The sequence below is a fragment of the Symphalangus syndactylus genome, chromosome 5 (assembly GCF_028878055.3).
Source record: "Symphalangus syndactylus isolate Jambi chromosome 5, NHGRI_mSymSyn1-v2.1_pri, whole genome shotgun sequence".
Classification (NCBI taxonomy): Eukaryota; Metazoa; Chordata; class Mammalia; order Primates; family Hylobatidae; genus Symphalangus; species Symphalangus syndactylus.
In genome coordinates, this window is record NC_072427.2 from 19449169 (window position 1) to 20602601 (window position 1153433).

The window sequence follows — 1153433 nt, forward strand, 5'->3', positions numbered from 1 at the left end:
GGGTGAATCTCCAAACATAGATTAAAGAAGCAGTGCACAAAGTGTATATACTGTAGAATCCTGCTTACATAAAGTGCAAAACAGGCAAATTTAATATGGTGCTAGAGGTCAGGATAGTTGACTTACTTGGGAGGGGAGCTTAGTATCTGGTAAGGTGCGGGAGGTGGGTTTCTGGAAATCCTGGGAAGAATCTGCTGCTTGATCTGGGAGATAGTTACACAAGCATACTCTTCAAAAATTAATCAAGTTATAGCCTCACAATATGTTCACCTTTCTGTGTGTATAGACTTCAGTAAAAAGCTGGATATGTGAACAAATGAGTAAATGAATAAAATCTCCATAGCGGGGCTAGGAGGCTGGGAGGGGTGTCATCAGCCCACATGATCATTACGGGGTTTGTAAAAAATGCAGAGCTGATGGGAACAGGGTAAAAAATGATAAAATACAATGAAGCTGAGAAAATTGCAAACTCACCCAAGTGAAGAAGAGTATCTCTAAAAGGTGACTTTTTCCATTAGTGTTTCGAATAATTTCAGAATGATGGGCAGTGGTGTCGTACAATTAGAACCCGGAGGCTGGAGAAAATGTACTCCTGCTGCAAAGACTGATCAATGCAGATTCTTATTTACAAATATGAAAAGGACTAAAAATTCCCAAACAAACATTTGAGGCAATCCACCCTTGTGAGAAAAAGCATCAAACCAAACACAGAAAATTCAAATCCAGGAGGAAAAATTGTTAAAATTAAAAACTAAAATCTTAATGTAGCAGAGAATAATTAATATATCAGAGACATTGGTGGCAAAATGCTGCCCCTCAGGTCAGGCGAATTTTCTACCACTGTATTTTCAAATATTTTCTTTTTTCTCCTCTGTGCCTTCCTTCTGGAAATAATCGTCAGGGCTTTTTGAACTTTTGACACATTTCTATGTCTCCTAAAAGGCTTTCACCCCAGAAGTTTCACTGGCATAAAATTGTATCTATTTATTTGATTGAGAGCTGTGGGCTCTGTAACTTGGACAAGTTGGTTAACTTCTATGTACCTTAGTGCCCTTATGTTTGTTTATTTATTTATTTTTGAGACAGGGTCTCACTCTGTCACTCACCCTGGAGTACAGTAGCACCAACCTGGCTCACTACAGCCTTGACCTCCCGGGCTCAGGTGATCCTTCCACCTCAGCCTCCTGAGAGTTGGGATTACAAGCACACACCATCATGCTCGGCTAATTTTTAAATTTTGTGTAGAGATGGAGTCTCTCTAAGTTGTCCAGGCTGGTCTCAAACTCCTGGGCTCAAGCAATCTTCCCACCTTGACCTCCCAAAATTCTGGGATTACAGGTGTGAGCCACTGTGCCCAGCCCACTACCCTTATTTTAAAAGCACAATTTACTATCTACCACATAGGATTAGAGTATGGATTAAAGGCAATAATGTAACACGGTCTCCATCATAGTGCCTGGCCAAAGAAACATAAAGCCAGCTCAGCACCAACATAGCTCTACGCTTGGTAAATACCAGGTTTAAAAAAATAGTTCATTACAGCCTCATATTTTACTGTATGGGTCAAAGATTTTACTTCACCCCACAGTATCTGTTTCTTTCAACCATTATAAGGTTGAGAAATGAAATGAAATTAAACCTTACATATACTTTATGTTCTAAAGTCAGCTTGTAAGATGACTAATTGGAATGTTTAAATTTACCCTTGGAAAGCCTTTTAATGGCTTATAAAATATAGAAGGGTATATATGATTTTTAAATACAACTTTGAAAGCAACATTTCTTTAAGCATTTTTTTCCCTCTGATCCTCATTGAATTCTTCAAGCTCTTTTATGAAAGCAAACTGATCTACCTGCCTAGAAATAAATGTATCATTTTTTCATTGTCTGGGAAATTTGTAAAACCATTAACCTATTTTCCATGACCACCAACCATTTCAGAATTGCCTCTTTCCATGGCTTGAGGGAGAGTGGTATGGTAGAGAGTCTTTTAGTTATTTTCTCTTTTCTGTGTCTCTCTCTTCTATTCATAATTGAATAGCTACCCAGTTGGCGTCTAACACTCTGGACAGTCCGTGCCCAGCTGTGCCCATCCAACCCCATCCTGGGATGTAGAGAGAGAACAGGCCAGGATATAGATAGATAGATAGATAGATAGATAGATAGATAGATAGATAGATAGATAGATTGATAGATAGATAGATATTCCCTTGTTGTTTAGGCTTTTCAAAGTTGTTCAAGTGAAATTCAGTGCTCTGATTTCTGTGGGCCACCTCAATTCCAAGGCTGAGCTATCCATAGCATTCCAATCTACTGCTTTGAATTTGAAAGACAAATTTCCTATCAAAACTCACCTCCTGGTTACTGTCTTTGCTGCGGGGAGCTTCCTTTTTCGGTGGTCTCCATGGGCCTGAAGGTGAGTTCTTCTTCAGAACCTGTGTCACAGAATGAATGTAACGTTGAATGAAGCGTCGTGACACTGAAAGAAAACGTCACTTTGGGGTTTGGCAGGATGGATGGGAAAGGATCTCCCGTAGAACTCAGGTTTGGATCAATATCTCTAATTCCTCTTACCCCTACCCTTCGAGAGGAGTCCTGGTTTCTGCCAAGGGCTCTCAGTAAAGAAGGGTCTAAAGAGCTATCCTTGCAAAGCAGGCCAGCGCTAATAAAATGACAAAAAGCATATTGAGAAGGGGATCTGACATTTGAAGTAGAGATTCATTGAAATCTGGCTTCAGGCAAAGGAAACTGTTGGATTCAGATAGATTTGCTTCTCTCCCTGCCTTTGGAGTGAGCGTTTGTTGAAGAACAACATACATAAAGAAAAGTTCACATAGCACAAATCGTAAGTGTGAAATTCACCGAACTTCAACAAACGGAGCATACTCATATAACCACCCACGTGAGAAGAACACCAACCCCGCCCCTCAGAAACCTCCCTCAGACTCCCTGCCAGTGACTACCGCACCCATAACTGCTCTCATGTTTGTGACAGCAGAAGTAACAGGTATAGTTGCTTTTGAAACTTTGTTCAGCTGCCTATTCACAATACAACCTAGGAAAACTGGGTTAACTTGTTGGTTTCCATATCAGCCATGTGGGAGATATTAATTCTTATATTATTGCCTATCACAGTGTCCACTATGTAGTTGGTATTCAATAGAAGTTTTGAATAAAGGGCTAAGAGGAAAACAACAGTTGATGTACAAAATGCCTTGGGAATAAACTGGGGTTCCAAGGAGAAAAATAAGGATCCAGCTGCTTAGGACAGTACATATTAAGTGAACTGTGTCTATCAGTCACAAATTTAATTTGTAGAAGCTTATTATACTTTCCTTTTATATTACAGTTAGAGCACAATGTTGATACTCTGAAACTATGTCAAATATATCACTTTACTTTTTATTTTAGGATAATAAAAAAATGACAAATATTGGTCATAAATGGGAAGTGTTTATTCCAGTTAGATTGAGGACCTCTGCTTAATTCAAATTTCTCTTCCACACACTCACCACATTGGAGACATTTGGGGGATGCTTATGTCTTTTTGCATAGCTCAAGTCATTCCTGCCATTTAAAACAGTCACCCATAAGGAAACTATGACTAGCTAACAATGGCTTTGAAAACCCAAGCTAGGAACTAAAGTTATCTTTTAGTATGCATCAGATAGCCATTGTGTAATATTTAGCCGTTTAGGCATTGTTGATATTGAGCAGGCTTAGCATTAGGCATGGAGGTGAAAATCATTACCAAAAAAAAAATAAATAAATCCAGACTTCCTTGCAATCCTGGTTGGCAAGAAACACTCAGACCCAGGGAAACAGCAGCCCTGAACCCATGGCCATCTGTCCATTTATGGCAGTGCACCCTGATGAGGGAGGTGACACTTAAGCTAAGTGCAGTGCCAATACCTAGCCAACAAGACTGCAATTAGGAAGGGATTCTGGTTCCTGCAAATAGCTGGTCACTGAGAAATAAATTTAGTAATATATCTAGTACTGTGTTCAGTGCAATAGATCAAAGTATGTGGCTTTCTAGAGATGGAGAGTGCAATTCTAAAGATTTCAAGTTAAATGGGAATGTATTTTTGCATTAACTAAACATTTGCTAAGTATGTTACATTGTTCCGATGTTTCCCGCCAAACCTCATGTTGAAATGTCATCCCCAATGTTGGAGCTGAGGCGTGGTGGGAGGTGTTTTTGTCATGCGGGCAGATTCCTCATGAATAGCTTGGTGTCCTCCTGGCAGTAATGAGTGAGTTCTCACTCTGAGAGCACATGAGATCTGGTTGTTTAAAAGAGTGTGGCACATGCTACATCCCCTTGTTCACTCTTGCCATGTGACACGCCTTCTCCCACTTCCCCTTCTGCCATGAGTAGAAGCTCCTTGAGGCCTCACCAGAAGCCAAGCAGATGCCAGGGCCATGCTTCCTGTACAGCCTGTAGAACTAGGAGCCAATTAAACCTCTTTTCCTTATAAACTACCCATCCTCAGGTATTCCTTTACAGCAGCACAAAAACAGACCAACAGTATCTACTATGTACCTGGTATAGAGAAGATACAGAGCAAGACAAAGCTGACAGCCTTAGTCTATCCCCAACTAATACAATTGTTTCAGGAAAAGCTTGATTCCAAGTCCTTGGAAGAAGTAAAGCTGAGATTGAGATTTTGGGTGCCCTTGGTGATTACTGAGGGAATTTCTATTGACCAGAATGTGTGAGGAAACCATACGCAGTGCTGCGGGCTAAAGGCAGGGAGAATTGACACAAGTGCTCATAGGCAGGCATCTCTGTCCCTCTCTGCCTGTGTAAAACAGACAATATTCACAGCCAGGCTCAAATCCTAGTTCCTCCTCAGAGCCCTCCGTGGTCCCTCAGTCAAGAGTCATTCTCCCTTCCTCTGAAATTATCTTATTGCCTAGATCATCCTTATGGATTTTGTCCTGCATTGCTTTGGTTTGTAATGCCATGTGGGTATCTTATCACACTGTCTCTAATGTGAACTCCTGCAGAGCAGGGGCCATTTGTTATAACGCTGTTTACTCCCCAACAGCGCAGCACCTGACATTGTTCTCTACCCATGACAGGTGTTTTGTAAGTGTTTGTGTGTTGATTAATCTGAAGCACCAATGCTTGGACTTGTCTGCTTTACATTCTGACCTAGACCTAGTCCTTTCTGAATACTTAGACTTGATTTTTCAGCCTACCAACCAGGTCTCTCTGGGTACCAAAAATCATAATTATAACCAAGATCCAGGGATCTGGCTCTCCAATACATGCTTTCTATGACGTTGAAAAATTCTTAACTTTTGTATACAGTATATATTGTATCATATATTAGAATACATAAAATCACATAAAATATATGATATTGTATGCAATTATATGCACTAGAAATAGTAATAATGTAAATATGTGCATGTGTACACATATGTGTGTACACAAATACTATATTATATATAAGAACATATTTTTATGCATACATATGTGTAAATATGTACATATGAAGTTTTGTAAATGTACAAACACACAATATTTTCTTTTGTACTTTCTGCTTTCACTTGATCTCTCATACTTTGGTTTCCTAAGCATTTTGCAAACCCCCCAAAAAATTAACTAAATATAAATCTGAAATGAACAAAAAGTACGTAAGGGGCCTGGAGAACTTCACTTTTGGGGAAATGATGGAAATGGGCAAACATGTGTAAGCAGTTCAGATGCTGAGGGAATTTTAGAGACATATGATTGACAGTTTTATGCAAGAAAAAAATAGGTTGGTGTTCTGTGCCATCACACTAAGAATGCACAGAGCTTCATTTCAACAAACAAACAAATGAACAAAAAATAAGAAGAAAAAGACTTTTGTACCATTTAGCCAGGAAAATTCACATCTAGTATTAAGGACTGATCATGGGAGAAGACAGCAAGAATCCTAGACACTCTACTTCTTTCTCTTTTTTGTCTATTATAAAAAAACTACATTGCAGCTCTCAGGATCAGGGAGCCTAGGTACTCTTTTAAAATGTAATGCTGACAGTAACAGAAGAATAAATTACATTGTCCTACCCCTCCTTCACTATTATCAGTAACAGAATCCTCTTGTATCCACAGCCAGGGTGGAGATTTCTATCCTAAGAAACATACCCTAGAATCATAGCCAGATAAAGCATTCATGCCATTCTAAAGTGAGGCCCCAGACAGCCTCTAAACCTCCCCCTTCTGAGTTTCCGTATGCAAAGGACTCTCCCTCCCTGTCCTTGCTCCTGGTGGCCTTGAACCACCTTCGGAAGTAGACCTTGTTTGATGTTCCCCAACCTCCCAGCTAACTCCCTGAGACTCTTTAAACATGTGCAGGTATTTTACCTCGCTGTACCTCAGTTTCTCCATATAAAATGGTGGTCATAATAGTATCTACCTGTTGAAGCTGTGAAATGTGTACATATTTATAAAACGTTTAGAAGAGTGCCTGGCAGATAGTAAGTGCTATAAAAGTATTTGCTGTCAGTATGGATATTCCCCGTGTGTCCAGATCCCAAACCTTTCTCTTTTTTTTTTTCGGAGATGGAGTCTTGCTTTGTTGCCCAGGCTGGAGTGCAGTGGCACAATCTTGGCTCACTGCAACCTCTACCCCCCGGGTTCAAGCAGTTCTGTCTCAGCCTCCCAGGTAGCTGGGACTACAGGCACCTGCCACCACGCATGGCTAATTTTTGTATTTTTACAAAATTAGAGACAGGGTTTCACCTTGTTGGTCAGGCTGGTCTCGAACTACTGACCTCAGGTGATGCACCTGCCTCAGCCTCCCAAAGTGCTGGGATTACAGACGTGAGCCACAGCGCCGGGACCCAAACCTTTCTTACTTGACCAAGCCCCTATCCTCTCTCATCTGGAGTTACACAAGAGCCCTCTAACCATTAGTTTGCTTCTAATTTTGCTCTCTTATACCCTATCTTCCACAAATAAGCCAGATGATCCTATTAAAAAATAAGTCATGCTCTCCAGAGTTTTATCTGCTTCAGAATAAAAGTCCAAAGTTCTGGCATGGCCCCCAAGACCCTGGAATGAAGCATCTGATATTTAGAACCTGTCTGGTCAGATATGCTGCTGTGTCTTTGACTTTATAGAACCCCACTCACACTGTTACTTGCCACCGCTTCGCCATCCTGAACAACTTGTTTCTGCCACAGGACCCTCGTGCTTGCCAATTCCACTGCCTGGAAAGTGCTTCCTGCATGCGTCCATATAGCTCATTTTCTCACTTCCTTCTGATCCCTGCCTAAATGTCATTTTGATCAGCTAGAAAATTCTTAACCATCTTCTTTAAAATAGTACCGACCAATCTCTATCTTGTTCCGTTTTTATTTAAAACATTGTCATATGTCATATGATTTATTTGCTTAGTTTTAAAAAAATAATAAAAACTTTACCACCATTCTTCCTTTAATCATTGCTATATACTTCTTAGATACTAACAGAACACCCATCACTAAGTGGTCAATTAATAAACAAATTTAATGTTGGCCTAATTTTAGAAAATATTTTAATCATTTCCCATCTTAGCAGATTAAAAGGGGGAAATCCTTATGATCTCTTCAAGAGAAGGGGAAAAAGCAGTTGAAAAAATTTAGCAATTATTTAATAATAATAATAAAACCCTTATCATACATAGACTAGAAGGAAACTCTACTAACCTAATAAAGATGATCTACCAAAAATCCATCAGACTTTACAGTAAAAGCTTAGAAGCATTGATTTAAAAATCACAAATGAGGGCTGGGTGTGGTGGCTCATGCCTGTAATCCCAGCACTTTGGGAAGCCAAGGTAAGATGGTAACTTGAGGTCCAAAGCTGGAGACCAGCCCAGGCAACCTAGTGAGACCCTATCTCTACAAGAAATAAAAAATTAGTCAGACTTGGTGGCAAACACCTGTAGTCCCAGCTACTTGAGAGGCTGAAGCAGGAGGATCACTTGAAGCAGGAGGATCAAAGCTGCAGTTAGCTTTGATCATGCCATTGCACTCCAGCCTGGGCAATAGAACAAGACTCTGACTCTTTAAAAAAAAAAAGAAGGTGGAGGCGGAGGAATCAGAGATGAATAAGTATATTGGCAATCATCATTTTCACTCAATATTTTATTCAAAGTCCTAGCCATTCAAGTAAGAAAAATAAAATGAATAAACACTTGTCATAAATGGGACAGAAAACTGTCAATTTTGGGGTGATATTAATATTCATGTAAAAGAAGCTTGGGAATCCATAATCAAATTACTAAAATTAATCATCCAAATGTATAACTTGGTTTCTAAACATAAGACCAAAATTTGAAATAAAGTTCTTATACACTAGCAATATACAGTTACAAAGTATAATTCGAACATACTATTTGCATTGCCAAAATATTAAGAACTGAATAACTTTGAGATAAATCTGACAACAGAAATACAAAGAGAAAGTGATAAATCCTTATGTAATAGCATTAAGAAAGGTAAAAGTAAATTGTTTTTTAATAGGTCTCCACGCAATTATAAAAATATACTTCTCAAATTAATCTATAAAATTTCATTGCAGTGTACCTCAAAATGATATGAATAGATATTTTAAAGAAACGAAACAAGAATCAATAGCAAGCAAGACATTTACCAATGAAACCTTGGTGTATATTTACCAACAAAACCACAAAGGGATCCACCAAATTGAGATCAACATCTACTGGCAGATAGTAATTACTGAGTTGTATGCATACCGAACAACCAGTAATCGTATTCATTTGTGTGAATGTAAATTGCTGCAACCACTTTGGAAAAGAAGTTGGCACTGTCTTGCAAAGCTGAAGGGGTATGTTGTTTTTTTGTTGTTGGCCCACCCATTTACTTTCTCTTTGTCCAGTCCCAATGTAGTCACATGCAGGGTATTTCATCCAGCAATCCCTGCCCCGAGCAATGTACAATCAGGAAACTAACATACTCACTGCGAGACATGCAGAAGAAGGTTCATCTTGAAAAAGTTTGTAATGGCAAAAAAGTGGTAAGCAAACCAAATATGCTTTGACAGGAAATTGGATGATTTTAATCTGTAATGTTCAGATAAATGAATGGTATATAGATCAGTGAAAATAAGCCATAGTGTCACATATTATTATAGATGGATTTTAAAAACATATTATTGAGTGGGAAAAACAAACTTTAATAGGATATATATAGTAGGATACCAGAAACATAAGGCCAGAAACATACAAATATTTAGAATATATTTCTTATTAAAATATATATAATGTATGGTAAAATATATGGTGGTCTAAGAATCTGAGAAAAAATTAAGAGTGATTATCATTGTCAGGAACGTATGGTACCATAGTTATCAATAAAGGAGAGGAAACGTGATTATATCATTAGATGCAGAGAAACCTTTTGATAAATTCCAACACCTATTAATGATAGAAACTATTAATAAAATAGTAAAAGAAGTGGAAGGGAAACTTTCTCAACCTGATAAAACAATTTAAAAACAGCCAAATTTCACCACTTTTGTTTAATAATGTAAGAGGACTTGGCCTGTGCAGTAAGTCAAGCAAAGAAATAAAAGGCATACAATTTGGAAATAAACTCTCTTATTTGTAGTTGATAAATCATGAATACAGAAAATTCTAAAACATCTACCTAAAAGGTTTTTAGAAGTTTTTAGAACTACTAGATACACTTATATATGCAAAACAATATACAAAAATCAATTGTGTTTTTATATACTAGCAATAACAATTGTAAATGTAATGCAATAACACTATTGACAATGATGTCAGCTGTCAGGCCTCTGAGCCCAAGCTAAGCCATCATATCCCCTGTCACCTGCACCTATACATCCAGATGGCCTGAAGTAACTGAAGAATCACAAAAGAAGGGATATTTAAATGGCCTGTTCCTGCCTGAACTGATGACATTCCACCACAAAAGAAGTGAAAATGGCCAGTCCTTGCCTTAACTGATGACATTACCTTGTGAAATTCCTTCTCCTGGCTCATCCTGGCTCAAAAAGTTCCCCCACTGAGCACCTTGTGACCCCCACTCCTGCCCGCCAGAGAACAACCCCCCGCTTTGACTGTAATTTTCCTTTATCTACCCAAATCCTATAAAACGGCCCCACCCGTATCTCCCTGGGCTGACTCTTTGTTTGGACTCAGCCTGCCTGCACCCAGGTGAAATAAATAGCCTTGTTGCTCACACAAAGCCTGCTTGGTGGTCTCTTCACATGGACGTGAGTGAAATCAACAAAACAGAAAACATTGAAATATAAATTTAACAAAATAGGTACAAAATTTGGACACTGCAAATTACCAGCATTAATAAAATAAACACAAATGAAGAGATGTACAATGTTCATCTATTGAACATTCAATATTAGTAAGGTTCTCTCAAACTGATCTATAGATTCGACACAAGCCCAGTCTAAAGCACACCAGATATACTACTCCTCTACATCTTCCTCCCCTTTTTCCTCCTCCTCCTTCTTCTTTTTGCTATTATTATTATTACTATTATTTTTGTAGAAATGGATAAGCTGATTATAAGATGTATATAATATGAAAAGGCTATACAATGACTACAAATTTGAAAAAGAAATGAGTTGAAAGACTATCTGATTTCAAAATGTATTATAAAGTAATTAAGAAAGTACGGTAGTATGGCCGGGCGCGGTGGCTCACACTTGTAATCCCAGCACTTTGGGAGGCCGAGGTGGGCGGATCACGAGGTCAGGAGATAGAGACCACAGTGAAATCCCGTCTCTACTAAAAATACAAAAACATTAGCCGGGCGTGGTGGCGGGCGCCTGTAGTCCCAGCTACTCAGAGAGGCTGAGGCAGGAGAATGGCATGAACCCGGGAGGCGGAGCTTGCAGTGAGCCGAGATCGCGCCACTGCACTCCAGCCTGGGTGACAGAGCAAGACTCCGTCTCAAAAAAAACAAAAAAAAGAAAGTACGGTAGTGTGTATATGTGTGTGTAAATATATATGTATATAGTTGTAACTAGCTAGGAGTCCAGAAATAAATACCGACATATCAATTGATTTTTATAAAATTTACCTAGACAATAGAAGAAATAAACTTTTTTTAAATTTAATTCTTTACAGATAGTGCTCTAATAATTGATATCCTGGCCGGGCACGGTGGCTCATGCCTGTAATCGTAGCACTTTGGGAGGCCGAGGTGGGTGGATCACCTGAGGCCAGGAGTTCGAGACCAGCCTGGCCAACGTGGCGAAACCCCGTCTCTACTAAAAATACAAAAATTAGCCAGGCATGGTGGCGGGCATCTATAATCCCAGCTACTTGGGAGTCTGAGACAGGAGAATGGTTTGAAACGGGGGGACAGAGGTTGCAGCGAGCCAGGATCCCGCCACTTCACTCCAGCCTAGGCAAAAGAGGGAAACTCTGTCTCAAAAAAAAAAAAAAGATTGATATCCATATAAAAAAAAAATTTGACAATTCACATTGCATACAAAAGCGAACTCAAAATGGAACATGGGACTAAATGTAAAAGCTAAAACTATAAAACTCTTAGAAATAAATATGGAAATACAGTTTAGATACAACAGCAACAATATAAACTGTAAAAGAAAATGTTGATACGTTGGACTTCGTTAAAATTAAAACAATTTTTCCTTTGAATACCATCACTGGGACAATGAGAAGGTAAGCCATAGAGTGGAAGAAAGTATTGGCACGGCACATATCTGATAAAAAAAAAAATTGGAACAAAAAATGTTTACAAATCCTAAATGAGAACACAAACAACCCAGTATAAAATGGGTAAAATCTTGAACTGACACATCACCAAAGAAGTTTTAAGGATGGCAAATAAGCATATGAAAAGCTGCTTAGCAGCATTAGTCATCAGGGGAAAGCAAATTAAAACCATAATACGATGTCACTGCATACACATTACTATGCTAAAATTAAAAAGACTGATGATGCCAAATGCTGATGATATAAAGCAATTGAAATTCTCATACATTGCTGGTAGGGGCGTAAAATGATACAACTATGAGGAAATCATTAGGAAGTTCCTGATTAAGTTAAACATAACCTACCATATGAACCAGATATTTCATTACCAGATACTTACCCAAGAGTAATGAAAATAGATGCCTACACAAAGCATTGCACATGAATGTCCACAGAGGTTTTATTCACAATAAGCAAAAACCAGATATAATCCAAATTCCCATCATTAAGAGAATGGAAAAACACGATATAGCATATCTACACAATGTAATACTATTTTGCAATAAAATTAGGATACTACTAAAACATGCAACCACATAGATGGATCTCCATGAATGAATCATTATGCTGAGTAAAAGAGTCAAAAATAAAAACAATGTTTCAATTTATAAATTGAGAAACCTAGAAAATGCAAACTAACCTATTTTGACAGAAGGCAGATCATCGGTTGTCTGTGACCAGCCAGGAGTGGAGGCAGGGATGGAAGTATTTTGTATATATTGTGGTGGTGGTTTAACAAGTGTATGTGTCTGTCAAAATTCATTGCACTGTGAACTGTAAATGGATATTTTTTTAATGACACTTAAAAAAGCAAGCCACTAACTGGGAAAAATATTGCACCTATATGTATATGAGAGAGGTCTTGTCTCCCAACTATATGAAGGATACTTTTAACTCAATCATAAAAAGAAAACAGGCTGGGCGCGGTGGCTCATGCCTGTAATCCCAGCACTTTGGGAGGCTGAGGTGGGTGGATCACAAGGTCAGGTGTTCAAGACCAGCCTGGCCAAGATGGTGAAACCCTGTCTCTACTAAAAATACAAAAATTAGCCGGATACAGTGGCAGGTGCCTGCAATCACAGCTACTTGGGTGGCTGAGGCAGGAGAATTGCTCAAACCCCAGGGGGCAGAGGTTGCAGTGAGCCGAGATCACACCACTGCACTCCATCCAGCCTGGGCAACAGAGTGAAACTCTGTCTCCAGAAAAAAAAAAAAAAAAGAAGAAAGAAAAAAATGGAAAACAATCCACTTTGAAAAAATTGACAAAATATGTCAATAGACACATTTTCAAGAAGATATATGAATGATCAATAAATACGTAAAAAGATATTCAACATCATTAGTCCTCAAGAAATATCCATTTAAATAATAGTAGCTAAAATTAAAACAAAACTTTGAACTAAGCCTACCTAATGAATATGGATTATCTGAAACATCCCCACATTTCTGGTGGGAATGTAACATGAGTACTAACACGTTGGGAATGTTTTAAAGTTAAACATAGGACTTACCATACAACCCAAAAATTTCTCCCCTGGGTACTTATCCAAGAGAAATAAAATGATATGCCCACATAAAGCATATGCCTATACTTGTATATAAATATTTTGGATCCAAATTAATAAGAAACAACTCAATTGTCCAGCAACAGAAGAGTGGGTATGCAAACTGTTGCATACAGTGGAATACTACTCAGAACTCAAAAAGAACTACCTATGTACACAACAACATGGATAAATCTCAAAGCAATATATTGCACAAAACAAGCCAGAGACATCAAGTACTTTTGTATAATGTACAATTATATTTACATAAAATTCTAGAGCACTGAAGACTAACCTATAATGACAGCTGATACTGGTTGTTTGAGGCTTGGGATTAGGAAAGGGACTACTTGCAAAAGAATGCATGGGAAACTTTCGGAGGTAACAAGCTTGTGTTGTCTATCTTGATTATGGGTATATATACTTGTCAAAAGATATCAAACCATATACTTAAAATGTATGCACTTATTGCATATAATTACATCTGAATAAAGCTGAGTTTTTAGAAATTCAAAAGAGGGGTTAACATAGTCAGGAAAGACAAAAGAACATCCAAAGACCTTTAGGGGTATTGATGATATTTCATCACCAGGTAATAAGGTAGGTGTTTGGCACAAGGATTTTTGTTTTATTATATTTCAAGCCTTATATACTCATCATATATATTCTTTGTGTGAATGAAATATTTCAAACTAAAAAATAGATTAGCCATGGTCTGGGAGATGATAGTAGCCATGCATATAAGTGACAAAGATTAATATACTGATTATAACAGAAGATCCTGCAAATCAATAAGAAAAGATAAACACCACAGTAAATATTAGGCAAGATATATTAGTAAGCAATTTGAAGAAGAGGAAATATGAAGATCAATATACATACAAAAAGAAGGTCAACTCAATAGTTATCATGGAAATAACTAACTAAAACCATAATAAGACACCAATTATCACAACAAAACAAAAACAAAAAAAGGTGTGATAATAGTAAATTCTAATGAAAAATGGAAATTTAAATTTGTAGAACCACCCTGAAAAGCAAATTCCAGTCAACTAAAAAATGGCATATTCTGATCTAGACAAACTCACAGGTTCTCAAGAATATACAGCTGATCCTTGAACAGCATGAAGATCAGGGGTGCCGCTTTTCCCATTTGGTTAAAAATCCTTGTATAACTTTTGACTCCTCAGAAACTTAACTGCTTATAACCTACTTTGACCAGAAGCCTTACTAATAGCAAAAACAGTTAACACTTATTTTGTATTATATGCTGTATTCTTACAATAAAATAAGCTAGAGAAAGGAAAATGTTATTAAGAAAATCATCAGAGAGAGAAAATATGTTTACTGTTTATTAAGTGGAAGTGAATCATCATAAAGGTCTTCATTTTCATTTTCTTCACATTGAGTAGGCTCGGGAGGGTTTGGTCTTGCTGTCTCAGGGATGACAGAGGCAGGGGAGGTGGAGGAGGTAGAAGAAAAGGCAAGACACACTCAGTTTCATCTTCATTGAAAAGAATCCATGTATAAGTAAACGAGATCAAACTCATATTGCTCACAAGTCAACTGTATATAAATATTCCTCTCAGCTATGTTTATAATAGCAAAAAAAAAAACAAAAGAAAATAAGAATATACCACAAGCTAAATGTCCATCAACATTATACAATGTAATACTATAAAAGAGTAAAATAGGTATCAACATGAGTGAATTTCAAAACATAATTATGGATGAAAATATATGTTCTCTGCTTAATGACGTTTGAAATGTGCATATTTGACAGTTTTAAAACCATTCTGCCTATTGTTTAGGATGATATAACTATATGATTAAATATAAAGAAATTCTTAGGGATAAGAAACTCTTTCTGAGGGCAGTAACTTTTTCTAGTTTGGGAGGACATTAAGAAGAATGTGATCAGCATGAGGTACCTAGGGCCTTCATCATTTTGATGATCATTTCTTAAGCAGAATATTCATAACATGAGTGTTCATGATATCCTTACTCATATTTGGTCTGTTGAAAATATTTTACATTATAATTTTTAAAATAATTATAGGAAGCAAAACAAATAAAGAAAATCAAGAATGAGAGGAATTTTCTGGTCCCAGGAGGAATCATTCTGCTGGACTAAGGTCCACTTACTCTCTGTGCCTCTTGTGACATAATCATCTCAGATGGCTTTACAAAGCTGATGGTTTAGAATGGTGATGGATCCTGTTTTCCTGTTTTGTCCCAAGGCAACTTTCATTTTTCTGGGCCTAGAAGCTGTCCTAACAGGGAGATATTTTGGTCATAGGCATTCAAAGAAAAAAAAATTTAAATCAAGCAAGGACCATCATTTCAAACTCAAAAAAAGGTGCAACTGTATTAAAAGTTTCAAAAGTATTCTGCATTTCTGTGATGAAAAACAATCAAAATCTATGTCAAAGGTTTACACTAGAACTATGTAAAGAACACTTACAAGTCAAGGAGAGAAACCAAGGAGATACACGGACAAAAATCATGAATAAAATACTCATACAGTAGTGATGAAGAGCTCAGAAACATATAAAGACATTTCTTATAATTAATGAAATTCAAATTAAACAAAAATTAGCTTTTCTGTCCATTAAACAGGCAAAGTTTGAAAAACAATGACCGTGGTGTTGCACAGACTGCAGTAAGACTGAGACTGTACGATGCAACTAATGAGAATGAAAATCGATCAATTCTTTCTGAAAGCACACTATTAAAATATACTAATAAATTTAAAATATTCATACATTCTGGTTAAATAATTAATATTGTGGAATATTCACTAAGGAGATACTAAGAGATGTGAACAAAAGTGTACTTGTAAGAATGTTTTCGCAATCCCAGCACTTTGGGAGGCCGAGGTGGGTGGATCACGTGAGGTCAGGAGTTTGAGATGAGTCTGACCAACATGGTGAAACCCTGTCCCTACTGAAAATACAGTAGTTAGCCAGGGGTGGCGGCATGCGCCTGTAGTCTCGGCTACCCATGACTCTGAGAAAGGAGAATTGCTTGAACCCAGGAGGTGGAGACAGTTGTGAGCTGAGATCACACCACTGCACTCCAGGCTGGGCAACAGAGCAAGACTGTCTCAAAAAAAAAAAAAAAAGATGTTTTTGAAGCACTATTTATAATATTTAGTAGATAGTAGATAAAGCTTCAATGATCATGAAATTAATTATATTCATATAATCATTGTGGTTTTAAAATAATATATAATTTGAGTTTTTAAAATATTAATAGCAAGAGAAATGAATGAGAACTCAATATTTAATGAAAAAACATGATGCAAGACTCTAGTATGATGTCGATATTATATTGTGTGTGACTGGTGGAATCTATGTTTTTGTCCATTTATGAGACAAGGAGGCATATTTTCTCAAAAAATCTCTCTAATATCTCTGCTGCAGCCCACAACCTAGGAGAGAAGTTTACGATTTTCTTAGAGGAGGAATGGAAGTTTTTTTTTTTTTTTTTTTTTTGAGACGGAGTCTTTCTCTGTCCCCCGGGCTGGAGTGCAGTGGCGCGATCTCGGCTCACTGCAAGCTCCGCCTCCTGGGTTCACGCCATTCTCCTGCCTCAGCCTCCCAAGTAGCTGGGACTACAGGCGCCCGCCAACACGCCCGGCTAATTTTTTGTATTTTTAGTAGAGACGGGGTTTCACCGTGTTAGCCAGGATGGTCTCGATCTCCTGACCTTGTGATCCGCCCGCCTCGACCTCCCAAAGTGCTGGGATTACAGGCTTGAGCCACCGCGCCCGGCCGGAAGTTACTTTTTAAGTATCATTGACAGAGGATTAGACTTCCCAGGGAAGATGCTTTCACAGAATTCTCTGAGCCATTTTTCACTGATGAATTTTGCAGCCCCTTTGCAGTATGAATCTGACTCTGACATTCATATACACAGCAGCCAATGCTATTTTTTGGAATGCTCCCCCAGGTGGCAAAATCTCCCATTCAAATAGAACATTAAATATAGTTTAAAATCACAACAACACACAAAAAAGCAATCAGCAGGCAGCTCTAACTTCTGGCCACCATCTATAAACAGGTGGTGAAATTCTTGTACCAACCAATTATTCAGAGAATATTGGATAAAATCAATGGCTTCAACTACACTTCTGATTTAAAACTAGGATCTGATTACTGAGTTGAGTTGCTCTAGGAGAGTGAAGAATTCAGGATTGAGGTTAAAATCAAATAAGATGACAAAGGTTTTTTCTTTTTAAGAAGCTCCTTCCTAGATTTCAATCCCAAAAATTTCTCAGGCTATATTTGGAGATAAGGGCATTAGGGGAGAGGAAGTGAAAAGAAAGTGAGAAATTGCTCTCACCTGTTAAAAAGTCTCTTGGTGGATCCCAGTAAAAATCACTTGGTAGATTTGTCTCCGTTGTTATGGGATGGGAAAGGGAAACAGTGAGATGTGTATGAGTTGGAGCCAAGAGGGGTCCTTCACTCTAATATTGTTTCAAGTTTTTCAAGAAAGTACCTCTGGCCGGGTGCGGTGGCTCACGCCTGTAATCCCAGCACTTTGGGAGGCCAAGGCGGGCAGATCACGAGGTCAGGAGATCGAGACCATCCTGGCTAACACGGTGAAACCCTGTCTCTACTAAAAATATAAAAAACAAACAAACAAAAAATTAGCCGAGCGTGGTGGCGGGCGCCTGTAGTCGCAGCTACTCTGGAGGCTGAGGCAAGAGAATGGCGTGAACCAGGGAGGCAGAGCTTGCAGTGAGCCGAGATCACGCCACTGTACTCCAGCCTGGGCAACAGAGGGAGACATCGTCTCAAAAAAAAAAAAAAAAAAAAAAAAGGAAAGTGCTTCTACATTGCTTTTAATTATTGGCTCAATTACCTGTGTGTTGTCAAATAATCTACTCTTAAATTGTATCATGTATTAGATATAGTAAGATAACTGTGATTTTAGGACATTGGGGGAAACAAATGTACTTTGTAATTATGGATAGTTATTGTATTTGAAATAAGGTACACCCGAATTTTTTTGCATTTTCAATATTGCACTGCATTTTCCAAATTGTCATAATGGATTTTTCTTAAAGAACGGCTTATTCTTCATGATTTATATTTTAATTGCTCAGATAGACACATTTTTAGCATTTTAATAATTTAAGGACAAGTGACCAAAATGTATAGAAATAGTTCAGTTTTAATGACAGGTTAGATGAAAGCATCACCGAGGATTACAAGTAGGATTTACCTCCTCACACTGTGTCATGCCAATGAATAGGATAAGGGTTTTCTGAAGCCTGTGCCTGCACCAGTTCCAGAATGCTCAGTACAGACATGTTAATATCTCCTTCAGTTTGAGTGTGAATTTGAAAAGGAAGAACTCATTAAATGATTTCTGTCAGCTTTCTGCCTCAATTCTCCACCTCTTATGGGTTCCCCCTGACTGGGTCCACTGGACTATGTAAGTTCAGATTTATTTCCAAGGAGAAAATAGGCTGATGACGAGACGTAGTAAGAGGCTCCATATCTTGCCGGTCTGAGAAGCCTTAATATTATTTGTTCTTTTAGATGAACTGCAGTGACCTAGAGCTTATCTCTAAGTTCTTCCCTCCTGCCCAGCTCACAGCCTGACCCCAGAGGTGCTAATGTGATCTGATTCTGAGGGCTTCGGTAACCACATGTTCACTCCTTCACCTGGGATCCTTTGGTGGGGCTAGGTTTCTGAACTGGTTTATATTTTGGTCCTACATCAGTAACTCTTCTGAGACATTCATTTTCTGTTAAGGAGCACTACTTGTTTTACCTTGCTGTAGGGCTGCGCGAGTACTTAAACCCCCAGCTTTGTAAGTCAGGCTCTGCAGCTCATAGACATTTCCCAGAAGCTATTTGTCTAAATCTTCGTTGCTAAATTTGGTCTGCCTCCCACTTTTAGAACTTGTGAATATTTATGGACATCACTAATATGTGTGCCCTAACTGAAACTTACAATCGCTTTGTGCTATCTGGTCAATTCCACTGACCCTATTCCCCTAACCTAGGAAGAAGATCTACTTTCATTCTCTGAACCTTAGTGTATTCTTTTTTTAGTCTTGTTGCAAGTCTGTATATGGCATTTCAGATATGAAAATTTCAACCTAAGTGTGTGTTGACTTATTTGTAAGGTAAACAGACAATAGCGGTTAGGTAATAGTCTGTGAATTTGGCTGATGGAATTACTTATAGACAGTTTTAACTGAATTAGAAAAGTTAGCATTAGTTTAAAATAATACTGCTTTTATCTAAAAAATTATTTATAAAAGACTACATGATAGTCTTAGAAACATGATAGCTTAGAAGATAATTTTGATAAAATTTAACATTTCTTATTTTAAATATCCTTAGTAATTCAGGATTAGGAATGATTCTTATGGGGCTCCAAAATCAACTTAATAAATAAGCTAAAGAGGCATTCCCCTTAAATTTGAAAATTAAGACATATTTGCTTATTCAGTAGTCAATATCGATCTAAAAGTTTTTAAGTAAGCAATAAGAAGAGAAAATAACATCAGAAATAATCATACAGAAGTAGGATGCAAATTCATAATCATTTGCAAGAAAATGAAATCTACTAGACTTAAGTAATTAATTACATACTAAATTCATAAAACCCAATAATTTTCCTATCATTATAATAACAACTCAGAAAAATGTAATGACGAAATAAATCTCATCTATAATTACAATAACAAATGTAAGGCTTAGGAATAAACCTGACAAATATTATTTTACAGTTAAGGAAAATAAACAGCTTTTTTTACAATATATAAAAAGATTTGAATAATGGCATAAATTAATCTCTAATTTTAATGTGCAGTGACTATCAATGATATTCGATGAGTTCTTTTTATCTATAAAAATAAATGTATCACAATAGCAAAAAAAAAGCTTTAATAAAGAAAGAGGAATAAGGAACTTAACATGCATTACAATGTATTATAAAATTAATAAGGTAGTTTTCTATTAGCTTAGTAGACCGTTAAAACTGCATACAAAATCCAATGCCAAAATCAAATATATATAAGAATTGCTATGTGTTATTAGTGGCATATGAAAAAAATGAATTTTTATATAAGTGATATTTGATGGAACAACTGCAAATTTATTTGGAGAAAAAAATAGAAAATGTTACCTCATAACTTATAGCAACAGAAATATGAAATCTTTATATAAGATGTAAAACACACACACACAGAGCATAAAATACCTGAAGAGAACAATAAAAGATGTAACTTTCACTATATTAAAATGTGTCACTTTACAGCAAAACAATGAGTCAAAATTAAAAGACATCAACAAATTCAGAAAATATAACATGCTGCAAATGTAGTATAAGTATCTTTGAAATATATATGAAAACATTTATGAATCACTAAGAAGACAAACATCTTGAGTGAGGACAGGAACAGATCCATACACGATATAAACAAAGTTGTTTTTGAAATGGTGAATATGCGTATATACGAATAAATATATGAGCATACCTATCTGTGTTTATGTATAAATTCCACTCTATTTGTAATAAAAAAGATACAAATTAAAAAAATAAACTACAAATTTTGTCTATGAACTTTGAAGAGTTTAAAAGGAGTATAGGAATAATATTGTTGAGCTGAGTATTACATCTCACTAGTGTAAGAGAGCTTTAGAATTACTTGCCTTTTAAAGACAATTTGGCAGTGTGAATCAAAATATTAGACTCAGTAATGCCACATTTAGAAATATATCCTAAGAAAAAGGCATGCAAAATTTAGCAAAAGTTGTTTATTCTAACATGTTTATAATAAAATATTTAAAATCATCCAAATGCCAACAATAAGCTTTAGTTAAATAAACTGGGGTACTTGAGAAAGAAACAAACAAATGCAATGCTATTTAGCAATTAGAAATGATTTTGGTAAAAAAACATCTAATGACTTGAAAAATTTTTTATGATATATTTCTAAGTTGTAATAAAAAATTTATGAACAATATATGCCCTACCATCCAAAATTACACATGGATACATATTAATATATACATACATATATACTACAGATATATAAGCATATATATTACTAGAATAAATTATAATATCTTAAATATAATTTAATACATAAGTAAAATCATAAATAAAAATATAATAAATGATTTTTCCTAAGTGATAGATCTAAAATTTTTTATCCTATTCATACTTTTATAATTTTAAAACTTTCTACAATGAATATGTGTAACCAATATAATAATTTTAAAGTATATGATTTTTTTGCTTATTTACTCAGTTATTCATTCACATACTCAGCTATCATTACTGAGCAGCTGCAGGCAGTTTATTAGGTATGAAGTTAAACTGCCTCTGCTGTCATGGGGCTTGCAGCCTAATGGGATAGCCAGGCCAAACAATCATGCAGAAATTCCATGATTTCAAACATTTTGGCTATCTAGGAAAAGAACTGACCAGGTGTTCTTGAGAATTTATAACTGCGATCATATTTAGTCTGAAGACCCAGAGGATGCTTTCCTGCAAAATTGACATTTAAGCTGAAAGACAGGTTGAATGTGGGATGGTTAAGCAAAAATAAGGAAAGAGGTTCTCAGACAGAAGGAGCGTCATTTGCAGAAGTCCATTGTGTCAGGAGGGAGCCTGGAAACACTGTGCTTTAGAAACATTGCAAATATTTGCTGATGAGGTTAGAGCATGGAGAGCAATGGGAATTTTTGGAGACGGGGTCTTTAGTTGTAAAATAAGGGAAATACTTTGTATCTGATATGGCTTGACTGTGTCCCCACCCAATTCTCATCTTGAATTGCAGCTCCCATAATTCCCACGTGTCATGGGAGGGGCCCTGCGGGAGGTAATTGAATCATGGGGATGGGTCTTTCTCGTGCTCTTCTGGTGATAATAAGTCTCATGAAGTCTGATGGTTTTACAAAGGGGAGTTCCCCTGCACATGCTCTCTTGCCTGCCACCATGGAAGATGTGACTTTGCTCCTCCTTCACCTTTTGCTATGGTTGTGACACCTCCCCAGCCATGTGGCACTGTGAGTCAATTAAACCTCAGTCCTTTATTAATTATCTAGTCTCTGGTATGTCATTATTAGCGGCTTGAGAACAGACTAATACAGTATCCTTAAGCAATGGGAAACCACTGTGGGGCTTTTTATCTTATTGATCCTCTCAAAAAAGCTCCAGAAAGTTGAGGGGAGGATTACTTGGTCCTGTCTCCAGAACCTCAAAGCTAATGAGAAATGAATACCAGGAGTCCTCCAAAACCACTTCTTTTAGAGACCTCTTAGACCCTTGCCTAAAGTCCCTAACACCAAGAAAAAAGCTCCAATAATCCCCCTGCAACATTATTCTGCTTTATATCTCCACTGAACTTCAAAATAATCACCCAGAAGTGTGGTTTCTCTGTTGTCGATTTACTACATCGTTACCTCTAGTCAGCATACAGTAAATTCCACCATATCCCCAGCTAACTTGCTCGAGATTCTGTTTTTCATCTGGCCCAGAGTGGAAATTCAAAAACTGATAGTCATAATTAGCTAGTATTGCTCATGTCCTCTCTGTTCTGATCACTGTTTTTTTACTTGCTATTATTCCTTTTGATCTTTCTTCTCATCTTTTTTTGCAGAAAAGTTAAATATATATATATACATATTAAATATATATATTTATGTACATATTAAATATATATATTTAATATATATGTATCTATTCATGCCACATTGCAAACATTTTTAAAGGATTAAGAACACTGGGGGTAAGCAGATTTTATAATTCTGCTTTTCAATGAAGAAATAGAAATGTAAAATGCATTGCTGAAGGACAAACCTGGGGAAACCTGGTCTCTTAACACAGGAGAATGCTCCTTTCACCACAGCATACCACTTTTTATTAAGCACAAAGATCCTTTCTCTTTCTGCCTGGAGAATAGAAGTTGCTAGATTACTATGGCTATGTCTGTGTAACGTACTTTGCACAGTAGTTAGCATAGCATTATGCCCTTTTAGGTGCTGAAGAGATGCTTTTGGATGATTGACAGCCAACTTGTGATTTTTTCTGATCATGCTAGGCCAACCTGACATGAGAAGTCTTGGGAGGAACTCGTTCCCTGAAGAGGAGGTAGGCTGACACTGAGTGACTTGGAAATGACAGGAAGTCAGTTGAAATTGCTACTATAGTTAAAATGTCCTTTTAAGTAATTCTACATAAAATAGATTTCTCACCATCAAGAAGCTTCAACTGTTGATGGTGTAGCAATTTTAAGTCACAAAAGTAAGTTTAGGTCTCATGAGCATAAAATCATTAGGAACATGATACTGTTCACATGTCACCATGCTCTTCATGTGGCAATTTAATGTCAGTGGAGTTTTAAACAAGGAATAATAACAACTAATATATACCAACTGCTAACGAACAGGACTACTGACCATATCTATTCATCATTTCATACCATCTTCACAACAAGCTTACAGCATCACAAATACGTACCAATACTACTGTTACACAAATGCCAAAACTGAGGCTTAAAGAGGTTTTGAGATTCACCAAAGGTCACACAACCAGAAAGTTGCAAAAATCCAATTTGTCTGATCCAAATTCTTTGTTCTTAACCACCGAGCTATACTGCTTATACCAAGATTATAATAAAAGAAGCAGATGGCTATGCCAGAAATTTGATTCTGGGTGACGTTTATTGAGACTCTGGATCTACCATTGTCAGAAAAAAAAATCAGAAAAATTACTTGTCAGATTGTGAAAAACTAAGTTTTAAGGGAATGAAAATTATCAGACTTGTAATAGATTAGCATACAATGAAAGAGAAAATAAAGCTTTTGTAAAGCAGAATGGCCACATTAGCATGATCAGTGCGTTCTCCCCCTGTAAGGAAAGGGGAGCAAACAAATATTCAAATATTTGGTGATCAAGACATCAGAAATGCAGGTGAGTTTCAGAAGTCAAACATTTAATGGTATCTGGCCAAAAGCTCAGTGCATCTATGTAGCATAAAGATAGTCTTGACAATAATGCCCATATGATAGAAGTGTGATGGATAAGATTCCTATTTTCAAATCAGAATTTATAAATTTAATAATTTCAGTAAATAAAAAATGCTTTGTTTGAAATACATATCTTTATCTGCAGTAGACCATTTATCATCCAAGCCTGGATGAAGTCTATGTCTTGGTCTGGAATGGCACCAAAAGGTGCCACTATTTCCTCAGACCTACTAGAATTTCACCTCTTAGTTATATGTTAGGCAAATAGCAAGGCCTATTTCAGGAATGCCAAATATTGTATCTGTGGAACTTCTTTCTCCTTCTCTCTTCAGATCAATAATCTATGACAGAGTTGGCAACTAGGGCTCACAGAGTAGTAATCATCTATTTGGCATGGCTTTCTGACATACTGTGTTAAGATGGATTCTGAGGTCTTATCCAGGGTAAATGGAAAACTATATTGATCACTGTATTAGTTCGTTTTTGTACTGCTACAAAGAACTGCCTGAGAGGATAATTTATAAAGGAAAGAGGTTTAATTGACTCACAGTTCAGCATGACTGGGGAAGCCTCAGGAAACTTAGAATCACGGCAGAAGATGAAGGAGAAGCAGGCCCCTTCTTCACAAGGCAGCAGGAAGGGGAAGTGCCAAGCAAAGTGGGAAGATCCCCTTATAAAACCATTAAATCTCCTGAGAACTCACTATCATGAGAACATCATGGGCGAAACTGCCTCCATGATTCAATTACCTCCACTTGGTCTCTCCCTTGACACAGGGGGATTATGGGGATTACAATTCAAGATGAGATTTTGGTGGGGACACAAAGCCTAACCATATCAATTAGTTAATTCAACTGGCCAAAGAATGAAAAGAGAGGGAGCTGCAATGTTTCCAGATACCAAATTACCTAAGTTATTTAAGTTATGCAAATAAGAGGAGAAATCATGTATTTTACTGACTTAGTAACATATTAGTTGCTAGAATAGCAGCCATTCCCATTTTTTCTTTTACCTTTCTCATAGAGCTCAGTGTTTTCTGTTTTTGATTATTTAATTAAAAAGCACATCCCCTCTCCCCATATCCACATACTTGGGTTAGTAGGAATAGTATAAATGAGGCAATATTTAGCATTAATAACAACTGGCAACCTTTATGAACAAGCCATCCCTTACTATAGTATGCTGTTTAGAGCAAGGTGCTAAGGAAACACGTAGTAGATGGCAATTAATGTCTCACCACATGTCACAAAATACAGCTCTTAATGGAAACATACTCAATAAAGGGCATAAGAAATATACTTCTCTCAGGTTTGAAGATTCCTAGCATCTCTAGGTTTCATCTACATCCAAGTATGACAGTACAGTTTTCCCAATTCATGCAAACAGGAAGAGCTAATAGGTAAAGTGAGCCATGCTCATCTTGGGTACTTGATCTTCTAATTTGGTTCAAACTGTCCTGAATTCGAGTTGTCCCTCAATATCCTTGCAGGATTTGTTCCAGAACCCCTGCAGATGCCAAAATTCATGAATGCACAAGTCTCTTATATAAAATGGTGTACTATTTGCATATCATCTACACACATTCTCCTGTACACTTTAAATTATCTCTAGATTACTTGTAATACCTAATGCAGTGGAAGTGACATGCAAATAGTGGTTAAATGTATTGATCTTGTTTGTATATTGTTATATTTTATTATGTTTTTTTCCAAACATTTTAAAACCTCAGTTGGTTGAATCTGTAGATGGAGGACCCATAGATGTGGAGGGCCAATTGTACACTATTCTGCAGTTCAGATATCTAGGGGAAAGTTTCAGCTAACTTCCATCCAATATGCATATGGAAACTGAATGTGGTAAGAACATACTGAATTTTGTAAATTGCTTTGTAATGTTTTCCCTTGCTAGGATAAAGAGAAAAATTAGCTATCACATATTGCTTTTGTATTATCAAATCAAACCTAGGTACCATGATTGTAGTTTAGAAAACTAACTCTGAAAATAAAGACAATTTGTAATAGGCCTGCATTCAAATCATGGCTCCACCACTATGACTTTGAGCACATAGCTTAACGTCGTTGAGCCTGAGTTTCTGCTTAAGTAAAATTGACTTATTAATATAGACTTCAACCAGTTGTTATGAAAATAAATGTAAATGCAATCATATCTTTAATGCATATAGTAAAGTGCCTGATATAAAATTGGCAATCCATAAATGACAATAAGCAATAATGACTTCTAAAACTCTTTAAATGGTGCTTGCTCATAGTAAGTACCATATAAGTGTTTGCTACTATTATTAATATTCCTGTATTGAAATTGGGGTTTCTTTCTTTTTCCTGCCTCCCAGTATGTTGGGATCTCATTCAGGGGTTGTTCTGAGGGCTGGAAGGAAGGGATTAACCCAATATTTCCAATGCTGCCTTGGCCTGGGCTTCACTTCCTCTGCAATTAAAAGACAGAATAAGCTACTAGAGTTATTGGGTAGACTTTTGGGTTCCCCATGCCTTTACCTTTTACTGTTGTTTTGCTTATTCTGGATACAACTCTTCCCCATAAAGCAGCTACGACCTACCACCCAACTTCCTTATAGTTATAAGGAAGCCCCATGTAGCTGGAGAAAATTCAACATGAAATCCAGAGTCCAAATAACTCTATTTTTGCTGGTGTTTAAAGATAATTTCAACTGTGTTCTTCCCACATTCCTCAGTGAGGTGACTGTAGACCAGCTCCTGATTTGGTTAATAGCATACTGTTTCCTTAAATTCCCACTGTAGGTTCAATGAGAGAGAATTTCATTCTATTTCCATTTTCTCCTTCTTCCCACTTCCACCCTGATGACATATTCAGAAATCTGTGCAAATTCAACCAACTAACAAATATCTGCAGATATATATGTACATCTATCCTTATATCCACACCCACATATACCAACACATGAATACACAAACTGAAACGCACATATGCCCACATACACATTCCCATGCAAATAGTCACATGCATGCATATGCTTGTGCAGAAACACCCACACGCAGACTGATGAATACACTTGCCTATGCCTATGCCTATGCGCATACATAAAGCTGAATATTCACATACATATGCATGTATCCTCACTGACTCTGGTCTGGAAGATGGCAGAGACTTAAGGTTTTCTACTTGCTGCACTTCGTTTTCTTGTATCCCATGATTACTAGTTTCTAAAGGAGAGCAGGTAGTATCTTGCAACAACTCAGGTTGGAGGGAAAACATGTTTGCTTTTTGAGTTAAGTTGGGCCAGTCCTGAGGTCTGAATGGTTGTGCAATGTGTTGTGGAAAGCACATAACTTGTTTGATTTCACAGGCCCACAGCTGGAGCAGAATTTGCTCTCAGGATGAGTTGTACCTTGAGTCTCACCCACACCTGATTTAGATGAGACTTTGGACTTTAAATTTTGAGTCGATACTAGAACAAGTGAATACTTTTGATGCTATTGAGATGGAATTAATATAGTTTGCATATGAGAAGGACATAAATTTTGGGAGGCCAGGGGCAGAATACTATGATTTAAATGTTTCTCCTCGAAATTTATTTGTTGAAACCTAACCCTAAAGTGATGGTATTAAAAGGTGGGGCCTTTGTGTAGTGACAAGGTCATAAGGGATCTGCCTCATGAATAGAATTAGTGCCTTTATAAAGAAGGCCTGTGGGAGCTTGCTTGCCTCTTCCACGATGTGAGAAAGCTACAACGGGTCTCCATCTGAGAGTAACAAGCCCTCACCAGACACCGAATCTCCTGGCATCCTGATCTTGTACTTTCCAGCCTCTAGAACTGTGAGCAATAAACAGTTTTGTGTATAAATTACCTAGTCTAAGCCATTTTATTATAGCAGCCTGAAGAGACTAAGGCACAGAGATATTTAATCCATTATCATGGTGTGGGATAAGGGAGGTGGCTGGAGAGTTGATTGAGTCTGCTTTCCCTCATTTTTATGCCAGGGTTAGATGAAAATCAGACTAAATTTAGTTACATGGTGTAGGCACGGGGCCTAAGGTCATTTTGCTTCCAAGAGTCTTAATTTGATAGAAAATTTTGAAAGAGCATTGTGTTATTTTCCTATGGGATAATCCCCCTGGCCACTTCTATCCATTGCAAAAGGCAATGTAAGCAATTACGTGTAAGTTTTGGAGCAATCAAAGCTTAATGTTTGAAGCAATATTTGTGCTTAGAAGTCTTTCTTTTTCCATTGAACATTTCATCTAATCATTACCTTACCTCTATGAGATAGAGACTATTATTGCAATTACACAAATCTGAGGCTCAAATATGAAACTCAGAGACTATTGGCCCCTGGAAGGTCAAAGAGATGGTCATCATTTGAGGAGGTAGTCTAGGCCTTCTTTCTGACTCCAAATCCAATGTCATTGTCACTACTCCAAATGATTTTGGGTGACCCTCTTTCTGCATGTTCAACCTCACCTTCGAAGTTGGGCAGTATTACCAAGCCCCATTCTGCAACATAAAAGAGAATCTGATATTTTGTTTGAAATGGTTCAATCCCAGACCTCTTCAAGGAGAAGTACAAACCACTGCTCAATGAAATAAAAGACGACACAAACAAATGGAAGAACATTCTATGCTCATGGGTAGGAAGAATCAATATCATGAAACTGGCCATACTGCCCAAGGTAATTTATAGATTCAATGCCATCCCCATCAAGCTACCAATGACTTTCTTCACAGAATTGGAAAAAACTACTTTAAAGTTCATATGGAATCAAAAAAGAGCCCGCATTGCCAAGTCAATTCTAAGCCAAAAGAACAAAGCTGGAGGCATCATGCTACCTGACTTCAAACTCTACTACAAGGCTACAGTAACCAGAACAGCATGGTACTGGTACCAAAACAGAGATATAGAACAATGGAACAGAACAGAGCCTTCAGAAATAATACCACACATCTACAACCATCTGATCTTTGACAAACCTGACAAAAACAAGAAATGGGGAAAGGATTCCCTATTTAATGAATGGTGCTGGGAAAACTGGCTAGCCATATGTAGAAAGCTGAAACTGGATCCCTTCCTTACACCTTATATAAAATTCATCAAGATGTATTAAAGACTTAAATGTTAGACCTAAAACCATAAAAACTCTAGAAGAAAACCTAGGCAATACCATTCAGGAAAACCTAGGCAATACCATTCATGCCCATAGGCATGGGCAAAGACTGCATGTCTAAAACACCAAAAGCAATGGCAACAAAAGCCAAAATTGACAAATGGGATCTAATTAAACTAAAGAGCTTCTGCACAGCAAAAGAAACTACCATCAGAGTGAACAGGCAACCTACAGTATGGGAGAAAATTTTTGCAATCTACTTATCTGACAAAGGGCTAATATCCAGAATCTACAATGAACTCCAACAAATTTACAAGAAAAAATCAAAGAACCCCATCAACAAGTGGGCGAAGGATATGAACAGACACTTCTCAAAAGAAGACATTTATGCAGCCTACAGACACATGAAAAAATGCTCATCATCACTGGCCATCAGAGAAATGCAAATCAAAACCACAATGACATACCATCTCACACTAGTTAGAATGGCGATCGTTAAAAAGTCAGGAAACAACAGGTACTGGAGAGGATGTGGAGAAACAGGAACACTTTTACACTGTTGGTGGGACTATAAACTAGTTCAACCATTGTGGAAGTCAGTGTGGCAATTCCTCAGGGATCTAGAACTAGAAATACCATTTGTCCCAGCCATCCCATTATTAGGTATATACCCAAAGGACTATAAATCATGCTACTATAAAGACACATGCACATGTATGTTTACTGTGGCACTATTCACAATAGCAAAGACTTGGAACCAACCTAAATGTCCAACAACGATCGACTGGATTAAGAAAATGTGGCACATATACACCATGCAATACTACGCAGCCATAAAAAAAGATGAGTTCATGTCCTTTGTAGGGACATGGATGAAGCTGGAAACCATCATTCTCAGCAAACTATCGCAAGGACAAGAAACCAAACACCGCATGTTCTCACTCATAGGTGGGAATTGAACAATGAGAACACATGGACACAGGAAGGGGAACATCACACTCCGGGGACTGTTGTGGGGTGGCAGGAGGGGGGAGGGATAGCATTTGGAGATATACCTAATGTTAAATGACGAGTTACTGGGTGCAGCACACCAACATGGCACATGTATACATATGTAACTAACCTGCACGTTGTGCACATGTACCCTAAAACTTAAAGTACAATAATAAAAAAAAGATATGGGCCAAAGAATGAGGATTTCTGTTTAAAACAAAAAAAAAAACTAACAACAAAAAACAGAAATGGTTGAATCCCGCACCTAAGTTCAGACCGGACCTTAAGCTCTGTTACAGCTATTTTCACATTTTTGTTTTGTTTTGTTTTATATTAAAAAATACTACAGAGTCCCTGATACCTTAGCCTTTATTGCTATTTTAAAATGGCATTTTCAGTAATATTTGTGAAACATGGTCCAGATGGGCAAAATTAAAGGCCTTCACTTATTGCCAGTGACCTCAAAAACAATTTACCAAAGAAAAATTGTCTATTATTTCTTTTATTATTATTATACTTTAAGTTCTGGGGTACATGTGCAGAATGTACAGTTTTGTTACATAGGTATACACATGCCATGGTAGTTTGCTGCACCAATCAATCGTCATCTACATTAGGTATTTCTCCTAATGCTATCCCTCTCCTAGGCCTTCACCCCCCGACAGGGCCCGGTGTGTGATATTCCCTCCCTGTGTCCATGTGTTCTCATTGTTCAACTCCCACTTATGAGTGACAACATGTGGTGTTTGGTTTTCTGTTCTTATGTTAGTTTGCTGAGAAGGATGTTTTTCCAGCTTCATCCATGTCCCTGCAAAGGACATGAACTCATCCTTTTTTATGGCTGCATAGTATTCCATGGTGTATATGTGCCACATTTTCTTTATCCAGTCTGTCATTGATGGAAAGAAACCATCATTAGAGTGAACAGGCAATCTACAGAATGGGAGAAAATTTTTGCAATCTATCCATCTGACAAAGGGCTAATATCCAGAATCTATAAAGAACTTAAACAAATTTACAAGGAAAAAGCAAACCCATCAAAAAGTGGGCAAAGGATATGAACAGATACTTCTCAAAAGAAGACATTTATGTGGCCAACAAACATGAAAAAAAAGCTCATCATCACTGGCCATTAGAGAAATGCAAACCAAAACCACAATGAGATACCATCTCATACCAGTTAGAATGGCAATCATTAAAAAGTCAGGAAACAGTAGATGCTGGAGAGGATGTGGAGAAATAGAAATGCTTTTACACTGTTGGTGGGAGTATAAACTAGTTCAACCATTGTGGAAGAGAGTGTGGCGATTCCTCAAGGATCTAGAACCAGAAGTATCATTTGACCCAGCAATCCCATTACTGGGTATATACCCAAAGGATTATAAGTCATTCTACTATAAAAATACATGCACATGTATGTTTATTGCAGCACTGTTCACAATAGCAAAGACTTGGAAACAACCCAAACGCCCGACAGTGATAGACTGGATAAAGAAAATGTGGCACATATACACCATGGAATACTATGCAGCCACAAAAAAGGATGAGTTCATGTCCTTTGCAGGGACATGGATGAGGCTGGAAGCCATCATTCTCAGCAAACTATCACGGGAACAGAAAACCAAACACTGCATGTTGTCACTCATAAGTGGGAGCTGAACAATGAGAACACATGGACACAGGGAGGGCAACATCCCATACCGGGGCCTGTCAGGGGTTGGGGTCTAGGGGAGGGATAGCATTAGGAGAAATACCTAATGTAGATGATGGGTTGATGGGTGCAGCAAAACACCATTGCACGTGTATACCTGTGTAACAAACCTGCATGTTCTGCACATGTATCCCAGACCTTAAAGTATTTAAAAAAAAAAAAAAGATTTCTATTTCTTTTAGAAGTAGAAGTGACTACAGGCAAGCCCACTAAGCTGTCTACATTAATAAGGTTGTAACAGTGGTTCATGTTCAGGAGGTGATTTACTATAACATGCTCACCTTAAGGATCCTACGGACCTACTATTAATAGAACAGTAGTTTCCAATCAGGGATGATTTTCTCCCAGGAGACATTTGGCCATGTCTGGACACATTTTTTGTTATCACAATGGGGGTAGCGGTGGGTAATGTGCTTCTGACATCTAGTGGGTAGCAATCAGGTATGCTTCTAAACATTTTACAATACATAGCATAACCCTCCACAACAAAGAATTATCCTACAATACATAGCATAACCCTCCGCAACAAAGAATTATCCTACAATACATAGCATGACCCTCCGCAACAAAGAATTATCCTACAATACATAGCATGACCCTCCACAACAAAGAATTATCCTGCACTAAATGCCAATAGTACTGAGGTTAAGAAACCCTGGAAGAGAGTGATTGAAGGGTCCTAGTTTTACAGTCAGGTAGAATCAGGTTGGATTCCTAATTCCAGCACTGACTAGCTGTGAACTTAATCTCTCTGGGTATAACTTTCCTCAACTGTAAAATTAGTATGATAACACCAAGTCTTCCAAATTGTTTGAAGTCACACACACACACACAGAGAGAGAGAGAGAGAGAGAGTTTCCTGGTTCAGATCTTCCATTAGTCTGATTGCTTGCAGAGCTGGCTTTCTATTCTTAAATTATGCCAATGTATTACCCTTGAATCACTTATAATTCTTTCTTCAAGATCTCTTATCTCTGGCTTTACAAGTATGAACTCTGAGCCCAGCTCTGTACTAGGTAGTGCTGGGAAAAATCAGACACTCGTCCACTAGGAAGCTACTGCCTTCAGAGGACCATTGTTCAGAAAAATCATTGAACAGTGGTTCAATGAGAAAGGCAGTAACTCAAAAAGGACTAACACAGAGACTTTGGAAGAGAGGGAGTCTCTTACTCCACCCTCTAACCTACAGACTACACTAACTCCGAGTGATGTGATGTGAGGATACACAGATAAATAATGAGACGGAGCTTTTTCCAGATCCTTGATCATATTCTGGCACCCAATATTTGTCATGTATGTTTCCTGAAACTTCTTGCTATAGCTTTGTAATATGTGTGCTTTCAACGTGGTAGATTGTTTATAATCCACCCAATATACTAGATGATGTGCCTTTTGATTGGAAAGTTTATGTCTAACTTATCTGAGGACAGCACTAATCCAAAGAAAGCATTTTTGAAATGATATAATTAACCAGTGATAAATAAATGTTAAATAGATATTTTCAAACTAGTAGAAGATTTCTAAACTTGATATTTGGCACTATTAGAAGAGTGTGAGTAAATTGAGGACTCTGTATACTACGTGTCAATGTAGCCGTGGTGCATGCATGCCATTAAATGTCTTTCTCTACTCACTAGCAAATTGTTGTGTGTTAATCAAGCGAGAGTTGTGGTTTTATGCCAGGTTGTCCATGGCTTTTGTCATTCTCCTTATTTCCTAGTATATTCTTATCCACTTATTTGGATCCAGATCTGATGCTGATATATATGAATTCAAACTGGTCACCTATTCAAGGCTTACATGATATTTGAATATCATTGTTTATGCTTTGCAATTGGTTAATTCTCACGTTTTAATCATCATGTTTTAAAAGATAAGTGCAATTAAACTTAATTATATGTTTCTAGTTTGTGTTTTCTAATTTACATGCAGAAATGTGTGAAATTCATATACTTTAGAAGTATGAGTCTTCTACGATAGACTTTCTCAAACTTTTTGTGCACAGGAATCAACTGGGGATGTGCAGATAATGCAAGATTCTCACTCAGTAGCTCTGTGGTAGGACCAGAGTTTCCACATTTCTAACAAGATCCACAGTGACGCTAACCTTCCTTTTCCAAGAACCATATTTTGAATAGCAAGGTCCTAAATAGACCTGCCTCAAAATATGTTTTATAAATGTTTGTGGCTTTTCATGGAAAGAAAATATCTTATGGTGTAAGTCTTATATTCAATGGTATGTCCTGCATAACGTGAAATTTACTTACTCTGCGTCACTGTCTCCCTAGGTGAGCATTATGAAGCAAAATTTCCAAGAAGTATTATTAATAAGAATTCTTTTAAAAAGTGTTTCGTGGTGAAACAAATATATGGCATGATAGTAAACAAAGTAAAAAGAGATTTTTTTTCTTCTAAAGACATATGATTTTAAAAAAGATGTTTCTTTAAGAATTTTTGGACTCTTAGACACGTTAATGCCTTGTGAATGGTAATAAAAAATATGTCCTTCCTGGAGAATCACTTGGAAATGCTATTCCAGAAAACACACAGATCCAGGAGTCTCTTATGTCTCCCCACCAAAAATCCTCTCTCCCACTTCTGGCCCAATCTAGATCTAGAAACTGTCCATTTTCAATTTTGCTGAGGCTTACACTTAAAACTTTTGTGTCTACATGTGTATTTATAAACCCGGGTGCAACTTGTCTTTCTTTTCAAACACTGCTAAACCTATTGGTTGGCTGTCTTCAGGATAATTGAATTTGAGAGTTGAATTTACAATTTGTAATATAAAATAGTAACATCATATGACTGCAAATAAGAACTCGCCAATACATCACCAGAGATTTGTTTAGTGTTTTGTGGGGAGAAATGATTATTTATCCTCACATCTAGGCTTTTTGGACATTACTCTATAAAGTCAGTTTCAGGCCCTTCTATTTAGTAGTCCTGGCTGTACTACTGCCTTCACTGCCCTCTTCAGGAATGCTGAATCAAGATTATCTTAGGTGATGGTAAATGCACCTGAGAGGCAATATCTTAGGCATACCTTAAGGACGGCCCTGTATGGCAGATGCACCTGAATGTGTGTTCTGAGCTAAGGAATCCAGGAGTGGCTAAACTAGAGATTCGTTCCTGTCTATGAGAAACCTCTGAGCCCCTGCCCTGACCCACAGAACATGGGAGATACAGAGGATCGAGGTCCCGAGTTTTGGGTTGAATGAATGTTGCCAAATGGAGGTGGTCAGGGAAAGGGTTCTAAGTAAAAATACTGTATAAGTTCCATGCCTTTGCAAGTGGTGGCAGTTCTCCCGTCCATCCCACCGCCACTGGACCCTCTCCCCTGCGTGTAAGCCTCATTGAAGCCCCAGGTCTCGTTTGCTGGCTCTGGGTCTCTTCTTCAGCCCCTTGAATCTGGTGCGCTCCCCACTGAAGTCGATAGAAGTTTGGCAGAGTGCTTAGTCTCCACAGTGATAGGGTTGTCATTATACTGATCAATTTTTCAGAAATCCTACAGTAGAGCTGCAGAGTGGACCCTCATTGGGTTTTTTTTTTTTTCTTTTCTAAAGCCTGGGTAGATTTATAAGTACTCCTAACAGAGGTTGCAGCAATGACTCCCTTTTCTGAGCTTTATTAAATATTAGTGACAAAAATTGTAAATATTTAAGATGTACAACATGACGATTTGATAACACATATGTATTGTGAAATGATTACCACATCAAGCTAATTAACATGTCTATTACTTCACATAGTTACCATTTGTCTGTGGGGGTGTGGGGGTAAGAACACTCGAAATCTAGTTTTTTAGCAAATTTCAAGTATACAATAGAGTATTATTAACTCTAGTCATCATGCTTTACATTAAGTCTCTAGAACTTAGTCCTCTTATAACTGAAAGTTTGGACCCCTTAACCAACCACTCCCCATCTCCCCCAACCTCCAGCAACTGGCAATAACCATTCTATTCCATGTTCCTATAAGTGTGACTATTTTAGGTTCTACGTATGAGATTATGCAATGTTTGTCTTTCTGTCTGGCTTATTTCACTTAGCAAAATGTCGTTCAGGTTCATCCATGTTTTCACACATGGTAGATTCCTTTTTCATGGCTGAGTAATGGCTAAGTGTCCATTGTTGGACACTTAGATTGTTTTCATATCTTGGCTATTTTGAATAATGCTGTGATGTACACAAGGGTGCAGATATCTCTTGGGGATGGTCATTTTCTTTTTTGGGGGGATATATAGCCAGTATTAGGATTTCTGGATGATTTTGTAGTTCTATTTTTAATTTTTTTGTCGAATCTCTATACTGTACTAATTTACATCCTTACCGAATATATAAGGGTCCCGTTTTCTTTACATCTTTGACAACACTAATGTTTTGAATTTTTGATAATGACTTTCTCTTGTGTCAAGCTCTACTTGAATCTGATCCTTACCCTATGAAAATAAAACAAGAGTGGTGGATTTGGCTCATTTCAACCAGATAATTTATATTTCTTAATAATATGGAATTACCTGTAGTTTATAGATATGAGCGTAAATTGTACAAGGAAAGAAAAGCTATAAAATAGAGTGATAAGAGCTTGAATGGGTATAAGATCTAGAAGTAGCTCCCTAATAGAATAAAAACTAAGAGCCATAAACTATCAACTCCAATCCTGTGTCTGCATCTTTTTAATGACTAAGAAAATGTTGAGTCAGACTGTGTGGAAAGCAAGATAAATAGTACCCTATATTTTTATTACATTTTCTTTTGTTTTCAAGTCAACAAAGAAAGGTTAAAGAAGCAAAAGGCCTTCAGTTGAATTATTTTAAAAATATTTTGAAATATGCACTGCACATTTCCCCTAAACCTTAAAAGAGTTGGTGGGCATCTTTAGAGATGACACAATTAAAGAAGAGCTAATCCCATTTCCCCTGAACAAGACAAATGAACAGAGCAATAAAGATCCAATGTGGCTGTGTAAACATCCAATCAATGATACACTTGTTAAGCTAAATCTGACCTGGAAATAGAGAAGTGGAGAGAAACTCAGATAAGAATAATGTGCATCATTATTTTGGCTTTGGAAGAAAAAGATAAGGCTGATGAAAGGGTATTAAAGCAAATGAGCACAGAGATGAATGTGTTGAGGAGAGAAAAAGAAGGAAAGAGTAAGGAGAGAAAAAGAGAGAGAAGCTCATTAATAAACAGGAAAGAAAAACAGAGTTGATTTACCAGTTATCTGAAATAGGGAGCTTAAATTTTAATTCATCCCTGCTGACAAATAACAAAGCAAAGAAAAAAAGAAGACTTTGAGTGTTTGTGTGTGTTGTAATGACGATCTCATAAGCAAACACTCTTCAAAGTAAGAAACAGAAAATGGAAAGTGCATATTGCAGGTCAGTCTATATTAGAAATGTGAAACCACTTCTGGTCAAACCAGAGAACACCCATTTCCATGCAGGGACATTTTTTAGAAGAAGCATGGAAATGTAAGGCATGCATTTGGGTTCTTAGGTACAGAACTGGATGTTGAACTACTCATTTTATTGTATTTGTATAAGTAGGTTTAATTTTTTTACTAAATATTAAAATACCTTTAATCAGTTGGACAAGCATAATAACTTTTTTATGAACACACTTCCTCATATAAAAATAGAGAGCCATAAGATTATTATGTTTGATGAACAAAGATTAATAAATACTAAACTATTGCTACATTAGCTTCAGAACTCTTTTTTGTTATTACAGACTTAAGTACATCTGTAATTTGAAATCTCATATCATCCTTCTCTGTCCCTCCATTTCCAGAAAGGGAGTATTTTCTCTCGGGATTCTGTGTACTTACTACATTTATAGGCAACTGTAAACAGTATATATTATTGAGTGTTTTAACATTTTAAATATATGGTACCTTACTGTAAGTATACTTTGCAATATTTGCTTCCTTCTTGTGGTATTATATTTTTGAGGCTTATTCATATTGATAATTTTAAATCTAACTAATTCATTTTAACAGACACATAGTGTCCCATTGAATTAAACATAAAGTTTATTTATCCTAATAATGGATAGTAAAATTTTCATGCTTTTGCTATTACAATCTGTGCCAAAATGAATATCTTCTGAACTATCCCTTTGAATACATTTGTGAAATTTTTCTAAGATCGATTTATAGAAAGTGCTGATAAAAAATTATATACTGCTTTAGCTTTTCAACTGGGTCTTTTCATTTAGTTTTTTAATCAATAGATTTATTTATGTGTATAGCACAGAAATCTATTTCATTACTTGTTTTCTATAAACAGCTAATTGTTGCAGAACCTTATACTAAACTTTTTCCTGTTAAATTTACTACCATTGCATATATGCCAAATTTCTCTGAATGTAGGTCTGATTCATGTTTTTTTTTCTTTGTAATTATTTTTCTTGTCTATACCTAGGCTAAAATCAAGTGGTTTTAATTAATTTAACTCTGTGGTTCTCAATGGAGAACATTTTACCCTCCAGAGGGCATTTGGCAATGTCTGGAGACATTTCGATCATCACACCTGTAGGAGCAGAGGCCAGGGACACTGCTGAATATTCCATTAATACAATGCAAGTGAGAGTCCCATTCTACCATCTTTCATTTTTTTATTTTTTATTTATTTATTTTTTTAAGAAACAAGATCTTGCTCTGTCACCCAGGCTGGAGTACAGTGGCACAATCATAGCTTACTGCAGCCTCCAATTCTTTGGCTCCAACAATTCTCCTGTCTCAGCTTCCCAAGTAGCTGGGACTACAGGTGTATGACACACATTCAGCTAATTTTTTATTTTTATTTTTTAGTGACAAGGGTCTTGCCATGTGGCTCAGGCTGGTCTCGAACTCCTGGCCACAAGTGATCCTTCTGCATTGGCCTCTAAAAGTGCAGGGATTATAGGCATGAGCCACCGTGCCCAGCCTCAAACATGTTTTTGTTCAGAATTATATTAGCTGTACTAGGTTTTTTATTATTCTATATGAATTTTAGAGTTAAGCTCTTAAATTCCAAGGAAAAAAAACCTTTCAACATTTTAATTGAATTAACATTTAACTTATAGACTAATACGACAAGAATTGACAATTCATTATATTGATTCTTCTCATTTATTAAAGGATAGATCTACATTTGTTTTGAAATTGGAAAAGGTTCTTTAATTAAATTTGATATTTTTACTCTGAAAGATCATTCAAATTTTTGTTAAATATATTACAGGATGATTACCTGATTTCTTTCTTCTGTTTTATATGTAATTGATTAAATTGTTTTTCTCATTGTTTGCTGCTGCTATATAGCAATGTGATTAATTTTTATATATTGATATTTTCCATTATATCATATATTAATCTAACACTTTTTCCCAAATTCTCACAGTATATCTAAATATTTTTTATGGATTCCCTTAGATTTTACTTTGTTGACATACCTCTAAGAAAAATAAGAAGATTTTAACTTTTTCCCAAATGTTACATATTGTATTGAAATTTTTTCTTCTGCATTAGTGGCTAGGCCCTTCACTACAATGTGATGATAAAGGAAATGGCTGAACTCAGCATTAAAGAGTAAAATTTTCTGTAGGATTTTAGTAGATATATTTACCTATATTTACCATATTCACTGAATGTCCTTTAATTTCAAGGTATTAAAATATTGAACAAAATATATAAAAATAGATTTTTCAATGTATTGAATTCAGATTTTAGACATGATTTCAGATCCCACATGCACAGAACTGAGACAATCATACTGCTTAGTTCCTAATTACTAGATTGATTGCCCTTATCATCAGACCATGTATAACACCTCTAATGTTTCATGTCATGTTTTTTCTTTTTGTGCCCGATTGCCTTTGTATTGTTCCTTCTAGACATGCACTTTATTTTCAACAGTCTGTACCATTTTAATTCATTCTATATACACACATATGTGCATGTATGTGTTCAATGTTATATGCTGCATGTGTTTAACTTATGTAAATATTATTTGTTACTCCATTCAATTTCTTAATTATTTCACTAACCTTTTTGAAATACTGCTACATTGCTCTATGAAAATGTAGCTCTTTACTTCTCATTGCTAAATAGTAATCTTTGGCATATGTGATGGTTAATTTTATGTGTCAACTTGGTTAAACAATGGTGACCAATTGTTTGGTCAAATGCTAGCCTTGATGTTGTGCAAAACTATTTTTTAATGTGTGACTAACATTCACATCGGTTGGCTTTAAGTAAAACAGATTACTCTCCGTGACATGGATGGACCGCATCTGATCTGTTGAAGAGCAGAGACAGACATTTCCCAAAGAAGGAATTCTGCCTCAAGTCTACAATAGAAATTTTGCTTGAATCTAGTTTTTACACTCAAGTATGCAAGATCAACTCTTACTTGAATCTCCAGCTTGCTGCTTTGTCCTGTGGAATTTGGACTTGCCAGCTCCCACAACTGTATGAGCCAATGTCTTAGAATTTATCTCTTTCATTTTATCTGCCTCTCTCACTCTCTTTTCATCTATCTATCTATCTATCTATCTATCTATCTATCTATCTATCTATCTATTTATCTATCATCTATCTATCTATCTATCTATCATCTATCTATATCTATCTGTATCCTCTATCTATCCATCTATCTATATCATCTATCATCTCTATCATCTATCTAATCTATCTATCTATCTATCTATCTATCTATCTATCTATCTATCTATCTATCATCTATCTACCTATCTATATCTAAATCCTACTGGTTCTGTTTCTCTAGAGAACCCTATTACAAAAATTTTAACTTTTTCCTTATATATTTTCCTAGTTAGTGGACCCATTAATAGTCCATAATTTCTTGCTACTACGAACAATGTTGCTTGGGATAATTTTGTAACTTGTTTCTTATAAACTGTATAACTCTATTTACCCAGATTTGATACAGCATGCACATGTATACTTAATTTGATTCCAAAATGCTAGACTGTTTTGTAAAACCATGGCTTCAGGTCTCACTCCCACCAGCAGGAGTTTCTCCATGGCCACAATAACATATATATTATTGAATTTTTCATTTTTACATGTTTGATATAGAGTCATATCTCCTAAAACCTTTCTTCTATGGGGGGAAAGCTTTGGAATCCTATTTAAGTATACTAAAAATCTAGTCTAGTTGATTTTAATTTTTCTTTTTCATAATCCGGTTGTTAATTTATTTTCAGAAATTAATTCATGTCATATGCATTCAATCATGTATATTTCATAGTACCTTTCCAATACTTTAAAAACTTCTGTTGATTTTATCATTATAGCTACTCTAATCCTTCTTTTCTCTTAATCATACTTGTCAGAAGTTTGTCTATCTTGTCTTTGTAAACTAAGCTGTAGGTTTTTACATTTTTTTATTTCTTTCTCTATTCTGTTCATGTTTGATTACATGTTCATCATTTGTGTCTGGTTCTTTTTTTTAAATTTACTCATTTCTATTTCTTCCATCTTGAGTTGAATTCTTGGCTCCTTTGTTTCAGAACTGATTTGTTTTCTGATAAGGGTAGCTAGGGCCGTTGATTTCCTTCAAGTACTATTTTGTTAGCAAAATTTTAACCTGTAGAGTTTTCATCATGATTCTATTATTCAATTTTAAGTATTTGCTAATTGTGCTTAGGAGTTTTAAAAAAATTTCATTACAATGAATATTTAATAACATTTATTTTAACTTTAGATATATATTAAAATTTTTATTTTTAGTAAATTTGTACTGGAGTAAACATACATATAAATTTGCACAAATCTTAAATCCAAAATGATAATGAAATTGCAGGGTTTCTAAGATATGCAATAGTGAAATGTATGACAGACATAGAACAAAGTTCTGGAGGGGAGAAATGGAAGTATATTTTTGTAGGATTCTTATACTGTGTGAGAAGTTATGTAGTACCACTTGAACTTACACTCTTACAAGTTAAAGATGTATAAGTAAAGATACATGAACTCTAAAGCAACCACTAATGTAATAACACAAGTTATCATGACTAATAAGTCAAAAAAGATATAACCATAAACTAATATTCAATTCAACTGAAATTCAGAAATTGAGAAGTAGAATGACAGATGGAACATTTTTTTTAAATTTCAATGTTTATGTTAGATATAGAGGGTTCATGGGCATGATTGGTACATGGGTGTATTGCATGATGATGAGGTTGTGGAATGGATCTCGTCACCCAGGGAGTGAGCATATGACCCAATAAGTAGTTTTTCTAGCCATGCTCTCCTCTTCTTTCCCCCCTTCTAGTAGTCCACAGTGTCTATGTTCCCATGTTTATGTCCAGGTGTGCTCAATGTTTAGCTCCCACTAAAAAGTAAGAACAGGTGGTATTTGGTCTTTTGTTCCTGTATTAATTCACCTAGGATTATGGCATCCAGTTGCATCTATGCTGCTGCAAAGGACATGATTTCAATCTTTCTATAGCTGCACAGTGTTCCATGGTGTATATGTATCATATTTTCCTCCTTCAGTCAATTGTTGATGGACACCTAGGTTGATTCCATGTCATTGCTATTGTGAATAGCACAGTGATGAACATACAAGTGTGAGTGTCCTTTTGGTAGAATAGGATAATTTATTTTCCTATGGATATATACACAGTAATGGGATTGCCAAGTCGAATGGTAGCTCTATTTTAAGCTCTTTGAGAAATCTCCCAACTGCTTTCCGTAGTGGTTGAACTAATTTCCATCCTCACCAACAGTTTTTAAGTGTTCCCTTTTCTCTGCAGCCTCACCAGATTCTGTTGTTTTTTTGACTTTTTAATAATAGCTATTCTGATTATTATTGTTTTGACTTTTTAATAGAAGGCATTCTGAATTTTATTAATAGCCAGACTGGTGTGAGATGGTAACTCATTGTGGTTTTCAATTGATTGGCATTTTCCTGATAATTAGTGATAAGGAGCATTTTTTCAAATGTTTGTTGGCTGCTTGTCCGTCCTCTTTTTTTAGCCGGAGTGATCCAGCAAGGAAATGAAATAAAAGGCATCCAAATAGGAAGAGAAGAAATCAAACTATTTCTTTTTACTGATTATATAATTCTATACCCAGAAAACCCTAAAGAATCTTCCAAAAGGCTCCTAGAACTAATAAACGACTTCAGTAAAGTTTCCAGATACAAAATCAATGTACAAAAATCAGTAGCATTTCTAAACACCAATAATGTCTAGGCTGAAAGTCAAATCAAGAACACAACCCCTGTCCAGTCACAGTGGCTCACACCTGTAATCCCAGTTCTTTGGGAGGCCGAGGTGGGTGGATTGCTTGAGCTCAGGAGTTTGAGGCCAGCCTGGCCAACATGGTGAAACCCTGTCTCTACAAAAGATACAAAAATGATCTGGGTATAGTGGCATGTACCTGTCGTCCCAGCTACTTGGGAGGCTGAGGTGGGAGGATTGCTTCAGTCCAGGAGGCAGAGGTTGCCGTGAACCAATATCACATCATTGCACTCCAGCCTGGTGTGAGATGCTGTCAAAAAAAAAAAAATCCAAATACAGCTTACCAAGAAGGTGAAAGATCTCTGTAAGAACTACAAAACACTACTAAAAGAAATCAGAGACTAAACAAATAAAAGGAAAAAATATACCTTGCTTGTGGATAGGAAGAGTCAATATAGTTAAAATGGCCATACTGCCCAAAGCAATTTATAGACTTAACACTATTCCTATCAAACTACCAATGTCATTTTTCACAGAATTGGAAAAATATCTAAAAATTATATGCAACCAAAAAAGAGCTGAAATAGCCAAAGCAATTGTAAACAAAAAGAACAAAGCTGGAGGCATCATACTACCCCACTTCAAATGATAAAACTATAGTAACCAAAACAGCATGGTATAGTACAAAAACAGGCACATAGACCAATGGAACAGAAAAGAACAATCAGAAATAAAGCTGCACACCTATAACAATCTGATCTTCAAAAAGGCCAGCAAAAACACACAATGGGGAGAGGACTCCTTATTCAATGAATTATGCTTGCACAATTGACTAACCATATGCAGAATGAAACTGGACCCTTACCTTTCACTATATACAAAAATTAACTCAAGATAGATTAAAGATTTAAATGTGAGACCTCAAATTCTAAAAATTCTAAAAGCAAATCTAGGAAATATTCTTTTTTACATGGGCCTTGGCAAAGAATTTTTGGCTGAGTCCCCAAAAGCAATTACGACAATCAAAAATAATTGACAAGTTGGACCTAATTAAATTAAATAACTTCTCAGCAGATGAAACTATCAACAGGGTAAACAGACAACCTACAGGATGGGAGAAAATATTTGCAAAAACTACGCATCTGACGAAGTTCGAATATCCAGAATCTATAAGGAACTTAAACAAATCAACAAGAAAGAAACAACCTCATTAAAAAAATGGGCAAAGGATACAAATTTTTTACAAGTAGCAAGATACCAGTTTTAATTACAGTTATATCAATAATCACATTAAGTGTCAATTATCTAAGCACTTAATTAAAAAGTAGAGATTGTTAGATTGGATAAGATATCATGACCCTACCAGATACTGCCAATAAGAAGCATGTTTTAAATATAAATAAGCAAATACATGAAAAGTAAAGTAATCAAATAATGCAATAATTTATATGCTACTAACGCTGACTGAAAGAATATAGGAGTGACAAAAAAAATTTTTTTTTTTTTTTTTGAGACAGAGTTTCGCTCTTGTCCAGGCTGGAGTGCAGCAGCGTGATCTTGGCTCACTGCAACCTCTGTCTGCTGCTTTCAAGTGATTCTCCTGCCTCAGCCTCTGGAGTAGCTGGGATTACAGGCAACTGCCACCACACACAACTAATTTTTGTATTTTTAGTAGAGACGGGGTTTCACCATGTTGACCAGGCTGGTCTCGAACTCCTGATCTTGTGATCCACCCGCCTCGGCCTCCCAAAGTGCTGGGATTACAACCGTGAGCCACCACACCCAGCCAGGAGTGACTATATTAATAGCAGACAAAGTTGATTTCATGGAAACAATGTTACCATATATACAGTCATTTCATAATGATAAAATGGTTATGAAGAAGACATAGCAGTCCTAAACATGTGTATACTTAACAACAGAGCTTCAAAATATATAAGAAGGAAAATTTGATAGACTTATAAAAAGCAATAAATAAAAATTGCCCAAATCATAAGTGTGGAGCTCAATAAATTTTTACAATTTTCAGATCAATAAATATGATATTATTGGCATTCCAAAAGTTTCCCTTTGTGTCTCATCTTAGTAACTCTTTTTCTCAAATAACCACTCTCCTGACTTCTAATCCCACAGACAAGTACCTTTGTTAAAATTAATATAAATCAGTTAATATGATCTTTTGCATCTCCTTTCTTTCACTCAACATTATGAGATTAACCACGATGTCATGTACAGTTGCACTTTGTTACTATATACAATTTTTGGATTATTTTACTAAAATGTCTTTACATATTTTTTGGATCAACATTTGAATTGTTTTCTTGTGAGTGCTATTAGGAATTGGGCAGTCGTGAGCATTCTTATACTTGACTTTTGATGAACATAAGTATTTATTTGTCTTGAGTATAATAGCAAAGAGTAGAACAGCTGAAAACTTAGGGTGTGTGGGTACACATTTAGTAGGATATGTCAACATGTTTATCAGGTGGTTGTGCCAGTTAATACTTCCACTAGCTTCTTATCCTCACCAACACTTAACATTAGGTCCAGGAGTACAGTGAGGCAGGTGAGGCAATGAAGGTAGAAAAATTTAAAAGGTGCACACCCTCATTGACTTTTGAACCTAGCATAACTTGCATGAACCTAAGAGGGTGTCTCTCTAAAAATTAGATGCCTCAGACACAAAATTTAAGAAGGCACCCAGTTTGAGGTTTTCGCAGAACTCAGCATTTGAGCAAACTTGAGAGTAAGTGCCTTCTTAAATTCTGTACCATAGACACACTTCATTTATCTCACTCTGCTCTCAGCCTTGCTTGATATAGTGTTTTTATTTTATTTTTTTATTTATCTAAGGGGAGTGTAGTGTTTTTGCATTGTTATTTTTACTTACATTTCACTGATGATTAATGATGTTGAGAACATTTTAATGTATTGATTAACCACTTCGACGTCCTCTTTTGTGAGTTGCGTTTTCAAATCTTTTGTCCAATTTTAATTGGATTAGCTGTATTTCTTCTTATTATTTGACATTCTTTTTATATATTCTTCATGAATCGTTTATTGGATTTCTGTATTGCAAGTACCTTTCACTCTGACTTTCCATTCCATCCTCCAGTGGTTTCTAATAGTAAATAAAATATCTTAATTTTAATAGAGTTTAACTTATAAATAAATATACACACATATATGTGTGTGTGTATATATATATACACACACACATATATGTGTGTATATTTTCTTTTTGGTTACTGCTTTTCTGTCCTGCTTATGAAATCTTCTTTCTTATTTTCTTTTTGTATACGTAAAATCTATGATTATGTCTCTTTTACTACTCCTGATATGAGTATTTTTTTAACTCTTGGTTGAATTCTATGAATCTAATTAGTCTTTCCCAAATGTAAATTTGATTTTATTTATGTTATTTATTTTACATTTGTTTTTTATTCCATTAGTCTATCTTTTTATTATTTTCTTGTTTTAACTTTATTTGGGTTTAACTGATTATTCTTTCCTTAGCTTCTTGAGACGGTTACATAAGTTACTGTTTTTTGAGAATTTACTTTTTAAGTTACATTTATTTAAAATTATCTTTCCTTTAGGTAATTTCTCCTCTAAACAGGCTTAACAGATATATTTTGATAGGGCATTTTTTTTGTCATTTAGTTCAAAATATTTTCTAATTTCCAGGTTGATTTATTTGACCCCTGTCTTATTTACCAGTATATCGTAGTTTCCAAACAGCTGGTAATTTACTTGTTACCGATTTATAGCTTGATTCCACTGTAATCAGAGAATGTACTCTACATGCAATCATTCCTTAGAAATTTGTTGAGCTCACTTAAAGGCCCAGTATATAATTATTAATGATAAGTGTCCTATGTCCAATGAAAAAATATGCTATTTTGCTCTCATTGGGTATAGTGAGGTTCTATATGTGTTCATATACAAGCTCATAAATTACTGTAATTGCGAGTTTGTCTATTCCTCATTTTAATTTTTTAATTTTTACTTTACATATTTCAAAACCTTTTTTACTCTTTTCTTCCAGGTTCTAGAATGGAGAAGGATCAAAGCATTATTATACACATAAAACATTAGCAGTTTTATATGATCTTTGTGGATTGACCCTTTTGTTATTATGTAACCCCTTTCTTTAGCAGTATTTTTTTTCTTAGAGTCTACTTTATTATTAATGTATTTAAGTCAACTTTCTTTTGATTATTTGACAGCCTGAAATATCTATGTTATCCTCTCTATTCTACGAGTTTTGATTTTTTTCGTCTAGTTTATTTATATCTTAACAGTGGCCTTCTTCCTGAATTGGCTCCAAAAGTTTGAAAATTCCTTGAAGGGTGGAGTAGTTACAAGACATGGGCATACCTCTCTACAGTTTCTTCTTACTGGGATCTTAGTTAGTTGATTCTAGGAAAACTCCTGCCTGTTTCTGATGTCTTCAAACAGATTGTAAATTTCATCTTGATTTTGTAAGTTTTTCCTAATGGGAACATCGGTCTGCTGCAATTTGTTCTACCAAAAAGAGAAACAAAAATCTTAATGGGTCATTAATTTTTTTATTTTTTTCGTTTAAGAAAATTATCTGCCATTATTCTCTACAGTATTTCTTTTTTTCTTCTAAATTATCTCCTGTTGGAACTTTTACATGACTTTTTCGGCAGTTTTTGTTCTCTCCATTTCTTCATTATGGGAGACAGGCTGTATGGACCACACAGTTCCTGTCACTACTATTCAGTTCTACGACTGTAGCACAAAAGCAGTTATAGATGTTACATAAATGAATGTCTGTGGTTGCATTCCAGCATACTTTATTTACAAAAAGTGGTATCCAGGGCCTACAGGCCTTAGTTTACCAATTCCCGGGCTAGGTTATGCTAGTGTATTAAACATTCTTGAAATCTCACTGGTCCAAGATATCAAATAGTTGTTTTATTTTTCTCTTCTTCATGCTACATATTAATTGTAGATATATCAATGGCACTCTGCTCATTGTAGTTTTTCAGGGATCCTAGCTAAGAGATCTTGTTGGCATTCAAACAGAAAAGAATGTTCTGGCAATTAAATATTTACTTTGGAAGAGATACTCATCACACGCATTCAATCACTCATCGGCTAGAAATACGAAGGACCATGCATAATCCTGTAAGTGTATAAAGTGAGCAGGAAGCATAATCTTATGGCAGTCAAAAAACAGACAAATCAAATGAGTGGCTCTAGTGTCCACTTAGGTGAGTTTTAACCTTTTTTAAATAGTTTTATTTCTTTTTCCTTCGATATTAATATTCTTATATTTATCTTCTAATTCACCAGTTCTTGTTCCAGATGTGTCTATGTTTTTATTTTAAATGTCCATTTACATTTTAATTCTAATGACTACTTTTTACTTTTTAAAATGCTCTATGTTCTTTTTTAAATCTGTCATTTACACATATTGTTTTGTATTTGCTTTGGTGTTTTCTAGGTGCTCATTGGTGTGTTTCATTCATCTCTTTATCACTCTGCAGCTTATTGCCTGGGTGTCTGTCTGGTGCTGCTTGGTCTAAATCCACCTCCTCCCCCCAAGTCAGGGAGCCTCAGTGTCATCGCACATGCTGACTCCTGGGGCTCTTGGTTCTATTTTTGCTTCTGTCACGCCGTAAAATGTTAAACCAGTAAAGCCACAGAATTGCAGAACTGAAAGGCCCTCTTTCATCTTTTGAGGTAGATGACAACCTTAACATCATGTTAATGGGGGGAAAATATTTGGATGATGTAGAGAAAAACTTCAGCTAAAGCAGATAATTACATGTTTCTCCTAATGTCCATTATCATCAGTATGGCAGATTCAATACTATATTTTTAATGTAAAATCTAAAGGGAAAAACAATGTCAGATAATCTGTATGAATTATTTTATATACTCATCACAACAACTTCACAAATTTGGTATTTTTAGAATGAGTAATAAAATAAGAAATATAAGGCTAACTTGCCCTATTCAGCTGCTACACGGTGAAGCTAGGATTTGAACCCTGGATCTCACTCAATGCCTATACCTTTTGACCCTTTGTGCACATTTTCTTCCTTTAGTGTTGTAAAGCAATCATATGACTTACAATTTGATAACAAAATTACAACAAAGTTTGGCATTTTCAAAATAAATTAATAAAAAAAATTCGCTGGAATTAGCTCAGCAATCCTTTCTGTTTTCACCCTGAAGGCATGATCAGGCAAACATTTCAAAGTTCCATAATTTATCTGCAAATGATTGAGTCATAGAACAACATAAAATATGAAATACCTGACATAAAATCTACCTAAAGCAATTTATGAAATACCTGAAGGAATACTAAATTTTAAAAACCAACAATATAAATTTAGGTCAGGTCAATAAGACAAGCTTGCCAGGTTTCAGGACTAGAAATTATGCTCATGTGAGTAACTGTCCCTCAATTCTGGTATCATTCAAAACAATTACTAAAATATGAAATTAAATGGCTGATCAAATCCAAGCATATACTTAGTCAACAGGAGCCGGGCAGCTTTCATTATTCATTATTCATTAAGATAAGCAAAGAATTCCCACCACCCTTCTCAAATTTAGCATTTAATTTTCAGAGAAGCAGCAGAGATGATCTTCGTGTTTCTAGCTGATTAAGTCGGTAGTCCCTGGATAGGTTTGTGTGCTTGCAGGGAGTATTGCCACATCCTTAAAAGGTTCCTTGAAGAACTTAAAGCCCAAATGAAAAGATGCCACACAGATTTCTGAGTAATGGGCAGGGGACATGCGAAGGGACGAATCAATTCTCAGCTCCCATCTCACCTCCCCGTAGGATTTCTTTTTCCTTTTTTTTTTTTTTTTTGACTGAGTTTCACTCTTGTTGCCCAGGCTGGAGTACAATGGCACGATCTTGGCTCACTGCAACCTCCCCCTCCCAGGTTCAAGCAATTCTCCTGCCTCAGCCTCCCGAATAGCTGGGATTACAGGCATGTGCCACCACGCCTGGCTAATTTTGTATTTTTAGTAGAGACGGGGTTTCTCCATGTCGGTCAGACTGGTCTAGAACTCCCAACCTCAGGTGATCCGCCCGCCTCGGCCTCCCAAAGTGTTGGGATTACAGGCTTGAGCCCCTGTGCCCAAATTCCTCATAGTGTTTCTTAGCATCCCCCATTGGACACCTCAACAGAAATAATAATAGTGAGTCTATTAATAAATGAATAAAAGGTTAACGGACTCATGTGTTCATGTATGGAAAGGATAAATTAAGTAGATTATATATACTATATAAACTAGCACCGGAATAAATTCCACTACAAAAAAAAGAACCCTAAATGTTATATCCTTAAGCTCAGTGAAGTATTCAAATAGCAGAATGGGAGTTTGAATTTTTATTAATTTCAGTGTTGTTTTAATTTTCTGGCCATCAGGCAAGATCCAGTCTGCTCAGCACATCACTTGTGCACATGACTCTTCACTAACTTTTTCAGAGGCTTCTTCCAACCAAATAGTAGCCCCTTCACACTGTCTGCAATAAAATATTGCATCATAATTAGTGACCCAGGATGAACCTAGGATGCTATCTTTGAAAGAAATTTGAACTTAGAGTTGGGAGATGTGAGTTATAATTCTCACCCCACCTTACAATATCTGTTTGACTTTGGGCAATTAAGTTAATCTTTCAGAAATTCCGATTTTGAAACTGTAAAACAAGAATTATAATACCTGTCTTCTGTTGAGTAGATGAAATCAGATAATGCACATGAAGGCACTTTAATGTGAAAGTGCTATACATTTGGGAAGAATTATTATTCTTTGACTCTGAGCTGTCCTTCAGCTGAATCTACTTGTAAAAACTTTGAGGAGGTCCAAAAGTATCTTTTTACAGTGCCGTATCCCCAGACTGCTGACTAATAACAATGAATCAAAATAGAAAACATACATACATGCACACACATATGCACACACATATCATTCTACTATTCAATGAGTCAAACAATTTTAATAAGTCGTAATAGTTTTTTACTTTTTTTTTTTTTTGAGATGAGGTCTCACTCTGTTGTCCACACTGAATTGCAGTGGCACACTCAGCACACTGCAACCTCTGCCTTCCAGGCTCAAGTGATCCTCCCACCTCCACCTCCCAAGTAGCTGGGACCACAGGTGCATGCCATCACACCCAGCTAATTTTCTTTGTATTTTTTTTTTTTTTTTTGAGACAGAGTCTTGCTCTGTCGCCCAGGCTGAAGTGCAGTGGCGCAATCTCGGCTCACTGCAAGCTCCGCCTCCCGGGTTCACGCCATTCTCCTGCCTCAGCCTCTCCAAGTAGCTGGGACTACAGGCGCCCGCCACTACGCCCGGCTAATTTTTTTTTTTGTATTTTTAGTAGAGATGGGGTTTCACCGTGGTCTCGATCTCCTGACCTTGTGATCCGCCCGCCTCGGCCTCCCAAAGTGCTAGGATTACAAGCGTGAGCCACCGTGCCCGGCCTTTCTTTGTATTTTTTGTAGAGACAGGGTTTCACCAGGTTTCCCAGGCTGGTGTCAACCCCCTCTGCTCAAGCCGTCTACCTGCCTCAGTTCCCCAAAGTGCTGGGATTTACAGATGTGAGCCACTGTGCCCAGCTGGTTTTTCACTATCTTTTCCACCACAACCCATTGAATGGAAATAAATCTGTAAACTTTTTTTCTCTATCTTTACATATCGTGAACTCTTTTCATAATATCAAATATTTTCTTTATAACTTTTTGTTTTGTTTTGTTTTTGGTGATGGGGTCTTGCTCTGTTGCCCAGACTTGGGTGTAGTGGTAAGATCATAACTCACTGCAACCTCGAACTCCTGGTTCAGGCAATCCTCCTGCCTCAGCCTCCCGAGTAGCTAGGACTGCAGTGTGCACCACCACACCCAGGCATAACATTGTTTTATCAGCTGCTTACTATGTCAACATTTTACATGATAATTATAATTCCTATTATTACTATAATTTGTTAATTTACTGTGACATTGTAAACAATGATGTGACAAATTTCATAATACTTATACACATGATGACCATACATTCCCGTTTGCTCAGGAAAGTGCCAGTTTACAGCTGTTGTCCTACTGTAAGTATTTAGAGAAAACGCTCTTCCGTGCAAAAGTCTCCTAGTTCAGTCAATAAATTGTATCGTCACTCTATCTTAAAGTTCTTACTTATTGCCCTTAAGAAAATTGAAAATGGAATTGCTGAGTAAAAGATAATAATTAATTCTACTTGTTTTCTAATGTGAAATACATATTCATTTCTGAAAATGAATTGAAGGCATTAAAAATTTGCAGATTACATGAATGAAGGCATTAAAAATATGCAGATTACGTATGTAGGTACTACATATTCTGGGACTATATTAAACACTGTTATTTTTGTCCCTTCCTCTTTCAGTTCTACTGTGTGTCCCTTATGACTTCAACATTGCTAAGGCTCTGAGCAAAGGGATGTCCAGTCCAATGTTCTGTCTCTCTATCATCAGTACTGACTTTGAATTGGTCCCCTAACTCAGCTCAGTATGTTCCCCGAATGACGCCATGCTTTCCCCGCACATGCTGATCGGCCATCCTGAAACATGCTTGCCCTCATTATTATTATTATTTAGATGGAGTTTCACTTATTGCCCAGGCTGGAGTGCAGTGGCACAATCTTGGCTCCCCACAACCTCTGCCTCCCAGGTTCAGGTGATTTTCCTGCCTCAGCCTCCCAAGTAGCTGAAGGAGCTGGGATTACAGGCATGTGCCACCATGCCTGGCTAATTTTGTATTTTTAATAGAGACAGAGTTTCTACATGTTGGTCAGTCTGGTTTCGAACTCCTGACCTCAGGTGATCCGCCAGCCTCAGCCTCCCAAAGTGCTGGGATTACGGGCATGAGCCACCACACCCCGCCCTTCATTCTTCACCTGACTCTTACTCTTCCTTTAGGTCTTATCTTAGATTTCATTTTATCTTAGGCATACTTTTTTGACACAGTATATGTTATACTGTGGCAGAGAAAGTTCATGGTCCACAAGTACTCCATGTGCTGGCTACATTCTCCAGTCTTCCTTGAAGTTAGGTTTGGGCCATTTGGCTGCTCCTGGCCAATGGGTTGGTGATGCAGGAGCTAGAAAGAAATGATTTGGGCAGACAGTGAGGGTAAGAGAGTCCTTGGTAAGGTTTCCCTTTAATAAAAAGCAGCCTGAAAAATCAAGCTGCAAGCATAGATAAGCAAGCTAAAACTTGCATAGGGAAATGCCAGCAGCTGTGCCAAGAGAAAAGGGATACCTGGAAGCCAGGTATATTCAACATGGAGGTTCTCTCTTCCTTTTTCTTCATCACCATATGTGCAGTAAAAAGGCAGGCAACATGATGCCGGCCGGGTAGAGACCCCATCTGCATAATAAAAGATTAGGGTGGGGTGGCCAGCATCTTCACACACTATGTGAATGGCACACCTGGTCCAACAAATCTCTCATGCCCCATGTAAATCAGACACCACGTCCTCAAGGTCGTCTATAAAACCCTGTGTATTTTGCCACAGAACCAGAAGACCTACTTGGGAGCTCCTCTCTCTCTGCAGGAGAGAGACATCACAGATTCCAAAATTAATAGAAATTTTGAATACTGTTTTGTGAATTTATTTTCCACATCTGGATATGTTGTAATCTCTTTCCATCTTTTCTATGTCAGGGTATAAAGTCCACACAGTTTCCCAGTAGAATTGCCATTTTTCTTCCTCCTTATCACGCTAATCTTAAAAGTGATGTGTTCCAGATAGGTAGTTTCAAGATAGAATAGGACTCTTCAATTTGTATGAGACTTAGGTTAACCGAGAAATAATCCTTAAATTATTTTAAGTACCTGAGATTTTAGAGCTTTTATACTGTAACCACATGTGTTAACTATCCTGACTTACAGGAATCTTGGTTCCAAAAGTAGGGTAATGACATTACAAAAACCTAATTTATGTGACATTGAGTAAGGAGTTGAGCAGTAAACAGTGAGGCTAAGAAGATGGTGATCCATTTTTTTACAGTGAAAACAGTGAGAACAGGTGCAATGTGCCTGCAATGCTAGAAGAAAACAACACAAAATTTAAAAGGCAGTTGTTACTGAGATATTAGCAACTACTGGTGGATTGAGAAGTTATTGCAAGAAAGACAGGAACTCAGTAATTCATTAGCCTCCTTATAAGCAGAAATGAACTAGAATGAAATAGAGAGTCCAGAAAATTGGGTCCTTGCAGGGTTGGAAAAGCCGACTTTCTAAAGCCCAAACTGTAAGAGAAGGGATTAGAAAAGGCTTTGAATGACAAATGCTCAGTAAGATAAAGTGATTCCAGGCAAAGATCAGATTGAGTCTTAAGGTATTTTAATTAAGTTGAGAGAGAGAGGTGTGAGGGAAAAAATGAAAAGTAATAAAGTGGCTCTAAAATCTATGTCTCTTCAGATGTCTAGGTGTGGTTGCTGGTGCCCGGAACTGAGTGAGAGTCCATGAATCAGAATCCGATTAACTCTTTGAGACAATGAATAACCTAAGAAGCCACAAGTTCAGAATTTAAAAATATCTTTTACTGAAACAATTCTAAAACCCTCGGAAGAAACTTCCCCACAGTAGAGTCAGGGAATCTAGAAGAAATGTCAAATGAGCCCTTCCAGGAGTAGAATCATGACTTCCTCTTGAGTCCTCCTCCACCTTAGGGGATGAAAACTTCACAGTCCTCCAAGCACAGTTGCTATGGCTGGTGACTGTTGCTGTCTCCCTCACTTTCCCTTTTTAAAATGGGAGTGTTTACTACAGTTATCCTATTCTGGTTACACCACTGTGTACTGAATGTTTTGCGTATGTGTGTGTTTGTGTGTGTAGGTTTACAGGGGAGGCAGTTAAGGAGAAAAGGAACATCTTAGTTCCCAACTCTCTGGATCAAGAGTTGACTCTTCTGTCCTAATGGAGAGAATACTGTACATTGCCTGGTTCGAGTTGGATGCCTGTGCTATCCATCCATTGCCTCTCAGTTCCAATATCACCCTTTTTACTGCCTTGTTGAAATGAATCTGCAATCTTAACTCTTTATCTTCTACCAGCTAGCACTAATTCACTACAAGGCACTGGAGAGAGATTCTGGCAGAGAAGAATTTTGCCTCCTGCTTCTGGCATGTTCCCTAGGCCTGCTCCTGCAGTGTGCATGGTTCTCCTGCATCAGGCTCTGCATTGCATGGCGGTCAGCAGCTCCCAGTGGCTGGCACCTTGCCTGGCAGCTCTTCTTTGAGCACTTTGTCGTGGAGTGCCTCGAGTAAGAAAGATGCCTCCTGGTGAACAGCTTTCCTGGAGGGCAGTTTTCCAGCAAATTCCAAGGGGCCTATTTCCAGCAAGATCTGCCAGGATGGCTTCTCTACATATATTATCTCTATATACAGTGACTTATCTGCTACCATGAGCCACAGAGTGGCCTCTCCAGCCAGGTTGGATCTCAGCTTTGGGTCAGGGAATGGCCACTGCAGAGGGCTCTTCCTTGTGTGTGATGTCTCGGCTCCATAGCTGTGACTGTTCCTCATGTTTGCTATTTCTGTGTTCTTTAGAGTTCTCTTGACTTCCAGTGACCTAATCCCTGGTTACTCCAATTCCCTATTAGAATAGTTATTTATATTACCATAACTCTGTTAAAGTACTGTGCAGTTTTTCTCCTGACCGAACCAGACATTACAATGTCCTGACTGGGTTGAGCTTTAGGTTTTCTTCCTGGGGAAGGGTGAACACATTTCAAATGTGGAGGAAAAGAGCCTCAGAATATTTAATAACCAAAAGCCAAAGAGTTTGTGCTCTTCAAATATATCCATTCATCTTGTATATGTCATAGTCTCCTTTGCAAGTAGATTCCATGTTACTTAGCACCATGTTTTTTACTTCATATCACAGCACCTACAGGACCAAAGAGTATGGTTGATCTACTGATTTCTTTTGCCAAAAGACAAAATTACAAGAATTACATTTAAAGATCTAAGGTGGCTTTATCTGAGGTCCTAGAATTGGGCAACACTTCATTTCATAAGATGGAATAAGTTCCCGTGAGCTGAGCAGAGGACATTGGTTTTATAGGCAGAGCAGGGCTGAAGACAGCAGAAACAAAGAATAGGAAGTGATTGGTCCTTTCAAACTTATATTTCCTGTAAGGTAGGAAAACCGAAACAAAACAATAGAAAACTGATTGGCTCACATCAAGTTACTTCAGGTTACTTTCTGTTTAAGAGTTAAAAGCAGAGGCAACTTCATTACCATGCCAATTGAAACTGGCCTGTTTGGGAAATTTGCCTATCTCGCCCTCCAGATTTCTCAAGTTGGATAACTCAGTTTGGGTTTGGTGATGTGGAGCCTCAGCATAAGTGACTCCATTTTGACTTTTACTTTGGTCTGTTGGGTCCTTGTGCGTGCACTTAGTTTGTAACAATTTCCTTCTATAATTTTTATTCACCACTTTTATGTTATAAGTTCCCTGAAGGTAGGGACCATGGCTTAGTGGTCAACATTATATGCCAGGTATTCAGCATATAACCAGTACTTAATGAGTATTTGTGATACAAAGAGTGAGCGCCTGATCACTCAGAGAGATTAAGTTTCTTGGATACTTACCACGTGCTGGCAGTCTTCTAAATAGTTTGATAAATCATCTCAGCTGAAACAGCAACTCTGTGAGGTCTGTATTATTATTATCTCCATTTTACAGATCAACAAATTAAGAGGTTAAGTTTTTCTAAAAGAAAGTGTGTTTCAAACAAGACATACCAAATCAAAGGGCTCCATTAGAAACAGTGAACTCAACCGGGCACAGGCTCATGTCTGTAAGCACTTTGAGAGGCCAAGGCAGGTGGAGCTCTTGAGCACAGATGTTCAAGCCCAGCCTGGGCAACATAGAGAAACCCTGTCTCTACCAAAAAAAAAAAAAAAAAAAAAAAGAACTACCAAAATTAGCCGAGTGTGTTGGCACATGCCTGTAGTCCCAGCTACTAGGGAGGCTGAGGTGGGAGGATTGCTTGAGCCTGGGAGGTCAAGGCTGTGGTGAATCAATAATGGTGCCACCCTGGGCCAGAGTAAGACGCTGTCTGGAAAAAAAAAAAGCATATATATAAAAATAAAAAAAGAAACAGCATACTCTATTCTCTCCCATGGTTTTCAAGATTCTGCCCAAATTACTGGTGCATTTGGCTGACTTTCTTCCTTATTCCAGTGTTCTGCTTATTTGCCACTCAGGTGATCAGCAAAAGCTCAGGAAAAGTGGTACTGATGGAGAGGATAAATGCTTACCCAAAGTCACATAAGTTGGCATATCTGCAGGGAAACATCACGTTAGCCTTTGAGGAGAGAGGTAAGTTCTTAGGCTGTATTAGGATTCTTTAGAGGGACAGGACTAATAGGATAGATGTATATATGAAGGGGATTTTATTAAGGGGTGTTGACCCACACGATCACGAGGTGAAGTCCCACAATAGGCCATCTGCAAGCTGAGGAGCAAGGAAGCCAGTCCGAGTCGAGTCCCAAAACCTCAAGAGGAGGGAAGTCGACAGTGCAGCCTTCAGTTTGTGGCAGAAGGCCTGAGGGCCCCTGGGAAATCATTGGTGTAAGTCCAAGAGTCCAAAAGCTGAAGAACTTAGAGTCTGATATTCAAGGGCAGGAAGCATGCAGCACAAGAGAAAGATGAGGGTCAGAAGACTCAGTGAGTCTGCTCTTTCTATCTTCTTTTGCCTGCTTTATTCTAGCTGAGCTGGCAGCTGATTAGATGGTGCCCATCCAGATTGAGAGTGGGTCTACCTCTCCCAGTCCACTGACTCAAATGTTAATCTCCCTTGGCAATACCCTCACAGACACATCTAGGAACAATACTTTGCACCTTCAATCCAATCAAGTTGACACTCAGTATTAACCATCACACAGGCTATGCAGGGATCCAAACAAGAAAATGTGTAACAATTTCAGAAGTGGCAAAAAGCAACAACGAGATGGAAAAAGATGTGAAGGATGTGATAGTGAACGTGGGTTACCCCCAAGGCTCTTTGTAGCAAGACAAGGCTGGAGCTCCTCTTTTGCATGCAACTGATTTATGCTGCAAGGTCCTGAAGGAAGACAGATGTTTTTTGTTTTGTTTTGTTTTAGTGCAGTTCTCCAGTAAAAACAAAACCCAGGCGGTGAATAAATTCAGTCTTCTCCTTTGGGAGAAGTTCACTTCTACTGGGGCCAGAATCTGCTTTTACATACCCTGAACTAGAGGGTCAGAGTATCCTCAAAAGGCTTTGTTGGTACTTCAACTCCGATATCTACCCATCCTTAGAACTATGGCTGCTGCTCCAAAACCTCATACCTTGCTTTCTCCAACGCCCTAGAGAGAGATATTGGCTTGGGTTAATCTTGATTTTGTTATGTATCCTGGACTAGGTGCTTGGAATGGCTGAGTGTCCCTCCAAGCAGATGGAACAGCCCCCATGCCATTCTTCCATATTAGTTATAAATATGTTCAGCTGCCTGAATTAGAAAATCCCGTGACAGAGGCATTAGGGAACAACACTTTGGTTTTCTCCAAAAGAGCAGGGAGGTAGGCAATTACTATGATTATTTTAGTGGCTCTACCAAATTAGGTCCAAAGTCTCTTCCATTTTTGCGGCCTTCCTCTCCTGGTCACAGCGAGGTTGCTGCCACTCAAGCCATCATATCTGTGTCCCGTGCAAGATGGGAAGACTATAAAAGGGGAAAGGGCTCTTGGAGGCCATTCTATTTTCTATAATCAGGAAAGCAAATATTTTCATAGCTCATCTCTTCACACCCACTTCCCAGCAAACCCATGGGCAGCAAGTCTTCCCACAGAAGCAAGGGAAGCTGGAAAATTAGGGACCACGTTTATCAGAAGTGTCTCTGCACAATCATGCCTTGGAATGGATATGTTGCTGCACCCCAAAAAAGTAGTGTATCTCAAAACCAGAACAATAAGAGACTAAATACTTGATGGGCAACCAACTGTATTGGCCATTTCTTCTATTTAATTTAATACATCAGACCTTACTCTGCTTCCCTTAGCTGTATGGTCTCACCTCTTGCAATTTTACTTTGAGGTGCCCACATGCTTTATGTTTATGTCCAGGCTGTAGAAGGATTGAGCCTGCTGAGGCTGTGCAACAGGGTAGTACATAGCGTGTGATATTTTACAGGTTGAAAGAAACTTTTTTTTTTAACTTTTATTTTAGTTTTGGAGGTACATGTGAAAGTTTGCCACATAGGTAAACTCATGTCACAGGGGTTTGTTGTACAGATTATTTCATCACCCAGGTATTAAGCCCAGTATCCAATAGTTATCTTTTCTGTTCTTCTCCCTCCTTCCATCCTCCATCTTCAAGTATAACTCAGTGTCTATTGTTTTCTTCTTTGTGTTCATAAGTTCTCATCATTTAGCTCCCACTTATAAGTGAGAACATGTGATATTTGGTTTTCCGTTCCTATTTTAATTTGCCGAGGATAATGGCCTCTAGCTCTATCCATGTTCCTGCAAAGGACATTATTATCACTCCTTTTCATGGCTGCATAGTATTCCATGGGGTATATGTATTACATTTATCCAGTCTACCACTGATGGGCATTTAGGTTGATTCCATGTCTTTGCTATTGTGACTAGTGCTGCAATGAACATTTGTGTGCTTGAGTCTTTACGGTAAAATGATTTCTATTCCTCTGGGTATATGCCCAGTAATGAGATTACTGGGTTTAACCGTAGTTCTGCTTTTAGCTCTTTGAGGAATCACCACACTGCTTTCCACAATGGTTGAACTAATTTACACTCCCACTAACAGCGAATAAGTGTTCCCTTTTCTCCACAACCTCACCTGCATCTGTTACTTTTAGACTTTTTCATAAAAGCATTCTTACAGGTGTGAGATGATATCTCATTGTGGTTTCCACTTGCATTTCTCTAATGATCAGTGATATTGAGCTTCTCTTCATATGCTTGTTGGCTGCATGTATGTCTTCTTTTGAAAGGTGGCTGTTCATGTCCTTTGCCCACTTTTTAATGGGGTTGTATGTTTCCTTTCATAAATTTATGTAAGTTCCTTGAGGATGCTGGATATGAGACCTTTGTCAGGTGCATAGTTGGCAAATATTTTCTCCCATTTTGTAGGTTGTCTGTTTACTGTGTTAATACTTTCTTTTTTCTGTGCAGAAGCTCTTAAGTTGAATTATATCCCACTTGTCAATTTTTGCTTTTACTGCGATTGCTTTTGGTGTCTTTGTTATGAAATCTTTGTCTGTTCCTATGTCTAGCGTGGTATTGCCTAGGTTGTCTTCCAGGATTTTTTACAGTTTTGGGTTTTATAATTAAGTCTTTAATTCATCTTGAGTTGATTTTTGTTTATGGTACAAGGAAGAGGTCCAGCTTCAATCTTCTGCATATGGCTAGCCAGTTATCCAAACACCATTTATTGACTAGGGAGGCTTTTCCCCATTACTTGTTTTTGTCAGAAAAGAAACATTTTAATAGTCCTGATAACATTCCCCTATCTTGAATGTCCTGCTAACATTCCCCTATCTACAAAGCATAGCACCTGGGGTGGTGTTGAGTCTGGATTCCTTGGACGTGTCAATATACACCAGATAATGGCCAGTTTTCCACAAGAATATAGATGACTAGCACTTCGTGTCACAATACCTGGCACAGTGAGTAATTTACTTTTGTTTTTTCTCGTTTGTTTATCTGTCGTTCTCTCTTTCTTTCTCTGTCACACACACACTCACACACACACACACTGTGTTTACACACTGCTGTTTACAATTTGACAATGCATTTGTTGTCCATTCAAAGGCACTCACTGACAAAGCTGGGCTCCCTCGAGTGTGGCTGAGATGCTGTGCACTTAGTGGCACTGCAGAACCCCAGGGCCTGGGCACCAGGGCTGCACCTGCCGAGCAGCCCGCCTGTGAGACCCATCCTCACCCGCTCTGCTGCTCAGTGGCGGCCTCTGCCTTGCCTGCTGGAGCAGGGCTCTTCAGCCGAGGACAGGACAAGTCGCTCCTTTATTCAAGTCTTTCACTGAGCTCCCAGAGCTGCAGTTGTGAATCTTTTGTTTGTATTTGTAAACTAAGTGAATTTGACATGGAAGTCACCAAAGGGGAATACATTTGGAACATTGAAATGCCATTTTACAGGCACATTTCTAATCATAGCTGCCCTTTAAAGCCCACATAAAATTGTCGCCTTGAGTTCCCCTGTTTTTCAGCCTCAGTGCGGCTCTCTTTGCAAATCCCACAGCATGACAACAACAAGATTTCATTTTTAGTCAGACTTGACACTGGCTAAACACTAACGTGGGCTCTTTATGTTTCCATAAACTCTCTTCATACAGAGCCACCAGTAGAGCATGGGAAACTGAAAAATAAGTTCCAATTAGAGACCATGTTGGCCCACTCAGGGTGATATGGCTCCCAGTGTTTGTAGAGAGGGAAAGAGCATAAAAGAAGGCGGCTGTGTGCCCCAGCTTGCCCCCGAAGGAGCTGTGCCCACTATTGTGGCATGGGGAAATGTCACTCATTAGCTGGCTTGCCTCCTAGCCTAGAATTTGTTCTTACCTTCTCTGCCTTCTCCTAAGCCATCCCTTTCTCTGAGCAAATCCAATGCCTTATAGCACCGCCAGCGTATTCAAGTGTACAATTTTAATGTCACATGTACAACCATACCTGCCTGTGGTGACTCACAGTGCCCGCATTATCCTCTTTGCCAAGTAAATGGTAAAACACTGAACGACCCTCTAATTGATCTCTGGGGTCACACAAGACCTGACAACGGGACTCACCAGGCACTAGGACATGATGGAGAAGTCTGAAAAGAGAAAATGGAGAGGAATCGGGGAGAAAACCAGCTGAGTTCATTTTCACTCCCATAATGAAAAGCAATCTGGTTCAGCCTGGAGGATTACAAAATAGGGCAAGACCAAGGTGACCCCAGCTGCAGTGTAAATTTATTCTATGCTTTTTACATTTTAACTTAAATGCTACATTTGTCCCATTTATTATGGCACAAGGTTGGAAAATGTGGTGTGATATCAAGAGGAGAATGGATCCAGAACCAGAATATCTGGAGTATGTCTTATCGTCCTACCCACAATTTCCCCAAAATCAGTGTTTAAAAAATATTTATCAATATATGTAGAGTTTATTTTGGCAGCCCATGGAAAAAGGGAACTTGCTATTTTCCTCACCGTGTATCTGGTACCCAGAAGTAACGACAATAGTAAATAACTACACTATTGATAGGCAACATTTATTGTGTGCTTACTTTGAGCCAGATACTGCTTGAAGTACTGTATTAACCAGCTCCAGGGGCTCTAATCTTAATCATGACATTCTATTGACCCCCTAACTTATAAATATAACATAGTATGCAGTTAATAAATATTTATTTTAGCCATCTCCAAGAACTTTGGGAGATAGTTTTGTTTTGCTATTTACTTTTTTTTTTTTAACCTATATAAGGTTTGAAATGGAGAAATAAGATAATAGCAAGGAGGAAGTCTGTAAGCACAGAACATACTGGCTTGTTTATTCTGCCTCTCTTTGGTTTGGATGCGGGAATGTAGTTGAAGATTCACACATTCTGGTCTATTGTTCTAAATGGATGATCCCAAAGACTTATTCTTGGCCAATAGGGAGCTGTTAGACCTTTTTCTTGCTTTAACAGCTTTCTGGACACTTAAAGAGATAAAATAAGGAATAAATCATTTGATGCCCCTACTTTGCCACTGGAAACATTTGGTTAACAGCACTCACAAGCTGCAGAACAAGTCTCCTTGGAGAGGTGAATTCACTTACTCCTCTCCCCAGCTCACAGCAGCTTTTGGCCATTTATCATAATTCTGACCTCTGAGCATAAATTTGAAGAGATAATGGAAGAAAAAACACTCTATTAAAAAGATAGTGCAGGAAGCCAGTGCTCTCTGATGATTTTATTATTTTGTTTCTATAACTGAGATTCATCATAGAATCCACAGATGGAGAACATTAGAGATGATCTTGCCCAACTTGTTCAATTTTTAGACGGAAGAATTGAAGATAGAGAAACTTAATAAGGCCACAGAGCTTGTACTGGGCAGTGTTAGAACCTCCACCAAGACCTCCTGACATCCAAACTAGAGTTTTTTTTCCCAAACTGGCAATTCCTCTGGCAAGGGAGCCTACGTTATGTGCATTGCATAAGACACTGGGGAATACAAAGAGATGGGTGTAAGAGAAGACTTAGTGGTTAGAATAGAGCTATTCTTTGAAGGAACTAGATACACAGAAAGTGGGTAGAGTGAAATAAAACACAGGCAGGCAGATAAAACGTGATCATTGAGGAGGGGATGTAATCACCTAGCAGGCTCTTCCTCCCTGCTGCACAGACAAATCCAATTCCCTGAGACGGTGGTATTGCAGTCAAGAAATGAGTTTAACTGATACAAGGCCAGACACACAGGATAAATGGAGTTGATATCAAAAGATCAATCTTAGGTTCTACAACAGAGATGAGATCTATGGGCACAATTGGGGAAGTCACAAATCTTGTGACCTCTGGCCACCTGACTCCTGAACTGTAATGAGTTATAGAAATTATGTCTACATTTGAGCAGAATTCAGACCCCTCCCATATCCCTTATTTTGTGGGCTTTCAGTTTCATCCACCAAACAAGGAGGGGATCAGTTGTAGGGAGGGACTATTATCATCCTTGCTTCAAAGTTAAACTAAAAACTAAATTCCTCTCATGGTTATCTTGGCCTCTGCCCAGGAATGAGCAAGGACAGCCAGCCTGTACGGCTAGAAGCAGGATGGTCAGCCACATTAGATTTCTCTCACTTTCATAACCTTTGCAACAGTGGTTTCAGAAAAACTGTTAAGGTCATGTTTAGAGACTAGTTTGAAGGCTAGTTACAGACTAGACTAGCATGTGAAAAGCCTCAAACACCAGAATTAAAGGCAGTCTATCTTGTTTATAATTCTGTTATTTATTCAACTGCATATTCACAAATTATGCCTCAATATTTAGAAGACTGACTTACACTTAGTCTTAAAAAATCACCATGGAGACGACAGCTGCCTAACAATTCTGTTTCCACCAGGAAGGCTCTCATAGGCAGTCAAGACCAGAACATTTTTTCAAGCACTTAAAACATTGGCTACAAGTCTTCTCATCAGAAAGAAAATCAGTCCAGATTCATGTAACTAGACTTAACGGGACAAAACTTCTTTAAAAGGTTAATTTCTGCCTTCAGCAAAACATTCATAATGGGCCATTATATGGTAAGCAGTGAAGCAGGAGAATGGGGAGTGAGCCATAGTTGATGTCATTGCAAAGAGATTTTGGAAAAAAATACAAGACTCAGGACCAACCCCTGTCCTTGCTTCACAGAGTTGACTAAATGTGACCTAACTGATTGTCTCTGAAGACTGGTGATTTGATTTATTCTCAGCAATGCTCTTTCCGAACAATTCTCTGGCTTCAACACCCATGCAAAGCTATTATACATAGCAAGAAGGGAAGGAGTTTCCACACACCCTTTGAAACGGGTCCTATACACTATCAAATCAGCTTATCCACACAGCAATCCATTTTAGAACCTGAAAGATCTGAACTGTTGGCATTAATCAAATGACTTGAGTAATGCCTGAACACCCCTTCTCCACTTTTAAATGTGTTGACAGAGCCTAAAGTTAATGGTCAGGTCTATCCTTGCAGTAATATCATGTTTAGAAATTACTTCGTTGTTTTTATGCACTTAGGGAATTTTACATTATACATTAACAGTAGTTGAGATAACAGGGCTTTTCAAGGGGAGGGTGTTGGAGGGAGTCTTGTGTTAGGTCTTGGGAAACCTGGGTTTGAGTCCTGTCTTTCCCACCTGAGTGACCTCAGGAACTAATTATTTTTTAGCCTCACTTCCTCCATGAGTAAACTGTACAAGCTAGATAAGATAAATTTAAAATTCCTTCCAGCTTTATAACTCTATGATTCCACAATTACATTCATTTTGTCCTTCAGAATACCAAACAGAACCACAAGTAGGCATTTAATAAACATTGCTAGATAGCATCACACTTGATTTTTTTTTTTACTGCTTGCATGTCTTCCCCTAAACCATTCAAGAATTTTAAAGTATTCAAATAAAGATTCTGCAAATTGTACATTTCATTTTGCTTATATATTTAGGCAACCATGATGCCTTCAGGGTTATGGTTATAAATGATGGCATTGGCTTGTTTTAAGAAGCAAATAACTCTAGGAAAATGTATCCCAATAGAATTCGGAGTATTTCTACCCAAGGTCCCCGCTCCACCTCACACCACACACATACCTTAAAATTTCAGAAGCGTGTCAAATGAAAAAGACTAGTTAGCATGGAATTGATCAATACAACAACCACCAGCAGCAGCAGCAGCAGCAGCAGCAAAACCACCACTATTCATTTTGTTGCTGTAATTTTTCAGTGAAAGAATGTAATTTTTTTTAATGTAGATTCCTATTGTTACCAAACTGAACTGGGGTCTGCTTGCCCAGCATGGTAAGGCCAAACATTCCTACCCAGGTTTTGCATCAGGAGAAAGGTGGGTTTTTATCTGCCAGGCGCCAAGCAAGGAGAATCGGGTACCTCACTCTGAAGACCTGACCTCTCTGATAGCTTACAAACAAGGGTTGTTAAACGTAGGGGTAAATTTCAGGGAAGCAGAAGTTACAGGCAGAATTGTAAATCAATACATGGAGGTTATCCTTTGGTTTGGCCTATAAAGGCGAAATATCTTGAAGCAAAGGGTAACATGTCATAAGTAGATTCAAAGATTTTCTAATTTGCAGTTGGTTAAGGAAAGGAAGCATTGTCTAAAGACTTGGGGTCAACAGAAAAGGATGCTAGCTTTGGCTTATGAGCATGACTCCTTCCAGGCCTCCGAGGAAGAAATTTGCAATAAAAGACGGCAGGCAGGCAGAGTCCAGTCCTCAGCTCCTCCTTATCTGAGGTCTACATGCCAGCAGATCTGTTTGGTGGGGGTCTGGGTTTCTGAAAAACAACTAAGGGACTTATGTTAAGATGTTATCTTTAGTTTCTGTAGGGAATCAGACATCTCGCAACTCTAACTTCCTTGACTATTGTTTTAAGCCACTATTACGTTTTTGCTTATCAAGTTGCTTATTTACTTCTATGTGCCCAGAATTCCCCTTGAAGAAACTCAAGATTTTCCTTTATATCCATGGTACAGGGGCTGGCAGGCCCCTAAGAGGGATCCCTGATCTATCTCACTATGAAAATAATGTTTGAATTATTCTGAGTATTTTCTATCATTTTTTTCATGGACCCTTAAATCCTATAATGAATAGCTAGCACATAGCAGATAAATGCATTTTCTTTCACTCATATGCTGAAAATAATTGTTTATTTTTAAGGGATCTATCTACAACCAGAGAAAATATTTATTAAATAGCAGTCAAATTGAAATGACGACCTCTAAGTAAGCATCTCAGAGGTCTGCGTTGCTTATTGTTAATTACAGAATAAACAGATCTCCCAAAGCAGTGCCCCCAACAGAATGGACCTCCTCTTATCACTGGCAACTGCTATCCCTCCCCTGTCCCTCCCTGCCTCAGGCTGACCCCTTATATTTACATAGTAGCGATAAATATATTGTCACATGCATCACTTCACCCTGTTCATAGTTGCCCTAAGTGGAAAGCAGGACAAGATTTTTATTTTCATTCTGGAGGGTTTTTCAGAGGTGGTGACTTGCCTGAAGTCACCCTATCAGCAGTTAACTGGAACAAGGATATACGTCTCCTAACTCCCATTCCAGTGATATTCGTTATATTTTGTGGCATGGGAAGGAATGAGCCATTGACGATAATATTCATCATTTATTTTTGCCCTTTTAAGTAGTATGTGGGGGAAGACAAATACCATGATTTATGGTATGTTTCCTTGGGCAAGCAAGCATGGATTGTTGGAATGCATGATAGCCAATTGACACACACCTATCTATCTGCTTACCAAAATATTAGCCAGCCAAAAGGCGTTTATAAATGAGAGTTGGAATAAAATTGGGGAAAGGCAGGTAGGCGATCTCCACGGAGAGGCATCTTCTAGTTTACCCAGTCTAAAAATCATGCCCTGTTCATCTGTGAATATGATATATAGGACTTCAGTTGGATGCCAGTGATGAATGTCAATGATCATAAAGAAAGCTATTACTGGAAGTTTTTCAGTTATAGTCAAAGCTGAAACACGCTGGCTCTCTGGAAAGCCCGGATTCCTCTGAAGATCACCAGGCTGATGGATAGTGCCATGGAGTCCTGATATTTTGAAAACTGGATGTTGAATTGTGTATCTGAAAGGAACATCTGGGCACTGCTCTTTCATAATTTTGTGACTTGTTAGACTGGGAATCTCTTCATTCCAGAGCATTAGTATTACTTGGATGCCATTCCCTAAGATGCATCTACTTGGCCATGTAGGCAAAGGTGGTGAAAATTTACAGGTAGATTCAGGCCTCTGAGTTGATATTGGAGGGGAATGTGATCAGTTGCTGGGATGTGAGGCTTAGCTATTCCATTTTGTGTATTGTCCAGGTTGAGGAAAGAGTATTAAAAAACTGTTTCCTTGATAATCATGTTGATAGTCTTTTTGTTCAGAGCCACAAAGGGCAGACCTTGAAAAACTATCTCAACCTTCAATCTTTCCCCATTTAAAAAAGCTAGACCAGGTCTCACTACTATTGCTATTTACATCGGATTCTTTCTTATTAAGAGAATGTTTCAAGACCTGACCTGAGGAGACTGAATAGTGGTAAATGAAAACCAAATAGGAAAGAACATAAATGAATGGTGGACTGAGGAAGAGGACATGGCAGACCATGGAAGAAACTGCAAATAAACAGTGCACTCCAGCCTGTCGACAGAACAAGACTCTGTCTGAGAGAGACAGGGAGTTTGAAAGAAAGAGTTTCAGTATGGAATGATTAAAAAAAGTTCTGGAGATAATAGTTGCAAAACAATGTGTATGACACTAAATTGTACATTTTAAATGGTTAAATGGTAAATTTAATGTTATGCATATTTTACCACAATAAAAAATAAAGTTAAATTATTAAAATATGAAAAAAATTATAAGTTAACACGGCTTAAATTAACATTCAGCAACCTCACATGTAAAATAAACAGGTAAAATACGAGAGACAACTTTACTACTTTCATTCATTCAAATGAAATGCTTTATTGCCAGAAACATTGTCGTTAGAAGAGGTTGGGATAGAGGAGGCAGAGGGGCACATTCAAAATGATCAAAAGGATATAATTCACACACATACAGAAAACATCCATGGTACTTGGAGAAAAAGATAGATATGAGTGATAGAGCATCGTTGTTGTTAAGACTCATACGTTCTTCCACATTTGTAGAAGCTCTGCAGCACGTGATAGTGCAGTAGAAAGAGCAAACCAGCCCTAGACTCAAATAACTGCTCCAGTCTGTATTAGCTCACCAGTTTCAGGAACGGGGCTTCACATCACTGAGCCTCAAGGAAAATCGGGTTCATTGTCAGGATTGATTTGGACTCAGACGGGACCTGAAAATCTTTCTGCAGACAGGGCCTCTCTTAGGCCAGGTCCTCCCTGGTCCCTTCCGCCAGGAGCTGTGTGTTCTCTGCCTTTGCCTCTCTCTGTGCCTCTGCCCTGGTTGGTCCATTCTGTTCCTCTGCCCTCTCTTTATTCTGCATCATAGATTCTGACAGCCCAGGGGCTCAGCATCTTTACTTGCCTTTGCATATTGTTCTTCATGCCATCAATTGCCTTGTGACTTTTCAAAACCTTTCAATGAGCTAATTAAGTCATTATCTTGATATTCTTAGTTTAAATGGCCCATACAGGGATCTGATTGGCCTAGCTTAGCCTTCTTTTTTTGTTTTATACATTTATTTCTATTTCCTTGGACATTCCTTAAAGTACTTTTTAAGTGCAAGACTCAAACATATATACACACATGCTCACAATATACATACACACATTATATATATATACACACACATACATATATATGTATATATGTACATATATATGTATACCTATATACATACGTGTACACATATATGTATACCTATATACACACGTGTACATATATATGGATACACGTGTGTATATAGGTATACATATATGTGTACACGTGTGTATATAGGTATACATATATGTGTACACGTGTGTATATATGCATACATATATGTGTACACGTGTGTATATATGTATACATATATGTGTACACGTGTGTATATATGTATACGTATATGTGTACACGTGTGTATGTATGTATACATATATGTGTGTATATATGTATACATATATGTGTGTATATATGTATACATATATGTGTGTATGTGTGTACATATATGTGTATATGTGTATACATATATGTGTATATATGTATACATATATGTGTATATATATGTGTATATATATGTATACATATATGTGTATATATATATATGTATATATATAACTATGAATTTGCTGTCCTTGAAGTAGCTGCTCACCTTTGGTCTAAATATTTAAAGGGAAGGGTGAGGTCATGTAATACACAATATTGCAACCTAGGTTTGTCCTTCCATCAGTGGTTTTGAGAGGAACAATTGCCTAGAGGTCTGTGTAGGCAAGCAGACACAATGATTGACATTTCTAGTATGCTGGCACATGGTAATTTTTTTTCAATAACTGCTGCTGGTCATGATTATCAATCTTGGATTATATTATTGCTACTTCCTCTATTCATTATAGCCTTCTGCCTAGATCTTAGCCTAAAGTAACTTTTAAAAAAATTTTTATTTATTTCAAAGATGGGGTCTTGCTCTGTCACCCAGGTTGGAGTGCAGTAGCATGATCATAGCTCACTGCAGCCTGGAACTCCTGGGCTCCAGCGATCCTCCTGCCTCAGCCTCTCAAGTAGCTAGGACTTATAGGCATGTGCCACCACACCTGGCTATTTTTTTTAAAAATTTTTTGTAAAGATGGGGTCTCCCTTTATTGCCCAGGCTGGTGTCAAACTCCTGGCTTCAAGTGGTCCTCCCACCTCAGCCTCCCAAAGTGCTGGGATTCCAGGAACAAGCCAGCACACCTGGCCTAAAATAACTTTCCTTATTATTTGTAAGTTGAGCTTCTTTGAGGCATAAGGAACAGAGAGACTCAGTTTATCCTAAATAGCTTTTTACAATTATACTAAGCAGGATTCCTAGAGTGGAGATTTTATTTTATTTTATTATTTATTTATTTATTTTTAAGATGGAGTCTCACACTGTGGCCTGAGGTGGAGTGCAATGGCATGATCTTGGCTCACTGCAATCTCTGCCTTCTGGGTTCAAGCGATTCTCCTGCCTCAGCCTCCTGAGTAGCTAGGATTACAGGCACCCCCCACCACACCTTGCTAATGTTTTGTATTTTTAGTAGAGATGGGTTTCACTATGTTGGCCAGGCTGGTCTCAAACTCCTGACCACGTGATCCACCCGCCTTGGCCTCCCAAAGTGCTGGGATTACAGGCATGAGCCACTGCACCTGGCTTGAGTGGAGATTTTATTGAGGTCAATGCAATAGTTCTAAAAGTACAACTCCTGCTCTGATGATGCATAGAAATTCTGGTGATTGCCCTGTGGCATCCAATCCTCCAGACTCTGGCTTGAATGACTTGGCAATTTTTTACCTCTATTTCTATTATTAGCACTGCTTTTGTAAAATTATTCTACATGTGTCTCAAATTCAAACTCTTCAACAAAGAAAAATGTAATTTGCTTGTAAAGTCTCCCTCCAGTCTATGGCATTCCTATTAGAGCTTTCACACCAAGTCACTTCATAGATCTAAGGAATCCCTATAAATTGACTTGTTTCTTTTGGGTTGGGGGTCAAATCCATCGTGTTCAAGGTCATGATATCATTGAACACAAATAAAATGACCTATTTGTATGGAGTCTCTTAAAAGGAGGTTGTTTACCTGGCAGGTATACTAAGCTATTCAAAAGTCATTGTGACTGGCTAGCACCTTGCCCAGCCTGAATGGTTCAAAGTCTCAATAAGTTTCTAGGACCAGAACAAATGGCATTCATTTTGTTCAGAAAAGATTTATGTAGTGAGGATAATGTAAGACAAAGTAAAGTCATGGAGATCGAAGTTGGCAATGCTCCACAATAACTTCTTTTCATCTGCAGTGGATAGAAAGGAGATGATAGACAGAGGCTTACAGACCTAAAGAGAAGAAAATGACAGGGGCAAAAGGAATAGGGGAGAAACATGAAAGGAATGTGGAGGCAAAAGGTAATGGAAGGAAAGGAGAGGAGATGAAGCAGATATTGATGTTTTCCTTCTCCTATAAGTTAGTGTTCTCCTGCTTTCCCTGGTCCAGACTCTCCTTTTTGTGCCTATAATCCCAGCACTCTGGGAGGCCGAGGCAGGTGGATCACAAGGTCAGGAGATCGAGACCATCCTAGCTAACATGGTGAAACCCCGTCTCTACTAAAAATACAAAAAATTAGCCGGGCATGGTGGTGGGTGCCTGTAGTCCCAGCTACTCGGGAGGCTGAGAGAGAAGAATGGTTTGAACCTGGGAGGCGAAGGTTGCAGTGAGCCGAGATGGCACCACTGCACTCCAGCCTGAGTGACAGAGCGACACTCTGTCTCAAAAAAATAATAATAAATAAATAAATAAAAAAGAAAAGAAAAAGAAAAAGAAAAAAGAAAAAAAGAAAGAAGAAAAACTCCCATCAATGAGAGGAAGCCTGTCAGCACCTATTTGGTGGACAGCTACTTTGCTTACATAAGAACAAGGCTTGAGACAGTAATATGAGCATCTGTGCAATGCATAGAAGCTCTCTACATTCTCTGATACAAAGGAGAGCACTGACGTAGGAACAGAAGAAAAATACTTAGGACTGGTGTTATTAATAGAAAAAGCTTCCTGATTATCACTATCATATTTTCTTGAAGGAACCTAATGCTTCTTCTATGCCCTATAATTACACACCATGTCTGTTAGGACAGCGGTTCTCAAAGAGTGTTCCTTGGACCAACAGTATCAGCATGATTTATGAACTTCTAAGAGATGTAAATTATTAGACTCTACCATATACCTCCCCAATCAATTGCCAAGAGTGGGGCTTAGCTCTCTGTTTTAACAAGCCACCCAGGTCAGGTTATTATTATTATTATTATTATTATTAGAGACACAGTCTCACTCTGTCACCCAGGCTGGAGTGCAGTGGTGCGATCTCGGCTCACTGCAACCTCCATCTCCCGGGTTCAAGCGATTCTCCTTTCTCAGCCTCCCGATTAGCTGGGACTACAGGCGCAAACCGCCATGCCCAGCTAAGTTTATTTATATTTTTTAATTTTTTAATTTAATTTAACTTTTTGTATTTTTAGTAGAGACGGGGTTTCACCGTGTTAGCCAGGATGGTCTCGATCTCCTGATTTTGTGATCCACCCTCCTCGACCTCCCAAAGTGCTAGGATTACAGGTGTGAGCCACCATGCCCAATCACTTAACTTTTATGTGGCCAAAGTTTGAGAGACACAGAGTAGCAAAATGTAATGATTCTTATCATGCACATGGAAACTATCTGCTGACAAAAAGTGATGTCCAAGTTATCAAGGGAACCTATGAACAATCTTGTTGTGGTACCTTCCCCACCACAGTTCCCTCTCTGCTTCCCACTTCTGAAAGATTATAGGTTTCAGAGCTGTCATGTCTTTCTCTCCCAAATAGAGAATAAGCTGAGAACCTGGACAAACAATATGCCTGCTGAGCACCCTCCACATTCATTATACCTTCCAGGTCATGATTAACAGAGGAATTGACATAGAGCTTTTCAATAGCTAATATTACAATTAACACGGCTGTACTTCAAAGTAATTTGCTGGCTATAAACCAAATCAATGAGGTCTGGGCATCCTTGCAATAAAATTGAGCCTTGAAGCATTCTGCTAAGATTACACACCTTTCTACCCTAAATGGGATTAAAAATTCTCTATGTCCTTGCCAATGAGACCATTCATTGTGCCATTAGGATAGCAATGTCCTTTCAGGCAGAACTGTGTGTGGCACTTACCAGCCAATCCGTCGTGATGCAAACATTTGTGTGTATGAGCATGTGTATGCATCCCTGTGTGTGTGCACATGTATATGTGCATGCATACATGTGCTTCTGTGAATATGCATGAATAGACATTTTATCTAGGCTTTCCATTTAAAGATTCCTTCATAACTTAAAACTTGTGGGCAAATGAAGTAAAATAATTGACACGTATTTATGGAGGCTGCTTTTGTATGTATATATGCTATGAATATTTTATTTTGATGTATTATCTAGAGTAATGGCTCCAGGAAGGTGTAATGATATCATGGCCTCATGGGAAAAGTAGAGGATTGTCGTCCAAATCACATGGCTTTAAATCTTGATTCTGTCACTTATTAGCTGCATGACATAGGGTGGGTTTTTAAACTTCGTTAAGCCTCAATTAGGTAGTTCATATAATGAGGAAAATAATATTTAACATGAAGTTTTATAGGGAGCATTTTGTCAGATAATATCCATAAACAAACTGAAATTGGAAGATGCTAAATGATGAATGATATAAAAAAGACATAACCTTGCTTTCAGGGAATAAATAGTGTACTTGCAGAGATATGACAGTCACATGTGAAGTATTGAACCACAACAAAAGAGATAAACAGCCAAATAGCCAAGCATGAAAGGATATGGTTAATTGCATAATAAATGCTTTAAGGGTTCATGGATGGAAGCAGAGAGAGAGTAGGAGTTAAAAAGATAGATCGGGGTAAGCTGAGATTTGAATTGGTCCTTGAAGGGAGGGAGGAACAGCAGGAAAAGGTGAGGAGGTGATAACAGGCAGGATAAACTTAGGAGATGGGGAATAGGCCACTCTGGCTGCAAAGCTGGTCCTGGGCCCTGTGTATTGAAGACAAGCCTGGCAAGGCAGGCAGAGGTGAGCTAAATTGTAGAGGCTTTTGAATGTCAAGCTAATGCATCATATGGACAACTGAAGGAGACTGTCTTTTCAATTCACTTTAATCTGCCCTAAGCCCACATAATTCCACAGATCTGTTTACCCCTTCTGCCTATTTATCATGTGTTCAAAGTTATCTGGTGTAAGAGAGAGAGACAAGGGATGAGATCGCAGATAGACACATCACCACATTAGTGATATCCAGCTTCAGCGATTGCATCCCTGCCACCACCATCCCTTGGGCCGGATACCTGGACTCCTTCTTGCTGCAGTGCCCTGGGTGAGATCATTGTGCATTTTTTGTCTCCTTATTTTTCACACGCTCTCACAGTCAGATTGAACGTCTCCTCCTGGTCATCATGGCCTTCTACCACAGCTGTGGTAATAAGCTGATTCATATTTCTCCTAGTTTCCTAAACCAGTCCTGTTATCTAAACCGTTGCTTCAGAACTTGAGCTTGCACTTATAATTCTTCTCATTGGTAACTGCTCCCTAGAAATCGCTTCATTGCCTCTTTTCCACCTGGATTGTTTCATTATGAATCTTTTTGTTATGTATAATGAATAAAAAATAGTATTATGTTTATTTCTTGATCATACTTGCTATTCTGTGTCATTTAGTGGTATAATTTATAGCATTTAAATTATAGCTATAATTATGAAATGTCAGTTTTCTGCCTTCTGTTTAGTTTTTTAAAATATTTCTGGGCCGGGTGTGGTGGCTCACCCCTGTAATTCCAACGCTTTGGGAGGCCAAGGCAGGTGGATCACCTGAGGTCAGGGGTTCAAGACCAGCCTGGCCAACAGGGTGAAACCCTGTCTCTACTAAAAATACACAAAATTAGCTGGGCATGGTGGCACATGCCTGTAATCCCACCTACTCGGGAGGCTGAGACAGGAGAATTGCTTGAACCCAGGAGGCGGAGTTTGCAGTGAGCCAAGATCGTGCCATTGCACTCCAGCCTGGGTGACAGAGCGAGACTTCGTCTCAGAAAAATAATAATAATAACATGTTTCTAGATTTTGTTTTTTGTTATGCCTTTTGCTGTATGCAACAATGTAATTTTATTGGTAAAGTTGCTCCGTTAATACTATTACTAATAATATTAAGGCACTGCAAAATACTATTTTTGAAATCAACTTTGTTTCATGTTTATTAGCCTTTTTTCTTCTAATTTATGATTATAAACTAGTTATATCTTAAAGGATATATCTTCATCCTCCTACATAAGCCAAAATAATGCAACCCAATCAATGAAAGACTGAAAAATTATGACGAAGTCCGTACAGAGTAACCACTGGTTTGTTAGGTCCCTTTTTTATATAGACCTGAGCAGCTGCACAGCACAGACTTCAACTCAAGTAGGAAGCAGAGTCCCAGGAACATGGAGGTGGGATATCTGTTTCATGAAGGCCTCACTTTATACCTTGAACATCTCAAATATCATTACTAGATCAACTGCTCCTGAAGGATATATGGGAGAGGGGACAGTCTGGGGAAATGTGTGCTCTTTATAACTAAGTAAGACTCTGAGTACAAGATGGTGAAATGAGAAGAGGTGGACATGCCACAGGTGCCTTGACATTACAGCCCTGGCCACAGTCTGATCCATGCATGCTGTGCTGCCTTCTACTGCATCCTATTCCTGTCTCACTAGACAACTCCAAACCTCATCGAGAGGGAGCAGGGACTCCTCTTAGGGGCCTCCTGCTCATTCTCCCTCCTCAAGCATGGAAATAAAAGAAAATATTGAGTTCCTTCAAGGGAAATTCCAGGCACCTAGCTAGCCTTGAGAAGCAAATGAGCAACTTGATAAGCAAAAAGGTAATAGTAGCTTAAAACAATAACCAAGGAAGTTACAGTCATGAGATGTTTGGTTCCCTATAGAAACTAAAAATTACATCTTAACATATGTCCCTGAGTTGTTTTTTCAGAAACCTGGACCCCCATCAAATGGATACATTGGCACGTAGACCTCAGACAAGAGGAGACTGAGGACTGAACTCTGACGGCCATTTCCTGTTTTAAATTTCTGCTTGAGGAGCCTGGAGGAAGTACTATCCATAGGCTGGAACTGACCATTCCTTTCTGTTGACCCCCAAATCATTAGACAAAGCTTTGTCTCCTTAACCAATCACAAATGAGAAAAATCTCTGAATCCACTTACGACCTGCTTCGAAATGTCCCAACTTTTTTGGTCAAACCAATGTATAACCACCATATATTGATTGATGACTTTGCCTATAACCTCTGCCTCCCTTCCTTTAAAGACCCTTATCTACAAGCCGCTGGGGAGGTCAGGTCTAAGTGTGAGCTTCCCAGTTCTCCTTGCTTGGCACTCTGAAAATGAATGCCCTCCTTTCTCCAATTGCAAAACCTCAAAGTGGATGTTTTGCCTTAATGCACAGGTGAGCAGTTCCCTAGTTTGTTTTGGTAATATCATGTTCACATCCCAGCTCAGGCAAAATGAAGGAAAAAAACTATGTCTGAGAGAGTACATTTTTAGATAGAGCCAAGAAATCTGGCATAAACCTGGAGCTGTACTTGTCCAGTTCAAATCACAACTCAATCCCAGGCTAGCTGTGTATACTACATCAATACTTTGGCCTCACATGTAAAATCAGAATACTGGAATGAATATACCTATATTATAGGATTGTCATGAAGATTCATGTTATTAATGTATATAAAACGCTTAAAATGTTCCTAGCATTTGGAGAGAGCATTACATAACCCTTGATAATATTACTGTTTGTGGTAAGCAAAATTATAAAAATAAACCCAATGAAATCTGCCCTATGTCTTCCCCTTCCCCACTTTTGATCATAGATAAAGGCCCTGACTATGATGAGATTTCACTCCTGAGATTATACTAGGTTTTAAGGCAAAGAATAGATGATCAGGGTGGGTCTAACCTAATCACATTAGCCTATTAAAAGAAGAGGGTTTTTCTGACTAGTAGAAGTAAAAGAGATTCAAAGCATTGGGGAGGGGTGGTGGTTAAACCCACTTTGTTGGCTTTGAGTGTCACAAGCCAAGGAATGGAGGCGGCCTGTAGGAGCTGAGAACAGCCCCTCTGACAGCTGGCTAGGAAATGGGGAGCTCAGTGCCTACTACCACAAGGAACTGAATTAAGACAACAGTTTGAGCTTGGAAGCAGATTCTTTCCCTGAGCGTCCAGATAGGAGTCCAGGCTGACTGACGCTTGGGTTTCAATTTCGAGGCCTCTTGAACAGAGAACCCACGGAGGTTCCCTGTGCTTCTGACTTACTCACCCTAAGACAGTAAATGGATGTTGTTTGACAGCACTAAATTGGTGGTAATTTGTTTTCCAGCAATGTAAAACTGAGGCACAGGTACTCATATCCCTCCCCCATGAGCCTGCCCTTTACTCCTGAGGCCCATGGGAGAGTGGGCCAGGCAGCCCCTGCCTACGCCTTCTCCCTTGTCCCATTTCAGCCCCACTGGGACTCCAGACACTCTGGGTGCTTTATAGGCTGGACATATCCTTCCACACCATCTTTCTCATATCATCTGGCACAAGCTATTACAACACCAATTATAAAACATCGTGAGAGAGCTTGCCGCAGTCACTTCTATTTATAATCTTCCTCTTACCACAAAAACTACTCTTTATAACAGGCACCAAATTAGTGTCCTTGAAGGCTCTGGTTTTTTCTTCATTCATATAAGAGTTTTTCCTTAGGTAGTAGGGTGTGTGTGTGTGTCTGTGTGTGTGTGGCAACAGGGAGTGGGCAGCTAAGCAGCTAGTCATTGATGAGCCCTAGAGATTTCAGTGTTAATTCATTCTCCCTTGCTGGGCTCTGTTTTCCCTTACCTTAATTAATGTCTTGTGTTTCTGGTCTTTTCATCTTGTAGCCACTTCAGATGAGAAAAAAGCAAGACAAAACAAAACAAAAAACAACAACAAAAAAACTATTCAGAAAAAGAGAAGCATGGCTCAGGTAAGGCTGTCTTTCGGGAATATCACTGACTTATGTCAAACTACAAGAAAACCTATTTCAACAGAGACAGGAAAAGGTAGAGGACCAAGGTCTGTTTCTCCTGTTGCTCTTTGCTGAGTGGCCTTGTTGAAGTGGCCACTCACTTATAGCATTAATTTTTAGGTTGAAGTCAAGTGAAGTTGAGGAGCAGCAACAGTTTAGGATTTAAAGAGTATAGATCCTTTCCTAATAAAGTAAACTGAGTATCACGTGAAACTAGCTGACGTTGATGTGGTGCATTATAGATCTCTGAGCCTCAGTCTGCAAAGTATCCCTAGCATTACTATGCCACAGCCTTCAAAGTAGTACTCTGAAAAAAATAGAGTCACCAGGGGAACACGTGATATTGTTCAGAACAGGCATGGGCATGACAGACAGAGACCCAGGAAGAATCATTTCCTGAACCAGAGCAGACACCTTAAGGGAAATCCCAATCCAGACCTGTTCCCAATCCAGATCTGATTTTGTTGGGGACATATTTCTCTATGACGTTTATTTAACTTGTGTTTGAAATTCATGTTGTTCATCTTTAAAAATGTTGCTCTGAGCATTTGCTAGGGGAAGCTTATAGTGCGCTTCACTTATTCCCCGTACACATCATCAACTACCACCATCAGCGCATTGTAAGATTTCTTTAAAAGGTCACACAGCATTTTTGTCTGGAAACGTGGAAAAGAAAGCTGAGCAAAATTTAGATTAATAGGTACATGGGGAAGAAAACAGGTCTTGACTAAGTCTGAAAATAAGACTCTGAAAATTACAGATCCATTTCCTTTTTTTAAAAAATTTTTTGAGACTGGGTCTCCCTCTGTGGCCCAGGCTGGAGTGCAGTGGTGTGATACAGATCCATTTCTAATTGAATTTGAAGAAGAAAGTATGAAGGCAAGTTTGCCTCAAGGGAAAAATGAAGGGAGGCGATATCCACTGCCACTGGGAACATTTCCTTTTCAGAGGTGTCACATGGGGAGAATGGGAAGAGGGTGCAAGCTCAGTTCAAACCCAAATGCAGCCTCTCCACTAACCACTCACTTTGCACAAGCTGCTAACTATCTCCCAGACTTTGTTTTTTTGTCTGTAAAATGGGTATCATAATAGTTATTTACCTCAAAGGGGTTTTGTGAATAGTAAACATTCAGCCCAAGGACTGGTTCATGTTTATGGTAAGTTGATTATTATCATTACCATCGTATTCATGAAGTGCCCAAATAAATGGAATCTATAATTTCCTAGAAAGGAATTTTGCAAATTTCCTGCTTCTGCTGAATTCTCTTTGGTGGCTTCTCCCCATTTTATCCATTCATTTTATCCAAAATGAACAATTGAACCTTTCATCTACGCAAAATATAATGAGAACTCAGCTACTTGGGAGTAATGGACTTTTACTAGAGATTTGAGGGACTAGGGATGGAGTGAAATGAGATCCCACAGGAACAGAAAACAACTTAAAATTCAATCCTAGACATCACTTTTTTATGAGTCAGGACTTCTCCGAGGCCCTCTTTGCTCCCCTGCCTTGAGCCGTGCTGGGAAGTCCTCTCCTTCTCTCTCCTTCTCTCCCAGTGCACACCCCTGGCCCCACTCCCCGAATCTTTGGTACCATCTAATGCACAGCAGAGCAGCTTTTCATCCCTCACCCCAACATTTGCGTATCCCCAAATTCAAGAAACCGCCTCACTAAAGGAAGGCTCCATCTGCTTTGAATCTCTACCCTTCACAATGACAAGGCCTGGAACAAGGTTGTAGAGGTGATCTGCATGTGTTTACTTGCCCTGTGGCTGCTGCTAGGTCACTGCTCTCTGTCTCCTCGCATGTTGCATGTCACTGTACAGTGGCCGGAACATTCAATGTGCTCGGTAATAATGAGCTCCCTTCCCCTAACCCTCTTGCACACATCCTCCCCTAAATGACCAGATTTGAAAGTCATTTTGATTGAAATCCTGAGTGTGTGCAAAGAGGCCAAGAGGAAGCTGGGCCCCAAATGCTGAGAGACAAGGTCGATGAGGGCAGCTGGCCCAGACCCAGGCAGAGGCCAGGGACAGGAGAGGGACTGTGAAAGAACTCTCTCTGAACAACCAACAAAGAGTCAGTGAGGAGTGGGCGGACCAACTGCACAGCGGGGAGGAAACGGGCCTGAGAGAGCAGCCATGCCTCTGCCCCATCTTCTGCATCTTCTCCCGGGGTGGCATCAAACTCCCCCTTCCAAGAGCACTTTAAACACCAGTACAGCACCTAGCAGGCCAAACCATGTAGATGAAAACAAATTAGATTCTTCCCTGCCCCACCCCAGCCCCAAGTTTGCTGACTCAATTCATTCCCCCTCCTTTAGGTCTTCCTGTTTATGTTGTCACTTTGTTTTATTATTTATTTTTAGCCCTGATTTCGGAAGCTTTTATTCTGCTGGGCATTGGCAGGGTATCAACGGCACTGCTCTGCTCTCTGCTCTGAAAAGATCATTGTGCAGGCCTGGCCTCGGTCCCTGCAGAGACAGAACGCTAGTGTGAGCCACCTCACGCTGCCTCTTCACCCGCCTGGCCAGCCCTGGGCCTGCTGGTGCTCTCTGCAGGCCCCGCCAGCACAGCATTCACGTTCATGAATATTAGAAATAGAAGTGAGGTTAGATTTCATGTGGTCCAGCCCTTCACCCTCCAGTGGAGAGACTGAGACCCAGAGGAAAGGGTCAGCCCAAAGCCATATATTGAAGTAACAGAGCCAGAGCCTAAACCTTAGACTCTCAACTTCCCTTATAATGTTCTATTCCATATGCTAGGGAATCACTTAAAGAACAAAACCATCATTTCCTAAATTTTACAATAGGTGAAGACCAGAGTGCCTGATCCATTTTTATTATTTACATATTTTTTCTGGACTCTGAATATACTTACATTGACACACAAACACACACACACACACACACACACACACACAAAGTCCAGGACATCAACAGGAGCTCCTCTCATCGTTCCCACACGTTCTTCTCTTTGTTATTTTTTCTTCTTTAAAAAATTAAAAAAGAAAAAATGATGTGAGCCGGTAGCAGCAAGCTGGTGCGGCTTGCCTCCTTGGACAGGCTGCAGTAGCAATGAAGCAAGGGACATGCTTCAGTTCCCAGGACAATGGTCTCTTTGACTGGGAATATACCAAACCAGAATTACAAGTGTGCAAGAATAAACAAGGCTGGAGTCAATCTAAAGTTGTTTTACACTCTGTTTTATTAAAGTCAATGCATTTCCGTTCCTATGTGCCCAGCTTAGGCTTGCTTAATTATAGACACCCGAGATGAATGCTAATGTAGAGAGGATAGTCGGTGATTGGAAAACAAGGCCCTTTTCTGACCTCTACAGGCCATTTGGAGGAAGCAAGAAACTGCTTCTGGAAAATTACCGACCAGGAGGCACCGCAAACGGGGCTGAGGGAGGTTTCTCCTGGACGCCTCCTTGAAGATCTGAGTTGGCTGGACTCATGTGTCTCCTGCTTTCCTGCAGCTCTGCTCTCCATGTGTAAGAGGTTACTGAGGAAACGGGTAGGAGGTCATTCTCAGGAGACCTTTGTAATGGAAATTAAGATCTCAACCATTCAACACATATATACGGAAGTCCCACCACATCCTGGGCACGATGCTAGGCCCTCAGGATGTAGCAGTGAACAAAATTGTCTTTGTTCTCCAAGATATTACAGTCTCAGTGCAGTGGGGTGGTGGGGGGGTGGTGAAGAGGGGACAGCAAAGTCCACAGGCAATGCCATGCAACAAAAGCTGTGACTGAGTTTCTCCAAGACGACTGTAGGAACTCAGAATCAGATCATGGGAGACTTCTCAGAGGAGACTACATTTAAACACATAATGGATAGAATTAGGCACATGGATGGCAGCAGAGGGAACAGAAGAGTAAGGTGCTTTCTGAGAATTGAAAGTAAGTTTTTATGACTTTAACAGGGGCTGGTGTCAAGAGAAGAGACCAGAAAATTACATAGTGGCTGGATCTGAAAGGGCTCAAGCACTAGGTCCTGTTTGCCTTTTATCCTTAAGACCATGGGAGGTCACTGACAAATTATAAGCAGCGAAAGTAGAAGCCGGTTTCCCTTCTCAATACCATCAGGCTGCATAGGAATGAAAGGGTTGGAAAGGAGGCACCACCAAAGGTGAGAAGAGTAATAAGAAAACTTGATGTCCAGGTGAGAACAGTGTTATCGAGTCTGATTCTTAGCTTTGGACTCCAACCAAAACTAAGACTCACACTCGACAACACTGCAGATTCATCCATTTAGTGAAGCTCTGAGTGCCTGCCTCGGCCAGACAGTGCATCTGGCACACAAAGAAATCAAACAACGCCGGTTTACTATTGGCATAATCAAGTTTAGGAATTTGGAGGTAGAGATTTTGTTGGGAGGAGATTTTGACTTTGAACCTGTTGAGTTTGAAGAGAAGCAGGAAGTTATGCAGAAAAGTCCAGCAGGAGTTACTTATATTTGAGTCAAGGATCTACAAGAAAAATACACTTTCCTAGAGATGGAGAGTTGCTCCATAACCTCTCAGAAGGCCCTTAGGGGTCTTTGAAGAAAGGTGCTTTTCCTTGGAGAGCAAGTTTAAGAGTCCGATTGCCTGAGTTAAGGTTGTGATCTGGTACTTAACTACTTGTATCATCTTAGGCTAGCCCTTAAATTCTTAATGCCCTCACTTATAAAGTGAGCATAACAACAGAGTTTAGCTCATTGGGCTGAAGTTTTAGGCTTAAACATGATGACACCTGCGACAGTCTTAGACTATTATAGATACTAAGTGTTGCTAATTACCACGTTAGCTGTAACTGTGTTATGGTTCATATTCACCTCCTCTGGGGAAGTGGAGGGAGCATGAGTTGGGAAGTCAGATTTGCCTGGGAACAGATTCCAGCTCTATCATTTACTAAACGTGTCTCTTTAAGTATGGGTGCACTTTATTTTTAAAATGGCAATCATAATGTCCATTTATCCCACAGAGCTGGTACTGAGAGTGAAATGAGTCACTATGTGATTGTCTGAGCAGAGCAGAAACATAGGCAGATTTTTCCTCCTCTAATACCTCCCAAAATAACTTCCTTTTCAGAATGAAGTCTGGGTGGGGTCTGGTTGATAGTTTTCTACCCCAGGACATTCATTCATTTAACCTCCATACCCTGGATGTTTGGATGGCAGACCTGTCGGCCTCTCTGCTTCTTCTCCCATCCCACAGCCAGTAGAGACAATGGAACTCAATGCCATGTCTTGCCCCGCCCTTCAAGACCAGGGCCACAGTCAGACACTTTAACTGAATAGCTCCAAATAATTGTGCTTAAGTGTTACTTATTTTGCCAGGAGCTGGTCATAATACTTGTTTGATACCAAGAAATCATTTTAACCCCGTAAGAGCCTAGAGACTATAAAAGATCATTGAAATCCCCCCATGTAGAATCATCTTTGTTTCCGCTTTTTTATTTATTTTTAGACAGAGTACAGGGTCTCACTCTGTCACCTAGGCAGGAGTGCAGTGGTGTGATCACGACTCACCGTAGCCTCAACCTTCCAGGCTCAGGTGATCCTCCCGCCTCAGCCTCCCTAGTAGCTGGGACTACAGCCATGCACCATCATGCCTGGCTATTTTTTTTCTTTATTTTTTGTAGATTCAGGATCTAACTATGTTGCCCAGGCTGGTCTCAAACTCCTGAGCTCAAGGGATCCTCCCAGCTTGGCCTCCCAAAGTTCTGGGATTACAGTTGTGAGCCACCACGCCTTGCCTGCTTCAGCCTTGTAAACAGTTAGTGCTCTCCTCTGTTAAGCTACTTGTCATAAGACCTAAATGTGGCTCATTCAGTAATTCTCTCATAGTCTGTGTTCTCTACCAATGATACTGAACCCACTTTACTTTGCATTGATACCAATGATACTGAACCCACAACTGGCCCAGAATATATACACACTTCAAGTCCAGTTTATGTCACGTGCTGATGAGAGTTGAGTCCCATCTTCCACCCAAAAGGCCTTCATCTCGACTTGTGTGTGACAGTAGAGCCTAAAATCATCAACTAGCTGCCCCTCACCCGTATGAACACATGTCATATGTTTAGGATCAACCTTCCCTCACTCATTGTTATGCTTAAAGCCCCGTGCCGTGTGTGTGTGTGTGTGTGTGTGTGTGTGTGTGTGTGTGTGTGTGGTGGGGAACTCAAGCTCAGTTTCAGTTTCAGCTCCATTATGTTGAATTATATACGTGTAATAGATGATTTTAAGTTATATGCAATTGTATCTTTTTATTATTAGGCACTGAAAGGTTGTAAAATAATCCATTTTTATCTCAAAATTCCCTTTTACCACTCTTTTTTTTCTTTTCTAAAGAACATTTTTATCAAGGATTGGTAGCATGAAGACAAACTGCAACACATCAAAAGAGGACATCTGTTGGGAAGACAGCAGCAGGCTCCAGACCTGATGAATTATTTTTGCCCAGAAAAGCCCTCCTGGTGAGCACCAGGCTACTATGCATGTCTTTCCAAGACTAGAGAGTTTGGGGAGCTGGGGTGAACTGTACCAGCAGGGCAAAACAAATCTGTCATTTTAATGCGAATCCAAATGCTGAGATCCACCATGCGGGTCATTCTTCTGAGGCCCTAACAAAGATGACTTATGTCAGGCATTTCCTGGGAGCCCCTTCTCTTGGCATAGGGCAGAGGCTCTCCTTGGAATATCAAATCTATTCTACAGCGCCATTTTCCAGGCTGATAAATGGAAGGGTGTAATATGACCTTCCTTGTGTTGGCAACCCTCAAGATGAGCTTGTAACTCAAGGAGCAGGTTAATTTCAAATGTTCTTGGTGGCTCTGAATCCTCTTTCTGGAAGGAAACTGAAGCCAATGTATGGAATTCTTGGATGCTGATTCTTATTGATGGGATTGCAAGGAGGGCCCAGGCAGCCAAGTTGGCATGATACCCATGGAGCTGCACAGCCAGTTCTCACCAAAGGGAGCATAGGAGGCAGAGCACCTGGGTAAATGTGGCAGCTCCTGGGAACCCTTGGAGATGCCACCCCTCCATTATCACCACTCTAAACATTTGCACAACACAGGTCAGGACAAGGACACCCTGCCCCTTTTTAAGCTCGCCTCGCACTGGGAAGTCTTCCATGGCAACCACCAGCTTGAGAGGCCAGGCTGCACTTGTGCTAGACCTCCTTTTAGTGAAAGCAGTTTCCCTTTCTATAACACAAACTCTTCTTTGAGATGGAAAATGGGGGGGATATAAGGAAAATAAGTGAGCTTTTATTGAGACATTGGATGTCCAGGTTTGAAGCTGAGGGGAAGACACATTTTTGAACACCTGCAATGTGTTAAGAAGTATGCTAGGTACAGGGACAGATGCCAAGATAATAGCAGGTTTGTGCACTTTAGAGCTCACTATTCAATGGTGAATGGGGGTGTGGGTATAAAAGGCATATATATCAAGTTAAAAATAACCATAGTATAAAAGAGATGTATAAACAGTGCAACAGGGGCATGGAAGAGAGATTATATATAACTTGGCATTGGGCGATGAGGACAAGTTTTACAGAAGAAAGGTGATATTTGAACTGGGTTTTGATATTCCCAAATGAGGGAATGGGAGATTCTTATCAGAGGCAGAGGAAAAATGTGAAAATGTTAGAGAAATCAAAAAGGACATTTAGGGAGCTGTGTGGCTTAAGAAGTGACCTTGCATGCCCCTATTGCACTGTGCATGTGCATATGTGTGTAGACACACACATGCATAAGTGCGATGAGAGAAAAAGAGGGTATGTTCTGTGGCAAATAGAAGAGAATAAAGAATGGCAGAAGCTAAGGCTGTCAAGGAGATTGGGGCCAGACTATAAAGGGATCTGTTGAGACATTTAGATTTCCTTCTGAAGGAAATGTGGAGCCACTAAGCCTCTTGCCAGAGGGAAGTGTTATGAACGGTCGGTAGTTTCCACCTTTGGGGGCTCATGGGTGGCAAGTTTTGGGCTTCTATTCTAACAATGGGACTACCCTAAAAGTGAAATCAGAGAGCTCCCAACCTTTGCCCATCAGAGAAATTTCACTAGTCTGTCCCAGGAAGCTGCAGGCCCCCACAGCCCCTCAGCCCCAGTTCCAGTCCTGCATGCAGAGCACGGAATGACAGCTGGTACAGGACGTCATGCACTTGGCCTGGCCCTAACATCGCCTCTCTGTACTCTTCCCTCCTCTGCATGTTTTGGACCACATTTGCTTCCCATTATGGCCTACAACTCCTTGGAATTCTTGGGTCATCTTAGTTTGCCTCTGAATTTGGTAGAACACGTTTTTTCCGAACAATTCACTGAAGTGGTCTGGCCAGCAAGAGGAAGCCCTGGCTTGACTGGAAGAATGGCTCTTATAACTATCGAGAGTTAACTCTCAAGTAAGTACCCTCTAACTCTGGACAGAAGACTGGTGAGATGTGACACCAAATAGCCTTCAGTCCTAGCAGGAAAGGAGAGAGGTCTGCTCCCAAGTCCCCTCTTCCCTCCAGTCAATTGCCTTCCCAACTCACTGACACCTTAGTGAATGTCCTGGGCTTAGGTGCTCAGGACATTCACCTGTGTCCCCAAAATCACTTGGTGTTAGGTACACCTCTCTTTGTTCTTCTGCTTCCTGATATACCTCTGATTTCTAGGAAACCTTTCGAACGGGCTATCATGTAGGCCACCAACATTCAACATGTCCCCAAACTGCACTTATTATCTTTGACATGAATGCAAACGTTCTGCTCTTCAAATATAGTAGTATCACACCTGGGGCACTCCTCAAACCACTGAACAGCCAGTATAGCAGTAGCACCAAACCCTCAGCCGTAAACAAGGGAACAATGGTGCTGATATAGACAGCTGATATCAGTCACAGGCATGCCTCTGCTGAAAGCTCTTTAAGTCTCCCCCATTACATTCAGAATTAAGTTCAGCCTCTTCATCAAGGAATGCCAAATGCAGCTTTATCTGACTGCTGTCTAGTTTTTCCATTTCATCTCTTGTCACTCTCCTCCTTTCCTCATATGCAAACACATCTTTTAAACCAGTCACACTGAACATTTTATTTCAAGCTCTTACTCTACCACAGGGCCTTTGCACAAAATCTTTCCACTCCTTCACATGTCTTTTCTCCCTTTGTACCTGAAAACTCCTGCATATTCTTCAAGAATCACCCAAATTATGACCTTCTTTTGGTAGACTTTTACCACAACTGCCACCCCCATTAGAGTAGGCGTTTTTGTAATATTCTTTGCATAGTTCCATAATGGCATGGGCCACACTGCATTACATTAGAATGTTTATTGTTTTTCTTTCTCTGGTTACTGAGGGCACAAAATGGGTCTTTCTTATCTGCATCCGTAGAGCTTAGTAAAGTGCATGACCCATAATTAGGGGTTAAATATACATTTGTTACATAGATGGATCAACAAGTACTTCATGTTCCTGGCTTTTTCTGAACATGCCATGTAAAAACTTATCTGTCATGGTCACATTTTTTCAGAAACATGCCTTATGACCAGAAGCTAACCCCCAAAACTAATTTGGGTTGAAATAATAATTAATGATAAGCTAGCATCATTCCCACCTCTCTCAGCAATTACATTTCAATATTATCTCCTTGAATCCTCAAAGCGAAGAAAAATCAGCACCATTATGCTAGCCTTTATTTAAGAGTGGAAAGATTAAATATGGGAGGAGTTAAGAGATATATAGTGTTTGGGTTTCACTTTTAGTATCTTTGCTAATATTCTTCAAATTTCTTGCATATGTTACAAATTGTAACATACATGTCTTAATATGAAGAATGGATGTACAGTTTCTGAACTACAGCACGGAAATTTGGAAAAGAGTTAAAAAAAATCAGAGACTATCAATAATGCTATCAACTCCCAAAATCACAACACAGATGCCTTTATTCTATGCCTTGGAGCTAATCCTGTTTTGTTCTGTGGCTTTCTGCTGGTCAAGAGGTATGTGCTATGAGTTTCATCTGAGATTATTCTAATATATCCAAAACTCCCTTGGTGGTGTTTGGAACTTCAGGAGAAGTCTTCTGGCAGATATGTAATCCCCCAATATATATTATTATCTTTTCCCTTAGTATTCAGACTTTTACTTCAAATTACAAATTTTAGCTGGGCCCACCTCAAATAAAGACTATGTTTTATAACCTTTCTTGCAGATTCCTGTGGCTATAGGCCCATTTTTTTCAGCTGATGGGATTAAGAAGAAATAGTATGTATAGCTTTTGGAAAGATAGAAAACAGGCGTTTCTTTTTGTGTTCTTCTTGCTACCGCCTGGAATGCAGATGCAGTGACTGATGCTTCAGCAGCCATTCTAGACCAAGAGTAGAAGCAACACACAAGTAGAGCCAGAAAACTGCAGAAGCCAGGTCTCTGACACCATGCAGCCATGACACTAGGACTAGTCTTCCAGTGTGTAAAATTCCACAGGAAAGAGAAATAGACTTATGCCTTATGAAAGCTACTACTATGATAAGTTGTCCATCTCTTGCAGCTAAACCTAATCCTAACTAAATGCACATGACATCTAAAACAGCCTAAATTTGACCTAGCATATTCTATCTCTCACTCTACCACTGCCTTTGTTGTCCCTTCTCATCCTTTCTTCGCAGGTCTTGTACACTTCATTATTCAAATAACTAAGCTGCTTCCTTCCGAATGCTGAAAGGCCTTGCTCCATTTTCACCTGTTTTAAGTCATTCCCGCCTCCTAGATTCTGCTCCTGTGTAATCTCCTTCCCAGCTCCCTTCCAGTAAGAGGGCATATTTCCTACCATGTGACTCCAGAGAATTCTGGATTCTGGGTTTGTTGTTGTTGTTGTTTGAGGCAGAGTCTTGCTCTCTTGCTGGGCTGGAATGCAGTGGTGCAATCTCGGCTCACTGCAAACTCCACTTCCTAAGTTCAAGCGATTCTCCTGTCTCAGCCTCCCAAGTAGCTGGGATTACAAGTGTGCGCCACCACACCTGGCTAATTTTTGTAGAGATGGGGTTTAGTAGAGATGGGGTTTCATCATGTTGTCCAGGCTGGTGAGAATTTTTCTTAACTGTCAGAATTCTTATATAGAATGTTCTATTGTGTTATGAAGAAAAATAAGCCAATGTCGTTGTGTACCAAATGCTAAGCTATATATACACTTTCATATATTATCTCATTTCATCCTACAATAACTTTATGATATAGATATGCTTATCCACATTTTATATATAAGAAAACTGAAGTTTAGGAAAATTTAATTACTTGCCTAAGTTGTCATAACAAGCAACTGCCAGATCTAGCATATGAACCATATCTGTCTGATTCGGAAATGAATAGATTTTCCAATATGTCTTGCTACTTCCTAGCATTATGTTTGGTGGTCTGAATACACAGGATCTTAAAATCTGTGAAGATCAGTGACCGTGTCTTATTTCTTAGAGTCTAGTGCAGCTTCTGGCCTGTACCACATATGTAAAATATATGTTGCTTGAGAAGATCACAGATGAAACCTGCAATTACTTGGATGCGCAGTTTTTCATGTTCAAGCCCCAGCATCTGAAGACCCTGCCAGGATCCCCGGTCTCAGTGGTTTGTTCTGGGGAGCTCAAATGCTATGGTGGGGAGAAAACAGTGGAAGATAACACTCGTATATGGAACAACTTAAATAACCACTTAGAATTCTGGCTGAGAAGCCAAGAAGAAGCCAACTCCTCTACTTCTAGCTTGCTCCAGTTCAAGCACAGGAATGGAGAAGAACTCAGAACAATCTTGAAAGGATCCATGGTAATCTTGAGGCTACCCATTGGGTCCCATTCTAAGTACAATGGCAGCTTGCATAGGCCCCAAGGGCTACCTAACTCTACATATAAAATGTTATAAAGTGGCTAGCTTCTATGCATAGGGAAACTAGAATAAAATCTGGAAATGGGGTGGCTGAGCTCACATAGGCTGACTTTTTGCACTGACGTATACATTGTGTGTGTTTGATGATGAAGCAGCAGCAGCACAACTGCTAGTCCAATCCAATGGTTGGAGACACAGAACTTGCTGTGAACCTCGGGGCTATGGGATGGCTTCTCCTCCCTGCCCTGGTGCCTCCTCTTCTTCCTCTCCCTCATCCTTATTGAAGGCACACTCCTGGATCCTCCGGTCCAGCTCAGACAAGCTCCCTTCCTGGTCTGAGCTGCTGTCTGTACTGTAATCAATCTCCTCCATACAGGCAGGTTCATCCTCCAGTTCCAAAGGGATGCTGCCACTGCTGCTGCTGCACCTGCCATTGGGTCCCGGGAAATATGGAGAAGAAAGGAAGAAGAGGAAGGTAGACAGGGAAAATGTACAAAGGGGAAGGGAGGTAAAAGGAGGAAGATGGGGAAGAGGAGAGAGAAATGAAAAGAGAAATTAGCCAAAAAAGGGAACACATTCAATTGGTTGGAACAGGAGAGTGGAAGTTTCCTGCTCTGAGTCTTAATCTCAGGTCACTGCTCCTTTAAATGTGTCATATTCACACTCCCTTGTGTCCTCAACCTTGAGGCTGGGGTGGGGAAAGTTGTATACAATTTGCAGGCTTCTTTCTTCCCTTGCCAGCAGAGTATACATTTCTTAGCCCTATTTCCAATCAGAAGATGTGCACAGCCTCATATTTAGAATTTTTCAAAACAGTTTAGGCTTTAAGTGAACAATCAGAGAAGGTCATCACTGAGTGTCTGAGAATGCCATGTCATTTTCTTCCAGGAAAGAGTGGGATTGGAACGCAGGTAGACAGAACTCAAAGCCCTCGTGTTTCCCACTCCAATAAACAGCACTATGAGTCATATCGCACGGTTCTCCTTCATCATGATGAATGGTTTATAGGAGCTGGAAAATTAATCCAGGTTGAAATTAACAAATGAGAGAGTAAGCGGGCAAACAGCATTCTGCTTCTACAGTGTCTGTGCTTTCCCACTTACGCCCTCTCTCCAGTTTATTAACAAATGGAAGATCAACAGGGGTTGACCAGCAAGAGATAGAAGAGGGCAGTAGGAATGAACATTAACAAAAACTTTACTGCATATTGTGAGCAGGGCGAGTTTCCTCCCAAGGAGCTGTATGTCTCCCTCATTTGCGTGAGGCACCTTCATTCCTGAAGACTTTCTAATCACTCCCTACTTAGGACTTAACCAATTAGGATTAGCAGCGTGCTGGGTTTCTGCTCCGTAATTTATAGAAGGCAAGCACTTCATAAATCAGGCAGAGCTGTTCATCCACCTGCCTCGCCATAAACAATGAAAATGGGTAATCAGCGGCATGGTTACATGTTAGCTCGGGAAATGAATCAAAGGCCAGTGTCTTAATTGTCTGCTGACTGATGCGAGCTGCTTCTGTGCTCTCCAGGCTGCGGTACCCTAAACTGAGGGTCTGGTGGGACATTGCCTGAATGGAGAGGAAGGGGAAGAAATATGAAACTTGTTTCTACAGCACCACAACATTAAATTGTTATCATATTTTACAGGCTGACTTGTGAGTAATAAAGTAGCTGAGTAAAAGAAGGCAAGAGCTGCCCCAGCTGCAACACAGGCTCAAGTGATCGAGAATCCTGGCAGCCTGTGCCTCACCTGCCATCATGCTAGGTATGGAGGTGTCAGTGTCATGCAATGTCAAGAGCCTGTGTTTAAATATTGGCTGTGGGACTTTGGAAAAACTGCTTAATCTCATAGAATGTCAATAATAATACCTTAATAGTTGCACTGAATACTAAAGGAGAAAACACAGGGATATTGTCTAGCAGAGTATTCTGTGAAATAAAGGTAATCACCACATTTTAATTCCATTGCTCTGCTGTCGATTCTGAAGAACATAGTGAAACATGGTGTGGAAGAAGAGCATGCATGTAGATTTGCTGCTTCATACCTGGGTTACTGCAATAACTATCGCAAAACCAGCCAAATTGGCACTCCTAATAATTTCTCTAAAACATCATTTTTATTATGCCACTTTCAAATTGTGCAATTTGCAATGATGCTCCCTTGCCTATTAGTGCAATGTGAGTATTGATGAACAGGGCTTTCCTACAGGGTCCACTGGGACACAACAAGGTCAGTCTTGCTTAAATAATGTCCTGCCTTGCATCCTGCACAGTTGGCTCTAGTCACTCATGAACTTGCAGTTCTCCCGCTCGTCAAGTTGTCAAGTCGTACTTGTTGTGATCATTTAGACATACCAGATGTAATGTTTTCCCAAGCCTTCACAATTTCCTAAAACGGTCTGCCAACCCCTCAACATACAACAAAATGCAGCTTTTTTAAAAAGCTCACTTTAATTACTACAAAATGACTATTTTGATAACTCCATCTCTTAATGAAATTTCCATTTTCTAAATATGAGTCTTTACAAATTAATTTATTTTTATCATTAACATGGTTATAGTGTTCTTGTCAATAAGGTGCATGCCTCTGTCAGATTTATGTTTATTTTATACTATAGAACACCTAGAATGTAATGAGATCATACTAAACATGCAATAAAGGGTTGCTGAATTGAACATATAACAGGGGTATATATAGAAAAACCCATATTTGAATCATCTTTTGTGGAATTACTTTATTTTTTAAAGATTTTTATATATGGATTATACCACAATTATCATGTCTGTGAATTTTAGTGATTTATAACAAATATGGTTTTGTCATTTATATATAATAAAATACATGTAATATGTTTATGTGTAATATCCATTTATTATATATAATAAATATAATAGATATCACAAATAGAATATATAACTTATATATGATATGATAATACGTTATGTAACATGTTATAAACATAAGTTTAGGAGTCTCAAAATCATTTAATTTTATCTCTCACTTATTTGTCCAAATGCAACGTACACATTCTAATAAGGAATTAAGATACATATTCAAGGACTTTCACTTCTGAAAAGATGGAGAAGTATTTTTACCTTTCCCTCTTCCTAATTTCCTTCAATACTATATATTAAAATATTATATATTAAAACAATAAGAAGACACTGAAACGCAGACAGAGTAGGGAGAGAAAAAGGCAGGGCCTCAAGACTAGCAGGTGGAGTTGACAATGATCTCCCTGGGTTTCCTTTGGGCCTCACATACTCTAGACTTGGAGCTGGAACAGCTGAGAGCTGGAAATGCCAACAGGTGCAGATGACTAAAAGCCCCAACAAGAGCTTGTTCTCTAGCCACACGATGAGGAAGGGGGCAGCTTATCAAGAAAGAAAAGTTTGTTCTACTCCAGGCAAACACCACAGAAAAACCAGCAGTCCCACTCCCATCCCCATCAACAAAAGCAGGGAGCCTAGGCTTCTACTCTCACCAGACTGTTAGAACGTGCCCCAAACCCCCATCTCCCTCATGCTGAGGAGGAGGAGCAGGGAGAGAAGGCAGGGGTGGGAGCCAAGACTTTTATCCCCACTGGTTAATAATGTGGCTTCCTCCCCTTCAATATCAGTGGAGGTTGTATGGGGAACCTGGACCTCTACAGGCAATTGTTGGTAACAAGACTGTCCCCTACCAGTGGAGCGCAGTGAGGAGAAACTGCTGCTGCTTCTGGCCAGAGTGGGATCAGCAAAGTCCTGGTGGGGAGCTGGAATTCCCACCATGGCCCAGCAGTAGCAAGGAGCTCCTCCCCACACTGGGTGCCCCTGGAGGCCTAGTGGGGAACCTAGACTTCCACCCAACACCTGACAGTATCAAGCTCCCTTTTTCTGTTGTCTGAATGGTGTCAGAGAAGATCAATTCAAACGGAAGATTTAAATGAGATCCATAGCCTCATAGAATAATACTCAAAATGCCCAAGTTTCAACAGAAAATCACTCATCATACCAAGAATCAGGATAATCAAGACATGCCAACAGCAATATGATGGAGCTGTTAGAATTATCTGACAAGGATTTTAAAGCATGTAAGTGTTCCCATGAGTAATTATGGACACACATGAAACAAATGAAAAAAATAAAATGTCTCAGGAAAGAAATAGAAAATCCCAGAAGAAAGGTAGGGAAAATAAAGAAGAATAAATGGAAACTGGAGAGGTGAGAAATCCAATAACAGAATTATAGAACTCTGTAAAAAACACAAAGTCTCAGCAAAGAGATGGAAGCTATAAAGAAAAATGAAATGAAAATTTTAGAATGAAAAAAATATCAAAAGCTAGATAAAGGAAACTCAATAGAGGGACTCAACAGCAGAAAGGAGAAGGCAGAGGAAAGAATCAGTGAATCTGAAAGTAGAAAAAATAGAAAAAACCCAGTCTGAACAAAAGCGTGAAAATAGACTTAAAAAAAAAATAAAGAGAACATGAAGACCCCGTAGGACTATAACAAAAGATCTAATCTTCATTTCACCATTGTCCCAAAAGAAGAGAGGCTGTGAAGCTATCCAAAGAAATAATGTCTGAAACTGTCCTAAACTTTGCAAAAGACATAAACCTACAGATACAAGAAACTTAGAAAACCCCCAAACAGATAAAGCCAAAGAAATCAAGGCAAAGACAGATGATAGCTAATCTTCTTCAACTAAAGACAAACTTAAAATCTTGAAAGCTGTGTGAGAAACTTTAGGGGAACAATGCTATAGGGAAAAACAATTAGAATGGCAGCAAAGTTCTCATGAGAAACCATAAAGGCCAGAAGAAAATGGCACACTATTTTTCAGGCGTTGAAAGCAAAGAACTGACAACCTAATACTCTAAAACTAGCAAAGATATCCTTCCAGAATGAAGGGAAACTTAAAACACTCTCATGGGAAGTAAACTTCTGATAATTTTTTGGCAACAGATCTACCCTAAAAGAATGGTTAAACTCTCTAAAAATAAATAAAATAATAAAAAGAAATTTTTAACACAAGCAGGCAGAAAAAGCAACAAAAGAGTAAAAATATGAGCAAATACATAGATTTTTCTTTTCCTAAGTTATTAAGATGATGTTTAACAGTTGAATTAAAATTTATAAAATTGTGTGGTGTTTTTTACTACATTATATACGTATTTAAGATGTTCAACAGCACTAGCTATGAGGGAAATGCAAATTAAGACTATGATGAGATATGACTGCCCACCTATGAAAAGAAATAGAGTTTTAAAATAGTCATTATACCAAATGCTGGAGAGGAGACAGATGAGCCAGATCTTTAATACATTCCTGGTAGGAGTGTACAGCCGTTCTGGAATATAGTTTGTTAGTTTCTTTAGAAACTCAAAGCATACTTTTCAAAATGATGCCACAGTTACACTCATGGACATTACATCCAGGTATATAAAAACTTATGTCCACACTGAAACCTGTACCTGATAGTTCACAGCAGCTTGATTTGTAATAGCCCAAACCTGGGAACATCAAAATGTCCAAAAATAGGTGAATGGTTAATGACCTGTGGGACCTGCATACCAGGAAAAACTACTCAGTCACAAGAATAAATGTATTATTATTAATATTGATATTAATAGTTTTGCTGTTTGAACATTAGACAGTTAAAACTTTAATGTAACAATTAAAAAAATTAATCCACAACAGAACAAAGATGTATAAAATGCTTAGTCATAAAAGCAATAAAAACTATGTAGGTTTACATGAAAAAAGTACCAAATTTCAGTGTGGGCGATAAAGTGACACCCAAATGCACACGAAGAAAATTATAAACTATTTTGAAGTAAATATTTTATTCAATTATTAAAAATTTTTGAAATTGTTTGAAATGTAACTAGAAGACCAAACCACCAACAAACATATGGAATTGGGTTAAAAGAAAAAAATTAAAGAAAGGGTAATGAAGAGTTACTTGCTCTATTCATGTTAGGACTCTTTATAAGCTACTCTAACAAAACATAGTAAAGCTGAAGAAACAAAAAATATAGTGCAACAGAAGAGAAAGTTGGAAATGAAGACACCATTATGTATACAAGTTATTATACTATAAGAGGGTTTTTTTCAAATAGAGCGCCTGCAACAATTTTCGCATGAAATCAAGTTATAACCCTATCTCACACCATGATAAAAATGTAATTCTAAATGGCTTGAAAATATTAAGAAAGTACATTATAAAAATATCAAAAGAAAACACAGTTAATGTTTTCTAAAACTTATGATGGAATTCTTTCTAAATTTGACACCAAAGGCAATTGAACTCTTTAAAAAAATCTTTTAGAAATGAAACAGAAATCTAAAACCTAGTCAACATATTTGAAAGCCATATAAAAAACCAGAAAAGTCTTGCAATGTGGAAAACCATCGAATGGTCATTATCTGGAGTATTTAAAGAATTCTTATAACCTGGCCAAACAAAATCCTCACCAGTGAAAAATGATCAGGGGTGTGAAGAGAAAACTTATAAATGAAGAATATGGGGATAAAAAAATAAGGAAAAAATTAAAAAGTGAGGCTTATACTAAGTAAAATAAGAATAGTTAATATAATGGGATGTCACTGTTCATGTATAAAATTGACACTAAATATGTAAGAAGATTGTTAAGTGTTGCATTAGAGAGGGTCCAGGTAAAATGATAACCTTTGCAAGTGCTGAAGGGTGGCACAGTCTTTCCAGAAAGTAATCGGCAAGAAGTATCAAAAGCTTTAAAAAAGACACAGTCTTTCACCCAGATATTCAACATCTCATCAGTAAAAAGGTTGAGCAGAGACATTTATTTTGTATGCTAGGAAGTTCATTCTAGCATTGTTTATAGAAGGAAGAATACACAAGCAAACAAAAAAAATTCTGATATAGGATAGTCAATATAAGATACTCGATTGTCTTTTCTGAACTCTCAAAAAATAAAAGTCCAAAAAAAATCAATTACACTGAAATCAGAAATTGGCCTTAACCTCAAACTACAGACTATGAAAAATATGTGCTAAATATACTTAAGTTTGGAAAATTTAAAGAAAGAACTAAGAATGGGTAAATTATTTTCCCATTTGTCAAGCAGGCTGAGGAGTCTTCTGAAAATTACTAAGCATTCTGATAAGATCAACCAAAAATCTCTCTGAGGAATCTTAGGTTCCTGGGATGAAACTAGGAAAAGTAAGCAACATACGCGTATTAGTCAGGGTTCTCTAAAGGGACAGAACTAATAGGATAGATGAATATATGAAGGGGAGTTTATCTGGAGAATTGACTCACAGGATCACAAGGTGAAGTCCCACAATAGGCCATCCACAAGCTGAGGAGCCAGAAAGCCAGTCTGAGTCCCCAAAACCTCAAAAGTAGGGAAGCCGACAGTGCAGCCTCCAGTCTGTGGCTGAAGGCCTGAAAGCCCCTGGCAAATCATTGCTGTAAGCCCAAGAGTCCAAAAGTTGAAGAACTTAGAGTCCAATGTTCAAGGACAGGAAGCATCCAGCACGGGAGAAAGATGAAGGCCAGAAGACTCAGCCAGTCTGGTCCTTCCATGTTCTTCTGCCTGCTTTATTCTAGCTGTGCTGGCAGCTGATTAGATGGTGCCCACCCAGATTGAGGGTGGGTCTGCCTCTCCCAGTCCACTGACTCAAATGTTAATTTCCTTTGGCAACAGACACACCCAGGAATAATACCTTGCATCCTTCAATCAAGGATGGATGGTTAACACTGAGTGTTAACCATCACAATATGCATCAGGCTGCAATGTATCGCCAAAGCACAGTGTGCATGGCTAGGACTGAAGGGAGGTCAGGCCAGGATCATTTTTCCGTGATATGCACAACTAATTCAGATGAATTGTCTTCATGTGAGGTAAAATGAAGAACAAATCAAGACTTGATATACCCAATAAATATATACAAGTATTATCAACGATACATTTTAAAGAATTTTAAGATTTTGAAATAAAGAATTTCAAGCTACTTTAACATTTATTTTAGGTTCAGGGGTACATGTGAAGGCTTGTTATATAGGTAAACTTGTGTCATGGGGGTCGTTGTACAAATTATTTCATCACTCAGCTATTAAGCTAGTACCCAATAGTTCTCTTTTCTGCTCCTCTCCCTCCTCCCCACCTCTACCCTCAAGTAGATTCTAGTGTCTGTTGTTTCCTTTTTGGATTTAAAAGTTCTCATCATTTAGCTCCCACTTATAAGTGATAACATGTGGTATTTGGTTTCCTGCTTTTGCTTTAGTTTGCTGAAGATAATGGCCTTCAGCTCCATCCATGTTCCCACAAAAGACATGATCTCATTCTTTTTTATGGCTGCATAGTATTCCATGGTGTATATGTACCCATGTACATTCTTTACCCAGTCTATCATCGATGGGCATTTAGATTGATTCCATGTCTTTGCTATTGTGTATCGTGCTGCAATAAACATTCGTGTGCATGTGTCTTTGTGGTAGAATGATTTATATTCCTCTGGGTATATATCCAGGAATGGAATTGCTGGGTTGAATGGTAGTTCTGCTTTTAGCTCTTTGAGGAATCACCATTGTATTTTCCTCAATGGTTGAACTAATTTACACTCCCACCAACAGTGTATGTGTTCACTTTTCTCCACCACCATGCTAGCATATGTTATTTTTTGACTTTCTAATGATACCCATTCTGACTGGTGAGAGATGGTATCTCATTGTGGTTTTGATTTGCATTTCTTCAATGATCAGTGATGTTGAGCTTTTTTTTCATATTCTTACTTGCCACATATTTGTCTTCTTTTGAAAAGCGTCTGTTCATGTCCTTTGCCCATTTTTTAATGGGGTTGTTTGTTTTCCTCTTTGTTTAAGTTCCTTACAGATGCTGGATATTAGACCATTGTCAAATATATAGTTTGCAAATATTTTCTCTCATTCTGTAGGTTTTCTGTTTACTGTGTTGATATAGTAGAAGCTGTTAAGTTTAATTAGATCCCAGTTGTCAATTTTTGATTTTGTTCCATCTAAGACCTTCATCTAGGATCTTTGACAAAGTGGACAAAAACAAGCAATGGGAAAAAGACTACCTATTCAATAAATGGTGCTGGGATAACTGGCTAGTCATATGCAGCAGATTGAAGCTGGACCCCTTCTTTACACTATATACAAAAATTAACTCAAGATAGATTAAAACCTTAAATGTAAAACCCAAAACTGTAAAAACTCTGGAAGACAACCTAGGCAATAATACCATCCTGGACATAGGAATCAGAAAAGATTTCATGACAAAGACACCAAACACAGTCAAGCTACTTTTTAGACAGCAGAGCAGAGTTGAAGAATAAAATACTAAACCTCCAAAAAATGCGTATCTATTCTGGTGCTTTAATAAAACTCTGGAGAAGTTTTTTCCTGCTATTTTGTGCATCTTCCTTCATTCATTTAATAATTTATTTATCAAATATTTATTCAGGGCCAGGTGCAGTAGCTCATGCCTGTAGTCCCAGCACTCAGTAGGTGTAGGTGGGCAGATCACTTGGGACTAGGAGTTCAAGACCAGCCTGGGCAATAAGGCAAAACCCCACATCTACAAAAAATACAAAAATTAGCTAGTCATGGTGGCATGTGCCTGTAGTTCAGCTAGCTACTCAGGAGGCTGAGGTGGGAGGATCACCTGAGCCCAGGAGGTCGAAACTGCAGTGAGCTGAGTACGTGCCACTGCACTCCAGCCTGGGTGACAGAGTGATTCCCTGCCTCAAAAAAAAAAAAAAAAAAAAAAAAAAAAATGAAAAGAGTAAATTATCATAGTTCAAGAAAAAAAAGGTGATTAAAATTTATGGAAACCGTAATCACATTTGAAGCAACAAGAATTAGGGTGGAAACCACTGGGGGGAAAATCAGTGACAAGAAAATCAGAGTTGTGAAGTTTACATAAAACATACTGGACATATTCCAAGGAATAAGAAAAACATAATAATAAATATGAAAGAAACATTGAAAGACCAACGTAGGGGAGAAAGTTACAATTCATATATATAATACATAAGAAAGAAGTTAATAGGAGAGAAGATAATAGATGTGAAAGTAAAACAATAAAGGATCAATGTAATGGTAAAACATATAGTTTAAAGATATAACAGAAAAAAATTTCAAATACAGAAAAACTTACTTGTAGCTCAAAATGGTGCATCATATACTAGAAATAAGAACAGACTGAATGATCCACAGCAACATATAATCTTAGTTATTAAATCATCCATTCAATCCTGCAACATTGAATACTGTCTCTATGTCAAAGAGAGGGTGCTTGGAGCTGAGAAACATGTAAGGCACTATAGCAGTTTCAAATTCAAAGATAAAGGAAAAAAGTATATAAGCATGTAACTAGAAAAATAAGTCTTCTAAAGTGAGAAACATAGACTGATTTTAATGTTCTCTACTGTGGGGTAAGTGTCCCCAATGACAGAAAAGAGCAAAAGAAAATTAAAGTCTGACCAAATAATTTTCTAAAAAGCCAAATTGTTTTGCAAAAGAAAGACACTGTCTAATATGCAAGACCTCGAGAAATATAAAAGCTATTTGCTTTCCTTAGGAATGTGCATGTAGGGGGTAGAGGGAGACACTACTTGAGAAAGTCTAGGAAATCCAAAGATTGATAAAGTGAAGATCTCACAAATGGGGAGTGCATGGTCAGAAAAGTGTTGATGAGCACAGAACTATGTTATAATAAATATATAACTAAGGATAATCTGGAAATGGTGTTTACAAAACAGAATATAAATGCTATCAATCTTGTCAATGGAAAGGTGATGCTATAACTAATAAAAATAAGAAGGTATGCATGAGAAAGAAAATGCATATTGGAATAATTTATCTTTTACAGAAGTCAATAGATAATACATTAATTTTAAAAAAGAAACAAAAAATAGAGATTTAAATATGGGAAAGTAATGTTAGCAACGCAACAAAGTTAGAAAACCTAACTACCAGAAGGGGGAAAAGGTTGACAAAATATAGAAATCATAGATTATACAGATGTAGAGTTCACAATTACATTGTGAATCACAAATCATGTAACTCTTGTTGGTGAAAACTTGAAGCCCCCATCAGAAACAAATACAAGATTACCATGCAGGTATTTTTTTTTTAAAACCCAGGGTATATGGAACTCTCTTGAGAGGGAGCGAAGACTACAGCCTGCAGAAGATACACTCACAATAACAAATGAGGAATCATCCACCTTGAACAAGACTCAGCAGATACAAAAAGCAGCAAAAGGAGACAGTCACGATCTTGAACTATTATGACCCATTTGGAAAAGACTATAGAATGGTTATATTTGGAATAATTAATAAATTAGAATAAGTTCTCAAAACATAATGAAAGAACAAGATATTTTTTGGGAAAAAAAGGTAGATTTAAATATTAAACAGACTTTTCTCTAAATGAAAAAATATTTTAACAAAAAGCTCAATAGAACGGTTAAATGTCACAGACACAGTTCAGCAAAGATAATAAACAAGAAGGAATTTTTAAAAGTCGTGTTTATGGTAAATTGGTAAGAGATAATATTTAAAAGGATAATAGTTGAAAGATGATCATCTTCAAGAAATACTCTAGAAACTAGAAAAAAATAGGAAATATATGAAGTTCATACTTAAATACATCATAATAAACATCAATAAAGAAGGGCAAATCTTAGAAAACTTGAGAAATAAAGACAGATTATCTTTAAATAAGTGACATTTAGATCAAAACAATAAATTTTCCATAAAGACAAATTAAATAAGGGAAACTAGGTGAAAGGAACTTTCTGTGGTATCTTTGCAGTGTTTCTATATAAAATTAGTCTATATTTAAAGCTTAATTTGCAAAAGCAAAAACAAACAAATAAATAAAAATGTTAAAGCCAGGCAGAAAAAAGAAATTAATTAATGTCTTGACAATGCTGAGGGAAAATGAACCCCAAACTGCAATTCTATACTCAAAAAATCCCTTTATTTCTTTTGCATGAGGATGAAATAAATACATCTTCCCATGGAGGAACCACTGCTAAAAAGAACTACTATAGTATATAGCTCAGTAAGAAGAAAGTGGAGCTCAAGAAATACATGCAAATACAAAGATAATTTAAAAAAAAGAAACTAAACATGTCAGATAAAGAACTGGAAAGTATATACTCTTGTAGGCTGACAGTGGTTATACTTAGATAATAAGACGACATAAGGTACAGGTTATTTTTTATATATCAATATTTTCTATATTTTTCTCAAGGCCTAAAATGAGTATTTTAATGAGAAAAAATATATAATGTTTTACATCTAAAAAAAAACATAAAAGTAAGGCTGGGAAAAGAGGGGGGAAAAGAGAAAGAAGAAAAGAGTAAAAAGAGAAAAAGAAGATAGTAGAAGGAAGAAAGGAAGCAAAAAGAAAGGGAAGGAGGGAGGGCAGGAGGGAGAGAAGGAGGGAAGATAAAAGAAAGAAGGAACAAAAGGGGATGAGAGGAAGTCAAATTGTCCCTATTTGCAGATGACATGATTGTATATCTAGAAAACCCCATTGTCTCAGCCCAAAATCTCCTTAAGCTGATTAGCAACTTCAGCAAAGTCTCAGGATACAAAATTAATGTACAAAAATCACAAGCATTCTTGTACACCAATAACAGACAAACAGAGAGCCAAATCATGAGTGAACTCCCATTCACAATTGCTTCAAGGAGAATCAAATACCTAGGAATCCAACTTACAAGGGATGTGAAGGACCTCTTCAAGGAGAACTACAAACCACTGCTCAATGAAATAAAAGAAGATACAAACAAATGGAAGAACATTCCATGCTCATGGGTTGGAAGAATCAATATCGTGAAAATGGCCATACTGCCCAAGGTAATTTATAGATTCAATGCCATCCCCATCAAGCTACCAATGACTTTCTTCACAGAATTGGAAAAAACTACTTTAAAGTTCATATGGAAACAAAAAAGAGCCCGCATCGCCAAGTCAATCCTAAGCCAAAAGAACAAAGCTGGAGGCATCACCCTACCTGACTTTAAACTATACTGCAAGGCTACAGTAACCAAAACAGCATGGTACTGGTACCACAACAGAGACATAGATCAATGGAACAGAACAGAGCCCTCAGAAATGATGCCGCATAGCTACAACTATCTGATCTTTGACAAACCTGACAAAAACAAGAAATGGGGAAAGGATTCCCTATTTAATGGGAAAACTGGCTAGCCATATGTAGAAAGCTGCAACTGGATCCCTTCCTTACACCTTATACAAAAATTAATTCAAGATGGATTAAAGACTTATATGTTAGACCTAAAACCATTAAAATCCTACAAGAAAACCTAGGCAATACCATTCAGGACATAGGCGTGGGCAAGGACTTCATGTCTAAAACACCAAAAGCAATGGCAACAAAAGCCAAAATCGACAAATGGGATCTCATTAAACTAAAGAGCTTCTGCACAGCAAAAGAAACTATCATCAGAGTGAACAGGCAACCTACACAATGGGAGAAAATTTTTGCAACCTACTCATCTGACAAAGGGCTAATATCCAGAATCTACAATGAACTCAAACAAATTTACAAGAAAAAAACAAACAACCCCATCAAAAAGTGGGCAGAGGACATGAACAGACACTTCTCAAAAGAAGACATTTATGCAGCCAAAAAACACATGAAGAAATGCTCCTCATCACTGGCCATCAGAGAAATGCAAATCAAAACCACAGTGAGATACCATCTCACACCAGTTAGAATGGCCATCACTAAAAAATCAGGAAACAACAGGTGCTGGAGAGGATGTGGAGAAATAGGAACACTTTTACACTGTTGGTGGGACTGTAAACTAGTTCAACCATTGTGGAAGTCAGTGTGGCGATTCCTCAGGGATCTCGAACTAGAAATACCATTTGACCCAGCCATCCCATTACTGGGTATATACCCAAAGGACTATAAATCATGCTGCTATAAAGACACATGCACACGTATGTTTATTGCGGCACTATTCACAATAGCAAAGAGTTGGAACCAACCCAAATGTCCAACAACGATAGACTGGATTAAGAAAATGTGGCACATATACACCATGGAATACTATGCAGCCATAAAAAATGATGAGTTCGTGTCCTTTGTAGGGACATGGATGAAACTGGAAAACATCATTCTCAGTAAACTATCACAAGGACAAAAAACCAAACACCACATGTTCTCACTCATAGGTGGGAATTGAACAATGAGAACTCATGGACACAGGAAGGGGAACATCACGCTCCGGGGACTGTTGTGGGGTGGGGGGAGGGGGGAGGGACAGCATTAGGAGATACACCTAATGCTAAATGATGAGTTAATGGGTGCAGGAAATCAACATGGCACATGGATACATATGTAACAAACCTGCACATTGTGCACATGTACCCTAAAACCCTAAAGTATAATAAAAAAATAAAAAAAATAAAAAAAATAAAAAAAAAAAAGGGGATGGATATGAAAAGATGAAACACTGTTGTTAGGTGTCCCTGGCAAGTGGTCAGAGTCACTGTGTCCTGCCACCACTTAATCCATTATCTTATTCCCTTGGAACAAAGTTGTTCAGATCTAGCAAAATGCAATAAAACTGCCTTGACACTCCTGCCAACTTTTCCATCTTGAAGGCAAAGCTTGCATTCAGCTCTTTGAAATCTTCCTTGAGAACATCGGCCTCTCCCTTCTTTCACTTGTTTGAGCACGTTGTTGGATCATTCTCTTCGACTGGATACTTGTATTTTGTTTAATATGACTGGCAGTGGTAAGAAGCAATTCTGTGTGTGTTGACCTCCCACTGGTTTCACCACTGCTACTTGCACTGCCCTTGTGCTCAGGGCAGTGTGGAATACTTAATAGATACCAAATCACTTCTGATCTCATTAACTGTTTGCTCATTCCAGATAATTCCCCGTTTTCATAAACAACCTTACCCTTAAGTTAGCCTAGTGGACTGAAGAGCAACACAGCCCGTGTCCAGGAGAACCTTCTTCTAAGGGCAGCATTCTACATGCCAGAGAGCAGACAGCAGCTTCTAAAATAAAGCTCCAACGTTACGCAGTTGCTCTCTCTGCAGCTCACAGATTCATCTCCCTCACGATGAAATAAGTATGTTAAGGCATCGTTACAGTAACTTCAGCAATAGTAGGGTGTTAGCTATTCTCTCTTTCTCCTCCCTCTTGATTTTTCAAAGCTGATGAATTCAATTCATACTCACCATTTGCAACTGAAATTAAATATAAATGAAAGGAAATAGCATTATAGCATCATGCAGAAATCAAACAGTAGTTCCATTGATAGAGTGGACCTTAATATTGAGATGTGGGAAATACATGGAGAAAACACCTGAAAATTGACTTTATTTCCTCCTTTCACTGGGAAGCTTTGATGTCCTGTAAACACACATTCAAACGTGAAGTCACTTTAGGCGGTATTGGAGGGTCATGGTATAGGGGCAAAATATAAAACAGAAACAAAACATAAAATTGGAGTCAGATAACTAATTGTGAGTTTGAATCCTTCTCCAAATACCAAGTGAGAAGCAGGAATTAGCCTTCTCTGAGCTTTGTTGTCTTCATCTGTAAAATGGGAATCTTATTGTTTTTCTTCTGGAAATGATATACATAAAAATGAATGCCATACCATAAAATCTCTTCTTCTTGAAATGATGTACTTAGAAAGAAATGCCATAGCACAGAACCTCACACATAGTCACTCGACTGAATTTTTATTCCCCTTTCCTTTCCACAGAGTTTGGAGACAAAGTACGAAAATAATTTTCTCCTGGCAAGTTCACCATCCTCATCCTCAAACATAAACCTATATAAATACAGCTTTCAGACAATCTCTAAGCAAAGCCTTTAAGAAGAATCTATCCCTTGCCATTCTCCCAAGCCAGCCTATACAGCAATTTGCAACTTTATGATGTGATAAATAGAATTTCTTTGTTTTGATTTTTCATTTGCATATTTATTGAGATATGACGATCTTAATTAGTTCTGCTTTTTTTGTTTTGTTTGTTTTCTTGGTTGGGAAAAGATAGCTTCCTATAGTGAAAAATAATTCTGCATGCTAACAGGGTGAACAAAACCCAGCCTGTGGCATTCCTTAATGTTGATGCTGATTTAAACGCAGCTTTGTGGATTCTTTTTTTCACTTGTTTTCTCTTTAAATGCTGAGGTAATGTTCAAGACTTGGGTGAGTGCCAGACCTCAAGAGGCAGCCACCTACTGAGAAGCAAGAGGCGAACACTTGAAATTCCAGACACTCAGATTCATCCAGCATACTCTTCCCAGCTACCTGTCACCCATCTCCCTCCTGTAAAAGCTGAGCTCCACCGAATGCCTCCTTCTAATGAAATGCAACTCTGGCTGCATCTCAGTTTTTGCAGGCTAGAAAAGAGCAACTCTGAATTCCCTGGGTGAGTGAGTCCCGGAGGCAGTATTTAGCAGCATTGCCCATACCGTGCTATTCTCCCTTGACCTTCTATCTATTTTCTCCAGGAGCAGAGCTGTGTGAATGCTGTGCTCCATCTAAGAGGCACGAGCAGCCTATTACACAACTCATCCACACTTACAGACACACTGAGTATGCTCACCGTGAATATCTCACCGTCATCACCCAGGACAATTAGCATGGTTCCCTAGGGTTTTGTGTTTGTCAGGTACTTCACACCATCACAAAGTCTGTCCCTGAGTTAACACATTAAAGAGGAAGGACAGAATTTATTACTCTCTAGGTTTTTTCTGTTAACTTCGGTAATGGAGCATTTTCTATGTACAGAGAAAAGCACTAGGCACTGTTGAGAAAAGAATAAGAATAAACATTACCAATCACCTACTGTGTGCCAGGTGCTTGGCCATTGTTCTCTCTTAAAATATAAACAAACAAACAAATCTCTGGGGTAGATCTTATCAATCCTACTTAACATTTGTAAAAAGAGATTTAGAAGTTTAGATAATTTTCCCAACACCTTAAAGCTACACATGGCATAGAAAATGTGTGATAATTAGATAAGACCAAGGGTTCCTGTATCCCTTGATTCAATCAACAAATATTTATAGATAAAGTCTACTCTGCCTGAGGAAGAACTGGAATGACGTATTCATTCAGCCCAAATCGAAGTCATGAACTCCGTTACACGATCTAGAGCTCTAGAAAAAAATCCAGCCATTCCCACATAAAAAGTAATGGGAATAAATATCCTATTTCTTATTGAACAAGTGTACCCTACATAGTGTGGGGAGATGCAGTCCAAACTCTTTATGAAAATGGGAATGTAGAATAAAACAGGAAGGAAGTGGGAGAGAGTGGGTTAATGAGGAAAAGAATGAAAGCAAAAGAGAGGGAAAGGAGAGACGGTGTTTGACCTGTTTAGTCAAACTTTCTGAATCAATTCATCAGCAAGTGCTTTTCTCTTAAGTTCTCATAACTTATGAAAAAATGGGTTGACCTAAGTGGTCTAAAGGAAAAGATATATAAAACCCTGGTTCACTGAGAGTATAGTCAATAGCTAAAAGTTTAGCATTTACACGAGAGGACCTCTGAGTATTGAGTGGCCCATTGATGTTTCAGACATGTAATTCAAACTATTTACCTAATTAGTTGATGAAACTCCACTGAGCCAAACCACATTCATTTGCTCAGTCCTTCTGTTTAGAAACTTATTCAGTGTTAAAATACAGCTGGGCTTTGGTGTGCATGGTTGGCTGTACTATGTAGCTAAGGGACCAAGAGAAGTTAACAAATCCATATAGGTATCAAAATCAAGGTCATAATGACCCATGTCACTTGAGTAGAGAAGGTGTTTGTGGGCAAGCCAGTTTTTCACTTTACCAATGAACGATGATGCTGTTGCTCAAGCTACTATTGTTTCAGCATTCAAAAGATACCCACTCCTATGCTTGTTTTCTACCTTTTTCCCCATTATTTCTTGTTGAATGGTGTCAGATACATTCTACTGGATATCTGTGGGTCGTTGCTAAAATGATACAGTGTAATCAGTTATGGCTAAGATATTTTACCATTTGGTACAATGCATTCCCTCAAGCAGTGGAACACATGGTGCAATGTCAGATCTAATGGGTCAAGGAAAACACTTTATAGGGAGATGAGACCATCTCATTCAACTACACTGCTGTAAAACTCATCAATGTCTTTCTAAAACTTACAAAGGAACATTTTCTCATTGTCTGAAAAGGAATCAAAGCATCCAACCCAAAAGCTTCTTAAGCTGATAAGAAACTTCAGCAAAGTCTCAGGATACAACATCAATGTGCAAAAATTGCTAGCATTCCTATACACCAACAACAGGCAAGCAGAGAGCCAAATCATGAATGAACTCCCATTCACAATTGCTACAAAAAGAATAAAATACCTAGGAATAGAGCTAACAGTGGAAGTGAAGGACTTCTTCGACAACTGCTCAAGGAAATCAGAAAGGACACAAACAAATGAAAAAACATTTCATGTTCATGGATAGGAAGAATTAATATAGTGAAAATGGCCATACTGTCCAAAGTAATTTATGGATTCAATGCTATTTCCATTAAACTACCATTGATATTCTTCACAGAATTAGGAAAAACTATTTTAAAATTCATATGAAACTAAAAAACAGAGCGAATAGCGAGGATAATCCTAAGCAAAAAGAACAAAGGTGGAGGCATTATGCTACCTGACTTCAAACTATACTACAAGGCTACAGTAACCACAACAGCATGGTACTGGTACCAAAACAGACACATAGACCAATGGAATAGAATAAAGAACTCAGAAACAAGACCACACACCTACAACCATCTGATCTTCAACAAACTTGACAAAAATAAGCAATAGGGAAAGAATTCCCTATTTAATCAATGGTTCTGGAAAAACTGGCTAGCCATATGCAGAAAATTGAAACTGGACCTCTTCCTTATGCCTTACACAAAAATTAACTCAAGATGGGCTAAAGACTTACATGTAAATCCCAAAACTATAAAAAACCCTAGAAGAAAATCTAGACAATACCATTCAGGACACAGGCACAGGCAAAAATTTTATAAGAAAAACACCAAAAACAACTGCAACAAAAGCAAAAGTTGACAAATGAAGTCTAATTAAACTAATGAGCTTCTGCATGGCAAAAGAAATGATTATCAGAGTGAAGAAACAACCTACAGAATGGGAGACAATTTTTGCCATCTATCCATCTGACAAATATCTAATACACAGAGTGTACAAGGAACTTAAACAATTTTACAAGAAAAAAACATTAAAAAGTGGGCAAAGGATATGAACAGACACTTCTCAAAAGAAGACATTCATGCAGCCAACAAACATGTGCAAAAAAAGCTCAAGATCACTGATCATTAGAGAAATACAAATCAAAACCACAGTGCAATACTATCTCAAGCCAATCAGAATAGTGACTATGAAACAGTCCAGTAACAACAGATGCTGGCAAGACTGCAGAGAAAAAGGAACATTTTTACACTGTTGGTGGGACTATAAATTAATTCAACCATTGTGGAAGACAGTGTGGGTGATTCCTCAAAGATCTAGAGGCAGAAATACCATTTGACCCAGCAATCCCATTATGGGGTATATACCCAAAGGAATATAAATCATTCTATTACAAAGATACATGCATGTGTACGTTCACTGCAGCACTATTCACAATAGCAAAGTCATGCAATCAACCTACATTCCCATCAATGATAGACTGAATAAAGAAAATGTGGTACACATACACCATGTAATACTATGCAGCCATAAAAGGAATGAGATCATGTCCTTCGCAGAGACATGGATGGAGCTGGAAGTCGTTATCCTCAGCAAACTAATACAGGAACAGAAAACAAAACACCACATGTTGTTACTTATAAGTGGGAGCTGAACAATGAGAACACATGGACACATGGAAGGGAATAACACACACTGGGGCCTGCCGGTGGGGGCCAGGTGGGGGAAGGGAGAGCATCAGGAAGAATAGCTAATGGATGTTGGGCTTAATACCTAGGTGATAGGTTGATCTGTGCAGCAAACCACCATAGCACATGTTTACCTGTGTTAAGAAACCTGCACATCCTACACATGTACTTGAGAACTTAAAATAACAGTCAATGAAAAATAAAACACAAATACCCCCCACCCACCCCCCAAAAAAGATCAGAGCATCTGGAAAGAAATATAGATTTTCCAAAACCACTTAGATTTCAGTTTAATTTTTGGTCAAACTTTCTATAGCAAGTGGTATCACCACCCTAATTTTCTATTAGAAGGACTTTTCTATCTTATATGCTTCAAAACAACAGAAATAAAATGGGTTACTTGATGTAAACTAAGCCACATAAGGATAAACTATGGCATGGGAAAGGTCAGGAATGACTTTTCAGTGAAAGGAAAACAAATTATAAACTCCATAAAAGTAAACATAGGATTTAATCCTTTGAAAAGTTAAAAGATAATATGCATTTATTTTCTGACCTAAATTTATAGATGTCTCCTTTAGTGCCAGTCTTCACTTGTTATATAACTCTTACTATTATAAGTGCTTATATATTGTTAGTCTTGTCCCAGAAATGAACGCCATCTATTGCTCCAGCCAATGAACGTAGCATGCCATTCAGAGCTTTTCTCATTTCTAAAAGTGCTCATTTTTAACTCCTCTGCAGCTTTCTCTTTCTGACATTATTTTATGTTCTGATTAACAGTTTTGACTCATAATGGTTCATGAAAGACATGCAAATAATAATGCTAGAGGTACATAGACGTGAATGGTGTGTTTTAAAGCAGTTTGAGGCCATAAGCACATTTAAGGAAATGAGGGATAAGGCGACAGATGGAAAATGTCCAGGGTCAATGTATATCCCCAATGAGATCTCTGAGAAATCCCCTCGCACTGAGCTTTAGGACCACCCCACTACCTCTCATCCTCAGAAAACTTCATTTTATACCTAGATCTTCTTTGGTTACCATTTTCTCCTCAAATTATTGACACACATACATCTTAGATATAATTCTAGCTAAGAAACCTTGCAAAGAATCGACAGTGTGAATTTCAGCATCAATATTACCTTTAAAATACAGGCATATGATTCATCTGTAGCTCTATAGTTTATGTGGATTGGTGCATTCTTTTTTTTTTCTTTTGAAGAGAGCTCCAGTCTTCTGAATATTTAGTTTCCACTGGACAGCCTAATCTCTTTCTATGAGGTAGCCCTAAGATGAGTGGTGCTGGCCAGGTCACTTCTGATACAATCAGACCCATCACCTGGCTTGTTAGAATGAATGGTGCTGAGGATGCCTCAGTCTAAGGCAACAGGACTGGTCATGGTCCATGTAGTTCTCATTTCCCTGCTGGTCCCAGGGACTGAAGTTATTGATCTCTGTGGGCCCAAATGAAAAGAATCCAGCTTCCCAAGCCTTGATCCTCCCGCAAGATGCACCTCCTTTTTCTCATCTTTGGCATGTAGAGGCAGCCGGAGTGGTGAGAGATTGTAACTCTAACCTCTTCTTCATTGTTATATTTTTCTCATTCTTCCCCAGAGGGTTTAGAGTAAATGGAAGGCAAATTAAAGCTTCCTGGGGCTTATACACATTATTATGAATCTATATCTCTGTGTAGTGACCCCCTTATCCAAGGATCCAGAGGGGGTATATGTTTGTTTTCTTTCTTTCTTTCTCTTTCTCTATTTACACTAATTCAATTGGATAATTGTGGAAGTCCTTTGACGTTATAACACTGTCTCCTGTGAGGTGCATATTCCTAATTGTATGATCTGTGGCTAAAAGAGTCTTGGTGAGGTGCATGGAACGATGTCAGGGAATTAAAAGTGAAATGGCAATTGTAAAGTTCAATGTCAGAAACTCATCTCTATAGGGACTATGTTTTAAGGACTTGTGTAGCTTTTATTCAAACGGTATTTCTATTTTCACAAACACTTCCTCCTCACTCAACTCAGAATGCCTGTACATGCTAGGAACTAAAAGCTTAAAAAGAAAGCATAGCAGAATATGGCTTGAGAGAGATGCTTAAACAATACTAGAGGTGCAGGCATAAACTGCGCAAAAGCCCTGGTGAGCTCAGTGAAGTCTGAGTTCAGGCAGGTGGATGTGAGCAGTTAGGCAGGTGAGTGTTAATGAAAGAGATGCTTATCCTTAGAATTGAGGTGTATAGTTCAAATGATAGAAAGAGTTTAAAAGTAACAGCCAAGATAGATAGATTAGATAGATAAAAGATAGGTAGGTAGATAGATACATACATAAATAGACATACACATAGATGGAATGATAGAGGATGGCAAAATGATAGACATAAATATCTTTACACATATACCTTTACATATATGTACCTTATTTCTATTTGTTTTAATAAATTATGTTTATGAATCAGAATCTTTACATAAACAGTCTAATTGGAATTTACTGAGTGTTAATATCTTAGACACATATTATGAGCAAAGCCTTCTCACTGTGGGAACTCTGTGAGCATTCCACTAACCTTGGGCATTCTCTGCCCCTTAATAGAGCTTTGATCTGTGTCATCTTCTATTTTGGAGACTTGGTATTACATACTTGGTGAGAGAAACGAGCTTCCAAAATCTTGTCTTTACTTATTTCTTCGTCTGAGTTTTCAACTACATGGTCCTACCTGATCCCTTCATTAGAATTAACTTGATCTCTCACCTCTCCTCAAATACGCTTGGGGCCTTGCTGTTCTCTGACTGGGTCCAAGCTGACTCTACCTGGAATGCCATCCTTCTTGTCATGGCTAATTGAAAACTCTACCATAGCTTAAGATAAGCCCAATGTTACTTCCTCCATAAAAATATCCATGATCATGCAGATTAGAAATAATTATCCATTTGATTTTAATGCATTTATTCACCGTATGGTCCCTTAGAGGCCAGAGACATATTATTATTAATTTATAATCCCTATGGTTCTTATCCTTTGTCTTATATATAGAAAATGCCCAAAACAAATGCTAATTAAAGAAGGGCAGAATAATTCTCTTCTTTAAACTTGAGAAATATACACTCCACTTCCAGATTAGAGATAACCAAATATCTCTGCTGCTTTCATTACACCATACACAGAAATGGAAGGGGCAGGAGTGTTTAAGATAATTCATACCTTAAACTGTTAAACTGCAAAAGTGATAGTGCTAACGTGGGCCATTTCTTCCCAAAATAACTTGCTATAACTTCAAGTTAATTGGCAATTTTATAGACGATTTTAGTACACTTGCCATAGGCAAATATACTAATATAAAATACAAATATTTGTATTCTATTTTACTGTCTGTTCTATCTTTGTGTTTTATTTTGCTTCTTACTTCATATGAAGTATGAGAACAGGATGTTTACAGTTTAGATAAAGAAAGTACAGATGGATAAAAGTCCTAAACTGGCAGGATGGGGTGGATGTTTAAGAGCCTATATGAAAAAAAAAAAAAAAAAAATCAGCAATGCTATTTAAAGACTCTATTTTGTGATCTCAGAACTGTTTCCCAAATTCTGTGTTTCTATCAGGCTCTCAGGTCTCAGATAAAAGGATTTAGTGTTGCTATTGTTACAGACTAAAAGAATTCTTTACACAGGCCTTTTCGTTGTAAGAGCAAAATCAAATCTCCTTGCCTTCTGAAAACCCAGGCTTTGAAGGAGTTTACAGAGCAATGAATTTCGATCTCAGTTGTAGGAGGAATATCAGATGGCTCTTGGGCTCAGAGCATGGAGTAAGTTATGCTACCACCTACCACTGACTCTGGAGTAAAACCATAATTTTGTGGATGTCTTATTCTATTTTAGTTAGAAGTAACACATTTACAGTTATCTATATCTTATTGCTTTTTTCACATACATTTTTTCCTGACAATGAAATTACATTACAGTCAGGTAGCATGGCCATAGATGCTAGTACTATAAGCATCATTGGGAGAAATCACTGTGTAAGTGAGATAAGAATGAAGTATTTATGTTTATTAAATATAATACGATATAGAGAGCGTGACTCTTTTTTACTTTTAAGTAGGTAATCAACATATGATATTTTAATAGTTGTGAAGTGTTCAGAATGGACTCCCATATTGTTCAAGTCAACTGCCGAAAAATCTTGTCTTTTCACAAGATGTGTGAGCGAAAGCTGTCAGTACCTTCAGAGGGAGGTTACCCCAATCCGATAAACCAATTTGAATTTATCCCACATTCAGTTCTATAGTAATTTCATTACTATATGCCACATACAATATTATAAAACAATTTAAGATAATGCATAATATGTTACAGCAACTTGGTATAAGAAAGGAGTGAATTAATATACTTAACAAAACCATGATATTGTATTATAAGGATCATAACAAAAAACAGTATATGTGTGTATGTAAAGTTATTTTACACATTATATATAATTAAACTAGGTTATGTATTATAATTTATTTCAAAAGCTTTTTAAATGTAAATAAAAATAGCATTATAAAATAGATGTTTCAGCATCATCTGGTAGCATATGTTCTATTAGGTAGTTCTTTTTTATTTACTAATTAGTGAACAACATAGCAACCATAAGAAGCAGCACAATGCATAGTAAAGCACATCTTCCATATCCGAGAGTGCACTGAGAGGCATTTTGTGAGACACTTTAAATAAATTACCTCGTTTTACTCAATGGCATTGCTTTATAGTTTGCTCGTTTGTTTTTGACATGAGTTCTGGCTCTATCACCCAGGCTGGAGTGCAGTGGTGCAATCTCAGCTCACTCCAGCCTTTGCTTCCCAGGTTCAAGTGGTTCTCCCACGTCAGCCTCCAGAGTAGCTGGGATTACAGGTGCACACCACCACATCTGACTGACTTTGGTATTTTTGGTAGAGGAAGGGTTTCACCATGTTGTCCAGGCTGGTCTCCAACTCCTGAACTGAAGTGATCTGCCTGCCTCAGCCTCCCAAAAGGCTGGGATTACAGGCGTGAGCCACTGCACCCAGCCTATAGTTTTTTAACTTTTTATTTAAAAATGCAGTAGTCTCCTTTTATCCACAGTTTCACTTTCCAGGGTTTTAGTTACATGAGGTCAACCTCGGTCCAAAAACAATGAATGGAAAATTCCAGGAATAAACAAATCGTAAGTTTTAAATAGTGCACAGGTCTGTGTAACGTGATGAGACCTTGTGTCGTCCCACTCCATCCTGGCCTGAACATGAATCCTCCCTTTGTCCAGCGAACCCATCCTGTGTACACTACCTGCCCATTAGTCACTCAGCCATCCTGGTTACCAGATCCATTGTCATTATGTTGAAGTACTTATGTTCAAGTAACTCTTGTTGGACTTAATAATGGGCCCAAAATGCAATAATAGTGATGCTGGTGATTCTGATGTACCAAGAGTAGTAGTAAGGTCAAAAGGTGAAAGTTCTCAACTTAATGAGGAAAGAAAAAATATGCTGAAGTTTCTAAGATCTATGATAAGGATGAATATTCTATCCACGGGCCTAAGAAGAAAATCAATTAGTGCATAGTATATATAGAGTTCAGTACTATCTGCAGTTTCAGGCATCCACTGGGGGGTCTTAGAACTTATCCCTTGTGGAAAGGAGGGACTACTGTATACAAATTCTGGTTCTGATTTGTTACTCAGTGTGCCTAGGCCATATAAATCCTAAACGCACTAAAATTCTTACAGTCACTAATTCGTTTAATTCATCCATTCATTCAACAAACATATATCATTAGTCTACAAATTTTCTTGTATTTATCTATTCATTAATTTAGAAAAAAAAATGGAAGAAGGAAAGAAAAGCAACCTTTCTTCCACCTACCTACCACGTGCTAGGGGTATTACTGGGCACAGGAATAGCAAAGAGCCTAGGAGTGGAGTCGGGGTGAGATGGGCTTGGAGATCAATTACAGTATTGTTTGGTGAATGTTCTAGCAGAGGAACAGGCAATGCACCCTAGGAGCTCAGCAGATGGAATCAGTAACTCTGTCAGGGGGAGGCAGGAAAGGTGTCTCTAAAGAGGAACATGTGAGATTTTCTCCAGGTTCAGAAGCGAAGAACGGACACTACAGGGAGAAGAATCACACATACAAAATCCAGCATTATGGGAGACCATAGTGTGCACAGTGAATGCTGGTGTTGGAAGTGTAAGCTGTGTGTGGATTCTGGTGGGACTTGAAGCTAGAAGATGGAGGCCTGAAGCTGAGGAGCTGGTAAACTAAGGAAAGAAAATCAGACTTAATTTTACAGGTCATTTTATGTTGTGTTTCTAAAGAAGATGCTGAAGCACACTCCATTTTATTAGCATTAGATGCAATTATTTAAATATAACTTGTTCGAAATTAGCTGTTTAATTTAAAAAACATAATTAATTGAAGCAATGTTTTAAATAATAATATTTGACATCTATTAATGAGGATATAATTAGATGTGCTATTAAAAACTTAATGCAATACCAATATTTTCTCATAAAGTAAAGTGAAGAATACTACCTACCAAGCAACTCTGCAACTCCTCTAAATTCATTTCAGAATCCACCTCTCTGGCAAGAATCACTCATATTTTAAAAATCTGTTTGAAATATCTCCACATAAACTTATGTAAGTGTAAGAAAATTCTAGTACTATTTTCATTGGAAATATGTTTTTTTTTTTTTAAAAAAAGAAAAGATTTCCATTAGATTCCTGTCCAACTTTTTTTTTAATAAAGACCTCTCTCCCCTCTCAGACTTAGGAGGATTTAGAAAAAATGCCTCCAGTGAGTTGTCATTTAGTTACAGAGTATCAGAAAGGGTCCAGACAAGATTGATCCTAACAGAGTTGGCCTTGAATTGATCCAGAAAAATAATGCCAACTCAACTCCATGGAGAACTTAGTAGGTGCAAATCACCCTATAGACCATTTTATATGCACTTTTACTTTAATTTTAAGACAAGCCCAATTGGTTAACTATTATTAATATATCTAAATTTTATATGAAAAAAGTGAAGCTTAAAAAGGTGAGTGATTTGTCTAAGGTCACTCAACTCAAAATTAGTAGTGTCAGAACCAACTCTGAGATTTTGTAGACAATTTTTTACTGGGAGAAATGGTGTAGTGACTTCAGAAAGGATAGAATTCAATTGATATTACAACGAGACATAAAACGTGTACATACAGACGTTTTACTATTTGATTTGAACACTGCATATCAGAGGTAAATATCTGATCTTTGCTGTTGGTTACCCAGCAAATGACATCGATGGGACATGAGATTCTGGATACCACTCCACTTATTTAATTCTGAGGAAGTGATCAGGAAACAAAGTACAGCAAGTTCTTCTCAAAAAACCATTGTCATGAGAGGCCAACACAGACTCGAGAACTAGGTAGCAGTGTCATGGTGACCTGTGTTAGACCGTGAATTTTTGCAGGTCTAGAGAGGTTGGATACTGGCAATTTCATAGTTTCCCATTTAATACAACTAGATCTTCTTATTGAAAGGTAACCGATATGGTTTGGATTTGTGTCCCCATCAAATCCCATGTTCAGTTATAATCCCCAATGTTGGAGGTGGGGGCTGGCAGGAGGTGATTGGATCATGGGGACAGTTTCTCATGGTTTAGCACCATCCCCTTTTGGTACTGCATAGTGAGTTCTCACGAGATCTGTTTATTTAAAAGTATGTAAGCCTAGCCCACATGGCAAAACTCCATCTCTACTAAAAATACAAAAATTAGTCGGGCGTGGTGGCACACAGCTGTAATCTCAGCTACTTGGGAGGCTGAGGCAGGAGAATTGCTTAAACCCGGGAGGCGGAGGTTGCAGTGAGCTGAAAGCATCCCACTGCACTCCAGCCTGCATGACACAGTGAGACCCTATCTTAAATAAATAAATAAATAAATAGCACTACCCCCTCTGCCATCTTCCTCCTGCCCTGGCCATGTAAAGGTATTTCTTTATACCAGTACAAGACAGACTGATGCAGTAACCTCGGCAAGGTGTACTGAATGAAATAAGGGAAATGGAAAAAGAAACCAAGCTAGAACTTTTGTGGTGACACAGGCAAGGAGGAATGACTGTTTTCATAAAAGCAGCTTCACAAGGAGAGGTTCAGTAGGTTCCTGAATCATTTCCAAACTAAAATGACAGATTACCAAGTGGACATGAGAGGCGGGAACGTGAGAATCACCAGGAGGATGCGGGAGTTTGCAGTAAAAGACACTGAGAGAATTCCATGAGGTTCAGTTTCTTCCAATGTCCAGAATTTTGAAAAAAGAAAAGTTTCATCAGATTTCTATAGACTTTATTCTATATGCCAGAATTGGGTCCATGCTAATTCAAAAAATTGCATTTCTGTCTTAAAAACAAATGCTCAAGAAACAACTGACGAAACCTAGACTGCCCATGTTGCAAAATGGAACTTAGCACATCTGGTGAGGAAGGAGGTGAGATGAGAACTGCCCGCCATGCACACTAACTGTCTCCCACCCCTCAGTGTGGGGTGCAGTTCCACCGCTCTGCAGACACTGAGCTAGCACTTACCAGGAGGCAGGCTCAGGGCTGGGTGTGCAGCTGCAGAATACACTGCTTCCCCCTCCCCCGGCCCTCCTAGGAGAGGAGGCGGTCAGTTAAATGGGAATCTACAGTAAGAACCACGGAGGTTTAACAGGGAAGTAAAGGCCAAGGCTGCAGGAGAAGAGTAAAGTGCTCTTGTCTTGTGTGTTTTGATGTCCCTATAGACACACACACGCACATGCGCACACACAGAGGCACATACACACATGTACACTCACATACATATGCACACACACCCATACCCAGCAACACATATACAAATGCAGATATGCACACATATACACACACACATCCACACACATGCATACACACAGGCACACAATTCATATGTGCATGTGCACACATGTATGCACACATAGTCACTGCCACATACACATACCACCCCTGTGCATACATAGACACACAGGACCAACCCCAAGCTCACTCCTCACTGGGAACCTTCTCACTACTGTTGAGACTCAAAGAACCTTTTTTTTTTTTCTGTCAGCCTTCCTTGGCCCTCCTGACATAAACAATTGTTCCTAAACTTCTCTATCCCCTGCTCCATGCCTGAAATGTTCACAAGTTTGCTCCCTGTTTCCCCTTTTATCCTGATGATTTTATTAACAGTTATGAATAGCATTTCACATGAATGGCAGCTCCCGGTGAAGGGTCTGCAACTCTGAGTCTATCAGTCTGTAAATGAGATAATTTCTTACTTTATCACTGACATAATTTTACAGTGTGCTTTTCAAATGCATTTAGGTCAAGGAAAGCCTTTACTGGTACCTAAAGCTGAGATTCAGCAAGCTCGGAGATTCCATTGTCTGATGATAGTGAAAAGAAAACAAGAAAAGAAAAACGTAAATGTCGGCTCTGGATTTCTTCTCTGACAGGCACTGTTACTGAGGAATGCTCTAGTGATCCATCACTTAGCAGGACTCCACTAGTCTCAGGCCAAGGTTAACACACTGCTTCTCTTCCCTTTTTAAGCATCTCCTGCATCTGCTATTTGCTTTCTGTTACCAGAACTCCCAGATTTTTGCCCAAGGAAACTGAAGTTTCTCTAGGTGGTGGAATGACAAGAAGACACGGGCCCATGGGTATTCTGGCAACATCCCCTATAGTGGCAAAGGATGATGTGACTGCTGCCCAGAGCCTTGGCACGAAGCCTGTGGCCACCTCTGACAAACACCCACAAACACGCAGCAGAGCTACATAAAGAGCTGTTTCGTGAGCATCCCTGGCAGGGATGAGCAACACTTTCTCTGCCTCCTCAGAAAACAGTTTTCTGGAACATCAAGCCAAAGGAAAGGTGTAATTTATTCTGGGGATTGCATATTACATAATTAGTTTTCGGGAGTTCCTTGGGTAATTACAATCTGTAACATTTGTAATTGATTTGGTCAGATTAAAAATGGATGCATTGGTGCATCTGTGAAACTAGCAAGAGGCCAAGGAGGAGTGGGAGGGGAAATGTCTCACCGAAGGAGACCAAGAGCAACATGGAGTCAGGCCAAGTCCCAGATGACACCATTTCTGGAGCCAAAAGCACAGCAGGCCTCTAAGATGCACACTCAGCAGGTAAGTTCTTTCCCAAAAAAAGACCATGTGGGGAAGCCCGACATCTCCTGAGCGGCTCTTTATAACCATCAGAGGAGCTGCTGCCCCAGGGGCTTGTGAAGTCAGACACTTACCTTAGCCCTACGTTGACCTGCGTCTGTCAACTAGATTGGCATAAATGAAAATCAGTCATTTTGCAAAACAGGAGGAAGGAGTCCTCTTGGAAGAGATGAGGGCCAAAGAGAGGATGAATGGGGCAAGAGTGTAGAAAGGAAGCTACCACCTGCCAGACATCCTCTTGGGTGGAACACCTCTGACTTGAGCCCTATGAAAGGACTTCTGCCTTCTGGGACCTTCACCAAAAGGCTTTCGCCCCCTCTTGGTCTGACTCATGCTCCTGCCAGGGCTCCTTTGTTCTCCTGTCACAACCAGGTGTGCTGTGAACTGGAACAGCAGCTCTCTCTTCAGGGAGGGACCAGCTGCTGAAGGTTCTTGGACTCAGAGAATCCTATCCTAGTGGCTGTTCCTCCAACACTGAGAGCTCCAAACAGAGAGGAGGAGCTGCTCCTGAAACACAGATGCTGTGGAGGTTATGGGAGGGGGAGACCAGGCATTCAGGAAAAGGAGTAAACTATCCCAGTTGAGCAGGCTGATTAGCTAACATTGAATGAGCACCGACTGCCTATAAAGCATTGCAGGGAAACTACAAACAGAAACAGAGCCTTAAGGAAGTCCAGTAGAGGACAGATCTGGGTGCAGATGATTACATTACAATGTGGTGGGCAAGTGCTTTACAAGAAAAACAAAGAGATTGAAGATATAGAAGAGAGAAACAAAAAAGGAGCAGAGAAAGAAAAGCAAAGGAGAAAGGAGGAAAATAGAAGTATCAAGGAGCACCTGCATTGGGCCATGAACAAGAGGCCTGATGGATAGGAGGGATGGCCTTGTGGAGAAAAGAGTATTTTTCTCCAGAACAGGTGTCAGCCAACTACATTCTGCAACACAAATCTGGTCCACTGCCTGTTTTCGTAAACAAAGGTTTTGTTTTGGAATGCAGCCATGCCCATTGTATTGTCTATGGCTGCCTTTGTGCTACAAGGGCAGAGTTGAATGATAGCAAGACAGAGCCTATGACTTGCAAAGATTAAAATATTTACTACTCTTTGCAGAAGAACTTTGTCAAGCCCAGTCCAGGAACAAAATCCTAATGACAAAATCATACTGCATACATAAAAGCATGTCTTCATTCTCTCTCCAGAGCCTCATGACACAAAAGCAGACACAGGATCTGCTTTTGTGGGTGGCATCACTGAGCTACTAAACTCCATGTAGAAATCAGTCCCTCTTGGAGGTATTTTCTGTTCCAGAACAGAAGCAGTTTACACTTTCCAGTGTTCTTTGTTTTTCCTCAACATCAGCACAAGGTGGATGTGGAGGCGGGGTTATCCATGATGGGGGTAACTCTGTTTTAAAACACAGACATGTGCCATTAGAAATGTCACCATTTTTAGCTTTGACCTTGGGGAGAAAGAAGAATGTGAGAATAGAGAAGCAGGTTGGTAAAGACACTTCATGAGATGGGGAGGTCATGGTATCTTGGAAAAAAATGCAATTTAAGTAATCCAAACAAGTGTCCGGAGAGAAGCTGCTAAATTACGGAGCAGTAAGTGTCCCTTGGGCTTCTTTGTCTGGGTGTATTTCTAATCACTGATGGTTACAAGATGTAGATAAATCTCATTGTCTCCCAGGGTCAGAGCGTGAGCCTGCTCACAGTGGATAGTAAAGTTCTAACTGGACTTGGAGATGCCTAGTGTGTTTCCTTCTTAAGGGGGAGGCTCATGCTTCATTACTTTCTACTTATCCCTTCCCCAGTGGTAACAGGAAGGAGAGATTCCAAGTATCCTTTGACAAGAAAGTCTGTCCTAAGAGGTCAACTCAGTTCATCCTCCCATCTCCAAGAACACAACCTAATATCCTCCAGAAGAGATGGTCACCTGCCCGATCTCTTCTGCATGAAAGAGCATGCCAGCCAAGACTAGTGACACACTGTTTAGCAATCCCTTCAGTTTGGTGCTATCCACTTAGAAAATGGGGCAGGGCTAGGTACCTGTCATCCTCTTTCCATCCAGGCTGGGGTACTGTGACTCAGGTTTTCTTAGCAAGTCCATTGGTGAGTGGCAGCCAGGATGCCTGCAGAAGAATGAGCTAGACAAGATCTCAGTGAGCACAGGAAGAGTGGGCAGGGGATTGGTTATGGGGCTTTTATGCATTTGAACAGAAAAAGGTTGGAATTTGATAATTGACCCATATACCCTATCTTATATGGATCTGAGAAGAGAGCTCCTTAAGTGCAGTGAGTGAGATGAGTGGGTAGAATTGATCTCCGAATGCTTTTTCCTAGCCCAGGAATGGGAAAATAATAATAATGATGACACAGATTGTATTGCTATTGTTAATATTGTGCCAGGCATAATGCTGCAGGATCAGCATGCATCCATTCATTCAAACCTTTCAACAACCCTAGAGATAGGTATCATTATTCCATTTTAGAAATGAGGAAACCAGGACTTAGGGAGCCCAAAGTACACGTGCTCAGCCAACTATATTCTGCAAGACAAATCTGGCCCACTGCCTGTTTTTGTAAATATATATTTTTTTGTTTTGGAACACAGCCATACCCATTGTTCATGTATTGTCTGTGGCTGCTTTTGTGCTACAAGGGCAGAGTTGAATGATAGCAAGACAGAGCCTATGGCCTACAAAGCTAAAAATACTTACTACTCTTTGCAGAACTTTGCCAAGCCCAGCTCTGGAAGAAAACCGTAATCAGGCTGGTCAGCCACAGACTAATCTCCCTCTGACCCAGAACCCATGGCAACTATTCCCAAGAGGAACTTGTTCTCGCAGGAGAGGGAGTTTCTGAGGAGTCAGTTTTCTTTTATCAGCAGCATCTAGTCTGAACATCTCGGGGAGTCCGCAGCAGCATCACCTCCAGTCCCCTGGCTCCCGATTCTGAGTGCACTCCATCGGTGCAGCTTTCCCTCCACCTAGCCTCTGGTTTCTAAGGCCCTCTCTATTCATCTGTCTAGAGTCCTGCCCTGAAGCACAGACCAGGTTACTGGGTTGTGATCTTCCCACTCAACCCCCGCCTTCTCTTGTGGTTGAGACTCTTGTTGTTCTCATCTGCTTGGAGGGGCCTCCTGGGCCGGGGTTTCAGAGTCCTTGGTATCCAAGATGGCAGCTGTGTAGAAACTGAATTTAAATGCTCCACCCTACAATATTTTGAGCATAAATGTTGGCCTGGATCAAACTTGAGGTAGCTACACTCTCTTATTCTTAGTGACAAAAGGACCCCAGCATTTATGATAAATGAAATTCTGCCACCTGCCTGACAAAGCTGTTTGGATGTGTATGAGTCAAGGGATCACTCTGTTTCCTTCTCTACCAAGTACCCGCTAGTCCATATGGATTACCTGATGCTTGAGGATTGAGCAATGGGGAGGAAGTCGGGTCTCACATTGAGGTGAGGTGATATCTCAGCCTTAGTCTGCTAGTCTAGCTTTCACTGATCTCTACCCCATTCTTAATGGTTAACTTTCATTGATCTCTACCCCATTCTCAATGGTAATAGGAGCCCCTTTGTAATCTTTATCTTTAATCCAGCCTTTGAACATGGAGGCCAGAAAGTTGGAGGAAAGCCAGGGCTTCAATATCCTATGCAAGCATTAATTTCTTTCTTATGGAAGACAATCTATATGTCAATGCTGTGCTAACATCGCATCTTTAATATTATGGCTGTAGCTTTAGGCCAGTAAGCATTAATAAAACAGACCTGCTCGAGCAGATGCAAGTCAGACACTAAAGAGAAAGTTATGAGGCTCAACGTTGATCCCAACCGCTCACTCATCTGTTCCTCTTCTACGGAATCTTCTATTAAAAAGTTTTTTTAAAAAACTCCAATTACACTGCAGCAAGGAATATGCTGTGTGTCTAAGGGAAACTGGTACATTTGTCAACCACGTTCTGGATAGTGAGATGTGATCTGGCTCTGGGCTTGTCCCAGGTAGCAGACACGTTTGTGAGACCTAGATCTTATTTACGGCGACAGTGACAGAGCATGATGAAGTGGCTGCCCTGAGCAGGGTGTGGGGGGCCTAAGATGGATTTCACCCTTTTATTGCTATTAAAAGATTCTTAGCATTTACAGGGAAGAGAAATTGTGAGACTTTTTCTCTGGGGGTCATGAACAAAGCATCTAACAAAAACAAGATATATTTTTTTTCTGTTCTGTATTTTTTAGCTCTTCTAAACCCATGGTCATGGTTATGATCTCTTTGTTTTCTGAACTGCAAAACAATTAATAGTCGGTTTGTCACTTGTCAGGTCCCTAAGGGCACACCTTAGGGAGTTCCCAGAAAAGTTATGAGGTTGGAGTTCATGCCGGGAGACCTTCTACAGTGGCATTTTTGAACTGTTGGACTGCTACCAATTAGTGTGTCCTAAAATCCTATTTTTAAAAGCAATAGGATTAAAGGAATAGAAAGTAGCATATGTCTGGATCATATGTGTTGTGCTGTTTATATATACTGGGTCACTGCATAAAAAGTACTCATAATATGGGGTTGCATTTAAAAGGATTTGAGAAATTCTGTTCTAAAGGTTAATCCCAGGTCAGTGAGGGGAACAAAGTATGTCCCTATTTCTTCTTCCTCCTGTGGCTTATTCCACATAGACGGGTTTTCCTAACTCTGGATCATCTGGTGCTCAACTAAGCAGCTGGTATTTCCCAGGTGCTGTGGCAGGGGCTCAGGTACCCACTGTGGCACTCCTTCAGTAAGAACCAGGGCCTTTGCTCAAACTAGGAGGGAGCCAGATTGAGTGAGGCTCTCAACAGTGTAGTGGGGAGAAACTAACATAATTTAGTTATGCATAGGTTACTGGCCCCAGGAGGTGTGTGTGTGTGTGTGTGTGTGTGTGTGTGTGTGTCCCACCCACAACAATCTTAGGGCAGGTCCTTTTACTACATTTTGCACATAAAGTAATTGAAGTTGAGAAGCATAGCACCATAATTTTTCTTAAAAAGTCTGTCTAGATAGTTTTTATTTTTTTCTTTTATTTAAGCAACTCTTGGGACAGTTAACCATGCCCTGTGGAACGGATTGGAAAATATTGACATAATTGTGGCTCTCCATAGAAGCATTTTTCATGATTTTATAGGAAACAATGCAGGCAGTTATATTAGGTTTTATGATTAACAAAGCACTTCCATAGTTGAATCAGACTTGACCCTCACCTCATATGTATCAGGTGGTGATGGGAAGTATTGTCCCCATTATAGAGATTTAAAAACTGAGAACAGATGGAGCAAATGACTCACAGGCTTAATAGGCAATAGAGCCAAGTTTTGAACCTAGGTCTTGCCTCCAAGTCCACTATTCTTTCTATTATAACTACTACTGTTAAGATCATAAAGACCATTGTATCTTGAGTTCCATTCTATAGTTTCTATTATGCTGAAGGCAAAAAATATTACTACCACCAAAAGAGGTAGTAATATTTATTTCTTAGTCTGTTCAGATAGCAATAACAAAATACCATGAATTGGGGTGCTTATTAAACAACAGAGATTTACTTCTCACAATTCTGGAGGCTAAAAAGTCCAAGATCAGATGTGGTGTTTGGTGAAGGCTCATTTCCTGATTCAAAAATGGCACCATCTGGCTGTGTCCTCACATGGTGGAATGGGCAAAGGATTGCTCTAGGGCCTCTGTTATATGGGCACTAATCTCATTCATGAAGGCCCCACTTCCCAAAGGTTCTACCTCTCCATACCATCAACTTGGGGCCTGGAATTTCAATATGTAAGTCTGGCATGGGGACAAAAACTTTCAGACTATATCAGGGAAGAAAACTGGACATTATCATTGTGGAGTGGAGATTTTTCAAACACCTTTGAAAGCGCTGAACAAAAGTGGATTCTTAAAATTTTTATTCACATTATTAATATCTTATGGCACTCCACGGTATCTAACCAGATTACTAACCCCTTTCTATAATACTGAGAATTTGCTCATAAATCAACTCATCTGGCTCAGCAGGGAAACAGGAAAAACCAATATGCCTTTGCTCCCACACTCTTCAAGTGAAAAGCAAAAGATAAGAGTTTTCTCTGTCATTTTAAACAGAAAAAATTAGTTGCTTCTGCAGAGATGAAAACTTTACCTTTGAAAAGAAACCACCAGTGCAAAATGCTTTTTTTCTTCAGTTCCCACCTGTGGAGACCTAGGGTTTGGCAGCAAATTGGAGCTTAAAGAGTATATTCACAAAGACAAATGCCAGATTCCTCTCTAATTAGAAATGACCTGTCTGGTAGACACTGCGACTGAAGGCTGACAATAGGTAGACAGAAGCAAGATGACCTGTATAACATTTGCATGTTTGAGAATGAGTGTCTTCACATTGGCTGTGTATACATAACTAAGTCTTCTATTGAACTTCTGAGAAGGATAAATAAAAAAAGGCTTGCTAATCATATCATTATGGATTTGTAACTGGCATAGAAAGTACTTTCTTATTTATTTATTTATAGACAGATTCTCGCTCTGTCGCCCAGGCTGGAGTGCAGTGGCTCTATCTCAGCTCACTGTAACCTCTGCCTCCTAGGTTCAAGCGATTCTTCTGCCTCAGCCTCCTGAGTAGCTGGGACTACAGGTGCACACCACCACACCCAGCTAATTCTTTGTATTTTTAGTAGAGATAGGGTTTCACCATATTGGCCAGGCTGGTCTCAAACTCCTGACCTCGTGATCTGCCTGCCTCAGCCTCCCAAAGTGCTGGGATTAGAGGCGTGGGCCACTGCACCCATGGCCTCATGTCTATGTTTTTAACTTTTTCTCTGCAATAATAGTAAGTGGGCTTGCAATACCATTCGCGGCAGAATTCAATACATTAATTTATGAAGGAGGAAAACTTGGTCTAAGATTTAGGACTTGGGGCTTCTATTTTCAAATTGTTCCATCAGCTTGTGTCTCAGTTTTCTCCACCTGAAACAATGAAATGTTGCCTATTTGACTTTATAAAATCTATTAAGGAGGAAAATGCAAGGGGACCTGATTAGAATTCACAGGCACTGCTTGTGATTTATGCAACAAGCTCTTGTGTCCCAGCCATCTGACTACTACAGCTGTCCTAACAGAGCTCTCACGTGTGCGTGGGGCTGCACAACTGCATTGGAATCTGCTCTGTGTTTGAGTTCTAGATATGCTTCTGTTGATCGATAGGAATTTGTGAAATTCATGTCAGCATAACTTAAAGCATTTTCTCATCTGAATGAGAAAGTGGAGATATGAATACCACAGGGTTTTTGTAGTATCAGATGTGAACATATGTACCAAAGTATTTTCTAAACATAACTGTATTTTAAAGCTAATGTGTCATGTGACAATCATTCAAATAAATAATTCAACCAGTCATTTTATTTTCATTTGAGGAATGATGTAGAAAGACAAAGTAGTGGTGTCCCAAAAACTCTTTTGGCACAAGTAGGTCTCCAGAGTTCTTGGAGCCAAGATGGTAGGTGCGGAAGGAAGTCAGAGCTCTGTTATTTTGAAGAGCATGAAGGTAGAGGTGACCCAACAGTCCAGGTGTATGCAATACCAGAATAAAAACCTGAAGATGAACCAAAGCATCCAACCATTGGAAGAGGCCAGGGGACCCCAAGTCTGAGGCAATGAGGCAGTTAACCATCTTAAAGCTTAGTGAACAGAGTGAAGAAGGAGTAAAGTGGGTAGAAGGAGGAGAGAGCCTGAGGATCCAGACCACGGGAGTGGCAGCCTTTTGCCAAAGAGCATGTAGGAAGGGAGAATGAGGGAAGGGGATTCTGTCTGTTTAGTCTATAGAGATCTAATGATATTAGAGATCTAATAAAACTGTGACTCATGGCAAGTCAAGGAGTTCATTTAGGCTGGTTTTGTGAAGATATCTGGGCTTCCTATCGAAACAGTTGTCAGGTTGACAGGTTGAGGTCAAGCTTGATCCTTTTGAGGTCTCTGCAGATTGATATTCCCTTTGAAATAGCAAGCCCCATATCTGAGAGATGGATGTCTCTAGGGACCATGGATACTGGAGACAATTCCGTTTCCGTTCCCATCTCCTACCCACAAATCATGAAGAAGAAAGGAAGCAAAATGACAGTGGCTTTTCCGATTTGGTTTCTTAAGCTGTCTTCCTGGCTAAGTCACTCAGGTAAGTTTGCCTAATTTCATGGAATGTTTCCAGCAGCAAGACATCATGTGGGTTGAGGGAGACAGTGAGCGAGAGATAAGAGTTATTATCCCTAAGCAGTTAGTTGCTGGGCACCAAAGGCAAGCTAGCCAATCTCTCTGTCAAGTCGACTAAGGAATCTGTACTTTAGATATTCTCTTGAGCTAAAATTTTGTTTGGAAAATTCCAATGTTGTTTCTGCAGCCAACTGGCCAAACTGAAAGATCAGATCTAATATCATCTTTGATGAAATAGTAATCTCAGTACATCTGATGTATTCCCTATAGTATAGACAGCACCAGCATGCCCGTTTATCCCGAAAGAAATCAGGGCCACGATTATACTGCATTTCTTTTCCTCATGGTTTCTCCCACTCATTTATTCATCAGATGCTTTGTTTTCTCTGCTCCTTTCTTGCTTTCCATATATCTATTTGAAATATGTCTGAAATAAATCTCAAGGCTCCCAGGAATATTTCTGCTCATGTAAGCATGTGTACGATTTTCATCCTCATGTTTTCACACAAGCAATGTTTAAATGCCAAAGGGAAAAGGCTTTTGCTATGTTTGTTTCCTTTTTTTTTTTTTTTTTTTTTTGCAGTATGCTTTACTTTTTTCTTGCCACAGTTGGATGCAGGCTATGGATTCTCCTTTAAATGTTCTTTCTGAGGCAGAAAGAAGAAATGGAAAAGCTTAAATCCTGGCTTTGCCACTTACTCACTATTTGACCTTCAAGATGTGACTTAAATTCTCAAAGCCTCAGATTTCTCCCTTGTAAACTGAGGACGAAAAATAAAGTATTTCTCTTAGTCTATATAAAGCATTAAGTATTAGTGGCTATAAATTGGTTCCCTTTTCTTTCCTTTTTCAGTTAGATGATCTTAACACAATTTAACTAGAAAGTTCATGTTGTTCAATTATAAACATGAATCTCTTCTAATCAAGGTTATCTGTGTGTTAGAATAGGGGGTCTCAAAGGCCCTGCAGTCTAAATAGAAGTGGGGTGATGCAGTCGAAGGAAGGAGGGAGACGTGACTTTGATGCAATGGTTGCAAAATGGAAACTTGTGGGCAATGGATTAGCCTATTTTGCAGCTCTGCTGGACATAAGCCCAGGTAAGCAACCAGGTACTGTCAAGTAACAAAATGATGCTTGTCTCCTCATAAGCTTCCTAGGAAAATGAGAATTCAATTTAATATGACTGCTAAGGTAAAAAGAATCTCAAGAGATGATCAAGCTTAGACTTGGGCCACTTGGGATAAGGTATGCGAAGTGCTTAGCCAAGGGCTTGGTACATGGCTCTCCTTGTCAGCGTGTGTAATAGTTGGGGTAGTAGGGATGGTTATAATAATTATTATTGTTATTTTATCATTACTATTATTAGGACGCATTTGTCTAGAATCAAGTCAAGCAAGGTTTGGTAACACTTTCTTCTTTGTCTCTAGGCTTTATCCACATATCAGATCACAGGGTCTAAATAGACATCCTATGAAATATGCCCCCATAACTCTAGACTGTGCCTCAAGTTCTCTAAGAAAGTTGAACACTAGTGTATCATTTAGTTTTACCATATCTTAGATTAAAACATCTATATGTTTATTGCTAAAAAAGGAAACCAAAGCCCTGAAAATGACCATGATTATTAATCCAAGGATGTTCAGGGGCTCTGAGGCAGAGAGGAGGAGAGACCTGCAGCTGGATTCTCTGTGGTGGGTGGGAGCAGCTGCACCATTGTGCATTCAGGGGTGGGCATCACGTGGACCACTAGGAAGACACGATGGTGGGTGGCTTTTGCATACTTCTGTCTCACCTTCATGCTAGTTTTTCCCCTGACACACCTCTCTGTCTTATCCTGTGGGAATTTTGGAGAATTGACCATTAGATAGTTTATCAGTTATGCAAGCACAGTTTCATAGAGTTTAGTCTGTTTAACTCAAATTCAGAAGCATTTATCACCCTGCCACCAAGGCAGTTGACAGCTAGTATATAAATGCCCTAAACATTCTTTCAAAATGATGCCTTTGCTTGGTCCTTGAAGCTGTTGACTTAAAGGCCTTGAATTGGGAATGTCCTAGCTGTAAGCCAAGGTGGACGTGCCACTTTCTTTCATTATCTTCTACTAAAAGCATGGGCAGTTTAATTCATACCTGTTGTTTCTATTCTATTTTTTTCCAATTTTGAGATTGCTTTTTATTTTTTCAACTTATGTTGCATGTCACAATTCCATTAATTTCTGTCACCCCACCAATATCTACTAATGGTTCACAGGCCTTACTTTTTAGCAGTTTTGTTGGACATAAGCCCAGATACAAACCAGACAGTGTGAAGTCACAGAATGAAGCTTTTCTCTCTTTAATGAACTCCCAAGGTGAGTGGAAATCAGTTTAATGTGGTTCTAGGTAGTCATATTTCGTTACAACATCCTCTTCACGAATCCTTTACATACCTACATTTTTAAAGCATTAGTGCCCACTAGATTCGAAAGTACTTAGAATTATGTGATAGTTGAATGTGTCTCTTGTGCAACACCCTGGTGGGGAAGTGGACCTTTCTTCCATGGTTTCTAGCCACTAAACCTGAAAGAATTCCCTTAGCTCTGTGCTGAAAGAAAAGTCATAAAGGATTTTCTAATTGTGATATAAACAAGACTTCTCATGTAGAAAGACCCAAGAGGTTACAGTCTTGTGTGGCTTGGTTAGCTATATGCCATACTTGTGCTATACAGTTAGTGCCAAATATAAATAGCCCTCTGGTGACCTCACAGGGTTTGAAGCTTTTCTTGTGACCCATTAAACCAAATCATCTTCACTCTATGTCTATAGCTGTTTCTTTGCTTCTTGCCTATTTTTTCATGTTTTTTTTCATGTATGTTTCATGTGTCTTCAACCCTACCTGATGACCAATGTTCAACTTCATCTGATGTTACATACTGACCTCTCACAGACCAGATTAGCCACATTGATAATTCCTTATTTTGAAAAACTGTAAAATATACACAATCTGACATCTCTTGGATCGTGCCCCCAGTATATGATCTGGATCCAGGCATTTATGAAACACCAAAATAAGGGCTCACCTCTCTGTGATGATTGCTATTTCCTTTATTCCCTATTATAAAATAATCTGGGTTCATTGGGATCTCTGTATAATGGATGGCCATGGATAAACTTAGAAATTTGCATTTAAGGAAATGAATTAGTACCTCAGATCTTTAAAGTCAATCCTATCCATTTCCTCAGCTTTAAGTTACAGCTGCTAATTGATTTCCCTCTGCTTTTATACCAACATATATCCTACTTCTTTTAAATGTCTATTTTTGCACGGTGCCATGAACAATAAAATTGAGCCTAAAATATCTAGCACTATAAGCCCCACCTAGTCCCTAAAATATCTAGCACTATAAGCCCCCTCTAGTCCGGGTGCATATTGCCATTTTATTGTTCTCCCCACCTCACAGGTTCACTCACATGACATGTTTCTATTTCAAATATAACACAATGAGTTTTCACCAAAACATCAAAGCCCATTACTGAAAACAAAATTAAACACGTCCAGCGTAATTTAACACTTAACTTTTTAAAAAAAACTGTTGTTTTCACTCCTGCCACATATAGAATCCCTCATCCTTGGGGCAAGCAGTAAGTGGAAACATATACCACAAAACGCAGAAAATTATTCTCTCCTACCTAGTAGGTGAGTTGATTTGTAAAATGTAAAGTTAGCATAATGTCAACTCTTGGCAAAAGGAAAACTGAAGTACCAGCACATCAAGTCTGGTTTTGAGGGAAGCATTATGCTGTGACCAATGTGGGTAAAGAAAAAAAATGAGGGCTCAGTAAACCTTCAATGAGTTCTATAATTGTACCTACCATTTATGATTGTGAAATACAATTCCCTTACCCCCAAGAAAAGGATAAAAACTTAAGTCCTGACAGCATGAGATGCAAGTGTGTTTATGACATGACCCCTCTCTTCCTCATTAGTCACTCCACTCCCAAACTCCACGCCACAGCCACACTGATATGATAGATGTCTCCCAAGAGTGTCTTATCATCTCAACTCATGCCCTTGCAGACATTAGTTAATCAAATGGGAGCTCTGTTCTGCACCTTGCCTAACTTTAATCCATTCTAGCAAATGCTCTACTACTGATACTGTCTTCTCTGGGAAGCTTTTCTGACTTCTACAGTCTCTGTCAGATGGGCAAATAGTGGACTAAGCATAGTTCTATTTAAAAAATGCTTGCCTGTATAATGGTCTCTTATCTGTTATTTAAAATAACTCTTTTTCTACAATGAGTTCCTTGAGATAAGAAACAGTATTCTTTTTTATTCTTTCTTTGTTGTTGTTGTTGTTGTTTTTTGAGATGGAGCTTGCTCTGTTCTCGGCTCACTGCAACCTCTGCCTCCCAGGTTCAAGCAATTCTCCTGCCTCAGCCTCCCGAGCAGCTGGGACTACAGGCATGTACCACGATGCCGAGCTAATTTTTGTGTTTTCAGTAGAGACGGGGTTTTATCATGTTGGCCAGGCTGGTCTTGAACTTCTGACCTCAAGTGATCCACCCTCCTCAGCCTCCCAAAATGCTGGGATTACAGGCTTGAGCCACCACACCTGGCCAGAGGTAGTATTCTATTTAATGTTGATTTGCCAGCATCTAGAAGAATGCCTCCATTGGGAAAGAGTAGGTGCTCAATAATTGTTTTCTGAAAGACTTATGCAAGAAGTAGATGACTGTTGTATTAACCATCATTCCCCCAACGTGGTTTTGTCTCCAGAAACAAAATCACAGTTTGCATACCTCCTTTGAGCGTGTGATCAATGCCATAGTGACATGAAGTAAATATGGCTCAGGCCATCAATGGAACTGAAGTCCAACCAACAGTTCAAGAATAGTACATGAGGAAATGGTATATGGCAATGATAATGGTCACTATTAAAAAATCCATTGTCCTTCATTTGCCAAGATGACTTTTCTAATTCCTTCAATGGAATGTTTGAGTCATAATCCAGTTATAAGAAGAAAAATGATCTTATTTTTATATTCAGAGTTATGATGAAAGGAAATTGTGGTTTGAGAATTTAGAAGGGAGCTAAAAAGAATGGCAGAGTAGATGACAGAGATGTTTCTTACAGTGCAACTCGGGGGGGAGGGAAAGATGGCTGAGGCAAGGTCATCTGGATGTTAGAATGATAATGAAAATGATAATGATAACAATTAAAAGATACCAAGCACTTGGTTATATACCAGACCTAGAACTAAACACTTTATATGCATTAACTAATTTAATCTTCTCATAAACCTGTGAAGGCTTGAAGCACAGGGAGTTAAAGCTACTCATCCCAAAGCTACAGAGAAAGGAAGAGGTAGAGCTGGGATCTGAACGCAGACAGGCTAAACATAGACTCCATTTACTTCAGATGAGGGACTGGGAAAAAATGAAGGTGCAGGTTGACACAGTGTATAGCACTCTGCTGAGTTATAACATGCTGTGACATCAGGTGTTAGTGGATGAAGCTAAGGTTGTGCTTTGGAAAGAAAATGGAATGATTCGCTCTGCAGACATGGGATTTTTCTCTCAGTTATACTGAGTTAAGAAAACTAAACATGGTTTATCTAAACTTGTCATCCACTTAAACTATTTATACTGTACATTTTCTTTAGGACTGTCATACAACTGAGAAGGCAGAAGTTGATTCTTTCTGCCTATATTCACTCCTCTGGTCCAATTATGCCAAGGGCCTGTGTTTCTGAAGTGCTCAGTTTCAGGAAAGGGTACCTCCAAAATGTTGTCACAGTTTCATTTACAGAGTTGCAGAATACAAAACGTCGGGCTTTGAGTCAAAATGGTTGCAGTTTTCACATGTGTGACTTTGGATAATTCAAATAACCTCTTTGATTTTTCTGATTCCTCTTCTGTAAAATGAGGGGTGCAAGTTAGCTCTCCCACGGGGCTGTTGATGAATATCAAATGGAATATTATATCTGCAAGCATTTCCTAAACTTCAGGGAAATGATGCAAAGTGTTATACTAGGGTTTATTGTTGTTGTGTTCATTCACTGTTCACTCAACAGCTATTTATGTAACTCCCACGATGGATCAGCACTCTTACAGGTGCCAGGGATTCTACAGTGAACAAGTAAACAAGACCCCTGCTCCAGGGAGAACAAATATTCCCATCGGGATGGTAAAGGGGAAGAAGGCAATAAGCAAGAAAACAAATGTAATAATTTTTAGTTGTGATAAATGCTCTGAAAAATCAAAATATGGAGAGAGTTTATGGTTGTTTTTGCTACATCATATTCCAACCGATATGACTGACTGCAGAATGCTTTCATAGACATCCATAGCACAGTGGTATGAAATCCGGGGTGACTTGCTGCACCGTTGATTGTGCATTGTAACTCTTGACGCCTAGCTCCTGGTAGGCTCTTTGAACAAGTGTTTGTTGAATGCTCCACTAAGTGTATACCAGTGACTTAATTTCCTGATGCCTTCCTGCTATAAAACATTCATGAAAGAGTCATGACATTTGTAGTTAAAGTGGAACTTAAAGCTTCAGTGATATCAACATCTTGATTTCGGTGGAGGTAGCTTAGTAGAGTAGTATGAAGGCAAGCTCTGGAGTAAGATGACCCAGGATTTACTCTCAGCTCTAATCTCTAATACCAATTACCATAGCCAAGTTGCTTCAACTCTGCATATCCATTTTCTTATCTATGACATGAAGGTATTAAAATTCTCTTAACTCATAAGATTACTAATAGTGTGATATGAACTAATGCAAAAAGTGCTTACAATCATGCCTCAGTAAAGCAAACTTTCAAGACATTTTTTGGTAGATGGGAAAACTCAAGGCTTCAAGGTATTTTCCCATGAGTCAATGCAAGTTAGTGGAAAAATAACTAGAAATCAGAGTGCTGTTTAATAATTATTTCCACAACTCACAGCCATAAGCTCTGGTGTCCTTCTGGGCTTGGATTATGTTTTCAAGCAGGTCAGGCTGACCTAGGGAGCAAGTATGCCTTCTTTCTTACATTCAACTCAAGAGAAAGAGCCTCTGGCAGCTATTTCAGAGGTGTTTTGGCTTCTGTTTTTTATGCAAAGCTGTGCCACCTAAGTAGTAAAAAGTGCTGTTGCACACAAGTGTGCCTTCACGGGGGACAAGCAGGTGGGACTTTGCTGTTCTGGTCATTGTTAATAATTGTATCATTTACCTTTTGTTGAAATCCTGCCATCCCCCAGGTGCTAGGCTAAGTCGTTTGTGTAGACTCTAACATCTACTTCACATAACAAACCTATGAAATGGTTCTTATAATCCCCATTTTAAGACTAAGAAAAATCAGTTATGTAACTTCTTTAGTATCACACAGTTTCTGGTCCAGCTGACTTCAGAACCCATGAGTTTTCCTTTAGAAGCTGTTGCATAGATACGATCACATTCCCGCTATTATTACTTTGTTATACCCGTGATCCATACAGAATGTTCCAACATGTAAAATATGAAATGCTTGCTACTCACAGGGAAATTCTCATCTAATAAACAATAGGAACACTTCCCAATACCTAAACAGACCAAATCCTTTGCCTCAAGCAGGAGAAGGTGACTTCCCTTACTTATCACAGCAAGGGAAAATGAGGGCTTGTTTTTTTTCCAAAGAAAACCGAGCCCAGTAACAGGCACTGGTGGTGAGCTTTCTCAGGCAGCGATTACTGCGGCTTCCTGGCCATGCTGTAGATGAGACATCCATTAGGCCTCAAGGGCTTGAAGCTAAAGCCTGAGTCACAGTTGCAGCTGCTAACACGGTGTGAATGTTGAAAGCTCTAATCAGACATCCAGTCATTGGCTTCACGGTTGCTTTTCTCTTTGATGAGGAACTATGTAATTCCTTAGGGGTGAATGTCAAATGTTCATAAATAGAGAAGCATCTGAAATATCTATGAGCAATTCTTATTTATAGGAATCATTTATCCGGAGCCTCTATATGTCTTTCCAGCTCCAGTATTTATCTACGGCATTATCTATCACCATGCGGCACCCATATATCCACATGCTCGTTCTATTTATATGCATGGAATCTATCTCTCTAATTGTTTTCAAACCTCTAACTAGTGAGTAGAGTAATTTACCTCCTGCAGCATGGTAGCACGTGCTTCCCCTGGACTGCTAATTCTACCCTCAGCAAGCCTATTGGCAAATCATTTGTCCATCCTTTCATAGTTTTTGCCCACATTCATCAGCAACTACCTGTGTTTCTAGCTACCATGTTTGATGCAATTAATGTAGGACTCTTTTCCTTACATAGTGAATTTTCCACATCCACCTTCTTACTTTCCTCTTCTGATAATTTCATAGATGTCCTCATGTATGTATATCCCCAGCACAACCAATAACGGTTACCTAAACGCTTGTGGCCAAAATGATACAAAGAACGTTAACTTTGTTTTTATATTTGTATTTGTTTTTGTTTTTGTTTGGAGATGGAGTCTCGCTCTGTCAACCAGGCTGGAGTGCAAAGGTGTGATCTCAGCTCACTGCAACCTTTGCCTCCCAGGTTCAAGTGAGTCTCCTGCCTCAGCCCCCCGAGTAGCTGGGACTACAGGCATATGTCACCATGCCTGGCTAATTTTTTGTATTATTAGTAGAGACGGGTTTTCACCATGTTGGCCAGGCTGGTCTTGAACTCCTGACCTCAGGCGATCCGCCCGCCTCGGCCTCCCAAGGCCGAGCCACCATGCCTGGCTGAAAAGAACATTAACTTTGAATTAAGGATATACACATTCAGATTAAATATCCAATCTTATAGGTGTGCACCCTTGGGCTAATGTCATAAACAATTTGAGCAGTCTTATCTGTAGGACTTATCAGTAATACTAATCTTGTAGTTTTGTTGTGTTGTAGATTTTTTAAGTTATAATTTATGTGTTCTGCCTATAAATGCTGATTCTCTGTGCAATACACTTTCCCAATGACCTATAAATAACATTCCTCAAGCAGTTACTCTGTGTAGAGACTATGGTTTGTGTTTTTCATGTCACTTAACCCCCAAATGATTCTAAGAAGTAGGTACTGTTGTTATTCCAATTTCATAAAATGAGAAAGCAATGCTATAGAGGTTAGTAGCTTGGACAAGAATACACAAGTAGGAGGAACAGGAAGCAAGATTCCAACCCTGGTTTTTCTAAATCTGAAGTGCCAGGTAGACTCTTAATTGCAGTATCCTCAGCACCTACGACAATGCTCATCTTTGCAGATTTGACCTGATGCCTATGAGCTATTGCTATGTTCAGAATTATGTTTATTTTTTGTGATATGTGATGACATATAGTTGGTTTGACTTTGTGGATAAACCTGACAATTAACCCATGAATACAAATAAATACTTTAGGGTTGGACTTTTCAAACACATCAATCTCTTCTCAGGAGTATGGGTGGCATACTGAGGACATTGATGAAGCAATGATTTAAACAATAGCTAACATTTTTGGTGTCCTCACTATATGCCAGCACATGATATTAAATATTTAATATATTGTTTTATCCTTACAATAGCTCTGTGACGTAGATAACATCATTATGCAATTGTAAAAATGGGAAAACTGAGTAACAAAGAACTTTAAGTTACCAAGGTCACACTCATAATAATGTTTAAAACCAGGCTCTGAATGTTGATATTCTAGCTCCCTATAGTTGGAATAGTTACTAAACCTTTTTGAACTGCATTGAACGTATTAATAGAATAGGGATAATAACATAACCTAACTCAAAAGATTGTGAGAATTAAATGAGAAACTGTTCTTGAGACAGTCCTTAGAACATAGCACATTGAAGAATGTGCTCAATAGAGGTTAAAGTCATTTGTAGCTGCTGGATTTCAAGCTCCCTGAAGGCAGGTATCATATCTAGTTTACTTTTGTTTTCCCCACAGCACCCAGACAGTATGTTATTGCCTATGGTTTGTGCATCATAGACACCTTTGAATGAAACTGAAGAGAAAATAGACACCTTCAATGGGGATCAGAATTCCTTAGAAAAAATTTGGGAGCAGTGACCTTCAGGAGTGCCTGGGAGCTTGGAAAAAGGTGAAATAACTTCATTAGTGCACTTCCATCCACCCAGTGAAATCAACAGACCCCTGCGACCTCCTTAAGAAGGCCCATCACTTGAAACTGCATTGATATAGGGCAAGTGTAAGACTGACACAGCTTCCCACATCCCTGCTTCCCCCTACCTGGGCTGGGGAGGCAAAAGAGCAGCCAGAAGCCAAGGGGTAGGTAAACAAGGAGCCTCTCCCTCAACTTCTTTCACCTCCTTATTGCTTCCCTCCCACAACAGGTGCAAGCAGAATATAGATTTCCCTGTGGTAGGTGGTGGCTCTGTTAACATTTTCAGAAACATAGAAACATGTGCTCATCCAGACACATGTGTATCTTCATAGGCACACACACACACACACACACACACACACACTTACTCACAGAGGAAAGGAAGGATCACTGATGGCAGGAACTACCAAAAATCAAGCTCCTTGGGCTTGGTTGTTAAACAGCAGCCCCTGCTGTGGGACCAGGCACCAAAGCATAATTTGTAGTCATGTGGTACCAACATGTCTGGATGGCAGCATAAAACATTTATAAATCAGGCTCTAATGAACAGCCTCTGTGCTTTATGACTGCAGTTAACTCTTTCTCACTTCTCAGCTGGTAGGAAAGAGGAAGAAATTGTAATAAATATAAATATATATATGAAATTATATATATAAGATATATATATATATATGTATATTCATATTCCAGGAGAAAAAGAGAAAAAGCAAATTTCTGTCACAAAAGGAATGAAGGGGAGCTGGTTCTCTTGATGTAGTTGTTATAGTCAATAATAATGATAATGGCTATGGCTAGTCTATTCAGAACTCACCATGTGCTGGGCACTGAACTCAGAGCCATGCATGCATCATCTCCCATAATCCTAAAACATGGTACAGGGGAGGCTTCATTGCCCTCCCTTGATAGATACAAAACCGAGGCTCAGAGAGGCTTGGTAACTTGCCCTAAGTTCACAGCTTTTACAGTTGGTGAATGATTAAGTTAGATTTGTAGGGCTTTGAGATATTCAGCCTCAAAATCAATCATTAAAGTATAGAAAAAAGTCATTATTGAATCAGACTAGACCTAGGCAAAACTTGGGATCAGATGCCTGAACATGTTCAACTAGTTTCGACTTCAGATTTAATCCTCTGGCTAACAATCCTCAGTGGGAAGTCTCATCATCTCACTTTGGATAGCAAACTCCGACAGTATCTTTAAGTTGTCCAAGTTCACACAGCTGATAAGCACTGGAGATGGAACTAGAAAGCAAGCATGCCTGACTCCAAAGCTGTGTATTGTCCCTAGAACACCAAGGTGTTGAGGTGTGAGTATTCTTCTTCCATAGGTGCACTCATGCCTCTGAGTGCTCCCCACCCCACATGAACACTTCTTGCATACTCTCTCCTTCATGATTTCTAAGGTGACTCATCCAGACCTGCTGTAGCTGGCCAAAAGCCTCTCATGACAAGCCCTGTGTTCTCAGCACCCTTACAGAATGGCATTTGTCCAGACAGCAGAGTGCCTTACCAAAACTAAAAGCTTTGATAGTAGCAACCTTTGAACCCAAAGGACAGCATCCCAAGTAACAGTATCCTCAGCACCTAGGACAGCACCTAGGACAGGATTTATGGGACAGTACTCTTCATGGGAGATAGATTTAAGGGGAAGAGGGTTAAAGGCCACTCTCAACTTCACACTACTTCTGTATGATGACAACATTCTTTTATTAAAAGAGGAGGTTTAACCTTAGCTTAGCTCAGTGCCCTGCCCTGTTCATGTGTGCACCCTAGCGCCTGGTGCACTAATGCTCAATTAGTGCCCATGAATATCCTTTGCACAGATGTGAATGTCTAGGTCATCACTGCCTCTGGGAAGCGCCTTGCCCAGGGTGAGGCTAGAGCCATTTCTGGCATCCAGGGTGATCAGTTGTGCTGGAAACATCCATCTATGGATTTATCACAGCTAGACTCATATATTAGTTCCTCTGAGAAACATTCTCCAATGCAATAATTAGGGTTAACTCTTTCCTATTCCATACGCCTTAGAGCATGCTTTCACTAATATAACAGCAGCACAGCAAAACAGGCTAGTGCTGAGCTTGGGCAGCAGTTGAGCCTAGTCTTGAGCATTTGTCCTACCATTTGGAAGGTATATGAGCTTAGGAAAGGTTAAATAGCCTTTTTTGAGGTTCTAATTCTTCTCTGTAAAGTGGAGGTAATAATATTTAACTTTTAGAGTTGTTTAAAGGATTAAAGATAGTAAAACTGAGAAGCAGGCCTGATAAGAAAGACACAGTGGTCTGGGGTCCACATGCAGTAGTCTTTTAGACCTATCTTGACCACCTTAATTCACATACGAGTACACACTCCATCCCCCTCCCCCACCCAAGTTTCCTGATTCTTCATGACACTTAGCACTTTCCAACATTCCGTAGATTTTACTTACATCTGTTCTTGAGCCTGTCCCTGTCACCCCAACTCCTTCCTGAGCATGTAAGCTCTTAGAGAGCAAGGGGGTTAGTTTTTTTGTTTACCATCATGTCTCAGTGCTTACAACAGTCTCCTGGACATAATAAGTTGCCCATGAATGTTTGGTGAATGAATGGATGAATGATTATTACCATGTTGTAGTTACGAGTCTCCTGCACATAATAAGTTGTCCATGAATGTTTGGTGAATGCATGGATGAATGATTATTACCATGTTGTAGTTACCAGTCTCCTGCTCCCTAACACACACACACACACACACACACACACACACACACACACACCACCTGCAAGGTGTGAACTGAGAACTGCTTGAAGTCAGAAACTGTCTCCTGTTTTTCTCTGGCCCCGGGATTTAGTCCTGTGCCCAGCATAGTCTTAAAGAAATAACGCTTTGGGCTGGTAAACTCCCAGTGATGTTCCCCAAGGCCCCATGGCATTGAGTTTTAAGCGGCTCTATTAAATCTAATTTTCCAATACTTTTCTTCACTCTAGCTTCTTCTTCTGAGCAATTATTTCTTTATTTTCATTCCAAGCTTTTGCCTTTTCTCCTTGTGATACCCTCTTACAGCACTGAACAACATGTCTCCCTCCAGGAGGTTTATGTTGACATCTGTGCTACAGATATTGTATCCCCAGCATGGCCTTACATACTATTTGTAAAAGTAGTATCAGGGGAGCTTAGCCTGTGTATAGTGGATATAAGGTGGTACGTGGGCAGAGTGAAGAAGAGGAACTAGAAAGACTATGCTGGAAAAAAAGAAAATTCTGGTAAGGGCTTATAAAAGCAAGAGCCCCAAACTACAGTGCCAAGAAAACACTTGTGAAAGAAAAGACTCAGTTGTGGGATGTGGGAAAGAGCTTGTGGAATGCAGAAGACACCAAAGAGAAATAAATGAAAGAATGGATTCCAGGCTGACTGGAGTGGAATAACTCATCATGCCAGTGAATATTTATTGAGACCTTCCAGGTTCAGGCTTCCATCCTAGGGGCCAGGGATGTCCTGGTAAATGAGACAGACACCATCCCTGCCCTCCTGCATCTTAGAGCCTAGTACGGAGCCAGGTCTGAATGAAAGAGTCATATGAGTATATAAAAACAGCAGATGACTACTATCTGTGATGATATGAGGTTCTGATCTATTCAGAATGGTCAGGGAAGGCCTCTCTAAAGAGATCACTTTTGAGATGAGATTCAAAGATAAGGAATAGTTAACCAGGTAGAGGCAGGTGGGGCGAAATGAAGAGCATTCTATGCAGAGGGAGTCATATGGGAAAAGCTTCTGTTTTGAGAGAGACCATGTAAAAACAGATGAAAGAAGGTCACACGGCTGGAGCAAGGAGGCATGGCTGTGGGCTCAAGATACGGGATGGGGGAGAATCCCATACTGAAAAGAGATGCAGTCCATGAGAAAGATCACGGCCTTTACTGGAAGGATGGGAAGCTGATGGATGGGTTTAGCCAGTGAGTGACATGACCACATTTGCAGTTTTTAAGTTCACTCTGGTTGACACGTAGCGAATAGATTGTAGAAACAGGGTGCCCAGTTGAACAGTAATAGCTGAATCCAATTAGGAGATAATGGTGGCCTGGACAGCATGCTGGCCGGGGGATGGATAAACTGGAGAAGGATTAAGCACATAAAATGTACAGAAATTGGTGACAGAAACAACGTGGCAGGTGACAGAGGTTTTCAGTCTGGGGTCTGGGTTTCTGGATTGTGCAGCTAAGTGGCTGGTGGTGCCACCAGCTGGGATGTAGGACCACTGGAAGAAGATGAGGTGGGCACGGAAGAGAGCACGTGGGACTTGGGAACAAAACTAGGCTTCACCCACTCTCTAGTCATGAAAATGTCTGCCATTAGCTTCACCACTTGGAACTCATCTGCTTCATTTGCAAAGTCAGCATAGTACAGTGATGCCTGGTCCATAGGGTTGTTGCAAGAATAAGAGGAAACAAAATATCTAAGCGTGTAATGCAGTTCTGGCTCTAAGCTTATGTTCCACAGACAACAGTGGTCATTGCATTACTCAGGCTAGGTAACTAACTTTTTTGCACACCAGTTTTCTCATCTGTGGAATGGAAATCATAACGGTGGCTACACTGTGCTTTGCTGTGAAGGACAATGCACACACAGTGCCTGCTGCAGAGTGGATGCTTAATGCACATTATTTATCAATACCAAAGTTCCAGAAATGTATCTGTTTCTGTTTGGCAGAAAAGCACAGGGAATAACTGTGTGAAGGAACCAACTAACCGTAAGCAATATAATTGCTTCACAAAGACATTTGTGTATTTCTGTCAGTCTGTCTTTGCTAGCTTAGTCTTAGATCTAGACCTCCACTTTCCAATCCATAAAATGGAGATAAGGTTTGTTTCCATTTTATCTCCTAGTAACCATGGAGAAGGTCATCAAAGAAAAGACCTCCCAGCAATTGGGGATATTTGTGCTGTTATGGGTACAATAGAGCCCTGCTTCTAAGCACACTCAGAGAAAGAGGACATTCTCCTTCAAAAAACTCACAGATAGCATCTCAGCCTCTGGGGAGGCAGGGACAGAGAAGCCAGGAGATAATGAAAGAGAAAGGGAGGAGGACAAAGACATAGCCTGGAGCTAACTGTGAAAGACAGTAGGCCTGCCTGCTGTCCACCCCTTTGCGGAAATGTCAAGTCAGGGCCCATCCACACTGATGAGAAATCAGATATAGGGACAGTGAGAGGGTACATTCCAAGGAGTAATTTATCTCTGGAGGCTGAACCTATGTAATGTCCTTACTAATCTTGAGCTCCCGGGTTATAAAGGCTGCCATTAGGGATGAGTTATATTTTCAGTAAGTCATTCTAGCTAATCAGACCCTCTCATCACGAGCTGCTAGAGAAGACAACACGATGAATCCCTCTGCAGATCTGAGAAGGGGTCCCAGATGAAAAGAGAATCCTTGGCAAAGGCCTCTACCATAAATGGATTCTGCTATCTCCCCTCCCCTTGGAATTGAGCAGAGGGAAACACTTCACAAGCACAGGAAGATGACGGGATCTGTGTTTGATAAGGTTATGATTAAATCAAGGTTTTTGCTCTAATTACACTGCATTTAAATAAATGCAGCCTAGTAACTAATTGTAATTGACGTGCAATTAAACATGTATTTATATCACCATTGCCTTTCCCTGTGCAGCTGTGTACTCCTGCTTCTCATTGTGGCTGGGGATACTGAAATCTGCCTGATAGGAGGAGAAGCACCACTTCTCTCATGTGGATGCCATGTTCCAGTGGTTCAGCAGGAGATCTAGTGTGACAGTGAGCAATAGCTGGATTGCTTAACCCAAAATCTATGAGAAAGAAGACCCACACATATCATTCAAGCTCTGGAACTCAAGGGGCACTCTTAGAAATGCCATTATATTCATAAACATATGGTGCTCTGGCTCTCCTTGGCTTTATACTAAGCTACTTGAGTTTTTTGTTTATCAGATTTGTGTATTCTTCAGTGTCTGCCCCCTCCCCCTGTGTTTCACACATAATAGCTGCCTGATAACATTGTGGGAACGAACTTTAAATATTAGTGTGGAATCTTCCACTGAATATATATAATTTATGCTATTGAATTTAAGACTTAGACTTTGACACTTTATTGGGAAAACTGGTAAAAATGATGCAGTAACAAGAGCATCACAATAAGATCACAGGTCCTTCTTCCCCATATTTCCCTGTCTCTGTGTGCCCTTAACCTTTGAGTAGAAGACAAGTTTCTCATCTCCTCTGCATGCCAGATGGGCCATTAAACTAGGACCCAGTCGGGGGTGTAGCAAATCACAACTATATAAGATATCACTGAAGTCATCAAAAAGCAGTGATGGAGATCAAGGGCAGTTGAGGGGAACAAATCGCAACTATGTAATGTTTTTCATGAGAATCATCAAAAATCAGTGATGATCTTTGAGATGCTAGGCAGAAAGTCTGAGAATTTCTATACAGGAGACAAGACCCAGATACTGCAAGATGGAGAAAGAGGAACAGGTAAGCAATTGCATGAAGATTCAAGCTCTATTTATATTTCAGTGAACATTTATCAATGGCCTTTGCTAGAATAAATTACAAGGCTGAAGAAGATACACCGTTAGGACGTTTCTAGTTTCCACTACCAAAAGTTAGAAAACTGGCTCAGGCAAAGGATGAAAAAAATGGAAATGAAATCAGGTTGTGTGCATGTAACACTGAGCTCCAAATTGACTGTTTATTTGGGACCTAGATGAACATCATAATCCTTTGGCTTGACTCTCCTGCAGCCCTGATGGAACACATCCAGTTGGGCCTCTTGTCACCCATCAGAGTGCTAATTAAGGAGCCAGAGAAATACCACAGTCCACCTCATCTGTTTGTGTTCTTCTGCTGAAAGGACACCATGCATCTCCCTGACAGCTAGTCATTACAGAAGCATATGGGCATATCAGGCTTCTGCCAGGGACAGCTAAGCCCCTAAAACCTGAGCACAGCTCTGAGCTACGCTGGCCTGTACGTGTCCACTACCACTCCAGTGATAAAAAGGGATGTACACCCGCATCAACTAAGATGGCTAGTGCAAGTTTTGACTTCACAAAGGAGTGTAAGTGAGACACTGTGAATGGGGTGACAGAGTTGGTAGAGGAGGAAAATGCAGAGGAGGGAGAAACAGCTAGATTTGTGTTATTGCAACTCTCTCAGTGCCATTTCAGACGCAAGGTACTTGGAAGGTGCAAAATGACTTTCTGCATATTAAAAAAAAATTGCTGTCCTTTCCACTTTTACCGCTCTTGGGTATTGAGCATTTCCCCATGCAACATTTTCTTTGACCTTTATCCTCTGGCAGAAATTATTATCTCTAAGTGACTAATTAAAAAAACACGGAGACCCAGAAAGGTTAAGGAATTCTTCAAGGTCACAGTACTGTGTACATGACAGGGTTGGGAGTAAAACCCAGGTTTTCAGACTTTTATTCCGATGTTCTTTAAAAGCCAGTCAAACAAATGGGCACAAGGGATCTTTTAAGAGTGACAGACATGTTTTAAAACTAGATGTACTGATAGCTGCACAACTCTGTAAATATTTTAGAAATCATTACGTGTTTTAAAAAGGTGAGTGTTATGGTGTGTAAATTGTATTTCAATACAGCTCTGAACAATAAAGGCAGCCAAGTGTAGTAAGTAGAGCCCAGGCTTTGGTGTCATTATTCTGTAGTGCAGATCCTGATTCCAGCTCTTCTGCCCTGGGCAACATTGGGTAAGTTCTTTAATTCCTTTAAACATCAATTTCTTCATCTGTAGAATTGGAATAATATTATCTACTTCCTAAGATTGCTGTGAGGATCTAGCACTAAAGCAATAATAGCTAATTTTATTTCTTTTATTTCCGATGACTAGAAATCGAGATTAAAAAATAAGGTAATTAGCTCTCTACTACTTAATTGCTAATGCTTATTTGTGGATCTCGTATGAGCATTAGACATGTGATACTATTTTGATTGTTTTGGTCAAAGGTCTAAATTGGTGCTTTTAATTGGCATTCAACTAGCAAATAACAATGATTTGGCATACCAAGGAGAAATAAATCTTCATTTTCTCCTAAACTACTTATTCTAAAACTTGACTGGTCATCTGGGGAGTTGTCAGAATTCTGATGCCTTGGCCCCACCCCAGATATTCGGATTTAATTGGTATGGGGTGTGGCCTGGGCGTTGACATTTTTGAAACTTTCCCATGTGATTCTAATTGCAGCAGAGTTGAAGAACAAAAACTCATTGGCTTTCAACTCTGACCACAAATGATTCACCTGGGAAGCTTTAAAAACAATGAAGCCTGAGCCTCGTGATCAGAGATTCTGATTTAAATGGTCCAGGGTGAAGGCTGTGCACTTTAAAAGTTCCCCAGGTGATTCTAATATGGAACCAGGCCTGAGAGCCACTGCTTCAAAACTTTGCAGTAGGCAAGATGCCTTCTAGGTAGGAGATAAGGGATCTACTCCATAGCAGCCTGCCTCATTCCTCTTCCCTGCTTCCAGGAAAGAGGTTCACAGGATGGCATGTTGAGCACTCCATTAGATGTTGACCTGGGGTAACCAGCCATAGGCCTGCTCAGTGAAACAAGCCCTGGGGCATTCAAGGAATGTAGGGAGGATAATTTTAAATGAAGATAATGTACCTTGCAAAAACGGACACTGGGAGAGCAGCTTTAGTGTTAAGTCACATAATCTATATAGTGCCTGGGGGCTTGCAGGTGGATCAGAATAGAGTTTCCAGATAGGGAGGGGGAATGTCTTAAAGTGATTTAGGAGACTCTCAGGAAATGGACTGATATGGTTTGGCCCTCTGTCCCCACCCAAATGTAATCTCCAATTGTAATCCACATGTGTCAAAGGAGGGACATGTACTCTCCGTGTGTGGAAAGAGGGAGGTGTTTGGATCATGGGGGCAGTTTCCCCCATGCTGTTCTCATAATAGTGAGTTCTCACAAGACCTGATGGTTTTATAAGTGTCTGGCATTTTCTCTGCTTGCACTTCTTTCTCTCCTGCCCCTTGTGAAGAAGGTGCCTGCTTCCCCTTCCACCATGATTGTAAGTTTCCTGAGGCCTCTCCAGCCATGCGGAACTGTGAGCCAATTAAACCTCTTTATAAATTACTCAGTCTCGGGTAGTATATTTACAGCAGTGTGAATATAGACGAATACATGGACCATCCATTCATCCATCCAACCATGTTTATGTAGTAGTTCCCCTGCAGTAGGTGCCATGACAATGGTGAGCAAAACAGATGCAGTCAGTCTTTTTACAACTAAACAATAAAAAATAAAAATAAAAACCTGCCACTGCTGCAGGCAAACCATTCACCAAAATGAGTCTGAACTTCCCACTACCTCCCTCTTTCCATAGGAAATTCAAATCTCTGTTGGCCATCCCAGCAGCTCGTGGGGAATGTCTCCTACATCCTTCATGTGTACACACTTCTCAGGGACCCCACTGCTCACCATCTTCATGCCTTCCCCATCCAGGTTCAAGTTAATGTCCTGCCTTTCTTTCCTGCTACTGCCTATGCCCAGGCCCAGATTCTTTATTTATCAAGCTAGTTACCACTCTAGAGAATCTGAGGATGGAAGAATTTGAGGGTTTCATGAGTCAGATAGAACTAATCTTTGCAGATTTTGTTGGAAAAACTTGCTCTTATAATAAGGATGTTTTCAGGAAATTCTGGGGATACAGAAAGTTGTGCCCACTGAATCACTTCAAACAGATCTCCTGTTCTCAATGCCCAGGGAAGAGCAATGATGCTGTGTCCTTGACCAGGTAATGGACCTTTCTGTCCTCACTGTTTGCCCCGATCAAAATTGTTTAAAGCCCCCTCCTACAGGGTTAGGTGGGCAGAGTGAGCCAGTTCTAGTAGACTTAGTTGTGAGATAGAATCAGCTCCTGCCCCAAATCCTAGAGATTTATAGTCTCAGGAATCAGAGAACCCATAGGTCCAGCTCTCAATTTTCTCCCAGGGCTTTATATGCAGCACTCCTTTCTTCCACTTCTTGCCCTCTTTCCCAAAATAGTAGATGAGGGTGATGCTATCAGGAAAGCACTTAGAAGGGATAAGAGTAAGTGATCCTTCCATTGCTTTGATTGGTGACATCACTCACCCTTAATCAGATGGTCTAAAGCAACTTATAAATCCAGTCCCTTCAATAATTGACCAAAAAGCCTCTCCAAATGCATTATAGAAGTGATGGCAGAAAATTATTATTGATTTCCTATACTCCAGTTTATCAATAAAATGAGCATGGCAATAATTAATAAAACATTATGCTTCACACAGTATCTAAGTAATATAAATATTACCTATTACTATCAATGTTGACCAGAAGGAAACTATCTTTTCATTTTTTTTTGTTTTGTTTTTTAGCTTTTGGAATGATTACATGATATGCAGCATAATAAGTAAATACTTCCTACATGACAAGTATTTTTTTCAGCATTTCTATTATCTCATTTAAGCCATACAACCATATATCATATAGGTATTCTTATCACTCCCATTTTATAGTTAAAGGAAATGGTCAAGTTTAATTTAGGTAACCATACCAATAATGATTCCGTGTGTTAATAAGAATGTTTGGCAGAGTCCAGAGGAAATGAGGGTGAGAGGAAGATGGGTTTTGATGCAGAAAGAATTATCTGAAACAGGAGCAAACAACAGAAAGACAGGCAATGTGGGCACAGTGGGGCACCCATGGTGTGAGGACGATTGGGTACTTGGTTCTTTGGCAAAGATCTGTTTATAAAATGGCATGTGGTCAGTGCTATAAGAAATGTGTGAAAAACAGGAAGGGGGCAGGAGCAGAGATAAGATGGGAAGTCAAATAAAGCAATGCATATTGGTAATTTCTCCAACATTTAATCCATGCCATGTACAGACACTTTTTAATAAAATAATGGATGAAGAAATGAATAAGTAATGTCCATAGCCTAAGGCAGCATGAATGGTGACATTTTGCTACTTATCAAGCCCTGAAAATGACTGTCCCTTTTGAACCCAGTTATCAGTACATCTCAGCTCCACTAAATAGGTGTGTTACACATGGGAAACAGCTGAACAGAGTTCTCTTATCATTTCCATTGAATGCTATTGGGTTGAGGGAGATTGGGCATCACACCAGCACATAGGTGACTACCTTTATGCAATGGAAACTACAAAGCAATAGCATTAAAGTTCCTAGGCCAGAATGACTGAACAGCGTAGCAATGGGAAGATTAACAATTTTTTTCTTATTTTCAAAATTGTAAAAGACCAAAAAGACCAGCTCCTTCTATGACTTCTCATTAAAATTAAAGCGTGATTTCGACAGAGGCCTTACTCACTCTGCTTCTAAAGCAAGCACAGTGTTGCTGAGGCAGGAGATCCTTGCTGTCCTGAATGCTACCCAGCACACGCTGCCTAGAATGAGGATCTGGGCACAGAAGCTAATGGGAATCGCCCCTGCAGAGCACAGATACTAAGCCTGGCATAATCTGTGCCATGCCTGTCATTCTGGAGCCTGTGAAGGAAATAGGCCAGAGCTGCTACTCTCTCTATTCTACATATAATTCCACTTTTATCCATAATAAGGTCCATCAGGATTTGGGCAATTTTATTCTCATATGATTTGCAATTCTGATATTTTCCTTGTGATTGGCATAAGATCAGCCAAAAAAAAAAAAAAAAAAAAATAGAAAGCCATCACCTTATTTTCTTAGCTCTTTGTTCTACTTAGCAAATGCCCTCAGATTCAATAGCTGCTAGTAATTCTGATTTGAATTATCCAGCCCCATGCTGATTTGTGTGCAAGTCTTCTAGTAGAAGGAATAGCTACTTACTATGCCGAATGTGATCCCAGTGTGCATAGTAGCCTGGCCACTTCAGCAGCCAGAGGAACTGCTTCTTAGGGACTCTTACCAGGGACTTGCAATTTGCTGAGGCAAAGCATAGAAAGCTGCATAAACTGAAACCATGCAACACTGAAATGTGCTGTAGATTGGAATCATTTAGAAGTTTACAGCGCTAATCTTTTCTCAGTCTCCTTCAGAACTGGTGATGGATAAGCAAGGAATGTTCAGATTAGCTTTCGATGAGAAGGCTCTCCTCACTAGACAGTGAGTAGCCCTGCATATTCAGTCAACACCGAGCTTTGGATCCAGAGGATCCTTGCTCAAACTCCAGTTTAGCCACTTAATAGCTCTGTTATTTTAGGCAGGTTGCTTTACCACAGTTGATTTCAGTTTCCTCATCAGTAGGGTTGCAAAGATAAATGGGGTGGTAATTTGTAAAGCACCTAAAATTGTATCTGGAGCATGGAAAGTACTCGAGAAATATTGGCTATTATTGATACTATCATAATCTCCTTTTCCCCTATGTATATTGCGACCATAAAAAGTTTAAATATATTTATGCCATTAATTCCAAATTTCTTCCATGGAAATTTAGTCTAATGCTTTGTCTCACTATTTTTCTACCATGGATCATCAGCCTAATCCCAAACAAAATCTATTAAAAGGCTCAACTCTTATTGTTGCCTATTGGAAAAAGGATGATATAGTCTTAGGTAACCCATTCTACAGAGATAAGTTACAACTCCTTACATGACTGAGACCATACTTGAAGTTTTATGTTTAGTTCTTGGGACCATATATTATAAAGGGGTATAAGTAACCAAAGATATGGATCAAGATGATGAAGGGACATTATACCATATGATAACAGAAATGAGCATAGAATTTCATGTCTGATTAATGAGGAAAGTATGATAGCTACATTCTCATTAATTCTTTCACTTATTTCTTCTTTCCAAAATAATTTATTGAAACAGGGATTCTAATATGGCATAGTTTTTAGCTCAGCAAATTCCCTCCTTCAAAATCAGCTACAAAACTATAAAAAAGTAAAAACTAAAATAAAAATAAAAACCATTTTCAGGCTTTGGAAATCAACCAAATGCATACACAAAGTTGAGGAGCAGTTACTTAAAACAATACTGAATTTCTGGTGGGAAAATGGGAAGTCTGGCATTCTTGCTGTGGGTAGCTCCCACTTTCTGTCCTGCACTCAATTGACATAATAGTTCTAACAGAGTGGTCCAATCTGTGAAAAACAGAAGCTTCACTGAAAAAGAGGATTGACTTGATTTACAGCAAGCAGGAAAAAAAACACCCCACACTAAGCAGCATTGTCAGTATTTATAGGTATCTCTGTCAGGAAGGAATGAATGAATGACCAGTCTCTCGGCATGCCTGAGGTGAGGACCTAGTGTGATCAAGCAATAAAGCAGCAGACCAGCCAGAAACTGAACAGGGAAACCTGGGAGGCAAGATAGCTGGAAGGGGCCTTGGTTAGCTTTCTACCAGTCCCCAGCTGACTGGAAAGCTGTGCACACATTTAAGGTAGACTGAAGAGAATCTAATTTATCCACACATCACTGTCTGACTCCAAGTCTGCATACGTGTGCAACCTCTCAAACATCACTGTTTAATTACTAAGCTATGCATAACTGTGTGGTCCTTAAAAATCCACGAATAAAATAAAAACAAAATTTTTCAAAACTTGAGTAGAAACAACAGCAGCCACCTACGAAGGGGAAACAGATGACATAGACTTAGTCAAAGCAAGTTACCAAAAAACAAAACAAAAGCAGCAAACCCAAATATCATTGGGCAGAGAAGGCATATCAGAATTCAGGGTTAGCACAATGCATTATCTACAATTTTCCAGCTTTCAATAAGAATTATGATATGAAGAAAGAAGAAAGTATGACCCTTATTCAAAAGTGAAAGAACAAGCAGTGATTAGAAACTGTCTTTGAGTGGGCCTATAGATTGAACTTAGCAGAAAAAGACTTCAAAGTAGCCATTATAAATATGTTCAAAGGACTAAATAACACTATGCTTAAATAAAGAGAAATATGATGAATTTCAACGGAGCAATAGAAATTATGAAAAGAACCACAGAAAAATTCTGGAATGGAAGAACATAATAACTAAAATAAAATGTAAAGGAACTCAATAGTAGAATTAAAATGTTAGAAGACATAATCAGAAGATTTAAAAATAGATCAATAGAAATTATTTAATCTGAAGAACAGAGAATAAAAAGTAATAACAGATAAAAAACGGAAACTTAAAGGGTGTCAATACGTACATTTTAAAAGACTCAGATAAAGGAAGAAGAAGAAAGGCCAGAAAAAGAATATGAAAAAGTAATGGATACAAACTACCCAAATTTGGCTGGGTGCGGTGGTTCACGCCTGTAATCCCAGCACTTTGGGAGGCCGAGTCGAGTGGATCACTTGAGGTCAGGAGTTCGAGACCAGCCTGGCCAACACGGTGAAACCTCGCCTCTACTAAAAATACAAAAAATTGCTGGGTGTGATGGCGCACACCTGTAGACCCAGCTACTCAGGAGGCTGAATCAGGAGAACTGCTTGAACCCGCGAGGCAGAGGTTGCAGTGAGCCGAGATTGTGCCACTGCATTCCAGCCTGGGTGACAGAGGGGGACTCCGTCTCAAAACAAACAAACAACAAAAAAAAACTACCCAAATTTGATTAAAAGTAGTAATCTGTAAGACAATGGAACTCAAATTCTAAGATAGACACATTGTAACAAAAATGTTCACAGCCAAACACAAATAGAATTTCTCCTTATGTACAGATAAAAAGAATATAAAATTAATGGCAGACTTCTTATCAGAAACAACAGAAGTCAAAACAGTGAAATGACATGCTCAGAGCAATGAAAGCAAAACAATCACACAAAAAACTGTCAACTGTCCAGGAACACTGTCCTTCAAAAATGAAAACAAGACATTGCCAGACAATCAAAGCTTGAGAGAGTGCTTTTCTAGCTGAGATGTCATACAGGAAATACTGAAAAGTCATTTAAGTTGAAGAGAAATAACACCAGATGGTAAAAATCCACATGAAGAGACAAAAAGGAAAAGAAAATCTAAGTGTATGTGTAATTGTCATCCAAAAGACTACCAGGCTGGCTAAATAGTAGAAAAGAGAGTTTTATTGGCAATATCAGTTTGCAAACTGAAGGAGACAGTCTCAGGCATGTGTCGAAGGTGCTCTTTCTTTTAAGAGGGAAGAGGGTAGGTTGGCTTCTATGCTTCACTGGGTCTGTGTCACACAATAGAGTCATACATGTTTAGCAGGTTTGGGAGAAAAGCTATACATATTTATGAGGGAGGATTGAGAGAATGCACAATGGGTAAACATTTACCAGATTTACCAAACACAATTTACCAAAATGGATTCATGAAGAAATAGAAAATACAAATATATCTATAACAAGTAAAGAAATTAAGTTAGTAAATAGGTATTCTTTTATCAAGAAAACCCTGGAGACAGACGGCTTCACTGGTGCTCTATCAAAAAAGATGAAATAATATTAATCTTTCACCAACTCTTTCAGATAATAGAGATGGAGAATACATTTCTCAATATATGAGGCCAGCGTCACTGCGCTAACAATGCCAGATCAAAAGAATAAAGTAAAATACAGATCAATATCCTTCATGAGTATAAACACAAGAACTCAACATATTATTAGCAAGCCAAATTGGGCAAAGCATTAAAAAAAGGATTATACATCATGACTAAGTGAGATTTATCCTAAGAATGCAAGGTTGGTTTAAAATTCACAACTCAATTCATACAGTAAACAATAGAGTGTACACTGTATTGTGTACAGTGCATAGTATAAAGGACAAAGAGAGCATAGTCATCTCAATCACTGCCTAAAAAAAGGATTTAACAAAATTAACCACCCTTATTCATGTATTAAAAAATTCAATATTAAGATGACAATTTTCCTCAAATTGATTTATACATTCAAAGTGATCTATATCATAATCCCAACAGATCTTTCGTAGAAGCTGACAAATAGATTTTAAAATTTACATTGAAATGAAAATTACCAAGAATAGCCAAAATTATTATGAATAAAAAAGTTGGAGGACTTTGATTTTAAAACTTACTATAAATCTACAGTAATTAAGACAGTGAGCACTGCATAAAAGTGTAGACCAAAGATTAGAATAAATTCTTACATGTATGCTTAACTAATTTTTGACAAAAGTATAATTCAATGAGAAAAAAGCTAACCAATAAATGATACTAAAGCCATTAGATATCCACATGTAAAATAAATAAACAAAAATTAACTTACACTCTTACCTCATACCATACATATAAATTGACTCGCAGATATAAACATAAGAGCAAAAACTATCAAACTCAGATGGAAATATAGGACAAAACTTTCATTACTTTGCGCAAGCAAAAATTTCTTAACTACAATACCCAAAGCATGATATATAAGATTAAAATTGTTGTTTTGGATGCCATCAAAATGAAACATGTTTGTACTTCAAAAATACCATGAAGAAAATAAAATGCAAGCCACAGACTGGGAGACAATATTTGAAAATTATGCATCTGACAAAAAATTTGTATCCAAATATATAAAGAATTCTCACAACTCATTAATAGGTAGACCAAAAATCCTAATTAAGAAATGGGCCAAATATCTGGAGAGGGATTTCACCAAAGAAATACATGAATGGCTAATAGGCATAAGAAAAGATGCTCAATACCTTTAGTTGTTAAGGAAATGCAAATGAAAACCACGATGTGATACCACTATACAACTCACTAGAATAGTTATGGTAAAGACAGACAATGACAATTGTTGACAAGGATATAGGAAAACTGGAACCCTCATTCACTGCTTATGAGATTGTAAAAGGTACAGCCACTTAAAGACGTTTGGCAGTTACTTAAAAGTGAAACGTATCGTACCATACAACCCAGCAATTTCACTCCTAGTGAAACTGAAACATGTCCACACAATGATTAATACATGAGTGTTCACGGCAGCATTATTTATAATATCCCCAAGCTGTAAACAATCCCAATTTGTATAAACTGATGCATGGATAAACGAAATATGGTATACCCATACAACAGAACACTTTTTAGCCATGAAATAGGAACCAGCTACTGATAAATGCTATAAGATAGATCAATCTCCAAAACCTTATGCCATGTGAAGGAAGACAGAAGACTACATATTATATGACACTATTTATGTAAAACTTCCAGAAAAGAAAATCTGTAAGAAAATAAAGATTAGTAGTTGTCTGGGCTGGGACTAAGAGGAGGGTGGAAGGATTAGCTCCTGGTGGACACAAGGAAAATAGGATGATGATAATACAGTATTCTAACACTGGATTCCGGTGATGATTTCATTACACACATTTGCTAAAAATCATTGAGCCTTACACTTACCATGGACGGAAATTTATAGTATGTAAACTATACCTCAATAAAGCTAAAAAAAATCTTCAGTATATGATTCTTGGGGTCAAGGTCTAGCCATCAAATTCAGTTACAAGTCTTTAATTCAAACACACATGTAATTAAGGTTGAAAGGAGAAATCATTCTAGGTTGCCTTATTTCCCTAACTGGGGGACAATGTTTGCAGTACCTCCTTCTGGATAACTTCATAAAAGGGACCAAACATACAAACAGAAAAAACAGGGTCTTGATTTGGTTAATCTACCCACATTAAATGCTCATTAAACAGCCTTACCCTGAAGGTTATGATAAAATCCAACCCCTATCTCTTTTTCTTACACCCACCCTTACCCTTCTTGCCTTAACATCCAGACCTTTCACCACTTGCAAATTATTGTAAAAAAAGTCCTGGCTTCAGTGTTGCCTGCATGAAACCTATACTATTCTTGCTGCTGGACCATCCATCACTCTCTGCAGCAGGGCCCTCAAAGCTGAGTGAAGTCTTGCTGATCCAATGTGCTCATCCTTTGAAGATCCTTGTGAGAAGCATCAGGCTGTGGTGAATGCAGATGCATGACCTTTAAGCAACTTGCTTTTTCTGTTGTTGCACGTTAAGGATGCTATCATTATTCACCCATCTGTAGTTCTGAGTGAGAGCCACTTACTCAAAGTGCTTGGTAGATGGCCCCCAAATCTACCTTGAATGTCCCAAAGTATGACATCTGACCTGTTTGAAGGAGCCCTAAAACCCCATCTTGGGTGCAATTACATAGGCTGGAGGACTTGCAAGCATTATTCCAGATTGAATTGTCTAATGAGATCATTAAGGAAGCAAAGGGGAGGGAGTGTAACCTCTCTAAAGGCAATTAGGAAGGCTACACCTCTGACTGAATTGCAGGCATCACTAATCCAGCAGGTCTAATCACCAGGCCCCATAGCAGAGCTGAATCCTCTGCTTCCAGTTAGAAAGAATGTATTCTCCCAGAGAGTGTTTGGATAATTGAAAGAATTAAGGAAAAACACATTATTCCATTTGGATTCAGTACTAATTGGAATGAGCCAAATAATCAGCCCACCAGCATTAAGCATACTCCTCACTTTCCTGCTGCAGAGAGGAGCATTTCTTTATATTAACATGAGCCCATGTCCTCTTCATCAGTGGTTAGATTGCCTGTTCCTCCAGAGAACCCTGTGGAATGTTCCCATACCATTTTTCCTGCCAGCCAGTTTCTAATTCAAAGAAAGAAAATCTCCTAATTACACTGAAAAAGAAATGGAAGACCAGCTCCATGGCTGGGCCAGACTCTGCCTGCCACAGAGCTCAGGCAGAGATGACTGCAATATCAGAGCAGGTTTCAAAGGTTTGGTTTATTAGAGCGAAATTGATCTATCTGAGGAGCTCAGAGTCCAGTATAAAGGTTTTCAGTGATTCCTATACACCACTTCAATAAAAGCTTTCCAGTTCTTAAAAGCAAAAACACTCAAGGCAGGTGAAGTTGCACTTTTTTTTTTTTTTAATATTGATGGCTGAGGACTCATGCCCTTCCTGAAGAATGAACACTTAATTCTTTCACACTGTCAGTGAGAACTAGCAAAGCAAAGCAGTTTCCTCTAGGTAAGAATTTATATTCTATTTTTTTCTTCTGCTAGATCCAGAGTTTCAGAATCTTCTACCACCCACGTACTCATCCATCCATCCACCTTTATGTGCCTTGTCTTCATTGTCTAATATGAGCCAGACTCAGTTAATTGGTTTATTCCACTTTACAGATGAAGAAATGTAGTCTGAGAATTCTTAAATAACTTGTTCAGGTCCCATATTTAATAAGTGGTAGAGCTGGTATTTAAATCTGATTTGTCTGACTCTATTTTTATTTTTTGAGACGGAGTTTCACTCTTGTTGCCCAGGCTGGAGTACAATGGTGCCATCTTGGCTCACCACAACCTCTGCCTCTCCGGTTCAAGCAATCCTCCTGCGTCAGCCTCTCAAGTAGCTGGGATTACAGGCGTGCACCACCACACCCAGCTAATTTTTGTGATTTCAGTAGAGACAGGGTTTTTTCCATGTTGGTCAGGCTGGTCTCAAACTCCTGACCTCAGGTGATTCACCCACCTTGGCCTCCAAAAGTGCTGGGATTACAGGCATGAGCCACTATGTCCGGCTGACTTTTCTGACTCTAGGGCTCAAATCCTGAGATGTGTGTTGGGAATGCCAAATTTTGGAGACAGATTGATTAAAAGTAAATTAAAAAATAAATTAAAAAACATTCATAGGTCTTTCGAGACTAACATCACAGCAAAATATTTTCTGCAATTCTTACCTGTATTTGGCATGTGTCTCTACATTTTTCCAAATAGAATTATCCACTTATTTCATCATTTTCCCTCACTGCCCCTGACCCCTTATACTCCATCTCCTCTCTCTTCTTTGCTAACAAAATCCCTCTGGAAAAGATCCAGTCAACTCAAAATGAATGATACATGCCTGGGTTGTCTCAGCAATACTTGTATTTTATCTGTTTGGCCAACTGCCATCTTTCTTCTAGTTAAAGGGGAGCTGCCAGAGAAATGCTGAGCTGCCTGTAGGGGCTGAGTGTGGAAAAATACTGTCGCTCATCCTTGCAGCTCTATTCTCTCCAAGTGTAAGCATTACTGGGCTTGTCCTAGAACCTTCTGATGGTAGGGAAGAAATTTCAAAATTATTATTGAAAAAAATCTTGTAGTCTCATTTTTCATAGATAGCTTTTTTTGGCATAGGGCTTTTGACTGTTGTTTGTGAGCTGCAGTAAAAAGATTGTGCACTTTCCATTGAGGAAGCTTTTTGTTTAAGTTCTGGAGAACTAGCATGGTTGGGACATGACCTAGGGAAAAACAAAAACTGGGGCATAGTTGATTCAAACATGTTGGAGGAAAAGAGGGAGCAAGAGATAAAAAGAAGATAAGATTAAGATAATATACCTGTCTAAGAATAGAACATGCATTTGGGATGGGTGTGGTGGCTCACATCTGTAATCCCAGCACTTTGGGAGACTGAGGTGGGCGGATCACCTGAGGTTGGGAGTTTGAGCCTGGCTAACATGGTGAAACCCCGTCTGTACTAAAAATACAAAATTAGCTTGGCATGGTGGTGCATGCCTGTAATGCCAGCTACTCAGGAGGCTGAGGCAGGAGAATCGCTTGAACCACGGAGGCGGAGGTTGCAGTGAGCCGAGATCATGCCATTGCACTCCAGTCTGGGCAACAGAGTGAGACTCTGTCTCCAAATAAAATAGAATAAAATAAAAATAAAATAAAATAAAATAAAATAAAATAAATAAAATAAAATTAAATAAATAAATAAAATAAAATAAAATAAAATAAAATAAATAGAACATGCATTTGGACAGAGCATCCTGGGTTGCATCTTTTGGAAACTTAAGCTTGGTCCAATTGCCACATAGTGTCATCTTGGAGCAACAAGAATACTTCATCTCTCAACTTACTGAAATGTTACCTCTACCATTGAAGAGGGATTTATTTGTGGCTTGCCCTCTTGATAAAATGAAAACTGCTTAACTCTAGTTAAAGTGTTAAGAGAGAGAAGAAAACAACAACCAAAATTCTGCACCCTATGCTGACAAACACAAAGATTTGATGAACCCAAGGAATTTAGAATTCACATTAATTAGATTTCAGATTTGAAGCCAGTCATGGGTATTGACAGATACTGTGCATACCTCAAATTTTGAAATATGTTTCTCTCCCAATAAAAATATGATGCTCCGTGTAACTGAGCAAAATTATTTACTGAGATACTATAAACCTTCTGCCCAATCAGATATAAGAAAGTTGTGACTTGCCCGGAAAGGTAGACATGCATAAAAAATTCACAGAAAGAAGTCTGAGTTAGGATTTGATGTGTATAAACATCTTGGTTATGGTAAGGGGAATCTCAGAGGAATAAAAGTAGAGGAGTTAAATGATATGAAGCTGGAACCCAGCTTGACTAGGTTGAATGGTTTTTGCTCTAGATCCTTGAAAGGAATTAGAAGGAATCCTCTCTTCTTTTCACCTATCTATCCTATATACCAGAATTCCTTGACAGGAGGCAATTTTGGTACTCAGGAGACGTTTGGCAATATTCAGAAGCATATTTAGTTGTCATATCTGCTAAGGGATGGTGGGTGGGGAGGCTGCAACTGACATATAAGGGGAAGAGGCCAGGGATACTGCTAAACATCCTACATAATCCCTAATAACAGAATATTATCCCACCCAAAATATCAGTAGTATCAAAGTTGAGAAACCCTGATACACATGGATAGCAAATACAGACAGCAAGAGAAATTCCAGAGGTTTGTGAATCAAACTGATAAATTTAACATGCAATGGATCCAATAAGAAATATGCAGACATCACCCTCAGAGGATAAGGGCCCCTATGGCAGAGAGCAGAAAGAGTAGGATTTGATGAAATAGTTGCTTGTCTGACGATTACTAAAGCAAGACTATTTCACTAGAATGTATGTAGAAAATCCGCAGAGTAGAGGCCAATATTGGAAGTCCTCATTCATAGTTTTTCAGAGAACAAGTTGCTCTGTCCCAGAATTTGGTTTTCTTGTCTTTTGATGTTGCAACTCCTAAATGAGAGATGAATACAGCTGGGTGTTCATTTATTGTCAACAATGTCATCTTCTAACCAGTATTTCTCCTCTCTCTGCTTAAATTCTACACTCACCAAACAACCTTTGGATTATAATATGGCTTCTCATATGTGTAGGTTCTCCTGGAAGAACAGAACATGCTGACCAAGGAGATTAAATCATTCTAGTCTCCTCTGCTGCTACATTTCTTTTTTTTTTTTTTTTTTTTTTTTTTTTTTTTTTTTTTACAGGATCTCATTCTGTTGCCCGGGGTGGAGTTCAGTGGCCATAGCTCTAGCTCACTGAACCCTTGAACTCCAGGATCCAAGCAATGCTCCCACCTCAGCCTCCCAAGTAGCTGGGAGGGACCACAGGCATGCACCACCATGTCCGACTATTTTTTTTAATTTTTTTTTTTTGTAGAGACGAGGTCTCACTATGTTGCCCTGGCTGGTCTCAAACTCCTGGGCTCAAGCAGTCTTTCTGCCTCAGCCTCCCAAACTGCTGGGATTACAGGCATGAGCTACCATGCCTGGCTGTTGTATTTCTCATCATGATATCATGAACTGACATTTTGATTTATGAGATGAAACTTTGTCAATTTGATGTGAGCCAGTGAGGCACCCCAAAATCTGAGAACCCAGCCTTAGATCATGGTGAACTTGCTAAGATAATGTCACCACAGACAGACAGTCAAACGTTATTCCTGGGCCATATATTTTCCATAGACTAGAATTTGCAGCAGCAGAAATAAGAAAGGGTTGAAAAAATGTAATCTAATGTCCAACCCTTCCACACTTTTAAAAAATTATTCTAAAAGAGGGCTATTAAAAAGAATAAGGGTATATTATACAAACACTCTATAACCTCTTATATAAGAAGCTCGGTATATAACACACTAACTTATAGGCCAGTGATTTGTCTTTTTATATAAAGAGCACTGTGTTCAGAGTAGGAAGAGAATGTAAAATCTTTCAAAGGAAAAATATAAAAATAAGATTTTTTTTTTTTTTTTTTTTTTAGGTTACAGAGAAATAAGGGCTAATTTGGTCAATCAGCCAAAAAATTCCCAAATGGCAAGGTAAAAATCCTCTTGTGGGAATGCCTTGAGGTAAAGCCAATTCAATTAGTTTCCACAGCATAACTGTCAGGACCAAAAAACTAGGTGAAATAATGAACTGATTAAAACCTGTAATTGCAATTCAATGGAGGAAACGATTCATCATGAAGATGGCAGTGTTCCCTACATTCCAGATTGCACAGAGAACGGATGCAAACAAAGGTAGGAAGAGGAGGCCCAGTGTGAAATGGAAGGGAACTAAGTGTCTCTTAGTAAGAGAATACAGGACTAGCCTGAAAGAAAGGTTGGTCTTCAGCCAGTAAACTTCTGATTTCTGAGCTAACCACTGAATGTAGGCTTCTCTCTCACGCTCTAATCCAAAACCATTTTGAGGATACACTTCTAATTTGGTCACTAGCAAATTTCCTGGATTTTACCCAAAGAAAACACCAGTCAATGCTCTCATTTTTCCCCCTGACATTTTGTAGCTCTTTTTCTCACACAGTTTCTATTTTTGAGTACATATTGCTGTATATCAAGAATCAGTAAACTTTTTCTGTAAAGGGTCAGACAGCAAATATTTTCAGCTTTGGGGGTTATACCATCTCTGCCGCAGCTCCTCAGCTCTGCCTTTTTGACACAAGAGCAGCCATAAAAATATGTAAACGAAAGGCTGTGGCTGTGTTCCCATTAAAATGTATTTATAAAAATAGGGGGTGAGCCAAATTTGGCCTGGAGGCTGTAATTTGGTAACCCTTGCTTCATATACACAACAACAACTCAGAATTTGTAAGGCAAATAAATAAATAAAATAAATGACCAGCATGCAATAGTATTCAATTGGTACTAGAACGTCCTTGGTTTCTTGGAAGGCATAGTAGTTATTTTGTACTAAATGGCATTTTTTTTTTTTGATAGTCAGGAAGTCTTTTGGAACAGCCTGTAATAAAACCAGTAATCTTGGGGATGTATATGCAGGGATCCTGAAGTTGTATAGACTGTGAAATGCGCTAAGAATATTTAGTTTCATGCATTCATTCATTCACGCACTCATCAATTTTTGCTTGGGGAAAGGAGCATGTGTGGCTGTCTTCCAAGCCCTTTTCTAGGTGCTAGAGGTGTAACTGTGAGCACTGCAAAATTAGTTCTTGCTCTTTTGAAGATTATATGTAGTATGAGGAAGCAGATAATGAACAGATAAATATATAAGCAAGATAGTTTCAGATAATGAAAATTAGCATAAAGGAAACAAAAGAGTGATGTTACAGGGACAAGACATAGGAGGAATGGCTACTACTATCTGGGAAGTTGCAGAAGGTCCCTCTGAGATGGATTCTTTCAGCTGAGCCCTAATGATTAGAAACCTCCTGTAAAAAGATAAAGGCACTAAACAAGAGAACAAACTAGTATGACTGGAACATGTGGTGAGAGTGAGGGGGATGGTACCCATATGAGGTGAGAGAGGCAGGCTAGAGCTAGGTCACTGGGATCAGGATAAAAAGTTTGAATTTTATTACTAATGCAAAGGGGAGGTATTGCATGGCTTGAAGGAGAAGATAATATAACTAGACTCCTTAAAGGAGAGCTTGTCTTGGGGGTGAGAATAGACTGTTGGAGGACCTGAGAAAAAGTAGAATCTGAAAGGTAAGTTAGGACACTGTTGCCTGATGTCGGTGTGTCTGGAGTATTTCTTTCATCCATTCCACTGTGTTAATTAATTTAGAGTTGAGATAGTGTAAATTGGTACGCTAATAGCTTTGAAAAAATTACTTCTACTGAAAGGACCAAGATCTGAGAGCTGGTTCTTTGTTATCTTAACTCTTAAGTCACTGACCTTCTCTACTTCCTTGCCTTGATTTCATCAGCTTCTATTTTCAGGGCTACCCATGTGGCCCTATGGAACAAATAAGCTATTGGACCTCAGAGCATAATCTCTAATATTTTAAAGTCAGTGAATATTCTTTTCATCCAGTACCAATTTCCAGATTTTTCTTTAAATAGGCAATCTCTGTTTAGCTGTATAAAACTAAACTTCTGCCTCTCATGTTTGTAAGGGTAGGAGAGGTTTTCTAAGACTGCAGAATATAAATAAATATAGTTTAGTCAAGGAATAAGCTAGAAGCAGCATGTTCTTGTTCAATAGCAGACTTGATGAAAGATAAGAAACTGTTTTTCCTTCACTTTGTGGGTGGGATCTGGCCCATAGACCTGTATGAATGAAAGAAGATGGACTTTTCTCGATAGGAGCCAATGGATCGTATATATATGGATCATACACATATTTCTGTGCATGATGGCAGGTCCAGCTTCTGATATCTGCTCCACACCTACCTCCTTCCCAGCTAATGCCCCGCACCCTTTGTTTCCTGCACAGGTCTCCTACTATAGTCATTTATATCCCAATCCTTGTAAACTTTCATCTCAGACCCTAACTATTCACCACTTTTACCCTAGCCATATATTTCACCTACTAACTTGTTAGGGAAATTCCCTCACCCTGTGACCAGGTCTTAATTTTTTTCCTTCTACTTCTTCCTCCCTATCTCTCTCCCTTCCGTTTTTTTGAACCTGCTTACCAGAAACACCATAGACATCTCTTACAGAATGCTTTTTCTACGGTATTTCCAAACGGCAGAATAGTGTCCTTACACTGGTCTATGCCATGCTAGAAGGCAACAGCCTTTTATTTACTCCCACTGAGTAATTATTAAGTCACCTCTCCTGATCGTTTATATTTCAGGACTCCATTATACACTGCCCCATTTAAACCATTACTGCTTAATCTACAGGATTGATTTTTACCATCCCAACTGTTTTCAGCAACTAGATCATGTCTTCTATAATACATTAATTAAGATCCAGATTGTAAGCCAGGCTGATTTAGGTATGAAAGACCTAGATATATGACCCCAGTGAGTTGCTTCTTTTTGCCTCAGTTTCTTATCTATAAAATGGGGATAAAATAGTATATGCCTGTCTTAGCCTGGACTACCCAGAAAAAAGAGCCTGAGGCCACTAGTTAACCCTTAAATGTAATACTAGCAGAGCAAGAGCCTGGAAAAGGGGAGTGACTCAGACAAGAGAGTCCATATGTAGGTACCTTACTAAACTGTTCACTGCATGGAAGCAAGTGAACAAAATTGCTAAATATCGTGGGACTGTCTTTAGAGTAGTCTTAAGAAGTACTGCTCCTCAAGACAGTCCATAGGAAAGGAAAGAAGAAGAATTTATCCTCTGGATCCCATGTTTCATAGGTTTTCCTCAAAGGAAATTAATTTCCCCACACCTCTGGCTTGTGCATGCCACGTAGGTCTCATGGCGTCTCATGCTTTAGTGTCAACAGAGAAGCTCCAGAGTCGAAGGTGAGAGTGGCCTGGCATGGGCAAGGTCTATTGGGTTGTATCCATGTGAAGTGGGTCAAAGTCGATGCAGAGTTGGCTGCCTGGTGGTAACTGGGCAAAACACGCAGCCTAGAGACACATAAGGTCAAAAGGATCAGAGAGGGTACATAAGGAGATGCCTTATACAGTGTTCCCCTAGCGGCACTCAGATCCACACATGCCCTTTTATTATTCCAGTCTCTCACAATACAGAGGTACTTCTATTTTTATGAGCAGATCCTAATTTATCCCTAAGAGGGCCTGTAAATTATTCATGGAGCTCTCTTTAGCTGGTGGCAGCTATGATTTCTGACAAGGATTAAGGCAAGAGTGTTTATGAAACAGGCTAAATTCCTTGGTGCCATAGAGCTGATTCTGAGATCATGACATTCATGATCTCCCTTCTCTACTTCCCTTTTTTGATTTCTTGTACACTGAGCTGGTCTGGGTTGCTTGCCTCATGGAGTGACCCAGAACTTTATCCCTACAGGGACTGAACTCTTAGTTGCCTTGCATCTATTATTGGGATACCATGGTTGCTGCAGACACTTGTTTTTACCTTTGTTTTGGGGTACAGAAGCACAAAGCGATGCCCCATTGAATCCTCTAGTATCCCGACATAGGGCTTCCTTCTCTCCATTGTGTAGGAGAAACTATAGTGCCTCACAGTGATCAAAGTCAAGCACCCACCTCCAGTAGAGTAGCTCTTTTCTTGTTTGCTGGCTCATAAGCCTAATATGGGCTTATGAGAGTTGTAGCTTTCAGTTCTGCAGGAAACTAAATGTGTCCCCTGGCACCAGACTTCTTTTTTGGGAAACTTAGGGTCTTTGATTAGGAAGAGGCTGAGTTTTCAAGGGTGAAAAACAAAATAGAAATTGAGTTGCCAGGAGTGAGGCTGAGATGTGTAAATTCTATGTTTGCACACTGATTTCTGGACCCATGTATCTTAAGTACTGGGGACATAGCACTATATACTCTTGTTGATTCTGGGCATGTTCTCAATCAAAGAAAATAGTGTCTCAGCTGTTCGGGATGTTGTTCTGAGATACTGCCCTATTTGAGCTTTAGCAAGCTATCCTAGCATTCTTTTGATCTGAAACGTGGTGACGGAGTACTGTATTAGTTCGTTTTCACGTTGCTGATAAAGACATACCTGAAACTGGGAAGAAAAGGATGTTTAATTGGACCTATAGTTCCACATGGCTGGGAAGGCCTCAGAATCATGACTGGAGGCAAAAGGCAAGTTTTACATGGCAGCAACAAGAGAAAAATGAGGAAGAAGCAAAAGCAGAAACCCCTGAAAAACCCATCAGATCTTCTGAGACTTACTCACCATTACAAGAATAGCACAGGAAAAACCAGCCCCCATGATTCAATTACCTCCCACTGGGTCGCTCCCACAACACATGGGAATTCTGGGAGGTACAATTCAAGTTGAGATTTGGGTGGGGACACAGCCAAACCATCTTAAGTATATTACATGATTTGTGAATCTCATGGGCATGTGCCCAAGGACATACTCTTTTTGCCATTAAATGGGTGATATGGTTTGGCTGTGTCCCACCCAAATTTCATCCTGAATTGTAGCTCCCATAATGCCCACGAGTCATGAGAGGAACCCAATGGGAAGTAATTGAATCATGGGGGCAGGTCTTTCCCATGTTGTGATTAAGTCTTATGAGATCTGATGGTTTTATAAAGAGGAGTTCCCCTGCACATGCTCTCCCTTGCCTGCTGCCATGTAGGACGTGACTTTGTTCTTCCTTTGCCTTCCACGATGATTGTGAGGCCTCCCCAACTATGTGGAAATGTGAATCCATTAAACCTCTTTCCTTTATAAATTATCCAGTCGATGGTATGTCTTTATTAGCAGCATGAGAACAGACTAATACAGTAAATTGGTACCAGGAGACTGAGGTGCTGCTATAAAGATACCTGAAAATGTGGAAGTGACTTTGGAACTGGGTAACAGGCAGGGGTTGGAACAGTCTGAAGGGCTCAGAAGAAGGCAGGAAGATGTGGGAAAGTTTGAAACTTCCTAGAGCATTGTTGAATGGCTTTGACCAAAATGCTGGTAGTGATATGACCACCAGGCTGAGGTGGTCTCAGATGGAGATGAGGAAATTTTGGAAACTGAAGCAAAAGTGTGACTCTACATTTTGGCAAAGAGACTGGTGACATTTTGCCCCTGTCCTAGAGATATGTCAAACTTTGAACTTGAGAGAGATGATTTAGGGCATCTGGCAGAAGAAATTTCTAAGCAGCAAACCATTCAAGAGGTGACTTGGGTACCGTTAATAGTATTCAGTTTTATGTATTCACAAAGCTATGATGGTTGGAATTGGAACTTATGTTAAAAGGGAAGCAAAATATAAAAGTTCAGAAAATTTGCAGCCTGATGATGGAGTAGAAGAGAAAAACCCATTTTCTGAGAAGAAATTCAAGCCAGCTGCAGAAATTTGCATAAGTAACAAAGAGCCAATGTTAATCACCAAAACAAGGGGAAAATGTCTCCAGGGCATGAGAGGTCTTTACAGCAGCCCCTCCCATCACAGACCAGGAGGCCTAGGAGGAAAACACGGGCCTGGCCCAGTGCCTTGCTGCTTTGTGCAGTCTTGGACTTAGTGCTCTGCATCCCAGCCATAGTTAAAAGGGGCAAACATAGAGCTCAGGTCATTGCTTCAGAGGGTGCAAGCCCCAAACCTTGGCAGCTTACATGTAGTGTTGGGCCTGCAGGGACACAGAAGTCAAGAATTGAGGTTTGACAACCTTTGCCTAGATTTCAGAAGATGTCTGGAAACACCTGGATATCCAGGCAGAGGTGTGCTACAGGGATGGAACCCTCATGGAGAACCTCTGCTAGGGTAGTGCAAAAGGGAGATGTAGGGTGCAAGCCCTCACACAGATTTCCCCACTGGGGCACTGCCCAGTGGAGGTGTGAGAAGCAAGCCACCGCCCTCCAGACCTCAGAATGGTAGATGAATTGACAGCTTGCACCATGTGCCTGGAAAATCTGCAGACACTCAACGCCAGTCCATGAAAGCAGCTGGGAGGGAGGCTATATTCTGCAAAGCCACAGGGTCAGAGATGCCCAAGACCATAGGAACCCACCTCTTGCATCAGCATGACCTGGATGTGAGACATGGAGTCAAAGGAGACCATTCTGGAGCTTTAAAATTTGACTGGCCTTCTGGATTTCGGAATTGCGTGCAGCCCCTTTGTTTTAGCCAATTTCTCCCATTTGGAATGGGTGTATTTACCCAATACCTGTACCCACATTGTATCTAGGAAGTAACTAACTTGCTTTTGATTTTACAGGTTCATAGGCAGAAGGGACTTGCCTTGTCTCAGATGAGACTTTGGACTATGGACTTTTGATTTAATGCTAAAATGAGTTAAGACTTTGGGGAACTGTTGAGAAGGCATCATTGGGTTTGAAATGTGAGGACATGAGATTTGGGAGGGTCCGGGGTTTAATGATATGGTTTGGCTGTGTCCCCACCCAAATCTTATCTTGAATTTTAGCTCCCATAAGCCTCATGTGTCATGGGAGGAACCCAGGGGGAGGTAATTGAATCATGGGGGCAGGCTTCTCCCATGCTGTTCCCATGATAGTGAGTAAGTCTCACGAGATCTGATGGTTTTATATAGAAGAGTTCCCCTGCACATGCTCTCTCTTGCCTGCAGCCACCTAAGACATGACTTTGCTCCTCCTTTGCCTTCTGCCATAATTGTGGGGCCTCACCAGCCATGTGGAACTGTGAGTCCATTAAACCTCTTTCCTTTATATATTACCCAGTCTTGGGTATGTCTTTATTAGCAGCATGCAAAAAGACTAATACAATGTGTGTCTTAATCTGAAGCATTGTTGTATGAGATGCCATGCAAGCATTTTATAAGTACTCTGTTGGTGGTATGGGTGGAGTCCTTGCTGACAAAAAAAGACAAAATCATAGCCTGGAGTACCTATTAAGTCCAGTAACAACAAACTAATATCCTTCCAGGATAAAAGAGGTTCAGAATAATTGGCCTGTCTGCTGTTAATGGCTGGCCTTTTAAATAAATGGAGCTACATGGAAGGGCCCAGTGTATGTTGCTGACAGGATAGACACTAGGCCCTGACAGTAGCTAGATCAGGGAGAACTTATGCTGTTGAGCTTTTGTGTAGCCTTCATCTTTACCACCATGACCACATGTTCATGGACTGATTGCACCAACACTGGGATAAACTAGTCAGAGACTAGTTCATATGCCTGGATGAGTCATTCTGTCCACCTGGTGACTGAAGCCTCCTTGGTGGTAGATGCTTTCTGGAAGGATTAAAGATAGAGATCTGAATGCTTTACTATGATTCTTTTTTTTTTTTAAATAAGGTTCAAAAACAGGCAAAACTAATACATGGTGATAGAAGTTAGATTAGAAGTTAACCTCTGAGATGTGGATTGAAAAGGGTCATAAAGATTTCTGAAGTCCTAAAAATATTCAACATCCTAACCTGGATGGTGATTACATGGGTATAATGTGTAGGTAAAAAAAATTCATCAAATTGTATTCTTTAAAACTTAATTCTGAGAGTAGAGTATATGTGTTATACCTCAAAAAAGATTTAAAAATACATTAATAAAATATTTGAGATAATTTAAATACATCTAACTCTAAAAATTGGAAACATATAAAATTATTCTATTTTAAGAATCATACCTGGTGGTAAGTTTTTATGGTATTAAATCATTCTCAAGTAGAACGAGAGCTAAGTACCCTCCTGGGGGTGTGTGAAAATGTGTAGCAGCATTCTTGGCTATTGCAAAAAAAGTAGTATACTATGGGCATTTAATCCTTAGCCCAGGGTGCTAAAGATTCTGCAATGAACTGAACAAATGCATGCAACTAGTTTTTCCAACCAAAAGTCAATAAGTCTATGTTATAAAATAGTAATGAAATTTAATAAATATTATAATTTTTTAAAAAATAAAACTATCTGTATGCTTTGGGACCATTCCTACAGGTCTGTGACTATATCTCCCCCTCAAATCTGCTTGTCTCTGATCTTCAGGTTTAATTTCTTCCAGAATCCTATGCAACAAGCTCAGCCACTCCTCAAAGCCCAGAAGTCTGTGTGTCCTTATCTCAGATTACTTTTCTTTCCATTGAAAATGACCAAATAGTTCTACTGCTGTTTTTTCAAATGGCAAGTGGTTCTCTTCCATAGAAGGCCTGATCTTGCTGCAGAAATCTGGCATGTGAACTGTGACTCTCTAATTAGGGCCTGTCAGAGAAACAACATCATCATTCTTTACCACAGCAACGTCTGACACCATCAGATTTACAGGGTCATATGGCATGAGTGGAAGGGCAGCCTGCATTGCATTCTGAGCCTGTTGCAGAGGCTTCTCTTTATTAGAGCCCATTTGACCCTTGAGGTCTTCCAAGTTGGAGCAGTATTCTCATATGTGGCATATGTTTCTTCTAAAATTCTAAGAAGCCCACTAAGTGTTGTGCCTCTTACTTAGTGGTAGAAAGTGCAAATTCTAACAACTTATCCTTAACTTGAGACAGTCCCAGCACATGGTAGAGACTGCATCCCTCCGAACTTCACCAATGCATCACCCCATGAGTCTCTGTTAAGATTATCTTCTACTCTCTGGCAACATGTAATAACCAGGACATCAATAATATTTGCCATTTCCTACTCACTAGGTCCAATCAACATCATGTCATCAATTTAAGGACAACAATATATTCAATTATATATATACACTATATACTGTATAGTATTTATTATACCATATAAATACACAGCATATATGTATATATACTTTTGAACTTTATGACCGTATGAATTATATATGACTATATATATAATTTTAAACTTTATCACAGCCTTGGTGCAGGCAGTGAGTAATTTGCACTGTGTTAATCCTTTTTGCTGATACTAATGGTATATTCCTTTCTTATGGCTATTGCAACAAATTAACACAAATTTGGTTTCTTAAAACAATACAAATGTATTCTCTCATATTTCTGAAGACAAGATGTCTGTAATTAATTTCACTGGGCTAAAGGCAAGGTGTCAGAAGGGCTGGTCCCTTCTAGTGTTTTAGAGGAAAACTCATTTCTTTGCCTCTTCTAGATCTTCTACTTTCTACTTCTAGAGCCCCCTGGTGTTACTTAGCTTGTAGCCCCTTCCTCCATCTTTAAAGTGCGTCTCTACAGTCTCTCCTCCTGTCACCACAGTGCTTTCTTCTGACTCTGACCCTTCTAATCCTATTTATAAGGACATGTATGATTACATCCGGCCCACTGGGATAATTCGGGATAATCTTCCGATCTCGAGATTCTACACTTAATCACATTTGCAAAGTCCCTTTTTTCCATGTACATTAAAATTTATAGATTTCTGGGATTATGACATGGACATATTTGGGGGTTATTATTCAGCCTGCCAGAATGATCAAGAAATCATTTGCCATAAAAAAGTCATACAACAGGCTGAGCACAGTGGCTCATGGCTGTAATCTCAGAACTTTGGGAAGCTGAGGCAGGAGGATCTCTTGAGCCCAGGAGTTTGAGACCAGCCTAGGCAACAAAGTGAGACCCCCGTCTCTACAAACAATTTTTTAAAATTAGCTGGGCAAGGTGGCATGTATTTGTAGTCATACTTATTCAGGAGGCTGAGGCAGGAGGAATTCTTGTGCCTAGGAGTTCAAGGCTGCAGTGACCATGATCACGCAACTGCACTCCAGCCCAGGTGACAAAACAAGATACTGTCTCAAAAAAAAAAAAAAAAAAAAAGGCCCTACATCAAGTGCCAGAGACTATGTTAATTGTCTGTAAAAATAACACACCTAGCAGGAAGGCACAGATAGGGCTACCATTTTTTATGTTATGGTAGCCACCATAATCCACCACAATCCACTTGACTTTTGCAGCATCTAGACATACTAATGGGAGAAAGGAAGAGGACCACTACTCCTGCATAATTGCACATCTTTGGTGGTGGTATTAGTCTCAGAGTTTCCTCAAAGAAGACAAACATTGCCTCTGATGTGTATCTTAGCTGAAAGGGAGAGGAGGTGGGGGCTTCAACTCAGCCATTCTCACCATAACAGCCATTGCTCTACACATCAAATAATCAACATGGCTGGCTATTAAGTAAATCTATGTCCATCATACATTCAGAACCCAGGAAAATAACCACAGGCTAGATATATATACCCATTGGGCCCACTATGAGATGTGCTTCAGCCAAATCCTATTTAATAGCTGGCTTTCTTATACCCCCACTTGTAGAGAAATGTGAAGGCATTTTAGGTCCCCTGGTATTAGTGTCAGCTTAGAACATCTATCTAACAGCCCTCAAATAGTCTAGTTATTTCCTGCTCCTCATACATAGTAATCCTAGCACAGGTCCCTTTGCGGGCAATCAGAGGGATCTTTACCACATCTACTTGCAATTACATTGCAGGGCCTTTCTTTATGGGGTAGACCTTTGCCTTTAATCAAAAGTCACCTTGATCTCAGACATTGCTAAAAACCTCTGCAGGTTGAGACATTCAGATTACTATGACAGTGTTCTTACCCATTATAATGATTATATCAGGTATATTCTCCTTGTCTCTGATAGTTAAGTGCTGCCACCCAGTCTCAACCATTCTGGAATCTCATCATCACCATTTGTCTTAGGGAGATTATTTCCATGTTAAGAATTCCCATGGTCAAATCTAGCCTACAGAGGACAGCCACCACTGAACTTCTCAACAATGCTGATGCTCTCTTATCCCCAGTGCATTTCTTACTGTGTTAGTGCAGAGTTCTCTCTCAGTGTAGACCCCAGAACAGTAACATTAACAGTACCTAGGAGCTTTTTAGAAATGCAAATTTTAAAACCTGAAATTTTAGGGTCTACTAAATGAGACTTTGGGAATGGGACCCAGAAATCTATATCTAACAAGCCTTTCTGGAGATTTTGATCTCCTCCTGGAAACTCTAAAGTTCAAGTGTAAGGACCACTGACTTACTGAAGGGAGTGTTTTCTGCGAATTCTAAGAAAATATTATCAGATGGTAAATTTTAGATGTTGTGTAATAAATCATTTCTAATATTTCCATTGCCCTGACTCTTCTGACTTCATTCTCAATATTCTTCAGGTGGCAGACACTGCATCCCTCACACTTTACCAAGCATCATCCTCAAATCTCTATTGAGATGATCTTCTACTCTCTGGCAACAGTTAGTTCTCCAGAACATCAATAATATTTGCCATTTCCTACATAGGCAAAGGGATCTCTATCTCCTTAATATATGGCTTTGATGTGTAGAAGATTTAAGGAACTACTCTGAAGATTTTTTTTTTAACTTTTCTTTTATACATACATACACACACACAAATAAGTACAAGCAAAACTGGAGAAATATGATAAAATCAGTGGATTACATCAGTGTGAAATATTCTGATTGTAATATATTATTTTTTTTTGCAAGAACTTACTGCTGAAGGGAACTCAGTGAAAGGTACATGAAATCTCTCTGTATTATTTCTTACAACTGCGTATGGATCTACAATTTATCTCTATCTATCTATCGATCTATCTATCTATCTATCTATCTATCCATCCATCCATCCATCATCTGTCACATTTCTACCAGGAATGAATGAGTGATCCAGTTTCTCTACATTCTCTTCAATATTTAGTGTTATCACTTAAAAATAAAAAGTAGCCATTCTGATAGGTATCTCATTATTGGTTTTTCTTTCTTTCTTTCCCTCCCTCCCTCCCTCCCTCTCTTCCTTCCTCCCTCCCTCCCTCTTTCCCTTCTCTTCCCTTCCTTTCCTTCCTTTTTTCATTTTTCTGATGGTTAATAATGCTGAACATATTTTTCATGTGCTATTTGCCATCTGTATATGTCCTTTGCTAAAATGTCTCTTTTTTGGGTATTTTGTCCATTTTCTAAGTGGACAGTTTGAACTTTTACTGTTGAGTTGTAACAGTTTTTATTTAGTATATTGTTGATAAAAGTTCTTTTCCAGATATCTGGCTTGCAACTTTTTTTTTTTTTTTTTTTTTTTTTTTTTACAGTTTCTACCTTGTTTTTTCAACTCTTGTATGAGTCTTTTACAAAAAAGAAAGTGTTTAATATTGATGAAACCCAGTTTATCAATTTCTCCTTTTGTGGATCATGTGTTTGGTATCAAGACTAAAGACTCAGCTAATTGCTGAATAAGGTGTGAGTTGTAGGTCAAGGTTCATTTTCTTTCCTATGGATGTCCAATTGCTTCCACACCATCTGTTAAAGTGACTTCCTCCCTTCAACTGCTTTTGCAACTTTGGAATATATTTGTTTAGGTTTAGTTCTGAATTCTGTTTTTTTGTTTTTTGTTTTGTTTGTTTTTGTTTTGAGACAGAGTCTCGCTCTGTCACCCAGGCTGGAGCACAGTGGCACAATCTTAGCTCATTGCAACCTCTACCTCCTGGCTTCATGCAATTCTCCTGCCTCAGCCTCCCAAGTAGCTGAGATTACAGGTGTGTGCCACCACGCCCAGCTATTTTTGTATTTTTAATAGAGATATGGTTTTTCCATGTTGGCCAGGCTGCTCTTGAACTCCTGACCTCAGGTGATCCACCAGCCTTGGCCTCCCAAAGTGCTGGGATTTTAGGTGTAAGCCACCATTCAGACCTAGTTCTGAATTCTCTTTTCGGTTCTATTGATCTATACGCGCATCTATTACCCTGCCAATATCATGCTGCCTTGATTACTATAGCTATAAATTAAGCTCAACTGTCAGGTAGAGTGATTCATCTCACTATTTTTTTGGTCAAAATTGTTTTAGCTACTCTAGGATATGTATCTTTTCATATAAATTTTAGAATAAGCTGTGTTCATAAAAAAACTTCCTGGGATTTTGATAGGAATTTTATTAAACCTATACATCAATTTGGGGATAAATATCATCTTTACTATATAGAGTTTTCCAATCCATGAACACAGTATGTCTCTCTGCTTAATTAGATTTTTAATTTCTGTCTTCAGCATTTTGTAATTGTAATCATACCATTCTTGTACATGGTTTTTTTTTTTTTTTTTTTTTTTTTTTTTTTTGAGATGGAGTCTCACTCTGTCGCCCAGGCTGGAGTGCAGTGGCACAATCTCGGCTCACTGCAAGCTCCGCCTCCCGGGTTCACGCCATTCCCCTTCCTCAGCCTCTCCGAGTAGCTGGGACTACAGGCGTCCGCCACCACACCCGGCTAATTTTTTTGTATTTTTAGTAGAGACGGGGTTTCACCGTGGTCTCGATCTCCTGACCTCGTGATCCGCCCGCCTCAGCCTCCCAAAGTGCTGGGATTACAAGCATGAGCCACCGCGCCCGGCCACATGTTTTGTTAAGGGTATATGTGGGTGTTGTATTTTCTTTGAAGCAATTATAAATGGTATTATATTTTAAATTTTAGTTTCAGTATGTTCATTTTTAGTATAGAAACATGATTGATTTTTGTGTGTTGATCTTAGATTCTACAATCTTAATAACCTCATTTATTAGTTCTCAAGTTTTTGGGGGATATTGGGTAGGATAGATTCCATGGAATGTTTTACATAGACAATCTTATGTGCAAATAGGGAGGATTTGATTTCTTCCTTTCTAATATGTGTCTTTTATTTCTTTTCTTTTTTTTCTTGTTCTTGCTAGAGCTTCCAGGCCTGTGTTGAATAGTAATGGTGAGAGTGGACATGCTTGTCTTGTTCCCAATCATCGGGGGAAAACATTTAGCCTTTGATTACTAAATACAATATTATTCATATGCTTTTTTTTGTAGATGCCTTTTATTGTTGAGGTAATTCTCCTCCATTTCTAATTTTCTGAGATGAAAGGGTATAATGAAAGGGTATCAAATTTTGTTAACTTTTTTCCACGTCAATTCTGTGAGTATGATTTTTCTTCTTTAGACTGTTGTTATGGTGCATCCAGCAGACTTTCAAAATTTGCTTTAGGGTCTTTGATGAAACATTAAACCCAGATTCTCAGGTGATTTATCCTATGTTAATAAATTCTCCCCTGTCCAGTCTTATGTTTGCTTCTCGCTATCCCAATCTCACCTATTTAGGATACATTCTCATACAGATTCTCCTGTTTCTCACTCAAACACATTAGCAAGATCCTGCAATTTATTATTGCATGTAGTCTACATTTCCTAGAGCAAGGCTGTATTTTCCTGATTGATCTGTGTTAAGACCTAACCCTGATTATTGGCCTGGAGGCAATGAAAGATACGAGAGAGACTCTTGAAGCGTATAAGCATTATTTTGCAAGGATCCTTCTTCAGGTGAAGATATTGCAAATTTCAAGGCACTGACAGACTGTTGTCCTGCAGAAATTGAGAGGGGGTTACTTCTACTGGCCTGAGGAATTCAACAGAATTTGGGGATTAAAGATTCTCAGACATATTCATCCAATGTCCATATCTTAGGTCGTATGTCCCACCCTTTGTCTCAAGGCCTTAATTTTTAAAGGTGAGTATTTAGGTTCATTAGCAGCTCTGTTACGATAGAATCTGTGCCTGATTTTCAGTACTGTATGCCTTACAGTTACAGAAGATAAGGGTACTACTAAAAGCTTTTATAAAGCGACTCCAGGTTTCATTGCATGACTTAAGCTAGCAGTTGACCTGAGCCTATCAATTTTCTATTGTCAAGGCTACTAGCCTTGTTAACAAAAGCCATCTATTGAGACTAAAGCAACTCCATCTTGGCTGCTCATCTGCTGTGTTGACTTCTGTTTAGCCCCAGTACTAGGAATGCCTCTAAGATTTCTATATCATCTACTCTTCCTTGTGTAAGAGCATGTACTTACCATAAATCCTGCCCTTAGGTCAAACCCTGATGTTATTATACTTACTGTAAATCCTGCTCTTCAGTAGTTATCCTACACATCTCTTTCCCTACGGTTTAGCTAGGTCTAAGGGGTAATGGCATGGGAATCCACTATCTTGTCTTGCCACCGCCCAAGACACAGACATGGCTTCTGTTGTAAGTCCCTGTTAGATGTTTACCTCTTTTTCTTTCCAGAAAAACTGCATATGTCTGCCTCTTTCTTTGGCTTCTCAGCTTCCTTGGACTTTTAGGGGTAGGTTCGCATAGACCTGCTAACCACAGACCACCACCCTACTCCACAATTCCTATACTTGTCATTGTGCCCATTTTCTTTCATCACCACAACCACTGCGTATCCCATGCTCCACGTTCCACCTTCACCTCATCCCAATTATGCACAGATGAAGGTCACAGAGATGGTGATGCCACTGCAGAACAGACATTATAAAACAGCCTAGTTCTGGTGCCATTGTCTTAGCCTGGGTTCTTAAAAAAGGCAAACGCTGGTGCTATACTAATTTATTTGGAAGAGAAATATCAGAGAAGCAGGAATTTGAGAAGGGGTTAATGAAACTGAGAAGAACAGGGGATAATAGAGGTATGTCATTGTGGTGGCTATCATGTGTGATCAAGAACAATCCATTGCTCTAACTTAGGAGATTCTCCACTGAGAAGTCTTACGAAGCTATTGCATCACAGGAAAATTAGTCCAGGGGCAAACAAGGAGGCAAATATACTCACTAACTTCCATTTTTCATTGGTCATAAGTTCATCCTAAATGGCAATAAATTCCTGTACTTCAGGGCTGTGCACACATGGACACTGAACAGGTACTGTGGCACTGTATCTCTCAGGGGGTGTTAGGAAACTCTGAGACAGGAGCTGAACGGTGACCAGCACAGGTACGAGGTAAGGTGAGTTGGGTTGTGCCCATGTGATATTGGTTAAATCCCATGCCTCGTTAGTTACTGCAGAGGCAACTGGGATGGAACAAATAGCCAGGGGTTCCAGAGATAAGTGAAGCTGAGCAAATCTGAAGCAGCACCTTAGAGGTGTGTGAAACACTACCTCAGAGGATTGATTTACAAAATAAGACTCATAATACCATCCGTACTACCACAGGAAAACAGCAAATGCTCAATAAATAATAAGTATCACTATTGTCATTTATGCTGATGACATTATTGACATGTTTGTACTATTCATTGACATCTATGGCCATTATATAAAAAGGCAAAAATTCATCAACATAATATAACGTTCTGTTACACAAATGAGTCATTATGAATGTTTTATTTTCAACAATTATATTTTTTATCTATTATCTTTTTTAAAACTTGGTCTTGTATTCCATTCCCTCTCTGTTATCTGGAATTACTTTGTTTTTTCACGAAGACCAAAATGTTGTTCTTCATATCAAATGAATGTATTCTTAGCCTTAGATTTCAAATTCAATGTTATTCTCCCTAAGATATTTAACATACTTTTTTATTGTTATTTTTATTTATTATTATACTTTAAGTTCTGGAATACATGTGCAGAACATGCAGGTTTGTTACATAGGTATATACGTGCCATGGTGGTTTGCTGCACTCATCAACCCGTCATCTACATTAGGTATTTCTCCTAATGCTATCCCTCACCTAACCCCCCACTCTCCTGACAGGCCTCAGTGTGTGATGTTCCCCTCCCTGTGTCCATGTGTTCTCTTTGTTCAGCTCCCTTATGAGTGAGAACATGTGGTGTTTAGTTTTCTGTTCCCGTTAGTTTGCTGAGAATGAAGATTTCAAGCTTCATCCATGTTCCTGCAAAGGACATGAACTCATTCTTTTTTATGGCTCCATAGTATTCCATGGTGTATATGTGCCACATTTTCTTTATGCAGTCTATCATTAATGGGCATTTTGGTTGGTTCCAAGTCCTTGCTATTGTGAATAGTGCTGCAATAAATATATGTGTGCATGTACCTTTAAAGTAGAATGATTTATAATCCTTTGGGTATCTACCCAGTAATAGGATTGCTAGGTCAAATGGTATTTCTGATTCTAGATCCTTGAGGAATTGTCACACTGTCTTCCACAGTGGTTGAGCGAATTTACACTCCCAGCACAGTGTAAAAGTGTTCCTATTTCTCCACATCCTCTCCAGCATCTGTTGTTTGCTGACTTTTTAATGATTGCCATTCTAACTGGCATGAGATGGTATTTCATTGTGGTTTTGATTTGCATCTCTCTAATGTCCACGTGGTGATGAGCTTTTTTTCATATGTTTCTTGGCTGCAAAAATGTCTTCCTTTGAGAAGTGTTTGTTCATATCCTTCTCCCACTTTTGGATGGGTTTTTTTTCATGTAAATTTGTTTAAGTTCCTTTTTGGTGGGATTGTTTCTCATGTAAATTTGTTTAAGTTCCTTGTATATTCTGGGTATTAGCCCTTTGTCAGATGGATAGATTGCAAAAATTTTCTCCCATTCTGTAGGTTGCCTGTTGACTCTGGTGACAGTTTCTTTTGCTGTGCAGAAGCTCTTTAGTTTAATTAGGTCCCATTTGTCAATTTTGGCTTTTGTTGCCATTGCTTTTGGTGTTTTAGTCATGAAGTCTTTGCCGATGCCTATGTCCTGAATGGTATTACCTAGGTTTTCTTCTAGAAGTTTTATGGTTTTATGTCTTATGTTTAAGTCTTAAATCCATCTTGAGCTAATTTTTGTATAAGGTGTAAGGAAGGGGTTCACTTTCAGTTTTCTGCGTATGGCTAGCCAGTTTTCCCAACACCATTTATTAAATAGGGAATTCTTTCCCCATTGCTTGTTTTTGTCAGGTTTGTGAAAGATCAGATAGTTGTAGATATGTGGCATTATTTCTGAGGCCTCTGTTCTGTTCCATTGGTCTATATATCTTTTTTGGTACCAGTACCATGCTGTTTTGGTTACTGTAGCCTTGTAGTATACTTTGAAGTCAGGTAGCATGATGCCTCCAGCTTTGTTCTTTTTGCTTAGGGTTGTCTTGGCTATATGGGCTCTTTTTGATGCCATATGAAATTTAAAGTAGTTGTTTCTAATTCTGTGAAGAAAGTCAATGGTAGCTTGATGGGGATAGCACTGAATCTATAAATTACTTTGGGCAGTATGTCCATTTTCATGATATAGATTCTTCCTCTCCATGAGCATGGAATATTTTTCCACGTGTTTTTGTCCTCTCTTATTTCCTTGAGCAGTGGTTTGTAGTTCTCCTTGAAGAGGTCCTTCACATCCCTTGTAAGTTGTATTCCTAGGTATTTTATTCTCTTTGTAGCAATTGTGAATGGCAGTTCACTCATGATTTGGCTGTCCATTTTTCTATTGTTGGTATATAGGAATGCTTGTGATTTTTGAACATTAATTTTGTATACTGAGACTTTGCTGAAGTTGCTCATCAGCTTAAGGAGGTTTTGGGCTGAGACAATGGGGTTTTCTTATTAACGTATGCAAAGCATGTGAGAAGTATCTGGAACATAGTAATCACTTAATAGAACCACTGTCCCTTTTTCTCCTTATCTTTGTGTACCTCCTTCTACTACTGCTACTACTATTAGTACTACTACCAACCTATTACTAGTACTACTGCCACTACTATTAGTATCACTACCAACCTCAGCATCATGGTGCCCTTTTCATACAAACAAATACCCTTCAGTGTTAGATATTTGTCCTCATCACTTTCTTTTTCTGCTCCCTGTGGACAAAAATGCTGGCTATACTTTGGAAGTATTTTGTCTGGAAAGACTTCCAGACAAAAATGCTGTTAGAAAAAGGCATATAATGGTAAAGGCATAAACAACAACTGTAACTATTATAACTGCTAGAAACTCACCTCACTTTATTGAGCACTAAAAGGCACTGTGGCAAGCACTTTACATGTTTCATGTCATTTAATCCTCATCATAATACCTTGGTGTAGGAATTATTATATCCATTTTGCAAAAAAGTAAACAAAGCCTTAGAAATGTTAAATAACATTATCAGTGTCTCCCAGCCTAAAAGAGGCAGAATAACAATTTGAACCCATTGGTGTCTGGTTCCAAAATTACTATGCTGACCCACGATGTTGTACTACTGGCCTGCAAATATTTATTCCAGAAATACATTTCCCCCTTTGTCAACTCCCACTATCACCATCCACTTTGGTCATTTACACCTTCTCTTTTCTGGACAAGTTTTCACCAAATCCATGTGGGTGATATCCTCCCATATTAGTTCTCTAGAGCAGCAGTTCCCAACCTTTTGGCATCAGGATCTGTTTTGTGGAAAACAATTTGACAATTTTCCAGGGACCACAGTTGGGATTCGGGGGAGTGGTTTGTGAATAAAACTGTTCCACCTCAGATCATCAGGAGTTAGGCATTAGATTCTCCTCAGGAGCATGCAACCTGGATTCCTTGCATGTGCAGTTCACAATAGGGTTTGCACTCCTATGAGAATCTAATGCTGCCGCTGATCTGACAGGAGGTGGAGCTCAGGTGGTCATGCTCACTGGCCCACTGCTCACCTCCTGCTGTGTGGCCTGGTTCCTAACAGGCCACAGACCAGTTCTGCTCTAGATCTGCCATAATATCACAAATTAGGTGGCTTAAAACAACAGATATGTGTTAAATGTGTTATCTTATAGTTCTGGAGGCCAGAAGTCAACCCATACCATCTCCCAACACTCTCTCTTGAGCGCATGTGTGTGTGAATGTGTCACATACACACACACGCACACACATACTTGCCTTATTTAATAGCTTGAGGTGGTAGCAGGGCCATGCTCCTTCTGGAAACTGTAGCATAGAGTCCTTCCTTGCCTCTTTAATGTTTACTGGCAATCCTTAGCATTGCTTGGCTTACAGATCCATCACTCTAATATCTGCCTCCACCGTCACATGACTGTCTTCTTTTTATGTGTTTGTCTCTGTCTCTTCTCTTCTAAGGACGTCAGTTATATTAGATCAAGGGCCTACTTTTACTCCAGCATGATCTCATCTTAACTAAGATCTTAAGTAACATCTTAATTACATCTGCAGACCCTGTTTTCAAATAAACACACATTCATAGAGAGTGGGAATCAGGGCTTCAACGTATCTTTTGGAGGACCACAATTCAAAGCATACCATCTCCCAACACTCTCTCTCCTGTCTCTTTGTGTGTGTGTGTCCATCTGTCTGTCTCTTTCTCTCTCTCCTCTGTGTGTGTGTGTCTGTCTGTGTGTCTGTGTGTATGTCTGTGTGTGTATCTGCCTGTCTCTTTTTCTCTCTCTCTCCTCTGTGTGTGTGTGTGTGTGTGTGTGTGTCTGTCTCTCACAGACACACACACACTCGCCTTATTTAATAGCTTGAGGCCAAAACCCACAGCATCACCGTCATCTTCTTTGGTCATATTCTAACATTGGTGTAAACAAATGTGATGAGCATTTAGAAGGCTTGGCCCATGCCTTAAGTTTGGTGAGTTTTTTTTTTTTTTTGAGTTGTAGTTTTGTTCTTGTAGCCTAGGCTAGAGTGCAATGGCATGATCTCAGGTCACTGTAACCTCTGCCTCCCGAATTCAAGCAATTCTCCTGCCTCAGCCTCCTGAGTAGCTGGGATTATAGGCACCTGACACCATGCCTGGCTAATTCTTTTGTATTTTATAGTAGAGATGGAGTTTCATCATGTTGGTCACGCTGGTCTCAAACTCCTGACCTCAAGTGATCTACCTACCTCGGCTTCCCAAAGTGTCATGCCTTGTTTTAGGCTTAAGAGATCTGAGATCTTGTCCTAACTCAGCTACTCCCTGTGTATGGGATCTTGAATTATTTCCTAACCTGCTCTGATATCTCATTTATACGACGTAAGATTAATGTAATAATGCCTTTCTTACACAGTGACTGTGAAGGTTTAATGACCTAAGGAAAAAATATTTAGATAAAAAACTGCATTTACAGTCTTGTAAGCTAGGAAGTATTTTCAAACGTAAGATGACATAATTGTCATTTACACCCACTTACCTCTTCTGGTCACTGACCTCAGAGAGGGGGCTGGTTTCCCAATTGTGCCAAGTCTTCTCTCTGCCTCCTGAGGGATTTTTGTTTTTGTGTTTTTTTTACTTTATCTTTCTATTTTAGTATCTCCAGATTTTTCCCCTCAACTGAATTGCTTTCAAATAAGCAATTTCATCCTGAAATGATTTTTAAATGACCCTACTCACCATTTTTACCTGTCACCTTCTCTTCACAGCCAAACTTCCAGATGAATGTTCTACAACTATGCTTCTATTTCCTTTTAACCTATCCTCCTGATATTTCTTTGGTGTCGATGTCACCTGTCAGCTGAACTGCCTTTTTGAAAGTCACAATGGCATTAAAGAATCTTGGCACTGAAAGGAAATAGCTGGGTGCAAATGTGTCTTTTCTTGGCCTCCAGGCCTCCTCACTATTCTGCAGTGTATCCCAGCTGGCCACCCGCCTTCTTCACTTTCTCTTTATCTTGACTTCTCTGATATGACAGAAGGCTCTCTTGGTCCTTTTACCTTTGTGAATAAGACTTCGCCATTCTATTTGCTACTACACATTTTTTCCTCTGTCCTATAGGTGGGTGTTCCCCAGTTCTCAGGCTTTTATAATGTGTCCTCTCTTTAATTCCTCTGGAAGACATCATTCTTCTTTTTATGGTTTTAACTGACACATCTTATCCATCTTCCTGCGTTATCTTCTTACTGTGTCCTTATCCCATATTTCTGGCTGAAAACACAAACTACTCACCAGGACTTGAAATATATGCTTGTTGCACTTACTACCACCTCAGACTCAACAGGTCTAAAGCATGAACGACAAACTTACTTTGTGCTTTCCCACCATTTCCTTCCCCAAAGCATCCTTTATGAAAATCTCCTTTGCTATAAATGTTTATTTTGTTTGTTTGTTTCAAAATTCTGGAATCACCTTCAAACACTTTGAAGGTGATTCATAGTCTCCATATTCTGGGAGGTAGGAGAGGAGAGGAAGGGGATAGAGTGTTATTTACAGCAGGAGTTGGGATTTTGCTTCTAAGTATATCACAAAGATTGGAGAACCCTCATCTCCTCCCAGTCCACAAACTGAATCCACCAAAACCAGAACCATACTACTTATCTTCTGGGTGCTTGTCTTTCCTCTTTGCTCCAATTAATCTTAAAATTGCAGTGTGCTGCTTCAATAACTCCTGATAATGTGCAGTTTTCATCAATGTGGTGATCCTGACCAACTTCTTAAGTTTTCATGACTTTCTAAATATGAACATTTTGCCAGAAATGATTTGTCTCTTTAATCTCTCTTACACACATTTTTTACCCCCAGTTCTTGCAGTAAGAAGGAATGTCTTAGAATGTTTTGCAGAGAAGAATACCAACACCATACTAGAAATTAGTGGTGGACCCTATAAATTTCTGTGCACTGATGTGACCCAACTCACCTAATTCTGGCAACCTATTTACATTAAATATTCCCCAACTTTAAAATTCAATGAGTAAAAGTTCAAAATATCTCCTAAATCATCTAATCCATAAAAATGTTTGGAACCTCTTCTGAGTGCAAAGTACTTAAGTCATTACTGTGGGGAGATTAAAGCATAAGCCAGTTCCTCAGTCAATTACCTCACAAATAAATGTCACTTATTTACAGGCACACAAAATATTACATTATGCTGTCCCATAATTCTTTCCTCAGATTTACATTAGTGGTCAACTTCCATATTAAAACAACAACAACAAAAACCAGTTATCTGACTACTCTACGTAAATTACACAGGGACACAAGAAACTAAAGGAGAGAAGTAAACCAACATTTATTGGTATATTTCTACTAAGAGGGCAGGAACTTTGTTAGAAACTTTAATGCATTTAATCAAGCAATTTCCACAAGAACATAGTAGGTATTTTTAACCTCTACTTTACAGAGGAGGAAAATAAGGCAAAGGCAATAAAAGTCCCAAAGAATTAACTTGCTTAAGAAATCAAAAATTGACTGTTTTCTATGGTGAGTGTTGGGCTACCTCGAGGACTAAAATAAACCTAGACCTTGCCCTGGATATTGGCCTGATATGGCAGCTCCAGAGCATTAACCATGACAAAAGAATCATTTGAACCAGATAATCCAGACTTCAGAGTCCCAACTCTTACTCTAAATAACACTTTATTCTCTTCTACTCCTCTCTACCTCCTGGAATATGGATACTATCCATATTCCAAAGAATGTGTTTCTGTGACCTGGATGCTTCTGTGGGCAAGCTTTTATGTAAATCTGCAACACATTAATAGTCGAGGTTCACTGTGACCGTGCTATGTACGTTCAGTCTCTGCCTGGCCACCGAATTCCTACCCACCCATCTAAAGAGCAGTCCTCAACCTTTTTGGCACCAGGGACTGGTTTCATGGAAGACGATTTTTCCACGGATGGTAGAGTGGAGGGAATGGCTTTGGGATGAAATTGTTCCACCTCAGATCATCAGGCATTAGTTAGATTATCATAAGGAGTGCTCAGTCTAGATCCTTCACATGCACAATTCAAAACAGGGCTCGTGCTCCTACAAGACTCCAATGCTGCCGCTGATTTGACAAGAGGCAGAGCTCAGGTGGTAATGCTCTCTCACTTGCCACTCCTCTCCTGCTCTGGGGTCTGCTTCCTAATAGGCCATGGACTAGACTGGTACCAGTCCACAGCCCACGGGTTAGGAACCCCGGTCTAAAGCATCAGGCTTCCCAGGCCATGAGCCAAGGCAGACCAGAGAAGCTGGCAGATGAGACAGGGATCTAGACTCAGTTTCACAGTCCTAAGTCTGGTATCTATTCACTTCTAGTCAGGGTTCAGGGCCAATTCCATGTGGAAAAAGAAGTAATGTTTCTCCCTAGCTCTTACAGCAGGTGCAAAGTTCATGGGATTTGCATCGATGAAGTTCATATCTCTAGTAAGTCCTGAATGCTATGTAGTTTGAATAGCCCTGAATCCTCTGCCTGTTTGTTACAAACCCTCTCTCTAGATTGTTATTCCCTGTCCTATAACTGATTCTGAGCTTGTTTCAATGTTAACAGGTCTTAGAACAATAATGCTGCCACCCACAAGAAATGAGAGCCAGGTGAGGACTCCAGAGGCTCTGTTTGTTGGCCTGAGAGAGATGAACGGCAGCAGGGCCTTAGGATAACAGCTTTCAGTGCTATCCTCTTTGGAGGACAGCAAAGAAAGGACAGAGTTTTCTGCTTTGGAAGACAGGAAAAGAATGTTCCAGAAAACATATATGACTCTTCCGACAAAAGGAAGACAGAAGAGAATGTGATAGAAACACTTTCTGTCAGAATGTCCCTTCTGGCTCAGAAATGTTATTAAGAATATTACTTGAGATTAGATGTGTATTTTTGAGATATCACTGGGAAAACAAGAATGGAGAACCATGCTGTGTACTGGGAATAGCACAGCGGAGCTCCATAGCATTGCACTCAAGGCCCTTTGGACTGGCCCCTGCTGACCTCTCCCTCCACATCCCCTGAGGCCCCCCTACCCTCAAAGGTGCGACCCATCATTACTCCCATCACCCTGAAGGTCCCGTGTGTTCGAGGCTGTTTCATGACTCCTTGTACGCACTCACTCCTCTTCCCAGAATATCTTCCTTCCTTCTTCCATCTCCCAACAGCTACCTGCTCTCCATTTCCACTGGCTTGACCCACTTTCTTCCTCTTGGACAATTCTCACTCATTCTTTAAATTCTGCCCAGAAATTTCCTCACCTGTAAAGCCTTTCTTTCCTGCTCTCCTCCAGTGAAAAAAAAAATCTCTCTTTTAATATGGACTTTGGCGTATGTACATAACTGCAAATATTATAGTCAAATTAGGTTTACTTCTTTACCTGCCATGCATACCTTCAGAATGCCTTGTAAGCAGCAATTGTGTTCATTCATGTTTTTATCTAGCATAGTGCAATATAACATGGGTGGTGATTGTGAGTCCGAATGGGTCTGCATGCTGTGCATTTCCAGCAGTGCATGGAGGAGTGGCTGTGAGGTGGAAGGCAAGGCGGGGGGATCTTTGTGCATTGCAGATCTATTGTGCTCTATGAACTTACATGTCAGAGGCTGTGGGGGCCAACTATCCACCTAAGCACGTACCAGGATCACCACTGTCCATTTAGCTAATTTCGTGTCTTGGGGTTCAATCATTAAGGGAAACACATGACATCCTGATTCAAGAGGCTTGTGGTGGAGCTCGAGCATCAAAACTGTTTTTTTGTTTTATTTTGTTTTAATTTAAGAACTCCATAGGTGATTTTAATGCCAAAGCAAAGTTGAGAATTCTATTAGTCATTTTAAGGAAGAGAGTTGTTAAATCCCTTCCGTATTCTTTGTAAATTCTTCTGAAGTAAATTGTAGTCCATTGCTTGACTGAATCATTCTAAACACCATATTGGGGTGTCAGAATTAGGGAGACAGTATAATGTTTTTTTTTGTTTGTTTGTTTGTTTTTGAGACGGAGTCTCGCTCTGCCGCCCAGGCTGGAGTGCAGTGGCGCGATCTCGGCTCACTGTAAGCTCTGCCTCCCAGGTTCACGCCATTCTCCTGCCTCAGCCTCTCCGAGTAGCTGGGACTATAGGCGCCCGCCACCACGCCCGGCTAATTTTTTGTATTTTTTTAGTAGAGACAGAGTTTCACCGTAGTCTCGATCTCCTGACCTCGTGATTCGCCTGCATCGGCCTCCCAAAGTGCTGGGATTACAAGCGTGAGCCACTGCGCCCGGCCAGTATAATGTTTTATACACTCACATACACATGACTTAGTTTGCTACAGGAAAAGAATGTATTCAGGCTTAATTCTTTTTGAAACTAAGTAAAGTGTATACAGGAAAATATGAAAAATAAAAAGTAAGTGCACAAATCGTCATACGAGGCTAGGATGGGTATCAGGAGACCTTTTGTCTTGGCTCTGTCACTAATCAGCTACTGACTCTTACACATTACAACCCAAACCATTTAATCTGACAGTATTTTAAAGTTTACAAAGTGTGTTCTCATATGTTGATTGATCTGAAAAGTGAGTGAGATAAGCATTTTTCTCTGCTTTTCAGAGTTGAAGAAATTGAGCCTTAGAATGCACCTTGAACATGGGTATAGCCAGTTAAAATGAACTAATGTACATGGTAGATATGAAGTGGGTTCTAAACCCAAAAGTTGACTTGTGTGTTTTCTATAACTCCTTCCAAATTTAATGACAGGTGTTACTGTGTCAGTTTATGAAGACTGACTCACAACACTTGTCATATCTTATATCAAACTGTAACTTTCTTTTTGTTATTGTATTTACAATGGTATTTCAAACATCTTGGAATTTGGGACTGAGCCCTCTAAAATCCTAGGAAACTAAGATTATTCCGTGATTGCTGATTGATAGAAATATCACAGTCTTAAATATTCAACTGCAATGAAATAAAACAGAGGGGAGTTGGGAGAGCTCTTTACACAGGGCCAGGCAGAGCAAAGAAAGCCTGTTGGAACATTGGGAATATATTTGTCCATCTTAGAGAATTGTTTTTACTTTTAAATAAAAGAACAAGTTATAAGGCCAGGAAAGAGAGCTGTATCTCCAAAAAGAACCACGGTCACATCCATAGACCCAGATCTTACTACTCCAGTTATCTCATATCTGAACTTTTCCAGTAGCCTTCTGACTGTTCTCCCATCTTTCATCCTCCTCCGAGTTCCATCCTTTTATTCTATCAGAGTGATCTTTCAAAAACTCAGCTCTGCTAAAACATTTCTGATGGTTCTCCACTACCAATAGGAAGAAGACTGAGTTCCTTGGCCTATTGTAAATGAATTTCTTTATTTAGCTGGTCTTGATGTTCACTCTTCGACCACTTCACTTGACTCTTACACTCTAGATACACTGACTACCTTCAGCTCCAATAAATGGGGCAAGAAGGATCCACATATTTGTACATCATCTTCTCTAATAACCTTCCTTGGTCCATCTGCTTCACAAACAATAACCAATCCCTTGCGACTTCGCTCATGTATTGCTTCCTCTGGGACTGTTGGCAAAACGAAGCACTTCCTCCTGTGTGTGTCCATAAGGCCTCCTAGTGAACAATTTCCCCTCCAGTACTGAGAGCTGCTTGAGGTGAGGCCTGAATCTTGCTCCGTTTTGTTCTCACCAGTACCACGAACTGTGTCTAGTCAATACCAGAAATGCAATCATCCTTGTTGAGCTTATGGATGTTTTAGAGACAAAAGTTGAACTTTAAGAGTAAGGATAACCCTAAGGCAAAGAAAGCACACCAGAGATGGAAAAAAAGTTTTCCTCTGCACTGACCACGCACAAGCTTCAGTACAGAGAGAACTCTGAACTCAAGAATTCTGAGAAATGGGGTTAATTAATCAAAGAAACACTGGAGACTGAGATGACTTTAGGTCATTTAGTCCTGCCAGGACTATAATATTCCCCACAGTATATTTTATAGTGTATTATCCTGTCATACTTTAAATATTCTCAGTAATGGGGCCTTTCAGAGGCGCTGATTAATAGGGTTTAGAGAAAAATGGCAAGAAGAAAACTGCACGCCAAGGAGCAGAGGAAGAGAGAGTGATGCGCAATTTCATGTCTTTGGACCTAGAAGGTGAAAGGGTCATTCTCCCTATAGACTGTGTGTTGCAGACAGGCAAGAAAATATTTGGTCATATTGTGGCTAAATGACAGATCAGAAAACCCCTACTCACTCAAAAGGAATAGCTTTGAGCCAAACCCCCAAGAAGGTTATATTCCAGGGACTGTGTTCTTGTCTTTCCCTCTCTCTCACATTGCAGCAGAACTAAGAATCTACTTAGTCCTGAGGAAAGGAAGACTGACGTGGTTTTTGGTGTTGCTGCTTGTTTTTACAAAACCTTCCCACATTTGAACTTATTTGAGGCATACTGACCAAGGCTGTCAAATCTCTCACTTCAAGTTGTAGTGAACCCAGGACTGAATTAATGTGATGATTTAATGAGATTTTTTGAAAATCTGGAACCAAATGTTTCCATTCCAAATATTTTGTGTTAGAGGTAATTATTTATCCTATTAAAAAGCTAATGATCCAACAGAGCTTTTATTGGCCAAACAACATATAAAACTCCTATCAAGGAAGCCCAAAGCCAGGTCCAGAGCTGCTTATCTCCTCAGAAATTTTTCAATCTTTCCTGGATGGCCTGAATTTCAACATTACATTGAAAACGTGTGATCTACCAAAATAATATAGATGAATGGGTTCTTAAATGTCGTTCATTTAAGTCAAATAGAGCTACATATCTCTAGAAAATGACCCAATATGATCGGAAGTTCCCCAACTTGACACATTCTTCCATTAATTCCAAGGACTGCCGACATTTCTCAACCACTACCTTCCTGAATTTAGGCAATGCCACCAGAATGTTCCAGCCAATGAAGTGGTACTAACACTAATGGCTACTCACAAGTTAGGATACAGGGCTAGTATAGCAAATCGTGTGTTTCAAAGGACACAGATATAAAGGAACGGGACAAATACCAGACACAGTTTGATAGGATAAAAAGAATCCTGGTTATGGAATAGCTCAGCATATATATATGTGAGGGGAGTGGAAATGGCCTTTTAGAGATGTTAACTTTTAAGGACAGGGTCTTTTGAAGGTAGAAGCAATCATCAAAGTAAGACTTTCCTAACCTCATATTTGTCTGGGGAAGACTTTGGTAGTAAAAGCTTTTAAGTAACCAGTTATAAAAGTAGAAAACTGAGAGGAGCTACAGAAATTATTTCACTGCACATTCAAATTAGAATGAATCACAGTGCTTCAGTGAAACAGATCTTGGATTGAATTATGAATCCATCACTGTCTAGCCAGTGACTTTAGGCAAGTTTATTATATTTTTCTAATCCTTACATTGTTGGAGACGGAATGAAACAATGTACATAGCAAGCCTCTTGTTTTTTAGATATTCATAAAAATTGTTTTGCTAAAGAATAGTATTTTATGAAAGAAACCATAGGGTTATGCCCTTTTCCATTCATCAGTATCTCACACATTATCAGGAGTGCTAATAAATAGTTATTGAGTATGTAATTTAATAAATTATTCAGAAAACAAGAGAAAATCCATCCATGATTGCCAATGATAAGGAAAGGAGAGAGACAACTAAAATTGAAGTCAAGAAGAATTGCAAGCAGTTAAAGAAACCATGATCCAGATGAGAATGGAAGGAACTAAAGAAATAATGGACAGGAGAGAAGGAAGGAAAGAAGTGAGGGAGGAAAGAAAGAAAAGGGAAGAAGAAAGGAAGGAAGGAAGGAAAAAAGGAAGGAAAGAAAAGGAAGGAGAAAAGGAAGGAGGAAAGAAAGGGAAGGAAGGAAAGAAAGGGAAGGAGGGAAGGAAGGAAAGAAAGAAGGAAGGAAGGAAGGAAGAAAGGGAAGGAAGGAAAGATAAAGAGCAGAGAAAATTTATAAAACTTAGTAAAAATCAGTTTTTCATCTTAGCAGATGTGGAAGAGGTTTATAGCCATTTTTATATCTCTCATTCAGTTTCTACGGGACATTATGAAAGATGAGGGAAAATTAATGAGATTTAGATGATACAAGAACTTATTGGCTATGTATACTCAATGTCATGCTAGTAAAATCTCGGTCAGCTCCTCAGGTGTTTCTGAAAGCTGTTTTCTGAAGTTTGTGCAAATGCTACATAGAAAACACCACCTTCTCTACAGGAAGGGCATGGGTAGCATGGAGAAGCATCACTTCTAAAATTCTCTCAACTGAGAAGCATGGAGAATACCAGGGGTCAACCACAGTTTAGAAGCTTTATTTCTCAGAATGGTCATTCTGTATAAGATTTATGAATTGAAAATTCATTAGAAGAAAAAAAATAAAGGGAGAAACAGGAGGGAAATCACATCTAATAATTGCTCCTATGGAGTAATTTTCCTTTTTAATTCAATCCTCCTCTAACTCATCAAGGTTGGTATTATGAGTCTTACTTTATAGATGATAAAATAGAAGCTCTGAAATGTTCCACAGCTTGCCCATGTTTATGCAACTACCAAGTGTGAAGCTTATATTCACACTCTGATGCCTCTAACTGGAGGGTGGAATGGGTGGAACAGAGCAGCTATAACACTTGTTTTACTTCGATTATCTCTCACGTACTGTAGGTACAATTTTTTATTGGATAACAAAAGTGCTACAAGTCTGGATTTGTTTTCCCTATTTGACAATAGGAAAATATAATTCGGAGAGGCCAAGTCATATATTCAGAGTGAGGATTCACTTCCAAGTACAAAAAGTCCCATTACCCAGAAACCACCTCATTCCTAGGAAACTGGGCCAGCTGGTCACCCTACTTTTCACGGCTCCAAGGTCAACACACTTTCCACAACACCCAGGACTTCCAAGGTACACAGACCATACCTATAGGCTGCATGGCCTCTTTACTTAAAGTAGTAATATTAAAACAGGTTCCAATTCCACTTTTGCTAAGAAACAGAACAATGACAGCAAAAAAAAAAAAAAAGTTCTTTTCTGTCTTGTCTTCCTTGCACTGCCGCTGTTGTCATCAGCAACCACAAAAGCAAATATTTTTGGTGCACCTACTATGTTCCACATCTGGTGCTCAATGCTTCCAACGCGATGTCTTTTATAGTTCTCCCCAACAGGTTTTGTATTATGAACCCACGAAAATAATATTTGTAGGGCACAGTAAAAGGACAGTTATGGTCAGAGACGACCAGCCAAGAGCCCCAATTAACCCAGACCCTGGCTGTCTATTTGCAAGGTTAAAGTGCTATTTGGCTTACTTGTAACGAATGCATGGCACATTGGCTGAGCAGCTCTGTTCTATCTTATTTAAATCTTTACCCACTGCTATGTTCAAGATCAACTAACTTGGACTTAGGGAGGTTTGTCACAGTTCCACAATTAGTATAGGTTAGAGCTAGTTTTGAGCCAGATTATTTGGAATGTTTCTCAGGAAATCTAGAAAGCAGTTACAAGTTTTGAGGAAAAAAAGGTAGATATAAAATATAAATTAGGTTCAGTTCTGCAATGCAGATGTAGTCACCAATAAAGAATAATATATATGTACCATATGATACATGATATATCCTGTATTGTATATAACACAGTATAATAGAATATAATAGATGTAAAAGAATAGTTATTAATTATAATATTTATATAGTGTACAAGAAAGCATTATATATTACATGCATTATGTATATAAGTAATATAAAATAATAATGAGAATTTATATATTACTTTATAAGTAGCAGCACTCTTATGAGTGCTTTTATACATAAATTAATTCAATTTAGCTTCATAACAACCCTCTGAGATAGTATTATTTCTCCCATTTTACAGATTAGGAAGGGAAGGCACAGACAGGTTAAGAAGCTTGCTTAAGTTCACTAACTAGTCAGTGTTAGAACCAGAATTTCGACACAGCCAGTTCCTCTGAAGTCCTTGTCTTGAACTACCCCACCATCATGGAATGTGAAACTAGTATGAGGTCCATCTCCTGAGATTTCCAGGCCCAGAACACATATTTCATATGGCATTAACTGTTTGATACTTCTTTTGGGAGTTTCAGTTCTGCTCAGCCACTTTTTAAGTAATTTCTCCCTAATTTTTCTCTCCCAGGTCATATTTCCTCTGCTTATTCAGAGTTTTGCACTCTCTCAATCTGCTTAAGATTGATCTGGCAGAGTCAGTCTGAAGTGGTGGAGATCATTCCAGTTTCCATCTTGACCCCATTGATCTGTAGTATGTCTATGTCCCATCGTCTGAATCATAGAATCCCAAATGCATGACAATGTATTGTCCCTGGAGGAAGAGCTGGCTCCAAGTTTCTGGAATATGTCTTTGTGTTCTAGAGGCCTCCCACCCTTCCTTCCTTCCAGTCCCCAATCCCCGGAAAGCCTCCAAACAGTGGGGCCAAAGTATGAATATGCTGGGCCTTGAACACTGATCAATTCTTGGCAGGAAAAAGTCTCTGGGGAAGGAGCCCCTGAAATCAGCATACACCCCATTAGTATTTTCTGGTGTCTGTGCTGTTACAGAGCTCCAACTGTAGTGTTGTAGACTGTTTTGGTTTTCCCTGCTTCTATTGGGTCTGTCACAAACTGATTAGGACTTATTTGTAGTACGAGTTGACTTTGGGGGATTGCAACTGGGTAGTAAATGGTTGGGTGTGTTGTAGTTGGTTGTAGAAAGCCTGTCAATGCCTGTCCTGTGTATTTGGGGCAAAATTAGCATTTTATTTAGGAAAAAAATACATTTTACACACCAAAAATCATGAAAATAAGCATTTCAGAGAACAGGGAGAAAATCAACGAGCATGTCTCACCAACCCCAAGGGGCTATGTTAAGTCCACATATCTTCAGAACAGCTAAAAATCATTCCAAGCAATTTGTAATCTTGTACACTCTGAGATATGTTTCTAACCCTCTTCCTATTATGCACACGTCTACAGCACAGAGTCCTACACATTTTTATTAGCTGCCTTGTTGGAAGGCTCAGCAGAGAGGGCTAGATGCTGAGTGGTTGGCAGTACTGAGGAAGTCTCATCTCACACCACGTGGCAGTGTTGGGCAGTGGGCAGAGTGGGCAGAGGAACAAGGCTATTGCAGAAAGTCTTGTGGCGTGCTGGAAGAATTCACAAAGGAGACTTTTGCACCACTTTTGCTCAGTTAAGTCACTATATGCGTGTTAATAAAAAACTTCAGCCTCTAGGGTCTATTTGTCTGATGCTCCTTACAGACATAAAATTTATTTTGAGCAATAGGAAAAAAAAAAGAAAGAAAAAACCCTCTTTTCTCCTTCTTGAAAAAATAATGGATTATTATAATTTATCATTGGCCCATGGGTGAGACAGCTCTGCTCAGCTAACCAATTATCTCCTGGGGCCAGAAAAGACCACTTGAGTCCTTTGCAATTATTTTATCCAATATGCAATAGAAACTTGGCACTGGGAGTCCTTCAGCCTTTCCCACGGGACCCTGCTCACTCCCTGATGGCTCTGTCTAAACAGCATCTCCCTTACTGGCTAATCTAAACTTTTCCTACCTTAGCTTTGAGCTCTTGGTTTATATTCCATGGTTTCTGGCCACCTATGCTTCTTTTCTTTGCGGATAGTGAGTTTGGAAAATAATTCTTCCTAAGAAACTTTGGTATTTAGACATTAAAATCCTCTGGGGCTTTCCTTCTATGCAGACATAAAAACTCACGGCCTCACACTCCACCTACCCCTTCATATAGCCTTTCCCATCCCTCGTTATACCTTCCCCCAGGAATAGTGATATAGCTATTTCTGTGCAGGAGAAAACAGTATGACCCAGGTTTTTGAGGTGTGTCTTGGGCCAGAGCCAAGAGAACTGGCATTGCTTAGTTTAGGATCACATTAAATTGCAATCAGGACACATGTGCAGCATTCACATTTGGCTTCGCTTCCTTCCATTTTGCATTTTTCCTGAGGTCAGATTTGTTGTTGTTATTATTTTTGATTTGGGTTTTTTGTTGTGTTTCTGCCTCCACCACTGGCTTGAAACAGAGAACCAGCTAAGGAGAAAATATGGTGAATTAGAAACACTTCAGAAAGTTCTGTATTAAATTCTGATTCTGTCATTAACCAGCTGTATGTTTAAGAACCCAAATTTCACAACAGTCAGTAATACTACTCACCTGAAGCCTTTTCTAACGACAACATGAGATATGTCGAAAGCTTGTCAGAGAACATGCACTTAACAGATGGAAGTCTCCTTCCCCCTTTCTCAGGTTCACGAATGTTTAAATGAATTCCAGTGAAATTTATGGTGCTTCTTCCCACTCCTTTAATATTTACTTTTAATGTTAAATACCAAAGGGCTGGAATTTCTGTCACTTCCCATGATCCCTTTGTCTTCTAGCCCGAACTTGGCTTTCTTAGGGGTTGGTTTTTTTCATGTCTGTTTTCCTGAAATCTACTCACCAAACCATTGGATAACAGACTTGTTATAAGCACTAGTCCATATTGTCTTTCCCTATGCCAAGGTTAATTAGCTACACCACTACTGATACAATGAGCCAAGTAATTCTTTACTGCGAGGGGCTGACCTGTGAACTGTAGGATCTTCAGCAGCATCTCTGATCTCTACCTACCAGATACCAGAAGCATCCTCCAACCCTGCCCCAAGTTGTGACAACCCAAAATGTTCCCAGACATTGTCAAATGTCTCTTACACACCACAGTCAGTCCTGTTTGAGGACCACTGCACTATGTCCTTCCCAGTCTCTTTCCTTCAAGACTTTTAGGATGAAGTTTGTCCTCACCAAGAAGCAACAGCAATATTGCCACATCATTTAGGAGATTCCAAATCACCATAAAATTAGGTAAAACTCAAAGGAGAGATGCAAATAAACTGACATGATTTAAATGGATCACCCATGAGATGCCAGAGTTGACTCTGAAATGAGGCAGGATAAACACTAATTGATATACATATTAGTGTTTGTATTAGTCTGTTTTCATACTGCTATAAATAAATAAGACTGGGTAATTTACAAAGGACAGAGGTTTGACTCACACTTCCACATGGCTGGGGAGGCCTCAGGGAAACTTACAATCATGGCAGAAGGTGAAAGGGAAGCAAGGACTTTCTTCACATGGCAGCAGGAGAGAGAAGAGCATGAGCAAGGGAAATGCCAGATGCTTGTAAAACCATCAGATCTCATGAGAACTCAGTCCTATCACAAGAACAGCATGGGAGAAACAACCCCCATGATCCAATCACCTCCCTCCCTCAACACATGAGGATTAGAATTCAAGATAAGATTTGAGTGGAGACACAGAACCCAACCGTGCTATACATGATGCTCCTTATGAAACAAATCTAAATTCCTCGCCATACTATGGCCCCTCATTTGGATGCTGTTTCCAACAAGGTAAATACAAAAGAACCCTCACTTCCCTAGGAAAACTATCTCTGATTTTGGAGTAATGGTTAATAGCAGTCCAAATAATGGGTCACACATAGTGATTTGCTTCTTACCTATCTTACGTCATGAAAAGCTTATGACAGTTCTATACTGAGTGTCTTATTATCTTCTTTTTGTAGATAAAGAAATTGGAGCACAGAAAGGTTAAGGGACAAGTGCAATGTAAAGTAATTAGTGGATGACTGAGGCTCAGTTAAAACGCAGGTCTGTCTGACCACAAATGCTTATAGCTCACCTTCACCTCACCTTTATGTTCAGTAGCTCCATGAATTGCATTTATAGCATAATATTGAGATTTCATGTTTGTTTATATGTCCCTCAATTACTAGACTGTGAGGTCAGAAACAATGATATGCATACTCCCAGCTTCCCCTTAGATATAGAAACTGAATCTCTTGATCTGTTTTTATGTGTTAACATATTTACTACATTATATATTAAGTATATGCTAGACTAAAAATAAAGAGGGTAGAATTATATTACCACATTGGGCTCTCCAGCATTGCAACATGGTTCTACTTTGTGATTTGAGGAACAGGTGCATGGTGGAACTTGAACATTTGTCCACTGGAAATGAATCAGGTAAGAAATATTTGAGTCCCTTGCAAGTGCCAGGCTCTGTGCTAGGAAATGGGGTTACAATGGTGAATCAGGTAGACATATTCCCTGCCATCATGAATACTACAATGCAATTACTGAAAACCGAAAAAAAATGAAAACCTCATTAGAAAGCAACTGGCTCATTTGAAAATGGGAATAATAATCTAAAGTCTAAAAAAATATAATTCAAAGTTGAGAGCTGATGAGTCAAACTTGAAAAATAAAATGCTGCCCACTGTTTCTGTATATGGAATCATTCAGAGAGACTCATAAACTTAGTCTCTCTGTATAGCCACAAAAAGAACTCGGCAAATTTAAATCCCTAACTATCATCAAAAATGTTTTCAAGATTTATTCCCAACATCTAGGGAGCTGTTTAGTCTCCAAATGATATAAAGTTTAATTCTTCCCAAGTATAATAGCATCCATAAGTTGTTGTCAGGGCTTGATCATTTCTCATCTTTAGCATAAACTGACCAGATTCTGACACCCATTCCCTTTAAGTCTCTGAGAGCTCCAGTTTCCTCTGCAGCTCTCTCCAGAGGGCACATGTAATAACCACAGCGATGAACTTTTCTATTTACTAGTACTTGCTTTTCTCCCAGAGCATTCCAACTGGTTTAATCACAACTCCATCAAATCTTCATGTAAAATGTATTGGTAGAATCTAAATCTGTACCATGATGGAGAGATCTCCATGTTAAAGTTAAAATAATCTAGATATAGTTATCTCTATGTTGAAGGTTAAACAGATCTAGATAGATAGTTATAGAGATAGACACAGATACAGATAGATATATGCCAAGAGAAGTTCTTGGGAATGTAGTATCTTCCTTTATGAGACTTCACTGAAGTAGGTGATATCCCACAAACGGAAATAAAGTGTGATGTAACGTGAATGAGGACCAGGGTCCATGGGCAGATAAAATATTAATATACTAGAAGTCTCTTATCATGAAACAACATAGTAGCAGGCACAGAAGAGAAGGGCATGAGTGAGTTTCTGAGGGGCTTTTAAGAAGGCTTTAATATAGATAGATAGATGTAATCATCAATGGTTATAAGCTAAGAAAAAAAAACATGCATATTCTCTTTTCTGCTTCTCCCCAACATTTGTCCAAGAAAGAGTTTTACTTCCTGACAGAATTCAGAAGAAAAACTTAAAAGAACTAAAGGAACCATGATGGTTGCTACTACAGGAAGAGGCAATGTTTGAAGCTATAAGATGGTGAATGTAAGGATCATTTTGAGGATGGACCATAAAAAAAGTGTTATACATGTAAGTTCGAGTTTTTTTGTCTGAAGGCAAAGATGTGCTAAGAAGAGACACATATTTCAAACTCAACGACCTTTTGTTGGAGAAATTTGCTTTAAAAAAAGTTTCCTACCACTAATCTTTAGTTGATATTTCACTCATCTCACCCCTTAAAATGTCACCTGCTCTTTAACCTAACTCAACAACTGCTGCTTCTGATAAGAAGTCATTGTCTTCAATCAGATAGCTTAGTTCTCTTTTTTGGGCCAGTCTCCATTTCTTTATTCTCCATTTCTACCTTTGTAAGTGACCTTCTTTCCTTCAGGTAGGAAATATTAAAGCAAATATTTTCAAACAGGATACACAGCATCCCAAAACTGTTCTGCAATGAACTTGCCAGGTGGTAGTTGCTTGCTAGCATATGGCTCATGCTTGAACTTGGCACCGCTTGCCAAATTCAATTTTTAAATTATGTCTTACTTTAAAAAATCTCCTAAAAACATAAGAGGCCGGTTTTCTAAGCCAAATTTGTAAACCAGTTATGCAAAGTGAGAAAGGTACTTGGAAATACATTAGGGAAAGTGTTGAAAACCAAATAGACTTATGGAAAATGGATTCCTAGGTTCCATATTTCTGGGTTCCTTCTGTCCTAGAATCTCTTAAAGGAAATTCTGGGCTTTTTTCTCACTTATCTTCTAAGATGTACTATTTGCAAGGATATGGAAAGGAGAAAAAACACAAATACAAAAACACAAATACAAAACTATCCTAATATAAATTAGTAAACTCAAAATTCTCTTTACGTGGCTTCAAACATTTTGTAGTTCTGTGGCATGCTTTTTGCAAACTACAGCTCATAAATATGTCCCAAAATAATATGTATAAATTGATGAGTTTGTTCATTGCCAGCATCTATGACAAAAACAATAATATCCTATCAAATGATCTGGTTCTAATTATTTCATGGTGATGCAGGTGTTTTTTGCTAAAGGGAAAGTGGCCATTACTTATTAGTAAACAAGCATGATATTGGCTGCTGTAAGATGAAAAATGAGAATAATGAAAAATAATGAAAAACCACTTGATGCTCTCAAAAGGACTATTTTGAGAAGCCTGGGTTCCAGAATGTATTAAGCTGCATTTTATACCTGGGTAATTATATGGATATTTTTTGGTTCTTCACTGGAACCTTAATTTTCCAATCTAAACACTGCCAGTTACATGGTAATTAATCTTTGAACTTTTTGATGACTTCAAGTATTATTAAGCAGTAACTTGCAGAACCATTTCATTACAAGGTAATGATTAGTTTTATATGCAATTCCCTAGAACTTTTCAGCTAACAATTTCAAAATGGCTTGTGGAGTCAAATGAAGATGTAAGGGGGGTTTCTTTTTTTTGTCCAAAGTCAACAAAAAAATAGAAGTGAAATTCAAATTACTTATTCAATTTCTCCAACTTCCTGGAGATGCAGGAATCCCTAGAGCAAGAATTCTAGATTTTACGTAATTCCATCACAACATCAGATGCCATTTTTTAAATAAGATGAGCTACTCTGAAAATGGATGAGAAGGAGCATTAAGAAATAAATGTGGAATAGCCATGCATTAATTATTCCCATGTAAAGAAGAGAATGTTACTTCTTAGCACTTGCTTAGTCTGGATTCATCTCTTAACACCCACTCTATTCGCCCACACCTTGCAAGGGCAATTTCTGTGTGCTCATGCATTTTTCAAGAAATCAAGGATAGATTTATTTAATGTTAGAGAAAAAAACTGCCTGAAGATGTTCTGCCCACAACGAGTGGCCCTAGAAAATTACAATTGCATTCAGATACAAACAAAAGGAACCAGAGAGAACTGTCATACTAGATAGGACTTTGAATCTAGAGTCTGATTCCTACCTAGACACTGAGTGCTAATAAAATGCCCTGGTATTGAAGAAGTAGATTCCCAAAAAGAATACTCACCTCAGGCAAATACATTTATTATTTTAATTTTCCTCAGAATGCCAAATGAAGACTGCCCAAGCAAACCAGCTTCTTCTCCAAATCTTCAAGTCAAAGTCTCCTCATTCAGGAGGTTTCACTTCCAACAATAATAATCAAAAACAGACAAGACAAACAGCCACAACAAAAACTCCACCACCAACAACTGAAGATTTTGTCTCCTGACTGTGGTTTCTTCAGGCTCTCTAAAAATATGGGACCCTGGGCTCCTCAACCTAGCAGATCTAGTTGCCGGTCCTGGATATCCAGACGTACTACACAGCACGTATGTGGTATTAACAGGACAAGTTACTAAGCTTGTCTTCCTCCCAATTTCCAAGAGGAAAGTTGAAATAAATAATATTTATCAAACATAGTTGTTAAAAAACAACTAAATAAATTATGCCAGGTAAAGTGTCTAGTTCATTGCTATTATAGAGTAGTGGCTCATTCAATGGGTTACTAACCAATCTTAGTAACAAAGGAAAGCAGAGTCTTCTCAATTCAAATTTCTAAGAATGTCCAGGGATTGAGGGTACTCGACATAAAGAGACTCTTTTAATAATCCCATGCAATTTGTTTACATAATCCTTAAGATGCAGACATTGTAGATTGATTCACCCAACCCTATCCCAACACCCTTGTACCATGTGTCCCAGCTCACTTAATGCTAGAGAGTTAAAGTCTAAATTTCCCAGACTCCTTGGCAGTCAGGGTTCCACGGGTAATCTGACTGTTACCAAGCCAACTCTGTCACTCAAGATTTTGAAGGCAAAGGTAAACGTGGTGGAATCAGTTGTTTTTGTTGTTTTGTTCTGTTTTCCTGTAGAAATTGAAACTGAATTTCAATTCTATGATCTGCAGTCTAATGGATACCAAGGGACTGCAGTGACAGCCTCAGGATTTCAATTGGAACATCTGTACCAAGTGGTCGGCCATTTCTCCTGGCTGCATTGCTTACAGCTGGGCAGGACCCAAGCTTTAGCTGCATGAACCTCCAAGACATTCTGTAACTAATTGCCCTTAATAAATTTCTTTCTGCTTAAACTAAAACCCTGACAAATACATTAGCAGAATATCCTTTGACAAAAAGGTCATATCCAAATAAAGAAGTAATTTTACCTCATATCAAACTTCTGATCTTACCCTAAGGCCTCCACCTCCACGGGCTTCCTTCCCTTTGCAGGTTACTCCAAGTCCTTCCCTCTCCATTTTGCTGATGGATCACCTCCCTACTACCCCTGCCCCATGCTTTAAATATGTTACAAAACTCTTAACTTGAAGGTCCTTGCCTCTTGAAATGTATTTGTCCTTTTTTTTCCTGGAGACACTCTGTCATTCTTCCATAGAAATATTTAAGCAGGGCCTCTTTGTCCTGACCTATCTCATTTGTGATTAGCTGGAAGGATCACTCAGTAATCTGAGATGTTTGAGCCAAATGGAGAGATCAATAGGGAGAGAGCTATCAGCAATTAGCAATTGCCTGGTGCACTTTTTATTTCTCAGAGTGAGCAGGTTGAGATGTCTGCAGGATAATAAGTTCTGGCATGAGGAAGACAAACCAGGAAAGGGAAAGAAGAGAGGGTTCTGCTCCTTTTTTAAATGACCATGGTTTTCCATTCTGTTCTTAGAGCATGAAGACACAGCCTCCTGTGGGTCACTTGTCACTGGGATGTAAAGAGGAATCTGTCATGCTGAACAGCCCAGGGACAGTGAGCTCCAGTGTGCATACCCACAAAACGTCAGTTTAACTGAGGTCTTCATGATGTGGGCATGCAGTCCTTTGAGAATTATATAGAAAATATCACGGAGTGAGTACTACTATGTGCCTGACACTGGGCAAGGTGCTGCAAATATCCCATCCAATTTAATCTTCAGAGGTCCTGCAAGGCCAGAATTCTAATGGGCACTTCACAGACGAGGAAATTCAGAGTAGTCGAGTGACTTTTCTGAGTGCACAGCCAGATAGTTGTTAAAATTTGAACTCAGTTTTGTCTAATGTTCAGAGTCCATGTTCTGTACCACTGCACCACCTCTTGGAGTCAGCACAGCTACCTTAGCCCTGGACAGTTCATTCTGGCTGATTCTGAGAAATAAACTTAGTAGTGAGGAAGCCTTAGAAAGCCCTTTTTTCCTAATTCATAAAACAGGGCTTGAAAACATTTTTATATAAAGAGCCAAACAGTATCGCTTTGTGGACTAAACAGTCTCTGATGCAAATAGTCAACTCTGCCTTGTAGAGAAAAAGCAGGTACAGACAATATGTAAATAGATGGGTGTAGCTATGTTCCAATAACGTTTTATTTACAAAAGCAAGTGGAGGACTGGATTTCATCCTGTGCCATAGTTTGCTGACTACTGCTCCAAAACCAAACAAAGCCATTTCAGTGTGCATGAGCTTCTAACTGGTATGAGCCAGAATGACTGTTGAACTCCAAAGCCATAGCTAAATTTTGGGCCATTATTAAAGATTCTTGTCATGTCCTGGGTGTGACTTACATGTGGTCAGAAGTATTTTGGACTGTGGCATCCAAGAAGCAAGCAATACAGTTTTTATCTTTTACCCTTGCACTTGCTTGATGCCAAAGAATAGATTGAGACCAACTACTTCAGGTTTCAGAGAGTTTACTTGTGTCCTTTGAGGCTTAGGGACAATCCTTTATGACAGAAATGAAAAGACAGAGTGTATTATGTTCAAAGGCCAATAACGCTTACTTTTCTGACAGAACAAATGTCTAGTCATCCAACTCATCTCTTCACTTTTCCCAGTGTGAGGTGGAACAAATGTGGTCTTTGCATGAGAAAGAATGAGAAGAGAATGCTGCTACTAACAGTTAATTTTTTATGTGACCTTGAGAAAAGCATTCATTCATCTGGGCCCAAGTTTACACATTTTAACTTGGTGATAATTGTACCAATGGGTGCCTCATAGAGTTGGTGTAAACTTTTAGTTGCTTGACACATGTAAGAAGACTGCTGCATAGTGTTCAGTGCCTCACGTACATGTGCCGGGTTCTTAACCCAGTGAAACTGAGATGCCATGTCTCCAGGAAGGCAATCTGGTGCTTTCTTATTGTGTGCCTTCTGGGCTATAAGATCAAGCAGAAAGTGGCCAGGCAGGATGGCTCATGCCTGTAATCCCAGCACTTTGGGAGGCTGGGGTGGGTGGATCACCTGAGGTCTGGAGTTTAAGACCAGCCTGGCCAACATGGTGAAACTCCGTCTCTACTAAAAAGAATACAACAAATTAGCTGGGTGTGGTGGCGGGCACCTGTATTCCCAGCTACTTGGGAGGCTGGGGCAGGAGAATTGCTTGAACCCAGGAGGTGGAGGTTGCAATGAACTGAGATCGCGCCATTGAACTCCAGCCTGGGTGACAAGAGTGAAACTCTGTCTCAAAAAAACAAACAAACAAACAAAATCAAGCAGAAAGCAAGGTGTTTACTAGTCAAACGCCTGTGCTGAGGGGCTGGATGAGGAAGGGCAGTGCCACTTAGATAGGAGAGTTGAACTCCTGAACATCACATTGGATCTAAGCCTCAAACAAGCAATTGCAGAGTCATGCTCCCCATCCCAGGTAATGGGACCCTCAGGGAATGCTCCCAATGACATTATTTCAAGGACGAGCATTTCTGAGTGTTCCACAAAATTCCAGTCCTCCTCTTCATTCCCTGAAGGCTTTATAAAAGATTGGCTGTCAGATATCACAACAGGGCTCCACCAATCGGCCTCCGTCCAGGCAATGATTTGTCTATCCCCATGTCTCCCTTTCACAATGCAGGGATCCAAGCAAGAGCAGATAGTCAATGGAAACTGACGATCTGGCAATTAAAGCTGAGGATTCCAATTGCAGCTGAAGTGCCAGGGCTGGGCCTTGTAGCCCTCAGAGCCATGGAGACTAAGTTTCAAATTTTGATAGCCACCGTTTTCAGCTGACCTTTAGCAGATGGCCCTGAGCCTGAAGCTGTTTAATTGATTATCCCCCAGGGTGCTGGGTCTATTATTTTCCCCCTTTGGCAATTTTCTTGCTTTTGACAGGTGCCGGTCCCCTCGGGTGGCCCTCTAATTAGGAACTTTCTGTGATGTGATGACACAGTCCATTGTGTCCACTTTGGGACTTTCTCAACGTAACTTATAAAAACATAAAACTAGCAGTTCCATTGCTTGTATACAGCACCGTGCTTAGGACTGAAAGAGTAATGTTACTTTCATCCAGCTACCTAAGAAATAAGCAACATACTTTTGCCATATGGATAATCATGATGTTCTGTCCAGTTTCAGAACATCATAAACATGGGTTGGGGGAAAGTACACTGATGTAGAAGGAGTAAACATGAGACCCTGCATGTTGTTTTGTTTCATTAAAGTAAAATTCACATATTATAAAATTCTCCATTTTAATCATTGTAAAGTACTGTGTACAATTCAGTAGCTCTTACTGCACTCACAATGCTTTGCAATTATCCACCACTATCTAATTCTAGAACATCATTACCCTAAGGAGAAACCGAGTACCCATTAAGTAATCATTCCCCATTGCCTCTTTCAGCTAGCCCCTGGCAATCACTAATCTGCTTTCTGTCTCTATGGATTTGCCTATTTTGGCCATCCATAAAAATAGAATTATCTTATATGTGGCCTTTTGTGATTGGCGTCTTTCACTTAGCATAATGGTTTTGAGATTCACCCATGTTGTAGCCTGTATGAGTACTTCATTCCTTCATGTGACTGAATAATATTCTGTTTTATAGACACACCACTTTTTATTTATCCATTCATCAGTTGATAGACATTTCAGTTGTTTTCACTGCTTGGCTATTGCAAATAGTACTGTTATGAATATTCCTGTATAAGTTTTGTTTGAACATATGTTTTCCATTCTTTGGGTATATTTCTAGGAGTGGAATTGCTGTGTCATGTGGTAATTTTATGTTTAACTGTTTGAGGAACTGCCAAACTTCTTTCCAAGGTGGATACACCATTTTACATTTGCACCAGCAATGTATTAAGTTTCCAGTTTCTCTGGAACCTCACCAATGCTGGTTACTTTCCATATTTTTTACTATGATCACCTTAATGTGCATTCGGTGGTATCTCATTGTTGTTTTAATTTACATTTCTCTAATGACCAGTGATGCTGAGTATCTTTTCATATACTTGTTGACCATTTGTATATCTTCTTTGGAAAAAGTCTACTCAAGACTTTTGTAATTTTTAATTGGGTTGTCTTTTTGTTGTTGAATTGTGTATTCTGGTACTAGACCATCATCAGACATATGATTTGCAAATATTTTCTTCCATTTTGTGGGTTGTCTTTTTACTTTCTTGATAGTTTCCTTTGATAAACCAAAGTTCTTAATTTTGATAAAGTCCAAGTTATCTGTTTTGTCACTGTGCTTCTGCTATCATATTTTAAACACGAATTGTGAAATCTAATGTCATGAAGATTTTTGCCTATGTTTTCTTCTAAGAGATATATAGTTTTCACTCTTAGGTCTATGATTCATTTTGTCTTAATTTTTGTAAATGGTGTGAGGTAGGGTCCAAATTCATTCTTTTGCAAGTTGTCTTGAACCATTTGTTGAAAACTATTCTTTCCCTACTGAATGATCTTGGAACTCTTGTCCAAAATCAATTGACCATAGATGTATGGGTTTATATCTGGATTATCAATTCTATTTCACTGGTTCATATGTCTAGACTTATGCCAGTCTTCCCTAAATATTCTTTTGGTCAAGTTAATCCATTCTTTGAGCATCAGAGTTCTCATATCTAAAGTATGTGTATTGGGAGGAAGGAGGCAGATGGATGAATGATAGTCTATGGTGCTTTTCTAACTCCCATAATAAATACTTTATCATGAAAATTTTTATTACCATTTTTATAAAGAATGGGAAATTCTATAGGCTCCTTTCTGTACCTTGAGGATGGCATTAAATTTAAAAATATTAACTACAGTTACTGTCTAATTTTTTTAAGTTATCAAGAGGCACAAAAGTGCAAATACCTGTGTAGTTCTAAAATATGTATAGAATGGGACAGACTTGACAATGGAAGAGACAAATATCTATATTTTTGTTGATAATATTGCTGGGAATCATGGAAATATAGCTTTGACTTCTCTAACCTTCTGTCATAATTTCTGGATATTGTTAATTGTTTTCTCTTTTCTCTTTTATTTTTAAAAAAATAGAGATGGGGTTTTGCCATGTCATCTAGGCTGGTCCTGAACTCCTGGGATCAAGCAATCCTTCCATCTCAGCCTCCCAAAGTGCTGAAATTACAGGCATGAGCCACCACGCCCGGTCAATATTGTTAAGTTTTAAAAGAATTATTTTAAAGGTGCAGGCCAGGTAGAGCTGGGTCTGGATGGATGGGTAATGATTTCAAAGTCTATTTAACCACTTTATTCTTCCCAACAAATTTCTTCATAATATGAACCCACATTATTCACATAACTCATATGAAACTCCCAATAAAAATCTTACAGGCCACTCTCAATAACTTCCACGCTGAACAGACCATGTTCATTCTTTGCTTGACATCTTCACTGTCTAGTATTTGGAATGACGCTTTCCAAATACTAGACAATGAACAGGTTATATCAGAATTACTGGAGTACTCCTTGCTAATAAACAGATTATTCTAGAATCTACCCAGAACAGAATCAAATCAGAACATGAAAGGAAGAAGGGGACCAGAGAAGAAAGGCACTGAACAAACACCCCATGGAATTCTGATGCAGAGCAAAAGTAAAGTACTCTGTTCTAATGTTTAAGGGACAGCTGTACATAGTATATGGTACTGAAAGTTAGGACAGGCCTACTTCAGAATAGGTGTGGGCACTGGAGTTAGATATAGAATCATATAATGTTAAGCTTATAAACTCAAATGTATGTTGGGGCAAGGTGTATATAAAACAGGCTGGTGCAGTGGCTCATGCCTGTCATCCCAGCACATTGGGAGGCCGAAGCGGGCAGATCACTTGAGGCCAGGAGTTCAAGACCAGCCTGGCCAACATGGCAAAATCCTGTCTCTACTAACAATAAAAAATTAGCCAGGTGTGGTGGCACACACCTTTAATCCCAGCTACTTGGGAGGCTGAAGCATGAGAATTGCTTGAACCTGGGAAGCAGGGGTTGTGGTGAGCCAAGATTATACCACTGCACTCCAGCCTGGACAATAGAGCAAGACTCTGTCTCAAAAAAAAAAAAAAGACTATATAAAACAAGGAAAGATGAGTTCAGAATTCAGCTGATACTATTGCAAAGATCAGAGGAAAAGATTCAATGACTGCTGTTTGGATTAAAGATTTAGGTACCCAAGAAATTGAGGTATCCAAGAGAGTTTCAATGACATTAGCTTGTAGAAAAGCAGTGTGAAGGTAGGCAACATTTCTGTGTCTGAGTTCCAGCTGACTTTACTTCCCTAAGGAATACTGAGCTTGAAAAAGATTGAGGCCATTGTGGCCAGCTTTCCTGCCTAAGGATACAGGTGGGCATTGACTGAGCACCTGCTATGGGTGAGGTGAATTACTTGTTTTAATTCTAAAATGATCATGCAAACTAAAGTGCATCCATAACAGGTGAAAGTGAAAACTCATGGAGTTTGAATACTTATCCAAAGTCATACAAATAATAAATGGAAGTACTGAGATTCGTATATAATACTATCCACATTTGGTATATACTACTCAGAAAGTTTAGCCTAAGCCTTATTGGGAACTTATCTCCAGACCTAAGTAGCTTACTAAAGTGACCAGGTCATCCAATCTAATGGTAACTAACTGGGAGGATTCATCCACCGTGGCAAATCATCTTAGGTTCATGTGTTTTCCAGATTAAGGATGTGATCTCAGTCTAAAGACTGGATTTTCATATCTTTCCAAATATTATCCCTCTTCCAATGCTACCTCTTACTTGTTGATCATCTGACAGTTCTGAAACTTCTGACAAAGATTGATCTTTCCCCTTCCTGTCATCTGCTACATGGATTATTTTGGTTATTTTGTCTGTAGATTTTACAACTTATTATTATTATTGTTTTAGTGTTTGGGACTGATTACAAGTTCTTTCATGCAATTGCTTCTTGGGGGTTACAGAAGCCATGCAGTGTGTTCCAGGAGCTGCTACCACATGGAACTGTTATATATTTTCTAAATGCTTGTTGAATTAAATTGAAAGTATAGTGCATCTCTATGACCGGAGGGACTTTTAGGCACACAAGATGAAGAGGGAGCAGTCCTGAGAGTGAGTTGCTAAATTCCTAGATTCCATTACATGTTTCATGCTGCTACCCTATTAGTATTCCAGTGGAAATCATTTCCCATAAAATACATTAAAAAACCATAGGAACTCTAAACTAAGAGACCAAATGGTCATCATCTATATCTCAGTATTCTAGAAAAGAAGTTCAAATTGCAAGTTTGCCACAGGGCGCTAGCTTGCAGGTCCTACAGTGATGTCTACCAAGCTCTGAGGAAGCCCAAATACCTATTAAGATACAGGTGTGTGAGATGGGGGAGAGAAAGTTTTTTAAAAAAATATACAGGTGTGTGTGTGTGTGTGTGTATGTGTGTGTGTGCGTGTGTGTGTGTTTGAAGGACAAAAATACACCCATAGCTTCCTTTCGGTTCAGCTGGTAAAATTAATATGCCACACAAGTTCCTTCCCTCAGGTTGACAATGTTACCCGAATGCCCTGATGAAATAACATCTAGAATGTCTTTCTTCTGGAGAAACACAGTACTTTCCTTACCTGAAGTTTCTTTCTGTGGGCTTTGTGATTAGAAAATGATTGCCAAGTGCAAAATGCAGCCCTATGTACCTTCTTCAGAAAGTTTTTCAGATCCTGGGATGAGAAATAAGTAATGAGAATGCATCATCACGTTACAAATAACAACAAAAACACCCTTATTTTATAATACTGCTGAACTTTAAGAAATCAGATAAGAGAAAGCAAAAGTGGTGGAAATCAAGGATGACAGTGGATATGTTACTGAGGGTGGAGTTTCCTAGTCTCCTAGTGACCATTTTCATCATCAGAAACAATTCAAATGATTGGAGTCATCTAAACTGAACTGAGAGTCATACAGATAAATTTGACAAGATTTACCAGGGCTAGCCCCAGGGAAGGATGAGATATCTTATGCTCCCTATCATCAGAAGCACTCACTTGGTCAAGTGAATATTCCCCTACTCTTTCAAAAACATAGGGGGTCTCTAAGTATCACAAAGACTGCTAAAACTTAAACGTATTTCAAACCACTCTCTGGAGTGAGTGAGGATTGAGAACCACTGAAATGGGCACTGTGGCAATCCAGGTTGGCAGGGGCTGGATTGCAGTTTTACTTAGACCCAGATCATTGGCCAGGAGGTATAATTTAAAGGCTCATTACTCACCTCCCCCTTAGCTTTCCAAGAGGGTGGAATCAAGTCCGTTTGTATTCAGCTGTTTGTCCCCCTCAATGGGATCATCTATAAACTCACATGAAATTTCCAGCAAAGAAAAATTTAAACAACCTGGCAGCAACCACCAAAACCAAAGTACAAGCTGCTGTGATGGGAATTTGGCTGAAATTTGTCTCAGATGATCCATATCTCACCCTCTTAACTCCAGTTGGTAATCCGAGTCTGCATTCTGCTACTTCCCTGGGGGAAAACATATTCCATTGTTGCATGATCTGATATTCCTTGCCTAACAGTGGAGCCTATGGAAGTGTTGGGACTCCAGATTAGGAGCACAAGTATACAGGCAATTGGGCTGAGCCCAGACATCATGAAACATTGCAGGCAGTAGCTTGTCGGATCTTATTTCTGACTCTGTAATTAGATAGAGTAATGGATTTAGATGCAAAAGCTTTGACCTTGCACGTGTTATTTCCCCCAGTTAGAAGGTTCTTTAGCTTATTCTCCATCCTTCCAGATTTTGCAGTGTGATCTACTCTGCAAAGCTTTCCTTTAACCTGAAACCCTACTGCCTGCCAGCAGATCCCATTACTTCTTTTTCTATGATTTGTGCTTATCTGTGAACGCCAAAATTATGCCTGCCTTGGAGCCTTGCACTTTGCACTTGCTTTTTCTTGGTCTGTGATATTCTCCTTCTGAATTTCATATGTCTGATTCTTTGTCATTACATACAGCTCACTCAAATGTTTGTACCTTAGAGAGGCCTTCGACCATGCTGGATGAAGCAGATCCATTCCTCAACACTTTTCATGACATTATCCTTATAAAACTGTTCAGCACAACATTTATCACTGGCTAAATTATGTTACTTATAAACATATTTAATGATCACTAATTTATGGCAGTGATTTTGCACGTTTATTTGCTAATTGCTTATGACCATCTCGCATCTTTAAAATATATGCTCCAGGAGGTCTTGCTTCTCTTGTTCACTGCTATATCCCTAGACCCCATAGTAGATGTTCTATAAGTATTTTACAAGTGAAGAAATCAATGGCTCCAATATTGTCCCGTATTTAGTGCTATTAAAATTCTTACCACATTTTCTTGCAATGACTTCATTAGAGATGAGTCCTTTAACAACCCTGAAATCTCTTGAAGGTCAAGTTCTGTGTCATCTTCATGTGTATAATACTAGCAACTTGGTGCACAGCCTGGCATATAGTATGTGTTTAGTAAGAATTTGCTAAATAAAATAACAACTGGGCTGTGCATTCTTTATTCATATTTTGTTCTGTGGCAATAGATCTGCTCAAGCTCACAAGCAAGAGATCAAAGCATCTAAGTCCTTCCAAGGGCTTGGCCTCAGTGGGTGCTGTGCAGAGCCACTGCCTCAGACTCCATCAACTTCTAGATCCTGTTCTTTTCCCTCCAGCCTTAGCAGCTGGCCAGCATCTCCCATTTCCTTATCCTTCTACTTTATAAAAAGTTGATGCACATTTCTTTGTTCCCTTACTTGACTTGACTTTCTTATGTTCAAGAAGGTGGCCTTCAAAAAGATGCACCACAGTTTGATGGAACTTATTTTCAATGCACTTAAATAGCAAGAATTAGTGTTCAAAATATATAGACTCTTTGAAATCAACATTTAAAACATTAAAAATTCAAAGAAGAAAAAATAGACATAAGAACTGATAAAACATTCTTGGAAGAAGAAACCTAAGTGACCACAACATCAGCAGTAATTGAGAAAAATGCAAATTATCCATATGACCCAGCAATCCCTCTGCTGGACATATCCCCAAAAGACATGTAATAAGAACCTCAAAAATATATCTGGGCTGTCATTTTCATTGCAGGACTATTCATATTAGGCAAAATACGGAAACAACCAAAGTGTCCACATACATATGTATACAAAGGAATATTATCCAGCATTAAAGAAGAAGATCCTGACATTTATGAATGCATCTGGAAGACAATATGCTAAGGGAAAAAAGCTAGACCCAGATAAAAATACTGCATGATTTCAATTATATGTGGAGTCTAAAGAAAAAAGTTGAATACATGGAAACAGTAGAACAGCGATTACTAGCGTAGGGGAGGGGAGGAAAATGAGAGGATATAGATTTAAGGGTACAAATTTGCAGTTACATAGAATGAATAAGTCTAGAGTATGTAGGATGAATAAGTCTGGAGATCTAATGTACAGCATGAAGACTATAGTTAATAATACTGTATTGCATACTGAAAACTTGTTAATAAATTTTAGGTGCTCTCACCACACATATACACATAAAAATGGGTAACTATGGAAGGTTATGGATATGTTAATTTGCTTGGCTGTAGTAATCATTTCAGTATATATATATATAAACATTATGTTGTACACTTAAATATATACGATCAAATTCATTTAAAAAACAATCAAAGAATACCCATTAAATATTTGATTAGTACAAAAGAATCAGTAATAAGCCTTCAAACAACATCAATTAGGCAAACACCACCAAGTGTTGACAAAATGTGGAACATTAAGAAATCTCATGCACTGTTGGTAGGGGTGTAAATTGGTATCACCAGTTGCAGACCAATTTGGCAATATCCAGAAGATGAACATACCTTTTGGCTCGACACTCTCCGTACTGGCAAAACAGTAGTACAAGGGTACAAGGAGATATGTGTGAGAATGTTAAATGTAGCACAGTGTTTAATAACACATGCATAAATTCTAGTGTGTTTCTAATCTAACACAAAATTAAAGGACTAGATCTGCATGTAGCAACATGCATATCTCAAGAACACACGCTGAAATAAGAAAGAAGGATTCATAAAGCATGACAACAATTACATGAAAGTTGAGATGCATCAACAAATGATAGAGAGATGGTCCTTAAAATGGTAAAAACTAAATTTAGAATAATGGTTATTTTAGGTTGCAAAGAGGAAGATGGATTCTGACACGGGTATAGAGAGGATAACCATTTTATTTGTGATATTTTAGAGTTTAAACTTGTTAGTTAAGTATATATGTGTCTATTATATCTTTATGTATTTTAATACATAAATACACCCTAAATATTTTATTAAAAATAATTGTACCCAATATCCTTTGCACGTATTGATGACTGCACAAGCCATATCCTGCTACACTCTCTTTCTACAACCCAGAGCCCCTGGCAGTCATGAGCTTTCAGAGCCAAGGCCTTGACACAAGTGTTAGTCCCGAAGAACCAATAATAACTTAAAAAAAAATCCAGAAAACCTTTCCAAAAAAATCCAGAAAACCAAAAAGTCTCTGAAAAGAAGCCAGATCCCTTCACAACTATTTACCCAGTGGGTGTTTGTACACAAACTACCTGATACACTCCTATATCCTGTCACCAGCACTAACCTACAACACTAAAATCACTTCCCATCTCCAGTTATAGTTTCTGCCTCTGATGTAGTCCCAGCTCTCCTGAGTTTCTGTATCTAGACACTAGCTGTTACCCTCTGTACCCCACTAGAAAGAGCTCTATGACTACTCAGTTGCCCTATAACTCAGTTCTCTTGGGGTTCAATTCCCTGAATTTATTCCTTGTGATTTTCTCCTAACTTCTGCTTCATTGCTGATATCTGTGTTTTCCAAACTGGGCTGCTCATCATAATCACTCCTGACCCTTTAAAACATGCAGATCTCAGGCCAAGCATGGTGGTTCATGCCTGTAATCCCAGCACTTTGAGAGGTGAAGGTGGTTGGATCGCCTGAGGCCAGGAGTTCGAGACCAGCCTGACCAATATGGCGAAACCCCGTCTGTACTAAAAATACAAAAACTAGTGGTGATGTGCGCCTGTAGTCTCAGCTACTTGGGAGGCTGAGGCAGGAGAATCGCTTGAACCTGGGAGGTGGAGGTTGCAGTGAGCAGAGATCACACCACTACACCGCAGCCTGGGTGAAAGAGCAACACTCCACCTCAAAAAAAAAAAAAAAAAAAAAAAAAGAACCCGTAGATCTCTGTGCCTCTTCCCAGACCTTTTGAATCAGAAAACGTCCTAAAGGATTCCGATGGTCAGCCAGATTTTCCAAACACTGACCTTTACCACGCTTCCCCTTGATTCTCTCCCTGCACCTCCTACCCAGACACCTAAGCCCCTTACTAAGCGCTACCTGGATGTGCTTCCCTATAGCTGTGCGCTGGCTCTCCTTTCTCCTATTCCTCCTTAGCTTCAGGGATGGAAAGGGCATAGAGTGCACCTTAGGAAGTGAGGTTTCCTCTGCAGTAACACCAATTCATTTGCATTCATTGCAGGAACGTGCCTGAGAAAGTACAGCCTTCCTCTTAATTTATACTGAGAATTATTACTATTATTTGTAATACTGTGCTTGAAAAGGCACTTGAGAAAATACTAACTTACAAGCTAAATTTTTTTAATAATCTTATTTTGAATAACTTCAGATTTATAGAAAAGTTGCAAAGATAGTAGTACAAAGATTATCTGTTCCAATGATGTCAAACTCCATTTGACCAATGAGCTATAAACTAGAAAGAACCAAATGCCTTGTAGGAACTCGGGCTATAGCTACTGAGCACTATTGTATTTGAGAGTATTCTATAGGGCAAGGCAATCTGACTAACCTGTCTCTATGGATAATTTATAACGCAGTAGAAGCCACAGTTACCTCTGAACTGTGGCTCAGATAGTGGTGGGAAACTGTATAAGAAAAGTATGCTTTATCAAGCAATAGGATCAGCCTGAATCAAAGCCCAGTACAGCAGTTTTTAATATATAGTCAATGAAGACACCTGGGGTACTCCCTACAAAGCAGAATCATGAACCCAAGGGCAAATAAACTAAAATCTCTAAGGACAGAACCTGGGTCTCTGCATTCGTAACGAGCTACCCGGGGATATTTATTCACAGTAAAATCTAAAAACCAGTGGGGCAGAGAATATGCTGTGGCAACCTGAAATAAATGTTAGCTATTATTTCTGGAATTTGCATAACCACATCTCCTGTTTTCATTCGACCAGTTCACAAAGCAAATTAACTTTCTGGCTATATTTTTCCTGAATTCCATCAGTAGATTGCCTCTGTGGGGAACAGGATTTTCTATGCTCCAACATTATTAATATCATTATTAATATTTAACATGGCACTAGGAGCTTATGATGTGCCAGCTCTGTCCTAAACACTATATAAGTTATCTCATTGAAAATTAACAACACTCCTTTATAGCAAGTATTATTATTATTCACATATTACAGACAGGGAACTGAGGTTAAGAGATTGTGCAAAATTGCACAGTAAGCAAACATTAGGGCAGGGATTTAATCTCACATCACTCTGACCTCAAAATCCATGTTCTTACTTCTACTCCAACACCATTCCTCCCCTAAACCAGCAGTTTAAAATTTTTTTGAGAAAAATGGGGGCCAGGCATGGTGGCTCACGCCTGTAATCCCAGCACTTTGGGAGGCCAAGGTGGGCAAATCACCTGAGGTCAGGAGTTCGAGACCAGCCTGGCCGACATGGTGAAACCCCATATCTACTAAAAGTACAGACAATTAGCCAGGTGTGGTGGCATGCACCTGTAATCTCAGATACTTGGGAGGCTGAGACAGGAGAATCTCTTGAACCCAAGAGGTGGAGGCTGCAGTGAGCTGAGACTGTGCATCTGCACTCCAGCCTGGGTGACGGAGTGAGACTCTGTCTCAAAAAAAATACAAATAAAAATAAATAAAAATAGGTTAGAGTCCCAAAGAACCTCACAGTGTGTTCCTCTAATTATCATTTTCAAACAGTGATGCAAAGAAAGCCAATGGCAGGGAGTCCTGCACCTTGGAGACAGGACCGCTCTACTATGTTGGGAAGACATTCTTGGACACAGAGACCACACATTCTTCCTGTTCTTGTGCTGTGAAGAAAAAGAAGACCATTTCTATTCCCAAAGAAAAAGGGTAAAAATAAGTGAAAAAGTTTGCTTTAAACGACAGACTTTCTGGAGATCGCCAGAGATTAGGAAATTCCATAGTAGCTGATAACATTAACTACAGAACAGGTGCATGTCTTTAGTAGAAGATGAGAAAGAAAACAGAATAGAGAACCAGAACTTATTCTTAGGACTCATGGTAGAAGAATAAACATGCATCCAAACGGATTAACAAGAAGGGAAAGGCAGTACTGGGGACATGGAAAGCAGGGGGTAACAATTAAAATAGCAATTTCATTTGGTGGAATAACTTCTTATAACAACTGGAAAGCATAAGCAATTTGGAAAGAGTAAAACAATTTCATGGATATGGATTCCTCTGGGATCCAACTGTTCTTCTCAGCCTTTTAACTAATTATACATGTTACTGGAGAGATGGAACATCACTTAAAACAAACAAACAAGGAAAAGTGGCCAAATAATTTGGTTACTGGAAGTTAAAGCTAATTTCCCTTCAATCAGACGTTGACATAGAAAGTAGTTAGCTTTGGGGCTTGTCAAATTTAACAAAAATAGCCCCACTGTCTTTAATTCTTAAAACATTTCACTGCTGACCTTCACAAGAATAAAATATTTGCTTTACCATTGCAAGGCAAAGTTTCAGCCAATCTCAACATTTATAAAAATGTTTTCTAAGTATATGTAGATTTTTCTTTCTTCCCTATTGCCACCTATCCCTACCTTGATCGATCCTGAATTTGATTGATATGCCCCAACTTTAAGTTGACTGATGTCAACTTGAAGCAAAAATTAATGCAATTGTTAGAGTATTATCCAAGATTAGTTTCACTCATATTTTTGTTTCTAACCACCAGTCTCATCATCTTTCAAGAACGCACACAAAAGTAGGAAATGATTATTTTGGATTTTGCTTCCAATTCCCCAAATAAGATTAGAGCAGATTACATAGCATTTCGAACACGTTTTGAAAATGAGAAGTAGTAAAAATCCTGTCTCTCCTTTAGAGTTTACACCTGAATTGTCTTGTCTGCTTCTGCAAGGGAATAATATATATCTTGGAATGGGAGATAATATCTACCAGGTAGCATAGAGTCAAATAATGACTCAGACATTATATATGGAAAATTGTACTCTTCATTGTTTTATAAATACTATTGTCAAATAATCCTTAAATTTAAAAAATAATAAAGATTTTAAAATGAGTCAAGGCCCTTTGAGAGTTAAGGCTCTAATTATTTAAAAGAGGTAAAAATATAATACAGAAATAACAAACAAATATAATTTTTGATTCCTAGATTGTCTCAGGGCTGATATTTGAATGAGTAGGGTTTTGAGATTGTGACTTTTGAGTCAGAATTTTTGTAGATTAAAAGACTATGAAGTCCAAGATCTATAATAACTCTGCCTCAGATCCAGAAGATCCATAAATTGTGGTTAAGAGGGAAGGACAAAGAGAAACTTCTCGATAGAAAGTAAAAGCCATGGTTCTGTTAATAGCTATAACAAGGCCAATTTAAAAAAATGCGCAAAACCCCTCATGCTTGTTCTTCCCAGTAGATGATCAGAGTGTCACCATAGTCAACTTTTAACAAGATACATGTAAATGAGGTGGAAAAAGCATGTTTCAGCTTCCAGTCTCATAAGCCTCAAGCTGAGGCTCCACTACTCTTGACTATATTGTCTTTGATAGCCTAACCATCCCTGGATATTTTAGTGACTCAATTTTCTTCTTACAATGAAACAACTCAGATATAAAAGTTCTTTAAGGATAGGTTTAATGTCACTGTTTACTCCTAGAAAGGTATGTACAGAGTGATACAGGGGGACATACAAAGAGTGGGGTAAGAAAAGATGATTTTTGTGTCTTAAAACTATCTCTAAGAGTCCTAAAAATTCTCATAATGATAATTACTGGTTTTGAGCACCTGTCATGGGTCATGCACTCAGAATACATTGCCTCATGACTGCTACTAAATTTTTATATCAACTCCCACAAAGGAGGTGTTACACTGAAATATTAAAGGAAACCTATAAACAATTAGAAACATAATGTGCGCTTTTCAAAACAGTAAAGAGGAATGTGAGAATAAATAAAATTGATTAACCCTATGGAAGGCAGGAAATATAGAGCTAAAACTAAAGGTAAAACATAATAAGTAGAAAATTCATAAAAGGTTGGAGAAAATAAATTAATACATATCAGTAACACACATGGGCTAAACATGTCAGGTAATGACAGACAGAACTTGAAAAAAAATTCATCTCTATGTTATTTCAAAGAGAAATGACAATAATACAGAATTAACAAATAAATACAAATATTTTAAAGGGTGCTATTTACAATAACATCAGAGTATGTTAAATACTTAGGAATAAATTAAATTAATAAAAATTATAAAAACTTCAAAAATGAGCAATTCAAAAAATTAAAAGAAGTTAAAGGCCAGGTGCAGTGGCTCATGCCTGTAATCCTAGCACTTTGGGAGGCTGAGGTGGGTGGATCACCTGAGGTCAGGAGTTTGAAATCAGCCGGGCAAACATGGTGAAACCACATCTCTACTAAAAATACAAAAATTAGCCAGGTGTGGTGGCACATGCCTGTAATCCCAGCTACTCGGAATTGAGACTGAGGCAGGAGAATCGCTTGAACCCGGGAGGTGGAAGTTGCAGTGAGCCAAGATATCACGCCACTGAGCTCCAGCCTGGGCGACAGAGTGAGACTCTGTGCACCAAAAAAAAAAAAAAAAGTTAAAGAAGACCCAATTAATTGAAAGATATTCTATAGCCATAGAATGAAAAACTTTTATGTTGTCAAATTCCAAATCTTCCCCCAAATTGATCTACTGACTCAATGCAATGCCAATAAAGGTGATTCCAACAAAGAACCAGAATGTACTTTTGGTGGAAGTTTACAAGTTGATTCTAAATTTTTGTATGAAAATGCAAATGGCCAAGAAAAGGCAAAGTAATATCAAAGAACAATAAAAATGAAGGATATACCCAATAAGATATTGAGAGCTGTTATAAATCTATATTAATGAACACAGCGTGATATTGAGATAAAGAGAGAAAAATAAATCAGTAGAACAGAAAAGAATCCAGAGATAGTTTCTGAAACATACGGTCATCTGATTTATGAAAAAACTGACATGGCAGTGAAGGCAAAGGTGGCCTTTTCAATAAATGGTATTGTGCCAACTGGATGCCAATGGCAAGAAAATGTGTCTTGTTCCTTACATCATACTATATACAGAAATAACTAAAAGTGGATCATAAACCCAAATGTGAAAGGTAAGACAATAAAGGTTTAAAAACACATAAGAGGATGGCTTCATGATCTTAGAGTAGGCAAAGATTTCTTAAATAGGATATGAGCAGCACTAGCCTTAAAAGAAAAATAAGTTATAGTACATTAGACTCAGAATTAAAATATACTGACAAGAGAGTGAAAAGTGTAGTGTTGTGTGTGTGTGTGTGTGTGTGTGTGTGTGTGTTGGGGGGTGTCCAACACATACTTTTCCAACTCAATCAGAAAAACACAATCAACTCAATAGAACGATGAACAAAAGTTTGAACAGGCTCTTCACAAAAGAAGAGACTCAAATGGTTAATAAAATACGAAAATAAAATACTCTATTTTATTAATCATCTGAAAAAAATGCAAATTAAACAACAATGAAATCCCACTATTCTCCATTACAATAAATCAGTGAAAAAGAAAAGGGATACAAATGGTTGGTAATGTGGATCATCAGAATTCTCCATACAGTGCTAAAAATTTCTTTGGCAGTATCGACTACAAGTTGAATATATATATATATACCATATGAGTCATTAATCCCACACTTAAATTTATACCTAAATAATTAGATGCATATTTTCATCAAAAGACAGGTACAATACTGTTCATAGCAGCCCTATTTATAATGGTCCCCCACTAGAAACTTTCCAAATGCCCACTGAGATTTCAGGGAATAAATGATACCAATGGATAAATAATATTCACACAATGGAATACTGTCTTAGTGCATGTGGGCCTCTTTAACCAAATGCTATAAACTTGATAGCTTATGAATAATACAAATTTATTTATTAGAGTTCTGGGGACTGAGAAGTTCAAGATCAAGGCACTGGCAGATTCTGTGTCTGGTGAGGCCTGTCTCCTGGTTCATAGATGGTGCCTTCTCCCTGTGTCCTCACATGGTGGGAAGGGCAAACATCCCATTCATATCACATTTTTAAGAGGAAAAACTATTCAATGATGTGTGATAATAAGAACAGTGAACGATCCCTAGGAAGGGTGATGAGTCAAAGAGCAAAAGGAGACACCAGGAGACTTCTGGGATATGCATAATATTCTCTTTCAAGTTAAGCTGTTGCGGGAAGTCAGGAACCCCAAACGGACGGACCGGCTGAAGTCATGGCAGAAGAACATAAATTGTGAAGATTTCAAGGACATTTATTAGTTCCCCAAATTAATAGTTTTATAATTTCTTACACCTGTCTTTACTGCAATCTCTGAACATAAATTGTGAAGATTTCATGGACACTTTTCACTTCCCCAATCAATACCCTTGTGATTTCCTATGCCTGTCTTTATTTTAATCTCTTAATCCTGTCATCTTCCTAAGCTGAGGAGGATGTATGTCGCCTCAGGACCCTGTGATGATTGCGTTAACTGCACAAATTGTTTGTAGAGCATGTGTGTTTGAACAATATGAAATCTGGGCACCTTGAAAAAGGAACAGGATAACAGCAATGTTCAGGGAACAAGAGAGATACCTTAAACTCTGACTGCCAGTGAGCTGGGTGGAACAGAACCATATTTCTCTTCTTTCAAAAGCAAATGGGAGAAATATTGCTGAATTCTTTTTCTCAGGAAGGAAGATCCCTGAGAAAGAGAATGGGTCCCTGAGGGTAGGCCTCTGAAATGGCCGCTTCAGGGGGCAGCCGTCTTTTACGGTCCAAGCTGTAGGGAAGAAATAAGCCCCAGTCTCCCATAGCACTCCCAGGCTTATTAGGACGAGGAAATTCCCACCTAATAAATTTTGGTCAGACCGGTTGTCTGCTCTCAAACCCTGTCTCCTGATAAGATGTTATCAATGACAATATGTGCCCGAAACTTCATTAGCAATTTTAATTTCGCTCCTGGTCCTGTGGTCCTGTGATCTCGCCCTGCCTCCATTTGCCTTGTGATATTCTATTACCTTGTGAAGCACATGATCTCTGTGACCCACACCCTATTCGTACACTCCCTCCCCTTTTGAAAATCACTAATAAAAACTTGCTGGTTTTATGGCTCAGGGGGCATCACAGAACCTGCCGACATGTGATGTCTCCCCTGGACACCCAGCTTTAAAATTTCTCTCTTTTGTACTCTGTCCCTTTATTTCTCAGACCAGCTGACACTTAGGGAATATAGAAAAGAACCTACGTGAAATATCGGGGGTGAATTTTGCCCAGTATCTGGCTGAATTTTGCAGCATACCTGGCTGAATTTCCCCCGATATTTAGCTTTTAAAAATTTCTCTTTGTCTACGTGACAGTTTCTTGATTATGACCCCTTTGTAATCAACTTACTATTATGATTTGTTCACTTATCTTTATATATGTTAGATGTGAATAAAAATTAAAAGAAAAAACAGAAGAGGTAAAATGGCTGTTGTAAAATGTAAATGGACAATTGTTTTCAAGATGAAACATATTTAAAATAAAATTTGCCATGTAAAAAACATGTTTGGCCTGAATGTAAAATTTTATTGAAGACTAAAAAGAAATGCTATAAATAAAAACAGATATATCTACATGGATGGTAATTATAATGTCATAAATATCCCAATTCTCCCTAAATAGATCTGCAAATTGAATGTGGTTATAGTTAAAATTCCAAAAAGATCTTTCATAAACTTTGACATGCAGATTCTATGCTTCCTATGGAAACTGAAAATTAAATAATGACTAAGATGATATTGTAAAGGGAAAAAAAAATAGATGGAAGAGGCCACTGTAATAAGAAGAAGGAAGGAGGAGGCACAACAGAAAGAGTATGAATTTATATGAGTAATATTTTTAATATAAATATGTAATATATAAATATATATTTCACCCATAAGTAATTATAAATATTAACTAAATGTCAATATTTTAACCTGGATGGTACAGGTGCAGGAATAGGAAATAAACCAAGGGAACATAACATGGAACAAAGAAACAACCCCCTCATGTATATGAGAGTTTGGCACATAATGGAAGTAGGTTTTTATAAAACTGGTGATGGTGCTGGGACCATTAATTGGCTGTCCATATGGAAAAAGACAAAATTAGAACGCTTCCTCTGCCTATATGCGAAAATTAATTTCAGCTAGATAAAATACTTAAATGTGAGCAGTGATCCTCTAAAATGTTTAGAAAAATGTATAGAAGAAAAAAAACCTTATCGTGTTTGGTTAGGAAACAATTTCTTAGAGCACAAAAGAAACATAATATGTAATGAAGAAAAATCACATATTTTAACACATATTAAGTAAAACTAGCAAAAAGCAATATGTACCCCCGTGCCTAAAAGTTGATTTTTTTAAAAAAACTGTTTTATTAACAAATTCCTCTTAATTCTCTCTCTCTCTCTCTCTCTCACACACACACACACACACACAAAATTCTAAGCCATTGATTCACAAAGAATAAAATATGAATCAGGAATGCTATCCATTCAAATAAGTGCAAAATAAAACAATAGCAAAAATCTTTTTTCCATAAATGAAAAAAACTCACAAAAATGAAAAGACAAGTCACAAACTGGATGAAAATATTACAATCCCTGGAACAAAGGACTAAGTTCTCAAGATACAGAATGAACTTCTACAAGTCAATAAGAAAAAAAATAACAGAAAGAGAAGCAACGAATAGAAAAAATGGACAAAGCATATTAATAAGTGACTCATAGTGGAAGAAACTCAAATAAATAAAATATGAGGGGTTAAGCTCAACCTCACTAATCAGAAAAATGAAGGTAAAAGCAACCATGAGATTATATCGCTTCCAGATTGTCAAAAGGCAACTACATGGGTATCACCAAGTTATGATGAGGAAGTAGCTCAGCAATTCTGCTTCTCAGTTGCTGACATAGAGAACTTTCATACAAGGCGAAGGACAGAAAAGTACTGTCTCTCAGTAAAGAAAATGGATCTGTAAACTGTGATCATCTATGCAATGAGTATATACAGCCATTAGAATGAATAAACTGAGTCCACTTTTATCAACCTGAAAATCTCAAGTGCAACATGTTGAGTGAACAAGAGGAGTTGGAAAATGATTGATGATCATTGAACAATCATCAGAGATCAGATTGTCAGCTACAATTTAGGTTGGATTGTTAAAGAAACTATGTGTTGTTTGTGGACCCACTTATGTCTAGCAAAGGTAGAAAAAGAAGTATATAGGATGCTATTTATCAACTTCACAGTGATTCTTTTCTCTAAGATGTTAAGGATGATGAAATGGAAATGGTGATTTAATTGTATTTTAACAGCTTAAATAAAAATTACTTAATATTGGTGATTGCTGAGTACATAGGTGTCTGTTATAATGTTTTCTAAATGTTTTTATGTGTTTGAAATGTTTATAAATAAAATTTAAACAATTTTAATACAAAATATAGTAATAGTTTGGAAAAAATCTTCTGGCATGAGTTAAAAATGTAAGTATTTCCCACTGCATGAGCTCTGGCTCAAGAAAAGGTCCAAGTATAAATTTTAAACAGACTTTTGAATCTTAACCTGTACTAAGTCTTTTTCATGTTAGCCGCCCAGAAACTAGCCATGCCAAGTGATCTTCTGCAGAGAGTATGAGATATTGACAGCTCTTTTCAAATAGCAGTGCTGCCTAAATTTCTATGTCATCTCTCACCACCACAGGATTTAACTCTAACATGCACCAATAGATTTGCAAAATTTGAGCAGGTTCGTTTTTCTTCATGGAGCGAACTAATCCTGAGCATGCTATTTCGTCAAGAGAAGTGTATGGTGACCAGATCCCAATTGCCTTTTGCATTTTTCTTCAGATATTCAGGCATAGTGTCCCAGGGTTTCTCACTCCATATCACAACTGGAATTAATCTATTACTCCCAACCCTGCTATCTGCCTTGGATTGAGCCACCATCACTTTCTGTCTGGTTTATCGCCACAGGCCTTTAAGTCACCTCCCTGTCTCTAGCCTCTTCTCTTCATGTTCCACATTGATATCCCACTGGCCCTTCAAATCATTTATTTAACATCTGTCTTACAAGTGCTGCAAGGGCAGGAATCATGCCTGTTTTGAACACCACTGTGTTCCGAAAGCAATGTCCGCCATACAACAGGGGTTTTCTGTGTATTTTTTGGGCTATGAATAAACTAATGAACATTTTCCAAAGTACAAACATGAGTTTGCTTCCTTTCCAGTTAAAACTTTTCTATGGTGACTTAAAGGGCAACATCCTCACTCCTTAGCATGGCATTTTAGACTCTTAATGCCATAGCTGTTACTTACCTCTCTTCCTCTCCACTTCATTTCTTATACTTCTATCCCAGCCCTCTAAGTCCCAAGCCACAGTGAACTATTCATTCAACAAATATGCCCTGTTTGTGTCTCCTGGCCTTGATACATATTGTAGCACTTCCCAGAACACCATACTTTGTTTTCTTCAATATAAATCTTAATTTTTCTCATACTTTACCTCCCACTCTTAACTTTCCATGAGCCCTCAATGATGGCGCTACTTCTGTCTTCCAGGAGCTCCCCGTACTTAGAGCTTCCTGCCCTGAGAGCTACCTGTTGCAGTAATTATCTCATTGCACTGAAATTACTTTATTGATTTATTCCCATAGATTTTAAGTTTTTGAAGTCAGATACTCTATTTCATTCAATATTGTGCCCCCAATATGTGAAAAATGCTAAATAAACATTTGCTCCATGAATAAATTGAATAAAACAAAAGTATGTATTAAAGACTCCATCGTCCTTTTCCTGTGTCCCAACCATCCTGCAATAACTCTTAAACATTGTTTAATATTCTTATTTGAAATCATCCATTATTGTAATCATATGCCAGATGAAAAAGCCATACAGATTTTTAAATTAGTGAGGGGAGAAAGATTTTATTTTAAGGACTGTGTTGGTCTGTCAGAAACTCCTGATTTCAGTGAGGGAAAGACAGGGGCACCATACAGCATCGGGCTCAGATTTCCGGTCGTCTCTTGCTACCGTGCACATCACTCTAATTTCTCCCACTTGTAGCCCTCTCACAGGACTGAAGTTGCAGATGGTCTTGGTTACTGTTGCTAGGCAAAGCCTTCTGGGATGGAACCACCTGCCCTAATTAATAGATAAATATTTCTGAATGTGGGTCATTGGGGCTCGCCGACACCCACATCCCTGAGAATAGATTTCTATGGCTGTGCTATCCCTCTCGGAGCCAGCCTATTCATTTTCCATGGCTTGTTAAATAGGTTCCCATCTGTCAGAGGCTTCCCTGTGGAGCTGGTATATTTCATTCTGAAACCCCATGGAGATAAGAAATCTAGGAGAGATTATTTTCCATACACACCTAGCTGCTCTGCTTTTTTCTTTTTCAGTGGATACAGAGCCAACTAGTGGTGGCTGGGCAGCATCAGGGGTCTAAAGAAACAGGCTTCTGCTTCTCTGCACATTTATTCCACTGAGTGCATGAAGGCTAATTGTATTGACATCCACTTTCTTTTTTTTTATTATTATACTTTAAGTTTTAGGGTACATGTTCAACAAAAAAACCAAACACCGCATGTTCTCACTCATCAGTGGGAATTGAACAATGAGAACACATGGACACAGGAAGGGGAACATCACACACCGGGGCCTGTTGTGGGGTGGGGGGAGGGGGGAGGGATAGCATTAGGAGATATACCTAATGTTAAATGACGAGTTAGTGGGTGCAGCACACCATCATGGCACATGGATACATATGCATTGAAATCCACTTTCTGTGGGTTGGCTCCATATATGGAATATTAGATTTCCAGAGAGAGAAACTTAAACCCTACATATCCTTCGAGGCTTGGTTCAGCTATCACACCTCTTCCACTCAGGAGCGCCTCCTCTGTACCCCATCACCGCATTACCATGTTGAATTCAAATATTCTTTTTACAAGTCTTTTTCCCCACCTGGATAATCAGTTTCTCAAAGCCAAGAACCAAATTCTGTTCACCTCTGCAACTCAGGGTCTAACACAATGTATATACTCAGTAAATGTTGTTTGAACAGAACCATGGACAAAAAGCCAAGAATCAAGAATCAAGGCCCATAAATGCGCCCTTGATTCTGAAAAATCCAGGTAAATCTAACCCCAAACCACAGTTTGTCATGCATGTATCTAGCTGCCAGTGGCTCAGTTTTGCACGTTAAGGGTTCACTGGTTTGGAAGGGTTGTTTATGATAACTCATCTCCATTTCCTCCCTCTTCAGTCACTCCTTAACCCATTCCCTCTGGCTTTTGCTGTGATCACACTACTGAAACAGCTCCAAAGGTCACCAATGGCAGGCACGTTGCTCAATTTCAAAGTATTTCTCTGTTCTCAGCTTATTGTACGTATCAGCAGCTATCAGGATTGCTGATTACAACATCTTCAAACATTTTCTTTCTGCCTTAGTTGACAAAATGAGCTCCTTGATTTCCTCCTACCTTTATGATTATCCATTCTCTGTCTTCATTTTAAGACCCATCATTTCCTATTTGGCCATTAAATATTGGAGTTCTCCCAGGCCCAGCCACAGGCCCTCTTCTCTGCTGACTCTTAACCTTTGACTCTGTGATCTCATGTGTGCTTATGAATTTAATTACCACCAAGGAACAGATGATTTACAAATGTTTCTCTCCTGTCCAGAGCTCTTCTCTGAAACCTAGACTCAATTTTCCAGCTGCCTAATTGAAATTTCTATATGAATGTGACAAAGACACCACAAATAAAATGTAAACTCATAATCTTGACTTCACCTCCAAATTTGTTATTTTTACAGGTTTCCCACACAGAAACATCTTAGAGATTATTCATACAGGTGCTGCTTGCGTAATATGCTCATTTCTATAACAGCTACTGTGGCTGGGATCAGTAGAGGGTAATGAGGACTAAATCAAATGATGGGCCAAGTCTGGGTCAGGTTCCCAAACTGGGAAGTAGAAGGTGCTCAACTCCAATTTAATTTCAAAGACTAATAGAGGAGAGGTGATTTCCCAAGGAGATGCTGAAGGAGATGCTGGGCAGACTGAAAGCCTAAGACCACTACAGGGACCTCCCAGCCTCATGTCTTACACTTCCACTCTGAGATCCAGCCACACTGTCCTTCCACTTGTTTTTCATATGTGCCCCATCAAATATGTACCTTCTGCCCCTCTCAGGCCCTTACCTCGTTTCTATCCACCTAAGAACTTCTAGATCTCCCACGGCTGCTATATGTAAACACCCATTTCCCTTAATGACTCTGTCTGCCTACCAGCAACTTCCCCATCCAGCAGCCTTAGGGGCCAATAAGCTCTCTAACTGGGAAATAAAACATGGCTTCCAGCAGCTAAGAAAGGCGGAATGGTCCTTTGCTTCATTTACCTTTTCAGTTCATTGGAGAAAAAAAATAATTAAGGAGAATGACAACTACGTTTGTGAAAGTTTTTTTTTTCTTTTTTTTTTTTAATCCATCCCTGAATGTCTGACGAGCAATGTACCACTTAGGCAAGTGCAGTTTCTATTTACCGAACATGTTAGCAGTGGACCAAAAATTTTAGGTGATGAGAGTACTGCATTGGTATATTAAACCAGGCATGGAAATATGGGGGTTGGGGGTAATGTTTCCCCCATACAAACCAGAAGAAATACAGAAGAATGCAAGTCTGTATAGGAAAGCTCTCCCTCCAAAAAGTTATCGAGAGTCATTCAAAACTAGCTCTTGTAGAGAGAAAGCACATACCATTAAGCGCATTGGAAAGAGCAAGCATTTGATCCCTGACTCACTCCACTTAATAGCTTTTGTCACTTAACTACTTTGAGCCCTTTTTCCTTATGTTTAAAATATGTAGAATAACATCTGTATTGCAAGGTTATCAAAAGGATTAGGGATAATGTAGCTAAAGTACCTAGCACTATTTATACTTAGATTAATTATAGTAGCACTTTCTACTATAAGAGATAAACCCTGAAATCTCAGTAGCTTAACATCATAACAACTTAGTCTTTGCTCTAGTCAAATCTGGTGCGTAATCTTTTATGCAGTGATTCAGGGACCAACTTCCTTCCATCTTTGACACCTCCCTCCTCAGGGCGTGAGAGTTCCTCTAGACTGTGGATGAGGAAAGAGAGCAAGGACCACACATTGGAGGCCTTTATGAGCGAGGCCTGGAAGTGGACACCTCAATACTGCCAACAGCCCAGGACTGCACTCAGTCACATGGCCACATCTAACTATGAGTGTAGCTGAGATAGGTAAACTAGCTGTGTGCCCAGGTTTGAGAAGGACTGGCCTCCCTGCCCTTAGCACAGAGTAGATGTCTGAACAAGGTAGGTTGTTATTATTCTGTGTAATCCTGGTTACTTCCTGTGTACTACTCCTCTGTGGTCTTCGGTAGCCTTGGGGAACACAAAGTTCTCTAGCAGGAAATCAATGCTCCATGCCCCAGCCCGTGAGGGAGCTTGCTCCTACGATACCCTCTACATCTACTTGGAAAACTCCTAATTGTCCTTTAAAGTTCAGCTCAAAACTCACCTCTTCAGGTACGTCTCCTCTGACCAACTCTGCCATCCTTCGGTGAGACATTCAACCCTCCATCATGCAATCGTGGTGTCTTTCTTAATTTCTGGTTCAGCTTGGTTACCCTATTGTAGGGTTTCTAAATCTTAGCACTACTGACATTTTGGACCGAATAATTCTGTTGTAGGAAACTGGCCTGTGAATTCTAGGGAGTTTAGCAGCAGCTGTAGCTTCTACACAGTAGATGCTCTTAGTAACCCTACCTTCCCAGTCATAACGATAAAAAAAACCATGTCCAGACACTGCCAAATGTCTCCTGTGGGGGGATGCAAAATCAACCCCATGGAGGGACCACTGCACTGTGATAGTTATTTATATATCTGTTCCACTAGATAGTGAGCTTCATGAGAGCAGGACCCAGTCTTATTCATCTCTATAAACTAACTATAGCACCAGATACATGTAGATTATCCGCCAATGTTTTCATTTGTTTAGTTTTGTTTAGTTTTTCATTTATAAAGGAAACAAGAAATAAAGAAGAACAAGAAAACCAATAGGGACTATTGAAAAGGAACAACCTGGGAAGAATATTTTAATCCTATTGCAGAGGTAAGGAGTCAATATACAGTATTAAAGGATTAAAGTAAGAGCCTTTAAATTGGGTTGAGGAGCCCAACAGAATCTTCTTAATGCTTGGTATATAACTGGTCCTTTGTTCTGGGACACACACTAGAACCCAGTCATCTTTAAGCCTTTCAATCTGCCTTTCTCGGAAGCTCTCCCCAGATTTGCATTTGTGACTTTAAAAGGGCGGCAATGAGATGAGGGGGAGGGAAATATACTCATCCCAAACATGTCTCTAAATGAGCTTTGCATTTCAAACTTCTGCTACTGGAAGACTATTATTTAACTTGAGCCGTATTACTCAACCTGCTAGTAACGTCCGAGGAAAGTCGCCATTAACACCAAATGCTACCAATGTCGATAGGGATGGTGAATGAACAAGCGTCCTTGGACTCAGATACCTTGGGTCTAAGCTCTCCTGCAGGTGGCTAGGCCAGGGCACCAGTCAAACTGGACAACGGAAAGGTTTCCAGAGTTCCTGGACAAGACTGCTTGCAGAAGGTAAAAGTAAATACGACTCAGAGTCCTTAGTTAATGACATGGAAACTGTGTGTTGAGAAATCATTTTCTATGAATATCTCATGTTTACACAGGGTCTCCGTCCTCTGAGCAAAGGCATTTATAGCCAAATTAAGAATATTTATATAAGGAGACATTCCAGGATAGTAAAGCACAGAGAAATCTTCCTTCCTAGAGATAGCCTGGGATAATGAAGATACAGACCTCTCCTTCCTTTTCCCAGGAAATGTTTGCTTATATTCTAGAATAAAAATGGAATATCTCTTCCCTCTCCTTTCCTGTCTCTCATTCCCTCTTTCTCTGTCTCTCTCTTTCTCTCAAAATGAGAAGCCCACCAACAACTTTAATCTTGGGTTCCTCTCCTGTAATGTATCCCATTGAATATACAGGTCCCATCAAGCCCTCACTGGATCCGAGGATTGGACACTGGCAACTGATGCAATATGCTCCTTTGGCGGCTGCTTTTGTTATGAGTAATAAACTGTCTTTGTCTCTGACCCAGGGGTCTATGTTATCTAGCAAGTAGGTTAAAAACCTCACACCCTTTACAGCATCTAACAACATTATGTTCTAAATATCTAATATCTTCAAACATTCACTCATTCTACAGATTATTTTTAAAGTGTACCTATTATATTTCAGAGATTCCTCTAAGCCCTTAAGGCACAGCAATTAATATAAGAGGCCCCTGATTTGATGGAACTTACATTGCAAAAAATTAGTAAACAATAAACGACTATACATGTTAAAAAGTTAATTTCATATGGTTTAATTTTTATAACTCCCATAAAGAAAATCTAGAAAATTCAATGTGGTAGATAGTGACTTGATGTGGGCCAAGAGCCAGTTGGTCACTAATTGTCAGGACAGGCCTCTCTACGTTGCTGAGATTCGAAGGGCCTAAAGGAAATGAGGCATGCAAGGGTCAGGGGAAGGGCATCCCAAGCATAAAGAGCAAGCACAAAGACCCTTACACTGGAGCAAATGCAAAATGTTTGAAGAATTTGAAATAAGAGACTAGTGTAGCTGGAGGACAATGAACAAGGCAGAAGGTGGTATAAGATAAGGTGGGAATGGGAATCAAAGATTGGGTGGATCATGCTCGGGGGCTGTAGCAGTAATGTTATGTTGTGTTGTTATGAGTGTGTTATGCTATGTTACGCTACGTTACATTACGTTATGTTATACTATGTTATATGCAATGGGAAGGGTATGGAGATGTTTATGTCCAGAAATTTGGAGTCAAACTAAATTGGAGAAAAATGCCAAAGGTGTAAATTTAGACTGGATAAAATTTGTGAGCGAATCAGCAGGGTCTAAGACTATTCACATCAGTTGAAATGCAATGTTCCCACATTGACTGGATTCACTGTGGAGCAGTGATTGAGGATATGGCTGGCTTGAAGCAACATGATCAGGGCAGACACCTTGCAGTGATTTCTTTCTGTATAAATGAAAGCAATCTAAGAAGTCCCTTTTATCATCTCTGTGTAGCTCTGTCTGATTCTACTCAACTCACGGTTTTCATGGTTTAATCAAGAAAATAAAATCCAAAAAGGTTGAGTTATGCAAATTTTCACATTTGAATAGAACATAAGATTGTTTGACTTCTCGATTTTGATGTCTTGTATTATCAGAGAGATGGTGGCATGCTTTACAGAATGCTACCAGTAAGAACAACAAGAAGAGGAAGTAGTTCTGGTCATCGCATCAGAAAATCTGACTTTTAAAATCTCTATTCTTACTCTGGTGAACTGTGTGATCTTAGAAAAAAGCCTCAGAAGCAAATCTCGGTTTTCTCAACTATAAGACAGGAATATTAATAAATCCATGGGAAGGTGTTGAAAGAAATAAGTCAAATGAGATAACAAATATAAAACTGAAGCTCAATAAATGCTGTATTATTTTCTTCATTTCAAAGAATAGAATTCTTTGACTGTTTGCCCTGAAATATTTGCTACCTCCTGAAACTAAATCCATGCTTTGGGTAACATGTCTCCTCAGCATTTATTATTTAAGAAATTTAATAATAAAGTTCTTAATGTTGAAGTTCTTAGAGAAAGTGAAATTCAAACAAGCAAAGAGGGAAAGAGTCTATCTTTCCCTAGCTTAGCTTTACTTATTTTAGAATAATTTATAAGGATACCAGACAAAGGCTCATTAGTCTCTGTCCCTGGTGCTATGAACACATGATCAGAATGCCTGCATTTGCTGCTAGAGTGATGACCGGAGGTTAAGTTTAGGATATCTAGTTCCATAGATTCCCAGAGTTCACCTCTGAGCAGTATTGCATTCTTTAAAAAATAGATTCAAAAATCCAAGCTTCACTTATATAGCTAATCATGTTTTTTAAAAGTTGATACTTATTTAAGCAATAGTTAAGAATTAAGCATTAGACACAACTGGATACCTCGTCAATTCTTAAACATGATTACTATTTAATACAACATAAATTTCCTACTTAAATTTTAATCTAATATTTTACTAAATTACACTCAATCCTTATGTCAGAGCTATAGTTCCTCCCTCTATTCCAGCCAGCCAGATTTTTAGAAATGGGGTCTGTAGGTTGTCTTGTTAATTCTCAGAGCAGAGGGTTGTGTGTGTGTGTGTGTGTGTGTGTCTGTGTGTAGATTATTTTGTCAAGAAGGGATTCTTTCAAAAAAATTATTTCTTGTTTCCCTGTTTCTTTCATTGTGGACAGCAGAAATTTGATTAGGCCCAAATGACCAGATTTTTGAGGGTTAGGACTGTATCTTTTTGACAATATCTCTAGTACATAACCATAATCCAGCATTTAGTTGACACTCAATAAATATATGACAAAAGAATAAATGGGCAAATGGATGAATAAGGGAATCCAGGCACTGAAATAAAAATCACTATGACTTGTTCCCTTATAATAGAAAAAAATTATATGACCATCTATCTTTTCATATAAATTTTGTATTCCTTATAATTGATGGGCCTAGGATGAAATAAAAATGTTGAATGGAATAATTTCATTATCAATGAGTTTAATGATAACATCAATTATTAACTTGTCTGGGACATAGGGTTAGACCTACAAAATCCTCCATTTATACTATAAGTAGTTTTATAAAGGGACAAGTGTCTGGTCGAAAGGAAACAAATTCTAAATAACACGTATAAAATTACAAGAAAAAATAGTGGAGTGACACTGTAAATTGCATTAAACATAAAACGGTCTTAATCTAGGAGGCGGTACACCCTGGGAGACAGAGTATGAACTCTGGAGCTGCACCACTTGGGTTTGACTCCTGGCTCTACTCATTTGCTGGCTGTGTGACCCTGGACAAATTACTAAACCTCCCTCTACTTTATCTGTAAAATGAGACGCTATTGTAACCTATCTCACTGGGTTGCCGTGAGAGCTGAGTGAATGCAGGTGAATTATTAGAACCATGCAGGGCACATAGTAAACACTCAGTAAATATTGGTTATGAATATTATTAACTATTAGAAATTACAACCAATCTGGGTGATGGAGAGCTAAACGTACTTTAAAGAAAATAGTTGCTGACTAAACTAGGTTCAGCTCTGCCTCTTTTAGACAACACCTAGAGATTTTTTTCCAGCTCAGTCTACTGAAACCACCGTATGTCATGTCAGGTCCCTACAATCCTGATTGTGTTTTATCTGTCCTACGGTTATAAATTATTTCCCAGCCATAGATATCTTTCTTTTTCAGATTCACACTCCAATAAGATACTATCTACACTGCCATGACAGAGGTGTTTTAAAAAATTTTAAAAAAAAGCAGAAGTCTAGTCATTCTTCACCTCAAGATACTTCAACGGCACACTGAGACTTTCGCCTGTACTTGGAATTTTTTTTGTCACGTCTCTCCCCCTTAAAGCTCCAGGATTCGTAAACGCTGTCCCTACTATGTGGAATGTGTTCCCAATCTGTTTCACTTAGCAATGGCTGCTCCTCTGCAAATGCTCCATTTTCCACGATGTGTCTTCTGAAACACCAGCTGCAAAGTGGGTGCCCTTTCCTGCCCTCACTGTAATACACTAAATGTCTCATAGCCGAGCCTGTCAGTTGGGATTGCAGTTGTCTGTTGACTTGCTTCCTTTCCTCACTAGACTGTGAGGGCCTTAACAAACATATCTGGGTCTAGCATAGCTCTGTGTCTCCAGTGACTGTCATGGTTGCACTTATTAGGAGCACAGTGATTATTTGTTGGAAAAAGCATATTTTTTGCAAGGGGAAGAAGGCAAAGAAACTGAACACAGGGAATTTCCACTGTCATAAAAATACAAGTCAGGTGCTTCTCTGCTTCCAGGTCTGTATTATTTTCAAATATGGAAAACCACTCATGTAATCCTTATGGATCTGCAGTGTGACATGGTGTAGAACCAGTTAAGCTTTGTTCAAGTCATAAACTATACCCAGTGGATTTTTCCAAGCTTCTTCTCTCTCTAGTTTCTCCTAGGAACACAAGCCTACCCTTCCCATTTATCCACCTGCAATGGAAACGCCTCTCTTGGGGAATCAAAGCACCCTAGAGCAACAGATTACAGAGGATCAATATTCTTTATCATTGTCTAGAAATAGGTTCATTAGTGATTAATCAAGTGATTTCTGTATAATCCACATTCACCCAGCTCAAAGGTGGCCCAAATTAACATGAAAATTCATTTTAATGTTCACCCGCAAGATGTTTAAAAATTTCATAGTCATAAAATAAATTGGACACATTGTTTCCTAATAACTTTAACATCTGAGGCAAAGTGGGCTTAAGAAATTTACATTAGAAAGGGAAGTCTTTGCAGAGTTGATAATCAAATCTATAACACTATTATTAATATTCTTGTAGATCATAAACAATGTCTTTATTATACTTTTATCCTACAAATAACTATAAAATGCAAGAGTATAGAGGATTTATAATAGGCACCCATGTGCCCATCTTATAGATATAACCTGTGTTAATATTTGACATATTTGTCACAGATCCTTTTAAAATACATAAACACACATCCATCCACCCACACAGAGCATTAGACACACTCAGTTAATTACTTTGGCCAATACCCCTATCATATTCCTATCTTGCCTCCCTGATAACCCCATCTGACAACAGCATGCTTCTACACTGTCATTGTTTTTAAACTTTCACTACTTATCATTGTACCCATATACAGCTTACACTGTATCACCCGGTACGTAGCTGCACTGCTACATGTGTTATCTTGCTTCTTTCTCCTTTATCTCCCCTGCCCTTCAATCCCTGGTGTGTTTCTGGAAGCATGTATATTGTAAGGCTCAATGGTTCCAAGCAGTGGCAGCTGGACTTTCTAATCCAACTCACTTTCTCCTCAGAGAGATAGAAAGGTAAAGCAACTTCTGTTTTTCCTTCTGTCTTTCCCCGTTAGGAAAGTTCTTTCACTTGTACCCAACCTGTCTGTCTTTGCTTTCCCTACCCAATTATCTCAGGAAAATACTTGTCCCTCACTTCATTTCATTTTTCCATCCCACAATCCTATTGTATCTCTGTATCTCCAGATATTCACAATAGAATTTCTGTCCCATCACTTGGATGCAGTCTCTTTACAATAAGCTCAACTATTCCATAAATATTCCACAAGAAGGAACACCAAAGATAGGTGGAAAATCATGCACTGTTTGAGTTAGAATCAACGAATTCCAAAGCTACAGTAAAACTCTGGTTTCACAGCTAAAGAAACCAACGGTAACTTGTCTGAAGTCATAGGATTCATCAGCAATAGTGCCAGGGCTAGGACACAGTCCTTCTGATTCCCATTTCCTATGATTGACAAGTGACAATAATCTTGGCCAATAGAGGTGAGAGTTATGTTAGGCATTCAACTCCTTCAACATAAAAGGAACATCCTAGATTTAAAGTCAAATAATGATAAGCAATCGGGAACCACAATCTCTAAAGTCCTACAGCTCTCCCAGATATTAATAAACGAATATCTGCCCCATCATCTGTCTCCCCATCATCTTTAAATGTATAGTTTTTTCACTAAAGTGAGTATAATTTTTGTAATTTTTTTTCCTAATTTGTTGAGCACAAATTATCAACATTTTCTACTGCAATTCATTGAGGATACAAAATTCTCAGCCACTTTGTGAGTTAAATAGTTCTTTAGTGATACATCCTGAGAACTCACAAATAATCTAAAACATTTTCTTTATGGGAAAATATTTGAGATATTGCCTACATGAGCCATCTTCTGAGTGTCCATGTGCATAAGTCATAAATCTCACAGTCAATATATATATATAGTATTATTTTTATAGTTTTTGTTGCTGTTGTTGTCATCCTTGTGGTCAGTGGAGACTAGGTAAAGGAGTGTGACTTGGAACAAAAATGCACTCACAGTAATGCAACTCCAAACATCATGTGATCAGCAACTGCTCTCATCTTCTACTATTCAACCTAGCTTTTCATTTACACAAAATTAAGCAACCTGAATTGTGTGTGATAGATATTGGCCTCTATTTTAGTACAGTGCTCTGGTGTTTTCCCTTCTCCGTTTCTGTCTCCACCCACCCTAGGCAAAGCAATATTTTCGCTTCTCTCCTCACTTCCACACTTCTCTTGGAGGTGGCCTCTTTACAACACACTCAACTATCCCACAAATATTCCACAAGGAGGAAAACCAAAGATAGGTAGAAACTAATGCATTCTTTGAGTTAGAATCAAAGAATTGGAAGCTACAGTAAAGCCCTCTGGTTTCACAGATAAAGAAACAAAATGTAACTTCTCTAAAGTCACAGGGTTTATCAGCACTAGCGCCAGGGCTAGGGCACAGTCCTTCCGACCCCCACTTTCTATCCCTTCTCCATGGATTGGCTCCTTTGTAGAGTGGTCAAGGGCCTACCAGTCAGGGCTTCTTCCCTCAGAACTTTATAGTAAGGAGTAATAAATTCCCGAGCCACAGAGAAAACTCCATGATTCATTTTTCACCTTCTCTTAAGCTTTCCACAACTTGTGCCTCAAAGTCTATTGGGATATTAACATCACTCTTTACTATTTCATGTTTGGATTCAACTTGTTAGGGCACTCATCTTTTTGTGGGGGCAGGGGGTGTTTTTTATTTTTTTAAGTTCTGGGGTACATGTGCAGGATGTGGAGGTTTGTTAACATAGGTAAACACGTGCCATGGTGGTTTGCTGCACCTATCAACCTGTCACCTAGGTATTAAGCCCCGCATGCATTAGCTCTTTTCCCTAATGCTCTTCTCCCACCAGCCTCCCCCAACAGGCCCCACTGTGTGATGTTCTCCTCCTTGTGTCTATGTGTTCTCATTGTTCAGCTCCCACTTACAAGTGAGAATATGCAGTGTTTGGTTTCCTGTTCCTGTGTTAGTTTGCTGAGGATAATGGCTTCCAGCTTCATCCATGTCCCTGCAAAGGACATAATCTCGTTCCTTTTTATGGCTGCATAGTATTCCATGGTGTATATGTGCCACATTAACTCAAGATGCATTAAAGACTTAAATGTTGATCTGTCTAATGCTGACAGTGGGGTGTTAAAATCTCCCATTATTATTGTGTGGGAGTTTAAGTCCCTTTGTAGGTATCACCACCGATCCCACAGAAATACAATCTATCATCAGAGAATACTACAAACACCTCTATGCAAATAAACTAGAAAATCTAGAAGAAATGGATAAATTCCTCGACAAATACACCCTCCCAAGACTAAACCAGGAAGAAGTTGAATCTCTGAATAGACCAATAACAGGTTCTGAAATTGTGGCAATAATCAATAGCTTACCAACCAAAAAGAGTCCAGGACCTGATGGATTCACAGCTGAATTCTACCAGAGGTACAAGAAGGAACTGGTACCATTCCTTCTGAAACTATTCCAATCGATAGAAAAAGAGGGAATCCTCCCTAACACATTTTACGAAGCCAGCATCATCCTGATACCAAAACCTGGCAGAGACATAACCAAAAAAGAGAATTTCAGACCAATATCCTTGATGAACATTGATGCAAAAATCCTCAATAAAATACTGGCAAACCGAATCCAGCAGCACATCAAAAAGCTTATCCACCATGATCAAGTGGGCTTCATCCCTGGGATGCAAGGCTGGTTCAACATACGCAAATCAATAAATGTAATCCAGCATATAAACAGAACCAAAGACAAAAACCACATGATTATCTCAATAGATGCAGAAAAGGCCTTTGAAAAAATTCAACAACCCTTCATGCTAAAAACTCTCAATAAATTAGGTATTGATGGGACGTATCTCAAAATAATAAGAGCTATCTACAACAAACCCACAGCCAATATCATACTGAATGGGCAAAAACTGGAAGCATTCCCTCTGAAAACTGGCACAAGACAGGGATGCCCTCTCTCACCGCTCCTATTCAACATAGTGCTGGAAGTTCTGGCCAGAGCAATCAGGCAGGAGAAGGAAATAAAGGGTATTCAATTAGGAAAAGAGGAAGTCAAATTGTCCCTGTTTGCAGATGACATGATTGTATATCTAGAAAACCCCATTGTCTCAGCCCAAAATCTCCTTAAGCTGATTAGCAACTTCAGCAAAGTCTCAGGATACAAAATTAATGTACAAAAATCACAAGCATTCTTGTACACCAATAACAGACAAACAGAGAGCCAAATCATGAGTGAACTCCTATTCACAATTGCTTCAAAGAGAATAAAATACCTAGGAATCCAACTTACAAGGGATGTGAAGGACCTCTTCAAGGAGAACTACAAACCACTGCTCAATGAAATAAAAGAGGATACAAACAAATGGAAGAACATTCCATGCTCATGGGTTGGAAGAATCAATATCGTGAAAATGGCCATACTGCCCAAGGTAATTTATAGATTCAATGCCATCCCCATCAAGCTACCAATGACTTTCTTCACAGAATTGGAAAAAACTACTTTAAAGTTCATATGGAACCAAAAAAGAGCCCGCATCGCCAAGTCAATCCTAAGCCAAAAGAACAAAGCTGGAGGCATCACGCTACCTGACTTTAAACTATACTACAAGGCTACAGTAACCAAAACAGCATGGTACTGGTACCACAACAGAGACATAGATCAATGGAACAGAACAGAGCCCTCAGAAATGATGCCACATAGCTACAACTATCTGATCTTTGACAAACCTGACAAAAACAAGAAATGGGGAAAGGATTCCCTATTTAATAAATGGTGCTGGGAAAACTGGCTAGCCATATGTAGAAAGCTGCAACTGGATCCCTTCCTTACACCTTATACAAAAATTAATTCAAGATGGATTAAAGACTTATATGTTAGACCTAAAACCATTAAAATCCTACAAGAAAACCTAGGCAATACCATTCAGGACATAGGCGTGGGCAAGGACTTCATGTCTAAAACACCAAAAGCAATGGCAACAAAAGCCAAAACCGACAAATGGGATCTCATTAAACTAAAGAGCTTCTGCACAGCAAAAGAAACTATCATCAGAGTGAACAGGAAACCTACAGAATGGGAGAGAATTTTTGCAACCTACTCATCTGACAAAGGGCTAATATCCAGAATCTACAATGAACTCAAACAAATTTACAAGAAAAAAACAAACAACCCCATCAAAAAGTGGGCAGAGGACATGAACAGACACTTCTCAAAAGAAGACATTTATGCAGCCAAAAAACACATGAAGAAATGCTCCTCATCACTGGCCATCAGAGAAATGCAAATCAAAACCACAGTGAGATACCATCTCACACCAGTTAGAATGGCCATCATTAAAAAATCAGGAAACAACAGGTGCTGGAGAGGATGTGGAGAAATAGGAACACTTTTACACTGTTGGTGGGACTGTAAACTAGTTCAACCATTGTGGAAGTCAGTGTGGCGATTCCTCAGGGATCTAGAACTAGAAATACCATTTGACCCAGCCATCCCATTACTGGGTATATACCCAAAGGACTATAAATCATGCTGCTATAAAGACACATGCACACGTATGTTTATTGCGGCACTATTCACAATAGCAAAGAGTTGGAACCAACCCAAATGTCCAACAACGATAGACTGGATTAAGAAAATGTGGCACATATACACCATGGAATACTATGCAGCCATAAAAAATGATGAGTTCGTGTCCTTTGTAGGGACATGGATGAAACTGGAAAACATCATTCTCAGTAAACTATCGCATGGACAAAAAACCAAACACCGCATGTTCTCACTCATAGGTGGGAATTGAACAATGAGAACTCATGGACACAGAAAGGGGAACATCACGCTCCGGGGACTGTTGTGGGGTGGGGGGAGGGGGGAGGGACAGCATTAGGAGATACACCTAATGCTAAATGATGAGTTAATGGGTGCAGGAAATCAACATGGCACATGGATACATATGTAACAAACCTGCACATTGTGCACATGTACCCTAAAACCCTAAAGTATAATTAAAAAATAAATAAATAAATAAATAAATAAATAAAATGGAAGAAAAAAAAGAAAAAAAAAAAAGACTCGAATGTAAAACCCAAAACTATAAAAACCCGAGAAGAAAATCTAGGCAATACTGTTCAGTACATAGGCATGGACAAAGATTTTACGATGAAATTGCCAAAACCAATTGCAACAAAAGCAAAAATTGACAAATGTGATGTCACTAAACTAAAGAGCTTCTGCACAGCAAAAAAAAAACTATAATCAGAGCAAAAACACAACCTACAGAATGGGAGAGAAATATTGCAATCTATCCATTTGACAAAGGTCTAATAACCAGAATCTACAAGGAACTTAAGCAAATTTACAATAAAAAAAAAAAAACAACCCCATTAAAAAGTGGACAAATGATATGAACAGACACTCCTCTTTTTTATATGCTAAATTTCATTGCAGTTGAGATATCAGGGAGACCAGAGTCAGATTGGCCTCTTCTGCTTCTAGCTGAATGGAAGCAAATTTACCACAGAGCTGATGAAGATTCAGCTACAGTGACCCTCCCTTTCACATGCCCTTTCTGCAGCCCTGTACCTACATTTGTATTCCTGCATTTTTCAAACAGGCTATTCAAATAACTTTCAGGACCTACAGGACTTAGATCTGCCTTGTCTCAGTTGCATGAATTTAGAAACACAATCACTAGCACTAGGTTTTTCACCAGTAAAATTAAATCCTTACTTTGGAGTGCAGTTGTGCAAATTAGCCATTTTTAGTGTATGTCAGGTTTCTTGTTACAGTCAGTGCTTGGCATACGGTAAGTTCTCAATGAACTTGTTATTATTATTCCTGACCTTCTAGTCTTGCCTGGAAAACAGTATACGAAAGCTGACAGTGTCTAAGATCCATGACCAAAATTAATTTGGGAAACAATCAGAGGCAAAAAGCTGGGGTACTTGTCTAAGGAAAAGGCTCCTAAAATCCCTTTGTGTACGTGTATTAGCATCAACAAGTATATTCTTGCAGAAGACAAGGCTAGAATACTGTTTCCCTCTATGAATTACTGAACAGATCCATCTGTCTACACATCACTATTGGATTAACCCTTTTAAGGGTGTTTACCAATGTATTTAGACCACGAACCAGTTCAGTTTTACTGAACTGTCCACTTCACTTTTTTGTAGACCTTACAGAAACTTAAGTTGTGGCTTTTCCTCTAGGGTGGGGCAGAGGGCAGTTGAGGAAGACACAACTAATTTCCCCAAGTTGGTACTCCTCCAAGAACCAGACAACGTCCTCACTTCCCTTGTCTGTCCAGAAGTTATGACAATGAAAAGAAAGAGCTGTCTTTCACACTGCCAAAGGAAAGAAATCTAGGTGGGAACCAAGTTATGTCTTTTCTCAGAGGGGAGAACAGGAGGCAACAGTTTCTTTAGCTCTTGTGGCAGCAGCTGGCTGGCCAAGTTATCGATCATTTGATTTTTACGTAGGTCCATTTACATTCACAGGAGCAGGAAGCAAGCAGCAGAGACATCTCTCTGTTGTGTGTTTCCATAATGTGCCTCCATCCTTCACTCCTTCTGTGGTTTTTCTCTGCATTTAGAAAGTCACTGAGAGATGTTAATGGTCTAGGGGAAAACTAGGGATTGGGGAATGACGAATGGGCAAGTAGTGGAATGAGGGTGTGCAGCTAATGATTTCCTACAAGTGATGATTAAACATCATTCCTCCATCTCTCAGCACCTAATTCTCCCCAAGGCTGATTTATGGAAGACACCCTAATGTACAGTTTCTGCAGTTTTATTAGCCAGGAACAATTTAGTCATGAGGTAGTCTGCCCCTGCTTCTCATTTTCTCCCAGCCCGGGAAGAAAGAAATGATAAAATGTAAAGAACAACCAGGGCCTCATTCTCTTAATACTAAAAAGACAAAATAGCATAATACGAAGACAACTAAAAAGGTAGGTAATCATCAGTGGGATAAAATTTATGATGGCAAAGTCATTACTTTATAGAAGTCATTACCTTGTCCCAGACATAGGGGAAGGTTCCTACAGTTCCTATAAATGGAAACCTGCTGCTGCTGTTTCAGTAAGTCTAAAAATAACCACACACCTCATTTTTCCAAATGTCAGAATGCCTGCCTTTACTCTGTTCTAGGAAAGGTGATAAGGTTGCCATAAGTACCAGAAATAATGTGGGAGTGTTTGCGATTTTTAAAAATGATTACAATAAATGTTTCCATTGTTGCCAAAGAAAATTAGAGTCACATGAAGATCATCGAGAAGAACGTAGAGTTATCATCATGTTTTCTTTCCTTAAAATAATCTACTTGCATGTTTCCTGTCAAAGATTTTAATGTTCTTCCATATTCTGTATCCAGATTCTCAATGAATGTCTAGATGTCATCTCAAATCATGACTTTCTAACAATGGCTACCTTACCAAATGTTACAAAGGGAAACTGGTTGTGTGATTTGGGGAGGAAAGCCAAAGCAAGTCAATTAACATTAATTCTTAAATAACTTGATAATGTGGTAATCTCTTAATTATATAAGAACATTTTTGGGGGCACTTCCTTGATGCCCAGTACTATGCTATGCACTTTGCCCAGCTTACCTTGTTTAAGCCTTTTCAACTTTATGAGGAAGTTTCCATTATTACTTCTATTATACAAGTGAGAAAATAGACTAAGAGGGCAACTAAATAATTTGCACAAGATCACATGCCTACTAAGCAGAATTTTATCTAAAAAAGTATCATGCTAGAACTCAGACTTATAACCACTGTACTACTCTAATTCCCTAAATGCTTTCTCTGTTAACATTTACTTTCTACTGGCCAATTGACTTTATAAAGCATAAATTAATCCCATATTATTTTGAATCTCTGAACTAGACATGAATCCTTCAATATTTTGTATTAAATACAGAGTTCAGAACTGATGGGCATACGAAGAGATCCATATTAAGAAGATACAATTTAAACTCCTTTGATTCAAAGAAATCTATATGAAGTATAATCATGCTCTCTACCCTCATGAGGTATAAGTTTAAATTCTTTTCTTTTCTTTTCTTCTTTTGAGACAGGGTCTCTCTCTGTCACCCAGGCTGGAGTGCCATGGTGCAATCTCCACTTACTGCAACCTCTGCCTCCCAGGCTCAAACAATCCTCCCACCTCAGCCTCCCGAGTAGCTGGGACTCCAGGCATGTACCACCATGCCCAATTAATTTTTATATTTTTTTGTAGAGACAGGGTTTTTTCATGTTGCCCAGGCTAGTCTCAAACTCCTGTGCTCAGGCAATCAGCTCACCTCGGCCTCCCAAAGTGCTGGGATTTTGGGTATGAGCCACCACACCCGGCCAGGTATCAGTTTAAATTCTAACAGAAGTGAGTCCTCGGCACCTGGATCAGAACAATTCAGATGGCAATTTAGTCACCCATAATATAATCCAGAGCATTCATTCAAACTTTCAACAGATGCTCACCGAGCACCCAAGTCCCAGTTACTTAGACCACAATGGTTTGCAAAAGCAGGCTTGGCCTCTATTATTATGAGGTTTATCATCCAGTGAATGAAATAGATATTAATCAATTAATTGCAATATAACAATTTGCATGGTATGATACATGGTACTATGGAATGCATGTAATAGCCCAAACTACTCTAGGAGCTAGAAAATACTTCCTTGAGGAAGTCACTATCAATTAAGATAATGAGTAGATTTTGAACTAGAGAGCTGTTAAGAAGTTTTCAGGCAGAAACTATGCAAAGACCTTGTAGAAGGAGGGAGCTTGGAGTGTTTAGGAGATGAAAGGAAGGCCAGTGGAGATGGAGCACAAGAAACAAATAGTCTTGTGGTATCAGATGTGGCAGGGGAAGGCACAGGAGAGGGGACACGGTGGGCTCTGAATGCTATAGTATAGTTTTCAGATTTTACCATAGGAGAATGGGGAAGCCATAGGGATCATTGACTTGGACTCAGAAAAAATATGTAAAATGAATAGAACTTCAAAGGCCCTGATAATTGTCTTGAGATCCCCCCCCCCATGCTTTAAATAAAGAGGAGGAATTGCTATTCTCTGTGTTAGAGATGGAGCCACAACAAGCTCTACAAAGTGGAATAAAGTGTATCTAGAATCACTTGTCTTACATTTTAAAATCAGAATCATTCAGAGAATCTGGGTTTTCTTGTTCTAGTATGGTTAAAGAACCAAGAGCCAGCCATGACAGGAGCACTCATACTTCAAGGCTAGAAACTACACATCCGCTTAGAGAGGCATAATGGGCCAACAAAGTGGACCGGTGTGAGGAAAGAAAGGAAATTCCTAGGAACTAAAAGAACATGGCCAAGACAACTTTCCGGAATGGAGAAAATGACAAAAAAGGATGGAGCGACAAGACCATTTGTCATTTAAACATATCCATTTTCTTTTCTGTTTTCCAAGAACACTCCAGAGCTATGTGAATCTTGGACAAGCCACTTAACCCCGCTGAGCCTTGGTTTTTCCCTCTGTAAAATCAGAGTTAATAAATCCTTCCCAATAGTGCCATTGAGAAGATCAAAAGAAATGGCAACAGAAAGTACTTTTCACTTTAGCAGTTGCTCAGTAAAAATTAGGTCACTCCTCTAGTTCACAGAGGACATTAAAGTTGATAGCTAAGAAACCGATCCATTTCCCCAAGTGTGACAAGTAGAATATAGTGCTACCCACTCATCCCACCTGTAGCAGTGCTGTGAGGTTAAAATGAGAGAATGTAGAGAAACCTTTGATACCCTCTGGCTGCTTAGATTCAGCAGGAATAGCAACATCAAGATTATACAAGAAATAGCAAGGAGGACCATGCTTTTTCTATGTATCTTCAGAAGTCAGCATCTAACGTTAATCATGAATAAACTTCTCTAGACATCCAGAGATTATATGAATTTATAAATACCCAGAAAATCGTATACTGTTATTAGTTATAAATTCTCAGCCTAATGAACAATTTTCAAAAGTCAATATATGACAGTTCTCTGGGGATCTGGGAATCTCTAGGTAAGTAATTAGTTACAAGCGGAATGAGTAGAGAGGATGGGGAGAAAAAAAAAAAAAAGACATGTTTATTGGATTCAAATTTGGTCAACACAACCAAACTACAGCCAGAGGGAGCTATTTGAACTGGCAGTATTCTTCCTTAAAAGCCTTAATTGTCTTCCAATCATCCTACTGACAAACTCTAAGCTACTTACCATTATTTATAAGACAGGCTGTGTCTATTTTTTCCCTCTCAACAACTTTTGTCTTCAATCTACAATTCAGGATTGGCCATATTGAACTTCTCTCCCATGATGCTCCAGGTTTTACCAATGCTGCACCCTCTACTTCGCACAGTTGGTCCTGGTTATAGAGGCTCCACCCCAGATCCTCCTTCTCTCACCCTCAGAACTCCTCATCTTCATTTAGGAATCAGCTACTATGGGAAATCTTCCCCAGTTCCCTTATTCTAGGTTAAATTCTTTCCACACCTGCCCAGACAACTCTGCCCTTCCCTTCTTAAAACACCCATGGCATGGAACAGCAGCATCTCTGTCCTCTTCTGTACCTCTTACTTAGTCAGGAGCTAACAGGCAGGGCCTGTGTCTATCTTATGAACTGATGAGTCCCCACTCCCCAGCACATGGTAGTTCCTTTAGAATAAGTTCATGCATGAATAAATGGACTCTAGAAAAGGGATTCGAAGATTACATAGCAAACTTCACTTGGAATCTGAAATTTTTCTGAGAAAATGGCCCTGTAGTCTTTTTCTTTGTTTGGTGGGGGTGGGGGGGGCACTACTGGAATTTTGTGGGGACATATCTTTTTCTGTGAGCTGTTTTTGCATATTTCAAGATACTTGTTTGGCCTGGCTCCTGGCATTAAATGCTAATATTACCCATTCTTCCCTCCAGTCAGTATGACAACCTATAATTGACCCTACTGTATTTCTGCATGCCCCTTGGGGAATTTGCTAACCTCAACTGAGAACCAACAGAAGAGCATCCAAGCCATCTGGGCTCTTGGCTAAACAGCATGGGGAAATTCCAGCCTCTAGCCACCTTCTTTCATTGTCACTTTAATGGATATCTTTTAGGAACCAGCTCTTGGGGAAACAAATCCAGCTGTGCACAATCTGACTGATTGCCCTGGTAGAGTCTCCTCCCCAACACTGCCTCATCCTTCCTTCTCAAGGGTGAAGCAACATGTCCTGTGCTAGAGAGAAGTCAGGTAACAATAGTGCAAGGCTGCCGCCTTGTCTAATAGGAAAGAATAGCTGGGAAGAACTAAAATGAAAGCACTCAGTGTCTACTCTCAACAACCATGCAGTCAGGCAGGAAAGCACATGAAGGAACAGAGGCACAGCACGAGAACTCAACACATTCACAAAAGTAAAGTAGAGGGGCAAGTGAGCATAGAGGTATATATAGGGTGGTCAATCAGGGAAGATTCCTTGGAAGAGGGAGACTTCGAGGTCAACCTAAAATGAATGGTACTTTATCTCTGAAAAAGAGAAAAGACTCTCAGGAAATGGCAGTGGTGTCCATTACTTCTTGAAGAAGATGGGCAACTTATTGTTCCTGGGATTTTAACTTTATCTGTGCTTTTCACCCACCACTCTAAACCTAACACAGAAAGCTTGCCTTCTCAGGACTCTCGGTGTTTCTGGTTTGTCCACTTCTCAGCTGTAATAATAACTCAGACTTCAAATGAAATATAGAATAGAATTTCCACACTTTCCATTCTATACGGTAGAGTGTTTTCATTTTAATTTTGAGCAGGGATGGGATGAACCAGCAGCCAAAAACATTAGGTCATCCACCCCTACTTTTATTTGCCTTCCTTTATTTTGCTCCCTCCTTTCCTTTTTCCTTTTGGTCTTTTCCATAGAGCAGACACAAGTATGAAAGTAGTATGAAAGTCTGTCATATTGTGGAAATATTTTCTCCATCTGGTCTATCTTTCTCAGACACATATATGGATGATGCAATTTCCCATGCCATCATTTTTCAATGAAAGGTTTCTGATAAATCTCAAGCCCCACATCATATACCCCCTCATTCTCTCCAGTTAGTAAGGCTCCAAATGTGCTACAGGGAAGAAAATGAAATCAAAAGGCTGGGAAAGGAAAGGATGGATATAAGAGAGAAGGGATAAGGGGAGAGGAATGAGGATGAGTTCCAATTGCCAGGTAAAGGACAGATTGGGTTTTCTCTTGAGCCTGGCAATGCATGCAAGCTAAAAGGTCAGTGCCTCTGAACAGGGAACACAAAAGGATAAAAGGATGGGAATAAAGAAACCATTTTATGCAGGGATATTAGTGCCATCAGCAACAATAAAGCTGCACAGCCACAGTTGAACATCGGAGTGGAAGATGTCACTGACGAGAGGCCAGGCTGATGCTTTCAGGACACGAGGAGCACTTACTCACTTGGGGGGGTGGTATACACATCAAAGCCCTGCAGGAATCTCTGTCAGGGATTAATGGGATCAGGAGCCCTTTGGACTCATGGACAGACACAACAGAGTTAACATGTGTACTCTCTTCTTGCCAAGAACCCCACCCACGCACAACTCTCAATCCTTAAAAAATCCAGAGGAAAATAAACAAAACCCAGACATCAGAACCTACATGGTGACAGAACCATTAATCAATCAGTATTGTCTGATTGTTGCTTAAATTCCTTGGTACCCTTGGGTTCCAAAAATCAAGTGACTCATGGCACCTGCCCTCAAGAATTTTATAATCTAGCTGGGCAAGCAAGACACATATGCATGAAAAGACAAACAGCAATGCTAATTAAGGCTATGCTTCCACAAACTTGGAGTAAGCATGAATCCCTTTTAAATATGAATATTCCCTTAAATTTGTTGATAATTTTAAAATAATAATGTTTAAATCTGCACAAACATAAAATATATTATAGTTAGAGCTCTTCTACTAATAAAATTTGAATTAACCATTCTAATTTAGTATGATGGATGCTATTGTTTGGTTGAAGCCAAGTCTTTGATTCAAGTTTCCTGATTTAGGTTTCTTTTCTGTGGAACCATTGTCAAAGGATAATATGATGAGTAAGATTCTCAACATGCTTAGGACACAGGAGGTGTGGAAGTACAGTGGCCCTACTCTCAAGGCACTGATGCCTAGCTCTAGAGAGCAAGTGGAACCTGACAAGACACCAGGATAGAGGGAGACCTGCATCTAAGCAAAGGAGACAGACTTGTGCTTCACAGGTTCAGTGTTCAGTGTTCTGACGTTCAGAGTTTAACCTGGACAAGTGCTTGCAGGTGAGATAAAGGGGCATCTCTGCCCTCTCTCTTGAGACCTAGACATGATTGACAGAAAGACAGCCTTGAGGCCAGGCGCAGTGGCTCACGCCTGTAATCCTAGCACTTTGGGAGGCCAAGGCAGGTGGATCACCTGAGATCAGAAGTTCAAGACCAGCCTGGCCAATACGGTGAAACCCCATCTCTACTAAAAATACAAAAATTAGCAGAGTGTGGCGGTGGGTGTCTGTAATCCTAGCAACTCAGAAGGCTAAGGCAAGAGAATTGCTTGAATCCGGGAGGCAAAAGTTGCAGTGAGTCAAGATCATGCCACTGAACTCCAGCCACCTGGGCGACAGAGTGAGACTCTGTCTCAAAAAAAAAAAAAAAAAAAAAAAAAGAAAGTAAAGAAAAAGAAAAAGAAAGAAAGCCTTGATTCCTGCCCCAGGTTACTCTTGTGTGTCCCTAAGCAAGTTTACTGAAAATGAAACTCCTTGAAGCAGACATAAAAATGTTCCTGGTGCCTCATCATTGGCCAGAGTCCTTGGCTAACATAGCAAGAATAGAGATTGAGCCAGAAAAACGATGGATCTGACACCACCCAGGGCCAGATTGAGACCACATAATATAATCAAACACATATTATCTATATAACATAGAGACACAGTCTCTACATGCATTTGTCACTGTTTTTAACAGATTTAGATAGAAGGGTAACACATTTACAGAACAAAGTGATTTTAAAAGAAAAGAGTTGTCAAGGAGGAGAAAATAGGACGTGTCTTATAAACGGTGCCTTGTTTTTAGAAGGACTGAAGAAAGGGTGGGAGGAAGGAAGGATAAATAGACAGGTTATTCTGTACCAAGGAAATTTTGTATGTGAAAATTGCAATATTCTGGTCTATTAATTTAGCAATTACTGCCCCTCATCTAATCAAGGGTTCTTGATTTTTGGTTCAGAAAATGCATTTACTAAATAAATAGCTACTCCTTTTATGAGCAACAAAAAACAAAAAGGTTTGGTCACAGAGATTTTGGTTTCCCCTCTTAACAACTTTTTCTCCCGGAATATGGCTTCAAAGGTATCTATTCTTTGGTGGTGGGGGAAGGCTGTCATCTTTATTGTCAGTCTGAAAAATATAGATAACAGTAAAGAGAGTATAGGGAGCCTTCCTGCCCAGCCTCTGGCCCCTGGCAATGGGGTAGAGCCTGGAGCAGAAACAGGGCTGAGTTACTGTGCTCCTGCATTCTCCCTAAAGCATGATCTGGGAAGGTGATGACAGACATGGAAGAATCTGCCTGCATCTCCTGTCACCACGTCACTAGAATCAAACTCATTACCTTGGGAAGAACCTAGAAATCCCTTTTGTACCAGATAAAAGATGAATGGCTTTGTCTTTAAAATCTGGATGGATTAAGACACATTTCAGAAACACATCTGTTTTGCTTCAGGACCCAGCACATCACAAACCCACAGGCTACAAATGCTGGTTCCAATGAGACTGGAAAGACGGATACACAGAAAATCAGAAAGACTGGAATAGATCAGATGGGAGGGACAGAGCTCGGAGCTGATGGAGTAACTGCTGCACAGTCTGAGGGCTTCATTTAGCCTTTTGGTCTCCATACTGGCATCACGGCACACAAACAGATAAGTAGAGGTTCTAGAATGTCCACCTATGGTACATTAACTCCTACTAAGATGGGCCATTGGGAGGGGTGTGTGATTTACAGGATGGCATAAGATAAAAGTTAATTTATTCCATATATAGAACAAATTGAATCAATTTAATAAAGTGCTCCCTGCTAAAGATCATTACAGAAAAACTTAGATTAATATGTGAGGCTGGTTTGTAAATAGAATATCAAGACTTTAATGTCAGATGAACATCTCTAAAATTCTGGGACCTGTGATTAAAACATGTTTTTTTCCCTAAAAGGGCTTTACACCATTGTCTGTGCAAACCTGTGTGTATTTAGGACGTGCTAATAAATAAATAAATAAACCTTTCCATTTCTAACTGATCTTAAGGCAGCATATTAAGAAATACGCATATCAATAAGCAGACCAAAAAATATGCAACCTCACTTTAAAAAATATTTAAATAAGATACGTAATACAGTTTTCATCTATAAGATGGTCATTGAACATTGCTCAGGAGGCTGCAAGAAATGAATCTACTCCTACACTGATCAATGTGACTTGGAGGATAATTTAGCATTATCTAACAATATATAAAATGCTCTGTTGACAGTTTCTTTCTCTGTGCAAAAGCTCCTTAGTTTAATTAGATCCCATTTGTCAGTTTTTGCTTTTGTTGACATTGCTTTTGGCATCTTAGTCATGAAATCTTTACCCATGCCTACATCCTGAATGGTATGGCCTAGGTTGTCTTCCAGAGTTTTTATTGTTTGGGGTTTTATGTTTAAGTCCTTAATCTGTCTTGAGTTAATTTTGTATATGATGTAAGAAACGGGTTTAGTTTCAACCTTCTGCATATGATTCAGAGTGGCTATTATTAAAAAGTCAAAAAATAACAGATGCTGGCAAGGTTGTGAAGAAAAAGGAACACTTACACACTGCTGGTAGGACTGTAAACTAGTTCAGCCATTGTGGAAGACAGTGTGGTGATTCCTCAAAGGCCTAAAGACATAAATACCATTCGACCCAGCAATCCCATTACTGAATATATGTCATTCTATTATAAAGATACATGCATGTTTATGTTCATTGCAGCACTATTCACAATAGCGAAGACATGGAATCAACCTAAATTCCCATTGACAATAGACTGTATTTAAAAAATGTGGTACACATACACCATGGAATACTATGCAGCCACAAAAAGAATCAGATCATGTCCTTTACAGGGACATGGATGGAACTGGAAGCCATTATCCTCAGCAAACTAATGCAGGAACAGAAAACCAAGTATCACATGTCCTTGCTTATGAGTAGGAGCTAAACGATGAGAACACATGAACACATAGGTGAACAACACACACACTGGGGCCTATCAGAGGGTGGAAGGCGGGAAGAGGCAAAGGACCAGAAAAAATAACTAAGAGGTACTAGGCTTAATACCTGGGCAACTAAATAATCTGTACAACAAACCCCCATGACACAAGCTTACCTATGCAGCAAACCTGCACTAGTACCCCTGAAGTTTAAAAAAATTAAAATATAAAAAATAAAATGCTCACACATCTTTCTTACAAGCAATCCCATTGCTTAATACATAATTTACAGTTACACTAGAAGGAAAATGCCAATGAATGATCCTGCCAGGATTGTTTTTCAAAGCAAAAACAAGCAACCACAATTGCTTGTTAAATAATTGATGATCTAGCCATAAGACAAAGATTACACAACTATTAAAAAGAAAAAGGGAGTTCTGTGTTATTGTTACACAGAAATTACCAGGTCATATTTTTCACTGAAAAATAAAATGTGAATTACCCTGATTTGATCATTACACATTGTATACAGGTATTGAAATACCAATCTGTACTCCATAAATATGTACAATTACTATGTGTCAATTTTTAAATCTTATACTTAATAATTAAAAATAAAAAAGTACAAAACAACATTGTTGAATGACTCCTTTTGGTATTAATAATAATTATATATATATATACACAAATGCACACACACAGTTATTTGACTAGAAAACTTTTCTGCAGGGAATCTTGAGTATTAAGAATTATTGCCTCTGGCAGTACAAGGGGGAGCTGGTACCATTCCTTCTGAAACTATTCCAATCAATAGAAAAAGAGGGAATCCTCCCTAACTCATTTTATGAGGCCAGCATCATCCTTATACCAAAGCCTGGCAGAGACACAACAAAAAAAGAGAATTTTAGACCAATATCCCTGATGAACATTGTTGCAAAAATCCTCAATAAAATACTGGCAAACCGAATCCAGCAGCACATCAAAAAGCTTATCCACCATGATCAAGTGGGCTTCAGCCCTGGGATGCAAAGTTGGTTCAACATACACAAATCAATAAACATAATCCAGCATATAAACAGAACCAAAGACAAAAACCACATCATTATCTCAATAGATGCAGAAAAGGCCTTTGACAAAATTCAACGGTCCTTCATGCTAAAAACTCTCAATAAATTAGGTATTGATGGGACATATCTCAAAATAATAAGAGCTATCTACGACAAACCCACAGCCAATATCATACTGAATGGGCAAAAACTGGAAGCATTCCCTCTGAAAACTGGCACAAGACAGGGATGCCCTTTCTCACCACTCCTATTCAACATAGTGTTGGAAGTTCTGCCCAGGGCAATCAGGCAGGAGAAAGAAATAAAGGGTATTCGATTAGGAAAAGAGGAAGTCAAATTGTCCCTGTTTGCAGATGACATCACTGTATATCTAGAAAACCCCATCATCTCAGCCCAAAATCTCCTTAAGCTGATAAGCAACTTCAGCAAAGTCTCAGCATACAAAATCAGTGTGCAAAACTCACGAGCATTCTTATAAACCAATAACAGAAAAACAGAGAGCCAAATCATGAGTGAACTCCCATTCACGATTGCTTCAAAGAGAATAAAATACCTAGGAATCCAACTTACAAGGGATGTGAAGGACCTCTTCAAGGAGAACTACAAATCACTGCTCAATGAAATAAAAGAGGATACAAACAAATGGAAGAACATTCCATGCTCATGGATAGGAAGAATCATTATCATGAAAATGGCCATACTACCCAAGGTAATTTATAGATTCAATGCCATCCCCATCAAGCTACCAATGACTTTCTTCACAGAATTGGAAAAAACAACTTTAAAGTTCATATGGAACCAAAAAAGAGCCCACATTGCCAAGACAATCATAAGCAAAAAGAACAGAGCTGGAGGCATCGTGCTACCTGACTTCAAACTATACTACAAGGGTACAGTAACCAAAACAGCATGGAACTGGTACCAAAACAGAGATATAGACCAATGGAACAGAACAGAGCCCTCAGGAATGATACCACACATCTACAACCATCTGATCTTTGACATACCTGACAAAAACAAGAAACGGGGAAATGATTCCCTATTTAATTAATGGTGCTGGGAAAACTGGCTAGCCATATGTAGAAAGCTGAAACTGGATCCCTTCCTTACACCTTATACAAAAATTAATTCAAGATTGAATAAAGACTTAAATGTTAGACCTAAAACCATAAAAATCCTAGAAGAAAACCTAGGCAATACCATTCAGGACATAGGCATGGGCAAGGACTTCATGTCTAAAACACCAAAAGCAATGGCAACAAAAGCCAAAATTGACAAATGGGATCTAATTAAACTAAAGAGCTTCTGCACAGCAAAAGAAACTAACATCAGAGTGAACAGGCAACCTACAGAATGGGATAAAAGTTTTGCAATTTATTCATCTGACGAAGGGCTAATATATCCAGAATCTATAAAGAACTGAAACAAATTTACAAGAAAATAACAAACAACCCCATCTAAAAGTGGGCAAAGGATATGAACAGACACTTCTCAAAAGAGGACATTTATGCAGCCTACAGACACATGAAAAAATGCTCATCATCACTGGCCATCAGAGAAATGCAAATCAAAACCACAATGAGATACCATCTCACACCAGTTAGAATGGTGATCATTAAAAAGTCAGGAAACAACAGGTGCTAGAGAGGATGTGGAGAAATAGGAACAATTTTACACTGTTGATGTGACTGTAAACTGGTTCAACCATTGTGGAAGACAGTGTGGCAATTCCTCAAGGATCTAGACTAGAAATACCATTTGACCCAGCCATCCTATTACTGGGTATATACCCAAAGGATTATAAATCATGCTGCTATAAAGACACATGCACACGTATGTTTATTGTGGCACTATTCACAATAGCAAAGACTTGGAACCAACCCAAATGTCCATCAAGGATCGACTGGATTAAGAAAATGTGGCACATATACACCATGGAATGCTATGCAGCCAGTAAAAAGGATGAGTTAATGTCCTTTGTAGGGACATGGATGAAGCTGGAAACCATCATTCTCAGCAAAGTATAGCAAGAACAAAAAACCAAACACCGCATGTTCTCACTCATAGGTAGGAATTGAACAATGAGAACACTTGGACACAGGAAGGGGAACATCACACACCGGGGCCTGTTATGGGGTTGGGGGAGGGGGGAGGAAAAGCATTAGGAGACATACCCAATGCAAATGACCAATGTTAATGGGTGCAGCACACCAACATGGCACATGTGTACATATGTAACAAAACTGCACGTTGTGCACACGTACCCTAAAACTTAAAGTATAATAAAAAAGAATTATTGCCTCCGGCAAGAAATTTTACTTCGTGTTTTTTAGATTTTCGTACTTAGACATTTTGCAATTTTGTATGTTCTATTATTTTTATTTATTTCAATTTTTATCTGTCAGTTTAATTTTCTAAGTTTGTATATTACTTTAATCTACAAAATGTCATCAGCAACCATCTAGACAATGGAGACATGGGCCATTACTATTTTCTTTCAAATATTTTTACAAACTCCTTAATAAGCATTATTTGAGGCAGGAAAATACTCTTAAACTCTCCTCTCATGGCCATGAATTCTAAGGAAAAGCAGCATGAAATCATGGCCTATATTCGGGGCCCATGCTCTTCTAAAGGCGGAAGGGCAAAAGTGATCCCTCTAGAGTCCTGGGGTGCATATGCTCGGGGAGGCTGTGAAGCTGAGACATTGGTGCTATCGTCCCTTTTCACTTGCAGTTTCCATTATGCAAATGAGCATGCCACTTAATTGATGAGTTGCTGAATATTTTTTCATGTGATCTTATCAACTCCTTAATAGTTAAACAGTATCAGAAGGTAATCTATGATTGAAAAAGTGTAGGTCACCATGTAATAGGGTCTCTTGTAATGTTTACATAGAATATTTATCAGAATATATAGTTACATTGTTTGTGTGTGCCTATGTTGTTGCATAGTTACATGTACTTCTGCCAATAGACCGAGGTCTTTAGGAGGCCAGCGTCATACTAATTTCCTCTCCATTTAATGACCAACACTAGATATAGTGGCTGCCATAAAATACACTGAAGAGAAAGAATGTGTTCACAAAACATCCAATAAGTGCTTCATTTAAGAACTATTCGTTTGGTACCTATTTTGTGCTGGACCTTCTCCTAAGCACTGGGGATATAATGTAAATCAGACAAATATGGTTACCAGCTCCTGGGACCTCACAGTCTGTGGGTGGAGGCTGATGTGCACGATCAGGGAATTGTAATATGAGGTGATGAGTCTAGTCCTGAGCTCTGTGCAAGGTATGTTCTGAACCCAAAATAAAAAAATCAAGGGTAAACTTACTGAGTGAAGTGATGTTTATCCTGAGACCTCAGGAATGACCAGGACTTGGGCCAGACATACAAAGAATATTTAGGGACTGGGAATAGCAAGGTTGAAGGCTCAGAGGCAAGAGACATATGCCACGTTCGAAGGAATAAAACCTTTTCATTAGGGATGGGTTTACAGAACAAGAAACAACCATTTCTTACAAGGTACTGCATAAGTCATGTGAAGAAGGATGTGCAGAAGGAATCTACTTCATCTTGTCACTAGGAGCGAAACATAACCAGGTGTGTTTTGAAAAATCTCTTGGGCTACAGTGTGATGAACAGACTTCAGGGAAGGGAGAAAAGAGGCAGAGGGGAGGCCCTTACTGGGATGAAGTACTGGGTGAGAGGCATAACTACAGGAAGCCCCAACAGGGACCATATGGGTCACTATCCTGCACTGCCCTGGCTTGTTAGCACATCAAAGAATGGGAGCTGTATTCTCTAACTGAAAGAGAAGCATCACAGTATCTTGGACCAGATGTGTTCTGGTGCCCATGGTATTGGGCTGTGAGCTTCTGTCCCAAATCTATTGCTGACAGCCTGTGTGAGACCAAGTGCCTGGGGTTCTCCAGGTGTCATGGGGAAGATGAGCTAAACAGATCTTACTGCATTAACAAGATGTTTTAACTGCCACCAAATAATGACTGGCTACCAGTAGGAGAGGCTTATACACCAAAGACCTGAGTTACAACTTTGGCTCAGCCTTGGACAATCGATTTTCCTCTTTAGGTCTGTTTCCTCACAGATAAAATCGGGAAGTGGGATTTAAATGAAACTTCTGAAATCTGACATGCACCACGTAGTATTTTAAAATACCAGGCCCTCAATACCATCTCCCCTTGACCAAGATTTTGGTCCAAAAAAACTGGTTCCTAGATAAGGTCCAGAAAAAGACTGAGCCTCTCGGAGTAGTTTCCAGTTCTCTGCACCTCCCTTTTAGACCATTTGCTGACAATTTTCCTGTGGCATAGATGCATGCTTAAAAGAATGGACTTTGGGGTCAGACAGCCCTCAATAGAATATGTTTCACTTAATATTTTCCACACTTGTGTAACCCAGAGCAGGTCATGTAAACTTACAGCCTCTATATTCTCATTTTTTAAATGGGAATAATAATGCCCCTTCTTCAAGGTTAATATATTCAGAAAGATTGGGGACAATGCCCATAACATGCTAAGACCTCAGTAAATAGCAATTATTGCTTTCAAAATTATCTATATGTTTATTCTTAATATGCCAGATGTCATTCCTTGAATTGAACATACTCTCTCCTTTGTTTTCACTGGTATATTTTGGTGCTACATACATAAGAAATGGAGCAGCAAATAGCAGTAGGTCTACGGAAAGACATACTCTATTACCTTGTCTTCCCCCAGTGATCCACCTGGTCCCAAACACTTCCTGGCCCCGCTTTTGGCCCTATCCCTAATAGGTACTTCTTCAGAGAGAGCAGTGGTTTCAGATGAAGACCAAGAGCAGGATAGAGCTGCTCCGCAGATCAACAGAGGTTTGCAGAATGACACCAATCTGGCACCTGGGTCTAGCACTGAATTCACACCAAAAAATTATAATGAGCTAAAGGCAAACAACCCATCTCTCAAAACTATGTATTAACTCAACTGATAGAAAATAACAGCCAGTGAGACACCCTGTGAAAGTGTGATTTTCTCCCATATTAGTCTCAGGACTCAGTGCAAGGAGGGAGGGTGGGAGAAACACGGGGAAGGGAGAGCTGATCTATTTTAACTCCTCCCCCCCGGGGGTGAATGTCTCCCTTCTTGCCTTAGTCTAATGTTGATCTATAAAGAAAGGTGCCTCTGCCCTTTGCTTTCGGAATTGATGGTCTTGGACTCCACTGTTATTGCCCTGATTCCCTGAAAGGTCCCTTGATTTATTCCCTTTATATTAGAAAACCATATCTGCTCATTATCTAGGAAGGTCACTGGGAGGGAGATATTTCTTCCAGCTTCAATAGCAGATCACTTGGCCTTTTTTCATATCTCTCTTGGCACGGCAGGAGCTCTGTGAGAATGGGGGAGGCCAGGACAAACAATAAAGGCAAATTTATTCCTGAGCAGAAAGCACAATGCAAAGACATGGCAGAATATATCAATATGCAAAGCAGGCTCGTCAGCTAGCATCCTCGGTTTCTATTTCCACTTTTCTTTCCAAAGCTAATTATTCCTGTCAATAGGAAGTCCTGCCTTAACTAAGGTGGCAGGAAACCATTAGTCTTTGGAAATGTTTGTGTTTTAAACTAGAGTTGAATCTCCCATTTCATTCATTTCTCAGCAAGAATATTGTCTCAGCTAACATTTGGAAGGGTGGATGCATACGTATCTGTATCCCTTGAAAGTAAATATATATATATATTTAAATAAGATGGCATTGTTCTAAAAAACATTTTCCCAGAAAATTATGATTTATTTTACTTCTAAGTTATTTTTTCCTAACTTACCCATATCATCTTGTCTTGTCTTTTTGTCAAAAATAAAGATTGTATGTAGATGTGTGTGTGTTGTGGGGGATGGCAGAGTGTGATTAGATACACTGGAAAGGCCATGTTAGGTAGTTAAAGCTAGAACTGGTTAGACTAGGGCAGTCAACATTTCCAGCTCATAACCATTCCGATATTGCTATAAGGTCATTCAGAAGCTCTCAGATATTTTTCAGGGACCATCTGCATCAGAATCCCCTTGTGGGCTTCTTTAGAATACAGATTTCTTGGGCCTACATTAGCCCTCCAGAATCAGCCATTTGGAAAGTGAAACCTGGGAATCTGCACTTCAAAAGCACACTCCTCTAATGGAGGTCCATTGGGTTATTCAGGTAAGAACTGTCCCCAGTGTATGTAAGTGAAGATCCCACGTGCACTATGGCCACAACCTTCATCTCACAACCCGACACCAGGGGACGCTCTCTTGCCAGAAGCTCAGCCTACTAAGAGGGAAAAACAGCCCAGGTGGTTCTGAGAAGCTGTAAGGAGAAAAGAGGATGAAGTGGATTTGAAAGATGTTCCCCAGAACCTAGGGGAGTGACAGATTTGATGATAACATTTAACCCCCTTAGGCTCCCCTACAGTTTCAATCAGAGAGATGCTCTTCCTTCCTTCCATTATAACAAATGTTGGGTCAAGAATAATTGCAACGTCAATAGCCCACTTAAGTGGATGAATTTTAAGATATGTAAATTACACCTTAATAAAACTGTTGAAATAAATAATTTAAAATAAATACTTTTTAAAGAAAAATATAACTTGGGTGTCTTGAGGAGCTATAGGTTCAAGCCTTTAATATTGCTGTGACCACGTTCCTTGGGAGTCTTCAAAATGCATCCATTCATCCAGCTTACAATTACTGAGCCCTGCTTTAATCTAGGTGCTACGAAATAAAATACAAATTTTTCGAATAAATTATATATGATAGTATTACCCCCACAGCATCCACTGAATTCATCCATATAACAGGCATTGAAGTATGTCGATTTTCAGTTTGGTTTTCTCATTATTTGCTGAACCAAGCTACCTGTAGGCTTCTGATCCTTTCCAATGCAGAATTTAATTTGGTGACTAACAGACCAAAGCGGAGAGAGCGGCAGGGACCGTTTAATCTGCATAAGGAGACTTGCATTTGCCCAGATTCTATCAGAGGAATGAATAGAGCACTGAAGGTTCTTTTCTGACACTGCTGATGGCAATATTGTCAGAGTCCTAGTCCCTCTCTGTGGCAAAATGGGCAAACCCTTGGGAGAGCCACAGCCCTGAGACTGGCCTACGGGGAGGTAACTTGGAGAGACAGAGGCAATAGGCAGAACATAGGGACAAACAGAAGATGAGGGTAGGTGCTTCTTTTTCCTTCCCTGCACCCCATAATCTGATCTCATGATACTCCAAGCCCATGGGAACAACAAGCTAAAGAAAGCCTCATTGGTAAATAAGGATAAGGTCAGATTTACAGAGAAACAACTTTTGGCTTCTGCCAAAATGTGAGTAAAGAAGAGTTTAGTCACTTCTGTCATTTATTTCTTGACAAAGGGACTCGACAAAAGCAGAGGGCATTGTCTCATCTGTAACTAATTTCAATCAATCTTCCTCTACAAAATGACTGGAAAAGCCACGCCGTCTGATTCCATTTGTAGGGGCTCATAAAAAGTACAAAAAGGAAATCCTCTAGGAAAGAAGCTGTGACACAATCAGTCCTTTGCAGTCTGGGTCACATTTCTTTATGTATGCCCAAAAAAAAGAATAGCCATGTCATCAGTGAGCATAGATGGCTCAATGCCTCACTGCTGGTTCAGAGTCACTGCCGGCCTCTCAACCCTCCTCTCCACACAAAAAGGCTTACCCTTCCCTTTCATCATCTTTAGCCTGGCATGGGTTTTAGGCCACTAATAATTTTTTTAAAAAACTCCAGTGGATAAAGAGAATTAATATGGACCTAGATCTAAAGAGGAATAGAGAAAAAATGAAATTAACATTTATAAAAACACCTACCATATACCAGACACCATCCTAGGCACACTGTATGAATCATTAAGATAACTCTTAAATGTAAGCATTGTCCTTCTGTTTTGCAGATTGAATAACTAAAACAAGGAGAGGTTAAAAAAATGTCTGCTAGCAAATATTAAAGCTAAATTAGAAACTTGAGCCAAGGATCTTTTTCATCAAGCTGTGGTGTTTCCAAATTCAATAAGGGACTAAATTCTTTTCCTGAAGGTCAATTAGAACAGTGTATAGAGTTCCTTTCTCATTGCTGTTTGATTGCCTCCTGATCTAAATTTCAAGAGCCTTAATCAACATGCAGAACTGTGATGTCTTATCATAGTTCAAGACTTGAACACTGTCCCCACCATAATGGTCAAAATCCATTATCCTATTTATTTACATTATCAGTGCTTATTTTCTTTCTAATCATTCATCATTTCCTTGAATTTCAAAGCCATGCTTCATCTGGCTGAATTCTTTTTTTTTTTTTTTTGCTTTGCCTTAAGACCACTGTTCACTCAGTCTAGGAAATTCTCTTTACAAGCTCAGTGTTTCTGCCCCTCATTTTCTGTAACCTGCTGTGACACTTTGCACCAGCAGTATTGTTTGTCTTCCTTGTTCAGGAACCTTTTCCTGCTAATATAAACAGTCCTGCCTGTAGCCCTTGGAACAAAAAGTCCTCTGTACTATGTGACCCTACCCTTGGGCATAGCTGACAAACCACAGTGGTCCCCTAACTTGGGAGGATGCAGTCAAAAGGCTGGCTAGTAGCAAATGATGTGTAGTGTTCTGCCCACATAGAGGAGTTTTACCATTCGGAGGCTGGAGCTGCCATTTGAGTATGGTCCCAGGCAAAATAAAGAATAAGCAGTCATTCTTCCATGTGTCCTCTGAGACAGAGGAGGTTGAGCAGGTATACTTGAGGATCTATAAATAGTCAACTGTGTATCCTCTGAGGGATGGAGGGGATCTCACCTCTGGATCCTGAGGCATCCCAGTTATCAATTTCTATCCACCTAAAATTTGGCTGTATTTTCTTTCCTAACTGGAATTCACAAAATTACCTTATCATTGTATTAAAACTTGATTTTTACTTGGGATGCCTCACATCAATTCCTTATCTTTGCCAGTAGAAGGATCCTGAATAGAACACCTTCTTTTTCTTGATCTGTCCAACACTCATTCATCTGTCTACCCAGCTCCCCATGAAGCCATTTCTGAATGGATGTAATTACACTGTCTACTAATCTTCTACAAGCGCTTATAAATTGTGTGCCATCATTATCACTCAACTTCACACTGACTGATTGTTTTCTATTTCAGTCTTATGTCCCCAATTAGACAGCAATCTCCTTAAAATCAGGGACAATTTTGGATCAACTTGAATCTACTCGCATGTTAGCAGAACTCCCAATTTTACTCCTTCCCTCAGATCTTCAGACTAAAAGAAGACGAGAGTGTGGGGCATAGCTGGCAACAATTTTATGTCAAGAATCTTAGAACTTTCTGGGTGGGCAAGCTGGAGCAAAAAATATGTTAACCTCTTCAGTTTACATAAACAGAGGTTCAGAGCAGTTAACGGTCACCTAGTTAATGAAATTCAGCATGAGCTCCCACGTCTGAAAGGTCTGAGGCAATCCCAGTATGGAGGAGCTAGGGAGACAATTTTCTTCTTTATACTTTATAATAAAAGAGACAAAACTGTCCAACTCTTCCCTGATAGAAGACTGAGCAGTAGTGAATGAAATGTACTTGCTGGGCTTCTATTCTTTAAATTACTAAGGCTCTAGCCAGGTCACTTTTATTCTTTAAAAAAATGTATTGCCTCTTTAAAGTGAGGTTATTTTTATAGCTTTAGAACTCCTGGAACAGTAAACAGGAGGCAAATGTATCAGGCTTTAAAGGTGAAAGGGGTTATTTAAGAGTGTTATTGAACTAGCCAGCTGCAGCATCAGAAAACCATAAACCTTTCTCTTCATAGCAGGGCTCAGTTATTCATTAGACCACCCTTCTGGAGAAGGAGGGTCTTTATAAACTTAGTGTCACAAAACCCCAGAGGTGTCCAGTCCTCTCTGCCATCCTGCTGTTTAAGGAGTGAAAACTATCTTTCCATCCTCCCTTGCTCCCAGTGCATTAGGGTTTTGAAAGTGACAGTGATAAAAGTAATAATGATAGGTGCTGCCATTTCCTGTACTTTCCAAGTGCCAAGGTAAGTCTGTTATTCTAAGGGTGGATAGATTACTTATGGGAGCTGGTACAGTAAGTTAGTTGGCAGAGGTGGGATTTGAACCCAGGTCTTTTGAAGATTGCAAATCATGGTTTTCACCTGTTACTCTGACATGTCTAATTTCTTGCTCCCCCCCCCCCCAAAAAAAAACAATGAATCTTGATGGATCCTGTGAAAATTTTTTTTTTCTTTTTTTTTTCTTTTTTTTTGAGATAGAGTTTCGCTCTTGTTGCCCAGGCTGGAGTGTAATGGCACGATCTTGGCTCACCACAACTTCCACCTCCTGGGCTCAAGTGATTCCCCTGCCTCAGCCTCCTGAGCAGCTGGGATTACAGGCATGTGCCACCAAGCTTGGCTAATTTTGTATTTTTAATAGAGACAGGGTTTCTCCATGTTTGTCAGGCTGGTCTCAAACTCCTGACCCCAGGTGATCCGCCTGCCTCGGCTTCCCAAAGTGCTGGGATTACAGGCATGAGCCACTGAGCCCAGTCTATTTGTTCATTTTTGAAACAGGGTCTTGCTCTGTCACCCAGACTGGAATGCAGTGGTGTGATCATGGCTCACTGCAGCATCAGTGATTCAAGCGATTCTCCTGCCTTAGCATCCTGAGTAGCTGGGACTACAAGCATGCACCATCATGCCCAGCTTATTTTTTTATTTTTACTTTTTTTAGAGATGAGGTCTCATTTTGTTTTCTAGACTGGTCTCAGACTTCTGGGCTCAACGATCCTCCTGCCTTGGCCTCCCAAACTGTTGAGATTACAGGGCGAGCCACCAAGCCTGGCTGGGATATTTTTTTCAGTATGTAGAAGTGGCTTCGTGGTCAAATTATCTTCCCCAACACAACTTCTATCTTTTGGAGTCTTATAATGCACTCTAGCACATTAAAGACTCTTCTTAGGCCTGCAGTAGAGATATTTATTTTTCTTGTGTAATTTAGATTTCCCAAATTCATTTGACTTCAGAGCCCCATTTCATGTCACGAGACAATATTCTGTTGCCAGAATATTGGCAATAATGCATAATGGACAATAATGCGTAATGGATGAAGAGAGTCAGAAAAACCCATGTAGTTAAAAAGGGGATCTTTGTATGTAAATCTGTATTTTGCCAGTTTACTGAATTTGTTTACCATTTCTAAGAGTTTTTGGTGGCATCTTTAGGTTTTTCTATATATGAGATGATGTATCTGCAAGAGGGACAATTTGACTTCTTTTTTTTTTTCCAATTTGGATGCCTTTTATTTTTTTCTCTTGCCTGATTGCTGTGGCTGGCATTTCCAGTACTGCGTTGAACAGGAGTGGTGAGAGTGGGCATCCTTGTCTTGCGTTGAACAGCAGTGGTGAGAGTGGGCATCTTTGTCTTGCGTTGAACAGGAGCGGTGAGAGTGGGCGTCCTTGTCTTGCGTTGAACAGGAGCGGTGAGAGTGGGCGTCCTTGTCTTGCGTTGAACAGGAGCGGTGAGAGTGGGCGTCCTTGTCTTGCGTTGAACAGGAGCGGTGAGAGTGGGCGTCCTTGTCTTGCGTTGAACAGGAGCGGTGAGAGTGGGCGTCCTTGTCTTGCGTTGAACAGGAGCGGTGAGAGTGGGCGTCCTTGTCTTGCGTTGAACAGGAGCGGTGAGAGTGGGCGTCCTTGTCTTGCGTTGAACAGGAGCGGTGAGAGTGGGCGTCCTTGTCTTGCGTTGAACAGGAGCGGTGAGAGTGGGCGTCCTTGTCTTGCGTTGAACAGGAGCGGTGAGAGTGGGTGTCCTTGTCTTGCATTGAACAGGAGTGGTGAGAGTGGGCATCCTTGTCTTGTTCTAGTTCTTAGAGGAAGTGCTTTCAAATTTTTCTCATTCAGTATGATGTTAGCTGTGTATTTGTCACATATGACCTTTATTAAGTTGAGGTATATTCCTTCTATTTCTATATTATTAAGAGTTTTTATTATGAAGGGGTGTTGAATTTTATCAAACTGATAAATGAATTTAGTAAACTTGCAGGATACAAAGTTAACATATAAAGATCCCATATTTTCATCTCAATAGACTCAAAAGGGATTTTTTTTTTCTGTGTTCTGTTGAGATGAACATATGGTTTTGGTCCTTCATTCTGTTGATGTGATATGTCACATTTATTGATCTGTGTATGTTGAACCTTCCTTGCATCCCTGGGATAGATACTAGTTGGTTATGTTGTATTAACTTTTTGATATGTTATTTGATTTGATTTGATAGCATTTTGTTGGGGATTTTTGCATCTATGTTTATCAGAAAAAGTTAATTTCATGAAGCCCATTTACATTTTAAAATACCGCATATTTACACCAAATGCTTTTGACAAATGTTTTCATTAATAATAAAGTAAATGTGATCTTGAAATTAAAAAGGGTCACATTTTCCCTTATGGAGTATTATAAAAGGAGCAGAGCAGCAGTAGGTGGGATCCTTACCATTGAAACCCCACCTAATAATGCTCAGCTGTGCTCATTCTCCTAGACGTCATTCTCCCTGAAACATACCCTATGTAGGAGGAAATGTTATAGCAGGAAGAACTTGGCTCCTGAGTCTGGCTCATACTCACAAGCTGAGATATCATAGGCACTTTGTTAGGCCTTTGAAACCTCCATTTTCTTGTCTGTGAAATGGTAATTTAAAAGAAAACAAAACAAACTTCACTTTGTAGAGATGTTGTGATAACCAGAAATAATGTGTCTTAAGACACCTGGAATAAATCACCATCGTTATGGCTCTCATTGAACAAAGGAATATCACCTTTGCCTGGAAATTGCATCAGCTGTTTCTCTCCTGAGCAAAATCCTTTCACCTGATCAGGCCCGGCTCAGATGTCACCTCCTCCATGAAATTTTCCAGGCCCTACTACTTCCCCAGCAACCTTCCAGCTCCCTTCCTCCAGTCACTGAAAACATGCCTTGTTTTCCATTCCTGCACCATTCAGCACCTCGCTTCAATAATATTCTGTATGTATTTGTCTTCTCTATCAATAATTTGAAGACAAGGTACGTGTCACAAACACAGTGTCTTCTACACATAGTATTCAGCACAGTACAGGGCATATAAATGCCAGAAAATATTGGAAGGAGGAAGAAGACAATAAGGGGAATTGTTACAAGCTAGCATCCTTGCCTCCAGAGAACTTGACTTCTAAGAAGCAAATATACATACCAGAAATGACCAGTGATCAAACATGATACATAAGGATTCCAGATGCATGATACTTTCTTGACCTAGGAGTTTAGACAGAAAAAACTAAGAGGCTGAAGGGAGCTAAAAATGTTCAAAGGGTACCCTCATAAGCATGTCTAAAAGCCAGGTATTAATGTCGCAGACTTGTTTATACTTCCAACATGCATACTTACGTCCTTACCCCCACGGAGACTATGCCCAATTTTACATGAATGTTAAAAGGGATGATGGATGAAGCAGTGTAGTTTACGGCTAGTGGAAGAATCAAATTGTTTCACAATAAGAGCAAGGGTATTTGCTGTGACATTACATGAGAATAGCCTTGAATGCCAGTGACTTCACTTATAGTCTTGGTGGCCTCAGGCAAGCTACAGAAGTTCTCTATGTCTGTTTCCCTATCTGTAAAAAATTGATCATGGAGCCCACTCACAAAGTTGTTATGTGAATTAAATGGGAGATGCTATATAGAAGTGCACTAGGAAGAGTATCTAGCATAATATAGGTGCTCAATAAATTTTTTTTTTTTTTTGAGACAGAGTTTCACTCTGTCACCCAGGCTGGAGTGCAGTGAAACGATCTCAGCTCACTGCAACCTCCAACCCCCAGGTTCAAGCCATTCTCCTGCCTCAGCCTCCTGAGTAGCTGGGCTTACAGGCGTGCACCACTACACCCAGCTAATTTTTGTATTTTTAGAAGAGACGGGTTTCACCATGTTGGCCAGGATGGTCTCGATCTCCTGACCTCATGATCTGCCCGCCTTGGCCTCTCAAAGTGCTGGCATTACAGGCGAGAGCCACCGTGCCTGGCCCAATAAACTTTATTAATAATTAATATTTATCTCCTTTGCAATGCTGAGCTCTTTGAGGTCATAGACCTTGCCACAGTAAATAGGGTATTCTCATTGTCAAGCACCACACCAAGCATGTGCTGGCACCTCCAGAAATATTTGCTGTACAATTAAAATGAATAAGCAATGAGAATCAAGAGCAAAATGAGCATGAAAGTCATATATCATTTCTACTTTATTGAAATTCTAGCAGTCATATCTGTGAGGTACGGCATCCCTGCTACTGTTTACAGAGTGCTTGCTACATGCCAGGCCATGAGTCACGCCTATTTACGTTTTAAAATATAGCACACCTGTGCCAAGCAATTTTATTCATTTTTAAAATTTACCTTCATTTGACAAAATAAGATATTTGAAAGAGACCCAGAAAGACAAGTATGCAGACAAATTATATATATATATACACACATATATATATACATATATATATATATACACACATATATATACACATATATATACACACATATATATACACATATATATACACATATATATACACATATATATACACATATATATATACATATATATACACATATATATACATATATACACATATATATACACATATATATACATATATATACACATATATATATACATATATACACATATATATATACATATATATACACATATATATACACATATATATACACATATATACACATATATATATACATATATATACACATATATATATACATATATATATGTAGCTCTTTGTAGCAGGAAATACACACACACACACACACACACACACTGTATCTCTATATCAAAAGAGACAATAGAAGGTAGTAGTAAAATGTGCAGTAGTTGGAGGAAGAGAGGAGATTTGATTTATAGATAGCTAGATAGATGTTCTAATGATCTTCAATATATGTGTGTGCATTTTCCTTTGAAATCTGCCCCCTCAGCATTAATGTGTGTGGTTTTTTTTGTTGTGTGTGTGCAATGGCTTTATTCTAATTATAAGCCAGCTGGGTGCCATGCCTCATGCCTGTAATCTCAACACTTTGGGAGGCTGAGGCGGGTGGATCACCTGAGGTCAGGAGTTCAAAACCAGCCTGACCAACATGGTGAAACCCCATTTCTACTAAATACAAAAAATTAGCTGGGCATGGTGTCGGGTGCCTGTAATCCCAGCTGCTTGGGAAGTTGAGGCAGGAGAACTGCTGGAACCCAGGAGGCGGAAGTTGTAGTGAGCCAAGATTGCGCCATTGCACTCCAGCCTGCGCGACAAGAGTGGAACTCCATCTTAAATAATAATAATTATTATTATAATTATATGCCAAGAAACAACATCTTTATTTCACACTGAGTATGATGCCTATAAACATATCAAGGTATGAGCACAAAAGAAAATAGAAAACTGGATGGAAACACATCCTGAGTCCGGGGCATGTATATGTTTGTGGGAGGGAACTATGGTTTCCCTCCTGTTCCCTTATTTTTCCCTCACAATTCTACAGCATATTCCCCATCAGCTCACTCAGGGAACAGTGGCAGAAATGTAAGGAAAGGCTTAATCTTTTGTCTTCTTTTTGGTTTGTCTAAAGAGAACCAACCTAAGAACCACAGAAAACTAAAGAGGCTGCCAGTGGGAAGGAGTCATCTGGCCTCATCATGGAAAGAGCCAGTGTTGTCTCTTCCTCATTTTTCCCGATGTCACTTCATTGCTTTGTTGCAAAAGAGAAGTATAGGAACCACCAGTGACACTGACTCCACAGCACAGGAGCTGGCCGGCTGTGGCTCTGAGCAGGCAGGAGAACCAGCATGAAGGATGTATGCCCATTTCTACATAGCTTTCCTTCAGCACTCATCTCTCACCTCTTGCAGACCTGAGGCATGGCCCACACCTCTCTTTACTCTCTTAAATCTTCTTACTCATCACCTCTCTTCATATAACAGTTCTTAGTCTCTGCATCTTTTCCAACTGAAGATCTCCTTGTCACTCCCTGCCATCAAGTTCATGAAACCTGTCATGCCATACTTCTTCCTATAATTCAATTATTATTTCATTACCACTCTAGTCATCTTTCTTATTGGAATATCCCACTCAGGGTTATATTACACAGAAATATATACTTTAGAGTCACACAAGCCTGGTTTTCAATCTTGACTGTACTTCTAGGTCACTATGTGACCTTGAGCAACTTTCGTAACATTTAAGAACGTAAGTGTCTTTGGTCAAAATAGATATAGCTGTGTATCCCAGGGTTGCTTATAGCCTGAGCATTTGAAAAGAAAACATATGCAAACTCCCTAGAACAGGGTCCAGTACAAAGAATGGCTTCAATAAAGGTCACTCCCCTTCTCATGAGGGTATCAGAGGGGATCAAATTTAACCTGTATAAGGGGTCACTAGAGATGTCATAGACCTAGGGAAGGGAGGAGGAGTTTACTTACAGAATGGTGAGAAGGACTGTGTAGTCTCATCAGCAGTAAGTGTATGAAGGCAGAGTGTTCTGGGTATATATGACCCACACAAAGGGACTTTACCCTTCCCAAAGAAGGTCCCATGAAGGATAAAGACACTTTTAACCAGGATAAAATACTACATTTGCCAATTCCTGTTTAGGAGATCCTGGGAAAAGATCTTTGAATTTTCTGAGCCTCACTTTTCTTTATAAATTGGCTAATGATAGCTCCTCATAAGATTGTTACAAGCACATATAGAATGATTAGTACCATGACTTCTACATAGTAAACAGTCAATGCATGTTAATGATATTTAAAAACAACAACAACAACAAACCACTGGGAATAATAGTAGTTAATGCTTATATTATAGTTACTAAGTGCCAGGTCCCATTCCAAGCAGTGACTAAATATTGTCATCTGGGACTGTTGATTTTATGTGTCAACTTAACTGAGCTAAGGGATGCTCAGATAGTTGGTAAAACATTATTTCTGGGTGTCTGTGTTTCTGGATGAGAATAGCATTTGAATGATTAGACTGAGTGAAAAAGATTGCTCTCATCTTCACAGTGGTTGGCCATCATACAATCTGCTGAGGGCCTGGATAGAACAAAAAGGAAGAGGAAGAGAAAACATTTTATCACACTCTCTGTTTGACCTGGGGCATTCATCTTCTGCATTCAGACATCAGCACTCCTTGTTTTTGGGTCTTAAGACTCAGTCCAGGAGCAAGTTCTACCCCCACCCCTTATCCCCAGTTCTCAGGCTTTTGGACACAGACTGCACTGTACCATTGGCTTTTTGGTTCTCCAACGTGCAGATGGCAGATCTTGAGACTTCCTGGATACCATAATTGTGTCAGTCAATTCCCACGATAAATCCCTATGTATAGGATACACATATTTATATATGATTTCTATAGGATATATATGGATATATATAGACATATTATATGTAAGATATATAGCCATCTCCTGTATGTGTGTATATACATATATATATATGTGTGTGTATATATTTCTCTGTATATATCTACAAATATATCTATCTATCTATCTATCTATCTGTAGATCTATCTATATCTATCTATCTATATATCTTATTGGTTCTGTTTCTCTGGAGAACCCTAATATATCTTCTAATGCTCAGAGATGAGGATATGAGACAGATGCTATCATTATTCCTATTTTAAGATAAAGAAACTGACAGATACATATCTGGCTTACCTAAGTCACACAGCTAATATATGGCATAGTCTAGAATCAAATCCTCAATTCCAAGCAGTCTAGTCTTAGAGTCTGTATAGTGAATACTATACTGCCTTCAAAACGAGGAAATGTGAACTCCTTGTCACATACGCATATTCAAGAACTTAATTTTCAAAAGAGTACTATCTTTCTTAATCTCCACATTTCAAATCAATCATGGTTCTTAACTACAAGGAACAAAAACCAAATCTACCTAATTCAGAAATGCATAGAAAGAATATTAGGGGGCTCACAAAATAAACAGAAAATCTAGAAAACCAGGATGAGAAAAAAAGGCATTGACAAGGGCAGCTACATAATTACAAACAGTTGTAAAATCACATCACAAGAAATTTCAATTTCCAGCTATGGTGGAGTAGATTATATGAGATCAATCTATTACTAATAAAACCTATAATGCTGGAAAACATCACATAAACAAATATACATGCATACATATGCACTATCATTTATTTGAATAAAATTATTATTTTTTCAGACCACTCAGGTATAAAAGAATAAATTAAGTTTATTTATTAGTCTCTAGAGCCCCACTGCCTGCATTCAAAATGTTGCTCCACTATTTACTGTCCGCAAATTCTTGTGCAAGGCAATTAATCTTGCTGTGCCTCAGTAGCTGCCTCTGTAAAATGGGGATAACAATAACATCTGCCTCATAAGACTGTTATGTAAACCTTCCTCTCAATCTTCATGTGATAACCAGACAAAGGAGAGCGACTGCAGACCAGTGCTCTTGAGGAATGCCACATGAGTAAATGTAGAAAGAAGAAGATGGTCCTTAGAGAATTGAGTTTTTATCTTGTTCAGAATCAACGGTCAAGCCAGTTCCCTGGGACACATTTCAAAGGCTTACTACCCCTCAAGACACCCCAATTTCTGCCTTCCAAAACTGCTGCCTTACACATAAGCAACCTTTACTTCAAGACATCTGTAAAAATGCAAGCTACTCTGTTATCTTAGGTCAGTGACTTACCCTGCAACTTGAAAGTCAGTCTGGTTGGTGGAAAAAATTCTAGGTGAAAATGGTAGCTTCTTCCTCTCTCTATCTTTGTGTCTTGTTGGCTTTCAAGTCTCATCTGCCAGCATTACAGAAGTGGGAAAGAAAACCAACAAGATTTCCTTCCTAGCCTTGCAGGATCAGATAGAACCCCCGAAGAACAAAGCTGGAGACTTTGCTGCTTGGGAAATCATCACCTGAACTGTCAGCTAAAATCCCATTGCAAAATATTTATTGTTGGTGATAATATAAAAAGCAGAAAGATCGCAGCACGATTTGGAGATCCCTGGTGACATTTTCTATTTTCAACAATGGTGGAGAATCTCTAGTCTTAGGATCTGAGAATGCTGGATGTGCATATGAGAGTAAGAAAATCAGACTGTGTCCCCCCATGAAGTTAGTCTCGAGGGACTTTTAGGTACGTGAGACTTCTTTCTAGGTCGGTCAATGTAAAAACAAAAAATCAACCGAGCCTACTATCATTTCTGAAAGGCTATGAACATAATTCAATAGTTTGGACATAATTCATGTCTTTTCTCTTTTTGACCCCATTTGTTTGTATGTAAGGCTGGGTGCAGTGGCTCACACCTATAATCCCAGCACTTTGGGAGGCCGAGGCGGGCGGATTACCTGAGGTCAGGAGTTTGAGACCAGCCTGGCCAATATGGCAAAACCACGTCTCTACTAAAAATATAAAAAAATTAGCTGGGCATGGTGGCATGTGCCTGTAATCCCAGCTACTCGGGAGACTGAGGCAAGAGAATCACTTGAACCCAGGAGGCCGAGGTTGCAGTGAGCCGAGATCATGCCACTGCACTCCAGCCTGGGCAACAGAGTGGGACTCCATCTCAAAATAAATAAATTAATTAAAATAAAATAGCTGCAAATCTGAAGTTTTTGCTTTTGCATGGAATTTGTAATTATACACTCTGAAATTTGTATTATCTTTACCACTTGTAAAGTCCATTCCCATGCATCCTTATTTAATATTTTCCAAGCTGTTTGTAGTAACTATCATTATTGCCAGATGACAAATGAAGAATTTTATGTCCAGAAACATGGGGACACATAGTCAAGGCTACCAAGAAAGCAAATGGCAGCCCATGCACTTAACTGTGGAAACACTAATAGCAAGAGACCCTACATTGTATCTGAATCAGCCTGGGATGATGAAAGAAAAAAAAAAAAGCCACGGACCTAAAATTAAATGTTCTAAAGTTGAAGAGTGATTAAAAAGTAAATATTTCATGTCCTTTGCCCATGTTTAATGGAGTTGCTAGTTTTTTGCTTGTTTGATTATTTAAGTTCCTTATAGATTCTGGATATTAGATCTTTGTTGGATGTATAGTTTGCAAATATTTTCTCCCATTCTGTCTGTTGACTCTGTTGATAGTTTCTCTTGCTATGCAGAAGCTCTTTAGTTTAATTAGGTCCCACTTGTCAATTTTTGTTTTTGTTGCAATTGCTTTTGAAGACTTAGTCATAAATTTTTTGCCAAGGCCAATGTCCAGGTTTTCTTATAAGATTTTATAATTTGAGGTCTTACATTTAAATCTTTAATTCATCTTGAGTTAACTTTTGTATATAATGGAAAATTCCAGTTTCAATCTTAGGCACTTCTCAAAAGAAGACATACATGCAGCCAACAAATATATGAAAAAATGTTCAACATTGCTAATTAGAGAAATGCAAATCAAAACCACAATGAGGTACCATCTCACACTACTCAGAATGACTATTACTTTAAAGTCAAGAAACAACAGATGTTGCTGAGGTTGTGGAGAAAAGAGAATGCTTATACACTGCTGGTGGGAATGTAAATTAGTTCAGGCATTGTGGAAAGCAGTGTGATTTCTCTAAGAACTTAAAACAGAGCTACCATTCGACCCAGCAATCCCATTACTGAGTATATACCCAAAGGAGTACAAATCATTCCATCAAAAAGACACACGCACTCATATGTTCATTGCAGCACTGTTCAAATAGCAAAGATATGGAGTCAACCTAGATGCTCAACAGTGGACTGGACAAAGAAAATGTGGTACATATGCACCAGAGAATACTATGCAGCCATAAAAAAGAACAAAGTCATGTCCACTGCAGCAATATGGATACAGCTGGAGGTCATCATCCTAAGCAAATTAATACAGGAACAGAAAACCAAATACTGCATGTTCTCCCTCATAAGCAGGAGCTAAACATTGAGTAAACATGGGCATTAAGATGGCAACAGTAGACACCAGGAACTGCCAAAGGGGGAAAGTGGGGTAGGCCGAAAAGCTACCCACTGGGTACTATGCTGACTACATGAGTGACAGGATCATTCTTACACCAAACCTCAGTGACACACAATTTACACACATAACAAACCTGCATGTGTGCCTCCTGACCCTAAAATAAAGAGCCAAAGAAACAAAGAAAAAGTGAAGATTTCAGAAAATAGTTAATCATTTGAGCTATTTTTCATTTAAACCTAACATTAATAGTGGCTTGTTTGAAAATCACTATTGTTCTTTTTATCTATTTGGAATACTCTAGAGACCTGGCAAGACAGAGAGCTCAATTCCCAAAAACTTGACAGAAATTGGTTACGGGCCTAGGAGACTCTATTGGAGGGAACTTAGATAAATGTTAACAGGTCGTAAACACTAAAAACTGTAGAGTTTTGTTGCATTTATTTATTTATCCAGGGAATATCAGTTGGGTTTCTACAAACTAAATATACTGAACTCTGTAGATATATCAGAGAAAAAAACACACAAAATCCCCGCCCATGTGAATGGCTTCACAAGTCCATTTCCTAACGCAAACTAAATCTGGATGTGCAGGTTAGATTCATCTGGAAAATGGGTAGAATGGGCCCATTTTATCTATATTTTAACACAGTGAAACCAGAGGCTACAGCAAGTAAAGAGAAGCCTGGAATTCTATCCCCTTGAGAACTCCAGGCACAAAATTTTAAAAGGTGTGGAAAAAAAAAAAAGAAAAGAGAAAGAAAAACCCTCAGTAGTCAAGACAGGTAATGTCTTAATGCGGTATTTTAGAAAACAAAACTTAATGCAAAACAATCCATGATGAGCATAATATCAGAATTCTAAATAAAGACAAGGTTTTTTCCTTTAGCCCCAGGCTTCAGTACAGCTCCACAAGGCTCTGAGTAACAAGGCAGCTGAAACGATGCTGGAGGTGAAAAGGTAGGCTCTGCTGATACCTATGGGGCCACCTGTCTGACTGAGGACTTGGAATGCCTCGTTCTACCCTAAGCCTGGGCAGTTGTGGACAGGCTCCAAAAAGAAACTTGTTGACTTTTATGAATAGAATTTCTTTAGAAGCTCAGTGCCTCATGCAAATGGAAAGGAACTCATTTTGTCAACTCTAGTTTGCCTCTATTTAAATAGTGTCACATGATGGAATGGAAAGAACCCTGCAGCAGGAAGCCAAAGGCCCCAGGCCCACCTGCACTGTGTATTCCCTGGGTAACTGTGGTGCAGTTACTTAGTTTTGCTGGGCCTCACTTACCACATCTATAAAATAGGTACATCCTTTCCAGTTCAATGATTGTCAGACCCTTTGCCAGGCTGAGGTTTCCAAGAAAGGAGAGGGAAATCTACTTGACTTTATATAATGCCTTTGGAACCAAGAACGTAGAGCATTTTGCGTAGGTTCATTGCACATGCTAGAAGTAAGGCCTAAACTATGTTTCCCTGTATTTCATTTGCATAAAGGGAGATCAAGGGACTCGCCTATTGCAAAAGCTTTGCTTATGGGTACACAGTAAGTCACTGTAGAAGCTAAGTATATATCCAGATATCTTCATCCTAAGTGCACCTGTTCTTATATTTCCCAGTAAATTCACTGGATAACCAGTCACTGAACCTTTCTAGACCTCAGTCCTTTCATTTATAAAATGAAGTCATACATAAAATGATTTGTGGGATTTTTGCAACTTAACATTCAGTGATTCTCTGAGTCTATAAATTGATTTCTCCTTAGAGTCTTTAAATTGAGAAATCAGAATAAAGCTTCTGCCTATGGAAAATATCCCATTATTATTAGATAAACTCTATTTACTTTTCCAGTTTAACTGCACACGCCTGCTTCTGATGCTCTTTCTTTACATTTGAGTTTGAAAAGATAATGAAGCTGAAAGCAATTTAGTTTTTTTGTCATTGAAAATAAAACAAGTTCTTGGGGAAGAACTATCCCTATACGTTTCTTTTATCCAGCAAAGACTATGTTCATTAATTGATAGTCCAGTGTCAGGGCCATAAAACATAGAATGGGAATCAAACTAAAATTTAAAAAAAATGATGTCTCTTTCCCAAGGCACCTTTTTCAGAACAAAATAGTCTTTGCCAGCCCATGTGTGATTGCTTCACATCTCAGCTGATACTTCTGAATTCGCACATTTAGCCAGTCTCAGGGCCAAGAGAGTCTCCCTAAGTCTGAATTTTAGTGTCACCTTTGTGGTGTGGAAGGTCCCTGAGTATGGCAGGATGTCTCACACCTTCCTGATATACATTTACATGGTGCAATCACATTCCGTCTTTGGCCATCAGGTCACAGATTTTGCACCTTTGCCTTAGTGTCATTATCACTAGAGTCCCCATCATCCCAAGTACTGCCTGACACTTTCTTTTCCATCTCCTTGATGCAACACAATCCAAAGGGAGTTTAAATGTGTTCTGCATTTCAATATCCTTTTCCTCCCACTGACTTATTAACTGTGCCAAGACACAAAAGTTCCCCATGTGTATCTGACCAATGAGAAAAACCACGTCTCTGCTGTTCATTGTAGCCTTGTCAGAAACTAACTGCAACTAAAACATGGTGCATCCAATGATAATAATGATACATAGTACTGGCTAGGTGCAGTGGCTCACACCTGTAATCCCAGCACTTTGGGAGGCCGAGGCAGGAGGATCGCTTGAGCCCATGAGTTTGAGACCAGCCTGAGCAACATAGTGAGAATAGAATAAATAAAAACAATTAGCCAGGCATGGTGGTGCCTGCCTGTAGTCCCAGCTACTCAGGAGTCTGAGGCAGGAGGATTGCTTGAGCCCAGGAGGTTGAGGCTGCAGTAAGTAGTGATTGTACCACTGCATTCCACCTTGGGTGACAAGGCAGGACCCTATTTCAAATAATAATAATAATACATAGTACCTACTAACTTTAAGAGCCGAGTATTGTGCCAAACACTATGCATATTATCTCGATCAATCCTAAGTTAACCTTCATCTATTGGTTATAATTGCTTTCTTTATGCAGATGGAGAAAGTGATCCTCACAGAGTGAGTCCACACAACTCAAGTTTCCAGAGCTGAGATTCGGATCCAGTTATGCCTGACTCTAAGGTCCACTCTCCTCCCACTATCCCATATTGGCAGCCCAACTCTCTCATGCAGCCCAAATTGGCCCTGACTTTCTTGTTGCTAAAGCACACTGCCTTTTCCAGATCTTGCATCTGTCACCGAACTATGGACCAGAAAATAAAAGATTTAGTCACAGCTCTGCCAAGTAATTGAGAAGCTTTTTTGCTAGGTAAAGCAGAATTTGATAAGCATCTCAGGGCTTTGTTTATGGCATCTAATAAGCCAATGTATATTCAAAAGTCTTAAAATTTACAAAGCACAATGTACTCTAAGCTAGCACTATTATATCCTATGACAGTATTGCTAGACGATTTCTCATATTTATCTGCTCATTGGCTTCATTGGTGAAGGTTGAACAAAATACCATCATTTTTTTGACCATACTGTATGCCAGATACAGAATTCAGTACTGGGAACACAATGATGAATAAGATATGGCTCTGTCCTTTAAGAACTCACAGTCCAGTGGATTCTTCCTCTAATCATAGCTATACTTAGAAGGGCTTTAGTGAAATCTGCATCAATCACTGGTATGTGTGTGTGCATGCCTTCATACTTAGGGTTGATTCATCCAGAATGATAACACACATATGCATATAGTGCATACCTACCAGTGGCATCAGAACACAACTCACAATGTCATCTTGCTCTTTGACTTAGTGGTAGCTCACACCACCCCATGTCCTACCTACCAGTAGAAAGAAACCCTACTTTACAAAGGGATGTTTCTGAAAGAGTTCCATGGGAAAAATTGCCACACACACGTTCACACATGCACACAGGCAGATTCACACATACAAAGGAATTTATCTCAAGCCTTTGTCTGCTGATACTACATTAGTAAAAGAGGCAGCCACAACTTTTCAGCTAAGCCTCATACCCCTAATGTGCTCTCATACCTTTCAGACTTCACTCATGCTCTGCTAAACTGACCTCCCAGGAATTAATTATTTATCTTTAAACCATCCCTTTCCCTAGAAAACCTCCCCTGTCCTATCCCAGAAATCTACACCACCCTGGAAGCATTACTTCATCATTTTCTGTGTTCCCATAACATCTAGACCATGTCTCTGTGCATTAGTTTCATTGTACATGATTTTCTTGGAAATACATGAGAAACAGAGCTCCTGTGAGCTCCTTGAATAAAACAATGTATTTTGTTCTCCTTTAGCTCGTCATATATTGGAAATTTAAAAGAAATGTAATAATAATTATTTATTCATTTATTCAACCCACATTTAATTTTTAGCTCTGCTGGCTGCCCTTCAAGAATGCTACCTCCTTTGCATCCTTCACAAATAGTGGCTGCTTTTTTTTCTCATGCTTCATATACCATTGTATTAGGCCATTTTTCCATTGCTATAAAGGAATATTTGAGGCTGGGTTATTTATAAAGAAACAAGGTTTAATTGGCTCATGGTTCTGCAGGCTGCACAGGAAGCTTGCTCTCAGTATCTGCTTCTGGTGACGACCTCAGCAAGCTAACAATCATGGCAGAAGGTGAAAGAGAAACCGACATGTCACACGCTAACAGTGGAAGCAAGAGAGAGAAGAGGGAGGTGCTACACACTTTTAAACAACCGGGTCTTACAAGAACTCACTATATTGAAGGGACAGCACCAAGCCATTCATGAGGGATCCACCCCATGACCCCAACACCTCCCACCAGGCCCTACCTCCAACATTGAAAATTACATTTCAATATGAGATTTGGAGGGAACAAGCATTCAAACTATAGCAACCTTTTATGCTAAAAATGGAGTTCCTCATTGTCACCACCAGGTCACTGTTCTTTCTCCCTTACCTCTACCCTTGCCCCCTGCTGCTGTGATTTCTGGGCCAAAAGATTATACCTTCACTATTGCTATTCATCCATGATGCAATCACCATCTACACACCTCGGGTCACTCCTGTTTCTTCCTTAAATATTTTAGCACTGAATCAATCTAATGCTTGTCATAATTATTGAGGACTTCAAGATCCACATGGGTGGCCCCTCCAACATTCTGGCCCTTCTGTTCCTTGGTTTCTTTATCGCCAGTGTTCTTGTCATTGATTTTTAGCCATTCACTGTCATGGTCATACTCAACACCTTTTGATTTAATCATCTTACTTCCCTCATAATCTCATTTTCAAGCTTTTCAAACTTTGAATCCAAAGTTTGACTCCAACAATTCCCACTCTGCCAGCACTCCCACTGCATTGGTCCTGCCATCTTTTCACTCCCCCTCATCTCTTTCACATACTCACTTCCTTTCTTTTCTTCTTTTATTTCTTATGTCCCATGCCCCATCGGTATACTCACCCCTGACATTCACTCTCAACAACTTCACATTCTATCATACTCGTCTGACAGCAACAATGGCTAAAGGTAACTGTTGCCCACTATAGTCCTGACCACAGCAATGAAAAGCTGAGGAACTGATCCCATTTCCCATCTATGGCCACATATCTCAAGTGGCCCCATGGGCAGGGAAGTAAATTCCTTCCATAAGTGGAGTGGCCCTACATGTTCTATGGTAAGAAGAAGGAATACTTGAGAACTTTAATACAATCTACAGTGGTAGCATTAAAAACAAAAATAAGTTGGTTATTCAAGATATATTTTGAGGCTAGAAATGACAGAAAGTAAACATAAATGAAGAGAAGAAATCAGTGATGACCCCCAGGATTTGAGCCTGGTAACTGGGTAGATAGTAGTGTTATTCATCCAGGTGAAAAAACTAACAAGGAATAATGTGCAAGGTTAGGAGGTGGAGAAAAAAGTCTTTATCATCATCAGTCAGGTTAAGTCTGAGTTATCCAAGTGAAGATGTCACAGAATTGATTGCCCATGTAAGTATGGGGCTCTGTGGAGAAAAGTGAAGCCTAGAGATATTAATTTGACAGTAATCTGTATATACTTGTCATTTAAACCTAAGTTGATCACTTACAGATAGAAGATAAATAAGCAAAGATCTGGGAAATCAGAGTCAAGCCCTGAAGCAGCCCAACATTTTGTGACTAGATGAGAAAGCTAGGGAAAAATCAGCTAAGGAGCTTGAAAATCCGTGGCCAAAGAGGCTGGAAAGAAGTGTCACGGAAACCAAGAGAGCACCAGCATGTGCTGGACATTGAACACACATTATCCTCATCCTCCCACCTTGCTAAACAGGCACTGGTATTTCCATCTAACAGAAATAAATCAATACCTAGAAAGACTAATTACCTCATCCAAGTTCACACAAGTGATACATTTTAGTGTTGGTAATTCAACTGAAGTTGGCTAACTTAAAAATTTCTGTGTCTTCCATCACCCTTTACCATCTTAATTGAGGATAAAAAGCAAAGAAGGAAAAAAGAAAAGGAGGGAGGGGAAGACAAGCAGAGGAAAAGGGAAGGGAGGGAGGATAGGATGACTGAAGGAATGACTCCTAGCAATCTGAGAGAAAAGCTTCAGGATGGAGTCTGGTTTTACTGGGAAGCTCACCAGGCTCCCTATGCATAGAAAGGAATGCAAAGAGGGCTTTACTCCTAATGAAGATTTCAACTTCACTATAAGGATACTGTGTCTTTTTCTTCTTCTTTTTAGATTAGTGGATGTTTTCTCTACCCCATCTTTAGCTGACATGCCTACTCAGAGCTGGTATTAATTAACTTACTCTTGTGTGTAAAGCGCTTGGAGGCGGCAGAAAACTGGGGCTATATACATTTAAAAACAGAGTTGTCTCCTATCTGACTGCTGCTGACTTTCCCAACCCCAGTTCTTGTAGGGCAGCTGGGGGAAGAAAAAGCCATCAAGTGAGTGAAGCCCAATTTCTCCCCAACAGACTTGAAGTTTGGCTCCCTCTATTCTCAAACGCTTACATATTTTTTCTCATTATATTTGCTCTTTCACTTACTAAATTTTGATGGTATGTTTCCTAGAAAGCCATTCCCATGAACTTTTTTTTTTTCTCTTTGGAGAGAAAAGGGAGACTATTGAATGGGGGGAAAGGGGTGTTGAGGGATAGATCATTTATTTCATTAGGAAGTTAGACCAGAAGCCAAAACTTTTAGCAGTATCAGATGCAAGGATTCCAATCAAATTTATTCAGAAATGTTTAGATTTAAGGGGGGAAAGTACTAATATTAATAATTAATTTGGTGGAATCACCATTGTTCTCTTGTTCCCCAAAAAGACTTACTTCATTTGTTTCTGTTCAGAAAACAGACTTAAAATACACAATTTTTTTTTTAAAAAAGTCCTTCATTTCCTGGCCTCCTCCTGGCTATATAACCCTTCTGTGATCATTCACTTCACCTCAGACTTTTCAAGCACTGTTTTCCCTTTATAACTCCAACTAGCCAAACTCTCATTGGATGCCTCCATCTCCCCTTGGTTTGGGGTACGATTTGTCCTTCTGACTGCCGCTTCATTAAGCTGCACTGTTTGCTTCTCCATCAACACAGGATTTTTTTTTCTTTTAATTATTATACTTTAAGTTTTAAGGTACATGTGCACAATGTGCAGGTTTGTTACATATGTCTACATGTGCCATGTTGGTGTGCTGCACCCATTAACTTGTCATTTACATTAGGTATATCTCCTAATGCTATCCCTCCCCGCTATACCTACCCAACGAGGCCCCGGTGTGTGATGTTCCCCACCCTTTGTCCAAGTGTTCTCCTTGTTCAGTTCCCACCTATGAATGAGAACATGCAGTGTTTGGTTTTCTGTCCTTGCAAAAGTTTGCTGAGAATGATGGTTTCCAGCTTCATCCATGTCCCTACAAAGGACATGAACTCAACACAGGATGTTTTTCTAGCTGGGCAGCGATCAGCCTTACTTCAATGGGAGGGTCTCTGGCTCTGGCTGTTTTGTTCATACACAGACAATATTAATAATATTTTTTCTGTTTCTATAATTTTTTTTTAGATGGAGTCCCTCCCCATCACCCAGGCTGGAGTCTGGAGTGCAGTGGCACAATGTTGGCTCACTGCAATCTCCACCTCCCAGGTTCAAGTGATTCTCCTGCCTCAGCCTCCTGAGTAGCTGAGATTACAGAGGGTGCATGCCATCACGCCCAGCTAATTTTTGTATTTTTAGTAGAGACAGGGTCTCACCATGTTGGTCAGGCTGGTCTCGAACTCCTAACCCTGTGATCTGTCTGCCTCGGCCTCCCAAAATGTTGAGATTACAGGCATGAGCCACCATGCCCAGCCTGAGTTGGGTTTTAAATTCTCCCAAATCTGCCATCTCAAAGGTGGCTGTGATACTATAATCCCATTTTTCTGGGAGGTATCAATGGGGCAAAGAATAAAGATCCCTGAAGTCCAGATTAATCAGAGGCAGTACAAACATCCTTCCAGGGAGCCAAGCCTTTGCTTTTCAACTTGGCTAAGGCTACTTCTGCTCCCTAGGGCAACTGGCCAATCAGTGAAATGTGAAGGTTCTGGCAAATATCTGCAAAACATTGAAAACTTCAAAAGGGGAGGCTATATAAGAATTGTCATGGAAGAACTAAATGTGCTTATCTTTACAATGACCCATAGAATCTAGCTTCTGGTCTTGTTGGAGTCCTTCCTTGTTGGATAATGGGGCACCCTATTGCTTAGCCTAGCAATCTGTTTATAGAGTATTCTCCCCTGGGTTTAGTAGGTCAATCAGAAAAGATTGCCAAGTTCCACACTGACCATATTGGCCCATTGCTTTTGCCCCTGATATATGACTTTTATTTGTAGAAATTGAGTTTATAAAATGGAAACTAATACTTTTCATTATGAAGTGCTACCCCACTCCTTCTCCTTGTTCTCAGCTCTTATCACATTTCATCTCAAATTCTCCTTGTCCTGCCCTTCGCTTCCCTTGTGGCTTCTTTCATCTTTGCCTCTTAACCATTTTGTCACCTAGGACAAATTTCCATCTTGCTTTAACTAATAGTTAATATTTGAGCACTTACCATATACCAGGCAATTGCCTGAAGCACTTCACGTGGATTAAGTCACAAAATATTTTTTGAGTTAGTTTATATTATCATCTCTGCCTTAAAGGTAAAAACAAAACAAAAATCTCTGAAGCATAGAATGGTAAAACAACTTCTCCCAAATCACATACCTAATAAATGGCCAGGCAAGGATTCCAGTAGGCCCTTAGAGTCAACTCTAGAGCCTGAGCTTTTAATCTCCCCAGCTCACTTGGATTACCAATCTACCTATGAGGTCCTTCACTTAAAATTTAACAATTTGTAGACTAAAATAAATTTGGTTTATGCGTGTATTCCAAATCTTAGCAATGATGGCTTTGGGATAGTTGACATCTAAGTTGTGGGCTCCTGAATTAAATGTCTTAACTGTCTCAGGTGTAGGTGTCCTTTCTATTCTGACATCCGGAAGCTGAGTATTGGCTGGAGATAGCCATGAGCTTTTTTCTTACTGCTTTTTCCATTTTCTTGCTCCCTTCCAAGTCTTGGTCAGTTGTTTGTTTATCTTTAATATAACATTGCTGGGATCTTCCAAGCTATAGAAATTATAAGCAGTGATTACCACTGACATATTTAGCTCAGCTACAGATCAAACTGGGAAGAAAGTCACACGAAACGGAGGTGACATGTACCCAATCTGATCCTGGGAGAGATGTTAAAATATACACCATCAACTGAAGCCCTCCATGGGACCCCACTACACTTCAGCGCCTTTCAGATTTCCCCCATGCAGCAATGCTAACTTAAAAAAAAATGGACTGGGTTGAGTATTTAGCAGTCACCTTCACTGTAACACTCTGCAGTGTATAGCATGTTCACTGAAATCCTTTTGAGAAAGACCTGGACTGGGAATGGTAAGGAGATTCCAGCAATGGAGGAGAAATCCCTAGCACACTTTAAAGTATAGATATTACTACCAATAGACTAGCAAACTAAGATGCAATAGAGAAAATAACTGATTCATATTTCTTTTTATTTTTTTTGAGACGGAGTCTTGCTCTGTCACCCAGGCCGGAGTGCAGTGGTACGACCACAGCTCACTGCAAGCTCTGCCTCCCGGGTTCACACCATTCTCCTGCCTCAGCCTCCTGAGTAGCTGGGACTACAGGCAACTGCCACCATGCCCGGATAATTTTTTGTATTTTTTAGTAGAGATGGGGTTTCACCATGTTAGCCAGGATGGTCTCGATCTCCTGACCTCATGATCCGCCCACCTCGGCCTCCCAAAGTGCTGGTATTACAGGCATGAGCCACCACACCCGGCCTGATTTATATTTCAATAATCACAAACTAACCAATTAAAACTCATTAATTATATATTTTCCCTGTGCTTTTCCTTCATCTTTCTTTCTTAAAATTCCAACAGCCATCCCTACTTAGTAACACAATCTTGCAGATAAAACCAAGCTATCTTCTTCCTCAAAAAATTTCAGAAAATAAGCTTAATACAGTTTTCATTCCAAATTATCAATTCCACGTCAACCAGTAACTATTCTATTTGCTAGGACCCAAAGAAAGGTAAAATAAGACTAAATCACCATGAAAATGGGATCAGTTCAGTTAGGAATCAAAGATCTATGAACTGTCATTTCTTGGGATTAAATACTCAGGTATAAATGCTTCTGTGAGAAGACCACAGTTTGTAGCTCTGTGAGGAGTATGAGCTGCAATACCAAAGAGCAGTCCATCAGAGCTGTTTCCTTTGTGACTTCTCCGCTGGGTGATAAGGATAATTTGCTATTATAGAAATAGTGAACAGCAACAATAACAGGTACGTAGGTCTCTGCCACTAATTCACTGTGCAGGATTTAGATTATTTTCCCCCATTCTCTGACAGACCTAGCAGGACAACTCCATTCTCAGCATTCAGCTTTGCAGGCTTAAATCAGTGAAGTTGCTGGGCCAGGTCAATTTCCTACATCTCCCCTTCCTAAAAGCAGATTACATTCCCAAGTCTGGGCCAGCAAAAATGCTGGAGGCAGGGAATACAGAGGCATGGTGGGATGAGGAGGAAGGCCATACGGAAGATCATTAAAGTACTTAACTTTATTTGAGCAACCCTAAATTTCAATAATCCAAAAATTTAAAGTGGTGAGCACACCACTTAAAACACTTGGAGTGCAGACTGATTGCATGCCTGCTGGGAGACATCAGACAAGGAAGCTCCAAATAGGAGGGCTGCTGAGCAGGGGCCCCTCCCTTGATGCTCCCTGCTTGTTTCCCCTCAGGGGACCCTTTACATCTTGGTAGACTGGGGAGGCAATGAAGCCTAGAAGCATCAGGAAGCCTTCTTCACTTTTTGGGAGCCGTGTTGACTTTCAGAGTGTTATTGGCAACAAGGTCACGACTTTACTCCACAGTAGAGGACTTTGTCATGAAAGCTGAATCACGCCTGCTCTGAAAGGTTATGCTGGCATTCGGGGTCTGCAAACTTTTTTTTTTTAAACGTTTGAATCTTAGTCATTTCTGTTTCTTGTAGACCTCACCACTTTCCTGATGTCTCATAGCACTCAGGCCCCTGATTATCTGCACACACTCATGGCTTTGATAAGGCAACTACTGCTCCAAACCCCCTAGAGTTTAAACTGCTTCAATTCCATGCTTCCAGACTAATTTCCCACTGATGGTTTACCTGTATGATCTGTTTGAGTCTTTGCTGTGCTTCCCATCCTTGTGTTCTGCCCTTCCCTCTCAGCTCAGCCCACTGACGTTCAACTACACTTGAGTTCTGATTCATGTATCACCTGAGCCCTGAACTCCTTTATCCCTGTCACCAGTAAAATGTGCCTTTGCCATCCTTTGCAACTTAATGGCACATGGGTTGTATTTCTTGGGCCCCTTATCATTGCCTCATAATTAAATCTGTGTGTATATGCACCCCTTTCCCTAACACTATATATTCTTTGGAGGAAGTGGTGGTAGCAATTATATTTATAACTCCTATGCCTCATAGCTGGTGTCCAAATGTGTTGCCTAGACAAAGTAAAAAGTTCACCTATCAACACAGGTTATTCTTCTCTCCTGTTGCCTATGCTTTCAGCCTTCGCGTGTGCATTCAAGGAAAGACACACGTAGACACCCATCATGCATGGCATAATTTCACTCTAACAGCCGCATGCTCAACTTGGTCAAATGCTCTTTAATTAGTAAGCTCTAATCCAAGTCTACGTTACAGCTCTTTCATGATTAATTTAATTTTAGTGGATTTCTTTTAGTAGATTCATGGGGAAAAAAATACACTCTCTAGCCTGTTCACTTTAGCTTTTGGGCTGAAGGAGCTCCCAAAGCACGTCCTGGTGAGTTATGTACCCTGAAGGAGCAGTGCTTTAGGTTCCTACCACTAATTTATTATGCTGACCTGAAACACTTTGAAGAGTATTGGGGCACAATCCTGTCTTCTATTAGATCACTCCCTAGTTAGCATCACCCAGTTCTTTTCCCTCTTGCTCATTCATTTATTCAAAATATACTTTAATTTCCACAACTCATCTAGTGCTCTATGGGCACTGGGGATACCAATGTAATACTTATAATTCTAACAACCATGCAGTCCAGACCAAGAGTGGGATTATGTTTAAAGCAATGCACTTCCATAGCCATAATTAATTAAAAATCAACTTAAATATGTATTTGTATATTTTAGAAAGTAAGGAGGCCTCGTTTGCAATCCACAGCAATGCTTCGTAACATACACATTTTTCTAATTCCAACGCTCTCTTCTGCTCCACCCCTAGCATTTTTTTCCCCAGTAAAAACTCTTCTATAAACATGCTGCCTGAATTTTCTATCTTTGTCCTTCCCCAAACTCTTACATAATTAATGATGTAGCTATACTTAGCCTCCCTTTCTCTTCCAGTGGAAGAAAAGGAGAAAGGGAAAGGGCAAAAATAAGATTCTATGTAGTAGGAAAGGGAGTTGTAGGGTCCAGTAATGCCTGAGTAAATAAGACAAAGACCCCAGCCCCAAGGAGCTTGCTTTCTCCTGGGGAAACAGACACACAAGCTTAATTGTCCCTTCTGTAGGATGGGTTGTAGTCACATCATTATCACACAGAAAGGGGGTGGCAATTGTTAAAATCGGATCATGCAGACCAGGAGAGGAGGGAACCATGGAATGAGGCTGGAGAGGGCAAGAGCCCCATCCTGGAGGGTGCTTAAAGCTTTTGTTCAGCAGGCTAAGCTTCAGCTCCAGCCCTTGCTGCTATCTTCACTAATCAAGTATCTAGTTCCTGGAAACAGACTCCTCATCTTTTTTGTTACTTAATGAGTCCGGAATTGGACCAGATGCCTTGTTGCGTTCCAATCAGCACCTTACAAAAGGCTCGTATCCCAGGACTAATAGAATAGCCCTTTGAACACAAGTTGACAGCATTTTAGCTCTTTCCATCACTGCTGCACAGTGAACCTAAAATGTAAATGTTCATTCTCAGAGTACAGGCGGATTTTTCTTCTCTGCTGTATTAACTAATTAAGCACCATTTAAGTTGTACTTGCCCTGGGCATTATTTCCACCTAAGTGCATCACTTAGCCACATTAAGTTTCATATTCCACTTTGAAGCCCAATTGCCTAATCTCTCAGAGTTTATTCTGTGAAATGGTTCTAGCTGGGTTTCTTAACATTCTATTTTAATGTCAGTGGTAAATTTTTTAAAAAAGTACACATCGTCTCTGTAATCCCTTTTACTAAGTACAAGCAAAGAAAGAAACACAATAAGAGAGTGACAATTTATGCTCAACAAACTTACAAAACGAGGCTGGGACATCTTTGTTTATTGTTACTTTTTTTGTTTGTTTTAATTATTTCTACCCTAAATCCATGATAAACAAGGAAATGGAAACACTGAAAATTTTAACAATATTTTCATGGTCACTTAAAATGTCTATGCTAAAAAGTGTTAGTAGCTTAGATTAGTATAAAGATCAAAGGCTATAGAGTCAGAAAGGTTGAGGTGGACGGCAGGGGTGAATTTGAGCTCAGATAGCACTCAGCTCTCTATCTTTGTAGAAGTGACTTCTCTGGGTGTCAGTTTCCTCATTTGCAAGATAGCAGAAATAAGACCCACCTTGCAAAGGCTAAGAGAGCAAGTGAAAGCACCTAAAATGTCTTGTCCATATAAGACATCTGTGATAGCTGCTCTGATGATGGTGATAATATCACAATATTGATTCTATCTTCTGAATCAAGAGTGGACAATCTTTTTTTCTCTAAAATGCCAGATGGTAAATATTTAGACTTTGTGGATCAGGAAACACATACTCTGCCACTATAGCAGCAAAGCAGCCACAGGCAATAGTACGTGAATAAGCATGACTGTCTTTCTAGGCCATTCAAAACAGGTCATAGGCTGGACTTAACCAGTAGGCCATAGTTTGCCAACTCCTATTGTTTGTCATGACCTGTTAATTCATTCAACAGATATTTATCTGGGTGCCTACACTAAGCTAGCAACCGTACTAGATTAGCAACTGTAAGGGCTAGCAATTCTTGGAAGATTCATATTATTGTAAGACCTACGTAAATTCCTGTAAAAGGAGGCAGTGACTAAGCAAGAACACAAATGGTATAAACAAGAAAAGCACCCAATAATGCTGGGACGATGCAGAGAATTAGAACAGATGTCAGTGACAAGGTGGATACATGAGGCTTCTTGCCATATCTTGAACAGAGAGGTTCAGAGTACTGCAGAAGTCATTTACCAAAAGGCTTTCATCGATCTTCTTGGAAATTTTACCTTAGGATTTTTGTAAAGATTTTCAACTTCCTCAAGTTTCTTGTTTCCAAAGAACTAAGCTGGGTTTTATGGTGCTGGTCTCTTGGACAGGTGTTTACAGAGAGGGAAACACTTGAAATATATATAAGGTACCAAGGGCTCAAGAGTACAGCAGAGCTTGGACCTCAGTATTACCCACAGTCTCTACAGCATATTGAAGTATTTGCTTCCCCAAACTCCCTAGTCCTGCGTGATTAGGGGAAATCACCTTGTGGCATAGGGTCTAGATCTAGGGAGAAAAATCATCCCATGGATACCTGCTATATGTTGAGCCCTGAACTTTAAAACCATTGGATTTGTTCTTCTCAAGAACCCTGGAAAGAAACTATTATGATTCTTATTTTATAGATCCAAAATTTGAGGTTTAAAAGACTGTGATTTGTCACAAAGTCAGTAATTGGCAGTGCTAACATTTGACCTTGAAACTGTCTGCTAATAAATCCCTCCATTCCTGGCATTTTGTGTTTTTCCAGCCATTCCAAAGAATTGCTATGTTTCTTTCTAGATCTTCAACCTTGGCACCCATTGTCTATTGCCACTTGACTATTACTTATAAACCTACCTGAAACCTATCCATATGCTTAACACTGATAAGGAATGTTGCCAGGCGACTTAGAAAAGAATTCAGTTGTATTGCATTTACTTGTTTCCTCTTCTAGCTGGTCCAATAGCAATTTAATTTTAAAGAGTAATCAAATGTGTTTGACATGATTTATTTTCACAAATCTATGCTGCCTCACACCAATTAAATTGCGCTTTTCCAAATGTAATGCTGAGCAGAGCCTTAAGTATCAGCTCAAATTATCTTTCCATTGGAAATAATAGAACTACCTTGGTTCAAAGTCATTCATTATTTTAAAAATAATGGGATATTTGCAGTTTTATAATCATTTACATCTCCTGATTCAAAAGACGACTAATAATGGGTCTAATAGGTCTTACTAAGTAAAACGATGAATTCTCTAATCAGATGCATCACCCCAAGATGCAATCCGTCGATACTTGGTGTTTTGTCTAATTATATCTTTCCCAAAGCATTGTAATGCAACTGAAGGATTGGCTGTCTCATTTTTTTCTCTTTAAGTTCAGCAAATAAGACTCTTCCTATAAGGGATGATGAGTACAATAAAAAGTGATTACATACAATCTTTCTACTTAGTACCTTTGTTCTAGCACATCCCCTCCAAATTATCTGCTCCTTGCCCCATTCAATGCTAGACTAGGATTTTGGCCATGTGTTAGAACCAGCTATGCACATTGCTCATCCTTGAAGCAGGGAAAAGTTGGGGCAGCAATAAACATAAAAAAAGAGTACAGTTAACAGGATAACAAGGCTCTCTATTTAATGATTTTCAATGACCACAAATAGCAATTAGGAGATTTAGTACATTTCATTAAGCATTCACTATGGGCCAGACTCTATTACAGAAACTTTAAATAGGGAAACCATGATTTAGAAAAGTTTAATAATTATCTGAGAGGACAAAAGGACAAAGTAGATGGAGATAAGATTTAAATTGTTCTAATGTCCACATGGTTTCCATCACACCGTGCTGTCTTCCCATATATCAAATACCTACTGTAGTCACAATTCCTTATTGGTGTTTTTGGTGAACAAAGACAAGATTGTGTTGGTTATTCTTTGGTTTTCAAGCACATAGCAGCAATATCATTATGTATTTCATAAATTGTCATTTGTTGAATGTCTTTGGAGCATTGGAATTAGCCATGAAATACAGAAAGAAAAATATATTCTGAGCCAATGCCATTCAGTTTTGCAAAGCCTAGGTCACAGTAAGTGCTCAGTACTTATGTATTGATTAGGAGATTTCTTGGCTGCTTGATTTGTTGGCTAGATAGTTGAGCATGCATTCAAAGAGTTTTTGTTCCCCTGCCTTCCCCACCTGCTTTCTGAAAAATTCCTCCTAAACATAAGACAACTGGGAAATAACATACAACCCAATAGCAAAAAAGAAATAAATTGCCCAAAAAAGTCTGGAGAGTTTTAAGCAGGAGGTCACTATAGACTGATGTAAGAAAAGTTTTATACAAGCGCCTGGATTGAGTTTATCTTCAGATGATGAGTAGAAGTTTATCTTCAGATGATGAGTAGAAGTTTTGAATTGCTGAGTAGAAGGGGTGAGAAAAGTGTTTTCCAGGAGAGGGAATACCATAGATAGGATTATAAATACAAGAATGAATGTAGTATAATCTTGACACAGTGAAGTAAATTGGAATTTGACATTTGAGCTTTGAGAAAATAGTCATACATTTTAGTTAAGTGGGCTCAGAGTTTGAACACACCTTAAAAGGCCAGTTAAGGATTTGGAGCTTGTCCTGGGAACTCTAGCAGGCACATTGAATGAGCTTGAGTAGTGGAAGTGAAGCAACAAAATGGATGATTTAGGACTTGGCAAGTGTGCAAAATTAACAAGAGTGCTGGGTAGCTATAGGGAGATGCTGTGAACGAAGTAAGTCACTAAACAAGGAGGGCCTGGCCTAGGGTGATAATGTCAGTAGCATGAAGGAAACACACTTGTAAAATAGAGCAAGGCTCAAGTTGTAGTTCCTACATCCTTAAGTTCTGAGTTCTTATAATTCAATGAATTAACCTCTTAGAACATCAGTGTCTTCATCTATAATAAAACCTCATTCACACAGAGCTTTTGCAAAGATTTTTTGAAATCTGGTGTAATATATAAATAGCTCTAATTCTGGAATATTGTAATTAACATGTCTTAGACAGCTCAGGCTGCAATAACAAATACCACAAACTGGAAAGCAAAGCTTAAACAATAGCAATTTATTTTCTCACTTTCTGACAGTTATGGAGGCCTGAAGTCCAAGATCAAGGTCTAGCAGGGTTCTGCTTCTGGTGAGGGCTATTTTCCTGACTTGCAGATGGCCACCTTCTCACTGTATCCTCATATGGCCTTTCTCCTTGTGTACACCTGCAGATAGAATGACCTCTCCTATGTCTTTTCTTACAAGGACACTAAACTTATGAGATCAGAGCCCTACCCTTATGATCTCATTTAACCTCAATTACTTCCCTTAAGACCCTATCTCCAAATATTGGGTCCTATCTAATATTGGCCAAAGATTGGGTCCTATCCAATATTGGCCAATATTGGCTTCAACTTTAACCCCTAATGTAACTATATTTGGAGAGAGGGGAGCATGATTAAGTCCAAAAGCAGTATACATGTGTTAATGCCTATGTCATTGAAAGAAATAGGATGAAAAATATTAAGAATGGGAATTGTTAAGATGTAGCTATGGACTACAGAAGGAAAATGAAAGAAGGGAACAAGTTAAATAGAAAGTCAATGTTTCGAGACTGAGTAGCTAAAAGAATTGTGGTCTGTGTTGGACCTCCCCGCTCCCTCTATTAACCCTCCATTTCTAACTATGATTTCCAAAGAGCTGTCATCCATAGTCTAATCAAGTACGGCCCTTTAAAGATTGGTTAACATATATCTATCTCCTCATCTCCATTGAAAAAGGAAGTTCAGCTTCTACTTCTAGGAAAATTCTCAGAAGATCTCATGATAACAATAGTCTTTCAGAAACAATTTTTGTCATGGAAGAATTCAACAGCCTCCTTATGCAATGTTGCTTCAATATTTTATAAAGAAAGTCCAGAAAAAAGGATTTTTATTGAACTTAGGAGGCTTTTCTTTGGTGAGGTTTCTGTAAACTCTACCCATTTGATTTTGTCTTTTTTCCAAATTATGGGAAAGGTATGAGAGGAAAGCATGCAATAGTCAATTACATTTCTACAATGAAGTATCTTTAGAACATGAGGGATGTGGTGTGTGTAAACGTGGCAGAGTATGTTTTATTTAATGCTCTCTCTATACAGAGCTGGGAAAAACAAAAACAGAGCCGAGCTATGCAGTTTCATGAAAACATATTCTTTCCTCTTTGCTTGACTGGAAAGTAATATTTACAGAGTAACCTCCAACTGATAAAATGGGAATCATTCCCATGACATAATCAAGAAAAATAACTGACTATATACCTGGATTTATTTTTATTCCAATTTTTGGATTCATTGGTGGAGTAGACCTTTGTTCCCTATTATGGTATTGTGCACAGATGTAAAGGTGATATAGTGTTATGAGAAGAGAGAGCTGAAAAGGGAAACAAATCCCTCTATATCAGGTACTTGCTGAGTGAAGTGCTCTTATAGGATCTAGCACATACCTAGCAAAACTCGAGAGATGAACAGATAAAGAGACTCACAGCTCAGGGACAGAATGTTGAGTTGTTCACATTATTTGATTCATGTTGCATCATCATCATCAACATATGCAAAGTCCCTTTCTTATTATATCTATTCATTTTTCCCTTTTGACTACGTTTTCCACTCATCCCTTTTTACTCTCCATAGGAAAATGTGTTGTGTCATAGATGGGTAACTGGTTGAGAAAAGTGAAGTAAGCTAGGTTAAGTAGATGTTTCTAATGTTCCACAACAAATTAGTGCAAGTGCCTGGATTTAAATTTGGGGCTAGTTAAAATGTATATTCCATTGAATATGCTTATTTTGCAAAATCCTCAAAGACAGAAGATAAAATATGCCCAAAATTTGGAACAAACAATGGGATGCATTTGTCTCGTAAGGAGAACAGCATGGTCTTAGGCAAGTGTGTTAACTGTGTATGTACACCACTTGTTTAAATTTAATACCTTTTTCTTATAAAACAAATTGTGAGCCTTAGGGAATTGTGATTACCAGCATGTTGCAGCAAGTTTTACAAAGCAAACTTAAATCTTTCCTGAAGAATATGTTCTCTAGGAGATGAGTGCAAGGTTGTGGGAGAAGGTTAGCAGTGATTACCATAATTAAGTGGTATAATCAAGCTCAAAAGACTGGCATTTCAAATTTTTCCCCAAATTAACAGACCAGGTCCAAGAATCTGAGTTCTGCCTCTATGATTTTTTATTAAATAGAGCTTTTCCAAGCTTTTTTTTTTTAACCACATGAACTTATTTCATAATCATATATGATTTTGTAAAAACCCCTTGGGATTTTTCAAAAAATTTTTTAAGGTTTTATTGTGACAATAAAAAATGAATTAAGGTTAAAAACAATATTTTATCTTTGATCAGTAAACTATGACACATTATAATATATAGTTAATTTAGCATAACCTTCAATAGTATTCATAATCCATACAGACAAATTTTACTTTTTCCATTTGCAATTGGCACACGTTATTTAACAATTGATTTCAGATGGAAATTAAGACATGAAATTAAACCTTACCTTTTAGATCTGATGTCTGAAATTATTGCATTTGGTACTTAAAAAACTATTTATTTTTAAAGTTTTTTTTCCAAAAGATGAAATAAGAGAGATGGTTTCAGTATTCCATTTGCAAGTACTTCTCCACATATAACACCGTGTTGCTTGTGAAGATAGTGTTTATTTCCCCAAAATGAAAATCAAACTGGATGTAATCATCACCGAATTTTCTCTTTTTAACATTGGTTTTCAAAGCACTAGAGACACCTTGATGTGCTCTGTGAGAGTTTTGATCAGATGAATGCACCTTAAAGATCCAGTGAAAATGCATGCACATCAATGCTCCTTATGCTTCCTGTTGCCAACCAATGGTATATTATGAGTATAAGTTAAACAATGTATGACTTAGAATAAGACAATTTAAAGCTGTATAATGCTTACATCCCCATAACCACTAGCAGTCTCAATTGAGGAATGAACCGAGTGGCTGGCTCATTTAACTCCAATGCTAAATGATAAACATACTTCCCAGTAATTCAGCCAATACATATGGAGGGCTTGCCATGCAAGAACACTTTATGTGGATTACCTAGGTTGATTTTCACAATAGCTTTATGAGTTTGAAATTATTTGTTATGCTTGTCCAAGTGAAGAAACACAAATTCATGGAATATATTTTAGTCCATTCTTATGTTGTTAATAAAGACATACCCAAGACTGGGTAATTTATTTAAAAAAGAGGGTTTTTGTTTTGTTTCATTTTGTTTAAGTTCTGGGATATGTGAGCTAGAACGTGCATGTTCGTTATATAGGTATACATGTGCCATAGTGGTTTGCTGCACCTATCAACCCAACATTTAGATTTTGAGTCCCGCATGCATTAGGTATTTGTCCTAGTGCTCTCCCTCCCTATGTCCATGTGTTTTCTTTGTTCAACTCCCACTTATGCGTGAGAACATGCAGTGTTTGATTTTTCTGTTCCTGTGTTAGTTTGCTGAGAATGATGGTTTCCAGCTTCATCCATGTCCCTGCAAAGGACATGAACTCATTCCTTTTTATGGCTGCATAGTATTCCATGGTGTAAATGTGCCACATTTGCTTTATCCAATCTATCATCATTGGGCATTTGAGTTGGTTCCAAGTCTTTGCTATTGTAAATAGTGCTGCAATAAACATACGTGTACATGTGTCTTTATAGTAGAATGATTTATAATCCTTTGGGTATATACCCAGTAATTAGATTGCTGGGTCAAATGGTATTTCTGGTTCTAGAACCTTAAGGAATTGCCACAATGTTTTCCACAATGGTTGAACTAATTTACACTGCCATCAACAGTGTAAAAGCATTCCTATTTCTCCACAGCCTCACCAGCATCTGTTGTTTCCTGACTTTTTAATAATCACCATTCTAACTAGCATGAGATGGTATCTTATTGTGATTTTGATTTGCATTTCTCTAATGACCGGTGATGATGAGCTTTTTTTGATATGTTTGTTGGCCACGTAAATGTCTTGAGAAGTGTCTGTTCATATCCTTTGCCCACTTTTTGGTAGGGTTATTTTTTTCTTGTAAATGTGTTTAAGTTCCTTGTAGATCCTGGATATTAGACCTTTGTCAGATGGGTAGATTGCAAAAATTTTCTCCTATTCTGTAGGGTGCCTGTCCACTCTGATGATAATTTCTTTTGCTGTGCAGAAATTTTTTAGTTTAATTAGATGCCATTTGTCAATTTTGCCGTTTGTTGCAATTGCTTTTGGTTTTAGTCACGAGTCTTTGCCCAGGCCTATGTCCTGAATGGTACTGCCTAGGTTTTCTTCTAGGGTTTTTGTGGTTTGGGGTTTTATATTTAGGTCTTTATGCATCTTGAGTTAATTTTTGTACAAGGTTCTAAGGGGTCCAGTTTCAGTTTTCTGCATATGGCTAGCCAGTTTTCCTGGCACCATTTATTAAGTAGGGACTCCTTTCCCCATTGCTTATTTTTGTCAGGTTTGCCAAAGATCAGATGGTTGTAGATGTGTGGTGTTATTTCTGAGGTCTCTGTTATGTTCTATTGGTCTATATATCTGTTGTGGTACCAGTACCATGATATTTTGGTTACTGCGGCCTTGTAGTATAGTTTGAAGTCTGGTAGCATGATGCCTCCAGTTTTGTTCTAAAAAAAGAGATTTAATTGACTCACACTTCCACATGGGTGGGGAGGCCTCACAATCATGGTGGAAGGTGTAGGGGAAGCAAGACACATCATCTTACCTGGCAGCAGGCAAGAGAGCATGTGCAGAGAAACTCCCCTTTATGAAACCATCAGATCTCATGAGATTTATTTACTATCACAAGAACAGCACAGGAGAAAACCACCCCCATGATTCAATTACCTCTCACCAGGTCCTCCCACAGGGATTATTACAATTCAAGGTGAGATTTGGGTAGGGACACAGAGACAAACCGTAACAGAATAACAGTCACTAAGAATTTACTTTATTTGCATTTCTCTGATGGCCAGTGATGATGAGCATTTTTTCATGTGCTTTTTGGCTGCATAAATGTCTTCTTTGGAGAAGTGTCTGTTCATGTCCTTCGCCCACTTTTTGATGGGGTTGTTTGTTTTTTTCTTGTAAATTTGTTTGAGTTCACTGTAGATTCTAGATATTAGCCCTTTGTCAGATGAGTAGGTTGCAAAAATTTTCTCCCATTGTGTAGGTTGCCTGTTCACTCTGATGGTAGTTCCTTTTGCTGTGCAGAAGCTCTTTAGCTTAATTAGATCTCATTTGTCAATTTTGGCTTTTGTTGCCATTGCTTTTGGTGTTTTAGACATGAAGTCCTTGCCCATGCCTATGTCCTGAATGGTATTGCCTAGGTTTTCTTCTAGGGTTTTTATGGTTTTAGGTCTAACATTTAAGTCTTTAATCCATCTTGAATTAATTTTTGTATAAGGTGTAAGGAAGGGATCCAGTTTCAGCTTTCTACATATGGCTAGCCAGTTTTCCCAGCACCATTTATTAAATAGGGAATCCTTTTCCCATTGCTTGTTTTTGTCAGGTTTGTCAAAGATCAGATAGTTATAGATATGCAGCATTATTTCTGAGGGCTCTGTTCTGTTCCATTGATCTATGTCTCTGTTTTGGTGAGATACCATCTCACACCAGTTAGAATGGCGATCATTAAAAAGTCAGTAAACAACAGGTGCTGGAGAGGATGTGGAGAAATAGGAACACTTTTACACTGTTGGTGGGACTGTAAACTAGTTCAACCATTGTTGAAGTCAGTGTGGCGATTCCTCAGGGATCTAAAACTAGAAATACCATTTGACCCAGCCACCCTATTACTGGGTATATACCCAAAGGATTATAAATCATGCTGCTATAAAGGCACATGCACACGTATGTTTATTGCGGCACTATTCACAATAGCAAAGACTTGGAACCAACCCAAATGTCCAAAAAGGATAGACTGGATTAAGAAAATGTGGCACATATACACCATAGAATACTATGCAGCCATAAAAAATGATGAGTTCATGTCCTTTGTAGGGACATGGATGAAAATGGAAACTATCATTCTCAGTAAACTATTGCAAGGACAAAAAACCAAACACCACATGTTCTCACTCATAGGTGGGAATTGAACAATGAGAACACATGCACACAGGAAGGGGAACATCACACTCCGGGGACTGTTGTGGGGTGGGGGGAGCGGGGAGGGACAGCATTAGGAGATATACCTAACGCTAAATGATGAGTTAATGGGTGCAGCACACCAACATGGCACATGGATACATATGTAACAAACCTGCACATTGTGCACATGTACCCCAAAACTTAAAGTATAATAATAATGTAAAAAATGTAAAAAAAAAGAATTTACTTTATCATACTGTTCTAGGCTTTTCCAGTATATTTTCTTATTTAATCTTTAGATCAACATTATGAAAGAAGTACTATTATTATTCCTATCTGATGGACTCATAAACTGAAACATAAACAATGTAAACAACTCACCTAAAAGCACATCATCTGCTTACAAAAAGAGCCAGAGTTAAAGTCACGCCATATGGCTCCAGAGTCCAAGCTCTTACCACCATGTTATGCTCATTAAGAGGCAGAGCCAGTATTCAAACTCAGTGTATCCAACCTGTTTTCTTGATATATATCTATTTTGTCTAGGCATTTAAAAAATAACAAGTGAAACAAAAATGCTATTCCACTTGTAATAATGTGAATTTACCAGAATACTACAACCATGCTTGGAAACATTGATTCATTATCACCACTCTACCCAGTTGATAAAAGCCTTTCAATGTTGCTCCTTAAAATTATTCTCTAGGCTTCTGAGACACTACAATAACTGGATTTTCCTCCATTATATCTGGCCACGTATTCTCAATCTTCTTTGATAATTCATCCTCATCCTCCAATCATTTAAAAGTTGAAGTGTCCCAGGGGTCAGTCCTCGAATTATATTTCTTTTCCATCTACACTTACTTCCTTGAAAGATTTTTTTAAGCACAGAGATTATAGTCCAAGTCATGGAGGTTGATGTAATTACCCCAGGAGACTGGCCAAGGGAAAAAAAAAAAGAAAAGGAAGCTAAAGAACTCCTGAAAACACCAGCAGATGAAGACAACCAAGTGAACTGTACTACCAAGTACTTAGACTGTTAAGAGGAGACACATAGGAGATGCAAGAAAACTGTGAAGGAAATGAAGGGAGAAAAGAGTTTAAAGGTGGAGAGAGAAAAGTGCTACTTGCTACAAAGAGGACAGTACAATGAGGACTAGAAAGAAGAAAGTGGATTTGGCAGCAGTGTGGTGTCCCTGTTGAAAGTAGTTCCTCTGGAGTGATGCTGCAGTGAGTTAGGGAGTGGATGGGAAAGGAGTCAAGTATAATTTTGAAAGGGTGCGAAAAGAGAAATAAGTGATGATAAAATAATGTAAACCCTTTGATTCATTTATCCATTCAGTACTTATTGAGCACCTACTATATATTTAGAATGATTGAAGGGACTGACCACATAACACAGAACAAATCAATAAGGCCATCTCTGTCCTCCTAGAGTTCCACTCTAGTGGACTTGATGAAAGTAAAATATTTTTATTAGTCTATGGGGAATGATTACAGGTATAATATTCACATTGCTCATCAGTTCTTTTTTATTATACTAATTTAATATTTGTCATGGCTTATTTACTAGATTTAAGTTTTCAGAACTGAAAAGTAAACCTCGCTTTACTCATGTTTATATTTCTTTGTAATACTCTGATATTTACATTTGTTTAATATGAGCTATGGGTTGGAGAAAGGAGTGATAGGATTTAGTGATAATTTCTTGTAGTAGATCAGCCACAAGGGAAGGGGAGGGAAGAGAAGAAAAGAGGAGAGAAGGGATGGAGTAGATCAGCCACAAGGGAAGGGGAGAGAAGGGAGAGAAAGTGAGAAGGGGAGTGGAGGGAAGGGATAGAGGAGGGGAGGGGAAGGAAGGGTAGGGGATGGGAGGAAAGTGAAAGAAAGAGAAGGAAAGAAAAAAGAGAAGGGAAGGGGAAGGAAGGGATAAAGGAGAGATGGGGAGCAGAAAGGAGGAGAGGTGGCAAAGAGAAAGGAGGGAAGGAAGGGGAGGGGAGGAGAGAGGAGTGAAAGGAAGGAGAAGGGAGTGGAGGGAAGGGAGTGGTAGGCAGAGGAAGGGAGGAGGAAGAGAAGAGGAAAGGAAGGGGAGGGAAAAAATGGAGAGGGGAGGGGAGGTAAGGGGAGGGGAGAGGAGAGGAGACATGTTTTACCATTCTATCTGGTTCTCTTCACCTGCTTTCTTTTCCTAATCTCTAGAGACAATTCAAAAGACAAAGCAAGTCTTAACCTTTGAGTATAAGCCTCTTATTGTTTCACAATTTAATCTTGATTTACACACAATTCTGATGATGTATATCTTTGTGCACACTCAGCACAATTCGGCTGGGACTTTATAAACATCCATGTGGATTCTATTACCTATTTATGAAGGATTTCCAGAATTATTAACAATTCTAGATTCAGAATTATAAACACACACAACCAGAGTCCCCATATTTTTTTCACCCTTCACCTCCCCTTCTCCAGCGAAACCTCCAACACACACCACTCTCTAAAAGCACCAAATGTGAAAATCATATCCTCACTTTTCTCCTTCTCAGTGATAATTACTCCATTTCCTTACTATAAAGAGCACACAGGCTGAAATTCTCCTAGCAGAATGTCATCATTTACTTTCCAAAGCAGGCACAAAATTAAAAGGCATTGTGGGTAATGGAATGCAAATGATCCGAGGCTGACACCTTTTTAACAAAGTTAAATTGTTAATGTGCACCTGGAATTCATCCGGGGAATGAGCACAGGACACAGCTCTGGAGCAGCCCTCAGCACTTTATTCCCTCAGCACGACTGGGGAGGATGCTCAGATTCACAGCATTTCACATGATTCCTGATCCTGCTGACTCCGACTGTCTCTTGGGGTTGTATGTGGAAACCACATGAACACCACCCCAAACACTAACATTTTCACTTGGATGAATCGATTTAACCTACACCAGAATCTCAACCTTCATGATATCAATATCTTGGTAATAAACTAGATCTCATGAAGAAACTTCTCTGAAAACAGGGAAGCACAGAAAAAGAAAAGTTAGGAGTACCTGAGGCACAGAATAAAATGCAAGGCAGCAAAAATCCTTGCCTGTATCTTTAGTGTATCATTTCTATTTTTTGGTCCCAATTTTCACCAGCTGAAAATTGCAGGTTTTGATTATATCTTGAAAAGTGTTAATGCTCTACGTTTATATCATTTCTAAAGAAAGGTACTATATTGTTGCCTAAACTACTTCTTGTCAACAGAAAGACCACTTCAAGGGAGACTGTGTGTGTGTGTTTGTGTGTGTGTGTGTGTATTACTCTGCTGAAAAAGTAAACATGAACAACACCTACATCTTGGTTTATAATACTAACTTCACAAAAGGACCAAGCATTCTTTAAAAATGGGTGATTCTAGAGATGAATTGGGGAATGTACAAGATGAACCTAGAACATACTGCTGTGCCAGAAAATAAAGACTTGCTCAGAGAATGATAGAGACATAATGAAAGGATACAAGAGCCAGCATGAGGAAATTCCCACTATCAACATTTAGGAGAATTTGAGCATCAAAAAAAAAATGATAATAATAAAGTGTAAGTCATTGAAGAAAAAAGTAATCCTTGAATCCATAGAGATATACCTAAATAAAATAAATAATGAATTGTTAAGTCACTGAAGAAAAGAGTAATCCTTGAATCCATAGAGATATACCTAAATAAAATAAATAATGAATTGTTAAGTCACTGAAGAAAAGAGTAATCCTTGAATCCATAGAGATATACCTAAATAAAATAAATAATGAATTGTTAAGTCACTGAAGAAAAGAGTAATCCTTGAATCCATAGAGATATACCTAAATAAAATAAATAATGAATTGTTAAGTCACTGAAGAAAAGAGTAATCCTTGAATCCATAGAGATATACCTAAATAAATACATAATGAAATGGGGAGAACAGGGAAGGAATAGCTCTTCCTTACAACAGAATGCCAACAAACAAATGTAGAGGAAATAATGGAATTGGAAAATAACAATTTGGCATTTATTCACCATAATAATAATTGTTTCAGACAAAAAGGAATCATCAGTGGATGTTAAAACTGGTGGGTGCATAATTTTAAAAATAGAATATTTATATAGTCTCAGGGTAGCATCTCACAAAATAGCTATTAGTTACAAAGGAAAAATAGAAAATATACAGTGGGGAAGCTTGGCAGACACTACTTTAAACAAGTGGTCAAAGTAAACATCATCTGTGATGGGACAAATCAACCACATGTGCTAAGTGTATGAAGCACTAATAAAGACAAAAACACTGTCCCTGTGGTATTCTTGCCCAAAGTGGATAAGCTAAATTTAATCAAAAGAAAATATCAGGAAGACCCAAAATGAGAGACATTCTTCAAAATAACTGACCTAAAATCTTTTAAAAAACATAAAGGTCATGAAAGGCCAAGAAAGATCAAGGAACTGTTCTAGATTAAAGAAAACTCAATAGATTTGACAACGAAATGAATCTTATTATTTTGACTGGATCCTTTAGGCAAGGTATTTGTCCCCTGTTGTTATAAAGGGCACTGCTGGAACAACTAAACATTTTCAGTAAGATTTGTACATTATTTTTACTTCATTAATTGCCATTGTTTTAATTATACCGCACTGGTAGGCAGGAATATATATTTTTAGGAAATGCACACTGAGATATGAAGGAATAAAACTGAATTATATCTGCAACTTATTTCTTAAATGATTTGGAAAAAATGACAGTGTGTGTATATATAGTCTGTGTAATAAAATATTAGCATTTGATAAATCTCAATGAAAATATACAAATATTTCTTTGAAATTTCTGTGAGGTTGAAATTATTTAAAGATAAAAGGTTAACATTAAAACAGTAAAAAAAAAAAAAAAATGAAAGGCATGTTACCTGAGACTGAGAATACTTTATCTTCCTGCTTCTTATGATTTAATACTTTGACCTCCTCATCTTTATTATTTGAAAAGAAAGTTATAGAGACTTTTAATGAAGTCTTAAAAACTGATATTTTGGTCTCATCTTACTAAGAGGAATCCACAAGAAGTCTAAATTACATATATATCAAATGAAAACATTGAATAAATCTTTATTTTTTCAGTAATGATCCTAAACTTCACAACCTACAACCTTCACAATATACCTTCAAAATCCATTTCACTAATGGCAACAGGATCTCAGAATGGCATTTCAGGTCTTGCTCCAGAACCACTGTCTCAAATTCCTACTGTCTTTTTTAGGCATCCCAGAAAAACTGCAGCACTAGATAGGCAGGTAGGATAGTGGGATTGAGCTTCCTTGCCTGAGAGTACTGATCAGTTACCTCCATAAATCCTATTGGTCTCTTTTTATAAAAAACAATGATCAGCACTATATACAAATGGAATTCCAATAAAAAAGGAGTGGATACAACAATATATGGTTTTACTTCCATGGATTATCTCCCCTAAAGAATATCATTGGAAACACTGTGTATGGGGGTGCAGGGGGGTATGCAGCATAGTATAGGGAAGGGAAAGAACATGGAAACTGAAGTCAGACAAATCCTTATTTATATTGGGGCAAAGTGTTTAACCACTCTGAACCTCAGTATCCTTTTCTATAAAAACACGGAAACTAGTTATTTTAGGGGATATTTCAAAGAACCAATAAACTAACATGTGGAATGTGCTGTTTATTCTTCCTTTTCCCCTCCAGGTCTGTTCATCATTTTTCTGCATCCCACTCTATGTCCTAGGAGACCAACCCTAAAGACTACTTTAACCAATCTCCCTTGCCTTGGGCTATTAGTTGGGTTAAGACAAATTGTGGCATAATCAGATTAGAAGTTATTAAGAGAAAGAAAGGGTAGGAAAAAATGGCAGATAGGAGGCCAGACTAAATTGCAGATCGAACTCATAAGGGCAGAGCAGCATGTGGAGACTCACATTGTGAACTTTTGCTCCAAGAACTACTGCAGGAATGTACTAGGAAAGCTAAGAAAATTCACAGACTCTTTGAAGGAAGTGGATTGTTGTTGCAGGACCCAGGAGACAGCCCAAATACTGTGCTGGTATCCATGGCTGAGAGACCTGAAGATGGTTCACATCCCAGGAATCTGTGCTAGATCCAGAAGAGAAATAACAAGTACCACAGTTAAGCTCTCAGGAAGCCACATCTCTAGGAAAAGGGGGAGAGTACTACATCAAAGGAACACCCTATGGGCCAAAAGAATATGAACAGCAGCCTTGAGTCCCAGATCTTCCCTCCAACATAGCCTACCCAAATGAAAAGGAACCAGAAAAACAATTCTGGTAATATGACAAAACAAGGATCTTTAACACTCCCCCCAAAATCATACTAGCTCACCAGCAATGGGGTCAAACCAAGAAGAAATCCCTGAATTGTCAGAAGGTTGATTATCAAGCTAATCAAGGAGGCATAAGAGAAAAGTGAACTTCAACTTAAGAAAATTTAAAAAAAAGATACAAGATGTGAGGGGAGAAATCTTCAGTGAAATAGCATAAATAAAAATAAATCACAACTTCAGGAAATAAAGAACACACTTAGAGAAATGCAAAATGCACTGGAAACTCTCAGTAATAGAATCGAACAAGCAAAAGAAAGGAATTCAGAGCTGGAAGACAAGGTTTTTGAAATAACCCAATCCAACAAAGACTTTAAAAAGATGTAAAAAACGAACAAACTATCCAAGAAGTTTGGGATTATGTTAAATGACCAAACCTAAGAATAACTGGCATTCCTGAAGAAGAGAAATTTAAAAGTTTGGAAAATGTTTTTAGGGGGACTAATTGAGGAAAACTTCCCTGGCCTTGCTAGAGAACTAGACATCCAAATACAAGAAGCTGAAAGAACACCTGGGAAATTTATCACAAAAACTTCAACACCTAGGCACATAGTCATCAGGTTATCTAAGGCAAGATGAAGGAAAGAATCTTAAGAGCTGTGAGGCAAAAGCAAAAGGTAACTTATTAAAAAAAACTATCTTATTAACTGCAAATTTCTCAGCAGAAACCCCACAAGCTAAAGATGATTGGGGCCCTATCTTCAGCCTCCTTAAACAAAACAATTATCAACCAAGAATTTTGTATCCAGTGAAACTTAGCTTCATAAATGAAGGAAATACACAATCTTTTCCAGACAAATTCTGAGAGAAATTTGCTGCTACCAAGCCAGCACTACAAGAACTGCTAAAAGGAGCTCCAAATCTCTTAACAAATCCTGGAAACACATCAAAACAGAACCTCTTTAAAGCATGAATCTCACGGGTCCTAAAAAAAAAATACAATTAAAAAAATAAACAAGGTATTCAGGCAACAAATAGCCCAATGGACAGAATAGTACCTCACATCTCAATACTAACATTGGATGTAAATGGCCTAAATGTTTCACTTAAAAGATACAGAATTGCAGAATCAGTAAGAATTCATCAACCAAGTATCTGCTTCCTTCAAGAGACTCACTTGACACATAAGGACTCACATAGACTTAAGGTAAAAAGGTGGAAAAAGACATTCCATGTAAATGGACACCAAAAGCAAGCAGGAGTAGCTATTCTTATATCAGATGAAACAAACTTTAAAGCAACAGCAGTTTAAAAAGACAAAGAGAAACATTATATAATGATAAGAGGCTTTGTCCAACAGGAAAATATCACAATACTAAATATATACGCACCTAACACTGGAGCTCCCAAATGTATAAAACAGTTACTACTAGACCTAAGAAATGAGATAGACAGCAACACAATAATAGTGGGGAAGTTCAATGCTCCACTGACAGCACTAGACAGGTCAAAACAGAAAGCCAACAAAGAAACAACAGATTTAAATTATACCCTAGAACAAATGAACCTAATAGATGTTTACAGAACATTCTAACCAATAACCACGGAATACACATTCTACTCATCAGCACATGGAAATTTCTCCAAGATAGACCATATGATAGGCCACAAAACAAGTCTCAATAAATTTAAGAAAATCTAAATTATATCAAGTACTCTCTCAGACAACAGTGGAATAAAATTGGAAATCAACTCCAAAAGGAACCTTTATAACCCTGCAAACACATGAAAATTAAATAACCTGCTCCTGAATGATCATCGGGTCAATAATGAAATCAAGATGGAAATTAAAAAGTTACTTGAAGTGAACAATAGTAGTGATACAACCCATTAAAACCTCTGGGATACAGCAAAGATGGTGCTAACAGGAAAATTCATAATCTTAAATGCGTACATCAAAAAGTCTAAGAAAGCACAAATAGGCAATCTAAGGTCATGCCTCAAGGAACTAGAGAAACAAGAACAAACCAAACCCAAACCCAGCAGAAGAAAAGAAACAACCAAGATCAGAGCAGAACTAAATGAATTGAAACAAAAAAAATACAATACAAAAATAAATGAAACAAAAAGCTGGTTCTTTGAAAAGATACATAAAATTGATAGACCGTTAGCAAGATCAACCAAGAAAAGAAGGGAGAAAATCCAAATAAACTCGATTAGAAACGAAATGGGAGATATTACAACTGACATCACAGAAATACAAAAGATCATTCAAGGCTACTATGAACACCTTTGCGCACATAAACTAGAAAACCTAGAGGAGATGGATAAATTCTTGGAGATATACAACCCTCTCAGTTTAAATCAGGAAGAATTAGAAACCCTGAACAGACCAATAACAAGCAGCAAGATTGAAATGGTAATACAAAAAATTACCACCAAAAATTTCTAGGACCACACGGATTCACAGCTGAATTCTATTGGACATTCAAAGAATAATTGGTACCAATCCTATTGACACTCTTCCACAAGATAGAGAAAGAGGAAATCCTCCCTAAATCATCATACAAAGCCAGTATCACCCTAATGCCAAAACCAGGAAAGGACATAACAAAAAAAAGAAAACTACAGACCAATATCCCTGATGAACATAGATGCAAAAATCCTTAACAAAATACTAGCTAACGGAGTCCAACAGCGTATTAAAAAGATAATCCACCACGATTGACTGGGTTTCATACCAAGGATGCAGGAATGGTTTAATATACCCAAAGCAATAAATGTGACACACCACATAAACAGAATTCAAAAACAAAAATCACATGATCATCTCAATAGATGCAGAAAAAGCATTTGACAAAATCGAGCATCCTTTATGACTAAAACCTTCAGTGAAATTGGCATACAAGGGACATACCTTAATGTAATAAAAGCCATCTATCATAAACCCACAGCCAACATAATACTGAATGGGGAAAAGTTGAACATGTTCCCTCTAAGAACTGGAAAAAGACAAGAATTACCACTCTCGCCACTTCTATTCAACCTAGAACTGGGAGTCCTAGTCAGAGCAATCAGACAAGAGAAAGAAATAAATGGCATCCAAATCAGTAAAGAAAAAGTCAAACTATCACTGTTTGCTGATGATATGATCGTATACCTACAAAACCCTAAAGACTCCACCAAAAAGCTCCTAGAACTAACATATGAGTGCAGCAAAGTTTCAGGATACAAAATTAATGTACACAAATCAGTAGCTCTGCTATACACCAACAAGGACCAAGCTGAGAATCAAATCAATAACTCAACACCCTTTACACTAGCTGCAAAAAAAAAAAAAAATTAAATACTTAGGAATAAATCTAATCAAGGAGGTGAAAGACTGCTACAAGGAAAACTACAAAACACCGCTGAAAGAAAACATAGATGACACAAACAAATGGAAACACATCCCATGCTCCTGGAGGGGTAAAATCAATATTGTGAAAATGACCACATTGCCAAAAGCAAGCTACAAATTCAATGCAATTCCCACCAAAATATTCCCATCATTCTTCACAGAACTAGAAAAAACAATCCTAAAATTCATATGGAACCAAAAAAGAGCCTGCATAGCCAAAGCAAGAATAAGCAAAAAGAACACACCTGGAAGCATCACATTACCTGACTTCAAACTATACTATAAGGCCATAGTCACCATAATAGCATGGTGCTGGCATAAAAATAGGCACATACACCAACGGAACAGAATAGAGAATCCATACGTAAGCCCAAATACTTGCAGCAAACTGATCTTCAACAAAGCAAATAAAAACATAAAGTGGGGAAAGGACACCCTAGTCAACAAATGGTGCGGGATAATTGGCAAGCCACATGTAGGGGAATGAAACTGGATTGTCATCTCTCACCTTATATAAAAATCAACTCAAGGTGGATCAAGGACTTAAATCTAAGACCTGAAACTATAAAAATTCTAGAAGATAACATTGGAAAAGCCCTTCCAGGCATTGGCTTAGACAAAGGCTTTATGACCAAGAACTCCCCAAAAAAGCAAATGCAACAAAAACAAAGATAAATAGGTGGGACTTAATTAAAAAGCTTCTGTACAGCAAAAGGAACAGAGTAAACAGAGAACACAAAGAGCGGGAGAATATCTTCACAATCTATACATCCAACAAAGGACTAATATCCAGAATCTACAAGGAACTCAAAAAAATTAGCAAGAAAAAAACAATCCCATCAAAAAGTGGGCTAAGGATATGAATAGACATTTCTCACAAGAAGATACACAAATTGCCAACAAACATATGAAAAAATGCTTAGCATCACTAATGATCAGGGAAATGCAAATCAAAACCACCATGTGATATCACTTTACTCCTGCAAGAGTGGCTGTAATAAAAAAATAATAGATGTTGGTGTGGATGCAGTGAAAAGAGAATACTTCTACATTTCTGATGGGAATGTAAACTAGTACAACGACTATGGAAAACAGTGTGGAGATTCCTTAAAGAACTAAAAGTAGAACTTCCATTTGATACAGCAATCCCACTACTGGGTATCTACCCAGAGAAAAGAAGTCATTATGCAAAAAAGATAGTTGCACATGCCTGTCTATAGCAGCACAATTCTCAATTGCAAAAATATGGAATTAGCTCAAATGTCTATCAATCAACAAGAGGATGAAGAAATTGTGATATATCTATATGGAATGGAATACTACTCAGCCATTAAAAGGAACAAATTAATGGCATTCACAGCAACCTAGATGGAACTTATTATTCTAAGTGAAGTAACTCAGGAATGGAAAACCAAACATTGTATGTTCTCGCTCATAAGTAGAAGCTCAGCTATGAAGATGCAAAGGCATAAGAATGATACAATGGTCTTTGGGGAATCAGGAGAAATGGTGTGAGGGGGATGAGGGATAGAAGACTACAAATTGGATTCAGTGTATACTGCTCAGGTGATGGGTGCACCAAAGTCTCACAAATCACCACTAGAGAACTTACTCATATAACCAATACTACCTGTTCCCTCCAAAATCTATAGAAATAAAAAAAAATTAAAAGAAGAATTTAGTAAGTTAGTAAGAAGTTAGTAAGTGAAAGAGATGTGGTATTTATTCCTCAGCCTCCCTCCTTGCGAAGCCATTGTTTGACAGTGGCTATGTGACCTAAGGCTGCAGTTCCTGGTGGATAGTGCTTCTACAGCCCCCTAGCTTTCACAGGTAAGGGCAATCCTTCGCCAGTTCCACCCTCTTCCTCACTAAGGGTGATACTAACTTCCCACTGCTGCTTTCCCCAAGATGCTTCACCTTTTCTTTATTGTTTTCCTGATCTTGCTTTGTAAAGAGTTCCTTCATTGAAGTTTCCTCAATTACCCCTTCGCCATGTGCCATCTGCTTGATGCTAGGATGTGGACTGATTTGAGAACAATTCTGGCACTCAAAGGAGGTCAGTTCTTTTGTTTTTTTTTTTTCTTTTTTGAGATGGAGTCTTGCTCTGTCGCCCAGGCTGGAGTGCAGTGGTGCGATGTCAGCTCACTGCAAGCTCCGCCTCCCAGGTTCACACCATTCCAAAGGGGGTCAGTTTTACAACCCTTACCTCATCCAGCAGTGTTGTCAAGCTTAAGAAACCTCATATTAAGAGAGGGACAAGCCCTCAAATTGCTCTTTGAAGTCAGAGGGATACTGTAATTATGATGCTTCAACTTCTGAATAATAAAATTCTTTTTAAGAACCACCTTAAAGGTTGATGATTGGACATGGGATCAGGCCCTTACAAACAGAAATCCAGTCCAGATTTTATCCACATGCAGTCCTGTGGCCCTTGTATAGAAAAGATAAGTTGGATCATAGTTAATGTACCATTTATTATGGATTAGCAATAATGTTCCTTAATATTTTTTATAATAGCCTCAGGCAGAAGGGGAAAAGAAAAGGAGCAAATTGGTTTAATATAGTAAAACTTTATCATTATTGACCTTCCAGAAGGATTTCATGCCTACGATCTTATTTGTTTTCTTAGTTTTTACATCAATAGATTTTAAAATATCTGAAACCCACCTCAATTTGCTCCTTGTTCCTGGCATTTTCCCTCTCATGCATCAAACATCTGGGAGCATTTTACAAGGCTTTCCTGTAATCTGCCAAACTACACACACATGTGCCTTTCAGGAGTCCAATTTTCCCCTCCCAGTAATTGGCCAATGCAGAGAAACAAAGTATCACTTTATTTTACATAATGGCACTATGTAAAATGATTCACTAATTCAGTACTGAAAAATAATAATCACAAGTTGGAAAATTTAAAAACACATGTGAGAAGATAGCACACAGAGAAATCTAAGCTCTCAGTGCTTACACAAGCTCGCTCTTGCCCCCTGCAGTTTGCTAAGAGACAAAGGAATATTTTATAATTAGCGTTGTGTTTTGCTTGCAAACTTCAGCCAAAACGTTCATTTGCCTTATAAGGAGCTGTCAGTACCTCCAGGACTACATCACACAACAGTATTATTTAGAAACAATTTTGCTTCCATATCACATAACAAATATCTCTTTGTTCTTCCTTTGTCTCCACTTCTTGTTAATAGAGAAAATTGTCCAGGAAAAAAAAATGCAACCTACTACTTAATATGAATTAATATCTTTTGTTCCTCTTACAATTTAATGTCCACATAAAAGAAAAATACATCAATAGCTAATACATTTCCCTGATTAATAATACAATTATGAACAATAGAATTCATAAATAAATGAATTAGACAAGCTTATCTTGTCACCTGCAGTTTCATTCTACTAATGAGATTGCTGAGAAAACTTCCCTTCAAGAGATTAACAATTCAGCACCCATGCTATTGGACAGTACCCTCTCAGCAAGCATCCACACAAAACCATCCAACCAAACAGAAATTGAGGAATGAAGCATAATTTTCTGTGGTGACTAAGATCCCAGTAATTCAGTGCCTTCAGCATCACCTTCCAACACCCTACCACACACTACTCTTCTGTGCCTTAAAACAAACAAATAAAAACCTACTCTCCTTTGTCACCCTAATGATTCGAGATAAATTTTCAAACAAATCCCAGTTCCTTGCCACTTTTCAAACCTACCTCTGCAGTGGATTACTCATATTAATAAGGAATTTAGGGAAGAATTCAGCGTTTTGCCTGTTTAAAAAGGTGAATGGACTAAATGTCATCCCAAATGAATTAAATGAAAACGAATGGATTTCTTTATTAAGACGATATGTTTTCATTTGTATTCCAGAGCTGGTACAAACTCCATATGCTGTCAATTCCAAGTATAAATTCATACTTTTAAGTTTGTTCTACAAAGCCTTTCCAAACATTGTATGGCCCTGAAGTCAGTAAGATTTCATTCTATCTTGGGGCATCTGCAATCATCAGACAGGTCTTTGTAGTATCAGAGATTAATAAATCTTTGTTCCTTGCTATAAGCAAGACAGTTTAATTTCATTACAAAGCTATTTGAAGATAGCTAACAAAAGAACATTACCTATTTCTTGTAGCATTCCTTGTATGTATCACTCTTTACTTATCATTATGCATCCAATCCACTGAACCCATTTCCATTTCTGTAGCTCAGAAATGAACCATAACATTCTAGGTCTTGTGTTGACCACAGAAAAACAGAAACCATTCCCTATCTAATTCTAGACATTATGTTTCTACCAAAGTCACTAGTTGCAGTAAGAGCTTTTGCAGGTTTAGCACACTGAGCCTTAAGCTCACTGCCAATTACAATTCCCATATACAGAACCTTGTACTCTTCCAAGGTGGCATGCTCTTGGCTGGGAACACTTTGAGCAGGATTTATCCTTATCCACTTTTATCTTTTTAGTATCATCCATCATTTCAATCTGTAAAGATTTTTTTAAATATCAATTATATTATCCTAATGTGTTATAGTATCACATTATACAGGAAGGGACAATCGTTTCTATAGTTACAGCTAAGTTTTTTTTAATACATAAAAGTTGTTTAGTAGGACAGGATTTGAGGTAATGCCGTGGGTGTAAATCCCCGTCAAGGTTAATAAATATCCATTAATCAGCATATTTTGAATATATTCCATCAATGAACAACAATTGCATGGAATTATACTGTTATTTAGCCCATAAGTCTCCATATCTCCCCATAAATACAGGATGAGAGGCTTGACAAAGATTTGTTCATTTAGTTATTGATTACCTCCTATGCATCAGGCATTATTCTAGGTGCTAGGGATTCAGCTTTAAATAAGACAGATAAAATTCCTTCTCCCATGGGTTATACATTCTAGCTGGAGGAGACAGATAATACTAAATTAGAGGCCTTACAGTAGGAGTGGCTAGAAATGCTACTTTAGGCAATGTGGTCATGAAAAGTCTTGCTGAGATGGTGAAATTTAAGCTGAGATTATGATATTTAAGCTGAGACTTGAATGTCATAGAGGAGCCAGTTATGCAACCATCTGTATAAAATGCATGCCAGGCAGAGGAACAACTAGTGACAAATTTTAAGTTAGAACTGATGCATCTCAGGCGGTTAGAGAAACAGAATATCTGGTCAACATCCAGGTAAACAAATTCTGCTTTCTTTGATCCACTGACCATTGACCATATAAAAGTAAAATGAAATCGTATTAGAACATGAGTAACTCTCAAAAGTATTATGCTGAGTGTAAAAAGCTAAATGGAAAATGAGTACATACCATATGATTCCATTGACATAAAATTCTAAAAATGCAGGCTAATATTTAGGGACAGAAAGCAAGTCAGTTGTTGTCTGGGGATACTGGAGTAGAGTGACGAATGAATTACAAAGGAACTTGATATTTGGTGGGATGATGGGAATGATTGTGATTGTATTGATAGTTTTACGCATATATATATATAGGTATATAGATATGCCAAAATCATCCAATTAGTATTTCAAATATGTGCAGTTTATTATATATCAATTTTTCCCGCCTCATTAAAGCTATAATAAAATCAGGTTTGTTTGAACATTTTACTACATAGGGAAGTATTTGGTAGTTTGAGTAATGTTTGATTCATTTTCTAAGTACTTAATAAACCTCCCTTGATAAACCATCCCATGCCCTCCTGACGTCTACATCACACTCACTTGCATATATTTGGAAGACTATACCACTTTCTCAGTTTTGGACAGTAAAACAACATTTGCTCAACTTCAGTTTGCAAACAAGCCTCCTCGAATACCTTGGAAAAGAGTTAGGTAACCTAATTTGCATATGATTTCAGAATTGCATTTTAATTCAGCCAGTTTGAAAACCCTGAATTCAGAGTTCCCTCTCTCACCTTGACCTCCGTTCCTTCTTGGCAAGTTTCTTCTAGTCTCCTCCTCCCCTTCTTTCTCCTCCCTTGTTCTCCCCCGTCTCCTCCTTCTCTTTCTCAGTCTAAATATCATTCTTTATGTTATGAAGAAAGCAGCATCCAGGGGTCAGAGAGGACCTCCCTCCTCAAGCATCAATCCCCTGCAGCACCAAGCAATGTGCCTTCCCCTTTAGCTGCATTCATACATGAAACAATGACATGCGCTTGTTGTTTCTCCTGGCATTAGTTTCATAAATTCCAACTTTTTAAGGACGTTTCATACTCCTGGCCCTGTTCTCATTTCTGCTGCTAACAAAAGTTAGGGTCTTGGGGAAGACAAAATCTCTGTGTTGCTGATGGAATTAGTAACAACTATTTTATTGGATATAGGGGAACTGTGCCTGGGACATGATTTACAAATGCTGAGAGGTGATTCTACCGACCTGGCTGCCAGTGTGTATGGGTCTCTCACACTATCAATATTTCAGTGTATATCTGAGGACACTCATCGAGGGGCTATAAATAGAAACACCTGAACATAGTGAAGAATTATACAAATTAAAATTATTGTAATCATTATGTACACTTTGAAAACTCAACAAAAATGTGCAGACTGAAGAATTCCCATCAATCTACTCCATAAAAACTTGTGGAACTAATTTAGTCTATGCTTTATTCTTATGGCACTCATACTTCTGCTTTGAAGCTATAGATTTGTCTACTCACAGGCCATGATTTTTGAAATCACTCATGACTATATTAAAATGTTACATAGTATTCAGCCATATAATCACCCTATCCTTTCACTCTGGTTCTCCAAGGTTTCAGGTTAGATTCTGTCAATCTATTTGTTGGATTTGGAAGCAGAAGAGAAGAGGCCATTGTTCTTGGGTGGGGGGCATTTGTGGCAGATGGATGGGCAGGCAGCAGACCTGAGGGTCTAATTAGCTTTCAGGCAAGCCTCAGCCAGACACCTTCTTCTTGGTTGTTGGCTACAGAAGCAGGTGAGGGCAGTTACTTCAGAAATTCTCCAGCCGACTTTGCAGACAGAGGTGCCTGACAAGAGTGTCCTAGAAGTTCTTGAGACTCACAGAAGCTTCTAGGTGTGCTCTGAAAATGGCCAGCTTTTCTACTGAAGGTAAATTGGCCATGGAGTTCTTGCCTTTGTTTCCATATATAGCCTTTTCAATGCCTTAATAAACCTCTAATTCCCTTTTTTTCGCCATTCATATTTGGAATTCATAGAGCAGCTTGTTTTCCTACAGAACCCAGACTGGTGCAAGGATAAGTTAGAAACAAGAGATGAATGATTTTACAAAACCACATCCACTGTTCAAATGAGAGTAGTGGTTAAACATTCTGGTCTTAGAGTCTAACTGCCAGAGTTCAAATCCCAGCTTCATCACTTACTAGCTGTGTGGGCTTAGGCAAGTTATTTAAACTAGCTGTGTGGGCTTAGGCAAGTTATTTAAACTCTCTGTGCCTCAGTTTCATCTCTGTCAAATGGGAATATGTATAATTATATTATGTATCTCATGACTATTTGTTGAGAGAGATGATAAAAATTCATAAAAATTCATATGAATAAAAACTTACAGGCCAGACATGGTGACTCATGCCTGTAATCCCAGCACTTTGGGAGGCCGAGGCAGGCAGATCACAAGGTCAGGAGTTCGAGACCAGCCTGGCCAACATGGTGAAACCTTGTCTCTACTAAAGATAACAAAAAATTAGCTGGGCGTGGTAGCACACGCCTGTAATCCCAGCTACTCGGGAGGCTGAGGCAGGAGAATCACTGGAACCCGGGAGGCAGAGGTTGCAGTGAGCCGATCTCATGCCATTGCACTCCAGTAACAGGGCAAGACTCCATCTCAAAAAAAAAAAAAAAAAAAAAAAAAAAAAAAAAAAAAAAACTTAGAATATGCTAAGCAGTCAATAAACATCAGTTACTATTATCAGTAGTGCCATTAACTCCTATTTTTCTGATGGGGATACCAAATTCCCTGGTGTCTATTTCTTCACACACTAACATCTGAGTGGTTAAAAACTAGCTAAGACTGGAATGCAAATCACTTCTAGGTCCTCAGCACTTCACTGATAGGAGATGGAGTCAATTCAAACTCTCCAGGCCTTCTTTAGAAAAACTAGATCAATCCTTTAAAAAGCAAACATTCAATAGCCAATATCATGTAGACCTAAAAAATCATTGCGTGTCCTTAGCTGAGAGTGGGGAGGAGAAGTTTCTTTCACTTTTTCTAGGTTGTCCACAAGTAATTAAATACATGAAGATCAAGAACAACAACAAAGACAGGCTAACTAGTTTTGCTTCATGACCTTGGACATCTAGTGGGTGAAAAGTTTAGAATGTTGAGACTTATTTTCACGTACGTTTCCCTACAGTGGAGGATGTTATGATCTTTGTACTGAAATTACAGGAAGTCAGCTCTTTGGTAAAGAACAGTGATTTATATAGATCACATTTGCTGGCCTAATTTTTCCATTTCATCCTGGAAACTGTTTTATGAATATATTTTCAGAATCATTTGCAATATGTTTCAGAAATAAAAGAGAAAAAACTTTGATTCAGTGACCAGCATTTGAATCACTGATCAGCCATATAATACTGATTTGGCTTTTATCAAACATTTAGCATCATAAACCTCCTTTTATTTATCTATAAAATAGTAATTAATCATAATAGTAATAATAATAATGACTTTCTAAACTTGCTTTAAGATAATGCCTATCAAATCTTTATCACACTTCCAGGCACATGGTATTCTATATCATTATCATCTCTTCCTTCTACTTATTTTATTACTCACTGGCAAAGCATAGGGAGCTAGTCAGCTTTTCTGATTCAAAGCCACATAATAAAATGATGAATGCCAAGTCATCATAAACATATTGACTCTAATTTAGTTTCCATTCCTATTGTACTGAAACAATATTGGCTTATGCTAAGTTATCTTCATTTTCCAATAGGCTCATCTCTCACCACAAATAGAATCAGTAAGTCTATGATGAGCTATCACATGACTGAAGATATTTTTCTGGCTTACTAGAACATACTTGAGGGCTGGATTGGACAAACCTGTCTAAAGAAACTAAAAGGACCAAGCAGAGGTAATCACTTCTTTCTCCTGAGGTGTCCATGTCCAGAAACAGAAAATAGTACCTATTGAGATTCCTGGTAAGAACATTTAAGCCCCTTGTAAAGAGTCATCTTGTATTGGATTCTACTTTGGATGCTGGATGTTGGTCTGATATCATTTTCCACACATCTTGATATCCACTTCTAAACATACCTCTTTGTTTCCATCTTTTTCTCATTACTTGTTTACAACTCCTTTCTGTTACCCATGCACTAGTAAGCTTCTGTTTCTTTATCATCTATCCAGTCAACATAAAAATAAAATTTAATTTTTATTCAGTCAAATATAAGCTGTTTGCCACTTAGCATAATTCAACTGCTTTGCCTTTTGTATCTTGAATTCAGGGTTGCAACCCTACTGCTGATGTTAGAATGTGAGGATGTCAGTGGCTGTACCTTTGAGAATAAATGTAGGATATTAGATCTGAAAGGAGATTCCCTAATATTAAAGCCAAAAAATCTGAGAGTAAACAAGTTAAGACAACTCCATAGATTCACAGAGCTTGTCATCCCAGAAATGCTTTGAACGAGAATTGAACTTTAAGCCATATATCTGTGATCTAAACTATGCTACGGGTCAGGTGTGGTGGCTCACATCTGTAATCCCAGCACTTTGGGAGGCCAAGGCAAGAGGATGCTTGAGCCCAGGAGTTTAAGACCAGCCTGGGCAACATAGTGAGATCCTGTCTCTAAAACAAAAAGAAATAGAAGGGAAAAAAGAAAAAAAAAAAAAGAGAGAACTATGCTAGGTACTAACTAAAGTGAGGACTTCATGGAAATTTACAGGACAGCAAAAGCCATGATAGACTACTTCATCTTGGGTACAGTAGAATGTAGCTAGGGTTCTTTACTTCCTTCCTTCCTGAGAGGGGGCAACTTGGCCATTGGCAAAGATAAAGAAATCAGGTAAAAATGTGGAAATGTTCACAGAAACTTTAAAAGGCACCATCTTTCTTCTAAATCAGTAATCTAAGTTCAGGATCTTTCAAACTAAAAAATGTAAACATTCTATGATGCTTTTAAGCCCCATAAGGATCTCTTAGTTCAAATGCCTTGATTTCTTCTTCTGTTCATTAGCCTCCCTCCCTCTCTCCTTCCCTCCCTTCCTTCTTTCCTTTGCCTTCACTATTGTATTTACACTTTTATTTTCCTCTAGCACATCTGGTAGATTAGCTCTCACCAGTAAAATGGCTTTGACCTAAAGGACTAGCTCTTTGGTAAGAGCCATAGGTGTCACAGGGTACTTAATAAAAAGAAATAAGAATTAGATAGAAAGAAGAGAAAGGGGTAACGATATAAAAATTAATGAAAAGTTATTGAGTTAACTTAGACCACCCATGCCAGGCTATTTGAAGCCTTCTTAAATGAAAACAACTGCTCCTGTTTGGGAAAACTTCAAAGGTTTTATTTGCCTTCCATTTTTAGAATTAACAACAAAAGACAAGGGCTGGGAAGGGCTGCAGTTGCTACAGAGAGTAGTAAGAGTGAGTTTCTTGATTGAAATCCTTTTCCAGGGGCTGGTAGCCTATTCTATTTTCAGGTATTTATAGTTTCATAGGCAAGAGACCTGCAGTTCATTTGGTTGAGCCTGAGGCAGAAGCGAATGAGATCGCCCATGTTGACTGGCAATGTGTAAATCACTTAACTACACCTAGCAAGCCACTTAGATTCCCTGGGCTCCCATGGAGTCACTTGTAAAATAGGAATTCTTTTAGGTTAACTTTCATGGTTGTTATTAGGTGTTAACATTTTGTAAGCAGCAAATGCAATATGAAGAAAATGCACTTTCACTCCTTGGCATCTGCAATCTTTTTCTCTTTTGAATTCACCATGGGTTACAATGCATTCACCTAAAATGGTATACATTAATCTTCCCTGAATAGTATTAAAACAATCAAGGGATATTTACGGTCCAAAATGAACCCAAGTCATTCGCATTTTAAAACTGACCCAGAAACACACACAGATATAGATGCACCCAACACATACTTTAAGGAACTATAAACAGAAAGAAATTAATAAAACTAAATTAAATTTAATTATACATTTAATGCCTCCCCCCCTTTCGGTTTTTTATGTTGCTGAACTCATAATCAGCATGTGTACACCATTAATTACTCCGCTTTGCTTTTCATCTATTATTCAAAAGGCTAAATAGAATAAAGGAAAAGAACTTGAGCCATGGAGTTAGGCAAAAGTAGATTCAAATGCCAGCACAGTCTCTTAAATATATTCATGACATTTGGCAAACTTCTTAGCCTCTATAAAACTTAATTTCCTTGTTTGTAAAAGGGAATGTTAATGAAAGCATCTACTACGTGGGATTATTTATAGGATTAAGAGAGATAATATTTATAAAATGCTTAGCACAGCATCTAGTTCATGGTAAGGCCCTAATAAATGTTTGCTTTATTATTATCTTATATATAAATTGACATACTTATTATTTTCATGGTAGTATAGTAGTTCAGAAAATTAATCAATAATGTTCTTTTTTTTACTAATAATTTGAGTTGTTTAAAATTATGTGGAGAAATAAGTACTATTTATATAAATATGTACATATTAAATATTCTTTTCTGTTATGTTTATTGTCTTGAGTAATATTCTGTGAGCTGAAAACATAGGATCAAATGAGAGGTTTTTATGGGCCTTTTTACAAACTGCCAAATTGCTCTCCAGAGAAAAGTAAACCAATTTACCAATAGCTGCATGATATTATTAAACCTCTTTCTTCACAGAAACATGAACACTGGGTTTTCACTATTTTAATTTATCTATTATAGAATAATCAGCATAAAATCATACCAAAAAATATTTGATTTTGCTTTTCTTTAACAGCTAGTGAAACAAGGTTTTTGTTTGTTTGTTTTTTGCTATTGTTTTCCCGGCCTAAAATTAGCACTTCTTCTGGCCAATTAGTTCACTTCCCTTGACCAGTTAGGGAGCCATTTAATGTTTTAAAGCAAGATGTGGTACTCATAATCTATAGTGATTCCCAGGCGGAGTTCCATTCCAACATTTCCCTACATGTAGCATTTATTTGACTGCAACTATAGAAAGAAGCTAAGAATATTCTCAGATATTTCATACTATGGGCTAATTTTTAAAAATCTGAATAGAATTAAAACAACAGCAGACAATTAAAGAGAGCTATTACCAGAATAGTCACGTAGCATTAACTTGGAATTGAATGGAAATAGAAAGTTAACTTGAAACCGAAGATTCTACTAAGACTCCATCCTTTGCTTTACTGTAATGGGATCTTTATGGAAACCATTGTCTCCAATCCCAAATTTCCCATTTTGGCCCGTAGACATTAGTAGGGCACTTTCCATCTTCATTCACTTCTCCGTGCCCGTTCTCCTTAACCTCTCCAACACAATCACCCCAACTTTGTACTCTCAGGTAAAAGCCAAAATACCATGAATTCTTGAAGAGAAAGCACCAACTAAATCAGGTTACTTTCTATTAAATCAAGAGGACCTCTCTACATCCAGCTAGACCATAAAAGGGCTTAAAGAACATATAAACTCTTGGTTATTGAGTAATTGTAAGTCACGATAGAGCTCTCATGATTCAAAATGAATAGACAAAAAAAATGAGGAAAAGAAGTTGGAAGAGCAGAAACAGGTAAGAAGCACAACCTAGAGGTGGGGAAACGTCCTGCAAAAGTACAAGGAGGCCGATGCCTTTCCAGAAGCTTGGCAGTGGTGCACTTCAGGGAAATGACTAGCCACAGGACACAGGAGCCTGTATAAAGGTATCTGGAAAGGTGTTTTTCAAAAAGGAATCTATGGAACGATAAATGAAAAGATAACTGATCCAAATGGAAAGTGAGCTGGCAATATTACAAACATGAATAAAAGGAAACTCATGAAAGATGAGGAATAGGTGTAATGAAATCTAAATGTAAAGTCACCAAAATTAAAATATGTTATCAGCAAAGAGTAGAGAGTTCATGCTGCAGAAAATTGAATGTGTGAGGGCAAACTTGAGACACACTTCCAGAATTTGATGAATTGGGACAAGGAGGTAAAAAAGATTAAAGAAGAAGAGATAACAGATACAGAGGTGAGAAAACAGATACCAAACACTTCAGAGGAAGATAAATGAAGACGTGGGGTAGCATCACTGATCCTTTATAATTGGAACGTGTTTCAAGAGAATAGAATGTTCATATTCAAAATCAATTAAAGGAACTAAACCACACAAACAAGAGAAAAGAAAGAAGGGAGGAAATAAATATTTTTGATGTAGTAGAAAAATAATTTTTATGTTAGGGAACAAAGAGAAACTACTACAACTATGAAGGTAGAAAAGACAGGGTGCGGCCAGGTGCAGTGGCCCATGTCTGTAATGCCAGCACTTTGGGAGGCTGAGGTGGGTGGACCACTTGAGGTCAAGAGTTCAAAACCAGCCTGGCCAACATGGTGAAAACCCGTCTCTATTAAAAATATAAAAATTAGCCGCACATGATGGTGGGCACCTGTAATCCCAGCTACTCAAGAGGCTGAGGCATGAGAATTCCCTGTACCCAGGAGGCAGAGGTTGCAGTGAGCCAAGATTGCACCACTGCACTCCAGCCTAGGTGACAGAGAGAGACCCCCATCTCAAAAAAAAAAAAAGAAAAAGAAAGAAAAAAGAAAGAAAGAAAAAAGAAAAGAAAAAGAAAAAACAGGGTGCATACAAAGAAAGAAAAATTAGGCTGGCTACCGTAAGATTACATACCAGAGTAAATTTGGCCACGTCTACATTGTTTTAATGTGTTACCCATAAAATCTCTAGGCAGGGAAAGTAGAATTCCTAAGTAAAGGGAAGAGAAAGATATTCACATATGTATTAATATGCAAAAAACTCCACTGATTTACATTTTAAAAAAGAAAAGCTGTTTTTAAGGTGTTCTCTGAAAAACGTGAGATGAATCAACATTGAGAAAAAAGAATGAGGACATGATTGCATAGAATGGGTAGAGATGAGCAATGCAAGTCATTAAACACAAAGTTGAATTTTAAAATGATCTGAACATGATTATAAGACAATTTAAATGCCATAGGTAATTCTTATTTGGGAAAATTAACATTGGAAAAATAATGCTTTTGTTTCAAATAAATAGAACACAGATGATTTTACAGGCAGTATGTACATGTTCAAGGTGCAGAGGTATCCTAGGAAATTTAAAGTGTTCTAGGTCATAGAACAATAGAGACCAAGCACAGACTTCACTCACTCATAAATATAGGCACAAATTCCTCAATTCACAGTATGTAACATCAATCTCTACATTAAAATAATATTTCAGATCACAGCCAAATACATTTTCCTTAGAAATGTAAAGATAGCCGAATATTACAAAATCTGTAAGATTTTATTAATTCAAGTAAAAACTTATTTTTCTAGATACTAAAGAAGCTTTTGATAAAATTAATCATCCAATCTGGACTTTGTTAAATTAGTAAGCTAAGAAAAAATAGTAATAATGAAGAAGATATCAAATATTAATATTAAACCAAGAGCCATTTCACTTAATTCTTAAATGCTTAGAGTCATTCTCATTTTGAAGTTAGGTTTATGGTGAGGATGCTCATAAACTCCTCAGCCTTAAACATTAGTCTCAAAACTCTAGCCAAGATCATAAGAAAAAGAAGTAAGCAAAGCCGATGGTCAAAAATTATAAATGATACTGTTTTCTATCCAGAAAAACAGAAAAATCCATGGAAATACTTTTAGGTATAACCAGAGAGTTCGTTGAAGTTACAGATAAATATATAAATAACCCAGAAGTTTCCTATATAACTAAAACAAGCACTTAGAAGCAATGTAGTGAAAAATACACTTTTTTTAGATTAACAAAACTTCTTAAAATTTTGAGATTAAAAGTTTATGATGATATATTCAGGAACTACATAAAAAGGATATGAGAAGAATCCCTACAATACTTTACTGATGAACATCAAAGCAGATCTGAATCAGTAAATAAAAATATCAGATTTTATAAAAGTAACATAGACAAGCACTCAATAGACCAAAAATATTATAATTTAATATTACTTGAGTTAAAATCCCAGTGGGTTAGGTTTTGGCAGCTAACAACTCATTATAGAGTGCATCAGTGAAAATGAAGAAGGGAATGCAGCAAAACACATCTTTAAACAAATACTAATGAGGTGGTGTTTGCAACATTATACGTTTAGATTACAAAGCTACAGTATCAAAAACTATGTGCTCTTGGCAGACAGACTAATGGAACAGAGTATAAATCCAACAAATATACCCAGGTACATGCGTGTGTGTATATACTATATAATAAACTGGCATTACTAATCAGTGATAAAAGGTGGATTATTTAAAAATACAAAATGATTCAATAGTAAAAATGGAAAAGAAATTATAATATGTAAATATACTCACTATAAAACTACCTGCCTACCTCGGTTCAATAACAGATAGATAAACAGTGGGTGTGAATTTATCTGTTATTAAACCGAGGTAGACAGGTTTATCCAAGGTAAGAGAAGCAAAGAAAAGAATTGATAAACATAATTACTTGAAAGCAAAAACATTCAATGCCAATAAACCACATAAAAAATGTTAAAGGTAAATGACAATTTGGGGAAAATATTTGCAGCATACATGACAAACAGAAGTTGAGTACCTTTAACACAGAAATTAAAATTAAATGTAAATATAACTTTTTTTATAAAAGGGATGGTTAACAGAATAATGCACAAAGACATGATTAGGAAATTTATAAAAGAGAATACTCATGTTATAGAAGGATTTTTCTCTGCATCATAAAACATCAAATTCTAAATTAAAACAGCACCCCATTTTCTCCTAAAAAGGGCAAGAGTTTCAATATAGGAACAACAAGTGTTTATAAAGCTGCAATAAAGAACTATGGCACATTGTTTTTGAGAGTACTGTATGTCTATTTATCCATAGGTAAAAAATATAACCTAGGAATAAGTTCAAATAACTTATTGTCAGCAGGATGAATATAGTTAATGAGAATATAACATATTCTTGAGAAATGATAGAAGAGTGGATATTCAATGTTCCCACCACAAAAATAACTTTGTGGGGTGATGCATAGGTTAATTACTACACTTAGCCATTCCACAATGTATATGTGCTGCAAGGCATCATATGGTACACAATAGACACATACAATTTTATCTATCAATTTAAAACAATAAATTAAGTTAAAAAAAAGAAAAATAACTTAGGATATTTCACCATAATGTTGACAGTAGTTATCAGGATGCTGAGACAGGGATAGGGGCGCTTTTGTCTGCCTTCCTAATTTCATTTTCTTATTCAAAAGAACAAAATTGTACTTTTACAAATGAAAATCAAGCACCTTTTTAATTAAACATTTTTTTCTAAGATCTATGTAGAATTTTTATTCTTTTAGTGTTGTCCCATCAAACAAACTAGTTTATGTAGATACTAAGGTGAGCCCAGGCTAAAGCAACAGGACTATAATTTCAGAGAACACGGGAGGTATTGAGCCATTGCTGAGGCACGGCTCTGAAGCTCTGAGCTTTAGCTTTCTCTTGTTATTAATGGAGGGACAAATGGAGGTGGGGGGCTCGGCTGAGAAGAGCAAGAGGCAGTGGAGGGATACAAATCGAGATGAACAGTGGCTGACTCGGCAAAACTTAAATGACTCTGCAAAAGACCTGTCACAATGGATAAACGGCTCCTCCTGAAGAAGCAGCTTAGCATTCCTGCAGTGCACACACAATTATTTCCAGGGATAAGATTGAGAGGAAGGAGAAAGGAAGAGGAAAGGAAAGATCAAAAGATGCTTTCATGAGTATGCAGACATTCCTGAAATGAGCAACTGGGAAGAAGAGGACCGCAAAAGGAAACCAACAACAAAGCATGCATGTACTTCATTTTAAGCGTCAGCCACCAGGCAAACACCCGCTATCTCTGCTCTTCCTCTGCTCCTGAAAAATGGTGAGTTGCTCTGTGGATATTGACTACACTCTAATTGTTTTTATGGTAAATGAAGCATGAAACCTATTGTCAGAAAACATGATGTCCACAGTGTGCAGCCACACTTTGTCTTCCTGGCTGATCACTCCCAAGGAGTTAATGCTGTCTGTGGGCCTAGGAGAGGATGCAGTACTACATCCTTGCATTTTTGTTTGTTTGTTTGTTTGTTTGAGACAGAGTCTCCCTCTGTCGCCCAGGCTGGAGTGCAGTGGCATGATCTTGGTTCACTGCAACCTCCGCCTCCCGGGTTCAAGACGGGGTTTCACCATGTCGGTCAGGCTGACCTTGAACTCCTGACCTCGTGATCGACCTGCCTAAGCCTCCCACAGCACTGAGATTACAGGCATGAGCCACTGCACCCAGCCATTCTTGTATTTCTTTAGGGCAGACCTTTGGAGAAGAGACCCCTCACCCACCTTATTATTCACAATTCCTTCCATGCAACAGTGCAAATCTTCTTGTAGGATGAGGGAAACCCTGTTATATCAAAGGAAGAGGCAGGAGGGGAGGAGGGTGGTAGAGGTCTCCTCTTTAAAACATGCACAGATTTGTGTTGACAAACATTGGTTACACTCTTTGTATTAGAATAAGAATCCTGATTCTAAGAAAAGTTCTAGGATTCACTCTGCTGATTATTACATCTCAGGATTTAACTTTATTCTTCAGAAACTAATCAATTGGTTCTCAAAAAGCCTGTTGATGGTTTCAAACCAGTAGATTTTATAAATTGTCTCTCTGTCATCTTTTTGTGACCATAAGCTTATTGGCTGGAACATTTTTGGGGTCAAGAAATGCTCAGGGTGATCTCACTCTCAACCATGCAGTTTTCAGGTCCTTTGGGCAAGAATCGCAATCTGTGTGGTCAACTGCATTGTAAAGAATAGGAAAATATATTACCATACAAATGTCTGGGTGAAACAGGTAGTTTCCCTCCTGCTGATCTCCACCTAACTCCATGCCTGCCAAACTTAATTCAAATCTATTCAAAGTAGACATATTAATCACATCCTGTGTTCAGGTATCTTGCCCTTAGGGAGCTGCACCAGCCTAGGAAAGGTCAGAGGTCATGAAAGGACCTCTAGCTTCAATCCCCTTGGTCAGGATGCAATTGAAAAACGCATAGTTGTGTGAAATGGTGTGGAAGGGTGGGGGCAAATAATACTATCTCCTTATAATAACCTATATAGCAGCCATTGTATTTGAAGCCTGACATCAAATTCTTTAGACTTGAATTAGAAAAGGCATTTCTTTGATAGATTTCTTTTTGTTCCAGTTTGCAGGCAACTAATCCTCACTGAATTGGATCAAACAGACAGGCACAATCAATTTGACAAGAGCAAGCAATGCCAGTTCTGCTCAATCTTCCCTCAATGAGCAGCAGAGGAGAGAGGGGGAAAAAGAGAAAGAAGGAAAGAAAATCCAGGCATGCCTACACCCAAGATAGCTTAGTACAGGAAAAGATGAAAAGACAAGTTGAAATATATATGCTGGCAGGTGGAAGCGCTTGCTGTCAGAGGGAGAGTCTGAAAACACCACAATGGTACCAAACACATGAAGCCTTCAGACACTGAGGGGTGTTGAAGGGACCAGGGGCAGGCAGAAGCGGTTGTGATGTCAAAATAAATCAGCAGCAGCAGTTCTATGGAAAGATCCCTGCACTTATTTAAGTTTCTACATCTATGATCTATAGCCCAGTGTGGTGAGCAAGTTAATTACTGCATTTAGGTCATCAAGTCTCAGAAAAACCACGGCCTTCCAAAGCAGTATTAAGGTATACTGCTAGATCTTTCTAGGTTTCACTGGCCATTCAGTAAGTCACACTGCAACAGCTGCCTAACAGGAACAGGAGGAAAATTCAAGAAAATGAGCTAGAAATAAGATGGTCCCAGGATGAATGGCTTTCTCTCTGCCTTTGGACATGAAGTGCACGACCAGATGCCTCCTCATTTACCAGGAGACACTTCCCCAACAGCTCAATTTCCCCATCCATTCTGACACTCAAAGTGTGGGCAATGACTTAGCTGCCTTTGGCTTCTTGGACTCCCCTCCATCCTCTCTTCTCTCACATGGCCATTATTTCTTCCCCTCTTGCCCACTGAATTTGTTTTGGTCAAGTCTAAAATATTTCTCAACAGGAAAGAATATCAAAAGGGCTCATTTGGATGACGGTTCTCCCTCACTTGGCTCATTAATAATCCCCATGATTCTCAAAAATCCAGCCTTTCTCTGCTATGGCTGGGAGTCCGGTTCTCTGAGCCAATGTGTTAATCATCTTCAGGTGGGGTTCCCTTCATCTTCCAAGAAGGAACAATGGTGTTTGAGAATGGGAAGGGTAAAACATTTCTTGTCTCCAGGTGCCTAGATATTGTCAATGAGATTGCCATTGTTTTTTGCTGAGTAATGGCTCAAAAATGTTATCTGTATACATAGTAACACATAACTGGCAAATATAAGTGTATGTAGATATCCCGTGTGTGTCATCAAGCCACATCTTCTTTATCATAAGTAAAATGTGTTACCTAGAAATATGTATAAATACATATAGTTTTATATTTGCATATATGTGTATGAACAGGCAGCATACTCTTTTTCATCAGTAGGAAACGAGATACTGTACCTACCTTTACTTGGCAGTTCTTCCATATTTCCTCGTGTAAAGACCCCTAGGTCCACTTGACTTTCATTACTGAGATATTCAGCAATGGAACCACCAAGGTCCAAATTTCTCTGAGCTCTTGGGAGCATCTTACCTTTGGAGATGCTGGTCCAGATCCTCCTCCTCAGCACTCAGCAGAGTTGCAGCTCGAGCCAGGAGCTGATGGCTACAGCTGGCAGATTTGAGCTCCAGGATGAGGAGGCCCAAGCAGAACATGGCTCCCATCTCCTCCAGTTCTCTGGTACCAAACTGTAGACCCTGCCAGTTAAACAAAGCATTAACCATGGCAATGTATAATGGCAGCTGAGTGGTGGTGACACTTTGAGATTAGGAAGAAGGACTCCTACACATAGGTCTTTTTCAGACCGTGAGAATTAATTGTATTTGTCAGTCACTGTCCATTGCATTCTGTTGTGTGCATTGTGGAGTGGTGGTTCTCGGTCTGTGTGATGCCGACATCCAGGGCTCCCCAGAAGTACCCCCATGACAATAATGAGCTGGTAGGGGTTATAAAGGGAAATGGGGTAGATGGAGATCCAGAAGTCTGTACCCTTCCCACACCACGGTCAAAGCAGCAATGCTTTTATCTGTATTTTTAAAAAGGTTTTTTTTTTTCACTTCTGAAACAAAAGTTCATAAAGAATCTTACTAAGAGATACCTTTTCCTTCCTCTGAATTTTTCAGCCAATGGAGAAAAGTAGGGGAAATATTTCATATATAAATACTGAACACTGAAACTTTAAAAAAAAAACAGCATTAATTTAGAACCCCCTATTCAGCTGTACTCATATATGCATGAAAGCAAAATCATGACATGTACTCTATAGTATAATTCATGAAGAAACAGATAATAACAACAATTGACCAAACTTAATTGATCACTTACTTCATGCCAGATACCCTTCTGAGCTCTTTGATTTGCATTAACTCAGTGGATCCTTACCAAAGCCCTGTGAGGTAGAGATTGTTCTTTTCTCCATTCCACAGATAAGGAGATGCAGACTTGTGAACACAAGTAACTTATCCAAGGCCTAGCATCTAGTAAGTACCAGAGGCTAATAAGTAAATTCAGTCTTGACTACTCAACGTAAAAAGCTGTATAGCGACCAGAAGAGACTCCACTGTGGTGAGCTAGAAAGTGTGTGGTCTTTGAAGTTAGATCAGAATTAAGTGTGAATCCTGGTTTCGCTAGTTTCTAACTGTGTGGTCTTGGGCTCTGAACTCTTTTTGCCTTGATTTTCTCATCTGTAAAATGGAATCATAATTCTCCCCTTCATACCTAAGCATCTGGTGATAAGGAATATTTCATAGTCACAATATTGATCAAAATTAGCTCAATTTATCTTTCTCTCTTCCTGTAAAGATGTTTAATACAACAGAATTCAGTGTGGTCCTGAGGCCTTCCTGTTTATAAAGAACATTTGACCTAAATAAAAAATAATCAATAATGAATCATTTTTTACAAATAGATTTTCACATCCAAATAATAATGATTTATTATGGAGGAGACAGGAATGGGACAATAAGAATGCAGAAGGATTGCACATAAGCACCTCAAGGAGAAACAAAATTCCAAATTGGGAAATCGAAAGCCTCACAAAAGAATTCCTGGCTAAAAGCATTAAAAAGGTAGAAAATCCTCAAGTTTATTTCAGCTGTTTGAAAATTTGATTTGCTGCATGTTTCAACACCTGTTTTCCTAAAGAAAGGAGACATTACTTCAGAGTTAAGGGAAGTCAGTTCCTCCTTAAGCAACAGCAGTCAGAAGGGAAAGACAGATGTTGAACAAGTTGTTTTCTCTTAAAGTCAATAGAAAAGATCACTTTCTAAAGAGAGAGAAATCTCAGAGTCTCTTTTCTAAAGCTCCAAGGTCTGATTCTTTCCCCACCCCTTTTTCCAGGTTACTTTTATAAAATTCTACAATGGCTGGCTTGGTTGGAAGAAAGTGAAGGTCACATCCTCCTGTTCAATCAGCCACCTCACAGGTGGCAAAGAGGAGGCGAGAAGGGGAATGAGAGTAAGACTCTGGCCCTCGGGTGTAGGAGCACTCGCATACACATTTGCAAACCCAGCCTCCAGTTGACACATAACAGGTGCTCTGTAGAGGTTAAAAGAAGGAGTCTTTCCGGAAAATAAACCTCATAGTGTATGCCACACTGGTAGGTTAGGGAGAGTTCTTTCATACCAGTCAACTTCTATACAATAACAGCTAAAATGATAGTATTTTATAATGTAAAAAATTTTGATGCCCCAGATGTTGGCCCACATATTTCAGGTCATGGTTGTCATTGTAACAAGTAGTCCAGAAGACCTTGATTAAAGGAGCTTGTACCACTTTATTGGCTGTGGAGACAGGCAAGACCCTTATATTCCATTTTGCCCTTCAATATTAATCTCTCTTTACTACTCTGTTTTTTTTTCTTTTTACTCTCACACAGTATAAAACATATTTGAGTGTTGTTTTGTTTTTGATTCATTTTGTTTTAGAGAAAGGGTCTTGCTCTGTCACCCAAGCTGGAGTACAGTGGCGCTGTCACAGCTCACTGCAGCCTTGAACCCCTGGGCTAAATATATTTGTTTATGTAGATGACCTCCTCTCACACCCCATCACTGGTGTGGAAGAGAACTTTTCAAAGGCAAAGACTGAGGACTATGCTTCTTTCTTTACATCTCTGGCATGGAGCCCATACCTGTCAAATGTCATATCCTCAGTATGTGACAAATGGATAAATAGCGACTCTAAATGAGTGGACATGGAGAGGCATGGACGGATTTTTATCTCTCAGATGCATATTGTATCTGTCAAGTAGAACTTGACTTCTCCAGGTTTGGGTAAGTGAGTGCCTTTAAATCTTGTTCTTCCATTGTCAAATGTTGTGAGCATTAAAAATGAAATAGATTTTATTTTGGCTCCAGGAGACTTATTCGTATCTCTGGATATAAACTGGGAAACAGGTAAATAAAATTTAGAAATTTTGACCTCCACTTTGGTCAGTTATCATGGGTTCACACTAGAAAGTTTATGAATAAAACTGGCTCTGGATTTGTTTAAAAGTGAGTATAAATAAAATGAAGATCCAATTCCCTTCTCACCCAGCTCAGATGTCTTAATTAGAAATTTTTTCCACAGACAGTAACACAAAGTCTGACTATAGTGACTTAAACAAGGTTTTCTTTTGCACAAAAATAAATTTGAGGGAAAGGTAGAAGGTTCATGGCATTATTTCAGCAATGTAATAAAATAAAGGTGACACTATCTGCCATTCTCCTGTTTGTTTAAATCTGATTGCAAGGTGGTTGCTATGGCTCCAGCAAGCACATCATCATCTGAGGAAAAAGAAAGAGAAAATGTGGGAAAAAGCCACCAGCCACACCCTTGCTTATATTTTATTGGCCAGGCTTTATAATAAAACCACCTCCAGCTTTACTATGTGCTGGTCACTGAATGTTTCAGCCTGTTCACCCTCTTTAAAAGAGACAAGTGAGAGAGAAGAGGGTTAGAAATGAGTGTCAGGCAAGCCAACAGTGTCTATCACACTAGTATTCTGATACAAATGCTACTAGAAAATATAGGTCCCTATGTATGCACAGTATTAGTCAGCAAAGCTAACCGCACAACCCTCTCTGTGTTTTTTAACAGCTTTTCTTGATAACTCACCACAAAATAATATCTATGTTAGATATCTGTAAGACAAACATCAGGTCCAAAAAAGATGTTTAAACAGCATAAGTACTGATAATAGGTGAGTAAAACAGAAAAAATAAGGAAATGTGGGAAAATGTTCCGTTTCATTATTTAAATAAAAATGCCTTCTACACTCTGCAAATTGAGACTATTACATATATATAATATATATGCACTATTCTTACTATATGTTTGCTTACTATATATACATATATACATATATACACATATATACATATATATACATATATATACATATATACACATATATACATATATACACATATATACATATATACACATATATACATATATACACGTATATACACATATATACATATATACACATATACACATATATACACATATATACACACACACACAGTGTGTTTGTATGTGTGTGTGTGTGTGTGTGTGTGTCGGAGTTTTGCTCTTGTCGCCCAGGCTGGAGTGCAGTGGCGCAATCTCGGCTCACTGCAACCTTGGCCTCCTGGGTTCAAGCAATTCTCCTGCCTCAGCCTCCCAAGTAGCTGTGATTACAGATGCCTGCCACCACACCCAGCTAATTTTTGTATTTTGAGTAGAGACGGGGTTTCACCATGTGAAACCAGACCAAACCACATGGCCAGGCTGGTCTCGAACTTCTGACCTCAGGTGATCCGCCCACCTCAGCCTCCCAAAGTGCTGGGATTACAGGCATGAGCCACCGCACCCGGCCTATATTTTAAACTTATAATACTTAGTGCTGATCCTCATGCTGAACTGGCACATATCAAAATACCTGGTGGAAGTGTCAGTTGATTGAGACCTTCAGGGCAGTGGCTCCATAACATTTTACATGGTAATGTCACTTCAGGGAACCCTTCCTAATAAACTGAACCAAAATAAAAGGGAAGCTATAGGCACAAAAATGTATATTATGACAGTATTATATATAATAATCCAAATTTGAGGGAAATAAAACCATGTCTAATAGGGAAGGAATGACTAAGGAAATTGTAATGGAATAAATTTGATGGACTGTAAGGAAGCTATTAAAATGATAATTATAACAACCATTTAGAATATGAAAAATGCTCATGATTTAAATAAAGTTGAATAAAGTCAAGGTACAAAGCAGGCAGTCATACAATTTATGCCAAAGGTTTGGCAATGAAAGCAGAGATGATGATCCCCAGATTCCACTCCCCTCCACACACACTTTCAGATTTTATTGCTATAGTTTGCCATGAAAACGTAAACATTTCCAGGAGAAGGGGCTCTATAATCTCATCGAGAAAATATCCACATATTTTAAAAATTTTAAAGAATACTTTAAGAAATTATTGCTACCTGGAAAAAATGTTTTAAAAGTTATATATGCCTACAAATGAATGGTGGAATTCAGGTTAGCAGTTTGTAAGATCTTCTCTTTATCTTTGATTTTCTGAAGTAGATTTAAATTTATTTTCATTTCTTTTATTTAGAATTTATTGACAGGATAAATAGTATGTTTCAATAATTCTAGAAAAATGTCATCCATGGTCTTTTTGAATATTGCCTCTCCCTTATCTCTGTCAAGGAAATCAAAGATAAGTTAATATTCAACGTATGCATGTTTTCTATTTTCCCTTTGTGCTCCACATCTCTTAACCTTACTTTCTTATTTTCTATTTCTTTGTTTCACTGTAGTAAATTCTGATTTTTTTCATATTTTTGTTCCATATTAATAATTCTTTCTTCAACTAGATTGAATCTACTTGTAAACTCATTTATCTCAAAAACATTTCTGAAAAACATATAACCATGGTTATTTTATATTATCATACCTGATTATTCCTGCATATGCGGTGTTTCTGGGCATCATTCATTAGTTTGATTTTTCTGTTGAGTGTCAACAGTGTAGGCCTGTTTGCTCAATTATTTTATAATTTTTAAAATTCTAAACTTATTTTTTTTGAACATTAAAGTCTGTTTTTGTAGACTGGTGTTAGTGCTCTTTTCTTCAGTTGAAACTTTTGTTTTTCTCCCCTAAGTACTTGAGGACACTACCAATCAGGAACTACCAGAGAGGGCATTTTTGGCTTGAGGCCTTTTGGGCTACAGGTACATTTGAATTGTGATTCCAAATCTGCTTGAAGGAGGGCTGTGTTTAGAAATTATGAATGAAGACTTCGCCCATTTTTACTGCTCTACCCAAAGCCATGGCCAAGAAAGTGAAATATGCTCACATTGTCCCTTTGCAGACTGAGGTCTTACTAATTCATTGAACACATTTGTCATCTCTGGAGGTCCTGGCTTTGTGTGATGGTCCCAAATCAATCCTCAAACCTTGCATGGGCCTTTGTCTTTGTTACAAAACCCAAGATATAAGTGAATAGGGTTTAGTATCTGCCCCAAAGTCTTACAACAACCTCTGGCAATCACTTTTTATAAAACAGAGCATAATTGAACATCCTCTGTAAACAGGCACAGAGGAAAGATGTTAAATCTATGAAGAAATATTGCAGATAAAAGGGGGCCACTCTGAAGATACCAAACAAATGTCTTTTTATGAAATAGATTTGCTGCCAGAAACAGGAAAAATCTGGGAAATTTCTTGTTTATATTTTCTGAAAGAAACGAGTATATTGCATTGGTGAAAGTACATTAAAAGGCACAAAAAGGAAACAATAAGAAATTAGAAGTGACAGCACTATTGAGATGAAAATTCAATTTCTAAATTAAAGGCCAAAATCGTGAGTTAGACTGTTCAATGTAGAAAATAAAATCTATTACAGAGAAGACAACTTCAAGAAGTATTCCAATATCCAATGAATTGGATATTTGTCCCCTCCAAATCTCATGTTGAAATGTGATCCCCAATGTTGGAGGTGGGGCCTGGTGGGAGGTGTTTGGGTCATGGAGGTGAATCCCTCATGGATGGCTTGGTGCCCTCCCCATGGGAATGAGTGAATTGTTAGTTCAGACAAGAGCTGGTTGTTTAAAGTGCCTGGCACCTGCTCCTCTCTCTCTTGCTCCTGTTTTCACCATGTGACATGCCTGCTCCCCCTTCACCTCTGCCATGAGGAAAAGCTCCCTGAGGCCTCACCAGAAGCCGAGCAGATGCTGTGGCCATGCTTGTACAGCCTGCAGAACTGTAAGCCAAATAAAACTCTTTTCTTTATAAATTACCCACTCTCAGGTATTCCTTTATAGCAATGCAAAACTGACTAATGTCACAGATTAGATAAAAATGATGAGCTAAATATATAAATAGGAATTTTAGAAGATATTAGGGAAAAGTGATATGCTCCCATTTGGAGTTTCAAACTCAGATAGTATGGTAGTCATAGCAGAAGCCAAGAAGAAGGAAAAGGAAGGAAAGGAAGATGAGGAGAAGGAAGAGAGTACTCACCTATGGTCCAAAAAATATCTGAGTTTACATATCAAACAGGATCTCCAAGTATTTGAAATATTATTAAAGAAAATAAAGAAAAAAGGATCAAGATCCCTATAAATAACTAAAATTAAACAGTCTAGTATTTATTCATACTACTAATACCTAAGACAGTGGAGCAAGATATATATAATTTTGAAGAGAAAGTATTGCACCTCAAAATGTTATGGGTAGGAGCCTCAGGAAGACAAACCAAGAGAAGGGGAAACATTGAATGCAAACCACATCATAAACAAGAAAAAGTTTCATAATTTCTTTTAAAATATTAACATAATCCTAATACCAAAAACTGATTATTGTATTACTAACATATAAACAGGGCAGCAAGCCAACCTCATAGATAGATAGATAGATACATAGATAGATACATAGATACATAGATATCTCAATTTAAAAAAAGTAATTTATGTTCAGAAATATAAAAATAATATATAAAAATATAAATGATTTAGAGAGTATTTTTCTAAGAATGGCATGATGATGGTATCATTAGGAAATCCGCTAGTATAGATGTTAACATACCTAACATATCAAGATAAAGGGCAGAGAACAGAAGAAAATAGCAGGAACTTCTAGATGGATGCATTTATGTCTGATACAAGTCATCTCATATGAGCCCACCAGGATTCTTTGTAAACCTGAGAAGATAGCCTGGCATGGTGTGTGTAAACACAGGCCTCAAGACCCATATTGCCGGGTTTACAGTCCTAGTGCTTCCACTTCTAACTGCAGGGTCCTGGGGAAGTCCTTTGACTTTTTAGTGCCTCGGTTTTCTCATCTATGTAATGGAAAAATAATTATAATAAGCATAATAATATCCAATTCATGGAGTTGCTGAGATAATTCAGTGAATTAATATATAAATTGAGATCAGTAGTTGGTCTATTGCATATTATATAAGTACTTATTATTATCAATAACAGCAGCAAACGCTCATGTAAAACCAATTGTCAAAATCGTACTTGACATTTACACAGTCCTTGTTAAAACTATCACCAAAACTATGGCCTGCTTTCACCACTGTTATTTCCTATTATTTGGCAAGACCCAGACAATTCAATAAGATAAGAAAAAATGAGTCATACATATTAGAAAGGAAGAATCACATTATCTTCATTTGAAGACTGATTATATCCTAAAACAAACCAAAGAAATCAACTGAAAGACAATATTTATTAGAGCTAAGGCAAGAACTGAGTAAATAGGTTACAAATTAAATATACAAAAATCAATTTTCTTTGTTTAAACCAGCAAAATAAATTATTAAGTATAATAAAAATTCCATTCACAATAGCAACAGAACTATAAAATATCTGAGGATGAAATTAATAATAAATATCCCAAGGGTTATGTGATAAATCCTAGGACCAAGAGACAACAAGGAACATCTAAATAAATTCTGGAAAAGCAAGGCTCAGGACCATGCAATATCGATTCTCCTCCTATTAGTCTATCAAAGCATAGGAAATCAGAATGCCACTGGGGATTTTCAGACTTGGAAAACAAATTCCCCTCTGGAAGAATACATGGCAAGAATATCCCAGAATAAAAAGTAAAAACTATTAATGAGGGTTTTCCCTTACAGATAAGAAAAAGCTCTTGTACGCGATGATGATGAATGTTTCGGTATTGATATAAAACATGGCAGGCAGATCAAAGGAAGAATACAGAAAGCACAAAAATCTTGGGATAAATAAAGGTTTGTAGCTGACAAAGGAGCCCTTCAGGCACCAGGAAAAGGACTACAATAAAGATAAAAACTCAAAAGCAGTTGGTTAATATTTGAGAGAAAAATCTTACCCCAAATATAAAAAAAAAATTTATTTTGATTAAAGAGTTAAATGATCAAAGAATTTAATGTTAAAAAGGAATAGAATATATTAATGTTTTATCATCGCCAAACCAGGAGAAGGTTTTTCAATGTATATTTTCAAAGGAAGAAATCATAAAGGAAAATATTAATGATTAGATATATAAAATTTGAATATATCTAAATAGCCCGAAATACCACAAACTAAACTAAAATGGAAACAACAAAATAAACATAATTCCAATAGAGAAAAAATGTTAATTTGCTTTGATATAAAATGCAAATTAATGTAACAATAAAATACTATGATTCTCTTCTCATCTTAGGCTTACCCTTAGCCCCAAATCATAATCATCTCCTGGAAATGGACTGGAAACAGTTACATTCTATCATTGGCAAAAGTACATACCACTGCAGTCTTTCCAAGGAAAATTTGGAAGTGTATTTCAAAAGCCTTAATAGTGTTTAAACTCTTGGAGTTAACAATACAAATTTCAGAAATTAATATTAAGGAAATAATCGTAAAATGAGCAAAAAAGACAATCCAAAATGTGCACCAGTCTATTACTCGTCAAATAAACTCGAGTGAATTCACACTGTGGAAATATTGACATCATAATGTGTTTCAAACTGGCAACATCATAGAGATATAATCATAATGTAAAGTACAATTGACTATAGTATGCTATATTCTTTATGATCCCAATTTTACTTTAAATTTTTTTAATGCTATACAGGCACAAAAATGTTAACTGGTTAGAAATACGTGATGAGGCTGCATGACTTAAATATTTTCTTTGTGCGTTTTCCTTATTTTTTTAAAATCCGCAAATTACGTAATTGCTTTTGCCACTCATTCTTTCCTTCGGCAATGCATGTAAGCCTGAAAAAAGTATATCTGAATTAAGATGTTATTTATGTAATATGTGATTTTCAATCTATAAATAAAATTAAATTTACAATTAACTTTTATAAATCATTAAATTTAAATGTGATATTTTAATTTAAATATTCAATAATAAAAGGCAAAGGAATGAGCTGGTTAGGCCTACCTCGCTTCTTAGGTTCCTATTTTTTCCTTCCCATGAACTACCTGGTATCACCTAGATTCCCCTTAACTTTTTTAGGATCGCTAGGCTTGTGTCTACTTGGCAGGGGAGGTAAACACCCAGCAAAAAGGTCTAGTGAAGAAATAGCAATGAGACATCTATTTCTTTAGTACTGTCCCTCCAAACATTCTCAGAACCTTTACAAAGAGCCAGCATGAGTTGAAAGACAGTGACTTTTGGAGTTTTAAACAGATTTGGAGAGGCTCTGAACTTGAATTAAGTGTGTATAATCCCTGCCTTGACATGCACCCAACAGAGAAGTTAAAACTGAGTCAATCGGGCCATGCAGATCTGTGAACTCTAATAGGTAGCAGAGAAGAAAGCATGAGGGCTGGTGGATGGGCTCTGTGGCTTCTCCACTTATCGACCCCAACAAATGGACTCTAATGCTTTCATGCTGAGGACTGGATCAATCACTAAGCATGTAGGTGCCTCTGCCAGCTTTCATCTGATGGGCTCCTCCGTACAAAGCCCCCTCTGTGTTGTCCTTTCAGCCCAGGTTTCCTAATCCATTTTTCCTAATCCATTACTGACAATAGTTTCCTTAGTAACTGCAAAAAAAGGCCATATATTCACTGGCACAGCAGAGCTAAAGGTGTGGGCTAGACTTCAAACATGTCCTTCATTTCTATGCTTGACCTTCCTTTGGGTCTTTTATTGGTCAAATTGTCCCTACACCATGAATGACCACAGCAGACAGCTAGACCCTCTGTGATTACATTTCCATGTTTTTCTAGAGGATGCATGGAGGGTAAATGTGAATAGGAGACTATATCATTAGATAGCCTAGAGTCTGATCAAGCCAAACTCTGTTTTTTAGATGCATAAACTGCATTTTAAAAGTTATGTAATTAAGTAGCAGTAGAGCCAGAATGACAAAAATAGTCCCCTGACTCTATTAAATTGTCCATTTCAACAGAGGCTTTACACTTCATGGATTTGTTTACCAAGAGCTTTTGCAGATCTGGAGGTCAGTCTTTCTTATAAATTATGTTCTACCTTTCCAGATTCCCTCTCTCTTTTCTCATGCCTTCACCAAAAACTCAATATGGCACCAGAGACATGCACAAGCCCAGTATTGTGCAATAACAGCCTGCCTCCCTCCCCTTGGCTGTTGTGACCACTGTTCCCTGCACTCATCTTCTCTGGCCCTTTGATCCCTAAGCTCCACACGCTGGCTTCTGAAACCTACCTGCAGCTACCTTGTGTGGTGACTAGCAGGAGTAATCTCTCTAAACCTGGGTCTCTGTGGTTTCTCTCAGACCTAATTTTGAACTTTCCTTCTAAGACCACAGAGTGAGGGAAGAAGGAGAAAGGTGCTGCTGTCCCCATGGTTACATACATCATTTTGAGAAACTCAAATGAAAAGGACAACGACCAATTAGAACAGAAGCTGGCCACAGCAATGGAGCTGAGTTCCACTTTGCTTGGCTTTAACCCTTTAGTTTCTGAATCTCAATAAGGTCCTGGTGGATCATGTAAGAAGCGTGGGGAAGAATAGGATAGCGAAGTAGTGCGTAGGGGATTCACTTGGTGGGTATGAGCAGGGGCCATTAACCCATAGGTGTGGAAGTCTTGTAATGCACTAGCAATTGGTATAGTCACGCCAGTGAAAACCAGTGGAATATCAATCCTAACCTTTACTTAGACCTCCAAGCCCCACAGCAGCTCATTCAAGTCCATCCAGTGTTCTTGGAAGATGATGGGGATAAGACACAAATCAAAACTATTTTCAAAAATGTGAAATAATATTAATATGAAGCTGTAGCTCCCTAATCTTCCATATGGTGTCTGCCAGGAGAGTGGTCCACTAGGCATATCTTCACTGGTCATGCTGAATGGCTAGTAGTTTTTGTTGCGTAAGAGGACCATAATAGTCAAGTCCAGGGCTATACGAAGTGTGGTCTGCAGATTAGCATTTGCCTGTGAAATAGTTATGAACTTTTATTTGTGATAAAATAAGAAGCCTAAGCCAGAATGTAAATCAATCATGTAACTAAGCATCTGTTTTTAGTTCGGCTGATTTTGTCAATGAATGTGGCATTGGGCTCGTGAGTACAAGCTCCCTGTATCATTGCAGCAGCCAATGAATCAACAGCTCATAGACCAGATACTTTGAGTAGCACTGCTCCAAAATACACTCCCCAACAAGATCTCTTTACTTTAAGTAGCATAAAGGGAGTATTTTGGTAGTCAGCTCTCTGGGATCTAAATCCCAACTTTCTGTCCAAGTGACCACTTTTGAGTTACATAAGCTCTTCAAGCTCAATGTCCTCTTCTTAAAAATGGGAAAATATTATCTACTGCTTAAGTGCTTCTATAAAGATTAAACGAGATATAAAGTGCACATGCCTTGCATGGAGGCACAGAGTAAATGCTCCACAAAAAAGCGATTTTTTTCAGACACTTTTTCCCTATGCAGTATGTAATATTACACACAGAGGCATAGCAGAATATGCACAGATCACGAATATGTGTGTGTGCACATTTATATGGATATATAAATGCCACTCATCTTTGCTTAGTTTTGCTTCTCTTTTTTCCAGCTGAAATCTTTATTTTTCTCCAATTTTACCTGGTCATTTGATATGGATAAAACACAGAAAGGCCAAGTATTCAGAAGTGACATTCAAGGGAAGCCAGAGCTTTTATTCCTCTACATAATTGAAGTTGTTGAATAAGGTAAGATAAAAGATTAGTATTCCCATTATACATAATTTATGTGGAAAGTGGAAGTTGAATTGAAGAAAGAAACTTTAGAGCTTAGAGCAGAGAAGAAAAATTGTCCACAAAATGATTCATTTGACTAGTCAGATAAACCGCACAGAACACGAGATGAAGTAATGTGACATTCTCAGAGCAACGAGAGTGACTTGGTATGGAGCCCTGTACTTGGATGAGACCTTAGCATGGTCACCGTGCTTAGCACCATCTCCCAGCTCCCTACCTCCAGTTTATCTGGGGACTGTTTGCTTGCTCTAGCAAAAAGGCTTTTAACTGGGTTTCACTGACCAATGAGGGTCCATGGCAATTGGTAGTTCTCCTCTTATTGCATGTAAATTTGGGCGTGGGTGTCTTTTTAAGAGGTGTCCTTGGCTTCATGAAGAATTACAGGGTTCTCATAACTATTTGCTGGAGATAATGATGTTAGCCCAGTCTAGTTCCGCTAACTGGACTGGCTTAGCATCATTATCTCCAGCAAATAGTTAGGACAGCCCGTGGTTCATTCATTCATTTAATGGCCATTGAATTAGCTTTTACTATGTACATGACTGTTTTAGGAGTTGGGAAAAAAAGCATGGTCTGAATTCTTGAGGGTGACTCATGTGCCTGCCTTCAGTCTAAAAATTGCCTTTATGGCCGGGCGCGGTGGCTCACGCTTGTAATCCCAGCACTTTGGGAGGCCGAGGCGGGCGGATCACGAGGTCAGGAGATCGAGACCACGGTGAAACCCCGTCTCTACTAAAAATACAAAAAAATTAGCCGGGCGCGGTGGCGGGCGCCTGTAGTCCCAGCTACTCGGAGAGGCTGAGGCAGGAGAATGGCATGAACCCGGGAGGCGGAGCTTGCAGTGAGCCGAGATTGCGCCACTGCACTCCAGCCTGGGCGACAGAGTGAGACTCCGTCTCAAAAAAAAAAAAAAAAAAAAAAAAAATTGCCTTTATTTCTCATCTGTAGCACAGTGTTTGGTACAGGGTGTCATTTTAGAGTCCAGGGTGGACATTTAAAGGATCATTGAAGGGAATAAGAAATGTCAATCCCCAATGATCTTATACATATTAAGGAAGGTAAAACATACACTAAAATAGGATTTGCCTTGAATGTCTGAAGGAAGAATAGCTTCTCTGCGTTAGGACTTTGGGACGTGTATACTTACAGACATCTTTTGGTTGCTTGTCCCTGCACCGTGTTGTAAAGGTGAAAGAGCTAAGCAGGTGTAGCAACATAGGCAGTCAAGTCCACACTGTTTTACGCTTTCTCAGTCCCTGAATTTACGTTACCTGCTTGGCTTCTGTAGGCATTCAAGTTCTGAGCATTTTTAGTCACTAAAACTCTCCTTCATTAATACTATTATTATTTTCCTTCAAGTTTAGCTTGACTTGAATACTTTGGAGAAGGAGAGACTCAGAACAAACAAATATAAACAGGAAGAGAGGCTAATATACATTAGAGTCTGCCGATTAATGCATGGTTAGAATTTGCTGTTATGATCTAAAAGATAATATCTGACCAAAAGCCATATAACAATTTTATATTCAGTTCAGTAAATGAGGCCTGACCAAATGCAGAGAAAATCATAATTCGGGTCTTAAAAGCAATGAGATTGCTGTATAAAACTCATACTGAGTCTATGACTAAATTAAAAAATAATGGTTAATTTAAAAATGTTTGAACTTAAAAAATCAGTTAAAAAAATGTATTGACTATATTGGATTAGTAATACAATTAACTTGAAGGGAAAAAGATTGTTTCTAAAACTTTGCTCTGTTTTTGAGCAAATGTCACCTACCAAAGTGTAAGTAGATTTGAAGAGAGGATGATAAGTGTATACGTTACCTTTTGAAACATACACATAATAAGAATGCAAAGCATTCTGATTGCTCTAAAGGGTAAATTTATTTATTTGTATGTTTGTTTATAAATGTATTTATGTATAGCTGTAGCAATAATAAAGTCTAGGACCTGAGCAGTTTGACAATGAATATGTCTCTCTGCCCAGGAAGCCCATGTCAATTGGCCCCTGTAGATCTTTTCAGATGAAAATGAAGATACTGCAGTCCCTCCTTTCTGCTCCTTGCCTGGAGTGGAAAACTGATATTTTCTGCAGGAAACCGTCTTTCTCGTGGGAGTAAGTCTAAACATCTATGGTTCTGCTTACTAGATAAAGGGAATATGCTAAATTCATATCAGTCCAAGAATTGCCAAGCCGTGGCTACAAATATGCCTGGGGCTTTGTGATTCCCCAGGGTGTGCATCTGCATAGAGAGGCCCCCGAAGTCCATGAACAGGGAAGTAATAACAATAGTAATAAACACAGGAACAGACCTGAGCACTGTCAGACTGTAATTGCCCTGGCAACAGAGCAAACAGTCCTACCATGGGCCCACACAACTTTGATGCCCAAGTGCTCAGGAGGGAACAGCTGGAAACCCCAGCAGGCAGAACACTTGTTAGCAGACTTTGTTCAGTTCAAATGATGAGAAATGTTTTATTTTTTAATGAAACCTTTTCCAATTAGTCCTGTCTTCTTCCTGCCTGCCTCCAACCTTGTTTAGCTGTCTCATTCTTACTTACATAGGAAAGATCAGGTTATGATCAGGTTCATAACCCAATCAGGTTAGATCCTGTGGTTGGCAAAAGAACTGGGATGTATTGTCAATTAAAGAGACTTGGAAATTCAAGATGCCGTGGCGGGTAGCAGAAGATAGGAGCATACTGCTGAAATTCTGCAAAAGGGCAACAGTTGCTATAGACAGAAGAGAAAACCCCAATATTGGGCACACACATGAGGTTGTATTAGGTCTACCTGCAGGTCTAGATTGTATCACCTTTACCTTCAGAGTCCTCACCCTTGGCAGAGTCTTAGCTTATGGAAGCCAAAAGTCTCCCTGCTTCAAACCATCTCATCCATCAATCTGACAATTACTGATATTCTTTTTATTAATGGCCCTTTAAATAGTGTCCATTAATAAGCAAAGTAACACCAATTCTTGCACTGTTTATTAGTGCATAACTGCCACATAGCTATTCAGTGGCGATTCAAGACCAGATGGAGTGAAACATGGAACAGGTAGGTAAATTCTGGAAAAAAGATCAAGAATCTAGAACTCTTCAGGCCTTCTATGAACCTTTTTAGGAAAGGGATGTGGAGGGGGGACAAATAGGAAATAAATGAGACAGGAAATTTTCTTAATTAAAAGATCATGGCTCACTTCTGTCTTTGCGAATATCCGCCTTTGCTCTCTGCGTAGTACAGCTAGCCAACACACGTCCTGCGTAAATGAAGGGAATTTTACTACAACCTCCACTGAATCTGCATGATGCTTGGTGGTGCATCCCAAACAGCTTTCCTCCAGAATGTTCTAACATTCTATGATTTATCTCTACCGCCAACATGGAGGATTGCTCTCCTTAGTGTTTCTGTGACCACGTTTTTTCCCTAAATCAAACCCCAAACACATGGCCTAACAAGTGCTAAATTATTAATGGGGTGATGGGCCAAATATCAGAAACACCCACTAGCCTAGGAACTCTGACTATGGCTTTCTGTATCCACATGCCCATATAAGATTTGCAATCCTGAGGGTTGCTGATACCTATGTGTCAAAGTAAGAGTCAGTCTACAAATGAGAAACACTGGCCAAAACTAAGGTCCAGGAGGCTGTAAGAGTCACAGCTGTAAAACGGGGTTCATATTTTCATTTTGCTAGATAGTTAAAAATTAAATGGGCACCTAGGATATTATTGACTCTTACTTAGTCCAGAATCAAAATAAAGCAGACCGGTAGAGGTGTCAGTGTCCATTAGTCACAGAAAATCCCTAATAGAATTCATTTCTATTCAGACTTAAGAAACATTAACATTTACTATTCATTCATTTTTGCAAAAATATATAGTAAGTTCTTTCCAAGTGTCAGACATTGTTACACTGTTCTCAGGCTAAAGACAAAATCCCTATACCCTCATAGAACTTAATCCAGAGGAGTCATTTTAATAATTGTCTTAGTCTAGAGGCATTACATTATTAATTGCTTCATTATAGTTTTGAAAGTGCTGTGACCAAAAACTACAGGATGCTATGAGAATACATTAAGGGAATCCAACCCAACCTGGATTTTTATGCCGATCATGTTCTTTCATTATACATACATAAATACATGAATATATACACACATACATACATATATATGCATATACAATATAGTATATATGCATATAAATTATATATACTTATGTGTGTGTATGTATATATTTTAACTCTTACAACAGTCCTAATGATGAGTTTGAGAGAAGTTGAGTGTCTTATCTCTGTACTCTGAATAAGCAGGAGACTTGCACCCCTAACTTAGCTTCCCTAAACCTAAATCCAGGGTACTTCCCACCAAGACACCATGGCTGCTGGCCCGTCAGAAGCCCTTGCTCTCTATTCCCTGTTCTGGTCTACCCCAGGCCAGTAGCCCATTTTGTCATCTCAGAGGTAGGAGACTTACGAGAGATGTGTCCTTCCTTATGATGTGAGATTAGGCCACCACCTTAAGTTTGGACCAAGCAAGTCCACACATAAATGATACTGTGATTATCCATACAGGACACAGCATTTCTAGAGAAAACCATTAACCAGGGGTTTGAAAATGTGACCTCCATTAGCAATAACACCAAATCTTTCTCTGGCATTTTTTATCCCACTGTGAGTCACTTTCCAACCCATGGGGCAATGGATTTCCACTCTAAACGTCACCTCCAGTCAATATGTGTACATACAAACACACACAGAGTATTTTCTGCATCTAATAGCTTTACCCACACACAGTGGTTCTGCCCTGAGGCTGGGTATAAATAAATTGACAGTCTGATTTCCCACTAATGCCATCAGAGAAAACTCTTTCCGAATACTAATCAGAAACTCTCATGAAGTGAGGAAAGCTTGTGTCAAGGAGCAGGAGGAAACGAGCTCTTATGGGGGCTGGAAAACTGATTGGCCAGGAGGCACACAGTCAGCTCGCGGCACTTGTACAGTTGGCATTGTCCCAGGTCAGCTCCCTCTTCATGAAATATTTCTGGAGGACCAGAGCAAGGCTGCTGAAGGCTTAGTGGAAGGGGCGTGGTAGACAGTGAGCACATTAGCAAAAGAAATCACACTGAGAAACGAGGAAGGTGAGGGTCTTGGAAGCAGCAACAGTTAACATGAAAGAAACCTAATAATCTTAAAAAGAAAGAAGGGCCAGAGAACCAACATGGCTGAGGCAAGATGGAGGGCTGGGGAGCAGGTAAAAGCCAGGGCAAAGAAAAATACAATTTCCTAAGGGAAGGGAGCAGAGAAACCAAATCTGTGACATGAAAACTACTCTCAGTTTATTTGCATTTCAAACCTCCAGTGGAGATGTGGAATTCCTTTTCGCAGAGTTCAGGTAAAAGAACAGACCCTTCTCACGTTAGCTACGGAGGCAAAAGAGCCACTGAGTACATTTAACCTTCTTCCATAGAAGGTAAACAATGGAAGATAAGGGAGCTCAGGGGGTGGTGAAGGAAGAAGTTCACAAGGGTTCTGGCCAGGAAAAGGGAGAGATCTTCAATAAATAAGGGAAAAAGAAGGGAGAGAAGCCAGATTATTAACATCAGTGGTCAAATTAGACTATGTCATATTTTAAGAGATACTTTACTTTTTGATGCATAAAGCACTTAGGAGTGCACTACCAAAGTCTGGCTACACAGAGGCCTGCTAGAGACTCCCTTCAATGAATAAACAAGAGTGATGTGTAATTATAACCTTGACAAGCAGCAAGTTACTTCCTTTAGAACTCTACAACACTGGGTTAGTAGTGAAGTTGTTTTCCTACATAATGCAGGCAACCCCCCTAAAGCCCCAGGATGATATCTAAGCACTTTTTAAGCATCACTAATTTTGTCAGCATGCTGTTTCTTTCTGCTAATGCTAGTTCTGCTCAAATTAAGGGAAATTTCAAATAATCCAAGTGAAATTTAATATTGTACATAGTTTCTCACCCTCTGCCACTTGTAAGATGGTTGAAAGTAGTTTACATGTATTTAATATAGAATAAAGACTTCCTATAAATCACAACTTTCATCAACAAAGGCCAGTAGAAATATGTCCAAATACATCACACAAAGACCTCCATGATTTTACCTATTACACTGGAGGTTCAGAAGAGGGCCTGGCAGCATGCTTCATGCTCTGTACATTATTTCATTACTTATTTCACTTAATTGATAGCATCTCAATGGAGATAAGCATTGCTACTCCCATTTTACACATGAGGAGACTGGTGCTCAGGGAGGCAAACTAACTTGCCCAATATTTAAATTATCTGCCAGTCTTTCTGCTAACTCACACTAACTATCTATAGTAACGTAGTGTAGCAGCAAAACTACTACGAAGCCCATAGCTAGACTTTCCTCATAATGTTTATCCCCACTTCATTCTAACTCCCTCTCCAGGTATTTCTCCTCCTAACAGCAACGTTTATTGGACATCTAATAACACACCAGGGCAATTTCTAGTTTTTTGAATTGCGTATGTTTTTGTCAACACATATGAATTTGATGGTGAGGAAATCCTTTCCTAGAGGTACGATGTACCCAGAATTATGCATAATATGCTTTACAAATATTTGGGGGAAGAAGAGGAAAGAAAAGGAAAGACAAGAGAAAAGAAAGTAATGGGAAATTATTGATTACCTACTTCCAAAAATTAGTTTGGAGATACTCAAAGTGTTTATTTATATGTTTACATATTTTCCACCAAATACTTACTAGTGAGGACATCATTGCATATATTGGTAGTTAAATAGAAGCCGGAGTTAATTGGCTAGTCCAGTTTCTATTTTCCTATTGTGTATTCAGCTGCGCTTCAGTTGTTGGGGAACAATAGGAAGGCAAGTTGTTAACATATTCACAATTCAAACAGAAATAAAAGGAAGGTCTGTTTGAATGCCCTGCACACCTGTCCCTCCTTGCTAATAATTTTCCCAGGGAAGAATGCATTTCCAGCGATTGGAATCAGCCCCAGAATGGTCCCACCAGATGCATCTGGAATGATTGTGCCAATGGATAGAGTAAGCTTTTCCCTTACCTCCCTTATAAACAGATGCATCACCTTTTCTGGCAGGCTGTGAGTGTGAGTTCTCGGCTAACAGAAACAGACCTCCAACTGCTTTTCTGCAAGGCTGCTCTGAAAAGTAGGAGCTGTTGAGATGTTACATTATAAAAGAGCAAAACCCTACTGAGTGAGATTCCAGAGGGGCAATCTCTCGGTTCCTGGGGCTATGTGAAGCTCCCATTTGATTCTGATGCTCACTGGCATATTTAGTCAGGGAAGGCTGTATGTAGTCTTTGTTTCTCCATGGCTGGCTGACTAGAAAGGGCCCATCATCAGAAAAGGCTTACCATGAAGGGGACTGGGAGGTCAATGACCACAGCCCTCCCCAAGGAAAGCATCAGTGACACCAATAGGAGAAGGTTTGAAACAAAACAGGATGCCAACACGTTACCCTGACACCTGCCATCCACCTCTTTCCATGAATGTATGTGGATTCTAAACATGAAACTTAATACAACAATGTACTCTGTAAAGCCCTGATTAGGGTCCTGGTACTAATGGACACTAACTATTAACTTCATTTTCAAGGAGGAGACATTGCATACAAGGCCATGGGTAAAGAGTGGTGCCAGCCTGGTAGCTCGCAGCTATTAATAGATCCAGCCCACAGTTATATTTTAGTTTGTTTTGGCCCATGCATTTTTTGTCTAAATGCAATTACTTAACCATATGTAAAATTGGAAGCTTCTACACTCAAAATAAGTATTATATAGCTTTGAAAAAAATGGGAAGATCTGAAAAAATATTCCTACTTGCTAACCACTTGGCAGAGCTCTAGGGGAGGAGTGGAGATTATAAACAAGGAATATGTATCCAGATGACCAAAGATGACTCCTCTCGCTTTTCCCTTTATCTTCTCCTTTTCATTCATGTACGTGATCTGCTCAGCCCATAGAGACATCCGAGTTTGTGGCTCAGAATAAAATCTTGGCATTTTGATTATCAGTGAAACCCTACAGTCATTCTACCAAAGACAGAGTTTTTCCTGTGAAGAAAGAACATTCTAACTGTGGTTTCCTCTTGCTTCTGCTTTGGGGCAAGTTTTTTATCAAACGACTCACATTCTTCTGCTCTAGTCTGCTTTCATTTATGGCATAGACTAATTGCAGCTCCTCCACAAAGTTGAGAGTTAGAAAACACAGTTAAAAAAAAAAAATATGAACTCCAGGATTGAGTGTTGTGCTGTATTTGGTCTCTGGGAGTATGAGACATTGGCTAGTTCCAGCCCAAGGTGATGGTGTTTATTTCTCTGCAGCTATTGAGCACCAAGTGGAAAGCCATCATGATGAAAGGCATATTTGAAATGAGCTCCTTCCTTTCTTATACTCGATATGCTGGCTTGTATGTCTTCCATCTGGGAGTGGAGACAGCCTGTGGTCACTAGGGGGATGGCATAGGTAGGGTGAATCAACCCATTAGGAACAATAAGGGGAAGGCCTTGGTGCTTTTATCAGCTTTGATTTGTGTTGCCTTCAGGGCTCAAGTGCAGGGTTTATAAAAAAGAACCAAGCAGTTATAGATTGTGTGCTGCTTGTCACTGTGGTTTATATCCGATGTCTGTGAAGGTTTTATTGGATTATTGGTGGCGTGTTTATTTGCCTGAGTGCAAAAAGTCCTGCTAGGCCTTGAGAATAATACAAAGAGCAGGGGCTTTGTGGTATTATAGGATTTAGGGAAAAGTCTGCATCCTGTACTTTGGGTGGCAGGGAGAGGGGAAAGGAGCAGGCACTGAAGGGCGCAGTGTATGGACTATAATTTAAGATGAGACTATTGACTAGCTGTGGAGGGAGCTTGGCAAGCCAGGGCTATTTCTTATTTGTTTATCAGGATCCCCTGGGGTATTTGTGCTGACATAACTCATTTTGGTTTGCAATTGAGGAGGTTAAGGAAGGACGGTGGAAGAAGGCTACTTGGCAATATCCCAACTGGTTGATGGGTGAACTAGTCTTTCGTGAAAATAAAATGAATATACATTCTCATGGATAAAATGCATTTGTTAGGGTCTATAACAAGGATTCTCTACATCGGCACTATTGACATTTGGGTCATAAAATTATTTGTTATGGGGACTGTTCTGTGCATTGCAAGAAATTGTGCAACATCCCTGACCTCTCCTCATTTGATGCCCAATGTATCCCTACCTAGTTAGGACAACCCAAAATGTCTCTAGATACTGTCAAATGTCTCTGGCAGGGGAAGGGAAAAGAGGGCAAAATTTCTCCCTGCTTAAAACGACTGCTTTACACACACTAAAGTGTATGTATACATACATTTTTGGGAGATTCAGTGTAGTTATTCATGAAATTTCAAAGAGAAAACTTCAAACACAATACTTTTCATTAACTTAATTCCCTTGAAATGAGTCTCAGAATAGGGTTCCAGGAACAAACGTTGGAAGATTTTTAAAGAAGGAGAATAAATGGGTAGTACACTAGTTTTAGGCAGGTCTTACCCCAACAAATGTTTAAATCTACAACCTGAGGTAGGAATCTACATAACTATGAAATACAAAGCAGCCAAACCACATCTTGGTGTGTTAATACTGATCCTTTGACAACATCTTTGTAGAATTGATAAATCAGGAAGTATAAAAACCTCCAGTAGCCAGTCTTTCTATTCTGGCCTTGAACATTAAAGCCTAGCTCTTATCGTTGGATCTTCAACAATAACAACATTAGGAGGCTGAGATCCCTGTGCCTCTCTGTGAGAATCACAGAAATGGACATTGATTCTATCGCCTTTGTCACTAAGTGGAAGTTGTGTCACAGCTGTGAAGCTCCCTATGATGCTTGAGTTGAAAGAGAACATGAGGAGAACTGGTGTACCTCCATATATTGTCTGCCAATCTTTTGACCATAAAATGACATTTAAATTGAGAGTGCACTGGGAGTAGAAGCACAGGTGTCAGATTTACTCTTTTGGCAGAGGTTTCCTTTTTATTGTATTGGGGAAAGAACAGATGAAGATGGTGAACATCACCCATTTGTTAAACAATCTTAGACAATGGAAGGCTTCTGAGCATCCAGTAGAGTCCAATTGGACTGTAGAAAAGCAAACAAAAAGTCCCCAGAGTTTTGAAGTATCCCCATCTCAATGACACTTTATGCTGGTAGAAGTAGGGCAACCACATGTGGGACCACAGCTCAAGAGACAGTGTCTCAGATGGGGCAACCAGGACTGACACCAAGCAGTGGACCAAGGAAGACAATACTTTGTCAGACATTCAGGAAGTCAACTGAACTCAGTGTTAAGAGTTAACGTACTCAGTGGCAGGTTTAGTAAGATATTAACACTCAGAGAGATCAGTAGTTGGAACTTATTAGCAATCTATGGAAGGGTCAAGAAGTTTCATGTAACTAAGAAAATGAGAAGAAAGAGGAGTGGGAAAATACGAACACTGTCATTTACTGACGAACATCAATGCTCCAGGAGCCAGGCCAGGCATTCCAATCCTGACAACAGCATTGTGGATGAGGACTGTATATGCCAAATAACTCATCTAAATCACTTAGCCAATAAGTAGCAGTGCTGGAATTATAATAAGATCTATACAATTCCAAATTCACACAGCAAGGGAAGCTACGCTGTTTCTTGTGTGTTTCTACAGTAAGAGAAGTTTTAACCAGTATCTAATCCTCTTTGAATTATCTCTTTGATAAAGAAGTGTTCTTTCCTTTCAGCATGAGCCTTAGAAGTACTAGAAAATTATAACTAGTTAGATTGCCTGAGTCAAGACCCATGGAGGCCTCTGTGCAATTTCTCAAAACGTGACCCCTGAAGGGCCCACATCAGAGTCATGGAATAACACTGGTTAAAAATGAATAATCCTGGGCCTCACCATGATAGCTACCAAATTAAGAACTCTGAGGCTGTGGTCTGATGAGATGCATTTTTATCAAGATTTTACGCTGATTAAAACTTGAGAACTACTTAATTAAGTTGTATGTTGGGGGAATATTTGAAACATAGGAAAGGGTGTCTTGAAGACACTTCAGTGAGTAATATCAGAATTTCCTTCTCAGATGAAAGCCAATTTGAGGATTTGAACCAAGAAGTGCTAAGGGATTTACTAACTACAGAATTTTCAAGAATCACTGCTCTGCCAATGAACTGTGAAGTCAATGAAATCCCCAAATCAAACCTACTTGGAATTTGTCCTTGGCAGAGAGTAGCGTGGGTAAGACTAGCTGTAGGCTACAAAAAAATTACACCTATATTCAGAATCCATAGGTCTGGGAGATGAGGGAGCTCGGGAAAGAAGCTTCTAGACAGTGTGCTGATACTGTATGCCTGCCAGTCTGTGATTCAAGGACAGTTGCTAGAAGATCACAAATATGTACTTTACAGACATCTTGCCCTATAGTTTTTAAATTCAGGGTTTTTTTTTTCTTTGTCCTTTTTAAAGTAATGCCTTTTTATTTTGCTCTTATTTTCAGAGTCTCATGTGGACTGAAGAAAAACAAGCAATAGAATGCTTGGCTTAGGAAAAAACAGGTATGTTGGACTTTCGTGTTATCAGATGGCTGAAATTCATCTGTGAGGCCCAGAAAAAACCACAATAACACTAGCTTATAAAAGAAGTTATTTTTCTTTCATAGTAATTTCGACCAGAAGTATGTCCCCATAGTGTCAGAGACATAGATTCCTTATACCTTATAAATGTATATAGCTTCCATTGTCAAGGTTATGGTCCCAGATGACTGAGGACTGATGGCTGAAACACCACTTTCACTTTCATCTGACTGGCCAAAGATGGTCACATGGCCATACTTAGTAATAAGGAAGCTGGCAAACTTAGTCCTCATTTCAGCTGGCCGTGTATCAAGCTAAAAACAGGAGAAGGGATTCTATTACTAATGAAGAATGGGAGAAGAGAGTATTTTAGAAAAACTGCTGGTCTCTTTCACAAAAGTAAATGCCCCCTGCGCCACCAAAAGAACTAGATATATATGCTGTAGCTTATTAAGAAACTAAACTATTTTTAGATGTCCATAAAAGAATGTTGAATGATACTTTTAACACTTATCCCAATTTGTTTTTGGTCCTCTGACTTAATGCTTGTCAGACATATGGCATGGGCCATTTTCATGGTTAAATTGATTGGTGAGTGAGTTATTGATAAGAATGGGTGTTATAACCGTGAACTGACATGTAGTTTTAAAGGACAATACAATTAGGTAGCTTTACAATAGTAAAAAAAAATTAATGCAATCATTAATTGTATATAACACCACACAAAAGCATTATATTGTAAGCCAAAAAAAAGCCTTTTCTTAAAAAAAAAAAAAAAAAAAAAAAGAATGTTGAATAAAAGGGCATACTTCAGAATAATTGTTTTTTATGTAAAAAAACCCCAAATCATCTGCATTAAAAAGAAGGAAATGAAATAAGGTATCAATTCTGAAAGTAACCATTCTTATGCAAAATTTGGACTGACATGATCAGCCAATCTAATCACATATTTGCATATATTCTCAGCTTCTGTTGTCTTACCACCTACATTCTTCCAAGTAACTGAATATAGGTAGCGAAAAACACATCACTCTGCTGATTGGGCTCACTTCAAATTCATGACTGAAAATTTCCAGTGGACTCAGTGCTACCAAGTCATCACAGTATGTTTCTTTTGCCCATTCATTCTCCTAGTCTCTTGTTGAACAATTACTTAACCTCTTTCTTCCCCCTAAAACCTTCAACAATTCTTCCCCATCTTCATTCTCAATGATCTTACTTCCAATTTCACTGGCAAAATTGAAGCCATCAAAGGAGATCTTCCAAAGACTCCCACAACCTCTTCTACCCCTTCCAGAATCTATTTCCATATACTCTGCCTTTCTCCTGTTACTATAAGTAAACTACCCATGACACTCTTTAAGGTCAATTCTTTCAGGTATGCATCAGATTCTATTTCCTCATCCTCACTGATGGACAGCCATCCAGCAATTCTTGCCTCTTTTCCACACCATAACCTTTGCCTCTCTGCTAAATCATTCCCATCAGCATTCAAACATGGTATCATTTCTCCACCTCTTAAAAAGGGTCTCTTCATATCACTCTTCCTTCCAACATTGGCCCCATTTCTCCATTCCCCTTTGCATTAAACTTCACATTCTTCTTTTATTATCTCACACCCATCACTCTACTGAAACTTCTCACGCCAAAGTCATCAATGGCCTTCATTTCATTAAATCCAATAGCCAGTTCTTACTCTTCATCTACTTCATTTTAATTGATACAGAGAATCAGTTATTCTTCATTACGATATTCTCTTCACTGGGCTTCTAGGACACTATACTACTAGTTCATCTCCTGGTTTTCCTTCTACCTCGTTTCTTATTGTCTTCTGTTAGTCTGTCCACTTCAATTCTTAGTAACAAAGGTCCCAGGAATAAGTCAAATTTATTTCTACAGCCCAGACCTTTCTGGTGAACTCTTGGCTCATTATCTGACTAATGACTTGACATTACTACTTGGCTATCTAACAGAAATCTTAAACAAAACATTTGCAGAACCGATTGTTTATATTGTCCCCACCTGCTCCAAACCTATTAAACTCACAGTTTTCCCCATCTCTGTTGATGGGGAACTCCATTCTTCCAATGGCTCAGGCCAAAAACCTGGGAGCACTCCATGATTCTTGATTTTTCTCCCACCCACCACCTCCAATCCATCATAAAGTCCTATTGGATCTGCCTTCAACATATATTCAGAATCTGATCCTCACCACTCTCAAGTCTAGGACCCCACATAAGTCATCACTAGCCCTCACTGAGAACTGCAACAGCCTCCTACCTCATCTTTCCCTTTCCACTCTTGCCCTCCCCTTCCTATCCTCCCCCACAACATCCCAAACAGTTTTCACAAAGTGTAGTAAGAGTGAGACCTTCAAAATGTAAGTCAGATTATGCCACTAACTTCTCATTTCTCTCAGAGAAAATTCCAAACCCCTTATCATGAACTAAAAGGCTATAGGTTCTGGTCCTTGAGCAAGTCTCTGACTATTTCCTAACACTCTACTCATTCCTTATTATGATCAGTCACACTGGCCACATTGCTGTTCCTTAGAAATGTCAGACATGCTTCTACCCTGGCTCTGACTCTTCCTCCCTCTGGAAGGTTCTTCCACCAGATACCTGCATGGCTCACCTCCTCACATATTCAAATTATCACCCAAATTTCATCTTCTCAATAACACCCTTACCCTACTTCCGGAATTTCCAAACTCTTTTCCTTCATTCTTTTGACAACATTTATCACCTTCTAGTAATCTATATGATTCATGCATTTATTGTGCATTGTATATTGGAAATTTAACATATTTTCTTTTTGCATTTTGAGACAGAGTCTTGCTCTGTCACTCAGGCTGGAGTGCAGTAGCGTGATTTCGGCTCACTGCAACTTCCGCCTCCTAGGTTCAAGCAATTCTCCTGTCTCAGCCTTCCGAGTAGCTGGGATTACAGGTATGCACCACCACACCTGGCTAATTTTTGTATTTTTAGTAGAGACGGGGTTTCACCATGTTGGCCAGGCTGGTTTCAAACTCCTGACCTCAGGTGATCTACCCGCCTTGGCCTCCCAAAGTGCTGGGATTACAGGCGTGAGGCACTGCGCCCAGCCAGATATTTTACATATTTTCTAAGCTGCATGAAAACAAGGATTTCTGTTTTGTTCATTGATGTATTCTTGGCCTTTAAAACAATAGCTAGCATATAGTAAATAATCAACATTTATTTCGATCATTGACAAATATAGGACACAGGTGATTTTATTGTCTTCATGTTTTAAACATTTCTACTTTACAAATTATCTTGGATGCATTATTTTACTACCTATGCAGTAAAAAAAATGACAGATTAAAATTAAGATTTTTAAACTATTAATTCTAGCTCAAATATGGTTGATTGTTATATAAACCAATTAATGTTATATAAATCAATTAATTTGCTAAACTTTCATTTGTATATTTTAAAAATGGGTTTTAAAATGTTAGCCTTTTATCTGAACTAGAGAAGATCACATAAGACAACAAAACAATGTGTTCAAATACATTAAGTCATACCAGAATAAGGAAATGTCATGACACTTTAAAAAACTAAGAAAAAAATTAATTCAACTCTTCCTGGATAATTAAGTGTTGATTTTTAAAATATATCTTTTAGAATGTATTTTCATATATAATTTAAGAATGAACACGTATAACCTAATTACTCACCACCTATCAAACACATGTGAAGGCAGAATCGTTCCATTTTCTCAACATTATTTAGTGATGAAAATAATGTGATCAAGGTCATAGGACTGACTAATGGCAAAATTGAGATTGTGACCCCCCTGACTTTCAGTCCAGAGCTCTTCTTATAAGAACATACAGGATTCTGTGGGAAAAAAAGTTATTTATAGTGGGGCAGAGTATACTATTGTTGAAATATACTCAATAACTTAAAGAAAGAAGTGTAACCCAAACTCAGGGCACAGAGTCTTGAGTGTGGGAAGGGAACATGAGACACATCCCTTTCCTCTCAGGTTAGGCAGGGAGTCAGGAAAAGTAAACAGAAAGATGAGAATAGAAACAAAGAAATTGAAAACAAAACCTTTTCTATGAGAAGAGGATAAATGAGACTGGAAAGTACTCTCAAGTTCGAGAAGGACTGTCTAGGGTCCAACATTCCTATTTTTAGGAAACCTGCTAATAGCCATTAAACTGAAATTAACAAAACCAGACACGGGGAAGCCTTCCACTTAGAGTTGTTACTGCCGCCATGCAAATCAGCGTGGCTCTCTGCAGAACCATCTACACGGAATTACCCATAATGCTTGACACCATGATAATTCCCTTCTGCCCTGATGCATATTCTACTGACAGCATTGGAACTCTGTCAAAGAGAAAAAGTAAATGATTCAGCAAACTGTTGATGTAAGATGGGGATATAAACACTCAGAAATTCTGCTACATGCCAAGATACACTCCCAACCTGGCTGGGAAAGACAGCAGGGATATTACACATTCAGAGGAGTTATACAAAATGTTCCCGACTCAAGCCGAAAACAATGCCTGATTGACATGTGGTCAGAAGTCAAGCTTAAACCTGAAAAGCAAGCTGAGGAATTTGAGGGTTTTGTTTTGGTTTTTGATTTTGAACTCTGTTGTCCTAATGTTCTATGGCCCAGAATTCTATCTGCTTGGAACGTTCAGCTCATTGGTGGTGCAGTAAAAATAATACGGATTTAAAAATTAGAAAACCAAGATTGTAATGCAGGCTCTGACATTTCTAACTCATTCTGTGAACTTGGACTGAGTACTTGACCTCCTTGACATTTCTAAGATTACAGAATCTGATTAGCTGATCACTGTAGTTTCTATCTACTCTAAAATTCTAGGATGTCTTAATAGCTTTTACCTTTCTCAACTGTCAGTCAACAGTGTCCTTGTGGCCTTCATAAAAGGTGCACAGGAGACGGTCAGAAGACCTAGATCACAGAGTCATCAGGGCCACACTCTAGGCAATGTGCCAAACTCCACTGAGCTTCAGTTTCTACATACAGAAAATCTACTGCTCAGTTATTAAAAATTAGGATTAAATAGCAATGTGTGCTTATCTTCCCATTTTTATTTTAAAATATTTCAGCCCCCACAGAGAAGCTGAAAGAACAATACAATGGACACCAACCTGTCCTTCCCCAATTTTTAACATTTTGCCACACTTCCCTGCTCTCTTTTTACGCACACAAGTATATATGTATGTATATTACTTTTACCAAACTATTTTAAAATAGCTTACAGATCCTAAAACATTTGACTCCTAAATGTATCATGTCATCTAAGATCAAGAATATCTTCTATATAACCACACCATTTCACAATAAAATTTTAACATTAGCAAGATATTAACATGTTGATATTCAATTTTTTTCTAATTAAATCATATGTTTGGTCATCAAAGCTTCTCCTTTATTTTTTGTTTTTGTTTTGGGGACAGTCTCGCTCTTGTCACCCAGGCTGGAGTCCAGTGGCTTGATCTCTACTCGCTGCAACATCCGCCTCCTGGGTTCAAGTGATTCTCCTGCCTCAGCCTCCCGAGTACCTGGGACTACAGGTGCATGCCACCACGCCCAGCTTTTTTTTTTTTTTTTTGTATTTTTAGTAGAGATGAGGTTTCACCATGTCGGTCAGGCTGGTCTCAAACTCCTGACCTCAGGTGATCCACCTGCCTTGGCCTCTCAAAGTGCTGGGATTACAGGCGTGAGCCACCACGCCCGGCCACTTCTCCTTTAATGTAGACAAGCCCTTCAGCTTTTTGTTTGTATGCTTTTCTGGTCTTTCATGACATTGATTTTTTTTTTTTTTTAGTTCAGGCCAATTGTTTTATAGAATGTATCACACAAAACACATGACCAAATCTAATGTTGAATGAAAGATGCCAGACATGAGGCATTACAAAAACAAACAAAACTTATCTATGCTGTTAGAATTGAGGATAGCAATTACCTGTTAGGGTTAGTGACTCAATAGAAGCATGAAGCTGAGCTATTAAGGTTGTAAGTCCTGCTTAGGTGCTGATTATGTAAGTGTGTGCTCACATATTACATATGAAATCAATTTTTTTTAATTTATTTTGTAGAGACAGGCTCTTGCCTTGTTTTCCAGGCTAATCTCAACTCCTGGCCTCAAGCAATCCTCTTGCCTCAGCCTCCCCAAGTGCTCCACAATGCCCAATCTGAAACCAATTGTTTAATCAAGCAATTATTTGTCAAAATAAAATGAAATTAAAAATTGAGATAAATATAATTGGAGTTGCTTTAATTCCCTACTTTCACAATATAATGAATAGTCAAAATGTATAGAAATAGTGATGATTAGATTAGTATAATCAGCATATAAAGTGAATAGACATACAGTATATTTAATGTTTATACCACTTAAACGTCAAACTAAGTTTAAGTCTCAGAAGAATAGTGTAAAATTTTTTGTTTCCTGAGATACAAAACTGCAATAAGTCACCAAAATTAGACATTGTATAGACTGTATTATTTATTCAAGATTAATTAAGAGTAAAAATAGCAAAAACAACTTTACAAGGTCCTAAAAGTTGAAAGCTGCTCTTCTCTAAGAGTCTGTTGAGTTAGAGTAAACGCATAATAAAATAGTAAACTATTTAGTTATGTCCACATAACAAATGTAAACATGCATACATAAAATCCTTAAATACTTTGTCGTTAAATAATTTTTATTCTTAAAAATTTAGAAATATAAAGTCAACTTCAAGAAAAAAAGGAGAAAATAATAAAATGCAGTAAAACTGATTTAACGTATTTAAAAATGTCAAATTAATTACTGAAAAATATGTAAACCAGCAGATATAGTAAGTAAATCTAAGAATCAGTTCTTTTTAAAAAATAGAAAAAAACCCCCAAATTAAACAAGTCCTATAAACCTAATTAAGAAAAAAAGAGAAGTTAGTGATAAGTTAATATTCGTAAAATTTCTTTCACAGTACTTAAGCCAAATTAAGTCCTCAATATTATGCATATTCACAAAGAAAATCAAGGCTATGGAAGCAAATATAGGAGCATATAGGAGATTAAAAATAGGAGAAGAGCAAGTAGAATGTTGGCAAACATGTTTTAAAATCAGGATAAAATAAATGTTATCTTTGGAATAGATATAAATTACAAAATAGATTTCATAAAACATATGAAACCGAAATTGATCAATAAACATGAAAAAGTATGTGACTAGATATATATTCTAGGACTATATATGTTAGAATATATATGTGTGTACTTCTCAAAATAAAATACTTCTATTTTATATGAGCTTATAAGGAGCCAGCCCATCTTTCTCTTCATGAACAATGTACTACAAATGTGATGCCTGAAATTGCTGCAGCCATTTTGCTTCCACGCAGCGAGCCAGCCTAAAAAGTTTGTCACCCCAGAAGTCAGAATTGAGATGTAAAAAGAAACCAAGTCATTGATGTCATACAATCATTGATTTAAAGCAATCTCGAAACCCCAAACTCGCTCCACCTCTTTACCATCCTGGTATATTAGTACATAACCACATTTATTTATTTTAACAGTATGAGTTAGTTTTTCTAGTATGTGTAATATTAAAATAAAATAAAATAGTTCTCCTAAAGCACAGAAAAAGATGGTAGCTACCCAGTGCTCTTGGTAAAGGTAGCACAACACTAATTATAAAACTTAAAGAAGAAAATAAAATGAAATTGCTAACATAGATGTGAAATCTTAATAAAAACTAAGCAAATAGAATCAAAAGGATGTAAGGAATAATTCACAATCACTAAATAGGATTTATACTCAGATTGTAAAAGTGGTTTAATTTCAGTAACATTAAATATTAATGTATTTCGTGATAAGTAAAAATTTTAGAAAATATTATCCCAATAATTTCAGAAGACAAAAGTTGCATGTTGCTTAAAATTCTTAGTAAATTAGAAATATGAATACTCTTTAACACAATTTTTTTAAAAGAATTCACTGTAAACTAATAGCCAATATCTTGCTATAGTGAAACACTGGAAGAAAAAAAATGATAATGTAATATCTATTAATTACCATGTCTCAATTCTTAAATACTTAATTGTAAAGCCATAAACTATTAACTCTAAACTATTAATGGTAAAAAGAAAAAGACAGGGAATGAGATGCATGACAATAAATTTAGCTACTGAGTAAAAGATATATTTCACTTTAGGAAGGCTAAAATGCACGGCAGATCTCATTATTGTTCCAAATTCTTCAACCCTTCTGATTGTAGTTTTATATAGCTTACATGCATACCTGTTTCCATATGGTTTTACAGCCACCACTAGAAATCCAAATATATTTCCCTGTTTCATTGAGGTTGAGCTTGTGTGATTTGTTTTGGCCAATAGATTATTTGTGGACATGATGCAAGCAGTCATCAAATGTGCTTGTAAGTATGACTAGTCTACTCTTAACACTTTTGTCATTACCACAAGAACAAGTTCAAGGTAGCAATCACATAATAAGAAAAGACATATGTAGCAGGCTTGAAGTCCTTTCACAGTCTGAAGTAGACCTGCCCACCCAAGCCTAGCCTAAAGCACAACTGGCCAGCACATCCATGAGCCTGAAAATGAATGCTTGTTGTTTAGGTTACTGAGTTACAGAGTAGTTTGCTACACAGCAGCGCTGCAAAAATAGTTGACTGATAAAAGCTGTGGGTTTTTTTAGGTCTTTTTTTAAAATATAGAAACGGAGTCTCACGATGTTGCCCAAGCTAGTTTCAAACGCTTGGCTTCAAGCACTCCTCCTGGCTCAGCCTCCCAAAATGCTAGGATTACAGGCATGAAATGATACAAAAATATACACAGTGTGGTTGCATTTATATAAAGTCCAAAGACAAGAAAAACTAAAACAATATATTGATTAAATATTAAATATGTACAATTCACAAATTCAGGAAGAAAATTATTCTCACAAAACTCAGGAGAGTGGTTAACTGGGGGAAATAAAGGAGAGTTGTGTGACTAGGGAGTTCGCATGGGGGCTGCCAGGTAACTACCAGCATTGTTTTTTTTGAAAAAAATTGAGTGCTAGGAACTAGAGCTTTCATTTTATCCAATATTCTTTAAACAGCGCACATATATTCTATACATTATTTGTATATTGTTTTGTGTATTTTAGACTTTCATTTGTGCATAAAATATTTTACGATAAAAATAAGTGATCACAATTAATAATTTTTGGAAAATAGTTCAATATAGTACACTAGCCTGAATCAATATTACTTCAGAAATTAATATATTTAGATGTCAAAAACATCATATACAAAATCTTAAAGGCAAACAACTGCAAAGAAGTAATTGCAATACGATAGCCTAAAGGTGAAAATAAGCTATTAAAGATCTTTTATCAATTAAAAGGAAAACATTACGACTCATTCAAAGTCAAGAGGGCAAAAGAGGTAACTAAGCCATTCACAGAAGAATAAATGTGAATGGCCAAAAGGCACATAAAAAAATCAACCTCAGTAATTAAAAAATAAAAAAACCTAAATGTGAATATTTTTGTATCAAATAATCAGAAATTTTAAATTAATATTATTCAATGCCACTGAGGGTGGGATAAGAGAGGCAATCTTCTAGACTCTTGGAAGGATGTAAACTGGCTAATTCTTTTCAGTAAAATGCCTTGCCAGATTTATAAATGTATTTTAAAAGGTCATACCATTGGCCTACTAATTAAACTCTTAATTCCTAAGGAAGTAACTAGAGCTGTAGACAATGACTTATTACCAAATCTTAATTGGAATCTTATTCATATTAGGAAAGAGACAGAATCTTAGATCTTCAAAAAGTAGAGAAATGGTTAAACTTGTTATTACATATATTTGAGTGGAATATTATTTTACCAACAAAATAATAGTTTCAAAGTATTTAATGACATAGGAAATTGCTCATGAGACTATAAACACAGCAACACATAAAATCTTTATATCCATAACTACATATACACAAATCTATGTATGCATGTATTATATATTAATACACACAAGGATGGAAAGAAATGTGGTAAAATATTAACAGTGGTTTCTTCTATTATCTCATTTCTATTTCTAAATTTTATAAAATATATCTGATTGCTCTTCCAATCCGAAAAAGTGTAACATTTAGAAACACTCATGCCATAATATGTGATATTCTCACTCTATTATATTTATAATTCTGGATTTTATAAGCATGGGAATGATGCATAAATATATCTTTGGAAGGAATTTGTCTATTTTGATGAGCTTAAATCCTGATGGTCTAGGTGAAGCATTCATCTAGGAAGAAGCTTATTTTTGCAGATGGTGCACAAAAGATGTGCTAGAGGATGATGATGATGGAGCCGATAGTAACAACAATAACTATGACGTGTATATAGAGTGTTACAATTTACATTGCACTTTCAGACACATTATCTCTTTCAATCACACCAGTCCACTGGAAAAAATGTCACAGCCCAGTACACACACCATCCGTTCAGCAAACCTCGGTCCCACATATGCCGTTGGGAAATACAAGAAAGCAGAAGATAAGGACAAGCTTTCAAGGAGTTTGTAGCCTGGTTATAGAGATAAAAACCTGCACTCAGAAAACGTAATGTGATGAGGCTGAAAATATTAATATACATGGGTTTCCCAGCTTTCCTCCTTCCTTGCCTGCTAAAGAGAACTTGCTTTTCCTGCTCAGGTCATTGCTCTCCTCCACTCCCCAAAGAGGGATCAGTAGATGCCAGACTATTTCTGTGCTGCAGCCAGACTTTGTCAGTGGACATCTGTCATCTAGAGATGGAAGAAAGGACAAGAGACCCGGGAAGCTGTATGGGGGAGGTAGGAAGAGAGCAATTTCAGAGCAACCCAGGTGTAGTTTATGAGTTAAGTAGATGGGAGGGAAAAGCTGGAATTCAGAGGAGATGTGGTACAGAAGATGCATGGCCCCCATAGTATTTTTAGAAACAGTAGTAAATAATTCGAGTCCACTGAAATCACATTTAGCTACCAGACTCTTTCTTTGACCACCACATTAATCTAATCCTGGATCAGAGTTATACCAGAGTAACACTTGGGAGTTGCTGCTATGTAGAAGTGAAGGTACTTACCAAAGAAACTCCTGCTCTTCCTTCACTGTACCACAACAGTTTTAATATTTGCAAGCAGATCTAGTACAAGGTCATTGTAGTAGGCAGACTTCCAAGATGACCCTCAGTGATCTGTATCTCCTGTATTTGTGCCTTTGTGTAACAGCCTCTTCTTGAGTGTGGGCTAGAACTAGTGACTGGCTTCTAACCAATAGAATACAGTAAAGGTGGCGAGATGTCAATTCTATGGTTAGGTAACAGAAGACTGACTTCCACCCTGCTCATACTCTATTGCCTTCTTGCTTGCCTAGATGGATGAAGTGAGCTGCAGCATCAATGAAGCAAAAGGCCCACCTGGCAAGTAAGAGCATGGCCTCCAGCCAACAGATAGTAAGAAACTGAATCCTGTCTACCAGCATGGAGAGAACTCAGAAGTGGATCGCTACCAAGTCGAACCTTGAAATAACTACGATGAGCTGACACATGGATGGTAGCCTGTGAAAGGTCCTGAAAGCAGAGGCCCAACTGAGCCACACTCAGACTCAGACCCACAGAAACTATGAGATAATATGTGTGGTGTTTTATGCCTCTAAGTTTTGCAGTGATTTGTTACTCAGCAATAGCTGACTAATACAGTCCTATGTTTACCTCTTCTTTCATTTTCCTCTTTCTCTCAGAAGTTCCTCATCTCCCCACTAGGTCCTCCTGGCCTCCTCTTAAGGCAAGCTCTCTATTTGGATTGCTTAGACACTGAAGCGGCATGTGAGGAACAAAGTGTGGGGCTGACAGGAGTCTTGGAGATAAAGGAGAATGCTGCCTCAGCTGTGGCCATCCACAAAGTCCAAAGACCCCACCAGAGCAACTGCTTGGTCCTCAACACTCACTACCCACACCTGCTTCCCCACAAGATAGTGACAATATGATGGCAGCCTGAATGCAGCACCCCTGGTCCTGAAATGGACCAGGTGATAGAGATGCAAGTGAAAATGCAGCACATCGCTTCCTTGGAGGATCATTACAAAGAGCCAGATCCCACACCATTGTCATTGAAGTATTCATAGAAAATTTCAAAAGGCCTATGAAGACATTTTAAAGGCACATCCATCTGGTCACTACACAAAACAGAATGATACCAACTGCTGTATTGCCATATTTCTTTAACTTGACTGGGCTACCAACTGCTACTATCTTGAATAGCCCCTTTAAAGTGGCCAGCATTGTAGGATTTTTTTCAAAAGGGCAGGAGCAGTTCTGGGTCTCTAGCCTGTGCCAAGTTGAAAGAGGATGAGAAGTAGTCCCAAAGTATGAAGTATAAAGGATTTCTTTTCCTGTTCTTCCTCTGAGGTCCTATCAGGAAGCAAATACACAGTGATGGAAAAAACAAGAGAGCCCTGAGGGGCAGAAGGATAGAGAAACTAGATTTTCTACCTGGTAAAACAAATTGCAAGTTAATATTTTCCAAACACTATCTCCCTCTTTGATACTATAAAGAGCACAGATCAGGCAGGAAGCATGTCCACTGCCTCAAAGAACTTACAGTCTCATGACAAAGTTCAGATTACAATATAAAAGCAAACAGTCTGGTGTGTTCCTTCCCTTTCATTCTCCCTGTTCGATCCATAATCAAGTCTTGTTGATTTTACCTGCAAAATCTGAGTGCTTCTTACCACAACCACCCCTGCCACCCTCATTGCTTTTGCTCTGGTCCAAGCCACCATATTAACCCTGGCATGACTCCAGTAGCCTTTGCTAGTACTGCTTTCTGCTTCCAATCCATACTTTATATTGTACATAATATTTTTATAGCTCCAAAGAATTCCCATAGCACAGAATCATTAACATGCCTTTAAGTTCCTTGACACTTTAGCTTCTTCTCCTCCTCTCTGAACTATCTTCTGCCACCCTCACTCACTATAACCCGGCCTCATTCACCTTCATCTGTTCTTCAAGCTCATCAAGCTATCTTCTTCCTTAGTGCCTTTCTCACTTGTGTTTCTCTATGCCTGAAACAATCCACGTTATCCTCCTTCACCCAGGTCATTCCTCCTCAGCACTCAGCTCTCCCTGACATGCCACCTTCTCACACTTTTCATGACCCTCCAGTCTTCATCAGGACCCTCTTTCATTGCCTCTTACATCTATTTTTTCATAACACATCACAATTTATAAGTTACATATTTGTGTATGTCCTGTGTTGTGTAATGTGCATCTTCCTCACTAGATTACAAACTCTATGAGGGCAGGTACCAAATATATTTTGTCCATCCTCTGTCATCAAATAAATGATTGGATGGTGCTCCCATACTTCAGAATTTTCACAGTTCTTTATGTCTACTTGTCACCCAGCATTTTTATGATAGTTACTTGTATACAAACCTGGTTGTGCCTAAAAAAAAATCTGAGCTCCTTGAAGATGAGATCTGTTCTAATAAATCTCTAAATCCACCTTAAGTCCAACAAGAGCCCTATATATAATTGGCACTAATATGTAATGAATGGGTGAAACAATTGTGCCTATGAGTCATCATAGGTGGTGTCACAGTGTTTCAGTTAAATGTATTAAAGAAGGTAATCTTCTCTTGCCTTTCTGTGTGTATATATATATGAGTGGTGGTTCCATGCAAAGCTGTAAGCCAATATGGTAAGATTAAAAATTTGACTCAATGATTCAGTAATCTAATACTCTTACAGTGAGGATGTGATGAATTTGTTTTAAAATATATTTTATAAGGGAAAAAGTTTTACTCTGCGTCTTCCTAATAGGATGTTTTTTAAATGTAGGAGATGTTCCAGAATAAAAAAACTATCTTGATGAATTAAATAATACTTTTCTCATGTCCCCTGTTCTCCTATCTTCTCTGTATGTTTTAAATCGGAATGTTTCAAAATGTCCCGAAATCATTACTCTTGTAAAATTGTCCAGATGAAATGGTGAAAATGGACTTGTTTGACCAGACATCTATAAAATGTCTCTGAAACAGAGCATCAGTGGAGATATATTTATTAAGAAACTAAAGAAGGTGAGGTTTCATGGGCCCTTGCTAACAGGCTCCTTCCGGGGCCCTACTGTTATAAAATTTGCAGAAGTGGGTATTTTAGTAGCAATGGATGAACACTGTGCTCTCTCCCCTCTCCGATACTGCCACTTTTCCAGTCCCCTCCATCATATTTCCCCTCATGTGGTATGGTAAAGCAGTGTTCCTGGACATTTTGATCATCACACTGAGGAGGAAATGATTTAGGGATCTATTTAGTCCATGGTGAGTGGTACCCACTTATGTGGTTCGCATTGAATCCAATGTGTCATTAAATCATGGCTACCATCCCACCATTAGAGCTTCTAATAACTCTATCTCCAACTGTGCTGACTCACACCCAATGTTGGGACACCAAAGTTAGGGCCAGGAATTCTATTGACATAACTCCTTTGGCAGTTGGCACTGAGAGGAGACAGGAATGAGACACTGCTTGAAATAAATTATGTTTTTTAATCTCATGTTGGAATGTGGCAACATGTTTACCTATGTGATGTGTGATATCTTTTGTCACTCTAAATACTCACTTTTGTAACTATCTTTATATTTGTAATATGTAGTCTTTTTCTTATACAGGAACTCACGAATGTTATCAGATGAAGGCCCCACAAAAGCTGTATTTACTCCTAGACCCAGCACACCTACTTTTCATCAAGTAAGAACACAAGACAACTCTCAAATACATCAGGATCCTTAAACGACCAGCCTGGCAGGAATATCACTTGTTGAGCTGAGTCTGTCACATTAGCCTTCAAACAGAGAGCCAAAACAGTGAGCTGTTCCTCTAAGTTACCTCCATAGCAACCTGAATCACAGTTCAAGGCAACAGTACTTTGCCCTTGATAATTACACAGCAACAAGAAGGAAGAGGTGTAAGAGGAGGGGCAACAGGAGGAGGAGGAGGAAGAGGAGGGGGAGGGGGAGGAGGAGGAGAAAGAAAAAAATGATTATATCCCCTGCCACCCAAAATAGGGCAAGACAAGAAATTATGGGTAAACTCTAGTCCTTTTAGTCTTAAAAGAAGAAAATATGAAGCACTCCTTTTCTCTTCTCCACAGCCTCTTAAATGAGAATATATTATTACAAATCTGATAAAAATTACTTTTCTCCTAATTCATAAAACAATTTTATCAGTTTTGTTTACGCAGAATGTCCTAATTTTTCAATATACATCTAGTGGTGTTCCCTTTAGACACCATGAGGGTACACAAAATGAAACATGCCATCTCTTGTTAAGTCAATGCTTAGAGATAATTTAAAGAAAAAAATGTCTGTTAGAGATTATGCTATTTAAAGAGAGAAAAAACAAATGGGGCAACATAATGCAAATGAAACTGAACATTTTTATTGCCAGGGTCTTTTCAGTTATATTAGCTTCATCAAGTTTGTGTGAATTTATCTAAAGTAGTGGTTTCCTGGCACATTTTTTTTATGATGGTTTTATTGAGAAATAATTTACATATTATAAAATTCACCCTCTTAGAATACACAAGTTTGTTTAGGATACTCACAGAGTTGTACAGCCCTCACCACTGTCTAATTTTAGAAAATTTTCATCACCTCAAAAAGAAACTCCACATCCATTAGCAGACACTTCCCATTTTCCATTTCCCCAGCTCCAGGCAACCAGTAATCCACTTTCTCTCTATATAGATTTTCCTGTTCTGAGCATTGCCTATAAATAGAATTGTACTTTATATGGTATTTCATGATGGGCTTCTTTCACTTAGCGCAATGTTTTCAAGCTTCATCCATGTCATGGCATGTACCAGTACTTCATTCCTTTCCATCAAATCCACTCTATGGAAATACCACATCGTGTTTATTCTTTCATTAGTTATTGGGCTTTGGGGTTGTTTCTACTTGTTGGCTGTTATAAATAGCACTGCTATAAATACCTATATACAAATTCTTGCGTGGACATATGTTTTCACTTCTCTTGCGTATACACCCAGCCATGGAAGAGTTGGGTCATATAGTAACTCTATTTTCAACAATTTAAGGAATTGCCACACTGTTTTCCAAAGTGATTTCACCATATTACATTCTCACCATCAGAGTATGAAGGCTCCAATTTCCCCACGTCCTTGCCAATACTAGCTATTTTCTGTCTTTTTATTTCAGCCATCTTAATGGGTGTGAAGTGGTATCTCCTAGTGATATTGATTTGCATTCCAAACACTTTTGATTTTGCATGCCTATTAGCATTTGAGCATTCACCTCACTTTATGTGTGGTGGATTATTTATACAGTTATATATATACATTTTATATATATATACACACACATAAAATATTGTATTTATACATATTACTGTGTATAATACAGTACAAAGATAGCATATAGTATGAAACATCCCCTAAAATATGTTTGAAATGTAAGACAGAAGTTCTAACATTTTTTTCCAAATATTTCAGAGAATGATCTTTTTTATTCCCTTGGGATTAATTCATCCTACTTAGAAAACACCTATATAAAGAACCATCAAAATTTAAAATAAAAGTTCCGCTAAGGAGCAAAGATTCTAATATTCTTTCAACAGTATTTATTTACTGCGAGTTCACTATATATGTAGCATTCTAAGTACTTCCCAGTAAACAAAGTACATAAAAGACAATCCATGATGTCAAATGTTACAGTGTATATATTATTTCATAAACAGGTCCTGTTGATAGAGATTTTTTTAAGTTAGCATCAGGTGACCATATTACATAAAAAAAATTCATGGTGCAACCAAACACAGAAAAACTAATCTGATATATCTTAATGACATAGGTAATAATTAATGTGTGTGCAAGAAACCATAAAAGCTAACATTCACCTAAGTTCTATCCATTCATTATCACACAACACAGCTTTTTTTTTTAGAGCTGGACCACTTTTTTGTAAGTATTAAATGATAGTCAGATAATCTATTTTCTCTGCAGTTGCTTTCAAGATACTTTGTCTTTATTGTTCTGAATTCTTACTGTTTGTCTAAGTGTAGATTTATTTTTATTTATCATATAAAGAATGCCTTATATCTACCTAATGTTACATTTCACAATGTTCATCAAGTCTAGAAAGTTCTCATCCGTTTTGTCTTCAAATATTGCTTTTGTGTTTTTGTAAGCTTTTTGGTTAATAATTGAACTATGCAAGTGAATCAAGTATGGTTAGTTTGAAGCAAAAATTATCCATAATGACAAGAAAGGTAAGAAACAAAAATGGCAGTAGCATTAGCAAAACTTTTTTGCAAATTAACTGCAAAAACAAACCAAAACAAAACTATGCTGGCAGAAGAAATCCCTAACACTACACATGCATCTTAAGAGCAGTGGCAATGAATACACTTGCTCAGAATCCCTTACTTACAGGCAACACCACCTAAAAATTACACAGGTTAGTTTGAGCTCACAAAGAAGGAAGCCTTTGTGAAAATGGGGGGGAAAAAAAAAACAAAAAAACATGATGAGATTTAGTTATTGTCATGGTAGTAAGGTTGGAAGTGAGAGAATCTGAGAATCTTGATGAGACATCCAGAAGCAAGGTCTGAGCAACCTGAATAGTAGAGTGGTCTACAAAACTCCCTCCCTTTCTCATGAGTGGCAACTACATAATTCAAATGGACATGATTAATATTTTTTTGTTGTTGAGACGGAATTTTGCTCTTGTTGCCCAGGCTGGAGTGCAATGGTGAGATCTTGGCTCACCGCAACCTCCGCCTCCTGGGTTCAAGTGATTCCCCTGCCTCAGCCTCCCACAGTGCTGGGATTACAGGCATGAGCCACTGCACCCGGCCAACTTTTTTTTTTTTTTTTTTTAAAGAGAAAGACAGGGTTTGCGCTGCCACCCTGGCTGGAGTGCAGTGGCATGATCATAACTCACTGCAGCCTGGAACTCCTGGGCTCAGCTGATCCTCCTCCCTCAGCCTTCCAAGTAGCTGGGACTACAAATGTGAGCCACCACACCTGATTAACCTTAAAAAAAAAATTGTAGAGATAGGATCTCCCTAGACTTGTGCAGGCTGGTCTCAAACTGCTGGTTTCAAGAGATCCTTCTGCCTCGGGCCTCTCAAAGTGCTGGGATTACAGGTAGGTGTGAGCCACAGCACCTGGCCGACCTAATTAACTTTTAAAACTAGTAGGAAGCAGGGAACCCAATGAGAACCCAGGGAAGAAACCATCAACAAAAGGGGATGGAGGCAGAGGCAACAGAAAGAGACTCGGCTCCATTCAGATAGGAACAGATTCAGGACCTGGGGTCGACTATGAGAACCCACTGGGCCCTCTAGCTACCCTAAACAGCCTTTTTCTGCATCTCCCTGGGAACTCCCATGAACCAGACCTCCCATCAGGGAGTGTCTTCATCCTTCCAGGAGGTTCCATTAGCAGGCTGACCCATACATCTCATGAGAAATGATGCAAGAGATAAATAAAAGATGCCAGCAGGCCTCAACTCAATCTACAGGTCTCAAAGAATTAGTAAGTCAGAAACATGTTTTTAGAAATAAAGGAATATGGGCTTTAGGTCTTCCCAGTAAACTTGGCTCTTGGCAAGTCACACAATCTCTCTGAATCTCAGCCCCTCTGAGTTCCTTTATCTTTGACGTATGCTATTACTGACCCCTTAAGGCTGTTGCTAAGATTAAAAATTGAAATGTTTGTTAAGCATAGCACAAAGAGTGCTCAATGAATATAACTTTTTCTCTCCAAACCCACGTCTCCCCTTACTTCCTCCTACGGAAGCTGTGACAAGAGGAAGCTGTAAGAATCTCCCAGGGACTTGAAAGCTTAAGGAGATGAATAACTCCTCCCTTCTCAGGCCCAGTCCCAAGGCTCAAGGCCACTTGCGTCAGCAGCGTGTGTCAGCAAGATAGCAGAAGCAGGAAGAGAACCGGACGGAAGGCACCTACCCTGGCGAAGACACCCCTGAAGATGGAGAAAGAGGCCTTCCAGGTACAACGTAGCAGTTATGTCAGACTAGGACACTTCCTGTTTACAGGAGGCTATAAAACCTTTGCCCCATCCTCACCTGGGCAGACGCCATTTTAGGCCTCAGCCCACCTGCACTCAGGCACTCATTAAAATAGCACGTTGCTCCACACCTCCTCGTGTTATCTGTTGGTGCGCTCTCGGGGTTTGAACAGATACAAGAATCTGGTTCATTTGCTTTTACTTACCTCTACATTTTGAAAGGAAAAATTAAGGAGCTTTTAGCAATCCTGCTAATTTACTGATTATTTATTTACTTATTTGTGACTTTGGAAAAAAATAGCTATGTTGTCCTCTAGAGCTAGCTGAGCAGAGCTCACGTTGTTCTTGTCACAGACGACAGAAGGTTAAGTTGAAGAAGCTGAAATGCACCCCTGGCTCAGGTGAGAGAAGGGAAGGGAATTAAGACAACTCAAAGAGTGGCTCATGGACCAGCAGCACCTGCATCTGTGAGAGCTTGTGGATCCAGAATGTGCTTTTTAACGCAATGTCCAGGTGATTCTTTGCATAAGATTAATGTTTTGAGAAGCACAGCACTCTTGCATCTTAGCACTTATTGCCCTTAATTGCCCTCCTCTAGGTGTGGGAGTCAGCCTATGGAGTCTGTTTTGCACTCTGGGTCTCCATTCCATTATTAATAACAGAGCCATTCAGGTGTCCCTGTTAGTACACTGACACAAGTGATCAACGCTGAGTTCCACAGAAACTATCATGGAACAGGCTAGTTCTTTTTGTCAGTGCTGGGGCCACCATCTCACCAACAGCCAAGAGGCAAGCAAGATTAGAATGTGAAGGATCTGGATTCATAATGCCTGAGGGATCCACACAAAGCACAGTCATCAACTTTGTACACAAAGGAAGTTGGACAGACATGGCCACTTTGCCTCAACCTATGACTTGCATCCTGACCACGTAGAAGAAAGATTCATATAAGGAGAACCTTTTCATCCTCTTCAAAGCACCACACTGCAGAATTAAAGATGCTGAATTTAACAAGCAAATAGCAGCAATGTCTCTGCAATTGCAATAAGCATCTGCTTTGGCTGCTGTATCCTCTATTCTTATATTTATTAATGTAATGCTAATTAGTTCTACTAATGAGAGTTATAACAGAAGGGTAATGACCAGAAGCCCCATGCAAATTGTTCCTCTTCATCTGTTTTCTTCTCTTTTTTTCCTTTTAGCAATGAATTGATTAGGGCCTGAAATAAAGGAAATGCAGTATCTGTCAACTCACTATAAATATGAACGGGAAATTCTGAGAGGAATTTTTTTCCTGTTTCTTTGGCATTTGTTTCAATGCTGCCTAGATTTATTCGGAAATGAGCCAAGAAGCCAGTACTATAAAAATGACTAAATGCAAACATAAAAAATTAAACCTTTGTACCTTGGACGAAGCTGATGGTTATCTAGCTGCAACCTCATCTCCATTTTTATTGGAAGCAAATTACACGTCTATGTATGATTCAAAGTGTGCGTTATTTTATTCTTATTCTGAATGTGTGGGGTTTGAGTGCTATGGTTAACTTTGAATAAGCAAGATGATAAAGCTTGCCTTTAGGCTTCGTATGTCCTGGTCACACAGACAAACTGACTGACCGATATGCAGATAATCATAAGACTCATGCCAGCTCTAAAATTAACTGCTATTCCACAGAGATCCATTAATTCAGACTAAATCTTTTGCCCAACAAACATGCATTTGCCATGCATCTTGGCATTTCTTAAATAAGCAAAATAAACATTTTTTTCCTTCCTGTTACTTTCTCAAGCTCCAACCAATCTTTATCTTCTTAAAAATGTTTATTGGAATGTAAAAAAGTCGAACTCATAGATACCAAGTAGAATGGTGGTTACCAGGGGCCGGAGGGTGGAGAAAATGGGAAGATGTTAGTCAAAGGGCATAAACTTACAGCTATAATATGAGTAAATTCTGGAGACCTAATGTACAGCATGGTGACCACGGTTAATAAGAAGCTATGGTATACTCGAAATTTACTGAAACCAGATCTTAAGTGTTCTCATCAGATACACAAAAAAGTTAACAATGTAAGGTGACTGACATATTAATTAGCTTGATTGTGATGACTCTTTCCCAATGTATATCAAACATCATGTTGTACACCTTTAATATATTGTATAAATTTTATTTGTCAATTGTACCTCAGTAAAGCTGAAGACATTTAAAAATAAATAAAATTTCAAAAAAAAATTGTTTTTTTGAGATGGAGTCTCACTGTCTCCCAGGCTAGAGTTCAGTGGCACAATCTCTGCTCACTGCAAGCTCCACCTCCCGGGTTCACGCCATTCTCCTGCCTCAGCCTCCCAAGTAGCTGGGACTACAGGCGCCCACCACCACGCCTGGCTAATTTTTTGTATTTTTAGTAGAGATGGGGTTTCACCATGTTAGCCAGGGTGGTCTCGATCTCCTGACCTCGTGACCCACCCGCCTTCACCTCCCAAAGTGCTGGGATTACAGGCGTGAGCCACCACGCCCGGCCAAAAATTTTTTTAAAGAAAAAAAATTAGTTCAACAAACATGTTTTAGACAAGTACTGAGATTTTATTTAATGCGCCTATCAGTGCTATGTTCTAGGTAAGACCCTCATCTTGCATATGAGAAAATAGGCGGAGAGAAATACCTCAAGGCAAAGAGCCAGTAAGGAGTTGGGATTCAAACTAGGTCTTCTAACTGAATATACAGGGATATTTTCGCTTGCCTAGGGGTTCTCAAAGCATGATCACTGAACCTGTGGCCTCCGCACCATCCAAGAACTTGTTTGAATGGAACTGTAGGGGCTTCACTTCAGACCTGTTATTACAAATCGAAAACTCTAAGGGTGGGGCCCAGCAATCTACATAACAAGCCTACAGGTGATTTTGATGCATGCTCAAGGTCTGGAAGGACTGCACTAGCCCAGAACTGCCTTCTCCCCAGAACTATTTGGAAAGACAGAGGACACCTGCCAAGACTCAGAAGGCGCTCCCTCTTTAACACCTTTGTTTCCATGCCTGCAGCTCTCCTAAACAGCCCGGTGTCTGTGTTTTCCTTTCTCCATTCAGCAAACATTCATTGAGCGCCTTTGATGGGCAGGATGCTGTGTTGGAGGCTACGAATACACAGGCACAGACAGAATTTCTCTATGTTCAGAGAAAATGGCAAAGATGTGAAAACAGCACTCATCACAGCACTTCCAAAGGCTTTCTCTCAATCCTCCTCAATCCCTGAGGTCCCTGCCACTACTGACCCTGCTGTTTTCTTCAAGGAACTCTCTCTTCCTTCCTAACTGTATACCCTGGTTGTTGGTTTCTCTTTTTCATTAGCTTTACTTTCTTTCTTTCACTGCATTACATAAATCCTTCCCAATGTTCCATTTGTATACTTCTTTTCTCTTTATCTATTTCCTCTTATAAACTTTTTGGAATTTGCCACTCATTATGATATTTCTGCTTATCCTAACAGCACCTTCATTTTCCCACTGAGGCTTAAAAACTCCATCATCTCTTTGCCCTGTCTCCAATACTCCAGAACCTGTGTTTAATCAGAGGCCAAGTCTTCATATTTGTACCTTGGCATCTCTAACACCTCCTCGTTCTCACCTCTGCCACCAGATTATTTGAAGGACTCTTTTACTAACCTCTCCTCTGGCATCCCATCCCATCTCTAGCATCCATGCCCAGACAATAGACTTCTTTATAAAAATTATCTCAGGCAGGGTGCAGTGGCTCACGCCTGTAATCCCAGCACTTTGGGAGGCTGAGGAGGGCAGATCACTTGAGGTCAGGAGTTTAAGACCAGCCTGGACGACATGGTGAAACCCCATCTCTATTAAAAATACAAAATTAGGCCAGGCACAGTGGCTCATGCCTGTAATCCCAGCACTTTGGGAGCCTGAGGAGGGCGAATCACCTGAGGTCAAGAGTCTGAGACTAGCCTGATGAACATGGAGAAACCCTGTCACTACTAAAAATACAAAATTAGCCAGGGGTGGTGGCGCATGCCTGTAATCCCAGCTACCCGGGAGGCTGAGGCAGGAGAATCGCTTGAACCTGGGAGGCAGAGGTTGCAGTGAGCCAACATCAGGCCACTGCACTCCAGCCTGGGGGACAGAGTAAGACTTTGTCTCAAAAAAAAAAAACCACAAAAGTTTATTACTCTTGTATTGGTTCTCCATTGTCCGCCAATCTCAAAATTGTCTTTTAGGAAGGCTCTCTACAATATGATTTCAGATGAACTTTTCCAATCCTATGTCCCCTACACACTCATTTCAACAGAATAGTCTTCACTGTTCTCCAAATGTAACCCTTTCTTTTCTTAAAAAAACAAGTTTTAAGTTCAGGGGTATGCGTGCAGGTTTGTTACATAGATAAACTTGCATCATGAAGGTTTGTTATACAGATTATTTGTCACCCAGGTATTAAGCCTAGTACCCATTAGTTATTTTTCTTGATCCTCTCCCTCCTCCCACCCTGCGGCCTCCAAAAAGCCCCAGTGTGTGCTGTTCCCCTCATGTGTTCTCACTATTTAGCTCCCACTTACTTAAAGTGAGAACATGCTGTGTTTGGTTTTCTATTACTGCATTAGTTTGCTATGGATAATGACCTCCAGCTCCATCCAAGTTCCTGCAAAGGACATGGTCTCATTCTTTTTTATAGCTGCATGGTATTCCATGGTGTATATATACCCCATTTTCTTTACCCAGTCTATCGTTGATGGGCATTTAGATGGATTCCATGTCTTTGCTCTTGTGAATAGTGCTACAATGAACATACATATGCATGCGTCTATATAATAGAATGATTTATATTCCTTTGGGTATACACTCAGTAATGGGATTGCTGGGTGGAATGGTATTTCTGTCTTTAGGATTTTGAGGAATTGCTACACTGTCTTCCACAATCAAATGCAACCCTTTTTTTCCTGACTTCTGTTCATGCACTTCTTTCTTCCAGCTAGCTCATCCTTTGTGTTATTACCTGTTGATACTCTACTATTCTTTATGACTCAATTGAAACTTTCTCCTTGGTGCCTTCCAAGTTCCACCAATGGGATACGGTTTCTTCACTGGATTCTTGATTGAATCCTGCAGTACTTTGCTTGTCTCTTTCCTGGCTTTTTCTTGATTTTAACTGCGTTTGGGTATGGGTATGGTCATGGCTGGATTCTCAGCTGCCTCTAGGGTTGCATGTCTTTTGCTGCCCTAAACAATAATTTTTTCAGGGGAGAAACTTAATAAATATTGGTTGAGTATTATTAAAATGTGTTTCTCTTCTGTTTATCCTTTACCTGCCATTCTTGACCCATTTTGCTACTATCATTTGATTCACAAATATCCCTTAGCTTCTATCCCAAAGATCCAGAATTTACTTTTCATGAGCCTTATTCAAATATATTCTCTGTGTCTTTCATCTCATCATGTCTAAAACTCAGTTCCCAGGAGTCACAAAAGGTTTGTGTGTAGTTTGTAAATGAACACCCCAATTATAGTGGGATTAATCTGGACAGATCTGGATTAAAATGTCTCCTCTGTATTCCCTTTTGATTACCTTCTTTTAGTCTTACAGGCCCTCGGTTTCTGTGTTTGTTAAAAAAAAAAAAAAGAAAAAAAGGCTATTTCTTCTACCTTGGAGGCTGTCAGAGCCAAAAAAAAGAGAAAGTAATTGAAATGTCTAACCAAATAAGACATGGCCAGTCCTTCATTGATGTTTAGAAGTTGAAAGGATCCACCTTCATTTTACAGATGGAGAAACTGAGACCCATCTCTGTGGATTCAGCGGCTGAAGGTCCCCAACTTGAAGGAAGCACAGCCAACACTGAAATCATTGTCTCTTGACCCCTTGCCTGGTCCTCCTCCAAATAAATGATGCAGACCCTTCCAGGAACAAACCTGGTCCAATGACTGGAGGTCTATGAGGGAGCCGGTGCTGCGTGGGTGTGGGGCTGTCACCAGTCCCTCATCTCACTCACGGGCACTGCCAAAATGTCGATCCCCTCTGTTAGACCGAGAGCCACACAGAGCCTGGTGAGCAGCTCTGAAGGCATTCTTTCAGGCCCTGGCAGCCGTGACATTCTGGATGAGTTTTGCGCAGCTGGGCTGACTCAGGGCTGACTCACTTGGCGATGTGGGCAGGAGAGGGAACGACAAGCGGCTGGCGTCTGACCTTTCAGACATTGTCTCCCTCCTGAGTTTGTAGAGGAGTCCCTGGGGCAGTTGTGACACCCTGTGGCCAGGTCGGCTCATCACAGCAGAGTGTCCCTTAAAACAAAGCGTGCACTGGGCATTTGCTGGGGAAGAAAGGGTGTTCTCCTGAGTTTGTGGATTATTCCTCCTTTTGGCTGCAGCTCAGGCTCACTACTCCTCCACTGTCTAGCACCACTTCCAGCCTTAATTAAATTTATTTGCAGCCTTTTGGGCCTTAACTAAGAATACCTTCCAAGAAAGTAGATATGAAGAACTGAAAAAGTGAAGGCCACAGGAAATGACTCAGAATCGATATTGAACACTTCCGGAGGACAGGGGATATGCCTTCCATTCCGCAGAGCCCTTACTCAAACCATGGCACTGTATACTGTAGGTGCTCAATAAATGTTACTGCATGTTGAATGTGTTCCATGCCCAATAGCTTGACCAAAAGGCTACTAAGTGTCACATGCTGTTGTATTACATTTGATCCATCAATATCAGCTAGACTCATATTTTAACATTCAATTCACTTGCTCTTGATTGTGACTTCCCAATAATGAGAACTAGAATATTACCTTTCTATGCCGGCCTAGAGAAGTTTAGAAGAATTTGACAGGCATGCTCTGACATAGGACAATTCATTATAGGACAATTAGATGATGCTATTCACATATCTGTGTGCTTCTTTGACTTTCCATGCTTTTGTTCAGCTTTTCTTTACTCAGTATCCCTTCCTCCCATTCCTCTCAATCTCTATTCTTTCTCTTACGGAAAGGCCCCTAGTTTTATTTTTTATGCTTGCTTTTATTCTTTGAGAAAATAGTTTTTAATGAAAGTATTTAGCATAGTAGTATCAGACTAGAATGAGATTGCATCTAATTGTGCCTCTTGTAGGTGAAATGTACAACAAAGCCCACCAGAATTTAGTTTCAGGTGAATAGACAGTAAAATCCACAGAAGTGTATGTACTCACTTAATAGGATTTGGAATTATTATAAAATTATTTAGAAAATCACTATCATGTCATTTGTGTTGCAGGAACAGGATTTGGAATTATTACAAAATTATTTAGAAAAGCACTATCATGCCATTTGTGCTAGAGGAACTGAGAGGGTGAAATGCATCTCTTGTCATATACTGTTTCCTAGAAGTATCTCAGAGTATTACTGTCTGCTTCTATCAGATAACAAAAATAAAATAAAGAGAGCAAGAACAAGCATCCAGAGCTGGTGACATTCCTATGGTTGGAGGACAATTTGGATATTGAACAAAGAGAATGGCATTAGAGAGAGCCTAGAGTTGGAAAACGAGGCAAAACTTCTGCATATCCTAGACAGCTGTACCTGTGTCTGTAGAACCAGCCACAGTGGTCTCAATTCACACTGCAGACTGCCCTTCTGAATCACAGCTAGCAGTAGCTGTTGCCCTCAAACACTGTGCTCTGCCAGCCACGCTGGATCCCATCCAGCATTTATGATGGCCCCATCCCAACCCTGGCCAACCAGGCCCTACATGATTGGGCTCCTGCCTCCTCCAAACCCTCCCCCATACCCCACTGCCTTACACACCCTGACTGTCCTGCTTTGCACTTGGCGATTCCTTCTGTCTAGAACAGGGGTCCCCAACTAATACCGCTGCATGGCCTGTTAGGCAGGAGGTGAGTGGAGGGTGAGAGAGTGAAACTTCCTCGGTATTTACAGGCACCTCCCATCACTTGCATTACTGCTGGAGCTCTACCTCCCGTCAGATCAGCGGTGGCATTAGATTCTCAAAGGCATGCGAACCCTACTGTGAACTGTGCACTCGAGGGATCTAGGCGGCACTGCACACTCCTTCTGAGAATCTAATGCTTGATGATCTGTCACTGTCTCTCATCATCTCCAGATGGGACTGTCTAGTTGCAGGAAAATCAGGGCTGCCACTGATTCTACATTATGGTGAGTTGTATAATTGTTTCATAATATATTACAATGTAATAGTAATAAATATAAAGTACATGGTAAATAGTGCTCTTGAATCATCCTGAAAGTATGCCCCACCCCTAGTCTGTGGAAAAATTGTCCTCCATGAAGCCAGTCCCTGGTGCCAAAATGGTTGAGGATTGCTGGTCTAGAATATGTGTCCCCCAGTCCCTTGCATGGGATGACCCCTCACTTTATCTAGAACTTGCCTTAAATGTTACCTTTCCAAAGGTCATCATTTCTCCTGCCATTCAAAGTGCTCCATCTTTTCATCCTGTTTCATTTGTCTCTGTTTTATTTACTATTACTTGAAATTATATTTCATAGTTTTGTGTTATTGTCGATTTTATAACTTTCCATGATGACTGGTCACTTGTCTCTTTTGGTCAGTGTTTAGTACTTACTAGTTGCTCAGTAAATATTTATAGACTGAAAAAAATAGGCCTGTCTAGTTTTTGTGGACCCCCCCCTTTTTTTTTTTTTTTTTGAGATGGAGTCTCAGTCTTGTCACCCAGGTTGGAGTGCAATAGTGCCATCTCGGCTCACTGCAACCTCCGCCTTCCAGGTTGAAGAGATTCTCCGGACTCAGCCTCCTGAGTAGCTGGGATTACAGTGCCTAGAATCACGCTCAGCTAATTTTTTTGTATTTTTAGTAGAGACGAGGTTTCACCATGTTGGCCAGGCTGATCTCGAGCTCCTGACCTCAGGTGATCAGCCCACCTCGGCCTCCCAAAGTGCGAGTATTACAGGCATGAGCCACCACACCTGGCTGACCCCTTTCTTATCAAAGTTTTCAACTTTGTCTTGCAGATGAATTATTCAGAGGGAAGCTGGTTTCTAAATTGCATATAGTGATGTAACACTAGATCTTTAAAAATGTCCTAGTCTGTAAAACAAGATTGTATTTGTTTTCTAAAAAGTCCTACCAAAGGAGTAATAGAAATTTTGGAAAAGGGAATTAATATTCATTGATCACGTACTATATGCCTGCCATGATGCTAGAGGCTTTCCAAACATTTTATGATTTATTTCTCTCAACAACCATTCTGGACACTGAGTGTGAGAGAGAATAAATAACTTGACAAAGGCTGTATTGAGTTGAATAGTATCCTTCCAAATGATATCTCCAAGTCCTAAATCCCAGTTCCTGTAAATGTGAGCTGATTTGGAAATAAGGTCTTTTCAGATGTAATTAAGGATCTCAAGATATATTGGATTTTGGTGAGTCCAAGATCCAATGACTATTATCCTTTCAAGAAGAGGAGAGACACAGAGACATACTGAGAAGACGGCCCTGTGAAGATGGAGGCAGAGATTGAAGTGATGCAGCTACAAGGCGAGGAATGCCACAGATTGCTGGCAACTACCCGAAGCTAGGCAAGAAATGTGGAATGGGACTCCTGCCCTCCAGATCTGCGAGACAATAAATTTCTTTCAAGCCATCCTGTTTATAATAATTTGTTACAGTATCTTTATTTTACTAACACAAAATCTTGGGCTGGTAATGGCAGAGCAAGGATTTGAACCTGGATCTGTTGAATCCAAAGCCTGTACTAATTTCACTATCCCAGTTCACTTCCCTGAATTCTATAGCAGAGGAGTCATCCTTGATCGACATATTATAACAATTTAGAAAGACGTAAAAGCACAGCCCTATAACCAAATGAAATCTGCAAGCACAGTTGTTACCTTTGGCCATAGTATCACTTATATTCGTGGCCAAAATGCAAAGAAAACCTCACACAAAAGAAACTCTCAGCTGACTCCAAATAGAAAGGGTTGCAAATTCCAGGAAAGCGAGAAGAGAGATGCAGAGGAACTTAGCAGCAATAGCTATGACAGTAGAAAATAATAGAGAGATTTAACTGGAGGGAAAGAGCAGCCCCTCCCTTTGAAGAGAAATATTCAAAGCACACAGCAGACTTGAAAAGGAACCATGAAGAGAGACATGCAGGCGGCAAGTCGGATTTAGACCAGTCATGCAATGCTATAGCCAAAAAAAAAAAAAAAAAAAAGAAAAAGGAGCTAATATCATTTCGAAGTTCACTTTCAGAGATGGAAAAATCACATAGCTGGCAGGTTGCAAACTCCCTTTTTACGAGGCTCTAATGAGAAGATAGATTATTTCCGAGTCACTTCAAACCAGAAAGTAGAAATGCACCAGGGCAAGGTAGGAAATTGATGAAAGGGTTAAACAAAATAATGCATGCAGAGGATAGATTGATTTCTGGGGACAGATTAAAAGCACTAAATATGTATCCTTGATGAGGTGATAATTAAGGTCACTGGGGAAGCCAAAGGAGCTGTCTGGGAGATGAGAGGCCAGTATGCAGGCAAGTGTGGAATAGCATACAAAATCTCACACAGGCAAGCAGGTAAGTGGGAACGATAGGGTGCAATCGACAAAGGATCATTCACAAAGTCTCAGCGCAACCTCCTGACAGGGTGAAGTTTATTGCATCTTTGTGTAACTCAAATTTCAAATGACCTTTCGCTTTTCCACGAGTGAAGTCATTTCCTTTGAGGAAAGGTGCTATATAAATGTAAACATGTAAGTCTGAGCTGGACAGAGTGCTAGAAAATAAATACATCCCGGAATCCTCCTGCCCTGATCCTCCAGAGACAGACTGGATGTGACCTCATGGATCTTTCTTTTCATCTTCTACTTATGGGAATTGTACCTGACACCACCAATTTTGTGGACCCTTTCCGTCTGGGGAAACTCACAAATAAGTGATATTACTGGAGACCACAATGTTTTAATAAAAACACTCTGAGATCCGTCTTCACCCAGCATGTCTGGAAGAATAGTTATGTGGCTAACACTGGTGAGTCTGGAAAGCCCTTCAGCAGGAAAGACTGGGTCCTGATAGCAGAAATGTGACTTAGCTCTGTTACACGAATATCCAGGAGTAGACTCTTGTAGAAATCAAGTTTGCCCGCTCTCTTTTGCGGGTGCATGTACATCTCAGCTCCTTTGAAGCTTAGTCATATATTATTTAAGGTTCAATTCAAATGTTCCTTCTTCTGAGAGGCCTTCCCTAATTCCCAGGTCTGCAGTGAGCTCTCTCTGCCCTGGGTATTGTAGATCTGTTTCACTGCTTGCCACAGTCTGAGTTGTAGCTTACTGATCTCATTCCTTTACTGGCCCCTGTGGCCCAGGCCCTGGGAATCAGAGGTCAAAATGATGAGCGCCATATTCTGCTTCTGTTCACCCCCACAGCACAGCCCACCTCATAGGACTGCGCTGACCAGCAGCGTCTAATTACCTATTAACAGGAAAGACACTAAGGGTGATTTTCTCCCAGCTGTGAATTAACTAAAAAGGTCACCCAAAAATGTGATTTTTCTCCCCAAGGAAAAGTGACATCAAAAGCTAATGAAATCTGAACTTTATCATTTCCCACTGAACTTTTCATTTTGTTTTAGGACATTAAAAGAGAGAAAGGAGCATGGAGAAAGGGAAGAAGTGGAAGTCAGGGGTAGATCTTAAAAGCCTCTTCCACATTAGTAAGTGATCTTTGACCTTAGGCTACACACCAAGTATAGATGTGTCACTGATAAATTAAAGGCATTGTAGGAGGTTCAGTGTCATGTCTATTAAAAAAGATATATTGAGTACTTATTATATGCTTGACGTTATAATTGATAGTAAGTATCTCTTGGGCCTAGTATGGTGCCTCATTCATAGTAGGCACTTGATGTATATATATATAGATTAGCTTTTAAATGAATGAGTGAATAAAGACGTTTGAACCTCAGCGCTCTGGCCACAGACCCCTGGGGGTCCTCATTACAGAAGGGCCTACAAAATTTTCTGAACTGAAAGTCATTTTTAAAAATCTTTTAGAACCTAAATGATCTCTAATGATAGTTACTGCCTACATTTTTTTCTGTGTTCTGAGAGGAGGGGCAACTACAAAGTAGGAGCAGAACCTGTCGCCCAAGAGAAGGAGTTAGTGCCAGAGGGTCCAGCAAAATAGGGACGTGCCTGAGACAGCAGGATCCACGGAGGGTCTGTAATGAGGAGGGCAAAATGGGCATCTTAGAAAAACTCCACGTCTTTACCAGAGATTTCAGTACATCAATCTATGATCTACTTTCCCATTTTCTGGTGCAGTAAGGATGGGAGTCTAGTATCAAATAAATCTGCATGTCTTACCACACTCTCTGGTTTAGCAGTTCTCAAATTTGAGATGCCTAAGAATTATTAGCACTATACATACGACATAAATATTCATTTACATGGCACTAACAAAATTCCAAGCATTTGGAAAAGCTAATTAAATGCAGATTCCCCAGGCCCCATCCCTAAGGATTCTCACTCAGTAGGTCTGGAGCTGGAGCCCAGAGATTTATATTTTTAATAAAAGCCCCAAATGAGTCTGACGAGGGTGGCCCTGGGACAAAACCTGGAGAAAGATATTTTAGCTCCGTTTGCTTTATCACCTTAATAGACCTGCCGGTGTCATCATGAATGTAATAAGCCCCATCTAAAGTGGGGAGAGGTCTTTAAATCATCTTAGCCTCATCCTAATGGCTTGCAAATAAGAAGCCATGGCACCAAGAAGTTAGTAATTCTTAACCAAAATTGCAGTTGTTTAAAGGCAAGACTAGGCAGACATGGCTTTTGCCTCCTGTTTCTTTATTTAAATTATCTTCTCTGATATCAAACTTAGTAGCATCCTGCACAGTTTGGAATTAAAGAGTATTTCTGTTCCTTGGTCATAATTAGCCCCCTCTAATGAATATTCCATCAAGACTTCAGTTTCCAAGATATGCATGAGAAATTTTAAATCTTAGGCAGAAGTATAATATAGTGGGAAGCCCTGCTTAGTTTCTACCTTACAGAAATATTATGATTAAATAAAATATTTTACCCATAGGAAGTCCTCAATTAATATTATTCCACTAATATTGTATAATCATTGATCCAATAGCAATAATATGTTTTGTTTTTGAAATGGCAAAGCAACACTTTCCTATCAAACTTCTGTTGTGAAGTACTTGCATTTTAAGAAAAAGTCTCTTTCTCTGTCCCTCTGGCTGGCTGTGCGTGTGTGTGTGTATAAAGTTGAATCATACAGAATTGCCATTATTAACCATTTCTGATCTATGAAACAGCAATCTTATACTGTCTACCTAGTATATTATATACTTATGTCACAGCCCAAGAAATGAAAAAGTTCTTTAATTTAAATATAAAAAAATAAAAAATATACCTATGATCACAGTTTTGACAATACCATATTCTTACCAATTGAACTAAAATTTGACAATAGCACTTGTAGCTCCAACTGTCAGAACTTATCATAAATTACAGAATATTTACATACATACAATTGATTAGTAGACAGGGGGAATTTCATTCTCAATTCTGTACTAGAGAGTTTTATATTTTTAATGGAAATCATTCTGACTTTAGTCAGAGGCATCATTTCTTTTACTGAATGGAAGAAAGCCAGTTTGGGCAGTTCTTTCCAATCTCATGTGTCTAGTCCTTAAAGCAGAAGAAAACAGTGACTCTGAAAGGTCACAGGAATATTATTGTTGGCTATCGACTCTGAAATCCAAACAGCTGTCAGATTGCAGAAAACATCAATTCTGTCGAATGACACTAGTCCAAATTCCCGTCAAAGGGTCAATAAATTGTGTAAAAGCAGGACCCCTTATAGAATGAAATTAGAAATCACAAATCAAAGGGGAAGTCAGGCCAAAGGTAGTTTGCTAAGGCTAAGAAGGGACTTGACGAATAGATTTTTACATGTGAGCAGAGAGTGAAGGTTAAAGGAGGCAAGATAACATTTAAACTGGAAAGGTGATCATAATGTTTGTAATGGGAAAGGATTACAACACAAATTCTGTCCTACCAGCAAGCAATCGCTCCTGATGACAGAAGAAGCAGAAGAGATACATGAAGTAGCAAAAGTCCCTTTTCACAGTACTTACTGTGAGCTAAAGACATAGGACTAGCCCTTTCTGTTTCTTTTCTTTTTTTTGACTCAATTTTATTGAAGCATAATTTACAAAAGGAGGAGGAAATTGAGAGGTAGAGATGGACAAGCGATGCGTATGTCTGAAATGTGAAAAAGTGACAGGTGAATGGTAACAATTCATTAATCAACCAAATATTTTGTCTAGGTATATTTTGCCAAGTATAACAATATTTCCAAATCTATGACTCTATAGAAACATCAAGTGACTCAACATTATGTAGGCACAGGAAGGATAAAGCTGTGACAGGGTCAACAGCAAGTTAAATCAATAACAAAATCAGACAAGAGGTGTCTAGTTCTATATTTACCCATTGATCAGGCATTTTGAAGACAGTGTCCTCTACTTGCTCATTCTTTTCTCCTTTCCCATTTTATCCCTCTGCCCTCTGCAATTTGTACAGTCAAACCTCTATAGTAACATCACACAATGACCACCAATCTAATCCAATGACAAGTTTTCCATCTTCATATTTTTTTTTTTTTTGAGGCGGAGGCATCTCGCTCTGTCATCTAGGCTGGAGTGCAATGGCGCTATCTCAGCTCACGGCTACCTCTGCCTCCTGGGTTCAAGTGATTCTCCTGCCTCAGCCTCCTGAGTAGCTGAGATTACAGATGTCTGCCATGACGCCCGGCTAATTTCTGTATTTTTAGTAGAGATGGAGTTTCAACATGTTGGCCAGGCTGGTCTCAAACTCCTGACTCCAGGTGATCCACTTGCCTCAGCCTCCCAAAGTGCTGGGATTACAGGTGTGAGCCAATGTGCCTGGCCCATCTTCGTTTTATTGTATTGTGACAATTGCTATCCTAATCAGCCTAATCTTCCTGCCCCAACCTCCTGAAACTCTTCTCTTCTTTGGTTTACCTTCCACTTCCATGGGAGTATTTTTTTTCTTTCCTGTTGACATCTTTTCTTACATTGATGCCCCCTATCAATGTATGTATAGCCCCAACACTGTCATCCCTATTAATTAATTTTTCATTTTACTACAGTCTTTCCCTGAGTTTCCATCTGCTTCCAGTACTTTCATATATGTTGTTGACTTTTAAATCTACAATATAAAACCCACATTTCTAACTCTGTGGCTTTGAGTAGTTTTGAATCTTCTTAACATGTCAGTCAATGTCTCTGCACCCACTCCAGCTGTCCAGAGGTGAACCGGAGCCCCAGTGCTCTGTCACATTCAGATCAGATTGCTTCAAAGTCCACAGAAGGTTTATTGTCTTCTCCACTGTGCCATCTCCACCTGGATGGCATGTGGCCTTCCCAGGTTCAGCATAGCACAAGGAGTATTTTTCATTTCCTCTACATCTGTTCCTGCAATTTGTGTTGCCTATTTTAGTTAAAGCCACAGTGACCACCAAATCATCTCATAATCATCTTACCTTCTTCCTCCTTACCCCACATCCCACTGGACACCACCTGCATCAAATCTACTCCTGAAGAGCTCAGATGTGTTCCCATATCTCATTCCTCCATTCTAGTCTTTACCACAGTCCCTCATCACATCTTTGCCTAGACTGGTTTTTAGTCAATAGCCTGTTTTTAGTCTCCCTGGCCCTCTACTTCCAGTGCTAGAATTAATCTCCCACATTGCTGACAGAGGCATCTAGAAGGCAAATCTGCTAGAATTATTCTCATTTTTAGATTTCTTCAGTGACTCTCCATCACCCTCAACATGCTGCTTAATGTATCACTCAAGACATTTGACATTCTAGTCCTAACCTCTTCTAAAAGCCCATCCTCTTGGTATCCTAATGACTTTATCCAAATTGCCCTGCCATGAACTCTCACCGCTCTAGTTTTCTTAGCTCATCTTAGAACAACTTTGCTCATTCTCTATAAACTACTTTCACTGCCTGGTCAACTCCACACCCGGTTTGGTTGTTACCTTCAGAAAGAAGCCTCCAATAGGCCATAAAGTTACTGTTAATTATCTCTCCTCTTTGCCTACAAAACACTTTCTTCTTACTATCAGTAGATTATATGACAATCTGTTTTTTCCACTTCATTCCTTCATTAAGTAAATGAAAAAATATCTCTTGAGCACTTACTTGGAGTTGACACTGTTCTAGGTAACGGGGACCAACTGTGTGATGGAAGCGGCTCAGGCCAGCTCACAAGAGTCAATTGTGCACATTTTTCCTAATGTCACATTCAGTGATGTCATAACAATAGCTTGAAACTGGCCATGATAGGAATATTTACACCAGAGGGATTGGCAAACACTACAAATCAAAGCTTATTTCAAACCTGTTTTGTCAGTACTCCATCAGGGTACCACCATACCTAAATCTTCTTACTAATGAAACACATAATTCTAGGAAAGAAAAGCAGACCACACAAATGCTAAATAAGAAAATAATTTATAAAAGTGCTTGAAGGTGCTAAATACTAAGAAAACAATAGAACAAGGTGGAGTATTCCAGGGTATTGGGTATTCATGTGAACAGCAATATTATCAAGAATTAAGAAAAGAGCAGGGCTGGAAGAAAGTGACAATGAGGATGAGCTAAATTCATCCAGAAATTAAGGCAAGAGCCCCAGGGTCAGTAAATGATTTCAACCATTAGGAGCAGAGTATAACAGTTTGATACATAGAGATCGATGCATATATTATTCATTTTGTTTTATTCCCAGTGCCTGGCAGAGCGTAATAGATGCTTAAAGTTAAAAAAGATAGAATCTTCTCTTAACCAGAGCCAGGTAACTAGTTCTGGGTTGCACATTCTTCTGTTCTTAAGGTTTATTTTTATTAAAACCAACAACTCAGAGGGATAAGTTTCTTCCCTTACCATACAAAGTTTGCAGCAGCACATTACCCCACCTCCCTTAGGAGATGGAAGGGAATCCACCTATCCATTAATTATTTGAACTACTTTGAATAACATCCCTACAGTTTGGTCTTTTCACTCAGGACTTCTCAAACATTAACATGCATATGAATCACTCAAGAATCTTACTATGCTACATATTCTAATTCAGTAGGTCTAGGACGGGGTCTGAAAGTCTGCATTTCTAACAAGCTCCCTGGTGATGGAGATGATGCTGTTCTGAGGATCCTACTTGGAGTAGCAGAGCTTGGGCTTTAACCAACATTTGTTTTCATCCCTCAATAGAAAATGCCCTTTTTCTGGAAAATGTCATGCCTTCTTTAGGTAGCTGGCAAGTACTCGTGACTTACTTTCTGTGATCTGAAATCTGGCTCAGGTAATTTTCTACTTTACAATTCCTAGTTCTAGCTCTTATAAACACACAGAATAATCCTAATCTCTCTTTCACATGGCAGCCTTTAAGTACTTAACAGCAATGCCCACAGCTCCTCCTGCCACTCATCTGGCTAAGCAGCTTTGAACATGCCAGACATTGTCTTTTCACCCACTAACTGTCCATGCACCAACCAGTGTCCTACTGCCCCATTAGATCCAGCTAAAGTCACCTACAAGTTCATGGGACCTCGACTGCCTTCACCACGCTGCAGTTCTCTGACGGTTTTGGATCTCACGTTCCAAAACCAACAAACCTCTCACTCCGATTCCTGCTTTAATTTGTTTTCTTCTTTAAGGTGCCTGTAAACCAAGTATCTGAGACAAGTCTTAATCAATTTAGAGCTTTATTTTGCCAAGGTTAAGAACCATGGCCTGTAACACAGCCTCAGGAGGTCCTGAGAACATGTGCCCAAAGTGATTGTGTTACATCTTGGCTTTATACATTTTAGGGAGACAGAAGTTACAAAGACGTGAATCATTATATGCAAGGAATACATTGGTTTGGCCCGGAAAGGCAAGACATCTTGAAGCAGGGAAGCTTCCAGATCATAGGTGGATTCAAAGATTTCCTGATTGTCAATTGGTTGAAAGAACTGAAGTCAGCTTGAGTTAAGTTAAGTTAAGGGGAGGAGGGATATTGCAGAAGCCAAGGTTCTTGTCATGTAGATAAAGCCTTCAGGCCAGCCGGCTTCAGAGAGAATAGATGGTAAAATTCTCTTATTGAACCTTAAAAGGTGTCAGACTCTCTGGAAAAGACCTAGTAAGAAAGGAGGTTCTCTACCGAGTGCAAATTTTCCCCACAAGAGACAGCTTTGCAGGGCCATTTCAAAATACGTTAAAGAAATATATTTGGGTGTAAAATACTTTGATTTCCTTCAGGGCCTGCTGTCCTGTGATGCTGTACCAGAGTCAGGTTGGAATTCAGTATCTTCTTGCTATAAAGAGTCTGTTTTGTCAGTCTTAAGATCTCTGTTTTAATGCCAGTCACTGTTGTCTAAACTCTAAAGCGGGGAGGGTGTGATGAAGCATGTCAGACCCCCATCCTTCCCCTCCCCTGACCCCATCATGGCCTGAACTAGTTCTTCAGGTTTCTTTGGAATCCCCTTGGGCAAGGCAGGGCCCATTCAGCCTAAGTTTATTCAGGAGCTTGAATTTTATTTTTTGTTAATATGCCTTTAGCTCAAAATTATTCTTAGGTGAAGTGGCTAGCATATTTTGGGGTGGCATATCCTGCTACCCTTCAGGGGCTTCTATTTGCATATTCAAAGACTCATGGAGGTGATGCATCCTGCTGCTGGTCAAAGGCAGATCTCTTAGGGTCTCACCCTTCCTCTTCCCCCCATAATCTCCCAAAAAGTGAAGAGCACGATGGAGGGTTTATCTCCAGCTGATGGTGATGGTTCTCTCTTTCCCTCACAATTATTAGGTAGAGAAGCTAGAGTCTGATTTGGGTTGGAAATTTGGGGTTTATTTGTTAAATTCCTTTGAACTGGGCTCAAAACAAAAGGCAATACTCCAGGTGTGTTCTGACCGCTACTGAGGAGAACTCACAGCCTGCCCCCATTTTCAATACCAGCCACTTGTGAATGCAGGGTAAGATCAAATTAACTTTCTTGGCAGTCTTGTGGTTCTGTTGACTCACCTGAGTTTACGGTAAACTTCCGCCTCTGAGATTTTTTTCATGTAGCTGCTGCTTTCACAGTATCTTACAAATGGGCTTGTTCTCCTAATAAGAACTACTTCTCTGGCCTCTGTTGCCTGACGAATATCATGTTTTAAAAAATCCCACAGAAATGTACATTGTCTTTCTGATTAGATTACCAAGGGGGAAAAATACCTTGACAGAAAAGGCTGCAATAAATCAGCAAAGATTTCCACATCCTGCTGTAAATTGCAACAGGATGCAATTCACCTTGCAGGATCTGACATTAACTCTTTCTTCCCGGGATTGGTGAATATTCCTCCCTCTAAGTCTTTCTCCTGATTTGGTGTTGAGTTCAAATTCTAGGCCCCAGAAAAACTGAATGACTCTGCAGACAAAAACATTAAAGGCATGTTTCACATCATCTGTATTGAAAAATTCTCACAATTGAATTTGATTTCCTCCTGGTTTGGTGTTATGGATCACCAGTGGTTGGGGTGTCTGCTAATTTAAGATGGCTGCACATCGCAAATATGCAAATATATTGGTGACACTCTTTAGACAATAAAAAGTTGCTGAATTTAAACTGTCACAGAAGTTCCTCTAAAACATTGATTTTTATTTTGTTGCTCTTTCTTTGTTCATCCACACATGCTGAACATACCTATATCATATAGTTTATCATAAGCTAATAATTTAATGCAGTGCCCATTATCAAATTGCAAGCTACCAAGAGCAGATACAAGATACAAGTCCCGTTCAATTTTGCAGTCTAGGTTAGTCACAACTTCAATCTTGACCACACATCAGGATCACCTGGAGGTCTTGTTAAGACACAGATTCCCAGATCCCACTCCTGAGTTTCCGATTCAGCAGGTCTGAAGTGGATCTGATAATTTTCACTTTTAACATTTCCCGAGTGACAATGAAGCTGCAAGTTCAGGGCGCAGACTTTGAGAACCACTGATCTAGAGCACAGGACAGTGTGAATATCATGACCTCTACAAATACTTCATGAAGGACAAAAGGCAAGAACGTGGTGGGAAACACAGACAGAAAAAAAGAAAAATATGTGATTAGGCAAGCAAAACATGTGATTAGGGAAGCAAAATTAAGTACTGATTTTGGACCTACCTTGGAATGTCTCAACAAAGTGTGAAGCAGCGTTTTTGCATTCAAAGTCTAAATCAGAAACATTCCTTTTATCCTTCCCCATAGATTTGCTGGAAATGATTTGGATTTGGTTGTTTCCCATTTTAAACTCTAAACTGTATTATCTGGTTAGTCTAGGGAACTCATTTGTTTATGTTTCTCCCTGGGGCAGAACAGTGAGCAGCCCCAGGCTGACTTTTTTAGCTATCGCCCAAAGTACATTCCACATTCACATCCAAGAAAGTGTCTCTTCACAACTAAGGGCCCCAGGGAAGCATTTCAAATCCATCATTACATGCTAAAAATTCTAATTTTACTTAAAGTATTTGATGTTACTTGATCTTAAACTTTTGTTTAATATTATGTGGACCAAAGAACCACTGGGTTGACTAAGTTTTTCTCTTTCTCAGTCTGCTGTGTTGGAGGTTTGGCATTAACATAACAGCACAGTGGTAGTGAAATTCAATTATCCACATATATCACAACCACAGTGCTATCGTGTCAAAAGACATGAAATGACTATCTTCCATTGAATTTATTATGCTATAGAAAGAAGAGATCACCTTTTTAAACCAGTAGTCTAATTAAATCCCTAATAGAAAACAATGTTTTTGCCCCTAAGAAATATTAAAAGTTTGATGTTCCATTGCTGGAGATGGGAGAGGGGACATGGAGTCTTTTTGGATGCATAGCTCTGCTACTTATTTGATCTGTGAACTTGCACAAGTGATGTGTTCACAGAAGCATGGCCTCATCCATAAAATGGGTACAATTAAAGTTAAGATAAAAACTTAGACAGGGTTTGTTAAACAGAACACAAAACCCCAGCATATGGTTGGCATTTAATAAGTAGTCGAGGGAAATCTGGATGAATTGTTATGAGCACCTGGGTTGTTTTGCTTTGCTTTGTTTTTCCTACAATAATATGTCTTTTACAAATCTTTCTCCCCCTTATCTTTTTGAGAGAGCATGTATTGTTCACCTGGCTATTGTAACAATTCTCACACGATCTCTGTTTCCTATGCCAAGTTATTTGTTAGAATAAATGGATTTTTTAACAGGAAGCTTTTCATGAGAATGAGGTGTTTGAGGGAGACAATGTAATGTGTCCTATGATTGAGTTCTGTAACCTGGGTTGACTAAAACGGTATTAAACCCAACAATAGGTCAACACAAATTAACTCCTAGAACTACACATACCCTACCCCACAGGTGTCAATACTCCCTACCACAGCTACTGATATAGAAAGCAGTAAATGAAGTGTGCATCAGCCCGGGCACCAGACTTCTCTGCCCTCAGCTGTGATTCTCAGCTTTGGTATCTGAAACATCATTTGATGGCTGGTGACCTTTGTGTCTCAGCAACCTAGCAATTTCTGCTTCCTAAGATTTCTGGTCTGAATTCCTCCTCCTTTCTGATTTTCTTGTGTGTGTTCTCTTTCCATCTCTTCCTACTTTGCAGAGCCTGAGATCTAGTACTCCTCAAGAGGAAGGCTGGTTTCATCACTCTTTACCCATATACAGGCAGTAACACCTTGAAGGACGTATCTCTCTATCTGGGTTTGTGTGGGTTGGATCAGACAGCAGGTAGAAAGGGAGTGTAATATGACATTCACAAGAGCCAACCCGCACAGTTTAGCTAAACATGTTTGGAAGCAAAAAAGTCACGTACTTTAAAATTATGCAAAGTGTGCTTCCTGTGTCATATTCCACATAGCCACCTTGTGTTTGCCAAGATACAGTTTCTTGTCAGCAAGTCACTAGCAATGCAAACCCAACTGGAGCAAAAATCACCAACTTGGAAGCCCTGTGATAGGCCAGATCTCATTCATAGATATGTTTCATGATGCTCACAGGGTTCAAACTCATTGCCAACATTTGAAAATTAGGAGATTTTACATTAAAATCAGATTTCCAGCTTCCCTTGAAAAATCAGAAGATCTGACTTAAGCCCACATTTCAGTATGCAGCAACTGACTGACACTGAATAGCAGCTGTTCTTTTCAATGGGCAAATCTCTCCAGTATGCTGCCGTCATCCTGCCTGGATACCTGCCAGGTCTCTGCTGGTGAATCCTGCAGTTCAGCATCATGTCGTATATAGTGGTCTCTCAGGGAAGGCAGTTCAAGGCCTGCTTTGCTTTGCCTCTACCACTTTATGCCTCTCAGGACCCAAGCATTTTACTTTTCAGTGAGAAGATTGCAAGGCTATTCAGTTTGAGCCACATTTCTCTGCATAGTGTCTTATCAACGGGGAAAAAAGAAGGTTGTGTTTAGGCAAATATTCTTGCTTGCTCTTGCATTCCCCTACTTTAAAAATCTAAGATTGGAAAGTGAATTTGGGGAAAGGGACAAAGAGCAGTCCCTCTTCTCTGCTTTGGTTCTAGCTCGAGCCTATGTCTAACCAAGGCAAAGAAAGCCTTGCCCTAACATAGTACAGATTATTGTAGTTTGTGACCAAAACCTTGTAGTGATATTTCTGGTGTTTCTCTCCAGAAACACCTGAACTGCAGGATAAGAAAGGGATAAAGCTGTTCTGGATCTCAAATAATATATCCATATACTAGCAGGATTATAAAATACTGGTTTTAAACATACTGCATTAAAAACAAATGATGTCACTGTTGTGTCATTACTTGGTGTGAAAGCACTTGTAAATACTAATGAAAATGCAGGTGCAGAAAGAAGATGATAAGACTTGGTTACAAAGTGACCCTCCAGCTTAGCAATACATGTTTCTTTTATGGTTTATAGATATCATCTCAAATAAAATAATAATTCATGAACCTTTGATAATGTATCCATACACTGCCTAGACTTTCCTTACCCCAGGTTGAGAAACACAAAATTTGCATAACGACAATTGTTCTTCTATAGCATATTCCCCTTGAGATATCAGAAATCAAAAAAGCAAAGCACATCTTAAAACTCAACAATAAGAAAATAACCCAATTTTTAAAAGGGCAAATGACCTGAACAGGCACCTCACTAAAAAAGATATATATATGTCAAAAAGGCTTACAAAAAGATGTTCAACATAGTAAGTCATTAGGGAATTACAACTCAGACAACAGTGAGATACCACTACACACCCAGTAAAATGGCCAAAATATAAAACACCAAATGCTGGTAAGGATGTGGTAGAGAGAGAACTCTCACTCATTGCTGCTGGGAATGCAAAATGCCACAGCCACTTTGAAAGACAGTTTGGTGATTTCTTACAAAATTGAACATACTCTTACCATACGATACAGTAATCGCATTCCTTGCCATTTGCCCAAAGGAGTTGAAATTGTATGTCCACACAAAAACCTGCTCACAAATGTTTAAAGCATTCATTCAAGAGGAAGTTCATTCAAGAGAATGAACCAAGTACATCAAAGATTTGGAAAGTAAAAAGGGCTTGAAATAGAAACCCCAACTGGCTTCCAATCCCCGGATGCACCTGATTCATGATAGCTAAAGCTTGGAAGCAATCAAAGTGTCCTTCAATAAGTGAATGGATACATAAACTGTGGTACCTCCAGATAATGGAATATGTAGTGTGAAAAACAAGTCAGCTATCAAGCCATAAAAAGAAATGGAGGAACCTTAAATATATATTGCTAAGTGAAAGAAGGCAATCTGAAAAGGCTTCATACTGTATCATTCCAACTATATGACATTCTGGAAATGGCAAAACTATAGAGACAGTTTTTAAAAATCAGTAATTTCCGCCAAGAGTTTGGGAAAGGGAAAGAAGGAAGGATGAGTAGGGGAAGCACAGGGGAACTTTAAGGCAGTAAAACGACTCTATATGACACTACAGCATAGGATACATGTAATTATACATTTGTCAAAACCATTGGAATGAACAACACAAAGAATGATCCTAACATAAACTATGGACTTTGGTTAGTAATACAGATATTGGCTTATCCATTGTTACAAATGTACCACACTTTTGCAAAATGTTAATAATAGGGGAAGCCTGGAGGAGAGAAAGGGTATATATGAGAACTCTCTACTTTCTGTTCAATTTTTCTATAAATCTAAACCTGCTCCACAAAAAGCCTGTTAATTATCTTTAATCAAAGCATGCTAATTTCACAGAGTTCAAGAGAGGAGGAGTTGGGGCTGGTTCTGTGTCTTGTCTCTAAACACCATTTTACTCTCACTTTATTCTTAAGATTTCAGAACAAAACCAGATTAAATTCTATTTAATGGTGAGTTGTTCAACAATTATCAGGTGTCCAATAATGTCAGATACCAATAAACAGCATCTTTATATCCCTTCCCTAGAGTGTAACTTAGATGAATATAATTTTGGCCATCTCTCTGTCTTTAATGAATATTTTACTCAAACTAATTTCACACAGAAAACTCTGTACTGTTGAGTGCCCTTGCCAAATTTACCAGGGAGCTCTGTTTCTAAGGAGATCATAGAAGGAATGTTTTCACTCCCCCAAATATGCCATTTTGCTTAAACAGAACCACAGTAGCCAAATCTCAGACCTTAGTCTGTAGAATAGAAGATGATTAATTCAGTAACTAGAACACTTTGTCACTCAGACTCCTTTCTTCTTTACTCTTTTTTTTTTGAGATGGAGTCTTGCTCTGTCACCCAGGCTGGAGTGCAGTGGCACCATCTGGGCTCACTGCAACCTCTGCCTTCTGGGTTTAAGCGATCCTCCTGCCTCAGCCTCCTGAGTAGCTGGGATTACAGGTGCCTGCCACCATGCCTGGCTAATTTTTGTATTTTTTGTAGAGACAGGGTTTTACAATGTTGACCAGGCTGGTCTTGAACTCCTGACCTCAGGCTATCCACCTGCCTTGGCCTCCCAAAGTGCTGGGATTACAGATGTGAGCCACCATGCCTGGCCTTCTTTACTCTTTCAGCCAATGCTGCCACCTCTAGCCCAGCCCAAACCACACAACATACATACATGCACACACATACACACACACACACACTCACACACAGCCTGAGTCCAGGTCAGTAAAATATCAACTTTTTGCGATGTTCTGAAAAAGCAAAACCTGGCTTCAACTGGAGATTGGACTAACAAAATCAATGTCAACATCTTAAACTGTAAGGGCAATTTCTGTATTCCATGTGATATTAAGAATGAACCAGGTACATCAAAGATTTAGAAAGTAAAAAGAGCTTGAAACACACAGCCCAACTGGCTTCCAATCCCCGGTTGCACCATCATCCTCCATACCAATTTCCCTCAATGTAGAAGTTAACGCTTACTGCCTGCATTGTATCAAAGGACAGTTTTTAGCAGCTGCACAGATTTGTGCAATAAATCCACAAAGAACTAAATTGAAAAGAAAGACATCAGAAATCAAAAAGCAAAGCATGCTGATTTCACAGAAAACTTAAAGATGTAAGATTCTCTTTTTTTATTAAAAAAGTCACCAACAGGACAGAAAACCTACCATGTCTCGTTTGTAATGAAAAGGATATTCCTTTAAGAACAGGCTTGTTGCTAAAAGCTGAAGGAATGTTAGCTGTATTTCTTTCAAACAGTGTTGTTTACTATCTTCAACTTCCAAATTTGTTCTTTTTAAAAAAATTATTCTTCGTGTTACCAGTTTTGACTACCACATATGAAAGAAAGGTGAGCTGGGCGCAGTGGCTCACGCCTGTAATCGCAGCACTTTGGGAGGCCGAGGCAGGCAGATCACCTGAGGTCGGGAGTTCGAGACCAGCCTGACCAACATGGAGAACCCCCATCTCTACTTAAAATACGAAATTAGCCGGGCGTGGTGGTGCATGCCTGTAATCCCAGCTACTCAGGAGGCTGAGGCAGGAGAATTGTTTGAACCCAGGAGGCGGAGGTTGCAGTGAGCCAACATCACATGATTGCACTCTAACCTGGGCAACAAGAGCAAAACTCCATCTCAAAAAAAAAAAAAAAAAAAAAAAAAAAGAAAAGAAAAGAAAAAAAAGAAACAAAAAGAAAGGTGAAAATAGCAATCATTGCAATTCATAAAATAATTTATATAGAATTTTAATTATTGGGCTCATTCACCTGCCTATCCAACTACTAAAAAGTAGAAAAGAAAATTTTGTTACCTGTTAATTGAGGTTGGTATATGTCAACCCAACTGTACAGGTATTATTAAAATGTAAGGCACATAGAAAATATAGCACAGGAAAAGAAGAGGCAGATAAATGTGTGGTGATCCACAAGCTAGTTCAGCCACTGTGTAATTGAGAGTTAACTGAGGAGTAAACATTGCCTGGCCTCGGGACCAGAAAACATGGATTGAAATTTTAGCTCTGTTCGTGATTAGATGGGTAACTTTGGCCAAGTCCCATAACCTCGATGAAAATTTAGCTTTCTTTGAACCTATTAAATGAAAATATTACCTTTCTTCACAGGGTTGTCATGATAAATAATTATAATAAAACAAATAAAAGTGTGTAGATCTGACATATGATAGGTAATTGATAACTGCTGTTTAATGAGAATGTTAATTATCTTCTAATTGCCTACAATTTCATATTACAACTTTGTAATTTTCATTTCTTTGCTTGTTTGTTGAGTTTTTGTTGCTCCCCTAACAAAAACATCTACTTTAATATCTTCTGAGGTGGCCCCGATGAGTTTGTTAGAGATGGATGTAATTTTAACACAATCTGTATAGGTGGATGGTCGATATGATGAGCTAATGGTGTAAGGAAATACTTGCCTGAAATTTCACATTGTGTGAATCTTAAAGCAGAAATATTTGGGGATGGCTCAATAGTTCCATCTCTAGTGGCAGAATCTGAAACACCCTTTTGAAATCTCTGAGGGACAATCTGTCCTCGTTCTTCTTGGAAAAGAAAGTGGAAATTTTCTACTCAGGGGCTATAGTAGAAAAGCAAAAACAGCAACAACAACAACAACAACAAAACCAAATCTGCAAATGTCCACAGGGCCCTCTGGGTTCCTTCCGCTAAAGAATAAGCTTTCACGTTATTTTGGCACTTTCAGTAGAAGTAATTAAACTTTGGCAACTTTCAAATTTCACTGTTTCTCTTCTCTTCCAGATGGAGGGGGTGGGAAGAGAGGGAAGGGGTCAGGTTCCCCTTCTGAGAGATTCGATTCAATACCTCTCTCTGAAAACAAAGATTTCTTTTCTGGTAGGTAGTGTGCCAGCTTTATCCCGTTCTCAGGCAGAATGCCCATCTAGGAAACAAATGGATGGATATTAGATAATAGGGGGCTAAGGGGGACAGGAAGTATGTGTCATTGCACTAACCTTTAGCCAAGTGCCCAAATGCTTGAGATGGTGGGGGGCGGGGTGGGGAACAACAATATTAAGAGAAATCTTAATTGGATTTTATAACCTTATTCTTAAGTCAATTTCCAACTATTTCCTAAACAACCACATAATTAACACATAAAAGTGAGATGTTAAAACATGCATCAGATACTGGGTCCTTTGGAGGGGAAGGTTTGTGCTGTAACAAAGGAAATCTGAATTTGGAAAGATATAGTCCAGAAAGTCTACAAAGTAATGTGGAGAAATGGATGATGGTGGGGGATGGCTGAATGTTGAGGGGTAAGAAATCTTAGTTCTGAGAATAAAAGGAAACCACCTCCCTCTGGCTGAGAGATGCCAGAAATTGCCCACATTCAGAATGCATGTGGACCTATACTGCCTTTATCTTATCATTGCTTTCTTCTGAACTGTAATTGAACAATTTGGCATGGGGCTTCATCTACAATTGAAGTCAGGTCTACACCCAACAACATGTCAGCAGCCGGGGTGAGAGGCCTGATTTAAGAGGTGTCACTATTATGAATGAGACCTCCACTGGTCCACTGCTGGAGGAACAGAGATCCTAGCATTCCACTTAGAAGGAAGGCTTTTGATATCGACTTCAAGAGATCAAAGCCATCGCTGAAGTCTCTCTTCCCTCTAGGCCTTTTTTTTTTCTGCTAATGCTTTTAACTTCAGAATTCTCATTTTCATATTCCAAAGATGTTTCCCTAGTTAAGTCCTGATCTTTAAATAATTTCTCATCTTGTTTATAAAATAGAAACAACTCATTCCATTAAATCATGATTATGATTTCACAATCCTATTGTTAACTAGATCATTCATGTATTCCCCACTATCTGGGTATTTCTCAACCCATTACAAATCTTTTCATATGCAAGGACTATACTAAATTTGACTGGAATTTGCCCAGAAATAGCCCTAACTAACTGATCGCATACCTGCGTTTCATCTCAAATCAAGGATATATATTTTGTGACTCTAGTTCCCTCTCTTTGAAATGAGGATGAATTTCTTTTTAACAATTTCAATTTCATTGTTACTTGGTGAGCATACAACATCACAGCATCAACAGCTACCATTTATTGAGTACTTAATCTCTCAATGTACTAGAAGTTGTGCTGAGCACTTCACATAATAATCAAGTTTAATCCTCAGAATAATTCCATGAAGCAGGAAATTTTTACACCAACCCCACTCCCACCATACAACATGTGATGAATTAAGAACCTAAAACTCAGACTGATTGTTAGTGAGGATTAGATTTTCTCTGGCAAAGGGATTACTAATGCCTGCCAATGTTGTGAAACTTTAAAGAAAGAAAAATGGAGAGCAAAGAAGAGAGGGAAGGAGAAAGGAAAGAGGAAAAAGAGAAGAAAGAGAAGGGAGAGAAGAAGGAAGGGAGGGAGAGAACAATTAAGATACAGTAACTACTGATGGTTTACATTTAATGGAGATAATTCATAAATTTTGCTTGTCCAGGTAATCTAGTGGAAAGAGTATATGGTTAAGCCAAGAGCCCTGGGATCTGGCCTCAAACCATTTATTAAGCAGCTGTGTGACTTTAGGCACATATTTATCCTGTCTGTCTCCATTTCTTTTATCTATTGGATGGAGTAATGATGATAATTTGCCTAAACCACCTCAAAATAAAATAACGTGGTGAATGTAGAAGGGACTGGAGAAATTAAAACTGCTATTAAGTGGAATGTGTCATTACTGAGGATTCTGCCTGAAACACCAGTTAAAAACATCTCCTTTTCTTTCCCTTTGTCCTCCATAGCTCACCACTTGTCCCTTCTTCTTAAGTCTTAACCGGCTGGGCAGAAGCTTGTCTGTCTTTTCAGAAACAGAAAGAACCTTACTCATTCTTTTTTAAAAAGCATTTGTTTATTTGTTTATTCATTTGTTAATTCATTGAATTAATTAACCCACTTGCACCCAACAGAAGCTTGATTAAAGCTTAGCTTTAAAGCCACATTTTTGTGAAATTCACTACCTATTTTCAAGACCTCAATTCTAATTCAGAATATTTCCAACAAATGCAAAATAATTGTATTATCAGCATAAGCAACACATACTTGGAAAGGTAAATATATTAAAAACAAAAGCAAATAATGTATTGCCCAGTCACTTTCAAAATTCCAGGCTGAGGATTTGATAACCCTTAACTGAGTGCTAGCTAAGTCTATAGAAGAATCTGCTCATTATTAATTAAATCTATGTAACTTTCTTTTGACAAAATGACTATCAGAGAGCAGACTTTTTCCCTATTATTCCCACCATTTCCTTGATGACAAACAACCCTGTCAACTCTTCTCTCCGTAAGGGTCTGGCTGGAAGTTAATGCAAATAAGATGAAATGGAATGGTTGCAGTTACCACCAATCCTAGGGTATGTTAATACCCAGGAGAGTTTTGCAAAAGGAGAATTCTGAAGAAATTACAAATGGAGTCCAGCAGGCTCTGGACCCTTGGAAAATGTCAGAGCTTACAGGGAATACTGTTACAGGCTTCCTCCTCTGCCTTGATTAAATTAGTATCAGCTCTCCCAGGTGTACTACAGGAGTGTTCAGAATGTTTAAGATTTAAAATGCTTCGGAACTGTGCCACTGAAAGAAAAAGTCAGCCCAATTTTCTTTCTTTTATATTCTCTGATTTTGATACTGCTTAGCCATAAAAGTAGATACAGGAATTGTTTTGGAGGTGTGGGTAAGGGTAGGAAAAGCAGGGGTCCGCACCCAGATTCTTTCTGATTCAGCTTCCTTTCCTAGGAACCAGTTTCCAGGCTACAGGGACCTCTCCTAATCAATCTACCTAAGGTGCCTTCTGTAGGAAAACAAAAAGCAGATTGTTTGGGTGACAGAGTAAATCCATCTCATACTGCCAGGGGATGACTATTCCCAGAACACAGTCTAGGAGGTATACACAGAGGTGGCTTGACAGGTAGGTTGTCACATGGCAGTTATCAGAAAACCAAATCCCGTATAGTCCTTTTGCAAGACTTTAAGATATTTTGGGCACTTGATGAAGTGGTATTTTGGTACCATGAACATGTACCACGTGTCTGATAATATTTGTGTTTCTGGAAGACTCCATGTGTGCACAAGGTTTACTGCACAGTGGAGAAATTCAAGTCTAATATTTGAAAGAAATAACCATGTCAGTGTAATCCCTTTCCAGACTAAGCTTTCATAGCTCCAGCAGTGATGGGCAACATACTTTCAAAAGTCCTCACAAATGTGTTAACTTCCTCTGAACCTATTTCAGTTAGTTGACATCCTTCTCCAAGGATGTTGCCCAGAACTGGGCACGTTCTATACATGCTCAGATCAGTAATAACTAGAAAGAAGCAATTACTTTTTACTATTCAAATATTAATTCAAAGTTAAATCTAAGATGGCAAATCAAGTGTACCACCATTTTGGGACTAAATGTAGTGCCAATTTAAGTAGCCTGTATATAATTCAGGGGGTATTTAATAAGTTTTGTTTTCAATATGGGGGTATTTATTATTAGAAGCACATTCTTCTATACATCAAGCACCTACTGAACCCTAATTATGATATGTAAAAAAGGTGTAGGATATTGTCACCCAATTTGTTATTAACCAATTGGATCTCAAGCAAAAAAAAAAATAGTTGTTTACCACAACTATTCAGAATGAGCATAGAATTGGGGATGATGATTATCCAAATGGGAATCTATCTGGGGAATAAGAATTTGGATATTGGGTAAGAATGAAAATTACTGGCAAGGATAGGAATTGACAGCTTACTAGGCCATTGTGGAACACGATAATATCACGACTTATAGGCACTTACCCAAAGAAACACCAATTTGCCACGCCATTATATATGCATTCACTTATCAATCCATTCATCCACTTCCCATTGCATTTCCCAAAGGATTTGAGGTACTTGAAAGAATGCATAACATAAGTAAATTCGAAACATAAAAATAAAGCCAGAGACAATGTCATTTAAAATAAGAGATTGAGAACAGGAAGAAAAAGCATAAATATAGAGACAATTTGAGCCTACATGGTTAAAATGTTCAATGACGAATTTGTCCCTGGGCTTTATGGCAGCTAAAAAAAAAAAAATGGAAACATCTTCAGTTACATGATTCACACAGTCTTTAAAGAGAAAATACAACAAATTATTAGGGGAAAAACATATGACTATAGAATATTCTCATGGCAGGTAAAACAACATAATACTAGTAAGTGTCCCTTTGTAACCTTTGTAACTCTGGCTTAAAAACAGTAAAATTTTAAAAAGCTAGGTAAAGCTAGGTAAAATAAAGTCAGCTCAGTGTGAAACTAATCACTATTCTCCTGACAGGATTATCAACATCTCACAAGAATCATTCTGAGACATAGACTCTTAGCATTGAAAGAGACATTAAAGTTAATAATATATTTCAACCTCACCCTCAAAGCTGGAATATTATACACTCTCCCATTACACTTGAGAAATGGCTAATCACTCTGGAAAACATGCCCAGTGCTTTCTCAGGGCAGTCTGCACCATTTTCAGATTTCTTGTTAATATCAAATTCATCCTTACATTGACAATTCAACAGTTGGCCCTAATTTTACTGCCTACAGAACAACAAAATCTAAGTTGAATTTCTAAATTTAAATATCATTAACATATCTACAGTAAGTCGTCTCAGTGTAATATCCTTAGTATGGGGCAGCCATGTTTTAAATTGACCCATTGCTTGTGAAGACAGTCACAGCAGTGTTCCCAACAGTGGAAAGCATACATACAGAAGTAAAAGCTCTAAAAGAGTGATCCCTAACTCTAGCAGAAGTCATTAAGGATACTACCTCTGCCCTAGATGGAATACAAAATGGTGTCACTTGTTGACAAGAATAGTGATGGACAATTGCATTGCTCTACATCCCTTTTGGGCTAGTCATGGTGGCTTCTATGTCATTGCTAGTATTGATTTTGCACTTGGATCAAACAGGTAAAGTAGAACTGGCCATATTTTGCATTAAGGAAAAAGCTACTTAGATCACTAAGGTCAATCTCCATAGCCTTTGGAATTTGTTGTCTTGGCAATTGGCGTTCTTGTGTCGAAAGCATCTTACATGAACTATTAATTGTCATTTTAGTCATAGTGTCAAGACTATGGTCCATTGCACTCTACTCAGAGTTTTAAATGCTTCTTCACAGCTGCTCCCTTATTATATGATTACCATGATGATACAACTAAAAAGTCAGTATTTTACAATACAGTTGACTATGGTGACAATCCTCTAGCAGTGAATATCTGAAGCCATGGCCTTCTCTGAAGGGTTAAACACCCCTCATAAGCAAGAAAATGACAAAACCAAGGACCAAAGAGACCAAATTTACAGACAACGGCCAGACAAAATATGATGATAGAACTCTGACCGACACAGGAAGTCCAGAAAGCTATACCACAACCTCCAAAGCAGTCAGCTCAGGATGATCAGGACTGTATCAACAATGGCAAACTTTCTTATCTTTGTTCCCTCTCTTTTATCAGTTTCGGAACAGACTAGAGAAAGCCAAAATCCTCCCCAAACTAATCACATAAGTTGCCCCACTTCTATCTATCCAGTTTCCCCTTGCCAACAATCTCCAATTAGATCACCTGAAGTTTTCCCCTTTTTTTCACTTATAAAGCTTTCCAAATACCTAACTGCTTCTGCATCTCTGCCAAACACAACTGATAGTAGCTGACTCCCTTGATAAAGCAAGCTCTGAGTAAGTAGCCTCTGTCTGTTCTCATTTGAATATTCTTCATTTATTTCCACAAGACATGAATGCTGCAAGTCCATCTTAACTATCCTCTTGAGTTCTATTACGTACTGTATTTAGGAGCTGTATGCTTAGGAGTTTAACTGCTTCATGGCAAGAGAGGTCTTATATTTCCCATGGTACACTGGTAAACTGGGGTTAGGGGTGATGAAGGGAAAGGGCAGGAAAAGCCTTGATTTGCAGAATTTTCCAATTTCTCTGGTATAAATACCCATACCGTGGCCGATTTCAAGCTACCACTATTTTAAAAGCCAGCTCATAAAATTTCTGAATATTGAACCATCAGTTCCTATAAGCTGGCATGAGAAGCTCTAGTACATCACTGTATACTTATTTTTTCCAAAGCTTTTAACACTATTCCTGACAGAGTAAATAAAGAGTAAATGCTCAAAAACAGATAGATAGAAAATAGTAGGTAAATAGATGGATAGCTGGCTATCTAGCTAGATAAGAGAGATGGATGGATGGATGGATGTACGGATGGATGGATGGATGGATGGATGGATGGATGGATGGATGGATATAGGTAGATTAGATAGACAGATCAATAGATCAATCTATCATGGATACATGGACAAAGAAACAAATGGACTGATGGATGGATGAATGTATAAATCCATCTTGCTGTGGAAAATGAGAACAACCTGTCTAATTTATTCCATGTGAATTTATTAAATATCTGTCACATGTTGGCCCATATTTTAGGTACACAATACTAGTGAGCCAAACAGATAAATATCCCTGCTCTTGAAGATTAAATTTTAATAGGAGTACAGACAATAAATAATAAATATAATACATAAATTTTATGATATTAGAAGTTGGTGAGTAATATGGGAAAAAGAAGAAGGAAAGCAAGGTAAATAGATTCAGAAACTCTGAAGGTGAAGATGAGAATATTTATGGTTTTTGACAGAACAGTCAAGGTAGGATTTAGAAACTCTGAAGGTGAAGGTAAGATATTTATGGTTTTTGACAGAACAGTCAAGGTAGGCTACATTAGGAGGATAGATGAAAGTTGAGTGATGACTTGAATATAGTTGTTAGCCAAGTATATCTCTGGGGAAAAAAAAGAAAGAGAGAGAAGTCCACCAGTTGTTTTCCAGGAATTGCAGAAAACCACAGTGTCTGGAGCAGTGAATGAGGAGATGTACTGGAAGAAGATCATGTAGGTGTGGGGGCCAAGGGCCCTCTGAAGGACTGCTAAAAATCAGTTCTCAGAAAGAAGATTAATAGGAGAAAAGGCACACAAAGTTATTTAATCTGCATATACATAGGAGCCTTCTGAATGGAGATCCAACCGCCAGTGAGGAACAGAAGTTTATATATCATCTTAAGGTTACAGAAAGAATGGGGACTTGGATCCTAGCAAAAGAGGATATGGGAGGGGGTGGAGAAGAGGACTTTTGTTGAAGGGCAATAAATGGTTACCAGGGAGGGCTCAAGGGATCCTCCCACCTCGGCCTCCTGAGTAGCTGGGACTACATGCACATGCCAACATGTCCAGCTAATTTTTTCTTTTGTGTGTATGTGTGTAGAGATGGAGTCTCCCTGTGTTGTCCAGGCTGGTCTCAAACTCCTAGGCTCAAGCAATTCTCCTGCATCAGCTTCCCAAAGTGCTGGGTTTACGAGTGTAAGCCACCACACCCAACCCCCTAAGATTGGTCTTTTGAGATGTTTTTCAGACTTTGGCTTTCTGGCGACTAACTAACTCCACAGGGATGCATGATTCATAGCTAACTGGCCCTGTGGCTCCCACCCAGAGACTGACTCAGTGCACTAGGATCATTTTCCAGACTCTATGAATTCATCCCTAACCAATCAGCAGTGCCCATTCCCTTGCACCCTGCCCATCAAATTATCCATAAAAACCTTAGCCTCTGAGTTATTGGGGAGGCTGATTTGAGTAAAAAACTTGTATCTATCACTTGGCTGGCCCTGCATTAATTAAACTTTTTCTACTGCAATACTACTATCTCAGTAAATTGGTTTTATCTGTGCAATGGGAAAGAAGAACATGTCTGGTGATTATAGTCCAAGAAAGAGGTGATGGTCCCTCAGACTCAGAAAGGAATGAGAGAGACAGGAGAGGGTGAGAGGAGATAATAGTTGATAATATAATGACATGGTGAAAAGTGGTAAGATTCTTGATTTATTAGAAATGTAAAGACAAGGGAATTTGAATTTTGATCAATATAAGAGCAAGAAATTCATAGTTGAAGCCAAGGATTCTGAACTGAATAACCAGAAAGACAGAATTGACAGCAACTGAACTTTCAAAAGGTTAAGGAGTAGGTTTTGGAGAATTTATAAGCTGGTGAGAGGAGCAAGTTTTGAAGCATTCGGTGTGGAATATGATGAGTTAAAGATGTCTGTTAGACATTTAGGTCTGGGGTTAGAAAAAGAGATCCGAGCTGGAGATATAAATTTGGAATTAACAAGATAGAGGTGACACTTTAAGTTATGAGACTGGTTGAAATTACCAAGGGATTGAAGTTATAGAGAGAGGAGAAGATGACCAAGAACAGAGCTTCATGGCATTTCAACATTAAAAGTTCAGGGACAAGAAATGGAACCAGCAAATGACATCAAACAATAGCAGCCAGAGAGGTCAGGGAAACTCAAGAAAAGGTGGTGTCCTGAAAGCCAAGTGAGGAAAGAAGAAAGTGACCAACTTAGTCAAATGCTGCTGATGGATCAAGTGAAACAAGGACGAAAGAGGCACCATCTGATTTAGCAAAGTGGAGGCAATTAGTGAGGTTGGCAACAGTAATGTTGCCTCAATAGAGTGGGTTTAAAGAAAACGAGAGTGAGTATGCAAGTAGTGAAATCAGATAAATAAATAGTCATGTGTGTATAAAATGAAATACTCTGTAGTATTCAGGTGTATTTGCTGATGTAAAACCACGTTCCAATGTATGATTGAGATTTTAAAAAATAGATTTTACTTTGTACTATTCTGGTAGTGAAGGAATATCATGTAACATACTAACATGCTCTCAAATTACAAATTTTAACATTGAAATAAATTTGGAAAACAGAACAAAACAAAGATATTTAAAGGCACTGAAGAGTGACCAATAGCCTTATATCATTATAAAAGGCTTTCCCACAAAGAAAACTCCAGGTTAGACAGCTTCACTGATGAATTCTATTAAATATTTGAGAGATGAATAATAGCAATATTCTTCAGTTTACTTAATAAAAATAGAAGAAAAGAACATTTTTTATTACATTTTCTGAAACTAACGTTACTTTGTGAGCACAGCCTGACAAAGATGTTACCAAAAAAGAAAATTACAAATATACCTCAAAATCAAAGATGCACTAATCTTTAACAAAATATTTGCAAAATGACTCTAGCAACATATGAAAAGATAATAAATCATGAACAAATATGTTTTATCCCAGGGATGCAAGCTTGGTTTAAAAATCAATCAGGGCTAGGCGCAGTGGCTCACTCCTGTAATCCTCCAACTTTGGGAGGCCTAGGTGGGAGGATCACTTGAGGCCAGCCTGGGTAACATAGTAAGACTTCATCTCTATTAAAATAAAAAAAAAAATAGCCAGACATGTGTGATGGAGTGCACCTATATCCTGTCTACTCAGGAGGCCGAGGCAAGAAAATTACTTGAGCCCAGGAGTTCTAGGCTGCAGTGAGCTATGAATGCACTATTGCACTCCAACCTGAGTGACAGAGCAAAACTCTGTTTCAAAATTAAAAAAAAAAAATCAGTGTCACACAAGATAAAGAATCTCAAAAACATCAAGAAGAAGCAGAAACAGGAACACATATTGTATGATTCCATTTATATGAAATTCTAGAAATGAAAAATATAATCTGCAGTAACAAAAGAAGATTAGTGGTTGCCTAGAGCTACAGATGAAGGATTAACTACAAAGTAGTATGAGGGAACTTTTTGGAATATTGGAAATATTTTGTATTTTGATTATGGTTGGTGATTTCAGTGGTATATACTTTGACAAAACTTATCAAACAGTACATGTAAGGTGGGTGAATTTTATTGTATATAAATTATATGCCAGCGAAGTTGATATAACAATTAGTCCATGCAATTTATCTATTAACCGAATCATGCAGAAAAATAATGATTCTCATGTCAGGTTTCTCAATTCCCAGCTGTTGAAAAAGACATTTAAAAATATGACAAAGAGAAAACTTAGAACATACTCTTTAGTGTTGAACTGGAGGTATCCATATGCTCTCATGGTTAAATAAATGCTGTCTATGTCTCCTGTCTCCTAGGTCTGTCTGATGAGACACATCAGTAGCAATGAGCACACCAAATCCACAGATCTTGGTTTCTAAGTTCTTCTCTCAAAAAAAATAAATAAATAAAAATCTAAGTTTCCTTGGGACAAGAGCTGATTCCACAAGTTGGACAGAGAAAGTACAAGGTTAGTAAGAAACATTTTGTGGTGCCAAGAACTAAAAAAGTGCTCACAGAATAAGGACATGTCAAAAGGAAAAAGCAGCAGCAAGAAGGGCCTCCCTGTGACCACACTGGGGCAACTTGAACAATAAAATAAATAATGACACTGGTAGACTATAACCCATTGATGAATCCATGAATCCATACTGCAGAGAGAGAGAGCAAGAGAGAGGATAGAGATAGAGAGAAAGGGAGAGGTTTTCCCTTGTCATAGAATGATAACTAGTAAATATGAAGTAATGAGGAAGTTAGAAAATCCCAAGGGGATGTTAAACCAGTGGTTTTGTTAGAGCAGGTAGCTAGGCAGATATGAGCGGGGCAGGAGATGGTCCCCTACCCCAGGAATGTCAAGCAACCATTGGGTGTTGGTCTGGCATTTGTTATACTGTCTCTCTAAAATAATAATTAGTTACAGCTGGCACCAGGGAAAGGCAGTCTCCCAAGATAGAAAACACCTGAAGCTGGTGATCAGCAGTATTCTGGTAAGATCTCAGAAGTTGGGTGAGTGGGCTCAAGCATGGGTACTAAGAGGCAAAATGGCAAAGTTTAACTATTATGTGACCTTCCTCTAGGAACACTCAACTGGTGAGGGAAAAACGCTTCTAATGAACATGCACACAACTTCAGTAAACACACTGCACCCACGGCCCCTCCCAAGTGCTGGCAGGCCACTGTGCATGCGCACAGTGCACCCCAAGGGAAAAATCAAGGGAAGAGAAACGGAAACTCTGGAACCATGCCAATGCATAAAACAAGTTAAGGGCCAAACAGCACACTTGGATCTCTCAAGTCTCCTGCTTGGCTTTCTTCATTTCATTCCTGCTCTAAAACTTTTTAAATAAACTTTCACTCCTGCTCTAAAACTTGCCTTGGTCTCTCCCTGTGCCTTATGCCCCTTGGCTGAATTCATTTTTTTCTGAGGAGGCAAGAATTGAGTTTGCTGCAGACCCACTGGATTCACTGCTGCTAACAGTTTGATAAGAAATAGGACATTTCCGTGGCCCCAGAGTATTTCCCCGGAGGAAAATGACTCATTACAATGGAAGAAAACAGTAACTTTATAGTTGAGAAACCTGGCAGACAACACTTTAACCAAGTGATCAAATTTAACATCACCAATATTGGGAGGCCAACACTATGTACCTCCTGATATGATGCATTGAGATGGGTCCATATTACTTCTGTGGTATTGTCATATTGTAAAATATATATTTGGTCCTTGACCTCATTTCCTGGTATATAGCTTCTAAAATCCTTAGAATCTCCCAGTGATGTTTTTGTATGTTAATTGTTGACTGGTGGCTGGCAGCCCCTAGGTAGCTTCAGGATGGCAGCTAGTCACCCAAAAGACCAAGATACAATTAGGAGGTTGGGATCTTCAACTCCACTCCTAACTTTTAGGGAGAGGAGAGGGGCTAAAGGTTAAACTAATCAACAGTGACTAATGGTTTAACCAATTGTGCCAGTGTAATGAAGCCTCCATAAAAACCCAAGAGGATAGGATTTGGGGAGCTTCTAGATAGCTGAACATCTGGAGGTTCCTGGAAGGTGGCCCACCTAGAGAGGGGAATGGAAGCTCTGTGACACTTCCTCCATACTTCACCCTATGCATCTCTTCATCTGTATTCTTTGTAATATCTTTTGTAATAAACTGGTAAACACAAGTGAGTGTTTCCATGAGTTCTGTGAGCCAATCTAGCAAATTAACTGAATTTAAAGAGGTAATCGTGGGAACCCCAACTTCAAGCCAGTGGGTCAGAAGTTCTGGAAGGCTGAACTTGTGACTGGTGTCTGGAAGTGCCGAGGGCAGTCTTGGGGACTGAGCCCTTGATCTGTGGGATCTGGCACTATCTGTAGGTAGATAGCATCAGAACTGAAATGAATTAGAGGACATCCAGCTGGTGTCCAGTGGTTGGTGTGTGTGGAAAAACCATTACTCATTTAATCACAGAAGTATTGCATTGATTGTTGTGTTGGGAAAGAGAATAGGAAAAAGCTCTGAGTTTGTATTTTTTCTCCTCAGAGGTACACTTACCAAAGATGCATAAAATGAATCTAACAATGAGAAAACAATCACACAAATACAAATTGAGGGACATCTTTAAGTGTCAAGGTTAAGAGAGATAAATGATGAGTAACTATTCTAGATTAAGTAAACTAGAGAGCGAACTAAACTTAAAGTGGAATCTCAGACTGGATTCAGGACAAGGAAAACATGGCTATAATGTACACTATTGGAACAATTGAGAAAAGTTGAACACGAACTCTGGATTAGATAATCATACTGTATCAATGTATATTTTCTCATTTGATCATTTTATTGTAGTATGTGAGGAAAATAAAAGTGTTTTACACCAGAATACATTTCTTTGACATATTTTGAGATGGCTGTCAGAGAGCCCGCAAATAAAAGTAGCTCTGCAAAGCTGTCTTTCCTGGGGGAAATTTATATCATCTGTAGGGAACCTGCATTTATACTGCCAGGCCTTCTCCCTTGTCTGGATCCAAGAAAGATTAACTGAGAGTCTGACACCTTTAAAGGTCTCAAGGAAACATTTACCATCTATTCTCTCTGAGGGTTGCTACCTGTGAGCTTTCATCTACGTAACAAGACCCCCTTTGCAAGCTGTGTTAGTCTGTTCTCACACTGCTAATAAAGACACACCAGAGACTGGGTAATTTATAAAGAAAAGAAGTTTCATTGACTCACAGTTTAGCATGGCTGAGGAGGCCTCAGGAAACTTACAATCATGGCAGAAGCAGAAGCAAACAGGTCCTTCTTCACATGGTGGCAGGACAGAGAAGAACAAGAGTGAAGTGGGGAAAAGCCCCCATATAAAACCATCAGATCTTGTGAGAACTCACTATCATGAAAACAGCATGAGGGTAACCACCCCCATGACTTAATTACCTCCCACAGGGTGTCTTCCATGACACATGGAGATTATGGGAACTACAATTCAAGATGAGATTGGGTGGGGACACAGAAAAACCATATCACAAACCAAATCTCCTCTTCTCTCCCTCTCATAATGTGTTTTACCAGTATAACCTATTTTTGGCCATTGTCCGAGCTCCCATTCTGTGTGTAGCCTCAAGATGGTACATAAGCTTTTGCAGCCCACTTGGGAGGGCAATCACTCTGTGGTTCTCCCTGTGCACACAGTAATAAACTGGATTCCTTTTATCTTATTAATCTGCCTTTTGTGAGTTAATTGTTCAACAAACCCTCTGAGGACAAAAGGGAAGTTTTCCCTTTTCCCCTACATATGTAAGGAAAATATTTTACTGTAGCTATATAAGATAATGTCCTTGTTTTTAGGAAATGCATACAGAAATATACACTAAAAGGGCATGATGTCTCCAAATTACTCTCAAATGATTACAAAAAATATGTGTGGACAGATAGAGAAATGATAGATTAGATAAAGAAGTAGACTAATAGATAGGATGGGAGGGAGCGAGGAAAGGAGGAGGGAGGAAGGGAAGGAGGAAAATTACAAAACAAATGGGGCAAAATGCAAACTGTTTGGCAAATCCAAGTGAAGAAAGCAAAGATCAACTGGTGATCATCAAGCAAGCCATCCAGAGGCAAAACTTTTTATCTGAGGAATTTGAAGTAATTGGACTTCCCTACTATCTAAAACAGGCATCTGGTTCCAGGCTTCTCTACCCAAAGTTTATAAGTAATTAGAATTTCTATACATCTCCAGAATGCATGCATATCGAATCTTATTGTGCAACCCTTGCTGACATTAAGGCACAAAACATCTACAAATTTAACCATTTATCATGAGCTATGTGACTAACATGATCCAAATTACCCGTAAGGTCCCACTTTAAGTTCCATAAATACCCCTAAGCAAAAATTCATCATGGGGTGGTCAGCCCTCTCTTGCTGAGATGCCCCACTGCACTCTTCTGCAGTATACTTTCTATCTATAATAATAAAAATTTCCTTTTCAAACCTACACTGTCATCAGTAAATTCTTACCAACCTGTGAGTTGATCACTTTCTGATGCCGGGGCTCTGACATCTCATCCGGCACTAAGTAATGAGTACTTCATTCTGTTCTAAAATGATACCCAAAAACAGATTTCAAATCAACCATCATAAGTTATTCATATTTAAAAAAAATTTTTGTCCTTCTGTGTCCATGCACACAGTGTATATATACATATATATATATGAAGATTCTGAAAAGATATACATAAAAATAAAAACTGTGAAAGATACATGAACGGGAAATGTTTAATATTCTTTAGATCTTTTATGATCAGCATATTCTCAGTCTTCTCAATAAACATTGATAACACATATTTGCCATCAAAGAAATAATAAAGGCTTAACAGAATTCAAAAGACACTTGCTTCAATTTCCTCTGAGGAAGAGTCACTATCAATAAATATAGGTTTCTGTTCAGTTCTTGCTGCCTCCTCATAGGGTCAGGTTTAATTCTTCCCCAAGAGGGAGACTAAAAACAAAGCTTAGTCATGCTGCAAACAGAAGATTTCAGAGTCAAACTCTGCTTCAAAGGTGAGCCTGCTGTGCTCCATCACAGAGGCCCTGACACACACTCCAGGGGTTAGATTTGATCAGGTTGTGGTTGCCGTGGTGTCTGACTTCAGGCAAATGAGTTCTATGTGCATATGAGCTTCAGCCTTATTAAAAATGTTGAAAAGCCAAATCCCACAGATCCCAGAACTCCCTGCAGCAACTTCTCCCTTGCAGGACACAGCAGGCAGGCCAGTCCTCAATGGTTACTGCTGCCAATTTTCTTCTGGTAGGGGCAGGAGTGGGGAGGCATATCTCATTGTTTAGGACAGTAGAATTACTACTGGCTGAATCCTCTCAGTCAGGGATAACTGGAGGAGATCAACTGTGTAAGAGGGCCTTTGATAAGACCTTTAGGTGATCAAGGCTCCCTAAACATAACTTCTTTATTCACATTCACATTTATTCACACTCTGCAGAGTAGCCAACCCAGGATCATTCTGATTTCAAATATCATAATATTGTATTAATGAAGGCATAATGCAGAATTTTAAAATTCTCTTCATGAACTTTATTCTTAAACCCACAGGTAATTTTCTAACTGTGCAATTAAACATAAGCATTACTTAAACCTTTACATAAGTTTATATTTAGAATAATGAAGAATAGTGCCAGCATATATGTTAGTTATTAGTAATCCTTTCCATGTAAATGCATACATATACAAAGCAGTTACTTTTTCAGAGACAGATTGGGGTCTAAAAGACAACTCTGGGTTCATAGTGAGTCGTTGGAGCCTGGGGAAGAACTAGAAGCTTCCTACTGTGATATGATACTCGCTTTGTGATTTTGATCCTAATGATCCCCACCCCTGGATGTAACACAGCCCAGCAGCTGTTGTGTGATTACTACGTAGGTTCTTATGGCAGCATCTTCCCTGTCTTGGTCACTTTCTGCGGTTATCTGTGGGTACTCTGACTTTAATCAAAACTTATTTTTTCTGTCTTCTGAGTTTCTCTAAATTGCTGTACTTTTAAAGAAAATATATACTAAAAGGTACACACCCTCACTGCTCTAAACTGAATGACAACTGAACATTTCCTACAGTAAACCCAGTGCCACTTGGCCTTTATGCCTTTGCTTATACTGTTCCTACTTCCATGAATGCCCTCCTCCCACTTGCTGCCTATAGAATTAGACCCACTTTCCCAAACCGTAGCCAACACAAGCCCCTCCATGAAGCCTTTTTAACACCCCCCCCAAGCAACCAAATATAATCTCGTCTTTCTCCAGACGCTGCAACCATGCTGCCACAGGTGAGCTCCGATTCCATCTGCCTTGCTGCACAATTGCTTAGTACAGCATATCCTTGTAGCACTCTGAGAGGAGGCCAAGGAGCATAGAGGCCAGAGGAAAAAGAGACAGCAACCCAACTTAGTTTGAATCCCTGATTCTTCACTTCATTTCTGATTTTAGATAAATCATTCATCCTCTCCGTGCCTCAGTTTCCTCATCTGTAGAAGGAAGATAAAAACAATACCCGCTCATAAGCTCACAGCGGGAGTAAGCTAAGACCATGCCTGCAGTGTGCTCAGTGAAGCAGAATAATTTAGCAGTAAGGAGAGAAGCCTCAGTTGCATATCTGATGGGTTCTAGTCCTAACTCTTTAAACATACTGAGGAATGAACTCTGACCTTTTTACTTCCTCAGATTCCTTTCTAAGGAGTCTGGGGAGTCATGCCTTACAAACCCCTAGAGCTCATGAAACAGGTCTTTTTTGACCCAGTATATTGTGGCTTACTTTTCAACCAGACTCTAGCATGGCATCACATGACAAATAACAGACCCCCCCTTAACTTAAGCATTCCTTTCTATTGACCCCAAGTTTTTAAACGAAGCTTAACTCTTTCAACAAAGTGCCAAATAAATAATCCCTAAACCTCCCTATGACTTATAAGCTCCCACTTCGAGATGGCCTGCCTTTTCAGACCAAACTACTGTATACCTCCCATGAATTTATTTATGATTTTACCTGCAATTCTTTTCTTCCTGAAATGTATTAAACCAAACTGTAACCCGACTGCTTTAGGTGCACTTTCTCAGGACCTCTTGAGACTGTTTCCCTGGGCTGCTGTCACTTTCATTGACTCAGAATAAAACACTTTATATATTTCCACAGAATTTGGTTTTTCTGCCATCATTACTCTCTGTGTGACCTTGGACATGTTACTCGACTATTCTCTGCCCTAATTTTCTCATCCTAAAAGGTATATGATAAAAATAACAACTACCTTATAGGTTTACCTTGATAGTAAATATAACACATGCAAACATAAGAACACAGAGTAAGTTCTAATAAATATTATGATTTATTATAAGAGCCCCTCCAAGCTAGGTAAACTAATGGCAAACACTTAAATAACATTACTTGTTATCATTCAGTTATGAGTGTTTATCAGGTGTCCCTAGTACCTTGTCTAGATAACTTAGAATTACAGGCTAGGAGAGAAAGAGATAGAGACAGAATGAGAGAGTAAGCAAGGGAGAGGGTGATTATTCCTTCCTCTTCTCCTTTCTGACTCAGTTTTATAAAGCATTATCTCTCAGATGAGAATGTTCTTGCCTGTGAAGCTGAATCTGAATTCATGGTTCTATTCGGCGCAGAGGCATGCTGACAGGCAGCATGCCTGTGTGTCTAAACAGGCACTGAATATCACCAAAGCCCTTGTCATAGTGAAGGCAGTGGAATGTGGAGCATGGCTAGCTATTCTTAATCATTTTCTTCCTGCTTCATCCTCACAGTCTGTCTAGAACTCTGAGCTCCTTGTCTCACCATTGTTCTGAATTTGCTAATTATTCCTTTCAATCTACTTTGAACGCAATTCCTGGATTTCACACCTAGTCTCCAGCCTGTGCAACTTAAATAAACAAGTGATGACAGAGAAAGCCTTCCAACAGAAAACAGTTCCTAGACTCCTTGAACCTTTTTTCTCTAACCCTTTGTTTATTTTATGTTTAAAAGGAGTGGTGTCCAAATAGCTCAGTCAGGTAAGATGGCTCATGCCTTTAATCCCAGTGCTTTGGGAGGCTGAGGCAGGAGGATTGCTTGAGAACAGGAGTTCAAGACCAGCCTGGGAAACAGTGAGACATATCTCTATTAAAAAAATAAAAGTACAAAATAGCTGGGCATCGTGGCACACACCTGTATTTCCAGTTACTCAGGAGTTCAAGCTTATAGTAAGCTATTATCACACCACTGCACTCCAGCCTGGGCAGAGACAGTGAGACCCTGTCTCTAAATAAATAAATACATAAAAATAAAACAATAAAAGGAGTTCTGTATGTATTTGCACACTTGAAATCTACTGATTTTACCTTCACTTCTTTTTTACTCTTATCTTTGGCCAGCATTCTATGTTCTGACTCCATCACACTCCAGGCTTCTTCCAATCTCCAAATTCTGGGGCATTTGCACAAATAAAACTTCCAATTCTGAGGAACTACTAGCCAGAGCAATTAGGCAAGAGAAAGAAATAAAAGGCATCCAGAAAGGAAAAGAAGAAGTCATATTATATCTCTTCATAGACAGCATGATTCTGTATCTAGAAAACCCTAAATACTGCACGAAAACTTCTGGAACTGATAAACAATTTCAGTAAAGTTTTAAGATATGAAGTCAATGTATAAAAATCAGTAGCATTTCTATACAACAGTAACATTCAAGCTGAGGGCCAAATCAAGAACACAATCCCATTTACAATAGTCACACAAATAAAATAACTAGGAATAGATCAAGGAAGTCAAAGGTCTCTACAAGGAGAACTACAAAACGCTGCTGAAAGAAATCACAGATGACATAAACAAATGGGAAAACATTCCATACTCATGGATTGGAAGAATCAATATCGTTAAAATGACCACACTGCCCAAAGAAATCAACATATTCTATGCTATTTCTATCAAACTACCAATATCATTTTTCACAGAGATAGAAAAAAACCTATTCTAAAATTCATATGGAACCAAGAAAGAACTCAAATAGCCAAGCAATCCTAAGCAAGAAGAACAAAGCCAGAGGAATCACATTAGCAGACTTCGAACTATACTATAAAGTTATAGTAACCAAAACAGCATCATACTGGTACAAACAGATAAATACCAATGGAATAGAATAGAAAACTGAGAATAAAGTCACACACCTACATCCATCTGATCTTCAACAAAGTCAACAAAAACAAGCAATGGGGAAAGTACTCCCTTTTCAATAAATGGTGCTGGGGCTACCTGGCTCGCCACAAACAGAAAAATGAAACTAGATCCCTACCTTTCCTCATATACAAAGATTAACCCAAGATAGATTAAAAGATTTAAATGTAACATCTGAAACTATAAGAATACTAGAATATAATCTAGGAAACACCATTCTGGACATTGACCTTGGGAAAGAATTTATGACCAAGTCCTCAAAAGCAATTGCAACAAAAACAAAAACTGACAAATGGGACCTAATTAAACTGAAGAGCTTCTGCACAGCAAAAGAAACTATCAAAAGAGTCAACAGACAACCTAGGGAATGGGAAAAAGTATTTGCAAACTATGCATCCAACAAAGGTCTAATATCCAGAATTTATAAGGAACTTAATCTAACAAGCAACAAACAACCCCATTAAAAATGGGTAAAAGACATTAACAGACGCTTCTCAAAAGTAGACATACAAGTGGCCAAGAAACATGAAAAAATGTTCCACATCACTAATCATCAGAGAAATGCAAATCAAAACCATAATGAAATACCTTCTTACACCAGTCAGAATAACTATAATATTAAATGTCAAAAACAACAGATGCTGATGAGGCTGTGGAGAAATGGGAATGCTTATACGCTGTTGGTGGGAACATAAATTAGTTCAGCCACTATGGAAAGCAGTTTGGAGATTTCTCAAAGAACTTAAAACAGAACTACTGTGTGACTCAGCAATTCCATTACTGGGTATACATCCAAAAGAAAATAAATCATTCTAAAATGATCAGCCTAAAAGACACATGCACTCGCACTTTCACTCTAGCACGATTCACAATAGAAAAGATATGGAATCAACTTAAGTGCCCATCAGCAGTGGACTGGATAAAGGAAATGTACATATATACACCATTGAATACCACACAGCCATAAAATATGAAATCATGTCCTTTGTAGCAACACGGATGCAACTGGAGGCCATAATCTTAAGCAAATTAACACAGGAACAGAAACATTACATGTTCTCACTTATAAGTGGGAACTAAACATTGGGTACACATAGATATAAATACGACAATAATAGACACTGGAGATAGGGGTAGGGAGGGGGCAAGGGTTGAAAAACTTAATATGAAGTACTATGCTAAGTAGGTATATACCTGCTAATTTTAGGTACCAGTACCTTGGTGGCAAAAACAATTGTACCCCAAACTTCAGCATCACTCAATATACTCAAGTAACAATCCTGCACATGTGCGCCCTGAATCTAACATAAAAGTTGAAATTATTTTTTTAAAATTCTTATTCTCATCTCCAAAAATACTTATTTTCCTCCTAGAAAAAATAATAGCTAATCATATTTACATTCCCCAACTAATAACACCACGGTGTTTTTTCAAAATTTTTCAAAATATTGTAACTTTTAAACTTCAGGAACTACAAAGGCTGGGGCTTTAAAGATACTATAGGCCAGTAAATCTATTTCCCTGACCCAGGCATGTTCAAATACCATTAATGTTGTAGGGTAACTTAGATAACTAAGTCATTCTTTTGATATTTCAGCTAAGGAAACCAAGACTCAAAGAGCGAACCTGAGAAACTAAACCTTTGTAACTAAGCAATGGTTCTCAATAATGGGTGATTTTGATCTACAAGGGGACAACTGGCAATGTCTAGATATATTTTTTGTTTGTCATAACTACAGAGGTGTTACCTGCATCTAGTGGGTAAAGGCCAGGGATGCAGCTAAATATCCTACAATGTCAGCCTCTACTACCAGGAATTATCCAGCCCAAAATGTCAAAAGTGCTGAGGTTGAGAAACTTTCCAAGCCAGAGAGATCACCCTTGCTTCAGTAATACTTTTAGGATCTCATGCCTGTCATATATCCATAATTATTACATAAGATCCTCGTAATCAAAAGTAAACTCATCTCTCATGTCCTTGATGAAGACAGGGGTTTGGCTGGTTTCATTTCACCACCTTCCTTGGTAATTTATTTTGTATTTCCCGACCGAGACTACAAATGGTCTCATTTTTGTACCTATGTTAAGCCAGCGAGGAAGTAGCTATATCAGAGAGATTTGGGGGAGAGGAAGATTTGATTTCTAGGTAACATTTGGGGGTTGCTCATGACAGCTGTACTCAACCCATTCATGGGTGACTGAAGAGTGCCCGAGGAGTGTTATGACACGCAAATTGATTTGTTATGGAAACTGGCAGTGGATGCCAGTGGTAAATGAGATTTCAAATGAATGATAAAATGATGATCCAATTTGGAAGTCAACATACTGGTTTTTGCAATGGCCTCTTTTAGGATACCACTTCATAAGCACTAAACAAAATAAACAACCCATCCTTTGAATTCCTTTCTATGATAATTTATCTGAATGAGAAAACTTATAAGAAATGTTGCCACCAGATCTTGTCATTAGCCAATGGGGGAGGAGGGGAAAGTAAGAAGGGAGCTATTAAAATCAAGAGATGACAAATCTTGAGAAAAATATTTAAAAGTGGTCATTTTATTCCTATTTTACCTTCCTTTCTTTTGCCTCTCCATTAGGCTTAAATGTCCTATATGTTGTTGAATTAAAAAGCCCAAGTAGAAATACAACTTCTCACATAGACATGAGCAAGGAGACAAGACGACCCAGGCTTTAATTTGTTGAATAATATTTTATAATATCAAGTTCCATAATTTTTTTCCAATACTTTGACTTAGTAATTCCCTTTTTGGAACTCTCATCTACTAATTCAAAGTATTGGAGTGAGTGAAGGAAAGTTTACATATGAAGATCTTATTTCTAGGGCTGCACAATACAGCAAAAATTTGGATGCAACCAAAATGTCTAACAGTTGTAAGTAAGTTTTACTGTAGTTAATGTAATGTTGAAACAAAATAAAAATATTAGAAGCATGAAGTCTTCAAAGCAATGTGGAAAATTCTTATTACATTAATTAAAAATAAGTGGTTCTAAAATTATAGCTAGATAGGAGGACTAAGTTCTAGTGTTCCATAGCACTATAGGGTGAATATAGTTAACAAAAATTTCTTGTATATGTTTAAAAGCAGTAAGAGAGGATTATGAATGTTCTCAACAAAAAAATGATAAATGTTTGGGGTGATGAATGCCCTAATTACCCTAACTTGATCATTATACACTGTATACATGTATCCAAATATCACTCTGTACTCAGTTAAGTATGTACAATTATTATGTCAACTAAAAACAAAAGAAAAAAATTAATGATCCATAAATGTATGTACAGACTGAATACCAGTCTATAAAAATGTGCATGTAACAAAGTCTAGAAAAAAATACCAGAATAACAAAAACAATGATAAAAATAAATTCATACATTTATGGTCCATATTGCTTTTCTTATTTTTCCCTGGGCTTTTCTATAACATAGTTAGAAATATATATATATATGCATATGTAGTTAAGTTGACTCAGACTCCCTTTTTTCAGCCAAAAGTATACTTTCAATACTAAAAGTACAAATTTGCATTTATAGCAAGTTAGTAGTAACAAGGAAAACTATACTCAGAATTTTGGAGTGCACAGAAGAATAAGCATTATAATTTAAATTAGGCTGCAACAAGGATAAGGTCAGCTGTGTTGAAGCAGTAATGAGTGTATGTTAGAAAGTCCCTCCTACGGTTAACTCAGCAATTTCACATTCTCTTCCATTAATGGTCTGATTATATACTCAAGAATTTCACAGAAGAAATTGGCCATGGACTGTATCTATCAAGCCAAACACAGCTTCTTTTCTTCCTTAACATCAAAAGAAATTGATAGTTCCCTTGCCTATGCTTCATTTTCTGATGCATATAGTCATCCAAACATCCCACAAGACAAGTTTCCTTCTTACATTCCCAGTATCAAATCCAGTTCAGAAACCTGGGAGTCATCATAGACTTTTCCCACTTCTTCCTCCCTCACCACTTCAACCAGCCAATTATACAGTCCAGTCAATTGCACCTCCTGAATATCTCTTGATGTGTCTATCTTGTTTTCTGCCCTTCCTCCAACCATGGGCTTTACAAAAGCCTTCTGACTGGTCTCCCTGCCCCAAGTCTCATTCAACATTTACATGTTAAAAGGCAGCTGTGATCCCACTACTCCTCTTTTTAAATCTTATCAATGGATTCTTACTGTCTCTGAAATAAACTCCATTCCCTTAGGATGGCTCATAAGGCTCTTTTTTTCTGACCATTGCTTACTTCTACAATTCTCCAGTAAGTGCCCAAAAATCAAGTTATATTTTTGCATGGAACACATTTTTCTCAGTGCATTGAGACTTCCGTGGAGAAAGTAGAAATATCAGCTTCCTAATTTTAGTCACTATGATAATTTTAACATAATCTAATATCATATTCACATTTTTAACAGTCATAATTCACATTTAATTCATATTACATTAAAAGTAAGTAAAATCTCTAAATATTTCTTATAAATCTTACAGTTGAGCGATGCCTTTTTGTTTTAACCAAATTCAAGACTTCCCAATTAGCCAATTTAAGTTCCTCTTTTGAGATTTTGCCCAGGATTCCATTTTGCTAAGATCTTTTTAGACACAAAATTTGCAACGTAATGCAATAACTGCTTGCCCCAGCTTTTTGACATCTGAAAATTTCATCAACATAAGACAAAGCAGTATAATTGAAGAGCACCACTGACTAGTTGTCAAGCATTTAGAATGCCACTGAAATATTCTTCATCTAGGTTTTCACATCTAGGCTTTTACAAGTCTTTTGTTATACCCTAGACTGGGTATAACAATATGCAAGCAAGATGAAAGGATGATGATGATGGTGAAGATGAGGATTAGCTAGTATTTTGTGTCAGGCACTGTTAAATTAAATTGCCTGTATTAGTCTGTTTTCATGCTGCTGATAAAGACATACCCGAGACTGGGCAATTTCAAAAGAAAGAGGTTTATTGGACTTACAGTTCCACATGGCTAGGAGGCTTCACAATCATGGTGAAAGGCAAGGAGCAGCAAGTCACATCTTACATGGATGGCAACAGGCAAAAAGAGAGAGCTTGTGTAGGGAAACTCCCCCTTATAATAACCATCAGATCTCATGAGACTTACTATCACAAAAATAGCACAGGAAAACCTTCCCCCACAATTAAATTACCTCCCACTGGGTCCCTTCCACAACATGTGGGAATTCAAGATGAGAAATATGTGGGGATACAGCCAAACAGCCAAACCATATCATCCCACCCTTGGCCCCTCCCAAATCTCATGTCTTCACATTTCAAAACCAATCATGCCTTCCTAACAGTCCCCCAAAGTCTTAACTCATTTCTGCATTAACTCAAAAGTCTACAGCCCAAAGTCTCTGAGACAAGGCAAGTCCCTCCTGGCTATGAGCCAGTAAAATCAAAAGCAAGTTAGTTATCTCCTAGATATAATGGGGATACAGGCATTGGGTAAATAGAGCCATTCTAAATGGGAGAAATTAGCCAAAATGAAGGGGCTACATTCCCCATGCAAGTCTGAAATCCACCAGAGCAGTCAAATCTTAAAGTTCCAAAATGATCTCCTTTGACTGCATGTCTCACATCCACATCATGCTGATGCAAGAGGTGGGTTTCCATGGTCTTGGGTAGCTCTGCCCTTGTGGCTCTGCAGGGTACAGCCTCCCTCCTGGCTGTTTTCACAGGCTGGTGTTGAGTGTCTGTGGCTTTTCCAGGCATACGGTGCAAGCTGTCAGTGGATCTACCATTCTGAGGTCTGGAGGATGGTTGCCCTCTTCTCACAGCTTTACTAGGCAGTGCCCCAGTAGGCACTCTGTGTGGGGGTTCCAACTCAACATTTGCCTTCCACACTGCCCTAGCAGAAGCTTTCCATGAGAGCCCTGCGCCTGCAGCAAACTTCTACCTGGGCATCCAGGCATTTCCATACATCTTCTGAAATCTAGGTGGAGGTTCCCAAACCCCAATTCTTGACTTCTGTGCACTAAGAGGCTCAACACCACGTGGAAGCTGCCAAGGCTTGGGGCTTGCACCCTCTGAAGCCATGGCCTGAGCTCTATGTTGGCCCCTTTCAGCCACAGCTGGAGTGATTGGGATGCACGGCACCACATCCATAGCTACACACAGCATGGGGACCCTGGGCCCACCTGGCCCATTAAACCACTTTTTCCCCCAGACCTCCAGGCCTGTGATGGGAGAGGCTACCATGACAACCTCTGACATGCCCTGGAGACATTTTCCCCAGTGTCTTGGGGATTAACACTTGGTTCCTTGTTACTTATGCAAATTTCTGCAGCTGTCTTGAATTTCACCTCAAAAAATAAGATTTTCTTTTCTATCACATTGTCAGGCTGAAAATTTTCCAAATTCTTATGCTGTTTCCCTTTTAAAACTGAATGCCTTTAACAGCACCCAAGTCACATCTTGAATGCTTTGCTGCTTGAAAATTTCTTCCACCAGATACCCTAAATTATCTCTCTCAAGTTCAAAGTTCCACAAATCACTAGGGCAGGGGAAAAATGCCACCAGTCTCTTTGCTAAAACATAACAAGAGTCACTTTTGCTCCAGTTCACAACAAGGTCCTCATCTCCATATGAGACTACCTTAACCTGGACTTCATTGTCCATATCACTATGAGCATTTGGGCAAACCCATTCAACAAGTCTCTAGGAAGTTCCATAGTTTCCCACATTTTCCTGTCTTCTTTTGAACCCTCCAAAGTGTTCCAACCCGTGCCTGTTACCCAGTTCCAAAGTTTCTTCCACATTTTTGGGTATCTTTTCAGCAGAACCCCACTCCTGGTACCAATTTACTGTACAATTTCATGCTACTGATTAAGACACATCCAAGACTGGGCAATTTACAAAAGAAAGAGGTTTATTGGACTTACAGTTTCCACATGGCTGGGGAGGCTTCACAATCATGGTGGAAAGCTAGGAGCAGCAAGTCATGTCTTACATGGATGGCAGCAGGCAAAAAGAGAGAGAGCTTGTACAATGAAACTCCTCATTACAATAACCATCAGATCTCATAAGACTTACTCACTATCATGAGAACAGCACAGACAAACCTGCCCCTATGATTCAATTACCTTCTATCAGGTCCCTCCCACAACACTTGGGAATTCAAGGTGAGATTTGGGTGAGGACACAGCCAAACTATATCACTGCCTCCTTAGATATTTCCAGTTCAGCCTAAAGACCTCTTTGTACTTAGTGAACTGGAACCTAACTGAATATGTAAAGAGACTATAACTTACTCTTGTGTCAGTCACTTTGGCTGGTTTCAGCCAATCAAAGGCAGCCAACTGTTCAAACCATGTTCAAATAAGGCAAACACCAAGCTGTAACCAATCCAGCTGTTTCTGTACCTCACTTCCATTTTCTGTACATCTCCTTTTTCTGTCCATAATTATTTTTTCAATGACAGTGCCTGTGCTGGAGTCTCTCTGAATCCATTCTGGTTTGGAGGCTGCCCAATTCCCAAATTGTTTTTCTCTCAATTAAATTTTACTAAATTTAATTTGTCTGATGTTTTTCTTTTAACAACACTGTAAGTGCTTTATATACATGTACACTGCAGGAGGTACAATCATTAGCCTCCTTTTCTTTCTGATGACTACACTAAAAATTTAAAAAGCATAAATAATTTACCCAAAGTACAGTCAATAAATGATGGAGTTAGCATGTAGAAATGCTAAAGTCCGTGTAAATATAAATTATCTTCTTCCTTCTGAGTCATCCATTGTTCAGACAATTGTTTATTTCACTAATTTTCTACTTATGGGAGTTAAGCTTGTTTGCACATGTTTATCACTAACGAGAAATGACGGCCGGGCGCGGTGGCTCACGCCTGTAATCCCAGCACTTTGGGAGGCCGAGGCGGGCAGATCACGAGGTCAGGAGATTGAGACCATCTGGGCTACCACGGTGAAACCCCATCTCTACTAAAAATACAAAAAATTAGCTGGGCACGGTGGCGGGCGCCTGTAGTCCTAGCTACTCGGGAGGCTGAGGCAGGAGAATGGCATGAACCCAGGAGGCGGAGCTTGCAGTGAGCTGAGATAGCACCACTGCAGTCCGGCCTGGGCGAAACAGTGAGACTCCGTCTCAAAAAAAAAAAAAAAAGAAATGACATTCTGGTATATGTATCTTTGTCTAGTTCTGGAATTAAATTTCTGGAAGATTTCAGAGTCAAAGGTCATGAAGGCCCATCATGGGGACTCAAGACGTAATCCAAGCAATTTGAGAGGCCAAGGTGGGAGGATTGCTTGAGCTGAGGAGTTTGAGATCAGCCTGGGCAACATAGCAAGACCCTGTCTCTACAGAAATTTTTTTTTCAATAAATAAGCCAGATGTGGTGGTGTGTACCTGTAGGTCCAGTAGCTTAGAAGGCTGAGACAGGAGGATCACTTGAGCCCAAAAAGTCAAGACTGCAGTGAGCCATGATTCCACTACTATACTCCAGCCTGGGTGACAGAGTGAGATCTTGTCTCTAAAAATAAATTTTTTTTTTTAAAGTTCATGAATTTTAAAATGGCTACTTTGTGCTTTAGCTTTTATTTTCAAATGTTTATTTATTTATTTACTTATTTTTTTGAGACAGGGTCTTTCTCTGTTACCCACACTGTACTGCAGTGGCACAAACATGGCTCACTGCAGCTTCAACTTCCCAAGCTCAAGTGATCCTCCTGCCTCAGCCTCCCTTGGAGCCAAAACCTCGGGTGGGTCCAGCCACACCTAGCTAATTTTTTGATTTTTTGGTAGAGACAAGGTCTCACTATGTTGCCCATGCTGGTCTTGAATTCCTGGGCTCAAGCAAACCTCCTGCCTCAGCATCCCAAAGTGTTGAAATTACAGACGTGCACCACCACATCCAGCCCATGTGCAATAACTGTTTTCTTTTTCTTTTGAGACAGAGTCTCCCTCTGTCACCCAGGCAAGAGTGCAGTTGCGCGATCTCAGCTCACTGCCACCTCCACCTCCCAGGTTCAAGTGATTCTCCTGCCTCAGCCTCCCAAGTAGCTGGGACTACAGGCACCTGCCACTATGCCCAGCTAATTTTTGTATTTTTAGTGGAGACGGGGTTTTACCATATTGGCTAGGCTGGTCTCAAACTCCTGAACCTGTGATCCGCCTGCCTCAGCCTCCCAAAGTGCTAGGATTAGAGGTGTGAGCCACCATGCCCAGCCATGCAATAACTTTTATAATTAAAAACATTAGGGCCAGGTGCAGTGTCTCACATCTATAATCCCAGCACTTTGGGAGGCCAAGGAGGGTAGGTCACTTGAGGTCAGGAGTTCGAGACCAGCCTGGCCAACATGGTGAAACGCCATCTCTACTAAAAATACAAAAATTAGCTGGGAGTGGTGGTGCTCGCCTGTAGTCCCAGGTACTCAGGAGGCTGAGGCAGGAGAATCGCTTGAACCCAGGAGGTGGAAGTTGCAGTGAGCCGAGATCACGCCATTGCACTCCAGCCTGGGTGACAAGAGCAAAACCCCATCTCAAAAAAAAAAAAATTAAAAATTTTAAGAATTGTATAGAACATAAGTTATGTGTCTCCTTAGATTCCTTCAGATATGTCGTCTCCTGGATCCCCAGTTGTGAACTTTGCCTTAGGTGCCACCAGTTCTTGTTGGGCCCTTGTTGCACCCCTTGGGGTTGACCAGTCAAATTCCTAAAAGGACCTTCTTCTTTGCTGCTACTAGAGAGCCAAGCCAACAATCCTTCCACCTCAAGTTTCTGGCTTCTCCCACCATTTCTGGACTTGGATGAGTGGCTGCAGAAGGGACTAGATGGTGCAACCTGAACATGTCAGTTTAACCTTCTGGGTACACACTTGGACTAACAGGAAACAGGAAGGTAGGGTGGTGCACAGCATGCAGATAAATGCTCTTGCCTTCCTTTTCAACTATGTACAGCCTATCCAGCAATAGCCCACATAGCTGAGTGGACCTCTTTGACTGCTTTGCCCATTGCAGCAATGCAACAGTCTGCATTCCTTTCCATTACTCTATCTCTCACTTCCCTGGTTTTGTTTGTTTGTTTGTTTGGTCTCTGGTAGTTTTCTGGCTCATCTGAGAAAATAAAGTTTATGAAAATGTTTTGTAAATTATACATCATTTTGAAAAGGGAAAGTATTTTTATCATTGTGATTTTTGTTGTTTTCAGGAATACTTGAGGGTAGATAGCCAGAATTTCATTTGGAACAAAATAATTAAGATGGCCCCTATTTAAATTTTACTACTCTTTATCAGTCTGAGGAGTTTGAAACATTTTTTATCTTTCCGATTCTGTCTGCCTTCAGGGAGGTGTAGTTAATTATAAGCTTCATAGAAATACCAGCAGTACATTTCAGCATGCTCCTAAAGAGGGCATGTTGGAATAAGGAGGAGGATCATGTGCTTTTGCATACACCAGTGGACTCAGATCCAGCAGGATGCACACCCTAGCATGCAGTTCTATGGTGAGATTAGAATACAAAAGGAGAAAGAAGTAGGATGAAAGACAACTAGGATGAAAGAAAAATCAAGGACTTCCTGACCCTGCCCTACTTTCAAAGAATTATCTTCTATTTTACCAGATGTTACCTTTTCCAGTTTCATACACACACACATACACAACCAATATTTCCGGAAGCCTAAATCATCATCTCCTTCTTCTGTTCTGTTATGGCACCCACTTCTTTCCATACTCTGCTGTCATTGCTTACTTAATTATCTGCCTTTGTGGCTGGACTATAAACTGTAGAAGTCATGGAAGTTGTCAATTCTACTCCCTGTCATATTCTTAGCACTTAACATATTGCAGGATTTAAAAAGAAAAACGTTTCTTGAATGGTTAATGAAAGAAAGAATGAATGAAGAATGAAGATAAAATGACTATTACCTGCCCTTGGTTATGTGCTTTTAGTTGTATATACATAAACCCAGTCACAAACTTCAGCTTAAAACAAAGTAGATATTTAGTAAATATATGTTGACTAATTGATGAAACAAACATTTATATAAAAACATCTAATTATTGGCTTCTAACAACAGGATTTAAAGTATTCTAAAATGTTCTCATTTACATTTAGGGAACACAGGCATATAAACAGAATTATTGCTTACTGTTAGAAATAGAGATGATTTAAGGCTGCTCTATTAGATTGAAGAAATGGTGAAGAATGTTGAAGACTTGAACCATCATCTGCCTCTTATAGTGAGACAGAAATAATACACGGTAGTCACAGGAGAATAGAAAATAACAGGCAGCAGTGCCACATTGACGGCAGCTGCAGGCCGTCCAGAGCAGCCACTGCCATCATGCTGGCTGAAGCAGGGAGGCGCAGGCTGTGGCGGCTGGAGAAGCTGCGGGAGCAGCAGTGGCGATGGTCGGACTCCTGTGCCCTGCACCCCCGAGGCAGCCGACTGCACCGCCCCCAACATTGAGTGACTGGGCAGGACCCACTCCTAGGCGCAGAGCCTCCGCAGCTCCGGCCCCTGGCCCCATGTTGCTGCTCTCACCAACCACCACTGCGGGAAGGGTGCAGGCAGGAGGTGGACAGTCTCTAGAGCCTGCCCCTGGGAGCCTCCTGGAGCCCGCCACCCCGGCAACTGCCACAATGGGGCCGGACTGAGCTGCCAACCGTCAGGAGAGCAGCACGGTATGGCACGGAGGAACTTGCAGAGAGGGACCCAGCGAGGACCTGGAGCCCCCACCCCAGACTGCAAGGAGGTGTGGCCTGGGCTGCACACTCCATGGAGCCGGCGGGAATCAGGAACAAGTGGGAGCCTTGCCCCTTCTGAGTTGGCAGAGCGGGAGCTCCACGGGTGCAGCTGCAGCCTCCCTGCCATGGCTCAGGACCCGGGCATCTCTGTGCTCTTGGGGGCCCAGGGAGAAGTGCGGGCTTGGAAGTGCCTGCTACCACTGCCTGGCATCTCCCCGCTGTCAACACCTACTCCAATCTCAGAGTAAAGTCAGGGCTGAGCCTGGGCACTGTCGCAGCCTGGCCAGATACGCACACACTCGGGGTGGCGCTGACATGCCAGACGCCTGCAGGCTTGGCCCCCTCAGGACTTTGTGCACCATCAAGCATGGGAGGGAGGCTAAGGGGGTGCTGAGGACAGGTGGTGCTGGCCTTCGGGCTTCCCTCAGCATGAACAGCCTGGGTGTCGTGAACAGCAGCAGGAGGCAGACAGTCTCCTGGGCGAAGGAGGCAGGTCCCTAATGAAGCCCCACCTTCAAGACAGGGAGGGCCTGAAGCCTGGGGGCTGGGACACAAGACCCCCAGACCAGAGTTTCCCTGGGCCCACCCATGGCTGCTCATGGATCAATCAGCACCCACTTCCTCCCCTCTGAAGCCAATAAACACCCCGTCACTTGACTTGAGCAGAAGACAGAGAGGATAGGAAACAATGGGGAGATGATGGGATGACCAGCTGCAGAGAAGAATTACCTTCTCTGCTGAGAGCTAGACACTCATCAGGATGACCTGCCTAGCAGAGAGGAGCTACCCTCTCTGCTGTGAGCTGAAGAAACGAAGGGACAACCAGCTGCAGAGAACAGGTACCCTCTCTACTAAGAGCTGCACACTTCTTGGGACACCCTGGCTATGGAGAGGAGCTGCCCACTGTGGGCCCTCTGAGCTGTTCCATTGCTCAATAAAGCTCCTCTTCATCTTGCTCACCCTCCACTTGTCTGTGAACCTCATTCTTCCTGGATGCAGAACAAGAACTCGGGACCCGCTGAATGGTGAGGCTGAAAGATCTATAACACAAACAGGGTTGAAACATGTCCCTTGCTTATGTCAGGGGTGAAGAGCAGAAGAGAAGAGCTGTGGCCCTTCAGGGATCTCAGACCTGGGAGCTCCCCGGGCCACGGCTGTGACTCCATCTTTGGGGCCCCCTGCAGTTCCTGGCATCTCCAAACTTCAGGGTGCCACCATATTCCCCAGTGCCAGCCAAGGAAGCTGCTTGTAGTGTACCTGGTCCAGCCGCAGCTTCGCCAAGAGCCAGTGTCCATGCCAGCACCTGGAGCTGCCCACCCTGTAGCATCAGCCAGCATGTCTGACTGTGCAACGGCCAGACCACAAGCTGCTCACAGGCCAGACCACATGCTGCTCACACACCCCTCACTGCTCCGTGCCTGACTCTCCCTTGGCAGGCATGGGATCCAAGCCAGTAGCATCAGCCAAGTCCAGCCTGCCAGGTCAAGTGAGCGGAACAAGCCCAGAGGGCCCAAGCAAAACTCGGGCAAAGACGCCTCCAGCCACAGAGGTTTCCAGCCAGAAAAGCAACACCCCAAAGATCCCATAAAAACATGACTAGCAAAAGGAAACTTGAAATAGCTACACAAGCTGGGGCTGAAAAAGACCCTGAAAAACAGTTTGTGGACCAAGCTCGCTAAGACCGACTAGATCCAACATGGTGCTGGATTTGACCTAGGTTTCTCCTAGAATGTCATTATACGCTCATTAACATATCAACATTCATGGGCACCATGACAGTTCAGGGAACACCCACATTTGGTGTAAAAATGGGTGGCATCATAGTTCTGAGAAATCCCCACTTTTTCCAGGAATCTTTATGAATATTCTACCCCTTGATTAAAGAAACCCATAAAGGTAGCAGCTGCAAATGCCTTTGCACATGACTCTCTCTTGAGTGTGCCTGTACTCCCCTTTCTTCAGTGTGTACTTTTCACTTTGCAATAAATCTCTGTACTTTCCCTATTTTCTGATTCATCTTTGAACTCCTTCTCACGATGGTGTCAAGAGCCTGGACAACAGCCAGGTTCAAGGTCCTACCAGTGTTTGGGGACCTCCCCCAGCCCACTGGTATCAATAGTCAAAGAGGATATTATGGTTTGGGGTCCACCCCATTTTATACAGAGAGAATACCCCATGACAACTCTTCATATCCTGGACTCTGCCCTTCTCAGAACATTTGTACGGAAATGCTCCTCCAAGCATCCCAGGTTGAGTCAATCCTTTTCCCCTACACTACAAGATAAATAAAACTCTGGATTAAGTCAATACTCTCTTTGATTTTGTTTGTCTGTTCCTTAAGAGTATCTGGCTTATTGCATTTACAACAGTCACATGGGAGAGTAAGATTAACAGAGATAAACCATCTTTTCTTCTTCTTGGTCATTTGAAGCCAAATTATTTTTAAAAGATCATAGGTCCTTTGAGGCTCATAGGATTATTCCAAGTGCCAGATTTCCTCCTTACTTTTCATAGAAGGAACAATTTTTTACAATGGGCATCTAAATTTCATGGTTCCCAGGGCTTTTCTAATCCCAGGAAAGATCCCTGCTGGCAACCTTATTAGCATCTCTGTCTCTTGATTTTTATTTAATTCTTTTTAATATTCTATCATGATGCTGACAGACATTATAGAACTGAGGGCAACAGAATGAGGACAATATTTTACTACATAATTAAGACTGCAGTGAGTTAATAAACTGCTCATAATGTGCTTTGAGATCATATCCGAAGAAGTTTTTTTAAAAACAAAACAAAAAAGACAACAGCAAGGCATCACTTGAATTGCAATTAATAAGGAAGGACAGAGTGTCAACATAAATGGCCCAAATAGTATTTCTACTAAAATGATAGATTAGCATCTGGATTTTGTTTTTTTTCCTTGTTTTCTTTTTCTTTGAGACAAGTCTTGCTCTGTTGCCTGGGAGTGCAGTGACATGATCTCAGTTCACTGTAATCTCAGCCTCCCAAGTAGCTGGAACTACAAGCACATGCCACCATGGTCAGCTGATTTTTAATTTTTTTTGTAGAGATGGATCTGCCTATATTGCCCAGGCTGGTCTCAAACTTCTGGACTCAAGCTATCCTCCTACCTCAGCCTCCCAGATTGTTGGGATAACAGGCATGAGCCATTGCGCCCAGCAGCATTTGGATTTCATATTTGTATTTACAAAGAAATAAAATAGCATTCCAATGGCAAAACAGGCATTTGGAAAATTGTCCTCTTTTCCAAGACTTTCAGAAAGGAAAGGTATTAGAGAATATGGGAGTGGAAAAAAAAAAACGGTTTATGTAACACTAAAATGTTGGCATAGATCAGCAAAGTATCTCATACCAGGAATTATTTATTTTCAACTTTTAAATCATATTTATGATATTACAGCATCTCATTGTCATTAAAAAATTTTCTGGGAACAAAGTCCTTGTCTTAACAGAAAAGTTAGAGCTCCCCAACTTCCTATGCTTGACCCTTCACACTTTCCAATCTATCTTACCTCTTTGACCAAGGGTGTTCAAAATCCATGTTTCTCAAATTTATGGGAAACATGGATCACCTGGAGATCTGGTTAAAATGCAGATTCAGTAGGTATGGCCTGGGAGTCTGCATTTCTAACAAATCCCAGATGCTGCTGATGCTCTGCTCCAGGGCCTATACCACCACTTGGGAGACAGAGCATCCTAAGAAGATTAGCATCCCATGCAGTCACAGAAGATTTAGACTGCTTAATCCAATACACATTTAATGAGATGCTTGATTGTTCTTGTGCTAATTGATAAGTAGGCAGAAATAGTCAGGGCTTTACAGCCTCCATTTGATTTTCACAAAGTCAAGCCAAGTACTTCTAGAGCTGATTTAAGAGCAAAAACCAGGAGACTGTGAAGGGCCCTCTAGAGATCCTGGAATCAGTAAGTTAAGGCATGATCTCTTAATCTTTTGGGGGGCGTTGCTCATCCTTTTAAGAATACCATTAGAAATACAGGTATTCTCCCCAGAAAACTTACACATAGCAAACAAATAATTTTGTATATATCTGTTCTTAAACTCTTGAAAGTCCACATAAGAAGACTGTTCAAAGATACCGATTTAAAATACCCTGACCTGGGAGTGTCCCAGGAGCTAGAGAAAACAAAGAAACAAAGACATCTTTAAACTCTCAATGGGATATTAGACAGTTTCTTGTAGTAGAATTAAGCTAATTACCTAAAAGCATGGAGGAAGAAAGAAAAAGTAAAAGTGGGAGCAGGAGGAGAATTTGAGACTTCATGACAAAAGCCATGGGAAATTTTCTATCCCAAAGAAGATCAGAAGCAAGAGAAGAAAAACAAAAACTTGTCTCAAAACGATCTTACCTTTTACATCTGGTCTGACTATCCTGCCTCAGTCTCTCAGTAACTGGTCTCTGGACAGCTGGGCTCTGAATGTCCAGGGACACTTGAAAAAATGTAGATTCCTGGACCATGCCCCAGATCAAGAAATCTCTGGACACAGAGTTCAGACATTCTTGCAATTTAAACATTTGCAATTTATAAACTCCCCAAGTGATTCTCATGCACATTAAAGTTTGAAGTGGTCCTCAATTTCTCTTCAGATTACATTAATGAAAGAAAGACACCTCCTCCCCCTATTCAAAGATAAAAAAAATCAAAATTATATTCCTCTATAGGTTACCTGTAAAAATGATTCTGAGAATAGTGATCTAAAATATTTTTGAGTTGTGCTCATAATTAGAATAGACTTTGAAATTCAGCAATCTTGGAGAAATTTAAATCTGTTTCCTGCCCTGCCTCAACTCCTCATGCCTTTCTTTCTCTTCTCCTAGAAGAAGGCTCACGAACTGCCCTCTTCCCCTTCCCTTCTCTGGGACTTCACATACAAATGAACTGTAACATACATTATGCAGCACAGGAACTTTGATAGATAGAATAAATGAGTGGATAATAAAGGAAACGTCTAAATGATACATATAGACATGACTTTGATGTAGCTAGGCCTATAAATACAGGTATATGGATGTTAGTGTCTATGAAAAGCCAAAATCTATGGTTCTCAACCCTGGCTGCATATTACACTTCATAAAAGCTCAGAGTCTTAATCTTAGACCCCAAAGTTTCTAATAAGGAAGGTTGGAATAAGATGATTATGGTTAAGAGTTGGAGCCTAAGTGTCTTTATCTAAAATAGAAAAAGAAAACCACCATTAATGATCCTAATAATCAATAAAAATACAAACAGTAACATGTATTGAGTTTTTACTATGAAAATGGTGATAAATGTTTTATAGGCAGTAGCTCATTCAGTCTTTACAGCATCTCCATGAAGTAGGAACTATGAGGAGCACCATGTTTACCACTAAAGCTCATAAAGTCAGGAACTGCCTCAAGGTCACAACTGTGAAATGTAGAGCTCTCTGTGGAACTCTACATCTGATACAGGAGCCCATACTAAACAATAAACTCTGCTTTCTTGTATACATCTATGATTAAAAACCATTGATATGGATACATGTTTGTGTATATATGTGTGATATATACATATACTTGTGTGTTGGAGAGAAAGAATCTCTCTGTGTGTGTGTGTGTGTGTGTGTATCCTGGTACAGAGGCAATTCTGCAACTCAGGACACTCTTAGGGAGGAGAAGCTTCCCATCTGGGTGGTGCAAGTCCAAAGAACTGTGTGAGAGCAATGGTTCTCCGATGAGACGAGGAGAGAAGTCAAGAGGAAGTGAAATGAGAAAAGGAAGCAACCTAGGAGGTTCCCTGATATAAACAAAGTGGCTCTTTCACTGAAGATCTACTCTGCTCCTTATTCGCCCTGCTGATGGAGAGCTGCCACTTTATATATTACATTCCTCTCAGCCCTCTTTGTATACCCTGGAAAGGTGAAATAAAGTCCGGCCAGAATAAAATGAAAAGGAGAGGGGGAAATAGTGGATAGAACAACCAAAGTCACTTGACAACTATCTAATTGGTGCTAAAAGCAGAGCGCTCTCTCCCTAGAAAAACGTGCATACTCAAGAAAAATTGGGGTTGCAAGATGGCTGAATAGGAACAGCTCCAGTCTACAGCTCCCAGCGTGAGTGACGCAGAAGATGGGATTTCTGTGTTTCCAACTGAGGTACCAGGTTCATCTCACTGGGGCTTGTCAGACAGTGGGTGCAGGACAGTGGGTGCAACCCACCAAGCGTGAGCCAAAGCAGGGCAAGGCATTGCCTCACCCAGGAAGCACAAGGGCTTAGAGAATTCCCTTTCATAGCCAAGGGAAGCTGTGACAGATGGCACCTGGAAAATCGGATCACTCCCACTGTAAGACTGCACTTTTCCAACATCTTAGCAAATGGCACATTAGGAGATTATATCCTGCGCCTGGCTCGGAGGTTCCCAAGCCCATGGAGCCTCGCTCATTGCTAGCACAGCAGTCTGAGATTGAACTGCAAGGTGGCAGTGAGGCTGAGGGAGGGGTAACCACCATTGCTGAGGCTTGAGTGGGTAAACAAAGCTGCCAGGAAGCTCGAACTGGGTGGAGTCCACCACAGCTCAAGGAGGCCTGCCTGCCTCTGTAGACTCCACCTCTGAGGGCAGAGCATAGCCAAACAAAAGGCAGAAGAAACCTCTGCAGAATTAAATGTCCCTGTCTGACATCATTGAAGAGAGCAGTGGTTCTCCTAGCATGGAGTTTGAGATCAGAGAATGGACAGACTGCCTCCTCAAGTGGGTCCCTGAACCCTGAGTAGCCTAACTGGGAGGCACTCCCCAGTAGGGGCAGACTGACACCTCACATGGCCGGGTACCCCTCTGAGATGAAGCTTCCAGAGGAATGATCAGGCAGCAGCATTTGCTGTTCAGCAATATTTGCTGCTCTGCAGCCTCCACTGCTGATAGTGGACCTCCAGCAAACTCCAACAGACCTGCAGCTGAGGGTCCTGACTGTTAGAAGGAAAACTAACAAACAGAAAGGACATCCACACCAAAACCCCATCTGTACGTCACCATCATCAAAAACCAAAGGTAGATAAAACCACAAAGATTGGGAAAAAACAGAGCAGAAAAGCTGAAAATTCTAAAAATCAGAGTGCCTCTCCCCCTCCAAAGGAACACAGCTCCTCGCCAGCAATGGAACAAAGCTGGAAGGAGAATGACTTTGACGAGTTGAGAGAAGAAGGCTTCAGACGATTAAACTTCTCCGAGATAAAGGAGGAAATTTGAACCCATTGCAAAGAAGCTAAAAACCTTGAAAAAAGATTAAACAAATGGCTAACTAGAATAACCAGTGTAGAGAAGTCCTTAAATGACCTGGTGGAGCTGAAAACCATGGCACCAGAACTATGTGACAAATGCACAAGCTTCAGCAGCCAATTGGATCAACTGGAAGAAAGGGTGTCAGTGACTGAAGATCAAATGAATGAAATGAAGCAAGAAGAGAAGTTTAGAGAAAAAAGAGTAAAAAGAAACAAAGCCTCCAAGAAATATGGGACTATGTGAAAAGAGCAAATCTACATCTGATTGGTGTACCTGAAAGTGATGGGGTGAATGGAACCAAGTTGGAAAATATTCTGCAAGATGTTATCCAGGAGAATTTCCCCAACTTAGAAAGGCAGGTCAACATCCAAATTCAGGAAATACAGAGAATGCCACAAAGATACTCCTTGAGAAGAGCAAATCCAAGACACATAATTGTCAGATTCACCAAAGTTGAAATGAAGGAAAAAATGTTAAGGGCAGCCAGAGAGAAAGGTCGGGTTACCCACAAAGGGAAGCCTATCAGACTAACAGCAGATCTCTCAGCAGAAACTCTATAAGGTAGAAGAGAGTGGGGGCCAATATTCAACATTCTTAAAGAAAAGAATTTTCAATCTAGAATTTCATATCCAGCCAAACTAAGCTTCATAAGTGAAGGAGAAATAAAATACTTTACAGACAAGCAAATGCTGAGAGATTTTGGCACCACCAGGCCTGCCCTAAAAGAGCTCCTGCAGGAAGCACTAAACATGGAAAGGAACAACCAGTACCAGCCACTGCAAAAACATGCCAAATTGTAAAGACCATTGAGGCTAGGAAGAAACTGCATCAACTAATGAGCAAAATAACCAGCTAGCATTATAATGACAGGATCAAATGCACACCTAACAATATTTACCTTAAATGTAAATGGGCTAAATTCTCCAATTAAAAGACACAGACTGGCAAACTGTATAAAGAGTCAAGACCCATCAGTGTGCTGTATTCAGGAGACCCATCTCATGTGCAGAGACACACATAGGCTCAAAATAAAGGGATGGAGGATGATCTACCAAGCAAATGGAAAACAAAAAAGGCAGGGGTTGCAACTCTAGTCTCTGATAAAACAGACTTTAAACCAACAAAGATCAAAAGAGACAAAGAAGCCCATTACATAATGGTAAAGGGATCAATTCAACAAGAAGAGCTAACTATCCTAAATATATATGCACCCAATACAGGAGCACCCAGATTCATAAAGCAAGTCCTTAGAGACCTACAAAGAGACTTAGACTCCCACACAATAATTATGGGAGACTTTAACACCCAACTGTCAACATTAGACAGATCAATGAGACAGAAAGTTAACAAGGATATCCAGGAATTGAACTTAGCTCTGCACCAAGTGGATGTAACAGACATCTACAGAACTCTCCACCCCAAATCAACAGAATGTACATTCTTCTCAGCAAAACACTGCACTTATTCCAAAATTGATCACATAGTTGGAAGTAAAGCACTCCTCAGCAAAAGTAAAAAACAGAAATTATAACAAACTTGTCTCTCAGACCACGGTGCCATCCAACTAGAACTCAGGATTAAGAAACTCACTCAAAACCACTCAACTACATGGAAACTGAACAACCTGCTCCTGAATGACTACTGGGTACATAATGAAATGAAGGCAGAAATAAAGATGTTCTTTGAAACCAATGAGAACAAAGACACAACATACCAGAATCTCTGGGTCACATTTAAAGCAATGTGTAGAGGGAAATTTATAGCAGTAAATGCCCACCAGAGAAAGCAGGAAAGATCTAAAATTGACACACTAACATCACAATTGAAAGAACTAGAGAAGCAAGAGCAAACACATTCAAAAGCTAGCAGAAGGCAAGAAATAACTAAGATCAGAGCAGAACTGAAGGAGATAGAGACACAAAAACCCCTTTAAAAAATCATTGAATCCAGGAGCTGGTTTTTTGAAAAGATCAACAAAATTGATAGACTGCTAGCAAGACTAATAAAGAAGAAAAGAGAGAAGAATCAAATAGATGCAATAAAAAATGATAAAGGGGATATCACCACTGATCCCACAGAAATACAAACTACCATCAGAGAATAATATAAACACCTCTATGCAAATAAACTAGAAAATCTAGAAGAGATGGAAACATTCCTGGACACATTCACCCTCCCAAGACTAAACCAGGAAGAAGTTGAATCCCTGAAAAGACCAATAACAGGCTCTGAAATTGAGGCAATAATTAATAACCTACCAACCAAAAAAAGTTCAGGACCAGATGGATTCACAGCCGAATTCTTCCAGAGGTACAAGGAGGAGCTGGTATCATTCCTTCTGAAATTATTCTAATCAATAGAAAAAGAGGGAATCCTCCCTAACTCATTTTATGAGGCCAGCATCATCCTGATACCAAAGCCTGGCAGAGATACAACAAAAAAAGAGAATTTTAGACCACTATTCCTGATGAACGTTGATGCAAAAATCCTCAATGAAATACTGGCAAACCTAATCCAGCAGCACATCAAAAAGTTTATCCACCATGATCAAGTGGGCTTCATCCCTGGGATGCAAGGCTGGTTCAACATACACAAATCAATAAATGTAATCCAGCATATAAACAGAACCAAAGACAAAAACCTTATGATTATCTCAATAGATGCAAAAAAGGCCTTTGGCAAAATTCAACAGCCCTTCGTGCTAAAAACTCTCAATAAATTAGGTATTGATGGGACATATCTCAAAATAATAAGAGCTATTCATGACAAACCCACAGCCAATATCATACGGAATGGGCAAAAACTGGAAGTATTCCCTCTGAAAACTGGCACAAGACAGGGATGCCTCCTATTCAACATAGTGTTGGAAGTCCTGGCCAGGGCAATCAGACAGGAGAAAGAAATAAAGGGTATTCAGTTAGGACAAAAGGAAGTCAAATTGTTCTTATTTGCAGATGACATGATTGTATATTTAGAAAACCCCATCGTTTCAGCCCAAAATCTCCTTAAGCTGATAAGCAACTTCAGCAAATCTCAGGATACAAAATCAATGTGCAAAAATCACAAGCATTCTTATACACCAATAACAGAAAAACAGAGAGCCAAATTATGAGTGAACTACCATTCACAATTGCTTCAAAGAGAATAAAATACTTAGGAATCCAACTTACAAGGGATGTGAAAGACCTCTTCCAGGAGAACTACAAACCACTGCTCAACGAAATAAAATAGGACACAAACAAATGGAAGAACGTTCCATGCTCATGTATAGGAAGAATCAATATCATGAAAATGGCCATACTGCCAAAGGTAATTTATAGATTTAATGCCATCCCCATCAAGCTACCAATGACTTTCTTCACAAAATTGGAAAAAAACTACTTTAAAGTTCATATGGAACCAAAAAAGAGCCCACATGGCCAAGACAATCCTAAGCCAAAAGAACAAAGCTGGAGTCATCACTCAACCTGACTTCAAACTATACTACAAGGCTACAGTAACCAAAACAGCATGGTACTGGTACCAACACAGAGATATAGACCAATGGAACAGAACAGAGCCCTGAGAAAGAATACCACACATCTACAACCATCTGATCTTTGACAAACCTGACAAAAAAAGAAATGGGGAAAGGAATCCCTATTTAATAAACGGTGCTGGGAAAACTGGCTAGCCATATGTAGAAAGCTGAAACTGGATCCCTTCCTTATACCTTAAACAAAAATTAATTCAAGATGGACTGAAGACTTAAATATTAGACCTAAAACCATAAAAACCCTAGAAGAAAACCTAGGCAATACAATTCAGAGCATAGGCATGGGCAAGGACTTCATGTCTAAAACACCAAAAGCAATGGCAACAAAAGCCAAAATTGACAAATGGGATCTAATTAAACTAAAGATCTTCTGCACAGCAAGAGAAACTACCATCAGAGTGAACAGGCAACCTACAGAACGGGAGAAAATTTTTGCAATCTACTCATCTGACAAAGGGCTAATATCCAGAATCTACAATGAACTCAAACAAATTTACAAGAAAAAAACAACCCCATCAAAAAGTGGGTGAAGGATATGAACAGACACTTCTCAAAAGAAGACATTTATGCCACCAACAGACACATGAAAAAATGCTCATCATCACTGGCCATCAGAGAAATGCAAATCAAAATCACAATGAGATACCATCTCACACCAGTTAGAATGGCGATCATTAAAAAGTCAGGAAACAACAGGTGCTGGAGAGGATGTGGAGAAATAGGAACACTTTTACACTGTTGGTGATACTGTAAACTGGTTTAACCATTGTGGAAGATAGTATGGCGATTCCTCAAGGATCTAGAACTAGAAATATCATTTGACCCAGCCATCCCATTACTGGGTATATACCCAAAGGATTACAAATCATGCTGCTATAAAGACAAATGCACACATATGTTTATTGTGGCACTATTCACAATAGCAAAGACTTGGAATCAACCCAAATGTCCAACAATGATAGACTGGATTAAGAAAATGTGGCACACATACACCATGGAATACTATGCAGCCATAAAAAAGGACGAGTTCACATCCTTTGTAGGGACATGGATGAAGCTGGAAAGCATCATTCTCAGCCAACTATCACAGGGACAAACCAAACACTGCATGTTCTCACTTACAGGTGGGAATTGAAAAATGAGAACACTTGGACACAGGAAGGGGAACATCACACACTGGGGCCTGTTGCGGGTTGGGGCGAGGGGGTGGGATAGCATTAGGAGATATGCCTAATGTAAATGACGAGTTAATGGGTGCAGCACACCAACATGGCACATGTATACATATGTAACAAACCCATACGTTGTGCACATGTACCCTAGAACTTAAAGTATATATAAAAAAATGAAGTACAAGAAAAAAAAGAAAAATTGCATAAGATTTTTAAGGGCTTCACATTACACTGGTCACCATGGTCTGGGTGATCCATAAGTCTCTTGGATACCCAGCAAAGAACTTGGTCAACATAATGTAGCAGGAACCACACCTATCTTTTAGTTCCAATTCTGTCTTCCTATTATAAATAAGAAAACTGTGACCCAGAGAGATTATGTGGCTCATCTGTTGCTGCAGATCTGCTTAATTACAGCCAAGTGCAGAAGGTGGGTCTCCTGCTTCCAAAGCCCAGGGCCCTTTTACCAACCACATTCTACTAGACAGAAAGCATGAAGTAAAAGCAAAGATCCCAGCAACATATCTGTCTGTCTTCAAATCCTGGCTCGAAAACTTCTAGCTGTGGGACCTTGAGCAAGTTACTTAACCTCTCTGAGTGGCCTCATTTGTAAAATAGGAATAATGAGAATAATAATAAAACTGATTTTGCAGAGCTTTGTTGTACAATAGCAGACATGAAGTAATTTAAGAGATGTAAAGGGCTTAGCACACAAGTATGATAGACATGTTTGTTATTATCGCTACCTTAACATTGTGTATTATAACGCCGGAGCAGCCTTAATCAGCACTCATACATGCCATGAGTCTCAAATTTGTCTTCCAAGATGTTCCAAGAAAATCTGAAACTTTTCATTTTCCTCATCATGAGGTAGAGAGAAAATAAGAACTGTTATAACATATTTAGGGCTTCACTGCATGGCAATATGGAGACAGAAATAAAAACCTTCCCTAATTCTTGGAGAGAATTTTATATTTTCTTTTGTGACCCAGTTTATTAGGTTGAATGGTATCTTGCCCAATGCCCAAATTTATCTCCTTATCAGAATGTCAGAATATGAGCTTATTTGGAAATAGGGTCACTACAGATATAATTAATTAAGTTAAGATGAGGTCATCCTGGAGTAAGGTGGGCTCTTATTCCAATATATCTGGTGTCCTTATAAGAAGAAGAGGGGAGACACAGAGATAGAGGTTAACAAGTAGAGAAGGCCATGTGATGATAAAGGAAGAAATTGTAGTGATGCATTGACAAGCCAAAAAACACCAAGGCTATCTGGCAATACAAGAAGCTCAAAGAAAGGCATGAAACAGTTTTCTTTAGAGAGAACATCACACTGCCAACACCTTGATTTCAGGCTTTTATCTTCCAGATCTGTGAGATAACAGATTTATGTTGTTTTAAGCCATCCAAGTTGTGGTATTCTGTTACGGCAGCCACAGAAAATAAATACACCCAGCCTACAGTCTGGGCTACTGCAAGAAACCTTGCTCTGATCTGCAGTCTCTAGTTTTGTAGTAGAGGGCTTTGTTCCCCAAACAGCTAAAGCAAGTGGAGTGAATGAAGGGCCACTGGGAGCCTTGAACACGGAGTTCCGATTATTGAATTTCCTATATGAAACTCATCCCCACTAAACTATCTCCAACAATTTAAGTGCTTAGTTCCAGCATGCATGTTTTATCATCTAAGCCTTTTTGAAATACTTTTATAAGTTGTTTACAGCAGGAAACAGCCTCTGAGATGCTGAGATTTGCATATAGAAGGACTTTTGGGGAGCGCTTGCTGTTAACAATACCTCTGAGTTACTAGGGAAACAAAGTTGGGCAGAGGGGGAGGTTGAACCACAAGGGAATTGCAACAGAGGTGCCAGCTGATCCTACAGGGTGATCTAGAGCTGGAATGGCCCTTTGGAGTCATCCCAACTGAAGCAAAGAGATAAGGCTTTTGTTTCCCCACAGATCAGCTATTGGATGGGCTGCAGGTAGGGAGGAGCCATAGCTTTTGGGCAAGATGGGGTCCTTTAGTTACAAGCAATTCCTGGTTATAGACATAGCTGTGAACAACCAGGGGAAATGAGTGCCTGGGTCCTAAGGAGAGATCTCGAGGGTGGACTGCAGCATCTACTACATGTATGGATGGAAGTCTTTCTGCCTAATTATCATCTGTTATTAGAATGTGTCCATAAGAGATTCCATACCTGAACTAGAATTGCCTTACTGTTGGAAATAATCCATTGGGTGCTCTCAAATCATATCTAGTGGCAGGTCTGAGGTCTCAGCCCTGCATTGTTATGTCTTTCATTCTCTCACCCACACGTGTTCCATCTCCACCCATTGCAACAACTCTTAAAATCTCCATTTTAGAATGGCATCTGATCACATTTGGACCAAATAATTTCTTCTCTTTTTCTACTTACTCAAGGACAGTGAGGATAATCATTTGTGGGCCTGGAAATTGCCATTCATTTACTTGTTCACTTACTCACTTGTCAGCCATCATACATTTTTAATACCTACTTTATACTATGCTAAACATTGAGTATAAAAAAAAGAAAGAAGAGACTGTAAAAGGCCTTACTCACCACGATGATGAGCTAGATTTTATCGAGACACAAAGAAGACACTTAGAAGGATTATGGGCATTACTGTGACTTGAATAGATTTGTGTTATTAAAAGAGCCTTTGTGGGTGGTAGAAAGGATGCACTGCAGGAAGGTCCCACAATACCAGGATGCAGCTTGCAGGCAGAGAATTTAAACACAAGTTGAGTCACTCTTCAAACCTCAGCTGAGTTACCATCTTCTGTCCTTCTCTAAGATCCACCTTGCTGTCCAAGTCAGCAGCGTTGCAAGGAGCAAGTCAACAGCCTGCTTGGGTAGAGGGTCTCACATCTTCCTCCTAAGCTACCAGCAACCCCTGGGGCCCAGCCACATGCCTTTGTGTATGCAAACACACCACGTGTATGACCTCAGGTCACAAACACTCAGTGTGAAACCCACAGCTGTCCACATAGACTGGATGCCTCTAAAAAAATGAGCCTCCTAAGAACGCATCATTTCATTTTGGCTTTTTCCTCAACAGCCTCAATAGCTTTGGGTCTGTCCCTAATAGGTAAAGTAAATCTCTCATTGGGTGGGATTTCCACATGAAATACAAGTTATAGATCTCAGTGTATGGCCTAGCAACAGAGACTGTATCCCAAAGAAACAAGAGCAGGATAATTTTTTTTTCTAATTAGCCAACTATAGACTGGAAAATAGAAGAGAAAATATCATATTAATAATCATTATTTTAAGGTAATAGCTTATGTTCTTTAATGCAGTTCCAATATAAATGTCACTGTAAAGAATGATATTTCATTTCAATACTTACAAATCAGGTACTTAGTGTGCTGGGGGAGAAATGATTGGAACTACTTTAAAGCTGCATTAACCAGAGAAACTGCAAAAATATTTATATTCTTATGAAGGAAGGAAAGAATGCCCCTCACGGGTGTATTTAAGTATCCTCCATCTTTTGGATAAATGGTAATACTAAACAAAAAAATGGAAAGATGACTTTAGAATAATAACCTCAAGACTCAACTGGGACTCAGCTTCCCAATGTACAAAAAGCATCTGCAATATGTTCAGGATGGAAATTTCTATACTGCTTTATAGCTCATAGACTGCATTATGTACCTTATGCAAAAATCACCAAAATACCCAACTCCAGGCTGGCTTCCTTCCCATGGGGTGGGCCTTCCCATATGTAAAATTACTCACCATCCCCTGTGAGTATCACTGCCTGTGATTCTGCTCAGTTACTCAACAATGTTTGTAAGGACAGGAAAACAAAGAGAAGGAGAAAACTAATACATTTGGAGAGGTGTTTCATATAGAGAATGGGATTGTTAAACCAAAACCAGGTCTGGCACTCTTAGGGCTTTCTCTAGCCAGTTCTCCCTCCATTCTTCCTTCTAGTGACCCCATGCAAAAGCCATTTGGAAAATTTCACAGGATAAATGCTGTGCCAATACCTGAAGGCCATCCACTGGGCGAGCTCTTTCATTCTTTGTCCTCTCCAACAGCCTCTATGTACACTGCACGGTAGAGAGTTGGTGAGGGCCTGAACCTATGAGTCATTTCATTTTCAAACAGCTCCAGAGAACTTTGAGTTTCCAGTTGATTTATTGTGAATGGCATTGATACTTATGTGACTAGAAGCTGTTTGTTCGAACTGGTGCTTGGAGAAACAAACTCAATGAAAGTCACCAAGCCAATACATCTCTGAAGAGTTACATGGAGTTGTCCTTTAAACAAATGACAGGCCCCTTCCCATCAAGACACATATACAGAGAGAGACACAAACCTATGTCCATAAGGCCTTAAAGTCACAATATTTAAAGCTTTTTTTTTCCCAATCTTATATGTTTTGAATGATAAGGGAGTGAACAGATTCCTGATTATATAACCTCCATGTATATTCACATATATGTTTTCTTTTAGTCCTTACAAAATCTTGTACAGCAGGATAAAAGGAGTCCTTATTAAAATCTGCATTTGATATATGAAAAAAATAGGTTCCTAGAAGTAAGTAGCTCTCAACACTGCTGGTAAGTGAAAGAGTGAGATCTCTTGATGCCCAATCTCATGCTCATCCAATGATTTCAGCTCTTCTTATTCTTCATTTACATTAATGTGGGTGAATAGGATTAATTCAGTCTAAGAATTTATTAATTCAGTAACAAAACAATTATTTGAAGCAAGTCTTTAGACTAAGTGGCTATTTGACAGAATTAATAGTCAAAATGGGTGGTATGGTAGCCCTGAGTTAAAAAAAAATCTTCAACTATGTGAGAAGTTAGATAATGTGCATTGCCTGTCACACCCTGTACTCTCTTTGGTAACTAACAGATTTCTACAAGCTCAGGATTGCATAGATGCCAAGTGCTTCCTAGCTGTTCCAGGAGACTATCAAAGCCAACACAATGAGCTTAATGCTGGTGAGATCCAGGTATTCTTAGGGTTGAATGGAAGTCACCAAGGAGCAGTCTGTCAGCTTGCCTGAGAAATTTACAAGAGTCTATTACCCTGGCACTGTCAAAATGTCCTTTATTTATGCTTCTCTATGGGGGAGTGGGAAAAGCAGCCAGAACAGCCTGCTGTAGCAGCTATCCAGCTGCTCATGCAGCTAATATAGCTGTAGAAAGAATGTGATTTATACAAGAGCACTTTCTCTCAACACTAGCATATGAGTCCAAAACCCACTCATTCTGGGAGACCCACGCCATGCACACATTTTCGTGTGCTCTGGAGACAGCAGGATAACAAAGAGAACTACGGATTTAGATTGATGTGGAAGATGGAAACGCAATAGATATATGTACCAACAATATCTACACACTGACCTACGCCCTTTATGATGTACATAGAACTAGTCCACTTGTTGCAGAAGGCAAGAATTTTATGCATATAACAGAGCCAGGCAAGCAGAGGTTCTGTAAAAGTTGGGGATGGGTGTCAAAGAGAGGCTCACAGCTGCTTGCTGGTGAGGGCAGCTGATTGAGGAACCATATTGGAAAGCATGCACGCATTGCTTCCAGGATCAACATAGATGATCCTGCAGGTGAAAGCAATTGTTGAACCAGTTTTTCAAGGCAAGGGAGCACCAAACTCTACTTGGAGCGTTCTTCTCCTTTTAGGTGAGAAAGCAGGTACGAGCTGTCTATAATTTCTATGTATTGTTGCTGGACAGAAAGTATGGGTGTCCTGCAGCCTCACATACCTGATAAGGGCCCTGGTTGCAGCCACAGTAGCTGCTTTCCATGGTGTAGCTTCTGGACACCCCCATCTCTCTCCACACCACCACCCGGGCCGTAGAAGCTCGAGATTTCTCCACGAGGAAGCTGCAGCTGCTCATTGTGAATGCTGGTGCTAGCTTATCAAGGATTTTGGGAAGAGTCTACAATAAAAACAAAAATCAAACTATGATTAGTTGTGGGTGACTAGGGATAGTCATCATAAAAATAGCTTCTCAACATTGTTAAGCATCTATATATAAAATACTCGTTACTTTAAATCATTTATTAACCCTAAGAAATGGCTATCACTTTTTAAAAATCATTTTGCAGATGAGGAAACAGGCTTAGAAAAGTTAGAAATAGGCCGGGAGCAGTGGCTCATGCCTGTAATCTCAGCACTCTGGGAGGCTGAGGCAGGTGGATCACCTGAGGGCAGGAGTTCAAAACCAGCCTGGCCATCATGGTGAAACCCCGTCTTACTAAAAATACAAAAATTAGCTGGATGTGGTGGCGGGCACCTGTAATCCCAGCTTACTCAGGAGGCTGAGGTAGGAGAATCCCTTGAACCCAGATGATGGAGGTTGCAGTATGCCGAGATTGCGCCACTGCACTCCAGCCTGGGAGACAGAGTGAGACTGCATCTCAAAAAAAAAAAAAAAAAAAAAAATTTAGAAATAAATAGCTGAAGTCCAGAAAACCATAAAGTTGCTAGAAAGGAATCCAAATGCCAACCTGGCCAACTCCATAATCTTTCAATTCCTGCATTGCTGTGGACCAAGGCTGCACATATACATTTGGCCTCGTCCATGAAAGAGTTGAGACTACCGAAAGCCTCAGATTTCACAGGGACTTGAAATTTACAGACTACATCCAGCCTCACTGTTACTTAGCAGGGTCAGACTAGGGACTGTTCACTTATTTGACAAGGCCAAAGGGGCCAGTGATGATTCTAGAGAAGAAGCACATGTAGTTCACTTCTTTCCTAAGAGTATATAATTGCCAAAATGAACTTTTTCATCTCATCTTCTAAGCCAAAAATCTGAGGCTTGATCAATATGAAACTCCTGAAAATCCATCCTCTCTGGGTTCATATATTCCACCTTTTCTTGGGGTAAAAATATTTTATTTACGACTACTTAATCTCCATTTAGAAGGCATCTCTAGACACTTGACACCCTGATTGACAGAAAGGGATCTTCCAGCCACTGGACCTCCTCCCCAGAGGACATGGCTCAGAGTTGATAGTATACACAGTTCTGAGTCAGCAGAAATACTGCAATTAGTCCCAGAACTTTTATGACATTAACAAGAAGGATTCTCTCATTTTAGCGCTGGCAGAATATGCATAAACTAACACATAATATAAAATTACATACATTAGACAATAGTGAAGCCTTAGGCTTTTAGACAAATTACAGGAAGAAAGTAGAGAAGCGTAACAAGTTAATGGGAATATAAATGAAAGTTGTTTTTAAAGAGATGAAGTTTTGTTAATTTCTAGAACATTGAGCAAATCTCTTACTCTCTCTGGTGCTTACTGTCCTCATGTTAAATGTAACTGTTAGTTATAATTATTAATTATCTTATAAATTATATATTATATAAATATATTAGCATAATTATTAATATAATTCACTATGATCTCTAAATTCCTACATAGCCTCGGGAAATAGAATGCTAATATTGTCTTCACTTGAGTGTCTACAATTGCCTCCTAATTGATTTCATCTTATCCACTCTTGTCCCCCCCTTCCTATAATCCCTCAATCTATTTGTTCCTTCAAAGTGCTCATTACAATTACAACTGAATTATTGTGTATGTATTAGTTGTTTGTTTTCTATCTCCTCAGAAGCCTAGAATTTCCAGGAGGGCAGGTCTGTGTCTTATTCACAGGAAAATCCCTACACATCGAGCGGTATGTTGCTCATAGAGGGTACTACATAATTATTTGCTAAAATAAATAGAATCTGCTAATCCAGACCCCTGGGGGGGCTGGTCAAATAGACATAAATATATTGTTTCTATATCCTGCAACTAAAGTGATCAATAATACTTGCAAATAGTTTTAATTTAACATTGGCGTACCATGTTGCAAAAGTTTACTCTTACATTGTTTAAGTGACTTTTCCTTTTTTACTTAAGTGAAACCATTTTTTTCTTCCTTAGGTTGTATCTCTCTCTTTTTAAAAAAAAATAAAAAGGCTTTATTTAAAGCAGTTTTAGGTCCACAGCGAAATTGAGAAGGAAGATGCAGAGATTTTCCATATGCCCCCCACTCCTGTACATGCGTGGACTCCCCCAACATTGACATCCCTCACCAGAGTGGTAGGTTTGTTGTAACTGCTGAACCTACATAGAAACATCATCACTCAAAGTCTGTAGTTTACATGAGGATTCTCTTCACTTTTGGTGTTGTACATCTTACAGGTTTGAAAAAATGTATAATGATGTGTACTCAATATTACAGTATTATCCAAAGTAGTTTTACTGCCCTAAGAATCCCCTGTGTTCCACTTATTTATCCTTCCTGCCTTCCAAACTCCTGGCAACCCTGATCTTTTTAGTCTCCATAGTTTTGCTTTCTCCAGAATGTCATACAGCTGGAAATACAGTATGTAGCCTTTTCAGGTTGTTTTCTTTAACTTAGTAATATCCGTTTAAGGTTCTTCCATGTCTCTTCATGGCTTGATAGCTCATTCCTTTTCAGTACTGAATAATACTTTATTGTCTGTTTATAATAAATATTGGGCTTTAGCTGTCTTTTCTTGTGATGTCCTCATTTTGGCTTTGGTATCAGGATAACACAGACCTCATAAAATGAGTTGGCAAGTGTTTCTCCTCTATTTTCTGAAAGCATGTTTTTATAATTAGCACTATTTTGTTCTTAAGAGATTGATAGAATGTATCAACAAAGCCATTTGGGCCTAGACTTCCATTTGTGGGGAGTTTTAATTACTAATTCTTCTTTCCACTTAAAATAAACCTCATCAGATTGTCCATGTGTCCTTGAGTCAGTTTCGGTAGTCTGTGTTCTCCTAAGAACGTATTCACTTGTTGGCATATAGTTGTTAATGATATTCTTTTTTACTTCGTGAGATCTGTAGTGATGTCCCTTCTTTCAATCCCAATTTTGGTAACTTGTATCTTCTTTCTTTTCTTTGTCTAGCTAAATGATGATCATTTTGTTGACCATTTTAAGAAATCAAATTATGAATTATTGAATAAAAAGCATGTTCTTTATGGATTCTCTATTGTTCATATTATTTTTATTTCATTGATCTTACTTTGGCTTTTATTTTGTTCTCTCTTATACTTTGGGATTTATTTGCACTTCTTTTTCTTGTTTCTGAATGTGGATGCTTAGATTATTGATTTTAGATCTTTCTGCATTTCTAAATATTCTAAATTACAAAGTTCCTTCTATGTACTATTTTTACAGCATACTATAAATTTTCGCATATTGAGTTTTTATTTTTATTCACTTAAAAATATTTTCTAATTACCCATTGATTTTCTCTTTGATCCATAAGTTAATTTGATACAAATTGTTTAATTTCCAAATAATCAGAGATATCCCAGGTTTCTTATGAAAGTTTTTAATTTATAATTTAATTCTGTTGTGTAGGTGAATATTCTGTGCATGGTTTCCGTCCCTTAAGATATATTGATATTTATTTAATAACCTATTATAGGATCTATGCTGGAGAAATTTTGATGTGCACTCAAAAAGAATATACATTCTTTTGTTTTGAAAAGAACTGTTATATGTAAGTTAGGTCAGGTGTTCTCTATACGAATTTTCTTTTTGGTTGTTCTATCCTTTGCTGAGAGAAGATTACTAAAATATTCAACTATTATTATTAAATTTTAAATGCCTTCTTTCAACTTTTTCTTCTTGTATTTCAGAGTATATATATTCACATACATTTATAATTGTTACACCTTGCTGATTAACTATTTGTTTCAGTATTGTGAATTGCACCCTTAGCCCTAGTAATATTTCTTCTTTTAATGTGTATTTTGACTTATGTCAATATAACCATCTTTATTATGGTTACCATTTGCATGGTGTATCTTTTTCCATCTTTTAACTTTTAACCTGTTTGCATTATTGAATCAAAAGCGTGTCATTTATAGACAATATATACTTGAACCTATTTTTTAAATCTGGTCTTACAATCTCTGCCTTTGGAATGAGGGTTTGTTCATTCATATTTAATGTCATCATTGATATTTTTGGATTTACATTTGCCATTTTGTTGTTTGATTCTATATGTCTCATATGTTTTGTTCCTCCTATGTGATCTTCTTCTCTCATTATATCTTCAAATATTTTTTCAGACATCTATTTTCCTCTCTTTTTGGTCCTCCCATTACATGTTGGTTGATATGCTTTATGCTATCCTATAGGTCTCTACAGCTCTTTACTTTTCTTTAATCTTGTTTTCTCTGTTATTTGAATTGAATAATTTGGGGTTAATCATCAAATTACTGATTCATTCTCTACTATCTTGCCATCTCAAATCTGCTGACAATCCCATCTAGTGAATTTTTCATGTTGGTTATGATAGTTTTCAACACTGTCTCCCTCCTTCCTTCTTTCCTTCTTTCCTTCCTTCCTTCCTTCCTTCCTTCCTTCCTTCCTTCCTTCCTCCCTCCCCTCCCTTCCCCTCCCCTTCTCTCCCCTCGTCTTCCCTTCCTTCCTTCCTTTCTTCCTTCCTTCCTTCCTTATTTCTGTTCTTAATTCTCCATCAAGATTCCATATGTATTGAGTAATGGTCATCATATTTTGCCATTAACTTTTGAACATAATTTTCTTTAATTATTTGAACATATTTTAACAGTTGCTTGGAAATAATTATGAATCCAACATGTTGGCCCACTCTATTTCTTCTGACTGCTTTGTTTCCTGAGCATGGATTTCACATACTTGATTCTTCACAAAATTCTAATTTTTGGTTGAAAACTGGACATCATAGATTATACATTTTTTGGCATCTCTGGATTCTATTTTTTAAATGTCTTTAAATTTTTAACTACTTTCCTGGATTAATCTGCAGAATATTTCTTTCTTTTTTCTTCTGCAATGTGTGCCACTGATGTCTCTACACAGTTTCTACATTCTTATTTAAATTATTTAGCTTGACATCTGTGGCTGCTTAGCATAGTGGTTATACAATAATTTGGGCAAATGTAGTGCTCAAATATCTTGAGTGCATAAGTCTTCCACTCTCTGTTGATTGATTTGTATGTGATTTGGGAAGACATTCAAAATTGTGGCAGTTCTTAAGTCTCTTTGGACTTTATTTCTCACTGGGCCCTCTTGGGTCCCTCTAGAGACATATATTTTTCCATAATCCATGTGATGTAGTTTAGATACATGTCCCCACCAAAACTCATGATGAAATGTAACTCCCAGTGTTAGAGGTGGGGCCTGGTAGGAGGTGACTGGATTACAGGAGTGGATTTCCCATGAATGGTTTTGCATCATCTTCTTGGTGCTGTCATGCAATAATGAGTGAATTCTCATGAGATCTAGTAGTCTAAAAGTGTGTGGCACCTCCCCCTGACTCTTTTCCTGGCTCTGTTCTCACATGTGAAGTGCCTGCTCCCCTTTCACCTTCTACCATGATTGGAAGCTTCCTGAGGCCTCCCTAGAAGCAGATGCCAACATTATCCTTCCCAAACAGCCTGCAGAACCATGGGCCAATTAAACCTCTTTTCTTTATAATTTATCCTGTCTCAGCAATGCAAGAATGGCTTAATACACCATGTATTTATAGAGAGCCTATCTTAGCTTTTCTATGGCTCTCTCATTTCTAAGGTCTTCCTTGTAAATTTCTGGCTCTGTGTGTGTGTGTGTGTGTGTGGCTATCCTTCTGTTGGTAAAACTGCATTCTTGATGACCAAATAGAGTGGTGTCAGGAGCAGCCCCACTCAAGAAGGTTACAGACCCCTGCTGTTCTTACATGAAGTTCTAGCAATTTTCAAGAATAAATGCTTCTCAATTTATCATCTGTATTTGGTCAATTTACAGAGTCCTAAAAGGGCTAAAGGTAAGAATAAAGAATATGAACACAGCATGTCTGATGTCATTCCCTGCAGCGGCTTACCCTGTAGTTGACATCCTCTAGGATAGTAGATGTGCCTACAGTACATGCTGCTTGCCACAAGGTTTCCTTGATGCTACAGCCATAAAGGAACACATTCTTCTTTTGGGAGTGGCCATGGAAGTCACAGAAAACCTACAATAGCCCAACAAAGGAGAAAATAAAACCAGGTCAGGTCAATGGTTTCTTAAATTCACTTACATCATATCTACTCATGTTCCATTGCTCAAAGAAAGTTTAAAATGTCAACTTTCTCAGATGCTGTTGAGTTAGCAGAACAGCCATGTGGGGATCATTGGTGTCTTTGGCAAGAGTGGCATTGATTGTATTGATGAGTTATCAGGGGAGAATGTAGACTTTAAGGGTCTTAGGAGTGAATAGAATACGAAGAAACACAAGTCATGTATAGCTCTTTTGATAAATTTACTTGTGACTGGGTAGGAGGCATGGGCAAAGCTGGAAAAGAAAATAGGAACAAGGGCATTTTAAGATATCTATGAGCATTTTAAACAATTTGATGAGAACACATGGACACATAGAGGAGAAAAACACACATGCTGGGGCATTTCAGAGGGTGGAGAGTGGGAGGAGGGAGAGGATAAGGAAAAATAACTAATGGGTACTAGGCTTAATACCGGGGTGAGGAAATAGTCTGTACAACACAGCTCCATGACACGAGTTTACCTGTGCAACAAATCTGTAATTGTACCCCTGAACTTGAAGGTTAAAAAAAAATTAAAAGTCAATAGGAAAGATCCATCTAAAGGGAACTGGTGAAATATACAAAAACAGAAGCTAATCAATCACTATAATTTTTCTCTAGGTTCTGATGTGGAAAAGAATGACCATCAGAACACAGTGGCTTATCAAACAAAGGATTACTTTTCATTCATACTAGAGATCAGCTATGACTCTGTTCTGTATGTTTTCTTCATTCTAGGATCCAGGCTAAAGAAGCCCTAATTTGAAACATGCTACTCTTGTGGTAGAGGGGAAAAATGGTCAAAGGTAGAATCAGGTAATGGCCATTAAAGCTTCTACTGAAGCATGGCAAACATCATATCAGCTCATAGTCCACTGGTCAAAGAAAGTCACATAACCAATTTTATCAGTGGTGTGGGGAAGTACACTCCTCCTACAGGGAGGTTCTGCAAATCATATGACAAAGGCAGTGATGCAAAATCTTATTATAAGGAGAGATGCTAATAATGGAGAAAAATAATGAAATCTAAAAAAGACCACAACTTTTTTTCTATTCTTGTATGCATGACCCTTTGCAGTAGACTATGTTTCATCTTCATCAATAGGTGGAGTACATTTCTTCACCTCTTGAATATGCGCTTAGCCATTGATATGGTTTGGCTGTGTTCCCACCCAAATCTCACCTTGAATTGTAATAATCTCCACATGCCAAGGGCAATTAAATCATGGGGTTAGGTCTTTCCCATGCTGTTCTCATGATAGTGAATAAGTGTCATGAGACCTGATGGTTTTATAAAGGGGAATTCCTCTGTATTTGTTCTCTTGCCTGCTGCCATGTAAGATGTGACTTTGCCCCTCATTTGCCCTCCACCATGATTGTGAGGCCTCCCCAGCCATGTGCAACTGTGAGCCAATTAAACCTCTTTATAAATTACCTAGTCTCACTTATGTCTTTATTAGCAGCATAAGAACAGAGTAATACAGCTATGTAGCATCTTTTGGTCGATAAGAATGAGCAAATATGATGCAAGCTGAGGCATAGTAAGGGGTTTGCTGTCTTGCTGTTCCCAGGAACCTTGCAACAGCCGTCATGTGAGTAAACATAGGCTGGGCTGCTGGATGATGAGACTCTCTGCAAAGTCATCCCGATTGACCTAGCTGATATCAAGCCAACCACCAGGTATGTGAATGAATCTAACTTAGACCATCCAGTCCTAGCCAACCTGGCTCAGAGCAGAGGAATCATAATGCATAGCTTTTGTTTAAGCCACTAAGTTTTGCTGTGGTTTATTATACAACAAAAGCTAAGTGTTAGAATAATCTCTCCTCCTAGTCTAAATATTTGTTTCCCTCCCTTCCACATACAAAATACACTCACCTATTCTCCAAGGAAGATACACCTAAAGAGCCCATTCCATCACAGTATCAGTCTCAGCCCAAAATTCCATTATAATTCCTATATCCTGTGTATGCCTTCTCCTTATCGATGAACAAAAAGGCAAGCCATCTGTTTTCTGTTCATCTACCTAAATGGTTGAATGAGGAAATAATATCCCCAGTAGCACTCATGTTTCAAAGGGGATGAAGAAGATGGGTATAGCAGTTGCTGGTTCATAACAATTCTGTAATGCTGTCATCCAGGCATTGTGAGATGCCTGTATCCTTTGGGTAGGGCCAGTTGGTTGATTAGACCCTGGTTCTGCTCCCTGGCAGTAGTTGTCCAGTATTATTTTTTCTACAGATATTTACTCTTTCCTTGTGAGGTACTTAATTTTCCCTGTATCTTTCTTGGCTGTGCATGAAAAGGGCATTGGACAATATGGCCCACTATAAGGCAAAGCCTCTAACTTCTCCAATTCCTGATGTAGAAGTTTGGGGTCCAAAGATCATTTTGGTCTCAAAAAGTCACAGTCTCTTTGAATCAAAACATTAAAAGAATGGAAATGAAACACAAGACAGTAAAATATTTTTCTTTTTTTTCTTGACTTTAATTTCTCTAAAACACAACTGACAGTCTAAAGAAAAATAGTAGCAATATAGTGCATGTTTATAGCATATGTAAAAGTAAATGTATCACAATCATATTATAAAATGTGAGAAAAATAAATGGTAATATACTGTCATAAGGTCCTTGTAGTAGAGATGAAGCAGTATGTTATCTCAAGGTAGACTCTAATTAATTAAAGATAGATATTGTAAACAATAGGGCAAACACTAAATTACTTTTAAGGGGTATGAATAATAATTCAAATGTGGAGATAAATTGGGATCATAAAAATACTCAATGAATAAAAGAGAAAGCAGAAAAGATAGGAAGCTCTAAGAACACATGAAAAAATAGAAAACAGCAAAATGGTAGATTTCAACTCAAACATATCAATAATCTTACTTATTGTAAATGGTCAAAACACACTAATTAAAAGGTAAAGAGTATCAGATTGGATAAATAAGAAAGATCAAATATATTCTGCCTACACAAAGTTCATTTTAAATATAAAGACACAGATAGGTTGAAAGTAAAAGGATGTAAAATACACTATGCAAATACAAAACAAAAGAATGCTAGAGTAGCTATATTAATTATCAGATAAAGTAGACATCAGAACGAGAAGAATTATCTGGCCTAAAGAGAGATAAGACAGTCGATGTGTCCCTCCTGTCTTTGGTGGTTAAGTGCTACCACTTGGCCTCTGTACTCTAGGATTGCATAATCTCCATGAAATCAAAGACCCCATCTCACCAGGCGCAGTGGCTCACTCCTGTAAATACCAGCACTTTGGGAGGCCGAGCCAGGTAGATCACCTGAGGTCAGGAGTTCGAGACCAGCCAGGCCAACATGGTGAAACCCTGTCTCTACTAAAAATACAAAAAATTGGCCAGGCATGGTGGCATGCGCCTGTAATCCCAGCTACTCAGGAGGCTGAGGCAGGAGAATCGCTTGAACCTGGGAGATGGAGGTTGCAGTGAGCCGAGATCGTGCCATTGCACTCCAGCCTGGGCAAAAAGAACAAAACTCTGTCTCAAAAAAAGAAAAGAATCTCAATGATGGTATCCCCTACAAACCTGGCCTTCAAAGGAGAACAACTACAGAGTTTGTCAAGAATGAAGACACCAATGTATTTCTCATTGCTTCATGCAGGGAGTGTCTTCTGAGCCCTCTCGTAAACAGGATAAACTCAGTATACATTTCTATCTCCTAGAGACTTTGCATACTCTCCCCTACATTATGCCAGCAAAGCTCTGGAATCTTGACCTTACTAAATGTAGACTATTGTTGAGCACAACATTCATTCAACCACCCAATTAAGCTGTTAGATCCACTTCCAGCTGTGCAAGCTAACACATTAAATTTAGAATCTGTAGATTGTATACTCATGTCAATGAAGTCAGCCAAATCTGGTGAATTTCTGCTCTTATTAGAATACTCCTACACATGTTGCCCAGGTTTCTAATGATATATATTATCAAATCTTGTAATTCTTTTGTGTGCAAGCTATTTCTTTTTGGGTAACAGCATGTACTTATCTTCTACGATCATGCTGATATTTGATTCTAGTTAGGAGATCAGGAGGCAACATGAGGTAGTTGTTGTGGGTCTTGAAAAAAATGGGCTCCCTCTCTAGAGGCATCTGTTCCAGGTGATGTTATTATAGAATTTTCCAGCAGGGGAAAGCTAGTCTCCTCAATTACTATTGCTACTGATATGTGAGGCTTGAATGATTTGCATGATGTCCTATTCTAGACTTTAGAGCAGTGGGTCTCTCTGTCTCTCTCTCTCTCTCTTTTTTTTTTCTTTTTTTTTTTTGTGAGACATAGTCTCACTCTTTCACCCAGGCTGAGAGTGCAGTGGTGCAATCATGGCTCACTGCAACCTTCTAGATCCTGGGCTCAAGTTGTCCTCCTGCTTCAGCCTCCCAAGTAGCTAGGACTACAGGCAAGCGACACCATACCTGGCTAATTTTTAAAATATTTTTGTAGAGACAGGATATCCCTCTGTTGCCCAGGATGGGTCTCAAATATTAGTAAGCATCAGAATAACCTGGAGATCTTGTTAAAGCAGACTGCTGAGCCACACCCTGGCAATTCTGTGATTCAAGTAGGTCTGGGTTGAGCCCAAGAATTTGCATTTCTAGCAAGTTTCCGGGTGACGCTCATGCCCCAGTCCCAGGACCTTACTTTCAAAGCCTTTAGTCTAAAGGAACAAATAAAGTAATTGTTTGAGGTTTAGTCCTCTACTATCACTAATTTTCCACCAACTTTTACCTCTTACATCTCAGTTTCTCTCTGTGAATAAACACCATTTTTATGAAAAGTGTGCAAACAAATTAAAACTGTGTCTTAGCAACAGATTTCTCAATAAAGCCACAAGCTATGCCTCCCTGGTGATAGGCACTCCTTAAACGCTAAATTCAATTGGAGAAAATAGCTTTTCTTCCTTCCCTGATCCTTATAGACTCTGAAGAAGGAAGTAAACGACAAATTATAGAGCTATTCACCTGCAGGAATAAACATGGTTAAGCCTTGTGAGTTCTAGTAGCCACGGAAGATTCGGAGTGAAGGAGAAAGATATCATTGTTGCTCAAATGATATCCCTAAAAATAAATGCTGTTAATTTAAGAAACATGTGTTTCTCCAAATTGCAGGGCGCAATTACAAGGCAATTATCAAGTTATTTAAGTTGAGGAAGCTTTTTCTTTTCTACTGTAAGATTTAATACTTATATTTCTTTTCAGCAAAATTCTTTAACAGGTAAGCAGAAACTGTTCCCAATACAATATTTACAGGTTAATCAATAGCCCTATTTTAAGACAGAGTCTCACTCAGACTGGAGTGCAATGGCCCAATCTCAGCTTACTGCAACCTCCGCATCCCAGATTCAAGTGATTCTCATGGCTCAGCCTTCCAAGTAGCCGGGACTACAGGTGCCTGCCGCCACACTCAGCTAACTTTTTGTATTTTTAGTAGAGACGGCATTTTGCCATGTTGCTCAGGCTGGTCTCAAACTCCTGAGCTCAGGTAATCTGCCTGCCTTGTCCTCCCAAAGTGCTAGGATTACAGGCATTAGCCACCGCTCCCTGCCTCAATAGCCCTATCTTGTTATTAATCAATTGATTCAAAAAATATTTACTGGGTACCTGCTATGTAATAGGAGAAGTTAAAATTTTAATATAACACAGCACTGCTTTCCGTAACAATAATAATAGCAACTATAATTAATTTATTGAAGACTCTAATAGCATGCTAAAAATTTAATCTAGATTATCCCATGATGAAGTAGGTGATATTATTATGCCCATTTTGTGGCCCAGAACACTGAATTCCAGATAAAATAAGTAACTTGCCCAAGTTTGTATTGTTATTATGTGAATAAATATTGGAGCCCTAGTTTGCCCTAACCCAGAGGCAATGTTTTAAAACACTTTTCATTTCTATATTACCCCGTCCAGGAGCTGATTTGTTGATATTATACCACAAGCCAATAGGTCATTGTATTACCATGAGAGAAGAGCTGAAGTAGAGATAAGCAGTGTTCTCTGGGAACCCAATAAGAACAGTTGCACACTTCCAGGGGGCAGCATTCACATTGCACTCCAACGGAGCAGCACCTTGGAAGTGTGCTATGTGGTGCTTCTGGGATTCTCAAGGGAGGTTATTCATAAGATGAACCTTACTGAGTGAGAGCTATCCAAGCAAATGATGAAAGAGCGAGAAGGATCTGTGGATGTGAGGTATTATAATTTGGAATAAGAGGGTAGAGTGAAAGGAGAATAAATTAGGTATCTATAGAAGTGGTCAGTGGGCAGATCGTTAATGCACTTGTACCTCATTCTAGGATGCTGAGACATTTTCTTGAAGGTGGTGAAGGAGCCTTTAAACTATTTAAGCAAGAAGGAGCAAGATGATCAGATCATTGGAACAGAAGAACAGAAGTGTTAAGACGGGAGGGACTGAGACTAGGCAAGTGAGATGAGAAGGGCCTAGCTTAAGGCACCAGACATAAGTATATAAAGAAAATAAGTTGTGTGAGAGTAAAGAAGTAAAATCTGCAGGAGTTGGAGACAATGGATTTAGAGGCTAAGAAAGGAGGAGGTCAGGAATAACTCCTCGATTTCCAGATTAAGTAAATAGGCAATGATTGTGCCTTTCTGCAAACGCAAGGAACATAGGAAGAAATGCAGAATTGAAGACCGTGTGTAGTTTCATCTAGTTTCCTTTGAGCTGGAGTGTTTAGTTTTGAACTTTTGGCCTTTGACTAAACCAATTCCCCTCTCTGTGTCTCAGTTTCTTCATCAGGAAAGTATATGGTATGGATAGGATTGTGCATCTTCCTAGGACCTTTTCCAATGCATTCTTGTCTGAGCTAAACTGCAAGGTTAATTTAGTTCATGCAAACATGAGTTCCATGATTTCTTGCTCAGCAAAGAAGCTGATGAGGACCAGATTGCCATGCTCCTCACTTGCCTTCCTCATCTCCTTCCTCCTTGGTCCTATTCTGGTTCCTCTGCAAGTTAATAGGTCCCCCTTGTTCAAGAGGTTATCCTGTCCCTCTCAAACACTTCTCCCTTAGCCGTTCCCCTTTTCCCCAGGGCTCACCTATTCCTGATTGTGTTTACCGCTCTGCTTTGCCAATGTAAACTGCTGTGTTTTCCATTCTGACATCTGGGTCTCATTCCTGCTTCCCAGTATCAAGACATTTGCATTATTTATACCGTTGCCACAGGAAAATGAAGGCAAGGCTGAAGCCTAGAGGAGATATATTCAAGAATATGATGGAAACCCCAAACAGCAATGTGTACAATTAAACTAACCGAGGCTCACTAAAGCCCTGGAGGTTCCAGCTTTTGCACATATTGTGCAGATGGCATTCAGCCCAAGTTCCTAAATGGAGTTAACATCTCTATGAGGGAAATGATCTTGGTGACATGTTCAGCTACCTTCCAAGAGGCCAATTTGCAAGACCACATTTCCTAGACTTTTTATTGATAGCCATACTCTCTCCTTAGTAAGTGCTTCATCTGAGTCATCAGCAACATCCAGTCCTAGCTGAGGTTAACCACAGTAGGCACATGCAGAATTTATTCCTAAAACCACCTGAAAGGGGATTTTATGCTCTGTTTTCTTTCCCAAAGTGAGAGACTCAGACTTTCACTTAAATTGGGTCATCATGGGCCAAAGTTTCAACACGGCCTTAGAAAAGCAGCCTTTACTTACAGATCAGTCTTGGCCCCCTCCAATGGCCACTTTGGGGAGAAAAATTTCACATTAAACTCAACAGAATGTATCAATGACCAACTGCTCATGAGACTGCCCACAGTGGGACCCTTTATGCTGGAGGAGGTTTTTGGCCATCTCACTCAGTATCATGTATTATAATGTTCTTCTTTCCAAAATATTTCAATTACAATGAAAGAGCTCCCGTAAATCAACCCAAAAACATATAATCTAATATGTGGCTTTGTTTTGTATCTAATGCCCTTCTAGTAAGTAATGATTTTAACGTCTATTATTTATTTCAATGCCAGATATGTGTCGGTCACCATGCTGAGATTTTACACTCCTCTATAATCAGTATAAGAAGTCCTAAAGGAGGATGTTATCCAAATATAGAGATGAGGTTCAATTTCTCCTAAAGTTAAAGGAGGTTAAGCAACTTGCCTATGGCTACCCATTAGAAAGTGATGTGTGATCTCTCAAACTCTAATCAGCATGGTTCTAAAAGTTTTCCAAACACGATATTTTAAAACATTTGATGGACGAGTGATGAAGAACAACATAACAAAACTCTCAATTAGCGTATTTGAAAGCGAGTGGTCTTGTGTTTTTCCACTCTCCATCTCTGGCCAGCCCTCCCTCCATGAGTGGTAAGCCTAAGGCCCTGAGAAGGCACTTATGCAGTGAGTTCCTGGCAGATTCCTCAGGAGTTAAATCTGTTCCCTTTCTCCAGTTTCAGACATTGAAGGGAGAGAAGCAGTAGCCTGGATGTCACCTTTCTACACAATCCCTGCAACCTATCAGCCTGAGAGGCCTTTGCCATCTGTCTCGCTCAGTTGCAGGTACTGAAGTTCTCGAGGTAGAAGCATTAATCTATTTGGTGTACCAAGCCCAATCAGAGCAGATGGTTATTGGGACCTCTGTCTTCCCCATAATGTGGGATTCAGATTAGTCTTTTTGACCTATAAAAGGGCTTCTACGTTGTCTGGCTAAACCCTTGGGGTAGGCTGGGGACTGAATACTGACCTATCACCATGCCTACTCAGTCCCTGTAAAGAGGTTTGCCTTGGTTTTTGCCTCTGTTTCTGAGTTGCTTTCCTAACTGAGAACTGTTGATTGCCTTAGCCCCCAAGGATGGACTGTGCTTTGCTCTGGGCAACCCTCACTGTCTGGGATGAGAACTTTAAGCCCTATGCCCAGTGCCCTTGGCCATGATCATTGCTACCTTGCTGTGTTTACCAGATTCGTTTTCCTCAGACATGCACAAGTCTCTTCCGTGTCTTCATTGGAAGCATCTGTTTTCACTTCTGGCCTTCATGGAGAGCAGCCTTATGGCAAAATTAGTCCCTCTGGCCCTGTTTCCATGTATTTCTTGCTTTCCCCTGTTTCCATTAGCTCTGGGCAGAGGGACCTTCACAAAGGCTGAAGAGGAACGTGATCCAAGCGGTTACCCTCCTATTTTCCCTTCCCCTCCATCTCCTCATTTCATTCCATTCCACAACAAATAAAACACAAGAAATTTGTTTAGACTTCTTTGAAAATTCTTACTTATCCGCCCTCTAAGAATATCCCAGATTTTTGGCCAGGCACAATGGCTCACGCCTGTAATCCCAGCACTTTGGGAGGCCGAGGCGGGAGGATCATGAGGTCAAGAGATAGAGACCATCCTAGCCAACATGGTGAAACCCCATTTCTACTAAAAATACAAAAATTATCCGAGTGCGGTGGCATGCGCCTGTAGTCCCAGCTACTCAGGAAGCTGAAGCAGGAGAATTGCTTGAACCCGGGAGGCAGAAGTTGCAGTGAACTGAGATCGCACCGCTGCACTCCAGCCTGGTGACAGATCGAGACTCCATCTCAAAAAAACAAACACACAAAAAAGAATATCCCAGATTTTCAGCTCTTGCGTTACACAGAAATTACATTGAAGACACTGTTGAGTGCAAGAAAAAAAATGCCCTTTGCTTTTCACTAAAATTTATCAAGAAACTGAAGCAATTCAATTAAATGTAGTTTTTTTGTGTCAGTAAAAATATACACAAAACTTGGTTTCTGGTATGTTTAACCTTCATTCTGATAGCATGGGAACAATTCGAAATAAAAGAATATGGAAGCAAACTGGAATATTTTTAATTCAGGACCTTTATGGGTATTCTGTCCTTCCTGACTACGGAACAGGAGTGTTTGTTCTTCTCCTACCATATCTTCAAATATAAAAAAAGGGAAATTCTAGACGTGGTATCTTAACATGAGTTATGAAAATAAGCAAGAATAACACTTATTTTTCTGCTACTGCTAAGGAATAAAGTGGAAATAAAACAATTCATGTGCATAAAATATCTTGAGGCCCTTGGCGACAAGGGTTATAGAAAGGAATATGCCATCCTTTTTTTCATCTCCTTTTGTGCTTCTTTTAAAAGAAGCTGATTAACCCAAAACATATGCCAGAGGGACAAAATAAAACCAGAAAAATCATTTAAGTAGCTAAAAATTCTATTCCATTGGGCCCCAGAGAAAGACAAAACTACAATATGCCCACCCTGTCCTCTGGCAGAAGGCAGCTCAGTTTGTGTGAGTTATAAACAGAAATCGATGCGCTCTTCAAAGAGGACTAAAATCCCTTTACCAAAGTGCACTCACATAGTGAGAGCCAAGAGGATAGGAATCGATCCCATGCCTATTTCCAAAGCCCCAATTACTTGAACAGCACAGGGGCCAGGCCAGCTGCAACATGGCAGCTCAGAAGAGGCTGTCCACCTGGCTCCCCAGGAGCTTGTTGTAGTAGCCTAAGAGCTTTCTTCCACTCCCAAGGATGTCCCCGACTGTCCTCATCTGCCCCCTTGGCCATGAGCCTCTTCACTTTTTGAGGGAGCTCCACAAAGGGGAACTGGCTCAATGCCTTCTGCTAGCTGGTTGTAGAGCTTGTCCACTTATTTGGGCTTCTCTGCTTATAGGCCGCCTCTCTGGCTGGATCTTTCTGACTTCTAAACAGACCTTCTTCTACAACCTTTCTGCTCTTTCCTGGGGAAACTGTTTTCCTTGACTCACATGCCTGTATGCTAGTCAGCTTCATTTAGGGGAGCCCCCATTTGTCTCCTCATTGCATTTTAAATCTCTGTGACTTTGCTTTAATTTTAATTTTCTGTATTTAGATAAATGTGTACCTAGAGTGAAAAACACAGATCCTGAATATATAGTTCAATGAGGTTTTGTGTAACCGACTCTGATCATGACATTGAACATCTCCGCTAACCTATAAAGTTCCCTCCTGGCCCCTATTATTCAATGCTCTTCCTCAGAGGCAAACACTGTTCAATTTATGTCCTCATAAATTACTTTTACTGATCTTATACTTTACATAAACAGACGCATAGAGTATAGAGTATGTAGTCTTTAGTGTCTAGCGTCTTTCACTCAATATAATGTTTATGAGATTCACCCATGTTATTGACTATATCATAGTTCATTTTTTTGGTTTGGTTTTGGTTTTGGTTACTGAATAATATTCCAGTGTATAAATATATCAAACTTTACTGTGTCTGGGCTTCTGTATCTAACATCTGGACTCTCTAACAAACAAAAAAGACAGAAAACCTGGGTTAAAGAAAATGGCAATGGAGTCACGAGAAGGTCTGTGTGATATCAAATGAATCTCTGTGACCCATCAAATGAGAAGCTTCTTTTCCTTTGCCCTGTGTAGTAACCCCAAGCATAGAAAACTCCCGGACTTTCAGTTTCACAAGACAGAAGACCCAAGAGATCATAGGCCTACAGAGTCTTTGAGGAAAGAATATTTCTCAGCCTTACTAGAATAAAATCCAAGGGAAACTCTTCTTCATGCAAGTCCAGCTCAAATGGTACTTCTAATCTCTGGCTTTTCCATAACCCTGAGAGAAAACGCCTCAACCCTTCATCTATGCTCCTATCAAAGCTCACATGGGCCTTTGTTACAGTGCTTACTATTTTCTACCACTCCGCTTTCCTTGTAGACCTGACTCTACTTTCTACCAAAATAAAATGTGGGTTCCTCAAAGAAAAGGACAATCTTAGATAAAAAATTTTCTTTGTATCCCTGACACAAATGGATGGATGGATGGATGAATGGATGACGGATGGCTAGGTGAGTGGATGGACAGATATATGGATGAGTGGAGGAATTACACAATATGTGAATATTGCCATATTCACTATAAACCGAATGACTTGTCTGGTATTTAGCAATGCTCAACACTCTCACAGTACTGCTTTTTCTCACAGCACCACATTCTTTTTGGTCCTAGGAGTTCATATTAATCCACTCACCAATAGGCAAATGACTGAATAGTATCTAGAACAGGTGGAACTTCCTAGCCACCATAAAGTGGCTTCCCAGTGCTTCAGAAAACATTTTCATAAGAGCCAGAAGTTGGGCAGAGTCACAGTTAATCTCATCGCAGTGGAAATCTTCCCAGTACAGGACAGGCCTGAGTGCTGAGTGAGTGGCAGCGCTTCTGCTGCCAGCAGGAGACTCATTAAATATAGCCTCCTAGGTAACTAAAAGGTGATGTTGAGCCCATTAGAGAGCTTTGTAACACTGTGAACAGCATTTAGTGCTCAGCTGTTTCTCACCCACCTCTCAGATGGTCCCAGCAGGAAACATGTCTGTGGCTGTCATGTTTATAGCTAATTAATGTTTATTTATATTTTTAAACAAGGCTTTCACCTGTCATGCTTTAAAATAAATGTTCTGCTCTTCAATTAGAGGTTGTCAGAGCAGAGAGGAATTCTGTTTTGCTGTGGATTGAATGTGTGCGTGTTTAAATGTGTATTATATAGGGAGTTCTTCCTTTTAAGTCCCACTCTCTGTCTCTCCTCTTAGAAGCTAAAGCTTTCTACTCAGAGAAACATACTTTTTTTCAAATTTTGACCTGCTGTGCAGGCCATGTGCTTGCTTCCAGAGGGTAGACTGCAGAGATTATGGCGCCTTCTAAGATTGGAGGAGGGAGAAGGTCAGAATGAAAAGATTGTACATTTTCAGCAGTGTAGAACCGGTATTCTTGTTTTTAACTTTGTAATTTCAATAGCTTTAGTAGTTTTTGGTTACATGGATGAATTCTATAGTGGTAAAGTCCCCTTTAAGTGTACCTATCACCTGAATAGTGTACATTGTACCCAATAGGTAATTTTTCATTTCACCCCACTCCCACCAACCCCCTTCTGTTTCTCCAGTGTCCATTATACCAGTCTGTATGCCTTTGCATACCCGTAGCTTATCCCACTTAATGAGAACATGTGATATTTCATTCCTGGGTTACTTCACGTAGGATAATGGCCGCTGGTTCCATTCAAGTTGCTGCAAAAAGTATTAATTCATTCTTTTTTATGTTTGAGTAGTATTCCATGGTATATGTATATGTGCGTCTGTGTATAAATATATATATAAATATATATACTGTGTATTTATATATATACTATATACATATACTGTGTGTATATGTATATATATACATATATATATATATATACACAGACACACACATATGTGTGTGCATATTTATATATGCCACATTTTCTTTATCCACTCATCAGTTGATGGGGACTTAGGTTGATTCTATATCTTTGTGCAATTATGAATTATGCTGTAATAAACACATATGTGCAGGTATCTTTTTAATATAATAACTTTTTTATTCCTTTGGGTAGATACCCAGTAGTAGGATTGCTGGATCAAACAGTAGATCTCCTTTTAGTTCTTTGAGAAATCACCATACTGTTTTTCATAGAGGTTGTACTAATTTACATTCCCATTGGCAGTGTATAAGCATTCCCTTTTCACTGCATCCATGCCTACATCTGTTGTTTTTTGATCTTTTAAAAATGGCCATTCTTACTGGGGTAAGGTGGTATCTCACTGCAGTTTTAATTTACATATCCCTGATAATTAGTGATGTTGAGCATTTTCTCACGGTTCTTGGTCACTTATGTAACTTCTTTTGAGAAATATCTGTTCACGTTATTTGACCACATTTTAATAACATTATTTCTTTTTTGTCTTGCTGATTTGTTTGAGATCCTTGTAGATTTTGGATATTAGTCTTTTATCAGATGTATAGTTTGTAAATATTTTCTCCCATTCTGTAGGTTGTCTGTTTACTCTGTTATTTCTTTTGTCATGCAAAAGGTACTTAGTTTAATTAGGTCCCATTTATTTATTTTTGTTTCTGTTGTATTTGCTTTTGGAGTCTTCACCATAAATTATTTGCCTATGCCTATATCCAGAAGAGTTTTTCTTAGGTTTTCTTTGAGAATTTTTACAGACTCAGATCTTAGATTTAAGTCTTTAATTCATCTTGAATTAATTTTTGTATATGGTGAGAGATAGGGATCCAACTTCATTCTTATACATGCGGCTATCCAATTTTCCCAGCATCATTTACTGAATATATATTTTTTCTACTTGGTCAAAGATTAGTTAATTGTAGGTGGTGGGCTTTATCTCTGGGTTCTCTATTCTGTTCCATTGGTCCATGTGCCTACTTTTATACCAGTGCCATACTGATTTGGTAACTATAGACTGGTAGTATAACTTGAAATCCAGTAATGTGATGCCTTCAGATTATTCTTTTTGCTAAGGTTTCAGCTATTTTTTGGTTCCATATAAATTTTAGGATTGTTTTTTCTAATTCTGTGAAAAATGATGTTAGTATTTTGATAGGAATTGCATTAAATCTGTAGATCGCTTTGGGCAATACGGTGATTTTCAAAATACTGATTCTTCCTATCTATGAGCATGGGATATTTTTCCATTTGTCTGTGTCATCTCTGATTTCTTTCATCAGTGTTTTGTGGTTCTTGCTATAGTGATTTTTTACCTTCTTTGTTAAATATATTCCTGGGTATTTTTTTTGTAGCTATTGTTAATAAAACCGAGTTCTTGATTTTATTCTCAGCTGGTTGTTATTGGCATACAGCAGTGCTATTGATTTGTGTACATTGATTTTGTAACCCGAGACTTTACTGAATTCAGTTATCAAATGTAAGAGTCTATTGAGGGAGTCTTTTGGGTTTCCTAGGTATATGATCATATCATTAACAAACAGAAATAATTTGATTTCCTATTTTCCAATTTGGATGCCCTTTATTTCTTTCTCTTGCCTGATTGCTCTGGCTAGGACTTCCAGAATGAGGATTCTTAAGAGAAAAGAATTCACTTTGCTCTCTAAGCAAAAAAAGATTGACTCAGCAAGCCTAGAGGGTTCAAATTCTGCACACTCTGAAATAAGATCTGTCCCTTGAATGACTCCTAGGAAATAAACTTCACACTCTTGGAATATTCTGCTGGATAACAGATCTTTCTTTACCTTGGGACTTGGGCCATGCCAGATGGTTGATGCTAACAATGTGACTTATGGTGGGGCTCCAGGACCATAAGATATCAATTTGACCTCTGGAGAGATGGGAGACTGAGTAACTAAGATCAGCCATGTAGAATATTTGATGGCTGCATAACTGACCCCCCAGTAAAAACCCTGGACACCAGAGCTAAGTGAGGTTTCCTGATTGGCAACCCATATTGTTGCTGGAGAGTCAAGCACTGTCCATATATCTCTACTGGGCAAGGATACCTGGAAATTTGTACCTTGTCTCTCCTGTACTCTGCCATGAATGCCTTTTACCTTTTCTGATTTTAATCTGTGTCCTCTGAAGGTAATACACTGTAATTATGAATATAACTGCCATTCTGAGTCCTGTGAGTCCTTCTAGGGAAACACTGAGCCTGCGGATAGTCATGGGGCTCCCCAACACATGCTTTCAACAGCAAGTAATGAAGAGAGGCTATGTTGCAGGGTAGAAAAACATATCAGAACTGAATTCCCACTCTGCCATACACCTCTGGGTGATCTCATTGAAATCAGTTTACTTGTTCATCTCTTTTGAGATTTAAATAAGATTCTACATTATATATTCATCCATTTTAAAAATAAATATTCATTGAATGTGCCACCTTTTTGTCACATAGTAGATGTTCAAAAAGTGGCTAAAGGTAGAGATGATTAATTGATTTGGCCAGTATGTGAGCTTCTTCACTCCATTTTAAGTTTGTTAGGTTCGGTAGGGACTCTAAATTTGGACGTATGTCCCTCTACATGTTTGTAGACAGGTATGTTCACAGTTTGTAGTTAATAAATGAGCATTTTCATATGGTTACTTGGCTGCCATTTTCTCTTTATTATCTTGAGCCAAGCCCTCTGGTTTCAAACAGTCTTTTTTTAATCAATTGTATAGCACTAGAGGCTTGGGAAAACAGCCTAGATATAAAAATCCCTAGGACAGCGCCAGAATAAAATTTGGAATATAGTAAGTGCTAGTTGAACATAAACACCTAGAGGATATTGTTCCAAACACTATTTAATAGGCATATACATTTTTTTTCTTATGCAACAACTGAAATACCAGAAAAATGAAGACTCAGGATATGGAATGAAATATAATTTTTTTGCCCAGTTTTTACCAATGACTACTACACTGGGGGTTTGCCTTTGTTGTGGGGTCAATTGTGTCCCCCCAAAAGATGTATTAGAGTTCTAATCCCTGGTACTTGTGAATGTGACCTTATTTGGAAACAGGGTCTTTGCAGGTATAATACAACTATGATGAGGCCACACTTAATTAGAATAAGCCCTAATACAATGACTGATGTCCTTATTAGAAGAGGGCAACTTGGACACAGAGGGAAGATGGCCTTGTGAAGACAGAGGCAAAGATTAGATTATGCTGCCACAAGCCCAGGAATGCTAAAGATTGCTAGCAACCACCAGAAGCTGGAACAAAGAAGGATTCTTCCTCAGAGCCATCAGAGTGAGCAGCGTGATCCTGCCAACACCCTGATTCCAGACTCACGCCTCCAGAAATGTGAGATAAGTTTCTCTTGCATTACACAAAGCTACCCAGTTGTGGCAGTTTGGTACGGCAGCCCAGGAAGTCAATGCACCATGCATCCTCCATTCTATCTTGTCATACATAGGTTTTTGGTCATTGTCTATTCTCGCCTTGGCAGAATATAATCTGCTTCCTGGAAGGTAGAAGGAAGCAGCCAGGAAGGTGGAGGCAGAAGGAAGTGACTCACCACGGGACTTCGGCCAATGCTGCTCAGGTGGTAGAGGAGGCCTTTGGCATGGTAAATGGTTGGCTGCAGATGAGCACTGGGAGAAAGCCATTGTCTGTTCAAATCTTCCCCGCTCAGCGAGCATCTGTGGCTACAGGAACAAACAATAAGCAAATAAATACACATTCAGAAGAAAATAACTTGAGAAAATAAAGCTTCACAAGATAAACAATTAGACTAATGAATTCAAAACTTTCCTCTGATTTCTGCCCAATTGGCATCAATTTCAGATGTCCAGAAAGCTGTAGATCTGTCCTTTAAGCTCCAAAGTATCATAATTATTCATATCCCCCAAACGAACTAGAAACCATATTTGACTTGCTATTGGATTATCAGAGTTTTAAGACAAAGTTGGAAAATGTAGTTCCCCATTATATACAGCCATGGGGAATACATTTAATAAATTTCTCTAGGCTATGCGTTCTTCAGTTCTACAGATAATTAAGTTGCATTCAATCTATCACACTTGGTGTGTTACATATGATATTTCCAGCTGGTTCAATAACTCTGCAAGGTAGACATTAGAACACCCCAATGAAGAGACTGAGGCTTATAAATGATTGAATGGCTGGAGATCTAGGTCATAAGAAGGAGCTAGGCTTTCCCCCCAGATTTATTTGCTTCTAACCCTTATTCTCTGTCTTCTATTGCACTGCTTGACATTTACCAAGAGAATCAGAGTGCCTTTTTCAAATATATCATCATGGCATATTAAAGCAATAATGAGCTCAAAATCATACATTCCCTCATTTGGGGAATGATGATGTTCATATTCAAAAGTACCAAGTTGCTTTACAAAAGTGACCCGGCTGGTAGTGAAAGGATTGACTGCCACTCACAGTGAGGAAAATGAGATGCTGAGTTGTCAGGCAGAGTGATCCTAAAAACCCACAACCACCAGAGATTACCAAGGGCAGGCCCTGCACAGGACACATTCCCAGTAGTCCTGCTAAGGTATTATTTACTCAGTAGAGTCAATGAGCTAAGTGCCACAGATTGGGAGGATCAGCACAGCATCTCCAACACCTCTAGCACCCCCAACTCCTCCCAAGCCCTCCACCACTGTCCATCCACACCCAAGCTCAGTGGAATTGCTAACAGTTCCCACTTGACTTATGGTCTCCAGAAGTGTGAGATGAGTTTCTGTTGTTTTAAGCCACCCAGTTGGTGGTAGTGTGCTGCAACAGCCCTAAGAAACCAGTACACAATACATCACCCATTCTATCTTGTCACACATAGGTCTTTGCTAGGGCTCCTCCATCTTCATGCACCCCTACCTCTTCACCGTTTAGGGGATCAATCTGCAGGGGAACTTTCCCTGATTTTCCAGGCTGTTGCATCCATCTCCTATTTGCTGCAATAACATCCTGAGGCCCCCTTGATCATAGTCCTTATAAAACCATTTTGGATGGATTTATATTCTTATTTCTCTTGACTTCCCAATTAGACTAGGAGCTTCCCGGGGGCAGGGACAGTGATAGTCTCTTGGTCACCATCAAAACTCTAATATAGTAACTCTATCAGAGTTGACATTGGATAAATAATTTGGAAAGAATAAATTTACCAGCATTCATATGCAAAATCAGATATGATTTCTGTTTTGTTTTGTTTCAAACACACTGTTTTCAATAAACATTGGAGGTAAAAAGAAGGTTCAGTCTTCAGTCTTCTCCTTTTACCACTTATTCATTTCCATGTTCCTGAAATTATCTTTAAATATTAGCTTTCTGCTGCCTGTCAGACCCTCTTACAACTTACTGGAAACTAAAAATCTTTAGATTAATCACTTATCCTGATTTCTCCATTAAAATATTTTGACTTGATAAATAGTAGGTCTTGTGCATGTTCCTCTCTGGCTTTTTTGTTCTTCGCCTGCTTTTTTTTCTCCCTTTCTCTTTTTAATAGCAATGACATCTAGAAATAGGGTTTATCAGTTCTGCCTGGTGACCAAGGATGAAGGTAAAATATGAAGCAGATTTTCAATGCCGATAGCAACAGAAAGGAACAGGCAGCCCAGACTTGCTCCCAAGCACATTTGCTGTGTTTAAATGAATTTCTTTTCTCAAATCAAGGTACTTGCAGGCACAACATCCCAGAGCCCCAGGATTCTCTTCGACTGCTCTGTGATTTCTCCTTGCCTTGACCCGGATTCTCATCAACACTGGGGATTTGTTTTTTCCTTTGTAACACTGACTGTGATGAAATTAGTTGAGGCCCTTTAAAAGCATTTCTGCTTGTATAAATGAAAATGTAAGCACACATGTGTCCAGCAGCCAGCAATTCTGTATGAACTCTCTCTACATCTTCTTTCCCTATGCTCCATGGAAACCAAGTTCAGGGACAACATCTACATGGAGAAGGCTCACGTATTACCACTTTGCAGAAATACTATTTTAGACCACAATTTCCAAGAATTAAAAAAATGAAGTTTTGTGCTGAAGCCAGAAGCCCAAATTTGAATAAGAAGACCTAGTTCCAACTCCAACCTGCTACCAGATATAGGATTTGAGACCTCTTTGAGAGTCAACCTTCTCATGTGTGAAATAAATAAGTCAAACCTCCCCCTAGGTTTATTTTGAGGATCAAATGAAATAGCTATTTTAGATATCCCTATAGAGAAATATCATATAGTTCTACCTCTACCTATGTCTGTGTCCATGACTATATCCACATCTGTATCCACGTCTACCTCTTCATCTACATCTAAAATGCTCTAGGATACATAGCACAACTTTGACTACATTCATTGGTTCCTTACCTCATCCTAATCTTTTTCTTCTTATAAAGAATAATCGGATAGCTATATGCAGGGTGAATGGAAGGGAGAAGTGTCTTGACTAAGAACTCTAGGCAAAACGCTGTGATCAGTTTTAAGTAACAGTTTACTTGGACACACCTAAGGGTAGGGGCAGTAGGCTGAACAGAAAAGAATTTATCTAAGAAAAAAATGCAAAGAAATAATCACTAGAAATTCCTGATTGAAATTTGGGCTGTTAAACAGCCCACAAAGGAGGACCACATCTAAGAATATCTAAATATAGAGATTTGGAGAGAAATTGGGCCAATATGAGACATACAGAAGTTAAGAAAGCTCTTATTTTGGGGAAAATTTGGTTTGTTTGTTGTCTGTTTTGGAGGTAGAGGCAATGAATCATTCCATTTGTGTAGATAGGTTGTGTGGATTTGGGAAGCCCATGTGATTGTCTTCAGGACTCTATGGTGGTTATGATTTGGAGAGTATCTCTGTGTGTGACTAGGGCTTTGGCAGTCCCTGTATCTATGCAAATGCAGGTTATTATAATATGTACAACACCTAACTTGAGTGCTTTTCCTTTTAAAGCGAATCCATTTGCTTCCAATCTCTGAATCCATTTGGCATTTTGTGTTAATAATATCAGAGATTCATACACTCAGAACTGTTGCTGCTCTTTCCAGGGATTTAAGCATTTGAAGATGAAATGCACCCCATCTTACTATGTACTGTAGCATTGCTGAAATGACATCTGCTCCTTCTATGGGGGGAGAATTAGCAGATGGACAGCTATGACTGGCTGGCAATAAATTCAGTGCCTATAATTTCTGAAAAGGGGTCCTCTCTCAAATAGTTTGAAGTTCTGCTTTCTTTATAAGAATCATAAAATGGTGATTATTGCTACAGTTGGCCCTGTATCCACTAATACGGGGGGCCAACTGTACTAAGCCATTTTATAGAAGAGACTTGAGCATCCACGAATTTCGATATCCATGGTGGTGGGTGTGGGGAAGGTGTCCTGGAACCAATAATCGGCCAATATTAAAGGATGATGTTATTTTTCCCTTCACTGAAAACTGCAAAGTTACAGGGGAAAATTATCTACTTCATTTTGTTTTTCACAAATAAAGACATTTGATCTGACTTGTCCTCCTCATTTTAAAAAGCTTTAGTTTAGATAGCTAGTTTAAGATAAAGTTTATATGCACTAAATATGCCAGATCTAGGATGCTCAGATTTCCAGTTTGTCTAGGAATGTTGCATTTTTAGCTTTGAAATGCTTGCATCCCAGGAACTCTCTCAACAAATGCACACCAGAGATGTGATAACCTTGCCTAGATCCTTAATTTTAGAAGGTGGTACAGAGCTGGAATACTTGGCCAGAACTAGGCTGAATTATTTTGCACTGATTGAATGTTTTTAGTTGGGACTTTCACACTCCACTGAGGGTCAGGCATCCTTATTGCCTATGTTTACCTTGATTGTTCCCCACACGCATTATCTTTCTGTTCTTTTCAAGCATTTGCAGCCAATGTCTGGAAAATCCCTAATCCTTAAAACTGAGGTTTTTGTGGGGCATATCTTTTTCCTTAAAAAAAAGAGAAGAAAGCTTCTGATGTCCAGAAAATATGGTCATTTTATGACCAAACAAAAGCATCTCAACTGAAATTATCGAAGAGTCAGTCAGCAGCGCTAGTCCTAACTAAAGGGTCACTGAATAGAAGCCACCAGCTGCATGATATTCTAATTAAAGGGGAACCTTAAAGGCTGGACAGTCTAAAGGACAATGATGTCACGAAAAATAATTCTTTTAACATTAATTGTGGATCTCGTTTATCTGCTAAGAACAGGGATCATCCAGAGGCTGGGAAACAAGTAATATAACCACGGGCTATAACAACTAGATCCTGAACTACCAGGACTCCTAAAGCCAAGAAAGGACCGCAAGCAGAGACAGAGGAAAAGTGAGTTACTTTCTAAAAAGGAATCTATAGAGCTGCCGTCCGAATACAAGAGGATTCAAGAATCTCCCATCCATCCATGACTGAAAAACAGAGAGATAGAGCCCATCAGACTGAATGAATGATGCCAGGCTAGATAATATTAGTGCCTGCAGCACAGCAAGCTCTGGAGCCTAAAGAGAGGCAGCATGTTTGAGATTTAGGCAGCAGCTTCACCACTCACTGCATATCCTAAGTGCAGAAGGCAGCAAGGGTGCAGGAGGAGAATATGAAGGCAAAGAGATTCATGAAAGCTTCAAGAACACGATGAACAGCATGGGGGACTATCGGCCAGACACTGCACCCAGAGCTTTCCAAATAAACATGGTTTGGATGGAGAAAAGGAAAAAAGAGGAAAAAACCAAAAGACAACTTATTTCAAAGCTACAGTTGTTCTAAAGCTCAAAATAACCAGGGTTGTCAGGGATATATTATGTTTAGGATATTTTTTGTCATGCAAAATGCTCAGGAGAGTCAATAATCCAGAGAGCAAGGGAAGATAAGAGATCTAACACAGGTGCTCCTACACACCTCCAGGAACCTAGGAATGGGTTACCACAGGCATAATCACCCCAAAGCCCAGAAATGGGAAAGCCAAAATCTCTAAAGATAGGCCGGAAGAACTGACCTGGGTTCAAATGTCATCTTTGTGAAAGAAATTACCCATAGTTAACATTTGAACTTTGGTAGGTCTAAATATAAAATAGTTGTTCTTTATGCCCTTGTTCCTCCAAGGGTAGTCACAAAGGAGGAGCAACAATATTACCTGGTAGCCTGTTAGATATACAGTTATATCTAGTCCCAACCCTGAGTCTCCATTTTAACAAGATCCTAATGGACTATGTATGCACATTAAAGTGAAAGAAGCAGTGCTTTCTACTAGACTTTAAGGAAAGAAGAAAATTAACATTCACAAAGGAATTATTACTTTATAAAGGGATTTATTGCCACCATGCTTCCAGGAACTAGAACACATATTTAGGATTTTTAGCATCTCATCTGGAGCACAGCCAGCTCCAAAAGCTTGGAGACACTCCCACTTACATACTTGCCCAACCCATTTTTCCCACTGTTGTGTTAGTCTCTTACATGTTTTAATTTGAACACCAGTAGAGAAGATTAAAATGTGGTTTTTATTTGTAAGTTATTTTCACAAGTCTGATTTCATAATATCATTCAGTTATTCAATGGGGCAATTCAAAAGATCACACGACCAGGACAACCTCAGCTGAAATCAGCTCAGACCAGATTAAGTGATGAGCCAGATTAGCTACAAATATAGAGAGAGCCCTAAAGCATCACTTGCATTAATCAAGAACACGTGATCAGTTAAATCACTTTTTTTTTTTTTTTTTTTTTTGAGACGGAGTTTCACTCTTGTCACCCAGGCTAGAGCACCATCCCGGCTCACTGCAACCTCCGCCTCCTGGGTTCAGCCAATTCTCCTGCCTCGGCCTCCAGAGTAGCTGGGATTACAGGCATGTGCTGCCACGTCCGGCTACTTTTTTGTATTTTTAGTAGAGACGGGGTTTCGCCATGTTGACCAGGCTGTTCTCGAACTCCTGACCTCAGGTGATCTGCCCACCTTGGCCTCCCAAAGTGCTGGGCTTATAGGCATCAGCCACCTCACCCAGCCAGTTAATTCACATTTCTACATAACACTTGTTCCCACATACAACTGACTCAATAAATTAAATATTACTCCCTGTGAAACAGTCAGCCCTCTACGCTGGAAGTTTCTAAAGTTATGTCATCAGACTGAAAGAAAAAATACATCTCGGGACCCCAAGATCACTAAGCCAAAGGGAAAAGTCAAGCTGGGAACTGCACAACCTTCTCCCCATTTTATTACCAAATAAGATAGCTACAAAGATAGAAAAGCTACATGCCTGCCTCACAATTTGCCCACAAGGAGATTCCTTGTGGACAAAGAAGACAGAACTCAAAGCCATCCCTCTGTTCACCTGAGACAAATGCAGATCTAATGGCTTTCTCTGCCCTGTTGTTTCACTAAGCCAGACTCAGGCATCAGTGATTACTCCTCTAGCTTCCTCTCACATGGAACTTGTGTATTCAGTAAAAGGCTAATCAGAGTCTCAAAAGAATGCAACTGTTTGTCTCTTATCTACCTATGAGCTGGAAGCTCCCTCCTCCGCTTTGAGTTGTCCCACCTTTCTGAACCCAATCAGTGTACATCTTACACATATTAATGGATATCTCATGTCTCCCTAAAATGTATAAAACCAAGCTATGCCCCAGCCACCTTGGGCACATGTCATCAGAACTGCTGAGGCTGTGTCACGGGCACATCCTTAACACTGGCAAAATAAACTTTTTAAATTGATTGAGATCTGTCTCAGATACTTTTGTGTTCACAAGACCAACAACTGTTTGTGAAGAATTTGCCAAAGAAATCTTAGGCTGTGCTACTAATTCTGAGGCCAGCCAGCCAACAACCACTTGAAGTCATCCATTACAACCAGCTGACATTTTGAACTACTTAACATTATTTAGTAGATATAACTAAGGGTCATTTATTTAAAATCCGAAATTTTAAATTCTTTTTAATTCTCACAAAAAAAATTGTTAGAATAGGAAATAATAAAAGACAATGTTTAAAAATCAAGAACTAATTATTATTTTTATAATAATTAAAGCAAATAGAAACCTTTGAAAAATTCCACACCCACTCTTGATAAAGACAATCAAGAAAATAAGAATTGATAGATACTGTGCGTGTATGTGTGTATATACACACATACAGGCACACACGCACACATTCCTAAAGCCAGGAATTCTAAAAGTCTTAAAGGAAGAATTTTATTTAATGGAGAAACTCCAGAGGAATTTCCACTAAGAGCAGGCACAAGGTAATGAGGATCACTCTCTCCACAACTCTTCAATGTATAATTAGAAGTATTACCCAATGAACCTAGACAAGAAGCATCATTCAGAAGCATGCAAATCAGTAAAGAAGATGTGAAACCACGTGTGTTTGCAGATAACATTGCAGCATACCTAGAAAACCAACTATTAACTCAAACAGTAAAGGAATTCAGTAAAGTAGCAGGATACAATATTAGCATACAAAAGTAAATTTCCATAAATGAGAGTAGTTGAACAATTTGGTGCAGTCACAAAATGAAGTATTATGCAACTATGTAAAAAAAAGAGGAAAATCTCAATGAGCTGATATGAAGTGGTAATTTTTAGGATATGGAGTTAAATGATAAAGTTGAATGAAATATAACTTTTAAAAATAAAAATATACAGTTAAGGGATAAAATAGCATAGCTAAGAATGAAGGAGATGAACAATAAACATGCATTTATTCCTTTGTGCAAAAAAATACAAGAAAGATAAATCAGAAACTAATAAGATTGATTGCCTAATGAAGGCTGGTGGACATGGGGTATAACGAACAGAGAATGGGTAACTGGGAATGGGGTAAGAAGACTGAGGGGCAAGTGACATTTCCCTGAGCATAACTTTTGTCTAATTTCAACTTTTAGAACCAAATTAACATTTCACATATTCATATCAATAAATAAATAAATATAATCAAACACAAGAGCCATGGAGAAAACCCAAATGGGTTACAAACATTTATAAATAAATTCTGTCACAAGTGACTAACACTAAAGGAAGTCAGAAGAAAAGAACTGAACTGAGTAACTTTAGAAAATAAAATTTTGGCTATAAATGGTAAAGCTAAGGACAAAAAGAACAATACACAAATTTGTTTTTCATAGCAGTACGCAATTCTGAGCTGGCAATTCTAAAACTACTTAATGTGTATTCTAGGATTGAATAAATAAGTAAATAAACTATGAATAACAACAATCAGGTTTCTCACTGTTACAGAAAGGAATTACAAATAAGGAATTAACTCTGTGATGTTGGATTGAAATCAGAGGTATCAGCATGAAATCATGATTTTAAATTTACAGATAAAGAAATAGATGTGTGTGTGTGTGCGTGTGCGTGTGTGTGTATTCATACATCTATTTCCTAGCTCTGTCTACTAGAAGAACCGAGAAATGCTAACAAGCAAGAAACATCTAGTTCCCAGATATCAGTTTCTAAATACCATTACTGAATCAAAGAAACCAGGGCTGCTTGAAGAAATGCCTGGTTTCAGAGGTGGGGCAGAAGAAAAGAATATCAGTCTAGAACAGAATATATAATGGTGCCAAAAATAAGGAAGTATTTTTAAATAATGGGGACATGTTGAAATGACATGGAGATCAATTCTAAGGGAACCACAATGGCGAAATACAGTAAGATTTGACCACAAACAACAGTACTATGTTATAACCCATAGAATAAATTAAATAGTCATAAATTCATAGTGATTTAAATAAATAAGTAGGGAAGAAGGAATAGCTCTTAATTTTAGTAGAATTCCAATTAGTACATAGAGAAGTAGATTTATAAATTTAGAGAAAAACTTATCATTTGACAAACATCACAGTAATAATTGACACAAGCAACAATCAGCAATGTAGCTAAAGTTAGTGGGTAAAAGTATAATGAGCAACAGAAGATTCACACCAGAGTATCTCCCCACAAGACACTTACTAATCCCAAAGGGAATAATAGTAACTTTATGATGGAGAAGTCTGGAAGATACCACTTTATTCAAATAATCAAAGTTAACATCACCATTTGCGAGGCATATCAACATCACATGCCCCTGATATGATACAACTGAGAAGGGTACAACATCACCTGTGTGACAACCTTGCCAGAAATACAAAGCCAATATTTAATAATGAGGAAACATCAGACAAACCCAATTCAAGGGATATTCTATAAATAACTCACCAGTACACTTCAAAAAAGTCAAGATAAACAGAAAAAAAACCTGAGGAACTATTTTAGATTAGAGGAGATTGAGAAGACACAACTACTAAATGCAATATATGATCCTGGAAAAACAACATTACTGGAATGATTGGTGAAATCTGAATAATGTATGTAGAGTAATTAATACTAGTATATTAATGTTAGTTTCCTGGTTTTGATCATTATCTTACAGATATGTAAAATGTTAGTATTTAGGTAAGCTGGGTGAAAGATATACAGGAATATTTTTATACTATTATTATAACTTTGACAGATACAAATTGTTTCAAAATAAATACTTATAAGAGTTTTAAAAGTTGTAACTTGAAAAAAGGAAAAATCTATAATTTATAAAAAAATAAGAATTAGAAAAACTCAAAAACTAGGTGATAATAAATGGCTAAAAAAAAGAAAATATCATTTTGTAAATAAAACCTAGTGTAGAAAGAACACAAACATAAATAAATAAGACAAATGATGCCTTTAAAGAAAAATGTAAAATTAAAAACTTTGTTTTAATTCTGTAGAAGGGTAGAAAAAGATAACAAGGATTCAAGGCAAAGTGACAAATATTGAAGATAGGCAAAGAACGTCTAACATATGAATAATAGTAGTTTCTGAAAAAGAAAAAGCCAGGGATCAAAAGAAATACTAAGACTTCAACCAATAACAAGAGATAATCTAGTGATATTAATGGATTTTAAAGAAAAAGAAACTCATTGGAAATCTAGGTAATAACAGGATATGACTTACCAAGGAAAAAATTAGATTACCCCTTTTTGAGGACAATGATTCAAAAGAAAATTGAACAGGGTATTCAAAGAATTAAATAAAAATATTTAAAGAAAGAAAATGCGAGACAATGATTTGATATTCAGAAAAAACTGATTTTTCAAATATAGAGGTATAGACAAATTATTAGCAATATTCAAGAACCCAGGAAATATCATTCCCCATAAGCCTTGTCCTTAGACATACATTAGAAAAAACCCAGATAAAATGAGCAGAAAGACATGGACATTTTCAAAGTAATTTGAGGACACCTTCGCCACAGACTTGATTTCACCTTACTGTAATGGTTTCTTGCACCAGACATTCAGCATTTTAAAAACAAGAGAGTGTTTTGTGTACCTCTGTGTCCCCAGAGCCAGAAAGAGTAACTGGAACACAGACATTATTTCATAAACACATATTCACATGAATTAAAATGGCATTTAATTGTATATTTTAATGTCCTATACTGTACTCAAAACCTTTTCGTTAAACCTAAAAAGCAAAATAAATGCTTTCTGACACCACAAAAGCAAGAACACATTCTCTACATACATTTATATCTTGGTTGTCATGTCTGCGATGTAAAATGAAATGGATAATTATGTATTTCATTTAATATTGAAAGCTCCTATCACATGGGAAAAATAAATGAGCCCTACTTCATCTTTTGTTTTAGACCAGGTGAGTATCAAAAACTATTCCTCCTCCCCATCACCATTATCTCAATCATCATCATCACCACCATTATAGTTCACATTCATTGAGCACTTATTTTGTACCATGCCTTTTATTAACTGCTTATATGTATTCTCCTCATTGATCTTCACAACAATCTTAGAGGCATTTATAATTATGATTTCCATTTTGCAGATGAGAAAGTTGAGATTTACAGATGTTAAGTAACCTGCCTAAGGTCACACAGCTAGAGTAGCCTCTGAATAAAGAGTAAACTGTATAACAGAGAAGACAGTTACTTATAAGATGCACAAATATCTTAACCATCTAATTAGCATGATTTATCCAGTGTTTGCAATGGATGAAAGGGGATGGGGAAGAAGCCCACGGAAATGAAAGGTGTCTGCTTCCCATACCTGTATGAACCAATGTGTCTCAGCTTCTATCTGATTTGCCTGTTGAACTCTGGAGTCCAATTTTGTTTGAAGAAAGGATTTCACTGCTTAATATTTTTAAAACGGATGGGATGTGAGGCCAATGCTGTGACCTGACCATAAGCCTTAGAAATCTTTTGACATCTTTGTGGTTTTCTTCTATGTAAAATTAATATTCCTCTTCCCATTTGACAAGTTTGTATCAGGTACAAAATTATATTCAAAAGACAAAAATGTCATATAAAAAACATTTTATTCACTAATTCACCACACATTTGTTGTTCAACTAGAACACCTACTATGTGTCAGATACTATTCTTATTCTGAGGATTACAGCAGTGAGTAAGTCCTTCCAGGAATTTACATTCTGGGGATTATTATCAAGTGCCAGCTCCAACCTGATATCATGTCTCTCTCGTTCTGATAATTTCTCAGCACCAACCCATCACAGTGGTCAGAAGGTGATAGACAATGAATTCACCTTTATCTGAGGAATAAATGAAAGTCAACTCCCCATTCTACTGCTGTCAGAATATTTTTTCTCTGGACAGTCAATCTCTAAATTAAAACTGCAGCTTTATTTTTTTACTGTGAATTCAACAGATTTAATAATGAAATATTGATTGTTCTTGATCATCTCCATCTCAGCTGGGGCTTCCCCTAGGCTGCTGCAGTCTGCTTTGGATTAAAAGTCACTGTATGTTCCTTGTTGGAGAGAAAGCTTTAATAGAAAAATATCATGTAATGTTCAAAATCAACATTAAGAAAAATAGACATTGTTTTGTATAAAGTTGCAATAGAACTTCTAGTCTCCTATCCCTACTGCAAAAAAGTTGATAAATTTAGAGCTGAGTTTTCTCAAAGAAGCTCAGAAATTAGAGTCCTGTAATGAACCATAAGATCCCATATTTATTTTCCTAGGTGGAAAGAATGCATCGGGTTTACTTGTTCCTTTTTTCTATGCCTAAGAGCCTTCTTCATATTCAAGTAAGTTTTCTTTACAGACCAGAAAGGAATCCCCCTGATGAGTTGATCAAGCCAAAATGTGTCTCTAGAGAGTAACAACTCTTCTCTTTCCTGCTAACTAGTAGATGTAGAAAAGAAGGTGATTCTTATGCTTTCTTTAGAGGATGTCAATGTGTTTAACTCTGGATGTATAATAAAATCCTGATTAGTCTCTTAGGACAAGGAACACAGGTACAGAAAAATAATTTCTGCTGATTGGGTCTTTAAGTAGCTAGGAAACATTTATCCCATTCCCTGAAAGCAATGCTGACTGCCAATACCATCCTAGGTAAAAGAATGGCAAGAGTCATCTTGGAATTCTGGAGTTCCTTTTCCTTGATTTCCTGGTAGGAGAAAATGAATAGCACTCAGTGCCGAAGAAGAAATCAGAAAAAAAAAAACAAAAAAAAACAAAAAAAAAAAAAACTGAGCTTTAGCCTTGGTTTTGACACTTGCTACAATGTAATCCTAAGCAAGCTCCGTAGTTTTGGTTGGCTCAGAGATGTTGCTTTGTTTGTTTTGTTGTTGTTGTTTTTAAAGCAGAAAATTAGAACACACGATCTCTATCCAAGGTGACTTTCTCCTATGAAAATGCTAATTCTAGGTAAAGGCATGCAAAAGAAAAGACAAAGTGTCAGTGACATACATAAGGGAAGAGAAAGAGAGGGGAGGTAGGTTATAAGGTTTTATCTTTTGAAACCCAAACTCATAAGGAGAAAAATTGTCTAAGATTTATTATCTCCTGTATAAATTGTAGCAATTGCCTCCTCACTGTTTTTCTCATCTCCTATCTATCATAATGTTTCTCCTCCAATTTGACATAATTCCAAATGTATATTCAAATTCTTTCACTGGCTCCTGTTACCTAAAAAAGAATGTGTAAACTACTTTGGCTGACATTCAAGATTTTCTACAAACTGGTCTCATCGCACCAGTCCAACTTAATCTTCTATTACTGCCCAACACAAACCCAGTGGTCCAAGCAAACCATATTTCCTTATTGTTCCCAGGCCACTATGTGCTCTCCCAACTCTCAGATCCTCTCACATGCTGATGGAGCTATGTCTGCAGACTCAATCTTTTTCTTCTCCATCTCTTTCTTATTCTACCTGTCTTTCAGGAAACTTATCAAGCCTTGCCCCTTTCATGAGACTTCCTTTGAGTACAATCTATAGCAATTTCTCCAACTTCTAAAATTCCTTCAGAAAACAAAAATGGTGAAAAGTGTATGTGTATGTCACTGGATTCTGGCTGTGTGCATTCAAGTCTGGATCTCTCACTTGCTGTATAAATCTGACCAAGTTATTTAACTTTGTTAAATTTTAGACTCTTCAATATCAGATGACGAACACACCTGTCATTTTATTTCTACCTAAGGGTGATACCAGTATTTAACTCACAGGATTTTTGATTGATTGTTTCTTAGGCTTAAGTGTCATAACACACTTAAGGCACTTAGCAAAATGCTTTGTACGTAATCAGTGATGAACAAATGTTTACATTTTTTAAAAGCAGTTCTTTTTAGCATTCACATTTGCATCACCATCAATACTGTCCTGAGATTTCACTTAACTACAGATTTGGACTATAAATCATTTGAGGATAGTACTGCATCTTGTATGTTTATTGAATCTGCTTCAATACTCATCATCATATTCTACATTTAATGGATCTCAGTTACTACTTGTAATATATAATCTTAGAGACTAATTGGATCATCAATATAGGGCTTTTCTGAGACTTTCAGTAAATCATAAGAATAAAATAAAAATAAGAGGAGAAAAAGCTATATTTATCATTTAATCCTCAAAAAAATCCTGTTTGATATTTGAAGAAACTGCAATTCACAAGGTTTATGTAACTGTTCATAGTCATGCATTTCAAGAACGAATTTGATCCCAGGTCTTTAGCCAATGGAAAATAGGTTTCCTGGAAAAAGTCTGGAAATTTCTTTACCTAAAGCACAATCTTTTTCTAATCCTTCTTTTTTCTCATTATTTTTCCCCTCTCTCTCTTAACACACTTTGTACTATTTTGTTGCAGAAAAGCTTTTGTGTTGGTTTGAATTCTATCCAGATCTTCCACAACTTGTTGGTATTGTTGAGCTGAATCACACACACAAGTGGTTCCAGGAAATTAAAAGGCAAATCACAGGCCGGACACAGTGGCTCATGCCTGTAATCCCAGCACTTTGGGAGGCCAAGGCGGGCGGATCACGAGGTCAAGAGATTGAGATCATCCTGGCCAACATAGTGAAACCCCGTCTCTACTAAAAATACAAAAAAAATTAGCTGGGCATGGTGGCGCGTGCCACTGCACTCCCCCCTAGCAACTGAATGAGACTCCGTCTCAAAAAAAAAAAAGGCAAATCACGTTTAGGCTTCCTAAACAAAGAAGGAAGGAGCACCAACACCAACTACCTTCTCTCTATTGTCATTAAATGGCTCCCCTAATCACCGGTTGCTCAAGTCAAATACCTTATAGTCATCTTTGAGGCATCCTTATCACATACCCCTAATCCTGTTTAACAGCAAATCTTACAGACCCTGCCTTCAAAATATTTAATATATACAGAAACCAAGTATAACTCACCGCTTTCAACACTACCACCCTGCCTAAGCCACTATCTTCTTTTACCTGGACCACGTCAACGGTTTCTTAACTGCTTTCATTCTACCTGGCAGTCTCTTTCCCCAAATATCCATGGTTTACTCTCTCAAGCTTCTGTTCAATTGTCATCTCATCATAGAGGATCTTCTTCCTACCTTTCACCTGCTCATTACCCTCTATTTTCCAACCTATATTATTTTCTTCACTACACTTAACACTATCCATCATTGTATTACATATCTACCCTAGTTTAGTTCATGTTCTCTCTTCCCCACTAGAGTCTAGGCTCAATGATAACACGAGCCTTACCTATTTTGTTCAACTACTGTATCCTCAGCCCCAGAAAACAATTCGTGACACATAGAAATCACTTTATCGATAAAGAATGAATAAATGAATTCTCCAGTCTCTAGTTTCTGGGAAACATATTTTTATGGTCTAAGTATATTTTCCTTTTAGAATAGTTGCAGTTTCAGTATGGATATGGTATTAATGGATCTACCATGAAATGATTAGATCTTCATCTTTCTTACTGATAAGTAAGCTTGATTCTTTGCAGTGGTCTAGCTCTTTCAAATACATTGCATTTACATTTTAAAGTTATTTTACTTTAATTTATTTCCACTAAGATCCAAGGATAAAATCAGAGGGCTTTATCATTAGTTGCTTGGCTGCATCTTTTTATTTAGGGAGTCATTTTTGCAATATGAGAAATCAAAACATCTTTATAGTTAGGTCTCATAGATCAGAAAAATGTTATCTTCAGTTCACTGGGTATTTTAAACTAAAATATACACTTCAAGCTAAACATAGTCAATATGACTTTATATATAATTATAAAAGAAAATAATTCTCAAAATAATATTCCTTAAGAAAAATTATCCTAGATGAGATGATACCCGCCTTCCTTCTTTGTTGCTCTCCCTTAAAGGTGAGAAAATCTCAAATAAATCTTGAGGAAATAAAATGTACACATTTATTTATTCAATGTCAATCCTTTTAGTACAAGACTCTAGATGCTACCTCTCCCCTCCCTCTGAGGCTCCAGATTGGGTAACCACAATTATCAGGAAGGGGTTGTTTTCTCCTTTCACTCTGTCATCGGTTCTGAATTTATATTTTACTGGGCTCTGTCAGGTATAGTGCAGCAGATGGCAAGTGGAATCCAATTAGTGATATCTAGCAAATTGTGTCAAGACTCTTCAATTAAGGTTGTTTTGTTGAAAAGCTATTGGATGAGTGTTGGCTCTGTTCACAGGCAAAAGGAATCAGCAACACTGGTCCTTATTTGACATGACTCAAATCTTCCTGAATGCAAACAGACTTTTTCCCATGGGCATTTGTTGAAAAAAATTAGAGGCAATTGCTAAACATCATGGGTCTCCAAGACAGTAGAAAACAGTTGGGCAACCAATGGGCAAACCACCGAACTTAAAACTAAAAGGTGGGGGGAAAATGTCCACAGGGAGATTTTGAAAGCTCTAAAATATTTCTAGAGACCTGCATGTGTAGGATTGTGTGTACACTCAGGGCTATGTGCATGCTCAGGAAAGACCTAAAAAGGCCCTGAGCTCTCAATCGTGACAAACCTTGGGGCTCTGAACAAGCAGGAAGTGAAAATTAAAGAAGAGATGTAAACTGTCTGACTGAGTGTTGAAGGCATGCCCAGACATCAACAGTAGGTTCCCTAGCAAATGCTATGAGACTTATTAATTACAGACAATTTAAAAAACTCTGTCTAATCATTAGAAGACCACTAAGCTAGCCAAGCAAAGACTTTAATGGCTGCACATGACAAGAACATAGACTTTACAGATTACTTCAAGAAGTCACTAAACAAACAACAACAAATCCTGGGTTTGGGGAAGAATCTGATTTCCAGAATTGCAACATTACATATTTAAAATTTCTACTTTTCAGCAAAAACTTTATGAGATATTAAAAAAAAACAAGAAAGTATAGGCCATACACAGAAAATAGAACAGCTAATAGAAACTATCCTTGTGGAAGCCCAGATATTGAACTTACTGTCTAAGATTTAAATAAGCTATTATGCATATGTTTAAAGAACTAAAAAGAGAGAGAAAAACAGGTCTGAAGAACTAAAAGAAAATGTGAGAATGATGTCTCAGCAAATAGAAACTATCATTAAAAAACAAAAATTATACAAAATAATCAAATATAATTTCTGGAATTCAAAAGTACAACACCTGAAATTTAAAAATCACTACAGATCCTCAACAGAAGTTTTGCGCAGACAGAAAAAGTATTCAGTGACTGGAAGGGGGTCAATGGGATTATCCACTTTCAAGAATAGAGAGAAGAAAGGATATAAAAAATTAACAGAGTCTAAGACACCACTGGGACACCATCAAGCATACCAACATACATCTAATAGGAGTTCCAAAATAAAAGGGGAAGCAATAGAGAGACAAATAGACAGAACGAACAAATAGTTAAAAAAAAATAATGGCTGAAAACTTCCTAAACTTAGTGAAAAACATTAATCTAATCTACACATCCAAAAATCTCATCAAACTCCAAGAAAGATAAACTCAGGGTCCACACCTAGACATGTAATAACCAAAATATCAAAAGACAAAGAGAATTTTGAAAGCAACAAGAGAGAATTGACTAATGCTATACAAGAGACCTACAATGAAATTAATAACTAATTTTTTTTTCAGAAACTGTGGAGACCAGAGTCAGTAAGATGATATACTCAAAATGCTAACACAAAAAGACTGAACATCAAGAATTCTATACTTAGCAAAACTATTTTTTAATGGATAAATTAATTTATTTCCTAATGAAGAAAATAAGAGAATTTATTGCTATGAAATCTGCCACACAAGACACACTAAAGGGAAGGCTTCAGGCTTAAATGAAAAGACACTAGACAGTAACAAGAATCCACATTTAAAAAAATCACTGGTAAAGTTATACATATGTAAATATAAAAGGCATTGTAAGTGTATTTTTAATTATAACATTTCTTCCCTGATTTAAAAAACAATGGCATAACCTGTAATTATAAACTGTGCTGATGTGCCTACAATATATGAAAACATATTTTATGTGATAATAGCATAAAGGGGAAGGAAATGAAGCTATATAATAGCATATTTTGTATACTATTGCAATTAAGTTTGTTTTAATCTGACTAGATTGTTATATATCAATATTATAAATCCCCAAGGCAGTTATAAAAGAATTCAAAAAATACTATAAAACTAATGAAAACAAATTTAAATAGTACCTTGAATATTTATTAACTCAAAAGAAATGAGAGGAATGGAAAAACAACAACAAAAAACACATAGAAATATGGAAAACAGATAGCAAAATGACATACATAAAACCTTTTTTAAAGTCAGTAATTATATTAAATGTAAATGGATTAAACAATTCAATCTAAAGACTGAGATTAGAATGGATTTTTTTAAAGTGTTCCAACTACAAGCTGGCTATAAGACATATACTGTGAATTCAAAGACACAGTGGGTTAAAAGAAGGAAAAGAAAACACCATGCAAACAGTAACCAAAAGAAAGACAGAGTGGCTATAGGACTATCAGACATAATGTACTTTAACTCACAGTTCCAAGAGACAAAGGACATTAAATAATGATGAAGGGTTAATTCATCAAGAAGCTACAACAATTGTAAATATATGCACAACTAATAAAGCACCATAATACATGAAGGAATAACTAAATGAAGTAAATAGACAGTTCACCAAAAATTGTTGGAGATTTCAGTTCCCCACCTTCAGTAATGGATAGAACAACTAGACACAGAACCAAAAAGGAAACATAAGATTTGCATAATAATATGAAACAAGTACATTAACAGACATCTATAGAACACTTGGTCCAACAAAAACAGAAAGCACACTTTTCTCAAGTGCACACATTCTTTAGAGTAGATCACATGGTTGGCCATAAAACAAATTTTAATAAATTTAAATGATTTAAATCATACAAATATATTATTTGACCAAAACCAAATTAAATTAGATATCAATAGCAGAAGGAAGTTTGGGAAATTTATAAACACATGGAAATTAAACAATGCACTCCTAAATAATGAATGAGTCAAAGAAGAAATTACAATAGAAATTAGAAAATACTTTGAAATTAATAGAAATGAAAACACAGCATACCAAACCTTATAGGATAAAGCAAAAGCAGAAAAAAATACATATTTGTAAATGCCTATATTAAAAAGAGATTAATTATTTTTAAAAAATAACAATCACAAATCAATAACCTGGACTTTTATATTAAGAAACAGAAAAGAAGAGGAAAACCAGAAGCAAGTAGAAGAAAAGAAACAATAAAGATTACAAGAGAATACATAAAATACAGAATAGAAACATAATAGAAAAGTCAATGAACTAAAAGTTGGTTCTTTGAAAACTGATAAACCTTTTTGTCAAACTGACAAGGAAAAAAAGGAAGAAAAGATGTAAATTATTAAAAGGAGAAATGAGAGAGGGACCATTACTATTGACCTTACAGAGGCTGCAAAGAAATACTATGAATAATCACATGCCAACAAATAAGAAAACCTAGATGAAATGGACAAAAAGTTAGAAAGACACAATTTACCACACCTGACTGAAGAAGAAATAGAAAATCTTAAATTCAAATAGACCTATAATAAATAAAAGATTGAATTATTAATCAACAAAGCTCTCACAAATCAAAGCTGAAGACCAAGTATATGACTTCACTGGTGAATTCTGCATGGCCTCACTGGTGAATTCTACCAAACATTTAAGGAAGAATTAAAACCAATCTTTCACAAAACTTTCCAAAACACACATAAAAAGGAAACAATTTCCAACTCATTCTACGAGTCCAATATTAGCCTGATAGCAAAACCAAAGATATCATGGGAAAAAAAGCTACAGAGCAGTGTCCCTGATAAATATAAGCCCAAAATGCTCAAGAAAATACTAGCAAATCAAATCTAACAACTTATAAAAATGATTATATATGTTGTTCACAAACGAGTGGGATTCATCTCAGGATTGGAAGGTTTGTTCAATGTATGTAAATCCATCAATGTAATACACCATGTTAACAGAATAAAAGACAAACACAATCATCTCAAGAGCTACTGAAAAAACATTTTTTAAAATCCAGCATATGTTCATAATAAAAACATGTTAAAAAAAAAAAAAACTAAGAAGGGAACTTCTTCAACCTAATAAACCCACAGCTGTTATTTTACTTAATGATAAAAGACTGAAAATTTTCCTGCCAAGATTTGGAATGAGCCGAGGTTGTCTGCTTTTACCACATCTATTCAACATTGTATTGTGGATCCTAGCCAGAGAAATTACACAAGAAAATGAAATTAAAAACATCCGGATAGGAAAGGAAAACGTAATACTATCTTTATTGGCAAATGATACAATCTTGTATATAGAAAATCTTAATTAATCTACAAAAAATTAGAGGTAATAAACTAGTTCAGCAAGGTTCCAGAATTTAGATTAATGCACGAATATCAATTTATTGACATACATCAGCAATGAACAATCTAAAAATAAAATTTAAAAGCCAAGTTTACTCACAATAGCATTAAAAAGAATAAAATACTTACGAATAAATTTAACCAAAGCAGTGTAAGGCTTTTACACCACAAAAGACAAAACATTATTGAAAGAAATTAAAGAGCACTTCAACAAATAGAAGATATCCTGTATTCATGAACTTGAAGCCTTGATATTATTAAAATGGCACTACTTCCCAGATTGATCTACAGCTTCAACACAATCTCTATCATAAGTCCATCTGGGGTTTTTTTTATTTTTAAAATTTGACAAGCTAAGCTTAAAATTCACATGGAAATGAAAAGAACAAGGAATACACAAAGCAGTATTGAAAGAGAACAAATCTGGAGGATTCACACTTCCGAATTTCAAAATCAAAGTTACGATTATCAGAGCAGTATGATACTGTAATAAAGATAGACATAGATCAATGGAAACAGAAGTGAGAGTCCAGAAATAAACCCATATATTATTGATCAAATCATTTTCTACAAGGATGCCAAGACAATTTAATGAGGAAAAAATAGCCTTTTCAACAAGTGGTGCTAGGAGAACAGAATATCCACACATAAACAGTACATTTGGACCTTCACCTCAAGTAACACATGAAAATTAACCCCAAAACAATTATAGATCTAAATGTAAGAGCTAAAATTATAGAACTCCTAGAAGAAACATGACAATAAATCTTTGTGACCCTGGGTTAGGGTATGGTTTCTTAGATATAACATCAAAAGCAAAATCAATTAAAAACATAGATAAACTGAATTTCATCAAATGTAAAAACTATTGGGTATCACAGGACACTATCAAGAAAGTGAAAAAGACACCCCACAGAATGGGAGAAAATATTTTCTTATATTCAATAATACAAACAACCCAATCAAAGGCTAGGTAAAATATTTGAATAGACATTTCTCCAAAGAGAACAAATCACCAATAAGCTCATTACAAGATGTTCAACATCACTAGTCATTAGGTAAATGAAAATCAAAATTACAAAAAGATACCATTTCCTACCCACTCCGATGGCTAAAACATAGAAAATGACAGGTGTTGGAGGGAATGCGGATCAATTGAAACTCATATATATTGCTGGTGAAATATAAAGTGGTTCAGACACTTTGAAGCAGGTTTGCAGTTTCTTAAAGTGTCAAACATAAAGTCCCCATATGACCCAGCACCATATGATCCGACAGTTCTACTCCTGGATATATATCCAAGAGAACTAAAAATATATGTCCACATAAAATCTTGCACATGGATGTTTATAACAGCATTACTCCTATCAGTCAGAAAGAGGAAACAAACCAAATGTCCATCAACTGATGATGAATAACAAATGTGGTATCCCCATACAATGGAATATTATTGAGCCATAGAAAGAAACAAATTAGTGATGCATTCAACAACATGGATGAAACCTTGAAAACCTTGTGCTGAGTGAAAGAAGGCAGACATAAAAGGCCATACATTATATCATACCATTTATATGAAACATCCAGAATAGAAAAATCCATAGACATGGGAAGCATATTAGTGATTGCTGGGGACTGAGAGGAGAGGAAAACAGAGACGGATGGCTAACAGCTTTCTTTTGGGGAGATGAAAATGTACTGGAATGAGATAGTGGTTGTACTACTTTGCGAATATGTTAAAAACCACTTTACCCACTTGAAATAACTGAATAGCATGGTATATGAATTATATCCTGATTTTTTAAATGTAATTGCAAACATTATGAAAAATACATTTCATATTCCAAATAGCCCATTCATTAGCCCTTTAATTACCAAAGTTTTACTCTTTCAGCATATGGCTACCTATTTCCATATTAGAACTTGGGATAACCTATTTTTAACTTTCCAGTTTCTTGTGTGAATCTGCAACTTTCATTTTTAGAAGTCAACCACAATTTATTAGCAAGTTCTCTAAAACCTAATGATTATCAAGAAGCCATGAGACAAACATAAAGACTCCCTCCACAAACCTATGCATCATAAAAGGAATTTCCAGAGCTGACTCCAACAGCCAGCCTCATAAAGCTCTCAAGTCCCACCTCTGTGATGGACAGGTATCTGTCTATTCTTTAGAAGAAGGAAATAGCACCATTTTCTTCAGTTGTCCATTTTGTCTGGCAAATCAGCATGACCACAAACCCAGGAATTCTTCAGCTTTCACACAACATAAAAATAGCTCAGATTGGCAACTTACAAGCTCTTTCAGTAACCAAGGGAGTCACACCTGTAAAGCTGCTAGGTATTCACAGGTGACTTCCCTGATGCTATGATGTGCTGTTAGTTAATTTGATCTCTCTGAAGAAGGAGGAACAACAATTCCCTGCTCCCTCTATTTATAGAACAATAGAATGTTTCTGCTGCTCACTTGAAACTGTGTCTACTGACTGCTAACCAGGTCACTACTTTCACTTACCTTGTTGGCAGTTTAAGATGGCATAATGATTTATTTACAATTTACAACTTTAGTTTCCTTTAATGCATTTAAAATGCATGCCTCCTACTAGCTGAATCCATGCTTAAAACCTCATTCTATGGGACCAGTCCAGAATTGAACTGTAATACCAATTAGTAGAGGATGCATTACCTGTTTGATATTCTGCAATAAATAACTTCAATTCAACGTACAATCCTCCTTTCAGACTGAATCAGCACACTTTAAAGCTCCTACGAGGCAATCTCTTTGTGGTAATCCTTTCCACAGATTTGATTCTTGCTTTGGAAACTCTTCCTCAACTTCTAAAATATTTCTTTGTCTAAGCCCAGCTTTCCTGGTTCCATTACACTTTGTTCAAAATTGCATAGCCACAGACCCCAACCCTTCTCAAACCCATATTATTCTTTTCTCCTGGAATCCCAGCCTAGTCAGAATCCCCAGGCCTCCTGCTTCTTGAGGAGAGATTAGACAATTCTCAGAATTAACAATAGCACATCTTTCTATGCCAGGCAAAAATTATCATTATTCCCTTTGCTGATAACTGTCGGTTGTCAAGTATCTTTGTGGTTATAATTGTGTCTAACTATAATATTTTTACTAAATAAGAACTTTGTTTCTCTGCATAAGGAGAGGTCCCTCTACTCCCTCCATTTAAAATATTAGAGGATAAGCTCAGAGCCATAGTCCATTTCTGGTCAGAATGTGGAATTGGGTAAAGAAGTGTACCTGTGTCACTCTTTATGGGCAGGCGGTCTAGCACACAGGCCATTTCTGTAGATAGATATATGTTGCACCAAGTCCCCTTTTCTATTTCTCTTCAAAAAGCAGGTGTGTGCTAACTGCCTCATGGTCGTACTCCTTAGGAGAAGAGTAATACGGAAAGGAAAACTCAGGCCTGTACTTTGGAAATTGGCAAGTGATCCATACTTTTTAAAATCCCTTTAAGAAGCCCTTCTCCTAGTTTCCTGCCTTCACTGCTCATAGTTTTACATAAAACATTAAATATGGGAATTTCCTTTTGTTTTCCTAAATTGATGATGATTATTCTCACCAGTGTCTTGTAAATAGGACTTGCAATTCTCCAAAATTGCAGGGATGTATGAAGATTTTTAAAAATTATGAGTATAGAAATATCTTAAACAATAAAACAATTACACACATACCAAGTAATATTGTCATTCCATTATTACTGGGTTTCCATCTACTCATAATATCATTTTCTAAACCCAGTAATCAATCAAATCATGTGACAAATCTGGGAGAAAAATATGGTAATATAGTGAACATCTGGTTCAAATTTCTTGCCAATGGGTGAGAAACACTCTTGTCATAGATGAAAATTTTTGTGTTAATTCTGATTCTAAATCACTCAGTTTTATTGAAGAAGCATGTATGGTGCAACCTCTGTACCAGGCACTCAAATGTGTATTTAGTACCTGTCATGGTACTAAGATATAATCCCAAGAAGTCTACTGTCTAGTTATTGAGGCCTGCCAACCAAAACCATAAATATGTGAAGGAGATAAAACCGAGATACGGGCCGGGTGCGGTGGCTCACGCTTGTAATTCCAGCACTTTGGGAGGCCGAGGCGGGTGGATCACAAGGTCAGGAGATCGAGACCATGGTGAAACCCCGTCTCTACTAAAAATACAAAAAATTAGCCGGACGTGGTGGCAGGCGCCTGTAGTCCCAGCTACTCGGGAGGCTGAGGCAGGAGAATGGCGTGAACCCGGGAGGCGGAGCTTGCAGTGAGCCAAGATCGCACCACTGCACTCCAGCCTGGGTGATAGAGCGAGACTCCGTCTCAAAAAAAAAAAAAAAAAAAAAACCGAGATACGGAAGCAATTAATTCTGAATTGGGGGTCAATTATAAAGAGGAAAGCAGACAGCCATTTATAATTATAAGTTAATGTGTTATGTCTCCCTGGGATATTTCTAATTATGAAATAAAATACCCTATCTTCTGTTAATAGAATTTCCAATGTCTATAAAATCTTAATGGAAAAAAATTTTGTTTAAACACAGAAGATTGAATATAGGCACCCATTCATTATACCTCCAAGAATCTCCCCTCCAAAATTACTGTAAAGAATTTTAGAAATATTTATAAATCTTCAGACACAAAGAAAATAGCAAAGGAGGATGATAACAGACAAGAAATATCTAAATATTGAGAGATTGAAAGCAGATGGTCTAGCGGTATGTGATTTAGCAGTTCAGAGATCCCTCAAACTTACGTGCCAAAAGGAAGCAAGCCAATTTACATGAGAAAAAGGTCAGGAATTGGGTGCACCAGGTAGCTCTGAATCTGAGACTTACAGAAAATTTCCAAACACAGAAGGATTGGCTGAAAGTCTGCATTAGGAACAATCAGATCCTGAGTCCCATACTCCAGGTTATATGACTAAGCAATATCCCCTCCTGCTCCAGTTCAGAAAATGGGAGATTTATTCTCAAATGATTGGGCCCCAGGTCCCTAACCTAGGGGCATGAAACACAGCTGAGGGAAGGGTGAGGTCCCATAATAAAAACAGGAGGACACATTTCAGTGAAAATAAACAGAAATGTTTTGAAAATTATCAAACAGAAAAGCTACATTCCCTTCAAACCAATGGCAATTATATTGTTAGTAGATTTAAGAGTAGTAACAATAAATAATTGAAAGCAACAGAGAAACATTTCAAAGAGCTGAGGGAAGACAATTTTTAAATTACAATTTTGTAAATGGATAAAGTATCAATCCAACGAAAATGAAATAAAGACATTTTCAGACATGAGGTTTAGAATTTACTTCTTGTAAATTAGTAGTAAAGAACTACTAAAGGATGTACTTTAGAAAGAAGCAAAAAAGGCACAGAGAAGGGAAGCGAGATGCAAAATTTATATAACTACTGAATATAAAATAGCTGACTTTCTTTGCTTCGAATAAGTCGTATTAAAATTTAAAACAATATGGAAGATGAGAAAGAGTGCTTGATGGCTAGATAAATTAGCTTTGCTAATGTCCTCATCTCAGTTGGGAAGGTATGGAGATACTGCACAACTTTAGATAATGTAAGAAACAAAATTTAAAGATTTGTTTTAGATTGTGGTAGTCATTTCACAGTGTATATGTATATCACAACATCATGTTGTACACCGTAAGTATATTCAATTTTTATTTGTCACTTATACTTCATTAAAACTAGAAGGGAAAAGATGCATTTTTAAAATGCATTAATGCTCTATACTGCTGAAATACTGGAAATGTTTTATTTCTTGTATGACAGTTACATGAATGTTAATTTTGTGATCATTCATTTTCTGTCATGTACAATTTTATGTATGTATATTGTATTTTGTTATTTTTTAATTAAAGCAAAATCACCAAAATAATAAAATATAATTAGTAGCTTCCAAACTTGCAAAAGGGAAAAAAAATAAATTGTTAAAAAATTTGTAATCCAAGGAAGGTATCAAAAATGAATTTTAAAAGGAAGTTAAAAAATGATGTTAAATAGCACAAAATGAGATGGAAAAAATTAATCCAAATAAAGGAATGCTCACAATAAATATAAAATTAAATTAATCTATTAAAATACACTACTATATATTGGATTTTTAAAAAAGCTATATGATCTCTGCTGGATGCATACTTAAAACAGATTATCAGGAAAACATTGTGTATTAATCAATTTTCACACTGCTATAAAGAATACCTGAGACTGGGTGATTTGCAAACAAAAGAGATTTAATTGACTCACAGTTCCACATGGCTGAGGAGACCTCAGGAAACTTACAGTCATGGCAGAAGGCAAAAGGGAAGCAGGTACCTTCTTCACAAGGTGGCAGGAGAGAGACAGTAAGTGTGAAGGAGAAACTGTCAAACATTTATAAAATCATCAGACATTGTGAAAACTCACTCACTGTCATGAGACCAGCATGGGGAAACTGTCCCCATGGTCCAAGCACCTCCCACCAGGTCCGTCCCTCAACATGCCGGGAATATGATTACAATTTGTGATAAGATCCGGGTAGGGACACAGAGCCAAACCATATCAGGTTGAAAATAAAAAAAAAAAAAGACTCAGTAGGCATATTTTCACCTGGTGTAGCAATACTAGTATTGGGGGGAAAATAGAATTGAGGGCAAAAACATTGAACAGGATAAAATAGTTCCAAGGAGATATAATATTGGGATATTTTTATAAACATCTTTCAGAGATATAGATCAAATAGCAAAAAAAAGAAAAAGCAGGATAAAAAATCTACATAATACATCAAAAAAGCTTGATCTTAAAGAATTATATCCCAGAGAAGATGCATACTTTTATACCATATATTGAATATTTATAAAAAATGTTCTCATGCTATGTCAAAAAGAAGACTCACTACATGTCAAAAAATTACTGTAGAGGTCAGGTTGTTTAATCATAATGGAATTGAATTAGAAATCAAGCATCACCTTAAAAGTTATAAGAACAGCATTCCAACAATAATAACCTCTACCATGACCTTCTGGCATCAAAAAACAGAATCTGTCAATTTATGGGTTAAAGAAATGATAGAAGTTATAAAATGTAGAAATATAAGAAAATAATGCTTATCAAATTTCTTTTATAAGGTTTTTTTAATCAAATTTCTTTTATAAGGTTTTTTTTTAAAAAAAGGTATTTTTTTTAAAAAAAAACCTCTCACAAAAACAGATAGATTAAGGTGGAAAAAAATGACATTAGAGTTTCATTTTGTTTTGAATTTTAGAAATTTTCTTGGAATGGGGTGTGGTTGTGTGTTTGCTTTTAATTAAAGAAGAATTTAATAAAAATTTTCTATACAAACATTGTAAATTAGCCATATACAAGCATTAAAAGTTGACCAAAGACATCAAAGAAAAAAATACAAAAGCAGAAACAGAGAAAGAGGGAGAAAGAAAGAGAGAGAGAGAGAGCCGGGGGAGGTACAACTGATGCCAGGTTCAGGATAGTTGCAATTTTGGAGAAGCAATGATGAAAATTGGATTGCGAATGGATTCAAAGGGGGCTTAAATCTTTATCTACAATATGTTAGTTATTTAAAAATAAAACCCTGAAGCAAATATGTAAAAATGTTAAACTTTGTTAAATATTAGCATTAAGTATGTGTTCCTTACGTATCCTTTGCACATTACTTTATGTGTGAATTATTTAATAAAACAAAACAAATGCATGAGTAATAATGGCTCCTGATATGCCTGTATAAAATGATAACTATCTAGACTAATTTTTTAAAGGTCAATGTTCTAGAATAAAGGATGACATTTTCTTTTCAAGCAAGGATAGTTCTAAATAAAAGTACTAACTGAAAAATGCTGAGTCAGAGTTTATGATTAAACAAAAGTAAATAAATTGCTCATGTTTCTAAGTCATGAGGCTGATCGGTAGGTGATAATAAGTTAGGTCTGAAGAGACTGTCAAGATTAGGTTGACTGAGCAGAAAGTTGAGTTCCTCAACCCAGACTGGAGACATCAACCCTCTAAGCACACCATTGTCCTGCAGAACATACAAAACCAGCATGGGAAGAGCCAGTGAGGGGAAAGAATAATGATACTCAATAGTCAACTTTCTTATGTTGAGGTGTGACCATAAGAATGAACAGAACCACCTACAAAATTCTACTCTTTATAAGAAAAATCTTCTAGGAGGAAGGAGATTAGCTGTAACCATAAGGGTAATTTTAATGTGCCACAGACATGTCAAATGAAACTACTCAAATAAAACAGGTCACCTTCTGTTACAAACATGACCCCACATCAACCATGCCTCATATTAACCACATAATAAAGTAGATAAATTAGAATCACTTTATAGGCAGTACCTCAATGATCTCTGGAAGAAAATACTCTTGATAAACACTTAGAGTAGAAGATGACTCATCTCCCACCTCTTACCCCACGCTCCAACGTCACAAGGACTGAGATGTCAGTGAGTGTCAAGGGTTCAGAAATGAAGGAAGAACCAGTCTGCCTGCAAAAGGGAGAGGTTTGGGAAAGAGATTTGTGGCTCCAGAAAAGGAGTAAAGAAGATGAGGAAAGAAAGGAGAATGGGAGGATAGAGTGAAGAGAGGAGCCATGCACTGATATGAAGCTAAATAGTCTAAATAGTCCAGGCAGTCAGGAGAGGGGGAAGTGGGCAAGGGGATGTTTGAGGACTGTAAAGGAAGTAATTTTTCAAGCTTTCTTTCGTGGTACCCAAGATGACCATAAGCTCTTCACTGGAGTCTATGATGTTTAGAAATGTGTCTGTGTGTGTTTTGCAGGGACATGTGAAGGGAAGTTTTACATATGGATAAATATTGTGCAAAAACCCACAGCATTACAGAAGAAAGTGTGTGGACTCAAATCATGAGAACTGAAGCTTCATGAAATCTTGAAAGTATTGGGGAAGACTCAGACCTCCAAAAGTGAGGAATGTGAGCTCAAGACCCAATTATTCTGGCTCTCAATGGGCCAAGAGACACCACCTGACAAAGGGTTGTCCTCCTCTGTAAATGATGCCATTGTCATTGGGCATGCTTGAGGCATCCACAATTTCTCTCCCCTTCATCTTTCACATTTTACCAGTTTACCTTCTCCCATGTGTCTTCTAAATGTCTCTCCATTCTCTTCCTTCAACCCCTTTTCCTCTGAAATACTCCTCCACTTGTAGCCTCCATCTGATGGAAGTTTCAGTCTACCATCTACCCAGCCCCCAAACAAGAAAGTGAGTGGCATTTATATCCATCTCTTTCTAAAACTCCGATCACCATGTTGTCTCTCTTCACCTCCTGAATGCTTTTTTGTGTGTGTTTTTTGTTTGTTTGTTTGTTTTGAGGTGGAGTCTCACTCTATCACCAGGCTGGAGTGCAGTGGCATGATCTCAGCTCACTGCAACCTCCGCCTCCTGGGTTTAAGTGATTCTCCTGCCTCAGCCTCCTGAGTAGCTGGGACTACAGGTGTGCACCATGATGCCCAGCTAATTTTTATATTTTTAGTAGAGATGAGGTTTCACCATGTTGGCCTTTGGCCAGGATGGTCTCAACCTCTTGACCTCGTGATCTGCCCACCTCAGCCTCCCAAAGTGCTGGGATTACAGGCTTGAGCCACCATGCCCGGCCTATATCTATCTCTTTCTAACACCCCTGATCACCATGTTGTCTCTCTTCACCTACTGAATGTTAGTCCTACTGCATCTCCACTTTTACCATACTAGTTCAAGCTTCTACCTCCTCTGACCTTGAAATTGCCTTTCCCTGATCTTCTTCATCCCCTCTACACTACCCTCAAAATAATCTTTCTTAAGTACTTATTTTATCTTAACACACACTAGTTTAAAACTCATCAATGGTTTCCTGTTTCTTTTATCATAAGGCCCGGTCTTAGCATATCCTACAGTTTCACCTTCTTTTTTTTCTTTTTTTCTTTTTATTTCTTCTTTTTTTTTTTTTTTTTTTTTTTTTGAGACAGACTCTCGCTCTTTCACCCAGGCTGGAGTGCAGTGGTGCGATCTCAGCTCACTGCAACCTCCGCCTCCCAGGTTCAAGTGATTCTCCTGCCTCAGCTTCCTGTGTAGCTGGGATTACAGGTGCATATCACCATACCCAGCTAATTTTTGTATTTTTAGTAGGGATGAGGGTTCACCATGTTGGCCATGCTGGTCTCAAACTCCTGACCTCAAGTAATCCACCCATCTCGGCCTCCCTTTGCTACTCCTATGAGCCATACTGATCCATTTGCAGTTCTCTGTTCATAGTCCTTCAAATTTTGTACATGTGACTCTGTGGGTTGCCCCCTCCTACCTCATAGACAAGTCACAGTCACCTTACAGATGTTGCCACCTCTGAGAAGTTTCCCTAAATACAGGTCAGCGCTTTTCTCCTATATGCTTGCATCACTCCATGTTCATCTTCATCATAGCTTCACTCACAATGAGTTATAATTCCATTTATACAAATTTCCCTAACTACCATAGGAGCACTTTGAGGGTAGGGATTATGTTATCTTTAAGTCTCCATCTCTCATCCAAAAATGAAGGTAAAATCTACTTCCAAGGGCTATTGTGAGAACCAAGATAAATCATGAATGTGTAGTATTAGGCCAGTGCCTGGAATAAAATTTTTTATAAATATAATTTCCCTTCTATTTTCTGTACTCCCATTCTTCCACTATGCTCCACACCTCCCACCCCCCACACACAGCGGAACTTAGCCTAGGGCTTAAAACTGAGCATATCGTCACTAAATATATTTTGAAGAATGACTAAAAATATTATTAACTTTTTCCTAGTGCTTTAGAGTTTGTGCAATGCTTTTACTCATAATAGCTTGTTTAATCATCAATATAAACATATCCCCTCTTCTTCACCCACCCTATCCAACCAACCTCTCTACCCCTAATGATTTCTTTACTGATTCTAAAAACCACACCCTTTCTTTCTGTCTCTTCTGTCACAGATCTAGTCTGTCTCTTTCCTGGAAGCTATAAGAATTATCTCTTAACTTTAAAACTCTCTTCTGTTGGACTAGTGCCTTATACAATAGCCAAAGTGATCAAAAGTGCACTGTTATTGCTGTACAACATCCCTGCCTGAAAGCCTCACAGAATTCCCAGAGCTCTCTGGATAGAGTCAGGAAGGACCTCTTAGCAAGGCCTACAAGGCCTCTCATGACCTCGTCCTCACATGCACCTCCAGCCACATAGGCTGCCACCGTATCCTTTTCTCTTTATGACCAAATACTGCCAAACCTTTTGGGACTTTCCACATATACCATACTGTTTCACACACCCTTGCTTCCTGTCATGCTATGATCACCATCTGGATAACCCTTCTTTTCTACCCTGGCTTAATGACACTAATTTCCCTGGACCCTTAGACTGAGAAAAATACCCTTTTCCGTATCCCTGTGAAACTCATATAGAATGCCACATGCTCCATACCAAATTATATAGAACTCGTTCTTATATGTATCTGACTTCTCAATTCACCCTAGCCACTTAAGGAGAAATAAATATATTTGGGTATAACCACAGTGCTAGACAAAGAGCCTAGAAAGAGTAAATGCTCAATAAAATTCTGTCAGTGGAAATGGAATAGAATTGAATTTAGTGAGGCTGGTGATACAATCATCATCTAGATTTCCTAGAGGAAGAGACTGAAGCTCAGAGAAGCTGCAGAACAAATTGGCAAGAGACTTGGAATCTGTTCAGTGGTGGAGATATGGCTGGAATCCACGTTCTCTTATTTCTAAGTCTATGCTGTTTTAATACAGCAGGTGCCACTGAGAAACAATATTTCAATATTCTCTTTATTTGCATGATTTCGCTTTAATCATGAAGTCAGTTAACCAGTTTGCAATCAGTTTCCTTATCTATTGCTCAGTGATAAAAACAGCAAGGCTAAATGGCAGCTGCCAAGATAAAGAGGCAGACTGCAAATCCTCATGTTGGACTTGTTCTAGAACATTGGTGTTGTCATGCAGATAAATTAAAAGTAACTGCCTGTAAAAAAAAATCATCTCAACTTATCAAAGTAAATAAGCATCCAAAAGCAAAAATTTCCCTACAACTAACCAGATATCTCAAGACCTCCTGCCCGTGTGAATGACAAAATCTTCAGAGGCTGCAAAAACGAGAGGAACCTTTTGTTGTAACTGAGCAGAGGTTTACAAATGGATTCATCAGAGGAAATTGCTAAAATGCCTACAGGTACAAGAGGTTCCATATGTTCCATCTACTTATGGATCCAGCAGGGAAAAATTAAGCTCTCAGAGTGAAGGCAGCCTGCACACACTCCAGGGATGATGAAAGAGAGAGAGGAGGGACCCATACCTAATTATGTTACTTTCAGCAGAGCTGCATCTGGAGTAATTTCTCAAGTGTAAAGATAACAGAAAGTATGAGATAAGGAAGAAGGCTAAGATGGCTCAGCAGGACGTCATAGCTGCTTTGTAGGACAATGGGCCCTCCGAAGCACTTTATGTTGAGCTATTTGAGATAACACAAGGCAACCTGAGTGTGAAACCCTGGGTACTCCAGTATGCCTTTACCCATGCATCCACTGAAGAGGATAATTTTATGTTTTATATACTGCTCCACTTTTCCTGCCTGCTGTTTCTTTTTAAGCATATAACTTAGGTCACTGATCAGAAAATACCACCCAGCTATCAAGAGGAGTTTCAAAGGCAGGCAGACTTTCTCTAGCTTTCTTGGTATCCTTAAAAGTGAGATGTGCCCCCTGCTGAACGAATGCCTCTTAATCATCTAGACCAGAGGTCAGCAAACTTTTTCGGTCAAGGGCAAAATAGCAAATGTCTTGGGCTTTACAGGCCTGACCATCTCTCACAACTAGTTAGTTCCACTATTGTCGAGATAAAGCAGCATCATGAATAAGTACGGCTGTGTTATGACAAAACTTTATTTACCAAAATAGGGGATAGGCCAGATTTGGTTCGTGGGCCACAGTTTACTGACCCCTGATGCAGACCCAAAGGCCAGATAGAATATAATGTATCTCATCATTGATGCCATTACTCCTTCTAGTTTTATTCTCAGAATTAAATTAGTTGCTTATTTGTATGTTTTCTGGCTCATTGACAAAAGTGCAGGAAAAAAATGACAACTTACCAATAGTCACATCAAGTCAGATGATATACGTGGAAATACTTGGGAAAATTTTACAAATATAGGGCACTATCATTAGCACAAGCAGATCCAAACAGATTTGACAGGAGTTCATTCATTCACACTGTGCATTGCCTGGGCATATTTTTATGCCAGGCACTGTGCAAGACCCTGCAAATATAAAAGCAAATGGAAGGCCCCTTATCATAAGGAGATTTTGGTCTAGTCCCAAAGGCAAAGAAGCCAGGGCAGTGCAGTGCCAGGGCTTATCACTGTAGCCAAATAATGGTTTAGACTCTTGCAGATGTACTTTCCTTTCTTGGCCTCTTTTATTAATATCTTCTCCCCCAGCTCCTGAAGCCCTTCTGCTATGAAGACTAGTTAGTCCAAGAAGCTAAAGATCAGTATATCAGGATAAGGGAACAAAGAAATCATTGCTGAGCTCTTTAAATCCACAGTAAAATGATAGTCTTGAAAGCCAGATTTCAAGCAGAAGAAAACTAACTTTGATTATTATTTTTTTCCTATTAAGAGCAACGCTTGGCGGATTAATTGTAAAAACAGAAGAATGAATATTTGACTACAGGGAAATTCCTTCTGCAAAAGAAGAGGAAAGCCCTTCAATGCTTGTGAGAGAAGTTCAAGGAAGATGAACATTTCCCCATCATTGGAAAGGGCCCGGTAGAGAGGGGTGATGAGTTGTAGGAGTTGTTTGAAGCAAAGAGGACAGGTGGACGGGTATGTATATATGTAGGGAGGAATGGAAAAGAGGGACATAGAAGAGGGGAGGAGGGGAGTGAGGGGATGTGTCAGAAGGCTGAAGGGAGGAAACAAGAGGCTCTGCTCCCAATCATGTGTATGGTGATGCAGGTGGTGCTGGATTGGAGGGCTGCCTTTGTGACCCCATAGATTTTATCTTAGGACCGCATCTGAGTCTTATGTCCTGGTATTACCTTACCATCATGTTGCCCTCAAACTCTAACTGATCTATCTCCCTGGCTTAATCCATGGCTAGATTTACAAGACTGGAGCTGGGTCAGCTCCTAATGAGAAGCAAACATAGTTTGGGAGCTGGAACTGGGCTTCACATTTTGGCAGCAATCTCGGGGGTGAGAAGGAAGGGAAAAGCTTTTCAATTGGGATGGACTGCATAGTTGCTGGATTACAACACAGAATATATATCTTTGGGTGACTTCCCAGCTGCAGAACCCTGGCTGCAATTAGAGACCTACACGTCTAGCCATTTTATCATTTTTATACATTTAGGAGCTCAAGCGTTTGCTCTAGCAGGCTACAGCTGGGTTGCCATCAACACCCAGCTGTTGTTTAGCTGAAACACCAAGACTAAAACTGTGGGCCAATATGACTGGAAACCAAATTGGGGGCTGAGTAGAAAAGTTCAAGATGAGTTAATGACGTTTAGTGCTGTTATTGTTTGCTTCAACCAGGTAAACCGCACTCATTGAAAAGAAAGCAAAGGAGGGGAACTTGAAACTCATCCAGACATGTTAGAGCATCCCTGATATAAAACAAGCATGCCCTGCAGACCAGTGTTCTCTCAGCGATGTTCCATTATGCAGGCTTCTGGTTTTCCAGGCTTTCCCAAAGTCACCAACTCAGAGACTTAATTCCAAATAAATATGTTTGGCTGCTTAGAGAAAATATGAATTCAATATTCAATATTCAGTGCAGTGTTGTTGGACAACTGAAAGAAAAATAATATTAATCATGCAGTTGATTCCTTAATAGATGGGATTTAGGGACTAACTAAATGCCTTAAGCTTGCTGTCTGGCACTGGTCTCAGCCTCCTTACCAACTGAGCTTTCATTTTCCTTTAGATTGAAGCTACTTTCCTTTAAAAAAAAAAAAAAAAAGTCAGGGGGCCTTTTCAAATTTTTAGCTCATTTCATTACCAGAGGTATCTGGATTTCTAAGAAGCATCTTTAAGAGACCCGTATTATGCATTGATCCAGCCTAGTACAAACGTGTTCCTGATGAGCCCATAATACCCCATCACTTATTAATTACTATTTTCACCATTGTTCTGCACATTGGCAGGGAGTCCACAATACTTTTAGGACCACAGGATTAGGGCCTCATTTCATCTTCCATGGGCTGGGGTGCAGCTGCCCTTGGAGGATGAACCTCCTTTTCCAAGCAAAGAGTTACAATATCAAGAGAGAAGTTTTCATGTGGACTGAGCTTGTATCTGGATGAACGCTGCACCCTGTGGCCATCTCCTTGTGAGCTGACCTTGCCATCCCTTTATTCCTGATTATAAAATGCTCTCCGGTGCCAGGTCTGGAAGGTCAGGAAAGACTGAAACAAAAAAGAGCTGGCAAGCCCAAGGGCTAGCAGGATGGTTAGAACCTGAGAATATGGGGCAACTACAGATCCTGGCCAGTTTTATAGCAAGGAGCATGCAGCACCATTGGACACCTATGGGCTGAAATGAAAAGAGGATAAGCATCCAGCGGGTTACAGAAAGAGGAGAAGCTGGAAAGCTACACATGCAGGGCTGGCATTCAAGACTCAAGCTGGGAACTCGGCCACTCATCAGGAATCCGTGTACAGAGGTCCAAGTCAAATAAAAGTGCATAGGCAAGAGTAGGGCAAATGCATGTAGATGGGCACAGCTGAGACCCAAGTGTCCATAAGCAGGGAGACACAAAAAGAGAGAGGGAGCATTTGAGCTCCAAAAGACACATGGAGATTCACTGTATTGGTCAATATCTCACTTATAGGAATGAGGTTGAGAAAATAAAATTATAATAAAAAGTCTGTACTATAAAAAGGTAATTTCATCACAATTCGCAAGTTCTTTGCTCATGACAACTACTGCATGTATCTCTTTAATTCGTGCAGCTGTTGCTTGCCTGCTCTGGGAAATGGACTGTGCCCAGGTGCCTGGGTTCTAAAGCCGAATCAGACAGATCTCAACGTCCAGCCAGTGAGGCAAACATACACATGACCATGGTAAAATGTGACAGCAAATGTAGTGATGTGATTCACAAAGCAAAAGCATGGAATCACTACTTTTGCCAAAGTAGGGATTGGCACAGTGGGATGAGTTAGGAAAGATTTTAGAAGAGGAGGGACTTATATCCTGAACCTAGAAGAATATGGAAATAGAAGGGACAAATGCGGGAAAGGTAAACTGGACAAAAGGAGCGTAAGCCAAGGAATCGAGAGCTAAATATTCACAGCATGGATCAGGAGTCATGAAGCCTTATGATGTTTGTCATGTGCCAAACATTGTGCTAAGAACCCAGCATACTTGATCGTTATTTTACGAATAGCACAAAACTGTCAGCCAGCCATTATATAATTATCTCCAAATTAAAGATAAGGAGACTAAGCTGTGCAGAGGTTAAGTATCGTGACTAAGGTTCGCATAGTTGGGAAACAGAAGAACCTAAGTGTCAACCCAGATACAGGTGATGCCAATGCTCAGCCTCTTAGCTGCTCTGCAACTCTGCCTTTCTGAGTGTCTAATATTTTGGGTTTAAAAAGAGGAGGAGAAGAAAAGGAGATATGTGGTCAAGGTTTGCGAAGAGTTTTGGGTGTGATTTCAAAGTTTAAACCTTTAGACCAGGATTGTCAAGGGTATTTCTACAGGCCACCTGGATCAGAATAAGAATAAATTTTGAATGAATACATCTGCAACACAGAAAAAAATTAAACATATCTCAGTATGTTTTAGGAGTTTGCAAACTATGGTCCACAGCCACATCTAACCCATCATCTGCTTTTGTATAGCCCATGAGCTGAGAATAATTTTTACATTTTTACATGGGTGAGCGGAAATCAGAAGAAGTATATTGTGTTATATGAAAATTATGTAACATTTAAAATTCAGTGTACATAAATACAGTTTTATCACAACATAGCCATACCCATTTGTTTAGTTATTGTCTGTGGCTGCTTCTGTACTATAACAGCAGAGTTAAAGTTTCATCAGAGACTGTGTACCTGCAAAACTTAAAATATTTACTATAAGTCCTTGACAGAAAGGATTTGTTTGATCCTGTACATGTATTAAAAATAAGTATAGTTGTTCATATATAAGCAGTGAAAAATCATGGGTGGAACTATGCTGGTATTGGCTCTTAATGTCTTTTCTTTATTCAAATATGGCTTTGAGCAGCACCCTTCAAACTTTGCACAAAGATCACTGAAGATTCTGGTAAAATGCAGATTTGAATTTCACAGGTTTGGCACGAGGCCTGAGATTGTGCATTTCTAACAAACTCCGGGTAATACCAGTGATACTGGCCCATAGACCACACTTTAAGTAGCGACGGCTTAGCAGATCTTCTATTCCCGCCTGTTCTGGCGTCATTTAGACTGTTCAGGGATTGAGATGCTGCTTTGGCTGTATGTGCTCTGCTCTTCTCTCTGCAAGGAGTTCTCAAAGATGACGGAGGTTCAAAGATAGTTTTCCAAAATCTTTACAAAGCATTAGCAAGTGGGAACTCGTAAACACAGTGAAGTATTCTAAGTAAAGTGGGGCATGTAGAAAAGGTAAAACAGAGTGGAACAATCCGGGAAACTATTTCAAGTGTTTTTCAGTCACCTCCAGTGATTCTGATCTGGCCTGATGTAAAGTTTTGAAAAAGTTCTCATAGCAGTTCTCTAGAATTCATCTCAGTTGAATAACACAGTGGCAGATTTGGAAGGAAACAGACCCCAATGGAGGAAAGAGATGCATTGGAATTTCTTGGTAAGATATGGAATAAATTGATAATAGGCTGTCTTTTAAATGCATCTCATACTCAGGCAATAGTATTTCAGTGTGCCAAGGGTGAGAGAGTACTCAAGCTCAGGCAAACTAAATGCATCGAAACGTGGAAGAAGCCAACCTGTTTCTATTTTAACACATGCTTCCTTAAAAAATACCTTTGGGCTCAAGAGAGTCTTAGTCATAGAATCAAAAACCACTCAGATTCATAAATGATCCATTGCATTTTCAGTTTGGGAAAATATTAAGGCTTATCTGTTTTTTCTTTACATTCATCTGATTAAAAAGTGGCCCAGGACATTATGAACACATGTTACAATAACTCCTTTCTGCTGGTGCACAGATTAAAGTGATTCGTTGCCCTCCTCTGTGCAGTTCTTTCCACCTCACACTCCCTCCAAAGTGTACAAAACCTACCTTGCTTCTTTCATCTCCTCTCTCAGCTTCCCCTCACGGTTTCTCCCAAAGTCTGTGCATTCTTGAAATTACAGGTTCTCAATTACACACACTTGTTACTTGCTTGAGGGGAGAGAAAGTATACTTCCTCTTTCAGCAGCTGCTCAATCCAGATGTTGCACTGGCAGGCTGTGATTGGCTGGCAGATGAAAGAGAATGGCTCTTCATGGATAGATAAGAGGAGAGATGTAAGCAAACCTATTTCAGCACTGAATCAGCAGGTCTTCATTAACCTGATTGGAAATGTCCTTCAAACTTGAACTGGAAAACAGCGAGGATATTGTCACAAGATCATTCAGCTGAATACTGACTGCTCCCTCCCTGGCTAAAATAGCAAGAAGCTTCGTTTGGGGAGATCATAACAGTATTCAAGATGAGCTGGGATTCATTTAAGCTGCATCTGCATTGGCAAGCAATAATTGTAGGGATGCAGAAGTTTGTTTATTTTAACAGCTAAATGTTTGTGTCTCAAAAACCAATGAAACTTTTCTGTAATCACTTTGGAAATGTGCTTGAACCATTTCACCTACCCAAATCTTTCCATTGTGTTTCTCAGGCAATGACAATAGACAGTGATTGGGGCAGAGTTAAGTAATCATCAACTTTTCCCCCTGCCTCCTTGGAGCAAGGCTGAAACTGAATGAAAACTAAAAATAAAATTTTAAGCCCCCTAGTGGACTGAAGGGACACCCTCTTGGTCAAGAGGAACTGCAGAGAAACCTCAGAAGATGAGTTCCTGGCCATGATAGGATGGGAGGTCAGACAAGCCTCATTATACCTCCTCCCTCGCTAACTGCCATTAGGCATTTTTTCCTAGGGGTTAAATAAACCAGCCCTTTGGAAAGACTGGCTCCACCATCGATATCAACCAAACCCCTGACACCAACCACCTTAAACTGCCCCTCTCTTTTGCAGTTTCAGCCCAACTACCAACTAGCATTCCTTGCTGATAAGAAACCGTCAACGAGGCCGGGCGCGGTGGCTCAAGCCTGTAATCCCAGCACTTTGGGAGGCCGAGGCAGGCGGATCACGAGGTCAGGAGATCAAGACCATCCTGGCTAACACGGTGAAACCCCGTCTCTACTAAAAATACAAAAAATTAGCCGGGCGTGGTGGCGGGCGCCTGTAGTCCCAGCTACTCGGGAGGCTGAGGCAGGAGAATGGCGTGAACCGGAGAGGTGGAGCTTGCAGTGAGCCGAGATCGCGCCACTGCACTCCAGCCTGGGGGACAGAGAAAGACTCCGTCTCAAAAAAAAAAAAAAAAAAAAAAAAAAAAAAAAAAAAAAAAGAAACCGTCAACGATGAAGTGGTTCTGGCCAGTCTACAGAGGATGTACAGTGAGGGTTTTCATGTTCTCTGCTTCACATTTTTATGTCAGAGGACTGAAAACTGCACCCTCAGATCACACCAATGCCACCATATTTTGAACATGGGCCCCATGGAGAGGCATGCAGTTCAACTGAGCATGTACATGTTTCTCCTTTTATGCATATTCATGACTCCTCCTCTAGCTTATAAATATGTATATTCAGCCACCCCTCTCAGCATAATTTTTTATTCCCTTTTCTTCTCTCTTGAAGTGTCTGTTTCTGGCTTCTGGCTGGAGGCTATGTTTCCTAGCCTGTCAGAATGGCCCCCCTGCAGACTGTAACTCTTTAGGAGAAATACAGCTCTCCTTTCCAAATTTATGAACCTTGTCATCCTTCATTTGACATGATGAGACATACTTTGCTTGGCTGATGAAGCTTTTGTTGGAATGATTAAGATCATGTAAAGCAAAATGATTGAAAAAAAAATCTGATCTATGTTGACTGTGTATAGACCCAGTTTGGACATTCTGGGTGGCAAGAACATGACTACAAGACACAAAGCAGGTGGAATATGCCAAGGTTACATGTAAAACTACATTTCATTTGTTTCTTCTTCTCATGTTATGCAGGTGAGATGAATTCAAGTAGACGGTCTTCACACTGCTTCTTAATATAAAACATGAAGGGTCCAGCCAGGGTTTCAGTGCAGCTTGTTTTAATTATAGGTATCGAAATTCACCAGATGAAATAGGAGGAGAAAAAAGCATCTCATTCAGAATAGATTATGGGAAATCATTATTTTTTTAATCCAATGTAGAGTTAATCCTTCTAAAACATTAGACATTTATGGCACACTGGACTGGCACCTGCGGCTACACTCCTGGGGATAAAGCATGGCAGAAGCCATCCATCTCCATGCTTTGGGCAGGAGTCGATAATAACAATAATTAAGAACCATTTGTGCTCTCTAGCTCCCTTCAGCTGGGATCTCAGAACATTTTACTAACCCAAATTCATTAAGCCTCAAACTACACCTGGGCATTCAGGAAGTACTTGAAGGCTAGCCTTGTTATTAATTTATATTCATATTGCATCTTTCCTCCAAGGAGCTCAAAAGGATTATAAATATATTACCAAAGTAGGTTAACTCATCACAGTTATGAGTCAGGAACACATTGCTTCTGTCTCCTTTGCACAGGAGTTCCTAAGCTGTGAACGATGAGTAAGGCTGGGAACAACGCAGCAGACTACTGGACTTGTCTCTGGCAGCACCTATACATTACTTTTTCTATTCAATGTTTAACCTCTCTAGAAGCAAACATGGCTTTCGCTCTGTCATTCCACTTCTCAGCTATATTAAATGAGTCATTCAAGTAAAACACAACCCCTTCTACTTCAGTCAAATCTTGAGTCAGAAAATATCTATCAGAGATGCTATATGGGGATTTCAGAAGGGTGAACAACAAACCAGGTGACTGCAAAAGTTCTGTCTAGTTCTAAGATGATGGTTTGGCAGAATCTGAAGAAAATAAAGTGCAAAACAGGTAACTCTGAGTTACCATTCCATTATAGGAATTAATACTGAATAAATAATCAATGGTATAAGAAAAGATTGACAACAGTGCAACAGTTCATGGGACTGTTGTTCTTAAGATTGGAAAACTGGAAGCAAGTAAAATTCCAAAAACAGGATAGTCGTGCCATAAACATAAGCACCACAATTTGGAAAATTATTAATATGCATTCATTGCATATGCCAACCCAAGCTCAACATGCCTTAGGATTCAGAGACAGAAGCTATAAAAATAATAAAAGAACCCAGAAAGTCCTGTTCCCAGAAGGTCACATATTCAATACAGGGCAGTAGTAAGAGCATGGGATCTGGAAGCAACTGATTTAAATTTTATTCCCAGCCCTTTGTGTGATCCAGAACAAGGCACATGACCTTACTAGACTTTGACTTCCTTTTTCATAAACTATAGTTTAAAATATCTACCTAAATTGTCCAATGAAAGGTTAGGAAAGCATCTAGCACATAGTAGGTACTCAAAATCCTTATTGTCACGAAACTCTCAGGAAATCCTCTAAACATGGCAAAGCACTGAGACAGAAAAATGACTTTTTTTTTTTTTTTTTTTTTTGCTCTCACCGTCTTTCAACTGTTATGTTCAAGTTTCATTTCATGGGAAAGATTTTACTCCTTCTTCTTCCTCCTCTTTTGTTCTGCTACCTCCCTCTTAACTGATAAATCCTACCCATTGAAAACAGTCACCAGCCTTAAATGGCAGGAGAAAAAAAATGTCTACAATATCCAAGTAGTACTTTTGCTATTGGAATAAGCTTCCAAGTTCTTAGCATGATGATCAAAACACATTTTTTTGTTGATGCAGTTGTTTTTTTCTTGTAAATTTGTTTGAGTTCATTGTAGATTCTGGATAATAGCCCTTTGTCAGATGAGTAGATTGCAAAAATTTTCTCCCATTCTGTAGGTTGCCTGTACACTCTGATGGTAGTTTCTTTTGCTGTGCAGAAGATCTTTAGTTTAATTAGATCCCATTTGTCAATTTTGGCTTCTGTTGCCATTGCTTTTGGTGTTTTAGACATGAAGTCCTTGCTCATGCCTATGTCCTGAATGGTATTGCCTAGGTTTTCTTCTAGGGTTTTTATGGTTTGAGGTCTAATATTTAAGTCTTTAATCCATCTTGAATTAATTTTCGTATAAGGTGTAAGGAAGGGATCCAGTTTCAGCTTTCTACATATGGCTAGCCAGTTTTCCCAGAACCATTTATTAAATAGGGAATCCTTTCCCCATTTCTTGTTTTTGTCAGGTCTGTCAAAGATCAGATGGTTGCAGATATGTGGCATTATCTCTGAGGGCTCTGTTCTGTTCCATTGGTCTATATCTCTGTTTTGGTACCAGTACCATGCTGTTTTGGTTACTGTAGCCTTGTAGTAGAGTTTGAAGTCAGGTAGCATGATGCCTCCAGCTTTGTTCTTTTGGCTCAGGATTGTCTTGGCAATGCGGGCTCTTTTTTGGTTCCATATGAACTTTAAAGTAGTTTTTTCCAATTTTGTGAAGAAAGTCATTGGTAGCTTGATGGGGATGGCATTGAATCTATAAATTACCTTGGGCAGTATGGCCATTTTCACGATATTGATTCTTCCTATCCGTGAGCATGGAATGTTCTTCCATTTGTTTGTGTCATCTTTTATTTCACTGAGCAGTGATTTGTAGTTCTCCTTGAAGAGGAGATAAATAATCCAACTCACAAGCCTTGCAAGTTGGATTCCTAGGTATTGTATTCTCTTTGATGCAATTGTGAATGGGAGTTCACTCATGATTTGGCTCTCTGTTTTTGTTATTAGTGTATAAGAATGCTTGTGATTTTTGCACATTGATTTTGTATCCTGAGACTTTGCTGAAGTTGCTTATCAGCTTAAGGAGATTTTGGGCTGAGATGATGGGGTTTTCTAAATATACAATCATGTCATCTGCAAACAGGGACAATTTGACTTCCTCTTTTCCTAATCGAATACCCTTTATTTATTTCTCCTGCCTGATTGTCCTGGCCAGAACTCCCAACACTAAGTTGAATAGGAGTGGTGAGAGAGGGCATCCCTGTCTTGTGCCAGTTTTCAAAGGGAATGCTTCCAGTTTTTGCCCATTCAGTATGATATTGGCTGTGGGTTTGTCATAAATAGCTCTTATTATTTTGAGATACATCCCTTCAATACCTAATTTATTGAGAGTTTTTAGCACGAAGGGCTGTTGAATTTTGTCAAAGGCCTTTTTTCATCTATTGAGATAATCATGTGGTTTTTGTCTTTGGTTCTGTTTATATGCTGGATTATGTTTCTTGATTTGCATATGTTGAGTCAGCCTTGCATCCCAGGGATGAAGCCCACTTGATCATGGAGGATAAGCTTTTTGATGTGCTGCTGGATTCGGTTTGCCAGTATTTTATTGAGGATTTTTGCATCGATGTTCATCAGGGATATTGATCTAAAATTCTCTTTTTTTGTTGTGTCTCTGCCAGGCTTTGGTATCAGGATGATGCTGGCCTCATAAAATGAGTTAGGGAGGATTCCCTCTTTTTTCTATTGATTGGAATAGTTTCAGAGGGAATGTTACCAGCTCCTCCTTGTACCTCTGGTAGAATTCGGCTGTGAATCCATCTGGTCCTGGACTCCTTTTGGTTGGTAAGTTATTAATTATTGCCTCAATTTCAGAGCCTGTTATTGGTCTATTCAGAGATTCAACTTCTTCCTGGTTTAGTCTCGGGAGGGTGTATATGCCCAGGAATGTATCCATTTCTTCTGGATTTTCTAGTTTATTTGCATAGAGGTGTTTGTAGTATTCTCTGATGGTATTTGTATTTTTGTGGGATTGGTGGTGATATCCCCTTTATCATTTTTTATTATGTCTATTTGATTCTTCTCTCTTTTCTTCTTTATTAGTCTTGCTAGCAGTCTATCAGTTTTGTTGACCTTTTCAACAAACCAGCTCCTGGATTCATTGATTTTTTGAAGGGTTTTTTGTGTCTCTATCTCCTTCAGTTCTGTTCTGATCTTAGCTATTTCTTGCCTTCTGCTAGCTTTTGAATGTGTTTGCTCTTGCTTCTCTGGTTCTTTTAATTGTGATGTTAGGGTGTCAATTTTAGATCTTTCCTGCTTTCTCTTGTGGGCATTTAGTGCTATAAATTTCCCTCTACACACTGCTTTAAATGTGTCCCAGAGATTCTGGTATGTTGTGTCTTTTTTCTCACTGGTTTCAAAGAACATCTTTATTTCTGCCTTCACTTCGTAATGTACCCAGTAGTCATTCAGGAGCAGGTTGTTCAGTTTCCATGTAGTTTTGTTGTTTTGAGTGAGTTTCTTAATCCTGAGTTCTAGTTTGATTGCACTGTGGTCTAAGAGACAGTTTGTTATAATTTCGGTTCTTTTACTTTTTCTGAGGAGTGCTTTATTTCCAACTATGTGGTCAATTTTGGAATAAGTGCAATGTGGTGCTGAGAAGAATGTGTATTCTGTTGATTTGGGGTGGATAGTTCTGTGGATGTCTATTAGGTCTGCTTGGTGCAGAGCTGAGTTCAATTCCTGGATATCCTTGCTAACTTTCTGTCTCGTTGATCTGTCTCATGTTGACAGTGGGGTGTTAAAGTCTCCCATTATTATTGTGTGGGAGTCTAAGTCTCTTTGTAGGTCTCTAAGGACTTGCTTTATGAATCTGGGTGCTCCTGTATTGGGTGCATATATATTTAGGATAGTTAGCTGTTCTTGTTGAATTGATCCCTTTACCATTATGTAATGGCCTTCTTTGTCTCTTTTGATCTTTGTTGGTTTAAAGTCTGTTTTATCAGAGGCTAGGGTTGCAATCCCTGCTTTTTTTGGTTTTCCATTTGCTTGGTAGATCTTTCTCTGCCCTTTTATTTTGAGCCTATGTGTGTCTCTGCACATGAGATGGGTCTCCTGAATACAGCACACTGATGAGTTTTGACTCTTTATCTAATTTGCCAGTCTGTGTCTTTTAATTGGAGCATTTAGCCCATTTACATTTAAGGTTAATATTGTTAGGTATGAATATGATCCTGTCATTATGATGTTAGCTGGTTATTTTGCTCATTAGTTGATGCAGTTTATTCCTAGCATTGATGATCTTTACAATTTGGCATGTTTTTGCAGTGGCTGCTTCTGGTTGTTCCTTTCCATGTTTAGGGCTTCCTTCAGAGCTCTTTTAGGGCAGGTCTGGTGGTGACAAAATCTCTCAGCATTTGCTTGTCTGTAAAGTATTTTATTTCTCCTTCACTTATGAAGCTTAGTTTGGCTGGATATGAAATTCTGGTTTGAAAATTCTTTTCTTTATGAATGTTGAATATTGGCCCCCACTCTCTTCTGGCTTGTAGAGTTTCTGCTGAGAGATCAGCTGTTAGTATGACGGGCTTCCCTTTGTGGGCAACCAGACCTTTCTCTCTGGCTGCCCTTAACATTTTTTCCTTCATTTCAACTTTGGTGAATCTGACAATTATGTGTCTTGGAGTTGCTCTTCTCAAGGAGTATCTTTGTGGCATTCTCTGTATTTCCTGAATTTGAATGTTGGACTACCTTGCTAGGTTGGGGAAGTTCTCCTGGATATTATCCTGCAGAGTGTTTTCCAACTTGGTTCCATTCTCCCTGTCACTTTCAGGTAAACCAATCAGATGTAGATTTGGTCTTTTCACAGAGTCCCGTATTTCTTGGAGGTTTTGTTCATTTCTTTTTACTCTTTTTTCTCTAAACTTCTCTTCTCGCTTCATTTCATCATTTGATCTTCAATCACTGATACCCTTTATTCCAGTTTATCGAATTGGCTACTGAAGCTTGTGCATTTGTCGTATAGTTCTCGTGCCATGGTTTTGAGCTCCATCAGGTCATTTAAGGACTTCTCTACACTGGTTATTCTAGTTAGCCATTCTTCTAATCTTTTTTCAAGGCTTTTAGCTTCTTTTCAGTGGGTTCGAACTTCCTCCTTTAGCTTGGAGAAGTTTGATCGTCTGAAGCCTTCTTCTCTCGTCAAAGTCATTCTCTGTCCATTTTTGTTCCGTTGCTGGCAATGAGCCGTGTTCCTTTGGAGGTGGAGAGGTGCTCTGATTTTTAGAATTTTCAGCTTTTCTGCTCTGTTTTTTCCCCACCTTTGTGGTTTTATCTACCTTTGGTCTTTGATGATGGTGACGTACAGATGGGGTTTTGGTGTGATGTCCTTTCTGTTTGTTAGTTTTCCTTCTAACATTCAGGACCCTCAGCTGCAGGTCTATTGGAGTTTGCTGGAGGTCCACTCCAGACGCTGTTTGCCTGGGTATTAGCAGCGGAGGCTGCAGAACAGCAAATATTGCAGAACAGCAAATGTTGCTGCCTGACTGTTCCTCTGAAAGCTTCGTCTCAGAGGGGTACCTGGATGTGTGAGGTGTCAGCTTGCCCCTACTGGGTGGTGCCTCCCAGTTTGGTTACTCAGGGATCAGGGACCCACTTGAGGAGGCAGTCTGTCTATTCTCAGATCTCAACCTCCGTCCTGAGAGAACCACTACTCTCTTCAAAGCTGTCAGACAGCGACATTTAAGTCTGCAGAGGTTTCTGCTGCCTTTTGTTTGGCTATGCCCTGCCCCCAGAGGTGGAGTCTACTGAGGAAGGCAGGCCTCCTTGAGCTGCAGTGGGCTTCACCCAGTTCGAGCTTCCTGGCAGCTTTGTTTACCCACTCAAGCCTCAGCAATGGCAGGTGCCCCTCCCCCAGCCTCGCTGCCACTGTGCAGTTTGATCACAGACTGCTGTGCTAGCAATAAGAGAAGCTTCATGGGGGTGGGACCCTTTGAGCCAGGCATGGGATATAATTTCCTGGTGTGCCATTTGCTAAGACCATTGGAAAAGTGCAGTATTAGTGTGGGAGTGACCCAATTTTCCAGGTGCCGTCTGTCACAGCTTCCCTTGGCTAGGAAAGGGAATTCCTTGACCCCTTGTGCTTCCCAGATGAGGCGATGCCTTGCCTTGCTTCGGCTCACACTCGGTGGGCTGCATCCACTGTCCTGCACCCACTGTCCAACAAGCCCCAGTGAGATGAACCCGGTACCTCAGCTAGAAATGCAGAAATCACCCATCTTCTGCGTCACTCACGCTAGGAGCTGCAGACTAGAGCCATTCCTATTTGGCCATCTTGGAACTGCCCAATCTAGTTACTCATTTTTTTGTGTGTGGCAAGAGCAGCCAATATCTACTCATTAAACATAAATACCAAACAGTGCAATTTTATTACTTGAGTCCATCAACACATATTCATTCTTATGAAATGCAGACTAGTCATCTAGGTGGGGGTTTTCCAGCCCACTACATGTAGAAGTTCAAGTCCGGACAATTTTCCAAAGGAAAATTTGGCACAATTTATCAAAAGCAAGAAAAATGTCCAGAGGCTCAATCCAGCCACTCCATTATAGGAATTAATACCGAGTTAATAATCAATGATATAGGCAAACGTTGGCAACAGTGCAACACTAGAAGGAACTAAAATTCCAAAAATAGCATAGTCATGCCATAAACCTAAGCACCACAATTTGGAAAAATTATTAAGATCAAATAAATTGTTTTCCATTCCTATGATAAAATGCCTTCTATGTAGGCATTGAAATACCATCTCAGAATAGTTTTGATATGAAGAAAATACATACATTAACACAAATTATGTACTACATGACCTTTTTTAAAAAAAGCAGATAGAAAAAAATATACATACTACATACACATAGAAAATGATGAAACTTTGTACACTGAAATATTAACGGTTATTAACTCACAGAAATAAAACTCTAGGCAATTTGATTTTCTTCCTTGTGATTTTCTTTTTTACTTTAATTTGTATTTATTGGAAATCAAACCTAACAGATAAAAAAAAAATGATCAATAGAGAAAAATTTCCCTAATGACCAAGAATTTTTCACCTGCATTATCTCCTTGAATACTTAGAATGGCCTTGGGAGGGAGCCTCACTATTCCTATCACATTCAGTCTTTCCCTGGAAAGCCTTCTAGACTGGATCAGGGTCCCATTCTGGGTTCCTAGAACAAAATCCAGTACCCAAATCTATTTTGTGCATAGGAGAAATTGGGATGAAACTTAAGTGCTACAAAATTAGAGAACAGTATTCTTTATAAAGGACTTATAAAGCCATTATAATGATATTTTAAAGTAACATTTCATTTAATCTAATGTTAAAGTACTATATACTATTGTAGTTATAAGAATATTTATAAAATGGATTGAAAGAAATCCATTAAAATATTAACTGTGATTTAACTTTGATTCTGGGCTAATGGGTTATTTAATTGTTTTGTTTTTTGTTTTTTGAGATGGAATCTTGCTCTGTCGTCCAGGCTAGAGTGCAGTGGTGCAATCTCAGCTCACTGCAACCTTTGCATTTTGGGCTCAAGCAATTCTCCTGCCTCAGCCTCCAAAGTAGCTGGGATTACAGGCCTGTGCCATCAAACCTGGCTAATTTTTGTACTTTTAGTAGAGATGGGGCTTCGCCATGTTGGCCAGGCTGGTCTTGAACTCCTGACGTCAGGTGATCTACCCATCTCAGCCTCCCAAAGTGCTGGGATTACAGGCGTAAGCCATGGCGCCCAACCTATTCTATTATCTTTGTCTATATTTTTAAAATATTCTCCAATTAGCATGTTCTCCAGTTGGAATATTTATAGTCAGATTAAAGAATATTTAACAAACATACTATAATACTGGATCCTCCCCTAGAGAGTTTGGAAGGAGGCTGATATTGCTGACACCTTGATTTCAGAATTATGGCCTCCAGAACTGTGAGAGAATACATTTCTGTTATCACCAAGTTTGTGGTAATTTGTTCCAGCAGCCCTAGGAAACTAGCCCAGATAACTAGAGGATTCATATCAGAAAGGCAAAGTGAGAAAGTTCATGGGCTTTGGTGATTACAAGACCTGGTTAAGGTTCAGGCATTTTTATTCCTTTGCTTCTATAGCCTTAGGCTAAGATATTCTCTCTGACATCTGATTGGCCAGTGAATTGATAATTCATTAATTAGTTCCTCAACAAGCTTATAATTACATGCTGCTCCCAGCTCCTGGTGACTCCAGGCTTTCCTTGGCTCATGGCTGCATCACACCAGTCAGTGGTTCTGTCTTCACATGACCTTCTTGTGTGTCCTCTCTTGTGTGTCTTATAAGCACACTTGTCATTGGATTTATGGTTTACTAAGATAAACTAGGGTAATCTCATTTTGAGATCTTTAACTTAGTTACATTTGAGAACATTGTCTTTCAAAACAAGATCATATTCGTAGGTTCCTATGGTCAAGACATGCCAATATCTTTTTGGAGGTCACCATTCGACCTAATACATCACCCTTAAAATGACCTTCAGTTTTAAAAATGGAATTTCCTCTATTTTTCACTCTAGTGCACATTTTACTTTGAATATAGAAGCACTGGAATGCCCTAAAGAGGGAAAACTTACAAAGAGAAGCCAACACCACTGTAATCCTCTGTCCTCACCAAATATTAGAAATGTGATTTAAATATCAATTACATACAAAAAAATTGAAGAGGAGTGAATGCTTGCAAATTCATTTTACAAGGCCAGTGTTGATCTGATACCAAAGCCAGATGAGGACGCTATTAAAAACAAAACAAACAAAAAAAAAAAACTATAGGCCAATATCCTTGATGAACATATATAAAAATTCTCACAAAATACAAACAAAGTGAATTTAACAGCACATTGAAAGAATCAAACACTGAGATCAAGTGGAATTTGTCCCTGAGATACAAAGATGGTTCATCATATACAAATCAGTAAATGTTATACACCATCTTAATAGAATGAAGGATGAAAATCATATGACTATCTCGATAGATGCAGAAAAAGCATTTGACAAAATTCAACATCCTTTCATGATAGAACCAGTCAACCAATTAGATGTAGAATAAAACTATCTTAATGTTAAAAAGGCCATATATAATATTTAAAAGGCCATTTATGTCAATCCCACAACTAACATTATATTCAGTGGTAAAAAAGTGAAAGATTTTCCTCTTAGATCAGGAAGAAGGAAAGGATGCCCTCTCTCACTACTCCTATTCAGTATAGTACTCTAACAAGAGCAATTTGGCAAGAAAAGGAAACAAAAGGCATAAACATTAAAAAGGAATAAGTAAAATTATCTCTGCTTGCAGGTGACATAATTTTAGATATAGAAAATCCTAAAGACTCCACCAAAACACTGTTAGAACTAATAAACAAATTCAGTAATGTTGCAAGATACATAATTAGCATACAAAAATCAGTAAAATTTCTATATACTAACAAAGAACTATCCCCCAAAAATCAAGAAAACAATCCTATTTACAATAGCATTAAAAAAACACTTAGAAATACATTTAACTGAGCTGAAAGTTGTGTACACTGAAACTATAAAACATTGATGAAAGAAATTTATGACGACACAAATAAATGAGAAGACATCTCATGTTTAAAGATTGAAAAAGTTAATATTACTAAAATGTCCATGCTACAAGTGATCTACAACTTCAATGCCATCCCTATCAAAATTACAATGGTATTTTTCATAGAAGTAGAAAAAGCAATCATAAAATACATATGGAACAACAAAAGACACTGACTGGTCAAAACAATCTTGAGCATAAAGAACAAAGCATACCAAGAAGTTGTAGAAATTAAAACAGCATGGTACCAGCATAAAAATAGACGTATAGACCAATGAAACACAATAGAGATCTTAGAAATTAATCCATGCAATTACAATCAACTGATCAACAACAGTGCCAAGGACAGACAATGGGGGAAGGACAGCCTCTTCAGTAACTGATTTTGAAAAAACTAGATAGTCACATGCAAAAGAATAAAATTGGACCTGTATCTCACATTATATACAAAGTCAATTTGAAATAAATTAAACACTTAAAATCCAGATCCAAAATTGTAAAACTATTAGAAGGAAACATAGGCAAAAACTTGTTAACATTAGTCTGGACCATGATGCTTGGTTACGATCTCTAAAGCACAGGCAATAAAAGCACAAATGGACAAATGGAATTGTGTCATACTAAAATGCTTCTGCACAGCAGAGGAAACGTCTGACAGAATGAAAGAACAGCCTACAGAATGGGGGAATATATTTATATACCGTACATCTGTAAGGGGCTAACATCCAAAATATATAAGGAATTCAAACCAATAGCAAGAAAAAAGTAACTTGATTTTTTAAATGGAAAAAGGACCTAAATAGACATTTCTCAAAAGAAGACATACAAATGGCCAACAGACATGTAAAAAAAAGTTCAACTTCACTAATAATCTGGGAAACACAAGTTAAAACGACAATGAGATATCACCTCATACCGGTGAGAATAGTTTTGAAAAAAAAAGACAAAATATAACAAGTACTGCGGAGTGTGTAGGGAAAAATACCCTTTGTATACTGTTGGTGGCAAGTTAATTGGTACCGACATCCTGGAAAACAATATGGAGGTTCAAAAAATACTACAATGAACTACCTATGATCCAGCAATCCCCCTTCTGGGTATATATCCAACAGAAATGACATCAGTATGTCCAAGAGATCTCTGCCCTCCCATATGCAGTATAGCACTATTCACAATAGCCAGGATATGGAATCAATCTAAGTGTCCATGGAGAGATGAATGGATAAAGAAAATGTGACCCATACATACATACAATGAAATAGTACTCATCCTTAGAAAACAGGGAAAGCCTCCAATTCAGGATGAACCTAGAGGATATTATGCTAACTGAAATAAGCTATGCATAGAAATATAAATACTACATGGTCTCACATGTATGTGGAATCTAAAAAACTTCTAATTCATAGAAGCAGTGAGTCAAATGTTGATTACTGAGGGAACAGGAAAAGGAAATGGACAAAAAACCATTGGTCAAATGGTACAAAGTTTCAGTTAGACAGTCTGAGAAAGTTCTGGAGAACTTGTACTTCAAGGCACCTATAGTTAATAATAATGTATTTTATACTTGAAAATTGCTATCAGAGATCTTGAATATTCTCATCACAAAAAACAAACTGTGTGAGGTGTTGGATACGTTTACTAGCTTGACTGATAAGCATTTCATAATGAATATATATATCCAAACATCACGTTGTGCACCATAAATATATACAATTTGTATTTGTAAATTATACCTTGATAAAGACAAAAAGTCAATCATAGGCCACTCTGCCTACCCCACTTCATTTAGGTTCCAAGAGGGGAGATAAAAACGTCTATTCCCCTTCAGCTTCAAGATGAATAGTTCCTCTCTCCTAATTTCTTTACATCCCTTCTCATGTTTATCCTACAAAACACTCTTTTAATACCATAATTGCTGAAATATTAGCCAAATAATTTACAAACTCTACTCATTATTCCTTGGTGATGAAGACAAATGCTATGAACATGAACAACACAATTTTAATAAGCACAGGAGCCTTATTAGTCAGTGTTTAGTCCAATTTAAATCTGAAAAAAATGGAAGCTCCACCAAGGGCTGATAATGAGATCATTTAAGACACATCAAACAATTATCTCCTCAGAAGAAGAGGAATGGCAATGTCTGTCCATAACAGGTGTTTCCAAGCTCCTCTGTGGGGAAGGTGACCTGCCCCTGGAATTAGCCTGAATCAAAATGAGAGAGCCAAGTGCCCAGAATGCAGATTCCAGCAGTGGGGTCTGGGAAACTACACCCCAGGCTTAACAAGGCTCATTCTCTAGGGAGGCTCAGTAATTTAAGCTTCAGCATGCCAAAATTTTGTGCAATGGACAGGGTTTCTAGATTTCCATTCTGAAAGACAGACCTTGCAAAGTTTGTCTAAAGATCCAATTTAGGACCAGTTAGAAAAAAGTAGCTAAGGACATGAATGCCTTGTCTAATGCTTTCTTCTTGCGGAGAGGAGGAGAAACAGACATGCAATTTTTGTTCAAGGCCTTAGTGTGAATTATCCAAGTATCTGCAGGTTGGAAGTTCCCTATCTGTTCCCCTACTCTCATTGTATACTTGCATGTCTGGGAGTAGGGACACAATGATTGAAGTCATATTCCTGCCCCGAGGAGTTTACAGTCTAATAGGCAGAAACATGCAAGTAAAAGAAAATAAAGGAACATCTGTAAAGGTGAAATAAACAAGCAGAAATGATGCAGCAGGATTCCTAGAAAGATGACCAAATAGAAACAGCTCTGGTCTGCAGCTCCCAGCCAGACCAACACAGAGGTGAGTGATTTCTGCATTTCCAACTGAGGTACCTGGTTCATCTCACTGGGACTGGTTAGACAGTGGGTGCAACCCATGGAGGGTGAGCAGAAGCAGGTTGGGGCATTGCCTCACCCAGGAAGTGCAAGGGGAGGGGGAACTCCCTACCTAGCCAAGGGAAGCCCTGAAATACTGTGTGATGCGGGGCAGTGCATTCTGGCCAAGAAACCATACATTTTCCATGGTCTTCACAACCCTCAGACCAGGAGATTCCCTCAGATGCCTATTTCACAAGTGCCCTGGGTTTCAAGAACAAAATGGCAAGGCCATTTGGGCAGACACAGAGCTAGCTGCAGGAGTTTTTTATTCATACCTCAGTGGGGCCTGGAATGCCAGTGAGACAGAATTCACTCCCCTGGAAAGGGGGCTGAAGCCAGGGAGCCAAATAGTCTTGCTCAGGAGAACTCACCCCAATAGAGCCCAGCAAGCTAAGATCATTGGCTTGAAATTCTTGCTGCCAGCACAGCAGTCTGAAGTCGACTTTGGACAATCGAGCTTGATGGGGGTAGGAGTGTCCACCATTACTGAGGCTTGAGTAGGCAGTTTTCCCCTCACAGTGTAAATAAAGCCATCAGGAAGTTTGGACACAGCTCCCCAAAGCTTCTGTAGCCAGACTGCATCTCTAGATTCCTCCTCTCTAGGCAGGGCATCTCTGAAAGAAAGGCAGCAGCCCCAGTCAAGGGCTTAAAGATAAAACTCCCACCTCCCTGGGAAAGACCCCCTGGGGGAAAGGGTGGCTCTGGGAGCAGCTTCAGCAGAATTAAATGTTCCTGCCCGCGGGTTCTGAAGAGAGCAGCAGATCTCCCAGCACAGTCCTCCAGCTCTGCTAAGGGACAGACTGCCTCCTCAAGTGGATCCCTGATCCCCATGCCTCCTGATGGGGAGACACCTCATACAGCAAAGCTCTGGCTGGCATCTGGTGGGTGCCCTTCTGGGATGAAGCTTCCAGAGGAAGGAGCAGGCAGCAATTTTTGCTGTTCTGCAGCTGCTACTGGTGATACCCAGGCATAAAGGATCTGGAGTGGACCTGAAGCAAACCTGGCAGACCTGCAGAAGACCTGCAGAAGAAGGGCCTGATGGTTAGAATAAAAACAAACAAACAGAAAGCAATAGAATCAACATCAACAAAAAGAACGACCACACAAAAACTCCATCTGAAGGTCACCAACAGCAAACACCAAAGGTAGATAAACCCATGAAGATGAGGAAAAATCAGCACAAAATGGCTGAAAATTCCAAAAATTGGAAAGCCTCTTCTCCTCCAATGGATCACAACTCCTTGCCAGCAAGGGAACAAAACTGGATGGAGAATGAGTTTGACAATTGACAGAAGTAGGCTTCAGAAGGTCAGGTAATAACAAACTCCTCCAAGCTAAAGGAGCATGTTCTAATTCAATGCAAGGAAGCTAAGAACCTTGATAAAAGGTTAGAGGAATTGCTAACTAGAATAACCAGTTTGGAGAAGAACATAAATGGCCTGATGGAGCTGAAAAACACAGCAAGAGAACTTCATGAAGCATACACAAGTATCAATAGCCAAATTGATGAAGCAGAAGGAAGAATATCAGAGATTGAAGATCAACTTAATGAAATAAAGCATGAAAACAAGATTAGAGAAGAAAGAATGAAAAGGAACAAACAAAGCCTCTAAGAAATATGGGACTATGTGAAAAGACCAAATATCGGGGGAACTAGCCTCCAATATTTCAACATAGGTTCTTTTCTATTTTCCCTAAGTGTCAGCCGGTGTGAGAAATAAAGAGAAAGAGCACAAAAGAAAGAAATTTTACAGCTGGGTCTCCAGGGGTGACATCACATGTCGGCAGGTTCTGTGATGCCCCTGAGCTGCAAAACCAGCAAGTTTTTATTAGCAATTTTCAAAAGGGGAAGGATGTACGAGTAGGGAGTGTGTCACAGGGATCACATGCTTCAAAGGCAATAAAATATCACAAGGGCAGAGAGGCAGAGCGAAATCACAAGGCCAGGGTGAAAGTAGAATTACTGATAAAGGTCCACGTCCCACTGGGCACACATTGTCATTGATAAACATCTTAACAGGAAACAAACAGGGTTCCAGAGCAGACAACCAGTCTGACTAGAATTTTGCCAGGCTGGAATTTCCCAATCCTAACAAGCCTGGGGGTGCTGCAGGAGACCAGGGCGTATTTCATCCCTTATCTACAATTGCATAAGACAGACACTCCCAGAACAGCCAGTTTAGAGACCTCCCACTGGGAATGCGTTCGTTTTCCCAGGGTTATTCCTTGCTGAGAAAAGAATCCAGCGATATTTCTCCTATTCGCTTTCTGAAAGAAAAGAAATATGACTGCTCTTCCCAGCCCCACAGGCAGTCAGACTTCATGGTTATCTCCTTTGTTCCCTGAAAATTGCTGTTATTCTGTTCTTTTCAAGGTGCCCAGACTTCATATTGTTCAAACACACATGCTTTACAAACAATTTTTGCAGATAATGCAATCATCACCAATATTGTGAAAATGGCCATACTGCCCAAAGTAATTTACAGATTCAATGCTATTCCCATCAAGCTACCATTGACCTTCTTCACAGAATCAGAAAAAACTACTTTAAATTTCATATGGAACCAAAAAAGAGCCTGTATAGACAAGACAATCCTAAGCAAAAAGGACAAAGCTGGAGGCATCACGCTACCTGACTTCAAACTATACTACAAAGCTACAGTAACCAAAACAGCATGGCACTGGTACGAAAACAGATCTATAGACAAATGGAACAGAACAGGGGACTCAGAAATAATGTCACACTTCTACAACCATCTGATCTTTAACAAACCCAACAAAAACAAGCAATGGGGAAAGGATTCCCTATTTAATAAATGGTGTTGGGAAAACTGGCTAGCTATACGCAGAAAACCGAAACTGGACCCCTTCCTTACAACTTATACAAAAATTAACTCAAGACGGATTAAAGATTTAAACATAAGACCTAAAACCATAAAAACTCTAGAAGAAAACATAGGCAATATCATTCAGGACATAGGCACGGGCAAGGACTTCATGTCTAAAACACCAAAAGCAATGGCAACAAAAGCCAAAATTGACAAATGAAATCTGATTAAACTAAAGAGCTTCTGCACAGCAAAAGAAACTATCATTAGAGCAAACAGGCAACCTACAGAATGGGAGAAAATTTTTGCAATCTATCCGTCTGACAATCCAGAATCTACAAGGAACTTAAACAAATTTACAAGAAAAAAACAACAAACAACCAGATCAAATGTGGGCAAAGGATATGAACAGACACTTCTCAAAAGAAGACATTTATACAGCCAACAAACATATGAAAAAATGCTCATCATCACTGGTCATCAGAGAAGTGCAAATCAAAACCACAATGAGATACCATTTCATGCTGGTTAGAATGGTGATCATCAAAAAGTCAGGAAACAACAGATGCTGGGGAGGATGTGGAGAAATAGGAACACTTTTACACTGTTGGTGAGAGTATAAATTAGTTGAACCACTGTGGAAGACAGTGTGGCAATTCCTCAAGGATCTAGAACTAGAAATACCATTTGACCCAGCAATCCTATTACTGGGTACCCAAAGGATTATAAATCATTCTACTATAAATACACATGCACATGTATGTTTATTGCAGCACTACTCACAATAGCTGAGAATTGGAACCAACCCAAAAGCCCAACAATGTTAGACTGGATAAAGAAAATGTGGCGCATATACACCGTGGAATATTATGCAGCCATAAAAAAGCATGAGTTCATGTCCTTTGCAGGGACATGGATGAAGATGGAAACCATCATTCTCAGCAAACTAACACAGGAACAGAAAACCAAACACTGCATGTTCTCACTCATAAGTGGGAGTTGAACAATGGGAACATATGGGCACAGGGAGGGGAACATCACACTCCAGGGCCTGTTGGGAGGTGGGGGCAAGGGGAGGGATAGCATTAAGAGAAATACCTAATGTAGATGACGGGGTGATGGGTGCAGCAAACCACCATGGCACGTGTATACCTATGTAACAAACCTGCACATTCTGCACGTATATCCCAGAAGTTGTTTTTTTTTTTTTAAAGGAAGAAAGAAATGACACAGCAGAGGAAAAAGGTCTTGAAGTCTCCCAGCAGGAGTCAGTGAACAACTTATATAAAGGAGAGAGCTTGGGCTGAAACTGGAAGGCTTGTCTGTGTAGATGACAGATTCTAATAAGGATGTCGTCATTTATTGATCATCATGCCCCAGATATGGCCCTCCATACAATACATGGTTATCCCAATTCATCCCCATCACATCCCAATAACAGAGGCTCAGAAAGGTCATATGCTTTCTGGAAATGGTAGAATTTGAACCTAGATCTCTGACTCCTAAGTGTATATTTTCAACTCCTATAGGATTCTGCCTTTTGAAATTGATGCGGCCAGGCACAGTTGCTGTTTTGTATTGCCCAACAAATAAAGCTACCCATAGTTTGTAAGTAATTGTCAAAGGAAAAGGAATATCACAGAGCTAAGACTTTGTATGGGCTGCATGAGGCAGGGAGGGGTTGTATGGTAAGATTTGAAGCAACGGATGTTGCAAGCAGTTTGGTCACCACGATGCGATTGCCACCATGAGCATGTGGAAAATAAGCAAACACCGTGGGCGAAATAACCATCAGTGTAGCCATAGGAATTTCAGCAATAAAGAGACATGAAAATTCTTGCAAAGGGAAGGAGAAATAAAAAAATAGGGCACCATAGAGTAAAAGATGGAATTGAAAAGAAATGTTGATCAATGCATGCACATTTGATGGTTTGTGTTTTATATGTTATAGATATTTTCCAGGTTTTATATACATGCAAATATAAATGTTTGTGGAATGTAAATAATAGTTTGAAAATTACATGGCACTTATATATATTTTTTAAATTGTGTTTTCAGCATTTATGTATTGCTGTGATGCTCCTGTGAAATCTTAAAGGAAAAAATCTGTGAGGATTAATAAGATCTTAAAACATATCTGCATGGTATGTGTGCTCTAGGAAGATAAGCGCTATATAAATACGATATTATAAGATGTTCTTCTCAGACGGGGTCCAGGGAAGAGTGGTGGCTAGGCATAAATGGGGCTCACTGAAGATTTTTCTCTCCTTGAAAAGAGAGTTTGTGTGAGCAATATGCTACTTTGGTTGATTCCTTCAAAGATAGCTCAGATGGATTCTATTCCTAAAGCAAACATTTTTTATAAACCCAGTTCCACTCTCCTAAAAACTAGTAGAGTGGTTGCAGGACTTTCTAGAGTGTTGGTACCCCCACATCCTACCACCGATGCGGCATGGTAGAGGCAGCTGGGGCCTTTAAAGTCGCTGATCCCAGGCTGTAGCCCAGAACAATTACATCAGAATCATCCGGGATGGTTTGTAAAGCTCCCTGAGGAGCTGAGCCAAGGTTGACATCCACTGACCAAAATGCATTTGCTTAGCTCACATCCAAAACAAAGAAGAAAATAAGATCATATCGTTCTTTGAACTTCTGAGCTGGAAATCATTTGTTTGAGTACCGAACTGCCAGTTTGCTCACATGGGTCAAATTCGACAGAAACAAAATGCAAGGTTAATAGCAGAAAATGGCAAGTGGTTGTGACCCAAGAGGCAGAGTGGTATACAGACAAGAACTGGAGCAGCTGCTAGGAGCCCAGGAAAGGATGCGTGAGGTCAAGTGTCAATGGCACAGAACTAGCACTAAAGGAACTAGGAAATCAGAGACAAGCATTTAAGGAAAAGCAGCAAGGTAGGCCAATTAATTCTGCCAGCCTTCATCTTCTTTGCCTTGGCAGAGTATCTCAGACTTCTCTGATGGTAAGGATTTCCTGCGGTGTATGTTAAATTTGCAAATTCCCAACTTCATCTCAGGCCCTCTGAATCCCTGTCTCCAGGAGAGGTACCTAGGAACTTGGGAAGCTGTATGTTTAACAAGAACCATTGTTTTTGTTGTTGTTATTATTGTTTGTTTTGTTTTGTTTTGTTTTAAGACACAGGGGATTGTTCTGTGTTTTAAGACTGGAGTGCGGTGGCTCAATCATTGCTCCCTACAACCTCAAACTCCTGGGCTCAAGGAATCCTCCTGCCTCAGCCTCCCAAGTAGCTAAGACTATAGGTACCTACCACCATGCCTAGCTATTTTTTTTTTCTTATTTTTTGTACAGACAGGGTCTTTCTATGTTGCCCAGCTTGATCTGGAACTCCTGGGCTCATGCAATCCTCCCATCGCAGCCTCCCAAAGTGCTGGGATGATAGGTGTGAGATGCCTATCATCCAATAGCCTCCTTTTACTTTTTTAATGGTGCAGTTTGTCCCTTGACATCTAAGAAGCTGCAAGTGACACCTAAGACCAGGAGACCAAACTGAACCGAGTATCAAGTAAACACTCTTCTATTGCTGAATCTGACCAGCCTGGCCCTGACAAAAAAAAAAAAAAAGAAAAAAGAAAAGAAATGGCCCAATTTACAAGCTATTCTCTCTATTGCAGAAGCTGGAAGATTTTGCCATCAATTATGCTCAAGCCTTGATCCTAAATTTTTCCTCACTTTTAAATTCTCTGGAGTTTCCATCATATAGCAAATCACTGGTCACTGTAGCTATGTGAGCTGGTTTCATTATAAGCATTGCTTCATAACAGTAGCTCTACCTGTTGGGCAATAAAAAATGGCAACTGTGCCTGCCTGCATCAATTTCAAAAGGCAGAATCCAGTAGTTGAGAATATACCCTTAGGAGTCAGAGATCTAGGTTCAAATTCTACCATTTCCAGAAAGCGTATGACCTTTCTGAGCCTCTGTTGTTGAAATGTAGTAGGGATTAATTGAGATAACCATGTATTGTGTGGATGGCCATGTCTGGGGCATGATAAGTGATCAATAAAATCATGTAACAGAACCAAGACTTAAACTGGGAAAAAATTAATAAGATCTTAAGTTTTTTATTCCCAAATCTTTCTTTTCACCCAAACTATTTATGAGAATAAAAATTATGAAATTTATGGCCAATGTTGGATATAAGCATATTGAATAAAGATTTAATCACCACATGTTTTTAGGCAAGCTGAAACTAGAGAAAGCAGTACTGTTATTCCAGTCTCAATCTTGGGGACAAATGAACATTTGTCACTCGTTGCAGCTTCAGTTTCCCTCAAGCATTTGAGTGCATGTTCCTGGTCTACATGAAATGAGGCCAGAGGAAAACTGGTAGTATAAAAGTGCAATTCCTATTGATCTTACCACATTGGCAGCAAGTTCTGTAAATGTGATATTGCACTGAAAGCAATAACACTGCAGCTGTTCTCCTTGAGGTGGGCACTATTCAAGGGAAGCTGTTATACTCACACAATTACTGCACATACACATGCTCTATGTCAACACATGTGAATATAGCCAGAGAGAAGCAGAACCTTCTAGTATCTTGGATCAAACTATAATTTGTAAGCAAGCATACAAAGGAACAGTAGTTCATTTGAGGATATGTATGAGATTTTACCAAGCTTTTAAGGCAAAATGTGAGCACAGTGATACATTAGTAATTAACGAGACATGTAGCATATAATTAATTCATAAAGGCTTTGAGCAGTGCACAGTGGGACCTTGATATGTCTATTTGCCTCACAAATCAGCTGCAATTTCCGTTCTATTTTCTTAGCTGCATTTTCTTCATAGCACTTAACTACACAGGATAGCCTTGCAATAAACCTAAAAATTATCTCCTGCAACCTAGAGTAACCCCTCTGCAACAGGTACTTAGTGATGGTGTGCCTTTGGTGAGCTCTATAACCTTCTCTGCCTTAATGTTCTCATCTCTTAAATGGGACAGTAAACGTATTGCTCACATACAACTATTGAGATAAATATGTTAGAAAACTGACGTGGCCAGACTATTTAGAAAGCAGAGTTCAGCTTCCTCAGTGACAAATGGTGTTAGTGTAAGCTTTGTTCTCAATTCACTAAAAAAGATAGCTCTGATAGAAACAGTGTAACAGACTGACAACAGTGGAATGAATGGTATACATGTTTCTATATATTAGATCCAATTGTAACAGAATCAGTTTACATTAAATCTGTCATTTGGTAAAGAGAGAAAGAAAATTGATGCAAAATGGATAGCTTAATTCTTGGTACACGAATGTAAATTATTATAATACATCATCATATAGATTATATATGGTATATCCATTACAAGATTATATTTCACATAATAAAATTAATTATAGCTATTTTTATTTTGTAGTCTACTTTTTAAAATTTTGATTTTTATTTGAAATAAGTCTCTTCCACATATTGGAAAAAACAGGCCTGATTTTTGTACATTTCTTCAGATTGTTACTTATTCATACTATTTGACCTCATTTAAGCTAGCCTTCTGAGCCTTGTTATCAGGTTTTTTTTTTTTTTTTTTTTTTTTTTATTATACTTTAGGGTTTTAGGGTACATGTGCACAATGTGCAGGTTTGTTACATATGTATCCACGTGCCATGTTGATTTCCTGCACCCATTAACCCGTCATTTAGCATTAGGTGTATCTCCTAATGCTGTCCCTCCCCCCTCCCCCCACCCCACAACAGTCCCCGGAGCGTGATGTTCCCCTTCCTGTGTCCATGAGTTCTCATTGTTCAATTCCCACCTATGAGTGAGAACATGCGGTGTTTGGTTTTTTGTCCTTGCGATAGGTTTTTTAACTTATTTTTTTCAAGTGGCAATATATAGGGACAGTCTATTTGGCTTCCAAAAAGGAAAGTAGGACAATCGTTTCCCCCGATTCAACCTACATTGTCTTCACTTTTATTCCGTCAGCCTTCCCTTTATACCAGACTACTCCTATGATTGAAAGCACTGAAAGTTGAAAGAGACCAAGGGCCCTACATGGAAGAATCGGGGGCACTCACTAATCCCAGGCCAAGAGAGGTCTTAGAGGAATTATGAGAAGCAACGGCTGGAGTATGTGTGTCTAGCATTGCCCTTTCTTTTGCTGGTAGATTATTAACCTTTATCTTTAACTTTGTCAAAGTGGATAATTCATCTAATCCCTTGGCATCCTTTCAACCAACAAAACTATATCATCCTGTATAATGTGACTACTGGGAAGACATATCTCCTGGACTTCTTCTCCAGAGCACTTCTAATCTGGTTTGATTTTAAGATTATTTGGTCTTAAATCTTTCTACAAGATATGAAGCTTAAAGCATAGTGGGGACACTTTTCCTGAGACATAGATGCTCTAATCCTACTTTTGTGACTCTAAAATCCTCCTGAATAGATTAAGACAAAACTTTATTACAATCACTCTTAATGTCAAGTATTCTCCGGATGTCCTGCCCTCTTCAGAAAGCAGAGAATATTTCAGGTATTAGAATTGGCTCCCAGCGGGGTCTTGGGTGCAGAGGCTGCAACGAATCTATTGAGTGAAACTCCTCTTTACTAGAGGGAAAAAACCTTTGTGTGTCAACTATAGCCTGATTGCAAACCAAAAGCCTTTTGTACATGCCACAAAAAAATTGAAGTTTGTTGCACAGCTAACAGGCCAAATGCTTATGCTGGGCTTTAGTCTTTAAAAAAGGAGTTGCCTTCATAATGGAAAGCATGCAAAAATAAATTTTAAAAACATAGAGATAGATAGATAGAAAGATATTTGCTTCTGTCCCTTTGAACAGCTTTTTTTTAAGAATGCACATTTGAAGTGCATTCTTAAATTTTGAAATTTTTTTCGAATGTGGTAATATTAGCTAGGCTGCATGATGAAAGGGATTTTGTCCATTTAGTTTACTAACAAGGCAAATAACAGTGTGTTCTTTCTCTACATATACAATTTTTGAAATGAATCCACAAGGAATACTTAATAAATGTATCTGTCTTCAGAATGTAATTAATCCTTTTTGAAGATATTCAAATGTTGGTCATTCCACCTAGTTAACACAATAGCAAAGGTTATAAAGTCTGAATAAGAAATCATTGTAGATATGCTCTATTTTATAAAACCAATCTGGTAAAACTGACATTTCATTAAAAAAATCACAATTCCTTTCTTAAAATGAAGCATCAAAACTGTCATGAAATACATTAAATTGTATTTGCTCTAGAGGCATGTTTAAGCACAGTTTCCTTGCTGAAATATCCTAATCAATGTGCAGCTTTTATCAGACCTCTTCTGAACTTATTCTCCAGCCTACAGACATCTATGATCATGTAGGCTGGGATCCAGCCTACAGACATGCATGTCAACCGGAAGAGTAAACCTCTCTGGCCCTTTGAAGGCTTCTCCTCTGAATACCACAATGGCTAGAGGTTTTTCTTCTCAACTGCTCTCAAAGGCATCATGATCTACTGTGCCCAAGTTGCCTGGTCATTGGGAAGAATGCTAATGACTTTCTGGCCATAAGCCCTTTAACTATTGAATTGAAGAGTCAAAATTCAGAAATCCCATGCTAGATTTTTCCAACATATTTTCAAGAGAAGGAAAAGAGAAAAACAGCATGGATGGAATAGGTAAGATAGCTTTCTGGAGTAATAAGTCCTTTGTGTCTTTTTTCAGTTTAAGAGAACATTATTCAGATAAATATGATGTGACTTATTAATGTGAAATTTACCCAACTCAGATTGGCAGCAATAAAAGACAAGCTATGCCATTGTTTTGATTGTTGTTCTTGTTTTAATCTAGAGGAACAGTTTCTATTCTGAATTTTAAAATTGGTTGAAATTTAAACTGACATACAGAAAACTATACGTAACTTGCAGTCTGTTCATCTATACAGAACATCAAAGTGAATGACAATGAAGTGAGGATATCACTGAATGAACATTATTTGTCAGACGTGTTGCAAGGAAATATGCTAAAAACTAGTGTTGTGGGGATGGATGGATGGATGGATGGATGGATGGATGGATGGATGGGTAGGTAGGTAGATGGATGGATGAGAAAGTATAGGGTAATGTCTATGAGAGATTTGAATAAAAACTATTTGGATTCAAATCCTGGCTCTGCCACTTACTACCTCTATAACTCAGGGAAAAAAAATGTATGAACTCACCTATAAAATGGAGATGTTGAAGACCAAGATAAGACAATGATGATGATGATATGTACCTCAGAGAGTTTTAAATGAGAATTAAGTGATTTTATCAACTACACAGCACTTAAAACAGTGTGTGGTACATTTTAAGCACAAATGTTAGCTTTTATTATGTTAGGAAAAAAGAAAGCCAAATTTTATGCTAAGCCATATTGCTTATATCTTGTTTTTCTACAAAGCTTTGGAGTTTACAAAGATTGTTCAGATATTTAAATTATTTGATTGCCAATACAGGCATATGATTTAGATATAATCATAACAATTTTACATTAAAAAAACAACCCAACTAATTGGGAAGCAGGATATCTTGCATTAAATCAAATTTTAATTTAATGGAAAGCCTGATGCTAGAGACCTGGGCTCGAAAAATGGCTTTGAAAACTCTTAGCTCAGAGATTTTGGAAAAGTCACTTAACTTCTCTGACCCTGGCTTACTTATCTATAAAATGGTGATAAAATGGTGATACATTCATTGTAACATTGTTATAAGTTTTGTTCTGTTATTCAATAAATATTTATGGTGTGCCTCCTATGCACCAGGCAGTGTGCTAAGAACCAGACATACTGGCACAGCACTACAAATGCCAGGTATTTCAACAAATCAATAAATATGCACTGTTTTCATTGCTTTTATCATCAGTAGCTATTCTCCCAGGGAGAGACCAGCAAAATCAGGTCTTGAATCAGAGCTTGCTCTTTGTAATAATTTAATGAAATTTCCTAAAATTCTCCTGATGGGTAAATGGTCAGTAGTGTCTTAGGGAGGCAACAGTCTGCCTGTAGACAGATGGCTTGACCACTGAAGATTTCAGTGGGAATTGACTTGAAACATGAATTAGTTTTGCTTTTTTGTTTTTATCTTAAATTAACATTATTGAGGTTTAATTTACATACAACAAAATGCACCCATCTAAAGGGTAGTTCGATGCATGTTCACAAGCGGGTACATCTCTGTAATCACTCCCACAATCAAGATATAAAACTTTTTTATCACCTCAAAAAGTTTCCTCATGCCCCTTTGCAGTCAATAGCCCCATCCCTGTTTTGAGACAACCATCAATTTAGATTAGTTTTGTCTACTAAAGAATTCCATAAAATAGAATCATTTAGTGTGTAGTCTTTTCATGTTTGGTTTATTTGGCTAATCATGTCATTGAGGTTCATCCATGTAGCATGTACCAATATTTCATTCCTTTTTATTGCTGAATAGCATTTCATTGCATGGATTTGCCACAATTTGCTTATTCATCCATCTGTTGATAAATATTTGGTTAGTTCTCAGTTTGGGGTGATAATGAGTACAACTGCTATGAGTAATCACGTGGGCATGTTTTTATTGCTCTTGGGGAGACAGTAGAATTCACTGAATCATATGATCAGTGTATTTGTAAACTTAATTTCAAAAATGTTCTCCAAAGTGGCTGTATATGAGTTCACCCCAACTGGCCATGTAAGAGAGTTCCAATCATTCTACATTTTTGGCAACAATTAGCTTCACTTTTAATGATGAAATAGGCAAAAACAGTAGAAGGAACTCCATGTGGACAGGCATAGGACTCTCAGAAGCCACCACAGTGTGCACCTCTAAGGGGACTTTTCTAAGGTTAGTCCAAAGATTCAGAAATAACAGTCTTCCACACGTGGTGAAGACAGTGAGAAAAAGACACACAGATGGGTGAGGGCAAAGTCTTCCATACCTAGTGAAGAGAATAAGAAAAAGTCACACAGATGGGTGAAGGCAATTGAGGAAAACAAGAAAGAGCAAAAAAATAGCAGACTATCCTAAAAAAGGCAAGTTACATCTGTCAATGGCCAAGGTGGAGAAGAACGGAAAGAGAAGCTCCATAAAATTTACAGAATTATTTTAATTGTCTATTCACAAATCTATCATATCTATTACAAAATAGGATATTTTAAAAATACTACACACAAAAAAAATCTATTTTTTTTCCAATGGGTAAGGCTGGGGTTTTGTTGGTGCTTTTATTACAAAGCTTCACTCGAACATCCACGGCTTGGCAGTAGCTGCCAAAGCTTCTTCATTAGCTCACCTCTAAGAATATAAACACCGAAATCAGTTATTTTAGGGTCAGGCACTGGAAAAGATGCTAATAAAATAAATTGGCCAGCTTTCTACGGATGAGAAAACTCTAAAACCTGACGGCTTTTTGCTGGTAACTGCAGCAGTAAATTCAAGCAATCCTGGATAAATGTCAGGCTGCTTTCAGGAAGAAAATGCCTCCATCAAGCTACCAAAATATTATGAAAAGGGGTATGGAATTGCTGTAGGGAGAAGTGTTCGGGCTCTCTTCTCTCTTTTCCCAATATCCTTCACAAAGCAATGCGAGACATGATGTATTTTGTATTATTAATACCATTGTGCCTGTATTGGATTTGAAGTTTCCGGAACATGCATCTATATTTAATTTAGGTATCTGTCTGTTTCTGTAGAGAAGGGAATATGAATGGCTGGTGGGAATAGCTATCTATATTCAGTAGTGTCCAACATAATTATTTTACATGCTTTGTGTTCCCTTACATCCTTTTATTTCTTTAGCATGTATTCATTCACTTAACAAACAGTAACCGAGTGCCTACTGTGTACTAGGCATATTCTAGAGCTGAGGATAGAGTCGCAGACAAGACAAAGTCCCTACCCTCATGGAACTACCATAGAGAAAAGGGTGAAACACAATAAACACACCACTGAACATATATCATGTAACATAAGGCTAAGGGCAGTGGAAATGATTAAGAAGGGTAAGGCATATAGGATGTGCTATGTAGAAAACACTTTATAATATCAGATAATCAGGGACCTAATTAGGTTATTATTGAGCAGAGCAGACCAGGTACATACCAGGGGAAAGAGCAATTCCAGCAGCAGGAACACTCAGGGCAAAGAGAATGAATCTGGAACACACTTGTCACTTTCTGGAACACTGCGGTGTCTCAGAAAGAGCAAGGAGGCCAGTGGGCAGAAATAGCAAGGGTGGGTCAGGGACAGTGTGAGGAGATGAGGGCAGAAGGGCAGCAGGATCACATCTTAGAGAATATTTTGTTTCATTCAGTAAGAACATTGGTGTTTACCATGATTGAGGTGGAGCCACTGAAGTACTACTGTGTTGAGAGCTTCCTTGTGCCCCATCTTTCTCTGTGCACTAGCATGTGACAGGGTGTAAATAGGATAGGTAAAGTTTGCACCATTCCTGAGCTTCTACATTAGCTAAGGATGTGCGAAGGACAGGTGATAAAGATTTGGAAGGCTCAGTTTTTCCATGAAGGAGTTCCTGGTGTAGTTGAGACAGGGAGAGTAAATGGAAATTACATTACAGTGTCGTAAGGGAATATTCAGTGCATCATGAGGTTACAAATGAGAGGCACCTCCCACTCACTAGGAGAAATCAGGAACAATTTTTCTGAGACAAGTGTCCAGGTGAGAGTGGTCAGCACTGGAGAGAGATTGTGGAATGATACTCAAGAAAGGGAATACCATGTACTAAGGAACAAACGTGGCCACTTGGCCTGCCCGGAGACCTGTGAGTTTTTCAACATGATGGACACACAGAGCATGCCTATAATGGGGAACAGGGAAGAATTCCAGGAATGTTAGGAGATGAGTCTAGAGATTATGCTCAGTTTATTCCTAAGATTTCTAATGAGTCTATATAATGTGTCTAGGCAAAGCTACTGTGGCTGGCATAAGGCTCCTCCACCAATCCACTGAGGCTGTTTTTAGGATATAACAGCCAATTCATTGAACAGCTAGTTCAAGTAGAAATTTCTGAATAATAAAATCATCAATGTTAGTAAAAGACAAGATCTTTTTATGGACTTGAATGCCAGGCAGAGGAGTTCCAACTTTATCCAGTGAGGATTAGAAACGATTGAGGGTTTTAAAATATGGTAAACACAATTTTTGGGAAGTTTAATTTTACAGACATGTGCAAATCATATTAGAATTGGGAGAAAACAAGAAGGAGATAGGAAAGCACATTAGAACAGTGGCCAAGGCCTGGAGAAAAAGGGACACATGGGAAAGACATTGAGAAGGTGGTCTCTTGTAGGTAATGGAAAATGGAAAAGGGGACATGAACTGCTCTTGCCTTCCACTACTCATTTCTCCTTTTGGTAGGTAGCAGCAACCGGGTTTTCCTTTGGAGGAATTACCTCTATCCCATGGTATGCCAAATTAATACAGCTTTTAATCAGAATTTCCAAGCCTTATTTGGCCAAAGTTTGGCCACATGACCACAAGTGAAAGAAGGAACTAATTAAATATTCAGAAGACTAAGAAAGGCTGTTTTCTGAGAGATTCTGGTAAAGAAGAATTATAACACAATTTCAATTAAACAAGTACTTCTTTTAAACAACTATTATGGGTATACAAGAATGTCAAGAACAAGGTCTCTATCCTCAAACTTCCTAGGTTTTAGATGTCTCTAAGGTCCTTCTTTCCCTCTGCCTTCATTTACACTCTTTCTCTTCTTAGCTTGCATGACCAGCAATGATAGAACAAATAGCAAAGGCAATGGGAGGCCCAAAAAGTACTGAGAAAGTCACACATGCTGAAATTTAGTGGGTGGGAAAGAAAGTGTCTAACCAGTTCAGGTATGGCAAAAACATAATCTCAAGGCATACAAAAATGTTCCGTAACGAGCCTGTGTATTTAGAAAGTCAATAACTAATTCTTTTGAGTATGTCTGTACATATGTATACATTTCTAAATTAACATTCTCAAAGAAAGAATGGATATCCGTTAAAACATATCCTAGGCTGGCCGCAGTGGCTCACGCCTGTAATCCCAGCACTTTGGGAGGCCAAGGTGGGCAGATCATGAGATCAGGAGATCGAGACCACAGTGAAACCCCGTCTCTACTACAAATACAAAAAATTAGCTGGGCTTGGTTGTGGGCACCTGTAGTCCCAGCTACTCGGGAGGCTGACGCAGGAGAATGGCGTGAACCCAGGAGGCAGAGCTTGCAGTGAGCCGAGATCACGCCACTGCACTCCAGCCTGGGTGACAGAGCGAGACTCCGTCTCAAAAAAAAAAAAACAAAAACATATCCTAGAAGATATTATTAGCTGATGACAAACCCCAAGAAAAAAATATCAACTTAACCCTATAAATATCTGGAATATTATAAGGACAGTGCAGTAAGAATATCTATTGATTAATCAGTAACTAATGAAGATAAATAAAATATTATTAAAAATGGCTCTATTTAAAGCATATTCCATGCATAGGTACTGAGCTAGAGAATTTTTATGCAGTATCTTCTTTAACTCTAACCACAAACATGTGATATGGATGTTGTCTGCATTTTATAGATGAGGCTCAAAGAAGTGAATCAGCCTCTTCAAAGTCACAGTCAGTACATAACTAAGCTAGAATTTGAGTCCAAATGTCTGTAACCCCAATTCTATTATTTTGACCCTATTCTTAAATAGTAGTAGTCAAAAAAGTTAGGTTTGGGTAAGTAAGTAGTCATTCTCCAGCCTGAATAAACAGAATGAATACTGTTCAAAATTTCTGTAGGTTGAATCTAGGAGACAGGAAGCATGTGGCCCCAAACACTTTATTCTAGAACAGTCAACCAACAAATCCAGTTCAACTTTTCAAAGACTTCTCTCCTTAAAGGTATGATTTTATCACTGACGGCACATCTGACTCAGCCAGGGAGCCTTACAAAAATACGTATGTCCCAACTTCATACCTAAAAATTCTAATGCACCAGGTCCAGGGTAGGGATTTGACAAGGAAAAAATGTGGAGTAAAAAAATAAACCTCTCCTGGGAGAATCTAATGGATAGTCAGGGATAAGCATTACTGCCTTAGATAGCTAACAGTCAAATCCATCATTAAATGGACCCCATGCATCACGGGAGGTGGCTGAACTGAAAGGCTTTATGCCACAATCGATTTATCTAGATAAATAGAGATATTTTTTTTTATATTTATCTAGATAAATAGAGATCATCAGGCCAATGTTCATGGAGTCAGAGGTCACTAGGCATTGATGGCAGGGGTACTTATAAGCTGCTGGAGTAAGTTGACATGCAGGACTATGGGTAGGTGAACAGATGGCACACAGAAGGGAACCTTGAAATGCCACAATTTACTGTTAACATTTTTTTTTAAATAGGCCAGTGAAAGAGAAAGGGGGTTTATTTGCAGCTTATTTCTCTGCACACAGAGCCATGGATGTCACTGACCATCATAGCAAGCCGAAGTATGGCTCTCCTGGGTGGAAGGATTGGACATGCCATTCCTCAGTCACTCCACTCACAGGCACGCATGCAACAACCCAGAGTCTGCCTCACTGAACACCACGAGGCTGCCCTAGCTGGACACGTAACAGAGTTCTGCTGCCTAGTCCCAGCTAAGGCTTCCTGCCTTCTCCACACTCTTAATAGACATCTTATGCTGAGCACTGTACCAGACAGTGGTCTGGATGCTTTATGTGCTATTCATTACTTAATCCTTGCCATGAGCCTGTGTGGTAGGTAAAATGCTCCACATTTTTACAGAAGAAACTAGGTCACTTGGCCAAGAATCCACACAGCTAGTTAAGTGCAGACCAGGGTTTCAATCCCAGGTCTTGCCATCTCCATAGCATAGACGTTCAACCACTGTACCACTGTTGAATATGCTTTTCAAGGGCAGAACCCCATTCTACCAATTGAAGATCTCACAACCCACTTCAAAGACAGCCAGTATGAGTTGCCTTGGATTTTTCTGTAATTACATCTGTCCTCTGATCCTTTTTTCTTTGCTTGGGAGAAAAAAAAATGCCTTTGATCTTTCTAAGGTATATTCACATAGTGCTTAAGCATAGTGTCTGGCACTTAGTAAACAGGCACATTTATCACTGTTGTGGCTGTTGTTTTGTTGTTATTACCATTGCCTCCTTGACCAGCCTATCTCTATTTATTTTCTGAGTTCCATTTCTTCCTTTTGCTTTAGAAATGTACTCATATTTTGGCATTGATCCTCATATTTTCTCTATATATACTCTTTATGGGGCTTTGTATCTGTTCTTCCAGCTTTAACTTTTTTTGTTACCCCCAAAAAACTGCACCTGTAGCCTCGACTTCCCTTCAGTACACCACATCCTTATTTCTCACATACCCGCCAGAAATGTCTGCATGCAAATATCTTGCCAGCCAATGAAATTCAAAATATTTGAAACTGAAAGAATTATATTCCATCTGAAATCAGCTTCCCCTTTTTTTTTCTTTTGAGTTAAATTTTAATGGCACACTAAGTCCCATAGTAACTCAGGTTAAACATTTCATAATTACATCTAATTCCCTCCTCTCCCTTTATCCTCCATAACCAATCAATTACTAAATATTCTTGTGTCTACCTGGCCTCAGGCCTCTCCCTGACAATCTGATTGCCCCCACATTCAATCAGAGACTGAAGAGATGTTAGCCTAGATACTTGAGGGACCTTCCTTTCTTCTAATTCACCTTCCTCTAAGACAATCTAGACACAACTGTCATATCAATATTCCCAGATAGGCCAGGTGCATCTCTCCACTGTTAAAAATCCAAAGTGTTGTTCCTTAACTGACAATGGGTGGGGAGTTGGATCATTAAGCAATTTTTAGATCAGTAATTCATGTAGCCTCCTCTTTGTACTAGTCACCTACACATGGCTCTTCCCTCAATGATATCAGCATGCTTAACTCATGAGTGGGGGTGCCTGTCTGACCTGAGATAATCGATGTCTTATCTTCTCTTTGGTCACAGGAGTTACCCAAGAGTAGCTCAAAAAAGGAGACAGGAAATGGTGTTCGTAACAAATCCAAATACTACCTCCTCTACATCTCTGGCCCATGATGAGCTTTGGTTCTTACTCCTCTAACTTCCTTTCGTTTACTGATTGCATTTATTCTGTTTTGATACTTCTTATTTTTTGTTTTTGAGACAGGGTCTTGCTCTGTCGTCCAGGCTGGGGTGCAGTGGCGTGATCTCAGCTCACTGCAACCTCTGCCTCCCAGGCTCAGGTGATCCTCCCACCACACCCTCCTGAACAGCGGGGACCACAGGCCCATGCCACCACCCCCGGCTAGTTTTTGTATTTTTTGTAGAGTCAAGGTCTTGTTATGTTGCCCATGTCAATCTCGAACTCCTGAGCTCAAGCGATCCTCCCACCTCAGCTTCTCAAAGTGCTGGGATTATAGGCATGAGCCATTGCACCCAGCCCTGTTTTGATACTCTTGTGTTGCCTTATATTATTAGTTCTTTTAAAAGGCATACTGTCCTCTCTTTTTATTCAGAAAATCTCAAAGAACTGGCCTTCTCAACCCCAGATATTCCATGCTGGCCTTAAATAGTGCTTGGCCCTACCAGATACTCAGTAAGTATTATTAGAATCTAGTGTGTGGTTGATGCTCATTTTGGATTCCCTACCTATTTGGGATGAGACTTAGAGCAAGGTTTCCTCAGCGTGGCTATTTGTATCAGGTGGCACTTTTTTGGTTTTGAGTGATTTAAAACACACCTCATCTTGACTTAAACACTTCGACTGATGTTGCTGAAACTCCTAGACATAGACTTCAAGTCAGACAAACCTGATCAAGAAGCTCAATTGATACATCAAGGATCCAGTTTCTCTCCATCTCTCCTCTCTGCTTTCCACGGTGTCAGCTTCATTCTCAGGCTACACATGGCAGTACCCAACAGCTTCAGGCTTTCCCTGGCTGTAGCAAACAAAATGTCCACTACAATTCCGGGGCTCACACATCTTTATCCACTGTCTTCAGAGGAAAAGAGTCATTTGTAGTAGCTCTAGGTTTGGGGATTTACTCTCTACCATTGGCCTAAATGGTACAAATGTGGATCTATCTTTTAAAAATAACCACATGGTGGAGAAGAGGCAGAAATTAAATACACAGAAGGAAATTTGGGTACTGGTGGCAGGAAAAGGGTAAAATTAATTTTTAGGCTGAAACCAGTAACTTCACTACATTGATCATCAGAATCACCAGATATACATAAAAATTCAGATTTATGGGCCCTATATCAAAACTTCTGAATCAGAATCTTGTTCTAAAGTATACAATCTGCATTTTATAAAACCCACCCAGGTAATCCAGACTGTGGGATCAAAGCATCTTGCTTCTGTCTCTTCCTTTATTTGCTTCTGTAACACAGAACAACAATCCAGATATACATTTAAAGGATATAAAATAATGCTTAGAAAGAAATATGAGTACCAAGGAAACTAACTCTGTAAATATAACACTGTAATTATTTTCAAAATTGCACTTCTGCCTGTAACCTCATCTAAAATAAAAGCATATGAGCCGCAGGGATGTCTGCTTCTGATCTTTCAGACTCACTAACACAGATTTATTCTCTTAGATGGCATGACGAGCAGTTGCATCTTTGAGGGGAGTTGAAATCTATCCTCCTGGGTACCCTGGCCCCATCCTGAAAGAGTCACAGATATAAGATCACAAAGAGAGATTTGATATAAATGGAAGTTTCTTCTGATGAAATAAAATAATCAGAAACTTTGCAGGCATTTGCATAAATGTGACAGGAATGTTAGAAGGATGAAGTGCTAAGAAATCCAAGTTCCCTTCTGGCACAAAACCTGCTCTCAAACACTAGCTGCAGAGCATTCACTCGAGCAATTCGGATACGGCTTGCAATGCCAATGAAGCTGCAGAATGCTCCGTTGAGCTTGTCTGGCCCAGGAGAGATCCTATGCAACACCAGAGCAGTGTGTCTGGAGAGGGAAAGGAACAGAATAACTGTGCAGCCAGCTCCCAGTCCTCACCTGCTGGCATGAAGGTTTAATACGCTCAACTGATTAAACTTAGACAAACAAACAAAAAACATGAAAACACAAAGGGAAGAGAGATGTGAGGGACAGGAGAGTGGCAGGTTGCTGGAGGGACTCACTTTAGCTCACCCTCCTGAATCATGTCTGCTCTCTTATGGTGAGCAGGTCATTTTCCTATCTTCTTCCAGCTGTGTATAGTCTTGCTTCCTTTTCATTTACCCACCTCTCAGCCACTCTCTACCAGTCTCTCTCCCTTCTTCATTCTTCCTCCCTCTCTCTCTCTCCTTCTCAAGTGTTCTGAGGAAGCCAACATGATGGATAACAGATGTTCTTTGATATATTGTGTCATTTATCACACAACAGCCCCAATCCTGCTAACAGGGCCTTTCCCATATGTCACTGTCGACTTTTACACGGCCCCAATGCATCAAAAAAGAAATGATTTAATACAATGTGCTGTAATTCCTGAGTCACAGCTCAGTGGAGGGGTTTGGGACACTGAGCTCCCTTTCCTTTCAACTTCATTTATTTGTTTCAACTGGCTCTTCTGCCTCATAAATGGATGAATGAACTCATCTGAGGTCAGGTGGAGGGAAAAATCATCCACAGAATTGTGCTTCAGGTTGAAAGAAAAACGGAAGGTAGGTCTAGAGTGGAAGGTAGGAAATGCAGGCTGCACTCTGTTACCACACTAGCTAGCAGGAACTTGCTTATTTTCTACGGAGCAGAGCATCTGCCATGCTTAACAGCAAGGAGTGCTCAATGGTCAAATTCTATAAATTCAGACTGACATGGGAATGCCCCGCTGTGTCCCCACAGGGAAGAGAGTTGACCACATCAACTGCAAGGGAAGTTCCCCTGACCAAGCCTTCACTGAGGGCTGCTCTTGCTTTGGCTGAAGCAAAAGGGTTTTGAGGTATTTCCTGTTATAATCCATTCATCCCAGAAGCATCGCTATAGCAACAAGTCACATCTTTGTAAGCACAAAAGGCTATCGCACATTCACACACTATGGATTTCTTTCTCTCCAGATCCTCATGGCTGACTTGCTACTCCTGTCAGCTTGCCAGTGGGCTGCTCTCCCCCAGGGTGATGGGCTTCAAGTCAAGCTGAGTGCCAATGTGATTGTTCTTGACCCCTGCCTGAGGCCTTTGATGCAAGCCACATCCATTCCCATGTGAAGCAGATAGGAAGATGCACACAGTAATAATACAGATTTTTTTCACACCCCAACTCAGACAGGCAAAGACAACGTGGTTTCCACCTTTTTAGATACATAAGCACCCACCCCACCGGATAATGAAAATCTTAAATTTGCAATCTAATGTATCTCAATTTATTTTTTTGCTTAAATTGTCTTTGGAGTTAAAACAACTTTGTGGGAAACTAAATTAAGTGAACTCAGAATTTAACTTTCAGTTAAATTTTCTCCCCTCCTTCCTTTTTCCCAAGATTGGATGTGGTTGTCATGGGACTGTGAAGGCATGGGGAGCAAGTGGCCCCTTGTCTTGTGCCGGTCTTTTGACTGCAGAGGGCTGGGCTGGCCTTTAGGTGTGAGGTGCTAGCCATGGTGCTGACTCCAGGCATGCTCTCCCTTTCTGCTGCTGGATGTTTCTGCTGGTTTTCTTGCTGTTATTCATAGCTCTGCTTTTGCTGCATGGACAATGCTCCCAAGAATCCTAAGAGCCACCTTGGTTCTTAGTACCTGGAATTCCCACTCAGGCCTTAGGCAGGATGGTCTGCCCCCAGATAGCTTTTGGCCCTAGGCTCACACTACCCCTGTAGTGAACCCTTCGGGCAAGCTCCCCAGCTAGATTTCCAGGAACTCTCCACTTCTGAGAGTCATGTGAAAACTTTCAGGTCCTTTCACATCATGCAATAGCTGAGTGAATCTGGGTAGGGCTAACCCCAGCTCTCCTTCTCCCTGAACACTGGAGTAAGAATTCCTATCCAAGTGACTTATTGGGGCGGGATATTCTTTGAAGAAAAGTGGAATGAGGAAACCCAGCAAGAGGGGAGAAAAAAGCCAGTGAGATTGTGTTCTCCAACAGATATGTCAAAAAGAAATGCTCAACAATGCTAATCATCAGGGAAATGCAAATCAAAACAGTGAGATATCATCTTACCCCAGTTAGAATGGCTATTATCAAAAAGACAAAAGATATCAAGTGCTGGCAAGGTTGTGGAGAAAGGGGAATGCTGGTACACTGTTGGTGGGAATGTGAATTAGTACCACCTTTATGGAAAACAGTACAAATATTCCTCCATAAACTAAAAACAAATCTATCATATGATCCAGCAATCCTACTACAAAGTATTTACCCAAAGGAAAGAAAATCAGCACATCAAAGTGATAGCTGCACCCTTATGTTTATCGCAGCACTAGTCACAATAGCTAAGACATAGAGTCAACCCAAGTGTCTATCAATGAATGGATGGATAAAGAAAATGTGGCCTATATATGTGCAACGGAATACTATTCAGTCATAAAAGGAGTGAAATCTTCTCATTCATGGCAACATAGGTGGGTTTGGAGGACAATATGTTAAGTAAAATAAGCCAGGCATAAAAAAAGAAATACTATGTTTTCTTTCATATATGGAAGCTAAAAATGTTGATCTCATAGAAAGAGAGTGTAGAATAGCAGTTACTAGAGGCTGGGAAGGGTAAGGGCGAAGGGGGAATGGTGACAGGTTTGTTAATAAACACAAAATACAATTAAATAGGAGGAACAAATTCCGGTGTTCTGTAGCAATGTAGGGTGACTATAATTAACAATAATTTATTGTATGTTTTTCAATAGCTTGAATTTTGAATGTTTCCAACACAAAGAAATGATAAATATTTGAAGTGATAGATATGCTAATACCCTGATTTCATCATTATACATTGTATACATGTATCAAAATATCACATACCCCATAAGTATGTGAAATTATTGTGCATCAATTAAAAATAACAAAAGTGAAAAAGATAAAAAGAATGTTGTCTCAATAGGAGATTCCCATCCATCTGATCACACAGGGAAACTGAGAGCACAAACTGTACCCCCAGCAGCCATGAGTCCCATCTGGAGATCCCTGGTGCCCTGCGGCAGCTGGTCATTGGCCAAGGCCCATAGGGGCTGAGTGGAGAGAGAGCCACTAGGTTTCTCTGGCTCAGTGGCTTCTGTCTAGCTGAGGGTAACAACAGAAGAGAACAACAGTTTCTCCTTGTCAGACAATACAGCATCCGGGGAGAGATGCACAGGCTGGTACAGGAGATCCAGACAGAATAGCAGTAACACCCACGACTCTGCCTCCATCACTTTTACTTCCCTGCAGCCACCTTGCCTTGTGGGCAGGAGCAGGCAGTGGGAGGAGAAACCCTCCTACACAGCAATCGCATCTCTCTGCTTTTTCTTCCAGAGTTCTAGAGACAGTCACGTCTGTCTCCTCTGCTTCCTCTTCACCTTTCTCTAACACATTTTCCCCAAAACACTTCAGCCCCGAGAGTGGAGGCCAGGATGCCTATGACGAAGCCCTTGCTTTTCTTGCTGTTGTTCTTTTGCTTCCCACAATCCACCAGAGCTATAAGAGGTGGCTTTTTACTTCTCTCTCCAGCACTGATTCTCCCACTATTATATCTAGTTCTTTCCCAAAGTTAATTCATTCCAGCCATTTCCTTCAGCCACAATGGTGGATTGAATGAAGCAAAAGAAAGTGGCTTACCAACAATGACAGATCTAAAAGGATCTTTTATTAGGATTGTTACTGTTATTAATGGCAAGATTAAAAATATACTTTGAGTCAGGCTCTGGGGTTGACATTCCCAATGAAATTTTGAAAACCTTTGTGAAGTAAATATGATTATACTCACTTACAAATGAGGAAGAGGCATCTAGGCCAGAAAAGAAAATGGCGAGCTTGACACAGGTAACAGGGAATGAAACCAGAAACTGAAACCAGCTGTCTGATTCAGAGGCTCAGGCTCATTCCATTACACTGTAGCCCTGAGAATGTTAAGAGATGGGGGAAATATTTCCTTCACTCTCAGCCTGCTCCTCAGATTCAAAGCCAGGGATTTTTGTTTACTTTTTCTGACCTGACCATATGCCTTTAAACTTGGCTGAATACCACACATCACATAGCTGGTACCCAGTGACAAGGCACAGCCTCCTGGCTCCTTGCAAACAGTTGTCTCGAACCATGCTTTGCTTCTACCTCGGCTCTTGGCTCCCTTCTCAGTTCCTGAGGGTATTGGGCTTGTAAACTTCCAAATTTCATCAGTTTTGTTACCATTTACCCCCCACCCTTGTGGATTTGGCAACTTTCCCTTTGATACGCAGAGGTCTTTCAAGCATGACCTTAACTTTCCTTAAGTTCTTCTGATCCTTCCCTGTTCAAGAACTGATCTCAGCCCAGCACCTGAGAGGTCGACCGGACACCAGGCTGCTGGGCTAGCATCCCTGCTGGACTTGTCTCTTCCCTGTGATCAATGCAGACAGAAGATTCTGGCTTAACTCCCGCTGCCAACTCCATTGTTATTACATTCATCTCTGGTAATGGACCCTTTGGTTGGACAACAGCTATGGTTAGATTCTGGAGAAGGGAAGCTACCCAACCTCTTCCAATAACAGGGATACAGTGCTCCCTGACCAAGTGCACACACTATTATTTAGTCATTTAGTCCTTTTAGGGATAATGGTAAGGCCTTGGCATGGGCCTGCTGTCACAGATACCTGGACATTCTCCTAGAAGCATATCTATGTCATTGGCACCCCTACTCTCACACCATCTTCGAAGGTTCTCAAAGTCATTTATTTAAAGAATGAGTCATTAAAAGCAGTCCACTATGTGTGTTCTTCACTGCTTAAAAGGTGGTAAATTTTGTTTGAGCAGGAATTGGAGAGAGGTGTTGAAGAATTTTTTTATTTTCCATAGCATGAGATGTTGAAGATTTTGGTTCCAAAGGAAAAACATTAGGTCAATATTTTTTTAAAAAAGTAAGATTCGGACTTCACTAGTTTAAAAGGTTCTTCAATGACCAGTGATAATTATATCTACGCATCCAAATTTGCTATAAGAACAACCATCACTCAGGGCTATGTAGTACAGTCACATGGCACAATAACCACACCGAGCACCCTTTATAATACAGCTCTTGCCAGCAAGCCTTCGCCTACCAGATTTGAGAAAATCATCTTTCTTGAGACCTTATAGTAGAATGGATGGTTTCTGTCCCTGTTCTTCAACTGTATTTCTAACTCTAAAGGTTAAGTCTTTACTCCATCTGTCCTGACCCTTGCTCTAATGTATGACTCTGACCCCAATGTCCACTCCTGGAACTATGTTTGATCTTTATGTTTCTTGAGCTTGTTTCCTGTGCCTGATTCTGATTCTGATGCTTGTGCTACTCAACTCTTGTATCTCATGTCCCAATAAAAGGAACCTTACTTCAACTATGCTCCCTTGGTTCAACTGTCACTTATGAAAATGTTCTGGAGCTTGATGGCAGCTCCCTGGCTTCCATTCCTATTGTGTTTGTGCTGCAGTATTACAGCAGGAGACCATGTCAAAGGCACAGTAGGTACATACTCTATCTTGGGTTAAAGCATCAATGATATCATTCACAAATATGTGTCTTGGGGCTAACTACTGGACTCATTTCCTTGTCTAGTAAGAAAATTGACCTCATAGGATGGTTATGAGGAATAAATGAGATTGTGTCTATGAAATGGTAGGCATAGTGCCTGGAATAAACTGGTTAACTCCCATTAACTGTTATTATTATTATTCTCCATCCCATGGTGGGGATAGGACAATCACACATGTCAATTTAGCCCTTGATAACAGATTCTTGATCATAATCTCAACTTCTCCTTTCTTGATGATCTAAAAAGGCTTTCAAAGATATCAACTTCTGAGTATAGCCAAATAATATATAAACCAACCATAAGTGATTATGTATTCTTAAGCATTTCTCTGGTTGGGCAGGTTCCTTTATTATTTTTTAAATTATTCTACCCATCCCTCATGAAAATAACATGAAGTTTCCTGACCCAAAACATCTTAAATCCCAATGGATGATTTTCAAAGTATCATTTGCTCTTTTTCTTTCATTATTATTCAGCCTACAAACAGTGTTTCCATTTCATAAAAACATAATATGGCAGCACAAGAATCAAACACAAATTATGGTGGAAAATTAGTCAATAAACTTTTATTATATTAGTTCTTAATGCTGTTATTAATATTGCAGGACTTAAAATTAATTTCTATCCAGGGAAAAAAAATATGGCTAAAACTTCAGATATAAGGCTGGCTAGGGCACTGATGAAGGCCACTTCAGGAACCCTCTGGCCGTTCTCACTGGGGCTGTGTGCTCTGACATAACGATTATCCCTAGGTAAACTGGGAATGCTTCTGTTTACGCAGCCTATCTGCTGTGGGCTGTTTGAGCGACTGAGGCCTGAGGGACAGCAGCTCTTGGAGAGAGGAGGAATTTACTCATTTCATAACACCTCAAGTAAATGTATTTAATGGAGAACCACAAGAAAATACCACAACGGGATCAAATTGTTGCTGCCTGGTCATGGGTTGAAAAGTGTTGGATTTCTGTGCTTTGCTCAGTATTGCCTTGTCTTACTCCTGCTGTTGACCCTATTAGTGATCTTTGCCGACACCTACTAAACTGAAATGTATTTATTCATTTATGCATTCCTTTATTCATTCTTTCGACTGATAATACATTAAATACCAAGCCTTGGAGAATAAAAAAATGAACATTGTTTCTACTGTCTTCAAATTTATAGTCTACCTGGAAAAAATTAAAATGTACCATACAGGGCCATTAATACTGAGCCATAAGAATGCAGCTCCCTATAGGGAGTTCAGCTGAACAAGATGTCATCTCTAAGTGTGGGATATCAAGAAAAGTCATGTGGGGGGAAATGTAATTATACTGGCTGGAGTTTTCAAATTTGTGACCCTCGAGTGATTTTTAAATTAGTTTCAACATTTAAATATTGGCAGATAACACACACTTAATTTTTTGAATTTCTTACTACCCTTAAATATTGGGGACACTAGCAACAGAAGTTTTACATTCACACATAGAAACAAGCAGGAGATGAGATGCTGCTACCCTGTATACACTGCCCCATTACGACATCCTCACTGGGACTCTTCCACCCATCAGCATTCCCCACCTGGTTGAGTTTGCCACCCGCAAACAAAATTTTCAATAGCAGATAGGGCTTGGTAGGCAGGAGACAGTGGAGGAGGGAGAGGTGCCAGATAAAATACAGACTGTCAGGCCATGCACAGTGGCTCATGCCTGTAATCCCAGCACTTGAGGAGGCCGAGGTGGGTGGATCACTTGAGGTCAGGAGTTCAAGACCAGCCTGGCCAACATGGTGAAACACCGATTCTACTAAAAATATAAAAATTAGCTGGGCATGGTGGCAGGTGCCTGTAATCCCAGCTATCTGGGAGGCAGAAGCAGGAGAATTGCTTGGATCCAGGAGACAGAGGTTGCAGTAAGCTGAGATGGCACCACTGTACTCCAGCCTGTGTGACACAGTGAGACTCCATCTCAAAAAAAAAAAAAAAAAAAAGAGACAGACTATCAGTTATATACAAATTTAGATAAGTAGATAAATTTTTAGGATAAGCATATCCCATTAAATATTGCATGGGACATACTTGTACTAAAAACTATTGGTTGTTTATTTCAAATTCAAATTTAACTAGATGTCATGTATTTTTACTCGTTAAATCTGGTAACCCTGGATGGTGATAGAGGAATTGGGGGATAAGGAGGTCATTTCTGATAAAGTGAATGTTATTTTAAGAAGTAGAGATAAAATGTATTCCTGAGAAAGAGAGTATTCCAATCTGCTCTGAGCATGTGATTGTGGAGTATTAGGAGATAATGAGATAATAAAATAAGATAATGAGATAATAAAAATAAGAACTTAGGTATATTGAGCATTTCATGTCAGATCTCTCTTACCTAGTTTAGCCTGCCTTTTTCTCAAAATCCACCTATAACATTCACCATCTTATAAAAAAACTGAGGCTTGGCCGGGTGCAGTGGCTCACATCTGTAGTCCCAGCACTTTGGGAGGCCAAGATGGGTGGATCACGAGGTCAGGAGTTGGAGACCAACCTGGCCAACATGGTGAAATCCCATCTCTACTAAAAAAAATACAAAAATTAGTCGGGCATGGTGGCATGCCTCTGTAATCCCAGCTACTCTGGAGGCTGAGGCAGGAGAATCGCTTGAACCTGGGAGGCAAAGGTTGCAGTAAGCCGAGATTGCACCATTGTACTCCAGCCTGGGCAATAGAGTGAGACTCCGTCTCAAAAAGAGAGAAAGAAAAAAAGGGACAAAAAAGAAAACTGAGGCTTAGCTGGATCATGTACTCTGACCTGTGACATTTGGTTGGCAATTGAGAGAGGCGGGGTTTGACCTCCCGATGGCATGAGCTCATCCACTCTACACAGCCACTCATGATAGAAACAGAAGGGTGGGAGGAGATAGATGAAGAGACTGGGAGCTCATAAGGGTAGGGTTTGCACTTTTTAAATCCTAACCTCCACCCTGAAGTGCTCCCTCCGTGTTAGATGAAATTGTTGATGCTGTTGTAAGAGGCTTAGCACTTTAGTCACCAACCAGGATGAGGATTAGCTGAGCTTGTGACAGACTAGGTGGCGGAAACCAGCTGAGTTGGGGAAATTGCATGCATATTGGGAAAAAAAAATGAATTGAAGGTTCGGGATAAGGTAGTTCCTTGAGAGCGCCAGACTGTGAAGAAGGGACTACATCTTCCTCTGACTTTTAAAATTATGGTGCTTAATAAATGTCTCATAATGGTAACATAATGGAGCTCTGAAGCAGGAGCAGTGCCTCCTCAATCTTATTTAAGCCCTTTCTCTTTTCTCTATTGGAAAGAAGTAGCTGATCATTGGGCTAGTGCTTCACAAAAAGCCAAAATTATTTCTACAAATACCAGGACTCGGGGAGGGAAGTTTTGGTCACAATACCACGATATTTAGAATTCTATCGAATATTTGACAACAATATTTATTCTCAGTCTTTCTTATTTAGCTTCTCTAGTATATACCTTCATACACACCCTCAGTATCCTCAAATTGAGCTAACTTATAAAATTATAAAAACCACCCTCTCTGGCAATAGCAACTATGGGAGAAGCTGTTTTAAAAATAGTTTCAATGGAAAATCCCCAAGAAATTTGGAGTCATTTGACGCAAAAAAAAAAAAAAAAAAAAAAAAGTCCTGCTCAAATCCGTCTGCACAATGATGCTTTTTCAAGATTTGGCAAGGCCAGTTTGTTTTATTTTGGTGAGTTACAGAGTCTTGAAATATACTAAAAGGCCCAACTTTGGTGATTACTTACTCTTCATTGCCCCATAGTTATTTTCCAGAACCATAAGCAGTTCCTTAGGCACTCTCTAAAAAAAGTATTTATACATCCTTAGTCTTTCCTCAGCTAATCCATTAAACTAATTAACTTTTGGTGCCTATTCCTTATTAACAGCTGCTGCTCTGCCTATTTGCAAAATAATAAATTTGAAACCACGGTTGTCAACTAATATTATTACTAATGTAAGTCTTCCCATTAACTTAGTGTAATTGTTATGGCAGCAAAGGTCATGTCTCTGGTCTTTGTCACTCTATACACAATGCTTAGCACAGTGCTTGTCACCTAGTGGGAACACATTAACTATGTATTAAATGGATGGCATGAGCTAGAGTTTCCCGGCCCTGAAACTCTTCTTGCACATTAAGCTAATCCTGGATAAGACCATCATTCTGAACAAGAACCTTGCTCCCACACACCCAACAGACACACTTATCCCATCTTTATGTCTATTTTTTTCTTTAGCTTAATTTGATCATTCTCCACATTTACCTCTTTCATTATTTATTTTGAATCTCTTCTTTGGTGTTTCATTTGTTGCAGCCCCGCCCTTTCTCTCCCACCTGACTCTAGCAAGGCACAGTTCTGGGTAGGAGATGAGACTTTCTCTAAGCTTAGCCCTCACTAAGATGCTACTAGATCTCCCTACACACCTTCTCCACCACCACATAGAGGGGTAAGACAGTAATTTTCTATATGCATACAAGGCTTAGAATTGAGGATTTCACTAAGAAATGGGCCAAAAAAAAAAAAAAAAGAGAGGAAAGGGATTGAAGGGAAAGTTTAGAAGCTCCATTGCAATCACCCTGAAGTACCATCTTAGGGAAAGAAAACTGAATTTAAATATTCCTTGGACTAATGAACCACTGTGAGAAGAAATTTTAGTTAATATAGGATTAGTTAATGATGGTTGTTAATAATTATTATTGTGTTGCTATATATTGGTAATATATTGGTTATTAACTATAATTACAATAGCTGAAGATGTATTGAGCACTTATTATATGCTAGGAACAGTGTTAGGCACTGTACCTTATTATCTCATTGAATTAATGGATTCTATTATCTTCACAACTTTACTGGGAAGGAATCTGAGCCTCAGAGAGGTAAATAAATGTACCCGAGGTTTCTAGCTAGCTTGGGAGTTTAAGAATTCTGGCTCCAGAGCCTATTTGCTTCACCTATATACTACACTAGGTTAATGACCAATCTGAAAATTAACTTCAGATGCTCCAAATTCTAAAGAAGCCCATTGAGTTTTAATAAAATGACACAGAACCTTAAATCTCTAATTTGGCTTGAACTTCTGATTCACATGGAGATTATTCTTTTAAAATTAGCCTAAATGGAGCACTTTTCATAGCTTAAAACATAGGATTCTTCAAAAATGTAAATTTACCAAAAGTCTGATTGAAGTGAAAATATTGACTCTCATCTGGCGATATCACACTGGTTCTCACCTAGTAACAATAATCCTCACAATACTTAGCGGAAAATCTTCATAATTCACAGCTTATCTTCTCCCTGCCTGATCTCAGTCACCCCCAACTGCCTTCAGCATAACCTCAACTCAGAGCTAAAACAGTGAAAACACCAAGAACATAAATGGAAAAAGGGACAGAAAATTTAATATGCACATATTTTAATGTGGGACTCATATGTGCTTATTAGAGATTTACTTGGTAGGTTAATGACAAATATGTATTTTCTTCCCTTTCTAGTCCTTTCCTCCTAGAAATTATGAAAAGAACCATCTGAGTTGTCCAATCAGTATTTCTCACTGTCCTACATATTTCAGTTCGATGGATTTACAATAGCTCAAGGATCTTTCAGCGTATATATTCAATAGAAAAACTTACTATTGGACACACACCCTAATTTGTAAGCTTTAGTAATTGCTGTGGCTCTGTGAGCAAAACAACTTCAGAACAATAGGACACATAAGCCCTGAATGTTCTGTGTTCATTTCTTCCACATTAATTACAGCTGGACTATAAACCTCTTCTGAGAGGAAGCCATGTCCATTTAATCAAGCTTTGCATACTACCCTGTATGAGTCCAGAGACACACCTGATATTAGTTGGTGCAATGCTACAGATATAGTTCCCTTATCAACTCTGACATCCTCTGGTGTCAGATATTTTGGCAGCAGGTAGAAAAGTAGAGGGGACCGACTAATGGATTCTATTTAAGGACGTTTGATGAAAATGTTGACTGGCCCATGACCGATTTTATTCTTAGCGCTTAAATGTTAGTCAATTTGAATGTTAATTAGCCATAATGACAAGGAATGTCTCTTTTTATGATCCTTTTAACATGTATCCAGAGGCTAATAAGTAATGGGTGCATCCCATAAATATAATAAGTAAATAAATTAGCATCAGTTAATTTAAATGTAAGCAAACTGCACTATCTGCTCTCTCTGCATTTCAGTTATTTTCCTCTCAGCATCTCTTCTCGCCTCATCAATTTCACGATCTAAACAATATACTCTACAGCTGAAGAGCAAGGTCAGACATTATTGAATTCAGTGTAAAGCAAGTGGACCTTTTTCACTTTTTAGACACATGTTGTCAGATAACTGGGTGGTTAGAATAAAGGTCAAAGGAAATGAGACTCGTAAAACTCTGTTGGTGTGGACAACTGCTTTCACCATGGTGATTAATCCAGATGGTTAGCACAGTCATCAGAAAGGTTAATTTGGTCAGATAACTACCTAGACTCAATTTTTTGAAAGCTGAAATGACTAGGTGAGTGAATGATCGAATATTTCAGCCACAATAAAAGGATCAGTTGGGTTTGCAGATGCCTGTAGTTTCCTCCACTGGCTGGATCAACTAGAATTTCTGGATCAATTACAGGTGCTCCACTCTGGATGGTAGAATATAGTCAGGAACATTTTATAAACTGGGTCCCAATAGCTTTTGTTTCTGTAAATCACTGTCTCTTAGAGGAAAAGGCCACAGGGACACATTCCAGTTAGAAAGGAAAGGAAGGCCGGGCACGGTGGCTCACGCTTGTAATCCCAGCACTTTGGGAGGCCAAGGTGGGCAGATCACGAGGTCAGGAGATCGAGACCACGGAGAAACCCCGTCTCTACTAAAAATACAAAAAATTAGCCAGGCGTGGTGGCAGGCGCCTGTAGTCCCAGCTACTCAGAGAGGCTGAGGCAGGAGAATGGCCTGAACCCGGGAGGCCGAGCTTGCAGTGAGCTGAGATCGTGCCACTGCACTCCAGCCTGGGTGACAAAGCGAGACTCCGTCTCAAAAAAACAAAAAATAAAGAAAGGAAAGGAAGAGAGTTATTTGAGAAAGATGCTGTTATTTCATCCCTGCCCCTGCTTACTCATTCACTCACTCACTCAGTATTAGTTTCTGGATTGCATTAGTGGATACATTAACAAATTTAGCACATCTAACAGAGAAAGGCTGAAGCTTGGAGAGTGAGTGGGAGTAGACACTGGAAGCTTAAATTGAGGGGCACCTTCCCTGGAGGTACCAATTGCCACACAGTGCATGCCAAAGTTCTCATGGGAACATCCCTACTGGGCTTTAAAAGTAGAGACCCTGACAAACTTCTCTCTTCAAGAAATGTGAATGGCGGTCAAAGTTGCTGCTCCATCAGTCAAGGGGCAGGATTTGGGAGCAACTGGTTTTCTTAGACAGATATATTTCATTGAATGTTTCATTCAGTCTTCCTTGCACTAGAAATGCCAATGTAATTTCCAGAGAACAGCCTGAACAGAGGCCTTCACCTTCCTCCTTCTAGAAGGGGCTAAACAAGCTCATTTAGAATGATGCAATCGTCCTGGTTCTGTTTAAATTTCCTCTACCCATCCATTAACTATGTGGCCAATGGCAAAAAAAAAAAAAAAAAAAAAAAAAAAAGAAGAAGGAGGACGAGAAGGAGAAGGAGGAGGAGAAGAAGAAGAAGAAGAGGAGGAAAGGAGCTTCATCTTCTTCCAGGAATTTATTCAGAATCTTCATCTTTTCAAGGCTAGTAAGTGGCTTCTTCTCAGTCCTCCCAGGCTACTGACCTTTGGCTTTAGCTCCTGCATCCACCCTGCTCCGACCTATCAGACTTGCCCTGGCTTGAGCACAGCTGAGTCATCCTTGGGCACTTTGTTCTTAGCATCTTGAATGTGCACGCTTGCCCTGATGTGATCACTAGGACTGGACCTCAGCACGGCCCCTAGCAGCCCTGCAGCCAGGCCCTGCCAGAACCCTGAGGGAGACATGGGGACAGGGGCCACTCCAGTCAGTGCAACCTGCCCCTGTGCTGACACACTGGCTTACAGCCACCTGCCAGGGGCTGCTCCTCATTGTTCTCAAAGCAAAAAAAACCTCTTTCAATTTTTCACACCACTGGACCCAAGAAAAAAATTAAACCCAAAGCAGAATAGCCTCAGGCTTTAGATCTCCCTACCTCCTTCAGGCTTTTATCTAAGCTCCTTTATCTCTGCTATCCTTGGTGGTGACCTGATATTATTTAAGTGAAAAAGGTTGGTCAGCAGGAGTAAAGTATAAAATGAGAGGGAAAAAGAGTAACTCTACAATACAGAAACCCAGCAAACATTACCTCAGCAAGGTGAACATCAATAGTGGTAAGTCATATTGATACAGCTCTCTTAATAGAATACAATAAAAATGGCACTTTACACCTATGGCCTTCTTCCCAAAAATACACACTAACACGGGCTAATCATGATAAAAACATTAGCTCAATCCTAATTAAGGGTCATTCTGCAAAATATCTGACCAGAGCTCCTCAAAACTATCGAAGTCATCAAAAACAAAGTCCAAGAAACTGCCGTGGTCCAGAGGAACCTAGGGAGATGAGAGGACCAAATGTAATATGATGTCATGGATGGGATTCTGGGAACAAAAATATACCCTAGGTAAAAAATTAAAGACATCTGAATAAAGTATGGACTTTACTTAATAGAAATGTATTAACATTGGCTTACATTAATTGCAGTTTGACATGTCTGTAGTTTGTCAGGAGGTCCGATCCCAGGGCAAGCTGGACTCAAGCCCTTATGCCAGGTCCTTAGCAAACAGAATCCTGAGCCACAAAGTTAAAACCTGATCTAGGGAACTGGGGGGCTGAGAATCACAAGGGCCCCGCCTTAGCAGAAGGATGGGAGGGTAAGAGGTGAGTCCCTGGATTCTAGGGCTGGCTGGTGAGAGAGGGGATTCAGAGCTATCGTATTGCCAGTACACAGCCCAATAGCCCGGGGGTGTTCGGAACTGCTGGAGGGAGGGGAAGCCTTTGAGATGATTTAAAACTGACTTTCCCATGTCACAGCAACTGGGAGTCTCAACCAAGTGGAGTCAAGGAAGGAAGTAGGGTCAGAGAAGTCAAAGAGGGGATAACATCATTAGCACTATAATAGGGTCCAAATAAAATGACCACAACTCAGTCCAAAAGCTGATACAGTGTATTAAGTAAGCATTAACATTTCAAAATGCGTGTGGAATGCTTTGGCTTACCAGACATTGCATAATAACTCAGGATTAGTAACGAAGTAAAATAAAAGCTTATAAACCAAGACTAATTAGTGTGAAAGTCAGTCTGTTACAGAAATATTTTATACATAGTTCTTTCACTTTGTTCTACAGAGACAGAAGCAGACACTGTGGATGGCATTAGCGCAAAGGTCGAGATACTCCAAATTGCCCTATTGCAAATTACTCGGAAATGTATATGGTAACAGACACTTTTATGGACACCATATTATGTGCCCTGGGCTTAGCACTGTGTGTTTAGCCATCCACGTGTATAGGTTAAAGGTAACCCTATTAAATACTTCATAATGAAGGGAACATTATATTCGTTTTACTTGTAAGAAAGTAGGGCTATTCAATTTTATGTAACTTGTCCCAAGACCACTTGAGTACTGAAACTGACACTGAAAGAAACAGAGAATCCCCAGATGCCAAGTCAGGCACTAATCTCTCCTGGTCATGGTTTCAGGCCAAGTTCTGGAAAGTGAGGTTCATCGTGGGATCTTATGAAGGGTTAGCAAATTAGTAAGGTCACTGCTAACAAGCAAATAGGTCCACTAAAATACTGGGACTTTGGGGCAAGGTAGACCAGGTTCTAATCCCAATTCTGCCACTTGGTAGCTGTGAGAACTTGAGTAAGTTACTTACCATCTCTGAGTCTCACTTTCCTTATCTGTATAAGGCATTTTAGTATTACCCTTTCCATAGGATTGTCACAAGAATTAAAAGAGATTTTATAGTATAAAATGCTAGAAACTATTTACTGTTACATAGTAAACAACAATTTAAGAATTCATTTAAAAAATGTATATGTATCACAAAGTTACACTGTAATACAACCCACATTCTCAAAAGTGAGTGCTGTGAAATCTTTGTTCTCTCAAAGCCCCACTAAAACCCCAGTTATCACCTGTGGACTGTTCAGAGCAAAGTTAATTCTCAGCGTGACTTTGATTCCACAACAAATTACTGATGCATCTATTAAAACATCTATCCTATGTGCAGTGTGGTTAGTTCTTCTGGATCTGTCTTTCAAGCTTGATGTGTGCTTTTGAGGATAAGGTTATATCACTGTTTCCCTAAGATCTAGCACAGTGTCTAGCACTTCGCAAAAGTTACACACACACACACACACACATACACACACACAGATTTTTTTTTTCTTTTTTTTTTCTTTTTTTTTGAGATGGCACTCTTTCACCCAGGCTGGAGTGCAGTGGCGCGATCTGGGCTCACTGCAAGCTCCGCCTCCTGGGTTCATGCCATTCTACTGCCTCAGCCTCCTGAGTAGCTGGTACTACAGGTGCCTGTCACCGCGCCCAGCTAATTTTTTGTATTTTTAGTAGAGACGGGGTTTCACTGTGTAAGCCAGGATGGTCTCCATCTCCTGACCTCGTGATCTGCCCACCTCAGCCTCCCAAAGTGCCGGGATTACAGGCGTGAGCCACCACGCCCGGCTGAGATACATCTTTAATCACTGAATTCTGCCTCAGGGCGCTTAGTGAATCCTATTAAGAAAATGTTAAATATCACAACTAAAACATATGCACTGAAATTACGATTTGCCTTTTCTAAGTATACTCTCCAACATATGATAACATTGATATGATGCTTTGATTCACAATGTCTTCGAAATTCAAAGATTAGCTACATCAATGTAGACACTCTAAAATGTTGGAATTGAAATAGGCTCTATTCCATTGTGCTGTCCCCCAGAAAAGCAGCTCCAACCTTCATCATTGAAGGCTAAAGAGCTGACTGAACTCCAGGCCAGTGTGGGCAAGGGTAAAGAACATTTATCAAAGTCAATGCATTGTTGTTATTTGTTTCAACTATGAATTTCTCTTGGGTTCCTTTTAATGTCTCTGGCTATCTTAGAATTATAAGTGGCAATGCTCAAAGGCAATGATAGGAAAAATGCCTGATTTCACATACAACATGTCCCGCAAGGAATTCATTTGCCTGAAATAAAATGAAAAATGTAGACATGGTTCAAGGTTGTATTCACCTACATGGTGAGAACAGAGCATGAAATTATAGGGGCATGAGTATTCAGGAGAGTGGACCTTTCATGTTGATTCCTCAGAGATGAATTGAAGTTATGGTCCCAGGAGGCATTTGTGCAACACTCGCCTGTTGCCCTACCTGTCAAATTTACATTGTGAGTCTGCTGGGTCCAGCTATAATTTTAAGTTTGATAGCATGGCTGACAGTCTATTATGCTCAATGCATTTTTTAAAACTTTTACTTTCAAAGAAAATCACAGCTTTCTTATTGTTTTCTATTCATCATACGTCCGTGTTGCTAAGGTGGAGTCTTGGAATTTTCTCGGTCTCAGTGTGGTGGAATAGGCCCACTCCACGGAGCTTTGCCATAAGACTGGCCCTGGAGAAAGGCAGAGGCCAAGATCCCACATTTGGCATGTTTTAAACCAGTTCTGAGAGATACCATTGCATATCTGTTTTCTTGCCATCCGGAGTATGATAGGAATCTCCCAACAGAGAGAGCACTCTACTTTCTATTCTACACCTAAGGTCCTCATGACCTGGTGATCCAAGGAATGGGTGCCCTTTGAAATGTCTTTGTGAGGAGGCAGAGCGAAGGGAAAGGATATTGTCTATGTGTTTCTGGGATCTTCCGTGAAACCAGCAGCCATATTTTCCCACCTGTGTCTATCCTATTTCTCAATATTCACTTGTTAGTAGCACTAGTCCCAAAGACACCACCTCGTCAGGGACACACCATGGAATCAGGAACTTCTGGGACATAAACCTTTCCATTATTTTTTCTTTCTTTCTGTAATAGATGAGAACATGAGTCTCCAAAAGGGCAAAGTTATTTACTCACAAAGCAAGAAAGGGTTTCACGTATTCCTTTGCTTTTGGAAAGACTCATTCCTGATTTATTCCAGGAAGGTAGAAATCCAAGGTACAATTAATGACCTTCAGATATTCTGCAAACTCTATTATTAATCCATCCTTATGATTGACAGCCCCAGTGGTCAATATATGAGTCCTTAATTCTAGTCACAGCCTTCCCTATTACAGAGTTCCTCTTGCTTGGTTTTCTCAGAGGAGAGGTAGAACTCAAATCAACTCATAAACTAACAAACACATATGAAAAACACAATGCATATATTTTACTAGATTTGTCCAATAGACAATAAGGACTCTGAGAAATAGATTATTTCTGATTACGGAAGTTAAAGAAGTCCATGTATTTAGAAAAAAGACGGGGGGAAATAGGACTATCAATAAGAAGATGTGTATCTGCCTTCCCTGGAGTATTCCTCTTTAATATATTTCCCCTACTTTGGGATAGTTAATTGTGCTGTCATAGGAATGGTTCCTCGAACCCAGGTACTGCAGGTGGCACCCTAAAGCAACAGGAACTCCCTCTTGTCCTACTCTGTTTAGCAGTCTTTCTACCCAAAACTGCGCTGCATGATTCCAAATACCCAGGGTTTCATTTGGATTTATGTAAAATTCCACCTTCATGTTGGCTTGGTTTTTCAGATCCCTCCTTTTAGTGAGTTTATTTAGGACCCTTTTTAAATAGTAATTAAATTGAAAAGCATGCTGGTCTAAGAGACAAGCCATCCATGGGCTACACCCATTATACCCTCTTTGAATCCCAGTTACATCATCTACAGAATGGAGGGTCAGAGATACCTGAATAAGTATTTAAGATCTATGCCATTTTGTATGTTACTTCTCTCTACAAGGTCAAGAATAATAAAGAAAAAGGGAGAGGGTATTTGTCCGTAAGCTTTGCCAACTTCTATCATGTTCACAGTGTTTGGATCCCAAGGAAAGACTGGGAACATGAGCTTTAATTCCTGGAGAAGACACAGCTGGAAAGAATAGGCCTAAACAAACACAAAAACCACTAGTGTTAAAGTCAAATAAGTAGTGACTCTATTAACTACATTAAGGGATGCCACACAATATATCATCTACAGTTTTTGAGAATAAACTGGTATACTATTAAAAATTACACTGGAAAACCAAATATAAACTGGGGCTGTCCCATGAAAACTACTATAAATGGTCAAAACTTTATGAATGGTCACCTTGCTAAATGCCAATAGGTGTCCTTTTTTTTTTTTTTTTTTTGGTAACCATGCACTAAAATCGAAGAATGTATTTTATCATGAACTGTGGGTCTCAATGCTTCAAACAGACTAAAAAAAAATAAAATGGCATAAAAGACACTGAATGGCAACATAAAGCCGGAAATGTCATTTAGGACTCTGGAGCTGTCCTAGTTTTGAACTCATAGAAATATTGCGTAATTAATGACACACAGTATGTACTAAAACATCTTATGAAAGACCCTAATATTCACCCTTATGCAATTTCTGTTTTTTGGCTGTGAATATTACAAAAAGGTCTAGCACATTTGTCATCACCCTTATAAAATGAAACTTTTATAATTTCATTTCACAAACTGTTCCTCTTTTTCCCTCCTGCCTATAAAAAATATTTTTATGCAGTGTCTACCCCAGTAATTCAGTCAAAAATAAAGTTATTTGGTGACAAAGAAAACATGAAGTCAATTTTTTTTCTTTAGGTGATCTCCATTTGACTCAAATTAAATAAAACAAGGCCAGGCGCAGTGGCTCAATGCCTGTAATCTCAGCACTTTGGGAGGCTGAGGCAGGCGAATCACCTGAGGTCAGGAGTTCAAGACCAGCCTGGCCAACATGGCAAAACCCCGACTCTACTAAAAGTACAAAAATTAGCTGGGCATGATGGTGTGCACTCCTAATCCCAGCTACTTGGGAGGCTGAGGCAGGAGAAACACTTGAACAGGGAGGCGGAGGTTGCAGTGAACCAAGACGGTGCCACTGCACTCCAGCCTGGGTGACAGAGTGAGACTCCATCTCTTAATAAATAAATAAAATGCAAAATACACAACATAGTGGACAAAATAAATAGTTAAGCAGCCCCACTTGGGCAGCTTTAGGATATGATTCACAAAGGATTTCAACTAATATGTGCATTTATATTATAATGTATTCTTACAGCAGAACAGCCTTAAGGCTGCATTTAGGCAGGGCATAACTCATGTCCACTGCTCACTTTGGCCACCATGTTTGAGGCTTCAGTTGTTGGCCAGTTCCATCTAGCTCAAGTTGATAATTCCTGAAAGAACCTTTGTTCTTAGTTAGGACCAAAGGTATTTAGACAGCCTTGTCCTTGTGTGAATGAACCCACACTATGGAACCGTATACAATTTCTCTTGGTGCTCACTTAAGCAAATAGCTGATAGACACAAAATGTATGTAAAATCATTTGACAGACCTCAGAAAAGAGATTTTCTTTGTCCTGGATCTGCCAGAATACCTTTCTTTGGTGACAAAGGTTCTAGATTTTCCTTTAATCCTTTTGTACATCATACAAATTTGTCTTAGACCCACCCATGGCTAAGCTGATATTCCTTTGTATGAGGGCTTTTATATTAACTTCAAAGAATTTGCAGTCTTTCAGAGTACAAATCTTCAATGTTCAAGTTCTAAATATAGAGTTTTAGCTAGCTTTATTTCTATATTGGTTCCTGTTTTCTACTACATGTGTTCTGCTACGTATGTTCTACTATATAGTAGAGAAGTAACAATACTTTAGCTGATGCTTTGAAAAAAATGTTTGCTACCTCTCCCATGGGGTTGGCATTTTATTCCTGTTTCTCTTGGTGAATTACCTCTGTGTGTTATTTTTATGTCTCTATCTCCCTCACACACAAACATGTCTTTGTCCATCCATACCCACAACCTCTCTCCACAATCATCTGACAGTGTGACAGTCAAAAAGATTATACAGATGAGTAGCATAGAGTTGGCCTACTTTTAGAATTATCTAGTATATTAAAAATACAGACACCTAGACCCCACCTCTCCCTCTTGAATCAGATATCAGAAACTGTAGCATGTTGGCGCTGGACACCACTTTTAGAAAGCTCCTTGGGGTATTCTGATGATCAACCACGTTTGGAAATCACTGATTATAAATTACCAGAAGTTTAACTGAAAAATAAAACACATTTTATTGAAAATGCCTTCTGCACTATACAGGAATCATTGACTTTAACTTGCTTCTCAATTTCTATTAATAGTCTGGAATTTTGCTGTTTTTTTTATTATACTTTAACTTCTGGGATACGTGTGCAGAATATTCAGGTTTGTTACATAGGTATACACGTGCCATGGTGGTTTGCTGTACTCATCAACTCATCATCTACATTAGGTATTTCTCCTAATGCTATCGCTCCCCTAGCCCTCCACTCCCAAAACAGGCCCTGGTGTGTGATGCTCCCCTGCCTGTGTCCATGTGTTTTCATTGCTCAACTCCCACTTATGAGTGAGAACATGTGGTGTTTGGTTTTTTTGTTTCTGTGTTCGTTTGCTGAGAAAGATGGTTTCCAGCTTCATCCATGTCCTGCAAAGGACATGAACTCATGCTTTTTTATGGCTGCATAGTGTTCCATGGTGTATATCTGCCACATTTTCTTTATCCAGCCTATCACTGATGGGCATTTGGGTTGGTTCCAAGTGTTTGCTATTGTGAATAGTGCTGCAGTAAACATATGTGTGCACGTGTCTTTATAATAGAATGATTTATAATCATTTGGGTATATACCCAGTAATGGGATTGCTGGATCAAATGGTATTTCTGGTTCTAGATACTTGAGGAATCGCCATACTGTCTTCCACAATGGTTGAACTAATTTACACTCCCACCAACAGTGTAAAAGTGTGCCTATTTCTCCACATCCTCTCCAGCACCTGTTTCCTGACTTTTTAAAGATCACCAGTCTAACTGGCATGAGATAGTATCTCACTGTGGTTTTGATTTGCATTTCTCTGATGGCCAGTGATGATGAGCTTTTTTTCATATGTTTGTTGGCCGCATAAATGTCTTCCTTTGAAAAGTGTCTGTTCATATACTTTGCCCACTTTTTGATGGGGTTGTTTGTTTTTTTCTTGTAAATTTGTTTGAGTTCTTTATAGATTCTGGATATTAGCCCTTTGTCAGATGAGTAGGTTGCAAAAATTTTCTGCCATTCTGTAGGTTGCCTGCTCACTCTGATGGTAGTTTCTTTTGCTGTGCAGAACCTCTATAGTTTAATTAGATCCCATGTGTCTATTTTGGTTTTTGTTGCCATTGCTTTTGGTGTTTTAGTCATGAAGTCCTTGCCCATGCCTATGTCCTGAATGGTATTGCCTAGGTTTTCTTCTGGGGTTTTTATGGTTTTAGGTGTAACATTTAAGTCTTTAATCCATCTTGAATTAATTTTTGTATAAGATATAAGGAAGGGATCCAGTTTCAGCTTTCTACATACGGCTAGCCAGTTTTCCCAGCACCATTTATTAAATAGGGAATCCTTTCCCCATTTCTTGTTTTTGTCAGGTTTGTCAAAGATCAGATAGTTGTGGATATGCGGCATTATTTCTGAGGGCTCTGTTCTGTTCCATTGGTCTATATCCCTGTTTTGGTACCAGTAACATGCTGTTTTGGTTACTGCAGCCTCCAGCTTTGTTCTTTTTGCTTATGATTGTCTTGGCTATATGGGCTTGTTTTTTGTTCCATATGAAATTTAAAGTCGATTTTCTACTTCTGTGAAGAAAATCAATGGTCGCTTGATGGGGTTAGCATTCAATCTATAAATTACTTTGGGCAGTATGGCCATTTTCACTATATTGGTTCTTTCTATCCATGAGCATGGATTGTTTTTCCATTTGTTTATGTCCTCTCTTATTTCCATGAGCAGTGGTTTGTAGCTCTCCTTGAAGAGATCCTTCACATCCCTTGTAAGTTGTATTGCTAGGTATTTTATTCTCTTTGTAGCAATTGGGAATGGGAGTTCACTTACGATTTGGCTCTCTGTCTGTTATTGCTGTATAGGAATGTTGGTGATTTTTGCACATTGATTTTGTATACTGAGACTTTGCTGAAGTTGCTTATCAGCTTAAGGAGATTTGGGGTTGCGACGATGGGTTTTCTATATAGACAATCATGTCATCTGCAAACAGAGACAATTTGACTTCCTCTCTTCCTATCTGAATACCCTTTATTTCTTTCTCTTGCCTGATTACCCGGGCCAGAACTTCAAATGCTATGTTGAATAGGAGTGGTAAGAGAGGACATCCTTGTCTAGTGCTGGTTTTCAAAGGGAATGCTTCCAGCTTTTGCCCATTCAGTATGATAGGGATACGTTCTATCAATACCTAGTTTATTGAGGGTTTTTCACATGAAAGGTTGTTGAATTTTATCGAAGGCCTTTTCTGCATCTACTGAGATAATCATGTGTTTTTTGTCATTGGTTCTGTTTCTGTGATGGATTATTTTTATTGATTTGCATATGTTGCATCCCATGGATGAAGCTGACTTTATTGTGGTGGATAAGCTTTTTGATGTGCTGCTGGATTCAGTTTGCCAGTGTTTTATTGAGGATTTTCACATTGATGTTCATCAGGGATATTGGTCTGAACTTTTCTTTTTTGTTGTGTCTCTGCCAGGTTTTGGTATTAGGATGATGCTGGCCTCATAAAATGAGTTAGGGAGGAGTCCCTCTTTTTCTATTGTTTGAAATAGTTTCAGAAGAGATGATACCAGCTCCTCTTTGTATCTCTGGTAGAATTCGGCTATGAATCTGTCCAGTCCTGGACTTTTTTTGGTTGGTAAGCTACTAAGTACTGCCTCAATTTCAGAACTAGTTATTGGTCTATTCAACTTCTTCCTGGTTTAATCTTGGGAGGGTGTATGTGTCCAGAAATGTATCCATTTCTTCTAGATTTTCTAGTTTATTTGCATAGAGGTATTTATGGTATTCTCTGATGGTAGTTTGTATTTCTGTGGGATTAGTGGTGATCTCCCCTTTATCATTTTTTATTATGTCTATTTGATTCTTCTCTCTTTTATTTTTTATTAGTCTGGCTAGTGGTCTATTTTGTTAATCTTTTCAAAAAATCAGTTCCTGGATTCAGTGATTTTTTTGAAGGTTTTTCATGTCTCTATCTGCTTCCGTTCTGCTCTAAGTATTTTCTCGTTTTCTGCTAGCTTTTGAATTTGTTTGCTCTTGCTTCTCCAGTTCTTTAATTATGATGTTAGCTTGTCGATTGTAGATCTTTCCTGCTTTCTCCTGTGGGCATTTAGTGCTATATATTTCCCTCTAAACACTGCTTTAGCTGTGTCTCAGAGATTGTGGTATGTTGTGTCTTTGTTCTCATTGGTTTCAGAGAATTTCTTTATTTCTGCCTTACTTTTTTTATTTACCCAGTAGTCATTCAGGAGCAGGTTGTTCAGTTTCCATGTAGTCGTGCAGTTTTCAGTGAGTTTCTTAATCCTGAGATCTAATTTGATTGCACTTTGGTCTGAGAGACTGCTTGTTATGATGTCCATTCTTTTGCATTTGCTGCAGAGTGTTTTACTTCTAATTATGTGGTCAATTTTAGATTAAGTGCTATGTGGTGCTGAGAAGAATGTATATTCTGTTGATTTGAGGTGGAGAGTTCTGTAGATGTCTATTAGGTCCACTTGGTCTAGAGCTTAGTTCAAGTCCTGAATATCCTTGTTAATTTTCTGTCTCGTTGATCTAATATTGACAGTGGGGTGTTAAAGCCTCCCACTATTACTGTGTGGGAGTCTAAGTCTCTTTGTAGGTCTCTAAGAACATGATTTATGAATCTGGGTGTTCCTGTATTGGGTGCACATATATTTAAGACAGTTAGCTCTTCTTGTTGCATTGATCCCTTTCCCATTATGCAATGCCCTTTGTCTTTTTAAATATTTAAATATTGTTTAAAGTCTGTTTTATCAGAAATGAGGATTGCAACCTCTGCTTTTTTTTCCTTTCTATTTGCTTGCTAAATCTTCCTCCATCCCTGTATTTTGAGCCTATGTGTGTCTTTGCATGTGAGATGGGTCTCCTGAATACAGAACACCGACTGGTCTTGACTCTTTATCCAATTTGCCAGTCTATGTCTTTTAATTGGGGCATTTAGCCCATTTACATTTAAGGTTAATATTGTTATATGTGAATTTGATCCTGTCATTATGATGCTAGCTGGTTATTTTGCCCATTAGTTGATGCAGTTTCTTCATAGTGTCGATGTTCTTTACCAATTGGTATGTTTTTGCAGTGGCTGGTACTGGTTTTTCCTTTCCATACTTAGTACTTCCTTCAGAAGCTCTTGTACGGTGGGCCTGGTGATGACAAAATCTCTCAGCATTTGCTTGTTTGTAAAGGATTTTATTCTCCTTCACTTATGAAGCTTAGTTTGGCTGGATATGAAATTCTGAGGTTTTTTTCTTTAAGAATGTTGAATATTGGCCCCACTCTCTTCTGGCTTGTAGGGTTTCCATAGAGAGATCTGCTGTTATTCTGATGGCTTCCCTTTATGGGTAACCCGACCCTTCTCTCTGGCTGCCCTTAACATTTTTTCCTTCATTTCAGCCTTGGTGAATCTAACGATTATGTGTCTTAAAGTTGTTCTTTGTATTGTTCACTGTATTTCCTGAATTGGAATGTTGGCCTGTTTTGCTAGGTTGGGGAAGTTTTCTCGGATAATATCCTGAAGAATGTTTTCCAGCTTGGTTCCATTCTCCCCATCACTTTCAGGTACATCAATCAAACGTAGGTTTGGTCTTTTCACATAGTCCCATATTTCTTAGAGGCTTTGCTCACTCCTTTTCATTCTTTTTTCTCTAATCACATCTTCACACTTTATTTCATTAAGTTGATCTTCAATCTCTGATGTCCTTTCTTTCACTTGATCGATTTGGCTATTGATACTTGTGTATGCTTCATGAAGTTCTCCTGCTGTGTTTTTCAGCTCCATCAGATCATTTATGTTCTCTAAAGTTATTCTAGTTAGCAATTCCTCTAACTTTTTTCAAGGTTCTTAGCTTCCTTGCATTGGGTTAGAATATGCTCCTTTAGCTTGGAGGAGTTTGTTATTACCCACCTTCTGAAGCCTCCTTCTGTCAATTCGTCAAACCCATTCTCCATCCAGTTTTGTTCCCTTGCTGGTGAGGAGTTGTGAGGTTTTGGAGAAGAGGCATTCTGGTTTTTGGAATTTTCAGCATTTTTGCACATTTTTTCCTCATCTTTGTGGGTTTATCTACCTTGGTCTTTGATGATGGTGACCTTCGGATGGGGTTTCTGTGTGGACGTCCTTTTTGTTGATTTTGATGCTATTCCTTTCTGATTGTTAGTGTTCCTTCTAACAGTCAGGCCCCTCTGCTGCAGTTCTGCTTGAGTTTGCTGGAGGTACACTCCAGATGCTGTTTGCCTAGGTATCACCAGCAGAGGCGGCAGAACAGCAAAGATTGCTGCCTATTCCTTCCTCTGGAAGCTTCATCCTAGAAGGGCACTCACCAGATGCCAGCCGAAGCTCTCCTGTGTGAGGTGTCTGTCGACCCCTGCTAGGAGACGTCTCCCTGTCAGGAGGCACACAAGTCAGGGGCCCACTTGAAGAGGCAGTCTGTTCCTCAGTAGAACTCTAGTTCTGTACTGGGAGATCCACTGCTCTCTTCAGAGCCAGCAGGCAGGAATGTTTTAAGTCTGCTGAGGCTGTGCCCACAGCCGCCCCTTTCCCCAGGTGCTCTGTCTCAGGGAGATGGGAGTTTTATTTATAAGCCCCTGACTGGAGCTGCTGCCTTTCTTTCAGAGATACTCTACCCAGAGAGGAGGAATCTAGAGAGGCAGTCTGGCTGCAGCAGCTTTGCTGAGCTATAGTGGGCTCTGCCCAGTCCGAACTTCTGGGCGGCTTTGTTTACACTGTGAGGAGAAAACTGCCTACTCAAGTCTCAGTAATGGCGGACACCCCTCCCCAAAGGAAGCTAGAGCATCCCGGGTCGACTTCAGACCGCTGTGCTGGCAGCGAGAATTTCAAGCCAGTGAATCTTAGCTTGCTAGGCTCCATGGGAGTGGGATCCACTGAGTTAGACCACTTGGCTCCCTAGCGTCAGCCTCTTTTCCAGGGGAGTGAATGGTTCTGTCTTGCTGGCACTCCCGCACCACTTTGGTATGAAAAAAAACCTCCTGCAGCTAGCTCAGTGTCTGCCCAAACAGCCACCCAGTTTTGTGCTTGAAACCCAGGGCCTTGGTGGTGTAGGCACCCGAGGGATTCTCCTGGTCTGCCGGTTGCGAAGACTGTAGGAAAAGCATAGTATCTGGGCCATAATGCATCATTCTTCATGGCACAGTCCCTCACGGCTTCCCTTGGCTACGACGGAGTTTCCTGACCTCTTGAACTTCCCAGGTGAGGCAATGGCCCACCCTGCTTCTGCTCACCCTCCATGGGCTGCACCCACTTTCTAATCAGTCCCAGTGAGATAAAGATGAGCCAGGTACCTCAGTTTGAAATGCAGAAATCACTTGCCTTCTGCGTTGATCTCGGTAGGAGCTATAGACCGGAGCTGTTCCTATTCAGCCATCTTGCCAGCCACCCCCCAAATTTTGCTGTTTAACCCCTGAAAGCTTACCACATGTGGACAAAAGTGCCTAAGACATGCAGGACGTATCTTAGTCACATATCTTTGATAGCATATCACACTATCAAAAAATGTCCAGTCTTTGCCATCTATGATCTACTTATATCCAAGAGGGAACTTGGTTAGTACTACAGAGCATTAAGTCAATGGAAGTAAAACAATGTAGTGTCATAAAGCATTTTCTAGATTAAAATACCTGAAGTTACAATGATTTGGGCCCATATGTAACATGTCAGTTCAGTGAACCAAGGTCAAAGGAATTGCAGTTTCACACCCCCAGACTAAATCATCCTGACAAGCATGATGAATGATCTATTCTGGGGACAGGGAAGACTAAGTGCTGCAAGTTCTTAATTATGAGAGGTGCCTGTGGGAAGTCTGAATCATCCTAAGTCAGGAGCTGGGGTCTCCTCTTCACTCTTCAAAGGCAGTGGCCGAGCCAACCCTTAGCTTGAGACAATGTCAGTAATCTATGGGAAATTATCAAGACTAAGGATGAGCAAATATCTCTCCGTTTTTTAAAAAAAAGAAAATGGCAGATGAAACCAGTGAGCTTGATGCCGATCTTCAGGAAAATTCTGGAGCATATCAACAGGGAAATATGGGGTCTCTTAGAAAAGGAAGTAGAACTCATAAAAACCAGCACCTGTAACCAAGAACAATTCTGTGAATTGTTCCAGCTGTGCCAGCCCAACTTTGTTTCACACTTTGACAGGTTATTAGATAAGGAGACAGAGTTTAACAGGCCTTCAGTGAGGAATTTGCAAAAGTCTCTCAAGATATCCTTGCAAGTTATATAAAGAAAGATAGATTCAATGGCAGCACTAAAATAGATTAGAAAGTGGTTGAATGATCATAACTAAATGGACCTGTGCCTTTGATCATATGTCTTCTAGTACACTGTCCTTGGTTCTCTCAAGTTCAACAAATGTATCAATGACATGATAAAAAGATAAAACAAATTCTTGTCAGCTCTGAAGTTTCCATGTAAATTAGCAGAAAGCCAAATGAAATGGATAGCAGATTCAAGATCCAAAGTGGTCTCATAAGAATGGAATCTAATTGGATGAAACTGGGATAAGTGTGATTCAAAACTTGTTCCATCTAGATCAACTATAGAGTGATACAGCAAGAAACTTTCAGGTTAATGGCAATTAATATAAAAAATAACTTAGAGGCTTTATTTGACAATAAGCTGAAAATGAGTTAGCAATAGGATTAGGCCATCAAAAGAGCTTAAGTCTTTATGCTTCAGGCTTCATGAATAGCAATTGGGTTTTCAGAATAGTAATGGTGGTCATCTGGGAATTCCATCATAATAAAAACTTAGATATTCCTGGGCTCTGAACATGCCAGTCTCTCATGTAGGCCAGAATGCTCTGACACCTCCCTGCTTCTACTGCACACACACTCTTTGCTGCTGGCTAACCCTTCCTTCAGCTCTCAATGTAGATGCTACAAGAAGTTGTCCCAGACCTCAGGACCAAATTAGGCCCCCTTTCTCTGGGCATCTGTATGGCTAACAGCCATCAGATGATGTCTAACACTGTATGATACTATTTTGAATTGTCTGTTTCCACCTCTCTACTGTAAACAACTTGCTCTGTTCAATGTTACATCCACAGGTTTACCAGTGTTTCTTACTTAGGATATGTTCAATGAACATTTATTGCATTAATGAGTGAGGTAATTCAGATAACAATCAGAATGATGGGAGGATCCAAAATACATCCCAAGTGATTGAAGAAACTACAGATTCTTACTCTGGAGAAAGGAAAACATATGGAGGTGATATGAGGGCAGTCTTCAGTTGTGTGAAAGTCCAAAGAAGAGTAATTCAACTTACTCTATGTGGCATGAAGGGTAGAAGCTTTGAGAGGAAATATATTAACATGGTTTAAGAAACGACTTTCTAAGAGGACTATCAAAAAATGAAATAAGTTCACATGAGAGGAAATAAGTTCACACACTATAGACGTGCTAGAGCACAGGCTATTTGTCCACGTGTCATGAATGCTATAAAGGAATTTTAAGTGCAAGTTGAAAAACTGAACTAGATGTTAAGTTCTCTAAGATTCCATGGTTGTATGATCAAGTCACAGAAATACATTCACGTAGAGCTCACACTGTCTTCCTCTGTGGAATAATAGGGATAAGATCTTTGTCCAAGAGAAATTCATATCACTGGAATGGAAGAGTCCATTGTCTTTTGACTTGATCTTATCTATGCCAGGAAACTGGGTAAACTTTTTACATAGCATTGAATTGCTAAGCCTATTTCTTTTTCCATACAATGAAAAACTAGGTTGAACAAAATGATTCTGAATGCTATTATGGATATATAATCTATTTTGTGTTATTCAATGCCTTTAAGTAACCTAGCCAAGGAGAACAATTGTTTTTCAGATGATATCCATTACATTACATGCATTATGGCTGAGTCTCTCAGTGGCCAAATCCACTGAATTAGAACACTCAATAATGCAGTGTCAAGATGGCTAGATTAATAGCTAGATATTGAATTACATTTTTTTTTTATAAAAAAGTGTTCCCCACATGAGATCAGATGGACTTCAATGGCCCTGATTACTGCTGAAAGGAGTCTTGCTGGCTGAGTTTCCACAGTTACTATCACAAATGACAGGCACTAATGTGCTGCAGTCTCCTTCTAGAGAGAAGCCCAGTCTGATCAGGACTCAGAAACACTCGAATTTTTTGCCCTGACATTGGAAAGCACGACCCAAGCTTTGGACATTTTCATTTAACACTGTATTTATGAAAATAAAAGAAAAATTGATCTCAGCTATGCTAGCATCAAATCTCTTGACATTAGATTGGAATAGGCCATCTTTTCCATAAATACAGTTCCCTTTAGGTCATGTCAAAATCACAATCAACTTCTTAGAAACGAGTCAATATTTAGTCACCTCTACTCAAATTACATCTTGGCCTGGACTGAATTTTGTTTGTTTGTTTGTTTGTTTGTTTATCAAATCCATGAACTGTCTGAGGGGGTACCTTCTGAAAGAGTGGGCCATTCTTATAACAGTGATATCTACATTATTAGGGAAAGAACACAGCAGAAAATGCAGTAATAACCTCTTTGTCCAAGGCTAAGAAAAAGCTATGAAAAAAATTCATGTGAAAATACTATGACATATAGGCACTTGTTTTTAATACACTAGCAATGAAAGATATATTCTCTTTGTTTTTTCAGTTTTCATTGTCTTAATTATAAATGTGAATAATCATAACATTTATAAGAGCACAACTTAGTGTACAAAATGGATGACAGATTAAAGATCCAAAGTGGTCTCAGAAGAATGGAATCTAATTGGATGAAATTGGGATAAGCATGGGTTCAAGACTTGATCCATTTAGATCAACTACACAGTGATATACCAGGAAACATTCAGGTTAATGACAATTAATATTAAAAAAACTTAGATGCTTTGACAATTAACTAAAAATGAATTAGCAATATGATTAAGCCATCGAAAGAGCTTAATAAGGCTTCATGCTAAATACACTGTTTAGTGTATATTAGCTAATATACACTGTTTAGTGTATATTAGCTAATATACACTGTTTAGTGTATATTAGCTAAATACACTAGTTTATTTAATAGTGATTTCATAGATGTTAAAGTATAATAACTGTTCTTATAAGTGTTGTTTACTTTAACATGTATAAGAACACTATTAAGTATCAGGCATATTATATAGTAACTCACTTAACTCACAACGGCCTTATTAAAAAGGTCATTACTTGCTATTATCCCCGTTTTACAGATGAGGAAACTGAACCACAGCAGATACTGTGGTATATCCCTCAGAGTACCGTTAGGACCAAGGAACTCATTCCTCAGCTGCTACTGGCTGCTGAAGCTCACAACTGAGTACTTCCCCTAGGAATTGCCCTCAGCCAAAGGGATCTTCTTTCCCTGGAGTTGTATACCCTCCCTATAGGAAGCTCATATTCAAGAACGGATCATTGGTGGGGAGTACAAAGGAAAGGCTCAGTCCACTTGCCTTAATTCCAGACATTGAAAGGCCATTGGGTAAAGAGGCATCCCAGTGTTAGAGGTACCCACTGATCATCTGAGGCCTTCATAATAGCAAATGCATCACAATTCAACTGTACTCTATGCCCAATCCAGCTTCCCTTATGCTCTCATAGGTGTTATTCCCAAGAACTCAACACAACTAATTTCCTACAGCAAGTCTCCATCTTGGAGACTGTGTCATAAATAACCCAACCTATGACAAGTTTCTTTTCCAAGGTCACACAGCTAGTAAGTGGCAAACTCAAGCAATACAGCTCCATTCTAAGTGTTCTTAGCCACGATGCTAATGTGCTTCTTTCTAAGTAGGCTTAATTTTATGTCTGCATCTCAGTTAAAAGCCTGGGGAAACATTGCCCGAGTTGAGTGATCGTTAACGTTCCTCTAGATAGTTTAGGTGTACTTCAACAAATGTGACCCTGTTCAAATAAGTTCAGGAAATGGCAAACATTTTTTCCCATCTTGGAGAGTCTCCATGCATGTTAATATTTTAATGGCACTGAACATTTCTACAATTAAAAGAAAATTTGTTTACCCCAAATTTTTTGAACTTTTTAAGCCATAGCACCCTCTTATGTGAAACATCTATTAGCACCAATCTGCTAGCGTCCTGCAGAAGCCATTAGGAAAATGCTGGTCTGGAGATACTACTACTCTTCTTCCAAGGGTCTTCTGCCTCCCCTTTTAAAGCACCCTTGGACATCCAACTACCTCTGGGAAGCTATATTAGACAGGCTAAAATATTTGTAATGTTTTGACCATCTCTGTGCAGAGCTCTTTGCATTCTCTCTTTTTTTATATAAATTTAAGGGGTACAAGTGCAATTTGGTTACATGAATATATTGCATAATTATGAAGTCTGGGTTTCTAGTGTACCCACCACCTGAATAATGTACAGTGCACCCATTAAGTAATTTCTCATCACCCACCTCCTCCTCACCTCCCTATCCTTTTGAGTCTCCAATGTCTTTCATTCCATACTCTATGTTCATGTGTATACATTATTTAGCTCCCACTTATAAGTGAGAACATACAGTATTTGTCTTTCCATTTCTGAGTTTTTTTCACTTAAGATAATGGCCTCCAGTTCCATTAATGTTGCAGCAAATAACATGATTTCATTCTTTTATATGGCTGAATAGTATTCCATTGTGTACTTATACCACATTTTATTTATTCAATCATCCATTGATGGACACTTAGGTTGATTCCACATCGTTGCTACTGTGAATTGTAAATGGGAAAATTAAACCAGAAAGCTTCTGCACAGCAAAAGAAATAATCAAGAGTTGGACAGACAACATGCAGAATGGGAAAAAAATATTTGCAAACTATCCATCCGAAAAGGGACTAATATCCAGAATTTACAAGGAACTCAAACAACTCAACAAAAAATAAATAAATAACCCCATTAAAAAGTGGGCAAAGGCTATGAATAGACATTTTTCAAAAGAAGATATACAAATGTCCCACAAGCACCTAAAAAACACCCAACACCACTAATTATCAGAAAAATGTAAATTAAAACCACAATGAGATAATATCTTATACCTTTCAGAATGGCTACTATTAAAAAGATTTAAAAATAACAGATGTTGGTGAGGAGACAGAGAAAAGGGGCTGCTTATAGATTCTTGATAAGAATGTAAATTATTATCCCTATGGAAAACAGCATGTAGATTTCACAAAGAACTAAAAATAGAACTACCATTCAATCCTGCATTATCTGTCTTAATGAAGAACTTATCTTTGCTTTACATTCCCAAATGTCATAATATTATGCATAATAGTTTACATAAATGTCTGCCTAGATTGCAAATATGTTATCCTTGCATGTAATGGAGATTCAGTGGGGAAAGTTTTAGGCCTGGACTTCAAATTCAACTCTAACATTGTAGAGATTTAAGAACCTGCTGTTACCTTAATGAGCATCTTTTATTTTTCTCTTCTATAAAGAAAGGGTGGGGCTGGTTTGTTGAAATGTAAGATGCCTTTCACCTCTAACATTACATAATTCTATAACTTCTGATTCTGTATATAATGTAGTGGTAAAGTGGGCAGGATCTAGAATCAAAATTAAAAAAGAAAGAAACTGAATTGAATATTCTTTTTATCCAAATACTATCTGTGTTCTGAATGCCCTAGGACACTTATTTTGCTCTTAAAATATTATTTTTTCATTAGTAAAGTCAAGATATTATTAATATTTACCACAGAGGGTTGTGTGAGAATTAAAAGATAATATATGTAAAGTACTTGACATTGTCAAGCATGTGTTAAATGCTCATTCAATATTTGCCATTTTCTTGTAATGTTATTGGTGGTGGTGGTGATAGTAGAAATGGTGGGGATGGCAGTGGTTTAGGGAAGAAGTGTTGTGGTAACTGTGTCTAAATTTTGTATTTGCCCTATATTTCAAATGTGTAGATGACTAAGACCACTTGTTTAGAGCAACTTAGAAGGGCACATGGTCACATGAATTAATAAATGCACTTGAAGTTTAGGGATGGTGTTGAAGAAAGATGCTAAGATGCATGGGAAAGCCACTATGCTGTACTTCACCCTTCCACACTCAAGAGCAACTTGGAGAAGGTCAAGGAAACCAAACACTGACAATTATAGTTAAAACACTGTGTATCGGGACTAAACACTGAACATACAAGATTTAGGTTCAAAAAGAAAGAGAAGCAACTCAAATACCAAAAGGACTTGGAAAGATGACTATCAGAAATAGGATAATAGTCATGATTAATGAAGAAAAATAAACATTCCACACTTCCTCTGTGGCCATAGAAAAACAAATGGACATAAATTGCTTTTGGATAAAATTAGATTGGCTATAAAGAAAAATAGTTTAACTCTAAGATTGGTCAGCACCAGTGTATTCTACAAAAGGGTGTACTGTGTCCTCAACTTGGAGATCCACGGATGATGGAGTGAATGCATGTCTGTGTAGACTAGTTAAGAGAATGTTATCTACAGAGGGAAAAATGCCAAGTAATTATTTGCAATTCCCAAGCTTTGATGATGATGCAACTTAACATGCTAAATGCTGCTGTTTTCCAACATTGGGCTGCTGACAAAGAGATTTTTCAAGGGATTCCTTGGGCCAAATTTCTCCTTTAAAGACCTAAGGGATACGTCAGCTAGGAGGGGGTGCTTTCAAAGACCAATAACAACCAATCTCTAATTAGACACAATCTCCTAAGCGGGGTATGAACAGAGTAGCAGAGACTGGCACTAGTAAATTAAAATTTTAAAATCCTGCTGTAATCACTACTCTGCTATGTCCCCTTCTTTAAGCTCCATTCTCAGTTATTTTTTATTTATTGTAATTACTTTAGTAATAAGATATGTTTCCTTGTTATTATATATATATTACTCTGCAGAGTAACAACAAAAAAATAATGGCCAAAAAGAGTTATGTTTCTTATTTATCTCCTTGGCTGTTAGTTATTGGACCAGGGGGAAGGGTGGGGAGCAGAAAGAAGCTGTAAATAGAGAAGAAAGCATTTTCTGTGGAGTGAAGATATATGGGGGCATATTTGCAAGAAGGAAGCTGGGCAATGAAGGAGTAAGGCTAATAATTCAAAAGGACTAGGTGGCTCAGAGAGATGAATAGCCAAGGAAAGGCAACCTGGAAATCAGGGCAGGGAGGTGGATCTGCATTATCAAAGTGTATGTGCTGCCTTTGACTTTCCTGCTTATAAACTCCAGACTGCCAGGCAGAATGATCCAGAACAGAGAGCAGAGGGCTCTCAGGCAATTTTCCAAAGCCAGCCTTCAAGGTGCAATTCCTCCTAGTTCCTGATACAGTCCACTTTTCTAGGAAACTGGGCTTCTGTGATCTTGAGGCTTGGGTACCCACCCCAGGGAGGCAGTCCCCAGGCTGGGGAAGACAGACTCCATGGACCACAGATGCTGCTCATTACAGACATCCTGAAAAGCTCTTGGAGACACCTTGATGGAGGCCGATGATAGGCTGGCTTCTGCAGGCAAGAAACCAAGGTTTTTATCCATTCCAAGGTGCCAGTTAAATCTATTTGATGAGTAAGCATAAGGAAAAAAGGCATTAGCTGAACTACCCAGTTCCAAGGTTTCTCTGTTGCTGAATTTTTTGTACAATCTATTCATTTCTATACTTGCCCCACAATTTTAAAATCAAAAGAATAACCAAAACTTTAACAAGATCTCTCTCTATATATAAAATATATAATATATAATATATATAACATACATATAAAATATATTATATTATATATAATATATATTTATAATATATATTATGTATATATTATATTTATATATACCTTTGACCTTGTCTCTTCCTCTGCAAAATTTAGAATTTCTATCCTATTGCCATGGCTTATCCTGGATCTCTTGGCAAAACCAAAAAATGAAAAGCAGGAAAAAGATTATTAAGACTGCTTGGCCCTACCGTTGAGAAGAACATAGATGCCCTACCACTGAAATTTAGGCATCAGAACACAATAAAAGGAACCATTACCTTTGTTCAGTACTTACTAGTTTTGAAGTACTATGGTACTTGATTGTGATATTAATCAAGTGAGGTGCAGTGGCTAGAGCTTACTACTCCCTTAAAAAGCGGAGCAAACAGGAGTAGAGAAGTTAAGTAAATTGTCCGAAGCCACACAGCTATAAAGAAGCTAATTTTGACCTAAAGTGGGTCTTCTTCTGACTGTCTTGTTGGAATTTTTTTATACTACATCATCACCACAATCATCACTGATGAAAACAAAGCAAAAGCCAGGGAGAATGAAGGAAAAGTAAAAATTGTTTCTCCTTGAGAAAAGCGATGAGATTGCATTATAGTTCTGATAACATGGGGACAGGCTTTTCCTCTTCCTCTGCAAAATCAGAGCACCCCTGAGAGTAAATACCAAAAGAAAAAGCTTCCTCAGTTTTGGTGGGGGTTGTCCAGGCTATGCTTCCTATTTTCCCATTATAGACTTTCATGTATTTTAGGAAGCCAGGTATAACATTCATCCCTAAATACATGATAGATGTGATAGAAATTGAGAAATAACATATCTATATTATACCCAAGGGTTTGCTTTATAAAGACTTCTAAGTTTATGTTGAAATAAAGTGTTAGAAGTGGGGATGCTAAGAAGAGAGATGTCTAAAGGGGAAATTTAGAATAAAAGAATAGATGCTCATCTACCTCCCTCTATCCCTGCATCCCTGTCCGGATTTCTTCCTCCTATAGGAGGACCAGAGGAGGGGAGGAAGCGAAGGAGAAACACTGGAATGCAGACAGACATCAGAAGCTGCCCAGCCAATGAAAGAGCAAAGCATTGAACAAAACAAGTGCATTTCCCATGGAGCCTCAGCCCCAACTTGATCAATGATTCTGTAACACGGAATCATTTTTAATTTAATGCTTCTGGGAAGTGAGGGGGGGGAACCCATCAACTACAGGCACAGTTGGCAAGAGCTGGGTATTAGAATTTGGCAGCATTTATTATCGCTGTTTATGATGGCATAAATTAGGTTTATGCTGATATAATTAATAACTCTAAATTTGGGAATAATAAATAGTAATATTTATTCAAAACTGCAATGTCTGAGGAAGGCAAATGGAGTCCTCAAGCACCTGACGCCTTCTGTGTATGCAGGCGGTGGTGGGAATGGGGTATAAGTGAGGAAGCCCTTGGGAACACACTCCCAGAATCCAGCCCCAGCACTATGCATCATTTAACACTATGCAAATGACTTAGCAGCAGGACCTTAAGAGTTCCCAGAGCAAATAATTTCCATTTTGATCTCTACGAACAAGTTCATCAGCAAGATTGAGTGTGTTGCCCTCTAGAACCAGGGCCCTCAGTGCTCTCTGAGTCCATATTATGTCTGTGGTTTATGACAGAGGTTTGGACGGTTGCACCAAGTGCCATGTTCTTCATGGGTCTCTCCGCCTCATTCCACTTGTCTGAAGACACATTATGGATGCCCTGCAAATTCCCTACAGACCATGATTTGGGAATTACTGACAGGCATTTGCCAGGCAGGAATTTAAGGCAGAAAACAGTTACTTCTGCATATTTTTTAAAATTTAAATATGTGTCTGTCTTTCATTTTATAAAGTTGTAAACAAATGCTGTGAGATTAAACTATTCCTACAATGTTCCTTTTTTGTTTTTTTGTCTAGGAGAATATCTTCGCATTCAAAATGGCTGAGATCTCCACCCCTACTTTTTTCCCAGTGAGGGCAGGAGAAAGTGAGGAAAAATTATAGTTCCTCAGACCCCTTCTGAATCAGAATAACAATTTTCCCCATTTTTAAATATAAGGAAAGTAATGCAAAGGAAGATTAAGAACCCTTTTGCCCATCTCCCCTTAGAGCATCTTGACACAGAGATGGATAAACAGGGTAGAACCAGAACCCAGATTGACATTTTCATCCAAACACTCAACCTCTGCTTCATGTCTCAAAATTCTTAAATTTTTCTAAAAACAAAATGAAGCAAAAATTTCCATCCACCAACAATTCTGCTCTGTTTCAAACAGTACAAAATAGCAAAGCAATCTAAATTAAAATGTGATGAATGAAACTCAGGAATTAAACATGATTGCAAGTTTAAGCTCCTTTGTCAGCTCCCAGGAAGAGCAGTTGAGTTCCATGTGGAAGGAACAGATGACTGGTAGAGGTTAAGCTTTAACAGCTAAGAGATTATGATTTTCGGATAGCAAACATTTCACAGAGAGACGTTACAGCAGGAGCTTCGAATTGCCCTGGCCTGTGCCTGAAAGGAGAAGTTTGGAGCTGAAACCTTGGAATGAGAATTCAGAAAGGAGTCAGGGGAATATTACTCCCCTACCTTGTCATTGGCATCATTTCTACAGAAAATATCAATAGAATTATTCATTTCCCAGAGGCCACAGAACATACAGAACTTTCTCCTGCAGGTTCTTCAGCTTGTGATCATGTAAGCTTTCAGAGAGGGGATGCAGTGCCTTGATGAGTTAGAGAGAGAGAGAGATTGAGAAACAGAGAAACAGACAGGGAAAGAAAGAAAAAGAAACGCCTGCTAGGAGCTGACCATGTGACAGCCAGTTGCCCTCTGCCTTTGCTAGTCTGCGCTGCTTCTTCCTGTCGCTCCTTCTCCCTCCTGCAGAGGAGTCCTGGTCCTCTGCCCTAGCTTTGTGGGTGAGCACTGCAAAACTCACACCCATAGGCATACAGGGAATGTGCATTTCAGACGCCAAACGTGGACCAGCGAATCATGGGAAAGGGAATCATTCCCCACATGATCCAAGAGTCCCACGATCATAAATCCAGCTTGGAAGGATCCACAGACCCCATGCTTATTAAACCTTAGCCTGTTGGAGAATGCCCAGACATAAAACAAGGCTCCCCAGTATGTCTTCAGTAATTCTTTCAAGACAGTAAATGATGACTAAAAGGAGAAAAACGGAATTAAAAATGCCAGGTGATTGTTATGCCTACAAGTTCAACAAAAATCATACCTTCAATGAGTAGTACACAAACTTTACCTTCCTATCTGACCTATAGTAAAACATTTTAGAGCCCTTCTTTTCTGGAATGACCTTGCCTGGAGGGCCACATTTTAAGAGACTTCAGAAGGATTAGGTATACTCAGAACTAGACTTACAAAACATATTGGACACTTACCACTTCCCAAGTTCTATGCTGGAAATATTCAAGAGGAAAGACACCAGGATGATTGTCTAGAAGCTTTGACACAGTGGGGCTGTATAACCCTAATGAAAAGAACAAGAGCTTTGCAACCAGATGAACCTGAGTTTAATTTCTGACTCTGAAAACTTATTAGACACGGGACTGACTTTGAGTATGTCACTCAATCTCCTTTTGCCTCAGTTTTATTTTTTGGTCTGCAAAATGAAATTAAACTATTTACTTTTTCAGGTAGTTGCAATAATTAGAAGTTATAAATATAAAAACTAAAAATAAAAATCATATGTTTATCCAATCAGATTGACAAGAAAGGAAAAAGTTGATAATGTGTAGTGTTAACAAGGATATGAGGACCAGTCACTTTTATCCATTAGTACAAGGAATATAATATGTGAATTTTCTAAGAAGGGTAATCTGGCAACAGTATGTATCAAATATAAAATATGTATGACATCTGACTCAATTGACTACTTTAAAAATTTATCTTAAGAAAATAACCGGAAAAAAATCGCTAAGAATAAACAAAATATTCATCTTTCTACAGTTTATAATGAATTGTTTACATTAATTATGGCCCCATCAATACTGAAAGATGGTTATTTTTAAAACTGATCATTTAATTTGTATTTTTGCCATGGGAAGATGTGGTTAGTTTATAAATTATACTACAAAATATATTATCTTATGAAAGAACAGAAATAAAGATATAGCTGATATACCTAAAGCTGTCAATTTATAGACAAATGGCTAAAATATCTCCTTCAACTTGCTAATAATGTTTTTCTCTGGGCAGCTTGATTCAGGAAGAGCCTCTACATTACAAAATTCCAGAGGCACTATGTAATTATAATAGATTATAATCTAAATGATGCCCTTTGGAATCATACAATGCAATAGTCCTGAATTTAGGTGGCTTTAAATTTATTCCTTAAGCTTTTTCTATACATATTGAATTGTTTATAATAATGATGTGTCATTTTTTCCCACTGGAAACAATAAAATCATTTTGTTTTTTGAAAACAATGAAGTCACATAGACAGGGTGCTAAGAACCATACTACGGCATGTTGAGCACTCGGTAAATAGATACTTTGCACTTATTTTCACCTGTTGTTAAAACTCTGCAGACTACAGTGCTCAGATGCCCTTGACAGTTGACAGTAGGTTCTGCCAATGAGAAGCCCTAGAGAAAGATAGGAAGGCAAGTTGAGGAAGAAAAACACACTCTTTCTGTTTCCCAGTTCCAGTTAACAAGACCAGAGCAGCTGCCATCAAATGTGTGAATCCCTACTCCTTCAGCTCCCATAGAACCAACATTGCTGCACTCCATCAAAGGCATCAGCAGCAGGAAGAACCAAATGGTTCCTCTGCTATTTGGATACAGGCCACTCTAGACTCCTTCACCCTCTAGGCTGTGCCTGCTGTGCACTGAAGCCCTAGCCAGATCAGTCTCCCTTCACAGAGTTCCAAACACCAGCCTCATGGAGCCCCTCAACCTGCTAGGTTCTGGTAACTACTCCTCTTGCATTTGCTTCCTCCATTATTACAGGTGGTAGCTGCCTCTGCAGTTCTTAATCTATTTTTTTTTTTTTTTTTTTTAGCATCTCCTTTTGAACTTAGACTTCTACCACTTGCATGAACCTTGTATTAGATTTGTACTAATTCCTTATATTAAGTCTTATTTTTGAAACACCTATTATCTTGGCTGTATCATGTATCATTTTTATAATCAGAAAACAAATCTATTTTATTTTCTTAAATGTTCTCATTTTACTGAGTACAACTCATAAAATGTATTAGCCATTGTACTATTTCCACTGTTCCCTTAGGAATTTCCTTACGTACGAGTGCCGCTTTTCCCCTTAACCAATCTTAGGCATAGGCACTTTCTTTTTTATTGTTTTTTTTTGTTTTTTTTTTGTTTTTTTGAGATGGAGTCTCACTCTGTTGCCCAGGCTGGTGTGATCTCGGCTCACTTGCAAGCTCTGCCTCCCAGGTGCACGCCATTCTCCTGTCTCAGCCTCCCAAGTAGCTGGGACTACAGGTGCCCACCACCACGCTTGGATAATTTTTTTGGTATTTTTTTAGTAGAGACGGGGTTTCACCGTGTTAGCCAGAATAGTCTCAATCTCCTGACCTCGTGATCTGCCTGCCGCGGCCTCCCAAAGTGCTAGGATTACAGGCGTGAGCCACCGCACCCGGCCAGGCATAGGCACTTTCTTTAAAGCCTAGTAGCATAGCTGAAACAAGACTAGAAGACTGATTAACACTTAAATAGTCAATTATATAGCAAAAGATAACTACTCAAAAAAATTAAAATGGATTATTAGTATAGCTGTTCTCATTCTCAAGAGGCCACTTGTCTCCTCTGGCCTCCTCCATATGGCAGATGCCATCTTTCCTCTATGACCTACAGGGACCCCCTGGTTAGACCTGAGTATTCCCAATTTAAAGCTCAGGAGCATTGCCTCTTTCCCTTAAGGGCCCATTTTTCAGGTACCTTTTCCTGTTCCAGAATTTTCCCTGTTCCTGGAAAAGGGTGATTAACAGTGGGAATAACTAACACACTTACTGACTACACACTTCTTCCTGTCCACAAAGAAGCCTTCATGGGTACCAGCAGCATGGATTACAGTAAACATGGCAAGTATGCTCACTGCCGTGATCTACAGGCCCAGCATCACATCTCCCGGGTTATCTGCATAATCCCATGTAGAAAAGGCAGCAGCCCAAGAAACAAATGAGACTGAAACTTTCCCCAGTCAATTGTTTGGGATCTCAGAGAGTATCTTCCATTCTTACTTGTTCAAATAAAAAATGACATACTTACTAATCAGTCCTCTGTTTATTTAAATTCAACAGATCTGTGAAATCCAAAAGTCTGAGAGCCACTGCTGCATGTCATTATATCAAAGGACTTTAAATACATTCAAAAGTAGAGCTGAGTTCAAAATGGGAAGGAAAAGGCATGGCCCAGCCCAGAGGTGACAGTCTAAGCTCCTGGTGATCCTGGCAAGTTGAGTGAAAGTGGGCCATGGAACAGAAGCCCCATGACAATAAATATTCACAGTCAGCTGAGGTGTTTGCAGCCAAAAGCTGGCAGTGACAGGGAAGGACACAGCATTCTCTAGTAGAGAAAGCTGGAAAGTCAAGGTACAGTGTCCAGGATCAAGCCCAGCTAGGAAGTGAGGATGAACCAATTCATTCATCCTGGGCAAGAATGGCAGAAATCTGGGCAAGGCTGCGCCATGGCTTCTCCCAGGCACCTGGATATGAAGGTCTGAGTCAGCAAGATGAATTTCAGAACCAAGCAGCTGATGGGGCTGAGACTCTATTTATATCTCTACCCAAGGTTGGGAAGACCTGATAGACCAAAATGAACAAGGGATTTGAAGTTAGCTCTCCCACAAGCTAGTCACATAACCTTGGGCATGGATGTGTGTGTGTGTGTGTGTGTGTGTGTGTGTGTGTGTGTGTGTTTTCAATATCTAGACAGTTTCTTATGCCTGTTCCATGTTGATTTGAACTAGTTATGTAATTGTGGATAACTCATTTACCTCTTTGGTCTCAGTTTCCTTATCATTTGAATGACTGGGACTGAATAATATACAAGAATCTGCCCTGCAAGAACATGTTAAGGTTCTTACATTCTAATTCCCTTAAATATCTACAGCAAAGTAATGTAGGATAGACTTGAGTTCCTGGCTCTGTAACACCAGCTGTTTAAACTGTACTCAAAACTGAATGCCTGTGTGCTCAACTTTTCTTGTCTAGAAATTGCATAGAAGACCTACATTTGTTGGGCTATAGTGATGATTAAATAAGACAATATATGTAAAGGAACTAGCTTCTTTCTTGGCCCATAAAAGGTGCTGAATAATTTTTTAGATGGATTCTGTGAGTGCTCTTATTGTAAAGTCTTCACAACCCACAGTGGAGTAAACACTACTGGCACTAACTTTAAATGGTCCCAGATTGTTAAAATGGTCAAGATTTTTTATCTGATTTTTATAGTTTGATTTGTTTCCTCTAGTGCATTCAGCTATTACGTTTTAATACCTTGGTGTATTTACTTATAGTGGAGTCTTTGCTCTTTATTACTGTTTGCTTCTGTTCCACAATGGCCTTGAAAGAAGATAATCAAGTTTTTAGAGTTGTATATACTCTAAGAATCAATATGCCCTGGTTCTCCTGTAAATAAGACGTTAGGCTGTGTGTTGACATTATAAAAATTATTTTGTCACTACCACCCAACAACCAAGATAAAAAGATTGGGAATCATGCTTGACTTATCCTCTCCCTCACTCCGTGCTCATTTATACATCATGTCTACCTTTAATGCAGTTCAGGAATCACCTGTCTTCTCCCCACTTCCCACTCTAATCCAGCTACCAATTATCACTTCTGCTCTAAGAAAATCTGTTGACTGCCCATTCTATTTTTACCCCACCTTGGGAAGATATTTAAGTGTCAAGGAACCGCTGGATCAGTCCTCCTGATTTACTTAGAACTCAGCCCAATTCAACAAAAACTGCCAGGCCAGAAAGATGACAAAATGTTTGTTTGTTTGTTTGTTTGTTTTTGAACTTAACATAAACTTCCATCTTTGTATTTTCTTTTCCTGTTCAGATATGTGTTGCTAAGAGATCCTTGGCTTGGCAAGACTCCCTATATTTTGCTGGGAAATCATGCCTTTATTTCACTGGCCACTCTTATCAAAAGCTATCAGGCACTCTCAGAAGCTCCATCACCATCACCACAAAAGGAAACTGGTCTACTTTTACTCATTATTGCAAGCTCCATAAGGCTCATTTTTATTTGTGAGAGAGAAGTAAAGCCTTGTAGGCTAAGTGCCAAGTTCAGGTTTTGGTTCCCTGATCTTTATGCAAGGATTGCCTCTGCTGATCAGACAACACGCAGGACATTTCTTTCACCTTTAAGAAGCCTATTAAGAATGCCCACATTAATCACTTCTATTCAACATAGTACTGGAAGTCCTAGCCACAGCAATCAGACAAGAAATAAAGGGCATCCAAATCAGTAAATACAAAGTCAAACTGTCACTGTTTGCCAGTGATATGATTGTATACCTAGAAAACCCTAAAGACCCATCAGAAGAGCTCCTACATCTAATCAATGAATTCAGTAAAGTTTCAGGATACAAAATCAATGTACACACACTGCTATATGCCAACAGTAACCAAGCTGAGAATCAAATCAAGAACTCAGTCACTTTTGCAACAGCTGTAAAAATAAATAAATAAATAAATAACCTAGAAATACACTTAACCAAGGAGGTAAAATATCTCTACTAGGAAAACAAAACACTGCTGGAAAAAAATCATAAGTGACACAAACAAATGGAAACACATCCCGTGCTCATGGATAGGTAGAGTCAATATTGTGAAAATAACCATGCTGCCAAAAGCAGTCTACAGATTCAATGTAATTCCCATTAAAATACCATCATCATTCTTCAAAGAACTAGAAAAAACAATAATCCTAAAACTCATATGAAACCAAAAAAAGAGCCCACATAACCAAAGCAGTACTAAGCAAAAAGAACATATCTGGAGGCATCACATTACCCGACTTCAATTATACCACAAGGCTATAGTTACCAAAACAGCATGGTGCTAGCATAAAAATAGGCATGTAGACCAATGGAACAAAATAGAAAACCCAGAAATAAAGCCAATACTTAACAGCCAAGTGATCTTCGACAAAGCATACAAAAGCATAAAGTGGGAAAGGGACATGCTATTCAATAAATGGTGCTATGATAATTGGCAAGCCACATGTAGAAGAATGAAACTAGATCCTCATCTCTCACCTTATACAAAAATAAATGCAAGATGGATCAAAGACTTAAATCTAAGACCTGAAACCATAAAAATTCCAGAAGATAACATTGTAAAAACTCTTCTAGGCATTGGCTTACGCAAAGTATTCAGGACTAAGAATCCAAAAGCAAATGCAACAACAACAACAACAAGAACAACAACAACAAATAAATGAGACCTAATTAAACTAAAAAGCTCCTGCACAGCAAAAGAAATAACCAGCCGAGTAAACAGACAACACACAGAGTGGGAGAAAAATCTTTGCAAACTATGCATCCAACAAAGGACTAATATCCAAAATCTACAAGGAACTCAAACAAATTAGCAATAAAAAAAATCCCATCAAAAAGTAGGAAAAGGACATGAATAGACAGTTCTCAAAAGATATACAAGTAGCCAACAAACATATGAAAAAAAAAATGCTTGACATCACTAATTATAAGGGAAAAGAAAATTAAAACCACAATGAGATACCACCTTTCTCCTGCAACAATTGCCATAATTAAAAAATCAAAATGTAATAGATGTTAGCGTAGATGTGGTGCAAAGAGACCACTTTTACACTGCTGGTAGGAATGTAAACTCGTACAATCACTATGAAAGACAGTATGGAGATTCCTTAAAGAACTAAAAGTAGAACTACCATTCAATCCAGTAATCCCACTACTGGGGATCTACCCAAAGGAAAAGTCATTATACGAAAAAGTCACTTGAACACACATGTTTACAGCAGCACGATTCGCAATTGCAGAGATACGGAACCAATCTAAGTGCCATCAACCAATGAGTGGATAAAGAAAATGTGAGATATATATACATATATATCAGCATGGAATAAAATGGAATGAAATAATGGCCTTTGCAGCAACTTGGATGGAGTTGGAGACTATTATTCTAAGTGAAGTAACTCAGGAATGGAAAATAAAATATCATATCTTATCATTTGTAAGTGGGAGCTAAGCTATGAGGACACAAAGACATGAGAATGATATACTGGACTTTGGGGACTTGCGGGGGAAGAGTTGGGGAGTGAGGGATTAAATACTTCATATTGGGTACAATGTACACTGCTCACGGGATGGGTGCACCAAAATCCCAGAAATTACCACTAAAATAACTTATCCACATAACCAAAAAAAAAACCTGTTCCCCCAAAGCTGTTTTAAATACATTAAAAAGGACAAAAGACCACAATGTCACAAAAAGGAGCCTATTAATAAGAATATACCCAGAGAAAATCAGTGAAGATGAGAACATCAGAAAAAAATACCATATACACAAGATTTAGGTGAACTGCATCAAGGTTGGAGAGAAATTCACATGGGAAAGTTCAAGCATGGATGAGGGGGATTAGATTTTATCCATGGGATATCCTGAGGGAGGAATGATTAAAATAGGTGAAGCTCACAGGACAAAGATCAAAACACAGTAAAACACAAATCCACCTGATTATACACAACAGAGTGGGCATGCCCTGAAATAAAACGTCCATCACAGAACTAGTTCAAGCAGAAATTAGATAAACCATGTGTTAGGTATGTTCTAAGGAAGGCTCAGTCACTGAGACTTTTAAGCTCTTTTATGATGAGGCATTATTCATTAAGGCAGTATCAAGTTTTTTTAATGATGTGCTATTACCTGTGGATTTTTCCTTCAGTAGCATAACACTATGATTTCCAAGTCCCTTTCAGCCAAAATTGTTTGGGTAATCCAAGTGATCTACAAAGTGCCTTGAGCTCCATGATGAAAGATGCTATACAAATGAAAAGGTAATTTTAGTCATAATAAATAATGGTAATGATGATAAATGCCAGTGTCACTAAGGAGAAGCTGCCCCCTGCCATTTGGGAACCCAAAGCAACCAGCTATAAGCTGGAAATAATGTGTGTCCAGGCCAGGAGGATACTCAGTGACTGAGATCACATTAACCTTTAAACCAGAGATCTGGATAAAGCCCCTGGTTTGGAGGTGTAAGCATTTAAAATTGAAGAAACTACAATACTTAATCCCTGAGCTTGAATATTGCCTTGGGTTTCTGAGACCTTTTCCAGAATGGTCAACAGGGAGCATGTTGTCTTCCTCTTTCAACAGAAGAGAAAACTGACTAGGGCAGGAGAAAAGCCAGAATTCCTAACGAATCTTATGACTCTAGATCCAGGGCTCTTTCCATTCTCTACTGGACCTCAGACAATTCCAGCGAAGAAGAGATTTCAGAAAAGAGCCAATTTGGATGAGAAAATGTCAAAATGGGATCATGTCCCTCAAGATGCCTTGCATAACTGTTTTCCATCCATTTAGGCTGAAAAAGTTTGCTAGTAAAATCCTTGGCTGCTCAAGCAGGGATGAGACATTCACCGATGTCCCAGAGCTGTTCTCTGCCGTTAAAGGAACACATAGCAAGAGCCGGCTGAGTTCTGTTTGACCAGGAGCGAACACTGCTTTTGGGCCTTTCCAGCTTGAGAGCTCAGAAGGCTAATTTCTTTCCAAGGTCTGATCGAGTTTCTTAGTGAAGGACTTGGCCTCCCAGTTTTCCCATGTGTTTAAAGGCCAATCAGTCACCACAGAGAAAGAGAAGAAACCCTGCTCTCTGCCCAACATTCTCTGCCCTCAAATAATCTCCATAAAAAAGTAAACAGTTCAACCATTGTGGAAGTCAGTGTGGCGATTCCTCAGGGACCTAGAACTAGAAATACCATTTGACCTAGCCATCCCATTACTGGGTATATACCCAAAGGACTATAAATCATGCTGCTATAAAGACACATGCACATGTATGTTTATTGCGGCACTATTCACAATAGCAAAGACTTGGAACCAACCCAAATGTCCATCAATGATAGACTGCATTAAGAAAATGTGGCATATATACACCATGGAATACTATGCAGCCATAAAAAATGATGAGTTCATGTCCTTTGTAGGGACATGGATGAAACTGGAAAACATCATTCTCAGTAAACTATCGCAAGGACAAAAAACCAAACACCGCATGTTCTCACTCATAGGTGGGAATTGAACAATGAGAACTCATGGACACAGGAAGGGGAACATCACACTCCGGGGACTGTTGTGGGGTGCGGGGAGGGGGGAGGGACAGCATTAGGAGATATACCTAATGCTAAATGACGAGTTAATGGGTGCAGCAAACCAACATGGCACATGGATACATATGTAACAAACCTGCACATTGTGCACATGTACCCTAAAACCTAAAGTATAATAATAAAATAAAATAAAATGTAAATAAAATGAAGTCTGGCAACTGCTAAGCTGGGAGGAGCTCACCTTTGAGGAACACATGGGTACATGGGTGTCTTTCCTTTCTCTCTCTCTGTGTGTGTGTGTGTGTGTGTGTGTGTGCGTGTGTACTGAAATTTTATTTTTATGGTCTGTAGCTTTTATTTGCTTTCCTTTAACCTGGTTTAACACATTTCATCATTTGGAATTTATGCTTTTCATCTTTTTGTAATTTATCATCTTCATACTTTTAACCTTTGCAACTTATCTATCTTTGGTGCTTATCTTTTGAAGCTAGTCTATTCTTGGCTGTTTAACACTTAAATTTTTTCTTAAAAAATGAATTATTTCATCTTTCTTTCATCATTCTTACTTATTTTAAGTCATTTTCATTTTATCTCTTTGAAGTTTTTGTTTTTGTATTTCTTTATAATTCTCATTTTGTCTCTTACATTTAACAATTTTAATATTGCTCTATTTTATAGTTTTCTAAACTTCTTTTTTGCTTCTTTGATACTAATTTTTATTAAAAATACGTTTTCCATTTGTAGATTTTGAATTTTTTTCCTTCAATATTTTCAGTTTATCTTGTATTCTCTTTTTCTCATAGGATATAATTTCCATTCCTATTCATCTATTACCGTGGCAAGGGGCAGCTTTATCCTTTGCCCACAAAGTTTGAAAGACGTCTTTGTGGATGTTAATCCTGTCACCCTCATGCACCACCTGTGTGACTTTGGGTGCCTCATCTGATGTCTGGGCCTCAGCTCACAAACTCTGAGAATGTGGTCCATTTCAACGGAGCTCACCAGGCACAGGAGCCATCTTTCCCATCATACATTTCAAAGAGTTCTGTAAGGGCTAGGTAAAGAGAAGAACGACCTCAACCTTCTGTTTTTCAGCTGACATTTTATTTAGCTAGAGGGACACCATTCTTATAGCTGTATCCTATAATAGCTAATTGAGAATAAAGATTTCCCTGTAGTAAACATTAATAAGTAAATAAAAGCATTGGTCTTACTCTGAAGAAATCACAGTTTGAGCCCTGACTGTCATTAACCCACCATGTGATTTGGACAAGTCATTTGATCACCCTGGACACCAGTTTTCTCCTTTTTAAAAGAAAAATGTTAAACTAGATTTTTCCTCAGCTATTAATTGCCTATGATTCTATAGCTTCCTATTTTTTAATTAATTTATTTTGTAGAGATGGGGTCTCACTGTGTTGCTCAGACTGGTCTTGAACTACTGGTCTCAAGCAATCCTCCTGCCTAGGCCTCAATTCTATACCTTTCTATTCAAAGAAACCATGAGACTGACATCAGTGTGTATGGAAAGTATGTTGTTATTTGTACCAGAAAACAGAAAACCAAGAGTTTATTCTTGACAGAGTACCGAGGCCTCTCCAACCACGCCCACTTGGTGAAGTGACAGTGTTACTATGGTAGCATAACTGCAGGTTTGGCTGAGCCAGGTGCCTGACATACTTGCCGTTGATGACACCATCTGGGTTGAGCATGGGTATGATCTTGAAGATGAAGTTTTCCCTCAAGAGCCTAGCCACAGGGTCACTGCTGACCAGGAACTCCAAGGTACCCTTCATCACCCAACTGGCATTGCTCTCTCCTGGATGAACTCGAGCGGTGATCACCTGATATGGACGATGTCCTGCAGAAAAAAGGACATAAGAAAATTAAACCCGAATTTGCTTTCCATTTGCATCAAGATGGTCTCCAGGGGACCAGATTTTCACATGATTGGCATGAGGTTTTAAATAGATTGATTGCTTCTAACACATATCTGATCTACATTTACCCATTTTCCACCTGCCTCTGTGGTCTGCAAGACTCAAGAAAGTATGAAGGTACAGCTCAAGGCTGTCATCAAAAATGTAACTACTTGGTGGTATGAAAAGAACCCAAGAAGCAGATTTTATCAAGATCACAAAAGAAATAACTAATTCTCCAGAGTTCAACAGCATGATGCTGGATGTCACAGATCTGAGATTGATTATCTTCATCTCTCACCACCTCTGGGATCTCAGGCAAATAAATTAATTTCTTTGACACTATCTCCTATCTATAAAATGGGGACAATAATACTGACCTTATGTGGTTGTTATAAAAAACAAAAAGAAGTAAATATAAAGCACTCACTATATTGCCTGCCATTCAGTATGTGTTAGCTCTCTCCCTCCTCATTTGTAAAGTCTGTGGGTGGGATGGTCCCTCTCATTCCTTAGCAGAAATAGAAGGCAAGTAACAGAAGCAGTGTCTTTGGAACTCCATGACTGTAAGACACTGAACCCAATCCTTCAGAGTGATTTGACAGAAGAGCTAAATACCTGGAAGCTCAATCTTGGAGTCACAATGCTTGCTTCACTTTGCAAAGGGAGTCAGGAAAACACTCTGTGCCCAGTTACAGGCAGCGTATTGACATGAACAGTCTTTATGGAGAATGCACTGATGAGGGAAAGATAGGAATGTCTTCCCTCCTTTGTTTATAGAAGATAGCTGTGGTATCATAGCGCTGAAATGCATTCTAAAGCCATGTCTGGGCTCAGGTGGAAAATGTGTTTTGACTCATTTACTGATGTCTGTATATATATATATGTATACACATATACATATGTGTGTGTGTGTATATATATGTATACACATATACATATGTGTGTGTATATATATGTATACACATATACATATGTGTGTGTATATATATGTATACACACACACATATGTATATATATATGATTTTATATATATATATACACACACACACACATAGATACAATGGAATACTATTCATCCATAAAAAAATGGAATTCTATCATTTTCAGCAACATGGATGAGTCTGGAGGACATTGTGTTAAGTGAAATAAGACACACATGGAAAGACAAACATGATATGATCATACTCATATAGAATCTAAAAAGCAGTAGCCTTTTTGAAGATACAAACTGTGTCTCAAATTGTGCACAAAGAAAGAAAAAATTGAGTATCTCTTGATAACAGAGCTAAAGAATAGGCAATAGAAGATATAAAGAAAACAATTTTAAATTACTGAATTATGTTATCATCATCAACTAAGACCAAAAAAAAAAAAAAAAAAAAAGACTCAGGACTATCTGTCTCTTCTATATTTCTGCTGACAGCCATTAATCCACTGAGGTCTAGATTTAAGTCACTTCAGCTCCTTGTAGGTCACCTAAACACTGGACGTAACACTCAGCTATATTTTCCCTTAAGCAGGTGTCTTGAGCATATTCCAAGAACTGCAGGAGCACTGGGTAGAAAAAGTTGAATAAATTATAGTCCTTGTTCTCTAAGAGGCCATAGCATTTGTCAGTAGTGACAAATACGAAAGAAAATAATTACAAGTGAGCTAATGGAGGTGTATACAAAACACCAAAATAGGTATGACTGAGAGAGGTAAGGCCATTTCCAGAGATGTGATGGTATTCACACTGGATCTTGCAGAATAAATATTATTTACCAGATGGAGACGGTGACGAGGGTCTTCTGAACAAAGAAAGGGACATATGTCAAAACCAGTGGTGCAAAAGTCGATGAATTAAAAAATAAAGACAAGTTACATGTGGCTCAAGCAAAGGGCTAGTGATGGTGGAACATAAATTTTAAAAAGTAGGCTAATATTAAACTGGTAAGATCCTTTCTTACATATTTTGTTTAGGGATTTGGACTTCAATCTGTAGATCAGACATTCTCAACCATAGAGTCAGTGTCTCACTGATATCCTGTGATAAGTAACAGAGTATATTGCAGAGTCATCAGTTACCAATAAAAGTGCAAGTGTTTGCTTGTGATATTACATACATGGCACAAACTGCCGGTCACCTGCCCAGTAGGCTTTCTCCCTTTCTTTCTTATTACCAGAGCCCTGATTTTAGAAGGGGAAGGAATTTGCCCATATTAAAATACTAGCTTCATGGATCCTTTTGTAGGTAGGAGTAGCCATGTGACACAGTTGGGTCCACTGAGATTTAAATGTTACTAGAGTGTGAGTCCTTCTGGAAAGCTAATTAAAGGGGACAGTTTCATCTGGTAAATGCCTACTTGGTTTTTGTGTCTTGTCCTTTGCCCTTCTTGTTCCTCCAGTTTTGCACATAGATGTGATACCTTCAGATGAGAAAGCCAACTTGAGAATCAAAGTCACATGCTAAAGATGGTGACTATAAAAGTAGAGCGAGCCAGGGTTCTTGGCAAATTCCTTAAGCAGCTATACCACATTTTCACCAGCTTCTTCGTTACTTCTGGATGTTTGAGAACAGTAAACCACTATTTGGTTAGGCCACTGTACTCATGTTTTTGCTACATCCTGTTAAACTCAATGTAAGATCAGGTTTAAAGTCATCCCTATAATAATATTACCTTGAATGACATGCATTCATGTGTGCTTTCTAGATTGTGGTGAAAAGAGTGAAATAGTTGTAGGGAGAACGATATTTGACATGTGTGTTTTAGAAAAGAACAATTGAGAACCAATATCTTAAGAAAAAGGGAGATGATGAATTTTCATCAGAAGAAATATATGCCAAAGGCTGTGCTTTATAAAACGAATTCTGAAATTATTGTAGATGACACATTTACCCAATCAGGCACAGTACAGCGTAGTGAATTAGAGAACAACTTTAGCAGCCATATTTCCAGGTTTCAAATTCCAGCCTCACCATTTTTAACATAAGATGAGTTACGTAAGTTTCTGAAAAAAACTGGGCAATGGATTTGTCTTACTTTTTCCAGGCTTCCATAGCAGAATATCATAGACTGGGTGGCTTATAAACAACTGAAATTTCTTTTTTACAGTTCTGGAGGCCAAGAAATCTATGATTAAGGTGCCAGCAAATTCTGTGTCTGGTGAGGCCCCGCCTTCTGTTTCTTAGATGACTTTCTTTTTACTGTGTCTTCACATGTGGAAGGGACAACTGAGTTCCCGCAAGCCTCTTTTCTTTAAGTACTAATCCCATTTATGAGGGCACTACCCTCAAGATCTAATCAACTTCCAAAGGCTCCAGCTTCTAACACCATCACTTTGGGAATTAGGATTTCAACATAGAATTTTGGGAGGACATACATATTCAGTCCATAGCAGATTAGGTGTTCTGCACATAGGACTAATGACTCACTAACTGAAATTTTCTAAAAAAAAAAATGTTGGAAAGAAGGAGATGTACAATTAGCTAGCTGGGCACAACTGAAATTAACTGGAGGTCAACTTTCCTACTATATCATTTGCTCACAGTTGGTTTCGCTTTTTCCAAAGCAAGCTGTTTTGGCACACCAATAAAAAGCTTGTTTCGAAATAAAGAGCCTTGATGAATTTGTACCCAATCAGTATCCTATTTTCAGTTCTATAATTCCATATCACTCTCTTTGTGATTTTTGAACTATGTTCATTTGCAGCATATTGGTCAACAATAGTAAGTGCTTTCAGCTCAGCAAGAAGAAATAAAAAATGGCTTAAGCTCTTGTAAATTTTTGACACTAACAAAACACTTCCATTGTCTGGGCCAGTTGGCTTCCATTGCCTGATATACCCAGTACAACGCAGTACATTAATCAATAAGCCAAATGCAAGCTCTAATAGCGAGCCATCAACAATGTGTTTCTTTCCATTGGAGAGTCAAGTTGATAATCTACTGTATTGTAATACACCACAAGACCTTGCAGGCTGCTCTAGTATCCTGAAGAAGCAAATGCACACAACGATGGATTCTCATGAAGACATAAGCAGTATTTTAGCCAGTTCTAGTGGGCTTTCCTCTCTTCCCCTCTGTGATTTAAGACAATTTTGCAGTCATGTTGGTAAGTTAAACTTAAAAGACCATTCAGTTGTAGCAGCAAATGGTACTCCAGAGAACGTATAATGGACAACAGCTGTAAATAGTATGCACCACACATACCATGTGGTTTTTTCTTGCAATTGACGATCTCAGTCTTAGTAACTCATGTCTGCTTAGGGTCAGGCAAAAAGTGCCAGATATTTGCATTTGTTTTTTTCTGCAATTAATAAAATATGTTTCAGAGACCACCATAGTCTATGGGGGAGTCATGGTTTGGACAGATTTTAATTCTTAAAGCTACATATTGAATTTATAGTGGTAGTGACATCTGTAAAAAGAGATTAGGAACAAGTAGGGGATTGAATAATGCCTAAGAGATAGCAGGCCTTTAGGCCAATGAAAAGTTGAGTAAAAACTGAAGACATGTGTGATGATAAACATGTGTACCCAACTATATAAACATCCATTCATTTATTCCCTCTTTCTTTCAACAATATATATTAAGCTCCTACTGGCACTCTTCAGGGTTCTGTAGATTACAAGATAAATAATGGATTTTTGCCCTCAGGAAACTAATAACAGTCTGGTAGGAAAGAAAGGCACACAGATAATTGCAATCCAATGTGATCAGGGACATTCATCAGGATATTTTCAAACACAGTGGAGTAATCATTGTGACATCATTTATACTAACTCAAACAACTGGAAATGACTTAAACGCACATTCATAGGAAACTAGTTCAGGAAATAATATGCAAAACAGAATGCTATGCAGCCATTAAAAATGACACATAAGTCTTTTTCTGTCAACACCAAAAGGTACTTGTGACATAACGGTGAGTGAAAAGAAACAGACGATTGAGTGCATCACAGAAGGATCCCATTTGTATGCGGCTGTAAAATTTATACAAAGGTATCTATACATACAGACAGCTGCAAGTAGAGGTAATCTACGTGATTTTTAGGTCATGTTTATCCCTATCTGGAATGTTTACTTTTTTAGAGAATAATAATCATATGTCAATTTCACAAAGGCAAAGTATTTTCAAATACTAAGGCACCACAGGAGAGGAAGAGTAAAAAAAATGAATTTTCACAGAAAAGGTAACATTTGATCTGGTCTGTCCAGTTTAATTGTTTGCCAAGTAAAGAAAAGAAAAAAGAAAGGTAGTAGAAATGGCCTAAGTAGATGTATTTGCAAACGTCTGAGGTCATAAAGTACATAATGCCCAAGGAAAAATGAAGTGGTTTAACGTGACTAAAGCACAGGCCGTTTGGAAGGCAAGAGAAGAAATGAAGGTACAAAAACTAACTTTGTGCCTGCTTCTGCAGCCCTTTCTGGGGCATTCTAAGGGTTTCGGAACAATCTTGTATGCTACGGAAGCACCACAAAAAAAAAAAAAACCATTATACAAAGGTATGATCAGATGGGGCTTCTTGGCACTGAAGAATTAGATAGTGGGATTAAGGTGTAGAAGAAATGGCCAGGAGAGCAGGTTTGATTTCAAGGTGGAATCATGCAGCTAACATGAAGTCCAGCAATCCTAGAAGAGAGTGTATAACGACCTGATAGAAACAAAACAGAATGAGGAAGGAAGGAGACAGAAAACAGGAGTGGAAAAGGAAGTGGAAAGATTCTGAGAAAAAATAAAATGAAATGAGAAAAATTTGTATATAAGACACATGCTACTATGTTTTCCAAAAAAGGTACATACTATGAACATTTTATGCACTGTGCACTTTTCATTTACCAATATATCTTGAAGATATTTCCACATCAATATTAAAAGATGTTTCTATCTTTTTCATTAGTTTTATTGTGATATAATTTACACAAAATAAATTTTACCAATTTTAGTGTTACAAGTCAATAAATTTTGACACATGTATACAGTGCTGTAAAACCAAATGATCATGATATAAAGTTACTATTATCATCTCCAATATTCCCCTCATTTCACTTTGCAGGCAATCCTTTCACCCCACCCCTAGCCTCTGGCAAACACTGATTTGCTTTTTTTTGTTTTTTTTTTTAATCACCATAGTGCTTTCTTTTCTGGAATTTCATAATTAAATCATACCGTGTGGGTAGCGGTGGCTCACGCCTGTAATACCAGCACTGTGGGAGGCCAAGGCAGGCAGATCACCCGAGGTCAGGATTTTGAGACTAGCCCGGCCAACATGGCAAAATCCCATCCCTACTAAAAACAAAAAACTTTGCTGGGTATGGTGGTAGGCGCCTGTAATCCCAGCTCCTCAGGAGGCTGAGGCAGGAGAATCACTTGAACTCAATAGGCGGAGGTTGCAGTGAGCCCAGGTCGCACCACTGCACTCCAGGCTGGGTGACAAGAGCAAAACTCCGTCTCAAAAAAAAAAAAAAATCATACAGTATATAACTTTTCTGCCTGGCTTCTTTAACTTAGCATAATACTTTTGAGAGTTATCTATGTTGTTGGATGCTTCAGTAATTTCTTTTAATCACTGAGTTGTATTCCACCGTACCACATAGCAATGAATATGCCACAATTTGTTTATTCTCTCACCTCTTGATGGACATTTGAGTTCTTTCCAGTTTAGGGCCATTATGAATAAAGCTGTTAGGATCAAAGAATGTTGTTGGGTACAATGTCCCATATACACCAATTAGGTCATGTTTGTTAGTCATATTGCTCATATTGTCTATATTCTTACCAATATTATATCTGCTTGTTCCATGAATTATTGACAGAGGTATGTTAAAATCTCCAAAGATGATTGTGATTTGTCTATTCCATATTATGTTGTCAATTCTTTATTTTTAGGCTATGTTATTAACTGCATACAGATTTAGAATTATTATATTTCCCTGCTTAACTGAACTTTTTATCATTATAAGATATCTCTCCAGTTCTCCTAAGGCATTGCCTTAATGTCTCCTTTGTGTGTATAAATATAGCTTTGCTGGCTTTCTTTTGGTTAGTATTTAAAATATATATTTTTTTCATCACTTTCAGTGTTTCCATAGTTTTACAAGTATTTGTCTTTTGAGGCACCATATGCTTGTATATTGTATTTTATTTAGTCTAGCACTGTTTTATTTTAACTAAAGCATTTAGTAAATTTCAATTTGATATAATTAATGATTTATAGTGGCATAATGCTATCAATTTAATATTTGCCCTCCATTTGTCCTAACGTACGATCAGTTCTTTTTCCCATCTGACCTTCATTTGGATTGATTGTGTTTTTCCCATAGTTTCTTTTTTCTCCTCTATTAGCTTAAGTTATATATCCTTCTATTCTTTTTCAGCAGTTACCTTAGAGATTACAAGGTACTTCTTTGATTTATTATAGTGTAATATAATCTACTATATTTTAGTTTCCACTACATATCCTAAAATCCATAAGACATTTACATTTATTGTGTAATAAAGTCAATATTGATTTAAACCACATATTTACCCTTTTAATTACTCCTCACTCCTTGCTATATCTACAAACTTTCATCAGGTTTCATTTTTCTCCTGCCTGAAACTCACCTTTTAGTGTTTCTTCTAATATGAATCTGCTGACAGTGAATATACGCACTTCTTATTTGTCTGAAAGTGAACTCATTTTATCCTCAGTTTTGAAGAATACTTTTGCTGGGCATAAAAAGGGTGCTTGCTCATAACCTCTCCATTTTCCACATCTCTCCATGTTTCTTCCACCAAGATTGTGCAAGAACTTGACAGCTTTTAACAGTCTTTAGGTACCTGGAAGCTTGTCTCCTCATTTTCAGAAATAGAAATATGTGTTTTTGTTTTCTGTTGTATGTGTTCTTTTCACATGTTTTCCAAGATAAGGAAAAAAACTTTTATAGAAATTTCCAAATTATTGAACTTTCTTATACTCCTTATTTTTTAATGTTTTCTGTTGATTCTCTTAAAGTTTCCAGGAAGATAATCCTAACCCCTGCAAATAATAAAGTATTTTCTTCTCTTCAAAAGCTGTATCAGTTATTACTGATACATTTCTAATTTCTCAGAATTTTCTCAATACTGCAAAATATAAAGAATCCTTTAAATTCATGTCATGTTATTACAACTGGTAGATATATGACATAATAACAAATAATTCTGACTAGCTCTGTTCAAATGTGTGGAATTGTATGTAAACACATTCATGGCATTTTTATAGCACCTTGCAGCAAAGAAGGCGTTTTCACCTGTATTATTCCTTTGGTATTGAGAGTAAATCTGTGAAGCAGGCAAGGCAGGAATTATCACTATCTTGCTTATAAGGCAAGAAAAGAGAGAAAGTAAGGGAAAAACTTAGGTCTTCTGAATCAAAATCCAATATTCTTTTCATTTCATTGTGTATTATTTTGCCTGTATATATTTAAGAGGAAGGCCAAAATGAATCTTATTGAGACAAAATATGATATAGTGAGGCAACAAGTACCATGTAAATTATAAATTGGAAGACTTTGGTTTGAGATCTGGTTTTGCCTCTTACTGATTGAATGGATTTGGGAAAATTAAAATCTTCTGAAATCTCTGTTCTCTGCCCATAAAGCAAAGCTCTCTTAAGTCTTTGCTGCATTAAATTTAATGATTATCAATGGCAATGTGAAACAGGGTAGATGAAAATCAAACTTTTTAGCCAATGGTTTCAATCTGCTTTAATTCTATTGGTTCCTTCACTATTCTTTTAATAGAGCTGCTAACAGGAAGCAAAATTACATGGAGCTCCTTCATCTCTCTTTTCCTGTTTGCCAATATTCAGATGTAAGCGCTGATAAGCAGAAAAGTGGTCCAAAGTTGGGTGGCAGCAGAAGAAAATAGAAAGTGCAGGTAATCACGGCTAATAATCAGCTTCGGAACAACCAAGTGTGAGCCGGCTTTCTCTTGCTGGGACACAATTCCTTCCCAGATGAGCACGGTTTGTCTGCACCCAAACCTTCTTTTACAAACTGTTAAGCTGTGATCTTTCCGACCCATATACCACTGGAATAAGAAACTGACCAGATTATCATTTCCAAACCATTTGCCTTCACCAGAAATTGTTCTTCTTCAGCCCTCCCCACCTTCCAGTGACAGGAAGTGGCCCCAGACCCTGTCCCTCCCAGAACTTTGCACTCTGCCTTTTTCCCAAAACCTGACATGTGACCTCCATTACCTCCAGATGACAAGGAGCCCAAGAAGCTCTGACATCTTTCAGTGATGGATTTGCTTAGTTTTCACCAAAAAGGTGTGGGGATTCATGCATTGGCAGAGCAGGGAACAGAGATTCTGATGGTCCTACTCACCACACTGGGGATTCTTGGGGACAGCAGGGAGGAAGGCATGGAGGCCAAGGCTGACCACAGGCCCTTTGTAGCTGATAAGCTTTGGAAACTGATTGAAGGATAATGATCATTCTATTGGCAGCCTACAAATCTTTTTCTTAAATCTTTTCAGCCTCTTCACAAATTGTAAGTAATACACACATTTTCCTACTAATATTCAGGATCTTCAAGCCCCACCCTCTCTCTTTCCTTCTCTCTCAAACATATATCCCCCTTTCTTCTTCACTGCATTACTACAACCTCTTCCTTAACATCTGGCCCAGCCACACAGCAGCATATGAGGTGTAAAAACAAAAACCTAAATCTGATGATATCATCTTCCAGGTAACACACTGTCGTAGAATCCACAGTCCTTAGTCTCCTCATTGAAAGTGTACCCCACTCCAGCTGGCCCAGCCAATTGGTCTCATTTCCTGTCACTCCTGAACCAAATACCCATCCTCTGATTTTTACTGTTCCCAAAACACACTGTGCCCTTTCCTGTTCATCCTCACTTCTTCTACCTAGCAAATTCTCATTGTCCTTCCACCTGAAGCTTTTCTTGACGCCCCAGGCAGAAAGAGTAACTCCCTTCTCCTGGGTCCTATGGCACATCATCTATGCAACTGTGTACAACTCACCATGTGACCTTATAATCCATTTTCATATTTGGTCTCTTCCATCACCCTGTCTGCTTCCCATATCTTATTTCTCTGTTGTCCACACAGGAATTATTCAGAAAATATTTGCTGAGTAGATAGGTGCAATTAACTGTAATTAGCTCCTGTCATTAACTCCTCCGTGCCCAGTCATGTCACAATATAAACAACATAATCACTCATCTTTTATTCATTAATTAATTCATTCAAAGAATATTTATTGAGGTCTTGTGATGCAACAGGCACTATAATAGGGACTGTGGTGAAAGAGTTAAAGTCCCAGGCAAATAAGGGCTGGGAAGTGGAGAAGGGGGACAATAACATGATGTAAGTACTATGAAGGTCCCGGGCCTGAGGTCCTGGGCATTAGTGGGTATTTACTTAAAGCAGAGGGAGGCAACGGGGATTGAAAGAGGAGGAGTGGAATCATCATTTTAGAAAAGAAGGCTCTTTGAGGAGTTGACAGATAAGCAGAGACTTCTCTGGATTGAGGAAACTTGGCCAGTTAAAGAAATGAAATGAACTTAAGTGGGGATGGCAAAGAGTATGTGAGGAAAAGGGTACCACGTGCCAAATACCACGATCTCATTTGTAATTTTGCTCCATTCCATATAATTTTCCGTATCACAGTCAAAGCCCGCCCCTCTCCCAGAAAACTCACAAATAATCCCCCCTTCGTCTAGCACAAAATCAAAAAATAACCTTGAAAATGGGCAACCAGCAGGCCTGGGGCTGCTCTGCCTACAGAGTAGCCATTCTTTATCCCTTTACTCTCTTAATGAACTTGCTTTCACTTTACAAAGAAGAAGAAGGAGGAGGAGGCGGAGGAGGAGGGAGGAGGGAGGAGGGAGGGAGGAGGGGAGAGGGTGGAGGAAGGAGGATGAGGGAAGAAGAGGGAGGAGGGAGGATGAGGGGAGAGGAGGGAGGATGGGGGGAGGAGGGGGAGGAGGGGGAGGAGGGGGGAGGGGGGGAGGAGGGGGAGGGGGAGAGGGGAGGAGCAGGGGGAGGGGGAGAGGGAAGGGGGGGGAAGAGGAGGAGGAGGTGGAGAATAAAACAAACAAGGTAATTTTTAAAAGTCAGATAGGAAAACCAGTTAGGATCCTAACATGTGAAAATAAAACAGTTCTGTGCTTCAAATACCCAAAGGATGCACACATCACTGTAAATTATTTGGACTGGATAGTGGTCGCCTATCAGAACTCTTCACTTTATGTGACCATTGAGAGTCTTCATTCATGAAGTGGCAGACAGAACTATGTGCCCATTCATGTATTCAACATTTATTGGGTATCATCTTCTGTGTGTCAAAGACGATACCAAACCCTGAGGATGTCAAGAAGCGTTAGACAAAGTTTCTGTCCTCAAAGAACTCCCACTTTCCCCATGGGAAACCAATAGGTATTTATGGGAAGTAAAATAATTTAAGCCTGTCAGAAATTTTCCTCTACTAGAAAAGTGTTTCTCAAACTTCAAAGTGTGTGTGAATCCTCTGGAGATCTTGCTGAAATGCAGATTCTGCTCCAATGAGTCTGAGGTGATGCCTGAGACTCTGCATTTCTACCAAGCCCCCAGATGGTGCCAAAATTAAGGAAACAGACTTTTGAGGAGCAAAGCTCTTCCCGTTCAACAGAGATATAATACAAGCCGCACGAGTAATTTTATTTTTTCTAGTAGCCACATTTTTAAAAAGCAATGTAAGGTGAAATTAATTTTAATAATATATTTTAATCCAATAGATAGTAAAAATGACTATTTCAATATGTTATCATATGAAAAAATGATGAATGAGACATAGATATTGAGTGAGACTTTTTGGTGCTAAGTTATCAGACTTTTGGGGGTATACTTTATACTTGCAGCACAGAGCAATTTGGACTAATCACTTTTAATTACTCAATAGCCTCAGGAGGCTCGTGGCTGCTGGATTGAACGATGCAGCCCTAGACCCTCTGCCAACTTGCTAATGAAAGCCCCTCACCACGCTGAATAGTAAAAGTTTATTATACCCCAATGGAACAGAGCTGAGACATTGAGAAAATGAATAACAGAATAAGGTTTTTTCCCCTCAAAACATTCTGTTTTGTTGCCTTCTTTTTCACAAAACTATCCAATTTCAAAATATTACAAACTCGTATTTCTTTGCAAAGGGTAATCTCGCCTTCTTATTTTGTACCCTCTGTCTCTAAACTATAAGAAAGTGAGCTCACATAATGGGAATAAATGAAAAGAAAATCAGCAAATCTATTCCTGGGCAATTTTCAGATAACCAAGAGGAAGTGGTGTAATCGAGGCTGAGATAACAATTTTAGACTCTGAATAAAGATGAGCCAATCCATCTGCATTCCCTCATCTGCATCAAACTGTACAGATTTTTCTGGAAATTTTGTTATAATATACTGGGAATAAAAAATAATACATCTGTGCTATAATGATACATAATATATACAGTATAATAATAAAGTATTTGGGTTGGGTTTCAGAAATTTACTACACACAGAAACGGCAGTCACTTGGGAGAAGTGTGTAATCGCATCAGGAAAATTGCAGACAGATGCTGTGCACCCGCCCCCATCAATCTATCAGCTGATTTCACTTAGGGATGTTTGCAACTGTGCCGCAGACCTGCCGGCTGGCTCACTTATATCCCACGCTACTAGCTCCTTTGCTCCCCAGATCTCCCTGGTAGAATTAACACTGCCAGGAGGAAAGCATTAACTGCTTCCCTCAAGCTTCAGGAGTTCTCATGAAAGCTCCTGACACCTCAAGGCCACCAAGGGTGGAGCCAGATCACTTCTGTTTGGCTGTTCACGGCCAAGTCTCAAGCAATCCCCTTCCAGAGCTCCTGCCCTGAGCACTACCTCAACGGAGCCCACGCGGTACAGCAATCTAGACACATAACCAAAATGAGATGGGAAGGGGACCGTGACATGCTCCACGAAGACTCATTCAACACATCCCACCCTGTTATACTTTATTACATTTCACCAGGTGTAGACATATTATAAAGCACTGAGAGATAACAATCTTGAAGAAAGAGAAAGCTATTGATTTAATTCAGAAAACTTTGAAATACATTCTAGTGAATAATTTTCCTCTCAGGTCAGATACGTTTCTTGCTCTGCTCTTTCCCACATTATTTGCCTGAAAAAAAGTATTAGAACAGGAGAAAGATCCAAAATCCTTGAGGAAGCAGGCTCTGGGCACCGGGACAGAGTTTCCTCTAGAAGCAAAAAGTATCTGCCCCTGCAGCATTGCAGCGGGCTGAAGTGGGTCAGTTATGTTGCAGGATGCCATTACACATCAGCAAAGAAGGGCAGGGAAAAGGTGGGAGGAGTGAGAGGAAGCAATGTGAACTCAAGTGCAATGAAATGTTTTGTTATTTTTATTTTTATTTTTTTGAGATGGAGTCTCACTCTGTTGCCCAGGCTGGCATACCGTGGTGCAATCCCAGCACACTGCAACCTCCACTTCCCTGGATCAAGAGATTCTCCTGCCTCAGCCTCCTGAGTAGCTGGGATTACAGGCGCCGCCTCCATGCCCGGCTAATTTTTGCATTTTTAGTAGAGGCAGGGTTTCACCATGTTGGTCAGGCTGGTCTTGAACTCCCGACCTTCAGTAATCCACCCGTCTCAGCCTCCCAAAGTGCTGGGATTCCAGGTGTGAGCCACTGTGCCCGGCCCAATGAAATATTTCAGATAAGCAATTAGGATTTTTTTTTTTTTTTTTTTTTTTTTACATACTGAATCTTGGGCTTCCCCCAAACCCTTTCCAGCTCCAGCTATTTAAGACAGCTGACATCTTGACAGCAGAAAAACCACCACATGAGAACAGCACAATGAAGAAACGACAGTCCTGAGCCATAAGGACCAATAAGGTAGAAGGTGAAAATGTAAGAGTCTGAAGCTGAAAAACAGATGTCACCAGCTGACACCAGAGCAGAGCCGTTCAAAACAGAAACCGTGTCAGGAAATTTCTATAGCTGGGTTGCTTGCTTTGAGAGGTGGATTGTTTTACTCTCACGAAGCTTAGCATAGTTCAGGTCGTTTGTGGAGTTCTGGAGGTGTTCAAGGAATGGGGGAAAGTCAGCAATAGGGAAGCGGCCTTGCTGCTTTGTTACTCCATAAACAGAATTAAGAACTGTTATGGGCTTATATAAATTTAAATAGAGCTATTATATTTTAAAATTAAGGCTGAGCTGCTGGTTTATGGTAAGAAATGGAAGGAGGGAGGAAGGAAAGAAATCAGAGAAAAATAAAAAGAAAGGGAATGATAATAATAATTATTACTATTATTGTTATTGTTACTGCTGCCACTGTTCACTCAAAATGACTACAGCGGTGGCCTGCCAGTTCTCCACTTACATAACCTGACAAGGGTATTTCAGATTTCCAGTTGCTTGGCAACCTGCCTTTTATGTTTAAGCCGTTTAAATGTATTCACCTTTTGAATTAGGTATGTTCACAGATGACTGGGCAACAAGAAACAGCCCCTGGCAGGCCAAGAGCTCCTAGGATGTGTGGAATCAACAGAGTGTGTGGGGAGCAGGTCTGGTCAGAGAGGCTGACGGAGAGTATTAGTGACACATTTAGGCCTGAAAATGGGAAATTGAGATCTGCATACAAAGTCTTTTGCTGCTTGCAAACAGTCTCAAAGACTTATTTCTGGCCCCTTCGTTTCAAAGTTTACTTCTGCCACCCTAAAACCTTCCTGTGGGTCTGTGTGGCATATCAGCAGTGGCCTGAGACAATGGCTTAAAGATGTGTCCCCCTGCACAGGGGCATGTCCCCCCACTCCCCTGCCCCCCATCTCCTGGGACTGATGTGGAGAAGGTACCCTGCATCGCCACCCTTCTAGTCAACTCTTCTGGAAATGTGGCGGGGCGGGGGGGTGTGGAGGTCCCACAAGACATCTACATCACAGAGGTACCTGGCACCCACAGCGTTACTAAGTCCCGTCATTTCCACCTCCTAAATACCTTTTTGGATGATTTCCATCCTCTCCATTCCTATTTCTTCCAAATATTCAGTGGCTCCCCATTGGCCTCAAGATAAAATCAAGACTTCTTATTGAGGCACAAGGCCCTTCATGATCTGCCTTCCCAATGGGGAGATGTTCACCCCACGCCACAGACCCCCACCTGCACCCCCATGGTACAGTTTGGTTCAATATGCTCTGTTCTGCTCCTGATCTTTGCACAGGCCTCTCCTTCTGCAGGAAAGCCCTCTCATGCCCTCTCTTCTTGACCAGCTCCCTTGGACTTCCGGTTACCTCGTGTTTCACCCATTCTGGGATTTCCTTCTTTCCTCCTTTAGAGCCTGAATTAAGTACTCCCGTGCCTGTGCTCCTATGCTGTCTGTGATTTCTACCATGGCATGGGTCATTTCAGTCTATCCTGCCTTATACTTCTAGATTTCTCTATCTGTCTTGAGCCAGAACAGGCCTCAAGGCAGGGAAGACACACAGGGTCCTTTACCCCTAAGTTTCCAGTCTGCCTGGAGCCAACATACTTTGTAAGATTCAGAAAAATATTTGAGACCTGAAAAAAATATATATTGGCTCCAAAATATGAAAAGAAACTATTAAATTGAAATAAATATTTAATTGTCCAAAAAATAGAATATTATGTCAACTTCATTAATTGTGAAATTTAGTATTCATAAGAATGTCATTGACTTTGAAAGCAATTTGTAGGTAAGAGTTCCACACTTCACAAGAATTCCCAATTACAGACAATCATGGCAAAAGAGTCACTCATAAATTAAATACCATCCATAGCCAAATAGTTGTAAAAGCAAACATGAAATTATTTCAAATTCAGTGACAAAAAGGATATTTAATGTGGGTTGTGATTGCATTTTATTATGTTTAATGTGCTATATGATGGGCCCTCCAATTCTTAAAGTACCTCAGGCCTAAAAAAGATTTTAAAAGGGCCCTGAGTATATGTGTTTAATTCAATTTTGTTTCCTCAGTAATTAGAAACCAGCACAGTGACTGGTACACACACACACACACACATATGCACACACACACATTTTATAAATAATGTAGATTAGAACAACAAAGAGTAGTGAGTAGGATATTACCCTGTCTGGGAATAAGGCAGGAATTAAAGGCAAGAATTTAAAAAGTTCTACTGTGTAGCCATTAAGAGACATGGCTCCAGAGAGGATTCATATGAGAATGAGTAGCTTTCAAAGGACACAGTTTGAAAGTCAGAGCCAAATAAAACAGATTTTTAAGCGATGCATGTGCATAAATGGCCTTGTAAATGAACAGGAAGTTCATGGAAATACTTCTTTTTTCTTTCAGGGTTTAGAGACAGAGAGAAAGACAAACACCAAAGAAACAGGGAGAATGACACAGACCCGTGGATAGGCCATAGGGAGGGAGTGAGGGAGGGGAAAGGGAGGGAGGAAGAAGGAAGGAAGCAAGGATGGGAGGGAGGAAGAAGGAAGGAAGCAAGGAAGGGAGGGAGGAAGAAGGAAGGAAGCAAGGATGGGAGGGAGGAAGAAGGAAGGAAGCAAGGATGGGAGGGAGGGAGGAGAAAAGAAAGGAAAGAAGAAAAGAAGGAAGGGAACAAGGAAGGGAGGGAGGGAGGAAAAAAGGAAGGAAAGGGCCGGGCCCAGGTGGCTCATGCCTGTAGTCCCAGCTACTCAGGAGGCTGAGGCAGGAGAATCACTTGAACTCGGGAGGCAGAGGTTGCAGTGAGCAGAGATCACACCACTGCCCTCCAGCCTGGGCAACAGTGAGACTCTGTCTCAAAAAGGAAAAAAAAAAAAAAAAGGAAGGGAGGAAGGGAGGAAGGGAGGGAGGGAGGGAGGGGAGGGAAGGAAACAGGGAGGAAGGGAACTCCAGGCCCAAAGTATCTGTCTGTGTGACCAAAGTTGTCTATCATGTGAGAATTTTTTGGTCATCAGTTTTTCCTGAGCAGTATATAGATTTAAAAGTCCCCAGGAAGTCATTTAATACAAGTCTAATGACATCCCTCTAGTGCCTTGGTTTAAAACAATCCCCTAGACCATGCCAAAGGATTGTGCCAGAGATAGGCCTTTCAGGTTGCATGTAAATGGATATTTTACAAATCAAGTCATCATTTAAATTTACTTTGAGAGCTCTCAATTTTGAAGCACCCTGCTATGAATCTTTTTGAAAAGTTAAGAGTTCTCACAGTTGTTTTTTAAGTGAGACACAGCTACATGGTTAAGATTGGACTGCTCTGCTGCAAAGCCCTTGAAGCCAGCTCTGAAACTCTGTAGGGAAGGGCAAATAAGCTGTGCTGAGATCACTGTGTCCTGTGTCAGTGAGCAGGCTGGACTTGGGTTAGAATCTCGACTCTGCCCACTCTCTATGGCTAGTCACTGAAGTACCCTGAGCTTCACAGCTTTACTTACAAAACTGGGGAAAATAATGGTCCCTATCTCATGAGATTGTTGTCAAAATTAAATATGATAATGCATGTAAAGCATTTTGCAAAGTATATGGCACACATTAATTGCCCAATCAATGCAATTCGTTAAGTTGTATAATTACTGGCATTATTATTTAAAAAATTATATTATTATTATTCAAACTGTACTCAATCAAATGAATGAGTGAATACATTATTGGTGTGGCCATATCTAGTTTGAATGAGAACCACTCAAATTTGACTTTAAAAAGTTTTCTGTAAAACATAAAAATTTAGAAAGATGGAAATAATGAAGAGTGGATATTATCGTATTAATTTATGTAATATATTATCACATTCTGTTCCATGTGGGTAAGGCAGTATCCTTCACGGTTAAGAACGGGGTTTTCAGGTAGTCAGAGGGACTGAGATCTAAACTAAAGTGACCAGCCAGGCACGGTGGTGGCTCATGCTGGTAATCCCAGCACTTTGGGAGGCTGAGGCGGGTGGATCATCGGAGGTGAGGAGTTCAAGACCAGCCTGACCAACATGATGAAACCCTACCTTTACTAAAAATACAAAAATTAGCTGGGCGTGGTTGTGGGTGCCTGTAGTCCCAGCTACTCGGGAGGCTGAGGCAGAATTGCTTGACCCAGGGAGATGGAGTTTGCCGTGAGCCAAGATCACTCCATTGCACTCCAGCCTGGGTGACAAGAGTGAAACTCCATCTCAAAAAAAAAAAAATCTAAAGCGATTAACTATCCTTCTCTGTTAAGAACTGTCCAAGTTTTAGCACTGAAAGCAAGTGTCCAGGTGAACTCCTCCATCCTGGGAAAACTGGAACAGTTGGTTGCCCTGAACCCTCGCCTTGCCACTGAATTTGTGGCTTGACTTTGCATATGTTACTTACACGCGGCCTCAATTTGTTCAGCTGTGAAATGGGTATTATAATAATAATAATAATGCCATCTCACTGCATTGTAAAAATTAAAGGAGACAGAATAAAGAGCTTAGCCTGAACCAAATACATAGGAAATGCTCAGTATCACCTTTGTGTAAGCCCCTGCGAAATCGGCATAGCTCTCAGAATGGCCCAGTTGGAAGCTGAAGCTACTCAGCACTTATGTGAAAAACAGCACCGGATTACCAGGGCTGTCTGAGTGATTGTATTTCCTCTGTTCTGCTGAGGCAAAGGGGTCTCTAGAAGACTGGCCCCTGGAGACAGACCCCCAAAAGAAAGTGGCAAGAGAGGAAGGCTGATGGGAAGGAAAAAAATTTCCACTGACACAGAAATATCTTCTGTGGTAATCAGCATTGACGGGAAAGGGAAATAAAGGGAATTTATGTGACAGTTTAATAGGGTTTTGTAAAATATGATATTATTTTGAAGTTTGCCTGAGTGGGGCAGACAGCACATTAAGGTACCTCCAGCTCTAAAAAGATGACAATACTGCATTTTAAACTCTGAAATTTGCCCCACTCTTTCTTTGCTGTATTATGCAGAGTGTTATATATTTGCATTATACATACATATGTACACACTGTGGTGCGACTGTTTTAGATGCTAAGTTGGTCCGTAGGCGAAATGAAGCATGAAGCCCAGGTTTGTAATGCCTGGATGTTACACCAGGACTTAAATTCCCATCCAGGTATTACAATGTATTTTTTTCCTACCATTGTTATTTGTTTTAATGGTCTCTATTCTACCATGGGAAAGAGGAGAGGACCACAGCAGGATATGTATCTTATGAGCATGAGTTTTTTTCTTCAGACAATCATACAAATAATACCTGCTCACATTCTCTCTAGAGGATAAAAACAGAGAAATCCAAGATGACCTCCAAATCACCAGGTCCTTGAATCCCCGGTGTAGGAATGGGCTAGGAATATCTGGCTTCTGGACCTAGTGAGCATGGCAGCCACCAACTGGATGAGAGTGGCCCTAACCTACTCCACACAGTAACTTAAAGCTGGCTTAGATTAATGTGCTAGGAACCACTTACTCTGAGATGTCACTTATATAAAATAAGCTTGTAAATTATAATATAAAATAATGTAATGAGAGAAGCCTTTGGGACCTGATAAGACATAATGAAAATGGAGACTTGGAAAAACAGGACTTGTTAGCACTGACCAGGAAAAATTGTGCTCTCATTTTAGGAGTCTGATACTGTTATTTTAGAGCAAAAATGCTGCTAGAGTAGGCAAGGCCAGTCTTCAGGCCATGAGAACTACCATATCTTCAACAGCCAGCTCCCTCTGCTCTGTTTCTGTGCTGAATAAGCTGCCTTCTGCGATGTATTTCAGTGTCCTGAGTGGCTCACCTCAACAGGACTGAGACGCCATGTGAGTGACCTCTTCAGGTTCTTAGTAAAGGTGTGCACATATGTGAGTATATATTTAATTATAAATTAATAGATTTGTGATTTTTAAAATCCATCCCTTGGAACATTGGTCCATATAATCCAATGCACCCAGATGAATGGATGAAATCAAGTATCTGTGACTGCAAAGCGAAGGCTAGGACTGGGTCCGTGGTGGTTCCGCACCATTAGGCCCAGCCAGAGAAACCTCACCAGCATAATCCTGACTTATAAAGACGTGGCCCACTCTATCTGGCTTTCCCATATAGACAGGATCATAAATTAATATGGTCAAGCTCAGTAGAGTCCCTATAATCTGTTTTGCCCTGTGCCACCATTCGCAAGGTGATTTTAGAAAAGGGGAATTTAAGAGTTAATAACTATGCAGTGAAGCATCAACTTTACCCAAAGATAAGTCTGGCCTTTGCCTTTGGCTACTTAGAGGAGACCCCCTGTGCCCCTAAAATGTCCTACCTGATTGGAGTATATTTGCTTGGGTGCATTGGCACCAGGACTGTCTAACAATGTGACTTAAGATGAGAGCTTGATCCGTGCCCTAGCCCTAGCAGTTCCAAGCTCTAGAGGAACTGGAGACTAAAGGTATTAGCCCAGCCTCTGCAAGGAGAAAGACTACAGGTCAGCCACATAGGCACTATGCAATCAAGCCCCAATGCAAACTCTAGACAAGGATTGGATGAGCTTCCCTGGTTGTCAATACTTTACACCTGTTATCACACATCATGGCAGTGAGGAAGTAATGCCAACCAGGATTCCACAGGAAGAAAAGGAGCAGAAACTCTGCATTTCAACTCCTCCTGGACTCTGCCCTATGCATCTCTTTCTTTGCCTAGCTCTAATTTGAATTCTTTCCCTGTAATAAATTATCACTGAGTGTAATAACTTTCAGTGAGATGTGCACTGATCCAGCAAATCATGGAAACTGAGGGCGATTCTGGGAAGTTTCCAAACTTACAGTTGGTACAGAGTGAGGGCAGTTTTGCAGGAACTGTTCAGACTTTGAAGTCTGGGTAAAAATATATCCCTAACACTGACCTTCTTCTCATCTAGCTGACAATTGTCTCTGATTCTGACATCAGTGACATCTTTCTGACATCTTTCTCCTTTGTCCCATTGAGTCTCTAACTTGGCAGGAAGGCTTAAAACACATACCATATTCTCAACTAAAACCTTGGCACCTCTCTAGCATAATTCTGCTCTCCATATGCTCACATAGCCATAAACTATATTAGATAAATGCCTACTCAGATCCAACTTGATTTAAGACCCACCAACTCGTCCGTAGCAGTTTGGCTGCCTGGCTCACCAGACTCTGAGAATGTGAATGCATCAAATAGGACTCCACCCTTCATTTCCCAACATGAGCCCTGCCTAGCCACTGGCAGTGGCCCAAAAGGATGCATTTCTTTATGGTATACTTTCACTTCCTCTTCACCCATGGCTCCCACACCTAGGTCTTCTACCCTTTGCCAAAACTCAGTAAACTGTAAAGTAACTGAACACAGAAGAAGCAGCAGTGCAAAGTACAAATTTTTAGGGCCAGCTAAGGGCTACACAAGAGACTGTGTTTCTTCCCTGTATGTACTTGCTCATGTGGTTAGCACAGCCGAGTACCTTTTTTGCATCAGGTACCATGAAAGACACTAGGGATGGATTAGTGAAAAGGCCAACATGACATGAGAACAGGAGAATTCAAGGAGTTTAATATGATGCTACAAATCAAGATCATGAGTTCTGTACCTGACATGGTTTGGCTCTGTGTCCCCTCCCAAATCTCATCTTGAACTGTAATCCCCATGATCCCCATGTGTTGAGGGAGGGACCTGGTGGGGGGGTGACTGGATTATGGGGGCAGTTTCCCCCATGCTGTTCTTATGATAGTGAGTGAGTTCTCACAAGATCTGGTGTTTTTATAAATGTTTGGAAATTCCTCCTTCTTGCTTCTCTTTCCTGCCAACTTGTGAAGAAGGTGACTTCTTTCCCTTCTGCCATGATTGTAAGTGTCCTGAGGCCTTGCCAGCCAAGTGGAAATGTGAGTCAATTAAACCTCTTTTATTTATGAATTACCTAGTCTTAGGCAGTGTAAGAATGGACCATTATAGCACCTTTCAAGGCTAACCCATGCCCAAATATCATCTTACCACGGGTCAGATAGGCTGCCTTGGGTCTGACCAAAAGGCAAGGGAAGAGTTGAACCCAAGTGGCCGAGTAGAGAAGGAGTGTGACAGATTCCACAAAGGAAAACCAAGAATCTGTAGCTTTAGGACCAGACAACAAATTAAGACACATTTACTATGTGTCCATCATTGACTAAACACTGTGGTTGTTTTGACCCAAATTATCCTTAAGAAAGCTCATGATGAATGTGCTACTGTAAGCACCATTTCACAGATCAGAATACTGAGGCTGGGAATAGTTAAGTGACTGGCTCAAGATAATATGGAAAAAAAAGTCCTAAAGGCTGGATTCCAAAGCAGGCAGTCTGGTTCCTGTGTGCCACATTCTTAACTAAGCCCTGCTACATTTCCAAAGAAATAGTTTCATGAGAGATACCCATGGAGCAAATCAGGAGCTAAAAGCAGAGTCAAGAACTCTGAGGTTCTCCTTTTGGCCAGATAGATGCATGAGGCAAGTGTTTGACTGATGATCCTCAATTTACGGGTTTTAGATGGACAACCTAGCTCACTCCATTCCACAGACTGTGCTCTAACTCCAATCATTGTTGTCATGGCCAGAGGGACTGGGATGGGAAAGCAGATAAATCAAAATGATCCAACACCACCAGTGTATACACAAGACAAGTCCCATGCACCGAAGAAGGTGCTGCCTGGTTCTCATCATCTCCTTCATATGGTCTTCCTATTACTTTTATGATATTTAGATAAATGCAAGCATTAAAGTCAAACATGCAGACCTGTAAGGCATTCATTAAGATGTATCCATGAAACATAAAATAACACTTATCTTCATAGGCTTTGTAATAAATCCACAGACGTTTCTTCGCGAAGATACAAATCTTATTTGGCTCAAAATATCAATGGATAACAGTAAGTATTTACATGCTTAATTGGAGAGACCTACAGATTAGAATTTAGAAAAGCTGAGTTATATTTCTGGCTTTGTTTCTAACAATTGCTGGGACCTTCACCAAGTCAAGTAAGCACTCTAGACTTGAGTTTCTGTCTAAATAAGCAACCAAGTCAGACTTAGGTAAGAAACCCACAGGAATTCCTCACCTGCTAAACTCTGTGTGATGGTCAACTTTCATTCATACAGCTCATGCCACAGGACCTTGTCTAGGGCAGGGGGTAGTGAATTATCAGTTAGTAACAGCTACTATACAGCAAGCCCTGTATTTAGCATTTTACACACGTAATTTTACTTAATCTTCATCATAACAAACCAAAGGGGTTTTATAGGTTCCACTTTAAGTAAAATATAAATGGCTACAGATGTTCATTATGCTCATGGAGAAACTCCTTGTAAATAGCACAAGAACTTGAACCCAGACCTAATGTGAGACTTAACCCCTGGTCTTTCCTGCATGCTGTGCTTTGCCTACAGCTTTTCCTCTGTTATCTTTGTCTTTGTCCAAGGGCTCTTGACCTTGTTATCCCCACAATCTCCACCTGAATCTTCAATTTTCTTTGCCTGGCTCTCTGATCTGGATTCTCTGGTGCCTGACCTCCCTGGACTCCCGGCCACTGGCCTGCCTAGTGTAACTTCTCCTCAGATCTGCTAAAAGACTTAGAGTTCATCTCTGACATATAGAACTTTCTAAAACCCTCATCCAATACAGCCAAGCTCCCAGTCCTGGCCTTTAGAGCAAGCCTTCTACGATTCCCATGCCCTCCACCATGCGGAGCCATTCCTATTCCGTCCCTGCTCATGACCCAGCACGTCAAGGTGATTTCTCTGCCCATGAGAGCAGAGCTTCTAAGTGTTGAGAGGGTGCCGAGACCTCTTCCGGGGGAAAGTAAGTAATCACATTATAAGAGGCACACACTCTAGAAGAAAACTGCACATAAAAAGTCAGACTAGAGAATTTCAAGCAAAATATCACCAACCTTTTCCTAAGGACATGTTGATTAAACCACAAGGAGTTAATTAGGTGAGGGTCAATGAGGTATATTTGTAAAGGTAATGACCCATTAGGCTGCATGCTATTTGAAGGGGATGTGGGACTAGTTTCAAAACTTCCTATTGCTTTGACCATTTAATTACATGCCAGAAACTATAAACATAAAGAAAGAAGGAAGAAAAAAAGAAAAGAAGAAAAGGAGGGGTTACAGGGTTAGATCAGTTCTTCCCAGCACTTTAAAATGCACTCTTCTGGAATTCAAATTTCATCCTTAGCACCCAGTAACAGCTGGATTCCCTGGTCTGTAGGGGCAGCAAGGGCGGAAGGGACCCCTTCCTCACTATAGCCACCTTGATACCTTCTGCTCAGAGCCCTATAGGCCCTACCCCTTGTCTTCTTAATTTTTCCAGAGAAGCTTTTGTAGCATCTAGAATCTAGCCAACCAGGCTGGCATGAGACAGAGAGCAACCTCCCTGATGGAAACAGTTTCTCAGGTATTGGTCCCAGGTGACGTTGTAGAGGTAGCCAGGAAAATTACAACCATAAGAGAAAAAAACCAAAAGTCTGTGTTCCAAATCAGAATGAACTATATAAGCATATACTTGCATTTATGCAAACATGTGCATATGTATGAATGGAGAGAAATAGAGAATGTATGAGAGAGAAAAAGTGGCAGGTAAAAAGACAGAAAGGAAGACAGATGAGACTCTCAAATAAAAGACATCAAGGGAGGAAATGACGGGTAGAATGAATGGGAGGAGGGAAGGAGGGAAAGACGGGAAAACAATCTACATTTGACCTTAACTTATGTTACATTTGAGGCCAAGACTAAGCCAGCCAAATGGGTGCTACTCTTGGCTGAACTGGGACATTCTCATTCCAAACCCTGGGAAAGCACAACATGGAGTCTGCACAGAACTCATACTCACATCATGCCCAGGCATGCTGATGAAGGCAAGGGTCTGTCCTATCCACCATCTCTGCCTGGCCCCAGGCCACATTATACCAGGATGAAAAGCCCAGCAGCTATGAGTCCATTAGCATTGCACTTTTGGGGAAATGCTGGGAGGGTGGGGAGGCAGAGGAGCATAAGAAATGTCTGAGGGATGCCAGGTACGCCCACCCCAGATGGAAGTGGCCACTGCCGGGAGTGCAGGCAGACGCTGCTCTGACAGCGGCTCTGCACACCTCACCTCCCTCCTACAAGCAGCCTCTCTCTACTACGTTACCACAGCCAACCAAAGTTGTGCCAAAACACATTAGGAAGGGTGGAAAGAGGCAGCATTGTTGCCTTAGCCTCTCCCCTCACCACACCACCCCCTTTGTGCATCTCTCACCCGCATAAAAATATTTCCTATGAAGGGAAAGATAGCACACTTCTGCACACGGTGTTGGAAACTGGGACACACACATAAATGGTCTTGACCCCAAAACCTCACATTCTCAGCCAGGGTGAGGTATGGGAGTCCACACACAAATAATAATGATGTGTAATAGTAATGAAAATGATTGTGATGTGTAGTAGTAAAAACTTATGTATATGTGTGTATGTATTTATATCTTATATATGCAATATGATAAATATTATATATGTATAACTATATATAATAAAAATATATGATATATATGAAGTACATGCAGAGGACAGGCTGTGAGCCAAGACTTGAGGGGTGGAAGAAAAGGCATTCCAGGCAGAGCTCTTCATGCACAAAATTATGCAGGCAGCTCACTCCAATCTCATGTCCAACTCCGCCATTTCCTTAAAACTGACTTTGCTTTGCTATTGTGAATAGTGCCGCAATAAACATACATGTGCATGTGTCTTTATAGCAGCATGATTTATAGTCCTTTGGGTATATACCCAGTAATGGGATGGCTGGGTCAAATGGTATTTCTAGTTCTAGATCCCTGAGGAATCGCCACACTGACTTCCACAATGGTTGAACTAGTTTACAGTCCCACCAACCGTGTAAAAGTGTTCCTATTTCTCCACATCCTCTCCAGCACCTGTTGTTCAACAATGCTAGACTGAATTAAGAAAATGTGGCACATATACACCATGGAATACCATACAGCCATAAAAAATGATGAGTTCATGTCCTTTGTAGGGACATGGATGAAACTGGAAACCATCATTCTCAGTAAACTATCGCAAGGACAAAAAACCAAACACCGCATGTTCTCACTCATAGGTGGGAATTGAACAATGAGAACTCATGGACACAGGAAGGGAACATCACACTCCGGGGACTGTTGTGGGGTGGGGGGAGGGGGGAGGGACAGCATTAGGAGATATACCTAATGCTAAATGATCAGTTAATGGGTACAGCAAACCAGCATGGCACATGGATACATATGTAACAAACCTGCACATTATGCACATGTACCCTAAAACCTAAAGTATAATAAAAAAAAAACAAACTGACTTTGCTCCAGGCCCCAATGACCGCCATAGTTTTTATTCCTGTGAACTCCTTTCAAATCTCTTTGTTCTTTGCCTACCAGCTGCACGAAGCACAACTTAATTTTTAAAAAAACACTCTTTTCTCCAGATTTGCAGGTCCTTACACCCCTCATTTTCCTCTTACCTCTTCAGCTAGCCCCTTCTCCAAATCTGTACTGGACTGTGCTGCCATTCCTCTCTTCTTGAACCTGGGCTTTCTTTGCTCACACCAGTCAATGCCTAAGTGATCTTACCCATTTCCAGGCTTTATATATCATCTGAATGCTGACGATTCTCAAAGTCAGGTCTACAGCCTTGAGCACTGCTCTGAACCCCAGACCCATAGACCCAAGGGCCTTCACATGCTTCACATGCAGAGGCACAATGTGTAGGTGCCTTCTGTGATCACTGTGGCACTCAAGTCTGTGAACACTTACTGCACAACTACTATGCACAAGTCTCTTACATGGAACAGGGCATATACAGATTCCTTCCCTCAAATAGTTTACTGCTAGTGGAAAGAGGAGAAAGGATTAAACAAGGTCATGGATAATGCTACAGTAAGAAAGATGGAGATGTGCCATGACAGCAGATAAGCAGAGGCAAAGTAGTATAGATCAGCTCAGGTTAGATATCACAGGCTGTGCTCTGGGCAGGTATCACATGTCCTGGCATTAAAAAATAGAAACAGGCCAGGCACGGTGGCTCACGCCTATAATCCCAGAACTTTGGGAGGCCGAGGTGGGTGGATCACCTGAGGTCAGGAGTTCAAGACCAGCCTGGCCACATGGTGAAACCCCGTCTCTACAAACATTAGCCAGTCATGATGGCGGGTGCCTGTAATCCTGGCTACTCAGGAGGCTGAGGCAGAAGAATCACTTGAACCTGGGAGGTGGAGGTTGCAGTGAGCTGAGATCACGCCATTGCACTCCAGCCTGGGTGACAGAGTGAGATTCTGTCTAAAGAAAAAAAAAAAAAATGAATAGGGACAGTGGGAATGAGGCTTACTAGGTAGCTACAGATGTGAATCCTCACTCCGAGACCCAGAGTGGCTAATACTGGTTTAATGGGCAGAAAATTTTTTCTAATTACCAATTTAGCTGCACCTCATATGTTTTTATATGTAATGTTTTCATTGTCCTTCAATTCAAGACATTTTTAAATTCTAGGGTGATTTCTTAATGAAAAATTAAGTTTCTAAATATTTTTTATGATAGAGATGGAAGTAAATTGCTCTCTGCTCATAAAATCGGTGACTGATTTTTTAAATTGCTGATAACTTTTCTTCTGTGACCCAGAATATGGTTAGATTTTGTAAATCCATTTGTTGGGTGTGAAATTCTATATATGCCAATGAGAAATATTTGTTTAAATCATCCATTTTAAAGGTTTGGTCCTACCTCCTTGTAATTCTGTTTTTGCTCTGTTGGTAGGGGCTTGATAGACTACATGATTGTATTTTTTATTATGTAGTAGCCCTGGTTATCCCTATCATTAGATTTCCCATAATTTTTTTCTCATTTAATATTAATATTACTGCACAAGCTTGTTTGGTGTTTATATCTGCAAACCTTCCCTGAGGGTCATCTTAAGTATGTCTCTTGTTAGCAGAGATGGAGATCGATTTCATTTTTCTCAAACTGTTAATTTTAGCCAAAAATAATTTACTTTAACCCAATTATTTTTGTTGGTATTACTGGTTACATACACACACTCATTTTAACCAAATGATTTTGTCTTTATCAGTCTATTTTTGTTCCTTTTTCCCCTTACTTTCCAGTTATGCTTAAGTTGATGGAGTTTAATATATTCTACTCTTTGATTTATCTATTAGTGTCAAATTATAGATTTTATGTCTTGACTTTAGTGGTTTTCTTTAGCCTATAACCATTCTGAACAAAATTTATGTATTTACAATGCATCTGCACCCCCCAAAATATGACAAAAATTTTAACATATTTTAAGTACCCATTAAACTCAGTCTTCCATATTGGCATTGCTGTCTTGAGTTTGCTTTATCAAATTAAACAACAAATTAGTTTTTGTAGCCAGTCCTTTCTGCAATTTCTCATAAAATGTATCAATTTCTATATTCATCATCATTCCTCATATAACATGCCTGTCATCTCTTGTTTATTATTCTTCTTGCTGAAGTGCATCCACTAATTGTTCCCTTATTGAGGGTCTTGTTGGTAGACTTTCTTAATCTTCAATGACTGAAAACTTCCACTTTTAACTTCATTCTTTTAAAAGACATTGTGCCTTGTTGCTCATCCCTTTCTTTCAGTCTAACTGTTGTCTCTTTGAAAGTCATCTGTTTTTTTCCCTTGTGCAGATTCTCAAATTTTCTTTTTATCCTCTTGTTCTGCTGATTCAATGTGATGTTTCTAAGTGTGGGTTAGTCTTTATTTCTTTTGTTTGATATTCAGAATACACTTTTGAACGACAAATCTTTCCTCTATTTTACAAAAATTTCAGCTATTACATCTTATAATACTGTTTCTCCACCATTCCCTTCATTCTTTTCTGGAAGTTCTATCAGATAAATGTGTGAGCCTCTCAGTATATCCTCATGTCTACTAACTGTGCTTACAGAAATACGTTATCCCATTCCTCCTGTGCTGCCTCTGAGCAGATTTCTTTCACTTCATTAATTCCTTCTTCAGCTGTGTCTAGGATTAAATGTATCCCATTTACTTTTTTGAATAAACTATGCTTTTTTCATTTACAAGATTTCAAACTAGTTAATTCTCACACTTCTTAATTGACATTATTTCTTCATTTATCACTTTGAGCATCCTAAATGTAGTAACTTTAAAATCTTCATGTAAAATTTTTATATATTTGATATCACATAGAGTGAATTTGTGGTTTTCTTACTGGCTTTGTTGGCTGTCTTTCTCATCACATATTTTGGAAGTTTTATTTGTTATAGGGTCATGTTGAAAGTGGGTTTTCCTTGGTTGTTGTTTATGTTTATCTCTCTCTCTCTCTCTCCCTCTGTGAATATCATACCTATCTAGTGGTGCTGTTTTTGCCTTCCCTCACCTTCAGACCCCCAGTCCAGAAATATTAGGGAGCTCTTTACCCATGGTGATATTAGGACTATGGCATCTTGGTGCTATTCCTGGATGCATCTTTATCCTCCTGAATTTGTAGGTCCATTGATTCTGAAAAAACAAATCCCCAAGTCCTGAGTCAGCACTTATTTATTTTTTTCAGTGTACTTTTCTTTGTGGGAGGGGAACCAAACCCAGCTCCAGACTCCGACATCAAATAGCGAGACTGACTCTAGAACCCTAACCCATGTTTATTAGTTTCAGCAGAAATAGCCTAGGAGTAAAATGCTAGCTACTACGTCTCCTTCTAGTCTTAGAGCCCAGCAAGTCACTGACTTAAGTCTTCCTCAACGCTTCAAATTTCTGGTCTATTTGTGGTCCATGATAACTTATTTCTGGACTTATGTTCTTTTCATGTGTTTAAATTATTATATTTTATCTACCAATGTCATATGTTTGGACAACAAGGAAAGTATCCTAAAAGCCTCTTTTTCTGAGATCACACTTGTAAATATGGAGGAGGCAGCTGAGTTTCACATACTATGGATTACATATCTTAGTTTTTCCTGCCTTCTTCCCTACCATCCATCTATTTTCTTCCGGTAAAAGAAGCTTTTTTTTTTTAGTTAACAATTGCTTCCCTACTTTCAGCCCGCATGGTTCAGGCAAGTATGATCCCTAGGTTTTGGGCACAGGAAACTTCCATATTATATCATCATTCCTTCCACCACCACCACCACCCTGCCTCCAGCAGACCGACTGGTAAAAACCGGCACCAAAATCAGTCTCCTAAGAGGTAGCTCTAGGACTTGTATTTGACCTAATAGGAAAGATGCTTCACGCAATTCCCTTCATATTAGAATTGCTAATTAGTAACATATAAACTTGTATCTCTAGGAGTAAACTAGGCTCTCTATTAGAATTCCCTGAAAAAATACATTCCACACAGAGGGAAGCACGGCAAAAGACTAAATTCTGAGGGCATTGTTTAGTTTTTGGATAACACCGTGCTTAAAGATTCCATTCTCCCAAACTTTTGATTTACATGAGCCCATAGATTTTTCTACTTTGCTGAAACCATTTTAAATTGGGTTTTGTCACTTGGTTCTAAACAGTTCTTAACTAATGGTCAGGCTTCCATGAAATTAAATGCAATTAAAAGACACATATTCACACATACAGACACATTATTTCAGATTTGGTGAAAAGTTTTAGCTGACCTAAGTCGGCCTGCCCCCAGAAGATAGACTGAATATGAGACATTCCTAAGCATGGTCCACAAGCCTGGTGTCGCAGAGTATAGGGTCAAGGCTAACACCTTATTGCTGGAACAAAAGCAATCACTTAGCCGAGCCTCATCTTATTTTACACATGGACAAGAAAGACAGTAAAGGAACTTTTTCACCCCCAAGATCATATAGGTTGTTTCGACAGAGCTGAGACTGCACCTCTGAGGCAGAAGTAATTCTAGGATTTGGGAGTCTGGACACCTCCTGAATGCTTCTGGCATAACTTGTTTGGGGAATGTAAAGAAATATGACTGGCAACAGCCTTCCAAAGAGTAGTTCAGAGACTGAACACATAAGAATGGGCAAGATGTCTGGGAGAGATGGGCAATGCCAGGGTAGATGCACACCTAACTGAACAATTTAATGTGGAGGCAGCAGAGTAGGTGATTAAGAGTATCGATCCTGGCTGCATTTGAATCCTGGCTTTACCACTTGCTGGTAACTTGAGTCATTGACAATTAACCTCTATTTGCCTCAGTTTCCTCAACCATAAAATGGGGATTAAAAATAGGATCAGCATCATATAGGATATGATGATCATTAAATGAATTAATATGTGAAGATCTCTGAAATGTTGCCTGACTCGAAGTAAGCCCTTTATGGGTCTTCGTTAAATAAGTACTATTTTGTTCCTCTCTAGCCTTAACCAAATTCTAGTGTGTTAACTTAAAAGGTCAGTTTTCAGCCATTGTCTCAGACTCCTTAAGTCTTCCCTGATTTAAGAAATGGAGCTAAATGAAGAATGTAGGGGAGGATTGTGTCACAGCCTTTTCTAGATAAATTTCTTGGCAACAACAAGAGATGAAACCAGAAAGCAACATATTTAATCAAGAACCTGAGCAACGTTATGAAAATATTTGCTGCCAGGCTTGGGGACACAAAGGGCTAAAGGAATATCAGGTGTCTTTCTTCACTATGTGCACAGAATCCACTCTGCTTTGATTCAAGTTTCTCAGGGGGAAAAAAAGATTTTTTTCCAACAAATTATGAAAAGGCACTACAATCAGAGTCTTCCATTATCACAGGGATAAAATATCAATTTTTGTCAGGATAAAACGAAGCACAGATTGGCCTTGATAGGGAAAATTAAATTCCTAGCCTCCACTTGATTTGATATTTATCACTCCCTTACCCCAGAAATGTTCTGTCACAAAACATTTTAAAAAATGTATTCATCACACACCAAACAAGCTTAAAGGCTTTTAGAAAGCAGAACTGAAAAATAATGGGTGTGATTGAGAAAAAAATCAAAGGTTTGAGTGAGAAAAAGGGATAAAAAAATCAGAAATATGAATAATTTCAGGCAGCTCTGTAAAGAGATAAATGGGTATAGAGAGAGAATGTAAGAATAGGTTTCACATAAGAGGCAAAAATTCAATTACCCACTCTCTGAGACAGGGCTAGCAAATGGTAAATTTCAATTTATTTTTCCAAACAGTTGTTGAGACAGTTGCACCCCTCCATCTTGGGTAACAAAGACATGGAGATCTACAGCAAGCAGTCAAGTGCCCATCACATCCTCATTGTCAGTTTCTCCCAACCAGAATGTTAGGATCAGAAGAATTCAGATAACTCAAAATTAGTTCTTCCAGATGAACTTCTCTGTAGAAAAATTTCAGACTACTACACATTGACTTGAATAGCTTAGATGAATTTCTTCTGACTAATGTAGGAGATCAAAACTAGGCTATTAATTCTAATTAACCCAATTTAAAAATTTTTTCCTTCTGTCTGGACATTGCTGTGACACTTTTTCAGTTACTACTGCTTGTCTCTTGTGGAAATAGACTTTTCTTTCCCTCAGTTAGCAGGGCAGTTCTTGAGATGTAAATAAATCAATTAGATAGATAGATAGATAGATAGATAGATAGATAGATAGATAGGTGTGTATGTGTGTGACATATAAATCAATGCGGCTCCTGCAGGCTGTCTAAACACTAATGCAAGAAGTAATAATCACGAAAGCATGAAAGGTGCATTGTAAGGAATTAGGACAAGTTCTGATATTTAGTTAATGTGCTACCAGCCAATTTAATTCAAATGAAGACCCTACCATGTTGTAGGTAAGGTGCTTTTCTAAGTAACTTAAAGAATATAAAAAGGGATTGAAACACAGTTTCTGTCTCTATGGAGATAACAAATATTAAAACTGAGATGCTAAGGGCACGCATTGTTATAAGAAATAAATACAGTTGTATATAAATGTACAAAGTAAATAATGTAGGATTTCAAATATGGGGCAGGGGTCAGTAAAGTGTCTGTAGGAAAGAAAATATTTTCTAACACAACATATGTAGAAAAACATTCCAATCAGTGGGAGGTGGGGCAGCAGTCAATGGCGGATGCATTAAAATTCCAGATTAAAGCTTTATGTGGTACAAGTACATGATAAGCCAATAAAACACCAAAATGGTAGCAGGATCTGCAATCACCTCACATAGGCTCAAATGCTTACTAACTCTCTGACTATAGCACATAATTAATGTAATTATCAAATTATAATAACAGTATCTACTTCATTGGGTCATTAAAATCACTTAGCACAATGCCTGGCCCACAGTGAGTTCGCATTCATGTTCACTATTATTAATGGCTGTTATTCGTGGTGGTTAAAGTATGTAGAGAGCTGGGTCCTACATTGTGGAGGATCCTGAATTTCACACTATATTTAATTTTTTCAGTGAGGGAAGCTAAGTGACGGTGTCTGAAGAAAAGAATGATTATTCCAGAGTATGGAAGTTATGATGGAAAAGAACAGAGACTTTGTGTATAGAGATTATGGGTGAGAAAGGGTCAGATGAGAGATAATAGGCATCACACTAAAATAGAGATGGGGGAATAGAAAAGCAGGATGCTCACCTGAAAGAAATCATAGGTAGAATATAAAAGCTGGGCACTGATTATGGAGTGAGAGAAAGAATCAACTCTGATTACTAAATTTTGAGCCTGAATAGTGTGGATAATGGTGATATAAGGAAGAGCAAGTCAAGAGGGAGCAGGAAGAGCTGAGTGGAGCAGGGGGAGGGTTATCAATTGGATTTTCACCATGCTGGCTCTGAGGTATTTAGGGGAACCAAGGAGAGCTCTTGAGCAAGCATTTGGAAATATGAATCAGGGATTTGGGAGATAAGTCAGGCCTAAATTGATGAATTTGAGAGCCATTTGCATACAGGTTTACAGCTAAAACAGAGTAATCATAAACATTCCTGAAATACAGAGAAAGAAGAAAAATAAGTGAAAATTGTTCCCTGGGGAAACTACTGTTAGAAATGTGAGAGGGAATAGAAAGGAAATCAGTATGATCCTGCCATGGAGGTCAAGGGAAGAGAGGGCTTCCAGAAGGTGAGGAAATGTATCATCCATACAAAAGGGTCATGAATAATTCAAGTGGGGACAAAGACTGAGAAAATGCTGCTTGATTTGACAAGGAAGAGATTCTAGAGAGGCTTATTATCATGAGAATTTTTTTAAACCAGAAAGTTACAAAGAATATGAGAACAAACCTCTAAGTACCCACCACTCAGTAAAATGATGATGAAAGAGTGGTATGTCTAAATGACACCAGTAAGATAGCAGAACAGGAGGTGCCCAGTTTGCATCTGCCCACACAAAAATTGATCTGGCAATCTTCTATAGACAAAAGTGCCTTTGTAGGAGCTTTAGGATCCAGATAGGAGATTGAAAAGCCCTGGCAACGCTCATAACCAAGGAGATCCCCTTTGAGAAAGCAGGCCCCTGCCCCAGTGGCAGTCTTACCAAGCCTGGCCACAGTTGCAGACCAAAGAAGCCCCATTCCCCTATAGACTCAGCTCCAGCCCCACTTGGCCACCATCCTGCAACCAGCCTGATGTGCCAAGAAACTCCGGAGAAGCCACACCTGTCCATGCCCCAGGTATTAAGCCCTTGGTTCAAACTGCAAATCCTGAGGCAGTCCTGTGACTCATTTCTAGCTCCAAGCTTCATCCTGCCAGTCGAGGAGCAGTCCTGCCCACCCAGGGAACTGGGTGAGGGCAGGAAACACATCCACCTCAACTCTTGGTAGCAATCCAGCTGACTTTGGTCCCTTCTGCAGATCCTGAAGTAGCTCTGTGACTCAGCTCTAGCCCTGCCCTACCATAGTCCAGAGTCAGCCCTGCCTGCCTGGGAACCCAGTGACTCACATCCATGCTTCTTGTGGCAGGCCCTCCCACCTCAATCTCAGCTATGGAACCTTAAGCAGCACTGAGATTCTGTTTCAGTCCTGCTCTGCTGCAGTCCAGGGCCAGTGCTATCTGTCCAGGCATCCAGGAGACATGCCTATCCCTGTCCCCTATAGCAGGCCCTCTGAACTTAGCCGAATTAAACCTACAACTAGGTTTAAAAACTATATATCCTAAGTGAGTCCTTTGAGTTGAAACAAAAGAACATTAATTAGTAACATGAAAATACATGCAAGTATAAAACTCACTTGTAAAAGGTAAGTATATAGTCAAATTCAGAATACTCTAAAATTGCAATGGTGGAATGTAAACCAGTTTAACTCTATTATCAAAGTTAAAAGACAAAAATATTAAAAATAACTAGATACAATAATTTGTTAACAGATAAAAATATTAAAAGATGTAAACTGGAACTTCAATAACATAAAATGTGTGAGAGAGTAAAAGTATAGTTTTTGTGTGACTGAAGTTATTAGCAGCTAAAAATAGTGTTATAACTGTAAGATAATTTACATACATTTCATGGCAGCCTCTAGTTGATACACAAAAGAGAAAAAGAAAGGAATCAAAGCATACTGCCCCAAAAAATCATCAAATACAAAGGAAGACAGAAGCAAAGAAGAAAGAAAGAAACTACAAAACAGTTGGAAAATAATAAAATGGCAAGACTAAGTCCTTACCTATCAAAAAATGTAAATGGATTAAATTCTCCAATCAAAAGGCATAGAATGGCTGAATGGATTTTTTTTTTAAGATGCAACAATATGCTGCCTATAAGAAACTCACTTTAGCTTTAAAGACATACACAGGCTAAAAGTTAAGGCATACAAAAAGATATTCCATATGAAAGTAACCAAAACGGATCAGGGATAGATATATCAAACAAAGTAGACTAATACAAAAAATATTGTTACAAAACACAAATAAAGTTATTATATACGAAAAGATCCATTCAATAGAAAGATAAAACAATTAAAATTACATATGCCCCAACATCAAGTAACCTAAATATATAAAGCAAACATTGACAGATCTAAAGAAGAAAATAGACATCAACACAATAATAGTAGGAGACTTCAATGCTACACTCTCTATGAAGGATAAATCATCTAAACAGAATATCAGTAAGGAAAAAGCAGAACTGAACAGCTCTACAGACCAAATGAACCTAACAGAAATATACAGAACATTCCGCCCAACAGCAGAATAGAAGACTTTCTTCTCAATTGCACATAGAACATTTTCCAGGATAGATCACAAGTTAGGTTGCTAAACAATTCTTAACAAATTCAAGAAGATTGTAATTATTCCAAGTATCTTTTCTGAACACAGTGGAATAAAACTAGAAATCAGTAACGTAAGAAAACGAGAAAATATATGGAAATTAAACAACATACTCTAACAACCTTTGGGCCAAAAAAATAAAAAAAAAAATGTTTAAAATATTTTGAAATGAACAAAAACAAAAATGCTACATAACAAAATTTAATGAGATGCAGGAAAAGCAATACCAACATAGAATTTCGTAGCTATAAATGTCTACATTATAAAAGATGAAAGATCTCAAATAAATTTTATACCTTTAAGAAATTAGTAAAAAAAAAAATCAAAATTAGCAGACAAAAGAAAATAAATATTAGAGAAGAAATAAATCAAATAGAAAATAGAAAAACAATTACAAAACCAAACTGAAAGTTTATTTTTTGAAAAAATATGCAAAATCCATAGGCCTTTACATAGATTAAGAGAAAGGCGACATTACAGTAGATGTCTCAGAAATAAAAAGGATTACAAGGGACTATTATGGGCAATTGTATACCAACAAAATTGATAAATTCCTAGAAACATACAACTTACCAAAACTAAATTAATAAGAAACAGAAATCCTGAACATACCAATAACAAATAAGGAGATTGAATCAGTAATCAAAAACCTCACCAAAAAGGAAAGAACTGGAGCAGAAGCCTTCAGAGTTGAATTCTACCAAACATTCAAAGAAGAATTAAAACCAGTCTTTCTTAAACTCTTCCAAAAAAGATAAAAAGAGAGCACATATCCAAACTCATTTTATGAGGCTAGCATCACTCTGATACCAAAGAGACAAAAAGGAAAGAAAACTATAAGCAAATATCCCTGATGAACATAGATTTTTAAATCCTCAAGACTAGCAAACTGAATTAAAAGGCATATTAAAGGGATCATGCACCATGACCAAGTGGGATTTATCCCTGGGATGCAAGGATGGCTCAACATACACAACTCTCAATCAATGTGATACACCACATTAAAAAAAAAAAAAAAAAGGAAAAAACCCTACATTATTATATCAGTAGATGCCAAAAAGCATTTGACAAAGTTCAATATCCATTCATGATTGAAACTCTCAACAAAATAGACACACAAGGGGCTTACTTCAACACACTAAAGCCATATATTAAATGCCCACAGATCACATGATATTCAATAGGGAAAGCCAAAAGTGTTCCCTCAAAGATCTGGTACAAGGCAAGGATGTCCACTCTTACCACCTCTATTCAGCATAGTACTGGAAGTCCTATCCGGAGCAAATTAGACAAGAAAAATAAATAAATAAATCACATCCAACTCAGAAAGGAAGAAGTAAAATTATGTCTGTTTGCAGATGATATATATGTAGAAAACCCTAAACATTCAGCAAAAAACCTTTTAGTACCAATCAATAAATTCAGTAAAGTTGCATAAAAATATTAGTCACACTTCTCTACACAAACAACAAAGTATCTGAAAAGAAAATTAAGAAAGAACCCTACTCATAATAGCAACAAACAGAATAAAATGTTTAGCAATAAATTTAACCAAAGACTTAAAAGACTTGTATACTTATTTTATAATTACATATAATTACAAAATATTGATGAAGGAAATTAAGGAAGACAGAGATTAATAGAAAGACATTTCTTGTTCAAGGATTATAAGAATTAATACTGTTAAAATGTTCATACTATCCCAGTGATATGATTCAATACAATCCTTGTCAAAACCCCAATGACATTTTTTACAAAAATAGGAAAAAAATAGTCCTAAAACTGATATGGAACACAAAAGACTTTGAATAGACAAATCAATCTTAAACAAACAAACAAATGAAAAGTTGGAGGCACTACACTTCTAGGTTTCAAAATATATTACAAAGCCACAGTAACAAAAACCACGATAGTGGAATTCAAAAAAAAAAAAAAAAACCCATACTGATAAATAGAATACAACAAAGAGCCCAGAAATAAAACTGAGGAAGTACAGTCAACTGAATTTCAAAAAATGTGCTGAGGACACTAAATGAAGAAAGAACAGTCTCTTCAGAAAATGGTATTGGAAAAACTGGATACCCACATGCTGAAGAATAAAATTAGACACTTAATCTAAACCACACATAAAAATCAACTCAAAACCATTTAAAGACTTAGACATAAGGCATGATTCTAGAAAATACTAGAAGAAACTAAGAGGAAAAGCTTGTTAATACTGGCCTGGGTGATGACTTTTGGATATGACTCTTAAAGCACAGTCAACAAAAGCGAAAATAGACAAGTAGGATTACACCAAACTAAAAATTTTCTAAATAGCAAAGAAAACAATCAATGGAGTAAGCAACCTACAAAATGGAAAAAAAAAAATACTTGCAAATAATACATCTGATAAATGGTTAATATTCAAAATATGGAAAAAAAAATACTTGCAAATCATACATCTGATAAATAGTTAATATTCAAAATATATAAGGAACTCAAACAACTCAAAAGGAAAATTAAAACACAACCTAATTTAAAAATAGGCTAAGGACCTGAATAAACATTTCTCAAGAAAAACCATACAAACAGCCAACAGGTGTAGGAAAAGATGCTCAGCATCAATAATCATCAGAAAAATGCAAATTAAAACCACAATGAGATATAACATCATACCTATTAGAATGGCTATTATTTAAAAAAAGATAAATATTAGCAAGGATGTGGAGAAAAGGGACCCCTTGCAAACTGCTAGTGGATATGCAAATTGGTAAAGCCATTATGGAAAACAGTACAGAGGTTACTCAAAAAATTAAAAATAAAACTACTATATAATTCAGCAATCCCACTTCTAGGTATATACTCACAGGAAAGGAAATCAGGATCTCAAAGAGATATCTGTACCCCCATGTTTATTGCAAGATAATTCACAACCGCCAAGATATTGAAACAACCTGAGTGTTCATCTACGGATAAATGGAAAAAGAAAATGTGTACATATATAAAAGAGAATATTATTCAGCCTTAAAATGAGGGAAATCTGCCATTCATGACAATATGGACAAATCTGAAGGATATTATGTTAAGTAAAATAAGCCAGAGTCAGAATGACAAATACTGCATGATCTTACTTTTACGTGGACTGTAAAAATTTCTAACTCATAAAAACCAAAAGTAACATGGTGGTTTTCATGGGGTAGAGTTTGGGGTAAATGGGGAGATATTGATTAAAGGATACAAAGGTTCAATTAAGAGAGATGAACAAATTCTGAATACCTATTGTACAGCATGCTGACCATAGTTAATAATACTGAGTTATTAATATATACTTGAAATTTGCTAAAAGAGTTTATCTTAATTGTTCTCACCACAAAAAAATTATAACTATGTGAGGTGATAGATATATTAATTAGCTTAATTGTGGAAGTCATTTCACATGTATCTGCACATCAAAACATCATGTTGTATACCTCTTAAATATATAGAATTTTTATTTGTCAAGTATACCGCAATAAACGCGAGCGGAAAAAAGAGTCATATGTTAAGAGGTCTAAGGCCTGTGCATGAATTGGGGAAGCAGAAATGCCAACTTTTTAATTTTAAAATTGTTAACAAATTATTGCTTCATGGAAAGATTTAGATTGGAAATATAAGGAGTCACAGAGTTAAGGGAACATCGTTTTAGTAAAGAAGCATGCTATGTTAAAGCAAAGAAAGTGCCCTGGAGAAGATATTAGAAAGATAAAGGAGGAAAGTTGATAACTTTATGAGTAAATCAGACAGGAAATGAAAAAGAGAGGACTGAATCCAGGAAGGTAAGTTAGACTTTGCTAACCACAAGGCCCTTTTTTACCCTACATAGAAACAAAAGCTTAGATGGAGAGTAGAAATCAAAGGCAAATAGGAAAGAATAAAATAAAGAAGTTCAGGTGGAGTCATTTTAATTTTTATAGAAACAGTGAATTTTAACATTTGGGTTATCAAGCACAAGCCCAGTCCAATGTTGTGCCAATTCTATAATTCTCTGTACAGCATCCTGGCAAATGATCATTCAGTTTTGACTTAATTACCTCAGAAGACATAGAATTCATTATCACACAAATTAGCTAATTTCATTTTAGACTCTTCTAACTGGAAGAAAATTCTTTCTTCTCCTAGGTTGAAATCTGTTTTCCTGTTGCTACTACTCTTTAATCCTGCATCAGCCCTCTGGGACCACAGAGATTTAAGTAAATCCCTCTTTTATGTACATGACTCCCTGTTATGTGAAGATAACAATCATGTTCCAACCGAGTTACTTAGTCCCTGTTAAAATATTCTGAGTCCTCAAATGTTCTTTCATTCACAAATAAGCTCTAGGCTGGTAGTGCCAATGTTTGCCCAACAAAAACAACAAAACAGGAAACAAGGTTATTCTCAGGCAATATGGGAATAGAATTGTTTTAGAACTTGAGAAAAATGGAGAGTATTTGTATCAATTGGTATGTATGTTGCTAACTGAGTAATGTTGGACAATTCTGGTACCCTTGTGGGACTCAGCTGACTCAAATGTAAAATGAGAATCTGCATCGCCTTGTTTCTCCAGCATGCTCCACAGAAGAGCTACAGAGCAAATTGCCAGGGATATCACCAAAAGGAATACCTCCTCATTTGCCCATGGTAAAGACAGCCTTAACTCTTGCTCTAACTCAAAAAACTTGTCTCAGGAACTGTAGCCCTGCTTCTCACTTCCTTCCAGTAAAATTCTCAGGGTAAAAAGACTCAGAAGATCATCAAACACATGGGACACAGCATAGGATCTGTGCTGAGTCCATCTGATCCACTCCAAGACATCTGCTTAGATTCTAGCCTAAGACCAGCAAGCTAGCCTCTCATTTCCTCTCAGCTTCGGAAAAAAACAAGGCCACCCTTATTATTTCTCAGCATATAAACTCAAGGTCTGGACATTAGTTGATCTTCCAAGAAGGTATTTAACTCCCTTAGCTATTTTTTTTCATTTTCCCTATTCTCTGACACATGCGCGTGCGTGCAGGCGCACACACACACACACACGTCTATCTTTCTAGATATAAATCCAAATAGATTTTTCTAAGTTACTCTACTAAGATTTTCTCTGGGTTAACTCTAAACCATTCTATTTTTAACCTCTTTGATTTTATTCCGATCAGTCTCTATTTCTCACTTCCATTTCCATTACTCCTTCCCAGCCTCAACAAATGGCCTCTCCCTCTGCTATGTGCTTCCTGTCAATCCAGCTCTTGCTTACCATAAATTAGCATTTTCCAGTATCCACACTCAGATTTCAAACGCAGAAGATAGCTCTGTTGACTACATAAAGAGTGCACACATACTGCCCAACTGCCTAGGGGGACTGTCCATCCCAGTCGGATGCTGAAAAGAAGTCAGGCAAGTAGAGTGGTGGCTCCTGTGAGTGCATCATTAAATTCTTATAATCAGGATGTTTGCAAAGAGTGAAGCAGGAGCTGTTTTCTCTGGGTAAACTCATGAGTGAGCTTTCAAAACATGGGGAAGCACAAATAAGAGAAACCTCCAAGAGATGTCACTGTGAGAAAAGGACAGGCCCAGTGTTGATAGAAACCAAAGCCTCATGCCTCCCTTCACCTGCTGTTCCCCAGTCCATAGAAAGTGGGCATCTCAGTGTTTCAGCAGGACCAATTCTGTTGTATTCTTAACACATTATAAAATTGCTTTGAAAATGGCAACTATATATCTGCATGTATATACACTATAGACACATAAACACAGATACATACATATATATTGGCTGAAAGATTTGTCAAGTTTGGCAAAAGCTTAGGTGAAGGCTGAAGATGGGTTTGAATTTCTGACAAAATTTAGGAGCCAGCAGCCCTCAAAAGCGGATAGTATGATAATTTCACACATGGAATCTCTTTTTTAATTTATCATGGAAGAAGTTTAAAATGATCAAAATGCATCATGCTTCCAGACCAATCTTTGGTGGTGTGTGCCAGAAGCAATTGACCATAAAGCTATGTATACCTGACCCATGAACCATTTATTTACTCTAATATGTTATATAGTGTATGATAGTTTTCCTGATTTATCTGTGTATGTTCCCACACTAAAGAAGAACATATATACCTTTATGTAAACATAAATATGTGAATATGTTAGTTTTCTATTGCTGCCATAACAAATTATGACAAATCTAAAGACTTAAAACAATACCCGTGTATCTCACAGGTCTGTAGAATAGACGTCAAACATAGGTTTTACCAAGCAAAAAGTCACCTGGCCTGGGCTCTTATTTGGAGGCTAGGTGGAGAATCTTCTTTGAGCTTATTCAGATTTCTTTTTGCTGTAGGGCTGAAGTCCCCATTCTCTTGCTGGCTGTCAACTAGGAGTCTCTCTCAGCTTCCTGCCTCCATCTTCAAAGTCCGCAACAGCACATCAAGTTTGTTTCATGCTTTCAGCTTTCTGGCTTCCACATCTCTTCTGCCTCCTTTCTACCACATCTGATTCCAGCCACAAAATGGTCTCTGTTTTTAATGGCTTGTAGTATTACATTGGGCTTGCTTTAATAATCCACAATAATCTCCCTATTTTAAGATTTGTAACCTTAATTATACCTACAAAGTTCCTTTGCTATGTAAAGTAACCCATTCACAGAATCAAGGGATTAGGGCAAGGACATCTTTGAGAGACCATGATCTGACCTCCACAATGGATATATCATATGAACTCCTTGATATACTAAACTTCAACTGTCATTTCAAAACTATTGGCTGATTATGCAGATGTATGCACATCATGCTAATATGTGTCTCCTCTGTTTTCATATTTCACATGTTTGTAAATCCGCTTAACCTTATTTAATTGTTGGTTATCATTCCTATTGATGTCTTCTACCTCAGCTCCATTCAATCCCTGGTCCTTTCCTGACAATGGCAAAGATTACAGGTTTGTGTTACAATCTAACTAACATGAGTAGGCCAAGCCAATTGGTCTGTCTCTTATCCAAGGTGTTAAAGACTTGTGTTTGATTTTTATCTACTCTCAATAATCCTACCATGGACCATCTAATGCCTTAGCAGCTGACTGCACTTACCCTCCACTTATATTTACCTAAATAATCAAATGAATTTCTGCTCACCTATGCCTACCTGAACTATACCTTGGAGCAATTTTACCTTAACAGCCTATGCAGATGCCCCCTCAGGGACCAGCTTCTGGGAGAACGTATCTGTTGTTCCATGCACAAGGTGTGGGAATACCCCTGCTCAAGTATACGGAAGTCATGACAGCCATGCCATTTAGCAGCTGCATCTATGCAGAAGTGCAGATAACTTGCCTCATTAGTGTCCTTCACAGAGCTACACTCTCTGAAATTATTGTTCTGTAATATATCAGCACACCGTGTCTTGAGCTATGCATGAAAGAAAAAAAGCACCTGCTTTTTCAAGGATATATCAAGTTTATTATAACCACACCACTGCTCTAGTTTCTTATCGTCCAACATAACTAAATGATTGGGTTCTCATACGACTCTCATCTCTCGGGTGTTTTTTGAGACGTCTGCTCCCTTGTTTCTAATTTTACTCCCATTCATCCCTAAAAGTCTGGACTCCATTTTGGGGCATTCTCTCTATCAAATCTGTCTGTCCGAAATTGAATTCCAGTAACTCATCCAGATGATAGGTCTTGTGGTTTCCAAGATAAACCTCTTTCATACCTGCATTTCTCTGCTCTCATTATTTCCCTTATTCTTCAAGTGATTTTATCATAAAATTACACACACTGCAAAACAATTAGAAAATTTTTCTAAATGGGAAGAAATTGGAATGGCATGTATTTCACTCTCCTGGAAAGGAAGGACCTTCCACTTTGGAATCATGATGGGTTTCATCAATGTTCTCCACAGTCCTCTCTTTTCCTTTCATTAGGAAATGAAACTTGACCTAGAGCTGACCTCAGTGGCAGCCCATTAGATACATCCTCGCTATTAAGAACATTGCTTTGTATTGATGGTCCTTGTTTATAGGCATGCAACCAAATTGAAGCTGCAAGACTATCTTGATCCTGGCCAATTTAATTTCACAAATAGAGTTTTGTGAAACTCTGTCTTACTCTTTTCCTGGCAACAGCCTGAATATTTTATGATAGCCCAATGCCAATCCAGCTGACTTCCGTCACTCAGCTTTTCTGCAAAGCATGGTATAAAAGCTACAATGGATATATGAATTGTTGGACCAAGGAAAACTAATTGGAAATCACATCTAAACTTTTTGGTCAGCCATCTTTGCATCCTCCTTAGTTTCATATATACTGCAACAGATGCTTTATAAAAATAACAACATACTCCACAAGAAAAGAGATTTTTAATACCATTTTATATCATTGAAACAAAAACTTTTTTATTTTTTCTGACATCTAGAACACAATCAAAAGCATGATCCTCTTAAAACTATTAAGCTACTTTCCAACTTAAGAGGTTGTCATAACCTGAGGTCTCTAGAAAATAGAGACACAGGCAAGAAATAAAGTGCTAATCCTTTCTTTGAGAGGCCAAAACCATGGGCCTAAAAAGTAAAGAAAAAGTGGCCAGGCATGGTGGCTCAAGCCTGTAATCCCAGCACTTTGGGAGGCTGAGGCAGGTGAATCACTTGAGGTCAGGACTTCGAGACCAGCCTGGCCAACATAGTGAAACCCCATCTGTACTAAAAATACAAAAATTAGTCAGGTGTAGTGGTGCACACTTGTAATCCCAGCCACTCGGGAGGCTGAAGCAGGAGAATTGCTTGAACCCGGGAGGCAGAGGTTGCAGTGAGTCGAGATGGCGCCAATGCAATGCACTCCAGCCTGGGCAACAGAGAAAGACTCCATTCCAAAAAAAAAAGTAAAAGAAAAGTAACAGGAGACAAGGAAAGATACAAAACCATGAAAGTATTACCACGTTGATTCACAACATTCTATGAGTAGATAGAACAGATCACTCAGCACATGAGTTATCTACTGACATGTTGCAAAGATCAACCGTGCTTCCAAGAGGTCAATAAAAGGAAGAAATGGGGAATAATTTCTAACTGTGTCTTTCCTGTCTTCTGTTTCTAGCTGGTCAGAGTTCATCTCCCAGGGTATCAAGCCTTTCTCTATATCATAGTTGCTTTAGTGACTCAAGATGCCACAATCCAAACCTTCATTGTGAGGTTCCGTTCAAGTCCAGAAATGGCTGTTAAGAACCAGGAACTCCAGTCTTGCTACTGGTCAGCCTAGCAACTCAGAAACAGCATTAGAGCAGGAGTCTGGCCTTTCCAGAACAAGTGACTGGTCAGCCCCCAGTGTCCGTAATATTGTTCAGGCATTGGGCAGCACTTCTCACAGGAAGGAGGTAGAATATCTGAGGAGTACTATAAATAATGTGCCTGCTACACTAGATGTCACTTTTAACGTAAGTTAAAAGCTCAAAGAACACCCTTGGTCTATGTTTTGTCAAAACTAGGTAAACTGGAAAGGAAGGATATGTGAAAATATTTCTAATGTCATATTTATACAGAAATAAATGGCCTCAGCTTGTAGAGAAGGCAGAAGGTGAACAGAAGGACAGAGAAGAATCCCGAAGTTACTTGTCTCTGGTAGAAATAGATGTAGAAATATATTTTATATTTGATCTTCTGGATGTAAACATTAAAAAATCCAGAAACGTGAAACCTATGAAGTGAGTCATTAGTGGCTGAATTATTATTAATTTGATTAAAGGGTAGTAGGAAGCTAACCTTTCTTCCTCTAATGATCAATATCTTCTCTTGTAGCACCTTGACAAAAGAAAAATACTTTAAAACATTTTCAGTGATGATTACCATAAGTTCATTCCCCATCAGCCTTTTAAAAAGTGTACAAGTGTTACCCTGAATATCCACACATGATCAGATTTACAGATGCCACATTACCTAAGTAATGAAAGCTGGGTCTTCCAAAGGCAAGACTTGTAGCATCATGTGTGCAAAGGAGTGGCCTTCAACCTTCAATGAAATTTGTTAATTTCGAGAGTTAACAAATGAGTTGACATACCAACACACAATGGTAGAGGAACACCATGCTTTCTCTTCTTGTGAGCTTCTGACATAAATTCTTTGGACAGCAGGTACTATCATTTGAATATCTGTCCCCTCCAAACCCATATTTACATTTAATTGCTCTGGTAACAGTATTAAGAGGGGGGACATTCAAGAGTTGATAAGGCCATAAGGACTTTGCCCTCATTAATGGATTAATGCTGTTATCATAGGAGTGGGTTTGTTATAAAAGGACAAATTCAGCCCCCTTTTGCCTCTCTCTTACCTACTCTTTGTCCTTCCACCATGGGATAATGCAAGAAGAAGACCCTTCTAAGATACTGGTTTCTCTATTTTGGACTTCCCAGCCTCCAGAACCATAAGCCAATAAATTTCTGTTTATTATAAATTACCTTGCCTAGCAGCACAAAACAGACTAAGACAGCAGGTCTGGCATAACTATGCACAAAGTGCTTAGCTCAGACCAGCGAAATTTAAGACAGGCTTTTCCTCACCCTGATTCTGGTCTCTGATACAAAAAGTATTCTCTTAGGTATCACTTAAATGCACTTATTTTTTAATTTATTTTTTCTTTGAATTGTTCATTGAAAACTCTCCAATGGATTAACGTATTTTCCATTAGGGCATAGGCCACCAGGGCATAAATAGTTTCACAGAGAAGCTGCCAGAGTATAAATTCCTAACAGGAGCATAACAAGAGGCTTTGGGATATTCTTCTGGATTACCATGTAATATCCTGATATGTTTTCCAGACCTTTAGCCTTGTCATTCTCCAGCTCTGATAGCCAAACTTCTGAAACTAGCTAACTCAACAGAGTGCCTTGTAGGACTCCTGAGACCATAGCCCATCATCTTCTCTCTAGCCCGTGTCCATAGATACCACTATTAATGAATTACAGGCAAATCCTGGAGACCAAGCACATGTATAACTTACTACTACTACTAGAGAAAAACAGCCCATGTATATGGCACAGCAAAGGCGGGTCAGAAATATTGTCTTACACAGAGATGACACCCTACCAGCACATGCTCACTTCATATTATCTTCATATATCTTCCGTTCCAATACAACATGGGCTCATCACCTTTCTTTGATTTGTCAAACAACCACTCAAGACTTCACATCAGCTTGAAAAGCAGCATGTTCAGTTGATATATTTTGGGCTTTAATATTAAATCAGAGTCTGTCAATACTGACTGCAGCTCTTTGTGAGATTCTTTTTGTGAGTTTCACCTCCCTCATATTTCCAAATTGAGAATAGCAATTGCCACCTCATACGGTTGTCCTAAAAATTAAAGAGAAAATGTGAAAACATCCCTGGCACACAGGAGGTGCACAATATTAAGCATTACTCCCTCATCCATGATCTGTATTTCCCAGGCAAAACTCATAGCCCCCTCATACACACATTTATGTCTCCTGGTATGTGACACTTTTATGAACCAGGAGAAGATGCTTGTTCCAGATTTTGCATGGTCAAAAATTAAAAGTTTTGCTTAGTACTTTTGTCAAGCTCTTTATGTTATAAACTGCTTGATCCTCACAACAACTCTATAAACTAAGTTCACTATTTGCATTTCATTGAAAAGAAAACTGAAGTTCAGAGAGAACATGTGAGTTGCCCAAAGATATATAAATTGAACCCTTCTCTTTCCTTGCAGACCTCTTTCCAATAGGCCATGCTACTTCTATGTCTTTTTCACATCAGAACTTCCTTGCTGAGTTGACAGGATTTACACAGACATCTCAAACTTAAGGAACATCAATTGCAACTTGGAAAAGTACAAACTCAAGACCTCAGAATATGCTATACTGACAGAAGTGAAAACAGGTTCACTGCAAATGGCTTGTGTGCTAACAGTCTTTGTTCATTTATTTAGCAAGCATTTATTGAGTTCCTACTATGTACATATCAACATTAAAGGAATCAAAGAGGCAAACACATGCCTTTCAAGAGTTAACAAATTAGTTGACATACCAACACACAAAGGCCCAAAAACTTAAATAACATACAGGAATCAGGTGAGAAGTTGCAAACACAGAAAGGCAAAGCATATGTAATAAAGTATTAAGGAGACCCATAGACTTAAGATCTATAGCAGGGTTTTTAATCTCATCATTCTTAATGTTATGGATCACATAATTCCTTGTTATAGGTGGTTGTCTTGTGCATTTTAGACTGTCTAGCAGCATTCCTAGTGTATTAGTTTCCTAGGAATTTGTTTCCACATGAATCAAGTGGCTGAAAACAATGGTTTTATATTCTCAGAGTTGTAGAGGCTAGAAATCCAAAATCAAGATGTTACCAGGCCATATTTCCTCCAAAGTCTCTAGAGAAGAATACTTTCTCATTTCTTTTAGTCTTTGGTGGTTCTTGGCAACCTTTGGCATGCTTTGGCTTGTAACAGCACAATCCCAATCTCTATATCTGTCTTCACATTGCCATCTTTTCTCTACGTTTGTGTCTCCATGCCCAAAGTTTCCTTGTCTTAAAAGGACAACAGTCTTTGGATTGGGGCCCACCCTGATCCAGTATAACCTCATCTTACCTTGATTACATCTACAGAGACCTCTTCCTCAACATAGTCACATTCATAGTTTTCTGAATGGACATGAATTTGGGTGGGAGGGGCACTATTCAACTCAAGATACCTGGCCTTAACCCACTGCAGCATCCTCCTCTCTGCTCTTTTTTTTTCTTTTAAGACAGTTGCCCAGGCTTTTTAGCCTCTTTTAAGACAGTTGCACCAGTTCTGTCACCCAGGCTGAAGTGCAGTGGCTCAGTCTCAGCTCTCTGCAACTTCTGCCTCCCGGGTTCGAGTGATAATCCTGCCTCAGCCTCCTGAGTAGCTGGGATTACAGGCGTGCACCATCATACCCGGCTAATTGTTGCATTTTTAGTAGAGACGGGGTTTTACCATGTTGGTTAGGCTGGTCTCAAACTCCTGACCTCATGATCCGCCCGCCTCAGCCTCCCAAAGTGCTGGAATTACAGGCGTGAGCCACTGCGCCCGGCCCTCCTCCCTATTCTTACCACCAGTGGTGATCATCAAAAGTGTCTCCAGACATTGCCAAATGTCTCCTGGAGGAAAAATCACCAGTAATTGCGAAGCAGTGCCCTGTAGAGCTCAGAAGAGGGAGATATTTTTGTGAGCTGCATATTCAGTAAGGTGAAAACACAGTAGGTAGGGGTCAAGGCGGGGCTGGTTTCTTTGACTTTTCACAATTGCTTCTCCCTTTCATTTTTCTTTCCCGCTTGTTGCTATTTATTTCTTCTGTTTTTTATTTTCTCCTTTTATTTTCTTATTCTCGCTGCCTCTTCTTTTCTCAGTTTTTCTTTCTCTCCCACTTCTCGGCAAGTCTCTTCCTTTCCCCTTCCTTAAGAAGATGCTGTGGACTAGTGACAGGAGGAAAGCCAGCATGGAAAACATCAGATTCCAGCTGGGAGGTGAAAGAGAGGTAGTGGTGAATTGGAAAGTCATGGGGACACAACAGGCTCACTCCTTCCCTGTCACCTTGTGAAGAATGGCTCTTACCCAGCCTTTTCTCATTCAATAGCTTATTAAAGCAATGAGAAAAAAAGAAGAAATGCAAAAGGAATTATGAAGTCTTGAGGAAAATTACATTTTTTAAGGTTAAGTAGCATGACAATGGCAGCTGATAGAGCAAATTAAATTCTAACTGCACCATTGATTTGATAGTTATCATTTTGCTAAGTGTTGCTAAGAAAATGCCTTCTTGGGGATATGAAGCTCAAATTCAGAATGAACTCTTGTCAGTTGTGGCATTTGATTCAATTAGGTGAAATTCATTAATATAAAAAGGAAGAGGGTCAGATGGAAAATTGAAATCTGTAAAACATATTCAGAGCATTTTATAGAAAATATACATGCAACACCTTCAGGAAGGCATGTATTTACTTAACTCAAAACAAAAAAGAAAGGAAAATATTTCACCTTTGTATCAGTGAGCAATTATAGCTGTGGCTAGAAAAAGTTCATTTCTTGTGATATTTGAAATGCTTGCAAAAAATAGGCTTTGTCTCTGTGAACCCAAAAACAAAGCTTGCCAATGACTCGCCCATTGCAGGAAAACATGCTCAGTCTATTAGGACGTAACCCTGCTGTTACAGGTAGCAAGATAAATCTAGCAATGAATATAATTACTTTGGGCCAATCCTGCACATCACAAATTTTGAACACCAAAGACAACTGCCAACTGGGACTTTCCAGTAACCATCTAGTTATCCTTTAAAAAGTTAGTAAGATGGGTGTTGTAAAATCCTCTCCATGAAATATTTATCATCCATTTAGTAGATCACTTCTCCTAAGGCATTCATACAGGGCTAGCTAAAAGAGTTACAAAATCTTACTTTGCCTAGATGAAAGCAAGTCTGCCTCATTAGTAATCAATTACCAGCCAGGTCAGCCCTAAGAAGTCATTAATATATACCTTTTACTGTCAAATCCAGTAATTGGGCACCACATATTCAATAAGCCGTCAGATGCTATTATTAATAAAGCCCTCAAAGCTCAACCAGGATCCATACTGTGTAAACGAAGCATCAGATGGGGTAATTTTTCATTGCCTTCCAAGTTGGCCTACAATAGATCAACACAAAACAGCCAGTGCTTGGACCCAAAGGCAGAGTCTTGCTGTATGGCATATTATGAGCATGGATTCTCAAAGCTTCCAACAGAGGTATACAAGCACAAGCTTCTTCTTGTGGATGTTAAGCTATGACTAATTATAAAAGGTCCATTTTTCACAAGTTCCTGATTCCTCCTCTTCAATGTGTAAGATTTCCAGGTCAGCAGTGCTGCTATTCACTTGACCATAAAGAATGAGCTTTCACTTGACCATAAAGAATGAGCTTGGCCGGGCGCAGTGGCTCACGTCTGTAATTCCAGCACTTTGGGAGGCCGAGGTGTTAGGATCATAAGGTCAGGAGATCGAGACCATCCTGGCTAACACAGTGAAACCCCATCTCTACTAAAAAATGCAAAAAAATTAGCCGGGCGTGGTGGCACGCAGTAGTCCCAGCTACTCGGGAGGCTGAGGCAGGAGAACGCCATGAACCCAGGAGGCACAGCTTGCACAGTGAGCTGAGATCGCACCACTGCACTCCAGCCTGGGCAACAGAGCAAGACTCCATCTCAAAAAAAAAAAGAATGAGCTTATATCCTATATCAAGTAAGTACTTTTTAAAAGGAAGAGCTATGGGCTGGGAGCAGTGGCTCGTGCCTTATAATCCCAGCACTTTGGGAGGCCGAGACGGGCGGATCACAAGGTCAGGAGTTCAAGATCAGCCTGGCCAATGTGGTGAAACCCCGTCTCCATTAAAAATACAAAAATTAGCTGGGTATGGTGGCACGCGCCTGTAATCCCAGCTATTTGGGAGGCTGAGGCAGGAGAATCATTTGAATCCAGGAGGCGGAGTTTGCAGTGAGCCGAGATCATGCCATTGCACTCCAGCCTGGGCAACAAGAGTGAAACTCCATCTCAGAAAAAAAAAAAAAGGAGGAGCTATGTATGTCTAGTGAAAAGAAAAGACAGAATTGATGAAAGAAATTATAGCAGCCAAAAATCAGCAAGAAGAAGGCCAAGGAGTAAGGATGATAAATAACCCTCTCTCTTCAAACTATTAAAGTGCCAATGACCCTGATCCAGAGAATCTTCAGGATTTTTCCTAATGCAAGATTTTATGTATTCATGCATTCACTCATTAAGTCAGATGATCTATCCATCTATTAATTCTGTCACTTAACAAATATTCATTGACCAATCAATCGTCAAGCCCTAAATGGGGAAAAAAATTACTGGAAAAGTGGCCCAGCATCTTTATCTTTTAGAAAAAGTTAGAGATTTCAGAAGCTGCTCTCCCTCTACCTGCCTCTCCCCTGCAACTCCTGGTCATCCTTCAAGTATCAGTGTAAATGTCACTTCCACAGAAAAGCCTCCCTTGACTGCTTCCTCACAGTTAGAGGTGCTTCTTTGAACATTTACTATTAGTTATTACTTTCAAACTTTCTTTAATGTCTATGTTAATATGAAACTAAATTTCTGTTGTGTTCAGACAGTATTCTTTGTGCCTAGAGCAGTGCCTGGAACATAGTAGGTGCATAATTAATGTTGCTCGCTGATGGAACATTGGTGCCACAAACTGTGGGAGGTTAAACACCAGGGGGATGGCTTAGCAGCAGCAGAGTCTCCTGAAAAAGGGCACAGAGTCAAGGCCTTTGAATAATAGTTATAACTTTACTTTCCATAAAAAAAAGTCTTCTGTAAATGTTCTCTCTCTCTCCTAAATATATGTTTCCTGCAGGTAAAATGAGATGGTTAATATAAAGCTCAAGCAGACCAGTAGAGGCTGTGTAAAGAACTTTTGACATGATTTGTTTATTGTCTTCCTTGTTCCCTGCTGCTCCCCAGAGTCTAAAACAGTGCCTGAAAAAGAAGAGGTGCTCAATTAATATGCTTTAAACAAATGAATAGATTGATTGAATAATTAATTGCAGGAAAATTATGCTCCTCTGTTCACTGGTGACATTATATGACTCTGAAAAGGAAAGGAGTCAAGTACAAACAAAGGGCTCTGAACAGGGCATGGCAAATCAAGTTCCCTTCCATGCTTTTCCATTAATTATTATCATTTCTGACAACACTGGGTTCTGGGGCTCCAGGAAGAGCCTACACTTTAAGTAATGAGAACATTAATAGTTAACATTGTGAAATTGCTTATCAGGCTGAGCAAGGTGCCTTATTTGCATTATCTGATTTTATAATCAAAATCACATATGGAGGTGTTATTACTATCACTACTTTTAAAATGGGTACCCAGAGCTGCTCAGAAAATTTGAAAGATATGTTGCAGGTCATACAGCTAACGAGCAGAAGACCTGTGATCCAACCCAGGACCATCAGCCTCAGAGCCCTCACTCTTAACTCCTGGATTATGCTGCCTCCTCCTAAAGCTGTGGTGTTGTGAACTCAAGGCTATCCTGCATGGCTGCACAGCCAGTACACTGCACAACTCTAGGGGGCTCCATTCACATAGATGTTGATGGGAATGGTGTCCTCTGGATCTTGGCAATGCATAGCACTGCTCGGACTTGAGGGGATAAGACCTCATGACACCAAGCTATTGGCTTCATCCTTGGCAGAACTTCAATACTCACCTCCCAAAGGAAGCTTTGGAAAAGAATGCTGCCACCATTCATTGTCTCATCACACTATTCCAGTGATCACTCAGTGTGACAATAACAGTGGTTCTAAGGCCCATGGTACGATTCTGCTTTTTTGTCCAAATCACCCTGGCACAAGAGCCATGCCCCTCCAGCCCATGCTATGCCCATCAATACACATTTACAATAGATTTCATTCAACTCAAATGGCCCTCCAGTTAATTTACACAGTGCCAAACTGACCTTTCCAAATGTGTCCCACAGCACAGGCAGAGTGAGGGAAATTTACTGCCAGGAACCAAAAATACGCTACCTTGTGAAATATAGGTTTTTTCATGGCTTGATTTGAACTTCATATCAGAAACTGTGGAGTGGTTCAATGATTATTCACCATTTGAGGAAGGGGAAAGGCAGTTCAGAGGCCTTCAGGGGCCATATTTCATAGCCCTATCAGACGTTCATACAGGTGACTAAAAGCCCTGTGAGCAGCAGCAAAAGCAGGGCCTGCTGGTCACATTCTAGAGAAAGAGATGAATTTCTCTAAAAGGGAAGAAACTTAAGAACCCACAGGCACTGGAAAAGTTGGTACAAATTTCCCCAGTGAATTCATTTAAGAAGAAAAATTTCCCAAGCCTTCCCCTCCTCTCCCAATCTTTTGTTCTTCCATGAAAATCTGTCACAGCCCCTTTAATCCATGTTTTCTGAGCACAAACATGATTTCAATGCTATTTGGATTGAATCCACTCTACCATGAGGCATCTTCCCTGTGAGGAGATGCAGAAGCAAGAATAATTTCCAACCCTACTGGGGCATCATTTCAAGCATTGGCAGGAAACAGCACATGAAACTGGAGAAATCAGCAAGGGATAGTACAGGATCCTGGGGCTAGCTGGAACATCCCTAGCCTCAAGGCACAAGGGGAGGGAGCCATTACAAGTGCTTAGAAATGATGATGGGATGGAGGGGACCCCACCAAAAGCTGGAATCTTAACAGGAGGGATTCATAGCCAAGGACGAAGCTGGGAGAATAAAAACCATGCTGTCACTCTTCCTCCCTTTATCTAATCTTTTGTATTATCTTCCATTGGCCAAACCCAATCAAAGCCATTCCAGCAAAGATGTAGGTCATAAAGATTAGCCTCTCAATTCATAAAGTCACTCTCCAAGGCTAGAGAATAGATATGGGATACTGGGGAGGTGGGTAACACGAAAATGTCCAGCACATCAAGAAAAATGTAAAAACCCACCTTTATCCTTGACCCCCAAGCCTATCTCTAAGTTAGTGAAGATCATTCATCTGTATATGCCAATCTGAATGGTGTGCAGCAATACAACTACATTTAAGTTATACAACCCATTGCCAGTTTGATGTGAGCTTTCTCCTTTGAATTTACAAAGTGCTGCTCTCATAGGAAAATCTAAAAATGTTCTAATTACTTTGAACATATTCTTCCTTCTCTACTATACTATAAACTCCTTTAAGGCAGAAAAACGTATTTTCTTAATAACCAACATAACTCTAGTACCTACTTATATCAGGTATTCTATATGTTTGTTATTTCATTTAATCATCATAACAAACATACAGAGGAGGAAATCAGAGCTCTGAGAAGCTTCGTTTCACAGCGACAGTTAGTATGGGGCAGATCAGAGATCTAAAGGCAGGTCTTTCTGACCCTGAAGTCCAAGGTATTCATCATCCTGTCCGTGTGTTTCTTTTCATTTTTGAGATCTGTGCAATGCTTAGTAAGGTACCTAATAAACAGCAGGCATCCACATGAGAGTTTGTTGGATGGATGAATGGGTGAATAATATAATTTAACAAAAAAATACAGTACTCAATCTCTATTACTATCCTCTAAGCCAGATTCTCTTTACCTCCTTCATTAATTCATTTCACCATCAGTTATTAGGCCAGCATTTTCTTCACCATCCCAAAAGATAGGAAAGAAGTAGGAAATATAGCCTTGGGTCTCACACAGTGTACAAGATTTCTGAGAAAAGCTAGTCCAACATACACAAGTCAAGGAACATAATTGAGTTCCTAACCAAATTATATAGGGAAGACCAGAATTTGGCTATTTCCCAAATGTTCATCCTGTGAAAAGCTTAGACAGTGCTCATGAACACACTAAGTACTGGGCAGGCAGAGAAGTAGCAGTAAAAAAAAAGGATGTTAGATAACAAGGAGAGAAACATACAGAGCTGAAAACAAAATTGAGAAAGGGTTCATTTTCAGAAAGTAGCCTTGATTAGCATGAGAAAACCCTGGGGGAGGAGAACACTAGCCCACTGCTTTTCACAAACCAGTATTTCAGAAAGTAATTACTTATTTTAACATCTGGGTTCACGAAATATTCATATAACCTGAATAATATCTTATTCACTCTGGAAGGACTAGCCTTTTTTGATAAATTTTACAGTAAATTCTAAAATGAAGGCTGTCTTAAAAAAAAAGTTACTATTAATGTTCCTTCCTCCTTAAAGCAATGACTCAAGTGGCCTACTCGCAAGTAACGAGGAAGGACAAAGGACATTTCTGACCAAAACCTCATCAAGGTTCGGGGCCCTCCTGAGTTTGGGGAACTCGATTGGTCTCTAGCTCATAGTTACATTTCTAATCTAACAGGATTGCCTAGATCTTTGTAGTGCCCGAGAATGATACACATGAGGAAAGGGCATGAAATGATAAGTTCTGCAATCTGGCAAGAATGAAGACATGAGAAATCTTTAAAAGGCACCTGAGGACTGCCATTTCTGGGAATATGTAGTAGATGTACCCTTCCTCCCACTAAGTACAGCTAAAATCTCTGGTCATTACATAGAAAACATATAAAAAGTATCTGAAAAGTGAAGAGAAGAAGGTGGACCAGCTCAGAAACTCAGGGCCCAAGAATGAGCTCAGGGTTGGTTGGTTGTTGTTCTTGTTTTGCCTCCTACATCCTAAACTTGGAGCTGAACAAGTCAGCAACCCAGAAATGCCAATTGTCACAAACAAAAAGGCCCCCATAAAAGCCTGCTCTGTCTAGTCAGGAAAAGGGCAGCCTAGCAAGTCAGAAAATTTTTACATAATAACATTCCAGCCAAACACTACACAAAAAACCCCGGGAGACTAGACTTCCACTCTGGACAGGTCCTAGTGAGGTACCCTAAGTGGGCCACTTCCCAGCACAGAGGTGTGTCAGAAAAGGCCAGGTAGGGAACCTGCAGTGTCATGGGGAGACCTGGACTTTGCATGTGAGAAGCCTGGACTCCCACTTCCTACCCCAGCAGTAATGAGGAGCCTAGCCCTGCTCCCCACTGGGGTGGTGTTAGAGGAGCCCTAGTGAGAGTAGAGACTTTCACCACCTACCAGTAATACTGAGGTGTCAGAAGACACCAGGTGAGGAGTAGTGGTCTGCACCTTGCCCTCCCAGCCAGAGTGGTACCAGTGCAGGCTTAGTGTGGAGCCAGAATCCTCACCCTCAACCAGAAGCAAGGTAGAGGCCACCTCCTTTGGGGATCATCAGAGGGTTAGTGGAAAACCTGGATATGCAATTCTGGCTGTAACCATGGCATCCCCACTCTTCCTCTGCCAGAGAGGTATAGAGGAAGCCACTTTGTTTCCTAGGACTACCATAACAAATTACCACCAATTAGTTGGCTTACATCAACATTAAGTTATTCAGTCACACTTCTGGAGGCCAGAAATCTGAATCAAGGTGCTTTCAGGGCCACACTCATTCTGAAGTTTCTACAGGAAATTTTTCCTCACCTCTTCCAGCTTCTGGAGCCTCCAGATGTTCTTTGGCTTGTGACAGCATAGCCCTAATCTTGGGCTCCTGCATTCACATGTCCTTCCCTGTGTCCTTTTGTAACCTCTCCTCCATGCTCAAGGACACAAGTCATGGATTTAAGGTCCACACTAAACCTAGGATGACTTCATCTCAAGACCCTTAATTAATTTAATCTGCAAAGACCCCATTTTCAAATAAGATCATATTCTGAGGTTCTGAATAGACATGAACGCGGGGAGGGGAGGGCAGTGGAGGCAATATTCAACCCACTACACTAGCTAAAACAGAAGGTTTAAATAAGATCCAAAGTCTCATAATATCATAGCTCAAAATGTCCAGGTTTCCATCAAAAAATCACTCATCATACAAAAATAAAAATAAAAAACAGGAAAATTGTCCTGAAAGAGAACAATCAATAGAAGCTAACACTGAGAAGACAGAGATGTCAGAATTAGCTGACAAAGATTTCAAGCAGTTATCATAAAAATGCTTCAGGAGAAATGAAAATTAAAAAGGTCCTCAGCAAACAAGTAGACTCTATAAGGAAGGATGAAATAAAAACTTTAGAACTGAAAAATACAATTACTGTAATAAAAAATAATTAACGAATAGGCTAAACAGCAGAATGGAGGGAAAGAAGAATCTGTTAACTTGATGATAGAGCAATAAAAATTACCTAATCTGAACAACAGAAAAAAATTCACTGAAATAAAAGAAGAAATCTCAATGACCTGTGAGACAAAATAGAAGATAGAACATTCATATAATTGGAGTCTCCAAATTAGAGGAGAAAGATGGTAAAGCCAAAAAGGGAACTAAAAGAAATAATGGTTTAAAAGTTGCCAAATTTAGCAATAAACAACCTACAGATTCAAGAAGCTGGGCAAACACCAAATAGGATAAGCTCAAAGAAACCTAGAGCAGGATATATTATAATTAAATTTTGAAAAATAAAGAAAAAAGTTCCAGAAGACAGCAAGAAATGGGTAACATCTTACCTATCGGGGAAAAAACTGAATGGTAGTGTATCTCTCATCAAAAACTAGAGGCCAAATGAAGTGGCACAATATTCTTCAAGTGCTGAAAGAAAAGGACTTTCAACCCAGAATTCCATATCTAGTGAAAATTTCCTCCAAGGATGAAGGATCATAAAGCAATGTATTATCTACCATATTAACAAACTAAAGAAAAATCACACAATCATATTAATGCATAAAAAGCACTGACAAAATTCAACAATCACTTATGATAAAAATTCTCAGAAAAATAGGGACACTTGATAATAGTCATCCACAACAAACCTACAGTTAACATGACATATGATGGTGAAAGATTGAGTGCTGTCCTCCTAGCATTGAGAGCAGAGCAAGGAGATCCACTCTCACCACTCTTTTTCAATGGTCCAGGAAGCTCTAGCTTTACCTGGATGACTGAGAACAGTCTCTACACCGGTTTTCCTGGCTCCAGTTTGGGCAGCCCATTCAAACCATTTATCCTGGGAGTCATCCTTGATAATGGCTTCCAGCTTCATCCATGTCCCTGCAAAGGATATGATCTCATTCCTTTTTAATAGCTGCATAGTATTCCATGGTGCATATGTACCACATTTTCTTTATCCAGTCTATCATTGATGGGCATTTGGGTTGATTCCATGTCTTTGCTATTGTGAACAGTGCTGCAATGAACATACACATTCTACGTGCATCTTTCTTCCTCATTGCTTCCTTCCTTCTTTTCCTCCCTACTTTTTTTTTTCTTTTCTAGAACTAATATAAAAAACCTACTGGTAGTACAAGACAGTGCACTGAATTCTTGCAAAACATGAGTGACTAGGTTTGTCTGTTTTCTGCATAAATCTGTGTAGGTAAACAAAATATCACATGAGAATCAAATAGCAACTCAGTTTACAAAAAGTATACTAGTGTAATTCTGTGAAAATTATTAGATGAACATAGGAAAGAAAGAGAGAGGCATTGGGAACACAAATGCTCTCAGGATTTCTAAATTGTTTTGTGTGTCCACCTAATGCTTCACCCTAGAGAGTGATGCTAATTCTTGTCCCCATTCCCTGATAGCCAGAGTCCTTAGGAGTGCTTTCTAACACTCTAGAAATACCGAGTCTGGTGGCCCCTTCACTCACTTAGACAATCTTCCTGGGCTAGAAGACTATCAACACATGAAGAGGTAGATGGCAAGGTAATTTTTACTTAGGTTGGGTATGCAAAGATCATGTGTCAACATAGGACCTTGCCTCTAGCACCTTTCATTTGTCTCTTTCTTAAGGCAGTAGCCAGTCTGGAACTCACTATCAGAGCTATGAAAAGCCCCCATTAAGTCTCCTCTCTAAGGGATTTAGTGGGATAGGTTTGTGTCCATAAGCAAAAGCCCTGCAAATGGGCAGTGTCTTGCTTGCTGTTCCCATCTTGGTATAAATTATGGATCAGAGCTGGAAAGGGTCCAGCCATTCCAGCAACTCTGCACTGATGAAACACCCCTCATCCCTCCTCATGCTGAAGCCAACCCTCTAGATAATAAAAAGCAATCAAATGCCAACTCTCATGCAACAGTTGTTATCCCAGACAAGTGCCTTGTTCCAGTCTGCCCAAGAAGTAGGGAAGATTATTCACTTAGCTCCAAATGCAATTTATTTTCTGAACTTGTTTGATTCTCTCATGCTTTATGCTTCATAATAAGTTTATATTCTGCTCTACTTGAATCAGCGAAACCTCAGGGGCGTATCTTGCAAGTTACAGAGAGTGATGATTAGCAACTCAAAACTGAAGCATGTTCAAGACTTCCAGAAACAGAACCCAACCCCGTGGAGTAAAATGTATGTCACAGCCTGGAGCAGATGTAGCAAGAATTTGTGGTTTGAGACATCAGATGGGCACCTCTGCTCTGTGCAAACCACTTCCTTGCTGGCCTCAAAGCCTCAGTTAGTCCTAAATGCCTAGGGCACTCTATCACAGGTGGAAGCTGAATTTTGTCTGCTTCTTCGAATTCTGGATTTCTCCACCCTTTCTTTCTGCCAGACAGGAAGCTAACTTCATGCTTTCTCTCATCTTTGTGTCTAACACCTTCACAATACAGCACATTGAGCTCTTTCAGTGGAAAATAAAAATCACTGTGCAAGAGGGGCTGATTGCTGATGATTGAAGCTTATCGAAACAAAACCAGAACACATGCATGTTCTTATTCAGAGAAGGTAGGGAACTTAGCCAAATTCTCACAGGTAGTAAGTGACAAACCAGGAGTAGAGTGTCCTGAATTTAAGTGCTGTGATCTCCCCTATTTAACGCTCTTGAAACTTCTTTCATTTCTTACAGTTTCCTTTTTTTCAACATTTTCCTCTCATAGTTTTCTCCAACTTTCTTATAACAACACCTTATTTTACTCTTGAGTTTTAGAAAACAATAATCAAGGACTATGTCATTTTATGTATTTTATCTTTGGTTTCTTCCAAGAATTTCCCTCAATATTTGGTGTTCTGCAACTTCACTTTTGTGTATTCAAGTGCAGTTAATCCTATTCTCAACTAAAGGATTCATTCCTTTTGTACTTCTGGAAAATTATTAGCCAATATATTTAAGATAGTGCCCTCTTCTTCCTACTCTCTATGCTCTTTCTGAAGCTTCTTCGAACTTCTCAATCTAGGCCGGGCATGGTGACTCATGCCTGTAATCCCAGCACTTTGGGAGGCTGAGGTAGGCGGATCACGAGGTCAAGAGATCGAGACCATCCTGGCCAACACGGTGAAACCCCGTCTCTACTAAAAATCCAAAAAATTAGCTGGGCGTGGTGGCTCATGCCTGTAGTCCCAGCTACTTGGGAGGCTGAGGCAGGAGAATTGCTTGAAACTGGAAGGCAGAGGTTGCAGTGAGCCAAGATCACACCACTGCTCACTGCTCTCCAGCCTGGGCAACAAGAGCAAAACTCCGTCTCAAAAAAAAAAAAAAAAAAAGAATTTCTCAATATACCTTCCATGTCTCTCAGTCGTTCTTCTGTGGTATCCATTTCTTTCCCTAGGTCATAAATTATAGGTTATGACCCCAAATATGTCCTTCATTTTCTTAAGTTCTTCAACTGTGTCTAAACTGCTGCCTAATTTGTCTACCACGGTTTTAATTTAAATGGATATATCTTTCATTTCTAAGAAATGCCTTTATTTTTCTTAAGTATGCCTGTTGATTTTCATAGTTTCTTATTCTGTCTTCATAATTTTTATTCCTTCTTTCATCGTCTTGGTCAATGGCATTATTTCTGGGCTTTCTGTTGTGTTCCATTGGTCTATGTGTCTGTTTTTGTACTGTACCATGCTATTTTGGTTACTGTAGCCTTATAGTATAGTTAGAAGTTGGGTAATGTGATACCTCCAGCTTTGTTCTTCTGCTTATGATTGCTTTGGCTATTCGGGCTCTTTTTTGGTTCCATATGAATTTTAGAATAGTTTTTTTTTTCTAGTTATGTGAAAAGTGACATTATTAGTTTGATAGGAATATCATAGAAACTATAGATTGCTTTAGGCAGTATGGCCATTTTGAAATTGATTCTTCCAATCCATGACCATGGAATATTCATCCATTTGTTTCTGTCATCTATGATTTCTTTTAGCAGTGCTTTGCATTTCTCTTGTAGGGATCTTTCACCTCCTTGGTTAGATGTATTCCTAGGTAGTTTTTTGTGGCTAATGTAAATTGGATTGTGTTCTTGATTGGGTTCTCAGTTTGAATATTATTGATGTATAGAAATGCTACTGATTTTTGTACATTGATTTTTGTATCCCGAAACTTTACTGAGGTCCTTTATCAGTTCTAGGAGCCTTGTGGTGGAGTCTTTAGGGTTCTCTAGGTATAGAATCAAAAGTGAAGAGAGATAGTTTGACTTCTTTTTTTCCTATTTAAATGTCTTCTATTTCTTTTTCTTGCCTGAATGCTCTGGCTGGGACTTCTAGTAGTATGTTGAATAGGAGTGGTGAGAGAGGGCATCCTGATCTTGTTCCAGTTCTCAGAAAGAATGCTTCAAGTTTTTGCATGTTTATTTTGATGTTGCTTGTGAGTTTGTCATAGATGGCTCTTACTATTTTGAGATATGTTCCTTCAATGACTAATTTCTTTAGAGTTTTCATTATAGAAGGATGTTATATTTTACTGAAAGCTTTTTCTGCATCTGTTGAGATGATCATATGGTTTTTGTTTTAAATTCTGTTTATAAAGTGAATCACATTTATTGATTTGCATATGTTGAACCAAACTTCCTTCTCAGGAATGAAGGCTACTTGATCATGGAGAATTAACTTTTGGATGTGCTTCTGGATTCAGCTTGCTAGCATTTTGTTGAGAATTTTTGTGTCTATGTTTATCAGAGGTATTGACCTGTAGTTTCCTTTTTTCATTGTGTCTTTGCCAGGTTTTGGCATCAAGGTGATGCTGGTTTCATAGAATAAGTTAGGAAGGAGTCCCTCTTCTTTGATTTTTTTGGAATAGTTTCAACAGAATTGAGACCAGCTCTTCTTTGTATGTCTAGTAGAATTCTGCTGTGAATCCACCTGGTTCAGGGATTTTTTTTGGTTGATAAGTTTTTCATTACTGATTAATTTTTGGAACTTGTTATTAGTCTTTTCAGGGTTTCAATTTCTTCCTTATACCATCTTGGGAGATAGTGTGTTTCCAGGAATTTATCCATTTTTTTCTAGATTTTCTACTTTGTGTGCACAAAGATGTTTATAATCATCTCAGGATCTTTTGTATTTCTGAGGGATTACTTGTGATGTCACCTTTGTTAATTCCGAGTGTGCTTATTTGGATCTTACCTCTTTTTCTTTCTTAACCTAGCTAGCAGCCTATCAATCTTGTTTATCCTTTCAAAAAACCAACTTTGGGTTTCATCAATTCTTTGTACAGATTTCAGGGTCTCAATTTTGTTCAGCTCTTTTCTGATTTATTTATTTATTTTCTTCAGCTAGCTTTGGGATTAGATTGCTTTTGTTTTTCTAGTTCCTGTAGGTGTGATATTAGATCATTAATAGGGGATTTTTCTAACTTTTTGAGGTAGGTATTTAGCACTATAAACTTTCTTCTTAATCCTGCTTTTGCTGTACACCAAAGATTTTGGTATGTGGTATCTCTGTTCATTTATTTCAAAGAACATCTTGATTTCTGCCTTAATTTCATTGTTTACTCAAAACTCATTCAAGAGCAATTTGTTTTATTTCCATGTAATTGTGTGGTTTTTGAGAGATCAGAGGATTTTTATTCCACTGTGGTCTGAGAGTATGATGGGTATAATTTCTATTGTTTTTAATTTATTGAGACTTGCTTTATGGCTGAGCATGTGGTCGATCTTGGAGTATACTCTGTGTGCAGATGAGAATAATGTATATTCTGCAGTTGATGGGTGGAGTATTCTGTAGACATCTATGAGGTCCAATTGGTAATGTGTCAAATTTGAGCCCAGAATTTTTTTTTTTTTTTTTTTTGAGATGGAGTCTCACTCTGTTGCCTAGGCTGGAGTGCAGTGGCACGATCTCGGCTCACTGCAAGCTCTGCCTCCTGGGTTCATGCCATTCTCCTGCCTCAGTCTCCTGAGTAGCTGGGACTACAGGCGCCCGTTGCCACACCTGGCTAATTTTTTGTATTTTTAGTAGAGACGGGGTTTCACCGTGTTAGCCAGGATGGTCTCAATCTCCTGACCTCGTGATCTGCCCGCCTCAGCCTCCCAAAGTGCTGGGATTACAGGCGTGAGCCACTGCACCTGGCCCAGAATTTCTTTGTCAGTTTTCTGCATCAATGATCTAACACTGTCAGTGGGGTGTCAAAGTTCCCTCATTATTATTGTGTAGACATCTAAGTCTTTTCATAGGTTCAGAAGTACTTATTTTATAAATCTAGATGTTCCAATGTTGAGTATTTAAGATAAGTCTTCTTGCTGAATTGAACCCTTTATCATCACATAATGCCCTTTTTTGTCCTTCTTTACTATTGTTAAAGGGTTTTATTTAATACAAGAATAGCAATCCCTGCTTTTTTTTTCCCATTTGCATGACAGATTTTTCTCCAATCCTTTACTTTGAGGCTATGGATGTCATTATGTGTGAGATGAGTCTCTTGAAAACAGCAGATGGGTGGGTGTTGGTTTTTTATCCAACTTGCCACACTATGCCTTTTAAGTGAGGCACTTAGACCATTAATGGTTACTATTCATATGTGAGGCTTTCATCCTATTGTGAAGTTGTTAGCCTGTTGCTTTGTAGTTTCTATTGTGTGATTGCTCTATAGGGTCTTTGGGATATGTGCTTAAGTGTGTTTCTGTATAGCAGGTATAGTTATGTTGTTCCATGTTTAGAACTCACTTAAGGAGCTCTTGTAAGTCTGGTCTGGTGACAACAAATTCCCATAGCACTTGCTATTCTGAAAAACATTTTATTTTTCCTTTGCTTATGAAATTTAGTTTGGCCAGATATAAAATTCTAGGTTGGCTTTTCTTTAACAATGTTGTAAATAGGCCCCCAATCTCTGCTGGCTTGTAAAGTTTCTGCTGTGAAGTCTGCTGTTAGCTTGATAGGGTTCCCTATGTATGCAACCTGACCTTTTTCCCTAGCTGCCTTTAAGGTTTTTTCTTTAGTGTTGACCTTGGACAGTCTAGTGATTATATGCCTTAGTGATTTTCATCAATGTAGCATCTTGCAGGTCTTCTCTGGATTTCTTGTATCTAGATGCTTACCTCTCTAGTAAGATTAGGGAAATTTTCTTGAATTATTCCCTCAAGTATGTTTTCCAGGTTGTTGCTTTTTTCTTCTTCTCTCTCAGGAATGCCAATAATTCATAGATTTGGTCACTTTACATAATTCCATATTTCTCAGACTTTGTTCTTTTTTTTTTTTTTTTTTTTGAGATGGAGTCTCACTCTGTCACCCAGGCTGGAGTGCAATGGCATGATCTTGGCTCACTGTAACCGCTGCCTCCTGGGTTCAAGTGATTCTCCTGCCTCAGCCTCCTGAGTATCTGGGATTACAGGTGCACACCACCATGACTGGCTAATTTTTGTATTTTTAGTAGAGACGGGGTTTCACTATGTTGGTCAGCCTGGTCTCAAACTCCTGACGTCATGATCCACCTGCCTTGGCCTCCCAACGTGCCAGGATTACAGGCGTGAGCTACCGCATCTTGCCTGTTCATTTTTTAAAATTCTTTTTTCTTCATTTTTATCTGGCTAGGTTAGTTTGAAAGGCTAATCTTCAAGCTCTGAAATTCTTCTGATTGGTCCAGTTATTATAAAGCTTTCAATTGTATTTCAAAATATTCAAGTTTTTTTTTTCCAATTCCAGAAACTCTGATTGATTTCTTTTAAAGATATTTATCTCGTCCTTCATTTCCTGAATTGCTTTAGAAGTTTCTTTGTCTTGATTTTCATCCTTGCCTTGGATCTCATTGAGTTTCTTTGCAATCCATATTTTGAATTCTTTATCTGTCATTCCTGAGTTTCCATTTTGGTTAGAGACCATTGCTGGAGAGCTAGCGAGATCCTTTGGTGGTGTCACTACATTCAGATTTTTCATGGTGTCAGAATTATTGCACTGGTTCCTTCTCATCTGGGGATGCTGGCACTTCTAATTTGTGTAATTATTTTCATATAAGTAGAATTTTTTTCTTTATCTTTCCTTATAGTTTTTTCTTTCCCTTTCCCCTCTTTCCTATGGAATGTGACTGTAGAAAATGCTAGGCGGAGTTTTTGGGTTTGCCAAAAATAGCCCTATTTATTTGCCAAAAATAGCCCTATTATGCACATCTGTCGGCAGGTTTTATATTGCGCCATGTAGTTTCACCTAGAAGCCAGTAGACGTCCCTTATGGGTTACAGCCAGCTGTGGCCAATGCAGCTGGGTATATACTTGATCCTTGTTTACTGGCAAAAGCTCTCTGTTGCCTTAGGAAATGGGCTGACTTGTGGAGTACACAGTGGTCTGAACTCCCTGCTCAGCTCCCAGGGAGGCAGTAGCCACAGTGGGCAGGGCCAGGCTGAGCCAGCTCACCTAAAGGTCTCTTGATGGTAGGCACAAGCATCAGTGCTGAGGGAGAATCCAATGAGCAGCCGCCAAGCACCCAGACGTGTGCCTAAGTCTGAATCTGGAAAACCTCCTAGGCTCCAAGTCCTCTGCACAGTGATGTAGGGGGAAGCCTAAATTCCTAATCCAAGAGAGTGGATGCTCTGGATGCCTGGAGATCTGCCTGGGCATGGAGTAAAGAAGGCTCCTCTCCGCTTGGATCCCTGTACAGGAAAAGTGGGCAGCTCAGGCTGCTAAACCAGGCAAACAGGTGCTCTGAATGCCTAGAGATCTGCCTGGGCATGAAGCATAGAGGGCCCGCATTTACCCAAATCTCTTCACAGAAAGGCTTTGGCAGCTACGGCTGCCAATCTGTGTAATAAGGTGCTTTGAGTGCCTGAAGATCTGTCTTGGCTTGGAATGTAGAGGACCCCACTGCACCATGATCTATGTCCAGGAATAGTGAGGCGGCTCAGGCTGCTTGACCAGGGAGCAGGCACTCCAAATACCTGGAGATCTGCCTGGGCACGAAGTGGAGAGGGCCTTGCTACACTAAGATCTCTGCACAGGAAGGGTGAGGTGACTCAGGTGAGTGGGTGCTCCAAATACCTGGAGATTTGTCTACATATGGAACAGAGAGGGCACCATTGCACCACAATCTATGCACAGGAAGGGTGAGACAGCTCAGGCTTCTGATCCTGGTGAGGAAGTGCTCCAAATACTTGGAGATCTACCTGGACACGGGGCAGAGAGGGCCCCACTGCACTATCATCTCTGTCCATGAGGGTGGGGTGGCTCAGGCTGCGGGTCCAGGCAAGTGGGTGCCCTGAATGCCTGTATTTCTACCTGGGAGTGAAGTGGAGAGGGATCTGCTGGACCATGAGCTCAGGGGAACAGGCTGGGGTAGGCACCCAGCAATGATACATGCAGACTGGTTCCAGTCTGCCAAGATGGCCCTGGCTGCAAGTCTCATCACCTAGGAGAAACCACAGCCGTAGCAGCTCTGCTTCCGCCCCAGGCCTGCAATGGGGAAGAGCACAATTCTAGCACCTACTGCTGAAGCACTTTCTACAGTTCTGGCTGTGGATGTCCCTAACCCCTCCAGAGCAGGTGCTCTAATCTCTGGCCCAAGACTAAAATGTTTGCACAGCTATGCAAATCACCAAAGAATGACTGACTTTGAGCCCAAATTTAAAACGGTGTCCTGTTCTTGGTCCTGAATCTGGGAAAATGCCTGCAGCGTTTCCCAGTGTCTTTCCCTCATAGTGTCTTCAAGCCTCATTCCAAGTTAGCTCTAGGGCTTCGGAGAAACAAAATGCTCTCTTTCGGCCTCAGTTGCTTGGATCCCTAGTGGAAAGGTGAGTTACAGAGGGAGGCTGTCTGCCGCTCTCATGTACTGGGGCTTCACTCAAATTTTATGAGATAGACACTGTCACAGGGGCTGTTTACCCACATTCTCCTCCTCGGGATTTGGGGTGCCCTTCATGATTCTGGTGGATTCCTGTTTTCCTTCTTGAATTAAGGCTCACAGAGTTTATCTTTGTGCACTATCATGCTATTTCCAAGTGGCTGAGGCATGCTATAAGCCTCTAATCTGCCATCTTGGAAAAAAAATTAAAAACCGTTTTCTTTATAAATTGTAATTTTTTTAAGTTTTATTTGAAATAAAAAGTTGCAAAAATAGTTCAAGGGATGTCTTTGAAATTTCATCTAAAATCTTTCAAATACTTTTTACCATACTTTCTGTATCATTCTCTCTCCATTTCTCTCGCTTGTTCGCTTTGTCTCAATTTATTTATAATTGTTAAGTTAGGTTATTTTGATCCTGTAGTTTTTGCTCTTGTTGTGGGAGAAGAATCACAATAAGCATTAACTTGATCTCCCATGTTTAGGAGCTGGAAGTTTTATAGTTGGGGGAAGCAGGTAGGAAACGAGAAAAACAAATATCCATAGGATCAGGAACTAAGCTCTCTAAGTATTTGTTGACTCATCTTGTTTTCAGAATAACAGAAAATTATGTATTATGAGCTTCATTTTTAAGAAAGAGGAAAACAGAGGCTTAAAAACAAAGCTTGCTCATATAGGTATGGGGTCCACATAACTATGAAGCCAGGATCCTAAACCATATTCTTCTTCTTTCCTTTAAAACACACTGCCTGGAGCAACTCAGGAGGACATATCCCAACACACCCCATCTGGCAACTGCTGAGCCTCCTCATATCATTAGAGTGGGATGTAAATATGGGATGTAAATAAATTAGAATAGCTGTGCTTTTTCCATCAGCAAGTAATTAGGCAAGTCACACCTGCCTAAGGTTCATTTGTAAATACATTCTGATTCCTTTCTGAGTTTTATACCTGTCTCTTTGGGCAATTAACAAACTCAGCTGAATTTCCTATGACTCACCTCAAAATGCCATATGCTCACAACGGTTCGTGTATAGAAAAAGCAGCTGAGACCTCAAGGAAAACATAAGCAAACACTACATATACAAACACTTCTGCTGGGCACGTATGCCTAAGATTTAATGTCTCTTAGGTGGCTTTCATCGCTTCTTAAAATAAATAAGCTAAACTAAACTAATTTCTGGAGACATTTACATTCAGACCAAAATTTCTACATCCAAAGAATACATTTTATTATAGAGAATGAGTCAGAGATGTTGTAACCTTCAGCATCCTAAGTAAAGGACAACATATCTAGCTAACATGTGTCAAGAACAAAATCATTACCTAGTGTTTGGAATGCCACCAATTTATCAGATAAGAACTTAGCTGGGGCTCTAACTCCATAAAACACAGAATATATGACCCTAAGCCTCCTTTATTCCCCAATTTTACCAATCCCTTGTCATACCCACCCTCCACATTAGGTCAGTCTGCACACTGACTATCGCTGCTCCATCAGACCTATTGACCACTGCTGGGGAAAAGTACCCATCCACATAGGTTGAAGCCACAGAAATCCATAGTCTTCCTTACCACTGATGCTTTTACCTCTGTCACTCTTTGCTCTATCGCTGGTCAGTTTTTTCTTCCATTCCCTTTAATGACTGTTCCTCCTTTATTATTTCCCTCAAATCCTTCTCCTACTCTATTTCCCATCAGCAGATGACCTCATAATGCTCTGTGCAAAAGAAAAAAAAAAAAAGAAAAAAACTCAAGGATATGGGGGATAACATCATTCTACCTCCTGCTCATGGTTAGAAGTTCATGACTAATCTATTCTGACCCCCTTCTAGCTTCTTTTAGATACTTCATCAGTGGTTACCAGTCTTGGCTACACTTCTGATCTTTTCTATCTCAAGACTGGCTTCTGCTCCAGACAGACATTTAAGAAGCTTGCTCAAATGCTGTTGTCTGTAAACAAAACAAACAAGTAAAAAAATTAACAAAAACAAGCAACATATACCTCCCTCAATCCTGAATACTCTAATTATTGCCCAAATGGTCTCTTTCCCTTAGCAACCAAGTATCTTTAAAAAAAAAATAAGGAAAGAAAAGCTATACACATTTTCTTCTTTCCCAACAGCCAAACTCCTCTAGCCAAAGGAATGAATCACCTCTTCTTCTGCATCCTCACCTTGGTTGGCCTTGTTATAATATTTGATAATTTTATTTACATTGTAGAATAAACTGAAAATCATTCTCTATACCCTTCTCCTATGTATACTTATATTTAGAAGTATATAATAAGTAAAAAAAGAATTTAATGAAACTGTTTCTCCCCCACCCCAGATGGCTAAGAGAGAGACACTCATGGCTAGTGTAGACTGATAAGTCTGCATTTCTTGTTTCACAAGGAGGCAGGAAAATATCTTCTAGACTGAAAGGGTATACATTATGTCTATGAGACTGAACTGTGCTGTCCTAAACAAAATGAAAAAAAAAAAAAAGTTCACCTTAATAAAGTGTGCTGGCTTCCTAATAGTGAAAAAATCAACTACTTGTTGATGGAGAGAATGAATGAGAATTGGAGCATCGATCTGCCTTCACATGTGGGACCAGAGCTGCACTCTTCTCATTTGAACCTTTGAAAAATTTCTTTAGTGTCTGTTAAAGACTTACATGATCATATCTGGAAGATACAGGAGGGGGTAAGGGAGCAGAACTTCCTGCTCATGTAGGAAGGGTTGGAATTTTCTGAAGAAGAGAGCAGCTACTGGATATGAGGGATTGAGTGTAGGAGGTCTGAGAGAAAATTGAAAAAATTAAGAAGTGATCATGTGCCCCCTTCCTACTACCCCCCACGTGCACAGACTGTACCACTCTGAGATCTATGTGACCTTTTGGAAAAATAGCAACCTATATTTCCAGTATAGTCCAATGCCTTGTCTGGTGAAAACAAACCAGGAGTTACTAAGAACCGGAAAAAGGGAGATTAACTGTTCGATGCTCACCTTACTAGGGGGATGGAAGACGGCTGTGCCAGCAGATATTGATTGGGCTGTGGAGCTGGCCCACTCGGTGATATAACAATGCCAGGCTGGCAGCAGAGGCGAAGACTTCCTGTGTGTGAAACCTGACTCCCTATCGTGTATGTTAGCAAGTTACAGAAAAGGAGAGGCCGTGCCAAACCTGCATTCATCTCTAATTCAAGTCCTGATTGCTCCATAAGCTCCACATAGAACTGCATTCCCCAACTCCAGGCTGTTCTTTTCTCTCATGCTCTTAAAATCTCAAAAGTTACCCATTTAAGAAACTTTCCTTCCCACTACAACTAGTTCCTCCTGCTTAATTTAGAGATTTGGAATATGACACCATCATCTACTCATCACCCATGGATGTTATCTGCCATTCTTCCTCTATTCTTGCCCAAATATTTTTCATACATTTCTTCCTAGAATTCCCAATTATACTCACTATTTTTTGTCCACACTATTACAAAAATCACTTCGTGTTTTCCTTGCCTCTCTCTCTAGACTTCTAGGTCTCCATCCTATCCTGCCTACTGATGGAAGAGTCACATTTCTAAAACCCAAAACCCTTTAAACATTCTCCACTGACTATAGGATGAAACAAAACCCCTCCTTGGCCTGGTCTATAATGCACTCCAAGATCTGTCCCCTGTCTACCTCTCCAATGTCACTTACTTCGACTGTCTCCCTTGCCCAGTCACCCTCGCCTCCTTTCCAATCCTGAAACACACCAAACTCATTCCTGCTACATGGCCTCTTCACATGCTAGTGAGCTAGGGAGAAGTTGGCTCACTTCCTCTAACCCTCTTCCCCGAACTCCAACCCACTTCACCCACCTTCTCAAATGGCAAATTCTTGTGGTTGGGGTATTGGTTTAAATGTCTTTTCAAAGAGACCATCCTGTTCTAAATGATTTACCACTACAACTCTACCTTATTCTTTATTACTACAACCCACTTTTTTTTGTTATGGCTACTATCACATTATGTGAATACTCACTTAATTGTTAACTGGACAGTTTATCAACTGTCTCCCATTAGTGTGAAAGCTCCAAAAAGTCAAAAAATCAGAAACTCTATAAATATTTTAGTCCCTGGTACCTAGTAGATACCAATACAAATTGGTTGAATGAATGCCATATAAACTAATGAATGAATGCAGGCTATGAGATGTTCACAACTGCCTCACATCAGTGGACCTTTACTCACTATGGTTCCTAAGCCTAGAGAAGGCCCTTTGTCTACTCCACCATACTGGGAAACACCTACCCATGCAGCTTCCACCCCTTAGTGCTGGCACCATTTGCTCTTTTAAGTCTTATCTGACTTCCTCCCTTCACTCCCAGGTATAGTTTTAAGCTCCCTTCTTTATACTTCATCTCTAATTTGCTTCTATCGTAGTGCTTACAACACTTACACATTCTATTTGTTTGTATATTTCCTCCTAAGAAAATCATTAATTCTTTAAGGATGAGGACTATCTTAGTCATCACTGTACCTCTAGTATCTAGCCCAGTGCCTGACACTAAATTAAAGTTATTTCTAAATTAGCAAATGAATGGCTGAATGAGACATGCTTATGACTCTATTTTTTCTTATAGCACATGAAGCATTTCACTGTAGAAATTATTGACAATCTTCTCTGTGCACAGCTCTGTCCATTAACTGGGGTTCTGGGATATACAGCAGTGCAACATACAGCTTAATACTTAGTAAATTACATCCTCTCCAAAAAGCAAGACATGCCAGACTGCACAGAGTAAAGGAAAGACACCATGAAGAGAGGTCAGTAGTAGTAAGTCCATTAAGTTTGCAAAATACTGCGCAAAACTGAGCACCAATAGTCAATGACCTTAGTAGGGTAAAAGGATAGTTTCAGAAGTCACACTGACAGTGTTGAGTATAGAGATGGTCAAGCAACGTAGAGTCGAGGAATTATTCTTTTTAGATTGTCTATACCTGAATTTGAGGAGCATCACATTTAAACCCTAAGACCATTTAAACCACATTTAGCACCAAAGGGCAAGCAGGATTTTGCACTGGCAGTTATTTAACTTTCAATGCCCTTGTCTCCAGTCAAATTGCCCTTAACATAATCTGTCAATGAAATAATTATTTCTCCCGATAGTGGATGGACCATTTATATTTAGTTATTTAACATGACAATGCACAATATTGAGGCTTACACAGTCACCTTAGAATGAAGTTAGTTGATTTTTTTTAAAGTATGACTCTCCCTGACATGTTTTGCCTCAGTTGGTAATGTTATTTGATTATTTACATAATTATGGAAAAGCCAAGCACTTTATTTATTATATATTATTTTCCTGATCCCCACAGCCACCCTAAGAATAAGACATGAAAAATATTCATTAAATAGACTCTTCCACTTCTAGCAACATGGTGGATGAGATGCCCTCATTCAACCTTCCCACAGAACCAACTGAAATGTTTGATAAAATACAAAAAAAAGAAAATCACTATGCTAGCCTAAGAAAGAAAATGTGCTACGCTCCAAAGTAAAGTAAAACCAAAAATTTGGGGAATAAGTGACTACTGAAGTCATCTTTGAACCTGAGAGTTCCTGCCAACCCCTAAAGAATTTGAGTTTTGGTTTGACAACTCTACAGGTCCCAGGAAACAGGAGAAACAGCCCAAAGCTTGGCCACAGTGTAAAATTTAATAGACCACTGCAAAAAGCTGGTACTCAAAAAAGCCGCACACATAATACAAAAGTGAACCAGAAACAAAACACTTTTGCAAAGGGAGTGGCAAGAAAAATTACTGGACTTGACTCTACCGCTGCTCTGGGAAAGTATCCATGTATATCCCCAAGCTGGTTTTCAGTACAAATGCACGCCACTAATGTGGTCTGATAGTCATGAAGTAAATAATTTAACTTCAACTGGACTTGTGTTGAGCATGCTGCTGGGTGACTAGCAGAAGAAATTCTCCCAGGAATATAACTATCCTGTTATAAAGTGTTCCCCCAAATGCAGTCCCAAATAAATAGTCACCTTACAATCAATATTCATAAAGCATACCAGTAATGCGATATTACAAATAAAAACTAGCTGAGGCAACTGACATTAAAAATAGACCTCCAAACACATACTGTAATTGGAAATAGATTTACCAGGTATGTACTGGTCCCCTCAGAATTTAAAGCATAAATATTAATATTAAAGTTCCCTTTAAGGCATTTGAGGTAAAGAAAATCACTATATAATGATCAATGTTTCAATTAATTAGAAAAATACAGTATAATAACTCTAAATTTATATGTACCTAACATCATAGTCTCAAAATAGGTAAAGAAAAACTGTTAACTAAACAAGAAAAAATTATCAAATCTATTGTTGTAGTGGGAGATTTAAGACAATTCTCTCAAACTGACAGATTAAGCAGTCAAAAAAAAGAAGTCAATAAAGATATAGGAGATTCAAGCAGCACAGATTAACATGTTTCACCTAAATCAGCCATACAGAACAATGCACCCAATAGTTGGAAAGTACACATTCCTTTCATGTACACAAGATATGTACAAAAATTAGCCATACACTAAGCCATAAAGATAGCCTTAACAATTGTCAAAGGATTGGTAACAGGCAGATGACATTCTCTGTTTACAATAAAATTAATTTACAGTCAACATTAAATAGATAACCTGAAAAACTTCACATACTTTAAAATTTTAAAGAAAGTATTGAAAAATTCATGGGTTAAAAAATGAACAATAATGCATATTAGAAAAAAAAATTAGTTCTGACAGAAAATGAAAATATCACATAGTAAAGCCAGTGGTATAGAGGTAAAGTGGCATTTAAAGGGAAATAAATTCTCTGAAAAAAAATTTTTTCTTTTTTTGAGACAGAGTCTTGCTTCATCGCCCAGGCTGGAGTGCAGTGGTGCGCTTTCAGCTCACTGCAGCCTTCACCTCCTAAGTTCAAGTAATTCTCCTGACTCAGCTTCCCAAGTATCTGGGATTACAGGCACCCGCCACCATGCTCAACTAATTTTTGTGTGTGTGTATTTTTAATATAGACAGGGTTTCGCCATGTTGGTCAGCCTGGTCTCGAACCCCTGACCTCTGGTGATCCACCTGCTTCAGCCTCCCAAAGTGCTGGGATTACAGGCATGAGCCACTGCACCCAGCCTCTCTGAAACTTTTATATCAGGAAAGAATAAGGTATGAATAAACATTAAGAATGAAAATAAAGACGTAATTACAGAAGCTGAAGAACTTGAACAGCATATAGTCGAGGTTAAAACTTAGATTAAATAGAAACATTACAGAAAAAATAAGGACAACTTGTCAAACTTGTTTCAAAAATAAATAAGAAAACCGGAAAATGTTATTTAATCAATAATGAATTTGAATTAACAGGTTAAAAAGTTCTCACAAGAAAGCACCAGAACTATAGAGGCAAATTCTCCCAAGCATACAAGGAAGAGCTCATTCAAATGTTATTAATGTTACACAAACTCTTCAGATAATTTAAAAATAAAAGAATACTATATCACTTCATTTTAAGGGATAAGCACAACCTTGATACTAAAAGCAGGCAAAGACAGCAAAAGAAAGAAAATTACAAGCCTCTCACAACTGTGAATATATGCAAATCCTAAACAAAGTAAAAGCAAATTTAATCAAGCAATGTATAAAAAAGATAACATATGATGACAAATGGATTTATTCCAGAACTGCATGCACAGTTTAATATTATAAAATCAATTAATGTGATTATCTCAATAGCAGATTAAAGGAGAAAAACTATCTGATAATTTTAATAGATGTGGGAAGAAGCATCTAATAAAATTCAACATCCATTCATGTTAAAAATCTTCCAGCAAATGAGGAATAGAAAGGCACATCCTTAACTTCATAAATGAATACACACACACACACACACACACAGACACACACACCTTCAATAAATGTCATACTTAATGGTAAGATGTTAAGAGCATTTCTTTGAATATCAGAGACAATACAAAAATACTCACTATCACCACTTATAATAAGCATTGTTCTGAACCATAAAAAAGAGAAAATAAAGAATAGAACAGAAGCACAGGGAAAAAAAACCTGTCCATTTCAAATGATATATCAGCATAAAAAAATTCTAAAGTTTTGCAAAAATTCTTTAAATTTTAAAAGTATTCCATTTTAAAATACAAAATAAAGAAAAATCCATCACATTTTTCTATACCAGTAGCAATCATTTTTAAAAGAAACTATTAAAGAATATATTATCTGTAATAGCCCAGAAGTATATAAATTATCCAAGAATAAAAATATGATGTGGAAGCAAGCTCTTTATACAAAAAATAAATAAATAAAACTTTGTGAAACCAATGGTAGAATCTTACCTAAATGGGGAAATATAACATGTTCTCAAAACCTTGGAGAGAAGCATTAGATATCATAGGAATGTCATTTTTTCCCTGATAGGCACATCATTTCAATAAAATCTCAATGAAAAATCTCAATAGACATTTTGTATTTTTGTTTTAAAAGTAGACAAGCTAATACCAAAATTTATTTAGAAGTGCAAGAGGCCAAGAATAGTTAAAATACAACCGAAGAGGCTGGGTGCAGTGGCTCATGCCTGTAATCCCAACACTTTGGGAGGCCAAGGCAGGCAGATCACCTGAGGTCAGGAGTTTGAGACAAGCCTGTCCAATGTGGTGAAACCCTGTCTCTACTAAAAACACAAAAATTAGCCAGGCATGGTAGTGGGTGCCTGTAATCCCAGCTACTCAGGAGGCTGAGGCAGGAGCATCGCTTGAACCCGGGAGGCGAAGGTTGCAGTGAACCAAGATCCTACCATTGCACTCAGCCTGGGTGACAGAGTGAGACCCCGTCTCAAAAAAAAAAAAAAAAAAAGAAAACAACTACCAAAGAGGCAAAACGCAGTACAAGACTACAAGACTTCCCCACAAGGTATCAGAATTTATTTAAAGTGACAGACATCAAGCTAGTAAGATATGAGTGCAGACATGGGCAAATAAAACACGAATCAGAGCTAAGATAACAGAAACAGACTCATGTCTATAAAAACATGATTTATGTCAGAACTGGTATTACACGTCAGTGGCCAGAAGGATTCCATACATAATGTGAGAGAAAGACAAACCAATAGCAAAATGTGGGGGTAAGGAGGAGGGGATGATCAGAAACATCACAAAAGAGGAAATACAAAGGGCTAAAGAAACATTTGAGAAAATGTTCAACTTTATTTATTATCAAAGAAATGCCAGCTAAAACTACAGTGAGATACCATCACATACTCCATAGATTGGCAAAAATTCGAAAGTTAGCCAGGATGTAGAGCAACTCTCATTCACAACCGGCAGGAAGCTGACTTTGTATAATGACTTCAGAAACCAGTGCAGTATTCCCTAGTAAAGTTAAACATCTGCCTACTGCTAGATGCTATGATTCCCTTCTAAGTATATACTCGGTTAAGAAAGACTTTTAATTACATCATAGCAGCATCCCTTGTAACAGCAAATATTCAGGAATAACTCAGATGTTATCAAAAGTAGATTGGATAAGTAAATATCAGTCTGTTCATACAATGGAATATTATATAGCAATGAAGAAAAACTATGGTGATAAAGTTAAATCGTTTGTTTCTTTGTTGTTTGTTTTAACGTCCTTGCTGGTAGCAAGACTGTAAGGGGAAAACTGATAATTTAATCAACATATATAAAATTCACCCAGACTCACAAGAAAAATAAACTACGGCCAACTCAGCTACAATGCACATCACAGACCATACAATAATACCACTTCATTCAGATCTATATATCCTAAAAGAAAACCATAAACAGACCTCTACATGGATTCATGCATTCTAAAGATAAACCCATTGACAATTCCAGCAACTCCCTGGATTACAAATCCTGACTAGTCCCTGCCAAAAAAAAAAAATTCTATGACCAACTCTACCCTTCAAACCTTATAAATACCCTCCCATAACTCTCCTTTGAAAGGCTCAGTGATTCTCCATTCTCTATCGCTGCAGCCAGTTAATAACTCTTACATTGTGTGACTACACATCTGGCCTTAGCGGTCTTTGGACCCAGGCTTTATTAATAGCTACACACATCTGTGCGGATGAATGGAAAAAAAAGAAAACATTGAGTAAAAGATGTATGTCAAAGGATAGTACTACATTATAGCTCAAATAATTTAAAACATCAGAGGCAAAATTAAGCTGTATATTTTTTAATGAAACATTTATATGATTAAATCAAAAAACAGACAAAAAAGGAAATAATAAAATATTCTGAAGAGAAGAGAAGGCTAATGAGACCTGGGAGAGACACACTAGTGGCAATGCTCTACTTTATTAGTTAACATGGATAGTGGGCAAATAGGTATTTATTTTATTATGTTTATGTTCTACATAAATTGTTTTGTATATGTAATATGACTAATGATTTTAAAAAATTACATCCCCAAAAGAGAAAGCTGGGGCTGACTTTGGGTAAATGGTTTGCCCAAGCTATACAGCTAATTAGGACACAAAATTTTTGATGACAGACATTCATGCACTGCTGTATTCCCAATGCCCAGAATATTTCATGAAGCAGATTCACAATCGAGTTTGTTGAATAAATGAAGAAGCTTGGACTCAGTACCCATCTATTCTTTTTGCTCATGACACTATAATACATGGTCCAGAAGTCTCAGGAGTGCATTTGGTGTCCACACAACCATGAAGGACCTTTCCATTTAAATGTGAAACTTATATAGTCTTCCACTTCAAGAATTTCACAGGCCACATCTGACCCATCCCTATTTTATAAATAAATCTTTATGGGAACACAACTATACCCATTTGTCTATTTATTGTCTATGTCTGCTTTTGTGTGACAAAGTCAGAGCTGAGTAGTTGAAAAAGAGATCATCTGGCACATAAAGGCTAAAATATTTACTATCTGGCCCTTTAAAGAAAAAGTTTGTCAATCCCTGCTCTATTTCATCATTAATATCAACTCAATCCTCCTCCCAAAGCTAGTCTGTGACTTGCTTCACAGCCCTGGCAAATTCTTTTGCCTCTCAAAGCTTTATTTCCTCATTGTGCATGTTGTTCATGACCCCAAGGGAGTGGTGCAGATTCATCACTCATTCTGCCTGAAAGGAAACAAACATTGCTCGCAAGTGTTGCTAATTTTCACTCCTAATCTCTCCAGTGCTGTTTGGAATGGATTCTTCCTTTCTCTCATTGCTTCTTTATTTATCTCTCCCTTGCTCTTTATTACCAAGGAAATCTCTGTGTGGATAGGATATTGTTTTCCTTTTCTTTACAAAAGCCCATCTGCTCTCTTGCCACCTAATTCCCACTGTTTGTCAAGTCATCCCCCTCTGTTTGTGACATCATGATTGGTTGCTATGGAAACAGATGAGCTAGAAACTAGGTTGATTCAAAGTGTTTTGTGGACACTTCCTTTAAGAACAGTATTGATAGACTGCCTTTATGCAAATCCCTTTGGAAGAAAGGATGGAGAGGAAGAAGCCGGAAACAGATGAGAGGCAGGAAATACCAAATTGCATGTTTATAAATGCTGTGAAGGATTATGGCAAGAGAGGACGATGCTACACTGGCGGCCATGGAAACTGAAGTCTTCTGTTTGTTCACAGGACAGCTCACAGCCCTGAAAGTCCCAGTTCAAGCTTCCACAATCAGCCTACACAAGAGCACTGCTTCTCACAGGACTGCCTCAGCCTGGCAGGATTCAGTCTCCTGCTCTGAGCGAAAAAGAGGAAGTCAAGGATCAAGACCCAGTGCTCAGCTGAGATCAGAAAGGAGGACACGCAGTGACTTGGCCAAATGGAGATTCACACAGTAGAGCTCAGACGAGTGCCATCAGCACAGCTGAGGAAGACAAGAGTTAGGGTACAATGGAAAATGTGGTCTTGTCATCTTCAGACCCTCTGACCCGTTTTCCCCTTACCATGAATTTGCTCCTCCACCTCACAGGTAAAATCTAGTCAGACAGGAAGGGCATTATTTTGGTGGCCTGCAGAAAGTCAAGGGACCCACTGGTTGCTGAATCCTCTGAAGTGGGGTCACCTCCACTGTGACTGACCTCTGGGTTTCTCAGAGGAGGAGACAGATGTTCAAATTACCTAGTGGCAGAGCAGGCATGAGAACCAGGGCCGTCAGGCTTCCAAACCCACTCCGTTCACTCCTGAGTTTGATGGCTTGTTCCTGTCCACCCACGGCATGAGTGGGTGTGGTTCTTTAGCATAAGCCATGTAGGAGAGAAAGAGGAGGAATACAACAAAAAATGAATCAAGCACAGCTCAAAGTTCTAAGGAATCATTTGGGGCCTCTGGAAGAGCCTTTCACTCCAAGATGAGTTGGGATTTATTTCAACTCGGAAACAGTTTCAGTCATTAAGACAGGACACTTCTCCCCTGTAACTTCGTCTAAACCTTTTACGCTACTGTAATGGGACCCTGTTAGGCATCCTTCATGGGTCTATCTTTAGTAGACAAGCTAGGAATAAAGAAATAGGTAAGGGATAGAAGGAAATTCATTTGCCAAAGCAAAAATTAGATACATTTGGATTCATTTCAATAAAACGAATGAGATAGTGCTTTAGTCTTTGCTGAAAGCTGTCTTTAACTTGGTGTGCTAAATATAGATAAGGTTTTTTTCCTGAGAGCTTTAGGCTGAAGCAGGATGTTTTGTAATGCTTGCTATTTCCTCCCCTCTGGTATTTTCTGAAACTACAAATGGGAAAGGCTATATCCTTCTCTTTGACCAGTGCCACTTTGGAGGTAAATGCTAGCTATAGTATTCCCATGTGAAATAAAAGGAAGGTAGAGTACTAATATTTTATTGAGCATCTACTGTGTGCCTAGCACTGTGTTTTATATACACTTTTTTTTTTTTTTTTTGAGAAAAAGTCTCACTCTGTCACCCAGGCTGGAGTGCGGTGGTGTGATCTCAGCTCACTGCAACCTCTGCCTCTCGGGTTCAAGCAATTCTTCTGCCTCAGCCTCCCAAGTAGCTGGGACTACAGGTGCGCACCACCACAATCGGCTAGTTTTTTTTTGTATTATTAGTAGAAACGGGGTTTCACCATGTTGGTCAGGCTGGTCTCCAACTCCTAACCTCGTGATTCGCCTGCCTTGGCCTCCAAAATGCTGGGATTACCAGTGTGAGACACCGTGCCCGGCCACACCAATTTTTTAAGCTTTACCATAGTTATATGTGAAAATACTACAGGTATTTCATTTTACAGATGATGAAACTGAGGCTTAAAGAGGTCGCCCAACAGTCAATACCTTTAGAAGTCTACCTAGCTACTGTGAGAGAAAGCCCAAATGTGAGTGCAGATCAGAGTGACTCCAAAAACCTACACCTGAGCTATAACTCTTGACATTACATTTCAGTAGCTTGCCTATCCATTTGAGTTTCACCATTCAAAAGGCTTTCAGGTTACCCTGGGTGTTAAAATGGCATTGTATAAAATGGGCAATTACATTTCAGCTTGCAGTAAACAAGGAGGATGGAGTGAAAGATTATGGGTGCGAGTATTTAACAAGCACCCTCTCTTTACGCTGTGTTAGGAAAATACACCTTACCTCATTAATCCTCACCACAACCTTATGAAGGTGGGAATATTATCCCCATTTACAGATAAGGAAACTGAAGCTTAGACAGTTTAAGCCACTTTCCAAAATTCAGAAAATCCAGATTTCCAATCCAAGTCTGATGACAAGCCCATGTTTTACAACTCTATCAAAATGCCTTATTTCCTGGAAAACATGCCCTTGAAAACATGGCTTTTCATGGAACTCACAACGAGAAAAGATGAAACCTGAAGATTAGATCTCACTTCCTACATGGCTGATGTCTGAGTGAGGTGCCTCAGGATCAAAGGGACTTCCTACTGGGGAAGCAGTGTCTCAGGAAAGCCAGTCACTGTTACAAGTGGGAGCTCCAATTCATTCCTGAGTGAAGGGTTCCTCTTGGGCTAAGAACCAGAGGTGGTGATAATGATGCCTCCCAGGGTGTCTTCAATAAAATTAAGCCCAGGTCCTACAGAAATGTCTGTGCAAAGAGACTAACCATAGAGGAAGTGGCCATGCAATTTCTCCAATTCGTTCTTGCTCCTTAAATTTCATCCTTCTTTTGGATATCAAGTAAGAATTCACTGTGCTGCCATAACCAGGCTGGTCGTGGGGACACCATGCCTTTTTTTAATGTGGATTCATTCCCAGCTCCTGTCTTGACTCCCCCGGCATAGACCAGGCTGGCACTCTAAAGCAAGATCTTACTAGCCAGAAAAAATAACTAAACAGAACTAGGCAAATGAAGTAGCACGCAACAGGCTATCCTGGTTTAGGTGTGGTAACTCCTCTCGTTTGGCCAAAGGCCTCTCTCAGAGAGGGAGGCCATTTCCATGAATAGCTCCTACCCATCCCACCTATATCCAGGAGAGGTCAGATCCTTCCGCTAGAATCCCCAAATACCCTTGGGCATATCCAAACCTCAAAGATACACTATAAGCACCAGGAGGGACAGCAGGAATGATACCTATTTAATATATATTCAGATAGCCTCAATAAGCAGAATCCACTGGCAGTAAGGATCTAGGCGTTTATGATTCTGATATCACCCATCTCATTTAGTAGGGCTCATCATCTAACTTGTGTGTGGGTGCCTTCCAACCCTGTCTCTAATTCTTTGAGCCTCAGCTCTAAAAATGCTAAATGCCTGCTCCCACTTAATGAACAATACAGGGTTGAAAAAGCCTAGCTCTTCTGACCAGCTCTGAACTAAAGATAATCCTGCTTCATTAAAAACCCCATCAGCTTTATCTCTAAAGTTATTCCAATAAAGTGCTTGAGCATTTCATAATTAACATGTGGCAGCAGTTGCTATGAACAAAGCAGGACAATTATAATAACTTGAAGTCAATAATTCATAAATGATAATGTATTATTAATCAATTATTGGGGTCTGAACAACAGTTAATGAGATTAAGCTGATTGCCAGGCTGAAATGTTGGATACATATTGATTTAATCAGAGTGCTTAATTAAACTATGTAAGTTGCCCAGCAAATCATTACATCACCACAGCTTTCTTCAAAAGAAGACAGTTTCTATTTCGCTTTTCTTTTCCTTGTGAATTAGAAATTGTTATTGATTGAAAAGAAATTAAGATAAGGATTCTTGCTTTTCATAACAACTTAAGAAACTGCCATACCATCTGGCTACATTCCTTTTTAATCATAAGGAATAAATGCTGTTTGCATAAGTGTGCTTAGACTGCAATTTGGTATGTAGGAATTCTTTTTTTTCTAAAGAGTTCGGAATCTGAATAAACAAGACTACATTAGATACCTAAACAAAGAAGATAGTCACTTACAACCCTCCATTTTAAAGATCAAGAAAATCGACCTCAAAGAAATAAGTCCTGCAAAATATTGAGATAATCCATGATTCAAATTCAGGTGCCCCCCACTTCTTTCCATGACTAAAGTGTTCCCAAAACCTCAAATTAAGCTTCCATCTGCTGAAAACCAGAGAAGCATACCCATTTTACTCTATGGGTTTCCAATAGCACCTTCCAGAAGCTGAAAGCTGCTTCCCCAGCAGCTTAAAGTTTTTAGAATCACTCATTATTTACAACGACGCATAAATCCTTTTCTTTTGATAGGCAGGTCCTCCTTTCACTTGTCATGTTGCTAATGATGGGAGTTATTTTTGTTGAACATTGAACAAAATGTTTTTTGCTCAGTGTTTCAGCCCGATGATCCTGCCTGAGGGGAGACAGTGACAGCTCTGTTGAAGCATCCTGGGGTAAGAGAGCCTTGCTGGTCTTTCTAATTAGGGCTTTACCCTGTCAGTTTCATAAGTAGCCACTTCCTAACGGGATGTGCATCACTACATGTTGAGAATGCCCTTGCCCTATAAAATTCTGGGATGTCAAAATCCACAGCTGCCACCTGGACTCGTTGCTCAATGAGCCACAGAAAATCAGCTGCAAGGAAGATACACATAGGACACTGGGGTAACACCAATTCCCTCTGAGCTGCAGCATGCAAGCTCTTAATGCGATCATCTGTTACGGGGAAAGGCAACAATGCGCACAGTTGCTTAAGGGGAGAACTTGATCACTTGATCATTACCAAGGTGGCTCATGGACATACATTTTAATTATCACATTTGGGGCAGTTAATTTGCCCAATGACTCAGCTCATAACCTGTGTTCTCAAATCTCTCTTGTGAGGGGAATCAGTGAAGTGAGATCCCAGCTACCGCCTTGAGAGGCTCCAATTGACAATCGCCTGTCTGGCCAAACAACTTCCTTTCTACAACTTTGCTTGGGGGAATGGCAGTAGGAAAACACCACCAACAAATTGGAAATTGCCACATCATTCACATCGGTTTTCCTCTACTAAATCCAATCCCTACTTTCAGGAAGAAAGAAGTGGTAGTACAATACAATCTCAGCATTCTGCAATCTGGCTTGAATGTGACTGTAAGTTTTGTTTTGGGGTGAGGGGATATCCCTGTGGCCATAATCACTCATCGCTTACTCTGACAGAGAAATGAAGACTCCCACTAGGTCATGAACATTCATTGTGGAAAAATAGCTAGGATTCATATCTGGGTTCTACTACATCACTCTATCCTGATTTTTGAGAGCATGGGAACATCGATCAGCTATGCTGAGAATTATTCACTGTCCCAATTACTGTAATTACACCCGCCCTGTAAGTTACAATTTAGAAGTTCCATCTTGGGACTGAGAGAATTTCCACCAGCTGCAAGAGAACAAGCTCCTTCTGCAGCTGAAGGTACCTCAAGCAAGCCTCACAGATCAGAACAGCTGGGTGTGGTGTATTGAATAACTTGTCTTTTCGAGCTTTCTGGTGTTGATGTTGGATACAGGTGACTAAAAACACACATGAGGTGCCTCTGGGTAAATTAGTCATCTTACAAGCAAAAAAATAAAAATCACACTCTTCTGTTGATATTCATGATGTCAAAAAAAAAAAAAATAGGCAGGAAGCCCCAGAGAAAACCCGGGTTTTGGCTGGAATCTTAATTCAGAAACTCTGAAATATTTCTTCACTAAAATTCTTACTATCTGCTAAGGAAAAAAAAATATTCCAAGAACCATAAAAGAAAGCGTATTCTTTTCAGCAGGAATAATGTCAATTCTAAACATAGAATAGCAGATATGCTATTTCAAATTACAAACAGACCTTCAAATTCATATTATCCATTATAGCAAACAAAAAATAGACTTTCATTTTTCTTTCTAATGGAAAAAAGTAGCATGTAAAGTGGAAAGATCAAGGGGGTAAGAACTTCCATTTTTTGCAGAATAATAGACTAACTATTCTGAACAACCTGCCAAAGGAAACAACAAAAATGTTGAATTTTTTTTCAAAAGTCATTTTTGATGCATTGCTGAATTGGTCTGAAAGAATAAATCTGTAAGTGCCAAGAACAAAGTGAAACCAAAAAAAAAAAAACTTGGAAAATAAGCAAGCATCGAAGCATGTTTCTCCCCCTGAAGGTTTCAACTGAGCCTTGGAGACCTTGAGCTTCTGTTTTGAGGGCTGCAAGGGACACAGGGAACAAAGAGTGAAGCATGGGGCCCACCCATGGCAGGGCATCCAATAGGAAATCCCTGCATAAAGCTAAGTGTCCAAAGGTCTTTACTCCTAATTCACAGAAGGGGAGAGCAGGAACAGCTTTTTATGTCAAATTTTCCCTAGGAATTTATAATGATAAGCAAATCCTCACATACGTTTGAATTTATGATCCATATGTGATCCCAAAAATCCATAGTGGAGAATATGGTCATCCCAGTTTGCTAGCACTCTCAGTTGACTAACAGAGGCAAATACAAATGTTTTTGCCAGGCCAGCTTCTATGGCCCCAGGCTCTAGGCTGGTCCCCACGGCTCCATGCCTCAGTGGACCCACAGTCCAACCCTGCCTCAGTAGAGGTTCTCGTTCAGCCCCTGAGAACACAGGCTCCAAGCCATTCCCCTGAGATCCAGTGAACAGGTCCACCCCAGGGGCCCCCTGCACCAAGCTGACCCTTGGAGACCTAAGATTCAGGGTCACCCCCAGCAGATCCTAGCTTCAGGCTCCCCTCAGTGAATCCAGGCACAGACCCACTCACCTGCTGACCCTGGAACTAGCCACCTGCCCAAGGACTCCAACAGGAAGCCTGCCTGTGGATCATGCCAAACGCCCACCAAGAATCTTTGCATCAATGAAATTAAGAGTTGCTTTTTCAAAAAGATAAACAAAATTGACAAACCTTTAGCTAAACTAAGTAAGAGAAAAAGAGAGGAGGTTTAAATAAAATTATAAACAAGAGGCATTACAACTGATACCACAGAAATACAAAGGATCATAAGCGACCACTATGAACAATTCTGTGGCAACATATTAGACAACCCAAAGAAATGAATAAATTCCTAGAAACATAAACCTACCAAGACTGAATCATGAAGAAACAGAAAATATTAACAGAAGACCAATAACAAGTAAGGAGATTGAATCTGTAATCAAAAAATTCCCAACAAAGAAAAGCTGAGGATCTGATGGCTTCGCTGGTAAATTCTACCAAATATTTAAAGAATTAACTCCAGTCCTTCTCTAACTCTCCCAAAAAATTGAAGACAAGGGAACATTTACAAGCGAATTTTTCAAGGCCAGCTTTACTCTAAGACCGAAGCTAGACAGGGATATTATAAGAAAATAAAATTATAGGCCAATGTATTTGATAAACATAGATACAAAAATTCCCAATGGAATACTAGCAAACAAAATTTGAGAGCACATTAAAACATCATACACCATGATCAAGTGGGATTTATCCCTAGGCTTCAAGGATGTTCAACATATACAAATGTGTTATAAAACATGAACAATAAATGTTATTATTGTGATACACAACATTAACAAAATGAAAGATAAAAATCATATGGTCATTATAACAGATGCATAAAGTGCCATAAAATTCAAGATCCTTTCATGATAAAAACAACTCTCAATAAATTAGTTATAGAAGAAACTTACTGCAACATGATAAAGGCCAAATATGACAAGCCCACAGCTAAATACATACTCAAAGACAAAAAGCTGAAAGCTTTTCCTCTAAGATCAGGAGCAGGACAAGGATGCCTACTCTCACCACTTCTGTTCAATATAGTACTAGTGGTCCTAGCCAGATCAATTAGGAAGAAAAAGAAATAAAAGGCATCCTAATTGGAAAGGAAGAAGTAAAAATTTTTCTGTTTGTAGATGACGTGATCTTATATATAGAAAACTCTAAAGACTTTCACACAAAAACTGTTACAACTAATAAATTTGGTAAAGTTGCAGAATGCAAATTTAACATACAAAAATCAGCAGTGTTTCTATATACTGACAACAAACTATTTGAAAGGAAATTTTAAAAATCTCATTTACAATAACATAAAAATAGTACTTAGGAATAAATTTAACCAAGGAGGTGAAAGAGCTCTACACTAAAAACTATAAAACATTGAAAAATAAATTGAAGAAGACACAAATAAATAGAAAGATATCCCATGTTCATGGGTTAAAATAATATTGTTAAAATTGCCATACTATCCAAAGCAATCTACAGACCCAATTCAATCGCTATCAAAATTCCAATGATACTTTTCACAGAAATAGATAAAACAATTCTAAAATTCATATGAAACCACCAAACATCCCAAATAGCCAAAGCAATCTTGAGAAAAATAGAGAACAAAGCTGGAGACATCACAATACCTGATTTTAAAATATACTACAAAGCTTTAGTAACCAACTCCACATGGTACTATCATAAAAACGGACTTACAGACCAATGGAACAGAATAAGGAGCCAGAAATAAATCCATGCATATGTGGTCAATTGATCTTTGACACAGGTGTCAAGAGTACACAATGGGGAAAGGACAGTCTCTTATATATGTTGTTGAGAAAACTAAATACACAGATGCAGAAGAATGAAATCAATCCCTTATCTTACACCATATATAAAAATCAACTCAAAGTGAATTTAAAACATAAATGTAAGACCTAAAACCATAAAATACCTAGAAGAAATATTATAGACTGGGTGGCTTAAACAACAGAAATTTATTTTATCGGTTTTGGAGGCTGGAAGTCTGATAGCAGAGTGCCGGCAAGGTCGGGTTCTGAAGAGGGCTCTCTTCCCGGCTTGTAGAAGGCCACACCTTCTCTCAGTGTCCTTACATGGCAGAGAGAAACGGAGTAATCTCTCTTGTGTCTCCTCTTATAAGAACAGGAAGATCATCAGGGCCCCACCCATATGATCTTGTTTAACCTTAATTACTTCCTTACTTCAAATACAATCACATTGAGGGTTAGGGTTTCAACTCATGAATTCTAGCAGAGAAACTGACCTAAATTCATACACAGGAATTCATTACAGAGCAATGAAAAATGAGTAATTCAGATGCCAACTCAAACATGTTAACATAGTTTAATCTTTAAAATATGTTTAATAAGATAAGCAATTATAAATAGAATTATATAATGTTTATGTTTATGTAGAGTCCCAAACAGGCAAACTCAACAGTAGATTGTCGGAGATATATAAATATGTGATTTAAAAGTATAAAGAATAGCAAAAGACCATTTAGCACAGAATTCAGGATGGTAGTTACTCTGAGGTAGTAAGAGTGGAAGCCATTGTGCAAATTGTTATGGGGACTAAAATATAGGTAAATGTCATATTTCTTAAATTGGATTGTGTATACACAGATGTCCATTTTATTATTGTTCTTTAATCTAGGTCTATATGTCATATAAATTATTTTATAAGATACTAAAAACAAAACTGTTTGTCTGATGAGAGAAGACCTGATTTTTTTTTTAAGACAGGGTCTCACTATACTATCCAGACTAGACTCAAACTCCTAGGCCCAAGTGATTCTCCCACCTCAGCCTCTCAAGTGGTTGGGACTACAGGCACACACCACCCTATGCTGCTGAGAGAAGACTTAAATTCTGATTTCTTACTCCATATTTAATAGCTATGCAACCAGGCCCATCACTTTTATTCCCTAGGTCTTACTTCCATCATCTGTAAAATGGGAAACTTTTTCCTAACATATTATGCTCACAAGTGTAAAAAATAGACTACTATATTAGATTCCATGAAAATTAAGCAAAAAAACCTAACAAATTTAAAAAGAGGTGACAGGGAGAAAATGTTCCCATATTTAGCAAAATGATCAATAATCAATAAATCTTTGCTAAATGAATGAATCCATGTTTAACAAAGAGGAATATTCCTAATATTCAAAGAGTTCCTCATAAATCATTTATAGAACAAATCATCCAACATAATAGACAAACCAGACAAATGATTTTAAAAATAAACAATTTAAAAGGAAGAAATGAAAATCACAAACATTTTAAAATATGGACCACCTGAGTCACGCCCCCAAAAATACAAATTAGAATAACACTAAAATGGTGAGTTCTTTTTGGAGGGGGGCAAGAGAGTTAAGATTTTTTAAAACTCCCCTCTGACAAAGAATTAATAGCCAGAAGATATAAAGAGCTTAAAGAACTCTATAGGAAAAAATCAAATAATCCGATCAAAAAATGGGCAAAAGATTTAAATAGACATTTCTCAAAAGAAGACATACAAATGGCAAACAGATACATGAAAAGGTGCTCAACATCAGTGATCATCAGAGAAATGCAAATCAAAACCACAATGAGATATCATCTTACCCCAGTTAAAATGGCTTTTATCCAAAAGACAGGCAATAACAAATGCTGGTGAGGGTATGGAGAAAAGGGAACCCTTGTACACTGTTGTGGGAATGTAAATTAGTACAACCACTATGGAAAACAGTTTGAAGTTTCCTCAAAAAACTAAAAATTGAGCTACCATATGATCCAGCAAGCCCACTGCTGGATATATACTCAAAAGAAGGGAAATCAATATATCAAAGAGATATTTGCACTCCTGTGTTCATTGCAGCGCTGTTCTTACAATAGCTAAGATCTGGAAGCAATCTAAGTGTCCCTCAACACATGAATGGATAAAGAAAACGTGGTTCCATATACACAATGGAGTATTATTCAGCCATAAAAAAGAATGAGATTCAGTCATTTGCAACAACATGAATAGAACTGGAGATCATTATGTTACATGAAATAAGCCAGACACAGAAAGACAAATATTGCATGTTCTCACTTAATTGTGGGATCTAAAAATCAAATCAATTGAACTCATGGAGATAAAGAGCAGAAGGATGGTTACCAGAGGCTTGGAAGGTAGTAGAGGGTCACAGGGGGAGGTGGAGATGGTTAATGGGTACAAGAAAATAGAATGACTAAGACCTACTATTTGATAGCCCAATGGGGTAACTATAGTCAATAATAACTTAATTGTATATTTTTAAATAACTTACAGAATGTAACTAGATTATTTGTAACTCAAAGGATAAATGTTTGAGGGGATGGATGTCCCATTGTCCATGATATGCTTATTTCACATTGTATGCCTGTATCAAAACATTTCATGTGCACCGTAAATATATACACCTATTATGTACCCACCAAAAATTTTAAAAATAAAAAAAATTAAATTAAAAAAATTTAAAAACTAGTAAGTATAAAAATGCAGAAGACAGATAAAATTGCTGACTGAGCCATGGAGGAAAATAATCTCTTGTACTTTGTGGGAGTGTAAAGTAGTAGCACAGAATCTGGTGAGGCTGTCGAGTCTCAGATTAATGGGAAAGAGATTTGGTCTTCCAAAGGAAGTCATAGACTTCAATTGCCAAGAAGACCAATTTAAGTACATTTTACCTAAATTTCAAGGCTCTGTACATATGTATTCATGCGTCAGTATATGAGTGTTCATGTGTGTGTGCATGCATCTGTATATTAAAGGATAAATTTAAAACTACTAACAGTAATTGTCTAAGGAGTAGTAATAGGAGGAATGTGGAGTTATTTTCATATTTCTAACTCTAATTTATGCATTTGTTAGACAAGGATGACATGTTGGCACTTTTTAGTTTAATTTTTTAATTTTAGACATGAAATATAAAAATAGTTGGAGGCAGAAAATAATATGACAGACACCCATGTTTAAAGTCGTTAACATTTTTATATATTTTCTTTAGAATTATTTTTCTTTAAGAAATACAAACTCCCCAATAGATGAGATTTAGGTTTCCTTTTGCTTTCCCTTTCTGCTTTAATTTCGCTTTCCCTTTCTCCTTCCTCAGATGGAATCACTATCTTGAATCTGGCAGTAGCTTTCGTTCAGCATGGTTTTATACTTTTTCTACACATGTAAATATCCATGAACAATAAATTGTATTGTTTTGTTTTATGAAAACCACATATTTTATTGAGAATTTTAATAGCAAACTCATGGTCATGCCTGGCTAGCACAGTCTTGTATCCTGAGTTTGGGGAACTGACAAGGTTGCTAATTACCCAGCCCTCAGGACATGTGTTAATAAGTATGGAAGACAAATCGGTTTTGTTTTTCTGCCTTAGGTGCAAGGATCCTGAAAGAGAAACATTGGTTGTGTTTTTATGCCTTGGGTATAAGAATCCTGAAAGAGAAAGGCATCTGAACCTTGGAGGCATGGGGTTCATCTCATCCTCACCCAGTCTGTGATGATGGAGCTGTTTTCACCAGAAACGTGAGGAGACTCATACCACTTGGGGTAGTGTGGATGTGTGGCACAGTTTTGGAGAGGGCTATTCCCCTACCTTTACATGGAATCCAGTAACTCTCTGAAAACATAGAAATGACAAAAGTCCTTTTCCAGACTGCAAGGACAACAAACAACTACCAAGAGAAGTCCAAGCATCAGGGAAAGAATGAAGTGGTGTGGAGACCGTAGCCAATAGCTGCTTTATGAGCACATTTGTGGCTACCCTTGGGGACCCAAGAAATAGCCGGGTAAGAGATGACTTTTCAAGAGAGGTTAAAGGTCCTACATGGTGGCTAGGAGCAAGAACAGGTTCAGGGATTTCACTTACTTGTTGAATAAACATGTCTTGTGCACCTGCTTCGTGCAGAGACTGTGTTAGTTCAAAGACATACAATGGAAAAAAATGCAACATATACTCTGTGCTTTCATGGAGCTCAGTCATAGAGGCAATGAAGAAAAAAAAAATAGCAAGGTCATGTGATAAAGAGATTCGGAGTAGGGGAACAACATTAGATATCATGATCCAGGAAGACTTCCTTGACATAAGCATGAATACTATATGACAAGGAGAAATCCACCATGCATAGCTATGGAGAAAAAGTGTTGGACACAGAGGAAACAGCAAATATAGAGACCCAGTGGAGGTGGTTAGGTTGCTGTGTTCAATAAGGAGAAAGAAGGTTAGTAGGGTTGAAGCATTTTAGATACGGGTGGGAAAGGAATGCAGAGTATTGTAGAGGCAGTAATATTTAGATTTTACTAAAATTATAAGGGTTATTAGTGTTTAAATGACCATTAGAGAAGCCTAGAACATATTATTTGTAAACAATTAATCTGACATATGGGTGATTGTATCTTGAAGGTAAAGAATTTTCCCTCATTATTGCACAGCTGAAAGAGGCAGTCAGTACAAGAGTTACGACTGTGGGGTTTAGAATTCAGATTTGGTTTAAATCCAAGCTCTACCTACTTATTATATGTATTTCTCAGGTCTCAATTTCATCATCTAAACATGGAGATAATAAATCCAATTCTTTCTTTTTTCTTACCTCACAGGGCTGTTGTGAGGTATTAGTCATATGTAAATGTTTTAAAAATAGTTAATGACCTTAAAATATGCAAATCATATCACATGAACAAATTTGTAGAATAGAACGTTCTAGGACTGATTCTGATGAAATACATTACATGTTTCTGCTGTAATAACTGTATAGAATTAACTCTGATATCCTTGCTAATTGAGAAAATTAGGTAGTATAAAATTTATTTCTCTCTAAAATAGAGTATATTTTATAGCATATTGGCTTTATAATTATATTTAGCCTGAGTTCTTATATAATTTTTAGGCCTCTGAAAATGTATATTTCCAAAACCAAACTTCTTATCCCCCGACAACAGTCTTACCCTTTTCCACATATTCTTTGTTGGCATTCAACTATCCACCCACCAACCAAAGTGGAAATATTAATATTTCAACTCCCTACCCTTCATCCCTACTCTCAGCCAGTCACCAAGGACGTCTCACTTCTGAGACACATTTCTTAAATTTAGGCCCCTCCCTCCCATTTCACTAGACCTATCTTCCTTTGAAACCTCATCACTCACATAGTTGACCAAAAACTGCTAGTATTTCTTGAACACTCACTATGTGGGAGACACCCTTCTAAGCCCTTTACAATCTTCGAATTGCTCCATGAAAAAGTACTACTATCCACAACTTATATATGGGGAAACGATGACACAAAGTGTTTAATCATCTTTTCCGAGGTCATAAAGCTAACAAATGGCAGAGCCAATATTTGAACCCCAGTAAGTCTAAGTCTAAGACATAAACGCTTCAGAGTTCCTCTGTGCTGGACTCCATGACGCCACTATCCTCCTTTTCCTCTACATTACTGCCACAAAACTTTCCAAAACAAATCTGATCTTGTCATTTCTCTGCTTTTAATAACATCCTATTAGCTCATAATTGCCTTCAATAAAAACTTTTTAACGTGAAAAAGAAGGCCACCTATCATTTAGCCCAACTTACTTTTCCCATTTTATCTGCTGTCCCCATACTCAGTCCACAATTCTGTAGTCCTGTACCCTGAGATTTTCTATTTTCTTATTTCTTTTCTTTTTTTTTTTTTTGAGACAGGGTCCCACTCTGTCACCCAGGCTGGAGTGCAGTGATGAAATCTCAGCTCGCTGTAACCTCCACCTCCTGGGTTCAAGCAATTCTCCTACCTCAGCCACCTGAGTAGCTGGGAGTACAGGTGCGTGCCACCACACTCAGTTCATTTTTTTGTATTTTTAGTACAGACGGGGTTTCACCATGTTGGCTAGGCTGGTCTTGAACTCCTGACTTCAAATGATCCGCCCACCTCGGCCTCCCAAAGTGCTGAGATTACAGGCGTGAGCCACCACACCTGGCCGCCCTGAGATTTTCAAAGCACCATATCCAGGTCTCCTTGCTTCTGCATATGCTATGTTTCTACTTGAAAACACACTGTCCCCATTTCTCTGCATATAGAAGTCTGACTTCAAAATGTAAATCAAGGGCATTGGCACTGAATGTCAATTTTTATCATCCATAAAATAGGTGTAATAATTATTGTCTTTCTTAATTCATAAGGTAATTATAAGGACCAAATGATATTATGTAAAACTGTATAAGAATAAAATATTTACATGATAGAGTGTTAGCCAAGCTATTCAACTACCTTTAAGGTTTTACAATCTTTCACACCCACTTCAACCAGCCTTAGAAGGAGGAAGGATTCCTGCCTTCTTATTATTAAAGTGACAGGCCAAAGTGGAAAGCAGAAAGGCGATATTCAACCATTCTCGATGTCACACAGTTTGAGGGTTTGTATCTGAAGAGGGTAGGATTATGGTGAGTCACTATTGATATGCAGGCAGATCAACAACAGTGAGAAAAATGAGGAAAAACAAATTTAAGATGGTTTTGATGTGTTTTATATATTTTACTTTTCATGTGTTCTCAAGAGTCAAACTGTTCTTCAAATAGTTTTTGGATTGCCAACTGAGCTTTCTTTGAAAGCGATGCTGTGTCAGTACAAGACCACCAGGCACGTGGAGTTTATACAGGTGACCATGGTGGGTAAAAGTCCCCCTTTGATTTTACCATGAAGATACATCCTGTCTTCTCTGTGCTTCTGCTGAACTTAGTTTCACCCCTGTTAAAACTTTCTGTATTATAATGACCTGTTTAACATCATGCTCACACATACACACACACACACACACACACACACACACACCCTGTAGATTATGAGTACCTCAGTGACAAAGACTAAATAATACCTATCTATGTATTCCTAATATCTTCAGCCCTGGTTGCCTGAAAAGATGGAAATCCCAAGGCAACAAAAGGGCACAGTTCAGTTTCTCTGACTGCTTTTATTAAAGATTTCCATGGAGGGAAGTCATTATGCTCTTGTAGTTAATTTTTTTTAGCTGTACTATTTGTCAAAAGCATCACTTTCCAGAAAAAAAAAAAAAAAAAAAAAAAAAGATTGCCAAGAGACAAGAGGCTGAGGTCTAGAACTACCTCTGCCACCAGCTAGATAGGTTACCTAGACAGTTCAGCTCATGTCCCTATGTCCCTCAGCCCAATCTCTCACCAGCAATTGAGAAATCAGGACTCAATAGTCTTTATGGATTGTTAACCTCTAAAATTCAGTAATCCCATAGTGATACTTGTCCTCACATGCCTCTGGGAGGTACAAAAACAGAAATGTCCAGAGTGAGAGTTTTGCAGTTCATCTGAGTTTCTGTTTTCCTGGGACCAACCACTGTTGTCACTTCCAGCTCTCCCCAACAGAAAGCTCTGTTCTTCACACCTGATCAGGAGGCTTAGAAACAGACAAAGGCCAGAGAGAGTGGAAAATGATTTGCAAAGAAGCCAAAAGGGGAATTCTGTAACTGTGTATTTTTCCACTCCTTTCTAATTTAAAACCACTTACAAGTGACAACTCCCAACCCAAGGCAGGTGCCGCAGTAGCTCATTACACCCTCGGGACCCCATGTAAATCTTTTTTCTGAGAACAGCTATTGTCTTCCAAAGAAAAGCTTTTAGCATAATGGCAGGCTGAATAGAACATTGCTTTTGTAAGAATATTTTTAAGAAAAAGAAAAAGAAAGGTATTCTTTAACAACTGCAAATGCAGCCTCTTGCTTTCCCCCACCTCAGGCCCCCTGGAAAGAACAGTGTGTGAGCCGTAGGAGACTGTGGCAGGGGAGTGAGATTATCTCACCTCCAGAGACATAGAATGGTTATGCTCTGCTCTTTTAGGTTATAATAAATGCAGGGTGGCGGTGTCTCAGATTGCAAAAATAGCATATCCACCCCCTCCCAGTCACCTTTGTTGTTTCTTGACTTCTCAGTCTGTGACTATTCATTTAGAGAATGAGAGTTTCTACTAGGAGAATGACATTTTCCCTCAGAAAATTCCCACAAATTCATTTCTTCTCTCAGATCACTCGTGATGACAGTCAAGACAATGTTGTCATAGGGTCTGAATGTAGAGATGTCCAATTTGGCAATAAAGTTTCTAAGAAAAATGAAGCATCTTTCAGAGATATAGCTCTCCAAACTAAAATGGGACTCAACTTTCTCTAGGCTAAAATGGTCATTTAGAATGCGAGGTTGTGAGAGAAATGTGGAGAGAATGGAGAAGTTAACAAAATGATAGCAGCCTTCACTAAGCAGTGTGGTCTGGTTGTGTGCATTTCTGGGTAATAGCCCAGTAAGACCAAAGCCTAAAGAGGGGTATCTGGGAATATGTTTGATGGACGCCATCTGCAAAACGGAGGTAAGACAACAAGTATAGGAAGGCCAAGAGCTCATCAGTAAGAGGAATTTCCACACAAAGACAACTCCATCTATGTGAGAAGAAACAGAAAACAGGCATGGTTTTTTGGAAATGGCTGAGTCTGGGCAAAGTTAGAGCCATTCTTCTTTCCAGGATTAGATTAAATAATGACCCCCCAAGACTCTTTATTCTGAATTGCTTTTTAGTCCTGCTTAAATTCAGCATCTTCTCTCAGTTCAAATTTAAGAAAGGAGATAACACACCACCCACCCACACATCCCATTCCATAAGAGTATACAAACTAAAGATAGAAAACTTCTCAAATCTACCTGGAAGTTGCATATTCAAAGGGTATGCTAATCAAAGTACCTATTCACATACAATGTGTTAAAGGATTTAAGTAGGCTAAGTGTAATTATGCCAGACCACCATTAACCAATAGAGACTAGGCTCAGACGGCACTGAAAAGAATTTACTGGACTGATGGTGCCTACCAAGCCTATTCCCAAACAGCTTATGGGATATCTTCTGCTCCAACCTGTTGGAGGCCCTGTTTCATTTTCTTGGACTCTGTGTGTTCCTCCTCACTCCCGTTCTGCTGTGCAAAACCCAAATGTCCTGCCTGGGTTCCTTTGACATCCCAAATCCTACTAGTTAGGAAGGGCCTGGACTTTCTAACTGCCCAATGCCTATTCATCACTAAGAGTCCCTGATGCTAGACTGAGCTGTTCATCCTTTTGTAAAGGTTCCCTGCTATCGTCAATTTCTCCTTAAGCCCCCCTCTTCCATAATGACTTCAGTGACAATCTCCCAGAGAACTTCCCTGTTCACTGTCCCACTGAAAAGGGCAGAGAGTGATTTTGTTCTTGAAGACCTGCCAGCAGTTTGGCTTTAAGGGCTCAAATATCAAGGTGTAAAGTAGTAAGTCTTCTTTATTGGGAGCATTTCAAAAAGGGACTGTCCTCAGTTCTCCAAATAGTGATAAAGTACACAGCTGGCAAATCTGGTGACAACTCAACTGAAAATAAGTTATCAAGAAAGTAAGGCTAAATGTTTCCAGGAAAATAACTTCTTAAAAAGAAAATGCTTTTGAAAAATAAATCAAACAAAATAAACACTTTTGGAAGACTCTCTGGAGCTCAGACCCTGGGAGGAACTAAAAGTAATCATTAAGTTGTCCTCAATAATCTTCAGGTCCAGGACTTTAGACCAGATCAGCCTTGAGAGGGGAGTTCCCCCAGGATTCCATAGCCATGGTCTTATTTCCTGGAATTCTAAAGTAAGACTAAAGTAATAATCCCACACAGTGGAGAGAAAACCTTTCTTTCCACTCATGCCTCCTTATGAGGGGTGAGTGACAGCTACCAAACCAGAAACTAGCTAAACTGCAGCTAAATGCAATCCCACACTGAAGCTACCCTAGTCCCTGAGAGGCAGGAAGCAGGTAAAACAATTTAATCTCACCTGAAGGGAGGCCTGGAGGTAGGAGAATATTGAGCTGCAGGCTCATTTGCTGTTTTCTCCTTCTAAATCAATACATCACATTTTGTAGTTCAAAGGAAATTAAGTAGTTCCATTTCTGATTTACAGGCATGGTTAGTTGCACTTTGAAGGGTAGGTAGTGTTTATACTGGGCTAGGGATTTTTTTTCTTTTAGAAACACAGCAATGACATGTGTTTATATATTCATACATATATAAGAACATATTCATATATATATAGTTACCATATATATATATATATATATATATATATACACACACACACATACTCTGTACACTTTTTTATTATGTAGCCCTGCTGAAACTGTGCCCCAGCACGTGGCTTAGGTCATGCAATCTCAGCTCTGTGCTGGGATCTAATGGGTCTGAAGAAAGTCCTTCAGGCAGAAAGAATTTTCTTTCTCCCTTCCTGCCACAGTATCTGAAGCATCCACCATGAAAATGCTTCCATTGGGTTAGGAAAGGGAAATAAAATTCGTTGTGAGCAAGGAGAGAGTAATACACTTATTTGTGGTCAATTTAGCATAAATGCTTTAACAACTCAGCTAGTGTCTAATAATTTGAGGACAAAATGAGGAAGAGAGGAAGTTATGGCTCCAAGAATGAAGCCAAAATGTTGATACTGAACATGTGTTATAACGAAAGAGTCAGCACATTTGTTGTGTGCGTGGACTCTGGAATCAGAATAACAACGTTGAAAATCTGTCACTTCTACTGATCATAATATTTAACCTTTCTGAGCTCCACTTACCCCATCTGTAAAATAAGCGGTCCTGAAATTAATCCCCGTGATGAAAGATACCAATCAGCTACATAATCCATACAAATAGTATCTTCAGTGAGTGGGAAAAATAGGTTAAAACTTAAAGCTCTTCATGCATAATTTGGAAACAGAGAAGAGTAGTATCAGAAAGGCACCGGCCTTTGCCGCTTTCTACCTTTATGACCTTAAATCACATCCAGGACCAGCTATGCAATTTGCAGGGCACAGAGAAAAATGGAAAGGCAGGTCCCCTTGTTTAAAACTTTATAAAAAATTTTATAAAGATAGTGGCAGAAAAGCATTAAGCAGAGTGCATGGCCCTTCTAAGCAGGAGACCTCTGCAAATGTATAGGTGACACACCTATGAAGGTGGCCCTTTCATCTAGGTCAAAGCCTGGTTTTCTCAGGATCTAGCTCAATGATTGTCATTTGCAAGTGACAAAAAGAAAATGCATAGCATTTATCTGATACCTCTTGAGATGAACATCGGATATGTTAGCACGTGTTTAAAAGAAAAATAACTGTTATGATCATAAGAGTGTACACTTACTATAACCCATCTTACAGAGCAAGCAGAAACCAGCCTCTTTTGATTCATACAAGGGTGTACTAAGAGATATTTTTTCTCTTTCTCTCTCTTTTTTTAACAGAACTGTTTGTTGGAGTGCCAGATTATTTAAGGGCCTTTACATGTTTCAAGTCCGCTTCTTAAAGTAAGAACACTCTCCATATTTATAACAGCAACAAAAACACCAATGTCAGCACAAAATGCAAAAACGGAGGCACTTCTATGTCATAATGATACATCAGAGTTCTGCTCACCTCTTTTTTAGAAAAAGCAGCTCAGACTTACACACATCCACTTTCTTAAGTAAATAATTGTTCAATGAAAGTTACCCTGGGAGGATTGCTGTCTCCAGCTCCCAAGCACTGCTCATCTGCTGAGCGGGGGTACTCTGTGGCTGTTACGGAAATTGCTCTTAAATGCATGAAACACAGGAGAGAATTTTTGGAAAATCCCTTATTATTCATTAAAGCATTTCAGGACCTCATTAATCCAGATGGGTTAATCGGTTGTTGATTTGCCAGGCTGTTAAGCATCCAATGTCAGATGCTGATGGGGTGTGAGAAAATATAATTCTGATCTACCAAAGAGTCACCTGAATGAGGCTAGCACTTCCTCAGAGAAGGCTGTATCTTCACCAGGGAAGGCTGTGTCTTCACCAGGGAAGGCTGTACCTTCATTAGGGAAGGCTGTATCTTCACCAGGGAAGGCTGTATCTTCCTCAGGGAAGGCTGTATCTTCACCAGGGAAGGCTGTACCTTCATTAGGGAAGGCTGTATCTTCCTCAGGGAAGGCTGTATCTTCACCAGGGAAGGCTGTGTCTTCATTAGGGAAGGCTGTATCTTCTGGGGATAAATTAAGCTGGATGCCCAGTCTCTTCTTTAATCTCCAAAACTTCTCTGTATCACAAAACATTCCTCTTTGGGGCTTTGGTTTTTTTGTTTGTTTGTTTGTTTTTTGCCTACCTAAGGTCTGAAACGATGTCAGAAGCCATTTTCAAAAGCTAGTTGGTAACAGGTCAGTCACACATATGCACTTAGGCACAGAAGCCCAACATTTAAAGACGTGTGTGTGTGTGTGTCTGTGTACATGTCTGTATATGAGTATGCGTATATGTTTGTGTCTACGTGTATCTATGTGTTTGTGTATGTGTCTGTATGTGTATATTTGTGTGTGTCTGCGTGTGTGTGCATGAGTTTGGCTTTGACTTTGTTTCAAAGTTCTTAGCCAGAGCCTGTCTACATCTTCAGCCCTTCAGATACAAATGTTATTAAGGTTATCAAGTGGATTCTTTAGCCAGGGCTTAAAAACTCAACTTCCTTTCTTACCAAACCTTGACTGACTGAGAGTCACATAACAGCAGTGAGCACAGTGAGAAAAGTCCCTGGATTAGAAGTTGGAGAATATGATTATGTCCTGGTTCTGTTTTAAGAGAGGAAGTGACCATCATTAGCAAACTGTCATCTCATCTCCCTGACAGTGTGAATTCATTTCATTTTCTCTCCCTTTAACAACAGAGCAACATTAATGTTTAACCTTTGTGTCACACCAAGAAAACCTGGGGGTGTATTTCTACAAAGACAGACAGTCTCCAACCCTTTATGGAGCTTTTGATCTAAAAGAGACAGAATGCTTCCAAGACCATAAAGGACACCCTTAGTCAAATCTTCCACGAAGAGGATCCCATTTTACTCACGAAACTGCTCTAGATGCTCATCACTGTTGGACTCAGGCATGGCCGTGATGGTCACCAAGGGACACGGATTCCCTCCCAGCGTCTGGCAGAGAACATCTTGCTGGAAGTAGACCTCTTTGAGGTTGACACTCTTTTCCAGGATGTCAAGATGAGTCTGGAGCAGAAATAAAGCAGGCATGTATATTATCAACATTTTTTATAACAACAATAATAGAAAACAACAACGGCTTACATATAGAAGTATTGTTGTTAATCTAATCTGTCCTTTATGTATTGGGCCTTGAGTGATTAAAAGGGGGCTATTTCTACTGTCTAGGAGAAACTCAGACTGAGCAGGAGGCATCATTCCTGCATGTTTTGGCATAACAGAAGATCTGTTTTCAATTTGCACTGAAAGCAAGAGGGAGGAGGGCAGGGGCATAAAGCCCTCTTCCTATCGCTGTGGCATAGGAGGAAATGATAGAAAATGGAGACTCGGAAGGGTCAGGGGATGGGGTGGGGGAGGATCATGAGAAATGTGTTAATGGGTACAATGTACGTCATTTGGGTGACGGATACCCTAAAAGTGCTGGCTTGACCTTTACTCAATCTATGCATGTAGCAAAACTTCACATGTACCCATAAATTTGTACAAATAAAGCAAACAATGTAAAAAGAAAAGAAACAAATCTAAGCATGCTTTCCTTAAAATTAAGAAAAAAAATGTGGTTATCATGAAAATAGAACACGCCCAGAACACTGGGGAAAATGAGACAGAAAACTTCAACAGCACATAGTATCACAGGGCCAAGTAATAGGGAGAATTGTGAGCACATTGAAAAAATAAAGACGTGGTTAATCCAAGTGGACTGCTAAACTAAAAGAACAACTAACTAATAGCAACAAATTTTTCCTACCATACCTCCCCATTTCAATACTCATTTAAAAAAAAATGGAATAGCCATTGAAATTAGGACACCTAGTTAACAATCTTTTTTTTTTTTTTTTTTTTTTTTGAGACAGAGTCTTACTTTCAGGCTGGAGTGCAGTGGCGCGATCTTGGATCATTGCAACCTCCACCTCCCAGGTTCAAGCGATTCTCCTGCCTCAGCCTCCTGAGTAGCTGGGATTACAGGCACCCACCACCACACCCAGTTAAGTTTTGTATTTTTAGTAGAGAGGGGGGTTTTGCCATATTGGCCAGGCTGGTCTCGAACTCCTGACCTCAGGTGATCCGCACCGCTTGGCCTCCCAAAGTGCTGGGATTACAGACATGAGCCACCACATCCGGCCCCTGGTTAACAATCTTTAAGAATTCTGAAGAAATTGTCCCTAATCAAAACAGGGGTACTAGTCATAGAGAGGCTAAGAGATTTTCCCCCACCCGCTCTGCATCCCCTGACAGTGGAGACTTCAGTAATCAGAGAGGGAAACACTGTCCCCTCTGCAGCACAAGAACACCACTGCCCAAAAATTTTCCTCCCAGAGTTTCTTGACAAATAACAAGCCTGCTAGGTAAATGAAACAAAAAATGTATGAATTTTTTTATAAAATGAATATGTAAAAATATTCACAAATATATAAAATATATGGAAACAGAAGTAGTGTCTTCAAAAGGTAGAGGAAGTATTTACATGTGGAAATAACTTACTACAAATATGGTAAGAAGAACAGTGGCCCCCAAAGATGTTCATGTTCTCACCTTGAGAATCTTTGGTAGGATACCTTACATGGTGAAAGGGACTTTGCAGACATGTTTAAGATTAAGGTCTACTTGAAATGGGGAGGTTGTCCTGCACTATTCAGTTGGGGTCAATCTAATCACAACGTGATTAAAAGCAGAGACCCTTTCCTGGCTGCAGAGAACAATTGCTGGCCCCATAAGACCTCAGTCTTCCCTTGCTGGCTTTGAAGATGGAGAAAGGCATCATCAGCCAAGGAATGCAGGTGGCCTCTAGAAGCTGGAAAGGGAAAGGAAACACATTCTCCCCACAGAGCCTCCAGAAGAAATGCAACCCCAAAACCCTGGTCTTTGCCAGTGAGATTTGTGTCAAACTTCTAACCTAAAAAGCTGTATAATTTTTTTTTAAAAAGTACCTGTTCCTGTTGAAGCCACTACATTTTTTATAATTTGTTACTGCAGCAATAGACAACTAACATACAAGGGAACAAGAATGTCCTAAAGTAAGTACAAATCCCGACATCTGAATAGGAATAGACTAAAACCTATTTGTACTCTACTGAAATAGTTTAATTGCAAGGAAAAAGAAAAAGTGCCAAGAAAAGAAAAGATTACCAGATAATTCTATGGCCTTTCTCTAGCCTCAGGAGCACCTGAAAATTTGACCTTGAGTCATATTCTCCTTAAAACTGAGAACCAAAATCATTTACCCACACGTAGCTTACTGTCTATATTAACATGACTATTATTCCCCAACCTTCATCAGCATAACTTTACTGCTCTGGGAAGACAGAAATTACAAGTAAATATATTGTTCATTTCAGGAATATCCCATCAACTCTTCAACAGAAAGCATCAACCCATCTTTGAGCCAAGATTCTTCGAATCCCTCTTCTTACCCCTTTTCAAAATCCTTGCCTTACGGTGTCCACCAATCTTAAACCATTACTTCATGATCCTTACTCAACCCTAATCAATGCCCCCACATTAAAATATCTGCCTTTAAGCCAGGTTTTAAGGTCTCAAAAAATATCCCCATTTTGCCCTCTGCCCTTTGAGACACTAGTAAGATTCTGTCCCATTCTTTCTCCTTTGTCAAGTACATTAGTTTCCTACTACTGCTGGAATCACCACAAATTTTGTAGGTTAAGACAACACAAATTTATTATCTTATAGTTCTGAAGGTCACTAGTCTAAAATGGGTCCCACTGGGCAAAATTCAAGGTGTCAGTAGGGCTGCATTCCTTTTGGAAGCTCTATACAAGATCTCTTCCCTTGCCTTTTCTAGCTTCTAGAGGTCACCTGCATTTCTTCACTCATGGTACCTCCCTCTACCTTCAAAGCCAAAAATTGCATCACTCTGACCTCTGCCTCCATTAAGTCCCATCTTTTTCTCTGTCTCTGATTCTCTTATCTCATTCTTTTACTTATAAGGACTCTTGTGACTACCCTGCACCCAATCTGATAATCAAGGATAATCTCCCCATCTCAAAGTCTCTAATCACATCTTCAAAGTCCCCTTACCATGTAAAGTAACATCTTCACAGGATTGGGATATGGACATTTTGGAGGTCCATTACTCTGCCTACCATGCCAACATGAGCAATAAACCCAACTGTGTCTTAGAAACAGGTTTATCTTGTGATGTTCCAGAGAGCCAGGATTTGACACAATACCAAGTAAAGGAATTATAAGAAGCATGTTTATACCAGATTCAAGATAAATGAGAATCCAGCAGAGGCCCATGTATCTAACCAAATCTTGTACGTAATTGTTGTGATTGTCCATCAAATAACGAGTATCAGGTATTGATGAGATGCACCTGCATTGGAGATTGGGAGGGAGCCACATACCCCTGAGAATACAAGATGACTAACTACACATACACTGGCACACACACACAACCTAGACAACTAGCTAAGCATGAAATCTGAAGGAAGCCCAAGGCTGATAGTATTCCTAGGCTGAGAAGGTTATGCCCCACTCAACCTAGTCTCTCATGACCACATAATTCCATAGTGAGGAGTTGCTAGGACAACGTAAGCTGTGCCTGGGAGTCCAAAGACGCTCACTAAGCCCTTTCTATGTGTGCTGTTTTGTTGCCCTTTCTGTATTCTTTCTTATGCATAAGTAAATTTAGTTCTGGATAAAGCCTAACCTGTGTGTTTGGTTGCCAATCTTAACTCACTGCTCATTGTTGCATAGAATGACACTTGTACCCTACACTGAAGATTATTTTTAAACATGTATGTGTCTCTGTGTGGTGCCTCTCTCTCCTCTCTCTCTCTCTCTCTCACTCTGTGTGTGTGTGTGTGTGTGTGTGTGTGCATAAATAAACCCATTGTACATATATGTATACAAAAAAATCATTCTTGGCTCATATTTCTTCTGCAACACTACATGCTAGAGGAAATGAGTACTGCTTAGAGCTTGAAAGTAGAAGGGATTATAATCTAATAAACCTACATCCAACCAAGTTTTTGCTTATGAGCAAATGTAGCATACATGCTCAGACATACAAGAGCTCAGACAACATATCACCTTATCTTTATTGAGAATAAGGACTTGGCCCAGGTGCAGTGGTTCACACCTGTAATTCCAGCACTCTGGGAGGCCGAAGCAGGTAGATTGCTTGAGCTAAGGAGTTCAAGACCAGCCTGGGCAACACGGCAAGACCCCATCTCTACTAAAAATACATAAAAATTGCCGGGCATGGTGGTGCACACCTGTGGTCCCAGCTACATGGGAGGCTGAGGTGGGAGGATCACTTGAGCCTGGGAGGTCAAGGCTGCAGTGAGCCTAGATCAAGTCACTGCACTCCATCCTGGGTAACAGAGCGATACCCTGTCTTAAAAAAAGAAAGAAAAGAAGGACTTGAAGACACACTTCAGCTGCCCCCAAATCAAACAGAAAAGCAATATAAAAAGACTATAATAAAATCTCGTTAAACAAGCTTACATCTAAATGACTATCTAAAAATATGGTTACTAGGCCGGGCGCGGTGGCTCAAGCTTGTAATCCCAGCACTTTGGGAGGCCGAGGCGGGCGGATCACGAGGTCAGGAGATCGAGACCACGGTGAAACCCTGTCTCTACTAAAAATACAAAAAAAAAAATAAGCCGGGCGTGGTGGCGGGCGCCTGTAGTCCCAGCTACTCGGAGAGGCTGAGGCAGGAGAATGGCGTGAACCCGGGAGGCGGAGCTTGCAGTGAGCCGAGACTGCGCCATTGCACTCCAGCCTGGGCGACAGAGCAAGACTCCGTCTCAAAAAAAAAAAAAAATAATAAAAATAAAAAATAAAAATATGGTTACTATATTAACATTAAAAAATAATTCTTTAGGGAGACAATACACATTATCAAATTTTGATGTCATCACCTACCTCTAAAATAAACTTAAAAAGAGATGTACAAGGGAGGAAAAAGGTGGAACAAAATGTTAACGTTTTCAACTTACATCAATATTGTAATATTATTTAATTCTTGAAAATTGAAAGGCAGTACTTAGTATTGTGCCAAATGCAAACTCTCTAGAATATCACTAGAACAATGGGTCTCTAAAACAGAGTTGACTTTATCGCTTATGTTGGTGTGATAGGCAGAATAATGGCCCTCCAAAGATGCCCATATTCTAATCCCTGCAACCTGTGAAGATGTTATTTTACATAGTAAAGGAACTTTGAAGATGTGATTAGGAAATTTGAGATGAGGAGACTATCCCGGATCATCAAGTTGGGTGCAGGGTAATGACAAAGGTCCTTATAAGTGAAAAAAGGAGATAAGAAGTCAGAACCAAAGAAGGAGATGGGATATAATGGAAAAAGAGGTAAGAGCCATGCAATTTTTGGCTTTGAACGTGGAGGGAGGTACCATGAGCCAAGGAATGCAGGAAATGTGGGTTTACATTCTGGTTGCGTGGATTCTGAAAAAACTGATGTAAATTTTTTATTTAACCTCTTTGTGACTCAGTTTTCTCATCTTTAAAAGGCACATAAAAATATCATTACCTATCTCATGCAGTGGTTGTTATAATTTAGTTGTATAATGTATGTGAAGAGCATCTGTTATGTAGGAAACAATAAATGTTAGCTGTTATTGTTAATGGAGAAGTATGAGTTCAAATATATTATTTTTAAGTAGTAAAAAGAAAGCAGTAGTAAAGTTATAAACCCTGAGGGTGAAAAAATGAAAGAAATGATGGTCCACATTGCATAAGAAAAAAAGAAAAAGAGACAACAGCAGTGAGGCATGGAAAATAGCATGAAACCAAAATGGCAAGTAACAGTAAAAACTGTTTAAGTATAAACAGGCTAGTCAGCCTTAATAATGACAAAAATTTGGATTACTTTTTAAAATCCCACAGCATGTTGTATATAAGAGGTACTTTTAAAGAGAAAGGAAAAAAAATGTGTATGAGAAATGCTCTTAAATTATCTCTTTATTTTGTTTGCCTCTGTTCAAACATTTTAAAGGAGAAATATTGAAACTAAAAGCATAAGCAAACATAAATTAAGGCAGGCATGGCAATAGTAATATACAATGAAGCCATATTCAAGATCAAGTGCATTAAATGGGATTTTAAAATCTTATTTTGATAAAGGGCACAATTCACAATGAACATATAAAACTCATAAATCTTAAGAATCAAATAATATGGGATTCAAATATGTAACACAAAAAACAGCAGAAAGAGAAAAAAATTGTTCTCAGGGTGGCAGATTTTAAGATAGCACCTCAGTCTTGAATAAATCAACGGCATAAAAATAATAATATAAAGTATTTGAACAATATTGTTTTTGTAGACATATGTCAAACTTTGTCTTTCCAGAGAATATTTTTTAATTTTTTCTCAAATATTCATAGAACTGTAGCAATAATTAATCATACATAGAGCTATTAAAAACTCATTAGATTCTTCCCCCTAAAAAGCAGAAATTATACAAATCACATTTTCCGACAATTAAATGAAATTAGACTTAAATGAAAATGGTTTTCGAAACAGCAAAAATAAAATAACCACTAGAGAATAGAAAATATCCTCTTAAAAGAAGCTTACTGGAAAAAAATTCATACGTTACAAAAATCAATATTAAATTATTAACTAAAGCCCTGATATAACAAGTAGACATCTGGGTATCCCACGAGAGATGGCACAGAAGAAGAATGGAAATGTCTCCATCAGAATATCAGTCACGTTTCTAAGTCATCCTGGAAAAGGAAAATTCCAGCTCCTTAGTTAAGAAGGTATGGATAGTGCTGGATTCAGATTATAGTCTCTGTGATCATAAATTATTTTCAAGATTTTTATAAACATTTGAGTGAAAGCTGCTCTCGGTATTCTTTATTATCAAAATCTAGACTAAAGGTAGCCTGCCTCACAATTACTATCAAGATTCCGAGGCTCTAAAGCCAGAAAGGGAAACTTGGTTGCAGCATTTCCCAAAATATATCCCATAGTGTGTTAAGTGCTGTGGTGTGAACAAGGAGGTGGAGAAGGCAGGAAATTCATAGCCAAAGTGCTTAGAAAATGTTGAGTTAAAGAAAATGAAAATATTTCTGTGGATGCAGGATTTCTCAGATTCTTTAATATTTCAATATGCATTGTGAACTGTTAGAAGAAAAACTAGCACAAGTGCTTCATAAATTTAGATGACCATTAAACTTTTCTTCTCTAAACATCTCAAGACACTGCCAAGTGCTATAGAAGATGTTTTGGGAAACACCGTCTTGCTGAATTATTTCTATGAGCTCTCTCTCTCTCTCTCTCTCTCTTATTAAATCTGTTTGTTTCACATTTTATTATGGCCACATGGGTCCTTGCCAATGGTGAAGCTTTCTCAACAAAAGCCCAAACATAAACTCAGACACCTATAGTCAGTTGATTTTTGACAGAGGTGCCAAAAACACGCAATGGGGAAAGGACAGTTTCTTCAATAAATGGTGTTGGGAAAACTGAATATCCACATGTGGAAAAATGAGAATTGATCCCTTATATAAGAATCAACTCAAAATGGATTAAAGGCCTAAACATAAAACCTGAAACTGTAAAACTATGAGATGAAAACATCAGGAAAAACCTTCATGACATTAGTCTGGGAAGTGATTTCTCAAATATGACCCCAAGAGCACAGACAAACAAAACAAAAGTAGACAATAGGATTCCACCAAACTAAAAGGCTTCTGCATAGCAAAGGAAACAATTCACAGAGCAAAGAGACAACCCACAAATTGGGAGAAAATATTTGCAAATCATACAACAGATAAGGGGCTAATATCTAAAATATACAAGGAACACAAACTACACAGTAACAAGAAAACAAACAACCCTATAAAAATGGACAAATGGCCTGAATAAGCATTTCTGAACAGAAGACATACAAATGGCCAACAGATACATAAAAAAATATGCTCAACATCTCTAATCATCAGAGACATGCAAAATAAAACCACAATGAGATACCACTTCACACTTATTAGATTGGTTATTATCAAAAAGATGAATGATAGCAAGTGCTGGTGAGGATCTGGAACCCTGAACACCATTGGTGGGAATGTAAATTAGCGCAGCTATTTTGGAAAACAGTATGAAGTTTCTTCAAAAAATTAAAAATAGAATTACCATACAATCCAGCCATCTCACTTCTGGGTATATATCCAAAGGAACTGAAATCAGTACATCAAACAGATATCTGTCTACACCCCTATGTTCAGTGCAGCATTATTCACAAGAGCCAAGATATGGAAACAACCACAGTACCCATTGATGGAGTTATACACACACACACACACACACACACACACATACATATATACATACATACACAGTGGATTACTATTCAGCCTTAAAAAGCAGGAAATTCTGTCATTTGCAACAACATGGATGAGCCTGAAGGACATATGCCAAGTGAAATGCTGGGCACAGAGAGACAAATACCACATGATCTCACTTATACATGGAACATAAAAAAATCAAACTCATAGAAACAGAGAGTAGAGTGGTGGTGACCAGGGCCTGGAGGAGTGGGAACAAGGGGGAGGAATGGAGAGATGTTGGAGAAAGGGTACAAAATTTCAATTAGACAAGAGGAATAAGGTCTGGTCATCTATTGCATAGTATAGTAATCATAGCTTAGAATAATATACAGAATTATTTCAAAATCTCTAAAAGAGTAATTTTGAGTGTTCTCACCACAAAGAAATGATAAATACGCGAGCTAATAGATATGTTTATTAGTCTGGTTTGATCAATCTGCAACATTTTCATGTATCAACACATCACACTGTACCCTATAAATATAAGCAAGTATTATTTGTCAATTAAAAATGAAATGAAACTTCTATAAATAAATTAAAAATAAATAATAAACACAATCTGTAAAAAAAGAAAAAGAAAAAAGAGAAAAGGGGGAACAAATAAATGAACAACAAAAAGCAGTAATCATCATTCTGTGATATTACAATTAAGCCATAGCTTTTTGGTGCCTGATATCAAACTTTAAAAAAATAATAAAATCTAGATTTTATAAATCAGATATGGGGAAGCAGGTTAGGCAGAAGGTTGGTCTATAGAAGACACCAAGCACTATTAGCTACGAGAGACAAAAAGTCAAAAAGGTATCATAGAGCACATGAGCACTGTCCTTCAACATAGCGTTGGCTGGATAGGCTCCCAAGCAGCAAATGTTGGAGAAGGCAAAGCCTGAAAGTTTTCTTCTCTCATGAGTTATCTTTTAATTTGTTATTATTATGACATTTTCCACAATAATATTACAAATCAACAAATGCCTAATATTCTCTTAGCTTAAGCTCACTGTATCAGTCCATTCTCATGCTGCTAATAAAGACATACCAGAGACTGGGTCATGTGTAAAGGAAAGAGGTTTAATTGACTCACAGTTCCACATGGCTGGAGAGGCCTCACAATCATGGCAGAAGGTGAAAGAAGAGCAAAGGCACATCTTACATGGTGGCAGGCAAGAGGGTGTGTGCAAGGGAACTCCTCTTTATAAAATGATCAGATCTCATGAGACTTATTCATTATCATGACAACAGCATGGGAAAGACCTGCCCCTGTGACTCAATTAATTCCTACGACATGTGAGAATTATGGGAGCTACAATTCAAGATGAGATTTGGGTGGGGACACAGCCAAACCATATTACTCATTTTCTGTAAACTGCAATTTTTCATGGATCCATCTCCCTGCACCCCTCAATGAAATCTCCCTCCTGTCAGACCTGCCATCAGGTCCAGCAAGTATCTAACACTTCTACTTTTAGGGGATTATTTTGACTTCCCTTTTAGTCATATAAAAGATTGCTAGAAGTAAACCAAGTATAAATTTCTGTTGGATTTCCTTTTGCAAAAATGTTTTTGTCCTGTTCTCCTAAAAATGATCTCCCATCTCTGGTCCAGAAAAGTTATGCCTAATCGGATATTGTGGGGATCATTGATGAGAAAAGTAGGACCTCTGAATGCATGTGCCAACTGACTGTAATTACAGCCCTGTGGAAGCCACAGGGGTGGGTTTCTTTATAAAAATGTGAATGAGTTTAAGGCAATTGTAGAAACCCCCAGAGAGATTGACTTCTTAAAAGAAAATCCTGTCTGTGAACAATATCAAGCTGATAACCTTAGCCCGCAGCCTCATCCTGTGTCACTCCACAGGAGTCCTCAGTCTCCCTTTCCTTTATCAACTACTCCCTTCAAACTTCGATAAAAGGCTTCCTTGACCTCAGCAGGGTAACCTGCTGAGGGCTACTGATAAAGTGAGAAGCACTATGCACTCAAAAACCATTCGTTTTCTATTGTTATCCCCTAAACTGCTGCACTCTCTGTTCCCCTAATTTAGAAGAAAGCCCACTCCTAGGAGATGGCCTATTTTATTTGTCTACTGCCTAGATCTCAGTTGTCACCTAAATACACTCATCAGAGAATCAAAGACTTCTTATCACAAGAGAAGAACAAATAACACCCTTAAGCTAAATAAAAGCTACAAGAATATGCTGCAGGCATGTTCTGATGAGCTTTCTCAAACTGTCCCAGTCTGCCAATATTATGCTCCCCAAGTTAAAGGGACTTAACTTTAAAAATGTGAGAAATGATTAGTCTCTAGATAAAGAAAGGATGGTTTAATATTCCTTGTCTATTAAAAATAAGCAAAGCTATATTATGATGATTTGGAAAAAAGAGTAAGAAAAAAATAATCATAATCAATTACCCCAAGAAAAAAATCAGTAGCCTCTATAATTTTTGAGGAGGGGTCTTCCATTTGTTTTTGTTTTTTTTTAATTTTAATTTTAGTATGAATTGTGGAATGGGTATCTTCCAATCAGTCCAACGGAGAAAATAATCACACATCGTCATAAAAAACAATAAATGCTTTAATGGTTACCATCTAGTATTGCTTACCAGATGTAGACACTTTGCTAAAACTTTCCAATTGGCAATTATTTAATCTTTGAAATAGCCTATGTAGTCACTGCTTTTTTGTTTCCAATTTTACAGATGAGAAAACTGAGGCTAAGAGAAGTTAAATAGGTTGCCTGTGGCTACACAGCAAGGAAACACAACACCTAGACTAAAATCTAGGCCTGTCTGACCTCAAAGCTTTCTTTCTTTGTGCCCAAGACCCTGGAATTCAGATGTCCTTGTTGTCAAAGACTGTACCATTCATGCACATATTGGCTCCTTCAGAATGGCTTTCCATGTTCACCTCTTCAACATCAAGAACCTTTATTGGGGTCTGTCATTTGTTTGGCCAATACAAGGATGGATCTCTGTCTACCGATTACCTGACAGTGCTGATTTATGACCTGCTCATTGCATCTTTGATCTGCCACATGTAAGTCAACATTTCCCACTTGACACTTCTTAAACTCTTCATTTATTCTGAGTCTTTTATAAGATACTGTGCATGTGGCATTCTAATTCCTTTTCTTTTCTTTTCTTTCTTTCTTCTCTCTCTCTCCCTCCTCCCCCCACCTCCCCACCCCCATCTCTGGAGATAACAGTATTCACATCTTTCACAGTGGGTGTATGTGTCTGGTAAAAATTCTGCTCTATCCTTTAAGATCCTTAAGCTCTCCCAATACATGGACTCTACTAATGACCACTTTTTTTGTCTCTTTCCATTTCATACAATTATAAGTGCTCAGTGAGATCCCAATTTTTTACCTCCTAAAATATTCATCAGAAACTCTCTTGGGGCCCCATTTTCAACCAATACTACTGGCTACCTAGGGGCTATTTATAACATAATTCTAATATTTTAACGATTACTGCTAACACTTTAACAATCATTACAATTACTGATAACTTGATATGGCTGATTAAAATAGAGCTTTTTTTGTTTGCTTCAGAATTACAATAGTGTATTTCTTTTTTTTAGCTGTATTTTAATGCTATAAAACGAACAATTATCCAACAGACTTGCTGGCAAGCATCCAGAAGATATCCATTTGAAAGAACCAATACTAATTTTCTTATTATAAGAGAATAAAAAAATTTTGAAAGTTTCAAAATTGTAGTCACGTTGAAAAACATCCAACATACGAGTCCTTTGCTATAAAAATGTCTGTAATTACTAAATGTAATCCATATTATAAGAGACTTGCAAATTATGATTTCCACATGGAAACATATTTTCTACCCCTCACCATAACCCCCAAGTAACATACAGTTAATTCTCCCCTTGGGGTATCATTCACATTTAATTTATCACTGATCTGTTGGAAGAAAAACTGTTTCTCCTCAGGACATGTCCAAAAATAAAAACGACTGGTTAGCATTACAGAACGTACTCATTTTGTCCATGATGGGAGGAAGTTTTTTTTTTTTTAAGAGAAGTCACAGAGTCAATTACTGTCTTAAACCTAGAGAGGGCAAAGACCATGAGTTATTGGAAATGTAAAACCTAAAATTGAGAATACACATTTGTCACTTTCAAGTAACAAATTGTCTTTCTAACCCTGTTTTGCTCATTTAGAAGAAATAAGTTATCCCTCTTTCTCATTAACTCTCCACAAACTTCCCTGGAGGAAGACATGCACAGTCAGTAGGCTCACAAGTAACAATAAAAAGTCATAAGTAGTTATAGCTTATTGTAATTAATAGTAACAGTAATAGTTATTAATATTGTTAACAGTAACAGGCCAATCAGCATCAATTAACAAGGCCTCTCTTTCCCTCTCAGTGAAACTAAGTGGCTGGTGGAGAGAGGGGGGTCCTCTTTTTTGTGTGTTTTGTTTCCCTTTAAGATGAAATCATCTCCTCATTGACCCCCCACCCAGTGGTTCTTAGAGTTATTTATCAATTGCAAATTTTAGACCCTGTATTCTGATCTGAAACTGTGTCCAGAAGGTAAGCAGGCCCAGAGGCACAAGGTAAACAACTAGGTACCATCAAGTCAAGGCCAGGTTGAAAGGGGTACACAATTTGAATCAGCTTGTAGGCACCTAGCAAGAATCCATCGGAGCATCTTAGGGTAAGAATTAGACCATGTTTGGAAAGAGACATTATCCCTCAGCTGAACCACCTCCACGGCACTCAGCATTAAAGACATAAACTGTGGGTTGGTGATTTGAATTCAAACATTAGAGATGTCTGTATCATCATACAATGATGACTACATATACTCATAAAACGACTGCATGTTTTAGCAGCTTATGAATGTAATGGCAAGCAATGACACTGATCTGACCCGGGGCAGAAATTCTGAATTTCTTCTACACTTTTCTACAAGGGAGTAGAAAGACCACAGGAATACACCTCAAAGACTGATGTTCTGTTCCTGCATGGCTGCTAGCTAAATGTGGGACTTCTGGTCTCAGTTCTTGCATCTATAAACATTAAGGGTGAATTAGACAACTTCACCAACCCCTTTGCATTCTAATGTTTTATACGAATGACCACCAGGAAACTTATCAGAGTCCAAGATATTCTAACAAGTGAAAAGAACAGTGTCCTAGATCCATGATCCCTTACTCAATGGGAAAGGCAAACACATAACATATTTTAAAAGGAATCTCCTTCCCTAGCAGATTTTTTTTTTCTTTTCTGGTTTTTGCTTTTGGTTTTGTTTTTTAGATAGGGTCTCACTTGGTTGCCCACGATGGAATGCAGTTGTGTGATCCTGGCTCACTGCAGCCTCAACCTCCTGAGCCCAGGTGATCCTCCATCTCAGCCTCCCAAGTAGCTGGGTCTACAGGTGCATGCCACCAGGCCTGGCTAATTTTTGTATTTTTTGTAGAGATGGGGTTTCACCATGCTGTCCAGACTGGTCTCAAACTCTGGACTCAAGCAATCCTCTCAACTTGGCCTCCCAAAGTGCTGGGATTACAGGAGTGAGCCACTGTGCCCAGCCCACAGTAGACTTTTCGTGTGCAGTGTTTCACAGGCAAGACCGTAAAAATAGCTGCTGAAGGGAGATCATGAATCTTGCCTGTTCTGTGTCCCTAAAGGCAACAAAACATGTTTTATAACAAATGTGGCTTGTTACAGCCTAGCTTGCAATGCACATTACTTGGATTAACTTCTTGAGCTCTCTGAGTATGATACACAAATAATACTAGTTGTGTATCTTTTGCAGTCTGGAAAACAGTAAAAATCTCTCTTTAGGCAAGACAACATATGGAGAAGAGGACAGATGCACTTTCATGAAGCGGTGAGCCAAGTGGTTCAAGATATGCCTTCTCTATGTGAAAAATTCCCATTTATACCTGCACATTCCTTTTGAAGGAAAAGATGTTCTTGGTTATTATCTTTTCCAACTCCTTATCACAGCCTTAAAATGAAAATGCTCATCCTTCAGGCTAAGTGATATATATACCCATATACACACATATGATTATAAATATGCTAATAACATTTTACATTAACACAGAGGATGAAAGTGCTTTATAGAAGATACTGGAGCTCGTTTATCCTCAGGATATCCACAAAATGGTAGCAGTAAGGGATAGTTTGCTAGCTTTTTCAAATGACAGAAAACTGCATGGTTTAAGCAGTCTATTTTCTCACAATCGTCTTGTGAACTTTTTGCAGGGCCTTGTGGAACACAGGAATGCTAACTGTGAGTCTGCACTGACTTCTTCTACGCTCCCTCATAAAAAGATTGTGGTTCTCTGTTGCAATGATCTAGTGTTTTATTCTTACACTTTTCTCTTCCACCCTGGATCCTTCTAGCCACCTCCAGCTCATGGTCATCAGAACCACTGGAGATGTTGGCGTGGCTGCTTGCACACAGACTCAGAAGTTTCCCAAGCTCTACCTTCCTGCTTTCTCCATTCCTCTGAATGACTGAATTTTCTTCAGATTTGCATCTCAGCTTACTTGTACAGTCTCGCTCCCATACAACTCCAACCTACTTCATACTTAACTTGACTTTTTAAAGACAGAGTCTCTTAAGAAATGTCCCCATGTCCTGCCCCAACTTGCAGACCACTTGGGCCTTTGGAATGTCACTGATCAAGGCTCAGCCTTGTGCTCTGTCCAGGGAAGGAGATGGGACAATTAGAAAGCACCAAGTCAGTGACAACAAAACCTGGCTCCTTTAGGAAAGCTGTAGTTCCCCTACATCCCCCTCTGCCCCCCAGCAGGATGTCAGGGTCTCCAAAATGTTCTCAGGAAAACCTCAAAGAGCCCCTTCAGTCCTGCTGGAGTGAGGCTGTAAAGAAGAAGTTACCATGAGGGCTGTGTAGGTGTAGGGATAGTGGTAGGCCAGGTAGCAGACATCCTCATTGTGTGGGAAGGTGACAGCAAAGGTGAGGGTATAGTAGCACTTCCCAGATGCTCCGCCTGCAGCAGCTGTACTCTGGCGATAATGATTTCTAAAGAGAGAGGAGGAGAAGAGAAGAGAATAAGGGAGAGGTGGGAGGCGGGTGCAGGGTCACTTAGGGTCCTAGATGCTATAAATCTTGTGTGTTATGGACTGTCCTGGCACAATGGCCTTCACTTGAAACATTTCTGTGGGTGAAACTGAGAAAAGGGAAATGTACAAGTGAACTTACTGCCACTTCTTGAGTCAGTTCAGCAACATGTAGCCTGGCCCATTTGCCTCCCAATTGTGCCATATATGCTACCGACCTTTCCTTGCTGTCTGAAAATGAGGGCTATATAGTCACTGAGCTAGAACATCGAGGAAAATGTGAACAGTTCTGTTTTTCTTGGGTTTCCATTGGAGACATAAACTTTATCACCCAAATTTGGGTTCTCCCAATCCCTATCTCTCCCCAGACCACATAGGATTCAACTCCTTCCTTTCTCCTCCACCTGCCAAGTAGATTTATTAGCAGTCACATGATATATTCAGTTCCAATTCAATATTTAACATATGTCATCTTATGTTATTATTGCAGCAACCCATCGTGTGGATGATGAAACAAAAGCTTACAAAAGTTAATTTGCCAAAGGGCTCAAAGCTAAACGGTAGATACAAGACTGAGACCCAGATCTCTCTGGCTGCAAAGGCTTTGTTCTTTCCACTGTACAATACTTTCTTCCCAAAGGAATATATTTGTCACCTCAAATGTGGTTCAGCTTCGTAAGGCTTGAGAGTGCACATTTTCCTTTGTCAAAGATGAAGAACCAATTTTGATACTTCAGAGAACAGTATCAAAGAAAATTGCACCCAGAAGTCCATTCTGAGCAATATTTTCCCCACATGCCGCCAATTGATGCTGAGACAGCTGTGCAGGCTTTCCTGAGAAATGTTATCATCAACGCTGCATTATAATGCAAAATACACCCGAACACCAAGATGTAATTCCACCTTTGAACATTTACAACGTTGGCTTACTAGTCCATTGTGCTTTTGGTTTTATTGGGGGAAAGGGAAGGGGAAGGGAAGAAATAGTGGGTAATTATTCTTGTGTGTTCTTGAAAAATATAACAAACATGGGTTATTCTTTTCTACCTTTTTGCTACCTTCATGCCACTCCCTACCTAAGCAAAAAGTAAGCATGGAAGGAAGAGATAGAAAATCTGTTATTTTATTTCTCATGGTTTTGTGGCTTTTCAATATTTATACACCTAGGAACGGGACTAAGGGAAGCTGGTAGCCCACTGACTATGGCCTGATACCTTTATCTTCCCTCAGCTTCTTCCAACATGGCAACCTGGAGCCTTGGTCATGCTAGGGAAAGGAGGGTACCTGTAACAACGTAAGCCCCAAGTGGCTGTCACACCCAGGTTTTTGGCATTGTAGTAATAGAATCCATTTCCTTTGTGCCTACAGAAATAGAAATTTCAAAACAGTGTCTTCCCACATGGTGTGATATGGATCGCAATGCCTAATTGGGTCTACTTTGCCAGATTGCCCCAAAGTTCTGAAGCTTCTCCAAAAGCTATGACTCTGGTTATTAGAAAGTATGTAAAGAAGCAGATGGTAGCTCAGAAAGCATGCAAGTTACATATGCTGTACCTCTTATTTGCTTTCTGATTTCCCTTGTAAAGGCTCCGGGCAAACATACACTCAGTTTACACCTTGCTGAACAACAAATGCTAGTCAATTACTCCTCTTTACAGGAAACAGCAGTTGAAATAAAATGATCCAGAGACAACCAATCAAAGCTCAGAAGAGTGCTTCACTTGTAAGCATATACGTGTGAGTGCACACACAGATGTGCATGTATTCATGAATGTAAAGGCAGCTGGAAACACGCACCTTGTGCCTCACTGTCCCCAGTTCTTCGCCTACAAACGGTGGAGACAGAGCCTGTATCTTGACTCAAAAATAATAGGTGTCCCTAAGGGCCAGTAGGGTTGGTCTTATTTGGCATGGGCCTTGCTTCATTTTAAGTTCCCCACGGCACTATTGGTACACTACAGTCACATCACAAGCACATTTAGCCTGTGCAAACTCAACCTCACCACATTCAACCACAGAAGACAGCAAGAAAGAGAGAGAAAAAATAAAATCCATGTATTTTTCTCTATGTTCTTTCCCTCATTCAGACCAAATCTGGACTCCAAGGAAAAAACAGCTGCAGTGAAATGGAAAGAGAAATAAAATGGGCTAATCCTTAGCTCTTGAGCTTCCATGGGCTCAAGATTTAAGGGAAGTGTAAGGAATTCAAATGGTAGTTCTGACTATGTCAAATCTGCCTTCTCACACCACCAACATGCACACACACACACGCATAAACACACACACACTCACACACACACACTCTCTCTCTCTCTCTCACCTAACACACTACCTCCCATAGCTTGCTGATGTTACATTCTCCTGAGCAAGACTAAAGGCTCCCCACCAACAAGCCAGCCTTCTCCAGGATGGTTGCACACTGCTGGAATTTCAAAAAAAAAAAAAAATCTTATTATTAACACCTAATTTAGAATGACTTTCAGCTAAAGGAAATTCAGTTACAACCCTCATCTGGGGTCTAAACTCTGGCTGAACCTAAAGCAAATGTCAGGCATCCCCACTGGACTATCCTGGCAGCCATCTTGTAGCAGGAGTTGTCCGGGAGATGACTCTACTTCCAGCACACCTTCCTCTGCAGAGGCCTTTAAACTTTTCCAGGATCTTCTTCAAAGCCAAATGTTTGATAAATCTCTAAAGTGAATCACGTGGCTTGCTACAGTTCATTTTATCCATGATAAACTGAGATCCCATCAACAAGTTCTTTTCGTTTCCCAGTTATGATGTGGACATATCGAGCGATGTTTGCAAGAAGCAATGTTTCTCCTTCCTATGTTAAATTGTTCCCATGTTCTTGCTTTGTATGGAAAGCCCTTTCCATCTTCCTTATTTAGCTAAGTCTTCTTCACCTTTCAAGATTTAACTCAATTGTTTCCTCTTTCAGGAAGCCTGCCCTGATAGTCCCCTTATCATTCCTATTCTCATGGCCAATACTTTATGGCAAGGACCATGCTTATTCATCTGTTTATCTTTATGCTTCCCACATTGCCTGGACATAGCAGCTGTTCAGTTAAAGTTTGAATAATACGTGGACCCAAGACTCCAGGAGTAATAATTAGGTTGTTCAATGTATTATCTCCAATCCTAATGACATCCTTTCAAGGTGAGTATTATTACACACATTCTACAGATGGGAATTAAGGCTCACAGAGGTTAAGTGTCTATGGCAATTCCACACAACAAGTATAGTAAACAGGATTTAACCCCAGTTGTAGGCTTAGCTTAGAAACTAAAATTTTTTTATTATATCACCTGCTTCTTAGGAATGGGTAAAAAAGGACAAGATGTCTTATGCCCAAGGTAGCAAGTAAGAATCTGAAGTTTTGATCTTCATAAATCAGAGGTGCCTATGAACTTACAGTCTAAAATAATAGAAAAAAATGTAAAATAATCAAGATGAGGGGTAATAAAATGATCCATATACTATGACTTTTTTTTTTTTTGAGACGGAGTCTCGCTCTGTCGCCCAGGCTGGAGTGCAGTGGCGCAGTCTCGGCTCACTGCAAGCTCCGCCTCCCAGGTTCACGCCATTCTCCTGCCTCAGCCTCTCTGAGTAGCTGGGACTACAGGCGCCCGCCACCACGCCCGGCTAATTTTTTGTATTTTTAGTAGAGACGGGGTTTCACTGTGGTCTCCATCTCCTGACCTCGTGATCCGCCCACCTCGGCCTCCCAAAGTGCTGGGATTACAAGCGTGAGCCACCGCGCCCGGCCCATATACTATGACTTTTACATCATTGGTATTTGATGCCACTAAGTTGTTTTTACTAATTATTAAAAATAATTGCTAGCATTCATTGAACACCTACTATGCACTAGACACTGTTCTAACCTTTACACGTGTTTTATCTCACGTCGTTTTATCTTCAGAACACTTCTATTAGGTAGATACCATTATTATCCCATTTTAAGATGAAGAATCTGAGGTTCAAAGAAGTTGGTATAATTTGCCCAAGGTCACGCCATTAATTAGTGGTGGAAGTTTGAGTCAAGAACTTCCTCTCCTCAATCTGTTCGTCTAGATGGAGAAGCAGCGTGGCGAAAATCAGGAGTGATCTTGAAGATTAGCTGGATCCTGTTGGTCATCTGGGGTCAAAGATGACCGGGGCTGGCTACATCCAGCACCTTCACAGCTAAAAGACTTTTTGTTTGCTTTTCCATTCCCTGAACCATTTATCTTTGGAAGGATCTGCACTTTTATAGTCATAAAGACTTCAATGAAGCAAGGAGCAAGTACACAAAGGCATAGTTATGAACTCAGGTTATTTCCATTTGTACTTAAAAATATGCCGGAAAGTCATTGTTTCTTTTCAGCAGGGTGCATAAAATAAGCAAATGCCATGATGGAGAATGGATTAGATAATCTTTTTTTTTTTTTTTTTTTTTTTTTTTTTGAGACGGAGTCTCGCTTTTTCACCCAGGCTGGAGTGCAGTGGCTCAATCTCGGCTCACTGCAAGCTCCGCCTCCTGGGTTCACGCCATTCTCCTGCCTCAGCCTCTCCGAGTAGCTGGGACTACAGGCGCCCGCCACCACGCCCGGCTAATTTTTTGTATTTTTAGTAGAGACGGGGTTTCACCGTGGTCTCGATCTCCTGACCTCGTGATCCGCCCGCCTCGGCCTCCCAAAGTGCTGGGATTACAAGCGTGAGCCACCGCGCCCGGCCGAGAATGGATTAGATAATCTTATAATGGCAATGGCTCTGTTTAACAAGGGTGCATCATTTCACTTAACAGGGTCTAATAAGGCAGAGCAGCGAAGTTGCCGGGCTTCCCTGTGTCTGCAGCATTTCTAATATTCTATATAACACCAAATCTCTCTCTTGAGATCCCGCGGAAGGATGCATGATGGCAGAGCTCTTGTATGACATTCATCTTCATGAGTGAGCTGTTCCATCTCCTCTCACGAGCGGAGATAAATGTCAGAAGAGATCAGCCATTGTGTATTACATGGCCACTCTAAGCGCACAGCTTTCCTCCCTCTGCCCTTCAGCACCAAAATTACTTTAGACCAGAGCTGGGAGAGAATTCAAAAAGGTGTGTGGCTGTGCACATCAGAGGAAGAAGCAGACCACAGGGAACTAAATAAAAAAGAAACTAAAAGGGCCCTTGCTTACTTTTACGAGAGGCAGGGAAAAATGAATCTGCCCATTTCTGTTCCTCCCTCTTGAGGGGCATTTTTTATTTTCCAGCCTAGTGGTCATCAAGGTGGGGAAGAGCAGGGGGTGGAATAGAAGGGGTGGGAGGTGCTCCAGGGGAGGGGCAGAGTGATCAACTGACCACAGGCAGAAAATATTAGAATTTCTCCTTAAAATGATTGTTATCTAGATAGTAAGAAAGAAATTGTCTACTATTTAATATGGGGATTGGCATGGCTGTCTCAATGTCAACCTAACGTGATGGGTAATTATAAAACAAACTAGATGATGGTGCAGCAATCTTATCCACTCATCACTGTTGTATTCCAGGGCTGGAGTACGAAAAACACATTATATTCTGCATCTACAGTTTTTATATGTTAGTTGAGCATCGATTGTTTCATGGGAGAGGTCTCCAAAAGGAGAAGTGGGAACTGCTAACTCCCTTCCTTTTTCTTTTGCTTTTAGCTTCCGGCAAGGTATTTAAGTTTACAGAAGCTTACTTTGATTTACAGATTGTATTACCTAAATTAAACTAAGCCTCACAAACTAGACAATTACTTTTTAAAGGAAAATCTTCTTAGAAGCCATTTATTGATGATAAAATTAAATTGCAATCAAAATGACCAGAAAATGGCAGAATGGACATAGCCTACCCCTTACCCTTAATATTAGGTCTTTCTCGGTAATCCTCATTTTTGTTAAAATAATCTAATCAGATCTAGAAAGTTAATCAAAATTTCTCAAAATTACCAAAAAGACTATTTATAACTACATCTAGTGGTAAACTCCACGGCAAAATTCCAGTGTGCCCTAAGCTATAAATAGCATAAAGATGTAACAATTAGGTAGATATAAACTATTATTTATTTCATCTTTTTCTCCTAATTTAAAACTCTTCATTTTTTGCATGCTTTATTATGTGCATAATATATTAGTATAGTAAGGCATATATACTTTTTTAAATGTATAAACTAATCTGATAAGAACACATACAAATATATCTTATTGATCAGTGGCGCATTGTCAAAATAGTTTGGAGACTTTCCATTTGATGATGATTGGCCCTACAGAGTCGTCAGCCCACGTCCTTATCATTGACATCATTGCTGTCAACTTCAACTTCTGAAAGAAAATGCAAATACAAATCCCATTTCTTCTGAGTTCCTTTTTCTTTTCACCCTTCTATAAACATACTCAGGCACCATCGCTCACAGTTGTCCCCACAGTGAGCACCCTGGCATCCTCTTAAAACATGGCACCAAATCTGGGACTTTAACAGCATAATAGAAATAGAGCGGTGTTTCTAAAGATATATTGGAGACAAGGAAATAGGGAAGTAAAGTTCTCCCAAATTAATATACCAGAGATAATAAAGGCAGGAGAGAAGCAAAAAACTCTTCTAAAGCAAATCAACTCAAAGATCAGGATGGGTAAATAAGGAGAGAGATACTGTATAATCTAAGGCATCATTTTACAATTGAGAGAGGTGTTCTAATTTGTGGGTGAATAGAGATTACACATATCTGCCCTGTTGTTACATCACATTATTGGGAATATGTTAACACAACCTGGTGAATAATTATAAAACAAACTACGTTACAATGTAGCAATCTTATCCATTTATCTCTGTTTTATTCATGGCTGGAATATGAAAAATGAATTGCATTATATATTCATGGTTTTCTTCTTATCCCTCTGTTGCTCTTTAATCACATGCTAATTGTCTTGCTAATAGGTTCTCCTTAGGTCAAGGCTGTGCTTTTGAAAGTGTGGCTTCTTCCTTCTTGTAGGAAATACATGGTCCCCTTAGCCTTCTTACTCCCCAATTCCAAGAGGAGCATCCTCCAACAGGAATTTATACATCCCATTAGGAAATAATGCAAAATGTTATGTTTGTCCAATCTGTTACTAACTTTCAGGTCCAAGCCAGCTCTAAGCTTGGTCTTTCACATTTGCTGAGAATAACTATTTTCAGAGAAAACTAAAAGTCATTCTTGACACACGAAGGTCCAAAAGTAGGTTTTCATTTTTTTTTTTTCTGCAGTTACAGACTATCACCTTGAGATATTTTTAATCTAAATCTCTCTGAACCGTAAGAAGGGCCCTGAGAGTCTTAAGATAGGTGAGCCAGAGAGTAGTTGCCATTTAGGTGAATGGAAAACCAACAAAGTCATAATATTGTGCAATTTTTCTAAAGGATATAAAAAAATCCTCTTTAGATTCATATCCTAATAGATCAGGGATTGAATACCTCCAACTCTTTTATTACAGACTGCTAGTCAGCCTGGCTCCGTGTCTTGTAGACTGTCATTATCTCCATGGTGATTTTTGCCTTTGTATCTGATACAGCAACAAGATTCTTGACCTTTCCCATCTATCAATACTCCTATCCTCAAAGTCTCAAAAGCCAAGAGGCATAAGGGTATATACTCTGTTTCTTTTCCATAGTGACAACTATCCCAAACTCTAGAATGTCTGATCATACTTTTTTAGAGGCCTCTAGTAATTTCAGAAAGAGATGAAACTTACTTTATTTAAGAAAGTAAGTACTAGTCTCTCAGTTTTTATAAGAAACTAGTACTGAACTAATAATTAATTATATATATTCTACCGCACATAGCAATCCCTATCCTTATTTTCTTATAAATTTGAATTTTATTTTTCACCTGAAGAAAATGTACACACAAGCAATCTAGATATCTGGAATGCATTTCTTTCATCAAAATATATGGACAGTTTAAAGTTCATTATAACTTTGCAGGATAAACTGATGAAACTGACCACTGATCAAGGATTGAAGACGAATTTTGAAACTCCTCCCTCTTTTATTTTTTTTCCACAAAATTACCTTGCTATGGGGAGGAGTTACTTATGTGTAATTGTCATGTATTCACCCTCCTGTACTTTGGAAAACTAAACCACGGGGTGGATAGAAACAGGATAGAACATCTCAGACATTTCACTGTCTGGGTTCAGTGGAAACAAGTAAAGAACTAAGGCTTGACACACTAATCACAGGTAGAATCTCTATGACTTCTAATATCTGACAATATCTAAGATCTAATATCTAAGATCTAAGATCTAATATCTAAGATCTAATTCTAATATCTAAGATCTAAAAGTTTTAATGTGTTGAAATGAAGATAAACTCTTTCAGCAAATCAAAAGGTATTTCTTGAGGTCTACTGTGGGTGCCAGTGAATATGTTTATACCTCTGAAGGGCAGGACACTGGCCATTAGGACAGAGTAACAAACAGTTTAGCAGACAAGCACAGATTGCTGATGTTTATAAGATCAATATGGAAAAGTGGGAAATTGAGAGAAAATTACAGGACAGAGAAAAGGAAGCTAACAGCGCTCTAACTTACTTGTAATAACATATTTCATCGCCTGTCCGTATCCAGGTGGGTTTGCCAAGAAGAGCCTCCTTCACAGAATACAGGGTGGGCTGCATCCCTACACAAAATCAGAAAGGAATTAATCCATGAGGGAAAGAGAGTTGTTCTGGGCCAAATAATGACCCCCAAAGATACATAGGTCTTAATCCCTGGAAACTGTGACTGTTAACTGTATATGGCCAAAGAGATTTGCAGATATGATTAAGTTAAGGATCTTGAGATGGGGTGATTATCCTGGTGAGCCCTAAATGCAATCACAAATATCCTTGTGAAAGGGAGGTAGAGGGAAGTTTGACTATTGAAGAGATGCAACGTGGCCAGGCATGGTGGCTCATGCCTGTAATACCAGCACTTTGGGAGGCTGAGGCCAGTGGATCACAAGGTCAGGAGATCAAGACCATTCTGGCTAACACGGTGAAACCCCATCTCTACTAAAACCACAAAAAGTTAGCGGGGTGTAGTGGCACATGCCTGTAGTCCCAGCTACTTGGGAGGCTGAGGCAGGAGAATTGCTTGAACCTGGGAGGCGGAGGTTGCAGTGAGCGGAGATCACACCACTGCACTCCAGCCTAGGTGACAGAGCGAGACTCTCTCACAAAAAAAAAAAAAAAAAAAAAAAGGAGAGATGCAATGTGACTGAAGTAGAGAGAGATTTGAAGATGCAACACTACTAGCTTTGAGGATGCAAGAAGGGGCCATCAGCCAAGGAATGCAAGGAATGTTACTCTAGAAGCTGGGAAAGGAAAGGAAATGGAGTTTCCCCTGGAATCTCCAGAGGAAACACGGTTCTCCCAACACCTTGACTTCAGCCCAGAGAAACTGATTTTGGACTTCTGAACCCCAGAACTGTAAGAGAACAGATTTGTCTTGTTTTAAACCACCAAGTTTGTGACAATTTGTTACAATAGCCATACAAAGTGAATATAAATGTCAAGGTTCCTATTTTCTCTTCTCATACCCACAAGAATCTGTTTAGTCACTACAAAATAGAGGCAGTATCCTGCACTTGGACCTCGACACTGGGGAATACTTATTCCTCATTCAAAGCCACCCAGTCAATTAGTATATGATGCAGCAATTGTATGTAGAACTTCCATTGCTCGAAACATTCAAAATAAATACAGGCTGCTCATCAGCCTTTCTCTCTTGAATATCTCCTCCAAAATGGCCACGGGTATTCAGGAGAATTTAAACTTCTTCAAGAACTTTCTAAGAATGTAAATCAGTGTTGTCCAATTGGATTTTGTTGTCCTCTATCTTGCAGGAAAAAAAGCAGGTCAAAGCATTTGCTCCTATGGGACTTAGGAAATGGAGAGAAGGAATAAATGAGAACGCTCACCAACCTCAAAAAATTCAAGGTAGAGCGAGGGAATCCAGAAGCAGTGGATGTCATGTGTGGCAGAGTGAGGATGCCCAGCCTCCTCTCTAAAGTAGCAGTGTGCCACTGAGGGCCACTGCCTGCCTTGCCACACCTGGCAACCCAAAACTCTGCCCAACTTCAAACCCTCTGAACCCAAGCAAGGCTCTTTGAATCCAAACAGTCAAGAAATGTCATTCCTGGCATGTTCCAGAAAGCCCCTGCTCCCCAAGAGTTCATACCATAATTAAACTGGCTGTTGGGCTTCTCGCAGTTGATGACGTTGAAGTGGTAAGGGATGGCTGCCTGCATACCGCTCACTTTGAAATAGAACCACTGCTGGTGCTGGGTGCTGTTCACATCTGCGTTGACCAGCAAGTCATACTCGAACCTGCAGATCAGAAGCAAGACTGGAGGGTTATCTGGAAAGTCTTTCAGGTAAACTTCAGACACTGAGAATCTACATGTTTCAGTTTCTGGGTTATAGATCTAAGACCCAGGACCTCAGCCGGCTGGTAAGTTATACTTATCATCCTGATACCACAATATTGGGTACAGATTTTGGAAATTTGTGGAGGTGAGGGTCTTCCTAGTATTACAAGAGTCAATTACACCATAGTGCACATTTAAAAATTTTGTTAAATTATTATGGATACATAATAGTTGTATTTATTTATGAGGTACATGTGATATTTTGATACAATAATACAATGTGTAATGATCAAATCAGGGTAATTGAAATATCTATCACCTAAGCATTTAACACTTTTTTGGGTTAAGAACATTCCAATTCTAGTCTTTTTAATATTTTGAAATATTAGCATACCTTTTTATTAAACTATAATGAAGTTTTTATCTAGCTAGAAAAAATGCAAGTGTGCTATATACCGGAGAAAATTCAGTCACATCTGGTTTGGATATGCCATTGCTATTTGATGATCAACATTACTTTTGAGCCTCAATTTCCACATATGGAAAATGGAAGTGTCTAAACTTGCAGCTGTTTATAAAAATCAAATAACCTAGTAAAATAAATCCCCCAGTAAAACAACAAACTTGAATTAGGCTAGCAATGCAGAGGTTGTTTCATTTTCATTGTGAAACAATCATTTTCATCGTTTCATTTTCATTGAAACCACTTGCGTGACTACTACCCAGATATAGGACATTTCCAGCACCCCAGGAGGCCCTCAGGGATCCTCTCCGCATCACTATATCTCCAAAGGTTATTACTTTTCTGATCTCTACCAACAGAACTAGCAATGCAGTTTTGACTTAAACATTATCAGGATATTTTATTTTAAAAAATATTGTTCCATCCTCTTGGTATTCTCTTTGCATTGCTCTTATGAAAAGGAAAATGTTTTGGCCCCAATCCATTCATACACTCCCACGCTGGACCCCTGTTAAATGGTATTATGTGAGATTTATGAAAGGCTAGAGCTTGGTATAAGACAGATGAGAGCAGAGTAGAGCTATCTGATGGAGTCCAGTCCTCACACTGTCGCTGTGGGCATCACACTCTAACCACTGGGCTCACCATACAACACATGACGCATAACCCATGGAGTGGCACTCACAAGAACGATTCTGGAAAGGCCATGATCTCAAATTGTCTGCTATTCCCACAGTGCTCTCTCCTAAAAGCAATCATAAAAATGCCTTACCCATAAGCAGGTTTGTTTACTGTCATTTGACTCTATTACCCTGACCATAACCGATGAATTTAGGATTTTACACTCTGGTCCAAGGGAAATGTATAGAGAAAAAGACCTAAGCCGGGCCAGCAGCTTAACCACATCCTGATTTGATAACTGTTCCACCAGGAGACTCATAATCAGGTCTCCTCTCCTGGATCCTTTGAACATGATATCTGGAGAGAAGAAATAGTAAAAGCAGGAGCCATAGGAAGAAGTGGAAACTAAGCCAACAACACAAAGAAGGCTGAGAAAGAGTCTTGACATGACTGTCTTTCCCGTCTTCAGCCTGATTAAACTTGTCTCTGTTTCATATGTTGGGCTTCCTTTAAATATTTTATGTACAAAAAAAAAAATCACCCTTCACCTCCCCCAAAGAGGAAAAACTTCAAAAATGAATCATCAGATGGATATAAAGGAGGTCTCAGCTATACTGAATTCTGAGCTCCAACAATGGCGAATATGCATCCCTGAGTAAGAACGGATGTTGACTAAGTGCTGACCATGTGCCAGGTACTACTCTAAGAGCGTTAAGTGTATTACTTAGCTCTCATGAAATCCCTAAGAAGTAGGTGCGATTATTGTTCTCATTTTGTGAATGAGGGAATAAAGGCATGAAGTGAGTTAGGAAACTTGCTCAGTCTCCTGGTTGGAAGGTGATGATGTTACCCTGGCACTCTGATTCTGATGTCTGTCTATGCCCCCACACCATTATCTGTTCTGGACTGTTTCTTCAGAAGTTCACCTATAGAAGATGAATCATGTATCTTGCCTTTTGGTATATGGGAAATATATCCACATTGCTATGATAGAAAGAATTTTAACATAGTGAGAACCGCAGTCTCTTCTGACACTGAAAAAGAAGTAAAATTCATTTGTGTTTTATTTCCTTTCTTTTAGTTTGTACAGCCCTAGACTTTCCTTGGCTAGGATATCCTTTTCTACTGAGAGCTCATCTGTAGGTTCTGCTAGAGAGGCATGGTACTGCATCTTCCCTTGAATGCAGGATGGTTCACCTTTCTCTGGGAAGCTCATGATTTTTGCCACCTAAGTACACAGGAATGAGAGCAACAGGCATGGAGAAGTGCAGGAATAGCAAGCCCATGCACCCTTCCAGGTCAACAGAATCAGCCTTGGCATCAAAGTATAAACATCCCAGTCAAAGTGTCTCACACCCAAATATGGACCCATTATTTGAAACACAAGACACATTAATAACAGTTCACCTCTACTGAATGGCTCACTTAGCTATGATATCAGTGAGTTCCCTAGTGGTGTACTGGTAAATGTTTAACAAATGACTCTCTGAGAGGAAAAACCTTCACTTGTACTGTTTGCCAATTTTTATGGTATAAATATTCTCACCATGACTGATTTCAAGCCACCAATGCAAGGTCACTGAACAGAACATGGGGAAGAGACAGTCACAGCTTGCTCTTATGAACTGACAGGAGATACCCACTGTGGTTGTCTTTACTTACTCACGCACTTGGATGGCTTTGCGAAGATTTCCTGACTCAAATTTGGAGAAGAACCGTAAACAACTGGAAGTATTGTCTTGCAAAGGCCTACAATGAAATAAGGAACATGTGAACATATGTGTTATCACTACTCTTTGAAAACAGTGTGATGATTCTTTTTTTTCCATTATTATTATTTTTTTGCGACAGAATCTCACTCTGTCACCCATGCTGGAGTGCAGTGGCGGGATGTCAGCTCACTGCAACCTCCGCCTCCCAGGTTCAAGCGCTTCTCCTGCCTCAGCCTCCCGAGTAGCGGGACTACAGGCACCCGTCACCATGCCCAGTTAATTTTTTGTATTTTTAGTAGAGACAGGTTAGCCAGGATGGTCTCCATCTCCTGAACTCATGATCCACCTGCCTTGGGCTCCCAAAGTGCTGGGATTACAGGCGTGAGCCACCGCGCCTGGCCAATGATTCTTAAAGATAAGCTTTCTCTTATAGATCTTTAACCTGAATTTTCATCATGCTGTTTTAGGAGGAGGAGTGGATTATTAACAGGAAACATGTCTATTCTCATGCCATTAACAGAATTCTCCATGCCCCACCTTCCTCAGATGCACGAGACTACCTACCAAGGCTCATCTAAACTGAAGACAACTTTATTTATAACATCACTTGGCTGGATGAGCCTCCGAATATCCTCAAATATCCTGATCCTGGAAAAGAAAATTGAAAACATTGTAAGGGTCAGCCTTCTCTCCCTAGCTCATTCATCCTGTGATCACCTGGGAAGAACTTTGGGGGTCATCAGAGAAATATGAAAGCACAGAGAAGTTGAATAACACCTCAACCTTGAGCTCAGAGACTACAAATATCCCTGTCCTCCTTCTTTCTCTATCAAAAAATAAAACTGCATAAGAAGTAGGAATGTAGGAAGTAGTGATGTTAGAGTTCAGTTAGAAAATTCTTGGCTTGAAGAATTTTATCAAAAGCACTTGCGTTGGGGGACTTTGGAACTTTTCTAGCTGTGGGAATAAGAGGGTAGTTTGCACTGAGAAAGTTTTGAGGAAGACATTAGGACTATTAGCTGCCAGCATCTTCAAGGTTTGGGAGGCTCCAATAAGCCTGTGTACCCTTGTGTAATTTATATTCCTTGGGCTCTGTCTGCTCCAGTAGGCCAAAGTCAATCTTCTAAGAAACACCAAAATCTGGGATATTTAACTAAGAGAGAGAAAGAAAGCTTAGGAGGTCTTTCAGATTACCTTCCTGAATTTCCAAACCAGTTCATAGGAGAGGTGTGAGAGAAGGGTGAAGAAAAGGTGGACATGAGGCCTGGACTCAGAGGGAAGATGCCCTATACAGGGATAAGATGGTGCTAGAACAGCCCTTGTGATCTGTTTCTCAAAAAATGAGCATGACAGATAAAGTGCAGGGGGTAGGGTTGGATATGTCAGCCAGGACTCCAACTGGGAGCAGTTTGGGGGATTTACCATCAAGAGAATAATTTACCGATGACGTGGATAATAAGAAAGCTTTCTGGTCTGCCCGCTTTGCCCCATTGGCTTGGTGTGTGCATACAGTTTTTTTTTCAAGGAGAATAATGTTTTCTTTGCCTTTAGCAGTTTTCATTTTAATCTCAATATGCTGAGCCATGGGTAAAGCTCCCTTTCCTGCCTTCTGGGAATAATCTATCATCCAGCGTTTCTTCCCTGGAGAATGTCTTTTCCATCCCCACTCCCCCGCCCCACCCAACCCCCCCCCCTCGCCCCCGTGAGGCAGCAAAACTATCCTCCGAACTAAGCCAGGGTCTATAATAGCTGGGGCTGTGGAATGGAGGCACACCTCCTCCTTTCTATTAGCAAGAGATCCCCTGTCAATTTGTAGGAAGCAAGAAAAGAGATCCCAAATAATCAGCTCTTGATTTTTCTGAAAACCTACTTTTAAGGAAGGAGCCCAGTATTTGGAGAAACTGGATGATCTTTCTTTGTGATAGTGGTTTGCAATGGAGATAGGATAAGTTGTCGTACTAGAATTACCCAAGGAATTTTTCATCAGAAAATGCATGCCTACCACTACCCCACACTTGATTCTGAAAAGTCCTTGCAGGAAGGAAAGTTTGTGTGTTTGGCCAGTTTGCCAACAGGCTTCGACATGTTCCTGATTAATGCTCACTTTCCTATAGATAGTAGAATTATCTGTACAAACCATTTTACTTATAAAATTATCAATGAACATAAAAAAATGAGCTCCCAAGTCAGTAGCGCCATCACCTTTGGACTCCACATTTGCGTTCCAACATAGGCTGGGTGGTGGGAGGGGGACAGTGTCCCCAGACATCAGGAAATGCCATCATCTTGAAGTCCACCACAGAGCTGGTTCTTCTGGCTTTGGCCATATAAAGATAGGGATCGTGGAAAGGGACACGCTTCAGATGTGTCTGCAGAAGCTTATCTATTCCTTTGACAGCTTCTCCAGTCCTAGTGGAATTAGAAAAGGAGGCACTCATCCTTGGGCAGAAAATTGCATCTACGTCCCAGGCATCTGCTTTCAGGGAAGCCTGAATGTCAGGGATTTCACTTTCGGAAGAATCTCTCCTGAGACTATTGGATTGCACATTTTGGTACGGGTTCACTCCACGATTTTTTTTGGAGCCTAGATGCACAGTGGACCTTCCCGTCTTCACCATGCACAGAAGGGAAGTCTGGACAGCATCTTCTCTTTCTTGCCCACAGGAACTTTGGTCCTTGTTGTAGCAATGCTGCTTTGAGGAGGCAGCAGCCGGAATGTGGTGGTGATTGGCATACTGAGTCTTTTCAGAGTTCAAATCATCTCCAAGTTTGGACTGCAGTTCCTTCAGGTTCAAAATGGAATACAATATGTTAGTGTGTCCTTCCAGGTAGGGAATACAATTTGATCCCTGTCCTTACTCTCTGGGCACAGAGCTAAGCATAAATCCTGTGAATTTGGAAGCTTTTTCCAAGGTCAACTAAAGACTAACCTTCAAGAGTCAAATAAATGACAGAATCACAGAAACTCACGTTTGGAAGGGGCTTTTGGTGGGTCTAGTCCAATGCTAAACAGTATTTGAATGCCTTCAAGACCCCCACTAAATTACAATCTGGTTGGAAAACCATATTTATGGGGGCCTCACTGCACCCCAAGGCAGTGCCTTTCACTTGAGAATAATTCTGTTTATTTGAAAAACATTTTTATACTAAACTGAAATTTCCTTCCCTGAAACTATTATCACTGATCACCTTCTGCTTTCTGAAGTCAAATAGAATATATTAACTCCCTCTGTACACGTGACTTAGTTTATACCCTTAGATGTAGCCAAATTCATGATTACTAAGAGCCATAAGAAAATAATGGAGATCAAAAAGCAGGTCTAAAATATTGATGGCAGCAACAGTGGCAGCAGCAACTCAGCACAGAATTAGCATCACCAGGTCTAACGTTCCCAATTTGTTTCCACTAACAAAGGAAGGCTGAAGTCAGTATATCCACCTTCAAAAAGCCGTCTAGGACAATGATCCCACTTTGGCATAAGAACAATTAAATCATCATGAATTTTTATTTGCTTTTTCAGTGCATGGGGGCAGGGCACCCTGCCCACCAGACAATAGGTAGTGATGTGTACCTTCATGCTACAGTCATGCATTACCTAACAATGGTGAATGTTCTGAGAAACGCATCATCAGGTGATTTCATTGTTGTATGAACATCATAGGGTGTGCTTACACAAACTTAGATGGTTTAGCCTACTGTGTACGTAGGCTATATGGTGTAGCCTATTGCTCCTAGGCTACAAACCTGTACAGCATGTTAATGTGCTGAACACTGTACGCAACAGTAACACAATGGCATTTGTGTGTCTAAACATAAAAAGGTACAGTGAAAATACAGTATTATAATCTTATGGGACCATCGTGAAATATGCTGCCTGTCATCAATGGAAATGTCATTATGCAGCACATGACTGTGTATCCATCCTAAGTGTAAGGTGTCAGATTGAAGAACCCTTGCATACATCCTAACTTTTTTCCATTTTTGCCACCTTTTCCCATTTTTGCTTAGCGTTCTGCTTTTCTCTGAGGAAGAGCCCAGAAGCATATGGCTAATGATGAGCAATGCTTTCCATCTGGACACCCTGGTTTGGCCTCCCAGGATCTGCAAAGAACCCATCATGCATCGTCAAAGATCAGAACCACGGCATATGTTCTACCTGAAAGCTATAGGAGAGCTCAAGACACATCGCCTCATATTGCATCAGTTCCTCTTCAGGTCGGTCAAGACCAGGTTTGGAACTCAGCTTGTTCACATCTGTTTCCAAGTCATCATCCTACAATGGAATAGTCATAGAAGAGATTACAACCAGGAAATCCACCCTGAGAAGCATCAAGACATGACATGTATGTGCTTCTTCAGAATCTTAGGACATGGGTTTCTTGCCTCCAAATTATAGCACTAGACCATCCAGTGAAGAACTTGTTATGCTGGATTGTATTTTTAAAATAAAAAGAAAGAAGATAAACAACTTGTCTCAGCATTTATGTCAGTATCAGCCTTCATCAGAAATAAAAATTTGTATAAAATGAGATAAACTACGTAATCGATAAAGCACATCATAAAAGAAATTCTTTATCTCATCGCCACTATCGTCAGCATCATTGTAATTATTGTCCCTCTTTATCTATCTTTGACATTTAGGTTTGTCAGTCTTTTCACAAACATTTAATCAGCACAGACTGTGAGCAGGTACTCTTCTAGGTACTGAAGTTTCGGTCACAATGGAACAGACAAACATCCATGCTTCCATGGTATTTGCCTTTTAGCAAGAGAAGAAAAACAGTAAAGAAGAAAGTAAACAAATGAATAAGTTAATTTCCAACAGTTATAACTCCCCTTGAAATGATAAAAGAGAATGATGTGACTAAGATTGGGGAATGGGAGGCTGTTTGGATTAGGAGATCTCAGGAGGACTCATAAGGAGGTAATGTTTTAACTGAGACCTAAATGGCAAAAAAAAAAAAAAGCCAGCTATGCACAGGCCTAGCAGTGAATTATTAACAGAAGGAAAAGCTTCAATTTGCTTACAGAAAGAAGGTGGCTGATGCATACAGAATAAGAGGAAGATTGCAGGAGATGAGATTTGAGAAGTAGGCAGGAGAGAAATTATATCGATCCTTACGAGACCTGGGGAGGAGCTGGTATTCTCCTACTACATCTTTATCCCTTTGTACATTTAAAAATTTACCAAGGCACCACAAGTCTTTTATTTATTGGATTGAATAATCCCAGGCACTTTATTTTTTATTCTTGATAGATCATCATTTCGAAACCTTTTAATGATGATGGTGACTCTCCTCTGAGTACTTGTGTGTTTTCCAAGGGTTGTAGGGTCTTACAGAGAAAAGACACCAGGAATGAACCAGCCCAGTCTCTTCATCTTTTCATATCCTAGATTAAGTTTCCTTAATGAAATAGAGAAAAAAAATACCATATGTTTTACAAGTACATTTCATTAGTTAAGGAAAAACCTGGCAGTCCTGAAAGGTTAAATCCAATAAACATGGAAAACAAATGTTTGTATTCCTGATCCAAGGAGGAAAAAAAATGCAATGTTCCATCTATGTTTCACAATTTTTCTCCAAACTTCAAATTAAAAGAAAAGTAATTCCCATGAGTTTCATTTAATGATATTGTCAGGTACAGTATACACACCACGACCAACTCCATGGCCCCCACTCTTGTGCTTTGCAGCTTCATCCATCAATTCCTGCTTATCTCCACCCCCTCCACTGCAACCTCAGCCACGGCCCAGGGTGGCACTAATGGAAATACATTCTGGAAGACCACTGGGAAGAATGTCCCCACCAGTGAGTAAGGCTGTGCTCCAACTGGTGCCTCTGAAGGGAGGAGAGTCATTCAACCTATGAGCTGCAACCTAATTCATTCCACATGTGACTAGGTGACCAACTTAGCCTTAGAGCAGGGGTTAATAAACTATGGCCCACTGGTTGTTTTTGTCAGTAAAGTTTTATTGGAACAGAGCCACACCCATTCATTTGATCATGGTTGTTTTCTCAGTGCAACAGCAAAGTTTAATAGTTGTGACAGAGACCATTTCTGCCTTCAAAGTTCTGGAGCTTAGTCTCTGAGAACCAGGCACTCAGTCAGGTTGCCACCTCCTTTTGTATTTCTTAGAAATGGCATTTATTCTTATCTGGAGGTGGCCTGCTTCTGTGTCCTCACAGCAGCCCAAGCAGTCCTTTACCAGCTAGGATTCTGGTACCCACCTAATCCAGGTAATGCTTTCTGGCTCTTGTTCCATAGGTTGGAGCTTTTGGACGTTGTCTTTTGGCTGCCTCAGACTTGAGTTCACCACTCCATTGAAGGTCGTGATTTGAACACTTAATAAGGACAAATCCAAGTCCACTAGACTGTGACTCTTTGAAGATAAAAACTATGTCTTATCTGTTTGTGTTTCATATTAACATCCCCAAGATTTAGCATATTGCATATGGATCATACCCAATAAAGCACCTGAAAGAAATAAATTAAAAAGAAAGGAAAGGAAGGAAGAAGGAAGGGAGAGCTTGAATTCACTCTGTTTATCACCCTCTTCTTCAGAGTTTGTCAGAATCTAATGCTTGTTTATGCGAAGACAGCCCACATCTAATACGTTGACCTTGATTTTCAATCAAATCATGGCACCCTACTTTCCACTCTCATAACCCTTTACAGATAAAAGGTCCTCTTAATCATTCTTTCTGAGAGGCTGGTCCCAATTATTACCTAAGATAGTCAAATGGGAAGGTCACAGGTTAAAGGCCTGGATCAGTGCTGTGGCCAGAAATAAAATATGCCTGACTTCTTTTCCATGCCTCTGGCAGCAAATGCTGCTGGTTTCCCTAGGGAAAATCCAGTTTTCTGCAGCAGTTTCCTTGCTCTTGTTGTGCCTCCAAATCAAGCCCTGACTCTCATGCTCCTCTCCTTCTCTACAACTCATCCTCACACTGACTTCTCATCTTCTTGCCTTGGCTTGAAGCCTTTTGATGAATAGTTTTTAAGCTCTTACCAATTTGTCTTGTGCTTCTTTGCCAGTTGAGTTTATTTATTTGTTTAGGGTTCTCTCTACCCCAACCCTCCATCCTCTGCAGAGTGTGGGCCAAGGGAAGTATCTGAACGCCCTCCCTCCCATGCTGTGGGAAGTCAGGCACTATCGTGAACCCAGTCCCTCCCCATCAGATACATGAAGCGAGTGACACTCTGCATCAGACATTCAGTTATCAAAGAGCAAGCAAAAAGGGAGGAGAAAGTGGCATTGATGAATGACTGCAGCAGCACAGTATTATTCAAATAATTCAGCATGTACTCTACAGGCCTGCACCATCAAGCCACAGCAAAGATCCAATTTGCTACTGATGGCTTCAGAAATGATTCTGTTTATCAACAAAACCCAGAGAACACCAGACTGTCAATAGCAGTCTAAACCTACAGATGTAGCTTAAGAGGTAGTCCCCGTATGTCTGCTACTACCATCAACAAGGTGAGTGATTATCATGATAGAGAATTCAAAAGCCTCTTTCTTTCTAGACAGATAGGAAAGAAGGAGAGAAAGGAAAGGAGGGAAGATTTTTGATTTTTTAAATTTAAGTTTCATCCCCAGTAAATGTCATAAAAGGCAGGATTGACCTTAATTTACTGACTCTTATTTTACAGACAACAAAATTAAGAAGCTATAACTTAAAGGAATTTGTCAAAGTCCGTGTCCACCAACAGAAATGGAGATAGAATTATAATTCACAGACGAATTCTTATCCTAGAGCAGTGGTCCTCAACTAGGGGTGATTTTGGCAAGTCTTAGAGATATTTTTGGTTCATCCCTGGGGGGTAACGAGGTAGGTACTACTGATATCCAGTGGGTAGAGGTCAGGGATGCTGCTAAACATCCTACAATGCACAAGGCAGCTTCCCACAACTAGGAAGTATCCAGTCTAAATGCCAACAGTGCCAAGGTCTAGAAATCTTGTTGTAGAAAAACAGTCAGCGAACTATGTCCCACTGCTTATTTTTGTAAATAAAGATTGCTTGGAGGCTGGGCGCAGTGGCTCATGCCTGTAATCCCAGCACTTTGGGAGGCCGAGGCAGGCAGATCACAAGGTCAAGAGTTAGAGACCAGCCTGGCCAATATGGTGAAACCCTGTCTCTACTAAAAATACAAAAATTAGCTGGGTGTGGTGGTAGGCATCTGTAGTCCCAGCTACTCGGGAGGCTGAAGTTGGTGAATTGCTTGGACCCGGGAGGTGGAGGTTGCAGTGAGCCAAGATCGCACCACTGCACTCTAGCCTGGCGACAGAGTGAGACTCCGTCTCAAAAAAAAAAAAAAAAAAAAAAAAAATTTCTTGGAACACAGCCATGCCCATTTGTTTGCAAATTGTCTAAGGCTGTTTTTTGCTACAACAGCAAAGTTGAGCAGTTGTGACAAAGACTGTATGGTCTACAAAGCCTAAAATAATTACTATTGGAACTTTTATAGGAAGTTCGCCAACCTCTGTTCTATAGGATAGGCCTTTTTGGGAGGGGGACCAAAGAGCAACACTTCTCTGCTGGCCAGGTTGTGCACTGTGCAACTTAAGGGAAAACAATTCACAGAGTCTGATGTCAATGGAATTGTACAATGCGGCATCCCTGTACAGAAAGGATAAGAAGAGTGACTTACGAAGGCAGGTGAGATCTACTAGAAAGCTTCCTGGAAAATCTTTCCAGGGTCTTAAAACGTCTTATCAAATATACCAACTCTAAGTGTTAAGTGTGTACCTAAAGCTCATCTGAACAAAGTATTGGCGTCTTCATAATGTATAGGATAGCCTCCGACTTTATAATGAGACATTGTACCAGACCTACCAAGATGAAAATGACAACTTGGAAATCAATAACAGTAGCTGTCATTTACTGAGCATCACGACCACTGAGTGGCAGTACTAAAGTCAGTTCTTAAAATTTACACTGGGCTTGGGCAAACATAAGAAGTAATATTTTTCTGTGCTTGATGTGACTGTGGACATGACTAGAAGCATGGGCTGGTGTACCTACTTCCACTTTCCCGTCTTCAGTATCAGAGTCTTTGTCCACTTCATCATCGCCATCATCTTCAAAATCCTCTGGATGGGGAAAAAGAGGTGAAATAAGTGAGGTTTCCCCTTTGCCTGGGATTTAGGATTTAGACGTTCACCATACAGTGGTTCTTTCTTCCTCCTCTCTCAAATAAGGGGCCCAATATTAATTGCACAATATCCCACCACACATGAATGCTTATTGGTCGGTATAAACAGTGTGCACGTAGGCATGTCAGGGCACTAAGTCATAAAGTTTAAACAGTTATCCCACATTGAATGCAAAATAAGTGCAGAAAAAGTGACATATGCATACCACTCTGGATTCTCCCATGAAAGTTAGATGTATTTATGAAACTAGCATAGCCAAGGTTTAGAGATCACACACAAACGAAATGCGTTATAACCTAAATATCACCTTGATTGAGCCCCTAATTCTTTGATTGAGGAAGTTATTTAAAACAAAAGTCCAGAGAAAGCATCTTGTACCATTGTGGCAAAATTATGCCTATAGAAAATCTGTTTGTACTAGGATCTTTTGACAGGAAGATCTTCCTAGAGATTAAATAATAATACTTTCAAATATTCCAATATGACTAGCCTGGAGTTGTAAATAACAAGAGTTTTATTTCAATTTCACCCTTAGGGCAAATTAATTCCACAATCAGTCAGTATGCTGCAGAGATTCGATCATGGGATTCTAAATAGGCTTTTTTTTTAATTAGCTGAGATGACTGTACAGGCATTTGATAGCTACCAGGCAAAGCAGAGACAGTTAATAATGAAGAACAAAATAAGTGAGCTTGGTTTTTTCTCACCCTGTTTATGAAAATCAAAACTGCTTTTTCATATACGTCTCTAATTAGCTTAATAGACAATTATGGTTGACCTATAAAACGACGAATTCTATTTTCACCCATGTTCCTGGGAAACATGGTCAAAATGCAAAAACTCATCTTAAAGGTCATAGTTACCCACTTATTTTACCTTCAGGTAGATCATGTGGAGGTTCAGTGATGATGTGCCCAGGGACCGGGAAGGCATAGGCACTGCTGGCTGTGACCAAGGGAAGTGGACTCTTAGGGTAGCACTGCCTCAGGATCCGAAGCACCACAGAGATAACGGGCTCCATGCTCTTGTCATCCAGGCAGTTCTGAGCAAAGGGAAGATTCTATCAGACGCCGACATCTGGGCACAGTCCCCTAGCTGTAACACAGCTAATAACACTCTCCTAGCTGTAACACAACACAGTCTCCTAGCTGTGTTTCAGCTAATGAATTAAAAACATGGACAGACTGTAAACAGCCTTAATGTAGAATGTCAAATTTGAACATTCCAACATAGAATTTTGTCTAATGTAGAATCTGCACTTTCCTGTCTCTTGCTCATTTCATACATCATTGCAATGAATTCAGTCTGAATATAGACTTAAAATTCTTTCACGGGATGCTGCACCTAAGGCAAGACATTGCCCAGAATAGCTGGGGGAAGAGGAGGCTGGCGTCTTCTCTCGGCCACCCATGTGTCACTGTGAATTATTGCCTATGTTAGGGAATGAGCAACTGAATTGATGGAAGTTTTGCTTTTCTCTTTCAGCTGTCTTCTGTGGAGAAAAATATTTTTAAAAAAAGATAAAATATGAAATCAGAAGGACAGACTAAGTGAATCCCAAGTACTTAAATTAAATTACATGCCTCTTCTCAAAGCCCACAGTGTTGATCCCTCTTGGTACCTTCCCAAATCAGAGAAAAATTGGGTTTGCAGATGTAACATTTTGATACTGATGGAACATGACAAGACCCTTCTTTTCAGACACTGTGAAAAATGTAAGAACAAGTTCACTAAATTGAGAGACAGAGAGTTGAGTGTAGTTCAGTAACTCTTTGGCAAAAACACAACCATTTTCTTCAGTATCTTTGTAAATGTTTTGTCTACTGACTTGGTACAGGAAGATGACTTGTGGGGTCCCCCAGTTTGCTATTCCTAAACGGTGCAGCAAGCTCTGAGGCCAATAAGTCACAGAAGTGGAGACGGTGGATGCTAGGTACCCACCACAAGGCAGTGTGAATGTCTGTGGTGCTGCTGAACTATGGCATCTCCAGACTCAACATTACAGGTACTTCCATGTGAAAGAACACGGAGGAAAAAAATTAATAATAATTTATCCATGAATTTAAGCTACCCAAATGACTCCACAACATAAGTAAGCCAGCTTTTTTTTTAGGCAGAGTCTCACTCTGTTGCCCAGGCTGGAGTGCAGTGGCACGATCTCAGCTCACAGCAACCTCCACCTCCCAGGTTCAAGCAATTATCCTGCCTCAGCCTCCTGAGAAGCTGGGATTACAGATGCCTGCTACCACGCCAGCTAATGTTTGTATTTTTAATAGAGACGGGGTTTCACCATGTTGGTTAGGCTTGTCTCAAACTCCTGACCTCAGGTGATCCACCCTCCTCAGTCTCCCAAAGTACTGGGATTACAGGCATGAGCCACCATGCCCAGCCTTAAGTAAGCCAGCTTTCAAAATGAAATGTCTTAATGCAACCAAGAATGCTCCCTCTCCTTCAGTGTGTGCCAGTCATACCCATCAGGTGTCCTGAGTCAACAGCCTCGGAATATACAGCAGGAAATACTCTTGGTGGAAAATGAATTAGTTTTGGCTAATTCATTATGGAGGCTAATAAACAGTTGAAGATATTTCACCCTTTGGTCTGGTCAAATGGTCTCAAGTGTTTCATGAAAAGTATCAGTAATGGGGAAAAAAAATAAAACAGAGTCTGAAGGAGGAAGCAAGAAGGTGAAAGAGAGGGCTTATCAGATATAATGTTCTAAGCTCCAACCTTGGTAGAGATAGAGTCAGCCCAAGCCAGGGAATTCAGTCAAAAAAGCCAACATTTTGGAACCCAGGTATGTTTGTGATGGTCTTTGATGATAAAAGATAATTGTGTCTTTTTCTTTGGTGGAATGGAACAAGTGAAAGGATGAAGCCAAGTTCAAATGTTCTGAAAAATTGGGCCATACCATGAACTGAATTTGAAGGCCGGAGGGAGTATTAAAATCTATAAAACCCAAGGCTTGAGGAATCATGCTATATTTGCTGTCTGCTGCACTGTAGGGGAAATACTTATGAATGCAAAGATCATTGGTTTCAAGGTAACAGAAATTCTTGAATTCATTTGTCAACATTTCCCTCATGCTAATGGATAGGTGCTGTGCAGGGCCAAGACTAAGGTGAGGAAAGGGAGGTTCCCAGGAAGCACTTGCTCTCAGGCTCCTAGAAGTGCAGGGTTGGTACTTGTGCTATGCATCAAAAAAAGACAAGACTCCAGGAAATAGGATCCTTATGGACCAATGTCTCAGAAATGGAGGCAAAGGTGAGATTTTAGGCTCCCTTTTCCCATCACTCTCAATAACACATCTGCTACTTGGAAGGGATGATGAAATATGAGAATGCATTCAATTAATACATTCAATGCTTCCATCACAGTTAACATCTTTGAATTAGCTTTGGCATAATAAATACCCTACTTGCATGATACATAGGCAAGGTAAAGTAAGAGCAAACTGCTCAGGTCCTGGAGCCAGACTACGTGAGTTTAAATCCTGGACTAAAGATTACTAATTTCATAACCCTGGCAAATAATACACTTCTCTGTGCCACAGTGTCTTCATCTGCAAAGTGGAGACAATAACACAACCTCTCTCCTAATGTTGTGCGTGAATTAAATGCATTAAAGTAGGCAAAGTGCCTAATAGCAAGAATTTAGTATTAGCCAATGGGAAGAGAGAAGGCATCCTTAGTTTCATAAAGTCTCCTAGGAGTCTGCAAGAGGATACTAGGAGTCACTGCTACTCAGAGCAGAGTCCTATTAATAATTCCCATGATGACAAAGCCAGGCATTTTAGTGGAAAAGGACATTGACTAAGAGTATGAAGTCCTGGGTTTAAATTCCAGCTCTGGGTGCAGCACACCAACATGGCACATGTATACATACGTAACTAACCTGCACGTTGTACACATGTACCCTAAAACTTAAAGCATAATAAAAAAAAATTCCAGCTCTGCTTCTATGTAGCCAAAGCCACTAACATCTCCTGCCTAAACTCCTATCAACACTCTAATTCCTCCCCTTACTCTCCTTCCTTCCCCTTGTGCCCTCTGATAATCTCTTTTCCAAATGGCAGCCAGAATGGTCCTTTAAAAGCATAAATCAGTTTAATGGGTATAGAGTTTCAATTTCTCCAGATGAAAATGGTTCTGGAGATGGATGGGTAGTAGTGACAGTTATACAACAATGTACTTAACCCTACCAAACTGTACACTTAAAAATAGTTACGATGGTGAATTTGGTTGCATGTATTTTACTACAATTAATTTAAAATTTTTCAAAAATAAAAAAATGAAAAGCATAAACTGTATCAGGTCAGTCTCCTGCTTCAAACTTGATAGAAATAAAATTCTAATTTATTTTTATGCCCTAGGAAGTTCCATGTGATCTGGGCCTCCCTATCTCTTTAATTCACATCTTCTCCTCCTTCGTGCCTCCTTACAAGTTGATGGAGGCCAGGCACGGTGCCTCACGCCTGTAATCCCAGCACTTTGGGAGGCCGAGGCAGGTGGATCACAACATCAGGAGTTCGAGACTAGCCTGGCCAACGCGGTGAAATCCTGTCTCTACTAAAAATACAAAAATTAGCCAGGCATTGTGGTGTGTGGCTGTAATTCCAGCTACTTGGGAGGCTGAGGCAGGAGAATCGCTTGAACCCAGGAGGTGGAGGCTGCAGTGAGCCAAGATCACACTACTGCACTCCAGCCTGGGCGACAGAGCGAGACTCCATCTCAAAACAAAACAAACAAAAAAAAGTTGATGGAAGTAAAATTCAAAGTCCCCATCATAGTTCAAGGAACTCTAAATGCCCTGGCACTGCCCATGACTCCAACTCAATCTCATGCCTTCCCCCTTACTCACAATGCTCTGCCATATCTGTATTTCTCAAGCTCACCCACCTCCCACTCTACTCCCCCACCTGAGGGTCTTTGCACGTACTTTCTTTTTCTCTCCCTGGAACCCTCATCTCCAGACCCTCATGGCACTGGTTCTTTCTTATCATTCAGATCTCAGGTGACACAGCAGCTCTTCCACCCCTGCCTGGCATAACCCCTCTCTCCCTTCTCTTTGCAGTGATTCTTTGAACATAGATGAGAAATTCTAAGCCCAAGGGCAGATGTGGTGTAGCTTCAATATAAAAATATCTTAAATGGAAATGGCTTGATATCTTCTGGATTCTCACTGAGATCTTTCCTTCCGCCTGACCCTCCAAAACATCCTGCTTGTCCCACTCACTCTCCATGGCTTCTCTGTGTGTGCTTCGTGGCCAACTCCTGTGCTTCTCTGAACAGTTCACAAACCAAGTGTTTCTCTTAGACTATTCAAAATGTTCTCCTAGCCTCATTCAAATGTGGGTGCCTTCATGGAGGCTTCTCTGGTCAACGAGACCAAGTAGGGCCTCCTCTGCATGGTTACACAAAGTCTGCTATTACCCCCACCTGCTGCCTGCACTGCATTATCCATAGCCTATTTTCCCATATAGGATACTAAGTTTCCTGAAGATGATGAGTCCTCTATCACCTTCATCTTTGAAGAAGATAGAACCCAGCCCCAACATCTTTCACAAAGAAGGAGCTCAGAAAACATTTACTGAATAAATAGTAAATGATCTCAGACCAATCTGACCTTTAGGGTGTCTAGCTCCTGATTCCAACCTGGTAATATTCTCTTTAGGATTCAGTCCCTCCTTCCATAGGTCCACAAGGCTGAGGTCATTGGTCTTGGTGGCCAGAGAGGAGCCTGATGAATCAATGCTTAGCCTACTGTGCTTTCTGAGCAAATGGTGGCAACTGTGACTTTTAAAAGGCCATACCACTTATTCCAGTGGTTCTCAAAGTGAGGTACCCAAATCAGTAGCATCAGTATCACCTGAGAACTTGTTACAATGCAGAATCTTGCATCTCACCTCAGAACAACTGAATTAGAAACTCTGGGGTAGGATCTAGCAATCTGTGTTTTAACAATTCCTCTAGGTAAATTTGATGCATGCTCAAGTTTGAAAACCACCAATTTTAGCAATCTTTCAGGCCCCTTAAGCTGTTGTAGCTCCAAACAGTGGTTCTTTTCTCTGATTATCTTATAGAGGTTTGTTCCTTCTATAGTTACCTATTTCTCCAAATTGATAATTGTCCCCAACTGTTTCAGGTATCCTTGTAGGAGTTCTTTTTTTTTAATCTTGCATTCAAATTGTCATCCTTTTTCCTCTTTCCTCATGCAAAGCTCCAATAAGATTCCATTATACTACATTACACAGCACCCTTGCTGCACTATGGGTGATCTCAGCCTTTGAACTTTCAGAGAATGTTTGCAGAATCTGTGCAGAAATGTGAGACTCAGGAAACAAAGAGGTAGGGTCACCAAGAGAGAAACAATGCAAGCAGTGGCCTCAGCAGAAAGGCAAAGAAGAATATTATGATGGCAAAGATGTGGGAAGGACTTTAAAAAAGTTCTTTTACAGTCAGTCTCATTCTCAGTAGGTTTGTAAGCACATCATAAACATCAATAAAATTGATATAGGGCATTGCTTTTCCAAGTGTGATCCTGAATCACTAGTATCAGCATCATTTAGGAAGTTGTCAGGAAAGCACATTCTCAGGCCCCACCACAGCTCTGCTGAGTCAGAAACTCTGAGAGTGGTGTCCAACAGGCTCTGCTTTAGGGACCCCTCCAGGTGACTCTGATGCATGCTCAACTGGGGGAGCTGCTGGTACAGTGAGCAAAAGCGTGGGCTCTCAAGTGAGACTACCAGATTCCAATCCTGGCTCCAACACTTATGAGCTTTGCGAACATGGGAAAATTACTTAACAGTTACGTGTCTCAGTTTCTTCATCTGTAAAAAGGAAGATAATAATACAGCCTACCTCAAAAGCTTTTGAAATTATCAATATTGGAGAGTCTGTATAAATTGCTAAGACAGCCAAGGGATATATTAATAGTAAGAGTTCAAAGTAACTGTCTTCTCCTTATCCTACTTCTTCTCTTCCTCCTCCTCCTCCTCTTCCCTCTGCTGCTGCTGCTTCGTTAACACTGTCATCACTATCACTGGCAGTAGCAATAGCAGCAGCAGCAGCAACAGCAGCATAATTTGCAAATGGCAACTGAAATAACATCACCAAATCCAAGGCCCCTGAGTTGGCCATCCAGTGACTCCCATGCCTTCTCTAGCAGAAGGGAGAGGAGGGGTGATGGGCAGCTCTAACTCCAGCACACCTGCAAGGGCATCTGTGCTCACAGCACTCACCTCAGGTCTGGGAGGCTACTCAACACTGGTTATGACTGCCAGGGGGGAAGAGTAACAAGCCATTTGGTTTCTAAGCCAGGACAGCCTATCTTTCACCTGCAATGATCATTTTCCAAAAAACAGGAGAATGTCAAACATCTGACTTTGCACATAAACTTGATAACATTTTCTCTAGAAGAGCACACTTTTTTTTTTTTTTTTTTTTTGAGACAGAGTCTTACTCTGTCACGCAGACTGGAGTGCAATGGTGTGATCTCAGCTCACTGCAACCTCCACTTCCTGGGTTCAAGCAATTCTCCTGTCTCAGCCTCCTGAGTAGCTGGGATTACGGGCACGTGCCACCACACTCGGCTAATTTTTTGTATTTTTAGTAGAGATGGGGTTTTGCCATGTTGGCCAGGCTAGTCTTGAACTCCTGACCTCAGGTGATCCGCCTGCCTCGGCCACCCAAAGTGCTGGGATTACAGGCATGAGCCACCACGCCCAGCCAAGAGCACACTATTTAAAAGACTAAAAGCAAGGGCGAGTGGTGGTGGTGAGGAATTCAACCTCTTGAGGTTGACATCAATACATTCTATACACTCTTCCAGGCGACAGGTGTGTCATGGCCTATTTACTCAGCACTGTCCCATAGGCCCCTCCTGAGCTGCTTTTCCATATCATACTTGGAGAGATTATAATATGAGCTAGAGAAACCTCACTATAAAGTGCACACTCTGTGTGCACTCACAGTCTGCTTCCATTCCAACAGTAATTCAAGGCTGGAAGCTTCTTGCTAATTGAGCAACTGAAGTCTTCATTGACCTGATAAGGAATTGTTTTGAAGAACCTGTGCACAGGTTCATAGCCCCTCATGCTGGGCTTCATTTGGTGTTTTCTCCACCACCTTTCTATCGTAGACATGTCCCTCTGTGACTACTATCTTCTTCCTTTATTGCTCTTGTTTCTCTTGCTTGTTTTGTTTATTGTTTAGTTGGTTTTTTAGCACAGAACAGAGAAATAGCCAAAAACATGGAGGACAGAGGAACGTGGTAAAGCACTGGACCAGAGTGGGGGGTCTGTTAAACATCGGCAATGCAGGAGGGCATTGCCCAAGGACTGGGAGGGATTAGAGACTTGGGTGACCACAAGCTTACAAAACATGGGGGAGCTTGGAAAAATTCAAAGCCCTGCTTCATCCCGAGAAATAGAAGGTAAAATATAGCTATTTCATGACTGAGAAGCTTTGAAAGCTGTAATGCTGGAAAGAAACCCAGAGGTGATAGCAGATAGGAAATTAGATATTGGTTTGCAGCACTGTATTTTGTTATTGTTTAGCGGGGGAAAAGACCATTTTTTAATGAGAAATGTCTACAGATACCATGGTTGGAAAACAACACTCTCGTTGGTGGCTTCATTACCTCAGATGTACTCAGATAGAGAAAAACTGGAGGGTGTCCAGAGAGGAGCAAGAAGGCTGATAAAGGGAGTCCAGAGGCAGCCTAATCCAGAGATAATAGGAACATAACGTGTGCGCAACATGGCTGCCTTGGCCTCAGGAGAAGGTGGGTGAGCAGATGATGGATACTGGAACACTTATATCACCAACAGAGAGGGCATATGTAGCCTCAAACTATAGTATTTAAATTAGCCCCCATCCGGTGAAAATAAGGAATTTATTTAGGTTGAAATCCGGGAATCCCTAGAATGCATATTCCAGTGGGGTACTGATAAGTAGAAACCCTTGAAGACACCATCCCCTTTCCCTGGGATGCTCTTCCCCTGCAACTTGGCCTGACCAGCATGACCAGCTTCTCCAACAACTCAGGTCTCAGCTCAGGTGTCATCTGCTCAGAGATGACTTGACCTCTCTCTCTAAAAGAACACCTGCTCCCTCTACCTATGGCGGCCCTTGTAGACCTATGCCCTTACTTCATTGATTTCACAGTGCAAAATGAAATTATCTTCCTCATTGGATTCTTTGCTTACTTAGTGTCTGACTCCTCTGCTAGGAGGTTTTCCCTATAGGATCAAGGGCCTCGTTTGTCATATCCACCACTAGATCCCACTGCTAATTATTGCAATAATGGCCCATCCTGAAAACGCAGTTCAGTCATGGCAAGCACTCTTCTAAGCACGTGCCATTTCTACAGTAACTTATTTAGTCCACACAACAGCCTAGGTTTTGTTATTTCTGTTTTTGAAGAACCTCAAGGCCCAGAGAAGTTGAGTGACTTCTTCAAAGTTTCACAGCTATAGGCCCTAGAGCTAGGATTTGAATCCAGTACTCTAGTTTCAGAGTTAACACTTAACACTATGCCATCCACTGCACCTCTGGTAGTGTGTATTCAACAAATATATGTTAAGTATATATGAATGAATCAATGGAATGAAGATTTTGTTGTTGCTGTTGTTGTTTTGAGACAGGGTCTCACTCTGTCACCTAGGCTGGAGTTCAGTGGCACGATCTCGGCTCACTGCAACCTCTGCCTCCTGAGTTCAAGCAATTCTCCCGCCTCAGCCTCCCGAGTAGCTGGGAATATAGGCGTGCGACACCACACTCAGCTAATTTTTGTATTTTTAGTAAACATGGGGTTTCACCATGTTGGTCAGGTTGATTTCAAACTCCTGACTTCTGGTGATCACATGCCTCGGCCTCCCAAAGTGCTGAGATTACAGGAGTGAGCCACTGGGCCTGGCCTGGAATGAAGACTTAACTCCAGAACATCTGCCCTTAGCAGGCAACAAGAAATAGACTGAGGTGTTCCCAGCTCTGTCTGGAATGATTCCTAAATGACAGCCTTCAGGAATCATCCAGATGGCCTCCAGCTGCAGAGTGAATCCCCATGCTGCCTGCCTGTGTGGTGCTGAAGAGGGTCTCCATGCCCTGTGCTGCCAGGAAGGCCTCCCTGCCGGACCGGAGGGCAGCAATGTGCCTGAGGCAGAGCAGCAAGCCCCGCCGGATCTGCACGTAGGTGTTGGCTGTGTCATGGCTGTGCCAGTCCTGGTGCAGCCCAAGCAGGCTGGTGACGTAGCCTCGGTTCACTGCCCTGCGGCCGTTCGACTCTGAAAACGAAGGGAAAGGCAGAGTCAGTCACAGGCTGTCCACGGCCACACCTCTTTGAGAATGTTCAGTGTATTTCCCACAAGATACTTACTAATCATCAAGGGAATAATAACGTTTTAGTATGAAAACTGGCAGATGTCACCTTAAACAAAGTAATCAAAGTTAACATCCCCAGTAATGGGACAGTCATCACGTGCCCCCCTGATACAATACACTGAGAAAGATCAGCATCGCTTCTATAGTGTTCCTGCCAAGAACACATAATCCGAATTGGATCATGAAGAAAATCAGCAAAGCCGAAATGAAGGACATGCTACAAAATACCTGAGCTACACTCCTTGAAAATGTCAAGGTCGGGAAAGGCAAAACAAAACAGAACAAAACATGAGGCTAAAGGGAACTAAAAAGACATGACAAGTCAGCATAGTAAGTAATTATAGTTTAAATCTTGGGCCAGAAAACAATTTTTTCTTTTGCTATAAAAGGCATTATTGGGCAACTGGCCAAATTTGAATAAGATCTGTAGATTAACTAATAGTTGTGTATCAATGTTTATTTTCAGATTTTGATAAACTGGGGTTATGTAAGAGAATACTTTTGTTTTTAGGAAATTCATAATTAGAGTGTAGGAAAGTCTGTACCTTATTCTCAGAAAAAAAAAAAAAAACACAATAATAATAGTGTGGGAGGAGAGACAGACACACAGAGAGATTTCCACCAGATTTCCATTCCTCCTTTCTGAATCTCAGTGGACCCAGGAGGTTATCATTTGGGTTGAGCTAACTATCAGGTTAGGTGGGGAAGGAGAGGATGCTGAATGAGATATAGTATCCGAAAGGCTGCCATGTCTAAGAGATATGTTGGGTGTCCTTTCTAAAGAGAATGGAAGCTAATTTACGGAAAATCAAGACTCATAAATTTGTTTCATATAGTTGTAGCCTCCACATCCATTTTTAGGCATGACTTAAGTTGCTTGAAACCCAGTCGTACCCTGTTGCCTCTGACCTAGAGAAAACTTGCCCTTCCCACGTGGTTTTTTGCCATGTGGCCTGCTTGTTCCTCATCCCACTGACCCAAAACCCAACATTTCCCACACCTGCTGACCACAGTAAAACCGAATGGACAACGCGAGAGTCATGTGAACAGGACCTGCTCTTCATGTGTGTTTTCTTTAAACTTCCCAGTCCACAACCCCTGCAGGAAAGCCTGACAGATAACGCCATGAACCTTAAGAAAGGCCCAGTCCCACAACAAGACCTCTCTCTCCCCAGACACTGTTTGAGCTCCCTGCCACCTCTAGGCTCCCCAGCAACTCCCCTTATTCTCCTGGCTCTGTAACAACAGAAACACTTCTGTTATTTCACAGGTTTTGCTGTGCTGGCTCCTCCACACACCCCAACTAACTGTACCCACTATCAGTGGCTTACAGCCACTCTTGAAAGAGACCCCAAGACCAAGTTAGAAATCACAGGCCGGGCATGGTAGCTCACACCTGTAATGCCAGCACTGTGGGGGCCTGAGGCAGGAGGACAGCTTGAGGCCAGAAATTTGGAGACAAGCTTGAGTAACATAGTAAAACCCCATCTCTACAAAAAATAAAAATAAGCCAAACGTGGCGGCTTGCACCTGTGGCCCCAGTTACTAGGGAGACTGAGGCAGGAGAATCACTTGAACCCAGGAGTTCGAGGCTGCAGTGAGCTATGGTCCTGAGCAATAGAGTGAGATCCTAGCTAAAAAAAAAAAAAAAAAAAAGTAAAGAAAAGAAAAAAAAAAAGAAAGAAATTACAACACACTAGGCTGAATTCAGGAAAGGAATTCTTCATAGTCAAGGCTGTTCAACAAGAGGATAGACTCTGCGTGGTAGTGAGCAACAGGGTTCTGAGAATGTTCAGGGAAAGTTCGGAAGCCCACCTAGCAGGGATTTTGTATGGGGCTTTCTCATATCTGATAGGGACCTTTTCAACTCCTTGACTTCTCTGTGTTAGTTCAATATTCCTATTTGGGAAATCCCGTAAAACCCTATTTTACAGACTTAAAATAGAGGGAGAAGAACAGTCCAAGATACCTCTCTCAACAGTTAATATGCGCTACTTTTCAGGTTAAGCTCCTTGGGCTACAGGGTTGGTGGACAAACATGTACCGGTTCAGATCTGCCCAGTAGATGCCTGGCCCTCTCGGCTCCTAGGGACTAGGTGCATTGCAGGGCTCTAACCGGCTGACTCTCAGTCAGAATGCCCAAATTTTGTAGCTCTGTTCTCTCACTACCGCATCTCTCCATCATCTAAACCACTCACACTGGCGTATGAGACAGTATGTGCTTCTGGCTGAGTGTGTGTGAGGGAGAGCCCATGAGGTATAATCAGATAAGCAAAATTTCATCTCAAAGTCAGATTTCTCCCTAAGACCATGTAAGTGCATATCAATGCAAAGAATAACATGGAAATGTAATGCTTTATTCCAGAGGGGTTTTTTTCATAATATTAATAAAACTCTTTTTTTCTGCTTGTCAAATTCTAAATTGTCAGGCTTGACTGAGCCTCCACTGAAATTTCTGGCCCATTTGTGCAGTTGTTTTTTTTTTCTTTTTTCTCTTTACAACATGACCCTAAACTGAGAGTGACGAGCTTTATTCACCTGGTGATATGTTTGTGGAGGGTTTGAATTGCCTTCATTACCTCCTTTAATGAATCATTCTTTTGTATCAAAAATATTTCACTCCCTGGCAGATCTTGGCCATACAGCATGAGAGTTATTTATTGCCTGAAGGAATTTGCAGCCCGTTCAATATCTGATGTTTAAAAGAAAATTGATAATTAAGTAGGAGGTATTAAAGGACCGTATCGCCTGCTAAAAAGATGCCAGAACAACAGTTCACAGGGGCCCCGTGGGCAGCATAAGCTTAAGGACTTTTGTCTTTTTTCTGTTTTAAGCGTATTAGATTGATAATGGGTTATCCCAGTGACCTTCATCCATGTCTTTTTTTGTGGGGGGAGAAAGATAATGAAAAAAAATCTTTAATTTTCTGAGAGAAAAATCCCCTATCAAATCCCAATGATTTTATTCACAATTTCCTGTTAATCCCCAACAAACTGTCATGTTTACTAACATTTAAAATAGCTAAACCTCCTTCCCCCGCGACCCTACACCTGTCAATCTTTCTCTGAGAATGGCTTGGGAAGTTGTGCAAAAGTCAATACGTATCTAAAATGTGACAAGAGGAGATTCATCAAACTGAGAAAGAGCAAATGTGGAGAAGAGCAAAGAAGGAAATGAGGGTCACTGGGATCAGCAACGTAGAGGAGTTCTGGAAGATCTGAGAGGAAGGCGCTGCTTCGCAGGGCCAGGGCAAACAGAGCAGAGATGAGGTGCATTTTTGACTACTGCTCTGGGTGGGCTTACGGTTGAGAGGTGTGAGAGGGCTTCAGGTCCCCCTCTTTGGAAGAGACCAGCTCTGCTATACTCTGTTTACATAAACAGCGTTTTCGTAAGATTTTCCTTGAAAAACAACTTTTCTGTTGCTTAATTTTTTTTAAGTTTCTAAATAGATTAGTGTCTTTTATTTATTTAATTATTTATTTATCTACTTATCTATTTATTTTAAGACAGAGTCTCACTCTGTTGCCCAAGCTGGAGTGCAGTGGCGTGACCTCGGCTCACTGTAATCTCTGCCTCCCAACTTCAAGCGATTCTCCTGCCTCAGCCTCCCACATAACTGGGATTCCAGGTGCGCGCCACCACGCCCGGCTAATTTTGCTAATTTTTTTGTATTTTTAGTAGAGACGGGGTTTCACCATGTTGGCCAGGCTGGGCACAAACTCCTGACCTCAAGTGATCCACTCACCTCGGCCTCCCAAAGTGCTGGAATTACAGGCGTGAGCCGCCATGCCTGGCCTACATTAGTATCTTTTAAACTGGTTGGAGGATGGGGATGGAATGGACAGAGAGTTCTGAGGGTCTTTAATTTCAACACCTCACCCACTCCTCTACCCCACCCTAAAAGCATTGACCCTGCTTCCTGGCACCCCCTAGCTCCATCAGGCCCTTGCTGCCAGCCTCATGCTGAAGGTATTTTTTTGGCCAGTTTTCCTTTGGCAAATCCATGAACAACAGGAGATTTGTCTTTGTCCTCACCTCCCATTCACCCTCCTATATTCTACTATTTCTACTTATCTCTCCAGGTTCTATCCTCCAAGGGCCTGACTTGTAGCTAATTCTCAGTCTGAAACAGGACCTAGTGATATCCTTATTTTAACCCCAAGTATTTCTTAACTGAGGTTCACATGTGCCTCTTTAGTGCAGATCCCATTGATGCAGATTTTTACACCTAAAAACTGGAAGGGAATATGCCAAGGTAACAAGAATACTTAATGAGTTGGGGATCAACGGATGATTCTATTTGCTTATTTAGACTTTTCTGTAGTTTTATTCCTTACGCGTTCTACAACAAACTTTGACAATCAGGAGGAAAAAAAAATGTAGCCTTTTGGTGTTACAAACTGGTAACCTACAGACTATTAGCCACACAGTGTTGTCAAGGTGAGTGAGAAGGGCAAGCAATCCACAGGTTGACATAGTAATCAACTCATTTTTTTGTCTAACCCCAGCTCCTTCAGAAGTGAATTACCTGCCTAGCTCCTGAAGGCACTGGAGATCCCGACCATCTTTATAAAGATGTTTGTGGTCTAAACACGAAAGCCTAGAAACCTTCAAGACTCAAAAAATTGAATTTCTCCTGGGCAATGTGGGGCCACACGACAGGCTGGTGGGGAGAAGTGGTTGGCGTCCTGGATAATTATACCGGCAAGCAGCCCACTGCTCCTCTTACTTGGCAAAACTAAAGGAAGTTGTTATCACTGCTCCTTATTTCCCATATTTGGGAACTGCATCATCCTTTTTGGGAGCAGTGATGACCTTAAGCAGAAAAATGTGGGAGCCTGCAGCAAAGTGATGTATTGGATGCTTTAACAGCCACAGCTCCAGAAATGAGACATACAGATGAGTGTAGACTTCTAAACTCATGTACCCCTCACTGCCTTGCATGTCCTGATCTGTGGGCAGACCCTTCAACTTTCTGTCACTGTCTTTCTGAAATCCTTGCATATAGCCAGAAGCTCCACCACTTTCTAGCTGTGCGACTTTGAGCATGTTACTTTACAGCTCTATCACTCAGTCTTTATCTGAAATAAAACCAATAGTAATCATCTCTCCTTTGTGAGACTGTTGAGAGAATTAAATGAGATAATACATATAAAGTAGATGGCTCGACGCCTGGTACGTAATAGGTACAATATCTGTTGCCTGTGGTAACTATCATCATCATGATCAGCATCATCTATTTTTTTTTATTCCAATGGCTCTCTATTGTTACGGACAAATGTATTAGTCTGTTCTCATGCTGCTAATAAAGACATACTTGAGACTGGGTAATTTATAAAGGAAAGAGATTTAATTGATTCACAGTTCCACTGTGAATTGTGAGGCTGGGGAGGCCTCACAATCATGGCAGAAGAGCAAGGGACATTTTACATGGTGGCAGGCAAGAGAGAGCTTGTGCAGGGGAATTCCCCTTTATAAAACCATCAGATCTCATGAGACTTATTAACTATCATGAGAACAGCATGGGAAAGACCCACTCTCATGATTCAACTACCTCCCACTGGGTCCCTCCCATGACATGTGAGAACCATAAGAGCTACAATTCAAGATGAGATTTCGGTGGAGACACGGCCAAACCATATCAACAACAAGAACAGAAGCTTCAGGGGCTCCTAGTTACTCATTTTACTTTCGGCTCTAGTGTTTACTAGCTGTGTAACCTTGGTTAAGTTACTCAATGTTACAGTTTGAACATGGCCCCTCCAAAGTTCAGGTGTTGTCAATGTGATAATATTAAGAGGTGGGGCCTTGAAGACATGATTAGGCCAGGAAGGCTCTTCCCTTGTGAATGAGATTAGGGACCTTTCAAAAGAGGCTTCACACAGTGTCCTGCTAGCTTGCCCTTTCACCTTCTGCTATGTGAGGATTCAGCAAGAAGGCCCTCACCAGATGCCACACCCTTGTTCTTGGACTTCCCAGCCTCCAGAACTGTGAGAAAAAAAATTTCTGTTCTTTATCAGTTACCTAGTCTCAGGGATTTTGTTATAGAAACACAAAATGGACTAAGAAGGACACTTAGACATTCTGAACTGAATTTCCATCATCTGTAAATATTAAAGCAATATAAAAAAGATAAAAATAATTAAAACATTCTTACAAGACCATTGTAAGAATTGAAAACATAACTCAGCACCTGACATAAAGTATGTGCTCAATAAATGATCATTCCTTTCCCTACAAAGATGGCATACAAATTTCACATACCCTTCACCGATGAGCATAGCCAAAGGAAAAATTCCAAAATAAGTACAATTTATAACCATTTTCTTCAATCCCCATGGAATGTAGTTGACTTCTCACCCCAAAATGGCCACCAGTCCTACATTGCTGCCTCTTCTGAAACACTCCCATACATACAATGAAACACTCCTCTTTACGCATGCTGAAGTTCACACCCCATTTTATCCTAGGTGCCATTAAAGGCCATGTCCGTGATATAAACCTGAAAATTTCCCTCTCTGGCAAAATGTACACGTATTGAGTCTCATTACTCTAAAGCCTTTTTAAGAAGATTAGTTAATCCTCTAAGATCCATATGACTGATAGCAGTTACATGTTTAATATGCCACCTTTACATTTGATAAGACATATATGAGTAAGAATAAATACAAGGACTTGAAGCCCTCTATCATTCCTGAGAACAGAAATTACCTCCAGCTATACAGCGTACTGTGACATATTCTACCCCAAACAATTCTTGCCCAGAAAGATTAAATAGCACTACTGTTTCAGAGCATTCCCGAAAATCCATTCATCTGAACTAGTGACAATTCAACTAGTCTTTTTCAGGATAGAAACCCCCTTCTCAGAACAGAAGACCACGCAATTGGGGGGATTGAACTCTTACTTACTCTCCAAAGTTTCCTTCCAAATCCCTTCCTCCCAACCTTGAGCAATTATATTGCAAAACTTGCCTGATCCCAAACAGGACTCCACATTGAAACCCTTCCTTCAAACCACTGTTCTCAAACCCTGCAATTTTCCACCTGAGAATTCTCATTTCTGAGACATTAGTAAGAATAAAGGTAGTGGTGTCCCTAACTACAGTATACAACACCCTTGACTTTGCAACAGATTATCTTAGGGGTCTTTTCAGGGAGTCTATTTAGAAGATGTTTCTGGATAAAGTAGTCTCTACTAAGTATTCTAAATCACATTACATGAAAAGTAAGCTGTCTACTTTGCCATCAGAACACATCACAACGTGAATATTTATTTACTAAATATTTCCTATGTGCTCTGCACTAGGCTAATCATCTTATATGGATCATCTCATTTGTCTTATGAAAATGTTTAAAGATAAGTATTACTTTCCCTCTTTTACAAATGAAGACAGAGGCTAAGAGAAGTTAAACAACTTATTTAAGTCTGCAGAGCTTATAAGTGGCATACCTAGGATTCACATGAAATCCCCTCATCTGACCCCAAAGGTTAACATCCCATGGCAGCCTCAAAGCCCCCTTTTAGTTTTATTTTCATTTTTAATTGATAAACAATGATCGTATATATCTATGGAGGTCGATGTGAGGTTTCCGTGCCTATATACCTTGGGGAATGAACAAATTGGGCTAATAAACATATTCATCATCTGACAAGGCTGTCAGCATAGTTCACATTCTTTGCACCTATGTAAAGACCTTTAGTTCTTACCACTAATCCAGCTTCTTGAGGAAGATTTCTGAAAGGCTAATGGAGATATAGCCTGCAGTGCTTGAAGAGAGTGGGTTTTAGCCAATCCCCCTCCTCCAACTTCTCTGTTCCCTCTCAGGGCCCTAAATTGTGGTAAGAGTTGGTTTTTCATAGGAAACTTGAAAAGGTTTAAAGGCCCAAATAAATGGCCTATGGTTCTTTGAGTCCCTGGAGAAGATGTTTTCGGGACTTCTTTACATCCAGCCAATGACACAGTGAGGCCAGCCCAGCAGTGTCAGGCCCAGGTGTGAGTGCGGCACCATTGAAGAGAGGTGGAATCAGCTGCCCCCTCCTCCTGCCCTGCAGCTGCAGGAGTGGCTGGTGCAAAGGAGAACAGCCAAAAGCATAAGGATATGTACAAAAGCATAAGGAAACCTAATGCCATCCATAATGGAAATTATACTTCATTATCATTTGCTCAAATAAGAATGATGGTTTTGAATTAGCTTACAGGTACTTTTTTCTCTTTGTAAAATAGATACATTTCAATAAACTTGGCTATAAAGTAAATTTTGGTTTCAAGCAAATCTTGTTTTCTCAATTGACTGCCTTTATAAAATTAAAGATGCTTTTCCTAAGCTCCAGAAATCGGGACAGGTAAGAGACTACACTTCAGACCATTGTTTTAAATCTAGATTAATCTACCTTTTTATAAATCCTCAACTCCTTCTAATAACTTGCCACAGAACTAGTCCTAAACCACAGGAATTTCTCTACTTTCACTAAAGCCTCAGAATCCACACCTTTCTCTTCCTCACACATCTCTGCTCTTCCCCCACCCTCAGCACATACAATGTCTAATGAAGGACCTTAGGTTGCAATGCTGCACCTATTAAGAGAAAGGGGCATGCCTGTAATCCCAGCACTTTGGGAGGCCAAGGCAGAAGCATTGCTTGAGCCAGGAGTTCAAGACCAGCCTGGACAATAGAATGAGACCCCCCATCTCTACAAAAAAAAATAAAAATAAAAAATAAATTTAAAAAATAAACATAGAAGGTGCCACAAGACTCGAAACTCTTCTGAGTCAATATTCTACATTCCATATGAGGAGTCTATCTCACATACTTTATCAATCCTCAGGCATATGTTTATCCACATTTTAGCATTTCTGAAATTAAGGTGCTTCTTACCAAGGGTGATGTTTTCATTGTAACTGACAGCATTTTCTCACTCAGTGGCACATAAAAAATAGCATACACCTCACAGCTGATGATAGACTTAGATTTGAGAAAATATGGTTGATTTCTCAATATTGCTAGTTTGAAAATTCTCTAACATGGTAGACTCTTGGGAGATTTGCTTCGTAGATGCAAATAAACATACTGGCCTTTGTCCGGAAAGCCAGATTCTCCCTATGGCTAGGCAGAGAGTAAATTATAAACTAAAACCATGTTCACACACCCAAAACCCAAGGTACCACCCTTAATCCATTCAGCAAACATTTATTTAGCAACTACGATACACCAGTTTTTCCAGGCACTATTATTGACAACAGAGATGCAGCAGAAAATGAAATAGACAAATCCTCACCTCTTATGGGGTTTGCAGTCCCATAGGAGTGGCAGGGGGAGGCAGATACCAAATAAGCACACACGAAGAAAACTAAACAAGGCGTTTTCACATAGAGACAAGTGGTACAGAGAAAACAAAACAGTGGCGCTAGAGTGATGGGGTAGGGTGTCTGCTTTAGGTTGGATGATCAGGGAAGACCCTTGAGGAGGGGGCACTGGAGCTGAGACATGAGTGACAAGAAGGAACCAGGATGCAGAGATCTGGGGATAGGAAATTCTTCAAACCTCAAGGGCACACAGGAAGTGGATAAAGCAAAAACTTGGTAAGTACAAATAATGAAAAGTCCAGGAGCTAAAGCCAGGTGAAGAAAGCAAGGGGACAGTAGTAGCAGATGACGGGAAAGGTGAGCAGGGATCAGGATGTGTGACCCCCACCATTTTAAGACTCATCCCAACAGGTTATGCAAAAGTGGAGGAATCTGTCAGGCTGAGAATTTCTCACTCGCCTTTCTGTTGTTTTTGCATCTCTGCAAGAAGGCCCTTCAGAATAATTGTCTTAGAAATAGGCCTAGAAATTTGTATAAGAGTTTTCCTATCCATCCAAAGTTTTATTTTGAGTCTAGACTGTGGGTGGGGAAGGAAGTACTTGCTAAACCCCAAGACAAGCCATTATCCCTTCCAGGTCTAGAAAATCTTCCACCTGGTTTGACTTTGCTGTGTCCACTGTCAGCTCATCAGAGGATGACAATTAAAGAAGAAAGCCAGGATTTACACCAAGAAGAAAAAAATCAGAGACCTTCCCTCACCTTCCTTTCTCCCCAACTTGATATTTAAGGCACCTGTCTGTCCACCAGTGATGCTGCCTGCTTCTGGCCAGAGTACAGACAATCAACATAGACAGCAGGAAAGCAATTCCACCCTGCGTTGCAAGCATCGCTCATGAATCGGTTCACACTGCATTGTGCCTCTAGGCGGAGTGTATGAGGAAGAGGCAAATAGCAAATGCTTCTGCACCCCTGAGTCTGCCACCCTTCAGCCTTATGTTAGCCAATAGTGTGTCACTGTTGTTATAGGAGTTATTAAGAAATTATTTTAGGCAGATAGAGAGGAAAGGGGGTCCTTGGGAAGTTTTTGTTTCTTTTAAAGCAGCTCCAGAACGTTTCTTGTCTAGCAGGAAAGCCCCGGCTTTTAAACCTGGGCTGGCTAGCTTGGATATGCAAATGCGGGCCATTAGAAACTGAGTCCACCGTTAGAAACTGGGTCCACCCACGTCTTCTTGCCCTTGCCCCAACATGTGCCTGGCAACATGGCGCCCCCCTACATATCCCCATGTGTGTGGAACATCATGGCACCCTGTATTTGCATATTAAAAGGCTAGGGTGGGAGGGTCAGTTTTTTCCCGGGCTATGTGAATGACACGCCTGGTCAAACCAATCCCCTGAGCCCTATGCAAATCAGATACCCCCTCCTCCAGCCTCCTCATATAACTGGCTGATTTCTGCTGCACTCTGGTTTCCTCTCTCAGCTTTGGAGACCCCTCCCTCTGTCGCTATGTGGGGAGGCTTCTTCCTTCGTTCTTTACTATTAAACTCTCCACTCCTTAAAACTACTCCATGTGTGTTCGTGTCCTTTTATCCAATTCGGCCCGAGACTAAGGATCCTGGTGTTCCTCCAGTCCTCAGAGCCGTATCACTATGCAATCACAGAACCTTGAGCCGTGTGCACTCTCCTTTTAACTCAACTCCTATCACTCTTGATATGTCCATCCTCTCCTATCACCTGGGCTGCACCGGCAATCAATAGCCTCATATGTGACCCCAATGCTTCCATTCTCTCTCCCTCTGTGCAGTGCATTTTATTGAAGCAGAACTTGGATGCTTCATCCCCTACTGGAAAAAAAAAAGTAGTAGTTCCAGGCACATCTGGAAGGCTGGGGGTGCCAAGAGATGTCTAGTGCTCTATGTGCCACATGGTCTGTGGGCAGTGGTTGCCATACTGTGTGCCCCTGGGACTGGTGGAAAGGGCTAAGAAAAAGACTGAGCAGGGTCTCTAACTTCCATTGTCCCCAGAGCAGCTACACTGTTATCTGTTTATATATAGTGGCTCTGCAAAGGATTTCATTCGAAAATAAAAATAAACATTCATTTCTTTCAAAGAAAAAGTTTATAACCCTGCAGTAGTGAAAGGAAGGAGTAGAGGTTAGTCCCAATATGCCAAGTGCATATTACACAGTCTTGGGCAAATCAGCCAATCACTTTCAGCCTCAGTGTCCTCTCTATAGAACACTATTTTTCTCAACCTCACACTACTGACATCTTGGGCTGATATTACTCATTGTGTGGGGCCATCCTGTGCATTTGTAGGATGTTCAGCAGCAACCTGGCCTTTACTTAGTTGATGCCAGCAGCACACCCTCTCCCACCACAGATGTGACAATCAAAAATGTCTCCAGACCTTGCTAATTGCTCCCTCTGGGGGCCAAGTCACTCATGTTGAGAACTACTGTTATAGAATAATTAAATATTTACCCGTCTGACAGGACCATGGTGAAGATTAAATGCGATCGTATATATGAAAAGGTGCTTTGTAAACTGCTATTATTAGAAGGTGCTAGGAAACACCTGAGGTACAACTTGACATAAATAAATAATTGTACAGCCAATCCTGAAAGTGATGAGGAAGCCATGATGTACTTTTTGAGTCATGAAATGTTCATATGTTTGTCTATCTCCTTAAATCTTTGTGATAATTTATCTTTGTCAATCCATAGCCAGTCATCAATTATGCCAGGATGATACAAGTTCTGAAATTTAAGACATTTAGAACTCATCAACCTTGGATATTAACCTTTGATTCCCTGGACTAAAACAAAATAAGTGCATGCGGATTGACTGAGCACGGTTCAATCTGCATGCATTCACTTATTCACTGATTCCTTTGTTCATTTAGATAACTTACTCTGAGTGTCCGCTGTATAAAACACATTAGAGTCAATAGCTTAAGAAATAAGAAAGAATGAATAAGGAATAAGAATAAGAAGAATAGCTTAAGAAATAAGAATAAAACAGAGTCCCCAGATCCGAGGCTCACATAGTCTAAAGTAGGGGGTCAGCAAATTGCCCACAGCCCGTTTTCATAAAGTTTTTCACTTCTTTATATGTTGTCTGTTGCTGTTTTTGTCCTATAAGGGAAGAGTTAAGTAGTTGTGACAGAACCGTGTGATCCATAAACCCTAAAATATTTACTATCATCTGGTACTTTTACAGAAAAAGCTTCTTGAAAAAAAGACTCTAAAGACAACCAGATATCATTCAACCCTCGGGGAAGATCTTGGGAGACAAATTTACACTTCATCAGGCTTTATGCCCTTATATCATCACTTCCTGAAACCTCCAGGACTTTTGAAATGGTGATGACAACAAAACAAGAGTTCATCTTTATTGAGATGTACTAAGATCCAGCACTGTACTCCCACTCTTTTAAACATCACCTTGTTTAAATTTTACCAATTTTCTTTGGAGCATACTGTTTTCCCTGCTTTGCACATGCGAGAAGTATAGCACAGAGTCATTAAGAAACATGCCACACAGGAGAATGGCGTGAACCCGGGAGGCGGAGCTTGCAGTGAGCCGAGATCACGCCACTGCACTCCAGCCTGGGCGACAGAGCAAGACTCCATCTCAAAAAAAAAAAAAAGAAACATGCCACGGTGGCCACAGTTCAACTCTACACAGTCTCTCCAGAGCCTGCACCGTGACCACCGAGCAAGTGCTATTCTCCACTGTGACTTACTCTTTTTTTTTTTTTTTGAGACGGAGTCTCGCTCTGTCACCCAGGCTGGAGTACAGTGGCACGATCTTGGCTCACTGCAACCTCCGCCTCCAGTGTTCAAGCAATTCTTCTGCCTCAGCCTCCCAAGTAGCTGGGACTACAGGTGCATGCCATCACACCCAGCTAATTTTTGTATTTTTAGTAGAGACGGGATTTCACCATATTGGTCAGGCTGGTCTTGAACTCTTGACCTTGTGATCTGCCCACCTCGGCCTCCCAAAGTGCTGGGATTACAGGCATGAGCCACCGCGCTCAGCCTTGTGACTTACTCTTTTGGAGTAAGAGCTCTGAGCTTACAGAGAACATACACCATTCTGCACACATGTCCCTGAGCCACCATGAGCACTTTTATACTATGGTCAAAGAAACAACATGGCCGAAACTTACAGGCAGATATATAGGCCAGAGGAATAGCCCTTGAGATAGAACTAAGTCTTGACAGGATCTCCTGATAAAAGACAGCATCCTGCATGAGTGTAAGAACTAGGATTAGTGGCAATCGCAACCCAACAATATCTTATGTGACCAAGAGTTTTGTATCAAACAAGAAAAGCTCAACACCACCATCCACAGCTGTGTTGGACACAGAATGGGTGCCTGGGAACACCCTGGCCACCTTGGGAAGATGGAATTATACTGCCCATCCTGCCTGCCAGTAAAATCCCAACTGGAAGCTGACCCTCCTCACTGAGTCAGGTTCAGTTCAGTTGTTTAATTAGGTCTGTTAGTCCCAAGAGACTCAGAATTTACTTGACTAGGGGTGGGGGATGAGAACAATATTTTGGATCTTCCTCCAGGTCAAACTTCACTAGTTCTTCCTTATTACCACGTCATAGTAAAATTTAACACATTTTCAAACCTCCCAAGGAAAGTGTCAGCCCATTTCTTAAGTTGTAATCTCAAACAACAGACTGGGCTCTGAAAGAGTCCCTTGAGTATATTTATTTCAGAGATTTCTAAACTTGATTTCTTCTGGCCCCTCAGGAACTTCTTTGGGTGTTTCTCAATGCCTATCAAGAGTCAAGGAAAGGGAGGGGCAAGGGACGGGTCATGCTGTCATTAATTGGGGTCCCCCCTTACCCCCCATTGTTTGCTTTATGCGTGCAATTTCCCTCATAAGATTTTATGTTCACACACAAAAAAAAGGTTTTGCTACTAAAGAATTCCTAATCTCCTCACCTGGGCTAGCCCTCCCATGTTTGAAAAATCAAACTGAAGTCAAGTGTAATGGCAAAGAACTAGTTTAAAGTCACAGAGCCAATCAATGGCTGCACTGAACCCAGAGTCCAATTTCCTGACTCCATGTGGAAGGCGGGAATAATCTTTGAAATATGAAGCTTTTCTCCTTTGGAAATGGTCACAACTGAGTTCAAATTTTAGCTCTTCATTTACCGTGTGTGGGATCTTGGGCAAGTCACTAAGCTCTCCTAATTACACCTTCCTTGCGTAAAATGGGGATCATAATATTACAGGCTCTAGCGAGAATGAGATGCCGTGTGTAAAGTGCCTAGCAAGTGCTGTGCTCCATAATTATTGACAGTCATTATTCACTGCAGGTACTCTAATAAACAGTCATTCTCTCCCTACTCCCTACCCTCCTTCCCACTTCGCTGAGGGCTGGCAGTAAAAGGTTCACAAAATATACTATGACACGGGATGAGGGCTACATGCAGGGCGGGGAGGCAGAAGGGCACTGTCCTTACGTGGTGTTTTCCTGACCAGGCAAGGAAGGTAACAGCTGATCAAAGAGCGAGAGGGGAAATGGGGAGACGTAACTACAAGATGTTCTAGGATTCACCAGAGGCAGCTCTGAAAAAGCAGCTCCGGGTGCTCCTGCCCTCCGTAAGTCCCGCTCCATCATGCTAACATCACTGAAAATGCAACAAATTCCATCGGCTGTTCTCACCCCGGGCTCTGCTCACCCTGCCTCCTCCCAACTCCCTTAAATAATGGCTTAGCAAATGCCTCTGAGACCATCTTCAGCTAATTTCCTTCAAGACATGCAAGCTGCTAACGCTGGGAAGCACAGATAGTGTGGAATAGCAAATATGGCCAAAATTAGATTAAAATAACCTCCTGATAAACAAATTACTCACCGAAAATAAATATTGGACTAGCGCAGCCAAGATAACTAAAAGAACAGCACCACCACATGGCCGGAAGAGGAACGACATGCTCTACTGTCTGCGGCTCAGCCCAAGGCCCGCCCAACCTACTGAGTCTGACCGCCCCAAGGGGACAGGGACGGGGACGACGAGGACAGGTAGTATCCCTTTAGCTTAAACTTCTTAAGCTCTTCTATGGACTTATGCAAAAGACATAACATTTTGGCAGAGAGGACTGAATTTGGAGCCAAGGGAAAAAAGCCATGTGCCAAGTTGAACATAGCATGGCATAAGAGGAGCCTGTAATTCTTCCTGCTTCCTTCCTCTCTCTCACCCAACCATTCATCAGCCGGCCTGAGGCTCAGCCTCAGGGCAGCAGAGACCCTGGCCCTTTACACAGCCATGGTGGTGTGCTGGGTACCTCTTGCTGGGTCCCACTCAGATGCCTACAAGGCATGGACCATGTTCTTTTCTAACCTGAATGACAGATACCCCCTCCCACAATAATCCGTCTAATACTTAGACAGTATTTATTTAGCTTTTTTTCAGCTTCCAGTCATATCTTCTTTAGGCTAAATAAACCTAGCCTCATTAATTTCCTCGGTTGAGCACAGGGCTCAGGTCCCAGGGGTCTGGAGACTGGCAGGTAAGCCCTGCAGCCCACTAACGACGTGAGTTACTTCCGCTTTCCAAACATCAGTTCCTACACCTGTAAAATGGGGATTATAATACCTCCTTGATAGGCTAACTGTGTACAGAGTGCCTGACATACTAAGAACTCTCGATAAATGGTAGATATTTGGGTTGTCATTTCAAACCAACAGCATGATGGATATAGCTTGCTATGCTGCATTCCTACACACTCAATCACAGCCGTCCATCCCAGTGTGACAAATGCAAAAATCTATCAATATTATTTGAAGCAAATTTTTGGCTCATCACAGAAATATACTTCATGCTTCTCCAGAAGTTATGGTGGAAGAAGAGACATCAGCTCTATAATCACACCACAATTTGATTCCTTCTGGGGACGGGAATTAGGCTGGACTCTTCACCAAGGCATAGTGAAAGCAAATGTGTGAGGCTTAAGGCAGGAACCTGGAATTCTTCCTTAGTCAACATTAATGTATTAGCAGCTCCTCTGGGTGAAGCCCAGTATGAGGTATGGGGGATCCAGTAGAATCCCAGTTCCTTTGGAGCTATACCCAGTAGGAAAAATATGCATACACACATAATATGCAAAAAAATACATGATTCATCAATTACAGTACGGTTAGTTCTCTGAAATATAAACATAAGGTTCTATGAACAGTGCTATTTGTGCCGAGACCCAAAGAAGAGCTAGATATGAAACATTCAAAGTCTCAGAGATCAAGGTGGAGCATGTCCTCTCTCTGGTCCTCAGTTTCCTCCTGTGAAAATAAGGGGGATGGGGGAGGTAAGATCAATAGTTTTCTGGGTTCACCGGAGCCCTGTTTTTTTGTGAATGTGTCTCAGAGCCCGCCTTGGGGGGGAATTGATGGGAGCCAGGCAGACCTGACTCTGAGCTCTCTACTCAAAAACTGCACGTGTCAATTACCTCAATTCAACCATCACAATGTCTACATATTTCAAAGCATCATGTTGTGCACCACAAATATATACATTTTAATTTTTCAATTAAAAATGAATAATAGGAATGAATTTTTAAAAACAAATATTTGAATACCCCTGGATGAGACAGCCTTGAAGTTGTTTTCCAGTTCTCATAGTCTGACTCCATGGCCCTCATCTGGAAACTAAAGGAAGAAATACACTCTGTGGGCAGAACCTTGGGGGCATCATTCTCGTCAAGGCAGAGAAGAGCCCAGAGCCAGGAGGGCAGACCACAGGCGGTGTGGAAACACAGAATTTACATGCAAGTTCAGTGACAGCTGCATTGATCCACTGGTACTTGTGCATGGTCATGAGATCAAAGGATTAACAATGCCAACCATCCTAAAACATACATTGCCATTCCAAGGACTCCTTGGAACTCTTAGAATTCTTATAAAGACCTGATCTGGGTGCATATCAAAGATGGCCCCTTCTTCGACATTTTGTAGTAGAGCAGCCATTTGACCATCAATCACATTCTCCCGTCTCTGCATTGCTGATTGCCAGGTCACAGCAGACGACTCCTGAGACCATGAGGCTGTCTGTTCCTGATCCGGCTCTCCGTACTTAGAATGCCCTCCCTTCCTAGCCTCCTGGAGCAACAGGCTGACGGGCTGTCCCTGTGAGCCAGCCAGACAGAGCATTAACTAGGAAGATCTGTGAGAAGTCTCAACTTCCTGCCAAACTTCCCATTAGCTCTTTTACATCTCTCCCTCCCTCTTTTCTTCTCTGTCTCTCTTCCTTGGCTAACTTGCTTTTCTGTTCCCATGCCCCAACTTCTGCAAACTTCCAGACTCCTTTAAATACTAATTCTTAAATTGGAGAGTGGTCTGACAGAGACTTATCATTCCCTTATTAAGTTTTAGGGCCTGAACCAGAAGGTGTTTTCTTGTTGCAAGAATATGACCTTTAAATCTGGACAGCAAGACTAATACTAAGACATTATTTGAAGATTCATTTCTGGAGCCAGTACAAATCAGGCATAATCCCATTGCCGCACGCTTACTCAAGTGCTGCTTCCAGGGTCACAATTTTTCAAAAATGCATTTATGCCTAATGCTCATGGAAGGTAATTGAGGAAGCAAAAAGAAAGAGGGAAAGGTGGACAGGGAAATGAGAAATGGTGAAAAGGATGAGGGAAAAAGAGGAAAAGACAGAGATGAAGGTAGAAGTAGAGGAGATGAGATAAAGGCAGAGTGAAGGCAGATGATAAGAAAGGGTGATATGGTTTGGCTGTGTCCCCGCCCAAATCTCATCTTGAATTGAAGGGACCTGGTCGGAGGTAATTGAATAATGGGGGCAGTTACCCTCATGCTGTTCTCATAATAGTGAGTGAGTTCTCATGAGATGTGATGGTTTCATAAGGGTTTTTTTGCCCTTTTGCTCGGCACTTCTCCTTGCTATTGCCATGTGAAGAAGGACATGTTTGCTTCCCCTTCTGCCATGATTGCAAGTTTCCTGAGGCCTCCTTGGCCCTGCAAAACTGAGTCAATTAAACCTCTTTCCTTTGTAAATTACCCAGCCTCAGGTATTTCTTCATAGCAGCATGAGAACAGACTAATACAGAGGGAAAAACAAAGGACATGTTGTTTTATTATATTAAAAAATTGCCTGCAGTAATAAGTAGCATTATTTCCTGACTAAAGCTTTACTACATTTCAGGAATAAAAAGCTAAATGTGTTTGGATAGGATAAAGCATAAAAAGGCAAAGCTTTCAATACAGGACAACTTAGAGTGGGATGTGTGCATATGTGAGTGGAGAAGATGGGAACTGATACAAGGAAAGGCACGGGATTTGGATTAGACCATTCCAGCCGACATAGACACAGAAAGGAACCTTGAGTCAGCAATGATTTTTAATTTGTAGGATCCCAAATTGCTGAGATAATTGGAGAAGAGAACTAGGATTTCCAGGTTTATTTTGCCTGCTATTGCCCAGAAAGAGAAAGAGATGGGAAATGTGTTTGCTTCATTTCTCTTTTCCCAACACCCACATATTCTACACTGGCTTTTCATGCAGTGGCTACTTGATAAAAGAGAAAGCTGAATAATGAGATCTTCCAGATGCAACACAGGTGATCTTTCCCTTGCTTTCTGTGGTTACTGTGGGTAGACTCCAAGTCTCCCTGATCCCTCAGTTCTGCTTTTCCTGGGGATGGCCTCCACCTGTCACTACTTGATAGGGCCTCAGTGGCCTCAGATTTCCAACCCACCCTAGTGTTTACTGTCACAGGACCACTGACTGCCCGCTCTCCCCGCAAAGTAGTGGGCCTTTACTCCTGGCTTTACTTAGGTCAGATAATTATTTCCCTTTTGTGATGCAATTACAGAGAACAACTACAATGGCCAACTTTTATACTCACGGACAAGCAAAGATGGAGGTCAGAATAATCACCAGCTAAAAGGAGTGTGCCTTTAGGAGCTAAAGGTTTACATAAACGTTCCCAGATATCAGTGCCAGATGGTGAAGTCTTGAATTTGAGACAGAAACTGACTTCCTGAATTTAAGTTCAGCTGAGGCGAACTCACTCTGGGATCCAAGTCGAAAGATATTCCACATCAGGTCTCAACTGTGCATGACATACAGGCAATGTAAAACAAATAGAAAATTCCACAACACTTGTATGCCCTGCAGCAACCCCTGACTCATCAGAATGGTGGTACCATCTATAATCAGACCCTTCATGCCATCAATACTTTTGATAGGCTTGTAAAACAAAGATGGCAGCTGCCTAGCATGCTGTTATTACTTCTCCCCAAATCCATGACAGACTTTGCTATTTAAATGTAGTCCTCTTTCTTGCTGAGCTTAAACATGATCTCAGAATTCTCCTACCCACACACTGGACTTTCTACTCATTATGAAATCTATTTGCCCTCCTCATTCTCAGACCCTCAAGATCCTGTAGAATCTGTTTCCCTCCAAAGTACTTTGTAAATGCTTACAATGACATTCTGCCTTCAGTGTGCTTACCTCTTATGAACCCATATGAATGATGCTGATACTGAGGAATTTCACATCAACTGTGCAAGAAGCGCATTTCTCGGAAATATCAATGAAGGTATTTGGGAAGGGGTCTTTTGAAACTTTGAATGAGCTTCAGCTCATGTGTGTACCCAAATACACATCAGTGATTCTCAACAAGAGGGAATTTTACTGCCCACCCCCCCATGGGGGATATTTGGCAGAGTCTGAAGATAATTTTTTTGTTACAACTGAGGCATGATACTGGCATCTGGTGGGTAGAGGCCAGGGATGTTGCTGTATACCCTGCAATGCACAGAACAGACTCTAACAGCAAAGAATTATCCTGTCCAAAATGCCAATGGTACATTGAGAAACCATGGTACACATTAAAGCTGAGTATTTAGTGTTAGAAAGAATGTTAGAGAACCTCTCATCCAACTCCCTTGTGGGAGTAACACAAGAGATGTATAGACAGCTCAGCAGAATTAGCAAATAGGCTATACATCCTGCTAACGGGACACTAAAACCCGTTTTATATGTGGAGGACAGCAAGCTATTGCAGTTCTCCACCAATCTATTAGAACAGGTAAATAGAGATGAGAATGATGAATGTTTAGATCATTGGTTCTATGCATGGATGTTAGATTCAGGTAGTAGGGGGCAGTACTGCCATTTTTACACATGGGAAAAAATCACAAATCATGTTTTCATTTAAAAATTTGGTATCCCAGTACTGAAAATTATTTAAAAAAGAAAACCAAACAAAAAATTTAGTCAACAAATACTTATTTCAGGCTCTTCATTGTGCCGAGGCAAGTAATACAACAACCAATACAGATGACGCTCTCCCTCAAAAGCTTGCAGTCTGCTGGAAGAGACAGACAATAGCAATTTTGTCACAATGTAATCAAGTCTGAGTTGGGAGAGCCTGTAAGAGCACTGGGGAGGGGCATCCGAGTTGTGGCAGTCAGGGAAAGGATTTTCAGAGGAGGCAATATGTGAGCTAAGCTCTAAAGGGAAAGAAGAAGTTAGAAATTCTAAAAGCTGAGCCCCAGCACTGCACACTCAGCCTACTAGGCACGGCCGTGTATTGAAACCCTAGCTACATGGTCTGAGCCTGAATCAAGCTGTGTTTGCACTGGCTATTGGTTTTTCCTGGGCTGAGGCATTATGTTCCTGATCAACACAGTTAACAACTGACATAAGACTACTTTCACAGTTTTACACATCTAGGTAGGTACAACTTATATCAGGATGCTCAACCCTAAGCTCAAGAGCTAAGGAAAGTGTATGTGCGGGAAAGTAAGCCAGCCTTACTCAGCTCTCTGGGCTCCCTTCCCATGAAACATCAAGTCCTCCATGCCAAGGCTGGGCTGGGGGGATTTGAGAGATAGCTTCTTTCCCAAGGCATGACATTCACAGGCTGGCCTACCAGGTTGCTCTCAGCATCTTTTCCTCCTGCAATTCAACACCCCCTCACCTTGCTGCATCAAACACCGGGCATTTGGGAGCAACCGAGGGAGCAGATAAATAATGAGAACCGAGATGCCAAACCTGAAGGAAGTTCAGTCTGAAGAATGAATGGTCCTCTCCCCAGAACCCACAGGTAACACTTTTCCATCCCTTCCTATCTCCAGGGCTTCACAGCCCCTACCTCTTCGCTCCCCCATCCTGCTCTTACCACCTCCACTCTACCTGCAGGTCTTTAAGCTGTGGATAGACTTGCGTCTCATATCAAATTCAAATAAACTAAATGAATTCAAGCTTCAATTTTTCTAAGCCTATAAAGGGAAACAGTATGTGATTTGGCTCTTTCTCTGTGCTTACAGTTGACAGAGATGTATGGATGGGGGAGAGAGAGTGTTTTTATTTTTATTTATTTATTTAAAAGTTTTATTAAAGTTCACCTATTACCCACAGGCCTCAGGCTCCCTATAGAGAAACAAATATCACAATTGAAGCAGCTGGTTTCCAAGGTACCAAATTAAAATAGATGAAGAGGTAAGGAGGAAAAAATGAGTAAAAACATTAAGCTAAGACTTCTTCCCTCCCAAGTGCATTGTGCCTGCTATTATATTGCACACATGAAACTGACTCCCAACGTAATTAGGCCAGGGCTACCAGGCAAAAAAATCCTCAAATTATTCAGAACCCCAGAGCTATTCTTTTGCAATCACTCAAGTAACTGAGAAAAGAGTCAACTTTTAAATATAAATTTGTTATCAGCATCAACATTGTCCAAGCAATTCCCAACACTCCACCTGCCCAAGAATATAGACTCATGAGCTGAGCTGAGAACCAAACACAGGAATACTGCTCTCCAGCCAGCCAAAATCTTTTCTTGCACTGGAACCTGGAGTTTATTTCAACAATCTTTAGGGACTGCTGGCTCCGTTAGACAGAGGTGGAGGGTCCACCAGCTCCACAGTAGACAATATACCCCCTTTAGGGTCCATTGTCTTGGTGGCATTATGTATGGATAATGTTTATTTTCTCTCTGTGGTCATGTACCTGGAACAGCCATAATATTCTCTATCTTACCCCAAAGACCCAGCACATGACTTTATCGCTTTCAAGGTCAGAAATTAGCCATAGGTGCTTGAGAAATAGTAGTTCATGGAAAATAAAAAGAGCGAGCCATGGGGACCAGAGAGTATCTTTCATTAAACCCAGAGGGGAAAGAAATAGCCACCCTTCAAAAGAGGTGCTTACTGGATTTCAGCAATGCTGCCAAAACTTCAGTGGCTGCCCTGGGGAAAGAGAAAGAAAAGTAACAGTCAACGTTCAATGGTCTTTTTGTCAGCACATGGATCCCACAGCCAGCATGCCCATTGCCACCCCATAACAGACCCATGATTAACCAGGTAGCAGGCAATCTATTGATTGCCCCGCTGACCATTAAAGAGGCATAAATGCAGAAATCACGCTGAGCGAAGTGTCCATCTTGTAGATGGGTCTCTGAGGTCCCCTCTGCTGCTGAAAATCTCTTTCTCTCCCCTGCTTGCCTCCCACCTTCCACCAACTTCCTTGCACAGAGTGGCTCATTTTTCTATTATTCATACCAGGCAGAGCTCTTGTCAGTCTCTTGATTTGTTTCTGGAAACATGCGGAGACTCTGGAGGATGGTCTGGGAAGGAGTGGGCTTGGGGGCTTAGTGAATGTAGCAGCACAGTGCAAACTTCTTGAAACACTCATACCCCTGGGGATGTAGTGGAAAATGCATTCACACATTGGAAAGAGAGGCTGTTTCCTTAGGGTGGAAAATAGTTATGTCGGGATTTTTCTTCCAAATTCATCGCTTTCTTCCATGGAGGAATGTCACAGTCTTTGCAACAAAGGGACGCATATGAGAATGAAAAATACTTTTTGACCCACATCTTAGTGATTTTTCAATCTGTTTCCTGCTTCTGAGAAGGTCACACAAAAATCTACCTACAGGGCAGAGGAAAACTTCACTGGCATTGAGGGCAGTGTGGTATCATTATAGGGAGGAGAGCTGTGTTTGCTTTTTAAAAAAATAGAAGATTCTGTGTGGCCCTAGTAACTTAACCTTAAGGCCTGCTAAGCAGTGATCTGTTTCCACCACCTCTCTCAGGATTGGAGGAACAGGCCAAAGAGGCTAGATCACACTTCCAAGACTATACAGACATGTCAGTAGAGCTGGGTTCCCAATCCCAGGAATCTTGCTGCACACCTCTGCTTCCTCCCCATCTGTTGTTCTCCAGAATCTCTCACTGGCCCTACCCTGGCTTCTGCCTGGTCAATGAAAGTTCACTTTGCAATATATTAGCTAATACTGAACAACAGAGCCAGCAGTAAAAAGGAAGATAAATGAAAGAATAAATATAAAGTAAAATACAATAGAAAAGCAGTACATGTGAAAGCGTTGCTCCCCATAACCTACGAGGCACTTCTGCAAGAGCAAAAGCCTGAAATTCACAGGCCCCTGTGCAAACCCGCAACTGGGATGACACCCCAGCTCAGGCAGACCAAAATGACCATAGGGCAGTTATAAAGAGGGTGAGGCTAGCTTTCATGGATGGACTACTTCATTTATCCTTCAAACGGTTTTCCTCTTATCAACTTTCAGCTTCTTCAATCCCACTGTTGTTGAATCCCACAGAGTTTTGGCAATGGTGGATTGAAGACGGAACACATGGAAAGTGTTTCTGAAAATTCAAGTTGTGTGAAAAATCCAGGCGCCATAGTATATGGGGCCTGGCTTGGGCTGGGGCAAAAAGAAAATCAGTGTTTTGGGAAAAGCAGGACAGCCTAATTAATTTCATCAAAATGAATGAGCAGAGAAGAAGGAAACCATAGAAACAGGAAAAGAATAAGGATGTTCCAAGCAAGGCACCTAACCCAATCCTAGCTCAGAGGCCAGGTCTCTAAGGACCACATTTCTAATTTCCATTGCATTTTTGTTTTAGGAAGTTCACAAATGAGGTAATGATCCATTAGATAATAGTTTTATGAGACAGACTAGTGGTGGGGAGGGACAGGTGGCAGACAGACCAGTTAGGAGAATAAGCAACAATAAGGTCTCAAACCCAAAAAGTAGCATGAAGGAAGAAGGGATGGGTTAAAGCCATATTTGAATCTTGCTACTCAAAGTGTGGGTCTCTGACCAGCAGCCTCACATTTTCTGAAAGCCAACTAGAAATGCAGAATCTCAAACCACATTCCTGACCTGCTGAATCAGAATCTTTATTCTAACAGATAATTTATATGCACATGAAAGTTTTAGGATAATTGGTTCAGGGGACAGTATCAATATGGCTTAGTTACTCTTTCGATGTTGAGAGAGCAATTCAAGGTGACTCCCAGATCACAACTCTCTAGAAAATACCTAATAATATGCTAACCTAAATAAATATTAATCCGAACAGTGACATTATATAGCAGGAAATGCATGATAAGTGTCACATTCATCAAAAAAATTGAAGCTTATTCCTGAGAAACTAGAAAATATTTATTTCTTCCTAGGGCATAAGTGGGAGATCAATGTTTAGTGCAGCAAAGGGCACATTTAGGGCAATGATGGAGATAAGGTTTGAGGCCAAAGTCCAATATTCTAAAGAGTTCACATTCAACTCTATAGGTAATGAGAAGCCATTTGGTTTTTCAAATCGAGATGATGTGGTGTCAAAATGGAAAAGTGAGAGAGAAGTTGCGAGCAAAAAATTAACAACAGGCCGGGCGCGGTGGCTCACGCTTGTAATCCCAGCACTTTGGGAGGCCGAGGCGGGCGGATCACGAGGTCAGGAGATCGAGACCACGGTGAAACCCCGTCTCTACCAAAAATACAAAAAATTAGCCGGGCGTGGTGGCGGGCGCCTGTAGTCCCAGCTACTCGGAGAGGCTGAGGCAGGAGAATGGTGTGAACCCGGGAGGCGGAGCTTGCAGTGAGCCAAGATTGCGCCACTGCACTCCAGCCTGGGTGACAGAGCGAGACTCCGTCTCAAAAAAAAAAAAAAAAAAAAAAAAAAAAAAAAAATTAACAACAGCCGACGAAAGGTGAGCTGTGGAGGATGAAGGAAAGTGAAGAGTCAGTGATGGCCTGGAATAGTTAGGCTAGGTAGTTAGGGGAATAAGAGAGCCATTAATAGACTAAGGAGAGAAGTTGCAGTGTTTAGACAAAACAATGATTTTGATTTTGATGCTGAGTTCAAGATGAAGGGTACAACAGAAGACTACATGAAACTGTTTGGAATGCTGCTGGAAGCATCATACAGAATTCAGGAATGCAAACACAGTTAGGAATATACATTTATGAATCACTACAGCAGCAATGATCGTCATAGCCAGGCAAGCAGGTGATATCTGAGAGGAAATTCAATCAAGAGCAGAACAGAGGGCTGCGCCAGGAAAACATTAACACTAGAGGGTAAGAAATCCCTAAAGGGTCAGAAGATAGGCCAGGCGCGGTGGCTCACGCCTGTAATGCCAGCACTTTGGGAGGCCGAGGAGGGCGGATCACGAGGTCAGGAGATCAAGACCATCCTGGCTAACATGGTGAAACCCCGTCTCTACTAAAAATACAAAAAAATTAGCCGGGCGGGGTGGCGGTTGCCTGTAGTCCCAGCTACTCAGGGGGCTGAGGCAGAAGAATGGTGTGAACCCCGGGGGTCGGAGCCTGAAGTGAGCCGAGATCGCGCCACTGCACTCCAGCCTGGGCAACAGCGAGACTCTGTCTCAAAAAAAAAAATAAAAAATAAAAAATAAAATAAAATAAAAAGGAGTCAGAAGATGTGCATTTGAGAAAATAGGAGACCTGCAGATGATTAGTTTGGAAACTGAACGTCACTAGACTGTCTAGGCACACTGTTTTTCAAACTGCAAATTTTGACCCAATAGTGCATTGTAAAATTTTATAGGTATCAACTATAGTTTTTAATGAAATAGAAATCAAAATGAAATTCAATATATCAGAGTCATTTCATGTAGCAAAGGTTAGCAGTGATCTGAGAAATTTTCATTTCAATGCACGAACATACACTTGTGTAGCTACTGGGAATGTGATGTAAGTGCTTTCCTTAAAAAAAAAAAGTTTGTAAAGATGTTGTTTGGGATGTAGTGTCCATATAAGATCTGTATAAGAATAAACATCTGAAATCAACTAATGAGCAAACTGAAAGCACTTGATCTCCCATACGCAGTGCCCAAGATCCAGACATGGAGTCGCTCACGTGCATGTCACCAAGAGGCTCTTTATTTTTGGTTTATTCAGTGGTTACATGTCTGCAGTGCTGGTCCACTCTGAACATTGCTGCTCTGCCACTTGTCTGCTCCCACAGCAAAGCGTGAAGAAAGAAGTGAAACCTATCAGAGCTGAGGCAACTACTCTGTCAACCAACTGCTAAGCCTACAAAAAGCAAAAGTTTAAGCTGCTAAAACTTAAACAACTAAGAAGGCATTCAGTTACTTCCACTCCAAGAGCCAAGCCCATTGTATTGAGTGCATGAACTGGGCCCACAGTTAGTGCCTTTGGAGTGCAAGACTGCCTTCTGCTGGATGTGTGCCTCTGACACCCATGGTTCTGGTAGCTGCACTGATTTTATAGAATAGGACTTCCTTTTTTTTTTATGGAGTTTTGCTCTTGTCCCCCTGGCTGGAGTGCAATTGTACAATCTCAGCTCACTGCAACCTCTGCCTCTTGGGTTCTAGTGATTCTCCTGATTCAGCCTCCCAAGTAGCTGGGATTACAGGCATGCACCACCACGCCTGGCTAATTTTTGTATTTTTAGTAGAGACGGGGTTTCACCATTGTTGGCCCGGCTGGTCTCGAACTCCTGACCTCAAGTGAGCTGCCTGTCTTGGCCTCCCAAAGTGCTAGGATTACAGGCATGAGCCACGAGCCACGAGCCACGGTGCACGGCCTGAAGAGGACTTCTCGGGAGGGCACTGTTCTCTTAGAGTTTAAACTCATACCATCATCCCCCATTGTTTGAGCTTCCCTATGGGATGCCCAGGGGAGATAGAAAATAGAAGTACCAAAATGTCCTCCAATTGGGTGTCCCTGTGTTTATATCAATGAAAGAATCATTTCAGAAATTTTTCAGAACTTCTTGCTCCAAGAGAGTTATAACAGCCAAAGGCGAAGTGGAACGGCCCCTATCCTATCTATTTTCACTCTGTAGGATAACTCAGTTAAGATTCTAGAGGTCGCAGTTCACTTCCACTCTCCTCTTCAGAAAAAGCTAAGCTTAAACTATTGGGAAATTTGTAAATATCCTCTTGTTAAGATTTTAGCAAAACACCACAGAATTGCAATAGTTCAATTTACGTCTTCAAGTTGAAGTAAATTTTAAGACCCATTACAGAAGAGTCTTGAATATTTATCATCCCTATTTAGGGAGCCCCTATAAATGCCAAGCAGCAAGCTAAATGTCCCATATACATCATTATACATCACATTTGATCTTCATGGGAATGCTAGAGGGTGAAATTATTAGTCTTGTTTTACAAACAGCAATAATGAAGTTCACAAAGGGTAAATAATCTTCCCAAGCTTCAGCAGCTAGCAAGAGGCAGTATTCACTGGGCTTGATGGCTCATGCCTGTAGTCCCAGCACTTTGGGAGGCTGAGGAAGGGGGGATCACAAGGCGAAGAGTTCAACACCAGCCTGGCCAAGATGATGAAATCCCATCTCTAGTAAAAACTACAAAAAATCAGCTGGGCATGGTGGCAGGCACCTGTAATCCCAGCTACTTGGGAGGCTGAGGCAGGAGAATTGCTTGAACCTAGGCGGTAGAGGTTGCAGTGAACCGAGATTGTGCCACTGCACTCCAGCCTGGGCAACAGAGTGAGACTCCATCTAAAAAAAAAAAAAAAAAAAAAAGAGGCAGCATTAGCTACAAGTCTACCTCTGGGCGAATTTAAATCTAGTGCTCCTAAAGTCTTCTCTCTACTTTTAACATAATTCTAGAAAGAATCTAAAATATCTCTCTGTGCAATATTTTTATCTTTCAAATAAGGATTGTGGAGATCAAGAGGTTAGATGACTGGTGCAAGGTCAGAGGATTCATACATCACAGAGCCAATGAAGCAAACAACTTGTCCAGCTTGAGTCCACTGTTTGATTCAAGATTCTACAAAGCACAGTTTGGTACAGCTTAAGTGGGTTTGGATGTTCAATGGTGGTCATGGAGACAAAGAAAAAGAACTCAAGGAGAAGCAAGCCACAGGCATCTTTGAGTGGCAGGACTGAGTTGCTAAATTAGGAGGTAGAGGGCTTGGGTTTGAAGCTTGGAGCAGCCACTTTTCTGCTTCTGGGTTCTGGGTTTATTTGATCTCTCTGAATCTCACAGGCTTTCTCATTTATAAAGTGGGTATAAGATCTAACTGATGGGATGGTATGAAGAGCGAGATAAAGTAAAATTTAAATTAAATTAAGTTAAAAAGCTTACTACAGTCCCTGAAATATAATATTTTCAGGTTGGTCCAAACGTAATTTTTGCCATTAAAAGTAATGGCAAAAACCACCATTACGTTTGTACCAACCTAATAACTTGAATGTCATTGTTGGATCATGGAAGGTGGAATGGGTACCAAGTGAGGAAGTGGGTTTATCTCTGTATATGTGTTTGCAGGCAGTGAGCCTGCAGGGTCATCATTCACCAGTCAGGAGAGGTCACTGGAGAAAAAATATGCTCCTATCCCTGGGTATATGGAGGAAACACAGGACCAAACTATCTCTTGGAAATCAAATATTCTGTGGCACAGATGGCCTAGATATAGCAGTGCCACCAATATTAGTTGTCGATTGCAGTGTAATGTTACCACAATTGTAGCAGCTTGAAACAATATTCATGTATTATCTCACAGTTTATGTGGGGCAGGAATCCGCTTAGGTGGATCCTCTGCTTAGGGTCTGACAAGGCTGCAATCAAGGCATCAGCCAGGGCTGAGTCTTCATCTTGAGGCTCAACTGAGGAAGGATGTTTCCCAGCTCAAACACGTTCTTGGCAAAATACCTTTCCTTGCAGTGCCAGGGCTAAGGACACTGCCGGCTTCCTGTATCAACAGACAGTAAGACCACACTGCATTTCTACAGGCTAGCTGCAGTTTCTACAAGCCACCAACTGTTCGTTGCAATGGGGGTTTCCCCAACATTACTGCTTACTTCATCAATGAGGAAAGTTTCTATAGAGAGTATGTATGCAATGGCCTCTTATAACACAATTATGTAACATAATCACAGGGGTGACCAGGGATGACATGTCCTTACCTTGCCATATTCTGTGCGTTAGAAACAAGTTTCAGCTCTTTCCCATCCTCAAAGGCAGGAAATAACATAAAGGTATAAATAGCAGGAGGTGAGGATCATGGTGGGGGGCCACCTGAGAGTCTGTCCCCCACCCAAAGCTTCTTGCAGTGTTTAGCATCCAGATACCAGGAACCTAACATTCATTTCACTAAGACATGACTCTCCCCAGGCTTCCCCTTTTCAGAGAGTGGAAATACTATCTTCCCAGAAGCTGAACATGCACCCTTAACACTACCTGCCCTTTCCACCTACATCTCCATCATTTCCTCAAACACCACTTTGTAACTTCTAGAGTGCTCTTATGTTGTCCATTCCTTTAGATCTCTGCTGTCGTCACCCTAGCCTAAGCATGTGAGGGTCTGGTACTTTAATGAGAAATGTAATTTCTAGAGCTATTGGTCCTTGGTTGGAATATATATTTTAACTTCCTAGGTTATTCCTTAGGTATATTAGAAAATATAATTAAGCAAAAAGAAATGAAATAAATTAAAATCACCCAAATATCTCTCACCCAACTACTGCTATAGCCCCAAAACTAATCCATCCATATCCACTCTATATCTCCTTCAAGCTCTTCTCCAGTCTGCAGCTAGAGTGGTCTTCTCAATCAGAGGCTCTAATTTGAGCACCCTCACATTGCTACCCCACATCCACTCTTGCTCTGGATAAAAATCCAAATCTGAAACATGGACCAGGAGGCCCTACTGAATCTGGCAGATGCCACCCTCTCCAGCTTTGTCCCACACCACTTTCTCTTGCTCTTTATACCTCTGCCCCACTGTCCTTTTTCCAAGACCTAGAGCATGTTCCCATGACTTGTCCTTTGACCTTGCTAATGCTGCAGCCTAAAATGCTCTGGGCCTTTCTCCCCTTCTTTACCTGTATCTCATACTTCATCGTTTACATCCTAACTTAGGTGTCATTTCCTGTAGAAAGACTCCCTTGACCCCTAGTCCTCTGTTAGGTACATTCATCCTTTTTTCCTCTTTTCTCATTGCACAATTTAGTTTGCAGTTATTCACTCAGTTGTGTGATTGTTTTATTAATGTCTGTCCCCTATTCCACTCTACAAGCTCCAGAAAATAGAAAACATGTTTTGTTTTGTACTATTCTACCCCTACCACTTAGTCTTATTTGAACACAGATCACCATCAAATGTTTGCTAAACCTTTTTCAAAAGCTAGGCACTGGTCTAAGACCCTTAGTTATATTATTCTTTCATTCAACAAATATTTACTGAGCACCTGCTATGTGTCAGGACAAATTGATAAACCAAAGACTCTTACACCCAAAGAGCTTACATTTGATGGAATTAAAGTGAAAGGAATAGCCAATAGACACAAGTATTTTTGAAAAGTACACTAAATTAATATTCTTAGATATGATAAATGCCATGGGGATAAAAAGAAAAAGCAATAACAAGGTAAAGAGATCAGCTGTACAGGAATGGGTTACAAGATTTAAAAGGTTGGCTGGAGTAGACTTCTTTGATAAAGCAACATATAAACAAAAATATGGAGAGGAAGTGGTTGTCATGCAATTATCAGGAGAAGCAACTGCTGAGCTGAGGGGACAGCCAGTGCAGACACTGTAAGGTGATAATAGCCCTGACCTGTTCAAGGAACAGTGAGATGGACAGGGCTGCTAGAGTTGAGATGACAGGAGTGGAGCACGACTGAGATGAGGTAGGTACTATAAGGTCTTTGGCTTCACTGTAAGTGGAGGATTCTCTACTGGATTTTGAGCAATGATTTGGCGTGTTTTAAGAAGACTTCTCTGACAACTCTTTTTTTTTTAAAGCACTAGGAAGACAAGAGTAGAATCCAGAGACCAGTAGAAAGCCATGTGGAGCAAACTAAACACAGCAACAAGTAAAAAGGATTACACACAGGAGTAAATGGGATTTAGTCCAGGAATGCAGGGTTGGTTTGACATCTGAAATTCAGTCAATGTAGTAACCCACCATAATAATAGAATAAATAATTTGAAAATATCTGATCATCTCAAAACATACAGGAAAAGTATTTGATAAAATCCATCACATTTTTCTTACAAAATTATTCAATAAGATGGAATCAAAGGAAACTTCCTCAACCTGATAAAGTGGCCTACAGAAAATCCACAGTTAATATGATACTTAATGAAGAAAGATTGAATACTTTTCCCCTAAGATCAGAAATAAGATAAAGACACATATTCTGCTACCTCTGCTTAACATTATACTAGAGATTGTAGCCAGGGCACTTAGGCATAAATGAATAAATAAATAAATGGCATGTAGGTTGGAAAATAAGAAATAAAACTATGTCTATTTGCAGATGGCATGATCTTGGGCACAGAAAAATCTTAAAGTCACTAAAAACTATTAAAACTAATAAACAAGTTTTGCAAGGTGGCCATGATAACACATCAACATACAAACATCAATTGTATCTCTATACATTAGCAATGAAAATTCAGAAATGATTTTGTTTAAATCCCACTAATCTTAGCAGCAAAAGGAGTACAATTCCTGGTAATCAATTTAACAAAAGACATCCTTTTATACTGAGAACTAGAGAACACTTGAAAAAATATTGTTAAAGATTGAAATAAATAGAAATCACACAAGTATCGTTTTTCACCTAACTATTGCAATAGCCCCCGAAATGATGCATCCATATCCACTCTAGGACCCCTTCAAACTGTTCTTCGTGGTACAATTGAAGTGATCTCAAGAAGCACGTGGATGTTTTAGATTTAGAACTGATGGGATCTCTTGACAGATTGCTGTGAGATTGCTGAGAAAATACTAGCTCAGTTACTTCTTATAACAATCATCATTTTACAGATGAAGAGACTAAGAAAGGTAACTTAACCTGCCTGAAGTAGCCATGTTAGAAAGCAGCAGATCTGGAATTTCACTGGGCATCTGTCTCACTCCAATATCAGGTACTTAACACCTGCTGTCCAACACCACATTGAGCACTGGCACTAGCAAGTTTTTCTGGGGAGATTTCAGAAAGAAGGAAGAAGGTGGCCCTATAATTTAATCCTAGAGCCTTACTAGAGTTGGCAGTGGGACAAGGGGTTGTTGCAGCGGAAACAGAAAGTGAAAAACCAAAGGAGTTAGCCAAACAACAGGTGGATAAAGCAAGAGAAACTTTAAAAGGGACTGAACATGTTGCTTAGAATACCATCTGCTACAGCGCCGGCCTCCTGCCTGGATTGAGAGGGACTAGCAGAATGGATAAAATCACACACACACACACACACACAGACAGACACACACACACACACACACACAGAGCCAGGTGACCAAGAAAAGTGGTAACACATGGATCTTGCTAATGACCATTTTCAAGGGAGAGAGGAGAAAACAGAAACAGAAACGGAGATGGCTTCTGCATGCTGAAAGGAAAGAAAAAGCATAAACATATGGTGCAGAAATGGAACCAGATCCTGTGCCCAGGATGGAAATTGTCCATTTTTCTTTGGAAACAAAGCATCTCCTCCCCTACAACTCTATCCAGATGCTGTCAAAGACAGACGCAGGAATCCTCATCAATCATGGGAAATTTTTATAAGAGAAAATGAAACCCAGATCTCAGACTGGTTTGGTTATGAATACTCAGCAGGGAGTGTGACAGAGGACGGCTACTGCCTGAGATGGAACCAGAAGCAGGGCACCGCAATCGAGGCTGGGAGGGTCCCATTCTGCCTAGCTTGTCATAAGCAGAGACTCTGCAAAGGAGAAATGGTTTTGAAGTACTTCCAAATTCACGAGCAACAACATCAGGACAAGGGCTCAGACAAAAGCTTTTGAGAATCCCCAGCACTGGGAAGGAAAAAGCTAATGTCTGAGGGGAAAGGAGCAGACTGGGATTGCAATAAGTTCTCACAAACAAGAGAGTCTCTTTCTACATAGAGGTGTGACTCTCAAGTTAGCACTTATGGCAAACATTACCCTTAAAATAATTTAACTTCCTTAAACAGTTCAAAAGTACATTACACATGGATGTACAACTCTAATCCTATACCGTAATATGTATATATAGAGGTATAATGAGTAAATAATATAATTAAGCATATATATGCAAAATAGAATTCTACAGAATGTTTGCTATTTGACTATAATAGAATATTTACTATACCACACATTTAGTTGAATTCTTATAAGTCAAATGTACCTATGATATAATCCACTCTTGATATATCTGGCAGCACAAAAGAAAAGATGTGATATCCTATCTCAATGCACAGCACAGAGCAGGCACCCAGCAGACAGTATCTGATTCAATAGATGAAAATGTATCTGATTTTGCTCCAGTTAAAGAGCACATTGAAGACAAACCTGACTGTTATGTGTCCTGTTTGATTGAGATGTAACATGAACATATGCAGTACCAAGGCTTAGCACGTTCCAGCATGAATGCAACCAGCATTTCAAAATGTTGTCATTCATACAAAGACAAATATTGTGCAATTCATTCCACTTACATGAGCTACCCACAAAACGCTGAGGAATAGAGACAGAAAGTAGATCAGTGGTTACCAGGGGCTGAGGAGAAGGGGAGTGGGAAGTTATTGCTTAATGATTACAGACAGAATTTGGGGGGTAACAACAAAGTTTTGACAATGTATAGTGGAGATAGTTCTACAATATTGCGAGTATAATTATTGACTGAATTGTACACTTTAAAAGGGTTTAAATGGCAAATTTTAGGTTATGTATCTTTTATAATAAAAAAGTAACAAAAAGAGTTGTTCTTGTATTTGATGACTAACTAGTCAGCCCTCTTTTTAAAAAGTTGCTTGGGTCTTTGGGAAAGGGGTAGCATGTGGCAAAGACCTACAAAGTGCTCCCTCACTTGGCAGGACACAGAATAGCAACAGAAAAGTTCACCAGCGATCACTGAGACCCGTGATTCTCAAACTTGAGCATGCATTGTGCATCAGACTCCTTGGAAGGGCTTGTTAAAACACAGAGTTTTAAGCTCCAGCCCCGAAGTTCCTGACACAGGAGGTCTAGGGTGGGACCTGAGAAACTGCGCTTCCAACAACCTCCCAGGTGTTGCTAATGCTACGGTCTAGGAATCTCACTTGTGAAACACTGACTGAGGCAGTGGGTGCTCAGTAGATCTGGCCAAGGGACTTTCTCGGTAAGAAGTGAAGGGAGTACTGCTAAACCATTTTTATTTCAGGTCAAATACTCAAGATCCTCCATGATGCCTCCCAGTAGTTCCATGATTTGTGGAACTCCAAGAAAAGATTTCATAAACATTCTTCTTTCCTAAATAAAACTAAGGACTATCACCTAAAAAAAGAGATCTTTGAGTTTTGAGGAACTGTTTCCTAACTAAGATCTGCAGTTCTAGACAGGAAGGGCAGTTATTCATTTTTGTACATATCACAAAGCCTTGCAATGATTCGGTGATCACTCCTTGATTGACAGGATTTATGATTCCCAGCATCCTTGGAGTGTTTAGAAATTAAGATCGTCATTAAAACCCAGATGATATGGGAAGACTTCAGTAAAACTGTCAGCCAGGTACAGTGGCCCAGGCCTGTAATCCTAGCACTTTGGGAGGCCAAGGCAGGCGGATCACCTGAGGTCAAGAGTTCGAAACCAGCCTGGCCAACATGGTGAAACCCCGTCTCTACTAAAAATACAAAAATTAGCCAGGCATGGTGGTGTACACCTATAATCCCAGCTACTTGGGAGGCTGAGGCAGAAGAAGCGCTTGAACCTGGGAGGCTGAGGTTGCAGTGTGCCAAGATCATGCCATTGCACTCTGGCCTGGGCAACAGAGTGAGACTCTGTCCCAAAAAAATAAAAAATAAAAATAACTGTCAATCCCACTTCTTTAAAGGATGCGATTTAGTACCAATAAAGTTCAACATTGGCCATAATCTCTCAGAGAACTCCAGGCACGCTGAACTATCTGAAATTCTCATCAACACACATGTTCTTGCATTTCTCCCCAGGGTTGAAAGCAAATTTCTCTCATCCTTTAGAAAGGCTTTTCCCCTTTGACCCTTTCCCAGCTAGCAAACTTTTCCTCCCTTATCTACTCACCTTATATCATCCAGCTCAATTCCAGCTCCCCCACTTCCTGAGTTCCAGACTCCATAAAGTTCTTCCTTCTCTGAGTTCTCATCACACTTTCTAATTTTCTTTATTACAACATTGTTTACGGTAACATGGAAATTGTGTATTTATGTATCTGACTTCACGTTAGTCTAGAAGGTCTTTGAGGACAACAAATATAATCTTTAAAATCTGAGCACTTATCATAGCACCTGCTATACAGTAATTTATAAATACATGTTTGGTGAGTAAATAAACTAATCATTGAAAAGAATGCAACAGTTGTCTGCTAAACTTAAATATACCTCAATGTTAACTCCACACTACTTCTAGAAACCACATAGAATGTGTACTGCAAAGGCAAGCCTTTTTTTAAAGAGAAAATAAAAAAGAGTTCCAGGAGACAACTCTTAAAACTCAACAGGATTCTGTTCTAAGATGGCAGAATAGGAACAGTTCCCGCCTGCAGTTCCCAGAGTGAACAACACAGAAAATGGTGATTTCTGCATTTCCAGCTGAGGTGCCTGGTTCATCAAATTGGGACTGGTGGGACAGTGGGTGTAGCCCATGGAGGGCGAGCTGAAGCAGGGCGAGGCATCTCCTCACCCAGGAAGTGCAAGGGGTCAGGGGATTTCCCTTTCCTAGCAAAGGGAAGCCGTGACACACCGTACCTGGAAAATTGGGACACTCCCACCAAAATACTGTGCTTTTCCAATGGTCTTAGCAAATGGCACACCAGGAGATTATATCCCATGCCTGGCTCGGCAGGTCCCATACCCACGGAGCCTTGCTCACTGCTAGCACAGCAGTCTGAGATGACCTGCGAGGTAGGAGCCTTGCAGGAGGAGGGGCATCTGCCATTGCCAAGACTTGAGTGGGTAAACAAAGAGGCTGGGGAAGCTTGAACTGGGCAGAGCTCACCTCAGCTCTGCAAGGCCTGCTGCCTCTGTAGACCCCAGCTCTGGGGGCAGGGCGTAGCTGAACAAAAGGCAGCAGAAACTTCTGCAGATTTAAACGAACCTGTCTGACAGCTCTGAAGAGAGCAGTGGTTCTCCCAGCACAGTGTCTGAGCTCTAAGAATGGACAGACTGCCTCCTCAAGTGAATCCCTGACCCCTGTGTAGCCTAACTGGGAGACATCTCCTAGTAGGGGCCAACTGATACCTCATATAGGTGGGTGCCCCTATGGGACAAAGCTTCCAGAGGAAGGAACAGGCAGCAATATTTGCTGTAATGCAATATTTGCTGTTCTGCAATCTCTGCTGGTGATACCCAGAAAAACAGGGTCTGGAGTGGACCTCCAGCAAACTCCAACAGACCTAAAGCTTAGGGACCTGACTCTTAGAAGGAAAACTAACAAACAGAAAGGAATAGCATCAACATCAACAAAAAGGACATCCACACCAAAACCCCATCTGTAGGTCACCAGCATCAAAGACCAGAGGTAGATAAAACCACAAAGAAGGGGAGAAACCAGAGCAGAAAAGCTGAAAATTCTAAAAACCAGAGCACCTTTTCTCCTTCAAAGGATTGCAGCTCCTCACCAACAACAGAACAAACCTGGATGGAGAATGACTTTGACGAGCTGACAAAAGTAGGCTTCAGAAGGTCAGTAATAACAAACTTCTCTGAGCTAAAGGAGGATGTTTGAACCCATCATAAGGAAGCTAAAAACCTTGAAAAAAGATTAGATGAATGGCTAACTAAAATAAACAGTGTAGAGAAAACCTTAAATGATCTGATGGAGCTGAAAACCATGGCATGAGAACTACGTGACACATGCGCAAGCTTCAATAGCTGATTAGATCAAGTGGAAGAAAGGGTATCAGTGATTAAAGATCAAATTAATGAACTAAAGCAAGAGGAGAAGTTTAGAGAAAAAAGAGTAAGAAGAAACGAACAAAGCCTCCAAGAAATACGGGACTATGTGAAAAGACCAAATATACGTTTGATTGGTGTACCTGAAAGTAACTGGTAGAATGAAACCGAGTTGGAAAACACTCTTCAGGATATTATCCAGGAGAATTTCCCCAATCTAGCAAGGCAGGCCAACATTCAAATTCAGGAAATACAGAGAACACCACAAAGATACTCCTCGAGAAGAGCAACCCCAAGACACATAATTGTCAAGTTTGCCAAGGTTAAAATGAAGGAAAAAATGTTAAGGGCAGCCAGAGAGAAAGGTCAGATTACCCACAAAGGGAAGCCCATCAGACTAACAGCAGATCTCTTGGCAGAAACTCTACAAGCCAGAAGAGAGTTGGGGCCAATATTCAACATTCTTAAAGAAAAGAATTTTCAACCCAGAATTTCATATCCAGCCAAACTAAGCTTCATAAGTGAAGGAGAAATCAAATCCTTTACAGACAAGCAAATGCTGAGAGATTTTGTCACCACCAGGCCTGCCTTACAAGAGCTCCTGAAGGAAACACTAAACATGGAAAGGAACAACCGGTACCAGCCCCTGCAAAAACATGCCAAATTGTAAAGACCATTGATGTTAGGAAGAAATTGCATCAACTAACGGGCAAAATAACCAGCTAACATCATACTGACAGGATCAAATTCACACATAACAATATTAAAATTAAATGTAAATGTGCTAAATGCCCCAATTAAAAGACACAGACTGGAAAATTGGATAAAGAGTCAAGACCTATCAATGTGCTATATTCAGGAAACCCATCTCACATGCAGAGACACACATAGGCTCAAAATAAAGGGATGGAGGAAGATCTACCAAGTAAATGGAAAGCAAAAAAAACACAGGGGTTACAATCTCAGTTTCTGATAAATCAGACTTTAAACCAACAAAGATCAAAAGAGACAAAGAAGGCCATTGCATAATGGTAAAGGGATCAATACAAGAAGAGCTAACTATCCTAAATATATATACACCCAATACAGGAGCACCCAGATTCATAAAGCAAGTCCTTAGAGACCTACAAAGAGACTTAGACTCCCACACAATAATAATGGGAGACTTTAACATTCCACTGTCAATATTAGACAGATCAACCAGACAGAAGGCTAACAAGGATATCCAGGACTTTAACTCAGCTCTGCACCAAGTGGACCTAATAGACATCTACAGAACTCTCTACCCCAAGTCAACAAAATATACATTTTTCTCAGCACCACATCACACTTACTCAAAAATTGACCACATAATTGGAAGTAAAGCACTCCTCAGCAAATGTAAAAGAACAGAAATCACAACAGACTGTCTCTCAGACCACAGTGCAATCATATTAAAATTCAGGATTAAGAAACTCACTAAAAACTGCACAACTACATGGAAACTGAACAACCTGCTCCTGAATGACAACTGGGTACGTAATGAAATGAAGGCAGAAATAAAGATGTTCTTGGAAACCAATGAGAACAAAGACACAACATACCAGAATGTCTGGGACACATTTAAAGCAGTCTGTAGAGGGAAATTTATAGCACTAAATGCCCACAAGAGAAAGCAGGAAAGATCTAAAATCGACACCCTAACATCACAATTAAAAGAACTAGAGAAGAGCAAACAAATTCAAAAGCTAGCATAAGGCAAGTAATAACTAAGATCAGAGCAGAACTGAAAGAGATAGAGACACAGAAAAACGCTTCAAAAAAATCAATGAATCCAGGAGCTGTTTTTTTGAAAAGATCACAAAATTGATAAGACTGCTAGCAAGACTAATGAAGAAAAGAGAGAAGAATCAAATAGACACAATAAAAAACGATAAAGGGAATATCACCACTGATCCCACAGAAATACAAACTACCATCACAGAATACTATAAACACCTCTACACAAATAAACTAGAAAATCTAGAAGAAATGGATAAATTCCTGGACATATACACCCTCCCAAGACTAAACCAGGAAGAAGTTGAATCTCTGAATAGACCAATAACAGGCTGTGAAATTGAGGCAATAATTAACAGCCTACCAATCAAAAAAGTCCAGGACCAGATGGATTCACAGCCAAATTCTACCAGAGGTACAAAGAGGAGCTGGTACCATTCATTCTGAAACTATTCCAATCAATAGAAAAAGCGGGAATCCTTCCTAACTCATGTTATGAGGTCAGCATCATCCTGATACCAAAGCCTGGCAGAGACACAACAAAAAAAGAGAATTTTAGACCAATATCCCTGATGAACATCGATGCAAAAATCCTCAATAAAATACTGGCAAACCGAATCCAGCAGCACATCGAAAAGCTTATCCACCATGATCAAGTGGGCTTCATTCCTGGGATGCAAGGCTGGCTCAACATACAAAAATCAATAAATGTAATCCAGCACATAAACAGAGCCAATGACAAAAAGCACATGATTATCTCAATACATGCAGAAAAGGCCTTTGACAAAATTCAACAGCCCTTCATGCTAAAAACTCTCAATAAACTAGGTATTGATGGAATGTATCTCAAAATAATCAGAGCCGTTTATGACAGACCCTCAGCCAATATCACACTAAATGGGCAAAAACTGGAAGCATTCCCTTTGAAAAGTGGCACGAGACAGGATGCCCTCTCTCACCACTCCTATTCAACATAGTGTTGGAAGTTCTGGCCAGGGCAATCAGGCAAGAGAAAGAAATAAAGGGTATTCAATTAGGAAAAGAGGAAGTCAAATTGTCCCTGTTTGCAGATGACATGATTGTATTCTTAGAAAACCCCACCGTCTCAGCCCAAAATCTCTTTAAGCTGATAAGCAACTTCAGCAAAGTCTCAGGAAACAAAATCAATGTGCAAAAATCACAAGCATTCCTATACACCAATTACAGACAGAGAGCCAAATCATGAGTGAACTCCCATTCACAATGGCTACAAAGAGAATAAAATACTTAGGAATCCAACTTACAAGGGATGTGAAGGACCTCTTCAAGGAGAACTACACACCACTTCTCAATGAGATAAAAGAGGACACAAACAAATGGAAGAACATTCCAGGCTCAAGGATAAGAAGAATCAATAGCGTGAAAATGGCCATACTGCGCAAGGTGATTTATAGATTCAATGCCATCCCCACCAAGCTATCAATGACTTTCTTCACAGAATTGAAAAAAACTACTTTAAAGTTCATATGGAACCAAAAAAGAGCCTGCATTGCCAAGACAATCCTAAGCAAAAGGAACAAAGCTGGAGGCATCATGATACCTGACTTCAAACTATACTACGAGGCTAACATAACCAAAACAGCATGGTACTTGTACCAAAACAGAGAGATAGACCAATGGAACAGAACAGAGCCCTCAGAAATAACACCACACATCTACAACAATCTGATCTTTGACAAACCTAACAAAAACAAGAAATGGGGAAAGGATTCCCTATTTAATAAATAGTGCTGGGAAAACTGGCTAGCCATATGTAGAAAGCTGAAACTGGATCCCTTCCTTATATCTTATACAAAAATTAATTCAAGATGGATTAAAGACTTAAATGTTAGACCCAAAACCATAAAAACCCTAGAAGAAAACCTAGGCAATACCAATCAGGACATAGGCATGGTCAAGGCCTTCATGACTAAAACACAAAAAGCAATAGCAACAAAAGCCAAAATAGACACATGGGATCTAATGAAGCTATAGAGCTTCTGCACAACAAAAGAAACTACCATCAGAGTGAACAGGCAACCTACAGAATGGGAGAAAATTTTTGCAATCTACCCATCTGACAAAGGGCTAATATCCACAATCTACAAAGAACTTAAACAAATTTACAAGAAAAAATCAAACAATCCCATCAAAAACTGGGAGAGGATATGAACAGACATTTCTCAAAAGAAGACATTTATGCAGCCAAAAGACACATGAAAAAATGCTCATCATCACTGGCCATCAGAGAAATGCAAATCAAAACCACAATGAGATATCATCTCACACCAGTTAGAATGGTGATCATTAAAAAGTCAGGAAACAACAGATGCTGGGGAGGATGTGGAGAAATAGGAACACTTTTACACTGTTGGTGGCACTGTAAACTAGTTCAACCACTGTGGAAGACAGTATGGCAATTTCTCAAGGATCTAGAACTAGAAGTACCATTTGACCCAGCCATCCCATCACTGGGTATATACCCAAAGGATTATAAATCATGCTGCTATAAAGACACATGCACATGTATGTTTACTGCAACATTATTCACAATACGAAAAACTTTGAACCAACCCAAATGTCCAACAATGATAGACTGGATTAAGAAAATGTAGTAAATATACACTATGGAATACTATGCAGCCATAAAAAAGGATGAGTTCATGTCCTTTACAGGGACATGGATGAAGCTGGAAACCATCATTCTAAGCAAACTCTCTCAAGGACAGAAAACTAAACACTGCATGTTCTCACTCGTAGGTGGGAATCGAACAATGAGAACACTTGGACACAGGGCAGGGAACATCACACAGGGGCCTGTCGTGGGGTAGCGGGCAGGGGGAGGCATAGCATTAGGAGAAATACCTAATGTAAATGACGAGTTAATATGTGCAGCAAACCAACACGGCACATGTATACCTATGTAACAAAGCCACACATTGTGCCCATGTACACTAAAACTTAAAGTATAATCAAAATTAAATTAAATTAAATTAAAAACTCAACAGCAAGAAAACAAGCAGGCTTATTTTTAAAATGAGCTAAAAACCCTAACAGACACCTTATCAAGAAGACATACAGATGTCAAAGCATATGGAAAGATGCTTCACACCATACGTCATCAGGGAAATGCAAATCAAAACCACAATGAAATACCAATACATACCTATTACAATGACTACAATCCAGATCACTGACAATACCGACGAATGGCGAGGATGGAGCAACAGGAATTCTCATTCATTGCTGATGCAAATGCAAAACGGTAACAACCACTTTGGAAGACAGTTTGACAGTTTCTTACAAAGCTAAACAAACTTTTATTATACAATCCAGCAATTGTGCTCCTTCATATTTACCTAAATGAGTTAAAAACTCATCTCCACATGAAAATCTGCACATGGATGTTTACAGTGGCTTTATTCATAATTGCCAGAACTTAGAAGCAACTAAGATTTCCTTCAGTAGGTAAATGAATAAACTTTGCTACATCCAGACAATGGAATGTTATTCACAACTAAAAGGAAATGAGCTATCAAGCCATGAAAAGACACAGAGAACCCTTAAATGCATATTGCTAAGTGAATGCAGCCAATCTGAAAAAGCTACGTATGTGTGATTCCAACTAGATGACATTTTGGAAAAGGCAAATCTATGAAAAAATCAGTGGTTGCCTGGGGTTAAAGGAAGAAAAGGATGACATTACCCTCAACATAATAAAAGGTTCTGCCCTGTTTGACAGTGGACTGTTGAAGCACAGACGATTTTTAGAGCAGTGAAATTACTCTGTATGATACTATAATGGTAGATTCATATCACTATAAATTTCTCCAAACCCAGAGAATGTACAACACTAAAAGTCAGCTCTGATGTAAACTATGGACTTTGGGTGATAATGAAGTGCCAATGTAGATTCAGAAACTGTAGTCTGGGCAAGGTGGCTCATACCTGTAGTCCCAGCACTTTGGGAGGCCAAGGCAAGTGGATCACCTGAGGTCAGGAGTTCAAGACCAGGCTGGCCAACATGGCGAAACACCATCTCTAATAAAAATACAACAATTAGCTGGGCATGGTGGTGCACGCCTGTAGTCCCAGCTACTCGGGAGGCTGAGGCAGGAGAATTGCTTGAACCCAGGAAGCAGAGGTTGCATTGAGCCAAGATTGCACCACTGCACTCCAGCCTGAGTGATAGAGTGAGACTCCATCTCAAAAAAACAAAACTAAGTGAACCAATGAACGAACAAATGAAAGAGCAAGCAAGCAAGCAAAGAGGAGAGGAGGCAAGGAAGGAAGGAAGGAAGGAAGGAAGGAAGGAAAGAAGGAAGGGAGGGACCAATGGACCACTCTGATGGGAGACACAGATAATGGGTAGGGGGCTCTGCATGTGCAGGGTAAGGGGTATATGGGAAATCTCAGGATCCTCTGCTCAATGTTGCTGCGATCTTAAAATTGCTCTAAAAATAATACTGAGAAAAAATTAAAGAATACCAGGAGTGAGTTGGAATGGTGTGAGGAAGGGCAGGGGGCAATGAAGGTACTGAGTTGGCAGGAGAATATGGTGCTAGGTAGTTTTCTTGACTCCACTGAGTATTGGGACACAGAAAGCATAGAATGAGGATTCCCCTAAGTGGCTCAACAAGCTTAGAGCTCTTCCTAGTGAGGCTTCCAGCGCCACAGGTATAGTCCACTTGCTTTTTTCAGCCTCTCTATAAAGATCTTGGCTATTGTCCCAGCCTCCTCATCCACCATAAGTCTCATCCTTCACTCTTTATCTAGCAGTGTCATGTAAAGTCTAATATCTTGCCAAGAGTGCAACATAAAGAAATTTTTCTTTTATTTTCAGATTTGTTGCTTTTTCCTTTTGAATTATTGAATCATCACATCTATTGGATCCTAATCAAGTCTTTGCATAAATAAATAAAGAATGAATGAACGAATGAATGAATGAATGAACGAATAACATGAGAGACAGGGACTTCTTATTCAAAGTAAAATAATAACACAAATTCATTTCTTTCCTCCCAATACCCCATTAATTTCAGAATGGAAATACGAAGATGAGTAACTCCGTAACAACGGAGGTAATGGCAAGGGGAAGTCATCGGTCAAACAAATAACCTCAACAAATTTTTGGAAGAAAAGACACAAAAGAAGTCTACTGACAGATTAAACAGAGTAAAAGTAGCCACAGTCCAAAAATAGCTGTGGTCAGGTAGCAAAGATGCTGAAGTCCAAGTAGGAGTCAATCTGTCAGTGAGAAACTCAAAAAGTCTGTGAGTCAAAATTCTATCCAACTATCCACTCCTCTTCTGAAACACCACAGTTTCTTATACTTGAGAAATACACAGATACTGCGTATTTATAAAGACAAACAATATTGAGGTTGCCAGTTTCAGAAACAATGACCTTAGAAACTAGCCTTATAAAAATATTTTCAGCTATAAGTTATCAATGAAAAGTTTTCCATATATTTTTGGTAGGGTAGCACATCTGTGACTATATTTAAAACATAAGCATAACATAACATTTTTAAACTGCTATCAAGCTCTCAGGATCTTGAAAATGTGTTGATCTTAGATTTTCAAAAACGAATCTGTACCATGAAGCATTTCCTGATCCTCTATCCAGATGTGAGCTCCCAACTTTTGGATTCCCCTCAGCATCTCAGTGACTTTTATGGTGACTAGCATCATCATCATCATCATCATCATTATCACTATCATTATTTTTTTTATTTTCAGAGACAGGTCTCTTTCTGTCACCCAGGCTGGAGTGCAGTGGTGTGATCACAGCTCACTGCAGCATTGAACTCCTGGACTCAAGCAATCCTCCAGCCTCAGCCTCTCAAGTAGCTGGAACTACAGGCATGAGCCACTGTGCCTGTCCTTACGGTGATTATTAAATAGTAATTTGTGCAATTGCCTCAGCCTCCTTATGCAATCTTAAACCCCTCCAGAGCAGGGATGTACCCTGATAACTCTAGAAGCACTTAGCACCAGGGCTTTGCCTGTGATAAGCCACTACGATTATCTGAATCAAAAATTTCCACAAGTTTCATATGGGTGAGGTGGAGGGCAATTTTTCCAGTATGATGGCCTAGCTCTTTTTGGATTCTCAGAAATATTCTAGGAAATAAAAGTATTGAAACTTTGGTATTTTAAGGATTGTAAAACATTACCCCCAACAAAATGAAAGCTTCTGCCCTGTTTGACAGAGCATTGTTAGTCAGTGGAATCCACTGAGTATTTGCAATGTGGCAGGTGCGATGTCAAGGACCTTATTCACTCATTTCAATTGTTTTTACAACAAATATGAGGCTGTCTCATTTTACTATGAAGAAACTGAGGCTTAAGAAGATTAACTTTTTCAGTGCAGGTCTTCTGATCTCTATAGCACAAGGATATTCTTACAAATAATTAAGAGAGAAAAAAATAGACAAAAGGAAGAAGTGAGAAAATAGGGTCATATGACAGAGCGCCTTCCTCCTGTGCCTAACACAGGGTTTACCTGTTTTTGTTTTGTTTTTTCGGACAGAGTCTCACTCTGTCGCCCAGGCTGAAGTGTAGTGGCACAGTCTTGGCCCACTGCAACCCCCAGCTCCCAGGTTCAAGCGATTCTCCTGCCTCAGCCCCCAGGGTAGCTGGGATTACAGGCGCACACCACCACGCCTTGCTAATTTTTGTATTTTTAGTAGAGATGGGGTTTCACCATGTTGGCCAGGCTGGTGTCAAACTTCTAACCTCAAGTGCTCCACCCGCTTGGTCTCCCAAAGTGATGGGATTACAGGATTACAGGCGTGCACTCCCGTGCCTGGCCACACAGGGTTTACTGGTTGTTGAACTTTCCTAATGGGTTAAATGGATGAACTCAAATTGGCCTTCTTTGTCTGCCAGCACCGCCCCCTACATGTGCCCAAACCTATCTGTCCTTGTGTGAGTTGCCTATAAAGACCCTTTAAAGAGAAGGAACTTCTAACCCATTTAAATCCATGCGGCCTACATGACAGATTTAAAGATTAAATCCATAAGTGACATGACAGATTCAAAGATTAAATCCATAACTGACATGACAGATTCAAAGTTACTGAAGCTCCACATAAATGATTTTTGTCAATGAAAAGGATGCCCTAGATTCCCAAGGGGTCTTGAGAATTGGGCACATTAGTGTCTAATGCTGCACCACTCCATTGCCCTCCCCTCTCCTCCCTCCAGCTACCAGGTCTTGCACCATGGTGAGGTAGAGGTAAATGCTAGCTGCCATCACCTAATCTCTCAACTAAGCTTTCTCAGTGAAAACAACGTCATAGACTGTATGTTGAGAGGGAAAGGATCTGTCAACCCATTGAGTCACAGTGTTTTGTGATAACATCATCTCTGTGGGCTGAAAGGTATTTTCTATTCAAGATAGCTCCTACTCCGCCTTCAAATATCTCAGACATGGCTTCAGGACACTGTGCTTGTTAGTTATATCTAGATTAAAAGACAAGAATGATAGTCAAATGATATCTGTAATCAACATCCTACCCAAGGATGCCTTCCTAAATATGAAACTGCCAAGAAACTTCTTTTTCTACTTAAGGGTACAGAGATGGAGAAGATTTGAAAAATGTTCTAATATCCTACATAGAACTTCCCATTATCTTTCCTGGGTCTTGATTGATCTACAGATAAGTACACAGTCGTTTTAAGATACTGATAGCCTGGACTATTCCTATTCATTATTCAAATTATATTAACCAAGTAGAGTATAATGGTAATAATAGACATGACTATTTATTATATGTAATTATGCATATTTATGCATGTTATATCATTGAATGTATAATTTAATAAACATGATTATTAGTATAATTGTAATTATACTATTACTATATGCCTTGTACTTTTACTATATGAAAACATTTGGATAGGAGTTTGAATAAGACGACAATTTCATTTTCCAATTTAAAGAATTCATGATCCCTGGCCAGGCACAGTGGCTCACACCTGTAATCCTAACACTTTGGGAGACCAAGACGAGTGGATCACCTGAGATCAGGAGTTGGAGACCAGCCTGGCCAACCTGGTGAAACCTCATCTCTACTAAAATACAACAATTAGCCGGGCGTGGTGGCAGGTGCCTATAATCCCAATTACTCGGGTGGCTGAGGCAGGAGAATTGCTTGAACCTGGGAGGCAGAGGTTGCAGTGAGCCAAGATTGCGCCATTGCACTCCAGCCTGGGTGACAAGAGCGAGACTCCATCTCAAAAAAAAAAAAAAAAAAAAGAAAAAGAATTCATGATTGCTTAAAACAACACCATGATGGGAGCAAAAAAAACAAAGAGGGGAGGGGGCTGGGGTCTGTTACTCTAGAGTAGGATATAATGCAACTGAAAAGTGCTGTAGAATAAACACCTTTAAACAATAAAGCATGGGAAACATCTCAGCTTCCAGTATCTGAAATCTGGGATAATTTGTAAGTCACCATTGTATAGAAAAGTGCCATAGATGGCATAAATGAGGTGCTAAAGATTAAGAGGACTTGGGAAAGATCTTTTTTCTTATAATTTGTTGAAATCAGGAAAGGAAGCTCATTAAGAAAATTTTAAGTCTCTGATCCATCAATTTAATGACACTGGTTCTTTTTCTTTTTTTATGTATATGTGCTGTCACCTAAAATAAATCCAAGCCTAAATGAGGCTTTAAACATGAAGAAACGAAAAATTAAATTGTTATAATTTTAAAAAATTAAATTGACAAATCTTCCAAAATACAGCATCTGGACCTTCAAACAACTGAGTCAACAAACTGAGATATGTGTATAACAATTAACAGCGTTTGTATGGAAATTGGATTTACAGAATAATCTTTCTGTTGGAAATCAATTCAATCCCCAACAGTAAACACAAGAATATCTTGGCTCTTGCAGACAGGACAGTTGTGCAAACTCACAGGCATGTTAGAATCACCCATGTTTATCTTCACAACCCCATTAATAGGATTGGATGGCTTTAGGGATTAAATGGCTTTACTAAGGAGGGTTTTTGTCACTTTCAGAGTATCTGTTGATAAATAAAATTGGATTCAAGTAATATAAATTATGAGAAATAATTTTCCTTATAAACACTAGGAAAATTTTAAAAACTTTTAGGGAGGCCAGAATCTTTTATGTTGCCAAAATCCTGCCTGTTGATTCATTAGTCAGATTTACTCAATTCAAGCCACGTAGCTAGAAGGAGAGTTCATCCAAGATGAAATAAGTCAGCTGCTGAGTAATGTCACAATTTCCGTCACAGTTCAGTGTCACAAATGAAAGAACAAAGTACTTGGTCCCCTAAAGAATGGGAAGTTAGCACTTCGGGTGCACGAGGACCAGATGAGGACCATCCAGCACATGGGTATTAATTAGGGCCCTATGTTATCATGGCTTTTGAGAACTATTAGCCAATTACATTCTGCCATGGCCAAATGGCCAAATGTCTTGGGAGCCTCTTCTTTTAAGGCAACAAACAGACACAGACAACCTGAAGTTCTAGAATAGCAGGTCCAAAATTATATATTTTGGAGATATATATATAACAAATATGAGATGTTTCATGTTCAGATAAGTGTGGAAACCACTTCACGCAACATTCTCCCATACTGAAGTGGTTGAAGGAATTATAATACATCTACACAATCTATCTATATAACCTTTATAAAGAATGAGATAGGGCTATGTATTTTGTTAAATGGTAATACACAACTTGTATAACAGTAAGTAAAATATCAATGTTAACAAAATAAAAAGTAAACAAAGCATGTGTGTATGATTAATGTATGTATACATACACAAACATATGTGTGCATTTGGTAAGTATTAAAGTGACTAGAAAACTACACCACAAATTATTTTTAGCAGCAATCTTCAAGGCTAGAATTGTCATAGAGAGAGGAATCTCATTTTTTGCTAGAAACTTCTGTTTTACTTTAATTTTTATTACATTGATATAGGTATTAGTCTTCTACAGCAATAATAATAAAATATCAAGACTAGGTGGCTTAAACAATAGATATTTATTGTGCACACACACACAGAAAGAGAGAGAGGGAGAGAGAAAATATTCCTCTTCTCATGAGGCCATCAGTCCTGTAGGATTAAGACCTCACCCTTATGATCTAATTTAATCCTAATTACCTCCTAAAGACTCTGTCTCCAAATACAATCACATTGGGGATTAGGGCATCAACATATGAATTTTAGGGGGACTCAGTTAAGTCTGTAGCATTCTGCCTCTGACCCCTCAAAATTAATATCTTTCTCTGGTGCAAAGTACATCCACTCCATCCCAAGAGCTTCAAAAGTCTCACCTCATTTTAGCATCAGCACTAAAATCTCAAGTCCAAATTCTCATCTAATTATTGCCTAACTCAAGTATGGTTGAATACAATTGTATTCAGAATACAATCTATTCTGAGGCAAATTTCCTTGTAGCTGTGAGCTCATGAGACCAGAAAACTTATGTGCATTGAAAATACAATATTAGGATAGGTATAAGACAGACATTCCCATTCCAAAAGTGAGAAATCAGACCAAAGAAAGAGATGACAAGTCCCAAGCACGTCCCAAACCTAGCAAGGCAAATTCTGTTAGATTTTAAGGCTGGAGCATAATCCTTTCTAGTTCAATGCTCTGTCATCCCCATGACTCTGTCAGATAGGGATCCTGCCCCAACACTCCAGGAAGAGGTGGCTTGGCCTCTTGAAACCAAGGAAGTGACCTCACCCAACCTTGCACCCTGGGCCTGTATACTCTGGGCTGTGATATGAGTGATAGGCCTGATCGTCTCTGAATCACCTTTGGAGGCTTTCCTCTTTTTTTTGAAGAATAGCTCATGTTTTCAGTGAAATAGCTCTGTTGTTCTGTCCTGAAGTGTCCAAGAATCTGATAGCCTTTCTTCACTTAGTTCCTTTTGCTCTATTCCCTTCAGTCCAAGCTGTTTTCTGCCCATATAATCTCATTATCTCTTTATCAAGTAATAGTCCAGCCATACTCTTGGTGTTCTCTTTAGAACATGCTTCCTCACTTTTTGCAACATGGATAGGCTGAGAATTTACTAAATTTTCAAGCTCTGGTTCCTTTTTGCTTAACAATTCCTGTGTCAATTTCTTTCTTCTCTAGAATTTTCTCTAAGCATTCAGAAAGAACATCGCCACATCTTCAACATTTTGCTTAGAAATCGGCTCAGGTAATTATCCAATTTTAGTGCCTGCCAGTTCTACTTTCCACAAAACACTAGAACACCCAAGTTCTTTGCCACTTCATAACAACGATGGCTTTTCCTCCAGTTTCCAATAACTTGTTCCTCATTTCTATCTAATTCCTCGCCAGAATGGCTTTCGATGTCCTTACTTCTACCAACATTCTGTCCATCGCGCTGCACTTATATTCTGTAAGCAGGTGGAGGCTTTCTCTGCGGCTCTCCTCTTTTCTTTTTCAGTTCTCACCAGAATTGCCTTTAATGTCCATATTTCTTTTTTTTTTTTTTTTTTTTTTTTTTTTGAGACGGAGTCGCGCTCTTTCACCCAGGCTGGAGTGCAGTGGCGCGATCTCGGCTCACTGCAGGCTTCGCTCCCGGGGGTTCACGCCATTCTCCTGCCTCAGCCTCCCGCGTAGCTGGGACTACAGGCACCCGCCACCTCGCCCGGCTAATTTTTTGTATTTTTAGTAGAGACGGGGTTTCACCGTGGTCTCGATCTCGTGACCTTGTGATCCGCCCTCCTCGGCCTCCCAAAGTGCTGGGATTACAGGCGTGAGCCACCGTGCCCGGACTTAATGTCCATATTTCAACCAACAGTCCCTTCACAGCAACCTAGGCATTTTCTGACATGCACCTCAAAACTCTTCCAGCCTCCACCTATTACCCAGTTCCAAAGCTGCTTCTACATTTTTAGGTTACAGCAGCACCCCACTTCTCAGTACCAAAATCTGTATTTGTCACCTCAGGCTGCCATAATAAAATGTCAGAGACTGGGTGGGTTAAGCAACAGAAATATGTTTTTTCACAGTTCTAGAGGCTAGAAGGTCTGGCAGGGTTGGTTTCTGGTGAATTCTCTTTTCCTGGCTTGCATTTAGCTGCCTTCTCAGCATGTCCTCATATGGCCTTTTGTGTGTGTGTGTACGCGCGCATGCGCATATTCGCATATGCAGGGAGAGGAGGAAAGAGAGAAAGGAGAATCTCTTTCTCTTCTTATAAGACTACCAGTCCTATAGGATTAAGGTTTCATCCTTATGACCTCACTTAACTTTAATTACCCCTAAAGACCCTACCTTAAAATACAGTAACATTGGGGATTAGGGCTTCAACATATGTGCTTGGTGGGACACAATTCAGTCCATAGCAGTGTATTTCTTTAGAAAACATTGTTAGTGATCTGCTTGACACTTTATCCCACATAACTCCCTCCAATTTTGTGCAGGTATTACCCACCCCATGTGTATCCAGGTGCTTAAAGGAGAGCTCACCCCTTCTCCTTGCTGTTGATTGATGTAGGGAATAAGGCTAATACCCAATTCTGTCCAAAGATACATGAGAAACAGTATGTTTGGGGATTCTGAGACAAGTCTCTTCACACCTAAGGGCTCTAGGAACAAATGGCCACTCCTGTTCTTAAGGATATTGCTATTGTAGATTTGAGGACACTCCTTCTACCACTGGGTATGCAATCAACACTGAGTATGGCAGAGGCAAAGATGGAAAAAACTAAGCCTGTGATGCCATCACTGAGCCACTGAATCAACCAACCCTGACATCCATCCTACATCTGAACTCAGTTGCATGAAATGAGATCTCTTTCTGCTTACATCATTTAAGTCAGAATGCGTGCTACATGTGGCCAAAGTCATCATAAATGATACAATTTATTTGAAATATTTAAACTAGATCTCTGAAAAGAACTTTTAAAAATCACTTTCTTAAAAATGTACAACATATATTAGTATGCTAAAAATCTAATATATCCTACGGTTTTTAAAAAATGTCTTATGGCATTTGAACTGAAGCTCCCCAAATTTATTTGATCACAAAATCTTTTTATTTTCTCCTCAGTAAGTCTTATGATCCTCAACAAAAGAGAATAGTTGTTGAAAGACACCCCCACGGCAGAGCTTGGATAGACTTAGAAATATGGGCAAATGACAAAGCTTGAGTTGAACAAAAAAATAAATAAAACAGCAAAAATTCCGCAGGGGAGGAAATGTTTGAGGGACTTTTAAAATCTTGCATAGCCAGTATCTACATTTTTGCTATCCTGCCCTGTGGTTTAGTTGCCATTTAAACCACGTTTCGCCAAAAGTCCTCAATAAAAAATACTATACGGGCATTTATTGGTGAACACTGAGAGTGACAGGCTGCTGGATTTCCCACCAGATTTGGAGTCAAATTTCACTTTAATCTGAAGACATGGGAATCCCAGCAAGCCAGATGATTTGCAGACTTTTAAGAAGCTGTAATATATATCCAATCTTTTTTATTTTCTAGGCATTATTTTGATAGAAAAATTATGTTTGGGAGCTTTTTATTCCCTGAATCTGATTAACAAAATAATGTTAACTGTGTGTTAAATGCAATAAAAACTACCAAACCCTATGAAAAATAAACACTACAACATGACCTCCCCTTCAGAACAGTTACAGCAAAGGACACACATGTATGTGTGTGTCTAATTTAGTCCAGGATGACTATATGCAAATTCAACCAGTCAGAACACCCCCAACATGCCCTTCACCAAGGTACCCTTCAACTAGGAGTTATCATCACCATGATTTTACAAGGATTTGTGGGATGTTATTATTAACATCTGTCTTTCCTATTGATCTATAAAACTCGGGACAGAGACCATACCTTTTTCTACTCGTCGGTTTTTCCCCAGCACCCACAAAATACCCAGCCTATAGTAAGCTCTCAATAAATGCATGATGAAAAAGTGAATATATGAGTGAATAAGGCATTTAAAAACCCTCATAGATCAATTGAAGAAGTAAATCACTCATGCTTAGTGACTATAATAAAAGAATGAATTTATACCCATCATAAAATAGTGTCTACAAGTGGAAGAGAACTTGTCAGACAGTATATTTTTATCAGGCTCTACAGTAAGACCTAAATGACAAATTGTAGAAATATATCTCTTTCCTTACATATGTCTTTTGCCTAAGACCTTGCTAGCTTGTTCATGTCTAGTTTGATGAGGTTGAGACTATGATTAAATCACCATAGTGTAAATTTTCAGACTCTGGCACTCCTGTTGGAACAGAGGGCTACCTGTTCTGTGCCTGAGTACTGGCCCATCTTCCCTCTCATACTAACTACCCAACACGGGGTCAGGAATTTGTCCCATGATATATCTTGTCTGTTGGCTATCACCAAGGTTATCGTAGGAAAATTAGTTACACAACTGGTGAGTGCTTCAGGAAGTTAGGTCTCCCAGTACACAGACACACAAACACAGAGAGCATCAATTTCCAGAATGCTCTACTTCTAAAACCATCATCATGGAAATCCTAAAGTACATTAAACGGAACAGCATTCTGGATTGGATAATGAAAGTAATGCTATGATCTAGCAAGGATAGTGGAAAGCAAAAGAACAGACATGGGAGAAAAGATCCCCAGACTTCTTCCACATAGACACTGTACTCTAGTAGCAGGCTCTCTTTCTTTGCAAATGCTTAAGCATAGACCCAGACAGCTTGATAAATGAGTAGGATCACGCAAAACACTGAGGAAGATGATTAAGGGAGTGGAATAATTGATATATGAGGAGAGAGGTTTTTGAAAAATCTAATTATAGAGCAGCCCAGCCAAACGATGAGTTCGCTGAGAAAGTGCAGATGCACTCCGAAGAAAACCCCAGAGCAGAATGAGAACAAAATGAGTCGTTCCAACAGGATGTGAGTACCAGTGAAAGGAAGAAATTAAAAAATGGCAAAGTCAAGAGCAAGTATCAGGACAGAATTCCTCACAGGAGAATGTATGACTCTACAAAGATTCTGCCTCATGCCTGGCAGTCTCATTTTCAGAGAGAGGACTCAGAAACTGACCCTGGTTATACTCTGCTATGCCTCTCCCTTGGCCTGATGGGCTGGCCAGAGAAGCTCTGTCATTTCCAATCAGTGTGATTGTTTAATGCAAACAGCCTTGTGTTTATGACAAGAGGATGGTTAGAATAAACATAGAAAATATTCCAAAATTCAAAGGTTTTGAACAGCCTCCAAAATTTGACTAAAGGAGTGACTTTCTCCAGGGGACACCTTGAGAGAGTGCTTCAGACACCATTCTCTACACACTGGCCTTCTCCACTGAATTAAGAAACATGATCCCTTGTTCCAACGTCCAACCACTTCTCCTCAAGGCTTTCCAGAGCCCTGAATGAGAGACTCACAGATGCAGTCCCCCACTCTGTGCCTGTGTACAAGTCTCAAGCACCCCAAGCTTGACATTAAGCCAAAGCTACAAAGAGTGGAGAGGTGGTTTCATCTCAAGTGGGCTGCGGGGTCAAAATCAGAAAAAGACACAAGTGGGCCAGAGTGACACCTTCAGTTTGCCACCTTCTAATTTAGAAAAATGGATAAATGGGCTCTATTGCATCATTCCAGTCTCCAAAGAAGTGAAAAATTCTTCACCGAAAAGACCACGTGCTCCCATTTCTATAATCATATTCTTTGGTCTCCATCTTTGTGCCTGTACTCTATCAAGTCCATTGGCATTTCATCTGGTCCTTTCGTTTCTTGGAAAACATAATGCTTTGGGGAAGCTGGGCAAAAATAAGGGGCAAGTTCACCCTCCTCTCAGTGACATCTCCAAACAGAACCAAGGAAAGTGTTCCCATCTGGGGTGAAGGGGGTTCCCAAAGATTCGTTTGACGCTCATCACAGTATCTGGTATGATCATATTTACTAATAAATTAAGGTGCTATCATTTCTGCATTTATATTTATTTTTCTAAAAAATACTTTTTTTTAATATTTAAAAATATTTTTGACTGAAAAATGGAAATAAATTAAGTACAAAATTAAAATCTCTTTTTTGTGCTTATGTGTGCTTTCAATAGAAATGAACAGAATGGATGCATAATGGACAGATCACTAAATAAGATTATATGTGTGTATATTTCCATATAGTCGTCATCATACCATACAAAGTTTTATAACCTGTATATGCATTTTTCACCTGTATTTTCAGCATTGTGTTATGAATTGCAAATTTTTTCCTGACATCTGATTTGTAATAACTGAATAGTATTTGATTATTCATATATACCACTACTTACTTCATGAACAGGCACTATGGTTCAATTTTTAAGTTACTTCTAATCTTTTAGTATTAGAAACCATGTTGTCACAAATATCCATATATATAAATGTTTATTTTTAAATAAAAGTTTTAATAGTGAAATTTCTGGGTCAAAGGAGTTAAACACCTTTATAGCTTTCAACATGCATAGACAGCTTAAGTGTATGAACAGATCTGTTTAGTCACAGCCCCAAGTCAGGTTATCATTTTTTTTAGAATGGCCCACGTGATAGACAAAATTTATATGTGCACATATACATATGTATGTACATTGCATTATTGGTTTCATGTTTTAAACTATATGTTTATAAACTTTATATTTTACTATTTATATATTATTGAAAACAATATATGTAATATATTTATATAAATATATAATAAAATGTTCCATTATATGTAAAATTATATATACAGTATTAAAATGATCAATATTTTAATATAAAATTATAAAAGCATTTTATTATACATTATAAATGTACATATATTTATATATATATATGTGTGCGCATGTGCATGTGTGTGTGTGTATTGGGGGTGCGGGAGTGGGAGAGACAGGATCTTCGTCTGCCACCCAGGACAGAGTGCGGTGGCACAATCATAACTCCCTGCAGCCTAGAACTCTTGGGCTCAAGCGACCCTCCCGCTTCAGCCTCCTAAGTAGCTGGTATTACAGGCACATGCCGTTACACCTAGCTAATTTTTTATTTTTACAGACAGGGTCTATGTTGCCCAGGCTTGATCTCATACTCCTGGCCTCAAGCAGTCTTCCTGCCTTGGCCTCCTAAAGCTCTGGGATTACTGCACCCAGCCCATGTGTTCATACGTTATTATAAATAAAATAAATTACTTCCTCAATATTAGGTAATAATGGAGGAAGATTTCCCAACATATATAAAATTTAAAAATAACAGAAAAATTTACAGCAGAGGCAAGTGAAGGATGCCTGACCCGGGATTTCTAAGGCCACTCTGGTAGAGTTTTCTGTCATTCACAACTGTTGGCCTTCTCTCTCTATTCAGAAAGACCAGTTGTTCTTGATAACAGCATCATCCCTGGCTTCTTATAAATTATTGTCATCCTAGTTGCATTAATCTCTTTGACCCTTTCTTCTACATTCAGGGTTATCATCACAAGCCTTTGCGCTCTCTCTCTCACAAATTAACTCTTTTGCTGTATCTATTCTGCTTCTATTCTGTTAATTTCATTTAAAAGCAGAATTTGTGTTCTCAATTTCTCTTTTTTTTGAGACGAAGTTTTGCTCTTGTCACCCAGGCTGGAATGCAATGGTGCAATCTTGGCTCACTGCAATCTCGGCTCACTGCAATCTCCACCTCCCAGATTCAAGTGATTCTCCTGACTCAGCCTCCCAAGTAGCTGGGGTTACAGGCACCTGCCACCACACCCGGCTAATTTTTTTTTGTATTTTTAGTAGGGAGGGGAGTTTCACCATGTTGCCAGGCTGGTCTCAAACTCCTCACCTCAGGTGATTCACCCACCTCAGCCTCCCAAAGTGCTGGGATTACAGACGTGTTCCACCACACCGGGCCTGTGTTCTTGATTTCTGTCTTCTTCAGGCATCTTTCTTATCAGCTCATTCTGTTGTTTTGGCATCCTACCCTTTGGATCTGGAGTCACTGAATTCGTGATATCCTGAAATTCTTCTACACTGCAAAGCAGTTGTAGGAAATTTGCATTTGTTTCTTGGGTAATGTTTTCCCCAGCTTAAATTATTCATGTCTTTTGTATGCCTTCTTGCTTATATCTTTTAGAGGGGTTTTGCCCCTACATTGTTACTTTCTATGTTAGCTATGTGTTTTATTCATTCTACGTAATGTGTTTTATTCATTCTACGTAATGTGTTTTATTCATTCTACGTAAATGTGGTTAAATTATCTGTTAGTCCGTGTCCATGTTCTTTGATACCTTATTAGCTTCTGTTCAGATGTTCGGTTGGAGGTATGGGTATTGTAAGTTATGTCTGTCTTTACACAGCCTGAGTAAGTTATATCTGCTTTTATGCAACCTATAGGAAGAGGAGGAGGGAACCCAGGTGGGCCTGGAGCTGGTTATGATGCATTTACCTAGGTAGAATTACCAACATTTTAGAAAGTCAATCCAAGACACAGCTGTACCAAACAAACAAAAATAATAATTTTTAAAAAATTATAAACATGTTATTACTTTAACATAAAATGTGCAGAATAGATGTTTACTTGAAATCATATATTATTACTTACTATTTACTTTCTATTATATAAATGCTAATATTTAAACAACAAAATAAGACTAAAAGTGGTAGTTAGTAGTAATTAATAGTAGGTGTAAACAAATATATGTGAGAAAAATATAATGATAATTTTATAAATTTTTTCTATTCTTTAACAGAGCAGTTTATTTAAATCATTTTAAATTCTCTTGGATATTAAAGAGATGCTATATATTCATCATGCTATATTAATATGTATTTTTAAGGTGCATAATACTTTTAAAAAAGAGAACATAAATAGAACTAATTAAAAATGTATTATTACCACTGTGCAATGAAAAACAAGTTTCTTTTAGTCCTATGAGACATAGGAAAATTATAATCTTTCTATTTACTTCTCTAATGATACTTCTTTAAAATGCCTGCACCCTTTAGGACATCCTTCTTTTATGTAGGCAAAACTATATAGCAAGTGTAACATTACTTTGTCTTGCAGCTCTGCTCTCATTGAGCCTATGTTACATGGGTGCCTGGTGTCAGTCCAGCATGGTAATGTCAAGGTGATATATATCCTCTCTACAAAAGCATTTGCACTTGGACATCTTAGTCTATTTGTGTGTTGCTATAAAGGAAGACGTGAGACTGGGTAATTTACACAGAAAAGAGGTTGATTTTGCTCATGGTTCTGCAGAAGCATGGCACCAGCATCTGCTTCTGGTGAGGGCTTCCAGGAGCTTCCTCTCATGGCAGAGGTGAAGGGGAGCCAGAATGTACAGAGATCACCGTGCTGAGAGAAGCAGCAAGAGAAAGAGAGAGAGAGAGAGGAGGGAAGTACCAGGCTCTTTTTAACAACCAGCTCTCACAGGAACTGACGGAATGAGAACCGACACATTACCATGAGCAGAGCACCAAGATGTTCATGAGGGATCTACCCCAATAATCTAAATGCCTCCTACCAGGCCCCACCTCCAACACTGGGGAATCCAATTTCAACATGAGATTTCGAGGGGTCAAATATCAAACTATAACAATGGAATACTTAATATTTTATTTACTGCCAACAGCAGGCTTTTAGATATGTAGGATTAGTTTTCATCCCCAAATCTCCACCCACTTTGTATCTACAGGCTTGTTACCATAGACCAGCTTGCTGCGTCTCCATCAGGTCTTTTGCATCTTTAAACGTGTGCATAAGTTCTCCAGATCGAAAACGGCCATGGTTTTAAAACACGAAGTTAAACCTACCCCAGGGAAAATGGTTTTAAAGCACAGAAGTCATCTAAACTTGTGAAATTAACACTGTACTCTAAATAAATTACAAATTTAGTAAGGAAATTGAGAAAGTTCTGTTTAATTTGGTTGCCCTTTTCATTGACATTTTCTAAATTCTGAAGCTGTCTTATTTCCAAAAATTGAGGCTTTTTTCCATATAATTCTCACAGCTTAAAACTATTCATGTACAGTTAATTCATCCTTTTCTAGGATGCTTAATGTCTCTTCAAAGATCAAACAGCTTCAGAGAAACAGCATATAAATCTCTGTTTTACAATACTCCTTTTTCCCCCATTCTCATCCTGAATGTATTTCCAAATTACAAGAGATTTCTTCTTGTCTCACACTTTGAAAATAGTTTACTGCAGGCCAAAGTTTAAAGATCTTTTCTATGGCCAGCAACAGTATATCTAGATGTACCATCTTGTAGGCACATGTCTAAGAAGCTATCACTTCCCATTTTTATCAAGTCAAACACGTTAATTGCTTCCGCATGTTCTGACGAAACTTCAAAGTGACCAGGAACTTTTATAATGAAAGCCTCGATCCACAAGTAAGCAAATCACACCCCTTTTCAGCAGTGTTGTGTTCAAGATGTGCAAGACATTTAGCAGGTAATATCTGTTTATTTCCTTTAGTAAAAAGTTTATAGCCTGAATAGAATTTGTTAAAATCTATATTAGTTATGTCTGCCAAGTCTGCAGATAGATGAGCAAAGTCTAATATGAATTTGGACAAGATTATCAACAGCCTTTTGTTTTATGTTTTCTATAGCTCCATTAAAATCTTTAGAGAAATAAAGATGATTTCAAACTCATTTTTTCACATCTAAGAGCTGGGGGAAACTTTTTATTCCTAACACATTACTCAATACTAAAGAAAGCATGATCATTAATAAGAACTGACAGGGTCAGCTCTATAGTGTGAGGAGCCAACAGATCAGTTACCAAAATTTCCCCTTTTTGTCAACCACGGAGTATTTTAATTACAACCTCTGAATCAGGAAATGTAACTTCCTCAGTTTCACAGAAGATTCACATAAACAACATGATAACTGTGTACACATTTATGCCATGTGCCCAAGCTAATTCAGTAGCCGCTATTTTCAAGCATTGGTATCATCTGAGAAATGAACAAACTTTAAGTTATCTTACAAGTACTTGTATATTTTCCTAATCTGGGCCTTTCTGTACTATATCTATTAGAAATGCCTTGAAGAAATGCATGTGGATGATGCTTTACTTAATTTCCAACCCTGAATGCCTGAGTGCAGGGAAATAAAGGAATGTAAAAGGAAGTAGCGTTTTGAGCAAGCCTTAAGGAAGATGGTGACTTCAAATGTCAATACAGATAGCTATATTTGCCAACCAAAGGACAGGATTTGCTACATCTTGGGATAGTGCATTGGTTGAGCAGTGAAAGTCATAGTCACATGTGACCCATATATCATCTGGACAGTTTAGAGGAGGCCTCTTGAGGGACGAAGGGTAGTATTCATTATTAAAACTTGTTAAATTCAATCCATTGTTCTGGGCCCTGATGTGCATCACACCACTTAAATCTCACCACAGCTCCATAGGACAAGCACTATTATACCTGTTTTTAAGGTATAAAAATTGAGGCTCAGCAGCATTAAGAAAGTTGCTTAGGGTCAATGAAAGAGAGGGAGCCCACTCTTGAACCCAAATCCATGGCTTCTGATCTAATGTTATTTTCAATAATTTGAGGGGCTTTCAACATGTCTTCTTTCAAGTCCTGGAATCCCAGAGAAGGTGATGAGGCCAAGAAGTTTCAAGTCAGAACTCTGAAGTTTTAACTATAGCTTCCAACAAGGCGGCTCTTATCTGTGTTGTATTTTGGAATTTCATATTAGAATTCATTTGAAAAAGGAAGCAGGGATCTTCCGCTTTAAAAAACCTTGTAAAGAAATCAGCCTGTAATAATGTAAAGCAGTGTCTTTCCTTCTCCTGTATCCTTTTTTAATTGCTGATACTATGTACAACCTTGTTAACTAATTTGTGGATGGGGGTGTGTGTTGGTTTTCATTCCAGTGTGAGAGTTTGCAGCGTAGTTTGGATGTTTTTGCTTAAACACAAAAATGAAGAAGCAGTTACAAATGCCTTAACTTTGTTTGCTATAACATTAGTATAAATAATAGACTAATGTCCTCAAATTATTAATGGAAATAAGCATAGCCTGGGGCTGGATGACTTGAAAAACCAGTGTGCATTGTATACTGAAAAGAGTGTGGAATTTAGAGTCACATTCTGCCTTGAACTTCATTTCTGATATGACCTTATGCGTGTTACCAAATTTCTCTCAGGCTCTGTTTCCTCATTTGTAAAACAGCAGCATAAAAGCCAACTTCACAGTGATGTGAAAATTAAATAAGAGAATGTACATAAAAAGATTTGACATATTTGGGGTTGCTAACTGATGCTCCATTTTTATTGGTATTGATGGATCAAATTCTTGAAAGTAATGATACCCTCTGTGAGATTTACCAACAAGAGGCCTTTATGGCAGCCAGAGGGCTCCATGTCAGCCTGGCCCTTGAGAATAAAACAGCACGCCCACAGCAAGCATTTTGACAGGCCCACAGCAGGTTTACCCTCACGTTTAACACTACACTTGAAATGGTGGCTTGAAAGGCCTGGAGCATCCATACATAGCACAAAAGAACAATCTTTACACTGACATTGACTTCTCCACTGTTCACTTTTACTGATCATGACATGAGACCCAGAGACTTGTGTTGGAATGCATAACATTTTCTTTTTTGTTTTTTCTTCAACTTAAGTTCTGGGGTACATGTGCAAGATGTGCATGTTTGTTACACAGGTAAACATGTGGCATGGTGGTTTGCTGCACAGATCAACCCATCACCTAGGTATTCAGCCCAGCATACATTGGCTATATGTCCTGATACCCTCCCTCCCCATGCCCCACCCCCTGCAAGTCCCAGTGCATGCTGTTCCCCCCAATGTGTCCATGTGTTCTCATCATTCAGCTCTGGCTTATAAGTAAGAACAGAACGCATGATATTTTCAAACCCATTTTGGGGGACAGCAAATACACCTTCTGCCAAAGATTTGAATGAATTCAATTGTTCAAGTTTTGGACACCCATAAACCAGTTCTAGTGATGAAATCCCACCCTATAGGAACTACTTAAAAGGTAATTTTCAAAAACAAAAGCTGACCTTGAAAGAGAAAAAAAAAATTTATTTTAGAATTCTCTTTTTAAGAAACTGGAAATGATTTTTTTTTAATTATACTTTAAGTTCTAGGGTACATGTGCACAATGTGCAGGTTAGTTACATATGCATACATGTGCCATGTTGGTGCGCTGCACCTATTAACTCGTCATTTACATTAGGTATATCTCCTAATGCTATCCCTCCCCCCTCCCCCCACCCCACAACAGGCCCCAGTGTGTGATGTTCCCCATCCTGTGTCCAAGTGTTCTCATTGTTCAATTCCCACCTATGAGTGAGAACACGCAGTGTTTGGTTTTTTGTCCTTGTGATAGTTTGCTGAGAATGATGGTTTCCAGCTTCGTCCATGTCCCTACAAAGGACATGAGTTCATCATTTTTTATGGCTGCATAGTATTCCATGGTATATATGTGCCACATTTTCTTAATCCAGTCTATCATTGATGGACATTTGGGTTGATTCCAAGTCTTTGCTATTGTGAATAGTGCTGCAGTAAACATACGTGTGCATGTGTCTTTATAGCAGCATGATTTATAATCCTTTGGGTATATATCCAGTAATGGGATGGCTGGGTCAAATGGTATTTCTAGTTCTAGATCCCTGAGGAATCGCCACACTGACTTCCACAATGGTTGAACTAGTTTACAGTCCCACCAACAGTGTAAAACTGTTCCTATTTCTCTAGCACCTGTTGTTTCCTGACTTTTTAATGATCACCATTCTAACTGGTGTGAGATGGTATCTCATTGTAGTTTTAATTTGCATTTCTCTGATGGCCAGTGATGATGAGCATTTTTTCATGTGTCTGTTGGCTGCATAAATGTCTTCTTTTGAGAAGTATCTGTTCATATCCTTTGCCCACTTGTTGATGGGGTTGTTTTTTTCTTGTAAATTTGTTTGAGTTCATTGTAGATTCTGGATATTAGCCCTTTGTCAGATGAGTAGGTTGCAAAAATTTTCTCCCATTCTGTAGGTTGCCTGTTCACTCTGATGGTAGTTTCTTTTGCTGTGCAGAAGCTCTTTAGTTTAATTAGATCCCATTTGTCAATTTTGACTGTAGCCTTGTAGTATAGTTTGAAGTCAGGTAGCTTGATGCCTCCAGTTTTGTTCTTTTGGCTTAGGATTGACTTGGCGATGTGGGCTCTTTTTTGGTTCCACATGAACTTTAGTTTTTTCCAATTCTGTGAAGAAAGTCATTGGTAGCTTGATGGGGATGGCATTGAATCTATAAATTCCCTTGGGCAGTATGGCCATTTTCAAGGTTAGAGAAAAAAGAGTAAAAAGAAATGAACAAAGCCTCCAAGAAATATGGGACTATGTGAAGGGACCAAATCCACGTTTGATTGGTGTTCCTGAAAGTGACGGGGAGAATGGAACCAAGTTGGAAAACACTCTGCAGGATACTATCCAGGAGAACTTCCCCAACCTAGCAAGGCAGGCCAACATTCAAATTCAGGAAATGATTTTAAGACTCCCTTTTTAAGCTGTTTGTCCTCTTGAGACAAAAAAAAAAAGAAAGAATAGATCATGCATAAAAAGAAAATCAAAAGCCTCTTAACAATTGCCCTCCAAAATACACTCTTATATTTCTGCTTTAACAAACAGAATTACTATTGACCTTATGACTAATTATTCAATGAACTCATTTCAGCCTTCACTGCAACCCTGATGAGAAAAAGACTACTACTAGGATGCTACTTGGAATGAACATTTGTCCCCACTACAAACAAAATTTAAGAAGTCAATATTTGGGTTCTCCCAACAATGGAAAGAAAAATCAGCAAATTAAATTTTTTAAAAGCAATTTTCTTTGCATTTCTTGGAAATCACATCTCTATCAATAAGACATTATAACACTTTATCTCTTTCTGTCTTAAGGAATGTGTATACCAGCTTGTGGCTGTGGCAAACTGGAGCTGTAATACCCACGGCTACCAAGAGATGGCAGGGGGGCACACGTGCGCTCAGGATTAGTGGGTGGCTGCCATCTGGAACTGACTCATGTTTCTCTGCCTCATTGACTCTTGATCTTGTTTCAGAATGATCATTTTCCACCTTCCCTCTTACCCTTTTATATTTGAGTTCTGTGGTTTAATTATTTAATTCCATAATGGCATCATCTAAGTGAGGGACTTTGGTATTAGCTCTGAAAAGCATTTTGGGGGGATTCATTTGGCCTGAAACGCCATATAAAATGTGATTTTATTATGTGTGATGAGGATTACTATGATTAGGGTGGACCATTTTCAAAAACAAATTAGTTTATCCTCAAGGAAACAGAGGCCTGAGGCTGGCTCTTTCCTCTTTAGAGCCCTTGGGCTCCAGTAAAACCGTCCACTGCACATGTTTTATTTATTTATTCTAGTCATTTAATCATTTCTGTTTTTAAATTTGAGGAAAAAAGTCATCATGCTACAGCATGGTGTGGTGAAAATAGATATGCATAGGACATCAGGAGACCTGGAGAGCTTTTCTACCCACTATTTACTTGAGTAAATTATAGGAAATCATCTATTTTAGACTCATTGTTCTTGTTTATAAAGTGAGGGTATTAAATTGAGTACCTTTTACTTTTTCATTTGCATAAAGCGTTTAAAGATTCTATGGAACTAAGAAACTTACTGCTATGTCATAGAGTGAAAGATTGTTTTATTTACCCTTTAGAAAGTCTCAGGAGATATACCTAATGCTAAATGACGAGCTAATGGGTGCAGCAAAACAACATGGCACATGGATACATACGTAACAAACCTGCACATTGTGCACATGTACCCTAAAACCTAAAGTATAATAATAAAAATAAAAGAAAAAAAAGAAAGTCTCATAGAAATATTCAAACTGCAAAAATTTTAGCAGTCCTGAGAAACAGGAATGGAATATGCCAAAGTAAAATATTTAGAAGACTCTCTGATAGCCAGAGATGGGACAGAGGCACGAGTAAACACTGGAGAAATCCCCTATCCCAGAGAAACAAGAACTCAAGGTCAAAACCACATAAGAATCTTTTAGACAAGCATGAGTTTGATTACCTTCCTCCTTAGTAAACCCGCATATAAGAACTCCTCAAGGTTTGCTCTTAATCACACACACACATGAGAATTAGCCATAATGGGGAGCATCATATCAGTGATACTGAAATAAAATAACAACATCTGTTGCTATGGATATAGACCTGTTTCACTACACTCCTTCTCCAAGGAAACTGTAAACTGCAAACGCCACACGTAAACTGCTAAAATTGTACTAGGGTTTCCTTTTGCTTCTTTTATTCTGACCTTATAGATCCTCCTATAAAATATTTGAGTGGAGACCTATATCAAACTCCAGCATAATCCAATGTGACTTATTAATTAAAAATAATACTGAGAGAACAGCTCTGCTTCTGCAATGCTGAAATAGCAAAGAAAACTATTCTTTAGTTCAAAAAAAGGAGGTAATCAATTTCCTGAAAATTCAAGGGGTAACTTCTTGTGAAAGAGAGTAAATGCAATTTAGAAAAAGGAAATTAATTTGGAAGTACGTGATGTGCATTCTCGAGAATATTCTAGGGGCCATTTGGGTCTATAACACTCGACCAAAGCTGTCATGAGACCATTAATCTAAGAATATAAAGAACTGAATGTATACATATAGAAAATACAGTTAGATACTTTGTGGGAGACAGTGAACAGCAGATAGAATGTAGCAGAAAACTGAATTATTCAGGTTGTAAACAAACACAAGGAATTTCCCTAGCATGCAAAAAACCTAAGATGACAAAGGGAAAAGAAGAGAAGGGAAAGGGAAGAAGAGAGGAAGGGAGGAAGAGGAGCAGAGAGAAAAAAAGGAAACAAGGGGGAAAGTGGACAAGATATAGAGACAAGATCTTGAATTGGTTTATGCCTTTCTCTCCCATTACCACCCATCTCAAATGTTACCTTATATTAATATCCAACCAATTATTTGTCCCACCGAAACCAGTCCACTTCTTGCTTTATGCATTTTCTAATGGTTTTATTCTCTGCTCAAAAAACCCTTCTCTATTTTATTCCCTTCCTTTCCATCCCCAGCACTGATGAATTAAATCTAGTTCATCTGTCAAAACTCCCCTCGATTCCTTTTTGAACTAATGAATGCATGATCTAATTATTGATGTTGTTAGTTATAATGCATTTGCCTGTAGCCACACAACCAAAAAGAATATATTTTAGACTAGACAGTACTGAAATTATTTTCATTTAATTTTAATTTTTATAATTACAAAAGTCATTTCTAATGTTACACAAAAAATAAAGTTAATTATTTACCCCCCACCATTCAAAATAACTAGTTATTGGTATCCTTCTTTAAAGATTTTACTGTGCATATTCTTTAATACAAAGAGAACTTTTTTAGTTTTTTGACTGATGCATTGACTTATTATTGGCAGGCAATAAGTTATACACATTTAAAGTGTACAACTTGATGAGATTTCATGTACGTACCTTTGAAACATAACCACAATCTAGATAATGAATATCAATATCCTCCTCAAATTTTCCTCATTCTTCTTTATAATCCCTCCCTCCTACTCCATATTTACCTCCAACCCCCATCTCCAGACAGCCGTTCATCTTCCTTTTCTCACCACAGTTAATTTACATTTTCTGGAATTTAATACAAATGGTATAATACAGTATATACTTTTTTATCTGGCATTTTTCACTCAGCATAATTATTTTGAGATTTATTCATGTTGCAGCATATATCAATAATTTTCTCTTTGTATTGTTGAACAATATTCTATTGTATGAACACATTACAGTTTATTCACCAGTTGATACATGTAAGGATTGTTTCCAGTTTTCGGCTATTACAAACAAAGAATGAAGTAATGAAGATTTGTAAATGAGTCTTTGTAAGAATATATGCTTTCATTTCTGTTGTGTAAATAAATACCTAGAAGAGGAGTGGGTGAATGATATGATAGGTGTGTGTTTAATATTTAAGAAACTGCCAGACTGTTTTCCAAAGTGGTTGCACCATTTCTTCATTCCCACCAGCAAAGTGTGAGTGTTCGTGTTCTTCTTTGCCAATTCTTGTGATGGTCAGTCTTTTAAATTCTAACCATTCTAAAAGTGTATAGTAGTATCATATTACAGTTTTAGTATGCATTTCCCTAATTAATTCTGATGTTGAGCATATTTTATGTGCATATTTGCTATCTGTATATCTTCCCTAGTGACATATCTGTTCAAATCTTTTGTCCATTTTTAATTGTTCTTTTTTATTATTTAATTTTAACTGTTCTTTGTATATACAGAATAAAACTTTTTTACAAGGTACCTGATTGGCAAATATTGTCTCCCAGTGTGTAGCCTGTGTCTTCATTCTCTTAATAGTGCCTTTTGAGCTACAGAAGTTTTTTATATTGATAAAGTTCAGTTTATCAATTGTTTATAAATTGTGTTTTCACTGCTGTTACATAAATAATTTTTGCCTAGCTGAAGACCACAAACGTTTTCCTTTGCGTTTTCTTCCAGAAATGTTATAGCTGTAGGTTGCACATTTAAGTCTATTATCCATTTTATATTCATCTTTGTTTATGTTGTAAAGTATAAGCTGAAATCTATCATTTGCATATGGATATCCAGATTTTCCAGCACCATTTATTGAACATACTATTATTCCTCTATGAAATTTGCCTGTGCCAAAAATTAATTGTTCATGCGTGTGGGTTTATTTTTGAAGTGTCTATACTGTTCCATTAATCTATCTTGACACCGATACCCCACTATCTTCCATACTGTAGCTTTATGATAAGTCTTAAAGTATTCTTTGTCCTCCAATTTTGTTCTTTTTTTTCAAATTTGCTTTGGCTATTCTAGGTCCTTTGTCTTTCTTTATGAATTTTATAATCAATATATCAGTTTCTACAACATACAGAAAGCCTTCACAATTTTCACTGGGAATGCAATGAATCTATAGATCAATTTAAGGAAAATTGACATTTTGCCAATATCAAGTCTTCTGAACCATTACCTCTAGTTATCTGTTTATGTCTTCTTTCATTTGTTTCAACATTGTTTTGTAGCTTGCAGTGTACAGGTCTTTTACATCTTTTGGCAGATTTATCCCTAAGTTTTTACATTTATATTGCTATTGTAAACTATATTATTAAAAATTTTCAGTGACGTATTTCCAATAATTTGTTGCACTATGTAGAAATATAATTTTTTGTATGTTGATCTTGCATCCTGGAACCTTGGTAAACTCACTTATTAGTTCTTGTAATTTTTTGTGTATAGATTCTGTTGGAATTTCTACAAAGATAATCATCTGCAAATAGTTTTACATCTTCTTTATCCAGATGGATGTCTTTTAGTTCTTTTCCTTGCCTTATTTCACTGACTAGAATCGCCAATATAATGTTAAATAGATTTAATGAGAGTAGACATTCTAGTTTTTTTTCTGATCTTACTGGGGAAGCATTCAGTCTTTTAACCATGAAGTATGATATCACTTAACAGTTTTCATAGATGTGATTTATTGAGAAAGTTCCCTTCTATTTCTAATGTATTGAGTTTTTTATTGGGAAATGGTAGATCTTGTCAAATGTTTTTTCTGGGTCCATGGAGATAATCATATATTGTTGGGTTTTTTTAGTTTTTTTATATAATAAATTATATATAATGATTTCTACATGTGTTAAACCAGTCTTGCATTCTTGCAACAAATATCACTTGATCTTGATCTTGTATATATTGTCGATACCAATTTACTAAAATTGGGTTAAGAATATTTGCATCTCTGTTCTTAAGAGATATTGGTTGGAAGTTTTCCTTCTTTGTAAAGTCTTTGCCTGCTTTTGGTATCAAGGTAATGCTGGCTTCATTGAATAAGTTGGAAAATACTGTCTCTTCTTAAATTTTCTCCAAGAGTTTGTACAGAATTGTTATTATTTATTTTTAAGTGTTTGGTAGAATTCACCAGGGAACCCATCTAAACTAGACTTTTCTTTGTGGGGATAATTTAACCATACATTCAATTCAATTACCAAATATAGGGCTATATAGGTTATCTTTTTCTTCTTGGGTGAGCTTTGATAGTTATGTCTCTCAAGAAATTTTTCCATTTCATCTAAGTTGTCCAATTTATTGGCACAAAGTTGTTGGTAGTATTTCCTTATTATCCTTTGCATATCTACAGAAATTGTAGGAATTTTGCCTCTCATTTCTGATACTGGTCATTTGTGTCTTCTCTTTTTTTCTTATCAGTCTGGATTGGAATTTTTTTTTTTTTTTTTTTTTTTTTTTTTTTTTTTTTTTTTTTTTTTGGCAGAGTCTCGCTCTGTCACCAGGCTGGAGTGCAGTGGTGTGACCTTGGCTCACTGCAACCTCCAACTCCCTGGTTCAAGCGATTCTTCTGCCTCAGCCTCCCGAGTAGCTGGGATTACAGGGAGGTGCCACCACGCCCAACTAATTTTCTTGTATTTTTAGTAGAGACAGGGTTACATCATGTTGGCCAGGATGGTCTTGATCTGCTGACCTCGTGATCTGCCCACCTTGGCCTCCCAAAGTGCTGGGATTACAGGTATAAGCCACCACGCCCAGCCTGGAATGGAGTTTTATCAATTGTATTGATCTCAAAGAACCAACTTTTGATTGAATTGTTTATTGTTTTTCTATTTGTAATTTTATTTATTTCTATTCTGATTTTTCTTATTTCCTTCATTTTACTTACTTTATATTTCAATCTTCTTTTTCCCTTTTCTTATGGTGGAAGCTGAGGTTGTTGATGAAATATCCCATCTTTCTTCTTTTCTGATATGTGCCTATTGGTCTATAAATTTCCCCCAAGAATGTGGCATCCCAGAGATTTTAATATGCTGTACTAATTTCATTCAGTTCAAGATACTTTCTAGTTTCACTTTTGATTTCTTCTTTGACCTATAGTTCCTTTAGAAGTACATTATTTAATTTTCATATTTTGGGGACTCTTACAGAAAACTTTCTGTTGTTGATAATTTAATTCCCTTGTGGTCAGAGAACATACTTAATACCATTTGAATTCTTAAAAATTCATTGTGACTGGCTTTATGGTTCATAATATTATCTATCTTTGTAAAAATTCTATTGCAATTGAAAAGAATGTATAGTCTGCTGTAGGTGGGTAAAGTATCCTATGAATATCAATTAAGCCACATTGATTGATAGTGTTATTTAAATCATCTATATTCTTACTGATTTTCTCTCTACTCATTCTGTCAATTATTCAGAAAGGGTTATTAAAATCTCCAACTAAAGTCATGGATCTATTTTTCCTTGCAGTTCTATCAGTTTTTACATCAATTATTTTGAAGCTCTGTTACTAGGTAAACATTTAGGGCTTCCATTTGCTCCTAATAAACTGACCCTTTACTATTATGGAATTACTTTTTTATACCTGGCAATATTCTATGCTCTGAAATCTACTTTATTTGATATTAGAAAAAGCTTCCTAGCTTTCTTTTGATTATCATTAGCTTGGTGTATCTTTTTCATCTTTTACTTTTAACCCACTCGAGTCTTTATATTTAAAGTGTGTTTATACACAGCTCTGAGTGGAGAGACTTCAAGATGGCTACCTGGAGGCACCCAGGGAATCTCTGAGGCATGGAAGGAGAGGGAAGCTAAGCATCTGGCCTGGCCAGAATTAAGAACAGCTCTGTGTCAGAAGAAACTCCCCAGTGCAGGGAAAAGGTGAGCAAAGGATCCCCACGACTCCACATTTCCACAGACTCCTGCAATCCTAGCCACAGGAGAGCCCCTCAGCCCTCATGGGCCCTGAGACTAGTATATGAAGCTGCCTAGTGTTCATACCATGACATTGTTCCAGAGATGTAGTTTAGGCTGGATCCCACACACTCCCCAGACACAAGCAGCTGCAACACACAGCCATTTTAAGAGCCCAGGCCCCACCAGATGACATTCTGCCCTGGGGCCCAACAACCCCTAAATTTCCACATCCATGGAGCCCCACTGATATTTCCTCATGTCCACCAAGTAGGCAGGCTGGGCCCAGCATTGCAGCCAGGTCCCCAGCACTCTAGCCCACGTGGTATTCTACATCCCAGTGGATGGCAGTGCAGTGCACCAGGGAAGCTTTCTCCAGGACAAAGGGAGCTGAAGCATGCACTCCCCAGAACCTAAGAGCCACCTGACTGGGGCTGCTGCCACTGACAGCAACCTTGCATCCCCAGACACAGACACTCTGCACATGCGTGTGCTTTCAGCAGGCTTGGAGTCTGGTCTGTCTGGGAGCCCTCCTGGGGCCTAAAGACAAGCCTGTCCTCACCACTGCCACCACCATGACCACACCATCTAGGGACGTACACATCAATATTGCTTGCCAGTTTGGGTGCTTATGTGCACCATCAGCAGGCTTCAGGACAGGTCTGCCCCACCTGGCATCACTCCCCATGCTAGCACAATCAGGGAACTTGGAGATTAACCTGCTCTACCCACCATTGACCTTACTGGAGAGATAGACTCCAATTCAATAATAGTTGGGGACTTCAACACCCCACTTTCAGCATTGGACAGATAATCTAGACAGAAAATCAGCAAAAAAAATTGGATTTAAATGGCACTTTAGAACACGTAGACCTAACATTTATAGAACATTTCACCAAACAGCCACAGAATACACATTCCTCTCATCAGCACATGGAACATTCCCCAGGACAGACCATATGTTAGGCCACAAAATTAATCTCAGTAAATTTTAAGCATCAAAATCCTATCAAGTATCTTTTCAGATCACAGTGGAATAAAACTAGAACTCAATAATAAAAGGAAATTTGGAAATAAGTGAAATTAAACAACGTGCTCTTGAATGGCCATTGGGTCAAGGAAGCAATTGAGAAGGAAATTTTAAAATTCTTGAAATAAATGAAAGTAAAAATGCAACATACCAAAATCTGTGGAATACAGTAAAAGCAGGGCTAAGAGGGAAGTTTATAGCAAAAAAATGCCTATGTCAAAAAAGTAGAAAATTTCAAATAAACAATTTAGTGATGCACCTCAAGGAACTAGAAAAGCAAGAACAAACCAAACCCAAAAATAGTAGAAAGAAAGGAATAATAAAGATCAGAGCAGAACTAAATGAAATAGAGACTAAAAAAATACAAAGGATCAATGAAATGAAGTTTTTAAAAAATAAATAAAATCAATAAACTGCTAACTGACTAACAAAAAAGAGAGAAGACCCAAATAAATAAAATCAGAAATGATACAGGAGGTATTACTCCAGGTACCACAGAAATACAAAGAATCATTAGATACTATTATGAACAACTATATGCTAGCAAATTAGAAAACCTAGAGGAAAATGATGAATCCCTGGATACATACAATCTACCAAGATTGAACCAGGAAGAAATAGGAAATCTGAACAGAATAATAATGAGTATGAGATTGAATGAGTAATAAAAAGTCCCCTAACAACAACAACAACAAAAACTCAGGACCAGATGTCTTTACTGATGAATTCTACCAAACTTATAAGGAAGTGCTAATACCAATTTTTCTCGAATTATTCCAAAAAATTAAAGACCAGCATTACCCTGACACTGAAACCAAACAAGGATACAACAAAAAAAGAAACCTATAGATCAATATCCCTAATGAACATAGATGCAAAAGTCCTCAACAAAATAGAGCAAACAAAATACTAGCAAACCAACAACACATCAAAAAGATAATATACCATGATCAAGGGGGATTTATCCCAGGAGTGCAAGGATGGTTCAACATATACAAATCAATAACTGTGACACATCATATAAACAGAATGGAAGATAAAAACCATACAGTCTTCTCAAAAGATGTAGAAAAGCATTTCATAAAATTGAACAATTCCTTCATGATAAAAAACTCAACAAATTAGGCATAGTAGAAACATAATAAAACATAAGAAACATAATAAAAGCCACATGTGACAAACCCAGCTAGTATCATAATAAATGGAGAAAAGCTGAGAGAATTTCTTCTGAGAAGTGGAACAAGACAACGTTGCCCACTATCACTATTCATACTCAACATAGTACTGAAAGTTCTAGCCGGAACAATCCCTAGCAAGAGAAAGAAATAAAAGTCACTTAAATTGCAAAACAGTCAAATTGTCTCTCTTTTTATATAACGTGATCTTATATTTAGAAAATCCAAGACTACACCAAAAACTGCTAGCAAGACTAATAAAGAAGAAAAGAGAGAAGAATCAAATAGACACAATAAGAAATGACAAAGGGGATATCACTACCGATCCCACAGAAATACAAACTACCATCAGAGAATACTATAAACACCTCTATGCAAATAAACTAGAAAATCTAGAAGAAATGGATAAATTCCTTGACACATACACTCTCCCAAGACTAAACCAGGAAGAAGTTGAATCTCTGAATAGACCAATAACAGGCTCTGAAATTGAGGCAATAATTAATAGCTTACCAACCAAAAAAAGTCCAGGACCAGATGGATTCACAGAAGAATTCTACCAGAGGTACAAGGAGGAGCTGGTACCATTCATTCTAAAACTATTCCAATCGATAGAAAAAGAGGGAATCCTCCCTAACTCATTTTATGAGGCCAGCATCATCCTGATACCAAAGCCCAGCAGAGACACAACAAAAAAAGAGAATTTTAGACCAACATCCTTGATGAACATTGATGCAAAAATCCTCAATAAAATACTGGCAAACCAAATCCAGCAACACATCAAAAATCATATCCACAATGATCAAGTGGGCTTCATCCCTGGGATGCAAGGCTGGTTCAACATACAAAAATCAATAAATGTAATCCAGCACATAAACAGAACTGAAGACAAAAACCACATGATTATCTCAAATAGATGCAGAAAAGGCCTTCAACAAAATTCAACAATGCTTCATGCTAAAAAAAACTCTCAATAAATTAGGTATTAATGGGATGTATCTCAAAATAATAAGAGCTATCTATGACAAACCCACAGCCGATATCATACTGAATGGGCAAAAACTGGAAGCATTCCCTTTGAAAACTGGCACAAGACAGGGATGCCCTCTCTCACCACTCCTATTCAACATAGTGTTGGAAGTTCTGGCCAGGACAATCAGGCAGGAGAAGGGAATAAAGGGTATTCAGTTAGGAAAAGAGGAAGTCAAATTGTCCCTGTTTGCGAATGGCATGATTGTATATCTAGAAAACCCCATTGTCTCAGCCCAAAATCTCCTTAAGCTGATAAGCAACTTTAGCAAAGTCTCAGGATACAAAATCAATGTGCAAACATCACAAGCATTCTTATACACCAATAACAGACAAACAGAGAGCCAAATCATGAGTGAACTCTCATTCACAATTGCTTCAAAGAGAATAAAATACCTAGGAATCCAACTTATAAGGGATGTGAAGGGTCTCTTCAAGGAGAACTACAAAACACTGCTCAATGAAATAAAAGAGGATACAAACAAATGGAAGAACATTCCATGCTCATGGGTTGGAAGAATCAATATCGTGAAAATGGCCATACTGCCTAAGGTAATTTACAGATTCAATGCCATCCCCATCAAGCTACCAATGACTTTCTTCACAGAATTGGAAAAAACTACTTTAAAGTTCATAGGGAACCAAAAAAGCCCCCATTGCCAAGTCAATCCTAAGTCAAAAGAACAAAGCTGGAGGCATCACGCTACCTGACTTCAAACTAAACTACAAGGCTACAGTAACCAAAACAGCACGGTACTGGTACCAAAACAGAGATATAGACCAATGGAACAGAACAGAGCCCTCAGAAATAATGCCATGCATCTACAACTATCTGATCTTTGACAAACCTGACAAGAAGAAGAAATGGAGAAAGGATTCCCTATTTAATAAATGGTGCTAGGAAAACTGGCTAGCCATATGTAGAAAGCTGAAACTGGATCCCTTCCTTACACCTTATACAAAAATTAATTCAAGATGGATTAAAGACTTAAATGTTAGACCTAAAACCATAAAAACCCCAGAAGAAAACCTAGGCAATACCATTCAGGACATAGGCATGGGAAGGACTTCATGTCTAAAACACCATAAGCAATGGCAACAAAAGCCAAAATTGACAAATGGGATCTAATTAAACTAAAGAGCTTCTGCACAGCAAAAGAAACCACCATCAGAGTGTACAGGCAACCTATGGAATGGGAGAAAATTTTTGCAACCTACTCATCTGACAAAGGGATAACATCCAGAATCTACAATGAACTCAAACAAATTTACAAGAAAAAAACAACCCCATGGGCAAAGGATATGAACAGACACTTCTCAAAAGAAGACATTTATGCAGCCAAAACACACATGAAAAAGTACTCATCATCACTGGCCATCAGAGAAATGCAAATCAAAACCACAATGAGACACCATCTCACACCAGTTAGAATGGCGATCATTAAAAAGTCTGGAAACAACAGGTGCTGGAGAGGATGTGGAGACATAGGAACACTTTTACACTGTTGGTGGGACTGTAAACTAGTTCAACCATTATGGAATTCGGTGTGGCGATTCCTCAGGGATCTACAACTAGAAATACCATTTAACCCAGCCATCCCTTTACTGGGTATATACCCAAAGAATTATACATCATGCTGCTATAAAGACACATGCACACCTATGTTTATTGCGGCACTATTCACAATAGCAAAGACTTGGAACCAACCCAAATGTCCATCAGTGATAGACTGGATTAAGAAAATGTGGCACATATACACCATGGAATACTATACAGCCATAAAAAATGATGAACTCATGTCCTTTGTAGGGACATGGATGAAGCTGGAAACCATTATTCTCAGCAAACTATCACAAGGACAAAAAAACAAACACCGCATGTTCTCACTCATAGGTGGGAATTGAACAATGAGAACACATGGACACAGGAAGGGAAACATCACACACCAGGGCCTGTCATGGTGTGGGGGGAGGGGGGAGGGATAGCATTAGGAGATATACCTAATGCTAAATGACGAGTTAATGGGTGCAGCATACCAACATGGCACATGTATACATATGTAACAAACCTGCACCTTGTGCACATGTATCCTAAAACTTAAAGTATAATAATGAAAAAAAATTCTTAGAACTGATCATTGAATTCAGTAAAGTCGCAGTATAAAAAATCAACAAATATCAGTAGTATTTCTGTCACTAATAAGAAACTAGCTGAAAAATAAATCAAGAAAGCAATCCCATTTACAATAGCTACAAAAAAATAACAAAATGCCTAGAAATAAATTTAACCAAGAGGTGAAAGACCTCTAGAAGGAAAACTACAAAACACTGATAAAGAAATTGAAAAGGACACAAACCAATGGAAAGATACCCATGCTCATGGATTGGAAGAATTGATATTGTTAAAATTAATCTTGAGACTATACTACTCCAAAGCAATCTACAGATTCAATGCAACCCTCATCAAAATACCAATGACATCCTTCACAGAAATAGAGAAAAACCTCCAAAATTCATATGAAACCACAAAACACCCAAAATAGCCAAAGCAATCCTAAGCAAAATGAACAACCCTGGAGGCATTACACTACCTGCCTTCAAAATATAATACAAAGCTATAGCAACAAAATCAGCATGGTACTATCATAGAAACAGACATACAGACCAGCAGAGCAGAACAGAAAGCCCAGAAAGATATTCACCTATTTATAGTCAATTGATTTCTGAAAAAAGCACCAATAACGTGCTTTGGAGAAAGGACACCCTCTTCAGCAAATGATGATGGGAAAACTGGATATCCATATGCAGAAGAATGAAACTGGACCCCTATCTCTCACCACATACAAAAATCAACACAGAATGGATTAAAGACTTAAATGTAAAACCCAAAACTATGAAACTACTAGAAGAAAACACTGGAGAAATTCTTCAGAACGTTGGTCTAGTTAAAGATTTGATGGCTAAGATCCCAAAGGCACAGGCAACAAAAACATAAACAGACAAATGGGACTACATTAAACTATAAAGCTTCTGCACTGAAAAGGAAACAATCAGCAGAATGAAGAGACAACCTGCTGAATGAAAAAAAAATATTTGCAAACTCTCTGGCAGGGGACTAATAACCAGAATATACAAGGAACCCAATTCAATAGTAAGAAAACAAATAATTCCATTAAAAAGTAGACAAAGATTTCTGATGAAGCCTATGTTGGTAGAGACATCTGAGAGTATTGATGAATGCCAACAGCTTAAATGGGGAAAATAATAATAATAAAGTGGTCAAAGGATCTAAATAGACATTTCTCAAAAGAAGACATACAGGTGGCCAACAGATATATGAAAAAATGCTCACTATCACGAATCATCAAGAAAACACAAATCAAAACCACAATGAGATATAATCTTTAATTAGAACGGCTGTTATCAAAAAGACAAAAAATAACAGATGCTGGCAAGGATGTGGAGAAAAAGGAACTTGTATACCCTGTCAGAATGTAAATTTATACAGCCATTATAGAAAACAGTATGGAAGTTTCAAAAAAAAAAAACTAAAAATAGAACTATCACGCAATCGAGAAATCACACTATTGAATATTTAACCAAAAGAAAGGAAATCAGTATATTAAAGAGATACCTGCTTCCCATGTTTATTGCAGCACTATTCGCAATAGCCAAGATATGGAATCAACCTAAGTGTTTATCAACAGATAAATGGATTTTTTAAATGTGGTCTATATCCACAATGGAATACTAGTCCACCATTAAACAAGAATGAAATCCTGTCATTTCCAGCAACATGGATGGATCTGAAGGTCATTATGTTAAGTGAAATAAGCGAGGCACAGAAAGACAACTACCACTCACATTTTTCTCAGTCATATGTCTGAGCTAAAAAGTTGATCTCATGGGGGTGAAAGTTGAACGATAGTTACCAGAGGCTGGGAGTGGGGAAGGGAGAAGAGAAATCGGTTAATGTGGGTACAAACATAGTTAGATAGAAGGAATAGGTTCCAGTGTTCAATAGCATAGTGAAGTGATGATAGTTAACAAGGATATATATTTCAAAATAACTAGAAGATTTGAAATATTCCCAACACAAAGAAATGATAAATGTCCAAGGTGATGGATATCCTAAACACTCTGATTTTATTATTACACATTGTATGAATGTATCAAAGTATCACATGTGCTCCATAAACATGTATAATTATTATATATCAATAAGAAATTTTAAATGGGCTTCTTATATGTAGCACAATTTTAAATTTTTTATTTCAATAGGTTTTTGGGGAACAGGTGAAGATTATATGAATAAGTTCTTTAATGGTGATTTCTGAGATTTTGGTGCACCCATCACCTGAGCACTGTACACTGTACCCAATGTGTAGTCTTTTATCCCTCACACTCCTCCCACCCTTTCCCCAAGTCTCCAAAGTGCATTTTATCATTCTTATGCTTTGCATCTTCATAGCTTAGCTCCCACTTATAAGTGAGAATATAAGATGTTTGGTTTACTATTCTTGAGTTCCTTCACTTAGAATAATAGTCTCCAATTTCATCCAGGTTGTCGTGAATGCCACTACTTCATTTCTTTTTATGGCTGAGTAGTATCCCATGGTATATTTATACCACAATTTCTTTATACACTTGTTGATTGGTGGGCATTTGAGCTGGTTCTACATTTTTGCAATTGCGAATGGTGATTCTTATACGCAGCATAATTGAGTCACTGGTTTATCAATATGATTATATATTTGCCCTTACATAGAGTATGCAACATTGACATCTTATTGGTACGGTTAGGTTTAAGGCTACATTCTTGTTAATTTTTTGTCTATTTGTCACACCTGTTCCTTAACTATCTTTGCCTCTTTTCCTGACTTCTTTTGGAAGAATTGAATGTTTTTATAACAATTTACCTTCTTGTCAACTTATTAGCTGTAACTCTTAACTGTTTTAGTGGATGCTTTAGTATACATTTTCAAATTATCATAGTCTACCTTTAATTGTTAATATACCATTTAATACATAAGACACTTATAATAGAATAGTTTTCTCTCTTCCTGATCTTTGTGCTTTTGTTGTCATATATTTTAAGTTTACAAAAAATATAAACTCCGGACTACATTGTGATTACCTTTATTTAAATACTTAGCTATTTTTAAAGAGACTAAAATAATAATCTAAAATCAAATATATTTACTCATTTCTAGTACTCCTTGGTCTTTTGAATAGATACATCTTTCCACCCGTATCATTTTCCTTCTGCCTGAAGTTTTCTTTTAATATTTCTTGGCGTGAGAGTCTGCTGTTGATGATGTCTTTTAGTTTTCATATGTCTGAAAAGTCTTTATTTCATCAGCAGTTTTAAAAGCTATTTTCATTGAGTACAGAATTCCATACTTTAAAGATGCTGCACCATTGTTTTTTCACTTGCATTGTTTCCAACAAGAAATCTGTTAGATTCTTATTTTTGTTTGTGTATACATAATGCATCTTTTTTCCTTTCCTGGGTGCTTTGAATATTTTTTTTTTTTTTGTCATTGGTTTTGAGTTTTTTGTTTATTTTTGTTTTTGTGGAGACAGAGTCTTGCTCAGTCGCCCAGGCTGGAGTGCAGTGGTGTGATCTCGGCTCACTGCAACGTTCACCACCTGGTTCAAGCAATTCTCCCGCCTCAGCCTCCTGAGTAGCTGGGATTACAGGCATGAGCCACCACGCCCAGCTAATTTTTGTATTTTTCATAGAGAGGGTGGTTTCACCATGTGGCCCAGGGTCTCGAACTCCTGAGCTCAGGCAATCTGCCCAACTCAGCCTCCCAAAGTGCTGGGATTACACGCATGAGCCACCACACCTGGCTGGTTTTGAGAAGTTTAATTACAATTTTCCTTGGAGTCGTTTTTTTCATGTTTCTTATGCACATGGTTTTCTGTGTCCCTATCATTTTAATTGTATTTCAGAGATTTAAGCCTTTATTTCCTCAAATACTTTTTTCTGTCCCTACCTATCTCTCCTCTCCCCAGTGGCTCAAATTATACGTATTGGGCTGCTTGAAGTTGCCCCATAGTTCACTAGTGCTCTCTTCTTCTCAAATCTCTTCTCTGTGTGTTTCATTTTGGAAATGTTCTGTTTCTGTATTTTTAAGCTCATCTTCTCTTCTGCCACATCTAATTTTCCTTAATTCAATCCAGTGTGTTTATCTCTTACACACTGTAGATTTCATCTCTAGAGGTTCAATTTGGGTTTTTCTTATATCTTCTGTGTCATTACTTAATTTTTGAACATGTGAAATATAGTTAGAATAGCTCTTTAATGTTCTTGCCTAATAATTATAACATCTATCTCAGTTCTGTTTTTGATTGAATAAATTATCTCCTCATCATTGGTAGTACTTTCCTGTTCCTCTGCATGCCTGATAATTTCTTCTTGGATTCTACACATTGTGACTTTTACCTCACTTAGTGCTGAATATTTTTGTGTTCCAATAAATATTCTGAGGCTTTGACTTGGGATGCAGCTAATTTACTTGGAAGTAGTTTTATGATTCCTGGTCTTGCTTTTAATATTTGTTTAGCAGGACCAGAGCCCTGGTCTAGAGCTAACACTCAGTCTAGAGGTAACAACAGTCAGCTCTCTGTATTCATGGGTTCCACACACATGGATTCAACCAACTGTGGATCCAATATATTTTTAAACATTGCATCTGTGCTGAATATGAACAGATTTTTCCTTGTCATTATTCCCTAAACAATACAGTCTAACAACTTATTTACATAGCATTTACATTTGTAGGTATTATAAGTAATTTAAAGATTTAAAAGTATACAGGAGGATGTGCATAGGTTATATGCGACTGTTGCAATATTTTATATGAAGTACTTGGGCCTCCACACATTTTGGTATCTACAAGAGGTCTTGCAACCTATCTTCTACGAATATCAAGGGATGACTTTATTCTTCACTACTGAGGAAAAATCCTGTGTACTTTATCCAATGTCCCATGAGTCATGAGGTTTTCCAGTCTGCCTTTCAGAACCAAGTACTATTTCCAGTCCTGTGTGTGTGTCAGATATTGTTCCCTCCATTTCCTTCAGGTGGTCTTTCTTTGGCTTTGGCTAATTTCCCTATAAGCACGCTTGCATATCCAACTAAATACCTGAGGGTAATCCCTGAAGATCTCCAGAGTGTTCCTTCTGTGCAGCTTTCTTTCTAGTACTCTGTCCTATAAATGCTATGCACCTTGGTTTCTCCAGACCTTCAGCTCTGTCTCCCAAATGTTTCTTTAACTCCGGGAGTCTGCTGGGCTGCAAGTGGGTTCATCGTCCCTGCACTGCAATCTAGAAGCTCTCTGAGACAATGAGCTGGGGGAATTTAAGGGCTTATCTCTCAGGAATCACTTCCCTTCATTGCCTAATGTCCATCAACATTGGTTTATATATCTTATCTTTTTTTTAAGGTGGGAACACTCTAATATCTTAGTAGACAATAGAAGAATGGGAATATGTAATTCACAAAGAGGAAATAAAAAACAGAGAAACTCGTAAAAATATTCAACTATCCAATAACCAGAGAAATGCAATTTAGATCAAGACAACAATCTCACAAATCAAAGTAATAAAAATTTAGAAAAATGGTAATATTTATTGTTGGTGAGGATTCAATTAAATGGACATGCATATGCTGCTGGGAATGTAGATTATATCACTCTGAACTTTGAGACTTACTTTTTCTAGTCAATATTTTATCATAAGCTGTTTCCCACAGCAAACATCATTCCTAACCTATTTTTGTGTGTTGCTTCATAATATGATGTGGAAATATATCACTTTTACAAAGCTTTCCCTATTATTGAGCTTTTTCAGGTTATAATATTTCCAATTATAAATAATACTGTGATTGATATTTTTGCACATTAATCTCAGTTCACATTTCAAAGTGATTTTTTAGGACATAGTTTAAGAAAAGAAAAATTGGGTTAAGGAATAGGAATTTTTTGTCTTGATACATATCACTCATTGTTTTCATGCTTTTTTGTCTTTGCTCTTGCTTCTGCCTCTGCCTAGAATGTGGTGCTCTTATAAAATTAACATCCAGAAATTCCTTCCCTATTTCAAATCAAAAGCTGCCCTCTCAGTGAGTTCCTCCTTGCTAATTCCTGAGCAGACTGAAACCCTCCCTCTTAAATATCCCCCCCCATGATCACATTAATCTTATTTGTTTACACGCTAATGTGTGCATGTATCTACACACTCCTTGAGGGCAAGGACTGTGTCTTTTCAACTCAATGCCCACAAATCTCTGACAATAATAAAAGCCCCACAATACTACTGAATGAATCAATAGATAGTTAAAAGAGGACAACTCAGGCAAACCAAAACAACAGTGTTCATTCATTCAACTGGCATTTATTGAATACCTATGATGCACCATATGAAAGAAACTCAGACCTGATTTATACTAATTCACTCCTTTTAAATAACCATTTATTGTTCTCTACCCATTTTTCTCATTAGCTTTGTTGAAGATGACTAATGATCACATAGAAATCTAATATTAAAATAGCACTATAATTGAACTTAGACAGAAAGCTTTCAATCTGTCGTCATCCTACAATCTCTGCCTAAACTCTTAAAAGCAGCTAGCTTTCCATGGCTACACATTTGTGTGATGGCCCCCTTTTGACCCTTTCCTTCCCAGCCAACTGGGTTGGCTTGTCTCTGCTAAGCAAGTACATCTCCAGACACTGCACCCACTCACAACGCCACAGGAAAACCAGAGTGTGTTTTCTTCCCCCATCTGCTTTATAATTTGTGGTGCCTGAGTGTGGAATCCATCCCTGAAGAATTTAGAATTCTATTAGAAATATCAGTTCCCGGGCCAGGCATGGTGGTTCACACCTATAATCCCATCACTTTGGGAGGCTGAGGCAGGCAGACTGCCTGAGGTCAGGAGTTCAAGACCAGCCTGGCCAACATGGTGAAACCCTAGCTCTACTAAAAATATAAAAATTAGCCGGGCATGGTTGCGGGCACCTGTAATCCCAGCTACTTGGGAGGCTGAGGCAGGAGAATCGCTTGAACCCAGGAGGCGGAGGTTGCAGCGAGCCAGGATCATGCCACTGCACTCCAGCCTGGGCGACAGAGTGAGACTTGATCTCAAAAAAAAAAAAAAAGAAAAGAAGAAAAGAAATATCAGTTCCCTCAAAGTAAAAGGTGAAACCACAAGAGTCCCTCCTGATAAGAGTCTTTCTGTACCTCCCCCCAGTTCCTCAAACTCCCTTTCCTCCATATTCATAGGTGGTTACAGTGTTGTGAGGAAGGTGTGATTTACAGGAAAACACAAATTTCTTTGCATAAGCTCCTCACTGAGTCAGGCTGGGCAAGAAGATTAACTTCTATGGCAAGTCAAAGTTCCTAGAGCCTGCCTCTAGTCTCTAGAGGGAAAACTGAGGGAAATCTATGGAGAGGTATGAGCTGTACAAGCTTCAGCAGATAAAGGTGGAAATGCAATTTCTGTAGAGGACCCTCATCGGGGAAAGTGGTGCATGTAAGGCCTCCCCAGGATATGAAGGAACAAGGGAAGTTTGTCTTGTTTTGTTTTTGGAGGCCTGTCTGTGTAAGTTATTTGATCCATCCAATATCAACATATCAAGCACCCTTCTCACTGTCCAGCATGTCATCCTCAGGAATAAATACAGAACCAGCAATGGGAAAGATCTGCTCACCAGTCCAACACACCTGAATCAGGACAACCCACATGCGTGATGAGTTCCTGAGCTCCTCCTCCTGAAGGAATCTGGTTCACCACCCAGGTGACAGGGGATTACAGAACACCCCAAAGGGGAGAAACAGGGACTAGAGCCCCCCTGGATGGCAGTGCCAGACCAAGACCTTCTCAAGCACCAAAAGAATACCTGAGACATTTCAAGGAAGACTCTCCAAAGTGTAGAGTCACCTGAGGCCCAGAGCCCAAAGCAGAGGCCCTGTCTGCTCAGCTCTGTGGACGTTTCTGAGAAAGGCATTATAAAGACATTTCCACAGGATAGGGAGCTGGTCATTTTACAAGCCCAAGACTGGATCAGAATGCAAGGCCTTCCTCATACACTACATCATTCTTGTTGGCATAGGCTGTCGGCAACTTGAGGTCCCCAAGCAACATTTCTCTAGCACTTAACATTGAGACAGGCACATAGAATGTTGTCAAATAAAAGTCCTAATTCAAGGCATGTTTGTTTTGTAATATGCAGAAAAGTGTCTTGGAGTAATAAATGGTGCCTTCAAGTTAGGGTAGAAGGCTTGGTTCAGCCTCTCTGGGTTTCAGTGACCTCATCTGAAGATGAAGGAGATGATAAGAAGGTCCCTTAAGACCTTCGAACTTTAGATCCTACAACTTGAATGTCTATGGCTTGCCCTAATCAGGAAGAGCTCGGTGGCTTCTTAAGAAGATGAAAGGGCTTTAACCCTATAACTCTAGTTGCCAAGGCTTAATTCATGTAGGAAACTATTCATTCCCCATCAGCTACAGGCTTGGAGTCAGGTTGCAGATGCAGTAATCACTCTGCTAGTAAGTTGAGCTCATGGTGCACGTCCCTAGTATCAGTGCTTGTGAGGCTGGGGTGGAATATTTTTGCTCCTGTTCCAAGGTATTTGAATTGGAGTACTCTGGAGACAAGGAACAAGCAGAAAGTGCTGAGACATAGAGTGAAGCCCCACTGTGAGGCCATGCCCTGGAGACCACAGACTCTAATGTTGAATGGGGAGTCACAAAGCCCTTAGTTGGGGCTGGGATGGAATTAAAATCCAGGGGGAATTCAGTAACTATTTTAAGAAACAGAAAAAAAAAATCCCTGATTCTTGTAACTTGGATTCCCGTTGTCTCAGTGAAGAGTAGCTGAGTCACCCACTCACTGATGATCTCATGGAATCCATTAGCTCTGGCTGAGTCTCACTCATCTATCAGCTACTATGATCAGATAAAGTGGAATGGAGTGATGGTTGGAGAAAGCCCAGAAGACCTGGCTTTGGGCAAAGGCAGTGAGTGATTTGGGGGCAGGGAGAAGAGAAGCAGGACATTTTTTCTAGCTCATAAATTGAAGATGAAATCACCAGAAAGGGCTGCCAATAAAGTAATGCCTAGTAATCCTGCACTCAGGCAGAATTCTAAGGCCAGAGAGGCCCTGGAAGATTGGTTCTTTGGAGGGAGAATATCACCTAACACTACTCCAAGCACAAGGAGCTACTAGGACAGCCAACAGCAGACTAAGGTGAAGAAATTGCTTATGAAGCTTGCTTGAAGACCAAACATATCCATCTCCTCCCATTGCCAAGGTGTTTAAGCCCAGGTACTCTGACCTCCACAATCTCATAACATGAGACTGACCCTGAAGGTGAAGAGATAAATCACAGCATGACCTTCCTGCTGAAAACCTGAGAGGGCATTAAGAAGGTGGGGATACTAAAGATGTTATCCTCTGTGAGGGTGAGACCATCATGGTCTTCAGCAAAACACTTCCTGACTTCCTGTGTCCTTGGGGCAGCTCCAGAGAAAATGAAGGTGAGGGATGAGGGAGCCATCCCAGCCTGTGGGCAGCCCGAGTCCTCTTTCTGGAAGCATGGAGCAATGGTCAGAGAATACAATTGGCTTCAAGACCCGGTCTCTGCTAGGAAGATCCAACCCATTTCCAATTGGCTATGATATTTATGAAGCAAGGCAGGACAGCAGAGTTTAAAATCCTAGGAGACACACTGATGATAACATCTGATAACCCAGTTTCAAAGGTTGGGTTCAATATTACACTGTGAGAATCCAAAAGGATCAGAGGGGATGTGGCTGTACTTTGGAAAAGGTCAAGCACGTGGCCACTGGAAATAGTCCTTATTATTATCAAAATCTTCAGGCCCATCCTGGGAATGAGGGCACAAAGGGACAGCCTCCAGCAGAAAGCGTTGAGATGTGGAGTAATCACAAGCTTTCCTAAGGTCACAAGATGAGTCAGTCGCAGACAAGTAATCTGTCTTTGCCTCAATAAATTTCCCTACTTAGTGAGTTTGGACAGCTCAAAGACAGCTTCAGTGCAGATAAACAAGCTTGTCCACAGTGGAACAAACGAGCAAGAGGTAGTACACTCTGGCCCAGTGTCATTTCCTCCTCCCTACTTCTATAAAAAGCACCCCCAGAAAAGTTTAAGTCCCAGCTGAGTTCATTAACAGACCAAACACTAGAAGCCTATTTCAAATAGACGGCAAAGTTTTAATGTGAATGCTGTCCCCACGCCCCTCCAGTTCAGATCTTTCCCTTCTCCAATCTCTGTCGGTTCCCCCAGACAACTCTAAACAATAGAAAAGACTCTGAACTTTTTTCTTCCCTCCAGTGAGAGAAACTTTGCTCCCTTTCAAGCTGGTGGTTGCTGCTTCGCAGTCTCTCAGAATGAGTTCTCTCCCAGAAGGCACCTCATTCCCTCATGCAATAGAGCTCTTGTGAGGTGTGCCAACTGATGTTTCAGACATGTTTGGATGAGGCAGAACCATGCATGTGCAGCCAGCCTGGGATCAGGGGAAAAAAAGGTAACCAATATGAAGTGCCTAGCATAGTACCTACTCAGTACATTCTGGCTTTCATTCATTAATACATAGGAAATTCACCAATAATTTTTTTATTAAAATATTTCTTTTCAATATATTTATTTAATTTTATTTATTCATTTTTTTGAGACAGAATCTCACTCTGTCTCATGGGCTGGAGTGCAGTGGCGTGATCTTGGCTCACTGTAACCTCTGCCTCCTGGGTTCAAGTGATTCTCCTGCCTCAGCCTCCCAGGTAGCTAGGATTACAGGCATCCACCACCATGCCTGGATAATTTTTGTATTTTTAGTAGAGATGGGGTTTCATCACATTGACCAGGCTGGTCTCAAACTCCTAATCTTAGGTGATCCACCCACCTCAGCCTCCCAAAGTGCTGGGATTATAGGCATGAGCCACTGTACCCAGCCCTCATTTATTTATTTTTAAGACAGGATCTCAATTTGTCCCCCAGGCTGGCATGCGGTGGCATAGTCATGACTCACTGTAGTCTCAAACTCCTGGGCCCAAGCAACTCTCCCACCTCAGCCTCCTGAGTAGTTGGGACTACAGGTGTGCACCACCATGCCCAACTAATTTCTTGTAGAGACAGGGTCTACCTACGTTGCCCAAGCTGGTCACAAACTCCTGGCCTCAAGTGGTCCTCCCGCCTTGGCCTCCCAAAGCACTGGGATTACAGACATGAGCCACCATGCTCAGCCTCGTTTGAATTTAATTAAGAGCCTATTATTATCTAGGCACTGGGCTAGGAGGAATGGAAAATAACAAGATACATATAATTTGATTTCTACTTTAGGAAGTACAGAATTTAGGGAGAAGAAAGGACACCCAGGCCAATATCTCTGGAGGATGGTTGAGGAGAGTAGATTCTTTTTCTCTGATGAAATGGAGCAGGTGGCATCCAGTGAAGTCTGGAGACTGGGTAGACTTCTACCACTGCACAAGGCAGCATGGCATTCAAGAGGAAGGGAGAGACCCGGGGAAGAAGAGGGAATGCCACACTCAGGGATAGCTGGCTGGAAAGAGAGATGAGAGCAGGAATGAGAAACCAGTCTGGAAAGGGAAGCTGAGGCACATTCCTGATGGCTTTGAAGTGAAGGGAGACCAACAAGTGGGCTATCATAGCAGTTTAAGTCTGACCATAACTGCTCCCACTAGCATGGGACTCATGAGGAGCCAAAGGAAGGAAGTCAGCACAAGCCAACACAAGTGTGTGCAGCATGGTGGGTCTTTGGGAAGTGGAGGAGGCCTGAAATAGCTGCCTGCCCTGGGCCGAGGGCTGGCACAAGGCCACAGAGGGTTAGTGACATTGCTCTTCGTGTCCCTTCTCTCTAGCAAGTATGTGGTTGGAGCTTCTGTTGTAAATCTTGCCCTGAGTACTATCTGGAGACAGGGCTTCATTGGAGGACAGCTGCACATCTAATTTTAGGTTCCTGCTAGAGAAGTAGGGCAGGTCTAATCTCCACAGGAGGGAGGAGTCATCATGACACAACACTGGGCATCTGCTCCTACAAAGGCATCCCGGAATAACTCTCCCATAGCATGCTAGCATTTGGAGGGTGATATTTAGTAGAGCTATCCATGTCCCCTGACATGCTACTTCATCCCTTCCCTGCAAGACCCCCCTTGAGCCCACAGGTTCTGTCATCCAAATGGCTTGAGTAGAATTCATTTGGGTATGTCTTAGCTACTATTCCCGGGATGGAGTTTGTGAAAGATGGAAATTGGCAGGACGTTCTCATCTCCAGACTCTTCCCCAGCCTCTACCATCTGATCTGCAGCAGACAACCAGACGTCCCATCGTATTTGTATTAATAATGATTAACAATGTCATAGCATGTCAAAGCACACAATATCTTTACACATTATTTTTTATTGCCCACAATAAACCTAGGAGGTAAGACTTGACATTCATGCTTTAAGAAATGTCAAAGTTTAGTTAAGAAAAGTTAAATGACTCGCCAAGGAATCTGGTAGAAGGAGGCTTGCAGAGCAGGTCTTCCAATTTCATTACCTTTGTTCTTATCTTGCTGTTGATGAGTAAGGATAAGATAGAAAACAAAGTCGCTTTTGGAAAGAATTCAAAAGCAGAGGGAATAGATATTTAGCCTTTAAGAGGAAATAGCCAATTGATGGAGGTGTAAGACTCCTCTATCATTAAGCAAATTGTTCCATGGGTATAAGCCATTTAGATAGAAAAGAAATTTAAGCAAACTTTAACTGCATATGATTGTCTTACATATGATGGTTGTAGAAATAAAATGCTGGAAATAGACTGTATAAGATACGCCAGTGGTGGCTTAAGAGCTGAGGCTCATGTATCAGACAGGGTTTAAATCCCAGCTCTCTCACTTAAAACCCAGCATGTTACTTAACTTATTTCAGTTTCAATTTGTTTTCCAGTAAAATTGGGGGCAATAATAGCACCTGCCTTGCAGAGCAGATGAGAGGCTCAAAGGAGGTAATGCATGCTAAGAGCTTAGCACAGTGCAGGGCACCTAATAAACACCATGCCAATGACAGCTATATTGTAACTGTTGGTGGAAAAGACTCTTTCCTACAGAGGTTTGGTTTTAATATGGCATTTGACTGAAGAAGAGAACCATCTTGCCCAAAATTTACAGAACAAATCAGACATGTAGAAATATGCCTGGGGTCCCTGGAAGGCTCCTTTTGTGATTGGGAGCACCCTACTCCCACTCCATTAATCCCTGGTAATACTTTCCCACTTGCTTCTGACACTTTGGTCAAATCTGTGCCTGAATTCAACTCCCTTTGCAGGAAGAAAAGGAAGCATTAAAAATGGCAACTAGTGTGAGTCTCTGAGGAGGAGGTTTCTATGCTTTGTTGATTTCTCCCCGCTACCCCACAAGTTTGGCCTGAATGAGGAAGACAATAAAAGCTATGCGCACCCCAGAAAGAAGAGACCTAGTGCCTTGATACCCATGGTTATGTGGGATGAGCTTCCTAGGGGAGCCTTCCAAACAACATGGTACCCAAGTGGCAGAGGAGAAGACTGAGTGAGACCCATATGTGGATGAGCCCAGCAGATATCACAAAGATTTTCACATAGTCTAAAGGAAGAAACCAGATATTCCTGACCTTCTGAACAGCTGAATTATGACAGCATCAGATTAGAAGAAGCCTTGTGAATAGGGCAGAAATATAAAGTTCATAGATTGGTAACCAAAGAACATGTTGAGACTGCAGATGTCAGCAGCAAAGGCCTGCACACAATGATAAAAATGAGACATATCCAAGTCATATATATGTCCAAATGGACATGAGATGATTGAGGACAGTCTGTGTTTTTCCATCAACACCCCGGCACTACCATGGCTTCTTAGAACTCAGATGTACCCCAGGAAGTGAGGGAAGAAGAGTGAAATCCCTGGATGAACCGAAGACTCACTAATTTGAGTTAGATTCCTCATAAGACACTGGTTTACATTTCTTGTTTTCTGACATAAATGTAAATTTAAGATGGAGTAAAGTATAATTACAGAAAATAAATTTTTTTGGTCTCTGAGTTTTTTATTTTGAAGTTTTTTACCTACTAGATGAGGGTTCTCAGTAGAATTTAATTGAATTCTACCTTGCAATAAATTCACACCCTGGAGAAGATGTTTCCAAAATGAGAGACATAGAACACTGACCCCCTCCTTCCCCTAAAAAAGGTGATCCCAAAAAAAAAAAAAAAAAAAACCCACAGTTCCCTGATTAAATCAATTTTGGATCAGGGTATACTAAATAACAAATATTCTCAATATGTATTGGCTTTACAAAGGCTCTGAGAAGACTTACAGTAAAGAAACCAGTATTCAATCCAGTATTTCTCAACTTATTGGATGAGAATTTTTTTTCACTGAGATATAATGTATTTCACTCTACAAAATGCTTGGTGTAGAGAGCTTCAGGTGAGAATGGATGATAATGGCATAACTGTAGTGACCCAAGAGAAAAATAATCAGGTGGAACATGAGCCTAAGATTGATGCTGGGATGCAGAAAATATCATGGTTGGGCATGGAAACGTTACTTGCCAAATGATCCCATCTATCCTGGAAATTGGCTGAATTTCTTCTAACATTCTTTCAAGGTCCTCGCTGAGTCACTCCCATAAATGATAGATCTTAATAGTCCCGAATATCTCTAAAGCCTTCATGTCTAACCATCTCCCTTTTTAACTTGATGATTCACTCCACTCCAGCAAACAGAGGCAGGGAGAACAGGCTGAGTTTCATTTTCCAATCATAAAAATACATCTCAAGACTAGCACATGACCATGATGGACTATTATAAGGCCCAGAACTCATGCCAGAAGTTTAACTGTCTGTCTCTTTAGAGACCCTGTCATTTCTGAAATGTTTTCTGAGGATTATATTTATTTATGGTAGATTTGCTATGAGTAAAAAGTATATACCTGAGGGCTTCAGGCAAAAATAACATGAGGTTTTGAGTCTGAAAGATCTGGAATCAAATCTCAACTCTACTATTTCCTAGCATGGTGACCTTGGATAAGGCTCTCAACACATTTTAACTTCCTCGCCTGAAAAAGAGAATAATAATATACCATTCGGGGTTATCATGAGAATTAGAGGAAATGACTCATGGGTGTGGAGGGATGTAAGCCGCGAAGGGATAAAGACATGGTATCATATTTCCAAGGGAGAAGTGACCACTAAACTGAGCTGGAAGCATCATAAAAATACATGTGGGGCAATCTCCAACTCTCCATCTGTTACAAAAGGGGCAGAAGTATCACATAGCACTCTGTACCTGATGGCTCGGGTGCGCTTTCGGGTGTAAGGAGTAATAACCTTGAAAAGCAGTTCCATGGCTCCGTTAATTCCCAGCATGGCTCCCATGGAGACTACGAAAGACAAAAGCACAGTAGTTATGGTCACAGGTGGTTGAGTTAAGGCTCAATACAACTTGGATTGACTCCTTTAAATCTTTAAGGGGCAACCTGATAAACCAGATAGCTCCCTTTCTTTTCCACTCTGGTTGCATGTTCCTCTATAACGTCATTCTGGGGTCTCCCATGACTAAGGTAATGACTTGACTGTGCCCCATCTAGAATGTCAAATGAAGAATCAGTTCTTCCTGCTCAGCAGTAACTAGACTGGGAAGTTTTTGCCTCTTTGGCCAATTGGGTGATTATCAAAACATTGTCATAGATCTGAATGATAGAAAGAAACTCCAAAGAGGTATCTGGTTAGGTAAATACAACTTTTGGATGTTACTCTTGTCTCCAAGGAGGCCCCAGCATCTCTCCAACATTCCCAGTACCCTACTCCACTTAGAACACTTTAGGTAGAGCTCTGCTCATGTCAGAAAGTAAGGGGAGTCCACAGACACTCATCTGTCTTTCCTCCATTGGACTTGTGTTTTTGAGACAAAGACCTATGAATGCCTTGTGCTTTAGGCTAACCTTGATCTGAGAAAAGTGAGTGGGAACAAGAGGTCTTAGAGAAGCAAAGAGAGGGAAACAAGGGTGGCTGATACTGAACGGCTCCAACCCTCAGAAAAGGAAGCTAAATGGAAATCTGAAGACTCCTCATCTCACTACAGTCTCTCAGATAGAGACTGAGGCTGATGTCTTTGCTATTGCAGAGTGCATGTTCCTGGAACATCACCTATGCATATGTCCCTCCTGAGGCTAGTACATGAAGTAATTCCCTGGATCAAAATTCAGAGATTTGGCAACCTAGTCCTGCCCATCAATCTTCCACTCTTGTGGCTACTCACTCAGCTCTTATTTCTGAATTGGGAAAACAGACTAGAGAAAACTCTTGGCAAGTAATTTAAAAAAATTCTGGTATTGAGTAAGGGAGGAGTTAATTTTAAAAGCACTGATTCTAACATGGAAGATTTTAGGCTTGAAATTGGAAGAGGACAACAATAAGAAATCCTCACTGAGTTCACCTTTGTGGATGCCTGTCCGAAGTTAGAGCTCCGGCAGCTCTGTGAACATCCTCATTGGCCATCTGAGAACTTCTAAAGGGTTCATTGGATCTCACAGACCCATTAGGGTTCCAGCCAACATCTTGTGAAGATAGGAGCTGTTTAGAAAGCTTTGCTAGAACATTCAACAGTGGCTAACAATTCATGGAAAAGATAGTAATCCACAGGCTTCTTGAACTCTGCTTGCCTCTCATCAGTAAAGTCAATATATAGAGAGTGACAGTATAATTTTTTTAAATACCTTATGGAAAAGTGAGTTGGTACGATCAACATAGGCTTAGAAGATGAATCAGATAGCCACCTCCTCATACCCACAGGAAAATCCCAGAACTTCTCAGAACTCCAGCTGAAGGAATTATTCTAAATCTCCATAACCATTATATTTAAGGAAGGCAAGTTTTTCAGCCTATTTATGCTTTAGGAAACCAGGAAATGCTTCAAATTTTGCTCTGCTGGCACACTGCAAACGTGGGTGGCACACCTTCTGTCTATTCATTAATGAGAGTTGTCCTTTATACAAAGCCACAGTTCCTCTTTTCCTTTATTAGAGATGGGTGTATACAAACCTTCTCGGCCTTTCCCTAATGCTCTCTGGTTTTCAGGTCAATATATGGGAGATGGGTGAGTAGAGGCTCCGTCTGCAAACAAGGATTCAAGCATCTATCCCATTATTCCCCCAGAAAAACTTTCTTTTTATGAATCCTCCATGTTTATTAAGAGAATTTACCAATGAAAATCAGGTTATTGTGGCCGGGCACAGTGGCTCACACCTATAATCCCGGCGCTTTGGGAGGCTGAGGTGGGTGGATCACCTGAGATCAGGAGTTCAAGACCAGCCTGGCCAACCTGGTGAAACTCCGTCTTTACTAAAAATACAAAAATTAGCCAGGTGTAGTAATCCACACCTGTAATCCCAGCTACTCATGAGGCTAAGGCACAAGAATCATTTGAACCCAGGAGGCAGAGGTTGCAGTGAGCCAAGATTATTCCACTACATTCCAGCCTGGGTGACAGAATGAGACTGTCAAGCAAGCAAGCAAGCAAGCAAGCAAGCAAGCAAGAAAGAAAGAAAGAAGAAAGAAAAGAAAAAAAAGTAGGCATTTTAGTAGTTCTTGGGGTAATTAGAAATAAAAAGTCACGGCCGGGCGCGGTGGCTCACGCTTGTAATCCCAGCACTTTGGGAGGCCGAGGCGGGTGGATCACGAGGTCAGGAGATCGAGACCACAGTGAAACCCCATCTCTACTAAAAAATACAAAAAATTAGCCAGGCGTGGTGGCGGGCGCCTGTAGTCCCAGCTACACTGAGAGGCTGAGGCAGGAGAATGGCGTGAACCCGGGAGGCGGAGCTTGCTGTGAGCCGAGATTGCGCCACTACACTCCAGCCTGGGTGACAGAGCGGGACTCCATCTCAAAAAAAAAAAAAAAGAAAAGAAAAGAAATAAAAAGTCACCTATTAACTCCCCATATCTGTACTCATTCTACTATTTCAAAAGACTAAGGGAAAAGCATAGGGCAGGGAAGATAAATTATCAAGCAGTTGCCATGTGACAAACATGCCCATGAACATTCTCCTATTCACCCCATCTACCAAGTCTATGAGCTCCATTATGGCTAGTTGTGTCCACTCCTAAATTCATACGTTGAAGCCCTAATCTTCAGTCCCTTGGAGTAGGACTATATCTGGAGATAGGGCCTTTAGAGAGGGAATTATGTTAAAATGAGGCCATTAAGGTGGGTCCTAGTCTTATGTGGACTTATGTCCTTATAAGAAGGGAGAATTTGGACACACAAAGAAACATCAAGGATGCCCAAGCATATAAGAGAGACCTTGTGAGGACACAGGGAGCAGACAGCCATCTGGAAGCCAAAGAGAAGGGCCAGTAGAAACCAAACCTGCCGACATCCTGAGCTCCAATTTGTAGCCTTCAAAAATGTGAGGAAAAAAGGGCATGGTGGCTCACGCCTGTAATCCCAGTAATTTGGGAGGCCAGGGTGCGCAGATCACCTGAGATCAGGAGTTCGACACCAGCCTGACCAACATGGTGAAACCCTGTCCCTACTAAAATATAAAAATTAGCCAGGCATGATGGCAGCTCTCTGTGATCCCAGCTACTCGGGAGGCTGAGACAAGAGAATTGCTTGAACCCGGGAGGCAGAGATTACAGCGACCTAAGGTCATACCCGTGCACTCCAGCCTGGGCAACAGAGTGAGACTTCATCTCAAAAAAAAAAAAAGAAAAAAAGTGAGAAAATACATTTCTTTTGTTTAAGCCACACAGACTGTAGTATTTTGTTAAGATACTAAGGCAGCCCTAGCAGAGTAATAGTAATCATTATTACTACTATAATTTTGTAAAGGATGAAACTGAGGTTCAACAGGTTAAGTATTCATGCTTCATGACTCATTAAAAAAAGAATCACAGTCAAACTCAGGTCTTTTTGGCTCTAAGCCCACGTTCTTTCCCCTGTTGACTATATAACCTCTAAATAATTGTCACTTTCATTTCACAGGAAGGGAACTCAGAAAGGAGAAATGAAAGTCTATGCTCATTACATATGAGATAGGAGGTATAGGATCTAATGTATTAATAAAAAGTTTCCATATGGAATAGAATTTAAATGAGTTCTGGAGTTAGAAATTCCACCCTCCTGACTTTTTATCTGTATGAATTCAAGCAATTGCTTCACTTTTTTTTTTAAGACAAGGTCTCACTCTGTCACCCAGGCTGGAGTGCAGGGGCACGATCACTGCTCACTGCAGCTTTGACTTCCTGGGCTCAAGTGATTCTCCTACCTCAGCCTTCCAAGTAGCTGGGACTATAGGCACATGCCACCACATCCAGCTAATTTTTTGTATTTTTAGTAGAGACCAAGCTGGTCTCAAACTCCTGGGCTCAAGTGATCTGACCACTTCATCCTCCCAAAGTGCTAGGATTACAGGCGTGAGCCACCATGCCTGGCCCTGCTTTACTCCTTAAAGTTTCTTTTTCTAAGCTATAAAATTATGGGTCTAAATACAAAATTACTATGATAATTAGAAATAAGTCAAATCAGGAGATAGCAAATAAGTATCAACTGAGCTGTGATGTTCTTAATAATTACCTGGAGGATCCTGTTGAGAAGTATCATGGGTTTTTTTAAAATGGTAAGGGATGTTGCAATCAATGAGTAATTTCAGGAATATGGTAGGGAGATTTGTGATGTGAGAGTCATTCTGCCTAGATATAACACTTGAATGTGACAAGGACTAAATAAAGTCTGCCCTTCTCCTGTCATAGATCTTTTTTACCTTGTGGTACTAATAGAAAAGCCTAGAATGCTGTAATGTGTAACTGCCAAGGAGAAACAATATTGAAGTCCATTTCTAGGAGCAGACTCAAGAGCTCTACCCAGCTAAGGAGAAGATGAAGAAGTAACTTCTCACCTCCACAGCCTCTGGATTGTCAGCTTCTTTTATTTATCTGGCTGGGACCACCGTGTATATCTCTCACCCATGCTTTTCTTCCAACCAGACCCTCATGCAGTTTCCATGTGTCCCAGCCCAGGTTTGGAAGCCATCCCCGAGAGCCACAGTAGAGTCACTCACCACTGGAGGCAAACACACGCAGAGCCCAGAGACAGTGGAGGAGGTTCTGGCCATGGGATAGGTTCTTCCTGGCCAGAATCAGTGTCACATCAAGTGCTTCCAATTCCAGGGCCTTCCGTCCAATCTTTTTATCTAAGAACACACATCAATCTATCTTAGTTGCACTTCACATTGATTCTGGATTGTACAATGAGTGGAGTGGAGGAAGGGGAAGATGGTGAAGGAGAAGGATAATCATAGCCAAAGACATTTTTCAGACCTAGTGACAAATGCTGCTAAATATGTCCCCACTAGAACCAAATGAATCAAAAGAGCTAATTCAGGCTACACATATTTACATGGAAGCTTGTGGGTTGAATAATTCTCAAGACCCTATATTTAGGTTGTCCTCATACATCAACCACAGTTCAACTGGGAATAAAACTTTTCCTTTTTAAGACAATTCTAGAATTAAGAATACTGAATATTATTAATATTAATATAGTTCTTAATATAACATTCAAATGTAATATGTCAACTTGGATTGGATCTTGCTTTGACTATGTCTATAAAAGACAGTTGGGAACATTTGGAGAAATTGGAATGAATATAAATTATGCATGTATTTTTAATTTTATTAGGTTTGTAATAATGGTATTGTGATTATGTAGGGAAATGTCTCTTTTCAAAGAAATGCACTTGAAAGGATTTAGGAAGAAAATGCTAACCTTCAATTTCTCTTAAAATATTTCAGATAAAAATAAATAGGTGAAGAAAATATGGCAAAATGTTAACAATGGTTAGAACTAAGTTTTAGGTATATAACAGGCCATCCTTCTACATGAGAGTTTTCAAAATAAAAAGGCAAAACACATTTTTAAGAAAATAAAATTTTCACCTCCAATATTTCTTTCTTTTTTAAAAAATAATTTAAGTTCTAGGGTACATGTGCACAATGTGCAGTTTTGTTACATATGTATACATGTGCTGTGTTGGTTTGCTGCACCCATCAACCCATCATTTACAGTAGCTATATCTCCTAATTCTATCCCTCCCCCAGCCCCCCACCCCTCTACAGGCCCCGGTGTGTGATGTTCACCACCCTGTATCCAAGTGATCTCATTGTTCGATTCCCACCTATGAGTGGGAACATGCAGTGTTTGGTTTTCTGTCCTTGTGATAGTTTGCTCAGAATGATGGTTTCCAGCTGCATCCATGTCCCTGAAAAGGACATGAACTCATCCTTTTTTATGGCTGCATAGTATTCCATGGTGTATATGTGCCACATTTTCTTAATCCAGTCTATCATTGATGGACATTTGGGTTGGTTCCAAGTCTTTGCTGTTGTCAATGGTGCCGCAATAAACATACGTGTGCATGTGTCTTTATAGTAGCATGATTTACAATCCTTTGGGTATATACTCAGTAATGGGATTGCTGGGTCAAATGGTAATTCTAGTTCTAGATCCTTGAGGAGTCACCACACTGTCTTCCACAATGGTTGAACTAATTTACACTCCCACCAACAGCGTAAAAGCATTCTATTTCTCCACATCCTCTCCAGCACCTGTTGTTTCTAACTGGGGTGAGATGGTATCTCATTGTGGTTTTGGTTTGCATTTCTCTGATGACCAGTGATGATGAGCATTTTTTCATGTGACTGTTGGCTGCATAAATGTCTTCTTTTGAGCAGTGTCTGTTCATACCCTTTGCCCACTTTTTGATGGGGTTGTTTTTTTCTTGTAAATTTGTTTGAGTTCTTTGTAGATTGTGGATATTAGCCCTTTGTCAGATGGGTAGATTGCAAAATTTTTCTCCCATTCTGTAAGTTGCCTGTTCACTCTGATGGTAGTTTTTTTTGCTGTGCAGAAGCTCTTTAGTTTAATTAGATCCCATGTGTCTATTTTGGTTTTTGTTGCCATTGCTTTTGGTGTTTTCGTCATGAAGTCCTTGCCCATGCTTATGTCCTGAATGGTACTGCCTAGGTTTTCTTCTGGGGTTTTTATAGTTTTAGGTCTAACATTTAAGTCTGTAATCCATCTTGAATTAATTTGTTCATAAGATATAAGGAAGGGATCCAGTTTCAGCTTTGTACATATGGCTAGCCAGTTTTCCCAGCACCATTTATTAAATAGGGAATCCTTTCCCCATTTCTTCTTTTTGTCAGGTTTGTCAAAGATCAGATCGATCGTTGTAGATGTGTGGTGTTATTTCTGAGTCCTCTGTTCTGTTCCATTGGTCTATCTGTTTTGGTACCAGTACCATGCTATTTTGGTTACTGCAGGCTTGTAGTAGAGTTTGAAGTCAGGTAGCATGATGTCTCCAGCTTTGTTCTTTTTGCTTAGGATTTTCTTGGCAATGCGGGCTCTTTTTTGGCTCCATATGAACTTTAAAGTAGTTTTTTCCAATTCTGTGAAGAAAGTCATTGGTAGCTTGATGGGGATGGCATTGAAGCTGTAAATTACCTTGGGCAGTATGGCCATTTTCACGATATTGATTTATCGTATTCATGAGCATGGAATGTTCTTCCATTTGTTTGTGTCATCTTTTATCTCGCTGAGCAGTGATTTGTAGGTCTCCTTGAAGAGGTCCTTCACATCCCTTATAAGTTGGATTCCTAGGTATTTTATTCTCTTTGAAGCAATTGTGAAAGGGATTTCACTTATGATTTGGCTATCTGTTTGTCTGTTATTGGTGTATAAGAATGCTTGTGATTTTTGCACATTGATTTTGTATGCTGAGACTTTGCTGAAGTTGCTTATCAGCTTAAGGAGATTTTGGGCTGAGATGATGGGGTTTTCTAGATATACAGTCATGTCATCTGCAAACAGGGACAATTTGACTTCCTCTTTTCCTAATTGAATAGCTTTTATTTCCTTCTCTTGCCTGATTGCCCTGGCGAGAACTTCCAACACTATGTTGAATAGGAGTGGTGAGATAGGGCATCCTTGTCTTGTGCCAGTTTTCAAAGGGAATGCTTCCAGTTTTTTGCCCATTCAGTATGATATTGGCTGTGGGTTTGTCATAAATAGCTCTGATTATTTTGAGATATGTTCCATCGATATCTAGTTTATTGAGAGTTTTTAGCATGAAGGGCTGTTGAATTTTGTTGAAGACTTTTCTGCATCTATTGAGATAATCATGTGGTTTTTGTCATTGGTTCTGTTTATGAGATGGATTATGTTTATTGATTTGTGTATGGTGAACCAGCCTTGCATCCAGGGATGAAGCCAATTTGATTGTGGTGGATAAGCTTTTTGATGTGCTGCTGGATTCAGTTTGCCAGTATTTTATTGAGGATTTTTGCATCGATGTTCATGAGGGATATTGGTCTAAAATCCTTTTTGTTGTGTCTCTGCCAGCATCAGGATGATTTTGACCTCATAAAATGAGTTAGGGACAATTCCCTCTTTTTCTATTGATTGGAATAGTTTCAGACGGAATGGTACCAGCTCCTCATTGTACCTCTGGTAGAATTCGGCTGTGAATCCCTGTGGTCCTGGACTTTTTTTGGTGGGTAGGCTATTAATTGTTGCTTCAATTTCAGAGCCTGTTATTGATCTATTCAGAGATTCAACTTGTTCCTAGTTTAGTCTTGGGAGGGTGAATGTGTCCAGGAATTTATCCATTTCTTCTAGATTTTCTAGTTTATTTCCATAGAGGTGTTTATAGTATTCTCTGATGGTAGTTTCTATTTCTGTGGGATCGGTGGTGATATCCCCTTTATCATTTTTTATTGCATCTATTTGATTCTTCTTTTCTTCTTTATTAGCCTTGCTAGTGGTCTATCAATTTTGTTGATCTTTCAAAAAAAACAGCTCCTGGATTCGTTGATTTTTTGAAGGGTTTTTTGTGTCTCTATCTCTTTCAGTACTGCTCTGATCTTAGTTATTTCTTGCCTTATGTTAGCTTTTGAATTTGTTTGCTCCTGCTTCTCTAGTTCTTTTAATTGTGATGTTAGGATGTTGATTATAGATCTTTCCTGCTTTCTCTTGTGGGCATTTAGTGCTATAAATTTCCCTCTACACACTGCTTTAAATGTGTCCCAGCTATTCTGGTATGTTGTGTCTTTGTTCTCATTGGTTTCAAAGAACATCTTTATTTCTGTCTTCATTTCATTATGTACCCAGTAGTCATTCAGGAGCAGGTTGTTCAGTTTCCATGTAGTTGTGTGGTTTTGAGTGAGTTTCTTAATCCTGAGTTTTAATATCATTGCACTGTGGTCTGAAAGACAGTTTGTTGTGATTTCTGTTCTTTTACATTGGCTGAGGAGTGCTTTACTTCCAATTATGTGGTCTATTTTAGAATAAGTGTGATGTGGTGCTGAGAAGAATATATATTCTGTTGATTTGGGGTGGAGAGTTCTGTAGATGTGTATTAGGTCTGCTTGTTGCAGAGCTGAGTTCAGGTCCTGGATATCTTTTTTAACCTGCTGTCTCGTTGATCTGTCTAATATTGACAGTGGGATGTTAAAGTCTCCCATTATTATTGTGTGGGAGTCCAAGTCTCTTTGTAGGTCTCTAAGGACTTGCTTTATTAATCCGGGAGCTCCTCTATTGGGTGCATATATATTTAGGATAGTTAGCTCTTCTTGTTGAATTGATCCCTTTACCATTATGTAATGGCCTTCTTTGTCTCTTTTGATATTTGTTGGTTTACAGTCTGTTTTATCAGAGACTAGGACTGCAACCCCTGCTTTTTTTTGCTTTCCATTTGTTTGGTAGATCTTCTTCCATCCCTTTATTTTGAGCCTATGTGCATCTTTACATGTGAGATGGGTCTCCTGAATACAGCACTCTGATGGGTTTTGACTCTTTATCCAATTTGCCAGTCTGTGTCTTTTAATTGGAGCATTTAGCCCATTTACATTTAAAGTTAATATTGTTATGTGTAAATTTGATCCTGTCATTATGATGTCAGCTGGTTATTTTGCCCGTTAACTGATATAGTTTCTTCCTAGCATCAATGGTCTTCACAATTTGGCATGTTTCTGCAGTGGGAGGCTGGTACCAGTTGTTTCTTTCCATGTTTAGTGCTTCCTTCAGGAGATCTTGTAAGGCAGGCCTGGTGGTGACAAAATCTCTCAGCATTTGCTTGTCTGTAAAAGATTTTATTTCTCCTTCACTTACGAAGCATAATTTGGCTGGATATGAAATTCTGGGTTGAAAATTCTTTTAAGAATGTTGAATATTGCCCCCACTCTCTCCTGGTTTGCAGGGTTTCTGCCGAGAGATCTGCTGTTAGTCTGATTGGCTTCCCTTTGTGAGTAACCCGACTTTTCTCTCTGGCTGCCCTTAACAGTTTTTCCTTCATTTCAACCTTGGTGAATCTGACACTTATGTGTCTTGGAGTTGCTCTTCTTGAGGAGTATCTTTGTGGCGTTCTCCGTATTTCCCGAATATGAATGCTGGCCTCCCTTGCTAGGTTGGGGAAGTTCTCCTGGATGATATCCTGAAAAGTGTTTTCCAACTTGGTTCCATTCTCCCCATCACTTTCAGGTACACCAGTCAAATGTAGATTTGGTCTTTTCACATTGTCCCATATTTCTTGGAGGCTTTGTTCATTTCTTTTTACTCTTTTTTCTCTAATCTTGTCTTCTCACTTTATTTCATTAATTTGATCTTCAATCACTGATACCCTTTCTTCCATTTGATCGAATTGGCTATTGACGCTTGTGCATGCATCACGAAGTTCTTGCACCATGGTTTTCGGCTCTATCAGGTCATTTAAGATCTTCTCCACACTGTTTATTCTAGTTAGCCATTTGTCTAATCTTTTTTCAAGGTTTTTAGCTTCCTTGCAATAGATTCGAACATCCTCCTTTAGCTCAGAGAAGTTTGTTATTACCGACCTTTTGAAGCCTACTTCTGTCAACTTGTCAGTCATTCTCCATCCAATTTTGTTCTGCTGCGAGTGAGGAGCTGCGATCCTTTGGAAGAGAAGAGATGCTCTGATTTTTAGAATTTTCAGCTTTTCTGCTCTGTATTCTCCCCATCTTTGTGATTTTATCTACCTTTGGTCTTTGATGTTGGTGATCTACAGTTGGGGTTTTGGTGTAGATGATCTTTGTTGATGTTGATGCTATTCCTTTCTGTTTGTTAGCTTTCCTTCTAACAGTCAGGTCCCTCAACTGCAGGTCCGTTGGAGTTTGCTGGAGTTCCACTTCAGACCCTGTTTGCCTGGGTATCACCAGTGGAGGCTGCAGAACAGCAAATATTGCAGAACAGCGAATATTGCTACCTGATCCTTCCTCTGGAAGCTTCGTTCCAGAGGGGCAGCTGCCTACATGAGGTGTCAGTCAGCCCCTACTAGGAGATGTCTCCCAGTTAGGCTACGTGGGGGTCAGAGACACACTTGAGGAGGCAGTCTGTCTGTTCTCAGAGCTCAAACGCCGTGCTGGGAGAATGACTGCTCTCTTCAGAGTTGTCAGACAGCGATGTTTAAGTCTGCAGAAGTTGTCTGCTGCCTTTTGTTCAGCTATGCCTTGCCCATAGAAGTGGAGTCTAGAGGCAGTAGGCCTTGATGAGCTGTGGTGGGCTCTGCACAGTTCAAGCTTCCCGGCTTTGTTTACCTAGTCAGGCCTCAGCAATGGCGGACGCCCCTCCCCAAGTCAGGCTGCCACCTTGCAGATTGATCTCAGACTGCTGTGCTAGCAGTGAGCAAGGCTCCATGGGCGTGGGACCCACCAAGCCAGGCACAGGAGAGAATTACATTGTCTGCAGGTTGCTAACTTTGGGAAAAGTGCAGTATTTAAGCGAGAGTGCCCCATTTTTCCAGGTAGTCTGGCAGAGCTTCCCTCGCCTAGGAAAGGGAAATCCCCCAATCCCTTGTGCTTCTCAGGTGAAGCGACGCCCTGCCCTGCTTCAGCTTGCCTTCTGTGGGCTGCACTTACTGTCCAACCAGTCCCAATGAGATGAACCAGATACCTCAGTTGGAAATGCGGTAATCACCCGTCTTCTGCGTCAATCACGCTGGGAGCTGCAGACTGGAGCTGTTTCTATTGGGCCATCTTGATACGCCCCCTATTGCCCCTCCAATATTTCTAAATTACCGTTCCAAATAACCTGACACCTAGTGTTACAAATAGTCCTCATTATTTTAATAATTAGAAAATAAGCATAAAAAAAGAAATACTTATTTTCTGTTCTTTGTCCCCACTATGATACCTGTCAATGGGTGATGTCTAAATCATCCTGTTTTTGAAAGAATACATCACTATCAGATTTATCGCAAGTAGAAATGAGTAAAACAGAAATAAAATCCTAAACCTGGTTTACTGATATGTACCTCTGGACCAAAGGACACCAGCAAAGAGGATGTAACTAAACCTACATAACCCATTCCCTTCATCATAAAAGAGATATCTATCCCATTCCTTCATGAGCAGCCAACCTCATTTCTTTTCTGTTCAGGTCAGCCCATGGCAACTTGGATGTCAGTGTCAAGGACTATAACTCCTTGATGGCAGAAACTGTGGTGATAGTAATCACTACAATAGTAATATCAAGGTGAATAACTTGGAAATCACTGGCCTGGTGTATCTCTCATCTCTCTCTTTCTCCTATAAAACCTGTATGATCCTAGTTTGCCAGGGCCCTGAACATATGATAAGCATGTGACATGCAATACTTTGTTTAATCCTCACAGTACCCTGGAGTTAAGTAGAGTCATCCCTCAGTGCCCATGTGGGATTGGTTCCAGGATTCCCACAGATTCCAAAATCCACAGATGCTCAAGTCCCTGATATAAAATGGTGTGGGATTTGTATATAATCTACACACATCCTCAGACCTTACATTATCTCTAGATTACTGTAATACTTAATCTAATGTAAATGCTATGTAAATCGTTGTTATACTGTATTGTTTAGGGAATAATGACAAGAAAAAGTGTGTACATGTTTAGTACAGATACAATTTTTTTAAATATTTTCAATCCAAGGTTAACTGAATCCATGGGTGCAGAACCCACAGAAATGGAAGACCAACCGTATAGATAGCTCTATTTTATACATAAGGGCACAATGCTCAGAAAGTTTAAGTACTTTGCCCAAGGTCACACAGCTAATAAGTGTCAGGGCCAGGCTTGAAACCCAGGTCTGACTCTCCAGCTTATACCATTTATGACTGAGGTATATATCAAGTCTCTGTGGTCCTTTCCTGGAGTCCACCTGGCTCACTCTTTGCTTTACTGACTTCTCATTCTTCAAGTTTTAGCTCCAATGTCACCTCGCCTGACCATGCCAGTCTAAAGTAGCATCACTCTTGCTTCCTCTTACAGCCCTCATCATAGTCTGCTATCATCAAGTTATTTGTTGATTTGCTGGCCTTCTCCACTTGAACATAAGTTCCATGAGAGCAAGTCCTTAACTGCCTTGGTCATCATGGTGTTCCTAGTGCCTAAAGCACCTGGCCCTAGGAGACATGCAGTAAATATCTGTTGAATATTCACTGAACGAATTTTATTGATTTTTTCTGGGACACGCTCATGCAGGTGTTGGCAAAAGCCTAGTTCTCCATCATTATCAGCAGAATGTTGAATGGACTCAGAGTGGAGATCCAAATATTGAAAGGAAGAGTGCTCCAGAACCCCTGGGCACTTGGCTGCCACTGATAGCACTGGATATCAAAGGTCGACTTTTCAGAGGATCTGAGCTTCTCAGCTGTGACCTATATAAGACTCAGCACACAATTAGAACTTAACACTTGCGACTCGTTTGCAATGTCTGCATGAGTCCTGAGTACCCATGCTTTTGAAATGTGCTCCAAGAACTTCTAGAGTTTTAGGGAAATGTTTCAGGGTTTTCCTTGGTGAAAGAGAAATGACTCTGGAGCCTAAATGGAAAGAACTCTAGGCCCTTCCTCCATCTTCCCTTCAACTAGGAATGTTCCACTTCTGTGTAACTTGTAATGGATTGAATAGTGGCCCCAAAAAAATCATGTCCACCCAGAAGCTCAGAATGTTATTCTTTTGGGAAATAGAATCTTTGCAGATTTTATTACAAATTGGAGTGGGCCCTAAATCCTATGACTGATGTCCTTACATAAAGAGGAAATGATACAGAGGAGAACACCACGTGAAGATGGAGGCAGAGATTGGAGTGATGCATCTACAGTCCAAGAAACACCAAGGATTTCTGGCAACCCTCAGAGGATAGGGGCATGGAACTGATTCTCCCTCAGAGACTCCAGAAGGAACCAACCCTGCCAACACCTTGATTTTGGACTTCTGACCTCCTAACAGTCTTCTAGTATGTTAAGCTAATCAGTTTGTGGCAATTCGTCATGGCCGCTCTAGGAAACTAGTACACTTATATGATAGACTTTCTTTTTTTAACTTTTATTTTAAGTTCAAGGGTAAATGTGCAGGTTTGTTACATAGGTGAACTTGTGTCATGGGGGTTTCTTGTACAGATTATTTCAGCATCCATGTATTAAGCTAGTATCCATTAGTTATTTTTTCTAATCCTCTCCCTCCTCTTACCCTCCATCCTCTGACAGGCCCAAGTGTGTGTTGTTCCCCTCTGTGTCCATGTGTTCTCATCATTTAGCTCCCACTTGTAAGTGACAGCATGAGGTATTTGGTTTTCTGTTTCTGCTTTAGTTTGCTAAGGATAATGGCCTCCAGCTCCACTCATGTCCCTGCAAAGGACATGATCTTATTCTTTTTTATGGCTGTATAGTATTCCATGGTGTATATGTACCATATTTTCTTTATCCAGTCTAGATGGGCATTTAGGTTGAGTCCATGTCTTTGTAATTGTGAATAGTGCTGCAATGAACAAATGCGTGCAGGTGTCTTTATAATAGAATTATTTATATTCCTTTGGGTATATACCCAGTAATGGGATTGCTGGATCAAATGGTATTTCTGTCTTTAGGTCTTTGAGGAATCACTGTTTTCCACAATGGTTGAACTAACTTATACTACCACCAACAGTGTATAAGTGTTCCTTTTTCTCCACAACCTTGTGATGCAACTTTTAGACATGTTCCGTTTATTTTTAAAATAATTAAAAACTGCATTGGAGTATCTCCCCTCCTTTCCCCCATATGATCCATGCCCCATGTAGCCCATGTTTATTCTGGGCTGTGTCCTGAGCACCATACCTTGGATGAGCTGACATCAAAGTCAACAAAATGGCCTCTCCTATGGGACTGGTCCTGCCATCACCATCAAGGTGTCCAGAACCTCCCTGCCACTTTCTCCCTGTGCTTCTCCACCAAAGCTTCCCAAATTGCACTCATGATAACAACCCTAGAAGTGCCCTTTCAGTCAGCTTTAGGTCTTGGAGTACCAGTACCTCTTAGGCCAACTTTGGCCAGCAGCCGGAAGAGAGGCAGGAGGATGTCATAGTCTGGAGGAGCTGTCCTCGCTGTGTCTACCAGGGTCTGCAGAAGAGCCTCACTGCCACCCTTGCTGATCATGTAGTGAATTCTCCGGTCTGTGCCTGAGGGGAAGCCAGAGGAAAGATGAGCCACAAGTAATAATCCCCATTTTCCTTGGAGCAGAAGACAGACCTCACAGCCACAGACAGAGCAAGAATTAGTTCATTTCAACTACATAAAATTATGTAGTTCTTGAAGCAACCTGTGTTAAAGTTGTACTATCAGTTAAGGAAAGAGGGTTGTGAAATGGGAAATAGTGGAATATTTACGAACCTAGTTGTGTTCAGCTGCAACAGCTGTAACAAATAGAGCTTATCTGAGAGTCTGTTGAATATTCGGTATATGTATGTATACATGTGTGTACATGTATGTAAATATGCATATAAGCTTTTGAATAATCATAGAAGAGAGAATATCAGTATCCCTCTGCTATACATTTGAATCTTCTGTAACAAGGATTGGGATGATGGTCTAATCTGGAATCATTTTATTGATGGCATGATGATTTTCTGATGCTGGCCTTCAGAAACTGATGGGAGAAAATTACAGAAACCACTGGAGTAGTCCCTTGAGAAAGAAACATCCAATCATCCTATCTAGGGAATTTTGAAAGGAGTCTAGAGCTATGACAAACTATTGGTCTTTCTACCTAAGAACAATTTTGAACAGGGATCTCCTCCACCTTGTCCAAGGACAAACTCAAAAGCAACAATTCATTACAACTTGGCCTTGGTTGATTCTCTCTATGCATGGGGCAAAGTTGACTTAACCAAGGTGGCCAACAGGGTGGTACATTATCAAAGACGACCATCTGATTTTTTATTCTAATGAAAAGTAGCATTCTCTGCAAGAGGCACAGTAATCACCACCTTATCAGAGGGAGAACTTCAAGGTTTCATCTTAAGAGTTTCAGACACCTCTGGACACATGTAAGACAGCACTATCCCAGAAGACGAGTGACTTCACTTACACATGCCCCACGCAAAAACTAAATGTAAGTCATCCTGCCAGTGGAGCACAGCACAAACCATGGTAAGACCCCAATATGATGGGTCCCTTCCTCTTGAAACCATAATCCTGAGGATCTATGAGTCTGGAGTGTCATTTATTTCTGATATTCCCTGTTCAGTGTTAATATTTCTTTCTAAAGTAATGAGGCCAGTATAGATAAAAATGCAAATTGAGTGAATGTTGGAATGTTCAAAAATCTCAGTAAGAACTTGAGTGAATAGAAGTATGCTCCAGTTAATCCAGTTGATTCCAATGTAGTCGACTCTGTTATCTTATCTCTGAAAACGTGATGCTTACATGCTTTCAAGTTCAGTCCTGCCTGATATTCCTGCCTCTACTTGAAATAACCAAAGCAGCTTCTGATACTCGGCTCTCTTAAATAGGTCACAGTGGAAGCAAGCAGAGTGAGAAGAGGGATAGAACCACAGAGGGTTACTACTAAATCTAATTTCCTCCTCAGTGCTGGGTGAGAAGACTGAGGAGTGCAAGTACAAACAGTCCAGGTTACTTGGGTCTTATTAACCTTAGAGAAAAAAGATGGGCTAGTGATGCTGCCTCTCATAGGAAACTGAAGCAAGAGCAAACCCCCAGGTCACAGAGGTGCCTGGGAGAGATCACAGCCAGCAGGCTCCACGTCCACCATATGAAAGCATGAGGGCATGGCCTACTCACCAACAGAAAGCAGATCTCCAAGGACCTTGAGGATGGTCAGGATGGACTCCTTGTCCGAGGAGCTCTGCAATGAGAACACAGGCAGCCATATTTAAGAATGCAAGAGGAAGGAGTTGGATGATCAGGGATACACACGGAATGGCAGAGCTCTACTTCCTGCCATGGAGAAAGACTAACTGCAGCAAAAGGACAGGCAAGGGGATTCACTTGGTAAGGGACATTTAGTCTTCAGAATTCGTCTTTGGAGACCTATCTTGTGGTAACATCAGCAAGATGAACAAAAGAATAAGCAATAATTATTTATACAGAAAACAAGGAAGTAAAAGGGGCTTTGTGGGCCAGTATAGCACAGATCTGTTATTTCAGTAGGTTTGGCTTATTTTTATTTTTATTTATTTTTATTTTTATTGCTCTATTGCCCAGGCAGGGGTGCAGTGGTGCGATCTCCACTCACTGCAACCTCCACCTCCTGGGTTCAAGTGGCTCTCCTGCCTCAGCCTCCCGAGTAACTGGGGCTACAGGCGTGTGCCACCACACCTGGCTAGTTTTTTGTGTTTTTAGTAGAGACGAGTTTCCACCGTGTTAGCCAGGATGGTCTCCATCTCCTGACCTCGTTATCCGCCTGCCTCGGCCTCCCAAAGGGATTACAGGCATGAGCCACCACACCCAGCTGGCTTATTTTTAAATACAGCACAGAGGCAGGAAACAGAAATTCACTAAAATGTTCTGATGAAAAGACTTCCCTGACTGACAAGAATGAACTCCTCCTTTTCTCAAGAGAATCCCACGGTGGTGCCAAATCCTATTATGAAAAAACTCTAAAGGATCTCTGCAATGCTTGACACTCTATCCTCTGTTATACAGAAGAGAACCCTGAATTCAGAGACAGTGTGGACTTGCTGAGTCTCCTGAAGTAATACATACAGCAAAGCCAGAAGTACCACTCAGTCCAGGCTCCCAAAATCAGGCCAGTGCTCTTTGCACTGTAAGATATTTGGAGGAGAGGGGATTTTATTTAAGGCAAAGCCTTAATCTTCCCATTTATAAGACTCATGGTCCTCATCTGCTTCAAAGCCCTCAATAATTCCCCATCACATATAGGATAAAGTCATAGCTCATTAACAGAATTTCCAAAGCTCTTTATGATCTTGTCCTTCTTATGTCTTCAGCTTCATTATTCATTACAACACCCCTGCCTGAAATACATGCTTCATCAACATGGAACCCCTTTGAGTTTCCTGCTCAAACCATGCCATTTCATGCCTCTGTAACTTTGATCCCACTCTTCCCTCTTCCTGCAGCACTTTTCCTTACCTCTCAGCCTGGTCAATGCCAGCTCATCCTTCAAGTGTACTCCAGCTCCACGAGATCCTCATCCAACCCCCAAGCTGGGTCTGGAGTCCCTTCTATCTCCACATCACTCTGGGCTCAGCTCTGACATTGCACTTACCACATGGTGTTGGTATCATGGTATAATCTTGCTTCCCACTCCACCCCCACTAGCTATGAAGATATTTAAAGAAGAAATCAAGTTTTGTGTATATCTCTTTCCAGCACCTGGCACAAGGGGTCTTCCATAAAAGGTGGGCAAATATTTGTTGAATGGAACCAAACCGAAACAAAAAGAACCCCAAGGAGACCATGAAGTCCAACATCCCCAAAGGCAGATGGTGCCTACACTTTCTTCAGTCCCAGCTTTAAGACCCCCCAGGGTCTTAAAGAGTTAACATCAAACTTCAAAACCCCAGCCAGGGCCACTTGCTTCAGCACAAAATTTAAGGGGGCATAAAAAAAAACCCACAATAATCAAGATGAATATTTTTACAAATCAAAATTAATTAATTGAAAAAAATCAACTAATTGATTAACACCTGTGGGCGGGTGTTTGAGAAGTACCCCCCTGAGGGTGAAGAACTTGGCATCTGACTGCGCTGTGACTCCGGGAGGGGCACCCACAACATGCACGGGGAATACCAAGACCTGACTACCGGGGCACTGTCACCCAGTGCTACCCAGACGTGGGGTCTCCACACCATGCCCCGCCCACTCCATTTAGATCATGAAGGTGGAGGAGATTGTCCTCAGCAAGTGCCGCCGGCCCACAGTCAAGCAGTTCCACAACTCCAAGAACAAGTTCCCGCTGCCCCACTGGGTCCTGCACTGTCAATGCAAGCTGTGTTTCACCACCAAGAGATCCAACACCTTCTTCTAGGTGCTGGGCCCTCTCACCCAGGTGGGGCCCACTTAAACTCAGGAATGCCCTGGTTCTTTTAAAAAAAAGTCAATTAATGTATTTTTCAATTAATTTTGATTTGTAAATTAGTTGATGAACAAGATATCAAAATTTAACTTTCTAACTCCTATTCTGAGAGGGATGAGACCTCTAGGGATCCCTAGATACTTGATGGGATCCCTAGACACTTACCCAGGAGATTGATTGCGTTTTTAAAAGAGACGGGTTTCCACCATGTTAGCCAGGGCGGTCTTGATTTCCTGACCTCGTTATCTGTCTGCCTCAGCCTCCCAAAGTGATTACAGGCATGAGCCACCACACCCAGCTGGCTTATTTTTAAATACAGCACAGAGGCAAGAAACAGAAATCCACTAAAATGTTCTGATGAAAAGACTTCCCTGACTAACAAGAATGAACTCCTCCTTTTCTCAAAAGAATCCCAGGGTGGTGCCAAATCCTATTATGAAAAAACTCTACGGGATCTCTGCAATGCTTGACACTCTATCCTCTGTTATACAGAAGAGAACCCTGAACTCAGAGACAGTGTGGACTTGCTGAGTCTCCTAGGGATCCCTAGACACTTACCCAGGAGAAAGACTTGGGTTTACTCTAACATCTTCTCCACTGGGAGCTTTGGGCTAACAAGGGCAGTCTTGGCATATGCTTTGCTAATGCCTTTCATCACAGCTGCACTGAATGTTAATAGACAATATCATTCTCTGAATCTCCAAGTCCACACCATCCTCCAGCAACTGTGATATATACGTGTACCAGTGTGGGTGCCTCTCCCTCTGTAGTCTATGAAAAACTAGAAGTAAGAACTGAGGAGCTGTCCAGCAACTCATCTATTATTTGGGGGAATGTTCAGGACTCTAGCCCTTTGAAAGTGGACCCAAAGATGGCTCACGGAAGAAAATGAAGTCTCTGGAATTGGTTTCCTGATCAACACTGACATTTCTGGATAGACCTCTAGCACCGCTCATCTTTCTATGAAGAGGAGGGGCATAAAAGCCTTCGGAAAGGCTGTGCAAATGTTGGATATCTTTTAAAATGCTGAAGTCATTAGTTGATTATAAATCATAAGCAAGGAAAAGGAAAATAGAGAAAATGAGGAGATGAGAAAAACAGGAAGGAGAAAAGGGAAAGAAGAAAACTAATAAGGTAAAAACTGATTAAAGGGGAATAAAAGGTCCAGATATAATTTATTTTCATTCAATGATTCAAGCATTCATCTCGCAAACATTCATTGGGAATCATCTATGTTCCAGCCACCAAGCTAGGCACTGAGGATAAAAATGGATGACAGCACAACCTTCCTTTATGGGGCTCCAGGCCTGGCTGAGATGAACAGCTGGCAGACAGGACCCAAGACAGTAAGGGCTGTGACAAAGTTAAACTGGGAGAAGTAGAGAGAATCCTGGAAAGGAACATTGAACCCAGCCAGATCTATGAATGATAACTCTTGAGAAACCTCTCAGAAGCTAAACAGGGTCAGGCCTGGTTAGTACTTGGATGGGAGACTCTTGAGAAACCAAGTTGAAAGGGGAGAAAAGAGTGTTCCCACTATGATGTAGCCCTGTGTGTTCCAAGGGCAGCATGGCAGAGCATGGGGAGGCTGGGAGATGAATCTGTCTGCAGTATGACCAGAATGAATAAAGCAGATGGTGAAGGGAATTGCACATTATTTGTGGGCAAGAACTAGGTCTTATTCATCTCTCTATTCCCACCTCATGATGTGTAATAGATAATCCATATATTTTATTAAATTAATTTCTCAAGCTAAGGAATGGCCTGCTTTATTACAATGCCCACTGATACTCCCTGAGAACAAGCATTGTCTTCTATACTTCTGTTGTATCTGCCAACAGGGATATAGAACTGGGCATATGGTATATATTAAATCAACATTTAATATACGAATCAATTAAATTGATTTGACCTGTGGCCAACATCATATGCTGCACACACTTCAGCCATTCCTCTGGAGTTGCCTCCGAGAAAACCCCATTTGCTTCAAATACAGGATGGTTGAGTGTTGATGGGGGATGTGGGTCCCTCTCCCCTGCCCAAGGAATGGGCCATGGTTCATCTCCTCTAAGCTTTTTCTCTTTCATGTGGTTGGTTTAGAGGAGGATATGAACCCAGATCAGAAATAGAAAACCTGAGAGGACATCTGCAAGATTTTGGAAAAAATTTTTCTCCAGAAGTTAAAAAAAAAATTTAAAACAAAACACAAAAAATATTTCCTGTGTTTGGACATTGTCGTATGAAGACACAATTTTGGGTCCTCAGTGACTGGTAAGCCACCAGATGAACTCTATGGAGCCCCCAACCTGTGGGCTTTCAGATAAGTGAAATAATGAATATCTTACTTATAAAAGCCACTTTTAGTAAATTCAGATGTGACAGAGAAAAGAAAATTTTACACCTCCACGTGCTCTCTTCCCAAGCACTGTGGTCTTGAAAAATAGGAAAGAAATTGGTTTCACAAACAAACCAGACAGCCAGCTCACCAACAGAATCCTGCCATCCCATACAAACTAAAAGACAGTGTTGTCCTACAGACGTGCAGTTCATAATGCCCTCACTCAGCGCTGAGTCAGAATGGAGCAGCACAAATGGTTTTACTTTAAGTAAAAATTATGGCGATCAGTGGAAAAAAAAATCTCAATTGGCATTAATTTATATACTGCTACATTTACCAATAAATATTTTACACTATTTAGAAGAAACGCAAAGCCATTATCTCACCCACAGTAATAATAAATGAGCAGTTAAAGAAGGCAGGATGTGATGTGCCTTGATTTTCCTTTAATGATCCTTTGAAATGAAACATTGAGTAATCCTCTGTTGTTGAAGACATTCCTATAAAAAAAAAAATGTATCTACCAAGCTTTCAGGGAGACTCAGGGAGTTGGAAGAACAGTGTCTTTCGTAGTCTGTGGGGTTTTGAACTGCAATTTTCTCAAATACTGTTTTGAATGTGTCACTCCCTGCTTTAAAATCTTCTATGTCTCCCTGTTGCCTTCCTCCTCCCAGCTCCTCATCACGGTATGAAAATGACGCCCTTTACATCACTCTGCCTTTGGAGGCTCAGCTGCAGCTACTCCTCCTACCCCAACACTCCACGCCAATGGTACAGAACCAGTTATTATGTACCAAGAGCATCATGGGTACCTCTGCTGTCAAGTCTGGGCTCATGCTGATGCAGGCTTAAGCGTCATTTCTCCCCACTCTTTGTAGCATATGTTAATTCTCAGCTCCAGTTCCTTTTCTTTATGGTTTTCCCAGCTAACCTGCCTTCCCAGACCCCATTACCCACAATTGCCACATATGTCTGCTCATGTTGGGGTCTGCACAACTCCAGGGGTGCTGTTCACGAAGACTACAACGTAATGAGTGCCCCACCAAATGGGGCACTGTGGTGGCCTGGCCTCTCCAAGACCAGAATTATTTGTTCTAATTCGGTGTCCAACAACACTTTGTACATGCCTTTTATTAAAATTCTTACTTGATGCTGGTTATTTTCTTATATCTCTGTTCTCATTGTCTATTATGGGGGTAACAAACTATCCCAAAACTTACTGCCTTAGAACAATGGCCTTTTAATTCTAGCTGTGGGTTTTTTGTGGGTAGGTAAATTTGGCTAGAACTTGGCTGGGAGATTTTCCTGTTTCCCATGGTATTAACTGAGGTCACTGAGTGCCACTCAGCTGGCAGATGCACTAGACTGGAGGGTCTATGTTGGTTTCAATCACATCTGGCACCTTGACAGGTATAGCTAGAAGACTGGGCACACCTGGACTATTCACCAGAATGCCCACATATGTCTTTTTCAGCATAAATAGTCTTAAGGTACCTGGATCTCTTCCATGGCAGCTGGCTTCCCCCAGATCAAGTATTCCACAAGAACTGGGTGAAAGTTGCAAGGCTTCTTTTGTCTTAGCCTCAGAAGGCCAAACATCACTTCTGCCACATTCTATTGATTAATCAAATCAATCTGGACGCTAGTCCAAATTCAAGGGGAGGGGAGTTAGACTCTACCCCTCAACTGGAGGAGTAGAAAAGAATTTTCAGCCACTTTTGATCTCCCACACTCACTTTAGACTGTGAGCTCCTCTAGAGCAAGATTTTTGACTCATTCCTCTTGCTCTCCCCTGATCCTAGCATGGGGTCTTTCACAGAGTAGGCTTTCAGGAAACTATGGAATGATATGAGATGGGATTCAGACTTAATATGCAATCTGACAGAGCCTTGCCATTCCGTTCTCGATGTCAGGATGTAAAGTCCATCCCAGTGAGAACACTGTTACAGAAGTTTACAAGGTGCACAGCTCAATTTTTCTGTCAGTCTAGCAACTGAGCAAGCAAATATAGAGTGCCAACTATGTGTCAGTGTTTTAGTCTGTCTTTTGTGTTGTTATTTTTTAAAGCTTGAGATTGGGTAATTTATAAAGAAAAGAAGTTTATTTGGCTCACGTTCTGCAGGCTGTACAAGAAGCACGGCCCCGGCATCTGCTTTTGGTGAAAGTGTCAGGCTATTTCTGCTCATGGTACAAGGCAAGAGGAGCCTGCATATGCAGATCACAGGGTAAGTGAGGAAGTGAGAGAAGGAAGGGAAGTGCTAGGCCTTTTCAACAACCAGCTCACGTGGGAAACAAGAGTGAGAACACACTTGCTCCTGTGAGAATGGCACTCAGCCATTCATGGGGATCTACCCCTACAATCCAAACACCTCTCATTCCATAGTTTCCTGAATGCCTACTCTGTGCAAGGCCCCAGGGCCCCATCAGTCCCCAACTCCAACACTGGGGTTCAGATCTCAACATGTGACTTGGTAGGGGCAAACAAATCTTATTCGAAACATAGCAGTCAAACACTGTTAAAAAATAGGCACCATTGGCTGGCACAGTGGCTTATGCCTGTAATCCCAGCACTTTGGGAGGCTGAGGCAGGCAGATCATGAGGTCAGGAGATCGAGATCATCCTGGCCAACATGGTGAAACCCCATCTGTACTGAAAATAAAAAAAATTAACTGGGCATAGTGGCACGTGCCTGTAATCCTAGCTACTCAGGAGGCTGAGGCAGGAGAGTCGTTTGAACCTGGGTGGCAGAGGTTGCAGTGAGCCGAGATCACGCCACTGCACTCCAGCCTGAGTGACAGAGTGAGACGCCATCTCAAAAAAAAAAAAAAAAAAGAGGCACCATTGATCCATAACAGTCTTAAAGTGGAGGGGAAAAAAGGATCTTGTAGTCCCCCTCTCAATTTTCTCCATGAGTGTAGATCGAATTTTACTAGACTGGTCCATCCCATTGCACTTTGAGTAGTGTCCCTGATCTCACAGAAATAGAGTGCTTATGCCCTGCCAGATTGAAAGAACAGCCCATAACATTCTATTTCTTAGCCTCTAAAGAATAAGACAGAACCTTTCCAAACTCATGAGCCAAGGGCATAGGACACAGCTCATAGCCCAAGAAAACCATATTGCCAAAAATAAATTTGTTCTTCCAGTCATGCAGATTGAACACTCACTGGAGATGGTCCATTGGTTAAATAAAAGACATTATTAAATTTGAAGTTGTTAATGAATGACTGAAGGGAGCACTAATCACGAACTTCAATTACTAAAAATGGTTATATAACACCAAAAATAGTGACCAGCCGCTCTCTGTCTTCACACAAGATGAAACAGGCAGAAACTGCATGATTAGAAATTTAGTCTAAGTTGAAGGAAAACATTTCCTGGCAAGGTTGAAATGGGTTTGTAAGAAAGAAGTGTTTTAAAAGACTATGGGCTGAATAACTATGATATTTGTTTCAATAATGATGGGGGTTGGCATGGAAATAGTGAAGACATATAAGAAAGACGTTTGCTATCACTACAGAAGCTGGGTCGTAGGTAATGTCGTTTTGTAACAAAATGTTAAGATGTAAAATAAAACAAAATAAAAAACTAAATGGCATATACTATTTTCTGACTGGAGTATCTTAGACGGAACCTTGAAAACAACCTCACCAAGATCTTTGCTGATAGTTCTCCAGCCCCTGAATCTGACAAATGTCCCAACCATACATTGAGTCTTATATAATGAATTGTCAAGGATATCAATGATCATCCTCGGTAAAAAGGGTATTCACGGTCTAGCACAAGGTAAAGATAGAATGTGGTCTGTTTCTCATTTATTTGGTAGATGTTTGTTGAGCATTTACTACGTACCAGGCACTGTGCTAGGTGCTACAAATACTTAGATAGCATGTATACATACAGTCTTTGTTCTCACAAAGCTTCGAAGTTAGTTGGGGAGGGATGTATTGTGCAGAGTCACCCAGATATAAAAGTGCAACTGGGAATAGGAGGCGGGTTTATTGTGACATGTGAGCATAAAATAGAGTTATTTGATGTGAATCAGAAAAGGATCCCTTAAGAAGTAACACTTAAGCTGAGAGCTGAAAGATAAGCAAAAGTAAACTAGCAGAAAATGGAAAAGAAAAATGCTCAGGGCAAAAGAGGCTAGTATGCAAAGTCCTATGGCAAAGTTGAGGGACATTCAGAAGGCTAGTGAGGCTGAGGCACAGAAAGAGAGAGGTAGAGGGAGACAGGGAGAGAAAGAGAGAAGAGAAGGGGTTAAAAATGTAAGTTTAATTCAGATCAAGTTTAGGCTAATTTCCATAACCTCTGTAACACCCAATTTCCTCACCCACATTATTGGACTAATACTTGTACCTAACTCATGGACAGTTGGGTTAGAAATACCATAATAAATGTAGAAATGTTTAGCTTACTGCCTGGATCACACTAAATGCTCAATAAAATGTTGATAAATAAATAGGCTATGGCCATGACAGACAAAAGGTGAATAATCTAAAAATAGGTCCGAAGATCCTTTGAGATACATCTTACGAGATCAATTTGTTCCCAATTTAGCAGAATACTCTTAAGGAGAGAGAAAAAAAAACAAAACATCTAAAGAGAGTGAGATTGCATCCTCTGGGCAGAAACAATTTTGAATCCTGTGCTTTGTCAACAGTGCCCGGCACGTTTGTGGTCTCTATAAATTGCAAAGTCTCCAGTCATCAATAATGACAGCAATCAACAACCTCACATGCCTGAAAGGTTCTCTGTTTTCTTTTAAATGATGCTGATTGGAAAGCAGGCTCCATCTCTATTTCTAGGAAGTCTGTGAAGTCTTTCCCAAGCACAGTTGACAAATTATAGCACAAAACTTGCAGGTTAGAATTAAGGATTTCTGAAAGGAAGTGGCAAACAGTTTTCAGCTTTTCTAAAAGGATTCTAAACATAGCAAGTAAATAACACTTCCAGGTGTCTACCACCCAAGGCTCACACTGTCGTCAAGGAAATGGGTTGCCGCCTTCTTCCTTCAACCAGCAGCTGCCACTTGTTACCTTCATCCACTCTGAATCCACCACCTCCAAAACATACATGGACAACTAAGAGCATTCAGGACAGGGAGGCTCCTCCCTGCCTCTACAAGTCACCTTCATTCCAAAAACACGGGGAAGATGCCCTTTTCCACGTCCTCTACCCAGCTCATTCTCAGCAAGCTAGTCTAAAGCAGAATTATGAAGCAGGAATGATTTGACCCTGATGTCTTTGTGCCTCTCCTTTCAGGGACTCCTGTTATCTTGTAGGTACTCCACTACTTGGGTACTCTTTAAAGTAGTGGGTAATGGTCTTCCCTATCCCAATCTGAAGCACTGTTTTCAGAGATGTTCTGTACTATTTGAGGGTTAAGAAATAGGCATCAGGATATGAACTGGCATCCCATGTAGACAACAATGTAATGATTTTTTTTTCAAGACAAGGTCTTGCTCCGTCACCCAGGCTGGCATGATCACAACTCACCGAAGCCTCAACTGGACTGCAGCCCACCTTCCCAGGATCCTCCTGCCTTAGCCTCCCGAGTAGCTGGGACTACAGGAGTGCACCACCACACCTGGCTCATTTTTGTATTTTTGGTAGAGACAGGATTTCCACCATGTTGCCCAGGCTGGCCTCAAACTCCTGAGCTCAAGCAATTCACCCACCTCAGCCTCCCAAAGTGCTGGGATTTACAGGCGTGAGCCACCCCACCTGGCCAATATTATGATTATTACCATTCAGTGTCTACTTTGTTTCAGACACCATTTACTGCTTAATTCTTAAAACAAAATTCTCACCCTAAAATTTAGATATCATTATTCTTATCATAACAATAAGGAAATTGAGGCCAAGAGAAGTTGAATAATTTACTCAAAAGCAAACGTAAACTTTCTTACTATTTTACAAATTGAATTTTGAAATAAATAGGACATTGTAAAATAGCCAAATTAGTATTTATTTGGTGGAAACTTTTTGACTCTAAAATCCAAACTGTGATGATTTTAAAACTTGTCTACAAATGCTTTGTCATGTGTACCACCAAGAGATGGTATCTATGTCAACTGCTCTTAAATCTTAGCCAATTTCAGTAACTCTCTTATTACCAAACAGAATGCAATGGAAGTAACAATTTCAAGACTAGGTCATGAAAAGCAGTGCAATCCTGGGGTACAGTCTGAGGATTAAGAAATAGGCATCAGGTCACTGGGATACCTGCATCTGAAGCCCTAAGTCTCTATGTAAGAGAACTGACTACCATAAGGAAGCCATGCCATAACAAAGCCCAGGTCATATGGAAAGACCCATATGGTGGTCCAGTAGACAGTCAATTAAGCTCTCAGCTGAACTGGGATCAATTGGCATTAAATGTCAACCAAATAATGGAAGGGAGCAATCTTAGCTGTCCAGGCCAATTGAGGTTTCAGATAATTGCAACCCCAGCCAACTTCTGACCGCAACCATACAAGAGACACCAGGAAAGAACTGCCCTGATGACTTATTTCCAAACGCCTGACCACCAAAATGTGAGAAAAATAAAATGGCTGTTTCAAGCCACTGAGATCAGGATAATTTCTTACCAGCAATAGTGACTAGAATGCAAACCAATCTCAACAGGAGATCAATAAACAGCATTGAAAATCTTGTTTCTAAGAACTGAATTTGGAATACATGAGAGTGAAAAAGAAAAAAATCTATACCAAGCGTTTAAACTGCAAAATCGCCCAAAGATTTTAGTGAGTTTCTCTCTTACTCAGGTGTTTCTGCAAAAGATTACATGATAGAGAATAGAGAAACATCAGACTTGGAGGTGGTAAATCCAGTTCTAATCCTAATTTTTCCATAATGATTTTAGATAAGCCATTTACTTTCCCTGGACCCCACTTGCTTTCTTCATGTTTCAATTAACAAAACAAGAAGACACGATTTTTCAGGCCCCTTCCAGTAACATAACCTGATGATGTTCTATGATGTCAAACTGGAGTCAATATAAGAAGATCTTCATGCTAAGCAGCCAACTTTCCATTTTTGACAGTGTGTCAGACTCTGAAGATGAAGAATGAGAGAGAAAGTGGTAGCGTATGTTCATCTGCTGGAAACATGCCCAGGAGTCTCAAGGGACAGGTGTGCCCTCAGAAAACTCAGGTAGGGCATGAAGCTCTTCTAAAGGTGTCCCTCATGCTCCAAGATAGAGTGAGGCATATAAAAGAGGCCAGTGTGGACTTCAGTTCAAGATCCCTGCCCTTTCCCCTACCCACACCACTGCTGACCTTTGTTAACTTAAGACAGCACCATGACATTTTAAAAGAACAGCTCTACAGTTGGCATATTTCCCAAGAAGTAGTAATTTTTTCCCTTTCAATTCACATATGTTAGCCAGGAGCCTCTGGGGTGTAAAGGTATCCCAGCATTCACCCTCCCATTCCACAATTTTAAATTTATGCCTTTCTGTCCACCCCACCCACTCTGTCTCAAAACCTCCACTCTGTTAACTACCGTCTCAAAAGAATCTATCAACGAATTAGTTCACCCTAATGCAGGGTTTCTCAAGCTCAGCACTATAGGTATTTTGGGGCAGATAATTATTTTTTTTAATGGGAAAGAGGGAGCCATCCCATATATTGCAAGATGTTTAGCAGTATTCCTGGTCTCTACCTGCTAGAGACAAGTAGCATAACCACCCCACCACTCTCAGCCCCAGCTGTGACAACCAAAAATATCTACAGATGTTGCAAAATACAAACTTGGCCCTGGTTGAGAACCACCATACGAATGAATTAATTACTCATACCTATGTAACATACTATTCCTCCCAGTAAACCTAATGGGGATAATGAAATAAATCAAAGGAATAAAAGTCTCCTTGTTTCAGGGATCAGTTAAAGCCGAGTCGGGGAGATACTTTAGGGCTTAGAGCTTTACGGAGCCTCCCACAAATCATTCCTCCAAGACAACTGCCTACCTTCCATTTTCACTCAAAGCCAGGACTAGATTTTTCTGAATCAGATACAAGACCAATCAGATTCCTATACACACAAACGCACACACACAGAAGGTTAAGTGACAACTTAGTTAAATTTAGCAAGTTTCATTCTATAGATATATCCAGCATCTGCTCAACTATTTGAAAATAAATCAACAACCAGGAATTAAATTAAGGGTGTGGCTTTGGTCTAGAATGAGACATTATATTCATTTTTGAATGATTATTAATTCATATTCCTGCTACAGTATTTGGTTCTGTTATATTGAAAGAAAGCATCCACCACATTCTAGGCGATAAAGACTAAGATTTTCTGTTCATTTTATTGTCAGTGTTCTCCCCAATTTATCCATGATTGGCTTCGTTATTGGAAGCACTGTGTTAATATAATTGGAAGATATTTATTGGGTGGCCACTTCGTGGCAAGAACTGGAGATGCGGTTGTAAATAGGTCAGTAAGGTCTCCGTTCTCACAGATATCTCGGCTTAGGAAGTATCTGCTCAACTAATGTTTTGGGTATGGTAAGATTAATAGCTATAATTGTCATATGCCCCAGTTCCCTTCATTCTGCTACATAAGTACAAATTAATTCCCCAGATCTAGTAAATGAGCTCTTTTGGCTAAAGAGATAAAGAAAGGGAACGTAGATAAGTTAGCATAACTTACATACAAACTTCTTGCCTCTATTAATAAAATAAGGCACAAACACTGTAAGGTTGAACTGGGGTGGAAGGAATGAGGTGTCACCATGTGAGGTGGTGCACCTGTATCTCAGAGACTGATTCTCTGCACCTGGTGATCCAGCTTCCTCCTAAGCTACTCATACAGTAAGTTAGAACCAAGACATAAACTTTGCAAATATCTCCAGAATTCCAAGTTTTACCATGACATGTAATGTGGTTTGGCTGTGTCCCCACCCAAATCACACCTTGAATTGTAATAATCCCCACCTGTCAAGGGCAGGGCCAGGTGGAGATCATTGAATCACCGGGGTGGTTTCCCCCATACTGTTCTTGTGGTAGTGAATAACTCATGAGATCTGATGCCTTGATAAATGGGAGTTCCCCTGCACAAGCTCTCTTGCCTGCCGCCTTTCCTTCTCCTTTGCCTTCTGCCACGAGTGTGAAGACTCCCCAGCCATGTGGAACTGTGAGTCCATTAATCCTCTTTCCTTTATAAATTACCCAGTCTCAAGTATGTCTTTATTAGCAGCATGAGAACAGACTAATACAACATGAGACTAATTGGTAAATAGACAAGCAAGTTTGTAAGGTATACAGGTAAGTTAAGATAATGTTACCCACTAAAACAACCCCCCCAAAAACATATGAATGGTCCAATCACAAAAAGAGGGTTTTTAAAAATTCACAGAAGATCCTAAAGAGATATTCTTAATTGATGGGCAAGGCTTCTGTAAGTGGTTATTCAATAACCCAGTTCCTTCTATCGTGTGGCTTTCCTTTTCTCATGTACCCTCCAAGATCAACATGTTCATCTGCCTTAAGCTAACTGAAAAAAAAAATACAGAGGACCTCTCACAGGAGAATTTTATGTGACAGGCCTGAAAGTGGCACATGTCATTTCAACCCCATCTCATTGATCAAAACTCAGTCACATGTTCACACATAACTGCAAGGGAGGATGGAACTTGTAGCCCAGCTATTGTGTTAAAAGGAGAAGTGGCTCTGGAAGATAGCTAGCTTGGCTCTGCCATAATAGAATTTTCTCCTTTTCCAATTAGGGTTTCCCAAGAGGTATGATTGCCCATGTGCCCTCGGCCAGCCTGCTTTTGGTGGATGCCATCTTTCCCTTGCCACCTGGGGTCAGCTTCCATTGTGTCCATACTCGCCACAATATAGGCCAAAGTAATCAAGATCCACAGACACTGGATTTCCTATCCTGCAACAGAAGGCAATTTTCCAAGTTCTTATTTCTATAGGAGGACCCTCGTCATTTATAAAGGATTGACTCTGATATTGATTACACTTTTTGGGATGAGCCAAACCTTTAATCTCAATAATAAACACAATGTTATATATGAAAGGAAAACTCAAACAGTAACAAGAAGAGTCAGTAAATCATACAACCTATGTCCAAGGTTGAAAACACAAAGCCCTTACACTTCTGAGTGAAGGGTACTTCATAAACATAATCATCAACAGCTAAGGTCAAACATACCAAGGATCAGAGAGTAAGTATTCCAGTAGTTTTCCCCCTTGTTTGAAGGCCAGATTACTGGGGACTACAGCTTTAGAGATTACCCATCCTGTCCGTATAGTGTAGCCTCCTCATCTCATGAGGCACATCTCAGAAGTATTTAAGCCATATCATGAGCTCATTGGACCAGCTGGTCCACACAAGCACCTCTAAAGGACTTCAACTACGATTTTCATCCCAGCAAGTCTCATCTTCAAAGCAGAATGTTTCCCACCAAATATATCCAGGAATCTCAGTGCTATGTGGCCAGCTGCAATGAAAATTTGTTGCAAGATTTGGTATATCAATTATAACCACAGTGCAACAACTAAACAGGAAGCAGTTTGGAAGAAAATTAGGCCTCCTATTTATCTTTCCCTATGCCCTAGGTCTTCATTTCCAAAGAATCAAATGCATTTTTTATCTGTATCTCCATTATAAATCCCACTAACTCCTTCTTCAGTGAATATGTTCAAAATTTTATCATCACTAGGTAATACGTATGGATAAGAGTGGATGGATAATGTCATACAACATTCTCCTAGAGAGGTCTCATTTCTCATCAACAGGAACTTGTGCTTGAAGCACTGTTCAATTCATATAGACTCTACCATCTATTTATGAATATTCTGTATATCTCTTTGGAAATATAAACATTCCATCCTGGAGCAACAAAGACCCACAGATGTCACCCTAGAACTCTGCCAAGGACAGTGCACCTGCTTCAGATGGATTCTTGGTTGTCAATAATTTTATACCAGGTTCTTCAGTCTTTACCCAGATTATATTTCATGAAGTAGAGGAAGCAGGAAAGAGTAAACTGTTTTCATGTGAAAATAAGGCTAAATACAAATTGATGATATTTTGTCTTTTTTATAGTTCACACCCCCCAAAAAACAGAGGATTCCAGAAAATCAATGTCAGCAGGCTCAGTTATAAAATTAATTAGTTAAGAGGGTAAATAAATGGGAAAGATAAAAGAAAAAAAAAAAGAGCTTCCAAAGATGAAGGCGGTAGTTCCACTATGGATCAAGTCGTCAAGGATCAAAGATCACAACAGGACACTGAGAGGAAAATAGTCTATTAAAAGCCATGAATGTTTGGCAATTAGCCAGTTGAGTCACAATTTTCATAGGCCATAAAAGCATCTGCAGCTGTGTAGGATCACATAATCCATAAAGAGGACATCAGGCATCTCTTCTCTAATTGCCAGGGCTGAATTCCAAAAACTAAGGAGATATTCAATGATCTCTTAGTTCAATGCTCCCACTTAAGGAGTACAAATTTGTTTCATGCCTTTTTTCCAGAATTCCACTTTATGTTGAATTATCAAGTAAATGTCATGATGATAGAAGTTGCTTTTGACTTTGATCCTTTCCATGATTCTGGGACACATGGCAGGGACACTAATACTCAGAGATCCCTGCCTAGGTTGAAGAGGGATGAATTTAAAATTATTGATTGCAAGTCACCAGGACATACAGTCGTGGAGAGTTGTGGCTTCCCTCATAAGCAGTCACTTGACAGAATGTCCACTGTCTGTCCTTCTATACATCTATTAATCAGTTGTTTATTAAAACTATTAGATGCTCATCAATACATTTAGCCATGGATGAAGGGGATTCAGAGGATGCCAGCAGAATGGGAGTTCTCAACGCAGCTGCAAAACAAGCCAAAAAGGACACAGAAATATTGACAAGTTACCATGATCAAGTGCAAACTGAATTCAGTGGATGAGAATGGTTAACGGAAGTTGAGGGAGAGGTATGAGAGAAAGGGAAAGTCTAGTCACAAAGGGCTTCATCATGGAAATAAGATTAATAGTGATGGACAGTGAGGAGGTGGAGGGTCTTTCCAAATACAGGCAAAGTTATCTTGGTTAACCATGGCTATCACAGGGTAGAAACCTCTTTCAAAAACTTTATTGATTATTTCTGACTCTGTCTTAAGTTTTGGCTCCCATTTTCTTCAAGGAAGTCAACCAATCATGTAAAGTAAGCACACATTCACCACGATTGAAAACCAAAGTTCTTTCCTCTCACAAAGTGGATGTGGGTTGGCTAGACAAGCACAAGCAGAGAGCCCCCCATGAGTCAGAGATGCTGCAAAGGCATTATTGCACTTGGAGAGATATTTGAACAACTGAATTCTACAACCCTTTTTATTAATTCCTCCACAAAATAAAGTCTACCATTCTAACATCAATCAGCTTTATGCCCATTTACTGAGAGTAATTATAATTGTGCCCTGCCATTATGTAGACTGTTGCGAGTGACTGTATACACAATTACATAATTAGGTTAAGCATTATGACCTTCTTCTGTTTGTCAGACTCTATGGTGAATTGTCAAGCAGTTGATAATGAATGGCTACTCTAACCATTTACTCTTAAGAATTACATCCGAAATCTGGTGCTTGAGCCAACAATCAAAAATGTAGACTCTCCTTGTGAGGAACATGCTGATTTCCTTAAAACCACCCGATGGGTCAGTATCAGAGGCATGAACCAAGTCCCTTAAGGAAACAGAAGAGAAATCCGCATGGAGAGAAAAAAATCTTTACAATATTTTTAATAAACTTTTTAATTTAGAATAATTTTAGATTGAAGGAAAAGTTACAAAGATAGCACAAAGAGTTTCTATATAACCCGTTGTGTTATTGTCAACATCTTATAATAGCATGACACATTTGTCAAAACTAAAAAACTGACATTGGTACATTATTGATTTTTTTGGTATTTTGGTTTTTTGGGTTTTTTTGTTTGTTTTTTTGTTTTTGTTTTTTTGTTTTTGAGACAGAGTCTCACTCTGGTGCCCAAGCTATAGTGCAGTGGTGCAATCTCAGCTCACTGCAACATCTGCCTCCCGGGTTCAAGCAATTCTCCTACCTCAGCCTCCCAAGTAGCTGGGACTATAGGCACCTGCCACCACACCCCGCTACATTTTGTATTTTCAGTAGAGATGGGATTGCACTGTGTTGGCCAGGCTGGTCTTGAACTCCTGGCCTCAAGTGATCTGCCTGCCTCGGCCTCCCAAAGTGCTAGGATTGTAAGTACGAGCCCCTGCACCCAGCCTGGTACATTATCGTTAACTAAACTCTGGACTTTACTAGATTTCACCAGCTTCACTAATGTCCTCGTTCCATTCCAATATCCCACCCAGTGTACCATGTTGTATGTAGTTGTCATCTCTCCCCAGTCTCCTCTGGTCTGTGGCAGTTTCTCAGTCTTCCTTTGTCAATAAAAAGAGTCAAACATTGTAAAATATTTGAAGGGATTTACTCTGAACCAAATACAAGTGACCAGTGGCCCATGACATAGCCCCAGGAAATCCTGAGAACATGTGCTCAAGGTGATCAGGCTACAGCTTGGTTTCATACCCTTTAGGAAGACATAAGACATCAGTCAATACATGTAAGATGTACATTGGTTTGGTCCAGAAAGGTGAGACAACTAGAAGCAGGGGCTTCCAGGTCATAGGCAGATTCAGACATTTTTTGATTGGCAATTTATTGAAAGAGTTATTATCTAAAGGCCCGGGATCAATAGAAAGGAATGTCTTAGTTAAGACAAAGGGGTTCTGGGGTGGGCGTGGTGGCTCACGCCTGTAATCCCAGCATTTTGAGAGGCCAAGGCAAGTGGATCACTTCAGGTCTGGAGTTCGAGACCAGCCTGGCCAAAATGGTGAAACCCCATATCTACTAAAAACACAAAAATTAGCTGGGCGTGGTGGCAGGCACCTGTAATCCCAGCTACTCAGGAGGCTGAGGCAAGAGAATTGCTTGAACCTGGGAGGCAGAGGTTGCAGTGAGCCGAGATTGTGCCACTGCACTCCAGCCTGGGCAACAGAGCAAGACTCTGTCTCAAAACGACAATAACAAAAAAAAGACAAAGGGGTTCTGGAGACCAAGGTTTTCTCATGCAGACAAAACCTCCATGTAGCAGGCTTCAGATCTCTTATCAGACCTAATAAGGTGCCCGACTCTTAGTTAATTCTCTCCTGGAGCAGGGAAAAGATCTAGAAAGGAATAGAGATTCTTTATAGAACGCAGATTTTCCCCACAACAGACAGCGTTGCTGGACCATTTCAAAATATGTCAAATACATATATTTTGCAGTAAAATACTTTGATTTCTTTCAGGGCCTGCTATCTGTTATGTGATGCTATACTAGAGTCAGGCTGGAATTTGGTGTCTTATTGCTATGAAAAGTCTGCTTTGTCAGTGTTAAGATCTGTTTTAATGTTAATGCTGGTCAGCTGTGCCTGAATTCCAAAGGGAGGAGGGTATAATGAGACATGTTCAACTCCCACTTCCCATCATGGCCTGAAATAGTCTTTCAGATTAACTTTGGAAGGCTCGTAGCCAAGAGGAAGGGTCCACTCAGTTGGTTAAGGGGCTTAAAATTTTACTTTTGGTTTACACCTTTTTTTCACAACCTTGACAGTATTGAGGAGTAGTGAAAAGGTAACCTGTAGAATGGCCCCCAATTGGGTTAGTCTGATTTTTTTTTAATTAGATGAGGATTATGGATCTTCAGAGGGCCTTTCCATTATATATCCAGAGTCAGTGATAAACACATGATGTAGCTGATGATGTCTTCACTTGGTTTATCACTTAAGTGATGCATGCCATGTTTCTGCACTGTGATATTATTTTTGCTCTCCATACTGTTTCTTGGAAGCCAGTCACTATGTCTAGCCCACACTTGAGAAGAAGGAGTAGAATTAAGCACTATCTCTTGGAGGGGTAGTATCTACACATATTCTTTAAATCCTTGAACTTTAAAGGAGAATCACATTTCATTCCTTCAGCTTTCATGGGAATATCCACATTCTCCTCCATCCTATTTTTCATGATCACACATGCCCATTACTTCGTTTGGAACAGGACCCTGTACAACATTCAATCTGTCAGAACCTCCTATGACCATGTCGGGAAATGGACAATATCCTGTTGCTCCAATGACTATTTTCCATCAGCAGTGGATTCTGGCTGCTGAGAGGTGAAAGGGAAGAAACTTGGAGACAGTTCCTTGGAGGGAGAGCGCACATTCAAACGCAAATGTGTGTAGTAATTAGGTGTGATGGGCTGTAATTTTCCGACTTCCTTGTGCAAAGCAAATTGCTTTCTGAATTGAAATGTTCTCTGGCTTTCTTCCCCTTAAGTTTGGCCTTGTATGAAAGTCCTCCTTTTCAATAACCCAAATTTGTTTCATTTTATCTTATAACTAATTTAATGCTAATTGCACAATGACTACATTAGGCAACACTGAACTATACCACATTGTGGAACAAAAATTCATCTGTCAACCTGAAAAGCATAAGTAAACATAAGAGTGTGTTCAAAGATTAACCTCTGAGAGGCTGCCTTTCAGGATTATGCTGGTTGAGACAGGGCTGCAGAACGCTAGGCCTTCTGGCTCTCAACACAGCAGACACTTTTAGAAACGTGGGTTCCTCTTAGAATCCATGAGGATTCTCCAAACAGATCAGAAACTCAGACTTTAGTTCTTTAATATGACTATTGTCAAATACATGAATCACCCCAACAACTTGCAAATGAAGAAGTTTCTAATCTTTTTGGTTTTTTAAATACATCCAGGGACAAGGAACTTAGCATCTCCCAAAGCAGCGAGCACCACTGTTTGAAACTCTGATCTTAAATAAGGTCCCTCTTAGACCTATTTCTTTGTGATTTGTACATTTACATATTTGCCTAATCTCTATTTAAAGGGGATGATTAAATTTGTTTTAAAAATAACCCACATTGATGTATATTTTTGGCACAGAAAAATATCTGGGAAAGTAGATATTAATAGTTGTTATTCTTAATAGTAAAGTGACAAATTATTTTTGCTTATTCAATTTCCAACTGTTCTAAAATGACCATAGACCCTTTCTATAATAAAAAAATGATAAAAGCAGGCTGGGCACAGTGGTTCACACCTGTAATCCCAGAACTTTGGGAGATTGAGGTGGGCAGATCACCTGAGGTCAGGAGTTCGAGACCAGCCTGGCCAACATGGCGAAACCCTGTCTCTACTAAAAAATATAAAAATTAGGCAGGCATGGTGGCGCATGCCTGTAGTCTGAGCTATTCAGGAGGTTGAGGCAGGAGAATCACTTGAACCTAGGAGGCAGAGGTTGCAGTGAGTTGAGATCATGCCACTGCACTCCAGTCTAGGCAATAGAGTGGGACTCCATCTCGAAAAAAAAAAAAAAAAATCCATAAAAGCAAACAAGAACATAAAGGGAAAAGGAGACGGAAGTAGGCAGTAGGAAATACATGAGCCCAAAAGTTTCTTATATCCTTGGGGTAGGAACCAAAAACACATTTATTATGCCAAAGAGATATTTCTAGAGAAATCAATGCTCTTGTCTTATATTTTACTCATTTTTGCATTGAACCAAAAGACCTTTATTGAGAACCAAAAATGTGCCAAGAGTTCTGCTAGTCACTAGGGATCCACAGTTAGTGAGAAACAATTTGCGCCAGTGGCACAATGGTGGAGATAGACCCACAAACAGAGAAGTGCAGGCTGTTCTGCAGTGGAGGTGGTTCACGGCCACTGCATCTACCCATGCACCTTGTGCTCTTCTCTATGGGGCCAGGTCTAAGAGGGCACATCTACCATCACAATCAGTATTGATTTGCATACTTAATACAATGTTTTAGCATTTGACAAAGTGTCTCCAGGAGGGGACACCATGTTGTCACTGACAGACAAGTACACTGTAGGTTAATGGGCATCCTGAAGACAGGCTCACTGAGTACTATAGGAACATTAGGAGTGATTAGCTTTGCATTAAGAGCAAGGAGAATGTTGCAAAGACAAGGCTGGGGAGAGAATGCTGGAACTTTGCCTTAAAGCCATTAGGTGTTCATCTACCAAGTAAATAAGGCAAAAGAACATTGCAACATATCTTCCAGCCCCAGGTACATGCAGGAGAAAGCAAAAGATGACCCAGGAAGGCAGGCCTTAATGGGGAGTTTAGATTTTATCCTATAGGCAATGGCAGCCTCTATATTTGAGGCTTTGTTTCTTGTGTTCAGTATATCAAATGAAAAATGAGTACTTGAATGAATGAGTAGATGAATGAGTGCAAGAATGAATGAATAATGTGTACATGAATGAATGGAAATCGAGTTAGTTTATAAATAGTTAGCAGACATTTAGATTTGATGCTAAGAACAGATTATGGTCAAATTCTTTTCTTCCTTGGCTTTCTTCAGGTACCACTCTCTCAAATCCTTCTACTTTTGTCCCTTGTGGGGAGCCATCCACAGGGATAGAATTAAAAGTGAAGTGTGGCAAACTATGCAGCTACTAGGACCCCACAACCAGGATGTTGCACAGTCATACTGGACAATTTTGTCTACTAGTTTCCACATACAGACAAACATGCAAATACACACACACACATACACATACACACACATAAGCTACTTTTCTGAGATATACTCTTCCATTTCTATACCACCTGGCCATTGTGGGGGCAATCATGTTTCTATAGTTTTAACCTCCCCACTGGCCCTAGTTGATGGGTCCAGGGGTGGGCAGCTCATTTAAGCTGGGCCAATCAATCCACTTATCACGACTATTGAATCTGGTGTCTCTTTGGGTGCTGAACTCAGCAACTGTTGGCAGTATTTGCAGGATATGGGGATAGTTGAGAGAGGAGCCAGAAGAAGCCCATCTGTAGCAAGAAGGAAAAGTGAACTGAGGTGTGCAAAAAAAAGCAAACACAAAAATCTGCATGGGTCCTACCTACACTTAAGCACTGTTCCAGTTCACTCAGGAGACACAGACTCACTTTAGCATCTGGTGAGAAACCTTTGTATCTCTGTAATAAATTCTCTTTTATATGTAAACTGAAATTGAATTATATTAGCTTTACTAAACCCAGAGTGTGGTTTAAGTTGAATTGGTTGAAATTAGTTACTTGCAACCAAATAAGTCCTAATCAAGCCAATAGTCTAGAGAAAGGAGCAAGCACTTTGGACACTGTGGGTTTAAATCTTGGTATTGACACTTACTAGCTATGCATCCCTTGTGTGCCCTCTCAGAGACTCTCAGAGTATTACATAATACTCACCCACAATTTTGCTGTGGCAGCTTGAAATCATGTCTATAAAGTTCCTGGTACCCTATCTGGTAAGTAGTGGATGCTACATAAATGGGAGTTGCTGTTATTATGCTTATGCCAAGAGACACTTTTCAGCACAATACATGAGAAATTGACAGGCTCATGGTTAATTATTAGTACAAATTTGCCTTCTAGTCCCACCTCCCCACCCCGCCCAAAAAAAGGTTTAGCTAAGCCTCCTTACCCTTGTTTGACTGCATTATAAATACAATCCAAGAGAAGAACTCCCATTTCCTGCCCCATCACCTTCCTTAATGGCTGAGTCTCCAGGAAAGCATTCTTATTTATTATGAATGTAACAAAAAGACACTGGGTTCTAGATTTTTATGAGCATATTTTTAACCTCTGCACCTGCTCTTCAATGCTGTACTCAAACAGATGCTCCTAGAGCGACCAAATAAAGGATATTTAAGATGCAACTTCTCGTTGCCTTTGTTTTTGAAGTGTAATTATAATGTTGTCATTGGTGCTGATTTGCAGAGGGCCAACAGTGTACGTGGCGCTGTAGAGTTCTTGCAAAGACAGCCTTTTGTGAGCATAAACATAGGGGAGACGTGTCTTGAATACAATTACTTTTGTTCTTTGAAATCGTACCTGCCAATTTGGACTTCTAATAATTTTCTTCCCATTCTACTCTGCCAGCCTTTACTCCAGAGAGAAGCAAAGGGAGAAAGACAAGATGAACTAGGGCTCCCGCGCACCTCAAATGAGAGTTTGCTTTTAAAGCCCTTGGCAGCACCTTTAAAAATGGAACTGAGTCCACCTGGGAAAAGGTGAGGACCATCTCTTGAAAGAGAGAATTTTTGAGAAGAAACATTATACTGACACCCAGGAGAATGGTAACAATGTCAGTGTAACAAGAAATTCAGAGATAGCAGTTTAATATGACAGCACAAACACTGAAATAAGCAGAAACTTTTCAAATCAAGAAGATACCAAACTAAGATCAGCAGAGCAAATCTTGACAGTTATTCTTCTTGTGCCAGAAGCTCACTAATGGAGTTATACATAACCTTTCTAAACTACAGACTCCCACACCCTTCCAAATCACCAAATCACAGGTCCTGGGGTTGGATTTCAGGCGCAATTTGTTAAAACCATGACATTCTTCTATCATGTCTAATTACATTAAGTTTAGTTGTTGTTCTTTTTCTGTGAAAACCCAGATAAAGAAAAAAAATGAAGGATGACGTGTCCCATTTGATGATCAGGAGGGAAACTTTTCACTAAAACAGGTCAAGAAGAGTTTTGAATACCTCTTGTGCACACGTGAAGTGTTAATCATTGCACATTATACATTGTTTGATATGCACTAAAAACACATTCTGGGCCTTGGTTTCCTCATCTGTGAAATAGAGATAATTCTTACTTTGGAGTCTTTAGTGAGAATTAAATGAGATAATTGAGTAAAGTACCTAGGTCATAGAAGTTACAAAATTTGCTCAACAAAATAGTCACACAGGGAAAATTGGAAATTATAGGTAAGTCAATCAGATGCCAAATAGACCTCATTTTAGGCTTTATTCCTTACACACTCAGACTTCTTCTGAAAAACAAATTCTCAAATACTGAGAAATAAAAGAAAACAAAGCCAGTCAGGAGAGCAGACTGCTGGTTTCTCCCCATTTTCCTTAGTAACAGACCAATTTTAGTGGGGATTCCCAGCAGCCATCCCAGAGCCCGGGATATTCTCAAGGCAGGTAATCATGCATCAGATCAGGATGGAGGGACATCAGAGCCATGAGTGTGGAGCCCCAGAACACTCGCCTCCAGATTTCTTTATGTAAAAAGGAATAAAATAGTGATTTTAGTTCCCATCATCCATAGCCAAATCTAATTCTAATCAATACGATCACACAGGAAAACTCTTCAACAAGACTTTGATGATGCCATTGATAGATCACTAAGCAACTGGCCTAAGTAATACGAAAACATGTTTAAAAAAAAAAAAAAAAGTGTTTCTGAGGCCGGATGAAGAAAGATGCTTGGTTACCAGCTGTATTAGGGTTGTCTTGAGAATCAGAACCAGCGAGAGAGATTTATTGTGATAATTGGCTTATGTAATTATGGAGGTTGAGAAGTCCCATGACCTGTCATCTGCAACCTGGAGAACCCAATATAATTCAGTCTAAGACCAAAGTTCTAAGAACCAGGGAAGCTGACTGTGTAACTCCTAGTTGAGTATGAAGACCTGAGATACTGGGGGTAGGAGTTGCTCTGCTTGTGTAAGTCCCAGAGTGTGAAGGCCAGAGAACCAAGAGCTCCAATGTCCGAGCTCAAGAAGAGAGAGTAAGTTCATCATTCCTCTGTCTTTCTGTTGTATCCGGGCTCACAACAGATTAGACTATGCCCACCCACATTGATGAAAGTGGATCTTCTCTACTCAGCCTACTGAACCAAATGCTCATCTCTCCCAGAAACACCCTGCCAGAAATAATGCTTTACCAGCTACCTGGGCATCCCTTAGCCCACTCAAGCTGATACATGAATTAGCCATCACATCAACAAAGTAATTGGAAAAAAACAAACAAATAATCCTTCGGCTTTAGCACTAGAGAGAACTAAGATTCAAACCCAGCTCTAATACTTAACTGGTTGTGTAATCCTAAACAAGTTATTTTAATCTTTCTGAGCCTTATATTTTTGTTCTCGATTGGTTGGTTTGTTGTGTTTTGCTTTAGCTGAAATCACCTAGAGCAATACTCACAAAACAGAGTTGAAATGAAGTTTAAATTAAATGAGAGAACAAATGCAAATAACATAGCACAATGGCACTCAATAAATTCTAGGTTCCCTGCCTATTTTAGTGATACAGTCCATTTTATTATTGTTTCCAATTATTTACTTTGCTTCCTATAAGAGAATTTTAGTTGGAAAAGTGACATGATCTGACTTAAATACCAACCTCATGTATAGGCTGACATGACTGAAATCTTCTGAGAGAGAAATGAGTCCTACTAATAATTATAACAGGAGAGTAGGTATAAAGCAGAGCTGTCCCAGAAGGCTGAAATGTTTGGTCATCCTGGAGAGGTGAGTCTGGAGTTTCATGGAAAAGTCAGGACCAGAGATACAGCTGGGGCATCATTGCCCTTGACATACACATGTTATGTGACTGAGGAAGATGCCCTAGGAAAGTACACAGAGAAGAGAAGAAAGAGAACCCGAGAGATAGCCTTGAGCTTTCCAGTGTTGACAAGTCAGACAGAAAATGAGGCGTCAATAAGAAGACTGAAGAGGAGCAGTAGTCCTCACCCCAGAGCACCAGTTGTTGGAAGGTGACTAAGTGGTATCTGGGAGTAAGTATAAATAATTCTGAGCATTTCGCTACCTCCGGCCTTTACAAAAATAACAATATTGTCATTCAAAGGTCCTTCATTTCAAACAACAGTGATCACAATGATATTTCTGATATGTTCTTCTAAGTTATAGAGAACAGAGAATTTTTTTTTGTTAAGAAAAAGAAATAGCCAATAAAGTAAAGATTTGCCAGGAAATGCACATCATGCTATGTTTATACTCTAGCACAACCTAGTGGTACTGTTTTTTAACAGGCAGGTCTAGACTAGAATAAAGTGGATGTTGCTGTTAAAATTTCATCTCCACAGCCACAATCCACCACTGTGACTTTATGGTACTCCCCTAGATCATGGAATTAGAAGCAAGATGGATGTCACCATGCTACCTAGATGGCTCAAACATCCTTCAAGAGGGATATTTTTAGGAAAACAAAAGTGGTCTCATTGTGTCATTTTGAGATCCCAGTAGCTATTTTTTAGCAGTCAAGATATTACCTCAGGTCTTCCTCACTTGAGGTGCCAGGCAGTGTTTATCCATAACCCAATGGTGAACAGTTAGCGCCACTAGCAGCCACAATTTTTTCAACCCTTTTCACATGAGCACATATCATGAAGTTCAATAAAGACATTTTAACAAAAGAGTCAAATTCACTGACAGCTCAGGCTACTCTGACAGTGAATCTCATCAGAACGAGGCTCCAAGTGAATTCACTGAGAAACAGACTTGTAGCGTTGGACCTCAGCATCTCGTGACAGAATACGAATTGGCATGCATGTAAACAGTTCTGAGGTGGGCAAGCGTGGTGTGGGTTGTCATTTGCACCAAGCTCAGCTAGCATACAATTGTTTTATCGGCCACATTCTATGTGGAACCCTTAAGCCAGCAAGGCCTACAACTTCAACAGGATTCATATGCATGGAATTGTGACACTGGTGAAACCTTCCTGGAATCTCCTAAACTTCTTTTTGTTTTAGAGGTTAAAATCTTAGAAAGGGACTCCCATCATGGAAGTACAATATCTACATCATATTGATGTTGAGTCAGCATTTGGGTCATAAGGAACTAAGCTCCTGTTGTTTTTCACAAATGCAGGGCTCTAGGAGTCCCACTAGATCTACAACAGAGAATGTCTTCTGCAGACAGGCACACATGAACAGACCAGAGTAGAAGACGCAGGCCACCTCCCACAAGTTCAGCTGGAAGTGACACCTCTGAGTTCTTCCTTCTAGACTCCTTGCCAAGAGTGCAGACTCACCTCCCCCAAGGGTCCAAGGCTGAAGACACAGAGCCACTATCAAATAGCCAGTTGCAGACTTTAAATATAACATCATCCTAATATTTCAAATGGGAAAATGGCAAACATGTTGTATATAAAGAGTCCCTTAATTGGATTGTTCAACAAGACTAGAAACAGCTATTGGATTCCCATTTCAGGCAAGTTTATAAATAATTTCTATTTGTTAAGCCTCAGTTATTAACAAATATAGTCCTTGAAATGTCACTGGTAACTCACATATTTTATTTCAAGTGTAGTTAATGACTTATGTGTAGAATGCTCTTAATTATTTTTTAGCTCCACAGTAATTATCAGTATTTTCAAAGAACCAATATAACACACAGCATCTTATAAACAAATATTACCAATCTTTCCTTTGGGGCGTGGAGAATAAGCACTGTAAAGTTGGGTTGTTTTTCTTAGACTACCTAGCAAGTTTGAGGAAGGGCTAGAAAGCTCAAACTTGCCTAGTAGTAAAATGGTACTATTGGGAAGTGGCATTCCCTATTTGTTCACTTCACATACTGAGCACCTGTGATGGACAAGTGACTGTGTTAGGTGTGACACGGCATTATAAGGTAAAGAAGAAACTTTCCTTGCCTTTTAGGAGCTTAAAACCTAAGATAGGGCATAGTAATGCAGGTACTCAAATAGCTCTACTGAAAGGCAGGTGAAAGAGGTGAAAGGTGGGCCAGATGCAGTGGCTCACACCTGTAATCCCAGCACTTTGGGAGGCCAAGGCAGGTGGACCACCTGAAGTCAGGAGTTCAAGACCAGCCTGGCCAACATGGTGAAACCCCATCTCTACTAAAAATACAAAAGAGCCGGGCATGGTGGCGGGCGCCTGTAATCCAAGCTACTCTGGAGGCTGAGGCAGGAGAATCGCTTGAATCCAGGAGGCAGAGGTTGCAGTGAGCCAGGATCGTGCCACTGCACTCCAGCCTGGGCAACAGAGTAAGACTCAGTCTCAAAAAAAAAAAAAAAAGAAAAGAAAAGAAAAAGAAAAAAGAAAGAGGCGAAAGGTACTGAACAGAAACTAAGAAGGCTGAGAGCCAACTGAGGTAAGAACTAGGAGCTGAAGCAGGAAAGCTAAAATCTGCCCCAGTCCCATTGCTGATAGACTCACCATTTACTAACAGAGACACCATTCCTCCTTTTAGATCGTTTCTTCATTTTTCCAGTGGGAGGCATGTTTTTGAAGAGTGAGAACAAAAGATAATGTTTTTAAAAATCTGACCCTAGTGTTTTAAGGGGAATTTTCCTAATGTGAAACTTTCCCTTACCCGAAAGAAATAAACAGGCAATTTACAAAAGTGGAAATTCAAATAGATAATAGGCTTATTTTTTAAAAAAATTCAATTAGAGTAGTAATCAAAGAAATGCAAATTAAAATGAATTACCTCTTTCTCCTCTCAAATGGGGAGAGATTTAAAAGCCTGATAAAATCCAGCCCTGGTGAGGGTGAGAAGAAATGGGCATTCTCCTACACTGCTGAAGGAAGTGTAAATTGCTACAACTTTCCTGGATGGGCAATTTAGAAATACTTAATCAAAAGCCTTTAAAATGTACAGACCCTTTGACCCAACAATTTTACTGTAGTTATTCCCAAGGGATGGAGACAAACATCTTATTTGCGAAGATCCTCATCACTTCATCACTGTTGCTAATTGTGAAAAATTGAAAACACTCTAAATGTCTAACATTAAATAAATTGCCACAATACAATGGAATAATGTTCAATCATTGATAATAATGTTGTTGTAGGACATTTTTATTAATGTGAGAAGATATTCATGTTATAGTACTAAATACACAAATATGTATGTGTAGCATGTCATTTTTTGTTTAAACATGCATATAAATGGATAAATGCAAAGAAGAAGATGTGGAATGACAAACGTCCATACATCGTTATCAGCCTTTCTATCAACGCAGAGCTCCCCAGCCTTTTTGACACCAGGGACTAGTTTTGTGGAAGACAATTTTTTCACTGACAGGGTGGGTGTGGGGTGGTAGTTGTGGGTTGATTGAAGTACATTTATTGCGTACTTTATTTTCTATTATTATATTATAATATATAATGAAATAATTATACAACTCACCATAATGTAGAATCAGTGGGAGCCCTGAGCTTGTTTTCCTGCAACTAGACAGTTCCATCTGGGGGTGTTGGGGAACAGTGACAGATCATCAGGCATTAGATTCTCATAAGGAGAGAGCAACACAGATCCCTCACAGGTGCAGTTCACGACAGGGCTGGTGCTCCTGTGAGAATCTAATGCCACTGCTGATCTGACAGGAGGCAGAGCTCAGGCAGTAATGAGAGAGATGGGGAGTGGCTGTAAATACAGATGAAGCTTTGCTTACTTCCCTACTGCTCACCTCCTGCTGTGCGGCCTGGTTCCTAACATGGCCTTGTTCCTACCAGTCTGTGGCCCAGGGGTTGGAGACCCCCGTATCAGTGGACAGTCTCTATTTGCAGCAGTTCCATGTTAACAAGTAAGAGCATGCCTTTTGATATTACACAAGTGTTTTCCCCAACTTGTTCTCCCAGGAAACTTCTACTGGGTCTTCAAAATGTAACTCAAATGTCATTTCCTTTCTGAATACCTCTATCCCACTCACACCAAACGTAGCAGGCCAAGGGAAACAGCCATGAGGCTTCAGCTTCAAGAACAGTTGTTCCTTGCCTGTGTGTCAGCCTCTGTGCTTGGAAAGGCAAAAACTCTCCCCATCTCTACCTTGACACCCAAATTCCAAAATAGATACAAACATTCAGAAGAAGAAATTTCCTCTCTGGTCACTCTCCTAGCAGATGAATTTATTCTACGTAACACACACACATACACCAGAATCTTGGCTATTCCCAGGACTTCCTTAAAGCAGCATTCAAAGTACATACTGCCCAAGCAGGACTAGTCACTACCCACCTTTCTCCCATTCCCAGTCCATCCATCAAAGGAGAGGAATCAAAGGCCAAGAGGTAAAGAGAGAAGGTCATGGGATCCTCCCAAACTTACAGTCTGACTTCTAGGGACCTCAAAAACAGGAGATGCTCAGGACCAACCAGAGCATTGGCCTGAGCCCAGCTGCCTCCAGGCAATTCTCCTCCTGGCAATTCTCCTCCTGCCCTGATGGCTTTCAAAAGAGAAATGCCTGGGTAAGTCATTCAGACAGCTCAGTTCACTCCTCACGCCTCGCTCCTGGGAGAATAAAAGATAGGCCTATCACATTAGTAATTGTAGCAGTACTGGGTGGCACAGAGCTCTCATAGCTTGGCTGTATTGGGAAAACTCGGGATTTGTTTGCTAAACAAACCTCTGCTGCAGGAGAAAGGGTGGGAGGGATGGTATTTAATGCAGGAACAACTATTTCCCCTGGCTCTTCCCCATCTGCCCTGACACTGCTAGGCTTGTTCAGAAACTGTTCACCAAATCACACATCGCTGTGGGCATCAGGAACATTACACATCCCCTAATTTGAACTTCTCACCTCAAAGATGGGAAATCCAGGTCCATAAAAAATAAAATGATTAACCTTAGGTCACACAGTTAGTTCTTGAGCAAACTGGTGGCCCAATTCTACTAGAACTGGCCCTCAGACAGCATGGGTATGAACTGTGCAGGTCCACTTATACATGGATTTTCTTTCTCCTCTGCCACCCCTGAGACAGCAAGACCAACCCCGCCTCTTCCTTCTCCTTCTCGACCTGTTCAAAGTAAAGATGAGGATGAAGACCTTTAAGATGATCCACTCCCACTTAATGAATAGTAAATATATTTTTCTTTCTTATGATCTTTAATAACACTTCGTTTCCTTTAGCTTACTTTATTGTAAGAATACACTATATGATACATATAACATACAAAATATGTGTTAATCCACTGTTTACATTATCAGTAAGGCTTCCAGTCAACAATAGGCTATTAGAATTTAAGTTTGGGGGAGTCAAAACTTATACATGGATTTTCTACTGCACAGGGGTCAGTGCCCCTAACTCCAACGTTGTTTAAGGGTCAACTGTAATTTTCTCCTCAGTGCTATTTGTCACTATCGGAGGTAGAATTACCATAAATCTTATGCAGCTAAAACTTTGGAGTCCCTCACTTGCATGGGATTCTTTCAATACCTGACGGAGTCCCAGTCATGTGTTTACATAGGCATATGATTTTGTACCACTAGCAGGAGGAAGGTATTTTAACCACAATTAAGATTCCTGTTCGGGTGGCTTTGGAGTTCGAGTTGAGGATCTATTTAGCTTGGGTTTAGCGGAGTTTATTTGTATGATTTGCAGAAACTTTTGTGGATAGCTAAGTTACTGCGGGCCATCTGATTGCAGCAATGGCTTCTGGGAGCATCACGACCCATGCAGACTCACCAGCAGGAACTTTTGTGGATAGCTAAGTTACTGCGGGCCATCTGATTGCAGCAATGGCTTCTGGGAGCATCACGACCCATGCAGACTCACCAGCAGGAACTTTTGTGGATAGCTAAGTTACTGCGGGCCATCTGATTGCAGCAATGGCTTCTGGGAGCATCACGACCCATGCAGACTCACCAGCAGGAACTTTTGTGGATAGCTAAGTTACTGCGGGCCATCTGATTGCAGCAATGGCTTCTAGGAGCATCACGACCCATGCAGACTCACCAGCAGGAACTTTTGTGGATAGCTAAGTTACTGCGGGCCATCTGATTGCAGCAATGGCTTCTGGGAGCATCACGACCCATGCAGACTCACCAGCAGGAACTTTTGTGGATAGCTAAGTTACTGCGGGCCATCTGATTGCAGCAATGGCTTCTGGGAGCATCACGACCCATGCAGACTCACCAGCAGGAACTTTTGTGGATAGCTAAGTTACTGCGGGCCATCTGATTGCAGCAATGGCTTCTAGGAGCATCATGATCCATGCAGACTCACCAGCAGGAACTTTTGTGGATAGCTAAGTTACTGCGGGCCATCTGATTGTAGCAATGGCTTCTAGGAGCATCATGATCCATGCAGACTCACCAGCAGGAACTTTTGTGGATAGCTAAGTTACTGCGGGCCATCTGATTGTAGCAGTGGCTTCTAGGAGCATCACGACCTGTGCAGACTCACCAGCACCATAACAGGAAGGTCCCATGATCATGAGCACATTGCCTTCAGCATCTAGCACTGAATGTGAGTCATGGAGGAGAAACGTGGCATGCAATGGACAAGGCTGGAATCTGCTTTATAAAATGCTCTTTCAAAACTCACAGTTCTTGAAAGAAGCTTGATAGAAGTTTTCTCAAATCTGACAATAATCCCAAATGTTTACTTGATATTACCCCAAAAAACAAATTGTGGAGCTGAAAGAAATTTTTCTTTGTCAGTAGTAAAAAACAAATTTTGATCAACCACGCTACAGAAGAAGTTGAATTATCCTTATTTTCTCTATAGAAAATGGTATTATATAAAATGTCATATGAATAGAGCAATCAAAGAAAATTCAGCCAAAAAAGATATGAGAAAAAAGGATTATAAAGCAATGCCAGGAAGTCAATTTTAAAATATATTATTTTTCTGATTTTGTGAAGCTTGTGGTATTTGTCAGCTTTTTAAAAATCATTGCTTTCTAAAAGTTTCTTATTCCAGATAAGTATCCTTATTCATACTTAATTTTGTATTTGTAGTTTTGTATTATTCTCCTTAAAGAGAGATCCAAAGTTGTATAAGCTTCAGGCCCTCCAGAACCTAGATCTACCCCTGATTATTATTATTGTAGCACTCTATTTTACATTAATAGTAATATTTAATGAGTACCTACCAAGTATACCAAGGAGTTGTAGTAGATATACTAACTCCTTTCATTTTATACTTTCAGGCAACCAATATCCATTTTACAACTAGAGATGTTTAATCAAAAAAGAGAAGGACCTTAAATATGATAGATATTCTCACTTCAACATGCTCACCTTCCTTGATTTTTTTTTGTTTGATTGTTTGTTTGTTTGAGATGGAGTCTTGCTCTGTTGCCCAGGTTGGATTGCAGTGGCGCGATCTCAGCTCACTGCAACCTCCACCTCCCGGGTTCAAGTGATTCTCCTGCCTCAGCCTCCCTCGTAGCTGGGACTACAGGTGCATGCCACCATGCCTGGCTAATTTTTGTATTTTTAGTAGAGACAGGCTTTCACCATGTTGGCCAGGATGGCTTCAATCTCTTGACCACGTGATCCGTCCGTCTCAGCCTCCCAAAGTGCTGGGATTATAGGCATAAGCCACTGCGCCTGGCCATGCCCCCCCTACTTGTTAGCTATAGATCTCAGAGCATTTTCCAATCATCTCTCTTGACCTCAATTTATTTGCATTTTACAAGAAGAGAAACTGGAGCACCTAAATGTACCCACTTGAAATTAATAGTGAGCTTCTGAGCCCCTGACTTCCTAGGTTAAGGATGCACCAACGTCCTAGGACTACAAGAGGTATTTGTAGGGTGCACTCTAATCTCCTATATTCTGGCATACTAAATTATTCCTCAATGATTAGTCTAGCCTATATCTTTATGTCTTTAAGCAGTAAAGCTATAGCTGTATCTATCTATCTATTTATATAAATAGTTTGAAGAGAAATTCTCTATGCCCTTAAACAGAAGACACTCAAAATCATCTCACCTTTCTCAGTGAGAACGAATGTTTATTGCTATGAAAATTACTATTATGCTCAACCTGTTCTATGTAAAGTATGTAAACTTAAATCTCTCCTCAAGAGAGCTGCTATTCCTTACTTTTGTCAAAGAAGCATCTTTAGTATCTTCCCCTTATTTTAATTTGCTGGTTGCAGTGAGATAATTGGCTTGCAAGTTAGATCAAAAGGTTTAATTGTATGTAAAATAGGGTTGTAAGGCAGCCCTGATTATGGTAGCATGAGGCTCTCCTCACATGGTGTACAGATTTTATAGCATGACATCCATCTGGGCTCTCCCTATGCATGAATTGGTTGTTGTCTTGGTTCTTACTCTATTTTAAGAGAGCTGATCTTCCTATAAAAAATAAGGTAATACTATGCAAGGCACAAATTGGAACCCATATGGATGCACCAGGCTTTGAGAAGCTCTCTGAGAGGGCAAAATAGCAGCCAGCCTGTTCCTAGAGATCCCTGTTTTCCAATCCATGAACTTCTTGAACCATGTTTGCCACTCTTCCTCCTCCCGTTTCTCTCCTCACTGAGCCCTATGCAACAACAGAAAAACCCAGAACACTGTTAAATGTGAGTACAATTGTTTATCCTCCCATCCCCACTGAGGAATTCTGGATGGTGAATTGCACTCTGAAGAGCTTCCTAAGCTTATAAGAAAGTGATTCTGAAAAGCTCAACATTTTGGTAGAACGGAGAGATTTGACATTGCTTCTGCTCCAAAAGCAAAAGAGTTGGGTGAGTATTCGTCAAGCACCTAGGGCATGCCAAGACTGTGTAAGCACATTCACAAACTCCATCTCCTTTCATCTTTACAACAGGTAGGTATCATTTTCCTCATTTTATAGATGAGGACACTAAGGTTTAAAGAAGCTAGATAACTTGCCGAAGAGCACATAGTTTATATGCAATAGAACCAGGATTGCAACTCAGCTTTCTCCAAAGCTAAAGCCAATTTCTGGCCACTACATATGAAAATTAAGTTCTAAAATCTTTAGCTATGCTGCAGAAGAAATAGGAACAGAACAGAAACCATGGAGGATCACAGTTGTTTGTGAAATTCTCCCGTTTCACGTTGTCCTGTGGTCGCCCATGAACTTGTAAACCACAGGATGCCATGTTCATCTTCCATGGATCTTAGTGTGCATACATCAGCTTGCTGGATGATTTTGTGCCCTGAATGTTTCCCACAGTATGTTCTGTTTTTAATCTACTCTAATTGGTCTCCTTCTCCCCTTTGTGAATTATAATACTCTTCTCCTCCAGGCATGTGTCACTCATGTAGTTCAACAATCCCTCCAGCCTCAGGAATACATCAAAGCAAATAACATTGATCACTGCCAGTTGGTTCTCAGGGCTCCACAGCACACTGCCAGCAGGGAGTTAGGAGATGGCTCTGGAGAGAAAATGTTTGTCCTGAGATCCACTAGCCTGATCTTTCTATGAGCAACTCCAAGAACTAGCAAGTACAGCATCTCTGTCTCTATCTCTCTTAGAGAAATTATTATCTAGACAAAATTACACTGTGCTATCTGGTATTCTGCCATTTTAAATTTCAGCCTAGATCAGTAAAATGGAAAAATGACTGATTGAATCGAGTGGGGTTCTCAACTTTGGCACTGTTGACATTTTGGACTGGGGATGAAGGAAGTGTTCTGTTCACTGTAAGACAATTAGCAGAGTAGGACGTTAAGTGTTGCAAGGTGTTTAGCCAGTAGCATCCCTCACCATTATGAAAACCAAAATTGTCTCTAGACACTGCCAAACATCCCCCGGGGGCAAAATTGCCCTTGGACAGCCACTGGAATTGAGTGAAAAGAACAAGTATTATCTGAAAATCAGATGGAGGCTTCCTCCCATTAGGACTCAAGGTAAGTCTAAAAATCTTCCGCACTATATCAACCCTCCTTCACCATGCACCCCCAGAATATCATGCATGAAAATTGCTTTGATCATAGGTACAGTGGGTACATCCAAATGCATTTTGTTCTAGGTAATGGGGAATTTAGCTTTCCTGAAAGCAATTCTATGGATCACATCTTACAAAGACCAAGCACATGTAATGTAAACACCACATTTACTACCCTGTTATCTGTATATCCAAGCACTTGACAAATACAACAGCATACTAGGTTATATCATACCAGAGAGGTTGCCCACACATCAGATGGAACACACATTTACTTGCACATTATTAGTCATAAAAATGTTGTCCCAGTGCCATTTGCAGAATTAAATAACCACATCGAAGCAAAACATTTAGAAGCAAAGAGAAAAGTGATTTTTCAGATGTGATTGGAAGAAACAAAGGGCTGAGTTATCAGGTCACTCTAGAAATACTAGTGTAATTCCATATATTCCATGTAACTTGTAAGGCACACCAAATAAAACTGCATGTGTAAAACTAACTCATTTTCACAGACCTTGTTAAATTGGCCACGAAGTCTGTACACCAAGAAAAGATTCAAAGAGTTGTGAAAAGAACTGTGATTGGGTTGGCCTAGAAAAGAAGACACTTATTTGTGTAATCAAACCTGGGCTTTGTAACTGAGGGATCTATTAACCACATAGAGGTTGTATTCACAGATGTTTGGCCCTGCACTGTGACCTGGAAAATAGAAAAAGGGCTGAGTAAAGGCCTCTCTTTCCTGCTGCTCTCCTCTTCTTTCCCCTCACCTTCTTCCTTCTCTGTTATTCAGCTGATGGTTGTCATCTTATCACTATTTATTTATTGACATCAATTGGTTTTATGATAGAGGCCAAGAGGCCTCATGGTCCAAATTCCTCAGGAATATTCAGAACACAGATCTAACTAAATTAGTGATGGTGGCCCCACTAACATGACTTTGTGCCTTTACTAGCCCCAGGTAAGGTAATTTGTATATGTCTTTCTAATTTACTTATTAGTACTGATATAAATTGGTACTTACATAGAATTCAGTCATCCTCTGGTTACCTAGCTTCAGCAAGAGATGTCCAGAGTCTCAACATTGGGTGATTGAAGAACAGAAAGACTGGGATGAAATATCTGTCAACATAGCTCAACAAGGAATCAGGAACAGAGAGTCTTCAAGATGGCTGACTAGAGGCATCTGGTACTTGCCTCCTCCACAAAGAAGAACCAAAATAGCAAGTATATTTTACACTTTGAATAGATCATCTAAGAAAGAACACTGGAATTCAACCAAGAAGTGGCAATAAATACCTAAGGCAAGGAAGGAGAGGGAAATCAGACAGCTTTGTCGGCCAGGATCACCTGGGATCCTGGAGAGGCTCCCCAGTGCAGGGAAGGGTAGGCAAGGGGCTCCCAGTGGTCCACATTCTCACCATGGACTCCTGCAATCCTAGCCATGGGATAGCCCCTTGACCATTGTGGGCCCTGAAACTAACATAGGTAGCTACCTAGAGACCATACACTGGCATTACTCCAGAGAGGGAGCTCACACTGGCTCCCACAACCACCCCCACAAGTCCTAAGAAGCTACAGGAAGGTGCTATTTTGAAAGCCCAGCCCTCACCAGACTGCATCCTGCCGTAAGGCCCAACAGCCCCTGTATCTCCACATTCTTGGAGCCCCACGGGCATCCCTAACCTTTAGCTATCACCACTTCTGGCTGCTGCCTCCAGGGCAAAAGCACAAGCCATTGGCAACAAGCCTGCCACTCCCAGTAGGACCTCTGTGTGTTTTCATGTGCCCTGAGAGAAGACTCCCCCACACACAGCCACTGCCACTACTGGCTGCTGCACCCAGGGCCAAAGCACAAGCCACTGGCAGCAACCCTGCTGCCTCAGCAGCAGAGCCACTGTGCACTTACAAGTGACCTGAGGACAGGCTACCCTACCTGCAGCCATCAACTGGGGTGAAAGCATATACTCCCCAGCTGCCTGTCTATGGCTGCTGCCACTAAAAGCAACCCACCCAAGAGCAGGGCCATGACACAGCCACTGCTGTCCTCACCCAAACATTCCACTGGGGCCCTAGGGATCACCCCATCCCTGCCTACCACAGCCAGCACCTGTATGTACTACCAGAGGGCCAAAGGACACATCCGCCTGGCCCACCTTTATCCTCTCCAATACCAAAATGTGTTATCTGTGAGCCTTGGGTTCACCCTGCCCCATTTACCACCATTGGCACCTCAGCACTCCTCTCATGGGATTGAGGACAGTCCCACTCAATCTGCAGCTACCAGCACAGCAGGCACCCACCTGCATGCACCACCTGTGTGCCTCAAGACTGGCCCTCCTCGCCCATCACAGCTGCTGCCAATACCAGCACAGGCCACTTGGAAGCTAGAGGGTTGTCCTGCTATGGCTACTGCCATTACTCATGCCATGCCCACTGTCCAGGGTCCTAAGGACCCACCCACCCGGCCCACTGCTGTCATTGCTTGCATCTAAGCAAGTCAGCAAGCCACCTGGCAACCCAAGAACCAAATTGCCTAGAATAGCTAACACCAACGCCAGCATATGCCACCCTGAGGACCAAGGAAAGGCATGCTCAGCCTGCAACTGTCTTCACTGGGGCCTGAGGATTGGACTGTCTGGTGTTTTCATCCCTGGCAAAACTTCACCACAGCCTCCACTAACAACTGCAACCTAAGTCACTGAGAAAATCACAGACACCACTGACATTGTTTACAGGTAAAGAAATTACATGGAGACTATACTACTGCACACACCCAGAAGCAAAGCCAAAGTGTCCTAGCTAACCAACACCATTGGTATGTCTTCAGGAAAAAGCCCTCCCCTACAAAAGCAAATCCAAAAAAAGTGGGAGAAGTGACTGTTTTACCAGATGCCCAGATATCAACATAAGGACAAAAGAAACATGAAAAAGCAAGGAAACACGACACCTCCAAAAAAAAGTAATAATTCTCTAGCAACAGATTACAATAAAAAGAAAATTTACAAAATCCCAGAAAAAGAATTCAACATATTGATATTAAAGAATCTCAGTGATTTTTCAAATGTACAATTAAATTATTTTTTACTATAATCACCCTGTTATGCTACAGAACACAGATGAACAATACAAATATATCACAAAAACAATTCAGGATATAAATGACAAATTTACCAAAAAGATAGGTATAATTAAAGAGAACCAAACAGAAATCCTGGAAATGAATAATTTATTAAATGAAACAAAAAATACTTCAACAATACACAGGTAGAACAGAAGAAACGATTTCAGAGCTTGAAAACAAGTCTTTGGAAAAAAACCCAGTAAGATAAAAATGAAGAAAAAAGAATGAACAAACCCTACACGACATATGAAACACCTTAAAGTGGCCAAATATTTAAACATTCAGTGTCCCAGAAGGCAATAGAAAAATAGAAAGACAATAGAAAAATGGAAAACCTATTTAACAAAATAGTGGCTGAAAAATCTCTAATTCCAGTAAGAGTTTTAGACATCCAGATACAGAAAGCTTAGAGATCCCCAAATAGATACAATTCAAAAACGTCTTCTCCACAGCACATTATAGTCAAACTGTCAAAAGTCAAAAACAAAAAGAGAATTCTAAAAACATCAAGAGAAAAGTGTGTAGTCAATTATGAGGAAACCTCTGTTAGACTAACAGGGAATTTCTCAATAGAAACCTTACAGGCCAGGAGAAAATGAGATGATATATTAAAAGTGCTGGTGGGGCAGGAATATTATGCAAGAATACTATACACAGCAAAGTTATCCTTCATAAGTGAAGGAGAAATAAAGTCTTTCCAAGACAAGCAAAAGCTGAAAAAAGGTATCACCACTAGACTGATTCTGCAAGAAATACTTAAGGGAGTCCTACAACTGGAAATGAAAAAACAATATCTACCATCATGAAAACATGTGAAAGTATAAAACTCACTGGCAGAGCAAACACACAGATAAAGAAGAGAAAGGAGCCCTGGTACGGTGACTCATGCCTGTAATCCCAGCAATTCGGGAGGCCGAGGTGAGCGGGTCACTTGAGGTCAGGAGTTTGAGATCAGCCTGGCCAATGTGGCAAAACCCCATCGCTACTAAAAATACAAAAATAAGCTGGGCATGGTGGTGCGTTTCTGTAGTCCCAGCTACTCAGGAGGCTGAGGTGAGAGGATCGCTTGAACCTAGGAGGCGGAGGTTGCAGTGAGCTGATATCACACCACTGCACTCCAGCCTGGGCAAGAGAGCAAGACTCCATCTCAATTAAAAAAAAAAAAAAAAGAGAGAAAGGATCCAAATGTTACTGCGACAGAAAACCACCAAACCACAATGATTGACAATGTGAGAGAAAGGAACAAAGGTTTCTTCATCTATACAAAACAACCAGAAGTAAATTCATAAAATGACAGGAATAAGCCCTCACATATCAATAACAATCTTGAATATAAAGGCACTAAGTTTTCATTTAAAAGATATAGAGTGAAATAATGAATTTTTAGAAAACACTGAACTATATCCTGCTTACTAGAAATTCATCTCACCTGTAAAGAAACATATAGGTGAAAGTCAGGGGATAGAAAAATATATTCCACATGAACAGAATCAAAAGCAAACAGCAGTAGCTACACTTATAGCAGATAAAACAGACTATAAGTCAAAAACTGTAAAAAAAAAAAAAAAAGACAAATGTCATTAGACAATGATAAAGGGATTAGTTGAACAAGAGGACATAACAATTCTAAACATATGTGCACTCAACACCAGAGCACAATGATTTATAAAGCAAATAGTATCAAATATAAAAGAACAGGTAGACTCTAATATAATAATAGTTGGGGACTTCAACACCCAACTCTCAGCATTAGGCAGATCATCAAGACAGAAAATCAACAACAACAACAACAAAAAAAAAACATTGGATTTAAGCTACGTATTAGACCAAATTAGAACTAACAGACATTTACAGACCATTTCATTCACAAGTTACAGAATATACTTTCTTCTCATGAGCACATGAACCATTCTCCAGGATAGATCAAATGTTAGGACAACAACAAGACTCAACAATTATAAAATTAAAATTGTATCAAGTATCTTCTCAGACTACAATAAAATAAAACTAAAAATCAATAACAAATGAACTTTGGAAACTGTACAAATATATAGAAATTAAACACGATCCTGATTGACTATTAACTCAAGGAAGAAATTAAGGAGGAAATCAAAAAATTTCTTGAAACAAAGGAAAATTGAAACCCAACACACCAAAATCTATTGCACACAGCAAAAGTTGTGCTAAAAGTTTATAGCAATAAATGTCAAAAAAGTAGAACAACTTCAAATAAACATTCTAATAATGCACGTGAAACAACCAGAAAAGCAAGAGCAGAACAAACCCAGAATGAGTAGAAGGAAATGACTAATAAAGATCAGAACAGAGATAAATGAAATACTGACTAAAAAATAATACTAAGGATCAACAAAATGAAAATTTCATTTTTTGAAAGATAAGTACAATCGACAAACTGCTAGGTGGACTAACCAAAAAAAAGAGGAAAGACCCAAATGAACAAAATCAGAAACAACAACAACAACAAAAAATCTATTACAACGGATACCACAGAAATACAAAGATCATCAGAGACTATTATGAAGAACTATGCAGCAAGAAACTGAAGAAGTTAGAGAAAAGGGATAAATTCCTGGACACATACAACCTACCAAGATTGAACTAGGAAGAAATAGAAGACCTGAATAGACCAAATGCTTGATGTATTCTTGTATGTAACCCAAAATACATGAGATTTTAATTTCAAAAAAAAAAAAATGTAAAAAAAAAAGTGGATCTCATGGAACTAGAGATTAGCTTGTTGATTATCAGAGGCTGGGAAGGGCGTGTGTGTAGCAGTCAATGTGGAGGAAGGGTAAAGAGAGGTTGATTAATATGTACAAGCATACAGTTAGAAAAATAAATTCTAGTGTTCAATAGGAGAGTGGGGTGACTATAGTTAACAACAATACATTGTATATTTAAATAGAGCTAGAAGAGAGAACCTGAAATGTTCCCAACATACAGAAACGACAAATACTCAGTGATGGGTAGTCCAAATACTCTGACTTGATCATTCCACATTCTACATATGTAACAAAATATCACATGTATCCCATAAATATGTAAAAATATGATGTATCAATTCTAAAAAGAAACATCAAAAAGAAACAGGAATAGCAATCCCAATAACATTTAGAATACAGCTGAAGTCCTAGAGAAGACTCGAAGCTCTGCTCCTGATGGTGACCTACATATGCAGAGGTCATAGAATTCTAGAAGTGAGTCTGCAGGTTTGAGCATCTCCGTACAGGGTCTGATATCTTCCAGGACGATCACAAGAAGGACAATGTTCTAGGTCCCTCCTGTTAATGCCTAAATGTCCCAAGATAAGTGGGCTAATGCCTGGTCAGCATGAAAAAAGACATCTGATTAAGAAACTGGTGATTTCACAAAGAGGGGATCTTACAGCATTTGACTTCAGATCAGCCACTTCAGAGGAGGGGGAGCTGGGACATAGGGTAGGACTATACTAGGTTACTCAAGGAAGGAGTGTCTATTTTCTATGAAAAGCTCCTTCTTCCAGGGATATTGAAAGAATTGAAGCATTGAATTCTCTTTACTATTCATCATGGCTACATCTCCAATATGGCATGCTCATAATATTAGGAACCTCAGCCAATAAACTTAATTCCTCAAGCTTCTGGATGGTATTTAATTTAACAGAAGCATGACCTGAAAAAATTATAATTCCTATCTTTTCCCCAATACTCTTCTCACACAAGTAGTGAATCATGGAACAATATAATTTTACCCAAAAGACTGCCTGATCCAGGATTTTTTTGAAAGGTCAAAAACCTCCTACTGAGAGTATATGATCTAGATTTAGATGCCACAGGAGACACAGCATTAAATATCACTGTATCACATAAAGAAAAATGTTTATTCTCCGTAAAGTGTTTATTCTTCTTTTGGGAAACGTCTGCCCAAGTCTCAGTTATTAGTCTATTTCCAATACCTCTCCAATATTTGCTAATCTTTTTAGAAAACAGAAAGCCGACCTGAGGCTCAGAGACTGCACAGGCAACAGTATCTAGCTGGATTTAAATAACATTATGTGTTTATATTACATTTACTTTTTGGCTACTTCCTGTATGTGCTAAGTGCTACTGCTATACTATGGCTATATAAAAGTTTCACCTTAAGTAATGTTAAGTTACGATGATTACATTTTTGACATGCAGTTCTAGAAAAAGAAACAAAAAAATTTTAACGTATAAATTTGCTGGAAATAATCATGTTAAGTAAACAATAGTTTAGTTGAACCAAAAATATGAAAAAAAATTATAAAAGTAGTATGCAAAAGATTAAAGTTTAGGAAAAACTGATCTCATCGCTACCACTTATTTTACAGATGAGGAAATTGTTTCCTAAAAGGTTACATGGCTTGCCTAAGGTCACAAAGCCAATTAATAGCAAAGCCAATATTTGAGCCCATGTCTCATGATGCTCAGTCTTATCAGTAATCATATGTAGTAGATGCTGGGCATGTTCCTCCAAGGTCTCCCCTTCAGAACTGAGGCAATTATCCCCCCAACCACAGAGAGTATTAGTGACCAACATCTCTCAGCAGTATCTTCTGGGAATTGCTGTAAGATAGAAAAAAAAGTATCCAAGGTCATGTGACATTATGATATGGTAAACAATATATATTTGGTCTTCATCCCCAGTTCCTGGCACAGAAAAATCCTTCTAATTTCCTGAATGATAGGAGTATCTTTTGTTATATTTGGTCTTAGTCCCTGGTCCCTGACATAGAGCTTCTAAGACCCTTGGAATTTCCAGAGTGCTAAGAGTGTCTTTTTGTATGCTAATGAGATGGCTGGTGACTGGAGGACCCTAGACAGATTCAGGATGGACTCTGGTTGCCAGAAAGACTAAGACATAGTTGGAGGGTTAGAACTTTCAGCCTCACCTCCCAACCTCCAGGGAAAGGAGAGGGGCTGGAGATCAAAGTAACTGCCAGAGGCCAATGAGTCAATCAATCAGGCCTATGCAATGGAGCCTACATAAAAACCTTAAATGATGGGGTTCAGAGTGCTTCCAGGTTGTTGAATACATCCACCTGCTAGTAGGGTGGTGCACCCTAACTTGCTGGGACTAATGTTCCTGCACTCAGGACCTTTCCAGACCTCCTCTACGTACCTCTCCATCTGGCTATTCATTTTTATCCTTTATCATAAACTGGTAAATGTAAATAAAGTGCTTTCCTGAGTTCTGGGAGCTGTTCTAGCAAACTATCAAACCTGAAGAGGGAGCTGTGGGAACTCCCTGGCTATGAAGCCAATTGGTCAGAAGTTTCAGGTGATTGGCATCTGAAGTAGAAGCAGTCTCATGGGATTAAGCCCTTAACTTGTGAGATCTGATGGTAACTCCAGGTAGTCAGTATCAGAATTGAAGTTAAAGGTAGGATACCCAGGTGGCATCCAGAAAGTTGAAGAGTTGGTTGTTGGCATGGGAACCACCTCACACACTTGATATCAGAAGTGCTATATTGATACAAACAGATCATAGTAGCCATGTCCCATATCTGGAAGCAGCCTTCATCCGATGACTGGTCAATGATGCAGGGGAGAAGGTATACAGCCTCAACCCCATTGCTGTAGGATGAGACAATTGCTGAAGGACCATCTAAGTTCCAGAGCTCGGTGTGGAATCATCTGGAGCCTTTGTTGTGACTACATTGCAGTTCAATCTCCCCTCTGCCCAATCCTACTTCCTTCATGATCCCACATGTGGATCCAGGCACTCCCCCAGTAAACTTCCTGCATGAAAATCTTTGTCTCAGAATCTGCTTCCCAGGGAAGCTATAAAACATCATTTTTCTTCTCTATTTGAAATTAAAATAGAAAGTTATCAAAATACCATGTCATTAAAGAGGACAAGGCAAAAGCAAGTAAATATTAATGTTTTAATTACCTGTGACCAGGTTAGAATATTTAACTCAATGCCAAAGGCTGATATAAAATTTACATTGTAAGAAATCAAATAAAGTATTATCATAGATAACATATATGAGTTTAGGGAGAGTTTTGGTCAAAAATTAATCACAAGATTATAAATGAGAGCTTAAACTTTATAGTGTCAATTACAGATTTAGCTCTAACTTTTGAAGTAACAACTGCAAATATAGAGATTCAAATATTTGAACACATATCCACATCAGACAGTAGTTCACATTGCCTAAGATTATTTTAATGAGTATACCATTTTGAAAGAACTTTTGATATAATTTCAAAGATATAAAACTAGATTAGAATGTAATAGGAATGTTTCCTTACCTAACGAAGTCAACAGACACTTAATAAAGGCTATATTTCAGGGAATATAGACTTCAGTAAGATGCTGTTGCTATTATCATAGAATATTATCAGTATATTGAAGGGCTCTCTCTTGTCTCTTCAAATATTGTTGCTGCCTCATTCTCTGCTCTCCTTCCAGAACTCCAATTAAATGTATGTCCAACCTTCTCACTCTGTGTATCTTACCTGCCCTTCAGCATGTTCTATTATTTTGACTTTCTCTGCTTCCTTCTGTATAGTCTCTTATGACCTGATTTCCAATTCTTTCTTTGGCCAAGTCTAATCTGCAGTTAAACCTATCTATTGAGCTGTTCGTTTGGTTCTTTTATTTTTTAGTTCAAGAACTTCTACTGATTAATAGTTCCTCTTCGAATCTACTGTATCACTTCTTGTAGATTATAGTTCACTGTCAAAAATTTCAAACTTGGCTTCTATCTCTTTGACCACAGTAACCAAAGTTCTCTTACATTCTATGTGCAGTATTTTCAGTTTCTGGGGTACTGGTGGATCTAATTCTATCATGTGTTATTTCTTCTGGTGTTTACCCATACTAGCTTATTTCTCTCTAATGCCTGGTTTTTAAATTACTTGTAGAAGGTGGTCTCAGATGCCTAAAAATCCTACTAGCTTGTGTGTGGTTCACCTTAACTTCTAGAGAGCAGTCCTTCAGGTCTCAGCCCTAAAGCAGGGAGTGGATCACTAGGGTCTCCATTCTTGGAAAGTTCTATATTGTTCTTGTTATCCTAGATGAGCAAGGTCACTGAATATACAATTCAACCTTTCCAGCCACACCTTCCAAAACGGTAAATGCTTCCAAAGCTGCTATTATTTGAATGTGTTCCCCAAAAACCATGTGTTAGAAACCTAATCCCCAATGCAATTGTATTAAGGGGTAGAACCTATAAGAGATAATTAGGCAATGAGGTTTCTTCTCTCATGAAGGAATTCATGCCATTATTGGGGGAGTAGGTTTATTATCTCGGGAGTGGGTTTCTTAGAAAAGGAGGAATTTGACCCTCTCTTGCTCTCACTCTCCCTCTCTTTGGCTTTCCATCATGTGATGCCTTCTATCACGTCATGATGCAGCATGAAGGTCCTGGTCAGATGCCAGTCCCTCGATCTTGGAATTCCCAGGCTCTAGAACTATGAGCCAATAAATTTCTGGTCATTTTACATTGTCTAGTTTTTGGTAACCTGTTACTGCAGCACAAAATGGACTAAGATCAAGGCAAAAATACCAGAGTTTTGCTCTTTTCTCTGAGTTTCTCACCTCTCTTGACTTCAATCCATTACAAGCTCATTATATCATTAGAACATTGATTTTTAGAATAAAAATTTTATATTTTATCCACATTTTTTAATTATCTAAAGTTCAATGGTTGGTCTGAAATATCTAACCTAGCATTACTCAAGAGCAGAGGTTCATGGAAGGTTAGAGATCAACTGAGATCCCCCCCTCTTTAAAAAATACACTGTGAACATTGCTACTGCTTCATTTATAACAATGCTTTATAATTATTTGTTCATATATTTACTCAATCACATGGCATAGGTTCTCAATCTAGTTGTGGACAAATCTTCTGAGATTCAAATGTTTGGTTTAAGTGCATACGTATGCTTATCTAGAGGGAGAGTTTTCAATTTTCTGGAGACTCTCAAATGTATATCTGATTCTTCATCTCTGGGAGGGCAAGAACCACGTTGAATTTATTTTGAGGTTCTCAATGCCTAATAAGGGTTTGTTGAATAGATGAAGGACAACTATTTTTATAACCAAGTAAATCATAGACGATTCAAGAGAGAGGTACAAATGCTTGGGTGCAACTTTGGAGAAGGGAAATATACCATCTACTTAGATTGTCAGAAAAGGCTTTTTTTGAAAAGTAACATTTTAGTTGATCCATCAAAGGTACTTATGACTTTCACAAGTATAAATCAAGTATGAAAGATGTTCAAGACCTAGTTGGGATATGGACATAGGAAGAATATTGTGTCCAGTACAGATGCATGAGAGATATATAATTTGAAAAAAAATTGTGAGATTTATTTTACTGGAAGTTGCTGTATTATTCTGACCTTTAAGAGCTTCATTCGCTAAGACAAAGCCCAAGTAGTGTATACCTGGAAAAACTTAAACCTGATCAAGTGGCTTATTGCCCTGAATTGTTCACAAGTTTTTATGTATATCTATCCGGAGAAAGTGTCTTTAGCTTTCAAGGTGAATCTGTGGGATTTAAAAAAAAAAAAAAAAACTAAAAGCTTATGACTCACTGCCTTGTAGTGTATAAATTGATAACTGCATAGGCCTAGGCATAGCTGCATAGGCAGACAGAAATGCATAGGCATAGCTAAACATGTTACAGCTGCTGAGTGTTCTCATCTTCCCCAAGAGACTTGGAGTAATGATGCTACTGTGTTCTCAGTTGGTCACCACAGAATAGAGAGGTCATAGAGCAAAGGGGGTCAAGAGTGACCACAGCATTCTGGATCTCTTTCTTCCTGACATCAGACATTAGCATTTGAAAGAATTTCAGTAGGAAAGTGTCTGCTGATAAAATTCTGAAAAACTTTCCACCTGCTACTTTCCACTCCCTGGCACAGGGAGGCATTTAATAAACATATGAACGATAACAAGAAAATAATAATATGCCAAAGAAACAGATTATATTGCTAGGCAAATCTCCTAGCACTGATGTCAAGACAGAGAAGATACTGACCCATAGGATTCAAGATAACCAGAAAGTCAGTGGCAGTACCCAAAATCAACTTTGGCCTTCCTAAAGCCCAGCCAAGAAACCTATGTATGTTAATTTAAATAAATATGTATATCAGATTTCAAACTTTCAAATGTTATCATGCAGAGCTCTATTGGGTGGCACAGAAATGAGGCCTTCCAGTAAAAGAAATTTTAAAGCTATAAATGTGTTAACTCTTGGCACAAGCAAGTGAATAGTAGTATAGCAGAGAAGCTCTATGAAAGCCACAAGATATAAGAAAAAGGAAATGATATGGTGTGAAACTCAAACATCATTAAGTATAAGAGTTAGATCATGGGGGAAAAGCTTTGCAGCAAAAATAATCCATTAAAGAAAAGTTTGGTAAATTTCACTGTTAAAAAGTAACATATATAATATCAAAAGATAAAGAGCATAAACAAAGTAAAGCGCAAGTGAAATGCTAGAAGAAAACATACTTCTGTTTATTTAAATTGTGGTACAACCATGAACTAAAAAACTATATAACTATCACACAAGATTAAGCTGGCTATATGTGTTGGCATGAAAAATGTTCATGGACATTGGTATGTAGGAAAAGCAAATTGAATAACAGTGTGTGAAAATGATAAAGATATAGGTATATAATGATAGAAACATCTCATTGCTATATGTATATAAACATCTAAAAGAATACTTAGCAAGTGCTTACCAAGTTGTCTTAGGAAGTAGAATCTAATAGAGGGATTTTTCCTCCCTATAATTTATATCTACATATTAATTAAATTTTTTACAAATAGTGAACAGGTATTACCTTTACAGAAAACTATGTTTAGTGGAGAAAGGACAGGTAAAAACAAAAGGGATGCTGTAGACTTGTGAATGGAATGTAATGGAATCTGGAGTCAGACTGCCAGTGTTTAAATAGCGACTGCTACTTAAAGACTGCAAGAGCTAAAGCAAATGCCTGGTGTTCTTTATCTATAAAATGGGGAAAGTAGCCATATATTCCTCATAGGATTGTTGTGAGGTTACGTAAGAGAAGACAGGAAAAATACTTAGGCTATTTCCTGGTACATAGTAAGTGCTCAACAAACGTGAGGGGTTCTTGACAAAAATACTTCTTGAATTTTAATGCCAATTTTTCTTCAAATATTATCATCTTAAACTCTTCTGCAGTGCAAAAATTTAGTTGTCATTTGGGGCATTATTTTTCCTTTAGAACATATTAGTTTGGTGCAATTAAAGTCAAAGAGAAAGTGGGATTTGCTTACAGTGTCCTCTTAATCTAAATATGAAAAGTTAAAGGTATCTGCATTATCCTCAGGACTGGTTGGCTTAATTCTGTCTTTAGAGGGCTGGGATATAGATGCTCTGGGTCGAAACTGTAGGGCATTGAGCTAGCACCGATTGGTGGGATCTGGAGATTAGAAATGTTAACATGCATTGTTTTGGGGGAATTGGTCAGGGGAAGGGTGAGGGGAGAATTCATTGCTGACCATTCATTAGAAAAGCTGCTTTTCTCCAGATCTCCTAGGAAAAGCTTCATCAGATGCTGTGACTGTGAAATCTGACCCTGCCTTTAATGTGAAACCTGAAGCTAAAGCTATCCTTACCGCCATATGGCCTCCTGATCAGAATCAGAATGGCTCTCTTGAGCCTCTAGAAAGAACTCTTCTCTAAACCTCCACAACTATTGCTTATATTATTTTATACCAATCAAGTAAGGACCAGAATTCATGTCAATGCAAGGCCTGCAGACTGGTTGTAGGGTCATTAGCTGGTTGTATTCACCAACTAGAGGAATGACCCTAGGTTTCCCATAGAACTAACTTCAAATCCACTCACATCAGAACAGTTATAACATGCTGAAACCAGTTTCCAAACCAAGAGAAAGTCAACAGTCACAAACCAGCAGAGATACAACATGGCATTGGTCTAAAACCATTATTTGCCAAATGTGTTCCATGGATCCCCAATGTCCTATGAAATACTAGTGGGTTTTGACAAAAAATTTTTTATCTTATTTCCAAGATGGTTTAGAAATGCCATATATTATGTCTTAAACTTATTAATATACTATGCACATTTTATTAGTCAATCAACAAACATTTATTGAGCACCTACCATGTACCAGACAGTGCTTTAGGTAGTATGGAAAAAGAGTAAGCAAGACAGATAAGCTTCCAACCATGATGGAAGAAGAAAAGGAGCACAAAAACAAATATTAGAGAATATGCAGACAGGTAAATGAGAGAGGTGGGGCATACATTGACCCGGTAGCTACTTGGGCTGTAAGAGAAATCCTCCCTGAGTAAAAGGTATTTAAACAGAGAATTGAAAGACATGAGTGTCTTTAAAGATTTTTTTAAAAATGAAGATTCTTTAGTAAAGAAATACGGCAAATTTATTTATCCTGACATTTCAAATCCATCTGTTTCCACAACCCTTTTTGAGTGGAACACCCACTGGCATCCCAGGGAACACTAGTGTTCTTCAGAACCCAGTTCGAGAAGTCCTGGTTTTATCTTGGGATTCTAGCGCTGTTGAATGCAGAGCATTATCTTGCATAATAGTCCCCCATCACACATAAATGCTGCTGAAATAAGCTGAAAGCCCACCCCCAGTGGGCTAATGGATACAAGCACATTCTCCACTGATAGCCAGAAAAGCTGTGGCAGCGGCCAGAGACTCAGGACTCTGAATTGCATATTTCAGGTTCTCCAAGACTTGCACCCAGAGGCATGGTTTGATCTGTTGCTTTTACAGGAAGGGCAGCCTGGGAGTTGAGAACATCCACCACAGACAGGTAAGTTCCTACTTGGCAGTTTGCCACAGCAATTACCCCCTCGTGCTCCATCACTACCTTTCCACTCCATCTCCCACCCTTACACCAGACTTGTGATTCAAAGACCTTCAGGCCAGGGGCAACAAACTATGGCCGGTGGGCCAAATCTAACCCACTGCCTGTTTTCCAAATAAAGTTCCACTGGAACACAGACATACCCGTTCATTTGCATATTGTCTACAGCTGCAGTGGCAGGGTTGAGTAGTTGCAACAGGGGTCCCCTGTATGGCCTACAAAGTCTGAATGCCATCTGGCCCTTTGCAGAAAGAATGCTGATCCCTGCTCTGGGCACCTGTTCTGCACCCTTTTGGCCAGTCCTTCCAGCCTGTGGAGACAGCTACTATCCTTGCTGACTGTGCTAGGTGAGGGTCTCCATCTTTCCCCAGCAGACACTTACACCTGGGGAAATCTATTGACAATCTTCTAAATGCCCCTCCTTTTCCTTAGGGAGTTAATGCACCTGGTGAGGGCACTTCTGCTGGTATGAGATTTCCTCTGCTCAAATTCCAGCTATGCCACTTGCTTACTCTGTGATCACAGAAAATTCACTAACCTCTCCAATCTTCCATTTTAAAGCTTTAAAATGAGGATAATATTAACTGCCTTAGGATTGTTGCAAAGATTAAATGAGGGCGGGATGGAGTGGCTCACGCCTATAATCCCAGCACTTCAGGAGGCTGAGGAGGGCAGATCACTTGAGGTCAGGAGTTCAAGACCAGCTCTGGCCAACATGGTAAAACCCTGCCTCTACTAAAAATACAAAAATTAGCTAGGCATGGTGGTGCACGCCTATAATCCCAGCTACTCAGGAGTCTGAGGCAAGAGAATCGCTTGAACCTGGGAGGCAGAGATTGCAGTGAGCCAAGATCATGCCACTGCACTCCAGCTTGGGTGAAAGAGTGAGACTCTGTCAAAAAAAAAAAAAAAGCCCATTAAATGAGATGATGCATGTGAAAAACTTTACATAGCTTCTGACTTGCAGAAGCTGTTTCATAAATGTTAGTTATTATTTTAGCTATTATGAAAAGGACCAAGAAGGGAGAACTGAACACACAAGACATAAATGCTATGAGTAGTCCCTTAATGCAAAGCATCTCAAATCACTTTCAACTAACAAATATGTGTTAAGCAAGTTTTGGCATAACATCCAGTGCTTTCACTAGCTAATGGTATCTATGTGGCTAATAGATGTTTGTTTTGGAGCTGCCATTTTTGAAAACCATTTTTTGTTATCTATAAAGCTGAACATATGTGCACCCTAGCATCCCACAACTTCACCCCTAGATATATACTCAACAGACATGCATATATTTGTTCACAAAGACATGTACTGGAATGTGCAAAGCAACACTATTTCATTATAGCCCCAAGTTGAAAACTACTCCAAATATCACCAACTCTAGAATGGATAAAGATATTCACACAATGGCATGCTATTGGGCAATCAGAACGAACCATCTACAACAATTTATGGCAACATGGAGGAATCGCACAAAGTTAAGCAACTTAAGTTATTTGCACAAATTTAAGCAACTTATTTGCTTAACTTTGTGTGATTCCTCCATGTTACTGTATGTTACTCCATAGAAGTGGGAGTGAGGGGGCCCTTCTGGGATGCTGAGAGTGTACTACTACTTCATCTGGGTGCTGGTTACATAGATGTATTCAGTTTGTAAAAAGTTACCAAAAAAAAACAGAAAGGAGAGAAAAAAGAAGGAAAAGAGGGAGGGAGAGAGGAAGGGTGACATATTGAGCACATACTTTTTGCCATTCTGTTTTCTTTCATGCCCTCTTTTATATTCATTCTTTTATTCCTAGCTCTTGACCTTGACTGCTCCCTTGTCTCATATCATCTTTCTCTCTAACAAGAACTTGATTTGCAGACCTGTGGCTTTGAAGGAACCATGCAGTATTTGCCCAGTGAAAAAGCACAGACCCCACAAACCCTCCACTTCCTTTATTTCAAGCCTGGCAAAAGGAGATGGGACTCACACCCAAGAGGATGCATTTCCATACACCCATTTCTGAAATATGAAGAGGTGCCCAGTCTGTTTGATTCATAGCTGCCTGTTCCACAATTGCAGATACAGTAATTGATAACCCAGACCAAGTTCTCTTCCCCATCTTCCAGGGCTGGAACTGGGGCTGTGTTTGGTTCTCATAAGATCAGTTCCAGTTCTAGAAACTTGGGAAACTGTGGAGTAAATATTGCCAAGTGATGGATTTCTGCTGTGGGTCTCTGTTGGCCATTTGCCTCCGCATATCACCAGCAATGCACCTCATTGTATCACTGCATTTCCAATTACACCTCAAAGCCCCACTGGCCCCCTGTCCACCCTCTGCCCTGCAGAGGTGGGTGTTCAGGGAGACAGATCCAAAATCTGGGCTCAGAAGATGGAAATGCCAACTGCTCTCAATTTGAGAGTGGGGATGAGACTTTTTGACTCAACTCTGGTTAATTCAGCCATGCTGTCAGAGCTTCTTTGATGCAAGGACATCTGAATGCTGCCCCTAAAATAACAAATTAAAAAAAACGACAACAACAAAAATCTAGTGTTTTAGAACAGTTCTCCTGCCCCAATCCCCGAGCCTCAGTTCATCCCAGCCCTTCCTCCTAGGGTCAGAGAGAGGCTCAAGATGAGCTGAGATACTAGGATGAGGTAAGTGACAGGAGGGGATGAAGGTTGGGACCAAGAGTTGGGAACAGGCATAGGAAGAAGTCCAGTGACAAAAGCCTGGTCAGGAATGGGGAATTAGGACAGATCACATTACATCTGCAGTCATGTCAAATGTTCCTAGTCCAAAGAGCTCTGCAATTATCACCTTCATTGAGTGTCTTGCAACTCCACCACTCACATGCAGGGATAGGCAGCCATTACCAAGGGCATGGTTGGACCTGAAGCTTGCCACTCAAGACCCTCCAGCATTTGGCCAAACTTCCATCTCCATCTCATTTCTTCCCCTTCATGAACTGTCATTTTAAATCAAACTCCATGCCATGACAAATCCCCACCCCCGCCGCAACAGGGGGAAGATCACTAGGCACCCTCCTCATCCTGGTAAATGTACCTCCCCCTACTGAAATTAGACCCATTTTCCAAGGCCTTCCCTGAATCTCTAATCAGGAGAGGTTTCTTCCCCCAACTTCCATAAAATTTTCTTTTGATGTTTACCTGTACCATGGCATCCATCGCATGCAAACTTGCTTTATGAATAATTTTCTTTCTTCCTCCTAGCCCCTATACCGCATTTTCATGAGGGCAGTGACTGTATTTCATTACAATAAGTGCTCCTACTTATTGGGCATGTACCAATATGCTTACCACTTCTCATAAATTTTCTCTAAACTTATAAAAAATCAATAAGTAGGTGTTATAATTCTCATTTTTACACATCTCTTCCAGCACATAGAAAGCTATGGCTAGGTGGATGAATGGATAGATGGATGGGTGGATGAACAAGTAAATGGGATGGATGGATGGATGGATGGTTGGATGGATGGATGGATGGATGAATGAATGGGTAGATGAGTGAATACATGGATGGACAGCTGGATATTGAAAACATCCAATTGACCCAAATCCAAAATATTACCTTCCTTCATCAGGAGTTCCTTACCCCCACACCAAATTAGGATGTGGAAGATGATATCAATTATAAATAAGCCTCCCTCTATTGTAGAAAATTCATATTCCCCCAGCCTTCAGGTTTAGTCAGATGAAGTTAATATCCTCAAAATAAAGAATAAGTGAATATTCCATAGGTTGCTTAAGCAACACAAACCAGTGAAAAGGCTTTAGGGGAACAAAACCTGCCTCACATCTCTTATCTCAGGATTTACTAAGTTTCTGTCCTTAAGCCCTGAGCAGCTTATCCTTTCCTTAACCATCAGTGTCCTCATCTATAAGACAGGAGAACCACATCTTCCTCACAGGTGGCAGAGAGAGGAAAGTTAGGTAGTGGAGGTAAAAGCCTGGCACAAGTGGACCCTTAATAATTGTTCATTTTCTCCAATCTCTAATTCCAAGAAATGTAAGAAGCTGTGAAAGTAATGAGGTCTTGAAAAACAAAACACCAAATAAAGGGTTCTCCCCACTTAAAGCTCAGCATACGCCTATACACCGTCATCATCCCTTCTCTACCCAGGTTGATTGTCACAAAGCCATTCCTTAGGCACTGACAGATGCATTCCTTAGGCACTGACAGATGTAATTTCTTGCCAGTTTTGTCTCTTGTCCATTTGGCCCTCATCCTCATAGGGTTTCCTTATTCTTTGCTTCTACTAATGCTTGAAATTAAGACAGTTTTCGTTTGGTTCTATATTTGAGTTGTGGTTGAAGCAGGCATCTCCAACAAACCCAGAAAGCCTCAAACTTCCTAGGGAACCTTAGAAAATCTACACAGTGTTTGCCATCTAAAGGAAAATTCTTCCCTTGATTGTCCAAATCCTTCTGTTTAAGTCCAAGGGAAAAGCTCAGCTTCTGTTCCACCTGGCCCTATGGATACAATAGATGGATGTTCCCACATCCTCTATGGAGAGTTCTACAAGGGAAAATTTCAAACACATGTTTTGAAAGCAAAAGTCCCAAGTGCTATGAATGAAACATATCAGTCATCATTTTTCTACCCTTCCTCTATTTGCAGCCCAGAAGCTAAAAATCAACTGTTATCTTGGAAATAATCCCTGCAGGATCAAGTCCAAGGGGGAAAAGTGGACTGGTCACCCCAGCCGAGATTATCTAAGTGCCATGGCTTACTCGAGACAGGAAGCCCCACATCCTGCAGCTTCATTCATAATCCATAATAGATGATGTTCTTGGATCCCAAGTTGAGAAAAGAAGTTAACTATGCACATTTTGGCAAAGATGCAGTCCAGGGTTTGATCTCTGAGCAACTATCACATAAAATAAAGTACAAATGGAAACGGCAAAAATATGCCCATATCACAGCGCAGAGTGTGCCAAAGCTGACCGAAAAATTATACACTTTTCATGTTTCAATAAAGGTACTTAACTGGCATTTTGTGGGACACTGCTGGGTGACAGCCCACGGCATCAGAGCTGTCAAGGAGCCCACATCCTGCAACCCTGGCAGTTCCCCATCTTCTCCATTAGCTCAAACCACATGGAGAGATGAGAGCAGGACAAATGAGACATCCCTTTTTTTTTTCCAAGTATATTAGAGTCCACCCAGGAAAAAAGCCAGGCAGGTGGATGAAAAGTGTAGGCCAGTGTTCCCAGCCTCTCCACTGCATACTCAACGAGGGAAATCATAAAACCACAGTCATTCAAACAGCCATTTAGAGTTCACAAGCGCTTTTCAAATGTATTCTCTTAATCCTCACAGAAATGCTGAGGAACATATTTTTATGGCCCTTCTTTTACAGATTACATAAATGGAGGCTCAGAGAGGTCGAAGGACTTTCATAAGGATAAACAGCCTAGTAAGTGCCAGAGAAGGGGCTGGATGCAGTCCTTTCTGCCTCTCACACCTGTGCTGTGGGCTGTCTGCCTCCTGCTTCACCCAGACCCACATCAGTCAGTCTGATTTTCTGCCTCACACCCAGGCTGTAAAGGCCAGGAAGTTGGAACACGTCTGGATAGAAATCTGATTCTCAGACCTTCAGGACAGAGATAAAGAAGCTGTTTTTAAATTGTGGTAGGAAAAACCACTTACCCCTTCCTCATGTGTGCAGGAAAAAGTTAACACGCAGAAAACTGATGTTTCTTAGTGGCCCGGTTTATTTTATGCCCCTAAAGAGTCAGAAATGGTGATATGCTTAAGTAGGGGGACATCCACAAACATAGCACAGGGATATTCTGTTATGCTTGTGTTTGCCTTTTCTGTCCCTCTGATCTCTTTCTTCCTTCCCTTGGCAACCTTTTGGGGCACTCCTAAAAGACATGGGAACTGAGACCTAAGCTCACATTTGGTTCATACCTATTCACTGGTTTCCCCAAAGGTTTGAGAAGCATTCAAAGCCTTCTGTCTGTCACCTTGTGCACAAGGAGAGACAGACAGGTTTGAATTGGTAAGATCTTTGGGATCCCCAACTGAGACAGGTTCAGCTAATCCTTTCTCAGAAACAGTGTGGGCTCACCTAGTTTAAGTCCATGGGGAGCAGGGATGGGGACAGGACATCAAATCCATCGTGAAAGATTATTCCACAGAATATATGTTCTGGGTTCTCTTTTTAAAAAAGCGTTTCAGAGTTCTGACTTCTACCGTAGAGACAGAAACAGGGCTTAGGGAAGCACTTGGTGCGGGCCAGGCCAGGAACCCACGTCAATTCTAAACCAAACTGATCAACTGAGGTGTATACAGGAAGCATGCTCCTGTTATCATAATGTTCTGCTTAATTGGGAACTAAGTAGAGTCTAGTGAACATAATTAAATCTTTCTTTGATAATTGAGAATCTTGCAGTGCCCCGGGGTGATCATGCTAAACATCAATTATCAATTCTCACTGGTGGGAATACAGGCAACTGAGTTCAACCTGAAGTGACTTTGAGGCCAACTACAGGACACATTTTTACTGAACCCCTATTACCAACTTATTATTTTCCCTCTTTCTAGACAGCTAGTGCAAGGAAAATTCTGTCCATGAGACATTTTCAGTTGTTTGAATCACAGTTAATCAAGATCTCCATGTGACCATTCAGAAATTAGAAGGGCTCTCAGAATGTCAGCTTATTGTACCTGGTTATGAAATCAAATCAATCTAGCCAGATACAAATAAATCCTTGGATTTATTTCGCAAACCTGTTTTGAGGTCCACTCCCGCCTCCAGCACCCCTGGCCAGATACATTCTTGCCTTGCATGAATCAGACAGAATGAATCAAAGGACGCCAAGTCAACTGAATATTGAAGTCCCAGTTCTCCTACTGTGTAGCCATATGACATCAAGGAGCCTATTTCACTTCTGAGATTCCGTTTCCTTATCTGCACACCTGAAGGTTGGATTTATTGGTTCTTAAGCTTTCAGGAATACAAATCTTCTTAAGAATCAGAGAAAAATGGCCAGGTACAGTGGCTCACACCTGTAATCCCAGCATTTTGGGAGGCCGAGGTGGGTGGATTACCTGAGGTCAGGAGTTCGAGACCAGTCTGGCCAACATGGCGAAACCCCATCTCTGCTAAAAATACAAAAAATTAGCTGGGCATGGTGGCGGGAGCCTATAATCCCAGCTACTTGGGAGGCAGAGGCAGGAGAATTGCTTGAACCCAGGAGGCAAATGTTGTAGTGAGTCAAGATCACACCATTGCACTCCAGCCTGGGTGACAGAGTGAGACGCCGTCTCAACAAAACGAAACAAACAAACAAACAAAAACAATCAGAGGAAAATTAAGAACATTTTTCCCAACAGGGAAAAAGGAAAATACGTACAAAATATTTATATTCTAAACGGGGGAATGGGGTCATGGACCCCCCAAGCCCATCATCTTGTGACCCCTTCCATGAACTTCAGGCTTAAACTCCTGGGGTAGAAGACCCCTTGGGCCTTTTTGAACGCTGACATCCTCTGAATCCAGCTAATTACAAGCATAGAGAGTAGTGGTTCTTGGCCTTAAATCTACATGGAGACCCCTAGGGAGTTTTCAAACTCTAACGCTCAGATTGATCCCTAGACCAGTTAAATCCATATCTTTGGGGGTGGGTCCCAAGCATGAGTATTTTTTGACCCTCTCCAGGTGATTCTAATGTGCAGACAAGTTTGCAAACCACTGCTCTGGAACAAGAATTCTCAAAATTAGGAGTGAATAGCATGCCCCAGGGAGAAGGCAGTTTCCCAGGCTACTGCCCTACATGATTCAAACACCTTCTAGTCAGATCCTGCCTGGGAAAATGCACTGATAGTCGGCATCAGGCCATGCTGATGTAACTACAATTTGGGAGCCCTGTAAGATAGCCATTTAGCAGGAGATGCCCAGAAGGGTCCTCTGCTCACCCACCCTGTCCTCCCAGACAGCTCTGCATGCTCTCAGCAAGTCTCCAGCCTTATTCAGGAAGAGCTTCAACAGGTCTCTTTCATTTGCCAAACAGGCTTTTTCTCCACCTTTCCCATTTCTAGCAAACTTGGATCTTTTACCCAGAGCCTCTGATCCCACCAGGATCAATAATTTAAGCAGAACAATCATCAACATCGTCGTGTTTAATATTCGAACTCCATAGCATCACTTAGGTCAGCTTCAAGGTGAGAGCTGACTCCTGTTCTCTTGCTGTTAGCAAACCAGGCCAGTGACTGCCAGAGGGGACTGTGTGCATAGCTCCCAGGCAGGCCAGCCCAGGCAAAGACCCAGCCCGCTGGGTTCTGCACTCACTCTACCCTTTCCTACCTGAAGCGTGTGCAGCAGGACCTGTAGCCCACTAGCTTCTTGTTCGGCCATCCTTTCCTCAGGTCCTAGGGAACTGCTGCCTGTGGCCAGATCCAGGCTGGAGAGGTGGCGGCTGCCAAGCTGACCTCGCTGCCCGCCTCGCAGGAGACGACTGCCCGGAGGCCTCAGCTGCACATGCTGCTGAGTGTGAAGTCGGCGCGGTGCAACCCTAGACCTCGGCACAGGCGTGAATACCCACCGACTCCCACTGTGGGGATTAGGTGAGCCCCGGCTGTGGGGAGGGCTGAGCATTTGGGTGCAGGGGTGGGGAGGGCACCAGCATGAGTCACTCACCCACCTCCAGGCCCATGCAGGAGCAGAGCGAAGGAGAAGCCACCCTGGATGGCTGACAGGCATTCCCAGCTGACCTGGTCAGACTCCCTCTAGAGGCTCGCTCAGCCCGCCCCGCTACCCCACCCCACCTCTTTATTTTGGTCTGTTGCCGGCTCCCGGGTAACAGGAGACCCAAGAGTGCTTGCACAACTGTGGCAGTTCAGGGCACAGAAACCCAGGGCCCCCTGAGGTCCCAGGCTTAGAAACAGGAGCTCTGGCTGAAAAGGAAAATAACTATTCTGGACATTTTTTATGGACCACGTCCCTTACGTAATCTTTTAATTTTTACAGTAACCTTATAGAGGTGGGTACTATTATGACTACCCCACCCACCCCTGTTTTACGAGTAAGAAAACTAAGGCACTGAAATGTTAAGCCACAAGAACACAGAGCTTAGGATTGCATACCAGGCCTCAAACAGGCAAGCTGGCACCAGAGCACAAGCACTACCCATTGCACCATCCTGCCTCTTGCTGCTGCAAGCACTTCAGTCAAAGTAATGGAGGGCTGAGAGCCATGTCCTCGGCCTCAGGGACAGCAGATGCCCGGGGCAAGTTTCCTTCAGACCAGTGTAGAATCCATGATCCCTTTCTGTGTTTTCTGCTGGGGATGTGTGAGCAGAGTCTTAGCGACTAGCTTCTCCTTCTCAACATACCAACACCCTTCAATGCTGGTTTCTCAAAGCATGGTGATGGGGAGTTACCTGGAAGCTTGTTAGGCCCCTCCCCAGAACTACTGTGTCCGAAGCTGCATTTAAACCAGATCCCTGGGGGATTTAGAGCTGTTTAACAAAATGACCAGAGGATTAAAGTTTGGAAATCTCCAATTTCGACTATATTGATTACATTGCCTGCGTGTTCAACAATTCCGACAATGTTTGACCCAATAAACGAGTGCCCAGCAAGCTCAAAGCACAACTTTACTGTGTTGAAAGCACGCTTTATTGCGTGAAATTGGAGCGCTGAGCTCAGTAGAGATTCTGACTGAGAGCACAGCCAGGTATTATAGAAAAGCCTCAGTCACTGGAGGAGTGAGCTCCCAGCCAACACCCCTGTGCAGAGTTTAGGGAGATTCTGTGAGCATCAAAAGCATTCATCAGGCAGGTACCAAGTACATCGGGGTGACTGAAGAAAGAGCATTTCCAGATCCGGCTTGGCCTAAGTGTTCTGAAGTCCCGAGTCAGGGGTCAGGCCTGGCCAAACCCTCGATTCAAGGGCAAATTCATGTAGTCCTGCCCTCAAGAAATTTCCACTTAATGGCTTCAAATATGAAGGCCTCCCATCTTGGGAACTGACTAGAAGCGCTCATATTTATGAAGCTTGCAGGGTGGGGTTGACCCCGTCTACCCCTACCCCCGTTTCTCTACATCTGGTGCCAGAAGGGTAGAAATAAAGGTTCCCCATGGATTTCTATGGGAGGGTGACGCATTTTAGGGCATGTGCTCTCTTGATCCTCTAAGGCCCAGGGTGAAGGGAAGACAGAACTGTCTCATGTGACTGTCTTAAGGGGAGATCATTTCATGGTTGCCAACTGGAAGATAAAGAAAAGAGATGGGGGAAGATAAAAACAAAACCATTTTTCCAACATAGACCTAAAAAATAGTTTAAAGATAGAAAGTAGTGAGCAGTCATAAAAATGACCTCAGAGGAGAGAACTAAAGGTTTTGCGGTCACACTCCCTGACGTTAGAATTTAAGCAAAATTGTCTCCATCTTGAAGAGTGTCTTGGTTAAGCTCCCTGGAATTGCAGAAGGCAGAAGTGAGATTAAAACCCTGTATGTAAAGGATTGCTCTCTTCTACTTAACGACGCCTTTCCCCCCTCAGTGCCAGGAACCTGGTTTCCAGTAAACCCCGTGTGACATAAGGAGTGGGCTCGCTCTCTCTGGTGACACATCTGCCTCCCATGCCCAGCTTGGCTGCTCTCCCCTTCATCCTCTGGAAAATTACTGCCCACTTGGCCATGTGGATACACGTGGATGCCAGATAAGGAACAAAGTGCTAGTTTTCACCCTCTAATTTCTCTAACAAAACTAGGATGCAGGCCAGCTTATTGTCAGCCCTCCGCCGCACCTTCAGCACACTCCTCCCTTATGCCTCAACGGAACCCTGTGGAGACCCCAGCAACCCTGTTTCCCTGCCTAGCAGAACCCTCTTCACTCTCATAGTTAGGGAAAGCCCCAGAAGTACCCACACCCGAACTCCCCTCTCCTGAATTCTATCTTTTTTTTTTTTTTTTTTTTGAGACGGAGTCTCGCTCTGTCGCCCAGGCTGGAGTGCAGTGGCGCAATCTCGGCTCACTGCAAGCTCCGCCTCCCGGGTTCATGCCATTCTCCTTCCTCAGCCTCTCCGAGTAGCTGGGACTACAGGCGCCCGCCACCACGCCCGGCTAAATTTTTTGTATTTTTAGTAGAGACGGGGTTTCACCGTGGTCTCGATCTCCTGACCTCGTGATCCGCCCGCCTCAGCCTCCCAAAGTGCTAGGATTACAAGCATGAGCCACCGCGCCCGGCCCTGAATTCTATCTTAATGACAGCCCATTCTGTTAGTGGACTGATTACTTTAGGCTGAAGTATAAATGGGTGACAGCAGGGAATTACGCTCTTCCCCAGTTAACATTTGGATTTTATCAGGGACTCTCCTGAAAGGCAGGTGAGTGTGGAGTCTGCCTGGACAATACAATATCCTACCCAGAGTAGACTGAAGCGAGTACTCATTAAACCACATGGAGCAGGCAAGAGGGGTTGGTCAGTGCCTAGGACAGGCCACGGGGCAGGAGGCTTCTTTGTGAAGCAGAGAGAGGACTTCCTACTCATTTTACATAGTATCTTCTGAAGAAAGGGTTTAGGGAAGCCAGAGAGGAGGTTCAAGCAGAAGTTCAGAGAGATCTTAGTTCTCTGGCTTTAAAGAAAGATGCATTTAATGTAATCCAGAGATTCCTGTTGCAATTCAGGCCTCCCCCAGACCACTTTCTGGTTTAGTGATTTTCTAGGACTCACAGAACTCAGAAAAGCCATTGTACTCACAATTACAGTTTATTACAGTGAAATGATACAGATCCACATAAGCAAAAAGAGAGAGGCACATAGAGCAGAGTCCAGGAGAGACCATACATGAGCTTCCAGTTTTCCTTCCCCTGTAGAGTTATGCAGCCAGCACTCCCAGCAACAATGTGTGCAACACACACAGGGTATTGCCAACCATGGAAGCTCACTTAAGCCTTGGTGTCCAGGGTTTTATTGGGAGTTGGTCATGTAGACATGAATGGCCTTAGTCTTTATCCCTGCCAGAGGTCAAGCTTATACTGTGTTGCCCAGGGCCCCCAGGTAAACAAAGACACACATGAGGCAGGACATTCCAAGGATTTAGAGATTAGCTCCCAGGAGCTAGACAAGGAACAAACCTTCCTTTAGGCAAGATTAATCCTTTGCCGCACACCTGCCCTCTTATCCCATCATCTCAGACTCAAGACTCTCATATCTTACGAATAAGATAGAAAAAGAAGTGCAGGCTCCTATAATTAGAAGGATTCAATAGTGAGCAGAATGCCAAACTCAAAGAGTAGTAATTAATAAATTGACACTGACATAGAGGGTTTTCTAACAGCATTTAGAGTATTCAGTCCCCTTGCTCTTTCCTATTCAACATTTTTATCAATGACGGGTGAAAATAAAGGCTACACGCTCATCAGATTTTCAGATGACACCCAGTTAAGAAAGATAAGAATATGTCAGATGACCGAGTTGGAATCCAAAAAGATTTCAACAGCCTTGAGTAATGGACCAGATCCTACAGGATGAAATATAACAGAGCCAAGAGTAGAAATTCCCTCCCCCAGGTCTTCACTACCACCTGACAAAAATAAGGTTGGGAGGCTTGGCTAAACACTACTGGATGTGAAAAAAGCTTGGGGGTTTATCCGGAGGTGAGACCAATATGAGTTTTCAGCACGACCCCATATCCCCAAAGCATCTTTTCCGTCTAATGTCATCACCTTTAAAAGGGGGATAAATTTTGTATCTGTAACCAAAATAGCCATGAGGCTGAACTGAGATTTTTCCAATGAGAGTAAAGGTCCCTGGAAGATAAATTCTCCATAGATTTTTTTTTTTTTTTTTTTTTTTTTGAGACAGAGTCTCACTCTGTCACCCAGGCTGGAGTGCAGTGGTGTGATCTTGGCTCACCGCAACCTCCATCTCCTGGGTTCAAGTGATTCTCCTGCCTCAGCCTCCTGACTAGCTGGGATTACAGGAGTGCGCCACCACGCCCGGCTAAGTTTTGTATTTTTAGTAGAGCTGGGGTTTCACCATGTTGACCAGGCTGGTCTCAAACTCCTGAGCTCAGGTGATCCACCCAGCTCGGCCTCCCAAAGTGCTGGGATTATAGGTGTGAGCCACCACACCCGGCCCATAGACTTAAATTCACAAATGGCAAACAAGATTTCTTTCCTGACAGTAGAAGAGAGAGAGTAGGTAGCAGGAGACCATGCCCTGCCATGAGGATGGGAGCACAACTTCCAGGAGTCTTAGCTGTGCCTTGAAGGATGCAGTGACTTAGCGCTCAACAGCGCAGGTACCACAGGCAGAAGAGGAGGCATGAAAGCAGGGAGTTCCTCCACTGCTGCACCTGGAACCAGCCCCGTTCCACTCTAAACACAGAACACGTGGTTTCAAGCTTTTGCTCCCATGTCTATTAGCTATGTGACTTGGAGCCAAGTTACCTAAGCTCTCTGTGACTCTGTTTTCTCATCTGTTAAATGGGGGGATGATAATGCTTACCCCATAGGATTGTTAGAGGATTAATTTGAGCAGCCCTTACAATGTTTTCAGCGCAGTGCTTGTCATCTGAAAAGCACTCAATAAATGCAGTCGTTATTGATATTACTGTCATTATTATTACATTTCAGATTTGATAATACCTACTAAAATAATTGGTGAGAGGGTTAAATGAGCAAATGCATGTGGAAGTGACTAATGGAAGTCGATGACAGGGTGGTAAATTATTGAGCAGTGATACCCTAGATTCCTCCTAAATAAGAGGGTACTGGGTGAGGGAAGTGACTTGACTTGACATCCATATTTCTGCCCAGCAACAAATAGGTTTGGAGTTCTGATCATTCCCAAGCATCTCTCAAATGAATTGGCCACAAGGCCTGTGCAACTGAAGGTTCCACAGAGGGCCTGCTGAGATACCAGACAAAGCAAAAAAGACGCAGATGAGAGCTCAGCCTCTTTCAAGCTAGAGAGACAGAGAGCAACAACCTGACCCACCATGGCCAGTGGCCTGTGCAGCAAGCTGAAGGCAAGCCAAACCTGCGGCAAGGATGGGCTGACCAACACCAGGGATTTTGCCCTTTGAAAAAGAACTAACTTGAGACTTAAAGTGAGAGATCTGAAGCAGCTTAGTCGTCTCCACCACAGTGAGATCTTGTAACAAGGGCAACACAGGACACAACAGAGAGGGTACAGAAAGCATCTCCAGGCAATACCAGAATCGAGACTGCGCTCGCAACAGCCCTGATTAGGAAGAACTACCTTCTCATGTGGTGTCCTATGATCTGACTGTATCCCCACAAATTCACATATTGAAATCATAATCCCCAATATGAAGGCATTGGGGGTGTGGCCTTTGGGAGGTAGTCAGGGCATGAGTGTGGAGCCCTCATGGATGGGATTAGTGTCCTTATAAAAGGGCCCTTATATATAAAGAGCTATATATTAATATTAGTGCCCTTATGAGCCTTGCTCCTTTCGCCACCTGAGGATACAGCTAGAAAGAGCCACCTGTGAACCAGGAAACAGGCCGTTAACCAGACATTGAATTTTAGGCTTCCCAGTCTCCGGGACTGTGAAAATAAATTTATTTTGATTATGAGCCATTCAGTCTAAGGCATTTTCTTTTAGCAGACCAAATGGACTGAGACAAGGAGGAATTGAATCTACTCTACTCTCTTTATAGTGTTACATAAGTTGTGTTTTAAACTGTATGTTGTTCTCAAATGAAAGTGAATGTACTCATTTTTTACTAGAAGATAGACTCAAAGAACAACTCAAATATTTTTATATCTGGATGACTTTGTATCTGGTTATTCCATTCTGGGGTCCAGAGTGTACAAAACAGGTGAACAATCATTCTTGCTAAATGTTACAATTCAATCATTTCTGGCATAACTTTGGGGCCCAATAATAATAGGAAGGCTTCCCTTGGCGTTGGGAGAACATTCTTGACCACCACTCCCCCAGCTTAATTATCAGAGTCTTAGTCATACTTGTCCAAGTTTCAGAAAGCTCATCACCCTGCCTTTTCTTATCTCTAAATCCTGATCTATTAAACAGGTGTCCAGGTGATAACTTATTCTCCTTCACTGTCTTGGAAGGTTTTTCTCCTCCTCCTGGTTGATGTGAAGCAAAGCCCACATCCTTCAGGACCTATGGAAAGTGGTAGAATACAAAAGTCACACAAAGGGGAATGCCTAGAACGGTGAGCGGAGGTTTCAGTGGCAGTTGATTTATCCTCCTCCTCTCAGTAGTGCTCGCCTGCCCCCACCCGACCACACACCACCACCACCCAAACCTCCTACCCCTTTGACCTCTAGTGTGGAGTGATAAGGGTTATAATTAGGATGAGTTCACACAGGGAGAAGATTGTGTGATGCTGTGGTCTCACAAGGAGTTTCTTGTGAACTATGGAAGCTTTGCTTTCAAATGCAAACTTTTTAGATGGGATCAAGGACCATATTGCTTGTTTATATGTAAATTGTATTTTCTAGCAGAAAAATATAATAAAGCATTTTTTAAAAATCTTCCAAACTTTTCACACAGACCTAAGTTATTCCAGAATCCCAAAAAAGTATTATTACCACAAAAGGGATCACTGGTCCCAGGAGGAAATACATATTAGCATTCGAGGACCAACAGTTTCCTATGCCTGCTGTGAAGTAACAGACCAACACACTGAGACAGCCGGGTGTGCAGCAGCAGAAGAGTTGAATGATCACAGGGCAGATGGGTGAGGAGATGTGAGGAGACCCTCAAATCTGTCTCCCTGAGGAGTTCTGGGTTGAGGTTTCTAAGCGGATCATGGAGGGTGAGGGGCTGGAAAATTAGGGGCATTGACTGGTTTGGGTAAGGGGGAAGAAATCATCAGGATGTGGAAACTGCCTTCTTTGATGAGTCATTTCCTTATGGGGTCTTTCAGACCAGCTGGCATCAGTAGTTTCACTGATATGCATGACCAGAAAGAATATCTCAAAGGGAAAACTCAATGTTTCACAATAATTAAGTTGTTATCTACAGAGCATTTAAGAGGAACTATAATCTTGTGTCAGGATTTCCATGATTCTGGGGTGGTAGGCAGCAAACAACTATAAGGAAGCAAGTCAGAGAGAACAAGCTGAGCTAGTAAATGCTGAGTGCACTGCAATTTGGTTTATTTTCATTTCTCCCCCTCCCGTCTTTCCTGATAAATTCTATAATGTTTATAGAAATGGTTTCATTAGTTTAATTGGATTATTTTTATCAGAGAATACGAGAAGGGTAATTGGCTCTGGACTAGTCTGTATTGTTTATTTCTTTACTTCATTAATATCTGCTCTTTATTATGTCCTTTCTACTTATTCTGGATTTAAGTTTTTCTATCTTTCTAACTTCTTGAGGCACAAATTTAGATCACCAATCTTAAATTTTTCTTCTCTTCTAATATAAGCATATAAAGCTATAAACTTCCCTCTATGTACTGCCTTTGCTGAGTCCCACAACTTTTCATTTGTGTTCATTATCATTTAGCTGAAAACATCTTCCAATGTTTGACACATGGGGTATTTAAACATGTGTTTTATAAATATGCAGATATTGGGACTTTGCCAGATGTCTTGGTCCATTCAGTGTTGCTTTAAAGGAATGCCTGAAGCTGGGAAATTTATAAAGAAAAGAGGTTTATTTGGCTCATAGTTCTAAAGGCTGTACAAGAAGCATTTGTGTCTGGTGAGGGCTTCAGGCTGCTTCCACTCATGGCGAAAGGCAAAGGGGAGCCAGTGTATGTAGAGACCATGTGGTAAAAGAAGAAGAGAGAGATAGGGGAGGTGCCAGGCTCTTTTTAACAACCAGCTCTCAGAGGAACTAACAGAGTGAGAACTCACTCACTCTCCTGCTTCATGGAGGGCATTGATCCATTTATGAGGGATCCACCCCCAGGACCCCAACACCTCCCACTAGGCCCCATCTCCAAACACTACCACACTGGGGATTAAATTTCAACATGAGATTTGGAAGGATCAAACTTCCAAACCATGACACCAGAGTTCCTTTCACTAATTTTCAGTTTAATTCCATTACAGACAAAGAACGTATTCTAAATATTGGAAGATTTCTGTCATTTCAAATTTACTGAGAGTTCATTTTTGACCCAGCGTATAGTTAATCTTAAAGAAAATTAAATGTGTATATAAAAAAGAATGTATGTTCTGCAGCTGCTGGATGTAACATACTATAATTGTCAATCATATCAAAGCAGTTGCAACGGATTAGATGTTTGTATACCTCCAAAATTTGCATTGAAATCTTAATCCCTAGTATGATGGCAGTAGGAGGTGGGGCCTTTGGGAGGTGATTAGGCCATGAAGGCAGAGCCTTCATGAATGGAATCAGGGCTCTTATAGAAGAGAGCCCAGTTATCTCCCTCATCCCTTTTTCATATATAAAGACACAGTAAACCTGACAAAAACAAGAAATGGGGAAAGGATTCCCTATTTAATAAATGGTGCTGGGAAAACTGGCTAGCCATATGTAGAAAGCTGAAACTGGATCCCTTCCTTACACCTTATACAAAAATTAATTCAAGATGGATTAAAGACTTAAATGTTAGACCTAAAACCATAAAAACCCTAGAAGAAAACCTAGGCAATAGCATTCAGGACATAGGCATGGGCAAGGACTTCATGTCTAAAACACCAAAAGCAATGGCAACAAAAGCCAAAATTGATAAATGGGATCTAATTAAACTAAAGAGCTTCTTCACAGCAAGAGAAACTACCATCAGAGTGAACAGGCAACCTACAGAATGGGAGAAAATTTTTGCAATCTACTCATCTGACAAAGGGCTAATATCCAGAATCTACAATGAACTCAAACAAATTTACAAGAAAAAAACAAACAACCCCATCAAAAAGTGGGTGAAGGATATGAACAGACACTTCTCAAAAGAAGACATTTATGCAGCCAAAAGACACATGAAAAAATGCTCATCATCACTGGCCATCAGAGAAATGCAAATCAAAACGACAATGAGATACCATCTCACACCAGTTAGAATGGCGATCATTAAAAAGTCAGGAAACAACAGGTGCTGGAGAGGATGTGGAGAAATAGGAACGCTTTTACACTGTTGGTGAGACTGTAAACTAGTTCAATCATTGTGGACGACAGTGTGGCGATTCCTCAAGGATCTACAACTAGAAATACCATTTGACCCAGCCATCCTTTACTGGGTATATACCCAAAGGATTATAAATCATGCTGCTATAAAGACACATGCACACGTATGTTTACTGCAGCACTATTCACAATAGCAAAGACTTGGAACCAACCCAAATGTCCAACAATGATAGACTGGATTAAGAAAATGTGGCACATATACACCATGGAATACTATGCAGCCATAAAAAAGGATGAGTTCAGGTCCTTTGTAGGGACATGGATGAAGCTGGAAACCATCATTCTGAGCAAACTATCGCAAGGACAGAAAACCAAACACTGCATGTTCTCACTCATAGGTGGGAATTGAACAATGAGAACACATGGACACAGGAAGGGGAACATCACACACCCACACCGGGGCCTGTTGTGGGGTGGTGGGAGGGGGGAGGGATAGCATTAGGAGATATACCTAATGTTAAATGATGAATTAATAGGTGCAGCACACCAACATGGCACATGTATACATGTGTAACTAACATGCACGTTGTGCATATGTACCCTAAAACTTAAAGTATAATAAAAAAAGAAAGAAAGAAAGAAAGAAAAACACAGTAAAAAGATAGCTGTATATGAACAAGGAAGAGGGCCACCACAAGGGAATGACTCTCCCAAAACCTTGATCTTGGACCTACCAGCCTTCAGAACTATGAGTAATAAGTATTTGTTACTTAAGCTATACAGTCTATGGGGCATTTTTGTTATAGCAACCTGAATGGACTAAGATAGTGGTTGACAGCCTTGTTGAGATCTTCTGTCTTATGATTATGGGATTTGTCTCTCTCTCCCTTTAGTTGTCAGTTTAGGCTTCATGTATTTTAAAGCTCAGTTATTAGGCAAATACACATTTACAATTTCCATGTCCTCCTAATGAATTAAAACTTTTTTTTTTTTTTTTTTTTTTTTTTTTGAGACAGAGTCTCGCTCTGTCGCCCAGGCTGGAGTGCAGTGGCGCCATCTCCGCTCACTGCAAGCTCCGCCTCCCAGGTTCACGCCATTCTCCTGCCTCAGCCTCCCAAGTAGCTGGGACTACAGGCGCCCGCCACTACGCCCGGCTAATTTTTCTGTATTTTTAGTAGAGACGGGGTTTCACCTGTTAGCCAGGATGGTCTCGATCTCCTGACCTCGTGATCCGCCCGCCTCGGCCTCCCAAAGTGCTGGGATTACAGGCGTGAGCCACCGCGCCCGGCAAATTAAAACTTTTATCATAATGAAATGTCCCTCTATGTCTTTGGTAATACTTTTGTCTTAAAGTCTATTTTGTCTGATGTTAATATAGTCACTCCGACTTTATTATGCTTATGGTTTACATGCTACATCTTTTTGCATCCTTTACTTTCCATTTATCTGTGTCTTACACTTAGTCATTTCTTGTACAAGGAATATAGTGGAGTCTTACTTTTTAATCCAGTCTGTCTCTGCCATTTAACTTGAGTGTTCAATTATGTTTAATGTAATTACTGATATGATTGGTTTTGAGTCTGTCATTTTGCTGTTTTCCTGTTCATCTCATTTGCTTTTAGTTTTTTTCCTCCTCTTTTTTGTCTTGTTTTAGGTTCATCAAATATCTTTAGTATTCAATTTTAATTCTGCTATTGGCTTTTCAGCTCTATCTCTATGCATTATATTTTAATGCTTGCTCAAAGGATTACATTATGCATCTTTGACTTACCACAGTCTAGTTGGAGTTTATATAATAACATTTTATGTAAAAATATAATAACCATGCAACAGAATAGCATTATTTGCCTTCCCCTGTATTTTTGATATTGTTGTTGTATTTATTACATCTATGTTTGTTATAAACCTCACACTATATTAATTTGGAAAAAATTATATAATCTTCTATATCTTGTTACATGGTTACCATTCCCAGTACTTGTCATTCCTTCCTGTTGATTCTATCAAGAATCTATCAAGATGATAGATGATTCTATCAAGAATCATTTTTCTTCTGCTTGAAAACCTTTCTTTAGCATTTCTTGAATTTGTGATCTACTGGCAATAAATCCTCTCAATTTTTATTTACTGACAAATGTGGTCATTTTGCCATCATTTTTGACAGAAACAGAAAAATTCTGAGATTCTGAATTGACAGGTTTTTTTTTCTTCAAGCACCTTAAAGATGTCATTCTGTGCCTTCTTGTTTCCACTATTTTTATTTATTTATTTATTTTTGAGATGGAGTCTCACTCTGTTGCCCAGGCTGGAGTGTAGTGGTGTGATCTTGGCTTACTGCAACCTCTGCCTCCTAGGTTCAAATAGTTCTCCTGCCTCAGCCTCCTGAGTAGCTGGGATTACAGGTGCCCACCACCACACCAGCTAATCTACAGGTGCCCACCACCACACCAGCTAAGTATGTTTAATAATAGAGACAGTGTTTTGCCATGTGGTCCAGGCTGGTCTCTAACTCCTTACCTCAGGTGATCTGGCGGCCTCAGCCTCCTAAAATGCTGGGATTACAGGTGTAAGCCACTGCACCCAGCCAGCTTCCACTATTTTTAAAGAGAAGTTAGTCATGATATGTATTGTTGTTCTCAGTACATGATGTGTCCTTTTGCTCTTGCTGCTTTCAACAATTTTTCTTTCTCTTTGACTTAGTAGTGCCTGTGGTTTTATTTACTTTATTATTTGTTTATCCTGCTTGTGTTTAGTGAGTTCCTTGGCCTGTAAATTTTTGTTTTTCACCAAATGTTGAACATTTTTACCCTTTATTTTTTCAAAATTTTTCTCCCCCATTTTTTCTTCCCTCCTTCTTGAACTACAATTAAATGTATCTTAGATAACTTGATATGGTAACGCTGGTTCCTAAGACTCTATTTATTTTTAAGCCTTTTTTTCCTCTGTTCTTCAGATTGGACAATTTCTATTAATTTTACGAGTATACTTACCTGTCATCTCCCACGTGATATTAAGCCCATCTAGTAATTTTTTAATTTCAAATATTTTAATTTTCAATTATACAATACCCATTGGCTTCTTTATACTTTCCATTTCACTGCCGATGTTACACATCTGTTTATTCATGATGATTATATTTTTCTTTAAATTCTTGACCATGTTTTAAATAGATGCTTTATAGTAGAGTCTATTGATTCCACTATCTTATAGTTTCTATTGCCTTCTTTTTCTTTTGACTGTGGAATACGTTTTTCTGTTTCTATACATGTCTGATCCCTTTTTATTGATTGCAAGATATTGTGAGTGAGATATTGTAGAGATTAAAGATTCTGTTATTAGAAGGGCACTTGGGTACCATGCAGTCCATCTTTCTATATTTATAAATTATAAAAGAGAATCAATCCATAGGGAGAAGGCAATTTACCAAATGCTCAGTTAGTATAACTCACTGTAGCAGAACTGAAACTACAATTAAATTTCCAACCCTGAGTTCAGTGTTTTCCCAACTTTCCAACTTCCCAACTTACTGTTTTTTTCAATACTTTTTCCAAACTTACTCCATGGAAATAATATTTTCTCCTTTTAAGGAGGGAATGCTGATCACTTTCCTGATTTTTGTGCCTGAAGATCACTTATTCACTCTTCTAGATCTAGGGATGCCACTACTGTTGCTGCTGACAGTGATATCTGAGATCATTGGACACCTACTGCTTGCCAAGTACTATGTTTACACTATTATGTTTCAGTGACCACGCAGGAATTGTACTTACTTTATCTCATGCTAAACCATGTCTTCCTCTTTTGGCAGCTTACCATACACCACTTTGTCTACCAGCAGAATTAAATATTCATTTTTTTATGTATCCAAAGCACACACATGTATAGTAAAGTACTCGTTGTAATATATCACAATCGTTAATACATATGGATATCTCTGACATTAGGCTCTAAGTCTTTCAAGGGCCAGTGGAGCCCTCTAGGTCCATAACTCCCAGCATAGCACCAGGAACATATGTTGGGTTTCAGTTGCCTCCAATAAAAGAGGAAAGCCCCCTCTCTGGGCTAGTATACATGCCAGTATTGCCAGCCTTGTCAGCAAGTGGCAGCTAAGAGGTCATCCTATCCTTGGCCCTATGAGGCAGAGGGCCAACTCTACTCAGCATCCACTCAGGGCCTTGTTGCCATGGACACCTGACAAAGTTCTTCAGGGAAAGCCAAGACAATCGCCACCCTCCCACCCAGGCTGTTTTCATCCGTGGCCAGACCTGCAGTGCTGACACTTGTAGAATGTCCATCAGACACTTGCAGCTGGGCCAGCCCAGAGGCTCATGGGTTCTGGGCCCTAAAGCTGAAGTATCAGGTCACAAGCTGGAACCAAGGGCTCCTCAGGTCAGGCTGCCCAGAGTAGGGAGGAGGAGGAATAGAGATATCAGCCATCAGGGCCGCCAGTCCAGATGCTTCTATCTGCTTCATTGAAGGCTGGAGGGACTGCAAGCCAGAACTACAGGAACTAAATGCCAAGCTGAACAGGAACAGGGATTCACTGGGGAGGGGCTATGAGAGCAAGGCCACTGTCTAACATGTGACACTTTCATTCAGTCAGTTGCTCCATAAACATGTATTAATCATAGTTCTATAGTAAGGAGTATGCACAAGACAATAACGTAGGAGCTAAGACAAAATCTCTACATCAAGAAACCCAGGTTCATATCCAGGCTCTGCTAATTCTAGTTGCATGACTTTTAAAAAGTTACATAAATTCTCTGTGCCTTAGTTTCTCTTCACTAAAGCAGGAAAAGTAACATGAAGACTTGTAAAGATTAAGTGAGTGATACATTTAAAATGTATAGCCCAGTGTCTATCATATAATAAGTGCACAATAAATGTTAGTAGTTAGTATCATCAGGCCCTAGGATGGCATCAAAGAGATTATAATAAGAAAATATAGTCCCTTGCCCTCAAAAAGCTCTTAGAGTAGTGAAAGAGATTAACTTTCATGTAACCTTTTCCAGTGTGATTTGATGCTACCAACTGCAATGTGGTAGCCCCAAGGAGAAAGCAACTTCTCCTCCCTAGAGAAGTTGGGGAAATCTTCCCGAAGCATATGGTCATTGCACTAGATCTCTAAGAACTCCAGACTGAAGAGAGCAGAGAGGCAATCCAGGTAGGAGTGTGTGACAGGAATACCTGCATAAAAGAGTTTGGGTTGTTTGTTATAACAAAGGGTTGGCATGGTATAAAAGTATTAGAGCACTCATAATGAAGCTGTAGAGGGAACTCTGGCCAAATAAAATAGTTTTATTTTCTATAATGTGGCATGGGAGCCCAGCGAAAGTATGTAAGCAGGGAAGGGACATACATAAAGGACATTTTCATGTTAAAATGTTTTCTCTCTCCATGAAAATGTGAGCCTTCCACAACTCTACATGCAGTGGAGGATATGGCAAATCCATCTCCCTCTCCCCTCATTCACACTAGGCTGTGAATAACTAATAAAGCAGTATGCAGTGCTTCACCAGGAGAACTTACAATTTACTAGGACACAGTTGATGAAATCTGGGGCATCGTCCAGAGAAGGAAGGATTTTGAGATTCAAGGGACTTCCCCAAATCCCTCTCTCCTCTTTTCAGGCAGATGTCTAGTAAGTTCATGACAATTGGAGGCTCTCTTTAGCAGTTAAACTATTGGTCAACAACTTCTAATCGATCTATCTGGGGATACTCATACTTTGTGAACCTATAAGACACTCTGGATTTCCCTTCTGGGATGTTATGACCAGCTGCTTCCACTGAGCTATCTGCCCTTGCCATAGTTCAGGGAGGAAACACCATTACTCACAGCCTAGCTGTTGGGTAAGTAGAAAGCAAGATCCATGGAAAACGCAGTGTTTTATCCCCCTTCTTAGTTTGTATCTCACACTTCATCCAGTGAGACCTTTTCTTTTCTCTCCCACATCTTGTTTCCCATACAAATACATAATGATCAGATGTTAGCCAAGAACAATGGCGACCAGTTCAGGTAACGAAATTCAGTCAAGAATAACTTCAGAGAAGCATTTGAAACTTAAGTCTTCTATCAATTTAGCGAAAGATATCAGTTTATTTTATAACAGAAGATTATTAAATACCTGAAAGCAGGCAGAGATATTTGAAAGGTAAGGAGGACCAACTTTCCCTAAGTTTGGTATAACTTAGGATGTATCTCCAGGGTGACTTGAAAGTCGACGTGATTTAACCCTTTAACGATACTTGGGAATGGAATTCATAAGGAATGGTATGACGGACAGCCCCCTGCCACCTGGATCCCCACCTCCTGGTGTTTATGCTTTTGTGTAATTCCCACTCCTTGAGTGTTAGCAGGACCTAGGACTTGCTTCTTCTAACCAATAGCATACGGCATGGGTGTGGATGTCACTCCTGTGATTCCACTGTATTGTACGAGATGCCACCTTGATACACACTCACTCTGGAGACTCTCCTTGCTAGCTTGATGAAGTAAGCAGCCACGCTGGGAAAGCTCATGTGGTAAGGAGCTGTGGGCACCTCCGGAGGCCTGCCAGCAAGAAGCAAAAGCCCGGCATACACCCCCAAGCCTGCCCCTGCCCCTTCCCCATGTCCCTTGCTACGATGCTACCGCTGGAGGATTTTATTTTTTTTCTGATACAGGACCTCTTTCTGTAGCCCAGGCTGTACTGCACTGGCTCGATTACAGCTCACTGTAGCCTTAACCTCCTGGACTCAAGTGATCCTCCCGCCTCAGGCTCCCAAGTAGCTGGAACCACACGTGCGCACCACCAAACCTAGCTAATTCTTTTTAATTTATTTTTTGTACAGACAAAGTCTCACTGTGTTGCCCAGTCTGGTCTCAAACTCCTGGACTCAAACGATCCACTGGCTTCAGCCTCCTGAAGTGCTGGGATGACAGACTTGAGCCACCACGCACGGCCAGAGGAGGATTAGACTGAAGCCTTTCGGAGAAAGCCATCATCATGAACAAAGCTTCCAGCCCAGCTGCTCTCCCTTCTGTACCCCTCCTCTCCCTCCCGCCCCCCACCCTCCAGCAACCTACCCATCCGCACAGGAATCCCAGGGAAATCATCCGCATGCCTGCACATCATTCACACTCAAAAATAAGGAAGCAAAAAACTGCAAAATCTGATCTGGCTGGTTAAAACTGATTCTCATTACAGTGATTTACATGAATAGGAGCTCAAATTTGCATACCATTAAGTGTTTAAGATTAACTTGTACAAGTTTTATTTGATTTCAGCCTTCAATTCTCCACGGAAGCTGAGCTTCCATGGTTTTCTCCTCCAAGTAACAGAGCTTTAAAACAAAAATTAAAAGAACTGCCACGTCTAACAGATTTCTTCTCACTAGTTCACTTTGGGGGAGGGGAGCACAGTTGCGCTTGGGATGCTCCCTCAACACTGAAATGGCAGCTGGTGCAAAGATCAATACTCACATAGAAGCTTCTTTGAATAGGAAATAGAATATTAATAGTAAGCTCTGCAGAGCTCAAAGAAAGAGTTTGCAGAATACTCATACCGCCTGCCAGAACCAGAAGAAAAGTGGTTTCAGGGGTCTGTCATTTTCCACAAGCAGAAAGAATTTAATGTTCACTTTAAGACGGAAAGAACCTTGCCTCTAGGATTAGGCCACACCTGTCCACCAGACTTGCAGTGCCAAAACCTGGATGCGTGTGTCTCATCGGCCAGCTCCTATAAAATCTAATAGCAGGACTTTACATAAGGACCAAGAGTGGCACCGAATATGTCCTCACCCTGGAAAATGATCAGGAAAAACAAGTTTTATGAGCTGCGCTAGCACGCTGTGTCTGGGTGTGATTAATCCATCTCAAGAAAATGACTTTGAGAGCCAATTAAAGGCAGCTTAGAGGAACTATTTTGCATTGTCTCTTTATTCTGTTTCTGGCGACAATTTTACCTGTCAGTAAAGCTGTGAGAAACTATCAGCTTCAGCGGCATGAATTTTCAGAGGAAAATAAAAACTGCTGCCCCGGGAGAGACTGGTTGTTTATCTCAGAGTGGAAATCCCAACCACCAAGATGGAGACCGTTGGGTCTGTGTGGTTTCCAGCTCCACGTGACGCTTTGCAGGTCTTCCCCTCGCCTCCCTGTGCCCTTCTGCTCTGGAACATGGGAACATAAGCACCACCACCTCTAAGCTCAGATAAAGCAAGTACATTCCATCCTAGAGGAATGTCTCTGATCACAATGAAGTGGGAGCAGGAGAAGGAAAGAGGAGGAGGAAGAAGAGGAGGAAAAGGAGAAATGCTTTCTATACACCACACAAAATTATGTTCCCAGTTTAAAATGGCAACTGCTTAGAGGCAAATGAGCAGAACAGAGCTTTCTTTCAAGGCAATGACTTTACCTCCACTTAATCAACTCTTGTATCCAAGTAGGTAACAAAGCATTTTTAGTAGGGAAAATACCCAAATCCTATAATCCTTCCACTTAATGCCTCCCCCAGAAAACAGGGACTGCCCCAATGCAAAGTATTGTGAAAAGAGTCAAACTAAAAAAAAAAAAAAAAAGACGTGCTCCCAGCATCCAAGCCTGAAACGGAGTCAGATTGCCCAAAGTGGGACCAAAGCCCAAGGCAAAAGTAAACACTCCTGGGCTTGGACCAGGGAGAGCCTCCTGGCTCCTTAGATTACTGCATCCCAATGCCATACAAAAGGGACAGGGCTGGCTCTGCCTGCACCTCAGGTTCTCTCACTCGGGTAAGGTTGCAAGTGTGTTTTGATGCCTATCAGCCTCTGGTCAAGACAAGCACCTACCAGTTTACCTATCCAAGAGTTCAAGTCTTTGCCAGGTAGCCAGGTCAGGCAGAGGCAAAACCGGGAAGTCAAGAGGCTAGTTCTGCAGGCCCCTACATTGTCCTTCTGGGAATGACAGGCATTTTTCAAAGCAGATATGGCTCCACTGACATCATGCTCTGCTTCAGGATTCCAGAAACTTGTGTAGCCCCACCCGGCTGAACAGGTAAGCTATGCAGCTGCAGCCCCATTGCCCGCCCTGAGAAACATGCACAATTTAATTAGGCCTTAAGAAGATAATGTCATAATCCCAGCTTCCCTTGCTAGGCTCTTCCTGCAAAGCCTCTGGCCTCAGTGAAGCAACTATGGGCTCATTTTCCCAGTCTCTTGCCCAATGCTGCATCACAAATTCTTGCTCACAGAAGCACGCAAGCGCACACACACACACTCTCCATCTTCTGTGCTTCTGCAAGTTTCCATCAGGAATCAGCTAAAACGCCAACTCCTTCACAAAGCCTTCCCGGAGGCCTCCTCCAAGGATGAATCTGTTTCCCTACTCAGCATCAAAAGCATGCCTTCTCTTCATTATGTAGTTTACCATAATCTCCCACACCGGACTGTACCTAGTTTAGTATCCCAGAACAGATCACGGTCATCTGTGTGTCGTCAGTGCCTAATCCCAGGCCTGGGATACTGGAGATGCTTAGAAAATGTATGTTGAGGAAAGGAAGAAAAGAAGAGAAGAAAGGAGGGAGGGAGGAAAGAAGACATTTGACATGCAGTTTGGCTGGCTTCCTTAGGTTGTTAGAGATAGGCAAAGGAAAAAGTAAAGAGAGAAACTCACATTTCTTAAGCGCATATATGTATCTGGCATTATTCTAAGCACTTTATTTTATTATAAGCACTTTCATTTCCTTCAATATATTTTATATATTAAAAAACCAAGGGCGGTTAAGTAACTTTTCCAAGGACTCACAACAAATGAGGCTGAGAGCTGGAATTCTAAATCCCAGCTCATCTGACCGTGGGATGTGCACCTTTTTTTCTCTTACAGCATTGTCTTCTTAGGCTCGTAAAATATTAGAATAAAAATGAACCTTAGCGATAATCTAGTCTGAGTTCTTTGAGGCCCAGAGAGGTTAAGTCGTTTGCCTCAGGTCACCCAGCTGGACCATGGTAGAGCCAAGAACTCCTAACTCCCATTCCAGTGTTTTTTGGCATCATCCCTGGCTCCTTGGAAGGGCTGCAAGTATGTGTGACATTACACTATCAAATTCTATCATTAAGAAATGCAGAACAATATTTGGGGAACACGGCTAGCACATTGTCTTCCCAAAGCAGCTGTGGGACCATAATTACACTTAGGAAACACACAAAGGAGATACTCAGCCCCAAAGACTCCCAGATGCTGCTCACATCCCCTGGAAGAGATCTGTACCTCGAGGGGAACAGGAACTCTTGGGAAATTTTCTGTTAATCCTGTTGAAATCTGCCCTCCAGACAGGAGGATTAAATGATACCAGTATCAGGCCAGAAGCAGTGGTTCACACCTGTAATCCCAGCAATTTAGAAGGCCAAGGCCAGCGGATCATGAAGACAGGAGTTCGAAACTAGCCTGACCAACATGGTGAAACCCCGTCTCTACTAAAAATACAAAAATTAGCCGGGCATGGTGGCATATGCCTCTAATCCCAGCTACTCGGGAGGCTGAGGCAGGAGAATTGCTTGAACCCAGGAGGCAGAGGTTGCAGTGCTGCTGCACTCCAGCCTGGGGGACAGAACGAAGATTTCATCTCAAAAAAAAAAAAAAAAAAAGGATACTGGTATCAGGACATCCATTTCTTTCCTTGTGAAACTATTCATTCCAATGGCTCTGATGTGCAGGTCTTCCCACCTCAGTAGTTTTACTGCCCATGAGCACCTCTCCATCATCCCGTGAGGTGGGCTGCTTTGCTGTCAACATTTTCAAGATGAGCACACGGACACTGTGAGAAGAAAACGTACTTGCTAGTTAACAGCAGTACTTTAACAGCCACGCAGAAGCCACCATCACAGCTTTCGAGCCACTGGATTTGATCAAGAATAGGTTGCTTGGCTCAGGTCTGTCTCCTGGGTGGAGTTTCCGTCTGTCTTCTCATCTTTGACTCTTTCCTCTTATGGTATCCTCTCTCCAGCAATGTCCCCTTGCTTATGCAACTCCTTCTAACCAGAAGACCTTCTCAAGATCCCTGCCTTGCCCCTGGGAGAAGGCATCACAGTTGAATAAAAAGAGCATTTGGCTCAGGCTCAGGAGAATTTGACATCCCACACCTGCTTTGCTCTTTTATCCTCAGTGAGTGGCTTCAGTTCTCTGCACTTCTGTTTTCCCCTTTGGAAACCAGGATGATAGTCAAGGTCTCCTTCAGCTACGACATTTGGTGATTTATTCCAGGCCATTCTGGTTGGTCCACTCTCTGACCTCCAGCACTTCACAGCCTTCCTGTGCAACTTAGAAATTCACTTACCCAGCTGGGTGCAGTGGCTCATGTGTGTAATCCCAGCACTTTGGAAGACTGAGGCAGGAGGCTCACCTGAGGTCAGGAGTTCAAGCCCAGCCTGGCCAACATGGTGAAGCCCCATCCCTACTAAAAATACACAAAAGTTAGCCAGGCGTGGTGGTGTGGGCCTGTAATCCCAGCTACTCAGGAGGCTGAGGCAGGAGAATCATTTGAACCTGGGAGGTAGAGGTTGCAGTGAGCCGAGATTTCACCAGCGCACTCCAGCCTGGGCAACAGAGCAAGATTCCATCTCAAAAAAAAAAAAAAAAAAGAAAGAAATTCATTTATCCAATAACTATTTCACATACACAGTCTCATCTCTCTAATAAATGTGCAGCTGCTTAAAGGCAAGCACTAAGGTAGTGTTTCTGGTTTATTCTCTGCAGAAGAACCATTTGGAACTCAGTAGATGCCTGGAGATGAATTAATCTGTTGGGTTCAAGCAGGTCATACCTCAATGGTAACATCACCACCACCATGTAGGACAGGAGAAGAACAAGCATGTGGAAGAGGAGGAGTCGAGTCAGCTGTTCCGGAATGTGACCAGGAAATAAGTCAGGCTGAGCCCCTCAAGGGCGGTATGTACCTAGGCATCCACAACACTTGGGCTGTGCCTAGGTGTGGACACATGGGACCAAGAAGGAGCAAGTCAGTTGCCATCCAGGAAACGATGCCAGAAGGCTGCAGAGGGGAGCTGGGCAGCAGCAAGGGAGGGTCAGGTGCTGCAGGAGAGATGGTAACCCCAAGTCTATGGAGGTTGAAGGCTGGTCCAAGAATCAACTCTGAAAGCTCAGCCTACCTTCCAAGTCATCCTCAGTTCAGGTGACAAGCTCTACTTGGAGGAGTTAGAGTCTGCTTCTGTGTAAAGAAGAACTATGCAAGGGTCACAGCTCTTCTCTTCCTTTATCCTAGCCAGGCACTTGTCTGTCTCACCAGTTGCATTGGTTCCAGCTTTCAAGGAAGGCTTTTTGAATGATGTACTTTCCCCTCTGTATTCCTTTAGAGGATGGGCTCTGGAGCCAGACTGACTGAGTTCAATCCTGGCCCCCTTCTTACCAGACTGACTACCTGTGTATCCTTGAGCAGGTTGCTTCATGCCTCTGAGACTTGGTTTCCTCATCTGTAGAATGGGCATAACAATAATGCCCACATCCATGCGATTGTTTTGAGAGGTAAGGAATTAGGACTTAACATAAAGTCCTTCAAACAATTTCTAATGTGTAAGCATTACTGCTATTTTTTTGCTCCATTTTAGCAAAATATCCCCTCAAATAATCAAGCACCCATCCTCTGAGGTACTTGCCTTTCAGAACAAATTGGGCTTCCTGCCTACAAAGCAAACTTTCTCTAAGATACAACTGAGTGATTTACCTGCAAGCCTTTGGTAGATGTTTTTCTCTTATGTCTCACCTTTAGAATGAATGGGAAATTAATTTAGCTTAAAATCATTTCATTCTATAAATGACTGTTGCTCTGGGTATGATTTAGGCACTGCAGTGGGCTTACATAAAGTACAGTCCCAGCCAGGCACGGTGGCTCACGCCTGTAATCCCAACACTTTGGGAGGCCGAGGCAGGTGGAGCACGAGGTCAGGAGACCGAGACCATCCTGGCTAGCACGGTGAAACCCCGTCTATACTAAAAAATACAAAAAATTAGCTGGGTGTGGTGGTGGGCACCTGTAGTCCCAGCTACTCGGGAGGCTGAAGCAGGAGAATGGCGTGAACCTGGGAGGCGGAGCTTGCAGTAAGCCGAGATTGTGCCACTGCACTCCAGCCTGGGCGACAGTGTGAGACTCCATCTCAAAAAAACAAAAACAAAAGCAAAACAAAAAAAAAGTACAGTCCCGAACCTCGGTGCACTTAAAACCTTGTGAGGGAGACACGTATGTGGCAAAATAGCATAGAAACAGAATACAGCATGTGCTGTAACAGAGCTACAAGATATTATGGATACCACATGGAGAGAGAGGACCTTGTATAAGACAGACATCATCCTGTGGCAAGAAACAAGACCTACTCACTTTAAGCTGAGTGAAAGGGAATCTGTTGTGAAGATACTGAAGTGTCTTCCAAGCACCAAAGGCAAGAAGAGAGTCCAGTTTACTCATTCATTCAACAAATGTTTATTGAGGGCCTACTGTGTGTCAGGCACTAGGGATTCAGCAGCAAACTATGCAGACAAAATCCCTGCCTTCTTGGAGCTGGCATTCCAGTGGAAGGAGACAGAATGAGTCAAATATAAATTATGTGAGGAGATGAGAAGACCAAATAGCAGGGGAGCAAAATGGGGATGAGTGAGAACTTGCAGGGTAATGATTTTAAACAGGATGATGATGGAAGGCCTTGCCTGGAAGGTTCTATTTCAACTAAGTCTTAAAGGAGATGAGGGGGTAAGCCTTACTGACACCTGGGGAAAGAGCATCCCAGACAGAGGATGCAAAAAGCAATGTAAAGGAACAGACCAGGCCTGCTTGGGAACAGTTGGGAAACTATGTGGCCGAGAACAGTGAGGCAGGGGAGATTCATAGGATCCAAGGTCAGAGACAAAGGGAGGCCAGGCCATAGAGGGCCTCCAAGGTCAAGGTAAGGACACTGGCCTTAGTCTGAGGGAGAAGGAACACCATCAGAAGGTTTTAAGCAGGTTTCCTGTGAATTAGATGAGGAATGTGAGAGAAAGAGAAGACCCAAGAATACTCCAGACTTAATGTATCCAACTGGTCCTACTGCCTTTTTGTAAACATCTCCATTTATGTCAAATGGGCAACTCCAACCTACCACGGACAAAGCAAGACTCCTGATTTTCACCCAAAACCCTCATCTTTCCAATTTTCTCCACCTCAAGAAATGAAATCCCACTCTTACAATTGCTCACCTAGACTCTGCCCTTTCTCTCACACCCACATTCAACTCATATCCACATTTTCAAATCCACCAGGAAATCTGTCTTCTCTGTCTCAAAAGACAGAAACCCAACTCTTTCTCGCCCGGCCCCTCACCCCGCCACTACAACTACCTTGGCCCAAACCACCATCACCTCTTGCCTGGAGGATAATAGTGGCCCCCTAACTAGCCTCCCTGCTTCTGCTCCTGGCCCTCTAGGTTATCCTCTACATAACAGCTCAAGTGCCTTTTAAACCAACATCACGCCATGCTGTTTTAGTGGCTTCCCCCTCCTACTCAGAGTGAAAGCTGAAGCCCTCGTAATAAATTCCCTTTGCTCTACCCCAAGTAAGCACTTGGTGTATGTGTGTTCCATGAATGAATGAATGGATACAAGGATGATGGGAACTGAGAACTTGAAAACCATCAGGAACCAAGACAATCATTCTGTCTCTTTCTCTGCATACCTCCTCCAACTGCCCAGTTTTGTCCCTCTGAAAAGAGCAAACTGTTATCGACCACAATGTTCATTTTTTATCCACTTAGCTGTGCCTGGATAGGAACAAAATCATACTTTGTGCAAACTCTCTGGGTAGACAGGAAGGCAGGGAGGAAATGGGAAGGATTGCTGGCATAGGAGCAATACATAAAGAAAGGCCTTGGCATAAAATTCAATAAGAGAGATGAACAAAGAGAATCCTGAAACAAACAAGGGGCTTCAAGAAAGAAAGTGCAGAGGGAGAGATCAGGAGATTACATAATTGTAATGCTTCACTCCATTCTACAGTGTAGGAGCCACAATTACATAATTGTAGCAATAACTGGGGCAAGCCAACCCTGTGGGTAGAAGACTAGCAGCAGCTTTGCATATGGCTTGCCCAAAGGTACTATTAATAAATACTTGACCAAGACTGGAGAGGCTCCTGTCTCATAACCCAGACAAGAGGAGGTGGCTTATCCAGACACCGGGACCAGGTGGTCCAGTTCACTCTGGATTAGGTAACAACTGCTTAGGTCCAAATTCTAGTTCCCCCACTTGACAACTTAGTTATTTAGGGTAGTCTTCTTATTTCCATCTCAGTTTAATATTTAAATTTTATACATACAACACACTGCATCACCATGTAAGGATAGTCATCCAAGTTAGGTTCTACACAAGGATTTTTGACTGAGAGAGGGAGTGAGAGCTGAAATCCTACCTGGGAACAATTCACCAAGCCTTGCACGTGGCAGATTGCTGTGCTGTACAGATTCTCTGTACTGCCCAGAGAAAAAGGTCTTGTGGGCTAGCCACCACTAAGGATAATCACTTATTCAACTAAGGAATATTCTCTACTTCCTCTGCTAAATACCCTGTCTCTGAACCCATAGCTGATATGCCCATCCAGCTGTTTCCATCAACTGTTAGCTGCATTTGTTTACAAACCTGGTTTGCCAATTAACGTAACTATGTCCTCTTATTAAATATTATCTGAACCAGTGAAATGCAAATGCAAAAAGATTTTCTGTCTATGGAAACTAAGTCGAATACTGAGGAAAATCACAACAAAAGCAATAAACCTTAAAAATTATTGTCCAATTAGGTATGGATGAAACAACCGTAAGTGATTGGGGGAATTTATAATATCCAGAAGGATTCTTGGAAGTGCTTTAGGTTTTGATTTCACTTTGAAGAAGCTAAATCTAGAAATTACAGATGATGCATTATGTATGAGGTTTGTGTAAGGAAAACAACGTACAATTCCAATCAGTGGGTTCAGACTCATAAAAGGCTACATCAAAGTGTTGGTAAAACAATGTGCATTTAAGTTAAAATTAAAGGGCCAAGTTCTGTGTTATTTTATTATCAACTCATTCCATTGATTTTCCAATAGCTGCAACTTTAAAGATGAGTCTTCCTTGCTTTGGTCGCCTCATAAGATTTTTTTTCAAGGTCAGATGAGAATGATGAGTAAGGAAGTATTTTGCAAAAAAGAGAAGACTACACAACTTGGCTTGGAAGGAGTTATCTTGTTTTGTTCTTTGATGCTCAGTACAATGCCCTGGGCATAGTAGATGATCCATGAATTGTGATAGGAGTGTGTCTCAGCATCACCAGTTTCTCCCAAGTACCCTTTCCTGCCAGTACCACCCTTCCAGATCTCGAGAATCCCTCAGTCCTCTGTTGGAGGAGTTATTCATTAAGGGAATGCTAGCAGCTGCTACAAACAAAAGGGGCTTAACACAGAAGCAGCTTATTTCTCACTCCCTGTAATAATCCAGTGCAACACTTTTCCTTGATGTGGTGCCCCAGGAACCCAAGTTGTCCCAAACCCTAGGGCATCAGTGCTCTGCAGCCAGTGTGCAGATGAGAAATGAGAGAAGAGGGTTTCCTATAGGGAGGCAGCCACTCATTGCTTCTGCTCCTCACGGTTGGTTCTGATGTGGCTGGACCTGGAAGCAAGTGTTCTGGAAAGTGTAGTCCCGGGCCAAGCTACTGCCTGCCAGCAACAGCTGCTAGCCATCTCAGCCTCCACAGGCTGTAACTCCCTCGGGGCAGTCCACACGGGACTTGGCAAAGTTTTAAGCACCATCTTTTGTCCAGTTGGACAACCCATGAGCAACACGTAGGTAGGTATCAATGCAAAATCCACACCCTACATTAGTGAGGCAAAAAGCTAAACTCACTCCTCAACCCAGGCAAGGGGCTTTGTTCTCTTGGATGGTGACAGTTTTGCATGCATTGACAGCATCTGCGTGTTGGCTTGGTACGCACAAAAATCAGACGGGCAAAGGAAATGTAGTGTCTTTCGTGCATAACTGATCTGATTTTTTTCCTTAGCCCCCATGCACTTGGTAACACAGTTTGAGCAAGCACTCTCTTCTAGCATCCGTGGTGATCCCCAGCTGAGTGGGCTTCCCCTCAGCTCTGGGTCCTTCCCTGCATCCCTCTGAGTCTCTGCCACATCCTCCACTTGCCCCTGGCCTTGCCCCCTCCCAGAGCCTCTGCCTCACTCATTGCCTTGGTAGGATGCAAAGAGGCCCAGGGGGTGCCAACACAGTTATTTTCTGTAATTCCCACTCTTTACAGCACATATGGAAATTTTTGGGATGCATCTATGGTGCATGGGAACCTAGAGCAGTTCAAGAAAGCACTGGCTAGGTTAGCAGGTTTACTTTACAGGGTGGGGCAAGGGGAACTTGGGAGGTAATGTCCTTCCAGACTCCCAAACTCAGCAAATTTCTTGCCCTCAGAATTCCCCTTCCTGTATGAAGACAGAGCCCGCTGGGGTGATCTAAGCACAGAGTCAAAGCCCGTACTCCTACAGCTTTCTTTCTTTCTACAATCTACTTGGCTAGGATTATGTATCAGCTGTGTTCCTCCAAATGACCAGGAACTCTCTTACATATAACTCATCGCAACCAGGATTGCCCTTTGCTTGTTAAAGCTGCCAGGAGTATGACGTGGGGATGGTACCTATTTTCTTGATTCTAAAAACAACAACAACAGAGATCTAATTTGACAGTTGAAGCTAAACAAGTGCTACATCATTTTAGGGGTTATCTGCCCTCAAGCTCTGAAACTTGTTCCTTCTAAGTTAGAAAGCCCTAGGGCAGCGAGATTTGCAGGCTATGGGAATTCACATAAAATTATTTCAGGACAGGCACAGTGGCTCACACCTGTAAACCCAACACTTTGAGAGACTGGGGAAGGTAGGTAACTTGAGCCCAGGAGTTCAAGACCAGTTCGGCACCATGATGGATAACCCATCTCTACGAACAATAAAAAAAAAATAAAGAATTAGCTGGATGTGGTGTCACACTCCTATAGACCCAGCTACTTGGGAGGCTGGAGTGGGAGAATCGCTTGAGGGAAGATCAAGGCTGCAGTGAGCCAAGATCTAACCACTGCACTCCAGCCTGGGTGAAGAGCCAGACCTTGTCTCAAAATAAACAAACAAAAAAATATATTTGAAATAAGTTATTTCTATGACAGAGGTGAAGTGATGGGAGTTGAAGTGAATGGAGTAGAGGACTTATTATTGAGGGACTGGTAGAAGGAAGAGTTGGTTAAAAATGGTGGCAACAAATGATGGCAGAGCGAAAAAGCCTGAATAAGGCCATTAGACTTGATTTTACACAAAGCATGAGACTTGGAGTTGGACAGACCTGAGGCGAGCTCTTGTTTCTTCTACTTACTACCTAGGGAAAAATCACTCAACTTTGTGAGTTTCTGATTGTCTCTGGCAGGCTTAACTTAGGGGATAATTAGGATTACTTTCCCTACAGAGTTGTTGTAAGGACCAGATTCACACAAAGGTATACTATGTAGCTCCAAAAGATAAAAGGAAGCTCTTCATTTACTAATATGAAAACAACACCAAGACATATTGTTTAAATGTGAAGAAGCAAGATATAACCTACTATATATATATATATATATTAGTTTGCTAAGGCTGCCAAAACAAAGTACCACACAGTGGGTGGCTTAAACAATCAAATTTCTTTCCTCAGTTCTAAAGGCAAGAAGTCCAAAATCAAGGTATTAGCAGGTTTGGTTTCTTATTCAGAGGCCTCCTTTCCTTGTCTTCCAAATGGGTGTCTTGTGTGTCCCCACATGCTCTTCCTTTTGTGTTTGTGTCCTAATCTCCTCTTACAATGACACCAGTCATATTGGATTAGTCCTACCCATATCATCTCATTTTACCTTTAAATTATATCTAGAAATTACAGAGGACGCATTATGCATGAGGTTTGTATAAGGAAAACAACATACAATTCCAATCAGTGGGTTCACACTCATAAAAGGCTACATCAAAGTGTTGGTAGAACAATGTGCATTTAAGCTAAAATTAAAGGGTCGAGTTCTGTCTTATTTTATTATCAACTCATTCCATTGATTTCCCAATAGCTGCATCTTTAAAGATGAGCCTTCCTGGCTCTGGTTGCCTCATAAGATTTTTTTTCAAGATCAGATGAGAATGATGAGTAAGGAAGCATTTGTAAATAAGAGAAGGCTACACAAATTGGCTTGGAAGGAGTTGTTATCTTGTTTTGTTCTTTGATGCTTAGTACAATGCTCTAGGCATAGTAGGTGACCAATGAATTGTGATAGGAGTGTGTCTCACATCGCCAGTTTCTCCCAAGTACCCTTTCCTACACCACCCTGTCCTACCACCATTCCTAACCATATCATTTTACCTTTAAATTATATCTTTAAAGACTCTATCTGCACATATAGCTGCATTTTGAGGTACTGGGGTGCTATGTTCTGAATATTTGTGTCCCGCCAAAAAATTTCTATGTTGAAATCCTAACTCCCAGGATAGTATTAGGTAGTGAGGCATTTTGGAGGTGATGAGCTCATGAGGGCGCTGTTCTCTTATGAAAGAGACTCCAGAGAGCTTCCCTGCCCTTTCTACCACGTGAGGACACAGGAAGAGGTGCTGTCTTCGAACCAGAAAGCGGGCCTGCACCAGACATGGAGTCTACCGATGAGTCCCAGCCTCCAAAACAGAGAGAAATACATTTCTATTGTTTATAAGCCACCCAGTTTATGCTATTTGTTATAACAGCTTGAGCAGACTAAGACATGGGAGCGAGTACTTCAACATAGATCATTTATCCCATAGCAGTGTTTATAGAACACACACACACAAAGGCCTGTACTGAAATGGCCATAGCAACTTGACTCATCATCACCATCACTGGGAACACACAAGTGTCCATCAGTTGGTGAATGGGGGTGTAAATGGCGATGCCTTCATTTATACACTGTGAAGGGAATGGCAGAAAGTCTATTTTAAACTGAAAACGTTTAGACAATCCATAGCTGCAGAGAGAAGTCTTATCTGAACTTCCTATTAATTATTAAAGCAGATTTTCCAAGAATTTAGCTGCCACAAACACCCCTCTGTGGGATTTTCCTATAAATTAGGAAGCTGACTTCTAGCACTGGGACCTAGCACTGAGACATCTAAGAAACTGTGTAAACAAACCTAATGAAAACATTTTATACCTTACTGCTAAAGCCCCACCTCACCACCTTAATAAGCTGATATTTAAGCCCTTATCCTTAGGTATTTGCAGAACCTCTCCTTAGAAAGTGCTCCCAAACACATTTGTAAGAAACCTTTTCTCCTGTTAATATCTTTATCAGTTAATTCACAGATCAACCACTCAAACCTAAATCGGTAGTGGAAAAGTTTTTCCTCCAAACAAGCAGAATATTACTAAACAATAAAAATGAACAAGTTTCTTATACACGTATCTCAAAAGCATTATGGCAAGTGAAAGAAACCTAACAAAGCAGCCTACATATTACATAATTCCATTTATTTGGCATTATTTTTTAAAAGGCAAAACTAGGCCAATGCTTGCCAGGTGCTGGGGTGGAGGGAGAGGTTTAACTTAAAGAGGGGATGAGAAAACATTTTGGAATGGTGGGGCTGCTCTACATCACAATTGTGGCGGTGGTTACCTAACATTGTTAAAGTTCATTGAGGCCGGGCATGGCAGCTCACGCCTGTAATCCCAGTACTTTGGGAGGCCGAGGCAGGTGGATCATCTGAGGTCAGGAGTTCGAGACCAGCCTGACCAACATGGTGAAACCCCATCTCTACTAAAAATACAAAACTTTAGCCGGGCATGGTGGCAGGAGCCTATAATCCCAGCTACTTGGGAGGCTGAGGCAGGAGAATGGCTTGAACCCAGGAGGCAGAGGTTGCAGTGAGCTGAGATGGTCCCACTGCTCTCCAGCCTGGGCAACACAGTGAGACTTTGTCTCCAAAAAAAAAAAAAATTTTCATTGAGTTGTATGCTATAAAAGGGTGGATTCTATTCTGTGTAAATTATACCCCAATAAACCTCATATTTCAAGGTACTGTGAAATTGTCCTTTTCTATTAAAAACTTGGAAGCTGAGAAATGATGTTGTATTTTTCTGCATTTATATACATGAAGTCTGTATGGAAACTGAATAGTATAACAACAGCAGCTGCTTGAGAGTAAGGGAGGAAAATGGAATCTGAGCATATGGAAGACAAAGATGACATGACAGAGACTTTATACTGAATACCTACGCACGGTTTCTGTTTCTGAACCAGGAGAATGTATTACCCATTCGAAAGATTAAATTTAGCGCAAATTAATCATTTTAATGAGCCAATGAATGTGGAAGAACTTTGTAAACACTAAGCATGCAAAGGCTGTTTATTATAGGGAGAAAGTCCTTTTTAAACGTATGAAAATAGGAGTGGATTTTTTTAAATAAATGTTTCTTTGCTGCTTAATATTTGCTAGATGAGCATTTCCCAAAGTGGAATCCATTCTTCCACATGCTGCATGACAAAGTGTTCTAAGGTCAGGAATGTTTGGGGAACAGTTTTCTGTACCAACTTTGGGAGTTTCCCAATCACATTAGCTTTTTCACTGTCCTGGGGGTCCTACAGTAAGGAGGCCAGCTTGATTTCATTTCACCCGAACTTCACTAAATGTATTTGATGGTGCAATGCTTTTTTCCCAGCACATTTCTCTGGGCTACTTTTTCCACAGAGCATAGTTTGAGAAAAGCAACTCTGGGCCTGTGTTGGTGACATTTTGGGAGGGAAGGTCAGGGTCTACATTGTAGGTCACGGCTGGCAGAAGCCTGGGTTACTTGAGTAGGAGAGGCCAGGAGGAGGAACAGTAGGTATGGCAGGGAGGTCACCTGAGCCTCTGGGAGGGGATGCATACCACCCCACGTAACCTACTATCCACAGAGCATTTGGCATTCCCTCCTTAGCTTCCTCCCCCTTCTGCTGAGAAATCAAAAACAAAGCCTTTAGGATAAGTTCTCAAAGAGTAGAGCCATCAGAACATTGGAGGGCTGGACATGGCGGGAGGACATGACACATTGGGACTGTGTCACATGCAGTGGTACTCCAGAGGGAGGGGAGAGCTTTCAATAACTAGGAGATGGTGTGGACAGGAAGACATAAATGGAGATTCTTCAGCATGGAAGAATGAGAGATTTTGCTCCAGGAATTCCAGCATTGCAAAGAGGAAGCATGGTTGGGACACTTCCATCTGAGCCGCTGTGGGTAATGTACTTCAAACCTCCTTCCATGCTTCAGAGGGTCACAAGTGAAGATGAGGCTTATTACTCTTTGGGCTCTGCATCTTGGAATGGGAGATGGCTTTGGCCCCAAGATACCTGGATTCCCATTATAATATTTTGTAAACATTAAAGCTAGAGTAAGTCAAGTGAACATATTTACTTAGTGTCTCGCCTAGTAAGATAAATTTGCCTAATAAGAAGGGCAGAGGCTGGGAAAGGAACAGGAGAGGGCCTTTCCACCCTTCTTAGAGTGTTCTGAAATAGAATTTGAAATTGAACATTTCTGTCCCACAGTGGCACCTATGAAAACTCAAGGTCTCAGGTTTTAGGAGCTCTGTGCCAACATGTATATGCAATATGCATCATAGTTTCAATTTGCATTTCCGTGACAATTAGTAATACTGAGCATTTTTTTTTTTTTTTTTTTTTTTTGAGATGGAGTCTCACCTTAGCCCAGGCTGGAGTGCAGTGGCACAATCTCAGCTCACTGCAACCTCCGCCTCCTGGGTTCAAGTGATTCTGGTGCCTCAGCCTCCCAAGTAGCTGAGATTACAGGCAAGCACAATGATGCCCAGCTAATTTTTTGTATTTTTAGTAGAGATGGGGTTTCGCCATGTTGGCCAGGCGGGTCTCAATCCCCTGACCTCAGGTGATCCACCTGCCTCGGCCTCCCAAAGTGCTGGGATTACAGGCATGATCCCCTGCACCCAGCCTCTGTTGGCCATTTCTGTCTCCTTTTGAAAAATGTCTATTCAGGTCTGCTGCCCATTTTTAATCCAGTTATATTTTTTGTGGTTGAGTTTCTATTTTAGATATGATCCACTTATCAGATACATAGTTTGCAAGTATTTTCTCCCATTCTGTAGGTTGTTCCTGTGCTCTGTTTCTTTTGCTGTGCGTAAGTTTCTTAATTTGATGTAATCCTATTTCTCTATATTTGCTTTTGTTGCCTGTGCTTCTAATGTTTTATCCAAAAAAATCCTCACCTAGACCAATATCATGGAGATTTTCCCATACGTTTTCTTCTAGTAGTTTGGTAGTTTTGGGTCTTAAATTTAAGTCTTTAATCCATTTTGAGTTAAGTTTTGGGTATGGTGAGAGGTAAGAGTCTAGTTTTATTCTTCTGCATGTGGATATCCAGTGTTTTCAGCAACATGTATTGAAGAAGCTGTCCCTTCCTAATAGTGTGTACTTGATACCTTTGTTGAAAATGAATTGGCTGTAGATGCATCAGTTTATTTCTGGGCTTTCTATTCTGTTCCACTGGTCTATGGTTTCTTTGTTGTTGTTTTTTTCTGTTTGTTTTTAATGCTAGTACCATACTGTTTGGTCACTATAGCTCTGTAGTATATTTTGAAGTCAGGTAATATGACGCCACCAGCTTTGTTATTTTTGCTCAAGTTTGCTTTGGCTATTCAGAGTCCTTTGTGGGTCCATATGAATTTTAGGCTTTTTTTTTATTTCTGTGAAGAATGTCATTGGTATTTTGACAGGGATTGCATTGAATCTCTAGATTGCTTTGGGTTATATGAATGTTTTAACATTAATTCTTCCAACCCATGAACACTGCATATCTTTCCATTTTTTGTGCCTCTCCAATTTTTTAAATCAATGTTTTGTTTTCAGTGTACAAGTCTTTCACCTCCTTGGTTAAATTTATGCCTAGATATTTTTTGTAGCTATTATAAAAGGAATTACTTTTTTATTTCTTTTTCAGATAATTTTCTATTCCTGTATAAAAATGCTACTTATTTTTGTGTGTTGACTTAGTGCCCTGCAAGTTTACTAAATTCATTTATTAGTTCTAATAGTTTCTTGGAGGAGTCTTTGTGGTTTTCTATACATAAGATCATGTCACCTATAAACAGGGACAATTTTACTTCCTTCTTTCCAATTTGAGTGCCCTTTGTTTACAAATTTCTCTTGCTTGATTGCTCTGGCTAGGATTTCCAGTACTATATTGAATAAAAAGTGGGGGAAGTGGGCATTCTTGCCTTGTTCCAGGTCTTAAAGAGAAAGCTTTCGGCTTTTCTCCACTTATTATAATGTTAGCTGTGGATTTGTTATAAACAGCCTTTATTATTTTGAGGTTTGTTCCTGCTGATATACCTAATTTTTGAGAGTTTTTATGATAAAGAGATGTTGAATTATGTATTTGTTCATAGTTTTACATGGCACAGGAGACTTCAGATTGAAGGCCCAAAGATACAGGGAAGACTACCCATTTGTATGCTTAGGTTTAATAATGAATGGACAGTCGCAAACTATGATTGGAGAAAATGAGTACAATCTAATGCTAATAGACTGAGTGGGGAAACTCAGCAAGGCCTGTCCAAATTCTTCTTCAGGCCTCTCTGTGCTGCACTCCTTCTTCCCAAGTATAGGGTAGCACCCATTCTGGAATGGGGGTCTTTTGACCTACAATCAAACAAGGTATGCACAGAATTTATTTATGGTCAGTTCTTAGACAGAAAGGCAAGGGAGATTTAGAGTAATATTTTTGTTTTATTGCTGGCTTTAGAGAAAAGGGGTGCTGATTTCTAAGACCCCACCTTAGGAAGAGGGATACTAGTTTCTATGGCTAGCCTTGGGGGACAATAAGAGGTGAGAGACAGGGAGGCAGGAGGTCAGAGAGAAACTCTACTTGAGGCTGGTCCTAAGACCCTTATTTTTGGGCTCATTTTCATGAGCCCCAGCACTGTACCCTCTTTGCAACTCTTCTGTACATATAAAATTATTCTAAAATAGAAACATTATTTGTATATCCATATCTGTTCTATCTTCATCCAAATCCCATGTACCAAAGCAAGTGACACCTTCACTTTCCTAAATGTGGCAAATTCCAGGCATTCAAGAAATACACCTTGACCTTGTACACAGCACCCACCTTTCCATTCTCACACTTCTTGAATCACCACAGCATCAAGTTTTGGATCCTTCTTCCCTTTCTCCTACTCCTGATAGGATTGAGCTGAAAGCTCTAAAGTGGAGATCAGCAAACTATGGTCTGTGGGCAAAATCTGGCCCACAGACTGTGTTTGTAAATAAAGTTTTATTGGAACATAGCCATGCTCATTCATTTACATATTGTCTATGGCTGCTTTCATACTATGATGGCAAAGTCAAGTAGCTGCAACAGAGACCAAATGGCCTGCAAAACCTGAAATATTTACTATCTGCCTTCCAGAAAGTTTGCAAACTCCTGCTCTAAACTTAGAATTCTCCCTCTTCAACCAGGCACTACTCTGGAAAGCTGAGTTCTATAGTTCTCTCTGGCTGCACACAAGAGAATGGTGCCCAAGGAAGATCTCTCTCTCTCTCTCTCTCTGTCATACACACACACATACAGCATTCTATAAAAATAACAAATCAGTTTGATTTGATCTTCCTGAGCACCCACTCAGCATCAAAGGAGGCTTCTGAGCTGCAGGAGAGCTCCCACCAGTGGTTGGTCACAGTTTGAAAACACCTTAATGAAACTCGCTTTTAAACATACCCCGTTGAGTACCTGCTTCCTTGCAGGGGTGCCTGGTCTGACTCTGTCAGATGCTTCCTGTCTTTCATGCAGGTGTCTGTCAGCAACAGGGTTTTTCTTTGTCTTCCTATGAAGCTGCTTTGGTTTTTGTTTCTTTCAGTGCATTTTTCCAAAAAAACAAAAGAAATCTCCCCACCAGTCTTAGACTACTGTCTGAACAGAGACAAAACACAGAATCACTTTTGGCCAAAAGCTCCTTTGCAGAAAATGTCTGGTTTGTTCTTTGAATCCCTTAAGTTTGTGTGATAACTGAAAAAGGGTAGGAGTACAGTAACAGTTTGTTTGTTGAATTAGATTGAATTTTGATGAATTATTGAATCATATTTCATGCCTAATGTAAGCCACATCATGACCCCTTTTATCACCTTCAGGGACAGATGTGGCTACTTCTATTTTCCCAGTTAACACTTTAATCTCTGACTCCAGTCTCCATAGATTTGAAGGCTTGAGTGAAAATTTACAAGCTGTGTGACTTTAGGCTAGTTGCTTAACCTCTCTGTTACTCCATTTTCTCATCTGTTAAATAGAAATGATGACGGCACCTCTCTAAAATGAATTATAGTAAGGATTACGTGTAGAGTAACTGTAATGTCTGGAAAACATTATTAATAAGAAAATCAATCTCTTATCAGATACTCACCTCACTGCCCATTGAAACATTTAAAAAACTAGGGCCTTGTTCAGTTCAGAGGGCAGAGGGATTAGTCAGCCCTCGTTCCAAATGCCAGGTGGATGGATGCAGATGGTCAGTGATCAATGCACTAGAAGCTTTCTTTTTTTTTTTTTTTTTTTGAGATGGAGTTTCGCTCTTGTTACTCAGGCTGGAGTACAATGGCGCGATCTCAGCTCACCACAACCTCTGCCTCCCAGGTTCAAGCGATTCTCCTGCCTCAGCCTCCTGAGTACCTGGGATTATAGGCATGCACCACCACGCTCGGCTAATTTTTGTATTTTTAGTAGAGATGGGGTTTCTCCATGTTGGTCAGGCTGGTCTCGAACTCTCGACCTCAGGTGATCTGCCTACCACAGCTTCCCAAAGTGCTGGGATTACAGGCATGAGCCACCGCACCCAGCCAGGTGTTGATTTTTAATGACCAGTTTCTTATGGCTTCTGAACAGTTTCACTGTTGAAAGCTGGTCTTTCCAGGAAGATGGGCTCTTGTCCACTGTTGCAATCATGTCCTTGCTGGTTTGGCTCCTTCTGAAGCTCCTTCTTGCGGCCGTGCCTTAGCCCAAGAGGAGGAGGATGACATTCTAGACAGAGGCTGCATTTTGTACAGGCAAACACAAAGTGCCCGTGTTGCAGAATGACCTGCAAGGAGTGTGAAACGGCTAGTGCCAAGTGCTAGACGACAAGGCAGTTGAGCTGGCATGTCTAAGAAAGGGCTCCACATGTCATGATAAGCAAGCTGGACTTTATCCTGTAGAACACAGGTTGAAAATCGATGACCCATAGTTTATGGTTTTTTAGTTTTCACTATATTTCCAAAACATGTTTTTAATTTAGTAGATGTATTCATCAGCTTAGGCTAAATTATCACAGGAAGAAATGGCCTGCAAACTTAGTGGCATTCAACAACATTGAGCTTTCTTTCTTGTGTTTACATCTGTTGTGGACTGACTTCAGCCCGGAGACAAAGGCCAAGGGAGGGAGCAAGCTCTGTCTGGGATGTGCATTTTAAGGAATCAAGAGCCAACCAAAGTGATATGAAGATTATTTTAGACTAAAAAATCTGAATAGACAGCAGTCGCAGGAAGAACCATTATTTAAACTTAAGCAGAACCTTCTAAAAATTCATCTGCCATTAAACTACTCCCAGGGATTCTCCTGTTTGAAAAAGACAGGCCCTTAGCCCCAGGAAGTGTGAATTCAGCTGCCATAAACCTCCACTACCGGGAAACTTCCAGCCAGCAAGAAGACAGACTGCCCATTCCATTCGCATCCAAAAAACCAATGGACTATTACATTCTCTCCCATGAAAGCCCTAAAAACCCATTTTGGTTGAAACATAACCTTCTCTTGGGATTCTTCCTCAAGTTTCCCATTACTGGGAGCTCCACTTACGCATATATGAAAATAAACCTCGTCTTTTCTCTTGTTAATCTGTCGGCCCTCTGATCATTTCAGACCTAAATTGGTAGAGGAAATTTTTACCTTTTGTAACAAAGGGAAAAGAAGGGTGGAAGAACAATTCATTGGCTCTAGAACTTCTGCTACTCACATGTCATTGGCCATAGTATATCATGTGGCCAAGCCCACCACAGTAGCCAATATTTACAACTTGACACTCATGGAAAAGCCAGGATTTCTAGATTTTCTTGAAGAAAAGAAATCAAAATACCAGCAACATGAGGCTCTGTTTCTATGTGGCAGCCATTAGCCGGGGCTGGGCTTCAGCCATGACTTTTAGGCAAAGTGTGCTTCTTCCTCACCTGCCTCAGTCCCTGCCCTCCTGCTCACTCATCTGGGTTACCTGCCCAGCTCAGATAAAGCAAATGAGCTTGTAACCCCAGACGAAGGAGCAGCCACTGGAGAGAGAACGGAGAGGGTAACGACCAGCTCTACTTCCCAGACAGTTTAAGAGTCTGAACTTGAGAGAAAGCCCAGGACACAGCCCTGACACTGGGTAGGAAGTTACTGCAATAATCCCTAATCCAGCATGAGAATGTACTTTACAAAAATAGGGACAAAACACTCTGTCCACTGTTCTTCACCTGTGGAATGGCCAGCCAGAAGCAGCCTGCAAGAGCCCACAGAAGGATGCTCTGTCACAGTTGCCTTGAGGCAATTAAAGCATCCTGGAGTGGGCTGGGGACAGGGAAGAGAAAAGAAAAGAAAAAAAAAAGTGACATTAGAAAGCTTGGGTTTAAATATTAGGTTGGTGCAAAAGTAATTGTAGTTTTTGCCATTACCTTTATGGCAAAAACCGCAATTACTTTTGCACCAACCCAATATTCTCTCCCCGCCCCACCCCACCCCCCTAAAACAAAAACCTACATGTTTCCCAGTGTCATCCAAAAGAACACCAGGAGAGCTTTATTGGTGATATTGGCTTGCGCACCAGGAAGAGAGAGTCTCCAGACCAGAGGTGCTCTCTTTTTGAAGAGGTGAAGGGCAGGTTGGGTTTGATGCCTCACAGGGTCCATATTACACAACAGAAGCATACATATTTAGCAGGCTTGGAGGAAAAGCCACACAGATTTATGAGAGAGGGGTGGAGTGCAGGCACAATGGGTTAACAGATATGTAACATAGATCCCTTGTTCACTTTGAAGCAGGGTTTCAGCATTAAATTGAGGTAGAATTTGGCTCTTTCTGTCAAAAGCTGAACTATAGGACACAGAGATAGCTTGTGTGTAGCCTCTATCAGTGGGCTGAAACCAGCTTGAGGTCTGCAGTTGCTTATCAGGAAAGAATGTTTGTAAGGCCAGTCCTCTGTCCAATCAGAGTTGCAATGGTCTAGGTTATACATCAGAGTTAGGAGGGGTCTGATAACTCCTATTGCTAAGGAATTTAGCAAGAGTGTGGTTTTTCATATAGCCGTAGGAATTTAGGAAATTGCCATGCCAGCCGTCCTAAACCCTGGACCCACAGGTCTAACTTTTGTTTTCTTCACCTTGGAGCCCATTGTAGTGGACAAAGGGACATCTATTTTGGTCTCTCAGATCACACCAGGGAATTGAAGCTGGACCCCAAATGGTACCTCTCTCCAAAGCTGAAGGGGAGGGAGCCATTGTAACCAGTGTGGTTAAAGAGCCAGTCCCCTCTCTGATCCTCTCCCCCCACACCACCCCCACCTGCTGCCCCTTCCTCCTCTAACCCGCTATTGACCTAAATTAAGTTTTCAAAGGCTCTGTGCTGATTTTTGCTGAAGAGCATTGAATTCAATAAAACATAATTATTGATTTAATTAAAATAGTTGCTCTGTGAGGAGCAAAGCTTTTTTAATAGCCAGTAAAGATGGAACAGCCCTCATTCATTTCCAGTGTAGCTTCTGAAACAAATTGGGCTGCTTTTTTTAATAGGCCAATTCCAAGTGCAGCTTTGAAATGGATCCTCTAGCCATTCATATGCAGTAATTCAACCAGCGAATTAGGTGCCTTTCTCATTGACTGCCTTTCAGGATGGGGGAAAGAGGAGGTGCTATGAGCCTAGAGCCCAGACTATGAGATGAATAATTCATAACCCTTCTTCTGGGGCTCCTCTGTGTTCCTTTCTGCTTCCTTGTACTTACATTTGAAAGGAAACTAGAGCCGGGGACTGTTACACTGTGGGGCTCCACATCCTCTCTTGATCTCTGTGCAGAGGAGCTGTCCGAGAGGCCCAGCAGCCTTCCAGGAAGCTAGGACCCTGGATCCTCACCATCCGGCAGAATCAGACACTCGAGGGCTGAACACTTAGCACTGCAAAGAAACAGGAACACAGAGACCAAAGGGAGAGTTTCCACTCCTGGGCACATGGAAGCAGGGCCTTTAAGGGTACAACGAAGCAGGCCCCCTCTCCTGCTCCACCCGCCTTCCGTACCTGCCATTACAGGCTAGCCGGCCTCTGCATGGGCACACATACACATCACTTCTATTAACGAAAGAGAATAATGATGCATCCTTGGAGAAGACATTAATGAGGTGATGACACATTTTTAATTAAATGCCTTATGTAGATTATTAATCCATTTCTCCTGGAAAGATAGACAGTGCCACATTATAAATGTGAGACAAGCCAGCATATATCTGCAGGCACACATGGACGCACACACACGCACACACACACACACACACACACGCCCACACAGACACCGTTTCCCCAGGTCCTGATGAGGCTCTTCAGTGCTAACTGCAGCCCTGAGACAGAAGCTAAAGCCATCTTTTCTTACAGCCTGAGTGTTCATCTCAAAATCTCTGTTAACTCTGGGCCTTGTTAAAGAAAATAATTATTCAATGACACTGGTTAAAGTATGGTAAGGAAGACTTTATTCAGGACCATCATGATGGGTACCAGGACCTATCAATAGGGTCCTGCAGTGGGGGAGAGAGATTGGACTCAACTGCAAATACAGCACTGGAGAATGGAAATTTATCGCCAAGGAGCAGAGTGAGGTGAGTGAATGGAAAATCCTTAAGACGAAACATCCTCACGGGTAAGGGGGATTCTGGCTAAACTGACCTCACAGAATTCTGCTGAAGATGGGCCAGGGTGATCAGACATTACCCAGGGGATGGTGAAGGATGAGGAACTTGATCAGATATCAAGGATGGGGGGTTCTTACCAAACCAACTTAACAGTGTTCTTTGTTAAAACTGGATTTTACAAGGAAATGCACAGATGAATTTGGAGAAGGTTCAGGAGCCTGACTAAAGTTTGGTGAAGTGAAGAATATTGATCAGTCTCAAGCTGGAAAGGAAGTCTTTATGCAAGACAGACCACCATAATGTGAGTTTTGCAGTAGAGGAGAGAGATCAGGCTCAACACCAAATACAACAAAGACAAGTGGAGATTTACAGCCAAGAAATAAGGTAAGGGGCAGTGGATGGAAAATTACTAAGAGAAAACATCAAGGCTCGGGAGATTCTTGCTAGAGCAACTCAACAGGATTCTTGCTGAAGGCAGGCCAGGGTGATAAGATATGGAGGGTGGGGATGGGGAATTTGACAAGATATCAAGGGGGGAAGATTTTTACCAAACACAGCAGGATTCTTGCTAAAACTGGAGTAAGCAGGCCAAGGACAGAGTCCTCATCAAAACGAGGGCTTGGGCCAGAGGCTCACACCTGTAATCTCAACATTTTGGGAGGCCAAGACAGAAGGATTGAGGCTAGAGTTCAAGACAAGCCTTGACAACATAGCAAGGCCCCCACTCTATAAACAATTATCTTGGTGTGGTGGTGCACGCCTATACTCAAGGAAGCCTACATTATCCACAGGACTAGATATGAAAGGAAAAAAAAAAGTCAGTGGTCACTGGTGTAGAGGCGGCATATGCATGGCAGCCCATTTATAGTCAGGAGGCAGCATTCAACAGACACTGTTAATCTTCATAGCAACTGCCCCTCTCCTATCCCAGCACCTGTTCTTCATTTCCCCATTGCCTGCAGTAGCTCCTGTATTTTACTAAAACTAGAGGCACCTCCTCCACTGGGCTTCCAGAGTCTACCTCCTGGTATCAACACTGGATGCCACTAACATTCTCGTCTATTTAAAAAAAAAAAAAAAAAAAAAAAAACTAAAACAACAATGATATTTATTATAATAAAATGACCATTTATTGAGCACATATATGCCAGGCATTATCCTAAGTATAGAGTATATATTGTCTTTATCAGTCCTCACCACAAGCCCTGTGAAGTAGATACTATTACTATCACTATTATTGTTATTATACATACACATATATTATAGATAAAATAATATGTTCAAGTTCAGAACATTAATAACTGGCAAAGATAGGATTCTATTCTGGTCTGCTTGGTTTCACCACACTGCTTGCTTGGGACTTTCTAAAACTAAACCTATAATTACTATTCTCACTTTGGAAATGCAGAAATTGAGGCACAGAGGAGTTAAATTGCTCAAGATGCCACAAGAAGAAACTAGAAGATGGAATTTGAACCCAAACCATTGAAATCCAGAGTCCAAGCACCTACCCTCTGCAACACATTGACGATAGGCAATCAAGCACTTACATCTCCATCCGCACTGCTGGAGAGGACATCAGAGGCCATCTGTTCCCAATTATTTTCTCCATAGAAACAAACAATGGATGTCAAATCAGGATCTTGGTGGAGAAACAGGGTGTCATGTTTTTCCTGCAGAGTCATAATGAAACCTACTCAGTATTTGGGGAGAAGGCTTCCATTTCTTTCCATCACCTGAACTTTATTCTGGGATGGCTTCATTGGGCCTCTGCCTTCACCTTTCATTCCAAATCTCCTTAGGAAGCAAAACATTCTGCTTTAAGGAGTTACCAATTACCACAGGGAGCAAAGGTGCCAATAAAACAAAGGCATATGATGCTATTCTGCTTTATAAAAGGCAAACTCTCATCCACCTACTCACACTTTACAGTAAAAGTAACCAACGAGGTGGAAGACGGCTCTTCAAATGTTCTAAAAACATAATTGGAGCCAAAGGAAATACACCAAGACCAAGAGAATGAGATGTTATGGAGACCTTCACCCTAACATCACTGTAGGCTTATGTCAAACATAGAGGTGCTAAACGTATAATTATTGTATATAGGAAACCATATGCAATGTCATTTCAAGAGCAAGTATTATTGCTTCCATAAAAAGAACTCATGTCAACAACCTTAAAGGATCCCCAGCCTTTCCTCCATAAGCCAATTTGTCAATATGTGGCAAAGACACCCTCAAAATGATTCTCCATTAGGGTCACAAGATAGTAAAAAAGCATATCCCACAGAGATGGCACTGGAAGCACGTATAATTGACAAGTCCATTGAAGCCATGACAGGTGTTTATAAGATATTTGGAAATGTACTGCACGAAGAGTCATTTCATGTTTCACGCAGTCTGCCAGGCCACAGCCTCTAAGGAAGCTTACGAAATTGGTTGTTACCACATTTAGGTAATATATTTAATAAAAATCAATAAGCCTGCCATTTTCTTTTATAAAAGATTGAGCCATTCCCTGGATTTACTGAACTTTTACCTCTAAAGGAAATTTTTAAGTGAAGTGATGAAGTAATTCCTGTAAAATCAAATTGCATTCATTTTCCTCAGTTGGCCCCACTCTCTCCTTTTCCTATAGTTTTTTGGATATTTAATAATGTTCATTCTCAGACTTTGGTGGAGGGGGATTTCATAGTTGCTTGGAATTCAGAATGTATCTCAGACAAGAAGCAGACAGGTATGGGGCAGTGGGGTTACAGGCAGGGGCACAGAATTGGATCCCTGAGCCAAGCCTCTCCTCCAGGCTCTTCTGCTGAGACAGTGAGTTTGCAGGGACCTGAAAAGGATACCCTTGTTCCTGCTCAAGTTCAGAACAATTGGGTGATAGGCTCAGCCAACAGGCAGAGGAAGATCAAACAACAGTTCTTGAGAAATGTCACCACCAGGGCTCATATCTTGCAGTTCGTCTTAAAAGCTGTGTAACGCTGGGCAAGTTACTCAATAATTGCACTTCTTCTCAAGGTTATTGTGAGAACAAAACAAGAAAATATCTGTTAACATGCTTTGCACAGTTGGGAGCACACAGTGAGTACTAAACACTTGTTGGCTCCTATTATCTTCTTGCAAACAGAGTCAACAAAAACACAGTGCAGCTGAACCCAAATCACAATTCAAAAAGTAACATGGATTTTAAAGGGTTGGTGCTCAGAACACAATACCCCAAAGTATGGTCCGTTGCATGCTGAGTACTTTGAACTAAAGGGGATAAGGCCTCAGAACCAAGGTCTCTCTGACCACCTCCTGCCTTTCTGTTTCTCTCCTCTTTTTTCTCCTCTGAAGTGAGCCATAGAAGCAAGAATTCCTCTTTCCCAAGATGGGTTGTAGAATCTAGAACTCTCCCTCAAAGTAAGCCATAAAACCCAGAAAGGTCACTCTCTCCCTTCTCCTTTTTTTCCTGAAGACTCTCATTCCAGAGGGGTCCTTACCCCATATCCAGGAGGAAGGAAGGCTATGCAAAGAGGCCAAGAAGAATCTGAATGGACAGGCCTTGCTGGGTGTCTGCCCTCAGTCTATTAGCACTTCATCACACCCTTTTGTCCAATCACATTTCTACACCACTGTCCATCCTTAATCAAGGTTAAGCATAGAAACTAATCTGTAGGCCTATATTTCTGAAGGCTCCTGTGTCACGTAAAACTTTGATTAAACAAATTTGTCATCTTTTAATTTTGTTAATCTGTCTTTTTTTATAGGAGTGTCAGCTATGACCCTTATGATGGTTGAGGACCTTTTCTTCCCTACAAAACATTGAAATTCTAATTTAGGAGCACAGAGATAACCACGCCCCTTGTGAAGTCAAGGAAAAGAAAACAGAAAAAAATAAAACTTGAATCCGTAATTGTTTTATGATGCTAATTTCACTTTTATAGACATGCTGGAGTGCTCTTTTTCAGAGTCTGGTATTGATTATTCCTGTATTGTTAACTCATAACCAGACCATATTTGCACACATAAACTTTAAGACAGATAATAAAGAAGAGAGACACTCTCACATACGTCTCATGTCTCCTGGTTGAGTGGAATACTTAAACACTTAAGAGATTTGTGAAGTTATGTGACCAGACATTAAAAATGGATCGTGGTGATTTAGAGGTGGCTGAGCTTCAGTTAAACTACTCTGCACTGATCAGATCACGTCTGGACTATCCTAACAAGTTCTAAGGCCATTTGTAAGAGTGTTATTACCAAACTGGAGTTTCTCCAGGTAAGTGAGCCCAATGTAAAATGCAAACCTATAGCCGTATTCCATGAGAAATGATACAGGGGTTGGGCACCTTCACCTGGGAAAAAAATTCTCAGAGGGTAGGGACTTGAGATAATTAAAAAGTTGCCACATGCAAGGCTTTTGTATTTTTGTTGTACGACCCAGAAATAGGACATATATAGGAAGAAAAAACACAGATGGCTTGGTGTACTAGAAAGCATGTGAGCTCCAAATTTAGAATGTCTGAAGTTGAAGCCTGTTTCCACCTTGTTTTTTTGTTTTTTGTTTTTCTCGAAATGGAGTCTGACTCCATCACCCAGGCTGGAGTGTGGAGTGCAGTAGCGTGATCTCGGCTCACTGCAACCTCTGCCTCCCAGGTTCAAGCAATTCCCCTGCCTCAGCCTCCTGAGTAGCTGGGATTATAGGTGCCCACCACCATACCTGGCTAATTTTTGTATTTTTAGTAGAGACAGCGTTTTACCATGTTGGCCAGGCTGGTCTGGAACTCCTGACCTCATGATCCGCTTGCCTCAGCCTCCCAAAGTGCTGGGATTACAGGCGTGAGCCACTGCGCCCGGCCTGTTTCTACCATTTTTAAGTGAAATGTCCTGAATTCAAATGGTTTCCCAAGGTCAGGCAGGTGACAGAAATGTGTGGAGTAATTCATTAAAAGGATAAAGAATGATGGTAGCAATGGCATGATGAAGAAAACTAAAGTCATCTGCTATGGTTTGAATGTCTGTCCCTCCAAAACTCATGTTGGAGTTTCGTTGCCATTGTAACTGTATTAAGAGGTGGGGGTGACTGAGAGGTGTTTAGGTCATGAGTGTTCTGCCTTCATGAGTCGACTGGTGCCATTATAAAAAGGACTTGCAAGAGTGGACTCACCCCTTCTTCCTTCCACCATGTGAGAATGCAGCAGGAAGGGCCTCACTAGATGTCAGCACCTTGATCTTGGACTTCCCAGCCTCCAAAACTATGAGAAATAAATTTGTTTTTTATAAATTACCCGGTCTCAGGTATTCTAATATAGCAGCACAAAATGGACTAAGACATCATCCCAATTCAATTTTTGGTTTTGGGGGTTTTTTTGTTTTTTGGGTTTTGTTTTTTTTTTTTTTTTTTTGAGACAGAGACTTGCATTGTCACCTGGGCTGGAGTGCAATGGCGCGATCTCCACTCACTGCAACCTCCGCCTCCCGGGTTAAAATGATTCTCCCGCCTCAGCCTCCTGAGTAGCTGGGATTACAGGTGCCTACCACCACGCCTGGCTAATTTTTTATATTTTCAGTAGAGATGGGATTTCACTATGTTGGCCAGGCTGGTCTCAAACTCCTGACCTCATGATCCACTCGTCTTAGCCTCTCAAAGTGCTGGGATTACAGGCATGAGCCATGGTGCCCGGCCTCAATTTTTAAAAAGATGCATTAGACACACACACAAAAAATGATCTGTGGGGCAGTCTGGTTTATAAGCCTCTAATGGCAATTCCTTAAGTAATCTCGGGAAAGTTGCTTACAGTCTTTTATGCTCATGGAGTTGCTCTTCTGTAAAATGGGAATATTAATAAGATTTGCTTTAGCAAGATTTGATGGTACTCAGGAGAAATAAGATACACAGAAATGCTTTGGAAAGAATAAAGAGCTACATAAATGTTGGATATTATTTTTAAGAACTTTCTAATTATTAGAAATGTCGGGAAAGGAGTTTGGGAATTATAGAAGGTAGAGAGCATTCTCTGTCTCATGAGGGTTTTGGGGCTTGGCTACTCAGTTGTGAAAATGATTCACATACTGAATGGGATAAATCTGTGGGACAGACTAAGGTTCTGAAATTTTCATGCAAGAAATTTATAGGAGGGTATTCTCAAAAACAGCACCTGTGAGGAGTGAAGAGGCAGGCTGCATCCATGAGGTGTGAGGGAAGAAGCCATGCAAAGCAAGGAGTTGGTTGCAAAAAGATGAGGACACTGAAGTTGCAACAGATGCCTCAACCCATGCCACAGAGCGCTCTGGAGCTGGGAGGACCCTGCAGAGTTGTTCCAATGGGATTGTTACCAAACCAAACCGGGTCCATTTTTCCAGATAAGATGGAAAGTCAAATACTTGTTTGCAGTGAGAGAGGTTTATTGCAAGTCAACTGGCAAAGAGACAGGAGAAAATACTCAAATCTGTTTCCTGAGCTGGGGGCTGGGGCAGGTTGGTTGGTTGTGACGGAGTCTTGCTCTGTCACCCAGGCTAGAATGCAGTGGCACGATCTCTGCCTCCCGGATTCAAGCAATTCTCCTGCCTCAGCCTACTGAGTAGCTGGGATTACAGGCACATGCCACCATGTCTAGATAATTTTTGTATTTTTAGTAGAGATGGAGTTTCACCATGTTGCCCAGGCTGGTCTCAAACTCCTGACCACAGGTGATCCTCCCGCCTCAGCCTCCCAAAGTGCTGGGATTACAGGCATGAGCCACCACACACAGCCACGGGCAAGTTTTATAAGCATACATTAATGAGTCTTCATCTGATTGGATCTTGCAATGACGTGATACTAGAAAGCACCGTCTGACTCGTTCCTGCCGTGGGGTGATGCCAGGGCTCAATCTGACTGGATCCTGGATCCTGCCATGGGGTATCCACTTCTTAATTCAGTCCCTATTCCTCAGGCTGAGCATTTAGGTTCTGCTTCTGGTTGCACACTTGGTCCATCGAAGCATGCTTAGGTTATGTGACCTTCAACCTAGGGGGTCTATGGCAACGAAAAAAACAACTCACAACTTTGTTACGTAAAAGTTGAATCAGATTGGTCTGGTGTGGTTACAAGACAATGAGGCTGGGCTTTTGTATCTCTCTATGGACAGGTCATTGGTGACAGCCTGCCTCAGGGAGGGAGTGTAACCTCGGGCAGAGAGCAGCAGGACTCAGCTATGAGCCACAAGTAGCCCATAGCCCTGGCAGCAGGGGAATGCGGTCCTCCCTCCTGAAGAGGCTGACAGGGTACCATGGTACCACAGCATCACCATAGGTTGGATAACCTTAACAATTCTTGCAAGAGAAATAATGACGACATGAATAATTTAATGAATTAGCACTTACTACCTTCTATGTACCAAATTCTATGCTAACCCCTCTCATACATTATTTCATTTTCTCACATTCACCCTAAAAGATAGTTATTCCTATCTCTAAATTACCCATAAGAAATTTGAGTCAGAAAGGTTAAGACATTTATTCAAACTTCCACAGGTCGTTAATAACAGATGTAGGATTTGATAAAGGTCCATCAGGCTGGGTGCGGTGGCTCACACCTGTAATCCCAGCACTTTGGGAGGCTGAGGTGAGCAGATCACTTGAGTTCAGGAGTTCAAGACCAGCCTGGCCAATATGGTGAAACCCTGTCTCTACTAAAAATACAAAAATTAGCCAGGTGTGGTGGTACACATCTGTAATCCCAGTTACTCAGGAGGCTGAGGCAGGAGAATTGCTTGAGCCTGGGAGGCGGAGGTTACAGTGAGCTGAGATTGTACCACCACACTCCAACTTGGGTGACAGGGAAACTTCATATCAAAAAAAAAAAAAAAGAAAGAAAAGAAAAAAGAAAAAAGGTCCATCAGACCCCAAAGCCTGGGCTACTAGCCTTCAGGAATGATCATGTGATTTTCCATATATGATTCCTGACATCCCCACTCTGCTGGGAAGGACTCATGTCCCCTGTTTCCCAGATGAGGAATCACCCAGAAATCTCAGGTCATTACGAAACATGATCTAGATTTGATTCAAACCCAGGTCTGAATGACTCCAAAATCCATGTGCTTCCCCAAAAGCCACACTGCCTCTTCTAAAAGACACTCATCACTCTAAAGGAACCAACTTTCAGACCCCAGAAGGCAATGTACAGTGAAGGCCTGGTGTTACCCTAATGGCCCATAGCGGGCCGTGAGTAGAGGAAGAAAAATCATTGCAGGTTACATGAGTTCCTGTGGCTCAGATTGTCAAGAACCTCTGGCTGAGAGATTTGAAGAAACTCAAGAGAACAAAAAGGGGCACTCTATTCTCAAACTTTCTGGGGAATTAAAGCAAAGCAAGCCCAAGGCTACAAGCAACTAGAATTTGTCTTCCATTTATCATCATCACTGCCTCTGAGCAATTGCCTAAGTTGGGCAGGGTGCAGGCAGGTGGTGAGGATTGAAACCTCTCATCCCTTCATCACAACAGAATCCTGCATATTAAGAAATGTATTGCTGGGCACAGGGGCTCATGCCTGTAATCCCAGCACTTTGGGAGGCTGAGGCGGGCAGATCACGAGGTCAGGAGATTGAGACCATCCTGGCTAACACAGTGAAACCCCGTCTCTACTAAAAATACAAAAAATTAGCCGGGCATGGTGGCAGGCACCTGTAGTCCTAGCTACTCAGGAGGCTGAGGCAGGAGAAAGGCGTGAACCCGGGAGGTGGAGATTGCAGTGAGCCGAGATCGCGCCACTGCACTCCAGCCTGAGCAACAGAGCAAGAATCTATCTCAAAAAAAAAAAAAGAAAAAAAGAAATGTATTGACTTCCTAAGACCTGGATCTCCAAGTCTGAATGTGACAATTGCCAGGCCCATTCCTCACCTGTGTTATCACAGCTCTCCATGGCAATTCACACAGTTCAAGTTCACCTGCAACTTAGGTTATCCATGAGATAAACCTAAAATATGAATCACTGAGGCTGTCAGGAGAAGGTAGAGCGTGCAGAGATGACAGCTCATTTTACAACAGCCCTGAAAGGGCTTTCAAAATCTTCAGGCCAGTTGACATACAAAATCTGAGTAGATGATATCCCATTTATCCCTCATTTCCTGCTGCCCCCACCTTGGCCTATTATGATTTTGGTGAAGAAGCACCAATTTTAGAGGGAAGTGACCAAAGTCTCAATACTGCCTCAGTTGTATGACTTGGATATGTTTCTTAACCTCGCTGGTTCTAGTTTTTCATGTCTGTAAATGAGAATAACAATAGCAATGTTTGCAAAGGTGCCTAGTAAAGTGGGCTGGTTTATAGTACGAATTCAAAACAAAACAAACAAACAAAAAAAGAGTTATTTTCTCCTTAACCCTCCTGCCTCTTCATTTTCCTCAAATAAAATCTAGGTACACACACACAAAAGGAGAGATTTCAACACCTATCAAGCTAAAGCATAGAGAAAGTATATTATCCAAGCCATATTCTTATATCAAGTAGCCCTTTCCAATCTTAAAGCCCTAGGAACTTTTCATTTTATTTCCATAAATATCTACCAGGCATCTATTAGATGATAGTACCCAGAATGCAAAGAAAAAAAAGGTATCAGCCAAGTCCTCAAGGTGCTCACACAAGAGCCAATACTTACGCTCCTGTCCCTTTTAGTCATTTCACGGAACTCAGAATGTGCCAAAGCCTTCTATGCATCTCTCCAGGGTGCTATATATGCTCGTCACTTTTACTATTAATTGAAACCAAGCTAATTTGATTTTTAAAATTTTGGTCTTCCTATCTATCCCGTATTTGCATATCCAAAAGAGCCACATTGTCATGGCTAACTAAGGAGTGTAGCAAAGGCAGTTGTTAATGACTCCGTTGAAAAAGTCTCTCTGGGGACTGAATTCAGTACTTTAGCAGGCATGTAGGGAACTGGTTCTGCACCCCCACTTGTGTGAAAGAAGAGAGGTCTGTGTTTTGTCCTAGAAGGACCTTCCCCGTTTAGTCTGGCTGAAACAGAATTCAATCGTTACCCCAACCACAGATCGTACTGAGAATTTGAGGAAATTATGTTCCCATGGTCCCTAAATGAGGGAAAACCAATTAAAGCACAATTCATTATTGCATTCTAAATATAGGCCAAGTTGGGTCCCCTGAAACCTATTAACCTATTAACTACATGTACTAGAAATTTGCTATGTTCTTCTGGAAAGTTAGTCTATACTGAAAGTTCAGCGGACCAGGGAGACAAACAAGGACCATATTAAGAGTCCTGTAAGTAGAAAAGGGTCTGTGAGTTCTGAGAAACAGAGAAAGAGGCAAATAAAAGCAAGTTATTAGATATTCGTGCAGGAGCCTATCAGAAAACAAGGTAAAAGAAGGAAAAAGAGAAGATAAAAAGAATAAAATGGAGGAAGAAAAAGGGAAAGTGGTGAAGAAGTATCTATTGAGTTCCTGCTATATGTCAGGCATTGTCCTACTGCTTTACACACATAGGTGATCTCATCCCTATTATGATGCCCATTTTACAGAAAACTGAGTCCATGAAAATTAAATAATTCCCCAAGGTCACATAAACTAGAAGATAGCTGGGGTCCACAGTTTCAATTTGACCATTTAGGGGCAGAGCTCATTAAAGGTAGTTTTTATAGACCTTTCTGTGCCTTTAGTTTGTTTGTAGGGTAGGGCTGATCCTTAGCATGTCAGCTGCTTTATCCCTACCCCATCTCAACTGTTCTTTAAAACCAGAAGATGAAAAAATCTTCTTTAGGATTCATCAATTCAAAGAAGAATGGGATTGTCAGATTGTCCTTAAAGGAACCTGAACTGTCTGGCCCCAGAGTTTGGACCTCAGGATGCAACCAGGCATGGCCATAGACTTACTACAAGAATGGCCAGACTAGAAGCCACCTGAAATTTGGCCTCCAATTGGGATTTGTCCATTTAACAAATATGCATAGGGCGCCTACTATGTTAGACAGGTTCTAGGTGCTGATGTATAGGGCTGTCTGAGAGCACAGTCCCCTCACTGAACATACAACTCGGTGGAAGTAAATGATAACACAACTATAATGAGTCCTAAGTGCTACAAAGAAAATAAAGCAGTATAAGGGGCTAGACAGTAACTGGTGGGGTCGGAGATCACAGATACCTGGGGGGAAAGATTCTGGGAAGACAGAACAGCAAATGTAAAGAGGAAATTTGCATGGCACAAAGAAAACCCAGAAAGCTGGCGTGCTTAGGCATCATGAATAAGAAGGAGAGTGTTTGGACACGAATTCGAGGCTCTGTCTAGCTCTCCAAACTGACTATGTGAACACTAAACTTACTTCCTCTGGACACACAGCTAAACTATGTTTTCCAGCCTCCCTTGCAGACAAGGGATCTCACTATAGAGTATGTGTGATGATCACTATCATTGGAGAATGAAAAAATACTATGGGAGCTCAAAAGATGTAATCACGGTCTCTGGGAGCACAAGGAAGTCTTCATAAAGGAGGTGACATCTAACTGAGGCCTTGAAGGATACATAGGGGTTTTCTAGGTGGAGAAGGAGATGCAAGGCCATTCAGATAGAGGAAACAGCTCACACAATGGATCAGAGATGTATACCCTTTAAGCATCAGGGAGTCATGAAGAACTGCATCATTTATATAGTTAATACTTAATCTCCATAATGATGCTGTAAACTCCTAGAAAGCAAAGGATACCTTCAATTTATTTTGTATCACTCAAATGCCATGCACAAGGTAGGAAGGACGAATAGAAAGGGTGAGGGAGGAAAGGAAAGAGGGACAGATGGAGGGAGGAAGAACATATAGTACACGTGGGTACAAGCCATACACTCATCCTTAGTTACCTAGGGCTGGACTCACTGCTAAGAACATTCAGGGTTCATTTGAGTTTTATTTACCTTGTGTCTATGTTCATTTCACACCATCTGACAGCTGTTTTAGGCCATTTTGCTCGCAGTTGGAAGCATGATCAGGCCTGAAATACAGGTTGTAAATAGTGTACATTACATAGTAAAGCCGGATTTAGTGGGTAGTATGTTTTATTAATGTTATAACATTTATTGTGTATTTTAAGTTGTTATTGATTTTTATTAAAAGGGGCATTTTTGTTACAAGTACATGATGCCAGGAAAATAAAACTCTCCCCTCTCCAAAGCAAATTTTGGTTAATTTGCTGTTAAGTGACCATGAAAAACCCAGCTAGATTTGGCTGGCTCAGATTATGCTTCCCCAGTGATAGCTCGTCTATGTACTTCTGCATGAAGGGTTGGAAGGGAAAACGCATAGCGTCCTCACCTGGACCAGAGCGGATGCCAAGGAAACTGAGAGGATTTCTGATACTTAGTTCATTTTTAACTATAAAACTAATGAAAAAATAACTCCAGCTGCAAGTCAGCTAAGATGTGAAGGACACGAGAAACAGTATTTAGATACTGTAATTTTATTTCTTCTCCACCAAGTTTGTGCCTACGTGAACAGCCCAAACCTGAGATTTCACTGTGGGACTTCCTGCTACTATCATCATTGTCTTCAAAACTGTCATTTGGCATATGAACACCCTTATTGCCAATTTCTCCCCCATCATTTCCCTGGGTCCACAAAATCTTTCCTTGCATTTTAGAGATTTTAAAGAGCATTCTTCACTGTCCAATATGGTAGCTGCTAGCCACATATGGCTATTTATGTTTAAATACAAATTTTTTAATTAAAAATTCAGTGCTTTGATTGCCCTAGCCACATTTCAAATGCTCAAGAGCCTCACAGATCTAGCGGCTACCATATTGGACAATGCAGATATACAACATTGCTATCACAGCAGAAAGTCCTATTGGAGAGTGTTGCTCTATGCCAGAGGCCCCTCCAAGACCATAGAAATGTGTGCCCATCTTGCTTGCAATAAATGTTCTGCATCCTCCCATTTTTCTCCTTTCCAACGTCCACACAGTCCTGTTTGGTTGGCTGGTTGTTTTAGAGATGGGGTTTTACTCTGTTGCCCAGGCTGGAATGCAGAAGCACATTCATAGCTCACTACAACCTCAAACTCCTGTGCTCAAGCATTCTGCCTGCCTCAGCTTCCCAAGTAGCTAGGATTACAAGTACACACCACAGCACCCAGCTTCCCACAGTTCTTTTTTTTTTTTTCAAGACAGAGTTTCGCTCTTGTTGCCCAGGCTGGAGTGCAATGGTGCAATCTCGGCTCATGGCAACCTCCACCTCCCAGGTTCAAGCGATTCTCCTGCCTCAGCCTCCAGAGTAGCTGGGATTACAGGCATGCACCACCACACCCAGCTAATTTTGTCTTTTTAGTAGAGACGGGATTCTTCCATGTTGGTCAGGGGGGTCTCGAACTCCTGACCTCAGGTGGTCCGCCCACCTCGGCCTCCCAAAGCACTGGGATTACAGGCATGAGCCACCACTCCCAGAAGTCCATCTCTTTAAATTTGGATCCTCCTGGCCTTGTGTTTGAGTTCCTCTGGCCTCTTCTCCTAACTCTGTCCACTTCCAGCTTTCAGTTTATAACCTCTAACTCTAATCCCATTCCTGCCTGCATTTGCCAACACTCTCCTTCACACTCATTCATTCATTCAAGATGTATTGAATACCAAATAAGTGTGTGGCATTTTCTTGCTAACTTGCTAGGGATACAAAAGCAAAGGCCCCATTCCTTATCCTTAAAGGCATCACAATCAAGCAGAGAGCATGAATGATAACCCTTAGTTGTTGAATAAGAATTCAGACAGCAAATCGTATTTTTTTCCTGCTTCAATATCGTCAGTAGATCACTATTTCCCAAGGAAAATGGTTTTTTTAATGCTGTAAATTATTCAATCTATTTACACACTTTCAGGGACTAATCATTTGCACACTTCATGTATGAGGAATAGAAAAACATATGTGATATGTTTCCCTTTTCCTTAGGAATAATATTGCTTCTTTTAAACCCTTATAAATTGAAACTTCTGAGAAATGTATTTACCCCCTTATAAGCAATTGGATGCCAAGACATAATTTGAAAGGAAGAGGCATGAGATTCTTCCTAGGGAGGGCTGGGGACACTAGGAAAAACCAATGCTTAGGCCACTCCCAAAAGTAGTTTGTGTAAGTTGAGCCCCAGAGGGCATGTTGGGCTGTGAGTCTTTTCCATTAGTTTATACTCCCTTGACTCACCTTCACTCAACTGCCAGAACACATCCACATACAGCTGTGCTGCAAGGCCACATCTGGGCAGAGAGGATGGAGAAACTCACCCAAGCCCACTCAGGCCAACAAATGAAAGCCCTTTAAGTTTCCTGCTATGGTGATGGTGGTTGTTGTTCTATGTGGGCACTTGGGCTACTTGGCATTCTAGAAAGATGAGCACAGAGATGAAGTAGCTGCCCTCCAGATGAAAACAACCTCAACAAAGCCAGGCTCCATTGGCTCCAGTCCCACTCACCAGTCTCCAGTATTGTCCACCCTAGGAGGATCAACTACTCCCTATCCATCCCCAGTCCATAGGGAGCAATATCTGGAAATAACCTGCTTGGAAGCCTCTGTACCTCAAGCTCCCTGAACAGAAGGTGGGAAGCCTAGCACCTCACCTGGTTCTTGTCCAGACCATCTTTCTGTGGGTTATGCTTCCAGTATCCCTTGCATCAACTCAGATGGTTCAGATGCAGCTATTCTACATCCAATTATATCTGGAATTACAGCCACCTAGAAGTCTTTTTCCTGCCCCTTGCCACATGTTTAGAATGCCCAGGAGACTGAAGCTAGCTAGCAATGGATTGTGGCAGAAGGAAACTGCATAGTGGCTAAGAACATCCCCTCTGAAACCAAGTGGCTAGGCCTTGGATCATGAGTCCACTCTTCTCTGACTGTGAAAGCTTGGGCAAGTTAATGCCCCTCCTTTCCAATTTTCAATTTTCCCATCAGTAAAATGTGACACTTGTAGTACCTAGTCCACAAGGGTATTGGGAGGATTCAGTGAGCTAATCCCCCTAATAATCCACACACTCAGCACACTGTCTGCCTCCTGTGTACTAGTAGTTGTTAACTACTCATTTTATTCAACTAGCACTCCTCACTCTGTTGGACTTGGTAATACGGATAGCCAGGGCCTGGAGGACAAGGACCTTCTGTCTCTTTAGCTCCCTTCAATTTCTCCCTTCCCCATGGGGGAGGTAGAAGGACCATTTCACCACTACAAGAAAGAAATGAAAGTCCTTAAGACCTCAGTAGATGTGAAGGAGCAGATTGGGTGAGAAGCAGTAGACAGAGGGAGCAGGGAGCTCCCCTATTTGCAATCATCACTTAAGCTTGAAGGTCTCACTCTCATCCCAAGACAGAATCTTAGCAGTTTCTTCATGGCAAAACTTGAGGGGCAGTACTTCTAAAACCAGGACTTTTCCTTGAATGAGCATTATCGTTATTCTTTCATCACATTGAGGGGCCTAAGTGCTATGGCTTCTCAGGGATGCCAAGGAAGCCTGGGATTGAATGAAGTCACCTCTCCCAGACAGATAGATCTTCTCTGCAACTTAATGTTTGGGTATCTCATAGGCATCACAGCATAGAATAGCTAAATAATGCTGTTACAAGAGCATAATGACATCTTCATACCCATGATCTGTCCCTGTCATTTGCGCTACATACTACTCTTAAAGTGCGTTGAAAGCTCTCAGTTGGCCAGAGTCAAAACCTGCAACCCTTCCCTGGAAAACAAATTATTCCCCAGTAACTAGTGAGAACAGAATAACTTTGCATGGAAGTTGGTCCAGAAAGGCCAGGGACCAAGAGTGGTAGGAAGTCCCAGAGAAGTCCTAAGTGTAGCTAGCCAAGAATAGCTAGCCAAGCCGTGTATTTGAGATGGGGGCCTCTATCACACTCAGCTCTTCAGATTCCATTGTCCTCCGAGTTGCTTTACCACCATGACAATTGGACTCAAGTGATGGCCCTCTGCCCCCGCCCGCCCGAGCTAGTAATGACCTTGTTCAAAAGATAACCCTGATGCAATGGACACAGAAAGGAGTTAGCATCTGGAGACTTGACTTGAGGTTAAAGCCCAAACCCCTTAGTGTTCATCCAAGGACACGCCCCAGTGATAGGACCCCAGCCTACCTTTCTAGGTACATTTCTCCCAGCGCCCTCTGCTCCAGCCTTCCTTCTCTCTGGGCTGCAGGGTATCACATTGTGCTTTTCCAGGACTCCGAATTTGTGTACATGAGACCCCAGTGCTAGAATCCTCCTCCTACTCCTTTTGGAGAACTCCATCTCCCTTCAAGGCTGAGTCCAATGTCACTACCTCTGTGAAACCCTCCCTGACTCTCTAAGTCAGAATTCTCTTGCCACCTTTTTAACAGTTTTAATCCATCTTCGAATGTTTTTTTAAAATCATCTTTGGGTTGTGAATCTCTTAAAACGTTTATGAAGGAAGTAGACCCCCCACCCCAGGAAAACGCTCATAAGACAGGTAATTTTAGAGTGCTCGAGGATTTCCTGAGTTCATCTGTGGATCAATTACAAATTCCTCCTCTTGTTATTTTTTCAATCACTTGCTGTCACTAACATTTAAGCCAGACAGAAAATTCTGGATAACTGGATCTCCTCCAAGGCAAATATTCCTCAAATGCTGCCACTATAAAAGGGTGGTGAAGGGAAGGGGCAAGCAGCCAAATGATTTTGGCTCTAGGTGAGACAGGAAGTTTCTCCTGGACCAAATGCCCTTAGATAGTTCTTTCCTGACACTAGAAACCCTTCACTTGGGTCCTGTTTCTCCTCTTCCCCTATGAGACATTTCCCTGGCCGCCCAGACTGATTGAAAACTGCGTGTGTCCATGGCAGGCTGAGACAGCTGTCTGGAGAAGGGCAAGAGGAGCTGTTTAACTCCCTCGTGCCCACTTACTTGTAGGTTTAAAAAGTTTTGGAAACTGTGGAGGGCTGCACAGAAGTTCAATGACTCCACTGATGGAGACTGTGAATGGCTTTGGTGATGGCTGCATCCCTGGTATTCCCTTAGGGCTCTGAAGCAATGGTCAGCCATCTAATCCAGGCTCTGTAGACCACACACCAGACACTCCCTATGCCCTGTCCAGGAATGTGCCCTCCCCACTGGGATGCAAGTTTCATCCCCTTCTGGCTCCAGGCCCGGGAGTCTGACTCACACAATCCATCTTTTAGGGTACCTAGACTATTGCCATTAAAAGTAATGGCCAAACCGCAATTACTTTTGCACCAATCTAATACTAGAAAGAGGGAAGGGACAGGTGGAGGCTGAGAAACCCCGTCCATATCCCATCTGGACCACCCTTCCACCAGGGCCTGGTTCCTGTCTGCACACCCAGATGAACTCTGGAGCTCATACTCAAAGGAAAGAAGGGATTTGCTCTCTTGTTTCAAATGTGTTGCTGATTGTGTTTATTGGCCTATTAATTATCTGTGTCTTTTAACAGTCTCAGTCCTGGAAAAAAATAAAGATGCAGACGATGATTCCAGTGTGACTTTTCAGGGTGACGGAAATTACAAAGTTGTCCAGCCCTAGAGAGCATCAGGCAGTGTAACAATGTTCCAATGTAAAGCACAGAGCAATTAGCAGGAAAATTTACCTTCCTGTCTTAAAAGCATTTTTATTACTTAATCAATCACAAGCAATTTCTAAACAACAAGGTTTGGGTTTTACAAGGAACCATAAATCTCTCCCATTTGCTTCCAGGGGAAAGAGAAGCAAAAACAGACATAACATTCCAGAAGGGACACTTTATCAATTAAAACAAAAATTGAACCCAAGTCACACGGGAAACAAAAAAGTGGGCAGGAGGTAACCACAGGGTCACAGAAGATACAGGGAAGAAAGAAGATTAGTTGGGGGCAGGGGATTGGTCCTGACCACAGGTCCAAGTTCAAACCCACAGATAAAGCAAGAAAGAGCAAGAAACACAACATGGAAAAAAAAAACCCAGAGGCAGCCGACAGATTTTCCTCGTTTTATTTCATGGCCAAGGGCTTCCAAACTGTAGCCTTTCTCTGGGCCTCAGTTTCCTCTTTTTTGTTTGTTTTGTTTGTTGTTTTGGTTTGGTTTGGTTTTGGATTTTTGTTATTTTTGAGATGGTGTCTCACTCTGTTGCCCAGGCTGGACTGCAGTGGTGCAATCTCAGCTCACTGCAACCTCCATCTCCCAGGCTCAAGCAATTCTCGCGCCTCAGCCTCCTGAGTAACTGGGACTACAGGCATGCATCGCCATGCCCAGCTAATTTTTTGTATTTTTTGTAGAGACGGGGTTTCACCATGTAGCCCAGGCTGGACTGCAGTGGCGCAATCTCGGCTCACTGCAACCTCCACCTCCCAGGCTCAAGCAATTCTCGTGCCTCAGCCTCCTGAGTAACTGGGACTACAGGCCTGCATCGCCATGCCCAGCTAATTTTTTGTATTTTTGTAGAGACGGAGTTTTACCATGTAGCCCAGGCTGGTCTCAAACTCCTAACCTCAAGCAATCCACCTACCTCAGCCTCCCAAAGTGCTGGGATTACTTTACTTTTGAGAGAATTTAGACCAGATAAAATCCAAATGGTTTTTAGCCCTGACCACGTATCAGAATCACCAGGGGAGCGTCTTAAAAATGCCATTGCCAGGTTCCTTCCCAGACCAATTCAACCAGACTTTCTAGGGCTGAATGGTCTTTAATCTTGTCTAGCCTCAGCTTGAACATCCAAGCAGAGAATCTATTTTGAAAATGAAATGCTTAAATTCCTTGCTGCAGTGAGCTCAGCAATTAATGATAGAGACATTCAGCTTGCATTCACGCATTCATTCTTCCCTTCAGTCAATAAACTTTTCCCGAGCTCTTCTATGTACCCCATCCTGGGCTAGACCCGTGGACATGTGTCTCAAGGCTCAGGATGCTTCCATAAGAAATGTATCATTAGCTCTCCTTTAGACCAGAGAAAGGGCTCCTAGAGGCCTCAGTGAACAGGTACAGAGGTAGAGAAATGCTATCCACAGGTCAACACCTATCAGCTCTGTTGGTTTATTACTTCCAGATTCTCCAAGCCTCTCTGAAGAGTACCGTGGAATAATAATTTTTCTATCACAGGACTGTACTGGGCACATACTAGGCAGAGAGGGGCAACCAGGACCTAACTCTGGTACAAATGCTGCAGAGAACAGGTAAGTGTGACAGCCAGAGAAAGAACTCTACTGAAGTGATGATGGATGCAGCTTGGACGTTTCCTCAGGCCCATGATGGACCTATCCTTTTAAGGGAGTGGTGACTTTAGTTAACACTTAAAACAGTGACATCTGGGTCCCTCCAGACAGGCAGCCTGCAGCAAAAACTGACTTGGCCCAGCCCTCCCATGGCCCAAAGTCAACTCGCTTTCTTCAGTCAAGTAAAGATTGTCATACACTTCCCAAATTTTGACCCAACATATTCAGGACTGATTTTTGTTTTCCCCTAATTTTGCCTAAGGCCTCGGATTCAGAAGAAAAACAAATTTTCTTCTCTTGGTCAAATGGAATTAAAATCAAATGCAAATGTTTTCATCTATATAAAGTTTCCCTTTCTTCTGAATTCTTCTAGTGTTTATGGAACTCTTTTATGACCTATATCTCACCTTGACCTTAATTATAATGTTTGTACCATGGCATTGTTTCTGCTAGACTAGTGATTGTCTAGCGCAGTAGAAACAATAAGCTTTTTGAGTCACGTGGACCAAATCCCAGCTCCAGTCCTTATGTGGCTATGTGGCTTTGAGAAAATTATTTGACCTTTCTGAGGTCTAGTTTCTAACCTATGAAGGGAAGATAATAAGACCCACTCAGAGTGTTGGTGTGAAAACGAAGGGAGATAGCACATATCATGTCTCTAAGTTTACCAACATCCAGCTTAAAATGCAGTGCTCAGAACCCAACAAGTACCCACACCATGGTTCATCAACTGGAGAGCATGTGATGGTGCTTTGGTCAGCAGAATGAATCAGAGAAACTAGGTTTCACTTGGGCAGTGTGAAGAGTGCAGATGGAAACCAGGGGCAAGCATTAGCCATGGGGACGGCCCACACACTGCTGGGAGAACCCAGGCACCAAGGGAGGGCCAGTGCCATTGTTTTTGGGTGAGTAGACACGTTGAGGAGACTCCTACCTACAATGACCTTCATTACATATTTCCACATATGACACTATTTCACACTGCTTCCTCTGGCACCTCTCATCATTGCTCAGAACAGTCATGCCAGCAGTACCTATTACAAGTACAGAAAACTTTGCTCAGGGAGAATGACCACTCCACCAGCCAGTCCTCTGGCTACATACACACACACACACACACACACACACACAGAAGGATGCACATACACCTGGATGCTGACATACACACAGGCACACACACATGAGCACACACAGCACTTTCTATTTAAGTATCTGCTGCTCTGTAGAGCCCTTCTACCTGATGTAGATGAAATCATCTTGCTGGCCTCCTTCCTCAGTGTCCACCAAGATAGCAGGAAAGAGAGTAATAAGAGGACTATCCTTTACCAAGCACTTAAGTCACCAGTACAGAGGGTATTGGGCAGGGTGTGGATTCAAATCCAGGACTTTCTTACACGAAACTGAAAGCAAACTTTCTGTAAAGGGTCAGATAGTAAATATTTTCTCTTTTGTGGGCCACTTGATGGCTGCCACAACTATTCAACTCTACTATTCTAATGCAAAAGCAGTGAGAGCTGATACATTTTAAAAAGGGGGCATAGTTGTATTCCAATAAAACCTTATTTATGAAAACAGTCCATGGGCAGCAGCTTTCTGACTCCTGGTCTAAAGTCTTAGTTCTTAACCACTAGGTTCTAGAACTGGGTCTTGTTTCTGTTAATCCAAAATATGATTCCTACAATAGGTACTAGGGACTCCAAAAGGGAGGGAGGGAGGGAGGGAGGGAGGCATGGGAAAAAGGGTTTAAAAACTACCTTTTGGCCAGGCGCGGTGGCTCATGCCTGTAATCCCAGCACTTTGGGAGGCCGAGGCGGGCGGATCAAGAGGTCAGGAGATCAAGACCACGGTGAAATCCCATCTCTACTAAAAATACAAAAAATTAGCTGGGCGTGGTGGAGGGAGCCTGTAGTCCCAGCTACTCAGGAGGCTGAGGCAGGAGAATGGCGTGAACCCGGGAAGCGGAGCTTGCAGTGAGCTGAGATCGTGCCACTGCACTCCAGCCTGGGTGACAGAGTGAGACTCCGTCTCAAAAAAAAAAAAAAAAAAACTACCTTTTGGATACTATGTTCACTATTTGGGTGATGGCTTCACTAGATGCTCAAACCCAACATCACCCAATATACACATTAAAAAATCTGCATATGTGCCCTCTGAATCTAAAATTTAAAATATATAATATATATATATATTTTTAGTGGTCACCTTTATTAATATACAGCAATTGTCCTAAATATTTTGATACCACTTGGCCTAATAATTTTGCTTCCAAGGATTTACCTTATTATCAACAGTTATTGAGCATTTTATATTCAGTATCTATTTGACCTTCACAGTAACCCCATGCGATGAGTCATATTTTTGTCTTCATTTTGAGATAAGGAAACTGAGGTAGGAAGCTGCTAAGCAATTTTTCCCCTGGACACACAGTAAGTAAGAAAGCTGGACTCTGACATAAGGCAGTGATTTCTAACTCATAAGAGAAAAAAATACACAAAATTAGACAAGTACACAAAAATGCCTGTTGTTTGAAACAAAGTTCATAACAACATAAAAAAAATCCAAATGTAAAAGTTAGAAAGTGGATAAAGAGTTATGGTACAGTAGACTACAAGGTAGTATTTGAAAGTGATAGGGAAGAATGCTGTTTGCAAAAAGGGCTGCAGCCATTCCTCTCATCCCCAGATGCATGTCCCTTGCAATGCCACTTTGCTGCTCCTCCTAACTCAAGTTAGAGCCCATTTTTGGAGGATTGAATGCGGGCAACTCTGTGACTCATTTCACCAAGAGACTGAATGGGAAGTGACATTATGTGTGTGACATCCAAGGCTAGGTTTTTTTTTTTTTTTTTTTTTGAGATAGAGTCTTGCTCTGTCACCCAGGCTGGAGTGCAGTGGTGTGATTTCAGCTCACTGCAACCTCCACCTCCTGGGTTCAAGTGGTTCTTTTGCCTCAGCCTCCCAAGTGGCTGGGTCTACAGGCATGCACCGCTGCATCTGGCTAATTTTTGTATTTTTTAGTAGTGGCCAGGTTTCACCATGTTGGCCAGGCTTGTCTTGAACTCCTGACCTTAGGTGATCTCCCCACCTCGGCCTCCCAAAGTGCTGGGATTACAGGCATGAGCCACGGCACCCGGCCGAAGGCTAAGTCTTAAAGGGTGTGGCAGCTTCCATCTTTGCCCTTTTGAAATGCTTTCCTGAGCCCACCATACAAAGAGGTCCCACGTAGCTTACCGGAGGACAAGGGCCACATGGAGGAGAACCAAGGCCCTCCACCACGGAGAGACTCCAGATGAGGTTTGTCAACTAAAACTCACAACACTCAGTTAAATTTGCATTCCAGATAAGGAGCAGTTTCTTAGTATATGTCCCAAATATTGTATAGACATGCTTATACCAAAAAAAGAAAAAAAACTAGTCAGTGTTTACTTGGAATTCAAATTTAACTAAGTGTGCTGAATTTTTATTTAAATCTGACAACCCTACAGGTGAGGCCAGCAGAAGAACCATCTAGCTGATCCCAGTCTGAATTCCTGATCCAAAGAATCACAAGAAATAATAAATCATCGTTGTAAGCCACCAAGTTTTTGAATCATTTGTTATACAGTAACGTATAACTGCAGGATCTTCCTATTTAGTGATGTGGACCCTGTTTACCATGGGATTGGTAGTTAGGAAGAGAAGAAGGATGACATTCAGACAGGGAAAGATTTGCAAATAAAGAGTAGAAGCTGTCATGGCCACCCTTCAAAAACACTGAGTAGCACTCTATGACGAAAGTAGAAAGCATTAAATGGGGATCAGTGGGACATAAAATTAGAAAGTTAGTTGGGTCCAGGTTATAGAGGATCATGAATGCCAAGCTAATACTTTTGGACCCTATCCTATAAAGAAGAATTATCAAAAAGAATTGAGCAGAGAAATAACAATGAAAACAGTAAATTACATATAATCTCTATGTTCAACCAAAGTATTTATGTTATGATAGGATGTTTTGAGAATGTGTGTTGATGTGCATAAGTGTTAAGTATTAGAGTAGGGTCTACAATCTCTCATTTTGGACTTCAAGACCCATCTTTGAGATATCTTTGCTAATGATTTCGTAGTTAAAACTCTGTTTAGGACCTAATGCTAGTTTTTTAAGATAATGGAATTTGCTTATGATCTATTGCCAAATTGTAAAATGCAGCTATAAAAGAGTATACACAGCATAATCCCATATTGATGTAAAACTGCACAAACACACACACACACACATGCACACACACACACACACACATACCTGGAACTCGTAGTTTTTAAAGGCTAGGGAGTAAACATAGGTGGTTTTCATTTTTTTTCTCCTATTTGAACTTTCTCATTTTCCTGCAGTGTACACATCTCTCTTGTGTGCAAATAATGTGTGAGTGTCTGTGTGTTTACTGTGGCCTTTAATTCCCTGACCTAACCCCAATCGTTAAGTATTTACTGAGTTCTTGGTATTTCCCTAGCTCTGTGTGTGGAAGAAAGTATTGTGAGTGATCAAAAAGTAAATAAAGGACAGAGCCTGGTTCTCTCCCCAAGGTGAGAGTGGAATAACAGAAGAAACAGGCAGCTGTTTAAATTATGTGGTGCTTGGGGATGAGGTACAAACCAACGTGGTGTCAGAGAAAGTGAGCTCAGGTCTGCAGGCTTCTTGGTAAGCTGTAAAGTGCTATAAAACATAGCCATTCTTAGGTCCCATCAACAGACATTTCAGAATTACTTAGAAAACTTGTTTTAAAAATATATATGCCTGGGGTCCTCCCCTCCAGCTTATAATTTTAACAGATCTGGAAAGGGACCCAGACGTCTGTATTTTATAAGGCTCTCCAGTTGAGAAGTGCTGGTCCAGTGTTTCTCGTGGTTATTTCTCTTCCATTGAGACTGTGGGTGATGGGAAATGTCAAAGCAAACTTCCTGGTTGAGGTGGCCCCTGGCTGGGCCCTGTGAGATGTGGGATAGGAAAAGCCACCTCTGGCCTGCACAATAGACCAATGTGTTCACTAGCCCAGGGCAGGTGAGGACACCTTCCCTGCTGGTCTCCACAGTGGCTCGCCCACCCCCGTGCATCCTGGAAGCGGGTCCTGCTGCGACCCGCCTTGGCAGGTCTGCTCTTCAGTCTGGGCTGTGATCACAGCTCCGTTCCTGCTCCAGCCCTTTGAGCTTAGCTTTGCTTCTGGTCTAATTCCTCTCCACCCCTGTGCCTTCTCCAGTTCTCCTCCTCCAGACAGCCCGCAGGACGCAGAGCCCTATCAGGTCAGCTTCTGAGGAACCTTCCCCCAGGGTGTTCCAGTCATGGCTATGCCAGCACCACCTCCCAAAATCAGAATGAAAAGCCTCTGCTGAAGCAGAGTGTATCTCAGTTTCCAATGCAGCTGTACTATGCAGCAGCCTCAGGCAAGCCACTGCAGCTGGCTGCTCTGGGCCATGTTACTCTCCCCACCAGCAGCCTCCACACCAACATTAGATCAATAACGCCTCCCAATGGCAGCCACGTGGAAAATGAGGTACAAGGCCAGGCTGTGAGGTAGGCTCTTTGTTGCTGCAGTGTGAGGGGAGTGGGCAATAGAATGGGCAGCTCAGAGAAAAACACAGAGGCAAGAGCTAGTGGGGGCAGAGAACCTCCTGCCAGTGCAGGGCGCAGGGTGGTATGGGGCATAGTCCAGCCAGAGAAGAAAGTTTACTGGCATCCCAAGATGATTTGGAGGAGTCCGGGCAAAGGAGTCTGATTTTCTTCAGAATTCACATGATTGTGGCAGGCTGTGTGAGGGATAGAACAAGGTGGGGGGGGAAGAGGTTCCTGAATGATGGGGTGGCTTTAAGGAGGGTAGGCTTCAGGACCTGCCACAGGTCTATTTAACAAGTCCTGTCTCACTTTCCTTCAACAGACGCCCCCACCATAATACCCATTCTTTTTTTTTTTTTTTTTTTTTTTTTTTTTTTTTTTTATTATACTTTAGGGTTTTAGGGTACATGTGCACAATGTGCAGGTTTGTTACATATGTATCCATGTGCCATGTTGATTTCCTGCACCCATTAATTCATCATTCTTAATCCCAAGCACACAGTGGCCATGAGGCCAATCCCAGCTCCCAGTGAAATCGACAAGAGACAGAGATTGCCCATTGTCCTAGGCACAAGGTGGCAGAGGTGGGGCTGGAACTGCACCTGTTAATTCCTAGTTGGAAGTCTCTTGCTGTACCACACTGACTCTAGGTTCTTCCATGGAAAAGTTCTCTTCTCGGGTGCTGGGGGTCTCCTCCAGCTACAAGAAAGAGGCTGCTCAAGGACATCATGGTATAAGAAGAAGTATATACATATAAGTTCCCTAGGTATCTAGATAACTATATATCTCTCTCTGTAGGTATATATATACATATACATATACATATACATATACATATACATATATATATATAGTTCCTGTCTTCTTGACAGGGTCTCTGTCTTCCTGATAGAACTCACACAGTATAGTTCTACACTCGATTTTGCTGCAGCAAAATCCTTGGAATGGAGTGGAGATTCACCATACCAACATCTGGGGCGGGGGAGAGGGGTGGGGGAGAGATGGGGGAGGAGACAGAGAAAGAGGGGGAGGGGGAAGGGGGGAGGAGGGGGAGGGGAGAGGGAGAACAGGAGATGGGGGAGGGGAGAGAGATGGGGAGGGGGAGAAGGGCAGAGAGAGGGGGAGGGGGATGGGGAGAGGGGGAGGGGGAGAGAGAGGGGAGGGGGAGAAAGAGGGGGAGGGGGAGAAAGAGGGGGAGGGGGAAAGAGGAGACAGGGGGAGGGGAGAGAGGAGAGAGGGGGAGGGGAGAGAGGAGAGAGGGGGAGGGGACAGAGGAGAGAGAGAGAGGAGAGAGGGGGAGGGGAGAGAGGGGGAGGGGAGAGAGGGGGAGGGGAGGGAATAAGAAAGGGGGGAAGGAATAAGAGAGGGGGGAAGGAATAAGAGAGGGGGAGGGGGAGGGGAGGGAATGAGGGGGTAGGGGGAGGGAATAAGAGAGGGGGAGGGGGAGGGGGGAGGGAGAGGGAATAAGAGAGAGGGGGAGGAGGAGGGAATAAGAGGTGGGAGGGGGAGGGAATGGGGGAGGGATGGAGGGGGAGGGAGGGGGAGGGAGGGATGGGGAGGGAGAGAGAGGGGGAGGGGGAAGGGAGAGAGATGGGGAGGGGGAGAGGGGGGAGGGGAGGGAGGGAGAGAGAAGGAGAGGGAGGGGGAGGGGGAGAGAAAGACAGGGTGGGAGAGAGACAGAGAGGGGGAGGGGGACAGAGAAAAGGGAAAAGCGGGGGGAGGGGGCATAAGAGAGAGGGGAAAAGTGGGGGGAGGGGGAAGAGGGAGGGGGGAGAGGAGGGGAAAGGGGGGGAGAGAGAGAGAGATCTGCTCCAAGTTCCTAACATATAGCTTCCAAAACCCTTGTGGATAGGGGTGCTAGGTGAATCTTTTGTTCTAATGTTTGATCTGTGACCCCGGCTCCTGCCACAGAGTTTCTAGGAGCTTTATAATTTTGAGAGCTCCTAAATCCTGTGAAATTTCCAGGGTGATAGGATAGGAGCATTTTTTGTTCTAATGAGTTAACCCTTGGTGGACTCCTGGATAGCGCCAGGATAGGAGCTGGTTGCCAGGGAAACCAACCATGTGATTAAAGGGTTGGAACTTTGATCCCCACCTCCCAATCTCTAAGGATAGGAGAGGGGCTGAATGTTGAGTTGATCACTAAGGCCAACAATATCATTAACCATTCTACATAAGAAAGCCTCCATAAAAACCCAAAAGGACAGAATGCTGACAGCTTCCGGATTGCTGGACCTGCAGAGGTTCCTGGAAGGTGATGCTCTCAGAGAGGACATGGAAGTGTCACCCCTTCCCACATGTCTTGCGCTATGCATCTCTTCCATAGGATAGAGAAAAAAAAGTTTGGTTTTTTGTCTTCAGACTATCAAGGAGGGCAACATATGTGGGATGGTCTGTCTCAAACCTAAAAGTAAGAAAGATCAGTACCTACTTACAAGCCAGCAGGATTCCCTCTCCATCACTCACCTTCCAACCAATAAGCAAGGGTCCCTGTCTTCCTGATAGAACTTACACAGCACAGTCCCAAACTAGATTTTGCTGCAGCAAAATCCTTGCAATGGAGTGGAGATTCGCCACACCAACATCTGGTGGATTCTGCCCTAGATATATATGTAGCCAATACCATCAGTAAAATTGACTCAACACCAATGCTTTATAAGATGGCCTTTCTGATGGGGTCACACGTGGTGCCAGCTTTCAATTATCCACACAGGGAGGAAAAGAGGGACTGAGCAGAGCCAAAAAAAAGAGAGAGAGAACAAATTCAAGATAATAAATAAAAACCAGCCTGCAAATAATAGGCTGGGAGGATCATCTGTATTTGGATAATTGAGCTATGACCACAGGCAAGCCATTTATTCAACAAACTGTATGTAAACCAGGACTCCTATTTATTAATTTAAGCTGGAAATAAATGCACCGTCATGTGGCCCAGACACTCACATCGGTCTGACCGAACACACATTCACTCCATCAGCGGGAGCTGCCGGGGAAGTCAAATTATCCAAATGTTGCTTGGTGAGCGGGGAATCAGTGCAGGAAGAACTTGCTTTGTGATTTAAATTCAGCAAAAATGTATTGAGCTTTATATGTCAGGCATCATCCTGGGCAATGAGGACACAAACATGTGATGCCCAACTTTGAAGAGTTTGCAGCCAACAGAGAAGTGTGGTTAGATGGTAATTCGATGCACTCAACATCATAACAGAGTCATTAAACATACGTGCTTGGGCCCTGGAGGCCTGGAAAAGCATCATCCTTCTACTGGACCTTGAAGGATTCGTAGGAGTTTGCCAGGTGACTGGGGATGTGTGGTAGGGGTGGATTTCAGGCAGGTGAAGGAGTATGTGCAAAAACACAAAGGCAGATAAGGGTGTGAAGGTTCACTGCGTCTGGTCTAGGGTGTGACATGGTGAAGTATTAGGCAATGCCAGATCGGGGTAGTGTTTGGATGTTAAGGAAGTTAGATATTATTATGAAGTTTGGTAGCACTCAATAGCAGACTTACCTGGGACACATTTTAAAGACTATGAATACTCAGTGCCTGCCCTGAACACTGACCCAGAATCTCAGGAGAAACAGCCCAGCATTTGTATGATTGACAGGCTGCAAAGCTGATTCAGAGGTGCAGCCCACGAAGAGATTCTAACCCAGGAAATGGTGGGAGCACATTTTCAAACTCTTGATAGACTTAATAGGGGTGTTATTTTAAAGAAGGAGGAACTGATGATGCAGAGAAAACAACATCTGGGCCGGGCAGTGGCTTACGCCTGTAATCCCAGCATTTTGGGAGGCTGAGGCAGGCGGATCATGAGGTCAGGATATCGAGACCATCCTGGCTAACACGGTGAAACCCTGTCTGTACTAAAAATACAAAAATTAGCTGGGCATGGTGGCGTGCACCTGTAGTCCTAGCTACTCGGGAGGCTGAGGCAGGAGAATCGCTTGAACCAGAGAGGAGGAGACTGCGGTGAGCCAAGATCACGTCATTGCACTCCAGCCTGGAAACAGGGTGAGAGTCTGTTGAAAGAAAGAAAGAGAGAAAGAAAAGAAAGAAAGGAAGGAAGGAAGGAAGGAAGGAAGGAAGGAAGGAAGGAAGGAAGGAAGGAAGGAAGGAAAAAGAAAAGAAAAGAAAAGAGAAAAGAACATCCATTGGTAGAGGTAGAGTCATGGGAAACCAGGGCTGGTATATCAGTCAGGATTCTCCAGAGAAACAGAACCAATAGCATATACATATACATAGAGAGAGAGAGAGAGAGAGAGATGAAGACAGAGTCAGAGATTCATTTTAAAGAACTGACTCACACAATTGTGGGGCAAGCAGGTCCAAATTTTTTTTTTTTTTTGAGAGGGAGTCTCACTCTGTCACCCAGGCTTGAGTGCACTGGCACGATCTCGGCTCACTGTAACCTCTGCCTCCTGTGTTCAAAAGATTCTTACGCCTCAGCCTCGTGAGTAGCTAGAATTACAGACACCCGCCACCACGCCCCACTAACTTTTTTAGTTTTAGAAGAGACGGGGTTTCACCATGTTGGCCAGGCTGTTCTCGAACTCCTGACCTCATGTGATCCACCTGCCTCAGCCTCCCAAGTGCTCACACCTCACAGATGTGAGCCACCACGCTGGCCAGCAGGTCCAAATTCTATAGGGCAGGCTGGCAGGCTGGAAAGTCAGGTAAGAGCTAATGTTGCAGTCTTGAGCTGCATTCCACAGAGCAGCAGACTGAAAATCCAGGCAGATTTTCCACGTTGCCACCTTGAGAATTCATTCTTAGGGACACCTCAGTCTTGGCTCACTTCGGCCCTTCAACTGATTGGATGTGGCCCACCCACATTATGGAGGGTAATCTGCTTTATTCAAAAGTCTACTGATTCCAATGCTTATCACATCTAAAAAATACCTCCACAATCACATCTAGACTAGTGTTTAACAAAAAAAAAAACTGGGCACTGTTAGCCAAGTTGACACCAAATTAGCCATCACAGCTGAAACCCCAGCACGTGTGATATGGAAGTGGGGAAGGGAAGTTCTGGGTAGAGAAGGGTGTGGTCCCTGGCTAGGGCTCCACCCCTGGGCCTGTTCCCCACGGACCTAGGTGAGGACAGGCATTTTTGTTTTCCTGCCCAAGACCACCCTGGCCTGCCACGCCCACATCCTGTGCCTATAAAAACCCTGAGACCCTAGCTGGCAGACACACAGGCGGCTGGACATCAAGAGGAGCACATCAACGGAGGAACACACAGGTGGCTGGACATCAAGAGGAACGCACCCACGTAGGAGCACAGTGGCACGCCAGCAGGCCATTGACCCACGGAACGATGTGGAGTTCGGCCTGGACGGTCGCAGAAGATTCGGCCGCCAAGCAGCCTGACTTCAGGGGAAAACCATCTCTCTTCTGGCTACCCCATCTGCTGAGAGCTACTGCATTCAGTAAAACCTTGCACTCATTCTCCAAGCCCATGTGTGATCTGATTCTTACAGTACACCAAGGCAAGAACCCGGGGATACAGAAAGCCCTCTGTCCTTGCGATAAGGCACAGGTCTCATTGGGCTGACTAACATAAGCCGCCTAGGGACAGCTAAACTAAAGGAGCCCCTGTAACACACGCCCACTGGGGCTTCAGCTGTAAACATTCACCCCTAGACACTGCCATGGGGTCGAAGCCCACAGCCTGCCTGTCTGTATACTCCGCTCCCCTAGAGATTTGAGCAGTGGGGCACCGAAGAAGGAAGCCACACCCCCATTGCATGCCCTGCAAGGGGGAAAATGGAATTTTTCCCTTTTCACTTGTACCACTGCCCTCCTTTCTAGTTGAGAGAAGAATTTGGAAATGGCAAACAGTTTCTTGTGGTAAACAAGGCTCCAACTTCTAGGCCATTTCCCACCTTGAAATAAGGGTGTTGAATCCACCTTTGTGGGCAACAGCTTCTTGACCCAGAAAAAGGGGAACTGAACAGAGAATGAACAATCTTGATGCACACTCCATGTCACCAAGCGGGGCCAGGCTGTGTGGTCTTTCTTAAGGAAACTTGCTAAGTTGTATTTCCACCTTATTGGGGCTGGGTCCCCTGGGCAAATGCAGTGACAATCACTGGGTACTGCCATTTCAATGCTTCATGAGAACAAATGTGCTGGTGCACAGTTCACTGATTTAACAATGCTGAGGCTTTGATAAATGGCCCCTTTATAGTTTCGTCTCATAGACTTTTACATCACACAGTGAAAGATAGGAACGTGCTGCTTCATGGCGCAAAACTTACCCGCCAAGGAGAAGCCTTCCCGCAGGTGCGGGGGAGCCTGGGCAAAGCCTGCGGCAGCCCCACTCACTCTTCCAACTTGCACCCCTAGCCACATGTCTGCCATGGGGGAAGCAGCAGGCTGCTGCCTCCAGTATCCTGGAGCAAGAAAAAAATACATTGTATTTTTATTAGATTGATCTAAATCAGTGACTATGGTCCCATCTAAATCTTATTCCACCTTTTTGATGGCAAAAAATAAAAACTCAAAGTAAATGTCATACAGACATTGAACTATCACATTGTTTCAAAGGACATTTAAGCCCAAGAGGCCTTAAATCCCCACTAATACTCTATGAATTATCTAGAGATCAAGAATGGGCAGTAACTTGCCCAAAGTAACTGCCCTGCTCTAAAACCAGAGCCTTCAGATTCCAATTTATTGGTCAGCCTTTCTATATCTTCCTTCCTTCCTTCCTGCTTCCTTCTTCCTTCCTTTCCTCCTTCTTCCTTCTTTCTTCCTTTCTTCCTTCCTTCCTTCTTTGCTTCCTTCCTTTCTTCATTCTTCCTTTTTTTCGGTCTGTATTTTTAGCATAAAGCATTTTAAACACACTGTGTCAGTCATGCTTTTTTTTTTTTAAGTTCTGGGATACATGTGCTGAACATACAGGTTTGTTACATAGGTATACATGTGCCATGGGGGTTTGCTGCACCCATCAACCCGTCATCCAGGTTTTAATCCCCACATGCATTAGGTATTTGTCCTAACGCTCTCCCTCCCCTTTCTCCCCACCTGCCAACAGGCCCCAGTGTGTGATGTTCCCCTCCCTGTGTCCATGTGTTCTCATTGTTCAACTCCCACTTATGAGTGAGAACATGTGGTGTTTGGTTTTCTGTTCCTGTGTTAATTTGCTGAGGATGATGGTTTCCAGCTTCATCCATGTCCCTGCAAAGGGCATGAACTCATTCCTTTTTATGGCTGCCTAGTATTCTATGGTGTATACGTGCCACATTTTCCTAAGTATCTAGAAGCAACACTCAAAATATAAGCTGTAGGTCTGACCTGATGTGAAAACAGCTTCCATGGCTGCCACCCAGCACTGAGTTCAATGAAATACCAAGAAATTGACCTTATCGCCCCGGCCCCCATGTCCTGAGCAGGCAAGCCACCTCCAAGTCAGGAACTTGACCCTGCAGCCTCTGGGAAACCATGCCTGCAGAATCTGAAATCCAGATGCCATAACAATCACCAATAATGGGTCCTACTTTCCTCAGATTGCTCACATGAAGCATTGAAACCCCACACGGCTGCATTCCGGCTGCAAGGGAGGCCGGGAATGTGAGCTCTGGATTCTATGGTCAGATTCTAGGATCTTGCAGATCCGGTCACTGAGTCAGGGGCTGAGTTCAGCTCTAGGTGGGAGGCTGTGCTGGTCCTCAGCGCAGCCTCAGGGTCTCCTGTATGATTCTCCGTCCTGCTGGTTGGGAATTAGCGTAAATCTCAGAATGAGATTTACACAATTAGGGTGCTTGAAGAACCGAAATGCTTTGGGATCTACTTTTGAATTTCTCTCCATTTCTTCCTGGAAATAACGTAAGTTTCAAGAGACACAAACACTGTTGCTCCCAAATCTGACCTGTCTCCAACGTCCCGCCTTGCTGGCTTGTCTAACTTACAATCTCACTTCTGTCTTTCCCACGCTGGTAGAAAGTCCACACCCACAGAACAAAGTCTATGACACAGAAGAGGGCAAATAACACCGTATTTTCTAGCTAAAGATTCCACCTATTCAGAGCTCTGAGATACTTGCTTCGTCTTTTTTCATAAGAGATTTAGAAACAACCATGGTATCCTTAGTTCCTCTCAGACTACAACTGAACAGCAGAGGTGAAAGCCATTTTTGAATGAACTTTCAGAGAAACGTGGAGCCCTGGGCCTGGCTGGAGAAGCTTAAATGGAGCACGAAGATTTTTATAGAATGTCCTTAAAACCTCCCTATATAGCCAGCGGGATGGATGTTCAAACACCACATTCAACTTCTTTCCTCCATCTTCCTTATTCTTTCTTCTCCCACAGGAACCTTTAGGCTTAAAAGGTGTTGAATTGTGTCCCACAAAAGTTCGTATGTTGAAGCCCTAATGCCCAGTACCTCAGAATGTGACATTATTTGGAAATAGGCTCATTACAGTTATATTAGGATGAGGTCATTATTTGAGTAGAGTGGGCTCTAATCCAGTATGACTGGTGTCCTTACAAAAAGGGAAATTTGGAAACAGACACAGGAGAACATGATATAAAATGAAGGCAGAGATGGGTGACCAGGTGCAGTAGCTCACGCCTGCAATCCAAGCACTTCAGGAGGCCAAAGTGGAAGGATTGCTTAAAGCCAGTTCGAGACCAGCTTGGACAACAAAGTGAGACCCTGTCTCTACAAGAAAATTTTAAGAATTAGCCGGGCATGATGGCGTGTGCCATTGGTTACAGCTACTCGGAAGGCTGAGGCAGGAGGGTGGCTTGAGCTCTGGAGTTCCAGGCTGCAGTGAGCATGATCACGCCACTGTACTCTAGCCTAGGTGACAAAGTGAGATCCCCTTTCTAAAAAAAATAATAATAAAAGAAGACAGAGACTGGGTTGATGCTTCTATAAGCCAAAGCATGCCAGAGCTTCCAAGAAACCCACCAGAAGCCAGGGGAGAGAGAGGCCTAGAAGAGATTCTCCCTCACAGCCTTCCGATGGAAGCCAGCCTGCTGACACCTTGACCTCAGACTTCTGGTTTCCAGAACTGTGAGATGATAAGGAAGCCATCAAGTTTGTGGTGCTTTGTTTTGGCAATCCTAACAAACCAACACAGAAGGCTACAGCTTGGGACAGTAAATCCCATAGTTTCCAAACCAACACAAAAGGCTACAGCTTGGGACAGTAAATCCCATAGTTTCCTAAGCAAGTAACTTAGGAGAAGTTACTTACTCTCCTCTTAAAGGGGGAGGTGGGCAGACAGCCACATAGACCTCCAGTTTAACTAGTATGACGCAGAAATAAATCAAAACACCCCCACCTTGGCCTCCAGAGTTCTCCCACATGCCTCCAACATCATCTCCCACTGCTCTTCCCCAAGCCCTACAGCCCAGCACAACTTCTCATGGGTCCCACAATATGCCAGCCCCAGTGAGTCATGGTGCTCTGCCTTCCCATGTGCCATGGCTTCTGCTGGAGGGCCTCTTCTCCTTCATCAGTCCTTCTCCTTATGCTGGAAACACACCTACTCATCCATGAAAACACAGCTCAGATGGCGTCTCCTGTATGCAAACTCCGATACCCTTGGCCAAAGCCAAATTATTCCCTGCCACATTCTCCTCGCAGGTGATTTATCTCACTACTATCACCCTTCCACCCACCGTATAATTTATCAATTTGCTCATCGTCTCCCCACCACACTGAGAACACCTGGAGGACAGAGATGGCACTTATCTTCAACATTTCTATGGCACCTGGATCATGTGTCCAGGAAATCAGCCCCTCTGTAAATTCAAATCTTGTGCCACCTATTCTAAAAGTTATAAAAGGGCTGGGCATGGTGGCTCACACCTGTAATCCCAGCACTTTGGGAGGCCGAGGCAGGTGGATCACGAGGTCAGAAGATGGAGACCATCCTGGCTAACACGGTGAAACCCCATCTCTACTAAAAATACATAAAATTAGCCAGGTGTGGTGGCAGGCACCTGTAGTCCCATCTACACGGGAGGCTGAGGCAGGAGAATGTCATGAACCCAGGAGACGGAGCTTGCAGTCAGCCAAGATAGCACCACTGTACTCCAGCCTGGGTGACAGAGCAAGACTCCATCTCAAACAAAGTTTAAAAAAAAATCACTGGCAAATAGATCCTGAATGTTATAATTTTGTATTCCCCTGGCTAAACACTGTGATTCCTTTATAGACGACCCTCATTTTATTCCCTTCACAAATATAGTAACCTGTTATGATCCTAAATATTTTTCAGAACAAATATGGTTGCCCCTTTCAAATATATGTGAAATACAGTATGTGTCAAATACAGTACCCCTACCAACTAGACTTTTTGAAGCTTGGCTGGTGACCCCAAGGCCCTCCTCCTCCTCCACTGGGAGGCATCTTCATGTCCCACCCTCCCTACCTGTGGGTCATGGGACTTCTCTTCCCTGGTGGGTGACAAGGCAAATCTTAGAAGGGGTCTTGGATTTTACTCAAGCATGAAAGAAAGCCTTGCCTTTTAACGTGTGAGGTTGCTGGCTGGTGTGGACAGTCCCCCTCCTTTCCAGAAATGCAATTCTTATAAACAGCAAAGTCTTGTTTTTGAATTCCAATCTGTGGTCTTTTTTCCTACAGCATTTGGGCTATGCACCGTGAAAGTCTAGTGAGACAGTGATGAGAGAATAAAAACTAAAAGAGGAATGCATATGAAAAGACAAAATTTCATACTATATTTAATAACATCATTGATGGATCTCATTTTCTCTTTTCTTTCCTTCAAAATTGCTTTTTTTCACAAACCCATAGTTTTCTTTTCCTTAAGCCCACCTATTTTTCCCCATTCTCCCCTGTTCTGCCCCTGCTGTGTAATGGAAGGTAAATATTGGCACAGTTCTCAGTTTGCCCAGATGAAGGAATTCAACGATGCTGACACGAGGAAGCACCAAGTCAGCTGCAGCACCTCTAGAATCCAATGACATTTTGGGGGAATCTGAATGAGGTAATTATTGCGTGAAGGTAAATTTGCCCAGGAAAGAAAAATAATGGAGGAAAATGGTTGAACATTTCCACTGGAAAAGCTTGCTCACCCTGAGCTGGTATGGAAGCAAGGATCCCCACAACTTGACTTACCAGCACGCCAAGGGTCATCCCCTGAGGAAGAGCCACATTCACCAGGGTTCATATCTCACTCTGGTTTTCCCCACACTGCACCTACTTGGGAGAGGAAAGGCCACAATGAAGCCATCCTAGCTTCAGTTACAGAGGCTGACATACAAGGTTTATCGCCATGCCTTCTTCCTCTATTCTTTTACCGATCTTCCTTGACTTCTTTGTTCAAAAGCTAAAGCCTCCTTTTGCAGTCCCCACTCCTGTATAACAGGTATTATGCTAGCTGCTGGGGATATCAAGATGAAATACACATATGCACATCAACACACAAAAACATACACACAACTACATACACGCACACACATATGCATGCACACACACAACCAATCACATGCACAAACATGCACACAACAGATACATACACAGGCATGCATCACATACACACACACACATGCACGCACACAATCACACACATACCCTGCTCCTGAGGAGCGCAGTTGAGGAGTGGAGCTAGTCAGCTGAGGAAAGTCAGCAAGGGCTTTGCAGAGGGCTAACGTGCTGAGTTGAAATCTGAAGGGTGAGGAGGACGACAAACAATGGGAGAGAGTGCTTTGGGGAAGAAAAAGAGCACAGATGAGAGGACTGAAGGAGCCTGGCACATTCAGGGGACTCGTATAGCTCAGTACTTCTGGAGAATAAAAGCATCCAGAACTCCAGCTTCTCTCAGCTTGGGCCAAGGTTAAAGACTCAAACTGCAGCTCAGGCATCCTCCCTGGGTCAATGGGGCTGGAGACAGAGAAAATAAACTGTGGCTTCACTATGTATTCGGACATCTAGAGTCCCAGGAGCAGATCATCAGGTGAAATTGACATGAGTTTCTATATCAAACCCTCCCCGCCTCATTAAAGATGTAGCCCTCCATCAGTGGCATAAAGCCATTCACATGATTGTATGAGTGGATAAGCCAAGAACACCAGCAAATTGGTCTCTCCAAATAAAAAAATAAATAAATGGCATTTGATTGGACCACTTAACCATAAGCTTTGTGAGGGCAGAGATTCAACAGCCTCCTCTACAATCTAAGTCATATCTGATTCCTCTCTGCTCTCACCAGACACATCCAGTGCATCTGAAGACACCCCAAATCTCTCTACTCTTCTCCTTCTTCAGAGCCACCACCCTCACCCAAGCCAGCTATGGTCTGGATTCTTGAAGCAGCTCCTACCCGTTCTCCCTGCATTCTCCTCTCCCATCACGTATCTCAAACTTTGAGAAATCTAAGGCAGGTCATGTCACCCTGCCTGAAACCGCCCAGTGGATTCCATTTTATTATACATATGGTGGCTGAGAGCACAGCTCTGGAGCCAAGTCCTGGATTTAGCTCTGAGTTCAAATCTTAATTACCCCATGCCTCAGTTTTTTGCTCTGTAAAATGGGGTTGATAATTGTACCTATCTCATACCATTTTGTGAGGACTAAATGAGTTACTACATGTAGCATTTGCTGATACTAGGTTCTTATTAAAATAAAATCTAATCTTTTTACTGTGGCCCCTGACTATGTCTGTGACCTCATTATGACCCTCTTTGCCCCCACTAGGCAATAAATAGCCACACTGAACTTCTTCTTGATCTTTAAATAGATCAAAGTTATTTTGAGCTCAGCGCTTTTGCCTTTGTTGTTCTCTTCCAGACACCCTTCGGCCCAGATCTTCACATGCCTGGCTCCCTTGTCTCATTCAGAGACAAGCAGAGAGGTCACCACCGAGTTCCCTCTAGCTTCTCTTCTGCCACGTCCTCCACACCCCCACCCCCACCCCCCCCCCACACACACACTCATGATTACCCTATTGGTTGTCTTCATAGTGTTTATCATGAGCTCCATGCATGTTACTTATTTGTTGGTCTACCTAATTATTACTCACCTTTCCCCAAATAGAAGGAAAGCTTCAGGGAATGAAAACCTTTAGAACAGTGTCTGGCACGTGGAGGAAACTGAGAGCATGTGTGCATGATGAATGAATGAATGAATGAATGAGTGTATTAGCACCCTGTATGTGCTTATTGAACCCACTGAAGGAAGCTCTAGCCCCTCCTGGAAATGGAAACAAACTGAAGTTAAAGGAAACTCCATCTCTGCCATGTGACAGATGTGAAACTCTTATGCCACGTGATCCAATTAGCATCGCTCTTGAAAGGGCATTATTCTCGGATATGATTACACCATCTGTCCTAAAAGCTTTCATGATTCATGATCAGATAAGCACTGAACCCCATTTGGCAGGTCTCATAAAGAGACTCTATCTTCTCCACTGGGTTCTGGCCATGTGTGGGCAGTGTTTTGACATTTTCAGATGAAATATGGGCTCAAATGAAAAACACATAAGTATTGAGATGACATGGGCAGGGGACGAATATTGCACTCTGTAAACTCTCAGAGTGTAACCAGGCTGAGGAGGATAAATCCAAATATAGAAAAATGTGGAGAAACATCACCCAATGGGAAACCTTGTTAAATTCTGGTTTTATCTTCCTAAAGAAATTGCTAGAGGCTAGCTATATTGCATGTAGCAGGACAAAGACTTGGAGCGCACAACACCTGGATGTTGTAGAAGGTCCCAGAAGCACAGATTATGAGAGAAGAGGACTTGGAGCAAACTACTGAGCCTAGGGAAGTGACCACTACCCCATTTTAAGGATCAGGAAAAGGCACTCTATGTGAGACACGATGGCTCACGCCTGCAATCCCAGCACTTTGGGAGGCCGAGGAAGGTGGATCACTAGAGGTCAGGAGTTTGAGACCAGCCTGGCCAACATCGTGAAACCCCGTCTCTACTAAAAACATAAAAATTATCTGGGCATGGTGGTGGCTGCCTGTAATTCCAGCTACTTACGAGGCTGAGGCATGCGAATCACTTGAACCTAGAAGGTGGAGGTTGCAGTGAGCCGAGATCATGCCACTGCACTCCAGCCTGGGCAACAAAGAGAGATTCTGTGTCCAAAACAAAACAAAACGAAAAGAAAAAAAAAAAACACTGGGCAACATAGTGAGAACCTGTCTCTTGAAAAAATTGTTTTTAATGAGCCGAGCATGGTGAGTATACTTCCGGCTAGTTGGAAGGACGAGGCAGGAGAATTGCTTGAGCCTGGGAGGTTGAAGCTACAGTGAGGTATGATCATGCCACTCCAAGCCTAGGCAACAAAGTGAGACCCTGTCAGAAGAAAGGGAAAGAGAAAGAGAAAGAGGGAGGGAGGGAGAGAGAGAGAGACAGAGACAGGAACGGAGGGAGGGAAAAGAAAGGAAGGGAGGAAGTGAAAGGGGGTGTGAATAACTGTTGGTTTTGCCTGACTGTTCACCATTTCTCCTCCTGCTGATGAGACAAACTCTTTTTTCCTTTCAGAAACCACTCACTCCCCATTCTTGGGTCTTGTGGTTTGGGTAGGGCTCATGCTAGATCCCAGGGTTTAGTGATGATTTGGGTGGAGCTAATCAGAGTGTTGCACCCCCTGGCCAGGTGATTAACTCAGCGATAAACATGTGACCCACACCAGACAAAAGAGAAATTCTGGGATTTTCTTTTTCTGAAACTATTGAGAAAGAGCAGCTTTCTGTCTGTAGAGGTTGCTAAACTCTAGGAATAAACACATCTCGGGCTGCCAGCAGTCAGTTTCATTCTCTTGAAGACAGCCTGCCTAAGAATGTAGCCAACGCAAAGGTAGGCTAAAGCCAAGTAGTGGAGGAAAATGAATTCCAGAACAAACCGGGTCTCTGGCTAAAACAAGCACTGAATATTTCAATTACATGAGCCCCAAATGCCTGAAACCCCTTATCATAATTAAACTCTGTGGTATAACAACAATATGTATTTGGTCTTTGTCCCTGGTACAGAACTCCTAAAACCCTCGGAATTTGCTGAGGGGTCACAGCATCTTTTGTTATTCATAATGAATCCCTTTTGATCACACCTGAGTTTATAATCATGAGTTTACTTAGATTGGGGTTTCTAGATAGCTTCAGGATGACTGGTCACCAGAAAGGCCAAGTAATAAGAGGATTGGGATTTTCAGCCCCATCCACCGACCTCTGGGAAGAGCAAGGGGGCTGGAGATTAAGCTCTATAAAACTCTCAAACAACGAATTTGGGGAGCTTCCGGGTTGGCGAAGGTGCTGGAAGGGTAGCAAGCCCTAAGAGATCATGAAAGCTCTGCACCCACCACCCCCAAGACCTGGCTCTCTGCATGTTTTCCATTTGGATGTTCCTAAGGTATTTCCTTTATAACTCAGTAACAGCAGGCAAAGTGCTTTTCTGAGTTCTGTAAGTCACTCTAGCAAATTATCAAACCTGAGGGGGAGGGTCCTAGGAATCCCAAAATTTATAGGTGGTCAGCCAGAAGTACTGATAGCCTCTAAATCTTGCAACTGGCATCGGAAGTGGGGGAAGTCTCGTGAGACTGAGTCTTTAACCTGAGGGATCCACATTACCACCAGGTCGTTGATGTCAGAATTGAATTGAATTGAATTGTTGGACACCCAGTTGGTGCTGGAGAACTGGTTGTTGGCATGGATAAAAGACGTATATTTAGTATCAGAAGCAGCATCAGAAGAAAACGCCATGTAAACCCATTCCCATGGGATTTTCTATCACTCGCAACCAAGAGTCCTGACGAGTTCAAGAATCCCAGGCTTAGAAATTTGCAGTAACTCACCCAGGGCCGCACAGCTTAAAAGCAACAGAACTGGGCACTGAACCAGGTCTCTGGTAGTCCGTAAACCCAGTGTCTTATCTGCTGACTTGCTCTTTCCCTGACAGGGGCACCATGGAAGCATTTCCAACCATAGGTGGTAGGTGGCACCTAACAGTTTCATCAACTCTTGAAACTCCAAGTTTCTATCACTGTAACAATCTCCCCCACAGATGACTGTAAGAGAGTTTACACACAAACTCCAAAGAAGCAGTATCCTCCAGGGAAGCAAACCCAGCACTGCTCTTGTCCTGACACTCTGAGCGCCCTACACAACGTCATCTGTGAGTGTGCATTCTAAATTCAGCCCATGACATACTGGTCAACTCTATTTCCTGAACAAAGTTCAACAGTAGGGTTGAGGAAAATAACATCTCTTTAGCTTGGACTCAAGTAGTGAGAAGGAACTCAATGAACTATCTAAAATATTGGCTGCTTGCTCTTTTTATTTTCTAATTTCCTCTTATCGCTCTAAAATAGATTATAGCATCCTTCTGGCAAAGTCCACATCTTAGACACTTCAGTGTCTCCCTCAGCCTCCAACACTGTGCCTTGTGCATAAGAAAACACGTTGAGTGCTGACTAATTCAGGACCTTTGCTGGTCCCGATTTGATTCCATTATCTCTTGTCTCCTTCCAGACCCAATGCTTCTAAGTCTGATTCTAGGAAGCCTTTTTCCAAGCCTATTTAACTTGCCTAAGATACTTGTTTTCACAGATGTTTGTCACATGTGTTGTGCTGATGGGCTGTGAAATTAATCTTGTTCAATATCAGCTCACCCCACATTTAAAATAAAATGGCAGCTGGGAAGAAGCAGAGCACTGAATGGGGAGGGCGATCATAAACAGGGCTAGAAATAGAACAAATGTGGGTATTTAGGAGAGAGGAGGCTGTGCAGGAGGGGAGGCACATACCCCTGCGGCTGGGCATAGCTGAATTTAATGGAATAAGATGAACTTACAGCAAGGATTGAAGTGAGGTTAGAGTGCTCAGCACGAGAAAGGCTGAACAAAAAGGGGTGCAGGATGCCTGGAGTAGACAGTTAGGGTGAGAGGACTCTCATTCATCAACTGCTTACATGGGTAAGACCTAGAAGTTCAAAGCCATGAATTTCAGGGAGACCACTGTGTAGAAGGGAGAACACGATCCAGCCACGCTGGTTCTTTCTGAAGTCCTGTGTGCTTTCTTCTCCAGCTTTGCACCTGCTCATTCCTCTCCCAGGTAAGATTTCTCCTTCCAATCTTGCCTTCGATGTTATCTCCTCTGGGAGCCATCCCTACAAATCATAACGCCCCCTCACCGCCAATCTTACATGGTCACGTGCTATGCCACACACAGTGAAGCATTTTATTCTACTTCAGGGATCAGCCTCCCTTATATTATATTGCACTTTAACTTTTATAGGATGTTTTCACCCTGTTATTCAAGCTTCCTGGCTATCCTGGGAGACTGTGTTTTATTCACCTCATTCAATATATGATATAAACTGAAGATCAGAGAAGCTGAGAGCATCACTCAAGGAACAGGCTCATGATGCTCAGGACAAAACTAAGCCAACTCTCCAGCATAAGTTCAATGTCTTCCCACTTCACCAAGTTGCCCAAAGGATTAGCTGGAGGGAGAGTTTTGTGTGCACAGCTGGGAGCTCTGTGTGTATGTAAGAATGAAGCTCTCCAGGTCTCGTTGTCATAGTCTTTTGGGGGGAAAAAATGGGCTTCCTGGTATTGATGGTTATATTGAACAGAAAAGTTACTTTTATTCTATTTCTTTCACCTTTGTGCTATATTACAAAATGGGCATATGCCAGATTCTGGGATTAGCACCCTTATACCATTGAAGGCCAAAAAAAAAAAAAAAAAAAAAAAAAAGACCAGAGTGTCAAAATAGAAGACCCTAGAGCTGCTCCGTATAGACCACTGACCTGTCCTACCTTGATGCACATGGAATAGAAATGGCAGAATCTAGGCACATATCAGATGTGCTTAGCCACCATCCTAAGGCAGTGATGAGGAGACACCATTCTCTCACCAAACATCCACTAAGTCTTACTGGGTTCTGGGGGTATGAAGTGAATGCATAAGATGAGACCCTGTCTCAAAGTGTTCAAAGTCTTATGGGGAAAATAGATTTGAATGTCCTGTCTTTTATTATTATTCTCTTACTCTTGTTCATTCTTTTTTCTTTCCTTCCTGTTTCAAACGTATTTTACAGGGGTTTTTTCAATGTATTTTGTAATTTTTATTTCTTGGGGTACTATTTTGCTAAATAGTACTAAATGGGCTAAACATGCTCCATTTGTTGTTTTAGCTGACTCTACCTCTTTGTGGTTGGTTTTCTTACGTGGTTTAATTATTACTGCTGCTGCTGTTGTTAGGTCATCTTTAACAAGTGTTGTATTCCCTATAGGATTTTAATGGACTCTGGGTTGTAAAATGTAACAGAGCAGCATTAGGTTTGCTTTTGTTAGGATCCTGGTACATAAATGGTCTTGAACCACTTTTATGTTAATCCCTTGCCTTTCAGTAATTGACGCCCAGTTTGGATACAGACCTGGAGTTGCAATTTCCCTTTAATAACTTTAATGTTGGTTGGCAGGGCTTTTCTAGGCCCAAGACCAAGGGGCACTTTGAGGCTCTCCTCTCTCTACTCTTCATAGACCTCTGATCAGGTCTCTGGCTGCTCAGTAGGAAATAAAAAATCAGTCTCTAGGACACAGAGCCTTTATTCAGCCTAAAACCCCAGCCAGCTGCAGCAGTAAAATCCCTCTCTCATTCTCACTCTTACCATCCTCTGTGTTTATGGCACCTGGGGGCTTCTCTTTTCTCTCCTTTGAAGCTCAGTCACATTTTAGTGTTTGATTGTATATAGAATATTTGTCTTGTAGCAAACAAACTGTCACCATGTTGCTGGAAGCCCCAAATAAAGACTTAGACACCATAATAAAGAATTTTGATTTCTTTCCGAGGAAAGTAACGGAGCCTAGAAGGTTCCACAGCGACCTCCTTAGCTGACAATGCTGATGACTGGAAAATCTGCTCTGGAGCCAGCAGCTGCCTGGAGCCCTGGAGACAGAGGCTGGTGCCGACTTGGCTTTGAATGCACCTGGGACTCTTAGCAGCTAACCAGGCTTCTCTAGAGCTGACTCCTTCTCCCTAGTGAACAGCATCCCTCCTCTGTGTGATCCAAGCAAGGGCAAAGGAGTTCAGAGAAGTCTCCGGAAAGGAGAAAGGCCAGATGCTGGGAGTGACCTAGAGTAGTCCCCCTTATCTGAGGTTTCATTTTCTGCAATTTCAGCTACCCATAGTCTACCACAGTCCAAAAATAGCTAAGTATCATACAGTAAGATATTTTGGGAGAGCAAGCTCACATTCCAAAAATTTCATTTTATAATTGTTAGATTTTATTATTTAATTTCTTACTGTTCCTAATTTATAAATTACATGATCATAGGTATGTATATATATATTTTTTAAAATGCCAGGCACAGTGGCTCATGCCTGTAATCCTCACACTTTGGCAGTCCGAGGCGGGTGGATTGCCTGAGCCCAGGAGTTCAAGATCAGCCTGAGCAACATGGTGAAACCCTGTCTCTACTAAAATACAAAAAAATTAGCCAGATGTGGCAGCATGCACCTATAGTCCCAGCTACTCAGGAGGCTGAGGCAAGAGAATCGCTAGAACCAGGGAGGTGGAGGTTGCAGTGAGCCGGAATCACAGCATTGCACTCCAGCCTGGGCGACAGAGTGAGAATCTGTCTCTAAAAAAAAAAAAAAAAAAAAAAAGAAGGAAAGAAATTTTTAAAAACACCCTGGTAGATATAGGGTTTGGTACTATCCACGGTCTCAGGCATCCACTGGGGGTCTTGGAACATACCTCCCATGGATAAGGGGAGGCTACAGTACAGAGGGAACTGGGTACCAGGGGGAGGACCCCAAGAGGGTGAAGTGAATAAGGATGGCACCACCCATGACATCCAAAGACCAGCAAGGCATGGAATTACAACAGATGGAATGAAGGGAGAGGACCCGAAGTTTACATGGGAACTACTCAGTGGACTCCTCCATGAAGTTCTTTTTTTTTTTTCTTTAATTTCAACATTTATTTTAGATTCAGAGGGTACATGTGCAGATGTGTTACACTGGCATATTGCGTTATACTGAGATTTGGAGTTTGATCCCCATCACCCAGGTAGTAAGCATAGGACCCAATAGGTAGTTTTTCAGCCCTTGCCCCCCTCTTTTGGAGTCCCCAGTGTCTATTCTCATCTTTGTGTCCATGAGTACCCACTGTTTAGCTCTCACAAGTGAGAACATATGGTATTTGGTTTTCTGTTCCTGTGTTAATTCGCTTAGGACGATGGCCTCCAGCTGCATTCTTGTTGCTGCAAATGACATGATTTCACTCTTTTTTATAGCTGCATAATATTTCATGGTGTATATGCACCACAGGTTCTTTATCCAATCTACCATAGATGGTCATCTAGGTTGATTGCATGTCTTTACTATTGTGAATAGTGCTGCAATGAACATACAAGTGTGTGTGTCTTTTTGACGGAATGAGATAGTAATGGGATTGCTGGGTCAAACTGTAGTTCCATTTAAGTTCTTTATACTCTCTCTTTTAAAAAAATATTAATAGACTTTGTGTTTTAGAAACAAAGCTTTTTCAGAAAAGTTGAGCCTAAAGTACAGAGAGGTCCCATATACCCCCTCTCTCTCCCTCTACTCTAGTTTCTCCTATTACCGTCTTGCTTTGTGTGGTACATTTGTGCTGGATGGATATCGATACGTTATTATGAACTAGTGTCCATCATTGACTTCAGGGTACACTTCTTGCACTGTACACTTAATGGATTGTGACATATGTACAATGGCACATATCTACCATTGCAGTATCATACAGAATAGTTTCACTGCCCTACTGTCTCATTTTTAGAAGATTATATATTTAGAAACATAGGATTAACATATCATTCAGCAATTCTGGGTATATACCCAAAAGAATTGAAAGCAGTGTCTCAAACAGACATTTGCACACCCATCTTCATACCAGCATTCTTCGCAACAGCCAAAAGAAGGAAACAATACAAAGATCCATCTACGGACGAATAAACAGAAGGTGGTATATACATACGTGTGCTGAAGTGTGTTATATAATACAATAGAATATTACTCAGCCTTGAAAAGGAAGGAAGAACACATGCACATGTATGTTTATTGCAGCACTATTTACAATAGCAAAGACTTGGAACCAACCCAAATGCCCATCAATTATAGACTGGATAAAGAAAATGTGGCACATATACACCATGGAATACTATGCAGCCATAAAAAAGAATGAGTTCCTGTCCTTTGCAGGGACATGGATGAAGCTGGAAACCATCACTCTCAGCAAACTAGCACGGGAACAGAAAACCAAACACCACATGTTCTCACTTATAAGTGGGAGTTAGTTGAACAATGAGATCATGTGGACACAGGGAGAGGAACACCACACACCAGGGCCTGTCAGGGGGTGGGAAGCAAAGGGAGGGAGAGAATTAGGACAAATACCTAATGCATGTGGGGCTTAAAACCTAGATGATGGGTTGATAGGTGCAGCAAACCACCACGGCACATGTATAGCTATGTAACAAACCTGTACATTCTGCATATGTATCCCAGAACTTAAAGTAAAATTAAAAAAAAAAAAGGAAGGTGGAATGGCACATGCTACAATGTGGATGAACCTTAAAGACATTATGCTGATTAAAGTAAGCCAACAACCACAAAAGGCCACATATTGTGTGATCACACTTATACGAAGTACCTCAAATAGTCAAATGCCTAGAGACCGAAAGTAAAGTAGAGGTTACCAAGGGCTGGAGAGAGGAGGGAACAGAGATGTATTGTTTCATAGGAACAGTTTCCATTTGGAATGATGAAAAAGTTGTGGAGAGGGATGGTGGCAGCAGCTGCACAATAATGTGAATGTTCTTAATGCCACTGAACTGCACACTTAAAAATGGTAAAAATGGTAAATTTTATGTATATTACACCATGGTACAAAATAAACAAACAGAAAAATATATCTATAGACCTTATTCCCAAAATGTTTTAAAGAAGCATGGTGTCTTAATTCTCACAGAGGCCATATAAGGTGACTACCATACTCAGTTTGTAGAGATATTCGGTAACTCTCCGGCCAGGGCCATTAGTGTCACCCAGTGTGACCAGCACTGCCATCCTGTGCACTTTTTTCTACAGGAAGTTCTAAGCCAGTCATGACATGGAACAGCAAGTGCTCACCATTCTCTACCAGGAACCACACAAGAGAAGGGCAAGAAGAGACATAGGCTATGGTGGCCACTGCCAACAAAGAAAAATCCCTTTCCTGGGTCCATGAACTCACTGGTTGGAAAATCTGGTTTGGATGACCCTTTCTCCCCTAACATCCCACTGTTTTGCATTTTTTGGCTTAAATGTACAATCAGCTGTTGACATTCTTCATCAGTGGTAGAACAAAGACAACACCATTCTCCCACGTGTTTGAGTTTTAAGCTTTGACAATTGGAACCGAATTGGAGGAATTATTTATCTCATTGCTCATTCCTCCCTCTAACCCAAAGCAAATTCTCAGTCTGTGCCTGCCAACCCATAATGACACTCTTGTGCATTCCTCTTGTACTGCCTGCCTTTTCCCTCTCCCTTCCCCACACCCCCAACACACAGGTGGAAATTAAAAGCCAGGTTTGCCAATGCTGGAAGTCGTATATTGAAGTTGGAAATAAATTGAAAATGAGCAAGCTGGAGCAACGTAACAGAGCCCTGTGGCCGAGGCCTGATAAGCCACCCACACCAGTTCTTTCTGCTCCTGACAATGTGTTATGATTGCATAGCTGAGTCACCTATACCAAATGATAGTAATTCAGCTCAATCATGTAAAAAATCAGAAATGCACAGCCATCTGGCCACAGGCTTACTCACCTATCCAGGCCACCCATTGACATACTGTTGGCAGAAAAGGGCATAGAAGGTGGTAGGTAAAAGGGAGGGCATGAATAGAGGGATGGCACTAAATGGCTTGGGGGCATGGGTCTAAAACTTTGCCTCTGTCCCATCTTGTTGAAGTAAGCATTATGACACATGGTCATAATAGACGTTCAGACAAGAATCTCCCTCATTTCTTCTGTTCATTGCTGGAGATCTTTAAAAGTGAAACAAACTTATTCTAACTCTACCATTTTTTTCTAATGCACTTGGAAAAGACAAAGACAAAAGGCAATATTCATTGGTAACAACTTTGCAATAAAACCTTCACTTTCATGTATTGTTTGTTAGGGGATAAATTAGTATTACAGGGAAGCATGTTGGCATTAATGTATCAGGATTTTTAAAGTTATTCCAACCTTTAGACAGCCTTCTAAGGTAATTATCCATTATATCCTAAGGAAATAATCAGAGATAAGCACAAAAATTAATGTTACAAGAATTTTCATTTCTGCATTTCTTACAATAGCAAGAGTAAGGGAGAGAAAGAGAGAGAGAAGGAAGAAGGAAGAAAGGAAGGAAGGAAGGAAGGAAGGAAGGAAGGAAGGAAGGAAGGAAGGAAGGAAGGAAGGGAGGGAGGGAGGGAGGGAGGGAGGGAGGAAAGGAAGGTGGAAGGGAAGGAGGAAGGGAGGGAGGAATTCAAATGTCCTATAATAAACGGTTTAAAAATTATGGCCGCACAACCAATTTACTAGAAAATAGCCATTACAAACCTCACCTTCAAAGAAAATTTAATGACATGGGGAAATGTTTATGATATAACAGTATGTTCAGAGGAGGCCATAAAACTTGATATACAATGTGAAATGTATTCTGTCAAATCGTATATAAAATTGCCTTTTTATGGGTCAAAATGGTTGAATTTCATCAATTTCATATGATGCAAGTCAAAAAAGAAAAAAATACTACAAACAAAAAAATATCACTATGGTAAGAATGGTTTGCTCGGTTGATGTTTAAGTTTTTTTTTTAAATCCCTCTCTCCTTATTCCAATGTTCTACCTCAGGCCTTTTGCAATTAGAGGGGGGGAAAAGTATAATTTAAAAATAAGAAAAAGTGGCTGGGCACAGTGGATCACGCCTGTAATCCCAGCACTTTGAGAGGCCGAGGCAGATAGATCACCTGAGGTCAGGAGTTCGAGACCAGCCTGGCCAACATAACGAAATCCCGTTTCTACTAAAAGTACAAAAAATTAGCCAGGCATGGTGGTATGCACCTGTAGTCCCAGCTACATGGGAGACTGAGACAGGAGAATTGCTTGAACCCAGGAGGTGGAGGTTGCGGTGAGCCTGGATTGTGCCACTGCACTTGGGCCTACGCAACAAGATGAGACCCCATCTCAAAAATAATAACAACAACATAAAAATAGGAAAATGTAAAAGTTTAAGAGCCCACCCCTAGCAGAGTCCAATTCAGTCCAGGGAAGAGATGTGGTAGAACCAGCTTGTACAGGCTTATAAGAGCATATCGAGTGCTTTTCCCAACTCTTCTTTCTTGGTGTGATTGATACCACATCAGGTTGGTAGCACAATCTGAAATTGGCCATGAGAATTGGTAAATGTTACAAATCTAGGCCTCTTTTTCCAACCCAATAGCATACCACTGGTCCAGGGGTTTTATCGGTCCAGGACAGGACCTGTCCAGCCACAGGATACCCCTGATTCCCTGCTGCTGGACTGATGAGTCAAACAAGTCTTAATCATCTAACCCCTATTCTGAAATTCCACAATCTGAGTTCATGCTCACCAAATGAGCTTCTAATTCATATGACTTCCCATGGGTCTCTCCCATAGGGACAGGGCTATGTGATGGACAGGCCCATCAGGGGATACACAGACACAGTGGTTACAGTTCTCACTGTTATTTAATAAATTAGAATTACTCAACGGGAATGGGGGCATTTGCTCCTGAGACAAATTCAGGCTCCATGTGTGGCTGAGTCAGCTTTCAGAGCCTCTGATACCAAGGGCGAGGTCGTGGGCTATGCTGAATTCTTCTCCCTGGGAGACTGCTTTGTCAGCTGTCAGCACACTTACCACCGGCTGCTTCCTAGGCATTTCCACATTTGCTATTAACAGTTAATAATAGTTAGCATTTACTGCTTGCTTATTGTGCCAGGCATCATGCTAAGTGCTTGACACACATGATATCATTTAGTCCTCAGGAGAAGCTCATGGCCACGTTGTAGGAATGCTAGTCATGCTTTTGGCTCCTGAAACCTTTGAATATCTTTCGTGCATTCAGAGACTTTCCTACCTTCTAAAGTAGAACAGTGGAGCTTGATTTTCCAGCCTCCTTTGCAGCTAGGGCACAGGCATGTGACCCAATCTCTGCTAAACAGATGCACCCAGAAGATCTCCTTTGGGAATCTGGTGACCTAAAGCACCACTGGAAAGCCACCACGGGAAGGGTGGCCTCAGGGACATCCACATCCAGTAGCAGGGATGCAGGTGACAGTGCCCTGTACAAACAGTGAATGCGGCAGTGTCTGGCCCAGCAGCAGTGGCAGGGGCGTCTCTCCTGAGGCAGTCCTGCTGCTGTGTGGCCTGCATGCCTTCCAAACCTGGCTCGGTGGCCCTCCTGAAAAAGCTAGACACTAATGAATATCCTTTACCCAACTCCTGTGAGGTTTAACCTCCAGCATAAGTTTCTGTGAATCTCAAAAACATTAAGAACCCTGACAGTTTTATAGGTAAAATTATAACATATCCAAGGGCATATAATAATCAGGATTAAACCCAGGTATCTTTGACCCCAGAACACATGCTTTTAAGATATTGCTGCAATGCACTATACCTCTACCCTCTAGGTCAGTATTATTGCTCCCATTTTAAAGATACTTCTGAGATTCCAGGAAGTTGAAATATTTTCTCAAGGTCACACAAGTGGTTAGCAGTGAGTGGAGCCAGGATCAATCCCAGGGCCACTCACTTCTCCCCCTGCCCTTTCCTGATAGATATACCATCGTGACCTGACTCAGTGGTCCCCATCCCACCCTCGCATTCCCTAGACCAGTCTCTCACCCTCTCCTGTGTGGGTGATGCCCTGTGCCATATCACCTCCTTCCTCAGCCTCTTCCCCGACCTAGAATGACCTGCTCTTCTCCCCACTTTTCATTCAAATTCTATCACCTTTTCAAGGCCTACAAATTAAGTGCCACCTTCTCTGTGACACAGTGACCCACAGCTCCCGTGAACTCACATTCTATCTGAACCACTCATTTGGGAGTGGCACCCTGTGCTGCCTGGCATGGTTACTAATTCTGTCTTTTCTTCCTTATCACATTGACAGCTCTTGGCAGGCAAAGACTTGTAGTTATTTAGCACCAAGCCCAGTGCCATGCATACAGTAGGCACTTAAGAACTATTGCTCAAGAAACAAGTGAATACAATAGCGGCCAACTTGCCCTAATTAGCAACATGATCTATATGAGATTTTTTTTTTTTTTTCTGAGATGGAATCTTGCCCTGACGCCCAGGCTGGAGTGCAGTGGTGTGATCTCAACTCATCATAACCTCCGCCTCCCGGGTTCAAGCAATTCTCTTGCCTCAGCCTCCTGAGTAGCTGGGACTACAGGCACATGCCACCATGCCCAGCTAATTTTTGTATTTTTAATAGAGACAGGGTTTTACCACATTGGCCAAGCTGGTCTCGAACTCCTGACCTTGTGATCTGCCCGCCTCGGCCTCCCAAAGTGCTGGGATTACAGGCATGAGCCACCGTGCCTGGCCGAGGTATTATCTTAATACTTTTGTTCACCTCCTTCCCCTTTCCTTAGGAATGCAGATGTTTAAGATGGAAATTGGAAGTATCTTTAGCCCCTACTCAGTGTGACAATTCTGTGGGAACTCAGCTACCATGCACACAGGCTAAGTAATAGCAACTGTTCTCCCCAAAAGAAAGGTTCGAGAACATCAGAACTGCCTGTGGTGGGGTGAGATCTGAGTCCACAGGGCCCTTAGACCCAGCTCCACAGCCCTACTACACACACATTCTCTCCCCTCACCAACAGACAGCGTCATGCAGTCCTGCTGTGCCTTGCCTCGGCTTCCTTTTCTTCCCCCAAAGTGCAATGCAGAGTCAGCTGCTCCTGGCTCCACCCTCAACTCCATTCTGAATGCTCTCCACTTCCTTATTAACCATGCCTCACACTGTTCTATCTTCCCTCATGCTAAGCCCCCCGAACACAGTTATGGGCTGTGTGTTTGAGTTCCCAAAAACGTCATACATTGAAACCCTAATCCCCAGTGTGATGGTACAGGAGGTGGGGTCTTTGGGAGGTGACAAGGTCATGAGGGTGGAGTCTCCCTGATGGGATTATAGTAGTCCCCCCTCATCCATAGGTAATAGACCCCCAGTGGATGGCTGAAGCTGCAGATAGTACCAAACTCTGTATACACTATGTGTTTTTTACCTAATAATCCAGATTGCTACTAAGTGTCTAAGCAAGAGTATTCTATAAAGTGTGGATACTTTATAAAATAAAGGGTTGATTCATGTCAGAGCAGGATGGCACAAGATTTCATTATGCTACTCAGAATGGCATGCAATTTAAAACTTACAAATTGTTTTTTTCTGTTCTGGAATCTTCCATGTAATGTTTTCAGACCTCATTTGACCACCCATAACTGAAACAGTAGAAAGCATAATGGCAGATAAAAGGGGACTATTTTACTGCCCTTAGAGAGACGCAGGAGAGCTCTCTCCTTCTCTGTCATGTGAGGACACAGTTAGAAGATGTCAACTTTAAACCAGGAAGTGGGCCCTCACCAGAACCCAGTCATGCTATCACCACAATCGTGGACTTCCCAACCTCCAGAACTGTTTCTATTGTTTACCTCACCAGAACCCAGTCACGCTATCACCACGATCATGGACTTCCCAACCTCCAGAACTGTTTCTATTGTTTAAGACACCCATTCTATAATAATTTGTTACAGCAGCCTAAACTGATGAAGACATACACACACATGTACCTGATGAAATCTTCACCCATACTGTAGCCTCACTGCCTCCTGCCTCCTCCAGTGTACCTCTGGCAGGCAGACACCACTGTTTACCCAAACCCCACTCACAATCCTCTCCTCCTGGGTACTTCCAACTAGGGCTGGCCTGTGACACCGTTCTGGCCAATAAGATAAAGTCAGAAGTCTGCGAAGAAGGGCTTCCATTCCATAATTTAAAATAAAATAATAATAATAAAGTTCTTGAAGAGGGGCCTTTTTGTTCCTTCGCCCTTCCCATTTCCTTCTTCCAACCTGGAATGTGGACTTGAGGTCTAGAGATGAAGCAGCCCTCTTGCAACCACAAGGCAACAAACACAGCACCAAACCCTTCACATTAAAGGTGGTAAAGTGGGAATGCTAGGAAGAGCCTAGGTTTCTGGGGCCCTAGAGAGTCACTGTGCCTGCCTAGACCACATACCTAAGACTTCTCATAGAAGGAGACAACTCAGAGGTTTTCGTTGAAGTCACAGTCACAGGGCTCGCTGGGCTTTGGAGACAATCACATTCCTATTTAATACACCACCTTTCCAGGTGTCCTTCCAATGAGACAACCACAAAATAGTGTCACTTGTACCTCTCCCTCATAACTTTATCACATAGTTCTGTGATGTATACTGATTTGTACACTTTCTTATTCTATCTTATAACAGCTTCAAGTTTTCTGAGGCCAGAGCTTAGTTCCCTTGTCTTTAAGTAGGGTCTCCCCTGTCCTTAGCCAAGTATATTAACAAACTAAGAACTCTACATGTCTGCTGATCTAAGGTAAAGTGTGTCCTTTTTTTTCTGGCTCTATCTTTCAGCCAATGTCTCCTAATTAAAAGGAAGAATCCACCCGCCCTCCCATGTTCATGTACCGAAGGAAGCCATCTTCCGAGCAATCATCAGAATATCATGTATATTTTTCCCTGCTGCAAATTTGTTAGTTACATATTAAAGTGGTTATTAGAGGAGAGAAGTCACTGATGCAAATTTGACATTCAGATGTCAGCCACTCCATAAATAAGGTCAACTGTGATGAGGACACATGTTAATCTCCAATTAGAATCGCTTAATGTCTAAATGATGCTGATGTGAGGCATCTGCCAGCCCCATCTAGACTCATAAACAAAGACACTGATGAGAGTTAACCTAGTCCAATGCTTCTTTCACGTCTCGCCATTTCACGGCTCTCAACTACTAGGAAACAAGCCTTCTCTATCTGGGAGTTGTTCTGGTGCAGTCAGTTAGTGAACAGCGTGGCCAAGTCCTGGCAGCACAAATTCTCCCAGATCTGTGAACCATCACAGCCAAGAGCTACTTCGAGTTGTTCTTCCTGTGGCCTCAACTCAACTCTTCCCAGACGAACATGGAGGCATGCAAAGCCTCAGAGTATACAGAACATGCCGTCTACACTTTTTAATTTTAATAAAGTGTTATTCAAAGAAATCCATTTCATTCAAAGATTTGGTTTTTAAAAATAAAATGATTACATTTTTTACCCAATGATCATTTCAAACATGATTTGATATTCAAACAGATATGAACATAAAATGCAAAATTCACATAAATAGTTTTCAAATAAAACATGGAAATATTCCAAGAAATTTCATGCCTGGGGCCAACTTTGCAAGACACTTCCCATAGGGTGGCACCTTTGATGGAAAAGCCTGAGAAACACTGGCTTCAAGGAAATCATTCTAAAGCCGGGGAAGCCGTCCTTTGGCCACAACTTGGAAGAGCTGTACGCAAACTGGAGTAGGAGGAAAGACTCTTTCTGGAGGGAATGCCAGCTGCAGTCATAAGAAAGCTATCTCCCCCGCCAAGGGAATCCAGATGACTTCCTTTAACACAACTGGCATGTTCCCCAGAGTCAACACAGCTTCCCTGATGTCCCAGGCCCCATGTTCCTGGTCTCTTCCTCATGGCTGGTCTTGACTTGCTCTCTCTGTACTTCTCACTCATTAAACTCCAGATCTCCCCTCCATGGCTCGGATAATCAGGTCAACCTCAGACGCCCTCTTTGAAGCATGGATTTCCATGCCTGAGTTCCGGCCTGGGCACTGTAGGTGAGAGGCATGTTGCCTCATCACTCAAGCTTCTTCCCCTTGTTCTGCCTCTTCCATCAGAAGGAAATTGTGCATGATCAAAAACAAAATGTCTTAAAAAGCAAAAGGGTCCTTCCAATCAAGATTCATAAGACATTTTTAAAACACTGATAGCAGTTGCCTCAATTCCAAAATAATATAAACCTTACTCTCATGGGTTTAATGCCTTTGCCAAAAAAAGCACTTCAGTAAATCCAGCTAAAACTCTTTAGCCTGACATTTGAAGCTAAGGCTTTGCTCTACAATGCCCTCCACACCCAATTCTGGGACCTGCTATTTAGCGTTTCACTGAGTGATAGCCATCTATCAAGAGCAGACCATGAGCTGGGACTGCCCTAAGTGTGGTATAGGAGACAGGCCGGGTGCTGCCCTTGTGGGACAGTCATTCTAAAAGGGGGTGATGAAAGAAAATATCTGGAGATGATATGTGCTGGGAGGAAAATAAAACATGGCCTAGACAATTAAGTATAACTGGAGACTCAGGTGGCCCAGCAAGGCCTCACTGAGAGGGGGATTAAGAGGTGAGACCTGCTAGGAAACCACCTCATACCGATCTGAAGGAAAAGCATTCCAAATAAAGCAAAGGTGCAATGCAAAGGCTTAGGTGAAGGGCATGCTTGGTGGGTCTGAGAAACTGTAAGAATGTGAGAATGGCTGGAGCATGTCAGCTTAGGAGGAGATGGTGCAGATAAGGTTTGAGAGGCAGGCGGGGCCCTGGTCGTGCAGGATCGTGTAGTCCAGGAAAAAGAACTTGGATTCTATTTTGAGTGGGAAGAGACGCTAGTGGAGGGCTTTAAGAAGAGAAGCCACATGACCCCAGGTGAGAATCCCACATTAGCCCCTTACTCACCCCGTGTCTTTCGGTAACTCACTTGACATCTCTAATCTTGCTCAGCCTTAGTTTTAGAACCTACCTCTTTAGGTTATTATGATAAATAAAGGGATGATCCATAGAGAAGCCACAACTCAGTCTCTGGCCCAACAAGAATACGGCAGGTCTTAGTACCAAACGTAGCTGCCTGATTCTGTTCAGCTGGAAGGGTTGGTGCCAGCCTCCAGCCTCCCCTAGTAACCTACTTTTTTGCCTCACAGTCTGTATCACTTTCCATCTTTCTGTATATTTTTCCTCTTCCCCTAGTCATCAGTGACTACCTTGTGAGTTAAGATTATATCTTCCTCATTTCTGGGTCTTCCACAAAACTAACTTCAGTGTATTCCACAGAGTTAAAAAGGTTAGTATTTATTGAATGAATCTATGGATTTAAAAAAAAAAAAAAAACAGCCAACAATGGTGCTTGGTACCCTTACATTTTTGCATGGGGAAAAGACGTGCACATTCACATGTCAACTGTGAGCTGGCAATCTATTTTCTTGGCAAGGAGAGATAATGAGAGAAGTGTGTGCAAAGGCCTTCAGGGGATGAACCTTGGAGGCCCATGTCATAATTTCAAAATAAACAGCCAAAAATGGAGAGCAGTGATTTCAACTTTTCTATCTGATATGTGGCTCGGCTAAATGAGGGTGTCAGATCCATCCTCCCTCCCAGCTCTCCTCCCTCCTAGGATGGGAACCAGCACTTAAACCTCAGTCCACCCAGCCAGTGCTGAGTCAGCCCAACCTAGATGGAGCAGACAGAAGCCATCCAGGCCCCACTAGCGGCAAAATCTGGACATAGCCTTGTCACTATTTTAAAAATAGAAATAAATAAACATTAATAAAAGATATCAGTCAAGTTCTTGCTGTGCACCTATTACTGTACCAGCACTTTTTTTTATTCTCTTTATTTAAGAATCATTACCCTCAAGACAGTTTTTTGAGTGTAGGCATTTGTCCAGTTTTGCACTGCAGGTGAGTAGAGAAGCTAGGGATCAAACACAGGCCTAGGATGTAAAACTGGGGTGATCTGGGTATCTGCTTTGCCAGCCTAACTGCTGTGTGTGTGTTTTGTTTTGTTTTGTTTTATTTTGTTTTTTTGAGATGGAGTCTCACTTTGTTGCCCAGGCTGGAGTGCAGTAGTGCAATCTCAGCTCATCACAACCTCCACCTCCCAGGTTCAAGCAATTCTCATGCCTCAACCTCGCGAGTAGCTGGGATTACAGGTGCCTACCACCACACCTGGCTGATTTTTGTAATTTTAGTGGAGACGATAGGGTTTCACCATGTTGGCCAGGCTGGTCTCAAAGTCCTAACCTCAAGTGATCCGCCTGCCTCAGCCTCCCAAAGTGCTGGGATTGCAGGCGCGAGCCACAGCGCATGGCCACTGCTGCCTTTTCTAATTCCTACCTTTTGACCCCACACATGTGCCTGGGTTTTTGCCCATATTCCTAATTAGCCCAAACACACAACCAGGGTCTCAGGCTGTACCTTGGAAGCTATAAAGCCGACTATCTCTGCCTATCTCTTGGACATTTTTTATGCCAAGAGGCAGGACCCTGGCTCTCTTGGCCTTGCCTTTGAGAGTGCAGCCAGAGGGTGACATTGTACTTGAGGGTGATGTAGACTGGAGGATGACAGGTTGGTTTCCCTGGTCCAGCTATGCTACATAGGACTCCTTTTTCTTCTATCACAACCTCTTCCTGAATATTCCAATTAAGCCACAGGCTTCCCCGACCTAAGCTGAGACTCTCTTTAGGACAGGCAAGAGCACGTGACCATTAGCACATCTTAGTCCACGTTGTTCTGAATGATACCTGTGTGCCTCTTAGACTACTGTACATGGAATGTTAGGGTATCCTAGTTCTCCTGTCTTGTGCGTCAACTTTTTGCATTTCCAGATGTTAGAACAGGTGGACATCTGAGTAAAGCATCCTTCCTGCCATCAAAATCTTGCAAACTTGTCAAGGAAACATGGAAAGTTACATAATAACAAATGGTTTCACAAGCCAGCCAATAGAGAAGTAGAGAATGTGTAAGGAAATATTCCTTGGGCTGAGCCCTTGGGTCTGTTAGCTTGTGAGACTTCCTTTATCCTCAAGGTTTACCAGGAATTTTAGCAGATTATGCATAAATCTGTCTCAATTCTATATCCTTGTCTGGAGTTTGGTGAAAACTCTTGATTTGAAGATTCAAAGAATTTGCTTCCATTTTTTCGTTTTGTGGAACTAATGTCAGAGCTCCTGGATCCATCCTTCAAGTCTCCTATCTTGTCATATGAGAGTTCCCTCTTTTCATATTTTTGTTCTGTTCAAGTTATTTCTTCTTGATCTTCCAAGGCCACCAGTTCAGGTCTCATCTTCTCATTTGATTCATATATCAGATTTTTTAGTTGGCAAACTACATGTTTTTGGTACCAAAGAGTCTTTTTCTTCAATAGTTAAATCTCCTCATGTAGTGCAGTAGATTGGAAGTCACGTCCACCCAGAACTTGAAATGTGACCTTATTTCAAACATCAAACATGTTTGAAAAACATCTTTGCAGATGTTTAGAAGAGGTCCTACTGTATTAGGGTGGGCCCTAATCCAATGATTGGTGTCCTCATTTTTAAAAAGAGAGAGAGAGGATACACAGATATACACAGAAATGAAGGCCATGTGGCAATTGAGACAGAGGTTGAAGTGACGCTCCCACAAGCCAAGCAACACCAGGAGCCACCAGAAGCTGGAAGAGGCAAGGACAGGTGGGCCCCTAGAGACTTCAGAGGGAGCATAGCCCTGTTGACTCCTTGGTTTTGGGCTTCTGGCCTCCAGAACTGTAAAAGAATAAATCACTGTTGTTTTAAACCACCATGTTTGTGATGATTTGTTACAGCAGTCCTAGGAAATGAATACACGTTTTTAATTTTAGCTGAAGTTGTCTATTCCGGCCACTCTATTTCAGGTACTCCTTCTGTAGGTTTTGTGGATTCCTCCTCTCCAGCTCCTGGGTTCCTTTGCATGTGTTTCTATTCTCCTTTCCTCTGCTCGCTAGGGTTAAGGCAGAGTTACCATGGTACCCTGCGCAAAGGCAACCCTGAGAGCAATGAGAGACACAGCCATCTCCTCCTCTGGTGTGGACACACAGTGTGCATGTGACTGACAGTGTCTGAAAGGCAAGCAGAAGCCGGCACTCACCCAGAGAAGACCCAATGCCTGTGACCTTACCAGGAGCAAGAAAAACAGCCGATCCCATGCACAGCTAGGAGCAGTTCCATCCACCGAGGCCACACACCTCTGCAGACCAGGCTCCCTCCAGAATTCACCATCCTCACAGCAGTTCTCTCTCCAGCATCTCAAACTTGCCTTCTCAGCCTCTCGCCAATCTGGAAAGTAAAATCGTACAGAGTAAAACCCCTTAAAGAAGAGCCTTACAGAAGAAACAGTCCAAGCGGCCAGGTGCAGTGGCTCACCCTTGTAATCCCAGCACTTTGGGAGGCCAAGGCGGACGGATCACCTGAGGTCAGGAGTTCGAGACCAGCCTGGCCAATGTTGTGAAACCCTGTCTCTACTAAAAATATAAAATTAGCCAGGGGTGGTGGCACGCACCTGTAATCCCAGCTACTTGAGAGTCTGAGGCAGGAGAATCACTTGAACCCTAGAGGCGGAGGTTGCAGTGAGCCAAGATAGCTCCACTGCACTCCAGTCTGGGCGACAGAGCGAGACTATCTTTGAAAAAAAAAAAAAGCCCAAGCCCCCTCTCCCCCAGAACTTCCTGGAGGTCTCGGAGATGTCAGAAGAGCCACCGTCCCCCGTTCACCCTCCACACACACACTGTCTGCCTTGGAGGTCTTTATTAGGACACACCAGCGTGAAAGAACAAAGAGGAAGCTTTTTTCTAATGTGCTTAATTCTAACAGAGGGTTCAGTGCTGGAAATGTCTGGGGTATTTCTCCTTTTTCCTCCTGCAATAACGTGGGGCAAGCATGAGCTTGCAAACCTCTCCAAGCAAGGTAACAACAGTAAGAGGAGAAGCCTATGCTGTATAAATACCTCTTATATGTTTACTTCTCTTTCATTCTCCTCTAAAACTGAATAAAGCCTGTCTTTCAAGATCTAGGCTACTCTCAGCTGGGTCATAGGGAACCAGAGGGAGCTTTGTTCACACTGGGCCAGAGCATGAAAAAAGGCTCAGGGCCTCCCGGGAGCCAGTTTGGAGGCCACAGTGTCTGTCTGGGGCCCCCCGCAAATGAAAGATCAAGCTGAGGGGAGTCAGGGCAGCATGGCCTTCCACCCCTATCACTAGGCAATTCCACTTTAAGAGCTTTAAAAGGTCTTAGGTTTGACTTCACTGAGGAAGCAGTCTTCCCTTTCTCTTTAGCCTCTCTTTCAACAGATAATTATAGATCCCCTACAATCAGGATGACCAGCTGATACAGTTTGGATGTTTGTCCCCTTCAAGTCTTATGTTGAAAAGTAATCCCCAGTGTTGGAGGTGGGGCCTGCTGGGAGGTGTTTTGGTCATGGGAGTGGATCCCTCATGGATGGCTTGGTGCCCTCCTTGCAGTATATGAGTGAGTTCACTCTCAGTTCACTCAAGATCTGGTTGTTTAAAAGAGTGTGGCACCTCCCCATGCTCTCACCATGGGATGTCAGCTCCTGCTTTGCCTCTGCCTTGATTGTAAGCTTCCTGAGGCCCTCACCAGAAGCAAATGTTGGAACCATGCTTGTACAGCCTGGGGAACTAAACCGTGAGCCAATTAAACCTCTTTTCTTCATAAATTACCCAGCTTCAAGTATTCCTTTTTGGCAATGCAAAATGGTGTAACACACCAACTATCCCACTTCACAAAAGATTCAGATTTTTTATTTGTTGTTGAAATAAAATGCATATAACATAAAAATAAAATACATATAAGATGAAATACGTATCACCATTTTAAAGTGAACAATCCAGTGACCTTTATTTAGTACAGTAACAATGTTGTGCAACAGTCATCTACTTCCAAAATATTTTCATCATCCCAAAAGGATACTCTGTACCCCCTTAAACAGTCACTCTCCATTTGTCCTCCACCCCTCAGCCCCTGGCAACCTCCAATCTGCATTCTGTCTCTGTAGTATTGCCTATCTGGGCATCCCATATCAACTGAATCATACAAAATGTGGCCTTCCATGTCCAGCCTCTTTGATTTAGCATGTTTTTGAGGTTCATCCACAGTGCAGCATGTATCAGTATTCCATTCCATTCTTACTCAGCCATAACAATGGCTGAATAAGATTCCATCATGTGGTTGTACCATATTTTGTTTCTCCACTCATCCACTAATGAACATTTGGGCTGTTTCCACCTTTTAGCTATTGTGAATAGTGCTGCTGTGAACATGAGTGTACATGTATTTGTTTGAGTACCAGTTTTCAATTCTTTGGGGTATATACCTAGGAGTGGAATTGTGAAGCTTTGTTTTAAAAGCAGGAAAGTCCCAGGCAAGCCAGAACGAGTCAATCATCTACATTCAATGTGTCAAGCATTAGGATAGAGGTGCTCGGGTACAAAGACAAGGGAGGAAGGTGCAGTCTGGATGGAGACCCCTGAATAGATGATCCAATCTGAGGTCAGTACCGTTGAGGGAAAACCCAGAAAAGAGGCATCTGACCCAGGCAGGGAGTGAGCGGGGAGAAGGGAAGGATCTGGGTGGGAAAATCCTCCTTTAAAGAGCAAGGCATAGTCCTGCCCTCAAGGGGTTTACAGACTGGTTGTTAGGGGAGACAAGCAGAAATTACAGATGAATTAATGCTAAATAGAGATAGACCCTAGCACCAGAGGAACACACAGGTGGAAGGAGAGCAGCACCACAGTCAGGGAGGTTTCTTGAGCAAGGGCACGTAGGCTGACTTTTGAAAGACAAATAGAAGTCAGCCTCATGCAGATGGAGGGAGGGAATTGTAGACAGAATGAATGGCATGCTCAAAGGCACAGAAGCTAGACAGAAAAGGTCTTCCCTTGCACATTCCAGAGAAATGAATGTCCCACTCCCATGGATTTAAGCAAAAGACCTTGCTGCTATAATATGATGCCAGAAACCACCACTTCACCTACAAATTACAAAGCGTCATCAAAACTCAAAGCTTCTATGAGAAGAAGTCCTGAGCATGTGTTAATAGACTAATCAGATACAAAGCTGGATACAAAGCTGCCTAATTTAGGCAGCTTCTAGAAGAACAACTGGCCTGAGCCAAGAAAGAGCTTTCTGCTGGCAAAATTCTGTAAGATTTTGTCTAATCTCTCAGATAAGAAAGCCCATTTCTTATTTTAATATTATAGATACTTTGGGCACTAGCTCCTAAGGTAGAGCCCTGTGAGTATAACGAAGGTCTCCCTGGCAACAATAAAACAAAGGACTCTCATTGTGTATGGGCCACCCTCTAACCAACGTGTCATGAGATTGTTCTCCATGGAAGTTCTGAGCAAAGGTGGCCCATGAACTGAACGTTTCCCTCCACCTGTGAATCTCCAAACTCTATGTTTTTGGCTTCTCAGGATATAATCACTTCAGAGAGCCTGATGGAGCTCCCAAAAAAACTCAGAGCAGGGTCTTGAGTCGCACAACCCAGGACTTGTTTATTACAGAGTGAGGGAATGTAAGCCTCTTAATTCACTGCTCACTGGCTCCAAAGAGGCTGCTCCACACCACACCCATTAGGAGGAGGCAGCTCTCTCCCTTAACTCGCAGAAGAGAGGTGGGCAAAGGAGTCTGGGGAGGGATGTGGTAGAATCATCACAAATGTGGGCACTCCATCACTTTTCCTTCACAGCATTCAATAACAGAATTGTATTTGCCTTGAAGTCATGAAATTCACGTGATCGTCTCCCAACCAGTCTCCCATCTCTAGCCTTGACTGTCTCTAGTTGGAAATCTATTGTTGGAATCAGTCTTCTCACTCACCATTCCCATCAGGAGACAGCCCATGCAAAATGTCCCTCTTTGATCTAAAGCAGAACAAGTTTCAAGGAGCTTCACTTCAAAGATTCCTCCACTTTTTCCTGACCTCACCTCTTCCTCTGTCTCAACCACCCACTTATTCCCCACCACCCCCCACATTCCCTTTGTCCCTATCCAAACTTACCTGGGGGTTGAGGGGCCTAGTAACTTCCAAGCAAGTTCTGAATTCTCTTCTACAAGATATCTCTTAAAACAGGGGTTGGAAATACGAACACCCACAGAAGTCAGGCAGCTTTCATAAATGAATGAAATGCACCAACCATGAGAGAAAGGAGTTGGGGCTGCAGAGGGTGGGGTGGGGGGAGCAGGTGTGGTGGGGACATTGAGAAACTGGAGACCACAGATCCCACCTAAGAGAGTTGCTTCCATTCATCTTCAGCAGGTGGAATAGATTCATTCAGGGATGCAGACTCAAGTTGCTGGCTCTTGTGATTTGTTTCAAAATAAGCCAGAAATCTAGATACGAATGTGAAATTCCTAAAGTATAAAACACCATGAGGACAAATAAGTCTGAAGGTCAGACTCCATCCTTGGCCCACCTGTTGACCACCAAAACTTTCCTTTTTATCATACCACCATCAGAAAGTTCAACCTGAAAAAGTGGCTTTATCAAGGATTGAGCTCCTAAATTATCATTCAAAGAACACAGGCATTGCTGCAAAGATGAGAACAATCCCAAACTGAAAGAACATTTTAAACTGATGTTAGGGAGAAAAGTTAGGACAATATTAGGTATGATTATTGCTTCAACATCTCAAATACCTCCATTTCGAATGAATTATAAGATAACGTTTCATCCTAAAACATGTATTGCTTTCGTAGTCAAAAATATACAGAATGAGATGGAATTGCTGGGTGAGACGGCACTTTGGAATTTGCAGCCTTACGTAAATGTGAGGCATTATTATTAAGCTATATCTGTTGCATCTTTGGTTGGATGCGACTTTACCAGAAGGGAATTAGTCATAGCACTCATCCCTTTGCTTGTGTACAGAAAACCAAAATTCCAAATTTTTCCAAATCCCCAGATACTTGTCATCTGGGCACCTGAACAAGTACATTTTTCCTGACTCTACTATTTATAAATTGTGTGATTGTGATCTTGGGGAAGTCTTAAATTCTCTGCACCGTAGTTTTCCCATCTGTAAAATGGGTATAATAACGGGACATATGCCCCCATAAAATTGTCACAAGCAATAAAAGCGTTAAAATACTTCAAATGCTTAGCACAGAACCTCGTTCATAAAAAGTGCTATAGAAAGTTTGCTTCTTGGTGGTTTAGGTTTTGTTTCTGTTATTACTACTATTTGAAATCAAATACACATGGCTTTAGTCCCCATTATGAGAAGTAGACATCTTGAAGCATGCATTTCTATGCAGTTTAGGATGTGCACCATAACGGAATAATCAGTGCCAATGGAACCAACACTCAGGGCATAGTGAGAAGAGCACTGAGTGTCAAAAAACCTGCTTTTGGCCTCAGCTCTGTCTTATGTTGACTGCAACCACATCTTTCGCAGGAGTAAAAGATTGGTGAATATCAGATATGCTACACTATTCACTGTATAGTAAAATAGACATAATAAGGCAGCATCCCATTTCAGAGTCAGAATGACCCTGAAAATTTCCTCAAAGCCATCCTTCACTTATTAATAGGGTACCTACTGTCTGCCCAGACCTGCAAAGCCCTTGTGAAAGGTAGAAAGGCAGGAGATGAAAGGACAATGAGATGCCACTATATTCCCATCAAACTGGCAAAAACTAGAAAGATGTATAATACCAAGTGCTGGTGATGACGTGGTGACAGAGGGGGCCCTTATGCACTGCTGATGGGGTCCAGCCATTCTGGAAAGCAAACTAGAAGAGGTTCCTAAAACTCTGCACTTGTATGACCCTGGGAGTGAGTGCTTCCTTAAATTGTACCTTTAAATCTCTGACTTCAAAACGAGGCTTTGCCACTATGCACCTTGCATGCTTCATCCTAGTCACAGCCCTGATTAATATGTCCCTACCCTGCAACCTGGCAATCCCATTCCTGAATTTATATCTCAGAAAAGCAATCACAGAGACCTTTAAGAGACATATCCCACCCTTAAGAATTACACAAATCCTTGTCCATAAAGAACAAGGAAGCTCCTTGTAGCATTGTTGAATCAAGGAATTAGAGACCAAGTATATGTCTATCACCAAGGGATTCAATATATAAAGTGTGGCAATGTATATTAAGGAATTATCTGTACCATTTAGAAACATCAAACAGATGTGCATATAGCCACATGGATGGAGTTAAAACATGGCATTTAGAGAGAAGAAACCAGAATAAACAAAACTTTTTAGCATACCATTTTAGATAAATTAACAATATTAACAAAATCATGCAACTTTGCATATTTCACAAGGATACAAAGCATATTAAGGACATGCCAAGCATATAAAAGTGAGTGCCTATGAGACATGATAGGAATAGGAAATAGGGATACGGGAGGAAAAATAAGGGCTTCCTGAGGACCAAAGGCGATAATGGGCTGCTAACTGGCAGAAGGAGTAATGCAGCCCTCCACATCTGAGCACTGTCAACAATCCCATAAAGCAGGCATGAGCTATGGTAGATCCCTGCAATAGAAGGCAATGATACAAACACTTGCAAATCTGATTAATAACATGAAGCAATATACAAGCAATGGCTGAGTTAGTTCTACAGACAAATGCTTTCCAAGTTAGGAGGAGGGAGTTTAGATCAGGGAGAGACAAAATCAGAATGGTATCCTAGAGTTAGTCCTTGAAGAACAAGTGGGATTTACACTGCTGATTAATTAGGTAAATACCCATGAGGCTAATGATAAGTCACCGACTGAGTTCCTAGCAAGCAACACAAAGCACTTTATATCTACTGTATCATTTAAGCCTCCTAACACGATATTGCCAGGTAGAGGTTGTTATTTTCATTTTACAGAGGAGAAAACTGAGGCTCGGGGATATGAATAGATAACTTTCCACAGGTCTAACAGCTAGTAAGTGACAACGGTGAGATTTGTACCTTTAAATCTCTGACTCCAAAGCCAGGCTTTGCACTATGCACACATATGCACAACTTTCAGGAAAAACTGACAACAGCATGAATCAAAGTCCAAAGGCTCAGCTTAAGGTACAGTGGACAGAAAACTTGGACTGCAGAGGAGGGGGATGTGAAAGGAAGGGAAGGGCCCTGAATGTCAGGCTATGGATTGATGGCTTGGTCTTCTCTAATAACATCTCCACATTTTTTAATCATAAACCTTTGTCAATTTTCCAAAACTAAGTATGCCTTCCAATATAGCAGTTGTTTTCTACATGCACGAGTTTATTAACATATGATGCATTTTATAAACCACATACAAAAAGTAAACCTTTTAAAGAGACAAGACGGAAATCCAATTCAGAGTTCTGTTATTGTCTTCTTGCACTCCAATGGATTGCCTTACAAATGCCGCCCTGGCTGCATCCAGTTCAGATCCTTCCCTCTATGACTCACTGTCTTCTCTTCCTTTGGTTGCTGAGGGTGATCTCTGACATGCGCATAAGCCTCAGCTGAAATCAGGAGGACTCAAGAAGTCAGTTTCTTTGGCCTTCTCTGTCTGGTCCTATCCTTCCCTCCTCCAGGGACCCCTCCTGGGTTGCAGCCCTGCCACTGCTTAGCAAAGGCCTCCTGCAGTTCCTGCAGCCTGGGAACACAGATGCACTAAACCCCTGCACACCGGAAGGGATGTCCCCAGAAATCAAAGCACGTCCTCCCCGTTGCCGCAGAAACTGGAAACAGGGGAAGACTGGTTGTTTTCCTCCAAGGGCAACCCTATAAACAGTAACCTAACAGCCTGGCCAGTCTGGAAGCCCGTTTGCAAAGAGCATAGCCAACCCTTCATGGACAGGCAGTGGGAATCAGGGCCCATTAGTCCCTCTCATATCACATTAGCAACGCCTGGATTAGGTTTAATGATCCTGACACTGCCACATAGCAGGTGGATTTGTTTATAGAGTCATGTCCTGACCACAAGGGAATTTGAAAGAGCATAGCTCCCCACTGTTGTGGAGTCTGCCTAAAATATGCCTTCCAGGAGGCTGAGGGGTCACCAAATGCCCAGAATTGGGCTTTGGCTTCCAATCACTTCACCCACTTCTGATTCATTGCCTCCTCCCACCAGCTCTAAGGAAGGCCTGGACCTCTGACTCCATTGAAGGTTCACGGGCAGCAGTCACTGAGTGACAGAGTTGAGCTAGCTTGAGGTTCAAGCTTAGGCCATGTTAGGCTACATTTCTGGCTTTGGCCCTTACTGGCTGTATGAGTCTGCTAGGGCTGCCATAAGAGGGCATCACAAACTGTGTGACTTAAGACAACAGAAATGTGTGCCCTGACAGCTCTGGAGGCGAGCCATCTGAAATCAAGCTGTTAGTAGGACCACCTCCCTCCAAACCCTCTAGCAAGGATCCTTCCCTGCCTCTTCCAGCTTCTGGCAGCCCCAGGGAGGGGTTCCTTGCTTGTGGCAGCATCACTCCAATCTCGGCCCCTGTCTTCATATGACTGTCTTCTCTGTCTCTGTGTCCGAGTCCAAATCTTTCTATTTTTTTTTTTTTTTTTTTTTTTTTTTTTTTTTTTTTTTTTGAGACAGAGTCTCGCTCTTTCACCCAGGCTGGAGTGCAGTGGCATGATCTCAGCTCACTGCAAGCTCCGCCTCCCGGGTTCACGCCATTCTCCTGCCTCAGCCTCCTGCTTAGCTGGGACTACAGGCACCCGCCACCTCGCCTGGCTAATTTTTTGTATTTTTAGTAAAGACGGGGTTTCACCATGTTAGCCAGGATGGTCTCAATCTCCTGACCTCGTGATCCGCCCATAAATCTTTCTCTTTTTATAAGGACAGTAGTCATGTTGGACTTAGGGCCCACCGGACTCCATGTGACCTCATCTGAACTAGTTACATCTGCAACAACCCGATTTCCAAATAAGGTCATCTTCTGAGGTACTGAGGAGGGAGTGGGGGTTAGGGTTTCAACATATCTTTTGTGGGGAGACAATTCGACCCATAGCACTTTGTGTGACTTTGATGAAGTTGATTAACCTCTCTGAGCCACACTTTCTCAGCTGAAAGAGACAGAACCGTGACCTGATTCTCATGGCTGCTGTGAAGCTCAGATGAGATTCATGGGGAAAGCTCCTACTCCTAGAAGATGTTCAGTACATATTAGTTCCTCTTTGTGTTCCCGTCATGCCTCCCCCACCCCTCCTCTTCCCACTTCGGGGAAACTTTGGCCCCCTATTCAGATACCAACTATTTGCCTGCTGAGCTATGGATCTGCTATAGGCATTATGCAATAAGAGCTAAAATTAGGAGAAGAGGCAGGAAATGTACGGAGGAAATGACCTGGTTGTGAATCTGGGAATGGATGGGTTTGGTGTCCATGGCATTAAAAATCATAATGTTCAGAGGACAATTTGGCAATATTCTAATTAAAAGTTAAAATGCCTATGATCTGTGGACAGGAAGTCTGCTTCTGGGTAGTTATCCTAAATATTTGGTCTCTGTGCCAAATGACACCTGAAAGGCACAGTCATCACAACATTGTTTATCAAAGCAACAGTTGGAAACAGCCTACACTTGATGGAATGAAACACTAAGCAGTTAATAAAAAATGATAAAGGGGATATCACCACTGATACCACAGAAATACAAACTACCATCAGAGAATACTATAAACACCTCTATGCAAATAAACTAGAAAATCTAGAAAAAATGATAAATTCCTGGACACATACACCCTCCCAAGACTAAACCAGGGAGAAGTCAAATCCCTGAATAAACCAATAACAAGTTCTGAAATTGAGGCAGTAATTAATAGCCTACCAGAAAAACTCCAGGACCAGATGGATTCACAGCCAAATTCTACCAGAGGTACAAAGAGGAGCTGGTATCATTCCTTCTGAAACTATTCCAAACAAGTGAAAAAGAGGGAATCTCCCCTAACTCATTTTGTGAGGCCAGCATCATTGTGACACCAAATCCCAGCAGAGACACAACAGAAAAAGAAAATTTCAGACCAATATCCCTGGATTAACATCAATGCGAAAATCCTCAATAAAATACTGGCAAACCAAATCCAGTAGCACATCAAAAAGCTTATCCACCATGATCAAGTTGGCTTCATCCCTGGGATGCAAGGCTGGTTCAACGTATGCAAATCAATAAATGTAATTCATCACATAAACAGAACTAGTGACTAAAACCACATGATTATCTCAATAGATGCAGAAAAGGCCTTCAACAAAATTCAACAGCACTTCATGCTAAAAACTCTCAATAAACTAGGTATTGATCGAATGTATCTCAAAATAATAAGAGCTATTTATGACAGACCTACAGCAAATATCATACTGAATGGACAAAAATTGGAAGCATTCTCTTTGAAAACTGGCACAAGACAAGGATGCCCTCTCTCACCACTCCTATTCAACATAGTATTGGAAGTTCTGGCCAGGGCAATCAGGCAAGAGAAAGAAATAAAGGGTATTCAATTAGGAAAAGAGGAAGTCAAATTGTCTCTGTTTGCAGATGACATGATTGTATATTTAGAAAACCCCATTGTCTCAGCCCAAAATCTCCTTAAGCTGGTAAGCAACTTCAGCAAAGTCTCAGGATACAAAATCAATGTGCAAAAATCACAAGCATTTCTATACACCAATAACAGACAAACAGAGAGCCAAATCATGAGTGAACTTCCACTCACAATTGCTACAAAGAGAATAAAATACTTAGGAATACAACTTACAAGAGTTCTCCTCTTCAAGGAGAACTACAAACCACTGCTCAAGGAAATAAGAGAGGACACAAATGGAAAAACATTCCATGCTCATTGATAGGAAGAATCAATATAGTGAAAATAGCCATATTGCCCAAAGTAATTTACAGATTCAATGCTATCCCCATCAACCTACCATTGACTTTCTTCACAGAACTGGAAAAAACTGCTTTAAATTTCATATGGAACCAAAAGAGCCCACATAGCCAAGACAATCCTAAGCAAAAAGAACAAAGCTGGAGGCATCATGTTACCTGACTTCAAACTCTACTACAAGGCTACAGTAACAAAAACAGCATGGTACCGGTACCAAAAAAGATATATAGACCAATGGAACAACACAGAGGCCTCAGAAATAACACCACTCATCTACAACCATCTGATCTTTGACAAACACAACAAAAGCAATGGGGAAAAGATTCCCTATTTAATAAATGGTGTTGGGAAAACTGGCTAGCCATATACAGAAAGCTGAAACTGGATCCATTCCTTACACCTTATACAAAAATTAACTCAAGATGGATTAAAGACTTAAACGTAAGACCTAAAACCATAAAAACCCTAGAAGAAAACCTAGGCAATACCATTCAGGACATAGGCATGGGCAAAGACTTCATGACTAAAACACCAGAAGCAATGGCAACAAAAGTCAAAATAGACAAATGGGATCTAATTAAACTATAGAGCTTCCACACAGCAAAAGAAACTATCATCAGAGTGAACAGGCAACCTACAGAATGGGAGAAAATTTTTTCGGTCTATCCATCTAACAAAGGGCTAACAACAAGAATCTACAAAGAACTTAAACAAATTCACAAGAAAAAACCAAACAACCCCACCAAAAAGTGGGCAAAGGATATGAACAGATACTTCTCAAAAGAAGACATTTATGCAGCCAACAAATATATGAAAAAAAGCTCATCATCACTGGTCATTAGAGAAACGCAAGAATGGTGATCATTAAAAAGTCAGGAAACAACAGATGCTGGAGAGGATGTGGAGAAATAGGAACACTTTTACACTGTTGATGGGAACGTAAATTAGTTCAACCATTGTGGAAGACAGTGTGGTGATTCCTCAAGGATCTAGAACTAGAAACACCATTTGACCCAGCCATCCCATTACTGGGTATGTACCCAAAGGATCATTAATCATTCTACTCTAAAGACTCATGCACATGTATGTTTATTGTGGCACTGTTCACAATAGCAAAGACTTGGAACCAACCCAAATGCCCATCAATTTTAGATTGGATAAAAGAAACGTGGCACCTATACACCATGGATTACTATGCAGCCATAAAAAAGGATGAGTTCATGTCCTTTGCAGGGACATGGATGAAGAAGGAAACCATCATTCTCAGCAAACTAACACAAGAACAGAAAACCAAACACCACATGTTTTCACCCATATGTGGGAGTTGAACAATGAGAACACATGGACACAGAAGAGGGTACATCACACACCAGGGCCTGTTGGGATGTGGGGGTCTAGGGGAGGGGTAGCATTAGGAGAAATACCTAATGTAGATGACAGGTTGATGGGTATGGCAAACCACCATGGCACGTGTATACCTATGTAACAAACCTGCACGTTCTGCACATGTACCTCAGAACTTAAAGCATAATTAAAAAATAAAAATAAATAAATAAATACCACACAATCCTTAAAAATAATGAAGTAATTCTCGGTATGAAATGAAATGATCTCCAAGATATAATTTTAAGTGAAAAAACAAGGTTTTAGAAAGGAGGGAGTAACCAGTGGGGCAGAGGATCTTAAGGTGGTGAAGCTACTCTGTATGATGCTACCATGTGGATGCATGTATAGGCATTGGTCCAAACCCACAGAACGTACAGCAAACACCAAGAGTGAACTGTGATGTAAACTATGGGCTTTGGGTGATGGTGATGCGTGGGCTTGTCCATTGTAACAAATGGACTACTCTGGCACAGAATGCTGATAACGGAGGAGGCTGTTCATGTGTGAGGAAGGGGTGGATGGGAAATCCCTACATCTTCTGCTCCATTTTGTTGTGAATCTACAATTGCTGTATTTTTAATTGTTCTATAAATTCTATTTTTAAAAAAGCAATGTTCAGAATAGTGTTCCAACTACCATGGTGGGGAGGAGAGAAAACATACATGTATCTGTATACATGTCTACACACATATACACACATGTATACATGTAATATATAAAGATATCTTAAAATTAATAATGGTTACCTCAAAGAAATTGGCCAACTGGGGCTGAAGACAAAGGGACACACACTTTTCATTGTATATCCCTCTATGCTTTTTTTTCTTTTTGAGACAGAGTCTTGCTGTGTTGTCCAGGCTAGAGTACAATGGCACTATCTCAGCTCACTGCAACCTCCGCCTCCTGGGTTCAAGTGATTCTCTTGCCTCAGCCTCCCGAGTAACAAAGATTACAGACACCCGCCCTCACACCCAGCTAATTTTTGTATTTTTACTAGAGATGGGGTTTCACCATATTGGCCAGCCTGGTCTCGAACTCCTGACCTCAAGTGATTTGCCTACCTCAGCCTCCCACCTCTGTGTCTTTTGAATTAGGTACTGTATCTACTGTAAATAAATCTACACTTTTAATAATAAAAATAACAGTTTTCAAAGGCTTGTGAGCAATTAGGCTTCACCTAGACTCATGAGGAACCCTAGCGAGGGTTCCAATCTAGTGGAGAGGAGGAAGCACGTCAGGTAGCTGATGGCGGCGCGTAGCCTGGCAAGGATGTTTTCATTTAGGGACAGATGCTAACCATAGCTGGAAATGTAAGAATCAGAATCTGACTTTCAAGAAGGGAGCATGGTGTAAACTACATAGGCAGGCCAGCCATGTGAGCTGAAAGCAGAGATGGGGTTCTGAGTGGGAAGGGGAGAGAGATAGGGGAAAGGACCAGGGACCCCTCTCACACTCAGGGCACACAGCTGGAGGGGTGCCTAGAGGAGATAGCTAAAGCTCCTGGGCACAGAGGCCCACTCAGTCTCCACAAACACACACACCTTTGCACCTGCTGGGGAAGACGAGGCTGTAGAGGCAATCTCCTCCCTCTCCCCAGCAAAGCCACTAAAGAAAGAAAGACATCCGGGAGCCAACAAGGCCCCACCACAGTGCGTGCATGTCACATCCTCTTCCTCCACCTCATCCAAGCTTTCTCAGGGAGTGTCTTCTTCCCTTGGGTTCCTGCAAAGGGACTGGCTAATTTAGTAAACTAATCAAGACACATGATCAGGCATTATTTCATAAGCATCTCATGGGGCCACATGGGATGTTTCCTCTTGAATCAACTTGACATTGCAATATTAATAGCTGTTAATTGTTTAATTTGTTCATCCTTCCCAGGGGCAATCGCATTTTAACTGGCACCTCAGACATTCAAAGGAATGTGTGTCTACAGGAAATTATTTCAGGACTGTGACAGCATGGTGGAGGACAGCTATTTGGGACTGGAAGCCTTCCCCGTACCCTCCAAATTCTGTGACAAAGGCAAGAACCAAATTAATCCACCTTTTATCCCAGGCCATCCCTGGAACACTGAGGACCACTTTAAGAGGAAAAAAAAAAAAAAAGCCACTTGGAGTGGAGCCCGCCAGCACTGCTCTATGATCTATGGCTAAACAAAAGGCCAGTGTCACCTGAATGGCTCAACAAAACACAATTGACTTGGGGTCTGTCAATCAGACATATTTCACCGACATAATTTAGCTGCCACTGTATGTCACGTCTGTAAAGACATAATTGCTGGGTCCCGAGAGAATTGATGCTCAACACAAGGCATTACAAGTGGGCCCAGGAGTGTCCTTTTCGTCCCCTGACATGAAACTCCAAGAACCTCTCCAGTCCAACACACACAAAAAATTCACTACTTTTCAGGGACAAAGGCCCTTCCTTTGTGTTGCCACAGACAATGAAAAAATCAGCCTGTCTGGTCCACCCTCAGAGAAAAAGCCAGTCAGTGCAATTTACCATGACCACTGACCATTCAATGGGACTTACCAACTCTCTTGAGGACTGCATTCTTTTAGTATGCAGAGTATGGAAACTCTGTAAGCCTCTCTATTGCCCTGGTACAATTACTGTATTGATGTGATGCAGCATTAGCTCCGTGTTTAAGGTAGTTTATGGTTTTCAATTTGCAATTAAGTCAAATGATCAAATGTTAAAATGGCTGACATTTGTTTATATTCTGCAGCAAGCAATGAAGGCGACTTCCATTTAGCATCACAAACACACGGAGTAGGGAGCTTGACATTTCAAGCAACTCAGTTCCTTGCCTGGCTCTTCAAACTAGTAAAAAATAATTAAACTTGTATCCATCTATTATTAAAAAGGCCCAAGTAATAACTGGTGCTTTTCAGTGATAAGCTAATGAAGCCACCAAGCAACATTGGGAGGATACTAACTAGAAGAGTAGCAAGAATAATGGATTTTGTCACTTCTTCCTTTCTGAATAATCTCCAAGCACTTGACCTACTCTATTTCTTTCCAACCTCTGATGTAGCTACACTGCATCTACTCTTTGTGGTGGTTGGTTTTTGGCATCACTTTTGTTGTTGTATTCTGTTTCAACATAAATCTCAGAATTCTTCTTTCTCTAAGAAGAGGCAAGATGGTAGCTGACAGGAGTTTGCATCTCAGGAGTGCATCCCATAATCCCAGTGTCAGAGCAATATCTGCATGCCAACACTGAGCATGTCGTGGTTCTGCACAAATGTTGTATCTCATGTGAGGACTCTCAAATACTCTCAAATGGTCCCGTTTCCATGTCCCATTCTTAGCTCTTTCAATTCTGTGTACCCACCAACTTACCTCATGACAGTTGCAACATAAATACCAGCTGCAGAAAAGAATGCCTGCTTTTTGAACCATCCCAACATCTAACAACTCAGTAGAAGAGAATGAGCCTGCAACAGAGATAGAGGATAGAAGAGTAGAAGATCAGAGTGTCACAGAAGATAAAGGAAGAGTGTGTTTCAAGAACATCAATGCTGCTAAAGAGGTAAAGGAAGAGGAGGACTGCATGGGAGGTAGGAAAGAAATGATTTCAGATACCAAGTGGCACTCAGGTGACCTCAATTATAACTGTTTTGACAGAGTGATGGGGGCGGGAGCCAACATGGGGCATTTGGAGGAAGGGAGAGTTGTCACTGCAAGGCAGATGCTTTCCTGCTTTGCACACCCCAGCAACCAAGGCTGTGACTACACAGGGAAGATTCATCAGTTTAAGAGCCTCCTCATAGCAGTATTCCAAGTCATGCTTTTAATTTGCCATTTACTAAATTACTAACCTTCTTTTTAAGAGATGAGGTCTTGCTATGCTGCCCAGGCTGCTCTCCAACTTCTGGGCTCAAGGGGTTCTCCCACCTCAACTTCTCAAGTAGTTGGAATTACAGGTGTGAGCCACTGCACCTGGCTTAAACTACTAACTTAAGCATTGATTTATACAAAAAGATTCAAATACTGAAGAGCCATAACTACCATATGGGTTTGCTATTAACTGTCTCCTCATTTTCCAGGTAATTCATGAAATCCAGCCAGAAGTAGCTCAGAGAGCAACTCTGGACTGGCCTTTGTCTGGCTTTACTACTTCCTTTGTAGCCTGCTGGCTTCATCATCCCTGCTCCATTTCCACGTCCTTTTCCAGTCCAAGATCCTTACTGATCCATGACAATCTATGTTAGACCAGCCACTTGCCCACATCAGCGCCAAACCAGCACATACTGAGAGTTCTGTCTCTACACCTGTTTATACATAGCTCCAAGTTCATGCAGAGATTTCAGTAACAGCAGGGTTTTGCTCTGTCGTGTCCCATGCAAGTGTTGAAGCAACTAGAAATGAAAGTTCTGCAAACATGCTCCAGAGAAACCCTATGACTATGACCTACAGGTACCATCTCCAGTTGTGATGGGTGAGTAGTTAAGATCTCCCTAGTTGTAGGAAGAAAAGAAACCTCGAGTACTGATTGTCACCTGGAAGCCCCTCCCGCTACTACGCCATGACCTTTGATACTGGTTGGTAGCTTTTTCAAGCGAGTTTTCCTGCCATAGTCTCCATTACTCTAGGGCATTGCAGATGAGACAAAGTTTTGTGGGGAACACATGAGACAGGGATTATACAGAAAGAAAGCCCCCTGCAGTGATGTAATCCCCTCCTCTGGAAACAAAAATGGCCCTGTAAACTACGGGGAGGCAGTGAGGGGATGGTTTTTGACATCAGGAGGCACTAAGGGTCATGAATACATCCTGTATCAATGACAAATTTAAGGGGATTGTGTAATTCAACTGTTAATTAAACTATTCAAACTATTTGGGACTAGGAAAAACCAAGGCAACTGAATCAACAGGTATTTTCTAAACTCAATTTAAAAAAAAAAAATGATAGTGACACCCAACAGTCTCTTCTAGCTAAGTGACCATTCAGAAATACTCAAGAAAGAAATGGAAAGAAAAGGAAAAGATATACTATGTTATGGGTCAAATTGTGTCACCCAAGAAAAAATATGTTGAAGTCTTAACCCCCAGTGCCTAAAGACATAACCTTATTTGGAAGTGGCATCTTTGCAGCAATCATCAAAACAAGGTCATAGGGTGGTCCTAATCCAATAGGACTGGTGTGCTTATAAAAAGGGGAAATTTGAACAAAGACACAGATACACACACAGAGAAAAAACAATGTGGAGACACAGGGAGAAGACAGCCATGTGCCTAGAGGAGGCACAAGCTGAGGAATACCAAGGATTGCTAGCAAATCCTTGAGGCTAGAAGGGGGAAGAATGAATTCTTCCCTGGTGCTGTCAGAGGCAGCACGGCCCTGCCAACACTTCGATCTCAGGCTTCTGCCTCTAGAATGTGAGAAAATAAATTTATGTTATTTTAAGCCACCTAGTTTTTGGTACTCTTCTGTGGCAGGGACACTAATACATTATCTCCTAATATGTATGTATTAAGTGTAGATTTATCCCAATTTATAAAAATTAAGGTGTGAAAGAGATCTCCATTTTATGAATGAACCACCATGGCGGGCAGATCAACAAAGCTCCATTTGGCACAGCAACTGTGGGAATGTAACAACAGTAGAAAGGGACAGAATAAAAAGAATCCTGAAGTAAAATTAGAAACAAAACACATAAGGCTCTTTACAATTTGCTTAAAATGTGTAAATTTTGTTCTGGGCTTCCCACTGGGCAATTTAAAGAAAGAAATTCAATCAGTTACACAACACAATGTCCACATGGAGGGAGAAAAAATGGCTATCAGGAGAAGCAAAGCTATTTCTGAGAATGAATCCTGAAAGAAAGTTAACTAAGAGACTGGTCTGATTACTGAATTATAGCTCTAGCAATATCAACTATCCCATGCACACTGTTTAATTCTGAATTATATATGGCTCTGTCTTATAATCTCCTTCATTTTCAGCCAGTGGACACACAGGATGGTAAAAGTTGGGATTTTCAAAGCTAAAATGATGTCATTGATTTCCAGCTGTCTATTGATGTGGCTTAATCCAGAGATAAAATCTAGAACGTTTTATGCAGGGGTTCCCAAAAACTAGTCCACAGACTAGATGCATCAGGATCACCTGCAGTTTACCTTTAAGAAGATACAGATGCTGGATTTCAACCCTGGGGAATCTGATTGATTGGACAATTCCAAATGAATTCTAGATGAGAACCACACATCTAGAGGATGATAAAGTGCCTCAGCCAAGCCTTCTGATATGTAGGTATCATTTCTCTCAGTCCAGATTTTAATAACTTTTGGATAGAAGGTGAGACTCCAAGTCAATTATGGGTTCCCTCATTGTGACAATGTAAACCACCAAACTCATTGCTATGGTCTGAGTATGTGTCTGAAAATTCATGTATTGGAAATTTGATCCTCAGTGAAATGGCATTGGGAGGTGGGTACTTTGGGAAGGTGAAATGATTGATGCTGTTTGCTATGGTTTGGATGTGGTTTCTTTGTTCCCACCAAAGCTCATATTGAAATTTGATGCCCAGTGTAGTGGTGCTGGGAGACGAGGCCTACTGAGAGATGTTTGAGCTGTGAGGACGGACAAATCATGAATGGCTTAGGGCAGTTCTTGAGGTAGGAAGTGAGTTCTTACTCTTGTGAGAATTAATTAGTTCTTTTAGGAATAGTTTCTGAGAGAGTGGGTTGTTATAAAGCCAGGACGTCCCTCAGGTCTCCCTCTTCTTCACATGTATTTACTTCCCCTTTGACTTTCTCCACCATGTTATGATGCAGCACAAAAGCCCTCTCCAGAAACCAGGGCCATGCCCTTGAACTTCTCAGCCTGCAGAACCATGAATTAAATAAACCACCTTCGTTTATAAATTACCCAGACTCAGGTGTTCTTTAATAGCAACATAAAACAGACTAAGCCACCATGACAAAAAAAAAAAAAAGCTTGCTGGAGTAGATTCACTCTCTTCTTCTCTTCTGCTATGTGAGCACACAGCAAGAAGGCCCTCACAAGACACCAGCGCCTTGATCTTGGACTTTCCATCCTCCAGAACTGTGGGGCAAAAATTTGTTTTTTATGTTACCCAGTCTCAAGTAGTCTGTTGTAGCATCACAAAAGGACTAAGACACTTATCACCTCAAAAAGATTGTGTTCTGGAGGGAAAGTGATTCATCACCCACACTTCCATGTGCCACGTGGGCTTGGTCTGAATTCCGTCACCTCCATTTATTAGCCATATGGCCCCTAGCTGGGACAGGGACCTCTCTAGCTTTACTTGGCTTAGGGAAATGAAGATGACAAAGCCAGTCTCATACATTTGTTGTAATGGTTAAATAAGAGTGGTGTGAAACTCTTAGCAAAATGCCTGTGTGTTGGAAACATCCAATAAAGGAAGCTTATTGTTGTTTGTTATTCCTTTAGGAGATATCATTTTCTGAGACTGTGCGCCAAGATATCACCCTGCCTGGCTGGAATTGTCAAGCTGCGAGATAAACCATCGAGATGCTCCACAGATCAAAATTGACCACCAAGGTACAAAACTGTGACATAAACCCAGAAAGTGGGCCCTCCCTGGCTACCTCCAACCCTTGGTGAGGGTGTCCTCTACACAGCCCAGTTGGGAGATGGGAGGACAGGTGTGCAGAACGCCATGTGTAACTAAGCAGAGAGTGTTGTTACAGAAATGAGGAAGGCTGTGAGAGCAAACGACTCAAAACCCATAAAAATAAACCAGACTCCACATGCAGCACTTAAATGCAACAAGGACTCAGGAGGCCTCCTGGAGAATGGTTCATGTTATTTTTATATAGTGAGGGTCTTTTAAATCCTTTATTGGTTAATCCTTCTATTGGCTGGATAGCTCCTTCTTGCAGGATAATAAAGCTAGGTGCAATCTTGAATGGATTATTTGGGGACCTTATTATTTGCCTCCAAACACTTTTTTATCTAAACCTGAGTGCCCAAGGTACCCAAAGTGTATATGCAGGGTAACTAATTTCTATGCCTTCCAAAACTGAGCCCACGGCAGGGTGTGGGGAAAGGGAAGTAGAGGGTACCATTAAAACTCAGAGGTAGGGTGGTGGAGGGACTGCATAATTAGCAGTAAGCTCGATAAGCGACTCCAGGGAGACAATGTGACTGTTGTCAATATCAGTTTCATCTCTGCCACATCTATTTGATGGTCTGTGATGCAGCCATTTACAAACCCTCTGTGGAGGGTTCATAACATAGGAAATGCTTATTTTACTCTGCCCTGTACATCAGTATAAAAATAGCTACACTTGACTGAGCACAAACTCTCTCTCATTATGTACACTCTAAAAGGATATATATATATATATATACACACACACACTCTGCTACATACACACACACACACACACACACACATACACACACTCTCATGAAACTAACACCCTACAGGATAGGTTTTATTTTCCTTGCCTGAAAGATAGGGAAACAGACTCAGAAAAACCACTTGTCCAAGGTCATCCAGCTACTGTGTGGTAGAAACAGGTTTTAAATCTAACCCCAAAGCCTGCACTCTCATTTTTGCCAACTAGCTAGGGTCAACACAAAAGATTCAAAGGAAGTAGACTAATGTGATTGTATCTTGATCCTGGGGGTTTGGGCATTTTTAAAAACAGTTTTGCATTTTTCCAGAAGGACCCCAAAACTTCTTTCATAAGGAAGAACATTTTTAAACCTGGTTTTGTGTATTCCCTTCCCATATGACATTCCAGCAAACACAGGAGCCCTCAAATGGACCTAGCAATGGGCCCTACTTCCTGCCTGCCATCTCTGAGTTTGTGTCACTGCTCTGTGGTCTGCTGAGAACTGCTCTGCTCACCACACAAGATGAGATTTGACTTGTGCAAACTTTTCTTTCTTCTATAGCTGTTCCTTAACCCCAGCCAGGGACCCCTGCTGCCCCACAGCTCCTTAGAGACTGTATCAGTTTCCTGTAGCTGCTATAAAAAAGTACCACAAGCTGGGTGGCTTAAAACAACAGAAATACATTCTTTTTCAGGCCAGTCTCAGTGGCTCACACCTGTAATCCCAGCACTTCAGGAGGCCGAAGCAGGTAGATCACCTGAGATCAGGAGTTCAAGACCAGGCTGGCCAACATGGCAAAACCCCGTCTCTACTAAAAGATATAAAAATTAGCTAGGCATAATGGTGGGTGCCTGTAATCCCAGCTACTCAGGAGGCAGAGGCAGGGAGAATTGCTTGAAGCCGGGAGACAGAGGTTGCAGCAAGCTGAGATGGTACCACTGCACTCCAGCCTGGGCAACAGAGCTAGATGCTGTCTCAAAACAAAAACAAAAAATTATCCTTTTTCAGCTCTGGAGGCCAGAAGTCCAAAAGTACAAAGTTTTGGCAGAGCCAGGCACCCTCCAGTGATGCTGGGGAAAATTCATTCCTTGCCTCATCCAGTTTCTGATTCCAGGCATTGCTTGACTTGTGGCTGCTTCGCTCCAAGCTCTGCCTTTGACTTCACAGCCTTCTTAATTTTGTCTCCTCTTCTATATCTTATAAAGACATTTGTCATTGAAGTACCAGTGCCTACTTTGATAATCCAGAATGAGCTCATCTCAAGGTCCTTAATTCTAATACATCTGTAGAGACGCTTTTTCCAAATAAGATCACATTTGCATGTTCTGGGGATTAGGTGGTGAACATAGTTCTTTGGGAGCCACCATTTAACCACTATGGAAACCATCCCTCTTGCTAGCCCAGGGCTCATAACAAGAGGCAATGGGATGGATGTTGTATTTACATCTTGTAATGTCAGTTTCAGGATCACGTGTTGAGCTCCCCACATCACCACAGCAGAAGAAAACTCTGCTGCCAGACAGAAAAGGGAGGAATTTGTAAGCTCTTCTCTATCTCCTCCCTAACCAAGCACCATCTCTTGCATAGCAAGCAATGATTGATTCGAAGATGAAGCACTGTCCCTTTAAGATCCTGAGGCCCAAATTCTTGAAATCTCTTTTTAATTTTATGGTAACCATTAGGGGCTTTGCCGAGGAAGGATGACAGGAGTAGTCACCCGAAAACAGATTTCTAGGTAATTTATACTTAGTCAATCCAAACCTAATTCCTGGGTGACCTATACTGTGCCTAAGGAGGCTGAAATAATCATGTATTTACCCTTTACCCTGAAATTAGATGGTACTTACTATGCAATTACCCAGCCACTAAGTGACAATTACCATGTAATTAAATGGTCAGTGGTTACCATATTATTAAATAGCATTGACATGATATTCATTCCACAGAACCTTGTACAGTGGTCACGGAATTAAACTCCCCACCAAAAAATTACAGCCGTTCCCAGGAAGATCTGTTCTTTGCTTGGGTGGCCTTCTAGCTGGCAAAAATCCCAGTGCCACATGCCTCAGAGGGAGCCTGGAAGTAGTGAACATTGAGCTCAGATATAACATGATCTCTTAGGCACGGACCTCTCGTTAGACCAGAAGAGCACCTCTGTAGCCTAGCTCCAGTCCAAAGCTAGGCTATCTGGCCAAATTCCACCATCCTTCTCCAAGAACATGGTGCAAAGGAGTAGAAGACGTCATATTCATTCTCTCCTGGATGTGATACCTACCCAGGGACAAAAGATGCTGGTAGAGCTTGGAGCCCTGAGTAAAGCAAAGCCCTTGGGATGAGTGATTCCACCTGGGAGAAATAGTCACCAAATCTTTAATATAAACATAAACTGCCTCCTTTGTTCCATAAGGACAGGACCTTTATCTGCCTTGTTTACTGCCTTATCACCAATACCATTCCTGGCACATTGTAGATGCTCGATATTAGTTGAATGAATTGAATTATTATGCATCTACTACATGCCAGGCACTCCGAATTGAAACATTTTAAGGACACTGTGAGGTCCTCATGGAGTCTCAGAAAGGCTGAATCACTTACCCAAGATTGTAAAACAACCAGGGTGTGGCAGGTGCAAGACTAAACACTTGACACCCCAACCTCAACCACATACAGCTTCAAACCACCCTGGGAAGCTAAACGTCTTTGGAAGGCAGTAGGTGCAGAGCAGCCTGGCTGGACATGGAGGCCAGCCTGCATATGGCTGCAGCCCAGAAGCCTGAGTTGAGGGCCGAGTGAGCCACAGACAGAGTGGAAGGCCAATGGCCACCAGCATGCAGGGGGATGTGATGACTGTGGCCACAGCAGACACTATCCTTCTCTTCTGCCTCTGTGGCAGAATTTGATGCTGTGGTTGAATATTTAGACAACATTATCATGGATAAGTTCCAGTTATTGCAGAGAAATTCCAGGGACAGTACTACCAAGACTTTAAAGACATGAAAGAGAATAAATTCACCCACACACCTATTTTTAATGAATGGATTTCTTTGGTAGAAAAGTATCTTGAAGAACAGCTGCTGGAGTGGATTTCTGGATTCAATATGGTGGCCCTCACAGCGAGGTTACCCACAGTAAAGATGAAGGGGTGGGTCACACGTTCCATATGCTGCTCACATTTACAGATTGTCTGACTTTTAGAGAACTATTTCTGGACTACAACACAGAAAAAGAAGGCCAGGGACTGGATTTAAGCAGTGGTATAGTGCTAACTTCATTGTACAAATCATCCTGTATGCCAGCCTCCCAAAAAATCTGTGGCACCAGATCCCATCTCCAGGCAATGAATGGGATCATTCTAATGTCACCAGCTGGATAGGCTCAGAGAAGTTTCAGCTACTGACGACTGAGGAATACATCTTGGAAAGACTGCCTCTGTTCTGCAGCTCTTCATTAAGTATTAATGTATCAAAACTAAAATAACCTAATCCCCCAGAACAGTTTCTCCCAAAATACCTTCTTGTGTTCGGTAACCCTAGTACACTTCCCCAAGTGCTCAGTAATCCTAGTACTCCTTCCAAGTAGCACTTCCCTCAGGTGCTTCTGGGTCAGAATCCTTTGGGGGCCCCTTTCCCCAGCATACATATTGGCATGTCAATAATGTGGAATAATCTACCATCACAAATTCTTTGACCCAGGCCTTGCATGAACCTTTTTGTGCACTTACAGCTATTTAAAAAAAAAAAAAAAAAAAAAAAAAAAAAAAAAAAGATGGAGTCTCGCTCTGTCACCAGACTGGAGTGCAATGGCACAATCTCAGCTCACTGCAACCTCCACCTCCCAGGTTCAAGAGATTCTCTTGTGTCAGCCTCCCAAGTAGCTGGGACTACAGGCACATGCCACCACACCCAGCTAATTTTTGTATTTTTAGTAGGGTCAGGGTGTCACCATATTGGCCAAGATGGTCTTGATCTCTTGACCTTGTGATCTGCCTGCCTCAGCCTCCCAAAGTGCTGGGATTACAGGCATGAGCCACCGAGCCCAGCCACAGCTCTTTTTCACATGGGTCAGAGTTTCAGTCCCTCAGCTTCAGTGGAGTTTTTTTACTATTTGTAGGAGATTTATCTAGGGTGTTACTAAGCCAGCTGACTATCTTGAGATTTCTGGATCTCCTGTGATCCCAGTTTGTCTTGGCTGTAGGAATCTACAAAGAGAGTGACCCTTTACCTAAAAACTACATGTGAAAAATCAACTCCTAGTCTTACATTTACAGTCCTGTATACCATGTCTTCTGCTGGTCCTGATGTAGTCCCACTGTTTCCAGAAGTCTTTTTTAAGCATTATATTTCTAAGAAATATTTTGAGACAGAGTCTCGCTCTGCCACCAAGCTGGAGTGAAGTGGCACGATCTCGTCTCACTGCAACCTCCACCTCCCAGGTTCAAGTGATTCTCCTGCCTCAGCCTCCTGAGTAGCTGGGATTACAGGTAGATGCCACCACGCCCAGCTGATTTTTGTATTTTTTTTTTTTTTTTTAAGTAAAGACGGGGTTTCACCATGTTGGCCAGGATGGTCTTGATCTCTTGATCCGCCTGCCTTGGCCTCCCAAAGTGCTGGGATTACAGGCGTGAGCCACCGTGTCTGGCCCTAAAAAATATTTTTATAGATGAAGAATCAGGCTAACCTAGTGAATATGATCTTGCAATTTCCATGATCACCCACTTAAAGATCAAAATATGCACTGTGTGCTTTTTATAGTTGTTAGTGCTATGAAGGCAAAAATGCCTTCTATGTTAATTCCTATTTTACTAGGCACCAATGAATTCATGCTGTGTGCTGGAAATCAACTAAATCAGTATCCTGTTCTTAGAGCACATTAAATGTGTCTATGCACATTTGCTGAAAATCATTTCTGTATAAACCAGTTTAAGTTTTCTGTAGGGTAGGTAAGAACTCTAACTTCCTCTTCCTGTCAAAATTCTCTCCTACTGAGATGGTGTTCCACTGGTTGAGCTCTGCATGAGGAGGAAGTTGTAAACAGCTTTACTGATCATCTGTCTGCTTTATGTGTGATATACTATTACTTACCAGAAAATATGTATATCACGTCTCTAGAAAAAAAAGAAGAAACAGTCATTCAATTTCAATGTGTACTTTTTATTTAAGTAAAAATAATTTGTACTGACTTTTCACTTGTCTATTCTAGTTTCAAAGGATAAGCTACAAGCAATGTGTTTTTTCTTTACTGCTATGTTGATTGAACGCTTTTGTACTATGAGTAAAATGTGAGGCATTTTGCAAGAACCATTAAAAAAAAGGACTTTGGAAAGCTGATGGCTTTCCCAGGATAAATCACTCTGGGGTCTAAGATTTATTTACGTAAAGGAACCATAATAGTTTATGTAAAGTGTTATTCACACTTATTAAAGAAAATGAGGCTCAGAGGGATTAAGAGACTAGTCCAAAGTCACACATCTGGTAAATTACTGAGTTGAACTTGAACTCAGAAGCCATTTTTCTGCTTAGTATAACTAAAGACAGACAGATCACCTGCCTCAGGCCTTCACATTTTCACCATTAAAATGTTATGTTTGGGGATCAGCATTGTTTCTAAATGTTGATGGTAAAATGTAATGTCTCACTAGCACTCTCTAATAGCCTAAATCAAATTACCTAGCCTCCAAAAACAGATTCAGAGGAAAACATGAGACCAGAGAGGATAAAGTTTGAGGTTGTATAGATGAACACAGTTTTCATCTTAAAGTCAATTCTGATCAGTTGATAGTGGCTGCCTGGAACATTATATTGTGAAGCCTTCTGGGGTTACATCAGGGCTCAGCAGTATAAAGGATCATGATTGACTAGTGATGTCTGTCATGGACACTGTTGAGGGAGTAGCAGCATATGAGTCAGGTATTTACCATCTCTGATAGAGATTGTGGGATTCCACAAAATAAGGTCAGGCTTGGAAATTGTTAGGGCTGGGAAGAAGACAATGAGTGAGGCTGGAAAACCAGCTAATAAAGTAAGCAGCCAAAGACATTATTTTCTTCAAGTTCATATGCTTGAAGGAGAAAGTGAAAAATAAGGTCTTAGTAAAATGCAAACTACAAGTTAGGAAAGCTTGCTTCTAGTTTCAGCTCTGCAGTTAATTATCTTTACATTGTTAATTGACCTCATCACTTCCCCTTTCTAGGTCTTGGTTTCCTCATCTGTAAAATGAAGATATTTGAATAGCAAATCCCCAAACTACTTCCACAACAAGGATTCCATAAGTCTATGGTGCTTGTTACTGAACTAAGTAAAGAAAAGGGAAAATTATGGGCAGGAGAAGCGAGTAAAATCTGGTCACACTCTTTTCAATTTTCTATTGGAGGAGTATGAGATACAGAAGTAGAAATCAATACTTTCATTTTGACTGTGGGTCTTAGACATGAATTCAACATTCAAGTAGAAATGACATAAGTCTAGAGCTCAAGGGAGAACCCTGGGTAGACAAAATAAACTTGGGGGTCATCAGTAAATAGATGGGACTGGATAAGGCCTCCTGGGGAGAGAATGTTAACTAGAGAAGAAAAGAGGGCCAAGGGGTGTTTCATCCTTTAGAATTTAGACAGAAAGGGAGTGTTCACTGAGGCAAGGCGAGAACCATGTGACTGTCATGGAAGCATAGGAAAGAAAGGATTTCAAGGAATGAGTCATCAGCTCAGCCCAATGCTGAGAAACTGAGTCACATGGGGAAAGAGAATTAGCTTTGGTAAGTCATAGCATTTGTGGCCTTGATTTTTAAAAAAAATGGTTCACAGGAGCGGTAGGGACAAAACCTGATCAGAGTGAGAAGTGGAGGTGAGGAGGTGGGGAAAGCCACGACCCACAGCCTATTGTTGGCTTATGTTTTTGTGAGAATCTATGTAAAGGGTCTATCATTGTGCTTGATACACCAGGCGCTCAAAAACACAAATTTCTGTCCCTAAAGGGGATTAAAATCCACTTGCATTTAATCTGTCTGCCATTTTCCACAGAGATGGGTTTCTGACAACCTGTCAGATTCTAGTATTAAAAGTCTTTTATCTTGACCTTGGCCCTGGGGGAGCACTGATAGAGCTGTAAGGCTGGCCTGTCATCCTTTCACCTCCCATAGTCCTATCGAATAAATATCTCATCAGGCAGGCCACCGCTAAGGTCAGAATGATGCCTCATTCCAGGAGAGGAAATTGATCATATGCAAACAACTCCTAAGAAATCCTGCCAGGAACAGTACGTGAGAGGCCCATAAATAATGCAGTGAGAACTGTCATCCTCAGCCCTGAATTCTACTGACCCTCCAATAGGAACTGTATAGTCAATATCCTAGTGCCACCAAACAAGTGTGGTTACTGATCACTTATGCATCTTGCCCTCCTACAGCAGAGACATTAGGCTATCCATGATAACTGTGAGGCTCACACTGGTCAATTCATCCATAAATTTGTTCAACACGTATTTCCAAGCACCCATCTGCAGAGCACAATGCTCCACATTGTAGGACATGCAATGGAGTCTATGACATCGATGCGAAATGTATAAACAAATACCCATTGAGCATCTGCTAAGTGCCAGGGCTGTAGGCTCCAGGGTTCAGCAGTGAACAAGACAAACCAAATTCCGAGCCCTTATGGAGTTTATCTCCTAGTGGCTATGGGCTCTGAGCTCAGTAATCTTACAAATCAGGTCCGGGAAAGGAAAACACCTAATGTGAAGAATGAAATACCTATAGACCAGAGGAAATAGTTGAATGTCCACCTGTCAGTTCAAGTGCCAGGGGATTAGGGCCCATTCTAGGCACAAACCCAAAGGAGCAAAAGTCTCAACGTGGACATGAATAAGAATGTCCAAAACATGGAGTTCTATAGACTGAGGAATGATTACGGAGGACCTTCAAATCAGCCTGGAGAGTTTGGGCTTTGTTTGTGGGAACTCATGAAGGGACTCTAAGCATGGTAAGGACATGACAAAAGCAGGGCATGAGGAAAATCTTGAGCTACCATGTGCAGGACACACAAGGGAAGAGGAAAGGAAAACGTACCTGTGTCCTGAATCCCAACTCTAGGCCAGATGCCTTACCTATAGGACCTTGATTTTCCTTCTCCTTAAATTTTTAAATATTATTTTATTTGGAAATATCACAACCTTATGCAAAAGTTACAAGTAGAGTTTTTTTCTTGAACCACTTGAGAACAAGTTGCAAATTGGAGTCCCCATCACCTCCAAATTCTCTTGTGTTGAATTTTCTATACAAAAGGACATTCTCCCACATCAATATAATAAAATTATCAAAATCAGGAACTTAACACTGATCATTAGCACCACTTGGTCTTCTCCCCAAATTCAAGTTTCATCAGTTGTCCCAACAATATCCTTTAGAGTAAAATGGTCCAGTTCAGAGTCGGGCATTGTGTTTGGCTCCCATGTCTCTTTAGACTCCTTCATGACACTGGAACAGTTTCTCAGTCTTTAAGGAATCTCATTTGAATCATTCAACAACCTTACTATGTGGATGCTGTTATTATACCAATGTACAGAAAAAGAAACTAAGGTTCTAAGAGGTTAAGTAATGAGCCAAGGTGCCCCAGTGGCTGAGCTCCAAAACGTGTGGTTCAGAAACCCAGCATCTGACATGAACAGGTGAGCATTTAGGACTCATTCCAGTGATGGCAGTGTGAGAAGGAAAAGGAACCAGTCCAAGGATGTGGCAATAGAAATGGAGAGAGGAGGCTGGACGTGGTGGCTCATGCCTGTAATCCCAGCACTTTGGGAGACCGAGGCGGGCAAATCACGAGGTCAGGAGATCGAGACCATCCTGGATAACACGGTGAAACCCCGTCTCTACTAAAAATACAAAAAAAGTTAGCCAGGCATGGTGGCGGGCACGCCTGTAGTCCCAGCTACTCAGGAGGCTGAGGCAGGAGAATGGCATGAATCCGGGAGGTGGAGCTTGCAGTGGGCCAAGATTACCCCACTGCACTCCAGCCTGGGCGACAGAGTGAGACCCCATCTCAAAAAAAAAAAAAAAATGGAGAGAGGAAAGTGGATGTGAGGGACCACACCAAGGAGCCAACCAGTGACTGGCTTTTTTGATTGACTCCCACAGCAAAGGTTAAAAGATGACTGAGGTTTTGAGCTTAGGCAGCTGTTGAGGATTGGATGAGTGGGAATGACAGGAAGTAAACTCTTGTCTAGGCTGCAAACATTTCTGCTTGATGGGAGGTTTCAATGAGCTATTGGAATGGAACCTCTCCATGGAGAGTGGACCACTATAGGAAGATCTTCATCTCAGAAGTGAGGAGAACCTCATATTGAAAGCTGAGGGCATCCCCCAGGACTGTAATGCCGTTTCATCTGCTTTCTGCAGATGAATCTTTTTGAAAATGTCATCTGCAGGTAACTTCTTTTAAAAATGCAATTACCATTTGGAGGGGTAATTTATTAAATCTGTGTAAACTTATTTTAAGTCATCATAAACTTAGTTTAAATCATCAGTTGCCTGCACAATAAGAACTTTAAAACATTGTGAGAGCTTTAGTCACTGGGGAGATTGTGGAGAAAGGACCCTGAAACTCAGAGGAAAGAGTTTTACAAAGAAGAAAGAGGCACCGAACAAAGACACCAACTTCTCAGGGTGGCCAAGCCAGAGGAGCAAGCAATACCAATGGAGCCTCTACTGTGTGCCCGGCATAGTAATCCAGGCTTTTTGCTGTCAGTGTCTCATCTGCCAACCCTCATGTCAGTGGCACTGTTCACGTTTCAGAGATGAAGAAAACAAGGCTCAAAGAGGTGAAACATCTTGTCCAAGCTCTTCTTCCCGACATGGTTGTGATGGAGCTAGGATTCAAACCCAGGGCTCTTCAATCCCAAAGCCCAGGCTGTCTACCAGGCTACCTGCCTCCAAGACCCCTGGAGACTCAGCAGTATTGGGTAGATTAAGCTTATGGCTGAATTTGACCACAAGAGGCCAGAAGGGTTCAACTGTGGCTTGCAGTTCTACTTGGAAAAGGGCCTGGCTGGTGTGAGGGAAGCATTGGCAGAGCAGGTGGATGGGCCAGGAACAGCTTGCTGGTCTCGGGCCATCTCTCTTCTTGCCCTCTAAGAGCTTGTGGATTGGACTGGAGCAAGTGGCAGAAACTTCCCACTTCTCCTCACACATACATTGAATGGGTAAGGTGGTTCTGCACATCACACAGGTGCTGGAAGAAATGAAGACATGCACTCAGAGGTAGCAGAACTCAGGGGCAAATCGTATCAGCCATATGGGTTTACTTCTTCATGAGACCTGCTGAGCCCAAACCCAAGGATGTGCTGGATCAAAGAGCCACCTGTGTGTTAATTAAATGACAGGCAATCTCACCTAGAGATCGGAGTTATTTCAGTGATCACTTGCCTTTGGACAACACTTACTTCCCTCTGCCCCAAGTCACCAAACCCTCTTCTTTATCAAGCCAGCTTCCCTCCGAAGGCTCAAGACACTGTGGATCATCATCAGGCACGAGGGAGTACAATAGAAAAGACAGGCAGACTTTGGTTCTAAAATCCCTATAGTGGGTCACCTTGGACTTTATTCTCCATTTCTAAAACGCAGTAACAGTAAAGACACTAGCATACAGTTTTATTTTAATAATTAAATGAGATATCATCTACTAAGTATTTAGTACAGACCCTAGCCCTAAGTAAGTGCTCAATTAGCTACTGTCAAATAAAAATAAAAATAAAAACAGCTCTGGGCTTGGGCAAGGGCAGACTTTATTTGAAAGGATTATTTCAAGAGAAGGGTATGAGACTACTGCAATAGGGGTACAAGGACTGCTGGAAAAAAAAAGGAGTGGAGGGGAATGCTCCAAACACGAGATCTGCAAACGCCTCAAGGGTTAGGAAGAAAGGGGCTTTTCTTTTTAAGGAGGAGTCAGCAAGGTTAGGAAGAAGCTGGTGTGGGGAAGTAGGATGGACAAGAGGCACAGATGGAGGTATTCTGATGTGACAGTAGATCAAAGACAAAAAGGGAAAGAGGAGTTCTTTAATCTTTGCTATTTTCTAGGACCACAGGGCTGGGGTGAAATTCAGCCTCACTACAGTGAAAGCTTGTTTAATCTCCCTAAGCCTCTGTTTCTTCCTCTGTAAAATGGGGGTAGTAATAGCTACTTCCCAGGACTGCTGTGCAGATTAAATGAGACAAGATACGCTAAGTGCTGACCAGGGCTCCTGGGCACAGTGAAACTAAATATTGTTGCTTTTTTTAATGTTGCGTATCTACTATGTATCAAGCACTGTGCTCAGCATTGTGACAAATAAAAAATATTTTGAGAAGATTTTGGGATGCTGAAGCAGGAAAGGCCTGGGACGGGTGTGGTGGCTCACAGATAGCTTCTACACCTTCCTTACGGCCCTTTTCTAGGGAATGAGAGAGACACAGGTTTGATGATCTCCATTAACCCTGGACTTCACAACTCTAAACACAGGCAGTCTGAAATGAACACAGCATGGTATCCAGGAGATTCCCCCTAGCAGCAGTTTCATTAGTCTTCCCAGATGCAGAATACTGGCACTGTACTAATTCTGCTCTCTTACCTGGGCTGGGTGCACGCTGAGTCCACCTTTTCTACAGATGGTGATGGCTGAGCAGGGCCATGCTCTCCATGTGAACCCAGTTTAGGACCAGCGACCTCGGACACCCCCTCTGAAGCCCTCAGTCAGCTAGATGTCTCCTTCTGGGGCCAGGCAGAACTTAACCTGTGAGTGCTGGTATAAATATAGTTCCCTCTGGGCAGCCAGCCTGAGCCGCGCCAACTGACTTTCCATTACCACCTGCTCTTCACACGCTGCTTGGTTTCACTACCCGGAGCTGCTCAGCCACTCAGCATTCAGTATTCAAGAGCTCTGGGAAGCAGGGCCAACTTGTATTTTGATGATTTTTTTTCTGCCATCTCAGCACTGTAGGCACCCTCCTTTCTGAGTGCTAGGAAAATGCAGCTGGACCTGATCCGGGTTGTACCATGAATACCTTGGTATATTTTCACTCGGTATTCAGCTCCCACTAGACCTGAGGTACACGAAACCTGAAGCTTTTTCATGGAAGTCACAGGAAAACATGCTTTTGGGATGCTTCTCTAGTGCCTTTTTACTACGGAAAAGGGGACTTAAACAGAAAACGGCAATTAAAAAAGGCCATTTTCTGGCAGGTCGTCTCTGTAACTTGATGAAGGCCCCAGATCTGATCCACCTTTGGCCCGTGGACACATTTATCAGGTCAACACACAATCACCTACACATTTTAATTTGGTCGACATTTTTTAAACCTGGAGATTGCACCTAAAAGTCAAGATGTCTGGCTTTCCTTGAAGAAAAAAATAATCAGATGTGAGAACTCTTGGGCCCATATTTCTATGTAGCAGAATTGACTGGAGCTAAGCTGCAGCTGCTCCCATTACAGGGCGTCACTCTCTAGCTCACCACTGTCCCCGGATCTCACTCACTGATGGATCAAAGTTATCGAACACCTGCAATAGCCCAGACTGTCCCAGGTCCTGCTGCTACAGTGGTGAACAAGGGAGAGGAGTCCCCCGCTATCTCAGAAGGTGCATGCTAACCTTCCCCTTGTTTCCTGACACTGAGGTAGGTGGCAGCTGACATTCATCATCACACTTGTGCCTTTGTTTTCCTTTTAGTTGAGTAAAGAGGACAATATTGCTCAAACAGGCCCACACCACTCTTGCGTTACTAATGGGCCCCTGTAGATGTCTGCATGGTAATACCAGCTCTAATCTCTACCTGTCCAACCCGCTAAAGTGAAAACGCTGGAAAGGGCAGGAATGTAACATGCATTTTTGTATTTTCAGTGTTTATGTTAGTATCTGCCATAAGTAGTTTTTTTGTTTTTCATTTGTTTTGAAACAAGGTCTTGCTCTGTTGCCCAGGCTGGAGGGCAGTAGCACACTCTTGGCTCACTGCAACCTTTGTCTCCTGGGCTCAAGCAATCCTCCCACCTCAGCCTCCCAAGTAGCTGGGACTACAGGCAAGCACCACTACACCTGGTTAACTTTGGTATTTTTGGTTGAGATGGGGTTTCACCATGTAGCCCAGGCTGGTCTTGAACTCTTGGGCTCAAGCTATCTGCCCACCTTGGCCATCCAAAGTGTTGGGATTACAGGCATGAGCCACTGCACCTGGCCAAGTATAGTCTCAGCAAATAGAAATATTGATATAGAAAGATGTACATGAGGAGTTGGTATAATCAAAAGAATTAAAAGGAGAACTTGGAGTATGTATAGGGGATCTTGGTTCAACTAAGGAAAAGTGACCCCAGGTTGCCTTGAGCTGCAGTTAACTTGACATCTTTCCATGTCTGACCAACTATAACTACCAAAGCTGTTTCTTCTTTGGTGCTTGTCTCAATTATGAGTCCTCTGTTGACGTACCACCCTAGATCATGGCTATTGCAGGTCTTAGGTTTAGAAAACAGGATATGAGGATTCACCTGTTGCTGAGCTGCATCAGCAGGAGGTGTGGAATAAGCCTTTGGGTCAGACAAACCCCTTGATGCACACTAGATAACCCCAAAGTGTCAGGACAATAGACCACCATGGTACCTCTTCAACCAATAGTTTAATTGGTACAAGTCTCTCCAACAGGACAGACACCTACTCATCCTAGATGGCAAAGTTTAAATGGTAATGACCAAAAGATAATGACTCAGGGCAGAGGAGCAAATGCTGAACAGAAGGCAGGACCCTGCAACCTGGGTTCCAGCAATGAACAGGAGGTGGGGCTTCCAGGGGATGGAAGCAGCAAGTCAGCTCTGCAAACTGAGAAAGCCGACAGCAGCAGGTGCAGCCTCCCTTCATTCATCCCGTCCCATCCCTGCAAGGCACTGATGCTCTTCAGGGCACTAGAGGCTCCCAAATGTTCTAGAGAGAAGGACCGCACTCGACTCCAGATGGACCTGGTTGGCTTCTTTGATAAGTCATTTAGCAGTGGGTTGGGGAACTCTTAGCTGACAGAATGGCCCGAAAGATCCAAGACCAATAAAATGACCACTTGTAAAGCCATCTGGTCACCAGCCTGAGTCACTGCTGCCCCTCTTCATTCTATCATTACATCTTACTGCTTTACACAAGAAACAGGGGCAAGGATAGAGAAAAGGGGAACAAAGCAGTCCAGCTGAACACTTGCTGGAAAGGGTAGGAATATTTCAGTATCTGCCGTAAGTAGAGTGTTTTTTTCCTTTCTGACACGAAGCCTCATTCTGTCACCCAGGCTGGAGTTCAGTGGCTCAATCTCAGCTCACTGCAACCTCACCTCCTGGGCTCAAGCAATTCTCCCACTTCAGTCTCCCCAGTAGTGGAAATACAGGTGCATGCCACCACACATGGCTAATTTTGTAGAGATAGGGTTTCCTCTTAGCCCTCTGAGTGCATTTCCTCATTAACCCTCTCTCCAAACCAATGAAGAAGATGCTTTTATCCTCTCCACTTTAGACAGGCAAAGATTAAAACTTGGAGGAGTTTACCAGCTCACCCCAGTCACACAGCCAGTAAGGGAGTAAGGGGAAGGGATTTGAAATCAGGTTGATCGAATTCCAGAGATTAAGCTCTTCACCACCAGACTAGCCTCAAACATGACAATGTCTAAACTATGAACCACTCCAGCAATTATTTTGGTGGGTGAAGTCTACAAACAGTCAAAATTAGGCTTAAAGAGTCTCTGAGTTCACACTTTCTTGTGATCCCTCCCCCTCCCACGAACTCCCAACATAACAGATGGAGAGGGGATAAAATCTGCTTAGAGCTTTCCAAGGAAATCCAAAAGCTGCCTCCCTCTCCTGGGCTCTTCTAATGCCTCCTAATCCCAGGAGATAATCAGAGCACTAGAAGATGAAATATTGAATTCCAAGGGGGCAGTGCCAAGCTCCCAGGGCAGAGGAAGACCGTGAAGGTTCTTGGAGCTGGAGGCAGTTAACCAAGGCCACATCATCAAGCTCAGGGCGTGGAGAGAGGCTGCTTAACTGGGCCCTCGCCTCTCTACACACTTCTGCCCTCACAGCCAGTTCCATGGCTTAAAATACCAGCTGACCACTGGGATTCTGTGTTCCAGACCCACGTATGCAAAGTGGGTGGTCTACCTGTGATATGGGTTGGCTGTGTCCCCACCCAGTCTCACCTTGAATTGTAGCTCCCACAATTCCCACGTGTTGTGGGAGGGGCCCAGTAGGAAGTAACTGAATCATGGGGGTGGGTCTTTCCCAAGCTGTTCTTGTGCCAGTGAATAAGTCTTATGAGATCTGATGGTTTTATAAGGGGGAGTTTCCCTGCACAAGTTTTCTGTCTTGTCTGCCGCCACGTAAGACGTGTCTTTCACCTTCCACCATAATTGTGATGCTTCCCCAGACTCTTGAAACTGAGTCCATTAAACCTCTTTTTCTTTATAAATTATCCAGTCTCAGGTATGTCTTTATCAACAGCATGAAAATGGACCAATATAACCTGGCATCTCAATGTAATGTTTTCTGGACAGAATTCTTAGATTCCCCAACCAAAACCTGTCCCTGCTCCCCCTATTCTCCCCATCAATAAATAGCACTACTGTCTACCCAGGTACTAAAGCTACAGTCTTCGGACTCAATCTTTTCATTAGCTCTTGTTATAAAAAAAAAAGTTCAATACATATAAAAATAAACAGAATAGTACAGTGAACCCCTGTGACTCAACTTCAACAATGACCAACTCCTGGCCGCTCCTATTTCATCTAGACATCCCCTCCCCTTCCTCCCTCCTGGATTATTTTGAAGTAAATCCTACACTCAAAGTTGATCAGTAGACCCCTAGGGATCCCCAAGATACTTTCCGAGAAACTTCCAGGTCAAGTATATTTTTATTCTATTACTAAGACATCATTTGCCTTTTTCACTGTATTGACACTCGCACTAACAGCACAAAAGCCATGGTGGGTAAGTGGCTGGTGCCTTAGCTCTGGCCGGGGCAGCATGACAGCACTGTGGTCTCCACTACCACTCACTCACATTGAAATAAACACCAGTGAGCTGGGCACGGTGGCTAATCCCAGCACTCTGGGAGGCAGAGGCGGGTGGATCACCTTAGGTCAGGAGTTCAAGACCAGCCTGGACAACATGGTGAAACCCCATCTCTACTAAAAATACAAAGATTAGCCAGGCATGGTGGTGGGCACCTGTAATCTCAGCTGCTTGGAAGGCTGAGGCAGGAGAATCACTTAAACCTGGGAGGCAGAGATTGCAGTGAGCAGAGATCGCGCCACTGCACTCCAGCCTGGGTGACAGAGTGAGACTCTGTCTCAAAAAATAAATAAACAAATAAATAATAAATAAATAATAAACACCAGTGCCCCTTAGGATGTGCTTGATAAAGCAGTAATAATTATTAATTTTGTCAAATCTCAACTTTCAGGTACACATCTTAATACTATGAGCAACCAAGTGAAAGTACACATAAAGTGCCTTATACTGCATACCAAAGTATAATAGTTGCCTCCTGGAAAAGCACTTGTACAAATGTTTGAGTGACAAGCTAACCTAGTTGATTTTTTCATGGAACATTATTTTTACTTGAAAGTTCAACTAACAAACTCTGGTTATACAGACTCAGGTATTTGGCATATATTTTCTCAAAAATGAATAAAGTAAGACTGTCATTTCAAGGAAAACAACTGACAGCATTTTTGTTGTCAATTTGTTGCCAATGATACGCTTCAAATTTTAAAGTAAAATGTAGAATTTGGGGAAAATTATGTCTGCCACCATAAGTATGATAGCTTCCCAATACTTAAAAACTTTTCTGACAATATCAGTGATAAAATTAACAAGTGTAATATTTTAGATTGTATAATGAAATCTGTCAAGATTTGGAAGATGTGACTATTTAATAAACTAATATTTATAGGCCAGGCACAGTGGCTCATGCCTATAATTTCAGCAATTTGGGAGGCCGAGATGGGAGGATCATTTGAGCCCAGGAATTTGAGACCAGCCTGGGCAACAAAGTGAAACCCTGTCTCGACAAAAAATACAAAAATTAGCTGTGCATGGTGGTGCACACCTGTAGTCCCAGCTACTCAGGGAGTTGAGCTGGGAGGATTGCTTAAGCCAGGGAAATCCAGGTTGCAGCAAGCCAAAATCACACCACTGCTCTCTAGCCTGGACAACAGAGTGAGACCCTGTCTCAAAAAAAAATAACCAAAACTAATATTTATAAGTGACCAATGAATAATACAAAATCATGCATGAGTAAAATATTCATTTAAAGCATAAGATAGACCAATGGATTATAATGGAATGGAGTACAAAAGTTTGACTACAGATAAAAACTGCCACTTATCAAGTTTTGATGCAGTATCAAAGAAGAATAATCACAGTTATGTGAAAAAGGCTATTAAAATACTCCTGCCTTTACCAAGTATTATTTATAGGAAGCCAAATTTTGTACACTCCAATCAAAACAACATATTGCAGCTGATTACATTCGGAAGCCAATATGTGAATCCAGCCATCTTCCATTAAGCCAGAATATCAAAGATATTTGCAAAAAAAAAAACAAAAAACAATAGCACTCTTCTCATCAATTTCTTTAAAAATGTAGTTATTGTCTTTGAAAACATGTCATTTGTTATAAATAAATGTATTTACATTTTTTGTTTTAATTTCTAATACGGTAAATATCAATAACTACAACTCACATTTTAAAATGCCCTTTGACTTCAGTGTTACGCAATATATTCATGTAACAAAGTTGCACTTGTACCCCCTGAATCTAAAATAAAAATTGAAATTATAAAAATGTATATAAACAAAATGAAATAATGCTCTTTGGGGTCTTCAATAATTTTTTAGTACATAGACGTCTCGAGACCAAAACATTTGAGAACTGCTGCTTTAAACTGTCAATATTTCAGTTTGTATCTCTTAAAGATAAGGAGGCTGTTTTTAACAAAATCACAATTTCACTCTTAAAAGTAACAGCTGGCAGCAAAGCTGTTGAACAGAATTTAGAATTGAAACAGAATCCACATCTTGCAAAATGTACCCTGACTCACAGAGAATCTGCGCTAGACTAAGCCATGAAGCACATCGTAGACTATTTACAACAAAAATTCTTTTTATACCAGTTCATTCAAACCCATATGTTCCAAGTAGAGCAGACAAATTGACCTTACTGACAAATTAACAGAGCTATATACAGATTCTAAAGTCCTAAAGACCACTCACTATTGCAGCAGCTTCCAAGATAACAGAATTCTGGTCAATTCCTGCCAAGACTATCTATAACTAACTCCAGCCCCCAAAACCTTATAAGCAGCCATTCCCTGACTCCTCTCTTTGGAGATACCCCATGGTTCCTCATAATGTACACGCTTCCTTGCTGCAGCAAATAAGCCTAACTTTTTTCTTCTTTACTACAGCTGTATTCTGGTATGATCTATATACCTCATGGGAACTGACAATCCTAAATTCAAGCCATCATCTTCTCCTGCCCAAACCACTGCAGCAGCCTCCTGCCTATTCTCCCTGTTCTCACAACTGCTGCATAACAATTATCTCCACACTTAGCAGCTTACATTTATTTATTATTTATTACTACAATTTGCTCATGATTCTGTAGATCAGTAATTTGGAAAGGACACTAGTGTCTGTTTTCTGATGTCTGGAGCCTCAGATGGGAAGCCTCAAAAACTGAGGGTGTCTTGATGGCTGGAAGCCAGACTCATCTAAAAGCTTATGCACTCACATGTCTGGCACTGGGCCGGGAGAACGAAAAGTCTGGGGCTGCCAACTGGAGAACCTACATGAGGCCCCTCCATGTGGCTTTGAGTCCTCACAGCATGGCGGCCTGGGGGAGAAGGGAGGGTCGACCTCTTTCACGACATCCCAGGGGCTCTAAGCACAGGTCCCCATGTGGAAACTGCCACTGTTTTTTATAACCTCACCTTGGGAGTCACACAGCATCATTTCCAGTGCATCCTATCCATTACAAGCAAGTCAGAAGTCTGCCTAAGTTCAAGGGGACGTCAATTAGACTTCGTCTCTTGATAGACCCCTTGAAGGTTCAAGAATATGTGGGATGGAAGATGTTCTTTGTGGCCATCTTTGGGAACCATAATCTAGCCCAATTCCTTTTAGTTTTGTTTATCAACCACCTTGTATTCAGTGGACAAAGTGTTACTTCTAAAATTAGCAAAGCCATGCCACAGCCTTGCTGGGAATCCTTCAAAGATTTCTCATCACACTTGAGGAAATCCAGGCATTTTACTACAGCCCAGCAGGCCCTGTATATCCTTATTCCTCCCTGCATTATTTCCCACCAGCCGGTCCTGCCCACTCCAGCTGCAATGTTTCTCCCCAGCTCAGAAACCTGGATCCTTATCACTCAAGGTTCAGCTTCAAGGGAACTTCCTCAAAGAGGTCCTCCCTAACAATGCCCTGAAAAGTAGCCCCACAACCCAGAGTTAAACTAAGTGATTGACTGAGGGCAAGATAAATAACAGATATAGTTGCTGCAGAATTCAGAATTCTCCAAGCAACTTTCAAATTTTGCCCTGTGAAACATTAGTTTAGCCCAGTGTTGAACAGATATTTTAAAATATGAATTCATAGCAAATCTCTGTCTAAGAACTTGAGTAAAACAAAGTTGCAGTTTGTTTTTTTGGTTGTTTTGTTTTGTTTTGTTTTTTGGGAGATGGAGTCTCACTCTGCTGCCCAGGCTGGAGTGCGGTGGCACAATCTTGGCTCACTGCAACCTCCGCCTCCCAGGTTCAAATGATTCTCCTGCCTCAGCCTCCCAAGTAGCTGGGATTACGAGTTCCTGCCACCACACCCTGCTAATTTTTGTATTTTTAGTAGAGACAGAGTTTCACCATGTTGGCCAGGCTGGTCTTGAACTCCTGACCTCAGGTAGATCCACCCACCTCAGCCTCCCCAAATGCTGGGATTACAGGCATGAGCCACTGTGCCTGGCCATTTTCTTTACAGCATGATCACCTCTAGTCCATAATATGCTCATTACATGCCAGATCTCCATGAGAGCGATGTAACAGGCAGTGGTCCCCAACTTATGCAACCATAAGACTCTTTTTTCAAGTAGTATCTCCAGGCTCCACTTTGCAAAACTCTATTCCAAGCTATTAGGTTCTACCTACATCCCTGACCCACACATGCTTGAAGGTGAGTTACAAATAATAGGAAACCTGTGGAAGGCCCAACTCCCCTAGGAATGGCCTGATTGGTTGCTATTGAGGTCATACTTTTGACTAATGCTTATGATTGGCTGTCAGCAACACTCTACTCATGGTAACAGTGTCCAGCAGATATATGAGCCTCTCATCTAGACATGTGAATTTATATTCTTTAGAGCAGTGAGTCATTGAGGCCAGCGACTGCTGAGGATTGCAATTTTTTACTGGGCCAGGAACCTCAGAGGCTGGCTCCAGGCCTGCTCCCATATAAGAAAAGCATGTCTACAGCTTCCCAGAAGCAGGCTGGCTGGCTCTGGGAATGGGAGAATGGGTTCATCAAGGGGCTATAACCTGGAGAGCTCAAAGGAGGTGATTTGTCTCTGATGTGCCTAATACTAAGTTCCCAGAATATATCTCCGAGACTACTGACGGGGAAAGAAAGGTTACATTTTTAGTAACTGCCTGTCTCCTATAGTGCTTGCTGGAAATTCTCTGGGGGTTGATCTTATCAGAAAAGTCAAACAAAATATTGTTATAGATTAACTAAAGTTGGTCCTCTCTCCCATGCACCCACCATATAATTGCCAAAAAAACTAAGTTTGATTTTTAAAATCCCTCAGTCCTTCTTTTCTCAAAAGCTGGTGCCATAAAGAAAAAAATAAAATAAATCCTCTAGTCGTAAGGGTGGAATCAGCATACCTTCATAGTAGTAATGACAGCTAACACATTGAGCCCTTGCTATGTGCAGGGCACTGTGGTAAGCAAATCATGAGCCATTTCTCTTCACAGCCAACCTATAACACTACTATTACATATGTCCCCATTTTATGGATGGGGAACTAAGGTACCAAGAGGTTACTGACTTGTCCAAAATTGCACAACTAATAAGCAGAAGAGCAAGGGTTTGAATCCAGGTATAGCTGGCCTCAAAATATGGCTTTTTTTTTTTTTTTTTTTGAGACAGATTCTCACTCTGTCACCCAGGCTGGAGTGCACTGGCACAATCTCGGCTCACTGCAACCTCTGCCTCCCAGGTCCAAACGATTCTTGTGTCTCAGCCTCCTGAGTAGCTAGAATTACAGGCGCACATCACCACACCCAGCAAATTTTTGTATTTTTACTACAGACGGGGTTTTGCCATGTCCATGCTGGTTTTGAACTCCTGACCTCAGGTGATCCACCCTCCTTGGCCTCCCAAAGTGTTGGGATTACAGGCGTGAGCCACTACACCTGGCCAAAATATGGCTTCTCATTAGTATAACAACCTAGCAAAGCTGTTGGCAGTCCCACCTGCCCAGGTACAGGGGCTCTAAGGCAATGCTTCTAAGCCTTGTCTGTGTGTGTGAATGACTGGGGGTCTTATTAGAATGCAGATGCTGACTCAGCCTGGGCTAGAGCCTGAAATTGACCTTTCTAACAGGGCCCCAGATGCTGCTGGATGCTGGCTTACCCACCATACTGTGAGGCTCTAAAGCAGCGATGATCCAATTTTGCTGCACATCACAGTCACCTGGGGAGATTTTAAAATCCTGATGCCCAGGCCTCACCCCGCACCACATAAATCGAAATCTCAGCAGGGCAAAGTATCTCATGCCTATAATCCTAGCACTTTGGGAGGCCAAGGCAGGAGAATCACTTGAGCCCAGGAGTTCAAGACCAGCCTGGGCATCGTGGTGAAATCCCATGTCTACAAAAAAATACCAAAATTAGCCAGGCATAGTGGCGTGCACCTGTGGTCCCAGCTACTCAGAAGGCTGAAGCAGGAGGATCACCTGAGCCCAGGAGGCCAAAGCTGCAGAGAGCCAAGATCTCATGCCACTGCACTCTAGCCTGGGTGACAAGAGTGAGGCCCTGTCTTAAAAAAAAAAAAAAAATCTCTGGAGGTTGAGTTCCAGGCATCAGTATTTTTTTAAGCTCCCCGGTGACTCCAATGTGCACCCAGACTGCAAACACTGCTCTAAGGATCATGAGATGCCCTGAGAATAATTAGAAGGGGAAAATCAGGTCTCCATATGCTGATGAGATGGGTGAATTTCATAATGATGGCATCTTTGTTGGAAGTTTCAGAAAATCATTACCCACACTAATAATTCATGACAGCCTGGAAATGATGGTGGCCCAGCCTCCTTTCAAGGTAACCATCTGGCATAATCCCAGATAGCAAATGATTCCTCTGACTCCCCACTTCTCCCACTGATGCACACACTCTGTTCACCACTTGCACCTCCCTAGATCCCACCATGTTTTAACTTGAACTTGGAGAAGGCCATCCCCATCCTGGTCTACCCCTCCCACAAAGGCTCAGAACACCAAGCTGCTTTCCCTAACACCCACCCCACTCATCGGATGGAAAGTGTGAACATAAACACCCTGGTGTTATTGAAGCAATGAAGGCTGCACCAGCTGTCTGTTTCTCTTGACTCAAACCAAAATACTCACAACTGACAAATGAAAGGAAAGGAAGAGAGGGGAAGTGTGTCAGAGTTAAAGGCTTAAAAAAGAAGAATTAGGGCAAAGAAAGGATGCCAAAAGAGTCTTATGATATGGATTTGGGCTGTGTTTCCCAGAAGCCTGTGTCTGCTTCTCGCCCACTGTGAGGTCCCCCATGCACACTCATGGGAGGAACTTTCTTTTGTTTTTCTTCCTCAGTCCCCCTAACCCCCAGTTGCTTTTCTCTCAACATCTCCTTTTCCTCTGGGAAGTCAAGAAAAATAAAGAAATCTTTTGATCTCCAAGGCTTAAATAGATGTTCCCCTCTGTAAAGGACTGGAGGTCGGTGGAGATAAGGTCGTAAATACACCGGCATGGAGAGAAAAGGATTTGAGAGGCAACAGTCTATTCAAATAGCGAAAAACTATGAGGATGCTTGTTGAGAAATGCCCAGCAATACATCTCATCCACAGGAGCAATCCTTTCAGAGGAAGGCGGCAAATCGATGCATTCCAGAACATCAGGTCCATAAACAAATCAAACTCTTTTAAAGATGAGACATAATTTTCTCTGGAAAACCGAGTTGAGTCTACCACGCTTTGCAGCAAAGTGCTCCCTACCCACAAGAGGGAGGCTTCCCACCTTGGCCAAGTGGTGTGTCCCATTACCCTGGAGTTGATGAAGCATATGAGTTCCTTAGGGTGACCAACTTGTCCCAGTTTGCCTGGAACTTTCCTGGTGTTAGCACTGAAAATCCTGCACATCAAGAACCCCCTCAGTCCTAGGAAAACCAGGATGGTGGGTTACCCTGGTCTCTTCCCTCAGCTGGGCCTAGGTCCTGGCCAGCTATTTCAGGCCTCTCTTCCTGAGACTGGGTTCCTCAATCCTCCTTCACAGCTGTAACCCCCACAAATAAGCAAGTGAGAAGGCCAAAGATTCCCTTAGCTTCCTTGATATCCAGATTGAGGGTTTCTAATAAGTGATTTGCATTCCAGGTTCATCAAAGTAAGACAGTCCTACATCTTCTCCCTGATGCTGATTAAATGGTTACCTTTGTGCCAATTTTGAATATTTAGCTTTAAATAACAGAGAGTCAAGACTGGACCTTGCAACATGCCGGACAAGACGAAGCATTTCTTTTTACTTCCAATATGTAGCCAATGGGAAACTCTGTTAGGCTAGAGCAGGTCTCTGCCAAGACCAGATGCCCCAAGAACTACACTTGGAGAGGCAGACATTCATGATGGGCACATGGGCACCTTCAGGCAGAAACAAACAGGAAACAATTGCATGGGCCATTCTGTCCACATTTCTCATTCATCCCAGTTGCTCTTGTCCTTTTACTTCACCCTGACTTCAAATTCCTTCAGATGTTTCACCTGAGTACTGATGTGACTACTCACCTGGCCAGGCCTTAGACCCATCAGACCCACCTGTGAGCCTAAACAAACCACCAAGGGGTTGGGAAATACTTGGGCCTCTTTCATTTGGAGGGGAACAGAGACAAGGCAAGCTCCTAAACGATTAAAACGAGGGTAACAAATGTATAATACTCTAATCACAAAGAAAGTATTATGTGTACAATCTCCTTTGGGGATCATATCAAAAGTCTAAATGTGAAACTGTTTGTGACAATGACCAGGACCAAACAGCATCCCCTTCCTTCTCCCTCCCCCATCGGCTCCCTGAAATCTCAGGGGATCTGAGATCAGCCCATGGGATTCATTTGGAGCTTCACTACTTCTAGTCTGGCACTCACTTTCCAATGCCACTTGCCTCTCCCCAGAGCACAGATGGTGCCAGAAAATTTCAGACATGAAAAATAGGAGAGACCTGTAAACTATGGGAGATGAGAGAGAGGAGAGGCTGGGGTGATACTGAACCTAGTTGTCTTGAAATTAGTAAGGAACAAAAGCCAGGTAGGCAGCCAAGACAAAACAGCTGAAGGGCAATGAAGTGGGTTCACCCCTGCATGTGGGGTCACAGGCTCTGAAAGACAGTGGTGGAAAACCAAGTGCCAATCATTCCTTTGTTTGTCCCAGAACAAAGAGGAAGGGTTACAGGTATGTTTTACATAGATGCCTCTTCCAGGGTCTGGGAGGAGGTCACAGCTACTGAGAGCTCAGGAGCTCAAGAGTGTCTCGGTTCTGGGCCCTTTAAGGGATGCTCCACCTTCCCCAGCGTTGCCTCTATGCTATGGAAAATGTGGCCAAAAACACTGATGCCGAAGACATAAAATGGGAGCAATGCAGAGTGTTACAATAGCTGCATTGCATTCCTCCAACACCGTCTCCAACCCAGTCCCTCCCACTCTCCAGTCAGCTGCACCAAACTGGACTCCCAAACATGGCCCACTTACTCACACTCCCCAGCATGCTGTTGTTGATAAAATAGCCATAGTCATTGCTACCAGTTACTAGCAAAGTTGGGATTTGGAGCAGGCGTGTCTGATTTGTAAGCTGTATCTGCGTTTTTGCTCCCCTTCCTCAGGCTGTCTAGTTTCTTCTAACTCGGCCTGCAGTGATGTCCTTCTGGGTCTAGAGCAGCTGCCTGACCCTCCTCTGCCTGGGTTCATTTCCTCTCCTCGGCACCCTCACTTCACCATGTGCTCACTCTTCCTAGCCCTATCTCACAGCAGTGAAATCATGCGTTAACTCATGTGTGTCTCCCCCTACAACCCAGATAGTGAGGGCCAAGGTGCTGGAACATGCTTTATTCATCCGCATATGCCCGGGGCAACAGGTGCCTAATACATCATAGGTGGTCCATAGCAAGCCCTGTTGAGGTCAGGACTACGCATGCATCAGTCACCCTTACAACCCCCATGCAGAGGACACAGAGTAGGTGCTCAAATGTGTGTCCAATGCATGCCTATTGATTGATTCAATAAATAATGAACATTCCATTCCACTTGGGACTTTATTATTCAAAACCCACATATTCTTATTAATAATTGAAACACATCTTAAATTTGTTTTTTCCACTTCTCTACTCTCTGTTTCTCTGATATATACCACAAAAATGTTTAAGGATTAGATCAAAGACTAACTCCAAGTGACTGTAACAAACCAGACTCATTTTTTGTATGAATTGCCCCTAGAAATCTGAGTTGCCACCCTAATTTGGCCATGCCTTAGGACAATGCAAATTCAGATGCACTGCATGGTCCAGGCTTCCTGATTCATTATGCAGTGAGTTTTCACAGCTGGGGCAAAATGAGTCAACTAAATAGATACGTTTCAAGCAGCTACTGTAAGGAGAACAATGTGCCAGATACTCTGGGAAAAAAATATAAATAAGATCAATAGCTATTTTCAAGGACTTTACAAGTAGAAAGTAAGACAAGACATATTTACTAATAACCATGACCTATGGAAACAAGTTCCATGATGAGAGGACCAGAGTGCCGGGGCCAGTGGGGGTGGGAGGGGGGTGGAGGCGGGACACACAGACACCTGAGGGGCTCCTTCTGGCTGGCTGGAGGTGGGCTTTGATGGTGGAAGATCTTAGGCTGGGGCATTCATTGGAGGAGTAGGATTTTGACAGATGGGATGGGAGGGAGACAGTTATTCTAGGAGGAAGCACAAGAGAATAATTATAAAGGGAACAGAGGTGGGGAGGCACAGTACACTTTTCTGGGTACCATGTGTGCAGAGTGAGAGAGTGTGAAAAGGAAAGCCCCAGAGAAGTGAGATGAGCCAAATACTGTAGAACTGGAAGCCAGGCTGGGAAGCCGTCACGTATTATGCGAGCAGTGGAGGAACGCTAAATGTCTGGGGAGTTTCTAGGATTGTTTGTACAAAGGGGAAAATATGTTCCTTTTTTTCAGTGGTCTAGTCACTTAGCTCAGTGACACCCCTGAAACAAGAAAGGCCCGGTCACCACTTGCCCAGGTCCATGTGTGCCTGGCCTAAAGGGCCAACAGAAGTGAGATGTGGTGCTACTCCAAAGTGAGCATCCACAAAGGAAGGACTGGCCTCCCAGAGACTGGGAGTCTTTTAAATGTTACATAAACACTCTTACTTCCTTCTTCCAATTTCCTTCCTCCTCTTTGGGGTCTTTCCAACCCAGCACTTGAGCATCAGTGAAGAGAAAGCAGGAAATGCTGTCCCAGATCCTGGCTGTAGTTGGCCCTTCAGATCAGCTCTAAAGTCGGCTCACAAGCACATAAGCTCTGGCAAAGGTAACAACAGCTGCTTCTGCCCACTCCATACCTGCGTTGTTGCTTATTGCTCAATAAAGCTTTCAAGCACCCTTAGAAAGGATGAAATGGAAAAACAAATTGTGCCATGAGAGGGGCTCAGCTTGAACTGAAGCTAACCTTGAGCTTCAAATACGACTTGGAAGGTCTGTGCAGCCAGTGGAGGAGTCATCTCCAGATGTACCTGAGGGGTGGGGAGCCCCCTAGGAGGAACTCACTGTGGGAAGGGACAGCAAGCAGACACACAGGTCGTGTCAAGGGTGAAGACAGAAATGATTCAAAATGTTCCTGTGTCGGCCACTTGAAAGGTCCCTTGGCCCAGCCCCCTTGAGGCCTGAGTCATCGAACACGAGGCCTGCAATAAAGGATTATATAAAGCAGATGGAATGGTTTCATTTATATTTCTGTGAAAAGCAGCAGCAGAGGGGTCTCTTTTGGTGTGAATAGCGACAAGGTTCATCCCTACAAAGTGCATCAGCAAGAGAAGAAGAGAATGCTAGGCCTCTCAGATTATCAAGCAAACAACTTTCCAGGGTAAATGTGGACACCCCAGGACTCCTTTGACCATTTGAAAGGAGTCTAAATAGGGCTGAATTCCCCAGTGAGCAGAGGAAGGCAATCCAGAGGAACCCTGTTTTATAGCATAGGTGTGACCCCACATTTAGCCTTAGTTTGGGGTTCTCAGGGAAAAGTTTTTGTGGCTATTTGATCCCATTGTTTTTCAGCAAACACACATCCTTCTCCTACCCTTTGCAATCCCTTCTCTCCCTGACCCCGTTCAATCTGTATGGCACCCCCCAAAAAAACTGGAAGGAAGCTTACCTCTTATGTAACTTTTTTAAATGTGCTTTACATCTTGCTTTAGCATAAGCTCCAGTAGAAGTAATATCTGAAGTTAAGGGTTCAATTAAAATCATTTGCTTTAGCACTCAAAGTATCTTTCTCCCTGATCCCTAATTCCCTCCCTTAAAGACTGCTGAAGATTATCCTTCCATTTCTCCAGGCAACGGGATTATTTGGCGTCCTTCTGGCTTTTCCTGTCTCTTGTCACTAAAACTTTCCATCCGTTTTATGTGCCCTGTGATTAGTGATGATTGAAGAAGAGAGTTTTTACAAATATGAGCAGCTTGGCCCATTTGGATTTAATGCCCAGAATCCTGGGAAGATTTTTTACCAATTACCACCGGATAGATGATCACTAATCTTTGTGCCAGTCCCAGAAGATCACAAAGATTGTCTTGGTAATTTTCAACAATAGTAAGAAAGGATTCTCTGTGCACATGATGAGGAAAACAGATGACGGTATGGGGGGATGGACAGGTCTCCTCAATATGATGTTCTAAGAACATTGTAGCTCCAGTGCAGTCAATATGACAATCCTCAGATGCTATTATTCCAAGGAGGTCAACGACGTAAAAGTTTGGGCTCTGCCCCAGCTTGACAGCTCATTCCCCTCTCATGATTTGCTCAGCTCTGTAGGATGGCTGTCGTTCAAAGGCCTGCCATTCACATGGAGGCTGAGACCCAGAAAGAAGAAGTAGTTTGTCTCAGGTCACACAGCCCACCAGGACAGAGCCTGGAGAAAAACACACTTCCCACCAAATCCTCCCACCGTCCCATTACTGGACTAGATTGCAAGCTCCTTAAGGACGTGTTATATGATGATCGCTAACTCCATTTACACATGTTTAATGAGCGCCCACTTTGTGCCAGGCGCTGTGCTGAATACTAGGGACACAAAAAGGGCAGAGCCCTGCTGTCACACATTATAGGGGAGGATTGGACCCCCCCCCCAAAAAAAAAAGAATGTGTATAATTACAAAACGTGGTGCTAAAACAAAAATCTTCTAGGGGGCCAAAAGGAGAAGCACATGAAGTAGGACCTACTTCAGGTGCAGAGATAACAATGAAATTGAAACTTACAGTATTAGAAGGAGCCACTTTGGAAAAATGTTTGAAGAATTGATGAATGAGCCTTCCAGAAAGAGGGGAGAGCATGAGAAAGTCTGAGCTGGGAGTGGGTTTGAGTGTTGCGTTCCCAGACTGGAAACAAGGCCAGTGTGGCTGTAGCATAGGAAGCAAAGGTGAGGGCAGCCATGAGGTGTCACACTCTCTAGCCATGCCTAGCAGTCCAGTGTGGGGACCATGATGGTTAATTTTATGTGTCAAGTTGCCTGGCCCACGGTGCCCAGGTATTTGGTCAAATATTATTCTGGATGTTTCTATGAGGGTGCTTATTTTTTGGATAAAATTAACATTTAAATTGGTGGACTTGAGTAAAGCGGATTGCCCTCCTTTATATGGGTGGGCCTCAATCAGTTGAAGAATTGAATAAAGCAAAGACTGACCTCCCCCATGTAAGAAGGAATTCTGCCAACAGACAACCTGAGGAATTAAACTGCAACAACAGCTCTTTCCTCGGCTCTTGATGGCCTGCCCTGCCAATTTTGGAGTTGCCACTCTCCATAATTGCCTGAGCCAATCCCTTAAAATCTCTCTACACACACACACACACACACACACACACCCCTATCCTATTTGAGGGGTTGGGGGAGACAAGAGCTTAGTGCAGGTGATAAGAGTAGACAATCCTCTTTAGTTCTCTGAGACCTGCGCAGCCCTTGTTCATGGGATACACCCTCTGGATTCACAAGGACCACGACTCGCTGTAAGCAGAACACTGGACTGGGAACACTAAAGCCAGTCCTGAATCATATCCAGGTACTGAGCAGAGAACAGACTAATTTCCCTCCACCAATGACATTCCTTCCACCATGAAGGACTTTCTCCCTTATCCTCAGGAGATATCATCCCAATCTCTGGTAAGTTTGTTCTAGGGGTTTTGTGGCTCTCTGGAAAGGACAAGAGAATACAAAATGGTTAAACACAACTCCTCCTAAGGTTCATTTGTATGGTTCCCATGTTCAAGAAGGCCACAAATTCAGCCTTTTAATATTATCTGCAAGTGGGGTCATGTACAACATAACACCAGAGTGTTGAAGGTGACCAGTGACAACAGTAAATCACCTTAAAATCCTAATATCAAACTTCAAAATCTGCTGAGTCCCTCTCTTCTGATCACTTCCTATCCACCTCGTTTGTGAAGGAGAAATCCCCCACCCTAAAATAGTACGAGGTAGCCAAACACACAGCACCCGACACTGAATCCATGAGACTGGCAGCAGTTTAATTAGCACACACACTCACAGCCTGGGAAGGGTAGACACTGCACGGGGCAGGGCCACACAGGTTTGTGCTCAGGAACAGACTGAACACCCAGGGTCTGTGGGAGGCAGGCCTAGTAGTGAGGGTGAGGGGACCATTGATTCCCACAGGAAGATGTGGTCGTTTTGTCTGAGCAAACTCCTTGGGCTAGCAGGGAGGTGAAACCACCAGGCTGAGGAGCAGGTGGGGTACAGCTGAGAGGGGAATTATCTGGATGGGGAACTTTTCCTTTCCTGTGGGGGTACGTTTGTTGAGAGCAGAGAAACTCAGGTGAGGACTTTGGAACCCACTGAGACTCAAAGATGTCAAGGCAGCACCTGAAATTTCATTCCTTACAATTACAAAGCTCTGAATTCATATTTTTAAATGTTGTGATTATCTTGTGAAAAGCAAATTTATAGCAAAATATGTTGTAGGTGCTAAAGGAATTAATATGGGAAATGTAATTTTTCTCAAAATACACCAAAGTAACTTTTAAAAAATTCTATCCATATGTCATAGTCAGCTTGGACTGCTGTAACAAAATATCATAGACTGGGGGGTCTTAAACAACAGACATTTATTTTCCTACAGTTCTGAAGGCTGGGAAGGCCAAGACCAGGGGGCCAGCATGGTTCCGTTCTGGTTCTGGTGAGGAACTTCTTCCTGGCTTACAAATGGCTGCTTTCTGTGTCCTCACACAACAGAGGGGGAAGGAGAGGGGGGTAGAGAGAAGGCAGGAGAGGGGGGTAGAGAGAAGGCAAGAGAGGGGGGTAGAGAGAAGGCAGGAGAGGGGGGTAGAGAGAAGGCAGGAGAGGGGGGTAGAGAGAAGGCAGGAGAGAGGGGTAGAAAGAAGGCAGGAGAGGGGGGTAGAGAGAAGGCAGGAGAGGGGGATAGAGAGAAGGCAGGAGAGGGGGGTACAGCGGGATAGAGAGGGTGCTCTGCTGTCTTTCCTTGTAAGGACAATAGTCCCATCATGAAAGCTTTATTCTCATGACCTCATCTAAACATAATTATCTGCCAAAATCCTCATCTCCAAAACCCATCACATTGGGCATTAGTTCTTCTGCATGTTTTGGGAGGACATAATTTAACCCATAGCACCTTACAGTAGGATCCTTCTCAATACAAAGGAACGAACTACTCTTACACACAACCAATGTGGATGAATCTCAAAAGCATCCTGCTAAATCAAAAAAGCTACACCAAAACTATGTATTTGGAGACTCAATTTATACAACATTCTACAAAAGTCAAAACTATTGGGACAGAAAGGCAGTCAGTAGTTGCCAGGGTTTGGATGTTGGGCAAGAAAATTTTCCACAAACGGGCATGAGGAAATGTTTTGGAGTGAAGAAACTGTTCTGTGTCTGGACCACAGTTATGGTTACACCACTGCAGGCATTTGTCAAAACTTATCTAACTGTACACTTTAAAAGAGTGAATTTTATTGCATGTGATTCCTCAATAAACCTGCCATACACACACACACACACACACACACACACACACACACACACAAAATCACCTTCCACTTGGATAATGCTTTACAGTTAACCATGCACCTTTCTCACCCATTATGCTGTTGATTTTCACAACTCAGTAAAGTAGGAAAAGTGGTTTTATTATCTCCATAGGAAACAGGGCTTTGGGAAGTTAGTGACTACTGAGCTCATTCAGCCTGAATGTCTTCCAAGTCCTAAACAAAGGCTCTTCCTTCTCTGCCCAGAAAATCTGCCGGGGTCAAGCAGATGTGAAGGCAGCACCCATCACCCACTCTGGTTTGTGCCCTGGGATATGTGCTTCCCATTCACTCTTTAGTTTTTTTCTGACAGCTAAGCTATAATGGAAGTATAATTATCCCAGTTTACAGATTAGAAGAGAGAAAGATTAATTATTTGGCTTGAGATCAAATGTCAAGACAGTGACAGTATCATGATTTTTAACCAGGTCTGAATGGTTAGATAATCCTGTGCTTTTCATGACCAAGCCCTGTGCTTCTCGAAACTTAACTTTAGTTCCAAATAAGAGCCCACAAAATAAAAAATCTATAACAATCATGGGAAAAAAACAATTATGAGCTTCTTCAATTGGGCAGAGTGAGCAAAACAATGCTAACCAGCCTTTTAGGTATCTTTTTAACTCATCAGCTGTTAAAAGTCTTCAAATTCATCCGTGTGCACATGTATGAATTAAAAACAAAAAAGTCTTCAAATTCCACAGACACTTCCTGAAAGACTGTGTCCAGCAAATTAGCCACCTTTCTTGATGCCCTGTCTCTTCACCAAGACCTTCCATTTTGCCAACTCTGTTGCCCAAAGCACAGTCCTGAATCAACTGCAATTTGACCTGGAGAATCAAAAGGTAAGAATGCCAGGCAGGACCAAGAGGTGCTTGGGAACAGCAGAGGGGCCCAGCAGTGTGTGCCAGAGGTTCTTCTGCAACTGTCCCAAATAACCCCAGGGGCCAGGGTGCAGCATCTCGCTGTCCCTTCTGGCAGGGCCATCTGTAAGAACCTTTATACCGGAAGAAGCAGGTCCTGATTTGCCCTTGTCATCTGGGCAACTGCAGGCTTTACCCGCATCTCCATGGTACCTTCAAGTCCTGAGCATTAAGTTAAGCAGACTCTGCTTTGCAGATGGAAGGTCAAGGGCAGATGACAGAAGTTTCCCCTTCCCTCATGCATGCCTCATTTCTTGCAGCAGGAAGAAGGCGGGGCGGGGGGGATTTTTTTTGAGTGCCTCGTATGTGTCAGGAACTGTGCTATGAATTTCCTGTGTCATACTATTGTCAGCATCCATGGAACATTTTCTACGTGCCAGGAATTGTGCTATTCACTTTTTCTATACATTATTTAATCCACTCGACAACCTATTTGATAAGTACCATTACTGTCTCCGCTTCACAGATAAAGTGGAGTTTATAACATTTGAGCAATGTGTCTAAGGTCACCCAGCTACCACATGAGAGGGAGATTTCAAGCCTAGGGCTGCTGGCCCCAAAGTCTCAATTATTTGCATTACACCCTATTGCCTATGATGCTTAACTCCCCACAATCTAGTCTGTTTCCAGAATCAGCCCTAAGTTGCTATCTAACTTAAGAACAGAGGTGAGCATTTTTAAGAAATCAGCATTTTTCCCCTAGAAACGGCCCTGTGAGGTCAAATATTTCATAAACACTTTCTGAGCTTCCTACTCCACCCAAGTCAGTGATAGATGCCTCCTGCTGTGGTTTAAATGTGACTCCTCCATAACTCATGTTGAAATTTAATTGTCATTGTAACAGTATTAAAAGGTGAGACCTTTAAGAGGTAATTAGGCCTTGAGGGCTCCACCTTCACAGGTGGGATTGCTGCTATTATAAAAGGGCAAGTTCAGCCTCCTCTTGCTCGCACTCTCTTTGCCTTTCCACCACATGATACCCTCCCACCATATTCTGATACAGCAAGAAGGTCCTTGACAGATGCTGATCCCTTCATCTTGGACTTTCCAGCCTCCAGAACTATAAGAAATAAATTTCTGTTTGTTATAGATTACCCAGTCTGTTATATTCTGTTATAGCAGTGCAAAACTGCTAAGACACTTCCACATTATGTCACTTAAGAGATTATATAGAAATTTGGGCATGGCAAATGCTTGGCCCAAGTCTTCCCTCTCCACATTTAGCAGACATCCCTAATCAATCAGGACATTCACTCTACTTGAGTCTAAATGCATCCTCAGAGTCCTTCTCAACACAGAGCTCAAACTACCAAAATCAGCTAGTTTTAGCCCACAATTTGAAGCCTATTAGACTTCCCTGCTGGAGTATATAGGCAGAAATGGCAGTGAGATGGCAACAAGAAAGGATAAAATATTTTGAGTAGAAATGCTAGGCTCAAATCCTTGTTTTACTTCTCCTGTGTGTGAGCAAGTAAATTAAACTCTTGGTCTACTTGTCTTCATCTAAATGAAAATAATAATACCTCACCTACGTCACAGGTCTCTTGGACCCAGAAATTGTTTATGAGAGTGAGAAGAAAGAGGCCACAAAACCAAAAGCCTAAAGTAAGGGTATTTGCAAGAGATAAGAAAATTAGAGAACTTAGAAAGTGAGTTTTGCCTTGGAAATAGCCTAACATTTTCTACAAAGGAGTTGTGTTGGGGGTCAGGATGTCTTCAAGGTCTTAATGCCGTGTGTTACACAATAGAATTTATTATGTATAATAGTGCTGTCCTCATCGGTAAACATAGGGCTAAGCCATAGCTCTAGAGCTACCCAGGCAGGAGAACATGAAAGAAACATGCAGGCCAAGGTGCTGGCTTCCTGGTCAATTCCTGGTGTGATCACACATCAGCTGTGTGATCTTGGGCAAGTTCTTTAACTTGAAGCTCACTTCCATCATCTGAGAAGGAGAAAAATCATTTCTACTTCATAAAGATTAAATGAGACAGTTCCTACACACAGTGGGTTTGCAACAAAAGGTTTTTGTTGGAGTGTAAAGACACAGGGATTGGGAGGCAGAGATGACAGCAGAGACTCGACCATGTGGTAAAGGGATGATGTAAACAGGGGATGGCGATTGTCCATTGTGGTACAAGGAGGAGCTGAGGACGGGCTTTGCATGTGTCTTGTTCACTGACGTCACCCATGGCAGCTGGCACATAGTAGGTGCTCTCATGTATTTATAGGTTGGTTGTTTGGTGGATTGCGTAACAATCAGGAAAACATTAAAAGGCTTCAAGCAGGGAAGAATGTGATCTGATTTGCATTTTTAGAACATTGTTCTACCTGTTTCATGAAGGAAGACAGTGGGGGGACAAGCATGGAAGCAGAAGTCCACTTTGTTTCTCTCATCCAGGATAGAGACCATGTGGATGGGAGGTCCTGAGCCAGTTGAAGAATCATGGCAGCCAGGGCCCTGAGCAAGCCAGAAGAGTTGGAAGAACGTCTGGAAAATGAGATGTTTCCAATTAAATTTCTAATTAGGTGCCCTCTCTGGTGGTAACAAATCAAGGGCATATCCAAGGCAGACGCAGCTGAGATTCTGTGTAATGAAACACTGGTTCTGATTAGAAGGTGGAGAAACTGAGAAGCCAGAGTGCTAGATGCATTATCCTTCACTGGCAGTGTCTTATTTCATTCTCACGCAAAGCTGCCACGTCTGCATAAGTGTCCTCCTGTTACAGATGATGGAGAGACTCAAAGGTTAAGTGATAGGTCAAGGACAGGATAGTCACCAAGCTGGGCTTCAACCCAGTGAGGTCGGACTTTACAATGACCATGGCCTTTCTCCTGTTTCCCTGTTGCCCATCAACTTAACTATAATCTGCACTCCTTTAACTTCACTACACCTAGCTAACATCTCACAGCTTGCATTCCTCTGATTTTTTTTTCTGCAGTTACTGCACTAAGAATGCCCCATGGAAGGAAAAGGGTGTGAGAGGGAATCAGAATTACAAAGATGCAAAGTCACAAGATGAACAAGTGAGGGCTACAACCCAGCAGGCTATTGCCTTTGGCTACTCCAAGAGGGGAGCCACTGTTACCCTCCAAATTGCAGGGCTGTGCCCTATCTGCCACCAGGTCCTGCAAAACAAAGCAAAGCACTTGGTATTGCTAAAATATCCATCATTTTCCAAATGCGGTGCTAATTTATGGTCTGAACCATAAATACAGTACAAGCACTGGGCAAATAGGTGTATTTTTGTCACCATTTCATTTCTTATACATCGTCACCTATGCAGACCATTTAGAGCCAACTATTTGAGAAATAGGAGTGCAGCCCAAAGCAGTTGCCCCTCTTGCATTGTCTATTTTTTGGAAGATTTGCCAAAGTGACAATGGAAAGATGGGGGCACATATTTATCATCTCAGATCTGCTCACACACCAGTCCAGCCTGCCTGATCAACCTTTTCCCAATTTGGAACTTTATGGACTTTGAGCCTCACTGTGGCCGTTGGGCATCTCGCTATGAATCAGGGATTTAAAGCTTCATGACAGGAGATGCAATCACTCCCTTAGATAGCCAGCTCTGCCTGGAGATTGCATTGTAAAACTCCTCCCAATGCTGCTGGGCTAGAAGGCCCAACACTAGAGAAATTGTGCCTGTCTTTCTTCATGTAAAGAGAATGCTGGCTGTTGCAAGCTCCATCACCAAGCTGCCAGTGTAATCTGGCTGCAATCAGGAGAGGTTTCAGAGGCACAGCCTAGTTTAAGGAAGAGCATCTAGGGAGAGGTTAATCTCTCAAGTAACTCAAGTTAAGGTTGAAATTCCAGGTTTGGTTTCTTTACATCCTAATAGAGGGAATTTCTGCTTCTGGTAAATGTGGATCATGACATAGCATACTGAACATCCTGCTGGAAACAACTAGAGTTAACTGAATAAAAGATGTGTAAAATACCTGTTTGAAGGCATCAGAGAGCTGCTGAGGCAGCAAGGACTTGAGGGACCAAGAGCCAAGAGGGAAGAGATACACGGAGGTGAGCCATCATTTGAGCCTACTTCTTGCTCAAGGCATTTGTCAATTACAATGCAATGACAGGAGACCGAAAGACCGAACAAAACTTAGGCATATTAAGGGCTTCAAAGGACAAAAGTTGGAGTTCAGAGTTCATTGAGAAGGAAAGGCTCTGTTAAGCAACTCATGCTTTTCGTTGAGATCTCCATGGGGCTCCTTACTAGGAGTCAGGTGAACTTGATACAGATCAGGCTCAAAAAGACTGAAGCCCATCTTCAATTCAGCCCAGTCCCCAAAGCACTCCATGCAGCCACTACCAACCAATTGGAGCTGGGCTGGCACACAAGGGGTAACTTTGCATATCCCAGAGAAGAGCTCAGACTTTAGAATTAGAAAAACCTGAACATTCTACTAAGGACTATTGTGTGGCTAGGTCCCTTAACCATTCTGCACCTCAGTATCCTTAAAACAGAAGCTGACTAAGGCAATGTGAGAGAAGTGCTTAGCACCATGCCAGGGCACACACTCGGTGCTCAGGAAATGGAAGCTGCAGTGAGTAGGGGGGAGCAGCGTACTGGGAGTCAGGAGACCTGGGGCCAGTCTAGCTCCACCACTGCCTGGTTGTGCAATGCTGGGCAAATCACTTAGCATCTCTCAGCTCTAGTTTTCTAACTTATTAAATCAGGAGGTTGGAATACAATCTCTAGGGTCCTTCATGACTATTTCTCTGCTATCTATCCTGCAAGGTGATAGAGTGTATATAGACAAATATAAGCACACATGCAAATATACACAAATACAAATTTTGATATATTTGTTTATATTTTGTATATATGTATATGTGTATACCTATGTGTGCATATACTTTTTAAAGTTTTACATCTTCTCAAAAAATATTTTCATTAAGGGCCTCCTTTTTCAAAGGATCTCTAACAGCAAGAGAGCATCACATAGCATGATGGGGGCCAGGGAAGTGGGGGAATATTTCTGCCTACACTTGAAGAACTTATTCTCCCAGGTACAAAGCCAGGAACAGGTAGGTTGACCAGGACCTCCCAGGTCATCTCAACTCCAGATCTGATGTCTTCCCCCTACACCATAACTTTCTCTTGCCTCAAGTTGTAGAGGGCTCAGTGGAAAAAAAGATCAATAACAAGATCCTAAGAGCCTCTCCAGCTACATTTTCAAACAAAAAGCATTATCCTTGAACCTGTAACTTTTCCCTCAGAAAATTAAGGAATGCCCAGCGGCCGGGAGCAGTGGCTCACCCCTGTAATCCTAGCATTTTGGGAGGCCAAGGAGTGGATCACTTGAGGTTAGGAGTTCAAAGACCTGCCTGGCCAGTATGGTGAATGAAACCTCATCTCTACTAAAAATACAAAAACTAGTTAGGCATAGTGGCATGCACCTATAATCCCAGCTACTTGGGAGGCTGAGGCAGAAGAATCACTTGAACCCAGGAGGTGGAGGCTGCAGTGAGCCGAGATCGTGCCACTGAACTCCAGCCTGAGTGACAGAGCAAGACTCTCTCCAAAAAAAAAAGCAGCGGAGTGGGCTTATGCCAGTGCTCCTGTTTGCAATGGTTGGAGGGGCCCATGAAGAAGCATTTGAGACTTGGGCCAAGGTCTCCAAACACCCAAGTCTGGGATTGGCCAGGAGGAAGGATGATAGCCTTCCCAGCACAGGCCTTTGGGAAAACACATCGAGAGGATAGGGGAATTGTTGCCAAGTGAAGGGCGAGTCAGGGACTCAGTGCACTGCCTCTGGGTGGATTCTGAGAGAAGAGTGGGGCCTGGATGAGTTTTTCCAGAATCCTGGCTTCCTTAGCAGAGTTCTGGGAGAGACATTGAACATCTTTCCTCCACAGAACTGTGTAATAGCTTTGCTGCTAGCAGTGCATTGATTAAAAGTGTGAATTCTGGAGCCAGCTCTGCCACTTTCTATCTACCTGTGTGACCTTGGGCAAGTCACTTGACTGCTCTATGCCTCAGTTTCCCCATCTGTAAAATGGAAGTGATAATAGTGTCTGCTTCATAGCATTGTGGTCAGGATTAAATGAGTGTTAGAACAACGTCTGGTGTTGAGTAAGCTCCATACCCATGTAAGTTATTATCATACAGGTCCTGTTTAAAGATGCTCCAGTACCCTTGATGTGGGCAAATGCATCTTCTGGCTAGTCACTTACAATTCTTCCCTTGATTCCTGAGCATCACCGTGGGATATCTTCAGACTTTCTTCCAAGGTCTTCTCACCTCTCTGGGTGACAACCCCTTATCAGCGCACTCTCGCTCTCTCATCCACAGGAAATACTCTTCTCCGACCTCAGTCATTGGGAGTGGAATGACTACCCAAAGGCAGCTTCTGTTCAGAGTCACCTGCAGGCAGCTCCAGCCACAGCCTTTAGTTCTGCAGATTCCCCAGGATAAGATAGATATCAGTCCACTGTGGTTTTCAAGAACCAGAGGGGGCATACCAAGATATGCGAGTATTCCCGTTAACATCCCTCTCAATAGACTTAGGGTCAGAAAGTACCCTTTGCTCCTCTTCCATCAAGGACAAGGATCACAGCACAGCTCTCTCCAAAGAAATTCTCCAGCTTCTAACTGCCCATCTCCACTGTCGCAATTTTTTATGTCCTCTCTTTATTGGCCTTTTAATACCCTCCAGTGGACAAAGATTTAGGGTTCTAAAAACAGTTTTCAACCACATTTTCAAGTCCTTTAGCAGTGTAGGAGTCTGCAGTGTAGGAGTAGTTGGCCCTTACTGCCTTAGGATTTCAACTGAAAAGTGAAGTTCTATTTTTTTTATTTTTCCATAAGTTATTGGGGTACAGGTGGTATTTGGTTACGTAAGTTCTTTAGTGATTTGTGAGATCCTGGTGCACCCATCACCCGAGCAATATACACTGCACCATATTTTTGTTGTCTTTTATCCCTCACCCCCCTTCTACTCTTCCCAAATCCCCAAAGTCTATTGTATCATTCTTATGCCTTTGGGTCCTCATAGCTTAGCCTCCACATATCAGTGAGAACATACAATGTTTGGTTTTCCATTCCTGAGGTACTTCACTTAGAATAATAGTCTAATCTCATCCTGGTCATTGCAAACGCTGGTAATTCATTCCTTTTCATGGCTGAGTAGTATTCCATCATATATACCATAGTTTCTTTATCTACTCGTTGATGGGCATTTGGGTTGGTTCCACGATTTTGCTATTGTGAATTGTGCTACTATAAACATGCGTGTGCAAGTAACTTTTTTTGAATAATGATTCTTTTCCTCTGGGTAGATATCCAGTAGTGGGATTGCTGGATCAAACGGTAGTTCGACTTTTAGTTCTTTAAGCAATCTCCACACTGTTTTCCATAGCAGCTGTACTGGTTTACATTCCCATCCGCAGTGTAGAAGTGGTTCCATTGTGCCTTCCTTCCTTCCTTCCTTTCTTCCTTCTTTTTCTTTTCTTCCCTCTGTGGCCCAGGCTGGAGTACACTCAGCTCGCTGCAGACTCCCTGCGTCCGGCTTCCGTGATTCTCCTGCCCTGGCCTGCGGGCTGCCTGGGATTGCCGCCACGCGCCACCATCCCTCCCTGGCTTTTCTCCTTTGGCTGGAGGCGCGGTTTCGCCATGTCGGCGAGGCTGGTCTCCAGCTCCTGACCTCCGGTGGTCTGCCCGCCTCGGCCTCTAGAGGTGCTGGGACTGCAGACGGAGTCTCGCTCACTCGGTGCTCGGTGTTGCCTGGGCTGCAGTGCAGTGGCGTGGTCTTGGCTCGCTGCAGCCTCCGCCTCCCAGCCGCCTGCCTTGGCCTCCCAGGGTGCTGGGATTGCAGCCTCTGCCCAGCCGCCGCCTCGTCTGGGAGGTGGGGAGCGTCTCTGCCTGGCCGCCCATAGTCTGGGTTATGAGGAGCTCCTCTGCCCGGCCACCCCGTCTGGGAGGTGAGGAGCACCTCTGCCCGGCCGCCACCCAGTCTAGGAAGTGAGGAACGCCTCTGCCTGGCCACCCATCGTGTGGGATGTGAGGAGCGCCTCTGCCCGGCCGCCCATCGTCTGGGAAGTGAGGAGCGCCTCTGCCCGGCCGCCCCGTCTGAGAAGAAGTGAGGAGCGCCTCTGCGTGGCCGCCCCTTCTGGGATGTGAGGAGCGCCTCTGCCCGGCCGCCCCGTCTGGGAAGTGAGGAGCACCTCTGCCCGGCCGCCCCGTCTGGGAAGTGAGGAGCACCTCTGCCCGGCCGCCCCGTCTGGGAAGTGAGGAGCGCCTCTGCCCGGCCGCCCTGTCTGGGAGGTCTACCACAGAGGCCAGAAGCAATGTGGGGGCTGGACGTGGTGGCTCACTCCTGTAGTCCCAGTACTCTGGGAGGCCGAGGCAGGTTGATCACTTGAGGCTAGGAGTTCGAGACCAGCCTGGCCAACATGGCGAAACATATGAAAAATACAACTGACAAACCAACCAACCAACCAAGTGACAACAAAACAGGTCTACCCTGGAGTCATACTCTAATTTTTTCTATTTTCCTCCCTTTCTGATCCTTTATCCCACTTTCTTTTTCTTCCTCCTCCTTCTTCTTTGTCAAATAGAGGATTGAGTTATTATCATTGATCCATAAAAAAAAAAAAAAGAAGTGGTTCTACTGTAATGTCCTTTTGAGAGAAAGGGAGTTCATGAGCAACAAGCACCTGCTTGGTATAAATACTTAAAGGAAAATAGCCTGGGAACCTCACTGAATGGCCATAATTACTCCCACGGTTCTGGGCTGGAGGAAAATGGATATTTCTTCCTGAATGTGAGGCACTTGCCTCACCAGCAGAAACAGGCTGCAAGGGGCATTGAAGCTGACTAAATCTGCACAAGGACATTTTCCGCCAGCTGCCTGCTAACTCCCCTGCAAGGCCCAGTTCATTATCTTCTTAAAAGCTCGTTTTCCCGTGCAGGCTTGCTTGGCAGGCCAGAGGGTCTGTGGCTGTTTAGTCATGGCCTGTTGCTTCCACGAGAACTTTTTTCCACAGGACACTGCTCAAACCCAAGGCAGCTCCCACCTTGTGCACAGCAAGCATGTGGCTGTTCTCAGTTCTTCCAGGATCCAGCAGCTCTTCCAGAGAGACCTGAATGTCAGCTATCCCAGGTTCAAATGCTGGCTTTCCCACTCACCAGGACTGAAACCTTTTGTGAGCTATGTACCTTCTCCAGACTTCAGTTTCCTGCCCTCATAATGGGAGTTATACCTCCTTCCTTGGAGGTTTTGGCATGTATGTGACATGCTATTGTACACACGGTGCATTAGTCCATTCTCATACTGCTATGAAGAAATACCCAAGACTGCATAATTTATAAAGAAAAAGAGGTTTAATTGACTCGCAGTTCCACATGGCTGGGAAGGTCTCACAGTCATGGCAGAAGGCAGAGAAGCAAAGGCACATCTTACATGGCAGTAGGCAAGAAGAGCATGTACAGGGGAACTCCCCTTTACAAAAACATTAGATCTCGTAAGACTTACTATCATGAGAACAGCACAGAAAAAAACCTGCCCCAATTATTCAATTACCTCCTACTGGGTCCCTCCCATGACACATGGGGATTATAGGAGCTACAATTCAAGATGAGATTTGGGTGGGGGCACAGCCAAACCATATCACACAGCATACAACAAAGTACATGAAACGTAACAGGGTCTCAGGCACTGTTAACTCCCTTTCCTCTGGAGTATGCTCTAATCCACGATTTTTTTTTGGAGGGGGAGGTGCTTGGGGAGTCGGGGACAGAGTCTCACCCTGTTGCCCAGGCTGGGATGCAATGGCACGATCTCAGCTCACTGCAACCTCTGCCTCCCAGATTCAAGAGATTCTCCTGCCTCTGCCTCCGGAGTAGCTGGGATTACAGGCACCTGCCATCATGCCCGGCTAGTTTTTGTATTTTTATAGAGATGGGGTTTCACCATGCTGGCCAGGCTGGTCTTGAACTCTTGACCTCAGGTGATCCACGCCCCCCTCAATTTCTTATATTGTTCTTCATTCCAGGTCTTTAACACTATATTTCAGTGCCAGTAACAACTAAAAATAAAAACGTTTCCTATACTCAGTAATAATTGTTATTGTCTTTATAGGGACACAAAACTACATAGACTAATGGGAACCAAATACAGTACTAGGCCAACAAACTTTTTATTTTACAAATGAAGAAACTTAGGGCATAGAAAATATATATGGGTTAGTCTACCGAGCCACCTGATTGAAGATCTAGCCCAGAAGGCAGGCTTCCTAGCATTTGCACCTAACCTGGGACTGGGCAATCTTAGTTCTGGGAGGAGCCAGGCACAGCCTGATAAATCACCACAGCTGGAAGGAAGGGGCAGCAAAGAAGGGATCAAACAAAATCAACCAACTAGGGCAGGGCAGCCATGGACAAGACAAAGCCAGATGTGACAATAAAAATAAACTGATCATCATTACTGGGCATTTACTATCCGTCAGCCCAGAGCCATGTGCATTATATATGATCACATTTAGTGCTTAACAATTGTATGAGATTATTATTCCTGGCCAGGCACAGTGGCTCATGCCTGTAATCCCAGCACTTTGGGAGGCCAAAATAGGAGGATAGCTTGAACCGGCGTGAGCAACACAATGAGACCTCATCTGTACAAAAACTCAAAAAATGAGGGAGGAGGATCACTTGAGCCCAGAAGGTCAAGGCTGCAATGAGCCATGATCATGCCACAGCACACCCACCTGGGTGACAGAGCCAGACCCTGCCTCAAAAAAAAAAGAAAAGATTATTGCCTTTCTTATTTTTCAACAAAGACAGATTCCTGGAGGTTGAGGAATCTGACCTATATTTTATAATTGTAAGATAGTAGAGCCAGGATTTAAACAAACAGGTCTGTCTGGTTCCCAGTTGTAATGTCAAGAGAGTCCAGTCTGACAACATCATATCCAAAGCATCTGGAGACAATCTATCCAGGCAGGATCATAGCACTGAGCCTTCAAGCTGAAGTCACCAGGAGATCTCCAGAGAACAGCACACAACAGAAGGTGTTCATTCATTCTTTCATCCTCTTTTTTGCTTTCTTGCATTCACTGCACAAGCACTAACCCATGCCTTAGCTGATATGGTATTCAGAAACGCCATCCAGCATCCTTGCACCTCTGCCCGTGAGAACACCCCATCCCCACTTCGTCCCATGAAAGTCATGGAAATGTCCAAAACGTTCAGATAAAAGCTTCTGAGGATTGGTATGGGATGAATTTTGCTCCCCAAAATAAGATGTGAAGTTCCAACCCTGGTACTTCAGAATGTAACCTCATTTGGAAATAGGGTCTTTGTAGATTTAACCAAGTGAAGATGAGGTTGCTTGGGTGAGTTCTCATGTGACAAGATTGATGTTGTTATACAAAGAGGAAACATGGACACAGAAACACACAAAGGGAAGCTGACGAGAGGAAGAAACACACAAAGGGAAGAGACAGGGAGAATGCCACGTGAAGGCAGAGGATTGGAGTGATGTATCTACAAGCTAAGCGTCTTAGTCCATTGTGCAGCTATAAGAAACTACCACAGGTTAAGTAATTTACAAAGAACAGACATTTATTTCTCACAGTTCTGGAAGCAGGGAAGCCCAAGATCAAGGTGCTGGCAGGTTTGTTTCTGGTAAGTTCTGGTAAAGGTCTGGACTCTGCTTCCAAGATGGCACTGTACATACTGCATCGTCCAGAGGGGAGAAATGCTGTGTCCTCATCTAGCAGAAGGCAGAGGGGTAAGGGGAAAAATTCCCTCCTTCAAGCCCTCTTACAAGGCACCTAATCTGATTCATGAGGATCAGATTCAGTCAGTCACTGTATTAGTCCACTTTCACACTGCTGCTAAGGACATACCTGTGATGGGGCAATTTACAAAAGAAGAGGTTTAATGGAGTTACAGTTCCACGTGGCTGGGGAAGCCTCACAATCATGGTGGGAGGCAAGGAGGAGCAAGTCACGTCTTACATGGATGGCAGCAGGCAAAGAGAGAACTTGTGCAGGGGAGCTCCTCTTTTTAAAACCATCAGATCTCATGAGGCTTTTTCACTATCATGAGGACAGCACAGGAAAAACTTGCCCCCATGATTCAATTACCTCCCACTGGGTCCCTCTCACAACACATGGGAATTCAAGATGAGACTTGGGTGGGGACACAGCCAAACCATATCAGTCACCTCCCAAAGGCCACACTTTCCAATACTGTTGCACTGGGGATTAAGTTTCCACATGAATTTTGGAAGAAACAAAAACATTCAAACCAAAGCACCAAGAAACACCAATGATTTGCTGGAAATGCAACAAAAACTAGGAAGAAGCAAGAAAAGATTCCCAAGTAGGTTTTATATGGAGTATGACCCTGCTGATGCCTTGATTTTGGACTTCCAGCCTCCGGAACTGTGGGATAATAAATTTATCTTGTTTAAGCCACCCAGTTTGTAGTACTTCATTACAGTAGCCCTAGCAAACAACCACAGAGACGCTCCACACACCCCACCCTCAGCCCTCAAATCTCCCCCTATGAAGCTGAGAAGCAATATATGGATATTGCTCTGAGGACTGTCAGATGACCTTTGGTAGTAAAGGTAACCCAGCCCTCCATGTCTCATTCATTTATTCATTCATTCTCCCCAGTTTTTCAAGTCCCAATTGCATGTCAGACACTACGCTGAGTCATAAATGTGAGAAAAAATGCACCTCTGTCATCAGGGAGCTCATATTTGAGAGGGAGATGTGCTATTCAGAGATTCTGGCAGGCAGGATAAAGAGGGCATCCAGGTGGTTGGAATCCACTGAGGGAGGGGTTGGGGCCAAAGCCTCGCTTCTAAGGAGCTGGGGTGTTATGCATGCTAGCCAGATCCAACAGAGGTTCAGATAGCACGACAAGAGTGGTCTAGAAGTCTAACATGAGAACCAAAGCTTTGGGAGGACAGAGCTGCTAAAATTCCTCCTAAGAATTGCTCTAGAGACCAGGGAAGCCTGATCCTATAGTGAAGAGGTAAACAGCACCAAGGTTTTGGAAAGAAAAGTCTTACTGTGAAAACTGGACTAAATCTAATCCACTCTTAGTGGTTACATGAAGTAGGAATTTTATAGCCACCCACCAGGCTGCTCAGAACTCTCATCTGCCATGGGCACATGGGGCTCTTCTCTCCCCTTGGAGACTGTGCTCCAGAGGCTGAACGGAGGCTGAAGAAAGGCTCATAGATGGCAAAAGCTTGGCAAAGGTGTCTCAAATTTGTGAGCCATACTGAAAATTTACATGATATTGCCAATGAAGAGTTGCAAAGCAAAAAGGATCTTTTACTAAGCTCTCAATAACAAAAAAAAAAATTGATCAATCATGCTAGAGGGAATACTGAATCATCTTTACATGTGATTTTTATAGTCTTTCTATAACAGTATCAAAAAATCATTGTCATGTGAAAAGGAAGTCAAAGAATGCACAGCCAAAAACTTGTAGGATGAAAAGGCATACTAGACAAATTTGCAGGTAGTTAATGAACAAATTATGTTTCTTTTCTGGTTTGTGTGCTATCTGAGTTATTTGGTAACTTTTTTCAAATTAATAGACTGGGGTTTTTGTGGGTTGTTTTTCTTCCCCAGATGCAGTCTCGCTGTGTCACCCAGGCTGGAGTGCAATGGCGTGATCTCAGCTCACTGCAACCTCTGCCTCCCAGGTTCAAGCAATTCTCTAGCCTTAGCCTCCCGAGCAGCTGGGGTTACAAGCATGTGCCATCGTGCCTGGCTAATTTTTGTATTTTTAGTAGAGACAGGATTTCACCATGTTGGCCAGACTGGTCTCGAACTCCTGACCTCAAGTGATCCACCCGCCTCAGCCTCCCCAAGTCCTGGGATTACAGGTGTGAGCCACCGCACCTGGCCAACTCTGGGGTTTGTTTTTGTGGGTTGTTTTTGCATGGTTTTAGGTTTACAGAAAAACTGAGCAGAAATTACAAAGTCCCCATATCCTCCCACATATGCACTCCCATCCCAATTTACTTGGGAGTTTTTTGTAAATTTGTGAACTGTTGTGATTCCTTAATCTAAAGAAAAATTTACTTTGTATCAAATTTTTATGTTTGCGATTTTGTATTCTTTTTTATGAAAGGGCCCCCCAAATCTTACAAGCTTCAGATACCCCAAAACCTGGACTGACTCGCTCCTCCCATTACGTCTTAGCTTGGTGCATTCTTACTACACCACCATGGGTAGGCATATTATAGCCAAACTGCAGACTGAGCTACAAAGAGGCTAAACAATGCAGCCAGAGGCCCTGACCAGTGAGTCACTGGGGACCCAGCACTAGTGCCCAAATCCTTCTTGAACAATATTCCACCATCCACCCTCTCCTGACAGGCAGCTGCCAGGTCAGGGCTTTGGGCTTCCACAGGTTTCCTTGGCTAAGCCCTGAGATCACCCAGTCAAGTTCATCCCTCTCTCTACGTGGGGGCCTGAGTTCTTGTCCTCTAGAAACAGAGACAATCGTGAAAACAGGCCTGTAATCCCTCAGCCACACATCCGGAATTCAAAAACTCCAAAACCCAAAAGTTTTTCAAAACTCATCAGCAACAAAATCTGACCCAAATAGACAAAAAGTTATTGCTTATCTTTATTTATCTAGTTTTGTGTGAATACGAAGATGTTGTGCTGTTGGATTTCAAAGCTGCCCCAGACCCTACAGGGATGTTATGTAATAAACACGACATATACTATCATTACTTCTCTCAAGTCCGCACGGTTCTGAATTCTGAAGTACATTTGGCTCCAAAAGCATACAAAGGGGTTACAAATTTGTGTATACCCCATAGGATTTTCAGAAGGTCAAAAATGGTAATGCACAGCTGTGCATGGTGGTGTGTACCTATAGTCCAAGCTACATGAGAGGCTGAGGTAGGAGGATCGCTTAAGCCCAGGAGTTGGGCAAGATAGCAAGACCCCATCTACAAAAAAGAAATAAAAATGGTAATACATGTCAGCTTGGAGAATTACAAAGTACTGACCAGTTGTAAGTCATGGGGACAGTGGTTGTAACTGTTACTATCGGTAGCAGATTCTGGTGTAGAAATTCCACCATCATATTAAGAGTGGAGAAGGAGAAAAAGACCCTCATTTCAATCTAAGTGACTTGTCCACTTGAAGTGTTACCTGAGAGCCAAGCATCCCACCTGGGCTGGGATAAACACTGCTACATCACACACCTAGATTCTGACAAAGCTCAGTGACCTGTAAGTGTAGCAAGAATCTAAGGTCCATTCCCAGTCCTCCACTGATTAACCAGGCCACCCCCAAAGCTCTCTAGGCTTCTGTTCCCCTTCTCTAAAAAAATGGGGAATAATAGCTCATCTGGATCTGCGTTATGAGTTGAATTGCATCCCACCAAAATTCATGTGTTGAAGTCCTAAACCCCAGTATCTTCAGAATGTCACCTTATTTGGACATAGGGTCTCTACAGAGGTAATCAAGTTAAAATGAGATCGTTAGAACAGAACCTAATCCACCGTGGCTGGTGTCTTTAAAACAAGGACAAATCTGGACTCAGACACATGCATAGAAGGAAGAAGGTGTAAAGAGACACAGAGAGATGGTGGCCTTCTATAAGCCAAGGAGAGAGATCTGGAATAGACGCTGTCCTCAACGGCCTCTGAAGAAACCCACCCTGACAACACCTGGGTTTTGGACCCCTAGTCTGCAGAACCATGAGGCAATAAATTTCTGTTGTTTAAGCCGCCCAGTCTGTGGAACTCTGTTACTGCAGTCCTAACAAACTAATACAGTCGGTGTAAAAGGAGCATCTACTTTGTGAATGTATCACTCTACCTTTATCATTACTCCCATGATAATGCAAGTCATGGCTGGGCGTGGTGGCTCACGCCTATAATCCCAGCACTTTGGGAGGCCGAGGCAGGCGGATCACTGGTCAGAAGTTCAAGAACAGCCCGGCCAACACGGTGAAATCCTGTCTGTACCAAAAAAATACAAAAAAAAGAAAAATTAGCCGGGCACCTGTAACCTCAGCCACTCAGGAGGCTGAGGCAGGAGAATCGCTTAAACCCAGGAGGCGGGGGTTGCAGTAAGCCAAGATCACACCATGACACTTTAGCCTGGGCAACAGAGCAAGATTCCATCTCAAATAAATAAATAAATAAATAAATAAAGTCACATGTGTGTCATAGCATATAGGACCATCTCAGTAAATCCAGCTTCAGGCTGAACCTGCTGTTGACTGGCAGATTTTATAATTCTGTGTGTTCTTCTAAAAAGTTAGCTTTGCATCAGAACTCCAATTTACAGCAGAACGAAAGCAGCATAAGGATATCTCTGCTGTTATCTGATTTTGGATCTATTTTACTAAGTCAACGGGTTTGAATTTCACCTCCTGTTCCTGCCCATCTGTCAAGTCGACACATTTCAAATGAGTTGAATGAGTATTTACCAAGCTGCTCTAACCACAGTAATCATAACAGTTACTGCTTACTGAGACCTACTCTGGGCCATGCACTGGGCTGTGCACTTAGAGACATCATGTAACTTAAAGCTCACCACAGGACTAGGAAGTAGTGGTCTTATCTCCATTTTATAGATGAGAAAGCTCATCTGCACCACTGAGCACACCACTGAGACAGACACTGCTGCAAACCAAGGGGCTGTGGTCTCCACTTATGAGGACATAGAAATCCTGTTGCTGATGGAGTTTAAATATACAAAGTAAGAGAATTACATGATTGGATGCGTATAACAAGCTGTTAAACTGAATATAAGTGCATGTCAAAACTACGACATTATGAGCTCCTCGAAGTGCAAGCCATGTTATAACTTGAATTTTTGGTCCTGTGGTTGTCACAGTTCTTGGGATTCAATAAAGATTTCCGGAAGGAAAGTAAGGGAAGAAGGATGAGAGACAGGAAGATACAAAGAGGTTGGTTCTCCACAAAAAAAAGAGAAAGTATCAATGTTCTATCTTGACCTCAAAGCGAAATGGTAGGATTTGGAGCTATCAGGGCAGAAATGAGAGTAGCACATCCAGAGATGGGGGAAATACAAAGGACAGACACTGGAAAGAGGAGACAAAATCCATATCCCAGAGAAAGACAGAGGTAAGGACACACCACCCATACAGCCGCACTCCATATGTGCTGATTCTCATCCATGAATTCAACAAACAACAAATCAAAAATATTTGGAAAAAATAACAAATGACAATGCAAGAGCCAGTACTTGGGAGACTTGAGGCAGGAGTATCACTTGAGCCCAGGAGTTCAAGGCCACCCTGGGAAATCTAATGAGATTCCCATCTCTAAAGAAGTTTAAAATGTTAGTTCAGTGTGGTGGTACGCACCTGTTGTCCCAGATAATTGGGAGGCTAAGGTGGAAAGATGACTTGAGCTCAGGAGTTCAAGGCTGCAGTGAGCTATAATCACCCCACTACACTCCAGCCTGGGTGACAGAGCAAGACCTTGTCTCTAAAATAACAATGCAACCACAAAAAAAAATACAAATTGTAAAATAGCTATTCACATAGCATTTTCGTTGTATTGGGTAATCTTGGGATGTTTTAAGGTAAACAGGAGGATGTGCATAGCTTATGCAAATCCTATGCCATTTATATCAGGTACTCGAGCATCTATGGATTTTGGTATCCATGGGGATCCTGAACCTAGTCCCCAAATGATACCAAGGGAGAACTGTACTCCGTGAACAGGAGGGAAATGCATTCCTGATCCACATTCAAGGGCTCTTCTGCCAAAGCCCTCTGCTGGGGTGGCCTCACAAAACACATTTTAAAAGCACATCTCATATCAGAATCTCTAGGGCTGGCAGAATGAGAAGGCCAATCCACACAGATGTATCTCTTTGAGTACATTTTACTGTGTCTTTTTGTGGCATGCTTCTGCAGGTCTTAAAAGCACTATCTACCACACACCCAGGTTCTACTCTGTCCTACTGATTAGGGGAAAAAAAACAATTTATTACATGTGCATACATACATGTGTACACTTCTCTTTAGAGCAGACATGACTTACTGGATTGGAATATCTTTGCTTGGTGGGGAGGTGGGCTTGCCCATATGCAGTAAAGCGATCTAAAACCACCGAGAGCTATAAAATCCTCAAGCGAGGTCATCTGTCTTTGACTACACGGGAGCTGACTCCAGTGAGCTGGAAGAGCACCACTGCCCAAACCCCTTAAAAAGAAATCATTCTCTCAAACATCCCCACTGGTATTCAATGGGAATTCTAGGTGCCCAGGAGCCGTAACTTGATTAGTTTAATGATATGGAATGGAATAATTTACTAAATCCTCTCAGAAGAAGAAATTGACTTTTTTAAAAGATGAAATCTTTGCCTCTGAGAGCCCCAGCTAGGTCTGCAGCTTACCTTTCCTGGGCAACAAGTTTCAGCATACTTGTCTGAACTTCTAAGAGTCACCCCTACCTTCTGTGACAGAGACAGAGTGAGACATCAGATAAAGTTATCCGGATTTATTTACATAAAAAGTTTAGAAATCTCACTCAGAGGTAGGAATTGAACAATGAGAACACTTGGACACAGGAAGGGGAACATCACACACCGGGGCTTGTTGTGGGGTGGGGGGAGGGGGGAGGGATAGCATTAGGAGATATACCTAATGTAAATGACGAGTTAATGGGTGCAGCACACCAACATGGCACATGTATACATATGTAACAAACCTGCAGGTTGTGCACATATACCCTAGAACTTAAATTTAAAAAAAAGAAAGAAAGAAAATCATCGCCCACCTCTGGCCAATGAGTAAGTCTGCCAGCAAAGTGGATTATGCTAATTGCAGCCCTAGACAGATTCAGCGCTGCCTTTAAGTTGGCCTGCCTGAGCTCTACTTCCCAGTCTGGGAAGCCAGCTTCTCCACTGAATACAGAGCTTTCTTTCTCGTTAAGCAAATATCAAAGCACAAAGGTTATTAATGGCAAGAAATTCCCAGGAAACACTGATGTCAGAGCTCCGCACATGACGCTTGTTGGCAGGGTCTATGATCTTACTCCCAGTGCTCTGAGCTGCAGTTTGCCCTGAAGGTACGGCACGCAGATTAGCTTCCTAGGCTGTGTAATAGACTCTGCTCATCCAAACGGCCCTGAATTTGTTTCCAGGGATTGTCTGGACACCTGCTGTGTGTTTTATTCTTTGTTCTTGATTTCAAAGGTGGCTCCAAGTCACCTATCCCAGCTCAGACAGAGGAGGGCATGTCATCTCCTGCTCACATGTGATCCTCAGACCCACAGCACCTAAGCTCTTTCCCCTGGTCCTGCAGAGTATGTAGTGACAGGCTCCCAAAGAGCAGATAACTGTAGTTCCACGTTCTTGGGGGATGATTCTAAATAAATGAGACTTGGACTGGCCTACTTATGCTCTTTACCTGAGCCCCAATCTGCTAAGAAAGACATTTTCAGCAACCAGGTGTCCACTTGGTTGAGAACAGATGACATGACAGACAAGGCGCCCACCTGGTTGAGGCAAACAGTCTGCCAAGCAAGGGCCTGCTGGGATAAGGGGTATATGACAATCAGCTTCCTACGACTGGGATGCCAAAAGATTCAGCTGTTCCTCCACGTAATGCTGAGCAGTACTCTGAAGAGCCAGAGGAACAGAGCGACACCACCACAGAGCCAACAAATAGCTGCTGAACGCATGAATGACCTTTCAGCATAACCAGGTCAGCAATCCATGTTTGCCTAATTATTTCCTTGTAAAACCTGCTGCCCCATTTCATGCAAAATTTAGCTGAATGCATCAAGTGGTTAGTGGAATAAGCCCTCCTACGTGAGGTTTCTAGTAACGGAAGAATTCATGTGGTCACTAATATCTAGTTTACCTTCTCTGAGTGCTGCAGATCAACACCCACCTCCCCCCAACCCCCACCACTGCCTGTCAAACCCTGCCTCCTCTGACCCCCGCTCTGCACACCAAACCACCCTCTCCTCTAGCACATCTTAGAACAGAACAGAGGTGATGGTTTGTAATGTGCCTACTTAAGCTGGACTTCATTTCCCAGAATTCCTTTTTCTTGTATGTTTCCTTTCAGGGTGGACTACAAGAGATACCTTTGTGGCTTCCACAGGATACCCTCATTACCAAGGTCAGAGGCAACCAGAACAGACATGGGATTCTGTTTGTACTTAAGGGGTTCCAGCCTGCATGTGATCTTCTTCTTCTGACCAGTCTGCCTGGAGACTTCAAGCTCTAGCATCAGGCTGAGAGATAGCCTTGCAGAGCCCACTTAAGCAGCATCCATAATTTCATAAACTAATTCCCAATGAAATCGGAATTCCATACAAAATTATGTTCATGAGTCTTTGAGTGAACCCTGTCTGATACAACAAGTAAAGGATTTTAGAGACAAAACTCCTTAAAGAAGGTATAGGTAGAGAGGATTACTAAAGTATAGAAAGCACCCGATACAGATCATGGCATGCAATAAGAGCTCAGTAAACATCACCCAATTTTAAATGGCCAGGGTGTGTGTGAAAATAAAATAAATGTGAAAATGTTTTGAAAGCTATGAAATACTATTCAAATGCTGCTTTTATTATTACTACAGTTGGTGATATTGCTTATACTATCAGTAATATAGATAAACAATATTGGCTGGGCACAGTGGCTCGTGCCTATAATCCTAGCACTTTGGGTGGCCAAGGCGGGTGGATTTCCTGAGCTCAGGAGTTCGAGACCAGCCTGGGCAACACGGTGAAACCTCATCTCTATTAAAATACAAAAAATTAGCTGGGCGTGGTGGCGTGTGCCTGTAGTCCCAGCTACTCGGGAGGCTGAGACAGAATTTCTTGGAACCCGGGAGGCAGAGGTTGCAGTGAGCTGAGGTCACACCACTGAACTCTAGCCTGGGTGACAGAGCAAGACTCCGTCTCCAAAAAAGGAGGAAAAAAAAATATTGATGTAAATATTTGAGGAGAAAATACCTAATTCTTTTGGATTAGTGACACAGCATTTGGAATACATATTCCTATACTGAATAGCACCTATATCAACCACACCAAAATGGCTATGCTGTGATTAGAACTCCTTCCCCTAAGGCTCACACAGGTTCCCAGGCCAGTCTCAGCAGAGACAGAGGATATGCAGATTACCACCTTCCTACTTTTCCCAGCCAGTGGAAATGTCAATTAAGTCATGTTTCCAGAAGTGGGATCCAATAGCCAGATCCCACTATTGGGCTTCTACCTTATGAGCCAAATAATCATATGTCCAAATACACTCAATATTTAAGTGTCTTCAAAGAGTTGAACTAGCCACATACATTTTCTTCTCTCCATCTGGGGATGAGTCCTCTCCCTCACTTCCATTTCTGCTCTTTAATTCTTTGCCAACTACTCCTTTTCCTATAGACACAGCTAATCGACTCGGGTGCTAGTACCATCCTCCCCATTCCACAAGACCTGATGTTTTGCTGCCTTCTTAGGGTGGATCTCCTGAGATGACTGCCATTACCCACCAAGCCCCAGAGAATTTCACTGATGTCTGTGCAGCTACAGAATGGGATGGCCTGGAACAGACCACTTCTAGAAGTAAGAATCAGGTATCTCTGCCTCTTTAGAACTGTGGCTGGTCTATTCAGGACCCTGTTCCAGGGCAGCCAAACAGGTCAAGTTAGTCTTTCCTGGTTAACTCCCCCTCCCCACGGTGCCACATAGAAGACAGAATCATAATCCCTTACAGCCTAAGTGTATCTTAGTTGCCTCGGTTCTGGTCTCACAACTGAAAGACCCCTGAGATAGGATCAGGGAGGTGTCTGTGCTTCAGGAAAAACCTTCAGTAATTGGATCTTAATTCAAACAAGCCAACCGAAGAAGACACCTTTAAAACAATCAGGAAAATTTTAACATGGGCAGTATATTAGATGCTGTTAAGGAAACTACCATGAGTTGTTTTGGGTGTGATAGTTACTATTTACTGGTGAAATAAAGGATTTGCTCTAAATAGTCCAGAAAATAAGGGAGGGCAAGAGATAAACAAGATGGGCACAATGATGACAATCACTGGATCTGGGTAAGGATACGCAGAGATTCATAAAGTTAGTCTCTATGTTTTATATCTTTGAAAGTTTCCATAATAAAAGTTTTGTTTGTGAAAAACATACAAAGACTTTCTATTCCAGGTGAATTTCTGCCCTCTCAGTGCCAGTGAGGATCCCAACTCCAGTCGGGAAATGAGACTCCAACATGGAGAGAGAAAACCTGGACCTTCTCCACCTAGAGGAAGAAGGGACCAGCAGAGAAGGGACATGGAGCCTGAGGTCCTCTCTCAAAGCTTCCTCTCCCTGGATTCTCCAAGCTGCTGCGTATTGACCAATTTTTAGTGGCTGCTTCCAGGACTATCAGACCCTAAGTGAAAGTAAGGAGTAGAAATAAGAATGCATAAAGCTGTTTGGAATTATTTTTAACAAATTTTCTTTTATTATATCTTGAAATATAGGTGTAATATCATAGATGTATTTAAAGTGAAAGAGTGGTTACTGTTAGAGGAAGCAATAAAACATGCTATCAAGTTCAAATTGCACTCAAATATTAATAAACATATAGGCAACAAAAACTACTATCCACATTAGATTTGACTATTAATATGAAATAGAACCACCATCTGTACTGTCAAACAGAGAATTTTTCACTTTCAGATTATATTATTACCCAATAAAAAAGCTAATATATTTTGAGTCCTAATGGAGTTCTCAACGCATCTAAGCCAAAGTTAAGATTTCCACGAGGTCAGGAGATCGAGACCATCCTGGCTAACATGGTGAAACCCTGTCTCTACTAAAAATACAACAAAAATTAGCCAGGCGTGGTGGCGGGTGCCTGTAGTCCCAGCTACTGAGAGGCTGAGGCAGGAGAACGGCGTGAACCCAGGAGGTGGAGCTTGTAGTGAGCCCAGATCTCGCCACTGCACTCCAGCCTGGGCGACAGAGCAAGACTGTCTCAAAAAAAATTTAAAAAAAAGATTTCCCCCAGGAGGCGGAGCTTGCAGTGAGCCGAGATTGCGCCACTGCACTCCAGCCTGGGCCACAGAGCGAGACTCCGTCTCAAAAAAAAAAAAAAAAAGATTTCCAAGGGAAAACATTCCTGCAAAATCTCACGTCACCTTTTTTTAAATAGGTAACTTCAGCTTTCTTTCACAGTGCAGTAGACTCACCCTGCACAGTGGATCGTGTGCATGTATATAAATCTTCACTTCTCTCTTGCTGTGAGATGACAGTCCCATTAAGATGCCATCAGCCCCTCTTGTTCAATGGTCACCCAGTCTTTCAATCAACAAATATGTATTAAGTTGCTACAATGTTTCAGGCACTCCCAGAGGCAAAGGCTGCAAGGAAATGGTCTTATTCAGTGATGCAGTGAGGAAAGTAACATTTGAAGAGTTCTTTGTTTTGTTTTTTGGGGTTTTTTTTGCAGTTTACAAAGTACAAAGAACAGAACTCTCTTGTCTTGAGGAAGGCTCTGAATCTGTGTCCTCATTTGAAAAAGAAGGATAACACCATCATCTAGCTGAACAGCTGTGGTTTGCTTTTTGTTTTAACTCAAAAGATATTTGTTGAGTAACCACATTGCATCAGGCACTGTATTTCGATTGATATCACAGACAATTGCTATAATAAGCCAATGAACTGTGATAGCACCTAGCACCCAGGCTGGCAGAGTGGAAGCTTCCTAAACACCCATTCCGTTCCCACTCATTTGTTTCACTGGATCTGTCCGGGGACCTCCTCCGGGCCTACTTTCCCAGGCTGCGTCTTTGACAATGATTCAGTCTCTCTTCCACCACTCTGCCTTGGGTGTCACAGCACAGGCCAGCATGGGAAACATCCAATATCCACACAGCACCCTGATGGGCAGGGCTCCCACCCATCTCAGCCCAGCCCTGCCAGCACCTCCCCGACAGGATGGTAGACCAGGGACTGGAGTCAGAAGGAGCACCCGCAGGCCTGCCGTACTGAATTCGATAAATGAAAACTTCTGTTTCAGATGCTGCTGAATTCTTGGGAAACACTTGAATAATCAATACTTTGTGTTTTCTCACAACGAGCAGGACTGACCCACAGAAAAGACTCCCTCAGAGCCTGCAGGGGTGCTGGGCAGGCTCTGAATGGCAAGGCAGGCTTTCCCACTGGAAACCAAGGGCTTCCCGCTCCCCAGCCGTTAGAAACACCAATCCCTTTTTCCCTGTTGCATTGTGTCAGCGTTCACTTCTGACCAAGAAACCCCATTAATTTTCTGTGATGTACATCCCAAATGACATCACTTCAGTTCTTTGAAATTCAAAGTGCCGGATTAATGAACCACAGACTTCAAGCAAATTGGCTGCACAATCCATCACATCTGACTGCAGCTTTACCACTACCTCGAATTCCAAAGAGCGGCATAAATTTCCCAGGCTGCTTTTGAAAATGAACACAGAAGTCCGAAACAGCAGCCCACACTGCGTTCATCCTTTCTACAAATGTTGTGTCTTCTGTGTGCTGGAAATTAAATGGTCCCATTCTTCACCTGGTATTTTATTGATATAAATTTAACCTGTTCAAATGTTGTATTAAATTCCAGTCTTTTCCAGAATAATCTACATTTAATTCCTCATTCCACCAATCTATTGAAAATCTCCCTCTTGGCAGCCTTTCAGAAAAGCTATATGAATTGCAAACTCTTTGAAATTTTGTTGAAGTATTAAGAACACTACTTATCCACATATTCAACTGAGGCCCTTTTAATTCCATTCCATTTCCCCAAACTCCTTTATATAATGTCAGAGCCACAAAAACCAGAAGCAGTGACTGGGCACAGCCATTCACCTTTCCTTCAGCAGTGAAAATGGCATTAACGTTCGCAAATGAAAAAATATAGATCAAACTAATTACCTCCTTTTTTCCCAAAGTAAAAGACAATCTAACACCATTCTTTTAGATATAATACCATTTATTTCACATAAGGGGGTTTTTGTGTGCTCAGAAAAGAGAGTATTTAATACGTGTGAATCAAAATCCAGATTAGCTAATTAACTGATGTCTGAGAATGAGATGAAGAATCAATATGCTATGATAATTGTCAAAAGCACAGAAGAAAGGTCATGCCAGGTGAGACTAGTCCATGGGGTCCAGAGTTTTCTCTGCCAGTGAAACAAAAGATTTTTTTTTTTTTTTGAGGTAGAATTTTGCTCTCGTTGCCCAGGCTGGAGTGCAATGGCATGATCATGGCTCACTGCAACCTCTGCCTTCTAGGTTCAAACAATTCTCCTGCCCCAGCCTCCCAAGTAGCTGAGATTACAGGTGCCCATCACTACGCCCAGCTAATTTTTGTATTTTTAGTAGAGATGGGGTTTCATCATGTTGGCCAGTCTGGTCTTGAACTCCTGACCTCAAGTGATCCACTCACCTCTGCCTCCCAAAGTGCTGGGATTACAGGCATGAGCCACCACGCCCGGTCCTGTTTTTTTCCCAAAAGTACAGTAGAATAAAACTTTGGTTAGTTGAAATCACCAGAAAATAAATCATTGCCAGATAGCCAAGTTTTCCAGATAGCTGAAGGTAATTTCTTTAAATCACAAAAATGTTTTATTTAGCTTAAATGTTTCTCTGCCCTCATAGAGTGCATTTATCCAACACTGGTTGGTCATTCAGTCATCACTATGAGCATCAAAAATTATTTACTGAAGGCCTAAGGACTTGGTGAATTGTAGTGGGTTATTTGCCCCTTCATTAAATTGCCCCAAACTGTTGCCCTGGATGTCACCTGTCAGTCACACTGGCTTGAGTTCAATATTTCCTGACTCTCAGGTAGACTCCAGAAGGCTCATTTTTGGAAAGGTGATGTTGGGGTGGACTACCAATGTGTCATCTTTAATGATGAAGGATTTACCTCACCCAAATCCCCAACCCTCAATAAGAGTTGGCTAAGACATTCATCATGTAGAATTTATCCAATCTAGTGGTTCCAATTTTTTTTTTTTTTTTTTTGGTAGAAGCAGGCAAATGAAGAGTCATTCTTGAATAGTCATGGTCACCTACAAGATGTGATGGTGAAACCCAGTCCTAACTGACCCAGTGTTGAGTTACAGAGGAGGAAGGGCAGAAAACTAGATTCTTAAGAGTTTGCTGGCTGTGGCAGTCAAGTGCCTCATAGAAAAATCTAGAGAACCATAGAAAAAAATAAGCCATAGAAAAAGTCCAGGCTAACAGAGGAAATGGGAAACAACAATATCACTGAAGGATTTCCAGGTAATACTTCAAGATAAACCAATTCATTAATTTAACTACTGCAGTAACATCTCCATCTTTCTGGCTTGTAAAATGTTTTAAGAGTACCAACTTCCAAACGTTCATACCTGTACGTCAATGCATATAAATTTTCTAGAAACTCGAGCCATGTAAAGTGATTAGAAGCTTTTTATTTTTCCCATTTCATGTGTAAGTCTTTTCAAAATGGACCACGTTTTCTTGCCTATTAGACAGGAGTTGAAGAGTCTCAACCACTCTTCTCTCAGTGTCCACGAGTACTTGACTGTGGAGCAATTGGTCAACATTCCTTGTGATTTCTCCCCAGCCGAGCCACTTTGGGAACATGTATTAATGTTTCTTTATTTGAAAAACACAGAACATAACAGTACCTACCCTCATAAGTTTGCTGTGATCATCAAATTAGATCAAGTAACTAGACAAGCACGTCATATTCACAAAGAGGAAGATTCTTGACACCCATATCAACTTATTCTGGATTCTGTGCCTTATTTCTTGCTTTTGCTTCTCAATTTTAGTCTGTGTTCTGCCTGAACATGTAGCTGTCATCCATCCCTTTTCATGTTTTCAGACTTTTTTTTGTGGGGGGGAGGTGGGGAGATGGAGTCTCGCTCTATCGCTAGGCTAGAGTGCAGTGGCACGATCTTGGCTCACTGCAACCTCCGCCTCCCGGGTTCAAGTGGTTCTCCTGCATCAGCCTCCCGAATAGCTAAGGCTACAGGTGTGTGCCTCCATGCCCAGCTAATTTTTGTATTTTAGTAGAGATGGTGTTTCACCATGTTGGCCAGGACGGTCTCCATCTTGACCTCGTGATCCACCCGCCTTGGCCTCCCAAAGTGCTGGTTGTTTATTTTCTACGGGTTTTCAAAATGAACTGAAGGCTCTTAAACTTGCATGTAAAACAAGATAAAGTAGGTCCTGAATTAGCGTCTCCTCTCTAGCCTAAAACCCCTCATGAGATTTGGTGGTGGTTATTTCTGATACCCAGTGGTCTTCTCTCATTACTCAATGGTAGTGATTTCCAGGAGTGTGACCCTGGATATGTGATAGAGGACTGTGGCTCATGTCATTATCTCAAAATTATTCCTCATGTCATCAGTTTTAGCCAACAATTAGGACCTGGAATAAATGGATATTTATGAAACAATTTTCAAAATGTTGAGGTTAAAGAAAGTGCACAACCTTATTTACAAAATATTTTGTTTTTGTTTCGTTTTTTGAGACAGTCTCACTCTGTCACTCAGGCTGGAGTGCAATGGCATGATCTTGGCTCACTGCAACCTCTGCCTCCCAGGTTCAAGCAATTCTCCTGCCTCAGCCTCAAGTAGCCAGGACTACAGGTGCCCACCACACCTGGCTAATTTTTGTATTTTTAATAGAGATGGGGCTTCACCATATTGGCCAGGTCTCAACTCCTGACCTCAGGCTATCCACCTGCCTCAGGCTCCCAAAGTGCTGGGATTACAGGTGTGAGCCACTGTGCCCGGCCTTACAAACTATTTTTTATTTAAATACTTGAATCTAGTCAAGCCTCTAGCCTTAATTCTTTGTATACAGGGGAGGAGAAACTATAGTAGATAAAAAATGGATTAACCAAACACAATGTGGAAACTGTGTAAAATCTCATGTAAAGAAACTAATCAAAAGAACACGACTTTAAGACACCCATGGAGCATTCAGCGTGGAAGAGGCCTCCTATGATATTAAGAAATAATGGCTAATTGTGTTGTGGTGATAAGGCTGTGTTTTCTTTTTAGTCTATCTATTGGAGGTACATACAGATGTATTCACAGGTGAATGGCATGATGTTTGAAATTTCCTTTATGGTACTTCAGCCAAAAAAAAAAAAAAAAAAAAAGTGGGCACCTGTAGTCCCAGCTACTCCGGAGGCTGGGAAGCTGAGACAGGAGAATGGCATAAACCCAGGAGGCGGAGCTTGCAGTGAGCCAAGATGGCACCACTGCACTCCAGTCTGGGTGACAGAGTGAGACTCCATCTCAAAAAAAAAAAAAAAAGGTGTGTGTGTGTAGGGGGATGTGTTAAGGGAAGTAAACAAAAATAGCAGAATATTCATAAGTATTGAAGCTGGCATAGGGTACCTAGGGTTTATCATACTATTCTATTTAGTAAGGTTGAAATGTTTCCAAACGAGTCTTCAAATTTATAGATCGATTCATTTTTGGAACATGATGCCATCTAACACATTAGAGCATCTTGCTCCCCGGGATGGAAGGCTAACTGAAATCTCAGTCAGTCAAGACATCCATCAGTACTCATTGAATACCTACTGTGCACACAGCCAGGAAGCTCTGAAAGGTCAAGCTCATTAGCAACCATTCCCAATGCAGCCTTTGACACTTGAATGCATTTATTTCCATTTAATCAATTTTACAAAATCGTGGTCACAATGAGATTCTCATTTAGGGTTAGCGCAGGTTGAGAGGCAAAGTCAATGGCTCATTTTTACCTTGTAGCAAATCAAGTATTTTTAATATATAGCAATGAGTAAATGTGGCATCAATTATTAACAAAGTGAATAGAAATTGATACAATGAAACAGCTCCCCTATCTCAGTCTTCTCTGGCTTCAGTTCCTTTGCTCTTTCAAATTTGTTAAGCACTGCTAACACTATTTTTGGAATCCCTCATTAATTCCCAATGAAGAGTCTTGGTTCTTTAATAGATTGGTTCTAGCAAAAGCAGCATGTACCTGGAAATCAGGAGGTAGGACTCCTGCCCAAGACTCTGCCAGCAATACAACGTGTGACTTAGGAGAGTCGCTTCTCTGCTCTGAGTCTCAGTTTCCCCACATAAGAAATAGGGCCAATTGTACCTGGCACGTGTCTTACAGGGGTTATACAAAATTATGCCTGCTCCCATGTTATAGAGATCAAGTAAAAATACACAAGACAGGTGGGAAATAATGTTTAATAACTTAAGAGATGGGAACTGAGTAAATTCAAGATACCCAAGTCCTAAGTTCAAGCCTTCCTAGTCTTCATTGTCCTAACAGAAATCCTTCTCGAGTCACCTTCACATTTCACTTGGAACCTGGAGATCTGTCCATTCGCCCTTGTACCCTGAAGTGTGGATACAGTGGCAGCATGCCCTAGAGGATCCAGGAGTTATACAGGAATTATCTCATCCGCAGTTAACCCCAGAGGTGGCTGAGCAATATGATGCCACCATATTCAACCATGTTCAACATATTCTTCAACTCCCCCGTGGGTGACTGCTGCTCACTGCAGCAGGGTAAGTAGGGGGAGACTGCCTCGCTCAGCAGGGCACATCTGAGTCTCCAGCAGTGGCTTTTTCATGAGTTCCCCTTGGCAGCACACTTCTCTAGGACTCCTTTACTGTGTAACATATGCGACTGCTGCCAAATATCAGAACCAGATCCACCCTAAGTATATGGGAGTGGCGTGTGTGTTCAAGCAAGAGACACAAGCAGTTACCCTGTGACTGATCTCCATAGACAAAGAAATTCTCCATAGACATAGACACAGTGATCCAGATAAGGAAAGGAAGACAAGGAAATGAATTTCATCTCTAACAGGATCATTAAAACCTTGAAAGTGGCACCTAGGAGAACTGGGAGTTCAGGGTAAAGGTGAATGGTGGTCCTCCCAATAGTGTTGAGGAGTGCAGTGGCCAGGAACCACCTCTAATGACTTTCCCTAGAAAACTGAAGCCCTAACAGGACAATAGGTAGGAAGGTGGCCTCAGACTTTCCAGTAGATGGGTCTGGAATCAGAGGCAATGCCTTTGAGCTCACATCTGTTGGTCACCCCTGCCTTGAGATGAGCTCTCGTTTGCCCACCCCCAGGGCCACCCATTCCCCTCCCTCTCCCACCACTCAGCCCCTACTCGACCTTCCAAGCTTCCTCATTCCTCCTTTCCCAGGCATCCTCACAGACTGAGGCCACTGTGATCTGAGAGCATTTCATGACTCTGATTTTCTATTATTTCTAATAAACAAAAGCAGATCTTTACCCCCTCTGCCTGCCCCTTTTGCTCTCATTCTGAATTAGACTTAGAAAATCACAAAGCTAGCAGCTGGGTGCGGCGGTTCACACCTGTAATCCCAGCATTTTGGGAGGCCAAGGTGGGTAGATCACATAAGATCAGGAGTTCGAGACCAGCCTGGCCAACACAGCAAAACCGTGTATCGACCAAAAATACAAAAATTGCCCGAGCATGATGGTACATGCCTGTAATCCCAGCTACTCAGGAGGTTGAGACAAGAATCGCTTGAACCCAGGAGGCAGAGGTTGCAGTGAGCCAAGATTGTGCCACTGCACTGCAGCCTTGGTGACAGAGTGAAACCCTGTCTCAATAAATAAATAAATTTTTAGGAGACCACATGGTCCATTTGCGTCCCTTGGTTCTGGTTTACTCAGATCTTGGGCAAATAACTCACTGCCCCTACCTCAACTGTTACTAATTCCATTTGTTAATAACTCCAAATGTTTCCATTTAGCTTCTCTCCCTGGATTTGGGGTACACAATGAGCAGAATTGAAAATACCTCAGTGACAGCTGCGATCCAGGCATTTGGAGAACTCAAGGCTCTGCACTACAAGATGGGGTGATAGATGGGCCCTGAAAATAGAACCCATCTGATGACCTGGAATGAAACGCCAGCAGCAGCCAACACTCCCCCATCCCACTTACATGGCACACGCAGAGCTCCTGGGTGGAACAGACTGAACTGTACAGTCAAACAGGCAGATATGAGTTGGAGGCAGCTTTCTGCATGGACAAGCCTGGCATCCACTTCTGTCCAGACACCCAAATGCGTATCACGTGGCAGAGACCCATGGCAAGATTTTGATCCTCAGGCAGATAGCCAATGAAAGGCTTATCTGATGCAAAGTAAGTATGGAGCACAGGAGGATGCCGCGGAAGGCAGGTCCAAAGCCTCCCCTCAAGCTCCCGCTCACACCCCAGCACTCACCCATCCACCCCTCACTTTAGCATGAGAATCAGTGGCTGCCAGAGTTAATTACAGAGGGGGCTCAGAAGGCTGTTCCCACTGTGGCCTTTTCTCCCTTCTTTTTACATGTTGGGAGGGGCTTAGAAAATGATTTCTTTCCTGCATCAGTCCCAAAATAGATATTCTCTATACAAGTTATCATTTTTACCATGGCAAGATGCTAAACAACATTTTTCCCTTTCACCTGTGTTTTTGAAGTTGTTCTCCAAAGATAAAAAGCCCCTGGGAAAAGGTTTCCCCATTGTGTGCCACAGAGAGCAGAGGACAGCCAGTGAAAGTGCCCATTGCTGAGTCTTCACCAGGCCACAGTGAATCACGGATGGCAAATAAACACGCAGACCACGCTGCAGAGCCAGCTCCCCTTCAGGTTTCTCTGAGGGTAGCTTCTGTAGTCCTGAGCTTCTGACTGGCCATTCCCAAACTCACCGCTGAGTTGGGGGATGCAGGTACCGCCTGGCCTAGAGGTGGAGAGAGACAGCGCAGCCAGCCAAATCCCAAAGCTCAAGACTCCTTGGGAGTCCGAATGCCTGACAGGATGAAGCATCAGCATAGCAACAGGCACAGAGGTGAGGCCTGGGAAGAACAATTTTACCAAGCTTTGGGTGATCTCTATGAGAAATGCTCTGCTATCATCTAATTAGTGCTAACATTGAACTGCCCCAAAAACATTGTGCAAACATTTTATCTGGGTGCTGTGGAGAAGACACGGAGGCAGGAACCACCGCTGTGGAAGGGGTTTACATTCAGCTGGCCAAGGAAAAAGACCCATGATTAGCTAGAAACCAAATTCCAAACCATGCAGTCCTATAAGGTCATCGGGAGGTCAGCGTGTACCAGATTTGAAAAAGCTGCAGGAGTTCAAGGCTGCTGTGAGCTTTACTGCACTCCAGCCTGGGTGATAAAGTGAGACCCATCTAAGAGAGACAGAGACACGGACAGAGGGCGAGAGACACGGACAGAGAGACAAAGAAAGACAGAGAAAAAGAAAAAGAGAAAAACCGAAGGAATGTTTGAGCTAGACATTATTCAGAGATAACATTTATTTAGGTACTACTACATGCCAGACTGTAAGCTAATATTATCATCTCTATTTTACAAATGAGTAAAAGACACTTCAAAATTTTCAGTCAAGGGTTAGCTATGCATCACCCAGACCTATTTGCTGCTAATGCCTGTTTCCTAATTGCTGTTTTATTATTACTCAGCTTCTCCCAATATCAGCCATTCTGTAAGAGACAGAGAGAAGAAGGGGCAGAGGGAACAAAGGATGGATAGAGCAAGAGTTAAAGGTAGAAGAGAGGGAGAGACATGTAGAGATGTCGTGCTATCATCATCAAAAAGCAAGCATTGGCCGGGTGCCGTGGCTCACACCTGTAATCCCACACTTTGGGAGGTGAAGCAGAGGATCACCTGACGTCAGGAGTCCGAGACCAGCCTGGCCAACATGGTGAAACCCTGTCTACTAAAAAATACAAAGATCAGCCAGGTGTGATGGCACACACCTGTAATCCCAGCTACTTGGGAGGCTGAGGCAGGAGAATCACTTGAACCCCAGAGGCAGAGGTTGCAGTGAGCAGAGATAGCACCACTGCACTCCAGACTGAGCAACAGAGCCAGACTCCATTAAAAAAAAAAAAAAACCCAAGCATTTTCTTCAATAAAATAGCTTTCATGTGTCACAAACAGCAATATTGTATTTCAATGATACATAGGGCACATTTGGAGAGCATTTAAGCAGAAGAATCATAGTTCTTAATGTTCTGCTAGGTGCATGATTTCATATTACCTAGACGGAAGCTGAGGCATCAAACTAGCCACTTGTTCAAGGGCACTGTGAGATTAAGGCAAAAGTGGAAGAGAAATCACGTCTGTGCCTGGTGGGTGCCATCTTCACCATGCTGTGCACAGCTGAAGTTTTCCAACAAAGGAAGCATCAGGATGCAAGCAACAGTTTAGGAAGCTTAGTAGACAGGCAGGGAAAAGGGCAAAAGGAGTTGAGAGAGGGTGCCAGGGAATAGACTCCTGCAAGAAGGTGTGGGCAGGCTCCAGACTTCACTGCAACCAGGAGTTTTAGTAGAAAGCAGCAGCAAAGAGGAGGGAACCATGACATAACCTGAAGACTAGTCATATCGATCAAGAGAAGAATTAAAGGGAAATCTGTGTTCTGGAAGAAAGACACAATGGTGTGCTATTGACCTTCCTCACTCAGGGTCTATGGCCCTGAGTCAGAAGCCCCTGCTCCCTCAACTGCCTCTGAATCAGTCCATGGACACAGATCAGGACACTAAATTGGCGGTTCTCAACCTTTTTCTTTTCACAGCAATACCCCTGATGTTTGTTATTTGTATGCAGCACACACTCCTCAAATTTTGATGATACTCAAAATTTTCTGGTGAAAAGTAAAGTGCTTTACAATGTTTAATTGTTGCAGCTATTGATGGGAGTCTTTGGCTGTGGGAAATGGCATGTGTAAGATCATCCCTGTTGTTTCCCAAAAGCTATCTGTAACCCTGGCTCTTTCTCCTAGTTAAGAAAGCACATCAAAAGCAAGTGAATATTGGCCAAGCATGGTGGTTCATGCCTGTAATCCCAGCACTTTGAGAGGCCAAGCAGGTGCATCACTTGAGGCCAGGAGTTCAAGACCAACCTGGCCAACATGGCAAAACCCAGAATCTACTAAAAATACACAAATTAGCCAGGCATGGTGGCATGCACCTGTAGTCCAAGCTACTTGGGAGGCTGAGGCAGGAGAATCACTTGAGCCCTAGAGGCAGAGGTTGCAGTGAGCTGAGATTGCGTCACTGCACACCAGCCTAGGTGACAGAGCAAGTGAATATGTTTTCCGAGAGAAATCATCTTGATCTACCAGTGTATCAAAAAATCACAGGCACTGATTCTTTTATTGTTGTTATAATGAATTATTTGTGAGTTTCCCTCCACAATGTCAAGGCACTGTGTCCCAGGGAAGTCAACTAGACCTGTCCACTTGGAGATCCTTAATTCCCAAGCCATGCTCTCAATTCCTGACCATGAGAGTGCAGAAGCCTCACCGGACACTACTCTGACCTGTCATTTTCTGACTTCCCACCTGCCAACAGACAGATCCCTGATGCTGTCCTCCCAACACCACCCCCGGCATGCTGGATATTACATGGACCTCCTTCCTGATCAGACACCGAGTTCTTCAGTCTACTCATTTGATCTCCCTGATGCTCAACTGCTCCACACATGCCACCTTGGACAGGGATTGTGCAGTGGAAAATTTTTATGATGTGCCATTGATTATTCAGTGTCATTAATAAAATGATAAGGAGAAGTAGTGAATGGCGAAAGAAAGATGAAGGGACAAGGAAGCTAAAGCTACAAAATGACTATCGGGAGTGAAGATGAGAGAAGACAAACACCAGAGCCTACAGAAGAAGGTACACAGAAACTGCTGCTCTCCCCTCCTCCCACCCTCTCAGGGGTCATCCTCACACATTGCATTCATGTCCTGCCCATTACAACGTCTCATGTGGACCCCAGTGTGCCGTATTTTTCTCTTCCAAACATTTCTGCTCCCACTTTACCTCCCTGACAAAAAATGACCACGTGAATGATGCATAGCTCAATTCCTTTTGTCCAAACACATCTCACCCCCTTTCACAAGGCTTTCCACTAACCAACAGCATGACAGCCCCCCAGTGCTGCTCCTGTCCAATAGCTCCAGACTTTTTCAGATGCAACACAGAGACATGGGATCCCAAGTAAGAAGATTCTGGCCCGGTACAGTGGCTCACGCCTATAATCCCTGCACTTTGGGAAGGTGAAGCAGGTAGATCTCCCGAGGTCAGGGGTTCAAAACCAGCCTGGCCAACATGATGAAACCCTGTCTCTGCTAAAAATACAAAAAATTAGGCATGGTGGCAGGTGCCTGTAATCCCAGCTACTCGGGAGGCTGAGGCAGGAGAATCAGTTGAACCCAGAGCAGAAGTTGCAGTGAGCTGAGATTGCACCACTGCACTCCAGCCTGGGCGACAAGAGAAAACTCTGTCTCCAAAAAAAAAAAAAAAAAAAAAAAATCGTTTCCCAGAAAAACTGACTTTGAAGTGTAGAATTTGATGGCCTTCAGGTATAGATATCCCACAAAGAACTGGAAATACACAACCAGAAGGAATTTAAGAAGTCCCTGCTGTTGTAAGTTTTATTCTCATAGGCAAGATCAACCTAGTAGAGACTCATCAAAACCTTACAAAACATTTTGATGCAATGACCATATTTTCCCAATTGAACTGACCAGCATGAATACACTTCTTGGAATAAGAGGACAGAATATTTAAATTCAGGAAGGGTCTTGGGGGAAAAAGTATGTGGCTCCTTTACCTGTTGTCTGAGCATATTTTCCCAACCACTGCACAAAGAGAAATTTCCTGGCATAAGCATTAATGTCACTTCTCTCAGCTGTTGAATTAACACTTCAGATTTCCACCTTCCATAGCCTTTAAAGGAGGAAGCCAGATGTACCTGCCCTGAGAATTATATAATTTGTAGCTCGAAAGCAGTCTTGCTTTTCTGTTATTGATTTCTACGTCTAAGCAGATTTTCCAGACACTCTAGCTTGATTCTGATTCATGCGCCTAGGGCCATGATGTCTGACGATGTGGATGAAAAACAGGCTCATGAAGTCTGATGATTTCTGTGGACGACAAGCCCAATCGGGTGATGAAAAAGGTCAGGGTCACACCCCAGATTAGAAAACTTTTTGGGTGTAATCTGCTGAATCAGCAATAGCCCATGTCTACTTCAAGAGAAAATGAACATTTAGCTCACCTAAGAAACAAGCTAATATAAAAATAACATGTTTTAATGAAGAAAGAGTTATCTCTGGCAAAGTAGTCCCCAAATCACCACAACTGAAGCTGCTTAATTGTGAAGCAAATGCAAATAAATTCAGAGGGAAATGGGTTTATGACTGGACCTTAGAAATAAAATCATGCCTGTCGGCTGGGCACAGTGAGTCACACCTGTAATCCCAGCAATTTGGGAGGCTGAGGCAGGAGGATCACTTGAGGTCAGGAGTTCGAGACCAGCCTGGCCAACATGGTGAAACTCCATCTCTACTAAAAACACAAAAATTAGCCGGGCATGGTGGCAGGGACCTGTAATCCCAGCTACTCAGGAGGCTGAGACAGGAGAATCACTTGAACCCGGGAGGCAGAGGTTGCAGTAAGCCAAGATCACGCCACTGCCCTCCAATGTGGGCGACAGAGCAAGAGCCTCAAAAAATAATAATAATAATAATGCTCATAATTTCACAAGTACATAAGAGGGTCAGAGAGGGAAGGCCTGTCACTCACAGCAGGACATTTGCAAGTTAAGGATTATGCAACATCTGGCAAGCAAGTTGTTTAGTGCCACCACCTGCCCTGTGAAGATAATGGATTTGCACCTAGCAGACCACACGCAGCAAGGAACTCAGCTGAAGCTGCTGTAGAGACCTCTGAGGGCAATAAGGAAGACCCAACCACTGACTGGATACTTACAAGAGACAAGAGATGGATGCCAGAAATATCTAGCAGGTAAACATCAGCAGAATTGCTCATGGATTGGATGTGTGGGGTAATGCAAAGGAAAGTTCTGAATGCCTCCCAGTAACGAAATAAATAGGATGTAGTGAGGAAAATACGCAAGTTTTCCAAAATGCAAGTGAGAAAAGTAAGAGACAGCCACACACAAATGCTCTAAGAGGGCGAAGGAAGAGAGATTTTTCCCCCCACTGGAGAAACAGGGATTGCTTCATTCACAGAAGTAACATCAGAACTAAGCCCTGAATATTGAGTAGGGTTTGAAGGGGTGGGAATGGGAGGGTAAGGCATTCTGGGTGAGGGGCTGACGTCAGCAAAGCAAGAGGAGGAGTGTTTTGTTGCGGGTCGGGGGAGGAGGGTGCAGAGTTGCCCAATGTGGCTAAAACAGAGGACTGGGAAGGGATGGACTGTGGGGGGCATGGCTGAGAAGGTGACCCACTTCCCATGCTGGGCCTTGAATACCATGAGCAGGGCTGTGGGTTGCCACCCAGGGTAGAGGAAGAGTGAGGGCTTTTGAGCAGAAGGGTGACAAGATCAAAACAGAGCTTTAGAAGACACTTCCCCAATTTTTCTCAGAGTTAGTGAAACTTATATCATTTCCTGAGCCTAATTCTACTGCTTTGGAGACTTGGAAATGAATAAAAATGAGATGGAACTAAATCCCCTCCACATTTCTCTGGTTGGCCTCTCTCCAAGGAAGGCAGATGGAAAGAGGTGGGCACGGATAATGCTTGACCTTTTAGACTCCACAGCCATCAAGCTGCCCCACGGAGCTTCGAAGATGGATCTCAGATCAACTGATGGACACTAAGGAGTGCTTAATGACCAGAGGAAATGTCCACCCCCAGAGGAAAGGGAGAGCTTTCCGGAGAAGCTGGGTGAGAAGTCAGCCTTCTGGAGTGGTCGAGGCAGGGAGAGAGGGGGAGGAAGCAGGACTGAGGGCTGCGTTGCCTTGCTCCTGGCAGACCCGGCTCCCTCTCAGGAGGGAGCTGGCCAGCAATCAGGCACCTGAAGCGGCTGAGCAGACCTTCTTCCACTGTCCCCAGCAACCTCATGGCACTGAAATGGACCCAGCCAGTTGGCACTGGGTTTGTTGTGCAAGTGAGATGGAAGGTTACAAAGGGGAAAAAAAAATGAAGTCAAGGGAATAAGAAAATCCCCAGGACTTCTACCCGGCCAAATGCAATAAATGCAACAGAAACAAAGCCTGGAGCCAGCAGTCTGTGGTGTTCTGGCACCGGCTGCACCCGCAGATCCAAAGTCTGGCATCCTTAAGGTCACAGGCCAAATGGAATTTGTCTACTTCCATGTGGGTCTCTCTTCCTTGATTTAGTACTCCCCGAGGACAAAGGACCACCCAGACTTATCCCTGGGCTCTGTCTAGACGTCAGAACCTAACACAGGGGCTATTATAGCCTGGAAGACAGACGGACTGGCTAATGCAGACAGTGAGCAAGAGGGAGCGAGGCAGGAGGGTGAAAGCCTCAACTAAACTATGCCAACGGATTAATGTCCACTCGTAAGGGGAAACTTTAATGAATCGTGTCTATGTAAATTATATTCTAAATCTAATTATACATGTTCGTGTGTGATGTGTGTCTATACATACACATAAACAATTACCTATTATACACACATACACACACCACACACACACACACACATATAACAGTCCCTATTAAGGATTGTGAGTTACAAAAAAAACTTTCGAGATTTGATAAATGATTACATCATGCTATTTCTTACTCTCTTTTGGTCTAATCTTAACTGCTGTTTTGGAGTGGCTTGTTTCTTGGGCTTTATAGTTTTTCTAGGAATATATCCCGAGAACCCTGTAGCGAAGCTTCGGAGGGTTTACAGAACCCCCCACTGCACCCACTCTTTGTACTCTAGCAACTGTGACCCAATTTCTTTTTATGAAAATCCACCTGCCCTAATTTGCTTGGTAGAAATGTATACCAGAGTGACAGACCTTCCCCTAGCTGAGGGGTTAAGCACGTCGTCAAAGCCAGACAAATTAAACTCACTCTCTCGCCCTCTCTTTCTTTTGGGACTTTGTGTCTTGAGCAGAGTGATACAAGAAAGGAGATAAATTATTAGAGATTTAAAGTAATCATCTACTTTAGTATTTTCACACAAAATAATAAAATAGTAATTCCATGTTACTCCTGAATTGGAAGTGGAATTGTTAGGAGTATGATGAACCGCCGGATCATGGTGGGGGCCGCGTAGGGGCATTCCAGTGACTATCATAGCCAAATTCTTTACCATGGAGAGGTCTAAGGGCTGGGAAATATGGCCACACTTTCCCTTCTTCCACCTTCTCCCTGCCTTAACATGTTTGATATTAACCAAAAAACGCTTAGTCTCTGATTATTACATGGGGATGGGGAAAGACAGAAGTAAAATAAAAGTTATAATCTTTGCCTTTTATATTATTTCTCTACTACCCATCAGGTGTTTTGTATATAGTATACAATTTAATACAGCAACCCACTGTGTAGGTGCTATTATGCTCATTTCAGGATATAACTGACGAGATAAGGCACCAGGGATAGCAGTGTCATAATTCCCTAGTTGTGTTCTGAAATGTGTGTAGCAAACCATGGAAATAATTCTGGAGTGGATGGAGTTCTTTAGCCAAAGCAACTTCCTGGGATTATTCTATAGAATATAGGTGTGCACCATGCTAAGCATTTATTTATAAAACTTAAACATATCAGGCACAAAATGACTAAACAATAACATCAGGTATGATAGGAAGTTACCCAATATCCAAAGATGAATATCGAAGGCAATGTCATCCATTGGGCTGAATGTTGAACACGTAAATCACATGGGTGTCCTTATAACTGCTCCACCTTGCAAGCAAAATAGCAGGATAAAGTAACAGCCAGGCATGGACATAATATATGGGCTGGTCCTCCAGCATGACACCATGCCTCTTGCGTGCTGATTATCAGGGCTGCTGAGGGATGGGTCCTCTTTGGGAGCTGGGCCTGAGTGAATGGCAGCAGACATCCAGGCCTGTTTCCTTAAGTGATAAGAAAGGTGTAGATCTTTTGGTTCAGCAGAACCAATTCATCCCTGCAGGAATGCTCAGTCAACCGAATCCTGGAGTCCTGTTGCTTACTAACCATGACTCTTCAGCCTCCCGTTTATACCTATATGCTCCTGACATCCTTCCACTAAACTCTTCCTCTGTGTAAATTAGCTAGATTCCATTTCTGTTGCATGCAACCAAACACCCTGCTTCCTAGAGGCCACAAATGAGAACTAAGAGAACAAAGCAGCAGGCTTTAAACAGACGTGCCAGTCACATCCAGGATGTACTATGGTCTTCAGGGGGTGGAATCATTAAGCCTCTAGAACATGCTTCCCTCAATCAAAGGCCATTTAATAAGCACCCACTATGTTCTGCATCCCATGGCAAAACTTTTCAGAGCAAGAGAGAATGCAAAGCCATTTTGTCCTGTCCTATCTACCTTGTTCTCAAACATTTCCTCTGATTTGCAGGGCCCACGGGAGCCACTGGCCTGGTTATGTTTCAGTCAGTTTTCTCTGGAGTTAGCATGAAATAATTCCCTAAAACTTGCTAAGTATGGCAACATTCTGCTTTGATTGTTGTTACCGTCTTGTTCCAGGATTTTGGAACACATTTTCCTGGCAGCTGAGCTGAGCAAACCCAGGCTTACCTGAGGTGCTGGTGAGGGCAGCACAGAATGGAATTGATTTCTACTATTATTAAGTGTAATACACTTTTGAGCGTTTGTGTCCCGCCCAACTAAATGGAGCATGGTGAAAAAGAGCAGGTTTTTAACATTGTTAATGATTGTCATAATATTAGCTTCTGCTTCTTGAGTGCTGTGTACCACTAGGTACCAGCAATTGTTTAAGGTTCTTTTATTCGTTTTTTCATTTAATCTTCCCTGGCAAGGAAGCAACTCAGAATGTAAGTGATGTGCCCAGTACGCTGCCCAGCTATAGAGCAGGAGATGCCGGGATTTAACTTCGGGATTTTTTTTTCTTTTTTTTTGAGACAGAGCCCCACTCTACACAGAGTCCCACTCTATGGCCCAGGCTGGAGTGTGGTGGTACCATAACAGCTCCTGTAGCTGCGAATTCCTGGGCTCAAGCAATCCTCCCACCCCAGCTTCCCAAGTAGTCGGACATGTGCCACTGTGACCAACTAATTTTCTTATTGTAGAGATGGGACCATGCTATGTCACCCAGGCTGGTCTCAAACTCCTGGGTTCAAGAGATCCTCCCGCCTCAGCCTCCCAAAGTGCAGGGATTACAGGCACAAGCCACCACATCCAGCCTAAATTCAGGTCTTTTAATTCCAAAGCTTAAGGATTTCCCCAGCCCTTCCTTGATAATCCCTCTAATAAGTGACGTTTTTAGACATGCAGTACCTCAAAGGTGGTTTAATCCAACCCTTCTTATGCAAGAGAACACTGAGGCCTGTGGATTCTTGACTAATGTGAGACTATGATTAGAACTCGGGTCTCCTGAATCCCAACCCACTTCTCTTTCTACTGTCTCATCCTACAAGAAACTTTCCCTAATGCCTTTGTGCTACATATTAGGTTGATTTTTTATATGAATTCTGCATAAATTCATATAAAGTGTATTACACTTAAGGCATTACATTAACTCCCATTCCTCTTTCCATCTCCTTATGGTTCCTAATTTTCAACTCCTCCTTATTTTGAACAGTCTCCAAGTTCCTCCTGCCCGTCTGCCAGAGCAGCTGCCAGCCTGGGTTATAGCAGGCTCATTTGTGCAGGATACAGTCATTTGGGAATGGCCAGGGACATCAGGGAAGCCAGGACAGAAGCCGGACAGGGCTGATTTCAAGGGCAAAAGAACAGCTGGCACTTGGGACAGCCACTGCCAGCATCGAGAGGGCAAAGTGGGCCCTGGGGAACAAGAAGGAACGCCTGCCCAGCAGCCAGCGAGAGCCAGAGCCTGGCTAGGCTTAACTGTCCCAGTGGCACTGTGTTGGGATGAACAGGTGCTCCCACAGCCGATTGGGCAGCTCAGCTTCTAGCAGGGATGTGGTGTGGGGTAGACTGAGCAGGGAATTGCAGACACACACAGACCAAGAGACAACCAGGCCCTTGCAAAGCAGTTGAGAATAGCAGCCGGGATTAAAGTACTTATTCTTTTGAGACAGAGTCTCTCTGTTGCCCAGGCTGAAGTGCAGTGGCACAACCTCGGCTCACTGCAACCTTCGCCTCCCAAGTTCAAGCAGTTCTGCTGCCTTAGCCTCCCAAGTAGCTGGGATTACAGGCACCCATCGCCATGCCCAGCTAACTTTTTTGTATTTTTAGTAGAGACGGGGGTTTCACCATGTTGGCCAGGCTGGCCTCGAACTCCTGACCTCAATCTGCCCGCCTCAGCCTCCCAAAGTGCTGGGATTACAGGTGTGAGCCACCGTGTCCAGCCAGAAGTACTTATTCTTAGGGGAGTAGAAACGTTTGACCTTCAGCCAGTCAGAGGCTAAAGGCAGCATGACTGGGGGTGGTGCTACTCAAAGGGTGGTCCTTGTACATCAGCTTTACCTGGGAGCTGGTCAAGATGCCAATTCTCAGGTCTCACCCCAAACCTACTGAATTAGAACCTGCATTTTAATAAGAGACCCAAGTAATTCCTGTGCACAGTAAAGTGAGAAATGCTGGTCTAGGACAGCGATTCTCAGTGTTGTTTCCAGACCAGCAGCATCAGCATCACCTGAGAACTTGTTAGAAATGCCAATTGTCAGGTCTCACTTCCAGACTTCTGGGGAAGGGGCTTAGCACGTGGCTCTAATGAGCCATCCAGGTGATGCTGTTACAAATTAAAGTTTGAGAAGCACTGATTTCAGAAACATCTTATGCATTTTGGAGAGAGGCAGTTTGGAGGAATCTCAGGAAAGGAATCCTGATTGCAGCTTGGAAGGAAGACCCAAAACCCCGGCGCCAGCCAGCAGCATCTCCTGCTGCTCCAACCTCCGGACCTCAATCTGCCCGCCTCAGCCTCCCAAAGTGCTGGGATTACAGGTGTGAGCCACCGTGTCCAGCCAGAAGTACTTATTCTTAGGGGAGTAGAAACCCACAGACAGCAGACCCAGAATCCAGGCTTCCCTTGCCAGCCCAGGAATTCCCAAATTTCAGAGCTCAGCTTGTTGGAGGTCACTGCATTGAGTAGTGGCCGTTCCAAATTGGTACACCATATACAATCAAGCCAAACCCCAGAAGAAAACAGAACAGCCCAGATCTGTAATCCAGCCACCAGCTGAGGTCTCTCCACACTTAAGGACCAGATACCACCAGCTAGAACTTCACTCCTTGACCTGCGGAAACCCAGGATCCTCCCCCATGACTTCTGGGTGTTCTTCAAAAGCTTATTTCAGGGTCCCTTCCAGATTCAAGTTCCTGCAGCTGAATCAAGTCAGCAGATGGACAACCTCACCCATCCTCGCAGGGAGTCCCTTGCCCCACGGCATCAACCTGGACATGGAACCCAGCACATCTGTGGTTACTGTTTTATGAAACATCTCCCACTGGGATTTTGAAGGTAGTACACTTTCCTGAAGCCACTGGGGAAAAGGGCTGCCATCAAAGAAATGCAAACCATTTCCAACTGAGTAGCAGCATCTCTATTCTTAAAAGCCCCGGAATCCACAGAATACTCTGACATCTTCCCCTCCCTATTGTGCTGAACCCCTGTAAACCTCAATAGAGAAGGCATCAGGTTCAAGAGGCTGAAGAGACCCAGAGCAAGCACATGAGACATAGGGCTTTATTAGGGAGCTTACCTACAGAGAAGAGGGTCCAGTGGCTCTGGGTTTGACCCCCTTACCTGCAGAAATGGTCCAGTGGCAGCAGGCTGGACAAGATATCCATCTCATCTACGGTCCGGTGGTGGTGGGCTGGGCAGGAAAACCACAGCCACCTGCAAATAACATGCAGTTTATATAGCATTTTAATTTAACACGCTCTGCCTAATGACCTCCACCTGGCAACCTTCATTTAACCCAAAACTCAGGGCTTCAATTCCCTATACAGCCTGTGTTCCACGGGGTAAGCTGTAGGCTCAGATGTTCATCATGGATAAGGAATGAATCTCTGGGTTGGCCACTCCCAGATTCCCTAGCTCAGAACACACATTCAGGTGTGTCTGCCACGCAGGGTCATTCTAAGGGTACGCTTAAATGATTGCTATTGGGTGCATTTACCCTACATTCCCCTCTGACCTTTTCTTTGCTCCTCTCTTCTTTACCCCCACATCACCAAATTTCTATTTATTTATAATACAAAGAAATTTGCATCTTGACTCTCTATAAACTATGCCTTATAAACTTACTTTCTATACCAAGCAGGATCTTTTCTTAAATATTTTCCTCTCTAAAAGGCATTCCCTTTATCAACTATATAAATAGAGGAATAGATCGAAGGGATCTATTCTTCCTCTGCCGAAGCACACAGCCCCTCCTCCTTCCCAGGCACTCCTTTGCAGAGTCTTCATTATCCCGCCTTGTCCCACTTTCTTAATCTAACTCTGAGATGTTTTCTTTTATAATAACTCAAGTTATTTTCTCTCCTTCCTTTGTCTGAGACCAAACCTCCTTTCTGGGACTTCTATTTTACACAAGGCCAACCATTAACCCCCATCACAGCCTGGAATTACATGTCTCTTATCTTTGGATCATTTCCAAGGCAGCTGGCAGCTTGATACAAAAGCTAAAGTCTGGAGATGTTTTCAATGTAAAGGCTGGAAATCCCAGAGGAAAGACACTCTATCACAGAAACTCTCCTCTCCTTTCCATTCCCAACACCGGTCTCCTAGCTTGAGACTCACTCTCTTTTCCTCAACTATTACGATAGCTGTGTATGATTTCCCCAATTCAACCCCACCACACCTCATCACCACCAGCTCCTCCTTTTCCCCATTCATAGAGTCAGCCCCATCCTCATAAACCTTGAATGCTCCCAGTTGCTTATAAAACAGCACCAACCTTCCCAGCTGAGGTCTTGTACTAAAATAAGAAAGGAGTAGTGGGCTGGGTCTGTTTGCTCACACCTGTAATCCCGGCACTTTGGGAGGCTGAGGCGGTCGGATCACCTGAGGTCAGGAGTTCGAGACCAGCCTGGCCAACATGGTGAATCCCTGTCTCTACTAAAAATACAAAAATTAGCCAGGCATGATGACAGGCACCTGTAGTCCCAGCTACTCGGGAGGCTGAGGTGGGAAAATTGCTTGAACCCAGGAGGTGGAGGTTACAGTGAGCAGAGATTGTGCCACTGCACCCCAGCCTGAGCAACAGAGTGAGACTCTGTCTCACAAAACAAAAACAAAGAAAGGAGTAGTGGAAGGAAGAGGGGAAAAACAGAAGGCCATTCAGAGGCCGAGGCAGACGTCTCAGCCGGGAGGGAGTAGGAGGCAGACTTGGTGTCCCTGTAAGACAGTAGAACACGAGGTACCAGCCACAAAGGTAACCCAACAGGACAAAGGTCAGAAATATTAGAAGTCATCTTGTCACTCACTAAGAGTTGGCTCAGGAATTAAACCTCTGGACACCCTTATTATGGAAAAAGCCGGAATAAGAAAACAGAGAGGGGCAGATGTCAGACATGAAACATGTAGAAAAGTAAGCCAGGTTGAAGGCCAGTTTGCAAAGGCAATTAAATGTGTGCTTTCCAGTGAAATTACTTCATTTTCTCTTGCTATATTCCCCTGTGAAAAAAGGGCTGGATGAATGATGAGCTTTGTGATTTTATTTCCGGAATAAACTCCACACTGTTTGCTTCTTTGCCTGAACATAGTGTAAATATCTTATTTACCACGTGTACTTGTGTGGTCTTTAATTTGGGCATCCATATACCCGTGGCCTGTGCTTTAGGGACAGGCTGCCGGGATGAGAAACCCTCCACGGTCAAGAGTTCTGCTCTGTTGGTTAAACTGCTGTGTGTGGCCCCATTACAGACAATGAGCTATTCAGTATCATTTTGATTTTGCTAATAAAAGGCTGGGAGCAGCAGAAAAAACAATCTTGGGGGCTGAAAAGAAGCCAGTTAAAAGCATCCCTTGGCCACCTACAGAGGAGAATAGTGTTTTTTCCTGTACTCAAGGACCAAAACCTAACTCCAGGGGAAATATGGGGAGTCGAATATTGAAAAGCATAGATAGGATGGAGGAAAAGTCATGACCATTTGTCCAGAAGGAGGAGCAGCTATGCCAGGTGGTTTCAATGACTGAAAGGAGAAAAGCCTGGTCCGGGGAGGCCGGTGAGGGGAAAGGTGCTCCCTAGGAAGCAACAAACATTAGCCAGGCTTGGATTTAGAAAGACTCAGATTTGAACCACTCCTCTTGTGATTTACCAGATTACTGGCTAGCTGAATTTATGTAACCGCTCTAAGTCTCAGTCCCCTCGTCTGTAAAATAAGCATCAGGGTACCCACCTCAAAGGTTTGCTGGAAGAATAAACAAAAACTGAGACAAGAGACAATAGACATGAGACAACAGACATGAAAGGGTTAAATACCAGTTCTGCACTCAAGAAACTCCATTTCCTTTCTTCCTTCCCTCCTTCCTTCCTCATTTCCTTTACTTATTCCAATAGATCAGCTCCTAAAATGCAATACACTGGAAGTGAAATAAAACCATGTTTGTCCTCCCCCAGGAGAACCTCACCAATGAACCCCGACAAAGATTTGCATCCTTGTGAAGAATCCTATGGGGATCACCCAGGGTGGAAAGAGAGGTCACTGAGAAACCAATTTCATCCTCAGCTTCGGAGGGATTATTACAAGCGGCAGCAAGGAATCAGTGTATAACGATGACTGGCGTTTCAATAGCCCCATTCTTCCACCAACATTTTCAAAATTGCTCAGAAATTTTTCCAAAATCACATTTCATCTCTCGCCCCAAAACAGGCATTTTACTCAACTCTGAATGGTGTAACCACCACGATCCCCCAAGAGAAAGATGGCAGCCACGTAGCAGCCTCGGAAATACTGTAGGGAACTCAGTTCATAGGAATGCAGAGAGGGACAGAAGGTGGGGTGGGGCAGCGATTTGCCTGAGATTCAGTCAGGATGTCAGAGGTGACTATTCACATTTTGGCAATGGCTCTAGTGGCACAGGCTGGAAGTCCCCAGACAAATAGTACCCCCTAAAATGTTCCTCCACCCCTCAACTTCCAGATGCTCCTATCCCACCAGTCTATACTGAGATTTGAGCTGCCTCTATTCACTTCTCTGTGGGTACCCACGCTGAGAGGAGCCTTCTGGTGACCCCATGTAGGCAGAGGAACAACTGTGCTCGTAGGAAAACACGATGCCTGCATCTAGCAATACACAGACTCCCGCAGGGTGCCTGGTGGAGGTCCTTGCTGACTCAGAGGAGAGAATGTCACTTCCTGGATCACTGACACTGCACCAGCAGCTGGCTCTGCGTCTCTAGGAAATCTCCTTCTCAAACTCTGAGAAGCTCCTCAGTGGGCCCACAGCCCGAAGGCACCAGGAGCCTTTCCTACCTTCTCCTCTGGGGCTTCTCCATCTGCCTACCCACAACGTCCATCGGTGTGGACAGACACAAAGTCTGACTGTTTACATGCCCATCCCAGGTCGGCAGAATAAGGTGGGAACTTGGCAGCTAACCCAGAGGACACATTTCTTTATGATGGCATAATTAATTTTGATTAAGAAATCCATCCACAGCCACACCTGTGTGCTCTAGAAATCAGAGGGTCATTTTGGCAAAAGGAGTGGAGGAGGTGTCCCTCCTGCCTGGGGGCCCCGTTCTGTTTGGCTTCTTGTCTGATTGCCCCAGACAGAGCAGAGGAGCAGGGTGTGACCAGTGATCTAACCCCACCCAACTGGTTAAACTCTGAACAATGCCAGGACCTGGGAATGACAGAACCAAATTAACTGCACAAGGAAAACCTCAGACAAGCTGAAATTTAAATTTACTTTGGTAAAAGAGATCCCTGACTGGATTTTTTTTTTTAACTTTCAGCTGGACTTGCAACTTTTTTTGTTTTTGTTTTTTTGTTTTTTTTCAGACGGAGTCTTGCTCTGTCACCCAGGCTGGAGTGCAGTGTCTATGATCTCAGCTCGCTGCAACCTCTGCCTCCCAGGTCCAAGCGATTCTCCTGCCTCAGCTGGGATTACAGATGCATGCCACCACGCTTGGCTAATTTTTGTATTTTTAGTAGAGATGGGGTTTTACCATGTTGGCCAGGCTGGTCTCGAGCTCCTGACCTCAGATGATCCACCCGCCTTGGCCTCCCAAAATGCTGGGATTACAGGCATGTGCCACCGCACCTGGCTGGGACTTCTGACTTTTTACTCACTAACATGTATACAACATGTATTTATTAAGTACCAGGAAACACCTCAGAGGGAGAGCATGGTGTGCTCGAAAAAGAACAGTCTTTGAAACTTGGGTCTCATCTACCTTAACCACAGTTTTCTCATCAGTGAAATGGGGAATAGTATCATCTTTAGCACACAGGGTTGTTGTTAATATCAAATATATTGCTCTAGACTGCACTGTTAGCTTTAATCTTCATTTCTCCCTTGTGCCTTGCCACGTGACTTTGAAGCCACACCTAACCACATATTTCCCCGCCCTCTGACTTTGGGTTTGGCCATGTAACTTGCTCTGACCAATTGAATGAGGTGAACATGACAATGTACCAGTTCCTAACACAGGCCAGAGACCTTGTGTGTTTCCACTTGTTCTCTTGTTCCTTCGCCACTGCCAAGAGAAGAGCATGCCCAGGCTAGACCGCTGGTCCCAGGGGGAGGATGAGAAATACATGGAGCAGAGCCACTCCAGCAACTACAGCCTGAAACAGGGCTATCCTAGCTAACTCACAGACCCTCAATGAGAAGAATCACCCAAGCAAACCCAGCCCAGCCCAACTTAGATCACCCAATCCCCAGACAATGTAAATGATGATAAATGATTGAGGCTTTTTTAATCAACTGAATTTTGGGGTGGCTTGTTATGCAGCATTATTCTTGCAATAGCCCACCAACACCCTTACATCTGTAGACACACAAGCATGTGCAGATAAAGCATCTCCCCCAGGGCCGAGAATACAGTAGATGCTCGATAAACAGAAATTTCCTTTTCTCTCCTGCTATATTCCAAGTACTGCGCTATATGCTGGGAATATCAAGATAAATAAACCTCACAACCTTATGAAACTTTCAGTTTGGTGAAATAAGAACTCTAAGATATCTGTTCAAGTCCTAGGGCCCTCACAGAAAATTAGTGGAAGCTATGGAAAGCAAAAGCAACAGGGTGCCCTGTGGAGTCTCTTTCTCAACCTTTCCCTAAAATATGATAAAATAGTTACTTTATCAAAACAGGAGTCGCTTTTCTACTTCCTGAGACCACATCCTTCAAACATTTTCATGAGTCTATAAAGAAAAATGCCTTAAAGATGAGCAGAACTTTTCTGGCCATGTCTGTTCTTTGCCTTATATGAGGTTTCTGTTAGAAATTCTTCAAGAACCAGCCTAGGTGGGTGGAGTCAGAGAGTGTGGCAAATCTAGCTAACTTGAGCTCGAAGCAGGGCACCCTTCAAGGGAGATAAAACAACATTTTTTATCAATGTTGAAAAAAGTAGTTCAATAGTGGACCTATTTTTCTGAAGACAAAAGTGTACTCTCTGCAGCCGCCTACCCTCATGAAAGGAAATAGTTCTTGATGGGAACTTTGTCTGCAAGGGAAGAATCAAATCCGCTAGGAGGTAAAGCACGGAGACATTAGGGATTTTATCAGCTGCCATGTAATGCCTGTCATTGAATGTTCATCCAGTCATGGTACAGCCCAATAACACCCCTCTGTGTTCTGAAATCTCTCCTGTCAGGGGAGCTTTAAGGATAGCTTCTATTCTTTGTCCTCTTTGAAATGACCATTCAATGGTTTGCTGTAAGAGTAGCTTCAGCCTGACAGAGAATTATTGGCGTTTTACTTGTCAGCTCAGAGGAAACGTCTATGGGATGCCACTGGCGGCTGAGATGGCAGGCAGACAAAAGGGCACTGAGATGTGAAGCTTGAATCCAGAGGGAATGGTGTTGTCTGGAATACACTCATGCCTCAACTCCAGTGAGGCTGGCTGGTCACCTCCAGGAGAGGGACGTGGTTTAGGAGAGAGTCCTGGAAGGTGCTTTTGCATAAGCAGGCTCTGTTCAGGGGAAATCTGTCACTGTGATGAATAGAGAATTCCCACCCACCCAGCTGAATGGCTCTACCAGCATGTCATCCTTCTCATACTATGGACTACAAAGCACTTCCACCTACTTTCATGCACTTAAGCCTTGCCACTTATATCACCTTCATGTGATATGCATAGGTTAGACCACATGAAATTGCAGCTTTTGGACTGTTTTTGACCTACGAAAACTGCAACTTCCATATGTAGGTCTAGGGATTTTAGCAAATGCACATAATCATATACCCACCTCCCTGATCAAGATTCAGAACATTTCATAACCCCAAAAAGATCCCTCACGTCCGTGGTAGGCAATGCACTCCCTGCACACACAGCCCCTTGCAACCACTGATCTGTTTTCCATCCCTATAAAGTTGCCTTTTCTAGAATTCCACATGAATGGAATCCCGCAGTATGTAGCCTTTTGAACACGGCTTCTTTCACTTAGCATCATGCACTTGAGATTCACCCATGCTGTTGTGCAGATCAGCAGTTTCTTCCTTTTTATGGATTAGCAGAATTTCAGTGTATAAATTCGCCACCATTTTTTTTATCCATTCACCAGTAGACAGACATATGGGTTGTTTCCAGCTTGGGGTGATTATGAATAAAGCCACTAGAAACATTTGCATACAGGTTTTTGCATGGATGTATATTTTCCTTTCTCTTGGGTAAATACCAAACAGTAGGTTTGCTGGGTTGTAAAGTAGGTGTGCTTAACTTCACAAGAAACTGCCTAACTATTTTCCAAAGTGATTGTGCCACTTTCATTCCCAGCAGCAGTGTATGAGAACTCCACTTTCGTGTCGTCGACAACACTCTGTCAGACTGGGGAAGGGAGACGGTTAGCCATTCCAACAGGAGTGGAGTGGTATCTGGTTATGGCTTTGTGATTTTAATTTGTGTTTCCCTAATAACCACTGATGCTGAGCATCTATTCAAGTGCTTATTTTCTATCCATATTTTTTACTAAGTGTCTGCTCCCGTCTTTTGCCCAGTGTTTAAAACTGTATTATTTGCTTTCTTAGTATTGAGTTGTAAGAGTTCTTTATTCTAGTTCTTTACTCACAGAGTTAACATCTGGATACCAGTGCTCTCTTAGGTACAAGTTTTGCAAATGTATTCTCTCAGACTGTCTTGTCTTTTCCTTTCCTTAACACTGTCTTTGGAAGAGCATAAGATTTTAATTTGGATGAAGTCCAATTTATTCTTTTTTTTTATTTTATGGTTCCTGCTTTCTGTGTCCTGTTTAAGAAAGTTTTGCCTAACCCAAGGTCACAAAGATTTTCTCCTATGTTTTCTTCTAGAAGTTTTCTAGTTTTAGGTTTTACATTTATGTCTGTGATTCATTTTGAGTTAATTATGGTATAGGGGCAAGGTATGGTTCAAGGTTTATTTTTTGCATATGGATATCCGATTGTTCCAGCAACATTGAAAAGACCATCATTTCTCCATTGAACTGCCGTGACACCTTTGTCGAAACCAATTGACCATATATGTGTGGGTCTATTTCTGGACTCTATTCTGTTCCATTGATCTATGTTTCTATCATTTTTCCAATACCATGCTGTCTCGATTACTTTAGCTTTATAGTAAGTCTCAAAATCAGGTAGTAGGAATCTTGCAAGTTTGTTTTTGTTTTATTCCAAAATCGTTTGCGCTATTCCGTTTTCTTTCCTTTTCCATATATATTTTAGAATCAGCCTAAACCAATAAGCCTTGTGGACTTTTTTTTTTTTTTTTGGATAGAGTTTTGCTCTTGTCGCCCGGGCTGGAGTGCAATGTCACTATCTCGGCTCACTGCAACCTCCACCCCCTGGGTTCAAGTGATTCTCCTGCCTCAGCCTCCTGAGTAGCTGGGATTACAGGTGCACGCCACCATGCCCAGCTAATTTTTGTATTTTTAGTAGAGACGAGGCTTCACCATGTTGGCCAGGCTGGTCTCGAACTCCTGACCTCAAGTGATCCTCCCGCCTCGGCCTCACAAAGTGCCGGGATTACAGGCGTGAGCCACTGCACCCGGCCGGTCTATTTTTAAGATGAAAACAATGACTTACCCAAGGTCACACAGTTAATACATGTCAGAGCCAGCTCAGTCACCAATCATTTTTATGTATCCAAGTTCAAAAATCTGACCATGGGCTCCATGTAGAAGACTGAGGGAGAGCATCCGTATGGCCGATCTGAGGCAGGTCCTGCAGAGCTCACCAGAGTTCAATAATTCTGGCTCTCAATACACTGGGGAAAAAAACCAACTCTGTCTTCAGGCACTCAGCCCCTGCCTTGCCTTATCATGACACAGGAGATAATGAGAGGTTGTCTGCAATAAATCATACAATTATAGACCCAGTGTCTGGGGAGCCCAGGTTGAGCCCTGGTCTCTCACGGAGCCATGAGTCTCAGGTTTAATAAGCCCTATCCCGCTGACAAGTCTATTCAAGCAAGCTTCTGTCTCAGTTTCCGGGTTAGCATTCCCATTCCCTACCGGGAAGGAAGCCCAGCTCTGAACCGTCTTAGCTAGTGCTCTGACAACCTGCCTTGCCCATTCCTGTCCCCTCCATTGAAGGGCTGCTGCCTCTACTTTGTCACTGGCTGGGGCTCCCACACAATGAATGCTCACAGGGACAGACACGACACCTGTTCCTCTGCCTAGGCACAGCTGGCCCCACCCACTGGGCTGTTCCTTTTATCTCTTCCTCCTTTCCAAAGCAAACCCAGCTTTGTACTTTCCCATTGGACAGCTTCTAGAAAGTATCCCTTCCAGGTCCTCCCCAACACCCCGCAACCGGGACGCAGATCAGGGTAGCTGTATTTTCAGGCAGGATAACTTTCTAAGTATCTGTTTCCTCCTTTGTAAAAATGCCCCCCAGGGCTGCCAGGAGAATGAAAATGAAATAAGGTGTGGGAAACGCTCGGCCTGGTTCTGGCACATACATGGTAATAACCAGGGATTGTGTGGCTCCTCCATGCCAGACACACTCACCCAGGCCTGTTCTCTTGCCCCACCAACCTACACCACCGAGAAGGGAACATGCCTCTCAACAGAGCCCCTGCCTGTATTGCGTCCGCAGCTGCAATGGCTCTTCCAGCGTCTATGATGAAAACAACCTTGGAAAGACTCAGCTGCGATAATTCAGCAAATCCTCCATCACGAGAACAGAAAGACTCTCCCCCCAGGTCCCTTGTGTTAACTTGATTGAAGAGAAATGGGCATTTAGTTTTCATGATCCAGAAAACACCCTTTTGCACTTAGAGAAAAGAACTCAAGCCTAATACCTGACTCGATTGATAGTCTTATTCACTTTTAATGGGGAATGACCACTGAGAGCACTTGTCTACATCATTGGAGGACCTTAATGAGTCCTTTAATTCTCTTATTGCTGGCTTACAACAGAGCCAAACCAGCAGCTATCCTGCATCCCAAAAACAGTACTATTGGCTTGTGAACAAAAGAGCTTAAGAGTATTTTCTGATGGTGGTGATGGATAGCGCTGGTCCACCTCACTTTCTGCACTCCCTGCCAAGACCAGCAGTGGGCACTGATGAGGAGGGGGCCTGGGTTTAGGAGGGAAGCCAAGGCTAGGGATGCAGCATTACACAGCAGGCATCCAAGGATCACACCTGCCACCTTGGTGTGTTTGCATTGACCTCTAGCCTTGGGATGACAAGTATGAGTCTTACCTGCTCAAGGAGCAAGGCTGGGGTCCTCCCTGGGCCTTCTGAGGGGAGAGGTTATTGGAAGACTTCAGACACTAGAACCCAGAGGTCACACCAGGAACAAACCAAAAGTCACCAAATGCATAAACAGGATGGATGAGAGCATAGACCCAGGACCAAAAGGTATACGAGCAGCCCACAGGAGTGCCCAGAGAGATGGGATATGTTTGCAGGCATGGATCTGGAATCATTCCCTTTCCAGGACTGTTTGCAATCCTCCATTCATTTCTGCCTTCTCGCCTACTCTATCCGTCTAGCTTGGCGGGCTGACCAGTCTTATATTATCTGTCTTATATTTTCTGATTCATTTTTCAAGCATTCCTAGGTCTCCTCCCTCCTTAGAATAAACCTCATATGGCACATCCAGTGGATCACCGTGCATCAGTACTGCCCTCATGGCAGCCCTGGCTGAAGATGTGATGACCCCACCTACCCCAAGCATCTATTCCCAGCACAGCCTGAAAACAGCTCATTCCAGCCCTGGAAGAGTACAGGCAGGATCCTAAAATCTGACCACAGATGGCAAATACCTCATACATATGCCTTGATGCTCCCAAACTTTAACCACAACAAACGTGGCGTTCTTCCCTGATGGGCCAAAGATGGAGTTCAGCCTAAGTCCCAGATCAGAGAGGAGGTGAGAATGTCAGGAAGTGACCAACCATCCCAGTTTGCCTGGGAGTGTCTCAGTTTTCAAACTGAAAACCTAACTCCCAAGAAACCCCTCCATTCCAGGCATTCCAGGACAATGGATCACCTTAGCAGAAGACATCAAACCAGAGGAGGCCTTGCAGAAAACCCCACCACGGAGGGAGCCAAGGGCAAGGTGGGAGGTAGCTGGAGGCAGGGCCAGAAGCTCTGCAGACAGTTCTAGAGACTGGCTGGTTGTTCCTTACCTGAAGAAACTGTACTAGTCAGGACAGGCTAACTGGGATAAGAAACGACCCCAAAATATCAGTGGCCTGAGATAATAAAGGTTTATTTCTTGTTCACATCACAAATTAACGTGAACTGGCAGTGAGGCCCTGCATCAAACAGCAATTCAAGGATGTGGGTGCCTTCCATGGATCAATGTGGCACCCCTTAGGGCAGAAGTCCCCCCTGGATCCTCTGTGTTCATTCAGCAGACACAGGAGGAAAGGCTGGGGAGATAGCTGTGCAGGGGCTGTAGGGCCAGGCCTGGAAATTGTTTTTCATCACTGCCTCCCATATTGCATTGGCTGAAACAGTCACAGGGCTGATGCTAACTACAGGGGAGACAGGGAAATACAGCTAGCCAGCTGTGCACTGCAGGTAAACAGGAAGGGGGTTGTGTGCTGGCTCTCCAGGTTGCCTCTGTGTTCACCACTCACTAGTCATCAAAGCAGGACTCTCAGAGCTCAGAGGGTCCAAGGGCCTCCCTCATGCCACAAGCCTTTTCCATACCTGGCTTCAACATGAGAATGCTGTGGAATGCCAGCAATAAAAGGGAAAGAAGCCGGGCATGGTGGCTCATGCCTGTAATCACAGCACTTTGGGAGGCCGAGGTGGGCAGATCACCTGGGGTCAGGAGTTCAAAACCAGCCTGGCCAACATGGCAAAACCCCGTCTCGAATAAAACTACAAAAATTAGCCGGCCGTGGTGGCATGTGCCTGTAATCCCAGCTTCTCAGGAGGTTGAGGCAGAAGAATCACTTGAACCTGGGAGGCAGAGGTTGCAATAAGCTGAGCTAGTGCCACTGCACTCCAGCCTGGGCAACAAAGTGAGACTCTGTCTCAAAAAAAAAAAGAAAAAGAAATGAAAGAGAAAGAACCAGCAATTACCCCAGAGAAATGAATGCATATATTCACACAAAAACTTGTACACAAATGAACATAGCGGTGTAGTGCACAGTAGCCAAAGAGTGAAAACAACCCAAGCATCCATCAGTGGATAAATGGGTAACCAAAATGTGGTATAGCCATATAATGGAATATCATTCAGCCTTGAAAAGTACCGATGAATGAAGTACTGATGCATCTATAACATGGATGAACCTCGAAAACATTACGCTAAGGGAAAGAAGTCAGTCATAAAAGGACAACAGTATATGATTCCACCTACAAGAAATGCCCAAAACTGGTAAATCCATGGAGAGGTGCGTGGGAATAGCAGTGACTGCTAAAGGGTATTTGGAGTGACAAAAATGTTCCAGAATTAGTGATGGTTGCACAACCTTTCAATACTAGAGACCATGGAATTGTACATCTTAAAAGGGTACATTTTATGACATATGAATCATATCTCAATAAAAATAGAAAAAAAAAGGACGGCAAAGTTGTCACTTGATTCCCCATCCAAGCCCTCTCACACCTATCCCCAGCCACCTGCTATGCCCTTTGGCCTCTTTCCATGGGCTCCTGGCACCCCCTCATCCCGCAGCTGGTGGGTAGCATGGGAACATGTACACACACACACACACACACACACATGCACACAGACACACACAAGCACATGCTACGGTTGTCACGGTGATGTGTGACATGTCCAACCCTTGGGTCTACTCCTCATCTCCAAAGCAGCAGGTGGGCAGCTGTGCCAGGGCAGGCAGCGACTGCAGATGTGAAGAGCACCAAAAGCATTGATTGCAAAGGGCATTATTGATCTTCGTTTCTGCGGGGCACTGCCAGAGCACTGGGGCTTTCAACTAAACCATAGAGCTTCTGGCAACAGTAATCTAAAAGGTTTTTTTGCCGTCTGGTCTTTTAATGACCCTTCAGCTCTAAAAACCAAGGCTTCCAGGGAAGCACTCTGGACTAAAATGCTAGTTTTTATTACTCAGGCAGCTGCAGAAAGAAAGTTCTGAAGATGCAGAAAAACTGAGATTTCTTTGTTTCAGGAAAACTGCCCCTGAATGAGAATAACCCCTTATATTTAGAGAATGTGTTGTATGGTTCGCTGAGCTTGGTCATATTCACCATCACATCACTCCTCATGCCACTTGTATGAGAGAAATGGATTAGTCCCATTTTAAAGATGGAGCGAATAAGGCACAAAACAGTAAGAAGTTTGTCCAAGGTCATCTGCCCACAAAGAGTAAAACTTGGTCTCAGATAGTATTGGAGTCAAGGCCAGGCTCAGTGGCTCACGCCTGTAATCCCAGCACTTTGGGAGGCCGAGGCAGGAGGATCACCTGAGGTCAAGAGTTGAACCAGCCTGATCAACATGGTGAAATCCTGTTTTTACTAAAAACACAAAAATTAGCCGGATCTGGTGGCGGGCGCCTGTAATTCCCACTACTCAAGAGGCTGAGGCAAAAGAATCACTTGAACCTGGGAGACGGAGGTTGCAGTGAGCCAAGATTGTGCTACTGCACTACAGCCTGGGCGACAAAGTTAGACTCTGTCTCAAAGAAAAACAAACAAACAAAAAGCCCCAATACTCCATTGAGCTGATTTCATTCATTCATTCATTCACAAACATTTACTGAGCACCTACTCTGTGCCAGGCTTTATTAGGGGTGATGATGCAGTGGTAAACAAAACAACCCAGGTGTCAGCCTTCATAATCTTAGGAACCTGTAGGATGGGGTAAGTCATTTCTTACTTACCAGTAAGTAAAGGAATACATAAGTACTTAATTTCAGTTGATGATCAGTGCTTCATAGAAAAATAAGCTAGAGATGAAACTAACATCTTAACTGAAACCTGGATAATAAGAGGGAGGCACTGTGCCAGAACATTAAGGGTGGAGAGAACTGAAAGTGCAGTTTGATGTCTCCAAAAACACCTAAAGATAGTCGGGTAGGTAAATACAGTCAGCAGGAGGGAGAACAGCTAAACAAGTTCAGAAGGTAGGAAGGTACCACCCAAGTAACCTACAGATTCAGCGCAATCCCTATCAAAATACCAGTGGCATTCTTCACAGAAATAGAAAAAAAAATCTTAACATTTGTATGGAATCATTAAAGATCCTTAATAGCCAAAGCAATCCCGAGCAAAAAAACAAAGCTGGAGGTACCACACAACCAGGCTTCAAAATATACTACCAAGAGGCTCGGTGTAGTGGCTCACACCTGTAATCCCAGCACTTTGGGAGGCTGAGGTGTGTTGATCACTGACCAGGAGTTCGAGACCAGCCTGGCCAACATGGTGAAACTCCGTCTCTACTAAAAATACAAAATTAGCCAGGCATGGTGGTGCACGCCTGTAATTCCAGCTACTCCAGAGGTTGAGGCAGGAGAATCACTTAGAACCTGGGAGGCAGAGGTTGCAGTGAGCTGAGATCACACCACTGTCCTCCAGCCTGGATGACAGAGAGAGATTGTGTCTCAAAAAATAAAAATAAAAAATACTACAAAACTTTAATAACCAAAACAGCATGGTGCTGGCATAAAAACAGACACACAGACAAATAGAACAAAATAGAGAACCCAGAAATTAATCCAGGTGTCTACAGCCAAGAACACTCACTGGGGAAAGGACAGTCTCTTCAATAAATGGTGCTGGGAAAACTGGATAACCATATGCAGAAGAATGAAACTAGACCCCTGCCTCTCACCATATACAAAAATCAATTGAAGATGGATCAAAGACCTAAATGTAAGATCCCCACACTAAAACTACCAGAAGAAAACATAGGGGAAATGCTTCACGACATTGATCTGGGAAAAGATTTTATGAAGAAGACCTCAAAAGCACAGGCAACAAAAACAAAAATAAACAAATGAGATTACATCAAACCTAAAAACCTTCTGCACAGCAAAGGAAATGATCAGCAGAGTGAGAAGACAACCTACGGAATTGGAGAAAATATTTGCAAACTATTCATTTGACAGGGGACTAATATCCAGAATATTTGAGGAACTCTAATATCTCAACAGTGAAAAAAAATCCAATTAAAAAATGGGCAAAAAGGCCAGGCATCATGGCTCATGCCAGTAATTCCAGCACTTCGGGAGGCCGAGGCCAGAGGATCACATAAGCCCGGGAGTTTGAGACCAGCCTGGGAAACATGGCAAAACCCTATCTCTACCAAAAATACAAAAATTAGCTGGGTATGGTCCGCTACCAGGGTTGTGGGGATAGGAGGGCCTGAGGTGGGAGCATCACCTGAGCCTTGGAGGTCAAGGCTGTAGTGCTCCTTGATCGTGCTGCTGCACTCCAGCCTGGGTGACAAACAGAGACTGTCTCGAACAAACACACAAACAAACAAAAGCAGTGGGGGTGGGTTGGAGGAGAAGCGAACGATCTGAACAGATTTTTCTCAAAAGAAGAAATACAAATGGCCAACAAATACATGAAAAAATGTTCAATATCACTAATCATCAGGGAAATACAAATCAAAACCACAATGAGGTATCATCTCACCCAGTTAGAGTGTAAAGTGGCTATCATCAGAAAGATAAAAAATAATGAATGCCGGTGAAGATATGGAGAAAAGGGAGCTCATCTACCATTGACGGGATTGTAAATTAGTACAGCCACTATGGAGAAAGTGTGGAGGCTTCTCAAGAAACCACAAACAGAACTACTGTAAGTTCTGCAATTCCACTATTGGGCAGTTTTCCAAAGGAAAGGAAATCAGTGTATTGAAGAGACGTTTGCACTCCCACGTTTATTGCAGCACTATTCACTATAGCCCAGATATGAAACCAATCTAGGTGTCCAACAAAGATAAATGAAGAAAATGTGGTGTAGATGCACAATGAAATACTATCCAGTCATAAAAAAGAATGAAATCCTGTTTTCATAGCAACGTGGATGGAACTGGAGGACATTATGTTAAATAAAATAAGACAGGAACAGGAAGTTAAACACCACATGTTCTCATTCATATGGAAGCTAAAAACAGTTGCTCTCATAGAAGTAAAAAGTAAAACAGAAGATACTAAAGGCTGGGAAGTATACAGGGCAGGGAGGAATAGGGAGAGATTTGTTACAGGATACAAAATCACACCTAGATAAGAAGAATAAGTTGCAGCGTTCGATAACACTGTAAGATGACCATAGTTAACAATAAGATATTACATACTAATAGTTTCAGATAACTAGAAGGAGGATGTTGTATGTTCCCAACACAAAGAAGTGATAAGTGTTTGAGATGATGAGTGTGCTAACTACTCTGATCATTATGTGTATTGCAGCTTCACTGTGAACCTAATAAATATGTACAATTATTATGCCAATTTAAAATTTTTAATTTTAAATTTTTTTTAATTTTAATGTTGAAAAAGAAGTTAGACAGCAGCCAGACCACGCAGGGCTGTGAAGGCATGGCGAGGAGTTTGGAAGCTATTCCGGGCATGGTGGGAAGCCATAGGAAGGTTCTGAGCAAAGGCATGGCCTCATCCGACTGACACTTTCAGAGCATCTCTCTGGCTGCTGCGGGGAGCGTATAGACCAGCAAGTCAAGAGGGGAGCTGGGGTGGCCGTTCAGGATTGCTGCAGGTGCAGGACAAGAATGAGTTCTCTGCCCGAGGTCTGACGCCTTAGCTAGGTGTTCAAATTTATCATCATCAGTAATGGGACCACGTGACATCATGTGCCGCCTGAAGTGATGCAACAGGAAGGATGCCAGATTGCCCTGGTAGAATTCTTGCCAAGACACTTAGCCTGGATTAATAATTCAGAACCAGTAAGACAAATCCAGAGTGCTGGGCATTCCACAAAACACGTGAACCGGACTGTTAAGAAATGTCAATGTCCTGAAAGATCAAAAGAGGAGGAGGAGAGCTCTACAAAAAAGGTGACGTGACAGCTATGTGAGGGTATGATTCTCAAATGGACTCTGTAGCAGGGGATTGAAAATTACTGTAGGCCGGGCGAGGTGGCTCACACCTGTAATCCCAGCACTTTGGGAGGCCACGGCGGGCAGATCATCGGAGGTCAGGAGTTCAAGAACAGCCTAGCAGACATGGTGAAACCCGGTCTCTACTAAAAATACAAAAAATTTAGCCAGGCGTGGTGACACATGCCTGTAATCCCTGCTACTTGGGAGGTGGAGGCTGCAGTGAGCTGAGATCACACCACTGCACTCCAGCCTCCACGACGGAGTGAGACTCCATGTCAAAGAAGGAAGGAAAGAAAGAGAGAGAGAGAGAAGGAAGGAAGGAAGGAAGGAAGGAAGGAAGGAAGGAAGGAAGGAAGGAAGGAAGGAAGGAAGGAGAAAAAAGAAAGAAAGAGAAAGAGAGAGAGAAAGGAAGGAAGGAAGGAAGGAAGGAAGGAAGGAAGAAAGAAAGAAAGAAAGAAAGAAAGAAAGAAAGAAAGAAAGAAAAAAGAGAAAGAAAGAAAGAAGAAAGAAAGAAAGAAAAAGAAAGGAAAGAAAGAAAGAAAAGAGAAAGAGAAAGAAAATTATTGTAAAGAACATGGCTGGGACCGTTGGGGCAATTTAAATGTGATTATAAATTAAGTAATGTATCAATGTTAAACCTCTTGGATATGATGATGTTGTGGTTATATAAAGAAATGTCTTTATTCTTAGGAGACGTGTGGAATTATCGAGGGGTAAAGTGTCAGGGTGTCTGCAACTATCAAAGCTTTCATCCAGAGCAAAAGAGAGAAAGATGAAATAAATGTGGCTAAATGTGATAATTTGATGAACCCAAGTGAAGACCAAAAAGGTGTTCATCTTCCAGCTTTTCTACAGGTCTGAAACTTTCCAGAGTGAAAAGTTGGGAGGATGGAAAAAGAAGTAAATAAATAAATGAATCAATTGAGTCAACAATTGAGACTCCTTTTCCCTAAGACCTTTATAAGCAGTTTGCTCACATTGATTCTGATGTGGACAGTTCTGGATGTAAAGGGGGCAGGCCTAGAATTAATGATCTTTTCTGGCGTCTTCCACATTGCAGATATATGTTTGGTTTGGTTTGGTTTTTAATTTGGGAATTAAAAAAGCAGCAGGGACCCTGTGCGAAGCTTGAGCGGCTGCTGCCATCTTGTGGATCTCAGCACTTCTGCAAGGTTGGAAACATATTCCAGGCTAAGGAGCCCCCCTGAGGAATGCACTGGAGGTTAAAGGTGTAAGTACTTTCGTTAACTTCCTTCCAGAGTGAGTGACGATGCAGCCTACATCCTTCAGTGGGTTCTCTGGATGCACAGGGTCCTCCGCCTTTAAAATCAGCAGGCCTAACAAAACTTGCATCGATTTCACTCTGCAAAATTAAGGCTAGGGAGCCATTGAGTGGGATTTTACTGCCATTTGCACACAATATTGACTTGTTGGCAATGTTTTCTTATTCATGAAGGCTAATAAAAATGATACTGGGCACTTCTGATATCAGCTTTTCAAACCTCTAATTAGTTCACAGACAAAGCTTTGAAAGCAGGTGTGGGAGGGTCACATCAGAGACAGTGAGAAACAGAAGGGAGTGGACTACCTTAGAAGAAGGAGAGGGGGAGGAGGAGCCAGGAACAAAATTAGCTTCTAGATTTTCTTTGCAGGCAGGGTGGATGTGGTAAAAAGCTCTAAGGACTTTGAGGCTAAGTGGACTTGGGTTTGCATTTCAGCACTGAGGTGCCACTTTCTGCCTGGGGCAGCTTAGACATCTGGGGATTATCAGAATGGTGGTGATAACACATAGGGGATTATGTTAAGGACTGAGGATGTTTTAAGGCAACAGTTTTAAACTTGAGCAAGCCCCAGAATAATCTAAAGGGTTAAAACATAGATTTCTACCCCCACCCATCCCCCAGAGTCTCTGATTCAGCAGGTCCCACATGGTCCCAAGCATCTGCATTTCTTCTTTATTTTTTTTGAGACAGATTCTGGCTGTGTTGCCCAGGCTGGAGTGCAATGGCATGATCTCAGCTCACTGCAACCTCCACCTCCCAGGTTCAAGCGATTCTCCTGCCTCAGCCTCCCAAGTAGCTGGGATTACAGGCACATGCCACCATGCCCGGCTAATTTTTGTATTCTTAGTAGAGGTGGGGTTTTGCCATGTTGGCCAGGCTGGTCTTGAACTTCTGACCCCAAGTGATCCTCCCACCTCTGCATTTCTAATAAGTTCCCAGGCAGCGCTGATGCGGCAGGTCTCGTTACGATGCTTTGAGAACCATTGTTTTAAGGACTAAAATGGCATAAATATATGGTAAGCACGGAGTAGGTAGTCAACAATCAATCAAACCTCTGCCTGACACTTTCCAGGGCTCCTTCCAACACACCCCCTTCGAGTAGGCACAAGCATTTCTGAGACTGAGTATATCTCTACAAGACATGTCCTGGGTGTTTATCTTAGACATGAGATAAAGCAAAGTTCTCACAGTAGTGCAGGGAAAAGACCCACGTGGGCTTAGGCTGGGATTTCAGGCACAGAGTGGTGCGGCTCAGGCTTGGATGGGCACAGTTGCTTGGCCCCACCCTGTGCAGAGATGTATGACTGAAGGAGACACAGGCCTTTTTTTTTTTTAATTTTACTTTTAAGTTCTGGGATACGTGTGCAGAATGTGCAGGTTTGTTACATAGGTATACATGTGCCATGGTGGTTTGCTGTACCTATCACCCCATCATCTAGGTTTTAAGCCCCGCATGCATTAGGTATTTGTCCTAATGCTCTCCCTCCCCTTACTCCCCGCTTCCTGACAGGCCCCAGTGTGTGTTGTTCCCTTCCCTATGTCCATGTGTTCTCATTGTTCAACTCCCACTTCTGAGTGAGAACATGCAGTGTTTGGTTTTCTGTTCCTGTTTTAATTTGCTGAGAATGATGGCTTCCAGCTTCATCCATTTCCCTGCAAAGGACATGAACTCATCCTTCTTTATGGCTGCATGGTATTCCATGGTGTATATGTGCCACATTTTCTTTATCCAGTCTATCATTGATGGGCATTTGGGTTGGTTCCAAGTCCTTGCAATTGTAAATCGTGCTGCAATAAACACACGTCTGCATGTGAAGACACAGGTCTTATGATGGAATAAGACACTGGACACAGGTCTTATGATGGAATGACGATACCCTGAAGAAGCACCTGAGAAGGAGCCTGTCTTGCCCAAGTCTAAGGGCAGGGCTGATTTGGCCTATACGATATCCATTTCCCCATCTCTGAGAATAACACCTCAATCTCCCTTTGGGGAGCCACTCTCCACCATCCCTGTCCATGTGGTTCAAGTGGGGCCCCCTCTTCACTCCTGCCACATAGGGTTGTGCCATTCGCACCCAACACAGAAGTGCGTGGTTGACCTAGTGAGCAGCTCTGAAATCCAGCCATTCTCTGCCAGCAAGGCATGTGCTGCTTAGCCCAGTGGAAGGGGCACCCTTTTGTTACTCACCTACCCTAAAGGGTCACCCCATCACCTCTCCAGGACCCAGGTCCATTCCATTCCTGACCACAGTAAGCAAAAGGATCACTAGCAAACATTCCTGACACAGGAGACCATGTCAATGGCAGCGCATGGGAAAGAGACCTAAAGGTTTAGTTCTTTCACGAGCCCAGTGAGCCAACAGATTGATACAGCTATCAAAAAATCAGAGGGAGACAAAAGTCTAGAGCTGTCTTCAACCATATTTATGGAACTCCAGGATTCAGATCAAAGGAAGTCACAAATCCGGTATGATTTACACCAATCAGGCCATAATGAATAATTTACATTCTTAATAACAAATTAGGTCTATGAAAAAGCTAAAAGCAGACAATAATCAAAAGCAAACTCCAAATGTAGTTCAGGCGTAAATTGTGTTTGTTCTTTCAAGGTTTAATATAAAGGTTCTCAACCCTAATTGCACATTAGATTCAACCGGGGAGCTTTTAAAAATATTTGTGCTGGAGCACCCCCCGCCCCCAAGACTCTGATTTAATTGGACTGCAGTGGGACCCAGGTAACAGTATTTTTTATTAAAGCTCCCCCGGTGATCATAATATGCAGCCAGAATGAAAACCACTGGTTTAATATTAAACATGCTCTTTGGAAAATATGAGCATTAGCTAAATAGTGCAAACATCATCCAGACCAGCAGTTCCCAGCCCCGAACGATTGTCAGAAACACCTGAGATGGGTTTTTAAAATTCAGGTCCCTGGCCTGACCCTTAATCTACCCAATCAGCATCTTCGCTGATGAGGCCCAGAACTCAGCATATTTTTCAAGGATGCCTGCTCAATTTCAATCATCAGCCAGTGACCTACCATAAGGTTTCTCCGCTGGGGGTGCATCTCAGCTCCACCTGGGCTCAACCCAGGCATACGAAATCAGTGTGGAGGCTGAGCATCAGTATTTTCGAATTTCTCCTGATTGTCCAGACTGGGGTGAGAACATGTTTCACTTAGCTGAGCCACAGTCAGGGGGTGGCCAACATAGAGAGAAGCCTGCTGCTTGTGGTCAAGCTCAACTCTTCTGCCTCCAAAGAGGATTTTGAGCCCCAGCCTCCTCCTGTCCTTGCCCAGCATAGCAGTCTTGAATAAGTTGATAAGTTGGATGAATGAACTACCTTTCTCTTTTTTTTTTTTTTTTTTTTTTTTTGAGATGCAGTCTTGCTCTTTCGCCCAGGCTAGAGTGCAGTGGTGCAATCTTGGCTCACTGCAACTTCTGCCACCCTGGTTCAAGCCATTCTCCTGCCTCAGCCTCCTGGGTAGCTGGGATTACTGGTACCCACCACCATGCCTGGCTAATTTTTGTATTTTTAGTAGAGACGGGGTTTCACCATGTTGGCCAGGCTGGTCTTTAACTCTTGACCTCAGGTGATCCTCCCGCCTCAGCCTCCCAAAGTGCTGGAATTACAGGCATGAGCCACTGTGCCCGGCGTTGAACAAATCTTTCACTTGCCATCCTTTGGTATGGATGTTGCCTTCAGCTGAACTGGCTAGGTTCAAGCTGACACCACTTCGGCTAAGATGATGCTTTCCACTCGTGGGCTTCATGTGCTCACAGGAGAATGTCCTCCCAATGGTTGAGGATCTCCTGGCACATCTCGAGAACATTTTATAAACAGCCAGGTCTTTGGTGGTTGGGAGTTAAGTTTGAAGATGAAACTGCTCTTAGATTCATGTTGTTAATAAAGTGAGCTTCTTTCTGTTCATATTGGGGAAAATGCTTAGACTTTCAGCAGTGTCTGGCATGGCCCAGCACTGTGCAAAAACTGTCCACCTAGAACACAGGGTCAGCAGAAGAACAAAAGGTTGAAGGTGGCCTGTGAGTGAGGGAGAGGCCGTAGACACAGGGCCCTCAGGGCTGTGGGCTCCATGGGGTTTCAGTGCCCACCTGGCCTGAAGTCTGCCCCATGAGTCTTAAAGAGGCCCTTGTGAGAGTCATCAGGCAGCCAATCTGACCCCTGAACTCAGCGCATAGGGCTGCCCACCCGGGGTCCCTGACTATATCATCCAATCCTGGGAAGCAAGAGCCCCTCAGCCCCCTGACATGCACACCTTGATGACGGTTCACTCAACAGGGGCAGCTCTGACCACACAGGTCTTATGACGGAATGACAATACCCTGAAAAGATCTAACACTGTGAATGCAAGAGCCATGGAGCCTGATGCAGACCTGGGGTGGGACCATAATCTACATCTCTAACACTCCAGGTGACGCCACACACAGTTGCCATCCAGGGGCTACACTTTGAGTAACTAAATCCAACTCAGAAGCCATGAAATGACGATGTGACTAGCCACTCCCATGAGTGACAGGAATGCAGGAAAAAGGCAAGGTGCTGCCAGCGTTCCCAAGACACCCCACTCACTCTGCCTCCTTCCCTGCAGAGAGGCGACATTTCTGAGTAGGCAGTGAAACTTACAAGAAACAGCATATGGCTGGGCATGGTGGCTCACACCTGTAATCCCAGCACTTTGGGAGGCCAAGGCAGGAGGATTACTTGAGGCCAGGAGTTCAAGATCAGCCTGAGAAACATAGCAAGAGCTCATCTCTACAAAAAAAAAAAAAAAGCAAAGAAAGTTTAAAAAAATTAGCTGGATGTGGTGGCAAGTGCCTGTATTCCCAGCTACTCAGGAGACTGAGGCGGGAGGATTGCTTATGCCCAAGAGTTTGAGGCTACAGTGAGCCATGATTGTACCACTGCTCTTCAGCCTGAGCCACAGAGTGAGACCCTGTCTCAAAAAAAAAAAAAAAAAAATTGAAGAAACGGCACAGAAGAAGATGTCCAGAGACTCACAATCTAGTACTGATTCCTCCATTAGTAAGCTCTATGACTCAAGGTAAATCCCTGTATCAAATGTACTGGCTGCCACAACAGGCCCTGTAACACCTAATACAAACAGAGACCTGACAATGTTTGAAAATCACAAGTGGATACACAAATGTAAGGCCAAAAAACCACGATCAAAAGTTCAGAGGTGGAAGGGCAATGTGCTGCCCCCAGCATCCTCACTCCTGTCCTCATCAGCCATTGCCCCACAGGTCCCTTAGGGCGACAGGCACCATTAGTGATGCAGAGAAGGTCCCAGCAGGCTTCTCCTAGAGCTGCACTGTGTTCATAGCCAGTGAGCCCCATCAACCTGGTTATCCCTGAGGCAAGAGGCTTTAGAAAAAGACATCAGATCTCTCTTGGGCCTTAAATTCCTAGCTGCTGTGTTTGACGATTCTTTTCATCCTTCAGCCCCTAAGGAGGTTATGGGGAAAGTACGTACTTTTCAAATGTTGTGGGCAATGAGGTAAATATTAATGTTAGTACTGTCTCCATTTGATAAGGAAACAGCAGGATGAGGGATCGGGTTGGGGAGTAGATGAGAACGACAGGGCCTTTGGGAGTATAGTCCTGCAGTGGGTTTAGAGATGGTATATGGTTATACCCCGAAATTCCTAGGCACAGAGTGGCTCTGAGTCTCACTTACCGTTTCTACATCCCTACCCCCTGCATCCATCACACTATCATCCGCCCACACACACTGAGACCCTTAGATCTAAGTTAACTGCTGTTTGGGGGTGCAGGGGTAGCTGGCAGAGATGATCATGAGTCAAAGAAAAATAAAAAACAAAAACACATTCCTTCTCTCCAGGAATTTAAAACTAAATATAGACATTAATTATAGTATAAACAACAACTGCAATAAAAGTCAGGATAGGCCAAATGTCAAGCAAGATTTTCAGATGTTAAGTGCTAAGAAGTTCTATAAGGAAAAAAATCCCCTGGCTCAGATGTCGACAGGAGTTTCTGACATGCGGCTGCAACACAGGGCAAAGAAGGAAGATAGTTAGGAATCATAGCCATTGTGACAGCTGCAATTTGTTGAAGGCTCACCATGCCCTGCAGAACGGCACTAAGGATTTGGGCCACACCCGAGGAGGCCGCAGGAGAAGTTGGGCAATGCTGCCCCCTAGAGGTCAGGTGAGAATGTCACTGAATATTGGGGGCTTAAACACTGGGTGCCGCCGACCGTGATGTGCTCAGAGTCCGGATGCTCTGTGGAAAAAGACATGAGCCTGTCTCACCTTGAGGTGAGACCTGGGGGTTCAGACCTGTTCAGATCTTCTGCTGGGTTCGGAGGAAAGGACTCGGCCACGAGGGACGTGTGCACGCGCACGCAGACACACACACACACACACACACACACCCCACTGCTGGGAGCTCCCTGGGCAAGAGCTGTCGGTAAGTAATGCAAGCTCTTTCTCCACCTGCTGTGAGCACAGTGTGCAGGAAGGGGAAGCAGGACAGCAGCCCAGGGTGGGACCCACGGGTTCAGCAGACAGAGGGCAAGTGCATCAACTCAGTCTCCTGAAATGAGAGGGCTACTGTTACTAACTTCAGTCTTTCAAAACAGAAAAAATGATCATCAGAAATATTGGTTCCCGACCAGGAGCGGTGGCTCACGCCTGTAATCCCAGCATTTTAGAAAAAAAAGGAAAAAGGGAAGGGAAGGGGAGGGGAGGGAAGGGGAAGGGGAAGGGAAGGGAAATACTGTTTTCCTGGGCCGGGTGTGGTTTCTCACTTTGGGAGGCCGAGGCAGGCGAATCCCCTGAGATCAGGAGTTTGAGACCAGCCTAGCCAACATGGAGAAACCCCGACTGTACTAAAAATACAAAAAAATAGCTGGGTGTGGTGGTGCACACCTGTAACCCCAGCTACTCAGGAGGCTGAGACATAAGAATCACTTGAACCCAGGAGGCAGAGGTTGCAGTGAGCCAAGGTCATGCCACTGCACTCCAGCCTTGGTGACAGAGGGAGACTCTCTAAAAAAAAAAAAAAAAAAAAAAAAAAAGAAGAAGAAAGATAAAAGAAAGATAAAATGGCCGCTAATTTTCTTCATTTTCACTTCCTTAACAATAATAACATATGTATGGAGTACAGTGTGATGTTTTCAAATATGTATACATTGTGGAATGATCAAATCAGGCCAATTAACATATTCAGGGTCACTAATTTAATTAGTGGCAAACCCAAGCAGTGGCTCTAGTTCTTCCCAGGGTAGAGTGGGAACTGTCAGACTAACATTCAGGAGTGAATCTTAATGGGGAAAATAAATTCTAACTATCCGAATTCTAATGAGAAAACAAGTACGGCTTAAATATGCCTGAGGTTTGAGTGTGTAGTAATCTAGAGTCAAATTACCTTGATGCAGACGAACTCAGGGCATCCTAAAAATTGCAGACCCAAGATGTACAGGGAAGTCCCAGTGCAAAACAGCTCCCAACCCTCTGCCCTGTCTCTATATTTATTTCCTTTTTTTTGTTTGCTTGTTTTTTTGAGGTGGAGTTTCACTTTTGTTACCCAGGCTGGAGTGCAGTGGCGCGATCTTGGCTCACTGCAAATTCCGCCTCCCAGTTTCAAGCGATTCTCCTGCCTCATCCTTCCAAGGAGCTGGGATTACAGGTGCCCACCGCCACACCTGGCGAATTTTTGTATTTTTAGTAGAGATGGGGTTTCACCATGTTGGCCAAGCTGGTCTCGAACTCCTGACCTCAGGCGATCCACCTGCCTCAGCCTCCCAAAGTGCTGGGATTACAGGCGTGAGCCACCACGCCCAGGCTTCTACATTTATTTCTATGTGCTGCCTCTGCTGTGTCAGAAGTTAAGTGGCCAAAGAAATAGTTAAATTCTTACCTTAGAACAAGGAAGGAGAGAAGCCTTCCCTGACAACCAGATAAATGTAAAATGATCTCTCACTTTCCTAATGAGAATACGTTAAATTTTTTTTAAAGTTTGGGGGTTAATTTGAATATGCAAGCTTTCTAGGGATGTGGAAGGAATAGTCAAAATGTCTACTTGTTAATATTTCATTTATTCACTGATGTGTGAAATGTTCTGCAGTAACATAATTTGAATTTTTTACATCATGTATTATTACAAGTGCCCATGAGCATCTGCCATTCATGACTTCTTTTATAGCCACTTATATGTGGGGTTGATGGTGTCTTTCTTGGTTCCCAACTTTCTAACTGGAAGAAATGTAAGGTATAAGGATAAAAAAAGGCAAAACCCAGGATAGATTCATGCAATTTGCCAAACAATTATTTGTTTCTATTTTTCTTAATTTTTCAGAATCAGGAATTTGAAAAAAAATTACACCATCAACATTGTATTAGTCCATTCTCACAGTGGTATAAAGAAATACCTGAGACTGGGTAATTTATAAAGAAAAGAGGTTAAATTGGCTCACAGTTCTGCAGGCTGTACAGGAAGCATAGCAGCTTCTGCTTCTGGGGAAGCCTCAGAAAACTTTCAATCATGGCGGAAGGCAAAGAAGGAGAGAGCGCGAGTTGCCTCACACGGTAGGAGCAGAAGCAAGAGAGGAAAGAGGGAGGTGCTACACACTTTTAAATGACCAGATCTCGTGAGAATTCACTCATTATCACGACAACAGCATCAAAAGAATGATGCTAAACCATTCATGAAAAATCTGCCCCCATGATCCAATCACCTCCCACCAGGCCCCGCCTCCAACATTGAGGATTACTATCTGACATGAGATTTGAGCAGGGACATGGATCTAAACCACATCAAGCATTATATATATTTTTAGAGATGCCAGGTTTCAACAATTGTTGGGAAAATTTTATATTTCAATAATCTTGTTTCTGGAGAAATGTTTTTATTTTCAATTATCTCATTATTTTAAAATAATAAAATCGGCCGGGTGCAGTGCCTCACACCTGTAATCCCAGCACTTTGGGAGACTGAGGCAGGTGGATCACCTGAAGTCAGGAGTTCGAGACCAGCCTGGCCAACATGGTGAAACTCCGTCTCTACTAAAAATGCAAAAATTAGCTGGGCATGGTGGCGCACACCTGTAGTCCCAGCTACTGGGGAGGCTAAGGCAGGAGAATTGCTTGAACCTGGGAGGCAGAGGTTGCAGTGAGTCAAGATCATCCCATCGCACTCCAGCCTGGGTGACAAGAGCAAAAATCCGTCTCAAAAATAAATAAATAAAATAAAATCTTGGCCAGGAGCGATGGCTCATGCTGTAATCCCAGCACTTTGGGAGGCCGAGGCAGGCAGATTACCTGAGGTCAGGAGTTCGAGACCAGCCTGATCAACATGATGAAACCCCATCTCTACTAAATACAAAAAATTAGCCAGATGTGGTGTTGCATGCCTGTAATCCTAGTTAAGGCAGAAGAATTGCTCGAACTCGGGAGGCGGAGGTTGCGGTGAGCCGAGATCGCACCATTGCACTCCAGCCTGGGCAAAAAGAGCGAAACTCCGTCTCAAAAAGAAAACAAACTAGATGTCTCGGCGTTTATAACATTTTCCATCATCGCATCCCTAGAACATCCATAGTTCAAGCAACCCCAGCTCCCTGCAGGCTGAGATCCTGCAGTAATATCCTGCACAAAAGCAAATCCAGCCTGCAGCCCAGCCCCAGGATCCCTGCATGCCTCGGAGCCCTGCTTCCTAACCGCATGCGTTAGAGAACATTAGAGTCCAAGCGGCAAGGTAGTTTGTTACTGCATTGGGAGGAGTGATTTCTCCTCTCTCGTTCCTTATCGCCGTGCTCAGTATGATAATGTTTCCTTGATTTTCTCTCTCTCTTTGACAGTTGCATATCAATGGTCCCTTCTGCACAGAGCAGACTTTTCTGAACACTCAAAAACTCCTTCATACACACACACACACACACACACACCCCAGAGGACAAGGCCAATTCTCCCCATAAATTTGTCAACTTGTTGCCATAGAGACAGACGCTGGGTATCCCAAATGTGGATCGTCAGTGCCACCTAGTGGGACATTGATTATCCTGCATCCTCCAAATCCCAAGACTTCGGATGGGAGAGAATGGTTAGGTTTTTTGTTTTGTTTTTGGTAGCTATCTGGAGCTCTCTTTCAATGTTCTAGGGATCTGCCCACCAGAATCTACTTCAACCAACTTCTTCCAAGCTGTTACCTTCCCACCCGCAAAAATAGATCGCACAGGGCACTGGCAGCCCATCTCACGTTCGGGACACTTGAGACTCTGTCGCCCAGGCTGGAGTGCAGTGGCGCGATCTCGGCTCACTGCAAGCTCCGCCTCCCGGGTTCATACCATTCTCCTGCCTCAGCCTCCCGAGTAGCTGGGATTACAGGTGCCTGCCAGCACACCCAGCTAATTTTTTGTATTTTTAATAGAGACGGGGTTTCACCGTGTTAGCCAGGATGGTCTCGATCTCCTGACCTCGTGATCCGCCCGCTTCAGCCTCCCAAAGTGCTGGGATTACAGGCATGAGCCACCGAGCCCAGCCACCTCATGCTTACTTCTAAAAAAACTCAGGAATGGCTGGGTCCCTTGATTGTCACATATAACAACAAAGACAAACCAACACCTGATCAATAGGAGAGTAAGAGTCCTGAGGATTAAAAATAAATGAAGTTCTCCTTTATCATTTTATTCATTTGTCTGGCCTGTGTGGCTTCTATGGCTTCTAGTTCACACATTTGAATGTGCAACAAGTCAATTTTCTTTATTTTCTTTTTTCTTTTTTTTTTTTTTTTTTGAGACGGAGTATTGCTCTTGTTGCCCAGGCTGGAGTGCAATGGTGCAATCTCGGCTCACTGCAACCTCCGCCTCCCAGGTTCAAATGATTCTCCTGCCTCAGCCTCCCAAGTAGCTGGGATTACAGGTGTCCACCACCATGCCCAACTAACTTTTTTATTTTTAGTAGAGATGGGGTTTCACTATGTTGGCCAGGCTGGTCTGGAACTCCTGACCTCAGGTGATCCACTCACCTCAGCCTTCCAAAGTGCTGGGATTACAGGTGTGAGCTACTGCGCCCAGCCGGATTTTCCTTATTTTCTATACGGAGCTTACCCATTGCACTGGGTAGCAGAAGCTAATATCAATAAATGCAGGTTCTCCCACCCTCACTTTATCCAAGTTCCAGAGGACATATGGGGTGTTGAGTCTGGGCAGGGTGGGTCGGGAGCATCTTATCCTCAGAGTGTTTATCAATCCACACTCCCGTCCACTAACAAGACCCCCTCCCTACTCATTTCAAGCCATGACCCCGGGGAAGAGGGCTGCTAGGTCCACCTGGTTGAGCCCTGGGGCATCTGCAGGCCAAAGCCACCCCCTGCTGCTCTGCCCTGCCAACCTTCCTGAACAGTGACTGCCAGGTGGTGCCAGTGAAAGAGGGAGACCCTTGGTGAATACCTCCAATTATAATCTGTCAACCAAGATTTATCACACTTAGGGGCATGACCTATTTGGGGCTTGTGGTACATGAAAATGAGAATGCAAACTCCTTTTCTTACAATCGGAAACTCCTTGGGAGACAAACTAGTCAATCAAATACAGAAATCTTCCCAGCAATTGTTACAAGGGAGGCACAGGCCCACAAGCCCTTCATCAAAACGCTCGGGCCAGATGAGTTTGGGGATTCTGAATTTGTCGGATTTTAGGAACTATCTAGGATGTCACCCATAATCGATCACATCCATATTTCTGCAGCAAAATGTACCAGCAGTAAAGTGAAATAAAGACAGGCAACAGCCTCGTGCTGGCTCAGGCAGGATTTGCCACCAGAAAAGTGTTAGCACCAAAAAGAAAAAACTTTCAGTTTTCACAACTTTTTGGAGTTCAGAATTACAGACAAGTGTTTGCAGACCTGTATATACGATGCAGAGAAGGGACCTGTCAGTTGGCCCAAAGACATCAGAGGCTTCAGAGAGGAGGTCGTGTTTGAGCTGGGATCTGACAGTGAGAGCTGGTAGAGAGACCAAGCACAGGAACCAGGTGAGAACCAGCAGAGTATGAGGGTGGGGGCAGCCTCCCCTAATTCGGTGTGCTTAGAACTATTAAGCCAGACTCTTCACTCTTGTTGGCATTCCCAAGTTGGCCTCAAAACCACCCTGCTGCAGGAAGCCTGCTGGAAGCCTCCTCTGACTACCTACCCTCTCCTCTGTATATTGCATTGACATTCCAAAAAAGTCGTGTGGGTTTTGTTTCAGACCACTACAGATATAAAATTCCTTCAGTACAGGTACAAAAACAGACACATAACACATAGACCAGTGGAACAGAATAGAGAACCCAGAAATAAAACTGTACACCTACAACTATCTAATATTCAACAAACCTGACAAAAACAAGCAATGGGGAAAGGATTCCTATTCAAAAAATGGTGCTGGGATAACTGGCTAGCTATATGCAGACGATTAAAACTGGACCCCTTCCTTGCACCATATACAAAAATTAACTCAAGATGGATTAAAGACTTAAATACGAAACCCAAAACTATGAAAGCCCTGGAAGACAACCTAGGCAATACCATTCAGGACAAAGGCATTAGCAAAGATTTCATGACAAGGACACAAAGAGCAATGGCAACAAAAGCAAAAATTGACGGATGGGATCAAATTAAACTAAAGAACTTTGGGAGGCTGAAGTGGGTGGATCACTTGAGGTCAGGAGTTCAAGACCAGCCTGATCAACATGGTGAAACCCTGTACCTTGTCTCTACAAAAAATACAAAAATTGGCCAGGCCGTGGTGGCGCGCACCTGTAATCCCAACTACTCAAGAGGCTGAGACATGAGAATTGCTTGAATGCAAGAGGCGGAGATTACAGTGAGCCGAGATCATGCCACTGCACTCCAGCCTGGGCAACAGAATGAGATTCCATCTCAAAAAAAAAAAAATTAAAGGCCTTCTGCACAGCAAAAGAAACTATCAACAGAGTAAAAAGACAACCTGCAGAATGGGAGAAAATTTTTGCAAACTATGCATCTGACAAAGGTCTAATATCCAGCATCTATAAGGAACTTAAATTTATAAGAAAAAAAAAACATAGAAAAGTAGGCAAAGGACATGAACAGACACTTTTCAAAAGAAGACATACATGTGGCCAATAATCATATGAAAAAAAGCTCAACATCACTGATCATTAACCACAATGAGATGCCACACCACACAAAACCACAATGAGACGCCATCAAAACCACAATGAGATACCACACCACACAAAACCACAATGAGACGCCATCAAAACCACAATGAGATGCCATCTCACACCAGTCAGAATGGGCATTATTAAAAAGTCAAAAAATAACAGGTGCTGGTGAGATTGTGGAGAAAAAGGAATGCTTATGCATTGTTGGTGGGAGTGTAAATTTGTTCAGCCATTGTGGAAGACAGTGTGACGATTCCTAAAAGACCTAAAGATAGAAATACCATTGGACTCAGCAATCCCATTACTGGGTATATACCCAAAAGAATATAAATAATTCTATTATAAAAATAAATAAAATGTGGTACATATACACCATGGAATACGACGTAGCCATAAAAAAAGAACCAGATCATGTCCTTTGCAGGGACATGGATGGAGCTGGAGGCCATTATCCTTAGCAAACTAACGCAGAAACAGAAAACCAAACACTGCATGTTCTCACTTATAAATGGGAGCTAAACGAAGAGAACACGTGGACACATAGAGGGGAACAACACACACTGGGGCCTTTCAGAGGGTGGAGGGTGGGAGGAGGGAGAGGATCAGGAAAAATAACTAATGGGTACTAGGTTTAATATCTGGGTGATGAAATAATCTGTACAACAAACCCCCATGACATAAGTTTACCTATGCAACGAACCTGCACTTGTACCTCTGAACTTAAAATAAAAGTAAAAATGAATAAATAAATAAATGCAGACTATGGCTTGGTTCGGTGGCTCACACCTGTAATCCCATCACTTTGGGAGGCCAAGGCAGGTGGATCACGAGGTCAGGAGTTCAAGACCAGCCTGGCCAACATAGTGAAACCCCGTCTCTACTAAAAATACGAAAACTTAGCCGGGCGTGGTGGTGGGTGCCTGTAATCCCAGCTACTCTGGAGGCTGAGGCAGAAGAATCACTTGAACCCGAGAGGCGGAGGTTGCAGTGAGTCGAGATCATGCCATTGCACTCCAGCCTGGGCGACAGTGCAAGACTCCATCTCAAAGAAATAAATAAACAAATAAATGCAGAATAAAAATATAAATAAACAAATAAGTAAATAATAAATAAATAAAATAGAATTCCTTCAGTACAAACAGGATCTTCCCTCTGTTGTATCTTTCCTACTCTATACTTATCCCTATTCGAGGATTCTCAATAGCAGCCATTCCCTTCCCCAGACAACCATAACCACATCAGCACCTGCCAGTAACAACAGCAACACGTGCTTAGAGTTTCTTGTCTTGGGGGAATGGGGGTGACATTAGTCCTGGGGGAGAAAAGGAAGGGGGGAAATCTCTAGGGGTTGTGTGCACTCACTTGTGTTTTATCTCCTTACCCCCGACTCACAGAACAAGGAGACAGAATCTTTTTCTGTACATTAATTCTTGAATCAGTGGAGTTTCCAATGCAGTGATGTAAATATTCAGGAAATAAACAAGGAGCAGATGGAGTGGCCTTCACAGTTATTTTCACGTCTCTGTCAAAATATTTACTTCATACATAAATCTCTTTTAAGAAACATTAATTTAGCATTGCATGCAAACATTTCCATGAATATTAATCAATCACCCCCAGATTACTAAATGTAGCTTCTATTTCAGCATTTCATCAGCACTTACCAAGGATGGTTGGGCTGGGCAGGGAGCAGTGGCTCATGTCTGTAATGCAGATTACTTGAGGTCAGGAGTTCGAGACCAGCCTGGCCAACATGGAGAAACCCCGTCTGTACTAAAAATACAAAAGTTACCTGGTCGTGGTGGCCGGTGCCTGTAACCCCAGCTACTCGGGGGGCTGAGGCAGGAGAATTGCTTGAATCTGGGAGGCGGAAGATGCAGTGAGCTGAGATTGCGCCACTGCATTCCAGCCTGGGCGACGGAGTGAAAACTTGTCCCCAAAAATCCAGAATATAAGACCCAGAAAGGCCTTGCCTAAACAAAGGGATGGGCCTTCCCCAGAAACCGGTTCAGGGACAGGGACGGGGGGAAGAGGAGGGGCCCAGGAGGGCTCCACCCTCTGTCCGGGTGCAGGCCAACACCTGCTCTTGCCCACCCAGCCCTCAGGAAAATCAGCCGGCCACGCCACCCCCTGTGTTGTGAATAGACGCTAAGGCAATTTCGGAGTGCTGGGAGGAGGCTAGCGGAGAGGGAATATTTCTGGAATGTGTCTATTCTCTATGGCTACAGTAAATTAGCCTGAACTCCTTAGAACTCTATTTGCTGCACACCATGTGAATGTAAATCCGTATGATTGGTTCAGAGTTTGTTCAGCATGGGTCTCCTCTCCATTTTTGAAGACATTCACAGCATAAAACCAAATATATATTTGATACACTGAAAGCACATGGTGGATTTTAATAGAAGTAATTAGCCTTTGGAAAAGAAACAGAAAGTATGGAGGAGGTCGGTCAGTCTGCAACACTGCCCTCGCCACCACCCCAACAGGGGAAGGACTCCTTGGAGGTATCCACTCCATTCCACTCCATAGTCTGCCAGAGGGACTCAGCTGTGACCTACAGTGAGCACCAAGGACCGCCACCTGGTGCTAATAGCAAAGCTTTTAAGAAGGAAGTTCAAGCTCTGTGAATTCCCTTCAGTTCAGCAAGCCCTGTTAAGAACATACTTCGGCCGGGCGCGGTGGCTCACGACGGGTGCGGTGGCTCATGCCTGTAATTCCAGCACTTTGGGAGGCCAAGGTGGGTGGATCACCTCAGGTCAGGAGTTCGAGATCAACCTGGCCAACATGATGAAACCCCATCTCTACTAAAAATACAAAAATTAGCCAAGTGTGGTGGCAGGTGCCCCAAATCCCAGCTGCTCAGGAGGCTGAGGCAGGAGAATCACTTGAATCCAGGAGGCAGAGGTTACAGTGAGTCAAGATCACACCATTGCACTCCAGCCTGGGTGACAGAGCAGGACTCTGCCTCAAAAAAAAAAAAAAATAAATAAACAAAAACAAAAAAAAACCATACTTCATGCTCAGCTTTGTGCTAAGCAGAGAGGATGAAAAATAAAGTTCTGGCTTGGCCACAATGGCAGGATAGTTTTGGTAGGCAGGATAATGACCCTCAAACATATCCACATCCTAATATCCCAAACCTGTGCATGTGTTATCTTATGTGGCAAATGATTTTTGTAGATGTGATTAAATTAAGGATCCTGGGATAAGGAATGTCATTCTGAATCATCTTATCGGGCCCAGTGAATCAAAATAGTTGTCCAGGGTGGCAGGAGTTCATGGGCTGAGTAAGGTGTGCTGTATTTGTAACAAATGGATTAACGAAACTAAGCACATCAACAATGATCGAATGTACAAATACCAGAAATTAAAGACACTACAAATTCCTGTCCTGTCTTAGAACAGTTTGTGGCCTGAATTGCCACATGGGAGTTAATGACTCATAATTGATGAAAGGTCAAATCAACTGACTTGTGTAATCAATAAACTTACAAACTCCCATTTTACCACGTTGAGGCAGCTTGATGTGGCAGAAAGAGCCAGGGGTCTGGATCACCTGGTAATTTACTATATGCATTTTGGCAAATCACTTAAATTCACTAGATCTCTGCTAGTGTGTAAAATGAGAATAACGCCACCTCATCAACCTGAATAAAGTACCTGGCCCTGAGCCCAACAATAGGGACCTATTATTGAAGATCTGTGTTAATATGGCAATAATGGTAGGGTCTATGCAATACTAAAGTGTCAGAGTGAAAAACTGAATAATTAAGATAACCCTTAAGATACATTAACCACCACAATATCAATGGTGTCCCTATGTGGAAACATTCACAGATCTGGTGATATGATGTGTACGACAGCTATTGCAAATGACTGTGAGTAAGACTTAGAAAGGGCATGGAAGGGACAGGTACCCCTCAGACACCAGTGCCCTGGGATGATAAAGAATCAAACACAAGGCATCCATGGGTCACTTTACAGGTAATGCATCTTTAAGAGAAGAGATCCAGGTCTGAGCAGCTGAGCTGACATTCTGGGGTTATCCTGCACCCACCATGGGAAAATTTCAAAGCTTTTGCAAAAAAAAAAATTATTTGACATCCAGACTCCCCTTTTGTTTCCTACCTTTTTAAACTCTTCATGTACTAGACAGCCTGATCCCAGGTGGGAGATTATCTTTGAACTTTCACTTTTCCATGCTATCACTTTCCCACATCATCACAATAACTCAGGAGTCTGTATTCAGTGGGGATGGAAGTGGATTAGATGGAGAAAGAGAGACTTGGAGCAGAAAGAAGACAGAATGTGATGCTCAAGTGTTGGAATAAAATTCCTCTTTACAGTTACTCTAAGGAGCTGTTTCTTGCATTTCCAGTAACTTAATGATCAGTTTCCACAGCATCAATCATGTTGAGAAGCTTCATTATTAAAACAGCCAAAGCATTGTTCATAGTCATTCTGATGACAATATGATCATATTATGGGAATAATATTAAAGCACAGAAAAATAAGAAAAATGGGTAAGGATTGGGTTGGAAAGGTACTACTCTAGGAGAGATAGAGCTAGTTATCTGGAGCACCCATCACAGGCTTTACATGTTTAGAAAGAATTGCAAGATTTCAAGTCTGCTTGTAGAGAAATACTCAGTGTCACATTTTACAACCCAGTGTGCTCCTTTAATAAAACACATTATTTAATATTGTATCTCAACGTGATTCATTCTATTATGAGTAGTTAATATTCTTCCCAGGTGCTGAAGAACCGGAAAGTCTGGAGCTGAACATTCGAGGGTCAGGCCAATTTAATCCCCTTTTGTTCTCGAATCAGTGATAAATAGATCACCAGAAATATTCTCAGGGACTGAGACAGGCAGGCTGGATGACATAGAGGATTTATTTCAAATCCAGCTTCTGTGAATCCAGATGTCCATTCATCTCCTATGCAAAATGCTGCCGGAATCATCTGCTGACTTGTAAATGTCCATTTCCAGTCATAGAGCTCTCCCACATTAGCTCTGGGATCACGACCCAGGGAGCTGTTTAAATATCAGCCCAGCAACCTGCACTGCTAAGCTTTTTTTTTTTTTTTCCTCATCTTTTGAATTTTATTAAGACTTATTTTATCACCCAGCATATGGTCTAACTTGGTAAATATTCCAGGTGCATTTGAAAAGAATGTGTATTCTGTTCTTGGGTATAATCTCCTACAAATGGCAATTAGGTCCAGGCAATTAATAGTATTTAATATTCTATATTCTTACTGATACCTTTGTCTAATTGTTCTATTAATTACTGAAAAAGGGATGTTAAAAATATTCAGCTAGGATCACTGACTTGCCTAGTTGTCCCTTTAATTTTCTCAGTTTGTGTTTCATACATTTGGAAGTTCTGTCATTAGTCACATACGCATAAAGAAGGGTTGTATGTTCCTGCTGATTTGGTTCTTTTATTATTATAAAATAATCTGTGTTGTGTCTCATAATACTTCTGTCCTTGAGGTCTATTTTGTCTAATATTGTTATAACCACACCAGCCTTCTTATACTTACTATTTTCATGGTATGTACTTTTCCATTCTTTTACTTTTAAACTATCTGTGTCTTTATATTAGAAGGGTGTCCTTATAGGCACGCTTTTATAAAGACGGGAATTGCTTTTTTATTCAGCCTGATAATCTCTGTCTTTTAATTGGTATGTTTTGTCCTTTTACATTTAATACAAATGTTGATATGTTGGTCTATCATTTAATTATTTGTTTTCTATTTGTCCTCTCTCTTTTTTGATCCTCTGTTCCTGCTTTTCTACTGTCCTTTGGGTTAATCAAACTTTTTTAGTATTCTATTTTAACTCCTCTATCAGCTTTTGAGTCACACCGATTTACAATTTTAGTGGTCTCACATAAAATGTGAGAAACTTGCGACATTATCGTTTCATTGACCTCGCCTAGTCCTTTCTACAGCTATTGTCATTATGGTACATCTACATACATTATAAATGCCACTGATTTGCGAAATTGTATTGAGCAATTAATATATAAATAATATATAAAGTAATATATGAGTTGTTTGAGTTCCTTATATTCTGATTATTAATTCATTGTCAAATGAACAATTTGCAAATATGTTCTCCCATTTTTGTAGGTTGTCTCTTCACTTTGCTGATTGTTTTCTTTGCTGTGCAGAAGTTTTTTATGTTTGATGTGATCCCATTTGTCCATTTTTGCTTTGGTGTCCTGTGTTTGTGAGGACTTACTCAAGAAATCTTTACCCAGACCAATGTGCTGGAGCATTTCCCCAATGTTTTCGCCTAATAGTTTCATAGTTTCAGGTCTTACATTTAAGTCTTTAATCCATTCTGATTTGATTTTTGTAAATAGTGAGAGATCGAGCTCTAGTTCCAGTATTCTGTATATGGATACCCAGTTTTCCCAGCAAGATTTATTGAACAGACTGTCCTTTCCCCAATGAGCATTCTTGGCACCTTTGTCAAAAATTCTACCTTCCACTACCAGATGGAGAGAGAGGAAAGTAGAAGGAGGAGAAAGGAAAGAAGGAAAGGGAAGGGGAGGGGAGGAGAGGGGAGGAGAGGGGAGGGGAGGAGAGGGGAGGGGAGGGGAGGGGAGGGGAGGGAAGGGAAGGGAAGGGAAGGGAAGGGAAGGGAAGGGAAGGGAAGGGAAGGGAAGGGAAGGGAAGGCCGATTCACACAGTGGCTTCTGTACCATCACTCTGAACACTGTCCCAGCATAGCCCAAAGCCCCCTTGCCTCCTTCCAGCTAAGACCCTTGCTGGCCCAGATCTGTACAATCAAGATTAGTGTTCTACACTGGAACTTCAAGTTATTCTTCCTAGTTCATAGGCACGAACTCTGCCTAAAGCACAGGACATGCCTGGATCCACAACCACAGCCACATTCAGGGCCGGTTCCTTGTCTTCTCACAAATCCAAGGGTCACTGTCCCACCTTCCCTCACAGTGATTTGCACTCCAAGGCCCTTGGCGTCCTTTCCTCTCACAGGGCCTTGCTCAGGACCACGTGTTCTATACTCCTACAGGTTTCCTGATCTTTTAAATCCAGACAGGGGTTCGAATATCAGTCCTTTTCCTTCCACAAGGCCTCTAGGCTTCTAATGCAAGTCGATGCATTCTCCAACTCCCACCATCTCCCCCAGCCACATTCCCTTGCACTTGGAGGGGAGAAGCAGCCTTGAAGAGCCAGATAAAGCATCCTGTTAGCCTCTATTCCAAGGAAAGGATTATCTACCGTTCCTTCCCTTGCATATTGATAGGAGCTACACAAGTGGCTCTTCAGGAAACAAAAGAGTCCATCTCATAGTGACTTTTAATATCTGGCCAGACATTGAAGATACTGGGACAGCTTTTAAAATCCAGCTTCACAGAGTACTCAAATATACAGATATCTGCTTGCACATTGAAGGCTGGCAGAATATGCCACCTCAACATATGCTGCTCTGGCATAAGGATTATTTTGAGCTATAGGCACTTTAAAAAATACATGCAAGAAGGGCATTCTGACCCTTCCCTTTTTCTTCGTGAAAGAAGGAGTTAACACCTCCTTACAGAAGAGGTCCTCCCTGTGCCAGAAGGAACGTTTGTTCTTATAATCAAAGATGGGAAGTTGAGACCAAGAGAATCCTATAAAAGTAAGTCTTGTTAAAATTTTTATCTTTCTTGAGCCTCCTCACATATTTTTTTTTTTTTGAGTCGGAGTCTCTCTCTGTCACCCAGGCTGGAATGCAGTGGCACAATCTCGGCTCACTGCAACCTCTGCCTCCCAGGTTCAAGCAATTCTCCTGCCTCAGCCTACTGAGTAGCTGGGATTACAGGCGCCCGTCACCATGCCCAACTAATTTTTGGTATTTATAGCAGAGACAGAATTTCACCATGTTGGCCAAGCTGGTCTTGAACTCCTGTCTTCAGGTGATCCGCCCACCTTGGCCTCCCAAAGTGCTGGGATTACAGGTGTGAGCCCCACACCCAGTCAGCCCCCTCACATACTTTAGTTACTTTTCCACAATTGCCTGTCTTTGTTCAACTTAATATAAGAGCATTTAGGTTTTGTCACTTACTTGGGTATTCATTTCCTCATGAGGGCTCCCATGTCACATGAAATTTATATTAAGTAAATTTGTTTGCTCTTCTCCTGTAAATCTGCCTTGTGTCAGTTTAATCCTCAGGCCCAGCCACAACACCATAAGAGGGTATAGGTAAAAAATTTTGCCTCCCTCATGATGTCTTCTCTGTTCCTTGATGGTGAGGATATTGGGACTGACCTAGGGTTTGCAACCCACTGGCACAGAGGAAATGCTGCATAAATGTTTGAGAATAGATGAATAGATGAATGAACTAACTGCTGAGTTAAACCCAGGCTGGGTTGACAAGAGACAGTAGAAACAGTCTGTAGGGAGCAGAGAAAACACCTGTACATTTCCCTACCCACTCCTCACTTAAGAGTGGAAATGGGGATCTTATTGAGTCCCATTCCATTCCAGGCCACTGGCAGAGTCGTGTTTGCTAGTGCACAAGGTCACTGTATGTTCACTCTCTGTGTACATCCACCAGACCTCCTCTTCTGCCCCTTCCTTCCAAGAGGCTAGATGCAGAAGTGGGCCAGTGTCTTCCCCAAGATCCGCCATCTTATAAATGAGCCAGTGCCTTCCCCAAGAGCTGCCATCTTGTAAGTGAGCCAGTGTCTTCCCCAAGAGCCACCATCTTGTGAGCCAGTGTCTTTCCCAAGAGCTGTCATCTTGTATGTGAGCCAGTGTCTTCCCCAAGAGCCACCATCTTGTGAGCCAGTGCCTTCCCCAAGAGCTGCTATCTTTGCCTCCATGCCATCCCTCACAGAGAGACAAAATACTGGAGCAGGAAACTCTGCCTCCCAGGTTTCCTGTCACAGCAGATGCTGCGGAAACATCCTTAAGTCTCCCTGTTGCATATGATGACCAAGTCAGAGCTGGATGCATCATCCTGCCTTTCATCCATCATGAATCTGAAGTTGTTTTGTTTACTCTGATGATACAAGTGTGAATTTCCTTCATGAGACCTGAGCCTGCCATCCCCGAGAGCTGGAGCTAAGCCTCCAGATGTGAAGAAGAAGAGCAATGGCTCCTGTTGATTCTGGGGGAGGGGGGTGGGATAGCATGCCTCCCCCGTGCAGCACCTGCTCCAGCCCCTGGCACGGGGAAGGTGCTCAGCAAGGGCAAGTTGCTGCCCTTACCATCTTAGACTCACAGAAAGAGCACATGCACCTATAAAATGGACCAAAAACTGAGACTGAGAAAAGTTAAGTATTACTCAAGATTACACAGCCAGAGAGCCTTTCTCCACAGGGCTAGTGAGGCTTGGAGCATCCTACTCCAATTTGGCTTACTTGAATTTTGACCTACCTGAGATTGTATAATACCTTCAAAATCTGATTTTTTAAGAGGAGAGACAGTGCTCTGTGATCCTTCTATCTCCAGATAGCTCAGATGGTGAACTAATTCAGCCAACCCCATATCTCCTTACTAATACCCACACTGAAACAACTCAATAATAAAAACACAAATAGCTCCATTAGAAAATGGACAAAGCAGGCCGAGCACAGTGGCTCACACCTGTAATCCCAGCACTTTGGGAGGCCTAGGTGAATAGATCACTTGAGGCCAGGAGTTCAAGACCAGCCTGGCCAACATGGTGAAACTCCATCTCTACTAAAAATACAAAAATTAGCCGGGCGAGGTGGCACATGTCTGTAATCCCAGCTACTTGGGAGGCTGAGGCAGGAGAATCGCTTGAACCTGGGAAGCGGGGGTTGCAATGAGCTGAGATTGTGCCACTGCACTCCAGCCTGGGCAACAGAGTGAGACCCTGTCTCAAAAAAAATAAAGAAGAAGAAGAAGAAAAAGAAAGAAAGAAAAGAAAATGGACAAAGCTGATGGGCACGGTGGCTCACGCCTGTAATCCCAGCACTTTGGAGGCCAAGGTGGGTGAATCACTTGAGGCCATGAGTTTGAGACCAGCCTGGCCAACATAGTGAAACCCCATCTTTACTAAAAATAAAAAATTATTATAAAAATTAGCTGGGCATGGTGGTTTGCACCTGTGGTCCCAGCTACAAGGGGGCTGAGGCAGGAGAATCGCTTGAACCCGGGAGGTAGAGGTTGTAGTGAGCTGAGATCCCACCATTACACTCCAGCTTGGGGTGACAGAGCGAGACTCCATCTCAAAAAAAAAATTTTTTTAATAAAAGAAAAAGAAAATAAAACCTACTTCAAAGGGTTTTAAGAACACAATGTGAAAAAAGAATTCTACCATAACAAAATAAATATTAGCAATCTCTTCGATTTGTTTCTTTAAAAGCTGAAGGCTGATATTTAGGGGAAAGTGTTCTAATGTCTGCAATTTACTTTTTGAAATGCATCTGAAAAATAAGATGGGGCCAGCCACGGTGGTTCACAACTGTAATCCCAGCACTGCGGGAGGCCGGAGGCGGGAGGAGCGCTTGAAACCAGTTCGAGACCAGCCTAGTCAATATAGCAACACCCCTTCTCTATTAAAAAGAGGCCGGGCACGGTGGCTCACACCTGTAATCCCAGCACTTTGGGAGGCCAAGGCGGGCGGATCACGAGGTCAGGAGATAGAGACCATCCTGGCTAACGAGGTGAAACCCCGTCTCTACTAAAATACAAAAAATTAGCCAGGCGTGGTGGTGGGTGCCTGTAGTCCCAGCTACTCGGGAGGCTGAGGCAGGAGAATGGCGTGAACCCAGGAGGCGGAGCTTGCAGTGAGCCCAGATCGCGCCACTGCATTCCAGCCTGAGCCACAGAGCCAGACTCCGTCTCAAAAAAAAAAAATTAAAAAGAGAACAAGAAAAAGAAAAAATAAGATAGTTTGAAGGATGGGAAGAGGGATGAATAGATGGACAGATATGCAATGAAACCAATAAAGTAAAATATGAATAACAGAATCTAAATGATAGATAAATGTGTGTCCACTGTAAAAGCCTTTGAACTTTTAAGTACTTTAAAGTTTTTCAGAATAAAATTTTGAGGAAAATGGGGAGAGGTGCCACTTGCATTTTATAAAATATGAACATGCTTCTCCCCTTCCTCCCTAGTTAGACGCGCGCTCCTTTCTGGTCTGATTGCGTTAGCAAGTCACCTTGCAGCCCTGCCCAGCGATTCGGTCCGGTGGGTGCCCAGGATAACACGTGCCAGCCTTCGCCGCTTGCGAAATGTTCAGGGCTCTTGCCGCCAGAGGGCGCGCCCGCGGAGCGCTGAGCGCCAGGGCGACAGGGGCTGGGTGGCTCGCGCCCGGAAGTGACAGACTCCGGAGTGGACTTTGCCCGGGTGTGCGTCCCAGGCCAGCTGCTACTGCAAGTACCTGCAGAAAACAGCTCTTCGAACCGGACAGTGTGAGAGTCAGCGCCTGCTGCCAGGCCGGGCAGAGATTCTGATGAAGAGGAGAGAGGAGACTGAGTGTGCTGAGGCAGTGTCAGACAATGCTAAATGCTTTCCTATCACTTATTTCACGTTTTAGTTATAAATCAGCCGGAAAATAGAACGGGAGTGGAAGTGAGAAGGACACGCATTTCATTCCTGGCAGAGGCTGCCCAATCAGGACTCCTGGTCCTCTGAAGACAAAGCAGATTTTTTGGGGTAGGGAGGGGAGCGGGATAGCATGCTTCCCCCGCCTTTTCCCCCACGAGCAAAGGGGCTCAGAGTAGCTGTGTCCCCTAGGCTGAGGTGGCAGCTCCTGTGGGTGCCCTGGGACCTCACTCAGCATCTTCAAAGAGCCTGTGCCCCCTACTCCCTCCAGCTTCTTCGTGGAGGGCTGGAGAAGTTGTGAACCTTTGTCAAAAGACAGAAGCACAAACTTAAAGATCTAATTGGCTTTTATTTGCAATTCTAGAAGCGAGCAACACCTCATCCTATAAAATGAGCTGAGCAGAGGAGGTTGGCTTTGCAGACAGAGAAGGGCTGCAGAAAGCAGAAACAGAACAAAACACGGATTGATCACGTCAAAGTTACTTTCCGTATAAGGTTAAAGCAGGGGAGACTTCCTTATTACTCAGGTTGATGCAAATTAAATGGAATGTTTTAAGGGAACTGGCCCATTTCAAAGTTCAGTTTGATGACACGGCACTTAGCACAACTGACTGCATTCTGGTGTCTGGCCTGCTGGGGCCTAGTGCAGGAGACTAGTCCCATAACAACAGCCTCCCGTAAATGACGTTTCACACCTCAAACCCTTCCTCAGCTCCAGTCATCCCAATGTTCCCACTGACCCAAGTATTTTCTGAGACTATTTGATTCCCCAGCCACCAGACGATCAGCATAAATCATAAGTCACTCTGTATTTTAAAACCATAATCATGCTGGGTGCAGTGGCTCATGCTTGTAATTCCAGCACTTTGGGAGACTGAGGCGGGTGGATCACCTGAGGTCAGGAGTTCAAGACCAGCCTGGCCAACATGGTGAAACCCCATCTCTACTAATAATACAAAAATTAGCTGGGCATCGTGGTGGACACCTATAATCTCAGCTACTCAGGAGGCTGAGGCAGGAGAATCCCTTGAACTGGGAGGTGGAGGTTGCGGTGAGCCAAGATTATGCCACTGCACTCCACCTGGGAAACACAGCGAGACTTTGTCTCCAAAAAAAAAAAAAAAGCCAGCTATCAAGAGTACATATAAACCCTATAATTCAATTTATATAAAACTGTAGAAAAAATAATCATGACAGAAGAAGATGAATGCTTGCCTTGGGCCATTGGCTGAGGTGTCAAATGGAATGGGGCACAAGAGAACTCTGGGGGGCAATGGAAATGTTCTATATTTTCATTGTGGTAGTGGTCATATGTATGGAAAAAATTGTTAAAATTCAATGAAAAGTTTGCTTAAAAAAAAATAACCTGCCTTCCATTACTCTAATCTTCAGGTCTGGGGTGTTCTTCCTATTGCGATAGCGTGAACAAAATCAATTGCTCTACTTGTTCAGTTTTTTCAGGCTTCTCTACTCTGTGTTCTAGAAGCTACCAACTGGGAGCGTGGAGACTGACACACAATCGTTTCCTGGCAACTCCCCAGTAGAAGCTGAGGTGTATCTGATCCCTGCTAGAATCCTGCCCCAGGACCAGGGCCCACCTCTCTGCCTGCCTCCTTTAAGGGACGCCTCCTGCTCCACAAGTTTCTGTCCTCCCTCTGAGGGAGCCCTGGAATGTGCTCCAGCTACACTACTGGGGCCACGTGGACTGTCCTAGGAGTTGGGAGGGCAGTGTGCAGCGGGGGAGGGAATGCTCGCAGAGAATGGGGTTGGGGTGGCTTTGGCAAAGAATGCACTTGGGGTCTGTAAAAGAGGTCAGAGAAGAGCAGAGCCACCTTTGCTCATATCAGATGCTGCTTGGCCACCCACACCTGACCCTAGCTCTAAAAGCCAGTGTGTGGGGGGTCTGATTCTGGAAACTGGATGAAAGAGCAGGGAGGATTGAGTGGAGAAGATACATGAGGAGCACGGGCTACCTGGGCAGGGGGCATTTCGCTCAGGTATTCTTTCAGCAAGCTTTAATTGAACGAACACAATGGAGTCTCAATGGTCTTTATGGAGTGAGTGCAGGAACGAATGAATGAATGAATGAATGAAGATAAGATAGGATCCCTGCACTCTCAGAACTCACCTTCTAGATAAGAAGACCATTCAAATACAAAAATACCAATAACACAGAATGATATATGAGAGGTACCATAAAATTTTATGGAAACAAACAAAAGAGAAAAATCACTTCTAGCAACACTGCAGGGCCATCCTACCCCTTATGAGTGTTGGCGCAAATTAGAAGGCGCTTACCTGAACAGACCCAGCCTCCCGGGCCCAGGGGCCTGCAAACAAAGAGCAAATGCTTTTATGCCACTCTCCTCCTCAGCCAGGCACCCTGGTGCAGGACTCAACCTGCTTCTCTGTGAGTGGCAGCCAGGGCTTCATGGAGGAGATGACATTGGAGTTTGCTGGAAGGACAGAGAGGACAGGGAGGACTTAGACCAGTGGGGAGGTGGGGAAGGTGGCAAGGGAGCGATGAGAGGAGAGAAGAGGATATTCCAGGCAGAAGGATGGGTGGACCAGCATCCTGGAAGCAGGGCATAAAGAGATCTTACAGGAGTGTGAAGATTCTGCTGGGGCTGTCCCCTGGAAGGCCACAGGGGCACTTACCTTTGTGGTGGGTGTCCTCAGGTCACACATGCAGGCCAGCCAAGCAGGGCAACCCAGTGACTAGAGAGCATAGGCCCGGGAGCTCTTATGAGTTGAATTTTGTCCCCCCAAAATTTATACGTTGGAGCCCTAACCCCCAGTGTCTCTGAACATGACTGTACTTGGAGTTAGGGTCTTTAAGGAGGTAATAAGTTCGAATGAGGTCACAGAGCAGGGCCCTAATCCAACAGAACTGCTGTTCCTAAGAAAAGGAAGACACACCAGGATGTGTCAGCACAGAGAGACCGTGTAAGGACCCCATGTGTAAGCAGCCATCTGCCAGCCAAGGAGAGAGGCCCCAGAAGAAACCAGACCTGCCAACACCTTGATCTTGGAACTCCAGCCTCCAGAACTGTGAGAAAATAAGCTTCCATTATTGAAGCCCCCAGTCGGTGTTGGCAGCCAGAGCAAACGAATACAGGAGTCAACATCAGGCTCCTAACTTCCTCACTGTGTGTCCTGAATGAGTCACGTAGCCTGGCTCAGTCTGTTTTCTGATCTGATATGGAAAGCAAAGGTAGAAACACCCAGGGTGGCAATGAAGCTTAAGTGAAATTGCACACGTAAAATAGGCAGCTGGCAAGTATGCAGATGTTGACAGAATAGTCTGGTTTCTAAAGTAAGATGCAGGCCGGGCGCGGTGGCTCATGCCTGGAATCCTAGCACTTTGGGAGGCCGAGGTGGGCAGATCACCTGAGGTTAGGCGTTCGAGGCCAGCCTGGCCAACGTGGTGAAACCCCATCTCTACTAAAAA

General features: G+C 40.3%; 1 protein-coding gene, 3 long non-coding RNA genes and 1 other non-coding gene across 5 annotated transcripts; 3 read left to right on the forward strand and 2 right to left on the reverse strand.

Moving 5' to 3' along the window:
• Window positions 1–8626: 8626 nt before the first annotated feature.
• LOC129482111 (uncharacterized) lies at window positions 8627–58549 on the forward strand. The gene is made up of 3 exons (XR_008657609.2): window positions 8627–8717; window positions 57575–57689; window positions 58256–58549. It is a non-coding gene; the product is annotated as an uncharacterized lncRNA (long non-coding RNA).
• On the reverse strand, window positions 50697–64480 carry LOC129482110 (uncharacterized). Its single transcript, XR_008657608.1, has 3 exons — window positions 64391–64480; window positions 62152–62262; window positions 50697–50846 (listed from the first exon to the last, which is right to left on the reverse strand). It is a non-coding gene; the product is annotated as an uncharacterized lncRNA (long non-coding RNA).
• A 17077-nt stretch (window positions 64481–81557) lies between these two features.
• Window positions 81558–911257, reverse strand: AGBL1 (AGBL carboxypeptidase 1). Its single transcript, XM_055277333.2, has 23 exons — window positions 911105–911257; window positions 851706–851769; window positions 849938–850084; window positions 839656–839787; window positions 834882–834975; window positions 765834–765871; window positions 743016–743224; window positions 733819–733984; window positions 732812–732879; window positions 727938–728054; window positions 725983–726563; window positions 724345–724428; window positions 723731–723817; window positions 720795–720943; window positions 719166–719253; window positions 710420–710564; window positions 695078–695231; window positions 594152–594332; window positions 469411–469540; window positions 452394–452525; window positions 446264–446440; window positions 326971–327134; window positions 81558–90646 (listed from the first exon to the last, which is right to left on the reverse strand). The coding sequence occupies exons 1-23, from the start codon at window positions 911153–911155 to the stop codon at window positions 90439–90441; spliced, it is 3366 nt and encodes a 1121-aa protein (XP_055133308.2). The 5' UTR covers window positions 911156–911257; the 3' UTR covers window positions 81558–90438.
• LOC134736700 (uncharacterized) lies at window positions 312235–325806 on the forward strand. The gene is made up of 3 exons (XR_010120955.1): window positions 312235–312300; window positions 316045–316185; window positions 325494–325806. It is a non-coding gene; the product is annotated as an uncharacterized lncRNA (long non-coding RNA).
• LOC129483756 (small nucleolar RNA SNORD74) lies at window positions 820716–820788 on the forward strand. Its single transcript, XR_008658253.1, has one exon. It is a non-coding gene; the product is annotated as a small nucleolar RNA SNORD74 (small nucleolar RNA).
• Window positions 911258–1153433: the final 242176 nt, after the last annotated feature.

Excerpts from the sequence above, each read along its gene's own strand:
- AGBL1 (XM_055277333.2), bottom strand. The coding sequence starts at position 911,155 with ATGGCCGAACAAGAAGCTAGTGGGCTACAGGTCCTGCTGCACACGCTT. Across the intron at positions 723,818-724,344 it reads TTCAGTTTAGATGAGCCTTG|GCCTTTGCAAGACAATACTT; the intron begins GTAGGTAGTCTC and ends ATTTCATTGTAG. Across the intron at positions 90,647-326,970 it reads CTGGACCAGCATCTCCAAAG|GTGCAGCAGCAGCAGTGGCA; the intron begins GTAAGATGCTCC and ends ACCCAATGGCAG.